A 1,128,707-nucleotide genomic window follows, 5' to 3' on the forward strand; every position below is an offset into this window, starting at 1 on the left:
TATGTTCATGTGGGTCCTGGAGGCATAGCCCTGGCACTTCCTACCATCCCTCCCTCATTCCTCTCTGGCACCGTTCCTTAGCCTGCTTCCCAGCCTCTAAGAACTAAGCAGCTTCGCTCCACTATTCCCTCCTACCATGAGGTTTCTCACTTGGAGGCTGCTGACCATCTGCCGAATCTCTTGAAACCATGAGCTAAGTCAAACCATTCCTCTTTTAAATTGTCTCGTATGGTATTGTGTCTCGGGGACAAGAAAGCTGACTAATCCAAAACACTGGTAACCGATAAGTGGAGCTGTGGCTGTGCCTGTACCTGATCATGTGGCTTAGAAGCCTTTGGAACCGGCTTACAGGAATTTGGAACAGTTTGGAGAAGAGGGCTGGAGAAGCCCTAGACTTCTGTGAACACACTTGATGGGTGATTCAGATGAGCATGCTGGTAAGAATGTGGATAGTAAAAGCCCAGCTCAGGATGTTCAGTTGGGAACCAGATTTCCACTGGCATTTGGCCTGGAGGCCATGTGCGTTACATTTTGGCAGAAAAATCTGTCCACATGTTTCCCATGTCCTGAGACACTGCAGGAGACTGAGACTAAGGGTGGTTGACCACATCTGTTGGAAGAAACTCCAAGATAGCCCAACATTAGACCATAACTTTGGTAGTGCTGACTGTTTTAAGCCAGATTTGTAATAAGAATCAGGAGCAAAAGGCAGAGCAGAAAAATTGAAGACATTTAATTTTGTCCCAGAAGGTACCAGGTGTAAATTTGGGGCTGAAGGAGATATGGCAGCTGGAGATTAGCACCATTAGGAAAGAAACCTATTATTTTGTACAGGGATAATAAGAAAGATGTCCTGAGGGAATCTCAGGAATCAATAAAACGCACCCATGGCAAGCTCAAGGGTACAAAAGTCCAGACAAGGACTCTGTGAGAGGGCAGTGGACGATGGTGTGGGAATGAAGCCAAATATACAGGGGTGACTTGCAGAAATCAAACATGCTAGGAATGCAGATCGGCAGCTAAAGAAATCTGTAGGCCGTGGGTGGAGCCAGCCTAAGATAGTGGCCTTTTGGGCTCCAAATGAAAAAGCCATAGTTGTGGGGGCCACCCATGCCCTTTGGAACTCATATTTTTCATGTGTCGCAGATGCTGGGCATGAAGCTATAGGATTTAATGCTTTTCCTGTTGGTTTTTGGTCTTGCTTTCTTGTCCAGTTCATTTCTAGCTCTTTATTCCTCCCTTTATGAATGAGAATGCTTATCCTGTGCCATTATTGTAGCTTGTTTCTCATTTTTTTAATAGAGGTTCATAGCTAAGAGTTTGCCTTGAGTCTCAGAGGACACGGATATTTGAAAAATGCTGAAATTGCTGAGACTTTTGGAAAGGGACTGTTGCATTTTCAGTTTTATGCAGGAGAGTTGTACTATGTTAGCAGAATTATGAACTTGCCATTGTCTTTATCTGGGGAGTAAGGTTTAAGATGTATTTGGGTACAAAACCCCTTTGACAAGGGGTGAATTGCAATCATTAATCGTAACACATCAACTTCACTGGATTAAGGAACACCCAGCAAATCAGTGGACCTTGTTCCTGAGTGTGTCTGGCCGTGTCATAAAAGTACTGGTTACTTTCTGGCATTGTTCCCGTGCAGTGCTTCCTGGATGCCATAAACTACACAGCTTTGCTCTGCCACAGCCAAACACCGTGTTTCTACCTCGGAGCCTGCTGAGCATGTGCTGAAGCTCTGACACTACGAGGCACACAGCAACTTTATTTGTTAACTTGTGGGTGTTGGGTCTTGTATCTCAGCAACAGGATATCTAATACAAGGCTACTACAAACAAAGTTTTTATAAACATTCTTGAACCAGTTATTTTATAACGGGCCTTTCTTACCCTTATGGAGCAACAGATCTGAGGAGCTGGGAAATAGGTCTATAACTTTAAAAATTACCAGTTTGCCAAAGCACTACTATTTTACATTCCCTGTAGCAATGTATGGAAATTCTGGTTGCTCCAAATTCTGAAACACTTTTGTGAAGAGGTAGTGTCAAGATTATAAGATTCAGAAATGATTTGAGAAGACTTCCATGTTCTTTCTATGCATGAAAATGTTGCAGATGTCAAACAAATTACCTGTTCCTTCAAAAACAATCTCCACATGATATGTAGGATTCAAAAATCACTAGGATTTACTTGGCTGATCTAGCTTACTAGGTAAGTGGGTTCCCCTTTTCCTTCATTATTCCAAGTTTCTCTCTTCAGAATGATTATACTTTCTTCTGGGTGAAACCAATGTAAAGGTTTATGCACTATCAATAGAATCCCCAGGGTTTTGGCCTTTATGGAATGTAGCAATACAGTCCAGACTTCATTAAAAATCATATGTGGAATTTTAACCGTGAAAAGCCAGGAAACATAGCTAGAAGTTTAGACCATTTTTAAAAAGTACTTATAGATGGAAAGAAAATCAGCAAGAAAGTATAGAGCTGTTGAAATATCAAGAGAAACAGCCACGAAAGAGGGAGGACAAAAAAACCAGAGAGAAGAAATTGTTGATTATTCTCCTTCCCTTTTAACAAACTAAAATGTAAAGTGAGCCAAGGCAGGGATGTTACCCATTTGATGGACGCTGTTGAACCAGAAACTAGGACAGTGCCTGCAGCTCAGGAGGTGCTCAGATTGGTGAATTCCTGCAAGGCATGGCAAGGGAAATCTATCAATCAATAATCCGGCAGAAGGTCAATTTGGGAGGTGATGAATAAGTCTGTGGTCTTGACTGTGACGATGACCTCACAGTCACTTAACTCCAAAGTCGTCAAGTTGTATATATTAAATATGTGCAGCATTTTATATGTCACTCATGCCTCAATAAAGTGGTCCATGAAAAAAACTATAAAATTGAAATTTAAAAAAACCCTTAGACATGAGGCTGTTATCTTGCTCTGAATTCTTCAGTGCAGTTACATTGAGCACCAGATCCAATCCATATGCTGTAGAAGGACATTTAAAATTTTTCAAAACTTACCCTAAGCTATATACCTCTCTCACTCACTAAGTATGAGTATTTTGCAAATATCCCTGCACACTTTTGAATGCCTAAAGGCTTGCTTTGTAATCTTCTGTGTTCTCTTTGCTAGGAAAATCCTTTCAAACTACTGTGGCCGTTGAAGTTCTACTTATCTTTCCAAATCTACTACCCCACTGGGAAAGGCCTGCTAAAATTAGCAGGTAAAAACCATGGAGAGACCTTGGCATAGACTGGGTGCTAAAATTCTGTCCTCAAACACAGTGGTGGGATGGGTGTCATTTTAATTTGAAAATTAAGAAACTAAGGTTCAGAGAGGGAGTCATTGCTCAAAATAACACAGAATTGTTGGAAGAACTGGAATTGAGCCAAGGATATCTTGATTATAGAACTTGTGCTCTTTTGCCTACACTATATGGCTTTCTAGGGCAACCCCTCCCTTCTTAACCAGGGAAACATGAATTTTATCATCAGTACACAAGGGGCTCCTTGACCAGGGAGTGGCTTATTCATCTTCTCACCCAAATGATTATCAAAGACAGAGCTTATTGAACTGGTTGAAAATGAGTAACTCTAGTGCTGACATTTTCAATTTAACTCCTTTGCCAAAAGTGAGGACCAAGGACCAAAAGCAACCCCTCCTTCAGATCCCAAGGAAAGCACAAGCATGAAGCAGCTGTCCCAGCCAACCGACCCTTCTTTAGCCCGAAGAAAGGAAGACTTGCAGGTCAGGCCTAAGTCACTCAAGCATCAAATAAGTGCTTGTGTGTGTGTGTGTGGGTGGTGATTCATGCTAAATGGCCTTGGATAACATGAGCACAGTACGTCTTTCAGCCTGCTTCGGAATAGAGAAAGATGAAGAATGAACAAAATCGAGTTGTCATGAAGTTTCTACACTGGTGGTAGGAAATACAGTGCCTTGGAAAAACAAAGCACACGAAAGGTCAGTAAGTACTCGGGGGTAGGTGGGGTAAACATTAGGGGGAACGAATGAGGTGCACAGGGGAAGCAAATGCAGGCCCGTGGGTGGAAGTGCGGTAAGCGAGTGGGAGGGGAACTGGCAGGTGAAGAAATCAGGGCACCAAACAGAAAGGGGTAAGGCACGTCCAGCAGACACTTAGAGACCTTGGGTGCTGTGGGTGAAGACAAGCCAGTGGTTTAGCTAGCAGAGTAACACAGTCTGTCTCCCACCTCTAAAAGTAAAAACTACTCCAGAGAACAGAACCTCACAGACGAAGGCCAGCTAAGGAGGCTCCTGAAACAGCCCAGGAGGACAGGCACAGGTGGTGGTGACTGGCACAGTGGGAAGAGCTCCCATCTGGAGCACAGCGTGAAGTCCAGCCTGACAAGACTTGCTACAGCTCAGAAGTACGACACAGGATCGTCAAGCACAATGCCATCGTTTTCAGCTTGGCAGAAGAGGTGTACAATTTAGTGAGCATGAGAAATGCTGGAAGACTGCAAAAGTCTGAGAAGTCAAGGGTTCCATCATGAAGTATGCACAGATGAAATTATGTCATCTAAAAGTAATCTAGAGAGCCGGGGATTTAGCTGAGTGGCGCTGCACCTGCCTCGAAAGCGCAAGGTTCTGAGTTTGATCCCCGGTACCAAAAAAATAAATAAAAATAAAATTAATCTAGAAACACATGACTATGAAAGATCACTGACAGTTGTAGGAACTGGGTGATGTGTACAAGCAGGCTCATTATACTATTGTCTTGTGCATGTTTTAATTTTCTTTTAATAAAACTTTTTAAGAGCAGTTAGAGACAAACTAAATTTGAGAGTCCTATTTGATTTTTCACATGGAAATATTAGTTAAGATGTATGAAATGTAGCTCAGCCGAGAAACTGGGGGTACAGAAATGTGGAGGCTGTCAGCAGATTAAAAGCCATAGGACAGGAAAACACAACTAAATGAATAAAAGTAGAGACCAGGTCTACCAATGGGCAGCTAAACTGTCCAACATTTACAGACAAGGAAGATGAGAACAGTCAATAACATATTTTGGCTAGGAGTTTTCAATGCCTATCAAAAGTCACTGAAAAATACGTAACATTGAGCCAGCATTTCCACTTCTAGGAATGGATCCTAAGAAATTGACCGGATTCATACACAAAGATTTATCACATTGCTTGACAGGAAAAGAAATAAAAGGTGAAAGCTCCATGATGACAAAATAACCTAAAATTTGAATAATATATTAACAAGATAATATTACAGTACATTCAATAGAGTATAAGAATTAAACATGATGGCAGTATATTCTAGTGACCTACAAGTATTCTTATCATTAAGTGACAAGAGCTAATTAAAGCACTATACTTAGCTTTTTTATTCTTCCCCTAAGTAGTTGTTTTGTACTTTCCTTACCACTGATAAAATAGAAAATGGTATCATCTTTGGTGGTAAAATGTTGGAATTTTTCCCTTACTATACCTATCTGTGTTTTGTAATTTTTCTCAATAGATACAAAAATGTTACCAGTAGCCCAGGCTGGTCTTGAATCCACAATCTTCCTGCCTCATTTCCTGAGTACCGAGATTATAGGCATGTGCCAGCATGCCTGCTTCCAGGTTATTAATTTTTAATAAAGCTCATTCAGTAATGTGAAATACAAGGGATCTCAAAAAGGAACTTGATTAGAACCAGTTAAAACTGTGCTGACACAATAAAAATCTTACTGAAATAACTGTTATAAATTGTTTGAAAATAAAGAAAATATAAACAACATAAATTATTTTAACACTATATTAAATATTTTATTTAAATTAAGTATAACATAATCACATACATTTGTTCTACTTCCAAATAATTTACACAGTAGTTTGGGTTTCAAATTCCCTTAATTTCAAGAGTGTTCTGAACATGTATTTTTGAAAATAGAGTATATTGAAAAATTTGTTATATAAATTCGGACATAATATACATTATACACATTGACTTTAAATAACTTAACACCTTAAAAATAAATTTATTTATATTCCACTTTTAAAAGAGGTATTTTAGGCTTCAAGTAAAAGGATGTTTTCACAGGGCAAACTTAACAATTCCTTCAAATAGCTAAAAACTATTAAAACATTGGACTTGATTTCAGAAACTATTTAAAAGATCAATATTCTAGAGAATTCCTAATTTTATTTTATTAATATCTGAATCTAAATTCTAAATTTCCATATGGATATAAACATATCTTCATTCATTTCATCTTTGTTACAAAAAGTCACAAAGTATATATCCTAGTGAGAGAATTTCTTTCCTGGCTTTGGGCCACTCAGTTGCTTTTCTATCTTAAAAAAATTGTTGTCTTCCTAATAATAATTAAGTACAGCTTTTAAAACACACAAATTAAATACATTTTATCATTATCATCTGTTGCAATGAGGATGCAGGGTCCAAGGCTTGAAGAAAGCTAGCTTTAAATCCAATACTGACTTTCCTCCTCTAATTCACATTTATCTATTGAATCCGTTACCCAACATTCTCGTAGGATTTTAAACTTTTTCTTAAGACTTCTTCGAAAAGCTTTAAAATCTGCAACCCGACTCTGATCTTCCCCAACAATCACATGAGACACACCTTCAGCTAAACAAGAAACTACTTTTGCTCCGTGAAATCGAAGCTCCAAAGCCACAATAGCTAATCTCGTTCCCTCAATTTTGGTACTCAAGTCATTAATAACGGTATACAAGTCCAAATAAACAGTGTGGTGTCGAAACATGCTGAGAGAGGAGCGGTCCCAGGAATAACGATATTCCAGATCCGCAATCACAGGGGCCATTTCTTTGGGAGTCTGGGCATTAGAATTTTTAATCCCTGAGAACACTTCTTTCAGTTGGTTCAAATCTGTGTCAACAAAATAGCTGTCACCATAGCGATCATATTCCCGTGCAAAATGTTGCCTTGTAGAGGGACACATGTGAATCATAAATCGAGGATGCCACGGCAAGCAGGTCTTGGTCTTAAAACACTCCAGCAGCCACGCGGGGCGGACCACATCGTGTTTATCCGAAGACACAATGTTCCTCACTCTGATGTTCTCCAAGCCTGCAATCACACAGTACGTGTCAGGGCCTGGGTTCTGCACTATGTAACCTCCAAGCTCTGCAATTCTGTTCTCCAGGTCAAGTTTTGAATGACTGTCTGTTCCACTCATGACACAGAATTCCACATCCTCAAATATATTCGAAACTTTGCTTATGTTAGAAAGGTTAGGTGCTTTCAGGTTTTCAAGAATCCCAATGACTTTCTTCATCTTTGGGGCAGCTTTCCGCTTTTTTTCTTTTGGTTCATCATCACTGCCCACATAGAGATGCTTCGAGGCGAGTTTCCCAGATGCCTTCCCCCTCAGTTGTTCCAACTCATCCAGAGTCATGCATTCATGCCACTCTTTGTCATCTCTTATCTTCTCGATTCTTGGAAAACGCAATGTGCAGCTAGTTTTATACATTTCACTGGGGACAATCTCTGCTGCCTTAATCTGGACGATGACAGAATTACGAGGCTCAATGTACACTTCTGGCTTCTCTGTTCCGCACAAAATGCTACTTGGTGGAGCTTTTTTCTGAAAAGGCTTCCAATGTTTGGCCAATTTCAAACCTAGATCGTACAGTTCTTTCATAGTGTATCCTGAGCCAACACGACAGAGGGTATGAAACACAGCTGGTTTCTCACCAGGAGGTGGCTTCTCTGCGACAGCACACAAAAAATGAGACATCATCCCACCCCGGGAACCTTTACCCCAATATCCCCCCACAATTAAGATGTCCAATTCATCCATCAGTCCATTGACATACTCTGGTTTAATTTTTAGCCATCCCTCACCTCTTTTGTCTGGCTTATAAATGGACAGAGGATGTTTTATCATGATTCCCTCTTCTCTTTTATCAATTGCTTCATTCAATGCATCAATGACTTCTTTCTTTGTATGAGCTTGTGCTTTCTGTATTACTTCCATTCTACCTGATACTGGTGTAAAAATACTATTAAGAATCTCATACCTCTTTCTCAGGGTCTCACGTCCTAGCTTTTTATTATTAACCATTAGCACATCAAAAACACAATAACAAGTCTGCAGGTCAGAATCTTCTACCATTCTTTTAATGTCAAACTTATTCCCCTTTTGCATAAAAGTTTGTGTGTTGGGGTTGTAGGCCATCATCTCACCATCCAGGATACAGATCTGCACATCCGGTTTGAATGCATTATAAATGAAGGGGGTAAGAGAACCTTCACTGGGAGAAGCACCAAACTGCTCGGTGTAGTTGTACCCATTTCGAGAAAAGTACTGATACACATCTCCATCTTTGTGCATCTGCATGCGTTCACCATCGAGCTTGGTTTCGATGTAGAAACTCTGGTGTTTCATGTCCTTCTCGATGTGCTCAATATCTGCGATGGCAGCCAGCATTGGTTTAAAGGCAGAAAACAATGTGATAGAAATGTCACTGAGTCCAACAGAGGGGTCATGGAGTTGCCTACAGACTTTCTCCAGGTCTGTGGTGACATTATGCAACTCAGCAGCATCATTATGAAAAACAGAAAATATAGTTTTCTCACTGAAACCAAGCTTTAAGTCCTTTACAATCATCCGTATAAGCCACTTTTGTTCAAGTGCTGAACTCTGAGTTATAAGTTGAAGAAGACTCTTTTTCACTAGGTCTTTTTTTCTGGCAGAATTATTGCTGGCAATTGAGTCCAGAAGTTCATTGACTTGCTGTATGTTTAAACTTCCTTTCTGTAAACATCTTGGCTTCAACACAAAGTATGCAATCACTGCAAAGTCTCCAGCATCTCCACGAGTTCCAGTAGGTGTTCTGTAATTGAGGAGTTTAAGAGCATCTTTCCCTTCTCTCGGTAAATTCAGCAATTCAATATAAAGCTTAGCAAGCATAGTTTCTTTGATTCCATAAGCCATTCTCTCTCTTTCCAGCTGAGGAAGAATAAGTCTCATTGCTGGGTAAAAAGAGTCTGTAACATCTTTTTGGTTCTTATGAAGAGCAGCATGAAATTTTCTCCAAGAATCTAAAAATTCCTTGAAGTGTCTAATTTTTTCTGCACGTCCTTTACTTTTCTGCATCCGTTCTAAAGTTGAACATAAATCTGCAAAGGGAACATGAGATGCAACAGTTTGTGAAGTTTGTGAGGCAGCCATAGAAGCAACGGTGAATCCTCTGGTTTACCTAGTAACACAAAAATAATAATTTTAACTCAAAGGTAAAATTCAACTAAGTATTTAACATTAATGACCTCATAGAGTTCATCCAGATCATAATAAATGTCTATAAATGTCTATAATTCAACGAAAATAGATCAATGCTAGGAATGATACCTTTTCAACTTCATCTAACAATTGGCATTTATTAGAATTAGTATTCATCAGAAATATCACCATGCCCATGTTCTATAATATTGAAAAATAATTTTATTTTTCCCTAAATGCCAAGATACACTGAATTCACTCTTTATCACTTAATTATTTAGCACACAATCCAAAAGAATATTGCTAATAATAATGAAAACCTAAAAAATCAAGCACAATATATCTTATTTATAGGCTTCTTGAAGTAAGGTCCTCCTTTGATGTCTCCTTTCTCTCTCAGACTACTACATGACACCAGAACCAAAATGCTTAAAATAGATTTTTTTTTTAACAAATCACCCAATTATGGAGTTGAAATTTGATTTCTTAGGAATTTTGAAATTCTAATGATAGATTTCACTTCACAGAAAACAAACAGAAGATATCCTTTTTGTCCAGTCCAACAATGCTTATGCCTCTGTTCACATTTATCTCTGCAAATCTTTCTAGCACTCAAAACCCAACTCAAAATACCCTCCTCATAAAATATCCACTTTACTTCCCTATCTAACTTATTATAGTTATTTATAGCTTCATAAATATAAATTCATTAGTACACTTTTTTGTTTATATTCTTACATCAGGAATTCTCCAAGTATTTAGTGATTACATATAAGCCAGGCACTTGTATTATAGCAAATACAGTACGTTTCTGCTTTAAAAGATCATATATTTTATAACAAAAAGGGACATAATGAGAACTAATTATAATGAAATGCTGAGTATGTTAAATAAATAAATAAAATGTCTTGCAAACCACTGAGCTAAATCCTTGGCCCCAGAGCCTTTTTACTGAAGTCTGAAGTCAGAAATGGGGGTAGGGTACTCCTCTGACTGCCCTGGTAATGGTGCACAGCAGCCATGTAGTGACCTACAGAGAAAAAAAACGAAACAACAAAACTGCTCTCCTCAGCCTAATTTCTTTTTTTAAAATGTATAACTTTATTATCATTCACTAAACATACATATATACAAAAATTAAAATTATTCAAAGAAAAGCAATGCAAGGGAAAAACTGTAATAATATTTAAATATAATAGAACTCAACCAAAGCAAAACTGAAAAGTACTTAAACATTTTTCTATATAATATAAAAAAGCATCTCAAGCATTAACAAGACATCAAAGGATGTGGTTTGTTTTAGAAATATTTTCAAAACTAATATTGAACAAATAATGATCTGGAAAAAAATTCTAATTAGCTAGTAGACTCCACATAGGCCAAATTTTTTTAATTTAAATTTCAATACAGTCATGTGACACGTGATGGAAATATCATGAGAAATACGTTATTAAGCAATTTCATCCGTGTGTATCGCAAAGTACCACACAGAGTGCCAACTTCTAAGTGCAAATTGAGAAGGTATATGTCAATCAGCTGTGATGGCCCCTTGATATTATCCAAATACGCAGTTAAATACGAGATGCATGAGGCTACCACTGGCATAACAGCACACTGTTTTACAGTAAACTCTTTTATATAAGTAGGATTATGCTCTAAAGGATGAAAAGCACAGGATGTTATGATAAGTACCTAAAACAGTAACAGTCATTTATCACACTATCGAGTACTGTGTACTGTACATAGTTGTATGTGCTTCTTCTGGAAACACACCCTTCTCTCCTTTGATCTCAGTGACTCTTCCTTCCCAACCCACTGATGAGCTCCAGCCTAGTTGCTATCTACACCTCTTCCTATAATTTTAAACACAATCTATATATGAGAAGAGATCAGAGTTACAGGCTGGAATCTGGAAAGAATCCATATAAAGAATCCTCAGCCTAATTTCTGACAAAGGAAACCCAGCTTCTCCTGAGTAGGTTAGATCAAGAGACAAACCCACCGGGGCCCACTTTCCCAAGACTTTCATCACAGTAACCGCTTCCCCTTGCTGACACTGGTTTGCATAACTGACTGTACCACCTGGTTCCCGGAGTGGGTACTTTACAGTATATAATGCTATATTTGCAATATATGTATAACGCATGCAAAATGAACTGTTTTAAGAAATATATGCTGAATGCTCAAGTATTGGTATATAATTTTTATAGATCTATTTGTAGATTCTATGTCTCAGTTTCCCTCAACAAATCCCAGGAAACATTTAAATTACTTTACAACAATGCCAAAGTTTAGGTAATGATTGGATAAACATGTATCCTAAAATGCCTGTATGTATAGATAACAAAGCTCCAAACAGTATAAAATGGATAGATAACGTTTTTTGCTCATTTTAATTCCCTAAAAAAGTCAAAGATTAGGATTCCCATCTCTTTTTACATGATGTTGAATTTTATTTTTTGGATTCTGAGGTTTTTAGCTGATGCTTTCCATTTGCAATAAGACAAAAGAGGTTTGTTGTTAGAGTGCATGCTGTGGAGCAAAATAAATTTTTAGTTCATATGTGGACTCTAACATTTACTAGCTGTGCAATGTGAAGAAATTAATTTCTCTAAGTAAACTTCAGCTTCCTCAAGTATAAAATGGGGTTAAAAACGTCAAAATTAGGATGACAATGAAATTAGCTATTCTGTGTCAGTTGCTTAAAAGAGTATCTGGCATTAGCAAATCCTTGATATTTCAATACTTAAGTGCTTGCCGTTCCAAGCAACGTTTAAAATCCAATACTGCAAAATACTAAGTAGATCAGAATCGGAGAAGAATGTTTCACTTTTTAATTGTGCGAAAGTATTAGTGAAAAATAATGCCTCATCCATTCTGCTGCTGCAAGGGCCACCAGAAAACCAGCAGGTTTCATTCAGTGACTACGGAAGATGATTAAGTGCTATTTCACTGGAGAAAAGGAAGATGCACAACTGAAGTTCCCTTCATGCCACCCTTGACAAGTTGTGTTTCCCTCGGGGACAGTTGGGTTACAGTCGCCTAACTTCCGCAGCAGCCACTGACATTCTGGGAGAAACGGGGCGGGGGGGGGAGGTGGGGCGCGGGCGGGCGGGCGTTTGAATTAATGGTATGAGAACAGCAAGAGGTTCTGGGACCCGGACAGTTAGTGAAAAGATACAGCAGGAGAGCAACAAAGCAACCTCCCACTCCACTTCCATCTGTGTCTTCTCGCAAAATCCAAAGACGTCTACATCACCGTGATCATAATAAACGTGTTTCCCCCAAATTCTCCGGGACTCCGGGTGGACACCATCTGTGAGCTCGAGCCCCATAGGTAACGGGGATCCCGGGAGGGGTCAGGATCGGAACCCAGGCCACGGAATCAGGCGCCACAGCTCCCGAGGGTCACCGTGAGCGACCGTCGCCTCCCCGCCCAGGTGTGGCCAGGACCAGGAGCCTCGAACCAAGAGAACAGGCGCGGACCTGCATCTCCAACCGCGTCCACGCAGACCTGCCTCATGCAGATCCCCACCCGGCGCCCCGCACAAACCTGTCAACGGCCGCCGCACACACTCCCACCAGAAGACACGGCCACCAAACCGGAAGCTGCCGCCAAACAACACAGGTGCCGCCAGCTGCTCGCCGCGCATGCGCACTGACAATCTGAGGGCAGAGCTAGATGGGCGGGACGTCAGCGGACGGTGTGCGCAGGCGCAGCGGATTCGCAGGGAAGGGGCGTGTCGAATTTCCTCGCCGAGGGAGCTCCTGAGCCGGTTTAAACTGAAACCACCCGCAGCTCTGCTTTGCTTCTGGAGCAGTTGCTCTTCGCAATCGGTCGACCCACGCATGAATGGATTTCTTCTTTGACCAAAGCACTGTGCGTTGATTTGTTACCAGAACCCCGAGCCTGGGCTCTTCCTAGCAAGTGACAGCCTTAGTTGTTGTTTTCTGTATGTAAAACTGTGGCAGCCGCACTCCTGCTTAGCAGCCTGGTTGTGGTTGTGAAAGCATCCAGTAGAGAAGAGGATGGCCTTCCTCCCGAAGTTCCCGCTGTTTTATTTCGGTAGAAAAGTGAGCTTTTGCAAAATTATTTCAGGCTGTTTTTTCTGATTTGTGCAAGTGTGATGTGCGTTCTTGTTTCTTAGGACAGAAGTGACTCAACACATCATTTATCATACAGATAATAAACAGGCGCATGCGCTCTGGGCTCTTCTACTCGGCTCTCAAGGCTTCAAAAAGCTGACAAAGCTTTACTGAGCACCCATGAAACAGTAATTGTGCTAGATACTCAGGACTGAGAGATTTAAACAAACCCAGTACTTTTGTTACGGCGCCACTGCTTCCCGCTGAAATCTTGCTGTGATCTGTCGTCCTTTTTCACAGAGACTTGAGAAATTAGTGATAACGGGTGGTAAAACAACTCTTGTAATTATTTGCTTGTAATATAAATAATGTTTTAACACGAGAGAGTCAAATGTTGCTGCCGTGAGCTGTGATAACACATTTCAGAACTGCCTAGTGCCATCAGGGCCATGCACTGTGCAGAGCTGAGAATCAGTTCACAGTGCTAATCGACGTGGAACTCGGTCCTAGGGCTCCTCCAGCACAACACATTTTCTTTGCAATTGTAATTCACTAACATCTGCCGAATATTTGTCTGAAATTATCTGTGATGTTGTAAAGCCACAGGATTCTGTTTAATAAATAACATCTTCTCTAGCCTGCTCTTCGACTTATTTATCACGTTACTTTCGAGCAATGTTAGACGCTTCGGGACGCGTGTCTCTGTACATTTGTGTCTTGTTCAACACCTACTCAGCTCCTGCATTGTGAGATATTGGACTTTCCATTACTGGTAGGAGAATCGCGAGCTAGACAAACTCCCTCTTAATTCAAAGCCCAGTCGCTATCATGCTATTTTAAATTAAAAGAGAATTCTTAAGTGTCTTCTAGGGCTGCTGTAGTTATTACTTATATAAATGGAGTGTCCCGTCTCTATCTGGCAGCGAGATACATGTGTTTAATGACAATATACACTTAGGAAATTACCACCGTATATATAAACTAGGGAACTTAAAACGGAACGACCAAGGTAGGAAGGGGACTTCCATCTGTAAACGGTAAAGTCTGGTACGAAAGTGGTGGGCAGTGAAGCTATTGAGACTCTAGATTCCAAGGCCTCAGGAAAGCCTCTGATGTGTCCCTATGAACTGGTGTTTTTGCAAAAATTGAAAAAAACACAAACTTTTGCATTCTTTCCCTTTACAGAAACTTTCAGATTCGGGCCTGCAAGAGCCCCGGACGGTCCACTCTGATACAGGTGAAAAAGAAAAACAGGGCAGCGCTTTAAATTCTGGAATTCTGCTCACACCCTAACACCCAATCAGGGAGAAACCATTTCTTCTGTAAAAAGTGCGTCCTGAAGGGCGACCAGGAGGTCTCCCTGGGTCGGCCCTGGCCCTCCTGCCCCGGAAGTCTAGGGTTTGACGGGCAGGGTACGCAGGCTCCCGGAAGAGCTTGAGAAGCCAGGAGTCTCGCTCCGCGGGGCGGCGCCGGCCTGCGGCGCCGAGGTCTCTTTTCCGTCTCGGCCACCGTCGCACGACTCCGGGGGCGGTCTCTGCGCATGCCCCGGAGGCGGGCCGGGGCCGCTCCGGGAGGAAGGCGGGGAGCAGGTTATGTGGGAGGTGGCGGGGGCGCTTGCCGGCGACGCCGAGCGCGGGCCGGAAGTGGGGTCGCCGAGCGCCACGCCGCAAGAGCTCCGGCCAGACCGTGGCGACGGCCGCCGCGGCCCCTCGGCTGGCGGGGGACGATGAGGAGCGAGGGGAGTGGCGCGGGGCGACGCTACTGCGCGGCGCCCGGTTTCGTGGCCGCGGCCGACTGCGCAGCCCGCCCGCGACCCTGAGTGAGTGCGGCGGGGTCGGGGCCGGGGCCGGGGTCGGGGCCGGGGTCGGGCCCGGGCGGGCGCCGGCGGGCGGCTTCCGGGCTCGGGCGGCAGCGGTGTGCGCTCCCGGGCTGGAGCTCCGGGTCGTTCGCTCGCCGTTGCCCGCGAGCGAACCCGGGATCCTTCGCCATCGGCCTCCCCGCCCACGCCGCGGAGGAGTCGCCGAGGAGCAGCCGGCCGCGTCTTCTCGGGAAAGCAGAGCCGCGAGCTCCGCGGGCGAAGTCCGTTTCTGCTGAGCGTTTTTGTCTGCGTTTCGAGCAAAATGCGTTACCAGTGGTGTCCGCCGAGGTGTCCTAACCGAGGATGAGCGGCGTTCAGCAGCCCTCCTCCACGATGGTCTTTAACAGTAACAGAATAGAAGGGGCCAGCCCGAGAGCTTTACGTTCACAGGTCTGGTTTTCATCAGACTTATTTCGGCATGCATTGATTACATATCCTCGATTGAAATATTAAATTATTTCCCACTGGGTAGAAGTCATGGTTGTCACATCTGGTATCATTATCCTACTCAAGACGTCAACTGCTCAGTAGTTATTAGTAGAGGCCCCAGGCGCCTCTGTTTGGTGAAAATACAGAGTTGAACGCGAGGAAGTCGCTGTTACAGGGAACTCGGCCCTCCCTATAGGCAGGTTAATTACACTGCAATCTGCAGCAGGTGCCCCACGTAAGTTAGCACAGTCCACAGAAGAGGGGACGATTGGTGGTAGGGGTCAAGAAAAACTTTCTCCAGGGCCTACCACCAGAGCTTGACTTTGACAGAAAAATAAGGAATTGCTCTAATTATTTCCGTGTGAAAACAGCAGCCTCCAGTGAGTCATTTCCATTATTTAGGCCAAGTCTAGCAGGACTCCTAATTGTATTTACTTTACCTTACTCTGGTAGGCAATAAAATACATTTTGTCACGTAGCCGTAGCTTCATTTATTAGCACACTATTACGTCTGATCGCGGCAGTATTTCCATGCAGTGTTTCTCCTTTTACCTACGAAGAAATACATATTTAGAGAGGCTAAAGGAGCTGGCCGAAGCTACCTAGCCATTAACAGACCACGCCCCAAAGAGGCTCCTTTCCGCTGTGCCACCGGTCATTAATTTGAAATGAGGAAAGCAGACTGTCTTCTGCACTCTGCCTGCAGGTCGCTCTGGGCCCGTGTCCACGTCGGGCACGCGGAGGACTCGTTGCCCTCCGAGTTAGGAGTGTATCCGAGCCACGTCGTCCTGGGCAGAGGGTGTGACTTAGTATAGTACAGAAAACTCAGCCCTCTCGTGCTTCTCGGGGGCATTCTTTCTGTTTCTGTGTTTCCATTAATCTAGAACTCATTTAATTATTTCTCGGAGGTTCTAAAATCTTGCTAGTTCTTCTTTGGTCCCTTCAGGAAATTCTGAGGTCCGCAAACATCCTTTTCTGAGCAGATCTTAAAAAAGGCTTTAGTTCTTCTAGTTAAGTTTTTTTTCTTTAAATGGGAGACTTCATACTACAGTACTGCATTTTATGTTACTGTTCCACAGGTCTGAAACTGTAAAACCAGGACCTTCTGCCGAAATCCCTTGGGATGGTGGAATTCTTTTCACGTCGTGAACTACACGTGTTTAGGAGCTCTCCGGAGATTCCAACAACTCCGTAACGCTGGTTTAGTATAAGAAAATAAATTCCAAGTTTCACCTGTCTAGATTATAGGTTACATTTTTAAAACATTACCCAGTCATAAATTGTAAACCAACTGAATTTCACTAGTCTGAATTCTAGAATCAGCATTTACATTTTTGATTTGGGGGCTTTCTTCTTGTTGCTTACCATATTCTCCCAGATATTTATAATACCCAGGTGTGATTGGTTCCCATAGTGATAATCTGTCATCTTTGTTTTTGTCAAAAATGACCATATTGCCAAGTCTTTAATGTTTCAAGAAGGCAGAAAGTACAGAAATGTTTCTAAGTTGCTGCCTAGTAGTATAAGTTTGAGGGATCTGCTCCTGCCCATTTAGAATGCGCTGCTGAACCATTCATTTCCCCCATCTCTCCAGAGGCAGTTACTGCTCATTTGTCCCGTGGGACTATTAATGCACACTTTCTCATTATTGATGCGTGTGGGTAACCATCAGGGAAATAGTAATTCATTCTGTGGTGTCTCTGACACACTGAAGCAGCAGTCTGTTTCCACTGCAGCCCTGCGGCTGGTGCAGTTGCTTGACTCGCCCGTGCTTCGCAGAAAGGGAGGCGCATTGGTGTAAGGAGGCTGAATCTGAGCTCTGTGGCTTGGGCCACGACTGGGAGGTGTAGATCCCGAGTGCCCGCCGAGCATGCGGGTCCCCGTTGTCCCATGTGACCTGTGGTCCTGCTTTCCCCTCTTCGCGGGGCCTGCGTGTTGCGCTCTCTCGTAGGTCGTGTACACTGTTCAGTGGTGAGTGGCACTCACTTTACGACATTTCTGAAATTATCCACTGAAGAAAAACTGAAGGACCTTTAAAAATGATAGTACTTATATTAAGACTTCTTACTTGTCCTTATAATTATGTAGTCCTTCGTTAAATTGTCTTGGGGGATTTCATATATAATTCATACATAGGTAAACCATTTGTATCTTTCAAACATCTTTTGGTTTGTAAAACATCGTTGAATATATACTGTGCAGCACAGTGTACTTTTACAGTTAAAACATTAGAATAATTATTTCATGGTGTGGAAGCGCCAACATTTATAAAATATGTGACTTTTTTCTGTGGTGGAATAATACATCCGCCTAGTTTGGTCTTCTAGTTATTAGGTCGGTGATAAAGTGCATACAGCTCCTGCAGTTTGTGTTTTAATTCTTGATGTAAGTTGCATCTTTACTTTTAAATTGTGGATAGACTATTACTGGGTAAAGAACCTTAAATGTATTTATAATATGCACAGAGGACTTCAAAAATTGTAGAATGTCATTCTTAATTTGAAGGGACAGGTTTCTGGGGAAAGACAGTTAAAGTTACAGAGTTAGACTGTGTAAAACAGTGGTTCTCAGACTTTTTGGTCTTAGGACCCTTTTACATTTTAAAAACTTACTCAGAATTTCTTATGTAGATCATCTAGATGTTTTATTAAAAAGTAAAGCTATAAGTTTATAAAATAATAGTAATAAAGCCCATTGTATATTAATATACATAACATTTTGTGTGAAGCAACTAATTGCAAAAATAAGACTGGCATTGTTTAACATTTTTAAATAAGTAAGTTTAATATCTGCTTAATAGAACAGGCAGATTATCGTGTTTCTGCACTCAGGCTCTTTTAAGTGAAACCTGAGGGAAAGTAGGCTCGGGCCAGGCTGTGTTTGGGTATGGAGGGTTATTGTGCCCGCTCTCCCCGAAACTGATGCTCGGAAGAGGGCCTTCCTCAGGCCGTGCACCGGCCCCCAGCCGTGCCGTGCCTGAGACTGACTCACACCCTGGGTGCCTTCTGGGGACGGGCACGGTGTCCTCGCTCACAGGCCTCAATGGTGACACCACCCTTCATCAGCGGTTAGATTTGCTCTACTTAGTTGTGCGGATTCTTCCACAGGGTGAAACATTTGATACATTATGAAAAGTCAGATTTCTTAATGTCACCACTGCCACCCGAGTGCTATCAAAAGACCCAGCTGCCGGGGAGTGATTGGAAGCTTCATTCCCTTCCCAGGAATGTTGGTGACACTCAAGTCTGAATGACCGTAGTTTGTCAAGTGTCTTTTTCAAAATTAAAATACTGTCACTGAAAAAATGCAGCGAATTCTGCTTCCTATTCAAATGTATCTTAAGGCACAGCACAGGTCCCATTATGTCAGGTAATGTGTTCAAAAGATAGGTACTTGTTGGTTGAGTACAGGTAAAGGAATCATTGTTGCCGCTGCTTCCCCGCTGTTCCTAAGTGAAGCTGGCTTTTCTCCCCCCTCCTGTGAGCTTGTGCTGCTAAAGAGTACTGTGCTCTTGCATGTTAATGCTACTGCCTTGATTCCTGCGCTTCACCCATCCTTGCTTGTGCACCATTAGTACACAGGTCAGGAGGTGAGAAGGGAAATGTGTGTACGACGGTGATCTGGACCCCTGGAGAGGGTCTAGAGGACCTCCAGGAGGCTGCGGCCACCTCTTGAGGACCATTGGCAAAAGCTGAGCACAAGCCTCAGACCTGTACTCCCAGGGCTCTGTGAGCCTGAGGCAGGAACAGTGAGTCCGAGCCCAGCCTGTGCAGGTTAGCAACTTGCTTAGGGCCAAAGGGCTCAAAATAAGAGAGCTGAGCGTGTCGTTCTGGAAAGGCCCAGCAGTCCGTACTACTTGATAATCTAAAAGAGGGCCTTAAAGTGTGTCAAGTTTCATTGCTCTGATTTTTTCTGCACCATCCTTGTCAAGCATGTATGTTGATTATGCAAAATACTTCCAGTTCCTGTGAAGAGTTGTGCTAAATAATTAAAAATAAGTGACTGGTTGGTAGAAAGTAAGAGATTCTTAGCCCTGGAGTTACCCTTTGTCCTGGTTTTTGAAAGTTTGCTTAAGTTTTCACTTGGTTTCTGTAAATGGTTGAGCCTGATGAGGTCCAGCTAGATGATTAAAGGCGTTGTGAGGACACATAGCTAAGGTTTCGCTTCCCTGTGCCGTACTTAAGGGCAGCTGTGCTCTTTCTTTGGCGCAGTCTCCTCTAGCTGAGTGCGGCCGTATCGCTCGTGTGTTTTCCAGGCCGGCTCACCAGTGCGGAGTAGCTTGTGAGCCGCAGGAGGGCAAGGCCTGTGGTACGCTTATCTGTCATCTCTAGTTAGCCCGCTCTTCCTGCGCACAAGGTTCACATCGCTGGTGTCTGCACTGTGATTTGTGGCATCGTCTTAGCCTTGAAGTAGGAGAGTAGGATGTGCTGGAATGAGATGACCGCCAGCTTGGAAGAGGCCAGCAAGCTGACGCTGAGGCCCTGCAGTGCTACAGGCTGGGCTGATGGCTCCCCTAGGGCCTGCAGGAGGACTCTGAGGGCTAGGCCTGAAGGGGAGGCGTAACTGCAGTATTGAGTGCTATTTTTTTACACCTGAGATGCTTTGTGGACAGGGGCAGTGCCTGGCTCGGCTTGCTTGGTGACTTATTCAGCCAGCACTGCTGGTCACCATGCTTACAGTTTCAGATCATTCTCTTGTGCAGTTTTATATTGGTTATCGCACGCCCGTGATGAGCTTAAAGGCGGAAGCATACAGAACACTGGAGGTGACTGTCCCACCTTGCATGTCAAGGGCATCGGGATCAGAGTTCTCCACACTGTATCAGGGTGTTGCTGAAGTCTGACGTGGATAGTTCAGAACCATTCTTTTAAAAGGAGAACAATCATTGTATCTAATCTATTTTATAAAGACTAGTCATGCTTTCAATAGATTAGTTCTTTTACATTTATTTTATTTATTTATTTATTTTTTTTTTTTGTACTGGGGATGAACTCCCGTCCTTGTGCTTGCACGGCAGGTGGCGAAACCACTGAGCTAAATCCCCGGCCTCTTTTGCATTTTTTAAAAAAATGATTAGCACATGTTAGTTAGCAAAACGTGAAGTTTACGTTCATCTAAGGGCAAGGGCGTAGGTCCAGGCGGGTATAAACACACCTTGATTCTTTCCAATAGGTTACATTTTACTCCACATATTATATATTGAGCCTCAAAATCAAACCCATGCTTTTTAAAACTGTAGGTGCTTACGCATCATGCTTTTTGTTCCTAATCAGCACAGGGCATACAAGATGTCCGGGGACAAGGAGATGAGTTTGAGATGCCAGGAACCCTCAGGCCCTCAAGACGGGGTGCAGAGGAAGCGAAGACCCAAGCAGTTTGGGCAGCGGCCACGGGTGGGGCCTGGAGAAAGTGAACCTGGCACTGGAGCACAGTGAAGGCCCTGGGGAGCAGGCCTGCGTGGCTCACCGCTGAGAGGCTTCCTGCACTCTCTTGGCCTGCAGCCGGGGGTGGGGCTGTGGCGAGACAGTGCGCGATGACACTGAGGGCCTGGCAGAGGGCACTGCTCCTTCCTGGGGCTGGAAGCAGAGTGAGGAGGTGTCCCGGCCACGGCCCCCAGTGTCCTGCAGGGACCCAGCTTCCTCTGACTGGAGAGGAGACCAAGCCTTTAGGACAGAGGCCCATGGGGAGCGAGTCTGATCCAGCCGAAACAGAGTAACCCAGAAGGCTGGGGACGTGACCTTGGGCAGTGCCTGGCCAGGGAGGGAGGCAGGAGAGAGACAGGAGTTGGTTTACGTCTGTGTCAGTGCTGAGGAGGAGGCTCCATGTGCTGCAATAGCAGCTGAGATGTGCTCTTCACTAGCGCTCACTCATCCCAGCTTCGGGAAGTGGTTAAGATGCTACGGAGGAGACAAGCCACAGATGGATGAGTTTTAGATTAGACACACAAAAGCCAGGGGTGGTGGTGTATACCCACAATCCCAGCACCCGGGAGGCTGAGGCAGGAGGATTGCTGCAAGTCTGAGGCCAGACTAGGCTCCATAGTGAGTTCAGGGTCAGCCTGAACTACATAACTGTCTCAGAAAACCCAACAAAATAAAATAGATTTGACATGAAAGATTGGGTCTGGTATCATGGCACAGGCAAATTTGAGACATACAGATAAATCAGAATTCATTTAAAATATAGGCAAGTTAAAATTACATATTCAGTAACGATGTGGAAGGAAAATGAAAGGGGACAGGTTCTTAGTTGACTATAGGTCTGTTCTTCATGGAACAGTCAAAGAGCTTTGATAGAATTGTGTACAGTATTTTAAACTTGGATTTTCTCTTGTTTATGATGCTGAGATGTTAGTAGCAAATGTGTATCGGCATGCAGAAGAGCCTGATGCCCCTCCTCTCCTGTGACACTGCATACTGTTTTACCACGTCGGACACACTTTAAGGGACGGCAGCCTGCCTTCCTCCTCCTGCGTCACTGCACCTGGACGCCACACTCACAGAGCCCAGTGCCCTGCCGAGCGCCCTCTGCTCCACGGAAAGAGGGGTGGGAACCCGGCCTGTCAGCTGCAAGCCTGTTTTGTGCAGGTCTAGTGCAAAGATGGCACACAACGGGGTGGGTTGGAGCCCCCGTATCCACTCTGCTTCTCAACACAACAGGACATTTGGTCACGGCACAGGGGCACCGCGTCTGGCACTCAGCAACGGACACACTGATTACGAGTCACCTCCCATTCAGCAAAACCCGGTGTGAGCTTCCCCGGCCCTCACTGTCCCTGTGATCCAGATGTGGCTCGCCAATGGGTGTCTTCCTTTTCTCTAAAAACTGTGCTGCTTAGAAGCACAGCTGGGGTTTCCAGGGAAACTGCTGGAAGGTTAGCCAGGGTCATTCCTAGTAGGGAAAAGGGCAGGTTTTGTAACCCTCTAGCCTAGTTTGTTGCAAACTGCAGTACACAGAAAACTCACGACGGACGTGCTGGCTGTAGGAGCTCTGCAGTCGAATTTTAGAGCCGGCGATTATTTTCTTTGAACATCTGGATGTGTACACAGTTGTTAATGCACCTCAACAGATGGCTCAGGACTGGTGCTTTGCGGTTAGTGCATTAAAAGATCCTGTGCACCCTAAGTCTGCGTGTATCAGTTCTCAGAGCATCCTTGAAGCGGAGGTAGGATGCAGTGAAAAGGGAACGGATTGACACACGGTCAATGAAAATAAGGCCTCTGTGAGTGGAGGTCTTGTGACCCACCAGCGCGTGAGAGCACCCTAGGAGGAGGGCCCCGGCATGCACCTGGCCACGTTCACTAACTGGATCCTAAACTGGAGCGCCTGTTGTCCTTCCTGCTTCATGGAGAGCACCTCGTCGTGAGAGTGTGTTTATCACACAGTCCTTTAACGTGGCCATTTGGGGGTGTTTCCTGGAAAACTCTAATTTTATTTTTCACACAAATTTTGCACACAAACACGCGAGCTTTTCTGGCGTGACATCCAAAACATATATGCCCACTGCTGTGTGTTTCCTCAGACAGCAGTAATTCAGCTCTGTCACTGGGTTTTTTGTGTCTGAAGCATTTTAGTCCTGAGCACCTATAGCCATTAGGGATCCTGGAGTGAAGAGAGAAATCCACCTCTGGCCTTACAAATCTAAATTCAGTGTTGTAGAATGAAATTGGAAATGACATAGGCTGCTAAAAGAAAAATAATTTTCAAAATTTAGTAGCTGAAAATTTTAACTATATAGATTTAATAATTACAGATGTAAATATAAATTTTGAATTTCAAAATATGTTTTTATCTGTTTTTTTTAGCTTTATATTTGTAGTTGCATTAGTTTTTTAAATAAGCACTTTGCCTTGAAAACCAAGTTACCTTGTCTGTCATTATCCAGGTAAAGGAACACTTCTTACTCTGTTGAAAGAACATTGATTCAGACAGGAAGTGGTGATAAAGACTGAGTCAGCAAAGACTCAGGATGCTGTGATGTTACTGTGCTTTTCCTGCTGTGTCACCAAATAAATGATGTTTGAGTTACTCATCTTTGATACTTCTGTCAGTGACTGGCTTAGCTATAAGAAAAATATGATCTTGACATTTTCAATACAGAAATGTCTTACAGTATTATCTTACCAGATGTTGCAGTGCTGACATTGCGTGTGTGCCTGTGAACATGTGCACACACCACACACACATACACACACACACACACACACACACACATATACACACACACACACGAATGAATGACCCCAAACCTTTTAATCCCAATCATTGCACCAAAATTGATTATTTTATTTTGGTATGTGATGTTCTTGCTATTTCTCGCATTTTCCTAACACAGCTTCTAGGCACAAACCAAAATCATTCAGATATATTTACACTTTAAACAACACCAACAAAAGAAACACTAGATGGGCCATCTAGGTGACCAGATAACCTTGAGACTGCTCTGCTAGAGGGCAGGCACACAAGCACTATGCTTTGACAGGTAAGGATGGCAGATTATAAAACAAATAATTCAGCACAGCAGGGTTATTATTTGGCTCCTGAAATGTAATGCCTTCAGTCTAATTTTCACCAGGTTTAATTTTCTTTTCAGGCCTGGGTTTTTGCTTGAATCTCTGCTTGCCTTTGTCGATAGAGTGTAGATAGTGCCCCTGCAGTAACTACTGCTGCCGCTGGGTGGCAATGTTGATCTCTGGGCGTCCTCAGAAGTTTCATTTAAATAGGAATTCACATATGAAAGTCTAGGTTTTGTGAAATAATAGCAAAAAGCCAAATTTATTAAATCATCTGACTCATTCCTTTAATAACCAATAACCAACCTACTTTGTTTTAGTCCTTTTGTATCTACTAAAATACCGTATTTATCTGCTTACAGTATATAATAAAATTTTTTAAATCAGTCATTAACGATTATCTGTTGCAGTTAAAGTAGTTTCCTCAGGTAGTTTCGTTAGTGTGTAAAGGGGACTTAGTGTTAAGGGTCTTGTAAATAAGCACATGTGGATGAATAGTGCATCGGGAAACTTGCAGGCTATTTCGGGGTGACGTTTTAGGACAACAGGCATAAACTTTGTGATAAACTTGGTGATATCTATGATAACTTTTTTCTTTATGTCATTTATATATTGTAATCTTTTTTAAATGTCTGAATAGTTCATTTTTGCTTCATGTATCTCAGTCAAGGCTCTGCATTCTCTGTTCTCAGAATTTCTGTGCATTTGTTTCACACTTGTCCCCAGGCATCTCTCATGGTCACGTCACAGTGATCTGTCACACTCAGCCCTAAGCATTGTCTGTCATCACATCCCAGCAGCCTGCATCACACTTAGCCCCAGGCACCGCCTGTCATCACGTGGCAGGGCTCTGCCGACCCAGTGGGGTAAAACTTCAGCAGGGATTATGTGAAAGATGCTGAATAGCTCAGGAGGCCGGCGATCTGAAATGTACTTTAAGTTGGATGTGAAAAACAAATTAGCTTATTAAACTTTTTTCCTTAAAGATAGTGTAATTTTGGAATCTAAAATTATTCAAGCTTGTGAAAACTTCAGCTACCAGGGAAGTATTATTATTTTGTGCCCTAGTTTGTTTAGTCATATATTTTTCTATAATGTGGAAATTGAAATTAACAATACATTCTAATGAATTGGTCTTGCTAGAATAGAATTCATTAGCTGCCTTTCCATGGCTCAGCATCAGGTGTACTGTGAGCTTGGAATTGCATTTCTTTGCCTCCTAACTCTTCTCCTTGGGATAATGCCAAATCTTTGTTGGCTCTTGAGTCTCTATCTCTGCGTAGTAAAATTGGGAATGGCGCCAGCTTATTTTTCTGTCAGATCAGTGGGAATGCCCGAATGCAAGTACCTGGCAGAAAATAAACACTTTTAGAAAAATGAATGAATTTAGAGTATCTTTATGTTTCATAAACGTGGCTTTGGAATGATACAGGAGACTGATCAGTGTGAGCAGAAGGGTGAGGACATTAAGCAACATTGTCAAGGGAGAGTGGTGTAGGCTCCAGGAATGCTGCGTTTGTTACATCGTGTACCTCACTTTACACACACTAACGCGTGCTGTCGGTCTTTCTGTCTTTCTCTAGGGGACTTTCGGAGAGCGATCATGGAAAAGTCCTGGATGCTGTGGAACTTCATCGAAAGATGGCTGATAGCCTTGGCTTCCTGGTCTTGGGCTCTCTGCCGCATTTCTCTCTTACCGTTAATAGTGACTTTTCATCTGTACGGAGGCATTATCTTACTTTCGTTAATATTCGTGTCAATAGCAGGTATTCTCTATAAATTCCAGGATGTGTTGCTTTATTTCCCAGAACAGCCATCCTCTTCACGCCTTTATGTCCCCATGCCCACAGGCATTCCACATGAAAACATTTTCATCAGAACCAAAGATGGAGTACGACTGAATCTTATTTTGATAAGATACACTGGAGACAGTTCGCCCTACTCCCCAACTATAATTTATTTTCACGGGAATGCAGGTAACATAGGGCACAGGTTACCAAACGCATTGCTCATGTTGGTTAACCTCAAAGTGCATCTTCTGCTGGTTGATTATCGAGGATACGGAAAAAGCGAAGGGGAAGCCAGTGAAGAAGGACTCTGCTTAGATTCGGAAGCTGTGCTTGACTATGTGATGACCAGACCCGACATTGATAAAACGAAAGTTTTTCTTTTTGGCCGTTCCTTGGGGGGGGCGGTGGCTATTCATTTGGCTTCTGAAAATTCACATAGGGTTTCAGCCATTGTGGTGGAGAACACGTTTTTAAGCATACCGCATATGGCCAGCACTTTATTTTCCTTCATCCCAATGCGTTACCTCCCTTTGTGGTGCTACAAAAACAAATTTTTGTCCTACAGAAAAATTTCTCAGTGCAGAATGCCTTCGCTTTTCATCTCCGGGCTCTCTGACCAGTTAATCCCGTCAGTGATGATGAAGCAGCTCTATGAGCTCTCCCCAGCTCGGACTAAGAGACTGGCCATTTTTCCGGACGGGACTCACAATGACACGTGGCAGTGCCAAGGTTACTTCACTGCGTTTGAGCAGTTCATCAGGGAAGTCGTCAAGAGTCACTCTCCTGAGGAAGTGCCGAAAACTTCATCCAATGTGACGATTATATAGTGTCTCTCTTGGGCTGATGCGTTGTATTTTAATTTGTGCAGAAGGGTAAAGAATGTTCCTTCCCAGAAGCGCGTTATGTTTTACTTGTCTGAAAGTGACATTAAACTTAAAAAGCACCACGGTGCCCCTTTATGGTGATCCAGATCGCTTTTTACATGTGAAGAACTATAATTCTTGGGGTTCTTTCATACATTTTCATCAAAACTTTGAATGTGGGTGTGTATCCATAATTTTAGTTTAATATGTCAGTGTAATAGAGATTATTCAAAAGTCTCTTGTTGCTTAAGTGGTATAATCTGCTACACTTAGGTGCATAGCTGGGTGTGGAAGGCGATGTGTAAACAAGAAACCTTTGGGTGTAATTCCTTTAGTAAATACTGGGACAATCATGGTAAGCAAACTTAGTTCTATAACTGTATTTTTCACCTTACAAGTTAAAATGAAATGCATGATGGTATTTTATTCTTGACTTATGCAATGCAGCATTTTTAATGTAAATAGCACTGGTCATAGCCCAATGTATATGGGTACCTGGGTTATATCTATTTTTATGTAAACTATTTTGGTTTTGGCAGGAAATGAAATGAGGCCTGTGCGCAGGTTGCCATTAAATTTGTTCTGGTGAATGCTGAGATCCTGCTTTTTCTTACAAATAAAGGGGACCCTGTTTTCCAATATAAATGTACCATGTTTCTTAGGAGATGCAGTCTGGATCATTGCAGATAGAAACCGAAACTTAGAATTTATTGCAGCTTTCTGTGCACATTTTTAACATTTGTAATTTTGATGGCAAAGAGAATTTTAGCTTCTGTGAGTTTTGTAAGTCTCCAGCTAAATCGCTAGTAGGGGTCATAGTGAAAAACTTGCTTAAGACTTCAGTTAGGGAGACTTATTACATGCCTGTGCATACCATTTCAGCAATTCTCACATTTGACTTTTAAATTCCAGTACCTAGGATATTCCTAACCCATGAAAGGCCAAGAGAACATTTATTGGACTTTTTGAAGATAAATAAAAGTTACAAAACAAAAGAATGTGGTTAGCTTAATGTTCCATTTGCTATGAACTAGAGCTACATCAAAAGACAGCTTTAGAAAGTCTTATATTTTTGTGTTTGAATTTTTTACATGTGAGAATGAAGGAAGTCTAGAGCTTTTTGGCACAACTTATGACCACATCTAACAATTAAATGGCTATAGGTGGGAAGTATTTAGATACACAGAAAAGTAAGAAAAATCTTACAAAGAGAAGTCCCTTAAACCTTGAAGGATTTACCTTAATAAAATATGAGCTACAAGGTAGAATTGTGCCAGGTTGTTTCAAGCAGACTTCAAAACCTGGGTGTCACTGAGCTCTGCATTATGATGTCCGCGCTAACGTGATATCTTAATATTTTAGCTGTCTTTGTTGGGTTTCTGCAGGCAGCTAGAGCAGAGAAACAAGGAGTCAGTAATCTTGACCTTAATTTAAAACTTTTTCTGTGGAGGTAGGGCTAGAAATACTTTTGCCAAATAGCATCTTTATCATTCACTTTATGCTAGTATTTAGAAAAAAATAAATTATAACAAGAATAATTTCTAAAGATTAATGGTTTTCTATAAATTATTAATTGTAAAAAGTCTTTTTAAAAAGAGTTGGTAATGCATATCATGGAAGGTGTATTTTGTATGTATAAATTCACAACAATTAAAGGCTACTTTTTATCTTGTCAACATTGCTATGTGGAATGACTGGTAAATAGTAATGTATTAAAAAACCCTAACAACAAAATGTATATTTAGACATGAGCTTTCTTGGCACACATACTTGTATCAGTTTTTAAAGTTTACAAAATACTGTTACGTTTTCACAGATCATTTAGTCCCCAGCACTGTGGAAGGATTTATCAACTTCAGTTGTAAACATGCTGATGAAGTATAGAATCTTCCTCTTTGTCAGCATTACTTTATGCTGCTTTTTTCTCTCCCCCCCCCGCTCCAGGCTTGAGGCTTATGATCCTGTTCCCCCTTTTCTTTTAAGCCAGAACTTCAGAAGTTGTAGAGCACTGTGTTTTTCACTCTCCACCTTCATTCTCCTCTTCAGGGCCTCTGCCTCTGCTGCCTTCTGTGTTTGAGGCTTTCCTGAGAGGAGCAGGTGGAAAGCAAGTTCATGCTTCAGGGCCTTGAAGCCCATGGCTTAATGTTTGAAAGCATCTCTGATTTTGCGGTCGGGGCATTTGGTCTTGGTACAGCATGACTCCTGTATGAGTCACACCTGTGTGCCAGCCTGTCTCTAGTTGGAAGGGAAGTGTATCCGTCTGGATTGCTGATCTGTGGCCCATTTATACAGCAACAGCCAGAGAAGTTCCTAAGTGAATTGTAAATTATTAAGCTACTATCAATTTAGAAATACTAAGATCTTAAATATGACAAGATAAACTCATTGAGGAAAAAAATCCATTATTTTGAAGACAATTATGGGGGGCAGAGAAGACTGATTTTTTTAAAAGGAGCTAAAAGTGCTACCAACTAAGGGAGAAAATAATTCGTAACCAGTAAAACAATACTAATAGCATAGAAACAACCAGACGAGAAATGTGAGGTAGCCAGCCTTAGGAGGAGTGACCGGTGAAATTGGTGAAAAGATAACTGCAGAACAGCTTTGCACGCAAAGCCTTTCTAACAAGGGGAGTGACTGAGGATCTGCCATTGCATCTACCTTATGGCTTTGCAGTTAGGTAACACGATCGTTTCACTAAGTACTGTTCCGAATTTTGTCACGGAGAAGCTTAAATTTGTGATGAGCTGTAATTACACAACTCAGCTGTGGCAGTGTGTCACTGGAGTAGGTAGAGTGCAGTGCTTATTTCTGAGAATTCCTACCATCTGATGTTTATTCACTCCTCTGTTAAGATTCGGCTTGGGTGCGTGTCGGTTTGGTGGAATGAAGAATGAAGGCCGTATTTGTTGGATTTCATGTAAATGATCTTGCAAGCCTAAGCAGCATGGTGGTTTGTGTCTGTGACTCCTTTCCCTCCTCAGGGTGGGAGTGAATACATGATCTGTGAGAAGGATGCTGCAGGAGTCACTTTTTCCTTTTGGTCATGCTTCAGACACTGAAATCCTCCGTTCATCTTCCTCTCCTTTTTCCTATTGTGTTTGATAATTGTGGAATAACAACTGTGAAAGGAAAAATTAGTTACAAGTAACCCTTTTGGATTATTCACTTAAATTTGTGTATTTTCATATTACTCAGGTAAAGTTGGAAATGACAGAGCACAGACATCTATTTTTAAAACTGATAGAGTAGAAAATGGAAAGTACTTCTGTTTATTCTTCCTGCCATATGCACACATCACCTTAGCTAGTCAGAAATAATAATATATTCATTTGTATGATGAAATAAATAGTTGTCGTAATTCTAGTGGATACATTTTTGCCAAGTGGCACAAATATACCTCCATTTATATTTTGTATCTTAAAAATGTAGTTTAAAAATAGGACTGTATAAGCGCCACTTTTTTACAAAAAGTGCCGTATATACATATTTAACGGGTGTGTGTTGAACATAATTTATAGTATAATTTCTGTCAGTACAGCATATACTGAAAATTCAAGTTTTCAACATACCCAAGTACATTCAGGATAAAGTAAATTGATCAAACCTAATAATGTAAATCACTTGTTATTTGTCATATTTTATTTGAAATCGTAATACAGTTTTATAACTCAGATTTGAATGTCATCATACATTGTATGCTGTCCATGGCAAGCAAACATTTACATTTTTTTTTACTATAAATTTCTTTTAAAATATACTTTGTATTTTCTGTAGTGACATATGCAATAAATTGATACATTAAAAGTTTGATTAATGTCAAAACAGTTTGTATTCAATCTTTTAAAAATTTTTCTGTTATTGTGAAATCTATCATAGGACATTAAAGTTTCTTCTAATTGTTAAAATTCCCGAGTTTGCACTGAAGTGAATTTGATTCTACTAATGGTGTGGATAAAAAGTAGAATTTAGGTTTGTATTTCCTTCACCAAAAAAATCCTTCATTCATTTAATATAAGCTATTATCAAAAATATTTTATTTATCTAAAACGGCCAATGATTGCATCCCAAAGTATTTCTTTATTTGAATCTAGGCTCAAATAGATTTAACTGTCATAGTCCTGTTGCCTTCAGATTTGGTAAAGTGCTTTTTCAAAAAAATTCTGTTTTTTCCCCCTCTGTATGATTTCAGTATTGGTTAATGTTAGTGCTACTGACTTAGCCTTTAAGGGCCGAATCTAACCCTTGGCCAACAGGAAATGGTCCCTGGAAGTGGGAAGGAGCAGGTCATACTGCAGACCTTGGGTCTGGTCTGCAGCACAACAACTGAGCCCGAGGTAGAATAGATTTTCTCTACACATTCCCATTTCACTGTCCATCTCTTCCTTTACATGTTGCTGCTTCCTGAAAAATAAGGTAGATCTAGTTAGAGAATATAACTTTGGTCTCAACTGGGAGGAAGGGCTGGAGGAGAGGCTTTGTGAAACCCTACAAATCCAGGGCCTGGGTGTGGAAGGTGTTGATGTCACTGAGTCCTCGATGCAAACCTTGGGTTAACCTGTGGCCTCATTATATCAGACCCAGGCTCAGGCCCAGTAAAGCCCTCGGGGTCCCCCTGAGGGGAAGCCAGATTTTCACCTAGACTTCTGATTCTTAATGTTAACGATCCACTTGCTCATTCACTCAGCAAAACAATTTGGAAATTTTTCTTCATGTTGCTGTAGAATTGAAATGCTGAAATGGAATTGAAAGTGGACTCTGAGATCATTCCCGAGGAATTGCTCTGAAGAACTTCCATGAATGCAGTAAATGACATTTCCTTCAAAGCAGTTAAGTTTTCCTGCAGGAAAAGCTAGATGTTAACCTCACAAGCCTTGTACTCTTTCCTTGGCTTTATAAATAACCATGGCTCAAAAAATCCTAGATCTTCAAGTTATTGCTGGTACTTTTGAAACTCGCCTTTCTTTCCCAGTTAGGGAAAATCTCAGTAGATCTACAGTAGATACATCCCAGGAGATAAAAGAGTGACTTCTCTCCAGAGGGGCTTTGACGCATGGCTGAGTTCAAGGCTCCTTATGCAGTGACTGCGTGCTTCCAAACAGAACAGGTTGGACTAGGAGGGGTGAGCAAGGGAGAAGCGCAGCATCTAGGGACATCAGGGAAGTGTTATGGACACCTAGCTCTCCGGCGCATCATCTCATGCCTGATGCTTTAGCTGGAGAGCGGCTGCTTTTCCACCTCTCAAGGGTTCTGAGTCTCAGACACATTCATGGTAGCTCCAAGCAACACTTTTCTCTCCTTGCTGAATACCCATTTTTGCACTTGATACTTGTTATATTCAGTTTAGTTCCTTATTACATACTCTTGTTTTCCTTTTGTGTGTCTTGCTCCTCCAACAAGCCAAACTCTGACAGCACTATCCTGATTCTTTTCTGTCTTATCTAGCACTTAGCACAGTGCTAAGAAATTCATACTCATCAACTGTAAAGTTGGTCCAAACTTTCCTCTTTAAGAAGAAATGGAGACCATTACTATATTTAAGGTATGTATATGTTTACTTAGTTACGACTAAGGTAAGGATTCAGACCTAGACCTAGACCAGTAAATCTTGAAGGAGACACATACAGATCCAGAATCAGTGAAATAGTAATGTAGGGAGTTAAGTCACTTCAGAAAAGAAAAGGAGCAATCATTTTACAGGTCACGTCACATGAGGAATCTAAGCTGAGCGGAGTAGAGTCAGGAAAGAGCAGAGATGGATGTGGAATCGACAAGATCAGCCAGTGGCAAGCAGGAAGCCGCGTAGTGGCCCTTAGAACTGGTGTTTAATGAGGTCGACAGAACCCGAACTAAGGTCAGGAGGCAGATTGGGAAGCCAGAAGTTCCTGTTCCAGGCCATAGTAATTCTGCCCCAGCTTTGATCTCTCCAGTCCCTTTTTAACCCTGTACTTTTAGCTCCCCTTTAAAAAACATCAGTATCATAATCACCATTAATTTTAAAACGAGATGCCACAGACACTAGAATTAATGTAACTTACTAGTGTTTTCCCTGCTCTTCCTTTGTAGGGCATCTTTCTTGAAGTAAGAGTTCAAGGCTCCTTTATATGCAGAGAACCTGCATTCCTCCAAACACTGGTCAGACTAGCCTGGACTACCCAAGGGGAAGGTGGGGCCTGTAAGCTCTAGAGTCAGCCAGGAACTGGAAAACTAAGTGCAACCTTTAACCCCCAATAGGATAGATTAGGAAGTGGGGTGCTTGGGAGATACGGTGTTTAGTTCATGACAGATTAGCGCGCTTGGAAAGCAGGAGAGCTAGCCCTCTGCCGTGTGAAGACAGGATAGCTGTCTAAAACCAGGAAGCAGGCCTGTTGGCACTGTGATCTTACACTCTCCACCCTCCACGACTGTGAGAAATAAGTTTCTGTACATTTAGCCACAAAGTCTATGGTACTTTGTTGTAATGGCCCAAATTGAGTAAGAAAGCAAACAGGCAATTTTTCCTTCAAAGTGGACCTGCAGATGAGTGAAAATGAATTTCTTTTAAAGTCCTTCATCCTCCCAACTTATTACTGTCTTTCACCATTATTCATTTACCTTGTACTTAAGCCATTAGCAACTTGAGTGATAGCCACGTGGATGCCAAGTGTGCAGTTTCACCCACTAGATCATGGATGGTGAACCTTTTAGAGCTTTCAGTGATAACAGCCTACTGTGGCATGCCTGCTATAGGTTTGCCACAACTGCACTAGATTATAAATTTTACAGATGTGAGAACAATTCTTTCTCCTCAGTGGAGAGACCAATGCTCTTGGACACATCATTGGGATTCTGTAAACACTTAATGAATGAGGAATTTTAGTATATAGTAAGTTCTCCACTGCATGATGATAGTCATGGAAAACAGGTGAATACTTTTGCACCCCAGGAAGCTGGAACTCTCACGAGTCTGTGGAGTCTGTTTTTGCATCACAGTGCCCAAAACATGGAAAGGGTACAGTGTACAGGTCAAAGTTGAGTAGGTATTAAAGTTAATAAAGGCCTGGTATAAATGATAGCTATACTTATTAAAATCATAACCAAAACATTTTAGTCATTAAAATAACCATTAAAGCTCAGGTTATAGCATATTTTATTTACTAGAATACAAGATAGTTGGGGTAGATAGCTAATTTTGGGTTCTGTTAAAGTTTTCTGCAGGGAATTCGGACTTTTTCATATTCAAATTTACTTCCCATTTAGTATAGGTAGATAGCATATCTTTATTATTTGTGCTCTGTTTTCTAAAGGGAGAAACTAAACGAATCTAAAATATAAGCCATTTGTGCTTTAATAGTACATTTGATTTCCCTTGTTAGAATAATTGATCCTTGGAGCCTCAAATTCAAGAAAACATATCACTGAGTAATTCATTGCCCTTTATTTCTTACTTGTATGAATAAAACTGGAAGAGGAGAAAGGCAGAAGACAAACCTACCTAAGAATTTCTTCATAACAAAGTTATTTTAGCAAAATGTGTTCTACCGAGAGACAGAAAAAAGAAATTTCAGGGACTGGGAATACTGGAACGTGAGAAAAAGCACAGACTAGATTATAATGTAGCTCTAAAGTAGCTTGCTTTCTTATCTTCTTTGGTATTAAAAAGCCTATTGCATTTTATTGAATTTCCCTTCCTGCTGAATCTCTTGCTTTTCTAAAGATCATAGGAATTCCCCAGCTCTGTTCTTTATGTTCTACCTACCCACTTAAAAATGTTTCATTTTCCTGTTTCTTTACTGGCTTCTTTTATACAATCATGAACTTACAGAAAAATTAGAGGTACGTTAAAAAATAACTTTAAAAAGTTCATCTTGCAAATAAGTTACCAAGCTAATACACTCTTGCCCATGAAAGTGTCATGTGTATATTTCCTGAAAGCACTCTCCCAAGTGCCTACAATTCATTCCAACCATTAAAGCCAAGAAGTAAACACATACATGGCCACCAATGAATTCGCATACATCTTTCAAATCTTGCCAGTTATCCCAATAATGTCCTTTATAGTCAAACTGAATAGTTTCAAACCACATGTTGCATTTAGTTGACAGTTCTCTTTAGTTTCTGTATTGGCTGAACAGTGGCTTTGGAGACACCAGGGTCTAATCCTGAAAGTCTATGCTACCTTACAAAGAAAGGATATTTCCAGACATAATTAGATTAAAGCTCTTGGGAAGAGTGTCCTGAGTTACGTAGGTAAAGATCGCTGCTGTCCCATGAGAAGCAAAGGAAAGTGTAGCATACACTGACAAGAGAAAGGTATATGACAATGACAATGGAAGTAATTACAGCAATGAGTCCACAGGCCAAGGAAGTCAAATGATACCAGGAGACATGAGCAGGATGGATAGATTCTTTCCAAGAGCCTTGAAGAGTTGTCCTGATGACATCCAAAACCGTCAGAATGAATTTTTGATGTTTCAGTTCTCCGAGATTGTGGTAATTTTTTTTTTTTTACAGCTTTCACAGGAAACTGACACAGATTTTGACACAAGGAAATAGGGTGTTGCTATAACAAACATCTAAAAATAGATGGAATTGGATAATGAATAGAGGCTGGAAGAATTTGGCTAGGTATACTACAAAAAGTTTAGATTACTTTTTGACAAATCTGTTGGTAGAATTGTAATCATAAATGTGCTTCTGGTAAGGACTCAAAAGCAAGGAGGATGATCGAGAAAGCCTATGTCAATGTGACAATGCAGAGAGAGCTAGCGCAGCCTGGACGACTCCAGTGACCTTATGTGGTCCCTTTGATTTGAGTATCACTGGACTCTGCCAAGGGCCTGTGCTTTGCAGTTATAATACAAAGGAGGCAAATTGAGCATTAGTTTAGCTTAGAATTACCTTTTAGAACATCATCAGGTGTACATTACAAATCAGGAGACTCTGAAATTAAAGAGCCTTCAACCTAGTCTATGTTATTTCAAATATAGAACTACCAATTTAAGAATTTATAGTGGGAAAGCCTTTATAAGTATTTTCATCCATCTTTAAGAATTTTTAATATAATGATGTAGTTTATAATCTGAAGTTGATATGAAAATGTTTCTATCCACAGTGTCTTCCTAAAAACCTCATTTTTCCCAGTTATCATCTTAGAAACAACTGAACTGCTATTGAAAGTAACTCATTACACTTTAGGGAGCTTTTTGGTTTGAGGGCATTTTGCTGATTGGGAATTTGGTCTCCTCATATACAAAATGAGTTTGGCTCATTGGGTCTAATGGTCTTTCAGCAAGGATTGACTGTGATTCTAAGTATAGGGAGATGTAAAGCCATATTAGATTTCCATAATATTCAAAAGCAGATACTGTCTTCTTACAAATATAAATATTTACTTTGAATAAAAAATCTCATAATTATATATGTGTTAATTACACATGTGTATTTCTTTGAATAAAAAATCTCATAATTATATATGTGCAATTACATATGTGTATTTCTTTGAATAAAAAGTCTCATAATTATATATGTGCCAGTTCAACCTTTGTTTCCACGGTTATTTATCCAGTCATGGGAAATGGAAGACAACTTCTTAGCAATGTTAAAATGGATGTGTTTGGATTAGTTTAAATATTACAAGCTACATGTATGAAAGGATTAAAAAAATTTCTATTTTCATGTGTTAATTGGACATTTAAATTAGCAAGTTATTCTCAGACTGACCGCAACATTAATGTTGATAATTTGAATTATACTGTATCTAACTTGGATTTATAGACTCAGTTTCACTAATAACACTTTTCTGGGTGCTGAAACACAAATCTTATTACCTGGGTGACAGGTAGGGTATAATCATGCAAAAATAGTAAGAAAAAAGAGACGTCAACATTATATTAATAACTTCTTCAATATTGTATAAGCCATAGACAGTACAATTTTAAAGTGATTTTCTAACTACATTTTCAGTTAAGCTAAACAAAACTGAATATTCCTTATTGCACAGAAGAAGTGAAAGCATAAATATTTCAGGGAAAATGTCAATATTTATGCTGTTCCAATGAAGATGCTTGGGGTCTACTTCTAGTGTGGCTGGGCCAAACTTCTGCTAGATTTATCCAGCAGTAAATTCCTAAGCAAGATCAGCATTTGAAAGATGGGTTGTCACTGGATTATTTCTTATTTTTTAAACAGTATTTGTCTCATCAAATAAAGAATATCAGAAAGGAATTATTTTTGAGAAATGAACCAAATGGGAACTCTAGAGTTAAAAGGTACAATATCTGAAAGGAAAATTTTGCTAGAAAGGCTTAATAATAGACTCAAATTAGTGGAAGAGGTATTAGCAACTTGAATATAGATGGAAAGACATAACAAAATCCAAAAGAGAGGGAGAAAATGAAGAAAAGTGAACTGAACCTTAGGGAATTGTACCAATGTATGCATAGTGAGAGTACCAGAAAAAGAGGAAGAAATGGGCAGAAGACTGTCCAAAGAAATAATGTTTGAAAACTCAGAATTTTATGAAAAGTGTCTGTCTAATACCTTCAAATTCAAAGATCTCTACTTAGGATAAGCACAAAGTGATCCACCTTGGAAACAGTAGAATAAAAATCCTGAAATAAAGAGAAAATGCCAAGAGCAGCAAGAGCAAAACAGCACATGCACACGAGTAAACTCCAGTATCGACAGCTGAGTGACCGTCAGAAACAGGGGAAGACAGAGACACTGGGATGACCTAGTCAAAGTTCTGGGAGAGCCACCAAAGAACCTCGTATTTGGCAAAGCAGAAAGGAAGGTGATAAAAAATGTTTCTGGAAAGGGAAACAGAAGTTACTGCTACCAGCCCCACCTCACAGGAAATACTAAAGGAAGTTATTCACTCTGAAAGCAAGTAATAGTTTACGGCAATTTAAATCACACATAAGAGCAAAAGCATTGGTAAAGATAGTTATGTAATTAGAAGAGAAAGTTTAAATGTATATTTCTTCTCCTATCTTCTCTAAAATTATCTAAAACGCCATTGTAGGACTTGTGAAGTCGCTCTAGTAGAGTGTTTGCCTATTATGAGCGAGTTTAATCCCCAATCCCTCAAAAACAATGAAATAAAATAAAAACCCATTGTGGAAAACATGTATATGATTGTGCTGTTGGTCTTATATAAGATATTTGACGATAACAAAACACTGAAATTGAGTGGAAGTGAACCTGGATTAATGAATGACACCAGGTAGTATAACAAACTACACAACTAAACTAAAACGTACTTTTCCCGAGAGCTAGTATAGGTCTTCATTTCTCACACCTACTAGTGCATTCCGTTCGGCCGTAACAGAATACTATACCATTTCAAGCCCACTTTTTTGTTTTGCTTTTGTGGATTTGAGTTACTATCTGGTGTCTTTCTGGAGGCTGGGAAGTCCAGTCAAGAGGCTGCATCTGGTGGCCGCCTTGTGACTGTATTTTCCATGGCCGGAGGCAGCAAGGTGAGACAGAAGGTACAGGAGAGTAAGAGGCCAGACGCACAGCCTCAAGCCCATGCACAGCCTGCATGAATCCGCCCACCAGGGCAGAGTTCCCCCAGCCCAGACCCCACCCAGTGGGCCCAGTTCCCCCCCACTGCACTGGCAAGCTTTTAGCTCTTTCTGTGGATATTATTTCTCTTCCTTCCCTGTCTGGCTGGCTCTCCCATTATGCATATGTTGATGCAATTCTCCAAGGCTTGTTCTCAGTTCTTCATTCCTTTTTCTTGTAGTTTCAGATCATATTATCGCTATCCCTGCACCTTCAAGTTACTGATGCGTTCTTCTGCCAGTCTTACCTTGGGTAGTAAGTTTCCATTCTGTGATTTTTGTGGGACACATTTAGACCATAGCTCACACTGTGATAACTTCTTAAGCTTTGTGTGTTTGTCCATTTTCTGTTGCTGTAACAGAATGCCTGAGAGTATGTAATTTATAAAGGAAGGATTATTTTGGCTCAAGGTTCTAGAAATTCAAGAACATGGTGCTGGCATCTGCTGTGTTACTAATAAGAGTTCAATGGTAGAAAACAAAGGAGAATGTGTAGAAGAGGGGCTCATGGGTGAGAGGGAGAGGTGGGAGGTGCCAGGCTTGCTTTTGCACAGTGCCCTCAGGAAAGCAATCCAGTCCTGCAAGAGCAAAAACTCACTCCCACAGAAAAGGCACTGATCCCTCTTAACGACCTCCTGAAGATCAGGCCTCCACAGGAGGGGATTTTTGGAGGGAAGAAACCATATTAAACCACAGCTGTGTGCATGCCCTCTTTGAGCTGCAGAGTGCATGGCCTACAAAGGTTTACAAAGTGAAATATATTCCCTTGTGTGAAATGGTGTGATGCTCACTGAAGGACTCTGACCGCCCTGTCTGAGCCAGGCAGCGATCACGTGACCCCCACTGTGCCTGTGTCCCTGCTAGAAATGAGAAATGTAGACTCAGGGGCTATGAGGCTCTGTAGCCGTGGTGCAGTCCATGACTCCCACCACCACTCAGCCCTGCGCTTGACACGTAGCCACAGTCCCTGTGCACTCTCAAGCTGGTCCCTAATGGTAAGCACAATGGCTTTTTGTGAAACCATCCCTCCTTAAGCCCATGACCCTATAAAAAACCCTATAGCCTGGACGAGAGTGGCTGGTCTGGTCTTGAGTGCCAGCGTGGTCCCTCTCAGGTTTGTTCTGAAATAAACCTGTCCCATGAGCTCTGTTTCTTTTTCCTTTTCTCTAACAATTACCAATTCACAAATCAATGATATTAAACAGCAATTGAAGAATGACTTTTAAAAATGGTTAAGATGGTTAATGCTGGCCTGAAGATAGATCTCAGTGGTAGGTTGCTTGCTTAACAAGTATAATATCTTGAGTTGAATTGTCAGCACCACAAAAACAAAAAGTTTTTGCAGGATTGGGGAATGATCCCAGGCATTGGCATTGACCCATATTCCCAGCACCCTCTGCCCCTGACTTCTTTTAGTTTTTGTTTTGAGACAGTCTTGGTAAGTTGCAAACTTTCCCAGGGTTTGTTGGACCTGGTGATCCTCCTGTCTCAGCCTCCCAGATTATAGGGATTATAGGTTCATGCCAACACTTCCAGTCATAAATTTTATGTTAGGTAATTTTAATACAATTTTTTTAAATGCTGAAAATTGATTTTTTAAAAGATTTTTAAATTAATGTTTTAAATGTGGAAATATTTTAATAGTCATGAGCAGGGCACAGTTTACTGATTTCATTTGACTGGTTACCCTTTGCTGATCATTGCTATTGCTGGTGGATCAGTGGTCATGGGAATGTCACGTGCATTGTGCACTCCATCTTGGGTTTCTTGTCCTGCGTGAAGAAATAGGAAGGATCTGGATTATGTTTAATTTTGAAATTGTTGGAAGCCCATCATTCAGTTTAAAATATGTAAACAACTGTAGCCATGAGATAACAGAATATGCTTTTGGTTAGAATTCTGGAAATCACCCCTTTTTTATACTAATGCTAGAACAGAAAAAGGCTTATATTTAAAATGAATAGACAAAAAAAGTCAGCAAGTTTATTTTACATTCAATGAATGCAGATGTGATTAACAGTAAGTATAGTTATGAATTTACTAACTCCTATATATGACACGCTTCTACAAGTATCTAAGCTAGTTTTTATAAGTTTTCATACAAGATTGTACTTCTGTAGGCAATCAACCTTGATAAAACAATTTGAGATGCAGTGCCTAGCTTTATGTATTGTAGCAGGAAAACACAAGAAAAGAAGTCGTGGCTTGCTAATAGAGTACTAAACAAAATAGAACTTGAGTTTACTTGAGACTGTATAGCCTCTCTCTAGGATAATGAAACGTCCATGCATTTTCAATATCTAAGTATGGTAGATCAGTTTCCAAAATAACTTTATTTATTTTATGTTTTTAAAAGAACATCTTTGCTTACAATCTGTATTAGGAAATTTTCCATCATCATAACAAACTTCTTGAGACTAGGAAACTTTCTAAAGAAGAGAGGTTTATCTGTCTCCTAGTTCTGAAAGTTACAGGGCCTCTGCTTTGTTCTGATGATACGCTTTTAGTGGATACCTTCACAGTGCCTGTGGCAAGCTGATCACATAAGACAATAATGACAAAACTAGTATGTTTTGGCTATTTTTGTAAAACAGAAAGAGAAATCACACACAGACCTTAAAAACATACAATTAGCCGGGGATTTAGCTCAGTGGTGCGGTCGCCTGTCTCACAAGCACAAGGTCCTGAGTTCAATCCCCGGTACCAAAAAAAAACCCCACAAAAAAAACATACAATTAACTACAGATACAAAGGAAAAAGTCAGGCACGAAACTGTAAAAATACAGTTAATCATAAGTACAAAAAAGTTGAAAATGAGATAAGAAGCTATTGTGTGGGGCTGGGATTTAGCTCAGTGGCTCTGCCATCTGCCTCGCAAGCTCAAGGTCCCAAGTTCAATCCCTGGTACCAAGAAAATAAAAAAATAGAAGAAGCTATTGTGCATAGATCTATCAAATAAAATTGAATGTCTTCGAAATGATTTTACACAATAGAATTGAAGCTCCGTAAGAGAGGAGGTTCCAGCTTTTTTCTTGCTACATTTTCTTTTTCATTTTCTCTCTTTTTCTTTAATTGATTGACCCAGTACCCAGAACATTATTAGACTCAATGGTCAAAGGAGAAATATATGTATGCTTCAATTCCCTTATTTTTACTGCGTAAATTTGTTAATATTCTTTTATTATCAACTCCCCCTCTGTTATAGCTCTAGAAAGGCAATATTTTTCATTTGTTTTTGAAGCTTTGTAATTTTTTCCTTTATCTTCCTACAATCTATCAATTTTATAACATTTCAAAAAGCAAATTTTTACCCTCTATATTTATAGTTATTATCTATTAGGGTTTTTTTTAATATCTTCACTTCTACATTTAGGCTTTATTTACTTTCACATCTCATATTTTTTAGAACTTCATGAACTGTATGCTCAGTTTATTGCTTTCCATCCTTCTTTCCTAAAATATGCAATTGAGGTTATTATGTTCCTATAAAATGACCTTCAAGTGTAGTTCACAGTTGTGATACGCTTTATTTGCAGTGTCTCACAAATTTTTCTCTGCTCAGGGATTTTCCTCACCGCTCCTTTGGGGCCAATTTTCACCACATGGGCTTCACCCACGTGGACTTTCTGGGTGCATCCAAACGTGTGTAGCCACAGGAGGGTTAGGTCCAGATCTGCACCAACCGAGAAGAGCCACATCATCATTTTAAAAAGATGCAAGTAAGCTGAGTATAAAAGTACAGTAGATATCAGCCTAGTCAAATGATATATATATGTTATCTTGCACTGAGGCAGAAGATGAAGGGGAACCCTGTGGGGTAGGATCTTGCATGAGACGAACCCTTTAGCAGGCAACAGAAAGAACACGGTGCCGTATCGTTTGTTAGTTTCTTAAGTACTCTGTTCAGACTTGGCGTCAACAGGCCTGCGAGACTGGAAGGATTGTTCCTAGCCTGAGCCAGACACATGGGACACAAGGACACACACACTGGTAGTGTGCTCACACCTATCTGGAAATAACATTTCTCTCCCAAGGAGGGAGGCAGCCAGCCCCTCCTTGTAAGAGATGGCATGCATCTGAGTTCATCTAGCAAACACATGCATCTCGCTGACTCTCATTATTTTAACTTTTTCCTTGACAATAATTGAAAAACTGTAGGAACTTTCTTTAGGTCCTAAAATACATTCCTACAATTGAATCTTTCTAAGCCCTCTACAAATTTGCTAAATTCCAGCTGTCTCTGTCCCTGTTTTGCTTGTGTTGAGCACACACTCTCTCCCATGAGTGCCTGGCTCTCCCAGCCATCTGCGTGGCTGTCTTCCATGGCTCAGGTGACAGGAAATCTGGCCACCTCCAACATCGTGGGGCAGCACTGAGCTGGCAAGGAAAGGCCCAGCCTACCGAGGGAGCCCTGGGGGCTGCTTCATTTCCCCTGAGTCCTTCCTGAAGGCTCCTATAAGTGGACCCCCACTAAACTCGGCACACACACGTGAGACAGATGGTGGCCTGCTCATTCTTTCTGTCCTGCACCCACTGAGACTGGTCTCAGACACAGTATCATAAACTCTTACATTGGAGGAAAGGGACTCACATTGTTTTTCTCTGTCTAGAACCAACTCGAACCTAATGCCTCACTGACATCCAGTTACTGCTGGGCTCCATTGCAGTTTGGCTCTGAACGCAGGTTTACATCTGGCTGTGAAGGAGAAGACAGGTGAATTCATATTGCATTGTTTTAGGAATACCCTGGACTTGGTTTCTATTTTAGTTTGAGATGTTTCCCTTCCTACATTAATAGCCACGGTTCTGATTTCATATACTTGCTTCTGAAAAAGGTAACTAAATTTACTCGCGTTCCATGCAGAAAAAATGAACTAATTAAAGACACCTTCATATATGGGCGATTTAAAAGATGTTGTTTTCTTAAACAAGTTATCAAAGTAAATATTTTATAAAAATTAACTGTTGTCCAACTGAAGAAAGGAAATAATTACTTTCTTTAGCTTATGCCCTTTTCTTCTAATAGTGGACTTCTAAAAATGTAGGCATTTGGGAAAATTCTAAAAGAACATAAAAAAATGTGCTATGTACAATTCTTTGGTTACAGAAATACAACTCTCAAAGTACAGACTTAGAATCTCATTGGGTGCATTCACATCTAATCAGGTCTCACGTTGGCCCAGCCAATAAGGGAAAAGCTTGATGCAAACAGCGAACATGGAGAGTTGTGAATTCAGCAGGACAGCAGTGACTTTAGAGACCCTCGCCCCCCCCCCCCAGATCCTGCCTCTCTCAGCATTCCGCCTGGCCAATACAGGAGCAGCACGTTGCAGTTCTAGGTGGCCACACGCAGACTTGAAATGTCCCGTGTACTCTGTCTTTTTCTTGCATTTCTTCCTCAAAATTGAGGAGCCCTCAGGAAACCATCTCATACACAAGGGCTAGTAAAAAAAAATGTGGTGTCTAATTGCCATTAATCACCCTCAGATCACCCCCACCCCTGGCTTCAAACACACTTATCCCATTGTTCTTGTCACCTTCTGAAGTAGATCTACGAGTTCTCTTTCATGAGTGTCTTTATGAGGTATGATAAAAAATATATAATGAATGCTGCTGCCAAGTACCATCCAGTGGAAAAGTAGGCTCGTAAAAGCATCTGTCTTATCAGATCTGGCACTGTGTGAATTCTGGCTCTTTCTTAAAGTCCCAATGACTATGAAAAGTAGATGTTCTGAATCAATTCAGGACACTCAGGCAGCCATGACAGCGCAGCTAAAGACACAAAAGAGAACTTCCAGAGTTGCTTTAGAAAGTGGCAAGAATGATGTCTTTTGTTCAAACTGGGGAGGGGGGGATTTTGGAGGGATCAATGGCAGTATATCTTTTATTGGAATACTTTTTAAACTTACATATTCACCATGTATTTTCCGATCATGCCTTACATGGAAGAAATTCTTGCTCATCCATCCAACCTTGCAATTGATGGATGCTGATGTAGATGGAGTCACCATGAGTGGATTTCAAAAATGAAGCTTTTCCTGAAGTGTGAGATCCCGTCCACCTCCTGCAAAAGTGGACAGATATCTGAACACAGTCCACTTCAGGACTTGAGGGAGGCAGGAAGGAGATGGTGGTGAAGGGGAAGGGTATTTGTGGCTTCAGAGCCTACCCTCTTCCTCTCACTTCTAACATCTGCTAGGTAAAATGTCAAATAAATTTAGATATTCACCAAGTCTGCTTTATTACCTTTTAAAGGTAGAAGGGATTGAACAGGTAACACTTCCTGCATAGATAAAATTAAGTTAACATTTCTTCAATGTTTCTGAGAAGATCCCATCTGACCAGGTGTTATTGGCATGTCCCCATGAGTCCTTGCCCTTTCTGTGTTGAAAAGTAGAAAAAGTCATTCACATATATGACAGAAGCACACGATCACATGGGCTGGTACACGTTCATCTTAATATCGGCAATATCCTTGTCTGCACTGTCTAAAAAATAACAAAGTAAATCATACTCTACAGGGAAATTGTATTGAAGTAAGCAGAAATTTCTTTAAAACGTGTTTAAACACTGATTCATGAGCACTCTGAAAAGCAATTGCACAATAAATTGAGAACATAACCACAAACAGACCTGATATATAAAACCCTTGGGTTTAAGTTTCCCAGCAGTGACAAGACTTCAGCCTCAACAGATGCATTCACACATCTCCTTTTTATATTATCATTAGGAAATAGAAAGGAGCACTCAGCCCCCTACGTTATCCTTCTGTGTAAGAAATGACCTCAGTATTTTTATTTTAAATAACATGTCATTACTTTGTAGTTAAAACGACATGGAGTGATCAGCATTTAGCCTTCCAAGTCAGATTTAACTAAAAATATAATAGTCACTGACTGCTATATATATATACATATATGTGAGAAAACAAAATGATTTTTTATTCGGGGATACAATGATCATTTGTAGCAAACCATTCCCTCTGTCCTGAGCATTTTTAGCTGCCAGTTTTAGGCAGGTTTCACATTGAGAAGAACTGTTGTTTCTGTACTCGGAGGACCAAATCCTCCTGGGAGACTCTTCTTTCCCCAAAGAGGATACAGCAAGAACCCCCAGACCTGTTAGTGCTGCCAGCCAGAAACCTGTAACGAAGCTTTCTAAATATTTTTGAAATTGTCAGTATAAGAAGCAATCATCAGGGCATGAATATTTGTCTTGTCCTGCAGTTAGGTCCTCTGGAAAAACCCAGGGCTTATAATCTTTTCAACCCTATATCCTGCTCTCGGGTGGGCAGGATGGTCCCACCGTTCCTGCTTCACAGCATCCGTGCCATTCCACAAGGCCTGTCTTGCAGAACGAGTGCTTCACAAATGCCTGCCAAGCTACGGACAGTGCTGAATGGATTTCTGAGCTTCAGGTCTAGTACCTTTTCCTCCCTGGACAGATGTGTATGGTATTTTATTCAACAAATATGCTCTTTGTTTAACAGGTAAAATGATTATCAAACCACTTCCTCTGGTGGAAACAGGTCTCTGATTTATAGAGTAATAACTTCCTTCCGTACATCGAAGAAGAGATTCAGGAGCCATGAATGCTGCTTAGATTTCTCCCTGTGTGCAGAGGAAATGTCCTCGTGCGGGCCCTGTAGCAGACATGCAAGTAGAATTCCACTTCCCTGTGTCCTGGGTCAGACACAGGGCACCCGGCCACCTTTCCAGGAAGAGGCAGCGGCCCTTCTGCATAGGACTACCCCTTGCACCAGCCACCCATGGTGCTTGCTTCGAAATGGCCTGAGAAGACTCTGGTCTGGTCGGGAACTTGTCTGGAGGTGGTCGGCCAGGACAGTCTCTGCTCAGTAGAGCAAGGAGTGCCGAGTTCATGCTCCCAGGCAGCTGCCTAACTGTCTGCATACATGTTGCTGAAGAATACGGCAGAGGTGGCAGTCTTCTCGGTCACGTGATTCCTGTATGCATTAGGGTAACATGAGCACAAGCAAGTGCACACACACACAGTGTGAGTCTTGATTACTTCCGTGTCACGGTTTGATGCGCTTCCCAAACTGATTGCATCGGCCACTGCAAAGCCCCCCTGCATGCTTCACCCGATTTAGCTGCAGCGGGACAGTGACAAAGAACCGAGTTGGTGACATCTGACCCAAAAGAGCCTACATGCACGTTCATCAAAGAAGACTTCCCCATGAGAAACTAGCAGATTTCTGGGAGTCAGTGAGGATACGGACAAGCTGTTCTGAAGGGTCTTTGGAACTAGCAGAGGTGGAGAGAAAAACCTAACAATCCCCACAGGTAAAAGTGACAAGGTTGATGACATCCTTGGGGGAGGAAATGAGCGGGGGATACGGTGACACTCGCTGAAAATGGGGGTGTTGGCTGGAAACCCTGTGGCCGATCCGGGGGCAGTGGTACAAAGACGCCTGTGCAGTGGGTCTGCAATCACGGCAATACTTGGTTTGCTCTGTGATTTAATGAGTGACGGCGAGTGAAAAACACAAGCATTGTAAATGTAGTTTCACTGCCACCTCCCTGGAAGCCTTGCTCCAAACCTCAGGGACTGTGACTGTTACCCCCTTGTTTTACAGAAGGGAAACCGAGTCACACAGAGGTTCTCTAATTTGCCTAAGGAGGGCAAGAGGTGGAAGCAGCATTTGCAGCCAGCATCCTGGCTCGAGAGTCCTTGCCTCCCCACCCCATTATTACTGCAACTTTCTTCCTAAGGCTGTGTGGCGATGCGGCATGAGACAGAGCAGCCCCCAGCAGTCTGAGCACAGAGAGGAGCAGCGTCCTCTCAGGCCTGGGAAGGCCCCAGGAGCAGCTCAGGCAAAGCCACTGGAAACTGGTGCTGGTCCTGAAGCCAGCCAGCAAGACTGGCAAGACTGGAATGAGAGAATCAGGCCTGCACCCCAGGTCTGGCAGCAGACTGCAGACAAGTTCTGGACACCTTGCACCCTGCTTGCTAGCAGGGGCACAGTCCGCATGGGTATGCCCACGAGCTGCCCGGCGCAGCTGCTGGTGGAGTGGGGTGAGTGCGGCTGGACACAGGGCTAGTCCCTGCGGAAGAGGCGGGCCTGGAGGCTTCTGCTGGGGACAGCGAAGGGAGGGTCCCGGACCGGCTCCTGGAACTCCATCTCAGAAGGACACAGGTGACCGCGCCTCCCTAAACACGCAGACCGTGTGTAAAACACTCTCCCTGTCTCCTCTAAATCTGTCTCCACTCACCACTGCCTTAAGACCACAAGAGTAATCCATCCCCAACGGACTTTACGCCTCCTTTAAGGAAACCTCATTTTTTTTCTCACTTAAGGGCTGTTAATAAATCACCCTGCAGCAAAGCGCAGTCCAGTGCTAAAGCACTTGGCCCATCTGACCTTCCCATTAGTTATTTTTACGAGACCGCAGTGGCTTTCCGCGGTCCCCTTCCCCTTCCTTAGGAGCTGCCGGCCCCAGGAACACCGGGTTCTTGTCTGACCTCCAGGGTGAGCCCTCGCCAGGTGCCTGTCTTGAAAGTGCCCTCAGGGGTGAGCTGCTCAGTGGGTTCCCAGGGCCGCAAACATCCTCAGCCTCAGCGGGGACGTTTCGCAGATGGCATTAAAGTTCTTGCAAAAACTGAAAGTGAAATGGGGAAGGCGGGCGGATTGAGCAATCCAGAAGGGCAGGCGCCAGCCCGCGGCCGGCTCAGGGCGGGCAGGGATGCCCGGGGTGGGAAGGCGCTCAGGGGCGCGCTCATGCTCCCGGGGGAGTCGCGGCGGGTCCCCCCGGGCCGCTGAGGACAGGAAATGAGCCGGGCCCTGCGGTCGCTCACGCCGAGGCCCCGACCTACAAAGTGCGAGCGCGGAACGGATGAGCCCGCAGTGCGGTCCCGCCTTTTTCCCGGCCTGGAGGAAGCAGAGGAAATGAAGGCGGCGCGCGCTGCGATCCCGGCACAGCAGCGGAGCCCCTCGGCGCGCCCGTCCGGGACCTCGAGCCCGCTGCTGGCCGCGAGCCTGCTGCTGGCCCTGCTGTCGGGCGGCCTCACCGTGCTGTCCTTCCGCCGGGTGGCCGCGCTGCAGGCCGACCTGGACGGGCTCCGGGCGCAGCTGCAGGGCCCCCGGGCCTCGGGCGCCGCGGGCCCCACGGTGAGGGTGAGTGCGGGGTTGCGGCTGCGCCCGCCCAGCGCCCGGCCCGCCCGGCCCTGGTAACCGCTTTCTCTGTTGCCAGGGGCTCCTCGCGCCCGCAGCGCCGGGACGCAACTCCAGCGGGAGCAGCCGGCAGAGGCGCGCCGCGGAGCGCCCGGGGGCAACAGGTGGGTCGGGGCGGGCGGCGGGAGGGCGACAGGTGGGCGGCTGGGATCTGGACCGGCCCGCGCCTAGGAGAGGGAGGGAGAGGGGGGCGCGGGGCGCGGGTCCACGCTCCCCTTCCCTGCTTCTCCGGAGCTGCCCGCCTGCCACTGCGGACGTCGCCGGGGTCACGCTGCGCGCATCGAACCTGGCGAAACGGTCAGTCTGGCTCTGTAACTTCGAGATGAGAAGTGTTCCCAGCGTGTATGAAATTGCGATTGGACAGATCCCCACTCTTGGGTCCTCTTCCTGCGGAAGACGCTCCGGCTCCCAGAGCTCGCGGGCCGGGGCGTCACGATTGCGCCCGCAGACCCACGGACGGGTCGCGCCCTTCCCGGTTTGCTTCGTGCGTGTTTGCAGCGCGCAGTGGTCGCGTTCCTCGTTCCTCGTGGTCTTCGTTTTTCTCAGGTCCCTTCCCTCTCCCGGTCCGTCCCCTTCCTCTCGGCAAGATCTGTGTCCTGTGCGGGGCGGACTCAGGGGGACGGGATCCCTTTGCCACGCACAGGAGCACGCGCGCACACGCTCGCGGTACTCTGACTCAACTTACTTTTTCATTCGCTGCCTTATTTATGAAAGATAATTCTTCCTTAATTCATAACATCGTAACTTTTCTGTGACTGATTAGTGTGTCTTTGGACCGTTCATGAAAAGCAATTGGGTTTAGGTATTTTTAAACTACACGCACATTTTTCCTTGCTTTAATATTTCAGTTGTTTGTATCTTTTGTAGTTTACCAGCTGTATTTTCTGCACGATTGAAAATGTAGCACATTTACTGTGGGATAGGCTTTTCTTCTCACTTTTACAATAAGCATTTCACCTATTTCTAAACAATTCCTTGTATTTGTGTTAAATTGGTATAAATCTTAGCATGGCTCTTCTTTTTGCCCTAATAGAACACGTAAACATTTTGTGCATCTCCTCTTTCTGAGGGATTGTATATTCAACATAAATTCCATGTTGTGGAATTTCTGAGGTGAAGATGACATGCTACATATTGTCACATTGTTTCTAAAATGAATTATAGATGATGCATTAAAACGTGATGTACAAGATTCCCACATCCTTACCATCATTTGGTCTTTAAAGACTTATTTTTGTATATAAAGAACTCTGAAAATATGAACTCTCTCAAAGCAAATGACCCAATCAAAAAAGGGACAAATGAACTGAATGGACAGTTCTCAAAAGGCCAGTACTTCCATGGAAAAGTATTCATCACCCTTAGTCCTTAGGGAGCTGCAAATCAAGATAACTGTGAAATCCCACCTCACCTCAGTCAGAATAGCCACCACCCGGCACACAAAATATAATACTGGGAGGATGCAGGGGAAAGGGAGCCTTATGCTATTTCTGGGAGTGTAAACTGGTACAACCACTGTGCAGATCAGCATGGCGAGTCCTTGGAGAACCAAAAATAGGAATTCCACTTGACTGGCTCTCATGGGTACACTCCCCAAGGAGTCAAAGACATCATAGACGGTGACCCAGACGTGCCTATGTCTATAGCAGCACAATTCACAGTCGCTCGACTCTGTTAGCAACAGCCTAGATGTCTGGCAACAAACAGATGAATAAAGAAAATGTGTATATGTAGAATGGTGCATATATATTAAACGGAATTTTTTCAGCCATAAAGATGAATGAAATGGTGTCATGTTTAGGAAGATGCATGGAACTTGAGACCATAATGCCATGTGAAGTAAGTCAGACACAGAAAGTTAAATATCACGTGGCTTCTTCTGTGAGACACCTAAATATAAATATACACGTGAGTAAAATAAAGGAGAGATGATCGGAAACCAGAAGGCAGACTTTTCTGGAAAGGAAGAAGGGGGGGGCAGGAAAGAAGTAAGGAAGAAGGGAGAAAGGAATCAAGGATGATCATGATGTTACATGAGTGCACCAGTTTCCTGAAATGAATATTGCTACTTTATTTTGCAAGCACACACTAATAGAAAAATTTATTTTATTTGCTTCTGTAGCTATAAAAATAGCATCTAAAATTTATTTTAATGTTATTTGTTCATTACTAATAATGAACATCTTTCTGAATATTTTGACTGATTATTTCTAACTGTATCTTCTGCTAATTTTTGTTTCTAATTGCCCATTGCCCAATTTTTAAAAGATTTTGAAAAAAACTTTTTTAATGAGACATTATTTAACAAAATATATATATTTTTTTGGTACCGGGGATCAAACTCGGGACCTTGAGCTTGCCAGGCAGGCGGCGGAACCACTGAGCTAAATCCCCAGCCCTGTTTAATAAAATTTTCATGTAAATATTTTCACAGAATTTTGCTGCATTTTAAAACTTGTACAGATTTTATATCAATATTAATGAAATCGTCTTTTTAAAGCGAAAAATAGACTTGCTCATGATCTCTTAAACAGTTTGCTCTGTTTCCTGTGGCTTTGACTTGATCATGACTTAATGTTTTATTTGGTTTTAACTTATTAGTCCTTTTTGTGTTTATTTTGTTGAATCATCATACTGTCTTTAACTTCTTCCTTTCCTTCTTTTAAAAAATTGTTTCCCTTCCAGATTGCTGCCTCAGCCAAATGTATTCAATGTTTCTTGTAAATACCTTTGTGTTTGAAAACTTACCCGACTGCACTCAATTCTTTACACACACATTACACGTATGTACAAAATATAGTGGTACCCTGGCTCACGAACTTAATTATTTCCATGCATTCTGGTCACAAACTGAATTGGACAAGAACCGAATCCAGTTTCCCCATAAGGTCAACATTGTATTGTGGAAAGAAGTAAGTGTGTGAACCGAGGTACCACTGTATTGTATATAGTATAATGTATTTGAGACTTTGTTTCTATCATTGATTTCTTATTCTATTTATTTGCCTTAACTAACTAGATTAAGTAATTTTGTATTGTAATAGGCTACAATATCTAGTAGGGTCTGGATTCTAAATATCAGCTTTAAAAATAAACGTTAACTTTCTAAAGGTTATACAGACTCATTTCACCAGATTTAAGAAGGAAAAAAGACATTTAGCCAAAATATCCTTTCTTAACATTTAAAAATTTCCTCCTATTTGCATGTTTTTATATACTTATGTTTTTAGGGTATCCAAAAATTGTAGGTCAATGAAAACATCTTTGTCAAATAATGACAATCTGCAAAAAGTTTAGAGAAAAGCAGATTTTAGCAAAGTGAATACAATTTACCCAGATTTCCACAGTCTGGATGTAATCCTTTCTGTAATTAGTCTTCTTTAAAATTCTTAATATAGTGTAAATATATATATATTTTAATACATGTATTATTTCAAGACATATATTACTGTATATTATATATTCATAACATTCATAGTCAGAGCTCCTGGGTTTGAAGATGAGGATTTCAGGACAGGTACTATCCACTACTCCTTGTTAATGAAATCAGCCTCAGTGTTGTTCCACATACTGACCTTCAGTGGAGGAAAAACTTACTTCGTTTAGCATTATGGCAAAATTAATGTTTATGCACCCAAGAAAGCTATCTGAAACACAATGATATATTTTCTTTCTCTGTTCAGTAGGCTTTCAATTTGGAATTAAGAGTAGTCTCTGGAGCTTAAATTTGTGTACCTTTTAAATTTGTATTTCCTGTCAAGTTGTTCTGATTTATTTTCTTTACACCTCGATAATCCTGGCCTCTCCCTTTCACGTTCAGAGCTTTCATTTATGTTCTTGGTGTCCATATGTGTTCCAGAACTGTGTATTTCCATGGGAATTTCATGAGCACAGTAGGGGAAGGGTGGACACAGGCCCATACTCCCAGTTCTCTAAGGGGAAAGACTGCTTTTTCTGAATTTTGAAACTTAGTGCTTTGGCTTGAATTTCATTTCTTAATTATTTTGTATTTCAAATTAAGGTTTTAATAAGTTTAATATATTTCAAAAGATCATTTGTGATTACAGTATAATAAACAGAAATTTGGGGAAATCCAGGATAAAAAAATTGCCAAATGGCTCATCATAGCCAAACATTCACTTTTAAGACCATAAGCGTCTCAATTTTAAAAAGTAACTGAAGCAATATGGTTTTGCAAATACAATACAATGCAATTTCTTTACAAGTGAGTTCATGATGGTTGTGTCACCTAACTATAGTTTCATTCATTCATTCATTCAAAAGAAAAAAACCCTAAAGATAAGCTTCCCAAGAGTCCATCAGGACATTGAATTCTTTCAAATGGGTTGCAACTGAACTAGGATAGTTTATGGGTAAAATCATTAACCTTTGTGTTTTCCCCCTTGTTAGTAAAGAATTAATTTTTTTTATTTTATTGTTACATTTTAGATACACATAATGATAACATTCATCATAGGGAATTTGTACCTATACATGATATATTTCACTTCTTTTTTCCCATTCCTCTCCCCTCCCAAGACAAAGTTATTTTGTTAGCTTTTTATGTATCATTTTTAGTGGTAATGTTTATTATAGTTGTCTCAGTTACAATAGCAAAATAATGGTGAAAATATGAACAATTCAAAGATATATAAACAAGAGTGGAAAGATTGCCCACATTTTATCTTTCAAATGATTATCATAAGCTTTTGGCTAATCTAAGTTATTTTTCTCCACTTTTGCATAAACTTCTTAGCTTAGTTCTAGAAAAGTTGCTAAGACAGAACAGAGTTGGCAAGGACTCCTCATCCTGCTTCCCCAGATGCTGAGATCTTCCATGACCCTGGAACTGGGTTTCAAGGAAGAAACCAACACCAAGGCTCATTGAGTAACTCAACTCCGGAACACCAGACTTTATGCAGATGTTTCAGGATCCATCCAGGATCCCATATGCATTGAATTATTAGAGGTTAAGCACTGCATTATTTTGAGTCTTCTTTCTTGAAATCCATAGACCAGCTCACTGGCAAAGAAGCAGGAGATCCTTACAGGTTTGACACCAGGCTGTCCTCTGCTGGCTTCCTGGCTTGGCTCTGCCTTGCAGAGCTGGACCATGAGTGTTGACAGCTTGCAGTGCAGAACTTGACCGCTAACCTGACACCCTCAGGCCCTCTCGAGCCTCTGACCCAGCTCCTTCCTGGAACCACTGGCCATTGCCAGGTGATCTCTGACCCCAGCTTCCCCGACTGCTATCTTTCTTCTCCCTGCTTCAGTCTTTCAATCCTGAGACTTCTGTTTTCAATGTTGCAAGAGCTGGCTACTGCTCAATTTCCAAAAGCTGTTTAAAATTGACCTGACAGCCAAAGCTGTGAACCCCGTTCTTGCTAAGCCTGAGAGTTTTGCGAAACAGAAGAACCAGGAAACAAGTCAGTTTATACAGCCAGATGTGACGCTGCCCACAAACTCTTTTGGTGTAGTGAACTGGGGAGAGAGAGGCAGGGAAAACAAGTAATGAGTAAATTACAATACTCAAAAGTGCTAATATACTGAAAAAGTGAAGAAGGACAGAGTATGAGTAGCAGCAGCGTGGAGGAGCAAGGGAAAGAGGGTGTACTTTATTTCACATGGAGAGGCTAGAGGAAGTCTTTCTACCTTCTTGAAAGATTAGTATGTTTTCAGACTTCCAACTTTTTTGTTATGCAGACATGAATCGGTGCTTTAGAATAAATGCATAATGACGCTCAGGGACATGTTGTTCTTCTTAATAATTCCATATGAATGGGTAATATTAGTTTTAATGTTTGCCTACTGTTTTTATAGCTCAGCTCCTGTGTAAAAGAATTGCACAGGACAGCGGAATTTTTGTTGTGGCATTTTCGTTTAAAAGTCATTCTCATTTTTGAAGAGTTAGAGAAAGAGAAGAAAGAGGGCCCCTTCAGAGTGGGTTGGTCACCACTGTTTGGGCAATGGCTGATGTAGAAAACACAGAGAAGAGAGAGCAGCTTATGCAGCAGCATTTCTCATGTGCAAACCCAGCATCAGCCGGAGGGTGAATTGTGCCGTTCACCCCTCAATAATCAGATTCTCTGAACTTTGTTGTCTTCATTTAAGTGAGAAAATGGAACCACACACAGACAGAGTCAATTCCCCTCTCAGCAAGCGAAATGTTTAGTTGGAGAAATTCAACAAAGTTAACATAAAACTCAAAACCATACTAAAATAACAATGAAATAAATAAGTTTCTTACAATTTACTACAAAGCACATCTAAATTATGATATCAATAGATTTCTTTTCAGTGCTAGAGATCCAACCCAAAGTCGTGAGGGTGCTTGACAAGGACTCTACCGCTGAGCTACAGCCTCAGCCCTCATATCAATTGATTTTGATAACACTATGAAGTATATATTATCATTTACAGAATGAAGACAAAAATATTTAAAGATTAAGTCTCAAACTCATGGTTATACCACTAATTGATAGGGCAAATAAGGTTTGTGTTCATTGCCTATTTATTATAAACTGATTCTTTTCAATCGTAGAAGCCATCTATGCCTGATTTTCAAGTAAGTCATCAAATCTGAGAAATGTTAGTGGGTTCTGGAGAGGTTGGAAGTGTTATTTTTATGATACTGGATTAGAGAAAGATCAAGTGAAAACAAAATAACAGAATGCTATTCGTTGTGATTACAGAAAGATTGTCTAGTCCATGGTCAATTAGAGCTGAAGTGGGTTTAGAAATTGAATAGGTTTGGGTAAGAGGACAGAATACCCCAGATTTTGAAAACATAAAGAAACAATTAGAGAAAAGTTCAAAAAGAGGGTTTATCATGCACAGTGGAAATATTACATGCAGACACTTCTAGATTTTTTTTTTACTCTTCTAAATATTTGAATATTTTCTGATTAGTGATCTGTTGAAGTGCTTTGCAAGTTCAGCTTTCATCCAGCCAAATGCAATTTTCATTTTCTTCCACTGAATACAGTAGATTCTATGGGAATAGAGATTATTTGGCTTTTGTCTGCTATCCTGAGCATGGCACTTCATAACCTTATTGTTCAGTAAGTTCAGTGCATGAGTTGAATGAGAGATGAAATCTAAATTCAACAAAAGTTAAAGATTCAACCACTTGAACATGATTGTTAGTTGAATTTCAGGTCTGAGGAGGAAGGAATAAGCATGTTCCTAAGTTTCTAGCTTGGACTATTCAGAGGCTAATTATACATCCACTAAGAGAGAGAATAGACAAGAAAGAGGAGGTGAGTGTACCTGAGGCACGTGACAAGTTAGACTTGGGGCATGCTGAAGCTGGGCATCATTACGGTACCCAGGTACGTGTCCAAGGAGAAGTTGGGGATGTCACAGCTGATTATACAATGTACTGGTACTTTTTGTAGACAAGGGTGCATTTCCCTTTTCGGCTTTACTTTCCTAGACCCCAGATTGGTTTGTATGTGGTAGTGTCAAGCTTCTGGTCTTTCTTCCCTGGCAAGTTATTGCTATCAGTACCTTCTGTATCTTTGTTATTAATATCTCCCAATAGCATAAGTCTCTCCCCCATGGTTCTTGTCACTTTCTGCAGCAGTTCTAGAAGTCCCTTTTCCTGAGCATCATTTGTGGCTGCCTCAATACCCTGAATGGATTCAAAATATTGACCCTTCATGGTTATTTTCAGCTTGGGGGAGAGCCAGAAGTTGCACAGTGCCAGATCCAGTGAATAAGGCGGATGAGAACACATAGCCATGCCTTTTGGAGCCAACCTTTCTGTTAGATGGCCCTGGGCAGCAGCATTCACCATAGTTTTGATCACATCTTGTAAAAACACTCATGAAAGAGGACTTCTGGAACTGGTTCTGAAATTTGCAAGAATGGTGGGATAAGTATATTTGAAACAAAGGGGGGACTTTGTAGGGGATTAGTTTCAATGTGTCTTTTATTGCTATAATTTAAAAAAAATATACACATTCACTCTATAGTTTGTTCACACCACATACACACAATGACAAAAGGAAGATGGGAAATTTGTAAATCTCCTTCTGACTTTCTTGGTGTGGGGAAAGATCAGAGTTCTGTGTGCTCCGCTCTGGCCGCCCTGGCAGTCATCCCAGAACTTGCCACGCTGCCTTGTGAATGGTAATGACTTTACGCAGAATTTGTTGGAAAAATAAGAATGCTTTTGAAATAGGTTTACTCTGGCTTCTCCAGTTACTGTATGCTTTGTGCTTAGCAGCTTCGAGTACCGGGTCTTTTGTTACTTTCGAGATGTTACTCATGACCATTCTGCCACATTATCATGGGGCTTTTACGGATTTTCACCGGAAGAGCACTTGCCGTAGGAACTGTGCTGTTAGACCCCACTTTCCCTATGACATAGGGGTGGCTGCCTTTGGTTCACAAGATGAGTGAAATAATCCACAGAGTAGATCCAAATGCACTGCTGAAATCAAAATGAAGGCCCGCATCAACAGAAGTTAGAAAAGTTCTGTGATTACAAAGAAATTTGAGTTTTGAGTATATTTTCATCTCTAAAGACCAAGGAGAATATTTTAAGACTTGCTTATGCCATCACCCTTCAATAGTTTGCACTCAACAGCCTCAGACTGCTGCATGGGTATTACTCTGTTATTCAAGTTTTAAATGTTAGAAAAATTTCAACTAAAGACTAACATGGAAGTTACTCATTGTGCCCACTTCTTAAAATGCATATATTGAGAAGCAGGTGTTTAAAGTGTTACTTCAGCTCTGAGTAGAACATGGCCTAATGCAAAATCTTGTCTAATACTTCTTTAAATTAAACCATACAAGCTTAGATTTAGGTCCTGTATTTCACTCAAATATTTGCTGGTTTTTCTTTTTTCTCCCTACACATACAACGGGTAATGTACTTAGTTTGCTTTTGCCTGAGATATTTCTTTATTTAATGCAATCACTTTTTATTCCTCTGAACATTTTTGAAATATTTCACGTTGTATGTAGAAGCTTTCCTGATGATGCAGCTTTGCAAAAATCTTACATTTTATTTTTAAAAGATATTCCTTCGTTCTCTCTTCCATCCAAAATATTTCACCAGAAAGTTTGACTTTGATTTCCAAGTGAAACCGAATGGATTTAAGTTCTGGTCTGGTCACTTTCTGTCTCTGAGGGCTTGAACAAGCTGCTTGCACTTCCTAAGCCTCAGTTTCTCCTGCCTAAATTGTAGGACGCTTTTTTTTTTTTTGGTACTGGGGATTGAACTCAGGTCCTTGCGCTTGCAGGGCAGGCAGCGGAACCACTGAGCTAAATCCCCAGGCCTGTAGAACGCTTTTGAGGGTGAAAGGAACTAAGGTATCCTGGACTCAGCCTCTCGGTGCTGTCTGCATTCAAATCTGCTCAGTAAATGTGAGCTTTTAGTATTATGTTCTGTGGTGGCGGAAGTCCTGTTTTCAGTAGCAGTAAATCAATGTTTAATGTCAGACTTTAAAAAAAAAGATTGTTTGGGAATTATTCAGTAGTTTAACTGTTCCATGTGTTTGGTGGACTTGGAAAAAATGCATAAACCTGCTTTCTATTTAACAATAATATTTCAAAGCAGATCAGATTCACCTGTATAGATGGCACGCTTGGTGTACTCAGACAGCCAATACCACTTTCTAAATTATCATGAATTTCAAACATATGTTGAACTAAATGGGAAAATTTTATAAAGAAACTTTTAGAGTAATATCTTGCAAAGATATTTACAAAAGTATAATTAATTGATTTAGCATTTCTGGGAGAAAACGTTTGTAGCTTTGTGTTTTCAGTCTTCTTAGCTCCTTACTATTTCTACTCTAGTAACCAAAATGATGTGTTTTTGTTTTTCAGTCACTCAAGACTGCTTGCAGCTGATCGCAGACAGCGACACCCCGACTATTCGCAAAGGTAATGAAATAGCTCCTGCACTTTTCCAAGGGGCATTCGGTCCCCGGCAGCTTAGTCTTGGAAGTCTGAGCTCTGCAGATTGTACTGGAACTGCCTCTCAGACTGGCCATCTGCTTCAAAACTGCTCAATATCACATTCAACAAAATAAAATTTATTCAAAACGACTGGGGAATAAACATTTAGACTAGCGTAATAATCTAATAAACAGAATTACCTCAGAGAAACTAATATTTAGAAGTTGTACATAATTAGATTACAATAAAACTAAATTAAATCAAATACTAAATCAAATTTAACTTATTTAGAAATCATTTTGGCTTCAACAATGATGTAAGATCCTTTTCACAAATTTAATTATTTATGTTTTGTTGTAGAAATCATAAGGGGATGAAAACTAAACTGAACATAGTCTATACACTATATTTTTTGTGACGATTCTCCAATGTCAAATTAATGCACAATAATTTATCATTTTCTCCTAGGAGTACAGTGTGTTAAACTATTTTAATTGTGTGAAGTTTTTGTTAGCTGTAATTATAGACAACTAAGTATTTTTTGTAATAATAGCCAGAAACAATGTTCATGGAGAATAAACTTTTTTTCTTTTTTTGGTACTGGGGATCGAACTCCGGTCCTTGCGCTTGGGAGGTAGGCGGCAGAACCACTGAGCTAAATCCCCAGCCCAAGAACAACCTTTTAATACCATTTCCAAAAAGGAATCACCCAGGATATTAATTCAGAGAAATAGGCTTTGGAAATAAGGGTTTTATTGTCAAATAAGTTTGGAAACATAGCATCCTATATATTTTTCTTGAAGAGTCTTGAGGCACATTAACAAATTATTGAATCTGAGAGGTCTGACTCTGGGAAAATAAATTCTTTTTTTTAAAAATCCAGTTTGCATAAATTCATGTGACCCTGCCACTCTAACCTGTCCCAACACCTCCTTGGAAGCAAAATATTTCAGTAGTTAATGTCCTATTGCTTCTTCTCTTTATACACAATAATTAATGAACAAAGATGTACCAGAAAAGGACAGTTCATTCATTCACATAGGTTCATTTGTCCACTTTACATGTGTGGTTTAGAAACAGACAAACTTCCAGTGCCTGGAGGGAAACCCAGGATTTGTGCTTCTCTACTTTGATGGAGGTTTGCCTTCTGATGAAGAGAAAACGGGGGCGTGGGGAAACCCTGCAAATGAACAAGTAAAATGCAGAATGATGAAGCGAATGCTGTGGGGGAATAAACCAGACAAGGGCAGGGGGATCTCTGAGTTGTGACCCACAGTAGGAGTCCTGGATTATCAGGAAAAGGGGAAAACAAACTCGCCAGTAATGAACGTGGATTCTCTTTCCTGGATGCTGTTCTGCATCTGTATTTTTCCCTGTAACTTTGATTATCCTAAATGTCAAGCAAGAACCAAACTCTTTAAAAATGTATTATTGTTGGGCCAGAGATTTAGCTCAGTAGTTCCGCCACCTGCCTTGCAAGTGAAAGGACTTGAGTTCAATCCCTGGTGCCAAAAAGAAAAAAAAATCGATTATTGTTTATTGCTGTACATTTCCCAAAATCCTCTTTGCAACTTTTGAAAGGCAGCGAACTATTTCCTAAGAATTAAAATAGAGCCAGCAGAATACCCTAAGGACTCAACATAAAATTAAAAAAAAAAAAGAAGAAAAGAATTGCTTGGAAACCAGCTTTCTTTACAAATGCAGAGTGATGTAGCTGCTACTCCCAGAGTGAGCATGACTTATCCCGAATATTGTGACCTTCTGGAGAGCTGAGTGGGGCCAGACTCGGGTGTGCTTCCCTGGGGTGCAGCCCCAGGGCGCTTGGAGCTCTAGCATCCATGGATTGGCCTTGCAGTGCCAGCAAAACCATGAACAGTGTTTACCTGGTAGTGTGCATGGACATTTTAGCGGGGAAACCGAGGCAGACCACATGTTGTTAAGAAAGGCTGTACTCAGTGGAACGTTTTCACATGCGGAAATCCATCAGGCCTTTTGGAAGTGGTAATACATTGTTATCTTGCTGCATTTGATGTAATCCCAGTCTTGAGCATGTATAACCCCAGTCAGGAGCAGAAATCCTGTTCCCCGTTCCTGAGGCATGAAGCTCCAAGGAGAGGACCTGTTTTCATCTGCTAGTTTGAGTCTCTTGTTGCCATGTCCCTTCTTAGTTTTGTTCAGGTGGCAAAGGAGGAGGGAGCGTACTCAGAGCAGAGAGAGGCAAGAGGGGTCTTGGAGTGGAGGCTCATACCCTCCTGCTTCTCTGTTTGGAATTTTCCTTTACGTTTATAAAGAAATAGTACATCCACATGTTGGAAACAAATTTTAAAGCACAAGAGTGTGTCGAAAGCACTTCCTCCCCTTCCAGGCTGTTCCTACCTATCCGCACTGCATGATTTTTCACTTGTATTGTTTCTTCTTTTTTTTAATTTTTTTATTATTTTGATTTTTTTGGTACCAGGGATCCAACTCAGGACCTTCTGCTCTCGAGGCAGGTGGTGGCACCACTGAGCTAAATCCCTGGGCCTGAGATGTACAAAATTTGAAGCCACCACATTTCTTACTGTTTTTAATAGCATTTGTTTATGAAACATATTAAAAGACTGGTTAGTAATTTAGTCTTGGGGTTTCTTTTAAAATGGAGAATAGGGGAACTAGTTAGGAGTTCACAAAGAATATTTCTGCATGATATGTTGACTCAATTCAAAAGACAATACCACATCAATCCTATAAACTATATATGAATTCCTTATTTTTTTTTTTTGTTTGGTACCGGGGATTGAACTCGGGTCCTTGTGCTTGCGCAGCAGGCGGCGAAACCACTGAGCTAAATCCCCGGCCCTGAATTCCTTATTTAAGATATTGGTTTACATTATTTTAAAATCCTCATTTCTTTAATAAGTACTATAAATGGTTCTTGAAAGCCAATTGTAGACATGGTATACTCAGTCCAACTTGTTGGGGTCTGGAGGCTCATTTTTATGTGACTATCCAATTTAGAGTTAAATGGCGTTACGAAAAAATTAAAGTCATGGACAGCATAATCCCTCAAATGATAAAGCTTCCAAGATCCCATCATTCTGGTTCCCCTTCTTTTCCCTTTCACTTGCATGCTCCTTTCTCTTAAAGAAGCAAAACAATACATAAGTTCACCAAAATTCTGAAAGTCACAGTCTGTACAGCAGTGAATGAGAGTAGCTTTGGCCTTTGAAATTATGGTCCCTTTCATCACAGATATTTTCTTCATTCTGGGTCAAGGCGAGGTAAAACAGGAAGAATACGATTCCCAAAGGCAGAGTCTTGAGTTTTGAAGTATCCAGATGAATGTGCGTGAGCATGCTGCAAAGCTGCCTTCTGCTCAGTATGATCCCGGAAGTCCTTATTAAGACAGGGCCTGGACAGTGCAATGCTAGCTCCAGGATGATTTGCTGAAGATTGGTTCTGCATAAGTAATTTTCTTTTTTCTTTGTCCAGTTCTGCCAAGATTGCAACTCTATTTTTGTTTTGAAAACCTTGTCCTGAAGAGTTTGCTGCCATCTTCCTATTTTGTTTCAACTGTGCTCAGTTGCAAATGATCAGCCCTTTACCATTACCTAGGACAGGAGTGCGCCCTGTCAGATCGCGGTGGTCCAGTCGGCCGTGGGACCGCACAGGCAAAAATAGCGCTACCCTAGCTCCATAACCTTCTCGGCCCCCTTGTATTGTTTCTTATTGCAGACTTTAAAGCGCTCTCTGTGTAAATACAAATAAATTAGAATACAGTTCTGATTTATGTGATTCTTATACTAAACATAATAATTGCCGTACCTGTAATACATACTTCTGAAAACAAGTGTATAACCTGTTTTTTTCTTTTTTACTTAACATATATTACAAGTATTTTGATGTCTGTAAATAGAAAATTTTAATTTAGAATCAGCGTAGTATTCCACTATATGAATATTGATTTAATCAATTCATTGCTAACAGACGTGAGGGCAACCTCTTGCAAGGATGATGCTTCACAGAATGATTGTGTGCGTTCAGTTTCTCACATTCAGCCTATGTGGAGGATGCATTTTCAGGTTCTCTAGGACGATCAAATGCTGTGCTACCACTGGCAAAAAAAGGACTTCTGGGGCAAAACTGTCTCTAAATTTGCTTTCTTTCATTATGAAATGTGTGAGTCACCTCTTTGTTTGTTTTAAGAACCATTTGTGTTTCTATGTTTATGCTCTTGTAATTTTAAAATTTGTATTTCTATTTCCTTTTCTCTGAGGTACTTACTCATACTCTGCATTTTTGACTTGTCTCTTTGCCACAACAAATTGATTTCTGTGTGCTCTTTATCTGTTAAACAGATTAATCCTTTATATTACAAATTGCAGCCACTTTGCATTACAGTGCCATTGTTCATTTAATTTTGCATAATATAAGATTTTTTTATCAAATTTGTCGACTTTTTGAAGGGCTCTGGATTCTGAGTGGCGATTAGAAAGTCCTCCAACCACTTGGAGATATTAAAGAAGACTCTCAAGTTCACTGTAAAACCTTTATTGTTTTTATATGTAAATATTTTACATATTTGCTACCTATATTGTTATTGGAAGTGAGCTGTGCAACCAACATACTTTTTTTCCCCTGGGGGATGTCATGATACCGACAGTAAAAAACAAATAGCTTATTGTTCCAATGCTGCTGGAAGATGTTAACTTTAACTTATATTAAATTACTATAATTGAGCTTATTTGGGTTCTTCCAAGCTTTTCTATTATATTCATTTATGTCTGTCCAAGAACCAAAAGAAATTCATTATTGTCATTAGCGCTTTATCTGATAAATCTGTTTCCTTCCCCAGTTCTATTGGCATCTGTAAAGTTGTCCTGTTTTTCACTTTCCCCATGGGGGCAGTAAAATCACTAGTGAAAAAGAAAAAAATAACTTCTGGTACATTTATGAGATCGCTTATGCTTATGAATTACAGTATGGAATATATGCTTATGATAACAGGTGTTCCAGTCAAATCCAATCAGAGAACATAATATTCATTATATATGTATTCAGTCTTCTTTTAATTATTTCTTTTGGTATGTATTGAAATTTTTCCCAGTAGATCTTGCATATTTCTTGTTAATATTTTTGCAAAGTATTTATCCATTCAGTTCCTCTTGTAAACAGATACATTTTCTTTCATTATATCTTCTAGTGATATTCTTTTTGTCTTGATCATGTATCTTTTCATAACAGTGTGTATTGCAGATATTTCCATGGTGTGTCTTTTCTGTACTAAGGTTGAAATATTTTATGTTTTCATTTACAATTTCTTAGTATGCTTTCCTTCCAAATTTCATTTTTAATTTTTCTGAAATAAATTGTTTTACATGTACCTCATGGATGCGGAACAAACTTGGCATTTACTTTTTAAATCCCGTCTTACAATAACATTCATATATTGGGTAATATAATTTCATTTACATTTACTTATGTCAGTAATGTTTGCCTTTTACCTATCATATGATATATTGCATATTCTCTTACATCTTAACAAAAGAATTTCTACTTTGTAGTTAGCAAAGATTGCTTTGCTTTTTCTCTGGGTAGAGCTCTAGTACTTATCTTTACAATGGTATCTTTTCATTAAGGTCCAATTCACATAGTATAAAATTAAAGCCTGTAAGTCTCTGACATTTTGCACATTCACAGTATTTTGCAACCACCAACTTTTTCTTGTTCCAAAGTATTTTCATCAGCCCAAAAGAAAACCCTTAACCCATTAAGCAGTTAGTTATCAGTTCTCCATTTCCCTAGCCTTTGGTAACTGCCAATCTGCTTTCTATTTCCAAGGATCCACCTATTCTGGATAATTCACATAAATGTATTCATGCGATATGTGACTTTTCCTTGTGTCTGGTTTCTTTTACCAAGTGTAAGGTTTTGAGATTCATCCACATTGTACTGCATTCACATTAGTACTTCGTTGCTCAGTGATGAATAATATTTTGTTTGGTTTGGTTTGGTTTGGTTTGGTTTGGTACCAGGGATCAAACTCAGGACCTTGCGATTGCAAGGCAGGCACGGTGCCGTTGAGCTAAATCCCTGGTCCAGTAATGAATAATATTGTATCAGATGTAAACCATAATTTTCAATCCTTTCATTCATTAATGGTCATTGGGTTGTCCCTACCTTTTGGTTATTGTGTATAGTGATCCTGTGTACATTTGTGTAAGATATTTATTTGAGTCACTCTTTACAATTATTTGGAGTATACACAGGATGAGAATTGTTGAGAAACTGCCAACTCTTCTCCACAGTGGCTGACCCATTTTACATTTCCACCAGCATTGACTGTCTAATTTTCCAAAGCCTCGCTCACCAACACATGCTATGTTCATTGCTATTTTCCTTACTGTTGCTCTCTTATTGGCTGTGAAGTAGAACCTCACTATGGCATTGATCTCTGTATCCCCAGTGACTAGTGATATTGAGTTTCTTTTCGTGTACTTACCAGGTTTTTTGTTTGTTTCTCTTCTTCAGAAAAATGCCTATTCATGTCCCTTGACCGTATTTTCCTTGGCTCATTTGTCTTTTTGTTGTTGAGCTATGCAATTGCTTTATATATTAGGAGCTAGATGCTTACAGAGTACCTGATTGAAAATGTTTTCTCCTATTTGAGACATTATCTCTTGAATTTTTTGATAACGCCCTTGGATGTACAAAGGCATTTGATTTTGACAAAGTCAAATTTATCAATTTTTACTTTTATTTCTTATCCTTTGGGTGTCAGTATTGAAGATTACATTATTAAATCCAGCATGCTAATTTACCCTTATGCTTCCTTCTAAGAGTCTTAGAGTTTTATATTTTGTATTTAAATCATTACACTTTTTATATTTAGTTTTGTATACGGTTTGTGAAAAGGGCCCGGTATCATCTTTTAGCCTGTGAATATCCAGCAGTCCCAGTGCTGTTTAGTGAAGACTATTTGTTCTTCATTGAATGGCCTTTTCGTGCTTGTCACAAATTAATTGGTCATAAACAAATAGGTTTGTTTCTGCAATCTTAATTATATTCTGTTGCTTTATATGCCTATCCTTATGCTGTGCTACCATGCTATTTTGATGAATGTAACTTCTAGTAAGTTTTGAAATTGGGAAGGGTGAATTCTCCCACTTTTTCTTCTTCATTTTCATGATTATTTTGGCAATTTGGGAGTCCTTTCTAATATTAATGAGTTTTAAGATCTGATTTTTTTTCCATTTAGAAAAAAATGACCATTGAAATGTGTGTAGGAGTTGTACTGAATATGTACATAACATTGGCTAGTATTGTCACCTGAATAATATTAAATCTATCAATGCATGAATGTGAGATGTTTTCCCAGTGGTGTCTTTTATAATTTATTTTAGCATTTTTTTTTTTTTTTAGTTTTCAGTATATATGACTTTTATCACCTTAGGTAAATTCAATCCTAGGTATTTTACTGGTCTGGAGGCTGTCTTTGTTCATGTTGCTGTAACAAATTAAATAGGCTGGGTAACTTGAACAAGAGAAATTTATTTCTCACAGTTCTCAGGGTTGGAAAAAAATACATCAAGGTGCCAACATTTTCTGGTTTCAATGGCTATTTTTTCATCGTGGCTTCACTTGGTGAAGAGCAGAGACAAGAGCAAGCCTGTGATGCTTCTTCTAGGGGAGCAGATAACCCACTGAAGACCTCAGCTCCCACTGTCACATGGGAGGTGAGATCTCAACACACGGTGTTGGGAGGACACAGGTACATAGCCTACAGCAAGTGATATTTAAAAGGAAGGGGTTTCCTTATTTCATTTTTAGATTACGTATTCCTGGTATATTAAAACACAACAGATGTTTTAGCGTTGATTTTGAACCCTTGCAACTTAGCTGAACTCATTTTTTAGTTCTTATGGGTTTGGGTGGATTCTTTAAGATTTTCTATACGTGAGGTAATGTTTTCCGCAAATAAAATACAGGAATTCTCCGCTTCCGACTGGATTCCTCCAGCGGGATGCCTCTGTTTTCTTTTCCTTGCCTTTTTGCTGTTACTGGAGCTGTCGGTGCAGGGCTGACTGCAGTGGGTGAAAGCAGACGCTGCCTCCCCCAGCTGAGCGTGGTCTGGGGCAGGGCGCTGCGGTCCCCAGGCTTCGCTCTGCAGTTTGCTCAGGCGTCAGGCTTTGGGACCAGGGTGATTGTGGTTTCAGAGAGAGAGCTAAGAATCGTTCCCTCCTTTTCTATTTTCTTTTTGAAATTGTTAAGAGGATTGGTTTTACATTTATTTAAATGTTAAATACAATTTACCAGGGAAGACATTTAGGGATTGTTCTTCCAAAGATTTTGATTAATTCAGTCTGTACGTATTATATTTTCCACTCATTCTGGAGTTAGTTTTGGTCGTTTGTGTGTTCGTACAGGTTTGCCTATTTCATCTAGATTATCTAATTTGTTGGAATACAATTATTATAATCAACAATGTAATTGCTGATAAACTCATAAAAGTGTAAACATTTTTTGCTGATTTTTTAAATTGGAGTCTTTCCCTCCTCTTTGGTTTGACAGTACACTTAAACGTTTCTCATTTTTTGTTGATTTAAAAAAAAAATCAACTTTAGTGTTACTGATTGTATGAATTATTTCCCTAGTCTCCATTCCGGTTACCTTCCCTCTCGTTAATCATATCCTACACCGTGTGGGCTTTGGATTTACTTTGTTCTTTTTCTACTTCCCTCAGTTGTAAAGGTGGGTTACTGAGTTGAGATCTTTTTCCCTGTAAGCATCGTCAGCTATGTAGTTCTCTATGAACCCGCTCTCACTGCATTTGCTACATTGCATTTTCATCTGTCTCAAAGTATTTTCTGTTTCCTCCTGTTATTCATTCACATCTCCAATGACTACTTAAAAGTGTACTGTTCAATTTTCCACATATTTGTGAATTTTTCTCATGTCATTGATTGTATTGTGCTTGGAGAAAATCTTTTTAAGGGTCTAATCTTTTAAAATCTGTTAAGCATTCTCATATTCCATTTAACGTCATCTGTCTTAGAGAATGTTCCGGGTACATCTGAGGAGAATGTGCTCTGCCTTTTTATGTGGAGCGCTATTTGTCTGCTAGATTTAGTTACTTTGTAGTGCTGAGTCCTGTAGTAATTTATGGCTCTTTCATCTAGATTTTTCTGGCTATGATTGAAGGAGATATTGAAGTCTCCATTGTTACCATGGAAATGTCTTTTTCTCCCTTAACTTCAGGTGATCTATGCTTGTAGTTTGAGATTCTGTTCTGTGGTGTACTTATGTTTATGATTGTCAGGACTTCTTGATTAATTGATCCTTTTATGAGTATATAATATTTCTCTTGCCTTCTGTAATACATTTTAGATTGATATATATTTTGTCTGGTATCAGAATAGCAATCTTAGTGATCATTTACTAATTGTAAAATGCATATTTTCCCAGTAGTTTTCATTATTTCCCATTCAACCTATTTGTGTTCTTGGATCTAAGGTAAATTTCTTAACCATGTTATTGGTTCATGAGTTCTTTTTTTTAATTTAACCTTTTTTGCCAGTCTGTGTATTTGAAATGGCAAATTTGATTCATTTATATTTAAAGTGATTATCGATGTGGAAAGAATTCAGTTTTGATCCTTCAGTTCCTTTATTCTTTTATTTTGCTTAATAGACATTTACATGTATGCTGTTTGTTTTCCTCCAAATTCCTTCTCTATGTATTTTCCACTATTATTTTAATTCTTACTCCGAGAATTACAAAAAACATCCTAAATTTATAATATCCTGGTTGAATTGATTCTAATTTGTCTTTTATGTTACTACTGTCAGAGAATAAAATGACTTCTACTGAGTAACCACTTTGAAAATAATGATGCACAATGTAATAACTATTATTATTCTCTTTTTATTTGGTTATGAAAATTTGTTTTATTTTATCATAAAATAAAGAAAATATATGCTTATATATTGTGTGCCTATTAACATAGATTGATAATTTGTTATGCATTTGCCTTTTAAAGGATATAAGAAACAGAAAGAGAAGTTATAAACTAGAAATACAATGATATTTATCTATCTATATCTTTATCTGTGCTTTTTATTCTTCATATGTGTTCCCGTTACCATCTAGAGTCCTTTTATTTCAGTCTGAAGGACTCTGGCAATTCTTGAAGGGTAGGTTTGCTATTGATGAGCTACCCCAATTTTCGTTTGTTTAGGAATATTTTATTCTTCATATTTCAAAGATATTTTGGCAGATACAGAACATTAATTTCACAATTTCTCTTGCAATATTTTAAATATGTCACCCATTGCTTTTAGTTCTGATGGGTTTTTTTTTATGAGAGTTTAGCTATTAATCTGATTGAATGTACTTTGTACTGAACCAACTGCTTCTCTCTTACTTCTTTGAGGATATTCTTGTCTCTGATTTTCAAAAGTTTGATTACAATAAGTCTTCGTGTGCATTTGTATTTCACCTGTTTGGAGGTTATTGAGCTTTTCAGATTTGTATATTTATGACTTCCACATTAAGGATAGTTCAACCCTTATTTCTCCAAATAGTCTTTCTGCAATTTTATATCTCTTTTCCCTCTGTATCTACCACAATGAAAATGTTGGTCTGGTTCATGGTATTCCAGTGCTCCCTTATGATCCATTAATTTTTCTTCACTATTTTTAGGCTTCATTGCAACAGCTGTTCCATATACCTACTGGAAGACATCTCGGTGGCTACCAAGTTTTGGTAATTATGGATAAAGCTACTATAAATATTCATGTGCAGGTCTTTGTGAGGACATACATTTTTCAAACTTCTTTTTGTGAATACCAACAAATGATTATGAGATCAGATGGCAAGAGTGTTTAGTGAGTAATTTTGAAACTGTTTTCCAAAGTGGCTGTACCGTTTTCCTTTACCATCAGAAATGAATGAGAGTTCCTGTTGCTTCTTTTCTTTGCCACAATTTGTTGTCAGTGTTCTGAATCTTGGCCATTCTAATAGATATGTAGTGGTATTTCATCATTTAAAAATTTTTATATCCCTTATAATGGATGATGTGGGGTTATTTTGTTTTTTTGTGTGTGTTTTGGGTTTTTTTTTCCTTTTTTTTTTCTGCTTGTTGCCCTTTATTTGTTTTGTTTTGCTTTTAGTTTTTTGTTTGTTTGTTTTTGAGACAGGGTCTCACTGTGTAGTTCAGATTGCTCTTTAAATCAGTCTACAGCCTGGGTTGTTCTCAAACTCACAATCCTTCTGCCTCAGCCTCTCAAATGGTCAGGTGGCAGTCATGCGTCACCACATGTGTTGAGTTTTAAGAATTCTTTACATTGTCATTGCAAACAAGTCCCTTATCAGATAGATCTTTTGAAAAGATATTTCGTCCCAGTATGGGGTTCATGCTTTCATTTTTTTAACTGTCTTTCATAGATTAGAGATATTTAATTTTGATGAGATTCAGCTTATCAGTCCTCTCATTTTTGATAAGATGTGTGGTTTTTTGTTGTTGTTGTTACTGGGGATTGAACTCAGGACCTTGGACTGGTGAGGCAGGCACAGCGACACTGAGCTAAATCCCCGGCCTGATCCTCTTGTTTTTGAACTGTGCCTTTTGTGACATATCTAAAACATCATCACCAATTGCAAGGTCATCGAGATTTTCTTATATCTTACATTCTAGGAGTTCTTATAGTTTTGGATTTTATTCTTTTTTCTGTGATCCATTTTGAATTATTTTTTGTGATGGATCTAAGGTTTGAGTTTGGATTCATTTTTTTGCATGTGGAAGTACCGTGTTCCAGGACTATTTTAAAAAGTCAATCTTTTTTCCGTCATATTACTTTTGCCTTTTTTGTCTCAATTACTGTAGCTTTATAGTAATTCTTAAAGTCAGTTAGTATCAATCTTCCAAACTTGTTTTTCTTCTTCAATGTTATGTTGGTTTTTTTCTGGGCCTTTTACTTCTATATATACACTCTTTAGATTCAGTTTGTTAATATCTAAAAAAAATTGTGGGGAAATTTTAATTAGGATTTCATTGAATCTAGAGATCAAGTTGTAAAGAATTGACATCTTCACAATATAGACCTCCTATCATGGACATAAATATCTCTCCATGTAGTGTGTTTCCAACTTTTTTTCATAAAAATGTTGTAGACTTATATAGATCTTATGCATATTTTGTTAGATTATACATTTTAACTTGGAGGGTTAAGTATTTTACTTTGGAGGGTTAGTAACATAAATAGTATTATGTTTTTCAATTCAGATTCCACTTGTTATGGTATATAGGAAAACAAGTGCCTTTTGTGTATTGACCCTAAACCTTGCATCCTCCATATTATCCCTAGCTTTAATACTTTTTCTTTTTGCTTCTCAGACTGGATAATTTCAATTGTCTTATCACCAAATTTTCTGATTCTTCTTTGCCTGCTCAGTTCTGTGGTTTAACTTCCTCAGCATTTTTTTTTTTTCATTTCAGCTATTTTAAATTAGGCTCCAGCGTTTCTCTTTTGCTCCTTTCAATGTGTTTTACCTTTTTGTTGAAATTATCAATAAGTTTATACATAATTAGCTTAGTTTTCTTAAGTTCTTTATCTGTGCTTTCTTTTAACTGTGTGGGCATGTTTAAAAGATCTGAAGGCTTTATTTAGTAAGTCCAGTGTCTGAACTTTCTCAGGGATGGCTCCTGTTAGTTATTCTCCTCTGTGACTCTTCCATAATTTTCCTTGTTCTCTTTATGCCTTACAATCTTTTTTGAAAGCTGGACAGTTTGAATACTGTAGTGCACTGATTCTTGAAGTCAGACCTACTCTCATTTCCAGAGTTTTCTCTTGTAGCGTTGTGGGTTGCCGTTGTTCATTTGATGAATGCCTTTTCCCAAAACATGTTTTGCAAAGACTGTCTTCATTGTCCTGTGTGGCCCCCAAAATCTTAGTTCTGTTATCTCTATAGTCAGGCTGTCAGAGATTGCCTTCTCTTTCATTTTAATCCCGATGGGTATTTTCTTGAACACTAGAAACCAAAAATGAAATGAATACTTCCCTGGTCCTGGTGGATTGGCCCTGCACTAGGGCGCTCCTTCAACTCTGGCCAGGTTGTCTGCAGTCCTCCCTGTCTTTACTCTCTGTGTAAGTGGACTGCAGAGATGAGCCCGAGGTGTAGACCCAGCACCCTCAGGTCATTTCTAGCACCCATCCGGCACTGGCCATGCTGCCTACACTCCAGATTCTTGGAACACATGCAGTTGCCCTCCCAAACCTGTGTTTTCCTGAGGACCCCCCTGCCCCCCTACAGATCAGCCTTTGCTTGCCTGCCTTCCACCTCATGCTTCAGGTGGCTGGTTTTATGTTGATGCTGGCCCGGGAAGCTGTTTCTGTCTGAACAGAGTGTGCAGAGAGGTAAAAACTCCCAGCCACAGGCTTCGAAAGCCGTGTGAGGACCGCTCTCTCCCTGGCTCAGTCAGCTGTGCTAGCAAGTCAGGTCAGTATCTCAAAGGCTGCTGCCAAACTGGTAAATGGGAGAGAAAAAAATGCCAATTTCACACTGAAATTTTGATGCTTTCTCTTTCTTCGTTACACACTCCCTTAGATGCTATAAGCTTTCTTTAAATTACACTGCTCACATACAAGAAGTTGATTATATCAGTTTTACCAGCTTCATTGCTGATTCAGTGAAGGACTGATTCCTCCTCTGTTCTTTTTCACAGCATCGTTCTGACTTCTGTAATTATTTCCCTAGATGCTATCTATTGTCTCTTCTCTAGTCTAAATGAAATTAATGTCACTCTTCTTTATTTTTTTCTCTCCCTCCAGTCCTCCGACATACATTTCCTTCCCTCTGTACCCGTAATATATTTTTTGGTGTTTACTTATGTACTGCTAAAATATTTCTATTTCTATTACTTGATCTGTCAACTTTAAATTATATTTGTTGAGCCCCAGCTGTGACAAATGAGGGAAATGATGAATTTACTGCCAATCTACCTTTACCTCTACTCCCCAGTGTTCTTTAGTTGCTGGGAAGGCATAAGACAGATTTATATTTTTCTGTCAGACTGCTTTCCCTGTGTGTTTTCATCTTAGTTTCATAGATCAGTGTGTTCAGTCAGCACGGCAAGACTTGCTGTGGTTTTCTTGTTCATTTATTGTTTGTCCAAATTTTGTTCTTTGCTTGCTTACTCAAAATGAGCTAAGGAGAGCAGTGTCTGCTAGGCATTTGCATCAACACAGCTATTTGTTTGTAGTCTTTATGCAGGAAGGACAGGAGGCGGGATATAAAGTAGTTTACCCTTTCTTTACTAGAATGTTGGTGGGAATTTCCCCTCCGTTTGTTGGTGTCTTAGTCACTGTGGACAAAACCGAGGCAAGAACAACATTTCTCTTCATCAGTGGCTCGACTTTCTGGCCTAATCACACAAGGATTATTTGTTTGCTTTTAAAATTCAACAGTTAAATTTTATACATGTCTTGGCATTGACTGTTATGGTGGGTAAATGATGACCCCGAGATGTGCGCGCCTGGAACCGAATTCTGTGCTTGTGTTACCCTGTGTGGCCGATGGGACTTCACACAGGGGACTAAGCTTTGGATCTCAGGAAGGTTAGGGTGACGAGAGGGAGGCAGCGTGCGACGCTGAGGGTCAGAGTCAGCAGAGTTTGGAAGCCCTGGGCGGCTGCTTGTGAAGCTGGGGACTGAGGGTCGGGAACGAGGCTCTGGAAGCTGGGAAAGCGAGGAGACAGAGCCCCCAGAGGGGACAGCCCCGCAGCACCCGGATTCCAGCCCTTGTTTACAACTGAGCGAGAGTAAATATGTGTTGCCTAAGGCACTAAGTTTGGGGCAGTTTGTTATAGCAGCAGCAGGAAATTAATAAAGCTGACCTCAGCCCACCGTTCCGGGCACGGTCATTGCAAGTTCCCCTGTCGTCCTTGGGCCAAAGACGCTCGCTGGCCCCCGTTTTGTCCTCCGAGGTTTGAGTTCTGTCTGCCGCTGCACGCTTGCTGTCTCCTAGTTCTGTATTTTTCTCGAATCCTTACTTCTTTCTTTGTTTCCGTCTCCGTTTGTTTGGGACACAGTGTGTTTTCCCCTCCTGAAATTCGTTTCATTTTCACGAAATGAGTTTTTTTCGCTCACGGTTGTCCCATTTCCCTGGCCGACCCTGGGCTTCCCTGGGCTGTGTGTGTGTGAGTGGGTGAGAGGGTGCGAGGCTTCCTCGGCGGGCCGCCCGTCTGTGTGCTTCCGCACTCCGCTCAGCCGTGGGATTCCAGCGGCTCTCACAGCCCGCAGAGGTTCCCTGGAGAGCGTGCGTCCCTCTCTGACACCACCTGCAGGAGGCAGAGCAGGGGAGGGGCGGGTCCCACGTCATGCTGACAGCGGATGTCTCTTCCTCACCTCCGCTCAGTATCATCAGCTCACGGAGGTTGTTGTGACTTTTACTTTTAATGGCGCAGAATGTGACCTTTGACGGTTCCGGTTCCCTCCTTCCAGAGGTACGTGCTTCTGCTGGTGGTTTCTCTGGCCTATTTTCCTGTATTCCGGCTAGGCTTGCAAGTCACTCCTAGCTGTGTCTCCTAAATACTGATGTTCACCCCTCTGGCCACCCCTTGTCCTCCTCCGTCCGCAGTTCAGTCTCCCTGTGCTATCTCTGGACCTCTGCCTGCCGGTGGCTCACGTGTGTCCCTCCGTCCCCATCGCTCTCTGAGCCCCACGCATGCCACCCTCTGTCCCCGGAGCATCTCTCCTTGAGTGTCTTGGGGAGTCCCAGCCGGAGCTCTTGCCCTTGGCCTGTTCTGCCCACCCTCCAGTGTCCCTTGTCCCGGGAACTGCCAAGGCCATGCCTGAGGGTGCCGACTTCAGAACCGCGGGTATGGTATTGTCCTTCTCTGTCCCCTCTAACTCTGCACACTGGTCTCAAAACTGTCAGTTCTTTCTGCTCTGGGCATTTCTGCTCGTCCCTCGGCCTGCCTCGCAGGTCTGCATCCTGGTGCAAACCTTCTGTCTCTGCGGAGACACATAGTTATATGTGACTCTTCTGTTCCCTGTCATAGCCCACAGTGGCTGCTCGTGGCTCTTCCAGTCCTCAGGTGGAGCTAGCCGCAGCTCCTTCGTTTTGTTAGGGTCCCGGCCCCACCTCATCCACAGAGCTGGGGGTGGGCTTGCTTGATTGCGGTGAATACCATTATGAGGCCAAACCACATTTGTTTTAAAAAAGAAATAAACCTTATTTCTTGAATTGATTTAGTTTACCTTAGAAAGTATTATTGCTATTTGGTATTGTCTTTCTTAAAACTATTTTGGGGACTTTTAAGATAATCAAATGGAAAACCAAGAGAAGCCAATCACTGTGGTAGTAGCCTGAGTCACCACTGCCATCTTCAGCTCACCTGGGGCAGTGCTAGAGTGTAAACGCGTGAGAGGGAACTTCCATCCAGACACTGGAATAAAAAGCAAGCGTTAATGAAATACATCCGATGTTCTGTAAAAACTGGCATCCCCAGTGTAGTATTTACAGTTCTTCAATATGTATCAGAAGAGGAAAGATAATACCCTTCAAGGCCAGACATGTTTACAAATACATGCATATTATATTCACAGATGAATGCTGACATTTGTAGCTATTTCACATGCTGTGTATTTTACTGTCTTAGAAATTTTGAAATCATTGAAATATATCAAGGATTTAAAACTGAGTGAAGCTAGAAATTCCAAAGATTTTATATGAAAGTACATCAGCATCTTACCTGTTTATTAATAATAAATATTTACATTCTGGGAGTTTAGTTCCAAATTCTTACATATCTCTTAGAAGGAGGGACATCTGTTATTTTAGGAACACTCTACATGCAGGCATTAATGCATATTTTATTATTTGCATTTATCTGTTGTCGTCTAACACCCTAAAAGCCTAAATACGTTTCAAGATGTAGAAACACATCACAGTATTTATGCTGGTGTATAATTACATTGGTTTTACGATTTTGTTTAGCATATTCTCTTAGAAGATAGGATTCATTCTCCAGCATTAGACGCTATTATTGACATTTTCAAACACACTTGGACTGCAGCAAACTCTCCGAACTTGTGGAGTGTAATTGTGTGTGCGTTTGTGTTTGTGTTTCTATGGCAGATGTAGGTGTAGAGAGGAAGACGAACTGCAGACAGTAAATAAAAACAAATAACCATGTACTTTATTTCTTAATGAGAATATTGCCAAGAAGAGATGATAAATGTCAAAAGAAAATAAATATGAGGTAAAGAAATAGGAAATACATTTAAATTATTGCAAAAGTCATCTTAGTAAATAGCTATTTCCAGACAGGATATAAACAAGTACTTTTAGGAGTATATGCTTTTCTTCACTTTAAGAGTGTATACTAGCTCAGGATTGGATAATCATGTTTGACTTCCTTGAATTTCCATAACTAGGTAGCAAATATGCTTTTAAAAGAACATCTGAATGCTTATGACCAATTACCCTTGCACATATATCATTTTGAATTATTTTATGTTTAAAGTTGAATTAGTTAATTTAATAAATATTTGCTGCACATCCACTGTGAGCTAGTCATCATTTTTAGCCCTGCGGAAATAGCAGGAAACCAAACAAACAGTCCCAGAGCTTAGAGAAGTGAAAAGCTAAGCAATGTATCATTTTAGGGTTTGGGGAAAAGCCCTCTTTGACCAGAATATCAAGTCAGTACCGCTGAACCCTGGAAGCAGTCGCCTCCGATGCATCAGTTTGTATTTTACAAATAGGTAATTATCATTATGTTAATTTCCCACCTTTTTTAGCACTCAGTATTTAAAACTGTGTTAAGACATCATCTCATGTAAATAAAATTAAAGGCTTTTATTACAATCTTTCTACAGAAGCTATCTTGCCGACAGACAGGTGAAGATGACTTTGCCTGTGTTTCTGTAAGGCAGGTGATGTTTTGCTCATTAACTGTTATCATCCTTGGGGGAGTTTGCACTTAAAAGGAGCTCAGAACCCTTCTTCGGGTTAAAGGCAAAGTGGGGTGCCCAGACCTGCCCACATCAGATGGTGGTGATGGAGGGGCTCTTGAGAGTGAGCACAGGCCAGAGCTGAACTGAAGAGGTGGGTTCTCCACACAGCCACCTGTCACCCGCCATTCCTCCCTTGCTTCTGGGTATCTGTCCAAAGGCAATGAAATCGTTGCATTGAAAAGACATCCCAGTGCCCTGTTCATTCCAGTGCTTGGCACTGTTGCCAAGATATGGAGCCAACCTAAGTGTCCATCAACAGACAAATGCAGAAAAATGACACAGTAGATGAGCACTGGAATACTCTCTAGCCCTTCAAGAGAGGGAAATCCTGTCCTTTGTCCCAACATGGACGAACCCGAAAGACATTATGTTAACGTTCAGTCAACCAGGCACTGAGTGGCAACTTTCACTTGATATCTTATATGTGAAATCTAAAATTGCTGAACTCAGAGTAGAGTAGAACGGTAGTTACTGGAGGCTGAGGGGTGGGGATTGAGGGAATGTTGGTTAAAGGTACAAGATTTCAGTCAGAGAGGAGAAATATACACAAGAGATTGATTGCTCAGCATGGTGACTAAGATAACATATAGTGTGTTCTTGAAAAGTGCACAGAAACAAGATTTGAAGTGTTCTTACTACAAAAATAACACCTTGTAGGGTAAAGAGTATGTTAATCAGCTTGATTTACCCATTCCACAATGCATATACATTTATAAGCATTGTGTGGTACACAGTAAATATATGTAACTTGAACTGTCAATTAAAAATAAAATAAAATGAATCTCATTTGGGAGTAGTTCCAACATGCCTGGCATGCCTGGGATACACTGCGTGGCCCCAGCAGTTGTGTGTATGGGATGCGTGAACATTGGCAGCCCCCACATCCTGCTGTGCCCACTGGGGAGAACCCTGGACTATCTGTCTTTAAAGTTAATCCCGGGAGAAGCTGTTCTTTGCTTGAGCTTGGGGAATCTGAGTTTTGTTATTGCCTTTGCCCCATCTTTCCCACGACCAAGGTAAAATCCGGAGACACATGCAGCTCACCATTGCCAATTACATAGGAGCCTCTTAAACACGGTTAAACAGGGGGGCGGCGCTTTTATAAAGGGGAGGGGAACGAGTGGGGGAGGGAGGGCAAGATAGGGAGGGGCCGGGATGAAGACAGAGCGAAGACGCGTCACACGCACGGACCAGCTCCCCATGATGAGTAGAATCCCTGTGCACTGCGATCATGCGCTGATAACTAAAAAATAGGGAAAAAGCACATGATTTTAGACTACCATAGCTTCATTTTACCGTTTTGTCCTTATATTACCATTTCTCGAACCTTCTCCTCAATTATTTTCACCCTTTTACTTATACCTACCAGAATCCCCAGCCTCTAGTCTCAAGGGTCACCTTCACCCCGGTGTTTATGGCTGGGAGGAATCCAGTGAGCCCACACTGTGATCCACCAGAAAGGAGTGTTCACACACTCGTGAGGGGTACTGGTGTCCAGGAGCACCCAGACTCATCCCAGCTCACTCACGGGGTAGTCACTGCTTGTCCGCTCTGTGGCTGCTGTTTTCTGTCTGTCCTCCATCCAGCTTTGAGCCCGCGTGGCATCTTTCTGTCCCTTCTCCAGTGACTTCTGGGGATGGTGGAGAATGAGTGTGCTGAACAGAAACCACTTGAACTCGCAAATTACAGACCCCTGCCCTTGCCCATTAGGGTTACGTCTCAGTGGTGTCTCCTTCTCCTGAGTTCTGTTCATCGCTAGGCTGTGGGGTGCGGGCTCCCTTCTCCTGACACCTTTTGTTGAATTCGTCTTCACAATAATCATTTCCTCCTCTAGAAGAACCAGTGAAAACTCTCTACTCATGTGTTACAGAAATTGTGTCCATTCTTTTGCCCAGGCCACCTTCATGATGAAATAAATGAAATGTAGAACAATGGAAGAAAACCCAGATTCACACAGAGCGTCATGGTTGTGCAGGTCAACATGTATGTGATGACTGAGAATCCAGTGGGGCACTGTGGGTTTTCTTTCCTCTTCTTCTTCTTTATTTTCAGTAGGTGGAAGTTTCCTCTAAATTTCATGCTTGGTTTAGCAATGAGGAAAAGGTGAAAACCACTCTTCTCCGTTTCTTTTCTTATGAGCAATTCTCTTCTTTGTAGGATCATACACATTTGTACCATGGCTTCTGAGCTTTAAAAGAGGACGAGCCCTGGAGGAGAAAGAGAATAAGATAGTGGTGAAGGAACCTGGTTACTTCTTTATCTATGGCCAGGTAGGCTCCAGCCCTAATTCTGCTTTGACACGCCCTGCCACCCCTGCTGCACACACTCCTGACGACGCTCTTTGGTTTGTTTCCCAGGTGTTGTACACTGATAGCACTTTTGCCATGGGACACCTAATACAGAGGAAGAAAGTCCACGTCTTTGGGGACGAGCTGAGTCTGGTGACTCTGTTCCGCTGTATTCAGAATATGCCCGAGACACTACCCAATAATTCCTGTTATTCAGCTGGTAAATAACCCTTCTCAGATCTGCTTGGTGGGGGGCGAAGATGGACTGTGATGGAAAATCAGAGCTGTCCAGAGCAATAAAAGGACGGTGGCCTGAAGTGTGACTGGGAAGTCACGCTTCAGGATCCTGTGTGGGCTTTGCTCATCTGGAACAATGAGCTAGCGTCTGTTTCAGTCATTGTTGACCATTTTTATATCCATTTAGAAAGGAGAGTAACTTCCTTGAATTCCTCATCGCGAACAATTCTCTGGTGTATTTGCCATCAGTCTTTTACAACCATCATCAGTTTCCATTCTTTCACGCCCACTCATTTACTCTTAACCATTGAGGGGGCCGGGATCCGAGAGCTAGGCAGGTGATATGACTGTCCCAAGTTGCACATCTGTTAGGGTTAAACCAGGAGGTCTGGCTCCGTGGTCTGAGCCACCAAAACCCCACAGGCTGTGGAAGAAATGACCCAGGATGCCTGGGAGCCTGGAAGTGTCACACAGCTACTGGCTGGTGTGTGTGCACATGGGGCAAGTGACTTGAATTTAACAGTCTGTCAATTCTCAGGCTCGGGACTGTGACTGCTAATGTTTTCTTCATGAGGGATGAGGTGAAGGGAATAATTTCAAGTTAATCAAGGCTAGTTTTAGAAAAGATAGTAACCTGGACATGCCAGATGAAGCTATTTTTCACCTTGAACATGTATTTTTGTCTCTGGAGATTTTGACAGATGTCGTCAGAGGTTTCAGGAGTACCTTCAAGTCTCAGTTACAGAGAAGCAGCATGGAACGCAGGGTTGGGAAATACTTTTTAAGTATCTCAGAGTTTGCAGACAAGCACCCTGTAAATCAGTTAGAAACCAAGGAAAACAGTTACTGCAAACAGACGTGATGTCATTCTGGATCTGAAACCCTAAATAACTTTGTCAGAGGATGAGGAAGTCTGACACATTGGAATTCCCTAGCTTTCATAAAGAAACTTTCTCTGTGGCCGGTTCTGATCAGCAGTTTGATATTGCAAACTGTTTATAAATGGCAAGGCCACACAAATCTATTATTAATATTCACTAGTGCTTAGTGGTTTATGACTAACTTTAAAAATTTTTTTCTAGTCCTCTCCTCCTCTCCCATTCACTTCTTGAGTTTGAGAGTATTTGGCCAAAGTTCTTAGGTGCCTTATTTTGTAAGAATAATTATTTTGATTTCCTAGATATTATATTACTCAATACTTATAACTCAGTGGTATACATGCAAAGCATTCTCCAAGAAGTTTCAGGATTGCAGTTTTAATCTACTTTAGGGCAAATTTGTTTAAAGGCACTAAAAACTACCTGATAGTCTGAAAGTGTGAAAACTACTTCCATATTAGCCTTAAAAAACTAAATCGTCAATTTAAGAAGCCCAGCAAAATACTTAAGGACCACTTTTATATCTGAAGTTAAATATTTCTCATTTTTCAATTAATAAATTGAATATGGTTATTGTAAAAAAAAGTTACAGCCGAGACTAGAGTCTGGAATAACTGAAACATGACAATTCAAATTTTAACCGTTTTGTTTATTAGCTTCTTTATTTCTTCTCCGCCCCTCTCTCTTCCTCTCTTTCTACTTCATAGTTTTCTTTGGTAGTGTGGCCAACAATTACAGATACAGTAAAAGCAGTTTGTGACTTCTACTCTGTTCCCTAACTTCATAGACTACACCATTGTACATCAGGCGCACACAGATATACTGGTCATTTGAAAGAAGCTAACTGCTTTGTTGTTTGGGAGTCTAGAGAAAAACAATATTAAAATGTGCTTTGTTAGTAAAGTGTTGGAATTTCTCTCTGACTTTTTTCTTTTTCATATTTATACTTTTAATTTGCGTATTTAAAAGTATAGCCCAGACTGTTCAATATACATAAATGTGTGATTTGTTTTTTGCATTCTTATTGAACATTATTATAAAAAGTGTCCTTCATTAATAGAATTCAGCAAAACCTCCTTGAACTAGTCTATCAAGGGACATGCTATGATTTGCTTATCTCTTCAATGTGATATTTGGGTCTTTTACAGAGCATTTATTTTATGAAGAGTGCATGCATAATCCATTGGATCTGTTGTTTCCTGTTTAGTTTATTTTGTTCCATGTCCTGTCATGTCTTTTCCTCTTCGAGGCTAATAGATCTGTAACTGGCTTAGAAGTCTACTAACCCGTCCTGTGCTGTGAGTGCCTGTGTTAACATTTTTTCCAAAGCAAAACCATTTTCTTTAAGGTTGCTATTATCTTCCCTTTCCCGTTGAACAACCACTTAAAGCGCTTGTAAATCCTTTTTTGCCAGGCATCGCAAAGCTGGAAGAGGGAGACGAAATCCAACTTGCAATCCCAAGGGAGAACGCGCAGATCTCTCGCGATGGGGACGGCACGTTTTTCGGTGCCCTGAAACTGCTGTGACCCCCGCGGTCCGCCGTTGTCCCTCTTTCCCTCCCTTTCTCTGGACCTCTGAAAGGAGAACACTTAACTGAAAACACCAAAAGGGGAAAAAAGTCATCACCATAGACTTTCCTTGAGCTTTTTGTTTTGGTTTGCAGAATCTGGTCCAAAACAGGAAATTTAACAGACAACCACAGCCAAAGCGTGTCATGTGAATTACAAGAATCAAAAAGATAGAATCAGAAAGATTTTTATGATGATTCTGCATCGAGCAATGTGATTGTCGTGTCTTGGCTTGGGAAGTGTACAGTTCAGAGGGCAGTAATGATTTTTGCAAAGGTGACATTCCATGGTTTACTATGAGACGTGTGCCCACATCTGTGGGCATTCAGACATTCGTGAGAAATCTCAGGATTCATTGTCCCTGTTCATGCGAAATGTGCTCCTCTCCTTTCCAGCAGCTATCATGGAAAGTTAAAAAAACTACAAATCTTGCATTAGGTACATGAAAATGATAATACACATTTATGAGGTGGTTAAAATTAATTTTAAAAGTCTAAATTTAAATACTATACAAGTGGACTGAAAATGAGATACATATACTATTCAAGTCTTTTTGGGTTAGTTCAAGTTGGCAGTTTTTAGCTCTAATATTTTCTGTTAGAAGACATTTTTCACAGTAAGGAAAGAATTTCCTCATTTGTATATGCATATATGGTTTCCTATAGTTTCAGTTGCTTCAGGAATTTTCAGTGTAGGGTAATTTCAGTTTATGCGTATGAATCAGTAATTAAAAATAACAAAAATTGCACTTATGTCCACTGAAGTGAATGGGTCAGTTTATGATAAAGTAATATAATTTCCTTTTATTTCCAGTTCTTCTGTTTCAAACTGCTGCTATTACAGTTTATGTATCCCAGGCAACGAAAACAGTCGTAATTTGCTTTATAGAAGTTGAAGTTTTACTGAAGCCCTTCGCACACTGGAGTGTGGGAAGTTCACTGAGTCTCTCAAAAGATTGTAATGTCCCACAAGACAGGCTCTTCATCTTCACTTTATAACCAGTTGTACTTGAGGATGTTGTAATACTTACCTTCTATAACATGTTTCTCTTGCATTTTGTCTCTTTATATCACCAATTAACAGCTCTAATTTCATTAAACAATTTACTTCATTAGTTTAAACAGTAGATGAAACAACAGACCTAAGCTGACATTACTCTCCCCTCTACAATAAAATAACTTTAAATATACTTCTTTCAAAACAAACAAAAGGACTCAAACTTGGCATCTAAAATCAAACTCTGCTCAAATGTCTAGTTCCCATAATTTTTACATTTTGGGTCAACTAAAATGTATGTAGCAATTTATTTTCTTTTATAGCACAATCAAAAAAGAAGAAGTGACAGGAGGGGAAGGGTCTTGCCATGGGAGGAGTGGTCAGTGCTGTTCCTAGTGTTGCTGCTAACGTAGATTGCCAAATAGAAAGATACAGTGCCTTCTGCCTCCTTGTCTGACTCAGTTTGCCTGGCAGCTCTCATTGTTGGGCTTCTCTATGTATGACGGTCACCCTAAAAATCAGGTGAGAAACAATGTGAGTTATTGTAAAGTAATATGTGTTAGTTTGTGACAATAAAGTATTTGAAATCTGCGTCTTTTCCACATTTGGAAAGGGATCTGTTCCTGTCTTGATTTGTATATTATTATTTCTTAAAGCACAAATGTTAAAAAATAATACTGGATTATAATAGGCTTACTCAGTACACTATTGTCATCTATAACTCCCACCACTATTCTTTTTAAACAGCTTAACAAACTTTACATCAGCAGATGTAGAGTTTAGCCATGCGAGATACTCTTAACTCTTATTTTAGTTTCGGTTTAAACCAGTGTTAAAATGTGAGTGCTTTTTACTTGTATGTGATATTGTGAGGAAAACAGTCTGTGGCTAAGTAAAAGTTCATTTAAATATCAGAAAATAGAACTAGGATTAGGTAACCAGTGATTCTAGGTGGGAATCTCCCTAGACTTAGTAGCTGTCTGAGTTTGTTCCTCTCTACTTTTCCTGAATTTATTTTAGGAAAAAGAAGATGTCATTTTGGGTTTTCCTGTAACGAAGCATTTTAAGGTTAAGTGCATGGACCCAGTCCAGGTGCTTTTTACCTTAAATGCCAAATCCTAAGTGTGACCGTAGATAATTACTGGAGGCTACCGAGGTGCTGCTTGCCTGTGAATTCCAGACATCCAAATTAAAACAACTGGTAGCTCTCAGTGGCACTTGGAGAGACATCTGAGTCATTGTGCAGAGAGGCCTCTCCAGGATGATGTGTTGTGTGTGTAGCAATTGCTGTAGAGCCCTGGAGGAGCCCTTTTGGAATCTCAGTTACATTAAGTGCATGTGATGTGGTTCTATGAAGTGGGCATACTCCTGTAACCATCAGGCACGTTTATTTTTCACTTTTTCATCTCTACCTGTTTTAGTACCTAAAGATTGCATTTGTTGTGGGGAGCAAGTACGTGTACCTATTCTGTAGAACTGGACATGAACGTTGCCAGCATGTTGCTGTCTCTACGTCCCAAACAGTCTTCAAAGGCAATTGCCATTCTGACTTCTATCAGCTTTGCTGTTTTCCACTTGGTACAAATGGTGCGTGTGTTAGCTTTCCACCACTGTAACAAAATACCTGACACAAGCACCTTATAAGGAGGAAAGTTCATTTTGCCTCAGCACTTCACAGATTTCAGTCCATGGATGGTTGGCCGTGTTGCTTTGGGCTTGGGGTGATGCAGAATATCATGATGGGAATGTGGGAGAGAAACTGGTCATCTCATGGTGGGCAGGAAGCAGGCAGCCTGGAAAGTCTCCCTCAAGGACACATCCATCCCCAGAGCTCTACTTCCTGGAGGATTTGGAGCCTACCAACACAACCACAGGCTGGGCCCCCGCCTCCTCTGGGGACATTTCCAGAACCATCCCCGCACGGTACAGGAAGTTCCACTCTCCGCCACAGTCCTCCTGCGTTCACCGTCATTTTGCCAGGGGAGCTTCCCATGCTACTGTGGGTCACTGTTGTTCACTCCCGCTCACAGCAGGTTAGAATTGCACCCTGGGATGGATCACAGTGCATCTTTCCGATCTACCCCGGAAGGGCCTTGGGAGCATTTCCAGTCTGGGGTTATATGAATAATATTCCTGAGAACACTTCCTTGCAGTGCTTTGGGGAACTCACCAGGATTTCTGTGTTTCAGTTGGATAAACACCTGAAAGTACAATGATTACCACATAGAAAATGTGTATGTTCAGCTTTAGGTGATACTGCCAGAAATGATTAACAGCTTGCGGAAGTCTGACAGAACCAGCTGGACGGGGCAGTCACTGTCCTGTGCCGCAGCCCCAGCTGCTCCTCCCTCTGCCACACTCAAGTCCTTGCTCACCAACTGACCCTCAGCCAGTGATGCCAATGAGTGGTAAAGTGGAATTCTCTCTGATTAATCCCTCTTTATAAATTAATTTTGTACACGTTTATAAATTTGGGTAATGTTTTTATACAAATCATGATTCAGAGGAGGCTGTGGCTCTCGGAGCTGTTTCTTCTTTTGGGTTCCTCTTCTCCCGTGCCCTAGGCACAGCCGGCGCAGGGCTGGTCGGGCCTCTGAGTCAATCCCAGCCCGTCCCTTTGCACGTCTGTGCGAAATGTGCACAGGGTCCCCTGGAGCACAGGGAGAGGTCAATCTCCATTTCATTTCCTCCACTACTCCCATCGGACGTGGACGGTCTGGTGTTAACAGTTAATGAAGTAGAATTACATTTGGGTTACTTTAAAATAAAACGACAGAGTAAAAATACAGAAATATATTAGCAATAGACTGAGAGCCTAGATTTGTTGCTCTCCTTAAATGCATTACACAAGCTTATACTACTGTAACCCTTACAAATACTGAGACAATATTTAGGATTTGTGATCTCTTCTCCACACAATTGTGTACACATGAAAAGAAATTTGTTTTCTTTACCTATTCTTAATTTTTATCTCTTTGCAGCTCTGCCTCAGTCACGCACTGTATTTAAAAGTAATCCCAAAGACCGGAGCTGAGGGACTGAGCCGTGGGGAGCCGGTGGTGAGAAGTGAGAGGTGCGACTTTGTGACACTGCACCGTTAATTTAGGTCTCTCAGTGACCAATGACTTAGTCTTCAGAGGACTGAACAGCAAGGTCAGCAACACAAAGACAGTAACGCACTGGGGACACAAAAATGCAACCCGGGAAGCTCCTCTGTGTCTCACACTTTCGCCTTTAATGTAAACATTGCAATAGAATCCTTCAAAAGTAAATGAATAAACTTTCAAAACCCATTTGAAGCTATTTAGGAGAAATTGGTTACAGCATTGCCGTTAGGGTTATATTTAGAATAGCAGGGATAGTTTATGTGCTTCCTGGGGAGATGTGTAAGTTCACACGCATGTACATGACAGTGTAAACCACAGACTCTTCTCTCTAGGAGCTGATCATGAGACGCAAAGTCCCTCAGGACAAGATGAAGCGGGGAGCCAGGGAGGTGGTCACAGAGCATCCCATCCTCATTCGCCTCTCACATCTAGGGCCTCACTCCTGTTTCTGAGCACAGTTAGGTGCAAAGGAGAACTCAGCTGATTATTAATGCCCCTCATCTGAAGCTGTGTGAAGTTATGCTAAAAGACAAACCACAAGAGAGGTTATAGATTTGAGAGAAGGCAGGAATTCTTCACCAAGTTAATAGGTTCCATGTTTTCAAACTTCTGACTTTTCATTTTGAAATAATTTTAAACCTTTAAAATACAGGCAAATAAAAACAATACAAAGAAACCTCTTAGATTCTTCACTTATGAGCCTTATGAACATCTTATATTACAAAGATCAAACTTAGGGTAGTAATACCGATACAAGTCTTAAATTTCAGATCTTATGGCTATGCTAGTCATGAAGCTGGATTTAACAAATATTAAGTAGCTGCTTTTGTATCAATTATAATTTTTCACAACAGTCTTTAATAACAGAAATCAGTAATTAAAAGGTAGAAAAATAAGTATTTAGAAATTAAAGCAGAAAGAAGTGCTTCTATATAATTTAAAGTTTTAAGAAAACATGGAAGTTAGAAATTATTTAAAACTAGATGATAATAAAAAACTTCTATAAAAACCTTAGGGTGCAGTAAAATTAGTACTTATGTGGAGTTTTATGAAGTAAAATGTTTCTATTAGAAAAAAGAATGGCTGGAAATTATTAGCTCAGCATTTATAGCAAGAAAGACAAAAAGAAAAGAAGGCAAGGATAAAGCAAACAAGAATGCCTAAGCTAAAGAAGGTAAAAGACAGTAATGAAAGAAGAGAAACGCAGGTAAGAGAAAATGAAATAAAGACAAGCGGCCAGCACGCTTTCAAAGCACTTTATCACGGACAAATAAATATGACAAAATAAACGCCATGTTTTCAATCAAAATTACAGATGGCAACTTCACACTGTTGAATTTTACAATGGGGACAAACCTGGAGGGGAGCAGAGATAAAACGACCTAGGGAAATATTAGGAACGAAGGTTTTTTTCATACACTTTAAAAGAGTAGATGAAAGACATATTCTTAGAAAAACGAAAATTACTAAAACTGACCAGGAAGAACTAGACTAGAATAAATATTTTAAAATATCCACAGAGATATTGAACCAGCAGTGCAGGTTGAGCCTCTTATCCAAAAACCCAAATTCCAAAATGCTACAAAATTCAAAACTTTGTGAGTTGCAAATATGTTACCACAAGTAGAAAATTCCACACTTGGCCTTCTATAATGAGCTGCAGTGAAAAAGAAGGAATGCTAAAAATCTTATATAAAAATGCCTTTGGGCTACACGTACATGAAAAATGAACTGTGTTTAGACTGGAGTTCCATCCTCATGATATCTCATTTTGTATACTTGCAAACATAGCAAAATACTCTCAAAGATCTGAAACCTGAAACACTTCCAGTACCAACCTTATGGGATAAGGGACACTCCACCAGTCATTTACAATCTACACAAAATGAAATGGTCAGGTTAAGATGGGCAAATTCTCCCAAACATTCAAGGGATAGATTTATTCAATTTTATGTGGTCATAAGTACCAGGGATTGCACTCGGGACCTTGTGCTTGTGAGGCAGGAGGCAGCACCATTGAGCTAAATCCCCAGCCCAGTCATAAGGAAATATTAAAAGAAAAATCAATGATCATGTCAGTAGATGTGGAAAAATTCCTTACAATTCAATATTTATTTATGGTGAACATTTTCAGCACACATGCAATAAAACTTCCTTAATTCAATAAATCAAAATTCCTCAGGACACGGTTATCACTGGATAATTGTCACCACTTCCGTGTTATACCAAAAGGATCAGACATTTCATCAATTCAAGCAAATCTATTGAAAGCCTATTGTGTACTAGCTAGTATTCTTGGCAACACAGGGTGTGTTAGGTGGAGACAGATATTACGGAGTTCAGTAAAGTAGCAAAGGCACATAGGGAGTTGCTGAAGCCAGGTGGGTCGCTGGTATTTCTTAAGTACTCATGTTAGGGTTTATAGCTAGATGTACCTCAAATGCCACATGAACTCACAGGCAGGGCCTTGGGAAGGTGATGGCAGTACAGGGGCTTGCAGCTGGCTTCTTGTTAGGAGGTGAAGTTTGGTTGGAAGAGTCCATCACTGGGGACGTGACCCGGAAGGTTCACCTCCTCCTTTGCTCTCTGCTTCCTGTCCACCATGCAGTGAGCAGCCCTCTCCCGCCAGGCCCCTCTGCCACACCGCCCCGTCCTGGAGCCAGCCGAACATGGACTGAGACCTCGACAGATTGTGAGCCAAAGTAAAGCCCTCCTCCCTTAAGTTGTGGGCGCCAGGTATTTTGCCTCAGCAAGAAGGGAAGTAACGAAGACACCTCACAAGCACTTGCATTGTGTAGAGACCCTCTAGATGCTAAATCACTTCAGTTCTTCAGTAACCACCTCAGCTTAAGTCGCTATTAAAGCCTCCTTTCATAGATGAGGAGATGGAGAGGTCAAAGTCCCCCTCGCTGTCAACTGGGGTCCTCCAGCCCCAGGCCTGCTCCCACAGCCTCACCCTTGGGAAGTCTTCCCCGAAGAAGGGCAGTGAGGCCCAGAAAAGGTGCTGGGAAAACTCCGTGAATACACACATGCACTTACACTGGCTAAAGGGCTTTTGCTTCAAAGGCATGCATGGGAGGAGGGGCTGGAGCTGCAGCTCCAAAGACAGATGTTAGAGTGGCAGGAAATTGTAAGAATATTTGGTTTTGTTAAGATGTTTAGAGTGTATCAGAGAGAGAGAGAGGGGGATAGAGTAGGCAGGGAGGGAGGAAGAAAGGAACGAAAGAGGAAAAGGAGGGAGAAATAAAGGAAGGAAATATGGAAGAGAGGAAAAAGAAAGACAAAAAGGATCCAACCACAAATGCCTCTCTCCTCTCTCTGCCCAGCAGTGCAAAGGAAACAGAACAAACATCCACCCTGCATCCTCCCAGAGCTAAACACTTCCCACTGACCCAGGTGGGAGCAGAAAGGTGCTTGGGGCTTGATCTGATAGGAGTGAAGGAAACCCAGGGGCAGCAGCGAGAGAGCAGAACAGGGTGAGGAGGATGAGGCAGGACATGTCCAGGGGGATCTTCTTGGGCCAGGGAGTCTCTGTAGGACCCACCTTGTATTGTGGGGGCCAGGGAGGTGGACAGGGCTTCACTGCCTACAGCCCCAGGCACACCTCATCTGCGGCCTCCTTCCACACTGGGGGAGTCCCGGGGGTTCCCGCATGGAGGGGGCACATGGGGTCTCCATCCCCCTAGATCAGGGGACCCTTCCAGTGTGAGCAGCACTGTGGACAAGGGGTTGGGATGTTGTGGGAAAGAAACAGCCTCATTTGATTTGCATTTCCAGTAAGATTATTGCATAATATGTGCATGCCGACTCTTGGAGATGATAGTTGTGCAATTTTTTCCTTAAGTATAAACCTCAAAATCGACAGAGCTTCCAGATCAGAGTCCAAGTGTTCCAGTGAACATGAACAGAACGTTTCCAGAGTGACATCCCTCCTTGGGTTCCCCGCAGCTGGCCAGGGAGAGTTCAGCCTCCCAGGAGGAGACAGGAGCGCCTGGTTCACACCACCAGAGCCCTGTTCATGGTCCCAGCTGTCCTCAGTCCTCCCACGCTGATTGTGCAGTGTGGATGTGTGTTACTAGTCCACTCGTGCAGAGCTGGTGCGTGAATGAGACATATCTTCATTCTTTTTTCCTCTCCTTTCCTTTCACTTCTTCCCCCTTCCCTCTGTCTTAGGGTCCCCTTCCCATTGGCAAAAGATCCATCTCCCTGTTTCTATTAGCTATCTTTTATTTTGCTCTTTATTTATTATTTTGGGTTTCTCGTGTAAGAGAAGCCATGTGATATTTAAGCTTGTGTGTCTGTTTGATATCACAACATTATGGTCTAAGGATGCATTTATTTTTCTTACAAATGACTCAAATTTATCCTCCTTTGTAGCAGAGTCATGTTCCACTGTGTGCACATACCACCCTTTTTTATCTATTCATCTGTTGATGGCCACATAAGCTGCTTCTGAGATTTAGGTGTTAATGAGCTGTGTGCTGTAAACATGGGTGTGTGGGGGTCACTGTGACACGGTGTCTTTAACTTTCAGGAAGACACCTAGAGGGGAGCTAGTTGGGTCGAATGGTGTGTGTGTGTGTGTGTGTGTGTGTGTGTGTGTGTGTGTATCCACAGTGAAAGTTAGAGGATTATTCCTCACCCATAAGACAGGATGAGTTTTATTGAGAAGGCTCAAACATTATAACGTGGCTCGTTCATGGGGCAGCAGGTGAGCAGATCCAGAGGCCTCTGCGCGAAGGCATAGGGTCTGGACAGCAGGACGCAATGCCCCAGAAGATGGAGGCAGAAGCTTGGAGGAGCAGTGGCAGGTGCATGATATCTGTGCAAAGGAGGGAAGCCAGGGACTGCACCCCAGGCCCAGCACGCCCTAAGCTCAGTTCTACTACTGAGCTATATCCCCAGCTCCAGATGTAAAAAATGTTTTAAATGCAAATTTGATCCAGATGCTCAATTTATTTGAAATCGTGCAGCTAGTACATGTTCTGCTTTTGAGCCTAAAGGTCAGGATCACTCCTATTCTATTAGTTTTTCTTCAGTTTCTAGCTCTGTTATTAGAAGTGATGACAGCTTTTGTTCTTGCTTCCAGGTGTTCTGGGAACTGAAAATGGAGCTCCGGGTTTAGACCGATCGCTGTCTTCTATCCGCCATGGATCCCTGGAGTAGAGCTTTACTGAACTCGGCACATAGCTAAGAGAGAATTACCTGACAGTGGAAAGTACAGAAACTGTCAAAACAGTGGAATGGAAAGGTCTAGAAATTTCTGTACAAAAGAAAAGAAAGACATCCTCTCCCACAGATAAAGGTGTTGAAAGAAAAGAAGAAAGGGAGGGAGGGAGGCAGGGAGGGAAGTGGGGAGAATGGAGGGAAAAAGGGGAGGACGGGAGGAAAGATGGGAGGGGCAAGATAATTTTCAGTATTTAAAGGGCTAAGCGTGACTGAGGCTAGCAAATCAATGGGCAGAATTTATAGACTTTAAAAAATGTTTCTTGAGATGTACACAATATGAAATTTATTCACTTTAAGTAAAATTCAAGATTTTAATACATTAGAGTATTGTCTGAGAAGTTATAAAATTCATTGTAAGATATTAGGAACTTGAAATTAGAATCCAGGAAAGGGAGCAACTTGGAAGAAGATGAAAGATGAACAGAAAAAAGAAAACCCTGAAGCATCTTTTGAGAGAATATTCTTAGTTTACTTTTGAATCGATTTAGATGCACAGTTATGGGACAAGACTGAGGTCCCTGTGCTCTGCAAGATTTGACTTACTGTTAACGCATCACCGTCGTGTTTGTCACAAGTGAGAAGTGGACCTTGTGACATTGTGGGAACCGGATCCACGCGGTACTGGGGCTCTTTGGCTTTTCTTGCGCTGTCTTCCAGCATCCAGCCCACAATTCCTGCGCTTACGAGTCGAGTCAATCTCCTTGCTGTCTCTGGCCCCGCGGCTTCTGCGTCTCCTTGTCTTTCACGACCTCCACTGTCCTCAGGAGCCCTGGGCAGCTGTTTGCTACGGTGCCTCTCCACTCCAGCTTGTCACATTTGTCTCAGGGTTACAACTTGGTTCTGTCTTTGGATGAAGAGTACAGTACAGATGAACAGCCCTTCCCACCACTTCCTGATCACCTGGTCAGGTAGGGTTGCCAAATTCCCAAGAGATGACTCTGAGTTCAGATTTATTTTTTTCTAGTCATGAAACCATCTTCACGCACAGGCTAGGCCCAGTTGGAAGCAGGCCCGCAGAGTAACCAGGTTGAACTTTTCCTGGGCTTTGTACACACAGGGGCCACTGGGGGCAGCACTTGAACAAATAGAAGGAGACATGGCTTATTCTCAAATAGCAATGAAGAAAGAACAGTAAAAATTATAAAACCATGAACTGAAAGAACAGTAAAAGACTACACAGACACTTTTAGGGTTTTCTGAACCCAGACTCCACACCTAATAAAAGTCTGAGATCTGGCCCGGCTTCCAGATCTGTAGTGCCACTGTGTGCCTGAGGATGGAAGCACACAGATCCATGAGACAGGTCCAAGGTGAGGGACGGTGGCCAGGAGCAGTGTAGGGAGCAGAGGACAGCCCCCAAATCCACCTGCTCTTTGTAGGAATCTCTTCTCCTCTCTGACTTTAAGGAGCCCCTTGCCTGTAATTACCAGCGAACAGTGAACGGGACTTTTCCCCGGTCCTAAGTATGTTGTTTTCTGGTTCTTCAACATCTTGTCCTCATAATCCCTTTGTCATCTTCAGCTGAAACATGCACAGCCTTGATTGATGTAAAGTAAAATACACACACCGTGATAGGGATCTTTAAATATGTCACTAATACAGCGTGACAACTATATGTAGTGCATATTTGTCGAAATGTTGTAAACTACCCTGAATCACTACTCTAAATCAATTTCATCCATGATCTAATTTTTAAAAAGTTGATCAACTTGATATTTTAAGAGAATTTGGGGGTTTACAGAAAAATTGAGCACAAAGCAAAGAGTTCCATGCACTCCCTCTTTGTGATTTGCCTTTTTTGCCTTTCCAGAATGTCATGTACATGGAATTGTACAGTACACAAGCTTTTCAGATTGGCTGCTTTCACAGTGTTCTTCCATGTTTTCATAGGATAATATCTCATTTCTTTTGATTGCTGAATAATATTCCGTTGTGTGGAGGATCCACAGTGTGTTCACCCATTCACTTTCTGAATGACCTCCTAATGTTTAGCAATTATGAAGAAAGCTGCTGTAAACATTCACGGGTAGGTTTTTGTAGCAGTGTGAGTTTTTAACTCAGTTGGAGAAATAGAACAACTGCTGGATCATATGTTCAGACTGAGCTTAGCTTTGTAGCAGCTGCAAAGGTGCTGTCTCCCAAGGTGACTGCAGCACCGTGGTGAATGACAGCTATGAGCTCTGCAACCTCATCAGCATGGCATGGCTTCTTGAAGGATCATACAAAATTCTGCAGCCACTTTTCAAACAGAAGGAGTTAGCTTTGTTCTTTGTGGAAAAGGAAGGGGACCCTGGGGAGCAAGAGCATAGGTTTAATGATCTGTATTAGTGTTCCTACTGCTGGGACAAAAACACCTGACATCCACAGTTTAAAGAATGACAGGCTTCTTTGGGCTCACAATTTCAGTGAGTTCAGTCCATGGCTGGCTGGTTCCAAGCCAGAAACAGCATGCTGGAAGGTCATGGCAGAGGAAATATGCTTACACCATTGTACAGGAAGCAGAAGGGAAGAGCTGAGGACAAGAATACACCCTTCCAGGTCATGCTCCCTGTTACTCATTCTTCCATCCAGGCCCCACCTCCTAACGCTATGCAGCTGTAAGCTCATCGGTGATTTATCAGTGCACTACTGTGCCTTCTTGATCCAATCATCATCCAGGTACATGAGACTTCTGGGAGACATTTTAGATCTAGAGCATCACGCTGTGCTCATTTAGATCCCATTAATCACTTGGCCTGGAAATATTCCAAGGGGAAGAGCCATGATGGTCCCTTAACTGAAAGACATCCACAGAGAAACAATGGAGAGGCACCCTTGGGGTTTTCTCAGAGTGCTCTTGCTAAGATGACCAACTTTATAAGAAGTTCTTTTTTCACATCTCTCCTAGTTTAAAATCAGAAGCTTTTAACAACGTTACATAGGTATAATTACATCCATGCCTGACGGGTTGGCCATGTGTGAACAAACCTGTTCACCTATGATCTATACATCCTCCACCTGTTCAAACCCCCACCTGCTCTAGAGCTCCCTGCCTTTCGGAAATGGCCTGGCTCCCCCCAAAGCTCATTCTGTGATCTGTGACGTGGTGTCATCCCATCTGCTTGCTTTTGTCTGCTCTCTGTCATAAGGCTCTGTGACCTCTCCCTACACACTGGATGCAGACCTCAGTCCCGCTGATTATATTCGACTTTAGTCCACTCTTCTTACACATTCTGTAACTTTGGTAGGTGTTTTCGGAGGACTCGGAGGATCATGGGGATTGGTGTCATAGCTCATGGATCTACGGACAGTGGCTTGGAGCTCCCTGGCTTCCCCTCCACACTCCCTCCTTTCCCAGCCCCCTCCCTGGTCCTTAGGGCATCGATGACAGGACACAGCTCTGCTTTTTCTTCACAGAGCTGTCTTAGTCTTTCTGAGTCTCATTATCAAGCACTTACCAACATAATTTTGTCTTCCTAGCAGTAATTCTGACAGCAAAATATGCATACACACATATACATATATTCTGCAGTGAGCAAATACACATGCCACTTTCATAGAGGTAAGGCTGTCATTTCCACAGTGAAACTGATGTATTAGAGTACAATATTTGTAGTTTTATTTTGTCTTCAGTGAGCACCTATACATCCTGATAACCATCAATCACTGCTCTTACAGGAAAACAGCAGGTACCATGTAAATGAAGACCAAAACAAGCCGTCCTTTCCTTAATTACCTGGTCTTGCTCAGAGATTGTCTGAGCTCTGGATGGGGCTCACCCTGTGACTCAGGACACTCATTGCTTATTATAGCTCCCCTGAGTCTTTTCTTCCATTCATCTCCTTGAAATTCTGTCCTATTCCTTATATAACTATATGGAGGTCCAAACATGTGGGCTTTAAAACTGTCAAAGCCTAGACAGATATAAATCTTTGTTACATTTGCTCTCAAAAATAAATTAAAGATAGGACATAAATATCACACGACCTACTCAAATGCAAGAACAGCTTCTAATCCTCAAGTTACTTCTAAACTTTTGCTTTCATTCCTTATTCCACTTTAGGGAGCTCAGAGGAAGAATAGTTTGAAATTTCTGTATGGCCCTGGCTAGAAGTTATTTAAATTAGAAAGCATTTGTTCTCATGATCTTATCCTTTGTGGAGTCTAAAAGAAGTTGGAAGTGGAACGGGGGTGACCAGAGTGTGGGAGAAACGGGCAGCAGAGGTGGGGAGAGGTTGATGGGTGTGTTCTAAGCTACTGTGAGGAGCAAAATGCTCTGGAGCACTCTTGCATGGCAGGTGACTGCATAGCGTCATGACATACCACACATTCCAAAACCCTAGAGGAAAGATTTTAAAGGCTTTTACCAAAGAGAAATGATAAATGCTTGGAACATGCATGTATTGAAACATTCCTCGGTCCAATATAAATGTGTTCAACTTTGATGTCTCAATTAAAATGAATAAAAGCAGATGCATAGGAAGGGGTGGAGGGTCCAAGGTAAAGAGTTATTTGTCTAATGAATATTGGGCCTTCGGGTTCTGCTGAACCTGGAGATTCGCCGCTCTGCTGCGTTTCCCTGTTGGTTCTGGAGCTCGGCCCTGAGGGCAGCTGACTCTTCTGCCTTCATCACAGCATTGTCATCGTGGCCAAGCTGGGTACCACACTGGCACTAGGAGGGCCCATGGCTCGGGCGGGTCCGACTCCGAGGTGGATGGGGTCTTCTCACTCAGTCATCCACTGCCTCCCCTCCCACCTCCTTGGAAATGCAGGCCCCTCCCCAGGGTGCTTTCCTTTCAGTATTGCCACTAATCAGGGCAAGTTGGGGGCCAGAACCTGAGGACACTTTTATTGATTCATCTGCGGCTGGTTGGCGAACCTGCTTTCTTACTTCTATACTGAGAAATTACCAATTTAAAAAAAATTAATGACAGAATTCATCCTAAATTAAACAGGAAGGAAAAAGTATGTGCCTCACTACACCTTCTGGAGTCTCCTTGGTCCCTCCTTTGTTGTGAGTTGTTTGGTGAGCACCGGCGCGTGTTATGTATATGCCCCAATATGTAATGACAGGCATCAATACTGGTCAGCTCCAGTGGTCCCAAAGCAATATGGTGGACTGGGCAGCTTAAGCAGCAGAAATTCATTTTTCCATGATTCTGGAGGCTGGATATTGAGCTCAGGGTGCCACAGAGTTGGTTTCCTCCGAGGCCTCACTCCTATCCTGGCAGACCTTTTCTCTGCATCCTCGCCTGCCCCTTCCTTGTTTGTGAATCCTGCAGACTCCTCTCCTCTCTTCTAAGAGACATGAGTGCTGCTGGACTGGGCTCAGTCATGCAGCCTCACTTACCCTCCATGGCCTGTTTAAAGCTTGCAACTCACCATATACACTGGAGGCTGAGGAGGAGAGACATACTAGGGGCACAGCTCAGCCTGTGACAGTGCGTTCAGGCAGCTCTTGGCTCTGTGCATGTGGTGCTGTTTCCGCTCACAGCCACATTACCCTTTTATGGCTCTGCAACATCTGCCTACAGTATGAGGGTTTTGTGTCCTCCACCACAGTTCTGTCTCATGCCTCTTTGGAATCTGGTGCGAATTCATTCTTTTAATTCTTTGAAGCTTCCTATATTTTCAGCTATGCTTTCACTTGGGGGATAAGTTTAGTATATTGGCTTTTTTTCTAAAGATAAAGTGAACATCGTAGAACATAGGGCTTGAGGCTGGACTAAGATACTCATTAATTTCAGGAATTTTATGAGAAAGAGAGAAAGGGGGGAACTTAGGAAATGGGATAGGAGGTTTATGGGCCAAGTATGAGAGTTATTTTTGAATATTTAAAGTGCTAGCTTTAATAAACATTGGTAATGTTTTGTGTGTATGAAAGGAAAAGAACTCTTTCAAACTTATTCTGAGGATAGCATTACTCTGATACCATAATCAGACAAAGACATAAAAATAAAAGTATAGACCAATATTGCTGATGAACATAGATGTAAAAATTCTCAAAATACTAGCAAAGCAAATCCAGTATTACATCAAAAATTATATACCACGATCAAATAGGATTTATCCCAGAGATGCAAGAAAAGTTTATCACATGCAAATCAATAAATGTAATAGTGCAACAAAATAAAAGAAAAAATAGATACGGTCAATAGCTGTCCCAAAGTATTCAATAAAATTCAACATCTCTTTATGATTAAAAAATCCTCAACAAATCATTTATAGAAGGAAAGTATCCCCCAAATACTGAAGGGTATATATGGTGACAAACCTACAGCCAACATCATACTGTGTGGGGAAAAGCTGAAAGCATTTTCTCTAAGATCAAAAACTAAATAGAAATGTCTACTTCTACCACTCTTATTCAACATGGTACTAGAAATTTAAGCCAGAGAAATTAACCAAGTGAAATAAATAAAAGACATACAAATATGCTGAAAAGAAGAAAAATTATCCCTACTTGTAGACAAGATTCTAACCTAAAGACTCCATCAAAAGACTGTTGGAACTGATACATGAAATCAGTAGAGCTGAAGGATACAAAATCCATAATACAAAAATCAATAGCATTTTATATAACAACAATGATATTGCTGAGAAAAAAATTAAGAAAGCAATTCCATTCACAATAGGTACAAAAGTAAATTACCTAGAAATAAATTTACCCATGTAAGTGAAAGATCTCTACAGTGAAAATTACAAAGCAGTCATGAAAGAGATAGAGACCTAAAAAAAAGAAAGACCTTCCACGTTCATTGATTAGAAGAACCGGTATTGTTAAAATGTCCACGCTACCCAAAGTGTTTTACAGATTAATTTGCAATTCCCATCCAAACATCAATGGCATTTTTTTATGGAATTGGAAAAAACATCCTAAAATTCATATGAAACCACTGAATTAGTCAGCTTTCCTGTTGGTGCGACACAATATCCAAGACTCACAACTTAAATGAAGAGAATCTTAATTTGGCTCATGGTAACAGAAGACCCAGTCCATGGTCAGCTGGTTCCAGGGCAGAAACATTATGGTGGGAGAGCATGGCAGAGGAAAGCCGCTGCACATTTCCTCCGGACAGCCAGGAAACAGAGAGAGGAAAAGGAAGTGAGGAGGGACATGGGCCCTTCAAAAACACATCCCAAGTGACACAAGTCTTCCAAGCAGGCCCAACCTTCCAACACTTAGCTATGAGCTCCTCAGTGGATGAATCCAGATGAGTATAGCTCCCCCGTGACTCAATCACCTTCCAAAGGTCCTACTCTAAACACATGAGAATTTCCAGGGGCCTTCTAGATCCCAACAATACAACCTCAAAAGACACCAAATACCCAAAACAATCTTGACCAAAAAGAACAAAGTTAAAGGAATCACAATACCTAAGCGCAAGACCCATTGTAGGGCTGTAGAATCCAAGAGAGGATGGTACTGGCATTAAAGCCGAGACACACAGCAATGAAATAGAACAGAGATCCTCAAATAAATCTATGCAACTACAACCAAGAGATATGTGACGAAGATGCCAAAAAGATACTCTGAGGAAAGGACAGTCTCTTCGATAGATGTTGCTGGAAAAACTGGAATATCAACCTGAAGAAGACTGCAATGTGGCCTGTCTCTCACACTGTACAAAAGTCAATTCAAGTTGGATCAAGACCTAAACGTAAGACTGGCAGCTACAAAATGCTAGAAGAAAATAGGGGAAGTACTTCAAAACAGTGGTGTGGACACTTTTTTTTTTATAAGACCCCAAAAGCACAGGCAACAAATGGGATTGTATCAAACTAAGAAGCTTCTCCACATCAGAGGAAACAGCAGAGGGAAGAGAAACCCTATACAGCCTGACAAGGAATTACAATGCAATGAAGCGCGGAAGGCGAGAGAGGAGCCGTGGGCCGTGCAGAGCGCGGCTTCCGGGCCCAGGCCTGCGGGTCTGGGGTCCGTTCCTCGTTCCTCGTTCCTCGTTCCTCACAGTGCCCGTGCCCACACCTGGGCTGGCTCCCGGGAGGCGAGCCCGGCTGTCTTCCCGCTGCCCGCTCCTCCGGTTTCCTGCTGCTCGTGGAGTCCTCTTCTCTCGCACTCACCTTCTTCCGGGGCCGCACAGACGCCCCATCTCTGTGTCCTCAGCCTTGGCCTTCGGGAGGAAGCCATGTGGCCCCAAAGCTATGGGGATCACGCCGCCGTGCCGCGCTGGGCGCCCCTTCCTGACCTGCCCTGCCCCGGACAGCTCGGAGAGGCCGGGAGGCGACACGCGCGGCTGGGCCCGCCCGCAGTCAGCACTCGGGTGCGCTCCTGCGTGCAGAGCGCGGGCAGCATGCGGTCCCCGGCCTTCTTCAGCCCTCTTTTCCCAGCCAAACAACGTGAATATCAGAGTCCTAGGGACCCTGTGCTACTCGGCTTCACGGTTCTAACGTGCAGTGTAATAAAAGCAACAGTGAGTGTGATTGCTTTCCATGCAGGATTTAAACGAACCATTTTTGGCGCTACAAAAATAAACTAGCTAGGAGAAAGGAATCTGTACGCTCCCAACACAAGCAATGATAACTGGTGAGGTGCCGGAAGTGCTATTCTACCCCAATTTATCATTACACACTATGCACGTGTGTCAGCATTTTATACCATGCCCCCGAAGTATGTACAATATTTATGTGTCAATTATTAAAAAAACGAGCCGCAGACGCTGCAAGGTGGCTGGCGGGCTGCCCTGTCCCACCGCCCCTCCATCCACACCCGCAGCTCTCCCCCGGAGACCCCAGCTTCACAGAGCTTCCTTTTCTGCCCTTTGAAAGGCGACAAAAGGTTTTCTTTACATGGAATACTCACAAGTCTCACTGAAGTTCTTGGATGGAAACTCCATTCAAGCTCAGATTATCATACGCTTCACATTGTTTCCTAAACCAACCCGCTTTGATTCATGGTAGTGAATGTAGCTACATCATTTTCTTTTCCTCTTTAATTAGCTTTCGAGTTTCATAATGAATTGAGTTTCATAGGCCCTGAGCCCATTGAATCTCACTGACTTCTGTTTGAAGAGGATCGGCCAGGCATCACCAGGAGGAAAAGGGTTCATCTGCATCGTGAAACATATCAACAATGTTCAGCAGAAATAGTGGAATTTAAATGGTTATGTTCCTAACATTTAGAAATCTAACTGTAATGGATGTGCTATTCACATGTATCTCAGAGTTGCAAATCATTAATTTCCTTTTGAATTAGTGCACCAGACCAAAGCAATGTGATAATCCATGGCCTTTTTGGTATTTCATGCACATTTTACTTTCTAGGTAGGAATAAATCTTTCCCCACATACTTCTCCTTGACCTTAGGAGTTGCGAATTGATGACTGTGGAAAAGGGTGACATGTTTCTAAGTGGCAGCCAGGGTGGAATCGCTTCGGAATGCGTTGATTCATTGCAACTGGATACCGATATTTCTGCGTGTATAGAAAGTCATTTGCTGGGCCATGAAGAGTTTAGAGATCTCTCCATGTGATGGATAATTGTGATGCCCACTTGAACAAGAAGTGTCTGGCAGGTGGCTCAGCAGAGTTCTGGGTGTGTCTGGGTGTTGGATTTACTGAGGAGGTGTGGCTATGGCAGCACCAACCAGGGCTGTGGCCTGGATGGAATTGAAAGGGAAGGAAGGAAATGTCACCTTTTGTTCCTTGGAGGAGCTGCACCATTGCCTTTGGACGTCCATTTCCAGGCTTCCAGCACAGCATTCTGCCTTCCAGTGTGGACTCTTTGGCTTCCGTATGTGGACCCGCAGGGCCCTCTGCAGTGAGCTCCAGGCCTGTGACTGCCCTCCACTCTCCCATGTACAGACGCCGGCCCTTTTGCAGGTAGCCATTGCAAGCCTCCCTTGTAAATCCTGAAGGTGTGTATGTTATATTATATCTGTTCCTTTAGTGAACCCTAACTGATATACCGCATTTGGTATCCCCTACGCCGTCTTCTTCTTTACACATTTTCTACGTCTTGTCACATTTCCTTGACATGCGCTGAAGTGTCATGACAGCACCGTGGACCTGGACCAGGGAACTGGCTCAAGTCCCAGCTGTGTTCATTGTAGATACGCATCTCCAGCATGCCCAAATTCCCTGGCCTCTGTTTCCTGGTCTGTGAAGTGGGGACATTAATCCACAGCAGTGCCGAGGCGAGAGACAGAGACGTGTCTACAGACAGTGCATGTTTCAGTTCCTGCCGTGCTCATGTGACAGACTGGTACCACCAGCCCCACCTTTGTCACCAGACTGGCCCTGAGCTGATCAGAGCAAAGGCTACTTCTGTCCTAGTCCCTCTCTTATTCCATTGCTGATCGCAGTGCTTTGCCATCACTTCATGTTTCCTGCTTTAGAAAGACAATTATTACAGAGATCATCACCTTCACATACTAACGGGAAACCTGGGCGGCGTATCAATATCTTCCTGTACATGACACCAATTTGTAACTTGATGGAGCTCTTTCATATGCATTAGAAAGAGGAAAACACCTTTGAGACATCTCAAGTAAAGAGAGAGCATTGACAAGCCCACCAAGGGGTTCTAAAGTATCCACTTCCTCCCCGACATTCAGAAGGAAAGGTGATGTGATTTTCATCCCTCAGGAGTAAATAATCTTTGTGAGAGGTTGTGATTTCTATTTAAAAGTGGATTCTTTGTTTTCTAGCATTGGGCCCCTATAAACATAATAATGACAGGCACTTTTCCCACCCCTGCTCTTGGGTTTAACCGTGTGGGAACAGGGCCTCGGGACAGAGTAAGCAGTAAGGTAGCAGTCTGCTCGCTGCGCTGGAGAAGCTGGGGTTGGCGCCTCCCAGCCCGCAGTGCCAGCCTTGTCCCTGCATGTTTGTGGTTAGGATGGAGAGGACTGGTGGCATGAGACCACCGCAGAGAATTCCTGCTTGCAGAAAACCCCTTTAAGGCCCAGCTGAAACAAACTGTGTCTCTATCAGACAAAGCCCTGAGAGATGACTCTGAAACCAGGACAGACACCAAGGAGCTACCCAGAGGCTCCAGCAGCCCCAGACAGCCCACATCACATCCCAGGGTGGGGTGCACTTGCATGGGGAAAGCGGTGCAGAAACTCTGCATTATCTTCGAGGCGTGTGTGGAAGCCACGAGTCTTCTTGCTCTAGGAAAACAGAAAAGAGCTGAAAAACAGGACTATGAAGGAGAGTAAGAAATCTTCACAGGAAATGTCCTACGAACAGGAAATGGGTTTCTAACTCTACCTGTCCATATCTATCTTTGTTCGTTTGTTTTGTTTTGCTTTTTGAGACAGAATCTTGCTGTGCTGTCAGGGCTGTCCTTGGACTCATGATCCTCCTGCCTCCGCCTCTAAAGTGCTGGGATTATAGAGGTGCACACCATGACCAGCCCCTGCCCACATCTTTGAAGAGCCCCCAGACACACCGAGAAGAGCAGACACCGAGCCTGAAACTAAGGAGAAAACACCAGAGCCACGCCCAGAATTGCTGCCTTAGGAACTGAGTTTACACTTGAAACCCATCCGCCACCATTTTTGACAAGTACTGAAGTTCACCGATCTATACACCCAACTACAAATGCTATTACTGCGTGTAAATGTTTTCAGAAAAAGAAGAATGGAGACAAATTAGAGCCAGACAAGTCTAATTTAAGTATAACTTAGTATTTCATCTGCTTTGTGGGTTTTCAAGTAATTTAGGATCCCTTTGTTATTATTTATTTATGTTTTAAACGAACAGCTTCCAAGGAAAATTTCCCCCAATTGTCTTTTTAGATTTTCATTGCAGGTTGTTGGCAGATTCAAACTTTAGGAAACCATCTGTATCTTCCTACAGGTGCCTATATTTTATTTATGTCTCATTAGCATAATTCTCCTGCAACACACTGAAGCTTTGCTCATCTGCTCAGATTTTGGTGTTGCTCCCTTCAGGATGTTATACAAGCATAGCCAAACACTTACCTCATGGCTTCATGAATTAACTTTTTCTGAGAGAGATTCACATCTGTCGGGAACTGGTGTAAATCAACGTGGGGATTCTGGGCTTGCACAGCAGGTGCCACGCCTTTTTGATGCACATCAGCAGTTTCTATCAGGTAGTTTCTATCAGTTTCTAGCCTGTGCCCCACAAGCTGTCTACCAGGAGGCCACTGCAAAGAGGAAAGGCACTGCAGTCCACCATGCAGAAGGAGAGCCACTCAGCTGTCCTGGCCACTGCTTTGATAGGCAGTCCACATGGAAGTTTTGCAGGTGCAAATTCCAAAGCGTTCTGAAGGTGGGAGATACCAAACATTTTGAAATATGGGGCCCGACGTTTAGATCTTCAGCACCTTTTTGCAGTTAACCTACTCCCCTCCCATGCTCTATACATTTCCTGGGTGGAGGTGCATAGCTATTTTAGCAGCCCTGAGCGTGAATACCATTTCTCCAGTGCAGCTCTGTTTGTGGCATCCCTTATCCTACAGAACAATCTTCCGGGGCAGATGGATTGAGTTACTCGAGTGGCTTGCCCTAACCCTCCGGAGTGGGGTGTCAGGTTCTACAGCTGTCCCATCCTGTTTCTCCCAACCCTGAGTCGCCATCCCTTGGTTATGTTCTAAAGGTGAACTGTGCACAAATGAGCTCCACTCTGCCTACCCCAAAGTGGAGAGAGGACACTGCCGACCACCTAACGATGCTTGTCGCATGGAGTTGGAAGAGAACAGGGCCTGCGGAGCACTTCCGACTTGTAGGGGGCTGGCAAGTTGGTCTCAGGGCCACTGAGGCAGAGGAGGAGGGTGACAGTCTTTCTCTCTCCAGGACTGGAGCCACGGTTCTGAGATGGAATCACCAAGGAGATGAGCTACCCCTCAGCCTGGGTCTGCAGAGGGGACCCCGAGGCCAGCGGTCTCCTGCACCTGTAAAACTTCTTCCATCGTGAAGACAGGAGAAGTCTATTTTTCCTTCCTACGAACCCAGTTAGCTAAGGGGTTTTATCTCCTGCTACACAAAAGGTGAGGCATTTCTTTTATTTTTATAATCTCGTAGCAGATCACCTGTTATGGCATCACAGTCTGGTTTAATGCTTGCTCCACAGTAACGGTTTCTCTACTGTGTTCAGAGGATTTCCAGGCCAGAGGGAAATTTTATCTTGACTTTTTTTTTCCCCAGGAAAGGTCAACACTTGGAGGAATCTTTATGAATTCTTTCTTATTTTATGGTAGCATGAAGAGGATAAGAGTTGCTCTTGGAACATTCTCTTTCTGCATATAGAAATACAATTTATTTTCTAATGTGTGAACAAGTTAATCCCACCTGCGGAGGAAGATCAAGCTGTAGCTGCTCCTTGCTTCTGACTTCTCTGTTTGATCTCCTTATTCTTTCCAACACTGTCCTCAGGCCTCCAGGTCCACTGCGGGTGATGGATCAGTATTGTTCAGCCACGTGTAAACTGGGCCCCAGAATGATTTAATCAACATAATGCACAGGTCTCTTCTTCAAGCAGTGATTATTTTGGCAGATTAATGGAGTTTGTAACTGTCTTTGAATATTTTCATCAAAACTTCAGATCTTTATCCGTGTCTACAAATTCCTTTTCTGTACTTTCCCTAGTTGGTTAACTCTATTTTTAAAGGATTCAAATAGAAAAATAAAATTATCTCCTCTCAAAAGAACACTCACAAAACTACACAGAGCTTTACAATTCCCTGTGTTTGAGCACCCAAGTCTTTCCACATTTTGGTTGTTGCAAAGAAGACAAAACAGTAATAAATAAATATAATTTTTAAAACAAATTAAGAAGGAATAAAATAGAAATATCTCCCCCCATATTCTTAATAGCACTTATATATTTTAAGAAATCATATTAAGGAGCACTGTACTTTAAAAATTCATTTGAAGAATATTCATTTCAATTAGGCTTTTATGTTGAACATCTTACTTTCGGCTTAATTGCAGCAAGCTGAATTACTTTGGCTGAATTGCTTTCGGCCTAACCATATGCTATTTCTTAACTAGTGCCTTGTGTGACTATTCCAATTAAGGGAAGTAATCTTGAAGGGTTCTTTCTCATTAGAGAAATTGTCTTTAGGGATCAATCCATCATCTGCTTAGAGTTTATAAGAAACAGCAGTCAGGATTGGACAGCAGTTTCCACCACGCAGGACATTTCTCAGGTTCTGCTGTTTGTTTAAAGATACTGAGCCTTGAGCAGCCCCTAAATCAACAACGGAGACTTGGGCAAACACCTGTGATGGTGAAAGATCATTGGTCAGAAATCTGACTTCCAGCGTTAGGAAATTATTTCTTCTGAGCAGAGGGACTGGCTCGATGAAAGGGAAGTGATTATTTATTTGAGCTACTTGTGAACTACATCAGCCTTTTAAAATGATCTCTCATATAATTTTAGTATTGCAAGAAATGCTCTTCTTCCTTAAGCACGAATTTAAAGCCTTATATTCTTAGAAATTACTGGGTTTTTTAGGTGGATTGATTTATACCAGGGAACTGTTAGAGGCTATGAGCAAATGTGGCTTCAATCCCATCCACATTCTTAACTTGGAACACAGAACCGGCCGTGTCTCTCTAGAATGGTGACCACTAGGTGGGGACAAGAATACGCCTGCTTCTGCATCGTGCAGCAGCTAAGAGTAGAAGGCGCTTCTTTTCAGGGACTTCAAAGACTGTAATCTCAAACGTTCCTGTCATTATGCACCCACTGTCTTTTTAAAAGGAGAAGCCGAGCATTTCAGCACAGGTGAATGTCATCCCCTGCTTCACCCGCGCTGTGTTTCCAGGAGGCCCACGGCCGGTGCCTGTTCCGTGCCCTGCTGCATCCCAGCTTCCTGAGGAAGAGCCAGACCCGACTGTGGGCCACAGGCGGTAGTCATGGTGGGACAGGCTAACCTGAGTGGGCCGGGCAGTCTTGGGAGCCAGGAAGAGGGAGAAGACGTATCCTGTTAATCTCTGAGTATTTTTTCTTGAAGTCCCAACAAGGGCGACCTTGGCTTTAACACGTCCAAAGTGAAGGTCAATTTTGATGCTTTGTCCTTGTTGCCAAGGACAGAAAAGAAAACATGGAAGCACAGGGAAGAAAACGACACTGCTGGTTGGCACAGTGAGAGCACAGGGTGACCGGAACTCCCAGTGCCCCGACAGGAAAGTGTGTACCCCGAGCCAAGCCAAGCCTAGTGGTCACCTTCACCCATCTGGTTTCCAGAACAATGAAGCCTGGACTACTTTGCATAGATACGGACTTCATAACAAAATTGTGAGCCCTGAGTATTCACATATTAAACATTGTGAAACATCGTTACTGCTGGAGAACTGGCACATCCTACCTAGTGCAGACTACTGTGAACTTACGGAGCATGGTAATTTCCAACTGTTAAAAATGTTTGTTGTGTTTAAGGTTGGCGAGTCAGTCATTCCGAAGCCCAGCTCGCCTAGAATTCTCAATGAATAAAACATTTTCCCGGACTCTGAGTGATTCTGTCTCTAAGTTTTCCTTGACAGCATTATCAACTAGGGCATGCAAAGATGTTTGATCCAAGGAGGAATCTTACTTTCAGAAGCAACACTTGGATGTTTCTGTAATGCGTAGGTTACAGCTTTTCCAGTGACCTTTTAAAGCAACATCTCTTCTAAATCTTTTCATAATTACTTCCAAACAAATAGTAAAAACCACAGCCCGTAATTCTGTAAGATTTTCAGCGTAGCACATTTTGCTGGGCAGCCTCCAACATCCACCTCTTCTCCACCCCTTTTGTAATGACAGAAGTTTTTACTAGGTGCATTTCTTCTGAGAGTGAAGAACACGTCGCTCAGCCTCCCACCAATAAGTCAATGTCGTTGTTTGATGTAGTTTCAGGCAGCAGAGGAAACAAAAGCACTGCGAAGAGTTTTAAGGAAATGTACATAAGAGATAAATGCTTCTCTTCTTTGCTGCTTTCTCCTTTGCCCAAACCTTCTCCCCACCATCCACAACACAGTTGTGGCTGAAGCTGGTTTTGACCCAGCAGGTGAATTTGAGACAGACAACAACTGTACGCAACTAAGAAACAAGAGCTTGGTACCCCGAGGATATTGCTAAACAGTGAACTGGTTGTGGTCATATTATTTCTGGATTACAGGAGAAAGAATCAATTTCGATCTCGTACAAGCCACTGTTATTTGGAGTCTGTTATATGTTGAATTTTGTCTCCCTCCAAGAAGATAACAGTCTATGCCAAACTTGGCTTTTGATTTCAGCTACCTGCAGGACCAACTCATGAGACAGGCAAAAAGAGGTTTGGAAGCTGCAGCTTTCCACATCCACCCCCTCAGGCTGGTGAGGCTCACAAGTCCACTGGCTGTTGGTGGAGCTATAAGGGCCACGACTTAGCTTCCTGTTTCCAATATTCCTGTGAGTGGCCTCTCAGTGGGAATTTCTAGTTTAAAATCCTGCTGGAAAATCAGGAAATATATCGTTTAGACTTCCAGCCCCTCTAAATATAGTCTGTATTAGTCACTTTCTGATTGCTGGGATAAAATATCCAACACCTACAATTTAAAGGAGGAAAGGTTTATGTTAGCTTACATTTTCAGTAGGGTCAGTCCGTGGTTGCCGGCTCCAAGAAAGAAATGGCCAAGAGGAAGGGCAAGGCTGAGCAAAGCTGCTCATCCCATGGCAGCCAAGAAGCAGAGAGAAAGGAGAACCCAGGGACAGGAATACAGCCTTCCAGCTCACACCTGCAGTGGTCGCCAGGGGGTGGCCAGGCCCTACTCTGAACACATACAACTTTTGGGATGCATTTTAGATTGAAACCATGATACAAGGAAAAATATGGAAGTGGCCAGGAATGTTCCTGTGATGGAAGCAGAAAGTCCCACACGACCCCTTTTATTGACAACGAACACTAACCAAAGTTAGTGCCCATTCTACATCCAGACCTTTGTTACTCACTTTCCCATCACGGGGCCAAATACCTGGCACCCAGAACTTGAAGGAGGGGTTTACATGATTTCAGTCCATGGTCAGCTGGCTCTAAGGTGGAAGCCACATGGTGGAAGGGTCTGGCAGAGGAACATTGCTCAGCTCATGGCTGCCAGGAAGCAGAGAGAGAAGGAAGGAGCAGAGGGCAAGGAGACATCACAGGCTCCACCTCCTCACAGCACATTCAGCCAGGAAGTCATCAGTGGATCAATCAGCTGATGAACATAGCACTCCATGACCTTCCAGACACAGGAAGCTTTGGGGGAACATTTTAGATCTTAGCCATAACACTCCACAAGGGGGTGTCCCCTTCCTTGTCCTGTGTCCCTTTGACAGTGTTTACAAAGTATAGCTATAGAATCAAGTTCAAAATATGCTCCATGTTCTGTTTTCATTGCTTTGTCATCAGTCAATTTGGGGATCAGACCCAGGTCCTCCATTTTGTAGCCTTATGACCTTGGCAAGTTACTGAAGGTCTCAATATTGGCTAACACGTGTTAACACTGGGAGCTGACAATAGGCATCTTTAATACTTGTGAGAATTAAATGAAATACAGTATCTAAAATGACTTTCACCTTGGACCATCGCCAGTGCTAGATACAGTGTTAGATATCTGTATCACACTGTTATTTTTTTCATCATTTTGATGAGATTCCTCATGTATCAGTCTGTCCAGTGAGGCTCCTGTGAGCTCCATGAGGTCAGAAATCTAACACATATTTTAAAATCTTATCCTGATAAACATCACAACATGCAACACATAGTTAGAATTTGATAAATATTTTCGCGGAGGGTGTTCTTATCAAATGATGTCTATAATTCTGGAGTTTTTCAAGTGCTCATAAATTAATTCAGCCAACCATTCTTTCAATAAATTTGAGGTTAAAACTCTTAACACCCACTTCAAAACCTAAATTCTGGTATCTTTAAACTCCCGTATGGGAGGAGATTTACTGTACAATGTGGTGATACTTTATAAAGGGATTAAGTGTTGAGCGGGGAGGCAGGGAGGCATAAAGTAAAAGGAGATCTAAGCCTGGAGAAGATAAGGTTATTTTTGCTCATTCTGGTCTCATACGATATGTTAAGGAGTTTAGCACTCATCTTGGAGGTAATGGGAATTAAATAATGATTTATTTGAAAAAGAATGTAATATGATTAGTTTCACTTGTGATACTACATGGCTGCCACTGCAGTAGGTGGCTTGCTGGGTGGGAGAGGAAGCAGGAACATTAGTCATGAACCTTCGCCTTTGAACTTGGGTCAGGAGCAGGCCCTCTGGCTCTAGAGAAGCAGCCTGCTGGGGTCAGTGCAGAATGAGAACCACCAGGCTTTTGCTTCCCCCAACCTGTACTAGAAAGCAAGGCGTGAGGCTGCAGGGGTGGCCCCCTTGAGCCTGAAGCCCTTGCTGGAGGACTGGGCAGCAGCAGGGCACCATGTCCTCCTGAAGCCCTGGTCTTGTTTCTGTGCTTAACATGGCTTCTCCGAGCCCTGGCCATCTCTTGTGGTTTGTCACATGTGCAACCATGAGCTACCAAGACTGGCTAGGATGAGAGCAAACATTCCTGACACTCGTCAGCCATGAGCAGGTCGAGATGCCTTAGTGAGAGCAGCTGTAACCTTTGAGGAGCGTTGGATGGCAAGGTGTGTGGGAGGAAAGGAAGTGGGAAGTGGGAGGTGGAGAACTTTACTTCATTCCGTGAGCTCGTCCACAAAAGGAAGGAGAGAAGGCAGCGGCAGCGTGGGGCTCCACCTCTTCCTTGCACTCACTGAAGTGCTCTTCAGGCTCAGTTAGGTGGATGGCTCTTTACGTGAACACTGTCCTCTAAGCCATTCGGTTGCCTGATTAAGGGTGCGATGCTAATAAAACCGACTTCCCATCCTGTTATTTATTTATTGTTTCAAATCACCAAATTACCCACTGGCCATTAGTAATCAAAGTCTGAATATATCGATGATAACAAAATGTTTATTTAGGACAGATCTTGCATGAGGCCAGCCTTACTGAGTAAGTGAACGTGCTTTGCTTGTTTCTCAATATGTCCGTACCTCATTACTCATGAAGAACAACGGCAAAAATTCCCCAGAGTGGAAAACCCAAATCGACTTAGCCAGCAACAAATCCTAACAAATACTTTAGGAGAAGCTGGGGAATAAGACATTGGAATCCGAATGTTTGAGGAGTTCAAAATCGCTTTGGGGGAGACTTTTTAAAAGAATCATTCTTGATTTACAGGGGAAAGTGAGAGCACAATAGAATTCTTCTATGCTCTGTATCCTGTTACAATCAATGATCCTTTACAGTGCATTTCTCTTTCCTATGCTTCTCTTGCACCAGGAGTCATCCAGGATTCCAGCTGGCTTAGTCTATTTTGTGCTGCTGAGACAGAATACCACAGACCCAGTAATTTATAATGAACAGGTGTGTATTTGCTCACGGTTCTGGAGACGGGAAGTCCCAGATCAAGGGGGCAGAGACTTTCATTTTGGGACATACCTGGTGGAAGGCATCACAAGACAAGATGGGTTCTACAAGAAAGAGAGAAGGGGCCACACTCACCCTTGTACTGGGAACTGACCCTTGAGGACTCATTTCTACTCGCACAATATCGATCCATAATTGTGGGTCTTATTTGTTCTTCTCGGTATCTACAGCGTCTTGGAGGATGTGTGACATGATTTAGACTCAAGTATTACTTGTCTCAGCTTCCCAGAAATTCTCCATCAGTATTTCTTTTTAACATTTAGCTTTCTGTCCTTGCTCTTCAAAAAGTGTAAAAAGGCAAAACAGCATGGGATGTTCAAAATGGCTGCTATGGTTTACATGTCCTTTGTGGAAAAGAATTAGTAGGGTCTTTGATAAGGAAATTTATATGTATCTGGCATTTTCAAAAGGCCTATTGCAATGCAAAGCATTAGTTATACTTAGTTGCTTCCTTATTTAATGAAATCAAAATTCTGGTAAAATCTATCCAATTAAAAATTGGAAGGACTTTCCCCAATTTATATAAAATGCAAAACTTTGGGAATAGCCCAGAAAACTGTTTTATAACCCACATAGCAGATGTCAGCAAATACTAAAAAGCCACTGGAGTCCCCTCAAAGTGGTGTTGGCATGAGGGCAGATAAATAGATTAGTTTAACCAAATAGTAAACCAACTCGATCAAACCAAATGGAATCCTGAAACAGAGCCCAGTGTTTATGAGATAAGATACTAGATAAATATGGCATTTTAGTTTAGTGAGAGGAGGAGACTAACTCAAGAAACGGTGCTCACTACTGCCTGTCTCAGGAAAGAGAACACTTCCGGCCTCAGTGGGAGGCAGGCATCCATGGGTGGCTTGTGTCTCTCTATGCGATTGGGCAGGACGCGAAGGGCCAGGTAATGCCACCAGTTGGGGTGACTTTTAGGCAGTTAACATCTTCATGTGTCACACGAGAAGCCTAAATTCAATACTGTACAAAAAACAATCACTGTTTCTATTCAGTAGAAGAAAGGCCATCTTATCTAGTTTAGGAAAGAGTTGGCAAAATGTGGACTTACTGGGCCAGGGGAGAAAGTTGAAAGTGCTGAAGGTCGTTGGGGTGGAGAGCCCAAGGAGCAGAAGGGGAGAGGAAGGCTCCAAGAAGCCAGAGAAGGGCCTTGGTCACAGGAGGCAACCTTGGGAAGCCTGGCTGCTTCCTCCCCACGCCCAAAGCCATTCACGCTCCGCCCCGCCTTGCTCCTGCAGACCTGCGCACACCACCCCGGTGTCCTGCTGGCCCCTCTGGTTGGAAGCTACAGGCATTCAAAAGGTGCAGGCTTGGGTTTTCCACCCACCGCATCCCACTCTTGCTCTGTACCTGTTTCTGGAACCGTCTTTCATTGTTTTGACCTGCTGGATACCCAGAAGCTCTCCAAGAAAAGACTCACCATGGGCACCTGAAGGCCTTGCGATTCCAAACCCAACCTTAGAGTCCCCGGGCACGAGGGACATGCATCACCAGACCACAGCTGTGTCAGTAAATAGTGGCACCCGCTGTCGGGGCCAAGCTTCTGTCCGCAGCACATAGTGCAGCTGTCACCAGTCGAGATGGCAGGTAGGACCCAGCTGGGCTGTAGGACTCATGACTCTTTATTGGGAAGCTGAGGGGTCAATCCTTGAATGACAAAGACTATACTAGGCTTGAAATCCGTTCAAGTTGTATACTGTGAAATGTCTCTGAAAACACAGAGCATAGGCAAATCTGAAATCCAGGACGACCATCAGGGTCTTTATGTGACGTCAGGTCCTGCTTTATGTCCTGTAAATCTATTGTGACATGGAAGATCTGGGAGACAGAGCTTTCCTTTGAGAGTTTCTGTCTTTACTGTCCAGATTAGTGTTACAATTACAGTGGCATCTCAGAAAGAATCAAGTTCTTTCCAAGATTCTGGTCTTAAACCAAACTGGTCGAAAATGGAGTCAAATTCAATGGTTAGGTTTCAGTGTTGACCTTATGGGGAAGTTTGTTTGATTCGGTTCATGACTAGAATCTTGGAAAGAATTAAGTTTGTGAACTGAGGCAGCATGGTACTCTTATATTAGTCTTCAGTTTATTCAAGTACTCCAAATGAAATATTTATTCTCACTTTACTCTTCCTCCTCAAATCATTTTATTCTCAAAGAAGTCTCTATTTTATCAATGAGTTTTCAGCAAAATTAAGTAATTTTGCTAAAGTCACACACCTGGCAAGTGAAAAATTGGTAATTTGAGTCAAGTGTACAGGACTGCAAAAACATGTTTTTCCCGCATTATAATTCTTGCTGAGTTGGCTCAAGAAACTAGTTTGAATAGAGAAACTTGAGGGGCGTTTTGGTGATGCATTTTACCTTTAACATACATTGCTTCATGCCTATACCCTTCTTTTAGTGGGAGGACTTAACTAGTCATTTCATGTGAGCACTGACTGAAGACAGCAGAGCTAGTCTCTGGCATTTTCCTTCATAGTGTTACTGACTACGTTTAGGATCTGATGATAGAGCAATAATACACAATAAGACAGGCCCTTCCCTTTCCCTTGCCTTGCCTCCGTGTTTTTTCCCACAAAATGTTTTGTTCCAGAAATGTGACACGTTTTGTGTTTGTTTGAACAGTGTGACCTTCCAGGAATGTGCTGTTGCGCTCCGCCCCCTTGCAAGAATGTTCTGTTAAGCTCTGCCCCCTTGCCAGAATGTTCTGTGACTCCACCCCTCTGCTTCAGGGAGCTTGCTCCCCTACCCTATGGATCTCTATATAAGGAGGCTTTCATTTCTGGTAGAGCACTCAGACTTCACATACGAACTCCTCTGAGCCCTCCAGTGTAATAAAGGTTTTTCTCCACCTCTTGAAATGACCATTGAATTCTTGAGTTTTCAAATTGCCATAGCCATGACCCAGAGCTGTAACAATCAGCCATGACTCAGAGCTGTGGCACTTGGCTATAGCACTGAGCTGTTCTGCTTTGCCACAACACTGATAGTCACTCAATGGTTACATAGAACAAGTTACTTCCATTTATAAAATGAGCTATTCTACATATCAAAAAAGAATTGATGTATTCCCATGGACAGGGTAATAACTAGAGTGATAGTCTGAGTTGTTCTTACTCCTTCATATCTAGAGCATTAGTTCTTATATTTCAAATAAACCTTGGGTATGGATGGCATTTAACCCAAAGAATACTTCTCTAAGATTGGGATTTTGGTGTCACATCAAACAAAGGAAAAAGGAACTCTGAGTCGTAAGATCTTGGAACACTCAGAGTTCAGGAAATCTAGTCTACTGCTTTCAAAAGTGCTATGAAAATCTCGGTTTTGGTGAGTCTTTGTGGACGAGGTCAGACATGCATAGAAGGGAAGAAGTAACTGTGAATCCTGGACACAGATGGTCAAAACATTTACAAATTTTGAAATGAACCCATAGAAACATTGCAAGGAAAAATGAGAAATGAGACATGAAAGAAACCATTTTGAGAGAGAAGCTTGGAATGTCGTTTGCCTTTGACATTGCCATTTTTGTCTCTCTGATGTTAACAGTAGCTGCCTAATCCATTTGGTGGGAGATAAATGCAGTGGGCACTGTGGGTCAGCTAAGCTGGAGGGGCGAGAGGTGGTGTGAGGACCAAGTGTGGCCATCAGCACTGGGCCCTAGAGGCTGGCAGCACTCGCCGCCAAAGGCGACAACTCGGGACGATTCCGGGGCACTGCAGGGCTCAGAATCAACTTTCCCGAGTGTGACAGGTGGGCGTCAGGACCCGGCTCTGAGGGAAATGGTGCAGTGGTCTCTGCAGGGCTTTGGGCACGGTGCTGCCAGAAAGGGATGTGTCACTCTGTCACAGCCCTTCCTCTTGCCTCTGGGGACAGGATTAAAGAGCCCAAGTTTCCTCCTGCGAAGTCTCAAGGAATTCCATGAGTACCAGAGGAGAGGGAATGTTACTGAGCTCCTGGGAGTTGTCAGACTGAAAATGCACCTCCAAGTTTTCAGGAAGTGCTCCTCTTCCCTCCCTGCATTGTGTTCGAAGTCAAGACAGGTTCTTAACCTCTCACGGGTGACTCTCAGAGGTCTCTCTGCTGGGTAAGGTGCTTATGCCCAAAGTGATATACACAAATGCGCCAAATTACCTGGTATCAAGGCAAATTGTAGGAAGTGGCTGTCAGATTTTGAAATCTGATACACAGGAAATGGGGTAATAAAGAATGTCCTGTCACTAGGTCCAGATAATTGAAGAATGGCTGAGTTAAAGCCTGTGCAGAAAAAGACAGGGAGATGAATTTAGCTTCCTCTTCATCCATTTGATATTGACAGGGCAGCTAGGGACCAGGCTCTTGAGGGAAAGCAGAAAGCCAGGCTGACAGACAGGGCTGCTCACCTGCTTTGTCCTAATGGGTTGGCGTGGACACATCCGCTTTTATCTAAAATATGAAATAAAAACTGGATGCAGTGGTTTGTCGTAACACCTTCCTGTCCCAGGCCCGTCTGAGTGCGGGTGAGGTGCAGGGTGGACTGACAGTGCTCGAGATGGAGAAGACTCTGCGGCACGATTCGGTGGCTCACCTGGGAAGCCTGGCCAGGCCTCTCCTGACTCCAGCAGGCTCTGCTCAGGTGCTGGCGCCGCTGCCTGTCTTGGTGAGACCGCTGCCTGTGACCGGAGGGTGGGACCCGGAGTCTGCCTGCCAGGCCCCTCACGCCGGCCACTTTCCCCACCTCCCGAGTCCCCGAGCCTCCGACGCAGGTGCCTCTACCTCCTCCACTGTCCTCCCAGCTTTTCTCTGCACTGTACTTTCCGATCTGAGAACTTGGTGGGCGACAAGGTTTCCGCTCCTCCAGGACAGTGCGTCCCCCCTTCCCCTTCTGACTATTGGGCCGGGAGTTCGGTTCCGGAGCTCTCCTCACAGGCTGGCCAGGTTTGACCAACAGGACGCTCTGGCTCCTGCACTGTGGCTGGCTTCAAAGTGAAGCCGGGTTCACACTGACGTGTTGGAGGCCTGCTTCTCTCCGAGGGGCCCCAGTCCCAAGAGCACCTGGAGTCACCCTGTGATGAGTGGGATGCCCGTCACCCTTAGGGGTGCCTTTCAGCTGGGTGCCACATCTCGGCAGGCTCTATGGCGGCCTCACAGCCTCCACTTTTCCCAACTTGCCTTGCTGTATTCTTAAAGTTGGCCTAAACTTAATTCTCTCTATCTGTAAAAACTTATTTTTTATGCACTACTGCTTGGTCCCAATACAAACTCCATCCCACAGACAGATCTTTTCTGTTTTTGGCGTTGTTTGGGAGAGAATGCCAAAATCCTTTGGTGGAAGAAGGTGATCACATGTGCCTTTCTAAAGCCTCCGTTCACAGCCCCTATTTCTGAAGGGCCAAGTCCCGCGTCTGATGTTTTTAATGAACCTCCTGTTGGCCTCTCTTGGCCAGCCCCTGTCCAACCCCTGAAGTTAAGAGAAACATTGTCCTTAGTAACCAATATGATTTAAGAAGATAAAGAGATCTACATAAGACTACAGTGACCTGGCAGTGGCCCCTGCTCATGGCAAAAGCTGCAAAGGCACCACTCCAAGCTCGCGAGAGTCCCTGCCAAGAGAGAACAGGAAAGAAAACTGGGATAAACTTAATAAAATGCCAGTGGTAGGCAAAAGATGCCAGGGAGATACAGATGGCAGAAGAGGGGCACCAAACTGAACTTGAGGAGGCGCCTAAGTCCGTTCTGGACCAGAGAGTAAGTCAAGTCACAAAGCACGGTATCAGGTGGGAAAAGTAACTCTGCACGCGGCTTACGCGGGGTCCCGGCTGGTGGCGGCTGGGGTACACCCTATATCACAGTCCCAAGGGAAAACAAGCCTTCCTGACAGCCTGACGGGTTAATGAGAGCCCATGGAGAGCAGAATGGCTGGTTGGTGAATTTATTTTTGAATTCTATGGTTTAGGTTGATATTTTTGTGTAACTGCCACCCTAAATCATTTCTTGTGAATAGCTTTGAGTTAGTTTATAAACTGCAGTTACAGGGTTAACTTGCTATTCATTTTGCCTTCTGCTGGAACTAAGATAATTTACAGTTCAAGGTTACTTGGAAGTCTGTTATTCAGCCGGTCCCAACTGGAATGTAAACATCTGTGAGTTAACTCTGAAACCAAAACAAAGAAAAATATATCAGAGGAATCCGAAAACCCACGTGGCCCTCCATCGCACCATGTGGCAGGACAAGACCTGGTGCTGGGCATTCATATGTGCAGTCCCCGTGTGGGCCTGCCTCTCTGCACACAAAAGAATGCTTGAGAAACCCTGCTGGGACACGACTCGGAGTTCACACGAGACAAGAGCAAGCAGTGCTTTCCTCCAGAGGCTTCTGATACACAAACAGACCAGGACTGAGGCCTGACACGTCAAGTCTGTGTCTCCACCCTGCAAGTGAACAGATCACCCGAGTTTTTCAAATGAAAGGGCCAACTTTCTTCCTGCGCTCATTTATCTGCCGAATAGTGCCTCTCACTCGTGTGTGTGTGTGTGTGTGTGTGTGCTGTTTGTGCAAAGCCACAGACTTGCGCCTTCTCCAGATGACAGCCCTGCAAGATTCACCCTTCAAGGGGTGTGTGGGATTGGGAAAGGAATTTGAGTGGGCAGCTTGTTAAGTGCCGGGTCATGTTTTGCACCAGGAAATGTTGCAGAGAAGAAAACAAGTTTATATTCCACTGGAGAAGATGGACAATAAATAACTCGAACAAATAAATCACACAGTCCATAAAAGAGCCACAAGTGCTCTGTAGAAAATACAAGAGGAGTGGGTAGAAGAAGCATCAGTGAGGCAGGGGAGCGTGTCGGGGCCAGGCTGGAGAAAGGCCACAGAGAGGCTGCACAGAGGGAGCAAAGGGCAGGGGCCAGCCTCGGCTGAAGGGAGCAGGAGTGAGCGCCGGAGGGCAGCGGGAGAGCACATGGCGGGCAGAGGTGCTCAGTGTGCTCAGGGACCCAGAAGGTCTGTGGGCCTGGAGAGGAGAGTCGGGGGAGCAGGGAGCCTGAGATGGAGCAGACAGAAAGCGCAAGCCTTGCCGAGTACAGGCACCTCCTTCCCCCATGTCACTGAGGAGCAATGAGATACGCAGGCAAATCAAAAGACAGTGCACATTCACAATTTAAAGAAATTTACCCTAAAAGGTGATTGCCATCAATCTCCTCTAAATGATCTATCTCATTCCAAACACACTCATCCTATCGTTCTTGCCACTTTCTGACAGCTCTGGAGTCCTTCATGAGCGTCTTTATAAGGTGATCAAAAATACAGTGACTGCTGCTGCCTAGCGTCATCCAAGGAGAGTCAACTCCTAAAAACAAAAACATGACGCTGTGTCCTCGTCCACCTTATTCACTGAGTCTATGCACTATGCACCTCTGGCTCGTCCTCAAGTCAAAATGATCATAAAACATCAAGGTTCTGAATAGATTTAGGACATTGAGGCAGTCAGGACAATGCCACTGAAAACACCAAGGAAAGAAGACTTCTGGGACTGCTCCTGAAGGTGCAAGAACAATGGGATGAGAGCGTTTGAAGCAAGGGAGAGCAATTTGAAGGGGATGAGCGGCAATGTGTCTTTTGCTGGAAGAAGTGTTTTAAAATTCAGACAATCACAATTTTTTTCATAACACCTCACACAACCCACGTTTGAGAGGTTTGTGCTGACCGTCCTGTTGGAGAGATTTGTTAGAGAATCTGAGGCAGAAAAAGTCAAAGCCAACTGAACCACTGGTAAGGCCAGGACCGGGGAAGCTTGGACAGGCAGTGGCAGTGAGGAGAGCAGGGAAAGAACGGGATTTTCTGCTGCAGGGAGCGCACGGAAGGAAGACCCAGAGGCCAGACTACCGTCACCCGAGCTGGGGACACCGTGGATGAGCCCACGTGGCAGAGAGTGGCTCTTTCTTCGAGGACACATGGGACCAGCTGGGCGGGGGGGCGATGTGCTTTCTCCATGCCCGTACTTAATCACCTGACTCTGTCGAAATCGGACCTTGAGTGTGAAGCTTTTCTTTCTTTCTCTCTCTCTTTTTTAGTACGATGGATTGAACTAGGGCCTTCATACCGAGCTACATCCTCAGCTCTTTTAAACAATTTTTATTTTGAGGCAGGCTCTCATTAATTTGCTAAGTTACCCAAGCTGGGCTTCAACTTGGGATCCTCGTGCCTCAGCCCCCCACAGTGCTGGAGTCACAGGCGTAGGCCACTACTCCCAGCGTGAGTGTGGGCTGCACTTAAGTGGGAAAGCCACATCCTCATTTGTAGAGAGGAGAAACGTTGAAACAGGAGAAAGGAAGCGTGCAGTCAGAGTAACTCTGCTGCAGCAAACAGCTTGTCACGTTTACATTAAATAGATTTAAAATGTATAAAATTATAGACATTTCAATGCATATAATTATATACATATAAGTACATATGTGTGTATATATAATATATAAATGCATAAATACATTTAAAGGTATAAAATTACATGCATTATATACACTTATATAATTGTATAAATTATACACAATTAATACATTTAAATGTATAAAATTGTATACATTTACTCTGTATGTGTATATGCATTTATCTGTTTAACACAAACTCTTTTTTTTTGGTACCGGGGATTGAACTCGGGTCCTTGCACTTGTGCAGCAGGCAGCGAAACCACTGAGCTAAATTCCCAGCCCAACACAAACTTTTAACTAACACCTGCTGTTTACGTTGTTCTGGCGTCCTTGAAATTGTCAGTGTTGATGATTGTGCAAGGTTATCATTGACTCTTAATTATAATTAATTATTAATTGGAATTATTCATCATAGTAGCATGACATTAGGAATTATTTTTAATACAGTGTGTCTTGAGTTTTGTTTTGTTCCACTGACGTGCTGGGACTCAAACCCAGAGATCCAATGTGCTAGGGAAATTCTCTCCTGCTGAGTGACATCCTTGGCCCACATATCTTAAGATTTTAAAATATCTCAGAATATGATAAATATCCTACGTCTTATTGTCAATGCTTATTTTAAATATTTTGGGTTTAACTGGTCACAAGTGTCTCCTTATTTGTTCCATATATGGAAATTTCTTTAAATATAATTATATATTTATTGTTGCCAAAATCAAGTTCAATAATCTGCAATGATAGTGATTTATGTATAAACAATCAAGAGCTTTCACATGTCAAGAAATCCATATAGATATTAAAAAATAACAGCAAGTGTATTAACTTGAAGAATGATGGTTTCATAACTTTTGAGTGAAAAGTCACATATTAAAATTTAAATAACAATACAAGGTAAAGTCATAGAGATCAAATAATATCACTGATCCAAATTCTGAGGAATTATGTATCGCATTCATAATATAAAAAACAAAATTTAAAAGCTGCATTATCTCTTCAGTTTTTAAGTTGTGTTGTGGCCTTTAGTTTTCTAAGTAAAAATCCTAGTCTGGCATTCTTGACATCTTGTAAAAATGAAGTAGGAGTAAACAAATTTACTTGATAGCTTGAGAATTTCATAATGGAGAAAACAGCCGACCAGGGTGGTATCACACCAAGAGATAGGAGGCCGGACACGGTCTCAAGTTGGAGCCCGTCCTGAGCAACTTAGCCACTTGGTGAGACTGTCTCAAAATAAAAATAAAGAATGGGCTGAGGGTGTAGCTCAGTGTGAAAGCCCTGGGTTCAATTCCCAGTCTCACAAGGGGAGAGGGACAACACCCAGAAGCTTGTAAAAATATCATCATGAGGAATATGTGGCTTATGAATAACAGGCAAAATGTTGCAGAAAAAAGGAAGCATGCTCCGAGAATAAACCTCAGCTGAAAAAGGACAAACACTTATTACTACAAAGCTGTGGTTCATGGCCAAGGACCCGTCAGCAGCTCACCGGGAGCAGAAGTTGTGCTGCTTCTGGTGTAAAATGAAGCCAGTCCACTTTTTAAGAACACCGATGCTTATAATTTCAAAAATCAATGATATGTTTGATTTATTCATAGGTGGAAAAGTTTATGCTGTGATATTGGTCTTGGGTGGTTATTGGTTTTAAGACTCAACAGTTGGGGATGTGTACAAAAATGGATTTGGTGTCTTCTCTATGTATAGTTCACTCCTAGGTATTCATATAATTTGCCTTCCTATCTCTGAACCTATCTTTCTAGCACTCAATCTTTGAAACGTACTATTTTTCAGCATTTCAGATTTTTCACCAGTGAATCTATGCCCAGTGTACTTTTTCTCCTCTAACTCTTAATTTCTCCAAAATTGAATGTTTCATTTTGTTCACATGTTTTATTTCTACACTCTAGATTACCAGGTACAGGGTTGAATCTCATTTTGTGACGGAGAAAGAATCTTCCTTGTATAATTTGCACAATTCAGAAGCACGTTAGCCACTTAACAAGCACTCGCTGCTTTCTTGTTACGTAAGAGTAGTAATTTCATAATCATGTTTCTTCTTTATCATGACATGCTCCTAATTGTAGACTACTGTAGGATTTGAGGAGGAATGAGGCTTGTGATGATACATTCACAATTTTAATTTTTGCATATTTACTTTTGTCATTAAGGACTCTATCATAAAGGAAAGCTCATCAGCTCCACTAGGGCTTAGTTATTTTCAGGAACGAAAAATAAACAAAACAAAACACAAAAAGAGCAGAAACTCAACTCCATTGGTAGGATGTCCATAATGATCCTCTGTTTGCACTGTATTTTGTCCACTACCTCCCGCACAAGGAGAGCATACTGCTAAAAATGGTACCTGAGGCAGCTGGTTGCAGCCTCAGCTGCCACAGCTGCCTTGGCTAAGCTTCAGGCTAAGTCATCTGCACAGCAGTTGTTAATGACTGCTGTAATAAAGGGTTCTTCCAACGTCTGCGATAAAGCTGTAATACTCGTCCTTTCTGGCAGCATGGATTACCTTTCAGCGTGCTCAGGGCAGAGATAGAATATAAAGAAGTCAGTAAGTTCTGTGTCTGAATGGAATGCCACTAGAGCAGTAGCCAGGGAACAGCGTACTACACACAGGTAACTACCTGAACAAACTACTGGAGCTTGACTCAAAATCAGGAAAACAAGACAGACTCTCAGGTAGATGTGAAAGTTGCATTTAGTAAGCGGTAAAATACACAAGGCAAAGACAAGGGATGGCCATTCCCACTCAGCCTTGACCTGGACTCTGAGTGCAGGTGTTGTGTGTGCTGTGCACTTCCGAGTACAGAGCCTGAGCTCACAGAAGCCTTGCTGCACACAGAGTCTCAGGAAGTGCAGTTTTCCACATCCGGTGGGTGTGGGCTGAGGGCTCACACGGGACAGAGTCCTTCTCCGAGTTACCCGTCCACTTCTGCAGACCCACGGTACACAGTTAAGAGTTAGACTTGAAAAATCAAATTCCCAGGAGTGACACCTAATAAGGGACAAAGGAAAGAAGGACATTTCCACTGGCCAACCCGCAAATGGCCTCCCCGCGGTCGGTCAGAAGTGTCACGTTTCTTCCAGAAAGTCAGCTCATTAAAACAAAAGCCTGCAATTTTATAATCACAAATGGACTGGAGTTACTGATTTTAACCTCTAATGGGGGTGACCGTGACACTCACGTGGCACATTATTAGGCAACTGTTTTTATGAATACAAAATTATCTATTTGGGAGGCATGTCAACATTAGCAAAAAACTAAGAACGATCCCATTTTTGTAGCGCGTCCTGCGTTCGCTCTGAGTGAATTCCCGCCCGTGCTACTGTGCTGAAACGTCAGCTCAGTGTGTCTGGGTACGGTGAGGCGCGGTGCGGAAGAACACTCCGCAAGGGTTTTGCTGAGCTCCTCACTCCTTTGGTTTTGTCCCCACCTTCAAGGACGTCAGAACACAGGCCAGGAAAATGAGTCTAGCAGTGAATGCGGTCTCCGTTCCTGCATTGTAGGTGGGGCCCTACGGCTACCCCTGTTAGAGGGTGCTCCCCAACGGTGGGCCCCTCCTCAGCAGGGAGTGTGGCAGGTGGCAGGTGGCAGGTGAACTGAGTCCTGAGATGTGACCTCACCCGGGAAGTCTTGATGCTCGATTTCCCACTCTGTTGACAAGGAGTTAGTGGCGTCGGTTCTGACTACTTCCCGTGGTTACAGTGAGAATCGGGTGAGAAGGTGAGCGAGCGACCTCTGAGAGGTGGTGAGAGGCCAGGGCTGTCCTTGGCGTGCACACTGGACTCACCTGGGGAGAGTAGCACTCCGTCCCCAGGCCACCTGCAGCCCCATTCACCCAGAAACTCTGGGCCCAGGAATTGGGCATGAACACGGTTCACAGCAGGCCACGGGATGGCACTGGGTAGCTGAGTTCGAGAAGCACCGCGTTAGCAGGACATGAAGAATGTCCCTTGCACACAAAGGGATGACCTCAGTCTCAGATGCCACCATCCAGGACTGTCCACTGGCTCTGACGAATAGGCACAGATCACAAAGCCCCAGGGGTCACTGGCAGTTCGAGACTTGCGGAACCGAGTGCTCCCGCATGATGCTTCGTAGACAGACACCGGTGCACCATGTACTTCCCCTCAAATCCAGCCTAAAAAACCAATTATCTAAATAAATTCAATGCCTCTGACCCATGGTAGAAATAGCCATTAATTTAATTATGTGTGCACAGCTGAAATTTTAATTTTTTTTAATATGGAGGAGAATTTAAACAATATTCCCCAATTCAAAGTGGAGATGGTAATGACATAAATTAAAATGCAGAACTCAGAATCAGAAGTGAATGTAACTGATTATAACTGTCCTCTTACTACGGCAAGTAAATTAGTCTTTGGATGGATCTTTATTGCATTTTCAATTTTTATTTCTGAAAAAAGGTGCTTATTGTCCTAGTTCTTCAGGGTCCATACAATCCAACTAGTTTTTTTAAAGGTGCTCAAAAGAGACCAGTTTATTCTTGTGGCTCCAGCTAGCCGCTACTTCTTTGTCAGCAGAGCAAACGCCCATCGGCGGGGCCTTGTCCATTGCTGTGGTCCCCACAAGTCCGTCCACAGCCACTCAGAGTCTAGAGGAAGCTTGAAGTCCATTTTTCTCTTTGTCACATTTTGTCAGTTACAGCAAAGATATTCATGGGACTTGTAAAACAGAAGAAATGTAACCAAAGAAGGCTGCTGATATTTCTTTTGTTTTTGCTTAAATTCTTTTACTGGTACATTTTAGGTATACAGTTCATTTCCATTTATCATTGGGTGCTTGTACCTGTACATGATGCATCTTGGTTCTTATTTTTTCCCCATTACCTGCGCGTCCTTCCCCCCGCCCTCCACCCTTCCCTATTTGCATAGACTTTGTTTCCATTTTTTCCTTTTCTCATGATTTTTTCTATCCCTTCTTTCCTTTCCCCTTCTCCTCCCATTTCCCCTACCCCTTTGGACCTTTTCTTCCTATTTCAAATTGTCAATTATTCGTTTTAATCCTCATTTACACTTTCAGTTTCTCACACTAGAGAAGCTATTCGGTATTTACACATGTGTGTCCTGTTTGTTTCACTTAGGAGTATCGCCTCAATATGCATCCATTTAGCTATAAATGTCTCTAGTTTCTCATTCTTTATGGCTGAGTAGTACTCTTTTATTTTTTAAAATCTTCTTTATCCAGTCTCCAGTTGATTGGCAATTGGGCTGTTTCCAAGGTTTAGCTATTACAAACGGTGCTGCTATAAACAGGTGTGCATATATCACTGTAGTATGATTCTTTTAATTCTTTGGGGAAGATCCCCAGCAGGGGAATAGCAGGGTCAAATGGGACTTCCAGTCCTAGTTCTTTGAGGTGTCTCCATACTGATTCCCACAGTGGTTGCACCAGTCTGCACTCCCACGAACAATGGAGAAGGGTTCCTTTCTCCCCATACCCCCACCCGCTTTTGTTATTGGTTGATTTCTTGATAGCAGAAGGCTGCTGATTCTAAGCTATAAATAAAGCAAGCCTATCACTACTCTTTGAGTTGTTCTTTATTTTTTATTTTTTTGTTAAGTGTGAATGACTCAGTGATCCTAGCAGCAAATATTAAGTGCTGGAGTCTTCTCATTCACCCACATCCCACAAAGGCAGGAGTGTGGGCTCGTGTGCTATGGGAGATCCATTGTGTCTTATACTTAGATTCTATCCATACACTTGGAAATTCCTCTTTACCCTGAAATAACCAGAGGAAAATATTTATTTAATTAATTAGAGCATCCAGCTTCCAATAATTGAAGAAGGCTCTGTTTCAGAGTCTTAGCTGATTTTCGGGGTGTGTGTATATGTGTGTGTATGCGTATGTGCATATGTGTATGTGTGTTTTAACTTCTTGTTATCATTGTGACTGAACAGGTCCTGTCTTCCATAGGATTGGTCCTGATAATGCCCAGAGAAGTGCAGGAAAATGAATAAATTGGTAATCTTGGCTTTTACATTTGCTGAGAGAATATGGAGGGGTGGCAAGAACTGGGATTTTCTCCAGGAATTAGTGAGAAGATGCAAACAGAGTTAGTGCTATTTTGTTCAGAGAGAAACTGGTCAGCCATCTCCATGAGCAGAAAACAATTCTGAGGAAACAGGAAGTAGAGCGATGTGGATTTCAAGCCAGTGACCCAGTGGGGAACCTGCCGAGGACAGGTGTTGGGTGACCAGGTCAGAAGCCAGCTGTGCACAGAAAGATGTGCACCTGCCAAGCTCTGTGCAGGGCAACCACACCTGTTGCTGAGTAGACAGGTGGCACAGGGCCAGGTGGGGAGAGGGGACAGGCGCAGGGTCACTCAGGCAAGTCTGTGACCCATGAGTATGCGGTTGTTGGAATGGCTATGAGACTCCCTTCCTCTTGTTTCCAGAGGAAAATGCAGAGCATGCCAAGGCATCAGAACTACGTAATTCTGACTCAAATTGACTTCTGTGTCTAGAAATATTTGTAGAAAATGGGTAAGATATTTATACAACAGTGAATACATTGCGCTGTGTGCTGTCTTGGTGTTGCTCTTTCCTAGAGGAGTCCGGGTGGTGAGGGGCTAGCCTCATGTCAGGTCCCAGTTGGTTCATGTCCCAAGTATTTGACCCTGCCTCAACCTTTCTTTCCCTTAGTTTCTCCGTGAGGACAACAAGGGTGATACTGTGCAGGAATGGGAGAAGATGAAATGCATTTATGCTTGAAAAAACCAGCAAAAGACAAAACAAGAGCAGCGATGACATCGCAACAGCCTTTTACACACGTAGACCAAATATCTGTGATAAAACCGCAGAGTCATTACGTTGTTTTCCTACGCTGGCCAGCTACATCTGGTGAGTTATTTAGATCAGAGGCCTGGCTCTCAGATAAACCTCAGTTCATGTACTGAACTCATCTTATTACCAGCATTATAGCAAAACTCTGAAAGGCTTGAAGTCTGAATTCTTTGTACATAATTAAGAAAATGTCAAACAACTTATAGATAGGATTAAGAAGGCAAATAATGCAGGAGCACTTAAGAAAACAAGGCCTTCTTGCAGTGTTCTCCGCAAAGCGACAGTTTTTCTTCTCTGTGTGAAGAATAACACTGATGGATAGGAAAAGGCACGCAGTGTACCAGGGGGATTTGAACAAGGTGAACACATTGGTGGGGCCCCACCCAGATGGGACTGTAGAACTGGTAGGGAGGGCTGGGGCAGGAGCGCCGCGATAGAGCACATGTTGAGCATGCACAGGGCTCTGGGTTCGGTTCTCAGCACCACAAAAAGCAACAACTGTGATGCCCAATACACATGGCCATTCGGCATCCATAACAAGTGAGAATTGGTGCATTTATCGGACAACTTTATATTTGGGGCACATTGAATATGTGTGGCTGCCTCGTATCTGTAAAACTGACAAAATGTAAGGATAGATCGTGAAGCTGTAGTGATAAATTACGTCCCTTGACAAAGTCCAAGGCTGCCTGAAGTCCATTCTTCACGTAGGATAAGCCGAGGATGTCACAGGGAGGTGGGGGGATGACATGTTTTAGCCAGATGCTGCCATCAGCGAAGCCTCCTGAGCTCTCTCTTACATGAGGTGATTTTGAAAAATACAGTAAATGTCGATATTTTTTCAACGTCATCACGGTAAATGACACATGGCCATGGATCCCTTTCAAACTTCTTTCCTTCATTCTGAACGCACTCAGCCCACCATTCTTACCGCTTTCTGAAGCAGCTCTGAAAGCCCTCTTTCCTGAGTGTCTTTAGCTGGGCTGTCTCAGTCTCCTGACTGATTCAAAATGCTTCCTTTTGTCATCATTTAGACTCTGGAGGCCACCTAAAGCCACACAGTGCCAGATCTGGTGAATAAAGTGGATGAAAACACCGCACCATGTTTTTACAAGCTGCCTCTTTGGATGGCATAGAGCAGAAGCCTCAGATTTTTGATGACACCTTGTAAAGACTAACTTTACCTAACACAAAGCATAAATTTTATCTGTGTATATTCTTAAAAAAATGTTTCACCTTTTAAATTAATTCCATCATTTTGAGTTAATTGTTCTGGTATAAAGTGTAAGGCTTATTTTGTCTGTATATGGCCTTATAATTCCTGCATTGACAGTTTTTGAAAAGATTATCCTTCCTCTGTGGAGCTGCCTGGATCTCTCCTTTGTTTCGCTGATCATGTCTGTTCCTTCTGCAATATCACTGCCTTGACTACTGCAGCTTTACGGTATGAGTTAAAATCGAATAGTGGAAAGTGTCCATTTTCTCCCTTATTCACCATTTTGGCCTCTGCGGTTCATTCACATCTTTATTGGTACGAATTCTAGAATCAACTTGTCCATATCTACAAAATATGTGAAGAGTTCAGGTCTCTCAGACTTTGATCTTCGGTGTCATTTTTCTCACAGACCCAGGTTTAAAACACTCTCTTCTCTGGGCTGACTTAGATCTTGCATTTGAAGATTTTGTGTTTGTTTTTTATTAGGAAATGTCTGTGAGTTTCCTTAAGCTCTACCTGAAAAGGGAAGCCTTTCCCAAAAGTTGGTAAATGTTTGAGCCAGAAGTATCTGAGCTTGGCTCTTGTTTCCCTGAATGTCTGGGGAGAGGGAGGAGTGAAGATTTGAGTATAGACAAGCCTGAGGTTTGGTGTGGATTTAGTTAGGAGCACCAATGTTAGTAATCTTACATAGATTAAGTACCTAATATACTTATTATGTGAAGATTTGTGTTTGTTGCTTTTTTGAAAATAGCTATTATAGACTTGAAATAGGACAAGTGAATATTTTAACCAGGAATTCCATGCTTGTGGATGGAGGAGGTAGTACATCAATATCTAATTTCACTCTAGTTAAAGAAAAAATGCAGCATCTATATTTTTCAAGTTTATTTTCAATTTTTCGGTCAGTGCTTCTTTGGGGGATGGGTCAGATATGATGTTATCAATGAGTTATCCCATCCTACCCAGTGCATTCACAACACAGGCATTCGGGCCGCCTCATCAATCAATCTCAACTGCACTTTGTAAACATATCCCATCCACGAGTTCGACAGTTGACTTGGAAGCAGATGAGCCCCATAGAGGAGCATGCTGAAGGCTCTATGGGTGCGATCGAAAACCAGGTATTTTTGAGAAGCCCCACCTTTTAGAATATCCCTACTCTTCAGGTTTGGTTGAGAAGAAGAAAAGCTAAGTATTGATCTCGAGATTTCCTGGGAAGCTCCTCTCTGGGGTTGGCTATACCTCACGGAAAGCTAAGGCTGTGAGCAAGTGTCTTTCTATTCTGCTGGACTGAATTAGCTCTACAGCAATTACTTTAGTGGGAGGATACATTCTCCCCAGTGAACTGCAGTGGTTAGGTTATATGAGTCAGAAAACTGGATGTGAACGCGTACAATTTTATTCCCCTATCACATCCTGCTCTAAATTCTTCTCCCCTGAAACCTGTTTTGTCTACTTTTCTACGAGTATTAGCATGGTGTCTTAAGTAAGTCCTAATCTATTAACTAAGAAGAGAATAGCATGTATTTTAAGAATGTAGAAGATTCATATAGCGTTAGTCTGTTTGCTACCCAGTTAGGTCAGGTTCTGTCAGCCGTGGGTCTGATGTTTCGAGGTTGACCACTCTTTGCTCTGGACTGTCTCGTATCTGTGCGTTGCTGAGCAGCACTCCTGCCCCTACCAGCAGATACCAGGAGCTCGAGACCCAGAGCTGGGAGAGGACACATCTACAGACACTGCAGCCAGCCCTGGGACACTGCACCTGAACTCGGGGCTGGGTGGAGCAAAAATTCCCTGGTTGAGAACCACTGAATGAGAAAACCACACCAAGTAGTAATCTGTGTTTGTGCAGTGACTGTCACTTCTGGTTAGAAATACTTTTCATTAAACCAAGGACAGAAAAGTCCCATTGCAGAGATCTTGCGTTCTGAAATCAGCGCAATCCAGATGGACATCAGAATGCATGGATATTCACGTTGAACAATGTAGCGAAATACTGCAATGCCATGTAATTGCCCAGGCCTCCACCGTCTCTACTCAAGTATGTATCGCACTACATGTCGGATGTATGTACTTCTGGGATTTATTTTGCTATAAAATATTGGCTTTTCCTTCATAAATAAGTTTCATTTTCTGGCTGTTGGATATGTCTATAGTTTGCTGGCCTCAGTGGACTGTTATAGAACAGCTATTGGTGGGATCCAATGGAAATATCGGAATCATTTTTTTAAGAATCACGTATCTTCATATTTAGTGCTGTAATTTTAGGCAATTTACTTATGATATGAAGCTATTTTCCTGGTTTTTTAAAAACGGATTTACATCCTTCCAAGTACCTCGGCAGCCAGTCTTTAGTGACTGTGGTGTGCTCTATTTCATTTTCACTTTGCTCGTTTTCCTGCAGGAGGCTAGAGACTGGTAATCTAATCTGAGCTCTTCTCTCTCTAGCACGTGGTATGTGAAGTTGCACTCATTTTTGTTTGATATAAAATGGAGAATAGAATTATTCACTTGAGAGAGTAACCCATAAAAGCTTTCATTCATCTTAGAGGTATTTAAGGTCCAGGGATAGGATTGAAATGCAATAGCATGATTTGTTTCAGGATAATTTTTTTCAGAAAGTGAAACATTTTTAACAATGCCACCTGTAGTACATAATTTAGTGCATCCAGTCTGAGATAAAATTCAGGAAATTCAGTGGTAATAGAAATGTTTTCGTAATTTCAAAAAGCATTTGCCACTGTAGTAAGTCTAATTACATATATAAAATCTTAGTTTTTAAAAAATAATCACTTATTAAAATTGATATTGAGCTTTTAAAATTTTTACATATCGTATTCTTTATTGGTACACATTGGCAGCACATAATGATTAATTTCCTCCTGAGCAGTTGGTGCGTGTACATAATACAGCTTAATTCTTTTTTTCATACCCTTTCCCTCCCCATCTCCCTCTATTCATCTTCTGATCCCCTTGTTTACAACCATCATGGAAATTAGAATGAAGAGTCCTCAACAAACGAAAAGTAGAAATTCCATTTTATACACCTATTCCCCTTCGAGGTGTCTTCGCATAAGAGTTAAAGCTATCATATTACAGTGATCCATGCACACTCATGTTTACAGTAGCACAACTTAAACAGCTAAATCTTGGAAGTGGCTTATATGGCCATCAACACAAGAATGGATAAAGAAAATATGGTATTTATATACAGTGGAGTACTACTCTGCCATAGATGGATGAACTTGAGGCACTTATAGAAAAATGGATCCACCGTGGGACATAACGTTAAGTGAAATAAATCAGACACACAAGCTTAAAAATGTCATGGTTTCTCTTATATGACAAGGCCAAAATATAAATAAAAAGCAAACTGAAAAATAATAGGAGATAGATGTTTTGCAAATGGGAAGGGGATTGAGGTGGAGGGAGCGAAAGGGAGCAGGGCATGAAAAATGAACCGAGATGTGTGATGTCCATGCACCAACTCCCCACAAGGAATATAATTCTTATGCACTGCAAACAGGTACCTACTGTATGCACACAGTCTGCCAGAAAAATGTGTACATCGGGAAAAGAAAAGCTTGCATACATATTTTAATACTAAATTGATCGAGACATCATAATACTAATACGAGCTCCCTTTGGTCCCCTTGACCTCTACAGTGACAAGAGGTGCTCCAAGTGGTGGCCATGAGCTTCCACACAGGTCCAGTACAGCGAGCTGCTGCAGTGTGCACACATTTTCTTGGCGGACTCAGTATATATTCAGCATAAGCAAATAAAACGTGTAGTTTGATTTGTTCCGCAGCACACCCGCCTGTGGGTTTGGAATCTGTTCACCCACGGTGACCAGGTGACCAGCTCATCTCATCAGAGGCTGGGGCACACGCCAGTCTGCGGACAGAAGTCCCTCCACACGTGCGGACCCTGCCCGTGGATCCGGTTCCGGGGCCAGTGGGGGCGGGGACCACAGCCCTTCACCAAGCTGGCCCGGGGCCACTGCGAGCGTCCAGACATGAGTGAGTGCAGGAGCGTTGTGCCTTCCTATGCAAACTCTCTCGGCTGCTGAGGAGCAGCGTGGCTCCGCCAGGCACTTGGCTTCTTGGGGTTGACTTTTTCTTCTGTAAAATAAAAGGGAGTTTCGTTTTTAAATTCTGCTATCATTAGCCTGACTGGGGAGGAAAGGTAGGATGTATAAAATATTATAACTCCCCCAGTGCATAATCCTGCCATGAAAAATGTGATATGAGGTTGCCTGTGAGAATCTGAACACTTTCCTCATTTATGACTTATACATGAGCAGAGTGAATTAACCCAGACTATTTTAGCTCTTGTGAGTCTTTTATTACAATTCTATTTGTAAACCAAGCTACACTGTGACCCAGAAATTATTTCTTAGTGCTGATCAGGAATTCTGTAAGTTAAAGCCAACTAACAAGAAACATAACAGTCTTTTTTTTTTTAAAGAACACATTTCCCCCAGTATTCATTTCTAAAAATTTTCAAGTCTTAGTAATTAACTCAAACTTCCAATTACACTGCTTTTAGCACTCAGTGTTCACACAAGAACAATCTAACCCAAATTCACTTAGCACATGGAGCTGCAGCTGGGCCAGTAAAAGGAGCCCAAGAAAGCTGGGCTGTTCTCCTAAGTCCCAGGTATGGGGATTAAAACACCGCATTAAGGGTTGCAATCAGCTTCCTGTTGTGTGGTGTTGAAAGATCTGCTGCCACTCCCAATGGAGTATGTGATGAGGGCTCGCTTGGAAATGGCTAGACTTTCAGAGGGAGCAGCAGAGCCACGCCGAGGAGCCATGAGGTAAGTCGTGGCACTGCTGCAGACAGCTGCCACCATGCAGGCAGCAGTGTGACCTTGTGTAACCTTGGGGAGTTGTGTAACATCCTTGTGCTTGGTTTCTGTGTGTGCAGAATCACACGATCACCATCACATTGCGTCCTTGCGTGGCCAACCTGGATGACCCATGCACAAATCCCAGAGTGCTTCTCCGTCTTGGACACTCGGGCTGGGTTGGGTGCACATTCAGAGTCGGCTCAGCAGATTGAGAGGCTGGGCCAAGGTCTTTAAATGCAATCCCAGGAAAGGCCCCGTGGTGGCCCAGAGGCAGGCGGCATTCAAGCTGCTCCAGGCCGTCCACCCGGAGTAGCAGGGACACAGCTGCACAAGGCGAGGGGACACAACAGGAAATCCCTGCACTACAGTGCGGAGAGCAAGGGGTCAGGCAAAACCCGGAGGTACTGACATTTAGAGAGAGACGCGAAAAGTTAAGAGAAACCACGCATGCAGGCAATGAATGAAGGAAGGGCAAGTCCGTGGGAAGGGCCGGGGGAGGCAGTCTCACGGGAATGCTGGCCCTGCTGCTGGACACACGCGGCCCGAGCTGAGCACATGCACAGCCCAGGGCACGGGACAGGAGTGAGGGCTCCCAGCTTTTCCCCGTGGCCTTGGTGTCCCGATGAGGAGGCAGCTCAGAGCCGCCCTTTGCCTCCCCTCTGTGGCCTGTGCAGGGGACCGGACTTAGACAGAACCAGCTTCCTCTGCCTGGGCAGGTGGGATGGGGAGCAGAGCCGCATCTCTAGGGTAACGGTCACTTCTCTCCCGGGGGAGACTGGGAACTGCCCCAGAGTCAGCTCAGGCCTAGAAGGATGGCGACCGTGACACAGAAGAGCTAAAATCCCAGGGTGGGGGACCCAGTGGCTGGGTGATGGCAGAGCAGACTCCAGCTGTGAAAGTCACAGCAACATTTCGGGAGGATGTGAAACCCTACCAGCAGGGAGCACATCCAGCTGGGCCTAGGGAAATGCAAAAACGAACAAAAAAACAGCAGAAGTTTGAATGTTGTGACAGGAAAAGAACAGCCATGTGAGGAGGAGGTTTGGTGGGGAGAGGGTCCGGATCTGGTGCACCCCTGCAGGGCCTGGGGAAGGCTGGGGCTCCCCCTTCTCATCCCAGCACAGCCTCCTGTGCCCCTCCACCTCGGCCCTGCACAGAGGCATTCAGAGTGAAGACTGCAGCACCGACCTCGGGCAGCCGAGCCTCCAAGAGCCCTGTCTGGGGGCAATCACACACGGGGGCCCGCAGACACCCACATTCTTGCTGTGCCATTTTCCAGGTACAGAAAAGAACTGAGATCTGGGTTGTGACCCATCCCACCTTTGACTGACTGTCCAGCCCCAGCAGTAGTGTGTAACCACGGAGGGGCAGAGCTGACGACGCCAAAGGATTTCTTCTATAGGACAGAGGCTAAAAAGGGCTCCAGATTAGAAAAGTCACATCCCCACCTGTATCAGGCAGTGCCCCATCATAGATGCCTGGGGAGGCAATTGTCTGCATTATGAATATTTCCACAAGGAGGAATATTCGGCCTTTTCTTTCCTGTTTGCGTGTGTGCATGTGTGTGCACGTGCAAGTGTGTGTGCGTGTGTGCATGTGTGCCCGTGCACGTTCATCTGGGCTTTGATTTCTGCTTTTGCTTCTTTAGTATTCCACCTTGTTGGGTCATGTCTTCCCACACCAAGGCTTGTTTTGTAGGGTTTTCTAACTGTGTTTCTATTACTTTATCAATTGCATTCCATCTCCCCATCCTTTCCCTCGCTTCCCACTTACATATCTTCTCTTCTTTTTTTCCTTCCCTCTTGTCCTCTCCCAGCCCATTAATTCTCTTGTGTAGAAATACTCTCACTCACGCCTATCTTTTTCTAGCTCTTCCACATTATTACTATCCAGTTCTTCTCCTGGATTAGTGAAATGGAAGACAATGTTTTTTTTTAAATACCTTTATTATCAAACACACACATACAAACAATTAAAACCATTCAAAGAAGAACAATGCAAGGGGAAAAAAACCTACAATAATATTCAAATACAGTAGAACTCAACCAAAACAAAACTGAAAAGCACTTAAACATTTTTCCATATAATTTAAAAAAGCGTCTCAAGCACCAACAAGACACCAGACAATGTGATTTGCTTCAGAAAGATCCCCCAAACCAGCATTGAACAAATAGTGGTCTGGAAAAGAACTCTGGTTAGCTAGCAGACTCCACTTAAGCCAAACTTCTCCCTAATTTAAATTTTGATACAGTCATATGACACGCAATGGAAACACAATCCGAGAAATGTGTTGTTAGGCCATTTCATCCATGTGTATCCTTAACTACACTTTCAGTTGGAAGACAATGTTTTACACAACCCTTAAATTACCTGCTGGTGTATGGGTGGTGTTTTCAATCTGGATATTCCCGGTAGCTCTTTTCTCCCTCACAAAGGAGTGCTGGGCTCGATAGCTTGTGTGGGTGCTTTCACAAGGATTCATACTCACAGCCTCCGCCACGTTACAAAGTTACAAAGAGAATGCCACTTAGTAAAAGACCTGCACAAAACAGCAGGTGAGATGTTGATCCTAATGATCTGTAAACCTCAGCAGGAACATGCAAGAATCATGAGAAAACAAGGTGACCAGACACCTCCAAAATTTATAACTCCCCCCAAACTAACCCCTAGATATTGAAATGGATGACTTTCCAGACAAAGAATATTAAAGACTGACAGAATTATTAATTAGATCACTGGGGACAGAAATAAGCTGCTAGATGAATCAGTTATTAAAATGATCAATGAGCACATACAGAACACATCTTTAGCAAAAGGGAAAGCAACCAAGAGGCAGAGGGAGGAGGAGAGAGGAAGGGGAAGGGATGGGAAAGGAATTAAGATTTGTTATGTCCATGGACCAACTCTCCACAGAGAATGTAAATCATTGTGCACTGCAAACATGTGCTAATAAACCAAGGGAAAAAACCAAGTAGTAGCTGAATGAGTTAACAAAACTAATGCAGGATATAAACGAGAGACAGAGGATCTCAAACACAACCAAAGAGAATCCTGAAAATAAAACCCTCAATTAGTCAAATAAGAAACTCAGTTGAAAGTTTCAGCAGTAGAAAAAATGAATCAGAAGAAAGAATGTAAGGACTTTTAAGACAAGGTGAATAAACTAGACAATTTTCAAAAAGCATAAGAATCAATGAACAAAATATTCAAGAGTTCTTGGACAACTCTTAAAGACCAAATGCAAGACTTATTGTCCCTGAGGGAGATGAGGAAAGACAGGCTAATGGCACAGAAAATCTATTCACAGAAATGCCAGGGGCACAAGAAATAATATCGAGAATCATCAAATGGGGTCAGAGCAAACTCAACAGCTTCTGTGTGCATCAAAGGAGAAAACCAAAAACGAGAAGAGACAATTGACAGAATGGGAAAAACTCTTTTGCCAGCTATTCCTCAGTCTGAGGGCTAACATAAAGAATATTTAAAGAACTAAAGAAAATTAGACTCCCCCAAATAAAACACCCAATCAAAAAACAGGCAACCAAAATGCATAGACACTTCACAGAAGTACTGCGAAGTAGATGGCCAATAAATGCACACAACAAAGTTCAACATCACTGGCTAAAGAGAAATGTAAATTAAAACTACACTGAGATGACACCTTACCTCAGAAAGAATGGCTATAATAAAAAAATCTAATAATAACAAATGCTGGCAAGGGTGTAGGGTAAAGGAACATGTCTACACTGTTGGTGTAAACTAGTACAGCCCCTATGGAAATCAGTGTAGAGATTTCTCAAAAAACTAAAAGCGGAAATTCCATTTGACTCAGCTATCTCCCTTCTAAATATTTTCTCAGAAGAATTCATGTCATCATGTTACAGGGATACATGCATACCTGTGTTTATAGCAGCATCATTTGTAATAGCTAGATCTTGGAAATAGTGTATATGTCCATCAATAGATGAATAAAGAAAATGTGGTATTTACACACAATGCAATATCATTCTGACATAAATATTAACTTGACACATTTGTAGGCAGATGGATGTAACTTGAGAACATAATTTTAAGTGAAGTAAGTCAGACACACAAGCTTAAATATCACATGGTTTCTCTTATATGAGAAATTTAAAATGTATACACATATCAATAAGGACCAAATTAAAGATAGAGAAATAGGAAGTAGGAAAAAGTTCAGTTTATTCTCTAAATCCTCTATTCCCTTGTTTCAAAAATATTTCAATCTATATGCTCATTTGTTCCATATATACTGTTAATTTCTCTTAGTTCATTGAAAAGAAAGTTTTGTGCTATTATCTGTTTCTTTTTTGTAAGACAGAGTCATTTGTTTATGAATTATATTCTCAGTAACATTTTGGCCATTCTCTTAAGATTATGATACACAGTGTATGAACTATTGTTATTCTCTAATTATTTTGTTATGAATTATTGTTTTATTTTTCCATATAAGCAAGAAAAGTGCTTTAAAAAATTTTGATGAACATCTCCATGTATTACATTAAGATAAAATTAATAAATTAATTCAATAAAAACATTGAAGAAAAGAAAAAAGAAAGCCTAGTCACTGACATTATGACAGAAATTTCTCCAAATCTAGGGAATAAAATGGATATCCAGGTATTGGAAGCATTTGGAAACCCACAAGACATACCAAGAAAAGAATCTCTCAGTGACATGTCATAGCCAAACTGCCAAAAATTCAGAACAAGAGTATTTCAAGTTGTTAGATATGAAAAATCACTTACAATTGCAAACCTATGAGAATAACCACAGATTTCTCAACAGAAACTTTAAGGACAAGAGGACTTTGAATGCTGTATTTCAACATCTGAAAGAAAAGAAAAAGTCAAACTAAATACTTTCTGTATGACTTCAAAATTGAAGGAAAAATAAGGACCTTCCAAGACAGGTATAAATTAAGGAAATGTATTACCCAAAACCAAACACTGTAGAAAATGCTACAAACTAATCCTAAACACAGAGGAAGAAGATAATCACAACCATCTGACCAAATCACACTGGAAGAGTAGGTAAGTGAATGAGAATCAGGAAAAAACCAAATACTCGAAAACAACAAAATGACAGGAATTAGACTTAATTTAAATGGTCTTAATTCTCCAATTAAAGACAGAGACTTGCAGATTGAATCAAAAACCAAGAACCAACTATATATTGTCTACAAGAAACACACTTTACCTGTAAAGATATACATAGAATTAAAGTGAACAGGTAGAAAATGATAATTCAAGAATACAGAGTCAGAAAGCAAGCCAGGAAGCTAATCTTATATCTGACAAAGTAGACTTCAACTAAAATTAGTTAGAAAAAGTCACTACATAATGGTAGAGGGACAAATTTACCAAGAAGACATAAAACTTGTGAACATATGCACAGAGTGCTGGTGTACTCAATTTCATAAGACAAATGTTACTTGACATAAAAGGAATATCGGATCTTAATACAGACATAGTGGGGAATTTTAATGCCCTACTCCCACAAATAGATACATCAACTAAACAGAAAAATCAATAATAAAATTCAGGGTTAAATTATACTGTAGACCAAATGGACTTACCAGATACAGAGTGTTCCATCCACAATGGTACAGTAGACATTTTTTTCAGCAGCCTGAGGAACTTTCTTCAAGATTAAGCCAGCCACAGATGGTGGTGCATGCCTGTAATCTCAAAACTCTGGAGGCAGAGGCAGGAGAATCACTGTGAGTTTGAGGCCAGCCTGGGCTACACAGTAAGTTCAAGGCCAGGCTTAACTACATAGGGAGATCCTGTCCCTGTCCCCCTTCCAACCCCCACGAAAGCCATACTTTAGACCATAAAACAAGTCTTCACAAGCACAAAAAAAATGAAATAATTTCATGTACCTTCTCAAGTCATAATGAAATGAAACTAGAAATCAACAAAATAGGCCATAGAACACAAATAACATACAGATTGAATAAATTTTGAAGAATCAGTGGATCATTAAAGAAATCAGGATAGAAAGTTAAAAATTCCTAGAATCAAACGATAATGGAAGTGTAATATACTAGACTTTGAGATACAATGAAAACAGGTTTAGCAGGAAGGTTTATAGCTATGAATGCCTACATTAGAAAAACAGAGTACTTCTAAAGAAATGGCCTAATCATGCATCTCAAGTCCATGAAGAGTGAGCACAAACACAAAACCAGTAGAATGAAAGAAATAATAAAGATTAGCAAAGAAGTTAATGAAATTGAGACTGAAAAGTAACACAAAGAATCAGTGAATCAAAGAGTTGGTTCTTCGGAAACATTAACAGGATCGATAAAGCATTAGGCAAATTTACCAAAGAATGCAAAGATCCAAATTAATAAAAGTAGATATGAAAAAGGGGAAATGACAGCAAATACCACTGAAGTCTGGAGGATTATAAAAAAACCATTTTTGAATACCTACATTTCCATAAACTAGAGAATCTAGAAGAAATAGATAATTTCCTAGGGAATAATGACCTACTAAAATTAAACCAATATTATATAAACATCCAAACAAGTCAATAATAAGCAATAAATATTAAAACAGTGATTAAAAACTCTCCCAACTTAGAAAAGTCTGACTTTAATTGGATTTACTGCTGAATTTTACTAGTGTTTTAAAGAAAAATTAGCACTAATGCGCCTCAAAGTTTTCCATGAAATAGAAAGTAATTCCTCTCATGAGATAAAGAATCAACAACAATAAAAAAGAAAATTATAGACCAATATCCTTTATGAAAATAGATGCTAAAATTTTCAATAAGATTCTTAAGGAAGCTCCCCCACCTCCATGCCAGGCTCCTAGGGCAGTGAAGCTCAGCCGGTCCCAGCACCCGGAAGGAAGCTCCCCTGCTGCCATCCCAAGCACCTAGGGCACAGAAGGTGAGCTGCGTGGGCGCCAGAAGCACACACCACCACCACTCCCCCCCCCCACCCCCGGTGGAAATGAGAAGACACATAAACAAGCCTCAAAAACAGACTTCCAGATCACCTACAGCAACCCCACAGGGAAACGAGATGGAACACTCTGATAACCACCTGGACTCTCTGAACTGGCAACAAAAGAGGATCTGGGAAAAATGAAATCAGAAATAATTACTCAGATAACAGCAAAGATTTTGCTCATGGTGCAAGACATGATTAATAAATCTAGAGGGGACACAGATAAAATAATAGAGGATCTGAGGAACATGATGGAATCCCAACATAGGAAACAAATGGAATCCATAAAACAGATACAAACAGATTTCCAAGAGATTAAAAACTCCATCGAAAGTCTGCGCAGCAGCATGAACCAATGTGAGGATAGAATTTCACATCTAGAAGATAAGATTGCAATTAGTGAGGAGGAAAAGAAAAATTGCTTTAAAATTGTAAGGGAACATGAGAAATCAATCCAGCAGCTGCTAGACGATGCAAAGCAGAATAACATAAGACTGATTGGAGTCAATGAAGAAAGAAGAGAGAGTGCAGACGACATATAAAATCTGTTCACAGAAGTGATGGCAGAAAACTTCCCAAGGAGGGGAAAAGAACTTGACATACAGATAAGTGAGGCATATAGGACTCCAGCTAACCTTAATCAAAAAAATCTACACATAGGCCTATAATAGTTAGGATTCCAGAAATCCAACAGAAGAATAAAATTCTACAAGCAGTGAGAGAAAAGAAACAAATCACCTACAAAGGAAAGCCCATCAGAATCACAGCAGACTTTTCAATGCAAACCCTCAAGGCAAGAAGAGCTTGGAGGGATGTATTTCAAGCCCTAAAGGAAAACAGCCTCCAACCCAGATTGATGTACCCTGCAAAACTATCTTTCAAAATTGATGGAGAAATAAGATGCTTTCATGATAAAGAGCACCTCAGGAACTTCATGAATACCAAACCGGCACTCCAAAAAATTTTAGACAATACCCTAGGAAAAAACAATGAGGATCACAACCCCAGGAAACCCAGCAGAATGAATCCATTGGTCATGACAAATGAAACGCAAAGGGGGAGAATCCAACAAAAAGAAAAAGTCATGACAAGGCTTTTAAAACTTTTGACTTCATCTCCCTAATGAGTGTATAATTCAATCTTATTATTATACTGATTAGTATTTTTCTGATTCTAGAATTGCACACCATTCCTTGTGCTATACTGGCTATCATCTTCCTATGTCTACATTTTAACTGGGTTGTCTATTAATGAGCTCTAAGAATTCTTTATATATCCTGGTCATAGGTTATATGCATTGTAAATATGGTCTGTTTAAGGACTACTTTTCATTTTAATGATGTCATTTAAAGTTCTAAATTTTGATGAAATCTCATCAATTTTTTTTCTTTTATACATCATGGTTTTTGTATCCTAGGTAGTTCTTGCCTACCCTGAATTCATAAATATTTTCCCTTATAATTTCTTCTTAAAGTTTTATACTTTTAGGCTTTCTTATTTAGGTTCATAGATCCCTTCAAGTTAATTTCATGTATGGAAAAAAAGGGTTGAGGTTAATTTTTTATATACAGATACCAGATGTTCTAGTGCCGTTTGCTGAAGACACTATCTCTTCCTCGTCTCTTGAATTGAGTTTATATTCTATAAAATGCTACTGTTAAATAATATTTCAAAACTCAGTGGACCTTATATGTGTGGTTCTATTTCTAGATTCTCTGTTTTATTCCAGTGATCTATATGTCTTTCCTTCCACCAACACTGCCTTGATTACTGTAGCTTTAGAAGAAGTCTTAAAATTGGGTGCTAAACGTCTTCCAACACTGTTTTTGTTTTTGTTTTTGGCTTTTCTGGGTCCTTTGTACGCCTACATAACTTTAAAATTTCAATATCCAGTTCTTCATTTATAACAAGTATACACAGATCTGAATTTTTATATATACCTTGTGTTTTCTAATACTGCTAAATTCAAGTACAAGTTCTAGGGGCTCCTAGAGATTTCTTAGTATTTTCTCTGGAGATGATCATTTCATCTACATATAAAGCTTTTGCTTCTGCCGTGCCAATCCTATCCTAGTTGTGTCATTTTATTGCCAGACTATTTTGGTTTAGACCTATGTTTCAAAGTCTAATGGACAGATGAAGAGTAGGCATATCTGCCCTTGTTCCCCACTTTAGGGAGAAAGCATTGTATCTTCTCCATTCATAGAAGGAGTTTTTGTTGGAAGTATGGAGTACATGTCTTTGATCTGTTGAGAAGGTTCTGTTCTACTCCTAGTCTCCTGATAGCTTTTACCATGAACAGCTGTAGAATTTAGTCCAATACTCTTTCTCCAACTAGTGACAGGATCATATGGCTTTTTCCTTTCCTCTGTTAAAATGATGACTTTTGCGGGTGGATCTTCCAATGCTGAACCAACACTGCCATCCCTATAACAAAACCACTTTCTACATTCTGCCAGATCTGACTTCTAATAGTTTGTTTTGTTAAAAAAAATTTCTATCTATGTTCATACATTTTTCTTCTATTATCTTTATCCAGATTTAGGATTAGCACAATGTTGAGTTCCTAAAATGAGGGGAGAAGTGTTCCTTCTTTTTTCTTCTTTAATTGTTTGATATAATTTATCAGTTAAAATGTTTATGAGCTTGCTGTTGTCATATAGGTAGATTTTCAAGCTAGGAATATACTTTAATAGGTGCTATTCAAGTTTTATATTTCCTTCAGAGTTAGTTTCATTAATTTGTCTTCTAAGTTACTTCTCAGAAGTTGTCAAATTTATTTCAAAAAAGATTTTTGTAATATGCTTTCTATATCCTTTTAAATTCTGTAAAATCTGTGGTAATGTCTCGTAGATCTTAATATTGTAATTTAAAACATGTATAACTGATATTGTGTAACAGGAAGAAAAGGTCTAAAAGAGCAGGGGAATTGGGAGGGGTAAGGGAAGGGAAAAAAGGGAAAGGAAAACATATGAGAAGAGGAAAAAAATGGAAACAAGGTCTTTGCAAATAGGGAAGGGTGGAGGGGGTGAAGGGAGGGCAAGGGAAGGGGAAAAAAATAAGAACCAAGCTACTCATGTAATGGTACAAGATACCAAAGATGAATGTAACTGTATTGTATACCTAAAATGTACCAATAAATTAATGGGGGGAAAAAATAAGATTCTTGAAAACACAATTCAGGAATGCAATAAAGAGATCATACACCATGGTGAATTTGGTTTTTATCCCAGTGATGAAAGATGGTTCAAAATACACAAATCAATAAGTGTAATGCACCATGTAAACAGAATCAAGGATAAAAATCACACCATTGTCTCAATAGATGCAGAAAAAGCCATCAACGAAATTTAACATCCTTTCATGATAAAAACCCTGAAGAAAACATGTTTTGAAGGATCTTATCTCAAATTGATAAAAAGTCATGTAAGACAATCCAAAGCTAACACCATACTGACCATGGAGGAATTGAAAGCATTTTCTTTAAAATCAGGGACTAGAAAAGAGTGTCCATTCTCATCACTCCTGTTCAATATGATTCTTGAAACTTTAGCCAGAGCAATTGCACAAGAGAAAGAAATAAAAGGGATACAAAGAACGTAGTCAAGTTGTCTTTATTTGTAGACTACAGGAACCTTTATCTAGAAGACACTAAAAACACTGCCAGAAGACTCTTTGATCTGATAAACAAATTCAGCAAATTAGCAGGATAGAAAATCAGCACACAAAATAGCTTTCCTACATATAAATAATGAATTTGTCAAGAAAGAAACCAAGAAAACAATTCCATTCATAATAGCTTCAAAAACATAAAATAAAATACCTAGCAATTAACCTAACCAAAGAGAAGAAAGATCTCTATAATGAAAATTACAGAACACCGAAGAAGGAATTCAAAGAAGACTTTAGGAAGTGTAAGGCCCCTCTCTTCCACGGATCTGCAGAACCAAGATTGTTAAAATAGCTATATTTCCAAAACCGATCTACATATTCCATGTGATTTCTATTAAAATATCAACAGCATTCTTTACAGAACTAGAAAAACCAATTTCAACTTTTATACTGAAACACAAAAGACCCAGAACAGCCAAAGCAATCTTGAGCAACAAGAACAACTGCTGGAGAGGTATCATAATATCCAACTTCACACTGTACTACAAGAGCAAGGTAACAAACAGCATGGAACTGGTGCAGAAACAGACATGTAGGCCAATGGGACAGAACAGAGCACACAGAAATAAACCCATGCAGTTGCAGCCATCTGATTTTTGACAAAGAGCCAAAAATACACTCTGGAGAGAAGACAGCTTCTTTCACGAATGATGCTAAGAAACCTGGATTTGCATGCGAGGACTGAAACTAGATCCTTATTTCTAACCTGGAAATCAGATCAAAATAGATCAACAATCTACATATAAAACCAGAAATGTTGGGAGATAACATAGGAGAAACACTTGAACACACAGGGATAGGTGAAGACTTCTGGAATTAGGCTCCAATAGCACAGGAAATAATACAAAGGATCAATGAAGGGGGGGCAATATCAAACTTAAAGTCTTCTCACAGCCAAGGAAATCTTCAACAGGGGGAAGAGACAACCCACAGAATGGGAAAATAGTTGCCATCTATTCTTGTGAGAGAGGATTAATATTTATTGAGAATATATGAAGAGCTCTAAAAATTAACTCCCCAAAACCTCATCAATAAATGGGAAAATAAATTGACACTTCTCAAAAGGAATACAAATGGCCAATGAGTGTATGAAAAAAATTCAACATCTTTAGCCACTGAGTGAAGTGCAAATCAATTCTACATTGAGATTCTATCTCATCCCAGTCAGAATGTCGGTTATCAAGAATACAGCAGATGATGAAAGCTGGAGAGAGTCTTTCTACATTCCGGAGGGAAGCTAAACTACTATTGCCACTACGGAAATCGGCATGCAGAGTGCCCCAGAAGCTAAAAATAGAGATATTATCTGATTGAGCTATACTACTCCTTTGTACAGTCCTGAAAGAATTAAAGACTGCATACCACAGTGATGTGCCTGCCTTTATGCCTTTATGCCCATGACTTTATCTGTGTTTACTGTAGCACAATTCACAATAGCTGAGCTGTGGAAATAGGTCAGGTGCCTGTAAGCAGATGCATGGATTATGCAAATGTAGTGTTTATACACAACAGAATATTGCTCAGCCGTAAAGAAGAATGAAGTCACATCACCTGAAGGAGAATGGATGGAACTGGAGGCCATGATGTTAAATGAAATAAGCCAGACTCAGAAAGTTAAATATTGCATGTTTGTTCTTATATGAGCAATCAAAAACAAAAGGAGAGAAGACATAAATGAGATGGTAGACTTAGAGATGAGGAAAGGGCTGGGGGAGGGGGATGAATGAGAGAGAGAGAGAGACAGAGAGAGAGAGAGAGAGAGAGACAGAGAGGCGAATGGAAACAAGAATATAAAAATACATTTTATGCATGAACCAATACATGAAAGCCGATCTCATTATTGTTAGGAAAAAGGAAAAGAAACAGACATATGAGCTCACAGGACAGGTTTATTTCAGAACAAATCTGAGAGGGACCACGCTGCCACTAGAGATCAGACCAGCCACTCTCGTCCAGGCTATTGGGGTTTTTCTTTTCTGGTACTGGGGATCGAACTTGGGTCCTTGCACTGCTATTGCGGTTTTTTTTTTTAATTTTTTTAGCTATTGGGTTTTTGATAGGGTCATGGGCTTAAGGAGGGATGCTTTCAGCAAAAGCAGTTGTGGTTACCATTAGGGACCAGCTGTGGCTACTTGTCAAGTGCAGGGCCAAGTGGTGATGGGAGTCATGGACTGCACCATGGTTACAGGGCCTTATAGCCCCTGAGTCTACATTTCTAGCAGGGACACAGGCACAGCGGGGGGGGGGGGGGGGGTGTCACATGACTCTGTTTAGCTCAGAATGGTGGCAGTCAAAGTCCTTCAGTTATTCTATATTACTAATCTACACCAACAAAACACTGCAATAAAATCTCTCATCTGCATTGCTATGGTTTAGTTAGACAATGCCCCCCAAAGCCTCATTTGCTCAGAGGTGGGAACTTTGAAAGGATATTGCATTATGAAGGTGCTGGAGCTAACTTGCTGGAAGGATGCAGGGCTCTTGAGGCACGACCTGAAAGGGTCTTCCCTTCCTGGTCTTCCCTTCTCTCTCTTGCTGTGAGCAGCTCTCCTCCGCAATGTCCCTTGGCCATGCTACTTTCATCCAGCCAACCACAGACTAAAAACACAAAGCTCTTTTGTTATGTGTTATGGTTTGTATCTAGATGTACCCCAAAAGCCTCATGCACTCATAGGTGAGCCTTTGGGGAGGTAATTGGATCAAGACAACATCACTCTCATCAGTGGTTTGTCTTGGCCTGAATGATTTAGCTTCCTTCCCTATCCCTTTATCTCTCTGCTTCCTGTTGCCCTGCCACGAGCTGTTTCTCCTCTATGATGCCCTCTGCCACACTACCCTGCCTGAGAGCCAGCCTAGCACGGACTGAACCCTCTACAAACTGTGAGCCAAAATGAACCTTTCCTCCTTTAAGTTGTGGGTGTCAGGTATTGTGTCTCAGCAACAAGAAAGTAACTAAGACAGCGGGTCTCCTTCCGTATGAGACTTCTGGCCTCTTGTGAACTAGAACTATAGGCACTTATCTCTATATTTCTAGTAGCTGAGACAAAAGAGCTTAATAAGTACAGGTTACATAAATGTGTGGATAGTATTTTTTGCTTTGATTGATAGATTCAGTGTAAAATGTATTGCCATTCCCAAATGTCACAGAAATATTTATGGTATTTCTGAATCTTTTATCAACTCTGAGAATTATACGAAAAATAATATTTTAGGCTTAAAACAAAAACTTATTGAAGATAAAGACTCCACAAAATAGTATATATGCAGCCACACAGAGCATTTTAGATTCTTAAGTCAATTAAGTGAATAAGCAACTAATTAAACCACTTAGGAGCCAAAAGGATTTGGCTCCTAAGGATACAGGGCTGGCAGGCCCCTGACCCCATCAGCTTGCTCCTTTGGGGCTTCGGGGGGCTTCGGCGCCCGCCCGCCCGTTGGCAGGAATAAGAAGAGGGCTTGGCCCCGTTTGGAAGGGGCTCGCTCCTACGGGGTTTGCATCCCACTGAAGTCTGGGTGCGGAACAACAGCGGCCCGGAAGTAAGTGAATGCTGCAAGGAACACCGCCCTAAGGGGCTGCTATTCTGGGTGATCAAGGGAGTCTGATTTCTCACCAGAAAACTTTAAAAACAAACAGCTCTGCTGAGTCAAGGACTGATGTGGTCTTTTGATGAGCAATTAGAATAATGAAAGTAAAATTGAACTACTTAAAGTAAAGTAAATCAAAATTTCCTTACCGCTTTTGCTCATTACCGTGATGCCCACACACCATAGCGAGATACTGGATTACAGTTGCTTGTTCTTTCCTAACTTGGATATTTGCAATGAATCTTATCATGCATTAAATAGGTCTTTTACAGTGGACTACTTTGGCTTTTAAAAAATATAACTTAATTCAAATTAGTTTAGCTAGATAATGACCTTTTAAGTTAATAAAATCTTTATATGTTTTTAATATAGTTTAAGTCAAACATAATAAACCTGATATGCCAGGTTGCAATAATCAGTCATTAAAAATGAATGTAAATGTAACCTGCACCTTTTAAAATAACATAACTAATTCCTTACACAATGTATCTGAGCGAAAAACAATTTACTGCATTCCCTATTTATAGGACAGTAATTTCACACAGACTATTAAAATGATTGGTGGATATTATTTCCCAAAATGAATCATCTTTGTTTGTAGATAATGGCTCACATTATCATTGAAAGATACTGGTTGACAGAACTCTATGAAATTCTGATTAGAGGAAAAATTCAGTTTATTAAGGATACCCACTTTATGCACAACACACACCAATATTCTCACATCCAGATCCCCACACATCTGCATTTCCATCAGATCCCATGCAGGATGGTGGATAGATAGCCCTGGATCACTGCCAACGGAACTACATGTTTTCACTTCACACTGGTGAGAAGAAAAACCAGTCACAGTGGGTCGTAAAATGTCCTGGAAGTGGTTGAGCTTGGCAATCTGAAATGAATTGGGGGTTTATTAATACTGGGAAAAAAGAGTTAAATTGCTAATCTAAAATGACAAAATATCAAAAGGGATACTTGGATAATTGTAAAATGACAAATGAGCTACCCTTTCATAACTCCATGGCTTTTACCAAGATCTTTAATGTTTCAGAGTCAGTTTCTGAGTCAGCTCCTACACCTCAGGGAAATGTCCCTGTCAGGAAACTCCCACGGACAGAGAAAGTCCCTCCACCTATGTTCTCTGTCTTCCAGATGTTATCACACTTAGTATTATCAAAGGATCTGTTAGCATTCCTGGGTCAGTGCACACACACACACACACACACACTTCCAAGGAAAGATAAGCATCTTACTATATATTCTGCATTAAACAAGGTAATTTAGGATATTTTGTTATTGTTTGAATCAAATGAAAGTATTGGTTCTTCAGAGAATCCATGTGGAAAAAATTAAATCTTTGATGCAGATCCCCTGAGAAACACATGAGACAACTTAGTGCTCCACCAAGTTGTGTTTGTCTGCTTCAGTTTGCAAAGTAATGAGGGCTCACTGGGATTTCAGACCAAGCAAAATTCTCCCAGGTGAATTATAAAGAGGCACGGTGGGCAGAAGGAGTGAACGTCGAGACATGGGAGGGAGGTAAAGCAGCACTTTGGACCCCACCAGAGGCCACGAGGCCCACCCACAGGGTAGGAAGCACGAAATTGACACCCAACGCATGGCCACCACCTGCCACCCTCATCATCTTCCCTGCTGTCTGTGACCACCAACTCTCAAATCAGTATCTGTGAAAGTCAGGAAAGTAAACCGCTGCATCACCACTGCGAATAGGGCCATTGGCTCAGAGACAGAATAGGGAAGGAACTAATTTCAATTATCAGATCAGTAGTGGGGGCTCAGACAAAAGCAGTCTGCTCCTGTGAGATTGTGGCCTCTCTTCAGGAAACAGATATCTGAAAAAAAGGTAGAACTTTCTGGTATTTGTGATGTCTTACCTGTGACTCGGAGACTTGCCAAAGAGATAAGTAAGTTCCTGTCAGTCTCAGCAACAGAGTCCGAGATGCTGTGAATCATTAAAAATGCACAGGGAGTGGGACTGAGCTCAGTGGCGTGGTGCACTCTGAAAGGTGAGGACCTATAAATTGACAGCAGGCGAGAGGTGGAGAGGCAGCAGGATGGTGTCAGGAATGGTTGCAAATCTGTTTGCTTAGGCTCCAATGCTTTTCCTGTGCTGGAAGTAGATTTGGAAGGTTGCGTAGATGGTAAAGCAAGAAGACAAAAGCGGAGAGTATCAGTCTCGTATTCTCTGTTGGGCTTCGAATTAGACTGGAAAGTTTGTGCAAGATCTGTGCTCTCCAGCACTGGTTAGGAGAAGTGGACAGAAAATTAGGGCCAAATACTGTTTTACACATTATTGTACGTCAAACGGTATTCACACACACAGACACACACACACGCACGCATGCAGGCAGAGCAAAGAAGACCTATAAGGAAGTACTGCAAAGTAGGTGAAAGAGAAGACTGAATTTACAGTGCAGATCCATGCAGGGGCAGGGAGACAGCGTCAACTGTGAGTGACGATCAACACTGTGCAAGCAGCATTTGGGGCCCACATGCTTTGGTCCACAGCGAAGCCAGGAGTCAGCCTTGGCCGACGTTAGCAGATGACAAGACGAGCCCAGGGCCACGCGGTCAGGTCTTCAGCTACAGGAGCTGCTCCAGTATTCACAGCACTGCGCACACCAGACCAATCAGGTCTTCATGTCCTGCGTGTCCCAGGAGAGCCATTGTAGTTGGGGTTTGCAAGGGAGTAGATTTAATACATGACACATAATCTACAGGATTATTTTAGAATAGTCACCCAAAAAGTCAAATGCAGAGGAGGGCAAGAGACCTGTTGGTGCACTAGAGACCTGAAGAATCCAGCTAAGGGCTTAGATCCCACAGCAGTGTCCCATGCAGGTCCAGCTGAAGACCTAGAGCCCATGGCAATGTCTCATGCAAGTCCTCACGGAGGGTCTGCACCCAGAAGGCCTAAGGGCCAGTGGTGGAAACCAGAAAACCTGCATGAGTGGCAGGAAGGATTTGTCCCACCAAGCTAAAGGATCTGCACTGGAGCCAGGAAGTGATGCTTATGCTGAAGATCAGAGCTCCCCTGATGAGAACAGCAGCCTCTTCCAGCGACAGTGACAGGGAAGCCCCAAGCTCCGCCTCCAATGAGAACAGACAAGTTCGCATCAGGAAAAATCACCCACAATAAGATGCTCCTAGAAAATCAACAGCCCAGGATCTTCCCCCTCCAATTCTCTTTTTATGCTATTGACAACAATCCTCAGGTAGCTCTTCCATGCCCAGAACCACCCTAACTCAGTTCAGCTGGACGTTACAAGTTGACCATTAATTACTCTACCACAAGAGCTCTGTATTACCTTCGTCAAGCACTGAAAAAGCATTAAATATTTACATCTGAGTATGGTAGAAACACAAAGGCTTAATTATCATAAATATAATACTTTACACTGGGGCTTTGGCAGAAGAGATAAAACACAAAGAAAAAAACAAATTATGTCTATCATCTAGATTGTTAATCAGTTGGATTCATTTTGAAAATGTAAATATATTTTAACATTGGGACACTATAAGTGATACAAAATAATTATGTGACAAAAAATGTAGGTAGTAAAGCTCAATATCGATTTTAATTAAAAATTATCAGTTAAGATGGACTAGATGCTTCTAAGGATACTTCATAAAAATGAAAAGAAAATTCATGCAATAGAAGAAGCAGTTACAAATTATATGTCAGGTAAAGGAGTTGCATACAGAATATATGACAAATTTTATAACTCAACAATATAAAGACAAATAATTCAATAAAGAATAAACAAAGATTTGAATAGATATTTCTCCAAAGAAGATATATGTGACAAATAAGTACTTGGATAGTGTGTGCTTATTCAATAAAATTAGTGATTAGGTAAATGAGAATCAAAACCACAATCTGACACCACTTCAAACCCAACAGAATAGCTAAAACTTATAGGACAGACAATAACATTCTTTGGCAAGGTTGAGGAGAAATTGAAACCCTGAAATATTGCTGGTGGGAATGTAAAATGGCACACCTATTTTGCAAAACTGAAAATTCTTCGAAAACTAACACAAAAACACTACCATAGGACCCAGAAACTCTATCTATACACCTAGGAAAACTGATAAAAAAAAAAATCTTCATGCAAAACACAAGTTCAGAGTAACATCATTCATATTGGGAAAAAGAAAAACAAGCTCAAACGTCCACCAGCAGAGGAAAGAATAAACAAAATAGAGTCCATAGGTATGATGCAAAAGCTTCCTAAAAATAAATGAAATATGGATACATGCTAGAACAGGCATGAACTTTGAAAAAGTTACTCCACGAGAAAGAACCAGACAAGAAATTACTGATTGCATAGTCTCTTCTGTGTGAATCTGGGTCTAGGAATGTCGAGAGTAGGTGAGTTCATAGAGACAGGAAGCTAATTGTTCCCCCCGCAGGAGCTGGAGGGAAAGGGGGTGGGGAGTGACTGCTAATGGGCACTGAGTTTCCTTTTAGGTTGACGACAACGTTCTAGACTTAGGGTGTGGTGATTTTTGTACATCTGTGAACATGCTAAAAGCCACTAAATTGTGCGTTCTGGAAGGATGCATTTTATCCAGATGAATTATATTTTAATAAACCGTTATAAAAAGGTAGAAACATTCTTTCTGCATGATACAGGTTAGGAGCAGGCGTTCATTTCCTTGTTCACCTCCGTTAAATTTGTCTTAAGAAGGAAATTGATCTAAACACAGCATGACAAGCGCGGCCCGCTCACCGTGTTGCTGGGTGCGCAATGCTTTCCCATTAAACATTACCCCAGTCACCCTGCTTCTCACGTTGCAAAGGCCGGGGGTTCCCGCAGTAGTGTCCCACACCCACCTCGGTGCGGACCTGTGAGCTCCGCCTTGCCTCGCCCCTTCCAGCCCGGGCCACAGGCACCATAGCAGGGTAAATGGGAAGCGCGTCTGACAAGACAGCAGCAGTCTCTGGAAGTCTGCTTTCGGAGGAGAGGTAGCAAATGAGGGAGAGGCGAGGAAGCTGCAGTGCAGAGCAGCAGTTCCTACAATCGCTCACCCTTTAACAATGTCACACGTCAAAACCCAGCCCCAGGTTCCGCTGTGGCAGGTCCAGAGCAGGGCCTCGGGGCTGCGCTTCCAACAAGCTTCCTGGGGATGCTGATTGGCTGGCCACCATGGGTCCAGTCTCGAGAAGAGTCTGCAGCCCAGGGAAGACTATTTGAACCCCAAAGCCCCTGGGCCTCAGAAGTGGCGGTTACAGAAGAGAGCAGCACTGAGGCTGTGGGTGCAGGGGTCTGCCTCCGGGAAGGCTTCTGTTCAGGGCAGTTAACCCGAGCCTCTCACTTCGCCCAAGCATGGTATCTACCCAGCAGGCACAAAATTGTCGTCTTTTCCAAAAGCAATTGCCCCAGAACCTGATGTTCGCATTATCACCTTCCAAGGTACTGTCCTGTTTCCCGAAATAATAATTCCCTAAAGCAAGGCTGTGCATGGTCCAGCCCTGCCTGTGCCGGGCTTACCAGCAGCTCTTAGCATTTGGATTTCAAATCTAAGTGACCGCTGAGGGCTCTATGTATCTCACGAGATCCTGTGACAAGAAAGACCCCGGGATTAACAACCGGAAGAACAGGAAGCAGCCAGAAATAGGTGAGACTCAAAGTGGGAGACATTGGGGAAGAAAGTCCACTCACAAAGTAAGAACAAAATATTACAAAAAGTGAAAACAGAAAGAATACTCAGAAAATTAAAACTGTGAGAAAGGATGTTAAAATATTCAATAAATTATGGGAGCTGAAAATGAAAGTTTGGAAAATGGAATGAAAATGATGAGTGAAATATGGAAGAAATACGGAAGTTTATTTCAAAGAATTAAAATTTAAACTATTTCCGACTAATAGAAATTCCAAAAAGAAAGAAGAAAGAAAATAGATGGAGAAATAGACAAAAATCTAACACAAAATATTTTATCAGAGGCAATGGTCAGATTCCACAGATAAAAATGGCTGACAAATAATCTAAAATGATGAGAAGATAATCATGGTAAGTATGTCTCTGTAATAAGTGAAAACAACAGACTTAAAGAGAGTATTTAAAATTTTCAGGGTAAAAATTATCACAGAGAGATGAGAATCACAAAAGAGCTCAGATTCCCCATTATTAAAGACAAAATGTGCAACACCAAGGATTAAGACCCTCAGAATCATAACAATACATTTTTAACTTAGGATTTAGCTTTAGCAAGACTTTCAGTGTATTAAAATATTAGAAAAAAGAAAAATTTTAAATACAAGAAATCAGAACCTTCATTCCTACTCATTTTTATTTTAGGGTGTGCTCTAGGAAAATAAGGAATAATTTTCAAATGTGGAATAAATTGTTGGATCCCAAAATTAGTCACCATCTTGGAGTGGTAGTGAAGGCCATGTTACAATGGCAGATAGGGACAGACAGGACAGAGGACTCGGGTGTTGTGTTCGGGATGTCTGACAACACAGCAAAGGCAGATGACGCAGAGAAGAAAAAGCACGCAAGACAGAGTGGAGCTATTAGAGGGTGATCTGGAGAAACAAAGGCATTCACAGCAACGATAGAGGAGATGAAGTATAGAGGAGAGGAGGGAGGGGGAGAGACGGGGTGGGGGGAGACGGGGAGGGAGAGATTCTTTGAATAATATTCATGTGTGTAATTCTGCATCGAGGTCCTTTCATGTGGAGACATTATTTCCAACTTCATAATGTTACTCAATTTACTAGGTATTTCCATGTCACGTAATATATGTTTTTGATCTTTAAATTTCTTCTCAGTGCAGGTCTGCAGCACACAGTGGCCACTCATGTTGTGGGGAGCTGGGATGTGCGCAGAACTCGTATCAGTTCTTCTTCCTTCCCGTTCCTCTCCTCCCTCCCACTCCCTCCATCCCTCGGTGGTCCCCTTCCCTTTTGCAAAACACCTGGTTTTATTTATTTATTTATTTACTTATTTATTTATTTAATTTTTGGTACTGAGGGTCAAACTCGGGACCTTGCGCTTGCAAGGCAGGCGGCAGAACCACTGAGCTAAATCCCCGGCCCTGTAAAACACCTGTTTTAAAAGTAAGTTCTAGCCCAAGTCATCAGCCCAGAGGTGGAAAATTGAGTCACAAGTGTGTCGTCAATAAGGCATTTTGATGATGAGGTTATCATGTGGACAGGATTTGGCTTTAGTTTAGGACCCTGTGAGCCTTCAGTTTTATAAACTTGTCTTTCCAGACCCTGGAACTCTCTCCCATCCCATTCCTGCTTGAGTTCCGTGCCATCACCATGTTTTTTCGTCTGTCCCTTCCCACGGGGCCAGTTAGTGGAGCCACAGGGTTGGAACAGAACTCCTGGTCCTGATGTGGTCAAAGGGCTCCAGCTAGGCAGACGGTTGGGGCTTACACGACCTCACCAGCCACTCAGACACAGTGGAGCAGTGGCAGCTCCAGCTTCCCAAGTGTTGGAGATTGCTTGGCGCTGTAATGAACAGTAACCTAACTGTCTTCTGTTTTTTCTCTTTAAATTTGTTACAGTAATGTCATGGTTTCTCTGCCATAAAAATATTTTATATCAAATGAGCTTCATATTGAGCATGCATTAACATTATAGCTATGTGTACACATTCTAAGAAAAAGATTTTCAACACGCATTGGTATGGCTAAGTAGTTTTGAGTAATCAAAAAGCCTGGTATAACACTTGTCTAATTGAGAATCATTTCTTTATACTTGTAAAAAAGTTAGAGATAGCAACAGACATGTATGACAGCCAAGAAATTATGGACACGCAAATGTCATTGCCATTTTGATAAAGCCATTGTGATAGTTTCTTATATTTTTTCTCCAGTTAGAGTCTCTCTCTCTCTCTCTCTCTCTCTCTCTCTCTCTCTCTCTCCTCTCCACATGGTTTCTGAGCTCAAACCATACTGTATATTACTTTATAACTTTAAGTAAAGACCACAATGTCAAAAAACCCTCAAATCCATAATAAACATCCCCCTAACTCCTGTGTAGTTCTAGAATCTTACAAAATATTCCCTTTCCAACAGAACTTCCTGCAGTTTGAAACCTTGGCATGAAATGAAAGATTGAAAGTTTGACTACATGAAACTTATAACTTATGTAGGAAATGGTACGAGACACTAAGAGTAAAAAGACAAGAGGACATCCTCCTCCGAACAACCGGCAATGTAGCTGAACAACCTTTCCACCACAAAATGACAACAGGATACTGATTCATATTTGCGAACTGCTCTTCGATGCTTGATTGAGCTGGTAGCAAATAAGGAACACTCTTAGCTATTAAAATTGAGCCAGAAGGGGAATACAGACAGGTGAGCAGTGCTGCAGCTCTCAGTCCGCTGAGGAGTCCACAGAACACAAGGACAAAGCCTTGGGCAGCTGCGGAGAGGGTGCAGAGCCTGGGGCTTCCCCGGGATGAGGAGGAGGGTGGGCCGGAGCATGCCAGGGGCAGGGTCCTGGCTACTCTGGTAAAAGCACACACCCCATGTTTGCCGTGTCCATGGCCACAGGCTGCCCCCGCACTGCTGGGGACTGAGCGCACGCCTGTGCTCATTTTAATTCTTTTCCAACGGGAGAATAAACTGGGCAAACTCAACGGAAGTTGACTTGGCAAAAGCCATCAAAATTTAAAAAATGCATCTTGTGAGCCACAGATGCCTCTTCCAGGTTTGTCTAGTCTCCAGGTGCCTGACACAGAACATCCCTGAGGATGTGTTTAAAAATAAAAAGCAAAGAAAATAAGCAAGTGTTTCCCCATCAGTGAGAATACTGAACAACCACTTTATACAGCAAGCATTGGGAAGGTAAGATGTAACTAAGACATAATACAGGAAGTATTACTGCAAGGATCACTTCAACCATTTATTTTAAATCTTCAAAGACAAATGATGGGCCGTGGCTTGTTATTTGTTACAGAAGCAGTGGATATTAAAATTCTTTTAAGAAAATAATTCTGGGGCCAGGGATTTAGCTCAGTGGTTCTGCCACCTGCTTCACAAGCTCAAGGTCCCCAGTCCGATCCCCAGTACCAAAAAAAAAAAAAGAAAAGAATTCTGGAACAGCATTTCTGTAGCCTAAAAAGAGAAAGTGGAAGCTAAGAACAAAAATTATATCTATGTAAATATATAGATACAGATGTAGGTATATGTAGAGAGAATGCTGAACATAAAAATGAACAAAATCTAGCATGTTTTATAAATGTATGTAGTATGAATCTCAATCCATAAGCTCAGGTCGGTAAGTTATATATATGAAGTGTGATAAAAATATGGTAAATATTTAAACTTTCAAAAATGCATTATAGGCTGGGAGTGGTGGTGCATGCCTGTAATCCCAGCACTCAGGAGGCTGAGGCAGGAGGATCACCATGAGTTTGAGGCCAGCCCAGACTACTTAGTGAGATCCTGTTTCAAACAAACAAACAAACAAAGAAACAAACAAAATCAAATGAAGCAACAACAACAACAACAACAACCACCCCCCGAAAAATGTATTACAGTAAAAGGCACATTAATCCCCATTAAAATCGTCCCCCTCACTTAGAACACACTAATCTCATTTTTCTTGCCGCTTCCTGCAGCACCTCTGGAGTCCTCTTTCCTGAGTGTCTTTAGTTGCGCTGCCCTGGCTACCTGGATGTCCTGAATGGATTCAACACATTTCTCTTTCTTGGTCATTTGGACTTTGGGGAGGAGCCAGAAGTTTCCCAGTGGCCAATATGGTAAATAAGGTGGATGAAGACATGCTTTTATTCAACAGAAATTGCTGTAACTATTTTATCAAGGAGAGGTGAACAGAAAATACAGTGATTGTTTAAATTAAAAAATACTATGATAAAAGACATGTTGCCACCCCCCACCCCCCAAATATCCTCCTTACTTTGAACGCACTTGTGAGGTCATTCTCGGCAGTGTTTCTCTTACTATAATGAGCTTTAAAATTTAAACAGGCACCATATTTTCCAATTGCCTCTTGTATTTACAAAATTGTGGTGTAACAAACATTCTGATCCTAAGCAGCAAATGGAAATTTCAACTTTATTTACTTTCAGGGCTGAGATAGGATAAACACCAGAGTCTTAGGAAGCCCGGGCAGTGGGGGGCCTTTCTCCACAGGCATCCGCGCAAATCCTGACGGCCACGCCCTTCCTGGCCCTTGGGAGCCCAGTGAGCCAGCACAGCCTGCAAGTGCACCAGTCCACCTCCACCCCCCACGTGGTTTTCTCGGAGTCCTTCTGCCTGAAGCAGCTTCCAGAGCCTCCCACAGCCCCAGCCCTGAGCTGGCAAGTCTGGAGGTGACAGAGCTCTGGGCCAGCACACCCTGCTGTCAGGGTGTATCACAGGCCTCACCTGACTGCCAGCTACCCTGGGACCCCGTTCCTGTCTCCCAAGACTTTCCTCCTGCTCAGAACCTTTGAGAGGACCAGAGTGAGCTCTCTGATGACTTTAGACTTCCACAAAAGACAGGGAGAGGCTGGCAGCCCATGCTTTTATCGCAGCCAAAACGCTGGGAGAAGAATGTGAGAGTCACAAACCCCAGCAATTTGCTGGAAATGAGGAGAAAGAGAAAGTTACAGGAAGTACTATTTCAGTGCTGCATCTTGGCCATGGGAAGAAGGAGGACTTAAACCCAGCAAATGTAAAGCATGGTGAAAATGCTTCAGGCAAGAATACATCAAAAGCGTGTTGCCCAGTTTAAAAGCATATTTCGAATAAAACTGCAGCCTCCAATAGAAAGGAAAAGGCAGATGTGTTAGTTACTTCTCTCTCATAGCTGAGACAAAATACCTGACACCCAAAGTTAAAGGGGAAAGGATTTATTTAGGTCACAGTTCATAGAGGTTTCAGTCCATGATCGGCTGCCTCTAAGGCAGGGATGGCAAACAGGCATCACAGAGGAAAAGCAATATGGCGCGCACAAAGTAACAAAAGCAACACGGGACCTTGACCGGGTCTTTCTGCCCTTTTTGTCTTATTCAGACTACCTGGTTAGGGCAGTGCCAAACCAATCATTCACGTGTAGTGGTTCAGTAATCCTAGCATCACGCACTCTAGGTCCAGGCCCACCTTACAACTGCAGGAGGCTTTGGGGGGGCAGCTAGACACAAGCCATAGCAGAACATAAGTCTGGCAAGCTATGGAAGTGGACTAAACAATTTAGACCCAGCATTTCATCAATGTAATGTTGCTGATTCCAAGGGTAGGGACAGCCATCCCCAACCAGAAGGGGTGACATCTGAGCTCAGAGAATCTACACCCTGGGAGTGGGACTGCTAGGGCCCAGCTCTCAAGGCAGCTCCTGTCTCAGCTGAGCAAACTCACCCAGATCTGCTGCCCCTCAGCCAGGTCCCCTCAGAGTCCTGGACACACAGAGAGCCTGAGCATCACTCACCTCCTCAGTCAAGGAAATGTCAGCTGGGATCTCGAGGCTGACCAGCCTCTGCATTCCACAACCCTGATTACAAAAACCCGAGGCAGCAACAGGATCCATGTGTGGCTCTGGAGGGCAGGGAGGGCAGTGTCGCCGGGAGTTTCGCTCTGAGTAGAGACTGAAGTTGGGTACTAGGCGCACATGGACAGAAGGACAAACGGAGGCTGGTTTTGGTCTTCCAGTTTTTGCCTCTTCTCGGGTGTGATGCCCTCAGAGAGGAATGGAGGAGAACTGATGTGGCAGGGGAAGCAGGCAGGGGCTCAGAGTTGGAGCAGGCCGGGGATGATGCCGGTGCCCTGGTGACCTTTTCCGGGTCACACCCAGGGCGTCCCTAGGGACAGAGAACAGCTGAGCACCCACCGGGGTCTTGAGGGGTGGGAGGTGCGCCTGGGGCACCCTCTGGCTCTCCCTCTTTCCCTGTGAGTGGGCAGTGAGCACATTGGATGCAGAGAGGACAGTGGGAGATGTCCCAGTGCCAAAGCCAGGGCCTCTCTTTCCTCGTGGCCTTTGATCTCTAAGTGCCCCTCTTTCTCACTGGGCGTGGCAGCACACACCTGTAAACCCAGCACCCTGGGAGGCTGGGGCAGCCAACCCCTAAGCCAAAATTCTGTCAGGAACCCACTAGCTCACTTCTTTTCCTCCTGGAGCCCCCAGAAAATTCTGTCCACCTCTGTGCCAGTTGATTATCTCCGTTTATTTCGCACCACTCTAGAAAATCATTATTTCCTGACTCTTCTGTCAGAGCGTCACTAGGAGGCCCAGCACCCAGGTTTGTTCCAGCCACGGGTTAGTCATCAGGACCCTTCTCCAGCACACAAACTGGGACGAGTCAGGGCGGGGGGCGGGGTTTGGAGCCCAGAGCAAGGGTTACCTGATGAGCTCATGTGTCTACTGCCCCTTCAGCTCCTGCTCAGCAGGAACGGGGTCCCCCCCCCTAACGGGGACCCCTAAAAAGCTGGTCCACGGTGATAGGGAAAGCAGAAGCTAATCAATTATTATTTTCTTCAATGAAAGCTATTTTTTTTAAGCCAGCTAAATGAAATTGTGTGCCTAATGAAGCAGTTGATTTACATTCTGGACCCTGGTTCCAGTGGTGTCTTGGGCCAGTAACAAGCGGTTGGCAGAACGGCAGAGGTAGTACTCAGGTCTGAGAGCTCATTTCCCCTGTGGCCAGCAGGACTGTTTTTGGAAAGGTAAGTGAGGTCACACAGCCACTTCCTGCAAATTATCCCAATAACCCTTTCACTTATTAGGCAATCTACAGATTCCTTTATTAGCCCAGAAAACACCTCGATGCACCCCTTGCCTGTCTCTCTACTCCTCTTGTGCATTCTATTAAGCTCCAAGCGCACTGAACAACGTGTATTTCTCTGACTGTTACATTTTCTCTCCAACACATTGGAAGTTATTCTTTTTACTTGAAAAGCCTTTCACTCTCATGTATCCTTGCTAAATGCTAACACATTCTTCAGGATTGAGGCTTGGTGCCAACATTCCTATGAACTACACCCTGCCTGCTAGTGTTTTGTACACACTTGTATTTTAGATTTTATGCTATCGTAGAGGAGAATTATTGCCATCCACTGCACTGAATTCTTTAGGGTAAATTATTTTGTGTTAATCATCTGCGTATTCCTAGAGCATAGCACATAGTGTGGAGCTTGAAGTCTAGACATGGAACAAAATACAGGAATCTTCCTTTCAATATGCCTGCTTTTATAGATACCCTTTTTCTAGATTTCTGGGTCTCTCACCCAGCACCTGCCGACAACGCATCCTGTACATTACCTTGAGGGACTCATTAGGCTCTTAGAGACACTATGTTAATGTAATAATAGTGATTAAAAAGACAAATGATCAAGATTGTAACATAGTGCACAGTGGAAATGACATTGCATGGTTGATGGAATCTCATACAGGACGCAAACCCAGGGGGACCACTTTATGATTGTGGGGTTTCCAGGGGTGATAGAGAAGAACAGAGAAGAGAATAGGTATGGAGCTGAGATGAAGTCATACTGGCTTTTGCTGCTCACTGGCTTATTTTCATTTCTCTACTCTTCTGCTGGAGGGCATGACCTTACACGTCCTCTCTCCCATCATACGCCGCAGGGTGCAGAGTTCGGCGTCCATGCAGGAGGTGTCCCCACACTCCTGAGAAGTGGGTAGGGCTTACATGGAGCCATTCTTCCCTGGTGGCTTGTGAGGATAACGCACGCTGCATGGGATTGCTTTATTTATAATAAACTAAACCCTGCTGCTCTTGCCATGACCATACCTACTCTCTTTCGGAGTGAGTGGAACAGCCCTCCCATCTTGCTGACTATTCTGTTGCAGGCAGAGCTCCATTCCTCCCTCCACACTGGGGGACTTTCATGGTTGTCATGGGAGGTGTGATCCGAATATGTGGTGCGTGTTTTTAAAAAATTACAGTAAAAGACGCATTGCCCTTAGTCACTATTAAAATACTCACCCTGCCTTCAGACACACATATTCCATTGTTCCTGCCAATTTCTGAAACAGTTCTGGAATCTTCTTTCCTGAGTATCTTTCCAAGTCCCATCCAACACAAAGGAAGTCTGGGTAAAAACACGATGCTGTGTCCTTGTCCACCTTAGTCACCAGATCTGTCACCATGTGACTTCTGGCTCTTCCCAGAAGTCAAAATGACCATGAGAAGGAAACGTTTTGAATCATTTCAGGACACTGAGGCAGCCATGACAGCACAACTAGAGCCATTTATGGAAAAGGATTTCCATGTAGACAAAATATCTTAAATTCGTAGAATAGCAGATAGGAGGATTCCTTACTGGCTTATAAGGACTTTGTCCCTGAATAAGTTCAGTCAGCCAGGTGAGCATCTTCTGCAACCCCGTGCCCTCCTGTGGTCCCCCAGGTCCTGACAAAGTTGATCTCTGAGTCTGTGGCCCCAAAGCCACCTCTGTCACCTCTCTGGGACACAAGTTAGGAAACACTGCTCCACTGACACTGCCCTGCAAGAATTTACAAGTGCCTGGGCTTTGTCATGACAGAGTGATTCATAGTTAGCCTTGATAAATAGACAAGTAGCAGGTAAATGACTACCATGTCTCAGTAGAATGTATTTTTTGTATTTAATTTTTTTTAAATCCAGAAACAGGACAAAAAAAAAAATATATATATATATATATATATGAGTAAAGATTATTCAAAGAATAACTAAGAGCACCATTTGTAATTAACACCCAAAATGTCTAACAAATTCTGTATTGAAGAAGGGAGTATTATATATTTTTGGGTTTTTACTAATTTAAGAAGCTTTGCTGGCACTTTTTCTTTCTTAAGAGTTCAGCTAAAATTAGCTTCCTTTCCCAGCAGAAGTTGAATACATTATAAAAATAAGATAATAAGTGTCTTTCCCACAGTAAGTCAAATTTACATTTCTTTTTTTATTATCTTTTAAAACAATTTTCACCAGACAATGAAATATATGATAAGCTCTCGGTCCTGGACTACAAAAGCCTAACAACTATAGCCAGTAATGATTATAATAAAATCTCCATTTTTCTGCAGCTTATAAAGACTGCAGACCTAAAATAAAATTCACACAAAGCAGCAGGTGCAGCCAGTCCTGTAGAACCCTTAACAGTTTATGTATAAAAAAGGAGCTGATTTTATTTCAGCAGCTAGATCTGGATGTGTGAATGCTTATATATATTTTATAATTTTCAAATTCAAGTGAGCAGGAAACTGGAAATAGCTAGTAGTAAGAACATACTAAAGTTTAAATGGCCTCTTTTTAAGCCAACCTACTGGACTTGCCAGCTGCTAATAAGGTGCTACCTGCTTGTCCATCACACCTTTTAATAAACTAATTCCAAGATAGCAGATAAATTTTTGTTAAGGGATACTTCAAAGTCTCCAAGTGATAATTCAATAAAAGCATATGGATTTAAGAAATGCTAAGAACAAACGAGTTGTGCCATTAATTTGGGCTTAACAGTTTTTCACTGTAGAAGAATAATCATCATTATCAGTATGTAGATATTTTAAGAAGATTTCATTTAAAACAGAATTATCTGCTCACATTATATATGTGGTAAAACCATACAAAAATGGCAGAGTAAAAAGTGATATTTATTGGTTTATGAATTTGTTTCCATAATATGTGTTTATTACCGTAAAGACTGAAACAAGTCACCAGCAAGTCACGGGAGCACTGGGTTGGCCACGGAATGGACTCCTTCCTTCTCGGTGGAGGCTCTGCTCCTGCAGTGAGGAGCATGGGGGTGGCTGTCACTTTAGCTAAGCACACACGTGAGACAAGGCAAAGCCTGGGCTGAGACCCTGCTCCCGGAGAAGCCAGGGTTTTCAGGAGTGACAGTCCCCACCTTACTCACTCATTCGGTGCCTCAGAATTGGCTGGGACATAATATATGCTCAGTGAGTGTTTGTAGGATTGATATCATCTATTTTGGACAAGTTAGGTTAGAGAAAATTTAAGTCAGCTTTCTATTAATTAAATAAATTAGAAATCATAGAAACATTTGATAGAGGATTGCTTTGAAAATTTCCTATGCAGCAAATGTTGACCAAACTCCATTTTTCTGTGTGAGGACTTTGTACTTGTGTTTGTAATGGTTCTTTGGGTATTTGAAGATTACTAGGCTCGTGTGAAAAATCAACACATTTCCCCACATTTTTCATGGGACCGGGGATATTACTAAAATCTGCATTGCTTGGAGATGATTTCAAGCTAAATTGTTTTTTTTAAAAAAACAACTCTTTTTTAAAGCACTGTTATAACTAGTTTTGTGTCCATGAGAAATCAAAACTCCTCTTTGCCATAGTACATTTTCTCCTCTTACATCTATTGAATAAACACATTTTAAATTCATTTAAAAATAAATTAGTGTTTACCTCTCATTATGTTCCATACAGAGAATATCCCCTAAAGGCCTCATGTGTTCGTAGGCAGGGCTTCTGGAAGAGGATTGACCACAGGGTGATAGAGCTGACTCACCCTGAGGAGGTGGGGCCGGGTCAAGGGAGGAGTCCATGGGCTGTGACCCGGAAGGGTGTTGTCACCCTCCCTGGCTGCTCCTCTCTCTCTCTGCTTCCTGGACATTATGGAATGAACAGCTTTTCCTCTGCCATGCCCCTGTGCCATGCTGTGCTGCCTTGGAGTGGGTTGAGCATGGACTGTAACCATGAGGCACAATAAATCTCTCCTCCGTTAAATTGTGGTACTGTGCCTTGGGGACAAGAAAGTGACTAAGGCAGATGTTGGTATCAGAGAAATAGAATCATCATCATGACTGTATGTGAACATGTGGTATAGAAGCCTTTGGAACTGGTTTAGAGAAGGCATTTGGAAAGGCTTGGGAATGAGACTAGAGAAATCCTAGAATGGCATAAGCTAAACTTGATAGGATACTCTTGTTGGATCTCAGAAGAGCAGAATGCTGATAAAAATAAAGATCGTAGAGACCAGGTTCACAAGGTTTCAGTTGAGAACAAGGATTCCATTGACAGTTGAACTCAAGATCATGTGTGTTTTCCTCTGGCAGAATATTTGTCTACATTTTGTTCATATCTTGAGACCTTGCAGAGACTGAGACTCTCTGGGTGGCAGATTAATCTGGCAGAGGAAATTTCAAGGCAGCCCAATATTCAGGCTGTAGAATGGACACATATTGCCACTTTTCATGAGAGCTGTACTGAGAAATAGAAGCAAAAAGAGGATTTTAAAAGTTTTCAGTTGCACCAGGATAAAAGCACATGCAATTTGGTGCCTTCCAGAGAAAGGTTTCTGAAAAAGATTAAAAAGAGGTCAAGTACTCTGCCATAGGACAAAAAGCAGATGCCTCAAGGGAATCCTGGGAACCAGCAAGACCCTGCATTTCACAAGTTCAAAATTACAAAAGTGAAATACTTTGCTTTGAAAAGAGATCTCCAAGAAACTAAGCTCATTCAGGGCCAGCTAGGAAGGGTTTCCCAGAGCTCAGCCATCCAGGCATTCAGAGGCCTCTGCAGCAATGATCTGAGGGGAGGGGCAGCTTCTGCTCCAGCTGGTGCAGACCTTGGTGTCACATAGGAGGTGCTGGTTTTACTGGCATTCAGAAAACAAGAGTTGTTGGGTCAGGAGACTTCCTCTCAAATTTCAGAAGGAGGCCTGGGTGGACAGGTAGTATGCCCCTGAGAAGGCAGTGCATGAAGCTCGCAATGAAGGCAGAAGTGCAGAGACCACAAGAAGTTGGAGATGCCAGGACCATCTGCCAGAGAAGGCCACAATGAAAGCCATCCCAAGAAAGAAGCCATAGAACTGTGACCAGTAGCATTGTGGGGGCAGAACAGCTCGAGCCACGTGGAGTTCACATTTTTGCTCTGGGTGATGGGGATGGAGCTGTAAGATTTAGTGTTCCCTCTTGCTTGGTCCTATTCCTTCACATCCTCCTATTCCTTTCAAGACTCTTTCTTCAGGGAGCTCTCACGGGGCCACATCTAGTTATGAGGATGAAAGGCAGAGGGAAGGAGCCCTGGGATACTTTGATCACAAATGTGTAGTGTCTGCCCCAGAATCAGGTAAAGTGTCACTCAAGAAGCAAAGTCAGGGGCTGGGGATTTGGCTCAGTGGTTCCACCACCTGCCTTCCAAGCACAAGGTCCCGAGTTCGATCCCTGGTACCAAAAAAAAAAAAAAAGAAGAAGAAGCAAAGTCAAAGATGTTTTCAAAGGTTTGTTCTTTTAGGAATTATGCACTTGTCTTCAGAAAAAGAAATATAAAATATATATATATATAATATTGATGACAAAATCCGCCATTCAAGAGATAAGTGACGCTAAAGCTAAAGGACTAATGCAGAGCAAGGACTCTAACCCTGAAGGACAGGTACAGAGCAAGAACATGATGGAATCATCAGTGCAGCCCCTCAGGCACTTGGTCTGCAGGTGGAAAGGGGAGAGGCATTGGGGAGGAGGGAAGAGTGCTTCAGTCTCTCCTAGGTCTCATGGTGGGCAAACGGTGGAGTCACAGAAACTGATCACTTAGTAGATCCTTCAGAGCATCAATAAGTATTTTAGAGAAAACAAATTGTAATAACACTCAAGTATATAATTGATATAGAGAAGATGGTAAGAGGGGGGAGAATAATTTTTAATGCTATCATTCCCTCATCTGGAAAGGAAGAAAAAGTAGAGATGAATATACCTATATTTCTTATTATCATTCACCAGTATTATTGCCTGGTTACAAAAATTGCTAAAATTTAAAAAGGAACTTTTAGTATAAAATTAGTCTAGACTATAATCCCTCCAAATGCTAAGGACAATACACATGCACATGCAGCAAAGTAAAATATTGAGACATTGGAGAAAAGGAAAAACAGAAGGATTATCAAAAAGGAAATGTAAAAGAAAATGTAAGAAAGTTAATGAAACTGAGAACAAATCTTCCTGTCTTGTCGCTAAATTTAGATGCAATAAAATGAACTACTTAAAACAGAAGCTTTCTGCATTCATAAAAATAAAATTTAAATCCATGTATACAAAGTAATTTATTCTAGAACATAGAACTTATAAAGAACATTTGAGAATGAAGGAAAAAATTTCCAGGTAAATGTAAACAAAAGGAACCCAGCGACCATAAGATTGTGGCATACGATGTTGAATTTGAGGCAAAAATATTGAAAGACAGAAAGAGGTACTGGGTAACAAGGTCAGATAAGGAGTTGGAACATCCAGCGCTGCAGCACTGTACATACACATTGTACCCTGGATTCTGAGCATACGTCTTCTTTCAGGGTCGGGACGTGGCTCTGAAAGATGTGAGGTTTTGTCTTGACTACTACATGGAGGACACAGAGGACGAGAAGAACCCTAGGCTCATCCTCCCTCAAGCCTAAGAGGGGCTTCTTGCATCAAGCTGGCCCCAAAGGGTTTGTACACCTGTAAGTGAAAATAGGCCCGCTGAGAGACCAGAGAGTTTATCTTCCACACTGGGACACAGCTGAGGGCAAGGTACACTGCTTATAATCCTGCTACAGAAAAGGGCTGAGATAGGTAGTCGTTCTAAGTGGAAGGGAACACAAATGCCGTCACAGTTTATAACCACAGCCCCGTCCTTAAGCAGGCTTTCGTCATGAATTCACATGACCTACAAGTCCAGGAACACACACGTGCTGCTAATTCAGTCCAAAGTAATTTTAGGGAGGTTGTAACTCTACAAGGCTGGCAAGACAGATTCCTCTTTTGGAGGAAGTTTAAAGCAGGTCCAAGGAGAATTTTCATAGAAAACTAGGGTCTGAACTTAAGGGCAAATATCTGAAACCACACAAGCAATAAAATCAATTCTTAATGAAAACAGCAGAAATACCTGATGGTGGAATTAAATGCTTACTCAAACAAAATAATTCCATAGAATGCAGAATTAAAATGAAATACAAAAACCTCAAATAATTACCAACCCAGAAGCTCAATTACTTACAGAAGAATTTTTAAACTGGTCATTTGCATGGTAACAATGGAGCTCTTTACTAAGATATGAGACGAAACACATGAAATAACAGTAAAGAGATACAAAAGAAATGAAAATGGTTATATGTGATTAGATGGCTAAACTTTAAGCAATAATGTGAAAACCGGATAATTATCCTTGAAAAATGTAATGTTAAAGTTGACTGATCTTAGAAAATATTGAAAATCTAGAAAAGGAATAACCAAATTTTTAATAGGCAAATAGTTTCCCTAAGGGGAAGGGACCATATTATGGTGACACATTCCCTTTCCTAAGGGACCATATTATGGTGATATATTACAAAATGTTAATATATCAATGAAGACAAAGCAACATTTCGATAAAATATAAATCAAACTGATAAAATTCTCTATTATTTCTGATAAAAGTTGTCAATGAATTAGGAATTTACAAGTTTAAGTGTAAGAAAAAAAAGATTGCATACGAGTGTTTATTTTTACCATCATTGATTGTGACAGCTCCAAACGGCAAACAGCCCAGTTATGTCTCAACAGTAGAATGGATAAACATTGTGGCCTGTGGGATGAGAATAAAATGAGACATCAATGAGAATACACCGTGCAGTTCCACTTTATAGCATGGAACAGGATCAGGCAAAACCAAGATACAGTGATAGAAATCAGAACAGTGCTTCCTGTCAGGATCAATAGTGACCGGGTCTTGGGCCGGTGGCAGTGATGCACCATGTTTGTACACAGCCTGCCCACACAGCGCGGGACACACAGGGCTTCCAGGTGCCTGTAGGGCCCCACCTTCTCTGCTCCTTAAAACCATGTCAGATCCAAGGGCAGGGTTTTGTCACCTCAGCATCCTGGTGGTCACAAGACAGCAACCAGAGGCATAACTGTAAGAGTGTCAACAGTGACAGGAACGTGAGGGAGGCTCCCAGAGGTGGTGCAGGGCAGAAGCCCCAGAAGTGAGGAGGTTTCAGGGGAGATGCAGCAGGAGGCAGCAGGGGACAATGAACTCCCCAGTCTCACAGATTCAACTCCAGTTTTGCAAATCATGCTTCCAGCATTTCTGCACATATATATTTGTATATCTATGTGACAAGGAAGTGATATGTTGTTACTTGCATAAACAGTACTTACTGTAAATACTGTACTAGAGCACTGCATTTATTGTAGTCTGTGCCTTGCTTTTACATCTATCTGGGATCAATTTTCACACAAGCACCTACAGATCTACTTCACTCCTTAAAAATATGCACAGCATCCCATTGACTGCACAATAATTTTTAAAAAATTATTGACAGATTTGTGATTATAGTTCAGGTTACATCTGTACATGTGAAATTGAATGATTATGGGAATTAAATTTTGATGACATTGCTGGGTTTCTTCTAAACAGCTTGTAAAATTTTAAACTCCCACATATAGCACTGAAGTGTCTATTTCACTCGGCTCTCAGCTCAGAAACTCTGATAGGTGAAACTGTTAGAACACTAGTTGTAATTTGCATTCAATTAATTACATATGCATATATTTTTAAAGACTTGTTTTTTAAGTCTTCAGGTTTAAGGTCAATTATTTTTCCATAAAAATTTTTTCATGTACAATACCAATTTGTACGGGCTTGCTTTCTTACCTTTGGCTTACTGACTCATAAATCCTAATTAGATATACAGAAATCAACCCTTTGTCCTATGTGTTTCAGATCTTTTATGAAGGTTAATATATATCTTTATGGAGATGTTTCTCCACAGTAGAATCCTTGCCTAGCTTGGGTGAGGCTCTGGGTTCGACCTCCACCACCACAAAAAGAAAATACACACATACACATACACATATACCTTTAAAGTGGATTTGTAATACTGAGATAATTGTGTTGTTTTCCACTTCAAACCATTATTGGTAGACATATCTACAAAATAAATCTATCTGTTTTTCTAGCATAAACTCTACTTGGTTTTAATGCATTATTTGTTCCAATACACATTTGCACACTTGCATCTGAGTAGCAAATAAATTTTGCTAATTATTATTTTATGTAGAATCATTTCACCAATATTAATAGTTTTTATAATCCTTCCTTACTTTTACTATTGATATTCTACTGGTTTTTTAACTCATTTCTTATTCTTTATGTCATTTTACCTCCTATATTCTGTACTATCTGTATGCCATAAGAATTTCTTTAAACGTTTCCAAATTTTATAGGTTAAATACATTCACCTGCAGCTTTTGTGTTTCTTTATATGAGTGTGTGTGACGCTTGTGTGTGTATACAGATAGTTTCAGGGAGAAAAGATTTTGAATACCATTATTAGATATTTTAGTCATCATTTGTCATGAAAATGCCTACATTTCTCATTATGCCTTTTTATATTTTCTAGTGCTTTTTGAAAAAACTTAACTATAATTTAGGTCTTCAAATGTATTAGAGTCTTGGTACAGAAAATTTAAAGGGTATTCTGACTCTTCAAGTATTTTTAAATTATTTTAATAACTTGTCCCTGGAAATCCTGTTTCCTATTTATCTGCATAAAACTTTAGGGTCAGTATTTGCAAATTGTTTTTGTATTTTTGGTTCTCTCAAAGAAATGGCTTTCCGTTTTAATAATCAAATCTGCAATAATTCCATTCGATTCCATTGTCTTTCCGTTTAGTATTTTATCTCTAGGTTCATGCTTAGTCCGCTGCCCTTCTGCTAGCCTCTGGGTCTGGGATCTGCTCGTCCTCTGAACCCCCAGGAGCGCTCTGGTTGAGCCCTGCACGCGGCGGCACAAACCCGGGCCCTGCCGGAGCAAGCGCCGGGATGGACAGCAGCACCTCCCGCCTGCCGGGTTTAAGTCGCAGAAACGTGCATCCTTTCTTGGGTGCCACGGGGGCAGATCCGACTGCGAGAAGTGTGCGGAGATGACCCGTGCCGAGCCGTGCTTGCCTTTACAGCAGGAGCAGCGGGGAAGATGGACGTTCCCCAGGGGCCAGGGAAGAGCAGGCCGGCTGCCCCCCAACGCCCTCTCCCCAACCCTGTGCTCCTGGCCCAGGTCGGAGTAGCCAGAATAAAGTATTTCCAGCTGGGTTTAGGAGGAGGCTGCAACGCCGAGCTTAACTCAAGAACACGCACCTCCTGCCTGCAGTGCTCGGAGCGGGGAGCCATGCTGCTGCCTTTGTCCACTTCATAGGTAAGAGCTGAACTGGAAAGGCCGGAGGTGGCCGACCGCGCTCTGGCCAGTCTCGGCCTGCTTGTGTGAGCGGAGGGAGGGCCTTCGTGGCTCAGCTGAAGCGCCGGAGGGTGGAGGAGGCCTGAGGCCCCGGCTCAGCGCCTGCCTGAAGGGCTCATGACTGACCCTGGATTCCAAGGGGAGGCCCCAGGGCGAGGGCGGGGTGGGCAGCTTCCACCTTAGGGACCGATTGGCCCCGCACAGTGGCTGTGTGGAGCAAGCTGCACTCTCACAGGGAGAGGAATTATTTCAGTTCTGTGGAATAAAGGATGACCCTTTGGATGGCAGCTGGCTTAGAGCCTGCTTAACCATGTCTACAGAAACCCAGTTCATAACCAAGTCTCGGAAGTGGCCCATATGACCATCAGCAGATGAATGCATAAAGAAAATGTTTTTACGTGCAATGGAGTACTACTCTGCCATAAAGAAGGATAAGATTGAGTCATCTGTAGGAAAATGGGTGCGCCTCGAGACCATAATGTTAAGTGAAATAAATCAAATGGATGCACAATCTTAAAGATCACATGGTTCAGAGCAATCGCTTATGTCCACTGGTACTTTGTGCTTGGCACTGTTTCTCTGTTATTTTACCCTCTTTTCCTGGAGTTGACCACCGCTGTCCTTCCACCCTGGCTTTTCATCTCTTCTGCTATCATTCTTGGATCACTTCTTTGTCTTCTGGAAAAGCTGGAATTTTTAGATTCATCTTGAAATTTTGTTTGCAACCCTAAAGCTGTCTCCAAAGAGCCTGAGGTCTTGGTAATGAATGGGCCTTAGGTCTGCTGGTTCCTCATGGGGAGTCACACTTCCCGCTTCACTCACTGGACAGAGCTGGGACACTACATACATTACATTCACATCTATTCCCATATCCATCTCCATACTTTGACAACCACTTTGACAATATGAGGTGTGATCGACAAATACGGTGAGTTAAAAAATTTTTAAGCAATTACAGTAAGAGATACATTGCCATTAATCCCCCTTAAATTCATCTACACTTCAAACACACTTATCCTGTCATTCTTACCACTTTCTGAAGAAGTTCTGGAAGTCCTTTTTGGTGTCTGTATGAGGTATAATAAAAAATTTGGTGAATGCTGCTGCCAAGTACCTTCCAAGAAAAAGACAGGTTCCTACAAATGTGACTCTGTGTCCTCATCCCTTCAGTGCCTGTTTCTGGCACTGTGTGACTCTTGGCCTTTCCACAAAGTCAAAATGACTGTGAAAGGGAAACCCTTTGAATTGACTCAGGCGGCCACAACAGCGAAGTTAAAGACACTGTTGAAAGAGGACTCCAGAGCTGCTGCAGAAGTGGAAAGTCCAATAGGATGAGTGTGTACAAAGCAAGGGGAGCTTTCTGAGAGGGATCAAGGGCATTGTGTCTTTTACTGTGATCAGTGTTGTAAATTGAAAAATCCATTGTGTTTTTATCACACTTCACGTAACCACCTCCAATCCAACTTCACAAGAGAGTTATTCTAGTCTTCTCTTTTTCTGTTTTTGTAACTCCTTTCCCTGAGAATAAACAAAGCTAGCTCGAATCATCCTCGAGATATTTACTTTTCTGATTACTCCCCATCTATAACCAGCTTCCTGTGCACACAGCCACCAGCTTCCGTCGGAGGATGCCCTCTTCAGCCTGCTTGGGTTTCAACTTCCAGGCCAGACCACCCCACAGGGACAGTGTCTTCCCAGGGCCGGGACTCTGGCACCTGCAGACACAGCCTCCCGGGAAGGCCTGACCTCCACGCCCGTACCCTCTCTCACCACCAGGGCTGCTCCCCAAGTGGCCACGGGGGGGGGGGGGGGGGGGGCGGAGGCTTAAGGGGTTCTAGGGAGGAGGGATGGGGAAGGGGAGGATGAGGCTGCTACTTGTAAGTGGCGGAACAAGTGTGAAATACAGGACTTTCAGCTCTGACTTGGTTGCCTTTCAAACAAGTCTCTGGTGTGTGTTGGTGCAGTTGTAGAAGCTGACAGACCTCCGCTGGCTTAGTCCAGTGAGGCATGAAATCGTCGTGCACCTTAATGGCTTAGTTGGCTCATCTCAGAACATCAAAGCACTGCCTAGGTTTTTCCTAGAGTGTTCTAACGAAACAAGCTCAGAGCACTGGTTACTTCCAATTATTCATTTATATCATGATTATCATTTTTATTTTAATTTCCAGTTACCTATTTGCAAATTTTCCTTGATAAGAAATACTTCAAAGACATCCATGTGAGAAAAATATGACACGGTCCTTAGGGTAAATTCCTAAAATGAAATAAATTCAAAGAGAAAATAATTTCAGAGGTCCATATATGTGTAAATTGATCTGTTACTGCCTTGTAATTCTCAAACCCATACAAGTTTTGCCAGTTGTACCAATGATGCCTTTAAATCAGAAAAGAGACAATGTTGCGATTGTTCATCATGTCTCTTCAGTGATGATCTACATAAACGCAACTGTTTATAATCTGCCCATCCCCTGTTGATTTAAAAATAAAAATAATTTTACTATGTACTAAAGTTTTAAACACACTCAAAAATTTTTGAGTATCTTTCTTGTTCTACTACCTCAGTCACTATCTTATCTAGCCCATGTTTTAATTATTCTCTTTTTAATAGCTTCTAATATTTTATAGGATTTGCATCTCATTAGTGTGTTTTTCTCTCCTCTCATGTGTGAAAAGAACTTTAGAACCAAACATATATTTTCAGAATAAAATCATACTAATATTTTTATTGGAATTTTTGGAAATATAGATCTCCAGATTTTTATGCTCTTATCCCTCTAGCTAATTCTCCATTTGAAAAACTTCCAACTGGTCACATATCAGTCAAATATTTTGTATTGATATTATTTCTAGTTAATTTATAGTTTTCTCTTTTAATTTTACCTCCTTTGGTGAATACGCTTAGTGTTCGTATATCAAAAAACTGTTGATTATGTATATATAAATTGCTTTACTACCTCCTTATTGAGCTCAGGCAATATTTTGGTCATGTTTGATTTGTTTGGGTTTGATTTCTATGTGCAATGCATTCCTCCTTTCAAACCTTATAGGCTGTAATGATCAATGCCATGAACTGTCCATCTGCTCCATTCCAGGCTACAGTTTTTAGACACATTACTAATTTTCATAAGCAGTGCCAAGGGGAAAGCGTTCAGTTTCTGAGATGACAACATAGTTCCAGAAGCTGAAACAATGTACAAGTACGTTGTAGACTCCTCCTGCTCTATGGGCTAAGGGACTGAGCAAGTTCAGAGCCTGGAGACACCAGGGGACAGGTGTGCCATACAGGATGGGAGAGGAACCAGAGAGCCTGGACTTACTCGGGGCTGTGTCCGAGGTTCCGGGAGAAGCGAGCGAGGCGGGTGTGCGGCCCAGACCCAGTGGGACTTGCCCTGCCTCAGGATGGAGGCCGATTATTACCGCAAAGATGCCCCTCACGAGCACAGAGGTTGAACAGTGCAGTTGTTTGCAGTCTAAAGAAGAAAAATGCCCCAAACTTTGGCAGAGCTTTGATGCGGCATTCGAAAGGAATGTCCCACCACATTTTCCTGCACTTGTGAGCAAATCGGGTGTGGTCTTGTTTCTTAAAATGTTGGTAGAAAAGTTTCACAGTATCATTTTATTAATTGTATAAGTGAAAAAATACAAGATTAAAGCAGACTTTTTACTAATGTTACTACCACAGGAAAAATGGGAAATGTGGTCCATATAGACTGATCATACCACTTGATCCTCAAAGTGAACCAAATAAAATGTCTCAGACTGAACGATGCTTAGAGTTTTGTCATTATTCAAATGATAAATGGACTCAGCCGACAGTGAAGCGGTATGGACTCTTCCTACAGAAATGGAAACCAGGGCGTGTGGCTTACAGCTCCATCTGGGGAGCTCCATCTGGGGAGCTCCCTCTGCACCTCACCGCCTGGAAGACGGAATCTGTGCCTGGCCTCGGGCTCGCCTGGCCTCACGGTCCCCTCCTGCCTGGATCTACTTTTTCCACCCCAAGACCTGTATCCTGAAGCTTCTCAACACCAGGAAACCTCCGCCGGGGACTTCTGAGTAAAATGCACGTGTTGCCAGTTGGCTTTATTTAAAATTAAGGACAGATACTTACAATTTAAGAATCTAATCAAAGGAAGGGAGAGAGAAAGAGGGAGTCACAGCAGCAGCAGCAGATACTGCTAAGAATTTCGCAAAGCTAGGAATGCAAGCATCCTGGAACAAAACCAGGCAGAATTTATTTCAACCTGGCTGTGCTGTGATTGAAAACGGGATATTGCTCACCTTGAACCCTGCAGCTGGCAGAGAAGACTAGAACACTTTGAGTAGGATTACTTGGCCTGGGTCCAAATTGCTGCCGAATAAATTTCTGGAGGACTCAGTTTCCATTCTCCTTCGGCACTCCTTCGGCGACCCTGATTTCTCAGTGTCGGATCGGCTGGTTTATTTGACTTCTGTGTACATTGCAATTGTCCATATTGCTTCGAAATACTGGCTGCTCTGTATTTTTGCCAAATGTCTGCATATTTAACCAGTGTGTATTATTTTGTAAACATAACTGTGTTTATAGATCCAGTTACTTATTAATTTGTATCTCTCTGATATTTGAATCATCCCTGCAAGGAGAAGTCCTAGGGCTAGGAAAAGGTATCTTTGAGAGTACACCAGCTCCTAGCTGAAATTTCTATTAAAATGGAATGAGATGAAACCCGCATTGCATTTGTATTTAGATCACCTTGTCGGTTCTCATTACCTAATTCTAAACAGTTAGGAATAACTGAAAGTCCCAGTTATCCACTGTGGGTTATGCCAATGTAAGGAAAATAAATGCAGGGTCTACACCAAATTGTGTCATTATCACATTGTCGAAGCGCCAAATGTGTTCTATTTAAACAAGATGGATAAGCTTTTCTCAGCTTTTCTGTGTGATCAGAATTTGCCAGCGAGACTTTTGTTGCTGTTGCTGTTGCCATGTAGGTTAGAATTACTCTTATAATTAATCTGGACCTCAAAAGTTCGAAATTTCCATTCTTCTAAATGCAGCAATGCTGTTCTAAACTGCAGACTGCAGATGCACAGGTTCAGTACAACCCCCTCTCGGAGCCAGGATGGTGGAATAAAGGACAAACAAGCTGGAAAAGGGAGTCCAGAGCTCACACCCACAGGCCTGACCATTGTGTAGGAATTACAGGGAACAGTGGCTGTTTGGAAAAACTCTGAGGATATTCTTTAGAAAACCATCTTTCTAGCAGGATACACACTAGAACCAAAATCACTACAATGTATTGATCAACTCTGAATATTCGGAAGGCTCAAATTATATCCAAACCTATTTTGAAACCCCTCACTAGTTTGTTTTTTTTTACCATGCTAGGTCAGTGGTCAGCAAACACTGGTCCATAGGCTAAATCCCAATGCTGCTTTGTACAAACCATGAACTATCAATGGTTCTCACATTTCACAGTTTTTTTGGGTTTTTTCTTTTGGTACCAGGGATCGAATTCTGGACCTTGTGCTTGCAAAGCAGGCAGTGGCACCACTGAGCTTAATCCCGGCCCACGTTTCACAACTTTTAAACAGAAGAGAAATTTAAAAATTGCATGATACATGAAAATAATATAACATCCAAAGTTTTGTCCCTAACTAAAGCTCTACTGACTCACAGCTGTGCTTCTTTGTTTGCAAATTACTGGTGGCTTTCAAGTGATAAAGCAGAAGAGGGCTGGCACCAGGTCGCTAAATGACCCTGGGCACAATAAAGTCTCGGAGGAGCTGGTCCCTGCCCTAGCTTGTCTCATTATCACTGTTCCATCTTCCTGGGGACCAGCTGAGCTCCAGGCCTGTGCCTGCCAGGTGGTAAGGAATTACAGAGGTGCCTTTGTGTTGTGCAACTCACAAGACGTCACCAGGTGCTGCCCGCCTTGAGAGCTGCATGTCCCTCTGAGGGAGGTATATTGGTTATGGAGGAGGTTATAGTGACTTTCCCCCAGAAACTCTCATTAAGCCATTTTCTTTATGTGCAAATCACTTCATTATGATTGGATGGATAAGTACAAGGATGAATATGTTTACTGCACATGCACCAACCCCCCACGATGACGAATGTACTCATTATATATCGCCAACGTATGCTAACAAAAAACATCAAACATGGTTGGATGGATAATGCACGAGCTCAAGATCCACATCATTCAGAGCTTTGTTTTAGAAGGTAGCTGCTTCCGACTCAGCGGTCGTCCCTCAGAGGTCCTAAGCACACATCTGCAGTGTGCTTCACAGTGTGCGCTGGCCCCTCACCCAGCCCGGAGCCCTCCTTGCAGCCCACTCAGCAGACGCCCGTGGGTGCATTCTGCACCTCTCCTGAGACCTCAGGCTGCTTTCCAGGGGAAGGGCCCTGGGCAGAGGGCAGGAGCGATGGGGCGTTGGCTGAGAGGCTGCCTCGGTTTCCCACACCTGGGATGTGGACAGCACTTATGGGCACTGCACTTCCGTTTCCCTCTGCCATGACCATTTTGAGTCAGGTTTCTATGCAGGTGGATTCCGTGTCTTCTTACAAATTTCTGACTTCAAATCAGAGATAAAACATTCAGGGATGCCCACACTTCCCCATCCAGGGCTACAGGGGCAGGGTGGTGCCTGCTCAGCTCTGTGTGAGTCCTCCTGGTCAGCTACAGCTCTAGAAGTCCTCTCTGGTTGGGTCATCGTAGTCCCCCACTCCTTTTTGCAACCTTGAGGGTTTCTTCTTCTGCCCCTGCAATAATCCGTAATAGGCACAATTCCTTTCCCATGGTGTGGCCCACTATCATATCCAAAGCAATTGTGCCAAGGTTTCATTTCTCAGTTAAACTTTCCTCTTTCCTTCAGTTCCTTCTAGAACACTCTGTTTTCTAATCCTCCGGAGCTGGATTGCCTTCCTCCTGACACACAGCAGCCTGCAAATGTCTGTGCTGAGTTCAGATTGGAGAACTCTGCACAGTGCTACTCTAGAGCTTCTTAAACATATCACTGAGTATTTTGCTCAGCTTCAGAACTTTTCAGCACTGTTTCCATGGCAGGACGCTAAAAATGAGCATGAAGGAAGTGCTTTTTTGAGGCACAGAAGTTTTTTCGGAGACCCTTTGTTAATTGACAGGAATCTACAGAGATTTTGAATTCACTCTTTAACTATTTCACACAAGAAAACATGACACAAAATACCATTCAAGGCACATATAAAATTCTTCTTTTCAAAATACTTCATCAAAAGGTAGCACATTTTTTGTAGGAAGACAGATTAAAGAAATGAGTAGAAAATTAGTACTGAATAGCTTAGCACTGAGACTAACAGAGCGGAATTATGACATTCTGATTTCAGGATCGCTCACTACTGGAGGCCCGCCGGAATTAACACCAAGCTGAGTTTACCATGCATCTTTATTTTTGGCTTGGAAATGAGGACAAACAGCAATTCCTTTTGTTATTTTGTAGCTGATCTCGATTTAGAAAGTATTGTAAGCACCACTAAGGAAAGAAGGCTATTATTTAAAACAGAACCATAGAAGTTAAAAATACACCTGGGAAATAACAAGGTAATGTTTAGCCTGGATAATTCGAGTTAATAGAAGTAGAGACCAGAAATCCCATCAGTCAGCCAGCAGGGAACTGCTTAGAAAGCCCTGTGCACCCACACTGGAAAAGACCTTTTAGATCCGAAAACTATCAGATGAGTCTGCAATTGGAAGTAGGCAAATCCGTGGACCTCAGCTGTACCCAGATGGTATCCTGAGGTATAATCCTCCCGTCGGTCTTGCCTATGAAGCTGGAGAATGCAAAATAGTCAGAATAAACCCGATGACATCAGCGCACCTTAATGACATAAAGATGTGATAAAATTTGAGGGGATACAGCAAAGTGACTGTGGAGGAAGAAAGGGCTTGGTGAAGTGAAGGTGTTTTTCAGGAGTGTTTTGCCATGAGCATATTATTATTATTATTATTAATATTATTTAATTGTATGCAAATGACACAGTGACTCACAGCGTAAAGTGATCTCGATTTCTCTCTGCAGATGTGAGCATTCCATGGGAAAATACTGGAAAGATGTAACCAGGAAGCAGCGAAAAGGGATGACTCAGTGATGTACAGGCAGAATCAGCCTGGCAATCAGAAATGGCACTGTGCTGGGCACGTGTGTCTCACGGTAAGTACTTCACACATTCTGCCTTATTTCAAATATCTGGCAGCTTGTTCGGTTCCCTTTGCTACTGGCAGGGGCACAGTGCCTGACAGATGGGCTTCACACCCTGCAGCGCCAACATCCAATCCCTGTCCGACTGTAACAATAATGTCCTTGCGATTTTAATACCGCCTATCACCGGAGGACTGGTGACCCTCCTCGACTTTCATTATTCCAGCACTTCCCTGAGGTTGGTGGTCCGTTTTGTTCTTCTCTGCCTGGGAAGGATCGTGTGAGGGATGTGCACATGGCCTAATATGATCCACATTGGTTAATGCGTTTCAAAAGTTGTGTACAGTAATTAGACCCACGATTCCTCGGACCTCGTTGTACTGTGAATAACTACTGCATTAATTTGTACGGGCCTGCACCTTGACCATGAATGCAGCCACAGACGATGAACTCAAACCGTCCTTTATCCTTCAGACGTTAGCAAACAGCAGCAGCATCTCACGGTGTCCATTCCTACACAGCTTATCTCTTAGAGTTGAGAACCACGGGAAGTGGGGGCGTCCCAGTTATTCACAAGGGAATGTTCAACAGGGCTCCATGGACTTTGTGAAGAGAGCATCCCTGCTAAAAGATGCAGGGACATTCAGTGTCCACACCTCCACATGGCTTTGGTCATCTGTCCTCTTCCTGCTCTTCTGTCACCTCCTGTCACCTGGCCCTGCCTCCATAGACCCCAGGGTTATTGTTCAGGAGGGCCTACGATGGGACTAATGACTTCATTGTTAATAGTCTCTATTTGACTTGAACCAAAGAAACATTTAAGTACATTCTGCTGATACGATCAATTTCAAATTCTCACTGCCTTAGATATTAATATTTCTCTCTCTCTCTCTCTCTCGCTCTCTCTCTCTTCCCCTCCTTTCCTCTCCCTCCCCGTGTGTGTGTGTGTGTGTGTGTGTGTGTGTGTGTCTATGATTTATCCAGGAAGTATTTACCCAACTGGTCAAAGCAGTCATTTCACTGAAAAGCAAATGTGCCCTCCTGCCCCATTGATTGACGCAGTCACTGCTTTTGCAGCTTGCTGAGTCAGAAGAGCTGGAGGCAGGGTTGCTGGCAGCCTGGCCGGGCTGTATCCACCCAGACAATTCAACGGTGACAGTGGCTACCGCAGTGGCCACAGAAGCAGCCACTCACCGGAGCCCATCCTGCCTGCCTGGTGGCCTGTGCTCCCACACTCACTTGCTGGGAATCCCGGAAGTCTCCCCAGCACCACCCCATTGAGAGGTGGCTCACAGAAGGCCCGGAGAGGCTGAGAACCTGCCCCAGGTGCACAGGCAGTAGACGGTGGATGGAGGGCAACGCTGGCCAACCATGGGAAGAACGGCACCCAGGCCGGCTCACTTGGCCTCTGCGTGGCTCGTGAAGGAGTGGCCGCATCGTTTGTAGGCCAAATTGGAAATGAAACGGGGCCTCAGTTCAAACCCTGTGAAGAATTTCACAGCACTGAGGCAGAACATTGAAGGAAGCTCCACATACTCCCGTGTGCACCCTTTGCGACTGCACGGCTCTGTCACCAACAAGGTGGCTGCGCTTGGAGCTCCTGTTTCCCCCGCTAATGGCCCAGGCTGAGCCAGGCCCACATCTCAGGCCAGTGATCTTCGCCCGGTTCTGAGCCCTCCCTCACCTGACCCATGTCTGTCGTTAAAGAAGACAAAGGGCTGCCTGTCTCTGATCCCTGAATCAAAAGACACTTAACTGCTTTTATTCACATAGACAAACTCTGGCTTAATGGTTATATCACATCTTGTATGTCTGTGTCACCCTGAAATTTCTCTGGTTGATCCTTGCATAGTGTGCACACACGTAGGTGCACGCATGTCCACACTTTTCTCAACAGATATATTTTGAATATGATGGTTCTGTCCCTGGGCAGGAAAATGTGCACTTTGCCAAGGAGAATGACAGTGAGAAATCCCCAGCATCCATAGGTTACGAGCTAAGCTCACAAATTTTCCTACGCTTTCTCCTTTCTCAGAAAGCTAGTGACAGCGAATGGAACGGATGGCTTTGTATTCATATTTATTTCTTAATTTTCACAAATCAAGCAACTGCAGATTTATTCCGTCCTCATTTTACGTATTTGGAGAACTGCAATTTCTCCTTTTCCTCCTGTGAAATGCTCACTGAATCTATATTATATTGTGCTCTGTGTGGCTGACGTCCACTTTGGGCCTCATGTCCAAGGAGTTAAAAGTGACACTGGCTTCAGATTCTCTACTTTCCACTTTGCTTCACAGAATCTGAGCTCTCCATCTGTCTCCTTGAACCAAGATCGGGGCCTCTCCTACCACTACAACCCCCGACCCAGCTTCCTCACTGGCCAGGCTGTCAGTACCAAAAATAACAAGCTTCACCTGCATTGTAAGGGTTCTTTAGGCTTTTGTTTCCCTAGATGTCTTCATTTGTATGTGAAATAGTCTTTAAGCAATGCTCTGCATTGCATTCTTTTCAAGGAAGAAACAGCTGAGCATTTTAGCATTCTTTTCCTCATTGGCTTCTGCATTCTTCCAGTGGAGAAACTGAGTGCTTCTTTTCATGCTTCTCGTAAGATACATAAGCTGCTTCTTATTTATGCCCACACTTACGTGAACTGCTTCTTCATATTTATTCTATACCTGAAACTTTGCTTACAGAACTACAGAAGGAGGTAATTTCGATTGAAAAGCTTCAAGATCCCTCAAATGTGTGACAGTTGATGCCACAAAAGTAGCTGTTTAATCAGCAAACCAGGCTCTGTCCTGGATGGTTTTAACCTTGAGTTATTTTTATAACTCAGATTGACAAAGACCATTTCACCTGGACAACACAGAGGATGGTTTATTTTTTTATTTTAGGAAATAGAGAATGAACAAATTAATTCAGGAATGCTGTCTCCGGTGTATTTTTGCTTATTTTTTCCTTATTACATGGAAACTGGTCTGCCAAGCTTTTGACATCTTTTCAAATCTGGCCCCGTCTTACCAGGTTAACCCTATTTTCTTCCACTGTGTAGCACAATCGAGGGCGTGGCCCGACTTCACACCAGGAGGGCCATGTGGACTTACGGACCGCCCTGTTCTTCATTCCTCATGTCAACACCAAGAAATCCTAACAGTCCTCCAAAGCTCAGCCCAGATGCCTCCCGCCTACCTTAGTGAAGGCTCCTTTCCCAGGACTCAGCTTTGTACCCCTGCCAAACCTGCCCACTCTGTGTACCACTTACCTAATATGCATTAATTTTGTTTTCTCTTTAAAATGATGAATTCCCAATTATAAGGATTGCAACCACAGCTAGCTTAGTCCGAGTACACATGATTCACATAATTAACTAATAGGGAGTTGATACATTATGATCAAATGATTGTTTCATGGCTTACTAACAACTTTTGGGAACATTATCTAATTTAATCTTCATAGCTCCATCACATAGCTCATCATGAAGAGTTAGGTTGGGTTCCACTGAAATTCATACATGGATGCCCTGACCCCTAGTACTTCAGATGATGATTGTGTTTAGAGACAACACCTTTAAAGCGGTGATTGGGATAAATTGGGTAAGATTGGGGTGACTGAGGTCATGAGAATGGGCAATTGTACAATAGCACAATGGAGTCCATATAAAAAGAGGAGACAAGGATACAGATACCCAGGAAGGAAAAGGTCACATAAAGATACAGTGAGAAGATGGCAGCTAGAAGCCAAGAGAGAGGTCTCAGAAGAAACCAGCTTCAATGGGATCTCCAGAATTCTGAGAGCAGAAGCTCCTGTTGTTCAAGCCAGGAGTCCATGGTACTTTGTCATGGTAGCCTGGCAAACTGGCCCAGGAGTTCTGTAGAGCAGGGGTGAGAAGCTCTTCATTATGACTGGGCCGGGGCCTGTGTCCAGGACTCTAACTCCAAGTACAGCTTCTGGCAACCTGAGCATCTGCTCTCTAGAAGCAGGAGTTTGTTGAGTATGTTTTCTCTATTTTATGGTCTTGACTGTGTGTTAAAGAGTCTCACTTTATAAATCTTTTAGAGTAGAATTGATCAGGTCAGGAAAGGCCAGGGACGAAGTCTTATGAACTGCTCTGTTCATAATGAAATGGGCAAGGTTCAAAGAGGGCAGGCACTCTGTCATGCTTCGATATCTTTGAGGACAGTGGAGGTGGAAAATACCCACTGTGCTTGGTTTTCACATGGAAAAAGTCTACATAACATCATTAACGTCACCTCTCCTGCTCTGCTCTGAGTGCCGAGCACCATCCTAATATAGATTTATAAAGAGCAATTTTATTCAGAGCATTCAGAAGATGGTGAGGTCATCAGAGATTAAGCAATGTGACATCTGGTAATTTGCTTTCAGTGTGAGGAAGCAGAAGAAGTAAGATTGGAAAAACGCTACCTCAAACTGGATGATGAATGTATGGAATGCATTTTAACATTGCATGCTATTTTGTATAAGTGTAAAATTTTGTCTAATGGAAAAATCTCTTCCACAATTGGCTTTGGAGTTGCTGATTTTGTATTTGGCAGGCATAATAGCAAGTTTCTTGAAGGACAAAGGTAGAAAGAGATAATACCCATCCTACTTTGTAGCTGAGCCAAGAAGGGAAACTTAGGGCCATGGTCGATGGCTGTAGTAGAGTTTGTCTCCTGGTTAGACTATCTCATGAGCTTTTTCTTTACAATATAGTATTTTTATTGTAAGGACCTTACGCCTTAAGCTCTTAGTGATAACTTCAAATTCAACCATGAAGTGAGATAATAGGATGTGTTGACTAGGAGTGAGAAGTGACCAGTGAGAAAATAAATCACATGGCAAAATGGTTAAGGCTTGGAACAACTAACGAGGCCAGATAATCACCTCCAGGCAAAGCACACAGTGGAACCGAGGCAAGGCCGCCCATCTCTGATCTCATCCTTGGGTGTTCCTTCCGCTGGGTGGAGACCATGTGGCCATGTAGAATGGGAAGAGATATGAGACCCATGTGTAGATGGCAAAAGCCAAGCCTGGAGGTTAAGGGAGGAAAGGAAATGGGCAGGAATGTGGACAGAGCTCTCTCCGGACAATTTTGGAGATGGAAGGAGAGACCGGCACTAAGCCTGGGCAAGACTGGCTGATGCCTATGACAGAGGGGATCAGGCTTCCTGTCCAGGGTCATTGTCAGTGAAAGAGGTGTTTTAACCCAAGAGCCCTGGTGATAGTCTTTGAAGTGAATGACTTTCAATTACTAATATGATGCCTCCTTTAGGATTCGCTGAACCAGGAGGCACCATAGAACACACCTGTAATCCTAGCAATTTGGGAGGCTGAGGCAGGAGGATCATAAATTTGAGGCCAGCTTGTCAAACTTAGAGAGATCGTGTCCCAAAACAAAATGAAAAAGTGCTGGGAATGGAGGTCAATGGCCCCTGGGTTCAATCCCTAGGACTGAAAAATTAGCTGAGAAAATCCTGTCGCTGTAGGTGCAGTATGTATTTTGAAATGATTACATATGTGCAGTATGTAATTAGGAATGACTCCACCTTTCACAAGATGGAGACAGAGAAAATAATGAGCAGGTTACTAGTTGTTCGCTTCTTGCTTTGATTTTTCAAACACACAAGCTGCTTCCCATTTTCCGGTTAGCTTCATGACTGGTTTCTGCAGGTGAAATGAAGAGATTTAGCGTGGACTGCATGAATCACCTCTTCAGAGATGTTCTTGATGGTAGCACGAATGCTGAAGGAAAGAGCTTTGAGTATCTCCTCTCTCCCTGGGCTGTGCATCGTGTTTCTTCTGGAGCTCATTCCTTCCGCATCTACTGTGGGTGGAACTGTGATCTCCAGAGAGAGGAATTCTTAGCCACTAGTACTGGTGAATGTGACATCCTTTGGGAAAAGCATATTCCCAGATGTTGAGACCCAGTGACATAGAGGGAGAACGTCATGGGACCACAGAGGTGGAGAGTGGAGTGATGCACCCGCAAGCCAAAGGAAGTGAGGATATTCCTCAGCCTACAGCCAGAGGCGAGAAAGCGCCTCCCAAGAGCCCGTAGAGAGTCTGTGTGACTACAAACACCTTCATTTCAGACTCCTGGCCTCTGTAGCTGTGGGAGAGTAAATCTCTGGTATGTTGAGTCATCTAGGTTTTGCTGCTTTGCTATGGAAACCCTAGGAAAATAATAGAGCAGCCAGCAAATGGAGGTTCTCACCTTAGGAGTTCAGAGCCTTTCTACACTTGTCCTAGAAGACAGCATCATTTCAGTGGCACCTGTGCTAAATTTGAGAAAATGTGCCAGCGTGGTCATCGAGGGCATTGTGAAAACAAAGCGTTATGTTTCTTTATATCATTTTTTGGAGGAAATTATCTGAGTATTCAACAGTCTCATTCATCTTTCCAGAGGTGGGTCCTGGGGTGCTGGCTTGCCTTGCTTGCTTCTGTGGTCGACCCAGGCCAGCCGCAAGCACATGGACTCCATTCTGCATCCAGTGTCTCTCATGTCCAGCGGTCCAGCCTAGCTGCACCCACCCAGTGCTGGCAGAAAGGAGCAGGGCCTGACTCAAACCTCTGCTTGCACTGCTTTGCTGAACCCCAAGAGCTAGAGCGAGTCACATATCTGAGCCCGGAGTAGGGTGGGAGGCACTGTGATGTTACCCATAAAAAGACACAATGACCATGGGGCCACAGGTCCAGCACACCGTACAGCGAGTGCATTGTCCATTGCTCTTGTTCTCATCAGCTCCCAGAGGCTGAGGGTTTCATTCATGCTAGCCAAGGCAGGCTGTTCTTAATATCTAAGTAAAGCATGCACAGACCGAAGGTCTGGAGTGTTCATACTTTATCCAGCACATTCTCAGACGTGTCTCTTAAACTGAAATGTTTCTTTGGAACGTTCTGATAATCTACTGCTTTGCGCTGACTTTCCTTTTGCTGTACAGCCATTGCCCAACCTGGAACTCAGCTGCAAATCAGATCGGGAAGAGCTGGGGACTCCACTGGGTGGGTGGGCCAGGACAGGGCAGGCAGAAGAAGAGCCCAAGCCTGTCTCCACCATCTGTGTCGACTACTTTCCTCTTCGCTGGGACACCATGCCCAACAGCCAAGTTTAAAGGAGGAGTAGATCCTTCCAGCTCAGTTCAGTCCCTGGTTGGCTGACTTCAAGGCAGAAACATGGTAGAAGGGCATGACAGAAAGGAACTGCTCACCATGGCATCCAGGAACCAGAGAGAGGGGAGTCAGGGGGTGGGTACAGGCACCCTTCCAGGGCCACACCCCCTGTGACCGCCCCTTCTGACCAGAGCCCCCCAACATCAGCGAGCTACAGTGCCCCCGTAACCCAGTCACCCCCCCAAGCCCCAGCTCTGAGCACCCAAGGCTTTGAAGGGACATCGGGATAAAAAGCATAGCAGCGTCCAAGCTCCCCTGATTCATCCATGCGCCTTCACAGCATGCAGAGGTGGGGATAAGATAGAAGTTCTCGCCAGCCTCGGAGAACCTGGACGGCCACTTCCCTTCAATCATGAGAGGGACAGTGAGGTGACAGTCCCAAGATAGCGTACTCCAGGGAGGGAGGGAGTCCCTGTCTGTGTGCAGACACAGAGAACAAGAGCCAACAAAACGGGCTGTGCTGAGGAGTCCTCAGAACCGGAGATGGGTCTCTCATCGCTCAGAGAGAGCCAAGAGGACTAACTATCCATAGAGCCAGAGCAAAGGGAACTGCTGGCTGCCTTCAAGAACCAAAACCGCATCCAGCCTCGAGGAGAAATGAGTGTTTCAGAAACAGCCACGCTATTCAGTAAGTGTAATTACTCATCTAAGTAGCACTGCACTCCTTGGTCCTTGAAATCAATTTAACTTACTTCAGAGCATCAGGAATCCATTACAAATCATATACAAGTATGACTATTCTAAAATCCAATCAAATTATCCATGATACTTAATGTCTGAGTAAACGAACTGAATTACATGGAGGGAAGTGCAGCTTATACCTTCCATGAGTCCATGACGTAGCAGTGAAGAGCACGGTGTCCGTCAGTTTTACGCACATGGCAAGTTAGTTTTCTCTCTAGTCCTCAAACGAGAGTCTGCCAAATGGGGGCACTCATTATATCTGGGCATAAAGTTGTTATGAGAACTAAGTTCATACATGTCAAACCTCACAGTTCCTGATCATGGCATTAGAGATCACCCTGGTGGTCAGGAACCTCCGATTAACTTTTTCTTTGAGGGTGAAAGCCCTAATTTCTCATTTGAAGAAGAGGCATTAAATACTTACACTGTGCAAATAATGCTGCCAAACTCTGGAGATGTATGGAAATGAGCAGCATGCAACCTGGCAGCGAGTGATTTATAAACCAGGACAGGTCGGTATCACCTGTGTGAAGGTGTAATCCAATGAAGTGGTGTGATGAGGAAAATCCTGTGGAACCACACACAGAAAGGAGGGTGACTCTGAGATGCCATGGGGCTCTGGGTTTCCCTGCAGGGAAAAGAGGGATTTTGCATCAAGGGGAAGAGAATCCCAGGCAGAGGAATAACATGAGGAGGCTTAGGAAGTTGGACACTCAGGGTCCATGTATATGTCAACCCCGCTAACGTGTCTGAGAAATGAGTTGGATGACAGTATTATAAGTCATACTATCTTATTCACATACATCATAATTAAACAAAGACTACGATGATTTAAAAGTCAACACTTACTGCTGTGATTGCATATTGTCTTCATTAATATTAAATACTCCCATGATAAATGGGTCCAAAGGACACTGGTTTACCCAACATTTACTGGTTCACTGAACACTTGGGTTGCTCGAGAGGGTGGCAGGCCCTGTAGTAGGACTCGGAAAGCAAAACAAGTGAGATGCACGAGGCTGCTGGACAGCCCACTGCAGATGAATGAGAGGAAGCTGGAGGAGGGGTCTTTCCTGTCAGGGAGACGAGTGTGCACATCCTGGAAGGGAGAGAATATCAGAGATGCTTCACATTGTCCTGGGATGCGGATGAGCTGGGAAGACCTACGTTTGACTGCTCAAATAAGCAACAGGAGGTCCAGGGCTTTCCACACCACATAAGGAGTCAGGATCCTGTCCCGGAGGAATGACGAGTGAACCAGTTCGGGCCAAAACAGTAAACCCTGCAATGAGGAGGAAACCCGGTGGGCTGGGCCAACTCTAGACCAGGACAAGGGTGGCTGGGCCTGGGGCAGTGTGGGAATGCAGGGCAGTGGAGGACTCGGTACCAAGCTGATCCGTGCTGGAGGGGAGGTCACTTGATACCCGGGTTCTAACCTGGTGATGGTGTTATCGACAGGAGTTAACCAAAGGCTCTGCAGCAAACAAGCCCGATAGTAAGTGATTCAATAGAGAAGAATTTTACCTGGTTTAGAGCTCATTTAGGGTCCAACTCTGTCAGGCACTGACCTTTGTAGTTTGGCCACATAAGAATTGTCTGAGATCAAAGAGAACCACAAAGACCAGATTGCAAGGGTTTAGCATCCCTGATCCTCAGCAGAACTCGAACACAGGGGCCACACCATCCTTCTGGGATCTTGGGTGGCTGGGGAATATAATTTTCCTTTGTATCCAAGGAAAATACAAAACAACCCCAAAATAGCGTTTGTGCCAAAGTGTCCTTCTATGAGATAGGTAACAAATATGGGGACATAAAACTGAAATTCTGAACTTATTAAAATTGAACAGATTATCAGACATTGTCAATTGATGGAGATGTGAAAATTAAAAGCTCCCAAGATGTTTCTGCAGTCAGATATGTAGGACTCACCAACTAATAACTGGTAGAAGAGGCAAATGGAATGCAAAGAACGATACAAGAAGAGAAAATCCTTGGAGAAAATTAACTTCCAAGGACAAGATAAAAAAAACAGGAACCTACAAAGTAGACTAAGAAGAAGCAGAGACTGAAGCCTTCTAGAAGCCAGAAGCTGGAGTTAAATGATTAAAGGAGTGAGAGAATTTACTAATACAGTAGTTAATGTTTCGGAAAAGTCAAGAAGCTAAACTGAAGAGGCCACTGGACACAGCCAGAAGTCCACAGTGAAAGCAGGTTCAGTTAAGTGTTGGGGAAAGTTGTCAGATTTCAGTAAGTAGAGGAGACACTGGATGGAGGTCGAAGAGAGAGGAAGTGAGAGCAGATAGCTTCCCAGTTTACCTACTTGGTGGCATGGCAGGCAGGCGGGATGTAGAGGGTACTGTTTTCCTTTTCTTCCTTTGTTCTCTTTTGTTGTATTAGTCTGATATCCATTGCTGTGACAAAATACCTGAGATAAGCAACTTGAAAGAGTAAAGTTTTATTTTAGCTCCTAGAGTTTCCAGTCTGAACCGCTTGGCCCTGTCACTTTGTGCCTGTAGAGAGGTGGCATATCATGGTGTGAGCACTTTGTGGAGGAGCTGCTTATCTCAGTGAGCAGGAAGCAAAAAGATGAAGGCAGAAAGGGGACAGGGTCTTAACATCCCCTCCGAGGGTGCGCCATCAATGAGCTACCTACCTTCCACAAGGCCCCCACCTCCCCAAGGTTCCACCATCTCCACAGCACCATCGGCTGGACCAAGCCTCCAGTGCGAGCCTTTGGGTGACATTCCAAATCCAAACACCTTTTTTTGTCTTTTTAATGAAGAAAGGAGAGGCCTTAATCTACAGACTTGACAGAAAAAAAAAATTATTTTAGACAGATGTTAGAAAGCTGGTCAGAAATGGGATAAGTGATAGACTTAGGTCTTTGAAGACTCCAAAGAGCAAAAGATCCAGAAGGACTAAGGTGCCTTTGAGGGAGAAAAGCCCCCACCCTTTCACATCAGCTGTGGTCCAGATCTGAGATGTCCTCCCTCTCGGAGCCCCATTTGTATGGAAGGTGATCTGTTTGGAGCTGAATGAGTCGCTAGGAGGAGGCGCCTGGCTGGAAGGGGTTCCTGGGACGTGACCTGTGACCTGGAAGAATATACTCCTGCCCCAGTGCCTCCCTTCCCTCTGCTGCTCCCTGGCTGCCGTGGGTGAGCAGCTTTTCCTCTCCCATGGCCCTTGGCCGCCTTGCTTCTGCCTCGGCAGAGCCAGCCAATCATGAACTGAAACTGTGAGCTGAGATAAACCCCTGTTTTAAATTGGGGTGTTGGGGTGTTGTGTCCAACAACAGGAAAACGACGAATACAGCATCACAGATGCTAGGTGGAGGCCAGGGCGGGTGCCTGGGGGAACCATGATTTGGGGGACTAGCTGCTCTTACAAAGCGAAAATTAGTGACTGCACTGCTCAAAGACTCGGTACCCATTCTGTTTCTGCACAGAGTGGTGCACAATTTCATGAGGTGAACCCAGGTGTCTCAGACTGCTCTCACCCGTAATTTTCTCACAGATAGAAAAGGACAGAGGTAGGAAGACGCTTAAAAATGAATCAGGGCTGTTTTTGAAATGCCTGTGAGTTGCAAGTGTGTGGTCAGTGTGCTATTTATCTTGCATTTTTGACATTATTGAGATGAGGATTGATTGGGCCATGTAAAGATTTGGTAGATGTTTAAAAATTTTTCTCTGCAAGTTTGACAGGTATTTATACACACAGTGGTGAAGCAACAGTGGGATTGTGAGCCATTCTTACATGCTTTGCAATATGGGATTTTATTTATTACATTTTGAACTGTCAGGGAAAATTATATTTTATTGCTTTAACCTCCCTGTTTGGGTGCTATTTTAAATCTGATATTTTCTTAGAGTTACAGGTAAAAAAAATCTGTTGAATGGTGTTTTTATTTAGGTATCTGATTGAAATTAAGTTCTTATGACTTGTACTTAATAGTTTTGTTACATTTAGTATAGTTGTATTTTTTCATTTGATTTGGCTGTTATTGGAAATAGACTTATAAACCCGCAAATGATAACTTTGGCGTTGCTTTCTAATTTTGCAGTCATATCTTCCTCTCTTTCTCCTGCATCCACATTAGCTAGTGTTCTTGAAAGGGCTACAAAATGATGCACTGGCAGGGGCTTCCTTCCTTGTTGCTGCCTACACAGAGCTGCTCTTAGGGTTTCTCCTGAGATTGCGGCAAGCTTTGCCGTACACGCGTCCTTCTGAGCGAAGAAGGGGATGTTTGTGTTTCTGTATTACACACATGCTTTTTCTTCATCAAGAATGGACATTTCCTTCTCAAATGCTGCTTCTTCATCAAATAAAATGACAAGACAATGCTTTTGTTCTGATTCATAGTTAATTTAATCTATGATTCCATTTTTGGATTAAGTCTCCTTTTGTGTGGGCTTCTAATGTGCACTGGAGCCTATTTTGCTTTGCAAGAGACTGACAAGTTGCTCTGTTTCCTTTGTTATTCTATTCCTATGATTCATCAAACTTCCCTTTGTCTTTTATAGCCACCAATTGCTGGGCCCCTCTCTCTCTCTCTCTCCCCCCCACCCCCTCCATCCCCACGACTTTCAAACCTGGAGTCAGACACACTTACTAGAAGGATCCAAAATCGAAACCCTATGTGGAAGGAAGTACAAGGACAGGTGGCTCCCACATTCATCTCTGCAACAAGGACGAGATGTCAGGACAAAGTTATGTCTTTGTTGACATGGACCAGGGACAACTCAAGGATGTCAGAGAACCAATGCTTAGCTTTCTTTTTCTGATGTGGGTCATGTGCCCTTCTTATTTCAAACTTCTAATATCATTATGCCCCGGCATCTGTAGGGAAATGAGTCCATCACACCCCAGGACACCAAACTCTGTGGAAGCTCAAATTTCTTATGTAGATAGTGCAGTCCTTGCAAATAACCTACACAAATCTTGCCATATACTTTAGATCAACCCTAGAATACTTGTAATACCCAATATAACGGAAATGCTATATGAACAGTTGTTATGCTGTATTGTTCAGAAAATATAGTGAAAAAGAAAATTTCAGTACACGTTCAATATAGACAGTATTTGTTTTTTAATTTTCAAACTCAGTCGGTTGAATCCATGGATTCAGAACCCCTAGGTAGGAGAGCTCACCACTCTACACTGCTCTTTTTTTTTTTTTTTTTTTTTGGTACCAGGGATTGAACTCAGGACTTTTCTCTTGCGAGGCAGGCACCGCAACCACTGAGCTAAATCCCCAGCCCTTACACTGCTCTTGATTTACTGTTGCTAATCCTTTCTTTTCCTCCTCCTTCGTTTTACTTTAATGTGCGTTTACTAAATTCTTAGAAAATGCTATAGTTTAATTTAATTCATTCTTGCTTAATGTCATATACATTTATCTGAGCATTGTCATGCTTGCATGCTAAGTTCTTCCTTCTACAAATATTTCATTGTCCTTCAAACTTCAACAAAGGAAAACTTGTTCTTGTAAAGAGAGAACCTAAGCACATTCACTCCATGCCAGCAGGGATGTCAGTTTAGACAACCTTTTACAAAAACAGTTTGGTGATACATTAAAATGCACTTAAAATTTTTGTCTTTTAGCCGAGTAACCTCATTTTTCCTAAGAAGAGCATTGAAAGTATACAAAGTGCTTTTTCTGCAAGCATATCAATCCCACTTCTGTTCACAAAGTAGGAAAACTCAGAAAGGTCAAACGAGGGCACAGTGCTCAGGCACACATTTTGGTAATCTGTGCAATGGAATATTTTGTAAAATAATTATTAAAAATAATTTAAAATAACTATTAAACCATGGAGAGTTATTTTCTTGGAGGATATTTAAAAGCACAGAAAAAGTCTCATGATATATTTTAAGTCAGGAAAAATTACACCTACTAGGATAAGCATGTCTCCAAATTTGCCAGAAAATCATTTGCAAAATATATGCCAAAATAAAATGGTTATTTCTGAGTGGTGAACATACAGGTAATTTATACTTTTCATCTTTTTTTGCTCAAATTCTCCACGTTCTTCATGTATGGGTTTTATAAGAGAAGAAACAATAAACATTTTCATACAGTCTGAGAGATGAAATGGGCCAACTTAGGAAAGAGCATGCCATGCACCCCGTGAAAATGTGTAGAGAGCAGCCTCGGGTGCGGACTTGTTCAGAGCACTCAATCTTTCAATGTTCTGGATCCGAGGAGCAGCAATCAAATATTTAATTTCCAAAACTACTCAGTGTGCATGTGTAATCGCTCCTGGAAGTGAAGTTTGCCAAAGCAAAAGAAGCTTTTGGGAGTCGCATTTGCGAGGCAAGAGCAGACGCGCACATTGGAGAGGCAGAGACGCACCTGCAGGACCTGCCGTGCCCCTGGCTGGGTCCAAGTCTCACTACCCGTGGGAATTTCTCAGGACCAGGTTGTGCTGGGTGAGCTTGGAACTGGCCCAGCCTCGGGCCCGGGTTACAGGAAGGAGCGCCTTTCAGAACCTTAGTCACCAAGTGGAGTTGGCATTCTAGATTGTCAAAGCACAAACTTTAAACATCTTGCTGAAAGAGAAGAAAGTCGAAATGGCTTAAGGTGGAATCAAAGATGCTCACTACATACAACAGGAAGGGTAAGAAGGGCTTCTTTAAGATCTGGGAAGATGGTGGGTGGTGATTCTGAGCAGGGAAAACTGCGGCAGCGCTAACGTGTGTTTCAAGCTTTGTTGTAGTCAGGGTTTTGGCAAGAGAATACATTTACTATAGGATACATAGTTTATAGGATTATTTTATGATAGTTACCCAAAAAGTCAAATGCAAAGGAGTACAAGAGATTAAGTGCACACTATCGGCCCAAAGAATCCAGCCGAGGGCCTGAATCCCAGCAGTGTCCCACACAAGGCCAGCTAAAGGCCTAGAGTCCAAGGCAGTGCCCTATACAAGTCCACCCAGTGGCGTGGAGCCCACAGCAATGTCTCATGCTTGTCCTTATCGAGGATCTGCACCAGGAAGGCCCAAAGGCCAGTGGTGGAAGCCAGAAAATCTATGCTGGTAAGATGGATTTGTGCCACCAGGCTGAGGGATCCACATTGGAGCCAGGAAGTGATGCTCACAGCGAAGATCAGTGCTCCCCTGACAAAAATAGCAGCCATTCAAAGAAACAGACCTGAGGACCAGTGAAACAGATTAGAAGATGCAGAAACAACTCCAGTCACACACAGGCACCTCATCTTTGACAAAGGAGCCAAACACCCTCACTGGAGGAAAGATAGCCTCTTTAATAAATAGTGATGGAAAAATTGGGTTTCAACTTGCCAAAGATTAAAACTAGACCTATATCTCTCACCGTGCACTAGACTAAAATTGAAATGGATTAAAGATGTAAATACTAAAAATGCTGAGCCGGCTGGAACAGAGGTTAGGTAGAACCCTTGAAGACACTGGTGTAGGAAAAGATTTTATGAACAAAACCTCAGTTGCCTGTGAACTAGCACAAACAATCAACAAGTGGGATCTCTTCTTAGTAAAAAGCTTCTGCACAGCAAGAGAAACCACCAACAGAGTGAAGGACAACCCACAATGTGCGAAAAAATTTTCACCTGCTGTTCCTCAGACAAAGGTCTACTATCTTGAATCTAGAAAGAACTTAAAAAAATCAGACCTCCCAAATTTAAAGACCCAATCCAAAAATGGGCATCTGAAATGAACACGTTTCTCAGACAAAGAAGTAGAAATAGCAAATAAACCTATGAAAAAATGTTCAACATCACTGGTCATTCGAGAGATGCAAATGAAAAGAATGCTGAGATTCCACCTCACCCCAGAAAGAATGGCTGCTATCAAGAAATCAACCAACAGCAAATGCTGGAGGGGCTGTGGGGAAAGAGGAACCCTGCTCCGCTGCTGGTGGGAGTGCAGACTGGTGCAACCACTGTGGAAATCAGTATGGAGATACCTCAAAGAACTAGGACTGGAAGTCCCATTTGACCCTGCTATTCCCCTGCTGGGGATCTTCCCCAGAGAATCAAAAGAATCACACCACAGTGATATATGTGCACCCATGTTCATAGCAGCACAGTTTGTAATAGCTAAAACTTGGAAACAGCCCAAATGCCCATCAACTGGAGACTGGATAAAGAAAAATTTTTTTTATAAAATGGAGTACTACTCAGTCATAAAAAATGAGAAATTAGAGACATTTATAGCTAAATGGATGCATATTGAGGCCATACTCTTAAGTGAAATAAATAGGACACACATGTGTAAATACCGAATAGTTTCTCTGGTGTGAGAAACTGAAAGTGTAAATAAGGATTAAAACAATTGAAATGAATAATTGATAATTTGAAATAAGAAGAAAAGGAAAAAGTAAAACCAAGAGAGATTATGTAAAGGTGCAGATTTCCAATGATGAATGTCATTATATTCTATACCTAAAATGTACCAATAAAATTAATAATAAAAAAAAAAAAAACAGCAGGCATTCCCAGTGACAGTGAGGCCCCGAGCTCCTCCTTTGATGAGAACAGCCTAGTTCAAATCAGGAAAACCATCCACAGCAGGCCTCTCCTAGAAAACCAACAGGCCGCCGTCTTCCCCTCCAGTTCTCTCTCTATGGCCGTTGGCAATGATCCTCAGGTGGATCCTCCACGCCCAGACCACACTGACTCAGTTCAGCTGGACGCTCCAAGGTGACCCTCAGTTAATCCACCTCAGCCTTCTTCTGGGAAATTATTAATGTCAGAAAACTCTTTGTGTGAATTAAAACTAGAAATGGAAATTACACTTGTCTTTCTCTTTGAGAATTATAAAATTATTTTATAATGTAATTCACAAATACAGAAAACCCTGCCCAGAGTAGGTGTGCGGGGCTCACAGCCCTCTTCCTTTTTCTTTATTCCTCCCTCCGCCTGACCCTTTGCTCCTCCCTCTCTCTGTCTCTGTCTGTCTCCCTCCCTCTCTCCTTTCCCCTCCTTCTCTTCCGTTTCTCTCCCCCTCTACCATGTTTATTCCGTGAAGGCAGCTTGTGACTGGTCAGCCTCAAAGGCGCCCATCCCTTCTTACCTGTTAAGGAATGCAGACGTGAAAGAAGAGTTTTGTTATGAAGTCAGCGAGTATTGAGTTTATTCACGTATCACATGTATAACTAGATTATGTATATGCTCAGAAATCAATTTCTATAGCAAAAAAAAGAAAACTGGTTGTAGCTACTGTATGATTTAGAGAGTACCAACTTCATTCCATCTTTTTCCAAAATAAAAATAATGAAGCCAGGGCAAAAGACCTGACATTTATTTGTAAGTGGAATTTTACAGTAAGTGCCAGGGACTGTTGATGATCCAGCTTTTTTTATTGCTGAAGGTAGTGATACATTTTATAATTTAAGAGTGACATGATGAGAAAAGCAGAAGTATGCAATTATACTATTCTTTCTTTGAAACATGAAGTCTATTCTAAACTTGAATCGATTTTTTTCCTTTTTATGGAACCAGTACTAAGAATTGCTCTTCTAACTCGGGCCCACATGCGCTCTCGGTCACACGCTGTTTGGAAGCTAAGCAGTGTGTGAGAAGGCACCACATGCTGAGCTTTCTTTTCCATCCCTGATTCCGGGATTCCTGATAAAATTCCTGCTGTGCTCCTGGCTTCCAAGCTGTCATTGCGGGTCAGTTTGGGGTGTTGCCCATTACGTGGATTCAGTTCTGCTCTCCAGTCTGAATCAGTGTGAAGGAGGACCAGTTGCCTTCCTTCCTTTCCTGCCAGTGTCTATCCCATGATGAGAAGCAGCAACAGTGCCTGCTGGGTGTGGGGTAAACATGGACTGTGTGTGGGTAGAGTCAGAACTGCCCAGCTCCACAGGAATGTTTCTGTTGTGATTATTAGTGTCCTAGTCACTTTCTCATAGCTGGGACACAAAACACAACGTCCACAAGTGAAAGGGGGAAAGCTTTATTTTGGTTCACAGTTTGTAGAGGTTTCAGTCCACAGTTGTTTGGTTCCAAGGCAGGATGGCATGGCAGAGGGCCATCACGGAGGAGAAACAGCTTATGGCAGGGTAGGCAGGAGGCAGCCTTCCTCCTTTCCCTTTTTATTCCATTCAAGCTACAAGCCTATTGGTTGGTGCCACCCATACCCAGGGTAGGTCCTCTCTCTTCAGTAAATCCATGTGGCCACACCCAGAACTATGCTAAACCAGTCAATGGCTAACCAATCAGTATCACACACCCATGACCCAGCCACCTCCCAGAAGCCATCAGAGTGAATGAGGCTTTGGAGGACACTTAGGAATAAGCCAGGAAAGCTATCACTGTCACTACTATTACTTAACTCTGTCGGAAGCCGGCAGTGACCTCAGGAGCTGACCCACACATCAAAGCACATCAGAGCAGGGCTGTCTTTAGGACACCACCTTAGCATTCGCTTTCGGGGTTCCTGTCTTGTTCCAGGGCCCCTTTTCTCACCTCAGAATGTGCCCAGGGTACTCCTGCTCGGTCATCTCACCTGCTGCCAGCACAGACTGTGACCACCATGACTCAGTGCGGGAGCTGCTGACCTCCTCACCTACCCTGCATTCCAGTCAGGAGGGGCTCAGAACCCGGAGACTGCACTGGGGGGAACTGAACTGTCCTCACTGTGGATAAACTCTAGTGGATTCCACCTTCAATTCCCAGAGGTCATGGGCTCACTGCTTGGAGTCCAGGGAACCTGTGGTGACCATGACAGTAGTTTGCATAGTGACCTTGTGCCACACGTGGTGGGAGAAACTTACATTCACTAATTCATTTGATGCTTTTAACAAACTGGTAAGTTTATTGCAGTTATTATGTGCATTTCACAGATGAGCAAACTGAGGCCCAATTATGGAACCATAGAGCGTGCCCCAGCCAGCTCACTGGGGCCCAGGATGTTTCTCTGCTTAAATGGCCTCAAGGGCATAGTGATATTTACTGGAGCCTCCTGCTCCTGTGTTTTTCTTCTCAAAGTCCAGAAGTTTTCCTCTATGGCACCACCCTCGGGTGCCATGAGGGCCAAGGGCCTCCTGACTAGGGTTTTCACCCAGTTGTTTAAGTTGACAGTGGTTTGCAGCATCTCCCGGGGTCAAGCGTGTCATCCCTGGCAGGGCTCAGCCAGGCCCTGTCCTCTGACTGTGAAAGCGGAAGTTGAGACTCCACACAGAAGGACGCGGCAAAGGACCCACCAGGTGGCGGCGGTGATGTGTGTGGGAGCAGGAAGTGCCCTGGTGCTGGCGGAGCTCAGAGCAGAGAAGGCCATGACAGGGTGACAATGCCGATCCTGTGTTTGGGGCAGCGACCCCTGCTGCTTCAGTGGGAGCTGGTGAGGAAGGAGAACCAGAGGGTGTCAGGTCACCGGTGCTTTTAACTGATTCCACACTAAGATTAAAGGGTCGGTGTGAGCCCAGCGTTGCTGAAGACGGGAAGATCGGCCAGAGAGATGAAGGGGCCCGTGAGTCCCGGAAGGTGATCTTAGCTTCAGAAGCCTCATTACCATTGCGTTCTGAAAAAGAAAAAATGCTATCTGAATCGAAAAGAAAGGCTAATACACGACTGCATGAATGTTTGCATTAAACATACCTTTGTGACTAACATCTTAGAACTGTGGTGTTTCCTCATCCCTAACGAAAATGTTTGAATTGGATAATTGAACACTGACTACATCTCCAAGGACAGTGTGATGTACAGTCTGTCTTACAAGATCGATGGGATTATACATAAAATACACATTCATTTGTGATTTTCCAGATCTGTTACCTTCATTAAACTGTTAGCTGGAGTGTCGTGAGGAAAAGACAACTCTGTATTTCCCAATTTTGCATAATCCTACAAAGTTCAAAAGCCTTGAGGGCAGGAGAATAGAGTGACTTTTGCTAGTGCCGAGGGATCAGACAAACTTCCTGTCCATCCAGCTCCACTTCCTGCCAGGTGTCCCCAGGTGGAACTGACTGCAGTCTCAGCACCCCGGCCAGTCTCTCTTCCTCCTACAGACGCAGTGTGTGATGGACCCTGCAAACCTTGGCTTTAAACAGTGCCAGAAATTTCTGCCCAAGTGAGAATTTGGAAGTTGTAGTTATAAAAATCATGGCACTGCTAAATGCCGCTCAGAAAAAAAATGCCTTGCTAAGATGAAGGGTTTGTTGTGCACTCAGTGCTGTATGACCTTAGAAACAAGGTTTGTTTGGTGGACCTTGATTTTAGAGAAGCTGTTCTGATCCTGTCTCTGACTCAGTCCTCTCAACTACTCCTCTGGGAGAAGGAGTTGATCACCTTCTACATTGAAATAAAGTCTACTTCTCTCCAGAGGAGACCAGATAGGTTATCGCATTTTTAGTAGACGTTCATTCTTCTCTTTTGTTCTATAGCCTTATTCAAAAAAAGATCAATTAGAAACCTAAGTGTCATCACTAGGAGTCCAAAAATTTTAACTGTGGCATTTCGAAGCTTAAGGAAATTTGTAGCGGCAATAGCTATTTGACAGAAAATGTCAAATATAGTGATCAAGAACAACAAAAGCAATTTCTCCATGACTGGAGGGGAAATCTGCTGATTTTGCAATGGAAAGCAGAGTTGGGCTGTGGTAGAGAACTTGCTTTGGCATTTGAGCCAGAAGCCCCATGAACCTGTTGAGAATATGGGCTCTAAGAAATAAAGAATAACAAACAAAACTGGGCTCTGAAAATGAGTGTTACCACTTTTGTAAATCTGCCAAGGCTCTCAATACAACTGCCAAAGTTTTGATATTCAGAAAAACGCAGCGGAACTGCTAACACGCATGCTGTATAAATGACTCCTCACAGAATGAATGCTGTGGCTTACATGGGACTCCGCTTTCCCTGGCTGACTAATATATCAAGCACGGTACTTGTTTTGTGCTCTGAAAAGCTTGCTCCATTACCATAGAAACCTCTCACATGTTGGTGGAAGCTGATGTCATTCAAGGTATTATTCATTCTTAGTGAATTGATACTCAGAGTGCTAATAAGTCTGAAGGAGATAAAAAGAACTAAGGATACATACTGGTTAAACATTACTTAACCATTTCACCCAGAGTCCTCCAGTGCCCACTGAGAGCGTTGCTGAGCACAGTTTGGAATACTGTCTACACTCGGGACAGGAAACGGACACGGGTCCCTTAACATTCTAGCTTACTTTGCCCAGTAGTTTTATATGGCTTTATTCAACTTGTAAGGCTGCTTAACAAAGTATCTCAGGCGAGATGGTTTAAACAACAGAAATTCACTTGACCACAGTTCTCGGAGCCAAAATCAAGGTCCTAGAAAATGTGTTTGTTAATGATCCTCTGTTCCTCGCTTGAAAACAACCCCTTTTGTCCTCCCGAGGAAGCCAGGAAGGGAGCTGTCACCCAGAGCAGGACTCAGAGACTTCATAAGGGAGCAAGGGCCACAGTCCAAGGGTCACATAAATAGAAAGCATCTCTCATAAAGATCACTGGTGAATGTGAACAGTGGGGTTATAATAAAGTGCTAGAGACGAAAACTATAGTTCTGTGCCTGGAGGAATACACAGAAAATGAAGTAGAACATGCTCAGAGTTTAATTTATTAAAAGTGGACATGGCGGAGCACAATAACTTAGGAGAGGTGTCCAGAAATGGAAAGCCGAGCTCGCCGGACACTAGTATTCATATCCAGCGTGCAAGTGAGCAGGGAAAAAGGAGGAAACCTCTTGCAGTGAGGTCAGGCACAGAGGGGCCCGGAAGGGGCAGATGCTCCCACGGAAATGGGCTCACAGTTCTAGAAAGAGCAGGACAGGGCAGCAGGAACGATGGCAGAAGCTGTGGGAGGCCCCGCTGCCTGTCCCCTTAGCTGCAGAGAGCGAGCCCTGCTCTGCAGGCTTAGTAACTGGGCAGCTGGGTTAGAAGCTCTGTTCACTCGGCTTTGCACTTGGGGTGCCACTGCCCGAGGAGGCCTTTAATAATTGGGGTACTATTATGATTTTTATGCACAGGAAGAGCTTTTTGCAATTTCATGTCTTTCTTTTTAATTCATACATAGTAGTTACACATTTATTAGGTAAACTTTGGTAATTCAGTCTGTGTTTACAGTGTGCAGTAATCAAACTAGGGTGACTAGCAATTCCATCTTCTCACTTCTTTATGTCTGGAGGCCTCACACTCTTCTATTGTAGTTCTTCATAAAATACGCCACAGTAGCTTGTTGTAAACTGTCATCCTGCCATGCTCTAACTACCCTGTGTACTTACCCCTCCTGTAAAACTGTATTTTCACACCATTATCCAACCACTTCCTGTCCCTCCTTCCTCCTTCTCACCTCTGGCAATCACTATTCTACTCTTCGTTAGGATCAGCCTCTTTCATTTCTACCAGAGTGAAAACCTGAGGTCATTTCCCAAAAGATGTGCAAATGGCCAACAAGTGCATGAAGACACTCCGCATCACGAGTTTCAGGCAAAGGCAACGGGATGTCCTCTCACCTGTCAGAATGGCTATTATTGAAAAAAAGACAAAAAAACCCAAATGTTGGTGAAGGCGCAAATGAAAGGAAAAGTTTTTGGTAGGTTTGTACATTAATACAGCCAGTAGGAAGAAAGATGGATGCTCCTCCTGCCAACACTGTTTACAGTAGCAAAGGTATGAAACCCACTGGAGTGCCCATCATTGGAAAAGGAAAACGTGCTGTATACACACAGAGGAATATTATTCAGCCATAAAAAGAATGAATTTCTGTCACTCACAGCAAAACATATGGAACTGTGAGGCAGTATCTTAGGTGACAGGGAGCCTTTTTAATCCCGTCAAAGGTAAAGGATACAGTAAATTTCACTTTCTGATTTTTTTTTCTGGTACTAGTAATGGAACTCAGGACCTTGAGCTTGCCAGGCAGGTGCAGTGCCACTGAGCTACTCCCCGGGCCCTAATTTTCTGCTTTTCAAAGAACTCTTGTACCTTGATCTTCAAAGCACTCCGACCCAGGGTGGTTGAGCCCCTACAATTCTGCATCCTCACAGATGAGAAGAATGAAACTCTCCCACAGCAATGATCTGACCAGGGCAACGCAGTGACAAAGTGAAAATGTGAAATCTATGACCCCTTAAATCTTACACGTGTGACACTGAGTGAGTATTGAATATTCAGGCGATGTTCAATATTTTGAAACTTCAAGGCTGAAAACTGTCCAGTATCAATTTTGCAGAGGAGAAGTGTACTTGTACTTGTTAGAAAGGTTGCTGCATACAGAGGACTGGGTGGAAGAGAAAGTCAAGGGCCACTGACTCACGGTTCATTCAGAAAGCAGTTGAGCAGCGTTGGTGTGCACTGCTTACAGGGGACAGAGGAGTGAACAAGAGAGCACCTTTCTGCTTTCATGGAGCTCACTTCCTAGTATTTGGGGAGACAGACGTCCGCCAGGTATGTACGTAATGTGCCGGAGGGAACCGTGACGTTGGCCAGGTAAGGCGGGAAGAGGAGAGGGCCTGGGCATGGGGTACGATGGCCGAGGAGTGGCAGGAAGCCCCGGGTGAGGAGGGTTCGGGAGGCGAGCAGGGAGAATGAGACGATGCGTCTCCTGCTAATGGTGGCAAGACCAAGAGGAGCTCTGGGGACCACAGGGAGGCTGGAAAGGGGGAGTCGATGAGGACCAGGAGCTGTGGCAGGGCTGGTGCAGGGAGGGCCCCGAAACACATGGGACCCTGCGGGGCTTGGGGCAGAGGAGAGGCAAGACCTGACTTGGATTTTCGAAGGATCAGCCCTGCTACCATGTCCAAAAGCAGCAGAGACCCCAGGTGGTAGACCAGTCCGATGGCTGAGTCGAAGAAGAAGGCTGAGACAGGACGATGGCCCCGGGAGGGAGGGGAGCTGACTGGGGTCAGTGTGGAATCCGAGGACAGTCCCAGCACTGTGCTCGAGGGTGACCTATGTGAGAGAGGAGAAGACTCCCGGAGGATCCTGAAATGTCTGGCCCAAGCAAGCGAGAAAGACAAAGTTGCCCTCTACTTTGACAGATAAGGGTGATAGAAAACCACTTTGAACAATATGGGTCACTGAGATGCAAGTTTGAGACCTTATCTGTCTCCAAACCAAGTAGACTTGGGTCATGGTATTTAAATCCCCATGGGGAGAATGTTAGGTAACGTGTGTTAATATGTGTTAACATAACACATGACGCAACGGTTATTTTGATTCACATGTGTTAATGGAACACATATTAGCCAGGGTGCTGCTCTCACAGCATTGGATAGCAGACAGCTTGGAACAGAGCAGAGTCTTCTAGCCTCCCAACCCTGCGAATTACCCCGGGAGGCTTTAAATTACTAGCCACAGGAAGGAATATCCCAAACTCTCCAAATCAAGCGTGTGTACTCATTTGTAAACCAAATCTTCTAACACTGGATGTCAGCAGCCATACAAGAATTAGGTTTAAAGGGAATGTGAAGATTGTCATGAACATTTGGGGATGATTTTCCCCATCTCTACATTTCTTCCCTCTACTCCCTGTGCCCACAGTTAGAAAGCAGACAGACAATCCCACCAATGTTCATGCATCTGATTCCTTCAGAAAGAAATCACTGGCTCTATTGTGTAAAGCAGAGGTAAACAGAGAATAAAAATCACTATTAAAGTCTTGGCCCACAGTTAGTCGCTATTAACATCTTTTATATTCCATCAGTCTTTTCTCTACATATAAAAACGTGCAGACAATTCAGTAACAATATCAACCACACAATTCTGCACTTGCTTGCCCGCTAAATGATAAAAGCATGGGCAAACTTGTCTGTCGTTACACATTCTTCTAAAACTCACTTAGAAGGGCTGCATGGAATTCTATGATTTGGACAATGGAAATAGTAACTGGGGTCACCCTGTCTCCAAAGCCATAGATAAGACTGGTTGAAAATCCCCACATAATACACTATGGAAAGTTCAGTGGCTGTACCAGGATTGCTATAAATTACAAGGGTTGTTACCTCCCATCCTGACTCTATACTGGGGCTCCCGTTAACTTAGTTCTCTTAGACTCTTCTTACTGCCTCACTTAAGGTTTCCTTGCCTGTATCCCATTGACTCACAAAGGAATCTCAGCCATTGTCCTTAAATAAAGATCATCTCACAGAGGATGTTTGTGTGTGGCTGGGTGGAAGCTTGGTGAGGGAGGGTTTCTGCACCTCTGGTCTCTTGGTGTCAGCATAGCTGAAAGAGGATGAAAACTTTATTTTAAACCATGTCTCTATGCATGTGTGGGTTTGTGGATTACATATAGCTCTTCTATGTAGCATGTGTGTAGTGTATGCACGTGTACTTATATGTATGCATGTGCATACAGATACATATATATGCATGTGTGCATACATATGCCTGCATATATACAGGAAATATATGCAGTTGGTCTTAATTTTAATAAAATTACCCTGTTAAGGTTATTTGGAACAGGGAATTATTCTCTGACTGATTGGATCAATAAATAGTTTGGAGGGGAAAGGCAGTCTTGCAGTACACAGCATTCCCTTCTACGTTTTCTTTGGCCACAACAGACTGAGTTTGTATGCTGTGTGTCTCTCACCTTGTCACTTTGGACATCAGGAATTCCTCCCCAGATTCCCAGAGTCAGGGAGGAGCCTTCCCAGTCCGTGTTGGAATTCTGGCTCCTGTCAGGGAGTAGTGCTGCACTTTCCCAGCGAGATTTCCAGTGTTGTTTTTGCTGCCAGTTGCCAGGCTCAGGTGTAAAGCTCACTGAGAAATGACTCTTGGCCCCTCAGTGTCATTACGGGGAGCAGTGTTGGGAAGGGACCTGGAGGTGCCTCTGGGTGAAGGGCCAGCCATCGGGTCTGACACATTCTCCCCACACAGTGGGGACAGTTTTCAAAGAAAATGTCATAGGTGGTGAAGATTAGGACAGGGCATTGAAGCGCAAACACAATTCTCTACAAATGTATTTCTGAGCATTTTGCGAATCTGCCCATAAATTCTTATGTGTTTGTAATAGAGGGAAAAGGAAGATGAGGTCTAAGTTACACAAGGAGCTGAGGGAGGACTTCGAGTGTCCTTCAAGGGCAGAGGGAATGAGATGAATCTGCATAAGGCTTAAATGAAGAATGACAGGAGGGGCACATGTGGTGACTCAGGAGCAGCTGCTTGGGCCATAAACCATAAGTGGCTTCGGGTCAAGCAGTCAGGACTGATGCTGCCGGATTCTAGCCCACTCTTGGGGCCCTAAGGTGTGCGTGTTTGTGGGGCCAGAAAGCAGCACCCATCCCTGCACTGCCCCACTGCAGGGGTGTTTGTAGGGGATCAGACAGGGACTCGGGCCCAGGAGCTCTGAGGTGCTCCTGAGCCTTTCCGGGTGACAGCTGCCCAGGAGTCCAGTCTGCACCCACTGCAGGGCAGTGTCCTGTGCACGATACAGAAGCATCAGAGTCAGGGTGCTTTCCCTGAGCCAGTGGTCTGAGAGCGGAGTGAACTATCGTGCAGCTTCGGAATTTCCTTTCTAGCATGCTGAACGCTTCTGCACACCCACTGCCCTCTTCGAAAGACTAAGTCTTCTTGGTGAGATGCGATCAGTAGTGACAGTTCATAGCCTACAAGTTAAACAAGGTTGCTGTGGAATTCTCCAAGGAGACGCTGGGCCCTAAAACCCTAACGTGGAAAAGAACTGCACACTGTGTGTGCGCATGTGTGCACGAGTGTGGGGGGGCAGAGATCAACTTAGCATGAAGGAGAATACACACTTGTCAGCAACAGGGTCCTGAATCACAGCCTGCACTTTCGTAACTCTCCGGTGACTTGGAGCGCGGGGAGGGATGGAAAGCGGTCTTCCACATCTCCTCCCTGGGCTCAGAGGCCCGGCTTGCTTCTCCCCATGAGGGCAGCTTCTTGGGTACAGTTTGAATGCTGATGGCATTCTTCTCAGTCCGCGGACCTACTTCCAGTCAAATTTCCGAAGAAAAGCTTTTCAATATAAATCAAAATTAGAAATGGCATATTTGGTTTAAAGGAACAACTTGCCTCAATTCCAAGAGTAAATGCAAAGATTATAAAGTTTGGAATCAAGCGATCTGAGTCTGAATCTTAAATCTTTCCCTTACCAAATCACATAAATTGATCAAGACCTCTTGCTTCCATAACCTCAAACCCTACGAAGGAGTAATGGCGTCTCTGCTTTCAAGAATGCTAATTTTATATAAAATCAACTTTAATACAGTAGTGTAGAAATGTTAATAGTTATTTTATATGCTTTCCCCCAATTTTGTGGTGAAAACAACTAATATTAACTTCTTTGTGTTTGTTCAAGAATAAATATACTGCCTTTAGGCATAGTTCCTATGTTCTACAATAGATCTCTTGAATTATTCCTCTTTCCCAACTGTAATTACATGCAAGAGGTAATCAAAATATACAGGGAATGTCTAAGTTTTAAAGAGATTTATTACATTGAAAGACGTATTGCCATGAATCCCCCTCAAAATACTCACTCTAGCTTGGAAAACATACTTTCTCACCATTTTCTGAAGCACTTCCAGGACTATTTTCAGAGGGATTCATGGCAATATATCGCTAATAAATTTTTAAGTATTCTGCATAGTTTTTGATCATGTCATGAATCCCCGGAGCAACATCTCCCCATCATCTGTTCTCCCCTGATTCTGCAGCGCCTGGTAAATGGCATGCTCTTTTCTACTTCAAACAGGCTAACTTTTTTGAGATCCCACATGGTAGTAAGGTCATGCTTCACATCTGAATGGATGTACTGCAGCCCGGAACACTGGGTACACTCGCCTTTAGAACACTGTCTTTCAGTCAGCCTGATGATACGTATCTACAAATAAAATGTCACAGGAACGATATTTTTTCTAGACTGAAATAATAAGAAGAGAAAGACACATAAAATAGTGCACATTTATCACACAAAAGATGCCAATGTGGAAATGTTTGCAGTCATTTTCTCCATGAGAGTATCTGCAACGACTGTGAGATCTACATTTAGTGGCCACCACTGCTTATTGTGCGATGAAAGTCTTTTCTTTTCAGTGCTATTCTGTAAGATGACAGCGCACACTGCTGTATCCCAATTGCTTCTGTCATCTTTACGTGCTGCTTCTATTAAGCTTTTCCAAGTTTTTTCTTACATCTGTTCTTTCTAACTTATATTTCTCATTGTAAGTTGTCTTATGTTGTTTCAGAAAGAGGGGAAGGATAAGCAAAAAGAAATAGATGCTGCACAATGATACTCACAAGGACATTCTGCGTGAAATCAATGTACATCATACATGTGTACTACATATGGTACACATATGCGTGATATTTACATCATATAAGGTTGTGTATATTGTGATAAAAAAATTCAGAAATGTCAATAATATCACAGTATACTTAATGACAATATGTCATTATTATAAATTCATTTAGAATATTTTGTTTCCAGAGATCAATGATATTTTTGCTTTTATTCTTGACAATTTTCTGAAAACACAGGAACAAGAGTAACCACATGAAAATCAAAGGGCGAGAATAGGTCACTCTGTCCCCTAGAGATCTGCTTGAAATAATGATCGATTTTCCTTGCCAAATGTATCCTGACTGAAAGAAATTTCTCACATGCCCACCAGTAGTGGCATTGAGGCAACTGATTGGAAATGATATGATTGATCACTGAGGTGTCAGCACTGAAACAAATGGAGTCTCACTTGCAAACTGGCATCTCCACTTCAGGGCAGAGAGGAGGGGCCCGATCTTGGTTGAGAACTCAGCTGACCTGTGGCCCATCCTTCCTCAGCCAGGAGATGGCCCTCTGAGAAGCAGGTGGCTGCCAAGGGCTTCCACAGGAGCATCTAAGTGCCCATTCTCTTGACCAAGAGGAAGTAGGTAAGTTACAGGCTCAGAAAAACTGGCTGGAGGACTCTGCTGTCTTTCTTGGCTTCCTTCCACCTCATCCACTGTATCTTTTCTCTCCCCTCTCCTGAAGAAGGTCTCATGGCTTTCTACGCAATGGAGAAGACATTGATTTGTCACTTACACTGATTAGAATTGCTTTCCCTGTCGTACATAGCTCAGTTCCACTTCTCTCAAACATTTTTGTTTTTAAACAGTTTCTTTTGGTTAAATGGAGAAATTTGTTGATAGAAATTTCATCTCTTGTGAGAAGAATTTTTCAAGAGGAGATTGACATTCTGAAGATCATATCCCATGGAAGCCCTTGGCTGAGCCTGCTTATTTATTTTCATGGCTCCGTGGAAAGGAGGAGACGGGAACCAGAAAGGTGAGCTGCCAGCCAAAATACCGCATGGCTGCCCTTTGCTCCCTGTCTTCACTCCTTGGGTGTCAGCTTCAGACCCCACCCCTAGGAGCTCACCTCTCCCCTGCTTCCTGTCTGTGTTTCCCAGCCAGGCTACGGAGTCATCCCGCTTTTCCGTCTCCACGCACCGCTCCTACCTTATTGGCTTCTACACTGTTAGGACACTTGACATAAGGACAGTGACCCGGACAGGGATGGAAGTTTCCATCCTGTATTTGGGGGACCTGGATAAAGACTGGCCAGGCTCTCAGGAATGAGCTTTGATGATCATCTAGGGCCCTAACATCATGGTAGATGTAGGTTATGGACGGGAAAAATCAAAATATTGAAGAATAAATATCTGAAAACTTTCCCTCATGTCTACAAATCATTTTCAATATAAGATCATAGCTGTCATAGAGAATGTATCCTATCAAACACATTTATAAGTGTTGTGAGATTTATAAAACAGAAAAACTGAAAACTGTTTTTGGCTCTTAAAAAGTAATATAAGAGAAAAGCTAAAAAAAGGTGGCTTTTAGAAAACAATGTGAGCTACAATAGTCTAAAACAATGACTTGCCCTTTTGTCCAAGTAGGATGAACCCTAATAAAATTACACAAATCAGCAAATATGTCAGACTTGGCTGGGTGAGTTAATTTGCAATAATAAAGTCAATGTACCACCAATCTTCCCCAAAGACAATCGGAGTTAAAAGGGAGTCGTATACTTGCTTATGCTGGCCATCTAATCACACCTGTAAAGTATGTGGATAAAACTACTAATAGAAGGAAATTATGCTGTCTTGTGCATCTTAACAATATGAGAAGTCGAGAGTTAGTGCATCAAGCTTGAGACAGTACAGGCTTCAACAGGGAAAACGTTTTGCAATGAAGGAAGACAGGCTCAGAGACTTACATCTGGGGACTCCATTTCATTTTGTCCCGTGAGTGTAAAAAGTCTACTTGTATGAGAAGATGCAGTAGCTGAGCGTAACATTAAACTGGAAATAGAGTGTTTCCAGCCAGAAAGCCTAGACAAGACTCAGCCTAAGGTAATAAGACCCCTGAGAGCCGTATGTAGGACAGAGCAAGGATCTGGAAAGAAAAGGAGCCAGTGCTGCAGTAGGAGACCTGCTGCCTTCAGGGAGCATTTCGTGAAGACACCGTGGTGTGTCACACCTGTGAAAGCTCCACATTCACACGAGGACGGCAAGCTGATGGCAAGCTGACATGGTGTGAGGACGGAGGGGTTGCTCAGTCTTGGGCCCTTTGGTATAGTTTTCATGTTCCTCTACTACACATTTTGTAATACTGCTAAATTACATTTAACAGAAATGTGTTGTTCTCTCCTTTCCCCTGAAGGATTTGGAAGACACTGATCATTGCTCTATACTGACTTCTGCAAACTGAAAGGATGGAGGGGAAGGCAGTAATGGGTAATTATAAACCAAAGATAAACACATTTCAATCAAAAGAAAAGCAAGTATGCTCCAGAATGCAAGACAATCTTTAAACTGAAAATATCTCCAGAAAGTTCTTATGTTTATAATGTTAACATGACCATCCCGTGTTTAGAAATAGATTCTGCTCTGCATACGTGGGCTCCAGGGTGATGATATCATCTCTCAAATTTCTGAAACACATCTTATTTGTTAATAAGTTTGCTGCATACAAATGACATGGTGTGTCCAGGGTATGTAGTATACATCGAGGGGCAGAGAAGAAAACAAGTCAAAATTGAAGAGAAATTCAAAGATAAAAAATATGCATAAAACCTGTAAAGTAGTACTTAGCGTTATTTTAGAGAAACTAATGTAAATTCTTATAATTTTAGGGAAATGGAAACTACAGATAACATAGTTCAGGTACTTGAGAGCTCAGAGAATTAGTGTCATCCATTATTCATTTATGGTATAGTCTCATCTTTGAATTGACTTGCTAAAAAAACCTTCAAATTGTCTCTAAATCTTGGGACATTGTGTACAATGAAGAAACAATACCAACACTGGAATGAGTTTGAGCTAAAATGTGGGGCACACCTCAACTAATTATATTTACAAGATAATTAATGAAAATCCTATAATTTGCTCTGGATATTTCCATATGATATACACTTGAGATTATTTTTAAACAGATTCATTCAACACTCATAAGAGTACATATAACATATACTGCTCACTTTGCATTACAGAGACTTTCATATTTGAATTAATTCCATCACTTCCCAAATATCTTTGAAGGAATTGTGGACAGTGACTTTTAAAGGAAAAGTTTTACAAATGATTCCATGGTAATACTGAAGAACATCTAAGCAAAGATTTTCACTTTGCCCAAAAAGAGTTATAAGAACCAAATAGCCCATAGCCTTAACGACCCAAGAGCTGAAATAATATGTAAAGCATCTTTTTGTCAAGATGCTGGATATGCACAGTGAAAGACAATGATCCCTGATAGATGGGGAAAAGCAGGCAAATCCTGTCTGCAGCTACTCCGGGTCACTGTCCAAGGAGATGTCCAGGTGGTGCAGGGCTGGGGAGCTCAGGAGGTGCTGGTGCACGGCCCAACTGGGGAGTCAGGCTGAGGTTCTGAGTGTGCCACACTGGCTGGAGTTGCCAGGGTGGGTGTCACAGCTTTGAGAGCTGTTCAGAGAGACAACTCCACAATGCTGCATATAGTTTCTCTCAAATCTTCGTCCAAGTATGGATCAACCAGGCACAGAAGGAAAGCGCCCAAAGCTAGGAAAATAATTGCTGAAAAAATGTCTGAGAAACTAGCGGGAAAGTTCCCGCAGAACTAGGAATAATGTCGGAGCCCATAGCCAATGTGGGAAACCTCGCGATTCCTAGAGAACACTCGGGGAGATTTTAGCCAAAATATAGTGCAACTCTAGACAAGACTCAACTCTTGTTCATCTCAAAAGCAAGATCCAAAAGGACCAAATAATTATCTTTGTTTTTATTTGTGTCCTAAAACAAAGTTCACAACTACCCTGGCAATACAAAATATCCAGGCAGCAGATAACACAAACAAGAAAACCAAACCTTGTAATGTGTATCATCCAATAAAAAAAACCCAGAGTCACAAAACTACAGCCCCTATTTTCTTGTTTACCAGCTAGTTTGCACATAGTTTTTCCTTAATTGGTAGCTGCTGGGGTCTGATCAGACCCTTGATACCTTTGAGGGGGGAACAACTGGGAAAAAGAGAGACAGAGACAGTATTCAAGATGCAAGAGGACCGCGAGAAGCATGCCTCTAGTGGACAGACTCAATAATCACCAGGTTTATCCACTTTTATTAGCAAGCAAGAAGCACAGGAAGAAGGGGTCGTGTGTCCTTTGTGGAACAGTAACGGCTGAAAAGATATTTTGAAAAACAGAGAACGGCTTAAACTTTTACAAGGGGAGTGTGTGAGAAGGGAACATGTTCTTCCCTATACCTGCATGCCTGTCCAAGTTAACAAGAAACAACTATTCTTTACATTTTCCTCAGTGGATATTATCCTGCCACAGGAGCACTGTGATTACGAGCATTCCCACACACAGCCAGAAAGTATTCAGCTTTCTGCATGCTTTTCTGCCTCCCAAGGCACGTCACATCAGCCTCGGGACTGTGGGACACAATCTGGCCCCCAGTAATTCCTCACATGGCCTGGTCCCCAGTAGGTACCAAAGAGTTTTTGTTTTGCAGCTTGAAAAATAATGGCATAGATTAAAGAATAATGTTCTCACCTGTTTAAGCTGTTTTTGTAAGTGAAAGCGCAGTGCATTCCTGGAGCAGTGGCTGGTGACAACGGAATGGTGAAGGGATTCTGCCTTCTCTGTGAGCCTTGCCCTCATTGCATATTGGAAGAAAGATTCTGAGGTCCGGGAATGTATGTTATTGATGACTTATATGGTGCCTAGGGAACATATGGATGACCTGTGGACCCTTGACATTGAGATTGTGTCGTTGTCAGAATTAGAAACTGGAGAAACAGCTGCTACCATGAAGATCTGACACTGTATTGGTAAGGGGAGAAGATGTACATTTAGGGTGGATGGATTTTACTTACAGTGGCAAATATCCAGATCGGGCCTCATGGCTTTTTATGGTAAACACAATGGCAGACTGAGGAAATGCTGAGCAGAACCAAAAGTCCTCCTGTCTCAAGAAACTCAGAACCGAGTAGTCATTGCAGTAACCAGCAGATTCGAATGTGGAACTGGCTGTCAGACATTCTTCTTCCCTCTGTAGGAAGCATGTCCGCATCCAGGCGTCCTGCATTAAGCACTTCCTCTCACCTCTCTCATATGAACAGGCATCTAACAACTGTCTTTCATTGGACAAAATTTTATATTGATTTTATTAGCAACCTGATTTGATTCCTTTTATTTACAGTTAGCTCAATGCTTAAAAAAATTAAAAAAAAATTCAAGAGAGTCTGTTGTTGGGTTTCTATGGTTTTCCAAGAATCATTGTGATTACAAAATAAATAATGGATTTTCAGGTAAGTTAATATAAATTTTTGGCCCTTGGTCTCTGGATTAATAAAAGTTTTTATTTATGATCCCTTTCAGCACTACAATTCTCTATTGCATGAGATATTCCATGAGATATAAAGTCATGAAACTGTCATCATTTGAAATTAAAGTGCATGTTTTCCTGTCACAGAAAGAAGCATCTTAACAGGACGTGGCTTTTCAAATGTTGCTTTCAATGATTATAAGATTTTTGTAAGTCCTCTAAATGTTTCATTTTTACAGCATTCCTCTCAAGTGATGTAAGCTTATTTGCTTCTGACATACAAATGTTGCTCCAGGGCAAACTGCAAGATGCAGAGAGGCAGAGGGCAGCCATTGCTGCGGGGACCCTTTGATTACTGCAGGGACACGGTGAGACCCCTACAAGTCCCTGCCAAGTGCACTGGGTGCAGGCTGCACGGTAGACACTCCCACCCAGGGCTGCCAGGAATTCGGGGTCCAGCCCTGCCCTTCTGTGGCCTGTCCCTCCTGCCACGTTAGTTTGACCACGTAGCTGTGTCTCCACACTTCATGCACAAAAGCCAAACTAAGGTGAGTTTGTGTCTGCAGGATTCCTGTGCCTGAGTGTTTGGGTTACTAATATAAAATGTATAGACTATTTAATGTACAGGTTTTGCAAAGAAATAGGGGGTTTTAACTGTAGTATTTGTAGCTAATATGTGTGCTCTTTCTTTATCTTTCGAAAGAAAACAATCATGCAAGCAGTTAGGTGCATAATGAGGATTTTCTGAACTCTAAACCTAAAAGAAATGCATGACAGTGGCGTGGCTAGAATGTCTTTTCTATCCGTACAGATCCTGAGCTTTGAATATGCACTTTTAAAACAGCGTGGTAGGGGTTGAGAGAGAGAGATTCTGCATTTATTGAAGTCATTTTCTTTGCTGCTGGCTTTTGCCTGCTTTAACTGAAAAAATTTTAACTCACCTGATGATTATGCTTCAAATCATTTGTTTCAGCACATTTAATCAAATGTGTCTGATATAAGCTAAACAAATACTCAACACAAGTTAGATTGACAATAAATGGCAATCAGTTTTGAATGTATTCAGCATTCGAGCTTGCCAAGTGCCTATGTGTGTTTAGAGGAAAAATGTGAATAAAGTTGCACAAGTGTATGTCTCAAGAACAATGATTTTGATGAACTCTTTTCTTTATTGGAGAAAGACTGGCTTTTCAGGGCCTTATCCTCAACCTTCATTAGCAGTTTGTTTCGGGAAGCCCTTCTCTTAACGACAAGGCATTATTTGATGTTAAGTGAGGCATAGGAGATTTGTTTGAATGCACAAATTTGCACCTATTTAATATTTTCAAGTGTTTGGTTTAAGGTGTTTTGGTGCTTCCGCAGCTGCGGAGCAGGAGGTGAACAAGAAATCCTGCCTAACTTTTCAGAGAGAAGACGGATGCTACTGTACCAAGGGACTTGCTAAGCTAAGTAAAACATGTTTGCACTGTCAGAATCATCCAACTCCCGTTGTTATTTTCTGGCATTCGCACACTAATCACAATCACATTTATCGCTCACGTAAGAGACCTGTGATCTGCAGATGTCACTGGGCCTTCTCAATAGCTTAATATGAGACAGATGGCCTGGCATTAGTAAGTGGAGGGGACCAAGGAGCCTCTGCTGGTTTGCACATTTTCCTCATAAAGATCCTTTTGTGCAACAATGGAGCATTTAATACAGACAGGATTTTCCATAAGGGGATGTACAGTGAGTTAAATTACTTTCTTTATACTTCCTAACTCTATGAGCACATCAGATGTAGCACGCTTTCATTCATCAGCCCTCTCCCTGTGCCTTGTGACCTTAGGTTCTTATCCAGAACACAGGGACATCTACCGTGGCAATATTCTCATCTTTGGATAGAAGCATATAAGAGACCAATGTGAATGGTTTAAATGTAATTAAAAGGCAGACAGGGATAAAAAAACAAGATGGAGGTATATGGGAACCATGTGATTCTTGCAAGAAATAAAACGTTAAAGATAAAGACTCAAATAATTAAAAAGGAAGAGTGTAGGGAACAGGGGAAGGGGACGTTACCAGAACCTCTGCAGTGAGTCCTGGTCTCCTGCGAGCCACCGCAGCACATGGCAAATTACAGGAAAGATAGAAAAATGAGACTGAGGAGAAGCTGAGCTTGGGGTTTGATCAGTGCTGCTCAGGGCAGCAAAGTCGAAAGCCCCCAGTTTACTGCACCTTTTTGTTCAGTACATCGGTAGAAACAAACGTAACAAATGACTTGCAGAGAGTTCAGTACATCGAGAGAAACAAATGTAACAAATGACTTGCAGAGAGTTCCGTACTTCACATTGGGATTAAACAAGGTGTAACAAAAGGCTTGCAGAGAGTTCAGTACATTCTGGGTAAACAAGATGTTAACAGTCCAAGAACAATGAGGAACCGAGCAGATGTTTGTTCTCCCGGGATGTTTTCAGCTCTCAGGATGTTTCTTGTCCTGGAGAATGGCAGCATCACTGGATCACTGCAGTTTCAGTTGTGACCGGAGGCCAAACGAGTTATTCTGTAGCTGGGCTGTAGGCAAGAGAACTAGGCTAACCAAATGGTTTTTACCCTAAAATTATGTAGCATTGCTCCCAACAGAAGAGGATAGAATAATTATCATACTGTTATGTGCAAATGCTTATGCCCCTTCCCCCCTAAATCCCATATTAAAACCCTAGTCCTCAGTGTGGGTCTTTTGGGAGGTAATTAGGGTTAGAGTAGCTAATGGGGATTGAGGCTGTAATGGTAGGAGTTACAAAGAAAGGGAGAGAGGAGAGATGCATCTCCCTCTTCCATGTGAGGTTACAACAGGACCGTGCTGTCTGCAATCCAGGAAGACCCCAGAGGCCAGAATTGAGGCCGCCTTCATCTTGGATTTTCAGCCTTCTGAATGGTGAGAAGGAAATGTCTGTTGTTCACTCCAGCCAGCCTATGGCGCTGCGTTGTAGCCTCCGAAACTAGGGCAAATGCAAACACAAATCGACCCGAAGAGCCGGGTGCATCTGGGGACATTTTTTGGCGATTGATCCTTTATCACTATGAAGTGAAAATGTAAGGTGCCTAAGTTCTGTCACAAATAAACGGATAACATGAATAGCCCTATACCAACGAATGTAGTTTAACTCAAAATAAAATATTACCTCAAAGAAAACTTTAAGCCCAAGAGCTTCATTGGTGAATTCTATCAGACAATTTAAGAGATCATTGTACTTTTGCACAAAATATTTCAGGAGAGTGAAAAGGAAAGTAGTTCTCCATTTAGTCTTCAGCAGCAAATTCTTACTAAAGCCAAACAAAGATATGACAATGAAAGAAAATTATAAACCATACCTTTATAAATGGAGATGCAAATGGCTTCCAACTAAATTTTAAGCCAATAAAGTCCAACAATATATTGAAAGAATAATATCTTAACTATGTGTGATCCATCCAAGAATCCACACCAGGTTTACTATTCAAAAGTTAATAAGTGTAATTCACTATGTTAACAAACTAGGGAGAAGTTGAGAGAAGGTAGGAAGGAAAGAGAGGGAGGGAGGGATCAGGTGGTCTTCTCAATAATGCAAATGACATTTAACAAAATCCAGCACCCGTTCTCAGCAAACTAGAAATAGAAGAAAACTTCCTCATTCTCGTAGACGACACCTACAGCAGGTGTGTAGTCATCATCATGGATGAAGGCAAAAGACTAAATGCTTTTCCTTGATAGTCAGGAGTTGGCTGGGCAGTTCATTTTCATCAGTGAGAGCAATATGATTCTAAAGATTGCAGTAGGCAAGGAAAAGAACCAAATGCATTTATATTGGAAAGGAAGAAGTAAACCTGTCTTCCTTTGCAAAGGACATGCGATTCATATAAAAACACAGATTCCACAGAATCTGCAGAAAAGCTACTAGAATTAGTGAACTCATCAAAGGACCAGGATTGGAGGCCGTTATACACAGTACACATTAGCAGTAAACTTGGAGAAATGGAAATTTTAAAATAGCATTTAAAGTAGCATTAAAATATGAAACTTAGGGACAGATACTACAAATTGTGTGTAAAACCTGTGTACTAAAAACTAAGAAATACTGTGGAAAGAAAATTAAAGTAGACTTAAATCAACTGTTAGATATGTAAATGTTCAGGGATTGGAGCACTCAAGATTGTTGAAATGCCTCTTGCCCACAAATAATAGACTGAAGGCAGCCTAATCACAACCTCATCAGCCTTCCAATACAGCAACAAGCTGATTCTAAAATTCACATGAAAATTCAAAAGACTGAAGATAAGCAAAAATGATTTTATAAAAACAAAAACTATACTTGAGGGTTTAACGTGATCTGATTTTAAGACTGTGTATTGACAGTGTAAATTTATGTAAGTGGATCAATGGACTAGAATAAATTTCAGAAATAGATCCACACGTACATGGTCAACTGATTTTTTACAAGATGCAAATGAATTCAGTGGATTTGTGGTAGCCTTTAAAGATACTGAACAAAGATAATTGGATGTCAAAAGTTATTTTTTAAAAAGGAACCTTATAGCATATACAAAATTAACTCTAAATAGATAATAGACCTAAATGTAAAAAGTAGGTTATAAAATATTGAGGAGGAAGCATAGCAGAAAACCTTTAGAATGTCTGACCAGGTAAAGATTTCTAAAATAAGGCACAAAGTCACAAATATAGTAAAAAGAAATCGACAAACTGAATATCATCAAAGTTGAGAAAGTTTCTTCCTTCAAATCCACTGTTAGAGGGTTGAATTATAAATCATTCATTGGGTTAAATTATTTGTAGTGTACCTTTCTGGCAAATGACTTATACTTAGAATGTATAAGAGGTTTTCCAAATTCAATAAAAAGACATTAAACTACCCAATGCAAAATGGCAAGCGATGTGAACAGATATTTCATAAAAGAAAACATATGGGAGGTCACTCACTGAGCAAATGGAAATGTGGTCAACATCAGAAGTCTTGAGGAAATGGAAATTAAAATTGCAGTAGCATTGCCCACCTGTTAGCATGTCTAAAATTAAAAGATAACATGCCAAGTGCTGGCAACCAACTGGGTTTCTCTTGCACTGCTGGCATGAAAGTAAAATGGTACAACTACTGTGTAAGTGCTAGGGAGTTACTCAGAATATCACACTTCTTCCTCAGCTGACCTACCCACCCTACTGCTAGGTATTTATCCAAAACATATGAAAGCCGTGTTTGTCCACAGGAGAATGGGGTATGAATGTTCAGAGCAGCATATTTTGTGTGTACATATCAGCCCAACCTAAAGACTCAAATGTTAATCAACATGTGAATGACAAGACACGCCTCAAGCTTTCCTGCGGTGGCCTGTGGTTGCCAATTCACAAGCTGTTGACTTGTTGGTTGCCATTTTGGTATTCGTAGTGTGCCTGCGTTATTTGGCTGTCCAAGTGATAGGAAATGTGCTCTGAAAATGAACACAGTGAATTATTTTCTGTGCCAAGGTGTCATGTTCCTTACTGTGACCAAGCATCCAGGTCTTCAACTGTAAAGGGGAAGATGAAATAAACAGTAGCACATGTCTTTGAAATCATCAGATTTGCATAATTGTATCAAACCTGACCATATCTTTACACAACTTAAGATGAACTTGGAGGACCTAGACTTTTATAACCTATGGGGAAGCTGGAGTTTTAACTGTTCACTGATCAAAAATGGTGCTGTTTCTCCACAATGTATATGAAATTCTCCATCTGCTAGTGTATACCAATGCTTTGAAGGACATGATTGTAGCCATGGTGTTCTATAAGGAGCGTTTGTGTTCGCAAATAATCATCAAGAGCTAGCAAGTTATCACTGTATTTCCATGTTCAAGCCCCAGTGAAGTTAAGAACAGCATCTACAGAGGCAGAGTAGATTCTCAGAGTGATGAAATAATTCACTTCATACTCTCTCCCATCAGATGAAACTACTGATTTCTGTCCTAGAGAGTGACAGAAACTTCAGAATGTAATTGCAGCCACGTTCTTAGGTGTTTCTACTTCAGACAATCCTGTTTATCACCCCTTATCTCACTGGGTCGGCAGGGTGGGTAACGGGTGCTCCTGTGTTAGCCAAAACATTGCTCCTTCAGAACCAGGACATCGTTATGTGAACTTAGACATCATCAAAGGCAAGTCAGCAACTGTATCTCACTTGGGAGAAAAACATCACCTTTGGGTAATGGACTGATACTGACCTTGTTAGAATACAGTGGCTGTGTGCTTAGGGAGCAGCCGATGTTTTACACTGTGTTGGAGGCAGTTGTGAAGCCGAGGCCGTCTGTTTACTACGGGATGGAGAATGAGAGGGGAAGACCTGCGGCTCAAATGCGTCACATTTATGCATTGTGCTTTCTTTTTTCGCTACTAGTTTTCTTTTTATTTATAAACCACTAATACAGAAACTTAGGGGTGTGATACAAACACACATATCTCAAAGATAAAACCTAGAGCTCAGAAATTTAAGCTACTTAGCAACGAGAAGTTGCGTGCTGAATGCCCATTCCTGTTTTAATGGGCTCTGTTTATTTGATGCCTCTTGAGGTTTCAGATGTTGAACACCAGTGGAAACTTCATTAAGCCAAATTTGTGACCATTTCGTTCTCCTCTAGAAATCTTGCAGTATAAAGAGAGGTGGAGTATTTTTGTACATTGTATCGGACAATAAATATGGACGTGCTAATAGTCTTCAAATCACATTTTTATTTCTCTTGTGCTAAATGTATGAGATGCCAGGAAAACAAATAGATACTGAAATGTCTGTTTTACTTTTAACTCACATTTTTGCCGGTTTACACTATTCTTGGTACTATGTTTGAGTTGTTTTGATAGATTCAATGATTTTGCAAATTATTTAACTCTGATTTGAGACTGTAGCCTTCCCTCTTTATACGTGGAAAACATCTCACAGTCTCAGGAATGTTACGGATAATTGATCCTATCTTAGCATTCAGAACATATTTCAAATCACTTAAAAATAGAAAATCTAAACGGAAGTTTTAAAAGTATCTCATTATTTAATCCATTCCTGAACATACAGTGTTATGGGAAGTAGTGGAATTCACATTCCGTGCCGAGAACAATACTTTTTTATAACGCATGTATCCTACAACTTTCCAGATAATTGATTGTTTGAAACTCACTGAATGCTGTTACTGAGCACAAGCACAAGGCGCCCTGCTGTTTCAGATCTGCACACGCGTGTGCGATGCACACTCGCTTGATTCAGTGGCCTCAGCCTGAGCACGCGTGGAACAGGTTCCCCAGCCGGCCGCGAGCGAACCCCTGGCCCGGCGGGCAGCACCCTCGTCCACCCCACCCGGCCCCGGCCACCCAAGTCTCTGAGCCGCCCCGGGCCGCGCGGCTCAGCCAGGGTCACCGCCGCCGTGGCCTCTGTTCCGGGCGCTGTCCGCGGGTCGCTGTCCCCGCGCCGCCGCGCCGGCTCGGGCACAAGTCCGGCCGGGAAAGTTCGCGCGCCCCACGCGCGGGTCCCCAGCGGAGGAGGCTCGCGGGCGCGCGCGGAGGGGCCGGGGCCGGAGGGCGGGGACAGAGTCTGCGGGCGGAGGCTGCGGAGGGCGCTGCGGCGCGCGGTCCGGTCCCAGCCACCCGGGCACTGCGTTCCCCAGCCCAGCACCTAGCGCCCAGCACCTAGCGCCCAGCACCGGGCACCCGGCACCGAGCACCCAGCCCCGAGCACCGGGCACCCGGCCCCGAACGCCGAGCCCCACCGCAGCCGCCGGCGCCGGACGCATCCCGCAGGTAGGGAGGCGGTGCGGGGCGCGGGGACCTCGGCCCGCTGGTCGGGCGCTGCGGAGCCAGAGGCGCTGGGCGCGGAGGCGGCTGCTCCGACCGCGCCCGAGTCCCGCCGAGGCGCTGGACGCCCTGGCTGCGCGGGCGGGGAGGGGGCGCTGCAGCCCCGGCCGGGCCGGGCCGGGCGGAGCCGAGCCCGCGGAACTCTGGACCGACCGGGCCGGGGCGGGGCGCGGCGGGCAGACGGACTGGGGCGGGCGGTTCCCGGGTGGAGAAGCGGGCGGGCGGCGCGGGCGGCGCGGGCGGCCTCTGCCCCTCGGCCCCTCCCCGGGGACGGAAAGGGACCGCCGGAGAACAAAGGTGTGCGAGCGGGAAGGCCGAAGTGGGTCCGCGCCCTCCAGCGACCCGCGGGCGCTGCCAGTCCATTGTCTCGGGGCCGCTCGGCGGGGTCGCCCTCCAGGCGGGGTGGACCCGGCGGCCGTCGGTGTCACTGCAGCCGGCGCCGGAACCAGGTGGAGCTCGCTCAGCTCTGCCGGTGCAGCCAGCGGTGGACGCTCACTTGTGGCTCGGAACTCTGCGTGGGAGGCGGGGTGGGGCCGGAACCCTAAGGTCCCGCGTTGATCTTTGGCCCCGGACGGGTTCGGCGGGGCCAGGCCAAACTTAGCGGGTCTTGGGCGGCGGAGGGGCAGCGCTGGGCCGCTCCCTGGCCGACCTCCTGCTCTGGCTGTCTGTGAGAATCACAGGAGTCCCCAGGTCTCTGCTGGGCCAGGGTCACTGCCTCCACCCGTGTTTGCCGTGCGTTCTTGGGAGGCTGTGAACTCCTGCACCGCTCATGGCCCGGAGTTTTTCATTTAGACTTCAGAGGGAGGACGGGCGATCCAGGGAGCAAAGCCCCAGACTTAGGAGGGGCAGCCATGAGTACTCCCAGACCGTCCAACCTCCTCTTCCCGACATGAAGTAATGCATAGCTGCCGGAGCAAATAGCTCCAGGTGTTCCTAAAAGCTTTCACACGGTCCATAGGTTAAAGTTGTGTACCACGTGTCTGTCAGAATGCTTTCTGTTTGCTAATGGCATGCAGGTGTATGTGATCCACACTTAACCCTGACAACTAGGGTCTCTTCTCACATGAGGGCCACTCGCCTGAGCGTAGAGGTTTATGTTTGGTGGGTTTTTCTGGAAGCCAGCATATATGTCATTGCTTTACAGCCAGCCCTAATATGTCCTAGAGATTGAATTGCAGCCTGCAGAAATCATCCAGAGAGTGATATTTGTTTACTAAAGAACAAATTAGTTTAATCAATACAGCTTCATCTAGAGGGCACAGTGTAATGGTTGGGCTGGTCTGGATCCTATGAGAATTGGGGGAGGATTTAATAAAGTGAATGGTTTGTTCAAGACTCCGCAAAATAGCTAGGGTATTTTACATGTGCAGCCAACGCTCTAAAGATAGCCCCGTGGGGAATTGGAGAGTGCGTGAAGATACAAGCTCTGGCAGCCTCAGCCCCAGGTCGGCAGTGTGATCCCTAAGCAGTTCGTCCCCCGCAGGTACCAGGGCGTGTCTGCTAACCAGGAGCCACAGAAGGAGACTGAATAAAATTAGAAACATGTCCTCCTCTTTAGGAAATCAGGGAGGGATTAAAACCTGGTGGGTAGGAGATTCAGAGAAGACGTGTGTGTCTCACATATCGGTGCACACGTGTGTGTCTTTACGTATGGTTGGAACTTGCGGACTGAATGTGGTAGACGTTTGCATGAACGAGCAAAGCTGTGCTTGGGGTCTGGGCCGCTTGCTAATGGTGCTGCTCTCAGTCTGAGCCTGGGCTAAGTAAGCGGCTGAGCAGCAGGTCTGCCCTTTCCACATCTTTCCCCAGGCAAATCTGAGCTCTTGACAGCCTGTGTTCCTAGAATGAGAAAATGCTGGGGGGAGAAGGGAGCTTTCCAAAGGATTAGCTCCAGCTCTAGCCTTGCAAGGAGGCAAAGAGACCGGGGAGTTTAGAGAGTCCCTTGAAGCTCAGCAGCAGAACTTGGTGTCTTTCTGGGCGCTGGCGTGTCTGTCAGTGTGGAGGGCTGGCTTCCCGAGCCCCTCCTGACACGGGGCTGGCCGTCCTGTCTCGGACAGATGGCCGCAGTCCTCCCATCTCCTTGGGCCTTTTCCGTTCGGTTCTCTGTCCATCCCCAGCCCTGTCTGGTTCGTTCTCCTGTCCGGCTTCCGCTCCACACAAGGCACCGTTCATTGTTAAGGCTTCAGAGAGCAAAGAGAGAGCGTGCCAAGAGACCCGGGGATCTCACTGAGATTAAACACATGCAGTTAACCCTGGAGGCCTGAAAAGAGCAAAGCCGGGCAGAAAACACAGTGGGTTTGCCCCTGCAGGCGCGGAGGTGAGGACAGTCTTAGGGGTGGGATGCTCACCCTGGGGAGGTGAGGCGCCCTGTCAGGACACACCGCGGGCCATCTGCTGTCCCATCCCTTCTCTCCTGTGCTCTTCACACTTGCCCGGCCAGGAGGCAGAGTGGCCTAGACACTCATTCCACTTCCCATTGCAGCCACCCCTCTCCCAGAGTCCTGGCACACGTGGATCCTCTGCTGAGGCTGTGCTTTCTGGGCTGCTGGTCAGCTTGGCCGTCACATCCTGACACCCTGCCCTGCACTTGGTCCCTAAGCTTTACAGAGCTTCAGGAAGCCGAGCTGATGAGCTCCTGTAAGTCAAGCATTGACCCTCAGCTTGCCTGTCTGAAGCAGGGGCTTGTTTTCCAGGCAGTGTGCCCCGGGACATTCACACAGCGTAAAGTAATAAAATGTCATTAACAGTTCCTGGAAATGAGCAAAGGTGCACGTGTGGGGCGACTTGACTGAAAAGATTAGTAAGCGCTGTCCAGGGTCGGGCCGGCTTCTCCTTGGGCTGTCCTTCTAGGTTTCCTGCAGGAGCCGGAGCGGACAGGATTCTCCAGCCGGCCCTGCAGGACTGGAACCTGAGCTGGGACCCAGCAAGGCCCTGGGTCACCCCGTGGGTCTGCCGTGGAGGAGAGCCACATCACCGCGTCACTAGGAATTTCAAGTTCTGCCTCTCTGTGGGGCTTGAATGGCCTGGTTTTCCTATTTGTTAGGAAGACTTCCAGCTCGATTTTTTTTTTTTCATTTTTTGGATCACCAGAAAGACAATGCACAAGGCAATTCATTTGAGAGATGTTTAGATTTACATTACTGCACTGTAACTAAAAATCTACACAGACAAAATCTTTGAATACATTTAAGCTTGAGGCCAGATCATGTCAAGTGTTATCTGAGGCTGGGTCTTGCTGTGTGACTAGGCGCGTGCCCCACCAGATTGCAGTTCTTTATTTGCAGTTGTGCTTGGGAAGATAGCCAGCATGACCTGGCTGTCGTGATTTCTGCCTGTGGTTCCGTGGACCCGGGGCAGGCTGGGAGCGGCTCCACCTGTACCCTCTCCCCTCCTGCAACTCCTTCCTCTGCCCTTTGCCGTCCGGCTCCTCTGGCCCCTGCCTAGCCCACTCTCTCCCACTCCTCAGTGGACCCAGTGTTCTCTTTGGCCCTCTGCACGGCCACTTTCCTTCTGTACCATCCTGGCCCCCTCGTTGTCCTCTTGTTTGGACCACTGCTGTGTGGCTGCGTCCATACCAATGCCTGCAGCTCTTCTGCACCTTCTGACCTGTGTCTCCCTGCAGGCCACCTTGACTGAATGTCCCCACCACGCCTGCCTTCGGATCTCCACACTGAAACCTTGGCCTCTGCTGCCCTCCCTGAGCCTGCTCTCTTCTTCCTCTTGCTTCTTACCCAGATTTCCTCTTCTGCCCCCTCTTCCCTTCCCTCTCCCCTTCTAGTCTCCATTCATCTTCAGGTCTTTACAATTTATGCCATGATGATTGCTCAAATTAATCTTTGCTATTCATTGCTTCCTCGAACCAGTCCTCCAGGCTCAGCCTCCCGAGTGCTGGGATTACGGGTGCACACCACCACGCCCGTCTACCCAAGCTTCTCAGTCCCCTGCCTGACTCAGTGATCAGGCCCTGCTTCCTCCTCTGCTCTCATCTGTGCCCCTCCAAGCCAGGCTCACCGTTGCCAGAGTCTATTTTAAATGCCCCGTTGGCCAGGACTCCCCTTGCTGAAGGGCCTGAGAGACCTCCTGTCACCCACAGTGTGAAGGTGCTTGTTCCTCTGCTTGAGCGGCTGCCTACCTCCTCCTCCCTGGCTGGAGTCACATGCCTAGCTTTGCTCACACTGGCTTGTGGGCAGCTCTCTGCACAGACCTCAGCATTCCTTAGTGCAGTGGCTTCTTTCCTCCTCCGGTGTGCTGGACAGGAGCCCACAGCCGCCCCTCTGTGGACATCTCCTTTCCCCATGGTGTAAGAGCTGCTCACTGTCCACCTTGCCCAGTCTGGCACTGGCCGCTTCCTGACCCTCTCAGCGTGCCAGGCATCTGCGCATGGACAGGAGCCTTGGAGGCTCCCACTGCCCAGCTCCCCCACTGGACAGAGCACCTGTGCAGTCACATCCTGCCTTCTTCGTCCTTCTCACTCTCTCTCCACCTCTTTTCCCTCCCTCAGAAAGCATGTCCTCACTTTATGGTAAGGAAAAGAAAATACGGGGAGACTGAGTAATTTATTCAAAGTCACACTGCTAGCTTAGGAGGGATCCAGACATCGGCAAAGGTCTGATTATTTACCCTGTGTTCTTATTACTTCTTAAATGAAAAGGAATTGCTTCTTTAACAAATGCATGTAGGAAACCATGTATAGCCGGCTGCAATAACCTACCCCACTGAGCCCCGTTCAACCTGTAGCCTGTTTGTGGGTAGCCCAGAAGCTAGGCATGTTGCTTACATTCAAAAATTATAGTTAGGCAAAAATCAACAGCCCAAGCAAAAGCTGTGTGAAGAGCTCAGGTCCTTCAGCCCACAGAGCCTGAAAGATTTGCATCTGAGCCCTTACAGAAACGTTAGCCAGGCCCTGATGCATAGCAACAATGGAAACTGAAGCTCACGTCTAATATAATGTATGTGTGAGTTTGCAAATAACTATAACACTGGAAAAGACTGGACTTAACAAACATCAATTGCAGATGTATAGAATTTCAACAAAAATATATGACTCATATCATGTGCAAGTAACTGATGTCATATTTAGTTCTTAAGTTTTGATGCTTATCCCTTATCTACAAATAGTTACCATGACAGGCATAATTATTATTGAACAACAACGCAGGAGAGTTAATACTTCGTAAATGTCTATGTGAGCATTTTGGATAGAACGTTTGTTTGAAGGTCTGGATAGGGGCAAGTGTGATGTTCAAATTCTAATAAGCTAAATTGAATTATACATAAAAATAGGCCTTTGAATGCCTCTTTTTTTCTGTAACTAGAGTGTTGAAAGCATTTTAATTTCATTTTTATTGCTGGAATTAGTTAGTATTTTAAAAATAAACCTGAGACGTTAGCAACCTCTAGCATGTGAAACCATATGCCTTTAATGAACAAATGTGAAATATTAAATAATTCCTTTAAGAATGATAAAGTCTTACCCGGCTTACTCATTTTCTTTCCAATTTAGATTCTTGGTTATAAGAGCTCAGTAATATGTGGCTGGTAGTCCCTGGGTAGAAATGATTCCATGAGCTTCCAAATCTTCTTTAAAAATTCTATTACTATGCCTTTTATCTTTATTATTTGGGACAAAGAGCCATTAACTTTCCATTTATTTCAGTGATTTAAAACTTAATGCCAAGGAAGACAAGAGAAATACAGCCCAAGAAATGAAGAAACTTAGAGGAGGATGCTGAGGATACAGTTTTATATAGGTTAGGCTTGCTATTTTTATTTTACAGTTTGCAGAAACAAATAACAGACTTTGGTGTGACTCTAAGACACTTTATTGGTTGGGATGGGAGCTCCCTAAAGCTACAGATGCACAAACATTTAGATAAGGGTCCAAGTGGAGTTTTGCTAATAAGAATACAAAGCAGATACTGAGGCGGGAAATCATGGGCGTAAGATGACCAATAAGGGGCTCCCTTAGGCTGCAGGAGGCTGGCATCCCTGCTCTGCTCCCCACTTCTCGGGGAAAGTGTGGGGAATGTGTGTTCTCCTGCATGCAGGGGGCCAGACAGAGTGACTCGTAGGTTTAAAGGAGGTCACGTTTTCAGTGGCACTCCGAGACTTCAGTTAGGGCTGATCTGCCATGGAGAAAGTTTCAGTGGGTTTAGACTCTTCTGAAAAGTTCATTCGGCTGATGTCTGGGCAGCTAAGAACATTTGAGCTCTCTATCAAGATGTCACTGGGAACCCCAGAAAGGAAAGAAGTCCTCTGAAGGGCACAAGACCCAGCAGTGACAGATGTGTGACCTAACATGGGAAAAGAGGGTCCTCCTGCAGGCCCGCACCCTAGTGTGTGCTGTCAAGACAGTGCTGTGTGTAGCACATGGCAGGAGAGTGGGATTTAAGATGTTAGGGGAAAGAGAATTACAGCTCGATGAGCAGGAGTTGTACAATTAGACACAATGCCAGTGGGAAGGAAGCCTCCTTGACGAAAAATAATGGCTTCGTGGTCACCTGGTATCATCACTGACTAAGGAAAGGTGTTACCTAGAGATGCCACCGGGGAGGGGACATTTAGCAGGGACGCAGGGGCAGACCATCCAGACAGAATGAAGAAGGGGCCCATGAAGCCAGGAGAAAGTGAGGCTCATCTGCGTGGCCACAGAGGCGCCTCACACTGCAGAGACAATTTGAAAACTGCTATGACTCGCACACAACTCAGCTTGATTTTTGTCTCTCTGTACCCTTCTCCATTAAGAAAACACTCAATAAATTTAAAAGAAAGCAAAAGAATCTTGTGTTAAAGCCCAAGACAGATGAGGATATTCAAATGTCAGTTAACATTTTTAAGTGAATTCAAGTTAGGCCAAGTCCATTCTGTGCCATCACCCTGAGAACTGCAGATACCTCGGTTCGGGAAGTTATTTTGTTCCATGATTTGGGCAAAGATGGTCATATTTGTGTTTGTGTTTGTGTGGGAGAGATGGTTGTGGTCCTGTTTTCCACCCTGATGCAGAATTCACAACAAAAATAACATTTTGCCAAATGCTTCTGTTTGCGAACCAGATTGTTTGCAAACAAAAGCATTTCTGAGAAGCGGTACTGCTGTGTGATTTCGAGGGTGCCACTGGCAATGGTAATGATAAATATAAATAGTGTAAATATATAGTGCAAGAGTTGTAGAATTACAGAAATACCAGAGAACTGGGGTAAGTCAAACACTCTGAGCTTCAAGTGAAACATCCTAGAAGCTGTAAACTAGTGCATGGATTCTTACCAAAAACTAATTATATATTTTGGGCATACTACATCACCAATTCTGAACCTGTGAAAAATAACCAAAAATAGTCTACAAAAGTCAGTCATTTAAAACTGATCTGATCACTCACTCTGAGAATAAAGCTGGGTAAAATTAATGCTAGTTTGTTCTTCTACAAAACAAGGAATCTGGGAAAATTAATTTGTAAGGTTCCTATGTTCTCAGAATTTATACCCAAGTTCATTTGCTAGTTTTTGCTTTACTCGGTGCAATTTTAAAAAATGTGCTAAAATACACAAAATGAAAAATTTACCATCTCATCAGTTTTAAATTGCACACTGCAGCAGTGCTACAGATGTCTAGAACTTTCCTCATCTTGCAAAACCCACTGAACAGCTCTTCCGACCTCGCAGCCCTGGGACCCACATCCTACTCTCTGCCTGTGAGTCAGGCCATCTATCAGAGGTACCACGGGTGAGTGGAATCTGCAGTGCCTGTCTGCCTGGGACTGGTGGATCTCGTGTACCTTCGCTTCCTGCAGTTCGTGTTTGGTAGCATGTGACAGCTATGTATTCTCTTTATCCAGTCATTCATGGTTGGTCATGAAAGTTGATTTCGCCATGGCTGTTGTGCATAATGCTGCAGTGAACATGGGTGTATAAATATCTCCTCGAGATTTTGTGTTCTTTTGCATCTGTACCCAGAAATGAGATTGCCAGACCATGCAGTAATCCTACTGATGATTCTGTGAGGAACTGCATACTGGTGTTCACCATGGCCACCTGCTTCACACTGCCTGTGTGGGTTCCAGTTCTCCGCACCCTGCCTGGCAGGCCAGGCAGTGCGCCTCTCACAGGGCAGTGTGTGCAGCTGTGACAGCAGGGACCCTGGGAAGCTGGGCAAGCCAGGAACTGTCTGCTGAGAAAGCTGCAGGCACTGAACGGAGCCGGCCCCAGAGAGGCAACAAGGCCCACGGCCAGCAGAGCCACGGAGGCAGGGCCACCCCAGCCCTGGAGGGCTCACTTCTCACCACAGCTTTCCCTGGGTGCTGGGCATGCACTATGAGGTGTAATTCATGGCTGGTTTTCATGTATGGATGTCCGTTTTCCCCAGCACCATATGAGCAGGCTGAGCTTTCTTCATGGAGCGGTCTCAGTCCCCTTATTGAAGACCCTCTGACCGTGTGCACAAGGATCCTCTGGGTTCCCTCTTCTCCGTGTTGGTCTCTGTGTCTGTTTGTGCTACAACCATACTGTTTTGATTACTGCAGCTTTTGTTTTCATCTATATGTTGCAGGACGCATAACAGTTACATCTCTTTTGGTACATGCATATGTCATATCTGAATCAGTTTAGATCTCTTTACCCCTCTCTCTACCTCCCTCTGTCCCCTACCCCATCTTTATAAAGTCTGCCTTTTTGTTTCCTTCCATCACTCCTTTATTTTAATCTTTACTTATAGTTTGGGTTTCTCACATAAGAGAAATAATGCCGTATTTAACTTTGTGTCTGGCTTATTTCACTTAACATTAAGGTTTCAAGTTCCATCCACTTCCCTGCAAAACAATGATTTTATTCCCCTTTATGGCTGAATAATATTCTATATTCATGTGTTGATGGGCATCTAGGCCATTTCCAGAGCATAGTTACTGTGAATTGAGCTGATGTAAACACAGGTGTGAATGTATCACCATAATATGATGTCTTAACTCTTTGGGAATAGACCCAGGAAAGGTATAGCTGGGTCACATGCAATTTTCAGCAAAACGAAGCAAAACAAAAAATCTCCCATATATTCTACTCTTGTTGGGTGAAGAGTTTTATAAAAGACTGTTAGGTCCAATTGCTCTATAATATTGTTCATGTTTTCTATTTCTTATTGACCTATATAGTTATTCCATCTATTATTAAAATAGGGTGTGGAAATCTGCTATTGTTGCCTTACTGCCCACTTCCTGCTTTGATTCTGTCATGTAGTTGGGTATCTGATGTTGAAGGCGTATATATATTTATAGCTGCTATATCTTCCTGTTCAATTGACCATTTTATTCATTGTATATGTATTCATTTCCTTTTTTGACACGTTTGACTTAATCTTTGTTCTGTCGGATAAAAGTCTGGCACCTCCTCTCTGTTGGATCCTGTTTTCATGGAATATCTCTCTCATCTTCTCACTTCCCTCCTGTGTTGTGGCCTCACATCTAAAGTGAGTCTCTTGGATACTACAACCAGTTGGAGCTTGTGTTTTGTTTTTTTTAAAATTTTTTTGGTACCAGGAATCGAACTCAGGACCTTGCTCTTGTGAGGCAAGCGGCAGAACCACTGAGCCAAATCCCTGCCCCTTGGAGCTTGTTTTTTTAATCCACTCAGCCACTCTTGTCTTTTGATTGGAAAGTTCAATCCATTTACATTCAAAATAATTACTAAGTAATAAGAATTAAAATATTTTGTTATTTTTTTTCTATATGTCATGCAGTAGTTTTATTCTTTCCCTTTCTGCTACCTTTCTTCTTGCCTTTCTTGAAGGATCCTCTTTAGTATTTGTTATGACAGGTCTAGTGGTGATAAACCCCCTCTGCTTCTGTATACCTGGGGAAGTTTTTATTTTACCTTCACTTTGAAAGACATTTGTGCTGCACATGACACTGTAGCTGACAGTTTTTCTTTTTTTTTTTTCATTCTTTCAGCAATTTGAATCTTCCATTCCATTCTCCTCTGTCCAGCAAATTTTCTACACGAGATCTGCTGATAGTCTTATGTTAGCTCGCTTCTACATGTCAGGCTTCATTTCCTTGCTGCTGTCTGGATCCTCTCTTTGTCTGTTGACAATTTGATTATAATGTGGCTGAGTATAGGTGACATGGATCATTCTAGCATATGTTGCTTTTCTGAATTTGGATATTTACTGCCTTCCTCACATTTGGGAAATTTTCAACCACTATGTCTTCACATAATCTCTCTGCTTTTCTCTCTCTCTCTCTCTCTCTCTCTCTCTGGATCTTTGAGAGACTTCGGGATGCTCAGAATGTATGCATTGCTCCATTCAGTGGTGTTTAATAGGTGACTTAGACACTGTTCACTTTTATTCTTTTTATTTATTCTGATTAGGTAATTTTAAATGACCTCTTTTGGAATTTGATGATTTCTGCTTCTGCTTGACCTGGTTGGTTGAACTCCTCTGCTGAGTTTTTAAATTCAGTTATTGTGGTCTTCAGCTTCAGAATCTTTACTTCATTTTTTTTAAAGTTTTCTTTCATTTCTTAATAATTCTTTCTTTCTTAATAATTTCTTTTGTTTATTTTAAAATAATTTTTAAATAATTTCTTTCTCTTTGTTGATATTCTGATTGTGTTCATACATTGTTTTCCTGATTTTTCTTAATTGTCTATATTCTGTTTCAGCTGAACTCAAACTTTTGCACTGAACTACATCCCTAGGTCTCTAGGTTTTTCATTCTGAGACAAGGTCTCACTAAGTCTCTGAGTCACCTGGGCTGAGCTCAGACTTCCGATCCTCTTGCCTGAGCCTCCCAGAGTGCTGAGATTACAGGCGTAGGCCATCACACCTGGCTCCCAGATGACTCTTTGAATTCCTTTGCATGTAGTTTGATAAATTTCTGTTTTTTTAAGGTTGGTTTCTAGAGATTAGTTGTTTGTATTTTCATGTCATTGTGGCTAGGACCTTTTTAATTTATACTGCTTGATAAACTTTGTGCTTCTTAAATCAGTGAAGTCCTACCTGTCATTCATTCTGGAAAATTCAGTTATTTTTATCTTCAAATGTTTGTTCTCCATTCACTTCTTTACTTTGCTACATGTCTCCCTGTTTCTTTGCACTCTTTATGTTTTCTGTGACTTAGACGTTTGAAAAAATGACCACCTTTTCCCTCTCTGCAGACTGGCTTCCTATAGAGGAGGATCGTCATCCACCATCCTGCCTAGAAATTCTTGGGGCCTCTTGAATGCTCCTGTGTAATTTCCCAACCAGTTTTCCTCTTTCTGAATCTGTAATCTCTTCCTCCCTGGTGCATTTCCGTGGGGTGCAGGTTTCCTGTAGGAAGCTGTATAACTACTTTTAGTTCTCAGTCGCTCCCAGGGATGCGGACCACAGTGCTTTCACTAATGCTGGAGTTGGGGTAAAGAGAAAATGAGGTCTTTGTTGTCTCCTGAATTGTGGGTGGATGCAGGTTGCTCTCTTTTCCTTCCTTCTTGGAGAAGAACCCATGAGTTGGCATTTACTCTCTTAACTCTTGGTTTGAAAAACTGTGCTGGCCGGGGGGCAGGGGGGAGAGGAGCTCATGAGTAAACAAAGGCTTCTCAGACATATTTCAAGGCAGTTCTTTTTCGCTTGCATCCACCTCAGGTCCTGAGACTTCCAGTCTATTTCCTGGAGTTCTCACAAAGGCAGCTGGATTCACATAGTGTTGTTTAGTTATTGTATCTATGTGGCAGTGGGCACCATGCCATGGACTTAAGTTTAATTTGATTTTAATAAGACATTCTGCAAACTTTCTTGGATTTCCCAGATGTCTCTCTTGCCCTGATCAACTAGTATACCCATCTATGTTCAGAAGAATCTGAGTAAGACAAAAGATGTTGAACCAAGGTTACTGTAAAGTAAAATATTTAATGAACCAATGTCAGCCCAGAGCCAAGAAAGACCATAGCAAGTGGGACATAGCTGAAGGAACAGCTAGAGAGATGTGATAACAAGAGGACATGCAGTGAGGCATTGACCTAGATGAAATCATGCAGGACCAATGGAGACTGTAATGAATTCCAGATTGGAATCAAGACTGTACAATACATGTACAATGGGAGAGTACTTCGAGGGCAGAGCTTCCTTATTCAGAAGCTAGAATAAGGGTTTGTGGTTAATATAGAAACATTAAAAAATACAGGAGAAAAACGAAATTGTTCAGAATCCCGTGACTGTTTGGAAATTAACTTTAGACCTTGGCATCCAACCCTCCATTGCATTGTCTGTAGGAGTGGCACGGGTGATCATGTATGTATGCATGAGTGCAAATGAGTGTACACAAATCACACTTTGTTACACCATTTCCCTATCATTAAGAACCACATAGTTTGGGTGGAATTGATCAAGGTCAAGAATTGCATGGAGATCAGCATCAATTGATCTGTGTCCTGCTTGCTCTGGTGATTACCCCCTCCATTGGGGCCCAGGACTACTTTTCGTTTTCCTCTATTTCTCTCTCTCTCTCTCTCTCTCATGCTCCAGCCATGCGGCTTTCATGACAGAAGCAAACCTATTTTTAAAGCCACCACAAGTTACAAAGGAAGTGGAAATAGATCAGAAAGGGGCAAAACCCATGACCAAATGGCACCTGAAATCACCTCTGGATTAGAATGTAGATTTCAGAAGAATAGTTGTGACCATAAACTCTTCGTGTAGCTTTCACCATTTTTATTGAAAACTATAATACTAAACAAAAAATACATATAAAATAAATGCACACTGATTACATTCTTATTAGGTAAATATTTGTATAGAATAATATATTTTATAGAACTCCACTACCTGCCATGTCTGTTTTCATGCTGTTTATTGTCTTTGCTTTTTAAAAAAAGTTTTATCCTCTAAATTTGCATCCCTGAGCATTGTTGTTTTGTCTTGTGTGATCGTGAAATTTGTGTGAATGGAGTCATGCTCATTTGTTGTATGAGTTGTAGGCTCTTAATTTTTAATTCTTACAAGTTTATCAGAGTGCATTTTCCACCTTTACTGTCACTGAGCTTGGAGGCTTCTGCTTGGAGAACATTATGGATAATGTTCTATGGTCAAGTCCCAAGACGCCCCCGGGCACATGTGTATTGCATGTCTATGAGGAGTGTACCCAGGAGGGGAGGGGAGGGAGAGCTATGGACCTGAATACTCCCGACAAGTCAGTGTTTAAGAATAACAAGAGGAAATTTCTTGGGGAAATTGTGAGTTCCAGGTGGTGGATTCAAACTATGGTACCAACTCAGAAGGTCAGGGACCTGTCTTGATGAAAGAAGACTCAGGATAAATATCTGGGTTTTCCATGACTAATGCTAAACATCATAAGCCCAGTGTTGCTGTCACAAATGCTGATATTGAAGTACAGTGTCTACTGTCCTAAGCTGATGAGTTCATGTTTAGAATAATATATTCATTTGAGGGAATCATAAAAATTCAAAGATTGGTAAACTGGAATATATGCAGAGGAAATAAACTAGAATGACGAAAGCTCAGATAGAACAATGTGAAAACTTTTGCAGGGAAGGTTTACCCTAGAAAAGGTTAGTGATAATGTAGTATCTTTCATGTAGAAAAAGGACTGTAACTTTTTTTTAATCAAGACGTCATTGACCTTGGGCCAATGGATGGCATTGGGGAAGACTGTATCAGGCATACTTCATGTGACTCATGATTTAATATAAATTCAACCCTACTGATTCTAAGGAATGAAAGGATGATCATATAACAGAAAGAGAACACCCTCAAAGAGGTTTTCAAGAGAAACAGAAAGAGCTTCTGCCCCAGAAATTTGAGATTCTGAGTTTAGCTGATTATTTTTTAGTCTTTTCAGTATATCATCCTGTAAGAAAGTGGAAAAATTCACACCCAGATCTAGGGAAATCCTGGTAACCTTTAAAATATTCTACCCAAAGCGTTCTCTACTTCTTGAGCAGAGAGGTATTTCTTAGCCCTGAATTACAGCTTCCGTTCACCGCGTGTGATGCGACTCAGACAGCGGCACCTGCTTCCTATGCAGATAATTACTGCTTGGGAAAATGGATCAAGTCAGAACAAAGGCAGAAGTAACCCCGAGGACAGAGAATTAGGACACAAGAAGTTGGGAGAAATTGCTGGTGTACTAAATCTTGCCCTGGCTAGAGATCTCGACCGTTGCATTCAGAGCAACTTGACGCAGGGCAGGAAATACAGTAAGGCTGGAGGGGGAAGTGATTAACTGACATGAAATTATTTAAAATATTTTAGGAATTTGGTGGTTGATTTAAAATTTAAAGATTAATACAATGCAAATTTGCTATCCGCTTCAAAGAATGCACAAAAATTTAGTGATGTGCCTTCAAAGAGATCCTGAAGGAAGGAAGGAAGGACGTAAAAAGGAAGGAAGGAAAGACCAGTCCTAAGCATCTTGGAATAAATGTTGCTTTAAAAGTGAAGAAAACAGAGAAAATAAATTCACTGCTTAGGTATGTCTATGTTTGTAGAACAGCAGGATAAGAAATTTTAAAACTCCACATCATGCCCACTTTACCAGAGGCAAGAAGTCCAGACTTCGCCCAGGTGAGCACAGGATAGTTCAGTCTTGCGGAGCAGATGGCTGCAGGTCGGTGGCCAATAATGATTTGTAACACAGCCGAGATGGCTCAGTGTGCAGGGTCCGGGCACAGCCAGACCTGTGGTGTGCAGACAGAGCAGGCCTGGCGGCTTTGTCTGCAAGGCGAAATCCATCTCCCCAGCCCTTGCTCTCCTGCCCTTAGTTTTTCTCTTCCTTGTTAAAAGAAATTGCATGTTTAAGCAAATTAGGTACTTAATTGGGTAATGTACATAAGTTGGAACAGTGTGAATAGTGGAAAAATAAGATTTAGTTGGCTAGAATAAGCAATATGTAAAAAAAATCACACACACACACATCTGAAAAGTATCAAGCTTAGATCCAAGTCCAAACGTCCCTCAGGAGCTTAGGGAAGCTTCCTCAAGAATGGATATGATGTAAAAATTAGGATGGGAAGAGCATAGGAGTCAGAATAAATGCTGGGGAATGTCTTCTAACTCCTGTTCATTTTAAAAGAAGGAACAAAGTTACTGGCACATTATAAAGGAATTGAAATATAAGGTAGATAGAGTTGAGCACTTTTACATTTTAATTCTGCATCTGTCTTATGAAAGAATTTCATGTAATAGGATACATTTAAAGGAGGCTTCCCTTCTGACCTTGAGACTGTGACCTTAGGGCCTTCAATTTCTATGACATCAGCTTACTAGAATTTCTAAATATATTGTCGCTGAGAAAATTTATAAAAAGTGAGGGTAAACCATCAAAGGACTGATTCTCTCCGGATTTCCATTACTCTCTCCTCCTCTCCTTCTTCTCCTTCTCCCCTCTTCCCTTATATGCCCGGGTCAAGTCCTCTGAGGTGTTACCATGGTGTCCTCATTGAAAGAGCGCAGTGTAAGGCCTGTCTGGCCTGCTGCAGGCTTAGTAGGAGTGAAATGGGATGACACACGTGAAAGTAATTTGCAAAACTACAATATGTTTTACACACACACACACACACACACAGTCTGCCAAAAATACACACGTCAGGAAAAGAAAAGCTTGCATAAATATTTTAATACTAAATTTATTGAGACACGACGAGATTAATACAAGGTACCTTTGGCCTCTGCAGTTACACGAGGTGCTCAAGGTGGTGGCCATTTATTATTTTTCTTTTCCTGAAGTGTGAATACGTTTTTGTGGACTCTGCATATATTACCATTTATATCTCTGCATGTAAATATGCAACTGCAATCATAGTGAAACCACAGGTGATTTAAAAACAAACCAAAACTCTAATTTGTGTGAGGAAAAGCATAATGAGACTATACCTTTTATTATTTGCATATTAGGGCTTATTTTAATGCTTCCACTGTGAATTTGAATTTCTTAAAATTTTGAGGAACTTAGCAGTATACTACTCACTTAGAGGAGTAAGTACTCTTGATTTCTGAGTTAGAAAAATATGGCACATTAAACACACTTGGTATTTGTCAGGGAGAAAATTGGCCAGTAAAATCTATTGACGAGCTGAAATATTTTTACAGTTCATTAAATTGCACTTTTGATTTAAATTACCTTCAGTCTCAGATACATTGAAATCAGTAAACATTTAGCATTCCGTTGTATGGATGGGTATGATTTGAAAGCACAGAACATAAAGGAATTTTAGGAGGATCAGAGTCTGCTGTCGGGAGCAGAGGCGTTCTCGGGGCCCCGGTGAGCCCCGCTGGTGCGTGCAGACCACAGCCTTCCCCTCTCCAGGGAGGCCAGCAGCACATGCTTTGCACCCTCCCCGAGGTCACACAGGACTGGGGCTGGGCGGCCTTTGGCTCGTGACTCGGGCCAGTCTGCAGTGGGCAGTTCCCTTCCTCCGTGTTTCCTCCTCCCCTCCCTTCTCTTCCTCCTTTGCATCCTCTACTTTCTCTTCTCCCTTCTTTCTTTCCTGCAAAGTGTATATACATCTGCAGTGCTAGGTGTGAGAAAGAAACAATGCAAGACGTGTTCTCTGCCCTTGAGGAACCCAGAGTCTAACTAGAAGGATGGGAGGAGGCGAGCCTGTGAGCAGGCCAGGCGGGGCGGTGCAGAGCACCTGTCCCAGGAAGTGGAGGCAGCAGAGTGGCGGAACCCAGGAGAGGCAGCCTTGTGGGACTGAGACAGGAAGGGGCTTCCGGCAAAAGGGGCAGCTCACCAGGGATTCCTCAAAGGTGGACACGGGCAGTCAGGCTGACAGTACAGAGAGAGCAGAGAAGACTCTGTACTTTGTGAGCTGTTTGTGTTAGGCTGCACTGGGTGGCAAGCACAGGAAGTGATCATAACATGCACCCCGGCTTATTTTAAGGGTTTGTGAAGCGCGTTCCAGTACTGTCATCTGCGGGAGTGCTGTCTTGTTTTCTGATCCCTTCTTTCGAAGACACACTTGGCAGTGGTACAGACGAGGCTGGTGTCTGCAGGCCACTTTCTCTGTCACCTCTTGTGCAGCTGCCTGGTAAGCAGCACAATTGATGCTGGAAACTGTCCTCATCAAGTCTGCCCATCCACATCAGGATCTGGGATCTAGCATTTGGGGCCTTCAGTGTGTGCTTGTAAATGTAATTGTGTTTGTCGATCTGCTTGGGGAAGGCAGTGGCTTTCCATTCTGTAGGTAGTCTGCTGAATCTGAGTGTGAGAAAATAAAGGGAATAGTCACGAACCAGAGACACTTCAGAAATGTGCCTATTATTATGTATATTTTCTACTTCATCCTACATTTAGTTTAGATGCAATTTCATCATGTTTAACCTCAAACAATAAACATGTGTCTTCGAGTTATGTAAACATCCTTTGGGGACAGATCTAATCTTTACTTTGGCATTTTTCAATTTTTTCTCCTAAATAGGATATTTCCAGTGCTGCACCAGAAGGCTACTTAATAAATAGTTATTCGCTATTTTCCAAATAAAAGCAAAGTCAAAGTCATGGAGAAGAGAAGAAAGCAAACCTGACACTGCACACACTGAGGCCCAGTATTTCTGAGTGTTCCGACCCAGCCCGGGCCTGGACACGACACTGGGAGACCCCAGCCCTGCCCTGTTGAGAAAGCACTGATCTCTGTGAAACCAGCTTCCTTGCTGGAAAGCAAACTTTTGGCAAGTCCATCCCTACCCCATCACTCAGTGAATGAACAAATGACTACAGAAGTAAATCGCGCTGAGTACCTCTTCCCTGTTTCCCCACATGGACTTAAAATTCCACTTTAAGAGGCTAGTTCTTGAATCTCATAACTTCTAAGAGGATGCAGTATCTGTTCTTCATGAGTGGGTTTCCTAGGGTTCCTGTAACAAAGAATCACAAACTGAGGGGCCTCAACAGCAAATGCATTTCCTCCCCACTGTCGGGACCAACCGAGGTGCTGGCCAGTTGGGTCCTCCTGCAGGCAGGGGATGAGGATTTGCTCTCAGTCTTGCCCCTACCTCCCTGTGCTTAGATGACAACCTTGGTGCTCCTTGGCTTGTAGATCTCTGCCTCTGTCTTCCACCCTGCCCTCCCTGTACCCTGATTCCTCTCTTAATAAGGACAGAAGTCAGATTAGATGGGGACCCGTCTTAGTAGCCTCACATTAACTACATGTGCAGGGACCCTGTGTCCAGTGAGGTCACATCGTGAGGTACCCGGAGTTAAGTCTTCATCACAGACATTTGGGGCTGAAGGACTTTAACCCATGATGATGTCAAAGGAAGCCCCTGATCCCTTTTAGACAGGAGCTCTTTAGATGGAATCAGATTGAGTAAGGTACACGAGACATCTCAAGACCATACAGTGAGCACTGGGGTGGAAGGAGACCTCGGGTGGAGAGGGTGATGCCCACGAGGTGGTCCAGCCTGGCTGAGAATAGTCAGGGTCTTCATGGAGAGGAGAGGGTAGAGTCGGAGAGTGGAGGAGTATGAAGGAATTTGTCCAGTGAACCAAAACTTCAAAGCCAGCATATCTGAGAGGGAGGCCACGGCTCTGTACACGGGCAGCTTCCCTGCAGTCCTCTAGTCCCATTGCTGGAGCCAGCAGGCCGACACTTCCCTGCCCCTCTCCTGTCTGCCCAGTGTCAGGGCCTCCTCCCTGAACGCTTGACATGTGCCATGTCCTGTGACGTGCCTCAGCCTGTCTTCCGCCCTTCACCATCCATCCTAGCAGGTCATCTCCTTGCTCGGTCCTCGTCCTGCAGACCCCAGACCTCCCGATGTCCGTTAATTGTCAGTCTTATCCATGCTTGTGACTGAGTAGCTGATCATTTCCCAGGCTGGCCTGAGCCTTCATTTCGCATGTCAGTCCTCTGAAGGGCAAAGATTCTCAGCTTTGGGAGAGCTTTAGAGCCCATGGGATCTCACCCTCCACTGGGTCCCAGCCTTCAAAAGCATCTCAAGAAGCAGGTCACGGGGGCAGTGCCAATGAGGGTGGAGGGAGCGTACCATGCTGCCCCTTTCTGTGCGCTCATAAGAAGTACATTTCCTGGCTGAGAATTACCGCTTCAGCACTAGGAAGCAGTGCACTAGGAAGCAGTGCACATCATAGCTAATTTCCTCAGGTCTCCAGCCTCAAAGTGCTCTTCGGGTGCTGGGCATTTCTCAGTTCAGAGTGATGAAGACTATTCCAGAAACATGCCAGATGCTGTACTCTGTTCACAGTCCATGGGACGTGTAGGACCTCACTAGGTTTATAATTTGTTTTTAATTTTTACTTTTTAGGGTATGTTTGCGGTACATAACAACTGGGTCCATCGTGGGGAATTAGCACGCATATGTGTGTCATCATCATTTTTACTCTCCCTCCTCCCTGACCGTCCCCTCTGCCTCCTTCCACAGCCCCCCCCCATCTGCAGGGAATCTGCCTCCCTGTTTTCTGCCTTCTGTCTTTTATTTTGCTCCTTATATTATTTACATGACATTGACCTTCTGTGTTCTATTTATTTTACTTAGCATTATGGTCACAAGATCCATCCATTTTCCTACACATGCCTCAGACTTCTCCTTCTTGATGGCCAAGTCATAGACCATTCTGTCTGTACGCAGTATGTTCTCCATCCGGTCCTCTGCGGATGAGCATGCAGTCCACTTCCACAGTCTCTTAATTTCATAGTGGCCTCTTTTCTCTGTTGCACAGCAGCCTTCTGTGGGTTAAACATTTGATTTAATGGTGTGGCCTTGCTGGAGAAGCAACCCCAGCCTCCAGGCCCCCATCTTGGTTGGGCTATCACTGGCTAGCTGTGCAACCTTTGTGCCCAACCCGATCCAGATGAAGGGCCATGGCATGGCTGGAGAAGTAGAAAGAGGTGTGCTTCTCAGCAGCGAGGGCTCAGGCCAGGGCTTCTGGACTTCAGCGCTGTGGACCAGAGCATCCTTTCTGGTGAGGCTGTTCCTGCATCTGGCCTCCACCCTAGACATTCAGAGCAAACCTCACCCCTGTGTAGACAGCAGAAATTGTCTTCAGTCATTGCTGAGATGCCTAGCAAACAAACCATCTGAAGTTGGAAGCCACTGAACCAGACATTAGCATCAACTCAGTTTGCACCCCTGAATGGTCACATGCTCAGGACACCATCTGTGCAAGGCTGTGTGACAGCCATCACCGATGAGCAAGACTGCAACAACAATCCACAAAATAAAATCTGTCCATCCAGGGTTTCCTGCAGGACTGTATTGTACTTTGCTCAAATGAGCTGGGAATTTAATTACATCTATTCCTCTTACACATTTTCTGAGTTCTTGCTTGAACAACATGCCACTTCCTTTTCTTTCCTGAGTCCAGCACCAGGCGCCACGCCTGTCTCTTCACATGTAATTTTTCAAGAAGTAGATGGGAAGGGGACAGCAGAGAGCAGCTGGTGGAGGCAGAATTAATTACAGACTGTTGCCTAAAAACACACCTGGGTGACGTCCTCTAATGACCGTGGCAGCTGTTCTTGGCCTCTGAGGGTTCCCAGTCACTGCACAGATTCTGTATCCTTTTTCTTGGAAGTGTATGTTGTAATTTGGGGAGCTTTGGACAAGAGAAGCTTTGTTATGGATGTTTTATTTGATGGAAAAATACATTTTTGATGAAAATGCACATCTATATGCTATTGCCTCAAATCCATTATAAACTTAATTAAACTATTAATTCACTGTTGCCTGTGCTTGGTTTTGTTTTTTTTTTTTGGTACCGGCGATTGAACTTGGAACCTTGCACTGCCAAGGCAGGTGCCGGAACCACTGAGCTAAATTCCTGGCCCCCGCCTGTGCTTGAATTTTTGTGGAACAAAAATGAGTAAATAAATATATCTCAAAAACTGCTGGCTTAGCATTGTAGCACACGTGCCTACAAGTAGGAAACTTTCAGGCAGGTAGAGAACAATCATTCTATTTGTATTGCATTTGAAAAAGAACCTTTTAACTGAAATTTAAAATGTTATAAATGCTGATTCATTAATGATTTCATTGCATTGAAATAGAGAATTTGAAAAACTGCAAGTAGGCAAGGCAAACAGGAATCATTATTGGACTAACATTTCTATGTTTATAATTTTTATAAACTTAAATTGTTTTGATATAAATTATAAGTTAAAAGAAAGAATGTTAAAAATCTTGAATATTCAATTTTATGTTAGTTCCTATTTCTCACTCTACGCACAAAAATGAGCTTTGTTTAAAGTATTTTATTAACTAGTATATTGATGATTCCTGTGAATATTCAGTGTCAGCTTTGCTTTGCTTTGCTAGTTGTCAAAGGCTGCTGATCCTACTGTTAATATTTCTAACATCTCGTTTCCTTTTGAAGGAGAGGCAGGTGGCATCAGGGTTAAAAGCAGAGGTATAAACAGACTGCAGAATTTGAATCTTAGTTCTGCAATAGGCTGATCTCGGAGAAGCCAGTGCAAGGTGCTATGTCGCTCTCTCACTAACAAATAAGGTCAAGTCATTTAATTTGGAGTTACAAAATGCTGTGAGATCACAGATGGTGAGTTAATTATCATGAGGCTGGCACATAAAATCAACCTTCTAGGACAAAATGGCTCATAAGTTTAAGTGACTAAGCAGAGCTTTCTAAGATAGGTTTCTAACAAATGTAGCTTTTTGCAGTAAGCAATCATAAACACAGTACTTGGAACTTTTATATTACTAAAGTGGATCTTTCAATATTTATAGAGAAATGAATGTGGGTTTTTTTAGCAGTTTCTCCAGAAACTCACAATGACAAGATGTGGATCAAGTGTAGAGTCAGCTTAAGTTTAATGCAACACTGAAGCACGTTTTGCCAAACGTTGCCCTATGTTTAAGAGATACAATGAGCATGTGCGTGCATTGCTTTCTCAGATGCCCCACACCCACAGGTCCTGATTCTTTGCATGTTTTCTTATTGCACTGTTGGGTAAGACTTGTATCCTCTGACACCAGCTTAGTTTTCTCTAATCCCAGAATCAGAGAATAGAAGGCTCACGATTTCCTATTTCTATAGATTCTCTTTAAAGAAATAATTTCACACGGATTTCTGTAGGTGATCAACACTGTTTGGCCATTTTAATTGCATTATAGATGGGTGATAATTCTGTGTCTTGCCAAAAAGGGATTCCCTGAAAAGGAGAAGTGACTTTTGTGACTTACACATTCCGCTTGTAAGAATTACTAACATGAAAATCTCAGGTCGGCAAGAACCCTTATTTTTGAAAATGCTCTTTTTGTCCATTTGATCTTCCCGGCATCTCCAGGCCCCGGGGCTCCCAGTGAAAGGACTCTGCACACGGGGCTTCCGTTTTCCTTTTCCCAAGGTCTTCCTCACTCTGCAGCTAGTTTCCGGGTCCCTGGGCATTGAGGTCAGAGGTGTAAACACCTGCACTGGCATGTCCTCTCGGGGACTGACAAACACTAAATCTGACCCGTGGAAAATCGGTGCCCATGGGATACGCGGGCACACAGAGAGACAGACGTGGGGAGGTGAGATCATGGTGAAGACAACCTGGAGAAAAAGAGAGAAACTCATTCAGAGGGGAGGTTATGTGGAACTGATGCTTTACGGTAACAGGTCAGCAGTGGTGTTTGCCATAGGTGCAGGCTTTTCCTTTCTATGGTGTCGTGTGTTAAGTGGAAGCATTGTGACTAAGATGAGGGAGAAATTTCCCAAAGGGGCAACCCTTATAAACAGCCAGATGGCACAACTGGAGGCCCCTGTTGAGGTCTGAGCAGAGCTTGGGACAGCATTCGATCTGAAGCCAAGAACTGGAAAGACACAGGGAGCCCTGGAGTCACCTGGCCAGGTAACAGTGAAGCCTGAAATGAGTGCTCACCAATGAACGAGGAACTATGGACGCCCCGAAACCAAGAGGCGTTTCGTTTTGTTTTCTTTCCCTTCATTTTCATTTCCCCCCTTTTTCTTTGGCTCTTCTCTCTTGCTTTCTTTCTAACAAATGGAGTTTTCAGCTTTGGACTTTCTCCTAAGAATACGATGTTGGAAAAGACACTAAAACCTAGGAAATAACATTTCCTCCAGAAAATCTTTCTTCCCAGTTCACCCCAATTTCGAATAATCTCTCCACTTCCAAATCCCAATACCATTCACCAGTTGTTCCTACAATTTAATCACCAAAATACCTACATATTCTATTATATTTCTCTCCCTGTTCTTTGTTTTGTGGTTTTGAAACTGGGTCTGGCTATGTAGTCCAGGCTGGCTTTGAACTCAATGTAGTCCAGGCAGTCCTCCTGCCTCAGCTTCCTAAGTGCTGAGATTACAGTCATGCAACACTAAGCCTGAGTGTATTTCTATGACTGTTATCGTAAATATTTCTGTAAGGAAATATATAAATATATAAATGTTTGGTTCTGGCCTGGCGTTCTCATTTTTCTCTCAAGATCACTAAGATTACTAGGGTATTTGGGGCAGAGTTTTATGCACTCTTTTTATTACTCCAGCACCTAACACAATCTTACAAGACAGTATCCTCTTTATTAAATGCTGTATTTCTTCATTCGTTGAACTGTCAGTCTGGATAGCTTAATATTTCCACTTTAAACCTAGCTTCCTGTCGTAATCAACTGCTCTTCCTTGGAAGCACACAAGTGTTCCAGGGAAGAGACATGCTCTCCATGCTGCTTGCACTTGTGTTTCCTCTGCAAAAAGCGTCAGACTCAGCTCTTAGCTCTGGCAGAGCCACAGTTTCTAGGGCACAGGGACTCTGAATCCTGGGTAAAATCCCATGCACCCATTCGGGGGCAGGCTGGGGACCCCAGTCAAAGGTGTCCTCAGGGTTTTCTTCCTTTGAACCTAACAATGTGGAGTGCACCCTAGCTTGGAAGAGTAAGTTACAACAGACTCTGAAAAGCATTTTTTAGCCTCATTTTGAATAATGTTTCTTTAATTAAAGTAGATTTGATTTAGCAGCAGGGCTGTCGTTTGTAACTCCGTGGGACGCAGACACCCCATAGGACGGTCCTTGGCCAGCAGTGCGGTCTGTGGCCCCTGTAGGCCGAGGGCTTTCTCATGACCCACTTGTGGGCCACCTGGATTCCCCAGGCTGCCTTTTTGCAGCGCTGCAGGAGCATGCCTATTCTTTTGAAGAGCATTCCTTTGATTTCTCTCTTACCGGGTTTTCTGGATTTTAGACCCCTTCCGGTGATTTTCCAGTCCCTGATGGGGGGTGGGCTATTCCAGATTCCTCACTGCACCCCCGCCCCCCAGGGAGCCCAGAGCAGAGGCATCTTTGCATTTCCTGTGCATGGGCTCCCAGGGACAGCTGTGAGCTCTTCTCTCCCTGCTGCTTCCAGGCCACTGGGAGTTTCTGGGAGGGAAATATCCCAGAAAGGGCAGAGCCCAGAGGAGGGAGTGGGTGCTAACAAAAACCATGTCTTTGAAGTAGGGAGGTGAAGTGGCAGGAAGCAAAGGAAATTCAGAGATGTCACACTAAGGGTGCAGGAGCAGAGGGACCAGAGCGAGGTTAGAAGGGGAGGTGGGTGTCACTCCAAGCTTCAGAGAAGAGCGAGACGATTATTTAAGTGTGAGGCAGGGTGGCTCTGCAGGGCCAGTTCTTCATTTCTACCATGACTTCTTTTAATGACATTAGATTTGAATAGATCAAATATCCAGCTATGTATCTTGTTTTAATAATGGAACCTGTTCTTTTTTTTCCCTTTTGAATGTGACTAGCATCTTAATTCATAGGTCTTTCTGTGCTAGGGCTAGGGCAGTGTGGAGGCAGAGAATGTGTCTGCTTGGATCAGTCTGGCATTCTGTCTTTAGCTGCTTTCCTGGCTCCTGGGCACAGTTTAAATTTTAGTATTTATCTTTAAACTATGGTAAAATTGTATCACGTATTTCTAATTACTAGTAAGATTTGATATTTCTAATCACTGTTACTTTTCCTGGTTCATGGTGACAATTGAAAGGTTTAGTACTTGGCTTTAAATTATAATGACAGTGTCACATAAGGCATGATACTCCCGATAACTATTATTTTACTTCTTGATTTGGAAAATTGCCTTGTACTCTATATCACTTAGGTCTTACTGTTTTTTGTTGATTCATATGATGCTCTTAACTTGGGACAAGAGAATTTTTGCCCTTATTTTCTAGTTTTCTGGTATTGTGATTTGGAAGTGGAGAGATTATTCTAAGTTGGTGAGAATTGGGAAGAAAGACTTTCCCGAGGAAATGATATTTCTTCAGTTACCATTATCTTTCCCAAACTCATGTTCACAGGAGAAAGTCAAAAGCTGGAGACACCATTCTTAGAAAGAAAGCAAGAGAATGTCATTATATTGTATACCTAAAGTGTGCCAATAAATTAAAAAAAAGAAAGAAAGAAAGAAAGCAAGAGAGATTTGGAGGTGTGGGTCCATGAAGTTCTTTTTCAATACCTCAGCCACACCTGAAGTAAAGACAGGAGCTCCGCCTGGCAGTGGCAGCCTCTGAGAAGATTCTAGTGTTGCTGTCAGAGGCGGAGGCGCTTGTGGGCTGAGTAATGTAACCCAAGAAAACTGGGCGGGTGATGCCTGGGGAAATCTGTCAGGGTTTCCGATTCGACTAAGGAAACGTGAACCTCTTCACCACAACAAAGAACACAAGAATTTAAGAATTTAGTTAAACAATAGATGAAGGAAAAGCTTTGTGAGGCAGATGTTTATGATAAACAAAAGCGCCACACAGTCAAGTGTTTGTCTCACAGAGGTACTAAGGTGCAGGTATGCAACCCTGGCCCTGAGGCCTTGGCCATGGTGGAGGGTTGTGGCCATTGTACTTCATTTCCTCCTAAACAGCAATTACTCCAAAAAGGGAGAGTTTCCACTTAAGTAATACTTTATTCATTACAAATGAATCTGTATTTGTTTGAATCAAATGCAGACGTTCTTGTACAGTAGTGCCTCTCTGTGTGTCCACCTGAGCGTTCACAGCAGCCTGCACGTGATTCTCTGACCTCACCACCGTCTTTCTTGCTCTGGAGATTCCATGAAGCTTTTCTCCACCCCCTTGGTTTTTGCCTAGTTGAGAAAGTTTTCTCAGGCTGGATGTTATCAAAGTTTTTAGAACTCAAGTTAATCACTAGAATCATTAGGAAAGAAGTGAAATACTACTTATACTGTTTCGTTTCTTGCCTTCCAGGTCTGGTTTTATGTTCCATTTATTCATAGATTGTTCTTTTGTCTAAAAATTTTACCTGCTGCTTAAATGGGGAATTCAGAAGTGAGGCTTCAAGCAAGAATCCTATTTAGTATCGTCTTTTAGGCTAGCTCTTGGAAACTGTTTCTGTCCCTCAACCACCATTTTTGGGTGAGTAGGGAAGGAACCCTTCAAACATGAAGAGATCTCAGTTTACTTCATTTGTCTTATTTAAATATTGGATAAGGTGGCCAAAGTCATCCAAAATAACTGGCTTATTCGAGGAATAGGCTCAAATAATATGGAGTTCCTTTTTCCCTCTTACTTATGGGCATTCATGGCCTGGCATGGCTGCCATGGTGACCCCATAACCATGCTGGGCTGGGGGCCTTCCGTCTGATGGCTCCATGGCCCACGGTGGTAGCTCTAGCCCCAGGGAGTGTCTTTGAATTTTAGTTTTCAAGATGAAGGAAAGGAGAGAAAAGTAAGTTATCTTCCTATTCAGGGAACATGTTGAGAATTGCTTTTCTTTTTACTTTCCATTCTGTGGGGTGGGATTTAGTCTATGGCTTCACACAAAGATAGTATGTTATGTACTTTTTTAGAAAAAATTGTATTAGTACATGCTTGCAGTGCATAGTAATTACATTCATCACATCACACATTCTTCATTCTTATGTGACCTGCATCAAGCCAGCACTGCAGAATTATACAGCTTCATTAAATTTCCATTTCTGAAAACTAGAATGATGCCTTATGCGTTATCTACATAGCCAGTTGCTCCTACCAATGCAGTAAGTATGTTCCAAGGTTCAATTAATTCTGGGCTAATTGATTTGTCCTGACACCTTCTCTCTGAAAAGGCCTCCACAGTTACTTGGAAGAGAGAAACCACCTCAGTCTTGATGGGAGTTCTTTTTCCGGCGAGCATAGAGCCAGCACACAGCTAACTTGTGATAGCTCCGGGCTTCTGTTGGCAGCTACCACCCTGGACTTTCACAGCAGGAGGAGCTTATTGAATCCGGGGAGTGGACACATTTTCAAAATAACATTCCAAGAGACAGCAGACAGTGTAGGATATGAAATGCATCGAATCCTTTTGTTTCTTGAAGCTTGTGTCCCAGGTATGCTGGAGTCAGGGTAGCGTCTGAATCCCAACAGTGACAGAAACAAACTAATTCTGAGTAAGTTACACAACCTGTGGATATGTCTACTCTGCCACCCACATACAGGGGAGATTGGTGTATCATCCAGTCAGTTGATTAATGCTGAAAATCTTAGAAGCGACTTAGTCAATTTCACCACCTGGAAATAATCTCTGAGGAGGATTTAATGAAAGGGAATCTAAAACTTTTAATGCAAACTAGATTTGGGGACTTTTCTTATTAATTTCTCACTTTTTGTTATATAAGTATGTGTCAATAATTAAATGCCTTGATGTATAATTATTAAAACTTAGGGGGTAGAAAATATTCTAAATCTAAACATCATTTTACTGATAAGGGCACTGAGAAGGCTTGACTGGAACGGGACCTAAATAGATTCTAGCAGTGTTCACCACCGTAAGTAGTGTTATTGACACTCCTGGAACTCAGCTGAGGTTTCCATGTTAAGTCTTGGGCTCTTATCTTACTCAAGGGTCCAAGTATTATTGAAAATGGGAAGTACCAACGCAGAAAGGTGTGTAGTCTAATACAGGGTGTCCTAGAGATGACCGTGATGTACGACCAGAGGGATAACAATGGTTACAGAGTGGAGACAGCAGAAATTCCTCAAAGGAGATGAGAAATAGGATTAAGAAAGAGAATTGGGAGGGATAGGATTGTGGGCAGAAGACTCAAAGCTAACACTGGCAAACATCCTTTTGAGAAGAGAGCAGGACTCTTCCTTTGGGCAGCTAAGTGATGGTCAGTGCTTTTGGCAAGGGAAATCTCCCTGGTGATCCCTGTCAGTGTGGAAGGGAAATTCAAATCCAGAACATGGTGAATGGAGGGGTGAATACGAGCGAGGTGGGGTAGAGACAGAAATACTGGTGACTCTTCATTGATGCTCAGCTATGGATAGAATGAAATGCCGGGCCTACGGGAAAGTGATGGTTCGCTATTTTCTAGATAAGGGTTTCACTCTGGGTCTAAGACTTAGAGAACTGTTAGCATTAACACATATTGCTATGGTGGTCTTGCCTCCTTCCAGCTCCAGTCTGAGATCTTAGTATGATTTCCTTGTCGCTAGTGTTCAGTACCATGGCTAGAGCGCTCGCACCTAAGTGTGAATGACAGAAACTCGCATGCACTCCGTCATCCAGTTCTCACTGTCGAGTTTCTTCAGTTCTCTTGATAGAGCAGCATCTCTGGTAAGCATGTCCATTGCTCTTGTCTACGCGCCTGCTCCTGCCACTCTGCTTTCTGCTGCTTGCCCAGCCCGGATCGGTCCCCTTCTATCCCCTGCAGCTTCTTGCTAGGTGCTCAAGTTCAGAAATAAGGTGCCTGGGATGTCATTTATCAGAGAAATCACTTTCCAGAATTTCATGTTCCATTCTTGATTTAGAAGAAATGAATTTGATCTGTATGTCCAAAGACTGTCTTTCTAAGAAAATATTCTCCTTAGCATTAATAATTTACACACTGCGCAGACACCCAGTGTTTGATGTCTGTTTTGTGGGAGAGTAGGCTTGTCTTATCCCCAGTGTCCACGCTAAGCCCTGCAGGGCCCATGCTTCACTGGCATCAGCCCGTAGCAATGCATGGGCTCCACACCTCCCGCTCCGTTCAGTTTCCAGTTCTTAGAGAGTTGACATTTTGTGATTTGCACAAATGAATGATGAAAGCCTAAAACATATATTAAACTTCACCATCTGTTGAGGAGACAAGGACAAGGAATTGAAAATTGATGATCTACCTCCCTGTGGGTCAAATAACATATGATCTATAACTAGTGAGCTGGATGCTTAGTGGAGAAGGAACATGACAGTGGTTATGTGCAGATGTTTCCTACCTTGGAAAATGGGTTTATGAATGGCATGCCCATGAAGAGGGCTCTAAGCTGGGCTTCTGTTACCATATTCAATTAACTAGTCAACCACTGAAGATCCATGCAGCTTAGGTCAAGAAGGGAGGGGCAGGCAATTTTTGGCTTTGCTCTGTCCACAGGTAAGGAGAGGTTGCTTGCAAACCTCAGGAAGCCTAGTTGGAAGAGTAGATCAATATTTCATTTCATCTTTTGTTACTCATCCGCTGAGAGGAAATACACTCGTGTTCTCCTCACTTTGACTTTGGCCTTATATGTGCATAATTTTCAAAGGTGCAGAGGAAAGGTGACTTGGAAAAGAACATGAAATAATTTATGTCATTGCATATCACAAGTATGCAACCAGCGTTTATCACTAAAAATCCAATGAATAATTCTGAAATGGGAATCAGAGAATCTTCTTAGAGAATTTGAGGGACAGTGAACAGGTTGCTTTCCATAATTACGTTACTAGACTCCTCCCTTTTCTAATACCACTGATGAATGCGTCTGAACAAACTGGACTGGACTGAAGGACACAAGTGCGAAAACAGCAGGCCTCTCATTAGTGTGCGCAAAGTCATGCTGTGGTCTGTAACTGGAAGAAATGCCTAGGGGACACGGTGTGAAGTCCACTGACTTGTGGACTTGACTTTGTGGAAAAGCTAGTCGAACCTTGAAAGAATGAGAGCTCTTGTGTGAGACCAGGACATTTTTCTTTTGCTCACATGAAGACAGTCTTTATTGTACTCAGTAGCCCTCGAAAGTGCCATCCCCAAGGCCTGAACCTGGGAGAGTGGAGGAGCCTGCCCGTGGGTGCACCTGACCTCGCCGCTCCACCTGACGGAAGAGCTGGACCTTGCGACTCTGAGCAGCAGTTCTCAAAGGCTCTGCTCTGCTGAGACCTGCAGCACTGGAGCGCTCCCTGTCCGCTCTCAAGGGAGGCACAGCTGAAAGTGGGTTTAGGGCGCGCGACTGTCCTGAGTCCAGCAGACTCACTTCTTCACCTGCTCCCGTGGTCACTGTTACAAGCCAGGAAGTGGTTGTGTCTTCCTCATGAATATACAGAAGAAGCATAATTTCTATGAAACCATTGAATTACTCAGAATGCACACACTTAGTGGCGGCCTGAAGGTTAGGGATCTTTGACACGTGAATTGAATGCACAAAGGGAAGGGTGTGCTTTGCATTGAGGTGATCTGAATCATGGTCGGATAATTTGGGGATTTTTAAAGGACAGAAGGCTATTGCAGAAAGGTTTTTACTCAGAGTTTCTCAAAAATGTCAAGTGACCCATCAACATGGGCTATGTTTTACAATACCATCCAAACCAAAAATGGTAAACTGAAGTAAAAATCTACGTTTCCTGTAAGTGGCTTTTGAAATACACCTTATACATTTACATATTTGTATAAATATTAGAATAATAATACAGGTCTACACAATATTCTGTAAGGAATTTTTGATGTGCTGTAATATTCAACAGATAATTGATTATAGCTTCCCAGACTATTTTATTTGTTTTTGTTTAATGCTTTAAAAATCATGGCTTCAGTATTTATTTTCCTCTTTGTTTTAAACATTTTACCCTAAAAAATTTAACATTCAGCGGAATTGACATAATACAGATAAATAGCCCTCAGATATTTTAGATTCAGAAATTAATATTTATTTCTTAATAAAACATTTACCTGTGTTTTGGTTTTATAACTTTCTTTGGTGTCTCATATTGTACAGTATTTCTTGAAATGACTTAAACATGCAAATTTATCCTTGAGATTAGTTTTTACTTTGAAATCTTATATACACATTTCCAAGAAGTAATAAACACATTGACATGATATAAACATTACTGTTGATATATTGACTAGGTATTGGGACATTTCTACAAAGACAGTAAAGAGAAAATTGATTATTCTTGTGATATTTAATAATATTCTTGGAAACAGAGTTTTCTGTAACTGAAATAAAGGTGCAAATCAGAGAAAAACACAAGAAAATCTATTTGCATTTCACATTATTATTACTCGGTAGATAAATGAGTTTTATAAGATTTGAGTACTTTGTGACTATTTTGACTTTTTTACAATGAGTATTTCAATGTCAACCTGAAGATAGATATAAATATAAACCACAGTTTTGTACTCCACAGTAATCAGTAATTTGATTTCATTCTAAAACATTCTGCTTGTTTTAATAAATATGACTTTCAGTATCAAATATAGTAAGCCTTTGTCTGCAGAAACTATCAGATGAGTATTTGGGAAAGATAAGGAAATTAATTATTAAGTGAGTAAAATGAAGAATAGTTCTTCAGGACAGTTTGCTTGAAAAACAAGGGGTTTTCAAGTGTTTAATAAAAGATCAACTGCAATAATCTATGTTTATTGAGACTATAGAGTCCTCAATAATATGCTGTAAGTAATTTCATCTATTTTTAATATGAAAAAATATATTTTGGTAAAATAGAGCCTCAAATTCTCTTTTTTAACAAAAGTAAATCATTGGTTTCCGTCAATACATTTTGTCCCACACTGAGTTAATAGAGAGTATACCTCCTTTGTTTCTTATCATCCCATGCTATACAATGTTAAACACTTAATGTTTCAAGCACCCATGTGTATTAGTAAGTATTCCCACTTGGGATCACATTTATTTCAGGCCAAATGTGGAGATGACATGACGATCCATGACGGCTCCTCCTCCATCAGGTTCGAGGCCCTGGGGGGTTGCAGTCCTGTGAAGCTTAGGTAGTTGATAAGAGGGAAAGGGACCCTTGAGTCATATTTAAGATAAAAAGATCTGTGGCAGAGGGACAAGGTTGGATTTTTACCTTGGGATGGAAAAGGTAACGATGGAGACCCTGACATGAGGTCACAACCAGAATCAGGTTCTGCTTTTGCCATTTCCTATGTGCTTGAAATAACTTTTAGTTTTGGGGAAATGGAGATATCTAAGGCGTAGTTTCTGTGGAGATAACCAACCCCTGGTTTCTGTGGAGGTAGCGAACTCCAGGATTCTGGAAAGGTATCTGACTCATAATTTCTGTGGGGATGCCTGTCTCAGGATCTGAAGGGATAACTAACTCACAGTATCTGGGGAGATATCCAATTCATAATTTCTGTGGGGATGTTTAGCTCATAGTTGCTGAGAGGGTGCCTAGCTCATAGTTTCTGTGGTGATATCTACCTCATTGTTTCCATGGACATGTCTACCTCATTGTTTCTGGGTGTTACCTAACTCACATTTTCTTTGGAGATTCCTAACTCATTGTTCCTGGGGAGATATCTATCACATATCTTTTGTGGAGAGAGATAACTTACAGTGTCTGTGATGATACCACACTCATAGTACTTGTCGAGATTTTGAACCCTCATTTTCTGTGTAGATACCCAACTCTGTTTCTGTGGAGACATGTGACTCTTGGCTCCTGTGAGACCCCATTGGAAAATGTATAGAGAATGTCTGCTACATGATGCTCTGTCAAACTGCATGAGGAGCGTGGTAGCCACAGCTGGTTTGAGTTGAGCTGAGATATTTGGCCATGGAAGAACAGTGTTCCTTGTAGGTGTGATGTCCACCATTTTTCTTCGTGAGTGCAGGGCCTTGTTGCTGTAAGCCTATTAGGTCTGAGGGTTTGTTGATGGTGTGAAATGGTGGAGGGACACACACAAATCAGGTTTAGGGCTGCCTACATATGGCCCAGAGCAGTGGCACCAGTGTGACCGAAAATTCTAGAACCAGCAGCGGTCACCCTGCCAAAGGCCCTGGGGCTGCCTCCTGAGCACATCGCCCAGCTGACAGCGGTCCATTTGCTGTCCTGGTTTCTTGTTATAAATAAACTGAAACCATCCTCTTGGGGAGCTCTTGCCAAAAGAAGCTCTTCTAATGTAGTTGATTTTTAAGATGTTGAAAGAAAGTCAAGAGGATCTGGAAGATAGTTCCAAGAACTTTGTAATACATACTGTGGCGGTTGTAATACATGGGAAAAATACTCCACTCTGTAAAACATCTCTCTCTCTCTTTCCTTGTCTCTCACACACAGCCCAGAATGCAGCTGTTTGAAACACGGCTGGCACTTCATGTTTAATTTCTCATTCCCTTTCTGACTCTAGTATCCTCACTGATCTTCAGAATCTTTTGCAGAGAAAATATTCACCATGGGAAAATCTTACTGACCCCTGAGGTTCTGCAAGCATCACTGCATGGCAAATTTCAGTCCCTGTGCTCTCTTTACAATATGGATGTGACACGGGATTCTTCAGTGGACGTGGAAATCTTGAGTTTCTTATTATCTCATTTAAGTCTGAATAATGTAAGTTTCTATTTTTAGAGCACATTTTAGAACTGACTTTCAGTTCACTCAAGAGAAAATCATGCAAGTCTGCTAAGTACTCAGTGGAAACCAATATCCACGCGGCCAGGTAAAGCAGAGACCAGAAACCCAAGTGGCTCACCAAAACCTCATGTGCTCCTCCATGGCTCAGAACGAAGTCTAGGACTGCTGAAAATCGAGCCCATTGACAGTTCGCCTGTATCTAATGTAGATGCCTGGATACACTCTGGCTCCTAACGTGTTCCTAGTCACTGAAGTGTGGACACTTCCTTCATAGCCGATTGAAAACGCAGGTTCTCAGGTGATGGGACACCCTGATTATTACATTTTGCTTTTCTGCAGAAAGAAAGCTCATCACAGCCTTTGTCAGCCTCCCACCATGGTGCCCATGAATGGAATTGAAAAGAGACCAGTACCACTGGCTTTGGGAGCCCTTCCCAATTGAATGGAGAGTAACACCCTTTATTCTTTGTAAATAAACATTTTGGACATTTAGGTAGTAATTTACTGGATCTTCCTTGGTCATTTGCAAACCAAACATCTTGTACTATGACAGTTATAAGCAAATGGGCTGCATGGCATCTGTCATTCAAGAGCCTAAAAATAAAATAGTAAGGTAAGATGAGTAATCTGCTTCCATGCAGGTAGCATTGGTGGTCTACCAGTTGCCATGGACATGGTAAGAGCACTCAGGGGCGGATGGGCAGGGCTTTGACTAGTAGAACTGAAGAAAAGGGGCTGGGACAGTCCCCACTCTCGCTTCGTAATTGCATCAGTCAGTTGAATTTGACACCACCCCTTCTACCGGTCTGGGTTCCGATGTTGCGTCATTTATGCTCTCCAAGACAGTGTAGTTAGGAGGAAGGAGCACCGGGTCATCAAAACACATGTAGCTGAAAGAGTAGATTCATTGCCTTCTAATGGAGGAGTAGCACAAGCTTCCCACATGCCCTGATTGATCTAAGCCCATATTTTATTCCTACAGGAAAGCAATTTTGGTCCATTTTGTGAGTTTGTTTGGTGAATTCATGCTGTATTTAAAAGGGAGAAATCAGTTTATAAGTCTGCTGTGGTGTTGTGCTGCTGCCACCATGGTGATGATGATGGCAAAGATGGGGATGAAGATGGTGCTGGTGATGCCCGTGAGGGAGATGATGATGGCAATGATTGGTGGTGATAATGATGTGATGATAGTGATGATAGTGATGGTCAGGATGGTGGTGATGGTGCTGCTGCTGATGGTGGTGATGCTGCTGCTGCTGATGGTGGTCATGGTGCTGATGGCAGCGACATGACAGTGTGCTGTTGGTTCTGAGGGCGGCAGGGATGGTCATGGTATTGGGGATCTCAGTAGATACAGTTGCATCACCTAAAATGCTTCAACAGTAACAAATGTGGTTATCTAAGAACCCGTGCAGTATCGTAGCTGGTTGTACTAGTAACAACCAGTGCAATCAAATGAGCAAGGAATACCCTCCATGGGCCTGAGTAAAAAGGTCTTGTTCTCATTCCGGGGGAGGACACTTAGGGTCAGGACAATTGTGGTGTAACTGGGAGATCTGCCAACATACCATACCTGTCTCTCTTCTCCCTGTCTATCCTTGATCTGTTGCAATACTTTCGTAAGGTAAGAAAGAAGATACAGTTCCACAGAGAAAAATGCAGTTTTATAGAGAAAAAGTCATCTAATGTTTATATAGGTGGCTCCTGTTATTCTTAAGAGGCTTCTATGCTTGGCACAAGAAATTTTAAATCAGCAGAATCTAGATGAGAAGCTCAGACGGGGAAGGATGCATTTTAGCATCCGTGGTCAGTTTATGTTGACAGAGAGCTACCCGTGCCTGTCTCCCCAAAGTAAGTACACTATTTATGCTTTGGGCTATAATTATCTGTTACTTAAATTCTTTATCATAAGCTCCTTAAAAATGTAAGTAACTGATTTCTGCTTTTGTTTCATTAGATTCTGTTCTACATTTTTTTTTTTTCTTTTGGTACTGGGGATCGAACTTGGGACCTTGTACTTATGAGGCAGTTGCTGGGACCACTGAGCTAAATCCCGGGCCTTGTTTCATTAGATTCTTTACAAAAGCTCATTCCCATTGGCGTCCCTTCCACATTCCCTCAGAGATGTTGCTTGGAGTCTGAGACTGTGTACATGTTCCCCTTCCGAGGCCTCATGGGCTGTGATTCATTTCTTTTAGGAGAAATTGTTTGCCAGGGTAATCCATCAGAATAACTCACATCATGTCAGAGGATCCCAGTGCCATGCAAACCAGGGTGTTAAATGGTCGTTTTTGTTGGCGAGGAATGGCCCAGAATATCTGTCTTTCTTCTTGCAGAGATTAAATGATAAGGCACAATGATTACTTACTGGTTCCCATTTATTTGCTGTCAACTGGTTTTTGTTTGGTAAGGTTTTACATTCTCCTCACACAGCTCCCAGCCTTGCTGGCGAAGTCAGAGCTCCTCGTCAGAGCTGAATGTTGCCAAACGCATGCAGTCATCCATGCAGATACATGTTTCAGGGGTGGCAGGTCAGCTGGGCGCTCCAGAGGCACAAACAGGAAAACAGTGTGCTAATTAGGGACATGAAGCCGTCCACTTGATTTGTAACGCTGAGTGCATGTGGAAACCCTCGCCTTGGCCTGGAAAGTGGGTCTCAGCCTGAAGGTTCGCTCCTTTTATATTTTGAGGCATAGGACGATTCATGAGTGATATTTCATAAAATATTATTTGAGTCAATAATATTTTATTTTATCATATATAATTGATAATATGCAAGAAAGTCAATAATTTAAAGGGGTTTAAAATATGTTATTAATGCTATAGAAGATTTATACTGTTACAATGTCCACAGCATGATATGCATTCCTGTTTGTCCATGTGTACTTTTATGTTTCTTAGGAGTGTGTTGCAATTTTCCACATATAGGTATTATTTATATTCAGTACTCATACACACACATGCTTATGCCACAGTACTTGTACACATATACCCTAAAATGTCTTTGTTCAGCACTTTTTCTCTATAGCACTGAAATATAGTTCTTTATTTAGTGTTATGTCGCTTCATTAAAAAGCTATATTATGAGGTGAAAATATATTTGCTTTGTTCAGTTGGGAACTCATGCTATGAATAATATGTAACACATTATAAAAACTCAAAACATAACTGATGGATTGATGAAAAGTAAGATTATTCTTTCTCCTTACTGTTGCCTTCCAACCACGTAATCATGTTTAGACAAGGTCCTCCTGTTGTCCTGATTGTCTGTACCCACAATTACGTGACCTTTGTGATAATTAACAGTGAGAACATGAATGCTAGAGCAGCAGGTGCCAACTGGCAGTTCACGGCACCTGTGGCAGAGACTTTCGGCCTTTCCTGAGCATGTGTGATGCCTCTCTTGGTCACAGGGTGCCTTTGCCACCGTGTGTCTCGCTTGGCTTCCTGTGGGGAGCTGGTGGCATTGGTGTCCTGGAACTTTGCTCCCAGTCACCCAGTAGGAGGCACCAGGCATCTGAACGGCAGGGCGGAGCATGTGGTTGGCCTGCTGGCTCTTATTCAGATGAGGGAATGATGGTCCCTTTGGGGCAGGAGATGGAAGCGCTGTGTAGGGGGTACTGGGAAGGGGGATGGGTCACTAACACTGTATGGAAATAATGAACAGGGTGTAAAAATGAGGGAAAGAAAAACCCAAACCATCTCACCCTTCTCTAGAAGACAGTAAAAAATGACTACAAGTTCATCAGATCCTAATAAATTTGATCTTGAAAAGAAGCTCATTTGGGTCACGATTCGGGTGCAGGCATCACAATGACTGGCGACCTTGGTGCAGACTCGCTGGCCCCACTGCACGCGTCCTGTGGGCCAGGCCTGCAGCTGGAACTGAGTCCTCTCTGCCTGCTCGGTCCCCAGCATGTGGACAGGGCCAGCTGGTGGGTGGGCACACCATCAGGCTGCTTTGTGCCCGGGCCGGGGCTGCTGAGGGGCTGCAGGGGTGGAGCCTCTGAGACACAGAAGCGACAGCATTCCTCACCCATCTGCTGCTAGACAGCTCTGGGCAGCTCCTTCCAAGACGACAGCTGCTTGGCAGTGGTGCCACCTTGGAAAGAAGAGCAACTTTGCTTTTGCCTGCTGGTCAGCGCCGCCCGGCAGCCTCTGGCTTTTGCTGCACGGTCAGTCGCAGGGGTAAAGAGAGCACACGTGCTTGAGTTATGTCGTCAGATCACCTTCCAAGCCGAGTTCCCTTTCGATCTAATGCCTTGGACCTCAATCTGGACTCTCTTGTTCTCTAAAAAAAGTATAAAAATAGTTTTCTCTCACCTGCTAGAGTACAAACAAAATTATAAATAGAAAAGCCAGCTGGGGCTGTTAGATGTGCTGTTTGTATTCTGTCATGACTTTTAACTAAGGCAAATAATAGTGAATCATTTATGCCACTTTGAGATTTATTTAAGCTATAATGTCTGTGGATCTGTAATAGACATAAACTGAATTGCAAGAGGAAAGTAATGATCATCATTTGTCTTTATTTTATTATACTTACCAGTGCTAGCCTTCACTTCTGAATTTGCTTTTTCAATTAAAAACATTTATTGAGTCCCTGCTAATGCTTTGAAAATGAGTTATTGCATGTGGGAGAAAAGCATTGCATTAGTTTTCTCCCTCTTTGCTGGTAATATGAACTTGCTCTTTGAGAGTGCATCTGGAAGAGAAATGCTATATTCACAGACATAATGCATGATTAAAAATGCACCTAATATTTTATGCATTTGGTAACTGTCAGTGTCAGAAAGTCCTTGCTTTGCAGCAGTAGCTTCTATCCTTTGTGCATTTATATAGAAATGTCTTTCATGATTTTCTTAATGCCAAAATAATGCCTTGACATAGCCAGCACCTCTTTCCTGCTTCCCTTCATGCATATAGTTTTATCTCTACTTTTCTTACATGTCAAGGTTTTACACACTCCCTTTGTTCCCTTTTTATTTGCTTTCATGATACACAGTCCCCTGGGTAAGCTCATCTGTCCCTTGCCTTTGTCTTACAGCTATACCTGGCAATGCCCTGTCTAGATCTTCAGCCCAGTCTTTCTCTCACATTTCAGACTCATCTGCCGGACAGTCTAGTGGACCCTTCCCGGTGCTCAGCTCCTAGGGCTGAAATTGAGCTTAACATCCACCCCACCTGTTCCACCCGGAAGTGACAGCTGTGCTGGCTGTCTCTCTGGTGCCTTGCAGCTGGTCCTCACATCACCTTGTCTACCCCACTCATGGTCTCTAATCTGTTTCCTTCTCAGCAACCCTACAGCTAAGAGTCTTGCTTAGACTTTTTTGTTTCTCTCTGGAATTGTGCAGCACTCTCTTAACTGTCCCATCTACCTTTAATCCTGATTCCTTCCAATTCACTCTTCACCATTCCAGAATTATCCTAAACATGGTCATGCTTTTGCTTTCCAATATCCTTCAAGGATTCTTCATGGCCTATGGGATAAATTCTTCACCTCAAAGCTTGGTAGGAAGGACCTTTTATGATCTAACACATGCTTATTTTTATCACCTTGTCTCACTTCAGTCTGCAGCTCGCATCTAATGCTCCAAGCTCGTTAGATTTCCTGTGGTTTTTCTCATGGATATGGTTGTCTGAGAAATCACCCTGATGCAATTTAGCTTCCAAAGTCACTACCAGCCAGATTATCCTACAGGTTTCAGGAGGGCGGATCTCATATGCCAACTTAAAATAGAATCACTTGGTTCACTGAATTAATTAAAAACACAGCAAAGAGCAAGGGAAAGACATGGGTGAGTTCACCTTCACTGCACAGACTGCAGGCAGGCAGGAGCATTGCATCTACCCAAGGCTGGGTATAATGATAGTGATCATGTGGTTATGAGGACCTGGATGAACTCTGAGCGAGGGTCCCATGAGCAGAAGTGATCTGTGCTTCCTCCTTCAGAGGGCAAGTTCACTGGCTGCGGGTGTTGGTACTGGTGAGCCTCCTCATCACCCAAGGTTGTCATGAGCTTTTCTGGGTCAAGTATATCTGGGTCATGCACAGGAACCCACAGGGTGTCACCAGTGGGTGGGCAAATGTGAGAGACAGGGGCATCAGCCCAGAAGTGACAAGATCATGACTTGGTGTTTCGATCCTTTCTGTCCATAACAGTTCTCTTGTTTGTTGCTACATATTTTACTTTTATCTGTTCCATCCACTGGTGTGTCCTGCAGCACACTAACACCCTTTTTGGTTCTGCCAGGGGTTGGTGACCTCTCTGTCCGTGCATTATCTACACTCAACATGTCCTGCACATTTTCTCTGCATCCCACCAACCATCAGGCATACTGTGGTTTGCATTCCACACTTTTTGAGTTCTTTCATTCTTTTATGTCTTGTTTTTATACCATGATTAAATATTCTCAAATGTATTTTCATATAAATGTCCTTGAGCAAAATGTACTTTACAGTTGTCTACTGTGATGGACCAACAGGCTTAGCTTCATCCTCCTGTCATGTCTGTCTTAGCCATGTTGTGCTGCTGTAACAGAATACTTGAGACTGAGTGTGAAACACATAGCAGATTACTACAGCACACTTCTGGGTGTGTCTGGGAGGGTTGTGGAGGCATGACTCTGGGCATCATTTCTGGCCCTTGCTGTCTGCTGCTCTTCCTTTTTATCTTCTTCCTAAATGCCATGAGTTGAGGAGTCTTCCTCTTCCTTGTCCTTCCACCATGATGTTTATGTATGCCTTGGAATCAGACAGCAATGGACTGAAGCCACTGAAACTGTGAGCCATACAAACTCTCCTCTTTTATATTGTCAGGGTTGCATATTTTGTCCAGCAATGGAAAGTTTATAATGAGGAGAGACCTATTAGCTTGCACCTCTGGAGGCTGAGAGGTCCAATGCCATGATCCTCTGCTGAGAATCTTCTGGCTACACCACCACATGATAGAAAGTGAGAAGGCAGGAAGGACCAGGATGGTGAAGGGCATGCATCCACCCATGAGGCGGGAACTCTTGTAACCTAGTCACCTTATAAAAGTCCCACCTCCTAATTGTGTTGCCATGGCAATTAAAATTCAACATGAGTTTGGGAGGGGACGGGCATCCAACCACAGCAGCCTCTACCTGTTATGACACGTTGGTCCATACACTCTGTAAGGCCCGATTTTCACATCCCTGGGAGACTTCTTACCTATTTGTCTGGCCCAGAAGCCCTGGGGGGAATGTGTCCCTTATCTATAGCTGTTATAGCATTTAATCATACTTTTCTGTAATTTCATGATGTTTTATTTTTTCACATTCTTGGGAACATCTTTGGGTAAAATTTAGATTGTTGTTAGAATATTGAGTTACACATGGTTGAGTTACTCCCATAGATGGAATCTGAGGACACAGAGGTGGAAATAAACTGTTAATTTGCTTTCACTCCTCACTGAATATTTTCTGATAACATTCCAGGGCCATGCCTTCCCCCATTACTGTAAGAAATGCCCAGGAATGTCCATGTGCATTCACACCACATTCATTTCAGACCACACAAGGGGTCAGCTGTTTCCCTGCTCTCCCACTCTCTCTCTTTCTCATCTATTCCCTGCAATAACACTAGGACCCCAACACTGACCCTGGGCTGTTGCCCATCCCTCTTGGTGTTTGTTCCAGAACTAAGTTGCTTTATCCCTGATGCCCTCTGAGGTTTCAAAATTTTGAGTTCCTTCAAAGTCCTGTCACATTCATATCCCTTGATGTACCACACAGAGCACCTAGGTTTCTCTACTGTTTGAAGCAAACTATTTGACTTTATTGAATATTCTGTATCATGGATCAAAGTCAGTGCTGCCTTGACTTGCAACAAGCAATGGAAATTATTCACTGTGGTATGACTCTTCCTTCCTGAACTTTTTCTCTTTTGAACTCTATGCAACTCTTTTTATTTCCCTTTGGGTTCCCTCTCTGGGAATTTTTCTTGTGCCTTTCTTCAACTAAAGGCAGAAATCTGAGTAAGCGTTGATCTCCCAGACTTTTCTGTGAATTCTTGTCTTGGAGCATTCATCCATTCTTCTGCTTCGAGTTGTGTATTAGTCATTTTGCCCTCACTGGGAAAAAATGCTGGCATCTGCACTTTAAAGAGGAGAGGTTTATTTTGGCTTATGGTTTCTGAGGGCTCGATCTAAAGATGGCTGACTTTAATGCAGAAACAGCATGGTGGAAGGTCCTGGCTCAAGAGATCTGCTCACCCCATGGTAGCCAGGAAGTGGGGTGAGAAAGGCAGAGCCAGGGAAAAGATTACATCCTTCCAAGCCATGCCCCAGTGACCCACTTCCACCTCCCAACACCACATTTAGCTATATTAGTCCACTGATAAGTACCACACACCCATGATCCAGTCACCCTCCCCCCCCCCCGAGCCCTCCCCCGTTTTGAACACATGAAACTTTGGTGGGGCCATCGAGATGTAAACCATAACTTAAATGATCAACAGTTTTTGAACAGCACTGTGGTGGTGTACTTGAAGTCAAAGATAACCGCCATTAATTTTGTTTTCCAAAGCTGGAATGTGATATTTATGAGAGATCCTTAGAAAAGAAAAGTCAACATAATGGGTGGAGATAGGTAAATATTTACATTAAAAGAAATTGTTGAGCACCTGGAAGGAAGCTCCCAGCCTCCATCCCAAGCTCCTAGGGCAGAGAAGGTGAGCTGTGTGGGCACCAGAAGCACCCCCTCCTGTGGAAATGAGAAGACACATAAACAAGTCTCAAAAACAGACTTCTGGATCACCTACAGCAACCTCAAAGGGAAACGAGATGGAACAATCTGATACTCAACCATCTGGACTCTCTGAACTGGTAACAAAAGAGGATCTGGGAAAAAATGAAATCAGAAATAATTACTCAGATAACAGCAAAGATTTTGCTCATGGTGCAAGACATGATTAATAAATCTAGAGAGGACACAGATAAAAAAATAGAGGATCTGAGGAACATGATGGAATGCCAACATAGGAAACAAATGGAATCCATAAAACAGATACAAACAGATTTCCAAGAGATTAAAAACTCCATCGAAAGTCTGCACAGCAGAATGAACCAATGTGAGGATAGAATTTCACATCTAGAAGATAAGATTGCAATTAGTGAGGAGGAAAAGAAAAATTGCTTTAAAATTGTAAGGGAACATGAGAAATCAATCCAGCAGCTGCTAGACAATGCAAAGCAGAATAACATAGGACTGATTGGAGTCAATGAGGAAAGAAGAGAGAGTGCAGACAACATACAAAATCTGTTCACAGAAGTGATGGCAGAAAACTTCCCAAGGAGGGGAAAAGAACTTGACATACAGATAAGTGAGGCATATAGGACTCCAGCTAGCCTTAATCAAAAAAAATCTACACATAGGCCTATAATAGTTAGGATTCCAGAAATCCAGCAGAAAAACAAAATTCTACAAGCAGTGAGAGAAAAGAAACAAATCACCTACAAAGCAAAGCCCATCAGAATCACAGCAGACTTCTCAATGCAAACCCTCAAGGCAAGAAGAGCTTGGAGGGATGTATTTCAAGCCCTAAAGGAAAACAGCCTCCAACCCAGATTGATGTACCCTGCAAAACTATCTTTCAAAATTGATGGAGAAATAAGATACTTTCATGACAAAGAGCACCTCAGGAACTTCATGAATACCAAACCGGCACTCCAAAAAATTTTAGACAATACCCTGGGAAAAGACAATGAGGATCACAACCCCAGGAAACCCAGCAGAATGAATCCATTGGTCATGACAAATGAAACGCAAAGGGGGAGAATCCAACAAAAAGAAAAAGTCATGACAAGGCTTTTAAAACTTTTGACTTCATCTCCCTAATGAGTGTATAATTCAATCTTATTATTGTACTGATTAGTATTTTTCTGATTCTAGAGTTGGACACCATTCCTTGTGCTATACTGGCTATTTATCATCTTCTTATGTTTACATTTTAATTGGGTTGTCTATTAATGAGCTCTAAGAATTCTTTATATATTCTGGTCATAGGTTATATGTATTGTAAATATGGTCTGTTTAAGACTACTTTTCATTTTAATGATGTCATTTAAAGTTCTAAATTTTGGTGGAATCTCATTTATCAATTTTTTTCTTTTATACATCATGGTTTTTGTATCCTAGGTAGTTCTTGCCTACCCTGAATTCATAAATATTTTCTCTTATAATTTCTTCTTATAGTTTTATACTTTTAGGCTTTCTTATTTAGGTTCATAGATCCCTTCAAGTTATTTTCATGTATGGAAATAAAGGGTTGAGGTTAATTTTTCATATACTGATACCAGGTGTTCTAGTGCCATTTGCTGAAAACACTATCTCTTCCTCGTCTCTTGAATTGAGTTTATATTCTATAAAATGCTAATGTTAAATAACCTTTCAAAACTCAGTGGACCATATATATGTGGTTCTATTTCTAGATTAGATTCTCTGTTTTATTGCCATGATCTATATGTCTTTCCTTACACCAACACTGCCTTGATTACTGTAGTTTTAGAAGAAGTCTTAAAATTAGGCACTAAACGTCTTCCAACACTGTTTTTGTTTTTGTTTTTGTTTTTAACTTTTCTAGGTCCTTTGTACTCCTACATAACTTTTAAATTTCAATATCTAATTCTTCATTTATAGCAAGTATACACAGACCTGAGTTTTCATATATACCTTGTGTTTTCTAATCCTGCTAAATTCAAGTACAAGTTCTAGGGGCTCCTAGAGATTTCTTAGTATTTTCTCTGTAGATGATCATTTCATCTGCATATAAAGGTTTTGCTTCTGCCGTGCCAATTCTATCCTAGTTGTGTCATTTTATTGCCAGACTATTTTGGTGGGGACTAGGTTTCAAAGTTTAATGGACAGGTAAAGAGTAAGCATATCTGCCCTTGTTCCCCACCTTAAGGAGAAAGCATTGTATCTTCTCCATTTATATAAGGCCTTCTCGCTGGAAGTATGGAGTACATGTCTTTAATCTGTTGAGAAGTTTCTGTTCTACTTCTAGTCTCCTGATAGCTTTTACCACGAACAGCTGTAGAATTTAGTCCAACACTTTTTCTCCAACTAGTGACAGGATCATATGGCTTTTTCCTTTCCTCTGTTAAAATGATGACTTTTGGGGGTGGATCTTCCAATGCTGAACCAACACTGCCATCCCTATAACAAAACCACTTTCTACATCCTGCCAGATCTGACTTCCAATAGTTTGTTTTGTTAAACAAATTTCTATCTATGTTCATATTTTTTCTTCTATTATCTTTATCCAGTTTTAGGATTAGCACAATGTTGAGTTCCTAAAATGAGGGGAGAAGTGTTCCTTCTTTTTTCTTCTTTAATTGTTTGATATAATTTATCAGTTAAAATGTATATGAGCCTGCTGTTGTCATGTAGGTAGTTTTGCAAGCTAGGAATATACTTTCTTTAATAGGTGCTGTTCAAATTTTGTATTTCCTCCGGAGTTAGTTTCATTAATTTGTCTTCCAAGGTACTTCTCAGAAGTTGTCAAATTTATTTCAAAAAAGATTTTTGTAATATGCTTTCTATGTCCTTTTAAATTCTTTAAAATCTGTGGTAATCTCCTAGATCTTAATATTGTAATTTAGAAAATGTAAACTGATATTGTGTAACAGGAAGAAAAGGTCTAAAAGAGCAGGGGAATTGGGAGGGGTAGGGGAAGGGAAAAAAGGGAAAGGAAGAAATATGAGAAAAGGAAAAAAAATGGAAACAAGGCCTTTGCAAATAGGGAAGGTGGAGGGGGTGAAGGGAGGGCAAGGGAAGGGGAAAAAAAGAAGAACCAAGATACTCATGGTAAAGGTACAAGATCCCAATGATGAATGTAACTATTTTATACCGAAAATATGCCAATAAACTTAATGGGAAAAAAAAAAGAAATTGTTAAAATGCTTATTTATCTACTCATACGGGCAAATAGATTAAGAAAAAACTTGAGTATTAGGCATGTTTTTTATTTGATTTGATTGTCATGTTGAGATTAACACGTATGTAATTGCAGATAGACAGATACACAGATGTGATTCTTAGTAGGCCTACCTGAAAACTAGAATTAATTGAGCAAACTAATATCAAGAGAATAACCAGGCTAATCACTTATTAAAATTTTGTTTTCAGTTTTTATAAAGAAAGATCCAACTATTAGGGGCCTTTCAATAAAGTGATAAAAGCATTTAGGGCTCAGTACTCCACACACAGGCTCGACTTCTCCTCCTGGAGAAGAACGGCACCCCCTTTCCTAGGCGTGTGAACCCTGTCACCCCCAGCGAGAGCAGCTCACCAAGCCAGCAGCCTGATGACCTCTGAGCCACACAGGCCCTGGGAATTTTTGGTGGAGGAAATCCTACCTAACCTCAGTCCCGCCCTGGCACTATTTGGGATTGGCACGGGAGGAAGAGGTATGGCCTTTTGCTCTTTTTGTTTGTTTCTTTTTCCTGTAGAATGGGGACTGAACCAAGGCCTTTGCGCTAAGCTCCCTCGCCAGTGCTTTCTGTTTTTTATTCTGAGATGGGCAGGGTCTCAGCAAATTGAGCAGGTAGACTTGAAATTTTGATCCCCCTGCCTGAGCCTTTCCAGTGCTGGGATTCTAGACTTATGACCCAGGCCTGGCCTCTGCTGCACATTTCTCCCGGGGCCTACTCTGCATCGCAGGGCAGCCCTGTGATCCTGTGACACCTACCAGCCTCCACACTCGGTCACGAGTGCATGTGGCCCTGGAGTCCTGTGCTGTCCCTTGTTCTCCTGGGGACCCGCATGAAAGGCCTTGACTGAGGCGTCAGTGAGAGAACACTTCGGCTGCAGCACCTCATCTTCTGGTGTGCACCAAAGGCCTCCATTCCGTCCCCTTTTCATGCAGCAAGGAGCACGATTTAGGACTTGTAGCTGCCTCTCCTCTTAGGTGAATGAAGCAGTGACCTGATAAGATGTTTATTGTTATTTATTGTGTAAATACGGTTTTCAGTAGCACCGAACTAAGTTGAGTTGAATCCCCTGAAAAATGCTGAATTCCCAATCTCCAGGATGTGTGAATGGAAGCATCAGGAAATAGGTCTTTCCACACACAGACCGGTTCCGACGAGGGCCCGAGGGTGGGCGTGGTCACCACGATGGACAGACTCAGAGACGGTGCCCAGCGCGGGAGGTGAGCAGAGACACGCGGGAGTCGGCGCTGCGAGCGGCCGCAGCTGCCGTGATGACACTGACACTTGCGCAGGCGGGGGCCCAGGGACCTTGGCCCTACGCAGGGACGCCCTCTGTGGGGCTCTCAGAGAGGGCGAGGTCGTGCTGGCACCTTGAGCCTGGACCTCTGAGCTCCAAGCTGTGCGATGAAATTTCTGTGTGTTTAGCCCCCTTGTTTTCGGTCCTTCACAGCAGCCCTAGGAAGCAAATCCAAGCTCATGGTCGCTGTACCGGTGAGATTGTATCAGCGAAAGACAAGGCGCGGTGCCACTGAACCGTCTATGATTAGCAATCAGAAGCCTCAATTTGGGATAGAAGCTTTTAGTTGAAAGTGTAATACTGTGACTAGATAGTCTATCTGGAAATTATTTTCTTAATTGTTACAGTAAACTAAATCCCTCTACTGCCATTCTTGATGGTAATACAAGTTAGTTCGAATTCTTTTCCAAAAGGCTTTTAAAGAATTTTAAATAGGCACCTAAAATTTCTTTCCAACAAAAAAATCACTTTACAGTTGTTTTAATGTTCAACTATCATTACTTGGATTTAAATGTTAGGCCAGGAGCGGCATCAGAGGACCCGGGCCCATGAAGGTGCAGTGCTAGATGTTCCTATGATGCAGTCACCATTTCTACTAGGCTTTGAACAGCCGAGCTGAGCTGGAGCGTTACCATGCTGCAGAGTTGCTATGGCAACATCAAACCAATGAACGGACCACCTCCCAGATCCCGGCTGTGAGTAAGTGTGAAATTGATTCAGTTGTACACAGGAATACATGCAAGCCAAATTTGTCAGGATCAAATTTCTGGTAGGAAACTGCATTTTTAATTACTTAGACATTATGAATATGATATTAAATATTTGCTTTGGATATTCCAGTATGGTATTTAAAAATTAAATGCTAATTTTATGCTTTAGTATGTAATATCTATTCTGCACTTATTTCAGGTAACAGATTTGTTTCCTTTTATAGAAATTTGGATATCTAATGTCGAAGTTTACACTTGAGATAAGTATTTTAAATTATGTACTTTTGAAGTCAAACTGCTTTTATTTATTTAAGATTATCAAGTGTAGAGGAATGATCTTTTAGGGAATATAATGACAGGTACTGTGTATATACATTTATTTTTAGATCATATTTTAAAATTATGTTTTTCACTGAACAGTATCAAGTATCATAAGTAGTATGAATTAGAAAAATAAATACATTTTAAAAATTTAATGCTTAACCATTAGTCTCTGTAAAATAGCTTGTTAGCATGCTTATTATTTCATTGTGTTCAGATCTCATTTTTAGCAGCCATTTATTGTGGGGTGCTACTCTAAGTATGAAGTAAGTCTTGAACTTGTTCAGAGTGATCCGAGATGAGAGATTCCTGTCACATCCAGTTGCCTGCTTAGGGAACTCCTTTTTGGTATGGACTTGCTAGTGCATTGTTGAACTTACATGATGACTTGAAAACGATATGAGCTGTGTACTTCTCATATGTAGTAGGATCATATATTAATCTGTAATTAATTTCTTTTTCAAAGTTCATCTTCACAAACTACTTTTGGGCAACCTGATGCAGTGGATGTGCTTTGCTTCTTTTCTTTTTTTTCACACCACATATTCAAGGCTTTGTCTATGCCGTAAGGGTTTTGGAAACAAGAATAGGGAAAGATCTCTTTGGGATGTGTTAATTGCCAGAATGCCTCTCCCAAGTAGTCAGTGTAGCTCATCTTAACAAAATGCATTTATCAAGCATATTCAGCTAGAACTGGAACATATCTCGTCTCAGGGAACCCACACACATGAAGGGCTGTCTACTTTCCCATTAGTTCAGCTCGTAGAACAGAAGAGCATGACTTGTTTACATAACAGAAACCAATATTTGCTCTTTTATTCTCTTGGCAAAGACTTCCAAGGGCAACGTTTGACAGATCCTGGCTAAACCCTTGCTGACAGTGTATTTTTTCTTGCTTGATTCAGTGGAACTCAGTGGACAACAGCGATGCAGGCTAGTTATGTTTATGACTTTCTCACAGTTACATCTGAAGCCCTTCCTGTTTCTTATGAACAGCGTAGGTGTTGTTAAGTAAGACTGAGACTAGGTATTCTGAAGCATAACGCCTTTAGTCTCATGACTAACATTGCGCTGAGCTCACGTGCTGATATTTAACGGAAAGAATGAACACAAGAAAATGACTCTTGGATCAAATTTGACCTTGTCCTGAATCACTCGTGAATCTAGTGCAGCAAGAGCAGTCACCTATTTCTTTCTTGTAAACTGTTAGATGTGTGAAGACTGATCTTAGAAAAAAATGTGTATTTCATGTAAATCAAATAAATCCTGTGATGCCACTTTCGGAATGATGGTATGTTTTCTAGTATGAAAGTAGTAAGCTTATTGAAAATAGAAAGTCAGGAGGCAAGGAGAGTAAATATGGCGGCCCTCCACTGAGTGCATTTCCGGCCTGTCTGAGCCTGGACTCTAATCCGCCAAACCTAGTTTTAGTTGCCCAAATGAGCTTCCTCCCAGAAGGCACCTGTCTTGGTTAGCTGGGGTGTTATTAGAATCGTGTCCTGCGCTGAGCACCTCAGCAGCAGCGGGAACTTAGTGCTCACTGCTCTGCAGGCTGAAGTCTGAGATGTGGGCATCGACGCAGTCAGGTTCTGCCTAGGTCCCTCATTGGGGTTCTGATGCCCACTGCTTCCCCAAAACCTCGAGGAGCTGCCATCAGAGAGTGAGAGCTTGCTTGGGGTTCTTGTAGGAGGGCACTAATCCCATTTGTCAGGGCTCCACCCACATCCCCTGATCACCTCTCAAAGCTTTGCTTCCAAATACCGTCATGGTGGAAGTCAGGATTTTAATGTGAATTGTGAGAGGGCACAAGTATTCAGTCCTTGCAGAATCCTAGCTGTTATAGAACATGCGAGAAGTTACGAAGAGCAAAGAAATGGTGATTCATTGTAAAATGACAGTCCCATACACAAGCCCCACCACTGGATGCAGATCTTTGGGATGACTAGCAATTTTAAATAACTTTATACATACTTACATAATTTCGGCGTATGTATATGTATATGAACTACTACTTATTTGTGAATTTTTGTTCCAGGACTGAAATAAGTACAAGCATTGACAGGATGTGCTTAGAAATATTTAGACCAATGTGGCATTGCTGTGACATCCGGTTGCCTGATTGGGGAACTCTTTTTTGGTATGGACCAGATAGTGTATTGCTGAACTTGCATGATGACTTAAAAATGATATGAGCTGTGTACTTCTCGTATGTAGTGGAACCATATATTTATCTGTAGTTAATTTTTTTAAAAAAGTTCATCTCACAGACTGCTTTAAAAGAATTGGATAAAAGCCATACATTTATCTGTATCAAAAGATAAAATATCAGGATTTTATATATATATATAAACTGTAACATATTTAATTCTGGAGCTTTTTTATTGAGAAAATAAAATAATTCTATTTCTAATAAGGATGATACCAATAGTAACAAAACAAAAAACAGGCAAATAGACAGAAAACCCTGCCTCTTTCTGAGTAGTACATATGTTTTGGGCACCATGCAAGGTTCTGAATTTGCTGACATTATGTTACTTAGTTCTCAAAAACACTAACTTAGTAGGCAATGTTATTTCTACTTTAGAGATGAGGAAATTGAATAAGGAGAGGTTTGCTAGCGTGCCTGAGTCTTAACACCAAGAAATGGCAGATTGGGATTCAGTCTCCTTCCAAATCTCAGCCCTTCCTCACTATGATGATAAGAAAGAAGTATTACTTCATGCCCTGATTTATGCATTGAACTTTATCATAGTATGTATACATAGAACAGTTGCAATGAGTTAAAATATCTTGGTAGACACTTACTCAGACTTGGCTTTAAGAACAAAGTATTTCTCCAAGGAGGTTTGAGGGGACAGTGACATCTTCTTAATTTGTGTCTTTTTGGTATGAGGTAGTTTGAGTAAATCCAGACCAGATTGTTGTAGCTTTTACTATTACTGAGGTAAAAGGAGAAAAAACAGAGCAAGGCGAGTAGTCTGTGCTGCCGTTGCCATAATTTTCTCTCCAGGCTCTGAGCACATACTTCTTTGATGCCTGAATGTCTTCAAGCTTTAGAGATCTGGGAGTCGGTTCGTGGTTAGGGATGAGAGCATTGGTGAGGATGGGAGCCAGGGACCAGAGGCCAGCTCGGCATGGAGGACTGGCCCCAGGGATCAAGTGAAGACAAAATTGTCAAGGGTTGTGGATGGCTGAGAATAGAAAGCATAAAATAAGCAATGGCAAAGCTGAGAAGGACACGTGTGTTCCTGCCATGACACTGATGCTGATTCCAGACATCTCTGAAACAATAAAAGGCTAATCATGGAGTTGACAGTTGCAATTTCAGGTTTTGCTAGTTGTGTAGGAAGAGTAAAACATGCTTTTAGGGTGTCAGAGATGCAAGAGGAGGAGGAAGAGGTAAAGGGGCACCTGTGGGGTCAGTCACCTGTGTGTGATGTGCTCATGTGCACCTGGATGTGTGTTAGCTTCTACATCTGAATAATAAAGGCGCTTTGTGTTTCTGAGAGCACAGTTGGCCAAGTCCTCATGGCACTGAGTTGCTGGAGAAAAATGTTCACATTGTCGAGCATGGACACAAACCCTGTGCCAGCTCCACCACCTTCTCTTGGCACTGAGCTTCAGAACTTTTGATGTTTACCCATAGCCTACCATCCTTAATCTACTCCCATTAGCTATTGGGTATAATCTGCATTATTAGAGTAACTTCAAATACAAGTGATACTTATTCTAGTTGGAAGAAAATGCAGTTCCAAATTTCCAAGTGTTTGTAATGAGTCAAGTGAAGAACTTGGGAAGAATTGGGAATGCTGAGGTATCCTGCACCGTCTTTCCCATCTGCGAGTGGATTCTAGTGAGGACATGCCCGAGAGCGGTCATTTCACCCCTTCCTCAATTTCTTTGAGTAGACCACCACTCAGTAACACCCCCACTCTCTCTTTTTGCACCTGAAATTGTTGTAGAATAGTCCATGCCATCATACCTTCTCTCCTCCCTTCATTGACAAACATCTGTTTTCCATTGTTATCTCCTTGGAGACACAGTTGCGGAATCTGTTTCCATTCCAATTACATCCTTCAAATCTGGCGTTGATGATCTCTGCTTTAGTGACATGGCTTCAAATCAGAATCCAAAGCTGAATTTGAAAATATTTTTAAACGAAATGGGCTGAGGGGGCCAAAAAGGATGCTAGTGATGGTTTTGTTAACAGCGTTCGCCGCAGCGACAGCAGCACACACGTCTTGGGTCTGACCATCGTGAGACCATCGCATTCCAGACTTGAGGACCTAGGCTTGTTCCGATTTCTGAGTCTTTATTCTGGAGTCCACACTGAACAGGGAACTGCCTTTTCGGGCCTCACTTTCTGGAGCAGAACAGAAGCTGAAAGGGACAAGAAGGAACTCCCTGCCCCTAAAGTTTCTGGCTGTAACTGGCAGGCTTTTCCTCCTAACGTGCCACGGCTCAAAGCAAATCCCGTGGCCACATCCACAGTGCCCACTTACAGGGCAGCCTGCACAGGTGCACGGGAAGCGGGGGCTGCCCACCAGCCAGCCCAGGGACAGAGAAGGCCGTGGCCGCCCCTCACAGGGCTTAGAGTGAGGTTATGGGTGAGTATCTGTCTTTTCAATTTTATTAGTATTCTTTGGAATAACAATCAGTTTCCTTAGTAGTTAGAAAAGAGTAACACTTTTAATATGATAACTTTTTTAAAAAGTAGGGCATATTTTAAAGTGCTAAACTCAAAATAGTCATATATAATTTAAAGTAATCACAATTTGCATCTGTAACATTTATACGATTTTGATACTTAGTTTATTAAATGAATTATTAACGACATATTAAAATTTTCATGGCAGGAAGTAGGAGGCAGTCAGCAGACCAGGGATAGGCAGTGGCAGATTCTGAAGAAGTGAAGTTGGTCAGGGAGATCCAGCTGTCTCTATTCCGGTCTGGAGCTGGGGAGGGTCGAGCTGTCTCCTCTCCAGACCCAATTTCATAGGCTGAAGGCTGGTACATCAGCCTTTCAGATTTTTATTCTCTCTTCTTCACCCATTCACGCCATCTCTCTGTTCCCCCAAAGTCAAAGTAATAAATACAGGCAGCAATAGTGTGGGAAGATTAAGTGCAGTACTGTTCCTGGGTCCTGCCCCTTGGTGGGCTTCTGTCACGGGGACTTTTCCAGAGTAAGAGGCAGCTGGTTGGGTTTGCTCACAGCATCTTTGGTGCCTCAGTTTCTCCTTCATGTCCATGTCTGGCTCTGCAGTTGCAAGGCAGTTCAGAAAACTCACAAAGCTCCTGGTCACATGAGCAAGAAAATAGGATGAAGTTCTACTAAATTCTCATGTCTCAGCGGGCTGGGCAGTTCTGAAGCTGCAGGTGTCAGGTGAACCTACAGCATGGGGAGTTCGTGGGCACTGTGATGGAGAATCACAGATAAGCTTTAAAATTAACTTTATCTCCCACTGAACCATTAAAGATACTCAGAGAAAATACTGTGTTCTCTGACACCAGTAATACTGTATTATTATACCATGAACTCGAATACCTGTAAGGACAGAAAGTGTGATGGAAAACAACAGTAATTATGTAAATCATTGTAATGTATTAGACACAAAATGTAACAATCTGTGTTGTATGAAGAACATGTTTTTAATTTCTAAAGTAATTCAGTTGTAAGATATTTTAATGGTGTTACACTATTTGAGGCATCAACATTAGGAATCCAAATGTATTGTCTTCTTGGAAAATTGGTTGTAGTTAATATTTTAAATAATCTAGGGACATTTCATCACTATTTTGAATCATTGGTGAACTTTGTAATGCCTTTTCATTTGAGTCAGTTTTTCAAAAAGTTACTGTATAGCTTAGTGTTTTAAAAATTGTTCTTACCCCGAGGTTTTAGTCGCTTTTGCATTTCAGTGCAATGAGACATCCCACTAACTCTTGATGACTGGAGAAAATGAGTGCACGTAGACGTGACCCCCATCCCAGAGTGTCCCTGGGCAGAGTGGCCGCTGAGAGGTGCACGGTTAGGTCCTGGGGCAGAGGCCTGCCTGGCTAGCAGTCTCGACGTCTGACCGGGGCCAGGGTCCACCATGGGGCTCCTCCTCACCGAGACCTGTGCGGGTGAACTCACGGCTATGCGGGGGCCTTCAGTTCTGGACTCCAGCACGGAGGTGTCTGGGTTGCTGTCCACCCACTTGCATATCCTCCATTTCTGCTTCTCTCCTCTGTCTGGAGCATCATTTCCAACTCTCCTGCTAGTGCTGGGTCTACCCTATCCTGCAGGTGTTGATCACGTGCCCCTTGCCCTGTGAACAGCACAAACCCCACTGTCTGCCTCCGTTACTCAGCACTCCCACTAAGCTGGGGTCTCCTCCCCATCCTGGACGCTCACGGCTATCAAACACCATGGAACCGCAAATGTCTTGTGGCCCCATTTAGACTCAGTGGTTTAGAGATCAGGGAAGTATCCAGGAAAAGTTCATATAATCATTAATTTACAAGAAACGAGGTCATTTTGTTTGTGTAAAAGCTTCAGAACTTACCCCGTCTGTCCGCACTGCACATCCCTCCTCTTCATCTGTTTGGCATCCACACTAGTTTACTTGAGTAGCTTAACGTCGGAGATAAAGATCTCCACTTGTCACCTGCTGTGACTTCCTTTGGAGAGCAAGGATGCACCATATTCTGCATGGAAAAATTATAGTTTTCAAGAAATCTGAAAAAAGAGATTCTCCAGATGAAAGACCTTCTTCTATCTTTTGATCTTATCTGAACTAAGAAGCAGTTACCAATGTTAAACTTGGTTTTTAGCTAAATATCTGACTTAATATTTATTTCATATATACATGAGCATTATAAGTTGCCAGAGTTTGTGCATCTGCCTGAAATGACTTGGTATAATTATGAAAACTGTGTGACCTTTCCCACATTTACCTCAGTAATTAGAATACTAAAAATGTTACATAGGTTGCTGTTTGAAACACGAAGAGTGGATAATGAGAAACTTGTTTGTATGTTTATGTAGCAGCATTTTTAATTGCAATCCATTTCACAGTTCTTACTTTGAAATCCAACAGGAATTTTATTATATAAGATAAAATGTCAAAGTAGCGTCCAGTACTGAATGTCCCGTGGAAAACTCAACTAGAAATGACCACTTAGGAATGGTGTACTATGGATGAGTCAGGGCTCAAGAGCTTTATGTCCTTCTGTTTGGTTCACTTTGTGTAATTGCGTCCCCATCCCTCTCCTTCTCTCTCTCCCCCCCCCCAATCCTGTGGAACAAACCTAGAGCCTTTGCACTGAGCTACCTCCCCAGACTTTCTTAATTCTACTAATTTTTGAGACAGGATCTTGCTAAGGTGCTTAATTTCCTAGGCTGGGTTCAAACTTATGATCCTCCTGCTTCAGCCTCCCAGAGTCCTGGGATTATAGGCATAGACCATCATGCCTGGTACAGCAACTCCTTTTTAGAAAGCTGCCAGGCCCTTCCCAGGGCTCACAGGCTGCTGTTAGTCCTTCCCGACTGAGATCTCTGCTGGTTGGCATGAACCTTGGGCACCTTGGTGCCATGGTTTCCTCGTGTTGAGCTTCAGGGAAGAAGAACTACACCACGGGTCCACATAATCATCCCTAAGAGAACTGGGATGTGTGCACACTCCCAGGCCTTGCATTTTCCTGGTGTCATGGGACATTCATAATTACAGACTCTGTGGGGGTCATAATAATTATGGGATATTCCTTTGTGACTCACATGTGTCTTATTCCAACATCAGAGCCCGGGAAACATAACTGCTGAAAATTCCATCTTTAAAGTCTTATTTAAACTTCCCATATGTGATTTATGGACAATTCCAAAGGGGCTAATGATACAGTCTTACATTTTTTTCTTTGTTAGAAAGCAGACTCGAGAGACATCCCTGTTCACTTGCAAGTATAGAATTGAAAGTCACCTGAGCCAACTATGTGGCATGAAAAAACATTCTATCACAAATGACAAAAATAATTTCTGTGTTATGAGTCCATTTAAATCACTTCCAACTGCATTCTTTAAATTAGGTTTAAGCCCCACAAAATTATATTTTTGTTATGGCCTAGACACTTCTACTTAGAGGTCAAATTATCTTACAAAGATCAATTCAGAATTAAAGGATACATGTGAGTATTCCATAGGTCCGCTCTATAAAATCTCAGGTCAGTTCGTGTCCTGGAGTACGAATAGTAATCCTGTATTAAAAATTACATGGGTGATTTTAAAATAAAAACACTGACTATGTCATTTCTCCCCCGTGGCAATGTTATAATGAATGATTGCAGTCTCTGGTTTTGCAAAGACCCAGCTTTCCGGCTTTCACGCCCATCTGGGACAGTTCAGCTGGAGCAGGCCCTGCCCAGCTCTCCCAGTGCCAGAGGTCCCCGGTGCTCCTGCAGCTGTTGGAGCTGGGGGCCCTCAGGTCCCACCCACTGCCCGTCTTCCAGGCCTGGGTTCTCCTCCCCACCAGCTTACTTGGTGCAGTGCAGTACCTGCTGCAGCTCTGTCTTCCAGCGGTCACTGACCACACACCCACCCTTTCCTGTCCCCCCATCAGGTCATGATCCTCCTCTCTGGAGGGCTGGCTGGGGCGGAGAAGTGACAGAACTTTTCACTGGGGACCGCCGAGAGATGGGCACCGGGGTCAGCAGTAGGAGTGAATCTGGGGAAATGTGCCGATAGAGAAGGCGGATCGTGCTCAAGAGTGTTTCTGAAGGCAGAGGCTGAGTTGCATGCTGCAGGTGCCAGGGTGCTGCCCCAGGGCTTGCACTTCTCCAGTGCACAGTGCAGACCCAGTCAGGCAAAGGAGCTCAGGGGGACAGCTGGGTCCCAAGGGAAGCAGAGTGGGTAGAACGCGGCCCACTAGAGTGAGTGACTTGGTGGGTCCCCGAGGGCAGCTGGGCTCTGTGCGGCCATGGACACAGTGGTATCTTACTTAGTAGCAGCTGAGATTGTGTGCATTATCAGTGTGGAGTAACGTGTGTCTTTTGCTTGGGCCTCTTGGAGTCTTTCTATCCATCAGCATTGCCTTTTGGGCAACCTCTGTGACTAAACCAGGAGTCATTAGCGACTCAGGGCAGTCAGTCCCCGTATTTACACTTTCTGTATCCACCACCAATGGCAGATCTAAGATACCAGGAAAACACTGCATCTGTACCAACACCGACAGACTTTTTATTCTTGTTGTTGTGCTCAACTACTTACATAATATTTGTATTGTGTCGTGTATTATAAGAAGGCTAGAAATTATTTAATATATATATGCAGGAAGATGTGCAGATTATACATGAGTACTGCGTTTGATGTAAGGGACAGCAGCTGCAGATTTTAGTATCCCCATGGATCCTGGAAAGGTCTCCCTAGATTCTGAGGGGATGACTGTGTCCCAGAGGATAATTCCAAAGAGCTGTGGGCTGGAGGCTGGGAGAGAAGCTGGTCTGCATGCGGTTTGATCTGTAGGACTAAGGCTGCTGGTGGAATTCTTAGAACTGCTAAAGGCAAGTTCTGGGGGAATGTCCAAAGAACAGAATTCCGTGGAGGGATTATGAGTCACATCTACTGTTTGGCCACCTGAACTAATGGCTGTAGATGGTCGCTTCCTTAAAAATACTTTAAACCAGTGTTTCCAGTGAATGTTGTCCATGAGCAACACTTGTTTGTGATTAGGTGGTTTTCCACTCAGATTAACTTAGAGATCCAAGGATCTGTATATGAGATTGGACTGGTTGAGGCCATTTTCTTTCTAGTGGAAAATCGTATACAATGGTACCTCGGTTCACAACTTGATTCACCACCATGATTCTAGTAGCAAACCAAGTTGGATGAGAACTGAATCAAATTCTGTGGTTTGTGACCAGAATCGTGGAGAGAATCAAGTTCGTGAACCAAGGCACCACTGTAATCAAACCAACAGTAGCTCATTGTTTGATTCTGGAAAATACAGAGGATAGAAACAGTCAGACAGCTCCTCCATTCAGGTAAGCATACCACTGTAAATTGATGAATTTTCAAGATAGAGTTTAAGTCAGTTTCCTGAAATTACTATCCTCTTCCTTTTGCCATGCCTTCTGCTATGGTGGCAGCAGTTCATGCCCACCAGAATAGTTTAGAAATGGTGTCAGTTTAAAGCTGCACTCCATGCTATGGTGTGCATGTGCTGGGGAATCTCCTGACATCTGGGCAGGCACAGGGCTTCCCTGAGAAGGATCCTGCACACTGGTGGTCCTGTGTCTCTCTTCACTCAGTCACACCTCCCTTGTACACCCTGTGATTTCTGTGCTTAAAATTCTCTGGGTTAACCTGCAACCCAAAGGTACACGTATGACAGGCTAAGTAGAATCTTGCTAGGTTTTGAAAATTTCCCCTCAGACATTAAAGTTGTTTTATCCTCCAACTAGTTGGACAGTTCTTTAAGCTTCTTTGCTTTTACAAAAAGTTTTCCCAGTAACAGTTCTATTTTTTGCGCCCCACTCGTTAGTTAAATTATGCAACCATAATTTAATTAGCCAAATTATGCAACCATAACAACTAGAACCCATTTGAGACTAAAGGGAACAGCCTCGTGCTGCGGTCCCAGCTGCATGGTGGGGATGGAGTGGCTTGGGTCACCTGAGCTGGCTGGGGTTTGAGAGGGTCTGGAGGACAGCCAGGAAGGGAGCCAGTTAGCAGCTTCCCTAGAAAAGAACTTCTACTTGCTTTGTACAACTCAGCAATTCAGGAAATAACCTGTATTATCCAATTTAACATTTAGACTTAATGGGAAATCTGGAAAATGTGAATTGCCTCATAAGCCTTTAACCATGATGTTTTTCTAAAATAAAATGTCAAAATATCCTTCTCTACATAGCAGAAGTTGTGAACAGCATTTTAATTCAGTTATCTTTAAATCCATGGATCCATACGGGGATGTGATGGACACAGCCAGTGTGAACGCTCCCAGGCCCAGTGTCTGAGGGCCCGGTTCAGAAATGTGAAAAGAGATAGAAGAATTTAACTTAATGATTTACCAAAGAGATAGCAACAAAGGACACAGTGTACACATCATATGATACAGGATTTCCAAACGAGGAACCTCATGCTAGTACAGTAGCTATGATTACAGTTTCTGGTAGTGAAATTTTCCCCATGTCAGAATCTGAGTCACACAGATGACAATGCACGTGATATGCAGGTCAAATGGAATGTGATATGTATATTACAATAATACAATATTATATTCCATCTGCTGTGCACTCCTTGGAGGACGTCCTCCCCCGGCCACTGCATGTCTTTTTTCTCCTTACACACACCCTGCTCCTTGGCCATGTGTGTGTATGTCGTTGTGTTTGTTGTCCTCAGGCTGCCCCAGGATTTGCTTCCTTCTTACTCTTTCTCACAGGGCGATGTGATGAAGAGGATGCAGCTCCTCAGTGCTGGGGGAACAAGTGAGGGCCTCAAATTCCTGCTTCAGACTCACTGTTCGCACAGGGGAGACTGTGTTATTTGCATACATTCAGTAGTATATTTCCTGTGGCCATCAAGCCATTGGGGGTATAGCCCAAGGCCTACACTTTTTCTTAACCTTAATTTTTTTTTATCTTACTTAGTTTGGTCTCCCCAGTGCTTTTCATCCTAATTCTTTTGTCCTCAGGAATTTCTCTTGATGCATTGTGACTGCTGCAAACTCAGAGATAACAGAGTGTAATGAGTGTGCAGCACTCAGGGAGCAAACACCACTGAGCTGCTTAGTTTGACTGCAGCCCTGCACCCCAGTCCGGTTCCACGTCCGGGTGTTCTGCCCGCTCCCCATGAGGCATCTCAGAGTGGGACATGCAGGAAACAGCATCCTGAGCCGGGAGCTCTTTAAGAAGGTAACTCACCCCATTTAGGACCCATCACCCCCAAACCTACCCAGGGGAGAAGGGGAATGAATACTCAAGCCCAGCGTCTCTACTCAGGGTGGAGCAGGGCTGTGGGAACGCGTGGCAGGGTCGGCTGCCGTGAGTTCTTGTGTTCCCTCGGCTGGTGCCATCCATGTATGTGTACGGGGGTCTGAGTTGAATTTTGAAGTGTGGATGAGCAGAGTTTGGATAAATTAAGGGTGCGAGCATGGCGTTGGAGGGGTTAGGATGAAGGTGAAGGCTCTTTCATACCAAAGGAAGACAAGGAGGCCCTGTTCCGCGCACCAAGGTTGCCTGAACGCCTCTGAATGAATGGCTGTGCATGTGGAGGACAATGGGAACACTGGAGGTTTTGCTGACTCCCAGGCTTACAGGGTCATCCACCCTAGGTAGGACCGTGCATGGGGAACCAATGAACAGCACTAAATTGCAATAGTGTTATAATAATATTCAGCTTTGACACTGATAGTGTAGATTCATAAAATGCTATAGAGCAAGTTTATGAGTAAATGTAATATTAAAGAGTGTGCCCTGGGGCTGGGGATTTAGCCCAGTGGTTTTGCCACCTGCTGCGCAAGCGCAAGGACCAGAGTTCGATCCCCGGTACCAAAAAAAACAAAAAACAAAAAAGAGTGTGCCCTATCAAAGAGAAATAATGTTGAAGATACACAAAATTACTTGATGCATATTTTGGCTATTACAGTTTGTGTGAAATGGTAGGAGCAATCTTGGCTTCATTTCGGCTTTTTAAAACTTGTGTATAAGATTACACAATTATTTTCTCCACCTGTTTTGGCTAAAGATGGTTCCTGGTATGTCATATAAGGACACATTTTGGAACATATCTGTAATTCACCCTGAGGATGGAGAGAGTACTCATGCATCACATTGATAGGAAGGATGACATCATTCACTCAGAATTCCTGCCTCAGACACAGAAGTTTCTAGAACACAGTTTACCTTAGGCTGAAAAATTCCCCAGAAACAAGATTATAATAACTTGCGGGCTGCTAAATTTGAAAATTTTAGTACACTGCAGATTTAAATCTCATATTTCTAAAGTATGAAAACAAGAAGTATGCACAGTGGGCTTGGAATATTGTATTATTTTTTAATGGTTTGGAAGGGAGTATATTTTGGTTTTTGTAGAGAATAATTTTAGATGTAAAAAAATTAAAATCAGTATATATTTTTCCCTTTATGTGGGTAAATATTTGGGGATATTTAAGGAAATCAAAATGGACTCACTGACAAAGTGCTAGAATGATAATAATTTACTCATTTTTGGAATTTATACTGCTGTGTAATTTTTCTAAATTAAGATAATTCTGGTACAATGTGGAAAATTTGGAAAGCAAATGTAAGAAAAATTAAGGAATTAAAACCACGTTAGATATCACCAGTGAGTAAAGAAAAACTATGAACCTGTTGGTCTTATCCACCCAATATTTAGTGTAGAGGTTAAATTCTTACTATATTATGTAAAAGTAGAACTACATTATTATTGCCTACTACACAACAGCATACACATATAACATCTGGAATATGAACTTTGAAAAAGGGAATCCCCTCTCACTGCATGTAACTCTACTTCTAAACACCTGGTTATTGTAATATATGATCTCATGGTGTTAGAAAACACCCTGAAGCCCTACTGCATGAGTGAGCGAGGTTAACAGTCAACCGTGTCAGAAAAGACAAATACACCCCAAACCAGCCCAAAGCACACAGTTATTTGCTAAAATAAAAATGTATTTCCATTTAGAAATGTAATAGCATTGTACTTCAGAGTATCAGGAAAACAAAACATCTAAAGAAGGAAATGATGTTCTCCACGTTTCCAATGCCATCACTCAGAACAACAACTTTGAAAACCTGTTTCCCACCCTGTTCACACTGTAGGGTCCTCTTGCGTGGGGAATTTTGTGGGTGTCCTCCACCTCTCCGGGTGTGCGATGCCATCAGCCCACATGCGACATCTTGAAAGGGGCAGATTTCTGTGTTGGGTTCTCATCACCACTTTGCCTGTCTGGGAAAGGGAAGTGTCCCTTGTTGGTTCTGGACGAATGGGCTCTTCTCTGGCCTGCACTGGTCGCAGAGACTGTCGGAGAAGGTACCCTCACTCGGTAAATCTGTGGAGCTGAGGCAGTGCAAAAGCAGTGTGGGTGAAATGTGGCTTCTGAGTCCACACGCTCTGCAGTACCAGGGACTTAGACCCAGTTTTCAGAAAGTGATAAAAAAAATACAGCGAGACCGACACCAGAGAGGAAATTGAAGAACAGAGAGAAAATTAGCAAACAGCTCTTCCTCAGAAAAAGAAAAAATAAGAAAAAGACTAAGAAAAGTCTTTATAAAGAGCAAGTTTTGAGATCTTGGGTTGGATATTATTTTTATGGTAAATCATTACTAACATTTGCAAATATTTCCATCTCACCTCCTCTAGACCCAAGGAGGGGTGGCATCTTCATTCTCTGTTTGGGCAGCTTGGTGGGATTCCTGGAGAAGGAGAGGCGGGGGCAGGGCACGGCACTGGTTGGTGTGAGACCTGGGACTCTTCCCTTCCTGGTACAGGGGGTGGCCATAGGCAGACTTGGGCTGGACAGATCCCTCTTGCGTATTCAGGAGGAAGAGGCGATGCGAGAGACAAGGGCACTTTCTAAGTTTTGGCCACCGGGATTTGGAGTTGATTTTTAGCGCAGTGTCAGTCTTACTCCTCACAGTGGGGTGGAATTTACGGATTCTGTGGGTGGCACCTTGCAGTGATAAGTGGGTGCTCTTCCCCAGTGCAGCGTGGGAAAGACCTCCCAGGGGCCAAGGCAAAGGCACAGCAGTGCTGAACCAAAGCCACGGAGGCCGCCCTGGGCTGGAGGGCGGTGCATGGAGCTCTTGTCCTTGCATAACTACGAACAGCAGCATCTCTCTCTCAAGGGCTGTGCTTTATATGATAAATTGTGCCCGAGTGCTACATAAATCACATGTTGATGCTTTATCCCTGCCTTTTCCAACTGAACAGGTTTTGTGATATTTTTTATTATTAACGTGATTAATATGTTCCAGTAAATTCCATAATAGTGTTTCACATCTCACATTTTATTATACTGTATTTCTTTATTTTCTATTCCTTGGTGTTGTCATTAATGCACTGTTTACTTTCCTCTAGATTTTACTATGTCAGTATTTCCAAAATTCCTTTATATCATCTTATAATAAACACAGTGAAATTTACTATTTCATGAAATTAGCATTTTTTAAGCCAGTAATTGCTAAAACCACCAAGCAAATACTAACTCAGAGTTGTCTTCAGTCCAAAAAATACAATGTCCAATGTTACTTAATGAACCACTTTCAAAGCACATTCTAGGACTTTAGGCCTGATTGTGTATATTAAACACTTTCCTAACTTGTTCTCTCTCTCCTTCCCTCCCTCTCTCTCTGCTTCTCTCTCTCCCTCTCTCAATTACATTTATCTATGTGAAAAATTCAGAAACCATTCACAGGTGTTTTCTGAAATCATGACTGGAAAATTGGGGTTAACTTGGAGAGAGAAGTTCAAAGAGAGCTCAGTATTCTAGAGCAAAATTAGAAATGGCATCATGTGCAACTCTTTAAAAAGACACGGTATTGTAAATTATGTAGATTAACTTCTCTAAATCCAATTTTTCAATACGTACCTTCTTCCTTCACTTTTATTTATGAATGTATATGAAGGCTATATGTAGGATTACATATTCTATAATCCGTGCTATGCTCATTTTAAAACCTCATCAAATAGTTACATTCACATGGGCGAGAAGGTTTTGTGTTCTGGAAGGCCATTATCAATGATCAAAACCCTGTTTGCTAAACAGTATATTGTCAGCATAGATTAAATTACCAGAACATTATTTCCAGTGCATACTAAGAAGGCAAATATTTTATTTTAAAATATTGTGCATTTTCACAAAGATCCATACAATTTGAGCCTTATGTAGTGCTTCTCGAAGTTAGTAGGTGCTAGGATGGTTTGACAAGTTTTACCGGGGATCAATGCCTGGGCTCACCCCAGGCCACGGACTCTCAGTGATTACAGCTTAGTAGTGGTGCGATTTCCTGAGTCCCTCTGCTGACCCAGTGAACATTGTGGAAGGTACAGTCTTAGTGGATCCCAGACTTTGGTGTCCACGGTTTGGATTGGAAATGGCAGTTCTGGTCCATGAAGCGTGGAATGTGGCTATACTGTAAAGAGGGTCTCTGCAGATATGATCACGTTAAGATGAGGTCAGCGTGAAGTACAGCAGGGATTTATAAGAAGAGGGAAATTTGGGTCCACAGACCTGTGCCCAGAGGAGACACCAGGTGAAGACTTCGAAACAGGAGACACAAAAGGGAGAAGACCATGTGCTGAAGAGGAGGACGTGGAGAGATCCATCTCCAAGCCCAGGCAAGCCAAAGGGGTGCTGTCCAGCTATGCAAAGCCCAAAGCCGAAGAGGCGAGGAAGGATTCTTGCCTGCAGCCATCAGAGGGAGCATAATCCTGCTTGCTTGATTTCAGGGATAAGCCTCCTGAGCCACGAAAATACATTTCTGTGGTTGTTAGCTACCTAGGTGTGGAGCTTTGTTATGGCAGCCGTAAGAAACCAATGCGGTGTGTTATGACCATTTGTTGAATGAATTTAAGATAAAATGTTTCACTCTCCATCCCAGGGGCTTGACAAAGTCTCTGGACATAGGCCGGGGGCTGTTGAACTTTCCCTAGCTCTAGGCCTTGCTGTCCTGGGACCCACTGCACTGGTCTCCAAGGAGACGGAGTCTCGGGGCCCTCACCTGCTTGGTCTGCAACTCCCCCTGCAACTGCTCCAGCTCCCCAGGAAATCCGAGTGCATTCAGTCTGGGGTGATGAGGCCGCGGCATGGCCCATTGCTGTAGTCAGGAAAACAGTTTTTCAGGTGAATAAGAGCTTTAGTCCCCCAGTTATTAAGAACACACATTTTCTCCCCTAAACATACAGAAAAAGCACCCAGCCTTGCTTTGAAAGCGTAGCTGAAAATTGAATTCAAGAGAAAATATTGATTCCTGAGCTTGTTAAAAGAAAAAAGCAAGTTTAGCTTTCAGGCTTGTAAACGGTTAATGTCTTCATGCTTTCATTTGGAGTGCTAGGCCATTATTTTTATCTTTTTCATTTTTAGTTTGTGGCCTTTCGTAATGATTGGATGGAGACATAACAACAAAAATTGATTTTGTGACCATTTTTTTCAAGTGTGCTGTGGAAGGGAAAAAAGCATTTGGATTTAGGCTTCGCTGTGGGGAGCCTTAGTTTTTATGTTAACTATTTTCTCTTCTTTCTTCCATGTCCTTTTCACTGTGCAAATGACCTACTTTGAAGTTTCAAATAAAAAGAAGTTAAATAGGCTTTTATTTGGCTCTTGATTCTGTCTTTTTCTAGCAAATTTGGAAAAGGTCCTGACTTTGAGTATAACATGGCCGGGAGGAAGGAAGAAAAGAAAGAGCTTATCCTGGCATGTCTCTTTCTCCTGGTCCACTGGGGGACTTTTCTAGTCTGAGAACACCAGCAAGGCTGCCAATAGCTGCACTCTGTGAATAGAAGCGTTTGCCTAAAAGATAAGCGTAAAAGATGTTGATCCATGTGTGCGTGCATGTGCCTGTGCGTGTGTGTGCACCTGCAGGTGTGGACACGGGAGTGGGTGTGACTCAGCCACTAGCACTCGGCTACCTTGGATGGTCTGGTGCCCTGCAGGGTCCTCCTCCGTCGATGTTGCTGTCTGTGGCTGCTTCCTATTGAAGAAACATGGCATGCTGCTGTGAAAGGGAAGATTGTGTGTAATTATTTGTTTCTTAGAATTCATAGGAAGTTGTGCTCTTCTGCAGAGAAAATTATAACTGAAGTTACTTCAAAATAAAATGTCCTCTGCCTCCATGTATCTGGGCTTCAAGTGGAATGGCTTCAGGGACACTTTTGCTGTTGCCATAGTGAAGGGGGATGGAATCCCGGATTCATCACGAATCTCTAGGGAATGAATGCTTGCACTGTCACGTTGATGTTCTGTTAGAGGCCAACGCTTTCTCTTCTGAAACCTATGGGTACGTGAAGAGTAGCTGAGTAGCAGTGACCATCATGCTTAAGAAGTGGATTGATTGGGCCGGGGATTTAGCTCAGTGGTTTCACCGCCTACTGCGCAAGCGCAAGGACCCGAGTTCGATCCCTGGTACCAAAAAACCCCCCAAAACGAAGTGGATTGGCAATTCTTGGGATGCAGGGAAATTTATTAGCAGTCATTTAGTATGAGATTGCCACACAGGGAGACAGTCCTGTGACCATCCTGCAGAAACTGGAGGTCTAACCCTGAGTCTGCTCTTTCAGAGGGGAGAGGGCCCTAGGGTCTGAGCTGCCGGGGTGCAGTGGAAGGACCAGGCCCTTGGTGCCTCGAAGACCCTGGGCCTGGGCCTGGGGACTCTAAGCAACCACATACATGGTACAGTCTGGTGCTTTGCAGAGAAGCTGTTTCCCTGTATGTTTTAAAGGTGAGGGATAAAGACAGTGGCTGCCTAGTGGGTTATTTTTGACCAGTGACACTAGGACGTTTTTACCAGCAAACCTTGACATGTGTGGACTTGACTAGCTGTGAGATCTTTCTCCATGAATCATAAACACAACCCCTTGTAGGCAGGGGCCACACCTCTGTGCAGGTACCTGTCCTGTGAGGAGCTCCCACGGACACTCGGCTGTCCAGCAGGTCAGACCTCCGGTCCACAACTGCCCCCTGAAAAGAGAACAAGAGGCCCCTATCCAGGAGCCACCTGGCATGCGCAGCTGGCCCGGGGGGCCTTGAGCCTAGGCAGTGGCACCAACCACTAACAGCCAGCAGCGGAAGAGGCCCCTCCGGGTTAGCGACGGAGCGAGAGGAAAGCAGGACCTCGCTGGGATGATGGAGCACAGGTACACGCGCCATCCGTCAGCCACAGCAACGCTGGCTCCCCAGGCTGCCCATGCCGGCTCACGTGACATGACTGACCAGTCGCAGCCTTACCTCCTTCTGTCTTCTCTCCTAAGAGCCAAGCTTCAGTGAGACACCCAGTTGGATGCTGAATCTGTGACCCAGCAAACTCCCATCCTCAGACAGTCTCCCTCCTTGCAGCCAGTCCCACCCTACCTGACTTGGCCCAGGTCCTCTAAGCCTCCTCTGAGCTGCTCCACAGCACTGCACTGTGAGCCTCTCCCTCTTCCCGAACCATTCGGTCTCTGGGGTCCTGAGGCCTCTTCGAAGAGTCCTGACTTTCTCTCCATACTTCAAAGATGCCAGTTGCCCTCTGTGTGACTAATAAGCCTCATTTTGAGTCCTAACTAGTTTATTCCAGCCCTTGCCAACTAGGTCATTAGCATCTTGCCATTTAACTGGTCAGTTGGGTTGTGTTGCGGTGGATTAGCTCTGGTTTACTCACAGTGGAACTTGCCCATTCTCCTACTCCATTTATAGGACACTTTGGTTTTGGGTTTTCAGAAAACCTTAGACCTCTCCACACCACCTAGACACTTCAGTGTATCCTTTGCTGCAGCCTAGAGTTGGTTCTGTGTTCTTACTCTCAAAGCCTGGTGTTGCTGAGCAAATGACAGGTCTTGTGCCATAGTCTGTATCACACCTGACAGGTGTGAGTTCTCTAGAACCATTCAGGCTTATGTGGAGTGGGACATGTATTTGGGGAAGAGTTTGAACCAGCAGTTCCTGAGTACTGTTCTTGCTGGAAGCTTCTAGGATGTTCTGATTTACAGAAGTTGCAGGAGAAGGATATGTTCTTGCTTCTTTATGATCACTTGTGGATTGCTGTTGCTAAGAGCTAGGTCTCAGAGAATTCTGGATCGCATCTAAAAAATTAACTCATTTCTTTTGTTCTTTGAACTGTCTTTGATATATCCAGGCTATATATTTCATGGGTATTTGGGTGTCTGGGTTATTCTGAAGTAAAAAATGTCAAAATCCCGACTTCTGTGAATGTATTTTTTCTATAACTTCATGTCTGCTTGGAAATCAGCTCTGATTGTTTTACACACAGATGTTTATGTGTTTTGGAGGCCCATCTCACAGCCTAGGATGTTCAGATTGGAAAGTCAGAGGTCACATTGGCTTTGTGAGCTTTGCTCCAGTTTTCAAAGGAGTATTAGGTTTACTTAGTTCATTCAACACAATTGAATGGCTCCGTAGAATGAGTTCAAAGCCTCCTGCCCCCAGCTGACCTTGGGCCAGCTTGTTTTAAGAGCAGCCTGATTTAGAGCTTGCCCCTCAGCTCACAAAATTCTTCAAAAACAGTTTTGAGTGTCACATAGGATTCCATTCGCCAAGCTGGAGGGCTTGGTGGGGACCCTTCCATGGCTGGGTCGGGGGCAGCCTTCCAGGCAGGAACTGCGCCCCCTGCTGGCTGGGCTGGCCCTGGCTGCAGTCTCTGGGCTCTCAGCCCTGTCCACCTGCTGGGGAGCATTTTGACACAAAACCAGGGCTTGGGATTCAGCAGCCTCGGAGCCCTTTGGTAAATAAACCTGCTGCTTGTCGCAGTTCCCTCCCCATCCCCTGCCCACCCCAGTTCATCCCTTGCCGTCATCTTCCTGCTCAATGTTTAACTTTGATGTTCACCACGCTGGCTACCTTCAGTGTCTCTAGACATGAAAAGTAGAGTCCAGGTCGGACCAGAGTTCTTTACAATTTCAAGCTTTTGAGGCATCCCTTCCTGTTAATGAAAGAGCCGCTCCACAGTCGCAAAGGAACCATAGCCAGGCCGTGAAAGTAACTGGTCTATGGGCTGCCATCCAGCCACGCCGTGCTGCTCTGTTTTCTGCTTGACTTGAAGTCACACTGAGGGGTGAAATCAGCCCTCAGGTGTGTGGGGGCCAAGAGTGGCCAGCCCTGAGCAGAGGAGAGGTCCAGCCCAGGCACCATCCACTGTGGTAAGTGGGTCAGCGCTAGCTCAGCGTCCTGGTGGGCCAGCAGGCGAAGCCAGTGCAGACTTAACCCTGCGTGTTCTACCAGTGGATTTTAATTCCCTTCTGTAACTGAAGTCATTTGCAGCAGCTCAGTGTCAAATTCTTTGCTTTGGGTTTTTCATTTTCGCTTTCCCACAGATTCAGCTCAGTCTAATGCGGTCATTTCCTTTAAAATCATGGCCCCAGTTTAAACAAATACAATAATTCTAAATGCAGGAAACCTTCCTTCTTGACGAAGAAGTTCTGGCAAAGTTCAGAAAAATGCAAAGGTGATTTTCTCAGTTGTAAATGCCTTGGCAAATTCTTATTATGTGTGATCCAAGAATTGAAGTTCACAGTGCAAAATAGTAATTTTTACAATTAGCAACACAAAAACATAATATCTTAAAGGCCTGTAGATTGCATATAATGCAATTTAAAACTGAACAAGACCTGATGTATTTTCACATGTCGTATTTTCACGAAACATAATGTATTTTGTGTGGGATCAGTGTGTCTAGATTGCTGGAATATTTCAACTTTGACATTGACTTAAAAAATAATAACTATCATTGATGAATAGTTCCCTTATATCAGATTGTGCCTCTCCTGACCTAGCGTTCTACCCGAGACAGAGCCCTGACATATTTAGTGTTTATGTCTTTATTGGGGATTCACCTCTAGATCCCTAAATAATATACCATCACTGCCATTTAATTCTTTATGTATTGCCTAGTGATGTCATTATTGATGCCATGCTGTTATAGATAAGGATTTAGTCCATTCTTCATCGTCCCTCTGTTACCCCTTCTGTTGAATATAAGTATGATTTTTACTTTCCTGTTAGTTACCTTTGAGAGAGAGAGACAGACAGACAGAGACAGGACCATACAAATGGATACATCAGGAAAAGAATCTTTTAATAAGTTTATCCTTGAGACGTTATGAGAATAATATAAGTTACCTTAACCCTCTACATTACAAGAGTTGCTCAGAGTGGTGGCCATGAACTTCCAGACATTTATGTTTATGTTTGCACGGCCAACTGCTGGAGTGTGGATGCATACTTTGGTGGACTCTGTATATTCCATCAAGGTTGGGCAGTGTTTCTTAGCTCCCTGCTTTATAAAATGCAGTTCTTGTTCTCCCGCCCTTCCCCCCTCCTTCCCCCCTCTCCCTCCCAGCTGGGTCTTTCCTGCCATCAGCTTGCAGCACATGGTGTTGCTGATATGAGACAGGTTTTGACCTGCACAAATGGAAGTTCCTATGTGATTCTGGTCGAGAAGGATAAGATCACATTGTGTTTCCTAATGATTGTTAATCCTCCCTCATCTGTGGGATGGAATCCAAATGGAAAACCAGTTTACGCCATTTATATTGTGGTAAGTGTACAGATGTAGTTAGTAATGAGGATACACAGTGCAAACGACTGCTTGTCCTCATTACTCTCACTGGGGCTTCCCTTTGGAACAGTCTGCCATTTCCTACCCAGGATCACACTTGCCCATCTCAGGAAGCACCCACGTCTCTCCAGGCTGCTGTCAGTGCTGGTAAGGCCGACACTGGCTCCTTCAGCAGAGTTGCTTTGGTGAGATGCCTGGGAGAGTGGGTGGGGATGAGACCAGCAGTACCATGGGGCACTACTGTGCGTGGGGCCCTGGGGGTGAGGCAGAGCAGACACAGGGCACGGTGCCCTAAAGATGCTGACCCTGGGGTGGAACCTTGTGTGGCTTTTCCCAGAATGAAGTGGGGGAGTAAGTAAGGTATGGGGAAAGGGTCAAACCTGGGCTGGGAATTGGCCCCAAGTCACTGAGACTTCCCTGCATGTTTAGGTTCTTCTCAAGTCTCCCATTTTGGTGGTTGTTGTACTGAATGCTGAGTACAAGTAAATGTTTTTTACTCACGTATCAGCTTTCTTATCTCTAGCACAGTAATTTGTGTTGTGATTTGGACAGATTCATATCTCCATAATTTTTTAATGTGCATTCAAAATTCATATAGTAAGCCCAAAGTGGCTTTTCTTTCCATGGTAGAAAAATTGTTTTTAATGGGTTGTCACTTGAGTGGTGCTATGATGCTGATTGAGTAAGGCTGGTTTCTTTAATGCCCCTGTCATATAGGAGTGAAAAATGCCTGTTTCTGTGGCTGAACTTGATGTTTCATAGAAAACAATCAGTTCTCCTGGAAAGTTGTCGGGAGTGGAGGGGTCTGCATTGGCTTCCTGTGCGACTTCGAGTCTTGTCCGGTCCCCTGTGGGTTGTTCCCACTCGTGAAGGCAGAACTGATGTCGCTGCTCTGCAGTCTCCTGCTGTGAGACGCACACAGGAAGCCTGGGATGGGAGCAAGTGGGGAAGGGGAGTTCCCCGAGGCCCACCTGCTCCTGGTGCAGTGTTCCCGCCCAGAACCCATGGCACCCCTGCAAGTTGAGGGCTGTGCCGTGTGAGACGCGTACTTTGAAGCCAAGGACTACTCAGAGGTCTGCCCTTCTGGATGGGTTTGAAAGCATGGAAGGGCCTCAGGCCCAGCAGCTGCTGCTCAATGCATTTGCCTGAAATCAGCAAGGCCATAAAGTCAACTCAATTCTCACTTGATGGCATAAAAATGCAGATACCTTCCTTGAGGTTTGGGTGAAATCCTGGGGGTCTGCAATGTCAGTTTCCTTTTGGCTCTAAACTCCACCCAGCAATTCTAGCATTTTCTGATCATCTCAGACACCTCATATAATGAGATCCTTTATTTGGGTTTTCACATCCTTGTACATGCAGAGGAATACAAGCAAACAACAGAAAGTCCATTCACAAAGGTCATTTGTGGACAGAGCAGAGTTTACTTGCAGTTTGGAGCAGTCTTCTCCATCTGTGTGTGGAGACTTCGACCATGCGTTGGCAGTCTCCCCTGTGTTCGGATGCACTCCCTGGACGTGTTTATGCCAACAAAACTATCCAGCCGAACACAGTGAGCACCTCTCTAGCTACTCCCATTTACTCCAGTCCTTGACTTTTTAAGACGCTATGTTCTTGGACTTTGATTCTGTTGCACAACTTTTGGCAACATTGCCCTGGGAGAGTGTGGGGTGCGGAGAAACTGATGAAAAAAATCTTGGTCAAGAGTAGCGAGTTTGTCAGACCAGACTGGGTTTGTAGTTGGCTCTGATAATTACTGATTTTGACACTGCCTAATTTGCTGAACTCTCTGAGTTGCAGGCTACTCATAGGTCGGTAATTATAACATTGCACCTCTACACAGAGCAGTGACATCAAATAACATAATGCACACAAGGTGCTTCAGCACCTTGCAAGAAGCCAATAACTGTCTTTTGTTAACATTGCTTTATTAATGCTGTTACTGTTGACCCTGATGTAATCAGAAGCCTTTGCCTTTAAGTTCCATCCATCATTTTTAGAAATTTTTGCTACTATAGAGTTTACTGTGTTTCAAAAAACTTCCCTAGGAGGAGAACACAGTTGAAAACACAAATGTGAATGGTGTGGCAATATGGCACATGAGGCTGGAATGTCCCCGCTGGACCATTTGACTTTCTGTTCTGTTAGAAATTCCAGCACTTTGAAGTGAAAATACGTAGAACCTCGTGACCACTGTATCCATGGCGGCACCATTTTTCTTTCAATTTATATTTGCTTTGGGGAAATTCGGTCAGTGTAGTCCATGACAGATTCCTGATAATGAAATTGGTCTTGCTTGGAAACCTCCTCACTTATTTATTTTATGGTGGTTTTTATAAGTAAATCAGTGACTTCAATGTATTTTACACCAGGGTTGATTAAATGGTGCTTTTAAAATAAATTTTTCACCATGATGATTTTATTCCTTTCTTTATGGAAAGAAATATATAGTGAAGACAGACATCATACCAGGTCCCTTTTACTCCAGGGGTTCTTGCATGACTTTAACTCAGCATGCAGGTGATTTGACCCATAAAAAGCCTTACAAAGAAGGACTGCTTTCCTGAGAGGTGAGTGAGAGATAATTGTAAGTCTGTCCATTGGCCGGGCCACTCTTTTGAAGGTGTGCATCCCGTGGAGCACTGCACCTGAATTTTAATGCCTGAAAACTAATATTTGCTGGATTTGGAACTGTTCTGTGAGTAAGCAGAAAATTAGAAAGCTTCCTGGAGCCCAGGTAGGAAATTCCATGTTATTTGTTGCACGTGTACACCATCAGAGTAGGTTATCTAAGCTTCAGTAGGTCCCATCCCGTAACACTTGTTGTTTATGGGATAAAACATACTTTTTCATTACATATAAAAAATTACCTGTGTAATGAACAAAGAAGAAAAACAGATTAATTCTTCCCTCCTTAGAAAACTTTAAATTACCTGGGCAACTAAAACTGTTGGGGATGGCTCTTATTTATTTATTAACATAGCAATTCCATAATTGTTTTCATGTTTCTAGAAGACCCTCAACTCTTCCACAAATTTCGTGGAAGAGGTTGTAGCCAGCAAAGCTAAGGCAGTTCCAAGTCCCCAGGGGCCTGAGCAGGTCCTCCTCCGGGACCCGGCCCACCCTGCCTTGAGTCCAGTCTTCTGCAGCTCATCTTGTGGCCCAGCAGAGCCAGGGAGGCACAAGGGGGCTCTGCTGGACACTGCCTTGCTCGGCTTTGGTGGCATTCGCCGGTACGTTACCAGGAGCTGAGGAGCCTGGGTCCTCGCCCCTCTCACTGGGGCGGGGACTTTTCTGCCGATGCCCTTGATCCTCCGACCTGCAGTGGACTCAGTGACACCCCCTGCACCCTTATCTGCTAAACCCTTGAGCCCCAGGGAGATGGTGATTGGAGGGGGCTTCTAGGGGCCAGGAGGCCCTGTGGGGTTAGAGCTCCTATAGAGAGACAGGAGCCGTCTGTCTCTCTCAGCCATGCAAGGGTAAAGCGAGAAAACTGTCAGGGAGTGCCCTTCACCAGCCACCAGCCTGCGGTGCCTCGGTCATCGACTTCACAGCCTCCGGAACCTGAGAAAGCAGCATTTGCAACTTAAGCTTCCGGCCCTCGGCATTCTCAGCAGCTCTGCCTGCCCGGAACCTCATCCACACAGCCAGGGCTGGCAGCCCTCTTGTCAGCATGCCCTTCTTGCCACCCCTTGGTCCTTTGTAGCTTGTTTATCCTTTTAGTCCTGCAGTCTCTCTGGTGAACACTTTGGTATCCATTTTATATATCATTGCAATCTTGAAACTGTATATTTATATTGTGAGATACACACTCATTTGATTTTGAATGATTTTTGGCAATAATTTAACTTCTCTCATTCCATAGAATTTTGCAAAAATTAAAATAGTTTCAGGATTGTCACTAAAAAGTGGAAATTTAAAAAAACATGGAGGAAAATCACACATTGCATTTTAACTTCAGCTTGGAGTTTAGCGTCTTAGAATCATTTTGTCTTGGCGTTACAATATTAAATGAAGGCCACCCTTATAAATGGATAGTCTACTATTCTGGAGAATCTTGAAGAGTAGTTTTGCTTCAGAAGATAATTCAGTGGTTTTAGATGAACTTTATTTTTACGCTATTTTCCATCTCTTCTATATCTTTCACTTGTTGACTGAAATGTCTCTGTCAAATTTAAAGATAAAACTAGATAGAAGGTAACACTTGGTAGTTAGTGGAACAGGTATAAAAAAAACTCACCTTCGATTAAGGGAACATTGCTAAAGAAAGAATTCAAAGAGGATATTGTGAAATATCACGAAACATTTATTTTGCCTTAAAACTAGCCAAGAGCTAGATTTGTGCTGGACATGGCTGTGTCAGGAAGGAGGGGGTACAGGAATAGCCAGTTTAGCTAATCAAGGGAATTCTGGACAGATCTATATCATCCTAAATTGTTTCGATCAATCTGAAGCACCGAGATGACTAATTTTCCCAATAGGGATAGTGCATGTGTTCTGAATTGCTAATAGGTTCTGAGATTGGCAGTATCTTCTTTCTAAATTCAGCCAAGGGTGGGGAATCTTCATGGACTTCATCTGTAATATATTGTCCATCTAGTGCATGTACACATTTGGCTTCTTTGTGATTTGGGATGTTGGATCTTTTTGATAGATAATAGATTCAAATTGTCTGGTGGTCATTTCTCCTGTTTGGCTGGGTCATGGTCTTTTAAGATGAATTCAAGCTACTTATTCTTTGCTTTTAAATCATGTGATCAGCTGTCTTTGAATGTTCACTATGGGTTCATTCCGTTGCATTACTGTCACAGCGCTGCTGTATTTAGCTGTGTTCAGCAGTTCTGTGACTGAGGGTAGCAGATGAAGAGGTCGAACTCAGTTAATCGATGTCCCTCCCACATGGGACACACAAGTGGATGGCATTTTCTTGTCCTGAAGCCATGCCTTCATAAATACCTCTCTCTCTTCCTTAGTTGCTAGTGATCTGTAATTGATACAACAAACAGTACACTATGAATGATATAAGGGGTATTTTGGTGAAAAACATCATCCCTGTATCAAGGAAGTACCTTGAGTCTCCCATTGGGTGGTATCAGAGGTCACTGTGAAGTTTGGGGCAAGAGTGTACTAAAAAGGCTGAGGAAAGGAAGCCTACATTAAAAGAAGTAAAACAGAAATAAGGTTAAATGAACAGTACAAAAGGTAACTTAGGAAAACAAACTAAGTCAAGAAGCTGATGGAAGAATTCATGGCAATTAGCACTAAAATGGACCTGCAAACATGAGAATGATTGAAGTCAGTTTTGTACTATAAATTCAGGACCCAGATTCCTAAGTTTTCCTTTAGAAACTGCCGTGTGGTGGCTTGATTGTTCTGATCTGTGGTGAGTCTCCTACTAACCAGCGCTTACTGTAAGGCTGTAAAAAGGCACCCATTGCCTTCCACTGCAGCTGCTTCTGTTTCCTCGCTGAGCTGTCAGCCTGGAGGGACAGGGTCACGTCCGCGTCTCCACCACACAGTGTGTGCTAACTGTGCCTTATTACTGATTGCTGAATAAACTGCTAGCTCCTAGGCGGAAGCATGGACTGGTCGGGGTCTAGCTGGGGGGGACCTCTTCAACCTTCAGGCCACATGTAATATTTCTCCCTCTCTGGAAGGTACCATGAACAGTGCTGTGAGGGGTGAACCGTGCCTGGATCTGGTCACGAGCAGACCCTGTACCCTTTCTCATGGCCCCATACCACAGTGACAAGCTTGCTCCATGGATTGCAGGACTGCCTCAGAGGCGTAATGCAACTCCCGTGAAAGAGCCATGGGTGCTAAGAACATAATTGCTCCTTCCAGGAGACTGTCAGGGTAATGTGCCTTTGGTTACCTAACATGAGGTAACCTCTCCCCTGACTTACTGCTGCAGGGCCGGTTCTGAGTGAGCGACAGAAGGGAGCCCTACTTTCTGGGTCCATACTCGGTGCCCTCGTGTTCTGCCACCCTGGTTCACAGCACAGTGGCATCGCACACTGTCCCCTGCGCCTGCGGCCCATCACCACCTCAGCGCCCGCAGGTGCCGCCTCTGCCTGCCCCCCCAGGGCCCCCCTTCCTTCTCTCCTCGGTCTCTGCCCACAGCTCCCTGACCTGAAGTGCTCCATCTCAGAGCCCTCCCTGCAGGTCTGGGAACTGCCCGTGGCTTTAAAATGCAGCGCACACTCCATCAGGCTGCCCTTGATTTTCTCAGCTGGCTGGAAGCATTTTCCCACAGCACTTTGTAATTCTAATGATCGATAATGATCACTCTCAGTTTTGCAGATTTCTGGAAACTCTGATTTTGGTTTCCATCGCTGATTTGGAAGTAGCACAGTAACATTTTAGTCAGACACCGCAGCCTGGGCGGTGTTTAAGCGAGTAACCCTGCATTTACTGAAATGCGTAGCTGCCTATTAGGGAGTCTTCTTGACTCCTGCATGATCCGGCTTCTAAAGTGAGCTCTTCCCTCCCATGCAGCGACAGTGGTGTCTGAGCGAGGCTCATCTGTTAATGACCCTCCTCGTCCTCCTCCAACCAGTACTCAGGCCCCCGTGCGCCTCACCAACCACTTCCATCCAGGCCCTGGAGTTCAGGAGTTTGGTCACCTTTCCTGTTCTCTCACATGTCCCCCTTCCCGCCTTTCTCCTTGTTCTCAGAAATGCTCCCTGTGGACGTGTTTATCTGTTCACCACCCGAATAAACCTCAAACCCATTTGCTCTCACTGTGTAGGGAATGACAGGTGTATCCTTGCCCCAGAAACCAGTGTGGCCGTAGTTCTCTATCTTCATCTACTGAAGAGCGTTGACAGGCTGCAGTTGCCCAGCGCGGTGACACTGCTGGCAGTCTCCGTCCTTGCTGTCGTATGTTTCTACAGAGCAGGCTCAGTGCCTTTCTCTGGCCACTCGCAGGCCTCTCTGTGGTGCCCAGCCGGGAGCTGGGAGCCACCATCAGGAGGATCTGGCCCCTTCTTCCTCTCTGGTCCCTGACCTGCCCGCTCTTCCTCACATTCTGCAACCAGCCTGCTGGGTGGGCCTTGCCCTGGGCGTAGAGCACTGGAGTTGGGTGCAGAGACAGTTGACCAGGAGGTCGGGGTGTGCACTTTGCTTTTAAAATGCAGCACACACAAGCTGAGATCTGCTCATGGTCTTCACGGAGGCCTGAAGGAGAGGAACACAGGGGGCCCCTGCACAGCCCGAGGCTTATGGGTGCTCTGCGCCTCCCCTGAGAGAATGAATGAATGAAGGGCCAACTCGGGAGTCCTTGCACTGCCCAGTAAATGTAGTTCTAAGCTAAGACACTAGAGGGGGATCAGGGAAGGGCTTCAGCAACCTGAGTGCAGCAGGAGCCAGAATTAGGCTGTTTCCCAGTGTGGAAATTTCACTTCTCTGTCCTTAATTTTAAAAAAGTTATATATAAAACTATATATAGTGAAGTCTGATCTGAATCTGACACAAATCCTTTCTCTTCCATTCACCTTTTTTAACCACACTGGGGTTTGACCCCAGGGCCTTCATACTGGGCTACATCCCCAGCCACTATGAAGCGGGTCTTGCTAAGTCACTGAGTTACACAGGCTGGGATTGCATGTGTGATCTTCCTGCCTCAGCTTCCCAGAGAGCTTCAGTTCCAGACATGCACCACCAAGCCCGTCACTCTCTCCATTCTAATGCAGGCCATGATGTCCCCAGCATTGGTAGAACAACGTAGGGCCATGGCTAGGCAGGCTAAGAAGATACTGTATAGTTGAGCAGAAATCTCATGAAACTGCCCCTATCACTAAACAGCCTGGCTACAATGAGCAGCCGAAGTGAGATAGTTCTGTGTATGCAGTGAATGGATTCACGGTGTTCTCACACATAAGGTCCTTGGTGGAATTTTTGGAGCACAGGAGACTTAGGAAGTTACTGAGCAGCATGCCTGAGGCAGGTGCCCAGAACTCGCTCTCTCCTACCCAGAACAAACACCTCTCTGAGCATTGTTCATTATCTATAACAAGGGGAACAGGACAGGGCATCTTTCAGAGGGACTTGGTAAGGCCCAAAGGAGACGGCTTGTGTGAAGGACTCAGCAAACACAGAAAGGATTGCGCGGAAAGGATTTAATGTCATACTGACACATGGGTGGAAGCAGACAGTTCTCTGGGAACTCCCGAATTAACTAACATCTGCCCACCTCAGCGATTTCTTCTCTTGAACTTCCTGTGTGTGGTTAAGCTGTGCTAGAATTTTTTTCTTGGGCTGTCCCTCAAGATGTCTGGTGCCTTGAGTGTTTTGTGGGGAGAGGTGTTTTTCTTATTTTTCACTCCGCCCCTCATGTTGCTCCTGCACCTGAGCAGGGATTTAGGAACACACTTGGAGCACAGTAGTCCCTTCAGGAGCACTTCCACTTTGTAGTAAAGGTGCTGACTGAGGTGCTCTGGGCGGGTGCTCTGCAAGCCAGTTAATCCAGCTGCATTCACAATGCAATTCACAGTAAATCCTGCCGCTTCTATTTGCCCTCCTCCTGGCTGCAGTGCTGTTGGGTCTGGCAGAGGCTCTGATAAGCAAATGGCCAAGAGCTACTGTGACAGCCTGGAGGTGACCTTGGAGCCCAACAGAGGAGAGCCAAGAAAACTGAGTGGATAGAATCCGAGGATCTGAAGACCAGTAATGAAAAGAGGATCTCCGCCTTTGCTTTCACCTTGTCTGTGTTACTGTGTTCTTTTTCCTCCAGATGGATGAAAGTCTGCTGGCAGTTCATTTCCAGACATTTCAATAAAAAAATTAAGTTGACTTATTTTAATAAGAGAGATGATAGGAAAGTCTTCTTTGGGCACAAAAGCCATAATATTTTCAGTGATAAATTCTTACACGAATTTTAAAATTTAAAGATACTCATTAAGTATCACATATATCATTTGGAAAATAGTGTCACGTCTTCTGTCTGACTGTGAAAGAGGCATTATTTCAAAGATCTAAGTGTCGCAGTGATTTAGTTGTCCACACATAAGAGAAAGCAAGCATGAAATAGGAAGTGAAATCAGCATAGCAACTTCTGACAGCCACAGGCCTCTACTTTTGTAGACCTCGGTCGTGTACCTTCCATCCTGTGATATCACAACAAAGAGGGGCCTCTGAAAAGCACCCACTCAAGGAATCCCATTAATCATTCTCAGAAGTTCCAAGCTGGAAGTCACAGTGAAACAAATGAGAAGGGAATTAATTTGGAACTACGAGGAAAATGACATGTAGCCAGTATTGGATGTGGTTCAACTTAAAATGGGAACAACTTTTATGTTTTACCATCTGGCTCACCAAGAACCTTGTAAAATTTGAACACTACAATCTTTAGAGGTTTGCATATGAGCAAAGTTCTTTAAGGCCGTTTAGAGAAATAAAACCAGAGTAAATAGTGTCGGTGCCTGCCCATGAATCCTCAGTAAGGACACATTGTGTCCGTCATCTGGGAGGGTGTCCCCTCCCAGCAGTGGACTTCTATGCACCTCATAGGTGAGCACATTGAGACTCAGCAGACAGGCAGGTGGGCCATAGCTATTCACCTGCAGACAGCAAGAGCTGGGAGAGACATTCTGGCTTTAGGCAGAATCTTTATTTTTTAAAATAGGTGAGAGTTGTTCTCTTCCAGTTTTATGCTAAGGTGAGCTGTGCAGGAGTCAGGCGATGTGCTCATGAAGTAGATCCTGTGGTTTTTACACATGCACACACATGCATCACACCCTTGTGGAGATTTGACCCAGCTTTAGTTCACAGGTGATGAGACCCGAACATGAGAACGTGTTATTTGCCAATTCAACTGAGGGACATGCACACTCCCTAGCCTGTTCGTCTTCACGGGATCCTATCCAGTGCCTCACATGCTCAGTGAATGCATGAATCCTCCAAAAGAAAGAGGTAAAAATGGGGCAACATGCTAATACCAGGAAAACAGTGATAGGCTTTAAAATATGATTCCACCAGAGCAGTGTGCTTGAGTGCTACCAAGGAGAAAAGCCAACCTATGGCTTGCACAGTTTGACAGAAATGCCTGCACTCCTTAAAATATTAAATAACTGACTATTGATTTAACATTTAACATGGGCCAAGTACTCTGGCCTGAAATGTCTAACAAGACACGGTTTCTTTCCCCAGTGGAGTTCACAGAGCTACCCTTGCAGATAGGAGGGAGGAGATAGAGTGACAGGGGTGATGGTCCCTCTGCCACACTCAGGCAGCTCAGGGGGAGGAGTCCCAGCTGCCAGAGGCGAGGCCGTAGGGTTAGTTGGGTGGGAGGGCAGGCTTAGGGGCCGACCCCAAGTAGCCTGTTCTCCATTTGGAGTCTTGCCCTCAAAATTGTCACCCAGATCAAGATTTCAGCCTGTCTCATGCTCCTGCTGTTCTCTCAGTGCACTGGGCCACCCCTGCTCAGGGAGAAAAGAAACCAGGAAAGGCTCATTTTTTGCCGGAGCTAAGGACTGAAGTTAAAGCAAAGTGCTGCTTTCAGAGAAGTGGCCAGGGTGGAGCAAAAACGCCACTTTCACCTTTGAAGGTGACATGGCTAAAGTGGAAGAGATGAGCAGTAAAACTTGTTGCAGTTGTCAGATAACGTTTATGGCTCGGACAGAGAGGATTGATTTGAACACATGCAAGTATGAAAAAATTGGATGCGTTGCCTTAGGGTGGCTACAATTCAATTAAATTTGATTAAAATAATTGTTTTTAGCTTTTTCTGAATATAGTAGGGCACATTTGTGTGTCTGGGGAAATCTGCATAATCTTTCTGGAAGTGACATTCTGCCTGTGAAAACATTGGGAATATGTAAATGAATGACTGCATGTCAATGTGTCCTCCTCTCTGGGTATGCTGGGAATTCTGACGTTCATCTTTACTCATTGCCTCTCTTCCATTCTGAGCAGCCAACTAGTTAGCATGCCCCGTTCCTCATGCTCCTGTCAATCAGCTCCTGATGCCTCACAAGCCGACTTCAGACTCAGTGTCCTAACAGAGGAGGTGACGACGCTTCCCCAGTCATCCTGTGCCCTGCTGTTGTCTCAATACCCAAACCAGACAAAGATGGTCCAAATAACTCAGAGTGGGGTCCTGTCCACATAAACACAGCAGTGTTAAAACAAACACCTGCAAAGCAAGCCTTGAGGCATACAAAAAGGTTTACTTACCACAAGTAGGTAGGATTTACCCAGGAGTGCAAGGTTGGTCCAACATGAGAAAAATCTGAATATGATGCATCTTGTTAATAGAATAAAGTGCAGAAGCCATCTCAATGACTCAGAAAAAGCACTTGATGAAATCTTACATGTTCTTTTTTTATAAAGACACTCAATGAACTAGGCATACAAGGATGCATCTTCAGCCTGATAAAGCTTTATCCTTAAGATCAGGAATAAGACAAGAATGTCTGCTCTTGCTTTTGCAGTTCACTAAATCACTGGAGCTCTGAGGGCCCTCAGGTAAGAAAACAAAATAAAAGGGATTCAGATTGGGGAATTAGTCCAATGACCCATTTTCAGAGACAGGTTCTTGCATATAGAAAACCTAAGAAATCCACAGTAAAAAATTGAACTAATAAGCGAGGTTTGCAAGTTCACAGGATCAGTAAAAAAAAAAAAATGTCTGAAATTGGCAATGAATGAACAACCCAAAAGTAAATTTTAAAAAACAATTCCACTTAAAGTAGCATCAAAAATAATAAGCTACTGAGTAGTAAAATTAACAGAAGAAGTATGAGATTTGTGCATCTGAAACTATAAAGTATTGTTGAAGAAATTTTAAAAGTCCTAAATAAGTGGACAGATGTTCTATGTTCATGGATTGAAAGACTTCAGATTAGATAGCAGTGCCACTCAAATTGGTCTGCAAATTAACTATAATCCCCATTAAAACTAAGGTTGGCCTCATTGCAGGGATTGACAATTTGACCTTGAAATGAATACAGGCAAAACATCCTAAAAAGAAAAAAAATTACAGGACTTGCTAATTCTAGATATGTCTTAGAAAGGAAACAATACCATATACTGCCTTTTGTTTCTCACTTTCTTCACATAATATAATGTTTCCATAACTCATCCATTTTTTTAGCATGGATCTCTCATTCCTTCTAATATTGAATGGTTTTCAGTGGTATGAACATACCACATTTTGTTTATTCTTTTAATTGAACATTTGGGTTGTTTTCATGTTTTTATTCATTTGACTATTTTAAGTAATGCTTCTATGGCTATTCTGGGACAGGATTTTGTTTGGACCTAGGATTTCAGTCCTATCATGGATGTACCTAGAAGAAGAAGTATTGTGGTAGTGAAATAACTATTTAATGTACTGCAAAGCTGACAAACTTGCTGAAAATGGGTGCACCATGTGACAAGTTTCCTACCAGAGTCCTGGGGGTTCCAAGTTTGTCTTATATTTGTCAACACTTGTTATTGTCTGACTTTTTGATCTTAGGCACCCTTACAGTTACAATGTTTCTGATTCTATTTGGATTTGCATTTCCTGAAACACTCATCATTTGGGGCATTTTCTGTGTATTTATATCTGGCTGGGAGACATGTCCATGTTCTTTAGCAGTTTTAATTGTGTTATTTTCTCTTTATGGTTGAGTTCTTACAGTATTTTTCCTAGAGCAAAGCCCCTTATCAGATATAAAATTTTCAAAGGTTTTCTCCTATTCTGTGGTTCAGCTTTTTACCATCTTGATGGTGTTCCATGGAATACAGATTTTGCTAATGCTCAATATATCAGTTTTATGTCCATTACCAGCGACATGTGTCACGCTATCTTCCTTCTCTCTGTCCTCTTGTCCTAAGCTTTTTCCTTGCATGAAGGAAACCTGTTTCCCGTTACCTCCTCCAGCAGTGTGGACCGGCCTTCTTTCTCTAGGCTGAGCTCTCTGGCTTTCTGTGTGTCAGGACCACATGCAGGGACTGTGGGACCCAGCAGACCAGACCCACCCTGGCACCTGGCTTCACTGCCTGGATGGAGCAGAGTATCTGCATGCGTGCTGAGGGCTCTTCTGAGATGCTGCTGCTGGTCCAGGGGCTGCAGTGAGCAGCATCCATGGAACTCAGCTGAGGTGCTGGTTCATCAAGGTTGTCCTGACCCTCGAAGACAGGCAGAGGCATTGTCAACCTGTTTCTGGCAATGCCAGGTGTGCTCATTAGGCTGCCACAAGCAGGGGCTCTGGTCTATGTCCTGGCTGTAACTTGAGGCCTGGCCCTGGCCACATGGTACAGACTCTATCAAAACAGCTGTAAAAGGCAAGGAAAGGAAATGAATCCAGATCAGTCCACCTGTGCTCCCTCCAGCCCCACAGAGGTGTGCTGCATGGCTGGGACTTTCTGAGCACCTACAGTGTGGACTTTATTCTGCTGTGGCCCTGACTCAGACTCCTCCTCCTCAGATAACCTGTTTTTTCTTCCCTCAATCAGCTCCTTCCTCTTCCACTCTCACCCTACAGAGGCCTCCCAAACACCCAAGCACTGCACACCATGACCTGATGTTGTCGGTCTCCGGCCATCGCTTCCTGAGAATTCCGCCCACCTGCCCCATCCTCGCCACTGCATCTCCATTCCAAGCCCACTCCTTTCCAGCCTGCACTGTCATCAGAGCTTTCATTTTATTTCCCTTCTGTCCACCTCATCTCCCTCAAGTCTGTTCTTCACAGAGACTCACAGTTTAACAGCTCTCTTTAAAACCTGCTATCCACTTGTCATCTGCTACAAGAGAGGTCCCTGATTTGGGGTCAGGGATCGCTTTTCAGAACTGCAGACCTTCTCCCAAGGTCTCTAGCAGTGTCCACCTGCCCTGGGCTGTTGTGGACGCCAGTGGCCTTAAGGCAGCCTCACTGCCAAGGCCTTTGTTGAGGTCCCTGCTGGGGACAGTGCATCCCCCTTTGCCCAGCTTCTTCCTTGACCCTGTGGCCTCTCCGGTCCCTGATGCTGCCTTTGGCTCATCTTTGCATGGGCCGCACTGTGTTGCAGGTGCTAGGAAACCACTGTGTGTGCAGTTACCTGCACACATCTGCCTCAGGGCGGAGTCTGCCAGCCGGTGGCTGGTGAATGAAGGGATCAATGTAGACCAACTGACACTTCTGAGTTATTTGGACTTTACATACTGAAGATCCATGTTCAGCACTGATTGCTGCCATGTTAAGGACCTGTCAGTTTTTACAACTTAAAAATAGATGTCATTTGCGTGCATTAGAAGGCACAAATCTTACAACTACAACTCAGTAACTTTTACAAACCTATATACCTGGGACAACTACCCTGTAGGGAACAGGGGAAAGGGACGTTACCAGAAACTCTGCAGTGAGTCCTGGTCTCCTGTGAGCCACGGCAGCACACGGCGAATGACAGGAAAGGTAGACAAATGAGACTGAGAAGAAGCTGAGCTTTGGGTCTGATCAGTGCTGCTCTGGGCAGCAAAGACAAGGCCCCCAGCTTACCGCACCTTTTATTCAGTCCATGGGGAAACAGATGTAACAAGTGAAATGCAGAGTTCAGTACTTCACAGTGGGGTAAACAAGGTGTAACAGAAACCTGGGGGGCAGTGGACATCTAAGAACAGTGAGGAACTGTGCAGATGAAGATTTGGTTCCTCCCAGGAACTATGCAGATGAAGATTTGGTTCCTCCCTGGCGTCTCCCACAGGTGTGGTCTTGTCCTGGAGATTGCAGCATGGGGGGGGGGGGGGCGGATCACTCAGGTCTCAGTTGTGACCGGAGGCCAAAATGCAATTATGTCTGGAATGTCCTAGCTGGGCTGTAGGCAGGAGAACTAGGCCTACTCAAATGACTTTTCCTAAAATTATGTAGCATTGCTCCCAACACTACCCAGATAAAGTATGAGGCATTTCCATCCTGCTAAACATTTCCCTCCTGACCCTTTTTTGTCAATACAGTCGTTGACCTGACTTCCACTACCTTTCTGCTTTCCGCTCTCTGTGCTTATCCTTAAAGTTTTTGTAAATGAGCCCAGTCAGAAGCCTGACACTCTCAAAGTATCCCCCGTCAGGTTCATGTGAGATTTTTATTTTGGCGATCTTTCTTCACACCCATCACATTGTATCTTACCTTATGCCACTTAATTAACACCTACATATGGTCTCTAGAGAGGCATATCAGTGTCTTCTGTGATGGTCTGGAACTAATTCCTGTGCATTAGCAGCTTAGATGTTATTGTTCCAGTGATCTTAATATGTTTGCACGCTGAAAAATGCCCATTACAATTGCTGTTGCTTAACTGCTTGGCGAGAATCTCGAATTCCATTCCTCTGTACGCCCTCAAATCCCACATATAAAAATGCATCCTTCGCCTTTGATAATCCTACTTCCTGTCTGTAAATCAGCCGGAGCACTTCCCCTTGCTGCACATTTGTGGCAGGCTGGGCCATAGCTGCAGTGACCACCTTGACGAATGCTCTGGGAGGCGGAAGTAAACCTCTGGGATCCGCATCCCATTAGCAGTTCCAGAGGCGATCCACGTGGAAATCAATCAGCCATAGGAGGGTGCAGATCTGCAAGTATCACAGGACCAAAGCAGTGCCACCAGCCCAAGCATGGAAGGACAGGAGGGTGCGGCGAGCAGCAGGGAGCTGGTCCACCCAGCCTGGACCCGGAACTGGCTTCCTCCTCGTCTTACCTGCTTCCGGCCCTCCTTCTCCTTCCCTCCCTCTGTGAAGCTTTCCTCTGTGAGCCCTGCTTGCCTCTCCCCATCTCTCCCATGCACATTGCTCACAGGACTGAAGTTCATCAGGGAAGGGAGGCTGGGGGTGAAGCAGTCAGAAAAGCTGGGCTTGGTGGCACACATCTGTAATTCCAGGTCCTGAAGAGGCTGAAGCAGGAGGATTGCAAGTTTGAAGCCAGCCTGGGCAACCTAATAAGACTCTCAAAAAAATGAAGGTGGCGGCTGAGGCTGTTCCTCAGTGTTCCCTGGGTTCAGTTCCCAGTCCTGGGGGTTAGGGTAGGAGACCCAGAAGGCAGAGAAGAAAGTGCCAAAAAGGAGAAATAGTTACGCTTCAGGTTGAGGAACGTGCTGTGATCAGGATCTAAAAATACACCCTGTAACAGTGGCCTGCCCGCCCGGCAGGAGGCAGTGTCCCCAGCCTCGGTGGCCTCTGGTCCTCAGTGTCCGCGTGAGCCCAACCCTCTCACCACCAGGGATCTTGAAAGTCTTCTTTAGCCTTTGTCCTCCATTTTCCTCCTCTATCAGAAAGTAAAATAAAGAAGAAAATGGAGCGGCTCTGCCATTCTGCTAGGAATATTAAAGGCATCGAGTAGGGTAGTGCACAGCATGTGAGGTGTTGTGCCCAGATTGTAAGGTCCCAGAGACCAGCAGGAGGCCGTTTCCGATGTAAGCACATGAGGGTTGTTTATTCAAGCTTAAGCAGGGACTCTCACTTGTCACCGACACAGCGGATCGAGATTGAGAGCCCCGAGTTCCAAATTAGCAGGGTTTTTATAGAGGTTACAGCAAGGTTGGGAGATTTTCCACTTAGCAGTTACGTGATTGGTTAACATGTAGCGAGCATGAAGTGTACATTTTTGATTGGCTGAACTCATCAGGGGTAAGGGGGGATTATGTATAGGTTTTACAAAAGAAAAGAAGGACAGAGGTTAGTGGGCAACTGTCACGTATTGTATCAGCAGACACGGTGACTAATGGTCACGACCACTCAGCACTGACAGTCAGCACATTGACAGACAGTTCCTACAGATAGTGGGCCCAGGATGTTCATTTCCTGGGTAAACAGATGGCTGAGTAATTAACTTAGGAACTTTGGTTTGTTACAGATTGTATCTTTTGTTCCAGAGTGAACACATTTTAACCATTAATTTGAGAGCCTTAGGGGAATGGTGGATTTTAGCAAAATGGAGTCGCTTTGGTCTCACATGAGGAATCAGTGGTTTTGGTTTGCTAAATAAAAATCAAACCTTCAGAAAAACTTGAAGTCACTCCTTAGAACACTGAGAGGTGTATTTATAATTTCATTATTTTGAAGTGATCTGAATATTTATTCTGGCAGTGCCAAGAAGAACAACATTGTATGTTTGCTTTCTGAGTACCAGAGTCTCAGGGCACTACCAAGGTCAGAGAGCTCAGCCACACTGAGGAGGAGAGTGTGGGGTGATGTTGGGAAGCGAGTTTCAGTCACCAATGTGCACCTGGCCCCGTCCTTCTGATCCAGGCTGCGTGGAGCTCCTGGAGGGGAGACCGCACAGAGCGCTGGCATGAGGTGGACTAGCCAACAGCACATTGGCTTAGGTCAGGTGTGTCCTTTGGAGGGGACTGTGAAAGTCTGTACGGAGAGGCTTAGGGAGCAGCAAATGCAGGGAGGAGACTTTGAGACCCGTGGTGGGAATGTGCATCTAAGGGATCGGAAATTCAGATCGCAACCTGGCCTTCAGGGATTGGCAGACAGGGGCTTCATCTCCAGTGACATTTACTGATGTGGAAATCAGGAGGGGCCACCACGGAGGGCCCTGCGGACAGAAAAGACTCAACATCTGCCGTCAACCTTACCAAAGACAGGTGCACCTGTGGACGCTGCTTTGCACGGGGAGGGGGAGGAAGAGGGAGAAGCAGAAGTGGAAGGGGAGCGGGAGAGGAGGAGGCAGGGAGAAGGAAGAGAGTAATGATGTAATGACGGCAGGGAGGCCAGGTTAGCCTGAGTGGGGCTTGCAGTTTTGATCTCTAGTCTTCAAGGCTGGTGGTTTTCCAGCTAGGTCTTCTTTTCAGGGAAACACAGTAAACCCCGACACGGCTGCTATTGTAGCTGATCCAGAAAGCTTTGGCCTTTGACTAATTTAATATCATTTGTGAGTTTGGATATTTCACTTTGCACTTCTTCTTCCGGACCACTTAGACATGTTAAATTGGGGGATGTCTCTAGAGATCACACTTTATGTATTGTAGCCCAAACTGGAATCTGCAACCAGGGAATTCATGTTGAGGAAGGGAAGGAAGTCACACCTGGTCCCAAATCTCCATGTGCTCCCTGCTAAAGGAACATTGCCAAAAACGTTAAAAATCCAAGTAAACTGAGTCTGCTTGAACTCACGGCTCACATGAAGATGAGGTTTTCTTCCAGTTCCCCTCTCTCCTCTCTCAAGAATCTTTAAGTAACGGTAAGACACCTGCTCCTTAAAACAGCAAGTGTCATGGCCCTGAAGATGCTCCATGCTTGTTCCATTTCTCTGGTTCATCAGTTGGGCCCCTGAGTGTTCGCTGGTGTTTTGGACTTCACAGAGAGTGAGGAAAGTAAGCTCTAAGTGCCAGACACTGAATGACCTGGCTGGGAAGAGGGTCCCCGTGGTACAGTTAAAGGCAGATGCAAAGCCTTGTATCAGAAACCTCAGATTGACTGGTACATGGAAGAGATGGGGAATAGGGTCCACTGGGAGCTGGGACTAATTTACACCAAAATACGCTGAGAAGAGTTTGTAGGTTAAATGCACTGGAAAGGAATTTTGGAGAATGCACAGAAATTTGGAGAAACGCACACTAAGTAGACTTTAGTGGACATAGGTGGGTGCATGGGTGATTTCATTGTAAAAGAATAAGGGCATGCTTCAACTCAAGAGGTACTTTTCAGATTAATGTTTATCAGTAAGGAAAGTATGACAGATGGGGTCTGCATACTCCTCAAGCTCCCTTGCCTCCTCCTTAGGAAAATCAAAATGATCTCTAGGTCCTCAGCAGATGGCTACCGACCTGTAGGTCACACACATCTATGCTTGGACCTGTCCTGCCCGGTGACCTCGCTCCTCGGCTGTCATGGAGACCACAGCGCCCCTCGGTGGCTCTCACCTCCACCACTGAAGTCTCTGCCTGCGGCTGCCCCACTGGTGCCCACAGCTGTGCCCTCGCTCACGGTGGTCACACCCAGTCCTGCCTGTCCTTACAGCAGCGTAGCGCATGTAGCACATGGCACCGCCCATTCTCTGTCCTCGGGGGCATACACAGCTCCTGCACCAGGTCACACTTTAATGAAGTGAAATGACATCTAAAACTGGGAACGTCCTCCTGGATAGTGGAAAACACATATGCACGAGAGATTTCAATGTGGGTTTTGGCATTTGAGTGAAAAAATTTACAAATGCTTTGCAAATGTTCTTCTCCCGATACTCAATTTAATTGGTACCCACTATGATTCAAAACATTTCATTTTGATTAGGAAAAAAATCACAGAAGAAAGATGGGTGGCCAGAAGCCCCAAAGGAGCAATTAGAACATTCAGTGTAGCCTTGCGGTGGCTGCGTGTGCATCTGGCACATATGTCCAAGTGCTGTTGTATTTTGCGTTGTGCTACACGGACAGCAATGTTCAGGCTCTTGTGGGGCGACTTTTACATTGCATTATTTCTCTACACTGCTACTGTGTGCAAATACCAGAAGACATGGTGATGAATACTCTGATCTCTACATTCCATATTCCCTTCTCGGCACCAGAGCTTTGCTCAGCTGGGTTAGTCAACATCTGTCTGCCTTATCTTTCCAGCCATGCAGATCTGTACGGCGAGTCCTCTCCTCTTACCCCGTGATTGCCGACCTCCAGTTTAAATGACCATGTGCTCTAGCTGGAGACAGATGGGGCCACTGGGGCTGCTGTGAGTCATGGAGCCTGGCATCTGAGAGCCAGGGGGTTCCAGGACCAGCTGAGATTACAGGCGGCCTCAGAGCCAGTGACTGAGGACTGGGATTTGACCAGAGAGGCGGGGATCTGGTGAGTCATGGAAGGCAGGGCAGATGCCGGTCCTGTGGAAACTGGGTTGACCAAGAAGACTGAATTTATGGCCAGCACCGAGTGCATTGGTGATGTTTTCTTCTTGGCACTCACATCTCTCCTTCTCTGCCACCTTCAGGAAAGGACCCTGTCCACTCATGGGGGCCCAGGGTCTGTCCCCTGCAGAGACCTTGGCCCCTTTCACCCTGCAGCAGTCGACCCTTGGGACAGGGGTGACATTCCTTATGTGTCTCTGGCCATTGCGTGGCTTGTCTCTGCTCGTGGTGCCTAAGTGTGGCTGTGACTTTCTCCGTCCAGTTCTAATAGCTCAGCTCCCAGTTTGTTTACAGGGCAACAGCAAGGATGCCTCTGTCATGCAACTCAAAACTTGCACTGCAGAAAAAATGTTGTTTGTAATTTATGACCTCACCTGGAATCTTTATTGTAATATATGGTGCACATACGCCCTCCCACTGGTGCTTCTTGAGAACTGGAGTTTTAGTGTCATCATTTAATAAGGTGTGAGAGTACAGGAACGATTAGACTTGGGAATTGTCTATCAGACTATGAGCACGATGGACCTGCATGCTGCATACATCCCATCACGTTCGCAGGGAGACTCTGAAGTAGTATCTCACCTGGCACGCACTAAAACACACTGCTGAACAAGTGTGCAGTGTTTAGATGCTGGCTTCGAACTGGAATTGTTCCAGTTTCATATATTTGGGGGCAGGGGACTTGGAAAATAGTTTAGACTTATTTGAAAAAATCTGGTGTTTAATAACACTAGCAGTTAAAAGCAAAAAATCACGTGTTTTTTATCAGAAATAGTGTTAATAGTGAGCAGCTGTTGGGTGCATAAAAGAGAAAAAGATGATTTTTAACCATTCAAAATTGCTTTTGAAATACCACGAGTGATATTTGCAGGAAGAACAATAGCGCGGTGTAATAATTCTGAAAAATAATAAAATAATTGTGCTTTATTAGTTCATAAGTTTTTTGGTGATGAAAAACAACTCCTTCTTTCAAATGCATGGATTTAATTTTGTACTTAATGACCAATTCTGGAAAGTAGATGAATTGCTGACAATATATCTACCCTAACCTCAGCAGCTTCTCATTGCTACGACCATCAACTCTGATATTATATTTAAAATATGAGATTCGAGGAACTCTAAAATGATGGATGTGATGACAGAATATGGAGTTGAGTCTCTTAAGGAAGAGCATAGATCATGAAGCTTTAATAAATTTTAAATTACCAATTTTCCTATTGTATGAAAGAAGCAGATTTAATAGAATCAAATTTATTTTTCCACAGTACTAATTCCTACACGAGAAACCAATCATTGTTTACTATTGATGAAAGATATGAAGATGTACTTTGTGTGGCTAAACATAGTTCCTTCAATGTTTAGATCATGAGAATGTGGTTTCCAGATACAACAAGCTAACAGGGCTTCAGAAAGCAAAGGAATTACATGGATATGTGGCTCACATATCCGAAGCCCAATCCAGGTATTTTACAGACCTCTCCATGTGCCGTCTGGGTTTCCTCAGAGTAGACCGGGTGTTGCTCCTCCGTGTCACGTTAGGGGTGGACATCCCCTAGGCAGTCATTTCTCCTACATTGTGCTGCATAGCTTCATGTGGGGCCTTTCCTCACATCACCAGCGCTGTGTGGGCACAAAGGGAGTCGTGCGTGTCTCTTGTTGCACAAAACAGTGAGCTGCCGAATATGAATGGAGTCAATGAGTGCAAAATCAACCCTTTGATAATGAGCCCCCGGGGAGCGAGTGTGAGGGACACGCACATTCCCATGTGGTGCTTGGTGAGAGTCCTGACCAGGGGTGGGTCCAAGTTATTTGAAGATTTCTAGCGATAAAGCAGACTTGTTTTCAGTGGTAGTTTTCTAGTGCATACTACACTTCTCTGAGTTTCGTACTTTTTTTCCTATCATTTAAAGAGTAAACGATACTATAAAAACCAGTTGTTTTAAAATGTATGCTGAGTATGTATGTGCAGAAGAATAAATTTTCAGGAAAGCGATTAATTTGGGTATTTTTTATCCAGCCTTGCCTTAAGAGGTCGAAGTAAGGTTACCTGGATGAGGGAACCTTCAGCAGAGAGGCCCTGGACCACACTGATGCATCACTGTATTATCATTGTATGAAGATTTATGCTGATTTAAGAGGAGAGTCTGATCTGTGTGGAATAATAGACACAGTTATCTCCAGAAGTTTTATTGGAACATTGCAAAACACACAAGGAAACTTTAAAAGTAGGCTGTGTGTTCCTTACGCATGAAGACTAAGTTGTAGACATACTTTTATTCCTGCAGAGCATCCAACAGGATGACTTGCATGACAGTGACTGTCAGTGATTAATTGTGGAATAAAGAAAGAAAGCTGCAAGCCCTCATTTTAGTTCTTGGGAAATCTAAAGTATGCATAACAGTCATTTGATATGTAGCTAAATATTCTCTTTCTTGTTAATTTTAATGGTAACTTTTTCTTGAATAACAACTATATTCCCTAGGCTTTTTTGTGCTTTATTTCTAACCTTCAGACTGAGAACTAGGAATTTCACTACTTTCCAGGCATAGAGTTGACTCTCTGGTAAGTGGTAGAACCTGGATTTGAACCCGGTCTGTTCTGATGGGAACCTTGATCTTCCTCATTGAAATCATGACACTAAAATGGTTAGAGCTGGTTAGTGGACATTAAGAGTTGGGACCCGTTACCACTTAGACTTGAGTTCCAGAGTCTTGTTTAATAGAAGCATTACTCTGAGTTGGTTTTACTTAGAAAGGGAATCACGCACGCTTCCTCTATAGGAGGATACGAACGTTTATGACACTGTTCATTTTTACCACTCAAAATCCAAACCGCTGACTCTAGACTATAGTAACTTGTTTTCAGAAAAGATCTTAAAAATGTATCATTTTGCAAAAATGCTTATCAATTTTTATTTTTAAGTGACTTAAAACCTTTTATTTTCTTTGACTAACATAGCTGTTGTGAGTATGATATCTATTTTTATTTCAGTAGACTTTGGGAAATCATATATTTTTTTTCTAATTCCAGTTGGGTCAGACTTCACTGGGTTAGGCTGCTCAGTTAAATTCGTTGCAGTCTGCAGAGGTAACAATATTCTACATTTTTAAGCTGTGTGAACCAAACCTTTTTTATGGATAATTTCAGTTTGGCATTCTGCATGCATAACCAAAAGGATGTGTTGGGAAATATAATGTGGTGTCTTCCTGAATAGAGGGAGATCAAAAGATCTCAGCTTCCAAGAGGAGGCTATTTTGAGCTCCTCTGTCAAGTTCCTATTCACACACAGCAACTGGTAGCAACTAAAAATAATCAGTGTCACTACCAGCTAAGAATCGGTCATGTTTGGCTGTTGGACAATGAGCACAATACGATTTGGGATCCCTGCTGGTCGCCTGCCTCCTGCCTACTCACCAGCCTCCTTTGCTGCTTGTGGAAGCTATTGCAAAGCCATTAGCAGGCAGGACCGACAGCGACAGCGGAGCCGGAGCCGCACTGCAGCACACCTCCAGGAGCGCGGCGCAGGGCGGCCAAGTATGAGCACCGATCACAGCTGAGGAGCGTGTCAATCAAGGGTGCTAGGATTGCATGTGCAGGGCTGCTGCCTGAAACCCCGAGAGGCTGGGAGGGACTCCAGCTGCTGCACGAGAGTGAGTTTGAAGCTTTCTGCCTCTGTTCAGTAACGCATCCCGAGGTAAACTGTTACCTGAGCCAGGACTCTGAATAATGCATTTCCCAGGGAAGACCGGTGTAGCACAAGAGAATGCTGGAACTCCTAGCAAGATTCCTGCCTGAGAGGGAAGATGTCTCACTATCATTTTATCAAGTGCTGTAAGTAACCCTGATGATTCATGCATGTGCTCATTTGTCTCCTTGAATATTATTTTATGCAGATGCCAAAGTAAGGTAGGTCTTCCGGGAAAGCACATCCAGACCTGTGACGTAGACAGTTGACTTTGAAGGCTGTTTTATAGGCTGAATATGCTTCACTTTAAGAATCTGAAATAATTCCATTTTTATCCAAATGCTGTAGTACAGAAGTCTTTAAAACTTTATCTTTAAAAAACTGCACGAGCAACCAATAAAAAAAGGAACTCATAGAAAGGAATTGTATAATGACGTTTATGGGTATTAGCATATATTAACCAAGTGCATACAAATGAACACATTCATTTTTCTCTCTCATTTTACTGGTGACCCCTGCGCCTGGTGCTTACCATGTGAGTTGGGCCTTCGGGTTACCCTTGACTGTAAACTTCTGCCCTTGGAGCCTTCTCTGCAGAGACTGGAGTAGAAGCTGTAGGCTGAGGCTCATGTGGTGAAAATACTTCCTTCCTGGCTTTTCTGATGGGTTTGCTGGGAATTCTAATGCCCGCATTTCAGCAGGCTTTTCTGAGCCAGGGTACTCCTGTCTCTACCTCCTCTGGACTGTAACAGCGAGGAGGAAGACATATTTACAGCAAAAAGGCACTACTAGATGAAGTGTTTCCCCTGCAGCACTTCTGTACACTTCTGTACATTTATGTCATGATCTTAAAGTGACAGATGAAATTTGCAGCAGAGGGCCTCCTGTGAAGATGAGGATTTTACTGACAAAGGACATTGCAACGTGAAACTAAGTAGCACATAAAGGCAACACGTGTTTTGAACAAATCCTGGGTTTTGTCATTAAGGAGAGCTAAAAATGATCCTGTTGCTTGAGAAGGAGAAGACATTTGCCTTTCTCGAGTCTGGGGTAGAGATGCAGAGAGGAATCCCAGCTCTAGACTACTGCAAAATGCCTCTCTCTCCAGCAACACCCAAAGAGGCATGCTTTTAACTCCAGAAGGAATGCACTGATCGGCTCCCAAGTTTGTAAATTAGCTCCTTAAAAATAAAACAAAAACTGGGCACATGCAGCATATTTTAAAATTACGGAATAATCCTTTGTTTCAACTTCTGAAAGCTCGGAAATCTTCTTTTGGCGACAGGGCAGCACTCCCGGCTGGATTTTGTGCTTCTTCTCAGGTTCGCCTGCTCGGGCAGAATCCCATCATTTTCCTCTCTGCCCCTGCGGAGAGGAAATCCCGGAAATCCCTGAAATCCCTGAAATCCCTGAAATCCTCCGCGGGGCTCCTCCAGGAGCCTGGGTTCCCCCTCGGGTGCGCGGACACCTGGCCCAGGCAGCCCGGAGCTTGGGCCTGTGCGGGAGGGACAGGGCGGAGACCTGGACGTCCGCAGCTCCGGGTCCACCTTTCACGCCGGGTGGCGGGTGGCGTGGAATTATCTGGCGTGGAGCTGCAGACGAGAAATGGTGGCACCTGGGGTCATTCTGAGAGACGGCATCTGAAGCTGATGAGTTTACGGAATTCATAGTTTCATGAATGAACACGTGTGCCAAGTGCGGGGGGAAGAAGGAATCCCGGGGAATTTAGCACAGTAACTGGGAGCCGCTCGCTGGGACACGCCTGCTTTGTCTGCTTCCCGCGTGGAGCAGGGACGGAAGCGTGCGAACCCCGCTGCGGACCTCGGGGAAGCACACGGCTCGCAGAGCGAGGCGATGTCCGGTGGCCAGCATGGCCGGTGGACCTGCCCCACGAAGGATGTCTCCGTGGGTCCTGAAGGGCGACTCACGTATAGGAGGAAGGGGAGGTTTTCGTGGCACGAGAAAGGTTTATGGATGAGGGTCACAGTTTGCAGTTTGGAAGCGGCTCCCCGTGCCTCAGTTTACCCCGATGTGTTCCCTGGTCCCTGCAGCAGCGAGCGGCGTTCTTTATGCTCCCTGCCCGTCTCCTCCTGCGCCCCTGCATCCTCTCTGACTGACTCATTGCGGCCTCGGTTTATCCACCAATGTTTCAGGACAAACCATGAGAGAGGATATGAAGAAATGGGACCCTAAACATGAGGGGAAATTCCTTAACCATGACTTAAAGCCTCACAGACTCTACCTCCCTGTTTCCCATTACCTATCTTTTAGTTTGCTCTTTAAATTATTTGTATTTAGAGTTTCACTTATAAGAGAATCCATGTGATATTTAGGCTTGTGTGTCTAATTTATTTCACTTAACATTAACAGTCTCAAGGAGACTCGATTTATCCTTCTTTATGGTTGAGTAGTACTCCATAGACTTTGTGGAGATGGGAAGAGGGTTTGGGGGTGGAAAAGATGGGAGGGAGGGCTAGGGAAGGAGATGTGAAAAGGATTAAGATGTAGGTACCTGGCACGGATTCCCCACGATGCATGTGTTTATTATATATCTCACACACAGACTGAAAAAGTAAAGTTAAATCCCAAGCACCAAAAGAAACTGTATTTCAGGATTGGAATTAGCACTGTGTGAAGACAGGAACGTTGTCCTGGGCTGGTGAGGTACAAGGTGCCTGTCCTCGGGGTTCATGGGGACCGACGGGACTCTGCACCTGTGATGTATCTTGGAGACACCGACAGAGTCAGTTCAGTTACCATGAGCCCCGGGGACATGTTTGAACAGTCCTATTTCTTCATAGATGTTTGCGTTGTTTTCAGTGGCGTTTTATCCTTTTTGTCATCAGTTTTATGCAGTCTGTCATATAAGGAAATATTAATTTTTCTCTGGACGACTCTGTGCTGAAAATAGTCTTCTCTCTTTAGTCTTTTTTCTTTGCTTTGGGCATTTATTGGCAGCTAAATTTCTGCTGTTTGTGTGGAAAACTATGTCTGTTTTCTTTGGTGTGTTTTGGTTTCCTGGTTGCTGTGTATGGTCTAGTTTCCCAAAGCCAGATATGTAGCCTTCTACCTCCTCATCTAAGCTTTCACTTCTGTACCTTGCATTTGCGTCTCTGTGGAATGGAATGGAGGAGATGTGAGGATGGGGCCCGTCACACCCATCACCTCCATGTTCCCGGCACACGCCCTGCGGAGTCCAAACCCTACACAGTCACGTCTGCTCTCTGTTGGTGACACTGGTCCTCCACCACCCAGGGCCTGCTGCTTGGTCAAGGTGGCTGTGTAGCGAGTTTTGTTATCTGATATGGCAAATCTTCTCTGATGAAAATTCTCATTATTTTCTTTAAAAAGGTCACATATTTATTTTTCAATATTAAATAATTTCAACTTTTCTTAAAAAAATAAATACAAGTCAGGATTTTTAAAATGTGTCTGAAATTTGAATTTAAAAAATATATCAGGGTAAGATCTGTGGGTGAGTACTACCTGTATCCCACTAAGTAAATTTGTTTCTGTACATGGTTCAGCTATGTATTTCAAACAGATACTTGGCTTTATGTCAGTACATGTATAATTAAGGACTATTACTATCATCAACACTATTTTCATTAGTGCTATTGAAATAAATGTTTCTCTCAAACTAGTGATAAGCCCAGCATTAAATCTGCTGCTAAAGGGAGCCCTCTAACCCTAGATATCTATTTATAGCCACATCCACATCTATGCCCCTCTCTCTCCTGACATGTACACACAGCATCTGACACAAAAATGCCTCCACAGTTCAGCTGTTCAGCATACTAATAAGTGTCTGCAAGCCCAGGGCCACCACTCTGAGCACTTCTCGTAATTGTGGAGCCCAAAGGTAAATTGTATTAATCTCGTGATGTCTCAATAAATTTAGTATTAAAATATTTATTCAAGTTAGCTTTTCCTGATGTACACATTATTTTTGGCAGTCTTTGCATTTAATTATATAGAAATAAGGTATACATAAAACCTCCCTGCGTCACCAGTTGGGAAGCAGCAGATTTGAAGAATCTATAAACGGATGGCATTTCAATCACTTGTGTCTATCGTTTAGCCTTCATGTGTTGGGTTCTGTACAGAAGTTCAGGGATGGATGCCGCAGGCTGTGTCCTGTGGGTCTAACCACACACCGTGTGTGTTGATACCGGCTTCTCCAAGGCCTGTCTCTGTATCTGGGGCCTTCCACACTGCATCCTTACCTGACACCTGCCATTCTAGTGTGTGTGATTCCGTCTCCCTCTGGGGTGTTTGGTGAGTGAAAGAAGACTCTATGCTTTCAGCTCCTGGCTGACACTCAGTAGCATTTTAAGGACAGGTGACTTAACTGAGCTAGATGGATACCATTTCTTTCTGTTCATTCATTCTTATATTGAATTGTTAAATCAACAATACTCTGTCATAAAGAAGGATAAACTTGAGTCATTTGTAGGAAAATGGAGGCACCTTAAGACCATAATGGTAAATGAAATAAATCAGTCACACAGGTATAAATATCACATGGCTTCCCTTATATGAGAAACCCAAAGTATAAATAAATTAAAGAGCAAAATAAAAGATAAAGGAAACAGGAATATAGATCTTTTGCAAAAGGGAATGGGACTGTCTTGATTACTTCTTCATTGCTGGGACAAAATACTTGACACTCAAAGTTAAAGAGGGAAAGCTTTATTTCAGCTCACAGTTTGTAGAGGTTTTAGTCCATAGTCAGCTGGCTCCAAGGCAGGGAAGGGCCATCACAGAGGAGAAACAGTCCATGGCAGGGTAGGCAGGAGGCAACCAAGCAGCAGCATGGAGCTTCCCTTTCCATGTTATCCCATCCAGGCTACAAGGCTTTTGGATAGTGCCACCCACACCCAGGGTGGGCCTTCCCATTATCCACACCCAGAACTATACTAAACCAATCTGTGGGCTAATTTAGCTATCAACATCCATAACCCATATTCACACACCCTAGATCCAGCCACCTCTGAAAAGCTCCACCTATGAGCACATGAGGCTGTGGGAGGGATATCTAGACAAGCCATCATAGGGCCCAAGAGATGGAGGGAGAAAAGTAGGGGAGGAGGATGTAAAAAGAACTAAGATGTGTTATGTGTATGCACCAGCTCCTCACAGTAAATGGAATCATGATGCACTGAAAACGTGTACTAATAAAAAAGAAATCTTATTGAACAACTGTTGTTTTCTAAGAGCATTTGTCTAAGCTGAGGATACCCAGTAAACAAGCCAGCCAATGTCTTTCCTCTGTTGAAATTCCCTGCCAATGAGACAGAGTAAACAAGTAAGCAAACAGAAAATAACAACAATAGCAGCAGAACAACAGTAATAACAACAATAATAGTCAAATGTTGTAGCAGCAGCTGATGTGAAGAAAATAAAGGAGTGTTTGAAAGAGCTAAATGCATGACCTAAGAGCAGAACAGGGATAAGAAATGATTTAAAATGGGTTATTAGGAAAATTTCTTTGAAGTGATTTGCGAATGATTAAAGCCAGAGGGGTCCATATGAAGGTCTGTGGGAAGAATCTGCCTCGCAGAGGTAACAGCAAGTACCAAGGTTCTGGGGCAGGAGAAAGCATGTGTGAGGCATTGAGCCAGACAGTCTAGGCTCCTAAAATTAACTTTTTTAATCGTGTTAATTCTTCCCAAAATAATAGCTAAATGGTACTTTTTATATCAATATTCTCCTCTCTTTGGGCTAATACCCTGGAGTGATGTTTACTTTAACTTCCAAACTTCTTCACCAAGTTACCTTCTCCTCTAATTACTACATCTTAGCTCCATGCCGTTAGTGTAAAAAATGCGAACCTTTTTGTGTTCCTTTTTTTCTCAAATCATTTGTATGGTGGTGTAGTCAGGGTTTTCCAGGGAATAAATTTCATGTAGGACACATAATATACAGGATTATTTTATAATATTCACCCAAAAAAGTCAAATGGAGTCAAATGCAGAGGAGCGCAAGAGATCTGTCTGCATGCTAGAGACCTGAAGACTCCAGCTCAGGGCCTGGATCCCATGACAGTGTCCCACACAAGTCCAGCTAATGGCCTAGAGCCTGAGGCAATGTCCTCCCTGAGTCCAGCCAGAGGCCTGGAGCCCATGGCAATGTCTCATGCAAGTCCTTATCGAGGGCCAGTGGTGGAACTGGAAAGTCTGCTCCAGTTGGGTGAAGGATTTGTGCCACCAGCCTGAGGGATCTGCACTGGATCTGCTCACGGTGAAGACCAGAGCTCCCTTGAGGAGAACAGCAGCTGTCACTGGGGACAGCGAGAACCCAAGCTCCTCTGACGATAAGAAAGGTGAGTTCGTATCAGGAAAACCAGCCGCAGCAAGCTTCTCCAGGAAAACCAACAGCATACGATCTTCCCCTCCGGTTCTCCTTTTCTGCAGCTGGCAACCATCTCCAGGTGGGTCTTCCACACTCAGCCACCTGACTCATTCAGCTGGGCATTCCTCGTTGACCCCTAGTTAATCCACCACCCATGGTTTCCTTCGGTGACCATTCTGACTCCGTCTCCCTGGCTCCTGATTAAAGTGGACACTTTTTGCTCCTGTGAGCTCCTGGTCAGTCCTCCACACACACTACTTGTTTGCAGATTTCTCCTTCCCTGTTGCCTGACCCTACGCTAGGCATGGAGTTTGTGTGAGAAAGCTGACTGCGTCTGCACCATGCACTCACAGTCTAGAATGGAGGCGGCCAGGGGATGAGCAGATTCCCATGTCTGTAAGACAAATGGCGGTGTGGTCAGAGTTGGGCTTTCGCTTGGTCATTCTGGTGGCACTATAGAGTAAGGACTGAGGAGAGATTGAGACAGGAGGCAGCCAGGACACCATCCAGGTGACAGCCGAGGTCAGGATGGCAGCAGCGGCTGAAGACGTACGTATGGTGGAAGAGGTATTTCTAAGATGTGCAGTTAAGAGGTGATCGCCCATGCAGCATTCTGCGTGTTGTTGTCCTTTCCTTCCTCGAGGGAGGGGTCCTATTGAGGGTGGTTATTTCGCCCTCAACGTCTTTGCATGTGGATTCCCAAACAATGTCCCTGGCAGTGCTCTTTGTCAGGACCTGTGGATTCACAGCATGGAAGCCCAAGCGGACTCCTAGGTCCCACCATGCCCCTCATACCTGAAATGTCCATGCTGCCTTGTGCTCTTCCCTCCGGAGCCTGAGCCTGAGCGTCCAGACCATGAAGGAACTAGGAAGCGTGAGGCCAAGTTTGCCCTCTCCCAGGAGCAGTGGACTCTCCTAACATACTTTACCTGTAAGACTGGAAAGCAAGACCCGAGTTAGCGAGGTCACACGGGGAATAGGAAGGGAGCAATGATGCCTCTGGGATGCTGGCTGGGCCGCTGTGGTGACAATCCACACAGGGACAGAGGAAAGCGGGTGCACGTGAGAGAGAATCAAGTTCCAGGAGCCTGCGGAGGACAGGGTGTTCTGGGCGGGCGTGGGGTTCCTGCTGTGCAGCTGCAGGCACCATGAGTGAGGCCTTGGAGGCTGGGGTGGGAGGGCTGAGCCCAGCAGGCCCGGAAGGGCTGTCCAGGGGGTGGTGCTGGGCCACGTGTCCACCTGGAACGGACATGGGAGGCGTGGGAAGGCTGGTTTAGTCCGCGGATGTAGGGAAGGAAGAGCCCACAAGACCAGAGGGCCTCAGGCCAGAGCTGTGGAAAGACAGGCAGGAAAAGTGGTCCAGGGTAGGGGAGGGGAGGAGGGGAGAGAAGAGGCGAGGTCTTCATCAGGAACGGGCGAGAGGCAGCTTCAGAGGAAGGGACAGCGGTGCAGTGAGGCCGGAAATGACAAGACTGCAAGACAAGCAGATGAGCGTCCACTGCAGTCATGGACAAGGAGTTGGGTCTTGACACCTAGTGACTATGGGGACTCACCGTGGAGAGCACAGGACACACGGAAGCCGTGGCTCCTAAGAGGAGAGACAGGCAGGGCGTTGGGAGGAGCTTGGATCAAGGTTTATTGGCTTTAGGACAGGAAATCTTTATAGCGTTAAATTCCTCATGAAATTTGATCACAGGTTCCGATAAATGCACTTCAATTTATCTTTAAAACTGAAACCCACCTATCTTTCCACATGGGTGTGAGACCCTCCACAGTTTGTCAGTCTCCAGAGTGGGGGGGAAAAGAAAATCGAGAGGGCCCCATGTTGGGACCACATTTTTAATCTTTTGGCATCTTTCAATGCTTACAAAATTAAAATAATAATCACAACCATAACAACAACCATAAAAGCCACAGTAACAACGCAGGTCTGGATGAGCCTTAACAGAAAGGAATTTTGTCACTAATCATTATAAAGAAATTAATACTAAAATAAAACACAAGATGCCATGTTTCCAGTGGTTAACACCAGGCATGGTGGCCAACGCCTGTAATCTCAATGCTCTGGGAGACTGAGACAGGAGGAGCACAAGTTTGAGTCTAGCCTGTGCCACTTAGTGATTTATGAGACCTTGTCTCAAAGAGATAAAAGGGCTAAGAATGTAGATATAGCCCAGTTCCAAGGTCCTGAGTTCAATCCCTTGTACCACGCATGTGTGTGTGTGTGTGTGTGTGTGCGCGCGCGCGCGTGCATACATGTGTTGGGGGGTGATTGTCATCCAAAAGTAATTTTTTGTGCAGTATTTGGACACATCTGTTCCAAACCACAGATCCATTGTGCTTTGCTTTCTAAAGTGATGCCTTCTGGAACTCTGGAGTCCATTGAAATGGTTCTTAAGCTATTGAGTTTTAAATTGACGTAGGTATTCAGAGCACCGTGTAGAGGTCACTGTGGAAAGTTCAAGTAATATGTCATCTCCACAGACAGCTGTGGTTGGAAAAGCTAATTAGAAGATGCTCTGTACTTTAAAACAAGATAATAAAACGCAAAAGGAAAACTCTGATAATCTGGCGTGAGCCAACGGTGCCTACTAAGCTCAGCCCTTGGTTTTGTTTACTTCAGCTTTAAAGGTCCTTTGCTAAGAGGAAAGGGTCTGGAGAAGGATAATTAAAGGTAAAATGCTTAAGGCTCTTCTGAGTGAGGAAAGACTAGGGACTTGAATTGTTTATTACCTAGAAGTGAGGACTGACGGGAGAGACAGATGCAAATTAATGCACGGTTTTCTGGAATCAGTTGGCCTTGTTCCTCATCAAGGCTGTCAGCAGAAGGAGAGGCAGAAGTGTGCTGAACTGAACTGAACACAGATATGGAATTGAAGACTGACATGCCTTGCAGTGCTCACATTCTGAGAATGTAGAAGTCGTTCCTGTGGGTGGTGCATCACTGGAGGGAAGAAGTCAGACAGTGGGTGAATTGGGTGCTGGGCTCCAGCTCATCCTTCTCTCTGAGCATTGCCTGCTGAGTTCAGGTGTGGAGGGTGGAGACAAACCTTCCCATGGACACTCATGAGCTGAATCCTGTGGCTCTGCAAGTGCTTCCCCACTGCTGTTCAGGGACTGTGATGGTTTATATCTAGATTCCACCCCCCAAAGCCTCATGTGCTCACAGGTCTTTTGCTGAGAGGTGGCGGGATCCTGGGTGTGTCATACTGGATCTTGAGTGTGCGATACTGGATTGTGAGTGTGTGGTACTGGATTAATCCACTGATGAGTTCATACCTATTGGGTGTGATGTTGGGAGCTAAAGCCTGCTGGCCAGAAGAGGGTCATTGTGAGCATGGCCTGGACTGTATATATATCCCTCTTCCTCCCATGAGCACTTGCTTCTTCCTGCCTGCCCTGCCTCAGACTGTTTCCTGTCTGCCTTGCTGCCCTACCTTGGACCCAGATGACTATGAACTGAAACCTATACAAACTGTGATCCAAAATAAACCTCTTCTCCTTTTAAGTTGTGGGTGTTGGGTGTTATGTCCTAGCAACAAGAAAGTGACTAAGACAGGGTTCCTGAGCACCGTAACCTTCCTGTTCTTCTCACCAGTAATCCATGACTTAGCACAGTTGGAGTGTGCAAGCAACACATTTAAATATATACCCAGTTTAATCCTTTTTTTGTTTTCAAAAAATGTTGTAGCTCACTGCCAGTGTTCCTTTAATTTTAAACAAGGTCATTGAGGCTAGAGCAAATGTGACTGGTTTTAAAAATGAGACTACCACTGCTAAAAGCAGAATGCTATAAGCAGAAGGGGGTCTTATTTGTAAATACTGTCAATGTCCTAGAGCCAAGTGAAAAATAATAGTAACAGCATGGTATTTCATGGCAAATGTTGGAGGTAAGATCAGGATTGTAATCCATGAGTAACCCCAGGATAAACCCTGGAGCTCTGAGCATGGTGGGGTGTATGTAAAGGGAAGTATGGAAGCTCTGAGGTGGTGTTCTCTGTTCTCTGCTGGTGTCAGCGGATTCTGAATGCAGCCAGTGGTCAAAAAACCAGCTGAGCTCCACCTTCATTCCTTCTAGGGCCGGGGGCCAATCCCAGGGTGTCCCAGTTACCTTCCAGTCCTCTTTCACCTTGGTGTATCATTTGCTCCTCGGAGACTGGGCTCTTGGTTTCCTCCTTTGAACAGTGAGACTACGGGTGCCACTGTGGTCCACTTCTAGGGAGCTGTGGAAGCTCCCTATTCACAATGTTCCTTTCATGATTTTCCATCCCTCCTGGCCACCTTTCCCCTGCCACAGCCATCTGTCTGCTCGGTTGGCACTGACTGGGCCACCGCTGGGTCCTTGGTCAGTGAGGGGGCTGCCCTGGGTCCTGGGAACACAGACGTGAAGCCAGAACCCTGCCAACTGCAGTTTAGTGACGAAGGTGAAAGCACTTGGACCCGTGACGCGCCATGCACACCGAGACAGGGCGAGAAAGGGTCACTGTGCTCTTCTCCGCATCCACAGGCCCTGCCAGCACTGGCGTCTTATTTATCTGGCTCTTCCGGTTTATAGCCAGTGACAGAGCCAGACGTCTGTTCACAAGACGACATTTCTGTCTTTTCAAAAATAATTTATTTTATTTATAAATCATAACCAAAAAGTACCCCTAGATGTGTCACCTACCTGTACCAACTACTCACAGTGAACGTAATCCTTAGGTATCACAAACATGTGCTAATAAACAATGTGCATGTTAACAGAGCACGCCTCAGTGTTTTGTGCATCGAGTTCAACATTTTGTCTTACAGCAATTTTGAAGTCTGGTTCTAAATTTAGCCGTCCTCCACTATTGGTGTGTGTATTTTATGAAGTCAGGTTTACTGAGGTGTGATTTACGTGCAGCACTTTTTTTAGGTGTATAGATTGATACATTTTAGCAAATGTATATCAACTTAGGAGTGTTCTACACTCAAGATACGGGGTGTTTTTCTTACTCCACTGTTTCCTTGTGGTTGGTGGAGTCAGTCTTCTCTGTAATCCCCCGTGTCTGTCAGCCTCAGATCTGATTCCTGTCCTGGAATCTTGTCACTTTCCAGAAGGTTGTGTCAGGGTGATCATAGAAGCTGCAATCTTTTGAGGTTGGTTCCTTACTCAGCATCATGCTTTTGGGATCCGTCCAAATTGTTACGTTTACCAGTGGTTCATTCCCCTGTATCTCATGGCCTGGGTGTACAATGGTGGATTGAACTGTTCACCTACTGAGAAACATTTTGATTGTTTTTAAAAATTCAGTTTTTATGAACAATCTTGTGATAGTGACCCTTGATTGTCAACTTGAAGCCTAGGATTTACTAAAGCTGCCTTCTGGGTGTGTCCTGGATTGTCACGAAAGAGTGATTCGGCCTCTTGTTCTCTGGCTCTTCCTTGCCATCTTTCTGTTTCCCAGTGCCCTGAAGTGAGGAGCTTTCCTGCACCGGGTCCCTCTGCCATGCTATTTTTTCCTCAAAGCCAGACAGCCATGGACTGAAGCCTCTAAAACCATAAGCCAAGATAAACCTTTTCTTCTCTAAGTTAACCTGGTCAAGAATTCAGTCACCATGATGAAAATCTTACTGATACAAATTGGTACTGGGTTTTGTGTGCAGCTGTATTTTCGTTTCTCTCTGATAAATGACCAGCAATACAATTTTTGGGTCATATGGTAAGTGTTTTTAGTTATTTAAAGAAACTGGCTGTCATCCTAGAATACAATGCTTCTGAAAATCCACGTGTCGACACATTTTGAGGTCTGTTCTCTCTTACTGCTGAGTGGCTTCCCACATCATGGATTATCCCACACTATCTCTTTGCACTAGTATGTGGGTGTTTTGGTCTTTTCCAGTCTCTGGGTTTTATGACCCCAGCCTCTATAGATATTGAAGATCAGTTCTTTGCCACAGCAGACAATTTGCAGTGGGACTTGTTTCACATCTCGACACAGTGAAGGCCCTGACCTCCTGTGGAGGATCCAGCCTGCAAACAGAGGCCAAGGAATACAGCACTGCAACCACTGTGATTTAGTTACGAAGCCTTGGAGGTGGGAGATATTACATGAATAATCCAGTTTTCTTAAAATCTCAGTTACGCAGGTTCAGCAGAGAAGAAAGTTGCTGGTCCTGTCTTCATACTGAGTTCCCTGTGTCTCAGGTCCAGGGTTCACGTCCATCCTAGCTTCCTCTTACTCCACTCTTGGCTTTGTGTCTTCCGCTGTCAGCCTGAGTTCAGTCCTTCAGCTCATTCTGCTAACAGAACAAGATTCCTGCCTTCATGCTGTGTGGCCCAGCAGTGTCAGCCCAAGGACACCCACCGTGTCACGCTGGGTATCCTCCAGCTTCTGACCCAGATACCTGTGCCTCCTCCAGCCATGCTCTGTCCAGCCTCCTGGTGTCGGATGCTTGGAGCAGATGTCTGCCTGTCTACCAGTCCATCCACCCATCAATTAATGTACATATCATCTACCTAGATGCTCATTATCATGTGATGAAATAATAAAACTTATTCCTCTTTTCTTATATCAGCCCGTGGGAAGGATTACTTCTCTAAATGATCAGTAAATATGGTGCTTTTCAAAGGAAGTCCCGTAATCTGGGTGTATTTCAAGCTATTTCATTAAAAGGAATTTAAGTGGCTATTTGTAAGCAACAGTCTCTAAAACCTATCACCTATAACATACTTTTCCACTTTTTATTACTTTGTTTTAGTTCCATCTTCATCTATGAATTTGAGCGTAAATGAAAATTTAGGAGTATGTCATAATAACTGGTTTCCAGTAGTTCCTATTGTCGGCATAGGTATCTGCGTGTAACTATCACACATGTGAACACACCAAAGACTCAAGTTGCAAAATCTGGTCTGGAATTCAGTTCTGCAAAAGCATAGTGCTGTTATGATTCCTGGTTTGTAATTTGTGATGGAGTTAACAGTAGCAGTTTAGACTATAAATAGGTACCACTAGTCGTACCCATTTACTACCAGTTTCATGAAAATTTAGGTTTACTATGTGTTGCTTTGCGCTACATTTTCAGGTGCTTTTGTCCCTGTCCCTGAACCCCCAAAATGGATGGCAGAGCTGTTAGTGGGTACAGAAGGGGGCCTTGTGGCCATCTGAATCCTCTGTGTCTCCTCCCCCGTGGTCAGGGCTTCCTTTGTGCCAGGTCTAGGGTGGGTCTAGGCTCTTGGGCAAGAAAGCGATCAGATGATAAACTGGTTCGATATTAAAACCAAACTTGGCATTAATAAAATCTGACATGGGGGCCGGGGATTTAGCTCAGTGGTTCAGCTACGTGCCTCACAGGTGCAAGGATCCGAGTTTGATCCCTGGTACCAAAAAAAAGAAAAAAGAAAAGCTGACACGGTAATGGCATTCATAATAATATTGGGTAAAAGAAAATGAGTCATCAGTAGTAATCAGTTCACATAAATGATTGCCAGTAATATTCTTAAACAGAGTCTTATTTAAAATGTTTTCTATCTCTTCCCAATATTTGCAATGATTTTCATGGTTAAAACAGTCCCTTAAGGTTGTAGGAGTTGACATGCGCACTGTTTCTGTCCCCTGTATGTGTAAATGTTCCCAGTGTGTTTCTCCATGCTCCGGTTGTCAAATCACCCACCTCCTGTGGCAGACCCTTCTCTGCCCACCTCCTTCCACCTCCCACAGATAAGCAGTGTGGTTTGGTTCACTCAGGAGACTCCTGGGAAAGTGGCCTCCAGCGGCTGCCCTCCCTCCAGCTGTGACCCTGTTGAACAGGCTGTGTGGCCAAGGCCGAGACAAACTGCATAGGAAGGATTCACAGGAGCCCGCAGAACAGGAGGTGCTGAGTGCCTGGAAGGAATCCACATGGCCCAAGGTAGCAGCACGTCCTCCAGACTCTCACCCCACCCACCCTTTCTGCCATCCACATGGGTACGGTGTGCTCTGACCTTGCCCTATGCCACCTCCTAAGGAGAATAAAATAATCCACATCCTCGGTTTCTTGGCTCAGGGGACAGAGTGTGGACAGCCCTTCTCATGCCACAGGTTGGGCAGACTAAAGATGCAGGCAGGAAGCCCTCTCGGGTGTCTTCAGGACCAAGTGTGCGTCCCCTGCCCCAAGCCAGCTCTGCCAGATTCAGGCTGACCATGAGGACCCTGTTTGCTGGGCCCACAGTATTACTTAGGAGTTCATGATTGCAAATCTGCAGGGCACAAAAGATGACATTTGCAGGAAAGAAGAGAAGAAAACTTCTGAGCAGAGGGCCTGGTTGGTTTGTATGATTTTCTTGTTTTCTCAGTGTGACATGCCATCTCGGATTATTTCGGTTGTACCATCCGTGCTTGTTGTAATATTTAGCACATTTCTTTTTCTTGATATTTGATTAATTTTGAACATATATGCAGAGATTTCAGAGGAACACAGATTAAACATGTAAGGCTATTTCAAAAAACATTCTTGTTCCTTTTTTATTTGAAACCAGCCATGGAGATGCTATGTTAAATGGGAGCAATGAAAGTTATGAAAATAAAATCTATAAACTAATGCAAGTTCCGTCGCGGTGCCACCCTTCAATTCATGACCAACTGATACCACCCTGTGGAATTATTGATTAACATTAATTTGTGATGGGCTCTTGTCTTATGGAGATGGTCTATGATTAGTACAATCTGTCAAAAATAATGCTGCCAATTTAGATGTTACTTACAAGTAAGTGTACTCTTTTAAAACTCATGTATTCTATTATTTCCTCATTTTTCACATTTTATTATGACACGTTTGCACTACAGAATGCTCGCAGTCATCGTGAAGAGCTGGTGTGTGTGTGTGTGTAACACATCTTAATTCTCCGTGTGTCATTTGTATAGCTTTAAAACACCTAATAATCAATGAGATGAGACCTGCTGCTTATCTGCAGAGACTCAGATGAAAAACTACATGCAGATGTTGGCAGGAAAACATGCCTGTGGCTGGCTGCACGTGTCCTTCTTGAGGCGCAGTCAGCTCACACTCAGATGCATGTGCCGAAGTGTGTCACCCAGTGAGCGGGTCCTGCTAGTGCAGTCCTGCAAGCAAGTCCTCTTGCTCTCAGGGCGTCTCGCATTTCCTGTCACCACCACTTGAAACTGCAGCCACTTCCTTTGGCTCCTTCCTGACCCCTTTCTCCCTCCTCAGGGACCTGGGGCCTGCGTCATCTCTAAAGCTCTTCCTCTCCCAGTCCCTGTTATCCTCTTGGCCTTCTGATCAGACTCCCAATGCCAGCCCTGCCAAAGGTCCAGAGTGGCCGAATGTGGAGACAGAAAGTTTTATTAGTGTTTGCTTTGCAGGGAGTGAAGAAAGATGGGGGTGAGAGTTTCTTCTCCGTGACGAGAATCTTCCACAATCAGGTCTGTGAATGTACTGAAGTCACAGAGCTGTGAACCTTGGAAAGGATGAATTTTATGGTATGAGAATTTTATCGCCGTGAAAGCTACACGCAGAGACTGTGTTGTACCTTGGCATCCCTCTGAGCTGGAAACACGGTAGCTTTTGTCCTTTTTTTTTCTAATTTTATATTTCTGCATTAGTAGTGATCGAACCTAGGACCATTTCACTGAGGTGCATTCCCAGCCTTTTAAAATTTTAATTTGAGGCAGGGTCTGGCTAAGTCACTAAGTTGCCCAGACTGGGTTTGAAATTGTGATTCTCCTACCTCAGCCTCTTAAAGTGCCGGGACTAAGCATGCCTAGCAGCAAGTGCTTAATAATATATTTTAATGAGTGAATAGGTTGGCAGATGAGTGAATGAATTAGCCCCTTTAGGTCCACAAGCCAGGGATGTGATGAAATCCTTTTTACAATTTTACTTGCAACCATGAAATTGTAGTTATGTGAACACACACATTTGAATTAAAACGGAAGAACATACAGTGGAATTGTGAATGGCGAGCATGTTTTCTTTGGTCTAGAATGAGCATGGGGTTTCATTGTCTGGGAGCTGCCCGGCTGGAGCCACTAGACGGAGTCTAAGGTGATGCCATCCTCTCCGAGACCATGTGGGCACCAGGGAGGTCAGCTGTGCAGAACCCTGCCTGACAGGGGTACTGAGCTGAGTCCCTCCAAACAGAGCTGGGGATGCTGACTAAGGATGCAGTGTGGGAATGTGGATGCCAAGCAGATGATTCCGTGTCTGAGTGGTCTGCTCAAGGTCTCACCTGCTCCGGTGAGTGTGGCCCCAGAGTGGACCCCCTGAGCCCCACACTGGGGACACGTGGGCTCCAAGCTTGTCTGGAAAGGCTTCAGTTCCAAAGCTTCCTCCTCTCTACTGGACAGGACAGGGCAGCAGTTGGTGCTGGCAAATCTTGAAGTCATGGGAGGTAGGAGCAGAGGTTTGGAATGCTGGGGCTCGGAGGTGCACACTGCTGCCGTGCACCCGAATAGCTACAGTGGCAGCCGTCCTCATGATGGCTTTCTGCTGGCACCGCTCACCTCTCTGTGTGCTGACGTGACACCCAGAGGAGAAGCTCTCAGGCAAAGTCACACAGCCTGCAGATGGTTGAGTGAGGGTCTGAAACCACACAGTTACCACCCACAGGAGCAGCTGCAGGGCCCGGGTGCAACCAGGCTGGCCCTGGCGCTCTGTGTCGGGTAAATCACAGCTCTGCCACTGCCACATGGATGGGTTGCTCAAGGCCCAGTCCCCTCTGCCAGCCACAGGCTCAGACATCGGGCCCACTTGGACAAAGAACCACAAGCATCACATCACGGGTGCTGCCCTTCAGATTTATCCTTAGCCAGAAATGAAACTGGAGGCATTGGTGATTATAAATCTATATCCACTGGAAGCTATTTATCATCGTCAAGCCATGTGGTATTAAAGAAACGCTGTAAGGGCAATATTAAATACATAGGAGAGCATAAAAGATCTATGTGAAAAAACATAAATTATGCAGTAATTTCATGTCAGGTGTACTTGTTTTATTTCCATTTTAATTTATAAAAAAAGCATTTGTCTCACTTGTTCCACTAGAAAAGCATGCTCAAAGAATTGGATGGAAACCCAAGGAATGGCCTCTAGGTATACACATTTAAATTTTTAGAGGTAGCTGTAAGTCGTGAGATGAAAAGGAGTGCTGATTTTCTTGAGAGGAATTAACCTTCTTTGAGTTTATTTAAATACTTGAAGTTTATTTCTCCAGTTTTGAGAGGAGAGCATCAGCGCGGGATTATGAGAGACAGACCTTATACATGTCAACTGTTAGGTAATTGGGGACCGATTGCCCCAAAGTAATTTCATTCTTCTATTTTTGCTCTGTGAAAAGGGATGCCCCCTTGCAGCGTGGTGACCAGGCCATTACAATTTAGCACTTTCTGAAGACATGGAGGGTTTCATAGGCTCTGGGGTGGGTGTGGAACTGGATTGTACTCTTGTCTTGGATCTTTATTGTTCCTTTGTTTCGTTGGCACTGGATTTGCAGTAAAAAAGAAAATCTCTGAAGCTTGTTATAGCAAGGACTCTTAGGATAGAAGTTGTGCTGGAGCAGTTGTGGGGTGCTGATGGTCAAATATCAGTGTGTGTGTGTGTGTGTGTGTGTGTGCAGTACCTGTAAGTGTGCTAAGTTCCTTCCCAGATGGCTATCTTTTATGATCTCAGAGCTTAAAGCAAACATTTTACCAAGTGGGATCAACGATATTTGCTGCTACATTTTTCCTGAAATATTGAAGCCAAAATATCAAATTCCCTATAATGGATCCTCTTATGTCTATTTTCCCATTTTTCATTGTGTTAAAAATTTAACATCACAACCAGTTTTTGTTAATTCATTTTTATTAGCACGTTTGCAGTACATAATGTTTCCATCCCTTGTGGGCGTCGGTCCATGAACATAAGACATCTTCACTCCCTTTTTGTGCCCTTTCCTTCCTCTTCTTCCCCTGCCCCACCCTACCTTTTTAGCATACAGCTCCTCCTCCTCCTCGGGAGTATTATGTATATTCACATGTTTTGTGTGACAGATCTGCTGACCATTTTCCTCTTGCAAATCTGAAGCTCAGTATCCAGGAAGCACAACCCCCATTTTCCCTCCATCCCTGGAAAGCACCATTCTGCTTGCTAAGAGTTGGACTAGTCAGTAAGTGGAATTCTGCTGCCTCTATCTTTTAGTGATAGGTTTGTTTCCCTTAATGTAATGTCTCCACCGTTCATCTATGCTGTAGTGTGTGACAGGGTTTCCTCCCTTTATAAGGCTAAGTGATATTCATTTATGTATATAATTTGGCTTATCCATGCATCTATAGACATCTGAATTGTATCCACCTCTGGGATACTGTGAAGAGTTCTGGTAGGAACATGTTTGTGCAAACAACTCTTTGAGACCAGACTTATTTTCCTGTCAATATACCCAGAAGTATAACGATAGGATCAGATTGTTGCCCTCTTTCTAATTTTTTGAGGATCCTCCGTGATAGTATTTGGCAATCTCATGAACAGTGCAGGAGGATTCCAGTTTCTCCATGTGCTCACCAACACTTCTTAACTTCCGTTTCTTTGAAAGCAGAAATTAAGGGTATGATAAGTGGTTCTATCTTGTTTTGGTCTTGACTTGAATTTGTTCTGTGATTTTTGCTGATGGACATCTTTATACTCATTGGCCATTTGTATATCATCTTTGGAGAGATGTCTGCATTTCTGTAATCATTTTAACAAGGTTATTTGATTTTTGTGGTTGATTTGTAGTTCTTTATATATCTTCATCTTGACTTATCAGAGATGATATGACTTTAAATGTTTTCTCCCATTCTATGGGTTGATTACCTTTTTACTCAGTTGTCATCTTCCAATGCTCAAAGGTTTTTAAATTCGACAAAGTCCTGTTTATCTATTTCAGTTGTTGCTGTCTGTGCTTTTAGGGTCATATCCAGGGAATCCTGCCAAGCACAATATCATGAAGTTCTTCCTTAGTTTTTTTCAAGGCGTTTCATAGTCTCCGGTCTTAAATTTAGCTCTTTAATCAACATAGAGTTATTTTTGTATATGATGTAAAATACAGGACCAGCTTCATTCTTTTGCATGTCTTGTTATTTCTTGTGCTTTTATTATTTTCTATTGTTGAAATCACACATGATTTGGTATGTTCAATTTGTATACATTTTACAACTATGAGAACAATTGTTTCTTTGGTGAAAAGTGTGAACATTCATAGGCAGTGGGAGAGGATTTATATGTCTCTATGTTTCTCATCCTGTGTGTCCTAGATCCTGGCTGTCAGAAGCAAAGCCCGAGAGAGCGTTCAGGCACACCGATGTTGGCTGCTCCTGGGAGGGACCCTCGCTGGAGGAATGGCGGGAGCTGTGTGGACTCTGGGCAGGTCTCTGACCGTCCCATTTCTTCTCACTCTGCTGCAGATCACTGCACAGTCCTGTCTTCCTGAGTCAGAGGACACAACTCTGTAGCTCCGTGTAATTCTCTCAGTGACCATGGCTTACGAGCCTGGGGTGGGCCCTTCCCCTGCTGGGACCCCTCAGACCCTGCCAGCCAGGTCTTGGGTGGTGGGATGGGCACATCTGTCAGCACAGGGCATCGGGCAGAGCACCAACAGCCGCTGCTCAGCAAACAGAGCATCGGTGGTCCCGAGAAAACAGCCGGAGCCACGAGCTGGTGTAGTGGAAATAGCATTCATCCCCTAAATCCCCATACACATATATACCTGGTTCAAAGTTATAGAATGTATGTTTTCTGTCACAGGGAAACTGTAACATTTTTATTTAACTTTGATGATTCATTTTTCTCTTGGAAAAATGGACCAATGAGCTACATATTTCCGATCTTCCCAAGAATAGTGGAACCTGGTAGCAGAATGTATTTGTCTCTCAGTTTTTTGAGGTCCGTTCATGAAGGAGAAGAATGTATCCACCAAGATTGAGTTCAAAAGTTAAGACAAATCACTGGCCGCGCAACAGGCACTGTCCCGGGTGTCCTAGCCTCATCTCCCTGGTGTTGCTCCTTGGACACTGCTGGCTCAGGCTGTGCTGTCCAGGAAAGATGGCCCAAGCAGGGTGCTCCAACACACCCACCCCAGGGAGAGCACGTGGCTGAGGAGGTACAGTGGACCCTTGAGTTATGACTGGAGTGACATACAAACAACTTGGGTTATGATGGAAAAGCCGGCCACTCGGGCTTCCAGATGGTCTCAGATTCAGATCTAACCCTTAGAGAGCTCTGGAAGGAACAGGACAGCATCCTCTCCTGGGTGGGGCTAACTGAGGAATCCTGGGCGGGTGTCTCTCCAAGGACACTGAGATCTGCCTGTGTGCAGGAGAGAGACATTGCAGGCTGTGTAGAGGAGTCTGAGCCTTCACTGACCAACTTGAGTTGAACCAGCCCTCGCAAATGAATTGAGTCCACTGTAGTTATTTTTTTAAAAACACTGCCAAATAGTTTCCTGAATGGCGGTAGTATTTTCCATGCCAATTGCGTGTTCAATATAGGAGAAATTCAGCTTCTCTCTCTCTTTGCCACCTTTAGATATTGGGATTGTTCTTCTAGTACATGCACAGTGAGATGTCAGCATGGTTTCATTTTGTGCTTCCCGCCTGGCTGATAATGCTGAGCATTTTTCATGATTATTTGTCATCCCTGAATCTTAGTAAATGTCATGCCACATGTTTTTACATTTTCCAACTGGATTGTATTTTGTACTGTTGAGTTTTGAGTTTTGACATATTCTAGACGTGGTTCTCTTATTAGATATGTAGGTAGCAAGCAGTTTTCACAGTCTGTAGCCTTTGTTTTCATCCACTTCATGGTATTTATGACACAGCAAAAGGTTTTGTGTTTCATTGACAGTGTTTTGGTGTGAAGTCTACATCTCAATATATATTTGTTCAGACTTGCTGTGCTTTGTGGCCCACACCTGGGGCGATTGCATCAAACACCCATGAATTCTTGAAAGAAGAAGTCTACTCTCGAAAACCAGGTGTGCATTTTTATACATGTCCCTTGGGTCAGACTGTCTATGCCCTTCCTAATACTTTGTACCTCAATGTCACAATGTATGAAAATCCCAGCACTGGATGTGCTGAGGCCTTCAGAGGAGCCATACAGGAGAACAACTTCAGGAGTTCGTTTTCATCAGTTCTTGCCCTTAACTTCATTCTTCATCTTTCTGCTTTGCTGTGATGTTCTGAGATCATGACATCATGGTGTTGCTCATAGGGTCCTGTAAACGACGGTATAGCATGACGCCTTTCCCTGCTGGATGCTGTATTTGTTCTTTTTAGAAAATGCACCTCCACCTTTTCCTTTCTGTATTTCCTTTGCTGGTTCTCGGTTTTGGTCACAAGGAGATGCCCGTTTGCTGAGCAGGGCCTCTCTGGCTGTCATCTTGCACTTGTGGAGGGGACTGAAGGCTGTCTGCATTGAACGCCTGCTGGGAGGGTTGCAGGAGTCTGCAGTCCTGAGGGCTTATTGTCTCTGCTGAGCAGAAAGCCTAGTTCTCCCAGCCAGTCGGGTTCAGTGACATCCAAAATCCGGCTACCCTGACACCCAGGGGCCAGCAGGGGGTGGCTCTTCCTGCCCTGCCTTCCTGATTGTCACACAGGCAGCTTGAAACAGCTGTGCTGGGAATCCATACACCAACAGGCAGGCACTACAGAGCTGCCCCCTCCCCTCCAGGGTGCCTGTTGAAACTTTTCCAGTTGAGTGTATGCCAGTACGACACCGGGTAGATCGTAAGGCTGACGGTTTCCATCCAGAAAGCTCAAGTTTCCCCTGGACCACCATTAGCATTGTTGAAAAAAATCACTCCCTGACAACACCCTACAGTGAAGGCGATGTTAACTGTTGTCACAGTTGCAGCCCCCAAATATCAGCGGCTAAGCATAATAGAAGTGGAGATTCAGACTTGCTGCTGCCAGGACTTCTGGCAGGCAGCGACAAAGCAACCTGGGCCCCATGCATGTGTGGCCATCGTCCCCAGGTGGTTTCTCCAGGCCCCAGGCTCAGAGGCAGCCATCTGGGACGGGGGAGTGTGCGGTGAGGAGCACATGGTGCCTCCTGTGACCAGGCCTGGGCACCTGAAAAGGGGCATCCACATGTTGTCTAAGGAGAAGAAGGACTGGTTTTGTGGCAAGCTCGTCATACTCTGCCACAACAACAAACACACGTGTGCGTTTTTGCGGTGCTCCGTGACTTGCGCCTTGTGGTGAGAAGGAGGCCTGGATGGTACGGAGAGGTCCACGCTTGGTTTTGTGGGTGGGAAGAGAGCCGGGACAGGGAGCGGCGGCATCAGGGAAGAACCCTCAGGTGCGTTGCGCCAGGCGGAACCTATAGGCCTGTTGTGTGACAACTGGAAGCACAGCTTGGACCTGGCCTGGACAGTGCGCGTGACCTTGTGTGGGTGTCGCGCGAGGTGTTCCCTCTGGGATTTCTTAGTGCCCTGGTTAGAAAGTTCCAGGGGCCGGAATGCAGGGCTTCAGACTTCCAGGTGTTTTCCACATGTTCCCTTTGTGATGGATGCCCACACAGGTCACAGCTGACCAAGGGAAGGTCACGGTGCCCAGTGAAGTTTTAAATCATAAAATCCAACATCTAGATGCTTTTTTACATTATAAAACAACTCATAGACTATTTAGAGTCAAAGCATCTTTGTTACCCAATGAGAAAATATATCTAAAGTCAGTATTATATACATGTGTGAACTTGAAATTTAACACCTGTGGCCTTTGATTCTTCCAAATCCTAAGAGAAATAAGGAAACTAATTTGAGAGCAAGCCCTGCCACTTCTTTCTGATAGCATGTGAAGCATCGCCCAGGGACTCCTAAGCTGTCACTGCAGAGTCCTTAAAAGTTAATGGATGGTTTCATCAGGAGACCCTTTCGAGGCGCCCAGAGCAGGAGGCTGGCTGTGTGTATTAGATTATCCCACACTGTCAGGGCATGCTAATCAGCGCATAACACTCGGGGTGCTGCTTTACTCCAGCTTTCTGGTGGCTCTGGCAGTTCCCAGGCACCTGATGACAAAGCAAGGACCGTCCTGGAAGCCAGGGTGTGGTGAGCATCCACGTGGATAAATCCAAACAGGCAGAGCTGAAAGCAGAAGTCCAGTCCTGCTCAGTATTAGTGAGCACTTTCAGACAGCTTGAGTCAGACCTGAATGGTCCCAGTGTTTGTCATTCTCGCTGGACCACTGCTGTCTATCTGGGGTTGAGGCCGCTGGAAAATGAGCGTTGCCTACATAGCTAGCTGGTATTTCCAACACCATGTTTGGGAAGACTTATCAGGGGTCTCATGAAAACATGATAATAGAACATTTAGCTTTTTGCAAATGCAAATAAACAACAAACACAGAATTCCCAATGGTTATTTCTCTTTCTTTTCTTTCCATGTATGTCAGAGCAACTGAATATTAAATACCCAGCTTTAGACAACCATTGGCTTTTTGTTTGTACTTAATCCTGTATGGAGAACTTTTCACTCTGCTGTAAAGTCATCTCTCAGGTCTTAAACAAATCATAGCCTTTCTCAACTAGATTTCTTTACTTGCAAAACAGAGATGGTCATATTTATGTACTTGCATTTGTGAGAATAGAAATTTAAAAAGCATCAAAAGAAACAGAAATGGAAACAGCGTTGTTATGCCCAGATCCTTTGTATGTGTTCTCAGATATTGCACATGATCAGCCACATTTTCTGCATGTATAGTTTTTTAAACTTGCTTCAGACTCACATCATAAATATTTTAAGAAAACAATATATGAGCACTTCTCCGAATCTTTATTTGTGAGCCAGATTCTAGGATTGCAACACTTTAAATGTTCTGCCAGTGTTAAAATTTTAGCCTAGTATACAATTTCATTGCAGGTATTTTGGGTGGTGCTGTAGGAAATAACATCCTGAAAGAAGGTGCATATTTTAAAATCCAGAGTGGAGAATTCAATTTTTTAACTGCTCTATTTGTAGCACAAAGAACACAACAGCCAGGGTCCTATTCTTGATTTTGAGATGCTGAAACAAATCTCTGCCCTTTCTGTCTTTATACTTTATACCATAGTTAGATCTCTTAGAAATAAGTGTCACAGAGAAGGATTTGGAGACAGATTGGTGAGACATGAGTGATGACTGGTGGAGCATATTGGCAGGAGATGTACTGGATCACATTAACCTAGCACAATCTTTACCCTGTGGAAGACCAGTTTTATTAGGGTGTTAGGAAAGACTAGGCGTGGCGTTTTTTTTTTCTGCCAAAATTTAACATGTAAAATTCAGTTAGTGTTATTCCGTTAGACAAAAGAATTTTTGCACCATGGGTAAATATGCAGACCTTTGGGTTTATACAAATAGCATAGAATTGGTTGATGCAATTGTGTTGAGCAAAACTACCGAGATCTGTATCTAATTCTCTTATTTGTTTCCTTACCATGAAATCTCCTGTAAGGCATCAACTTTCTCCATTTCCCCCCAGGCTGTAGCAAGGGCTTTGAGCTTGTATTTCCAGCACAAAGGTGGATGAAGTTAGAATTGTGCAAGGGGTGTGGTAAAGCGGAGCGGCCACTCCCACACTTTCAGCAACGGGGGTAGTGACTTCCGTTTCCGGTATTTCAGGTTGCTTCCGGCTATGCAACGTCTTCCGATGCCACGAGATGGAGATTGACCAGTGCTTGCTGGAGTCACTTCCCCTTGGTCAGCGGCAGTGTCTGGTGAAGCGCATCCGCTGTGAGCAAATCAAAGCGTACTACGACCGTGAGAGGGCTCTGCAGAAGCAGGAGGGTTTCCTGAAGAGGCTCAAACATGGCAAGAGCCAGAAAGTGCGCTTCCGCCTGGCGGACATGATTCAGGATGCCATCGTCCACCACGACGACAAGGAAGGTGAGAGCGAGCAGGGTCGGGCCGGGCGTCTGGTGTCTGCCCTTACTGCTATGTGGTGGGGAGATGGGAAATGTAAAGGAGGTGCCGGGTTTGGACGGTCTGAACTGTTCAAGAAACATCATTGAAAATCCCAAGTCTAGAAAATAAGAAAAAAATATGCAGTTTTGCTGAAGTTGTTATTTTTTACTTTATAAGGTTTATGTGTCTGAAAAGCAAGTGATTTTCTCTCAAATTATTCATTCACGTTGCTAATGAAACTTTTTATCAACGAACTGGTTTCCTTTGATGATGATTCTGGCTGTAATATTCATTAATTATCAGCTCTTACTTGGATGCCATAGTACTAAAGTCAGTTCCGTCAAAATTCTCAGGACATAAGCGTCAATTCATCCAAAATATAATAATTGCTTCCACCAGGGTCTCCATGTACTTGGTCAGTGGTTCCAGGTCTTAATTAGATCTTCGGGTGGTCCATTTTGAGTTGCGTTTTACATGGGGTGAGATTCCATCCTATGCACATGCCATCTGGTTTTCACAGCACCATTTGTTTAAGAGGCCGGCCGCTCTCCAGGTTTTGGGATCTCTATTCTATTCTGTTAGTCGGTGTGTCTGTGTTTCCACTAGTGCTGAGCTATAATATACAGCATGCTCCATATATGCCTCAGGGCCTGGAGTTGCAATGCCTCCCACTCTGCTCTTTTGTGGAAACTCTTTTGACTTTGTTTCACCCTTACCCTTGACTGGCTTATGGCACCAAGGTATTAGACTTTCCTCCAAATGCAAAATACACATCTCAGTCATGTTCAGGAGACTCAGTTCCTACCTTTCATATATTCCTGGGTATGAACTCTTCTGTTCTTGTTCTTAGAATCTACTTTCCCAAGTTGCTGTGGGGGCATAATGTTTCGGCTCTGGGTATAAATGAAGAAGGCTTCAAAGAAACAAATATAAATTAATGTGCCAGGATTGGCTCTAAAACCAGTAGTTCAGTTAATCTGAAATAGGTATTCTTCACAAGGCATTAACCACAATTTGCACTCCAAGAAATTCTGAAACAGATTTTTGTTTTTGTAGTTCATTTCATGCCAGAACTTTCTCTGACCCTTTTCCATTTTTCACTTAGAAAAATCATTAAGAAAATTATAAATGTAGTGAGACATGTGTTTCTAAGGTTTTAACATAGGATGGTGAATCTGTGTCTATAAAGACTGATGGAGCATTTTGTACAATAGTAGTTACGGTAAGACTCAAGTAGTTCTTTGAATTCTCAAAAAAATTTTTGAAGATTTTATTGGCACATTTGCAGTCCATAGTGATTATGCTCACCATGGCTGGCTGGTGCATGTACATAACACACCTTAATTCGTTTTACATCCCCTTCCCTTCTCTCCCTCCCTCTCCCCCATGTCTCAGTCCCCTTTCCATTTGCAAAAGAGCTATCCCCCTGCTTCCTATTATTTATCTTTTATTTTGCTTCTTAATTTATTCACCCATGGGTTTTCCCGTGAGAGAAGCCATGCGATGTTTACGCCGTGTGTCTGGTTTATTCATGGAACGAGTTGGTCTCTCGGTGCCTGCACCTTCCTACAAAGACCCCTGTGTTTTGGGTGGCTGCTGGTTACCCCCGGGCCCCGAGAGGCTCTGAGCCGCGTGCAGCGGTGACGGTGCCGCTGACCAATCCAGGAGGTGTGCTGAGCACCACACAGAATTATTTTGGCCAGAACAGGTAGTGTGTCATTGACAACTGCCAGCTTCCATGCTGTACCAAACATTCCTGAGTACTGGGATAAAATTTTCAAGTCAAAATGTGTAGATGGCCAGATTTGGTGAGTCTCAGAGCAGGGGAGTATGAAGATAGACTGTATAAAGGACCGTGCAGCAGCGGGGCATCTGAGAGCTGGGCAGCCCCTGCGACATCACCTGACCCTACCCCATCATCCTCAGAAGAGCCGAGCCTGGGCCTGCACCCTGCTCTCTGGAAGGCTGCCCACGGGCTTCTACTTCCTGTCTGCCCTTCGTGTCTCAGGGCCACTTCCTTGGTGACTGGGAGCCCCCTGAGGGCAGGGACGATGTCACTGGGATCACACCTTCTCCAGTTCTCCAGACCTCATCCCTCCTGCACAGTGGCGTGAAAGTAAAGTGGCAGGGTATGGGCCCTCACCTACAGTTGGCACAGAAGCTTAAACTAGGATGTAGGTCTTTATGCTCAAGCCCTGTATTGATTTAAAAGCAGTGAGACACAAAACTGTATGTGTCAAGTCATATATCTGTCCTGCAGAATATCTGCAGAAAGCACACAGTAATGTCTCAGTTAAGGTTAGAAAGAAATAAGAGGAATAGACTCAGAGACCAAAGAGTGTCTGGTGACCGGGACATTTATACCCTCATATCTGAGCGCATCCTGTGAGCAGCTGTGTGGATGTGGACTGTGCTGTGTCTCTGGTGGTCAGAGAGCAGGAAGAGGAATGAATATCGGCTTCAGAGACTTCTAGTCCAGACAGAAACAGAATAGAAGGGAAGACAGTGAGCACATGGGAAGCGGGTGGAGCTGCAGTCACCCAGGGAGGTTTGCAAGGCAGGGGTCAGAGAGAAGCCCCGGAGCAGGTGCCGTGTTGAAAAGCAGTGTCCTAGGGCACGTCTCCCATGTGTCCTTCCAGGTGCACAGCCCCGGGAGGCACTGGGACAGAGGGAAAGTGTGGGCAGAGGCCGAGGAGGGCAAACCCCATGAAGTCCCCGCCTCCCTTCCTAGCAGAGATGGTGTCTGTGCCGGGCGGGGTTCTCTAGGGAATGAGAACCAGCAGGCCACAGCCAGGCTCACGCATGTCCACACACTTACTCATGCACATGGATCCGTGTACCTCTGCCTGTGCACATACAAATTTGAACCCAGTGTTTTTCATATTTTAGGGAAAAGGAAGGGAAGTAGTGGGGTAGGGTCTGTCCAATAACATATTGTCTCCTATTTTCAATGACTCCACCTCTGTCAGTTTCTTGCTCAATATTTCTTGGTGATTTTGCCTCCACTAAGGGTACTGTGTGATAGAATTAATGACAGAACATGAAATCTTCAATTGCCAACTCTCCACATGCTGAAATTTTGATTAAATTGAAAGTGGAAAAAAACAACAACAAGCAGCTTAGTTCACTGAATGAATGCCACAGCTGCAGTCTCTGATCCATCAAGTTTTAGACAATGTTGCCCTCACTGAGGAAAGCCTGGAGTTTCCTGATTCATTGTGCTCACAGCAGTTTATGGGAGAAGAAAAAAATGACTGTTAATTTTCATAGGAAAAGGCACAATCTGTCAGAGGCCCAGACTGCTGCTTAGTTTACAAGCGCAGCAGTAAAACAGTCTGTAGATCATATTTGCCTTTGACACTGCTACTGCTGTGCGTGCGGGAATGCGACGTCTTACAGGGAGGCAGGAGATTTGCCATTTATAAGATGAGAGAAATTGTTTAGTGCACACAGGAATGGCCAGAATGGAATATACTATCCGTGTTCTTTCTGAGCGTTCTCAAGGCAAGGAGTCCCAGAAATGGCATTCTCAGTGTGCTTTGCAAGTCGGCAGTGTCCCATGCTAAGTCCCGCCTGGAGGCCTCTGGCCTCTCGAGGTCACTGTTCCCCCAGCTCCAAGTGATCCATAGCACAGGATCTTGGGGAAGAAGCTTTAGTGTTTTCCGCGTAATCAGAGAGCAAAGCCAAGCCACCTGCCCTTGGTTTCATTGTCCCCTTCACAGCCCTCCCTCCCTCGAGGCCACCTGTCCTCACTGCTCTTCTTCTCCCTGTCCTCAGTGCCCCCCCCCCGCCGGCCAGGCTTCCTCCCAGTGACCCCACCATGCCTGCTCAGCTTGAGGACTTCCTCTTGGCCAGTTCTGGGAATCTCATTAGTCCTTCTCATGTCTGTGGACGAGCAGCACTGACATCCTCAATCATGACTCATTTCCCGTGGGCTCTGCACTGGACCAGCCCTTCCTGGCTCTTCATTAGCCTTGTTGGTCCTTCCTTCTTTTTTGATTTTGCAGGGGTTTTTCTCACTGGGTTGCATTCTAAACCACACTGCATCTGTGTTAGTCTGCAGGCCTCAAGTGGCAACACCACAGATTGGTGGCTTAGGCAACAGAAATACTCACTTGTGCAGTCCCAGAGGCTGGCAGTCTCTGGCCAGGAGTCACAGGACTGCCCCTGGGGCCTCGCCCCATGAGTGGTGACTGTATGGTGTGTGTCTTTGCATGGACATTATCTGTGCATCTGCATCCCTGATATCTTCTCCTCCTACAAGGACCTCAGTCATGATGGACTAGGCATCTACTCTTATGATGTCTTATAACTTTAATTTTCTCTTTAAAGATCACTTTGGAATTAGGGTTTATAACAGTTGAGGTGAAGTGCCAGCTTGATTGACTTTGGGATCGACCCAGTAGTTGGTAAAGGACACTTTTCTAGGTGTATGTGGGTGGTTCATGGAGGGGTGGCTTTGAGGTCTCTGTCTGGTGCTTCACCCCTTCCTCTCTAATACTGTTCCTCTGCTCTTCTTTCTTGCCACCATGAACTAAGCATCTTTACTCCTCCACACCCTTCTACTATGATGGTCCTGGCTTGGAGCCCACTGACCATGGACTGAATCCCCTGAAACCATGAGCCAAATTAACACTCTCCTTTTTAAAATGGTGGGTGTCAGGTAATTATTTTCCCTACAATGAGGAATCTGGCTTATTAGGGTTTTAACATATGAATTTGAGGGGGGACAAATCAATTCATAGCAGTACCTCAAGTCTTTGGAAGTCTGTTCTATCTGTACCTCTGCTATAGCAAGTCACGTCCCAGGAGAGACTTCACATTATACACGTGGCAGGAGTCCTCACTTACACACTGCTCATGAGACACTCTGATTTCTCACCTGTCTGAGTCTGAACAGGAGGTTGTGACCACATACCACAGCCCAGGTGGCTTTAAACAGCCACATCCAATACCATCACACTGTAGGTTGCCTTTCAGAATACCCACAACCACTTAGACCAAAATGCTACCTGCATTCAGCCATACCAAGTGTGCTCCTGAGTCCGGCCTTTTGCCTTTTCCAAGCCAAATTCTGCCTGGGTCATTCATCCACCCCCCTCACCTCTTCCTTCCTGCCCCACCTGATCGGCAAGGCTTCCTCTGACCTTGCTCCCTGAACCCAGCCCTTCACTCTCTCCACGCACCTGCTTCATTCTGTTTGCTGCATTTGTCACCCTCTAGTAAGCCCTTGCTGCCTTGTTCACTTGTCGTCTGTGTCCTCCTGGTGGAACATAGCCCACCCCAGGGAAGCTCACTGCTTCTCCCCAGGGTCTAGAACAATGTCTTGTATGAAGTGGGAGATCAGTAGTGTTGTTCACCATATAAATAAATAAAATGAGAAAATAGAGACATTTATAGCTAAATGGCTGCATGTTGAGGTGATACTCTTAAGTGAAATAAACAGGACACACACGTGTAAATACCAAATAGTTTCTCTAGTGTGAGAAACTGAAAGTGTAAATAAGGACTAACAGGTATAATAGGTAATGTGAAATAGGAAGAAATGGGGCAAAGGGGAAGGGGAAGTGGAAGGGGTAGGGGAAAGGAAAGAAGGGAATGAGATTAATATGAGAAAATGAAAAAATGGAAACAAAGTCTTTGTAAATAGGGAGGGATGGAGGGGTTGAAGGGAGGGCAGGGGAATAGGTATAAAATAAGAACCAAGAGAGATTATGTAAAGGTGCAAATTTCCAATGATGAATGTCATTATATTGTGTACCTAAAATGTAGCTATGATTAAAATGAATACTTGATAATGCAAAATAGGAAGGAAAGGTCCAAAGGGGTAGGCGAAGTGGGAGGGGCAGGGGAAAGGAAAGAAGGGAAAGGAAAAATGATGAGAAATGGAAAAAATGGAAACAAAGTCTTTGCAAATAGGGAAGGGTGGAGGGAGTGAAGGGAGAGCTGGGAATGGGGAAAAAATAAGAACCAAGATGCATCATGTAAAGGAACAAGATCCCAATGAGGAATGTAAATGTATTGTATACCTAAAATGTACCAACAGAAGAATTTTTAAAAATGTACTTTTCTCCTAAATATTTCAAAGTACACCCCGACCCTCAGTTCTCACTGTCATCATTCTGTTGTGGCCACCACTATTTCTCTCCTGGATCACTGTGCTGTGCCTAAACTGTGAGTCTTCCCAGGCAGCAGCTGCCCTTCCTTGGGGAGCCTGTTGGCCCTGCTGAGTGAGAACACCTGGTTAGGGCAGGATGCTAGGCCTCAGCATGGCTCGGGTGATGGTGCAGGTCCTCCAGGCTGATGGGACTGTCGTGGCTTCAGCTTGGTGAGTACCAAAGGACTGTTGAGCTCCACCGGAATGCTGCATTGGGAGGACAGAGGCGGTAAATGCAGGTGGTCTGTGGGACAGTGCTAAAGAAAAGCAATCATCCCATCTCAAATACCCTTCTGGTGGGTGTTGAGAAGCAGGACACCTCTGGTCTTACTTAGAGATGCCGACACCTCCATTCCCTGAGTGCATTGCTTGGTTTCCTGGGTCTGTGTGCTTCCTGAGTTTTTTATCCTCACCTCTATCCCAGAATACCTGAATTCTTCTCACCTTGCAAGGCCTGAAGTACAAGGCAAGTCCTTCAGGAAGCTTCCTGGATTTTCTCGGCTGGAAGACTTCCCTTCTGCACTGCCCCTGGCGTTTCCCCCACAGATCCAGAATTCACTCACCTGTACCTACCTCATAATTCGACTCCCCATAAAATGCCCCACTCTCCCTGCCTAAGCATCTCCAGGGCAGGATTGTGCCCTGAGTCACTTGCCATCCCAGCGGCCACCGCTGACTCCGATGCGCTCCTGGGGGAAGCCTCCTTTTCTTCTGCCTCCTAAGCTGTAGTAGCCCTGCAGCACCAGAAGCAGAGGACCCTCTGATTGATGTAGTAATTTGTGAACTCAGAAAAAATCTGTTAAAAGAAATATCGTGGGACGCATTTGCAAGCAAGAAATCTGTGTCTGATAAATGAGCCGCTTGCTGCAGAATTGGATGTAAGAAAATGTAACTGCCCACAATCACGGCTGTGTGATTCCAGAAGCGTTTTGAATACCCCTGAGCAACGAAGATTTGGCAACTGCCTCTACTTCCTTCTCGATTGGAGCTGACTCTAAAAACACAGAACTGCCTTCTTGTCCTATTAAAATGAACATCACAAACACAATTCATTTTAGGCCCAGTTCTGATTTGTGTAAGATGAGGCTTGAAGTTATACTTGAGAATCAGAGAGACCCATTCATTCTGAGGCTCAGTGAAGGGAGGAGTGTGGAGTTTGAGTTTCTGGGAAACCCAGGGAAGTAGGAGGCTTTGGGTGCTGCGGGAGCCCAGAAAGGCCGTGTGAGCCCTAGGAAACAAGTTGCAATTTGTAGAGCACTTGCATTTGGTTTTTCTCTTGTTTGGAAGCCTATGTAGGTTGGGTCCACTGAAAAGCAGTGGTATTGCAAAATAAGGAATACGTGGTCTCTGTCCCAGATTCCTGACATGGTGTTCCTATTCCCTCCAAATTGCCTGGGTCACAAGAGCACGTTTGCTCTACTGAGATGGCTCTCAGTGGCTCGTGGTTGCAGGCTGGGCATGAGAAAGACCAAGCCGTGTTTAGTAGCCTGGTGGTTCAGGCTTACCCTCGTCCTCTGGGAGAGGGGAGGGACTATAGATCCAGTAAAACACTTCATCATTCCCACAGAGGAAGCCTACATAGAAAATCCTGGAGGGTGGGACTTGGGGCAATCGTGTGGCACGGTGCTATCCCTTCTTAATAAAGCTGACGTCGGCACGAATAGAAACATAATCTAAGGCAGTGGAGGCAGAAGGCCTGGGGCAGTGCAGTTTAATCTGGGGACCTGGTTCATTTTAGGGTAGAGAAGAGGTTCTGGGACACAGTGCATCAGGACTCAGGGCAGAAACCGCTATGCCAGCGTGATGGTTAATCTTCACATCAAGCAGATTGGCTGGAGGGACTCGGGCAATTATTAAAGCGTGTTTTGGGTGGGCCATGGGACTGAGACCTTGGGAGCCATATCTACTCCCTGTTCCCCTTGCCCCTGAACTCTTCCCCTGCACCCGGCCTCCTGGACACCAGAAATGGAGCAGCTTCCCCCAACCGTGCCCTTCCACAATGATGCCTGCGCTTTCCAGCCAGTGGATGACATACAGAACCTTCTGAAACTGTTAGCCAGAATAAATGTCCCCTTGAATTTCAGTAGCAACAGGAAAGCGACTACTACAATGAGGAAGAGGCCAAAAGAATGAGGTTGCTGGCTTGCAGAAGAGAAGCTCTAGTGGACCATCGGAAGCATCTGCCCCTCAGGAAATGCTACAGCTTCTTCTCCTCTTACTGTGATCACGCATGGTCAGTACATGGAAAGGACAGGACTCAGCTCTGTGTGAGGAAGCAGTTTCGTGCATTCAGTACAAGCTGCCTGGGGAGACTGAATGAGTTGGGAAAGTGAAGTGAATTTGTGGACCCTCAGATTTCTCCTGGATAATAATAGCAACTGTGATGTAGATAATATGAATATGAATTTGACAGCTTGTAAAGATAAACTACAATTCCCCTTATTGTCATTTTATTATTTCGTGCCGAAGTAACTTGCTTGATCTTTAACATTCTCTCCGCGTTACCATGCTGATGTTCCTGCTGAGAGTTCTGCAGCTTCAACCCCAGTGCAAGCTGCAGGGGAAGCTTCCCCAGTCCTGGGGCCTCTGGTCAGGTCTCCTGTGGGTCTTATGTCCAGACATACATCTCGGGCCATGCAGACTGAAACTGAGCTGGCAGAGCAGAGCTTCTGATGGGGCCCTACTGCTTTTTCATGTGATTGCATTAAAATGCTTCAAGGAAATACACTGTAGCAAAGATCATACATTTCAGAATCAGCAGTGTATGAGTTATAAATTGTGCATAGGGTATTTATATGACTTAGTGGCATCATCACCTTAGTCTTTGAAGTTTGGCTTCCTCACCAGTTAAGTACAGATTGTGCTGGCTGAGGAGCAGGTTGTAAAGGTTGCAAATCAGGTAGGAATGGGTTAAATGGTGACTTTCTTATTAACAAAGTATCAAAGAATAACTATAAGCATATATTGTCTTTATTATATCTCATAATAATCTAAAGATGTGAGCAAACTATTTCCATAAAATACTGTGACAGTTTTAAAACTTTAGCTTATAAGCTTTAAGAACACGTATTGATGTGACATTTGAAATTGAACTGAATCTCATTTTCATAGATCATATGGGTTTCAAACTTGTTAACCATAAGAAACAGTTGGTGTGTTGGTTTTAAACATTTTTTATGCCACTCCTTTTATCATTTAAAAACCTTTAAAAATACATTGTGAACATTAAATGATTTAGCTGTTTAAAAACATTAAATAATTATAAATTTTCTTAAATTGTTTATATTTGTCTTTAAATTGTCATATACAGACTTTAAAAATCATACTCACTTATTAATTTAATCTTTTAAAAAGTACACAAAATTTTAGTATTCTATGGGATGATAGTGAAGTGAAATCACTGTGAAGTCCCCAGACAGACCACCAAACATGGAGTAGGAGCAAATCACCTTTTATTAGCCAGTGGCTCCAAGGGATTCAAATCACCTCAAGATCCACAAATGGAGGTTTGCTCTTCTTTATATAACTCTTTTTACATCTACGAGGCTTACTTTCATTGGAGTTTCCCTGGGAGTATAGCAAGCAGGAGTTACACAAAGTAGAGCAGCAGAGCAGGGGAGAGCAGAGAGGTCTGGCAGGACTTTCTGAGTTCCATTAAGCTCCTTTGGTGACAGATTGCAGAAGTTGTCATGGTTACTCAGGTGCATTCCACAAAGAGCACAGTTACCTAGTTAACCCATAGTTGCCCAATGCCATACGGAGGGGTGGTCTCCTCTCTCAATAGTAGTTAAAATGAATCATTTTCCCAAATTACCAACAAAGATCTGTAAGCGAATCATAGACATAGTTATTATTTTTGTTATTATCCTGTGGATTTGGCAAGAATTCTATTAAATTTCATTGTCAAAGCGAACCCCAAACTAAACTCTGAATAATCATTTTTTCCCTCAATTTTCTTAGTAACTGTCATTTCTTACCAACTGGATGAATGTACATATGAATGATTAAATATGAAAATGCGGATATAATAACAGCAAAGAAGTTAAAGAAGGAAAGCTCACCCCATAGCAACCTGGACTTGGAGACACCATTGCTGCCCGCAGGTTTCTGCTTGCTTCATTTCCAGCAGAAAGGAAGCAGCTGATGAGCAGGGAGGATGGGGTGTCACATAGAGGGCCCTCGAGGAGATTCTGTCTGACAGCTGCGGCAGGAACTGAGGATGTCACATAGTATTGTGAACTTTGTGCTTGCCTGGATTATTTTGCCAAATCTTTATAAGAAGCAGTGCTTGGAGTTACTTCAAACATTGTTTAAAACCCTGTTTCCCAGCCTGGCTGGCTCATGCCTTCCCGCTCGTAGTCCCCAGTTCTGTCATCGTAAAAGTCAGCCTCAGTGCCCTGGAAGACAGATTCGATGCCCCACAGAGCCAGGGTGCTCCGGCCAGTTTTCCTGGAGATTCGGACCTCGTGCGAAGATGTCTCAGCAGTGGACCCAGCACCCCGTGTTTGCGCCTCGCCTTTTCCCTTCTTCTCTTTCTCTTCTCTTGCACTGTGGTTAAATTTTAAATCCCTGCTGACTTCTTCTGAAGTGACTTCCAGCTCTTTCCTGCGGCCTGTCTCACTTCCTGCCCAAGAACTGGGAGGACCGTGTGCATGGCCGCCTGCTTTGTGGGCTCAAGCCCTTCCTTTTTCGTCAGTCCGTTTGGGGCAGAGTCGTTATTCCTGGGTCTGTGCAATCCCACTGTTCTTTATTCCTTCACTTCCCAAGTCCTAAAGTAATGCATCCCAGTGCCAGCGTGGAGAAGCCCCCCACCTCCTCCTCTGCAGCGCATCCTCTGGCCCCGGAATGTGGGCAGGTCTGAGCAGCGCTGGGCTCTGACTGGGCCCCGGGGGTGGCTGCATCACCTTCCACCTGGGCTGCACTTCCTCCTTCCACCTCTCCCACACTCTATGTGCCTGAAAGACCCCTTCCACCTCAGAGACCTGCCCACCCACTCCCCTCTTCCCTGTTGCTTAGTGCAAGGCATTTGGGAGGTGACCTGGCCCCGTTTCTCACCATCTCCACTACAGCAGCACTCCCTGCTCCAGCTCTGCTGAGTTTAAGTAGCTCTCAGGTCTCCTTGCCTTCTGCTTCCTCAGTAGCTCTGGCTGCTCAGAAAGCCCGCTCTCGCCGCCGTGCTCTGTCCCCTCCAGGTACAACCCCTGTGACCAAGAATCTTTCTGACGTTCCCTGCTCTGCTCCAGGTCCCACTCCCTCTTTCTTATCTGTAGTCAGTAAAAGTTGCCCTCGAGACTAAACCTTTAGGAGCTTTTCCCCTGGATCACAAATTTATTTTTATGAATTGCCCCAGGCAGCTTTATTCGGCTGTCAGCTGCTGGGGAGCAAATCCAAATCTCTGCCAAGGCAGTGCCTCAAAGCACACAGCTCCATCTCATGGTGGTTGCGGGCGGAGCCCCAATAGGCGCCCCAGGCTCTCTGTCCTGGTCTGAGGAGGTCGCTGTCCCTGCTGGAGCTGTGACCTCAGGTCAGCAGTTTCTCTGAGAATCCACTTCCAACCTGACCAGGTGCTGGCGAATCCACGTCTGAGGCTGTGGACGGAGGACCTGGGTTCTGACGGGCTGTGCGCGGCCCCGGCCAGGCTGCCAGACTGTGAAAGGGAACCGACGCCCACGGCCTGTGCCACACTCAGAAGCAAGTCACGGATCTGGCCCGTGCTCACGGGGGTGGGGGTAGAGGGACATAAAGAGACGCAGCCCAGGAGGCAGGCACAGCCAGGGAGGGCGCCCTGCCCCCCCCGCCGGGCTCCTGCATTCCTCCAGGGGGCCCTGCAAGGTGCTGCACCAGATGTCTCACCTTGGGGTTTTACTGACACAATCAGCAGTCCGTACGCACGGGTGTGAAGCGCTCGTTGTCATCCACAGGCCAGCAGCGTGCACTCAGGCCTCTGATGCGGGCAGTGGGAGGGGAGGACCGGATGCAGCTCTGCGGGGAGCTGCCACGCTAGGCTGATGCTGTGTGTCAGTGCGTGCAGTCCGTCCTGACTAACGGACCTTCTGCTCACTGGATTTATCTCAGTGGACCCTCGTATGTCCAGGACGTCTATTTCTGTCCATTCTTCCCATTCTCCCCCACCTGTCTCTCTCTGTTTCTGTCTCTCGCTGTCTCTCTCTCTCTCTCTCTCTCTCTCTCTCTCTCACACACACACACACACACACCTGTGTTGATCATTTGAATTCCACATCCCTAAAGAGATTATTTAATTCAAAATGATTTTATTAATCTAAATTAATTTAAATATTCACTTTCTTAAATCATTTTATGTCAAACAGTTTTTAAAGGACCATTTAGGGTTAAGTAACTTGCTTTGCTGTCCATTCTTAGTATTTGAACTCTTAAAATGCTTAGGGCATCAGTTTTTGTTTTTGTTTTTGTTTTGTACTGAGGATCTAACTCAGAACCTTTTGATTTCGAGGCAGGGGGAGGAAGCACTGAGCTAAATCCCTGGCCCCAGGACACCAGTTTTGAAGGAAATGTGTAGGCAACATGTACCATTTCCAATGTACAGAATCATGCTGCAGTGGACTGAATGTGTTGTTCATTCTTATCTTACTTGTGATATGGAACTTGTGTTAAAGTTAGTGGGTTAACTCAGTCCATCGAAAGATGTACAAATGTACTTTACTACCCATGCAGTCTTCTGCCCATGCAATGGGTTAAAGCCTTACTTCACCATTATATTTTCAGTCAGGAGTCTTTTCAATGTGGATATTAAGTACCTTTCAACTTATTTAGATCTTTATTAGAAAACAAAAGAAAAAAAGGTCTGTTGCAAGTAGCAATTAGAAGATACTTTTGTGTGATTGAGTGCAAAGCTAAACAAAAACTTTTTCGAAGAAAGAAGTTGAAATAATTTTAAGGTACAGGTAAGTTAGATATTTAACACAGATGCTGAGGTTCTCCATATATAAATATAAAATATATGTGTGTGTATGTATAGTATTAGTAAATCTGTATAATAAAAGTTAGTCACCTTTTATTCTTTGTAATGTTTCCTACATATTTTCTGCACATCTTATTCTGCATAATCGCACTGAAGTTTTAATGAATCTACTTGAACTGATTGTTCTGATAATCAGGAATGATTGTAGTCAGTGAAATTAGGAATTATATGAGCAAAAATCACTAGATTCCCTCTGTCTCTGTTTCTTGTACACACACACACACACACACACACACACACACACATGCACCCAGGAACACAAGCTCAGTTACCCTGTAAGCTCCCACACACATCTGGACTGGTGTGCCCAGGAGTGGCTGTTTTAGAAGCTTTCTTCTGTCACCGTGTGTGGTCGCCTCTGGCTGGTCCCGCAGGCTGATCACCTGTTTCTTCTCCTCCACACCGGTTCTCTCCCTTGGTTCAGTGTTCTGCATTTACATTTCCCATCTCTCTGTCTCATGCACTGCTGATGTTATCTCAGGCCCTTAATTCTTAGAGATGTTGACGGTCTGTTTCTTTCAACTCACTCTCCTGTAATCTCCTAACTAGCTGCCTATCTTGACAGTCAGCTGTTGCTGGACTGCAGTTTCCAATGTATTAAGGGCTTCCAAGTTGCTAAGTCTTTTTGATTCAATAAAAATATAAATCATTATCTTCCTCTTAGCCGGGGGCTTATCCATATTTTATTATACATGTAGAAACCCTAGATGGCATTTTTATTATGAATTCTTTTTTTCCCATAAACCTAGACAAGAGATTCTAATCATTTTGATGATTTGAAAATTTCAGGTCCTAGTCTCCAACAGAAATGAAATTTCTCACAGATTCAGGAATTAAACTTCGAAGGCAGCAGAGAAAAGTGGGAAGCAGCAATGAGCCATCCACTGGCAGAATTTCTGCACACACATTATTATAAAGCAGTGTTTGGGAGACCCGAGTGTATGATAAAGGAACGTACAAGCCAGGGAACGCCAGATAGTATTTGACAAATGGGGTTGAATATAATGGCCAGTGTGGGACAAAGAGTCAGCTTGTAGTAACATCTTTGATGGCTTAAGCAGGGAAAGGAACCAGTTTTGTTAGATTTTCTTCCTGGTTCTCTCCAAAGCATCCCACTGCGCCACCTGAGGACTTTGCTGCGTCTCCTGGGTGGGGGTGACCTCCTGCACCCCTGTGTGTGCCACCACACCTGGGGGCCGAGGAAGAGCTTGGGGAGTCCCAGGCATTTTATCTCATGCCACGACCTTAATGAAGTTGCTGCTGACCCACACTTTTAGCTTTAAAAAGATATTTAAAGGGACTTAGCTATTTGGCTGATTTCCAGAGAGCAAAATTCTGCAGTAAAATAGGATAAGCACTATTTCTTTATTTTTGTATTTATATTACCTAAGAATTTGCCTTCACTATTCTTTGGGGTAGCAGACATTAGTGTGGTCAAACGCCCATACGTTTGACTTTTGTGTTAATAACAGAATAACGTTTGCAATATAAAATGTTACTGGAGAGGTAAAACTCTTCTTCCAATTATTATTTCTTTAAGCAAACACTGTTTAGCAGACAGTGTCACAGACCACAAAGTGCCTTCTGAAAAGGTCTGAAATTTATCTCAGGGGGGAGGTGCAGTTGAGGTAAACTAGTTTTTCCCATTTGTAAGGACCAAACTTCTGCTTACTCTTACACTGTGACCTAACTAGGCGTTTTATATGCTCAGATCACCATTTTCTCATCTGTAAAATTATAAGGTCTAGTTGTAGGATTTGATAGTTTTTGCATGACACCATATTGACAAATTATTGATAGGAATTTTCTAATTTCTCCTTTTCATGTCAGAATTAATGTTTGCATTTAGACTTGTGAAGTGTTGGCATTGTTCTGTATCTGCAGGTTTTCAGAGAGTCAGTAAGCAGATTCCTAAATCTAATGACAAGGCTTATTCTTTTTGGAAAGAGTTATCTTGTGAGTGGTCTGTCAAAGTTTTGCCTGTTTTATGTTAAATGATGGAAAGAAACAGAAGCAGGATGATCAGAGCCGTCTAAAATAGAAAGGAGTTTGTGTGCATGTGTGTTTGTGGGTGTGTGCATGTGTGTGTGACACAGAGAGAGAGAGAGAGACAGGGAGAATGGAGAAGGAGAAAGAGACAGACGAAGTAGAAATAATCATTCTCTAACAGCTGTTTGATCCTTTGGGCTTTTGCCTATTGTTTATTTTTAAAATGAGGATTTATTTTATCTTCAGTCTGAAGGGCTGGAGGATGTGCCGATTCTATAACTCCTGTCCCTTGCTGATTTCCAGCTAAACATTTCCTCTGCCTTTGAAGCAAGATGACCTTAGCAATCCGCACTAATAGTTGATGATGTGTTTATGAGCAGAAGTAGGCTAGCTAAAGAGCTGGGTGATTCAGACTGCCATGATGCTGCATGTCCAGGGCGTTGCATTCTCGGTGGAGCAGGACCTTGTTTCAGAGGCTGACGAGGTGGCAACATCGGAAGTGCCTGTTTCCCAACCAAAGCAGATGTACTTGTCATGACTCTAGGCTGATGGAAAGGCATCGCTTTCTATAACATTGGGAATCTCCCTGAAGCCTGACTCATTTCACCCTTACCACTGACTTTTTTAACCTTCTCTTTATTTTTAATGATGAATTTTAAATTGCAGCACATCGTAATGTCAAGTTTCAGTGTACTTAAACTAATTCAGGCTCAGACACCAGGGAGATTTCTCTTTAGTACCTACTATTTAAAGAATGACAGGGCCGGGGATTTAGCTCAGTGGTTTTGCTGCCTGCTGTGCAAGTGCCAGGACCCGAGTTCGATCCCCGGTACTAAAAAAAAAAAAAAAAGTAGATATGGCAGTTTGGGCTGGGGATTTAGCTTAGTGGTTCCACTGCCTGCCTTGCAAGCACAAGGTTCCAAGTTCGATCCCCAGTACAAAAAAAAGAAAAATGACAGCCCTTAACAATCCCTTGATTTTTCATGAAACAGAAATGCCCTCAGCTCTCCTGAGGGTAAGTGGCCTGTTTGGCATTCATCAGCATGGCTTGTAGGTCCACACACTATCAGATTTTAAAAAACAGTTGGCCATTAGAGAAATGCAAATTAAAACAACACTGAGATTCCATCCTACTCCAGAGAGACTCCATCAAGAAATCAAATAATAACAAATGCTGGTGAGGCTGCTTCAGCCTCTGAGTGCTGGGACTGCAGCTGTGGCCACCACACTGGGCTGAAAAGTTACTTTCATACAAGTAAAAGATTGATATGCCGCAACTTTCACACATTACAGAATCTGCTGGATGAAGCTGCTCTACATAAAATCATCCTCTTAAATATAAAGCAGCCTTTTAAACTTTATTCTAGTTTTTCTTTAAAAGACAAAAATGGCTGGTGTAAACTATGTCACAGGTGCAAGACAAGCAGCACTCACAGCTGTGAAGACTGGAATCTGTGAGAGGCACCAGAGCCATCTCTCTGTTTTCAGGTCAGTGTGTATTATGAGAAGTCAGAGCACCCTGAGCTCAGGAACGTGATGAGCTGAGGGCTGGGGCCCTCCAAGCCCACAGGTCACAGTGTGCTTTCAGAAGGTGGCATCCCGAGGGGGTCAAAGACCTGTGGCCAGTTCTCTGACCCTCCTCCCATGACGGCTTGGGTCCACCTTTTCTTGCTCGGAACTGGGCTAAGCCACTGTGGTCCTGAGATAAAGTGGAGTGTAGCCAGGAGGCTCTGCCACCTTGGAACTGGCTTAGAAATGGGGAGGTTTGCCCTGTGGGCTTTTGGCGGCTGTGGAAAATGCCCATCTGTCAGAAGCCACGGTCTGGAAACTTCTCCTGTGGAGACTGTATACACAAGGGACAGCGGGGTTCAGAGCCCAGGTCCTCCAGCTCTGGGGTCTCAGACTAGACAGTGGACCTGTAACTGAAGAGTCATTCAGGGTAGCCCATCCCCAGCCACCATCTGACCCTGGCTGCCACCTAGAAGACCTTGGAAGGCCCGGGGGAGGGGAGCCCTATGGAATCCCACAGGTGAGAGGAAAGTAAATGCCACTTTTAGCCTCTGTTTGAGGGCAGCTGGCTCCATAGCAATGGAAACCTGCTATGCCTGGTCCAAACTGGAAGTTCTCCCTCTGTCCCCAGGTCAGAGCCTCACATAGACAGAGAGGGAGCACACAGTCACTGTTGCTCTCTCCTCTTGCTGGAGTGCATCTGCTTTTGTTGTAAGTGTGATGTCTCTTTTGTGTCCCACATTATCCTGGTGCAAATCATATCCTATCACCCGCAAGTGCATTGCCTGAGCCAGGGAGGGTTTGATTGAAGAAATATAAACTGACTCATGCTTAAGGAAGGGCAAGTGACTGAAAATAAGGGAGTACTGCACAAAGCTCAGTGGGAAGCATGCAGTGGGGCTTCACATGTGACTGTGGGTGAAACCCAGGAACTGCAAGGCAAGCAGGAAGTCTGTGCCTCCTTCCTTCTGGGGTGTGTGCCCTCCTGAGGGCCTTCTGGTCCCTTTCACATTCCCCTTGATCCCACCTCCGGAGATTGGTCTGTCCTCTGCACTCAGCTATGGAAATCTGTAAGTAGCACTCAAGTCACGCTCCTTGCCTGGTATCCACAATTAAACAACTAATCTTTGTGTCCTGACCCCACATTCCCAGATAGGAACATCTACTGTGGGGGACAGGGGTGTGCTGGCCCCCTTGGTTGCAATCCATGGTGTTCTGAGAATACACATGTCACTGTGCAGAGCAGAGGGACGAGATTCTCAGCACAGAAGTGTGGATGGATGTTGTTGGGGCTGTGTCCAGAGATCCCTCCAAAGCCTCGTGCGGTCATAGGTGGGGCTTTTTGGAGGTGGCTGGATCTAGGGTGTGTGATGCTGGGATTGATTCATGATGCAATGCTAGGATTAAGGCTGCCCCACCCTGTCTAAAGGTGGACAGCCCGGATAGGCTGTAAGGGACAGAAAGAGGGCTGCTGCTTGTCATTTGCTGGGTATTTTATCTCAGCAATGAGAAAAGTAACTAGGACCGATGTTTTCTATTATAAAAAGAGATAAGACTGGATATGGTATTTCCATTCTGAATTTGAAGTGCATCCCAAGGTAATTCATATGGTGATCATATCTTATTCCTGAGAGATTAGGAAATCTTATGATCACATGGCTCTTTCTTAAATCCCACATCAGAAGAATGCAGACTACACAAGAATTAAGTCTCCCTGAATAATTAAAACCTGATGGAGGAAGGGTAGTATAGAATTATCTATAGATATATAGATATATAAAAGGATGGTGAAACTGGAGGGTGGATTAAGTTCCATGAAAACTGTCTTAAGACCAGATGTATACATCTTTCAAAAAAGCAAAGTGGAAATAGAAATGATTCACAACCATAAATTGTATTTGTGGTTTCCACTGTAAAAGTTTTCCTTGTAAAGCTACATACTGAGTAATCCTTCTCTTTCTGAGAGGCTTTCTTTCAGAGTCTCTTGGGGAGTTGGTCAGTGAAAAAGCATTTACCAAGTGCGTGCTAAGCCCTGGAGTCCACTTCGGTACCACAAAAGTTGTTTTTTCCTTTCGAAACTTGTCTGTTGCCTCCTGTAAGTGTTCTTACTCTTCCCAAAATTGCCAAGGAGGTAATTACCCATAACATGTATATAACGTCATTTTAGAACCAACAATATTAAATTGTTATCACAGTTTTATACACGAGGAAGCTAAGTCCCAGAGAACTCGAAGCACCTCAAGTGTCACAGTGAATGTGGTCCATGGGCTTGGTTTCCAGTTTGTCACTAGTAGTGATCAGTGGCATCAATACTTAGGTATTGATTTCTACCCTACCTCTTAAAAGCATGTGTGTGTGTGTGTGTTTCTGTGTGTACTCTTAATTCAAGCAAGCCACAACTTAATAACTTCCACAAATGGTGGTGTGTAAGTAGAACCCTAGATTAGTAGTCATGTCAGTTCTGTATCTCGTGCTATTTATTTGTAAAGGGGTTATTTTTAACCCAGCAGTATGGCTCAGAAAAGAGTATTTCAAATATAAGTAGCATAAATTGGCAGAGTATCAGATATAGGGAGCAAATACAAACTGAAGCATGTGTTTATGTTGTGTGCATGCTGGATTTACTGTTCATGCATCAAGCTCTAGAGAAACACGGATTTGAATTTATGCCATCATGAAACCATCACCGAGTCTGTTTTGCAGTATTTACAGCGCTGTTGATTTAGGTCTGGTTTTGGTGAACAGGTCATGCCTGGCTCCCACCAGAAAATACTTTTCACTATTGTGTGTGTTAGAAATTCTGTACAACAGGGAAGTTTGATAACAGCCTTTAAAAATAGTTGCATTTTATAAGACCTTGGTGAGGCAAGCTTTATTGTTATTATTAGTAGTATCATTATCATTACTCAACCCTGAACCTTTGCTGATTCTTTTCACTGGGTGACCAATATTCTTAGGAACTCTTCTGTCACATTTAAAATGCGTGCCAGAGACCACTGCTGGGAAGATAGAAGAAGGACCTGAAAATCTGTCCCTCAGAAAAGCAAAAAACAGTACCAGGGAAAGCGAGGCGCAGTGACTCCTGTCATCCAGGTACCCTGAAGGCTGAGGCAGGCTGGGAAGCTCAGAAAGACCCTCCCCACCAAAAGACAAAGAGCAGGGAAAGGGGCAGTGGCAAAGTCTGCTAAAAGCAGCTTTTCCGGGTCACTAGAGGTTAACCAGCCTGCAGTAATCTGACAGGCATTTATTTGCCAAAATGGTTGAATCTCAGCAGGGAGAGTGACTTTGCTGGGAGTCTCATTGTGTCTTACCTGGGCACATTCCCCCCTGTAGCAACACGGGGGCATTAAAAGCCAGCAGCCTTCCCATTCCAGAGGGTGCAGAGCAGATGTGGATTCCTCAAACCCCCTCCTAGGGAGCTGTGCTGGTTTCATCGTCTCGCAGCTCCCTGGGAACTCCTCCTCACAGGATAGTTTTTCTGTGACCCAGCTAATAGACTCGCTACACTACCCATCTTTCCCTGGAGCATTTGTGGTAAACAACTCACAGTAAGTGCCTAGCATGGCATCTTCCCAAAGCTGGGGTAACTGTTGTGGCAAACAAGCCGCTCGCCAAAACACTTACTCTGAGAAGACCAGAAACGGAAACGGTAGGTCCTAGGGCACTTGGCAGGCTGGGCATGTTCCTGGGAATGCAGAAGGCTGTGCGTGTGTTCGGGTCTGTGGGCATGCTCAGGAGACTCTCCAAAGACTCACCTCTCACCTGGAGCGACCCTACAGCCTGGCACAAGAAGCAAGTGCAGACTCAGAAAGAGGAGTACCTCTGGTGCACACAGCCAGGAAGGCTCTGTCCCACGCACAGACGCTCAGCGAAGGCTGGGAGTTACTGCAGCTGACACAGGACTTCAGCACAGTCCTGAGCTGACTACCACAGCAGCTGAGTAGAGATCGCACTGCCTATGCGTGCGAGGAACACAGACCTTAAAGACGTGGCTCAGAAAAGTGAGAAAACTTCAGAAGTCACAGATGAAAGGACAGAGAAAGGGGCAGGAGGAGTGCTGGGAGACCTCAGGCCTGAACACTCCCCGAAGTTGATGGGAAATACTAATCTGCCCATCTTACACACTTCCAGCCCCGAAGTGGGATCATGTGAGGCAGACCCACACCAGGCCCAGTGTAACAGCTGTACTTGTTGAAATCCAAAGACAAGGGATCTTGGAATCACCAAGGCAAAAGTGATTCATCATGTCCGAGGTCCTCAATAGATCAGTGCCTAGCGGCTCATCACAAGCCTGGAGGGAGCCAGCAGGAGGACGACAAATTCAGTGAGCTAGAAGAAAAACATTAGCAGCTGAGAATTCTATCAAGGGAAATTACCCTTCTTGGAGAGAAAATCATGACACTCTTGATAAGCCAAAGCGGAGAGCAGCTGAGGATAGCAGATCCACTGTCAACGCTAAAGGGAGTCAGGCAGGAGGAAATGAGACCCTATGTGGTAACTTGAGCTCACAGGAGAAATAAAGGCAGTGGAAAGTTGAGTGCACAAGTAAGCACGACAGGCAGTATAATGCATGCTCTTGGTACTCTATGTCCATCCTGTTATATTTAAAAGACATAACTCAGGTGAATACAGTAGCCCAGAGTTGGACAGACAAACAGTAGGGCAAAGCTTTTGCACGTTGTTCAAATTTGGTTGGTATTTATCTGACATCGATTGTTATACGTTAAGGTATTAATTGAATGCAGATGAAAATTATAAGAATAACATAATACAGGAAGATAAATGCAAGAGTGTTAAGATGACATACATAAATGTCCATTTACACAAAAGAAGGCAGTAAGAGAGGCACAGTGGGACAAAATAAACCTAATACATACAGCAGTCAAATGCCAAAATGGCAGGTGTAATTCCTTCTCTATTAGTAATTGCATTAATATACATAGTTAACATGCAAAAAGACAGATGAGCAGACTGGATTAAAAATCGTGCAGCTACATTCTGCTTATAAGAGACACCTGCTTGATTCAAAGACACAAAGGTGAAAATCAGAGATGGAGAAAGATGAGCTTATTCAGTGAGTGAGAAAAAGAAAGCTGGAATAGATGGTGTAAAATAACAAGTAGACTTTCTCTGATAGCTTTAAAAGGAAATAAGGACATTTTGCAGAGATACAGGGATCATTTCATAATGAATACATACAAGGTGTAATGCATTTGTGCCTAGCCACAGAGCTCCAGAGTCCATGAAGTGAAACTGACAGAATTGAAAGAAGAGAGACGATCCAACAATGCTGAATACTTGGATGCCTCTTTCAGTGATGGATAGAACAGAAGTTCAACCCAGAGCCCTGTCAGGCACAGACTGTAAAGCCCATATCCGGCAAATGCAGAGCATGTGAACCATTCTCCACGATAGGCTTGGAGCATTTTATTTTTGATATGTATATGTTTGCAGCGCATAATGTTTACCTCCCTTCTGCAGAGCAGCTGCCTCTATGTGACACGTCTTAATTCCTTTCTTTGTCCTCTTTCCCGTATTCAAAGGGAAATATTTTTAAAATGTCTTTTCTGACAATAGAATGAAATTAATCATCTTTACAAGTCTTTAATGGGAGGAATTTTAGAAATTTACAAATATATGGAAATTAATTATGTGAGCTGAACTGTGCTCACCCTTCTCCCTGGTACTTCAGAATGTCACTAGATTTGGGGATTTGACCTCTAAAGACAGTAAAGGCATTAGGTTCACCTGACTGCTGTCCTTCCGAGCCGAGAAATTCGCGCACACATAGAGGTTGTGTGCTAGGAAATCACTGGCACAGAGGAAACGCTGGGGCAAAGGAACAGGCACTCAGAAGCCGATGAAGGAGGCCGCCAAGACTCTTTCCAAGCCAGCAACACCTGCATCTTGGACTTCACTCTCCATTCCTATGAGAAAACAACTGATTGGTTAAAAAGCCCAGTAACAGAACTGCAGTATTCTGCTGGCACAGCACTAGCAGACCAACATACTCCTAAGTAACCCACAAATACATGAAAGAATAAATCACAGTGCACATCAGAAGATAAGCTTAGATGAAGGAAATGTTGTGACAAAAAAATCTGGTAAGGTGTTACTAAATCAGGATGTAGAGGGAATTGTAACTAGGAAGGTGTAACTTTGTAAAATACTTTTTTGAAAAGTTGTAGGTTCATGGCAAAATCGAGATGGTGCGGAGATTTCCTGCACCTCTCCTGCTCCTGCACAGGCCTGGCCTCCACTGTTACCAGCACGCCCTTCTGGAGTAGCCCATGTTTTAACAATTGACAAGCCTTCACCAACACATCACAATCGCCCAAGGTCCGTAATTGTAAATGCCTGTATTAGAAATATCGATAATCAATAACCTAGCACTCCACATTCAAAAATGATAGAAAAGAATGAACCAAATCCATTATCAGAAGGAAAGATATATTGTGACAAATACCACTTGTCTTTAGGGAGTCATCTGTACCAGAAGGTCCTGGAGTATTTCTTTAAAATACACAAATTAGATTCTACCACCAGAAACTGGGAAGTATGGTATATTCTTGAAGCCCTGGCTTGCATCATTCTTTGACATGCTAAAATATGAGCTCTACTTGGGCGGGAAACCTGTGTTTAAGAACCATTGCTGGGCAAATAGACATTGTTATAATGTCAATTGCATAATTTCTATAGTCCTGCTTTCTGCTTCCAGGTTTATCAATGTATTCATGGAAGAAGATAAAAATTTTTAAAAATTTCTCTGAGGACCCTGAACTGTATAAAAATTCTCACCTGTGCACTTTAGAAGTATCTATCTTGATGTTCCCATTCTCATATCAGGAAAAAAATTACACTGGCTTGATTTTTTTGTTATTTTTATTCATTGTGATTTTTTGTTTTGAAATAAAATCAGGTTACTGAAAAGTTTCCAAGGTAATGCGGCGAACTTGCATGGACTCAGACCAGCTTGAGCCATTGCTGACATTTCCACATTGCTTTTTCCTTCCCTCTTTCTGGAAACTATCTCTAGTGGGACTTAAAACTGGTACAAAACTTAGAACCCACAATTGTGTTTGCTTTGTTCTTCTTTCCCTCCTGATTTTATTTTATTTTTTTTGTTTTGGCCTAAAATCTTTTATTGGTACATTTTAGGTATACAGTACGTTTACATTTATCATTGGGTGCTTGTACCCGTGCATGACATATTTTGGTTCTTATTTTTTCCCTATTCCCTGTGCGCCCTTCACTCCCTCCACCCTTCCCTATTTACATAGACTTTGTTACCATTTCTTTTCTCATAATTTTTCCTCTCCCTTCTTTCCTTTCCCCTTCCCCTTGCACTTCCCCAATCCCTTTGCACCTTTTCTTCCTATTTCAAATTATCAATTATTTGTTTTAATCATTTTGATCCTTATTTACACTTCCAGTTTCTCACACTAGAGAAACTATTCAGTATTTACACATGTGTGTCCTATTTATTTCACTTAAGAGTATGTCCTCATTATGCGTCCATTTAGCTATAAATGTCTCTAGCTTCTCATTCTTTATGGCTGAGTAGTGTTCCATTTTATAAAAAAAATCTTCTTTATACAGTTTCCAGTTGATGGGCACTTGGGCTGTTTCCAAGCTTTAGCTATTACAAACTGTGCCGCTATAAACATGGGTGCACATATATCTCTGGGGTAAGATTCTTTTAATTCTTTTGGGAAGATACCCAGCAGGGGAATAGCTCAGTCAATGGGACCTCTAGGCCTAGTTCTTTGAGGTATCTCCATACAGATTTCCACAGTGGTTGCACTCAGTGTGCACTCCCACCAACAATAGAGAAGGGTTCCTTTCTCCCCACATCCCCGCTAGCATCTGTTATTGGTTGCTTTTATGATAGCAGCCATTCTTTCTGGGCTGAGGTGGAATCTCAGGGTTGTTTTCATCTGCATCTCTCGAATGACCAATGATGTTGAACATTTTTTCATATATTTGTTGCTTTGACTTGTTTGTCTGAGAAATGTCTGTTCATTTCTGATGCCCATTTTTGGATTGGTCTTTAAATTTGGGATGTCTGATTTGTTAAAGTTCTTTATATATTCTAGATAGTAGACCCTTGTCTGAGGAACAGTTGGTAAAAATTTTTTCCCACATTGTAGGTTGTCTCTTAGCTCTGTGGGTGGTTTGTCTTTCAGTGCAGAAACCTTTTAATAAGATGAGATCCCAGTTGCGGATTCTTTGTGCTAGTTCCTGTGCTACTGAGGTTTTGTTCATAAAGTCTTTTCCTATGCCAATGTCTTCAAGAGTTCTACCTAACTTATCTTCCAGCAAGTTTAGTGTATCTCTTCTAATATTTAGATCTTTAATCCATTTTGATCTAAATTTAGGTGTATGGTGATAGATATAGGTCAACTTTTAATCTTTGGCAGGTTGAAATCCAGTTTTTCCAACACCATTTATTGAATAAGCTATCTTTCCTCCAATGAGGGTAGTTGGCTCCTTTGTCAAAGGTGAGGTGGCTGAATATGGCTGGAGTTGTTTCTGCATCTTCTAATCTATTCTATGGATCCTCGGGTCTATTTCTTTGCCAGTACCATGCTGTTTTTATCACAGCAACTTTGTAATATAGTTTCAAGTTGGGGATTGTGATACCCCCAGCCGTGTCCCTGTTGCCTAGAATGGCTTTTTCCATTCTAGGTCTCTTCTGGTTCCAAATGAATTTTTGGATTCTTTTCTCTAGTTCTGTGAAGTATATTGTTGGAATTTCAATTGGCATTGTATTAAATCTATATAGTAGTTTTGGAAGTATGGCCATTTTCACTATATTGGTTCTTCCTACTCAGGAGCAAGGGATGTCTTTCTACTTTCTTATATCCGCTTTGATCTCTTTTTTCAGACTGCTGTAGTTTTCAGTGTAGAGGTCTTTTGCTTCCTTGGTGAGGCTGATTCCTAGATATTTCATTTTTTTGGATGCTATTGGAAAAAGGAGTTGTTTCCTTAATTTCTCTCTCAGTGAGTCTGTTATTTGTGTATAAGAAGGCATGGAGTGTTTTTTGAGTGTTGACCTTGTATCCAGCTACTGTACTGAAGCTGTCAATTAAGTCTAGAAATCTCTTGGTGGAGTTTTTTCTGTCTTCTATGTAAAGTATCATATCATCAGCAAATAATGACAGTTTAACTTCTTCCTTTCCTATCTTTATTCCTTTTATTTCTTTCTCTTTTCTTATTGCTATGGCTAATGTTTCCAGAACTATATTGAACAGGAGTGGTGATAGTGGCCATCCTTGTCTTGCTCCTGATTTTAGCATGAAAGTTTTCAGTTTTTGACCATTTAGTATGATGTTGGCTGTTGGTTTTTCATAGATAGCCTTAGTCAGGTTAAGATAAAGGGCTTCTATTCCAGTTTTCTGTAATCCTCTTGACTTTAAAAGTAGCACCTTGTGAACCTCCATGCCACCATCCGCAGAGGGCCAGTCTCAGTGCATAGAGAATAAATTCATGAGTAGTCAGAAGCTCACATCAGCTGCCAAAATCTCCAGGGAACTCAGGTCTGTGTATGAAAGCAGAGGAACGGGTGACACCGGGACACGTGACGCTGATGCTGCTGGCCAGGGGTACTCTGCAGTTCGGTCACCATGGGAGGGACCAGCTGCAGTGTCAGGGAAGGGCCCTTAGCCATGTGCATTTGACCCCACATTTTAGCCCAACCGGTGAAGGTCTTGGAGTCCGTTTCTCTTTTGATCAAATCTCAGCCCTTACAGCATCCTGTTGGTGTTCTTCCCATGGCTGCTTCTCCTGGCTCTCCTGCCATCTCCCCAAAACAGACTCTGGGAGGTGGGGCTGGCTCATGCCACTGGCAGTTTGAACTCTCTAACTGTACAGTTGCTGAGAAGCTGTACCTTTTTAGAGAAAATGTCTTAATCTAAATTCTAGCAATTTCCCACAAAATCAGTGATTTTGAGGCCACGAAAGTGGCTCTTGATTCCTGCCATGACTCATCTTCCTCTATGCTGGTGCTGGCTGGAGTATGGGCCTTGGAGTAGGCAGCTGGACTCCAGTTCTGCATCTGCCTGTGGCCTCAGGACCGTGGCTCTGCCACACTCCCAATTTTCTTGTTAGTAAACCGCACGGAAGTGGAGAGAGAAGTGAAGTGAGATTTACAAAATGCTTAGAACAGTATTAGAACCTACATCTTACAAAAGTGTTCCTGTTATCAAAGATGTGCCCTCTTGTTTTTCAGAAGTTTTGGTTCTAAGCTAATTCTTAAGCAAGTGGCATTTTCTTCACACTATCTTAACAGGCAAGGACTTTACACATCTTATGTTTAACCCTTAGCAGAGTCATAGAACTCAGCTCACCCTTCTATTTGTATATGTGAAGAATAAGCACTTTCTCTATTTTGTTGATAGTTGACTTTGTCTTATTCTTGGGTCTTCAGTCATGGGAAAGAGGGGCAAACCAGCTAATATCCAGTCTGTGGATCTAATAGGTTAAGGATGATTTATAAGTTGCCTTTAAATGTCCTTTTTTAAAACTGTTCGCTTATTTTTAAAATTAAAAAAAAATTTTATTAGTAGTATACGTTTGCAGTACATGATTACGTTCATTTTGGTGAGTTGGTACATGTACATAAGATCTTCGTTCTTTTTACTTTCCCTTCCCCTCTCTCCCTTGTCCCTCCATTTCCTGGTCCCCTCCTCATTTGGAAAAGTTGTTCTTTATTTGTGCTTCAGGCCTCTCATGTAAGAGAAACCATGTGATACCTATGCTAGTGTGAAAAGAGTCTTGGATGGGTAAAGGCAAAATGTTCCAGTCTCCCTCCCTGGGGCCGAGGTGGAGCATGGGTGGACAGAGAAGATGTGGCTTGTCCCCTCTATCTGTGACAAGAAGGACATTCAGGTGTCCTGGCTGTACGGGCTGCTCATTCCTGGGCATTCCCAGACATTGTCTCTTGTGCGTTACACGGCTGTTCCCTCGAGTGCCCTGGGCTGTCCTTACTGGCTCTGAGAGCCACTGGTTAAAATTTCAGGAATTTTGTAACTTACCTGTAAACCAGTTAGATCATGCTTAAATGAAAACTTAAATGGTATAAACCTACAATGCAGTGGAGTGTATGAAAATAGAGGTAAAAAACATCTACTTCCCCCGAGTTTGGCATTTTCCTTCCCTGACATTACCCTCTCTTCTCTTGTTCCTGTTTGGTGAATTGCATTCTCATCCTTCTTGTTAATATTACTAAACTCTCACTGCTTTTATTTTACATTTAAGCTCAACATTTAATACTCAGAAGGGTTTCAGAAACTTTAGAACAAACCTTAAAATGTGGATTCTATGACATATTATTACTAAGAGCTTGTATTACTTAATAATCTCACTAATAGAGCTGTCCTAGTAAGCCCAAGCAAGGGCTATGGGCCTAATAAACACACTCTATAGGATGCCTGTGTGTGTCCTGCATCTGCCCACTGTTGTACTGAGAGAAAGCGGAGGCATTCGGTCCATAGCTTCCCTGGGGTTGACAGGCATCTGTCTGATGCCAGAACCAAAGCACGGGAATCACTGTTCCTATCCTGTGTGAGTCGCCCTATGCGCTCTCTGTGGCTCCACCTCAGCACCCATCGGCCTTTCATTAATAGTCTAACGCAGCGCAGTCTCCCTCACACTGGATTTGTGGTGAGAGCCCCCTTGCTCAAGGGCCTGTGGACTGCAACGCACGACGTAAATGTCAGTTCAAGAGGGATAATTTCATTGGCTAAAGGAATCCATGGCAGAGTCGAGTGCTGTTTCCCATCTTTGGAAACCATTGGCAGACAGTTTTTACAGCACAGAAATACTCTCCTCCTTCAAAGCCCCGAGGACCCAGACCCTGAGAAATCCCAGCTGAGTTGTTCGCAGCCCTGACTTGCTCATAAGAAGTGGATCTGCTTGGTCTCAGCCTTCCTGCCAGGGCAGCCCTTCCTGTGAGAGTGTCACTTCTGGGGTCATCTGCTGGGATGTCCATCGGTGTCAGCACTCAGTAACAACCTTCAAGAACCAAACGAAGTACCCAGCAATTCTGAGCAGCCAGGGGCCCAGTCCTGTCCACCCCACCTACCCCATGTTCGGGACCCACCCGTTCTGAGCCCCACATCCTGCCTCGTGATGGGGGAGGCTGCCCTGTAAGAGGCCACTGTGAGCTCTCCTGGGGAAGGGGAGGTGGGCCTTGTCACGGGGGTGGGGAAAGTTCCCCCATGTGGCACAAGACCATCTGGGCCTGATGTAATACAGGTTTCCTTAGCAATGATGTCATAAATACAGGGCGGGGCAGCACATTCCTGGTTCCCAAGGCTCAAAGGCAAGTGACTGCCAGAAGGGTTCTACCCTACAGAGCAGAGCACCTGCACTCCACTAGCCTGGATTGCTATATCTCACTCATTTTGGTCCTTCCCTACCCCCACCCCGTCATGTTCCTGCGGTGCCCCTGGGTTCCCGCACTCCTCATCTGGCAGCAGTTGTCGTTCCTGGTCCTGGCAGCCCCGATTCCAGAAAGGCACTGGGTCCCGCCGACCACCAAGCCAGAGTTGTCCCCTGAGCCCTGGTCTTTGCCTAATGGCCGACCGGAATTGCCCGATGCCCTTACTCGGCACCTACAGCCGGAGGGCTTTGATGACCTAGAGTCTTCTGCTCCATCTTGGACCACTCAAGAGGCTGCAGCTCAGCCTCCAGAGCTCCCTAATGAACTCATACCTCAGCCTCCAGAACTTCAGGAAAAAACAGTCTCTCCTCTAGGTGATGAGCAAGTTCAGCCTCCAACACTGACCCGTGGCGCTGTTACTCCTGCAGAGTCGTTGTCTACTGAGGTTGAAATTGAAAGTTCAACTGCACAGGAGGCCCCAGCTCAGTCCTCAGTGTCCCTTGAGCAGCTTGAACCTCTCCCGAAGGAAGACACACGCGGGAGGCTGAAGATTGCAGAGGGGCCTCTGTTCTCCGCACTGAAGAGCCTCATCCATTCCCCCTCTCAGGGGCTCCTCTCGTCCTCTGGAGACCCACGTCTTCAGGAGCATCCTTTCCCTGAATTACGTGATCCTGCGGAAGCCTCCACAGGAAGCACTGATGTGGAACACCAACCTGGAGGAAACACCCCTGAAAAAAATGTGTTTACCACAAACTCTCCGATTTCTGCCACGGATTCTGCCCTCACCCTGATAGCCACCGATGACCACACCGATGAGAGGCACTGGGAGTACACCAGCACCGGCACTGAGCTGACCCCTCCAGAAACCTCTGTCCCCTTGCTGTCGTCCCCCGGAGATGAGGTCGAGACCCAGCTAAACCAGCAGCTTCACAGCCTCATTCCCAACAAGGAGGGTAGGAGGCTCATTTCGGGTATCATCGATAGTACCAAAAAGCAGTGTTCAGAGCCCCGTGGGCACCTGGCCTGTGCCAAGCTCATCTCGAGAATAGACCGCCTGATGAAGCTGCTCCGTAAGCAGCAGGAAGAGAAGGTGGCCCAGGCCCAGTGGGACACGGAGCAGTGGAAGAGCGAGACCTACATCAAGGAGAGTTCGGGGGTCTCCAGCAATCAGAAGACGGGAGGCGAGCCAAGGGACCACACACAGGAAGTCCCAGAACACAGCTACACCATGCTCATCCTGGCAATAGCACTCATGGTGACCCCAGTGCTTCTGATCATCATCTTCTGTCTCATCGAGATTTGCTGCCACAGAACAGCTTCGGGGCAAGATGAGGAAGGGTCGTCAAGTAGCGATTGCAGGCCGAGAGGGAGGTACTCAGTGGAAAAGGACAGTCAGGAGGGCTACTCCTGGTTTTGGCAGCCGCTGTGGGGCTGGTACCTGACCACGCCTCTCAACTTCTTCCAGCAACGGAGCGTGGCAAACAAGCTACGACAAATCAACTCAGCCAACCAGGATGAGCAGTTCATGTGGGAGGTCAGCGACATCTCAGTGTCAGAGTAATCCACAAAGGCAGCTGCGCGACCCCTTCCCACCTTAGGTGATTTCAAAATAAAGTCACAGATACACATCCACATCCTGGCTGTGCTGACTTTGGGAGGAGCTGGGAGGAATTTGTTCAGGGGCCCAATCCCGGCCTTGGCCCTGGGTTGTGGTGGTGTCATTGAGAGGGGTTTTGAGGGCCAACCTTAGCGACTCTCCAAGGCGGGGGGCATGGAGCCCTCGCTCCATGTGTGAAGGAGCAGTGTGGCCCTAAAAGGACAGCAGGTGTTTGCTCTGAGGCCCGGGAAGCCCTCAAGAGCAGGGCTTTGGGGATTTGGGAAAGGACTTGGACATGTGAGCCCCAGAGAATGTACAAGGGAGACAGAGGACCTGCCTCGCCTCGGATAGAGATGTGAAGTAGGCCGGAGCAGGGGCCAGGCACACAGCTGTCAGTGCCTCCAAGCCTTTCCCAGAATAAACGGGACCGGACAGAACTTTATTCCCCAAGGGTTTCTGCTAGGAGGCAGGATCATGCAATGAGAAAGAAAGTGGCTGGAAATTGTAACCCAAAGTCTAGTCCTGGCCTTGACCCTGACCCATTGAGTGACCTTGGGCAAGCTCCTTCACCTCCCAGGGATGCTCTCTTCCACAGTTTGTAGTGCGGCTTATTTGAAGGTCGTGCTTGCCACCTGTTTTCTGCCATTTTCACACGAGAGAGCCCTGGGATGTTTTATTAAGCCAAGGTTGCCGGCTCTCAACCAGAGGCGACCTTAATGCTCAGACACTGTGAGGATGTGGGATCAGCCCGAACCCCTCTCCTGCTAATGTCCTCTTTCTCCTCAGTCCTGCTGTCTCCATGTAAGGGCACAGCATGGGCGATTGCCTTTCAAATTGTTTTCTAAAAGGCTCACATGGCAGACGCAGTGAAGGCAGGATGGCAGTTGGTACCTCTTGCAGTTCCCACTGAGAGTGACCAAACCTTGCCAGTGCAGGAGCAGAGCTCTGGACCCTCGGCCGAGGCCTTGCTTCGGATTCTGTTCACAGCATTCTCCCGGTTCAGCTTCTGCACTCAGACTGGGTTGTCCCAAATCCCACAGTGGCCCATCCTGGGCCGTTTCTGAGCCATCCAAATGTATTCGGTGAGCAATGCTCAAAGAGCCCAAAAGGCCCGTGACAGGAAGCTGCTTTTCCAGACCCCCCCCAGTGCAATTTTGTCTTGGGACCAAACACAGGCAGTAGTGACATGGGGCCTTTGCCCTGAACTACCTACGATGCCAAGAGCTGCCAAATTACTAACTTGGTCAGAGGAGATCATTCAGATAAACTCCGCTGAATCAAGAATGTAGTCTTTGTTTTCCTGGCATTGATATATTGGGTGAATATGGCCTATATAATAATGAGCCACTTTCATGTGAGCCTCAGAAGGGGCAGGTACGGAATGGCCAATATTACCAGCCCTGCTCAAAGGAAGCCTGAGAAGGGGCAGCGAGACCCTGCCCAGAAATACTTCAAAGCCACAGGTGTCCACTGAGCCCTGGTCTTTGCCTAATGGCCTGCCAGAATTGCCCGATGCCCTTACTCCGCAGCTACAGCCGGAGGGTTTTGATGACCTAGCGTCTTCTGCTCCCTCCCGGGAGTTTTCTCCACATCTAGAATCCTCTGAACAAATTGGACAGCATTTCGCTTTTAGAACATGCCGGTGCTAGAGTTAATACATGAAAGCTATTAAACCAATCTTAGGTTCCAAGAAAGGTCATGGCTTTCATAAAATTGCCTCTCTCGAGGCCCACAGAACACTCGAGGCCGACCCCAGAGAGTAGCTCCCGAAGGAAGACACACGCAGGAGGCTGAAGATTGCAGAGGGGCCTCTGTTCTCAGCACTGAGGAGCCTCCTCCAGTCCCCCCCTCAGGGGCCCCTCTCGTCCTCTGGAGACCCACGTGTTCAGGAGCATCCTTTCCCCGAATTACGTGATCCTGCTGAAACCTCTATAGGAATCCCTGCTGTAGAAAACCAAACGGCAGCATCCCCTGTGGCGCGAGCCCGGGGCAGCCCCACACACAGCTCAGCAGACGCCCATCGTGGGCAGCCAGAGCTCCAAGGCTCCCTGGGGCAAGGTGACCGCCGAGGAGGCAGCAGGTGCTTCCTCCGCCAAGGCCAAGGGACAGGAGTATGGCCATGTGAACAGCAATGGAGACTCGTCCCCCAAGGGTGAAGGGGAGTCGCCCCGGTGAACGGAACAGATGAGGCAGCTGGGGCCACTGGCGATGCCATCGAGCCAGCACCCCCTAACCAGGGCGCTGAGGCCCATGGGGAGCCCCCCTCCCTCAAGGAGACCCCCCAAGAAGAAGAAGAATTTCTCTTTCCAGAAGCCTTTCAAATTGAGCAGCCTGTCCTTCAAGAGAAATCGGAAGGAGGGTGGGGGTGATCCTTCTGCCTCCTCACCCGCAGAGGAAGAGCAGGAGCAGGGGGAGATCAAGGTCAGTGCCTGCAGTGAGGAGGGCACCACCCAGGAAGGGAAGGCTGCTGCCACCCCTGAGGGCCAGGAGTCCCTGGCCAAGGGGGCAGAGGCTAGTGCTGCCGCCGAGGGAGGAGACGCTGAAGAGGAGACAGAGCCCCAGGCCGCAGAGCCGTCTACTCCCTCGGGGCCTGAGAGGAACCCTGCACCACTGGCCACTGGCCAGCGCTGAGCAGAATGAGTAGCTGGGTGGGGGCAGGCGGGGGATCTCTAAGCTGTAAAAACTGTGCTGTCCTTGTGGGGTCACTGCCTGGACCTGGTGCCCTGGCTGCCTTCCTGTGCCCAGAAAGGAAGGGGCTTGTTGCCCCTCCCAGCCCCATCCCTCTCCTCCTCTCCCTCCTGTGGATTCTCCCATCAGCCATCTCGTCTTCCTCTTAGGGCCAGTTAAAGATGGTCCCTTACAGTTTCCCAAGTTAGGGTGGTGAGGCAAAATGCTCCTGTCCTTGGCCCTACTTCCTTCCCTGTCCCTTCCCCTACAGAAGGCAATTGCTGGTTTTCTCCCAGTTCTTTTCCAAGTAGGTTTTGTTTATCCTACTCCCCAGATCCCTGAGCCCGAAGTGGGGTGCTTACACTCCCAAACCCTGAGTCTCCAGCCTTCCCCGTGTTGAGTTATTTTGGTCTCTCGTGCTGTGCCTAGTGGCACCTGGGCTGGGGAGGACACTACCCCGTCTAGGTTTTTGTAAATGTCTTACTCAAGTTCAGACCTCCAGCTTGGGAATCAACTGTCTCTTTTTTGACTTGGTAAGCAAGTGTTAATTAGGCTTTGGGTGGGAGGGAGGTCTGTAATGTGAAACAACTTCTTGTTGTCTTTTTTGTTTTCTCCCATTGTTGTTAATAATTTTAATGGCCAAACCCAGATTTGTACTTTTTTTTTTCTAATTGCTAAAACCATTCTTTTCCACCTGGTTTTGCCATCATGTTTGGAAGAGGAATAAATGTTGTCCCTTCTAAAAAAAAAAAAAAAAAGAAAAAAGAAAACCAAATGGCAGAAAACACTTCTGAAAAAAGTTTTTACCACAAACTCCCCCGTTTTTGCCACGGATTCTGCCCTCACGCTGATATCTACCAATGACCACACCGATGAGAGGCACTGGGAGTACACCAGCACTGGCACTGAGCCGTCCCCTCCAGAAACCTCTGTCCCCTTGCTGTCATCCCCCCGGAGATGAGTTCAAAACCCAGCTAAACCAGCAGCTTCACATCCTCATTCGGGGATCAATATGTGATTCACACTCTTACAAGGGACAGTTCTGAGCCCCGCATCCACCTGGCCTGTGCCAAGCTCATCTCCAGAACAGGCCTCCTGATGAAGCTGCTCAGTAAGCAGCAGGAAGAGAAGGTGGCCCAGGCCCAGTGGGACACTGAACAGTGGAAGAGCGAGACCTACATGAACGAGAGCTCGGGGGTGTCCAGCAATCAGAAGATGCAAGGCGAGCCAAGGGACCACACGCAGGAAGTTCCGGGACACGGCTACAACAAGAAGCTCATCCTGGCGCTATCAGTGACGGTGACCCCAATGCTTCTGATCATCATCTCCTGTCTCATCGAGATTTGCTCCCACAGAACAGCTTCGGGGCAAGATGAGGAAGGGTTATCAGTTAGCATTTGTGGGTGGAGAAGGAAGTCCTCAGGGGAAAAGGACAGTCAGGAGGGCTTCTCCTGGTTTTGGTGGCTGCTGTGGCTCAGGGACATGAGCAGGCCTCTCAGCGTCACCCGGCAGCAAAGCATGGCACAGAAGCTACACGACAAGGACTCTTCCAATGAGAACAAGATATCTGGTCACCAACAACATAGGGGAGGCCAGCGAAGCCCCCTCAGAGGCAGAGGAATCCACAAAGGCAGCAGAGTGAGCCCTTCCCACCTTAGGTGATTTGCAAGCAATGCCAAAATCAAACTTCCCAAATAATTACAGAAAATGTAAAAAACTTCAAAAGCAAATCACAGGTACACATGCACATCCTGGCTGTGCTGATTTTGGGCGGAGCTGGGAGGAATTTGTTTAGGGGCCCAATCCCTGAACACTGAGTGTTGCACTGAGTGTTCTGCTGTCTTTTGCGGGAATTTCAGCATTCCGGGCCCTAGCCCGTGAGGGCAGAGGAAGTGCACTCACGGATTGGGATGTGTGGGGAGGCCCAGAGAAGGTGCCCAAGGCATCTCCTTACCCCAAGCAGCAGGAGGGTCCTAGACTTTTGCAGATGGGAGGGGTGTCCGGGAATGGGAAGCAGAAGTAGAAGAGGATCGAGATGTGTCCCTACATACCAGCACTCCATGATGAATATATTCATTATGTGTCACAAACACACTAATGAAAACTATTTTTAAAAAGAAAATTAGTGACACACAAGGGAGGCGAGGCCCATGGGCCCTTGTGGAGAGGTGGTGGAGAGGAAGGTGACCCCATGACCTTGGGACTACACCATGCAATGGCAGAGGACCGTCTGTCCAGCAAGTTTGCCACCTTTGAGAAGTTTTCTATAGCAAACAACCAAACCCATTGAGTCCTGGTCATGAAAATAAAGCCTAGACTGAAGAAAGACCATGGTGGAAGAAAGCCACCCAGTGAAGCGTAGGAATGGAACTGCATCTGGCATCTGTTCAGGGACTTCCTTCTAGGACAGACTGGGTGACAGGCTGTGGGATCAGAGAAGCCAGGACAAGCTCTGCTCGGGGCCAGTGAACAGGATATGTGGGAGAGATCTGGACAAAGCGTGCTACAGTTTGAGGAAAGACTTTAGCGAGGGTGCACCAGGCTGGGCAGCTCCAGGCTGGTGGCTGCTCTCAGCAGGTCCCCTGCAGAGGTGGATGGGCTTCTGGGTTCACACAGCACAAAGACACTAGCCATGCTGGAGAGGAGTTTTGGCTGCAGCCATGCCAGCCAAGAGTGTTTGTCTTCCTGGGCATTTGGTTAGAGTTGGGAAAGAGGGTGAGCCTAGTTCCTGGAAGGCTGAAAGAGTTGGAATGAATAGAACAGAAGATTCCTTCAAAGAACATTCAGGACCCCTTGTCCCTTTCTCTGTCCTCGGTGTCTGCTCCACCCTCTCCAGGTCTTGGAGAACATTCCAAGTCGTGGAGAAACTTGATGGGAAGACAATATGCTTCAATGAGGTTTGATTTTGGACCTGACCCATTTGTTGTAGTTTGTTGTAATGAAATAAAAGAGTAATGTTGCTTTAATCACACTGTTTGGAAAATGCATTAATGGATTTTTATGAAGACTATAGTTCTTCTGTTAACAACAGAAGCCAGGATAGTGCCTGGGGAACCTGAGGGACCTCTCTATGGGGCTCATCGTGCAGCTCCATGTGAAGGAGCAGAGTGCATTATGTTTCCCAGCCCATCTCTCATTGCCCTGTGGCCATCTGTGTGCCAGTGAATTCTCCTTTGCTGTTCATGTGGAAACCTGGGGTGCCTTTCAGTGGATGGTTGATTCTCATAATTGCTGCGTGTTTTGACCTATGTGACATTCCTATTTGGATGTGTGTGCATTTGTCCCATCATGCTTTGTGAGAATGGTCGAATCCTTGCCAAGGACTAGTGGCACAAATGGAAGTTTAGTGTACAAAATGTCAACTTTATTGTTTTAACCCAACAGGGCCTAATGAATTTGAAAGACAAAAATTCAGCAACCTAATGCCCACAAAAGCCGGGTGCAGTAATTTGTCTTCATTCATTTATTTATTTTTGGTTCTGCACAAGTGGCATAAACCGGACGTTTCAGAATGATAAAACTGTGAAAACTATGTTCCATTTTCTCATTCACGTGCATGGGCGCACCAGGTAATTATATTGCAAAGCAGGAAATAAATATGAATGTGAAGAAAAATGCTACCCATGGTACATGCATGAGCTCAGGTTGGAGGGCTTCCATGGCTGTTCGTGTTGTAAGAATTAATGCAGTGCTGCCACTTTGGGCTTGTGTGTGGAAGAGACCTGCTCCAAGCACATTATTCTCTCTGTCTTGTTTTCCAGTGCTCCGGCTCCTGCAGGAGGGCACAGATCCGCACACTGTCGTGTCCTCGGGAGGGTCCTTGCTCCATCTGGTAAGTACTGTGACAATCTTGGGGGACACCTGGAGAAGGGGATCAGTGAAGGGCTCCAAACTCAGCCACAGAGTGCACACCTGATAGATGATGATGATTCCAATTAGCAGGTGCAGGTAACGAGCTGCCCTTACAGTGAAGTCTGTAAATAATCTTTCACAAATGGCACCAGAGCCTCGGCCCTAAAGGGAACGCTTTTGCAATTGAACAGCATTTGGGAGTAAGTTCAATAACACTGCACCCATCACAGAGCAGTATGCAGCCCTGCCCCTCCCTCACTGCCGCAGCTTGTCCTTGCTGCTCTGCTGAAATTTACTCTGGTCATGGTCAGGCCTGACCCTGTCAGTGTGGATAAAAGTGGCCTTATATTCTTTTGTCAGTGAAGTTGGCGTGGATTAAGTAAAAAGAAAAATAAGTGCATAAAGAAAGAAATATTTTTATGAGGCTGATGCCTGTGAAACTTGCTGGTTTAGTTAAACATTAAGTAAAAGGAGAAGTCAAGAGTTATTTGATTTAGTGGTATTTAGGACCTGTTTAAATATAGTAACTCAATTTTGGAAAATAACAAAATAGCATTAGGAAAAAACTCTAATTTAACATTGTCTACCTAGACAAAACATAATGCTGTATTTATTTTGGCTCTAAGGATCTATGACAGAGGGCTCATGCACGCATCAAGTGGGAGATCCTTCCTGGACCAAATTTGACAGTGGGAGTTTCCAGATCTCTCCAGGTGCTGCTGATTTATAACCACCACTGAGAAGAACTATAAAAGAGAAATGATGTCTAAAGAAAGCTTGGGGAATCGGGATAACAAGTTATGTTCCACAGTCAGCAGAACAGAAAACTGGGAATTGATAGGAGATGCTCTGCAGAATCATGGAGATTGTTTCTCCTGTGCATTGGAAAGGGCCGAAAAGAGCCATTTCTAGGTAACTTTCTTTCCTCCTGGGATGTTCTAGTGATGGAACCTCTCCATTGTCCACGTGGTTTGTGCCATGGCTTCCATCTTTACAAGGGGCTGCACCTTGTTTTTCCTTAGATCCCAAGGGTAATGTGAGAAGCCCGGACCAGGGACTTCTGTAAAAGCCATCCACAGGCAGGGATGCTCCTGCTGGGCAGTGTCACCAGGCTGCTGTCACCACTGGGGGTGTGGGAAGCAGTAATTTCCATGAATAAGCCTGTCAAAGATATTGTTGTCATTGCCAGGAGAAGGCTGTTAGAGAGAGAGAGAGAGAGAGAGAGAGAGGAAAAGTGGAGAGTAGATGAACAGAGCCTGTTACTTCTTCATGTACACAATGTATCTGACCTTTAGTGAGCCTATAAATCTCTGTCCTACAAATCAGAAAGTCACAAGTTGCCTTCTTTACCTTTTAAATAAAGTCAGAAAGCCACACAGTCATCAGCTGGCAGCAGCTGTGCTCTCCTAAGCTGCTGTTGCTGGTCCCAGGTGAACCTTTTCCTCTCTCATCCCACCCCCTGCCAGACTATTGCTCTGTTTCTCACACAACAACCACAGCACAGCACAGCACAGGGCTCCCTCCGGAATGCCCCAGTCACCCCCATCAGTGTCATTAAAGTCCCCAGGCAACCCCGCCTGCAGCAGTGGCCACCCACCTCCATGTCACTCTGACTCCGCTTGCCCACCATGACCTCTTTGCTGCTCCTTACCCCATGCCCTGTCCTGCTCCGTCTGGGTCCCTTGCTGTCTCCTCCCCGTTGACCCACTCTAGCTAGACACCCACACAACATACCAGCCTCTTGCTGTGGGCCTCCGCTCCCGCATCTCACATAGTCCCCCTCTCTGGTGCATCCCACAGCATGGAGCACCCACCAGAAGCCCTCAGGCAGCCCCCCGCATCCCTGAAGTGTCATTCTCCATCCCCTCCTGCACGGTGGCTCCTGTGGCTACTGTGTGTTCTCCAGGACCAGCTCTGTGAGAGCAAGGACTCCTGGGTAGATAATGAATTCCTGTCGCTACGGAAGTCAGGAGTGTCTGACACTGACAGATATCGGGGGCGAAAAGGTGCAGAGCCCATATTCTGTGCCGGCACTGAGTCAGGTGTTCTGAGGGGAACAAGCTCACCTGTGAGGACAGCAGACCTGGTGAGGGTGGAGCAGATGCTGAGGACAGAGCAAGGGACGGGGGTCTGGTGGGGACCCAGGTCCAGGCCTTTGCCCACCTGCCTGCTCTGATTGCTTCTCCTTTCACCAAGGTCATAGAGGGCCCGGCCCTTGCTTTGCCGTGCATCTGGGCGCAGTGGGTTGTAGTCATGGACAGTGTGGCTTTTTCTCTCTGCCAGCCTGAAATTTCAAAAACTGATTCCTAGTAAGTGATTAGTGAAAGGCCCCTGAGAACAGAAGGGGCCTTCGGTTAATAAGAAGGTGGTTATTTTAGTCTTCAAGCCAACTGTGTGAAAGGCTCAGAAATGGTAGCATCAGGAGGAAAGGGAATGAAAAGACTAAAGGGGTCAGGTAGGCAGGAAACGTGTTATTAAATCCCAGTCCACAACAGCAGCGGAAGTTGGGAGACCGAGACCCAGGGAGGTTGATGGAGGAGGTGCAGGAGCTCAGCGCTGGGGCTGAGTAAATAAAAACTAGTGCAAAATCACAGGTTGCCACAGAGACAAAATTGCAGGGTTTCTGGATGCTGTGGGTAACGAGGAAGGCAATTTAGCCATCTCGGGTGTCACCGTGAGCGGCCTCACCGTGTGCCCCAAACCTCCGAGGCTGATCCAGATCACAGGGGCCCTAATTACATGCTGCCCCCACTGCTGGTGTCGCTCAGCGCAAGGCAGCGTATGTGTGCATGGGGCTTGGGAAAAGGCCGCAGAAATGTTCAGATTTCCCAGGGCTGTTTGTTTGGTGCAGTTTTTATTCATGGCATGCCTTGTTCTCAGTGCAGATTTCTGTGAGGCATCTTTTTTCTCTTGGAAGTGCCAGAAAAACGTTTTTTAGGGTAGGAATTGCAAAAAAAAAAAAAAGAAAAAAAACACACAGGATTTAAAGTTGATATGTGAGGAAACAGGTTTTAGTATTTTGGGTCATGCAACATTTTGTCTCCTTTTTAATACATTTTCTACAAATACATTGGACTCAGTTTATTTATCTGCTACTCATTAAATAATTCGAACATCAAACCTAACCGGTGTTGTGTTCTGTGTGGTGGGCAAGAGGGGACAGTTGCATGCAGTAAACGCGTGGTCACCAAGGACTGGGCAGTGGACGGCTGGTGACATGTGCAGCCTTTTCATTCTGCACAGACTCCAGTTCAGGCCACAGACAAGCGAAAGTGGAATATTTTAGAAATATGAACTATTTTCTTTTACTGAGTGAATTCTGGTTTTAACATAAGGATAAGCATCTCAACAGTAGCATTCTTGCAGCTGCTAAAAATATTGAGCTACAATAGATACGAAAAAATGTCCATGATGTATTGGTGCATGGCCAGAAAAACAGATGGAAGAACAGTACACATAATGCAGATAGATAAAGACAGATGCATGATCCTTTATGAAGCAGAGAAAATATCTTGAAGGCTAGATGAGAATTTTTTTTTTTTTTTGGTACTGGGGATCGAACTCGGGTCCTTGCACTTTCGAGGCAGGCATCGGAACCACTGAGCTAAATCCCCAGCCCTGTGAATTTTTGAAAGTGACTCAAGTTGAGGAAAGGAAATGATGTCTTTTAATTTTTGCTGTTTCCTTTTACATGTTGCTTGAACACTTCAAATGGCAAGCATGTGTGTTCCATATAATAAAAGAAAGTAATGCAAAATAGCCAGGACTATGTTTCAATTAGATGTTTAGATTTGAAGGGCTTCAGTGTCTTTGCCATTTTTACAAGAAACTCTGCAGCGGTAAGGTGAGCTGCTCTCGGGCTTCCCTGAGTTTCCATAATCACAGGTGCTATGAGAAGCCGAGCCAGCAGCAGCTGATTCTGACTGCGGGACAGGCAGTCCCATGCCTTAGCGTCTTCAAAACCGAGCAGCACATAGTGTGCTTGGCTTTGCTTTTTCCAGAAGGAAGAGGCCAAAGCCTGCAAGGTGGAGTCTTAGCAAGGGGACCATTCACAACAGAAGGGATGAGAGTGGTGATGTCACCAAGAGGGGATGGTGCTGATGTCTGGAGCAAGTGGTGATTGCACGGTGCTCGTGGGTGGCAGCTCGCAGGTGCAGGGTGGCATGCACGTGAGAACAGGGCTCCCCACATTTCCCAGGGATGTGACTTTAGGGCCCACACTCCTGACTGGGGCTTGTGTTTTACAGACCAGCCTCGCTTTGGTCTGTGAGAGCCATAGCACCCACAGCGATGAAGTCCACCGTCCGGGATTTCACATCACTAGCCCGGTGTCCCACTGAAACTCAGGCGAGAACCACAGCCATGAGCTGTACTCTGGCTCCCTTTTTATCCAGAGCAGCTGTGTGGGTGACTCAGGAGCAGAAGGTCAAGAGCAGAGAAAACGCTCTTCATGCTTCGAGAAAGTGAAGGGGCTGAACTTCTATCTTTGAGTGAAGATGCCAGCAGGGGCTGATTCATTCAACAGCAAATGGTTTCAAAGGTCTTTGTGGAGTTGCCAGCCAGATGGGGTTTTTTGTTTGTTTTGCTTTGATTTTATTTTTATATCTCTGCAGCAAGGGATCCCTATTTGCTTAGAATCAGAACCCTTTCTTGACAGGGTGGAGGCAGATGAGCAAGGCACTCTGGGTAGACCTCTTGCAGATCTCTCTCTGTACCCTTGCCAGAAAATGTGGAGCTGGCGAGTTTGGGAAACACGGTGCAGGGCAGAGTGTGCGAGAAGCCAGGGCTGAGCCCCAGGGAGGCCCTCCCCATGTCGTGTCAGCCTGCAGCGCCCCGCTCGGTTGGGCGGGGGGAGCTTCCGCAGTGCCGAGAACTTGGCAGACTCTGAAGATGCACAACCGCTCGCTCGTGACCCACAAATGCTCCTCCTGCTCCTCCTCTTGTTCTTCCTTCTGCCTCCTGCTCCTGGGAGCTCCCTGGACTTCCCCATCTCTGCTGCTGGTCCCCGTTCCCGGCCCCCGTACCCCCGAATGGAGGCTGTGGATCAGTGGTGACACTTGGTTCTGGCGCCAACTGCCATGGACTCTTAGGTGCGTGTAAGGTGGAAATCACACATGGGCCGGTTCTTCAGGCTGCTGACATGCATTACTGTTGCCCGTCCTGTTTTCCAGCGCCTTGCAGAGGGCTTCCAAGATGAGCAGAGGGTCCCTGCTCCATTTGGACATAGATCATGAATGGTCAAAGTGCAGCTCCTTTGCTGTTAGCATCTCGGGCTTTGAAGACAAGTGGCTTTTAGGCTTTCGTGTTGCAGCTCCAGCTTGGACACCAGGGCTTGTAGCTCCTGGTAGCCCCCCCGTCCATCAGCTTCAGCAGCAGGGGTGCTGGTAGCCCCTTGGTAGCTTTCAGCAGCTCCTGCTGCCTCTGCAGGGCTTTCTCACCAGTCCCAGGAGGTCTCCGTGAGTCTCCAGCAATCTCTGCAGGTCTCCGAAGAGCTCTGCAGGTCTTCACCACTCTTGGCTTTGTCCTCTTGCGGGAGACCCCTCCTGGACCTCCCACTGAGTGTGAGGGAACCCTGTTGAGAGAGTGGGCATGCACGTGGTTTCCTGCATTGCAGACCACTCGGGGGACATTTAGAATGGGGCACAGATGCCTGGGGTTACAGGGCTGGGTCATCTGGCGGGGCCGCAGGGCAGTCAGGTGGGTTAGGTCCGTGATTCAAGCCCGCCATGTAAGGCAAATGTTTTCCAAATGAGAAAGGAGGTGTTGGGAAAACTCATGTTACCACAGCACAGTTAAACAAAAAATGGTAAAAGGTAATTTTCATATATGAATCATGTAAAATGTGTGTTTTTAAAATTTTTCTCCACGGTAGACCAGAGTTATCCATGACATGCTTGTTAGTCAACCACATGAAGTAAAGCACACAAAATAACCATTATGCCAAAACAATTTTAAGTTTAAAATTGTCTCCGATTGCCATTGGTTTCTATGATTTTCAGTCTTTTCAGCTGAATCAATAATATACATGGTCATCATTTGCAGGAAAATAGATAGAACTCGATTGAGACCATCAAGATAAATGAAATAAGCCAGACTCAGAAGTTAAATATTGCACATTTTCTCTTATGTGAGAAACCTAAAATATAAATAAATGAGTAAAATAAAGGAGAAATGATAGGAAAGTTGCAGGTCGACTCTTGGGGACTGGGAGGGAATCGAGATGAGGTGGGGTAGGGGATAAAGGAATTGGCAATGCTCCAGATAAGCTGTGTGCATGTGCCACTTCCGCAGCGTGCACCTCTGCACAATGGATCACGCACATTGTACTGGGCTTGCACTGGAGAGATATTGCCCTGGTTGGGGGCAGTTAGAAAGAAGTCCTTGCAGAGCTGCCCAAACTGTGGATTCTGCACGGAAAGTGCTAGGCATCACTGTGGCTCTTGAGTCTGCTTTAGGAGGCCGAAGGGGTTCTATAAATGGAGATGTTCAAAATTAGTATTTCTGAGCATAGGACATCGTGCTTGTAGTAAGCAAGGAGAGATGGGGACGATCGATGGCCTTCGGATGGAGACAGTCAGGACCTCTTGCAGGGTGAGTAAGCTGGGGGTGTTGGTCCTCACCAGCCCACACTGCTGGATTAGAGAGAGGGCTGCTTCCACAGTCGTCACGTCTTCCAGGAAGGAGCGGAGTGGTTGGGGAAACAGGTGGGTGGAGAGGTGGGATGAAACAGAACAAAATACAGAATGGCAAGCTTGCAAAGACTGTAGAAGAATCACCAATAAGCTCAAAAAATGTCCAAGTTTTTTGAGCAACCCTTGGGGAACTATTTGACCCACACTGCAAAAGGCCACAGGGCAGATGGCGCTTTTGACGAGGTTGATTTCCACTTCAGTCCTGTGGACATTCCCAAATGAGGAAAATTTATTGAAAATGACTGTGTTCCAGGGTTTCAGTGGAATAAAGACAAATGTGTTGACCTCAGGGAGCCTGGGAGCTGAGTGGATGGAAGAGCCTGTGGGTTTGGGGCAGCTTCACGGCATGTGGCCAGCAGTCACACGCTTGTGTGAGGAGGACGCCAGGACTGGTTCATGCATGTGTGGCCCATGAAGCCAAAGAGCCCGGGTTAGGGGGACACCAGGCTTGGTTGTCCTCATCTTGGAATTATTAATGCTGTTGAGTAAGAAGGCCCGCCTTTTCATTTTGCAGTGGACCTCACAGATTATGCAGGGAGCTCTGCTTGGGATTTGAGAGGCAGATGACGGTGACAGTGGCAGCTTGGGTTCACTGCTCCAGCTGCAGGCAGAGAGAACTAGTGCTGTCACAGTTCTGGCGAGCATGACAGGGCAGGCGCCTTCAACTTCTTGGTGCTGTAAAGTGTCACTAGCGATTGCTTTTCCCTGATGAAGAGTGATCAGATGGGAAGGAAGGTCAGCTGCCCTCAAGAACATTCTTTCCAGGGAGAAGCAGGTTTACGCTGAATTGACAATGTAAGTACACTGTAGCAGGGATGGGAAACCATCACAATCTCTTTGGACAAGCATGATTAAAAGGTATTTATTGCTGTCAAATTATTATTCATAATTCTCTGAACTGTGAATTTAAATGTTACATCACTGGAGAAGGGCTGCTACCACTGTCGGCCTTGTATCTAGTTAACATTTTTTAGTGAAAGACACTGAAAGTCCTCAGGTATCTGAATGATACATGTGGATTCCTAGACAGGCTCATAAGGAGGTCACACTGCTTTAACTGCACAATGAGTCACCAAAAGAGAGTGGAAAAGAAGTACTTGCACATGAATTTCACAGAATAAGTTGGATCCAGGTACCACATTCTAAAACCAAGTTGTTGAACATCCATATTCTAATCTTCACTTTCTCCGTCATTGTTTCCCAAACTGAAGCTGTGGTGGATGAGGCCACAGTTCATGCCATCAGATTCCTGATATTAGTGACTTCTGTTATTGACACATACAATTTGGAACATCGTAGACACAGGACCTTAGTTCCAAGCTGTAAGTATTCCATCCAATGCCGCATGTTTCCCAGCACCTGGATTGCTTCCCTGCATCCCAGCTTTCATGTCTACTAATATCCATGGGGACCGTATGCCAGGGTTTTTTGCTGGACTTACTGTACATTGGAGTTTATCAGGTAATGTGGTGATGGGTGATATCACTTAGACCTTCTGTGTGCCCGACAGAACTTTTGTAATTTTAGTTTTTACACTTTTCACCATTTAGCATTGTACATAAATGTTCTCTCTGGTGCGGAGAAAAGTGAAGAACAAAAAGGTTGTTCTATGTGTGCACACCCAGGTGATGGGGTGAGAAAAATTGAAATAATATTCCTTTTCCTCTGAATTGCCTTTCTAGCTTTCTCAACAGTCAGTTGTCCCCGTATGTGTCGCTCTGTTTCTGAATTCTCTCCTGTGTTTCACTGGTCCATTTGACTTTATGCCAACATCACTGTGCACTGATCACTGTAACTTTATAAAAAGTGCTGCAGTTGGGTGGTGATAGTCCACCAGCTTTGCTTTTATTCAAATTTTGTTGGGCTGTTCTAGGTCTCATGGATTGCTGTGAGTGAGGTACCAACAAGATAGAATGGAAAAGGAAATATTTGCCTGTCAATTTCAAAAAACAAATCGGATCCAATTACCATACTCTAAAACTAATATATTGAAGATTTATGCTCTGTTTCTCACCCCCTCTGTCATCATTGCAAAACTGAAGCTATTGACTTAGGAACTTTAAAGTCATTATTTCAGATTCTACATGAACACCCCCTGGAATTCTGGTTGCATCTGAATTGAATTTATATATCAACTTGGAAAGAATTAGTTAAGGATGCAGTCTTTTGACCCATAAGCAAAGTCTGTATTTCATATTTTTTAAGTTTAAAAATATTGCCTCACTAACGTTCTGTTATTTCAACACGCAGGTTTTTTACATATTTTTTTTGGTCAGGTAAGATGTATGAACAAAACATATAATGACTACTTAAAAATATTTATTACAGTGAAAGACACATTGCCATGAATGCCCCTCAAAAATCTCCCCCTTGCTTCTCACAGGCTCTTTGGCACTTTCAGAAGCAGTTCTAGAAGTCATCTTTCAGGAGTATCTTTAGTTGTGCTGCTTTGGCTGCCTTGGTGTCCTGAAATGATTCAAAATGTTTACCTTTCATGTTCATTTTGATTTTGGGAAAGAAGAAGGAGAGGGGGAGAGGGAGGAAGGAAAGAAAGAGAGAAAGAGAGAGAGAGAAAAGAAAGAAAAAAGAAAGCAAGCAAGAGAGAAAGCGAGCAAGCAAGAAAGAAGGGAAAGCAAGCAAGCAAGAAAGAAAAAGAAAAAGAAAGAAAGAAAGAAAGAAAGAAAGAAAGAAAGAAAGAAAGAAAGAAAGAAAGAAAGAAAAGGAAAGAAATTGCCCGGTGGCTGATCTGGTGACTAAGGTGGATGAAAACAGTGGTCTGTTTTCACAAGCTGCCTTTCTGTTGGTTGACGTCAGTCAGCAGTATTCACCCCATTTTTATCACACCTTATAAAGACAGGAAAGAGGACTTCATAGCTCCTCCAGAAAGAGATAAGGAATGCTGGGATGATGGGATGACAGTATTGGAAGTGAGGGGAAGTATTTTGGGGCAATTAATGGTAATATGTCTTTTACTCTATTTTTTAAAATTTAAATATTCACTGTGTTTCAATCACCCCTGTACAGTCTTAAATATTCCACATTTTGATGCCATTTTAATTAAAAATATATTTACCAAAAGTCTGTTGCTGTTATATCTGATACCTTTGGTTAAGTTGAAATCTACCATTTGCATTTTGCTTACTCCTCCCATTCGTTCCCTGTCCTCTTTTCTGCCTTCTTTGGGGTTATTGTTTGTGACTCCTTTCTCTCTTTTGTAGTATTCTGTGCTACATTTGTTGTTTTAATGGCTGCTTTGGCATTTTCTGGCTCTACCTTTGACTTAACCCACTCTCATTTCCAGTACTATTCTACCCCTTTGCATGTGGTTCAAAACATTACTGAAAATGTTATATTTCCATTTCTCCCTTTTTCACATATTGTACATCTATATATAGTATAAAGTCCGTACTCCATTGTTATTAATTTTAAACACTAAAGTATATTTTAAAGATATTGTCTTTCTTTGTTGCAGTGTGTAATTCATTGCATCTTCCAGTTTGCTAGCTTTGTTTTCTTACCTATCTAGTGTGCTGCTAGTTGTATCCAGTAGCGGCCTTTTCATCCCAGTCCCTGTGGATCTCTCTCATCTCTAGAAGTATTAGATCTGAGTCTTTTTAATATTTTTCATGTATCTACTTAGCACAATTAATAATTCCCCAGTTTTTTGATGATATAGAATATAGTTATAATAATGGTTGTGATGCCCTAATTTGCAATTCTGAGAGGTGTTTTTATTTCTGGGGTGCTTTTCATGGAATATGTTTTCCTTTTAATTTGGTGCTATTTTACTAGTTTCTGCATTTGTGGTCATTTTTATTAGATTTTAGACATAGGAGAATTTGACTTGTTGGGTATTCAAGCTTTTCATACCTGTGTAAATATTCCTGAGCTCTCTTGGTGGCTGTCATTTGGAATCAAGTTGATCTTTTCAGGACGTAAACTTGAGATCTCTTAGGTGGGAACGCAGCAGCATTTACTTTGGCCCAAATCGTCCCTCTGCTCTGGGGCTCCTCAAGAGCCCCATGGGCTGTGACGTCTCCAGTCTGGAGAGCAAACCTGGCCATGGGCCATGTGCCCTGGGGGTGCCCTTCCTTCTGGGATGCTCGCCCTCTGACCTTGGAAAGTTGCCCGGAAAGCACACGCTGATCAATCTTCAGTGCAGGGCTGCCGTCATCTTCTTCGAAATGCTGAAGTCCCTCTTCTTGGAGCCCTGCCCTTTCCGCTCTGTGGACCTCAGAGACACAGTCTCAAAGGGCAGCTCAGGGTCCTCCTTGTGCTGTTCCTGGAGCACTCTTGACACAGTCAGCTGGACATGGCAGGGCTCCTCTTGCTTCCTGACTTAGAGGTTATACTCAGAAGTGGTTGCCTTCGATAATTTGCTTTTAATTAAACTAGCCATTGTATAGCTGGATGAATTTGTATGACTGCACTTCTTGTGGCAACATTGATTTTTCAATAATCTATTAAATTAATTGATTATTAGAAATGGATATTAGGTTATTAGAAGTTAATATTATTAGGTTATTATAAATTAATAGAATTAATAGATAATTAGAAATAAGTGAATATTGAATTTCAATAATTATCAAAATTTCAAGATGGCAACAGGAGAATATTAACACAGCATAGGAGTCTTTTAAGCACAACTTTGTAGACTACACGTGTACCCAGGAAGCCAGCCTGACTTAGACATATATTTACCTGAGGTTTGAAATAAGAACAAAGTAGGTTCCTGTACCATTTGACTGAGGAGATTGTGGAGCTTCTATAAATTATAATATTACAAAATCATTAAAATTTATGTTAGAAGACATTTTAATTTCCACAGGTAGCTTTTCTAATATGGTGTGCCGTGGGATTACTAGGAAGTCTCCTGGAAGTCGTGTGCCTCCCTTATGAGAATGATGCCAGATGAAGTTCAAGTGATTTCCAGAGTCTTGTATACTTGGATTCCAAAAAATTGTTAAATTTCATTCTTTTTAGTAAAGGCAAACTATCCATGTTCTGAACCAGAAGCATAATATTTTCAGGTCTATATTTTAGAAAATACCTAATTGTAAATGGCTAAAGATTTTCTAATAATTACTGTAAATAGCTGAAGCTTTTTTGTCTAGAAGTGGAAAGAACTTTAGCAATAAGATAGTATATTTTAACATTCTTAGTATCTACCTCTTCTTTCTTCCTTTAATTTACTGTTCATTGGCCCAGTTTCCTATCAGTGCAGGGTCTGCCCACTTCTCCTGTAGGTGAGTTGGGGAACATGGGATACATTTTTTCCCAGTTTGGCTTCACTTCTCATCTTCCAAGGGTAGCACTGAAGTTTTCCAACTATGGAAATTTCATAGTTTGCTATGGAAATTTGGAAATTTTATAGTTTATTCTGATTTTATTTTTTCTTTCTTTCCTTCTTCCAGTGTGCTCGATATGACAATTCCTTCATTGCAGAGGTCCTGATTGACAAAGGGGTCAATGTCAACCACCAGGACGAAGATTTCTGGACGCCAATGCACATTGCCTGTGCGTGTGACAACCCTGATATTGTCCTGCTGCTGGTGTTGGTAAGTAGGACCATCCAGTTTATCTATCATTTGAAGTTCGGATGGTGTGTTAATTACTTTTCTCTCATTGCTGAGACAAAATATCCAACACTCAAAGTTAAAGGGGAAGGGTTTATTTAGCTCACGGTTTGTAGAGGTTTCAGTCCATAACCAGCTGGCTCCAAGGAAGGGATGGCAAACAGGCATCACAGAGGAGAAACAACATGGCGTGCACAAGGTAGCAAAGGTAACAAGGGGAGCAACAGTTCATGGCGGTAGAAGACCACAAAAGTAACAAGAGAGTTTAGTAGTATCTTTCTGCTCCTTTCATCTTATTCAGGCTACCAGGGATTAGGGCGGAGCCAAACCATTCTCTCACGCTTAGTGGTTAAATAATCACAGGCCCTTAATCCTAGCATCACACACTCTAGATCCAGCCACGTACGACGAAAGCATGAGGCTTTGGAGGGACATCTAGGCCCAAATCATAAGAGATGGCATGTCAAGGGCTATTCTTAACTAATAGTATTTCACAATGTATAATAATTCACTTGAGAAAAACATGTGTATGAGCCATTATTGATGATCCCAGAACACAAGGGAATTAGGAAACAAGCAAGCGGGTCGCATCTTCCTACAGCAACCTGTGCAGACACTGAGGCAGGCTCCGTGGCACTCACCTTTCAGGGAAATTATTCACAGCGATACAAGTCAGTATTAAGTAGAGTGGCTAGATTTTTCATTTTTCAACTCTTTCTCATTTCTTACATTTTTAACCAAATGGCATACAATCATCGGCCATGTCTAGGCTTTTTATTGACTCTTCTTTTCTCTGTTACATGTACTAAAAAAAAGCGCCTTAAACATTTGTTTACATGAAAAGGCAAACTACATATAAAACACAGTGGAGGTTGCTGCTGGGTTTTGTTACAGCTTAGATGTTGATATTGACATTCACACAACTTTATTTTTGAATTGACTTTTTTTTCTGATTAGCTCATCTCTTAAGGGTTTTAAGAAACTATGCAAGATTTTTATACTTAATGCTGAAATATAAAAATAAGAATGATTTGGGCTTTTTCATCCCTTCATTAATAAAAATCCTCTAGTTTCTTAGTGATTTCCTATTATTTCCCTGGCTTTTCACACATATTATTTCATGTAAATGCTCAAGATTTCACATGGCAGCAAAGTTTGTTCAGTAGTGAAGGAAAATATAAAGCACGTCATAGAAAATAATGGAATAAGCCGTTAAGAGGTGTTGTGAAATGAACCAGTCCGGCTACATGAGGGGGGAAGGGGCATCCTCCATAGTGGTTATTTGATGTATTTTTGGATAGTTCAGCCACAGGGTGACCTGGGTGGAATTGCTGCTTTGGGTGAGAATGAGATGAGAACTTTGGTCTGTGACTTTCGTGGCTCTCCTGTGTCCTAAGGTATTTCACTCTGAATATTACCTATGAGATCCATAACCGTTATAAAAGCCTGTTGTCATTTGCTTTCTCTAATTGTTTATTACACTGACCCTTTTGCCAAAGACGGCTCTTGGTTTTCTTTTCTGTCCTGCATGGAGAATGGCCTTATTTTTTCTCAGCAGTCAGTATTCAGGTGGCAGTGCTTGAAATCTGAAAACCCCTCCTGCTCCCCTGAGTTTAGGCAGGCCCGTGGGCTCATTAGTTTCACAATCAGTGAAGGTGACCTTCCTCAGTCCTAGGATGTCTCAGCTTCTTGTCTATGATAAAGCAAAACAGGAGGATCTGGGTAGGCCCCTCGTGTGACAGCTATAGTTCAGTACTGCAGTGGCATCCCAGAATCGACACGCCAAACCAAGACAGGAAGAAAACAATGCAGACCCCAGTGCACAACAGAGGCATGATTGCTAGGTGCAGCAGCTACACATGCATGCAACCGGATCTTCTCCCACCCAGCGTACATTGACAGCAACATAAAGAGCACAAGGGTCTGGATGGGTTCAGGGCAGAAGGCTACTGAGACCACCCTGCAGCATGTTTGCAACCAGAGCTAGGATTAGGGCAGACTCCGAAACAGCTACCCAAGTGTCACTGCACAAGTTACGTGATTATAAGGATGAATGGTGTGGGGGAATTACTTAGGTCTCCCAGGACTGCTGATATCAGTGAAGAAGTAGACACTAGCTGTCTCTGTGTTGAGGTGAAGCAACATCTTCCAAGGAAAATCAGTAGATAATGGCACTGATCCCAGTCTCCAGAATGCATGTTTGGAGATAAGGTAACAGCGTGAAGAAGACCTGAACCACTGTCCTCGATGGAAATGCCTCTGTCATTGTCTGAGCCAACGGTAGCTTTGTCACAATGCAAAGTTCTGTTCTTTCGTTTTGTCTTCCTTTTCTTTGATTTTTTACCACCCATCCATGTGTATTGTTGGGATGATCAGCACATTTATTACCGGTGTTCCTTGCTCCTCACAAGCATGTGGCCGTTTAAATAATAATGTATGTTTTTTCTTTGTCCTCATGGGAGACAGTTTCTGTAACTCTTATTTGTTCCCATGACAACAACTCTGTCACATCCAAGGCAATTTAAACATCTCCTTGTGGAACAACTTAGTTTATAATGTGGTTCTTTAATTCTTCATCAATTTACACTTGTGGTGTTTATTAGAGAGCATCAGTGAAGCATTTATGCCATATGTAGTGGTCCACATCTAAAATCCCAGCACTGGGAGGCTGAGGCAGGAGGGCCATGAGTGCAGGACCAGCCTGGGCTACATAACAAGACTCTACTTCCGGAAGAAAAACAAATGTAGGCACTGACTTAGTAATCAGCTTCCAGCAAGTTACAGAAGTAGCAGCTCGTGCACTCATGGCTGTTTGTTTAAAGAGTGGCTTCAGCTTGACGAAAGCTGTCTGACTTGCTGAATTCATGAACCAGCAAATGAACTGAAGTAAGCAGGCCCGTCTCTGGGGTCAGCCTGAATTTGATGGGGCCCGCATGAACTCCTATCTAACAAAAGCTGTCACATGACACAGTCAGTATTCAACATCTTCCAGCATTCCTCCTCCCACTCAGTCTACACTTTCACTACAAGTGCTTCAGCACGTGGATGGTCTCCTTGTCTGATACTGCTTCTCACTGTAAGACAGAGTTGAGAAATGGAAATGGGTTGTTTCATGTGTGATCATAGAGTTCCATCTGAAGTGTTCGAGTTATCCATGGCTCTGCGGTGCTGTTTCTCACAGGACAGAACAACCCAACCTAATGTGCCAAGCGATGTATCCGATAGTTGCTCCTACTCAATGACTCTCACTTACTGATTACTATCTTCATTCACTTAACTAATGAGTATTGATGATCACTTACTGGGTATTCACACAGGGCATCCCCCGAGGGAAATTAGAGTCCATTCTTTCTTTCAGTCTTCATTCATTTGAGAGACATTTATTGAATGATTACTGTGTTCTGGATGCTACCCGGTGAGCGGGAGGACATCTTCCATCCCAGGGAGATGGCAGAGATGAAGGAGCAACAGGGCACCATGGGAAAGTCTATTAATGGGTTGAACAAATCTGAGTTGGCTTCTTTACACAATGCCGTAGCCAGCCTCAATACCATCCATGGAAGTAATTTACTTTTAAATAGATGTTGATGAAATATGTTGTTATAAAAATTCTAATTGCCATAAAAATATGTTCCTGCAAACAACCTCTGAAAAATGATTTCTTTTACTTGCAGAATTAAATGCCACCATACATGGTTTAGGGCTGTGTGCCTAATACTCTGCTTTCCAAAGCTTGCTGTTGGTACAAGAGACTTTGCAGTGTTTTTTCTCCAGAAAGATTTGCCCCTCTTCTGTCTTGGTTAAGGGAGCCAGCAGTAGACATGAGAAGCAGAAATCCCTGCTGTTTGGAGCTTTCATTCTACTGACGAGGGACAGGAAACAACAAATAAATTTAGTTTGGGATTGGATTTGGGATAAGAGAAAGAGCAATGGACAGAAATGAATTAAGCATTTTGGGCCTGAGAACTGGGAGGCTGGGATTTTGTGACTTTTGTTTGCTGAAATGTAGAAAGTTGGAATATCCTGAGGGGTGAGGGATTGGGTTAAAAAATGAGTTATACTTGAATCACATTTTAAATTCTTTAGGAAGTCATCTGTAAAACCAATGTTATTGATTTTTGAGATGGTTATTGACTAAATTGTTGCTAAAAGGTAGCACTGTGTGTGAGTGTGTGTGTGTGTGTGTGTGTGTGTATCTGTATGTCCGTCATTAGAGTATTGCATCTTTAACTGAATCACAAATGCTTTATGTTTTGCAGTAGGTTTGGCTCCCGAAAATAAAATCAGTCCTTCCGGCAAAAGGTCTGCAAGGCCCTGGCAGAGACTAATAATTAACTTGTACGCAGCCCTCAGTATCTGTCAGCATCTTTCTATGTGTTTTACAATCGTGAAGTCACTTAGTGCCCACAGCGTTCTGTTTTGGGGTTCCTGCTTTTTATCAGTGTGGGGCTGATGTCCAGGGACTGATCTTCCTGCTGAGGGTCTGGGGGGCGTGGTGGAGACCTCAGAACCCTATCTCACAGCCACCAGAGCTGCTGCTGTCCTGCTGGGGCACAGTGGGTTAGCGTGTCTCCCTATGTAATATCATCCATTTCCCTGTCCATAAATTTTTATTTTTATGAGTCCATGTGTGCAGTACATAGTGATTACATCCACCGCGGGAGGTGTTCCCGGAGCGTAACGTATCCTAATTCCTTTTTCCTTCTCTTCTCTCCCTCTCCTTGCTACATCTCTTTATCCCCTTTCTTCTACAAAAGCTCTGCCTCTCTTTTTCTGTTATGTAGCTTCTATTTTGCTCTTTGAGTTTTTTACACTTTGGGTTTCTCATATAAGAGAAATCACGCGACATCTAAACTTGTGTGTCTGATTAGTTCACTTACGGTTGTACCTCGAGACCATACATTTCTGTAAAACACTGCCTTCTAACTTGTTTGCTTAGATTTGGGGAGCAATATTAAGAAATACTGGATAGGCTGTCAATTCTCATTATTCAAAATAGCCTGTTCTGCAGAGTCACCATAAACACAGGCTTTGTGTATACCAAGCCCTTGCTTCTAGGGGAAATACAGGGTTAGATTTTTTCTGAGGCCCTGGTCACAATATTTTATCAACTGTCAATCGACAGCCTTGTATCATATGAGGGTTGGATGATTTCTCTTTCATAGTTAAAATTCTGAAAAGGATTGATAGTTTTGCTTAGCAATAGATATAAATGATTCTCATTATTCATGCCTTCCATAATTGCAGATGCACCCACTTGCTAAAATGTATTTGTAAGCTCCAAATCAATAGCTATGGCTTTTGTTTAAAGACACCTTGTCCATATCCAATACTGATTCATTAGCGTGAACTCGCAGCCCACAGCCCTGTCTCTGTGTTGGCAGAAGCTCCTCTGAGGCACCTGGGTTCCTGTGCGACAAACCCAGCCTCAGCCCTTCCCGTGCTAGACAGGACTCCGGCGCTGTTCTCAGGCTCACTTCTGAGAGCTCACACCGAGTGACATTGTATTAAACAGACAGCGAACAGGGCACTGTTTTCCTAGAAAAGCTGAAACAGGAGGCAAGCTCCTCATGGTATTTGACCTCAGTCACAAATGTGCAGGTTGGGGCACCACAAGTTTTCATAACCCTGTGTAGGTCTGCACATGACACACATGCCCCATGAGTATTGATTTGGGGGCCACAAATCAATGATAGCAAGTAGGTGATTTGCAAACAGGGAACGAAGGAATAATGAGAATCGTTTATATTTATCACTTAGCAAAGTATTAACGCTTCTCAGAATTTTAACTATGAAATAGAAATCATCCAACCCTAGTGTCTTTTAGGAATTTGGAGATCAAAAAATGTATTTCTTCAACACATTTTGAAAATTTTGTCAGAAATGTTTCATTGTTATTATTGTACTTTTTATCGTGTAGTTGAATAGGCTTCTGCAGTTTCCTAGCTATTTTACCAACATAACAGGTCATTGCCATTTCAAATTTGCAGAAACACATTATTTTTATTAGCTGTTATTTATTTTGAAGGGAAAATAATTTAATTAACCACTTTATGACTGTATTTGGGAAGGTGGTTACCTATGTTACTGACTAATAATCTTAGGCTTTTTCTCTTTTTATTGAAAAATTCAGGGAGGAAGTGCCTTCATACCTCATGTGTCCTGGAGCCATTAACAAATTGTATCTAAAGGGTGTCTGTTATACGTAATTTCAAGAAATTGACAAAAGAGAATTCAAGGATGTTATTTAATCATTTATTGTCAGAATTATTGACAAGCAATTGCAAATTGTTACTGTTAGCTACTAGGAAGAGATCTTTAAGATATTTTCTCTCAAAATCAGAGGCAGCAGGAGGAAATATTAGCAAATAAATAGTTGTTTTCTAAATAAGGCTCGCTTGTGACTTTATGATGTTTCACTTCAGTAACAATGCAATGTTTCCTGGGAATTGCAGCGAAGGTTTCCCAAGATTTGGCCTTTCATGTTTGACATTTGCTGTTAGCGATTTCTTTGCCTGTGTACGGACTCTATTCGATGGGCAGCATGGAACTAGGCCCTTTAAAAAGATGCTGCAGGCGACAGTCCTGTCAAGGCTGGAAAAGCGAATGATATTTATAAACATAGGGCTTACTTTTTAGATGGCTTACACTGATAGACCAAAATGAAATCATTCCCAAACATTACCCTTTAATTGCTTAGACTCTTCCCAGGTTAAATATTACTACATGTAATTTCAGATTATTCATTTATAGATTACCAAGTGCATTTGATTTGGTTTGTTAGCTTCAAGAGCATAAGTTGCTCTGCTGTTTCTGAAGGTTATGCACTACCCTGGGAAGTGCAAGTGAATTTAGATGGTTTAATGTAAGTCTGATTTTCCAGTGAACAATGTTACAAGATATTGATCATGTGCCTGATTATTATCATTTTTATTCTTCTCTTTATTTTTCTGCTTTTTCTTTTTTTTAAGAAAAGAAAGGGGAGTGAACCCAGGGGTGCACTACTAGTGAGCTACATCCCAAGCATGTTTTCATTTTAAGACAAGGTCTCCCTGTGCTGCCAGGCTGGCTGCAGACTCATGAGCTTCTTGTCATAGCCTCCCCAGCAGCTGAGGTTACAGGATGGCATCTCTGTGCCTGGCTGATTACCACCAACCTTTTATATAGATTACAATTCATACAGTACTTCGTCTCTTTCTTCATCTCCTGCCTTTACCTGTACTGAGAAAATTAAAGTCTTCAGGCTTGAGTGCCTTCACCTTCCTACTGACCAACCAGCTATTGATTGGCGGTCGTTTTCCTGTTTACTTACTTTCTTCATTTCTTAAAGAGATATTTACTCTTGTTTGAAAGCAAAGTCCTTCACAATTTCTCCATATTCTAATTACCAACTTTCCAAACATATTTTTCCTTATATCTCTCTTAATTTCAATCATTGAATAAACATTTTCCTTTAAGTTTTTTAAAAAAATCAATCAAATATTTCCTTTGTCGCCTTGGCGCCCTTCTTATTTTCATTGTCAAGCGGACCTCACTTGAGGCCCTCCGGGTCTGTCTTCTTCCAAGCAGTCTGTCTGCCATCTGCTCAAGCCCCTCACATGAGCCCTGGATAAAATGTGGGCCGCCATCTTTGTGATGCGTCTGGTGGATGCATTTCCACCACACTGATTATCCTACTGAATTTATCTCATGTGGTCTAAAGGGCAGTTAACCAAAGAAGGAATTTGGACAGACATCTGATACATTACTCAAGGTTCCATTTTGACGTACTTGGTAAGCATTCTCAGAAAGTGACTGTCTCCTATGCTCTGATCATGGTAATTGAAGATCAAAGCCCTTTGATTTATAGTTTTTGTTTTGTAAATGTACCACTAGTTAAACCTTCCCATTACTAAAAATCTACGGTGAAATAGTGAACCTATCTATGGTAAAATTTTTTGCATAGTGTTAGCAGTGATGACGAACATAACATTAGATTTCAGAAGTTAAGCAATGAAGTGCCATTAAAACATATATGAAAGAGTTCTGGTTTTGACCAGACATTCTTGAAGTAATGCCCTCTTTACAAACAGAGCAGTTGAGCCAATTGAAAATTAATTTCTATTGGACACATCAGAGAACTGAATTTTCCTGAAGCTTATCCCACTCTTATCTCAGGTAATAGCAAAGGAAGTAGAACCAGGCACCTGGGCAGACATCAAGAAGGCCATTGTGTCAGGACACACCCTTCTAAAAGATCCACACTTAACTCATATTTGTAGAATGTTTCTTTTCTCCCATGTTACACCAAGACAGTACGAGTAAAACAGCAGAGGGTTTCAGGCAGATGGGCCAGAAGACACTCTCTGAAGAGAAGTTCTTCCAGAAGGTCAAAAATCAGGAAGGGAGGCCAAACCTGGGGCACTGGAAGACTGGAAAACTCTGGCTTCTACAGTCACAGCAAACATCAAACACAGGCCATTTACTGACCACGTGGAAATAAATCTTCATCCTCCAAGGCTGTTACTTACATAATACTATTTAGCTTTCAACCAAAAGCTAAGAGGCATGCCAAGAGCCATGCCAACCAATCTGAAGAGAAAAAGACAACATTAGATACGTGATTGATGTTAGAATAATCAGACAAGAAATTTTAAATAGCTATGGTTAATATGCTAAGGGTTCTAATGGAAAAAAGTAGACAAATGCAAGAACAGATGGGTAATTTAAACAGAAAGTTAAGTATTCTAATAAAGAATCAAAAGGAAATTATGCAAATCAAAAATACAGAAAAGAAATGTCTTTGATGGGCTCATCAATAGACTGGATATATTCAAGGAGAGAATTCTGAGCTTCATCTGATAAGACTTGTGTTCTGAATAGGACTTTTCTAAACTGAAACACAAAGAGCACAAAAATAGAACTTTAGAACAATTTCAGAATGATTGGCATATGCATAATGGAAAATGGAAATACCAGAGAAGAAATACAGAGCACATAAAAGCGTGTAATTAATAATGTCCAAGAACATCCTAAACTTAGTGGTAGATACTGAGCCCTAAAATCCAGGCAACTCAGAGGACCCCAAGAAAGATAAATACAAAAGCAGAATTTACTTACAAATATTGTGTCTAAGCTCCAAAGAAGAAAAAAAAAAGAGAGAAAATCTTGGCAAATGCCATAGAGGGAAAAAAGAACAAAAATAAGGATTAGAATTCACCCCAGAAGCCATGAAGATAGGAAGACTGAAGTGGGATATTTTGAGATCTGAGTGGTTATCTCTGCTCATGTGGAAATGTCACCAGCAGGATTCAGTACTTGGGGAAGAGAAGTAAGGTTTTCTCTGACAAATTTGAGGGGTCTTTTTGCCAGCATACATCCTGCCTTTTAAGAAATTTTAAAATATGTTTTTCTTGATATGATTCAGAATATCTGATCTGTATGAAGCATAGGGAACATTGGAAATTAAACAACTCATTTCAGAATTATACATAGACCAGAAAAGAAATCTCAAGAGAAAATAAAATACATTTTGAACTTCATAAAATAGAAATACCAACTTACTGCAATGTGTAGGATACAGCAAAACAGTGCTTAAAAGGAAACTTGAGCATTAAATGCAAATGTTAGAAAAGAAAAAGTTTATAAAAACAATAAACTAAGCTTTCTCTTTAGGCAATTAAAATAAAGAAAGGCAATTTAAGCCTAAATCCAGTAGAAGAAAATTATAAATATTAGAGCAGAAATCCATAAAATTTGATATAAGACAAAAATAAATTCAGTCAGTGACACAGATCTATATTAAAAGCTGCTTATTATAAAACTACACTAATCAATACAATGTAGTTTCCATAAGGAGTAGAAGATGTTTTATAGATCAATTAATCAGGAAAAAACAGGTTCATAAAGAGACCAAAATAAAAATAGTGAGTTGGTCATGTACAGATGAATCCCAGCAACACAGAAATGCAAGAGAAAGAACAGACTGCCCAGGAAATCATGCAGAAAAGCTAACAGCCTCTGTGGAAAAGAACGAGCCTTGGTAGAGCCCTGAGAGACTGCACACAGCTAACTCGAAGTCGGTCAGGGCCTAAATAAAGTGCAAAATTTCAAAACATCTAAAAGAAATCACATCAAAATCTACTTAACCTTTTGTTTCGTGGTAAAGTTTTGCTAAATCATGATCCATGAAAGAAAAAGTGATAAGATGGATTATGATATGTAAAACAAATGACTGATGAGTAGTCTTTTTTTAACTTCAGCACTTTATTAATGACAAATAAAAGTTGTACAGATTGTTTATCCACACGTTTTGGAACAGCTAGTCAAGCTAATTAATATTTATATCACTTCTCATACTTAGCCATTGTTTATGGTGAGAATACTTGAAAGCCACATTACCAATTTTTAAATGTACAATATAGTTATTGATTATGGGTACCGTGATATGCAATAAATCTCCTGTACTTATTCCTCTAACTGAATATTTGCGTTCTTTGAACAGCATCTCCCTAATCCGTGTTATCCGATAATTACCATTTCCATGATATTGGTTGAGAAAGAGCTTATAGCTAAACATACAGAAAAGAAGTCAACAATGAGAAAAGAACCCAAGTAAAAATGGACAAAAGATCTAAACAGGCATCTCATCAAAGGTATGAATGACTAGCATTTGAAAGGGGCTCCAGTGTCATTAGGCCGTAGATAATTGTAAACTGAAAAAAGGCTAATACCGCTATCTACCTATGAGAGTGGCTAAAATACAAAAATGAGAAAAATCAAGACTGATGATACCATTTGTAGATGATGAGAGGGCGCACAGGACTCTCGTTCTCTGTTGGCAGGAGCTCAATGGTGCAACCACTTTGGAAACGCCCGACAGTTTCCTGGGAAGAAAAGGTCCTCTTACAGTACAGTCCTGCCCCAGGCTCTCAGACATCTGCCCGAAGGAGCTGACAACTTGGGTCTGTTCAGAATAATCACACGCTCTGAGTTTGATCCCCAACGCCACAAACAAAACAAAACTGGTACACACATGCTAATAGCAAGTTTGGGCCCCTAATTGCCAAAAATTGGACGCAAACAGGATGTCCTTTAGAAATAATGGATACACAACCTAGGGCTCATCCACATAATGGAGAGGATTGATTAAGCAATACAAAGAAATAAACTAACAAGCCATGAGGAGACATGGATGGATCTCAAATGCGTACTGCTAACCAGGAGAAAGGAGCCAGCCTGAAAAGACTTCTGAGAAAAGCCGAACTGTAGGTTCAGTGAACACATCAGTGGTCACTTAAGTGTTGGAGATGGCCAGGATGGTGGGCAGGTGAAGCATAGGTTTTCTTTCTTTTGTTTTTCTAGGGCAGTGAAACTATTCTGTATGATAAAACAATAGACATACGATGCCTTACCTTTGGGAGAAAGGTGAAATTTATAAAACAAAGAATAAATCTTAATGTATGTAAAATTTTAAAAATCATTTAGCATGCCCAGGGAGCCACCCATGGAATGCAGAAAGTGACAAGAAAACTGAAATGTCTCATAAATTTATGAAATAATTTTGCCAAAAGGAGTGGAGGTGAAAGTGGTGTTGGTACTCAGTGAAGTCTGTGTGACCAAAGGCCTGTACTGCAGGCCTCAGTGCTCTCTCATAAAAGAATGAGTTAGCACTGTTGATACTGTGGTGCATAAATACTGGCAGTGAGCAGTTAAATACGCAGAAAGTGGATCCTAGAGACCAGCTGGGGAGGAGGCAGAATGATCAGTATGGACGTGGATTAGTGTTGGAGCCATGGGTGCGGACCTGCGTTCAGATCAGTTCTGATTTGGATGTTGACACACAGACATAAGCATGTGCACACGTACATTTCTCCGCTCACTCAGCTGGTGGGGCCTAGAATCAGCGACGCTTCCGTGCCATACGCACACTGGGCTCCCAAACCGTGGTTTTTAGTAAAAGTACCCCGGGACCCCTGGAGGCCTGGGGGCTGTAGAGATGGCTGGGCAGCTTCTGAGGGCGCCTGCGTCACCCGGGATGCCCAACAGGTGTGCGGGGTGGTGGGGTGTGGAAGGGGTGCAGAGACCCCTGAAAGAGCTTCCCTGCAATGCAGTCGGAGAAGCAAAATACTTCTCCTAGGTTCGGACTCAAGATATCAAATAAATAGAGACGTATTTATAGACATAGAAACAAAGGGCGGAGAACACATAACTCTTGATTATGCAGACGCTCTGTGCTCAGAGCTGGAGGGAGGTCTGCGCTCCCAAGCCACCGCCCAGGCGTCTTCTTGCAAGTGCGCACGCAGCCCTGGGAGAGGTGCAGCTTCTCCGATGAAAGCCGCTGCGGGCTCCATCCTGCCACAGCGTCAGGGTGAGGGTACAGGAGCGCCCAAGCCCGACCATCCCCAGAGAGCTGTGCCATCGGACAGACCTCCGGGCTGTTTCCCCCAGCAGCTCACCAGGGCTGCTCGGAGCTGCTGAGAGGCAGCAGACCATAGCCCGCACCCCACCCTGGGACCAAAGCTTAGCTCCACAGCCCGGAGCTCTTCTCTAAGCGGAGCAGACGCCCTGCTGCTGCGGGTTCAGCTGCCCAGGGAGCTCGTGTCCCTGCCGGGAAACTCTCCTAGCTCCCAGTTTGTCTGTGAATCTAGAACTGTCCCTTAATACCCAAATCTAAGACAAAAACTCAAATCTGATTTTCTAACGGAACACTGAAATTATTTTTGTGCTTTAGGTGACCGAGGCAAGATCATTCTTATTGATTTGAGAATCTAATAGATGCCGATGTCCGTAACTTTCTTGGAAAGAAAATTACTGTGAAAATATCTGTACCAGATTGTCCTACACAAAAAGCCCCCTGCTCCAGAATCTATGAACTACGTACCAGTACATCTCTTTGGTAGTGGGCAAATTCATACATAGGTTATACTCAGTTTCCCGAGGTAGTCATAAAGGCAGTTTGTTAGGATTCATGCAGTGACTGTATAAGTGTAAATGTTACAGTCATTCTTAACCAGCAGAAAGTATAAGAGATTTCATTAACTCCTTGCTTGTTGACATTAAGAGCTTAGGCCATTAATGCCTATGTGAGGGTGGAGATTTTAAACTTACTTTGAAAGAACATATGGCCTTAACTTATGGAGGAAAATGATGGTGGAAAACAGTATAAAAGTTTTTACATGTCAGAAATATTAAATACATCCAAAAGGCTGGTGTATGAGGTGTGGTAGAGGAGACAGTACAACAGTGCTGATATGCAGCAGCACTGGGGCTTAATAACACGAAGCAGAGCCATGTCTCTTCAGAAAATGATGCTTTTGCACCAATGAAAATCAGTCTTTCTTTGGGAGTCACTCCTTTTGGGGAATGGCTTTATTGACTCATTCCTTATGCCAAAATTTAAAGAGACTTTACAGGATGTCTAACTACAGCAGTGCGCTGCTTCATCTGCTGCCAAGGAAGAAAAATGGAATTTGAACTAGGCGTTGATTAAAAACGGAAGCCTGAAAATGTGTTTGGTTTTTGAACTGTAAGAGAACATGGAGACTGTGCCATGCCTGAATCAGCTACGCAAAGCCTCTGCAGCTGGAGGACGCTGCCAACAATGCTTGTGCAGACAGGCTCCTCTGGGGCCACTGGTCAGCCTGGAAAGGGACAGTTAGCTGGGAGAGAATCAGCTGAGCATCACCCTACACAGAAGAGTAAGGATCAGCACCTCCAAATTTGCCTCCCGAGTGGTGACTGCAAATCCTACCTCAAAGGGAGAAGCTCTGGCTCTGGAGCTTGAAGCCCTCAGGCAGCTGACACCTGAGTAGGGAAGGGACTGCTGCAGACTTCACCTGCCTTTTCTATGGTGAAGTCAGTGACCTTGGGTGGAGATAGCAGGCATTCCATGTGAAGGTGTGTCCTGAGCTGCTGTGTTGCTGTCAGGAGGCTTGGTGTGGCAGACAGGGAAGCAGAGTGATCGTAAAGATTGCCCCAGAGAGGCCACCAGCATCCTGCAAGCTGAACTTAGTCAGTGCCGAAAAACAGGTAAATGCATAATTCCAGACATTCACAGCTCCTTGATGGAAAACCTGACTGATGTACTGAGCACCATTTCTGAGTAACCAGCACTGCCAACTGCTATAGAGGACTTTGACCCTGTTCGAGACAGGAATTGTAAAGGGGGAAAGTGGAAGAAATACAGAAAGGAATAATTAGTTGTTGAAAGGCAGAATGAAAGCGTTGCGGCTAAATGCGGAGCCTCCTGACTCAGATCCCTCTCAGTGTGATGCTGACCGATCCTCTTGCTCCTGGGTGGCTTGGAGAAAGCACTTTGGTGGGTGGACCCTTGGGGCTGAAATCCAGGGCCTCCAGCCTGCTGGGCAAGCAGGTGAGTACCCTGCCACTGGGCTGCCCCATAAAGCCCGTCTTGCCGAGGAGCTCCGGGGAATCAGGAGCCCACTTTTCCTCCTGGCCCTCGTTCTGCCCTGGTGGAACACCACACAAGCTCAAGTCCATCCCCGCAGGAAGCAGCTGTGGAGCCCACTGTATTGGGTTAGCTTTATACTATACTGGGTCTCAAAACACTCCTGTCCTTAGAAAGTATCTGCATGCCCACGCTGTACATATACAACACTAAATGTGTTAGATGTGAAGAAGACTCAGTTGATGTCATGAAGCTTTGAAGCGAGTACAGAAACTTGATGACAGAGGCACTGGTCTCCTACTCAACTCAGAGGAGGCAGGGACTGAAAATCTGTGGACTGCCTAGATAAATGATTCCAGCTGAACATAGTGCAAATCCTTCAGAAACTTGAGAAAAATTCCCTAAGTTTCATTTTACTTTTTACAAGCAAATGCTCAGTACAAAGTAATTTAGAACTTGTCATTTGACTATCAGTTTTCTTAACTTAATGTTAATGTGATTATTAAGTTTTTTGTGGGTTTTTTGGGGTACCAAGGATCGAACTCAGGTCCATTGCACCTTCGAGACAGGCAGTGTAACCACTGAGCTAAATCCCCAGCCCATGTTAATGTAATTATTAAGCACAAATGAAGCATTTTAAAATTACAATTGACATGTTTTTCTAGTCTGTGATTTTTCACTCCTTACTGTAATAAAATTCTCATGGATATATCTTTAAAAAAAGGAAACAGTATTCTGCTAGCTTTTTTTTTTTGAGATTTTATAATAGTTTGTATTTGCACACAAACTCTGCCACATTACTCAGTACCACCAGAGTAAAATTCTTGATGCTTTCTCTGAAAATGAAAAACACATCTATCATTTGTTCCTAGTAAAAAACTGATTGTTCTACAGAATCAGCTGTTTTAGTCAGATAAGAACTGAAGTTTGAAAGATAGTCTTTCCAAGTTGCCAGTTCATCAAATAAAGACCATTCTAGGAATATGGCAGAGACTAAGAATACAAGGCCGAGCAGAGGGACCACAAGGAACAGACAGAAGAGCCAGGGAGTCTTGCTAATCAATGTGCCAGTGTCTTGAGGCAAAGAAAGTTCATCCACATCCACTAGTTTTGTATCCTCCCACTGACTGGTATGGAAGTTTTTCATAAAAGGGCTTGTGGGCAAGTTAGAGGGGGATAAGGGAGGTTCCCTGACTGCTTTGATTTTCTCCCTGAACTCCTGCATCTGCTGTGGAGATATGATGAGTTCTGACATGTCTTTGAAAGCCTCAGCAATGTTATAGGCCATTCGTTGCTCTTGCAAGATTGTGTTGAGTTTGTTGATCTCTGGGTCATATGCTTGCAAAACTGTAAGTTTCATGGTCTCAAAGTCAGACAGGATTTCATTTTTCTTTTGATCTAATGTGTGTTGTAATTTCTCAAAAAACTCCTTCACTGTATCAGAATCTTTAGTCAGTAGCTGTAGGGATTTCCTCTTGCTAGTTTCCAAGGTGTCTAAGTGAGAAAGAGCATCTCCCTGATGCCAGGTCTCAAAACTCTGGAAGAGGAGGGACTCAAAGGCATCGCTGTCCTGAACATAGGCGTCTTCAGTGGAGCAGAAGACATGCCTGGTATGGTCACCTCGAGTAGCACTGATCCCACAAATCAGCTGCATATCAGCTAAGCAAAAAATGTTGAGAGGCTGCCCTAAGTGTCCTTTGCACTGGCATTTTCGGAGAGATCTCAATTTTGTTGTACTTCTCCACAATACCCTTCAGGGAGTAATTAACTTGCAGGCTGCTAACTCCTGTAGCTAAAGTTTCTTTATGGCATGTAGGGCACTTGAATGGAGATGGTCTCCACAAAGAATTCTGCACATTCCCTTCTAGAAGACCTTCTAAGCATTTTTTGCAGAAGTTGTGTAAGCAAGGCAAAACTCGAGGATCATCAGATAGACTGCAGCAAATTGGACACGTGAGGTCTTCTTCAAGCAGCTCCATCACATCCCATATAGGGCTGGGGATTTAGCTCAGTGGTTCCAGCACCTGCCTCCCAAGCGCAAGTTCCCAAGTTCGATTCCCGGTACAAAAAAAAAAATTACCCATATAAAGGCAAATAACTTTTCCATGATTCACTTCTTCCTTTGAATGTTTCTCTGTCCCTGGCAAGCAGGTATATTTGGCAGGGTTGCTATTTCCCATGACAAATCAGGTTGTTTTTCATGTGTTGACTGACAACCTTGTGGCTGATTACCAGATTTGATCTTCATTTAAGTAGCAGTCAGATGTGCAACATTGGAGAAGTGACAGCTTCTGGCTGCAGAGTGTGGAAATTCAGTCACATATGTGCAGCACCAGTCAATGTGGTGGGGAGACGTGAGGCCACCCCGGGGAAATCTGCTGGCTTTTTAATTAATGCTTTATCTACTCTCATGAAAGTAACTTCCAAAGATTGAAATAATTTTTGAAGAATGACTGCATTTGATTTTCTTCAATTCTGATTTCCTTTTTGCACCGTTATCGTGATGGCCAGCATGCTGTTGCTTTGCACTGAGTGACACGGTCTGTGGTCAGAGACACACTAGTACACTAGCTGCTACTTGAGATGGTGGGATAAAAGTTTTAACCAGACCATTCAGTAAATGTGCGTTAAGTATTCCAGACATCTCTAAAATTTGGATTCATGTTGTGTACATATTGCTTCCTTATATTTCACATAATTTTGTGAATGTTAGAGTGTTAGTAGAAAGGGAAGTGCTTCTATTATGCCTGTGTAATATTTGTAATACAAAACTGCACACTATATTTGCAGTTCCTTAAAAGGAAATCTGACTTGTTGTGAGCATAAATTCACTTTGTCCTTTGATTCTCTGATCACTATTTTACACAATAAAAACCATTCGTTCCTGAAGATGAGAGACTTGTGTTTGCAGGAACTTTTGGGTAGCATGATTTAGTGTGTGTGACATGCTGTGCTCGTAGCCTTTTCAAAGACTTCCAGTGTTGACGACTAAGACTGTCCTTTTCTTAACTTACTGTATCATAGAAGAAAAAATACCTTTAAATGCAAAAGCACAAACTTTATAAAATTTCTATATTTTGGCACAAAATTATTTGAGTAATGTGTATATTCATGCAAAATACCTAAATTGCAACATTTCAAGATACCTGGTAGGAATAAGAGCAAAGGAAGTTATCCTTTGTTAACGACATGGAGAAACACATCTGTGTCATCCTGCACAAGGCCTAGGAAAACTTTACTAGGTTTACCTTGTCCGTGAACTTCTGCTTCCATTTTTGGTAAATTATATTCTCTCATTAAAGTCTTCTTTCCTCCCTCATTCCCCTTCAGTACTGGGAATTTGTGCAACTAGGGATTGAACCCAAGGCCTTCACACTGAGCCACATTCCTAGCCTTTTAAGTAATTTTAAAAAATCTTGAGATAGAGTCTCGTCACTTAATTTGCCCTGATTGGGCTCCAACTTGTGATTTCCCTGCCTCAGCTTTCAGAATGCTGGAGTTGCAGGCATTCACCACCACCCTCGGCTTCCAAAAGTATTTTTCTTGACACATAATCTTTTTAATTGATATCTTATTAAAGATAACTTTAAAATTTTAATCATTTACATCACTATAATACAAAATATGCTTTGGATTTTCAAAGTTATTGTAATGTATTTTCTTTTTATAATTACAAAATCAATTTGTATTTATTTTGGAAGCATTTGAAAGTACAGAAAAACCAAAAGAAAATAAGTCATCCATAATCCCCCCTCATCGGGCAAAATGCGTGTTAAAATTTTAGCACATCTTCCTCATTCTGTGTGTGTGTATAAACACATGCTGGAACTGTGGATTCATATTATGCACGTGTTGCTTCTTTTATACTTCACATAGTTTCATGAGCGTTTCCACATCCTCAAGTTTCCCACCCCACCTGGATTTGGCGATGTGGTGCCTGTGTTTAGGGGCCATGATGCTCGATAATTCTGTCTCTAGCTCTTTGCCCCTATACATGATGAGTGCTTCTAGGTTAAGTGAGTTGCTTCTAGCAAGACATAATTACCAGTTTCTTTTCCTCTGTGGAGAAATAAAATAAATTCAAAGAAGGAGAGCTCCAGGGAGTTTTCTGGATGTCAGTAAAGCTGGCTCTTTCAGTACTAGAAGAGCAAACTGAGATTCTTCCCTTATTGTCAGCCGGAGGTCAGTGAAATAATTACCCATAGTGCTCAGCTCCAAGACCCGCTTTGCATGAGAGGAGGGGCCATTGTGCTAAAGCAGTGGGGGCGAAGCTGTGGCACGCGTAGTATTTGTTCATCTGTTACGACAAAAGCAGTTAATGTATGAGTTGCTTTTTCTAAACTAAAACCTCAGTATTCAGATTTAATTGCAGTGTTGTCACTTGGTGAAAAATAAGTGGGTTTTCAGTTGCAGTTTGAGCACTTGTCTGAGAAAGGTTCGCCAGCACTGCTCTAATGTGTTCTAGGAATGCAAATCCTGTAAGAATTGGGAAAAAGTCAGACCCAGGATGTTGGTGGAGAAATTTGTGCTATTGTGCCCTGTAGAAATTTAACCAGCACCTGGGTGGCTACTATAAAGTCAAATACACCTGAAAATATTTCCTTAAAGAGAAACAGCATTGTACAGCATTTCTGCTATGCATCATCTTCCTCTCAGATTTTATTTCCACTGTTACGACTCAAGGGCTTTAAAATGATGTAATATCTATCCAGTTGATTCTCAGGGTGTGCAAGTCACACGGTCTGGTGGACTCTTAATGTGGAGGGCACCTTCTGTGTAGGTGACCCTGCACTGGCCTAGGAGTAAGGCAGGGGAAGTGGACATCTAAGATCAAACTGGGGAGGGGGAGAGAGAGGGGGGAAGGGGAGGGAGGATGTGTTTTACCAGTTGTTTGGTCATTGGCATTATTTCTTTTCATTTTCAATGTTCATGCTGTTACCTGGCCGCAATCTTGTCCAGGATTTTCATGAACAAATTCAGAAGGATGCCCAAGGGTAGCAGCGGGACCAGTGATTTATTTCAAAGAGAAAAATAGCAGCCAGGGAGAGGCGCTCACCCTGGAGGGCTCAGTGCTGATGCTAAAATTTCCAGCCCTGGGATTTGGGGTAGGGTCACCGTGTGATCTGAGGTTGACTCCAGCCCCCTCTCTGGAGGTGGGCTTTGACCTTCCTTGCCTTGGAAGAACCATGTCTAAAGCCCGCAGTGGTGAAATCTGTAGTCAGTGTCAGTTGCTTAGGGTTGGGGTCACCAACTGCTGCAGAGACCATGAGCACAGGCCTTCGGTGTAGACACTAAGTGACCAGGTCATCTCCTTCCATGGTGTAGATGTGGGCAGCCTGGTCCTGAGCTGAGATCTTGTTATGGCAAAGTGGAACAGCTCAGTGCCATAGTCAAGTGCCACAGCTCATTGTCACAGCCAAGTGCCACAGCTCTGAGGCATGGCTCTGTGTTACAGCTCTGGGTCACATCTATCACAATTTGAAGACTCGAAAATCCAATGGTCACTGGAAGAGATGGAGAAAAACCTTATCAAGCTGGCAGGCTCAGAGGAGTTGGTACTATGAAGGCTGAGCCCTCACCAGAACTGAGAGCCTCCTTTTATAGGGATCTACATGGTAGGTGAGCATGCTCACTGCAGCAGGGGGGCGGACTTACAGAACATTCCTGAAACACGTGCCATGTGAGCATGCTCACTGCAGCAGGGACGCGGACTTACAGAACATTCTTGAGACGGGCAGAAGTAAGGGAATATTCCTGAGAAGGTAGGAAGTTCCATTAGTCACAAAACATTTTGGTAACCCTGAGCAGGACCACTGCCCTGCAGCACAAACTGTTACACTTCTGGAACAAAACATTTTATGGAGAAAAAAAATGCAGGCAAGGCAAGGGCCTGTCTTATTGTGCAATATTGCTGTGTCGCTCTGACTCTGGAGGTGGACCCAGGCCCAGGAAGCGGCTTCCGGGTGCCCTCCCCGCTCTCAGTGGTTCCTTGATACCGGAAGCCTCAGCTGCAGTCCCGGAAGTGGCTCCAGGAGCGGGCCTCCCTTCCTCCTCCAGCCTGCCCTGAGCCACCTGCTGCCTCTGTGGGTCCTAAGTGCCGTGTTGTTAAGGTGAGACAGTGCGCAGGGCTTGTTAGGAAATAGCATCACCCCCTCCACGCGCCCCTTAGGAATCGTCCGAGGTACAGTCATAGGCACCTCTTTTGGGTGGCTAGTTCCTGTGTCTACCCGTATCTGGATTTTATGTGCATTTCATGCTACGTAACTGCTTTATTGCTGACCTCGATTTCTCATCCCCAGTGCAGGAGACGGAGAAGGAGCCAGCCCTCTGTTCTCACCCCTGACCACACTAGACCTGCACTCTGCCCGCCACTCCTACCTAGCCGTGGGTGCGGGGCTGCACAGTGGGACAATAACTGTGTTCCACGCCCTGCTCACAGTAAGGCCAGCATGGCCTTTGATGCACATAGATATTTACTTTCTCCCAAAGTAATAATTACTGACCTCGGGAAGTTTACAGAGGGAGCAGTAAAAATGTTCTCAAATATAATTCAGAGGTTATAAAATTTTAAATGGCTGTAATAAAAGTTTTTAATTTTTACTGCCATAAAAATTTGCCATCATTAAAATCTCAAAGTACATTTTAATCATAACAAGGGCCCAGCATTTATTCCTTAATAAATAAGTAGACTCCCCAGCTGTACCGCCGCCTGTATTATCTGCTGCAAATCTGGAATTGGAGGGAAAATGATGTGGTCGTTTTCTGTCTTTGCGTGAAGAGTGGGAACCCATGGGAGTTTCTGCCACCAGAGACCCTGGCCGGGTGGGGCGGGGAGACCCTGGCGGGTGACCCCAGGCCCTGGGAGGTCCTCCTGTCCCAGGCCCAGCCCCACCGGCTGCACTCTGGCCTCCCTGGCTGCCCTGCGTGGTGAGAAGCCACAGTCAGTCCTTGAAGAGCAAGAACTGTGCGGTGCCTGACGCAGTCTGTGCGGGTAGGGGGCGCACACGTCCAAAGAGTGGAAATAGAGTTGGCTGAGGCTCCACTTGCGCTCTGCTGAGGACGTCTTCCTCCTGCTGGGCAATTTCCAAGGAGCAGATTTACTTTTAAAAAATAAGGGTAATGGCAAGTGCTTTCCGTTCAAGTTTCCAGTCTGTTATAGATACTGTGCTGCAGCCTTTTAACGTGTTGGATCCTACATGCTAGAAAAAATGTGTTGTGACCATTTCTTGCCTTTGACTGAAATTATTTTCCTTTGCCATTCATGATTTGTTAAAATATATTATTTGCTAAGAGCAAAGGGAGAGGAGACATAATTGGACCCAGTCTGTCCCCTCTGTTGTTCTGTGGAGCTCCAGGCTGTTATCCCATTCCCTTCTCTCTTCCTAGAGGCCTCTGTGTATTTCGTTCTGCCTGGCTCTTCTCAGGATTTGAGTTCTTAGACTGAGTCCAATCCTGCAAACCAGAATGGGTGCTTTGATAGACTGTAGTTAATATACCACATACTGCAGTTGTCTATGAAAATACAGCGCTCCCATATGATACTCTTTTCGCATTGATAATCATTTTGGAGGTGAACATGATGGAAATGAAGTTGGTTTGTCTTAGCCTTTTACTGCTCACCATGCCTGAATACTTAGCTGTCTGAAATAGATTCTTTTGTCAGAACTTCTGCTTCTCATTACAGAGTTTGAGCAAACAAATGGCAAATACTTTTAACTTTAGCAAAGAAACACAACCCCAATTATTAAATAAGCAGAGCACTTAAACAGATAACTCATGAAGGAAGAAATACAATTGGCCATAAGCATGTTACAAAATAGTTGTTCTCAAAATTAAAACTGCTAAATAAAAAAGTTCTAACATGTCAAACTGTCAATGATGTGTTGTATAGATTATTTAATATCATGAATCATTCGTCTCTTCATTAAAGATATTTCCTCTGTACCTAGGTTATAGTATGCTGTGTGTTAAATGCTGTGAACACAGCAGAAGCAACATATTTTTGCAAATGGTGCTTCCACTCTAGTAAGGGATTTGTAAACTATGAAATTTGTGCATGTGTGGTTAAAACATTGGGTAGTAATCATCACCTTTAGAACAGAGTGGCATATTTGTAAACTGAAGTATGGAGGGGAAGAGGAATTTAAATAAGGGAATCTAGCAAGAAAGCTCTTATTTCAGCCACCTCAAGACGCCTGTAGGTCAGGAGAACATTCAGTTGGAAGAGAAGCTTCAGAGTCAGGATCTGAGGATGTTTGAAGGATAGCAAAGAAACCTGTATAGCTAGAACAGAACCTAAGCAAGCAGGTGGTTTCTTTGTGAAATAATTCACTAAGATGGATTCATGGAAGCAAAATGTACCAAGCACCTTAATAATGTTGTGTCATTCCAGTTACAAGAATCATTGATATGGGGATGGAATAATGTTGCCTAGATTTATGTCAAATTGTGCTATTTATAATAGTGATGGACTAAACATGTCAATGTGTAAAAATGAAATAGTTAAATGAATTTGGTATATAAATGTAGCGGAATATGATATAGTCATTTAGGTAATGACATGGAAAGAAAGTGTTCATGATTAACTATTAAGTGAAAGTGAGAATATAATACTGTAAGCCCAATTTACTTTCAATGAATGCCTTCATTTAATTGATGTGCATTGAATGCTTGGAGCATGGCTCTGTGCACAGAAAAAGAAATAGCCATGGAAACAGTAGTATTTAACTCTGAGTGCAGCAGTGATAAATTATTTTTATTTTCTTTCCATTATTTTTAAAATTTCTGGGGAGCATATTAATTTAGTAATATAAAACAACTTTTAAAGAGCAGTATTGCTATGAAATCAAACTGTGATATGTGGTAAGCTTTGTAACCTTGCTGAAAAATTCATGAAATGCATGATGGATGTTTCTACTTTATAAACTGAATTCTCTGTCAGCAATGTCTTTCAAACTGTTACCTGAGCACCTCTGACCAGGACTGCCTGCCCTCGCAGTTCACCTCTGAAAGCAAAGGTTCCCATGTCATCTCACCCTTGTGAGCAGGAGAGTGGAGATACTGAGGCTGGAGGACCCAGATGAGGAAATAGGAGCTATTTCCAACATAAATCCCAAAGTAAGGGCTTGCTCTAGGCTGCGGCTGTAGCTCTGCGCTAGAGAACTTGTCCAGCCTACACTGGGCCTAGGAGTCAATCCTCAGCAGTGCCAACAACAGCAGAGCAAACTGAGGAAAACCCTGCTCTCACATCACCACAGCTCCTATACATCCGGGCCCTCTGCTCACCAGAAGCCCTTCCCAGGGGTTACCAGATACCTACCAGAGTGAGCCTCAAGTGATAGCAGTCAGAACAGATAGAGGGCTGGGTGCAGGTAATGTGGATCCTTGCAGATCACTGGCAAGAGCTGAGGCTATCACAGGAAGCACCTTGCAGGCTTTTATTTTAAAAACAGTAGCTGTGACACCAGAGGTGGGCATGCCAGTGCTTGCTGTAGTTACCATTAGCGATCTAGCTCTCTTGGTGCTGTGTGCTCTGGAGTTGGACAAATGCACAGTGGTGCACGTCCACCATGATGGGACCATACAGAGGATTCCCACTGTCCTGCCACTCCGCTGGGCTCTACCTCTCATGCCTCCCCTCTACCCGGGTGATCACGGCTCCTTCTACTGTCTCCATAGAATGTGAAGCAGGTGGAGTCACATGGTAGGCATTCCTTCTCAGACTGGCTGCTTTCCACTTAGTAGTAATATTTAAGGTTCTTCCATGTTTTCATGACTTGACAACTCAAGTATTTATACAATTGAATGATGCTCCATTTCTTGGATGTACCGTGATTTATTTATGCATTCACCTACGGAAGGGCATCTTAGCTGGTACCAACTTTTGACAGCTATGAACAAAGCTGATGTAAACACCAGATGTGGATGTTGTTGTGAACATGGTTATAAGTGGATGGCTGCATGGATGGCTGTTAGATTGTGTCAAATGCATTTTCTGCATCCATTGATAAGGTCTTATGATTTTCTAACTTGTTGATGTGATACATTGCATTAATTGATTTTCAAATGTCAAACCAGCTAGAAAGCTTGGGATAAGTCCCACTTGCTTGTGATATATAATTAGTTTTTGCATTTTCTGATTCAGTTTGTTGGTATTTTGTTGAGGATTTTGGCATCTGTTAATGAGGGAACTGGCCTATAGTTTATTTTTCTTGTAATGACTTTTCTGGCTTTGGTATTAGGATTTTGCTGGCCTTAGAGACTGAGCTAGAAATAGTCACACTGCTTCTGCATTTTGGAAGAAATTGTAAACCAATAAACATATTCTTAAATAATTTATAAAGTTCACTGGTGAACCTACCTGGGCCTGTCGCTTTCTGTTTTGGAAGGTTATTAATTATTGATTTGATTTATTTAATACATATGGACATATTCAGATGGTCTGTTCTCAAGTGAGTTTTGACAGATTAAATCTTTGGAGGAATTGTTCCGTTTTAGGTTGTAAAGTGTGTAGCAGGGAGTTGTTGGTAGTAATGCTTTATTATCTTTCCAGGGTGGATGGGATTTCTGGAGCTAACCCCTCTTTCATTTCCGATATTAGATTTGTGTCTTCTCTTTCTTATATTGGCTACAAAATAGTCGGTTTGGTGGATTTTGTGTTTCTTTTTTTTTGGTACAGGGGCTCGAACTCGGGACCATGCACTTTTGAGGCAGGCGCCAGAACCACTGAGCTAAATCCCTGGTCCTGTGTTTCTTTATAAAGACACCAATCTCAGTCACGAAGTCGCCATCTTCCTGAACTGATCCCTTCCCCAACCCCCCTTCTAAGGATCCCCTAGGGTTTAGGCTTCAGTGTATGGATTTGGGGGTGATTGTCAGCATTCAGTCCATTGTGTTGGGTAAAGGCACTGTGCTAGTTTCCTAGCGCCACCCTAATAATGTACACAAACAATGTGTCTCAAAACAATACAATGTATCTTTTCCCTTCCAGAGTCTAGAAGTCTTCGGCCTAGGTGTTAACAGGGGTGTGTTCCCTCTATCTTCAAACAGGTCCTTTCTGGCCTTGGACAGGTCCCCATATCCCCAGGCGTTTTGTGGCTGGCAGCAATGTCACTTCTATCTCTGCCCCCATCTTCCCACATTGGTCACATTAGATTAAGGGCCTATGCTTCTGCAGTATGACCTGTTCCAAACTAACAACATTTGAAATGATCCAGTTTCCAGATAAGTCCATATTTGCAGGTGCTGGAGTAGGGCTTCAGTCTATCACTTTATGGGAGGGGGGACACACCCCACTCATAACAAGTATATAGGAGCTCTTTGTACTCTTTCAACTTTCAGTACATTTGAGAATATATAAAATTAAAAAGATACGTGTATGCATGTAAAAAAAAAGTTGTTATTCATTAGAATTTCATTAGATGTCTTTTGTTAACACTCCAGCATTAACATTTCAGAAGATTGTAACTAAATGAAACCATTTGCAAGTATAATAAGTGAAATTATATTGTTACACTATAATGTAAAATGTTTATTGACAGAAAATGTACAACTATTGGTTTATATATCAACTGTTTAGAAGCAGTGATATACTTAAATTCCACTTTCAATACTATGGGAACATAGTTCAGGACGATTGGAAGTTGAGTGTATTCCACTTTCAGTAATTAGAAAACACTCTTAGGGCTCCCAGTAGGAACTATCAAATCTTCAATTATAAAAATTATTTGAGGGTTTGCTGTTCATTTTGCATATATAACACTGATTACTTTCATTTCCCTAATGAAAACCAATCTTGATGTGATTGATTTATTTTCTTGAAGCAAACTGAAGATGTGCTCTACAGTTTATATTATATATGTACAACATTTTTGTTTTCCTGGGATTATGTCTCAAAGGTAGCATGATTCTGTAGCAGGCATGAAGCCCTAAGTTTGAAGCTTGATACCTACCACATATATGATGTCCTTGTGAGGTGTGATTAAAATATGGTGACTGTTACTGCCAAGTATACCCCGTGGATAGTCAGGCTCCTAAAAATATGATGGGTCTGGCACCTTGCAACTTCTGGCTCTTCCCCAAAGCCAAAATGACCATGAAAGAGAAAGATTTTGGATCAGTTCGAGACATTGAGGCAGCCAGGAGAGTGCAATTAATGACACACAGGAAAGAGGGCTCCAGAGCTGCTGCAGAAAGTGCAAGAAGGATGGGATGAGTGTGCTCAAAGTGAGGGGGAGGATTTTGAGGAGGATTCGTGGCAATGTGTGTTTTACGGTCATAAGTTTTATAAATTTTACATTCGCTGTACACACTGTGTGTGTAATAAGTTTTTCTTATTTTGAAAGTTTTTGCAGTGAGACATCAGCTAATAACTGTTGTCAGTATAAGAAATTTGATGTTTGCTGGTTAGGGATGTAAATGGAGAAGACATTCCATGTGCATGAGCACACATGTGCACTCACACGCATCCTTATTGAGCCCCAAATATAAATAGGAACCCATTTATATGTCTACTCTCACCTTGCACCATCTTTTTCACATACCCACTTCCTAAACTGTATGTTTTTGTAAAGTACAACAGTGAGTTCTTTGAAAATATTAAGATTTATAAAGTGTGTAGTTATTGCTAAAGCTATTGTTCTTATATCATATAGTGAGTTCTGGCTTGACTATTCTTTGTTTTATATTTGAAAAATCTACTTTACAATCCTCAAGACCTCTGCTTCTTATCCTCTGAAATCAAACAACTATGCACCAAATCCCGTGCACACACAGGCGCAGGGGGAAATTGTCCAGGACCTCCAGTGTTGGCTTCTCCTTTTGCACAATGTAGAAACAATGTAATTAACATACACACACTCCAGGGGTGGATTTCTCCTGTTGTTATAATAATAGCTGATAATGTATTGGATGGCCTCTCATATCAGCGGAGGGAAATAGAAAATGTAAAAAGAATATTTTCCAAAGACTATCAAGTGTACTTCTTGGAAGAGAGAAAAATATATTTTAGAACACATGTATATATACATATATGTATATTTTAAAATTCTCATATTAATATTAATAGTGATTTTAAAAAAATAGGAAAGGTTTATTGGGAATAAGAATAGCTCCTGAGAGACAAGAGGGATCCTGATTGAGTTGCCACCGAGACCTTTTGTCAGGGATAATTTATACAACAAAGTCACGATATGAGTACAATATGGGTCAAACTATAATCACCCAGTAAGATTACAAGTATAGCCACTTAGTTAATGTTGATCCATTAGGGAAGCAGGGCACTTAGTAAGGTCCCATGTCTAGCACCATTAACCTTGGGTTATCTATGTTTGCTAAAATAGGAGCATTTTGGAAAACAGGTAGGACCAGGAGTTCTGGTCACCCATCAGGGTGTATGATGCATTTCTGAACTTAATGGACTGGGTGGTACCAAGTAGAGTATAATCTCAAGTTTCCCTTCATCCTTTAGGGGAGTATACAAGTCTGGCCATTAGGAGGCCTTGCCTTCTTCAGATGTGCCTCCAGCAATAATTTTGATATGCTCTTATCTTCTGCACTGAATTCCTTGAGGGCCTGTCTCTGTCTGACTGCCTATTAATTGGTACCTAACTTAGCTGCCTATAACATTCCCCTCTCTGAATAACCATCCCTAAGTGCACGTAGGGCAGAATTTGTGAAGTTTCAGTCTAGCTGCTTCAAGCGGAGAAGGGTAGGGGAGACCACACTGGGACTCTCTCCAGGAAGTTAATCCAATGGGCCTTGGACAGAAGTCATGTCGGAATTTAGCACCTATGAACTCCCTTTAGAAGGTCAGTCTAGTGGATCCCAGTGGAAGGGGTCTGCCACATTTGTCGTTGGTTCCATATGCATGATCACGATCGCTTGGAGTTTGGCAGCCCTTGGGTGAGAATAAACAAATTTTTCCAAGAGATTAAAGCATGTACAATCAAAGCATGAGCACTAGAATGCAAAGGCAGGTTGGAGAAAGAGTCACCTCTAGACACTGCTCTTAAGGGACTGGAATAGTGATTGTAACTGACTCCTAGACACCTCTACTGATGAAGGTTACCTCTAAGTCTGATAAGATATTTTTCCTTCATCAGATCTGAATTATTTATCCAAAGAGAACATATTTCATTTATTAATGCCCAGGTCCCTCCAGTCGTAGATGTAAGAAGATAGAGAGTTTGTTGGTTTTGAAGGAGAATTTTAGCTAAGGAATGTAAAGACTCTTGCTGTGCTTTTATACCTTCCACTGTAGCTCCCTAGCCTCATTGAACCATAATAGGGGTCAGCTTTAGGTGTAGCTGGGGACTGCTAGCAAGGATCATTGTAGTGACTAGAGCCCCCTCTTCTATGTCCAGCCTTTATTGCTATGGTATTATTCTTATACATCTTCTGATTATACTTTTCTGTGAGTATTTAAGACCAAGTTAAAGTGAGACCTGTGTTAATCACAGTTAACCTCTTGTTATCTATCAAAGTCAGTTAAAGCTCTTCGAGGGTTACTTTTGGAACCATGTACAGAGCCACTTAGCTTCTCTGCTAATGTCATCAGCCAGGATGAGTCATTGTCTTGCTTGGCCACATGGCTTCCTGTGGAAGTGTGGAAGCATGGAAGATGGTTCTCTCTCTGGTGACCCTCTTTTTCAGCATACGGTACATTGGTTGACTCCTGTTCTCTGGGTTCCAACAGTCTTCTGCCCAAAAGGGTTGGGTGACTCACTGAAGTTGTAGGATCTTGTAGAAAAGGTCCCCTCCTGTCCTGGGTCCTTATTGACATTGGAGGGCCAGGGCCAAAATATTGGCTGTCCTCTTAGCCCAGTTATCTTTCTTGCTCTGGTCTCCTAACCTCAATTGTTGAACACCCAGATGACAAGAACAGTAACATCAGTATTATAGTGGGGAGTAGGTTTAATTTTATGATCGTAAGATATCAAGAAACTTACAATACATAGTGTGACCAATGAACTGTTATTTCTTTATCAATTGTGGTTGTCTTAGAAGTTGAATCCCTGCAGAATGTTGACAGATAATAATTATAAAGTTTTACAGAGAAAACTTGAGACCAAGGGCAACATAACATTTTAGCATGACAATCATGGTGACATTATTGTACTAGAACCATTAGGTTTTTCTCTGAAACACATTTAAATCTCCATTTTAGTATAAAATAATTTTTGAGTCAGTTACCTTTATCTAATTAAAAATAGTAAATGGCATAAAGAAACTTTTACCTAATTTGTTATCTTTTAACTATCCTCTGTCCCAGAGTGGCATATAAGTAGAATGTACTTATTTATACATGTACTTTACAGATTATTAATGCCTAATCTCTAATCATTAGAGTTACATTGTCTGGACTGCATAGTTATTAGGTACCTCTAACTGTTATAACACAATTACATAACAATTACAAAAATATAAACATGAAAATGTATCTGCATCATCTGGTCTGCTGTCTCATATTGGATTCACATATACATTTCATCACAAATGGTTGGAACACAAGTAAGGGAAAGCCCAATTCTTGAGCTAAAACATTTAGCATAAATAACTTTAGCCTGAAAGCATGACAAGATGTTTTTCAGTTTTTCATCTTTGAAGGTCTGTACACTTGAGAAACACAAATACATCATTTAATATACCATAAAATTAGCCATAATTGGTGTCACAGCTATATAGAAATCTTTTCATATTTAGTTTTCACTCTTAAGACAAATTTTAGACTACTTTAACAGGTTTTATAAGGTATAACTATATTGAAAAGCATTAAGAACATCTTTACAACTCTGAGAAGTCTTGGAAATAATGTTAATGACCACAGATAGACTTATTACCCAATTATAAGTGTATATTATTTATACAATAGCAAAAATGCTTGTTTAATCAAGCCAGTAGGTGCACATCAAGTTTAAATGTCAGGACTAAATTTAAAGAGCTGTCAAATTTTGATCATTTTATATGTTTCATGTCTAAACATGTATAAAAGACAACACCTAGTAATTACTTTGTATGTATTAAACTTACATAGTCTTAACTCTACAAACTTAATTTTAAAGCTTAAATTCACAGCATAGCTTGTTTTAGATATATACATGCACAGATGACTAAATATGTGTTATGTCATAAACCAAGACAATAGTTTTCTTTAACCAATCAAACATTTTACAGTTTAACAGTCAAATACTCTTCAACTCTCAAAGCTCACTTTTTAGTAACCAGAAGCCTAATGATGAGAACACTAGAATCTTATTTTAGTAAAATACAGAACCTTTGCTTTTAAATCTACTTTTGTAAATTTAACCAAGTGCATCTCAATATTTTAGAAAAACCGTATTGTTTTAGACATAGAAAACTTAACCTTTTAATTATAGCCAAAAACAATTAGTTTAGGTGACTCATCATTAACAGTTAATATTTTTTAAAACTATCTATCTATCTAATCTAAAGTCTTTGACCAAGAAACCCTCTCAAGTTATTTTACACAGACAATAATATACATTGCATTTATAAGACTGATTTTTGATATTACTTCAGTTAAGATAAAAAGCTGGATGGAAATTGATTACCAGCTTTAAAGATAACTTTATTCTTATCTTGTTCACTCACTGTTAAGATATGTGAATAAAAGTATTTTGGCTAGGTCACAAGTGTCTACTTATCTATATATCAACTGAAATAGAACATATACCTGAAAATTGACACACAGAGACATATACATATTAACCTAAATCATATATGTAAGCTTTATGTCATCAAACTTTAAGGTATTTATTCCTATGTAAGCCTCGAGCCTGTCAGTCTTTATCTGGTAATGTTTTAAGTAAGTTTTACTCCCCTAAAAACCTATATAAATGGCCTTTCCATGGAAATCTCCAAAAGAACTAAAAACTAAAAATAAACTGTTGAGCTCAAAAAAGTATTTTTGTTAACCATTTATTAACACACATTAAACAGACAGAAAGACAAACATACAAACACACAGAACAGTTATTTTTAAGCCAGAGTTCACTCTCAGGTACACTGTCCAAGCTGACCACAATGATCCTCTTCTAGTTTTTAGATTTGTAACTATAAGTAGACTAGACAGAACCCTTACAGATAATAATTAACAGAGATCTCTTATAATAAGGGTCAGAAGGAAAAATTCCTTTTACACCTGTGACAGCAGTGGGACTCTTACGTAGGAACTGCTTGGGCTCCAGTAGGAGCTGGCTGTTCCCCTTGCTGTCTCCCTCTTCTGGTTTCATAGAATGAACAATACAATATTCATCTCCAAATGTCACACAGCCTGTCATGCCGCTTGTTTCTCACTAGAAGTACATGTTTGATCTAAGAGCAACATTACATCTTTCCAGTCCAGTCCATGGGTCTCAGTAATTCCCCTAAAGACCTTAAAGTACTCATCAGGATTGTCTGAAAACCTTTCCCAGGTCTTGGTTGACCTGTTTGAGGTCACTGAGCACAAAGGACACATGGACACGGTTAGGACTGAATTCTCCACCACCTCCTGTAAGGGATCCTGCCCTTGAGGAGCTTGAACACAATCAGGTAGAGGTGGATGCAGCTCAGCAGAGGCTTCAGTTAAGGGTGACTTGGAAGTCTCTTCCTTAGGGTATGGAGGACGGGGGAGAAGACCCTCAGGCTCAGTAATGGTGACTGCATTAGACTGTACCCCACGCACAGAGGCATTTGGTCTTCCAGTGGCCACATCTCCACCTCAGACACAAGTGGGGATTGTCTCTCAATGCAGAGGAGGTCCGAACGTAAGGACCCTCCTGCTCTCTTGCAGTACAACTCCATCTGTAAAACAGTACTGCAGTCAATGCTTTCTTCTGCCTTTTTTCTTGCCTAGTTTATACAAGAAAGCCTATCTTTGGTGCCCTCTTAGATGAAGACTCATTTACCAGGGGTTCAGGAACTTCCAATTGGAAAGGAAAAGAAAGATTTTCAGGATTGCAGAGAGAAGCACATTACCATTTTGTGACACGCTACTCACCACCATCTCTGACAGAGGTGAACTTCCAAAACCTGTCCCATAGCCCCTGGCTGAATCCTCAGACACACCTGCTCTAAATGTTGTCTGTAATAGACCCATCTCATAACCACCAAACAAGTCAAGTAGAGAATGCAAAGTTCTGTTTGCAAAAATAAAAGTGTTCCGTCCCAGAAACCCACATCACAATCTTCCATACTCTCATTGAACACAGTGCAAGCAAGCAACAAAAGGCATAAGCAACCAGCAAACCACAGGTGACAATTTTTGATTACCTAAAGGAATCACAATATAGAATTCAGTCAAAACATTTAGGCATGCCAGGAAACAAAAGCAAACTCTTACCTCCTTCCAGTTACCTCACTGGGGCCTCCAAGGTGATGCAGGAGAAATATAGCCCCAACCTGCTAGATGTCAGATGTGCCGAGGTGGTCTCAGAAGTCTAAGAATGAATTCCAAAGAACAAAGGAGGTTAAGAGTAGGAAAGGTTTATGGGGGGAAAAGGAATTTCCCTGAGAGACAGGAGGGGTCCCGAGTGGGTTGCCCAACAGCAGTGTTTTTGTTGAATTAAATTACTTGTTTGCTTTTCACTTTTCAAAGTTGAGCAAATTGATTTGCTGTTCCTGAGTCATTTAAAGTGTTTTCTAAATAAGAGCTAACATCATGCCTTATAAATGCTACTGACTCCCAACCCCATGGGTTCTTTTCACACTGGTATGGTAGAAATCAGACTGTCTTTATAATACGAAGAGAGGACTTCTGACATTTGAAGAAAGTTTTTTGCTTCACAGGTCAGGTAATCAGCTCCATACATGCAGTGGGATTCATTATCAGCTGAAATTGTACATTTGTTTTTGAGTTAGCTGGGCAGATAATAATGAAAGTCAGCCATGGATCTCTTGAGTGGCATTCACAATTATCTTAAAGTGCAGGAAGAAAATTAGCAGGTGCTGAAGGATAGGAAGGTATGTGCTCAGGTGTGTGTGAGGTGTGCATCAGGCCTCTGGACAGCTTTGGAGCATTCGAAGCTCAGAGCTCTCAAACCTTCTCAAGGGCTGCACTTCCAGTGCACAAAGATTTTAGGGACTGCTGAGTCCCAAAGGGCCAGGTTGCATCTATGGATGTGTCTGAATTGTTGTATTATAATTTGAGAAGCAGCAAAAGCTCCACTTGCTGGAATGTTGTGGTCCAGCCTGCCAAGGGGGCTGGTATGCACTCAGCATTGAGGATGCCCCTTTGTGCAAAGACATCCTCTCCCAGTGCAAACATTACATGCAATTGTGTGAAGCATCCCTGACAGTAATCCTAAGGAAACTCAGATCTCTGGCACCATGGGGCCTGGGAAGAGTGGGCCCTTAGTTTCATGGGAGCAAGACAAAGGACTCCACGTACAGAAGGAATTAGGAATCATGGGCACCCACAGGACAGCCTGTAGGAAATGGGGGTCTACTAAGAGACCTGATTTGCCTACTCTAAAAATTTCCAGAGGCCAGTGATAGAGCTATTCTAGCAGCTCTGGCCCTTTTGGCTGTGGTTCACACCCACTCTGTAGAATGCATCCATTATAAATAGCCCTGTGGACCTCACTAGGCATAATAAGGATGTGAGTTATTTCCCATATCCCTTACTAGAGTGCTGTTACATTAATTGGTGTTTATCTCCACATGTGCACTTATTTGCAGCATCCCAACAAAACTGCTTCAAACAGGTGCCCTCCTGCATTTTGGCCTGAGAGCCTTGTATATTTCCATAGGACACAGTAGCTATTTGCCTGGGTTTTGTGAGTCCCATTATCACGATCCAGAGGCTGAGGTGGACCTGTTCTTGCCCCAGGGCTGAATGCTACCACCAACCATTACCTTCAACCCATGGAGTTCTGGAGGCTGTGCCACAGCTGCCTCACTGCACTCACCCAACGGAAGCCAGTGTGTCCATTGGGTCCCTTGGACAGAAAGCTCCGCAGTTTAAACAGAAAATGGTTTACTATGAGGACCTGTTAATTAGCAGAAGTGGGTTGATTACTGTGTGGGGCGAAGGGAATGCTAAGAAATGGCAAGAAGTGGACATGGGAGCAGTGACCTTTCCAGAAAGAAGAGACTGTCCCAAAAGGGAAAGTTGGAAGAGCACCTGGAGGATTGGGAAGTGGCTGTGTCCCTCTGGGTGTGGCCGTCCGGAAGCCTCTCCTGGGTGCCTGTGGCATTTCTGGAAGCTTCCTGGTCAGGTCAGCAGAGCTGGCTGGGCTGGCACCTGTGCCCCCTGCCTGCTGCCAGGACCAGGGCCACAGGAAGGGTAGGGATGGTGCCTGGCCTCCAGCCTGGCTGTCTCCCCAGGTCCTTCCCTTCCCCTAAACAGAGCCCGCTTCTGTGTCTAATTGCAGGGAGCCTGTGGAGCAGCAGTCTGAGCCATCTCTGGTGCCCCTGGGGTCTCTGGGAACAGCTCTGGGTGTGAAGTCCAGTTCTGCACTCACGGTCCGCTGTTTTAAAGACATACGCATTCTCCAGGAGTGTGAGAGTGTGTGTGTGTGTGTGTGTGTGTGTGTGTGTGCGTGTGTGTGTTTCTCCAGTTTGGGAGATAGATGTAGAAACAAGATGTGATCAAGAAATAGCAACACAACTGACAATAGCTAAATCTTAGAAAGAGCCTGTGTGTCCATCAGCAGGTGAATAGGTAAAGAAAATGTGGTGTCTATACACAGTGGGTTACTACACAGCCATAGGATAAATTTGAGGGTTTTTGTAGGATAATGGGTGGATCTTTAGGGCATACTACCGTGTGAAATAAATCAGACACAAAAAAGGTAAATATCATTGCTCTTTATGAGAAATCCAAAGTACAAATAACTTAAAAAACAAAGATAGGGAACAGGGAGGTGGACCTTTTGCAATGGAAAGAGAATCGATGGATGGAGTGAAAGCAGAGGTAGAGGAGAGGAAGGAGAAATAAAAGGATTAGGATGCAATATACTTATGCTCCAACTCCCCACCACGAATGTATTCATTTTGTATGGCAAGTGTTCTAATAGGATTTTTAAAAAATGCACTGAATGTTTAAACTTTTAAAAAATCATGACAGTACAAGACACATTGCTGTGAATCACCCTCAAAATCCCCCCTTCAAACATGCTCACCCTATCATTCTTGCTGCTTTCTGAAGCACTCTGGAGGCCTCGTTCCTGCACTGTCCTGGCTGCCTTAATCCCAATGTTTTGAATCGATTCAAAACATTTACCACAATTTCTGTCAAAGAAAAACATCCCACCATGTCCTCTTGCACCATATTCTTGGATTTGACACTGTGTGACTTCTGGATCTTCCTCCAAGTCAAAACGACCATATCAGGGAAGCGTTTTGAATCGATGTAGCACATGGAAGCAGCCAGGACAACACAGCTGAGGACACTCAGGAGAGAGGATGCCAGAGCCGCTGCGGGAAATGGCAAGGACAATGGGATGAGTGTGCTTGGAGTACTCTCGAGTGTAAGCTACTTCCTGCTGCACCCTGGTATCAGTTTCCCCAAAAGCACACTGACATTTCATCCTGAGTAGGAATCTGGGGGGGGGGGGGTGAGAGTTTGTGAGAAAAAACAACCCCTTGTTCAAGGTGTCTGCACCCAGTGCCGTGGAAGCAGGTGTAGGGGCACCTCGGGCACAGGGAGAAATCTCCTTTCCTGGTGAGAAATGTTGAGGGCGCTGAGGGGGACGGAGGGCCCCAGATGTTGTGTTCCTTCTGAGCTCAACTCAATATACCGTCCCAAGTTTCAGAACTCCATCCCATCCCGATAATTGGCAATTTTCAGATTAAAAAAAAAACTGAGGAGACTGTGAGTTCCACTGCCACTGTAATTCAGCAAGATCACAACTGGATTCTGTGGTTGATCAGCAATATGGTAGCTGCAGGAGACTCAGTGAAGGCTGGATGGATCCTTCCTGGTTCTCTTATTGTGGCCTGAGCTGAAGGGCAACGGGATTGTTTGTCTTTTCTTTCTTGTTAATTTCTTTGCTCTTTTCTTGAGTGAGTCCTCCACTGCACGCAGGGGTGCCCCATGGTGCTACAGTCCCTCTGGTCATCACTTCCACTATAACGGTCAAGTACTACAGCCAAGGTACCTGCACAGGGACAGTCAACCTCAAGTGACAGTTTGGTGGTGTGTGACATCACTGTGTGCTGTGGAACGCACACCTCCCAGGTCCCCTCACACTGGGCCTCAGCACTGTGCTCCAGCTGCAGGGTGACCCACCACACCCCAAGCCCCCTCTCAACCTTCATCCCCTGAGGCCACTCTGCTTCCTTGAGGGTCTAGCCAGTGCTCTCACCCATAATCCCAGCAAGGAAGAGGGAAGTCACGTAATTATTAACTACAGTAGTGAGCAGGAATTAACTACTTACTGTGATTCAGAAAATGCTGAAGGACACAGAAATAGCAGACGTAGGTAACAGACGCCGTTGTGGAGCAGCGGGGTGGCTGTTCGTGCCCTTTCTTGAAGAAGACGTGGTAGCCATGCCTGGAACATTTGATGGAGGGACTGAAGAATGTGGAGCGGTGGGGATGAGTCATGTGACCAGTTTGTAAGAATGAAATCAAAGCTGTGGTTCTAGGCTGAGATGGTCAATGGGGTGGGATAGGAGCACTCAGAAGACCTGCTGATGAAGGGCCTCTGCAGCTAAAAGATGTGGAAGAGCCACACTAGTGAATATTTCTTCCTTCCAAAATGGAACATAGAAGGAGAAAAACCAACCAGGAGCCATTAGCACAGGTCTTTGTTAAATCATTTTAGCAAGAGAACAGCTCCCAGGGGCATTTCTGTGGAGCATAAGGAATGAAAAGATTTTACAGGATAGACTGGAGAAGATGAGGCCAATGCACCTTGTTCTTGGAAGAGTTCACCATGGACGCTCTCCCAAGGCATGACCATGCCCTGGCAGTGTAGTTGGGGTGAGCAGAGGGGTGGGGAAACACAACTGGGATCCTGCTGTCTGTGTAACACGTTGCACACTTAAGAGTCTCTACAGTTACTGAATGTACTTTTTTTTAATAATTCTGGTTGTCTCCTTGGTTCACCAGGACTGTATTGACCAGAAACTATTTCTGGGTCAGTTTCCTGGCCAGGACTAAAGTGAAGTTTAAAATCTGTTTTGTATTTCAGTGGTTTATGTATAATGTCATGTTTTTCTTCTTCATGTAGGCTGGAGCCAATGTCTTTCTCCAGGATGTGAATGGAAATATCCCGTTAGATTATGCAGTGGAAGGGACTGAATCCAGCTCTATCCTATTGGCCTATCTGGATGAAAATGGTATGTGGAAGCTTTGTGAAAAAATGTATAAGAAATAAGTGGATAGAACCATAAATATACATGAATTTTTCTAGCTATGCTGAAATGATTTCAGATGGATGTTGTTTCTCTTGATGGTGTAAAATACGATATCTTTCTCTTCCATTTTTCAGTGCTTGTACTATGTGGCTGGTTTTATCAATGTAGATTTTTGCAAAAGCCAGCAAAAATCTAGAGACCAGCGATGCAAGAACATTTTTACAGTCATCTGAAGTCCATAATCAGTAGGATTGGGTTTGTGATTGCGGTCTTCCCCCACCCCCGGAGGGGAAGGGACTTGAACCAGCATGACTGAATTTGAGTTAATGAGCGTGGGGCTGGCTCAAGTGTATTCTCGCCAGAGCCCTTGATGCTGGTGAATGTGCAAGGGAGGACATAGGTCGAGGGCATTTGTGCTGTCCCGGGAGCCACACTGTCACATTTAGAAACACAGAGGCTGTCGTGCGGTGCTGGGCAGCAAAGGTGAGGCTGAGGCAGATTGTGTCACTGAGGAGGACATCAACTGCCCTGCACGGCGAGAGTGTTTCCTGAGACCACTCAGTGATGGGAAGGTGGGGCAGGGAAGCAAAGAATTAAAGAGTTGGCTATCGAGAAATAGGCTGCTGTGAACATGGGTGTGCGTAGATCACGGGAACAGGACTTCTGTGACTCTGGGAAGACAGCTCAAAGGGGAACAGCTGGGTCAAACGGAATTTCTCGTTTTACCTTTTAGAGGAAACTCCACACTGGTTTCCATAATTGGGGTACTAGTTTACAGCCCCTCCAACAATGTGGGAGGGTTCTCTTTGCCCCACAGCCTGGATGGCATTTGTGATTGTTTAATTTCTTCATGGTGGCCATTCTTTCTGGGTAAGATGGAATCTCAGTGTTGTTTAAACTTGCATTTCTCTAGTGGCAGTGATGTTGAACATTTTTTCATATTTTTATTGAACATTTATACTTCTTCTGAGGTGTGTGTGTTCATTTTAGTTGCCCATTTTTTGATTGGGTCTTTATATGGGGGGGTCTAATTTTTGAGTTCTGTATATATTCTAGATATTAGTCCTCTGTCTGAGGAATAGCTGAAAAAATTTTTTTTCGCATTTTTTGGGGTAGTGGAGATTGAACTCAGGTCCTTGCGCTTGCAAGGCAGGTGTGGCACCTCTGAGCTAAATCCCTGGCCCTTTTCCCATTTTGTAGGTTATCTCTTCACTCTGTTAGGTTGCTTTTTTTGCCGTACAGAAGCTTTTTAATTTGATATGGTCATTTCTTGTGCAACTGGGGCTCTGTTGAGAAAGTCCTTGCCTATGTCTTCAAGAGTTTTACCTATTCTTTCTATCAGCAGATTGTTTCTGTTTTACCGTTTAGATCATTGATTCATTTTGCATGGTTTCTCTGACATGAGAAGTCCGAAATATAAAGAAAGAAAAACCTAAAAGATAGATCGCAGAAAATAGGGAGATAGAGCTTTTGAAAATGAGTTAGGCATGAAGAGATGGAGGGAGGAGGGCAGGGAAGGGGAGGGGAATGGGATGAAAACGAATTAGGACGTGTCATTCACACGCACCAAGTCCACACGATGGAGGGAATCGTGATCAACCGCAAACATGGAGTAGGAATAGAGAAATAGGAATCGGAAAAAATAAAGTAAGACCCCCTTTCCATGCAGAAACAGGAAATACTCAAAGAGTCAGGCCCTCCTGTTTGCTGCTGTTTGCATGTCACTATCCAGCAAGGAGGCACAGTCCTCCCAGGGTAGCCCTGCACAGAGGAAGCCCATGGTGTCCCTGGCCCGTCCAGGGCTGGCCACGCCCACCTTATTGCTTCCTGTGAGGTGCCTCATTTTCCCCGTGCCATTGCCTCCTGCCACTCGCTGGCTCCAAAGGCTTATTTCACGAGGGCATGGGTACTAACTGGAGCTCAACGGCCCCAATTCTAAAAGTCTCATTACTTGGGAAAACAAGGCAGGAAAGGCTGTCTTGGTGGGGAAGGCGCGAGCCTCCCTGTGCTGAAGGTGGCCTAGGGTGCGGGGGGTCTGGCACAGGCAGGCTGGGGTGCTGGGGTGCTGGGCCCCGGTGCTGCCCACGCCGCAGCCCTCAGGCCTGGCTCCTCAGCCGGTAGCGGTGTGCTTGCTGCCTTCAGTCTTGGGGACCGAGCCTTGCTGGAGCGGATTCCATCCCGTTACTTCTAAGAGAGCGAAGCACGAGTAGGGCAGATTTCACGTACTGGAAGTGAATGGCGGATCATGCCGAACTCCCCAGGCAGGAGACAGCTCTGAGTTTGAGAAGGAGCTGGCTGTGTCGGCGCCGACAGTTACCAATGCTATGTTACTGTGTACTTCTTCTTCTGGTGGTGGTGCGGGAGATTGGGCCCAGGGCGTTTGCACTGACCTGCATCCCCAGCTCTTTGTTTTGTTTTGTTTTGTTTTGTTTTGAGACAGAGTCTAGCTAAATTCCCCAGGCTGAGCTTGAACTTGCAGTCCTCCTGCCTCAGCTTCCCAGAGTTCTGGGGATACAGCCGTCTGCCACCACTCCTGTCTTACACGCTTAATGATTTTAAGAGTATTCTTTTGTGACCTGTTAGCATAACCAAGATGATAATAGTGATGATAAATAAAGAAAGTGGGAGGAGACATTGCAGTGTGGGCTGTGCTTACGTTTTACAGCTGTAGACTGGCCTGGAAATTGATTAGCTTGTATGGGTTTCCACCGGCCTTGCTCTCCCACTCCCTCCTGTCTTCTGTCACATGTCGTAGGGTGCACTTCCTTGGCACCCCTTCCATCCTGTCCACCTCGCTCACCAATCCTGCTGTTACTGCCTTAGCTAAGACTCTGCTCTTTCAATTTTGGGGTAGAGCCGCTGCCTCCCAGTCTGGGCACTGTGCCCCTGTCAGCCCTCGCCATTCACACTCATGCTATGTGGCTGGATTCATACATCTCTTGTCTTTCTTCTGCTTCGTGAAGCTGGTTCGGGACCTGTTCCTGCCCCAGGCTGTCCAGGGTCACCCACAGTCAGGTGACAGCACGTCCCCACTGCACTGAACAGTGCTCAGCTATCTCAGCTGTGCAGGCTTGGTGCAGGGAACAGGCAGAGGGCAGCAGTGCCCTTCTGATGGCACTCATCTCTCTGCTGGAGCCACTGTTCTGCATTTGCCTGCAGAACCAACCTTACTGCTTCCTTGAATCTCTTAGGAAGTTTGCATGGAGACCACGGTGTGGGAAAACTGCTATTCTGTGAGTCGGGGAATCCAGTGCCCAAATCATGACATCACTTGTGTGTCCTAGTGCATTAGGACCCCGTCCCCCTGTCTCGTCACTCTTTTATTTTTCCCTTCCTTCCCTGGGATTTGAACCCAGGACCTTCACACTGAGCTGCATCCCCAACCTTTCATTTGTTTTCATTTTTTTATTTTGAGACAAGGTCTCGCTAGGTTGCCCATGCTGGGCTTGAACTTGCAATCCCCGGCCTGGGCCTTCAAGGTAGCTGGGATTCCAGGCATGCGCCACTGCACCCTGCTAGTGTTGCTTCTTTTTGGGAAGCAAAAATGTGTTTTGGTTATACCCAAATGATGATGCCATACATATGGAACTGAATGAAAATCAGTTGAGTGTAGATCTTACAGAAACACTAAGGAGAGAGAATATACTTTGTCCTAAATCAGCTACAGACGTGTCACAGTCCTCTTGGGTAAGGGGCTGTTACATCCCGGGCCAGAGAGGGTGGGTGACAGGCAAAGTGAGCAGCTCAGATAGAGATGGGCTTGGGGCGGCTGTGGAAGGGAGGGGTTATGAGGTCTTCTGGGGTCTCTACAGCAGTACACTTCTGCAGAATTGTCCTGGCGTTACACTAACTGCATTGGAGAGCCCCATACAAAGGAAAAGCTGGATTGACCTCCCAAAATTCCTTAGAACAGTTAAGAGAAACTGAGGTAAGGCTAAGATTGATTGTGATATTGATATAATTTCAGTTTTGCCTAAGTATCTATTCTTATCAAATTAACCAGTCAGTAGAAATAGTATCCCATGGAACACCTTAAGGGTTTCAGGTAAATTATTTTTTTTAATTCCTAAGTTAAATACCAGATTCATCTCCAAATAGTAAATCTAAGCAGGGCTTATGTTAATAACTTTTTTGGTGGGGGGCATACTGGGGATTGAACTCAGGTCCTTGCTCTTGTGCTGCAGGTGGCGAAACCACTGAGCTAAATCCCCGGCCCTATGTTAATAACTTTTCAGAAAATATATGGAAATAAAACTAAGTTTCTCTTAGAAAATGAGAATTGGCCCATCTGTTACAAAATAGATGTATGATGCACTGTGGTCATCTGGATCATTTCACTTGGGAGCAGAATTTGAGAACCTGGCTTAACCATGAAGAGAGAGAATTTCTGTTGCATTACTACCAAAATGATGTCTGTGTTTCTTTCCTGAACAAATAATGGAAATTGAAAAATTTATGCTCCAGAGGCTTGACCCGAGTGTCCACACTGAGTTATGTTCCCAGCCCCTTGAGACAGAGTCTCACCAACTTGCTAAGCTCTCTAGGCTGCTCTCAAACTTGCGATCCTCCTACCTCCACCTCCGAGACTGCTGGGTAACAGGAAAGCAGTGCCGTGCCTGGCTAAAGATTGCATCTTGATTTACACCATGTTTGATTCAATATTGTTTTAGGTTAATAGGATACAGATTCATGTTTCCCTGTGGTGTCTTCATAACAGAGATCAGAAATAGATTGTTTTTCACACCGTGTTGTACCATGATGAGCTTGCAGTGAGTGGTATTTTACCACTGTATTTTAATTTGTGTCTTTCATCTTTGAGCTGTTACATTTTTTCATTAAATTTTAATTACATACTTAAATAATTTTTAAAAGATAAGTACAACTTGTGTGAACACTGCAGCATTAGGAAATTTAATAAAATAATGTAACCTTAGATTCTTCTGCAGCTTTGGGTATAAAATTGAATAATAGCATTCAGGAAATAACATTTTCCAAAATTAAATCACATGTCAAATCCCATAATCCTGAAAATGAAAATACAGTGACAGATTTAGTTGGTTCCTAGCAGAACTCAAATGGCTCATGATTCAGCAGTTGAGGGTGAATGAGAGTTTCTAGTTCATTTTTCTAAACATAGCCTAGCTTTTAGCAGAGTATGTGAGATTCACACATGATTCAGAAATTTATTTTGCTTTATTTTGATGTCCTCAGCCTCATCATGGCCAAGAAGGGAACTCTACATCAGTGGCGTGCACGCGTGTGCCAGAGGCTGGTTAATAACCACAGCTCCCTTTTCCAAAGTGCTTACTGCAGCCTTGTGCTGCTTGTATGTTGTGTTTTAACTCGCTCTAATATCTATTGGTGAAACAGGGGAGCTCTCAGCCCTGTTTTGCAGAAGCAGTCCTGGGCAGGTGGGCTCCTGTGCTGCCCAGGTTCAGAATAAGCTGGGAGCAGGTGTGGACACCCTAAGGGGAGGGAGGGCGGAGAGGCACCATGCCCGACGTGGGCTCTTCCCCGGAGAGCGGTCTGAAGTCTGTGGCCAGCAGCATTGCCACTTTGGGCTCCAAGTTCTTATCCAACCTGCTGGGGATGCCGTGACCCACACAGGTGAAAGGACTGCCCCAAAGTCAGCCAGAGGGCGCCAACCCGAGCTGGGCACCATAGGAGCCTCACACAGGGCTGTGCTTGGGTCCACGTGCCAGGCTTCCTGTCCAGGTGTGCAGCCAGGACTCACTCAGATATGAGGTAGAAGTGCTCAGAAGAGAGGCTGCTCACAGCAAATGCATCTGAGAGGGAGAGTCCATCGCGATCACCATCCCCATCCATCATCTCCATCCCCAGCATCCCCACCCTACCTTCACCACAGCAGTCACCACCTTTATCATCATCAGCAGCAGCATTGTCATCATTTTCATTTACACTTGGAAGTGGGTGAATTATTTCTCTTCAGTAAGTATCAATTTTTTCTAGGAACCAAAGCAGGTCACAGGAGATATCTAAGTAGAGAGAGAGTCGCTTGTGGGGCCATGAATTTCATGTTCAGCACCTGCTGATGTGGGTGTGAGCAGGAGGTAGAGGGACCTGAGCTTCCTGTCATACGCGATGGCCTGAAGTTAAGGACTGGCGTGTGAGGATTTGACTTCATTATCTTCAGTAACGTGCACAGTCACGAAAGGCCTGGCTGGAGCATCCTTTTAAAGAGTGACTTAGAAATCATGAGATGTGTGGGAAAATCTCACGGACAGCACCGAGGGTTCCGAAGCATCATACTTGGAGCTTCCTCCAATGCCACCATCACATAGCTATGGTGTATCCATCAAATCTAAGACACTAACATAGGTACAACCCTGTTATTAACTTAATACACATGTTATTCAGATTTTTGCTAGTTTTTCTATTACAATCTTTTTTTAAATTCTAGGATACTATACTGCTTTAAGGAGTAACTATTTGGGTCAGAAAAATCTTAAAGAACAAGAATCGTATCTTTTCAACTTTTTAAAAATTCAGTTTAAGTACTTTAAAATACTTTGGGCAGTGTATCTTGGTAGTTTATATTAAAACAGATATTCCTGAAGAGCTTGCCACATATAAGGCATCCCATCCTGGCTCTGAGATGTAGCAAGTGATGAATTTTTCTTCCTGTAAAGACTATAATCTAGTTAGAAACAGAATGCATGCAGAAGGAAGAATTCACAGACCTAGAATTCAGGTACAAACCGGAAAGGGGGCTTCAAAGCTGATCCGGGGGAGGAACACCTGCTAAGGAGCTCTCATCCCCAGTGGTGTCTCTCCTTTTGTCCTGAAAGTTCCTTTCTCCCCCAGGAGTGGACCTGACCTCGCTGCACCAGTTGAAGCTCCAGAGACCCATGAGTATGTTAGCTGATGTGGAGCGCTTCCTGTCATCTGGAGGAAATGTTAACGAGAAAAACGAGGAAGGGGTCACTCTGGTGAGTTCGCTCTCTTGACTCAGGGGTTGTCTCAGTCGACTCTAAAATGTAGAGCTGAATATAATTCACAGTTAAATAGCATAGGATTTTTTTTATTATACAAAGCAATGCCTATTCATTATAGGAATTTTGGAAAACACAAAATCTGTAGAAAAGAAAGTGCAAAATATTTACACCACCATGTGTTTCTGCTCATGTATTTCCTCCAGGTCTTTCTTCTATGGATGTTTTTCCTACAGATTTAAAATAAGTTCTGTGCATTATTTTGTCAGTGCAGGTTCTGCAGTGTAACTTAGAGGAGAAGGCTTTCATTTTAGTTTGAAGCAAAACAAACTTGGTTCCTTTTGAAATTAATTCAGTTCAGAAATTCTAGCAAACTCCTCCCATGACATTGCTGTTACTCTTCAGGACGAGTTACAGTAAATTAAAAATAGGTCGATTTAATTTGGAATCATTTTAATATAATTGATGCTGACATCGCAGTCACATTCTGCCTTATTGACCCATAAAACATAAAGTGAACTATAGCAGGAAGAAATGTAGTAAGCACCAGAGGGCAAAGCACTGAGAGAAAGTGAAGTGGGGTTTGGAGCAGGAGTGGTTTTGGAGCTGTACAGAGGGCTGTGTAGGTCGGGTGGGACGTGGGCGTCAGTGTGTCCATGGGCAGCACTTGGTGTGAGGCCGGACAGCAGCAGGACCGAGCTGAGAGCAAGGGGTTCTGTCAAAGCAACGTTTCCATGACATACATTTGAATTTCTTAGGTGGAGGTTCGCTACCTGGTGACTTCCAGGTGGAATCCCTTCCCAAATATTGATCGATCTTCAAAAACTTAAATTTAACATAGTATTTAAAATTTTTATATTGTGCAAAATTTATAATTTTAAATTTATAAAATGTTAAAGTTATAGTCTTCTAAACTTAGCCTACCAGATTCAGTATTTGTGGATGTATAAGCTTCAGAAATCTCTAAGAATGCAACTGTAAGTCGTAAGAAAGGAAGGCAAGACATGATGAGAGTGCACTGGGAAGTGACCTAATCAAGTGACGAAGCACTGTAACCAACTTACTGAAGAATGTTTATGGGTCACGTGTTGGGAACAAAATACAGTGGTGAACTAAAGCATGGAGATCCCTTGTCACCGAATCACATTGCAGTTAGGAGGGCAGTAATGTGCACTATAAATAAGCAAGTCTACTATATTAGTAATAATAAATGCAAAGGAGAACATAACAAAGCGAGGCCAGTGTGTTGGCTGGTGAGAGGGGTGAGCTCACAGCATAGAGTTATGACTGGAAGGAGAGGGCACCAACCCTGAGGCTGTGAGGGGTGGCCTCAGCCAGGGTGCCAGGTGCAAAGGCCCTGAGGCATGAATGAGTGTGAACAGGGAAAGGAGGAGCCAGAACCAGGCTGCACCGCCTCTTGTGCCTCTGAGGGCCATGGTCCTTCTCTCGGTGAGGTGGGAAGACATCAGAGGTTTCTGAGACAGGACAGACACCTCACTTTTAGGAGGATTGCTCACTCTGGCTGCTGTGTAGAGAGCAGATGACATATGGGGTGGTGGGAGCTGGGAGGAGGTCAGGAAGGTGGTTTTTCCGGCAGCCTAGGGCGTTAGCTTTCTCATTGCTGGGACACATTACCAGTGCCTACAGCTTAAAGGAGGGGAGGGTTAACTTGGCTCATGTTTTCAGTAGATTCAGTCCATGGTCAGCTGGCTCTGAAGCAGGAACATCGTGGTGGAAAGGCCTGGTGGAGCAAAGCTGCTCAGTTCACGGTGGCTGGGAAGCAAAGCAGGGAACAGTGTCAGAGAGAGAGGGGCCAGGAACCAGCCACAGAGCCAAGGTCACAAGTCTATGATCCACACACTCAGAAGTGTGCTTGATTAATCCGCTCTGTGGCTTCCTAGCCAACCATATTGACAGTGAACCCTCACCGTTACATCTAGGGAGTTCTGATGTGGCTCAGACAATGGAGTTAGGGGCTGGGGGAAGCAAGAAAATTAAGGATATATTATGAAAAGATTCAAGGAAGCTTCCTGATGGGTGTGAGGTAGGAGATAAAGAGAAGACTTCCAAATGACTCTAAGTACTTTCAACTTAGTGCACCGTTGTGAAGGAGTTGACATCAAAGGACATAAAGAAGGCTGACAAGAATCAGGCGCAGGGCATGGAAAGTCAGATCCAGTTTGGAAAGGGCAAGCTTAAGTGCTCTTAGCCACTGTAAGGGTGCTGTTGAGTTTGTGTTGGATATAGGAGTCTGGAATTCAGGGAAGATCTGGACTGGAGAAGAGTTTGGGGAAAAGGAGCGCACTCCTGATACTGACATCCTTGGGAGGATTCCTGGTGAACCAGGTGGGTGAGGGAGAAGAGGCACTAAGGCATGAAGGAATCCAAGAGAATGAGGCCTGGAAAACCTGGGCATGCACGGAGAGGATGGATGGCTTCACGTATTGCTGAGAGAGCAAACAAATCGCAGTTGTAGATTGGATTTGAACTTAGTAACTTGGAGGTGGTTATTTTTGCTTGGAAGAGAGTTTCAGCAGATTGGTAGGATTAGAAGCTGATTGGTGTGAACTAATTAAGAACTCCACAAACTGCGTGTAATAAATTGATGCCTGACATGTAACAGAAGCACAGTGGAGCCTTTACTCTGTGTGCTAGGAAATATAGCAACTTTGTAGTTTTTAAAAACTCAAGGCTAAATGCATATAACTTACATGCATCAGTAACTGCTAATATATTTGTAGACTTCAGTGGAGAAGCTTTTGAAAGAACCAATACAGAGCAGTAAATTGCTATCATTTTCAATGATCTTCAGTTTTGACATTTCTTCTGAGCTGTATTTTTTTACTGAATGGAAAGCGTAAAAGTTGCAAATGATTGTTCCATAATAACGGAATCTTGTGGTGGTCATCTGTGAGCTTTTAACGAGACAGTAACAATGAACCAAAGCTAGGACTAGCCTCTTGCAGATCACAGCATTAAAGAAGTAGCAGTTGGTTTGATTCTTACCTCTGAATTATGTCTACTTATGTTAATGAGCATAATTGCTGACATTTTCCTTAATTTTAGGTGTATAGCTATATCATACTTTCTGTCTATTCCCAGGAAAAAAGATAAGAAAATACTCTACTTTTGTTTGCCGATTGATTGCCAGCTCCTGGGTTGGATTGTCAGTTGTGGCTCAAAATTAGGTGTAATTTCTTGTACTATTAAATTGTTCTGTGCAAAAGATGAAACGACCAACAAAAGACTCAAGGGAATCAGCTTCTAGCAAAGTGGTTTTTATGTTGTTTTTTTCTTCTTAGAATATCCAGCTAAATAACCAAATGTGATACAAATCTCTTTGAAAAGATCTTTTAGTTTACACTAATATTCTTCTGAAATATAAATAAAAGCCTCAGAAAAGGGAATAATTTTTGCAGTGGCATATACCAGACCATGTGAAAATGAATTCCTGACGTTGAATGTGTAAATTCTCTTTAAAATATCACTATATATCTGGCACCTGCCTCGCAAGCACAAGGTCCCGAGTTCAATCCCTGGTGCCAAAAAAAAAAAAAAAAAAAAAATCCCTATACATACATGCTACTATGAGATGATTCTTTACTACTGGATCACAGAATCCGATGTATCACATCTGGCTGTTGACAGTCATTAACTGAGCTTGTTGGGAAATAATGACCCAGGAGATGCAATTATTAATCACTTTTATTGGTTCCCCTTTCTTTATTTCAGTAGTGCTGGTTCATTCCTTACTTCTAAGTATACTCAGCCAGTGTTAACAATTTTCTTTTCAATTTTAGGGTGTTATAACTTCATGGTCACTGTCCCAAAACATAGTCTCAATGTAGGGATTAGGATGTCTGCTCCAATAAAATCCTGGAATTCCCAATTTAAGCCAGGGTCATTGATCTTTGTGAACCCTGCTAGCCTTTGACCATGCAGGTAGTCCAGAGCGTCCTGCTCAGGACAGTGTAATGGAAAAGGTGCTCAGAATTACAAAGTGAACCCATTATGGTGAAACACCAATGGTGAAATTAAAATTAAACCTGTGGTTTGTAGTGCTTCTATGCTCTATTAACGTACCAAGCAACAGATCTGATAAGTACTATGATTTTAAGGCAGCATTTGGACACAAATGATATTTTGAGATTTGTTCTATAACTGTAATGTTACCATTGATGATGTGGTCCTGGATGGTTTCTAGGTTCTTCTGTTTGATGAACAAAGAGTTGGATGTGGCACACAATGGGAAGGAAAAAACAGCAAAGGTTAAGCGACAGTATGCTCAGAGTGAGCAGGCTCATGTAGGCAGAAAGGGAAATGGCAGAGTGCTGAAGGCCTTGGGTTTAAGAATTTAAAGTGTTGTGCTGGTCTAGGGCACCCCCATTGGATTTTCCAGAGCATGACTGACCACGTGGTCGATGGTGCTGAATCAGGTCAGCTGTGTGTACTGAGCATGTCCTTTCCCATAATTCCTTCTGTTGTAATTGGATGTATGAGATGCAGTCCATATGCATGAACTTCACTGGTCTCCAAGAGAATATTAAAGCTGACTGTAGGTTGTGCCGGCAGGTCTGGCACACAGGCAGAAGGTGTGGGATTTCAGAATTTTCTAGAGCAGGCTCAGAGGTCTTTGTTTTTCTCATCTCTTCCTTCATACCAGGTCTTAGGACAAAGGTTGAGGGGACTGACTTGGGGCACTGCCCAAGTTCAGATAAAGGGAGAGTGGTCCCGTAGCGATCTATCTGCATCTGTCTATCTATTTGCTATCTGCATCAGTGTAATATGTGAATATCATGGGTTGATTTTCTTAGTAGGGTTTGCTGCCTGTGCTCATCATTAAATTCATGTTTAAATTTCAGTTAGTGACTAGAAAAGAAATAAAAGGAACCATTTTTCCATTGGAGCTTGGAAGCTCCCGAATTCCACCATGCATACTCTGGAGGTTGTGGCCCAGGTGTTAGGGGCTCTCATTTTAGCTCAGTCTTGACCTCAGCCTGGCTCAGACTCAGACCTGACTGAGGGATGCACACAAGGGAGACCGGGCACGGTCAGCTGTGTCCTCTGTCACGTGTCCTCTTGTGAGTTCCTTGACCTCATCACGCTGAGGCTGATGGGAGGAAGAGGAGGGCATGGATGAGTGGATAGGAGAGGGCAGGGGCAGTGGATTCTGAGGTTCTACTTGTCCTTAGGAGAGGTGGAGCTGAGGCAGGATAGAAAAAATGAAGATTAGAAAGGCGACAAGGAAAATTGAATTTTACAATTATACTTTGAAGAGAAACTACAGCTTCAGGACACAAAAGGTACACGAGCCATTTTCCCCTCCAGAAAAATCACTCAAAAAATAAAAAAAATGCCTAAGATCCTCACAGATCAGTGCACTTGCACTCGGGCTCCGGGCCTGAGCTTGTCCTGTAAACAACACTTCCTCCCTGACCACCCTCAAGGACCCAGCCCCTACGTGGGCAGCGGGTCTCAGCGTCACACACAGGGAGACGGTTTGCATGGGGACACAGCCACAGGGCAGGTGACCGGACAGACAGCAGGACACACCCCAGATTGCCCACCTCGAAGATACCCCGAGCCGCAGAGATGTGCCGGGCCCTGCAACACAGTGCACCTCTCTCTCGAGGGCCTGAACTTTAGTTCTTTGAGTGCACACTTTAATAAATTTCTGCCTAATAAACCCCTTCATGTTCCTTGCTGATGCATCCCGAATATTCCTTTTCTGCAATGGGACGCAGTGAACCTGCAACTTAATTCTACAGATAGAGTGGGTTTAGGAACCTCCTCCGGTGCTTTCTGGTGACAGTGTTGTGCTTTCTGGGCAAGACTTTACAAATTTCTCTCCTTTGAGGATTTGGGGGTTCTTCAGATAACATCCTACCCTGTCTCAGGACACTGTGGCCCACACCATGCCTGTGTGGACACAACTCCTCCATGGGGTCCTTTCTACCTGCTTAGCTCTCAGGCATGTGTGGCTGCCCTAAGCCCTCTGTGATGCTCTGTACCTGCACCTTCAGGTACCTCATGAGATAGAACCAGCAGTGCACAGCTGTTCCATGGGAAGCTCTGCACCTTCTCCCCCTATGAACCCATGGGTGCAGGAGACACTCCCCATGCACCAGCCACCCCGTTGGGTTGCACACCAAAGCCAATGCTGTGGTTTATGTCTGTCTAGATGTCCCCCCAAACCTCATGTGCTCATAAGGTTGGTCTTCTGAAGGATGACTGGATCATGGGGACACTACAGCTGACTCACTGTGGGGGGGTGACTGGAGAGAAAGATCACTGAGGGCTGTGACCTGGAGGAGTCCCCTCCCTTCCCTCTCTGCTTCTTGTCTACCATGAGGTGAGCGGCTCTCCTCCACCAGGCCCTTCCACCACACTATTGGCCAAAGGACTGAAACTTCTAAAATGTGAGCAAAATAAACCTTTCCTCTTTTAAGTTGTAGTTATCAGTAATTTTTTTTGCCCATCAATGAGAAAAGTGACTAAAAACCAATGCCACCCATATTTTGCTCTTTAGTTTTTCAGGAGAAGTCCAGAACCTGTCACTTCACCCTCTCCCAGCTGTCCACGACATGGAATTTCTCAACTGGTCCAGAGAGTGCCTCTGACTTGAAATAAGAGAGGCACTCCTGTCCACACCTGCACCACCCTGCAGGACATCACAAGGAGGGGAGGGGGCTCCCAGCCCACCCGCAGTATCCTATAGATGTCACCCAACATTTTCTCTTTCATTTCTGACCCAGTCTGGGGGAAGCATTCCAAAGTCCTGTAGGCAGTGTTTGGGTAACTGTCTTCCAATTAGTGTGCGCGATCTCACTTTGTGATATGGCACATCTATGTATTACTTTCCTGTGTTATTCAACAGCACGACAGTAAGAATCCTGTGTAAATATTACCATGCATGAAGTGACTGAAATTTGGGTCAAATCTGGACTGAACCTAGAAGGTGCCTAATGGTTACTTGTTAAGAGTGATTTTCATTGACTCATAGCATAGTTGTGAAAACACATCTGTCTCAGCTGATCTGCCAGTTCAGAATGCCAGGGCTCACAGACCTTAAGTGAAAACAGATTCAGTGGAGAGATATTTTAAATTCTGCACCTAGATTTTTTTCTCTAAAATAGATGCATAAAATATAAGAGTGACTTAAAAACAATACCTACTTTCCAAATTAAATGTGCAGAAAACACAAGCCTGGATAGCAAAGTTCCTTCTGACATTAAAATCAATCTCAGAGGAGAAAACACAGGAGGAATATTGATAGCATTCACCACCACAGATATTAAAATGAGTGTTGTACATCAAACAGGGAGTAAAATTGAGAGGGAGATGTCAAACCAGGAATAATATTTGCAAACAGTTTTTTAAAGCTTTAATATCTTTAAGTTATTCAGAGTTCATAAAAATTAATAAAAAGGATGACCATCACTCAGTAGAAGATTAAATAACAAGAGACAAGTCATAAAAGAGAAATTACACCCATCCAAAAAATGCATAAAAAGAGAAGCATTATTAGGAATTAAATGAATGCAAATTTATTTGTAGTCATGTTAAGAATAAATAATGGTGAGGATGAGAAGAGCTAATGATGATGAGAACAGATTACCTTGTGCCCTGCTGGAGGGAATGGAAGTTAGTGCAAACCTTGTGCAGCTCATTGGGAACCATGCCTCATGAACTTGAAGAAGGGTCTTTAGCATTGGAATTCCATTTCCAGGAAGGTAGCAGAGGGAATAATCAGAGCTTTATAGGTAGATGTCTCCCAAGAGCCTCATGGCCCATCGGTGGGGCTTTGGCAGGCGACTAGATCATGGGTCTCAGAGCTGACTGCTGTCAGAGGGGGGTCTGGTCCGAAGAGCAGAGTCCCAGAGCGGTGACCTGGAAGCATTTAGCACCCTCTCCAGCTCCTCCTGTCTCACTCTGCTTCCTGGCCTCCATGAAATGAGCCCCTTTTCTTCCACTGTGCCACTATTTTAGTTACTTTTCTCTTGTTGCTGAGACAAAATACCCTACATCCCAAGTTAAAGGAGCAAAAGTTTATTTAGCTCACAGCCTATAGAGGATTCAGTCTGTAATTGGCTAACTTCAAGGCAGGATGGCACATGGCAAGGGGCAACAGTTCATGGCAGCAGAAGACAGCAAAAGCAAGCAAGCAAGGGACCTTAACAGTGTATTTCTCCTCCTTTTATCTTACCCAGACTACTCAGGATGGGTAGCACCCTTAATCCTAGTGCCCTTGAGCCTAGTGTTGCACCATGCATCGATCACACACCCTAAATTCGCCCACCTCTGAAACAGACTGCACGAGGCTGGGGGGACATCTAGACACAGCTGTAACAACCACCCCACCTGGGAGGCGGCTGCCTATGGACTGAACCATGAGCCAAAATAAACTCCTCCTCTCTTAAATCATAGGTGTCAGGTGTTTGGTCCCAGTGACAAGCAAAGTGACAAAACAAATCATGTTGAAGGACTGCCAAAAAGACATAATTTTATACTATCAAAGAAGGGAAATGCAGAAATGCCCAATAAGGAGGAATTGGGCTGATTCCGCTGCATGTGCATGACCATGTTCCATCCTTTCCTGAAACCCAGGGCAAAAGGAAGCTCCCTTGGTGTGGAGGCCAGACAGACGCTTGCCCACCCCAAGCCCCTCTCTCTAGGCTGGGACCGATGTGGCTTCTCAGAGTTTCGCTCCTGTCACCCGTAAGGCTATCACCGTGCTTTGTGTGGGTGATAATAGTGCCCTGCTGCAGCGCCCCCCACCCAGGAGACCAGGAGTGGAGATCTCTCTGCTGCTGCCCAGGGAAGGAATGCCTGGGGCCTGGGTCACAGTTACGCATTGAGCAAAATAAGTTTGAAATCAGTAAGTGCACAATGATCCTCAGCTTAGAAAATGAGTGGAATAGTTAAATGCATACTAATGAGCAGAATATGGGAAGCAGTGATCAGCAAAGCACAAGTACCAGTTAAAGTCTTTGTACACCTTTTACATTTCGTAGACTTGAAGAGTAAATACATCCTACTTTGTATGTAGAAGTTGGAGAAATATCCCTGGACCTCTACTGAGTGGGTGCAGGGTGGGGACGGAAAGTTTGTCCCTGCTGAACCCAGGCAGCGTGTGGGCTTCCTCCAGCAGCTGAGCCGTGCTGCTTAAGCCCAGTGTGGGGCAAAGGCTCACCCAAGAGCCAGCATTTAAATGTATGACCCTTGGTGCTTCTTTCTATTTTTGTAACTATTATGCAAGGTGATTTTTTTCTTAAGTAAGTGTGGCACGTACTGGGGCAAAGAAATTTAAAACTTGTGACTTTAGAAGAGAACCTGTAGTCTGTAGTACATTTTCTAGCAATTAAAGCTGTTGTGAAGTGGCACAGTGCCAGGAGATAGACTCTTAAGTGCGGGCTTTGTCCTGCTGCAGTGGAAAGCACCTCCTGTGGGACCATGAGGAGCAGATGTCCTCCGGACCCAGTGTCTGTAGATCAGGACCCCCACCTGGTCAGGTCCAAAGTGTGGACCCCAGATTCCTGGGGTGGGGACTCAGACCCTCCTCTCCCATGGGGGATGAGCTCCTGGTGCTGGCTGGGGAGGCAGCTCGAGCTAGGAGGCAGGAAGCTGTCCCAGCAGCCTGCGAGCCCAGGCAAGAAGGAAGCAACTGTGCAGATTCTGCGCAGAAAAATTTCTCAGACTGAAATTTAACATAAGAGGAGCGTGTGGCTGCAGGTGGCTTAGAGGAAGAAGAAATATGTATATTAACACAACCATGGTGCAATGGTACAAGAAGGGTCGGGGGCACTCCCGTGGCACTGCCACCCTCTGGCCTGGCCACCTTTGTGCCCACCGTGTGTGTTTCAAATCTGAGAATTAGCAGAGCAGGAGACTGTGGTCTCGGGACCCTACTTGCATAAGCCAGGGGCCTAAATTTCTAAATCACAGTTTCTCCATCTGCCAGATCAGGGTGTCAGCATAATCACAAGTCATAAAGATGAGGAAAATGGTGTATGACTTCATAGTTACCTTTGTGAGGCCACTCCAATGTCCTGACCTTTGCTGTAGCTGAGTAGGTGACTTCCAGATTTGGGTAATTTTTCCATAGGAGCTGTGCTTCTAGAATGCACTGAAGAAAGGAGGCCCACACCTGGCATCTCCCAGACCTGCAAGCAAGGGACATTCCAGGACAGCACAGTGACCCACAGTTCAAATGTGGGCAACTGACATCTTTTGGCCAGTCCAGATGAGTAGTACAAGTAAACTTCATTTTAGAAAACAGACTTTACATTTCTTTTATTTCCTTAAACTCTAAATGGAGTGCATCCTCAGTGATGAGAAGATTTACTCCATGGGGCCCAGCGATTTGCTTACAAATCAGAGGTTAATTGTCAGTAAAATCAAGGCAAAAGCACTTAACTCCTGATATCTTACGATGACGACATTTCAAAGTTCTTTTCTTTTGTGACAAAGGGAGCCTATTCCATTAAGGGTTTGTTGTTTTGAGATTTTTTTCCTTTCTCAATTTGTTAATTCCTGTATATTTGCACTACACAGTAAGCACATTCATTGTGGAGGGATCCGTGCATGTGTACTTTGCATCTTGGGCCTTTTACTTCCTCTCCCCTGCCTCGGTCTTGTCTCCCTCAGCTCCTTCTCAGCTTTTCACAGAGCCCAAAGTGAAACTCGCCAGCCTGTAGGCACCACTGGCAGCTAGGCTTGGGGCAGCTTCTCGAGTCAGGGAACCAGGACGGTTTTTCCTCTCTTCTGCTTTTCATCTGAGCATAAGGCTACATTTGGCTGTGTTTCCAGGCAGTGGGACCCAGTTTTGCTGTGTGGAAAGAACACCTACGCCTTCGGGGGTTGAACTTGACATCATTACTACATTTGCAAACCTTAGAACTAACAGATCATACCAAAAGTGAAAGTCCTCTGAAATCCAGATGTTACTGCATACAGCAAGCCTAACCTGCTAAGCGTTTACTGATTACTTGAATTAAGTAGACCAAATTTAGAAGTGAGTGAACCAGAAGTTCTCTAGGACTAAAAGTAGATAAAATTATATTTCTAAAGTACTTGTGTATATATTTTTCTCAGTGCAGCTTGCTATAATATGAAGAAAATGAATTCTGAATATAGCAAACTATGGGAAGATCTATGTGTGTGAAACTTGGTTAGGACACCAGGTTTTTTGTATGCCATAAATAAATTACTCATTCTGATGAAGTTGCAAGTACCGGAAATAATTAGGTAAATTGTGACAGACCAGCCGTCACCAGTGGAACAGTTTCTGAATGGAGGAAAGGAGGACTGAGAAAAATCAAGAGAAGAGAAAGAGTCGGGAGGGCTCCCAAGACCGAGCAAGCAAGTTTATTTTCACCTCTCTTTTATAACACTCAGTGAGTTAGGTCATTAACCATGACCTTTATCCAAAACACCTGCTTCATTTGTTGCTAGTTTTTTAGACACTCCTCGCCCTTATGGGCTACTTTGTTTCCTGGGGTTACAGAAGGTTCACCTTGTTGCTAGGGCAAACTCTAAAGGGAAACATTGGAGTTAGTGGAGAGACACGGTTCCCCATTACATAGTCTCCTGGCCATTTATAACAAAGGGTAAAATTAAAATGAAGCTTTTTGGCTGACACCCCTCCCCACAGTAAATGTAAGAAATAATTAAGTAAATATACACTGTGGATTGACGAGTGTGAGTCCAAAGGTAACAAAACAAATTTTCTGCTAAGTTTCATCACCACCTGTGCAGTAAATATTTTCACTGTATAATAAAAAAAGCTATAAATGTTTTTGCTACCAACCTCGATCTCATCAGTTTTACTACTTTTAAGTATTTTTTTCTTTTTCCTTTCATGATCGTATCTTCTTTAGCATGTCTAGGAAATGAAACAAATACTTATTTAGTAACCCCATTTAATTTGGGTGTGATAAGAGTTTGATAGTTTACTTAGAAAAACTGCTGCTTTGGAAATGGAATTACCCTACTTGAAAAAAATTCTCCAAATTCTGCACTCATTGTCGTAGATCCTAAGGCCTCATTTCTAAACTTCAGGTTCCATTCAGGAAATAAAGCAGCACATTGAAAAAAGGTAACCACAGAGTCATGTTTAAGCTTGCCAGGATTAATTGATCCTTTCCGCCGGCCCTAGACCTTCACATAAACAGAGGGACACTGGTCATGTTTCGGGATTTACACTTGTCTTGGAATTCCCTGAAATACTAAAGCTGGTCCTTCCTGTGAGCAGGAAGGAGTGAACTACTGAATTATTGCATTTTGCATTTTAAAAAGTTCAGATCACAATCATAAGGAACAATGGGAGGGGATAGGAATTACTGACTCTCAAAGCCAGTGGGAAAATAATAATATGTCTTCATGATTCATAATATTTCTTTTAAGGAATGACAGTGACAAATCAGAAATTATATGTATGTTCTTCTATTTTATACTGGTTTGGATCCTGTGTCTTATTAAACATCTCTCTGAAAACCACTGAATATATTTCGTTGACCTCGCCACTGTCTGTAGCGAAGCTCAGTGGCAGCATATCTTTGGGTTGCAGCTGCATATGGCATGTGCCAGTGGCTACAAGGAGGTGGCATCGCTCATCCTGGCGCATGGCGGGGACCTCGATGTCGCAGACGACCAGCACTGGACGCCTCTGCACTTGGCAGCCAAGTACGGCCAGGTAAAGAGACTACGTCATTTCTCAAAATCCTCTTCTAGTCAGCAAATAATCTCATATTTAATTTTTATTGTATTCCAAATTATATGGTAATCACAGAGTAATCTGAATTTTAACGGTGTCTCTTTACTGTACAAATGTTTTAGTACTTGAATAAAAGCATTTAATGCTACAAGGGCACACAAAAATGTACATAGTTCAGTCAAAATTACTGGAAAAATAATGAAACTAGCAACATTCTTCATACAATAATGTTAATACTCTTTCTCAGTGAGGCACATATAGGCTAATTTCATAAGTCTATAATAATTCTGTTTGTTTTCTACACTGAATAGATTAAAACAAAATTACATGTTATGTTCTTTTTTTTCTATAAATTACATTTTATTTTAATGAATGAAGGATAGGGAGCAGATTTCTCTTAGTTGATTTTTGGCTGTAGCCAGTACATCTTGAGCTGCTATTTACAAGTCAGTTTCTCACTGAGCTCCATTGTATCCTGATGAAGAAACAGAACCCAGCACTTACATGATTTATATGGGAGTATGGAACAGTAGTGTTCAAAATAATTCACTAGTATCAAAATTATGGTTCCAAAATATGGGTACTATTCTATTAAAGTCTTAGTAATATGTGAAACAACAACCATTTTCTGTGTACTTGGAAATTTAAACTAAACTGATTTCCAAATAGTTTGGAGGTAAAATATCCAATGAAGTTGGAGTGAATTCAATGTCTTTGATACTAACCAGTGTGCAAAATATCTGTCACAAAGTCTGGATAATGCAATTGCTGAAATACTTAGAGGCACTTGCATGTCAAGCATTTTATATATATATATATAGATAGCATATAAATATATATAATATATAAATTATAATAGAATAAATAATATAAACAAATTATATATATATATATAAACTATTGCTTTGGAAGGTCTTTCAAACAGATAAGAACATTTTTGCTTTGATAAAAGTTCCTGTAAGATTCATTAACTCCATAAACATGGGCAACAGGCTATGGAAATAGGTCTGGCAAGTGACTTTCTTTGTGAGTTCATGGATTGCTTCCATGCTTGGGCTTCGGCAGCTGAAACCAGGGCCTCAGGCTCCAGATCCCCATCTCAGGAGACAGTGGGCTACAGGCCAGTGGGTCAGGTCACCACACACACACACACACCAGGCTCCTTGTCCAGCTCAGCCACAAACCAGGACACACTGTGTGGGGAGCTGTGTTAGCAATAAAAACTCCAGAGATGCACATAACGGACCGCATGGTTTATGAGAACACAGCCTGTTGACCTTTTCTGATGAAATGATAATCAGCAAATTATCAAAATGTCCCCTTCTATTCAGGGATTGCTTCTAGGGAGAACTAAGTCGAGAAGTATGTGACTGCTTGTTAAGATGCACCTGAAGAGATGAGGTACAGCTCAGTAGTAGAGTACCTGGGTTCGGTCTTCAGTGCAGAAGGAAGGAAGGGAGGAAGGGAGGAAGACAGGGAGGGAGAGAAGGAGGGAGAGAGAGAAGGAGGAAGGAAGGAAGGGTGGAAGGGAGGGAGGGAGGGAAGGGGGAAGAGAGAGGAAGGGCAGAATGCTACCCCAACTTGAAGGAACTAAGGCTTCCATTTTACCCAGTTTCTCCCTTTTTTGGTCTGGACATTTGAACTGTAGATTAGATAGTAACATTTTACATAATAACAAACACTTTCATTTTAACCATTTTCATAAGATGAACACTGGGAGAATAAGACTAGATCAGAAAAGTTCTTTAAAGATACACCTTAGACCAAATATATCACTATTTTCATAAACATGTTTTAATAATGTTATGAGAATCTGGTATGTGTTTTGTATTATCTAGTTGCAAGTCAAATTAGATATTTTACACAAGTTAACATATTTTGTGTTATTTTTCATTTTTTAATCACCATTTGGTTCTTTATTATAACTTCTATTTCTTTGATAAATATTTTTATTTGTTTTGAGAGAATTTGTGGTTCCTTGTTGAGGCATTCTTATGCTGGCTGTTGGAAGTCACTCCTCTGTAGGTGTCAGTCCATCATCTTTTCTCATTTAGGCTTTGATTTTCTGATCTTGTTGTAACAGCTGGTTTTAATTCTATCTTGGACATTTTGAGATTACAGTCAGAGAGGCTTGGTCCTGTGAAAATCTATTTCAGCAAGCAGTCACCATGTCTAGGTTTAGTGTGCAGGTCCTGGCCTCCTTTTTTGGCTGTAGTTCAGATGACTGGTCTGTTTTCTGTCTGGTGCTCCTGACCCCACTGGCTGCTGAAGGAAGGGCTTTCTCTGGTCTGGGCTGCCCTCTCATCTCTGGGTGTGGTAAGCAACCTCCACAGGTCACGAGACTTCCAGGTGAGGAATAGGTCCATTTAGGAATGATTCTACTTGTCCCCAGCCCCTGCAGCCACCCGTGCAGGAAGGAAGGCCTAGAGGAGAGCGAGCACCTACCCAGATGCTTAGTTAGTGGGATCATTTGTGCTGAATTCACCTGATAGAGCTCAGGGGAGAGTTTGAACCAGGGAGGGAGAATCCACACAGGCCACTTTCTGTCCTCCATCTAGGGACTGGGACACAGTGGGTCTGCCTTTGTCTTCCTTTGTGTGTGTAAACTTGTTCCCTCCCATCAGTGGTTCCTAGCATCCAGGGTCCCTGCTCCTGGACACCTTCCTCTTTCCACCATCTTAGTCAAAAATCTTTTTTCTTAACAGTTTCATTTAAGCTACAATTAACAAATGAAATTATATGTTTAAGGTGTACGACCTGGTATGTCCATATATGTATTATTTGTTAAATGATCACAATTAATATATCTATCACCTAACTTTTCTTTTTTCTGACTTGTGTGTGTGCCTATGGTGAGAACGTAAGATCTGCTTTCTTAGCAAATTTCAGGTCCACAGTACAATGGCATTAATAATAGTCACCCTGCTCCAGGGCCTTTAGTTCTCCTGAGACAGCTTGGAGAGTCAGAGGTCACAGCTCTGTTTTCCTCCCTGGCTCCGGACAGTGTGTCCCACTGCCAGGGTGAGTTCTTTGCCTGTCTTCAGACTCAGCTTGTGGAAAAGGGAGGTGACCCCGTCTGCCCCCCATCCATCTATGTCGTTTGTTCACACCACTTCAGTCTGGGCAACAGGTTTGAGGAACCACATATTTACGAGTTGCTATGGTCCCAGTGGACTGCTTGAAATTCATGAGCAGGAAACTGTACCCCCTGCAACAGCATGAGAAGGTGGGGCCCTGCAGGAGGTGTCTAGGTCAGGAGGGCTCCTCCTTCAGGAATGGGCCAATGGCGCTTTGCTTTTCTGGCCCGCAGGACCAGCTATTCCTCCTCTCCAAGGCCACATGCTCAGGCACTGTCTCAGAGCACAGCCTGAGCCCTGGGCTATGTTGGGAAGCCTTGATCTTGGGCCTCCCAACCTCCAGGAGTATGAGAAAGAAATTCCTGTCCATGAGAAATGACCACGTTGTTGCCACACAGCACAAAGTAAGACAGTATGAAAGAAAAGTTCCTCCAGAGGAGAGAAGGGGACTCCCTGTGTGGGGTAGAAAAGGGTGTGTCTCGAATAAAGCCCCAGGGCAACGGCATAAAATACCTGAGTGGTCAGCAGCATCTGGGAACCCAATGCACAATCTCATAGTTGAATCATAGATAAATATTAATTTATAGACAGTTTTACACCTTAGATCCGAAATTCTCCCAAGGCCTTCAGAGCTGGAGACGTGCACTTATGGCCACACGGGCATGCGAGCCGAGTGTGGGTGCACAGATGGCAAACTGGACGCAGAGGCGGAGTCGGGGCTCCCTCGGACTTCAGCAGCGTCATTGCCCCTTGTGCAATGAATCCAACGATTAGCATCCCCCCTTAGTATCTGCGCCAGGAACGAATGTTAGTTCTGCTTATGGCTACTTTAAAAATTTTAAAGAGAGACTTCAAGTGCCTATCAAAGAATTAAGTTTCTAAATTTAATCAGATGGAATTTAAATTTTAGCCACTTAGTGTTCCCTTTTTGCACACGTGCATGCACACACATGTGTGTACACACACATGCACACACACACATGACGGTGCACTCACACTGAGATATTGCCCTCCCGGGCGCTGACTGCCAAGCTGCTTCTAAAGTCTCAGTGTGGTGGAGCTGATTTCTCTACCTGCGGTCTCTGGTGAGGTTAGCAGATGTCCAGGGCAGGAGAACACACACAAGTCTGGCCGGCCTCCTTCCGGTCTGACTCGCTGCCTTCTAACTGGAAGCTGATAGGAAATTCTGGACAATCAGAAAGGAATTCCCCCATAGAAGAAGATCCTCTTTCCACACATGAATATTTATTTTTATGGGCCGTACATAAAATGGAATTACTTTTATTGTTGGAGATTTTCATGTAGAAAACATTTTGCTTTTATTACTTAAATGATTTCTGCATTTAAGAGTTGGAGAGAGGAGTAGGTTGTTGGCAGCTCTCCAAGTTGGATTTAGAAGTGCAACATGATTATTAGACTCTTGAGAGTTTTGAAAAGATAAAATCCTTTATGCTTACTGCCATTCTTTTTAATCTGTGAAAAACAAAGTCAGTTTCACTCAATTGTTGGCTTTCCTTGTTTTCTTCTTCATTTCTCTCTCCCTCCCTTGCTCTGTCTCTCCCCTCACTCTCTCTCATCCTCCCTCCCTCCCTTCCCTGTGACTTAAAAACACTGGCTCTCCAACATCCTTAATATAAAACAAAATTCTGTCATGAACCTATTTTAATATCCTGAAAATATGCTATATAATTTTTATCTTTCACACTTCAAAAGACCGTTTCTTTCCTTAGCATCAGTAAACTGTATATTTGAAAATCAAAATAAACTTCTAATTATAAGAACTCTGCTATAAGGACATTAATTTTACTGAAATAATTTGTATTCTGTAAAAGCAAACACTAATTTTGAATAAACCTGTGTGAGATTTGCCAGTAAGGCACACAAGTGTAACCTAGTGAGTTTTAGAGTGAGAATACTGACAAAATTAATAATTGATGTTTGAAGAGCTGTGAACAGGGCACCCAGAAGGGGTAAAGAATGCCACAGAAAATACTATAAAAGGGAAAAAATTGAAGAGACCAGTCCATTGGAATCTGTGTAATAAAGCAATAAATAGAAATGAAATGTAAATTTAGGACAGGAGAAAAAAGAATAAAAATTCCAAAAGAAGTTATAACTGAAAAAGTATATCCAGAACACATAATGAGTACATACAGTACCAATGATAGAAAGATTTTAAAATCCAATAATAATTGGAAGAAAAACCTGCAATACACACTTCACAAAAGAAAATATAAAGGTGGCCATTAAACACTTGAGGAAGTGTTCAGCATCATTAGTCATGACGGAAACGTAAATTAAAGTGTACAGGAATACTTCTTCACTCTAGTAATCACAGCTAAAATTGTTCTAACATGACAATATCAAGTGTCAGAGAGGACGTGACATGAAATGGCTGGTGAGGATGTAACATATTAAAGTTCCTTTGTAAAAGTTTCTTTAAAAAGATGAAACTGACCAGATCACCCAAGATTCTATTCCTGGCATTTTCTAAAGGGAAATAGAAGCCTATGACCATCAAAATGGCAAATGTCCATATCAGCTTTGTTCAGAGGGCCCGAAGGGACATAGCTCAAATGGATCCAAGCATTGCAGGGAACTGACACAATGCGCCATGCCTCTGGCAGAAAAGGAAGAAAGTACAGATGCGTGGGAAAGATGAATGAGTGCCAAGAACACTGTGTGGGGCACACTTATCCGGCTCTCTTTCTGTCTCCTAAGAAACCTATATGAAGTTTGAGAATAAGCAGAGCAATCCAGGGTGATACAAACACCAGTGTGTTTTCTTGTGTGGTGGGTGTTAATTGTAAAGGGGCGCAGGTGTTCTGGATTTAACTGTGATGCTGTTTACCTGCTTGGTCAGACTTCTGCAGCGGTGCCTTTAATATCTGTGCACTTTATTACATTTAAATTATTTTAAAAAGGAATTAAGATGTGTTATATACATGTACTAACTCCCCACACAGAATAGAAACATGTACTGCAGACATATACTAATAAATAAGAGTGACAAATTCCCAAAAGAAGAATATTAGAAGAAATGTACTTAAGAAGTTTCTGATTTCCAGACTAATGACTGAGTTGAGCTCTTCTAATTTTGTGGTTTGGTTTCCATTATTTTGGCTCCCCTTGCCTACAAAAATGCTATGTCGCAATATTTATCAAATGAAAGGAGCTATTTTTGTTGCAGAAGCATGCATTGTCTGAGAACCTACTTTATAAATAAAGAATGAAATCCTAATGACAATTTACAGATATTTAGAACAAAGTCATAATGAAAATGATACACTGTTATATCTCTATATGAGATATAGAAAAAATGGTGTTTTAGTGGAAATGTATAGCCTTTAATGTTGTAAAGCAAATAATAAATGTTTATAAGTGTTTCAAAATGAAGGAGCTAAATGATCAGCATAAAGTTTGGAAGAGATTAGTAAAATAAGCACGGAGAATGTAGAAGGTTCAAAAGCATAAGAGCAAACAGTATTGAACTGTAACACAAAATACTGTACAAAGGACCAAGAGTACTCAGAGTTTGTTTGTTTTGATTGAGATAAGCCATGTTCTATAACTGTTTGTCCTGAGAGGGAAAGATAAGAGGAAGGGAATGCAAAAATGGCTGATGGCCTGCATGTGAAGCAGAAAGTAACTGCAGGAATAGCGCAGCTGTGGAGAGGCAGTAAGAGCCTCTGGGGAGGGGCATCACGTCTTGGTGTGGTTGCGTCCGTGGCAGATGGCCTGGCACTGGCCAAGAAGGCCAAGTGAGAGTGCTGGCGGTGTCAGTGTTTGCTGAGGACCTGGTCTCTCCCTCCAGGTAGGCAGAGTGGATGCTCTGAACTCCACAGGCTGCATGCATGGCCTCAGCCGAGGAGGGGTGGGGAGGTGCAGGTGCAAGGGGCCCAGTAGTTCCCCGCAGCCCATCAGGAGCAGCAGGGTCCTCATGGCTCACGTCCCCCAGATGCCCTTGCCCCTTCATTCTGCTGCACTGAGGATTAAAGTCTGACGGGAGTTTCGGAGGGGCACAAGCGTTCAAACCAAAGCGATAGCCAACGGTGTTACGCCAACAAATCTGAAGTTCAACAAAAATGGAAAATACTAGACAATCATAACTTAGGGAAGTGACTCAAGACCGAAAAGGAAGCCCAGAGAGTCCTTCAGGACTCATGACTTTCATTTTCCAAGCGAAGGGGTTTGGGGACCCAAGGACTAATCCCACCACACCAGGAACCTAGCAACCTGTAAAATGTCTGATGGTAAATTTATCACACAGAGTGTGGGGCAGTAAGACCCCTGTGTGGAGTAGGAGTGTAAATCAATCATTTTGAAAAGATACAGGCCACCCATGCTCTGTGATGACTTCTCCTCCTCCCGTGTCTTGGCCCATTCCATTCTGTGCGTTTATCCTGCATGTACACACCAAGAATATTTCTAAACACAATACATACTAATATTAAACAATGATAATCATACTGATACTTCAAAGCTAGATAAATGGCTGCAAATAGCTTGAATGTCCACAAAGACGAAGGCGCATAAATTGTGATATATCTGAGCAGTGCAATTCTGTGTAGACAAGAAAATGAGTAAACCTTAGTTAAATGCAACTTAAGGACGCTCAGAATCATGCCAATGAGAAGGCAGAGAGGAACATGTATGCTGCAGTGTTATTTCTGTCAGTGTCGCGAGCAGATTAAGCACTGTGCAGTTAGGTATACTTCCATACATGTTGGCTAAGCATAGAAAGATAATAATGAATCCAAATTCCTGATAGCATCAGCTCTGAGGAGTTGGGAGGGGCTGGCTTTGGGGATAAATGCACAAAGATACCCTTAATTCGGCTACACTGAAGTTAGTTATTGCTCTTTCATACATAAATGGTGTGAGTGTATATACTTTGTATGTACATGTTATATTTTAAGTATATTAACTCTTATGAAAGGGTTAATAAGGACTTCTTCACTGTAACATACAATTGCATTTTTGTAATTATAGAACATTATAATGTATAATTATAATCTAATTATAGAACATTGTAATGTCCCGAACGTTGTCATGGATAGTACCAACAAGTTACACTTTGTTTAGTTGCTGAATTAAAAACAAGACGTGTGTCATATAATTCCTCACACAGAATAACCCACGAGCAGCTGGAAGGTGTGAAGTACCTGCTTCTGATCCTCAGGAGGCACGCTTGCTCCTCATGCCAAGCTTTGTTCGGAAGCAACCCTCGCTGAGACATTCTCAGGACTGGCCGGGACGGGGCGCTGTAGAAGCGCTTCGCGGTGCTGACTCTGGCGCCCGGTCGGTCAGCGCCTGGCTGCCCACTGCTCGCGGAGCCCCTGGGGTCCGGCGTGTGCTTCCTCTGTCCAATGTGTTTGTGTTGCAGACGAACCTGGTGAAACTCCTTTTGGTCCATCAAGCAAACCCAAAGCTCCTGAACCAGAATGAAGAGAAGCCGTCAGGTGGGTGAGGGGCGTGCAGGGCCCATGAGTGGGCGCTGGCTTCTTCCCTTGGGTGGATGGGATTGTCCCTCGTTAGCTGAGAGGCGCGGGTTTCCGTGGAGCTGGGTAAAGGCGCGATTGCATCCACGGACCCTGGCTGCAGAGGGTTGGCAGGGCGCAGTCAGTGCTGCGGGCCACCGTGCTGTGGCCTCTTGTTCCGCTTTTCCTGCTTTAGCTTCCCGACTGCTGGTTATTAAATGCACTCACTTAAAAACACACTTTTCTGTTACCTGACTGGTTTCTCATCGTCGCAGATATGTGCTTGTTCCTTAGGGTATTTTTCAACAATAACAGTGTTCTGCTTTCTGCACAGGTATTTAGATTATAGGAAATAGAGCCCGACATTCTCATGGTAGGTAGTGCTTTGAAACCTGGACTAGAGGTTACTTGTTCTCTAAGAAATATTTTTGAAAATTTCTATAATTATCACTACCTTTTCACGTTTTGATACACTACTTAATGAATAGATGCCACATTGGTTTTGTAGCTTTAAAATTTAATTTTAAAATTTCTCATAGTTAACTCCATAATATTAAAAGCAGAAGAATTTTAAATAAAGAGAAGAGTCTAGCATAAGTAACACAGGAATGTAAAGAAGTTTAAAGGTAGCTATTGATCTGAAGAACTGAATAAATTGATGTATTGCGTCCCTGGGCCTCTACCAACTGAAAGGGCTTATTCTTAGGAGTTCTCATTCGATTAGTGCTAGGAGTAAAATTATTTCATAAATCTCTAGTTTAAGCCAAGATGAAGGAATTTGCTCTGTTTTTTGTTGTATGAGTATTAAATATGATTAATGCTTGTTTAACTTCTCTGCTAAAATGAAGTGAATAACAAAAAACTGTGATGGCTAACTCCTGTCAGACTTTAGATTCGGGCTAATACTCATGATGTCTGATCATGGTGACGTTGGCTGCTTGACACTGACTAGGCCTCATAGGAAATATTAGAAAGGCGAAAGAATGTTGCAGCTTTTTAAAGATCTTGTATAAAATGTACTCATTGGCGGGCGTCCTCTGCTAACTCTAGTTCCGTCCGGGCCACAGTGTCAGCTTCCTGCCCTGGATTCTTGCTGGACAGGGGAAGAGATGAGGGACCCTCATGCACAGGGCCTCCCACCCTCCTGCTTTCCTCTTCTGAGCCACTAGCAAGGGTCCCACAGCCAGTACCAGTGGCGGCTGACCCTCTTGGGGACCCAGGGAGGGAACAGACTTCTGTTGTCTCTCAGCCCTGGTCACCTTAGCCCGGGGAGGAGGCCTCGCTCACACGACTTTCTCCACCTGGTCCTGCAGAGCTGACCACCAGTCCAGTACCTTCTTACACCATCCAGACACACAGTACTGGGACCATTGTGGACCCTCAGGGCATATTTGTTAATTAAATAAAGATATCTCTCTCACACACAAGGAGCAGGGAACTGTGATGCGGTGAGAGATTTCAAGTAAATACTGAAAATCCAAGCATCTAACCAGTGAGCAAGGAGAATGGATAAGGACACAGGGTAGTGCAGAAACTAGTGGACTGGGCAGCAGTGTGACATCTGAGCAAGTGCAGACCATCATCCCTGCTGTATTCTGCTCTCATCCTTTTCTGGCTCTTGAATTTTAGTGTCTTGGGGAAAAAGTGGTCCGAGATGTAACTTTTAGGTGGGCTAGAAACTTAGTCTCCCAACAGGAGGAAGCGGGGCTCTCTCCCCTCTTCACACGTGTGGTATCTAACCGAAGGCAAATAAAGACCAGACCCTGCTTAAATACCGTCTTACTGCAGCTGAATTACTTGGATCAGCCCATAAGGCCCTGCCACTCACTGTGGATGGAGATGGTCATGGGAGTGAGTGGCCGCCTGGTCAGGGGCTTGTCAGTCCTGGGGATCATTCCTCAGATTTTACAGTTTCCGTGTTAGATTTGGATGGTGCATATCTATATTGCTGCCCAAATATATTCAGACATCATTGTTTAGTTGTCATTTGAAAGGAAATAGATTAATTGATGTTTCTAATGGGATAAATAAGGCCACAGAAAGAGTCCAATGCCCTGTTCTGTTTGCACGTGCATCCGTGTGGTGGAGTGTGTACAGAGTGTGTCCTGGGCTGCATCACATCTCCGCCCTGGGAACATAGCTACAAGGGGAGACCAACACATACGGTGAATGCTTACATTTTAAAAAATGTATTGCAGTAAAACACACGCTGCCATGAATCCCCTTCAGAACCCTCCCCTGCACTTTGAACACACTCCTCCCCTCATTCCTGTCCTTTCTGAAGCAGCTCTGGAGTCCTCTTTCCTGAGTGTTTTACCAGCTGTGATCACAAATACGGTGAATGTTACTGCCATGCACCACTTAACAGAAAGGCAGGTTCATAAAAACATGAAAGGATTCTCCTCGTCCACCTTATTCCCCAGATCTGGCACCGTGTGACTCCTGGCTCTCCCCAGAGTCAAAATGAGCATGAAAGGGAAGCATTCTGAATCCACTTAGGTCATCGAGGAAGCCAGGACAGCGCAACTAACACACTCAGGAAAGAGGGCTTCAGGGCTTCTGCAGGATGTGGCAAGAGCAATGGGTTAAGTGTCTTTGATGCCAGGGGGGATAACTTGAGGGAAATGAATGGGAATGTCTCTTTTACTGTTATAAAATTTTTTGATTTAACCATTCACCTTATTTTATGATCACAGCTTGTATTGTCATCATTTTGATTCACAGTCAGCCAGGCACAGGAAAAGTGTTAATGGGAATGAAATGATGTTAGATTCTTTGAAGCTAATCTTCACCGTGATTTTCCATGTTGCACATCACCATCCGGTGGATATCAGCATACTTTTTTCATTGTCATTAAATGTGTCACTGATGTAAGACCAAACAGCCGTCTTAAGTGGCAATATTGCAGTTTTAGCTGCACCATGACCTTTCAATGTGCTGTGATTCGCTTCATGTGCTGATAAGCTTTGTCATCTCAAGCATAACCGGAGTGCTGAAAGTGAAGTGTTCAGGCTGTCACCCTGCGTGGCCTGACTTTCTTGTTTCCCGCAGATGTCGCTGCCTCGGAGTTTATTGAGGAGATGTTGCTGAAGGCCGAGGTGGCGTGGGAAGAGAAGATGAGGGAGCCGCTGTCTGCCCCCTCCTTAGCCCAAGAGGAGCCCTGTGAAGAGATCCTGCAGGAGCCGCCAGCGCTTCCCAGCAGGCTGTGAGTCTTCCCTCCTTGTCCTTGTCACGGAAGTGGGCCCTGCCCGGGGCCCAGAGAGTCACACTCCCACCCGCACTCTCTCTCTGACTGTGGTGGTTTCACGCCCAGGACAAGTCCCTCTCTCCATGCAAAGAGGTGGAAAACTTGACAGTGCTTTTCAGCGCGTTCCCCACAAGTGGTTGTTGATGGTGATGAACTTAGCATAACTTGGGAAAATCTTCTGGCTTTTTAAAGCCCTGCTGCCTTAGTTATCTGTTCACTTCAGATGGTGCAACACTGCCTTTAAACCTATTGTGACGCTTCAAGAGAATGTTAATGGCTGGCTTTTCTAAAGCAAGGAGTTCAAATATATGTTTTTTCTTTTATATAAAACTAATAATTTCTTGTGGTCTAAAATATCTCCTATGGAAGGATATTTCCTCTGGCTTAAAGATGTCAGATGCTGGGATGGAAATTGTCATTTTGCTCAAGGTCTGAAACAGTGGCACAAACTATGACTCATGCGGCGGCGATAACTCACTCCTAATTCATGTCAAGTTCATTGGGACCGTGTTCATTAAACCCAAAGGACTGAACAGGGGCTTCTCTGGGCCAGGGTAGGTGTGTATGTGTGGTGTGGGTGTGTGCGCACTTGTAGGCTGCACATAACTGTGTGTCACACACACTCACACACTCACTCACTCAAGGGAATGATCAAAGCACGCAGCTCCTTCAGCACAGACCTAAACTGGCCCTGGCCAGGCCCCGCGAGGGGTGGGGTGACTCCCAGGGCTGAGAGCTGCTGTGGGGTGAGGGAGAAGGCCTGGACGAAGACTCTTGTGGTGGTTACACCAGTTTTGAATATGTTAAAATCCACTAACCTGTAGATTTGAAGGTGTAAGTTTTATATCTCAGTCGAGGAAATCAGTAGGTGAAAAACGTGTTGCAGGTCAAAGGTCAGGCTGCGACCTTCTTTTCCACCCATGGGGCCATGAGGAGCTGCCTAGGAGAGGAGCTCACCCAGGGGGGAAAACCAGAGAGAGGGAGAGCAGAGAGGGCCACAGGTGTACACTCAGGTGCTCCCACTGAGGAGCTCTCGTCTGGCCGGCCGGGGCAGAGGTGGCCCAGGGCGCATGACTCAATTTCCCTCCCAAGAAGTAGAAGAGAAGCATTTGATGGAAACGTCACAAGGCTGTGGGGAGGAGCAAATGAACTCAGGAAAAAGAGTCTTATTTCAGAGCTTGGCACAGCACGAGGATTTTGAAGCACTTTTAATTTCAAACTGCTCTAGGTGAGTCGCAGTCTAAAAGGGTGCAGAAGTATGAGGTGTGATCAGAAAACACAGCAAATGTGTAAATTTTCTGGAAACTTACTGCATTAAAAGACACATTGTCATGAATCCCCCCACAAACGCATATGCTTAGAACACACCCCATGGTTCTCGCCACTTCCTGCAGCAGCTCTGGAGTCCTCTTTCCTCAGTGTCTGCAGTTGCACTGTCTTGGCTGCTTTGATGTCCTCAATCGATTGAAAATATTTCCCTTTGGTGATCACTTTGACTTTGAGGAGGAGCCAGAAGTCACAAGGTGCCAGGTCCGGTGGAGAGGTGGATGAGGACACACTGTTGTTTTTCTTGTTTTTTTTTTTGGTACCGGGGATCGAACTCGGGTCCTTGTGCTTGCGAGGCAGGCAGCAGAACCACTGAGCTAAATCCCCGGCTCATGTTGTGTTTTTATTTGACAGAAATTGAACACTGGGGCAGCTACAGCAGCACAACTAAATACCTCCAGAAAGAGGACTCCAGGGCTGCTGCAGAAAGTGATAAAAATGATGGGATAAGTGTGCTCAAGACAGGGGAGGATTTTGCGAGGCTTCATAGCAGTGGGTCTTTTACTGTAGTAAATTTTTTCATCTAAATATTCACTGAATTTTAAATGAAACATCATCTATGGACCTCAGTTAATATGAAAATATATTTATTCTTGAATTTAGTTGTGTGACAAAGGCACTTGCTTTTTATATCAGGCTCTGTGCAGAGAATTTTCAGAGTCTGTCTCACACCGTCCTCACAGCCTTCCTAGCCCTAAGGTTGTCGCATTTCCCTAAGCTCCGGGTGGGAAGTGATGGGTCGGTTTGGACTGCACCAGTCTATCACAGCTCCGAGACCAGGACACGCATTTGCCTTCTCCTCTGTTCACAGGTGGGGAAAACGGTGTTACGTTTCTGTGAAAAAGAAAAAAATAAATATAACACTTGGTGTCAAGTCAGGAAGGGGCTTTTTGATAAAATATGTTGCAAGTTGAAATTAATGATCATAATATTTGATTCAGCCATTTACATGATTATATTGGCATTTTACTGAAGAAGGGAAAGTGATCCACATATTTTGTATGGAAGAACTTTACTTGCCAAATGTAGATGTGAAAATCAATACCAAATACATCCACTCTGCTTGTAGTTACAGGCCTCCAAATAAAGAGAAATTAAAATGTAAACAGAATTAAAATTTAGTTCAAACCAAGTTATGTTGGATAAATATTAGCCTTTATGTGTGTCTGTAATTCTATTGTTGGTTCCTAATTTATTTAAAAATAGAACAAGCACAACGAATCTTCCCATGCTTTTCACTCTGTTTTTTGTTATATTATTGACTGAACAATGGATTAATCAGGTATAAACAGATTAATCAATGACTTATTTGTTTTCCACAATGAAGTACATGGTTTAATCACATTGTTTTCTTTGGCCTCTCTGATCAAAGCTTGGACAATTTGAACTGCATTATGCACTGAAGAGTGGCCTGCTTTTCTTTGTAGTTAACTGTTACCTTTCTTCAGAGGTAGAATTAACAGTCAAACTAAAAACAACTCAAGAATAATTGAAAGTTTCATTTAACTCTGATAGACTGGCAAGCAGACCTGGTTCGTCTAAGGATTATATCTAAGCAGTTTTGAAGCTTTTGTAATTCTTGAATGATACATTTTATCTTATTTTCACTGCCAGTTAAGTAAATAAGCAAATAAAACCAGGAAAAACATATGTGGCAAAAATAACTAGGAAAAGTATATGGGTTAGTGCAAAAAGTTAAATTGCTATGATGTGCTTGGTCAGACCTTGTATTTGTCTGAGAAGCAGACAGAATGCTTGAGCATATGAATGACAAAACTTTTCTGAAGCTGGAAAATGTGTGTACTGTGGACGAAAAGATGTTGCCTGTTGATCCGATTGTTTAGTATTACAATGCTGTTTGATTGGGACAATTTTCTTAAACACGCTGAGAAATTTTCTATATAAAATAAATCAGCAAATGAACAATTACAGGAAATATAAAGTTATCTCTTTGAAAAACTTCTCATGCATCATCCAAAGAGCAGCACCTGTTCCAGCACCAGCGCTTGAGAATGGTGTGCAGGGAGGGAGGTCTCTATGCTCTTTAGCATCGCCTCAGCTCGCTGAAAACACTTCCTTTCCATCTGTTGTCTGCGTTGAAGTGAACAAAAGCTACCGTGTGACAATTCAAGAGTCACTGGTTTGAACCAGGTGCATTCTTGACTGCTTTGATAACCCAAATTTTAAATAAGTAACTAGTCCACCAGCTGCTTGTAGAAATCCCTCAGGTTTAGGAAGGTGCAGGAGAAACATTAAGGCAATCAAAGGAGAAGCCAGAGAGCAAGCAAAGATTGAAATAGCAGTGTCTTCATGTATTCTAATCAGGTGCAAGCACTCTGCTGCAGCTAATTGCTCCTTACATTTTAGGATTTTGCCCATAACAAAAATGGTGCATAATCATCGATATGAGAAGCATAAAATCAGAAAGATTCTTGAAAAGCATCCCACGGGACCTCCTGCAAGGAAGGAGTATTTCACTTATAGTTGCTGGGTCCTTAGAAATAGAAATTTATAGGCACCTGAATGGTTCTATTATTTTTTGAGAAAACTGAAATTCTTGCTGTTTAGTGTATGGGCCCTGAGCCGGTACCATTTTCCTGCCTGGAGGACTCTCAAAGCCCCACTGAGCACGCGTAGAGTGTGCGATGCTGCATTTGTCAGCTTTCCTGTTATGGAGACAAAATATTCCCCAAAGCCACAGCTTAGAAAAGGAGAAGCTCATTTGGCTCCGCCTCAGGGGCTCAGTCCATGGTCACCTGGCTCCGAGGTAAAAGAGTGTGGGGGAACAAAGATGCTCAGTTCGTGGTGGCTGGGAAGCTGCGCAGGGGACAGTGCTGGGGAAGAAGGGGAGACCAGATATAGAACCCAAGGCCACAGCACTGTACCCAAGGCACACCCGAAACTGGCCTTCCTGATCTACTAGGTATTTTAAGACAGCTGACCTACCCAATTACCAGTCATAATCCATCCCTTGGCAACCTGCCCCCAAATACACCTCCGTAAACCATACTTCATCTCCAACTAAAGCGATGTTAATAATTCTTCCTGATGTGGTACAACTACTCCTTATGCAACCAAAATACAGTAACCCTTCCCCAAAGTTTCAGCGGTCCCAGCAGGTCCAGCCCAAAATCTCCTTTTAGTCTCAAGGCAAACTTTTAGCTGTGAATGGCTGTAAAAAGATTTTTTGAAAGTAACATAATCTTAAAGTACAATGGCACAAGGTAAATTTTCCCATTCCAAAAAGCAGGAATAGAGGGATAAAAAAGAATATAACCAAAGCAAGATGACCCCTGCAAAGTGAACATTAAGTCCTGTAGGTCCTTATCCAGCATCTGGGCATGTGTTGGTGCTATGCGAGCTCAGTGTGCGTGGCAGCCTCACCCCTTTGCTTTGCTGGTTGCACCCCACATGACCTCTCTCTTGGGTTTAGCCGCTCATTGTTTGCAGCATTCCTCAGCAGACTGTCCATATTTCTGGCATCTCCAGCTTCCTGGAGTCTCCATTGCACCTTTGGCTTCATTCCCACAGTTCCGAGTACTCCACAGTTCCTGACTCCTGACCTCCAGGGTCTTCTTTTGAAATTCCAGGTCAAAGCTGCCTGTCCCCACACAGCTTTTATTCTTAATGCTGGTAAAACAAGGATGGAGTGGATGATACCAGGGCCTGCTATCAGTGGCAGTAGCCAGACTCCCTTAGGCCATGGCTGTAGTGGCCTCCTACTGCCTGGATGGCTGAGCATGGTGAGCTGAACCCTAGGGAACCAATTTCCTAGTGGCCCCTGCTCAAACAGGGGCTCAAATACTCTCTGCTTGATTGAAAGGTTTACACTCTTGTGTCTTTGAGCTTGTGATGGATGGTGGGGTCTTGCTGACATCTGACATGACCTCAGGGAATCTTTTTTCTTGATCCTGTACTTGTTTTTTTGAGGCACTAATCTCTTCAGCAATCACTTTTTTTTCTGCCACAATTTTACGCTTTGTTCCTTTTAGTCCAAAATTTAAGTTTTTCACATTTTTCTGCTTGGCTTTGTGTTCCCACTTCTCACTGTAAATATAGCTGAAAGCAGCCAGCAACACCCATGTCACAGCATGAACTTTGAGCTGCCTTGAGGTTTTCTCCAATAGATTAATTTATCCACCACCCTTAATCTCAGTCTCCTGAAAAGTCTCAGGAGGTAGGAATTTTGAAGACAGACTTTCTGCCAGAGTAAAATGCACATGGCCTCTAGTTCATTTCCTAATGGAGCCCTTGTTACCAGATGAAACCTCAGAGTCTGGACTTTATTGCCTGAATGTCTGTTGGCACTATAGTCTTCTGAGCTCTGATCAGAATCACCCATCAGACTCTGCTTGCAGTATTCTAAGGCTTCTCTAGCCTGCATCTCCAAACATTTCCAAAGTTCTCCTGCAAAACCAATTTCAGAGGTTTCTAAAACACATGGTCAGGTACAGTCAAAGCATTGGCCATACTTCTCTGGTCCCAATTTTATATATTAGTTAGCTTTCCCATCTCTGGAATATAGTATCCAACACCCACAATTAAAAGTAGAGAGATTTCATTTGGTTCGTGGTGTCAGGGAACTCAAGTCCATGGTTGGCTGGCTCCCAGCTGGAAGCATCATGGCAGAAAGACATGGTGGGGCAAAGATACTTAGTTCTTGGCAGACGAAAAGCACACCAAGAGAACACTGCCAAACAGAAAGGGCTGTTGGACCAGATATTGTGCTTGGGGTCACAACCCCATGACAGCCAGACACACCAAAAAGTATGCTTTAGTTATCTGCTAGGCATACCTTATGCCAGTCAGGGTGACAGGTCATGATTATGGGTTACAGATGCCATCTCTAAATGAAGGCATATCATCACTGTTTTGATTGAAATGTACTCCTTTATCTGCAGCCCTCACTCTGATGATTTTACCATGTATTCCTTCTCCTAATTTGTGGTTGTCTGTCTTCCTCCATCAGTTGCAGTTCCAACCTCCCATTCTTTTGCACTATAAACTTGGTGTTTCTTTTACACTTTCCCAAAATGCATTTTGCTTCTTTAAAGAAAGAATAGAATGATTTACTGTATTATCTCAGCATACAATTCAAACTTCCTTTCCACTATAATTCTTATTTATTGTCCTGCAAACATTTGGGGCAGTAAATCATAACTCAGTAAGGATAAAAATATTTTCCCACCATGTTCCACTGTCAGAATTTACTATCTATCCTAAAACATTTAATAAGTAGAAAGTGTATTTTATATCTTCAACCATATCTTCTAAGCCTTTGGTCTTTATGTATTGCCTGACTTTCAAGTTCATGTCTAAAAATGTGCAGGTTAGATTTAATTCCAAAGGTCTTCCCACTTGGAATATTTTTTATCTATGAAATGAAATCCTTTTAGGGCTAGGGTTAGGGTTCGGGGTTAGAGGTTAGGTTTAGGATTAGGGGTTAGGGTTAGAGTTTAGGGTTAGGGTTGGGGTTAGGTTTAGGAGTTAGGTTTAGGGTTGGGGTTAGGGTTGGGTTAGCATTAGGGTTAGGGGTTATGGGTTACGGTTGGGTTAGGGTTAGGGTTGGGGTTGGGTTGGGGTTAGGGTTAGGGCTAGGGTTTTCCTTAAACCTGCAGAGTTCTTCTCACACTTGGCTGCTAGTTCTCCTGTTCTTTCCTTCTGTGTGTGCTTGACCTTTTTCATCCTTGCTTGGTGGTCCTTTCTGGTGAAAAGTGGCCTCTGTTGAATGCACTCTCTGGTGTCTGAGCATGGAAAGCTCTCCCAGGGATTTTCTGTCCCGAGAAGTTTTGATATTTGCTTCTTGTGTTTCCATGTAGAGACCTTGAGAGCAAGTCCACACAAATGCTACCTAAATGCCCAGGTGATTAAGACTGATCCAGAACTGGGTGTTCATCTATTAATAATAGTAAGAACTGTGTTCACCGCTCATATCTTTGCTGCAGTTACCAGGTGTTGGACTTGTGAAAAGTGCTTTACCTGAATAGCTGGGTACTGAGAATGACCCATGTGGAAGAACTTTCTCTCACCACACCTGTTTTACACATACTTGTCTAAGGTGTGGAACTTCAGTGAGTTGATTGATGTTACACACATGTGCTCAGTCTGTCATGTTTTGGTGGAAAAACTGCTTTTATGTGCAATTCTAAAACTTCTGGCTTTGCCTCTAAGAGGGAATTGATGATCTCAATGTTATATAGTTTAGCTCTGAAATGTCCCCCCAAAGTCTCAGGTGTTCAGAACTGGGGCTTTTGGGCGAGGTGCTGAACTCATCAGTGGATTCATTCACTCATCAAGCTGTTAGGAGTGAGCCCTGGTTGGAAGATGTTTAGTCTCTCAGGGTGTTGCCTAGCAACGTATTTTCTTATCCCTGCCTCTTCTTTGTCTGTTTCTTGGCTGTCATAGCTTGAGCAGCTTTTCTCTTCTAGCCCCTTCTACCATGCTGTTTTTGCCTTGGAACCAGCTGGCTGTGGGCTGAACCCAGTGAAACCATAAGCCAAATAAGCCTCCCCTCCTTTAAATGAATGGGTATCAGGAATTTTCTTCCAGCAACTGAAAGGTGTCTAATACATTGATCTTCACTGCTTGGCCTGTCAGCTTTCGATGTGGAATCTGTCTGTGGAATGGGCTCTTTTCTTCATCTTGTTGAAGATGTGTTTGCCATGATGACTCGAGAAGACAGTGTCAAGAAACAATTTCCCTTCTGCAGAAATGATGAGCATCAAGGTACTTTGTAACACAATTACTGCTAGAGCTGCAAGTCAAAATGGAAGCATGGTGGGGCCATTATATATGCTTCCCCAACACCCACAAGCCTATAACTAGAGTCTGGCTTTTGAGATCTGTGCTATCTCTGAGTGGTTGGCAACTGAATTGCACTACAGGCCATCAGAGTGTGTTGATTAGAATAATACTGATAATAGCTGCCTGACTGGGTTCTTCTTGATTACCAGCTAATATTTATAAAGCACTTAAACCAGCATCCATCTCATTGCAAATATTACATAACAACTGAGAAATGACAAAATGCATAAAAGTTGTTCTCCATTCATCTGTGGACAGTCAGCAAAGCCATCTAAAGAACATCTTTAATTCACAAGCTGAAACAAACAGAGTTACTTGGTGCCTTTAAGCTGACTGTACACATGTAAGAAGACATGAGGTGAGACCAACTGGGAAGAAGCTCAAGATCAATGGGAGCAACTTGGGTTGGCAGCTCCTGGGGTCAGACTGGGGCTGTACCCAGGGCTGTGGAGTCCCCAGCACATACGGTGGCCAGAGCTGCTGCACTGGAGGAGGGACAGGATGGAACGGGGGAAGTGTGCAGGGCTGAGAGCCACAAGGAAGAGGGCTGGCTGGATTGGATCTCTGGTGGCTTTGGCTGCACAGCTGGTGGGAGGAGAATCACTGGCAGGGATTTGCGAATGGGGCACTGTGAGTTGGTAATGTGCCCTTCTTGACCTGAGTGAAAGAATAAAACCACATTGGGCTTAGACTGGGCTCTGTGGACTGTCTCAAAGATGCCACATGTCATGAACTAGACTCACCTTGTGTCCACTCCAAGACAGCCTGCTGTAGCTGTGTAGGATTTCTGCAGAGACCTCTGATGCTCATTTGGAAAAACATGAGTTACATATCAAAGGGAGGTTAATATGTTCCTTTCCATTTCCATTTCCAACTTCATTCCAACCCCATGACATAGGATGGACAGACATCATTATTCACATTTTGTGTGTGGAGAGTCAGGAGACTGGACAGTGTGGAGTTAGCAAGGGACATCTGCAGCTGAAACCCAGGTCTTCAGGCTGTTCACACTTCCACCCTGTGCTGAGCACCGAGATCAGGAAGACACCCAGGTGCCTCCCCAGTCTTATGTTGCAGGTGATCTTGCCATACAGATTTTTTAAATCCCGCATGAGACAGAAAGCCTTTTATCCTTGCTGGAGCACAATGCAGGGGCACATTCCTCAGAAAGCTCTCCCACTTTGGACAAGGATGCTGGTCTCTGGGCACAAAAGTGCGTCTGTACACCATGTGCCCTGGGGCAGTTATGCTACTGCAGCATTCCCAGCTCCTGCTGCTTCAGCCCCAGCCTCCTCTGCTCCCATGGGGCAGCTCTTGTATAAATACAGCTGACCAGAAGTGACTCACGTGTTTCACAGCCAGCACAGCTCCAGCCACCATTCCTGGGAAAGCAGCATCACCTGAGATAGAGACCAGCAAGTCCGTCAGCCCTGGTGTCTGCAGAAGCTCATGGCAGTGCACCATGGCGGCCCTGGCCAGGCTGATTCTAGGAGCATTCATCCTGGGCCATGTGGCAAAGAGCACTGAAGTACAGACCTGATGAAAGCCACTTCAGTTAGTCCTGCGACTGCAGTGCTGGCTCAGGGCCTCACGCTTTGTGACTGGGCTTCAGACTGCTCACCAAGTCCATTGTTGCTTGCTTTTCTCCAAGTGGGTCTGTCGTGGGTTAATACAGAGCAAAATTAATAAGCATTTCCAATTGTGGAAAGTTTCTCGGGTCAGTGTGTTTTGATCTGCAGTGGTAAATCTTCAGCAAACAAGAGACAGTGGACAAGTGTAAAACTTTTGTATACAACTCAGTGCAATGTTGCATGTCTATAATCCCAGCTACTCAGGAAGCTGAGGCAGAAGAATTGCAAGTGTGAGCCCAGCTTGGGCAACTGAATGACTTAGCATAATATTTTCTCAAAATAAAGAGGGGCTTGGGATGTACCATAGGACAGAGGCCCTGGGTTCAATCCCCAGTCCAAACAAAATTAAAAAGTAAAAAAACCAAAACAAAAAACCAAGCACAAACTTCCATGTAGGTGAGCAGACAGCAGCATAAGCCGTGAACCTCTGAGGAAAGACCAGCAATGAACACCACTACTTACATGAAACACAGCATAAGAAGACCCCAGGGCTGGGGGAGGCCAGTGCTTTGCGCTGCTGCCTCCTGGTTGCATCTCTGAGGCCCAAGGAGCCATGAGGCCCTGCGGTGTGGATGAAGGAATCCGAGTTTTGCTCCTCACTGCTGCGCTTGTGTAGAGGTGGAGAGTGCCTGGCCCAGCACTGATGTCTTTCAGTTAATCCAGACCTCTCACATGTCATCAAATGGAAAGACTCGATCTCAGCTCCCCCAGGGGAAGCTCTCAGTGCCTCGGGCTGGAGCTAGGCAGTGGGACTCCTGCCCCGAGTCTGTGAAATGGAACTGGCCAGGAGCGAGCTGAGATATGGGATGCTGAGCAAAGGAAGCTCTTCTTGGGCATTTTAGAGGCGAGGAGAGCGCCATGTTGGAAGATTGCACAGAGAAAGTGCACTGAAATGGAAAGAAAACTTCTGTTGCCAGAGTCATTGGTTCTGGATCCAAACTTGCAAATGCCACTCAGCAAAGCAAAGGCTCTCTTGGGCGCCTACTGTGCATCACTGTAACGGGATAACCAAATGCCTTTAAACTTGAAAAGAGGAAGGGCTTACTTGGGCTCACAGTTACAGAGGCTTCAGTCCGTGGTTGGCCCCATTGCTCTGGACTCGTGTGGACTCCAGCATGGCTGGAGGACTTGGCGGAGCAAAGCCACTCACTTCATGGCCAGGAAGCCAAAGAGAGGAAAAGGAAGGGCTGGCTCCCAGGGTCCCTTTCGGGGACACCACCAGAGTGACCTAAAGACCCCCTCCCCAGCCCTCAGCTCCTAAAGTCTCCACCACCTCCCAGTAGACCCAAACTGGAGACCAAGTCTTTAACATGTTGACCTGAGGAACAGTCAAGATCCAGACTGCAGTACTGGGCCCTCCAAGTGCCAGTCAGAAAACCCAAGGTGCTGTCACTACCAGGAACTCCTCAGCCAAACGGAACTCCAGTTTCTTATGTCAGCTCAGCTGTCATCCCATGAGGGACATCTCATCCAGTTTCTTCTTTCTCTTTCTCTGTAGGACCACCACTGTGTTCAGGATGGAAAGAGCCCAGGTAAAATACTCGCAGCCTGCAGCCTCTGAAGTGCCCATTGGTCATAGCCTACCGCCTTGGGCTATTCAGAGTCCTGTAATGAAATACCATGGACCGAGGGCCTGGAGAACAACAGACACTCATTGCTCACGGGTCCAGAGGCTGAGAAGTCCACAGTCTGGGTGTTGGCATGTTTGGTGCTTGTGCCTCGCAGATGGAGACTCCTACAGTGCCTCACATGGTGGAAGGACAGAGCAGCTCCCGGGAATCTATTCTGAGGGCCTTAATTCCCATTCCTGGGGTGCCACCCTTGTGACCACCCTTCTCCATCCTATTGGCAAGCAGTGATTGGAGATTTGATTTCAACATATAAATTTGGGGGCCGCCTAAAATTTCGCATCCTAGTAGCCACTGTCCTGACCATTGAAATGTATGTGTAAGTCTTGGAATTATAGAGTTGCCAGTTAAGATTCAAGACACCCAACTCAATTTGAATTTTCAATTAGAAAGCAGTTATTTAATGTAAGCATGTGCCAAAGATGGCACCTTTACTTGCTGTTTCTAACAAAGCTAACTGGGCAGGGCCTCCAGGAGAGGTGCTGTTCTCTTGATTAAAAGAAACAGATTTACCTAGTTAGCATTACTGTTTGTGTCCTTCTGTTCCCTCCCTGCCTGCTGCATAAATGTGTTCTGTGGAGATGGTTAAGTGATCTTGCAAAGACAGGATGGGAATAACTCTCTAAGAATAGTAAAACAGGAAACTAAAGCCAACCAAAGCCCTGGAAGTCACCACAAGCCCAGGTTGCTACTTCTGGATTTCTTCTTTTGTGAGAAGAACAAACCTCCAGTTCCTGAAAATCCTGGGTATGGTTTCCCATTCTTATAGCCTCATGGGATAATGGCTGGTATCAGATCTCAGAGCATCTGAGGTGTGTTCCTTTGAGTACCACGCACTCGGATGTCTTGATCTGTGCTCCATAATCTCCAAACTGTTGATCAGAGAAGTTGTGGTCATGGTAATTCAGTCATGCGCTGCATGCTGATGTGTCAGTCAACAGAAGACCACACATGCCAGTGCCCAGTGGTTCCACAAGATTCCGTCACCCAGTGACATTGTAGACATCTGAATTTGTGTAAGAAGACGATGACACTTGCACAATGGCCATCTAATGACACATTCTCAGAATGTTACACGATGTAAGGTTGGACTCCAACTCCCCAGTATGTCTCAACTTTCCGGAAAGGTTTTATGACCTGACTGTCCTTTTAATCCTTCACTCAGGACACATCACTCAGGACTCATAGGTGACGGAGGTCCTTGTTTGGTCCACAGTACTTTGTGCCTGCTTATTTTGCATAATCACTAATAAAGCCCTCTTTCAGATTGAAAGTGTCCCCAACTTATATTTTACTTTTATTAGAATTTTTGGGGACAGGGATTTAGCTCAGTGGTGCTGCCGCCTGCCTCACAAGTACAAGGTCTGGAGTTCGATCCCTGGTACCAAAAAAAAAAAGAATTTTGAAAGTCTAGCATAAAATTTCTTTTGTGGTTTCATTTCACATTAATATTTCAGAGAAAATAAATAATGGATAGTTACTTCAGCAATAATAATGCATGTTTGTATATTGGCCTATAGATTATAAAATATATCTAATACCTTATTTAATATATGTATTTTTCAGTTAGTAATAAGTGCTATATATTGTCCACCCTGTATGCTAATCAAATATTATGACTGCATTGCTAAAACATGCAGATCAGGACTCCAGAGTTTTCACAAAACTGACAATTCCCTAAGACTTTTCACTTAGAAGGGAATTCTGTGGTCCAGTGGTGGAAATAAAGAAACGTTACAGAAGAAGGGCTGGAATGATACATTTAAGAAGTCATTGCCAGGAAGGCCAACACTGGAAACTTTCAGAAACTCCCTGCATAAAGCATTTCCATTAAACTTATTTTAATTTGGAGATATTTAGCTTAGATTTGATAATTTAAAAATTTCCTTGCAAATATCTTATGAGATAAATATAAATTGTCTTTAAAATAATACAAACTCCAGTGCAGCCATTTGACATAGAGTTGTATTTGTTTTGTAAACCACTTTACCAAAGTGGTCTTTAAATTGTAAATTTGTTTTTCCTTATGAAACTAATTCTGAGAGAGATGAAGGATAGCAATTAATTCAAGTGTCTCCAAGATCTGTTTATTTAACATTGATAATAAATGGTCTTACTTTATAGAAGCAGAAACATCCAGCAGGTTAATTGAATTCCCTAGAGTAGTGTTCGCATGGCTGTTTCCAAGATTGAGCACTGAGAACGAACCACTCGGTGCATTCTACACTATCGGATTCATCTATGCTGGGTCTTTGCATTTGTTTCCATTCGATGTTTTTGTTGCTGTGATTGCCAACCTGACATCTCGACAGAGTCAATTTTATTTCATCTCTACAGTGTTCTGAAATTGCCTTAGTTATAGTGAGCAATGATTGTTGTCAGTCTTAGTTTCATTTTATCATTTTCCTTTTCCCATGGTCAAAAATAAAATCCTATTTTGTGCAGGCATGTTTGCTCTGCATGAAATGCCCTTTATGTTTATCGGAATAAGTAAGTCTTGATTGAATCCAGGGGAGTTCAGAAATCGGCCATCACTGGTGCATTTCCATGCGCTGTCTCCCCGTACACATCCTGCTTTCATTTCAGCTGTTCCTTCTTTTTCGTGTGTTTCTCATTGGATACATTTCTGTCACTAATAATTCTCCTGTATAATCAAAGTAAAGTCTTATTGAAGAAAATTTGGAAAATGCAGAAAATGAATAGAAGCGTGAAATCACTCGCTCATTAGGCTCAGAGAACAACTGCAGCAGGAAAGGGAGGGAGACAAGGAAGTATTCATTGAAGACTGCTGCAGGCCAAGGACTGAGCTCCACTCAACCGCCCTGACAGTGGCAGTGGCCCAGTGCTGGGTGAGCTTGGCCGTGACCTCCATCTCTCTGGTCTCCCATGTCCTGCATTCTCCTCCATGTTCACATTTCAGAGGGTGACTCCCAGGTCTTTCCTGGGTCTGAAGAATTGAAAGAGGCTGGGAGAAGGCAAATATCTCAAAGGGACCAAGAAGGAATCCCACTGAAAGTTTCTAGAGTCAGCGCCATAGGAAAAGGAAGTCAGGGCCCAGGGGTTAGGGAGAAGCCAGTCTCAAGTTCCAGGGCTCTAGAGAGGATGTTAAGACTCCTTGGGTTGTTGGTCCACCTTCTTCATGAAATTCCTCTTCATTTGGCATGTTTTCCTTGTCTTTGAAATGTATCACCTTTACTGAATCTTGTTCTGTAAACATAATTGAATTTTAGTTTTAAAAGTGATTTTTTTAATAAACTTTTCCACGACTGATAAATATTCAGTATGTGTTAGAATGGACATAAAATAGCACATACATGCAGTGCACTTCCTACAACAGAGTTGACACAAGCTGAGTGTTGAGAACAGAGACTGTCACGTGTAAATCCCAGATAACTACTAAGGCATTTTACAGATGGCTCATTCCCCTAAAAGGAAAAACAGGGTAGCCGCAACAACTATGTCAAAGTGTTTGAAGGGCTCCTATGTCAAAGAAGTATAGGACACATTCCAGGGAACTCTGGGAAAGATGAATATAAGTCGCAGTGGATGGGAAGAAGTAAGACCTCTTCGAAAGTTATCGATCAATTGTTATTTAGTAGTATTTCAGTAGATCTGGATATGAGCTTTTATAAGCATTATAAGCATTCATTTTGTACAGTTATCTTTTTCAGTTACTAGGGTACTGTTAATAGCTATGTAGCAGTCTCCCGTGGGCACCGAGCACATCCTTGCCGACGCTGTCGGGTGGAGAGTCCTATTCGGGTCATCATGGAGGCAACTGGTGACTCCAGGAAATGGCCGCTCACTCCCCACTGGAGGGGTCAGCTTAATGTTGTCTGATACACTGCTTGCTGCTGGCTTCCCCTCCTGGATCGCAGCTCCCGTGTGTGGGAGTCTCCTCGGGTCCTGCTGTGCTGCTGCCCATCCTACCCTCCTCTCAGGTGGGACAGGAGGGAGGGTGGACTGTGCGAACCTGAGGTTCTGGGTGCCGCCGTGCTTGCCAAGTTATAAGGTCCTTTGCCTCTGCCCCAGCAAGCTCTTGTCTTCTGCTGTTAACCTAGCAACAAGCTAACCTGTTAATCTGTAGGTCGGGTAAAGACCCAGCACGCTCCAGTTCTGGACACACAATGTGAGTGTGTTAGTGAGCCCTAACCACAGTCCTCTTACAGGTTGGCTGAGCTAAACAGTTGTATAACTACCAAGGTGACAGAAACAGCCAAAGTGATAGGCATGAAACTTTGTACTTGTTCTGATTTGAAAACATTAAATATTAAATAGGATATTGACTGTTGAAAACTATGCCCACTGTACTTATATAATGCCACACCAACTCTTACTAATATGTGTGCCACAGCCTCCTCACCTAGTTGCAGTAACTTCGTTGACTAAAACACTAAAAAAAATACCATTGTTCAGAGCGCAAAGGAAGTAAGACTGACCCCACACTTCCATAAACTGCACTTCCTGCCTGTCCGTCAGGCGGGGCCCTGAAGGGGGCATGCGCTCCTCTTCTCCACACTTTCCTGCTTTCTAGAGCATGGGGGGCCAGCACAGAGATGGCTGCAGAGCCTTGAGACCCAAGCTCCTGAAAGATGCCCTCACATCACACTGCTCTGCCCTGGCAAGCTCAGTGTCCCAGAGCATTTGCAGTCCTCTGTATACTGACGATCACAACTGATGTTTTACTCCTATGTGTACTAATGATCAACAATTATTTGGTAATGGCATATCAAACAAAGAATGCACCTGTGGTAGTCAGTTTCCTACTGCTGGGACAAGAAGCCTATCCCCAGCAATTTAGAGGAGAGGAGGTTTATTTGGCTTCCAGTTTCAGAGGGTTTGGTTTGTAGTCAGCTGACTCTAAGGCAGAAATGTCATGGTGGGAGTTCTTGTGGAGGGAAGCTGCTCCCGTCATGGTAGACAGGAAGCAGAGGGAAGGAAAGACCCAGGGTGAGAGGCACACTGTCCAAACATACACCCCAGTGACCCCTCCTTCAACCAGGCCCTGATCCTAAGAGCGCATTCAGCCCTGAGCTCTTCAGTGGAGTAGTCTACTGTGCACAGCATCCCATGATCCAGCGAAAGCCCAACCCTAAACACAAGAGACTTGGGGGGACATTTTAGATCTAAACCATAACATCATCAGAATAAATCTAACAAAGTATTTGAATATTTTAATTCTGGAAGATATGAAATGGATGAGAGAAATGAGCAAAATCAGAATAGACTGATATACTGTGCTTATTGGTGATAAAATTCAACATTATTGGAATTTTGGCTCTAAGCAAGTTGATTTATCAATTGAAAGCATTAATTAAATTCCCAATAGGCATTTCTACAAAAATTGACAGTGGACTCTAAAATTTACATAAAAATGCTAATGATTTCAAATAACCAAAAGAATTTCAAAAAAGAAAACAAAGTTGGATGACTCAGTACTTGATTTCATGGCTTACTGGGTCAGTACATTAATTAAAACAGGGTAGTAGTGGTGTAAGAATAGACATGTCTGTGGTTCTCACTGGAGAGTCCTGAAGCAGACACGCATGCATGCTCGCACGCACACACACACGCACACACACAGTCAATTGATTTTTAACAGCGACAAACAGCTGATTGTGTGGGGAAAGACACACTTCTTTTTTTTCAAAATTGGTGCTGAGATATTTAGACAGCAATGTGGTAAAATGTGCCTTGATTCATATGCAGCACCATAAACAAAAAGCCCACACAATGGATCCTAGACCTCAATATAATGCATAAAACAAAGGAATTTCTAGAATTAAGCCTAGGAACAAGCCTTGTTGACTCTGAGTTCCTAGATGAGACTTAAAAAGTACAAACCATGCGATGGAAAATTTGTTCTTTGAAACACAATAATGAAAATAAAATAATAGCAACACCAAATGGGAGAAAATATTTGGCCAAGTGCATGTGGGATAAAGGACTTGCATGCAGAATACAGATTCTCACTACTCTGAGAACAGATAGTCCAGTAAAAAATGATCAAAGGATTGGCACATGCACTTAACCAAAGAAGAGCGAGCTCTAAGATACCACCACGACCCCAAAGTGCTGAAGCAATCTTGAGATAGAAGAAAGCTGAAGACCTCACATTCCCGTTCTCAGACGGCATCACAAAGCTGCAGTAATCAAGACAGGGCGACACTGGCGTAAAACAGACATAGAGCAGCAGGCCAGAGACAAACCCCACGTGGTCGGTTGGTTCTTCTGACAGTCACTGCAGTAAACTGCGGTGGGAAAACTGGGTGTCTGTGTGCAGAAGACTGAAATCGGGACTTTGCCTTGTAGCCATACAAACATTACATTGAAATCCGTCAAAGGAAACTTTGAGAAAAATTTCTTCTCTTTGGTCTTAGTGCTGATGTTTCTGGATCTAACACCAAAAGCACAGGCAATCAAAAATAAAGAAGTAGGATGATGTTACACTAAAGAGCTTCTGCGTAGCAAAGAAATCCATCATCAGCATAAAAGCCAAGCTACAGAACTGGCAAAAACAGGCGTGAGCCATAGATATGTTCAAGGGTAACACCCAAAACATAAAAGGAATTCACCCAACACACAGCAACAATTCAAATTACCTGATTAAAAATGGGCATTCAACCTAAATAGACAGGTTCCCAAAGAAGGCACACTAGTAGCCAGTAGTTGTATGAGAAAGTGCTCAGCATCACTACCCAGCAAATAAGTGCAGATCAAAGGCACAGGAGATATCACCACCCCACCCCATCTGCCTGTTATGATGGTTATCATCAGCAAGACAAGTGATGGCCAGTGTGGGTGAGGGGTGGAGGAGAGGGAAGCCGGGTAGCCTGGGAGCAGGTATGTAAATAGGCGTAGTCCCTGTGGAAGCAGAATGGAGGGGCCTTGGAAAGGGAGAAATAGATCTACCATGTGACCCAGCAGTATGTATATGAGAGAGGTGAATTCAGGATGAAGAGTTAGGTGCACCCTGTGTTCACATCAGCATTATTCATGACAGCCAAGAGAAAGAAACGATCCAAGGTTGCACCAATGGTTGGATGGGCAGAGAAATTTAAGCAGATATGCACAACACAGTATTGTTGAGCTACAAAAAAAATCTTGTTTGCAACATGATAGAATGTGGAAGACATTTTGCTAAGTGAAATACACTAGACACAGAATGACACTGGAGGACTTCACTTGTGTGGGAAATCTGGAGAAGCCAACAACTCATAGAAGGAGAGTACGGAAGTCATTGCCAGAGATGGGAAGATTTGGGGCAATGGCCACAAACTTTCTCTTATAAGAAGGTCCAGTTCTGAGGGTCTGTTGTGGATGGTGGTCATGCATGTGTTCTTCAGTGTGATCGTGGTCATCATCACATGGTGTATATCAAACCACCATGTTGGACACCTTGAATGTATCTAATTTTTATTTAACAGTTAAATAATTAAAAATTCAATTCAGACTACATTTAAGAGCCAGTAAAACAACTGATAATGGGTTCCAGAGAGCACAAATGGGATAAAAAAAAAAACTCATGGTTATTTTGGTTACAAAGTTATAAAAATTTTGGCAGAAATCATTGGAGTATGAGTCTTGAAAGGGGCTATATTACCTTATATAAATTTGACCTTAATAACCTTTAAATTTAAAAAAGCAAACAATTGCATTGACCTCTACTTAGAATCATAATTGGTACTGTAAAGTATAGGAAGTAATTATATTTTCATATCCTGACTTGATTAAATATGCATGCATTTCTGGTTGTATGATAACATTTGGGAAAATACATTTTCACATCCTATAGCAAAGTATTACAGTGCCAATTCAGCATTTAAATTGTGTTTGTTTTTTATGAACATTACAAAATAATGTCTTTCTTTATGGCAGTGTGCTTTATAGAAGACTAAGAGATGAACTAGTTTTTATTTATTTTTGCCTAGTTTGAGCTGTGCGCAAATAACAAAATCTAATCCTTAAACATTTTTCTAGTTCTTATATTACTATTGTTATTTCATTATAAACTTAAAATATTCCCTATAGTTCTGTATTTTATATCCTAAATGAATTACATTTTAAATTGAGTACATGATTACATGTTTCTTCACTTGTTTGCAGTCCATTTTTACATTTAAATATCTTGCTTATTTCAGTCATGCATTTCAAACTTAGCTTTTAAATTGCTTATTGATTTGTCTATTACAATTAAATATGCAAACATTTTCTTCTGGAGCCTAAATGAATATTATTTTTTTCTTAGAAGTATGAATGAATGAATGAAATGGATATTAATAGAAAACTTTACAGATTCTACATTGTTACTTTCTCCTGCAGTTTCTAGAAACTGTGTCATCTGAATAGAAGAACTTTGTAGCATCCAGCTGTCCTGCAGTTCTTGATTGATAGGATAATGTTAGAAGAAAACTAATTATAGTATTGATTGTTTCCTTTAGCAGTCCCCTGGTGCTACCAATAGCCAAGCAAGACAGTTTGTTGGAAAAAGACATCATGTTCAAAGATGCAGCAAAAGGGCTGTGGAAGCCACAGTCCCCGGACACTGCCCCTGAACATGCCACGATGAACAGCTCTGGCAAACCTGATCAGGTAAGCGCTCGTGGCCGCGGTACTCCTCCACATGCCGTCCCCCTTACAGTCCAGCATATTTCAGAAGCAAGTATCTGCTACTTTCCATTCAAAGAGAAACTGAGGAATGCAGAGGTTACCATTTTGGTTACAGTTCCCATGATTAAAGAGAGCATTGTATTCATCACTGACAAACGTAATTGCTACTGTGTTTTACACCAATTTGAATTTCACAGTCTTGACCTCTGTACCAGGAATACAGGCTCAGCTGGTTTGTTACTTCTTGCGTATTTCCTGGTGAGTCCTTTATTGTTATTTTGAATATTAGGTAGTCTGTTTTTCTGTTTTCCCCAACTATCCAAATGCAGGCAAGAGAAAGAACAAAGAGCCACTGACAGCCATTATACTTAGAAGTAAATAACTATGGCGGCTCACTGTGTGTGTGTGCATGTGTGTGTGTGTGCATGTGTGTGCATGCGTGTGTGTGCACTTGTGGAGAGGTGTCCAAGCATGGACCACCACGCTCAGGTTAATCACTTTGGAGTCGGCAAGCTGATGAGTTTGGGATTATAGAAGTGAGTCTGTTTTCTTTTTTCATTGCCACAGAAATAAATGATTTTACAGGTTGTTTTGTAAATGCCAGTGTAATCTGCATCCTTCAAATGATTTTCTTTCAGGGTCTCTAATTCTGAATATTTTAGTGTAGTTAGAGTTTTTAAAAACTCTGTTCCCCAAATTAAATTTTAATTTAATTTAGATTGCTTTAGATAAAACTTTAAAATGGTCCTTCTTTTCATTTTTATTGGCATTGTTTTGAAATACTTTTCTTAATTAGTTTATAAAAACATGTGGAAACTCTAAAGTTAATTTGATATCCTACTGTTGAGATTTGCTAACATTTTAAAAAAACCCTTTCTAATACAAGTAGAGCCATTGCATGATTTGTAATGAATTCTTATGTTTGAATTTATTTTATGTTTCCATTGATGTGTTCTTAAGCTCTCAACTATTTGTCCAAGTTCAGCAGAAGTTCAAAGATAATTATTTAGTTAAAGATAAGCAAATTCGGGTCAAACCTTCCATTAAGGTACTGGGATTTCCACCTCCGGGAGTCAAAAGGATTCCTAACAGGCAAAACGATTGCTTTTAAATGTTAACTCAACACAGTATTTTCAGAAAACATAAAACATTGTTTGAAAGTGAGAAGACCTTCCCAACCTATAAGCACATCAAGTGAGATCCTTGCAGGGCTGCTTTTCTGTTGTTAATGTCAGCGCTTAGCACTGCGTCCTAGAGGTGGAAATCACTGTAACCCCGCGCTGTTTATGCGCCGTATGGGAGGGCAAGGTACTGCCTTAGGACTTCGGCTGCTGCGTTTATCTCAGACCCACGCACAGCGTTGGCCAGGAGACTCGAGACTCGGGTGGGTCTCTCGGGGCGACCCAGGGCCGGGGCTGACTGCGCTGCACTCTCAGCAGTCACAGCAGGGCCTTAGAGAAGACTTTCTGAAGCTTACAAAGTTCTGATTCACATTTGAAGGAGAAACTCATAATGTAGAAAAGAAATTGTAATCAAAATAAAAACCACTGAGCGTCTTTGCTTCCAAAGTTTTGTAACTTGTAGGTCTTCTTCTCAAATGATGACTGCAGATGGATAGTCAAGGTTTGATTCAACTTTTTAAAAAAATTTTTGCGAGTCGGTGAGAATAGGATTTGCTTTCATAATACCGCTGAGGAAATAGAAGTGTTTTTTGCTGCTTAAAAATATACATTTCCTGGGCTGGGGCTTTAGCTCAGTGGTTCCGGCACCTGCCTCGCAAGTGCAAGGTCCCGAGTTCGATCTCCAGTACCAAAAAAAAAAATACATTTCCCCTTCTCTCTACTTCTGTTCTGGCCTGCTCCTTCCCACGCAAGGTTTGTGTTCAAATGTAGCTCCTCGGCCAAGTGAGGAAATAGTAAGTCACAGGGCTTGGCAAGGTCACCAAGAAACATACAACTATGAAGCAGGAGGAGGGCAGGACCATGACAGGGCCGTTCAGCAGGGCAGTGTGTCAGCTTTGGGAACCCACAGAACTTGACACATTATCACCCTGTCCTGCTAGGACCAAGGTCACCTGGTCTTTTTATCTGACTTCCTCTTCCCTTTCCATTGACCCATGCTGGATTCTGTAGCTTCCCCTACACTGAGAGCCCCAAGCCTGTCACCCTCACCTCCTGGGTCAGGCTTCTTTTCTGCCCATTGAGCAAGGAGCTGATCCCTAGACGTCCACTCTGTTTCCTGGAGAGAAAAATCATAGGCAAACAAAACAAAACAGAGCAGTAAATCCAACAGTGCTGACAGCAGACTTGTAGGAGCAGGGATAGGTGCAGCGGGCTCCGTGTGGTCCCGGAACAAATTTCCCTCAGATCTGGAAACATTTCTCAAAGTGCTTTTGAGTTTTTCAGTATCTTTTGCATTATGTCTTGTTTTGTGTTTTAGATTGCTCCTTTTGGACAAATATATACAATAATAAAACATAAAGGTCAGTCCTGGGGAGATATGCAACCTTTTGAAGCATTTTTATCTGACACCGGCTTAGACTGTCGTAACTGATGGTAGACATTTGTCCTGTGCAGTATTCACCCTGCAAGTACAACATAGAAGTAGTGACAGACAGTTTTCTTTGTCTCTCTGCTCGCCTTCAGCTGCCAACATGCCTTTGAAATCTTTATGCAGAATCTGTGCCCGGGACAGCCTTGCTTAGGGCTGATGATCAAAGCTTCCTTTTGATCACTTTGTAATCCTGGCATGACTCAGGAAATGCCAGGAATCCTTCCCCTGCTCTGCAGCACACAGTTTGTGGCATTTCCTTACTATAAACAGGCTGGCTGGGGTGGTCACATTTTGCTGTCAGCCTCGTATCTCTCGCCCACATAGCAGCTGTAGCACTGGGGAGGAGACCCCTTGGAAACACCAAAGAGAGACCCTAAGTGTCCTCCCAGACTCCTCAGAACAAATGCAAACATCTGTCAGCACCACTGTGCTTCTGCTAAGTGCGTGGGAAGAAAATGGCATTGGGATCATTAGCATTGTGGTTGTGAGAGGAATTTTATTCTCTTAGTGTAAATCATTATCCTTGAAGCAAAAAATCTTGCTCTTGATAATTCTTTTTCCAGATTGCGTTGGAAGTTAAATAGATATGCCAACTTGCTGCATATTTTGGCCATTGTTCAAAGTTATTGCAATCATATTATTTATATATGCATGCATATTACATAGGTATATTAATATTTGTGTCTATACAAACATGAACACATACTACATTGTTCATTTTGAGGTATCCATGAGTTGCCCAAGTTTTAATTCTTTGGGATAATGTTTGCAAATACATTAGAAAGAAAAGATATTTATATTTACCCTTAAATTGATAATACAAGTCTCCTATTGCCGATGGGTGTTGCCCTCCTGGAACATGCAGCCTTGCCCATTTGTGCATATTTTTCTAGAGTCTTTTTATATCCAAGGCAAGCATTTCAGTCCACGGCCCTAGGATGCATTATGTTGTCCATCAAGGCAGGAGCAGCCCACCCTTGTCCAGATTAACCCTGAGTAGAGAACCAAGTGCAGTGCAGCAGCTCATGGCTGAGTGTCCTAACTGTTCTTTCTCTGGATGCACTGCTTGCCTGAGTCCTAGGCCAGCAGGATATGACTATGGGTTCTTCCAGCAAGGCAAGCCTGACCACTCATTCCAGAAACAAGATGGGAAAAGTAATGGTGAAAGGCAGGAGTGGGATTTGTTCAGGAGAGAAGGCCAGGGCAGGCGGGGGCAAACATCGTCACGGCTGTCTCGGGCCTCACAAGAACACAAGCATATATAGGGAAGGCGGGCAGGAAGGAATGATGCAGTCGTCTGGGTCCGACCCTGGTCTGTGTGTGTGGTTTGGGGAAGCTCTGGGGAAGTCGGCATTGCTTGAGGGTGCAGCACAGTAGTTCCCCTCTGAGATGATCGCCCCTGCTTTGGAAGCAGCCTTGAGCTACAATGACTTCCGGCAAAGCTCCTCAGTTCCTGGTGGGTGTGGTTCTAGGACGAGGCCTGGGGACGTGGAGGCATCACTCCAGGGGTCTGGAACAGCTGGCAGCCTCTTGATGATGCTCCTGCAGAAACTCAGGTTAGTCCATCTCCCTGCCTTCAGCCTTGATGGAGGAGGGTTGTCCTGTGAAACACGGGTTGTACAGAGAATTTACCATAGACGAGGAGAAAAGACAGGAGTTTCTGCAGCTCAGAGAACACTGCTGTCTTAAGTCTTTCTCGCCTCTGAGACCGATACCGGCAGCCACAACTTAAGGTTTCCTGTGGCTCACAGTTCAGTCCGTAGTCAGCTGGTTGCAGGGGAGAGGAAAACTGCTCAGGCATCAGGTGTCCGGGAGGCAGGAGTCAAAGGAGGAGCTGGGGAGGAAAATAAGCCCTTCCAGTCATGTCCACAGTGACTGCCTCTTCTGACCAGACCGTGCCTCCTAACAAGTAGCAGTGAGCCCCAGGACCCAGCCGGGTTCCAGACACGCAGGCACTGGGGACATTGTAGATCTAAACCCCGTGACGGCTGTCAGGAAGGAGAGTGGGTGACTGTCCAAGAGTGCAATCCCATGGGGCGAAAGCCTGGGGTTTTTCTAGGGGTTTCAGGGTATGGAAAGAAGCAGCAGATGTGATTATTTTGGAAATATCTTTTCCTGGATCACTAAGCACCTTGAAGCTCCTCCGGGAGTTGCAGTTTTTACAAGGCCCTTTTCCCCTGGCTTCCAGAAGGCCTGCAGCTGTAGAGAAGGAGGCAGTAAGGGGCTGAACATATGATTTAGAGAAGTTGGGTCCAGAGTCATTGGGAGGAAGAACGGGCCTCATATCCACAGGGCTGCCCCTGGCTTTGGGCTGCCCACCCCTCCTTAAATGATTAACACGTCCCTGTGCAGTGCTGAGCAGGGATCTGACCCCACATTTAAGGTGACAGAGGGGACAGGTGGAAAACGAAGGCAGAGACGCCCAGCATCGCCTGCTTTTCCCTACCCACTGCCACCTGCAAGCCCGAGTGAAGAAGCACCGGTCCACCCCTCCCCTCCTGCCTGCTCTGTGGCCTCCTGGATTGGAATTTGCTAGCCAGAGTCCCCCTTCCACTGCCCCCCTCCACACGCTGTGGGTGCTCTGCTGAGTCCGTGAAGCCAGTCTTCACCCCGCCTGGTGGTCACTTCCGTGCCCCGGAACCCCCTTGGTGCCTGCTGCAGCTCCCCGCTTCACGGCTCTCCTGCTTCCGACGCAGGGTGTCCCCCACGTTTGCTCCTGTTCGGGGTCAGTCTTCTCCTGCATCCCAAAGGGCAGCCTTGCCAGACATTTCCCAGTTTCACCTTCAGTTGGCCCTCTTGGAGGGGACCATCTGCTAAAAGCTCCGCCTAGGGCCCTTGCTTCTCCACCAGTAGACTGAAAACACTCTGAGGTCCGAGACGTCGCTTTTGTTCCATCCTGTAACCGAATCACTGCTTCAGTGCCTGGCAGTCCATGGAGGGAAAACCTGGCAAATGACCGCACCTGTGGTAGCAGCCCTATTCGTGACCTTCCCTGAGCTCCTGTCCCAGCTCCTGCTCCTGCTGACCAGCTGAGGGCCCTGGGGATGTCCTGTGGCCACTCTGGGCCTCTGGGCTTTCACTGCCGTGAATATCAAACTTTTGCAAAGTATTATTTAGCAGGAGAAACTTCTCCAAAAGTTGTACGGGAAAGGGAACTGAGTTTTAAGGCAGAGAAAAAACTGAGTGTTTGTGCCGAGGACAGTGTAGTCCTGGCTGCTCTGCCTGCCGACCTGTGGCTGGGCCCTCGGACTTCTCTCGGGCCCCTGCACACTTCCGTGTAAATCCAGATTTCTTAAAACAACCCTGCGCCAAGGGACTTTGTCCAGAGGCCCCAGGGTTCGCCTCTGATCGTACTCAGTATCTGATTGGCTTCCCTGTCCTCCGCCATCGCCTCAGCTGGAACCCTCTCAGCCCTGGCGCTTCCTCCCGGAACTTCCTCTCCCTCACCTTGCACCTCTTCCTGCTCCTTGGCTCCAGCCGAGCTCTCCCGTGGCTGGGCTCTGCTCAGAGCCGAGTCCCATTTCTGATCCCCACTCCAAGCGGCTCCTGTTGCTGCCTCCACGGTGGTATGGTCTTCCACACTGTGCTTCAGTGTGTGTCAGCAGTGTGTGTCTTTACACGGTTCGAGGAATCAAACCCAGGACCTTCACATTGCCACGGCCATATATCCCCAGCTCTCTCCCCACCCACTCACCTCCTTTTCCCCTTAGTTCTTATTTTGAGACGAGGTCTTGCTAAGTCACTGAGTCGCCCAGGCTGAACTTGAACAACTGATCCTCTTCTCGCTCAGCCTCTCAGTATGCTGGGGATGCAGGCACACATGGCCATGCCCAGGAACCCCCGGGGAGCTGGTGGAGAGCCGACCATTGGTGCCCGGGGTCATTTCTAAGTGTGTGACAAGCGACAGCAAGGATGCACCCTTGGCTGCAGAGCAGGTGCCAAGCTGAGGCCCCACGTGATTGTCATTCTCACAACCAGCCCATGTGTTCACGCCATAGTCACCACACGTCCTGAGAGAAGTCGGGGCAGCTGCCTGATGTTAAGATAGAAGATGTTCCAGCTCTCCCAGCTGGGGGAGGGCACAGCTGGGCTTATGCCAGAACATGAACGACCCACGGCTTAGACTAGGTGAGTTTTCACATTTTTATACTGAGCAGGGCCTGTTTGCAGTCCGTAGTGATGACAGTCCTCATGGGGAGTCGGTGCCTGTGCAGAACGCGTCTCTGTTCCTCTATGCCCCCTTTCTCTCCTCTTCCTCCTTCCTCTCCCCATCTCTGAAGAAAGATCCCATTCTCTTTGAGAAAGCTCTGTCTTCCTGTTTCCTAGAATCTGTCTTTTATTTTGCTCTTAGTTTTAACTCTGGTGGCAGAGAGGCGCAGCTACTCTGGGTGTTCGCACATTAGCATCACTAATGAGTTCTGAGGACACAGCCTGGAGGCAGGAAACGTGGCCTAGGGACTGGGCCACATTTCTCCTCCTTTCCTCTGAGCCACTTCCTGTGCCTGAAAGGCTTTTCATGATGAACTGTGTTGTTGTGTCAGGAAACCGATTTCATATAATCCCCAAATTGTCCTCACAACCCAGGAAATGGTTAAGAACGCTGAGACCATTGTGACTTCTGCTTCTATCTTCAAAAAGTGCCCATCCTGGCATGCTACTTTTGAACTATTTAAGTAGATGATTCTAAACTCCAAAACTATGTTAATGTTAACTAATTATAAGAAGTTAATATCAAATAATTCTAATAAGGCTGTGTTACATCCTTTGTGTTGGTTAAATCGGTAAGATGTTTCACAGATATTCCTTGTAATTGTTGAAGAGTAGAGGAAATAATGCATTCGACATGTTTGGCTGAGTGTGCATGTTGTGTGGCAGAAGGAGGCTTGTTCTTGACATTTCTGACGTCAGAATATTTTGCAAATTAATTTTCAAATAAGTAAGCATGCCACCATCGGAATATGATTTTCCTGCCTACAGAAATGCTTGTATCATCAGTGCTAGGAGACCCCATCCACAGCACCTTCTAACTAGAATGCAGACCATGCCCCTGAGCTCTGAGATACCCAGGGCACCAACTGCTCTTTTGTCATTATTGTGTTAAGTGAGAGACAGCCTGAGGAACAACGAACTGACTTTATAAACTCATGTGAGAGTTTTACTGTTGTGAAATATTCACTAATATCAGAAAAATAATCCTAAGTTTAATATTGAAAAGATGTAATTTTCACTATGCAAACATTTTGTTGATAAATAGTGATATTTGTTTAAATTATTGAGCAATGCTACATGCAGTTAATAATGCAACATATAATACAAGTACAGATAAAAAATGTAAATACAGAAAGCAAACAAGAATAAGAAGAATACAAACAGACTTGCTGTTATTAAAATTTACTGTGGGCACCAGTGGGCTCACAGGAACATTGATAAGAATATTCTTGATCTTCTGCTCTCCTGTGTTTGACATAAGAAAACCAACACTGTCCTATTACAGGAAATGCCTACTTTTCAGAGCATATCCTGTGTCCGTAAAATTAAGCCTTGCTCCTTTCCATCTATTCAAGGATCCAAATTTGCCCGCATTTTATTTGAAACACTGCCCAATTTTAAACTCTGTCACTGTGTTCAATTGAGTGAGAAAGCTTGTGACAATTCTCTTAACCTCACAGCTACTCTCATCAAGAGTAATGTTGGACAGAATGAAAATCACAGTGAAAGCTGTAGGGTCCTCTGTGAAGATCTGGCTCATCTACGTGAATGCAGAGGCTAACTGCAGACACTTCCTGCCTTGCCACCTCAGCAGGGAGAATTTCAGTTTGGGGACACCACAAGCCCCTGAGCATGTCAGCTGTGCCTGTGACGGGGGCTCAGGACAGCACAGAGCTGCCTGAATTAGGTAGGGAACAGGAAGCATCAGCACGCAGGAATGAGCTGGGCAGCTGCGATGACTTTGAGCGTCAGGTGGCCTTCAGGGTGAGGCATGTGCACAGTGGAGGGCAGAGATGAGCGCGCCAGTTCTCATCTGAATGCATTACTCAGTGGCTTTGCATATTTTTTTCATTCTCACTGAACCATTTCACCCTTTAGTAACACTTTCAAACTCAGGTGGTCTGCAAACTTTTGACATGTTAAAAAAATGGAATTTCGAACTGTGCAGAAAGTTGATTGGAAAGCAGTAAGAGTTGACCACACTTACTCTCCCCCAGGTCAAGCTCATGCCGCCAGCTCCCAATGATGACCTGGCCACGCTCAGTGAGCTCAACGACCGCAGCCTGCTCTATGAAATTCAGAAGCGCTTCGGGAACAATCAGATCTATGTGAGTGCCCTGGGGATCGCCTTTCCACTGTTGTCTTCACCCTGTAGTGGCGCAAATATTGCAGATAACGGGTTCCTGGGGGCTTAGGCCCGTGGGCGTGGCTTGGGTTAGATTTCTGAGTCCGGGTTCACACTGTCTGTGTTATAAGCAAGGTCAGCTGAAATCCAAGCTTTGGAGCCAAGTGTAAGCCAATACCCAGTGCAGACACAAGTGCTGGCTACTGTTGCTTCCCTGCGGTGGTGACTGCCAGGGAAGGTCTTGGTAACACCGGCAGGGTGTGAGACCGCTCCTAAAATGCAGTCCTCCTCAGCAGCTGGGCCACAGCCTCAGTCCGGTGGGGAAGTTGAGGAGGACCAACTGAGAGGGCCAGTCTTGCTGCTCCAAATGATCGGGAAGTGTCTCTGTCTGGAAAGCAAATAATCCATGCCTGATTTCTGATAATAGGATAAAAAATTTTACTCAGATGCCAAGCAGCATGGAACGTTGGTTTACAGCAATTTTATTCTTGCTTATCTCTTCTTCCAATACTGATAGATAATAATATAGATTCCCTGTGATCCCAAAGCCCCTCTCCCCCCACCCCCCATTGATTTTATCTCTGACACAAACCACAGAGCAATTCAATCAGAATGTCTATGGAGAAATCTGATTACGCACATACCTCTTATCCTCTCTTGATAATACCCATTTTTCCTAATCTACTGAGAAATTGATGAAGTAATTTTCATGTAAATGTGACCTGTGCAGTTTCCTTAATAAGTGATACGTTGTCAGAGGCTGGTTAGTCTATGAAATGTAGTAGAGCATCTTAATGCTTGGATAAATTGCTGTTGCCATAAATATGCTTAAAATTAAATGATTTCTATCACAATTAGTGCAATTGACTCATCGCCATAAAGTGGTGAGACCTGATTACATCGGACTCTGCTCCCACCCTGGACAAGTGTGCGCTGTTTCTGTATCATTTTTATTAGTCTTTGCCCCAGCATTATTTTGGTTTTCTTTTTTAACCTTTTCCTTGTCACGACAGTATTAGAAGACCGTAGCGCAGGAAGACCGAATTGTTTGTACACCTTCATCCCCGGCTGCTGGCCCTCTGGCTCCATGCCCTAAACACAGACTCACCAGCTTCTCTCCCTGAGATGGTCCTGTCTCAGCCGCAGCCCAGCCGGCCCGGCCCTCACCACAGCCCCTGACCGCCCGGGGACCACCTTCCTCTCCCTGGCGCCTCACAGTGGACCTCGGTGGTCTCCACTGCTTCCTGGGACTCACCTTGCTCATGGGAGGGAAGCAGGGTCCTTCTGTGGCTGAGGCCGTGGGCCCTTCCGGCCCGGGTCATGGCCAGGGCTCAAGTGGCCCTGCATCAGGGACTTCTGTGAGACTCTCTGCTCGCCGAGCTTTCCTGTCGAGTCTGTGGAATAGAGGGCTTCGGAAACTCCCTCAGACCCTCCTTTTTAAGTATTTTCCTAGTCTACGTCTGCAGTACAGCGATCACATTGCTTGTGGGAAGCTGGTGCGCACACGTAGCGCATCTCACTTACTTTTCATCTTCTTTCTCGCCTCTCCCTCCCCCGTCTCCTGGCCTCCTTCCCTTTTGCAGTAGATTTGTCTCCCTGTTTCTACTGTCTGTGTTTTAGTTTGCTCTTTATTTACGCTTTGGGTTTCTCGCAGAAGAGAAACCGTGCTATACTTAAACTTGTGTGCCTGACCTATTTCATTTAACATTAAGGTCTCAAGATGCGTCCATTTTCCTATAGATGACTCAAGTTTATCCTTCTTTATGGCAAAGTAGTGCTCCATTGTGTGTAACATCACGTTTTCTTTATCCATTCATCTGCTGATGGGCATAGAGGCTGCTTCCAAGATTTAGCTACTAAATCTGTGCTGCTGTAAACATGGGTGTGCATATATGCCTGTAATATGACGTCTTTGACTCTTTGGGGAAGATACGTAGAAGGGCAATGCCTGGGTTAAATGGAACTTCTCGTTTTAGTTTTTTGAGGAATTTCCACACTGATTTCATAGTGGTTGTACAAGTTCAGTTTTCCACCAGCGAGGTAGAGGGTTTCTTTCCCTCCACAGCTCGCCAGCCTGGGTTCTTGTTTGCTTTCTTGCTGGTTTCAGAGTCTTGTGTGTGTAAGTGAACCTTGCCTGGCTTCCTGGAAAGCCATGATGTCAGTACCCCACCCTGGTTGGTGACATTAGGTTTAGGGGGCCTCTGACTCCAGCGATGAACCTGGCACTCCTCGAGGACTGAGCCCCCCCATCATGTGGCCACAAGGCCTGGCTGGCGTGTTCCAGCCTGAGTGACACCTTCTCCCCCTGTCTGTCATAGCCCGGCTCTCCCTCTGCACAGTGCCCTGAATTCGCGGTGCTCTTTGCTGTCCTTGTCTCTATCTGAATAAGTGGAGGTCACGTTCCCTAACTTGCTGAAGCTCACGTGGGCTGTGGACTTGCCACCATGTGAGGCGTGGCTTTCCTCATCCCATAGCAGAAGAACCAAAGAGCTAAATCCTCCAGGGTCAGTTTCCTAAATGAGTGCTTGAAGTTATGGAGCCCATGTTCACACCCTGTGGATCGACACGCCATTCAAGCATTGCGGACTTATAATATGTGCTTTTCAAACGTCTCACCTGCACATTTTATTAGCAATCTGTAAAGAAAGTAAATATTTTTAGAGACTCTTACTGCAGTTGGATAGTGAAATTTGAGTCTGTTGGATCTAACAAGAATTTGGGTTTGTATTTTGTATGTCTTCTTTTCTCATCTCATTTTTCTAGTGATCCATGTTATACGTTTATCAAAGTATCAGCCCGTGATTAACGGGGGTGAGAAGGCGACGCCTCTCCCCACACATCGGCAGTGCTGGTCTGGCAGACAGGCCGCATCCTGACACTGCGGCTGCTCACCTCGCTCCCCTGCCCCTCAGCCTGGCCCAACCGTGCTCAGAGCTGTGCGCCCTAAGCACGCAGCGGTTCACTTTTCTTCCCATTGAGCTTCCGATATCCTGCAAGTCCAGAGTCTGCAGCAGCTCAGGTGTCTGGATCCAGTCTGCTGCCCAGCTCGTCTCTTGGCCCCAGGGCCACAGCTCTCCCCTCGGGCTCTGCGATGTGGCCTGAGGTCACCGAGGTGTCCAGCGAGCACAGGTGACGCTTGTGCCCAGGGCTGCTGCCTCGTCTCCACGTCTGCTCCTGTCTCGTGCAGCACTGCCTTGCTTTGCCTCGTCCTCTGCACACTCCCCACCTCCAACATGCTCTGCAGTTTCCTAATCAAGACCCCTCATTGTCTACATCTCCTACACACGTGTTTATGTGTGCAGTGCACACCCATGCGTGCACATACAAGTGCACAGCCCGGCATACCCACACCAGTAGAATGCAAGCTCCCAGGGCCAGGACCTTCGTTTCCTTTGCTGCCACATATGGGACACATAGAAGTTGCCCAGTAAATCTTGAATAAATGAAAACCCTCTTAGACTCAGTACACATTTTTAGCCCAAGAGGAAAAGTCAGTATTTTTTTTAACCTGAGGCAGGGATGAGCATTAACTTCATTGGAACCAAGGTAAAATATGTCAACTGCATCAACCAGGACTGAGCAAGATATTCATGACTTCCTACTGTAGCCCTGATCTTTCAAAACCAACTATAAGTTGCTCTGATCTTAACTCATACAAAATGCATTTAGACCCTAGACTGGGGAGTTTGTAGCATCTGCAGCAACATGAAGTTCCCAAACCTTCAAGCAGAAAACATGGCAGGGGGCGAGGCCTGTGCCCCCCTCCCCAAAAGGCATAGAATGAATTGCTTTGGCTCCTGAGTGGTTGCAGCCAGGCCAGCAGCTGCAGTGGGACAGAATACGCCTGCAGGCTCCTTTATGCATGGTAGGGAAGCAGACTCTGCGTCCAGCACTCCAGGGACTGGAGGCCCAGCCAGAAAGAGGGACCCAGTGACCACAGAGCTCCACCCAGAAGCAGCCAGAGCTGGCACCAGGCAAACCTTGCATGGCACTCTGGGTGCCCAGCATGCTGATGGGCCACTCAGTGACCCCCCTGAAGGAGGCGCGGCAGCCTTGCCATTGGCTGACACACCCCGGGCCTGTGCTCCGAGTCCCCAGCCTGCTCTGAAGACCCTTCAGGGCACACAACAAGTGCCAGCTTCAGAAAACAAGGAAATGTGTTAGATTGCTGAGATGAAGTCGGGTGTGGTGGTGCACACTGTGATCCCAGCACATGGGAGGCTGAGACAGGAGGACAGGAGGATCAACATGAGTCCACGCCCAGCCCGGGCTACATAGTGAGTTCAAAGCCAGCCTGACCTATGTAGTGAGACCCTGTCTCAAAAGGAATACAAAACAATGATGAAATAAAGAAAATCTCTGGGTTTCTGCAATTTAAACATTTCCTTCTTTGCAATGCATTTAGAATGTTTCACCATTTCATCAAATCAGCCTCTTCAGGTTTGAGCACTTATAGGTAGTCATATTTTAGGATTTTGTCACTAACTTTGACTTTGTCATTAATTACTTAGAGTTAATGATGTCTGTGTCCTGCTTAAGAAATTTTGTAAACTGTCCTTGTTTATCACAAAATATGTTTTCAAAGACTATCGTTAATTCTTTCAATAATTACGGCAATGTAAAAACATTCTTCAGTAGAAAAATACAATGCTACAATACTTTTTATTTTAAAGTTTCCCATCTCTCTTCATCACCAGCATCTCTTCTACCTTTTCTCATCATCTACTTTCTTGCTTTATTTTTCTTCTCTGAAATTTAGTGGCGCTTTTCAAATGCTATAGTAACAGTGTCCCTTTTCCCATCACCTTTAGCTCTTTTCTTCTTTATTTGGCTATTAAGTCCTGGCCAGACCCTCTCTAAGTAAGCGGTCTGTCCCAGGTCACCTGACAGAATGGTACTCACACATAGTGTCGGGGCTCAGTGGAGCTGTATTCTGAGAGCACACTTGTGTCCTCAGCAGCTTCATAAAGACCAGGACTAGAAGGAGCCCTTCCCCCCCACACAGCAATCATTACAAAGCATTCTGGGGTCCACAACTATGGGTAAGTTTGTCTCATCCTTAAAATTTGTATACAGGCAGTCTCTTTTATCATGTTTCACTGATCGTGTTTCTGATAGCAGCTGCACTGTTGCTTGTAGAAGTAGTTACTCATTTTCATTTCCCAACAATAAGCTACTATCTGAACACATTCTAATTTATCTATGTACTCCTAATTGAGCAACCTTTGGGTTAATCACTTTTTGGTTATTATGAGTAATATAAATAGTCTGTTGCCTCTTTGGGGGGTCCACCCATAAAAGTATGTATGTGTGGTAACACACAGTAGTATTCCCATGGAGTGTCCTCTGGGATGGAGCCCAGCACCCTAAACTCAGCATCCTAAAAGCTTCAGTGGAAGAAGCCAAATAGTCTTTAGTGTGGCGAGTATGATTTGTTGGATCGGTGTTTTTCAGATCCTAGCCTGTCTCGCCCTTGTGCTATAGCATCTCACTGTGGTTTTAATTTGCATTCCTCTGATAATTAATGAGGATGCCGGTAGATGCTTGGTGCTCACTTGCTTATCTTCTTTCATGAATTGTCAATTCAAGTGTATTGCCGTTCTTGAAGAATGAGTTTAATTTTTCTTCCAGATGTGGAGGAGTTTTCGATATCCAGGTACACATGCTGGAAGCATTTCCTTTCAGTTTCTGGCTTGTATCGTTCTCTTCCAGTGGTATCTGTGGGTGAAAAGAAGTTTGTGAGTTTTACAAATTATTTATGGTTAATGAGTTTTGAGTCCTGCTTAAGAAGTCTCGGCTTTGGTTATAAGGATGCTCCTGTGTATTTTCTTCCTGAAGTTTGATCGTTTTAATTTTTCCGTTGAAGGCATGTCACCCACGTCAACCTGATTTATTTCACAGCGCTAACAGAGAGGGGGCAGACTAATGATGTTTTCTCGTGTGTATCTTTGCTGCACTGCAGTGAAACCTTCACCATGACTTAGATGGCCATGGGATGGAGCTCTTTCTCAAATCTGTTTTCTGTTGTATTCATTTGTCCTTAAATGGATTCTGAAATATCTTAACCATTATAGCTATAATACATCTTGATGGATAGAAAGTTCTCTAACTCTATCTCTGGACCCCTGTATGTACTCTACCATCAATTAAGAAATTTCTATTGGATTTTTACTGGAATTACGTCAGATACATAGGTTAGATGGGAATAATTGAGATTTTTACATCTCACTTTCCATTTTATGGACTGTTACCTCTTTCTTTGAGTTGTCAGTTTCTCTACCATATTTTTTACTTTTTTGGTATAAGAAGTCTGGGCCATATGTATTAAACCTATGTCTAGGCATTTTTCAAGCTTTGAGGTTATTTTCTAACTATGAATAAGAAGAAAATTTCATTTTCTAATTGTTTAAATATGATACACAGAGAAAAATACTTTTGATTTTATATGATTACCTTTTCATTATCAAATTTTGTCAATTCATAATAAATATTTATTATGGAGATTCTATTCCATTTTTTGCATACAATGTCATTCTGTGAGTCATGACTTTTATTTCTCATTTTCAAATCCTTGTACCTTCTTTTCTGTCTTTCCTTGTGTGATTGTCCATAAAAGAATGACTGGAAGCTGAATACCGTGCCTTTCAGTCCCAGTGTTTCGTCACTGGTCCTTCAAGTGGCTCAGCCACCGCTGCTGTTACTTTTCCTTTGACCTTAATGGCTCTAGAATTTACCACTGTGTTTAAATTGAGGATGGGGACTGAATGTTATTAAGTGTTTTCCTTCCACTTAGGAAGATGATCATATGTACCTTTTAAATATTAGTGAAGGTTTTTTTAAACATAAAGCCAAACTTGCATTTATAGAGTAAAGCTCACTTGGTTGACATGTATTTCTTTTCTGTCCTTTTTTCTAAATAGTTTGATTCAATTTGTCACTGTTTTGCTCCAGACTTTTTGTATGTATTTTTATGAGAGAGGTCAGCATGTAAATCTGCTTTTTTGCAATATACTAGTTAAACTCTGATGTCCAAGTCTTGCAGGCCTCTTAAAGACAAATAAGAGGTGTTCCTTCTTTCTTTTTCTAAATAATCTGTATAACACTTTGTTTTAATCAGTACCAGGAGGAATTCACCAAAGTAGCCTAAATATTCTTTGTGAAAAGGATTCATAGACATTGATTCTATTTCTCTCATGGAGAAAGAACTAGCTAGATTTTCAGTTACTTCCTGTGTTGGCTTTGCGAAGATGTGCTGTCCTGTCTTTGTCATCCACCTTACCTAAAGTAAACACCCAAATCCAGTGGCCCCATCCTTGTGTCTGTGAGACCTGTAGTGATGTCCCTTCTGACACTGGAATGGTGTACCTCCTCTTATGTCTTTAACCAGTCTCGTTACAGTATTGTCAATAGTAATAGATTTTTCAAAGGCTCACAATTTGGCTTTTTTTCTTCTATTCCACTGATTTCTACTATGTATTATTTTCTTCATCTATTTCTGCACAACTTGGTGTTAATTTTAAGAGCTCCTTGAAATGCACACACTCAAATCATTACGCTCATCCTTCTTTTCCAGCATTTTCAAGTATACCTTTCACACCAAGTACACCTTCAGTGGGTTCCCACAGGATGCAGTATGCTGTAATCAAAATATTTTCTTATTTGCATTTTTATTCTTTTTTCACTCCTGGGTTACTTGCAGATACACAGTATATTTTCTGAAAGTTTGGTGATTATTTTAGGCGCCTATTCTTGATTTCTATATTTTTAGTTAAATGACAGTTTTAAAAACATTAATTTTTATTGTGTATACCTGAAGTGTGCAACACACTGTGGTGATATACACGGACATACCTAAATGATTATTGTGTTTAAGAAAATTAGCATAGCTTTCACCTCAAATCATTTTTTTTTGTTCTGTAGTAAAAGTCCCTTAACCTTCCTACCCAGTTTCCAATACACAATAAAGTTATCCTAATTCTACTTTGATCAGAGAGCACACTTCTGTTCCTAATACCTTCTAAATTTACCAAATTTCTCTGTGTTTAGTTCAAGGGAATCCTTATTCCAGCAGTGCACTCTATAAATCAAAACTTTGTCTGCTTATTCCATTAATTCCTAAGAAAAGCTGGTAAAGTTCCTCACTGTCATTGTCAATTTGAGTTTTTCCTCCTTGTATCTGTCTTTGTTTCATATAATTGAGTTGGGTTTTATTATGATGGAAATTTAGAACTGATGTATCTTCCTAACTGATTTGTCAGTTTACCATTAGGAAATGCCCCTTTGTATTTCTGTAATGCTTCCTGAATTGCATTTTCTGTGCATTAAGGAGTGCTACAGTGACCTTTCCTGCTGTGATTATTGGTTATTGCTTCATCCTTTCACTTTCAAATTTTCTTACTCTTTACATTTCAGCCTTTTGTTTTTGCTTTTATCAGTCCATGTTTTTGGTACATGATGATGACATTCACTGTAGGGAACTGTACAGTACACTATACATTTCACTTCGGTTTCCCCCTTTCCCCCACCCATGTTTATTTTGCCATCATCGGGTTCATTTATTTATCTTAGAAGACCTTACAAAGTTAATTATCATGTATACAGATTGAATGTAGCACCTATTCAGTATTTTAATCTAGTTCATACTTATCTTTAAAATATTTAGTAACTTTACATTTGCTGTAATTGCTGGTATGCTTGGGTTTAAATCTATCATTTTATCTTTTCTTTTTCCATCTGTCCTTTGTGCCTTTATACCTCACTACTAAATTTTTTAATTAACAAATTATTTTCTTTTTGTGCTTTAATAATACTTCAGATTTGTTTCATCATTATTCTACAGCAGCATAGAACTCACTACTCTGTTTACTTCTCCTTATGTACATGTCATATGTTTACATTCTGCATTTTTTATTCAGTCTGATTCTCACAAAATTCTTCTCAGATAAACACTTAGAATTCAACCATTTCACTTGTTACATGTTTAGTGGAACAAAATCTATTGGTTTTATTTAATTTAACATTTGCATTTCTTTAATTATAATATTTGAAACAATTTGCAAAATGTTAAAGCATGGTTTTCACATATTCATTATCTTTGCCAGAATGATTTTTAAATTATGTCATTTTTAATTTTTAAAAACACTTAAGTCTGTGGCTCATGAGTTATTTACACCTTTTCTTCACAGACTTTTATTGGGGACATCCTCCTGCTGGTCAACCCATTCAAGGACCTCCCAATTTATTCTCCCATGGTAAGTGTAAATTTTAAAATATCATTTAGTCCCATAGAATAACACTCACTAGGGATTCTCATATCTACCCAGTGAATGATTAAGAAGAGACAAATCAAACAATAATTAAAGTCATACTTCTGAGAAAAAAAATTAAATTCTCTGAGTCACATGAGTCACTTTAGTTTGTTCCAAAGCAACTTTGAAGATCAGTAATTTTATCAAAAATATTCTTTGTACTTAAAAGATGTAATTCTGCTATGACTGTTCACTAGACAGACTAAAATTAAATAGTACAGAGCCACATTTCCTATACATGTTTGACAGATCCGAGACCAACTGGTGCCGAGCTTACTTGAGCATGGGCCTCCTGTTTGAAGAGGTTCTGTCCCAGTAAAGCAGCAGGACAAGAGCAGTGACACCACGTGTGGCAGTCTTTCCAAAGGACAGGCTGGGTTTAGGTATGAGGCCCTCCAAAGCAAGAGGCAAATTACATGTAGGAAAATATTCCAGCTAGCTGAAAATATGGTGTGGTTTTCAATAGCAATGGATCAAAAAATATTACTGTATATCATAGGAGCTCCCTGTTTTTGTGTGTACCCATGAGACTGGTCCACTTGTGAAGCATAAATCCTAATACAGAGCACGTCCATGACAAAGGGAAGCCGGGGAGTAGGTATGGAGCCCTGCAGCACGAACATACCAATGATACTGCAGGGAGCCAGGGAGAAGCAAAGATAGAGACAGAGGAGACAGAGAGAGGTGGAAACTCTCCACCTTTCAAGGAGTCAAATACTTCTCACATGCATAGCTCCTGAGCACAAGAGAGTCCTGCTTACACCCACCCTGCACCCTGCATTCCAAAGTGCAATTCCACGTGGCCTTCAAACTGACTTGAAACTTGTCCACTCTCCTCCTTCCATTCCACCCACCCGGACCTCATGCTGGGTAATCTGAGTCCCCGGGGAGGGATGGCAGGGAGAAGCCTCCCATTATCATTTCAGAAGTTCAACCAAAGATTAGCATTAACCTGATCTGTGGTTATTATTAAATAGTTCTGAGGACAACTCAGTGCTATTTCTCACTGTGCGGTTGTGGCATAGTTAATGTTTCTGTAAATATTTTAGCATAGCAATGCAAGCAGTGCATCAATGTTGTATGGTGTACAAATACTAAATATCATGTTCATCTAATTTATGTAAAGCAGTCACACTCTTAAAACCATCATGCAGATCAAGAAATAAGAGTATGAGTAGCATCTTCCATGTTCTTGTGTGTAGCAACATAATAAATACAGTAGGAAGTGGAGTAGGCTTTTGCTTTTGTGCTGCTATATAAAATCCCCTTTTGTGGCTGGGCAGGATGGTGCACAGCTGCATCCCAGCTGTGACACAGACTGAGGCAGATGGGCCACGAGTTGGAAGCCAGCCTGGGTAATTTATAGAGAGTCTGTTTCAAGGTAAAATTTAAAAGTGCTGAGGATGTAGTTTACACTGGGTTCAATCCCCACTAGCAAAAAAATAAATCCCTTTGTGTATATATGGAAATCAAATTATTGATGGAAATGTGGCCTGTTTCAGCAAGGGTATTACTACCAGGAGCATTCCCACACATGTACTTAGATAACATATATACATACCTTGGTTGCTGGATGTATACCTAATAGTGAAATTGGTGGGTCAAAGTGCATATTTATGTATTCAATTTTGAGAAATATCAACAATTTTCTAAGTTGTGCTAATTGATGCTGCCCCCAATAGATTACAGAAATTCTACTTGCTTTGCTTCTTTGGGTAAATTTTATTTGTTGTGTTTGTCTGTCATTCTACTAGGTATATCCAGTGGCATCTTCTTGTTGTTTTGTGTTTCTCTGATTAGAAGTGGGATTGGCCACATTTTCACATAATTTTTGTCCACTGCCAGCCTCTTTTGTGAGGTATCTGTTCAAGGCTTTAAAATGAAAAGGATTACAATTGTGATGTCACCTTTTCCTTCACGACGGAGATTTAAGTATTGCAGAGTCTCCATGTATGTGGAAAACATCTTAAGATACGGGGTCAAGATTAATTTTTTTTCTTTAAGCGCATCAGTTTGACATAAACCTGTTTCTTAGAAAGACCTCCCTTTTCCCACTACCTCACCCTTTTGCATAAATCAGCTCACCAAACACGAATGGTTCATTCCTGAAATTCTCTCGTTGTTCCACTGGTCCATGATAAGACACGGTGACTTCTTGAACTCAAGTCCTCCACATGGACGTCAGAGCTGCCTTGTGTCTTCTTAGTCCTTTTGAGTCAGAATCTACTCACCAGTACCCTGAGATGAGAGGGTGCAACATTCCCCGGGATTTTGAATTTTATTGCATTAAATTTAGGAACAACTAAACACATAAGTGTTTCTAAATATACTCATTTGTTTGGGTCTGTAAAATTCTTCTCAATAAATAATCGTATTTCTCTTTTCCGTGAGATTTCTTTTATAGCTCTGATTAAATACTGTTATACATAAATTGTAATGTCTATTTTCTAATTGTGGATGTTTATTGTATAAAAAATATTTTAAAAATAACGCCCCAAGCCCAGTAAGTTTATGAAATTCACTTAACTATAAAAGTATTTTTTAATTTTTCTATGTACACAATTACGTTGCCTTCAAAAAAGACCAATTTTGCCGGGAATTTAGCTCAGTGGTTTCACTGCCTGCTGCGCAGGTGCAAGAACCGGAGTTCAATCCCCGGTACCAAAAACAACAACAACAACAAAATAGTTTTATTTCTTTCTTTCCAACCTTTTGCTAGGCTTTCCTTTTTCCTCTGGATAAGATAACCATAGTATTTCCTTGAACACAAACTGTGATTTAGTATAAAAGAAGACAATTCTCCTGAACTTTTAGTAACTACATTAAGAATGAAGATGGTTATGAATCTATCATATTAAGGAGATTCCATTTTCTAAGACTTTAATAATTTTCTCTGTAGTGAAGGATTTTGATTTTTCTTAATTTTTATCTCGTCCATTTGAAACGCTCATTTTCTCATTTATTATTTTGTTTGTGAATTATATTTCCTGATTTTCAAATGTTAAATTTCCCTCTCATTTTTATATTTTAGTATTTTCTTTGTAATACTGGATTCTACTAGATAATAATTTAAAATTTTTACATCTATGTTCATGTCAGACATCAGCTTCTAATTTTTCTTTTACTGTTTTATCAGTCCTTCATGTTAAAATAAGCTTGCTCCATAAGAGAAATTTGAAAATGTTTCCCATTTTCTAGCCTCTGGGAGCATTTGTGAACACTTGGCATTCCTTCTTTCTCAGATGCTTAGAAGAATTTGCCCTGAACCAGTAGGGCCTTGTACTTTCTTTGTAGGAAGAATCATAGCTCTGGATTCAATTTCATTACATGTGTAGGGCTCCTCATATTTTTATTTCTACTCATGTTAGTTTTTAATAATTGTATTTTCTAAGAATTAAATGAACTGTATTTAATCTTCATAGTTTTGGCATAGAATTATTCATCATCCTGTTTGTCTATTAATATTTGTAGAATTTGGGGGGATTTTCTTTCTTTCCATATGCTGGTAATTTGAGACTTGTTAAAGTCAGTATCCAGTGAATTTATTAATTATAACACGCTTTCCAGGGAAAAACTCTTTTGGATTAATCTTTTATTGAATATTCATTCTCTATACAATTGACTTCTGTTTTTACTTTTATTCTTTCCTTCTTTTAGTTAGTTTGCATACATACAGCATTCATTTATTGCCTTTTTTAAAATCAGTATTTGAGGTTGTAATTTTTCATAAATCACAGATTTACTGAACTATGCATGTTGATATGCATACCGATATTTCACCAGCTCATTATCATTGAATTTAAGACATTGTGTTTCTATTTGTGATTTTTTTTCGGTATGAATTCTATGAAAATATGACCTTTTTTGGTACTGGGGATTGAACTCAGGACCTTGTGCTTGTGAGACAGGTGCTGTGCCACTGAGCTAAATCCCCAGCCCCTGAACTATTTTTTCCCTGTCATCTACCCTTTATCTTTGGGTATATAAGCTGGGTTTATTGGCGTAACAAGTTATTAATTCTCTCTTCTGTTTTTTTGAATCCCCTGATAAAATCATCTACTAATGGCAGATGTTAGGAATTTCTTTCAGTATTAAATTTTCCATTTCATACACTTGAAGATTTCCCCTTCTGTGGTGAAATTCTTTATCATTCCATGTTTTCATGTCAGTCAGTATTCCTTAAAATTTGGTGTCTGAGAACCTTAAAGCGGGGTCTTTCTCTGCTGTGTCTGTGTGTGTGCACTCATTTGTCTGTTTCTATTAAATGGAAATTTTTCACTAATGAACATTCCTTATCAAAGTTTTTTAGCGGCCAAGATGACATTATATTTTTCCGAAGAAGAATCATCTCGTTTCCCTCCCGGCGGGCAGGTGAGCTGTAGGCAGACATCCTGACCCAGCTAAGGTGGCTTGGTCGCACCTGCTCCCTCCCTGACCTGCAGCCCCACCTAGGCCCCAGGTGAGCAGCTGGTTTGCTGTCCATGTGGCTTTGCTCCGCTACTGAGCCCAAATCAGAGTAAGATGGTGTCTCCTTGGCATTGCAAAACTGCTAAATCTGTGCTCCGCTTTCCCCACATTTAACATGCGCTTCCTGTGCGGCCCGTGATCTTGGCTCAGAAGTAAGAGCATGCCCACTGAAAAGGCTGCACTGCCGGAGCCTGCTGGCTCTGTGCATTTTGGTTTTCTCCAGAATCTTGGCTCCTTAAATCCTAGCTGCTTTGGTGATTTTCTGAGGCCTTCAATTGGATGCTTAATTTAGCACAATTTTCATGGCTACTCCTGGTTAAGAGAATGAATCTGATACCAGCTTCTTCATTACAACTCTAAGGTAAAGGAGGCCGTATCTCATTTTATTGCATTGGTGTCAGAAAATCAGATTATTTGCCTCCAAACACCTTGGCCAGTTGGCGATTTCATATCCATCTGTCTGTACCTCCTAGGGGTGGAGTGGGGTGCTGAGAGAAAGCATAAGAATGCGCATGTGCTATTTAAAATTAACTAGAATGTGTTGCTCCTGGCTTGTATTTGTGCTGTCACAGATGATTATGGAGTTAAGAGAATTTTACGGTGAGACAAAGTCAACTTTGAATTACCTTCTGAAAAATAAATGCACAAAAATAACTCCAATTTACATTCTTCTGTGAATGTAGAGGTCAGATTCTAAGTCAGACACAGTAGAATATGGAGGTTGTTAGATTTGACATTTCTACACTATTTGGATCTTAGGATGGCAAAAGCCTGTTATTTGGTGGTTTGTTTATCTTGAAGGTGTCAACAGTATGACAGTTTTATGGCTTCAAATAATATGTTGTGTTTGCAGTTTTTTCAGAAATATATAATTCCAGAGGAAAGGAGAGGCACATTAAGAGGCATATTTCCTTATCAATGTATAAATAAGGTGAAATACATTGGAATAATTACCAAATAGTTCATTAAAACTTAAAATGTAATGTATGATGTCTATAACTATAAATATATTTTCTATAATTTATAAATACATCGATATAATTCATATAAATAAACTTACACCTGAGTTTTAACACATATATATATATATTAAGTATTTAACAAATGTGCTTAGTGTAAACACTGACCACTCATTATATTCACTATCTTCAACTAACTGTCATAGAATATGAGAAAGTAAATGGAAAAATATGAGGTAACAAATATATGAGATACAGTGTGCACTGGTGTAAAGCTTACGATAGAACTATCTACTTTTATAGCTCATAATGGAATTTAAAGTGCCTGTTGCTTGGATTTCACATCTGTTATTCAGAATCCAATAGATCGTCATCTCCTTGTTACAAGTAACAACCCACAAGTGTGGAGATGTGAAGTTGATATGAGAGCCTAGTTTTCTGTTGAGTTAGCAAATGTCCTCTGTAGTACATTGGAGCTCATTATTTTAATACTAGCTTTTTGTGTAAGACTCAATTTAAAGTGGTCTCCTTATTCTCTGGATGCACCAAAGAAAAATCCCATTTCTTTTCCTGTCTGTTGGCTATGATTGTATTTGTGTTGTTTTAAATGACGTTTTCTTTCAAATATTATAGTTTCCTCTTCTGCTGATTAGACATATTAAGATGGTCATATCTAGGAAAATAACATAGTAAGTATGATCATGTATATGAAGTATGATTCTGTTTATAAAGACCAGGAGAATTACTTGCTTGTTTCACGTCTAAACAACACTTGGAAACACGTGTGTTTCCCTCTGACTTTGCTAGCATTCATGTGCTGTGTTGAGCCTGGCATGTACTCATTTCTGGCTCCTAGCAGTAATCTGTCCTGGTGTAGAACCCCTTCCCAGCCAGCCACACACTGAGACTCACAAGAGCACTGGGCAGCAAGAAGCTCAGTCCACTGGATGCTTGCTCCCATGGCAACACGAGTCTGACAATCCCTGAGAAGAGGCCCTGGTGGGGAACTGAAGGACAATCAACAAGGAACAGGGTTGGTTATGGTGCTGCAGAGTTATGCTAAAGACATGTGACATTGTTTACTTTGAACAACGATGAAATGTAGGGAAAAGAGAAATGATGGAAATCTTTCTGTTCTGGCTGCACAGAAGCAATCTTAAATCAGGAATCGACATGATTTTTTTCAAGTCTAGGAACGTGCACGGAACTAGGACAAATTGTGTGAGATATTGAGGTAGTGTCCTTGTGACAGTGTTCCCATAACTGGGACAAAATACCTGGCACTCGCAACTTCAAGGAGGAAAGGCTCATTTGGGCTTACAGTTTTCGAGGGTTTAGTTCAGGGTAGGCTGGCTTCAAAGTAGAAACATCATGGCAGAAGATCATGGCCCAGGAAAATTGCTCAACTAATGATATCCGGGAAACAGAGAGAAGGGAGGAGCCAGGGACAAAAGCACACCCTTCCACACTCCGTGTGACCCACTCCTTCCCATGAGACTTCACCTCCAAACAGCACATTCAACTTTGAACTCCTCAATAGATGAATCCACTTATGAGCACGTTATCCTCCATGATCCAGTCACCTTCCCAAAGCCCCACCTCTGAATGCCTGAGACCTTTGGGGGGCATTTCAGATACAGACCATAATAGTCCTCATCCTTTAGACCACAAAGGTAAATACAAAACTCAAGTAACAGAAAACATCACAGACTTCCCTTGGAGCTGAGGACCCACTGAAGGATCTGAGTTGAGAATTTGCACTACTAATGACAAGTCAAGATGTCACTGGTTGCTCAAGTCCGTACACTCAGGTGCGTTTGCTCGCAACTCCCAAACAAACCAAGGGAGGCCGTGTTTGGCAAAGGAAAGAAGCTTTATTCAAAGCTAGTTCAGAGGAGAACAGGGGCTTCGTGTTCCCATGAATCAGTGACTCATTGTGTCCACGTGTGCAAGGGTCTTTATAGTGAGGAAGAGAAAGGAGAGCGAATACAAGGGGACAGTGGATAACGCCACTCTTGCCTCATCCCTCTCCTGTTTCCTGTGGAAATAGGAAGTCAACCCTGGCCTCCTCAGGCCAGCATCACCTGCATATTCTGTCCATTCCTTGGGGCTGAGGAGAGGAGAGGCCCGTGGTTATTCTCTAGGCCTGAGGAGGTCTGGAGAAGCAGCTGTCTCTAAAGGAAACATTCTAATTTCAAAGTTTCATGTCGCCCTGTTGCCTACAAGGAGGTTAGAAGGCAACGAAGCAACACTGAGTTGAGAAAGCCATTTCATGGAAAGGAAGTGCAATTGGGGGAAATCGGAAAGAACTGGTAAGATTACAATAAGGGAGAGGGACTGTTCGGGCAGGAGAGTTCACTAGAGCTGTGTTATGAAATGCAAGCAATCTGCGACCACAGGGGCTTTCACGGTCCATTTTGATCAGGGCAAGAGGTTCAAAGACTGGATATTTGAAGACCTATTTTAGGCCTAGATCATAAACTTGAATTCAAGAGTTACTTTTCAGCAGCACTGGTTTCTTGCTGTTCTCTTTGACTATATGCAGCCCTTTGTAAAAACATGTACTTCTCCAAAACATTACTTGTGCTGCATGGGCACTGTGTGTATCAGAAATAGGGGGTGGAGCCCGGCGCATAGAGTGGAATGGTCAGCATCATGCAAAACCAGAGTCCAGGCCCCGCGCCGTCCGCCTCTGCGGGCCTGTGAGGTTTCCCATGAAACCTCAGCCGTGGCCGCTGGCTGAATACACGTGAGCTGGGGAAGCAGAGCGTCAGCTTCCGAAATGCAGCCTGCTGGAGGCATGGTGAGAGGACCCTGCACCGTGGAAGAGAGAAGGGAGCTGGCCACAAATAAGGGAGGGCCGTGTTCCCCGGGACCAGGGGTCCAGGGCTAGAAATTGGCAACAGCTCACCTAGGACCTGAGATAGAGCTCTTAAAGCGTCTCCTGTCCCGGAGTCCTCTTGTCTCTAAATAATACCAATGGGAAGAGCATCAGGTGAAATAGAGAGAGGGGATGGGAAACAGGACATGGCTGGCACCCTGAGAAAGATTTCTGGACCAGCTGAGAGTCTGCGATGACATCGAGAATGATAACAATAGCCAGTCTAAGAAGCAGATGGTCGTCAGTCACTCAGGAGACTGGAAACTCTTGAGCTTCAATGGAAAACAATGAAATAGAAACGTCTGTTGTACTCCCATTATTATTTCCGTAGTTATTTAGAAAGCATCAAGCAGCCGTGAGCAGAGCGTCCCCCAGTGGCAGCAGTGGGCTCTGCCCGGGCAAGAGCAGGTTTCCCAGAAAGGCAGCTGGAGAGGTCCTGGGGGTGACCCACAGGAAACAGGTTCCAGAGGTCGGCCAACCTCTAGTGCCACTTGGCCAGAGGAGGATATGTCACCCCGAAGGGGCCTAGAGAAGGGGCGCTCAGCCTGTGAGGATCGTTCACCCATGCCCCGAGGTCTCTCCTGCCGCATCTGATGAAATCCTCCACTGTCTACAGAACCGGTGGAGTTTAAAAGCATTTGGTCAAAGTTACATTCAACCCATGCTCGACTTGGAGAAAAGTGAAATTGTATTAGGATAAGTTTTCGAAATAGCAAATTTGTCCTGCAAGAAAATAAACCTGGGTGATGCCTCCCTGCTTGTTTTATGTCTGTATCACCATCATTTAATGATTTTAAATGTTCATTCTAAATCCCAGAATAATGAAAAACACAAAATGTGTAAGTATAATGCACTAGACAATTGTGTACCCATTATCCATCTACCTTTAAAAATAAATTTAAAATGGGAAGGGGGAACTAGGGAGGGGGAGGGGGATAGGAAAGAAGGGAAAAGAAAGCAAAGAAAAGAAGGAAAAATAGAAACAAAGCTTTGTAAACAAGAGGAAGAGGGGTCGAAGGGAGGGGAGGGGAATGGGAAAAAAAGAAGAATCAAGATACACCAGGTACAAGCACAAATTCCCTATGATGAATGTGCTCATTATGTGTATCTAAAATGTACTGTAAAATTATTTAATTTAAGAAACAATGCATAAACAAATAAAATACCTGTTCCCCCATACACTCCTGAGGAGATGCGGCTTGGAAAATGTGGTGAGAAAACATGGCCTTGTTTAACTGCAACATTTACTTTCTAGGTCGTAGATGCATAGAGCTATGCTTGCATTCTAGGGTGTCGCAGAGAGCAGGGATTGTACTGTGGGAATAGAGGGCAGAGCTTACTTCCGTGCCAGGTGATAATCCCCATCCTGAAGGCTGCATCCCTACTTACAACCCCTTTCTGTCTGCCACACATGTAAAGTAGCTGCATAGCCCACTATTCTCTAAGTTACCAGGAGAACATATTATTTACACCCTGTTTAAAAGCATCCTTAACCATGCCGTCTTCAAAAAATTTCCATGCCAAAAGGTTCAGTCCTTAGCTAATTTATTCCAAATGACTAATAGTATACTTTTTACTGACACAAAATCAGTTGTATTTACCTTCTAATCCCTATTACAGGCTTTTATTATTGCTGTCTTTTGTGCTGTTACAAAGACTCTTAAGATAGGTCCTAGGAGTTCCTTTTTGGCTTGTACGTGAGGGGTTTACAGAGGATGTAATATACACATCAGGTTTAGAAGACGGGCATGAGATTCTTCTACTCAGTGAAAACAGCAATGCTGGGTCTGCAGACGGGGCCTGCCCAGTAGAAAACTCTTCGTGGTGAAATTGGGCTCCACCAGGAGCTGGCTGTGTCAGCCTGGGCCAGTCGCTGACGTGTCCTGCCACCCAGTTCCTCAGCTGTGAACAGGGAAATGCTCCTTACACCAGGTCATGGGTTTCCAGGAGGGCTGGACCCGTGTGTGTTGTGAAAAGCACCTAAAGCATCGTTGTCATTATTGTTAGACTATTCTTGGTTAAATTTGCCAGTGATTTGCATGTAGTATGTGATCTTATTTTAGGAACTAGCATTTCCACAGTCATCAGACAGCATTTCATCTTTTTTTTCTTATACATTTACCAGTTTTTTCAGTTTCTTTTCTTGGCCCAATTTTCTGGTGTATTTCCATCTTATCGATTCCCGGGGTCTATTACGAACTGCTGAGAATTGACGATTATATGTGCCACTTATTCCCTTCTCAGTTTGCTTATCCTACTTTTATTGCTATGCGCTTGACCAGGAGCCCTTAAATTTACTATAGTGAGATTTCCCCCTTGTCCTCCTTAGGATTTATGTCTGTGATCCCGGTTTGCTTCCTTCCAGTTCATGAGAGTAAGATTGCATACATATGTAAGTGATCTAAACTCTGCTTTCACATTGGAACTTCAGTTCACACCTAAGTCATTGTACACAGGGTGTGAGGAGGAATGGCCATCTCTTCCTTTACACAGACGACCCGGCTCCACGGCAGCAGCACCTCCCCACTGAGGAGTGACGCGGCCCTCACCCCCAAGTCTTCCCCCGTGGGGGTGGAAGCTGAGCCGTGTGTTCTGTCGGGGCTGGGCTGGCGGCCTCTGCAGCACACACCGTAATGCTGAGCACACTGCACGGCAGGACGGTGCTCACGGCGTCCAAGGGCCGAGGGGCCTATTTTCACAGACACTCACACGTGCAACATGACCAGTGCTTCAGGACCAGCTGTCTCCCTACCTACACACTCAGCTGCCCAGGCCTGGCCACCTCACTGTGACCACAGGGTTTGGCTCAACCTGCTGGTGTTGCCAGGTGGGTGGTAGTGGGCAACCTGTGCTCTTCAGTGTCTGACAACTGCCACCCCACTGTGAGACTCTTTGGGTGTTTCTTGCAGCTGTAGATCATTTATTTGACTTTTAAAAACTTTTCCTGAATAAATAATTGTAAATTTATGTAAAATTTGCAATGCTTTTTCCTTCATCACTATAATTTGCTGCAAGATCCGCGTTGTCTCCACTGTGCCCAGGTGCAGATGTGGCGTCCGTCCCCAGGCTCTGGAATCCCCTTCCATCAGGAGGCTGCCATGCTCTCTCAGGTTCCCAACCTTGATGTCTTGAAGATACAGAGCAGTTATTTTATAAAATAAAAATTAAGTTTGCCTGGTGTTTCTTCATGACCCAAAGGCTTCCTATATTTAGTTTTTAATTCTAATCTAAGGGTATTCATTAGAAACTGAGGACTAAAACTGCTAGCAGTGAGTCACTATGGCAATCAGAAATCATCCTTTCAGTGGAATGCAGTTAATTACATTTCTGTTTTTCCAAGAAATCTGTCAATTCCTGTGTGATTCACCCTCAGTGGCCTTCTGATGCTCAAGTTTAAAATACTTGCTGATTTGCTATTGACATTAAATGCTGCTAGAGAAATCACTTGACATGAGTAACCAAGCTTTTAGCTTCCTCAGGGATCTCTATTAGAGTGGATCCTTCCAAATTGCTCTGCTTTTCTTTCCCATCTCACACACAATTTTGTTCACCATGTTAGGTTTGTTTGTTTGTTTGTTTGTTTTGGTACCAGGGATTGAACTCAGGTCCTTGTGCTTGCAAGGCAGGTGGCAGAACCACTGAGCTAAATCCCCGGCCCTAAATTGCTCTTCTTCACAGCAGAATAGTCTAAAGCCTGTGGACCAAGAAATGAGGACAAAAGCCACCGTTTGTCCCCATGCCCGAGTGGGAGAACTGCCCAGCGCTGCGTGGACCCCCTGAGATGCGCGATCAGAGCGCTTTGCTTTTGTCCTGTGGGTGCGGGATGTTTCCACAGCCCTGTGCTTCTCCCTGTCCAGGTGTCGCAGCTGTACCTGAGCCACACGGGGGCCCCCAGCCCCTCACTGCCGCCCCACGTGTTCTCCTGTGCAGAGCGCGTGGTGCACCAGCTGCTCCAGGACCAGAAGCCACAGCGCTTTGTGCTCAGGTCAGTCCCTGCTCATGGCGCCGCACAGAGTGGCCCCGGTGTGGCGGGTGCCCGCCCTCCTCCCCACTGCTGGCCCTCAGCACACTGACTTGTGACTGCGCAGGAGCCTCATTGCCACCCCAAGGAGCCCCAAGAGGGGCAGAGACCCCACCAACGAGCTTACAGTGAAGCTCGGTTCAGATTGGAGATTTACCAGTTAGAGCCACAGCACTTCTGCTTTCCAACCTAAGAACCCTGGAGAAAGAGAGGCTCCCCAGACTGGCAGGCCTGAGCCCCTCATTGTGCAGACGGAGGCAACTGGGGTTCTCTGCAAAAGAGTATTTTCCTATCAGACTCCTGCGAGTGGCTTTTACCTGAAATGTAATCGTGATTTTAACTTTATTGATTCACATGGGAGCAAAATCTCTTCCAAAATGGCAGAGGGTTAACATGAGAAGAGGTTCCAGCCTCATAAGGAGAGGAGTGAAGAAATATTTAAGTACTAAAATAAGATCTGCATCAGGGAATTGTCTTCTGTGTTAGGCCAAACATCTCCCAGAGAGAGAGGTCTACAGATCCTCGTGTTTTCGCCTCATTTTTAGTGGTGGTGGCTGGAGACAGAGCATGGACAGAAAGTGGCTCATAGCTCAAGTTCGTGGGACATGAAGACAGAGCCTGGATGGAAACAGACTGATTCACATCAGCACTTATTTCTGTTCCCTTGTACATTCCTTGCATGTGAACCCTGAGGCCAAGCGAGGTGAGGGGTCCGAGGTCCGAGGCCACTCTCTGCCTCCTTTCAAAACTGCACTTTCGTGTGGCTTTGACCCCATCCATGTCCCAGCTAAACCAAAGGCTCTCTTCGTTTCTGCCAGTATGTTAGTCATGCGTGATTCCCTGACACCGTTTGTGGGGCTTCTCTCGTGTCCCAGAAGTTCCCTTACAAAGGGCAATTTAAGATTTGAGGAACAAAAGTGTTGGATGTCCCAAAAACAGATGTTCCAGCACCAAAAAAAATGTTTAACTTTCTTTTCAGATTTTACTTTTAACATCTTATTTTGTAGATAATTTTAGGTGCTGATGGTTAAAATGTTAAGGTCAGCACAGATGAGGAGGGAAAATGCATTCATTAGCAAGTTGAGACTTAAATAATTATTTCATTCCAGGAAAATTCATGCCCTCTAATCAGCTTCATTAGAATAAATGTTCCAATACAAGAACCTAAGAAAGTACCAGTAAAAGAACTTCAAAAAATAAGATTATTTGCTACCAGCTAAAGACTGAAAATGAATTTTCCATCTGAAAGCACAAATAATTGTATTGTGTATCACATCACATTGGTAATTATTGCACAGGAATATTAGGATAATTTGACATTGCCTGTGCAGGAACAGAGCTCAAGTGTTGTTTGTCAAAACTGGATAAACTAAGGAAGTGTGCCAGGGAGGTGTCTGAGTGTCATCACTGGACATTGAGAGGTGAGTTTGTGATGGGCTCCCAGATTACGGAGGTGCAAACCAGAGAACCCCAAGCCTGGGAAGGTCCACATAGGGTCTGCCCTGAGCAGCGAGGAGGTATGAGGAGTTTCTCTCTCCAAAAGAAGGGGTGCTAGGAAGACGGGGTAACTTTGCCGAGGAACATGAGAGTCCTTCCCGGAAGGCTCTGGGGGACATCACGCATTCCTCGAGCCGATGCCAGGGGGCTCTGGGGTGGCCACACCCGCTGTCCACTCTCAGCTGGTCCCCGGGGATGCCCAGCTGTCATTTGTGCCTTGGGGTGCTGAGGACAGGTCACCCCCTGAGCTCTAGGACCCTGAACACCAGAAGCCACCTCACTCTGGCCTGCTGTCCCATCTCACGCACCTGTGCCCAGGACGCGGCATGTGCTTCCTAACATTGATGAATGCCTTGATGACAGTGAGACTGAATCATGGACTCCCTAAATGTCGCTGAGCTCCCCCTTGCCAACTCCATGTTGGAAGCTGAGAATCGCCTCGGCTTCCTTCATCTCCTTCACTGCCTTCTCCAGAGCAGTGAGCTCACCTCTTCCTTCTTTCCTCCAGTGGGGAGAGAGGATCAGGGAAGTCGGAGGCCTGCAAGCAGATCATGAGACACCTGAGCCGCCGCGCTGTCTCCGGTGGGGCCCTGCTGAACTCCAGGCTCAGACACGTGAGTCGCTCGGCAGGTTGGCAGGTGTGTGCGTGTGTGCATGCGTGCATGTTAGGCCAAGAAAAGTGTCACTTACAAATAGAAGGGGGCATCATGGGTAAAGGTGTTCAAAAACTGTGGGGAAAACACACAAGACCAAGCCCTGGTGCAATTTATTTAAAAATACCTCGAGCATACTCTTTTTGACCTTTGCTCCGGTACCCTGGACCCGGAACTGCATTGGTTGGCAGTCAGGGTCATGGCTCTAGAACGTGCCGCTTTGCCACTCTGGCGAGACCAGCCCCAAGGCCGTCAGGGGGGGATTCTTCAGAGCCTATCTTAAAGTTTCAAAACGTCTGGTGGCTCTGACAGCCACAAAAGGGGAGGCAGTGACAGGCTGCGGGGACCTGGCCCAAGCCAGTTCTGAGAGGTCAGGAGCACCTGCCGCCTCCTACTCAGAGACACTGCGGGCCTGGGGCCTTCTCCTCTGGTGCAGCGGGGCCAGAAGAGAGGAAGCGGCAGCTCGGGCGGCCTCCTCCTCAAAGGCCCCGCCAAGCTGTGTTCCGGCTTCCTGGGCTGGACCGGGCCGGAGAAGAAGTAGGGTGGGCGGGCAGGTCCTGCTTTGCACTGGGGACCCTCGGGGAGGACACGGGAGGTGCCCGGCCCTGGGCCATCCCGGAAGTGACCCAGGCTCCTCTGCCACTCTGGTGGCCTGGCTGCAGCCTGACCTGCCGGCTTAGTGTCTCCCCAAAGCAGCTCTCCAGGCCCAGGTTGGGTGCAGGGCTGTGAACAGACCCGCTGCTCCCCGCGTGGCCCTCGATGCAGTGACACGGGGACCGTGGCTCCCAGCCTGGCCCTCTGCCCCTCGCGGGGTGTGCAGGCCTGGCTCGGCCTGGAACAGCTGATTCTGGTCATGTCCATGCCAGGGACCTGGGGGCCCCCTCACCCCACTCAGGCGCGGTGTTCCTCACATGCTGCTCGGGCCCCTGGTGGACATCAGGTCCTCTTTTGTCAGACCTGGTGGGCAAGGACGGGGCCCCGAGGAAGGGAGGGACAGACAAGGGATGCCTGTGTCTGCTCAGGGCATGGCACAGAGGTGGGCACACTCAGGGCACACTCGGTGGTCACACTCAGGGCACGGCACAGAGGTGGGCACACTCAGGGCACACTTGGGCCATGGAAAGTCAGCCCTGCACGCAGCCCAGGCGACGCCCTGCGGAGACCAGAGATGCATCGTGAGCCGCGGCTCTGCACCTAGGTAACCGCTTCCCTCCTGCACCCGCACCATCTGCAATCTGCAGGCGCAAGCACAGTCCCCAGGGTCAGCACAGGCAAGCGACAGTGCCCCTGTAACCAGCGCTCCCTGTCCTCCTCCCCACGCTGGACCCAGTGGGGACCTGCGCTGTGCTCTCTCAGTCTCGGTCCTCTCGCCCCGCTGTGCCTAGGACGTGCTACACCTGCCACCGTGATGCTGCCTAGCCTGCTGCGTGAGTGACCATAAGACTGAAAGGTTTCAGGACAGTTCGGCGCACCTAGGGTTCTTCCGACTACCTAAATGGCCTTCGTTAACGAAGCCTGCGATTAGCAAGTCAGTTTAATGCGGATTACCACTGATCAGTTCCTGTGTGTGCTGTGTGAGTCCCAGAGCCCTGCGTTCTCTTGCATGGACCCTACTCACCTGCTTTTATCAAGAGAGGGAACTTTCTTCCATTCTTCCGTTTTTCATAACTACTCTCTGTATTTTGGTTCAAGCATAGCAAAGAAATACTTGTTAAAAATTACAGTCTCTCAGGGCAAAGGCTATTAAATGTGAGTGTCAGGAATCTGTTCAGTTGTGCTCAGAAATCACGTTCAGTTCCTCCTGGAAAAGACTGATCTGCCTGCTTGGGATGTCAGTCAAGGAAATGATGTACGTGCGTGCTTCATCCTTTCCTTCCACAAATGAACAAACACAACAACTAAGCCACAGTGCGTTGCAAACATTGCAGCGGTGAGTCCCCAACTTCCCAGTGAGGGGGTGCAGTGGCCAGTTCCTGTGTCCCCCACCCCGAGCACAGGCTGCAGAGAGACACCTGCTGTCGTGCACCTGCAGGCCAGCATGAGTGGAGTCAGTCAGACAAGCCAGCTGAAGTATCTCGTGACCCGATGTGTAAACAAAGCAAAATAAGAGTTACTAGGACACAGGGAGATGGATCTTTAGCAAATGGAAAGGGGATCAAGAGAGGAGAGAGGAGAGAGGGCAGGGAGGGCAGGGGAAAGGGACACAAAAAGAATTAGGCTGTGTGATGTCCATGCACCAGCTCCCCACAAGGAATGTAAGCCTCCTGACTGCACAGACAGACCGATAGCAACTTCAAAAGGAGAGACACCTGCGTTTGATCCAGAGCTTCCTTACTTAAAAGTGTGTGGGTAGCGTGGATAAAACAGCTGCTGTTGCTTTAGGTCATTCCCAAAACAGCCAGGCCCATCCGAAAGGGCACAACTTAAAAGTCTAGACACTGGTGCCATGAGTATAATGTGCTTTTGTTTGTTTTCTGGTCACCCGCCCTGTCCACAGGCTCGGAGAGGCAGAGCTGACTCCCCGATGTAATCAGACTCTGATACAATCATGTTAGCCTGGGAATATTCTAGGAGTTTATCATATCGGATGCTGCATTCACAAATTGAGGAACTTCTGTTTCATCAATGGATTAGTATTTGTTTGTTAGTTCACGTCAGTTGTGCATGATACCAGCTTTCATGGTGACATTACTGGTGCATGCGTGTAGTGCTCTTTGGTCATTTCCACCCTCCTTACCTCTTCCTCTCCTGATTCCTTTCCTCCTTTTGAACATTCTCCCTTCACTTCCATGTTGTCTCTTTTTCTCCTTACACTTTGGATTCTACTTACAAATTCTTAAACATTACATCTCTCTAATGGATTCCTATGCTTCTACTGGAGTCTGGAGATTTTTCTCAGAATAAAGAACGATTATGAAATCAGTTCTGCAGCATCACGTGCAGTATCATACATATGCATAAATGACTGCAATTTGTGACCATATATTAGGCTCCTACTCTCAGGAACATTGCAGCATTCTATAGCACAGCTCAAAATAATGTAACATCATCGGGAGTCAGTGTGGAAAGAACAGTATCACCTGTCGTCTTTGTTCATATGTGTTAATGTTCTGACTGCCAATACATAAGGTTAGAGCATGAATTAAACATGGTTAGAAAATAAAGCAGGTTCACTAATGGAAATAACAGAATCTGTTGACTTAATTGAAACAACAAGGAGGAAACTGTAACTGTGAATTACAAACTAAAGCAATCACTTATTAAAATGATCATTTAAGACAGCAAGCTGTACATTCTGAGAATGCATTCTGCCTGACTTCCTGTAAATTGGCTTTGCATTTTCGTTTGTGAATGTGTTCTAAGTTGCCTTCCTTCGGACATGAAGATATAACTTCTCCCAAACAGCAATCTGGGAGTCAAAACTATGATAGCAGTACAATTTCAAGTAAAATTATTCATTTGTTTTATTCATTTTACATGAGACATGAGATATTATAAATTATCTCTAATCTCATGACAAAGTACTGTTCAGGTTTGAACATGGCTTAAACTCGCTGTCACTGTTTCGTTTTGTTTTTCAGTTTCCTTTTACACTGCCATCACATGACTCTCATTCAGTGTCTAAGAAGTTCATGAAAATTACTCAGCCACAGTTGTGCAGAGCATCTGCCTGTGTCTGCAGGAATTGACTGTGGGTGTTGCACAGATATAGGAACGTAGATGGCGATGAAAGAGTGGGAGCCCAGAAGCATTTAGGAGATGGACGGTGCACCTGCAGGAAAGAAAGGCTGATTGAGGGAGGGCCAGAGACAGTGCCCGCAGCAGCCAGGCTTGTGTAGTTCCAGCTCCAGCTAATTTGAAAGCAGTGGTCATCAGGCTCCCAGGAAGGAGGGTTGGGGCAGCTATTCCAGTTATGAACCTGACCCCCGGGCAGTGGTCCAGCCAGGCCTGGCTCATGGGGCTGGGACGCCTTCCTCGGGGAGGTGGGTTCATCTCCACTTGTGCCCGGAGGGAGGTGGACCCACCAAGGCCTGTGGCAGGTCCTGTGCAGCCTCGGGACAGCTGAGGCCATGCTGGGCCGGCCTTGCCCTGCCCCTGAGTTTCCATCCCAAGGCTTGGGAGCAGGAACTGCCCATGGTGTTAGAATTGCTAGAACAGCGAAGCCAAGTTTTGGGAAGAAGCTGACTTGGACTTCCAGCCGATTCTGGCCCGATGGGTTTCAACTGCAAAAAGTAGCATTCAATTCCATTCACAGCATGAAACTAGCATTTATTGAGCAGTAGCTTTCACAGACCAGAATGTTTTGATCAACTTGATAGACAGGGAATTAGCTTTTACAAAGGAGCCACAGGTCTTCACTTTTAGAAAACAGAACACCCGGGTGTGGTGGGGCGTGCCTGTAATCCCACCACTTGGGAGGCTGAGGCAGGAGGATTGCCACAGGTTTGAGGCCAGCAGCCTGAACTACACCGTGAATTCAAGGCCAGCCTGAACTACATATAGAGACCCTGCCTCAAAAACAAGTAAACAAAAAACGTAACAGATCACTACAACTGTGATGGCATGTAACTATTGAGACGTATGCCATGCAGTATGAATGGAAAAAATCATGCCAATAAAATTTGAATCATTTAATTTTGAGGATGTATATATCTACTTCTCTTCACTTATATTTTTATTTAAATTTTATTGCTATGCGACATTCTCATCATTTTGATTCGGAGTCAAGGCCAGCAGTTGAATGCTGCCAGTTTCGTGTTTCCTAGTGTTTCTCCTAATACCTTTACTTAGTGCCACCTGTTGGCCTGGTGCTGGCCTCCTGCCTGTTGGCTGGTAGTGAAGTGAAACCATTCTGGCCATTGCAGAGCTTAGGGTGTTAATCTCTAATTCTGGAAGAGTGGGGTGCCATGAAAGAAAGCCACAAGGATGCTGCATTTTGCTTTGTGTTAGTGTCACACTCGAATGTCCTTGTCGTTACTGCAGCGGGAGCAGCTGCAGGCCACCTAGATGGCTCTGTGATTCTACACAGAAGCCCAGAATTCAGCGTTGGGAAGCTGAGTCTCGGGAAGGTCATTTAATCCACTTGCTGGTTTGTGAAAGGGAGACCCTGGTGTGAGGATTGAAAGAAATCTCTCTCTCACACACACACACACACACACGCGTGCACGCTCGTGTGCTCGCCTGTGCATACATCTAAATGTTCCCAGGCACGCAGCGCTCACAGAGACGTCCTGTTTGTCATTATTAACCAACGTGAAATGAGGTGTTGTTGCCCATCAGATGTTCACTCTGCCAGATGCAGAGCTGAGCGCCCTGCGTTAGAATAAAGCGAGACCCAGACATGGTGTGGAGTTTGAGGAACCCACGTTGGACGTCCTAGGATTGCTCTTGGGCTTGGCTGGGGCAGGGAGAAGGCGACCGCTCCCCCAAAGCCCGTGCAGTGGCTCTCCCTGTGCTCCCGCCTGGGCAGGGCCATTAACTACCTCCGAGCTCTTCTCAGAGGGTGGTGAAGACCTCCCTTTCCTGCTGGGCACATTACCAGGGCAACTCGGAGTCAAAAGGTGCTTCCAGATTCACCCTACATCAAGACTTTTAAACAACATTTGACACCATACACTGTATAGTGTCATATAATTGCAGTAGGAATTCCATTGTGTATTTGACTTTTGTAAAAGGAGCGCAAATAAGTCTAAAAAGTACTGACTCAGGTTTTCTTGCGAAAACATTTCTGTCATCACTGCTATCAATTTACAGTTGATCACCTTTAAAATCACTACAGGCCTGCCCAAATCATAGGGTTCATAAAGACTTGATGTGTGCTTATGTCCAGAAACACAAACTTCTTAGACAGTTTACCTGCTTCATACTTCTCAGAACCTTTAGCGATTCTGACTTCTGATTAGCATCAATGTTGTTGTATAACCTTTTATAATATAGAATACTTCCAGGAGAAATAAATTGCTTAGGATAGCAGATGTCAAAAAATTAAGAAGTACAGTCAAAGCACACTTTAAAAATATGTAATAAATTTCTCAAAAATTACAGGGAATAGTACAACCCAGGGTCTTCAAAAGGTGAGATGGTGCTCCCTCTTGTGGCTGACATAGAAACTTCAGTTAACCTGTAACCCTGCAAAGAGGAACCACTATGGACCCTTCTAGATTTTCAAACTCTTTGGAGAATTCTTTGGTTACCATCACTATCAATAAATTGGCATAGAAGAAATGGCTTCTATTTCATGACCAATGTCCAAAAGGAATTTCAGAAATGAGGGTTGATCTGAAGACCTTTATTCTTAGCCTTTCGAAGCCGTAAGCTTTGCCACCTAAGAATGCAGGCTCAGGGCAGCAAGGACATCTCACACGGCAGCCTGGCCCAAGCCTGTGCTTCCTGCCTCTGGGGAGAGAATGTATCATGTGTGTACGTGTGTGCATGCATGTGGGTGTGTGCATGCATGTGTGTGTGTAGATTTCCTTCACTTAGGTGGAGTGAAGATGTAGTGCAGAACCTGCACGTCACTTTATTAAAAGTGGCTACACTTGGAGACGCTGTATACAGTACTAAGAGTTTACATTTGGACAGAGCTATGTTAAGAATCCCACATGGTATTAAAAGTTAGTCAGTCATGGTGGTGCATGCTTGTACTGTAATCTGGCTCTCTGGTAGGCTGAGATAGGAAGATTACAGGTTAGAGACCAGTCTGGGCAACTTGGCAACTTTTTGAGACCCTGTGTCAAAATAAAGTTTTTAAAAGGCAGGGGGTAACGATGGGGGGGGGGGGAGAGAGAGAGAGAGAGAGAGAGAGGGAGAGAGAGAATATGAATATACACTCGTAGATAATGGAGAATTCTACATCTTTGTTACTACTCCCATTTTGTTTAAAATGGGTGGTTTAGTAGGAATTCTCTCTTCTGCTGCAGGTCATGTGCATCTTAGAAGCCTTTGGACACGCCAGGACACCACTCAATGACCTATCCAGTTGCTTCATAAAGTATTTGGAAGTACAGTTTAGTGAGAGGAAGAAGCGAGCGACTGGAGGTAAGTGTGCAACTGGAGAGCAGAGGCCTCCTGTGCCACCGGAGGATGTGGACGGGGCCCCTGGGGACCAGTCCCACCTGGGAGCACACCCTGGGGGGGGGGGGGGCGGGAGAGGCCAACAGCAAACCTTCGGGGGCGGAGGAAGCCTGTTATTCCTGGGAATGTGGTTATGAACTTGTTGAGATATCTTGGAAAGGTTCTATCATCCTGTAAGGAGGATCAAGACTCAGGCACATGGAGGGCTGTGAGTGTCACACAGGGCACGTGAGTGTGTGTGGGACTGAGGTTATGAATTCCAAATGTAACACGGATTGAAGAATATTCTCAAATGCAAAGTGAATCTTTTCTGGATGATCACTGTACAAACTATGTGACATCAAACCCAATCCAACCCAAAAATAGCTGGAGGGAATTTAACTCATTGAACATGAAAGCAAATTCAAATACTCAAATAAATCATAACCTTATTTAATTATTTCACCCAACACACAGTGAAATCTATTTTAAACAAAACTGAATCTGTATTTTTAAAATGACTGAATTGGAACAAATCAAAACATTAAAATAATCACCAATGAAATGTAAACAGAGCCTATTTCTTCTTTGATTTAAATATTTAATGTTTATTTTGTGAACATTCTTCATTTAAAATTCAGCTAATTTAGAACACACCCAGGATTTTACATCTTTCCAATCATGCAAATTAATAATATAAATACAATGATACATGGAATGCCTACGCTACATGGAGGAATCATCTACTTTAAAATCTTTTATAAGAGCTATCATGAACATTTGCTGATTATAAATGACTTTTGAAAGCATTCAGTTGCATTTAGCTTTTTCACTACCTTCCTTTGTGGAAAGTTAGTTTTGACTGTAATTTAGTGTTAGCTTTTCATCATTGACCAAATATCTCATAAAAACACCAAAAGGAGGGAAGGATTATTTTGGCTCAATGTTTCAGAGGGTTCAGTCCATGGTGGTTGGCCAGCTCCAACCAGAGACATCATGGTGGAAGGGCTTGGGAGAGGAGAGCTACGTACCTCACAGCAACCAGAACCAGAGAGTGAGTGGAGAGCTGGAGGGAGAACAGGGGTCCAGGGACAGAATATGCCCTTCCAGGGCATGTCCCCGTGACCTATTTCCTCCAACCAGGCACCACCTCCTGACACATTCAGCTATGAAGCCACCCACGGATTCATCTATTGGTGAAGTTCAGAGCACAGGATCTAGTCATCCTCCAGAATCCCCACCTGTGAACACATGAGCCTCTTGCAGGATATTTTTGATCCAAATCATAAAATCTAGAAACAAAGAAAGCTTTATTTTGAAGCAAGTGTAGGTAGAAATCTAATTTCTGCTTAAATGAAACTTGATGAGTAATATGCAAAGGAGGAAGGAGAAACAGTTGTTGTAGGTGTGAAATTTAAGTGCTGCAGTGGGACAGTTACTGTCACCATTCGCCTGAGGCTGAGTCCTGAAGGCCACTGTCTGGGCAGACCGCAAGAGGGGACATCTTGAGCCCCGGCCTGGACACCCAGCATGCGCACTTCTACCCAGGACAGGCCCGGACCTGCTTTCAGAAAGGGGCACGGCTTGCTCCTGGGCGGGACTCGAGTGACAGGCTGGGGGCCCTGGGCTCGGGCAGGAATCCACGGCCCGGAAGGCTGGGTCCTGGCCTCTCACTCTGGGGCCACGTGGCTGTAGCTGTGACCCACGAGCGTCAGCAGTGGCTTCCCAGGCCAACCCCGACTGAGCCAAGTCTGTGCCAGTCCTGAGTCCGAGCGCCTGGCTGGGTCGGCACCGCGGGGACTGCATCTCCCGCAGCCGGCTCTGTACCAAGCGGAGGTGTCCCAGGGCCTCTGAGGTTATTGCCTCTCATGCCTGCAGCTCTGCTTTCTTACCGTGTCCATGTCATCAGGAGCGCTCACTCGGGAAGTAACTGTGGACACATAAGGAAAGGGAGGAGCGGGCAGCCGCAGCAGACCCCGGTCCCAACCACGGTCACCACAGACAGCACCAGCTGGCAGCTGGCAGGCTGCTCGCCACGTGGCGGTGCTCACGCTAATGTACAGCCAGGAACCTGGCGTAGTTCGAGGCCCGAGAGGCCTGTGAGTCCTGAGCGGGGAGCCCAACTCAGGAGGCCGCAAGCACGCTGTGGGACTGTGGGACGGGACGGCGTTGGCGTTGATTCTTCTCCTTGGGAGACTGGGCCCGGGCAGCGGGACGCGCTCCGCACGCCGCTTTCTCCTCGCTCCCTTCTACTTCCCGCCCCTTCGCTGCTGCTCACATCCGTTTGAAGGTTTCATAGTTTCCGGCTGTGTTCCTTTAAAAACCTCACCGAAAATGCTTGGGTGATTACCCTTACGGGTTTTTAAAGTTGAGAGCAGTATCACTGCCGGGGGGGAAGACGCTGGTGCTACTTGAGACTCACTAATAGAACTACACTCTGTGACGAGCTTGGGCCTTAACACCTGGCTCCTGAAATGGCCGCCTAGGAGCCCAATTCCTGCTTCCTTTATTTAAGTGGAAAAATAAAAATGATGCATCCAGAGGACGCCTTCCAGGAGAGCGAGAGGGAGGCGGCAGGGCACCTTCTCGGGAAATGTGTGCCCTGGAGAAGGAGAGGGTCAGGAGCTGCGATGAGTCACCCTGCCTGTCACGTGCCGTGGAAGGGCCTGGGGCCAGGTGGGTTGTGTGCGCTGCAAACATCCAGGAGATGCTCCCTGCATCACTGGAACTCGGGTGCTGTGGCAACCGAAGGAAGGAGCCACGCCCAGAGTGGGCCTGACAGGACCCAGGACCAGATTCCTAAAGGTTCCCCCTTGCCCCCGGGGCACCCACGCCTGGACCCAGCGGTGGGACTTGCCCACATGGGCCTGTCCCAGAAGCCGTGGAGGCTTTGGCATCCTGGAGCTGCCACAAGCTGCATAGACTCACAGGAAAGGGCCGGGTCTTGTGTGTCTGCAGCAGCAGGGGTCCAGGGCTGGTTTGAGTTGGCTTCTTAAGTCCCCTTCAAGACTTCCTTTTCTGACATCTCACTGATCTGAATGCTGCTGATCCTCAGCCATTGCACTTGCTGTGTGAGATGAGCTGAGATGAATAATCACTGTTCGGCTTTTGAATGCAGAGGAAAGGCACCAGAGTCGCTCCATAAGTGAGTTGGGGTCAGGCTAGCCCTGCACGCTGCTGGAAGGGAACTTGTGCATGGCCAGTCCTGTGGACAAAGTCGTCCCTGTCCCCAAACGTGGAAGCCCGGGGACCTCGCAGCCTGCCTGGCCCCTTGGATGCTTTCTGCTGGAAGACAGTCAACAGTGGAAGTTCGTGTCACACATGTGTGGATTTAAAACATATTCTCCTGAACAGTGTATAATTTCTGGGTGAATATTATTAACATTAAACAGAAAATGTTTTCAGCCAAAAATGTAAGAAGAAAAAGGAACATTTTAAAGACCTCAATCTGCAGCCACTGCCTGGTTGCACATCATGAGGCCGTGTGCACACACCCAGCCTGGCAGTGTGACGCCTGGTGCGGCGGCAGTACCTGTGTCCCCTCCCTACACATCTCCTGAAGTCCCCAGACTGTGCGACACAGAGTGAGCTCTATCGCTAACCCTGGGTGTATGGGTTTGGTTACTAGGAGTGTGTACACACTGGTTCCTCGTTTCTAGGCCATGTTCACACAAATGCACTAACAAAAGAGAAAGTCATTGTTTGGAGGAGGAAGAAAGCAATGGCTGGGAACTCTCAGTACTTTCTGCTTAACCTACAGAAATCTAAAGCTTTTCAAGAAAATGAAATCCCTGCATTTCAAAAGCATATAAATGCACTTATTGATAAAGGCGATGTGACTTTCATTGTGTGTAGGTCTTGTAATTCACAATAGGTGCCCCGTGTCTCAGAGTAAAAATATTTGTTATGTATTTGAAAAATAAAGTCTATTGATTTTTTTAAAGTCTGAGTTGGATACCACTGCATTGTTCTCTCTTCCGTGTAAATGCGTGGGAGGGAAGCCACAATGCCGTCTAACAGTTGCTTTTCTTTACCAGCCAGAATTTACACCTATATGCTAGAGAAGTCCAGGCTCGTATCGCAGCCTCCTGGCCAGAGCAATTTTCTGATTTTCTACTTGTTGATGGATGGGCTCTCTGCTGAAGAAAGGTATGGACTTCGCCTCCACAATTTATGTACACACCGGTGAGTGACTTTCCTGCCTTCAAATCATGGTTGCAATTTTGTAATCTTATTGTCTTTGTATTTTTCAGAGGACACATAGTGGCTAAAGAGAATGGTTGTGCCCTTTAGGTTAGAATTGTCCCTGTCACAGGTGGTCACGGCTTATTGAATGTGATGCCCAGGTGCAGTTTGAAGTGTGCATATGAATTCATGCTTCTGTCTTCCTGGTCATCAGATCAGAACACAAACACACTGAGGCGTACATACATGTTTCTATTCATTTTGGGTATTTTAGATGTAACATTGGTTATGCATTCCTAATCTCTGGTCATCTTTTGGAATAATGGAATAATTTGAATCCATTATTTTTCATTAGTAACAGAGGAGGTTCTGTAATGGAAAGAAGAACAATACCCATAGCCTGAGGGGCTGATTTTCTTTACTGGAGGCAAAGTGATTGGTGTTAAAATTAGAGATGTTGGTCACACACTGATGGATGTAAGAGGCACAGAGACTTAGCCGAGCCTTGTCTGCTCAAGTTTTGCCTGCTGCTCGCCAGAGCCTCCTGCGAGCAATGCTCTGGGTGCAAAAGGCAGCCAGAGAGAATCGGATCCTGATCCCAAATCATGCCTGTGTTCCAAGGCAGGGATGGGGAGCTGGGCTCTGACAGAGATGCGATGTCCTTCTGGTAGCCATCTTACCTGATCTGTAGTTTACAGGGTGGAGGTGTTAGGCAGGAAGTAGAGGTGCTGGGCAGGAAGTGGAGGTGCTGGGCAGGAAGTGGAGGTGCTGGGCAGGAAGTGGAGGTGCTGGGCTGGAAGTGGAGGTGCTGGGCAGGAAGTGGAAGTGTGGAGCAGGAAGTGGAGGTGCTGAGCAGGAAGTGGAGGTGCTGGGCAGGAAGTGGAGGTGCGGGGCAGGAAGTGCAGAGGGTTTTTCTAGTGTGATGGGGCCACATTGAGGCTGAACTTCCAGTACTGTCCAGAGAAGTAACACTTAATGTGTTTCCTACCATGTCAGGGAGGTATGACTGATTCTGAGCATAATGTCAGGGAAAAGAGTAAATTGGCCACAGACTAGTTTACCATTATATCACTGTCATCAGATTTTGGTAAAAAATACACCTGAGGGTATAGTAATAGTTTGCCATATTGGGAAAAATGTAGCCAAGAAGGTAAAAAGCCCTTATGAGAGCTTATTTAAAGAGAAAGACCACTTGGGGCTTACTGTCTGCAATCACAACAGAAACTTAGGAGAAACAGAAAGCAGTAATATTGAGGTCTGCAGGCAGAGCTATGGATGGATGATGAAGTTTGGATGCAGATGCAGGCAGAAATGGTGGAATCAGACACCCCAAGCTCTCAGGACATCAGAAATATTATCTATCAAGCCCTTGAGAAAACCAAAGCTAGAGCCATGAAAAAGTCTGTGCTGACAGTGAAGCTAATGAAATCCATTACCTGAAATTATTATTATTATTATTATTTTTTTTGCAGTAGTGGGGGTGGAACTCCAGGCCTTCACACCAAGCTACATCCTCATTCTTATTTTATTTTTGATTTCTGAGACAGTCTCACTAAATTGCCCAGGCTGGGTTCAAACTTGTGGTCCTCCTGCCTCAGCCTCCAGACTGTGGGGATCACATGCCTGAACATCTCTTCCTAACATGTCACTTGGAGGAACAACATGATACAGGTGACAACGGGCTGTGTGTTAAGGGGTGGCCTGCAGGAAGAAGAGTGGCGTGGGTCTCCCTGCCCCAGTTCTTCCTCCAGGCCTGAACTCAAAGCCCACAGCAGGCAGGCAGCTTAGAGAACACATCTGTGTCGTGTGTGTGTGTGTGTGTGTGTGTGTGTGTGTGAGAGAGAGAGAGAGAGACACACACGTGTGCCTGGCTTGGGGACTTGAGCCACTAGGACCAAGGCAGTGATCTAGGCCACCATGCAGAGGAGCGGTGTCATTTCCTGGCTGTGGCTGGAGGCGTGTTGGGCTGAAGGGGCGTGGGAACAGGCGGGTTTGGTCGGAAGGACCTCTGCCTGCTCTCCAGAGCGCACTGGGCCTGCTGGCGTCTGCTGCCCAGAAAGCCGATCCAGTGCTGGCTCTGTGAGTCCCCAAAGCAGACCTTCTCTGCAGTCAGGAATAATTCAGTGGCCTTGGACAAAGCAGGCCGTTTTTTGAGATAGACTCTGAATACACAATGCATGCCACGCTTTCCCGTGAAAACAGACACCCTGCTCCACAGTCACAGAGAGGCCCATTGGAACTTTGTCCTGGGACCTTCCCACTTTTTCACAGTAAAAAACCAGCTTTAGACATCACACTTGTGTGAGGGAGGTCTTCTCACGTCTCTAATGCTGGTGAGGTCAGAGAAGTTTTATTTTGCTTTGATATTTGAGTTTGGGTGGGGGTGTCATCTTTGTTTAGGAATTACGACTATGAAATATCATAATTTTGACAATTGTTGCCTTGTTTACAATCAGCAGTATTAGATCTGGATCTGTAGGTTTTCTAACCTTTCACAAATTGATGCTCCTTCGAAGTCTGCTCCTTAAAATCGGGGCTCCTAATGTAAGGGTGTCGCTGTTGGTGAAATGTCTAATCCACGTGAGTGAAACAGTAAGAGTGTTTACGTACTAGTAGCAGAGATGATATATACATCATCACCTCGAATTACTGATTTTCCTTAAAAATACGCTGACCTTTTGTGTCACAGGGAACACAGCAGACTGTGCTCCGCCTGAAGAACTCCCGCCCTCCCTGGACCCCCCTGCAGTCCTCAAGGAGTTGTTGATGATGTACACAGAGTCCTAAGGTAGCCGTAGAAAACACTTGCAAACGCTTCCTCCAGACATGGCCCGGCTCTACTTTATTCCTAACAAAGCAAAATGCACCTCGCAGGTTACTGTGAGCTGAGGCCTAATGAAACACGAGTCATGTCACTTTTGTGTGCGTGAGCCAGAGGAAGAAGCAGGGCTGTAGCTCATGCTCTCCTACTCAGTGCCACTGATGTGCTGTCTAATGCTGACCTGGTATCCAGGACTAGAAGTTTTCACGGTCCCAAGTGAGAATGTGGGGAGCTTTATGTCAGCATTAAAACACACCTAGGAAGACTGTTTGTAACATGGGGACACACTGGAGAGAACACTACAGACACAGGCATGGACCCCGGAGGCTCAACTGCATGAAAACAGTGCTGACACTTTGCGCAACACTCCTTCAACCGATGGCTAACAGACAATGAGGCCTGAAAGTCTGGGATTTTTATATTTTGAGCTGTGGCAGTAAGGTTGCGTGTACCTAGAATCACCACCAGAAGGCGTGCTCTCCACAATGTCAGGAAATAATAAAACACAAATAGTAAAACAGGCAACAAACAAAAAAGGGAAAGGAAAAAAAATCACAAAAACAAATGCTCATCACTTACAATTTTCTTTTTCTTTAGTTTTTACTCTGCTTCATTTTTTCCCTAGCTTTTGCTTTTCAAGTGGCATTTTAGCTTTTTAAAGAGCGCACTGACATTTAGGGAACTGATGACCTTTATGTCCCTCGAAATCGAGAGGTCAAGAAGGTTAGAAGTCATTTTTCATTGTTTAGCTTCATCTCACTTGAAACAACTTTTCGAGTTCAGTCCCAGAGCTCCAGGGTCTTCACTCTGAGGAAAGGTGGGGTGGGGCTGCAGGGGGGAGGCGGTGAGCAGCCCTGTGACTCAGAGCGTGCCCCGGGCCTCACCCCTGCCACCTGGAGGCTGCGCTGACTCAGTCTCTGAAGTTGGGTCCCTGAGCTCACACTTGTCACGGGAGAAGCATAGCAATTAACTCCCCGGGAAAGGTTTATTTTCTTCCCTCTTTTGCTAAGGGATTATTATGAACATCGAATTTAACCTGAGGATCTGTCATACAATTTTTTAAAACGTAAAGGCAAGTGTGGAGGTTACTTGAAGGTGACTCTTCCTAATCTTGGGATACAATGCATTGTTCACTTAGTCACACATTTTAGGCAAGAAAAGCCTCATGGTCCTCCTGAGACCAGGGCGAGGCCCACGTCGTTGAGCAATTTCTCACGGGCTCTCTTCCTAGTCATCAGTGGCCCAGGCCAAGCTCCTCCTCAAAGTAGGTACTGTCACCCTGGAGCCCAGAACTGGAGCTGGGCCCTGCTGACTCTAGACCCCAAAGCTGTGTCTCTGCCCCATCCTTGCTTTTACCAGTGACATTCTAAGGACAGTGAAACTGAGAGCACAAAGTCAAAATCTGCCCCTGTGTGGCTTTATTTAAATTAAAAGTGGCTAGCAAAACTAACTATAGCATCCTAGGGCTTGGCATCTTTACTACTATAGAAAACAATTTTGGGTTATTATCTAGTTGTGTAATAAAATGCTTTAAACCAGTGGGGTGCGGTGGCTTATACCTATAATCCCAGGACTCTGGGAGGCTGAGGCAGGAGGATGGCAAGCTCAGTCCCAGCCTGGCCAACTTGCAGATTTAGAGAGATCCTGCCTCAAAGTAAAAACAGGGTGGGAGCTTAGTTCCCTGTGAAAGGCCTGGCTTCAATCCCTAGTAACACACACACACACATACACACACACACACACACACACACACACCTTTTTCTAACTAATGAAGCTCGATTACTCCTCCGAAGGGTGCAGCAGGGCAGTGGTAGAAGCTATGCCTGCCCAGGTCTTACTGGCTGCCTGCTCCCCAGCACCTGAGCTTTGTGCCCTCCACCCTGCCTCCTCCGAACCCCAGAAGTTCCCGGGCCTCCTGCACTTTATTGACGATAAATCTGAGGCCCAGCTGCAAAGCTTTTCAAGGACTTTTAGCGGATACATTTAGCATGCGGTGGTGGAGGCAGATTCCAAACCCAGATCCAGCTCAGATTTCTGCTCAAGACCCTTTGATGGGAGGGTCAGGGCCACAACTCCACTTGACCAGCAGGGTCCGCTGAGAACAGAGCCAAGGCTGTGGTATCGTCCTGGGGTCCAAGTGCTCTCTCCCTGTCTTGCTCCTCCCTGCTCTTGGGTTTTCTTTGTATTTCCCAGCAGAGAGAGGAGCGTGGCCACATGGGCCACACAGGGCCCCCGACTCCAGAGCTCCAGAGTGAGGGCTATCTGTTGGTCTTGCACAGGTCTGCCGGGCCTGGCCCCACACAGAGGTCAGGATGAGCCATGCTGCAGCCCCCCTGAGCCCACTCAGTGGAGCTGCTGTCCAAGGGAGGCCCAGCCCCACAGTCCCCATGAGGCCCACACCCAGCCAGCACTGTCCGAGATGCCCAGAGCTGGGCTGGCCACCTTGGCTTCCCAGCCAGAGCCATGCAGATTCCACACAAGACCCGCAGGTGTTCCTGAGGCCGCTGTAAACCGTGTCATGGCTCCCTAGAGCAGACATTTATGGGTGTCCCTAGCAGATGTTTCGGAGGAGACCCTGACCTACAGTTCCATCCAGCAGTGAGTGCAGGACCGGGCCCTGTGACGGCCCTGAATGCTCCTCACCCTTCAGGCCTCTGTGCAGCTTGGGTGGCCAGGTTTACCTGCAGCCACATCTCTTGTGTTTGCTCAGTGGGCTTTGCTGCCTAGACTCCCAGGCTTCTGTCTGGGGGACACCCAGATGCGTGGAGGACCCACTTATCACCTTCCAGAGGAGAAGAGAAAGTCATCTTGTGTTGGGACGGGAAGCAGCACCTGCTCACGTATCTCATCAGCAAATGAGATACCCGTCCTCAGGGTGGCATGAGAAAGTGGAGCTATGAATTCATAGCCCTCACCTGTTTGTTCAGAATTCCCAAATCCAGAAAGTTCTGAAATCTAGCATTAACTTATGACTCACACATTAGTAAAAAATACCCAGACTTGACCCAAACTCATTGGGGAGTAAACTCTAGCCTGAAATGAGACAAGTGCACTTGTAATCTTTATTTATCTCCCTGATGGTGAATATTCATATGGTTTTCCCCAAAATTAAAATATTTTACTGGGGGGTGCACCTTCAAGCCTGCTGGGGATAGGAACGCCACACTAACTTTAAACAAATCTGGATTCCAGAATGTTTTTGTCCTTAAATGTTTAGGATGGGGCTATGGGCTTGTGTTGTGTGGCTTGTTCAGGTCTAAGCACAGGGTGGTCGCTGCATTTCTCATGGTTAGAAGAACAGGTCACCTCCCAGGTTAGCAGGGAAAGCTGAGGGTGGTCCTCATTCTGCTCTGATTCTGGGCCACAGGGGGCACTGACTTCCAGATCAGTTCTACCCAACATCTTCCTCCCCAGACTCCCTCTCTGTCTTTCTCTTTAAAATGAGTTGTCTCTTACAGATGAAGACATATTGACTTGTCCCTATGCTATGGGATGCTAGACAGGCACAGATTTAGAGGACAATCACTTCTCTTTGCCCATGGTTGTGACATCTTTGGTGGGGGGTTGGCTCTCACAGACAAAGAAGGGGTCAGAGCAGGCCTCACATGTCAGCTTGGTGACCCACACTGCCATCTTAGATGAGGTCACAGACTCTTGGGTTGTTTCCAGTTTGGAGCTGTGAAGATGCTTACTTTCTTAGTTACTTTCTTGTCACTGTGACACAATACCTGACACCCACAAATTGAAGGAGGAAAGGTTTATTTTGGCTCACACTTTGTAGAGATCTCAGTCTATAGTTGGTTGGCTCCAAGGCAGGATGGCATGGGAGAGAGACATGGCCAAGGAGAAACAGTCCATGGCAGGGTAGCAGGAAGCAGAGAGAGATCAAGGGAGGAGGAGGGAGATAGCCCACACCCCCAGTGACCACCTCCTTTAACTAGGCTTCACCTCCCAACATCACTTTCGCTATGACTAATCTACTGATGAGCATCACACTCTCATGATCCAGTCTTCTCCCAAAAGCCTACCTAAGAGCAATGACACTTGTGGGGGACATTCAGATAGGAACCATAATAATGTGTATCTGTCTCCATTCTACTACCTGCACATGTCACTGTAGCAATCAGGATCACCCCGTGACCCGCCCATCACCCAACCAGTGTGCCTCATGTCCAGCCAAGGCAACTGCTGTTTCAGCCTCTCCTGGCCAGGTCCCTCCCTGTGGAATCGCACCTTGCACTGGGTTCCCTCTGTGGGCATGGAGTGGGGTGACTGCCTCTGTCTGACAGACCCGCGTGTCACCACCTAGCCCTATTCATGCCAGCCTGGCCTCCTCCCCTTCCTGGCTCAGGGCCCATGCTTGGCATTGTGAGCATGGCATCTCTTACCTGTGAGTTCCATATTGTCACTGGGTGAGGTCTGGCCCTGGGTCTTTGTGTCCTAAACGAGGAAGTGCACAGGATGCCTGAGGGAAGAATCAGGCCTAGGGGTGACTGGAAAGGGAGAAGACCAGACCCACCCTGCAGCACCTGGGGAGGTGCTCACCGCCCCCCCCCCCAGGACTCAGTGCTGCCTGCCCTGGGGCTTGGGAAGGGCCTCAGTTTGGTCTGAGGTTGGCTCCTGGACTCAGCCCCTCCCTCGAGGTGGGCTTTGACCTTCAGGCCTTGGAGGAACCCTCACGGGGTCCCAAGGCCACCAGGGGTCAAATCTGTAGTCAGTGACAGGTGCTTGGGGTGGGGTCACCCAGGGCTGCAGAGACCCGGAGACCACAGGGCACAGGCCTGGGGACCTGCAGTGTGGATGCTAGGTGACCAGGTCACTCACGCCCACTCTGCAGACCCGGGCAGCCTGGTCCTGGGCCGAGGTCTGACTCGGGAGGTGGATCCAGGCCCAGAAGCAGCTCTGGGTGCCCTCCTGTCCCTCCCAGCTGTTTCCTTGGTTACCTGACCCTGAAGATTCACCCCGGAAGGGGCTCCAGGTGGGCTGACCTCCCTCCTCTGGCCTCCCCTGAGCTGCCTCCCCAGTGTAGCTTTCCAGTTTCCCTGTGGTGAGCAGAACCCACGGGTGACACATGGAAAGTTGAAGGCAAGTGAAGTTCTTTGTCCTGACCACAAACCCACGTGCAGATCCACGTGCCCGAGAAGTGTGTGGCTTCGCCCCTGTGTGGGCTGCACACCCAAGCTCCCGCCGGTGCCATTCAGAGAGCCGGTGGCTGTTTTTGCATGTCATATGTATTCATTGCAAATCTGTGTGAGCTGTGAAGCAGTGCCTATTAGCTGAGAGCGGAGTATAAGCCATACCTGTCCCTGGCCTGGAGCATTGGAGAGTCACCTCCACTTCCAGTCACTCGTCCGTGCTGGGGACAGCAAGGGCCGGGACCCGGAGCCCAGCACCTGTGCACACATGGGTGGTTACTGTCCCGGGCACGGCTCCCCCCAGCACAGCCCTAGAGTAACAGGTGTGAATTTGATGAACAAGATGGAAAATGCGGAGGAGACCCCGACTCCATGCAGCCTGTCCCTGATTTCCTCTCCCTTCCGGTGTGGCTTTGCCCAGGGCCACCCCGCCACTTCTGCAGCACCATGGAGTCTGGGCTGCGACGGGTCGCGTCTCACTGACAGTATTGGAAGTGTTTCAGTGACTGCCCCCTGGTGGAAACCAGCATGGGAGCCAGCTGGGCCCAGAGGGATGCAGAGCCGACTCCCATGGCCCACAGCCTGGCCTCTCTGCAGCCAGGGCTCCTGCGTCCTTCTGGAAGATCAAAACAGAGCAGCAAAAGAGAAACTGAACACCCCTCTGAAAAGTTCATTATTTTTTTCACTTAAAATGCGTCATGTTTCTGTACCAGCTAGAGTGGAAAATGAGAATTGGTATCTTTCTTAAGTCTGAAACCTGCATTTATTTCATCAGAAGAAGCCACGGTGGTGTCAGTACGATTCCAAGTGCACGGTTAGGTACCCGGCCTGGCTGGTCAGGAGGCGCTGTCAGGCTCCCACCGACGTGTGTGTGTGTGAGTGATGCAGAGTCCCGAGATGGAGGCTGCCGTGCTTGTGGGGTGTGACCACAGCCACCATGCTCACACTTGTGGGTACAGAGCCCAGGAGGGGCTGAGGCCTCAGCCCGGGGTCCCCCGTGTGGACCGGGCAGGCTCCTCCGGACCGCAGAGGGAACAGCTCCCAGGAGGCCCCGCCCAGGAAGCTCCAGGCACGCGCACAGCAGGCGTCGCTTCTGACCTGCAGGGCTGTGCTGTGAGCACTGGGCCATGCCGCTGGGCTCCGTGGGGCCCGAGCCCCTGGCCACCACGGCGAGAGAGGACTCAGCCTGAGAACGCTCACGGGGTGGCTGCAGGAGGTGCTGTGTGACCCTCAGTGGAGGTGAGGCCTGGAGCAGAACAGCTGGACACAGGAGGAGCCGGGACTCCAGGCAGCACAGACGCCATAAACCAGGTGTTTCCTCTTCCTGGGATCACAGGCCCGGAGAAGCGTTTTAGGAAGACCCCATTGCAGACATGTCCCAGATAGTTTTCCATTCCGTAAGTCATCCGCTCCTGAGCTGTCTGTAGCTTGGCGCTGTGAAGATGCCAGGAATCTTTGGGTGCAAGTGTGTATTTTTTATTGCAAAACCGAGTCTCACAAAGTTGCCCAGGCCGGGCTCAACTTGTCATCCTCCTGCCTCAGCCTCCGAGTGCTGGGATCACAGGTGCATGCCCCCACACTCAGCTGCCCTGCCTGCTTCCTCCTCTTCCCTGAAGGTCCACACATCTTAGAACGCAGGTCCAGCACTTCTGGCTCCTCTGACTTCCACTTCTTGGTGGGATTTTCCTCACCATGCCTTGGAGTTCACCTTACTGCCAGTGAGCATGCATAGATTTTGTATTTTGCAGGAATTACTCCTATGTGTGATCTTCCCCTTCCAGCCCTCGTATTCTCTGATTTGGGGGCCTAAGTATTGGCATTGTCATAGGAGGTAACACTTAGTTTTGTTAGGCTTTTTCCTCTGGGACACGGGCATCTCATTCTTGACCTACTTTGGCACTGAAGTGACCTCATAGAGTCTTGGAGACAGCAGGTTTCTGCCTTCTTCCTCTGTTCGTTTAGGGCCATGGAGTCAACAAATGTGTTAAAAGGCATTGAGTCTCCACTGTGTGGACATGCATGAGAAATGCCCTGGGAGAAGAAGCTAGGCCCAGCGGATCCCGCCCAGGACTCTGGGGGCCCTGCCCCTGGACACTGCGTCTGAGAACACGCAGCTCTGCAGCCACAGCGGCTGCTGGGCATGGCTCCTCCGGGTCCCTTCAGCTGGGCCTGTAGCAGTCAGAGTGGGGCCCACAATTCCCTGAGCCTGGGAAGCTTCCAGGGCAGTGTCTGCTGCCTGCTACTCCACACCTTAACTTCCTCTGTGCAAACCCAGGGCGCAGCAAGAGGACAGCTAAGTGGGAGGGAGGGAAGGGAAGGGGGAGAAAAAGAGCGAAGCTGTGTGGTGTCCTGGCACCACCTCCCCACGGTGAATGTCATCACCAAGTGCTGCAAACGTGCAGTGATACAAAGAAAAATTAAAGAGAAAGAAACATCAGTGAGAGCAGGCAAAGGGCCATTTGCATCCTGAGTTCAGCATTCTGAGATGGGTGAACCTCAGTCCCCACACCTTGCCTGCCTGCCACTTGGAAGCTGGGGCCATCTCTCTCTTCGCTTCTCCTTGCTCCCCAAACCCCCTGGGCACTTCCTCAGGCTCTGGCCGTGAGCAGTCTGCACCTCCCCACCAGGGAGCTCTTCTGTACTGGGACACAGACCTGTCCCTGACCTGCTCCTGTCCCTTCGGAGCAAGGCTTCCTTGTGTGGTCGCCCGGCCCCATGGCAGTGCCTCCTGCTGACCCCGTGACTTGGCCACTTCCTGGTGCTCCTCCTCCAGACCTCCATGTGGAGATCCCTGGTATTCCAGTCTCGGGTCTCACCTCCAATGCCTTGAAGGCTCTGCAAATGTGGGACACCAGGGTGCTCCAGCCTGCATGCTGCCCAGCAGTAGCTCAGCCCAGAGGACCGGCAGCCAAGGCACAGTGCATCCTGGCCTCATTGTCCCAGGCTGCAGCTGCACACAGAGCACATGCTGCACTCGGGGCACTCAGCCACACTACTCAGTGCCAGCCATCAGTCTGTCCCCTCTGAGGTCCAATGTGACAGACGCCCACCACCAGGGACATCAGGAGAGCCTGCCACAGGCCATTCACTCTGGAAACTGGTGGCCTGAGTGGCCAGCAAGCGGAAGGGAAGTGCCGTGGTGCAGTTCCTTCAAAGAGTGTCATCACGGCCCAGCGACCTCGCCTGAAAGGGCTCTTTCCCGATAGCCACAGAGGCACATGATGCTTGCCCAGCTCCGAATCAGCCACTGCTAAGCTGTGTTTGCACAAAAACATGCTCCGGAAATCCTGTATTTCACCCTTCAGTCGAGGCCACTCACTTTTACTTGCTGTATTTTGGAATTCCTTGTGCTTCAGATTCAGAGATTTCACGATGGAGCAGTTTGCAAACCTTTGCACTAAGACAGTGGTGGCAAAGCTGGCTGTTGCTTATCACTGAATGCTCTGAAATGTTCACCATCCCTGCTCGAAGGCATTCCTGTCTGCTGTGAATTCCTCATCCCCACTTCCATTCCTGTGGGAGGGAGTCTCCTGCCAGTTCCACCACACCTCTCCCCTGCAGGAGCCATGTGCAGTGTGGACCCTACTGGGCCAATGAGCCGGGCCTCCTCCTCCTCTGAGAACACAGGGGGGCCCAGGTCTTCCCCGCACTTCTGTGCCCCTGTTCCTCACCTTTGCACATGTAAGTGGTCCCTCCCCATGCTCAAAGCCGGGTGCTCTGTGCAGGTCTCCTCTGTGGCAGTCATCATTTGTCTGAGGTTAATGGCACTGTTACTTCTCCCAAAAGCACGAGCCCTAAGACTTAGGAGCTGACTTCACTTTGTGTTCCTATAACCTGCCATGCCACTGCCACAGAATAAGTGAGTGATAAATGGGTGAGTAAATTGCTCTGTGTGTGTGTGGTGTAGACATCTAGTTTTGCCATAATGATCCTAGATGAGAATTTTTAAAATGTATTCTATTTGAGATAGTGATTTGCACATCATCAGATACATTTATTTTACCAAATTTGAGGCATGCCCTGGCATTTTCCCCGTGAATGTTCTTCTTCGTTTTTTCCTCCTGAGTTCTTCTGGGATCCCTTCTAGATGGTGCTACCCTTTCTCATTTGATCTCTCCTTCCATAGCTTCCTTTTCATATTTCCACCACTGTGCTTTATTACAGGTCATTTTTGCATGTTTCCTTATGCTTTACTCACCCTTCTTTGAGAAGTGATTGATCTGATATTTAATCCCTCCATTGAATTTTAACCTCAATGACTTTCCACTTCTAGGAGTTCCACTTTTATCCTTCTGAATTCTGGGCTTTCTTGGATACTATTTCTTGCTCTTTTCTCATATTAGATTCCCAATTCTTTTTTGGTCTACACTCACTTCAAACATATTTTTTACACAGCACATAACCAACATCTCATTATGTGAGGCTCCTGAGTGTTCACTACCACTATGTCCACCTGCTGCTGTCACTGGTGGACATTCTTTCTCTGATCTGTAATTCACTTGGGTGTGAGCTGGTGTCCCTGGCAGCTGGCAGAGAGTGTCCTGTATTACCTGGGTCATGGTTGGTCCTGGAGAAAGCTCCCCTCCCCTGATCTGTGCTCCCATGATGTGACCAGCCTGGGCCATCTTCTTGTCTCTGTTGTACTTTAAAATCCCCATGACCTTCAGTGCAGCTGGCTGTGGGTGTGACTTCTCTGAGGTGGACATTGGTTTGCCTGGCTGGTGCCCATCCCCTGGGAGTCCTTGCTGGCTGGGTACCTGTGGGCAGGGTTTCTAGCTAACCCCCTGCCCAGTTTACTGGCAGGCTGCGGCAGAGACCTAAGTCCTAGTCTGAATCTGCAGGGCCCTGATTGAGGTAACATCATGGCTGAGGACAGTGCAGCTCCACCTAAATTCCTTTCCCTGAGTTGTGGCCTCCCCACACTTTCCTGATGGGTTACTGGTCAATTACCACTCAGTCCTGGTATCCTTTTGTTTCTTCTGCAACAATGCATCACCTCCCTTTTACAGGCTCAGCTGTGATAACTGCTATTGCCAGATGCCTCACACACTATCTCCAGATGTCTCACGTGCACCCTGTCCTATTTCTCCCCTGCTGGTAACCAGTCAGTACTGGAGGTCTTGGGTGCCTGGTGTCTTTGCTGCCCAGATCAGCTCAACCATCCCAGATCCTTGATTTCTCTTTAAGTCTTGTTTCTGGGTCTTTCGCCTCACACTGTAGCCCCTAGGCAGGAGAGCTGGGCTCAAGGCCGGGAAACCAGATGAGTGTTCCATGGAATTCAGACCCACTGAGGCAGCTGCCCCTTGACCACTCAGCTTTATGTAGTTTCGGCAGAGCCTCTTGCTTCATAGAATAAGCCGAAGACCTCAGGAGCCCAAGGCTGAGGCGCCGACCTCTCCAGGTGAGATGTGGGCTAAGCAAAGTATTCTTCAAGTAGAATTCCTGTTGAGAGAAACGAAGAGGGTCTTTCCTTCTCATTGTGAATCCAGAGTTCATAGTGGTCCTGGGTGATTTTAAGATGTCTGACCCCGTACGTGTCGGACAGATGTATGTTTGTGTGTGTGTATGCGTGCATGTGTACACAAGATTATCAGTAACTAAAGCAATAAAATGTGATTATGAGCATCCTTGCATCAGCTCAGGAAATGGATCTTACTAAATTTCATTACAGATACATGTATGACAAATTCCAGCGTGTCTCTCCCTGTATTTGGGGAATGTCATTAGAAATAGCTCATCCAGAGCTTTGCCTCACACTGATCGACTCAGTGCCTTCATCTGAAGTCAGGTGCTTGGTGACATGGATGTGAGCAAGGTGCTGCTGGCCTGGCCTGTGGTTCCTCACGCTGTCCTAAGGGACCGTGGTGTCTGTGGCTGCGTAACACTGTGTGGCACCAGGCACAGCACAGCACATCCTGGGCGTGTCGCCCGCTCTCGCCTGCCATGATGTTTCACAGTGAACAGAACGTCAGGAAATTGCCTCCTACAACAAACGCATCTACTTGGTCACGTAACCCACACCGCTGTCCCTGCAGCCTCTCCTCATACACAGCTGCTTGCCAGGAGTCTGCAGGGTCAGCCAAAACTACAAAGAGATGCTGAGCACCAAGGACAGCAGAGGACCCTGCAGGCACCTTGGGAGTGGAGGCCACAGGTCTCCTACCCTGCAGGGCACTCGGAGAGACCCCACCTGAGAGGAGGAGTCAGGTGGTGCACAGTAGCCTCCTTCCTTGATGAATGGGCTTCCTTCTGGCTGATCCTGTCCTCCTCACCCCGTGGGAGCAGGGATTCTGTCCCCCACCCCTCTAGCACCCCTTCCTTGGTTCCTTCCCTCCTCTTTCCGGTAACCGTCTCCCCTAACCGCCTGCAGTCCTGCTCAGAGCCCACCGTGGCACTGGGCACGTGGGTATCCATCTGTCCCTGTAGACCACCACTCCTGCACACTCCGCACCACATGGTCCCTTCAGTGCAGCCACCTCCTGTCACCTCGGGGCCAGGCCAGCCCTGGGGACACCTGAGAGTGACAGCAGTCCCGCATGGGCCCAGTGCCCCTCGCCTTCTCTCCCAAAGGGACTGAGGGCCAGGATGCCCTCCTGCTGTCACCAGTGCTGTCAGTGACGAAGGAGCCAGATACTGACACACAGGTCCCCTGCTCACTTGTCCCCTTCCCCGTTCTCTCTCTCTCCCTCTCTCTCTCTCTCCCCTTCCCTCCCTCCCTTTATCTCTCCCTTTCCTTTCCTTCCTTTCTCCCTCCCTCCCTTCCATCATTTCTTTCTTTCTCAGCAGTATTAGGAAGTGATTCCAGGGCCCTTTGCACTGATCTACGTCCCCAATCTTTATCTTTTATTTTGAGACAGGGTCTTCCTGAGTTGCCCAGGCCGGCGTTGAACTTGTGATCCTCTTGCCTCAGCTTCTCAGAGTGTTGGGATAACAGGTGCACCACCATGATGGGCTGCTTTTGTTTTCTTGAAGGGCACTCCCAGCTTAGAGTGGTGATGCACGCCTGTAATCCCAGCACTCAGGGAGGCTGAGACAAGAGGATCACAAGTTTGAGCCCAGCCTGGACAATTTAGCAACTTAGTGGACACTGTCTCAAAAACAGAAAGGAAAAGGAAGGAAGGAAGGAAGGAAGGGAGAGTATTCCCCAAGAACTGAGTTAAATTCAAGACAAGCCTTTTGCTTGTGGTACTGATGTGAACATCTTCACCACAGCCATGAGAATTCAGATTAATTCAAACTCAACACACCAGGTTGAGTGGCTTCGGTCACAACAAATACACCCTCCTCCTGGACTATAGCAAACTGAATTTATTTTGTCCGATTAACTGAATTTTCTTAAGTACTTGGGAGTCAGCTTAATTTTGCTGCACTGTGGATTGTCAGGAGCACACCACATCTGGGGCGGTGGCTTCGCAGTTCCTGAGCATCCTCCGAACCCCATGAGGCCTCCAGCCTGGCTCCATGGCTCCTTGATCGCTGAGGCAGGATGGACTGTCCTGCGGCTGCAGCCCTGCTTTCAGCCCTTCATCGACTGTTCCAGTAGCGATTCTATTATCTGGCTATTTTCCTTAGTCCTGCTTAGTATCATCATCATCTCAAGCACGATTAAACCAAGCATCTGAGTTCACCTGGCTTATGCAAGGGATTTTCCTTAACGTTTGAAGACTCCCCAGAAGGATAAAGCCCCTTAGAAAACATGCTGAGGGGGAGGAGGTGAGTGCATTTGCAGGCTGTCAGCATTTTGTCCTCTACAGGTGAAATTCAGAGAGTTTCAGGCCAACTGTTATCAGAACATCATCCAGCTTTTCAGGACATAAATAAACCAAGACGCATTTGAAATATGGATTTCCCTCCTCAGACTTAAATAACCACTGCTGCCCACACATTCCACTCTGCCCTGTGGATTGTTCTACATGCTCTGCATCTGGCGCTGTAATTGTGTCTGCAGGGCTCTCTCAGTGCCTGGTGTCCCCGGACAAAGGCTGCGTCACATTCATCTCTGAAGCCCCAGGAGTCACAGTTCAGGCACACACAGAAACTCGAGACTTGTGTTCTCTTGGCCGAAGCTTTGCCATTTTGGCCATCAGTGTTAATAACCCAGATATGCACCAGTGTTCCTCGTGAGCAAATTCCGCAGGATTTGTTCGAGCTCAGTTGCCAAACCTGCACCCAAGTAGTGCCTCCCCTCTCGCTGTGTCCGTCCTCTCAGTTTCTGTTTAACATCTCCCTATTATTGAGCAACAGAGGGGTGACAAATGTCTTCACCTCGTAGAGCGCATCGTGGGCTCCAAATTCAACATCGATAGAGTGAACACCTTGACGAGTTGAGGGAACTTGGCTTGAGGCTGTGGCAGTGACTGTGTCCCTCAGTGAAGTAAAGGTGCATTCTGTTCTGAAAGAAGAAAGGCTCAGGGGGCTCTTCACGGTACCCGGAGTTCAAACATGAAGGCTGTCTATGAGGGAGTGGATTGGTAGTTAGCAAAAAGGGGCCTTTCACCCCAACATTGTTGTTCTCTGGGGCCTCGTCTTTCTATGTAGTGGATGCTGGAATGCAGGTCGCATAGCAGCGAGTCCTGAAACTCTTCAGCCATGTTCTGGTTGGGACCGGCGTGTCTCCGGGTGCAGCTGTTCACATGGAACAGCACTGGTGCGCTGATTGCCCTACACTGCCTGACGGTCTGCAGTGGAGTTTTCCTCCCTGTGTGTGACAGATGCTGTGGAGTGGTGATTTCAATCCCAGCAGATTTCTGTTCTGAAAATGGAGATTCATGGGAAGGGAGAGCGTAGATGGTGAGGACAAATCAGCTGACCAGAATCTGGGCCTGAAGAATCAAAGCCCAGCAGGGCCCGTGGTGCCCAAAGCCAGTGCAGCCCATGGCGCTCGCTGTCCTCCATCACCGTGTCTAGACTTCCTGCTTTGACCAATGCTGGTGACCAGCCCCCACCCCAGGTGATGTGCGGACCCAGCTCAGTCCTACGCACAGCTGCCTAAGAACATCATCGGCTAAAGTCCAGGAGAAACGGAGGCTCAGAGATCTGTGCCTGTAGTCCCAGCACTCTAGGAGGCTGAGGCAGGAGGATTGCAAGTTCTACCCTGTCTGTCTGGGCAGTTTAGCAATTAGTGAGATCCTATCTCCAAATAAAACAGTGACAGAAGAGGCTGGGGATGAAGCAGGGCTTGAGTTCAGTCCACAGAAGAGAAAAAAGTTCAGATCCATTGCTGGCTCTTTGAAGTATTTGAAGCCTTAAATGTATTGAAGTTGTGTGGAAAAGATTGGACTGAAAGTCACTGTTGAGGGATTGTTACAGTGTCCAAAGAGACCAGAAAACATGAATGCATTTCTATTTATTTCTCAGGAATTCTATATTTCTTTCACATTAGAAAACTGAAAATAAATTAGATATTGGTAGAGTACATCTGTGTTTAACCATAATTTTTCTTATAATTCTACGTTGTTAACATTTTAAATAACTGGAATTGATTAGAGAGCTACAGCTATTTTGAAAGTAAGAGTAGCCTTCAGTGATCTTGTCAATAATGGGAAACGAGCAGCCCAATGTCTGCTTAACCAGAATATTTTATTTCTGAAATACATCAGAGAATTGTTTCATTTCCTGAGTACCTGAGGGAACATTAAAACAATATTAATTTCCCCTTTGAGTAGCAGATGTCAGGCCCACTGGTCTTGAAGATCCCCAAATCCATCTTGTGTAAAATGGGCCTTGAATTGTCTTTGACTGAATCAGTACCTTTCTGTGTGACTGGTTGCTTTATCACAGCTTTGCATCACTTGCCTGGATTTTTCATAGGAAAAACCTTCTCAAAGTTAGTAGGCCTGCTCTGACAATGAGCACATCATTCTGACTGATTTGTTGTAAGTTCTTAGAGTGCTTTGGCTTCAAGATCACTTGTAATTATTAACACACAGTGGCATTCAGGCCCCCTACCTGGTCTTCTCCCTGGGTTCTCTAGAACACAGAATTGACCTTGATTCAAGGACATGGTACATGGGTAGCTGTAATATGAGGTCTCAAACTCTTTCAGGAAGGTACCTAGAAAGAGAATTCCTAGTGTTAGTGTTTTGAGGAATCTCCATTCTGACTTCCATAGTGGTTGTGCTAGTGACCCATGAACACCCATATTTATAGCAGCACAACTCATAAGAGTTAAGTCTAGGAAGCAGCCTATGTCAGTCAGCAGATGAACTGAGAAAGCGTGGAATTTACACACAGTGGAGCACTACTCTGCCATTAAGAAAGATAAAGTTGAGTCATTTGTAGGAAAATGGACGCACCTTGAGACTATGTTAGGCAAAATGAATCAGACACACAGCTTAAATATCACATGGTTTCTCTTATATGAGAAACCCAAAGTATAAATAAATTAAAGAGCAAAATAAAAGACAGATACTAGGAAACAGGGAGACAGACCTTTTGCAAGAGGGAAGAGGATAAGATAGGAAGGGAGGGGGAGGGAGAGGAAGGCAAGGGGACAGAAAGAGAATTAAAAATAACGAAGACATTCTGTCCATGCACCAACTCCCCACAAGGAGTGTCATCATGATGTGCTGCAAACATGGACTGACGAAAATGAAAAGTAAGAAAAGAACACAGTAAATGGCCAGGGAAGACAGCTGGAGTGTTAACCCATTACTTGGATTTCATTTATTATTTAGGGAATCCTGTTCTATTAGTAGTAGTATTGCAAGTTGAGCATGCAGGTAGGAATATTTGACTAGTTCAAGAAGTTGAGAATTACACTAGACCAAGTAAATAGCTCACTCTGAATGCCTGTGACTTCCTCCCATCATTTTCTTTTCTGTGATCCTGGCTATTGTAGAACCTGTATTATAATGTTTTAGGACATTATGAGAGGCCTGATTGTCATTGTATATTTATAATTACAAGTGATCTCAAAGCCAAAGCATTCTGAGAACTTATAACAAAAAAGGTCAGATCCCTGGGATGCTATACATTGCAGCAATTTGGAGCCAGGTGGCCACCTCATCGTAGGAAAGGTGTAGGGTATCTGTAGTCTGTGCTCAGAGCCTTGCACTGTGTGCTGGTCCTGTCTCCCATGAGGATCCCAGTGCCTGCCACCCTGGCCACATCATAGGCTCCACACCTGTCATACTGCCCATCCTCCTGCAGGGCATCCACCAGCCTGGGGCAGGGCGTACTATGACCAGGAGAAAGATCTGTGATTTGAGTTGTCCCACTGACCCAGCCATCATTCAGGCAGAGCAGTCTGCACATTTTGCTCTTCTGTTGGGTTTCTGGAATCTTAACTATTATATGCCTAGGTGTAGATTTTTTTGATCACAGCTAGTAGGAGTCCTATATGCCTTACTTATCTATATGTCAAGTTCTTTTCCTCTGCTTAGGAAGTTTTCTGGCCATCAGTTTTTTTTATGTCATTTGCACTCTCTCCTGTTTCTTCATTGACTCTGATCTCTAGTATGTTATTCTTCTTTGCATTATCTAGCAGATGCTGGATTGATTTCTCATGGTCCCTTACCATTTGTAAGAAATTTTTCTTTTCCTAGTCACTAATTGGAATCCTGTCTTCTGTATCTGATATTCTGGCCTCACATTGGCTTATTCTGCTGAGTAAACTATCAATGGAGTTTTTAATCTCTTGGATATCTGTTTTATGTATTCCATTGGTTTCCTGTGCTGGGATTGCATCATGTTCCTCAGCTCCTCTATTATTTTTTTATCTGTCTCTGCTCTGGAGTTATTAATCATGACCTGCACTGTGGACACAATCTTTGTTGTTATCTGAGTAATTATTTCTGATTTTATTTTTTCTGATTTTATTTATCCTCTTCGTTGCCAGTTCAGGAAGTCCAGGTGATTGAGTATCAGAGTGTTTCATCTCGTTGCCCTTTGGGATTGCTTAGGTGATCTGGAAGTCTGGTTTTGAGGCTTGTTTATGTCTTTTCTCATTTCAACAGATGCAACCTGCTGCAACTTTGTTGAGGCAACTTTTTGCTCACCCAGTGGTCTTTAATTATCAGCAAGCCACTGAGAGGCCTTTTCTCTACTGCTCACCACTGCACCAATTCCTGGGTTCAGAGTGATGAGCTTGTGGATCCCCGAGCTGCCCTGTTGTCCAGTGGGGTTCTGGCCAGGGCCTGAGCACACTGGGGATGGTATCTGGGCATATTGCTGACTGGGGCCTGCTCCACTGTGTAGCTATTGTCTGCGAGGGCCTTTGGCTGGGGGCTGTGCACCCCAATTGCTAGTGTCTGAGCAGGCTTCTGCCTGGGGTCTGCACACTTACCGATGGTATCTGGGCAGCCTCTGGCTGTGCACCTGTGCAGCTCTTCCAGGCGGGCCCTTGGCTGGGCCTGTAGGCCCAAGCTGCTGGGCTCTGGGTGAGGTCCTGGCTGGGACCTGCCTATAACCGCACCGCTCTGGTCACTGTGGGCTTCTTGCTGGGATCAGTCTGCACATTTTGATCAAACCTTGTTCCTTCTGTGCTTTGCCAGTCCACTCCATCCCTACTGGCAGCCCTCTGCAAATGACGCCCTGCAAAGGGACAGTGCAGGGCCCCAGCAGAAGGACCACGCAGCCCTTCTGCAGTGGGTTCCATGCTCTCACTGCCCAGGGCCCTTGCACAGGATGAGCTGCTCACCCCGTGTCCACCCAGAAGTCACAGGGTCACTCTCAGGAGCCACTTAGCTGACCATAGCGGCACCTACGATTCTCAAGATGGAGAGAGCACTGAATGTGTTTCACCAGATGGTTTGAAGAAATGTTCTGACTGATGAGAAGAATCTGGAGAAACTATTCTGAGAATGTCCCCAGAGCCAGAACCTTTCCAAGTGTGTAAGGCACATGGTGGAGTGCGTTCTTTTCCTGACGACTGTGGCCAGAGCTCTCACTTTCCAAACAAAGCAATACATGGCTAATACATTAATCTTTTTGTTGGTGGAGATTTCTGTCTCTAACCCTCTGGTTAATAAGATACTGCACGCATACGCCACCAGAAGAGGCTTAAAATCAGTTAATATGTTCTGGATCATTGGAAAACAGTAAAGAAAAGAATTTCCTTGTTAAGAGAAGGAAGGATGGCAAGAAGCTGATTCTGACATCTTAGCAAATCGTGTTGTCTCCAGGATGCGGTCTGCCTTTGCCTTACTTGGCCTCTGTTTACCTATTAAACATCACTAAGTCAGAGACAGCTCTGGCCACAATACAGAAGGCCATGTTCTTTTCACAGCAGATGAGAAACTAAGACAACATGGTGTTTTGACCTGCAAGCCGCTGATGGAGCGAGGAGACACCACAGGTTGTTTGGAAGCAGCCAGGGCTTCTGCTCTTGTTTAAGCTCCAAGCCCAGATGCCCCGGAGAACCTGCAGGCTCCTAGGTCATTTTCTGCATGATACTCATAGCACCGGCTGGGCACAGGCATTTTACTGTGCCCATTATGGACAGGCATGGACATGGGCCCTTGGAATGTAATGATGATTTCTTTGCAATCACTGTTTGTATTTGATATTTGAGTCACTATCATTGCTCTCTTGAATTCCTGTTCCTCATAGTGATGCCATAGACTGAGCAGCAGCTCTTTACTATGGGGCAGGAAATTGTCTCAATGTGTACTCCAGGCTGGCCTTCAACTTGCAACCCTCCTGCCTCAGCCTCCTGAGTGCTGGGATTCCAGTTGTGCTTTACCCTCTGCACAACAGGGCCAGAAAGAGACTCCTAGTGTCACTTGACTCTCCTGTGGACAGGGAGAGCCCTTCTGTGCTTTCATGTGTGGAATAAGTTCACTCTGGTGTTCACAGGTGGCATAAGAGTGGCACTATTCCAGTGCACGCTCCACTCTGTCACAAAGTGAAAGTACAAACACACACCTTGCACACCCTGCATATGGAACTGTGTGGGCGGTGTAACTGGCCCACTGGGGTGATGCACCATCGGGCTGCTGGGTATTGTCAGCACACAGGAACAATGGGGCGCCTGATTATAAGCAGCCTGGAGACTCACTTCAAACAGATCTGACTGTAGCGAGTTCTCCTCTTATCTGTGCTTCAGTGGAACTCTTCACGATTATAGCGATTATAGCACACACCCACCTAGGTTTGTAAGGGCAGCAAGAAGGTGAAGTGCGACTCTTCTTCACCAGTCTGTAAGGATGACCTTTGTACACTTAGTCAGGAGAAAGCACCATCGGGTTTTGTGAAAAAAGTGCGAGGGGCCGGGGATTTAGCTCAGTGGTTCTGCTGCCCACCTTGCAAGTGCACGGTCCCCGGTACCAAAAAAGAAGAGTGCAAACCTCTGAGGATTCTACCCCGAAGTCACCTAAAGCTAGTGAATGACTCCAGCTTCCTCTGGGTATGAGATAGATAAATGCCAGAGGGTACAAACACAGTGCAACTTCAGTTCATGAAGCCAAATGCAATGGTCAGGTTCAGTGCCGGCCTTAAGGGGAAGTTCGATTGGGTTCACAACCAATTTGGTTTGCAACGAGAATCACGGAAAGAATGAAGTTCGTGAACCAAGGTACCACTGTACTACTGTGTGTTAACAGTGAATGCAAGGAAACCAAAATTCAAAATGTATGATGGTGAAATACTTCAATGTACACTTAACAAACCTACAGTATTTGTATGCTGGAAGCAATAAACTCCCGATGAGTAAGGTGGAGAGACACGCCATGTCACGAGTTGGAACGGTCAGTACAACAGCGGTCAGTTAACTTTCAGATGCCTTGGGAGGCCAGTGCCTTTCCTGTCGGAAGCCACACTAAACACATAAACAAGGCTTGCTCCAAAGTGTATTTGTAAAAACGCAGGCCCTCCATATAGTTAAAATAATCTTGAAAGAGAAGAATAAAATCAGCAGACTGAACGACACCTGGGCCAACCACGCCCACATAGTAGTCTAGCTGCTGCGGTATTGGCAGGCAGGTCACAGGCAGAAGGAAGGAGGGAACTGTGGGCATGGACGCACGCACACGCCGCTGGTTCCTGACTACGGCACACAGCAGTTCAGCGCAGGAAAGATGGTGTCGTCCCACGGTGCCGAAGCAACTGGACATCCACAGACACAGTGTACACAGGACACAGATAACGGAACAAGGCAAAGCGAAAGCATTTCACATCTAGTTCAAGGCTGGAAAGGATTTAAATGTGACAGCAGACACAGGAACCATGCAAGGGATACAGGACATGTTGAATCGCATGACAATGTAAAGCTCTTGCTCTTCAGAAATCCCTGTTAGAAGCATCAAAAAGTCAGGCTACAGCGTGAGGGCAAATGTTGGAAACCTCACATCCAGCAAAGGCTTAGAATATATAAAGATGTCTCCAGAGTTAACAGTAGAAGAAAGTGCTTTATGTGCATTAGAAAACTGACAGAAGGCATGAAGACATTTCACAGGAGAGTCATGGAGATGTCAGACCCGCGCGGGAAACATGCCCCATCATTAGCAGTGGGGAACGCAGACTGCAGCCCCATGAGGTGGGTGTCACCAGGCATGCTGCCCGCGGAACCGGCCCAAGGGCTGCGACACTGGCAGATCCCGGGGAGGGTGTGGAGAGGCCGCACTCTGGTGTGGCTTGTGGGAGTGTGAAGTGGCACAGGAGGCTCCCTGGAGCCCAGCAGTGCTTCTGGGCCTAAAGGCACACCCACCACATGGGCCGGCTACTGCTGGGGCCCTTGTTCCGAGAACTGTTGCTTACGCATCTGCAGGGGAGTGCTCGCTTGCTCGTGGTGGCGTCAGTCGCAGCCCCCAAACTAGAAACAACCTAGAGGTCCCCCACAGCTGAGTGGGCAGATGAGCTGCATTCACAGAAAACTGTGGACAGAGAGAGAAGAACGACTGCAACAGACTGAAAGAAGCTCGCTCTAAATCCTTGATATGGGGAATCCCGTACAGATTTATGTCAGTATCCTTTCGATGAATGATTATCTCTTCCCTTCTTTCCCACTTCGCTTTCTCGGGTTCCCTCCCTCCCTTCTCTCTTTCCCGTAGTACAAACCTGCACATTAAATACCTGCTGAATATGCATATCACCAAGTGACACTTTTCACATCCATCAGGGCTTTTAAGCACTTTGCCACTTTAAGGACACAGAAATACATCTTTCCTAGAATTTATCTCAAGGAGAAAACTGACCATTCTTAAATAATTGATTAATGTATCAAGAGAAAGGATGAATAGAAATGAGGAAGGGGAAATGCGTAGGGGAAAGGCGGTTGTGTGGACGGCTTTGGGTGAGATGGCTTCATGTTCCTCCTCTCCACCAGACATTGAAGGTCAGGAATCTTCTCTTTGCTTACGTACAGTGTAACTCCATGGTGCTGATGGCAGTGCTGCCCAGTTGCTGTGCTGCCACACTGCTGGATTCTGGGTGTGGTTCCTCCTTGTCCTGCTAACAGCTGAGGGCCTGGGTGAGGTGCTGCCAGCGGCTCCCCGCGGGGTCCTCTGCCAGCCTTGGGGGTCTGGAGCACCGCCTGTGGCTGGTCCCCAAGCCTGCGGTGGGGAGGTCACTCTGTGCTGAGTCCCCTCCTCCCCAGCCAGCACCCAGCATCCCTGCCACCACCTGGGCCGGCACCGCTGGGCACAGTGACCCGAGCCCCGCTGGGCATTCTCCCTCCCCAGCTGGTGCGGCAGGAAGCCAGCAGCCTTCTGCGGAGGAGGGGCTGGGCCAAGACCCGGGGACAGAGGCCCCAGCCCGGCCCCTAGCACCATGCACTGAGCCCACGCCAGCCCATCTGAAGCACTGGTCCCTGCGGCTTTGGTGATTCTGTCAGACGTCTTTATTCGCCCTCCTTTCCCTGAACCCTGGATTCCTTCTTCGGCTCTGATGCACTGGAGTCCCATTCGGCGAGCTCACCCACCCTGGTTTTATCCTCTGCATCTTCATGGTTTCCAGACCACATTTTCTCTCCTCTCCTGAACCCTGGTGCTTGCATCTGGCCTCTCCTGGATCTCCTCCACTTGAGCTCTAACAAGAAGCTCACATTCAGTGCGGCTCTGAGACTTTCTCTCCCCAAACCACCCGCCGCCCTGCAAGGCTCCCTGGGTGAGCGCACCCCCAAACAGGGCCCTGAAAGGCAGGCGCCAGTGGCCAGCGCCCTTTCTCCTCTCCCCTCCAGGAGCACCTGGCTGCCCTCTGCCCTCTCCTCCTGTGCCCGGCTCTCTGCTCCTTTGGGTTTTTCTCTCCTTATCACCCCCCCCCCCGCCTCCTCCTCCTCTTTTCCTGGGCCACCAGGATCCTTTTCCTAAACCTCCACCCATGACAGCTCTCCTCCAGGGCCTCCAGGGCCCTCTTCCTGCCCAGAACACACCCCACACCTCTCAGGGTGTGATGCTGAGCTCCAGCCTGGGCAGCCTTTCCTCCCCGCCTGCTGGCTCCCTCCCTCCCTCCGTGCGCCTCCCGGGTGATGCTGCTTGCTCCAGGGACTCCTTACCCTGGAGCAGTTGCTCGGCCGGGCTGCTTCTCACTTGCATGCCAGCTTGGATCAGAACCCCTCTGCTCGCCTCAGGGTTTGTTCCTCAGCCACTTCTGGGTCACCACATACTTGTACTTTATCTTTTAGGTCTTTACATTTTTATTCTTCTCAGGACATGCTAGCAGTACATAGTGAATGCACTCCTCGAGGGGAACTACTGCGTGGACGACACACATCGAAATTCATTTTCCATCCCCTCCCTCCATCTCTCTGCCCTCTTGCCATTTGCAAAAGGCCCATCCCCCTCTTTCCTATTATTTATCTTTTATTTTGCTCAGTGATTTATTTAGACTCTGAGTTCCTCACATAAGAGAAGCCATGCCATGTGGAATCTCATGTGTCTGATTTACCCATTGTTCCCTGCTATTCTACCTCAGCACTGCCTTGTGGCCCTCTGTGCTCCTGTCTCTGCCCCGAGGACTGTATCTTGTCATTGCTGGCTTCTGGCAAGGAGCCCTTTATGTCTCCACCTCAGCTGTGGGGTATGCTCTGTTTAGGTAGATGATTCCTGTGTGTTTGCTGAATGAAAGGAATAAATCAGCGAATTAATCAACTACCTCATAATTAAAACATACTGACAAGAAGAGAGAGCGAATTGGTATAAATTCAGCATCTCTGATGCAAATACTAATCACAGGGCCTGTGGCAGTTTCTGCCAGGCGTCTACATGAAGAACAGGAAGTGCCTGTAACTTTCTTCATTTCACAGGGACGGTCACAGCTGAAGCAAGGGCCCTGTCCCACAGTGTAATTATGTTCTGGAACAATGAGAGCTACATTGTCCCTTGCAGAAACATCGTGTGCTATTAGGTTCCAAAGGCTTTGTAAACACACGGGCACATGGTGTCCAGGTGATTCCGCTGTGGAGGAGACGGAATGTGGCTGAAGTGCCTGTGGCCACCAGAGTTCAACTCCACGCTGAGCTACAGTGCAGTGTGCTTTGTCCCCACAGGTATCTGAACCAGGCCACAGGAAGAGATGCAGCCACAGCCGAGCATGTGCTGAACAGGGAAAGATTCGTGGCTTTGAAACAAGCTCTGAATGTAATTGGCTTCAGCAACTTGGTGAGTCATCTTCGTGTTTCACTGAGAGAAAACCAACCTTGAACCAGGTTATGAAAGTTATTCATCCAAGTTCATCTCCCACACCTGGTTACATCCAGACACTGTTGGAGACGTTGGTGACTCGGCATAACAGAAGCCCCAGCCCTGCTCCTGGAGCCCGAATTCTAGTGGGGCAGGAGATGAGCAGAGAGGCTGGGGAGGGGAGAGGTACTGGGAAGACAAGGAGGAAGGATGACCTCAGAGTGTGACAGGAAGGGGTGTAGTTTTCAGTATGGTGGCCTGGAGCCTTTCCCAAAAGGAACATGGGTGCATGTCCAGATCAGACCAATAACCAAGGTGTGGTCCAAGTATACGCTGAATGTTTAAATTTTAAAACTTGTATCCCACTAAAACACATATTGACATTATTCCTCTCAAAATGCTCTCCTTGCCTTGAACAAATACACTTATTTCATTGTTCTTGCCACTTTCTGAAGCAGCTATAGAAGTCCTCTTTCATGAGTGTCCTCATAGTGTGATCAAAAATACAGTGAATGCTGCTGTCCGTGACGTCCAACAAAAAGACCCATAAAAACATGACGCTGTGTCCTCACCCACCTCATTCATGGGACTTGTGGCTCCTCTCCCAAATCAAAATGACACAAAAGGTCAACATTTTGAATCTGTTCAGACATGCAGGCAGCCAGGACAGCACAACTAAAGACAAAAGGAAAGAGGACTCCACAGCCACTTCAGAAAGTGTCAGGGACAATAGGGGGAGTGTGTATAAAGAGTGGGCAGGGATTTTAGGGGATTCATGGCAGTGTGTTTATATTTACTGTAATAAATATTTTTAACTTAAGCATTAACCATGTTTTTCATCACACTGCCTGAACTGACCAACCCACTAGAATCCTAGGGGACCTCAAGATACTGTTGACCACTCAGAGTCAAGGAAAATGAATCTACTCACTGTATTACAGTGTCTTCTTAAACAACAGAAAACAGTGCTCTCATTCCTAAAGGATTACCCGGTACCTGCAGACCTTGCTGAGCTGCGCGGTCCCTCAGAAAGGCCTCCCCACGGCTGTGCAGAAGGAACATACGTGACCCGGAAGTGTTCCCACCTGCTGCCAGCCCTGCACCACTCCCAGCCCCTTGGCGTGCGGCTCACAAGGCGGAAGAAATTCAATTTTAATATTTTTCTTTTGATTAACTTACATAGCTGTGTGTGGTTCACAGTTGCTGAAGTAAACAGCGCAGGTCTGCTGAGTCAGAGATGTAGAGTGGTCCAGCTTGGGCGAGACAGCTCGCAGACCCCCAGGCCTCGCCTTCCCTCCGAGGCACCGAGTCCCCCTCCGCATTCGAGGTCTGGGTTAGGGTTACCTTGCCAGAGCGAGTGCCTCCGAGAAGCCAGGCGTGCACAGCCCAGACTCCACCCCAGGCATGACATGTTCTGTTTGTGGCCAGTGTGGGCCTGGGTTTCCCCATCCCCAGCCTGAGGGGGCAGAGACTGCATGTGAGGGTGGGAAGTGCCCCGGGGCCAGGGTCAGGAATGGCCCCCGAATGAAGTCACTTGAACATTCGCTCTGGTCCCCCCTCACTCTATTCAGAAACCAGTTTTTTTGTTTTGTTTTGTTTTGTTTTGTTTTTTGAGACAGGGTCTCACTGTGTAGTTCAGGCTGGCCTTGAACTTACCGTATAGCCCAGGCTGGCCTTGAACTTGAAGCAGTCCTCCTGCCTCAGCCTCCCCACTGTGAAGGTTACAGAAGTCTGGCACCGTGCCTGGCTTTGAGTGGGATATCTTTTTTAGAGGCTGGAATTCTAAAAGCTGTGGTCAGACAGTGTCTTGTTCTTTTTGCTCTAATTATCTAATCTCTCTTTTTCTGTCCTTTCCTAGACCCTACCTACTTGCACAGTTTCATCTTTGTCCTTGCTCCTGTCAGGTTTTTCTGATTTTATTATTTCTATTTTCTTAGTTACTTTCTCATCACTGAGTCACGATACTCAGCACCCACAATCTAAGGAAAGGTTTATTTTGGCTCATAGTCTGTAGAGGTTTCCGTCCACAATCAGCTGGCTCCAAGGCAGGCAGCATGGCAGAGGGCCTGGCAAAGGAGAAACAGCTCCTGGCATGGTGACAGGAAGCAGAGAGAGATCAAGGGAGGAGGAGGGAGCCTGACCCTTCCGGGCCATGCCCCAGGGACCACCTCCTCCACTAGGCTCCACCCCAATATCACATTAGGCTCTAAACTCATCGGTGGACAAGTCTGCCCTTGAGCACCACTCCCCATGATCCAGTAACCTCCCCAGAGCCCCACCTATGAGCACATGAGATTTTGGGAGACATCTAGATAGAAACTGTAACACCCACCCTCCATGCCTAAAGCTTCTAGCTTCCTTCCAGGAAACAGGAGCACAGACAGAGGCAGATTTCATTCCAGTGAAATCCAGTTGCTTGGAAACAGGACTTTGAAAATCCAAGATTGGTGTTCAAAGGCAGAGCAAGCAAACTCTACCTGCTGGCTGCGGCACTAACAGAAACTCTCATGATGTGTTAGTTTTGACCTGTTGATAGAAGACAACAAAAGATGTGAAGTGCATCCTTCCTCTTGGTCCTGGAAAGCAACTGGAATAGTGACACTTAGCCTACTGGGAGGGGTGGATTCAATCCATTGCAACTCACAGGAAGGCATTTCTGGGCTGACCAGGACTCCAGCCAAAATAAACCAGAAGTGAGCTGTGGCCCTAGGTAGTTTGATCATCCAAAACCTTGACCTGCACCCTCAGCCCCAACCTAGTGTGGGGAGGGCAAGATATCAGGGGCCAGCTGTGCACAACAGACAGAGTTATGGCCTCGCTGCCCACAGGGACTGCAGACCTGTCATGGAGTCCGTCACACAGTGACACATATCTGCCTCCATCATTAAATCCTGTGACTCCTGAGCACGGCACAGGTTCTGCTTGTCCATCTGTCTTGCAGATACTAAATATTTAATGAAGACCTTTAGGAATTATTACTAAGGAAAAAAGTTGTCAAGTCACTTAAGAGTCTAAGATGATGCTATTTTATAAGGCAAGAGTGAATTAAATATGAAATTTAGGGATTTGCAAACACAGTTTTGTGTAATGTCAGGATCATAGAATGTGATACCTAGAGAGTGTCCACCCGAGTGCTGTCTTATAAAAGATGACAAAGTCAAGCTGGGTGTGGTGGTGAATCCTATTAATCCCTATATTTTGGGAGGCTGAGGCAGGAGGATTACAAGTTTAAGGCCAGCCTTGGCAACTTGGCAAATTAGCAAGAGGACTTGTCTCCAAATACAGTGGACCCTCAAGTTACAACCCAGCCTGACATAAGAACAACTTGGATTACTACCAGAATTTTGGTTTAACTTATGAACAAAGTCTTGAGTTATGACCTGAATGCTGGCCACTTGTGCTTCCAGATGGTCTCAGATACAGATTTAACCCTTAGAGAGCTCTGGAAGGAACAGGACAGCATCCTCTCCTATGTGGGGCTAACTGAGGAATCCTGGGCGGGTGTCTCTCCAAGGACACTGAGATCTGCCTGTGTGCAGGAGAGAGACTTTGAAGGCTGTGTAGAGGAGCCTGAGCCTTCACTGACCAACTTGAGTTGCAGCCGGCCCTCGGGAATGGATTGAGTTCACAAGTCAAGGGTCCGCTGTAAATAATAAAGAAAGGCCTTGGGCTGTAGCTCAGTGCAAAGGCCCTGGGTTAGATTCCTACACACACACACACACACACACACACACACACACACACTACACCACACAATAGAATCATGCCTTTTATGAAAACTGGAGAAAATGGTGCCATCCCGAGGACCCCATTGCTGTGAGTGCTAATGAATCAGACGGCAGAGGCCTTGAGGGCTACCCACGCAGGTGTGGCAGGAGCTTTTCCTCCACAGTCACAGATTGGCACACTGAAAGCCCCTCTGTCTGCGCCCTGTGAGCACCAAGTGCCACTATTTGACATTCTAGAGAAGCAGACTTTTACGCTCAGCTCGTCCTTGATTTTTCATTGTTGCCATAAAATACCCATCCAAAAGCAAGCTGCAGACCTCCATCTCACCTCTGCGGCGTCCTGGGTCTTGGCTCTCTCCATGGGAGCTTTCTCCAACCCCCTGTGCTTTCTGCCCTGAGATGGCCCTGGAGTTTTCCCATGTTTCCCTGGCATCCTGGTCTTCATCGCAGCAGAAGTGGCAAACTCCAGTCACCGCCTTTGCTTATCTCAAGGGGCGATGATCATTAGGAAAGGCCCACCATAGAGACCCTCCTGCCTCTGCTGTAAGGGTTGGGTCAGAGGACTGGAGTCTTACCCCCCAGGTGACTCCCAACCAGTTAGACCTCCATCTGTAATCATCTGTTTTTGTTGCAATCAGTATTTAGAAGACATTAATTTCTGGGCATGGTGGTGCACACCTGTAGTCCTAACCCTTAGGAAGCTGAGGCAGGAGGATTGTTGAGAGTTCAAGGCCAGCATGGGCTACATAATGGGTTCAAGGCCAGCTTGGACTACATAGTGAGACCCTGTCTCAAAAAACAACCAAGAAGACATTAATTTGTATCAGAATCACTTCCTTATTCTCTTATGTTTGAGGAAAAGAAACACTGATGATGAGAAATATGCATTGATTATGAGATTTCTGCTTGGAAACAGGTGTTCACAGTTCTTCTGTCCAACACTTGGGATCTGAGAGGCCCAGTCCCCCCACAGGTTCCACATCTGTGCTGTAACCTACGTCTCAGTTGTCCAGGACTTATCGGTTCGCCTTCCTAAGTGACCTCTTCCTTTGTCAATGGCAGGAGGTGGAGAACCTGTTCGTGCTCCTGGCTGCCATCTTGCACCTCGGGGACCTGCAGTTCACTGCGCTCACGGATGCTGACTCCACCTTAGTCTCTGACCTCCAGCTGCTGGAGCAAGGTCAGGGGGTAGGGCCCTGACGCTGCCCTTGACATGCAGTCTGCAAATGGCCAGTAGATGGAGACACAGTCTGCAAAAGCCAGCGGGATCTGGTTCTCTGGAGAGCTCCCTGAGTGGCATGGCCTGCAGGCTGTGCTTTCTCCCGGGCAGCTGCGGGGAGGATGGAGGAGACGCTCTTAGTCCTCAGTCTGCACACCCACCGCCTCCCCATACTCACCCTTCGGCTCCTACTCGAGCTCCTCTAGTATTCTGTACCCCCACCGCGCCACATTATTAGCTAAACATGTTTAAAATACTTAGTACCATTTCTTCCCTTCCAAGATCTCACTGGAAATCTCGCTCCCTTTTTAAAACTGCCTTGCTAGTCACTTGAAAGTGTTGTCAAAAGGCCTCAAAAGTACAGATTGTCATTACACACCCTGTGTCCACCCACAGCAAAATGATTGAGTAAGGAATTTGGGAAAAACCTCAGTACCATCTGTGAGGAGAAAGAGGAGATGCCAGCTGTGATTCAAGGCACAGAACCCAGGATGTATGCATGTTTGGATAGCTCTTTTGCTGGTCCCATCTGACCTCTACAGTAGTAGTTACTCTCTTCAAAGCACAAATGTGCTTTCTTCAGTGCATACAAAGTGCACAGGGTAACTGTAGACTGTAATGCTCTTCATAGGCAGAAACGGATGCTGACTTCACATTTCCAATGTTGCTTCCTTTCAGTGGCTGGGATGCTACAGGTGTCCACAGATGAGCTGGCATCCGCCCTAACGACTGATGTTCAGTATCTTAAAGGTGAGCTTTCTGTGCATGACTTTGCCGTTGTACACACCTCGGTCCTCTTTCACACGTGGAGATGAAGCACATCTCTGTCTGCCCCCACTCGGCGGAACTGTGTCTAGGAATTGAGGGCCAGTTTAGAAACCCATCACAGCCACGAGTCCCTCAATGTGGCACAGCACTGTGTGGGCCTTGTGATCCCGAGAGCTCGTTTTGGTTAACCGGTTGCCCTCTCTAGCGAATCTGTCACGTGAGCGAAACAAACCATCCATCCAGAGGCCCTATTCCGGGAAAACGAGGCCCCCGCACGCACCCCTGGCTGTGCTGCCCGGTCGGTGACAGCCCAGCCTCCCAGCAGCTCTTCCTCTGCTGGGCACGCAGGACTGGGCAGGCATGGTGCCCAGGCTCTGAGTGTTGTAGTTTTCAATCTCTCACAAATCGTTATGAGGGGGGCATGATGTTGCCATTTTCACGATGAGAAAATTCAGAGATTCAGAGGTGAGATAACTTTGAATGCCCAGTCACTGCTAACTGGCCGGCTAGATCCGAGTGAGGGCTGCATGAGCCCCAGGTGTCCGGTCCCTGTCTCTCTGTCTCTGTCTCTCTCCGCCTGTGGCTGAGAGGACTGGTCCCCACGCCCTTCACGTGCTCACTGGGATGCACCCCTGTGAGGCCTCAGAGCCCATCTGCCGGGGCCCCCTTCTTCCTTCCTCCTCCTTCTTCACTTGGAATAGAACCAAAGCCTTTGCACTGAGCTACAAGCCCCAGTCCTTTCTTTCTTTTGAACATTTCAAGACAGGGGCTCAGCAAATTGCCTAGGCGGGGCTTGAACTTGCGATCCCCCTGCCTCGGTCTTCCTCCGGGGTGCTCGTTTTTCTCTGAATCATCACGGGTCTTGCCCGCTTCCTCCGTGCACTGCTCTGGAGGTGTTTGGCCGCGTGCTTGGCGATGCCCGCCCGTCCCTGCCCCCAGAGCTGCCTTCGGGTATCCTGGAACTGAGAGAATGTCCCGCTGCGCACTAAGTGTCCCCAGGTTGCCCCTGACATCTCTGACCATTGTTTCTCCGTGGAGAGGGCAGACATGGCCCGCAGGACCCTCGGTGTCCTTGCCTCTTCTTCTGCGATTCCTTCCCTGGTCATGGCGAGAGCCTCCTGGAGAATCCTTTACCTGACCCTGTCTCCTTCTGACAGCCTCCCGTGCTAGTTCAGAAGTAATCTGTGAAAGGCAAGTATGATATTCATCTGGAGATAGCAGGCTTTCACGGATGTCTCATCTCCCTGGTGGACAGTCCATCCCTTCAGGAAGGCCCTGGAGCTGCAGTAGTCCTTAGGCCACACCTAACACGCCCCCCGTAGCTGTGTCTCCAAGACCCCTTTGCATCGGCCTCATCTGCATCTTGACCTCCTCCAAGTCCGTTGTTCTCCTGCGAGCCTGCATCATCTAGCATTCCTGCACCTCCGCTGCCCTCGCCCTCCCGCGTCTTGGTGACTGACCCGAACGCCTCCGTCGTGTGCCCCCTAGGGACCGGGTTCCATCCTCCTGCACAGCCACTGCCCTTGCTGTCATCTGTGCTGTCCCCTCGGTGGCACTGGCCCCCTTGTCTTTCCTGGGTCCCTTCTCCCATCTGTTCTCTTCCAAAACTTCTCTTTCAAGATTTCAGCACTCTTTTAGGAGAACGACACAGAAAACTTCTACCTGAGCGCCCAGTCTTGTTCCCTAACTCCAGACCCACGCTTTGGCTGATTAGACCATTTCTTTGAAAAATATTTAAAGTACAGCCCCTTGTCCACACAGACAGGCCTCCAATGCCGAGGAACAGTTCAGTACGCCAACCAGTGAGCTGCTGTCAGGACACTTAGCTGGGGATCCCAGGCAGGGCGGCTTCCTGGGAGGAAATGGCAGGGCCTCCTGAGAGGCCTGAAGCTGTGCTCACATCTGAGCAGTGATGGCAGCGTATTTCACACTCATGTCAGGGAGCATGTTCTGTGAGAACCCACGGAGACCTCATTTGTTATTAGAATCATGGGCCATTTTTAACATCCTTCAGGAGACGTGGGTGCGGAAGGAAAAAGGATGTGCATGATTTTGCTGCTTCTAAACTGGCTGTCCTAACCCCTCTTCTTTGCATGACTCTAGGAGACTTGGTAGTGCGGCGACACACCGTGCGGACCGCCGAGTTCTACCGCGACCTGTTGGCCAAGTCCCTGTACAGCCGCCTGTTCAGCTTTCTGGTGAACACTGCGAACTGCTGCCTGCACAGTCAGGAGGAGGATGCCAGGTAGGAGCGGGTGAGGTGCCCGGGCTCTACTCGGGGCTCACTCTTCAAGCGCTTTGTTTCTGACGGTCATCTTCCTGGGTGGCCTGAGCAGTGGTTCTTCAGACCTGTGAGTCCTGCCCACCCAGCAGAGGACGAATGACCGAGCCACCGCGTGCACATAAATGTGCAGTGACCTGCCTGACAACGAGGTTCTCCATGGGCTTTTGTGCACCTGGAAGGATGAAAGGCTTGTGAGTCTTGGAGGAAGGCAGTCTGAGGGCATCTAAAGCGCTGGAGGGAGCCCGAATCTCTCTTGGAACCTATTTGATGACATGTGTGATTCTTCTTCGTTTCTTCACTTATTTCATGGGTTATTTGGCAGAGGGTCTCCATGGTAATCACATGGTTCATACCCTTAATCAACCTTAAGCAGTAGCTTTTCAAGGCTATTTCATCTTCTGAAAATTACACACTTCTGGGCATCTCGTCAATGGCAAACTTTGTTGTTATTCTTGTCACTAATAATGACCTTGAGCACACAATTGAAAGCAGAACTGCATCCAGGAGTCATTCCACGTGTGCTTGGCTCTGAGTGAAACCTTCTGAGAATTTCTTTGTTTCTTTTTAGACTTCTTTACCAAACTGGTGAAAAATGCTGCCTTTAGATGTTTCTTAGACAACATTAGGGCTAATGTGTATTAATGGGGAAGCTCTTAAATAAACATAGGCATCGCAGGGGATCTCATGGACAAAGGAATACTAAAATTCTTATAAAATCTACACCTATGAAACACACAGCTCATTGGTCAGCACGTTCAATACAGAGCTGGTGACTGACGGGCAGATGCAGTATAATCTGGATTCTAGCAGAAAAACGTCAGTGTTTGGTAAGATCAGGACTCTGGACTTTGCTCTCCCTGTGTTCACCTGTTATCAGTTAATTTGCAGTTTTCCTCTAAACATTATGATTATTCATAGAGATACTAACATGTGAAGTTTACTCAATTAATTGTGTATAACATGATTAGTACCCTTGCTAAAGTTGACATTGAAAAATTAATACATAATTAACATATAAATCAGGCTGTACCTAGAAACTTTGAGAAAATTTCCATTTGACATTTAGGTCTTACCAAAGCCTAGATGTGTATAATTGGAAAGATCTAGTTTCTGATTATACACACAGAGAAGGCAAACATAAAGGGAGAAAAAGCATGGTTTCCCCTTCTGGTGGTTATTGCCCCGTGTTAGTATGTAAGTTTAGGATTACCCTTCATATTTTCTTACTAAGTGGGTGAATGAAGGCACAGATTAGAGGGTAATTAGAAGTGAATTAACATATTATAAAGTTCATTTTCTATGAGACAGTATCATCTCTTGGGTCTTAATTTCAGTTTTCCCTCCCTGTTTCTTTCATGACTCATCCGACTTCAATATAAATCTGCAAATAACGCAGTGAAAGCTTATCTTTGTTGTATTTCTAACACATTGAAACTCATGGAAAGCTTACGGTTTTGCAGAATTACCAGCCCATTTTCTCCCATCCAAACCCTAACCAGGCCTGACCCTGCTTAGCTTCCGAGATCAGACAAGATTGGGTGCCGTCAGGGAGATTGGCTGTGGATACCAAGCCATTTCCTAAGTCACACAAACCTCTCAAAAACTTGGATAACCTTAGGATATGTTTTTAGGGTTTACCAGTCCCCAATTTTGAAATTTTTTTTGATTGTGTCATAAAAATTATGAATTAAAAAATGATACCCTGCATGGGTAAAATGGGAGAAGACATTGAAATTTATGAGACAGGCATTTTGCACGCTCTTCTGTATTTGTGAATTTTGCAAGAGAAAATAAGTAGAATTTACTCTACAAGTTATGAAGGGAAGACAAAGTGAGATCCAAATAGGTGACGAGACTGATCTGAGACCGACGGATTCACTTCTGGATTCCAGTGACGAGGGTGCAACGTTCATAACCGCACACTCGAGACAGCGCTGCTCGCTCGCTCTCCAGATCCCAGGGAGGTTTCTTTCCACTTGAAAACCCTGGGCTGCAACAGAGCTGAAGCGGGGTGGCTGGTTCACTAGGTCGAGCCGTGCGTCACAGACGTGGCTTCCAAGATGAGCGTATGCACTGCCCTGTTGGTGTCTGCTTCAGCTCTCACATCTGTGCATTCTTTATTTTCAGACAAGGTCTTGCTAAGTCCTTAAGTTGCCCAGGCTGGGCTCAAACTCATGATCCTCCTGCCTCAGCCTCCCACAGGGCTAGGATTATGGGTGTGTGCCATCACACCCAGCTGAGAAACCCATTTTAAAGTGTTACATTATCACAGTAGCTGGCAAAGAAACAGACCTGAGGACCAGTGGACACACAGCCACCTCATGTTGGATAGAGGAGGAAAACACCCTCACTGGAGGAAGGATACCCTCTTTAATAAATGGTGCTGGAGAAATTCGGCTTCAACTTGTCAAAGATTAAATTGAGACCTATATCTCTCACCATGTACTAAACTAAAATCGAAATGAATCAAAGATCTAAACATTAAAACAGAAACACTAAACCGGCTGGAAGAAAGGTTAGGTAGAACTCTTGATGATAGGAAACAATTTTATGAACAAAACCTCAGTCACACCTGAAATAGCACAAAGAGTCAACAACTGGGATCTCATCTTATTAAAAAGCTTCTCCACTGCGAGAGAAACCACCAACAGAGCTAAGAGACAACCTACAATGTGGGAAAAAAATTTTACCAACTGTTCCTTGCACAAAGGTCTACTATCTAGACTATATAAAGAACTTTAAAAAATCAGACCTCCAAAATTTAAAGACCCAATCCAAAAATAGGCATCTGAAATGAACAGACATTTCTCAGACAAAGAGGTAGAAGCAGCAAATAAATATATGAAAAAATGTTTAACATCACTGGTCATTCGAGAGATGCAGATGAAAACAACACTGAGATTCCACCTCACCCCAGAAAGAATGGCTGCTATTAAGAAATCAACCAATAGGAAATGCTGGCTCTTGCATTTATCTTCCTGTATTATGTTATTCTTATAATTTTCATCTGGATTCAATTAATACCTTAACATATAACAATCTATGTCAGATAAATACCAACCAAATTTGAACAACGTGCAAAAGCTTTGCCCTACTGTTTGTCTGTCCAACTCTGGCCTACTATATTCACCCGAGTTATGTCTTTTAAATATAACAGGATGGACATAGAGTACCAAGAACATGCATTATACTATCTGTCATGCTTACTTGTGCACTCAACTTTCCACTGCCTTTATTTCTCCTGTGAGCTCAAGTTACCACATAGGGTCTCATTTCCTCCTGCCTGACTCCCTTTAGCATTGACAGTGGATCTGCTATCCTCAGATGCTCTCCATATCCTCAGATGCTCTCCACTTTGGCTTATCAAGAGTGTCATGATTTTCTCTCCAAGAAGGGTAATTTCCCTTGATAGAATTCTCAGCTGCTAATGTTTTTCTTCTAGCTCACTGAATTTGTCGTCCTCCTGCTGGCTCCCTCCAGGCTTGTGATGAGCCGCTAGGCACTGATCTATTGAGGACCTCGGACATGATGAATCACTTTTGCCTTGGTGATTCCAAGATCCCTTGTCTTTGGATTTCAACAAGTACAGCTGTTACACTGTGCCTGGTGTGGGTCTGCCTCACATGATCCCACTTCGGGGCTGGAAGTGTGTAAGATGGGCAGATTAGTATTTCCCATCAACTTCGGGGAGTGTTCAGGCCTGAGGTCTCCCAGCACTCCTCCTGCCCCTTTCTCTGTCCTTTCATCTGTGACTTCTGAAGTTTTCTCACTTTTCTGAGCCACGTCTTTAAGGTCTGTGTTCCTCGCACGCATAGGCAGTGCGATCTCTACTCAGTTGCTGTGGTAGTCAGCTCAGGACTGTGCTGAAGTCCTGTGTCAGCTGCAGTAACTCCCAGCCTTCGCTGAGCGTCTGTGCGTGGGACAGAGCCTTCCTGGCTGTGTGCACCAGAGGTACTCCTCTTTCTGAGTCTGCACTTGCTTCTTGTGCCAGGCTGTAGGGTCGCTCCAGGTGAGAGGTGAGTCTTTGGAGTATCTTCTGAGCATGCCCACAGACCCGAACACACGCGCAGCCTTCTGCATTCCCAGGAACATGCCCAGCCTGCCAAGTGCCCTAGGACCTACCATTTCCGTTTCTGGTCTTCTCAGAGTAAGTGTTTTGGCGAGCGGCTTGTTTGTCACAACAGTTACCCCAGCTTTGGGAAAATGCCATGCTAGGCACTTACTGTGAGTTGTTTACCACAAATGCTCCAGGGAAAGATGGGTAGCGTAGCGAGTCTATTAGCTGGGTCGCAGAAAAACTATCCTGTGAGGAGGAGTTCCCAGGGAGCTGCGAGACATGAAACCAGGACAGCTCCCTAGGAGGGGGTTTGAGGAATCCACATCTGCTCTGCACCCTCTGGAATGGGAAGGCTGCTGGCTTTTAATGCCCCTGTGTTGCTGCAGGGGGAAATGTGCCCAGATAAGACACAATGAGACTCCCAGCAAAGTCACTCTCCCTGCTGAGATTCAACGAAATAAATGCCTGTCAGATTACTGCAGGCTGGTTAACCTCTAGTGACCTGGAAAAGCTGCTTTTAGCAGACTTTGCCACTGCCCCTTTCCCTGCTCTTTGTCTTTTGGTGGGGAGGGTCTTGTTGAGCTTCCCAGCCTGCCTCAGCCTTCAGAGTACCTGGATGACAGGAGTCACTGCGCCTGGCTTTCCCTGGTACTGTTTTTTGCTTTTCTGAGGGACAGTTTCTCAGGTCCTTCTTCTGTCTTCCCAGCAGTGGTGTCTGGCACACATTTTAAATGTGACAGAAGAGTTCCTAAGAATATTGGTCACCCAGTGAAAAGAAACAGCAAAGGTTCAGGGTTGAGTAATGATAATGATACTACTAATAATAAAAATAAAGCTTGCCTCACCAAAGTCTTATAAAATGCAACTAAAATGCATCGCCAGTGGCCCCAGCTGCCTCATCTGTTCCGTTCACCAGGGGCAACTCTCCTTCACCCTTGGGGGATAAGTCTCCATTGCTGTTCACGTGGCCATTCTCCTGTCCGTTGGCCTTGGCGGAGGAAGCACCTGCTGCCTCCTTGGCGGTCACGTCGCCCCGGGGAGCCTTGGAGCTCTGGCTGCCCACGATGGGCGTCTGCTGAGCTGTGTGTGGGGCTGCCCCGGGCTCGCGCCACAGGGGATGCTGCCGTTTGGTTTTCTACAGCAGGGCTTCCTATAGAGGTTTCGGCAGGATCACGTAATTCGGGGAAAGGATGCTCCTGAACACGTGGGTCTCCAGAGGACAAGAGGGGCCCCTGAGGGGGGGACTGGAGGAGGCTCCTCAGTGCTGAGAACAGAGGCCCCTCTGCAATCTTCAGCCTCCCGCGTGTGTCTTCCTTCAGGAGCTGCTCCCTGGGGTCGGCCTCGAGTGTTCTGTGGCCCTCGAGAGAGGCAGTTTTATGAAAGCCATGACCTTTTTTGGAACCTGATTGGTTTAATAGCTTTCATGTATTAACTCTAGCACCGGCATGTTCTAAAAGCAAAATGCTGTCCAATTTGTTCAGAGGATTCTAGACGTGGGGATAACTCCCGGGAGGGAGCAGAAGACACTAGGTCATTAAAGCCCTCCCGCTGTAGCTGCGGAGTAAGGGCATCGGGCAGTTCTGGCAGGAGATTAGGGAAAGACGAGGACTCAGTGGACACCTGTGGCTCTGAAGTATTTCTGGGCAGGGTCTCACTGCCCCTTCTCAGGCTTCCTTTGGGCAAGGCTGGTAACGTTGGCCAGTCCGTACCTGCCCCTTCTGAGGCTCACATGAAAGTGGCTCATTATTATATAGGCCACATTCACCCAATATATCAATGCCAGGAAAATAAAGACTACATTCTTGATTCAGCGGAGTTTATCTGAACGATCTCCTCTGACCAAGTTAGTAATTTGGCAGCTCTCGGCATCGTAGGTAGTTCAGGGCAAAGGCCCCATGTCACTACTGCCTGTGCTTGGTCTCAAGACAAAATTGCACTGGGGGGGTCTGGAAAAGCAGCTTTCTGTCACGGGCCTTTTGGGCTCTTTGAGCATTGCTCACCGAATACATTTGGATGGCTCAGAAACGGCCCAGGATGGGCCACTGTGGGATTTGGGACAACCCAGTCTGAGTGCAGAAGCCAAACCGGGAGAATGCTGTGAACAGAATCTGAAGCAAGGCCTCGGCCGAGGGTCCAGAGCTCTGCTCCTGCACTGGCAAGGTTTTGTTACTCTCGATGGGAACTGCAAGAGGTACCAACTGCCATCCTGCCTTCACTGCATCTGCCATGTGAGCCTTTTAGAAAACAATTTGAAAGACAATCGCCCATGCTGTGCCCTTACATGGAGACAGCAGGACTGAGGAGAAAGAGGACATTAGCAGGAGAGGGGTTTGGGCTGATCCCACATCCTCACAGCGTCTGTGCTTTAAGGTCACCTCTGGTTGAGAGCCGGCAGCCTTGGCTTAATAAAACATCCCAGGGCTCTCTCGTGTAAAAATGGCAGCAAACAGGTGGCACGCACGACCCTTAAAATAAGCCGCACTACAAACTGTGGAAGAGAGTATCCCTGGGAGGTGAAGGAGCTTGCCCAAGGTCACTCAATGGGTCAGGGTCAAGGCCAGGACTAGACTTTGGGTTACAATTTCCAGCCACTTTCTTTCTCGTTGCATGATCCTGCCTCCTAGCAGAAACCCTTGGGGAATAAAGTTCTGTCCAGTCCCATTTGTTCTGGGAAAGGCTTGGAGGCACTGACAGCTGTGTACAGGCTGCCTCCTCCAGCCTACTTCACATCTCTATCCGAGGCGAGGCAGGTCCTCTGTCTCCCTTGTACATTCTCTGGGGCTCACATATCCAAGTCCTTTCCCAAATCCCCAAAGCCCTGCTCTTGAGGGCTTCCCGGGCCTCAGAGCAAACACCTGCTGTCCTTTTAGGGCCACACTGCTCCTTCACGCATGGAGCCAGGGCTCCATGTCCCCCGCCTTGGAGAGTCACTAAGGTTGGCCCTCAAAACCCCTCTCAATGACACCGCCACAACCCAGGGCCAAGGCCGGGATTGGGCCCCTGAACAAATTCCTCCCAGCTCCTCCCAAAGTCAGCACAGCCAGGATGTGGATGTGTATCTGTGATTTTATTTTGAAATTTGTTTGCAATCACCTAAGGTGGGAAGGAGTCACTCAGCTGCCTTTGTGGATTACTCTGACTGTGAGGAGATGTCGCTGACCTCCCACAGGAACTTCTCATCCTCATAGGCTGAGTTCATTTTGTGTAGCTTCTTTGCCATGCTATGCTTTTGGAAGAAGTTGAGAGGCGTGGTCAGGTACCAGCCCCACAGTGGCTGCCCAAACCAGGAGAAGCCCTCCTGACTGTCCTTTTCCACTGAGTACTTCCTTCTCAGCCTGCAAACGCTACTTGACCACTCTTCCTCATCTTTCCCTGAAGCTGTTCTGTGGCAGCAAATCTTGATGAGACAGGATGATGATCAGAAGCACTGGGGTCACCATGAGTGCTATTGCCAGGATGAGCGTCTTGTTGTAGCCGTGTCCCGGGACTTCCTGTGTGTGGTCCCTTGGCTCGCCTTGCGTCTTCTGATTGCTGGAGACCCCCGAGCTCTCGTTGATGTAGGTCTCGCTCTTCCACTGCTCCGTGTCCCACTGGGCCTGGGCCACCTTCTCTTCCTGCTGCTTACGGAGCAGCTTCATCAGGCGGTCTATTCTCGAGATGAGCTTGGCACAGGCCAGGTGCCCACGGGGCTCTGAACAGTCCTTTTTCGTACTGTCTATGATACCCGAAATGAGCCTCCTACCCTCGTTGTTGGGAATGAGGATGTGAAGCTGCTGGTTTAGCTGGGTCTCCAGCTCATCTCCGGGGGACGACAGCAAGGGGACAGAGGTTTCTGGAGGGGGCGGCTCAGTGCTGGTGCTGGTGTACTCCCAGTGCCTCTCATCGGTGTGGTCATCGGTGGCTATCAGGGGTGAGGGCAGAATCCGTGGCAGAAATCGGAGAGATTGTGGTAAACACATTTTTTTGAGGGGTGTTTCCTCCAGGTTGGTGTTCTACAGAAGTGCTTCCTACAGTGGTTTTGGCAGGATCATGTAATTTGGGGAAAGGATGCTCCTGAAGACGTGGGTCTCCAGAGGACGAGAGGAGCCCCTGAGAGGGGGAATGGATGAGGCTCCTCAGTGCGAAGAACAGAGGCCCCTCTGCAATCTTCAGCCTCCCGCGTGTGTCTTCCTTCGGGAGCTGCTCCCTGTGACCGTCCTCGAGTGTTCTGTGGCCCTTGAGAGAGGCAGTTTTATGAAAGCCATGACCCTTTTGGAACCTAAGATTGGTTTAGTAGCTTTCATGTAGTAACTGTAGCACCGGCATGTTCTAAACGCAAAATGCTGTCCAATTTGTTCAGAGGATTCTAGACGTGGGGACAACTCCCGGGAGGGAGCAGAAGATGCTAGGTCATCAAAGCCCTCCGGCTGTAGCTGCGCAGTAAGGGCATCGGGCAATTCTGCTAGGACATTCAGCAAAGACCAGGGCTCAGTGGACACCAGTGGCTTTGAAGTATTTCTGGGCAGGGTCTCACTGCCCCTTCTCAGGCTTCCTTTGGGCAGGGCTGGTAACGTTGGCCAGTCCGTACCTGCCCCTTCTGAGGCTCACATGAAAGTGGCTCATTATTATATAGGCCACATTCACCCAATATATCAATGCCAGGAAAATAAAGACTACATTCTTGATTCAGCGGAGTTTATCTGAATGATCTCCTCTGACCAAGTTAGTAATTTGGCAGCTCTCGGCATCGTAGGTAGTTCAGGGCAAAGGCCCCATGTCACTACTGCCTGTGCTTGGTCTCAAGACAAAATTGCACTGGGGGGGTCTGGAAAAGCAGCTTCCTGTCACGGGCCTTTTGGGCTCTTTGAGCATTGCTCACCGAGTACATTTGGATGGCTCAGAAACGGCCCAGGATGGGCCACTGTGGGATTTGGGACAACCTAGTCTGAGTGCAGAAGCCAAACCGGGAGAATGCTGTGAACAGAATCTGAAGCAAGGCCTCGGCCGAGGGTCCAGAGCTCTGCTCCTGCACCGGCAAGGTTTGGTCACTCTCAGTGGGAACTGCAAGAGGTACCAACTGCCATCCTGCCTTCACTTCATCTGCCATGTGAGCCTTTTAGAAAACAATTTGAAAGACAATCGCCCATGCTGTGCCCTTACATGGAGACAGCAGGACTGAGGAGAAAGAGGACATTAGCAGGAGAGGGGTTCGGGCTGATCCCACATCCTCACAGTGTCTGAGCATTAAGGTCGCCTCTGGTTGAGAGCCGGCAACCTTGGCTTAATAAAACATCCCAGGGCTCTCTCGTGTGTAAATGGCAGCAAACAGGTGGCACGCACGACCCTTAAAATAAGTTGCACTACAAACTGTGGAAGAGAGCATCCCTGGGAGGTGAAGGAGCTTGCCCAAGGTCACTCAATGGGTCAGGGTCAAGGCCAGGACTAGACTTTGGGTTACAATTTCCAGCCACTTTCTTTCTCATTGCATGATCCTGCCTCCTAGCAGAAACCCTTGGGGAATAAAGTTCTGTCCGGTCCCGTTTGTTCTGGGAAAGGCTTGGAGGCACTGACAGCTGTGTGCACGCCGCCTCCTCCGGCCTACTTCACATCTCTATCCGAGGCGAGGCAGGTCCTCTGTCTCCCTTGTACATTCTCTGGGGCTCACATATCCAAGTCCTTTCCCAAATCCCCAAAGCCCTGCTCTTGAGGGCTTCCCGGGCCTCAGAGCAAACACCTGCTGTCCTTTTAGGGCCACACTGCTCCTTCACGCATGGAGCCAGGGCTCCATGTCCCCTGCCTTGGAGAGTCGCTAAGGTTGGCCCTCAAAACCCCTCTCAATGACACCGCCACAACCCAGGGCCAAGGCCGGGATTGGGCCCCTGAACAAATTCCTCCCAGCTCCTCCCAAAGTCAGCACAGCCAGGATGTGGATGTGTATCTGTGATTTTATTTTGAAATTTGTTTGCAATCACCTAAGGTGGGAAGGGGTCGCGCAGCTGCCTTTGTGGATTACTCTGACACTGAGATGTCGCTGACCTCCCACATGAACTGCTCATCCTGGTTGGCTGAGTTGATTTGTCGTAGCTTGTTTGCCACGCTCCGTTGCTGGAAGAAGTTGACAGGCGCGGTCAGGTACCAGCCCCACAGTGGCTGCCAAAACCAGGAGTAGCCCTCCTGACTGTCCTTTTCCACTGAGTACCTCCCTCTCGGCCCGCAATCGCTACTTGACGACCCTTCCTCATCTTGCCCCGAAGCTGTTCTGTGGCAGCAAATCTTGATCAGACAGAAGATGATGATCAGAAGCACTGGGGTCACCATGAGTGCTATTGCCAGGATGAGCATGGTGTAGCTGTGTTCTGGGACTTCCTGTGTGTGGTCCCTTGGCTCGCCTCCCGTCTTCTGATTGCTGGAGACCCCCGAACTCTCTTTGATGTAGGTCTCGCTCTTCCACTGCTCCGTGTCCCACTGGGCCTGGGCCACCTTCTCTTCCTCCTGCTCACTGAGCAGCTTCATCAGGTGGTCTGTTCTGGAGATGAGCTTGGCACAGGCCAGGTGCCCGCGGGGCTCTGAACAGTCATTTTTGGTACTGGCTATCATACCCAAAATGAGCCTCCTACCCTCCTCGTTGGGAATGAGGATGTGAAGCTGCTGGTTTAGCTGGGTCTCGACCTCATCTCCGGGGGACGACAGCAAGGGGACAGAGATTTCTGGAGGGGGCGGCTCAGTGCCGGTGCTGGTGTACTCCCAGTGCCTCTCACCGGTGTGGTCATCGGTGGCTATCAGGGTGAGGGCAGAATCCGTGGCAGAAATCGGAGAGTTTGTGGTAAACACATTTTTTTCAGGGGTGTTTCCTCCAGGTTGGTATTCAACAGAAGTGCTTCCTACAGTGGTTTTGGCAGGATCATGTAATTTGGGGAAAGGATGCTCCTGAACACGTGGGTCTCCAGAGGATGAGAGGAGCCCCTGAGAGGGGGAATGGATGAGGCTCCTCAGTGTGGAGAACAGAGGCCCCTCTGCAATCTTCAGCCTCCTGCGTGTGTCTTCCTTCGGGAGCTGCTCCCTGTGGCCGTCCTCCAGTGTTCTGTGGCCCTTGAGAGAGGCAGTTTTATGAAAGCCATGACCTGTTTTGAAACCTAAGATCGGTTTGGTAGCTTTCATGCTTTTACCTGTCCCACTGGCCTTTTCTGAAACCCAAATGCTGTTGGCGAGGTCTTTGGCTCTGTTTCTTGCCCCATGTGGGCTTTGGCCAAGCCGGCGGTGGCCAACCTGTGCAGCAGGGCATCCTGCAGGGCAGAAGACACGGGTACCTTCTGTGCTGCACGGAGCGGGTGCCTGGGCCCCAGCACCCCCTCATTCTGCCCCGGCTTCCCTGTGCTGGGGCTCCTGAGGCTCCGTCTGTCTGCGCTGTTTTCGGCCAGTGGCTGGGTGCTCTGCTTCCCCCTCACCTTCTGTTTCTGCCTCTCTTCGAGCAGTCTTTTCCGTATGCCCTTGGGACCCTTGAGGACCCTGTCCACTGTCCGCAACCTTCTCCCTTCATGCTGATCTTCCACCAGCCGGTTTTCCTGTGCTTGAGCACTTGCCAATTTCTCAGGAACGTCGGGAATGATTTGAAATTTGGGTCTTGAAAGGCTGAACTGCGTAAGCATGCCTGTTTTCTCTTTTTTCTTAACCTCCTCAAGTTTCCCCTGGTCGGCTGGACCCAGTGCCTTTCTGGAATCGGGGCTGCCAGGACCAGGAATGACAACTGCTGCCAGATGAGGAGTGTGGGAACCCAGGGGCACCGCAGGAACATGACGGGGTGGGGGTAGGGAAGGACCAAAATGAGTGAGATATAGCAATCCAGGCTAGTGGAGTGCAGGTGCTCTGCTCTGTAGGGTAGAACCCTTCTGGCAGTCACTTGCCTTTGAGCCTTGGGGACCCGGAATGTGCTGCCCCGCCCTGTATTTATGACATCATTGCTAAGGAAACCTGTATTACATCAGGCCCAGATGGCCTTGTGCCACATGGGGGAACTTTCCCCACCCCCGTGACAAGGCCCACCTCTCCTTCCCCAGGAGAGCTCACAGTGGCCTCTTACAGGGCAGCCTCCCCCATCACAAGGCAGGATGTGGGGCTCAGAACGGGTGGGTCCTGAACATGGGGTAGGTGGGGTGGACAGGACTGGGCCCCTGGCTGCTCAGAATTGCTGGGTATTTCGTTTGGTTCTTGAAGGTTGTTACTGAGTGCTGACACCGATGGACATCCCAGCAGATGACCCCAGAAGTGACACTCTCACAGGAAGGGCTGCCCTGGCGGGAAGGCTGAGACCAAGCAGATCCACTTCTTATGAGCAAGTCAGGGCTGTGAACAACTCAGCTGGGATTTCTCAGGGTCTGGGTCCTCAGGGCTTTGAAGCAGGAGAGTATTTCTGTGCTGTAAAAACTGTCTGCCAATGGTTTCCAAAGATGGGAAACAGCACTCGACTCTGCCATGGATTCCTTTAGCCAATGAAATTATACCTCTTGAACTCACATTTAAGTCATGTGTTGCAGTCCACAGGCCCTTGAGCAAGGGGGCTCTCACCACAAATCCAGTGTGAGGGAGACTGCGCTGCGTTAGACTATTAATGAAAGGCCGATGGGTGCTGAGGTGGAGCCACAGAGAGCGCATAGGGCGACTCACACAGGATAGGAACAGTGATTCCCGTGCTTTGGTTCTGGCATCAGACAGATGCCTGTCAACCCCAGGGAAGCTATGGACCGAATGCCTCCGCTTTCTCTCAGTACAACAGTGGGCAGATGCAGGACACACACAGGCATCCTATAGAGTGTGTTTATTAGGCCCATAGCCCTTTCTTGGGCTTACTAGGACAGCTCTATTAGTGAGATTATTAAGTAATACAAGCTCTTAGTAATAATATGTCATAGAATCCACATTTTAAGGTTTGTTCTAAAGTTTCTGAAACCCTTCTGAGTATTAAATGTTGAGCTTAAATGTAAAATAAAAGCAGTGAGAGTTTAGTAATATTAACAAGAAGGATGAGAATGCAATTCACCAAACAGGAACAAGGGAAGAGAGGGTAATGTCAGGGAAGGAAAATGCCAAACTTGGGGGAAGTAGATGTTTTTTACCTCTATTTTCATACACTCCACTGCATTGTAGGTTTATACCATTTAAGTTTTCATTTAAGCATGATTTAACTGGTTTACAGGTAAGTTACAAAATTCCTGAAATTTTAACCAGTGGCTCTCAGAGCCAGTAAGGACAGCCCAGGGCACTCGAGGGAACAGCCGTGTAACGCACAAGAGACAATGTCTGGGAATGCCCAGGAATGAGCAGCCCGTACAGCCAGGACGCCTGAATGTCCTTCTTGTCACAGATCCAGGGGACAAGCCACATCTTCTCCATCCACCCATGCTCCACCTCGGCCCCAGGGAAGGAGACTCGAACATTTTGCCTTTACCCATCCAAGACTCTTTTCACACTAGCATAGGTATCACATGGTTTCTCTTACATGAGAGGCCTGAAGCACAAATAAAGAACAACTTTTCCAAATGAGGAGGGGACCAGGAAATGGAAGGACAAGGGAGAGAGGGGAAGGGAAAGTAAAACGAACGAAGATCTTATGTACATGTACCAACTCACCAAAATGAATGTAATCATGTACTGCAAACGTATACTACTAATAAATTTTTTTTTAAATTTTAAAAATAAGTGAACAGTTTTAAAAAAGGACATTTAAAGGCAACTTATAAATCATCCTTAACCTATTAGATCCACAGACTGGATATTAGCTGGTTTGCCCCTCTTTCCCATGACTGAAGACCCAAGAATAAGACAAAGTCAACTATCAACAAAATAGAGAAAGTGCTTATTCTTCACATATACAAATACAAGTGTGAGCTGAGTTCTACGACTCTGCTAAGGGTTAAACATAAGATGTGTAAAGTCCTTGCCTGTTAAGATAGTGTGAAGAAAATGCCACTTGTTTAAGAATTAGCTTAGAACCAAAACTTCTGAAAAACAAGAGGGCACATCTTTGATAACACGAACACTTTTGTAAGGATGTAGGTTCTAATACTGTTCTAAGCATTTTGTAAATCTCACTTCACTTCTCTCTCCACTTCCGTGTGGTTTACTAACAAGAAAACTGAGGGTGTGGCAGAGCCACGGTCCTGAGGCCATGGGAAGATGCAGAACTGGAGTCCAGCTGCCTACTCCAAGGCCTGTGCTCCAGCCAGCACCAGCGTAGAGGAAGATGAGTCATGGCAGGAATCAAGAGCCACTTTCGTGGCCTCAAAATTACTGATTTTGTGGGAAATTGCTGGAATTTAGATTAAGACATTTTCTCTAAAAAGGTACAGGTTCTCAGCAACTGTGCAGTAAGAGAGTTCAAACTGCCAGTGGCATGAGCCAGCCCCACCTCCCAGAGTCTGTTTTGGGGAGATGGCAGGAGAGCCAGGAGAAGCAGCCATGGGGCTGGAACTGTCCAGCAAGTACCCAGCCATTAGCTTCATTATCAAGCCACGGCAGAACTCCAACAGGATGCTAAAAGGGCTGAGATTTGATCAAAAGAGAAATGGACTGCAAGACCTTCACTGGTTGGGGTAAAATGTGGGGTCAAATGCACATGGCTAAGGGCCCTTCCCTGACACTGCAGCTGGTCCCTCCCACAGTGACCGAACTGCAGAGTACCCCTGGCCAGCAGTATCAGCATCATGTGTCCCGGTGTCACCCATTCCTCTGCTTTCATACACAGACCTGACTTCCCTGGAGACTTTGGCAGCTGACGTGAGCCTCTGACTACTCATGAATTTATTCTCTATGCACTGAGACTGGCCCTCTGTGGATGGTGGCATGGAGGTTCACAAGGTGCTACTTTTAAAATCAAGAGGGTTACAGAAAACTGGAATAGAAGCCCTTTATCTTAACCTGATTAAGGCTATCTATGAAAAACCAACAGCCAACATCATACTAAATGGTCAAAAACTGAAAACTTTCACGCTAAAATCAGGAACAAGACAAGGATGGCCACTATCACCACTCCTGTTCAATATAGTTCTGGAAACATTAGCCACAGCAATAAGAAAAGAGAAAGAAATGACAGGAATAAAGATAGGAAAGGAAGAAGTTAAGCTGTCATTATTTGCTGATGATATGATACTTTACATAGAAGACAGAAAAAACTCCGCAAAATGACTTCTAGACTTAATTGACAGCTTCAGTACAGTAGCTGGATACAAGGTCAACACTCAAAAAACACTCCATGCCTTCTTATACACAAATAACAGACTCACTGAGAGAGAAATTAAGGAAACAACTCCTTTTTCCAATAGCATCCAAAAAAATGAAATATCTAGGAATCAGCCTCACCAAGGAAGCAAAAGACCTCTACACTGAAAACTACAGCAGTCTGAAAAAAGAGATCAAAGCGGATATAAGAAAGTAGAAAGACATCCCTTGCTCCTGAGTAGGAAGAACCAATATAGTGAAAATGGCCATACTTCCAAAACTACTATATAGATTTAATACAATGCCAATTGAAATTCCAACAATGTACTTCACAGAACTAGAGAAAAGAATCCAAAAATTCATTTGGAACCAGAAGAGACCTAGAATGGAAAAAGCCATTCTAGGCAACAGAGACATGGCTGGGGGTATCACAATCCCCAACTTGAAACTATATTACAAAGTTGCTGTGATAAAAACAGCATGGTACTGGCAAAGAAACAGACCCGAGGATCAATAGAATAGATTAGAAGATGCAGAAACAACTCCAGCCATATTCAGCCACCTCACCTTTGACAAAGGAGCCAACCACCCTCATTGGAGGAAAGATAGCCTATTCAATAAATGGTGTTGGAAAAACTGGATTTCAACCTGCCAAGAATTAAAAGTAGACCCATATCTATCACCATACACTAAATTAAGATCAAAATGGATTAAAGATCTAAATATTAAAACAGATACACTAAACTTGCTGGAAGATAAGTTAGGTAGAACTCTTGAAGATATTGGCATAGGAAAAGACTTTATGAACAAAACCTCAGTAGCACAGGAACTAGCACAAAGAATCAACAACTGGAATCTCATCTTATTAAAAAGTTTCTGACTGAAAGACAAACCATCCACAGAGCTAAGAGACAACCTACAATGTGGGAAAAAAATTTTACCAACTGTTCCTCAGACAAAGGTCTACTATCTAGAATATATAAAGAACTTTAAAAAATCAGACCTCCCAAATTTAAAGACCAATCCAAAAATGGGCATCAGAAATGAACAGACATTTCTCAGACAAAGAAGTAAAAGCAGCAAATAAACATATGAAAAAATGTTCAACATCATTGGTCATTCGAGAGATGCAGATGAAAACAACCCTGAGATTCCACCTCACCCCAGAAAGAATGGCTGCTGTTAAGAAATCAACCAATAACAAATGCTGGCAGGGGTGTGGGGAGAAAGGAACCATTCTCTATTTTTGGTGGGAGTGTAGACTGGTGCAACCACTGTAGAAATCAGTATGGAGATACCTCAAAGGACTAGGGCTAGAGGTCCCTTTGACTGAGCTATTCCCCTGCTGGGTATCTTCCAAAAAGAATTAAAAGAATCTTACCCCAGAGATATATGTGCACCCATGTTTATAGCGGCACAATTTATAATAGCAAAAGCTTGGAAACAGCCCAATTGCCCATCAATTGGAGACTGGATAAAGAAGATTTTAAAAAATAAAAGAATACTACTCAGCCATAAAGAATGAGAAACTAGAGACATTTATAGCTAAATGGATGCACATGGAAGCCATACTCTTAAGTGAAATAAATAGGACACACATGTGTAAATACCAAATAGTTTCTCTAGTGTGAGAAACTGAAAGTGTAAATAAGGACTAAAAGGTATAATAGATAATGTGAAATATGTAGAAAAGGGGCAAAGGAGTAAGGGAAGTTGGAGGAGTAGGGGAAAGGAAAGAAGGGAAAGGAATAAATATGAGAAAAGAAAAAAATGGAAACAAAGTCTCTGTAAATAGGGAGGGTTGGAGAGGTTGAAGGGAGGGCAGGGGAAGGGGGAAAAATAAGAACCAAGACAGATTATGTAAAGGTGCAAATTCCCAATGATGAATGTCATCATATTGTATACCTAAAATGTACCAATAAACTTAATTAAAGAAGAGGTAAATTAACCACTTTTAGAAATGTTGCTTTTCTTAAACTATCCTTTCCTGACTTCTGAAATCAGTTGACAACAATGAAATCGGAGATCGTGTGTGCTGCTTGGCTTTCTGTGGGGATGCCATGCTCACACAGCTCACAGCCACAGTGCTCTCCCCTGCACACCCGCTGCCCTGGCTGCGGTCCATTGCCTCCCTCCAGCACCGGCCCTCCTGTTCCCGCAGACCTGCAGTGGTTCCAGGTCATCTCGCTCTTGAGAGCTGTGGAGGGGAAGCTGATTGCACCCCTATTCTCAGCTTCTAGGCCGCTGACAGACGAGGAGACCAGGAAGGACTCCCCAGCTCTCCTGCCAGGTTCCCCAGACAGCCACATGTCCCGGCACTTCCTCATGGGCAGAGTGTCCGTGGAGGGTCCGTCGTGTGGGGGACAGCCCCACCTACAGCTCCTGGAGCCATGGGCAGCAGTTACCGTACAGTGGATAAACTGAGTTTCGGTACTGCAGAGATTTTTGTCTTGGTTTTCCCTGAGACATCAGTTTCTTAAGGATCCCGCTGTTGCTTTCTTAAAATATTTCAGTTGACCTAAACATGGACATTTAAAAGCACGACTAATGGTGTTTGGCCCCGGTGAGGTCTCATTTACTTAGGCCAGTTCTGACACGTGCTTACAAGGACTTGTTTTTTGTCAGGTCACTTGAAGGCCAAATGAGGTGGCGCCCAGACAATCGGGTGGTGGCTGTAATAAGGATTCAGTGGCTGGGGCTGACAGGTGCTTTGGGTCTATGAGTTTATTGATGGGGAGGGGAGGGTTGTAAAGGTTGCAGCCTGCACATCCAAACCCCCAGGGACGGCTCGGGCTCTTCCTCCCAGGTGTCCCTCGGTGATCTGATTTGCTTTAGAGAGTAGCAAGTACATTTCCTTGGAAGTAGAAATGTCACAGTTCAGAGAAGACCCTGGGGTCTGTAGGTGGCTTTCTGCACTGTTTTGCTTGGGTTTGCTTTGGGGTAAGCAAGGACCACACATTTGTTTCTGTCTGTTCCCAGACTTCTCTCTCTCAGACACAGGGAGGACATGTTTGAAGCGTCCCCAGTAGGGTCTGGAGCAGTTTGTGGTCTTTGATTATTGCAAAAAATGAGGACAAATGGCTTAGAAGCAGTGCTTGGTCCCTGTCAGCGGGGGATCCTGGAAGGACAAAGTACCAGGGAGGATACCAGGTACTGGCATGAAGGACAACTTCTGGCCTGGAATCCTGAGGGGGGTGGGGGGTGGAGAGCAGGGACCACATGTCCTCCAGGGAGAGGAACGGGAACACCAGGGACTGGGGATGAGGCCAGGACGCCTCACTGTGAGGGTGACTTTCCCCAGCAGCCATCAACCACTAGCTCCCTGCTCCACGGACTGAGGGTGGCTGTAGGACGGAGCAGACAGCTGCTGAAGAAAAATGTCCCTGGTGAAATTTCTCACACTATTAAACCTCCTCACCGCTGCCCAGTATACCCAGAATATGGGCTTAGATAGTGGAAGAGAATGTTAGGTTTAACAGCACTGAGAAGAATGATAAGAAAAGAAATTTTCAAGTCAGTGTGGTCCAGATTCCTAGAGGTCCAGATTTCATCAGCACATTTATCAAATCGTCCCTGTGTTCTGAAGCAGTCTGGTTGAGGTAGTTCGTAAAAGATAGCCATGTTAACTGGCACACGGCTTCCCACAGTCTCCAAACTAGCGACTCACTCTCTGAAGTAAGAAGAACACATCTGTATCACTCAGCTTTCATGTCCCTGGGCCATAGTACCTGACACTCACAAGTTAAAGCTCCAAGTGTGTAATTTGGCTCAAGGTTTCAGGGGCCCAGTCCATGGGTCAGCTGGCTTCAAGGCAGAAGCATCATGGCAGAAGGGTGTGGGGGAGCAGAGATACTGGAATGTAGAGCAGGGGACCAGCATCAGAGAGGAAGGAATGAAGGAATAGATATAGAGCCCAATGTCATGCCTCTACATGGGGTGAGACACACCCCACGGAGTGCTTTACTAATCTTCTAGGTGATTCTTTTTTGGGGGGGCAGTACGGGGATCGAACTCAGGACCTTGTGCTTTCAAGGCAGGCGATGGAACCACTAAGCTAACTCCTGGTCCCCTTCTGGGTGATTCTTAATCCAATTAAGTTGATGTGTCATGATTATGGTCACAGCATCAGCCCCAAAAGATTTGAACTGAAGGTCCTATCAGTGTCTGAGCTAAGTACACAGGGACCCAGTGTCAACAACACTCAAGGGAATGTTAGAGTCCACATGGAAGTGAAGAATCTCCACTAATATGACATAACAAGCAATTTCATAGTTCTCAGAAAAAGTGCACTTCTTACCTGAGATTTGCTGTTTTAACTTGCAGGATCAAATGTTTCATTTAGAGAACAAAATAATTATAGCCTTGAAGAATTCTTCAGGCTGTTTTAAACAAAGGAGCCCCCATCAGCATTTTGGAAAATAATCATTGGTGTGAATATTGTGGAATAGCTTGGAAGGCTGGCCTTCACCTTGATCTCTGAAAGGAAGGTGAATTAACTGGGTTCTGTGGATTAAGTTAAATTGGCATAGGTTTTCATTCCATAGTTCTATGGCTTGGTTTTTTTCTACTAAAACAACTGCTTTTCTGGAATACTTAGTGGTGTAGATGCACATGTCTGGTGGATTTCCAAGGATGTTAAATATAAGAGAATAGTTTTTCTGTTCATATTAAAACATAGTCAAATTTTCTACAAGTTTCATTTGTTTCCCTTAATTCAATCAGGTAGCACTTAATATATTTATGAAACATTATAGGGTTTCTGAACCTTTTCTAGGTCAAAGTCCAAATTAATAATCCAGCAAATGGCATAAACACGCACACTCACAAATACAGTTTTTCATATAAACCTTAGACATAGCTGAGTCTCCTCATACCCCCAAAAGTCTGTACACCTGAACTGTAATAATTCCTTGATTTATTGGCTAAAGTAATTCATAAATTCTGAATTACCATCTTCAATGTAGTTGAGTTTCCTGGTATTCCTCAGCATTTTTAAGTTGTAACCATTTTAATGACTTTATGTTTAGCATGTTTTTGATTAAGTAATTCTTTTTAAATTTTAGATAAAATTTATGACTTTAAATGCATACAGTGATGAATTATTTAAACATTAAAATGGAAGTAAGCACACTAGAAAGTAGATTTTTTTTTTCCTAAGATCGTTTTTAGTAGGTTAGATTAGGTTTTTAAGGTTAAAATGTTCAAGAATCTCATCCAAGAAGGACAGTCAGCTGGAAATTTAGTGTATAAAACACCCTGGAGCTGAGGATGAAGCTAAGCTGGACTATTAAACACATCCTCTGACTTACGTACCGATAAGCTTTGAAGACTTCGCTGAGCATCTAATGACGAATTTCATTTTGTATGGTTTTTTTTTTTTTTGTATTGTTGTCTGCTTTATTTACTTGTTTTTGTTTGCTTTTCACTTTCCATACCAGGGTGTTTTCCTTGACTGCTGCAGGAAATATTTCTCATCTTATTGTGAAACCCTGTTGTGATCACTAAGTATGGCAGCGAGTTGAGATACACCATTGAGCTTTCGATTTGGGAGTGCTGGCTTTTCCTAAATCAAAGTGTAATCGGTATTCAGCAACACAGAGTGTGTCTGAGGCCTAGGGTTCAGGGCCCCATGGCTGGTGTGGGCAGCAGGCGCTCACACTTTTGTGTTGTGCAGGTTGTATAGAAGCCTAGCCTTCAAATCAGGTGCACACATGCCTCTGTGTGTGTGTGTGTGCACATGCACATGTGCGCACATGCACTATTATTGTATTCTCCAGTTACCCCACCACAAGATTACTTTTAGTGTCACACGCAGTGTGTGATTTTTCAAAGGACTGGAAAGTGGTCACAATAGTAATAAACTGGCCTTACAAGAGTACAATTGATTTGTCTTCTGTGAGTAATGGAGTTCAACTTGAGCTGGTTAACTGAGTCAAGATGTGAAGATCGGGCTGGTGATGTGGCTCAGTGTTTGAGGCCCTGAATTTGATGCCCAGCCCTGCCAAAGCATTGGTAAAAGTTTGACCATTAATCTGTTCGAGAAGTGGCGGCCACTGGGATCACCCTGGGTCTGTGTCCTCCACTGGACCCTGCCAGGCTCCCTGTGGACAGGTCTCCTTACTTTTAGAGGAAGGCTGGTCACCACCCCCTCCCGGGGAAAGGGCCAAATGGGACCCCACCTGAGGTGAATGGGGCAGGTATATTCAGGGAAGGAAATCACATGATTTTCCAGAATGGGTGTGTCGCAGTTCAGGACTGTTGCAGGGCACAAAGGATGAAACAAAGGGTGACTCGGAGTCAGTGTCCAGCCTGCACTCCGAGAGGGCCCAGAGGGGCTGACAGGAACCAAGAGCCTGATGAGGGCGCCGCAAACTGCAGCCTTGGTGGCCTTTTATTGGTGGAACCAGGAGGCAGGGACGAAAGAAAAGGAAGGCGTCTGGGTGGGACTCGGGTGGGGATGGGGCAAGGACAGGGAAGGGGGGTGGTCTGTTTAACGACCACCCTGAGGGCTGACCGGGGTGTGGGGAGGTCAGGCCAGAGGCTTCCCTCCATAAGGCCGTGAGTCTGGTCCTACTGTGTGACTTAGGCCCGTAGCTGACCCCTCGTCCCTTCCAAGCATTCTGGGAGGGTCTGGGCACGTGGCTTCAAAGCGCTCGGCTCTGCGTATCCGGCTCATCCCTGCCACTGGCCAGGCCCCTGCAGATGAGTGCCCCACCTGCCATGTGGGTGGACAGTAAGGCCCCTCAGCTCCAGGCCACAGCATCCCTGCTCCTTGGGACCCGGGGAGACACCTTCCTTCTGAAGGACAGCACTCTCTCCCCCATGTGGTGTGGCAGGGCAGGGGCTCCAGGCCGTGCAAGTTCCGCGCTCCTGTTAACCAGACCGCACGTCATCTCCCCTGAACAGGACTCAGTGAGGGAGAGGCTACAGTGCCCCTGCTCTTGCCACGGCTGAAATAAATTAAGAAACGGAATCGAAACAGCAGGGAAAAGCAAAGCAGAGTGAGAAGAAAATGTCTAGAAATCGCATGTTTAAATGATTCTAGTTGATAACACAATTGGAGGTTTATTTCCCCATGAAACATCTAGCCACAGGATATATTGACATCACACGAGAATCCTCAGTGAAATCTGTCTCTGTCTCTCCATCTGTATCTCACACAGTCCTGTTATTCAAATGCAGAGGCGGACAGGGCCTATCGTGCACCCTCGCTTAACAGACAAAAACACAGGAAACCGAGAGGAGCCTGGGATCTCATGTGTTTCTTTTTACTGTTCTTTCGTTATAGACAGTGTGGTACGCTTGTACATGTCTTCTGAGATAAATGAATCTGATTAAAGTATTTTACTTAAAATCTGATCCAAACATTTTACTGTACGTGTTAAGTTCAATTTCCTCCCTTATATCTCTCTATTGAAATGGTTGTGAAGATTTAAACTCTGATGGGAATTAAAAATTTTAAAAATCTACAAGGAAGACAAGAATCTAAAAATTTAGAAATCAGTTCCTAAGTAATTAAATATGGGTTAGAAAGAAGAATATTTGTGCATTACCTTATTAACTATAATGAAAGCACTTAGTTCTTAATAAATGGATTTATATTATTAATGTTCAAATGCCTCATAAAAATAATAAAAAATACCTGCCATGCCTTTGTAAGAAAAGGAAAATAGACTTATACAGATTTTTTTTAATCTAATGCATAACAACCTTCTCTATTATGTGTCATCTTTTATTCTTTTTGGAAAAGATTTAATAGTCAAAGAGAGTACAAAGTGAAATACAAGACATCCATTTATCTGCTGCCTAAATTTACACCCTTAACATGTTACAACTTCGGCTTCCGAGTCTTGGTAGGATAAAAGATACAGAGAGAACTAAAAGTGAGGTTGCTTTTGTTTTCTTACATAGACTCATTTTTGTACTTCCCTTCCAGAGACAGAAGTATATTAAATTTTGTGTAAGTCTTCCGTAATTTATTTTTATTTCTCTAACGATTGGTTTTTCTTAAGTACAGAAGACCATCTGCCCTGAGGAATTAAAGAAATGCTTGCCTATGGTGCATTTTTTGTGCTTTCCCTTTTTAACTCCACATAGTTTTTGAGATTAAACTACCTTACCATATCCAAATTAAGTCCATTCTTTTTCTTTGCTGCATTAAATTCCACAGTACTTCTACCTATTTCCCTTTGGTGGAAACTTGTCTCTTTCCACCTTTTTCTCAGTTATGCACAATATTGCATCCTTTTACATGTCTTCTGAGAAATGTGATTTTCCCAGCAGTGTTATTTAATCACAGAATTGCAGGGAGAGCATTAATTTGCATTTCCCTTATCAGGAGCAAAGTTGAACATGTTCCCTCAGAAAGCTGTGTGTCACACTGCATCCTCACATTCAGACACACAGAAAGATTGTCCCTGTCCTACACAGGGCTGTGATGTTGGGCCTCATCACAGATTTTTTTTCCTACTCCAAGAGTATCTGACTTTTCCTAAACTCTTTAGATTTTGAACACATCAGGAATCTATGTATATGAAGAATTGATGGGATTTTATATTTGTAGTCAGATATTCTATGATCCCTACTATCTTAGTTACTTTCTCATTGCTGAGACACTATACCTGACACCCACAGCTCTAAGGAGGAGAGGTTTATTTTGGCTCACAGTTTGTAAAAGTTTCAGTCCATAATCTGCCACCTCTAGGGAAAGGTGGCATGGCAGAGGGAAAGGGTGAGGAGAAACCGTCCAAGGCAGGGCAGACAGAAAGCAGCAAGTGATCAAGGGAGGAGGAGGGAGAGAGACCTTTCCAGCCCATGCCCCCAGTGACCCACCTTCCCCACCAGGCTCCACCTTCCAACATCACATTTAGCTATAAATTCATCCATGGACTAATCCACCCATGAGTATCCCACACCCATGACTCAGTCACCTCCCAAAGCTCCACCCATGAACACATGAGGCTTTGATGGACATCTAGATGTAAACCATAACTCCTGGCCTATTTATCAGCAATGTTTGCTCATTCCCTTCTTGATTTCTAATCCAACTAAAGCTTTATCAATAACATATCTTAAATAACTTATCTCCTTTAATAAGTTCCTATTCTTATTTGTTTGGGATTTTTATTTTTGCAAATGAATTTTATAATCATTTTGACTGTTCATAAAAATATCCTTTTGGGATGTTGACTAGAAACGTATTTATAGATGAATATGGAAGAAATTAGCCCTTTTAGGCTATTCATTCTTTTCTTCCACAAATAAGATTTATATTTCATCATGTTTTCAAGTACTCTTTTATTCATTTAATGTTTGTAATATTTCCCAAATCTATTGTGCATCTTTATTTGAGGTACTTGCTAGATACTTTGTGTTGCCATGATGAATGCTGTTTCTCTCTTACATTTTAATTTGTTTATTGAAATCATGAATTTTGAGTTTTTCTATGTTGATCTTATATCTAGAAATCCTGCTGACTCTTATTATTAGTTCTAATATTTTTTCCATGGAATGTCTTACTAATTTCTAATGTAAATGGTTATAATGAATTTTCTTCCTTTTCTCATATCTCTTATTCCTTCTTATTTTATTGCATTGGCTAGCACTGCCAGTATAACCTTGCAAATTTGTGAGAATAGTAGCTCTTTTCATCTTGTTTCCAAACTAATGGTGATATTTGTAAAGTTTTGCCACTAAACAGTATGCTTACCTAGCGTTCCAGTAGTTAATCTTTCCTAAATGAATGCTATCTCTTATCTATATTTTCTTCATCTATTAAGATGATCATAGCAATTCTCTCCTATTCTTTGCTTATGTGGCATATAGCATTGGTGGATTATTTTAGGCTAAATTATTCTTTATTTATAATGTAAACTCTATTTGGTTATGATATACTAGATTACTACTTTACATTTATTTTTTCTCTCTCTCTCTCTCTCTCTTTCCTTCTGTACTGGGAACCAAACTCAGGACCTTGCACTTGCCAGGCAGGCCCTACATCCCCGGCCCTACATTTATTTTCATTAGTGAGATGAGATTGCCTTTTTTTCTTCTTAGACAATTCTTTGCCGTCAAACATATTAATGAGTAACTGAGGCATCTTTTTCTGTTTTTCTCCTCTCTGAAAGTGTGTATTAAATGAAGATGATATATTCCTTTCATCTCTAGGGAATCTACCTAAAATCTAGGATTTGGAAAAAGGAGTGACCCCAGATTAGTGTCTTTCTTTTTCAAGTCAGAAATATTTTATAGAAAACTAACCACTTCAAACTTTTAAATAGATTCAGCAACTTAATCGTTGCTTTTTTACAATCCTGCAGTCGATATTTGGTTGTAGTTTGCCAGCCTTTGCCTCACAGATACTGTTTATTTGTATGTTTCCCATATCATTGGTATGTTGCTGGAAACTTACCTGTGAGCATTATTTACAAAGACTACTTTTTGTTTTATTGTTATGTCTCACTTGTTTATTATCGTACAGTTCATTATATTACTTATTTCTATTTGTTTATATGTGCAGTTTTATTACATTCTTCTGCTTTCCTTGAACTTTGCTCTTCTGTTTCCTGAATTCCATAGTTGAATATTTGTTTTACATTTTGCAATAATTTTCTTTACCTTGACTGTGAAAAATCCCCTAAATCTCTTAGTTCATTCCACAAGTTTTATGTGTAATTCTTCCTTTGTTGTTTAGTTCTAAATATTTTGTCTTTATGTTGTTTCAGAGATAAAATAACAAGCAGTTTGTCAGAAAGGTAAATCTGCCACACTGTTTTCTCCTCTATCAAAACTGAATTTTTTTCCACTAAATAATGAGATTTCTTTGATTCTTATGAATATAGGATGAGTGACTTCTATTTCTGTGTAGACTGATTTAAATCATGCTGCTCACTACCATGACAACCAAAACCACACAATTTAGCAAATATCTGAGACAAAACATGCTTTCCAAATAATTCTCCTTCTGCTCCATTTCCTTACAGAACACTTACATGTATAATGATTTCCTAAAGAGCTAAAAATCTTTGCTCCACAACTGTGCATTTGTTTTTCATTATTTGTAAGGTTGTTTTTACTTTCAATTTACAGTATCAGGAAGAATAAAAAAGTACTGTGATTGTTACCAGAACATCAGGCTCCTTATAATGCTAAACAAAAATTACCGCGTAATAAATGCAAAGTAATGGTTGACAACCTGCCATTCTTATTATAAAAATTACCATACACTGTGGCAAAAATGGGGGTTGAATTCAAATATTAATCATAATATCTGTGAAAAATTGCTTCAATAATTGTACAGCTTAGTGAGCCAAGAAAGAGCTACGTACTTTTGCTTTAAATATGATTTTTTTTCCCTTTTCAGGATAGGGGAAGAAAATAGATTTGCCAGATCTATGAGAATATGACATTTTTAGTAGTAAATGCTAGTCTTTTACATAATAACCATTGTGTTCTTTGCAAATATTATCTGAGAGCCAACTAGTTCCAGTGAAATGTCTAAGAAATTAAATGATTTATAAGGCTAATAAAAACTTCTAGATTTCTACTTCTCTAGCTCTTTCTTGAGCCAAGAATGCAGAGGCCACCAAAACATGTGTATTTTATGCAAAGCATAAACTTTCCTTGCTGCTGGCCAGGCATGCCCTCCTCCTCCCTGGCAGGGGTGTGCCTGGCCTCTTCCCCTAGCAGCCTGGTCTGTGCTGACCACACTCTGGTGCTGGCTATCAGGCACCGTGGCGTTCTGCAAAATGAATACAGCTCAGAGCTGCTCAGAGTGAGGCAGGAGGTCCCCTTCTGGCTCTCAGGGACCCCATCTCTCTCTGGGAAATAAACAGATAACAAAAACCCAGGAGGACATGTCAGTACCGATACTTCAGTATTATTTGCCTGTTTTAACTTGAATTTTCTAATTGAGGAGGATGTGCTTTGCAACTAAAGGGCTTTTTAGTTTCCTCAGCCATGTGTTTTGAGCTTTTCTCTCCCCTTCTGCTGTCTTGTAAGAAACACATTTTCCAGTCCTGGCATCTTAGGTGTGCAGGTGTGATATAGGATGGAGGTGCAATTATCATGGTACTATTACCAATAAGCAAGCTGGGCTTGGAGCTGACAATTATTACTGTCTATTATTGGCATTAGCGAAAGTGGGCCTTGTGCTCTCCCCTTTCCCAAGGAAACCGGGAGAGGTTGAATGAGTGCCCCATAGCAGGGAAGAAATGGATTTGAGGAGTGAACTTTAAAATTCTGGTGTTTCCAAAGGTGCCTTCTCTGTTGAAGACAATCAGAAGAGTGATAGGAGAAAAGCTTCATTTTAAAACTAAAAGGTTTACGTAAACCCTTTATCATAAGGGCAATTTCCTTGCATCCTCTGATGTTATCACTGTGGTTGAATCCACATGAATCAGACGTGGTCCTTGCGCTTGGGTCTCCGGCATTCAGAACAGTTCTTGGCAGAACTGCGTGCTCAGCAGAGTAAGTGAAGGAACCGAGAAGTGACTCAAGGCACACCTAGCGTACGAGCGGAGAAGAGTCACGGGACAGGTGTGAGAAATGCATCTGTCCCAACTCGTTACTATTCTGCCTCTGTGCCTGACATGTGCGGCTTAGATGCATCTCTTCCACAGAGGTTAAGCGCATTCCTTCTCCCCTGGAATCTGAGCTGGCCAGTGACCTGCTTTAGCCAAGAGAACCCAGCAGAAATAATGGCGAGCCATTTCCCAGCCTCGTGGGAATCTGCTCTCTCAGATCCTGGTCACTGCCAGGTACACGAGCCCAATTAGCAGACGGGACATCTGTGCCAGGGGCCAGGTGGGCACCGTCATCTCGGACCTGCTGGTGGTGGTTCTGCTGTCCGTGCTGATGCACAGACGTGAGAAGAGAAATGAACACTCACTATGTGAAGTGTGGTTTCAGGGTGCTTGATCATCCAGGACCGCACTGCTGCAGGTCCCCAGGTAACTCCACAGCTGCCACTTGGGACCACCACTTTTGAGTTGTTATATTTCCACTTGCGGGTGACTGGTAGAAAGACACCCATCCCTTTCCCAGGTGACTTGAGATTCTGAGATGGCCCTGCTTCCTGGTGTCTTCTACTCCTTGGTCTGTTGTCTTCTGAACCATTACAATCTCAGAGGGTTGGATAAAGAAGACTTTTGGTTTTCAATACTTCTATGAAATTGCAAAGATATCCACAAACGGTATTTAAAACATGCACTAGCCAGAACCTCACTGGGGTGGGGAAAGCACAGAGCTGTTGATCAAAGGATACGAAGTAGCAAATTTGTAGGACAATGAGTGGAAAGATCTAAAGTATAAAATGAGTAATAATAGTGCATTGCTTTTAAAATTTTTGCTAAATTAGAAAATAGTAGCTGTTCTTGCTGTAGAATGGGGGTGCGTTGTAAGAGAAAAATAACTTACAAAATGATACAGGTATTAGTTTGTTCCACCATAGTTCTCTCTCTATAATATATAGTATTGTGTACCTTAAATACACAATAAAATTTATTTCAAAAGGTATTACAGAAAATGTAACAGGAGAGTTTGGGTTGGAAGAGAATTATTACAAAGAGAGAACAGGACTCTATAAAGAAAAGCATAAATAGAAAACAGAGCAGCACATTTTGCCTTGGCCCATAACTAGTGTGTGGAAATGGCATATAGACTTCTTATTTTCATATTTTGTGCATGTAAATGTCTAAGTAGAGGGTCACTAATTTATGAATATGGTAATTATATCTTTTAGCTGGGTTGTAGTATTTTTAAAGGATAATAGCAAGCTAAAGACACAGATTCGCATTCTGAGCCTGCCACTTAACATTAATGAAATCTTTAGTAAAACATTTATGTCTTGTGAATCTTAATTTTCTCAGTCCCTAAAATTGTGCTCATCACACCCCATCTGCTGATGTGCGGAAGCTTAGCCGGCATGTCTCTCTGGCTTGTTTTTGATTTGAAGACCCAGGAGTCTATGATTCCTCCTCACGGTGCTTTTGAACATGCCAGGCACATCCAGATCGCTGTTGCTCTTGAAATGCAGCTTGGGATTGATCTGCCCAGTTTGTAGTTTACAGAACTCAGGACACAGACGGTTTTATGATTGATTGGAAGAGCTGAAGCTGAGATGACTTTATGTCACATTTCTATTAAAACCCCTCCTTTCCAGAGATATTCTGCTCCAGGGTGCCAGTAATTTCATTGTTAAAAATTCGTGTTAGCACAAGAGGAACTCCCAGCAGTAAGGTGAACTGTGGCCGTCTAAGGCCTGGGCCTGTGGACTGTGTGCGGTCCAGTGCCACCCATATCAAAGTCCTTTCTGAGAAACAAATTCCAACTGTCTCCCTGATGTGACCACCTCTCTCTTGTCTCCCCTCCACTTCCATCCCCCCGCCTTCCTCTTCCTCCTCCTCCTCATCTTCCTTTTCCTTCTTACCATGAATTTCACTTCAGAACCACGGAAGGAATGAACTGATTGGACTGGGACAGTGTCCCCAGAGAGTGTCCTGTGGAGTACGAGTCGACTAGGCCAGGAAATAACTTAGCCATTCAAGGCAGGGTTCCTGTCCTGGAAAGAGAGCTGTGTTGTCTCTGGGAGCAGCACCAGTGCAAGGCAGTGGACAGCTGCGCCCATGGCAGGGGGCCCTCGACTCAGCTGGCCAGGCCGAGGGGGAGCCACCCGAGGACTCTGGTTCATTTTTGCGCTACGTAATGACTGCATTCCCCATGGAGAGTTGGTACGTGGACATCACACATCTTCTTTTTCCTTCCTTCCTTTCCCCTGCCTTCCTTCCCCTCCCTTCATCTCTTGATCCTCTTCCCATTTGCAAACTCGATCTCCCTGATTCCTGTCATCCCTCTTTTATTTCACTCTTTAATTTATTTACACTTTGGGTTTCTCACAGAACAGAAGTCGCGTGATATTTAAGCTGTGTGTCTGATTTATTTCACTTAACATTATGGTCTCACCATGCACCCATTTTCCTACACATGGCTCAAGGTTTTCCTTCTTTATGGTAGTACTGCACTGTGTGCGAATACCACATTTTTCTTTATTCATTCATCTGTTGATGGCCAACCTTAAAACATGCAGGGGCCAGGGACACTGGGGCCCAAAGTACCACACGCCCTGCTGGGCTGGTGACTTCTGCAAATGGAAACACGGAAGTGACTCCATGTTCCGGTAGCTGAGTGTGACCTCTCTCAGCTCTCTGCTCCCCAACTAACCTGCAGGTCACCTGAGCACAGGTGTGAGTCTTATACTTCCAGGTGTGGACCCACCGACGGGTGTGGGAGGCAGTGCAACACAGTTTCATTGACAGAAACAGTGAACAGCTAACCTCAGGATCCTGCCATTTGTAAAACAGATATTTTGAGCCCTTTGTCCTCACTTATTGGTAAACATTGACTTAGCTACCTGCCGCCATCCTAGGACGCTGACCTAAGCTCAGAGAGGTGTAGGAGGAACAGTGGGCTGCAGGCTGCCATGCTGGGGAAAGAGCTGCCCTGAGAATTCCCCGAGGGTTCTGGACTCAGCGGCCCATCCTCAGAGGACCTGCAGCTCCATTGGCTCCCGGCAGCGAGACAGAGGCAGCTGCCAGTGTCTGCACCCACCGATTTCACCTCACTGCTGCATCAGGTCCAAGGCCCTCACAGCCATGTTGTCTGATGCTGGGCCCATGGGGCTTCTTTCCATGTTCTCCATACCCCAAACAAAGGACTGGACAAGACACAGAAAGGGCATGAGAGTGGAAAAGAAGTATGCCCTGCAGAGTGGGGACAGGCTGGGGGAAAGCCTCACAGCGCACCAGGATAAGGGAAAGGTATCTTTTGTATCCAAAATTCCTGGTTGTCCACCTCTCAGATAAGGCACTGGGACAGCTGTCCTATCAAACATGCCCTGGGTAAACTTCCTATGGAAAAACTCCTTTGGCTTCCTGTTATAGGAAATGAAGGGTCAGAGTTGGTGGCTTTTGATTGGCTGTGCCCACATGCAAATGAAGGATTGAAAAGAGCTTCATCTGATTGGTCCTGTGAACAGCGCCAGATTCAAATGAAGGATTCAAAGTAGCAACTTTCTGATTGGTCCAGAACAGCACTTATCTAATCGCTCCGCTCCTGTGCACAGCCAGGATAGTGGCACTGCACTGGGAGTGCCCCTCCCCAGTCACCCTGTCTTAGAGTTGTGCTGGCCCGAAGCCCTTGCGCCCCCAGCAGAGGGGAGCAGCCCTCAGGCCTGCAGCTCTGATTGGGTCATCCGGATGACAGTGAGGACACCAGAAGCCACCAGTCTTTCCTTTTGTTGGAGCGAGTGAGGTCACTGTATGAATGTGTTCCCAAGGCATGGAACTCTCTGAAAGTAGAGAGAGCAGTGGGATGTCCCCAGAGGTGTCTGCAGACACAGGAAGAGGACCGGCAGATCTTGAGCACAGATGGGACCAGCAGTGGGATAGATACTGCTGCCCTTCAGTTTCCTTCTTGGACAATGTATTTGCATCTTTGCTTCCAGCTCAAGGCCAGGCTGGTGTCCTGCTGGGCCTTGCTTCCCTGCTGACATCTTTCTGTCAACAGCCAGTGTTGGAGCCTGCTGTGGAGCCAGGGGTCACTGTGTTCAGTTCCCTATGTGAAGTGCCAGGATGAGGGTGCATCTCAGCACCTCCCGCTCCACGGATATGTGACGAGGCTTCTCTGCCCCGTGCAGCTGTGACCCAAGGGAGCATGTGATTCTTTACCGTTTGAGTGACATGTAGCATTGCTGAGTGCTCGCGTGATGTGTATAGTTTGGTGGACCCCTGGACCCATCATGTGAGCATGTCACCTCCCCTGAGGTGCACAACCCGCCCTTTCTCTGGCAGTGCCTCCGTGCTCTTAAAGTGGTAGCTGCTTTGGGTCTGGGTTATGCATGTGAGACACTTCTAGGACACTGAGTGTAGCGGTGATTCACTCGCTGTATTCCTGCATGGCCTGCCTATGTGGGAGCACACCCCTGCATCCTGCTTCTCAGTTATTTCGCCTGCCACTTGGGGAGTTTCTGTTTTTATTATTATAATGAAAGCAGCCCTGAGCACTCTCATGCATATCTTTTGTTGGACGTACGTACTTATTCTCTTGGATTGGTGCCCAGCAGAAGAATGTCTGGGCCATTCAGTAGTCCTGTCTTCAGCTTCAGTACATGAAGCCAAACCATGTTCCAAATTTCAAATTTAAGGCACCACCAGCCATGTATGAGGGTCCTGAGTAGTTCCATATCCCAAGTGTATGGTTTTGTATCTGACCACCTGAACATCTTCACTTTTGACAACTGTCTCTCCACATTTCTGCTTTTCATAACCTTCCTTGTTACTGACCACCAAATAAGTGGTGGAGTAGTGATGTCATATTAAACAGTCCACTCTTACATTCAAATGAGAGTTGTTTTAGACTAAGAACACAATCATTAATATAAGTTAAATATGGATTTATGGTTTTAGAAAAGTAATTCAATTAAGTGGCAGGCTGACTTGATTCTTGTTTATGAAGATGCTTTTCGTGACAAACACACACACACATATTCAGTGTTATAAACACCATGGTAAGGCCAGGGATTTAGCTCATTGGTTCCGCCGCCTGCCTCACAAGCATGAGGTCCCAAGTTCGATCCCCAGTACCCAAAAAAAAAAAATAAGATGCTGTTTCATCAATAGCTAACTTGAGCGAGAAAGTCCCATCCTGCAGGAAAGTCCCAGGGCATCCTGAGGCCAACTGTGCTGAAAGGGCCAGCTCACCATGTGCTGAGTTTGCCTGGAGGATGGGATCGGGTTGGTGGGAGGGCCTTCCTCTGCTGCTCCTCTGGGAAGCTGGATGTGGGGCCGAATCCCAAGTCACGGTGTCAGTACACCCGGAAAGCCTGCCCAGGTGCTGCTGAGGCTGAGGACATGGCTTCCATTCAGTCCTCATCCTCATGGATGCAGCAGACTTAAGTGAACCTGCTCTGTCTGCAGAAACCTCAGGAGTACACCTAGAAATGGGTTACATTCGCATCTAATTTTCTTTCAGACAGTAGATTATCCTCCTTTATAACATTTTATAACATTTCCTTCTTTTTAGCATTTTAATTGTATAAGCAAATACATTTGGAATCTGGTGAAATGTGAAGCAGTCGTCTAAGAGGGGCGCTCTTTCAACCGGATATGCTAACTCCAAGTTGCTGGTTAACAACTGATGCTCCTGCTGTGGGCGGGGACCCTCAGTGGGTTTCTTTGCCCACTCGTGCCCGGCCTGCTGGTCATCTGTCTCCCGCAGGTCAAACTCTCCTGAGCCCACCCATGGGCGGGAGAGGCAAGCAGGGGCTGTGGGGCTCTGGGTCTCTATTTCCTTCCTTGAGTTCCACAAAGCCCTAAGCTGGAGTGGTAGAGCCCCTGGCACCACACGAAATCCGCTAGAGGTGAGCATCAAATGTCTCTTTCATCCCTCCCTGCTCTGCTGTCTTGGGAAGTTTAGATACAGGTATTTTACACACTCTCCTTCCTGTTTATGAAGCTCATATTTCTACAATATACAAAAATATAACCCGACGGAATACTGTACCACAGGATCATCATTCTACATTTTTAAAGGAAAAACTGTTCACTCAAGTGATATATTACAACCCAAAGTATCATGAAGATGTGCCATGTGTGAAAATCAAAATACAGGTGTAAAACCAGGCCTGGCTGCCAATTAGGCTCAAAGCAAGCAGAGGGGAATGAATAAAACAAACAGGCAGAACCCATACCCACAGCAGAAGGCAGGACGCAGGCAGGCCCTGGACACTGAGGCCCATGCATGGGGGTGTGCCCCATGGGGGCCCAATTTCCACACTGAGCTCCCTTTGCAAGGAGCAGCCTTGGGTCTGGGGATGCGTGTTCAGGGCCACTGCCACTGAGGCAACTTTGTCTTCTCCTGTCCTCGGTCACCGAGGACTCAGCAGTGAGATGTATCACTACGTAACCAGATTGATTCATTTAAATTTCAGAATTTCCCATTCTTCATTCTTCATTTATGAGAATTCTGTTTCGAAGATCACAACATAATTTGTGAGTGGCGAACTCTGGTCTGTGAAAGGAGGGGCTGTGGTCGGCTGTGATTTACCTTCTCTTGTCCCTGAGGACCATCAAGCCAGGACAGCTGGCAAGAGGCGCTGGACATGGGCTCTTGCCACCCCAGCTCAAGGTCCTGAGGAAGGGGAGTCCAGTCCAAGAGACAGACCCCTTGGGGGGTCCAGAGAAGCAAATGTTATGCCGCTCATACCGCTCCGTGCTTACACTCGAAAGCCGTGTGTTTTTACTACCGTAGCTGTGACAAAAGCTTTAAACATCATTCTTAGCTGCTTTCAGAGTTTTCCGTCAGACTCTGAGTAACTATGTGTGGATTCTTAGTCCAAATTGGTGGTGACCTGCTGTGGTCTCAGAATGACCCCAGCAGCAGCGAGCAGAGGGTAGAGGGACTCCCAGGACCCCTGTTTATTCCGGTGCTTTGTTTCCTTGTAGCACCCAGGCATTGGACATCGGAATACTGGACATCTTTGGTTTTGAAGAATTTCAGAAGAATGAATTTGAACAAGTAAGTAGGCTTTCTTCTGAAAGCTGTGAACTTTCATTGCTTTTCAACTGAATTAGTTCTTAATTCAGTAGAGCTGATTATATAATTATATTCAAATATGAATTTAAGTGAGTACTTTAGTCTTGTGTTTTATAATTATTTTACCTGGTTTGTTGATCTTGCATCATTTTTATGTGGTCCTCTAACTGGCATACTCACACCTGGAAATGTGTTGCTTGTTTTGGAAGATGATGTAAGATGGAGAGCTGAGCCTTGTTCATGGAAATGCAATTTTAGCTAGGTCAGGGAGTCAGAGAATGTATTTAAAATCAGGGCAAAAGTCTTCAGAATCATTAGCCAAACATCAGAGTGAAAATACGTTTTTATTTTACTGCCTGATGTTTATGGATTCATCTCCAAGTGAGGTTCATACATAGGACTATTGGAATCACACATAAAACATCCCGGAGAAACATTGGCTAGTGTTAATTCACCTACAATGTAGAGCATCTTACAAAACACTGAAGTATTTAGGCACCTTAATAGTACTGCATGAACGGTTTTATTAAATTAAGTATATATATAAAATGAAATGTTAAAGAGAGTAGAAATACAATTTGCCTTAGCAGAGAATGAAAATAGACCCATGAAAAGGTACCTGGGGAAAGAGGAAAGTAACATCTGTCATAGGAAGAAGTGTAAATGACCCTGGCATTTAGGGAGAATTCCTTAGTTTGTGGAATTTATAACTTGTTTAGCTCTATTTTCTTCAAATCCATAATGAGCTGCTTAGTGACACTGGACAAGGACTCAAATAGAAAGCATTTGAAAGCAGGTCTGTGACTTTGACTAGCAGACATGTCTCTTATTTGTCAAGTCAGGATAGTAAAACATTTGCAGATCTGTGAGGTCAAACACAATTATAAAACAGAGGTTTTGATGTCGTTGTTTACCATCCCAGTACACACTGTGAAGAAATATTGGAGCTCCCACTGCTCCTGGGGACACTGAAGAGTGGTTAAAGTGCAGCAGCTTGGTTGCTAGAGTAGCCTTGCCTGGTCCTTTGGGTAGAGCCCACTCCTGCTGCTCCCTGACCCCCGATGACTGCAGCAGGGCATGCTCCTTACAGAAGTCTGGCTTGGAGCGAGACCGGAGAGGCTTCTTTCCCCTCCATGTGTTTTCATGCATGAGCAGGAAAGGGAAGACTCCTGATTGTGTATTTATTTGCTTTGGACTGTCAGTAACCCAGTGAAGGGGATGCCAAGTCCCTGGGAGTCTTTCCTCAGCCAGAGTTTAGATATCGCCCCCTTACATTTTCAACTTGGAAAAGCCAAGTTTTGTGTCTGGCGAAAGTCACTGGGCAGCCGTGGAAGTCACAGATGCAGTGAGGTCCACGAAGTCCCTGCTGGGGCCCTGCTCCCCAGGCTGCAGCTCTACCCAGACTCACCTGTCTGTGGAGTCCAGGCTGACAACGGACGCATCGTGACTGCACGTTGGCTCCTTATTGCTAAAGCATGTTTGCCTCACTGTAAGCACACCGAACCGTTGTTCTCTCTTTCTGCTAAATATTTTAGGAAGGTATTTCCAGATACACCACATCCTGAGATTTCTGTGCAAGGAGGAATGGGATTTTTAAAATCTAAGGATGAATCCCTATTAAATGCCAGTTTTCAGCGCATATGGGTAAAACATCAGTACCGATTCTTAGACTTCCATTACTGAAAAGATGTTTTTAAATTACCATTTTTTCTTAGCTGCTATACACAATAATAACTAGGAGTGATTCAGAAGGATAAGATTATTTTCTTAGTGATGAATGCAGCTCTTGCATTGAACTAGGTTTAGTCATTTCCTTAACCTGAACTTCTTTAGAAGGCCTTCGGTTTGAGTGATGAATTCTGGGTCCCCTTGTTGTCCCCTTCCATTGCAAACTTTCAACAAAATGCTTGACACATCAAACCCAGAGAGGTATCAGTGCTTCTGAAAGGATTTATTTTATCCGGCTTTGGATTTATTGACTGGTATATCAGCTATTTGCGACACTGTCAACTTCTGCAGGGCTGAAGTTGTGTGTGACGCAGCATTCTGTACATCACTGAAGTTGAACAAATATATTCCAAATAAAACTTGGAGGAAGAATAACCTCATAAGAAAGGAATCCTCACAGTGGAAATTACTGTGCCTGACAAGTGTTCCTCCGAGCTTGACAGAGGATTGGAAGAGGACACCTTGAGCACATCCACAGGAGGACATCTCCCACCTTGGCATCTTCCAGGGTTCTATAAGACTAACGGGCTGAGAGGAGAATTCATTTCCTCTCATAGGGCATTCTGTTTTCAGCTTCTCTGACATCGTCTTGGATGGTTTGTGCTATTATAACAAAGCACCTTAGACTGATACCTTATAAAGACCAGAAATCAGTTGATCACAATTCTGGATGCTGAGAAGCTCAAGATTCAGAGTGGTGACAGGCCCAGTGTGTGACAGAGCCCTGTCTCCATGGATGGAAACTTCTCTTCAGGTCCTCACCTTGGGGAAGGGCAGGCCCGCTCTCTGGGTCTTTTATAACAACACTGGTCCTTTAGCAAGGGCAGAGATGTGCTGGCTTCAGGAGTCACCTCTGTAACACAGCACCCCAGGGTTAGGGTTGCAGCATAGGCCTTTGGCCTTTGGGAGTGATGCAACATTTCGACAGTAGCAGAATTTAATGAACTACTATTATTCAAGCTCTTGATTATAATGAAAATAATTTTATAATTTATGTAATTCAGCAATAGTTTGATACTTCAGCAGAGAGAAGCATGCTAGTCCTGCAATACAATCTGCTTCCCCGATTAATTCAATAATGGTGTCATTGTTGCTTCACCCTGTTGCATAATAAAGTTTCAGGTACCCCCTTCCCCCATCCCCTTCCTTATGAGAGTTTCTCTTAGCACGACAACAGAATGTCCTGCAGTCTTGAAGAGGACTGTTCTACAGCCTGTGCTCCGACCTGGAGCAGGAGTGAATCCCCAGACACAGTGGGTCACAGGCAGCAACACGGGCAGAGGACCCTGCACTGCGAGCCACAGGAGGAGGCGAAGGGTGTCTACTTGCAGACAGAACTGCGTATCTAGAAAACCCAGAAGAGCAATGGAGATGAGCTCATCAAAGCAGTGTGTTGTAAAGTCAGCATGTGAAATCAATAGCGTGCACTTAAAAAATCACCGGTAGAGGATATGATGGAAAGATGATGATGTCTACAATCGGTAAAATACGCAAACAGTCCAAGGCTGGGGAACTTCAGAAGCCAAAACAGACCTGGCCGTGGAAAATTGTGCTACATGACCAGACAGGACAGCTCAACTGACAAACGTGCTGTTACTCCTCTGGTGAACTTCTCTGCATAACCCAATACGATACCCCACAAATAAGGAATGAATTTGCAACCAGAACAAGTCAGTTTTATAGCTGCTACTGAGCGATGAATCTGGGCAATGAGTACCCATGATTGAGCGTATTATTAAAAGAAAGACAGCACACAAGACAGGAGACATTGTCAAAAAATACAGAGATTGTTTAATTTTAAAAATGTATTACAGTAAAAGACTCATTGCCATGAATCCCTCTCAGAATCCACCCCTTCACTTCACACACACATCCCATCATTCTTGCCATTTTCTGAAGCAGCTCTGGAGTCTTCATTCCTGAGGGACCTTTTGTGGCTGCCTGTCCTAAATCAATTGGAAAACATTTCCCTCCCGTGGTCATTTTAATTTGGGAAGAGCCAGAGGTCTCACGGTGCCAGACCTGGTGAACAAGGTGGGTGGGGACACAGTGTGATGTATTTGTGAGCTGCCTCTCAGTCAGATGGCACTCGGCAATGGCAGCAACATTCCCCATATTCTTTCTCCTCCCGAGAGAGGGCTCCAGAGCTGCTCTGGCAAGTGGCAAGAGCAGTGGGATGTGATCCAAGCCAGGGGAGGGTTCTGAGGAGGCTCTGGCAACAAAAGTGTCTGTCACTGTAATAGGCCTTTATATAACACACTTCTCAGCCTTAACACCAAGGAAGAAGGAAAGGAGAGAGAGGGAGAGAGAGGGAGAGAGAGAGAGAGGAGGAAAGGGGGGGGGAGAGAGAGAAAGGAGGAAGAGAGAAAGGAAGGGAAGATGCACAGGGGGAAGGCAGATCCAGTGTCTGGGGACAGCGGCTCCTCTGCAGAAGGCTCCTTTGGTCACAGACCTAGGGTGTGGCTCTCATGTGGGGCTGTGGTTCCCCTCCCCTGGGTCTCCACACATGGAGCTCCCGGAAAATACTAAGCCACCTCTCCAGCCAGCTGTCTGATTCCCTCACGGAATCAGATTCCCAGGGAGCCCCAGGGAAGCTGTGGCCTTTTCTGAAAGGTGGCTTCACAAGTCACATAGTGCGATGCCCTCTGGGGTGGAACAGTCAGGGGCCAGCCAGGTACAAGGGCACGGGCATGGACAGCCCACCTCTGCATGGGACGCGGGTCTCACCTGGGCCCAGGCGGGAGAAGTGGGAAAGGCTTAGTGAGGACAGACTGTTAGCTTGGCCCTAAACTGCAAGGTCTGTGTAGTTTTAATCATAGTGTCTCTTGTGACAGTACAGATTAGATATCAATATTGATCTGTTTGCCCATCTGGTGATGCATAAATAAAGTATTGCCCTTTTAAAGTTGTTTTGCACAAAGATTGCAAAATCATAGATTTGTTTTTGACTTTTATAAGTCCATGTTGGCAGTACAAAATGATTACATGCATCACCTTCCTTTTATTTTTCTAGCATTAAATGCATTTATTCATCTTGTAAAAGCGTACAAAGTTAATTATCATGCATACAGATTGAAAACCAGACTAATAGGCCAAAGAACATATAAAACCTGTAAGACAATTGTGCTAAGTCAAGGTACACTTTGAGATACATTGTCCATGCTGGATTACAATACTTTCCTTTTATTCATTCTTTCTCTTTTTCCCCTGTTCTCTCTCTCTCTCTCTCTCTCTCTCTACACACACACACACACACACACACACACACACACACACACATTCATTTTTCATGTAAGAGAAACCATGTGATATTTAAGCTCGTGTGTCTGAATTACTTCGCTTAAATCAGGCTCTGCTGTATGCATCTCTTTTTTGCAAAGATATTGAAATTTCCAAAACCCTTTCAGGAATTCAGCTAGCTGTTTATAACACACTTCAAGAAAAATTTGCATGAGAAAATGTATTTATTTCAATCTGTAGCAAAATCCATATATAATGCTGCTCAAATTTCTATAGAAAAATAAAGGGAATAATGAAATGACCAGATGCTACTTTCCATGTGCTTTTTATGATAATGTTAGGTACTGTTTGGGAGCAGTAGAGCTATCAGTCTTCAGGTCACAGCTCTTGAAAACTTGTTTTGCAGAAATGAAAAATGAGGAACAGTAGTAAAGGATTTTGAGTATATAAACAGTGCATTCAATGCCTTTTTCAAAATCTTCATAAGAGTGAAATACAGATAAATTCATTAACTCACAGAAATTCCCAGAAAACTGGGATCTGAATCCAAGTTTACTGCCCTGGGCTGATTTTGTGGCCAAAGTTTCTTTGAAAAATTTCACTTAAATTTGCTTTAGTAGCTTATATTTTCTAAACTTTAACTACGTCCTGTTTTGGGACATATCTATTTTTTGTATTTCTTGTAGGTCATACTTATTTATTTTACTGAGTGTAAAACAGTAATCTCTTAATAAGTTTTATTGGCCATAAGTTATTTCCATAGTGGAGTTTTCTGCCAGATCCATTTAATATAAATAACGGGTTAGGCAGGACAGTTACACCTCCTTATTGGAGAGGAAGGAGCATCATGAGTTTGAGCAAATGCTGCAAAACACACGAGAATCCCTGCTTTGGAAAATACCTGAAATCACCCTCCAGAGCAGTGATGGTGCACTCTGGGGACACGCAGGTCCCACACAGGGGCCGCCCAGGTGGGAAGCCCCACACCTCGAAGAAGTGCGAGCGCCCAGAATGCCTTGTGGGGTTTTCTGCTGACTGTGAAAGGCCTCGGTGCCCAGGCTCCTCACTAAGCTGGCTTGGTCTCCTTGGTGAAGCCCAGCTCCTAGACCCTGTGGGGATGTGAGACGACACCCCAGAGCCCTCACACCAGGCAGTGTTTGGGGACAGCCCTGGGGCCGTGCTCTGCACCAGGCTCCTCGGCCTCCCTGGCCACACTTGGACCTCTGCGATGGCCACGACCTGAAGGGATGATCGATTCATCGCAGATCATGTCGTAGTCATTGTTTCAAAGCCTACATCCATAAATTTACATGAATAATGAAGGTGTGTGCTGAGAGTTTATTGCCAAAAACAAAACAAAATTTTTCTCTGAAAAATGATAAACAGTATGATATAGAAACTTTAAAATAACAGCATTATGACCAAAGGTTATATTTCCACTTCTAGGGCATGGCCTCTATTTAAATTGAGGGATATATGTCATATATGAGGTATCGGACAAAATGCCTAAAAATGTTTTTTAATATATTTTTCAGCCCTGATCTTCCCATATCATTACACAGAATCTGGCAACCGATTTAGCCAAGGGGCTTTGTTATGAGCTGACTGGTTTTGAAGAACAATGCATCTAAGCCCGGTTGCTATTGTTTAGGTGATTGTGTCTTTCTTGGTCCATTTTTGTGGGGGAAATGGAATTCCTGAGACCAGATGATTGATCATTTATGGACGTGGGCTGGCTGGCAGCTCTGTAGGTTGAGATGTCAGCAGCTCCGGGTAGCGACTAAGCCCTGAGGCTCTGCATGGGAACACCCTGCGAGAGGCTAGGTCTGCAGGGGCCATGTGTCCTCCGTCCCTTCCTCCTCTGGTCATGTTGGGAGTAGAGCCCGGCTATGCCAGACACCAGCCTCCTGCCACCTTGGGCTTGGGCTTCCCTGCTTATAGAACCTAAAAGTAAGTTTCTGTTATAAATGCTCAGTCCGTGGCATTATGCTGCAACAGCCTGAGCAGACTAAGACAGGGGAGCTGCAGGCATTTATGTCACAGGAAAGCATAGCTGTGAAGGACACCTATCACCAGCTTGGCTTTTAGAGATGAATCCATCTTGCTCCACGTAACAGAATGACTGAAAGAAACACAAGGAGTTTTTTTATCTGTATAAAAATGTGTTTGTGCATGGGAAGTAAGTGCCATTTATGTGTACTTAACTCTTTCATATATACTTTGATTTTAAAATTCAAAGGGAAGTAGAGCAGGAAAGGATGCTTGATCCCTGTAAGAAACAAATCTGCCAGAAGAAGGGAGCAGGGGAAGGGAGGAAGAGGGCAAGACAACAGTGAAAGACAGAAGGCCGGGGTCGGGCGGCAGCAGCAGGTTGGGGCAGGTGTGGCGTCCTATGACCCGGGCACTGTGACCTTGGGCCCTGCCCTCCAGCTCAGCCACACCACAGGCCTGTGCGCAGGGAAGCGAGACTGTGGGCCAAGATGGGTTTCTCAGACTTGGAGAGGTACTCAGTGCCAGGAGACAAAGAAACATGAGCTTACGGAAACCGGAGTGCTGTAGAAGAAAGGCCACTGAAGCAACAGGGAGTTCAAGAATTCAAAAGCTAAAGAGGAAGAGCGGTGCTTTTGCCTCACACCACCCCCAAGCTTGGCATTTTAGGCACAATACATTGACATCAGGGTTATTAATTAATTGGGGGAAACACACAGCATCTAAGCAGGAGGTGTATGTGTGGAAATGTCACAGTAAGATCCACTAATTTGTACAATTAATATGAGTTAATCACTCTAAAAGGCATACAGACTTAAAAGAAAGAAATAAAGCTATCTCTGTTTACCAAAATTCAAGTTCAGTTGCAGCTTCATAGTGCAGTTGCCATGTTAAAGGCTCTGAGAAGTCCTGCATAGTTGCCCATTGAGTGCTCCTAACTGTTTCCCTCCAGCAAGCTTCCACCTATTTAGTGTTTCTTAGACAATATTAATGTCTCATACAACTGGAGCTATGCTGAGCATGTCTGAGAACTACGAGGTATCTTTAACCTAGTCTCACACACACACGCATACACAAATACGTGCATATTTCATGGCTGTGTCTACTTACCAGGTGAGCGGGTTAATGAATTGTGCATTCCTCATTCCATCACCAGGCTCCACACATTCAATCATGTTTACATGTCAGAGCCCCCTGAGAAGCTTTTAGAGTATATCAGTGTCTGGTTCCTGCTCCAGTTTAATGGGCTTGGGGTCAGGCGCAGGCATCCGCCTTTCTGAAAAGCCTCCGGGTGAAATCCGGTGTCACACAGGGCTGGGAATCACTGTCTCATGCCTGGGGCTCTGCCTGGGACTACAGTCAGCTTTAATTAATGTTCTACTTTAATTCTGTGATGCCCATGTCACGCTCTATTATATTTCTGCTTCAGCTATATTTCACTGAGTAATAAAAATAAAGGGAGAACGGTTGGTGAAAATTTACTCAGGAAATTAAGTTTGTCATTAATACAAATGACAGGCCATCTGGAGAAGCTGGAGGTTCTGCCGTGAAAGTGTGTTTCGAGGACTGCATAATTTTTATTATTAAACCTGTTAGCAGTGGCACTTAACGGACAAAGTGTATACTTTGATTAGATGAGGATGCATACTAATTAAGCAGCTACTTAGCAGTTATTATCATTCCTGAATGCTCACCTTTCCCCCACATTCAGCTCTTCCCTGAGGAGTACCTGTAGGTCTAATTCAGCCCAGACACGATTCCGATGAGTAGAGAAGAAAAGCAAAAATAATGACTCCTTTGCATCGAGTCAGTAATCTTCTCAGCTACTGGTGCAGATCTGTTCCAGATGCATGGACTGATGTGCTTGTAAAAATCTTCTTCCATTTATGTTTAACACACACTCACATATGTGCACTCACATACAGACGGTTTGGTGAAAATAGGCCCAGCATAAGTTCTAGCTACAATTTTGGCTATCGTTTATTTGGCTGGATTTTCAAATAATTGTCTTGCTTTAGGTAGGAGGCCTATGTTATTGATTTTGTGATGTTTTACTGGCAGTTTTGAAGTGCACCATGTCTGTCTTAGTTCTTTGTTCTTGGGACAAAATACCTGACACCAACAACTCTAAGGAGAGGTTTATTTAACTCACAGTTTGTAGAGGTTTCAGTCTATATTCAGCTGGCTCCAAGGCAGGGCAGCATGGTAGAGGGGCACTGAAGATGAGAAACAGCTCATGGCATGGTGGACAGGAAGCAGAAGGAGATCAAAGGAGGAGGAGGGAGACAGATCCTTCCAGGGCACGCCCCTGTGACCACCTTCTCCACAGGCTCCACCCCCAACATCACGTTCAGCCCTAAACTCATCAGGGGACCAATCCACCCATGAGTATCACACACCATGATCCAGTCACCTCCCTATAGCCCCATCTATAAGCACATGAGGCTTTGGAGGGGGCATCAAGATAGAAAGCATAACAATATCCCAGCAGAACTTCTGTGTTTTAATCTTGGTTCAAGCAGCGAGTGCTTTAAACAACTTGGAATAGGGAAAGGAAAATTTTGGGGAACACTTAAATTACTCATATACAAAGCTAATTTTGAATAATATTCTACTTTGAGCTGCATATATTTCCAATGAGTTGGTGTTGTTCTTCCTTGTTAGAAGTACAAATATAGGTTTACTTCCAGAAAGTACTACTGCAATAAAGGCTGCAAGCTGAAAATCTCTCCACAAGCTACTCACTTCTAAACATAAAGATGAAATTTACCCTATTGGATTTTAATAAATTATTTTAATCTTTTTCTTTTCCCCAAAATAAAGAGACCACAATGTGCAATACAATTTTCAGATATGTTATAAAGGACACCTCACGCCACAGAAGAGAACTACTGTGGAACACTGTGTCTTGTACATGCTGGAGGCTCAGTAGAGAAGTTGTGTCCTTTATAAATCATTTGACCAGGAAAACAAAAATTTAGGTTCCTCCACCCAAAGGCTCAGAAGTGCTTTCCTGTTATCACCAGTTCAGCATACTGCTGAAACCTCTCTGGATACAAGGAAGGAGGAGGAGACCCAGAGTATGGCCCCTTTCTGCTCCTTTACTTTGCCATGCCTTTGCCTGCACAGTACCAAAATTATTGAAAAGTCCAAAGTCTCCTCTGAGACTGAAGGCCAACGGCTTGTGAGCTCCTATTAAAAAAGACAAGGACAAAGATGAAGATGAAGATGACTACAATCACAAGGACAATGACAAAGAAGAAGAGGAGGAGGAAGAGGAGGAGGAGGAGGAGGAGGAGGAGGAGGAGTTAAATACTTCCAACATGCAAAGGCACAGGGTGAACATCCCCATTCCAAAAGGGAGAAATAGGAGAATGGAAAGGAATAGGACCAAACCAAAACCAAAACCAAGCAGGACAAACATTAAGTCCTACAACTACATGTCCAGCACTCAGGGAAGGTTGTGTTGAGATGTGAGTTCCAAGAAACTTGTGTGGCCCCAGCCCTGCAGCACTGCCAGTCACAGCCCACACGGCATTGAGTTGACTCTGCTTGCTACCTGCAGCTTTCCCCAGTAGATCATCCACATTCTTGGCACCTCCAACTTTCTGGGGTCTCTACTGCACCTGTGGCTTCACTCTCACATCTTCACCCACTGCCCTGTCTGGAGCACACCACATGGCCTCCCAGGCCTTCCTTTGAAATCTAGGTGGAAGCCTTCATGACCCCAGAACTCTTGTATTCTGTGTTCCTGTAAAACCAACACAACATGAATGATGCTAAGAACTGCTGCTAGCTCAAGCATTAGCCAGGCCCCCTTAGATCATGGGTGCTGTGACCCCTGAATGTCTGCATGGGTGAGCATAGTGAAATTAATCCTAGGCACTAATTCCTTAGGTGGCCCATCTTGAGCAGGTACCCCAGGGAATCTCTTCTTAAATGAAAACTTTACCGTTTTTAACCCACAATCCTGCAAAAGATAGGATCTAGCCAATTCTGGAGATACTTTCTAGCTGTCTTTCCTAATATTCTGATGCTAAGTATTTCTTTTTAATGCTAATCTTTTTAGTAACGACACTCTCCAAGCTGTCCTCAGCTGAAGCTTTACAGGGGCTTCCTTTCTGAAAAAAAAAAGGAAATTTTTTTTCATACCTTTTGAATTTTTTGCTTCTGATTTTCACTGTTGATGTGTCTCAAAGCAGCCAGCAGTTGCATACCACAACCTGAATGATGAGCTGTCTTAAAATTTCTTCCACCATATTAGTCTTCTGCCCTTAATCTCTGTCCCCTGTAAAGTCTCAGAACATGGGTAAAATGAAGATGGTGTGACACACATGGCCTCTAGTCCAATTGCAAATGGACTCCTTGTTCCCAACTGAAACTTCTGAGCCTGGCCTTTACTGTCTGCATTCCTATCAGCATTCTGGTTTTCCTGACCTCTGCCCAAAATCACTCATCAGGCTCTGCTTGTACCAGTCTAGGACTTTTCTAGTCCACTTCTTCAGATTTTTCCAAACTTCTCCTGAAACTTAAAGGAAGCAAGGTTTATTTAGCATTAAGTAATGTTTCAATGGGTTCAATCCACACTAGTTTGACTCCAGGGCAGAAATGACATGGTAGAAAGTCATGGTGGAGGAGAGCTGCTCACCTCATGAAGGCTAGGAAGCAGAGTGTGAATGAAGCAGCCACGGACAAGAATAAACCCTTCCAGATCATGCCCCCAGTGATTCACCTCTTCCAAGCAATCTACCTACTAACAGCACATTCAGCCATGAACTCATCAACGGATCAATCCCTGTGATCCAGCCACCTTCCAAACACATGGGACTTTGGGGGACATTTTAGATCTAAGCCATAACACATCAAGAGATGAAGCCAATTGGGAAGAGCTGATCTATTGGTATCACTTAGTTTTGATTGAATAATGCAGGGGAATGAGTATCTTAGACAGTATAAGTTACCAGAAAGATGATATTTGAATATTAGATGCCATCCTTCAGGGTACCCAGGCCTATAATCTTCTCATGCTCTGAGCTCCCCATTTCCAAAAATGTGTGAGCTGTCTGCTCCTATGCACAGAATTCTAGCCATAGACAGAAGAATGAAAGTTTCCACTAAGCCAGCCCAGCCTCAGGACAGACTCCTCTCTGTTCTGACCCGTGCTGAGTGCTCAGATGAGTTTGCTTGTCTCTGGAGAAGTTTCGCTCTGCGACCTCTTCATACTGTGACCTTCCATCCTCCCATACAGGGAGTCTGTAGCCCAGTGCCCTTTCCGTTATTGCTCATGTGACTCGGTTCATTAACAGCCACACCCTTTGGCAGGCCTGGAGTACATGATGAGAGGGGAGGTCTTTCCAGAGAAAATTCTGGCAACTGTTCATTCTAGTCTCACATTCTATACAAAGCTTTGGCACTTTCTTCATAGGAATACAGGATATTTCATGTTAAATATAATCCTGGATATTATTCCCTTAGAAGATGAGGTCTAGTCTCCTTTGGGAATGTTTCCAGGTGTTTTCATCTCTCCAGACCATTCATCTTTAGTTAAGGGTGGCAAGTTACTGAACACTATGCCCAACTGATTCTGGACTTCACCTGGTGTGGCAGGGCTCAGAGGCATCTGGAGGCTTCTGAGGGTCTGTGGGACTGAAGGAGCCCTGGGAAATGGGTGTGGGTAGAGATAACGCCTGTGGGACGAGCCCCAAATGCTGCGGTGGGAAGAGGTGGGGTGGAAGAGGAGTCGGGAAGGACAGAGAATGAGCAGTGACCAGTGAGAGCTGGAAGGCCTGTTCCAGAGAAGGAAAAGCTCAGGTGTTTCTGAGAAGCAGGAGTGATCATGAAAAACAAACACCGAGAACCGAATATCAAAGTTAGAAATACACATCTCTAATGACTTCGGACAAATTGGCTTTTGTGGAGCTGTGGGAAAAAGAGTAATTAGGGCGGTTTCAAGAGTAAACAGGAGAACTTGAGATGAGCAGAAACTGCTTTTGTGATGTCTTGACGGAAACGGAAGCTGGGAAGGCGCTTGAAAGGGAAATCGCCCAGGTAAATACATTGTTTGTGTGATAAAACTCCTGCGGGTCAGTACTCCTGGGAAAACCCCTCGGCTGGGCCCATGGGCAACCAGAGTGGGGTGCGGGGGTGCACTCTTCTCTTCCCTGGGTCTTGCAGCAAACCTGACTTTCACCTTTGTTGACAAGAGCCCAAATATGCCTTCCTTTTGGAAATATTTTTTCAATGATTAAGTATGTTGGAGGCGCAATCTTTGTAAGTTAATGCTGTCATTATGCTGTTTGTTGTTTTCAATATCCTCACTTTAAACTGGACAGAGAGAGTGACATCAAAAGACCCTCACTTCGCCCGCAGCGCCCAGGCCCGGTTCTGAGGGACTAATTGGGCACCGCGTTCCCGGTCAGCCTCCACAGGGCTGTCACCGTGTCACTCTGCAGGCTGGTCTGTGCCTCACCTGACGCTCTATTGTTTCCTTCTCCCCCACAATAGCTCTGTGTCAACATGACCAACGAGACGCTGCACCACTATATCAATGAAGTCCTTTTCCTACAAGAGCAAACAGAATGTGTACAAGAGGGGGTTACCATGGAAACAGCATATTCTCCTGGTAACCAGGCTGGAGTTTTAGATTTCTTTTTCCAGGTATTCATATAATATAATTAGATACTTAACAGGATACGTGCATTCAGAATGTACTGGAGACAAAGAATTTTCGTTCTGAAGGCTTTGTTTTTGAGATGGCTTTATATATAAAACTCTGGAGTGAATTTAGAACATTTCAGAATCTATTGAGGGGCACAAGTTATCTTATCTAAAGGGGCATTTGAAAGATCACCAATTCACTGAAAGGACAAGAAACATAAGAACACCTAGATGTAAAAAATATTCAACATTTTTCATTCGTTATGACTAATACTCTTCTTAGCAGTTACACGTGACCACTGTACAAACTTTACACCTTGTAAGATAATTTTAAGACAGGTGATATTATGAAACAAATTCCATAGAGTGTTTTTTATTTATCTTCAGTTTCTAAAATCTACGTTTTGGAAACTTGACAAAGTATACACGTATCTAATATTTGGTTAAATTGAAGAGGCTTGGGGCATCTGCAGGTGTTGATATTTATCTTTATTGTTCTACTTACAGTGAAAAAGTTTTGACATGGGAATCACTGCATACAAATACAAACCTTTCATGCAAACAGCCCCCCCTTACTGGAAACTGAACCGAGGGCCTTGTCATGAAGCTACCTCCCCAGCCCTTTTCTATGTTTTTGTTGGGGTTTTTTGGTTTTATTTTTTGAGCTGGGATTTTGCTAAATTGCCCAGGCTGGGTTTGAGCCTGCAGTCCTCCTGCCTCGGCCTCTCAAAGTGCTGGGATTACATGTTGGGTGGGAACACAACAGTGAGCAAAACCAGAAGGATTAAAAGTAGATAGAGACTGAATCTGTTTCCGAGCGTCTATATAAATAAAACTAAAACAAGCCTGCCTGCACAGTATCAGAAATGCCAGCCTAAGTGACAGGAAAACTCTCCCTCCCTCTCAGAAACCATCCGGATTTCTCTCTTTGCTGGATGAAGAAAGTCAGTCGGCGGAACCGAACCTTCCCAAGAAGCTCCAGAGCCTGCTGGAATCGTTGTGCAGGAGCGCGGTGTACCCCGCCCTGAAGGACGGCAACGGGAACCTGGCGCTGCGGGGCGCGGGCAAGGCCTTCACGGTGCTGCACTACGCGGGCCGGGTGAGTGGGGGCGCGCGGGCGCTTACGGTCCGACGCTGCACCGAGCCCGCAAGGCTTCACGAGGTCGGGGTTTGCTGGCAGTGTTGGGAGGGACCACAGTTCCGGTCCCCGCGCTGTGGCATGGGGTGTGCCCTCGCGTGGCTTTCCCGTGTGGCTTTCCCGTGTGCTCATTTCTCGCACCAGAGCCCTCGACTTCCGTGCATAGCAGGCAGCTGTGCACCCGGGGTCTTACAGGACTCCCACTCGACCTGGAGATTTCCTGCTTGTCTTCCTAGGAAGACCGAATTGCATTCATCTTTGTTAATTTTCTTTTCTTGGTACTGGGGGTTGAACTCAGGGCCTTTCCCCTGAGCTGCACCGCAGCCCTTTTAAAGCTGCGTTATTTTGAAATAGGGTCTGGCTAAGTCGCTAAATTGCCTATGCTGGGCTTGGACTTTAATCCTACCCCCTCAGCCTTCCAGAGAGCCTGGTTGCCCGCCTTTTACCCACCTCTGAATGCTCAAGTCCGTTCTGTCTGTCTCCAGTCCCACTAGGTCTGGAGTTACTAACGCCACCTTTGTGTTTGCCCCTGTGCCCTCGGCTGCTTAGGCGCCAGCCCTTAGCAGGAACTGGGTCCTGGAAGACCAAGTCCCTGCTCATTAGCCATACCCAGGCTCAGTTCTCCTGCACCAGGGGCTGCAGAGACTCTGTGAACCCCAAACGAGGTGCATTAGCGGCTGAGAGATTGCCCAGGGCCTACCCCCTGCTCTGGGGTATCTGACAGTCCCAGGAAGGCAGGGCCCACCAGCAAACAGCAGTGCACAGAGAGTGTTGGTGTGATGATATTCCAAAGTCTATGTTCGCATCGAGAAGGAACCAATTGCCTGGCTCAAAAAACCCAGCAAAGCATGGAGACCTTTTGCAGGAGAGGTGCAGTGTGACCTGGGATCCCGGTGAGTTAGGAGCGCTGCTTTGGGGGCCCAGGGGCTGTGAGTGTGTGCCCTCCTGTTGTGAAGCACCGGGGCATGGGCAGAAGGTGACTCAGAGGAGCAGATCTTCACAGACTCTACCCTGACCTTTCAGGAGCCCCCTTAAGACCGCACCCCAGAACTGAGCCCCATCTTGATGGGGACCCAGCCAGGCTGAGGAGCAGCTGCTGCCCTCTAGGGTTTCCCGCTGCCACTCAGGTGCCTTCCTCATCCCTGGCACCCCGCCTGGAAGACTGGGCCATGGAGAGCAGGGCTGGCCAGGGCAGTGTGTGATGGGCTTCCCTAGAGCGAGGGCCCGAGCCACATAGGAGCAGCCTCTGCCCTCTCTGCCTGCCCAGCCTGCCCGCCGCTGCCCTTGGCAGCTCTGAAGTCAGCGCCCAGCCGTAGGGGCTTGTGGGAAGGCTCCTTTCTGGCCCCCCGACCGCGGCCGTGCAGCTGTGCCAGTCCACCCAGCCACCACGTGGACAGGAGCCGGGGCGAGAGTGCAGCCGGGTGCAGTCAGACGGGAGGTGGAATCTCTGAAAAGGGTGCTTTGGGCCAAACCGCGGATAAGTCTGCGTCTGCTCCTACGGACTCAGTCCTCTTGACTCATGAAATACTTTGGACTCGGGGGGGACAAGGCAAACAGTACTAAATGCTAAGGCGGTAGAGGGCGGGTGATTCTAGAAACACGCTTGGAAATGTGTATCCTGATGGTTTTACCCAGGAAGAGTATGAAGAAGGGGGAGAAAAATTGAAGTGGGAAACCCTGAGAACAGAGTGTCACAGTGCCCCTGGGAGATGTAGCAGCCAGGCCCTGGATGGCCCTGTGAGCGGGGACAGAGGGCCCCGTAGATGCTTGGGGTGGCTGCTGGACTGTGGAAAGGAGTGGGAGGAAGGGATTCTAACCGTGTCCCTGGACGGCTATTACCTTCCTCTTATAGTCGAGATTGAGCCTCTGAAATTCTTCATCAAAACAGGAATCCGTTAGTCTTGTGTTCAGGTTTTTTACCTATTCCTTCTTCTTATTACACATGGATCGCACTTATAACAATTACATAAAACTTTACAATAAGGTATCATGACTTAGGGAAATTACTTTCCTTGAACATTTTAGGGGAGTTGTGTTAGGAGATATATGTTTAACCCATCCTGTGCATCTGTACTGTGTCGGAGACAAGCTAGATATTGAATAAAAGCTATGTCTTCATGGGTGGAAATACATTTAGAATCCTAGTTTTCTGATTTACATTCAGTTTTTTAAAATATTCTGAGCACTTAATAAAATATCAACTTTAGCTGCAATTGTTTTTAGAAAATTTGGGTTGAAAACAACTAATAGTTTAAATTAATAAAATCACTGCACTGGTTTCTGTTAAAAATTAGCCCATAGAGGGACAAGCAAGTGATCAGTTGGTGCTGATCCAAAGTCCTTGTGGACTTGAGTTTTCCCACAAAAGCACCTTTATTTTTAAGCAAGTTTCCCATAATCAGAGTCAATCTTGTGGTTTTAAAAAATCTTTCATTTCAGTGAGCTGTATTAACACATCTTGGCCAAAGGACCCCCTGAGGACAAATTCACATGTGAGAGTGCGGATTATGTGTAATTTGTGGCAACATGTAACCCACACTTTAGAATCATCCAGTGTAGCTCTACATGCACTTAAATTTTGAACTATGGCACTAAAAAAAGGCAGTATATTCTTCATTTTGTCAGTCAGGGTATGCAGAAAAAGTTGAATGTCAACCTGCAGTGTCTATCTGGATGGGAGGAGGAAGAGTCCTGAATAACCTTTGACAATGAAGTTGACCCCATGCCCTGGACTTCCTATGCAGGCTCTCTGGCCAGATGGCAGGGCCGAAGCTGTCCCTCGCTACCCCGCTCCTCTGCGTGGTTCGCCAGGTCTTTCTATTTCTCGTCTCCTAGGAAGGGCGGCAGTAGCTGCTGCTGGTGGTGCTGATGTCCAGGCCCCACCTAGGGGACTCACCTGTCCCAACAGCACTACCTGGGAGCCTGTGCCTTGGTTCCGAAGCATGTGGATGCCGAGGCTCACAGGTCCTTTTAGAATGTTGAAGCAACGTGATTTGAATTATAGCTGAAGATCTTCTCTAAACACGTTTGAATTTTTCATTACTCATAGGAGCCTGGTGTATCTTCCAATCTCCATTACGGAAATATTTTAAAGAAAATGGTAAGAGGTTGTGCATGGCATGAAATCATGAAATATTAATAAGGTCTCATTAATGAGCATAGATTTGAATTAAAGAAGTCTTGTGGGGTTTGTGGGGTTTTTGGTTGTTGTTGATTATTTGCGTTAGCAAATTTAAAATCATATACGGGATGGCTGGTTTTAGGGATTGCTCTTAAACTGCTGATTTAAATTACAGATAAGCATTTAACTCAGAATTGTGTCTAATTCTATTGACTTAAAAATGAGAGTCTTGAAATGAAGGAGAATGATAGCTCGACATTGGCTCTTGGGAGACTTGAGTTTCCATTAAAGCAGTTCTCAACCAACTGTTGTAGGAAATAGTATTTTAAAGTTCTTAAACTTTGATATGAGAAAAGTGGATGGGTTAGGAGAAAGTAAACCGGTCTGAAATAATAAAGTTCAAATTAATGAAAACATAAGTGAAAGTTAAGAGCTGTGCAATGTGTGGCACATGCACCTAAGACCCTGGATTATTTCCTGGTCACACAACTTCCTTGAAAGCTGTTGTAATTTCCGATCGAGCAGTTCTGTGTGATCTCACTGCAGTTCCTGGTGGTCCTGCGTATCACATCACCACTGTTCTCTGCCTTTGGAGGCTGTGTCTATGTTTCTGCTCTGTGTCCCCACGAGTACCTTAAGCGTTGATTAGGGCTGCATGGTGGACTCCAGAAAGTGTGTCCCGGTCCCCACCCATGGAAGCTGGGTACCTGAACTTGTTCGCAAAACAGGGATCTGTGTATAGAGCGCTCGTGAGCTAAGGATTTGACAGTGGGGATCATCCTGGATTGTGTGGGAAGGCGCTAAGCCTGATGGGAGGTACCCACAGGGCGGTGCGGTGGCGGAGGAGGCGCCATGGTGTTGGAGGCGGAGCAGGGCGCGCTGTGCCACAGCCGGGGGACGCGCGGAACCGCCCGGAGCTGGACCGGGGTGGGTGAGGAGCAGCTGCACTGGAGCCTGCAGGAAATCAACCTCAGGCCTCCAGGACCAGGGAGAGCACCCTTCTCTTGCTTTGTGGCACCCAGTTTGTGGCCTGGCCACCAATTGTGACAGCTTTAGGCGGCCAGCACAGCCCTCGCCGGTTTGTCCCACTTTACAGATTCTGAGAGGACGATGTGGCGTCACCGTGCTAGGCTGTCTTCACGGGGCATGGCCCCATTCTAGGGATCCCGCCTTCTGCGCCCGGCTTTGACCGCGTGTGCCCCCTGTAGACCAGCTCTCCTCCCTCTCCCCAGGGTCAGGTTCCTGGCCAATCCCAGATTTCCTTGATTCCCCCTGCCCATCAGTAGTGAAGCAGGGTGCTCGCTTGGCATTTCACGGCTTGCAGAGCGCGTCCGAGACCGCTTCACCTCGTGTTCGTGTATGAACCAGCGTTGCCGCTTCGGGTTTCATCCGGCGTGCTTCGGTGAGGTCCATCCACTCCCCACAGGATGTTCAGCCCCTCGAGTGTCTCTGCCTGTCCTCTCCTCTTCTCTTTTAAATTTTTAAAACGTTGTTATTTTAATATAATGCAACTAGCTATTAATTTTTGAACAATTTCTTCCTATTGCACTATATTTATTATTCTTTTTGGTATTTATTTTCTCTTCCAGTTTCTCACACAGAGAGACAATATGGTATTTACACATGTGTATTTGATTTATTTCTTTTAAAATTCAAACATGGTCTCAAGGTGCATCCATTTATCTAGAAATGTTTCAAGTTTTTTATAGCTAAATAGTACTCCATTATATATATATATATATATATATATATATATATATATATATATATATATATAAAAGCACATCTAAATGGTCAAAAACTGAAATCCATCACACTAAAATCAGGAACAAGACAAGGATGTCCACTATCACCACTCCTGTTCAATATAGTTTTGGAACCATTAGCCACAGCAATTAGACAAGAGAAAAAAATAAAAGGAATAAAGATAGGAAACGAAGAAGTCAAACTGTCATTATTTGCAGATGACATGATACTCTATATAGAAAACCCCAAGCACTCCGCCAAAAGTCTTCTAGACTTAATAACCAAATTCAGTAAAGTAGCTGGATATAAGGTCAACACACAAAAATCAATCGCTTTCCTCTACACAAACAGCAGACTCACTGAGAGAGAAATAGGGCAAACAAATCCTTTCACAATAGCATCCAAAAAACGGAAATATCTAGGAATCAACTTAACTAAAGAAATCAAAGACCTCTTCTCTGAAAACTATAGCACTCTGAAAAGAGAGATTGAAGATGATATCAGAAAATGGAAAGACATCCCCTGCTTCTGGGTAGGAAGAATCAACATAGTGGAAATGGCCATACTTCCAAAACTGCTATATAGATTCAATGCAATTCCAATTGAAATTCCAGCAGCAGGCTTCACAGACCTTGAGAAAACCATCCAAAAATTCATTTGGAACAAGAAGAGACCTAGAATAGCAAAAGCAGCTCTAGGCAACAGAGACATGGCAGGGGGTATCACAAGCCCCAGCTGCCGTGATAAAAACAGCATGATATTGGTGAAGAAACAGACCGGAGGACCAGTGGAACAGTTTACAAGATGCAGAAACAACTCCATATAAACTCAGCCACCTCATCTTTGACAAAGGAGCCAAACACCCTCACTGGAGGAATGATAGCCTCTTTAATAAATGGTGCTGGAAAAATTGGGTTTCAACTTGCCAAAGATTAAAACTAGATCTATATCTCTCACCATGCACTAAACTAAAATCAAAATGGATTAAAGATCTAAATATTAAAACAGAAATGCTGAACCAGCTGAAACAGAGGTTAGGTAGCACTCTTGAAGACATTGGTGTAGGAAAAGATCTTATGAACAAAACCTCAGTTGCCCGTGAACTAGCACAAACACTCAACAAGTTGGTTCTATTCTTATTAAAAAGCTTCTGCACAGCAAGAGAAAACACCAACAGAGTGAAGGACAACCCACAATGTGGGAAAAAATTTTCACCTGCTCTTCCTCAGACAAAGGTCTACTATCTTAAATCTATAAACAACTTAAAAAAAATCAGACCTCCCAAATTTAAAGACCCAATCCAAAATTGGGCATCTGAAATGAACAGACATTTCTCACACAGAGAAGTAGAAATAGCAAATAAACATATGAAAAAATGTTCAACATTCGAGAGATGCAAATGCAAACAACCCCGAGATTCCACCTCACTCCAGAAAGAATGGCTGCTGTCAAGAAATCAACCAATAACAAATGCTGGCGGGTGTGTGGGGAAAGAAGAACACTGCTCCACTGCTGGTGGGAGTGTAGACTGGTGCAACCACTGTGGAAATCAGTATGGAGATTCCTCAAAGAACTAGGGGTAGAGGTCCCACTTGACCTAGCTATTCCCCTGCTGGAGATCTTCCCAAAAGAATTAAAAGAATCATACCACAGTGACATATGTGCACCTATGTTCATAGCAGCACAGTTTGTAATAGCCAAAACTTGGAAACAGCCCAATTGCCCATCAACTGGAGACTGGATAAAGAAAACGTGGTTTTTTAAAAATAAAATGGAGTACTACTCAGCCATAAAAAATGAGAAATTAGAGACATTTATAGCTAAATAGATGCACATTGAGGCGATACTCTTAAGTGAAATAAATAGGACACGTGTAAATACCGAATAGTTTCTCTGCTGTGAGAAATGAAAGTGTAAATAAGGACTAAAAGGTATAATAGATAATGTGAAATAGGGAGAAAAGGGGCAAAGGGGAAGTGGGAGGGGTAGGGGAAAAGAAGGAAGGAAATGGAATCAATATGAGAAAAATGAAAAAATGGAAACAAAGTCTTTGTAAATAGGGAGGGATGGAGGGATTGAAGGGAGGGCAGGGGAAGGGGGAAAAATAAGAACCAAAAGAGATTATGTAAAGGTGCAAATTTTCAATGATGAATGTAACTGTTGTATACCTAAAATGTACCAATAAAATTAACTTTTTAAAAACCACATCTTTTTTTTATCTATTGACGGCCATTTGGGTTGCTCACAAGATTTAGCTATTACAAACTATGCCACTATGAACATAGGTGAGCATATATTACTGTGGCATGATGCTTTTATTTCTTTTGTGAAAATAACCAGAAGAGGAATAGCAAATAGCAGGGTCAAATGGGATAAAGACAGCGAGGTACTGCCGGAAAAGAAAGAAAGAAAAGAGGCCTGAAGATCAATGGGACAGACTAGATGATGCAGAAAGAACCTCAGACACACTCAGTCACCTTATCTCTGACAAAGAGGCCAAACATATTCACTGAAAGAAAGACCGCCTTTTTAATAATTGGTGATGGGCAAACTGGCTTTCCACATGCCAAAGACTAAAACTAGACCCACGTCTCTAGCATGCACTAAACTAAAATCAAAGTGGATCAAAGATCTAAATATTAAAACAGAAACACCAAATCTGCTGGAAGAGAGAATCAGTGGAATGCTTGAGGACATAAAAGTAGACAAAGACTTCATGAAAAAACTCCAGACTGCCTGGGAAGTACTACAAAGAATCAACAACTGGGACCTCATCTTATTAAAAAGCTTTTGCACAGCAAGAGAAACCACGGCCAGAGTGAAGAGACAACCCACAGTGTGGGAAAACATTTTTACCAGCTGTTCCTCAGACAAAGGACTAATATCTAGAATATATAAATAATTGAAAAAAATCAGCCCACCCAAATTTAAAGACCCAATCAAAAAATGGGTATCTGAGATGAATACACACTTCTCAGATGAAGAAGTAGAAATGGTAAATAAATACATGAAAATGTTCAACATCAGTGGTGGTTCAAGAGATGCAGATGAAAACAACCCTGAGATTCCACCTCACTCCAGAAGGAGTGGCTGCTATCAAGAAATCAACCAATAACAAATGCAGGCGGGGGTGTGGGGAGAAAGGAACCCTTCTCCATTGTTGGTGGGAGTGCAGACTGGTGCAACCACTGTGGGAATCAGTGCGGAGATCTCTCCTCTTCTTGAAAGGACCTAGTGCCCACCCTAGTAGGCCCTCCTTTTGATTTAACTAATGACTCTGCAAAGGCCTTGCTGTGATTCTGGGAGAACCTGAATTTGAGGACACTCTTCAGCCCACTATTGGCTGGTAGGTGGCTTGACCCTAGCTCATCGTGCAAGTCCCCGGTGCTTTCGTGTCCCCGCCTCATGGTGGGGTGGCTGTCTCCCAGCCCTGCTGTGTGCACTTGTAGGATCTGTGGTGTAGTGGAAAGAGAAGAGTGCCAGGCCCAGCGGGGCGGTGTGGAGACAGGATGGTACTGACTTGGGGCCTGTCTGTAAAATACCGGGCTTTCCCCTCTCCTCGAAAAGGAGGCACCCCGCCTTTGAATGAAAGCATCGGTCACTTGTTTAGATTTAGCCGTGACCCCGCTCTCTGAGAGGTGGGAATCTTTCTCGCTGATAGTCCAGCAGGCGCTCTGTGATGTGCTCAGTAAAGCAGCTTGCCGCCGTGGACACACTGGCACGAGCGTGTCAGGAGCCCTGCAGCTCTGTGACCCCACCTGTGCCGGGAACACCGTGTGTAGCCCTTCACCGGCCTTCACCCCAGGAGATTTGTGGGAGACACGGTGTACCCAGGACAGCTCTGGAAGTGAGCCTTTAAATCAAATGACAAAGCAGACAGACTAATCAATGGGCAGCCTCCGTCGATTTCTCCTTTCTCCAGGCACAATCTCCAGACACAGCAATCAGATCTGTCTGGTCCAAGCCAAAGTGATGCTATTAAAGGTTATTTGACAAAAATATTTTGACCTGCACAGAGAGAGCTTAATTTCCATCTGTATTTGTTCACCTCTTGGGCAGACGATTTGAAAAATAAATACGAACTCTGCCGGGCTTGATGCCCCATTCTGCACACAGAGTCACCTTTGGCAGGCTGTGACCGAGAGCCATCAGTGCTGCCTTGTTGGGCTCGGCAGGGGAGGGAGACGTGGGTCTCACATGCAGTCTTCCTGCTTCTTCGGGATTTAGCGTGTCCTGTATACCTTCATGGCTCACAGGAAGTTATGAATGTAGGCGTCAGATGCCCTGAATATTGGCATTTTAGTGTTACTTGATTGCTTCTTTTCATCAAATGGAATGAGGCATGTTCATAAATGTCACCTATACAGAAGTCACGTAAGTCCATGTCCTGAAAACCTTCACTAACCAGCGTTTATCAGCTCACTGTGAGCTAGAGGGAAACCAGCAAAACTGCTGGGTAGAATCACTTCATGGAAAAGTGAAAGAGAACCGTGTGCTTCTAAACGCTGGTGGAGGATGGAAATACCAGCACTGTGTAAGGGGCCAAGACCCTCGGCGGCACGCCCTGGGCAGAGAGCTAAAAACAGGCACAAAAGAATGGGACACGCTAGCATCTTCTGCAAGTGATTGCTATCGATTTTGCTAAAACCGATCTTCGCATATATTCTGATGTGCTGTATTGAATTCACAAGCACACGGCGGCAGTTGAGCGTTTTGGTCATCTGTTCATCTTACCTCTTCTTCTCCGAAGACTCCATGTCCTGTCATGGAAGCAACTCCGTGCACACAAGGGTGGCTCGTGTGTCCCCGTGGCAGTGGTCCTCAGGGTCAGAGTTGAGGGACTCCCAGGGCTCAGCGTCCTGGTGGGGTGCCTGCCACGCCCGCATCACACCACCTCTCCAGGGGCTGCAGCCTGCACAGTCTTCCCACTGCCCCCTACTCACACCACAGAAGGACGCGCATAAAGGAAACTGTCTCCCGTCTGTCCCACGTGTAGCGCATGGCAAAGCCAGAAACCAGCCACATACTGAGCATCCCTTACCCGGAATGCTTGGCACCAGCAGGCTTTCAGATAGTGTGAGATTTTGGAATACTCACATAGAATTTACTGGCTGAGCAACCCTGATTTGAAAATCCAAAATCCCAAACTTTTAAGAGCCTGTCAAAAACCAATTTGTTTTTTCAAGTTAGATCATTTTGGGTTTCAGGTTTCCCGATTAGGGATGCTTGACTCACAATGGAAATGCAGGCTTCTCTGTTTCCTGTTTACACCTCAAATCCAGATCCTCCCCTTTCACCCCAGTTCCCATCACACAAGTCACCCACATCCTCTTGGGGCCCTGCATTAGCGCCCCCTACTGGCGGAATGAGTACTAATTATCCACAAAGCAAAGCATGAAAACTGTAAGCACTTTTACTTGAAGAGTTGTAGAGAGATGCCTGTGGCCTCTAATTCATCCTTTTTTTTTCTTTTTTGTTTGTCTGATAACTGCTGGAAATTAAATAGGGTGGCTTGGATTCAACTTGGTAGTAATGGTCCTACGCGGGCGGTCAAAGTGGGTGCCTTACCAACAGCTCCTAAGCTGCCCTTTTGTGCCCTTCTCTTTATTAGTTTAGCCCTGCCGAGTGCAGGGTGACATCTGCTTTCCATACCCCCTCCAGCAGGTGTGTTCTCCGTGCACCTGGCGGCTGAACAGGCTGGCTTCAAAGGACACAGTCAGGATCTAGTTGTCTTTGTGACTCGCACTGCTTTTTCAAATGTATTCAGCAAGTGCATCCTTTCCTGAATCTGATCCAGAGTTGGACAGCTCCAGGGGGAATCTATTTCTCTCTAGCCTTAGAAACTCCTGGAGGCCTCAGGCTCAACTCTGATTAAGAATTTCTAGTGCTCTGTGACCACCAACATAGCAGACTTAGTGGGAAGTCTGCGTCTGCGGCTCGGTGTGTGGCCCAGTCCCCTGCCTTCTTGGTTTTCACAGTGTGGACAGGAGGGGCCTGCGTATCCCGTATGGTCAGCGAGGTTTTCCGCACTGGCCACTGGGGTCAGGGCCTGCTGTCTCTGGGTGCTTGCGACATCCCCTGCACCCCGGAACACTGGACCTCCTTCCTGCTGAGTGGATAGGCGCATCACTCTGGCTCACACCCTGGGCCTGGGCTTTGGGGTTCACTCCACATAGACCCCACCTGGTCCCTGCCTCCCCACCTATCCCCTGGGCAGCACTCACATTGCTGTGCCTCGTGAGTGAGACGCAGAAACATCAGTGTCCTCCGCATGCCCATCAGAGCAGCTCCCCAGTGCAGGGCTGTCCCTTTCGCCAGCCCACCGTGTGTGTCCTGGGGCCCATGCTGGCACAGGGCCACCCTCACTAAAGGGACCATGCACAGGTGTCTGCTCTCTCTTGACTGAAGGGAAGCCAACAAAGGCCATCGAAGTGCTGATAGCAGAATTTGTTCTTTTAACTGAGATATAATATTTGCACATTTTTAGGAGTACATTAGGGTAATTGGATACCTTTATAAAATGTGTAGTAATCAAGTCGAGGAAATAGCATTTCCCTCTTTTCAAATGCTGATCATTTTTGTGTGTTGGGAGTTTTGTGGTCACTTTGAAATCCATCATTCATTGTCTCAGCCCATCTCGGCTGCACCATGCTGTGGAAAGGCAGGACCAGTCCCTCTGCTCCTTGCGCTCAGCATCCCTGACTGAACTTCCTGCCCCTCTGCCCCTGCTCTTCCAGGCTCTAGTGACCACTTCCTGTCCCCTTCTTCACAAGACCAACTTCCTCAGTCTCCACAAATGATGAGAACCCATGCTGTTTGTCTCTCTGTCTGGCTTTCACTTAACATAATGGGGGGGGGGACATTACGACATAAAAATATGAACTATTTTTATGGCTGAATAAAATCCTTCTGTATAGAAGCATACCCAGGTACAATGACACTCCATTGTATGCATGTGTATTCTGTTCTCTTTATCCACATCTACTTATCTGTCTGTCTCTGTTTATTCCATCTTTTCTCCATCCATCCATCCACTGGTGAACATCTAGGTTGATTCATATTTTAGCCATTGTGAATAGTGCTTCAGTAAACATGGGAATGCAAGTATCTTTCTGGTATAATGATGTCACGTCGTTTAATTATAATTACACACCCAGAAGCAGGGTTGCTTAATCATATGGTTGTTCTATTTTTAGTTTTCTGAGGAATCTCCATACTGTTTTCCGTAATGGCTACACTAATTTGCATTCCTGCTGTGATGGTTTGTATCTAAAATGTATGCCAAAGCCTCATGCACTCCAAGGTGGTGCTTTTGGGAGTGACTGTATCATGGGTATGTGACACTGGATTAAGGGTTTGATAACTGGATCAATCAACTGATTGTTTTAGCACAGTTTTGGGTGTAGGTAACAGGAAGCCCCACACTGGGTGTGAGTGGCAGCAACCAACAGACTTGTAGCCTAGATGGGATGAAAGGGAAGGGAAGGCTGCTGCTCACAGCCTCTTGCTTACCCTGCCATGGACTGTTTCTCCTCTGCCATGCCACCCTGCCATGGAGCCAGCCAACTATGGACTGAAACCTCTACAGACTGTGGGCTGAAATAAATCTTTCCACCTTTAGCTTGTAAGTGTCAGGTATTTTATCTCAGTGACAAATAAAGTAATATGACAGCACATTGTAATAGATCAGTTGATAGCTCATTGTGGTTTTGATTTGCATTTTCCTACTGGTTAGTGTTATTGAGCATTTTTTCATTTATTCGTTGATTGTAGCTATATTCAGAGACCTAAAGCAGCATAGCTGTCAGTGTTTTGTGCTCAAATGGGTGGAAGATCAAGAGAGAGATAGTTATGGACATTAATATGTCCATCAAATGTGTAGAAAATGGGAAAGAGGACATTACCAGAACCCCTTCAGTGGGTCCTGGTCTCCTGTGAGCCATGACAGCACAAGGGAAATTAAAGGCTAAAGACAGGGAACGAGACTTAGAGAGGAAGCTGGATTCTGAGCCTCATCAGTGCTTCTCTGGGCAGCAAAGACAAAGGCACCCAAGCTGGCCACTGTTTATTGGGTTCATAGGGAGCAACAGAGGATTCAGAGGGTGGCCATAATCCTAAGTTTGACAAGGATCTTATAAGTGGAGGGAGTATCAGATGTCTTGGAGGGAGGCAGTAATCCTATGGCCATGAGGATCTTATGCAGATGAGGATCTTAGGATGATGCGAAGCTCATGTTGATTAGGATGGTAAGATGAGCAAAGACGTTCTTACAACAGTAGGTGGGATGAGTTAAGCTGAAAAGGAATTCGTCCCTCTCCAGGTGAATTCTCTCTTGCTACTCTGTTGTCAAGGAACCAGGATGTCTTTAGCTGATATAATCTTGCCCTTGAGTGTCACACCATCATGGGACCATTGAAGTCTCAGCTGTGACCAAAGGCAAAAATGAAGTTATATTTCAGCATGTCATAGCCAGCAGGAAGACTAGGCCTAATCATAATTCAACTGTGAAATAATTTTTCCCCAAAATTATATAGAATGGCTCCCAACTCAAATACAGTATACATAGATATGGCCGCAGACTCTCAGAAATCCAACACCAAAACTGACCACACTTCATGGCCATTATCCATGCTGTAATCTGGCATGTCCTTAAATGCCTGTGGTTCAGGCTGGCCTTGGACTCACTGTAGCCCAGGCTGTTCTGGAACTTGCAAGGATCCTCCTGCCTACACCTGTCAGTGCTGAGATTACAGGTATCCACCATGCCCTGAGGGGACTTTGTAAAAGGAGCCCAATCTTGGAGCACTTAGGCTGCACAGAGATGCAGGTCTCGCCTCCCAAGTGTCTCAGTGGATGGTGCAGTAATGTCATTAGCACTCTGCCCGATCTCAGCACGGTGACTGGGACCAGAATGTGTGGGCATTATGGGTCATCACCCCCGATGAGGCGAGAGGAAGGTGGGCGAGGCGCAGAAAGTCTGAGTGGCAAAGCCATGGGGGCTGGCACCACAGGCTCCTGAGGCCTTGCCTCTGTGCATGTCTCACCTCTGGCCGGAATGGGGGGACAGAGGCATGGAGACACAAGCTCCTCTTCTCTTCCCAGGCCCCCACTCTACCCAGCCCCCGAGGTTCCTTCTACATCCACATGACGATGTCCCTGTCCACTGCTCCCTGCTTCCTTGGTGCCTTAAGAGCCTCGTTGTCTCTCCCCTGGGTTTGGGGCAGCGTGAGCACCTGTGGACTCTGTCCCGCTATAGGATGCCTGCCAAGATGGAATAGATGAAGCAGAGAACTGGGAATGGTAGAGGCCAGGCACCATCTAGACAGGAAGAGAGGCTGCACAAAATTCTCAAAGAGAATAAAATGATTGCAGGGATAGGTTATGCAGGAAGAGGTGAGGACGCAGCCAGAAGACAGGGAGGTATCTGCTGCAGGGGACAGCTTCCCTGAGGCTGGAGATAAAGGGAGCACAAGATGCCATGGAGCTCAGGCACTGGAGACAGAGTGCGTAAGCTGGAGCCATGGCAGTTGCCCCAAGCCCATGAAGCATGGGCTCTGAGATTAACATGGCTCCAGGGAGGAAGACTACTGTTAAAGCTCCTGCCCTCCTGCTGGTTCCTGGCTTCTGCTGGAGGCTTGCAAGGGAGCCCGGAAGCCCCGGGCCTGGGGAGCTCATGGAGTGAATGCACGTGAAAGAATTCACCTCTTGCAAGTGCGGCATAGACAAAATTTTAAAAAACTCTTTTTGGTGGTACTGGGGATTGAACCCAGCCTTTCGAATGGAGCTGCATCCCCAGTCCTTTTCTATTTTTGTTGTTGTTGTTGTTGTTTTGAGACACAGCCTTGCTAAGTCACTAAGTTCTCCAGACTGAGCTTGAACTTGCAGTCCTCCTGCCTCAGCCGCCCAGCGTGCTGGGGTAACACATGTGCATCACCACACAAGTCAAAATTAGATTTCAGAGCTAGGTAGATATGGAAGTTCAAAATTTCTCTGGGAAAAGAATTTAAAGGTAACATTTGATTTTATTATTTTTAGTATTTTAAAATTTTTATAAATATGCATGTATTATAAGATTACCCTCAGCTGTTTTCCAGATTCAGTCTTTCTAATCTCCTCGGTCCACTGAGGGCTGTTTTGATAACTTTTGACAGTAGCAGCAGTGCGCAGCCTGGACGCCTGACCCATGAGGCCCCTCCTGCCTGTGGCCTGTCCCTCCGAGCCCAGCCGGTCCTCAGTGCAGGAACCTGGCTTCAACTCCGGGCTGTACTGAACTTCCTGGTGGGGCCAGCAGGGCCTGGTGGCAACTGAACAGAGAAGAAAGGTGGCTGGGCCCTGACAGCCCGGCCCCTTGCTGAGGACCGCAGTGTGGCTGTGGGAGGGGCCTGCAGCTGGCGAAGTGACCACCCCTGCCCTGCCCCTGGCCGTCTGCCTCTCCCCGGACCAAGCTTTCCTTCCTTTCATTCCTGCACCCTGGTTCCCCGCTGTGCTGCCTCAGCCTCCCCAGGGCTGCACAGGTTGCTGCTCCTGTCCTGCAGTCCCCAGGGAGCCTCAGGCGAGTGGACGGGTTTGCATTTATTCCAATAACCCCAAGGAATCCGAGGCCTCGTTCTGAGAAACTCGGGAGTGTGGGCCACAGAGCAGTGCCCAGGGACCCAGCGCCTGTCCTGGCCCCTCCCCTGCTGTCCCCACTGGGCCAGCAGACCCCGGTCCTCTCTGCAGGGAAGGAAGCTGCCCTTGCTCCAGTCTGAAGTCTCGAGGGGCTGGGAGACGGCTCTGCGCTCCCTTCGGGCTCCAGCGTCCGGGCTGAACAGCCTGGCACCAGCTCCGCAGCCTCCAGCCAGGCAGAGAATGCATGAAGCTCTCTTAACTTTTCCTTCCTGAGCGAGCGGGACACTTGGTTCCTTGAGGAACTCAATCATCACAGCTGCCACGCTGAGAGTTTCACGGGTCTTCCTCTTCCTCTGTAGGGACATAATCGTCTCCTAGTTGCTTGTCTCGCAGTGCTGGTGTGTGACCTAGGATGTCCTCAGAGCAGGGGCAGCCCTCAGAGCTGCTGTCCGCTCCATGGCGCTGAGCCGGGCACAGCAGTGGGTGGCTCCGTGAGCGCCGCTGCTGCCCGCACGGAAGCCAGAGGCAGTCGCCCCTTGAGCCATTCAGCAGAACAGAGGCACCCGAGGAAATTTCTGAACGTGTGACAGTGTCCTGGAGCCTGTGCGCTGGGTCCCGATCATGAGTTTGCCTGTCGCACGTGTGAGGATGCGGGCCCAGCCAGCACGAGGCCCGCCTGTCTTCCAGGCCTTAGAGTAACGAGGCTGGAGCTCTGCGGGGCAGGGCGGTGGGGCGGGGCCTGGCCCGGCTCTGTGTCCCGCTGCTCGTTTGTCTTTCTCCTTTCAGCTCCCAGATCATAAACTAGCAAAAAAACAAACCAGAAAAACAAAACAAAACAAAACCACAGGTGTGACTGGTGTGTGGCTTCCACAGACTCAGGAGCCCCCGGGGCACCTCAGACAGGCTGGGCTCTTCCTGCGTGGACATCCCCCGTCCAGTTCCCTGGGCTTTGGGCCTCACGTCCTCTCTGACACCTGGGAACCCTGCCCCACTGCACAGCTTCACGTTGTGTCTCTGCCTTGCACACGTGCTGCCCGGGGTCCAGTGGCCCTTCCTGTTGCAGCCCGTGGCTCTCTGACCCAGGAGCCCGAGGGCACTGGGGCTTCCCTGCCCCGGACGCTCATCCCATCTGTGAGCAGCTCTTCCGGAAGCGGAGATAGAGTCGGTGCAGGTGCAGGTGCAGGTGCAGCACAAGGCTCTTCTTGCTGGACAGGCAGCCCCTGTGCCTCCTGGGGACCGCATAGGTGTTGCCGTGCATCCTTCTCCGGCCAGGGGCTCGGAGTTCTGGAAAAGGGAAAGACCAGCATGGGCCAGGATTAGAAATGGGGACAGGGATGTAAACCACAGGTGCTGTACACGGGGAGGGGACAGGCCTTTTAGGTTCTCTTCAAAATGAGAGGCAGATGGGAGGGAGGTCGTGGCAGATTAAGGGTCCACTTGGAGCACCCAGCTGAACTGGGTCAGCATGGTTTGGCTGTGGAAGACCCACCTGAGGATCACTGCCAATAGCATAAAAAGAGACCTGGAGGGGAAGATCCTGTGCTGTCGATTTTCCTGGCAAAGCCTGCTGCGGCTGGTTTTCCTGATACGAACCGGGCTGTTCTCATCCTCAGAGTCCTCGCTGTCCCCAGGGACGGCTGCTGCTCTCCTCAGGGGAGCTCTGGTCTTCACCGTGAGCATCGCTTCCTGGCTCCAGCACAGCCCCCTCAGCCTGGCGGCACAGAGCCTTCACCCCACCAGCACAGTTTTTCTGGCTTCCACCACTGGCCTCTGGGCCTTCCCGTGCAGACCCTTGATAAGGACGAGCATGAGCCATCGCCATGGGCTCCAGGCCTGGCCGGATTCTTCAGGTCTCTAGTGTGTGGACAGATCTCTTGCCCTCCTCTGCATGTGACTTTTTAGGTGACTATTATAAAATAATCCTGTAAATTATGTGTCCTATAGTAAATCTATTCCCTTGCAAACCCTGACTACAACAGAGGTGAAGAGATGGAGAGAAATGGATATGGAGAGAGATGGAGACAGTGATTAGAAGGGAGGAAGGAGAGAGAGAGTGAAAGAAAGGGAAGAAGGAGGAGAAGGCAAGGAGAGAGAGGAGGAGAAAGAAAGAGCAAAAGAACAGGAAGGGGGGGGGGGAAGAGAGCCAGGAAGAGAGCCCAGCATTGCCACCTGCTCTGCAGGTGGGCCTATCAGGAGCCTGGTCTCCCTTCCTGTCTTTCCCTCCAAATGGCCCGTGTGCTTGCGGTGGTGGAGTGTTCTCGTGGACACGGCTGGACCGTGGGACACCGAGAGGGAGCGGTCAGCCGGCCTGATTCTTCCCAGATCAGCGATACATTGTACCTCCTGCACAGACACAGCAGTTACTTGCCAGTTAAAAGCCAGTATTTGTAGTTTTGGTCACGTTTGCAGCAGTGATGATCCATGCACGTGGGGAGCGGGTGCCCGGCACCACTTGCTCCCGCCTTCACCCCTCCAGCCCCTCGGTCCCCTTCCCGTCGCGAACAGTCTTTTCCCCATTTGGATTATCTCTTATTTGCTCCTTGGTTTATTTATACTTGGAGTTTCTCCCACAGAGAAACTGTGTGATCCTTAAGCTTGTGGAAGCAGGACAAGGCCAGCGTGTTTCGAGTGTCTGAGGCTTTCTAGAAGAGACTGGGATTGGACTCTGTGGCCCGTGGAAAGCAGACCCTCCGCTTCCAGGCACCGTGGGTCCCTGGCCATCTTGAGGGCCAAGGAGGACAGCACAGAGCTCAGGGAAAGCTGGGCCCCTGCCCGCCCGCTCCCCACTCCTCAGACCCCCGGGCCCCGGGCCTTCAGCCACTGACTCCCTGGGCCTCCGCTTGCTGCAGTGCCTGAGCTATGTAAGCTCCTCCTCCTGACAGCCAGGCTGCCACGTGGCACTATCAATTCCACTGGTTCCCTGGGAAACCTCCCTTACACACGGGTCTTCTACTCCTTTAAGACAAAGATCAAACATGGTTATTTTGGTCCAAGTTATAATTATTGAAAGCTATGGCCATCTCATTTGTTATAAAATTTTTTCAAAAACCAAAAATTTTCATCACACATAAAATCATAGCTTTTTTTAGTACATATGATTTGGAAATGAACAGATTTTGTTATAAATTTTGAACAATTTTTTAGTTTCACTGATTAAAATCCTGGTTTTCTTTTAGTATGTACAGTTTTGAAATGCTCAGTTAATTTCCGGTTTCAGTTTGTGCCGAGCTTCCAGGTTTGCGTTAAGCGACCTGCCTCCTGGTCCGGCTGAGCAGCATCGGGAGCCCACAACTGCAGGGCCGGCAGAAACTTCAGCAGCCTCCTCTCCACACATCAGAATCCTGCACAGAAAACCCCAAGTACCCAGAAGAACCATGCAGCACCATCAGCCAACAGCTTCTCATCAGTATTTACTGAAGGTGTGAGCCCACAGAGGCAGAATTCCCGGATGCAAGGGGTCAGGGAACGTGTATCAAAGGAGGGTGTGGTGAACTGTGAAACAGAACAGATTCAAAGAACTGAGATTAATCGGAGTAGGTCGGCCTGCAGCAGCAGAGTCAATCTAGAAATCAGCAAGAACAGGAAAATCTCCAAATGCTTAGAAGCTATACAGAACTGTTTCAAATATTCCATGGATGGAGGAAGTCTTGAGAGAATTAAAAATATATATATATATATATGTCCAATGGAATGAAAATGGAAATGTAGCATATAAAATTTGTGAGATGCAGTTGACACAGTACAAAAAGAATAAGGAAACAGAAAGTTGGAAATGAATGAGCTTCCACTGCAGGAATTTAGAAGCAAAATCAAAGGAAGCAAATATGAGACAGTGACAAAAAGCAGAAATCAATGGAATTGAAGGAAAAAGGGATAAAATCAATGAAGCAAAGACCTGGATCTTTGAGAATATCAATAAAAATGATAAATCTCTGGTGAGACTGACGGGATAAAAAAAGAAAAGACGTAATTACCAATATTGGGACTAAAACAGGCAGTGGATTTATAGGCATCAACAAGACCCAGAGAACACTGCTAATAACTCATACGAGCCTGAGTATTTAGATGAAATGGACCAGTTCCTCAAAAAACAAGGTGGTCCACTGCACCCAACGTGTAGTTTTAATAGACCTATCAGGGGAAGAAGTGAATTTGTAATTTAAAATCTCCACAAAATGAAGCTCCCTGTTCGGGATGGTTTCACTGAAGAAGTCTACCAAATGTTTTGAGGAAAATTAGTGGCAACTTTACACAGTCTTATCCAGAAAATAGAAGTGAGAACACTGCCTAATTTGTTTTATAAAGTTAGGATTACTGATAGCAAAATCAAGGTCTGTGACACACGTGTGCACTCGAAAGACGGCCAAGAATGAAAATCCCTCATGAATCTGGAGAATTCAGCAATCTATGAAAAGAATTACCCACTAGGGCCAATTGGGATTTTTTCCAGAGAGCAAATCCACCTCAGTATTTGTAAATCAGTCAAGGTAATCCATCAGTATTAATACCCTAAAGAACAAAATCCACATCATCCTATGCATTGATGCGGGAAAAGCAATTGATAAAAAATATTCCATATCCACTCACACAAAATCTCTAATAGACAGTCCCGACCTGATAAGTGACATCTTCTGTACTCCCACTGCTAACACTGTTTAATGTTGAAAGCTGAGCGTTTAACTCCTGTGGTCAAAAGCAAGGCACAGATGTCTGCTCCACCCTCAGCCAGCACAGTGGTGGAGTTCCAGCCAGTGTACTGAGGCGAGAGAGGGAATAAAAGACAGACTGGAAAGGAAGACATGAACCTGCACCTATCCACAAGGAACCTACCAAAAAGAGAGAAACTTGCAGAAGTAATCTGTGAATTCAGCAGTCACAAGATACAAAATGAACATAAATCCATTGCATTTCTGTATATTAGCAATGGACACTGAAACTAAAAATACAGTAACATTTACAGTCATACAAAAAAGATGCAGTACTTAGGTATAAATCTAACAAAACATGTGGAGAAGCTATGTGCTGAAAAACACAACATTCTGATGAAAGATAGCATAGAAAAGGGGCACCATGGCATGTTTATGGATGAGGAGACAACACGATAAATCACTTAGTAATAATCAACATAGCAATAGTCTGTTCTCCCCCAAATGACATACAGATTTAATGGAATCCTTATCAAAAATCACAGCAAAATGTTTTATAGATATGGAGGACTGGCAGTACTATTTTAAAATGTATACGGTAGATGAAGATGCTAAAATGGCCAAATTGATTCGTATAAAGAATGTGGTGGGAGGGATTGGCCTGTGGACTTCACATCATGCTGTAAAGTTACAGTAACCAAGATTGTGTGGAGGAGTAGATCCGAGACGAACGGAGAAGGAAGAACCTAGAAATAGAGCCACACAGGCTCAACAGTTTTGGGAGACACGAATGTGTCCCCGGAGTGGCAGCAGGCAGGATCCATCTGCTGGTGTTAATAATTCTTGATTTTCCTGCACTGATCAGTATCCTAGTTGTGATTATTTTATAGGATGTTAGCACTGAAGGAAGTCATTTAGGGGACACGTGATCTTTCTGTGTAGTTTCTTGCAACTTCAGGTGAATCTAAAGTGATCTGCAGATTGAAGTTTAATTTGAAGTATGTAAAGGTGATAATATGTTACTTATGTGTGTGTTCCAGGGGGATGACTTGGCATCATTTGTTTAGATTTTTAAATGGTCCTCAAAAAGGCCAATAGCAAACTGTCTGCTTGTGGAAACTATGGTGCTTAAAAGGTCAAATTTGGAATCCATTTGTATTTTATCTTTAAGAAAATAATGAAAGTGTGCATGGGGCAGAGGTGTGTACACCGGTGTATGCATGCTCGTGTGTGAATATTTCTTAACTCTGTCCACTGAAAAGGCCGAGAAGCCTGGACCACTGCAGTGACAACGTGCTGCAGTGCCCCGCGGTGCAGAGGGGGGTTTGTGTGTCATTTTTCCTGTCAGACGTGCCACGGCTGCTGGACGAAATTCGTGATTTCAGATTTGGAACAAAAATTTTATTTGAAGCCACGTGTTAGGAATTTACCAATGCCAATCTTGTACAGTACATTCCCCATCATTTGCATTACTCTGTTAGTAATGATAACTGCCCTACTTTGGTAGTGTCTCATGTTTCTATTGAACTGTCAATCAAATGCTGTAACCCATATCTTATGAGCAGGGTCAGAGGCTTTCAGAGTTGAGGGGCCTGAGAGAACATAGTGGGACACACGGAGAAGGGCTCTTGGCACGGAGTTTACCTGGTATCACAGGTCCCCAAGCTCACCTGCTTCGTGATTCATTCATAGGTCAGTACCCCGGCAATACAATACATTTTCCTAAAGTAGGCATCCTACAAACACTGAACTGCCCTCACTGAATGTTGCATTTGTCTCTGTGCCTTAAATGCTTTTCTAGGCAATTTACCTGTTGAAGTCTCCACCTGGTGGATTTGAACTTCAGTTTTAGTGGGAGACCCTCAGCTTTGCCTCTAGTTACGTAAACCAAGTATTAGAAATTTCCAGAGCCCGTGATGTTGTGACCAGGAGGGACTCATAGCATAATTTCACGTTTAAAGAGACTGCACAGTGGCATGCTGTGTCTGGTCATAAAACAACAAAATGCCTCATCTGTTTCACCACATACTTACCGGGTGCACCCAGGGAGCGGGGTACTTGGCTTGTCTCTGCACAGAGCTGAGCACCCCATCATCACTACCAGGCACACCCGGAAGTGAGCTTACCGGGGTTAGGAAGCCCCAGCAGGATGAGCTAATGCAGCAAGGAGTGTACCAGAGGAAGCCGAGTGGCCTAGTCGTGTTGCGTGTGCGTGTGTGCGTGTGTTTCCTTTGGCACCCTTAGATTCCCGTGCGGGGAAGAGCTTAGACTTGCGCTTGGAGCCATGCAGAGGTGGCCCGGTGGGAGAGGGTCAGGGGTCTGGGTAGGAAACATGCAGCTCTGTGGACGTAAGCGTGAAGACAGGAGGCACGAGGTAGTTCTTGGTCTTTTTGATTGTTTACCTGTCAAAATAATCCGTGGTGGTTTGTACCCGTGTGCGGTGGAGAAAATGCCAAGTGGGGGTGGGAGGGGAGCGCGCGAACTCCCTGGGCGGCGTCCAGGCTCCTTCCTGCCTGGAGAACAGGCAGTGGACGGGCGGGAAGAGCAGTCAGAGGAGGAAGGGCTGGAGTTTTCTGGCGAGAGAGTCTTGTTTTTCTTAAAGTTTAAGAAGTATGTTTGTCTGAGGAGGAGCAAATCTGAGGCTGGAAGCTTGAAGGGGAAACGCATTTCCCAGTGGGGGGTTCCGTGCGGTGTCCTGGGGCACGCCGGGGAAGCTTGACAGCCAGGTGCGCGGGACCTTAGCTTGAGCTGCTGGCAGCCGGAAGGATCCCACCGTGGACTTGGAGCGGCGTGGCTCCGCCTTTGGTCAGGCTTGGGCCGCTCCACTTGCTGGCCAGGCAGCGCGGTGATACCGGGCCTGAAGGGTCAGGGTCAGGGTCAGGGTCAGGGTCAGGGTCAGGGTCAGGGTCAGGGTCAGGGTCAGGGTAGGGCGAGGATCTCCGAGATCCCGAGGAGCTGAGAGGAGGAGACCCCACGGGAAGGACGGGCGGGTTCTGCCAGAGAGGGACAGGACGGCACAGCCGCCGGAGACCAGGGTCGGAGCCGGGCTGTCCGCACCACAGCCGCCGGCAGTCCTGGGCCAGAAGTAGGAGGAGGAATGGGGCGAGATCTCCGGCAGGCAGGTCTCTCCCTTCATGCGCTAAGAGGGCGTTTGAGGAACGACATCAAAAACTCATACCTGCTCCTCACCGCGGCACAGCAGTCAGCGGACCTCAGCTCGCCTGCTCTTCATTTGCCGGAAGTGAGCTGGAGGGGCCCTCCCACAGCCCGTGGGCGGGAGGGTGGGTGGACCCTGGGACTCCACCGGAACACCTGACAGCTTTCCTTCTGTCTGCAGAGAGCTTTCGTGTGTGTGGCATCACATTGTGCAAGGGAGCTCATCTTACACCCATGTTATCGATTAACAAATGAAACTCTGGGACAGTAAACAGCTGGCCGAAGTCCACAGGGACCAGAGAGGCTCAGGGAGTTGTGTGGCCTGTCCCGCGAGGTGGCCCCAGCGCTGTGGTCCCTGACAGGGCGGCACAGAGAAGCCACACTCCTGGATCGGATCAGGGCTTCTCCTCTCAACATCACGGACGTTTGGAGCTGAATAATCCCCCACAGTGGCGCTGCGGGGTGTCCCCGGACAGGACTGTCCACGGTCCCCCACGGTCGTGAGGAGAGTGTCTCCAGACCCTGGGAAGGCCCCGAGGGCAGAGTCACTCCTGTGGAGAACACTTCCCTAGTTACGGAGCAGCTGTTGGTGTTGAACCGTGGCTAGAATATGTGGTGTCCTGTGATGCTCCCGTCTGCCCGGTTCCCTCTTCTGCGTCCCTCTGGGCTCTCCGGTCACCAAGTGACCAGGTCTCTTCATGCAGGCTCCTTCTTAGCGTCCCCGCCAGGGTGGTGGCGGAGCAGGTGTCACTGGTCAGCTGGCCCACCAAGGTCGAGGCACAGCCGTCTGAGACCCTGCCCAGGGTGCGGTGCCCGGGATATGTCTGCAAGGAGTCGAGGGACTGAAAACCCACGGCTCCTACAGGGAGGGGACAGAACCACGTCTGTCCCCAGAGTGCCCGTCCCTGCACACACTGCACACCCGGAAAGCATGGTGGAGTCACCTGCAAGTGTTGGTGTACTGAGGTGTACTGTGCCGACCGAAGAGCCTATTCCCTGTGTTTTCAGGCTAAAGACTTGGGGTTAACTGGCTGAGGATCCATCCGAACCTCTTACTCGGGGGACCCCTGGGGTTCTCAAAGGGAAGTCCCACTTCATCCCCAAGGGGTTCAAGTCTTTCTGCTGGGCCACTGCTTTTCTGAGTGAGTTGGAGACCACACTCCGTGGAGGTGAGCCACCATGCCCCGAAATGCAGGGGCGGGAAACAGGCCAGGAAGGGAACCCTTGTTCCGTGAGCAGAATAGGAGCTCACTGAGGGGGCCAGACTCCGACTCCTGACATGCTGCATGAGTCATTTAAATCTTCAGCTGACTCAAGTTACTCTGTAGAGGAATATATTTTCACAGCGATGATCAATCCTTAGTAATCATCCTGTTTTCTCTTATTATAGGTAATGTATGAAATTGCTGGAGCAATTGAAAAAAACAAAGACTCCCTTTCACAGAATCTTCTATTTGTAATGAAAAGTAAGTTGATTTTCCCCCCAATGCTACCCATTCTTTATTTCTCTACCTCTGAATATTTTCCTATAAAATATACCTCCAGCTAAAGGATAATTGAAATATCTTTTACATTCTGATGCCCAGAATAAAAAGGAATGGGTCCTGCCACACTATATATTCATTACAATTTAATTTGGAGTCCAGAAGAAACCATAATTTAACTAAGCTTTTAGAGACAGGAATGTAAAACACCTTTACTACTTCAGTGGTATGAATATAAAAAGCTTTTCTGTGAAGACTAATGAAGATGAATATGGTTTCCAAAGTTATTTAGGCCACAGAAGGGGGAATTGCATTACTTAAGATGACTCTGGAGCACAGCTAGGGACAGTATTTTATTCTTCTGCACTTTTGTTATAAAGTATCAATGCCCACTAAGAGAAATTATATGTGTAAGTACATACATATATGTATAGATTTAACAGCTACTACTTAATGGGGATTAGTACTTTATATATATATAGAGAGAGAGAGAGAGAGAGAGAGAGAGACTATAATTCTGTACAGGTGTGAAACTAAATACTATAAATGTATATACATATACACACATATAAAATTCTGTAATTATTCTGTAAAATTCAGCAGTTATTTTCTTAATAGCAGTTCCACAGCCGTTTAGGTCTTCCCAGTAAGCTCTGTAATGAATTAGAGATGTGGTCTTTCGTGCATCACGCTGGTCCCGATGAGCCAGAACCCTCCTCCTTGGCCGGAAGCAGAAGCGCTGGTAGCTCTGGTGAGGCAGCAGGTGCATCTGGGCCACATCAGAGCCTTGGGAAGCTCCTCTGAGCTGAGACAAACGTGTTGGCCTGGGTCGGCAGCTCAGCTGTTCCCCATTGACTCCTTGGAGCTGAGACCAATGACGAAAGTGTGGAATGGGAGGGTAGCATGAAAAAATAAACGGCTGAAATAATTGCTCCTGTTTATTGGCATTGGGAGAAATAGCCTCCTTCCAGTTTGTGGGTTTTTTAACTTGCATTTTTCACGCACCGTCTTTTCGAGTCTTATCTTGAATGTGGCATGTTTTAGAATGGGCCATCCTTTGACTTTGCATTTCCCAGTAGTGCAGCATGCATTCATACAGATGTGTATTTAGAATGAGACTGTGAGGATCAGGGCATTGCAGTTTTGCTTACAAGTGTGCCTCAATTTTAAAGTGATTTTTGTGTGCACTTACTGACTAGAAAACACAAGTGATTATTGTTTATTCTAAACAAAACAACATAATTTACAATGCGCTTTTATATGTATTTATTTTTGCTGGGGGGTTTTGTTTGTTTGCTTGCTTGTTTTGCAGTGCTGGGGATTGAACCCAGGGCCTCATGCCCTGCATGTGTTTATACAGGTGGTGACAAATGTTTGCTCATAGAGGGCAGAGAATAAGGCTTTAGCCTTTGTCCTGTTTACAAGGAATCCCTCTGCTGTTGTAATGCGCAAACGTCTCTACATAACACACATGCTCCAGAATCCCCTCCTTCACAGGCACATGTCTCGGGCTATAACCAACCCGCAGGCTGGAGCAGTGGTCCGTTCTCTTCTCCAGGCAAAAGATGCTGGGCCACGATGGTGTTTTATGAACCTGTGGAATATTTCAGTGTCCCAGAAAGTTACTACAGCAGTAGAATTGATCAATAACAAGAACGTCTGTTTCTAAGCACTTTGCTTACACTGTGCAGCTCGACCTCCCTATCTCCTGGAAGTGCAGGGCTGAGGAAGAGGCAGGGACTGCTGTAGGTCCCTATGGCGGGACTGTGCGCAGGAGATGCTGCCAGGGGACTCAGGCGTTGAGGGACAGGACCTGGAGGCAGCACACCCATTTGTGCTCGAGAGTAAAGAGAACTCAACCCAGAAAGAAGAAAATGAGCCCAAGTGCAGGCTCCACATCTGCCCCTGAGAACAGGAGAGTCCAGGGCTTGGCATCAGTGATGCTAAGGATCTTTGAGTCCTTCTGCTTGACTGTAACCTGTGGACACCGCAGTTAGCACGTCCCACTGCACGGTGGAAAGGCTCCCCGTGTGAGGCCTGCAGGTGTCAGTCAGCAGCACCTCCCACTGCAGGGCGACACCCGGGATAGAAGCTGAATGGCCTCAAGGGAAGGCTGACGTCGCCCTTTACCAGGACTCCCTCGCCAGGGCCCGAGCAAAAGGACGCAGGCTTCCCCTTTCCATGCCGCAGGGACCCTGCTGTCCACCCCCACTGTCCATCCCAACGGGGCTGCTCTGTGGGCCGGAGGACCCTGGCCAGCTACCTCTGCATGCAGCCTGACTGGGGTCGCACAGAAGGCTGAGAAGTGGGCCTGCTGTGTATCTCGGTGCGTCGTTACATCTGTCTAGAGCTCCTAGTCTCAGTAAAGGGCATTTTTCCTCAGAAGAATAATGTTGCACTATGTATCTCTGGGCTCATTTATATACCAACTTGTCAGAGATATAAGTGATTAGTAATTATTTATTTTCATTTAAATGGGCTGTGTGATATGCTGATTAACTGTTTATTTTGAAGTGGCTGCAGCCTTAAAGAACGGTTATAAATCAGTGCAGAGGCTGTTATAGTGGTTTCCACCAGTGCAGGGTCATTTATCACAGATACCATTTCCTTAGGAATTTCTTTAATTTTGGACACTTCCCAGCTTTTCTTTGGCTTTCACCACATCAGTAATTTTGCTTTGCTTTAAATTGAAGGCCAGTTGTTCTGTACACCATCCCTTGGTTTGTTTTCACTGTGCTGCTCAAATTTGCAACCCAGAATCCATTTGGCCAACCCCTGGTTTCTCCCTGAGAGGCCAAGAAAGGATTCTAGTCCCAGGATCATGAGATTTACGTAGCCTGGTATTGAAATGTCCAGCTTGCTTTACCTGTGTGCTTGCCTGGGTCATACAAGGGCCAGTTTCTCCTCTCTCTAGCCTAACACCTGAGCAGCCAGAGAGGCAGGCTGTCCGCAGTGCTCACACTCTGAAACAGGCCAGATTCTGGAGATTGCGGTCTCGGGTGGTGATTTCCCGGAATGAGAAGTTGCCCACAAAAACCATGAGTCTTCACGGCTCAGCCAGTGCACAAAAGCCTGTTATGTCTGAGCAGGAAGACTCAGTGCCTCCTGCCAGGGACCAAAGGCCAGGGGCGCCGGGAAGAACCTGGGGTCGGGACTGCTGGCCAAGGGCAAATGAAGGTCAGCCTCTGTCAGGCTGTGTGAAGAGTGAAGGAAATAAATGGGCCCATGGGAAGGGCCTGCTCCTCACTGCCACACCAATGACATCTTCCATCCAGGGGCTGTTTAGGGGCTGATGCTCTTCTAGGAAGAATGCATTTAATATTCAAGTAAATAATGGTGTTCAGACACTTACAACGTTCATCTCTTACTTCCCAGCTAGTGAAAATGTCGTGATCAATCATTTGTTCCAGTCTAAACTGTCACAGACAGGATCTCTGATCTCTTCCTCCCCTTCCTGTAAATTCCGAGGACACAAATCAGCCTTGCTCAGCAAGAAAACGACGGCTTCGCCAGTTACCTGGGAAAACAAGAATTACGCAGAGCTCAGTAAGGTAGGTGTGTTGGTGATACTTTTCTTCCCTCCGTTTTTAAGTTTGCTTGTACATTTTCTTTTCTTAAAAAAGCGCAATCTCAAATACTAACTGAAGTAATATCCTAAAAGAATAAAGAAAAAGATGTCCTCCCCTCTCTGTGGAGCAGCAGAGGGAGGGGACGGTACCGGAAGGTGCCCAGAAGCCACCTTCCTCTCTCACTGCGGCTCCCTGTGACATCCTATTTGTGTCTCATCTTGGTGACTGTCTTCTTGATGAATGGAGAGAAACTTTGGGGCCAGAGGCTTAGAGGAAATAAACTTAGCTGCCTTATCCTGCTGATATTCGTCATTTCTGAGGTTTGGCTCTCTACACAATGAATTGTTGGTTTTTTTGATAGAGCCTATTTTTCAGGTGCCTCAGTGTTTTCACTGTGTATTTGTAGACTTCTTGCTTATTTTCATGTTATTGTTTGTTTATTGGTACCAGGGATCGAACTCGGGACCATGCACTTGTGAGGCAGGCACCGGAACCACTGAGCTAAATCCCCTGCCCTCTTTCATTCTTTTTTGCTTATGTGAACCAAACCTACAGAATTAGAACTTGGGAGGTGCTCAGGACAATCAATTTTAGAACTGCAGTTGCTGCAGCTTGCTGGAATGTATCTTAGCTTTTCAATTAAAATAAAAGCCTAATTAAAATTAGCTGTTTTAGAAAGTGGCAGGGGGTGTGTGTGTGAGAGAGGGAGTGTGAGTGAGTCTTCGCCCAGCAGCTCTTGGAGTTAGTCTTTGATGTGCTTGTTCTAGAGGTAGGCGGTCACCAGAGGACCCCTCTCTGCACGGAGAAGGGACCCCTTACACAAAGGGCTCAGGGCTCCATTACCAGGGTGTGCTCCCTCCCTGAGGCTCTCCTGCGCTTCCTGGCCTTCCTTTCTCAATCATCCTGCAGATCGAGAGCAGGAAATCTCAGCACACCTCTAAACTGTGATTTTTAACCTCAATTATGGAACATTATGGGGCCTGGATGCCATTAGTCTTTTCCCTAAAGGTCCGCAGAAGGGAGAGATAATTCACAGTCGTTCCTCGCTCAGAAAGGGAAATTGAGCGTTCAGTTTCAAGGGTGGAGATTTATTTATTATGATTCTCCCTTAAGTGTGCCATCCCTCATACCCTTGTTTCTTCCTTTCAAACAGCCCTCATCCCTGCACAGCCCCCTGAGGCACGGAAAATAGACTTTTATCCGACCTTTAACTGAGGCTCACTGGGGGCTGCATCACCTCGGCCCTGGCTTTTGTCGACAACCTCTCGTCACTTGCAATTAATCGCTCCAGCATGATAGTTCATCTTCGTGGACGGAAATGAGCGATTATCATAGCAGTGGCACCAAATTGATGAGATCCTCAGTCAGAATTGTTTCTCATATCTTTCTATTTTAAGAGAAATGGTTCTAGATCAGTAGATCGCTTGGCTCAAGTCTGTGCGATTCAGTGAAACCTAACAGCGTCCCTGGTAGAATCTCATTAATTACCTCCGCCCTTTTCATCTGCACCCATTCGCCTCATTTCCACTGATTTTCAAAATCACCATTATCATTTAATCTTTGGTACATATAACTGTTTTTCTTTAAAGAGCTATGGATAATTACTCATTGAACAAAACAGTCTATTGTCAATTTTCACAGACAAGTAACTTACTAAACCATTTTAGTAGTTAGTAGAAGAAAAAAGAAAGGAAGAGAAAAAAGGGTAAGGAAGCATCAAACCCATACAACCACACAATATTTACTGTAGTATGGGAACAAGCTAGCAAAAATACCAAATCTCTGTAACATAAAATAGAGTCCTTCTGTCCAGAGTAAGGGACACTACAGGACAAATACACACAGTGGGTGCCGTCAGCACAGACCCACAGTGACTTCCCCATACCAGGTGGATCAGGATCTGTATTTCCTCCTACATGGACCACGTGTGGAGGGTGCAGGGCCCATTTACACACAGCCCCGTCCTGAAAGGCTCACAGCAGCCGGTCACCTCCACCTACAGCAGCATTTCAGAAAAGCCTTCCGTCCTGATTCTATGGTCTGTCTTACGGCTTTGCTGGCAAGTTGCAGTGCACCTCTGTCCCTGAACCTGATTCTCTCCATGGTGCTGGTCACAAACTGAACTGGACCAGAACCGAATCACCTTTCCCCAGAAGGACAAGGTCAAACCTAACCATTGAATTTTATTCCATTCTCATCCAACTCAGTTTGCAGCCAGAATTGTGGAAAAAAATCAAGTCTGTGAACTGAGGTACCACTGTAATTTATATGAATTCAGGCGTAAGTTGCTATTTTTTCCTTCTAAACTGAAATTTCTCTCTCTCTCTCTCTCTCTCTCTCCTTACAGTTCTTAAAAAAGAAAGGGACTTCTAGCTTTCTTCAAAGACTGGAACGAGGACATCATCCGGGGACCACGGCATCTCAGCTCAGGGTAGGTAACACTTTCAGATTCACAGCCTAGTGTGCTTGGCACATCATGGAGGAAGGGCCTGAGTGTGTTCTGAGTGTGTTTCCATGCACATTGAGGGGTGGTTATATAGAATCCTCCCCCATCTTCAGCAACTAGCATGGTCAGGACAGTCCACACCCGCACAGGGCGTGAGCACCACACCAGGGAGCCAAGCACCTGGGCAGCAGAGCTCACAACCATGGTGGGCAGGGCAGGGCAGGGCAGGGCAGGGCAGGGCAGGGCCCAGGTCCCAGCAGCTTCTCTCTCTGCAGAAGTCCCTGGCGGAGCTCACCGGGAGGCTGCAGCAGGGCACGCCCCACTTCGTGCACTGCATCAAGCCCAACAGTGCGCAGCTGCCTGACGCCTTTGACCACTTCTACGTGTCGGCCCAGCTGCAGTACCTGGGCGTGCTGGAGCTCGTGAAGGTCTTCCGCCTGGGGTACCCTGTGCGCCTCTCCTTCCCTGACTTCCTGTCCAGGTACCACCTCTGTCCCATCACTCTGTCCCCTCTGCTCACTGCACAGTCCCAGTGGGGCCTGCTGCTGTGTGCAGCAGCGCTGCCCTGGTCTGCTGACTTCTATCTGGGCTAACAATGAAAAGCACTGACAGAACTTACATGGAAAGTTACCAAACTTTAACGAAGAAAGTATTTTGGAAGGCATTTTCATATTCCTTGAAATGTGTGGTTTCCTTGAATTTACAGGGCATGAGGGGAAGGGGAAGACAAGGAAGAGGAGGGAAAGGGGGCATAAAAGGATCAAGATGCGAGGTAGATATATAGATATAGATGATGTAGGTACAGATGTAGTCCACCAAAAATGTATACACACTCAGGGAAAGAAAAACTTGTACAAATATTTTACTGCTAAATTTTCTGAGACATCATGAGATAAATACAAGTTTCCTTTGGCCTCTACAATTGCTAGAGGGCTCAGAGCGGTGGCCCTGGGCTTCCAGACGTTTCATTAGTACCGTGAACAGCTGCTTGGGTAGCCTTGCTCAAGAGGTTGCTGCACATGCATTTTCGGTTTCTTCTGAAGGACCAGCAGTGAAGTGGGTTTTCTTCCATATACGACATCCTCTAGGGTCCCCCATAAAAGGGGGTTATGGTTTGCGTTTGGATGTCGTCCAAAAGCCTCATGCAGTCATAGCTGGGGCTTTTTCAGAGGTGGCTGGATCTAGAGGGTGTGACACTGGGACTGATGCTCAGCTAGGATCAAGGGCAGTAGGACTAAGGCTGTGAGTGCTGCCGTCCTGAGTAGCCTGGATAAGATGAAAAGGGCAGAAAGATGCTGTTTAGGAAAAAAAAGCTTGTTGATTTGCTGTCTTCCACCACCATGCACTGTTGCCTTTCTGCCGTGTGCCACCCTGCCTTGGAGCCAGCTGATTATGAACTGAAACCTCTACAAACCGTGAGCTAAATAAACCTTTCCTCCTTTAACTTTGGGTGTTGGATATTTGTCTCAGCAACGAGAGAAAAGTAACTAAGACAGAGGATAGCACCATCTGTTGAAAAAAACATCATACTAGTTTTCTTTTCCTGAAATGTGTATACATTTTGGGGGTATCTATCTATCTAACTATCTATCTATCTAACTATCTGCCAGTACCGCATAGTGAATGATTCATTATGTATCACAAACATATACCAAGAAAATATTTTTTAAAAGAAACACAAAAGGAAGGAAAGAAGGGAGGAGAAGAGGGAGAGAGGAAAAGGCAGGAATAAAGGGAAAAAAGAAAAGGAAAGTTAAAAGAAGAAAAGGAAAAACAGGAAGGAAGGGCTGGGCATGGTGGCACATGCTTGTAATTCCAGCTCTCTGGGAGGCTGAGGCAGGAACATACAAAGCCCAGCCTGGGAAAATTAGCATCTTAGCAAGAGACCCTGTCTCAGAATTTAAAAAATTAAAAGGGCTGGGGCTTCATGGCTCAGTGGAAAGGCCCTGGGTTCAATCCCCAGTACTGGGAGGAAGGTGAAGGAGAATGAGGAGGAGCAGGAAGAGGAGGAAGAAGTTTCCTCCTTCAGCTAATCATGCCCATCCCATTCCAGCCCTCAGCTTCACCGGTCCGCATGCTGTCACTGTGGATTTGTGTTTTCTAGGCTTTCTAAAACATGAAATCAAATGACAAAAGTAAATAAACAATGGGGAAGGTTTATGAAATCATGACATAGAAGGATTACGTAGCCTTGATTATTGAAAAGCAGAATATATGTTGAGGCTGTTTCCTCTTTTCCATCTGTGACAAAATGTGACTGAAGTCAGGGGCTCAAACAGGACTCTGCCAAACCCAGCCCACCCCAGGTTTCCATCAAGTCTCACTGGACAGGCAGCCGCCAGCACTTATTTACCTGCTGCCTGTGGCCACGTTTCCCTAGAGCGGTAACAGAAACAGTAGCCACAGTGCAAAATGTGGAGAAATATTCATTACTGGGCCCTTAGGAAAGTCTGTTGACCTCCTTTAGATACATTCATCTCAAAAACATATGATGCACCTTGAGCTGTGAGCAGGAGACCCCGAGAAAGGCCGCATTTCTGCAGGCATGTGCGTCCCCAGCATGATGGTCGCAAGGAAAGCTGCCCCCTGCAGGCCCCAAAAAGCAACATCAGCCTCCCGGGCTGTGCATCTGTTCATTTGCACTAGCACTGAATCAGAACGCTTAGCCTGATTTTAACCAAGTGGATGATGCACAGTAAGGAATCCATCGTGAAGAACTCAGTAATGAATATTAACTCTTTACAGATGTGTACTAATGGGCACTGTCCTAATCTGGGCCTTGGGGTGCTCCCGGTTCTGTGGACGAGACGTGTGCGTCCAGTGACGGCCAATCAGAGCCACTGGGGACTGGGATGGGACAGATTGTCCAGAAGCCTAGGAAGGAGACTGTTTGGAATCAGAGATGATTATTAGGGGAAATGTGGTAATCTTGGTGAAAATGTCAATAATGATGTTTGTAGGCATTCAAAAAATAAAAAGGGGATGAGCAAAAAGAAAACTAGAAAGTACTTTTTAGTCCTAAGATAAATAATGTAAATAATAATGTAAAATAATATCAGTATTACAAGTGTATAATTTTGCATTTATGGCTACAAATGTACTGTACATCTTAGTAGGATAAGCCGTGGACCTAAAAATTATTTTAAACTTTTGTTGATGAATTCACTGTGAACCACTGATTTGAAGAAGCTGTTAAATGAAAAAAAAAAACTGAAATTATTAAATTAAGTTATATGGCTCAGGACAATGGAGATAACATTTAAACTATGACTAAAATTCTAAGTTCAACATTTGTTTCCTCAGAAGACAATAGTAGCATTTGCTCATTGTATATTTTGGTAAATTACCCAAAGATAAACAAAAGAAAATAAACATCATATGAGCCATGCCTTATACGGGGCTGATCAGATACCTTCAGAATATAGAAGGTGTGTCCACCCTCATGGGACTGGAACCCATCATCCTACAGCACATGCAGTTCAGATAGACACGATATTTCCATTTAAGAACTTAACAGATGCTTAGAAATAAGATAGGAGACACAGTATCTCTTAATTTGCAGGGAATAGCTGCCGAGTTTGGTGTTACATAGGAATAAATTGGGTTTTTGAGGCAGGCTGACCTCTAATTCACTCTGTAGCTCACTCTGGCCTTTAGTTTGTGATCTTCTGCCTCAGCATTCCAGATTGCTGGGTGCCAAGTCTGCACCGCTATGCCCAATTGTGGGTTTTTGTTTTGTTTTTGGGTAGGAGTTGGGGGGTATATATCACTGATTATTGTACACTAAGGGTCCTTCCTTTGGCTTTTCTTCTCTGGATAGAATCCATTCGTTGTTTTAATGAATATATATATTTCTCACACATTAGAGTTTACTGATTAAAGCTCACCCCTCCCACCCCATTAAATACAAGTGGTTCTGGGGTTAATGAGTTTTAAACTTGCCCCAATACACGGGTAAAATAGGAGATTTCTAGATTCACTGTGGGCTTTCTGAATTGGAACCAAAAGGGTGGGATTCAAAGGCTGTCGTGGAATTCAGGGGAGTGTAAGCTTATTCTGCCATGGCAAGTGTCCTCAGAGGTCACAGGCATGGTCAACTGTGATGCGGTCAGTAGGACAGACACTTCCCGAGCATCGCCCGGAGAAGCAGCTCCCACCATTAGTGCACATCGGAGTCACCTGGAAGTTGTCACAACACAGACTCCTGGCCAGGATGTAGCTCAGAGGCACTGCGCCTGCCTGGCGAGCACAAGGTCCTGAGTTAAATCCCCGATACTGAAAAAAAAAATAAATAAATAACAGATTCCTGGGTACCTGGCCCAGAGCTGCAGACTCAGGAGGGTGAGGTGAGGCCTGGGGATCAGCATTTCCAACAAGCTCCGCGTGATGTGAAGTTCCTGGTGAGCAGATAGTGTGCTGAGAACCCTGGCACAGTCACTTGGGAGCAGGGTTCTTGTTTGTTTTGTTTTGTTTTCCCCAGGCAAGTGCTGAAAGTGTGCCAGGGCCTCGGTGCCCAGTGAGTGTGGGGGATGAACCCTTCTGCACCACCTCAGTCTGCTGAACCCAAATATGCAAAGCTGTGGCAATTCCTTTATCTCCTGCAGTTTCAGAAGCACTGCTAATGCATTCCTGTACTGGACATGAAATAGGATCCACCTCTCTTTATGAGCGATAAAAAAGTGCATTTTCTTCTGCTTATTTCATGAGCGCGTCTTTTGCATGGTGGCATCAGCTGGACAGTAAAGGCACCTGGGGAGGCTGACTGGCTGGTGTAATCTGTGGAACCGCCGGGGGCTTCCTACGTGCCTTTCCAACAGGCTGGCATTGGACACCTCTCCTCCACAGAACAGGACCAGCACCATGACCGTGTGTGCCTGTGTGTGTGACCTTAGGTGCCACAGCGATTAGAAAATGCTTTATTGTTGCCTTTTGTACCTGTACATCTGCTCCACCAGGACTCATCTGAACTAAATAGGGTGTGTACCTACTCTCTTTGGAAATGAAGTGCAGTTTTCCTGCAAGTGAATCTCTTATGGCTGTGGGTTCATCCAGGCAAGGGACAGAGCTACCTCCATCACACGGCTTGTGTGCTGTTGGCGTTCAATAAGTAGCTTCAGAATGAGCCAGGCATTGGCAATTAATTGCTGTTCAATTTAAAGTAAAATTTCTGCAGAGATGACTTTTTCAAAGTGTATTGTCTATAAAAGAAGAAATCTCACAGAGTAGTGGGGATGGGAAAGGCAGCTTTGGAGCAAATCTCTGCATCTCCTTCAACAGTCCCTCAGCTAAAAAGGAGATGATTTCCGTGTCTCTTGGTTTCAATGGCAGATGAGCAGAAACGGGGTTACTGACATGCTTCACTGCAGTGGCCAGTGGAGGACCTGTTTCTGTAGAACCCTAAGCAAACGCAGTCTGAGTCCTGTACCGTCAAGGCCCGGCGTCATTTCAGATTTCTGCAGCACTCTGCAGTGCCGGGCGGGGCAGCATGGTTACGGAGCCAAAGCCTAGAGGTGGATAGGGTGGAAATCCGGCGCACAGTGTGATTCCTCATATTCCACCTCTTAAGTCCCTATGTAAGATATTTCTTTTCTGTCCCTACCACCTTGTCTTCACTGTTAGAGAATAAAAACTTGCAAAGCAAATGATTCCCCATATACAAAAAGGAATGTGGTTACCACAAAAACCCCAGCTATAAGAAAAAGAGAGAGAAACCCAGTTTGTGGTTTGGAAGCAAACAACTACTTACTGGAACAGCACTTACTCTTCCTGAAGCCCAGCGTGACTACAGAGTGACAGGCACACTTCATGCGTTTCCGAGGAGTTGGAACACGAAGACGCTGCTGTCCTGGCCACCTCACAATCTGGCTCCTGAGTCCTCCCAGCTGCAGCCAGGGGTTTGCTTTCCTTGAGAGCAATTGCTTTTCTTGGCAGGTTCCTGTTCTGGTGCCTCGCGTGGGGAGCAGGGCATTCCCTGCATGTGCTCCGTGGGGGACCATGGCTTCAGGGTGGACAGGAGGGACTGGCAGCCTCAGATGGAGAGAGCAGGACTCCCAGGCATGGAGAGAGCAGCCAGAGCCCAGCAGGGGTACGAGTGCCAAGCGTGACTGGTTACCCGCTGCTGTGGGTGGAGCCACGACTCCCGAGAATCCCCACACTGAAGCTCAGCCTCTGGCCTGTACTGGAGACGCGGCTGGTGAGGGGCTGAGGTTAAGTGGGGCCCCGAGAGTGCGGCCCTGACCTGCTAGGGCTCTCGTCCCTGTAAGGAAGACGCCAAGGAGCTGGTGTCCCTCCCTCCCTCTCCCTCTCTGTCCCCTGTCATACAAAGACACAGCAGGAATGTGGTGGCCACCTGCAAGCCAGGAAGAGACCTTCACCAGACACGGAATTGCTCATTCTTTGGTTTTGGGCTCGCAGCCTCCAGGACCCTGCGAAATAAACGCTGTGGTTGAAGCCACTCAGTTGCTGGTGTTGGGTCACAGCGGCCCAAGGCCATGGAGAGCTACCTGTGTGCTTGTTTATACGGGGTCGCTCGATGTTTTGGGTGTTTTGTGTGCTACTGGGAGGAAATACAGCTCTCTGCTCACATTATGTGGATTTGAAAGCTTGAAGTTTGGTTCATGGAATCCCTATCATCCTTTTTTCCCCATTTTTTCCATTTTTCAGTAGCATTTATTTGCCATTCAAGATCCAGCCAGGTCTCCTCTCCCTGGGGAGACTTTTTGTGTGCAGTAGTCAAGATCGGACCCAGGGCCTATACACTGAGCCACGTCCCCGCCCTGTTTTTATTTCTCGTTATGAGTCAGCATCTTGCTAACTCACTGAATTTCCCAGGCTGGGCTCAAACTTATGAACCTGCCTCAGCCTCCCAGAGTGCTGGGCTTACAGCTGTGGCCAGCCGTGAGGAAGGCTTCTTTAAATGATTACACCTTGGCTTACATGGAATACGTACCTGCAAGAGATCCTCGCTTTCGCCTTTTGGCCTTCGAAGTGTAAATTCTTACTCTGTGGCCCTCCACAGAAAAGTCATGCTTGTTTCTGCGTGAGGTCACCAGAGGGACAAGCCTGGCCCTAGTGAAAGGTCACTCACCTGTTGGGCTTCTGGACCTAGTTGCATCAAACTGCATGGAAGAGGGTGTCCAACACTTCATCCCAGGGACACCTCTAACCTTGTTCAGACTCCTTATTTGTGAGATTGTTTGCTGACGGCATGGTGAGACTTATCTTTCACCAATGTATGCTGTGCAACAAAATGTCCCCATTCCCTGGCTTAGAGCATCAAAGGTTTACTTCTCTCTCTGTCACATTTGAACCTGGTTCACAGGTACCACAGAGAAGGCTGGGTTAGGGAGGCTCAGTGGTTAGCACTTGTCTAGCATGTGTGAGGCCCTGGGTTCCATCCCTAGCACTGCAAAAGAAAGGGGGGCGGGGGAGAGAAAGGAAGAGAGAGAGAGAAAGGAAGGAAAGAAGGGAAAAGAAAAAAAGAAAGAGAAAGGAAGGAGAGAGAGGAAGAAAGAAAGAAAGAAAAGAAAGAAAGAAAGAAAGAAGAAAGAGAAGTAGCACAGTGCATCAGTTAGGGTCCACTAGAGGAACAGATTTAATATATATAAAGGGTTTCCTGGTAGGCTCACAATGGCCACCCTGAGTCGGCTTGAGGAAGCAGAGTGGCCATCTGCCCACAGGAGAGCTGGGGATCCAGTGGAAGGTCAAAAGCTTAGAGCTCATTGCCGAGTCCCATGAGAGCCTGTGTGGAAGCCAAAGAGTCTTCTCTGGAGGCTGAAGTCTGTGCTGGAAGCCTGAAGGGACTAGAGATGACGTCCAAAGGTGATGGCGGAGACCAGAGCTCCTGCAAAGAAGCAAAGGGGAGACTTCCTGCTTCTTTCCCTTTTTATTCCATCCAGGCCACAAGCCTATTGGCTGGTGTTGCCCCCATCCAGGGCAGGTCTTTCCCCTCAGTTTACAGTCCACATGTCAATCATCTGCAGAGGCACCAGAGCTGAGCTCCACTAATCCATTCAAGTTGACAGCACAATGAGCTATGGCGCACAGCTGAGCTCAAGTCAGCTCTGATCTCTGTCTTTGTTCCATGGTAGCATCTGGGCTTCAGGACTACCCTGAGTCTGGGGCCCATTCCTGCTGCACACAGGGAGAAGGGCAAGCAGAATGGGGGTTTAGATGCCGGCAAGGGACCCTGGCCTTCTCTTGTTCCACTAGCTAAGTTCAGACACTGAATGGACTGACACTGGCTGCAGGAGAGAGATCTTTCGGCAGGAGGTTCTGCAAAGCACACCAAGGGGCGCGCAACCCTCTGGTCCAGTTACCCACTGTGTGTCAGAACACCCCACACACAGCGGCACAAACAGCCTGATCATGTTGCCCAGGTCAGGTTGAGCTGGGATAAGTAGGTGGCTCCTGTGTGAGTTCCTTCTGAGGGTCACAGCCATGTAGCACTACAGGCTGGCATTGGCTGGGCTCGGCCTAGGCTGCAGGTTCAGGATGGGGGCTCCTCCACACTGGAGTCTCAGTGTCCACTGTGGCTTTTCTCTTGCCTGCACAGAGTGTCTTGGACATCCTGCCCTGCTGAAAGGTCCTGAAGGACAGGAAGGGAGCGTGTGTCCTCCTAAAGCTAGGGTGTGCCCGGCTTGGCCAACTGTCCCAGTGTTGCACCAGGCAGGCCCCTTGCCCACCAGCCCAGACCTCTTCTGGAGGAAGGAAGCAGCCAGTGGTGCCAAGGCTGAGACAGGTGCCATGTCCCTTAGAGAGGGCATTAGGACGATCAGGAACCATGGGGAGGCTCCTTTGGCCCGGCTCGGGCACAGGGCTGCTGGTGTTTCCATCTCTCTTCATAAGTGGAGTTAGCTCAGTGTGTTGATGATACAGTGCCTTCGTGGGGTTTTGCCAGATTGTAAAATTGAAGGAAAGAAGCATATAAGGACATGCTGGAAAAATGGTCTCGAGAGCTCCCGAAAGGATGTGTTCTGTGGCTCTGACATCTATCCCTAGGGTTTCCTTCATACGCTGCATGCTTACAGCACTGTGATTTATATGTTGTGCCAAGGGATGAACCCAAGATTGTGCAAATTTTGTTCACATGCCCCTCTCTTCCCCTCCCTCGTCTCGCCCTCCTCTCTCCTCCCCTCTCCCTTCCCCCTCTCCCACTCCCCATCCTCTTCCAAAATGCGGAGGGGACACCTTTTGGAGCCTGGCCATGGATCCGACGGGTTGCAAGCTTACACAGGTGTTCACCATCTGTCTGCGGGCGTGTTGGGGACAACAAGAGGACATCACTAACAGAGAGCTCTGCCATGCAGTGTGATGAGCGCACCTGAAAGGGGCAAGAGGACTTGTCCAGGGAGAGCACCAGGGCAGGGTGTGTGGTGTCACACTCGACACGAGAGAGCCCTGAGCTGTGCTTTTGTCCCTGCTGGGTGAAATCCTGCTCAGAAATCATCTGAACTGTTTAGCTCGCTAATGACACAGCTGTTGCCAAAAGGCCACAGTGCAAAAGAACACAGCCAGGATATTAAATTGAGTATGGGGATGGGGTGGGCGGAAGTCACACTTCTGTTTATTGGATTAAAACTGGCAGGCAGGAGGCCGGGGATTTAGCTCAGTGGTTCCGCTGCCGGCCTTGCAAGCGCAAGGATCCCAGTTCAATCCCCCGTACCAAAAAGAAACACCAAAAAAAACTGCCAGGCAGAGTTCACCTGAGACAGAGTCTGTGCTGAAATCTTCCAGAACTTTTGCTTGCTGCATGCTGAGGATGCCAGCTGCTGTCAATACATATTTAAAAGAAATGAGAATTTACAACTTCAGGAGACATTAAATCTTCTAAAAGCTTTGCTCAGCAAAGGACCCATTCTCTCCAAGGTTCAGCCAAGTCTGACCTGTCTTTCTGCTAAAAGTTCTGCAGGACTGGATGGTGATGGTATGAAGTTTAATGACACTGGGAGGGAGAGGACCTGTAACTTTTCAAGGAAATATAAAATGGGAGAGTGAAGCAGATGGAACAAGTCTGGAAGTCATTTAAACTTCAGTATAATTAAGCAAATCCTCATTTGGGATGTATTTTGCTGCTAGTGGATTATGGATCATAAATTCCCCCATCATCTGAAGCAGGAGACTGGGGACCTCGGACAGACCACTCCTAACTGGAAGATAGGAGCAAAAAGCAGCTTTTAATGATGCGGGAGACTCAGCAAGTGACTCCTGTCAGTCTCGAGAGCCCCGAATAGAAGTTTGTGCTTCCTTACATATCTCTCTTTACATGTATGAGGCTTAATTCCATTGGGGTTTTCCTGGGAATGGAGTAAGCAGGACTTACACAAAGTAGAGCAGCAGAGCAGGGGAGAGCAGAGAGGTCTGGCAGGACTTTCTGAGTCCCATTAAGCTCCTTTGGTGACAGATTGCAGAAGTTGTCATGGTTACTCAGGTGCATTCCACAAAGAGCACAGTTACCTAGTTAACCTGTAGTTGCCCAATGCCATATGGAGGGGTGGGCTCTGCTCCCAGTCTGCTCCACAGATCTGCACGACTTTTTCCATGCAGGACCGAACAGGAAGTGCTACAGCCTTGGAGGCCATGTGGTCTGCACAGTGGCCGTGCTCAGCCCTGGTGGCCAATAGCAACACACACAGTGGGTGTGCCAGGGTGGGCTGGGCATGGCTGCGGCCCTACGCACTGCCTCTCATAGCTTCAGGGAGAAAACCCTTCAGAACAGGATGCATGCTGACGGGGTCCCTTTGATGCATGCTTTTAGTCGGCCTGGGATCCTCCTTTCTACTCCCCCATTGGTCTCTCAGGGTGTCACTCATTCATCCTTGCTCACTTCCTCATTCAGTCTCCATGCACTCTTATCTTTCGGAGTCGTGAAGTCAGTAACCTCTGGATGCATCACCAGCTGTAGCATCACGGGCATCATCTCTGGGAACCACCGGGTCCTCTCGGTGGGTCAGCCCTGAATCCTGCATGCATGACCTTACTCCCAGCAGGAACACTTTAAGGTCACTGCTGTCCTTATGCAGATGTCATAGGTCATTCACGGTGGCCACATCTTCTATGTGACGAGCTCTTCGCATAGTCTCTGTTCCCCCCATGACACTCCGTGGCTTCTCTTAGCACCTGCCCTCCTTCTTTCTGGCACAGAAAATGTTCCTCCACAGGGCAATGATGGCTGGGCCAAAGCCTGCCTCCCCCGAGGGCGCGCCTGACTTCCAGCCAGTGCCCACATCCATCCCTCCCAGAGCAGGCCCTCCTGCAGCAGACTGATGTTTCTTGGGCTTGGTTTTCACCAAGACCCACAGGTAGTAGCATATATGCTCCAGGGCAGTGCTGCAGTGTCAAAGAGGAAAAGAAGTCCCTGGAGATTTCTGAGGTTTCTTGCTGGTCCCTGCCCTCTCTGTTGGCTTTGCTCTGTTAGCCAAGAGATTCCAGTGGATGTTTGAGTTCATAGGCTGCAGCCCAGCGTGGACCCTTGTCTTGCCCTGCCTGGCTCCCACAGCAGCAGTTGGACACTAACTGAACTTGGGAAAATGAGCTCAACGAAAAGGACAAAGAATGATGCTTACAAATGGAAAACTGCACCTTTTCAAATAAAGTATGTAAAAATCAAAAATCTTTAATAACTTTCTAATAACCTTCAAAATAAATACCCCGATCCCACCAGCTCAAGTGATTTAAAATAAATATATAACTCCATGAACAACCATTCAACATGATGCAGATAGAACCAGCGTGCTTATGGCTCTTCCAGGAAAATAGACAGGAACATCGTTGCAACACAAAGTCAGTATTTTGATAATCACATTGTACCTTTTTTTTCATATTGTACTTTAATACCACTGTGAGGGTCCAGAATTCTGAATCTTGAGTTCAGAGAAGTAGAAGAAAACAAGTGTTTCTTGGAAAGCGCTATGCTCACAACCAGCTGCGGTTGTTATTTTTTTCTCCCTGGATCACAGATTTGATTAGTTTACCCCACCACCAGGCCTCAGGGATGGAAGAGTGAGAACAGCCCAGTTTCACACTGGCTGCATTTCTAAGGTACACCGGAAATGAAGAGGAAGGCTTCTCCTCAACCCTGGGCAGCGCTTTGTTTCCTGGAACCTCTGGACCAATCCAGGGAGCCCCTGGGCCCTGAGGTTCCCCAGGTGGTCAGGGCATCCCCTGACACACCTTCTCAAGCACTGTGACCCTGGCTGTTCCTGGGGCCGCTGATGAGTCACATGCACTTTGCATCCACCAATCCTAAAGTGGCCACCAATGTGTTCCCTTGTCCATCTCAAACTGTGAGTCATCAGGGCTGTAAAGGCCTTCAGTCTCCCATCCCAAACCTTGGTCAAAATAGTTCAGGAATTTGGCAGCCAGAATAAATGAAAATGTTAAAACAAAGGAGCAATTCTAAGAATAAAATCCAGTAGCCCAGACTTATTTGACTACAAATCTTCTTCCTTTATTAAGTGTGCAGCAAGAAATGAAAGTTCAGAGATTAATACCCCTTGTAAATTAAGTCCAAAGATTCTCAGTCTCAGAGGAATTGAAGTCCTGGATTTGATGATCTTGCCTTTTTGAGTTAAAAGCACAAAATTCCATCTGCAAAGGTTAAAGTCTTGTTTCTAATCATCCCATCCATGTTCTCACCTTGCTGTGTTTTAGCTAAAAATGTTCTAGATGCCCTGGTGCAGCATTATGGCCCAAGCTCTGGGTCACTTCATCATGGCATTTGCCTGCCCAGGATGCCAAATCAGAATCCTGCAGACTGAGGGTGCCGGCAGCAGGCATCTCCCTTCTCAGCATTCTGGAGGCTGGAAGTCAGAGATCAAGGTTCTAGCAAGGTTGGAGTCTGGTGCAGACTCACCTCGAGCTGTAGACGGCCACCTTCTCACCGTGTCTCCCTGGTCTCACTGCCTTTCCTCAGTGCTGGGGCAGGGGCCGAGGGCTAGAGAGGCAGGGGCGTCCCAGCTCTCTGATGTCTCTTCTTACAAAGACGCTAATCCTATCAGATGGGGACCCACCCTCTGGCTTCTTTTAACTTTATTCCTCTCAGAGGCTGAAGAGCCATGGGAAATTGGGGTTGGGTATGTGCCTTTTAGAGAATCACAGCCATGTTGTTCATAACCATCACCTCAGTGGATGGGGCTACTTCAGGGCCTCACACACTGTGTGACTTTAGTGCCAACCTTCTCGATATCTTCACCTTGAAAACCCAGAGAGCAATAAATGGTAGAGGTGATTATTAGGGCACTAATCCTATACCCACTGAATTGAGAACTCTATCCTTAGTCTCCAGAGTAGCATATTACTGGCTATATTATCCCCAAATACTTTATGTTTATACGAGTATCTAACATTGCTGAAGACTAGGGTGAACACAGAGTATGTTGAACAACAGGCGATGTTTTAGAGTGAAACGATGCTGTTAATAATTGTGACCAGAATGCATATGTGTGAGGTATGATCTAAAAATACAGTGAGTGTTTAAAATTCATTGCAGCACAAGACATGTTAATCCCCCTCAAAAGCTCCCCCATGCTCCAAACTTATGCCGTCACTCTTGCCCGATCTGAAGCAGTTCTGAGGGACTTCAGTTTTTGTGCTGTCCTCACTGCCCCAGAGTCCTGGATCAATCAAAATGTTTACTTCTCAAGGTCATTTTGACCTTGGGAAGAGCCAGAAGTTGCATGGTGCCAGATCCAGGTCTCACCTCTGCATAGATTAACACACCAGTATCCTCACTCCTGGGCTCCCCTTCTCATCTGCAAAAGGTCTGTCTGTGTTCCTATAATCTATCTTTTATTTTGCTCTTTAAATTATTTACACACTCTATTTCTCTTATAAGAGAAACTATGTGGCGCTTCACAGCTTCTGTGTCTGATTAATTTCACTTAGCATTATTGTCTTAAGGTGTATGTGTTTTCCCACAAATGACTCAGATTTATCTTTTAGGGCTGAGTAGTAGACCACTGTGTATAAACACAATGCTTGCTTTATCCATTCATCTGTTTATGGACATAACGGCTACTTCCAAGATTTAGCTCTTCTGAGTTGTGCTGCTATGAACATGGGTCACTGTAATATGATGTTTCTAACTCTGAAGTTAAGAGAGAACCTTTAATGTATTCAAAACAGTAAAATCTGCAGAAGGATGAGTGTTATTAGACTGACTGGAAAATCATCAAGGTAGAGAGTGAGGGAATGAATAGGAAAGTGACAGTGCGGATGCGAGCAGAGCCCCCGTGAGTGCTACGATGGGCATTGCGACTCTTCCTGTTGCTGTCAGCACAACAGTACAGTCGGAGTCCTGGTCACAAACAAACATTCCGTGGGACGTTTCACATGAGACAAGTTCTCAGGTCTCCAGGAAGCTAAGAAATGAAAGAAATCATTTATGCATTCAAATAAATGAAGTCATGATAATTTTAACTATATGATAAAAAAGAGAGTTAATGCCTACACATTTTTCATTAATGTTGACCTATATTTCATCTCAAGATTACTAGGAAGAGACTTTGAAAAGACAGCCACTACACAGGCAAATAAAAAATCCACTGGTCCTATAAAGTATTTAGGGCAGCTGTACGTAGAGGATAATCCCCTTTCCATGTCCAGCACACCCCACTGTCAAGACCAACATCAGTGCCTTAATCACCTGCACACTTGAACCAAGGAGTTCAGAGCGGAAGTGCATGATTTCAGGTGTCCTCTGTGTCTCATGGTTTACTTTGTATTTTCCTAGTCACTCACAGTGCTGCCCACCTGACCATCGACTTATTCCCACCCCTGCATCTTCCATGTGAACGTTTCCTTCAAATGTCTCACCTGACATTAGATTGGGTTGGTTAGAGTCTTTGGATATTTTGAAGGCACACATGCATTAGTCACTCAGTTGCCAAATATCTCCCCCAGGATGGTGTCCTGTCTTCTATATTATGGAAATGATTGTGTAGAGTTAGCATTAATTTTTCTTAAATATTTGGTAGAATTTGCAAGTGAAGCCCATCAAGTTAGGAGATTTCCTGTTTGGAAGAAATTAAGATACGAATTCAATTCATTCAGGAGCTCTAGGAAATTTTTGGTTGTCTGTTTCATCTTGGCTGTGTTTTGGTAGATTGTGGGTTTTGAGGAACTGATCTATTTCCTCTATTTCCTCGAGCTGTCTGGAGCAGTCTTGTATCATCCTGAGGATGTCTGTAGGTGGGTAATCATATCCTGTCTTTAACTCCTGATACCATGATTGTGTCTTCTCTCTTCTTTTCTTTTCCAGAATTGCTAGAGTTCTATCAATGTATTTATTCAAAGAAACAGTTTTTGATGCTACTATCTCTTTTATTTTCTGTTTGAACAAGTGTTTACATCAAAATCGTTGAGTTCGGGCCTTTATTATTTCCTTTCTTCTTGTTTTTGGTTTATTCAGTTCTGCCTTTTCCAGTTTTAAGATGAAGTTTAGATTTGCAGCATGAGGTTGTTGATTTGTTCCAATGCAAGTACTTAATGTAAATTTCCCTCTATTTAGTTAAAACAGCACAGAGCTGTTGATGAGTTCACCATGTTCCCTAATGTCCTGTGTCCCAAATCCCAGGTGGCTATGATCTCAGAAGTTTTTATTACTGCAAACAGAAACAATCCCCGGAGAAGTCTGGCTCAGGCTCTTGTTTGGGATGCTTTGAGCCCAGTGTGTGGGAGTGTTTGCCAGTCCTCCACTCCCTGTACCCTCGTCCACAGCCCCACAGCAGAGGGCTCGTGGTTGCCTTGTGCTTCTGGGGTGGAACCTTCCTCTCCAACAGGCGCAGTGCTGGTCCCAAAGGCTGGGGGCCCCAAGGGTGTTTCCTCTTCCAATCAGCCTGTGTCCCCTGCATAGGCCATCAGGGAGGGGCCCAGTGGAGAGGAGGAAGTGGAGCCCCAGACTTTAGGTTGCAGGACAGGAAGAGGAGACCTGGGAGCAAAACCAACTCACATTTTTTTCCACATGATCTGATAGGCTCACCTGTAAGCTGAAGATGCATGAATCTTACATATTTCCTGTTCCTTTGTTCAGCTCATTTTACTTGTTTTTACAGGCTATGTTTTAGAGCAGTTATACGAGTCTCGAGCAAAATTGAGCTATAGGTGGAGAGATTTCCCATTGATCCTGTGCCCTCACACAAGCCTCCATGAGAGCAGTGGGTTTGCATTCTGTGCAAGCCTGTGTGGATGCAGCACAACTGGAGTACCCAATTTGCATCAGGGTCACTCTCACTGTTGTTCTGAAGGACGCTTTTATGAGGCATTTCAGGTCAAAATCATTTTCTTTTAGTATTTTTAAGCTGTTACTCCTCTGTCTTACACGTTTTCCAAAAAGAAGTTGGCTGTCATCCTTAACTTTCTTCTTCTGTACACAATGCACCTTTATTTCTGTACTTTTAAGATGTTTCTCTTTTTTATAACTTTTCAGTAATTTGTGCTTTGAGACAATTCCCTTCATGTTCCATTTGCTTGGCTTTATCCAGCTTCTTGGATCTTTGGATTCACAGGTCTTGCCAAGTTTAGAAAAATTTAATCCATAATTTTTATCAAATACCTTTTCTTCCCCCCGTCTGTCATGTCTCCTTTAGGAATTATAGTGTCATGTGTCATAGACACTTGAGGTTTCCCCACGAGTCACCAACTCTCTGTTCATTAATTTTTAAAGGTTTTGTTTTTTCTTCTGCTCATCTTGGATGGTGTCTACTGTTGTTGTCAGATAAACTGTTTCTTCTGTATAGTCTAATCTTAGGTCCATCCAGTCCTGTTGTTTTTGTTGTTTCCATTATTATATAGTTGTCATTTCTAAAGTTCAGCTGGGGTCTTTTAAATTTTCTTCATGCCTTGATTTCTCTCCAACTATCTACGAATCTACTAATTTCATTGTCTGTATCTCTTCTTGGTCATTGCTAATTGATTATCTTTCCCTTCTATTATAGATGGGCTTTTTCTGCTTCTTTGCACACTTTCAATGTTTGACTGCATGTCAGACATCATGGAGTTTTTTTCATGTTGGATATGTTCTCATACTTCCATAAATGTTGTAAGTTTGGTTGTTAGATGGAACCAGAGTAGTTTTCAGCTAGGATTAATTATCTCATACAGTTGGGCTCCCTACTCGGCAGGTGGCTTTAGGGGCTTTGCTATGGTTAACAGGAGGCACTACTTCCTTCCTGTCTTGGCCCTGGAGGTGGCGTCCTCTAACGCATTCTGGTGGCTCTTTTCTGGGAATTAGGTTGTTTCTTCATGAGTGTGGGGCTTTGTGTTCAGCTCCAGGCTGACGTGTAGCTCTGATAATCTCTGCCATCCTCTCTGTGACCCTCTCTTCTCTCTGATTCTCTGCTCTGGAATCTCTAGCTGCCTTGACCCCCCACAACTCCCAGTTCCACGCCTCTAACCCAGGGAGATTGTCAGGTCTCCAGGCTTCCCCTCTCCCTGCTGAGACCTGGACACTCCCCGTGAAGCAAGCAGGGCAAGCCTAGGGCTTAGCTCTCGTCTGTCTCGTCTGTTGCCTCCGGTCTGCTTTCCAGTGTCCTGAGAATCACCGCTTCACATTCGTTGCTTAGTTAGCTGTTGAGAACAGAGGGTGAGGCCAGTGACCATTGCTCCTTGTGGTGGCATTTATTTCCTGCTACATCGGTGTTTCATCTATTAAGTTGTTCGTGGGCTAACTTGTGAGCGCCGGCGATCTATTCTTGTAATGAAAAACTTCCCACAATAATGGTGTTGCTTGAACATTTGGGTTTTAAGGTAATTTTTGCTAGTGTAGATAATGGTACACTTTTCTGCTTTGATTATTCAGATTATGTATACCAACTTTTCCTAAACAGATTTATATCTTGGGATAAAATTAACATGGAGCAGCTGGTATTTTATAACATGATGATGCTAGACATGAGGTTTGGATAGGAAGTGGAGGCGAATACTATATTTGTTTGAATGTGCATGGATTTTAATTAAGTTAAAATTAAGCATACTAGAAATTGTCCAGGAAGCTGATGACTTTCAGCTTATTCTTAGAGAAATCTGGGTTGGGGGCTTCTATTACCAAATGGTCAAAAATACAACTTTATACACAAAGGCTGTGAACAGAATTCCAAACATCCTGTCTCCCCACCCAAGTTCTCCCGAAAGTGTTTGGCTCCAGATAAAGCGCCACCTGCTTTGACTGCAGTAGCGCCTCAGAGCTAATAGATCACCACAGTGTACACTAGATTTCTTGAATGTATTCCTGCTGTCCTGATTGAAATTTTCTCTTTTTGTCCAACTTTAGCCCCCACTCCACCGGCTCTGCCAAGCACCCTTCTATTCTCTGCTCCTATGAGTTTGACTTTTTAGATTCCACATATAAATGAGACGTGCAGCATTTACCTTTCAGTGCCCTGCTCATTTCCCTTAACATAGTGTCCTCCTCGGGTATTCATGTTGTTGGAAACGACAGGACTTCGTTCTTCTGCAAAGCTGAATCCACTGTGCAGTTACTGTTTTATCCATACATCCAGTGATGGATGCTTAGGCCACTTCCTTTCTCGGCTGCAGTGCCATGAGAGTGCAGCTATCTCTTCAGCATTCTGATTCTGTTTCCTGTGTGTACAGTATATGCTCAATATTGGGATCACTGGAACATAGGACAGTTCTAATTTTTTCCTTCCTTATTAGTCAATAGTTTGTGAATATTTTGAACATGCCTATTACTGTTGGACACTTTGGGGATAAAAGCATGGAATGAATAAACTAGCCCCTTCCTCCAAAGCCAGGGAAAATAGAAAAAGACAATGTGGAAGTAGAGGGAGATGCAGATAAGGGTGTTGGGAACAGTGGGTTTGCAGGAGAAGGATTCATAAGCTGTCTGGAGAGCGTGATGCTGTGTTGAGTATCAAAACCCACATAAAGCTGCCCAGAAGAGAAGCCCAGGAAGGGTGGCACCAGGCACTCACGGAAGTCCAGCAGTGAGCAGGAGAACCCAGTGAGTTTCCACTGGGCAGCAGTGTTCTGTGCTGATGATCAGGGAGATATCCAACAAGAGGTCCATCCGTGCTCACCATCCAGGACCATGCTAGAGGCCTGGAGCCACCGGCGGAGCAACAAAAGAAGAGAAAATTAGCCAGATGGGGCCAGGCGGGTGTGCTGAGGACTGGTCATTTCCAGTAACCGAGAGAAACGCTTGAGGCTCTCAGGAGAGAGTTTGGTTAAGATAAAGAAAAGGACCTCCTCACAGAGATGACTGGGATGTCAGATGATTAGGCTCACGATGAACCCTCCGGACAGACTCCTGGGCTCCAGGTGGGGTGGTGGGCGGAATGCAGACGGGTGAAGGACAGGGAAGTGCTGGGCTGTGTGGGATGTTCTCACAGTGTGCTGGAGAGATCCGAGTTGTGCTGCCCAGGGAGGCTTCCAGCAGAGCGGTGTGAAGGTGAGGAAAGTGATTGTGTTTCTAGATGGTAGCTTTAGCCTTAGTGTGTCTAACATCACTGAGGAAAGCATTCTAGGAGTGCCAGGAAGCAAGTGCTAATAAGCCAGTACCTTCGGCAGGAGGCTGGAGGAAGTCTATCTAGGGGGAGCTTGTGAGGCCAGCAGGAGAGAAAGTAACCAAGTAAGCAGGGAGAAGAGTGTTTCGGTGAGGGAGCAGTCAGTGGTTTCAGAGGCTACAGAAAGATCAAGTTATATGGAAACAAAAATATGCATAAGGAGACCTGAAATGTAGTTACCAGCTTCTCTTATACAGTGTTGTTAGCTCTCTTGACCTGAGATGTTTTGAGAAAGTGGTGGGCACGAGAAGAGGAGGTAGACACCAAAGGTTGCAGAGCAGCCTGAAGTGGAGCAATGGATGCCACCTGACTGTTGGGAGAATGCCCACCCTTCCCTCACTGAGCCTCAGTCACCACACTGTGTTATGCTAAAGTGTAACAAGGCAGCAATCATGACCATCATAGAACTAGATTATGAATGCATACTGAAGATTGTATTTAGCTGCTTGTGTAAAGAGGAAACCACTGAGATATTTAAGCCAGTCCAAATGGAAATTTTATTTATAAAGATTTTTTATTATCTCATGACAAAGTGTATTTGTGCCACCCAAGATAGATATTATTTGCATTGCTTAGAGAACAATTATCTGCAGTGTTATCGGTTTTCTACAGCTTGTACAAAAGAACTATAAGATAACCTACTCAAAAGCAATCAAAGATCCATAGTTTATTAGTTGCCAGGAGATCAGTTGGACAATCTGCTGCATTCTATAAGTGTCTCAGTTACTTTTTACTGTTGAGCAAAATACCTGACACCCACCAGGTAAAGGAGAAGAGTTTCTTTGGCTCACAGTTTGTAGAGGTTTCAGTCCATAGTCAGTTGGCTCCAAGGCAGGGTTCATGGCAGAGGAGAAAAACAGTTCATGGCATGGTAGGCAGAAAGAAGAGAGGGATCAAAGGAGGAGGAGGGATGTATACATGCACCCTTCCAGGCCAAGCCACAGTGACCACCTCTTTCCATGAGGCTTCAACACCCCACTATGAACTCAGCAGTGGACTAATCCAGTATCACACATCCATGATCCAGTCACCTCCCAAAAGCCCCACCTATGAGCACAGGAGGCTTTGGGGGAAAACCTAGATATAAACCAGAACAAGACGCGTACCCCATAGAAGGGTATTTCTTGTTTAGTGTGGTCTCTAGTATCTGCAGTGTTGTGTGACTGTTAGCTCTGATGGGTAATTATTCAAAGAAGTAATGTACAAGTAGGGACAGTAAACAGGACCCCAACTTTAGGTGTGCAATGTGTCAAAAACATGTACTATGGTACTAAACATGAAAAGTCAACATTTTACATATTGTTAATTCCTGTAGGGTCCTAGTAAATGCCAATTTTCATCATGCATTTTTAAAATTAAGACTTCATTACAGTACAGACATTAGCGCCTACCAATGAGTAACAGCATACTTAAATTCCCAAGATGTCTCAAATACTCACGTTTTTCCACTCTGACCCATCTATCCAACATTTACAAATAGTGGAAATAAATAATCAAGATTCAATATGACAATTAGGTGCACAGATTATCTTATCTCAAAATATAAGAATTGGAATTCTTTTTTTTTCAGTATATATCCAAAAAGAATTTTTTTATCCTTTTATTGGTACATTTTAGGTGTACAATATAATGACATTCATCATTGGAAATTTGCACCTTTACATAATCTCTCTTGGTTCTTATTTCTCCCCCTTCCCCTGCCCTCCCTCCAACCCCTCTATCCCTCCCTATTTACAAAGACTTTGTTTCCATTTTTCTCATATTTATTCCTTTCCCTTCTTTCCTTTCCCCTACCCCTCCCACTTCCTTCCCCTTTGCCCCTTTTCTTCCCATTTCACATTATCTATTATACCTGTTAGTCCTTATTTACACTTTGTTTCTCACACTAGAGAAACTATTCAGTATTTACACATGTGTGTCCTGTTTATTTCACTTAAAAGTGTCGCCTCAGTGTGCATCCACTTAGCTATAAATGTCTCTAATTTCTCATCTTTTATGGCTGAGTAGTACTCCATTTTATTAAAAAAAAAAAAACCCACATTTTCTTTGTCCAGTCTCCAGCTGATGGGCAATTGGGCTGTTTACAAGTTTTAGCTATTACAAACTGTGGTGCTATGAACATGGGTGCACATATATCACTGTGGTATGATTCTTTTAATTCTTTTGGGAAGATACCCAGCAGGGGAATAGCTGGGTCAAATGGGACTTCTAGTCCTAGTTCTTTGTGGTATCTCCATACTGATTTCCACAGTGGTTGCACCAGTCTACACTCCCATCAGCAGTGGAGCAGGGTTCCTCTTTCCCCACAGCCACACCAGCATTTGTTATTGGTTGATTTCATGACAGCAGCCAAGGAATTGGAATTCTTAATGTGGCTAAACACATCTAACTATTATCCAAGAACCTTTGTTAAACTGTTCAAATGTAACATGTCAGTATTTAAAGTGTCTCACAGGAAGAAATGGGAATTCCATTCTTTCTATTAAATGTATCAGGATGGTATGTTCTTAAAAGGTGCACATCTATCGCATTTCTTGGTATAACACAGTCAGCTGACATTAAAATTCACTGCCACTAAGGTTTAATATGTCACTGTACTCCTGATTTTGTCTTTATAAGCATTGGTTTGCTGTATTTTAAAAGTAATACTTTCTGAAATGAATGAACAGCCTTAGTTCAGCCCCTGGCCTACACTTTGAAATGTGGTTGTTCAAGGGAAGTGGCATTGGCCATTAGCTGGTGGCCTCTTGTTTCAGTGCCAGCCTGCTGCTTTGCAGAAAACTGTAATCTCATTCTGAACTTCTTAATGATTTGCTCAGGGATACAGTTGTATGGCAGTGATAACATCAACCGAAGCATCACAGGGTAGCATGCCCCGCATTTTACTCTTGAAACAGGCTTACACCTCTGTAAATAATACAATTAGTCTAGTGGCCACCAACTCCACTGAGTGCTTAGTCATTTTCGGGAACAGCATGCTCTCCATAGAGAGGGGAGGAAATGCCAGGATAACAAATGCCTCTGACAAATAAATGTACCTGTGTTAGCTTCCTGTTCCTGTGAGAAATAGGTCAGAGAGGCCCTGGTGAATACTTGATGAAAGAACAAACACATTGCTATAGGAGCGGGATAATTTTACCTAAATCACATGGCTGAAAGAGGTCTCTTATTTAGGCTCAACAACAAATGCACATCTGTTCTTTTCAGTGATGCTGAAAACAAGCTGTTCTTGTACCTGATAAACACGAGCTATGGCTCAGCTGGTAAATCGTGAAATGCACGGAGGATGGAGAAGCAGCTCCTGTCCTCTGAATATACGGAACTGGCTGTTCTCAGCATCCTCGGTACTGGGCTGACTCAGAGGCTCCAAGATCAGTTCCTGCACTGGGGACCATTATTTCAGCTCTGTCACTGACGCAGTGCCCAGGGGCACATTTAAATTCTCCCCAGGGCCCAGGACTCTGGAGCACTGTGTGCACAGGGATGATGGAAAAATACCCTAGAGCTTTATCCAAAGCAACTACAAACCTGGCTGAACAGCCCATCACCGGCTGCCTGGGAAGTGGTACTCTATCCTTCATCTGAGACTTTTGTGATTTAGCTTCACTTCCACCCACTTACTGGCTAAAGAGAATGTTGTTGTGTTGCCCAGTTTGGATGAAGTAGTGGGACCAGCATTGAGAAAGAGACCTTAGACCATTGTCATGTGCATTCTCAGCAGGTGCGCTGAATCCATTTATTACCTGCACTGCTATTGCCAAACCCCAGGGCCTGGAACAAGATGCACCTAGCAGAGGAGCCAGGTGGAGGTGGATGGTGGATCCAGCCTGGGTGATCTTCCCTCACAAAGCAGGAGCAGCAGGCAGAGTCCTTCTCAGATGGTGCTGATGACCTGCCAGGATCCCTGGGCGGCCCAGCCATGACTCCAGAAGTCATCAGCTCTTCTAACTCCATGCGGGCTCCTTCCTCTTCCTCTGAGTTTTTGACATTACTATTGCCAAAGTCAACCTGAGTTGTAACAGATAAATGCCCAACAGATACGGCTACAGTGACATTGAAATCACAGTGACAACAGGGACAGAGAACATGGTAGCGGGTGGGGAGTAGATGAGCTTAGGCAGGCAGGACCTCAGATTCGAAGACCTGGCATTTCTGGGGAGCATGGGGGCCCGCCCTCTTCATCCTTTATAGTTAGTATTCCTTATTGCTACATCTCTCTGTGCACTGGTTGCTTTTGTGTTTCAAGCACGAAGATGAAAGAGGCAAGCTGGGTTTTTATCCACATTGACCAGTGGGGCACTCACTGACTCAGGACCCCACGGCTGGACTCAGATGCCAGCTTCGCCATGAGCCACTCTTTGCCATTCTCACAGCCTCTCAGATGTCACTCGGGTGGCTGTGAGGATTCAGGGATGATGTGGAGCAATCTGCCCTACATTTCCTCTGTCCTTCCCTCCCTTCTTCCTCCTGTCCCCTCTCGACTCCAGAGGGGCACATATAGCATCTGGGACTGCCCCACTGCTCGGTCTTCCAGAGCCTGCAGGGTGGGCCTGTGGCTGCAGGTGCTGCCAGGGGGTGCCCTTCCCTTGCTGGCCTCTGGCCACACAGCCCCTCTGCCATCCTGTTCCAATCCCTGCGGTAAAGCAAACTACCTGGAGGTGGCGCCTAACCCTCCAGGACTGGTTTGTGCGCGCCATGGACTCACACAGGATCCGCTTGGAGGGCTTCTGACCCAGGCAGCACCAGAGAAAGACCTTCGTGACCATGCCCATGGCATTCGGGCCTTGGCCACTCCAGTGGTATGGGGCTGGGGCTGGGGCTGGGGCTGGGGCTGGTGTAACTGCAGTAGGAGTGGAGTCCTGTGGCTCTCAGGGCAGCATTGAGGAAGCTGCTTCTTCCTGTGACACCATCGAGTGTAGACATCTGAGGAGCCCATGAGCCTCCTTGGAGAAGAAAAAACCAACTCAAGACCAAACTCTAGCCCCAAACCTTCCAGGAGGCTCCGAGGCCATCACACTCCAGCTCAGGCCCCCTTTCCGGCCTTTCTGTGCATTTGGAGGCGATGGGAGGGCTGAGTCCTGGGCTCCCTGCTGCACTGGGGCTGGGGCAGAGACCCCGCAGCACAGAGCCCGACCTGACCTGCAGTGGCAGCTGGGTGTTTAAGACTCTCAGGGACCAGGACAGAACATGCACAGGAGAGGACACCGTGGACTTACTTCTGCATCTACAAGATGATTGTTGACAACTTTGTCTCTGTTTCACTAAAAGGAAAAGTCTTACCGATGCTCTGTGCCTTTCTTCCTTCCATGGGGAGAGCAATTTGGGGCTCCCTTTCCTTCCTCCTTCTCCTCCTCTCCATGATGCATCAGCCCGTTGCTAGGCAACTGCAGCCTGCAGCTCAGCTTCTGCTGGGAGTGAGCTAGAACATTCCCTTCCACACCCTGCTGTGCAGGGAAAGCAGCACCAGAACCAGCAGGCCAGGCATGTCCAGGGAGAGCGCAGATCCATCCCCACCATCCCTTGCCAGACGGCTGCATCTGGCGTCTGTGGTTCACACCAAGCTCTGTCCCTGGGAAACCACACCACAGAAGGTTCCAGAAGAACCTCCTCACCCTAAAATGGACTCAGGCAGCAGTAAGTGCCTAGATCGTGGGCTCTGCAGCTGCTGCTGCCCGTGACCTCTGTTGTTTTTTCTTTGACTTTGCAAAAGAAAACATCCAAACGACTTTCACTGCTTCCATCTGACCCTCCAGCTGTTGGTCTTTTATGCTTGTGCAGAACCCGGGGCCCGGGCACTTGGCTTATTCCCGTTGGCAGGTGTTGATGCCACACAGGCGCCTGTTCGCCTGTCTCTGACTCTGTCACGGCTCTACATCCCCCAGCCCCACAGCCCACAAAGCCCTGGGCTGATGCAGTGGAGCCCGGAAGTAAGTGTTCCGCCCCGCTGACCCTGCGGACTCTGCCCCCTGCAATTGACCGCGTTCCAAGACGCTCCTTCCTCTCTCGCTCTTTCTCTTTCCATCCATCAGCTCGTCTCTTCCCGGGGCATGAGAAGGAAACTAGTTTCCATCAAACATTATTGTATGGTTCATAATAAAGTGGTTAAGATATGTTCATAGTAAGATAAATTTCAGAAGGCCTTGAAACAAGAAAGCCGCACCTCTTCTGAGACGTAGCCATGGGCAGGGACAGCCGCGAGGGGCCGTGAAATGAGAGGCCGCTCCTGGAAACGTGACGCTGCAGACCTCACACTGGTGGCGGGCGTAGCAGACGGTGGGCTTCTTGTGCACACAGTAGGTGCCCAATAAATGTTGGCTGAGAGAATTACAATTTTCAGGGATCTCAGGATGCCAGAACAGCAGAATTTTGAGAATGAAGATACAAATGTATATTCAGCAACAGAAACCAATTCAGAGGAACTGCCTGAGGTTAAAAACCAAAGTAGTTGGGTTTGGAACCTTGTATTTTCCTAAAAAAAATGATTCTACCACTTCCTGGCTGTCTTCTTAAAGGAGTCAGTTGAACATCATTATGTTTAGCACGAATTCTATGGACACTGTGTACGCTCTGGTTTGTTCCCAGGGCCATGAAATGAGAGTCAGTATTCCCCTTTAAACTAGGAGGCAAGCCAGGCATGGTGGCACACGCCTGTAATCCCAGCACTCTGGAGGCTGAGGCAGGAGGATTGCCACAAATTTGAGGCCAGCCTGGACTACATAGTGACTTCAAGGCCAGCCTGAACTACATAGCGAGACCCTGTCTAAAACCAACAAAACAAAAACAAAAAATAACCTTTAAAAACTTTGGCACTGACTTCGGGAGAAATGCTTATCCCTTCACTTTCCTGAGCCCCCCACAGCTGCAGCTAGCTTTTCTCCACCTCTTCCCTTCCAGCTGGTCTCTCTTAAAACACAGAGACCTCCAAACACACAGCCTGGAGGGGCTCTTTGTCCTGGGAATTCTGAGGCCCCGTGATTTCTGCTGCCTTTCTGTCCTCCTCGTGATGCCCGGTGCGTATGCACATGCTCGAAGGAGCACTTTCCTCTTCAAGTCCACAGTGCAGAGAGCTCAGGAAGTGGCCGGGGACTTCGAAACTCTGCTGTGTGCTGGCTGCTGCAGCCCGTAAGGGTCAGCACCACTCACCTGGCGCTCGCTCGGCCTCCACTGCTTTTCCCTCCACTTCCCACCTCCTGTGAGGGCTCCTCGCAAGCACGGGCGTGAGCAGAATAGCCGGTGTATGACTCACTCCCAAAAGCTGTCACAGTGAGAGACACAGTGAGAGAGAGACACGAGGATCCCCTCAGAGGCCCCCTTCTCCCTCTGAGCACACTCATCCCATTCTGGCCGCTTTCTGCAGCAGCTCTGGAGTCCTCTTTCCTGAGTCTCTTTATGAAATGTGATCAAAATACAGTGACTGCTGCCCAGAGCCATCCATGGAAAGGCAGCTCGTAAAAACATGACGCTGTGTCCTCGTCCACCTTACTCACCGGATCTGGCACCATGCGACTTCTGGCTCCTCCCCAAAACCCAAATGACCGTGAAAGGGAAATGTTTTGGATCGATTCAGGGCATTGAGGCAGCCAGGACAGTGCAACTAAAGACCCCTGCTGAGGTGGGTCCCAGGCTCTTCTGCAGCACCTGGGACCCGGGACTCAGGTCCGGACCCGTTCCCTGCCCCCCAGGAGCCTGGGAGCTCCCTCAGCTGTGCAGCCAGGCGGGCCTCTGGTGTTCCCCGGGGGAGCCTCCCTCACAGCACAGGCTTTCTGCTCCCTCTCTTCCTGTCTTCCGCCCCTCCCTCGCTCCCTCCTTCTTCCTTCCTACTTCCATCTCTTCCTTTCATCCCTTTATCCTCCTTTCCCTCCTTCCTTTCTCTTTCCCTCCTCCCTTCCTTTTTCTTTCCTCCCTCTCTCCCTTCCTTCCTCTTCATCCTCTCCCAATAGAGCCCTAGGGTTGGGTCTGATCTGTGCCCTTCCCATCCTAGCCCCCGAAGGTTCCCCAGTGCTCTTCTGTTCAGTTCGAATCCTGGAATTGCCTGAGGCCAACGAAGGGGCCCGAGGATCCCAACTGGAGACAGAGGCCACCATGGTCATGGCCTCTCGCGAAAGCAAGCCTAGACCGGAAGCGCCGGCTGTGGTTGCGGGGCTTCCTGCGCACGGTCCTGGCTGTCCAGGGGGAGCACAGCTGGGACCTGTGGGGGACAGCAGAGGTGGCTCAGGGTAAGGTCCCCAAGCCAGGTCTCCATGGGGACACTGTGGGATCATGCCCTTCTGTACCAGAGATGCCACCGCGGTGACACTGACATCCAAACATAAGAGTTTTAAAGTTACTCTGAGCACAGTATCAGCCCTGTCTAAGATGATGATTTTGTCTTTTCAGTTGAAATGTCAGAATTACACCATTTTAAGTGTCAAAAGAACAATACAAAACGAGGGGGAAAAGCACCAAAAGCAAGATTTTCCTCCTGACTCGTTCATATTACATTCAGATGCTGGAATTACATCAATTAAGTTCGCGATGATAATTAACAAAGTTCTCAAATGAGACAATTATTGGAGCGAATAAAGAGATGATTTGAGTGATTGCACTGCATGTGTGAGTGAGCTAAGTGGCAGGTGCCTTGATCTTCTTGGGGCTTGAGTGAGTCTCCACACATCAAGCCCTGAGCCCCTGCTGCAGAGCACAGCCACCTGAGGCCATCAGACCGGACCCTCACTCTGCGCCGATGGGAGGGCCGAGACTGCAGGGTTTTCCCGTTCCGGCTTTGCATGGTCAGTGTCTTCCCCAGAATGAGCTCGGGTCCTGGCTGGATGCTTCTCCCTGGACTCAGCACAGGCAGTGGAACAACAGTCCACTGTCCGGAAGTAGCTGCGCAGGATCAGACTCCAGCTCGGCCACTTGTCCCTCCCGTGTCATCCCGAGAGCTGCTGTGACAGCACCACACATGGATAGCTCACAGAAGTGAAATTCACCTCATATTGCGGGAGGCTGGAGCGCCAAACTCAAGTCAGCAGGGCCCCGGCCCCGAGACACAGAATCCAGTCCTGCCTGGCCACATCCCAGCTGCTTGTGGTGGCCCTCAGTCCTTCGTGTTCCTTCCTAACTCTGCCATCACTACATGGTGTTATGCTGGTGTCTCACTTCCGGTCTCCTCTCCTGTTACAGACAGGAGCCATTGACTGACTTAGGGGCCACCCTGCAAGTCTCCTGTTGACCTAATGACTTCTGCAGAGACCCTACTTCCAAATAGGCCACATGCTCTGATGTTTCGGGAGGACCAAAATGAACCTGTATCCCTGTCTCTGTATTGGACAGGTGACTTAATTCCCATGAACCCCAGCTGTGTCATGGTACCCAAAGGGGAGGTCATGCAGGCTCCTGGCATCCGGGAACGATCTGTGCTGTGATGCTGAAGGCCCTGTTCCCTTATCCAGGGAACAAGACTGACTTCACTTCCTGTTCTGCCACTTCCTGTGACCTGTCACTTCTTTCGCTTGCTCCCTGCAAAGGCGAATCTAGTGGACAGCGTGGACTCCACACATGGTCCTCAGCCCTTGGAGGAGAGGTCTGCTTCGGAGTAGAATCACTTCTCCTCTGGAGAAACACAGGTAGCACTGGCCCTGACTGACCCTAACCCCAGCTCCAGGCAGAAAGTTGCTCCCGGGGGACTTGCCAGGGGCCTCAGAGCAGACGTGATGCCAGAGCTGGGTACTGAAGACTCAGTCCAGCTCCGCACTCCAGTGTCTTCCCATCACACAACCCCCTCGCTTCTCGGCTATTCACCCCTGGAAGGCAGGAGCGCTGCTGAGCATGAGCCAGGCGGTGGCCCTGCTGTGTGGAAGCATCCTGAGGGCTGGCCAGGCCCCTCCTCAGTGGTCCACACTCAGCCTGTGTGCCCTGCCAGGTCCCACCCTCACCCATGCTGTTGTATCCACCGGTTGTGGCCAGTCTCAGTGATGGCTGGACACAGACAGCTGCCAGGTTCAGCATCCACTGCGTAAGAAGTCACGCTCGTGTCCCCTATCCAAAACATTTGTTGGTGGAAATGCAAACTAATACAATCACTGTGGAAATCAGTGTGGAGATTTCTCAGAAAACTAAAACTAGAGATTCCATTCAAACCATTCTTCCCAAGAGAATTAAAGACATTTTATTACAGTGATCCATGCAGACCCACATTTGTAGCAGCACAACTCAGAATAGCTAAATCTTGGAAGCAGCCTGTATGTCCATCAACAGATGAATGGATAAAGAAAATGTTAGTACAGTGGAACACTACTGTGCCATAAAGAAGGATAACCTTGAGTCATTTGTTGGAAGATGGATGCACCGTGAGACCATAATGTTAAGTGAAATCAATCAGACACACAAGCTTAAATATCAAATGGTCTCTTTGACCATAGGAGTTATCCAAATTATAAATAAAGAGCAAAATAAAAGACAGCTAACAAAAAGTATGGAGGTAGATCTTTCTAAAATGGGAAGGGGAACAAGAGGTGATGAGTGGAGGAGGAGAGAAAGTGGGTGAAAGGAATAAAGGGTGTTATGTCCATGCAGCCACTGCACACAGGAAGTGTGAACATCGTGCTCTGGACTCATGGACTAATAAATAACAAAAACATGTTGAAAGTCATTTTTGAAAAATCTATGGGAAACTGTCATGTGACTGTGAATCCCCATTAGGGAATGGAAGGTCACTGCTCAGAGGTTCTTTCTAAGCCAAAAATGTCCTTCAAGAACATTTAAAATATTCAGTACTAAAATATGAAGATGCTATCCTACCCTCATTTAAATAAGACTGAGAGATGTTTTGATAGTCCTTTACTGGGGACCCAAACAATGTCTAGATTCACTTTCAAGTGGTAATAAAAATGACTGAATTTCTTAAAAGGAGTATTTTTAAAGAGCAGAGTGAATGTATAGCTGACAGGCAAGAGATTCATTTTTATTCTCTTCAAATATTCTCTGAAGAAATGATGCGCACCCTGTGAAGCACTGAACATAAGGGCCAGGCCGTGTATCCCTGAAGCTGCAGTCCCCTCACAGTGGGCTCTGTGTGCCCAGGGAGAGGGGCAGGAGGCTACTGGGGTCAAGTGAGAGCATTCTGAGATTGGGTGTGGCAGGGGCGCCCGCCCCTCAGAAGTGCTAACCTTGCTGCTGTGCTTTCCACAGGTACAAGCCCTTGGCCGAGATGCTGCCAGGCGAGAGGAAGGAGCCGTCGGAGGAGCACAGATGCCGCCTTGTTCTCCAGCAGTGCAGACTCCAGGGCTGGCAGGTTGGTGACCCCCACTGAGCACGCCGGGCGGGTGGCAGAGGGGAGGAGCCCTTGGATGGGCACAGCGCCTCAGTCCGTGGGCTGCGGGTTTTATCATCATGCAGCCGACCCCAAGGGGATCCCGAGACCCCCTCAGAGCAGGGCGAGAAGCCAGGGGGGCTCCAGCAGTTCACCTGCGTCTCAGGTGAAGGGTTTGAAAGGATCTGGAAAGTAGCTGTAATAGCTCTGCCATCGCTGTGACGAAACACCTGAGGCATACAAGGCACACGGAGGCAAAGTTTATTTTTGCCAAAGACTGGATGAGAGAGGGAAGAGGAGAAAGAGGAGGAGGAGGAGGAGGGAGCGGGAGGAGGAGCAGGAATTACTGACCAAGGATGACGTCAGCCGCTCCGGAGTCAGTGACACAGATGGGGAGTGACAGACAGCTTGTGTTGTCATCTTGTAGGGAATGGAAGTCATTTCCACTGAATTACTGCGGGGAGTTTTGGATAAGGGATTGTATATGTGTAGTATTGGTTCACAAATAATGTGACACCAAGACGTTCAGGTTACTTCTTTTTCCCTTAAAGAACACTTTTAGATAAGAACGTGCGCATACGTGCACACACACACACACACACACACACGTACTGAGAAAGCAAAGGAAGTGAATTCTTCCACTAAGAAGGTGAAGGTGATGGCAGTAACCGTGTACCCAGCCTGTGTCCCCCTTCAGAGGTGAAGGTTGGCACCAGATGGGGGAGAGCTTGGTGCAGCTGGACTCATGGGTACTTGAAGCAGCAGCCGACGATGGTGTCTTGCACACTGGTGTGCACTGGAGTTTTGAAAACGAACATCAAGTTTTCAAAAGAGAAACCATTTCCGTTTTCTTTCACAAATCTATTTTCTCCTTACTTTTTAACACCCCCAAAGGAGGCTGAGAGGAGAGAGAGAGAGAGAGAGAGAGAGAGAGAGACTCATGCACCCTTTCTTTTGTGCGTGTCTTTGCTGACGTGCATACATTGTCTGGTTAGTGAACTCTGCTTTTCTCCACCTACAAGGTGGAGTCTTTTATGTATTTTAAGCAAATAACTGACTGTGCAGAAATAAAGTCTCACTTTTACGTTAGACATGAAAGGCATTGTTTAAAACTTGCTCTCCCTGAGCTAGAAGGCAGGCTTGGGAGGGTCCAAAGCCCGCCCTGCTCGGGGGCGCTGGTGGCTGAGAGTAGAGCTCGCTGAGGCCAGGGCAGAGCTGTGGGTTGTTCCCAGGCGGCGGGGTCACAGCGTGAGTTCTTACTGGACAGACAGTGCTTCTCTGGCCCCAAGACAGTTAGCATAAAAGTAATGGATACTCTTCCATATCTTTAAGAGCAATTCTAAGTGATGGAAGGAATTGGAGTCATTTTTTGCTGTGTAAAGCTGCACAGAGTGTAGGGAACAGGGGAAGGGAACGTTTTGAGAACCTCTGCAGTGATTCCTGGTCTCCTGTGAGCCACGGCAGCACATATGGTAGCACACGGCGAATTACAGGAAAGGTAGAAAAATGAGACTGAGAAGAAGCTGAGCTTTGGGTCTGATCAGTGCTGCTCAGGGCAGCAAAGACAAGGCCCCCAGCTTACCACACCTTCTATTCAGTACATCGGGATAAACAAATGTAACAAATGACTTGCAGAGAGTTCAGTAGTTCATATTGGGATAAACAAGGTGTAACAAAAGGCTTGCAGAGAGTTCAGTACATCCTGGGTAAACAAGATGTTAATCAGTCCAAGAACAATGAGGAACTGAGCAGATGTTTGTTCTCCCAGGATGTTTCTTGTCCTGGAGAATGGCAGCATCACTGGATCACTGAAGTCTCAGTTGTGACTGGAGGCCAAACTGGAGTTATTCTGTAGCTGGGCTGTAGGCAAGAGAACTAGGCTAACCAAATGATTTTACCCTAAAATTATGTAGCATTGCTCCCGACAATAGAGTATTAGCTAAAACTTTTATTTTCCTAAATAAATATCTTTGTATTATTCTAATGGGTCTTGTAGATCTTGTCACCCTTCCTTAAATTTCATCAGGCCATATACAAGGACAGCCTTAAATCAACAGAATGGGAATCCAAATAGATACTTCTCATACTCCATGGCTACATTGTAGCAATTCAGAATTTCCTTGGTTCAGGCTGGATCTCCCCCCCTCCCTCTCTCCCTCTCTCCCTCTCTCCCTCTCTCCCTCTCTCCCTCTCTCTCTCCCCCCCCCTCCCTCCGTCTCCCTCCCTCTCCCTTTCTTTCTCTCTATTTATTTTGTGTGTGTCTGGTACTAGGGATTGAACCCGGGCCTTCTCATTGAGCTATGTCTACACCCCCTTTTTGTTACTGCATTTTATTTTGCTTTATTTTTGTGACAAGGTCTCATTAAGTCACTCAGTTGCCCGGGCTGGGCTTAAACTTCTGATGCTGCTGCCTCAGCCTCTCAGACGGCTGGGATGACAGGGTGCACTGCCACACCCAGCTGAGATGTCTTATCTTTAGTACCATGGTGTTGGCTGTGCCCCACGCACGCTATGTTCTTTATATGGGTTTGGAGTTGAAGTATGAGGAATATTTAATCAGTAATAGTTCATCTGTGCAGCATGTGGCAGCTATCCAGAGCTTTTTACTTTTTAACATTTCAGCCCAGTGACAGCTCTGTGGAGGAAGAGGAAAGGAGGCAGTGCGTACAGCAGCGACCTCATTTATGATGTGAGGAAGCTGAGTCTCAGAGCCCTGGCCCGAGAGGGCTTCCTGCTGACCAGAGCAGCAGGGCACTTGGTGCTGTCCTCTCCCAAGCCACCCTTGCTGAGGCCAGAAGGAGGTCTCCCTGTGCTGCTTTCTTCCCACAGTGGGAGGAAAGATCTTAACTCAGCTCTGATCTTTTAATATCACAATCTGGCATCGTTTTGTTCAGATTTCAGAACTGGAAAGGGACAGATCATGCATCCCAGCCTCCCTCGCTGTGTCCCTTTGTACTGGGCAGCCCGCTGCTGGTCCCTAGCACCTTTTGCTTGTTTGTAAGTCACCAGTAGGTGAAGGAAAACCAAGCAGGGCACTTACCTCTGCAGGCAGACTCCAATCTGAGTCCCTTATCCCCAAATTGTCACGCCGGTGACCCTGGGGACACAGTGCATTGCAGTTGGGTACCAAGTGCACCCTGGAAAGCACAGGAGGAGGAGAGGGGGAGAGAGCCCAAGGCAGGCAGAGGAGAAGAAAGGCTCATGCTCACGTGAAGCTGGGAACCAGCTCCAGCCTGAGAGCAAGGCCACTGAGCTCTTCTGCAACCACAGCGGGGCCAGGACAGGAGCTAGGCCGGGACAGCGGCGGGCGGGCAGGGTGGAGTCCTCGCTTGGGCAGTGCAGGGAGGTTTGGTAGCAGTTTCCTCCCACAGTGTCAGGACTGCCCAGTCTGCAGCACTCGGGCTCTGCTCTAGGGAGGCTTTGCCCAGCTCTGGGCAGCTCCCTGGCCCTGGCCCTCCCTTGTGCCTTCTGCACTGCCTTGGGTGGCAGTGTCTCTGCCCTGAGCCTGGCAGCCTACCCAGGGGGACCTGAGTGGGCCAGGACCTGCTGTCCTCCACCAGGGCAGGCTCTGGTATGTCCTTAGGCCCAGGAAGCTAATGGCAATACTGTATCTGTATGTGACAGAGACTTGGGAGAGTTTTAAAAATCGGGCCTAATTCACAACAGAAACCAACAGTAATATCTGGGGACCTGTTTAGAGATGAGAGTCAAATGCAAATTTAGCTGACACCTATAAGGTAAATGTATTAATGCATTATCTCTGATTAATGCTTTTACAATTTGAATTAGTACATAATATACTTTTAGTATGGACTGTGGTATAGGTGCAAATTAATTATGTTAAGCCTCTGTGACAAAGCCATCAGTCATGCCATTTTCCTGGGCAACATTTTTGCTTCCTAAGACATCATTTCCACTTCCATCATTACTCCTCGCAGGAAGCCTGGGCCCCTGCACCCCATTTGAACTGGGAACCACAGGTTTTGGCAAACTCATGAGTATTACTGTTCCCTTGTGCTCAAAATCTTTGCCTTTATGTAGTGTAGCATCATTTTAGAGAAAAGTGAAGAGAATCAAGCCATAGCGACGGCTGTGGGAGAGCCCTTCTTCTTGGTGGTTTCCTGTTTGTGTTGAGCATGGAACGACAGTTTAAAACTGGAGAGGCTGCCAGGGCTGTGTCCTTATTTGCAAGACAGAATTCGGACAACTTCTCTGCTAAGAGAAAGGGAAGATTCTTTGAATGATTGGAATGGAATCAGCAGGACTGACTTCCGGTCCTGTTTTCTGTCTCCCCAGATAGTTTTTCTTTCTGAAGTACCCATAAATGACTTCACTGTGTGGAGAAAAAACAAATAGTTCTTAACCATCTGTTGTTTGTTTTATTGTCCTTATCATCCTGGCATTTTATTTACCTAAATAGATACATTTGTAACGCAGGGCTGCCACAAGGTGCCTTTCCCAGCCTTCCCTCCTGAACTCTGGGCTTCTTTCTAATCACACATGTGGTTTTACCAGGGTCACCGCGCCCCAGAAAGGGCCCACCAGGCATTGAGGCCAGAGTGGAATGGGGTTGTTTTGCATGTTATGTCATTTATGGAAAATGAAAACCTTTGAAACTCATTCTAAATGGAGAAATAAGTGGTATAATCTGATTTTCACACATTTCGTATGCATCCCCTGGTTATAGGTTGGTTTCTTCTCTGTGGTTATCTGAGTGCTATATTCATTTCCAGCCATCTGGAGGGATGACGGGTGGAAAGCAAATCTGGTCCGTGCAAAGTCTGGGTGCCACTCGGCACAGGCACAGCAGCGAGCCAGCCGGGGCATGGGCAGGGCGTGGCAGTGTCCTCGGTGGGAGAGCGTGCAGGCTCAAAGTGGCACTGTACGAACGGTGTCTCAGCAAGAGAACTGCTGTCCTGGGGAGAAGGAGCCTGGGACAGGACAGGAGCACCCGGGCTGTGGGGCTGCTGCCCCCAGAGGTGGGATGGGGTGCTCAGAGTCCAGCCTCAGGGTTCAGGCTCTTAAAGATGAATCAGAAGCTTGGGGCTCTTGCAGGGTGGCAGAGACAGGAAGTGGAATGCAAATTAGAACTCAGCTTCACTCAGTGCCCACAGGATGTGGTACTTACTCATGTGCGTGTGCATTCGAGTGTGTGTGTGTGAGAGACTACAAAGAGCACTCAACAGAAACAAGCCTCAAATCTTAGTGAAATGCACCTTTCCTTTCTCTGTGTGTTCAGTGACAACGAGAAAACCCTTTACAGTCATTGTCTCAGCATCGCCTTCTCTGTGTAGCTCACGGAACAGGCTGGACTGCATTATGTGTCTGTGAAATACATGGTCTTTGAAGGGTTCGCCCCCACAGGTGCTGAGAATTGCAAGATTAACATTTTACCATAGCATTAAATGAAGTCAGTTGGATGAAGGATTTAGTATTTCATTAATCTAAAGTAGTACAGTAGAGAAAAGATAATAAAAGAAAGAGCAAAAAACTGTTAAAGTTTTAACCATCCCCTACTGTCTTTCTTTTTGCATCTTCTGAGATGAGACAATGGTATTAGGACCCTCAGCTCTTATTAGTTCAATAAATTAATGGTTTATAACCCTTATTTTATTACTCCAGGAGCACTCCATAAATCAGCTATAAGCACAAGCTAGAAAATAGCTTATACAATGATTCTTTCTTTTGTATTTTTTCTCTGGAATTATCAGTGTTGAAAAGATAAACACTAAGGATTTCAGTGTCTTTTGAAATAGGTACTCTAACTGGAATTGCTATATATATGTATTTTTCTTTCTTTCTCTTATATTGAGCACACACACGCACACATTCCTACATGTTTATATCAACACATTCTTGATAAGAAATTTGAAACATAATAAAAAGAAAATACAAACTCTCCAGAACCTGGTGATGACTACCTCAAATGTTTGGGGCAGGTTTGCTCACTCCGTTTTCAAAAATAATATGACATATGTTTTGCTTTTTATATACCACATCTCTCTTTTCACTGTTTTCTTTCTCTTCTCTCAAACTTTTACTGAAATTTGCACCCCATTGTTCCCTATATATTTTCTCGAGTGTAACTGTTTCATCCCCCCATGGGGGTCTGGCGTGCAGTACACATATTCAACCAGTATTTGCTGGATGAATGAACGGACCTCCTGCTTAGTATCACAGTTTCCCTTTGAAGGTCGGGGAACCGGGTTTTGGTGACACCTGTGATAGCTTCTGCCTTTGAGATGATTTTATCCTTCATGCCTTAGCTGCATTATGTGGGAGGTTTGGAAGAATTCCTGGCACTAAGTAATCACCAAGTGAAAACTAACTGTGCCATTTCTTAGTCTCCACTCCATGTGTTGGAAGTCACTGTAGGCCGTTTGACTTCACAATGTCTGTTGAGCACCTTTATGTTTCCGAAGCTGTGGATGGAAGTGAGGACGCCTCAGGGTCTGGAGCGAGAGAACCAGTCCGGGGAAAACTAATAAACAACTGCACGCGGGCGCTCGCTGGGAGGCCGCCATCGGGCCCATGCAATCCAGAGAGGCCTGTGGTGGTGTGGGGCGTCCCTGGCCTCAGACGGGGCAGGCGGGGCAGAACTGGCCCCTGAGCAGAGTAGCAACATCTGAGCTCTGAGGACCGGCTGGTGGGACAGGAGGGCGTGGTGCTGCAGAATGTGCTTCTCAGCCTGCCTTTTCTCCCTGATTGCTCTGGTCAGGAGAAGCATCATTGAAAGCATCACTAGAGCTCAGTTCCGGGGAAGCAGAAATGCCGGTGCCGCTACGATGGTTCAGGGCCTTTCAAAGGCCCCCGGTGCCCGGTCTCTGAAGAAGTCCTGGAAGAATGACGTTCATGCTCCCACCTAACTCGATTCCACGTCCCCAGTTTCAGCTTCACTTAGTTACTCAACAAGCACTTTCGAGCACCTACGGCCAAGGGCCTTGCCATGGCTCAGGACTTGGCCCTTCAAGAGCCAGTCTCTCCGCTGGGGGCAGAACCGCCAGATGGAGAAGGTTTGCAGCAGCGGGGGCCTCGTGTGGGACCTGGAGCCGGGGTGTCCCCTGTTAACTCCCTGCAGGGCTTCGGGTGAGCTCCGGGGGCACAGCAGGGACATCAGGCCCATGCATTCGACAGGCCTCTGTTTAAGCAAGAATAGGCGCGGGAGAGCAGTGCACTGCGAGTGGGCACTGTGGTGGCAGGAGAAAGATGGCGTTGGAGGAAGTGGAGGGTGGGAGGGAAGGGCCCCGTGGCCTGCCATGAATCTGCTTGCTAAGTTAGCCACTTGAAAGAGGAGTCCCTGTGAAACTGAAATGTCGATGCCGGTCAGGAGCACGCGCCAGCCCGTCTTCACTAGCATGGATTCACGGTCAAGGTTCTGGGTGGAGTACCGCAGATGGCAGAAGATAATTCGGGAAACCAACGGGAGTCTCAGTCTGAGCACGAACACGCTAGACAATGGAAAGGCAGTACCGAGTGTTTGAAGATCTGAACCTGCCCTGTTCTTCCACATCAGAAACGCATGCTCACCGTGGGGAGCCATGGGTGTTCACAGCTTTAGTGGCAAAGCGGACTTCCACACAAGCATGCTGACCAGCTGGCACCAGTGGACGTGGCAGAGCTCCCCAGTCTCCATCACTGTGACACAGCGTCCATATGGCGGGTGCCCATGACGACGTCCATTTAGCATTTGGTGGAGAAGAAAGACTGAAGTGCTCTTTCAGTGCGTTCCTTCGCCCATCCCCAGCGCGGTGCCGTGGTGTGGAAGCCATTGGCCTTGTGGGCGTGGCTTTCCTGGGCTCCTCACCGTGTGTCTGGGGAAAGGGACTTTTGCTTTTGTGCGAAGCACTCTTGACCATAGGATAGGATTTCGGGGATGAAATGAGATACAGGGTCACATGGTGAGCAATTCAGGGGTGAGCTCAGAGTGGTGGTTTTTATTCATCGCTGCCTGCTATGCAGTCCGCATTGTCTAGGTAGGACTAATTAATTTCCCTAACCTATAATTATATGTAATTCAAGCCAAACCACCTTTTTTCAAACAGCAGAAGGTACAGTGCTCTATTAGATCTGCATGGCTGTAATTATCTTTTCCGTGTTGAAGTTAAACTTCAGGAATAGTCTATTTATGACAAAGAGAACTCGTATTTTGGTATAAATTTATCCTCTGAGGATGTTTAATAGTGCATTCAGACATTCAGAGCCAGGCTACACATTAAAACATTCCCGTCTAGTAGACTTTCAAAGCTACCATGAAAATTAATAAGTTGAGATACTCATAGTAAAATATATGCACCCACAAAAAGTAATGCCCATCCCTAGAAACTTAGCTGAATCAAAGCAGAAAGGGGAGGAAATGTGAATTCAGCCTGGAGAGAGAGAATCTCAGCCGAATGGTGGCTTTACTGAGCTTCTGGAAGTGGTAGTCATGTTCTTTTCATCCCTGCGGTCCCAGAGGATGATGTGGAGTTGGCAAGAGGCAGGATGCAAATAACTGATTCATGGATGGATGGGTGGATAGATGGATGGATGGATGGATGGATGGACAGAAGGATGGATGGATGGATGGATGGACAGAAGAATGGATGGATGGATGGATGATGGATGGATGGTCAGACATTTGGATAAATGGGTAGACGGATGGATGGATGGACATTTGGATATATGGATGGATAGACAAATGGGTATATGATAGAGAAAGATGGTAGAACAATGGATGAATAAATGTGAGGGATGAAAACTCAGGAAAAATACTGTATAATATAGTACAGTAAGTAAAGTAGAATGCACATGTATGCTATGAGAAAATGATAGTGAGCTAGGAGTGGGTCAGGTGCAGATGATTCACTGCTATGGCCCAAGAAGAAATGCTGGGGATTGGGAGTGTGCGTCTCTTAGGAAGAGATGCCCTGGTAGGCAGAGAAACTGTTTTGCATGGTAAAAATAGAGCAGTGTTTTACAGGAGCACAATGACATTCTCAGATCAGCAGGAAGAAGAACAGTCTGATGGCAGAGTGCCGCAGACATCAGAACACAGGAAAGAAAGATGGCATTGTTCTATCATCCCTAGGAAGGCGGATTTTTTTTTAATGCTAGAAACAGATTTACATTGACTGGGTACTTTAAAAGATACCAAGGTACTTACTTTTCTGGAATGTGAAGGTTCCAGTAAAGGAAGAGACTACTTTTTTTTTTTTTTTGAAAGAGACTACTTTTAAGGCAACTGTGATATAAGGTATCTTGTCTGTCGTTCAGCTGAAAGTAGTTAATTAAATAGTGTTGATGATTTTAGATGCAGGGAGATTAAAAAATTTTAAAAATTAATTTCAGATTGGCAACAATGAAAATAAAATGTTTTCTTTGTAGCAAGGAACCCAGTATTCCAATTAAACATTTCCCATTAAAACATAATCTATATTATTTTACTTATTATTATGGTCTCAAGGTACATTTGTTTTCCTAGAGATGACTCAAGTTTATCCTTCCTTATGGCAGAATAGTACTCCACTGTTGTAAATATCACACTTTCTCTATCCATTCTTTTGTTGATGTACATATAGGCTGATTCCAAGATCCAGCTATTCTGAGCTGCTCTGCTATAAACACAGGTGTGCATGCATCACTGTAATGTGATGTCTTTAACTTTTTTGGGAAGACACCTAGAAAGGAAATAGCTGGGTCAAATGGAACCTCTAGTTTCAGGTTTTTGAAGAATCTCCATACTGACTTGCACAGTGATTGTACTAGTTTACATTCCCACCAACAATGTGGAAGGGTTGCTTTTTCCCTGCATCTTTGCCAGCACTTATTATTTGATTTCTTCCTGATTGCCGTTCTCTCTGGGGTGAGAGGGAATCTCCTGTTGTTCTGATTTGCATCTCTCTGATGGCCAGCTCCTATCAGAAACCCAAATTATAAATGGAGAGCAAAATAAACAAAGGATAATTGGAAGTAGGGAGACCGATCTTCCTCAAATGGGAAAGGGACCAAGAGGTGGAGGAAGGAGAAGGAAGCGAGGAAGAGGGGATGAGAAAAGAGGTTGAGGTGTGTCTGCAGTGCATCGGGAATGTGAACGTTAGGCACGGCCAACACGGACTCATAAAAAAAAATCTCAAATTGCAACTGCATTTTCAAACCTTTAAAACAATATGTCATTAAATTATGTTAAATTTCCAATAAATATAATCTGTATGAGTAAGACACTCTGATAATTTATACATAGAAATTAGGGGTCCTATCTAGCAGAACATGGAGGACAGCCCTGGTGTCCCTAACGGAGACCCTGGGCAGGGACAGGGCACAGGTCCCGAGGAGTGTGTGAAGATGACTCACACCGGCTGTCTGCTCAGGGGTGTAGGTGGGACCCAAAGTAGCAGCAGCGCCTCTCTTTCTGGGGAGAAAGGGCTGTGCCTCGGAGGTTAATTCAAGACCCTGCCGTGGAAGACTTTGAAGCGCAAACCTCAGAAGCACCGCTGTAACTGACTGGCCGCACGGACTCAGCAGTGTCTGGAGGACTGATGAATTGAGGACAGCATTCGGGGTGAGCCACAGGGCAGGAAAGGCTAGAAATGAACAAACCTCTGGACTGGGCCTCCTGGAATCCTATAAATGGAAGTGCTGCTCTTGAAACAGGAATGCCAACATCGCTGTTTCCTGCATCACATTAGATAGACATTCGTGAAGTGAATTAAACAGTTTAAACAGATTTAAATCATTGGAGATTTATTTTAGATGAATGACTTTTTATGAATCTGTGTTTATGTTATACCTAATGTCCATTAACATTCCTTTTTTGAAATTTTGCCTTCCTTTTTTAATTAATGTTGTTTTATTTCTTGTGTCTTAATATATATAAATTGTGAGTTTTATACTGTTTCTTAGGCCACAAATAATATCTCACAGTTAAGGTGAGTAGTCGGACAGGTACAGATAATGGCAAGTCTGGGGACTGAGTGCTGCCCCAGAGGTGGGTACAGGGACATTAGTGGCAAAGTTGCACCACGGTAACGGACCCTTCTCCAAAGTTGTGCTCAGAGCTGGGAGTCGTGGAGCTCTGTGGGTCCCACCTCGGGGGAAGAGAGGCTTAGCCCGCGCTCTCTGCTGAGTGGGGTCCTGGAGGTAAAGAAGTGGTACGGGAGGAGCCAGGGGAAGAGTGAGCTCTCCCGGGACCAGCGAGGGGTGGTGTCATTCCTGAACTGGGAGCCTGTGCACTGCAGCCCTGTTAGGGGGATGGATGGTGAGAGCAGGCTGGGGAGGTTGGAAGAAGAAAGGAAGGAAGAAAGAGGAAGGAGGAAGGAGGAGGCAGGAGGGAAGGGAAGGAAGCAAGGAGGGAAGGACAATGGAAGGGAGGGAGGAGGGAAGGAACATGGGGATGGAAGGGGTCAGGAAGGGAAGAGAAGGAAGGAAACACGGCGGGAAGGGGAAAGAAAGAAGGGAAGAAAGGAAGGAGGGAGCAGAGAAGGAAGGGGATCCAAAAACCATACTCCGGAAAGCCTGGTGAGCATTTCAAGAGGATCTGACTGTCACCCTGAAAACCGTAACCACCTAGTAGCTGATTCTAGGCAGGAGTGTAACATGATGAGGTTGGATTTTAGGAAGATCATTCTGAAGATGGCCTGGGAAATGGATCTGTGGAGACCCAGAGGTAGGGAGCTGCTGCAGTGATACAGGAAAGCAAAGAGGAAGTCAGATCTGGAGCTGTCTGCAGGTTTTATGACTCACTGAGGCCTGAAGGAGAAGGGTAAGCAGACCCAAGGCTGGTGATGTCTCCCTTACTGGGGAGGAAGAGTGGGAGGGCGGATGGAGAGAAGTGCGTGGAGAAAATGATGCTGGCGAACATCTTGGAGTCAGGGAGCCTGGGGACATTTGGGGAGGTAGACCTCTCATTCACTGGGTGGGGAGGCAGAGGAGGAGTGCAGTTTCCCGAAAGAGGAAGACAGGGCCAGCCTGTGCCCACAGAATGTGGGAACGTGAAGCCAGTACGTATCCCAGGAGATGGGTTATGTAGCCTGGCCTCCGGTAGACTGTGAGTCGTCTGTAGTGATCGTTTTCAGAATATTGAGCTCACCCAGGGAGGTGCAGGGAGGGAGAGGAATGTTTCATGGGGAACCTGAAGATGACTCATATTTAATCAGGGAGCAGAAACAGAGTCCTGGGGGAGAGAGAAGGTGGGTACCAACGAGGGGAGCAAGGAAGCTGTCCCAAAGCAGACTTCAGGGGAAGAGGATGACCAGGGAGCACCCGGTCTGCTGACCAGCATCACGGCTCGGTCCGGTTTGTCAGCAATGCAGAATCCCAGCCTGTCAAATCAGAAGCCATACTTTACCAAGGTCCCTGGGAGACTACCCTGCGTGTGACAATTTGAAACAACAGTGCCAAGATTATCTGTAGGTTTGAGCCTGGGGTCCAGAGGTCCCAGACCGATGGCCTCTGCAGTGCTAACTGACCACATGACCATGCGAATGTCATACGGTCTCCAAAACATACCTTCCTCCCCATCTTAGTCACTTTCCTCCTTGCTGAGACAAAATGCCCAACACTTGCAACCTAAAAGAGAAGGATTTATTTTGGCTCATTTTCAGTCCATGGCCAGCCGGCTCCAAGGCAGGAGGCCATGGCAGAGGGGCCTGGCGGCAGAGAGCTGCCTGCAGCATGGGGGACAGGAAGCCGAGAGAGAAAGGAGGGGATGGGGCGGGGAGGAACCTTCCAGGCCACGCCCCTGTGAGCGCCTCTTCCCGCCAGGCCCTATCTCCTGCCAGCGAGTGGGGAGGAGCCCCAGGATCCAGCGACCTTCTACAGAGCCTCCCTATGAGTGCAGGCGGCTTTGGGGGACATCTGGACCCAACCCATAGCACTCCCCAACGGCACAGGTGAGCTCAGTGACTCCCTGGGTCTGGACCTGCCCGAGAGGTCCCATTCTGTTCTTTTGCTCCCCTGGGTGGAGAAGGCGTCCTCTTCACCTCCTCGGAAAGACATCTCCTGTTTGTTCCCCCTCGAAGGGAACTGTTTGGTTATCTCCAAATAACTCATCCCCGCTTTTCTGTTCACCTGTGTGGAGAACCCTCCACGTCGTTTGAGTTGATGCATCCTTTTTCTTCCCGATCTTGGGAACTGAACCCAGGGTCTTCACAGTGAGCTGCATCCCTAGATCTCTTTTACTTGGAGACAGGGTCTTGCCAAGGGTCACCTGACACAAGCGTCCTTCTGGGACCCACCTCCAGGGAAACCACAGCTCCTTGTATCATTCAGGGACAGGAAGTGGATGAACTAAATCAACTCACCTGGGAGACAAATAACACCTATCATCGTCAAATCTATAAGAGCTCATGGATACAACAAAATGAGGGTGTAGTTGTTTTTCTAAACTTCCAGTATGTCAGATTATTTCTACTTTAATCATTTCTCTCCATTTCGTTAAGGCAGAGAAAAACTTCCATCATATAAACTGTCAAAGGGTAAGAGCTACATTTTCTCTCTGTCAATGCTACTTCAAAGGTGCTCCCAGCAGTTGGCACCCCTCGAACCTGTCCTTAAACAGAGACTGCTTCACAGGGTCCCTAGATGTCTCCACCAGCACAGCGCCACCCCACCCCACCCACACCCTACCAGCTGCCGCTCCTGCTCGTCTGCTGCCACAGCCTACACCTCTTAAAAAACTCCCTGAAAACTAGAATAATGGAGCTTTGGAAGTCGTCAGTGACAATTTTATTTAAGCCTTGAAAATCTGTCACTTCAAAAAAATTCTAATGGTTTTCTAATGAAAACAGGGATGACTGTGACTCACAGATGGCTTCCTCTCATGGGTCAGCGTGACATTAGCATTGCAGTCTCAGATGAGAACACAGGAAGAGAGCTCCGTGAGAGAGTGCGGCCACCTCTCCTGGCTACTTCCAGGCGGGGATGCCACTGAAATCAAGGGCACGCGGGCTCTGAGCCCTGGTTGGCTCAGGAGCATCTTTGCTTGTAGGGCTCCACGTGGTGCTCCATATGGTCACGTGGGCGTGGCCACCCCATGGGGCAAAGGCTATGGCAGTGGGCTTTCCCAACTCTGTTGTGAACACAGTGGAGGTCCCAGGGCCTCTGGACCACACGTTGTCCTGCCTGGGTCTTTGGCTACAGGAAGAGTCTCAGGTTTGCATCTTCATGAATCCCCAGAACCAGTAGAGCCAGAGGACTAATTTCCTCCAAGGAAGAGGAAACATTTGCCACCCACAAGGCATCTTTAAAAGGTCAGAAAGAGACAGGAGAAGCACATTCAGTGCTCTGTTCAGCGGGTGGCTACACATGGTGGGAAAGCACTTTGTCTCGTCTTCAAGCTGGAGTAAGGGTTGTGAATGTTTTCACTACAAAGAAGTGATACGTTTGAGGTAACAGATATGCTCACCCTGACTTATTAGACAATGTATACAATGTATCAAAACATATAATACCATGTAATGATCAAAATATGCAGTGATTGCTTAAATTAAAAAATTATTACAGTGAAAGACATGGTGCCATCGATTCCTCTTAGACCATTCCTCCTTACTTCAAACACGTTTATCTCACCATTCTTGGCACTTTCTGAAGCAGCTCTGGAAGTCCTCTTTCATGAGTGTCTTCGTGAGGTATGATCAAAAACATGGTGAGTTCTGCTGCCTCGGCCATCCAACAGGAAGGTGGGCTCTTGAAACATTATGCTGTGTCGCCTCGCCCACCTTACCCGATCTGGCTCCGTGCAACTTCTGGCTCCTTACCAAGTTCAAAAGTAACCAATAAACATTTTGAATCAATTCAGAACATCTGGGCAGCCAGGACAGCACCTCCAGAGCTGCTGCAGAACGTGGCGAGGAGGATGGGATGAGCGAGATTGAAGAGACAGAAAGGGTTTTGAGGGGAACTGGTGGGACTGGGCCTTTAATGTTATTAAATTTTTATTCACTGTATTTTACAATCACACCTCATACTTTTCATGTATCAACTTCGACACCACAAAAATAATAAAAACAAGTCAGATGAATGCTAAAACTTCCAAAGAGCATCCCAAATATTGCCAGTCCACAAATAAATAGTACAAAATAATAGAGTGAAGTGGCCCATGGAGGCCTGTGAGGCACTCGAGGGTGCACAGCGTTGGCCGAAGCCTCAAGATGGAAAGGTAGCGCCATACCCTGCGCGTGCCTTCAGACTCGCAGGCCCGGCCATCCTCATCTCTGGAGAGCTGGGTGGGGCAGATTCTGGAGCACAGCAGCCCGGAGCCCCGGGGCTCTCCTCCCCCAGCCCCTGCCAAGTGCTTCCTATCCTGCTGCCTCCTTGTCCAGCCCTGGGCCCCAGGACCCTGCTCACCTCCTTCCAGGCATCCGGCACATCCCTGGGCCTGGGGTCCCGGTGCAGGGGACCAAGCACAGCCAGCTCTGCTCTCCTTCCCTCTGCTGAGCCCCAGATGGGAACCACAGCTCCGAGGCTTCTCGTGGGGGCCAGGCAAGGGTCCCCTGAACTCCGCTTCCCAGCCTATGGACCATGTGCACCCCACTTCTTTCTCATCTGCCCTCCGCAGGCTGCCCCACCCCTGCCATGTTGGATTTCGGGTTGTGGGATGAGCCCGGGCCCTGATGGGCTCCCTTCCCCCCACGCACCTTACTTCATCTCGAAGGTCCCTCCTCTGTCCCCTGAGCCATCTTACCCAAAACTTCACCACTCTTCTTCATCTGATTTCCTTTCCCTAATCTGAATCCTTCTCTGGTGTCTCTCCCATGGGTGCATTTCAAAGACAGAGGCCCGCATTCTGCAGAACATGGAGTCTATCCAGTGGACTAGATAGACTGCAGTGTCCCACCGTAAGAGGAATGGTGTCATCCACGGGGTCCTGGAGAGCGCACAAGGAAGGCGTCTCTGCTGCCCACTGGCTGTGGAGAAGGAGCTCTCACCGTCTGGGGACAGAGCTGAGTGTTGCTGCAGCCAGGAAGGGCACGGGAGTGGCTGGCAAGTGACAGGGCAGCTGCTGCTCCAAGCCCAGCTGCTCCCTGCTTGTCCGGCCTGCCTGGCCAGCTGCTGCCCAGAGCTCAGCCCACAGTCCTCTCGACAGACAGTTCAGCAGGTACTTCATCAAATTCAAAACAAACCTCAAAAGCGGGCCTGATAAAATTGAGACTTGATCCTCCATAAATCTTCCAGCAAATCCCAATGGCTCTGCAGGGAAACGTCCACATTTTTCCTGAAATGGCCCTCGTGGTATGGCCACCACTTCCGCAGGAAGCCCCTTCTCTCCCAGTGTCCACACAGCTGCAGCCAGGGTTTGTCCTGTTCTGGCCTGGCCTTTCACACGCTCGTTTCTCTGCCCCTCCAAGACGTCTGCCTGTCTGCTTCCCACCTAGTAGTGTTTGTCTCAGACGCCAGGGCAAGACTATGAACATACCGCAGGCGGTATTTTCCTTCCTTAACAGACGATCAATTCCAGGCTTCCTCAGCAGTTCCCGTTAGGGTGCAGCAGGCTCCTCTACAGCCTTCCTGTCCGCTTCCCTGTGTGTGTGGTGGGGGGTCAGGCATTTAGAAAATAAGCTCAACACCCAAGAAAGTGATTTTAAAGGTGTACAGATGGCGCTTACTACTCTGGTTTTTAGAAGTGTTCCTTAGCAGCTCTCTTCAGTAGTGTGACTTAGATAAGCTGGGTGCCTCTAGAACTCGCAGAGAAGCTGACTTGGGATCTTGCTAAAACTTACTGCTTTTTAAATTCTGGAGATGCATGTCCATGGCAAACACCGGGGAGGCAGGTTCCCAGGGGTCACTTGGAGACATTTTTCCTTTGGTGCCGAAGTTTGGTCTCTGCTTGTGTATAAAGATCCCATTTATAGTAAGATGTGCTGTCACAGCAAACGTCATTGACATGAAACCCCTGGAGTGCCAGGCTGCTGTTGGGTTTCCCTCTGTCTGGGGGTTCGTTCTCCTTTGCGCAGGTTCAGTGTTCCTGTCTGAGTGCTCAGAGAGAAGAAAGGAATGGAAGGGGAGGTGAGGGGGTGGCCGAGGCTTTCTCTTCAGGCAGAGCAGGGCTGGGTCTGCACTGCGCTAGCTCAGCAGCACTGCACACCGCTGACAGTGTGGACACGGCCCACCAGCCTGCGTGTTGGAACAGCACCTTCAGAATTTTCATGAAATAGAACGGTGTTTGAAAAGAAAGAAGAGAAAGTGTAATGAACCCTGTCAGTTTGCTTCTTGGAGTCACGTCCTGGAAATGTCCCTGGTCCGGCCCCTCCCATTATCCTCTGGCAACTTCTTGATGCCAACTCTTCCCTGCTGCTTGCGTTGCAGATCGGCCTCCGAAAGGTATTTCTGAAACACTGGCAGGCGGACCAGCTCAGTGACCTGTGCCTGCAGCTGCAGAGAAAGATCGTGACCTGCCAGAAAGGTAACTGCACACCAGTGCTTTGGACATCTTAGGGCTCATTTCTCACAGCCAGTGTTTGAGTGTCAGTGGGGTCAGCATCACGGCCAACTGCCCTGTTCATCTCCAGGACTGTGCTGGAGCCGCCTGTGCGGGGTGTGTAGGAAACCCTCCCCAGTGTGCTGCATACCTGTCTTTCTGTCACCTTCGTAGGCACTGCTCGCCCTTCATTGGGTAGATTCCGCACGGAATTTTACACTAAAAGGTCAACTGAGTCATGTTGTAAGAGGGAATCCACACACCGTATTTATGCATGCCGTACCTTGCAAATACTCAGGCTTATGGATCCTTTTAGGAAGAACATGACATTAAGATAGTTTGTGCCTTGGGATCTGCAGCCAGGAGGAACTCCCCACTGGCACTGCGGTGCGGGGATGGTGCCATTTTGCAGAGCCCTCCCGGCAGTGCCCCCAAATGGCCAGAGTTTGGTGAGAGGGTGAGCCAATTAGCCGAACACCGTTTCCATAACGGTCCCTATGCCTTGGGGAGATCCTCGAACTTACTGTCCTTAATGAAACAATGACACTGTTTGCAGTAATGTCTTTGGTCGTTGATAGCATGGTTTTCACCGTAGCTTTGCATGAGATTCCATTTAGATTGTGTTTTTTCTGTCGAAATCCAAGTGGCTGTGAATAAAGGATGCATTTCAAAACAACTATACCTCACAGAAAGTATGTATCACTAGTAGATTTTTAAATTTTCAGGTTGCCTACTAGTTTTATTCCTCACAGAAAGGCCGGAGAAGGAGAAGGCAGTCTGTGTGCTGGCTTTTGGTGTGACTCACAAGGTGCAATCAGAACGTACCACGAAAGCGTGAATAGAGCCTTCTTTAAGGTGAAAGACACATCATCATTATCCCAGTCTCACTTCAGAACGCTCATCCCATCCTTCTTGCCGCTTTCTGAAGCAGTCCTAGGAGTCCTCATGGCGAGTGTCTTAGGAGATGTGACGAAAAATGTGCTGAACGCTGCTGCCCCGTGGGAAGGCAAACTGCCGAATACATTATGGTGTTGTCCTCGCCCGGCTTCCTCACCGGATTGGCCCTGAGCAACTTCTGGTTTTCCTCCACAGTCAAAATGTCCATGAAAGGTCCATGGTTTAAATTAATTCGGGACATTGAGGCAGCCAGGGCAATGCAACTAAAGACCTCAGGAAGGAGGACTCCAGAGCTGCTGCAGGAAGCACTGAGGACCATGGGATGAGTGTGTTCGAAGCCAGGGGAGGATCCTGACAAGGACTCATGGCAATGTGTCTTTTACTATAGTACTTTAAAAATAAAAATAAAACTGAACAATTCACTGTATTCTTTGATCACTCAGTGTATAAAGAGCTTAGCTCTGATAGATTTGAAACTCTTCTTCTAACAAGGGAGCCTGATAGCTTGCCGATTTCAGTTTCATTTTTCTCAACCTTCTCTTTCCCCCTGGACTCCCGTGACTGTGGCCCAGTGAGTTCTCTGCTGTAACGGGGCATCCCCCGCGAGTCTGTTCAGAATTGAATACATCCAGTAACAGCCAAAGTGTAAGACCTCGTTCCCAGCTAGCGAATGGCTCTTGGCCATCACAGGCCTGTCCCATACCGAGAGTTCCCCGGGGCAGAGGCTGGGCCTCGTCTCTCAGGGGACCCCTGAGTCCCCAGGGCCGAGGAGGAAGGACAGACGAGGAGGGGACAGTCTCCCACTGGCAGGCTCTGGCACCAGGCTCTGGCAGGGCCGATTCTGCTGGCCTTGTGCAGAGTCCAGGACTCCTCCGTCACCACCGTGCTGACAGGAAGTGCTGGCCCCATCACATGGCCCTCAGACCCTGCATCCTCTGCCCTGTGCCTCAGCAGACGCCTCTTGAGACCACATCTGTGCCGAGAGACAGACTCAACTCCTCCTGGGTTCGGGATGCATCTTCCTTCTGCCTGCACCCGGAACCTGTAGCTGCACCCCTCATCCATGCAGGAGAGCTGCTGGGCCATGGTCGGCTCCGGACCCCCCTTTGCACCCCCATGGGTCAGATCTGCCCTGCCCAACCCCGGCGTTCCTGAGCCCCCACCTCCCTGGTGTTGGTTAGAACCGCAGACCCGGCCCCGCCGCACACTGCTGGAGTCTGAAGTCACACCCACAGCTGAGCCTGGGCCCGGGAGATTGGCAATGAAGATAGCGCATGTGCAGAGGAAACAGGGCACCCAGCTCCCCAGAAATCTCCTCAAATTTAACGAGAGGCATTGGGCTCCTCTTCCATCAGGGACCCCGGGAATTTCTCTTCCATTTACCTGCAAAGATTAACTTGCTGCCCACAGCGGAAGAAATACAGAGAATGCTAACTCTCTGGCCAGCTTTTTAATATAAAGATTGAGAACAATCTTGAAAACAGTGTTGTGATAAAAACTGTAATTTCCTATACTGCATAAATGAAATAATGGATATGAAAGCATTTTGAATATTGCAGGCTCTTAAGTGCAAAGCATCAATTATGGATTTCTCTTTTTCCGTACCTCAGAACAGCTCCCTCAATATTTTTTGCTGATAATAAATTTACTCAAAGTTTGTATAACCTGGGGTGTTTTCCAGTTTTCAAAGAGTTCCTTTTTTTTCTCTTCGTAAGTATTAAGGGAAAAGCAGCTGTAACTCTTAGTTGGAAGTGTAATCGTTGCAATTGTAGATGATCCTACAACCAGCCTTTCACTCACGTATGTTCATCAAACCTGGATGAATAAAGTCCGTAAGTGAAGATATCATTGTGATCGATGTCATAAAAGCAAGCTTCAGAAATTACCACAAGGGCAATGAGTATTGATATCTGTTGGTGGCACATTATTTTTATTGGTTGTCCTTTATTAAAGATACCAACTTTCAGCAGCTGGAGTGAGGGTTTTAAAGAAGTTCAGGAGGCTGCTAGCAGTAGACTCTGTGGGTGACTCCCAGGAATCCTTTGCCAAGCAGGAGGTCAGGAGAAGTTTGGCACCTGCAGTGCACGCTCAGCTTCATCTTCCAGAAGTCAGCTGTGTGGTTTTCTAGTGTAACGTGAGCGAGCAGGTGAACCGGCCACGCTGTAGTCTGGCTTCTCCTCCTGTGATGTGCCTGCCACATGTTCAGTGTGTCTGCAGCTTTCTCTTGGCTCTGTGTTCCCCGGGGCCTGGCTTCCCTTCTGCTATTTAGTGTTGCTGCTGTTAGAGTAGGTCAGAGTGACTGCTTGACAGTTAACTTTATGCATCTGCAACCCAAAGTGAACCCACATGTGGTTTCAGCATCTAAAAAAACAGCCCCAAACCAAGAAAACAAGGCCTGCGCTATTGGATGCCTGCGTAGTGGTTTCCTCTGAAGCTCTAATTGGAAACTTGTGCTGAGCTCTCCAAAAGGCAGCAGAGGCGTCTCTGATAGCCCACTATCTGTTCCTTTATAGTCATGGAGTATGTACGTCAAGCACTTAATGTTTTATAAATGTCTCCCTCTCACAGAGACAAGAGCAATGTATCCTTGCCACACACGGTGGTTTTCCCCCAAATTAGAGTTTCTTTCATCCACAACTCCCTGTAATCTTACAAACTCAGAGTTGGAGGTGATGGCGTCCCAGACTTCGAGGACACATCAGACCTCAGCAGCCAGCACCTGACTGGCAGCGGCCCCGAGAAGAGGCCCCGCTCCTCTGGCCCACGCTCAGGGACAAGCAGCTCCCTTCTCAGGAGGAAGCCAGCTCCGTGTCCACCCTGGCTCATGGCTCCAAGTCCTTCCTCCCATCGATCACGAGTGCGGCTGAGTCCCTGGCTGATGGTCTGTCCCCTGAGAGCTGCAGATCACATGGAGACCTGCAGTCTGAGGGAACGGAGCAGGCCTGGGAGGCCGGAGACTTGAATCCCGGCTCTGCCGCTCCATGGTTGGCTTCACCCAGGAGAATTAGTGACACCAAAATAATTCTGCTGTCACTGTGCCCAGAATAAAGGTGATCATTTATGTCATCATTTGGCCTCGACAATGAACAATGTAATAGACTGCATAACACATGCAAGTGCCTTTGAGAATTGGTCTTTTACTTTTAAGGTCAGTTTTCACACTTGGTGCTCACGTATTACTGGTTTCAGAGCATATGCATGCACATTTCCCTGACTTTTGCACATTTTCCTAGGTTTCCTTTCCTGACTAGCAGGCAACATATCCTATATTTCTACAACATCTCTCTAGTCTTCGATGCAGTGTTTATTTCTGTGGGAATTAAATCAGAGTCCTAGCAATAAGATATGCATGATACTTCCAAGACCAACTCCACGAACCTTAGCTGTGTCCAGCATACTCTGAGATAACGAAAGACAATCATTGCTGCCCCAGATGGGAGCCACACCCAAAACTCTCAGGTTTGGAGCTGGTTCTTTCCCATCCCGTCGGATTAACACCAGGCCATCTGTGTCCAGCTTGTTCCCAAAGTAAGTGAAGGTGGCCCTGTGACCAGACCACCCCAGGGCTGGCCAGGCCAGGGATGTCACCTGTCATGTCGCCATTGCTGAAGTCAGAGATTTTCTTAACGTGAGAATGCAGGGTTTTGGTAAACTGTGACTGGGGCCTAAATGTTCGTATCTTGGTGCATAGCTACAAGTTCTGTGTGCATGTCTGGCTTTGCCCCCTTGTCCTCCGTTCTCTAATGCACCATTGTGTTCTTTTGTGAAGTTGTAAGAGGGTTTCTAGCCCGCCAGAGCCTGATCCAGAAAGTGAGTGCTAAGCAGCAGGAGGTGTCGCAAATCCGGAGCTTCCTGCAGAACACCGAGGACCTGGCGCTCCAGACCTACGATGCCCTGGTCATCCAGAGCGCATCGGACATCGCCCGGGAGAACAACCAGCTCCAGACAGAAGTGAACGCTTCCTACCACAGAGACAAGGGAGAGGCCGCGGGCCAGCCTGAGGAAGGAGCCAAAAGGTAAAAGCAGAGCACCTGCAGCTCTGGTTACCTGTGCAACTCTCTTGGGGCTGTCTGGGGACCTGGAGGCTGGTGCTTCCAAGTTCGGTCACACTGGACAGCGGTTATGGAACGGGCATGCGGGTGTGACTTGAAACTCACTAGCAATCTAGGAAATGCTTTCCTCTGCTTCCTTCTCCTGAGTTAAATGCTGCATGTGCCAGTTTAGTTGCATAAATAATTACTGCTTCCCCTGCTACTGTGCTTTTGTCCCTAAGTAGCTGGAGCTCCCTCAAACCTTTTACAGCCCCTCTGTTTCTGTGATAGGGAAAACACAGTGCCGGATCTTTGACCCTGTTATGCAAATGTGATGCATAGAAAGCTAACTGCTAGCGACTTCTGGAAATCAGACCAAAGAGTCAAGATACCACTGTGAACCATAAAAGTAGTGAAGTCAGTAAATGGATTGTGCCCAGGCATGGTGGCTCCTGCCTGCAACCCCAGCCCTCTGGGAGGCTGAGGCAGGAGGATCACAAGTTCCAGCCCAGCCTGGGCAGCTTTAATGAGATTGTGTCTCAAAATAAAAAATTACAAACTGGGCTGGAGACGTAGCTCAGTGCAAAAGCCCTGGGTTTACTGTCCAGAACCACACACACACACACACACACACACACACACACACACACACAGGATTGCACATATTCTGTTTTCCTGTGTAAGTGGTTACATTTTCCTTGCCAATATAGAAAGCTACAGAAAATAAAAAGCTTTTCAAGTAAAGCTCACTTGGGATGCTTAGCCTGAAACAGAAACACGGGACACCCAGGGCAATTCCCCCTCCACCATTTCCTCCAAGACGGATGGGAGAGCCACTGCCCACCCAGGGAGCTGGGCAGGAGCCTGACTCCCTCACCGGTCACTGCCTGGTCGGGTTGCGCATTTTCCCCAGGAACTAGCAGGGCCTCATTTCTCTCTGAAAACCACGCTTCTTTGCCACGATTGCCTATGTCAAATGATTTCTCTGTTGTTAAAGGGGAAATGGGAATTGTGTCCCTTGCTAATTAGCTTCAAATGTCTCAGTGATTAAATGCTGGGAAAAATTCCCTTTGTAGGAAAAACTGTAATTAAACATTACAGGGAAAACAAATCTCTGCAGAATGCCATGCATCTTCAGCGACTTCATTTTCTACATGGACGACAGGGTCTGCCGGTGGCGGATGCGGCCCTGCTGGGGCCCTGCACGGCAAGATGTAATTATAAAGCTAGGGCAGGAGACTCTTCACACTGGGGCATTGGCGTCTTGCTAGTATATGATTACTTTGACATGTGAAGCTCAGAGGAACTTTTTGCAGCAGATAACTACTCATTTTAAGCGGCTTCCAGAGTAATATTTATTATTTTCTCTGCTGGAACTAAGCAGTCACCCCAATTTCTCAATTTCATTATGTATTTATCTGCCTGATAGAAAATTAAGTGAAGAAGCGTTTGTCTGTTTATTTGTTGAATACCAGCAGTTTGCTCGACACCAGGAACCCAGATGGAGTCACGGGAAAAATAATAGTTTTGCACATAATTAAATAATTGCTGACGGAATTTAAATGGCAAGGAAGGGGGAGGGCGAGAGACTTTGAACATGTGAGGCTTTGGTAGTTCTGAGCGGCATATGTGCTCGTTTTGCAAAGGCAAGTTGTATGAACTCGAGCACTGGGGGCGTCCGCGACTCCATTAGGCTGGATTTCCCCGAGGTTATCGCTCAGACTGCAATTTTGACTTTTGGATTAGCCTAAGAACTGGAGTGTGAGCCCCGACTCTGGGTGCCTGCAGGAAAGGGGACGCCTCTTCGGGAGTTCGGGCCTGGGAGGATTGCGGAGGAGAGCCCAGAGTGTCCATGCGCCCCTGCCCCGAGAGCAGGGCGCGGCCAGGCTTCCCGGCAGCTGCCCGCACTCCCAGCCCCGCGCCACCGAGGGCTGCTCCCGGCTGTCCCCGAGTAACCATCTCGGCCTCTGCTCTGTGCTGTCTGTGTTGTTTCCCCCAAGAGCTGAGGACCAGGCCGGGCCCTGGCTTGTGCACGCCAGCTCCGTCCCAGTCCCGGTGGCAGCGGACAGCCTGGCCCAGGCCCTCGCTGGACAGTCCACCCGCCCTCCCCCCTTGCACACCACCTTCAGCGTGGATGACAGCAGCGGCTTCCCGTCACCACGGAAACAGCCTCCGCCCAAGCCCAAGAGGGACCCCAGCACCCGGCTGAGCGCCTCTTATGAGGCCGTGAGCGCCTGCCTGTCCGCGGCCAAGGACCCGGCCTGCGAAGGTGAGCCAGGGCCCCGGAGCTGCGGGTGTCGGGCTCCTGAGGGTCCAAATTCCAATCTGGGGTGGCCTCGGATGTGCTTAGTACAGATAAACCCGACTGCTGCCTGGGCAGCAGCCCTGTAATCCCTAAATATAAACATTGTTCATTCAGATCTCCCAGCCTCTTAGGGAAAAGCTCCTCAGGTGCCCTCCCGACTGGAGCCCTCCCCTGCCGTGAGTCGGCAGCCTCGAAGCAGATGTGATGTGCAGGGTTGGTCACCGGTCCATGTAAAATCTCACTAATTAAAAGTTTTAAAAAATCCATCGGGCTTGCCTGTGATCACGGTCTAATTGAAAACAGAGCTTGCTTCTTCATGGGGTAAATGAAGTGCTTCACACGCAGGAGAATCGCTGCAACCAATTTAATTGGCAGAATTTGGGGGCTGGATAACAAGGCTGTACCTGCACGGTGTACAGATATGTGGGAAAGAGATCCCACAGGGAGCAGTTTATTCCCCATCCCGTCCCTCCACCGTTACCACAGAGGCTGTAACTGATGCTTAATTGTGAACGGTTAGTTATTGTTCTCATAGACACACGTTTAGTCCGTAACAGTCACATTCGCTGGGTGGGGTCGGTGCGTGTGCCACACGCATCTCAGTGCCTTTTGCGTCCCCTTCCCCCCCATTCATCTCCTGGGCCCTGTCCCCGTTTGCAAAAGATCCATCTCCGTTTGCTATTGTCTGTCTTTTATTTTGCTCTTTCATGTAGTTATACTTTGGGTTTCTGGTATAAGAATCCATGTGATATTTAATCTTGTGTTTTTTGATTTGTACAAGCACTAAGGAAATCAGTATGGAGATTCCTCAAAAAAGTAAAACTGAAAATTCCAGTAGAATGACAGACGTCATTTTGCAGTGATCTGTGCGCACTCACGTCTGTAGCAGCACAGCTCCTAAAGCGAAATCTGGGAAGCAGCCTGTGTGCCCATCCGCAGAAGGGTGGGTTTAGGAATATGATAGTCTCACACAATGGAGCACTACTCTGCTCTAAAGAGGGGTAAACATGAGTCATTTGTAGGAAACGGATGTGCCTCGAGACTATGATGTTAATTATTAATTTTTAGAATTGTGAAAAGCAAAATGCTCTAAGCAGAACATTTGCACATTTTAATAATTTATTATCTCATGTGTGTTAGGCCCTGCTGTGTGTGTGTGTGTGTGTGTGTGTGTGTGTGATATCAAAGGCCACAGCCCTGAGGTTGAGATTTGGGGGTGATCGCATGCACACAGTCACAGTGCTGTGAAAGAAGATGACCCCACTAGGGAGATGGTTGCACCCAAGATAAAATGGAACTTAGGCTCCATTGTGAAGTCTTAGGAGGCAAGAACTCTGTATGAAGGCAAATGTCTGGCACGGTGCCCACCCTCCATCCTAGCTAGCAATTCCAGAGGCTGAGGCAGGAAAGTCACAAGCCTGAGCAAGAGAGGAGACACGGCCTCAAAACCAAGACAACAGAAAAAGGCAAAATGACAATCAAAAAAATAAAGCACAATCACAGGTTTAAAACTTTCAGTTCATTACTACCATTCATGCAACGTCACGCAAGCCCATTGGACCTGGAAGAGGTTTATGAAAACTTGGGTTTCTTGGAACCTGCTTCCACTCCCACGTGGCCACCCGGTGCTGCCCTGGGGCGGCTCCCACCCCAGTGAGCAGCCTGGAAGCTGATGAAAGGCTGAGCTGTTCACTGTTTACTTTCCACACTGGCTACCTGGCAGGCCCTTTCTTAGCACACATGGTTTCTAGTACTGGCTACTTTGTGACCCCCAAACAACGTCTTGGTCTCCTGAAGATGAGTTTCTGCTTTTCGGGACATGTTCCAAATCCACTTTTACAAATAAGAAAATTAAACCACTTGAGCAGTTCAGGTCTTGGAGCTTCCCGGAGTCAGAGTGAGCTGCCGGGGTTGGTGTTCCGGATTTCTAGTCTGTGGTCACAAAGATAGCTACACTGCATCGATGAGCCAGCTGTTAGCCGCCTCTCCGCCCCACCCACGCCACTGGGACTAGAGCCTAAGAGCCAGTTGGGACAGTGGGCAGGGCTTGGCCCTGGGCTTCAGGCCCCCGGGCTAAAGCACCAGCTGGACCTCCCGGCTGGTGTTGCAGTAGTGACAATCCATGCCGTCTCATGTGCTTCTTGTTCATGTTGGCCTTTGTTCTTCTGTGTAGTGTCTACTCTTTGCACTTGCCTGCTTTTTTATTGGGTCTTTTATTTGGGGGTGTCCCATTGTTTTTTAGTTCTTTATGTATTCTAGATAGTATGCTTCTGAGTAACAGCTGGCAAAGATTTTTAAGGAACCCTTCTGCATTGTTGGTGGGAACATAAACTAGTACAGCCACTGTGGGAATCAGTACAGAGTTCTCAAAAAGCCAAAACTAGAAATTCCATGCAACCCGGCTAGTCCCTTTCTAGATATCTTCCTGAAAGAGCTAAAAGACATCACATTACAGTGATGCAGGCACACCCGCCTGCACAGCAGCACAACTCATAATAGCTGCATCTTGGAAGTGGCCCGTATGTCCATCAATAGATGAACCAGTAGAGAAAAAGTGGTGTTTACACACAGTGGAGTACTCCTCTGCCATAAAAAAGGATGAACCTGAGTTATTCCTAGGAAAATGGATCCACTTTGAGACCATAATGTTAAGTGAAATCCGTCAGACGCACAGCTTAAATACTGCAGTTTCTCTTATATGAGAAACCCTAAATAAAGAGCAAAATAAAGGACAAGTCATAGGCAGTAAGGTGACGGGTCTTTTGCAGAAGGGAGGGAGAGGGAGGACGGGGATGCTCACAGGATGAGGGCCTCTTCTGTGCGCACAGCAACCCGCAAGGCCTGTCGTCGTCGTCACGTGCCCCAAACAAGCCCCCAAACAAAATCAAATAGCGTAGGCGGCACGCGTGCTCCTCCGCGGTGGCACGTTCGCAGTGCGCAGCTGTCCTCGGTCGCCGTGAGTCCTCCCTGGCCGCGCCGACCCCACCCACGGCCCGGGTCCGCGAGAGCCGGTGCTGGGCTTTTTGCCCGTCAGTTTGCGGAACATCGTTTCTGTCCCTGCCCCGCCCGAGTGCGGCCGCTGCCCTGTGCGGAAGGAGCAGCCTCGTCCAGTGTCCTCGCTCCTGAGAGCTCAGGTCCCAGCCTTTTCTCGCCCTGCGGCGGAGGAAGCCACCTGGCTCCAGCCTTGGGGTCCCGCTTCCCCTGGAGAGACACCCAAGGGCGGCGCAAGGGCCTGCACCTCCAGAGCCGGGCTGCTGGTGACAGCAGGGCACAGCGAGGCCCGGAACCTGGGGTGAGCGTGCTCATCTGCGAATGGGGCGCAGCCCCGCGTGTGGAGGGTGGGATCTGACGCTGCCGAGCGGAGCAGGGCCTGCACGGGAGAAGGCAGACTTGCGGGTTTAGGGGGCCGCTCGAGCCCCGTTAGAGCTCTGGTATGCTCGTCCTCCTGCCAGGCCAGAAGCCCAAACCCTAAAGCTTAAAGAACCAGCTGGGTGCAGTGACACGCGCCTGAAATCCCGGCATTCTGGGAGGCTGAGCCAAGAGGATTGCAATTCTGAGCCCAGCCTGGACAACTCAGTGAATTAGTAAGACCCTGTCTCAGAAGTGTAATAAAATAACAAAGCCGGGCGTGGTGGTGCAGGCCTGTAATCGCAGCACTAGGGAGGCTGGGGCAGGAAGATCGTTGTGAGTTGGAGGCCAGCCTGGGCTACATAGAAAGACCCTGTCTCAAAAAACATACCAACAAACCATATAAAAGAGGGGGAGCTTGGGATGTAGCTACGCATAGGCCCTGGGTTCAATCCCCAGTGGCACCAATAAATAAGTGAATAAACAAACACCTGAACTATTTGTTAATGTCCCACTACTCGACTCAGCAGGAAAACAGGCTCTGCGCATAGATGCAGTAACAGTTGAGCTCTGTAGTTTACTTTGCAAGTCACATTGTTTCTTGAAAAAAAAAAACCTGTCTTCTTATAGTGTAGAACCGCATAGGTCACACAGCAAGGGCTCAAAACATAAGACCTTCCGAGCCATCACACCCTGCAGAGCCGCGCTTGCTCATGCCCTTTCCTACCCACAACTTCCCAAGGCTCTGGCACTCGGAGGCACAGCTGGCCAGCGGCCCAGGCCGCCCCGTGCTTCACCCTCCGCTGCTGTCAGCACAGGCCTGGCTGATTGCCCCTGGGTGCATCCATCCAACAAAGTGAGTTCTTGGCCAGGGCTGCTCAGAGAAGCGTGTGGCTGGCCATCGGAGGAGACCCGGTCGTGGCTCGAGGCCTCGGCCTTCTCCTGCAGGGACAAGCATGACTCGGCTCTGGCCTGGTTGGGAAGAGAAGCAGACAAGGAAGCAGAGACTGCAGAGTGGCAGCAGGAAGAGGACACAGAGGGGCACATGGCCCGGGCCGGGGACCCAGGAGGCAGGAGGATGACTGATGGGCGGCCGGAAGGAGCCAGGTCCTGAGCCTGCTGTGTCCCCACTGAGACCGAGCAGAGGACGAGGAAGAGTGGAGACAGATCTGGACGCAGACTGGCACGTCTCCCTGATGAACAAGCCCTATTCCCTCCTGGCTTTTCCGAGTGAATGGGCGGGCATCTGGGTGGACAGGGCCGAATAACACCGCCGGTGCAGCTGGCGACTTCAATGCCCCCCACGTGCTGCAGCGAAAACCCGAGAGGAGAGTGGTACGTGTGAGCAAAAGTCCGTCTCCTCACAGAGCTTAAACGGGACGCAGGGCCCAGAGTTCTCCGGGGAGCCCAGAGAGCAGTCTTTCTTTCTAAAGAAGCACTCAGGCAGCTCAGGCATGCAGAGGACTCCTACACTACCGTAGGAACCCCAAGACCTGTCCAAAGTGACTCCTGCTGCGGACTGTCTTCCTGGCTCCATTTCACTGATTAAATTGCCAGGTAGTTGCAAATATTTTATGCATAAACTTTGAAGCTTAAGAAGATTAAAAAAAACTTTAATCTCCGGGAGGCGGGGGTGGGAAGATCAGTCGGGAAGCTCAGTGACTTTATCGAGAATTTGTCTCTAAGTAGAAGCTAAAGAGGACAGGAATGGAGCTCAGTGTGAAGGCCCTTGGGTCACTAACCAGGACTCAGGACCCAGGAAAGGAGGGAGGGAGAGAAAAAGAAACACCTGTTCGTGGAGCCTCTGAATGAGTATTTGCAGGTGAACTTTTGCATGTGGTCAAAACCTGAAATGACCGCAGACCCACGCCAGCCTGTGACTCTCTAACTCGGGTTCTGCTTTCTATGTACGAAGAATGAGGACCTCCAGGTCTGACCTCTGATCCTGCCCCGGCCCTGGAGCCTCGCCGGGGGCTGGGACTTGCCCAGGGGATGGGGCGCATTCACTCCCGCAGGCTCGCCCTGGCCAGGTGTGAGGTGCGAGTCTGCGTCTTCACACCTGCCTGTGAAGTGGACTCCCTGACCCCGTATGGAAGACACCGCCGAATCCCGAATCCCGAGCAGGGTGTGCCTGGCCCTTCGCAGGCAGCCTCCTGGCCCCTCGCAGCTTGGAGTGACCAACCTCTCACAGTGGCTTCACTTCCTGTGTCCAGCTCTGGGGTGGCAGGCTTATCTGAATGGTTCTCACTGAAGAACCTTTTCCATCTATCTATTGATCTATCTGCCTGTCTATCTGCCTGTCTGTCTGCCTATCCATTCATTTTTATGTTTTTTGAGACAGGGTCTCCCTATGTAGCCCAGTCTGGCCTCAAACTATGTGGCTCAGTCTAGCCTTGAATTCACTGCAATCCTCCTGGCTCAGCCTCCAGAGTGCTGGGATCACAGGCATGCGCCACCCTGCCACACTGGAGGGCCTTCCAGAGTGGGCTGGAGTCACCTGAAAGCCAGGCACCTGTGCATCTGCCACCCTCGGACTCCACGGCCCAGCCCTAGGCATCTGCGTGGCCAGGTGATGCCCCCTGGGCTGGGCACCACACAGCTCAGGCCCATGGAGCCAGGGCCCTGGGCACAGGAGCAGGGAGAGAGGAGGCGGGGCCGCAGTGCCACATCCTGGACCTCAGCGTCGGGTTGGGGAAGGGTCCCACCCCTTCCTAGGACTGGAAACACTGCTGGGGCCTACACTGTGGAGAGTGCCACCTGCCCCAGCCTACCCTCTGGGCAGAAGAATCCATGTCCCTCCCACAGCGGAATGCGCTCGCTTGCTCCCCTGAACTCCAGACATCCCCTTCCCGCAGGCCGCCTGTCTAGCCCTTCCGGCAAGACTGCACAGGCTGCTCGGTTGTCTGAGGGAGTGGGGGAACTCAGATCCCCCAGCCCCGCCCACCCCAGCCAGCCCATGGGAGGGACCGATGCAGGACAGAGGTCAAGGGCTCCACCAACAGGAGTGGGGGACCTGGGGCCAGGTGCGAGGCAGCCAGAGACTGGGGCTGGTGAGGGTGCGCTCGGGTTTGGACCTGACTTCGGGTCTGGAGTCCGGCTCCACCACTGAGCTGTCACCCCAGTCAACGGAGCTTCGGGGTCCGCCTGGCTGGAGTCGGCATAAGACTGAGGGCTGAGGCTTTGGATTTCTACTCCACCACCCCTCGCCCGGTCCTCACCTCTGTGCTCTGCTTCCCCTGTGAGCCCAGAGCCATCGTGGAGCCCGGCCGTGCTGCTGGGAACCGTCCCGGAGGTGACACCCAGGCCCTTCGGGGTCTCCATGAAGGGTGTCACCGGGCCACGGCTTCATCTCCAGACCACTGTTTCCGGCCAACGTCCAGCTGCCATCTGTGTTGTGGAACCTTCGTCCCAGCCTCTGCCTTTGGAGTCGCTCCTGTCTGGAAACCCCAGTCTGGGAAGCAGTGTGTGCCAGGCCCCGGGGCCCATACTCCATGGTGACGGTGGTGATGATGATGGTGACCTCCCGTCTCGGGCTTCCTGGTAGCCAGGGACAGTGCTCCTGGCCGATCCTGTGACCTAGAGGCCCCAGCCCTCCCCCGTCCAGACCCCGGTGGTGGAGGGAGGCGGAGCTGCACCGGTGGAACGGTGGCTGTGAGCACAGCTGCCCACTGGGGGTCGCTGCCCGCGGGGCTGGGGGCCTCGTAAGACCCTGCCTTGCAAAGACCGCCACTGAGGCACAAGGTGACTTCGAGGTTTCCACCCCCGATGGCTGCATCCCCCGAGCACCGCGGGCCCCAGCTGAGCTCTGCTCCCCAGGCAGCTGGCGGTGTCACCGTGTCCCAGCGAGGGTCATCAGTGACAGGTCCTCAGGGGTGGACGTGGTGGACCCTGGGGCCTCCACAAAGCATCCTCGGTGGCCTTGAAGGCCTGGGCTTGGCTGGGGTCCCTGGGGAGGGGTGCCGTGGGCCAAGCCCATCCCTGGCTCACTGAGCAACCCTGCTAACCATCCGCTCTGTCTTCCTGCTCCAGCTCTGACCCGGCCCAGGCCCCACAGCGATGACTACAGCACCATGAAGAAGATCCCCCCGAGAAAGCCAAAGAGAAGCCCCAACACCAAGCTCAGTGGCTCCTATGAGGAGATCTGGGGCCCGAGGCCCCCAGGCGTGGCTGGCCAGGTAGACGCACGCCACACCCCAGGGACCTCCAGTGCACCACGGACCTCGCCTCAGTGTGCTGCACAGCTGCCACTGCACCTGCCCTTGCCCCCAGGGGATGACGACTCCGAGCCAGTGTACATCGAGATGGTGGGGAACGCGGCCAGGCCCGGAGTCCCCGAGGCCGACAGCCCTGAGCAGGGGGAGTCGGTGTACGAGGAGATGAAGTACTTCTTGCCAGAGGAGGGCTCCTGGCTCCCGGGCCCGCGATCCGCATGCGACATCCCCGCACCCTTCCCCGACCTGCTTCCGCACCGGCCGCCGCTGCTGGTCTTCCCGCCGGCGCCGGCCACCAGTTCGCCGGCCTCAGACGAGTCCCCGCTGACGCCGCTGGAGGTGACCCGGCTGCCGGTGTTGGAGCCCAGCCGCAAGTACCCGGTGCAGGCCGAGCCCAGCAGCCCTGGCGGCCCGCAGCCCCGGCCCGCGTCCCCGGGCCTCGCCGCACCCTGCACACCGCCCACGCCTGGCAGAGCGGGGCCCGGGGCCGACCTGGCCAGGCCGCAGCCCAAGCCCGGGCCCAGGAGGGGCGCCCCCTACAGCCCCCCAAGCTGCCGGGCGCCCTGCAGCCCCCTGGACGAGCTCAGCAGCCTCTTCAACTCCGGCCGCAGCGTGCTGCGCAGGTCGGCGGCGGGGCGCAGGATTCGTGAGGACGGAGGTGAGTGGCCTGGCGCGCGTGCACAGCACCTGCCGTGTGCGTGAAGGGGCGGGCCTGGTCTGGACAGCAGGTGTGCCTGTGCATAGTTTGCGCCGTGTGCACAGTTACACTGTGTGCACGGCCTGTGGGTATGAGCCTGTGCTTTCGTGCTGCACATGTGCATGCACGTGTGCTTGGTCTAAACCACGTGCACGTGCACGTTGCGTCCGGTGCGATTCCAGTTGCAGGCGCAGGCCGGGAGCAGGTAACCGAGGTAAAGCAAGTCTCCTGCAGCCCCTGCAGCTAAGGAGGCGGGAGCGCGGCTCCCCTCGGTGCAGTGCAAGGCATCAGTCTTGGTGTGAAGACTTCGAGAACTGAGCTAACGCATTAGTGTGATTCGTGCTAGAGCAGAGGTATTTTAGCTACGTTTACTTCTCCTGCATTTCCTTATAATGTGGAGATTGTGCCTTGTGGGAGGCGACACTGCAGGTACCCCACCCTGTGACCCCGGGTCTTCACCGCTGCAGTCACGCTCAGACACAGCTGCCGCTCACCCTGAGCTCCCTCCTGGCAGCCACAGCGCTGTTGTCTGGCTGGGGTGCAGCACTGGGCCGGAGGCGTCCACACGCTCCACAATGGTACCTGCAGCCTGAGGCGGCTGCACAGCTGAAGAAGCATTCATTTTCCACCCCTGTAGTTGCAGAATGCAGCAGGCCCGAGGAAAGAGTTTCTGGGCAGGGATCTTTGCCTCCGAGGAGGCTGGCCGAAGGTTAGCCGCGCTGCGTTGCTCAGTTCCCCTTGATGAGCACACAGCCCGTGGGCATTTAAAAAATATGTATTTAAGGCTTTTATACAAAATCAAAATACCACACTGCTGTGCCCATGTGTGGAGAAGCAGACAGTGAGGTAAGGCGTCTTCCTGGTAAGGGAAACCGTGACAGTCGGGTGACACTGGCAGTTGCACGTGTCTGCTCTTCTCGGCCAGGAGACACTTCCGGCTGCAGAGGTTGAATAACTTTCAGAGGCTTGGAGCTAGGACCAGAAATACAAGTTTGACCTGTGCTTTACCATTATGCACACATTAACCTCTTTTTCTTCAAAAGGAAATGCATAAACATGTTACCTTTCATCATCCAATTAGGAAATTAATTTAGGTACAAAAACTAGAAAATTCAGGAAGCAGCTGAAACAAGGGCGAACAGCTGCCTAACCAGTCCTCCGCCTCCTCTGGAGCGTGTGAGCTCACTGTTTGTTTACCTGACCATTTCTTCTTATTACACGTCATTAATAAATGCAATTAGACTTGGAAGTAGCAGACTGAATTTCACAAGTTATATTTTATTCCAAGGGCCAAAATGGAATCTAAGAGAAAAATCATTAAACAAATTGATTTTGGAACTAAAAGTTGATTAAAATCCCATAAACCTCATTTTACTATAGATCGTAATCTGGTGCCTTCTCCTTAATTCGGCTGCATTTGAGGACAGAAAGTTAATGAACTTCTAGCAGAGCTGTCACATTTGGAAATCCCCAAGCCTAGCACGCAGAGGAAAGTGAGAGTTGTTGAGGCCATCAGGCACAGTGTCTACACTTGCTGATTGCATTTGCCCACAGTGACCTTAACAGCAGGACCTCGAGTACTTGGACCCCAAAATTACAAGACATGTCTTTTTCTGTTGTGGGCTTTTACAAAACACTCTGTAATTTGGAAAGACTGGTTTGCACCATTTTTCACTTCAGCTGTGATGATGGAAAACTTGGCACCGTGAGAACAGTCATCATCCCCATGCAGATCCGGGAATCCCAAACGCACTCTTTAGATGGTGGGAGGGAATGAGATTGTAAGTTTTCATGATGGCATGTTCTCAGAAGACAGCACACATTAATCCTTTGGAATGTACAAGGAGGGAAGGAAAGATATGGAAGGAAAATTTAATGGCAGCCCTATGTACTAGAGCTGCTTATATGATTATTAAGGTTTACACAGTTTGATCCTAGGGTGAGTAATCCATTTTCCTCTAAATTAATTGAATGGCTGATTTACTGTAGCCTTGGGATTTCCCCCTTTTAAAGTTTTTAATCTTCTACTTTACCCTCTTTATATTTAAAGGCATTTTATCTTCACCTGAAATAGCTTACTTACCAAATACTCCAGTGTGGCTAAGTCAGCCCCCAGGCACTTAAATTAATTACAACTCCTTTCTTGCACCCTTGTGTGTGGGGAAATTGTTCTACAGATTTGGCACAAGCTTCCCAATGCCCACCTTGCCTCCTTGGAACAATGATGTTGAAAAGCCTGACCCTCCCATTAATCCCAGGCATCAGTATTTCCTGTTCGAATAGAACGCGCAGTAGCGGGTGGTGGGAGAGGAAGTTCTCTCGTGGATAATTCTCCCATGCAGTTCCAGAGACTCGTGTAGGATTTCACAGATATTGTGCTCCTCAAAGCTGTCCCACTTCCACAGACTCTTTGGCCATGTCATTTGAGGCATACAAACTCACCACCAATTCTAATGTCCAGAACACAGATACAGAAAACAATGGGTGCTAATACATGTGTGACTGTGGTCTGCAAAGAATAACACTAGCAGCACAGAATGGCTGTGCTGTATCATGTTCCAGGCAGTTTCAGCAACTTATTGGATTCTCACACTGCTGTAAGGTGTTTGGTACTTTTGTGCCCCCTTTGCAGCTGGGGAAACTGAGGCACAAAGAGATAGATCACTTTGCTCATGAGCCGCAGGGTGTGGAGTGCTGACATTTGTCTCTGTTGCTGTCCTCCTAACTACCCACATGGGCCCCCCAGAGTGCAGAGGGAAAAGCTCTAAAAAGTACACATCTGCTCATTCAGGCCCAACAAGTAAGAGTTCTGGAATTGAGATGGAGAAAATTGCTCCATAAATGCAAGGAGGTCCCACATGCGCTTGATGGACCATGGGAACAGGAGCTGTCCAAGAGCGAGGTGTGCAGGGCCCTCAGCCCTGCAGTGAAGAATAATGTGTCGGTCCGCTTTTGTTGCTGGAACACAGCACTTGACACCCACAGCTTAAAGGAGGAGAGGTTTAACTTGGCTCATGGCTTCAGAGGATTCAGTCCATGGTCAGCAGGCTCCTAGGTAGGAACATCATGGTGGAAGGGTGTGGAAGAGCAAAGCTGCTTGCCTCGTGGGATTCAGGAAGCAGAGAGGGGAGGGGAGGACAGGAGGGGAGCTGTGTACTCCCAAGGCTCACCGTCTCCATGGTGTAGTGTGTGTGTGCATGCACACGTGTGCGTGTGTGTGTCTGGGGGTAGCCTGAGCTCCTGGACATGATAAAGCCGTGGCCATAGGGAGCACAGGGTGTGCCGCCCTGCGCTCACTCTCCCGCTGGTCTGCCGAGGTCTGTTCTGGCCTAAGGGGTGCCACTCTCCCCCGGAAGTCAGACTCTCCTCTGCGCTCCGGACATCGTCTCCAGTCAACGCTGTTGCCCTCACTTTCTGAACGAGGAAGTCCTTGGGGGAAGCTGGGCTAACAGCCCTGGAGAACAGAGTTCTCCATTATCACGAAGTGGGCATGGAGCAAGGACTTGGGGACAGTCTTTCCCCTAACATTTTCCTGGGAGAAAAGGATTTTTTTTCACTAATTTTTGGGCCAATCTGTGGTAACCAAGAGTACTGGGAAGTGCAGCTACACACTGTGGTGTTTTCAATTCTCTGAAGTCTGATGGAACCAATGCTTGGTTCATTTGCACTGGGAAATGAGCTTCGGATTTTCGTCACCTGATCAGTACCAGATTTAGCTATGTGGGGTCCACAAAGCGCTCTGTCTTCTGTGTCCGTGAGAAACACATTTATGGATGCCTAAGTATGCACCGTGCGTGGTCTGACATTTTTCTTGTAGTTTTCGGTGCTTTCTCTAAATACCCAAGATTTCATGTAGGGAAACTGTGCAATCAGACTTACATAGACTTGGAGAGCTCTTTCTCTTCCCCTCATTTGGGAAGGATTTGTAGGAAGTCAGGAAAATACTTGCGGAAGTGTAGTGTTGGCTCGTCCCTCACGCCAACAGAGGGAGAACAGAAAGATATGCTTTGTGCAGAATCAGGAGTTGGAGCGAGGTGTGCTTTCTCCCCGGAGCTCTGACATCACTTCCTGACAAGGCCCTGAACCGTCCCATTGTCTCTCTTCTGTCACACGGGACTGAGCGGGAACTCTTAGGACCCACTCTACAGCATCCAGAGTGATGCCAGGTACCTGCTTGAGGAACAAGAAACAGTCAGTGCCCCTGCCACATGCGGACGCTGTTCCGCCCCTGATATTTGTCATAGTTGATACTCAGCACTGGCTCTCTGCCGTCGGCCAAGCACACCGAAATCTCTCTCCCTGGGCAAGGCAGGCATGGCATCCCTGTTTACTGTCCAGCAGTCTGAGAGCTACAGGAGCGAGTGATTTCCTCCTAATGACAAAAAAGAATTGGTCTTAGTGTGAGGAACCTAGTGCACATCTCCATCCTCCCAAGCCCCAAATTCTTCCTATAATGCTCTTCTTAGTCTCCTAAAAAAGTCAAAATTAATAGTGACACAAAGACCCTGCCAGAGGAAGCAGCTCCTTTCTTAAGTTAAACACAAAGCCATTACTAGGAAAAGACATGGGGAGTGGCAGAGAAACCTTTGCTCCCATTGTCAGGGTTCCTGAGCTACGTCCGAAGCAGCTTTGGAACTAGGGGAATGTTCTTCTCGTGCCCTATGCCCACCCCCCTGCTCCTCCCCTCTTCTCTGCAAAACCCTTTCTTTCCTGGCCGGATGGATCTGCAGCACACACAGCTCACCCAGAATCCTTCCCCAGTCTCAGTTTCCCTTGGCCTCGGCCTCTCTGAACTCCTGCTTGGAACTTGGGTCTTCATTCCCAGAAACACCCACGTCAAGGTAGCAATCACTTGCCCAGGGCTCATGGAGCCTCCTGGCAGAGAAAGTGTCCCCTGGGCAGGAGCTGAACTTCTGTCTCGGGAGTGGGTGGTGGTGGTGCCTGCTCAGGACACCCAGCCATTGAGGGAGTAGTGAGTGAGCCCTCCGCTTCTGGAGAACCATGTTGAGGACAGTGCTGTGCTGGCCCTGATGGTCACAGCCACCACTGCAATGGGTGCAGGAGACAGACACCCTAAACATCACCATCACCTGTGTCTACAGCAACATCATGTAAAAGGCAGAAATCATCCTCTTCTGTGTGATATGAACATAGAACAAAGATGCGGATGACAGCAAAGTTGTATGTGTGGCAGGCCAAAGACCTGGCGTCACAGCCCCTTGATACAGATTGGCCAGGCAAATGTGAAGTGGTCAGACTCAGGACTGTGGTGTTTCCAGGAGGCCACAGTGCTTCCTGGATCTGAGAAACCCAGGACCAAAACCAAGCAGAGCATTACAAGTAAACATTTAGATGAAAAGCTATCCTTTTGTCTTGGTTACTTTTCTCCTTGATGAAACAAAATATTCGACATCCACAAGTTAAAGGAGGAAAACTTTATTTCAGTTCACAGTTTGTAGAGGTTTCAGTCCATACTCAGCTGGCTTCTAGGCACGGCACCAAGGCAGAGGGGCATCACAGAAGAAAAACAGTCCATGTCAGGGTAGGCAGGAGGCAGCAAGCAGCAGGTTTCCCTTTCCCTTTTATCCCATCCAGGCTACAAGCCTTTTGGGTGGTGCCCCCCACACCCAAGGTGGAGTTTCTATCTTCAGTAAATCCATTCAGCCACACCCAGAACTCTGATAATTCCAATCAGTGGAATAATTTAGTACCACACACCCTCAACCCCAGTATCACACACCTAAATGCAGCCAGCTCTGAAAAGCACTGCCTATAAATGCATGAGGCTTTGGGAGGAAATCAAGATAATGGGCTTAACACCTTTGGATGAACTATTTTGGGAAATCACCTCAGATATTGGCTGTAACTCTGCAGCAGCCAGCACCTCATTCAGAATGAGATGTGTTTCCGGCATGAATAGTCCATCATTTTTCAGAGGAGCCACAGAAAGCCATAAATCTGTTAGAGCTGTGATGCTTGGCAGTGCATTGTCAGCAGAAGAATCCGTTCCATCTGAAACTCTGGGAGTCAGAGCACCTCTTCGGAAGTGGATTATCTTTCATAACCAGTGAGGCCTTTACCCACTAAAACAAGTGGCTATTGTGTATTGTGTGTGTCTACACTGGATTGCAAATTAAACTCCCACTAGGGGCTCCAAAGGGAAACCTAGTGCTCCATCCTTTAAGCCACTCAGCCGCTTTCCTTAAGCACATGAATAAAAACCTTCCTGACTATCTGCATCCCATTATTCCAGATAATGTGACATGCCTGGGTTTCCTGCTTTTGTGAAGTGCTCAAAAGCACCATGGTGACTGGGCTGCCTTCCTGCAGAGGGGCTGATCCGGTGGCATGTCCCCTCATTCCTAAGAGTAGTGGAAGAGGAACCCGATTGCTTAATTACCCACCAGTGTTCAGGTCCTTTATGCCTGGCTTAGATCATTTTTATGAATCCCTAGCTTAGCCTAGAAGATTTCATGCTGTCTGAGTGCTAGGTACAAAGGTATATCCCTTTGCCCAGTCCCTTATTCCAAGAGTCAACAAGTGTCACTTGCTGTCCTATTTACTTTTCTCATTGCTGAGGCAAAATAACTGATACCCAACAGGTTAAAGGAGGAAAACTCTATTTTATCCCAGTTTGTAGAGGTTTCAGTCCATAGTCAGCTGGCTGCAAGGCAGGGCAGCATGGCAGAAGGACATAGCAAAAAAAAAAAAAAGAAGAAGAAGAAGGACACTGCAGAGGAGAAACAGTCCATGGCAGGGTAGGCAGGAGGCAATGAGCTGCCTTCTGTCTTCCCTTTTATCCCTTCCAGGCTACAAACCTAATGGTTGATGCCACCCACACCCAGGATCGGGCCTCCCATTATCCACACCCAGAACAATGCTAACCAAATAGAGGACTAATCTAATCATCACACCCTTACTCCACATTCACATGCTCTAGATCCAGCCACCTCCAAAAAGCCCCACCTATGTGTGTATGAGGCTTTTGGGAGCATCTAGACACAAGCCATAACACTGGCCTCCACTGTGTATAGAGCTTCCGGGACGTCTGACCACTCTCTCCTGGTCTCTCCTTGAAATCTTCAGTTTTCTTACTAATACTCTGTGCATTGGAAACCACTAGTCATTTGCAATTTTAAAATGCAGGTCAATTATAATAAGATTATAAGCACCAATATGATTTTCTCCCCCACGTGATGGCTAGGTACTAAAATACATAGATCCTGAATAGGGGCAGGCATGAGCCAGGGTGGAGACTTGCCCTGATTTACCATGGAACCCGAGAATCTGTGCTTCACTCATAGTCCCTAAAACTCACAGAAGAGCTTCATCATACCCCAGACTCTGGCTCACAATCAAACAGTCTTCCAAAAGAGCTAAGCATGGCACATGCCTGTAATTCCAGCACTCGGGAGGCTGAGGCAGGAGGATTGCCCCAAGTTTGAGGCCAGCCTGGGCTATATTGTGAATTCAAGTCCTGTCTGAACTGCACAGCAAGACCCTGTCTCAAAAAAACCAAAGCCAAAACAAAACAATCTTTCAAAGGAAATTTCCATTTTAAAGGAAAAAAAGGCCAGGTATGTGCATAATTGGTATGTGAGGATATTTCAAAGGAAAATGTGTATGTTTGGAGTTCGGGTTGTATTATTTCCCTTTTGCATGGAGAGGTGGAAGATCCAGGAGGGGGGCGGGGGGCGAGGTGGCCCTGGGCAGAGTGATGTCTGGAAACACCGCATAAGGCAGGTGCAACTCAGCACAGCACCGGAGCCCACGCCAGCACCCACAGCCGGAAGCCACTGGCAACGTCACATCCGCTGGGCAGAATTAGTTCTGTGGACTGCAGTTCACAGGGAGAGCACCTGCTAGGAGGGGTCAGAAGAGCTGCATATGGGATGAAGGGGACTCAGCAGCCCGGTGGCTTGCGGGAGGAGACCCAGCTGCTGTTACAGCCCCTTGACAGGACAGCAGCCGAGTCCAGCCACAGACCCTCTGGGGGACCCAGGGTCCGCTTACACATCCTCAGGAGAATTGCACTGATTCTGCCTCTTAGCATTTAATTATTTTGCATATCGTTAGTAATACAGTTCTCTTAGATTTTCAGTAGATGCATTGCCTTAAGAAGCACTACTGCCATCCTTAAGAAAATCTCATCTGTGGTTTCTGCATGTCACACACGTGTGTGCCCTCCATCCCTAGGCTGCTGTCCCGTGTCTCCTGCCACTCCCTTCTGTGCTGCGGAAAAACTGTGGTGCCACCAGAGCTCTGGCGGAACCACTTCCACACCAGGCCAGGCAGTAAAACTAACTGAGCATTCATTTCCCTGCTGCATTTGCTGCCCAGCGGGTCTCCACCTTTCACTTACCTGGCTTGGAATCCTCTCCGATTTACAGGTTGAGGACAGTGAATGTGAGGCAGGAGAGGCGCTATGGAGATGCGTGACCATAAGGCGTCCTTTAAGTCTGACGACCACGGGAGAACCCAGTGCTGGGCCCCAACTACTGAGCAGTGTGGGCACCATGTCTGTGGAACGGAGCCATGGAGGAGTCCCGGGCAGCACTGCAGAAAACACATTCATCTCGGACAGCACAGTTACTGGGCAGCATGGCCTCCAGATGCATGGCTCCTTTTGGGACTTAAAATATCCAGAGTTAACTGCAAGCCAAAGATAAAACTAGCAATAATATCTGCTGCGACGATTTGCTGATTGGCTTGAGAATGCGCTGAGGGTCTCACTGGTGCCGGGATTTGAGCCTGACACGTGGCCAGACGTGGTTATCTCGCCAGCCGTTCCCACCAGGGCTGTGTCTGGGTCTCAGCGAAAGCCGCTCAGCCTCGTTTCTCCTCTGCTCAGAGCTTCTTGAAAGGGCGTTGTCCAGCTGAGCCTCAGAGTACCCGCGTCAGCTGCATAGAAAGGGCAGCTTCTGCTCTTACTGTTTTTGTACCCGTGTATGTGTGGGCAGATCTGCAGGGTAGGGCACACTTTGTTTTACATTCCGGGACTTTTTCCTATTCCAATGCAGCAACTTGAGGGCGCAGCTCAAGTGTACACACAGAACTCGGTCATGTTTCCTATACACCCTGCGCACACAGTTTGAAGGTAATTTCTTGCCATATTTTTGATAACTTGGTTCACGAACAAAGTTTCAGAGTGTGAAATTTGCCAGTTTGGGCATCACATCAGCACTCAGAAAAAGTCACGATCTGACCCTAGAGCCCTGGGTGCTGAGGCCCTACCTGACCTTGAAGAGGATTGGTCAGAAACGAGCAATGGAGGCCCACGGGAGAAGGGAAGCCCAGCTCCACAGCCACTTGTGGTCTCTTCCCGTGTTCTGGTGAAATGAGTTCCAGAGATCGAGGAGACTTTCTCTGCGGTCGGTGGGCGCCGTACCTGCCAGGGCTGACATCTCCGCTGTCGTGTGTCACCACCAGGGGTCAAAGCCATTTATGCCAGGCCACAAGGAACTGGCAAGGGCAGCTAGGCCACCACAGGACCTGCCACAGACAGCCCCTGTGGCTTGTTGAGAATTCCACAAGAACACAACCTCCGTGGATCATTTCCGTGAACCATGGGAGACCTCGGAGCTTCTGCCAGTGCAGAGTGGCAGGGCAAAGGGTTTCAGCCAGTGTCCCGGCTATGGGCCTTTTGTTAGACAATAGAATCACAGCCATGCTGGGCATTTGCTGCACTGGGCGCCCGCCCCAGCCCTCACTTCCTCCTGGTTAAATGTTGATGCAGCAGGAGCTCGAGTTCTACAGCTCCTGCCTGTTCCAACCCGTCCCGGCCTGTGCACTCCAGTTATTAACTATTTCAGATGGGTACATTTGTAATTAGCTCTGAGCAAGGGATTTGAGAAGACTTCAGACATCTGCCACACTGTGATTACCTTTTGTTTCTTGCTCTTGCTGGTTCTCTCAACAGTGTTCCTTTTATCAAAGGACAGGCATCTTTAGCTTCCCATCCAACACTAACTCTCCTAGCAGAAGAGCAGGGCCGTTGTCCTCTCCTTGTGCTTTCTGGGGAAGTAAGGAGGAAATATTCATGGGCAGGAGACTCATAACAGCGCTGTTCTGTATGCAGAGCCCCAGGACTCCTGGATTTCCATCCCACCCAGCACTGGAGAAATGTAAAAATGACAGCAGCATAGGCCCTCATGGCCTGCAAAACTGCACCCGGATGAGGCAGCCTCGGCCAGGCTTGCTTATTGCTCCAGGATTACATACTCAGCACTATCCAAATACAAGGAAAGAAAGACTCTGTAGCAACCTCCCCTGTATATGGCAGGGACAGAATATATGTGCAAAAACAAACCCAGTTAGTTAAATTGAAGAGAAAATTGGCACAACTTAATATCCTGTGCAGTTTTGAGTCCTGAAAATCTTACTTACACTGACAGACCTTTTCCAGCTTTACTGTGGTGCATTCTATGTTGTTGGAGATCTCACTCTGCCCCACTCTGCTTGATGTTCGCTGGTGCAAACCGTCTCCACTTGGCAGGAGCAGGCGGCAAGAATTCTCCCCGCTCAGCCCGAGGGTGAGGGCTGGAGAGGAAGGAGGCGGCAGCTCGCGAGGGCGATGTCACGGCGGCGGCGTCACAGGCAGCCTGTAATCGGGGCCCAGCCTGCACCTCAGGCTGGCAGCCTGTTGGACTGCTGTGTTTGCTTGGCCTGTCTGTGCTTCCCAGGGGCTGCAGAGTTGTTTTTGTTTGTCTCTGAAGCCATTGATTCTAATAGAAATACACAGCCACCTAGCGGCTGGAACCTGGGGTCCGATTTCCACAGTCTGCACCCCAGGGGACGCAGAGGGTCTCTTGGAGGCGCCTGCAGTTTCGTATGAGACTCGTGGTGTCTACCAGGTGCGACCTCCCCGAGCCCACGCGGCCCCTTTGGTGACAGCTCCACTCACTCTGCGTGTGAGCTGAACCCCAGCATTGGTCTTTCTGAAAGGTAAGAGGCCACATGTTTGGGGTTCAGTCTCCTGCAGAGGGCTGTTCGCCTCCCAAATGCTGGCTGCAGCCAGATGTCATCCGCTTGGGCTGGGCTGGGCGAGCCTTCCAGGCCCTTCCTGGTTGCGGTAAAGGGAAGATCACAGAGGGAGCGGAGATCAGAAGGAATCGCTGCTAAGCGCTCAGGCCGACTGGATGCGGGGTGCCCATCTCAGCAAGCCTGTGCGTGTGTGTGCACACCACCAATAGGCGTGCAAGCACTGTGAGCTGCACCTTCGCAGTCCCAAAGCGGGGATCTCAGAGTTTCCGGGCGGCGGCCAACGCCTCTCTCTGCCTTTGCCTTCCCAGGATGGAACCCAGGCCCCGCCTTCCTCTGCAGCCTTTGATGAGAGGAATTCTCCTGTGGAGGCCCCTGTGTTCCTGCCAGCCCGGGAACGACTGGGAAATGTGTCTTCCCACTTCCTATGCCTCGCAGAGCACTTTGGGTGTTCAGACAGCCAGGCTGCTCGGTTTGTTTTGCTCCTCCATTAGGGAAACCTGGATCCCATCTGGGAAGAGTCGAACTACAGTCTGAATTTACCGAAGTGAGCTACTGGGAGAGGAACGTGGCGCAGTGCGGCGCTCTTCCCGGGAGACGTGCCCTGCGCCTGCGCTGTGTCCTCACCCCTTCTGGGTCGCAGAAGTCAGGTCTCTGGGCGGGGTCCGGCCCTGGCCCTGCCCACCCTGCCCTCGGTCTGTGTCTCCGAGCAAGCTCGGCCCCAAGGCCCCGCCCGGAGCTCAGGACGTCTCTGCTCGCAGGCTGCTGCAGGCTCCGCCCTGGGGTCCTGCTCCTCAGCCGCCTGCCAGCCCGGACTCCGCGCTAGGGATCCTCCGGGCCCGCCCGCTGGGCACAGGGGCTTCGGACTGCGTTTCCCCCGGCTTCTCTTCCTCTGCACCTGCCCCTCTCTCCTCCCCTCTCCTCTTCCTCTTCCCTCCTGGCCTGCCTCCGTTTTCTTTTCTTTTTGTGGTATGGGAGACTGAACTCGGGGCCTTCCCATTGAGCTACATTCCCAGACCTTTAAAAAATTTATAAAATTTTAGAAAAAGTCTTGAAATAGAGTCACACTAAGTTGCCAAGTTGCCCATCCTGAGCTCAAAGGTGCAATCCTCCTGCCTCAGCCTCCCAGATGCGGGGATTACAGGTGCGCACCACCCGGCCTGGCGGCTGCCTCCTCCTAAATCTTTCTGCTGTCCTGTTCACAGTCTCGCCGCGCGGTGCTCCGGCATTACGCTAGGGGAACGGGAACGTGAAGTACTGTCTTCTGCAGCACACGCCCTCGCTGTCTCAGAAATCAAACAGAAACCTACACGTACGTGCAAGGGCTGTGTATGCTGGCATTGTCTGGACAACGGCGAAACTACGTGAAAGCCTAACACCCTGGTCAGGCGTCGTCAGTTTCTGATGCCTGTAGGTATTTTCTCCTCCAGTGAACGCACTCAGGGAGAGGACACGCAGCGCCAGTCCTTTCCGGGACAGGAAGTGTTCATCCATGCAGTTCGATGTCTGCCTTGAGACTTTCAGGAAGTAGAGACCGGAACTCAGAGGGCGCTACGAAGGCGAAAAGCCCTCCACGCCTCCGGGAGGGGCCCTCTCTGACCTGACCTCACCATGCTCACTCGGCAGCAGTGTTCGCAGTGTTCGTTTCAGTGTCAGCTGTTTCGCTGCTCCTGGCTGGCGGCAGGGGTCCACGCGACCCGACGCTGTGGGCACAGTTTGTCTGGAGCTCCTGTCTTGCCCCTCCCCTTAGCCAGTGTGTCCTGGGTGCCAGGCTGTGTTCTGGGCACGGGGATATGGCGGAGGTTGTGTGTGAGCTCGGGGTGCCAAGACTGCGGGGGAAAGTGACGGGAAGCCAGCCGGGTGCCGAAATGGACCAGGCACTGCCCTGAAGCAGGCCCGGGGACAGAAGGTGCTTGGAAGTCTTCCTGCTTGGGGCGGGGACAGAGCTTCCGTGGTCGCTGCAGAACAGCTATCTGGACCGGAAGCGGGGGGCTGAGTGGCTGGGCTGGGCCCAGCCAGGAGGAGTCGGGTCTCGAGGGTCCCTGGCCTCAGCAAGGCTTTGCCTCTGAATCCAAGGGAAGCAGAGAGCGGCAGGAGGCAATGGCGTGATGAGGCCTGCCTCCCAGGCCCGGGCTCCCCACCGAGCTCAGGCGGCACTCTCGGCCGAGCGGTCTAGGTTTGGGGATGGGGGGTCCTGGGTATTGGGGTGCTCGGCGGCAGCTCTCCAGTTGTGACAGCTGGGAATGTCTCCAGGTTTGTACCTGGGGGCCGGATCACCTCCTGTAGCAAACCAGCTGTAAAAGGATGGCAGCTGCCAGAGTGATGTCCCCTTGTGTAAGACCCGGAACAGGGGAGGGAAGTTTATTTCATTAATATTCCGGGTGTGCTAGAACTCTCTTGCCAGGTGAGATTCAACTCCATGTGCGTACGTGCACACTCGTGTTCGTGATGGCGTCCCCCTGGCAAGGTCACCTCCCGACTGACCCCTTTGTCCGGGACCTGCACAGACAGCGCCAGGCGGAGCTCCTGGGGAGATGCTGTTCTGGGCAAGAAGAAAACAGCGCAGGTCCCTGACCAGCACCCAGCACCCAGCACCCGGCACCCAGCACGGGAGGGCCCGGCCCGAACTCAGTCCCGGCAGCCCCAGGCGCAGCCACTCAACATGTCTGCGCCGCACCATGAGCTGTTGGGGTCTCCCTTGCCCGCTCTCTATTTCCTCAGACTCTGGCCGGCTCCGGCTTTTCTGTCGGTGAGACTTTCCTTCGCCACACAGTGACCAGGCGGCCGGGGACAAAGTCACGTCAGGAAGGAAGCTGCCTCCTCCTGCACACGGGCAGGGGACTGACGGGGACAGCGCGGGGCCTCTGTCCCAGTCACCGGTGCACACGTCTGTGCAGGGACCCACAGCCCCGGCCGCCCCTTCTTGGAGTCTGGAGGAAGAGGAGCTGCCTCAGTGCCCTTCTAGCAGGGCTGGCGTCTCGCGGTGCTGGCGGCCCTGGGAGAGGCAGTGACGAGAGCCGCTCACTCCGCATCTCGGCTGGGTCCGCTCCAGGGCCTGTGTGTTTGCCATCACAGACACTGAGGAGATCCTCAGCGGGTAACATGGCACTGGCGCCTAACTTCCATGGCAAAATGTCGAGGATGTCTTGACTACAGCTGAGCCTGGTGACTGGAAAAAGCAGTGTCCAAAACTGTGGTAGCACAGCTGGAGTTTTGACTCCGTTTCACTACTTTCAGCCTTTGTTTTCGTTAGTCCGTGTTCACAATCCATAGCGATTGCGCTGCTCGTGGGGAGTTGTGCATGGACAAAACACAGCATTCTCCTTATGTCCTCTTCTTTCCTTCTCTCTCCATGTCCTGGTCCCCTTCCCATTTGCAGAAGGTCTACCTCCATGCTTCCTGTAATCTATCTTTTAGCTTGCTCTTCAATTTGCTTACACTTTGGGCTTCTTCTGTATGAGAGACCATGTGATACTTAAAGCTGTGGGTCTGATTTACTTCATTTACCGTTATGGTCTGTAGGTGTATCCATTTTCCTAAAAAGACTCAGTGTATCCTTCTTCGTAGCAGAGTAGTACTCCGCTGTGTCATCTGTGACAAGGACAGCCAGCATCATCTATCCACAGGGCAGTTTGTGCCCATGACTCCAGGCACACTGTAGTCATCCACTGCCTACCACCCTACCCTAACCTCCTGGTCCCTGGCCCTCCCTGGGTGGACTCCCAGGCCCCACTTGCTCAGTCCTATGGCCTTGGTCACCACTTTGTATCCACTCTCCCAACTCATGAGGAGGCTGCTGCCCGGTTGCTGGAGGAGGTAAGCTCTTTGGGCCTCACCCTCAGGAGAAGGCTGGCCTCGTACAGCAGCTCATCCTCCCACCGCCTCCTCCTGCGGAACTGCACCTCCTGGCCTACACCACGGCAGAGCATCCACCAGCGCTTTCCACCTGCTGACTTTGCACCCAGCCAGGCTCCGCCTGCTAACATCTGCTGTGTTTCCCCCCAGCAGCTTCCTCCTGGGAGCTGAGCTCTGGGCTACAGGGCTGTCGGATTTGTTTCTGCAGCACCAAGAGTGTCAGGCGTGTAGTAGCGCTCAGCAAATAACTGAACAGGAGACTAGGAAGGTGAAATAGCTTAAGGAGAAAGCAAAGTGGGCAGAAGTCTGTGTGTCTGGAAGCTTTACAAGGAGCCTGCTCACCGACACCGGAAGCTGCTGGATGTGACCAATTGCATGGATGCCCTTCCAGTTCGAGCCGCTTCTGGGGTGCACCTGTCTGGGCTGGGACAGGGAGGACCCCTGTTTTGTCTACTTGTCACTGCTGTCACCCATGCTTTGTGCTTGGCTCTGTGTGCAAGGGGACAACAGCCACAAAGCCCATGGGGTAATTTAAACATAGGCACCTCTGCTTGATTTTTAAAGTGTGGCCATTTTTAAGTTAAATTTATTTTTCACTGATAGGTAAAGGCATAAAAATTGTTCATACTTATGTGGTGCCAAGTGACATTCTGATGCCTGTATACATTGCACAGGCTTTAAATCAGATTCTAAGCATCTACCTCATTAATTCTTTTGATGAAAATACTCAGATACTTTCTTCTACCATTGTGAAATGTGTGGAAGATTCTTCTTAGTTAGCTTCACCCTACTGTGCATTATTACCACACAAGGACTCCCCAAGCCACCTACTCTAATCGGTAGCATGGTCAGCCTCTCCCTGCATTCCCTCCTCCTCCTCCTCCTCCTCCTCCTCCTCCTCCTCCTCCTCCAGCCTCTCCTAACTACCATTCTTCTTTCAGTGTGTAAGAGGTCAACTGTTTTAGATTCAGCATATCAGTGGGATCATGTGGTACTTGTCTTGCTAAGCCTGGTTCATTTTATTTCCATAAAGATCTCCAGTTCTACTCTTGTGGTCCCAAACGACACAACAATTTCATTCTTTTTGTGCTGGATGCTATGCCATTGTACATATAGTGATGGTTAAGCTTGATGGCATCGATTTGATTGGCTCAGGAGCTACCAGGGGATCGGTGGGCACACTTCTGGGTGTGTCTGGGTGGGTCGTGGAGGCATGGCCCTGGGGACTGTATCTGTTGCCTGGCCCCTTCCTCTCTGGCTCTGTTCCCCTGATCTTCTGTCCAGCCACCATGAACTAAGCAGCTTGGCCATGATGTTCTTCTGCCTTGAAACAGCAGACCATGGACTGAATTACCTTAAAACGTGAGCCAAATTAAACCTCTCTTCCTTTAAGATGGGTGTTGGATATTATATCCAACAATAAGAAAGCTGACACATACACACACACACATACTCACATTTTTTATCCATTTATCAGTTGATGGATACTTAGGTTATTCCCATTCCTTGGCTGTTATGAATATTGCCACAATAAACATGGGGGTGCAGATGCCTCTTCCACACACCAATTTCATTTCCTTTGGATATCAGCCCAGTAATGGAATTTCTAGGTCATATGGTAGTTCTGTTTTCAATTTCCTGAGGAACATCCATGCTGTTTTCCACAGTGGCTGTGTTGATTCGCATTCCCAACTCTATCTCCTTGCCGATACTGGTCACCTTTTAACAGGACCTTTCTAACTGGGGTGACGTGATATCACCCTGCAGTTTCCATCTGTGTTTCTTGATGACTAGTGAAGGTTACCATTTTGTCTTACACCTTTGGCTACTTGTGTATGTTTTTGGAGCAATATCTATCACAGTCTAATGCCCTTGTTAAAATTTGATTGTTTTTTACTATTGAGTTTTTTGAGTTCCTTATGTATTCAGGATATTAATCACTCATCAGATGTGTAATTTGCAAATACTTTCTCCCATTCTGCAGGTTGTCTCTTCACTGTGTTGTTCGTTTCCTTCACTCTGCAGAAATTTGATCTATCTCATTTCTCTGTTTTTTCTTTTGTTTCTGTTTTGGTTTTTGGGGTTTTTTTTAATCTTATCCCCATGCCAAAGTCCTGAAGTGTCTCCCTGATATTTTCTTCTAGTAGTTTCCTCGTTTCTGGGCTCATTGCATGTCTTGTCTTATTCTACTCCAGGGCCACCTTTAAACAGGTCTGTTTTTGAGATCACAAAAATTAAGAAAATATTTAGCAGGTAACATAGGCCTGCAGCCTAACTCACATGACAAAATTTTAAGGATCTCTCTAATTTGTTTTCGGTTGGCTTTGTACCGACTGAATGATAGGGGTTTAGTTTCATTCTTCTGCATATGGATACCAGTTCTCCCAGCTCCATTTACTGGAAAGACTGTCCTTTCTCCACTGCACTTTCTTAGCTCCTCTGCCAGAAGTCGGTTGGCTGTGGATGTGTGGGTCCCCTTCCAGGGTCTTGCTCTGCTCTGTTGGTCTGTGTGCCTGCTCCTGTGCCCTTACTCTGCCATTTTGTTTACTACAGCTCCATAATGTATGTTTTGAAGTCGGGCTGTGCAATCCTTCCTGCCTTGTCCATTTTGCTCGAGATTGCTTTGGCTAATTGGAATTACCTTCTGCGGAACCGCAGATCATTTGGCGTTCCTTCTATCTACTCAGTAGTTTTTACCTCTAAATCTTTGACTTGTTTCTGGGCTGAGCAGGCTGTGCCCTGTGACTCTCAGCGAGAGGTCCCTTGGGTGGCCCGACCGAGTCCTGTCACCCATGATGCCCTGTGGGTGTGGATCCCAGGAGCATGGGGCAATGCCAGGGAGGGGAGGGCAGAAGGACCGAGTCCGGGCTGGGCCTTTCCCCTTTCCCTCCCGTCCTCCTCCTCCTCCTTCTCCATGTTTTCGTCATCTCTCCTAGCTCCCCTCATTAGATTTTAGGCAGCGACAGTCCTTCAAGAGCTTTGAGCGTAGAAGTGACATGATTTAACTTGTCTTTCACTGAGTAAAAAGCTGGACGGTAATCAGAATGTAAAGGTTAAACTTCCATCCAACCTCTCCCCACAGCATGACTCTGACTAACTTGAATTCCCAGCAAAATGGGGGTGACAGCTCTGCCTTGTGGGACTGGGTTATTGGGACTGGGTTGGGGAGGATAACATACTTCTGCTGTAAGCAAAGTCGAATGATGCAGAGATGTTTGTTATCTCTTTGGAATAATTATTAGCCTGAAACGTTGGAAAGGCCTAACTTTAAGGCAGAATCCACTAAGTACCAAGGAGAAAGAAGGACAAACCCAGCACACATGGCCTTAGGTTCAGTCCCATCCCAATCCCAGGGACACTGGCAACAGAGTGGGGGACAGCTCTGGGGAGGGGACAGGTGTCACTCAGGCGTGGTTTGCAGGCTGTCACCTGAGAGCTTCCTGGGCGGTGACCATGGGGAAGTCAGCTTCCTGTAGACATCGCTCCAAAGCCTGAGCCTTGGTTACATTTGGTTAATGCGACCTCCTTGGCCTTCACTTGGCCCTCTAGCTGGCTTTCGATGATGGCTTCCGGGTGCTTAAACCCCAGATGACGCCAGTAGGATGTTCATTTGATAGTTAGAGCATGGATATATTTGAGTGTATTTGAAGCTTCATTTTGAAAAGTGGCTAATAAAAATTTTATAATAGTGCAGAAAATAGATTCCTTATTTTTAAAGTATAAGTATGCCTTACTGTATTTAAATTTAATAATTCAGAGAGCTTCTCATACATTAGCTCATTTCTTTCTGCAGATGGGTAAGATACATGAAACTGATATGTGACATCTGTATAAATGTGTGGAAGTGACAAATTATGCAGTTTTCTCCATTTGATATTTTTCTTTTGGCTCAATAGTATTGGGACAAAATTTGGTGACTTATGGAGACCATAGATTTGATTAAAGATTATTATCAATTACTTTAAATGTATTAATATTTGATTTGGTAAGCTCTGTTATTTGTTCCCAGGATGTTTATTCAGCTCTGTCAGTACATGTCTTCACACAGGAATAAGCTTTTCTGAAATTTGTTTTAGGTTTTGAAACTAACTTGAACCTAACCAGTCAGGATGATCCTGGTACATCAGAAATCGCTTCAGAGACTCAAGATAGAAATGCGAACAACCACGGAATTCAGTTCTCTAATTCACTGTCTAGTGCTGTACCTGCTGAAAATGGAAATTCTGTCTCCAATGGTAAGCACTTTTAAATCAGAAATAAATGCACACAAATTTGAAACTGTATCACCTTCCTAGGAAGAACAGATTTAAAATATAAAAGTGCAGGGCGGGGATTTAACTCAGTGGCACTGCACTGCCTCCCCAGTGCAAGGTCCTGAATTTGATCCCTGGTACCAGGAAAAATTATATATATATGCAGTAAGTAGGCTTACTAACTGGAAAATAGAATATAAACTGGGAAACTCCATGAGGTGATTATTGTCAGAATACTATGGTTATTGTTGGGAATTAGGATTTCATTCATTATGTGGAGAATTTTCAGAGATTTTTTGCAATATTTTTCCATTAGAACTGGCATACAATTAGTCATATACTGAGTAGCAAGAGGACAGGGATGTTCTACCAACATTGTTTAAAAAATATTTTCCCATAACTAAGAAATGTGATGGAAAATAATACTGGAGGAATGGTAAGTGCCAAACTGCCTTTAGTTTGTTCTTTCGAGGGCATCAATGAGTGTATCATTTGAAGTTAACTTGACTGTATGTGTCCAAAACCCTGTAAATAAATATTTTCTCTTGTATATCAAAGAACTCTGGCAAAAAATATCAGACCAACCTTTCCATAAAAACCTTCAAAAGAAGGGAACAAATATTTTTCTTTCATCTGGTTAGACTCGCTGGAGAGGCATCAGCACAGTGGGCCGCTGTGAATGAACCGCTGTGCTGCGGCACTGTGGCCAGCACCCCAGGCACACCGGGGACGCTTGCAGAGGCAGGTGACAGGGGTGTGCACCTCACTGCCTCCCGGATCACAAGGCAGGCAGCAAGTCCAGGGCCTGGGGTGGCTGTGGTGTGTCCACCCCAAAGTCAGTGTGCCGGAACCACGACACGGCCCCACCGTGAATTCAGCCTCCGTGCTGGGCTGTGGTGTCCTGGAGTGGCAGGGTCAGCACGTGCTTGGGGGAGGCATGCAGATTATCCTCGGGGTGTAATGGCAGCCCAGGCTTCAAGGTATTCTCACAAACCATTTCTCCAAAACGATGTCTATCATGGCATCAAAAATAACTGACACATAGGCACACAGCATAAGCTAGGGAATCCGTGCTTACTGTCAGTTGTAGGACAGCCACAGTCACTGAAAAGATCATAGATCAATGACACACATCTTAAAAGCATGTATGCCCATCCTGCCTAAGTAGATAATAGAATTGCAGCAGAAATGGAGACTCAACAAAACCTAACCAGTGGAAATCTTGAAACTGCAAAACAGCATAATAGAGTGAGATGGTTCTTTACAACCAAACAGAAACACCTGGGGAAGTGGGGTACAGAAGCAGGAGGAGGAGCAAGAAAGAAGAGAGCATACCTGTGTGGGAAACAGATGTGGTGAGACGTTCCAACACTGCATAGAGAATCGAGAAGTAGAAAGAGTGAAGGCGTATTATTCCAGCACTCCGGGAGGCTGAGGCAGGACCAGTGCAAATTTGAACCCAGCCTGGAAAGTTTAGTGGCTTAGCGAGACCCTGTGTGAAAATGAAAAGAGCTGGCTATGCAGCTCAGTGTGAAGGCCCTGGGTTCAATTCCCAGTGTCCAAGAAGAAAGAGAGAAAGAAGGAAGGAAGGCAAGGAGGCAGGCAGGCAGGGAAGGAGGGTGACAAATATAAGGCTACACATGGAAACAAACGTTTACAATTACTTTAAAGCTTCATTTAGTGCAACTCTGCATCAAAGACAGTTGGCAATACAATGCTTTAAGGACTAAGACGTCTGAAATACATAGTGCTGAAAGAGTAGATATGAAGAAAACAGAGCTTGCAAATATTAGTAAACAGAATGAACAGTCATCATGCATCTGGGATTAAGAATTACATCTCTAAGTAAGCAATGGACTCAAGAGAAAACTCACAAAATAAATTGAAGAGAACATATTCGGTGTCTATGCAAGGCTACAGCCTGGGGACATGGCCAGCATCTTCATAAATAGAAATGTGCGCCTTTAAACGTTGCATTGTGAGAGGAGAGAGGCTGTGAGTCAGCATTAACAATGTCAAGAAGTTGGAAACAAAATCGAGCTCTAATAAAGTGGAAGGAAAGATGTAATAAAATTAAGCATAGAATTTATTGAAACACGAAAGGGCAAAGCATCATTTTTGTTCTTTAAATGAAACTCCTTGAAAGCATGAATAGAACTGATGATCATCTTGCAAAAGTAAGGGAAGTCGATATTAAACTGTAGGCATAGGACAGGGACACCAGATAGAACTTGTGGAAATTAAAAAATTATGTTCATAGAATATGAATAGATTTTGCCAAAAATAATGTAAACTTACATTAAAAAACACATTTTTCAAAAAATAGAAATTACTTATCGCTTCTCAGCCTTTTGGCTAAGATCAAGTGCAAAAAATAGAACTTAGCAAAGTAAGATAGGAAAACTAAATACTGCTCCAACTATTAAATTAATGTAATGTGTAACTAGAATACGGTCCGACAAGGAGAAGTCTGTTTCTCCAGTAAATTTTCCCAAAGTTCTGAGGAATAAATAATGTCAGTGCTGGACAAACACAGTGAGAGAAGTGTCCTGGCTGACGTGAAGAGTCACTTCGTTTGTGACGGAATTGTTTCCCAGGGTTTTGGGAGAAGAAACCATTGCTGTCCACGTAGGGCAAGGCAGGAAGATTCCCCTACCTCAGGATCCACTCAAACACAACCCCCCAAATCTCTGGTAGATTCCAGGTCTAATGCTAAACATACAATAATAAACTCCTAAAAGAAAATATGGGAGACCTTTATTACCTCAGAAAAAGGAGAAGAAAGGACTTCTCAGAGGACAGGACCGACCGGGTGCGGCCAGGCAGCCAAGAGGGAAGAAGACCAGGAGCTGGGCGAAAATCCTTTCCACCACGTGGAACCAACACTGGGGCATCGTCAGAGTGGACGTGACTTGAAAGCAAAAGGCAACTGAATGGAGTGGGGACAGAAGACAGGACAAGAAGAGCACCCGTGACTCTGCCGTGGAGGTGGCTCCCTTGGTGAGGGGCCACGTACCCCAGGGAGCGCAGATGCCAGGGCTGGGAGGAGCTCTGAGAAGATTCCCACCTGAGCAGGGCGGAGATTTACCTCTGAGGGGGAGGCAGAGTCAGTCCGGTCTCGGAGAAGGAATGGCTGGGCTTCCAGTAGCTGACAACGTCTCTCAACTTGTGTGGCAGTGACAGCCCTACAACGAGAAAACGAGCAAAAATGAAAGAGGGAGGAAAGAAAGAGGCACGGGGAAGGGAACTTCCCTCCACCGAGAGACTTCATTTTCTCTGTGTTTTAAGTGAAAAGACAAAAGCTACAGCTGGGGAAAATCATCCCAGAACAGTCAATTCGCAAAGCTCAGTCTTACTCTGTAAGTGAAATCAAAGCCCAAAACCAATGGAACAAACAAGAGCCCCCTAGACCAGAGTGGAAATGCTCATGGCGGACTCTCCTTGAAATTAATAATATAAAAACAAGTCTTTGGGAATGCCAGGCCTTTGAACTTCAGCATGTAACAGTAGAGTGTGCCCAAACCCTGCAGTGCAGGTTTATATATTCTTCCTAAATGCTTGCAGGGTCTGGGTTTTAAAACACAGCTGGTTCTGCGTTGTCGTCAATTGAAGATCACTTGAAAATCTCGAGAGCCATGTGCACAGGCGGGAAATTATTGCAGTGGAAGTTCCAGTCCTTCTCAGCAACGTGACACATTTATGCCCACGTGGTTTCGTGAGCGGCGTGAATTGTGGGCGCCTGGAGATTCCCCAGATGATTAAAATCTCCAGGCCTCGGACATCGAAGTGTGAGGAGGCCTCACTGACGGAACAGCGCCATGGACGGCCTTCCCAAGTGAAGCCGCGGATGAAAGGGAACGCGAAGTTCAAAGAGCCAGAAACCGCTCTTCTCTAGAAACGTTCTGCTCTGGAATGCGAGTGTCAGCATGCTACCTCTGCATCCCAGAAATAATGATCTGGTTGTTCATTTGCCGAAATACAGTTCTGTGTGGGTAATTACAGCTATCACTTACTTTAATTGCCATCCTTCCACTGATGTGAACAGAGACTTAGATCTTTTCTTGTGTACTTAATTATTCCCCAGACTTGTGGTTATTTATCATTAGATTAGAGAGCGGTTTTTAGTTGTAGAATGTTTTAGCTATAGCAAACAAAATATTGTGAATATACAGATGTTTATCTTGTGGAGAAATAGAGATATAAAAACTTCCAGCAAGGATATTTCATCATCTGTGTGATTTTCTGTCTCGCTGCTCAACTGATAGACATTTTATTCCCGAGCAACAGGAAAATGGCAGTTAAAGAGCAGTCGTTCCACCTGCACTTCTCTTTGGCTGTCAGGGAGATGGTCCCCGGTTTACATACATGGTGATCACCCCTTCTCCCCACACAGGAAGGCTCTCGAAGGGCAAGAGCTGTGCACCCCTCACAGGGCCAGGAGTGCTGTCTTCTGCAGGTCTCTGAGCTCAGCGGTTGGGGGGACCCCAAGCCCCCTCCACGGGCCGCGCCTGGAGGTAAACCCCCACCGCTGCCAGCGAGCTACAGATGGGCACTCACAGCTGTGTTCGGACAGACCTTCCAGAAGCTGCCATGTATGTTCATGGGAATTGCACTGAACGCTTGGAAACTGTACTGTTGCCGTCTAACTTCAAAGTTCAAAGGCCAGAAAAATAAGCAGCCTTCCCCAGACGTGCTGGATAGTTTGCAGTTGGCTGTTTCAAGCAATAGATGCCTACAAGAAAGAAGCCCTGGGGCACCTGCAAGCCCTAATCCCTCCCCCTAGAAGTCATGTTACATCACGTCTACTTTGGGCCTCATTTAATTAAATTTTCTCCCCTGCTCGGTATAAACCGGCTGGAAATGGATGGATTGAGGCGATCGCTTGCTGTTTTTCAGCAGTGTGACATTGTTCTTGGGGCTTAAGGAGTCCTCCACCTGGGTCCAGTGCCCAGCTTGACTCTTCATTACTTATCCTCTCCACCTTCAGTTTTCTTGTCTTGAAATCCCAGGGATTTTTGTATGATGGCACTCGTACCAAGTTAGTGCTCAGAGAATACTACCTTACACCATTATAAAATCTTGAAGGGTTTTAGAGCTACAAGATCCATGTGGATTTTCCCAGTAAAAACAGAAACCATGGGCAATGAACAAATGAGATACAAGGTGATGAATTCTCCAAGACTGTACAGCCTACCACACTAGTATCGGTGCTTTACGACAAATTACACATGGACCCGAGCTCAGGCGTGTGTGTAGCCAAACATGCATATCATTGTGCAGCCTCACTGCATTTGGGGAATGCAGTGGGGAATGACAAGCCTCTGGGGTGGATATGAGAGTGCATGGTGAACTCAGGGAGGACCATCTTACTCCTGGGCTGGAGGTTGCAAAGTGGTACACAAGGCAGAGCAGCAGGAGGGGTCCCGAGGGGAGGTGGTGCACACTGCCACTCACAGCGTCTGTCCAGCCTGCTGGTTGCACATAGGCATTGTGCGGGCAAGGGAGGGACATGATGACCACACAAGGCGCCCTCCCTGTGAACATGAACAGTGATGATGCCTGCTGGAAAAGACTACAGAACAGGGCATTCAACTCAGCTGCTCCCCTTCCAGCTGTTCTCCCATGAGTGTCCAAGAGAAGTCAAAGACTTTCCCAGAAGAGTGTGGCGTTAAAGCTTGGGTTGACTGACAGGGAGCTGTGCACACCCAGGTTTATACAGCACGACTCATACAGCTAAATCTCAGAGGCAGCCTGTATGCTCACCATCAGGTGAATGGATAAAAAATGTGTTTACACACACTGGAGCACTGCTGCTCCATCAAGGATACACTTGAGTCATTTGGAGGAAAATGGACACACTTTGAGACCATCATATTAAATGAAATGAATCAGACACGTGAGCTTAAGTATCATGTGGTTTCTCTTATACAAGAAACCCAAAGTCTTTATAAATTAAAGAGGGAAATAGAAGATAGAAAACAGGAAACTGGGAGACAGGTCTTTTACAAAAGGAAAGGAGGCCAAGAGACAGGGAGAGGACAGAAAAAGAGTGAAGATGTGTCACATGCAGGCACCAGCTCTCTGAGATGAGCATAATCATTGTGTACTGCAATCGCGCAGTGATGAAAATAAAGATGAAAACCAGCAGGGAGTCAGTGGTGTCCCCTGAATCGGCTAAGGGTTTCCTTCTACATCCACGAGAGCAGTACTCGATGGCACCACTGCATGTGAATGGCAGGGTAGGAAGTAAGGCCCGGTGTCGAGTTTATCGCCCTTCATGGAGCCTTTCTGGGTTTTGTGTCCCAGATAAGAACAGCGCTCGGGAACACGCTGGATCGGGAGCCACAAAGCCAGCGAGGATGAGGGACAGAGGGCATGGGACTCTAATGGACGGGAGAGCTAGGAGGCGGCCATCCTGGGTGACCTGGGGTTCAGGAAACAAGGACAGCAGTGTCTGAGGACAGGGTCACCATGGAAACGGTGCCTTGGAGCTCATGCAGGACTCCGGAGGTGGACACAGCAAAGGCAGGACTTTGAGCTGAGCTGGGAGCGCCCACTCACGGCATCAGGACGCACTTCCAGAGCGATGAGGGAGGCCTGAGAGCAGAGCCACGCCGGGCGACAAGCTGAGAACAGGCACGGAGGAGAAGGACAGGGAGGGGACGAGTCCCGTCCCGGGAGCGGGGAGGACTGGCCAGGATGAGGGCCCCTGGGAGCCGAGAGGGCGCGGAGAACCCTAAGCACCTCGGGTCCCTGTGCAGTCAGAGCTCCTGTTCGGACTGAAGCTGGGGTGACGCACTTCTGAGGTTTGCCTTGTTCTCCTCCTCTTCAGAGACCTTCAGTGCAGAGCCTGAGGTTGACTGCAGGGCCCCAGAGCCACCCACTCTTTGGAATCCCTTTAAAGACCACAGGGAGCCCCGGGGACCAGAGCCACGCCAGCCCAAGGGACGTGTCCTAGAACCCCTCGTTTCGTTTCTCTTGCTGTCCTTGGTGAGGGGTCATTGGCCAGACTCCAGGATCAGTAAACGGGGCTGGAGAAGAGCTCAGCACCTTCTCCCCCGCCTGCATCCTGTCCGCATCTTCCTGTCCCTGGCCCTGGGGTCACAGTGCGTCCCAGGAGGAGTCTGCTGGGGCCCGGGCTGCGTGTACTCGGCTTCAGGGCGCTCCTTCCCGTGCCCTGGTGCCTTCTTTGGCACCTCGCTGCTGCTCTGAAAAGATGGTAAGGAAGAGACCCACAGTGTCTAACTGGACGCTCTGGGGAGGGCAGGCCGCCTCGCGGGTGTGAGAGAGGCCACACGCTGCTTAGCCTTCAGTTTCCGGAAACGCTGGCAGCAGCTTGGCCCCGGGTCTCGGCTGCTCGGGGAGACTTTGCATCCTGGGAGTCGGCAGTGTCCCCTCCACGGCCTGCAGGAGGGAAGCCGCCCAGTCAGCAGTGTCCCCTCAGTTGGACGCCTGCTGGCGCCCGCCTTCACAGGACAAGTGGCATGGTTTCTGGGGTTTTTTAAAAGGCAGGAAAACATAGATAGAATAAGATTGAAACACGGAGAGTCCCAAGTTTGGGGGTAGGGGTGGAGTTTCACTTCGTATTCTATTTTGTATTAAGTCTGAAAGTTCTGTAAAAAATGTTGTAGGCTTTGTTATTTTGGCAGGTAAAATAGGTAAGTTATTATAATCTTGCATGCACATTTTGAATTTTCCGTAATATGAACGCACTTATACATTCTGGTCATTTACATCATTTCTTTTTTATTTTCTGTGCACATTCTTTGTTCGTTTTAAAAAATCTGATAGTGGGCCTTTTACTTGAATGTGTAGGGTGTTTTAAGAATAATAAAGCCTTTCGTTCCAGGTTTTAAACGCTCTATGTTGTTCTTCGTAAACCTGCCTTTTATTTTAGGGCATTCTCGCGGGCATTTCTTTCTAACGCCCGCGCGAGGAGGTGTAACCCGCTTCTCCCTCACAGTGTGTGCCTCGGGTCTGCAGTGCCCTGTTGTCCACTCCTGCGAACCTCCAGGAAGGCCTCCCCTGCCCGGAGGGGCTCAGACCCACTTTCCTCTCCCACCGGGCCACACCCAGTCTCCCTGCACCTGCCAGGCTGGGCCTTGCTCACGGGGCTCCTCCCATCCCGGGCCCCAGCACCCCAGGAAGCTCTCGGGGTCGCCTAAGTGGGCTCAGGGCCCCTCACTCCGCTCCCCTTACCCCGCTCAGTGGCACTGGCTTCAGTACTGTTTTCTGCCTCAGGAAATCTCCCTCTCCGCTCCAGCACTTCAGGCTCCCTTCTGAGCTGCTCCAATGCATTTCTTCATTAGTTTTTCCTCTCCTCTGTCAGACCATGACGATACTTTGTACTTCCTCCTTCCATGGTGAATTTAATATTCAACTAGTGTTTATTGATGTTTCCATCCGCGACACGCAGCAGTGCTGGTTACTGCGATGGGTCGGAGCTTATTTCTGGGGGAGTCGGCACAACTTGACTCTGCTGTGTGGCCCCCTAGGTCTCGCTGAGGATGCTGAATACCCGCGGGTGTGTGTGAGCGGCACAGGGCCGCCGTCGTTCCGGAGACATCGGGAGAGTCACAGCGCTCAGGTAGGGCCCGCGCGTCCCCATTCCCTCAGGCAGGGTCTTCTTCCTCCGCAGCTGCAGAACCTGGCTGTTCCCACTCCGCCCTGAGGCCCTCCGACTCAACCTTCTTCTCTGCTGACTCCATTTCTGCTGTTTCAAAAAGATAATGTCCAACACAACCGAAATTTATCAAAGGCTTTGAATTGATTATTGCAGACATAATATATGTAGTGGTTTTGAGTTGCTGTCGGGTGACAGTGGTGACGTAAAGCCTGCAGAGGATGTTAATGTGTTTTCTGCATTTGACCTCAGCTGAGAAAGAAGACCGGAAGTGACCACAACAGGGAAATAAACCTCGAAGTGCCTCTGAGCCCCTCACACCTTCATTTCATTGCAGAGAGAGCCTGGGCAGGGAGCGCTCGGGTCAAATGAGGGTATGGGTCGCAGAGTCTTCCTGTGTGCATGGACATCGTGTCTATCTCATTGTGTTTATTTGGCCTCTGAAATTTCACCAAAGCAAAGGAGATTACTCAAGAGAAAAAGGGACACGATTGTTATGGTTTATATCTAGATGTGCCCCCAAGCCCGGACTGGGCGAAGGCTGCTATCTTTTTGGGCAGAGCAGTCTACAGATGAGTTTACAGGGAGGAGGTGGGTCCAGTTGGAAGAGGTGGCCACCGGGGGCTGGACCAGTCCCTCTCCCTCCCTAGCTCCTCCCTCCACTGTCCACTTCTGGCAGCGTGAGGTGAGCAGCTGTCCTTCACCGGCCCCCACTAGGCCGCTCTGCTGGGCCTGGCCAATCATGTACGACCTGAAACCAAAATGGACCCCTCCGCCTCTGAGCTGCAGGCGTTGGGTGTTCTGTCCCAGTGAGGAGAAACTCACTAATACACTAGTATTTTTCATAGAAAGAGAAAGAATTTCTGTAATAGAATTTTGTGTTCTTTTCTTTGTATGCTGTATTTTTTTATTTCATTAGTACATGTGTGTAGTACAAGGAGGTTATATTCGTCTTAAGGAGTAGGGACATGTGCATAACACAGCTTGATTCTTTTTTAATCCCCTTCCTACCCATCTCCCTCCCTCAGTCTGTAAATCCCCTTCCCCATTTCCATTCTTATCAGTATTATTTTGAGTTCATGTTTATGACATGTAACACTTGCATTCCTCGTGGGTGTTGGTCCATGTAAGTGCTGCATCTTCAGTCTTTCTACTTCCCTTTTCTTTCCCCACCTCCCCTCACCCTCATTCTCCTGGACCCCTTCCCATTTGCAAAAGATCTCTCTCCTTGTTTCCTTCTATCGTTGCTGTACTTTAAAAAAATCCTCTTTTGATTACCTCTAAAAGGATAATATGCTTCATTCTAGGAGATGCACAAACCACCAATTATAAACACTTTATTATCAATACATTAAATATTATTGCTTTGGCAATAAAATTCTTGTATGGCATTAGAGCACAATTTTATTATGTCATACATCGACATGAAAATACCTTTAAAACTCAGCTAAGAATACAAATGTTTGCACAAAATCAACCCATCAGCATACGATAGCTTCCATTGGAATATTTGGAATTATGTCAGCATGGCCACATTATCAGCTGAGATTTTTCTAAACAACATTGATGAGGTAGTGAGAAAAATCAATAATTTTAATCTTAAAAATAAATCTCACAGTAGGCAATCTGCTGAAGTCACTGGCCCTGATATATTGGCACAGAAAGAGGAGGAGAGTACCGATTGGTGTAATAACAGATCGTCCTAATCTCCTGTCTGTTCCTTGGGGTTGCCACTGCCCTGTGGCTCACAGGGGAAAGGGGCCATTTGGAAAGGGGGTTGTAGGACAGGCATCTCTGGAACAGCTCATGGATTTGTCTAAGAAGCAAAGAGAGAAGGGCGAAGCCACCAGGAATAGTGCCTGTTTCCGGGTTTCCAAGGGATTTGCTTTCAAACCCAGACATCCCTGAGGAAGCGGAAGTCACCTTATAATACTTCTTCCCGGAAGGAAATGGTAAACCATGCTCCTTTCTTCCCCATGCAAATCGTAGGTGCTCAAGAGCTGGGACAGACTGCTCACACACACACACACACACACACACCCGCCCCGCCCCGCCCCGGAAGCTGAGTTATGTGGCTGATTTGATGGTCTTGTGCAGGTCTTCCAGAATGTGCCTGTGCTGTAACCTTTGGGAGGCAGCACGGACCCAGAAAGGGGGGCTGCATTCTGGATCCCTCTGATACAGGTACAGCACAGCAGCGATTCTGTAAAATCTGCCCTGGACCCAGGGCAGGGTTGGCTCCTCCCAGGGAAATCAAATACTGCGTGAGCCAGAGGCAGAATCCCTCTCTGAGAATGTCTGCGCCTTAATTAGCGTCATTGGCGATTTTAATGCCTTCCCTTTGAGGAAGATACAATGTCTGTGGAGAGGGCTGGAGGCGGCTGGCCTAGGAGCGTGTGGGAAGTGCACTGAGTCCGGCAGGAATAGATGGCACGTGCTTCTGAAAATGAACTAACTATAGCCCATTGACAGGCGTGGACAAGCCATTTAGTTAAAGAATTTTTGGTTCAAAGATAAAAGTTAAATTTCTTCCCCACCACAGTGAAAGTGAAGGGGAAGGAGCATCTCCCTCCCTCCCTTCCTCTCTCCTCTCCTCTGACAGCTCCCTAGATCTCTGGGGGCTCGGTGAGTCTATTTACCATGCGAAGGGTAAATACCATGTGGGGACGGGGGCATAACAGGAAAGGATGTGGAGAATCCACGTGGCCCTTGGGAGACCTCTGCAGCAGGGTGGGGCTCTCCCCCAGTGGAGTGGAGTGGAATATCCAAGTATGAGGGCTGCCCACTGCCATCTTCAGACAGTCCCTCTCCGTGCCATAAATCTTTGCCTCCCATAAAGCCACTCCACCCCTAGCTAGAGACACCCAGAGTTCATTGCTGCTGCTTGCAAATAAGAATTTTGACTGACACACTAATTTAATTGCTATCATCCATAAAATCCATTTTACATCCATCCGCAAGTGTGTTTTTTTACACTAAGTCTACAAGCTCTTTATTGGTTCTTAATATAGATGAAAAACCCTTTCTAATAGAGACCCAGCCTAAGATACAAAATATAGAAAATGTGGTTTATATTGTGTTCCGTCATAATTATTTATTAATTTGCAAAATATAATGGCTTGATATAAAAGAAGTAAAAATTAATTTCACTGAAATTAGTTGAATACACTGAAAGCTGAGACATGAGCTCTGTCTTGGAAGTGTCTGTGTCGATTTGCACTTCGTACAGAAGCCTGGTTTGTCCACCCTGGGACCATGTGAAACATTCATGACCTCTTGGAGCCCTGGTGTGAACGGGACAGGGAGGACAGGCTGGGACGGCTTGGGCCCCACACCCTGGCCCTGGAGGGGAGGTTGGTGGACTGACTCGAATGTGGAGTTTCACAGCTTAGGAAGCCTTTCAAAGAGGCTTTGGAATTAGCATTTACAGTGATACAGCCTTCATATACTTAGGTTTTATGAGACTCGGATGGTTTTCTTAAAGTGTGTGTGCCTGGCAGGGTGCAGTCCTAGACTTAGGGGAGTCATTGCAGTGCTGCTGTCTTCCAGCTGGGAATCACCACAGACTCTCCTGACCAGAGGGCCTGGCACATTATAAACAGAGCAGGTTGGACCCCAGGTGAGGGATGGGGTGCAGACAGGTTGCAGCGGAAGGGTGTCAAAGGGGAGGCACGCACAAGTGAAGCCCCACCCTGACCTGGGCATGAACATCACTGCAAGGGCATCTGCTGAGGGCTCCATGCTGGCCCTGGAGTGGGGGGTTCTCTGCCCTCCCTCTGAGATGGCTTCTTTCTGTTTACTTTATCTTTCAGCCTTACCCACTTTCTTTTTACTTCTTTATTCCTCCTAGCTGCCTGCTTCCACAGTAATATTATGTGCTTTATAAATTTTTATTTTCATGATGGCCATTTATTCTATTTCTTACCAAATTGAAAAACATTTCTTTGGGTTTTTCTAAAGAACAGAAGTTATCCAGGTTTGACTGCACATGCACATTCTTGGCATCCTGGAAGTCTGAGGCAGGAGGATTGTAAATTGGCATTTGGTCCTAGCAACTTAGCAAGACCCTGTCAACCCTCAGTAACACACACACACACACACACACACACACACACACACACACACACACACTCCAGACCTTATGAACATTGGTCATATTCAAATATTCATCTCAACAAATCATTGTCGGTCCTTGGTAAAGTAGTGGTAGTGGTCCAGCGCCCAAGAGTTTAATAAATATCAAGCCTGCTTCTGACACAGCTGCCAATGAAACCCAGAACGGAAACAATATATGATTGATCCTCATCAAGAAGTAAACTGTTATGTGGCTTCTTTTAATGAACCATGGAAGAAACCAGTTTGCAATGCCATAGATCAGCAGAGCTAAGTTCTCCAAAGTACCACGCACCTCCCATACCTGCTCTCTATGTTCGTTTTATTTTTCCTGTGGACTGCTCAAAATTATTATGTAGCATGGAATAAAACAAACTGTGTATGTGGAATAAGGACATACAGGCACTTAGTTTAATCATTAAGAATGATTCTAAAGCACATGCCAGAGAACAGAATTAGAGAATCTTTCCAACAGGATCTCTCTGCTTATCAGTCCACTTGTCTGTCTGAGATATGATCAGGAGGAGACCAAGCAAGAAAGCGCTTTCAGGGAATCAGTATTCACTGCATGACTCACGGGTTATGGGCAAGAAATGAAGACAGTAAATTAACTTGACGGCACTCATGAAGCGCGGCTCTCTCCACAGGGGAAGGGCATGTCCTGTACAGATAAGTAGAAGTGTGGAAAATAAAAAGAAAACCCTATATTTTGTATTTTCCCTTCATAAAATGCAGCAGATGTAAATCCTCCATGTTTATAAATACGTGGTGTCTTCTCGCTGGGACACTGACTGTTTATTATCAATGAGGAAGCACAACTGTGGGGAATTGGCAGTCAGGCATCCAAGCAGTGGCTGGGTCTGAAGAGGACAGAGGCTGAAGCCACCCTGCAGTCGCCTTCCAGGTGGGAAATCCACAGCCAGCAGCTGTCGGCTCAGGCACAGAGCCTGGATGCGTCCGCGCTTAAATTTTACCTAATTTCAGGGTTGATTTCATTAATTTAATGAAACTATTTAAATTAAAGAAAGGCAAAAAAAGTTTAAGAAAACAAAAGAATAAAAGAATCCCAGATATGTTAGCATATGAGTGTAGAACATAGCAATTGTTTTGCGGATTATTCAAAGAAAATACCTGTGACACACCCAGCTTCCTGTGGGGGTCTCCGGAGTGCTTGGGAAGAATGCTTGTTATCCTGATATTCCTCTTTCCTTCAGGGTCAGTGTTCTGAACACCAGTTCTGACTGTAATATAGGAGATGCTTTCAAGGTGTGAACAAGATTAGATTGAGTCAGCAGGACCCAACATCTATGTGGAATTTGATAAAATCTATCATCTGTATGATTTTAAAAGTATTTTATTGTAGAATAGCATAAACTTATAAGAAGCACTGATTAGTAAAACACCCACATTCAACAGATCTTATCATTCCACTGTATTAGCTTTAGAGTTGGAATTTTGGAGAAATCAATATTGGAGGTTTTTTTTTTTTTGGTTCAGACTGGCCTTGAACTCCAGGCAGGGATCCTCCTGCCTCCCTCTCTTGAGGGCTGGGGTTCCAAGTGTCCACCACTTGGAGTTCTTGATTCCTGCCACCCACCCTGGAAGCGGGTCATCAGCCTGAAGCTAGCCTGTAGCCTGGGCCACATTTGCACACTTAAGCAAGTATGCAGAGAGTATCCGTGGTCATGCAGTACCCACAAACACTAGCCAGCACTGCGTGTGTTTTTAAATGTAAATAAATGTGTCACTTGTGGCAGATTATTCTGCTAACGGTTTTCTGGATGCTGAGTTTTCCTCCCTCAGCTGCGTGTTGCACCGTGGGATATTTCATTCTGAGCATCAGCACCAGGCTTGATGTCAAAGCCCTGGAGTTGAGACCTTGGTGCCGAGAAGACCTGCTAGTGCCAAGCTCTCGCTCAGGGCATTCCTGCTCTTGCAGGGAGCTCACAGGGAGCAAGCGGAGGTCCAGGAGGTGACACTGGCACAGATAACCTGCAGGGCACCACGTGGTCTCAGGGTGTGGCGGTGTCAGGCAGCACGTGCCCCTCCACCCCACACAGGGCTGGTGTCCTCTTGGGCTTGGCTGTGTCCTGGACCCCAGAGACCTCACTAAGCCTTCGCCATCAAAGCTGCAGAGGGCTGGAGATGCTTAGAGACAATATACTGCACCGTGAAGCACAAACCTATCCGCCCCCGAAACGTTTCTCAAAGACAAGTTTTCTTGTGAATATGACCTTGGGATTCTTAAGAGCGGCCCATTCACAGCTTGGCAAATTCAGGTAGAAAACTATAAGAACGAGTTTCAAAGTCACCAGTATTCTAGACCAAGCTACAATGAGCATCCCTTAAGATGCCATTCACTCAGTCATTGCAAAAGTATAAATAAATAAAAAGAAATTGCTAGAGGCTCCCTGGAAAAGGGAGGGCTGAGTCCCGTGGAGGGAAATGTGTAACCAGGTGACCATGGCCAGGTCACTCCCCAATGTCTGGTCAGTTTGCGCACCTCTGAGAAGGGGCGAGGCGTCTCCCTTCTCTGGTAAGCACCCAGTCCAGTGATCATTCTGCTCCATTGCCAAGGTGACAAGTATAAAACAGACCTCCCTGCGGCCTTACCTGACATTTTTCAGATGCGCAGAAGGGTTTTTGTGTATGCTCAGATCTTGTCCCGGTGTATTCCTGTCTCCTGTCTCCTGCTGGTGCGTCCAACCTTCTCAGTGATTCCAGGAATTCTCTATATATTCTGGATAATGTTCCTTGCCATTTTCCAGCATGGTAAACACTTTACTTATTGCATTTCCGTGGTGACTTTAGCCAGAGGTTTATCCGTTTTATTGATCTCTTTAAAATCAGCTTTTGATTTTATTGCTTCCCTCTATTGCTCTACTTGCGTTGATTTCTGTTCTCCTCTTTATTATTTCTTCCCTTCTGCTTACCCTGGGCTTGATTTTCCCTGTCTCTGGTTTCTTAAGTAGGTAGAATTAATCCTGACTTGAGGGGTTCCTTTTTCTCAAATAAAGGTACAGTGTCCAAAGTTTCCCTCTGAACTCTGGAACCGCTGCATCCTGTAGATCTAGATGTATTTTGTGTCATTTCCATTCAATTCAAAATATTGTCTAGTGTCCCTTGGGGCTCCCTCTTTGGCTAATGTTCTCATGTTCCCGACACCGTACCTTGGGGTTTTCCCCATAGTATTTTGGTACTGATTTCTAGTTTGGTTCTGCTGTGGTCTGAGAATTCAAGTCCATACCTGTGCATGATGTGGCTCACACCGGGCTGTGGTCTGTCCCCACCAGACTTGTGTGGTCTATAGAAGAGAGGTTGCTGCTGCCGGGCAGAGGAGTCTGCAGATATCCCTAGGGTCGTTGGGCTTAGTATTCCATTCTCCACTCTGGATTTCTGTCTTCTTTTTCTGTCAACGACTGAGAGAAGGGCACTGGAGTCTGCAACTGAAACTGCAGCTTTCTCTAACTCTGCTGAGTTTTACAGCTTTCCGCCTCATGCTCTTGGAGGTTCTGCCTTGGATGCAGAACCCGTTGGGACCGCCACATCTCCGTGGTGAAGAGATCCTGTTTTCATCGGGCCTCCCTTTCTATCCCCCCCACCCATGATGTTGCTCATTCCAGAGTCTCTTCTGTCCGGAATGAATGTCACCATTCCATCCTTCTCTTGATCCTTGTCTGCAAAGTGTATGTTTTCACACTTTTTAAACACAGCCTTATCAAGATTGAATTCCTCTGTCATGCAAATAGCACTTCATGCTGCAGAGCTCGGTGTGCGTCATGAGTCCCCAGCATTGTGTGGCTGTCAGCACAATCTAACTCGAGACCCTTTCACTCCTCCCTTCCAAAAAAGCCATTCCTGTATTTTAAATGTCTTTCTGTGCCTGTGTATGATACGAGCTGCTTGTAGGTAGCATACAGATGGATTTTGTTTATTTTTATACAGTTTAACAAGATTTTGTCGGACCATGTTTATTTAATGCAATTATTGACAGAGTTGGCTTTACCAGTTTTATTTTGTGCTTCCTATTTGTCTTTGATGTTGTTTGTAGGTTTGATTTTTTTTCTGTTTCCCTGTAGCTTCTTTTTGATTATTCAAATAGCCTTTAATATTGTTGCAGTTTACCTACTGGTATCTTAGATGTATGTATTTTATGTATATGGGGATTGTTTTGGCCATTGTAATGGATGCATAACTAATTTCAGTCTGTCTGTGGTCAACTGTCTGGTCCTTTAACCCTTTACTGTCCATTTGACCTTATAGCTGTCACTCGATCATCTGTCTCATGAAAGTCTCCAAGAGAGTGTTTTAATTGTCACACACGGAGGAGGTGTTGGAGAAAAAGAGCCTTTTATACATCCCAGTACTTTCCATTTTTGTAGCTTTTGTTCATCCCTGAGGTTTTGGGTTTTCCTCTGGTACCATTTTTTGCCATTTTAAAGGTCTCCCTCTAGACTTCCATGTACAGCAGGTCTCAGAATTCTCTAGCTTCTTAAAGCATGTAGCATTATTCTGCCTTCATTCCCCACGCTTTAATTACCCTCCACAATTTTTTTGCTTTTGCTTACTTTTCTGATCCCTCAGAGAGAAGTTTTTGTATTTCATCCAAAGTTTAGTTGTAATCAGTAAGAAAATTAGTCTGTAGAGGGCCACCACAGTTTATATATTTATACCACTTAATGTTAATATAGTCAGATTAATTCGTCTTTACCTTTAGGGTTTGTAGTTTTGTTCTGTTCAAGAAAAGCTGTCTGACATATTAAAAAGGAAATTAAAACCTGCTGCCTGCCGCAAAGATATGTTCCTGCATATTTTTTAAGATTGTTTTTCACATGTAGGAATTTAAGTTACCTGGACTTTATTTTTGAGTCAAGTATAAGTAAGCAATGGGAATTTACATTTTTCTGAGCAGGTGACAGTTGTTCCACATTTTTCAGCATAAGACCACAGCTGGGACTTGTTCCTGATGCAGGCTAAGCGTGTGACTCGGAGTGGACTCTCCTACACGCTTCTCTGTGACCTTCCAGGTTGTCTTCCTCCCCGGCCCTCCCAGCATGCCAGTCGCCTTTGTAATGCTATTTCTGAAACTCTGTGTCTCTTTTTATGCAGCTTCCTCTGTGGTATTATAATTGTGTGTTTGTATGTGCGTATGTAGTGTGTGTGTATGTGAGAGAGAGAGAGAGAGAGAGAGAGAGAGAGCTTGATAGATTTCTGAGTTTATAGAGAGTGCACCAAATGCATCTTAATCACTTTTGTATTACAAACACAAAGTACCCTATAAATTGCTAGCTCAATGTAATTGTCAACCAGCAGCACCCCAGAGGAATTGAGAAGCAGCCTGGTATAATATGTTCTAGCTTTACTAAATATATTTATTTAGTCCCATGTTAAAAATACATCAATAAATTTGGTACATAGGACCACAGGCAGCTGCATTGCTGGGTGAAGGTTATGAAAATAGTCACATTTTATATGCTGATTGGCTTGGAAAGTTGTGCAATTTGAGCATCACATGCCATAAGCATGACTCTGGAAGATTCCTTATATTGCACATAAAGAGCGATATACATAGTTTTATCATGTATAACTCTGTACAATTACATGCATACACTTGTGCATAATGCATAAAACTGCTCAGGGCTTATAATAATAATGTGCACTGCATTTTGACAGTGGATTGCATGGATTGAACTTTTAGAGATTCATTCTTTCATTCCTTTATCGGCAAACATTGAAGTCCTACTTGTGCCCAGCACACGTCTGTGTACTTGATCTGCAAAGCAAACAGCCCTACCCTGGTGGAAATTAAATTCTACCACAAGGATGCAAACAGTGAGCTGTATTTAGGCAAAATCTGTGCTACCCTGAAAGGCAGTAAAACACAGGGGAAAAGAAAAGCTAAACTGGGTCAGCAGGGTGGAAGGAACCAAGTGGGGTAGAGGAGGGGGGCAGAGTCGCAGTGTCAATCAGGGAATGGCGAGACTCATGGCGTGAAGAAGCGGGGGCAGGGTTCCAGAGTGGGGACCCCTGGAGCTGCAGGGCTCAGGGCAGTGGGGTGAAAGGACCCCGCTGAGGCAGATGCTTCAGTGCGGTGGAAATTACCTTTAGGCACAAGTGTGAAGTCCGGGAGAGGGAAGCCTTTCGTGACAAACTGGAACAAGAGGCCAGTGTAGAAGGCCATGACGATTGCTGTATTGTGACTTTCTTCCGCACCTGTTTCTAGAGCAACGGATGAGCTGGGAGTGTAAGGAAAGAGTCAGGGTCTACACTCTGTACACATTACACAGTTAGAGCCCGATTCCTGCTCAGGGTAGCCAAGGGTGAGAAGGAGGCTGCAGGGACCTGGGTCCCAGATTTCCTGACAGAGGGACAGCAAACTTGGCTAGAAGCATAGAAAGAGCCCTGCTCTGTGGAAATGTAGTCCTCTAACAGGGGTGGGGAGTTCAGTTCATGGCCTCAGCAGACCTAGGAGGCCTGGCTCTTCTCTGAGTTCTGTAATTACATTATTATTTGTAGCTGTTGCCTTGTATTTCTGACTCTGTCAGACATAGGCTCTAAAACAGATGAACTGTGATATTGGAGAGTGTCACAAAGTCAATGATATAAAAAGCACAGAGTTTGAACTCCAAGTGGGTTTAAATTAATTTTATATGTTTGCAGGTCATTTCTGCCATCTATTTTTGGCAGTAAGTTTCGATTTAAAAGATTTGCTCTCATATTCTGCCTACTTTGGCATAGTCTTGTCTCTTTTCCTTCCAAACTCCCCCTGACATCCGTTTTCCATTTGTTTGCCATTTTTACCAGCACAATTTGCCCTGATGATGTCTTAAAGGCACCATAACAGATCCAGGGTCCCTGTGGCGAATGATATGCTTATCAGTTCCTTCTTATCTTCCAACACAGCCAGCTGAACCACACTTCCCAACATCCCTCTGGTTAGGAGCAGTCATGTGACTGAGACTAGCCAATGGGTTGAGAGCCATAGTAATGGCTCCACATTCAGCCTCGGTCCATACAAACCATCTGCCTGATCTCCCAGAACCTTTCCCATCCCAAGGCTGAATACAAAATCTTCCAAGATGAAGATCAAGGACAGGCCACACATGTTCATGGCCACACACGCTGGATTCCTGCTTTAATGTGAGCAGGAAATATACTTCATCTGTGCTTAGCCACTGATATTTGTGGTTTATCTGTTATCATATAGTGAGTAACATCGACCAGTATCGCTTCATCATTTGTTTGTTTAATATTTTAGTGTTGCTGCTGAATATTATGATTTATAGTAATTTATTTACTAAGCTTAGCTTCTATTATTTAGAGTCTTTATTCTTTAAGTTACCAAAAATCATGCCTGTTTATATTCTCCAATGATAAGATGGTTGAATATTGCTTATCAGAAGATGTAATACCTAATAGTGATTATTTGTGTTCTCATGACATCACCCTTCACACACACACACACACACACACACACACCAACATACGTATGTACACATACGCAGTGTTCCATATGCTTAAAAAAATCAATTGATTTTCCCTAGCGATAAAGTCAATCCCATTAAGAAGATGGGCACAGTGATAAGCATTGTAATAATTTGGGGATCCTGTGTGCCTTTAGCAGTTATTAAGAAATACCTGGAGTTCTCACGCAGGTGGCTGCACCCAGGGACTGTGCTGAGCGTTGAGTCCAACGAGAGCCTCTGTCTCCTCTGTGCAGTGAGTTTTATGGCCCAGGAGCTTGCTAATCTGCGGCTCTTTCTTGATTACAGCTGACTTCTTTAGTCTGCTTGCACTGGATTCTGTTAGCATCCAGTTTCATAACATGGTTTTCCTCATTCTTATTTAATTACATTTAGTATGGCAACACATGAGCTGCAGCTGTTTCTAGAAAGAAATGTCCTGAGAAATTAACAAATTGGTAGGTGAGCTATGTCCAGCAAAGTACTACAGACCAAGAGCACGGCTCGGGTAGCAGGAGGGGCAGGGCCTCCTCGGGCCGGGATCCTGCCTCCCTGGAGACTGTGGGTCTGGCCCTTGAGACTCTAACCCTCACCTTCAAACCCAGGCCTGACCTTCTCTCCTGCTCATTCCCTCTCAAAGCCCATGCCGCATCTTGCGTGAGCCTTTTAATCATGGAGATAGATGTGAACCAAATGCGAACACCGTCGCTTATCCCACTTGGCCCTGGCTGCTCCTCCTCCTGGGTGCTCCCCATGTCACAGCCCAAACGAAGTGCACACCATGGCCATGCAGCCTGTGCCTGAGCCCGAGCCCTTCCTGTCCCAGTGACAGTAAAGCATGCGTGAGTTGTTATCAGTTAATGCCACGCTGCCCGGTGACATCTCTGCGCTCCTGTCTGACCCACACGTCTTTAGTCCTGTGGCTTTTAAACATGTTTATGTCTTGTTCAGTTTGCATGAGCACCTCGGGGGAGCGGCTCTGCGTGGAGGTCTTGGAGAATCCTGTAGAATCTGCCATCCGTACTTCCTTTTCTGCACTCACTCAAGGCACGTTGATTAACTGACCAGCAGACAGGGGAGATACTCAGAAGACAATGTAGTCAGTGTTGCAGAGGCCGACCGCGCTCCGGGCATCTGAATTTGCATTCTGACACCCCCCTTGCCAGCCAAGTGGCTTTGCAATGGAGAGATGAGTCTCTGTGTCTGTGAAACCATGAGGCTGATGAGCTTTGACCCACTTATTTCACACGTGTGGGAGGGTCTGCTAGAACAGTGGCTGGGACTTCACTCTTTGGGATGAGCAGCTAGGGCAGCTTCGGGGCATCTCGTCAGAGAAGGCCGTACACTGGGGCGAGGCAGGGAAGACCAATAGGATCGCAAGTGCAGACTGTGGCAGAGTGGTGGTGTCCAGGATGGGACATCAGTGGATCTGGGGAACACACAGCACCTGCCCTGCACCCGGAGGTGCTGCTGAGGGTTTCTGAATGAGCCAGTGATGGGGACAGATGTGTCCTACAAAGGGAGGGCCTAGTAGGGTCATTGTCCTCAGCCAAACCTCCTGTGTGTACAAGGGCCTCCCGAATCATCCCAAGAAAAGTGCTTTACAAGGGATTTTTATCCTCTTCTAACGGGTCTATTTGTTCAGCCCATCCCTTTATCGGAACCCTTGGCCCTCACTGTGAACACTTGCTCCAGTCCGCTAGTCATTTATAAGGATGGTGTGATGAGTTGTAAGTGGATCAGTGTCGGAGGACAGAGTTCGTGAACAATCCGTATCTCAAATGCTGCAAATTAATGACATCACATGACTTTTAGTATAATTACAAATTCCTGGTTTATAACATTCTGTTAATGGGAAGAAACATACATATTCACTCACCTGAGTGCATCTTTATACCTAAGTATAACTCGACAGGTTAAAACCAGCTGCAAACTCCAAATAAATATCTCTTGAAATGCTATCAAATGTACTTCGATATATTGCCACTTACTATAAAAATACAGTTCTGGATTATTAAGGAAACCAAGCATCCAGTCAGGCTATGAAACTAAAATCCCACTGTCCCCATGGACCCGCTCATTTTCAGTAAACCTTTGGACACACCTTCAAGTGGTCCGCTCCCCTTTGTTTAAACCTCTGGCGGCAATCCCAAGAGTGAGCTTACCTGGATGTGGTGTGAAAGACTACTTCTGCCTTATGAAGGAGCAGCACTTTGCTGCCTAAACCACAGCGCCGTATTCCACTTAAGATAATTTTCTTGCTTTTTGGAAGGTAGAGACAGATACAAGCCCGTAGTCACACGTTTTGGTTTCCTTGGGTAGACCTTAGTTTTCCTGGCAGCATTTCATGAATTTCAGTTTTTGATGTTTTCGTTTTCCAATGTCTTGTTAGCTCCATGTGGAAGTGGGATTTGCATTTGAAACACTAATGCTCACTATTCAGTCAGCCATGACAAAATTCCTTCTTTTAATTTCTATAAATATCGGTAAATGCGTCTTTTCACCTTTGGGTGAAGAGTCAATAGGAAAATCAATTCTGTGACAAATGAACAGCAACGTGATTTTACATCTGAATTATGGAGTAAAGACTGATTTTATCCTGGAAGGGAAAGACTCGAGGTGAAAATTCAGCAGAAAATGACTAATTTACAATTATTAACAATGTGCATAGAAACATATTCAGCTGGGCATGATCTTGCATACCTATAATCCCAGCACTCAGGAAGCTGAGGCAGGAGAATTGCAAGTTTGAGCCCAGCCTGGGCAGTGTAGCGATTTGAGGAGGCACTGTGATAGGAAGAACCCAGGCCATAGTATAGGTGATTGTACATTAAAAATGCTGCCTCTGCTGGGTCTGGCAGTGCATGCCTATAATCATAGCCATCTGGGAGGCTGAGGCAGGAGGATCAAAGCTCACCCCCACTTACCTTCTTGCTGAGACCCTGTCCTGAAGTAAAACATTGGAAGGGCTTAGGGTTTAACTTGATGCAAGGGCTCTGGGCCCATCCCCAGTGCACACAGAGCTGCTCCCTCTGGCCCAAAGCACCCTCATTGGGCAGCCCCACCACTGTTGCTGCAGTTGCAGGGTGGACACCTGTGTCACCTTTTGGAGGCGCCCTATAAACCATGGCTTTTTCATGACTGAGTTACAGTGGCCCCCAAGCTCCGAAGCCTCCAGCCTTCTTTTGAGCATCACAATTTAGGGTCACAGGAGAATTTCCAGTGCCTTACTAGACCCCCACCACAACACTTTGGTTCTCAAAGACATTGAAACTAACATAGCAGCCCGGTGCATGGTCTGAAAGCCCTGGCTTCGTGCTGTCTTTCCTCGCCACCCAGAAGCCACACGCTCAGCTGGTTCCCTCCACTGACGGCGCCTTCTTTGGCAGCAGGAGGTCTGCAGTGACTGCCCATCTGTGGTGGCCTGAGTCACCGTGCGCGGCTGTGGGACACCGTGGTGTGCGTGGCTTCTGAGCACCAGGTTGCTTTCAGAGTCCCCAGGGCTCTCCCTTGGGGAAGGGGACTGAAGGGCACCCCTGGCACAGGATTGACTCAGGGTCCGGGGCCACTGGGGAAGCCACCCTCTTCTCCTCTCTTTTTCTCTTCTCTGGGGCTGAGGGAAGTGAGCTGCCTGCCTGTTCCTGAGTCTTAAAAATGGCCCACAAGTGAAGTGTAGGTGACAGTAGCTCTCCTTTCTCTCCTTCATAGTCCAGGCATTCAGAGGCCACCTCCACTTAAACTCTGTAAGTAAGTACACTGGACGCTAATGGCTGGCAGACATTAATCTGCCGAGTTTGGACCTTACAGGACACCATAGTCTTGTCAAGCAGTAACTAATTGTACTCACATGGCATAGATCAGCATCCTTCCAACTTGAGTAATATATATGACCCCTTTTAAATGAAAAAAGAATGTTCTTGACCCTTAACATCTCACAATTATTTTTAGCAATGTTAATTACATGCCTATCCACACAGTTATGTAAGATCTTTCATTCCGTGGCCCACGTCAGAGCTGAATAACTACAGCAGATTTACATGTGGAGTTGAGTCAAAACCCGCAAAGGAAAACTGTGGAAATTCGTGTTAGGTATAAGAGTTCATGCAGCTGAGTGACATGAGTGTGGAGGACATGAGCCTGGGGTTGACTGGGAGTCAGCGACCTCTCCATGCATTTGGGGGCTGTCTGCCACCTTGTACTGCTGGTCGACCAGATCTCTACTCTGCTGTTCTGTCTGGACCTGGGACAACCTGAGAACCTGCCCTCCCTCACTCTTACTCTCCCTCTCCCTCTCCCTCAGGAAGGAAAAAGAGTTTATTTGCATATTCAATCCAAGTGCTCTTTGCTCATTAACCTGGAACGTTATAAATGATAGTGTTCAACTCGCATCACCCTATTTATCAATAAGATAAAAAGACAGAAAAGCATGTTCAGCATTAGCTTAATGTAAATGATATGAAGCATAACTGCATTGCATTTTTAAGTGAAAATATAAATGTCCAAAAATTTAAATTGTTCAAAAATACAACCTCGATTTCAGAAGCATTGCATTTGGCACTGGTTTAAATTGGTCACTACACTCTGAGACTCTTACTCCTAAAATTAAAGCAAAGCTCCAGAACTTTCATTTTCTCCCTGTCTAACTTTCTTTAGTTTTAACCCATATTTAAATCATACATGAACCACACTAGCATTATAAATCTAATGTGTTGCTCAGTGTTTAGAGAACTTATCTTTAGTAGCAATGGAAGAAACCAAGCCCCAGCCACGGAAGGCCACAAATCATGAGCACATTTATCAGTTCGCATTATTTGATGTAGCCATAAGGATTATTCTAGTTTAGCAACGGTGAGGGGCTTTTTCAAGTCAAAGGCAACGACAAAATCATTGCACCCGGTCACACCTGTCCTTGTCTTCCGGCCATCTGTCATTGCTTAATACCAGCTCCAAGTGCGTTCCCCGGCAAAGAAGGAGTCCAGTGTCACCGTGGCACTTGTGCAAGCACTGGTCAAGCGTCCCAGCAAGCCCCTCCCTGTCTGTGATTTCCCCTTCTCACTGCGGTAGGTGAACATCTCTCATCTCCCAAAATTCAGATCCAAGGCCCCTTCCCAGGGAAACCTCTTTGGGTTCTCCCGCAGGGAGCTCTGGCAAATGGCCCACAGGCACCCATCACAAGACCTTATACTGGTCTCTCTGGGTTTGTCACGCTGTCTTGCTGCCATGTGTGACTGGGACGTGGAGGACACTTCTGGGATGCACTTGGCCAAAAGCTGCTCCACAGCAGGGCACGCACGGTGCTCCTGGAGCCAGAAACACCATACAGACAGGGCACGGAGGCTGGGGGTTCCTGCTCCTAAAGGGAGGTGAACACAGGGGCAAAGACCATCATGGAACACGTTCCAGAGGAAAGTTGGGAGGGGCTGCTTGCTATTCCAAACTCCCAGCACCTTCTCAACACACAGTCAAATTTTAGAAACCCCAATAAAGCAGATCAAATACTTTAGGCAGGAATAGTCTTCCCTCCTCAGAGCCTCTTCAGATGATCATTTTAAATCCCTCTAAATACCACTGTGTTGAAGACAGTGGGTTATCACATATTTTCACAGAATTTTAAACTTCGTTTGATATCTAAGTTGCTGGGTACAATGGCACATGCCTGTAATCCCAACTACTTGGGAGGCTGAGGCAGGAGGATCACCATTTCAAGGCCAGCTGGGACAACTTAGTAAGACCCTGTCTAAAAAAAAAAAAGTACTGGGGTAAGGCTTAATGGTAGAGTATTCACCTAGCTTGAGGCCCTGAGTTCTAACCCCAGGACAGGAAGGAAGGAAGAAAAGAACTAAAGAAGGAAGTGAGGGAGGAGCTGGAGAGAGAGGGGGAATTCTGAGCCCGAGGGGATTATTGCCAACACCAGTCACAATTCTGCTTATCAGGGAACATGGGCAGCTCCTGCTTGATGATTCAGGATGGTGTCCTCTGTCCCTGTCTACATTGTTCACAACACCAACATCCCCCTGTAAGAAAGGGCTTTCTAGTGGTCCGTGTCCATGATTTCACTTTTTATTGCACACTTGGGAATTCAGGTATTTTTAGTAAAACACTAAGAAGCTTGCAAAGGGTAGAGAGGCATTTTGGGGTTTTGTTTTGTCTTTACCAAAAGGAGAAGCAGGACTAGGGAATTGGGACATTTTCTTCCCGTGTCCCTCTGCAGATCAGCCGTCCCTCTGCCCTTCCGGGAGGGACATTTTCAAGGTGTCACATCCAGTGCACTTTGGGCCATTTTGAAAAAAACTGCTGAGAAGTGCTCCGGCTTGGAAGAAACAGAGCGCATGTGTCATGTGGCTGAGGTGAGGACCCAGCTGTGTGGTCTCAAACACAGGCCATCAAGGACACCAGCCTGCGGCCTCAGATGACGGAGAGGAATGCCAGCTGCAGGGGACAGCTGGGTTCTGCTTGTTCAGTTTTTTTTCTTGACTGCTGTGAAGAACACTCTCCATTTCTGGTCATTCTTTCTGCTTGCTTTTAGGTGAGCTGAGTGCTTATGGTTTTACTCTTCTCGTATTTGAATGTGTTCCCAGTTGTTCTCATTCTTCTTCTAATAGTTTCACTACAATGCAGAACGTGCATTCTTGACCCACTGTGACGAGCAGATCTTCTATCACTGTCCGATGTCGCTGGAACATGGAGCTGCTGCAACTCAGTGCTGCTGGCTGCTGCAGTTGCTGTTGGTACACTCTTGTGCTTTATGCATGATTTACACTCGACAGTGCAGCCCACACATATAACTTATCTTCACCTGTGGGGTTACTAATTCCAGGGTTCCTAATTCACTATTAAATTTTCATTTTTCCACCTGGGATTATTTTCATTCACCCTAAAATAACTTCTTTTAGTCTTCCTACTAAGGCTGGACTTCTGATGACGAATTTCCTCATTTTGATCTGTCTAACCATATCCTTATTTCACTTTCTCCGGGGGGGGGGATATTTTTATTGAACAGAGAGCTTCTTTTCTTTCAGGTATTTAACCCATAACGCATTGTTTTCTGGCTTCCGATATTTCTAGTAAGAAGTCAGCCTTTGCTCTCAGTGTAGCTTCGTTGAATTCAGTGTCTTTTTTTTCTGCAGGTTTAAAGCCTTCTTCTTTGTCTTTCCCTCTCAACTTTTCTCATGTAGTTTGCTTTGTGTTTGCTTTCACCGTTACTGTTGTTGATGGTGTGTGTGTTCCTCTTTTACGTGGTTTGTTGAGCTTCCTTTATGCATATATTAATACTTCCACCAGCTTTGGAAACCTGCTGCTTTGAATGTTGCTTTGACACATTCTTTCTACCTTTATTCTTTGAGTGCTTCCTTTATGTGTATGCCTATTTTGATGTTTCCTAATTTGTTCATCTTTTCCTTTGTTCTCTTAAACATTTAATTGTAGGAATTTTAAATCTTTATCTGCTAAATCCAACATCTGAATCAGCTGTGATCCTGCTTTGTTTTTGGTTATTGGTATATCCTCTTGTCTCTTCACTTGTATAGTAATTTTTGATTGCATGGTAGGCATTGTCAGTAAGTAAGCTACAGACAGTACAGGTGTTGCTTCCTTCCACCTGTGAGGGCTCCTCTGCCTTCTCCTGGGAAGCTAAGGTAAGGGTCAATCATCTTCATCAGACCAGAAACAGAGGTGTGCTATGGAACCCAAGACCCTTCCCCTCCTCACTGTCTGTCCAATGCTTGTGCGTCAACACTGAATGTAACAGCAGACCCAGCTCTGCCTCTGAAACCCCTGGACCTTGCTCCGCAGCCTCCTGTCCTGCACAATCTCAAATTCTGGAAAATGTCTAGAATGAGACCAGCTAATACCTGGGGCTGTAAGAAACCCCATCACAGTTTTGCCTTCAAACCACCTCTATCCTTGTAGGGACTCAGCCTGCTTTTCATGAGCACTGACCGAGGCACCAGGCACCCATGCAGCTGAAGAACTCCACAAATGTCCCTTGGGGAGTTTGGGGTGCATTCCAGTTCTCCCCACATTTCCAGTTTGTTTCTCTAGTCCTCTGCAACTGCAAAAACATCATCTACTTTCCCTTCCTTCCAGAAAGGGTTCTTGAGGCCTGGAGAACCGCTCAGAACTGGCCACTGTCCCTGAGGGAAAAGCAGGTCATAGTTATCAGTCTACCTCAGAGAACTTGTCCCATCCAGAAGTCTTTCAGTGGGACAGTGCTTTCTGATGTTTGATAATGCGATTTTTGTCATTTGCCTTTCTTGCTGATGGGAGCAGTAACTGGTCACAACCTACTCAGAAGTGGGAAGCCCTGGCTTTGTCCCTTAAATGAGTGAATAATGGCTTGCATTCCCTAAGAAAGATAGATGAATCTGCACAGTTTTGGGAAAATAATCAGCTGAGATGGTAGAGGTACCCTTCCACCTGTTCAATATCCATCCACTCCCAGGGCTCCACCTGTTGACATTATTTCTCAAAGATCATTAATGTTGCCCGAATGTGAGCCAAGGAGCACATAGAGAAATATTCCACATCTGCAGAGCAGAGGACAAGCTAACCCCGTTCCCCACCACATGCACTGGAGGAGAACAGCAGAGGCACCAAAATGCCCTCACACCCTTGGAAAACCACACAGATAGCAGTGAAATTTCACTTAGCAAAAGGAAAAAGGAGAGCTTGGTGTAGGCAGTGTGGCCCTTGCATATATCCAGGCGATGAGAAGTCTTAGTTAAGAACGTGGAATCCTCCACCAAGTTCCCTGTGATGTTGGGCAAATTACCTGGTTTCTCCATGCCTCAGTTTCCTCAACTGCACTTTCTGGGCCACATAAGGAGAGTAATGAGTTAATGGTTGTAAGGTGTCCAGCAAGGGGCCTGGCACAGAGCGCTCAGGAACTCACTGAACTCTATGCACATCCCTGCCACCGTGCTCTTGGCTCTTTCCACTGGCTCAGGAGCAGTCACCTCCACAAGGTTCCTCGTTTCCCCATCATTCTGGAGACCAACAGCAAGCGCTCACATTGGGGCTGCTCCTGCTCTGCAGCTCCCTTTCCACTGGTGCCTCGAGGGCCACTTGCCATTGGTCTTTCAGGGCCCATCAGTCACAGCCTTCTCCTCCGTGCTGGCTTTGTTTCAGTGCCTCCCTGGCATTCAGTTTGAGAAGCTCCTTTGGCTCCAAAGCATCTCGGAGACCCAGTGATGGACTCTGAGTGTAGGCTTGGCCTCTACGGCTTCTGGGCCTTACACCTCCTTCTTGACTCTAGCCTTTGACAGCCTCCTGCAAGTGAGCAACAGACTCAAGTAGGGCTTAGCATGGCCCTGGAACACTGAAGGCCTTGCCCTCCCTGTGCCATCACCCCCTTTCGCTGTGGAGTCTTCTCTATCTGGTCTTAATGTGGGGCTGTGGGGGTGGAAGAGCTTGTGGGGCAGGGTATTTGGTGCTTTGGGTGTGGGCTGAACCATTTCCTTTCCTTGAATTGCTGTGGGTTCTCCCATTCTAATTTCTAGACTCACTTGTAACCGACAGATACACTTCTGAGTAGCCAGAAAACCCAGCGCCGAGATATCCAGCTGTTAGGGCAACGGCTGCCGGGAGAAGGGAGGAGCCCGCTTTGTCTGGCTGGAGTCCGGCGAGCTCGGTCTTCAAGCGCCCTTGTGAAGCAGGAGGAAGTCACTGTTGGAAGCAGCCCTGTGCACGTGCTTCCCTGCAGAGGCTGGGAGGGCTGGCATCTGAGAATGGTTGCCGCTTTAGCAAATCGCTCTGCTTCACAAACATGCCGTAACGTGGAAGGCTGCGCTGTCCTCGGCACAGCTAACCTGCCTCGAGGGATCCGGCTTGACATTTCAGGGCCATCTCTTGCAGTGTCTGAGCTAGGAAACAGTGCACGTGTCTTCACATTGTATGGATCACACAGGTCCCTCCTGAGTCAGGGAGCAGCGGTCAGAACCAGTCGACCACGTTGCCTCCACGGTCGTGACTGGTGCTAGCCTTGGCCCAGCGGTGGGCCTAGCTCCAGGAGGGGTGGAGCTTGAGAGTTATCAATTATTGAGAACACTGATAAGGCACCATCAGGTATACAGTGATTTTTAACTTAAAAATGTTTATTGCAGTAAAAGACACAGTGCCATTTATCCCCCTCAAGATCCTTCTCCTCACCTTCAACACACTTATCCCATTGTTTCTGCCACTTTCTGGAGCAGTTCCAGAAATTCCTCTTTCATGCATTTATGAGGTGTGATCAAAAACACAATGAATACCATGTAGCTTGCTGTCCAAGAGAAAAAACAGATTCATAAAACACGATGCTGTGTCCCTGTCCACCTTAGTCACCGGATCTGGCACCGTGTGACTCCTGGCTCTTCCCCAAAGTCAAAATGACCGTGAAGGGGGAGAGTTTTGAACCCACTCAGGACATCGAGGCAGCCAGGGCAGTGCAACTGAGGACGCTCAGGAGAGAGGGCTCCAAAGCGGCTGCGGGACGTGGTGAGGACATGGAATGCGTGTGTTCAAGCAAGGAGGAAATTTTGAGGGAGATTAATGGTAGTGTGTCTTTTACTGTAATGAATGTTAGTATTTAAATATTCACTGTATTTTCACATGCAAATTCAATGAAGAAAACGTACAGGGCGTCCTACGTGGGCACACAGTGGGGAGTGCAGGTTGAGCAGGCTGGGCTCTGTCCTCTCGTCTGGAGCGGTGGCTCATGGCAAGCCACACACCGGCCTCCTGGTGCTGGGTCCCTCTTGGGTCCCAGCCCACCAGCTGGCAGCCACCCCCTCCCTGCCCTTCCCATCTACCCTGGGCGGGAGGTCTGCAGACGGGGCCGCCTCAACCCTCCTGCCCACACGTCGTGACCACAGGCCACGCTCTTCACCCGTGTCTGACACCTCCCCTGTCTTCTGTGCCCCAGGTCATCCACCAGCTGCGGCTCTCAGAGAATGAGAGTGTGGCCCTGCAGGAGCTGCTGGACTGGAGGCGGAAGCTCTGCGAGGAGAGAGACTGGCAGCAGGTCCTGCAGCAACAAGAGCCCTGTGCACCCCCGCCGCCGCCCTGCAAGAAGCCCACGCTGCTGAAGAAGCCAGAAGGGGCCTCCTGCAGCCGCCTGCCCCCCAAGCTCTGGGACACCACCATCTAGGGCCCTGGGCTGCAGACACAAGGACGCAGGCTGCCTTGGGGGACACTGCATTGACCCTCTCCCCACACATCGATTAGAAAAAGCACCGGACACGGATGCTCCGATAGGACGCATTTCCTGTGTGCGTGTGTGTGGGTGTGCGTGCGTGTGTGTGGGGTGTGTTCTTTCTTCCCTTTTCTGTGATTGTCAGGCTCCACATTTATAGGGCTGCACTCCCCACAAGTGGGGACAGAAAAGCCAGGCGCGTGAGCCGAGGAGGGGCGGCAGCCAGCAGGGAGCAGTGACAGGGGACCCACGGGCGCCTGGGCAGGGCAGTTCCCTGGAGCTCGGCCACATGGCTCACCCTCACCGCGGCTTCGTGCTGCTCCTGTGCACAAGACTCACTTGTTTATTTCCTCCTAGGTGTTTGTGTTCTGTTTGAATTCCAACTCAGTGATTATTTGCGCGTAGAAGACTGTGTTTTATAACTCGATGCACTTGGTGGTGCGCCCTTCTTTCGAACACAAATTTTAAAACGCCACTTCTAGGTTTTTCCCTTCACACGTGTTGTTTGATTGACCTGGATTGTCCACCCCCTGGGGACCATGTTGTTGCTTGGCTTTGCAGTGTCACCTTGGGCCCAGCCCCATGGTGTCTTAGACTTCGCTCTCGGTTAGGGGACAGCTGGATCCCTCAGCCGGCCTCTGCATTTGGGGCAGCGGCCTGTGTGCCCCTTAGCAAAACCCCGCCCCGCCCTGGCTTTGGTGCTCAGCTACGCGTGCATGGCTTCCGGTTCAGCACTGTGGTGCAAAAGGTCATCCCAAGGTCACAGTGTGGGTCTTGGGCTCAGCCCTGCTGGCTGGTGCAGCAGTGCTGCATCTCAGGCCTCCCCCCACCAGCGGCACTGCATGACCCTCCCACTATGTCCCCTCCCTCCTGTCACCCAGTGGCTCTGCTTCTGCTTCCTTGTGCATTTCCATCCCTGGGGGGTTCCCAGCAGTGGCTCCAGACCACCTGTCTTGCTACTCAGAATTTCTTATTCATACCAGCCTTTGGAATACGACTCTGCCAATAAAAGGGTGGAATTCCACACTGCTGTGGTGTCCTCTGCTTGGTGTCCGGGCTGGCATCTTCCCGGAGCCCTGGAGTCTTCTGACCAGCCATGTGGCGGCAGCAGATCCATCCGCCTCCCTTGCCCTGTTTGTCCTCACAGTGGCTGCAAGCGCCAGGCTCTGCGGGATTTGTTCCGTAAGAGAAGCACTGTGGCTGCTCAGGCATGGCGAGACCAACCACTCAGGAGGCTGATGACCTCAGAGAGACAGACGGCTTCTGGGGCCAGCAGTCCCAGGAGAAGCAGCCATGCGGGGCCATGGAAGGGCCACTGGGAGCAGCAGCAGGGTTGGTCAGAAAGCAGAGGGAGTATCTTGGCCTCTTCCTCGTCCCTGGGACACAATACTCGACTCCTGCAACGTAAAGGAGGCGTTTTTAGTTCAAGGTGGAAGGGTCCGGCAGAAGAAAGCTGCTCACATATGGAGCCGGGAGGCAGAGAGAGGGGATCTGGAAGCCAGAAAGCACCCTGCCAGGGCCCCACCTCCTACCAGCGGCACCAGGACCTGGGCCCAGTCGCCTTCCTGAGGACCAGCCTGCTGTCACACGCGGCTTTAGGGGCGCATCTGCAGTGCTGCCTCCGTTCAGGAGCTCAATTCTCTCCACAATTCTGGTTGCAAACCAAATTAGACGAGAACCAAATCAGATTTGAAGGTCAGATTCAATGCTGACTTTAGAAGGAATGTAACTCGGTTCCTGTCCAGCTCAGTCTGCGACCAGAATCGTGGAGAGAATCAAGCTCATGAAGTGAGGTACCGCTGTGGGTCTGAACCCCGACAGGGAGTGAGCGAGCTGAAGGCTGCACGCCGCTCTGCAGAGCAGCCAGGCAGGGCAGGGAGGTGCAGACCTGCCAGGACAGGGGTCTGGATGCTGCAGCTGACCCCAGATGCCGGGTCATTTGCCCTCTAGGGACGCAGGAGTGGGAGGGGGGCTGGAGCAGATGCTGGAACAGAGCCCTGTGAGATCCGTTGCCGCTGCGGGCTCTGAACTCTGAGTGGCTGGGGTGCCTTTGACGGCGCTCAGCACCGACGAATCTAGGAGGCTGCGGACAGCAGTGGGTAGGGCGCCCTTCCGGGGTCAGAGGGCTCAGGCCACAGCGTCAGAGCAGACAGAACAAGAGACACAGCTGATGCATGGCCAGTGTGGCGTCTCTGCTGCAGTCCGACCCTGGCAAGGAGAGGCGGGGCCCAGTTGCAGCCGAAAGGGGCCAGTTCAGCGCTGCCCACCACTCTGCGCCCTCCACTCAGCCCAGAAGCAGCAGAGAATCGGGCTCTTTGCAGAAACCGGGTTCCTGTGATCAGACCCTGCCGATTGCTCTAGGCGTGGCTCATGGGCTTGGGTCCAGGTCTGAGCAGCCTCTGCTGCATCCCTAAGACAGGCGGCCCTGATCAGGCTGCGAAAGCAAAGCAGACTTCGGGGCTGGGGTGACGCTGGCTCCGACATCCAGGCTCACGGCGCCCATGGCCTGGTGCCCTGGTCTGCACGTGCCGTCTTCTTATGGCGGCTGTCATGGCAGAGGGACGGGGACGGGGAGAGGCTCCCTCAGGGCTGTGTGAGGGCAAGGGTCCCACCAGCGATGCTGCTCCTGACCTAACCACCCAACACGCTTTTCATTCAGTCTCACTGGGGACCGGGCATCAGCCAACACTGCCACCTCGGCGCCAGCCTGTGCCTGCATTCACTGGGCTTAAAACTCAGGGTTTTCAGGAAGTGGATCGGAATGTGAGCTCATGTTTGTGAGGCCCACGTGCATCATCCTGAACACAATATTACAGAAGTTGTCAACTTATGACATCAAAGACATCTTTAGAAAAGTCACACTGAGTGACCTTGTTCTGACCCAGCTGTGTAAAAGCGTGGTTCGCGATGACTGTGGGGAGAAGACTTCCCATGCACACAGGAGACCGAGCCACATGACTCCACCCAGCCCCGGCGTTAGGGCTGGGACACCCCTGGGGTGGCCCTGACCACCACTGCTAGGGTGCTGTGGGCAGCAGGAGATGTTACACATTTCATCTCTCCGGGAGTCCTCTGCCACGGTCCAGGCTGACCCTCAAGGCTAGACGCCAAACCCTGTCCCTCAGTACACGCAAGCTCCGGGCCAGGCAGCCAGAGCAAGCCTGCTCGGTCTCTGTCCGTTTCTCCCTGTGGAGAGAGGTTTTAAGGTGGCCCTGGGTACTAAAGCACCCGATCCTGCCTTCTGCTGCCATGGTAAGGAGATCATCAGAGACTCAACAGCACTAGCACGATAATGACAGGGCAGCCGGGCGGCTGCGACCACCAGACACCAAGTCCGACTGTTCGTTGGTTGAGGCTACCCGCGGAGAGGCCCCAGTGGCCATCCTATGTCGTGACAGCAGACAGAAGCGCCATTCTGAGTAATAGAGCACCGAAGGTTGCTCCGTGTCGGCCAGATTTCAGCAGTTACGTACGTTTGCAAACTAACGATGGTATTTTAATTGCGAACAGACCATAGGAGAGGAATTGTGACATAGTATTGGGCCTGTAACCTTATGTTTAGCAACATAATTGGTTTGAATTATGACCGTATGTTCAAACACTGCCCACTCTGTGGCTTTTAAAAAATTATTCATGAAAGGGCTCTAAAAACTACTATCAGAATGTTTGCAGTGGGTCAAAATGATTTAAAATGTATTTTCCAGGGTGGAAAAAATAGATCATTACTACTCTTAAATAGTGGTATCTAATTTAGTAGAATTATGATTGGATACATCTACTCAGCAAAAACAACCAATTAAAATCTGAAATTTGTGAATAAAATTCACATATAGATATTATGAAATTGGACAAAAATATGACTAAAAAATATGGATAAACTTCTGCTAAAATTCTATTGCTGTCAGTCTACGTCAGACAGAAACCCAGCCCTGTCTGAACCAAAGAGGCCGAGTTAACAAGTCCTAGAGCTCCTCAGTGGGAGGCCGGTCAGTGCTGAGCTCCATCTGAAATACTGATTTTACTCTCAACGTTTAAAAGTTTCTGTTTCATTTTCTCTTTATTTTTCGTGAGACACTGATAATTTTCATCAGAAAAAAATTCTTAAATTAGATGAGAAGAAAACATAGCCTGTGTTCTGAGTAAATTTTTTTCATAGTTTAATTACATTTTCCAAACCATGTTAGCAGTTCCTAAAAATCCGTAAAATAAAGATAAAAGCAGTAGTATTTCTATTTGCTATAGCATGGTAAGTTTGCCACTGTCAAAAAACTAATAACACAGGTTTCACCCTCATTCTTCCTAACCAATGACTATAAAACAATTTCTCCCACAAGGAGAGCCCTGCCTGCCGGGTCCCTGTGACACTACAGAGAGCAGACTTATGGGGTGCTGAGCTTCCAGGAAGGAACATCCCACAGGGCTTCACTTAGCCTCAGCTCTGCTGACCCCTGGGAGGTCTATTACTGTGGCTTTCATAAGTTTCTCTAAAGTCCAGGATGATTTGCAAACTTTAAAGATGGTCTTTTTCAAAGGGTGAGTTTTCTTAGCGGCCTAACATACATCTCTGTGCCCTGTTCTAATTTCTCAGATCATTTCCCAGGGTTTCTGCAGTATATTTAGGCTTTAAATATCACTTCTGCATGCTTGGATACCACCTCTCTGTTATAGTCTGGCTTGGATGTAGTCTACCCGGTCATGCCAATGGCGGGGGACATTTTGATGTCTTTTCACGAGAAAGTGATTGAGGGTGGGTAAATCTCTACGTTCATCCCAGTGGCTGTCGCACAATAGGGATGTGTCCACCGTGTCCTCTCCTGCTTTGATTAGAGTCACCCGGACCCCGGCATCTTCACGGGAATTGTGTGTCCGCAGAGGGGGGCAGCCAAGAATGCTCCGGTGACGCTTCCAGATGTCACCGTTGGGTTTCTAATGTTTAAAGAAAATGAAAGAGAATGGAACTATTAATAAATCCTAAGGGACATCAAAGCTCTGCAGAAGAATTAAACCAAATGCAATTTAAGGTTTTGATCTTGTAAGATTTGAACAAACAGAGGGGCTGGTGATGCATGCTCTGGAACAATTACTTGAAATGTATCCATGCTGCCATACTCCGGGGAGAAGCTTTCTTAAGGAGCCTGTTTCGGGGGCCTGGTAACCTGAACTTGATCTGACTGGCTCTAGGGTGTCACAGAGGAGCGGGATGACCTTCCGAGGGGACCTCTTAGGAGTGTCCACCAAAGGAGCCATTTTAACATTACAGAACTACCCCGAGAGCCCTTTCATATGAATGAGCAGCATATCCACGTGTGCTGTAGGAACCTGTGCTTCGAACAATTACACTGCAATTTGTAGTTGGAAAACCACTGTGTTTCCTCTGGGCTTAGTGACAGTCTGTATTTTATGCAGATAGCAGGAACTGTTCCCCAGCAAAATAAAGGAGAGGTCACAGAAATCCAGAGTCCTGAGCACAGCACCAACAATGGCAAAGGTAAGAGGCTGGGAGCTCGGACCTGACTCCCTGTCGTTCCTGCTGTGCTCTTGTCTTACCGGGAACCCTCCGCTTCCTCGCTCTGAAGGCAGACGAAGCTCCTGAGATGCAGCGCTCGAGGCCCATGCGTTCACAACCTGGAGGTCTGTCCGTGTGGCTCGAAGGAAAACTGAAGAGAACAAGTGGCTACATCCCCAGGCCTGACGGCTGGCGGCTGGTGCTTGACACTAATGAGCGGTGGCCAGTCTGCGACCCTGCCTACCTTTGTGACTGAAGAGGGCTGGTGAACAAACCACCCAGAAACCGGAGCTCTACACCGAGCATTTCAGTTTTCTCCCTGGGCCACAGTCCGTTGACCCCATGCAGCAGCCACTGGGCACTGGGGCTCCCTCCATGGCTATGGCCTCCTGTGGGTCTTGCAGGGCTCCCCAGTGAGCCGAGGGAGGGATGACAGCCCAGAGAAGGGTCCCGGAAGGGGTGTGCAGCTCACCAGAAGGAGCTCAGGCCACTCTGTCCTCATCGGCTGGGGCAGGTTCTGGGTGGGCCTGCACTGTGACCAGGAGGAAAGGGGAAAGCACTCCATGGCACTGAGCCCAAAGCAGACGCATTCCGTGAGCAAGGAAATTCCTAGCTATTCGGAGTGTGATCGAAATGTGCAGTGAAGGTTTACAAAGTAAAAGACACAACACAGCCATTAATCTCCCTCCGACTCCCCCCTCACTCTGAACACACTCATCCCATCGTCCTTGCCCCCTTCTGAAGCAGTTTAGGTGTCCTCTCTCATAAGTGTCTTTAACTGTGCTGTCCTGGATGGCTGAGTCCATTCAAATCATGTCCTAAATTGATTTAATGCTTTTCCCTTTCATCATAATTTTGACTTTGGAAAGAGCCAGAAGCCGAACAGTGCCAGACTGGGTGAGTAAGGTGGACGAGGACACAGTCATGATTTTAGGAGCTGCCTTTCTGGTGGAAGGCTCTCAGCAGTGACATTCACCATAGTTTTTATCACACTTCATAAAGACACAGAAGAGGGCTCCAGAGCTGCTCCAGAAAGCGGCGGGAAGGATGGGCGACATGTTATTTGAAGCAAGGGGGAGGCTCTTTGAGGGAGACTGTGGCGATGTGTCTTTTACTGTAATGATTTTTAAAAACCTAAACATTCTCTGTGTATTTTGATCTTACCTTGTAAATTCTAGCATCTGTTTTCCATCTCCTCCTGGGTTCAGAGGTGCCCAGGCCGGCCTGGAGTGCTGGGAAGTCTCTACAGCGGTAGCTCTTCCTCCCAGAGCTCCTCCAGAGTCTACCCTTGAGGGGCACTGAGGCCAGGGCAGGGGACAGATGGGGAGGCCGCCCTGCCCTGGCTGAGCACTGCCACCGGGCCTGCCGGCCCACATGCTCCTCCCCAGCCTGGCGCTTCTGTGGAAACTGAGGCAGAAAGCATCCCCACGGGGTATCTTCTGACAGACACTTCTCTCCACATGCCAGGCCTCGCGAGTCCAGACAGGCCATACCCTAACTAAAGTCCCTACACCTCGGTGCTGTTAATGCAGTAGACGAGCTCGCCTAGGATTGCTCCACTTTTATTTTTCTTCAGCTCAAGGAAGCATGACCTGTTGCACACACTCACCTGGCAGGATGGACACTTGCAGACTTGGGGCTCTCCTCCGCGAGTTTGTGCCTAGCAGAGGGTAGACAGCTTGGGCAGCACACGGGGAGACTCCCTGACACAGGACGTGACCGTGGAGCTGGGCCAGGTGGGCCCCCTGCAGGCCAGAGTGGAAGGGAAAGCATCTAGCCCTCCAACCGGTCCTTCCTGCCTGGTAACTGAAGGGTGGGAAGCAGGAGCTGGGGTCTGGCTCCGAGCTTTCCTGGGGCTGACGGCACGCAGTGAGTCCCTGAGGAAGTCAGACGCCCCAAATCGCCTGCATTGCTGCTCTCACCAGGGGCTGGGGATGTCGCTGTGAGAGTGAGTTTGGGGAAACCAGGCGCCCACAGAAGGGTGAGCAAATTGGGCACTGCAGGCGGACTGGGGAGAGACGGAGAGAGTGGGAGAAGATGCGGGAGCCGGGCAGAGGCTGGGGGTCTCGGGACCCTGCCACACGTGTGGCAACTCCAGCCGGGCCACCCTCTGACGGCCACTGTGTCACAGGGGAGACCTGAGCTGGCACAGACATTCGTGCTGGCCACGCTGGCCGGCGCTTTGCTCTCTCAGGGCCGAGCCAGGAGGGCGCACAGTTGATCTTAGTCCCAAACAGTCCTGATTTGGCATGGGCGTTCCAAGGCCGATGCCACCTGGAGGAGCCCCGGCTGACAGCGGCACATGCCTGAACAGAGTGGCTGTCACCACATGGGATGTGCAGGGGTGTGGAGGACACCGAGCGAAAGCAGGGTCAGGGTGAACCCCAGGACGAGGAGACCTGGCCTCGGCTGAAGAAAGCCACTTTCCATCCCGACGTAAAGAGCAGGCGGGCGAACCAAATGGCTGGTGGCACCTTGGGGACTGGTCAGTGAGAGGGACACAGCAGCAGCCTTGCTTGGCAGGTGTCTGAGTGGCAGCTAATGGAAAATGAGCGCTGCACCAGGGAACACACACAGGGCAGTGCTGCTCCGTGGGCTCCTCCATCGAGCGCCAGCAGGAGGCAGGCTCCCATCCGCCCGGCCGTGCTGCACTGTGGGAAGGAAGTAACCAGTGCCCGGGGGCTGCTGTAGCTCTGTTTAGTTGGAGCCCTTGCGGCTCCTGCTCCCTCATGTAACTCGCGGACCTCTGAGCAGGTGCGTGTGTCTTCGAGTGAAGGAAGCCATCTCTGCTCCTGCCTAGAGACAGTGTTCACTGTGAAGGCACACAGCACTCTCCGCCTGGGTAAACTGAGGAAAGGAGAGCCACATCCACGTTAGTCACCGGATGCTCAAGTTACCTAGCAATGTTGAAGGGAGATGGGATGGGGGCCTTGAGTGGTGAGGAAACACAAGTGGGTCCTGACCATCAGATGGTGGCTGCTGGTGGCCCATTCGCTTGTGGCCCAAGGGAAGACACGGAAAAGTGGAAGAGGGACTGACAAATTAAGGAGGCGGCAGTAGCTGTGTGGGCAGGAGAGAGGCACACCAGAGGTGAAGACAGCGTCTGCACACAAGGCTGGAGAGAGGGAAACACGACTCGTCCCGTGGACGTGGACGTGGATGTGGTGGCCAGCAGGTAGGCCAAGCCCAGAAACCACCCTGAAAGGCTGGCGTGTGGTAGCCTGGAGCAAGTGACAGGCAGAAGGACCTGAGGATCCCGTAGACTCCAGAGAAGGGGACTGGACAAGCCCTGTCCTCAGAGCCAGAGCAGGCAGGACCCCTCTCACTTTTCTTCCAACAGAGGCCAACTCTGCGTGCGTAAAAATACTGGTGCACCATAGCATTCTATTGAAAGACTCGCAGTGTAAGAATCCTTTCACTGTTAAGAAAAGGTAATACCAGGGCTTGAAAAAGCACAGAAGATGCTGATAACTGAGCACAGAAAGGAAGCAGTTGTTGCAGAAGGAAGAGGATGAAGATTGCAGCAGGCGAGGGCTCCACGTGTGCCTGACATGAGCAGCAAAATGTTATTAACACAGAACCAGAGCCGGGCCAGAGTGAGGGGCCCCACGGCGCCCTGTCACCAGGGAGTTTGATTTTTTGTTTTTTCTTTTATTGGTACATTTTAGGCATATAATACATTTCCATTTATCACTGGGTGCTTGTACCTGTACATGATGGATCTTGGTTCTTATTTTTTCCCCATTACCTGTGCACCCTTCACCCCCTCCACTCTTCCCTATTTACATGGATTTTGTTTCCATTTTTTTCCTTTTCTCATAATTTTTCCTTTCCCTTCTTCCCTTTCCCCTTCCCCTCCTACCATCCCTACACCTTTGGACCTTTTCTTATTTCAAAGTATAAATTATTCGTTATTAATCATTTTAATCCTTATTTACACTTTCAGTTTCTCACACTAGAGAAACTTTGGTATTTACACATGTGTGTCCTATTTATTTCACTTAAGAGTATGACCTTGATATGCATCCATTTAGCTACAAATGACTTTAGCTTCTCATTCTTTATGGCTGAGTAGTACTCCATTTTATAAAAAAACCCCACATCTTCTTTATCCAGTTTCCAGTCAGTGGGCACTTGGGCTGTTTCCAAACCTTAGCTATTACAAACTGTGTCACTATAAACATGGGTTCACATATATCGCTGTGGTATGATTCTTTTAATTCTTTTGGAAAATACCCAGTAGGGGAATAGCTGGGTTGAATGGGACCTCTAGTCCTAGTTCTTTGAGGTATCTCCACACTGATTTACATAGTGGTTGCACCAGTCTGCACTCCCACCAACAATGGAGAAGGGTTCCTTTCTCCCCACAGCCCCACCAGCATTTCTTATTGGTTGATTTCTTGATAGCAGCCATTCTTTCTGCGGTGAGGTGAAATCTCAGTGTTGTTTTCATCTGCATCTCTCAAATGACCAGTGATGTTGAACATTTTTTCATATATTTATTTGCTGCTTTTACTTCTTTGTCTGAGAAATGTCTGTTCATTTCAAATGCCCATTTTTGAATTAGGTCTTTGAATTTGGGGGGTCTGATTATTTTCAATTCTTTATATATTCTAGATAGTAGTACTTTGTCTGAGGTACAGCTGCTAAAAATTTTTTCCCACATAGTAGGCTGTCTCTTAGCTCTGTTGGTGGTTTCTCTTGCAGTGCAGACACTTTTTAATAAGATGAAATCACAGTTGTTGATTCTTTGTGCTAGCTCCCATGCTACTGAGGATTTGTTCATAAAGTCTTTTCCTATGCCAATGTCTTCAAGAGTTCTACCTAACTTATCTTCCAGCAAGTTTAGTGTTTCTGTCTTAATATTTAAATCTTTAATCTACTCCGATCTTAGTTTAGTGCATGGTGATAGATATGGGTCTAATTTTAATCTTTGGCAGATTGAAATCAGATTTTTCCAACACCATTTATTAAATAGGCTATCTTTCCTCCAATGAGGGTGGTTGGCTCCTTTGTCAAAGATAAGGTGGCTGAGTATGTCTGGAGTTGTTTCTGCATCTTCTAACCTATTCCACTGATCCTCGGGTCTGTTTCTTTGCCAGTACCATGCTGTTTTTATCACAGTAGCTTTGTAGCATAGTTTCAAGTTGGGGATTGTGATACCCCCAGTCATGTCTCTGTTGCCTAGAATTGCTTTTGCTATTCTAGGTCTCTTCTTGTTCCAAATGAATTTTTGGATTGTTTTCTCTAGTTCTGTGAGGTATATTGTTGAAATTTCAATTGGTGTTGCATTAAATCTATATAGTAGTGGGGCCAGGGATTTAGCTCAGTGGTTTCACCGCCTACTGTGCAAGCGCAAGGACCCGAGTTTGATCCCTGGTACCAAAAAAAAAAAATCTATATAGTAGTTTTGGAATTATGGCCATTTTCACTATATTTGTTCTTCCTACCCAGGAACAAGGGATGTCTTTCCATTTTCTTATATCCTCTTTGATCTCCTTTTTCAGAGTGCTGTAGTTTTCAGTGTAGAGGTCTTTTGCTTCCTTTGTTAGGTTGATTCCTAGATATTTCATTTTTTTAGATGCTATTGTAAAAGGAATTATTTCCCAAATTTCTCTCTCAATGAATCTGCTATTTGCATGTAAGAAGGCTATTGTTTTTTAAGTGTTGACTTTGTATCCAGCTACTGTACTGAAGCTGTCAATTAAGTCTTGAAGTCTTTTGGCTGAGTTTTTTCTGTCTTCTATGTAAAGTATCATATCATCAGCAAATAATGACAGTTTAACTTCTTCCTTTCCTATCTTTATTCCTTTTATTTCTTTCTCTTTTCTAACTGCTGTGGCTAATGTTTCCAGAACAATATTGAACAGGATTGGTGATAGTGGGCATCTTTTCTTGTTCCTGACTTTAGCGTGAAAGTTTTCAGTTTTTGACAATTTAGTATGATGTTGGCTGTTGGTTTTTCATAAATAGCCTTAATCAGGTTGAGATAAGACCTTCTATTCCAATTTTCTGTACGGTTTTTATCATGAATGGATGTTGGATTCTGTCAAATGCCTTTTCTGCATCTATTGAGATGATCATGTGGTTTTCATCCTTGACTCTGTTAATATAGTGTATTACATTTATTGATTTACAGATGTTGAACCATCCTTGCATCCCTGGGATAAATCCGACTTGGTCAGGGTGTTTGATCTCCTTGTGACCCTCTGTATTCTGTTTGCCAGTATCTTGTTGAGGATTTTTGCATCTATGTTCATTAGGGAGATTGGGCTGTAGTTCTCTTTTGGGGTTGGGTCTTTCCCTGGTTTAGGAATCAAAGTAACACTTGCTTCCAGGAATGAATTTGGAAGCCTTGCTTCCCTTTCAATTTCCTTGATGAGTTTAAAGGGTAATGGCGATACTTCTTCTTTAAATGTCGTAGAATTCAGCAGTGAAGCCATCAGGACCTGGGCTTTTCTTTGTTGGTAAATTTTTTATTACATTTTCAATTTCACTCATTGTTATTGGGGTGTTTAGAATTTCTATATCTTCTTCATTTAACTTTGGCAATTCTTATGGATCTAAGAATCTGTCCATTTCTTCTGTGTTTTCCATTGGATTAGAGTACAGGTTCTCAAAGTAGGTATTGATGATCCTCTGGATTTCTGCTGAGTCTGTTGTGACTTCACCTTTTTCATTCTTAATTGCATAGATTTGAGCCTTTTCTTTCCTTTTTTTGATAAAGTTGGTTAAAGGTTTATCAATTTTATTTATTCTTTAAAAAAACCAACTCTTTGATTCATTAATTTTTTGTATCATTCTCTTAGTCTCCATTGCATTGATTTCTGCTCAGATCTTTATAATTTCCTCTGTTGTACGAGCTCTGAGTTTGTTATGCTCTTCTTTTTCTAGGAGCTTGAGGTTCTGCATTAGGTTATTTAACTGAGTTCTCTCTGTTTTCCTAATACGGGCATTCACTGCTTTGAATTTCCTGTGTAGAACTGCTTTCACTGTGTCCCATAGATTTCTGTATGTTGTACTGGCATTATCAGTAGAAACTGTCTAATTTCTTTCATTACTTGTAGAAACTGTCTAATTTCTTCTTTAATTTCCTCTGTGACCCATTGGTTGTTCAGGAGGGTATTATTCAATTTCCATGTGTTTGTGGGAGTTTTGCAGTGTCTTCTGTTATTGACCTCCAGTTTTATTGCACTATGGTCTGATAATATACAGGGGATAACTTCAATTCTTTTACATTTACTTAAACATGTCCTATGAGCTAGCATGTGATCTATTTTGTAGAATGACCTGTGTGCAGCTGAAAAGAATGTGTATTCTGATTTTCTGGGGTGGAACACTCTATAAACATCTATTAAGTCCATTTTTTCAATAGCTTGGTTCAGTTCTAGAATTTCATTGTTAATTTTTTGTCTAGATGATCTGTCTAATTGTGATAGAGGGGTATTGAGGTCCCCCACTACAATTGTATTACTGCTTATTTGTTTTTTCATGTCCATTAATATTTGTTTTGTATAGTTGGGGGCATTCGTATTTGGTGCATATATATTTAGGATTGTCATCTCTTCCTCTTGGATTGTCCCCTTCACAAGGATGTAGTGACCATTTTTGTCTTTCTTAATTAGTTTTGGTTTGAAATATACTTTGTCTGCAAATAAGATTTCTACCCCTGATTTTTTCTGGGCTCCTGTTGCATGGAGAACTGTTTTCCATCCTTCTACTTTCAGTCTATGAATTTCCTTTTGAGTTAGGTGTGTTTCTTGTATATAGCATATTGCTAGATTTTGCTTCTTAATCCATTCTGTCAGTCTATTTCTTTTGTTTGGTGAATTGAGGCCATTAACATTGATAGTTATAATTGATAGATATTGACTCATCCTTATCATGATGATTTACTGTTGTTGGCTCTTTTGTTTCTTATTTTTCTCCCCTTTCCCTTTAATGTCTTACCTTGCCTGGTGGCTTCCCTCTGTTGGACCTCATGGAGCTGTGACCTTCATTGTCTTTTTCTAGGATATTGCTTAAAATTGTTTGGAGTGCTGGTTTGGTGTTCATGAAATTTCTCAGGTGCTCTTTGTCATGGAAGTATCTAATTTCCCCATCGATTTTGAAAGATAATTTTGCAGGATACAACAGTCTAGGTTGGAAGTTATTTTCTTTTAGGGCTTGAAATACTTCACTCCAGGCTCTCCTTGATTTGAGGGTTTGTGTTGAGAAGTCTGCTGTGATTCTGATGGGCTTTCCTTTGTAGGTGTTTTTTTTTTCTCTAACTGCCTGTAGAATTTTGTTCTTCTGTTGGGTTTCTGGGATCTTGACTATATGTCTAGGTGTAGGTTTTTTTTGATCATGGCTAGTTGGAGTTCTATATGCCTCACTTATCTGTATGTCCAATTCTCCACCTCTGTCTGGGAAGTTTTCTACTATTGCTTCTGTGAACAGTTTTTTTTAATGTCAATTGTACTTTCTCCTGTTTTTTTATGGACTCCTATCACTCTTATGTTATTCTTTTTTGCATCATCTAGCAGCTGCTCTATTGGTTCCTCATGGTCCCTTACTATCTTTAAGAAATCTCTGTTTGCATGGTCCTTAACCACAATCCTGTCTTCTATATCTGGTATTCTATCTTCAGATTCTCTTAATCTTCTCTGCCTGCTTTCAATGGAGTTTTTAATCTCCTGAATATCTGTTTGAATCTGTTTCATGGTTTCCATTTCTTTTTTATGCTGGGCATTCATGGCTTCCAGCATGTTTCTGATCTCTTCTATTTTCTTGTTTCTAGAGCCTCTAATCATGTCTTTCACTCTGCTCACCATCTCTGTAGTTATCTAGGAGATTATTTCTGCTTTGAATTTTTCTAGAGTCTCATTCATCTGTTTTGTTACTTCCTGCGCTATCAGTTCAGGGTGTCCAGGTGGTTGATTATCAGACTTTTCCACCTCATTTCCCCCAGAATTTACCTTTTCTGGGGTGGAAGCCTGAGTTTGTGCCTTGCTTAAATGTCTTCTCATTTTTGTTTTTGGTACTGTCCTTGGTTTAACTCCTGGGTTGATATTTCAAAATTGCTTAATGTATGTATCTTTGTTGCTTGTGTTTAAAACCCTTGTGGAATGATTGCTCTTCAGAGGTGTCTTCCAGATATAGCTGGTCTTTAAGTTTTGAGACTCTAATAACTCTGAGGCTATTTCATTTCCATTATCCCAGGAAGGAGAACTGATTAGATCAATCACAACATCTTAGTCCAAATGATACAATCAGCAACACCATAGTATCAAGTGGAGCTTAGAAAATGGCAATTTGTGAGAGTTATTAATCTATCACCTTTAACTGTATGAATTAAATCAGAACTGAGGACTAACCCAAAATATGTTTGTAGTGAACAAACTCTTCAATACAGCAACTTTACCCTTCAGGATGGGGAGTTAGAAGGAATTGAGGAGGAACAGGTAGGAAGATCAAGAAAGATTAGCAGTGAGGCCAGAAGACACAGAAAGATCACACAAACTCTAAGAAATTGTTAAAGCCAAGAGGAAAAGGCAGAATGAAAGAATAAAGATGTGAACAGAATCATCTAACAGCAACAGGGAGGCTAGATACCATATTTACTTTCCTTTAAAATTAATGATAATCAAGAGAAGCAAAGAAAAATACAGGTGAAATCCAAATTCAGTCCAGAATGGAACAAATAGGGAGATGAAGAACAATGTGGGACAGCAAGAGAATGAGAGAGAGAGAGAGAGAGAGAGAGAGAGAGAGAGAGAGAGAGAGAGAGAGAGAGAAGATAAAAGAAAGAAAAAAGAAGAGAAAAGTAAAAATTTGAAAAGAGTAGAAAAAAGTAAAACTTGAGAATTAAAAATAAGAGAAAAAAATTTTTTTTGCAAATAACAAAAAATAAAAATGAAGGGCCTCCTTCAGGGTATGTCTCTGCTGTCACAATAGACAACATAGGCAGCTGTGTGCATATACAAGTAATGAGTCTCAGCAAGCCAGTTTCAGACCTGTGAGATTCAGGCAGATTTCCGGCTGCAAGTCCCAAATTGAGCTCCCTGCAGGTTCCAGTTGCTCTTCCCCTGAAGATAGTGCAGTTTCCGATGGGAGGTGAGGATCCCTCCAACTTACCAAGTGGGGTGGTCTGGTGTGCCTTTATTGTAGATATTCTCTTTACTTTTCCGCTGAGCTTCAGTTTTCATCAAGGAGCCTGAGAAGCCCTCTTTCTGTTGCTAACCTCTGCTCTATCTTGTCGCGCTCAGGACAAGGGCCTTTATAATTCCCTGTGCCTCTGTAGTGTGGAACCAGGTAGCAGAAGAGCCAGGAGGCCAGAGGGGGAGGAGGTCGGACTGGGTCCTGCAGGTGCCCATGAGGCTAAGCAGAGCTCGGGATGGAGCAGGGGCTCCGAGCCGCGCCTGGGTCCTCACCATGCTGTGGGGGGAGCCCCAGGTAGTTTTTGACCTTAGCCATTTCAGTTACTCCTCTGCAGCCTTCATAAAATTAATACGCTGTGGTTCCCTGACTCAACATTTCTCTGAAGTGTAAGGGGTTTTACCAGCCAGCAAAGTCAGTCAAACCTTCTCAGCCTTAATTTCATTATCAAAACCACAGGGCAGGTAACCGAACATGCGTGTCTGTAAATGACAAACCGTGGTTGCCTGTGGGTCTAGCCACGGGGACACTGAGCACCGCTGGGCTTCAGACTCAACACACACAAGGGACTGGTCCATGGCCACTTGATGCTGGGACCTTTTGTTGAGATCTTAAACTCATTTCTTCCCCAAAACACAAGGCTTTCATCTCCTTGCACAGTTTAGAAAACGAAGGCTAAGAAAGCACAACAACTGATCTGTGGTCACTCAGCACAATCTGGGCCTTGGGTGCTCTGTCTCCAAGATTTCCATGTCTTCGCATAAAGAAAAAGCACCAAGCTGAGCATGGTGGTGTGCACCTGTAATCCCAGCACGCTAGGAGGCAGAGGCAGGAGGATCTCAAGTTCAAGCCCAGCCTGGGCAACTGATTGACTTAGCAAGACCTTGTCTCAAAACAAAAATAAATGCATTTTTAAAAAGAAAGTCAAAATACTAATCCTCCACCCTCGTGGATGGTGCTCCCAGGACAGATCAAGCACCCAGTTTTATCTGCCTCTTGGAAATCAGCCTGCAACAGTATCTTCCTGCTTCCGGCCTAGAGCACTATGGGGGGAGCCACCCTGCACCAGGGAAAGACTACGGAGGCCTCCCATAAGAGATATCCACTGCTGCCATAGCTGAGCCCCGGGACTCCCCTTCCAGATGGGGGTAACGTGCTGTGGAAAACAGCTGTGGAGACTCCAGGCCTCACATGTTCCCTTGGAAGAGGCGACTCCTCTCGCTGTGGAGCTTCTCCTGCTTACAGAGCGCGACACCCTTTAGGGGCTTCCCGAACCTCTTATCTGAACAGCAAGTTCTACCTGGGTGCCATGGGTTGGAGCAGCCCAGCAAAGGACAAAGCCAACAGGAATAGCAATAAAACCAGCATCTTTCCGAGTCTCATCTAGCCCAAAGAGGCATAGAATGCTTTGTAATATTTAAATTAAAAAAAATTTAAACTGTTAAAACACAAAAATCAAACACTGCAAATAAGAAACGCCCAAGTTGGATCCGCGCGGCTCTGGGAGTGGCCGAGCGGGTTGCTAAGGACAGCAGGCCTGTCGCCTACCCTGCCGGGAAAGGAAGAGAGGCGGCTCCCTTCTGTCTCTGTGGACAAGCTTCAGTCTTTGCCTTCACCTTGGACGTCATCTCCAGGCCTCTAGTGCAGACCCTCCGGTCTCCTGAAACGGACTCGCACGGGACACGGCAGTGAGCTCCAGGCCTGTGACTGGATCCTGCAGTCTCCAGCACACAGACAGGCCTCTGCCCTCTACCTCACCTGACTGCGGGTGGCCACTGTGAGCCAATCCTGTGAACCCTTATATATCTGTACATCTTGCATCAAATCTGTTTCTCTAGTGAGCACTGAGTGACACAAATGCTAACGGGGTACTATGTGCTCTTTGATGTATGTTAGGAGTCCTTTAGCTCGGCTTTGTTCTCCCCCTCTTTTCTTGAGAATATATTTGGGAAAACAGATTAAACTTGCAATGGAAAGAATTCCGTGAGTTCCTAATGGTCATCGTTTCTGGTTTCTCTTTCACTGTGTGTTCACTCTAATTTTAAGGGATTGTGATGCCCTTCAAGGGTACAATTTGCACAGGTTTAACTCGTGTGTCATTAGTTTTGAGTTTTCAGCACAACTTTCAGTATTTCTGCCAGTCTCAAGTCATCACTTGTAACTTCACTTGTAACTATTCCGGGTTGAGATTCCTATCTAAAATGTGTTTATTGGTGTTATTATATCTGAGATGGAACGGGCTTAAATTTCCATTTCTTCGTCAAGAATAAACTTCCCTTTGCCGGTCAGTAACACCAGGTGAAATGAAGCAAAACCAAACTCACCCCAGTGAGCCCAGCTGGCCTGTGGCCTTTGTTTTCAGTATAATCTCTAAACAAGAAAACACGAGGGGACGTTTTACCCTGAGAAGCATTCCACCAGCAAGTAATTCAGTGTGGCAATGTTTCCAGACGATGTTTACTTCTTGAATATACTGTCTGCTGTGGGTGGGTTTCTCCAGCTCTGTTTTGTTTGGGTTTTTACTTGGCTTCCGTGAATGGCTGCGCTTTCGGTCCTGGCCTCTTTACGGTTATTACAAGAGTAACGAGCCCCGGCCTAGGAGTGTGCTGTTCAACACTGCAGACCGGGCCGTGTTTGCCGAGTGTGGGGCCATGCACTGAGCCCGAGAAGGAGACGGAAATCAGCTGTCACCCGCACTCTCCAGATGAGAAACAGAACTTCTGTTTCTGTACCAGGCTCACAATGAAGCCCAGCCAGGTGTCCTTTGAGCTCCTTTCCGCTTGCCGTGTGGACCGCAGTTCGGCGTGTGCTCCGCAGCGCCCCTCTGGCCGGGGAGGGCGCCGCAGGCAGCTGCTGCAAACGCCTCGTGGTGGGGCGCTACGGAGGCCGTGTGCTGGTGTTTTCAGGCCCGGACACACCTGGTTAGCGGAAGGAGTCCCGGACTGTCTGCTCGTGGTCCATATAATGAGATGTAAGATTCCCACAAATGGACAGGAGAGACCAGCAGAAAGTGCAGCTTAGTTACCTTATAGAATGCGGGAAGTCCAAGAAATGAGAAACTCAGGCATACCGTGTTCTTCTGAGTGGCCCTTCCCTCCTAAGAACTCAAAAATCCTTTCTACGCATGCTTCCTCTACAGCACCCGTCCCCTGGTACTCTAATAAACGCGGGGTTTAGGAAAGCTTGTGTCCCTTAGACTCTGTGGTGCTTCTCCGCAGGCAGGAAGTCTTGCCTGTTGTTAATGGATGCTTAACGAATAAATGAGCCAAGGAGAACCAATTAAGGCGTTTCTAGTGTCACAGTGCAGGCCCTGCGACCTCCTGCTCCACCCCAAGTCTCTACAGTGACGCAGTGAGTATCTAGTGCTTGAATCAGTCTATAGGCCTTTTGATGGGCAGGGAATGTGAAGCATCGTCCCCTAAACACAGGACTCGGTGGCCACAGAGCTGCAAGCCAAAACATGGCCTGAGGCGTACTCGGGAGAGCGGGCCAGGGCAGAGCCCACAGCCCACCCCAGGGGGCAAAGGTGCCAGGAGCTCCTGGGGCCACATAGCTGGGCCACCGCCAGGCAGGAGAAGGCAGGCAGTGACCCACATACCCCCTTCCCACCTCTGACCATGAAAAATGCACAGGGCAAGGAGGACCAAAGGCTCCCCAGAGAGCAACACAGGACAGTGCTGTGGGCTCAATGTCAAGGTCTCCCTTCCCCAACCCGCACGTGAGAACCAATACCAGAGGAGGAAGGGACGTCTTCAGGAAGTGATTAAGCTCTAAGGTGATTACGCCCTTGGGAATAGGCTCAGTCCCTTGTGAATGAAATAAGTCTGGCACACAAGTTTAAATCTTGCATGATTTCTCCTACATGAGAAGCCCAAAGTGTAAATAAGGAGCACAATGAAAGATGACAAGAAGTAGGGAGATGGATCTTTTGCAGTTGGGAAGGGATCAAGGAGGGAGTGGTGGGTGACAAAAACAGCGAAGGTGTGCTCTGTACTTGGTGTACTGACTCCACATAGGGAACGTAAACATTGTGTACTGTAAACGTGTACTAATAAAAATAAAATAAAATAACGTTTAAAAAATAAGAGGCTCCAGGTAGATCTCATGTTCTTCTCCTGGGGCAAGGCCAGGGCAGCAAGGAACAGTGGCTGAAGCAGAGCACGAAGCAGACCCCAGACCCCCAGACCGCTGGATCTGACCTTGGCTTCTCGCCCACATGGCCAGGAGTCCTGGGACCCTCTTGTGTGGAGACTTCGCTGCCTGCCTGTGTGTTTGTTTACAGCAGCCCCAGGGCACTGAGACCCCTGGGACCTCCAGCCCCAAGTCAGGAACTGCCGGCTGACCCACCCTCCAGGGCAAACCTCCCCTGCACATTCCAACCCTCCCTCCGGTGGCTGCAAAAACAAATTCGGCAGGGTGTTGAGGACCGTGGAGTATGTAAAAAATAAAAGCGCAGGGGTCACCGAGAAGGCTGGGACACGAGAAAGTAGTGATGCCCAAAGGCTCAGTCATTCAGAGCACGCCAGCTTTCCACCACTGGCAGGGAGGTGGGTGTGGAGTCAGCTTCCTCCTTCTGGCTGCATCTTCTGATGTGGGGAAATTCTGCATCCCTTTAGCTGTTTAGTTTTGCACTGCAAGAATCTTTCCTTGGCTCAGTCCTGGGATTGCTCTTCAGCCCACCAATGATCCCCAAAGTTGCTTACTATCATGTGACAGCCTGGCACCCCGAGAGAGCCGGCCATCTTTATGTGGACCCTCTGCAGTGCAGCTCTTGGTGTAGCAAGGTGGGCACAGATGGGAGACATGTGAAAGTGGACCTGACCCACACTGTCTGGCCCGGTTGGGTTCGCACATGGGAAGTTTCTGCTCGCAACCTCCGGACAGTGGAGAAAGAGATGTTCATGGCGCCCTGTGTCGGAGGACACAAAGCATTGGAAGAGGCGTGGTAGGCTCCCCGAACTGTGGAGGGTGGAGGGAACAGCTGCTACAGAGTGGATGTTTTCAGCTCTGCCCCTGCCGCAGAGCTGAAGTTAGAAAGTGAACCACGCAAGAGCACTTTTCATTCTCAGTCACAGCACAGCCAGGAGACAGGGGAAGTCTGGGGCTTAACAATAGCTAATGTCATACAGCTGCAAGGCACACACATTACATGCACATATGAAATACATGTATGAGATGAAATACATGGCCACTGTAGAAATTACAAATATTAAAGACATACTGTCACGAATCCTCCACTTCTGACACTCTCATCCCATCATTCTTGCCACTTTCTGAAACAGTTGTGGAGACCTCGTTCATGTAGTTGCCTCAAAGTCCTGAATGGATTCAAAACATTTTCCTTCTGTGTCATTTTGACTTAGGGAAGAGCCAGGAGAAACATGCTGCCAGATACTGTGCATAAGGTGGATCAGGTGTGTGATTGTTTTATTTTCCATTTTTAAAAGTGTAAACATTTGCCATGTTTTCTGACCACATCTTGTACTTCTGATGGAAGCTTATTCTACAGAGATGGAAGGTGAAGACTGATGCTTTGTGAGACCCATGGCTCTCTCGGACTTGAGACTGCTGCGACATTCTTGGGAAAGAGCTGGCCTTGGGTCCAGCTGCACTTGGCCCTGTGCCGGGGGAAGGAAAGCATACTGGCCAGAAAAACGAAGCTTATTTTCTGGAACTGAGACAGCCACACAGTACTGATCCCCCACAGCCAGATGTGCAGGCGAGGGACCCAAGGACAGGTGCAGGGACAACTTCTACACCACATGGCAAGCACACAGAGCGGTGGTCTCAGCACTGGGGTCTAAGACTGTGGTGCCATTAGGTCCAGAGAAGGAATCTTCCCATTGCCTTGCCTTCTTCGAAGTCTAGTTCAGATCCATAACCCTCAGACCAACCTCCGGGGGCTCCTGTGTAAGTAGTCACCTGTCTTATCATCAGTGGATAAGGAAGGGCCAGAGTGTGACTCGGTAGGACCTTGCAAGCCACGCTTGCTGCGGATAATTGCAGCAGTCAGAGGACAGCATAGGACTTTAGTATAAGACCTGCAAATAGGAAGGTTTAGGGGCCTCCTCAAGGGTAGGAATCCTCTTGGTGGAGGGCAAAGGAGCACAGGTCAACTAATAGAAAAACAAGTTTTAGCTACCAGTCCAGAAATACACACTGTTTGGAATGAGGACTGAATTTGCTATCCATATATCTTTCTTGCTTTATGATAAAAAGTGAAGCTCAAAATTAAAAACAGATACAAAAGAACCAATGTCAAATGATACTACTGATCACATCATGTGTAGTGAAGAAACTAATCCAGGTCACTTTTGCACAAGTCTCCTGCCTGGACCTGCAGCTTGGGGTGTGGCCCGAGGAAACCTGCAGCTGGGTGGCTCTGCTGAGAGCATGCCCCTCTTAGGCCGACGCTGAGGCTCTGTGCCCAGTGCAGGACCCAGGAAATGGGTGAGGTTCGTTCTGAGGCTGTGGGGAACTGAGTCCTCACCTCAGGAGAGGGAGATGCAGACATGGAACCAAGGAGGGGCAGGCCGAGCACAGGCTGAGGCCTGGGGACAGAGCACCCCTGGCACACGGATCTGGGCATCTGGGCATCAGGGTCACCTCTGGGCAGACGGCACACGCAGAGGCCTTCGACAGCTGTTGGGTGGGAAAGCAGGACTTCCAGTAACCAGCAGGGACACCTCCTGTACAAGAGAGAAAACAAGAACAGCTCCCAGGCAGACAATACGGGAAAAATCTAAAGACTGAAAATGTCACTCAACTAAATAATAAAGAGGCAGGAAATAAAACATCAAGAAGGAATTAAGGAGCATAGTAGACGAAAAGCATATATTAAGAAGATCAGGATGTTTCTGAGGATAGATTTTTACCTTGTGAAAAAATGATGCAACTTAAAATATATTTTTCAGAAAGAAGAAAAGAGGTGCCATGAGTTGAAGCAGAACTTGGAGCCAGGCCAGCTGCCTGCCCCATGTATTGAGATGTGCATTGTGGAAATTCTACCCCGTGATCCTCGGCAGGCCCAGCAGTAGGCGCAGGCATCAGTTACACCTGCCACAAACTAGGTGTTTTCCCCCAAGTGTTCAGCTCACCCCACTAGTGACCCATGCACACCCATGTTGCTAGCAGCACAGCTCATAATAGCTACATCTTGGCTACATCGAAGCCTGTATCTATGCCCATTAGCAGATGCATGGATAAGAAAATGTGATATTGCACACAATGAGGTAGTACTTTGCCATAAAGGAGGATAAATGTGAGGCATCTGTAGGAAAAAGGATGCATCTTGAGACCACAGTGCTGAGTGAAATAAGTCAGACACACAAGCTTAGATATCACATGATTTCTCTTGTAAGAGAAACACAAAAATATAAATAAGAAGCAAAGTGAGAGATAGATAATAGGAAGTAGGGAGATGGATCTTTTACAAATGGAATGGGGGCCAGGACATGCAGGGAGGAGAAGGGAAGAGAAGAGAAGGGGTATAAGGTGATTTCAGACGTGTTCTGTGCATACCCCAGCTCACCCAAGGAATGAAAGCACCCTGTACTTCACACATGTACTAATCACAGTAATTTTTTGAAAGATGAGTATAGTGCAGGTGTTTGTGTGCAAGCGCTTTGTAAACTGTGACAAGCCTACTTATCTTTGTTTTACCCAGCGTTGCTATTACTTTGTTACTTAACGATGTGTGGTTCTCTGAACATGGGAGAACAATGAACCTTTCCTCTTCTTCAGTAATCTCTGACAGCCCCAGGTAGGGACAGTAAAAGAATACGATTCATCCCTGCATGCGTGTAGTCCTGGGGAGTCAAAGGCCACTGTGATGCCCAAATGCGAGAGCCTGCTGTGCTTCCTTCGCAGTGAGCAGCAGAAGTGAATCCAGTTCTTTGGTTTTTGTTGGGTTTTATTTGTACATATTTGCAGTGTGTGCATCTCACAGTCATCTCATGGAGCTGGTACAGGTGCATAACACAGCTTGTTTCTGTTTTAACACCCTCCCTCCTCCTCCGCTTGTACCCTTGTTGATATCACTGATCTGGGTGCATGTTTATGGCATCGTGTCCACCCGCATCGGGGCTGTGAGGACCGCACACCGCCACAGCTTCCCCACCTCTCCGGCTCCTCCCTCAGGTAAAGGTCTGCCAGGTACAAGGTCCTCATGCCTCAGAGACGGTGAACACTTGAACAATTGGCCCCTCTGAACAAAATGAGCTAGAACAGCCAAAGGATTGCTCTGGTCCCAACCGGAGCCTAAAGGGCAGGTTGTCCCCAAAGGCAGAGCGGATGTATGCAAACCTCGGGGAGCGGGAGTCACTGGGGCCACAGTCAGAGGCAAGAGCATCTCAGAGTCTCCAAAGCTGACAAGCAGAACGTGACTTCCAGGCTCAGCTGACGCCCGCACACAGCTGCTTTACTGATTTTTTTTCAAATGTTGAAAACAAAGATGACTCCAAGTTGGCAAAGAACCTCTGATGATTCCCTGGGGCAGGACCTTGCCTGGACAGGCACGGACGAACACAGGAATCCAGGGCCATGGGGTTTATTGAAGTGAGGGAAGTGTCTTTCTCAAGATGCAAGTAGGGTTTAAAGGAGATTCGCTGGCAAAGCCTGGGCAGGGGAGGAGGGCCCCAGAGACCCAGGCTGGAAGGCCCCAGACACGCTTGGAGATCTGAGACAAACTGATGGGAACATTTATGGAATTAGCACACAGGTTTTCATAAAACCTCGGAGAACTGTGAAATCAAAGCAACTGAGAAGGCCTGAAAGTATTGCCTCCCTGAATATTTCAAACACACAGATTTCCAGTAAAATCCAAATTTAACAAAATAGTTGAGGTGTGATCGAAAACTATGGTAAATATTTAAAGTTTTAAAATGTATTACAGTAAAAGATGAATTCTCATGACTCTACCTCAAAACACTGCCCCTTGCTTTGAACACACTCATCCCCCCCATTCTTGTCACTTCCTGCAGCAGCTCTGGCATCCTCTTTCCCAAGGGTTGCTGGTGCACTGCTGTGCCTGCTTTGATGCCTTGATTCATTTCAAAACATGACCACCCTGACCTTGGGAGGAGCCAGGAGTAGCATGTGCCAGACCCAGTGACCAAGGTGGACGAGGACACAGCGTTGTTTTTTATGAGCTGCCTTTCTGCTGGACAGTGCTGGGCAGCAGCAGTCACTGGGTTTTTGATCACATCTCATAAACACACTCCGGAAAGAGGACTCCAGAGCTGCTTCAGAAAGAGACAAGGACGATGGGATGAGTGTGCTCAAAGGGAGTGGGAGGATTTTGAGGGGGATTCAGGGCAATGTGTCTTTATTATAATAAATCTTTTTAATTTAAACTTTCACCATATTTTTTTTTGCTACAGGGGATCAAACTCGGGAGCTTGCACTTTCGAGGCAGGTGGTAGAACCACTGAGCTAAATCCCCAGTCCATTCACCGTATATTTTGATCACTGTTTGTATAGTAAAACTGTTTCCAAATTAAATTGTGATGTGCTAGTCTATCTATAATCATTCTCCCTGCTTATGCCAAAGGAGGGAAGAATCCTCAAAATGTGTGAGTCCCTAAGAATAAATTCCAGAGGGAGAGCCAGGCCCTGGATGCCACCTGTCTGCCCACCTGGACATGAGTGGGCACTCGGGGAGGCTGCGCTGGACCCGGGGTCACAGCAGCTGCGACACCCAAACCCCGGGACATGGTTCAGGATGATCTAACTGCCCAGGAAGAGAACCAGACCAAACCTGGCTGTTAGTGAACGGGAAGACTGGAGATGAGCAGGCAAGTACAGAGCAGAATGGGTCTTCTCCTCCACCAGACACTGCCGGGAACTTGGTAGGAGCTCAAGTCAGCTTATGACAAAGCAACGAAAGGGATCTGGTCAGACGTCTCCAAAATTTCTTAACATTTCAGCTCAAGATGTGACAGAATGAAAGCTCTCCCTCTAAACACAATTAAGAAATGCGGGCACAGTTAATGAAGGAGTGAACTACATTGTACAACCTCAGGTTTGAAAGAAATAACCCCGCTAGCTTCCATCATCTCCTGGTCTCCTCTGCACAGCTGGCTTGTCTGAGAGGGCCACAGGGCTGTATGTTCTGCTTTTGAAGCGAACCTCAGCAGAAGCAGCAACAGTAATCTCTTCTGGCCCAGAGGGGAATCTGAGGCGTGCATAGGAAGGGACAGGTGTTTTTTCCTAGGATTCCCTGGAGAGAGGGAGATTTACTCTTTGGAGTGGGTCCAGCCCACACCAGGGGGGCCTCGCTGTTCCCTGTCCCCTATCTACCCTGGGGGCCGAATCACAAGGCTTCCACCTTCTTTCCCACCCTAAGGTCACCTCATTTCTTCTCCAGCACCACGGAGATGTGTACTCACACCCACGGGCGAACAGCGCAGCAACAGAAAGCCCTCAAAAGGAGAAAGCAGAGGCCAACTGGCCAGCCACATACTTTCCATGTCACAGCTCTGGCGGCTTCACATTCCGTTCCGTCGATGAGGGAAAGATGTAATCCACCATCCTGTCACCATAGCTATTAATAACCTGGCCGCCCGCCAGCGCCACATGGGCACAGGGAATCTTCCGTCTCTGCCCGTCACAGCCATGACGAGATGTTTGCTCTGTGAAGCGGCTCGGGTCTCTCGCCAGCCACGTGTGGAAGTCTGAATTTTCCAGGCACATATAAGCCCTGATTAGAGGCAAGAGGACCCACTGCTGCTGTTGGTTGGGTTTGTTTTTTTTCTTAAGGACTTAGGAAAACCACAAAAGAACCTCTGAGTTCTAAAGCACCTTATTAGCACTTTCCAGTCCAGTGGGAAAACCAATGGGAAAAAATGGAAAATGGTATGGGCTGGAAATGTTTCCATGGGAGTGCAGCTGTAATTTTAAGTAGGAGTTTGGTATCTGAGCCCCTAATGGCAAGCGTGATTAAGGGAAGCTTGGAAGTGGTGTTTACAGCAAACCTTGATTAAATCCCAGCAAGCAAATGGGGCAAAGTCAAAAGAAGAAGAAAAGAATCAAGAAGAGAAAAAGATCCCTTCCATGGTGTCCTGGGGGCCAGAGCCAGGAGAATAAACTTGGAGGAAAAAAAAATAAGAGCCGCATGGCTGGGCGGCCCACCCGCCACATCCTCCCTGTCTTCTGTAGCCCTTTGTCCATCGGGGTGATCTGCCTGCTCGGTCTTTTGAATTTCAGCTTTGCAAAAACCAGCCGGCACCCGTCTATTTTATTTTCAGTGTGTGCCTTGCAGGCTCTGTGAAATGCTAAGGAATAATGAGACCCATTATTGGAGCCAGGCTCCCGGGGAGCTTATAGCCAGGCCCAGCGCCACGAGACTGAGCTTCCACTGCGCCACAGATGCAGGGGACCAGGCGCCGAGAGGACAGCAGTCAGAGCGGGGTCCAGTTAGTATGCGTGGTGGGGGTCCGCTGTGCCCGGTGCTCCTGCTGCCATAAAAGGAGCAAGCACACAGCCACCACCTGGCAACACAACACCAGCAAAGCCAGCAGCTTCCGCCCTCAGGATGGAAGCAAGTCCGCCTGTCACAGAGGAGCTGTGACCCAGGAACAAGGAGCCGCGGACCCCTCCTGTGCAGAGGCCCCGCCCTGGGCCAGGGGACATCGTCGAAGACTTGGACGCAGCACACGCCGCCCCTTGGGCCCTGCACCTGGCCCGTCCGGACGGGCCAGGCTCCAGAGGCAGCTCCTGTCCTCGCACAGCCCGCGGGGCCCAGAAGCCGGGATTCTCTAGGAAGAGGTCGGCTCCGCGGCCTGGCCTCGGGTAGGCAGCAGCTGCCACCTCCTACCCTCCCCATCCGCCTCCATCTTTCTCTTCGTGGTCCTCTTTCATTTCTTTCCCTTTTTTCCCCTTCTAACTGCACGAAATAAGAGGTAAGTGGCCACCCTCTGCTGCACAGTATCACTGATTCCAGGTGCTCCTTCCTACTTCAAGAACTGGACGTGGCCTCACCCTGAGCGAACCACTCCTCCGCGCCTTCTCTCTCGCTGCCGACAGCGAGGCCCGGCCCTGCCCCGCTCTGTTTTCTCAGGTTATTTTCTCTTCTATTCCCTTGTCTTCTTTTCCTTTTCCTTTTCCTTTTCTTTGCTTCCTCCCCGTTCCTCTGCGCTCCCTCCCTTCTTTCTTATCTCTCTGAAAACAAACCGCATTTCCTTCACAGAAGCTAATCCTCCAGAGCATAGTAGTAGCCTCTCTGTAGCCTTCTGCTGTGCCTCTTAACTCTTCCTCACTCACCTTCAATCCCATGTACCATTCAGAGTTTGAGAGTCACTATATGTAGGAAGCTTTCCAACTCGAGCACTTTTCACGAACTCCTGGAACAAATGAGGTACTTTTGTATCCTCAAACATGCATCTGTGACAGGGCTTAACACACTCGGTCACATACTAGTCTGGTCGTAGAGCAGTTGTGTGGGGCTGCGTTGTATAATGAGGATGGAGGGGAACTTTTAAGAAAATGAACATGCAATAGTTCACACAAAGTTTGACACATGACAGATTTCTGCTTCTGTCCACGCTGGAGGGGACATTGGCCTCTGTCTACATTGGCCTCTGTCTAAGTAAAACACGGACACTTTATATGAAACAATGGACTTCACACCCAGACACCAGGCGGTGAGACGTGGGTGTCCTTGAAGATGGGAAGCAGAGGACGCAAGCTCTGAAGCTGCCCAGCTGTTGGCCTGCCAGCTCTCCAAGCCCTAGAGCAGGAGAGGGGCTGAGGTGGGCGCCTTGGGCCCTGTCAGGTGGTCAGAAGGAGCTGGGTCACCGCAGATCCCAGGAGAGAGCAGGGAACCTGCCAAGAGAGCTGCAGACAGGCCTGAGCATGCAGCTGATTCAGGGTGAGGACCAGCTGGTGAGAAAAACACCCAAGCTGGGAGCCATTGCCTGGAGGGCTCGGGGTAGCAGTGCCTGGTGCTGCAGTGGACAGCAGGAGCCTGACCCGGACCTGACATCTCCCGAGCCCAGAGTGGAGGAGCCAGAAGGGTCTGGTCTGCATAGAGTGGAGAATTTCACCTACACTGAGGACCAATCTGATTCTTAAAACACGTGGTTGATCTCCCAAATAAGTCAACTATATCAGAATTCAGGCGAAGGGCATTTCCATGAATGTACAACTTGTGACACTAAGCAAAATAAAATCTCCAGTGTCTAGCAGTCAAAAGTGTCCAAAAAGGAAAATATGTCCTGCAAAGAAGATAAAAACCTTTCAAGTGGAAGGGGTCCAGATACGGTGCAGATGTAAGAATTAGCAGACAGGAACCACAGTGTAGCTACTAGACCTATGTTCTATGCATTCAGGAAGTCAGGCAGATATAGGGAGAAGAAAAACAGGATGACTCTTAACTCTGGAAACAAAAGCTTCAACGTATACAGCAAAGGATGTAATGGACGGGATTAATGGCAAGGCATTAGAAGAAAGGCTAGAGGGTAGTTCATCTTAAGCAAGAGAAATAGAAACCATCCAGTATAAAACATAGGGAGAGAATTTTCAATATATATATATGTATGTGGAGAGAGAGAGCCCATTAGCTAGGAAACTTCAAGCAGCTTAAAACACATGACTGGACTCTCTAAAGGGGAAAGAGTGAGGGACACTGAAAATTCTCCAAATTTGATGAAAATAAGAATCCTTTCTTTCCATACCAGAAGCTCAAAACTCTCAAAGCACAGAAACAGGAGAGAAGCTATGGCAAAGCACATCACAATCAAACTCAAAAAGCCAGTGATGGGGGGCAGGGAGCAGCAACCAGAGGAAAAAAAATCTTACATAGAGGGGAAGAAAGGTAAAAATGAGAACAGATTTCTCATAAGAAAGAGTGTAACTAGCAAAATAGCCAGACAACATCTTTAACATCCTAGGGGAAGCACACTGTCAATGTAGAATTCTGTAACCAGCAAACGGCCTTCCAGAAATGAAGCTGAAATATGCACTCATTCCAACATGCAGAGCTGGACAACTCTGTCACCTGCAGAATGCTAAAGAGGTTCTCTGGCAGACAGGAAATAACAGGAGTTTTCTGGATGGATGGGCATGGGGAAATGAAGGCTGTCAGCAATGAAAAGTACTTGGGAAAACAAGATGTTTTTATTAACTAAAAAAACGCCTTTGCACATTGATACGTAAACAAATATATTAAAATTCATGGTAGGGTTTCTAACATCTATAGAAATAGAATGTGTGCTGACAATAACAGAGAAATCCAGGGGGAGATGGAAGTCACACTGGGCAGATTCTTGGAGGACGTATAAAGAGCCCAGCAAGGTGGATGTTTGGCTGTGATGGGCTAAAATACCTTTCATGTATTCTGAAGAAACCACAAGAAAACAAGTGAATATATGGACATAATATTGTGCATATCATCTCATGACTCATATACAACATTATTATTTATATGCAACATAAGAAATAAAGTGGAGTTATGAACAGTATTTAGTCTGAAAGAAAGCATAAGAAAGGTAAACTAGGAAAAAAAAAGAGAAGAGGACCAATTAGAAACAAGCAGTAAAATGGTTTAAACTTACCCATGGCAATAATCACACTAAGTGTAAACGTTCCACATACCACAATCAGTAGATAGGTACTACCAGGTTAGGCCAAAAACCAAGACACAGCTCTATGCTGCATGAAATAAACACAAAATGTTTGACACAAAATGTTTGAAAATAGACACAAAAATGTTTGAAAGTAAACGAATGGAGAAAACATTATACTTTAATCCGATAAAACTGGAGTGTCTGCTGGTATCAGAAAAGGTAGCTTTTTTTTTCAGTAGAAATTGTAATTTATTTCAAAATCTGTCAAAAGCCCTTACTTAACCTCATGGAAGAAATTCACATACTTCCTCCTTGGTATCCTCTGCTTAGCCACTTTTCTCATTACTGAGGTGAGAAAAGGTAACTTTCAGAGAAATGAATATCATAGATAAGGAAGATCATGTAATTCGAATGCATAATAATAAAAGTTTATGCACATAGGCATAGATACTATAAATATATGAAAATTACAAATGGTGAAGGACATGCATACAAAATATGTAAGAAATTCTCAAGCTGAGTAATAAGAAACCAAACAACCCAATAACAAATTCCAAAAAAAAATTGAACAGATACTTCGTGACAGAAAATATAGAGATGGCAAATAAACACATGAAAAGATACTCAACGTCATTAGCCATTAGGAAAGGGTAAACTAGATCTGCAATATGAGGTCACTATCCACCAACTTAATGGGTATAATTATGAAGAGTCCCAGTGTCATATTATTGGAGATGTGGAGGGACCTGAACTCTGCCCTTGATATAACCACTCAGAAAACAATTTGGAAATCTGTGAAAAGTGCAATCACACATATATCATACAGTTCCTTTGTATTTGCCCAGGAGAAGTGAGAGCAGATGTGCATTCAGACTTGTGGTTTTATTTTTCATTGTCCCAAAGTCCATGGAAAGGTGAATAGACAGGTGCCTCACTTCTCTGAGCACCAGATCCCACTCCTGAGTGACTGCATCCTGTATCTAACAGGTACTTCTTCTGTCTTTTACTGATGCATCCTGAAAATCCTTCTTCTGTAATGGGAGTCAGTAAACCTGCAAACTTATTTTAAAGAAATGGGTCAAGTTCCTTGCTTTGGTTTCAGGGATGCTCAGACCCAGCCTGGTGACAATCCTACCTATTATCTATCATGCTACCTACATATGCCATCCTACCTCCCACCTCCTTAGGTGTATCCAGATGTCCCCCTAAAGCCTCATACAGTCATGGGTGGGGCTTTTCAGAGCTGGTTAGATCTAGGGTGTGTGACACTAGGATTAAAAGTGAGGGGTACTAAATTAGCCCCCTGATTTTTTTCTTGAGACAAGAGTTTAGCTATGCAGTTCAGGCTGGCTTTGAACTCACTATGTAGCCCAGGCTAGCCTCAAACTCACAGCAAACTCCCCGCATCAGCCTCCCTAGGGCTGGGATTATAGGTATGTGCCAACACATCCAGCTTCTACTCATTGGTTTAGCATAGTTCTGGGTGTGCATAATGGGAAAAACCACCCTGAGTGTGGGTGGCACCTCCCAAAAGGCTTGTAGCCCGGATGGTATAGGCAGGCATATTGGAAAGGTAGGCTCTCTTCACTGCTGCTGCCTCCTGCCTGCTCTGCCAAGGACTGTTTCTCCTCTGCCATGCCACCCTGCCTAGGAACCAGACAACTATGAACTGAAATCTCTACAATCTGTGAGCTAAAATAAACCTTTGGTCCTTAAAAATAGAAAGATGAGTGGACAGAGCACCATGTTGCCATAAAACAGTTTTCCCTAATAAAGGAATAAACTATTGTTGCACATGGCCACATGGATAGCTCTCCAAGTAACTGTGCTGTTGGAAGATAAAGAGCACAACTCCATTATTTAATTTATATGCACTTTTATAAAATGCAAGAGAGCCTATAGGGACAGAAGGTGGACCAGTGGTTGAGGGGAGAAGGGGCAGAGTGAATCATCTGGGGTATGAGGAAGCCCTGGGGTGATGTGCTTGTGAACCTGATGTTTTGCTGGCTTGCACAGGTGGAAGCTTAACAATTGTAGGTTTTACCTGCAGTTTATTACAAGTCAATGATGCAGGCATGAAACTATCAGAAGGGAGAGGGAAAGCATTGGAGGACATCAGGATGGGCTGTCGTGGCAAAGAGGCACAAAGCTTGGCTCAGGAGCTTCTGGAAGATTCTTCCTTAAGGGTTTCTGTGTCTCTGTCGTTGGGAGCCCCAGGTTCATCCCTGTACCCCGTGCCTAGGGAGTGACTGTCACTTGGGAGCTGCTCACCTAATTCTCATGACTGATTGACCAAATACACCATGCTGCACCTCGGTCGGGAGACAAGGCCAGGCCAACTGCAAACTCGGGCTTCTGGAAGAGAGGCCTGGTGTGTATCAAGCAGCATGGCCTCGAGGACAGAATAAACACTGCCCAGAGCAAAGGGTTTGTTTGAGGTGCTTAACCTCAGGCAGCCTGTGACATGGGCCCTTCCTGGACTTATCGTCTTGATTCCGCCCCCCCCCCCCCCCCCCCCCCCCGTCCCGGAAGGACCCAGGCTCGGTGGAGCACCCTTCTGTGATTTCTGTATGCACAAAGTACTGCTTACCATTCTGTAGGGGCAGGTCACCTTTTTGTTTGTTTGTTTGGGGTCTGTTTAAAAGAGTGAAAGCCCAGTGGTGTCTTTCAATCTGAATGATCACCTAGGGGCTCCGGCAAGTCTGTTGGATTCATGGAGTCACCTCCTCCCCTGTAGCAATTTGGGCAGTTGCCCGGTTCTGCTTGAATCCCCTATCTACAGAGCCAAGGGGATTTGTTCAAAGCAATCCTGGGAGTTTCCCAGATCAATTTTGCTAATGTTTCATTAGCAAGAATCCCTAGAATATCATCAGCAACCCTGAATTGTTGATTTGAGGGAGCTAATTATTTCTTACAAGTTCCTTGAATTAACACTGGCATTATTTTCTTAGCAAAATTTCCACCTCGGTAGTGCACAAGGACATCTTGTGAGCTCATTGTGAGACGTCGAATGAGCACAACATGTTAGCGGGCCCTTAACGAGTGGAGGGAGTAGGAGTGGTTGGGCCACAGATGATTTTCTTCTCTGATAACAAGATTTTTTTCCCTAAAAAATGATATTGAAGATAAGGATGGAAATCTAACTGGAAAAGACCTCAGAATATTCAAAGACATATTCCCCCCACCGAAACGTGGCCACAGTGGTTCTCCTCATAGGAAATGTGTAATTTATGTTCCAGTTGAAGGTCCTGAAACATGGTGCCGTGATTAAGTGCTATTTATCAGGGACCCGATCAGATTTTATGAGGGAGGAGAGATAAATTCAGCTTGCAGAAATTTAGTCTGACTGAAATGATGAGCTGTCGCTTGATAAAATTTTTACATGCTTTCATCAAAAAATGTCAGAATACAGCTGCATTCCTTCAGTAGCATGCAGAGGGGAACGCTCCCGATGCTGTTGCCTTAGAGTGGGTGACTCTTCCGTCTTGGGGCCACAGGGCTTGCCTTCAAGGCCAGGATGTCCCAGCCTCAGCATGGCCCAGCTGTGGCAATGGCTAAATCCCAAGAGCTTAGGACAGAAGCGAGACTCAGAGTACCCTGAGAAGAATATCCCTCATCCTGGTTGGATGGGCACCATTCTAGGTGAGAAACGGACCAACAGAAGCTTTGTTGTTGTTGATGATGATGGTGATATTGTTTTATTTTGAGTTTTGGTACAGAAGCCGTTAAGTTTGCTACACTAAGCATTTTAGTATTCTTTCTGGGAGACAGCCTTTCATCTTTAGGGAACTTCATCTTTTTTTCCCAGCAAGCATAAAAGTTCAAGAGAGATTCTCAGGAAGGCATGTCTGGCTGCTGTCCAGGTGCAGGCTTCTCTAAGTGGGTCTGGGTTGTGCAAGGACATCCTGGGATTCCAGGAGCTCAGGACACTTTAGTCAGTGCCTCGGCCGGCGGGAACCTCTGTCTCTGCCGCATGCCTGCACTGAGAGCAACATCTTTATTTTCTACCAAAATCATAGCCAAATCATGAAGTCATAGCCAAAGTACAGAGATGGCAATGGTTTTTTCAAAAGCAGACTAAAATAAAGGAAAAAATAGATATGTACAAAAAGAAATAAAATACCTAGGAGTAAATTTACCCCCCTGATTATAGCATCCTTTTGGTTTTACATTTTTATCACAAGAAAAATCAAACGTAGTAGACAGGATGGTAGAATAAGTCCTCTTGTATTCACACAATAGCTTCAAAATTAACAAGCCACGGTACATCTTTCATTCCTACCCTGACCTCCCCACCTCCCTATTTTGAAGGAAATTCTAGTCATCACATAGCTGCATTTCCAAGTGTTCCAATCTGTATCTCTAAATTACATGAAAGCTCTTAAAATGCAATCACCACAACAAAAACTGAGAATTCCTTAACATCATCAACTATCCCATTGGTGTTGAGATTTCTAATTTCTCACGAAAGTCATATTGTGTAGTTTTCTTGAATTGGAACCCAAACAGTCAGCCCCTCAGCTGGCTGCTAAAGTCACTGAGTGTTTTACAGTGCACTGGGCTCCCCTCTGTTTGGTAGCTTTCTCTTTTTTCTTTGGTACTGGGGGTCGAACTTGGGTCCTTGTGCTTGCACAGCAGGCGGTGAAACCACTGAGCTCAATCCCTGGCCCAGTAGCGTTTTCTTTTAAAACATAATTTGAAGACATCAAGGCAGGCAACCACTTCCCTGAAGTGGTACCCCAAGGTGAAGGGGTATCAGGGACCACAGCTAGATTCTCCCTGCTTCCTCTGTTTACCTGGAGTTCAGTTAATTAAATTGTTAAGTGAGAGCTTCTTTGTATGGAACATTGAGTGTGTGCGTGCACGTGTGTGTGCGTGTGTGTAACTGGAAACTGAACCCAAGGCCTTTTCACTAAGTTGCCCAGGCTGGGCTCACACTTTCGCTCTCCTTCCTGCCTTAGCCCCCCAGAGTGGTGGGATTGAGTATGCGTCAGCTCGACGATAGTTTTTTTTACAACATTACTGACATCTTTTTAGATCATGTCAACTATTTTGTTTTTGTTTGGTTTTGTGGCCTGCAAAGAAGATAATATAGTTGCCAGTTTTCTTTTGGAGTATTATTGCCAGGACGTTTCATGCACAATTTGACTAAGATATTGCAGCAGACATAATGCTGTGTTTTCACCACACTCCATCTTGTTTTGTTTTGTCCTCCACGGCTACACAGGGGCGAGAGAGACGGGGGGGGGGGGAGACAGAGAGAGAGAGAGAGGGAGGGAGGGGTGCCACTTTGTATCACACCAGCCAGGTTCTGCGCTTCATCACCACTTCAGACTGGAGCCGCCTCTGCTTTGCCCAGTAGTATAATTTTTAAACAGAAATATAAATGCACTGTTTGCAGTCTCGCTGGGATTATTACAAAACCCCCATATGAGAAAGACTCCTCTACTTCTATTTAAATCAATGAACCAAAACATACTTTTGAAAATATATGAGACTTTGAGTTTTGAGGGGTATTTTCACAACAAAGTAAAATACTTAAATATTTTCATCACATTAACTTTAAAATCTACATGTTTATTTGACATAAACATATTAGAAGAGAATGAAGCGGGAAAACATGGGTCACCGCTCTGTCAGCTTAACATCAGACTGATATGGTGGGAAATGTTTCCGATACGTGTTTAACAGGAAAGTGAAGCTCATCCAGCCTTGGCAGGGGTCTGCAGCTGGGTGATCATTATTCTGAAATCGGTGGCCTTCCAACTTCACTGGCCTTGCAAGCACTGTACTGAGCGCCAGGGACAACCGAAAGGAGCAAAGGTTGATCTCGGCTGGCGGGCAGTGTGGAGTCCCTGGTGCAAGAGCAGGCGACCCTCACTGTTGTCCCCCCGTGGGAGGGAGGCCTGGACGGCACCACAGAGCTCATCAGGGAGCTGATCGCTTGCCTGAAGGCCAGGAAAGAAAAGGCCAGGAGAGAGAGGCCAGGGTCCCCCAAGCCATCAAGGGCACATTCCCAGCCACCTGAGCCCCCAGCCTCTGCGTCCTGCTGAGCAGTCAGTCTCTGGGGCACGTGGGGTGGCCACACCGGGCCACTTGCATGTCAACCCCTCAGCCCACAGACCGGTCTCTGCGGATCTCAGTCCATCTCTGAGCCCAGCCCTCCGTTCTAGTTGCAGCCAAGCAGCAGCGGGAGATCACGGGTCTCTGTCTGCACAACCCAGGGCAGAGCCATGGACACAGCCAGCAGTGGAGACTGCCACCCCTTCACCTGAGGGTTCAAAGCCAGGACACCGGCCCTTGACAGCTGGACCTCTGCGCGGGCAGGGCATGCAGGCGGAAGGCCCAGGAGGGACACAACTTGCTCTGTGGCCACCTCACTCACTCAGCCCTCACTTTCACATCTTGTGACCCACATAGTTTTAATCCAAGTTATGAAATATTCTTTTGTCCCTCCTGAACAGTAATAGCTACATGCTAAGCCTTTCAGAATGCTAATGCCTATAAATAGGATGGGCCTCTCCTTGGAAAGCAACACAGATTTACTTTTGTTCCTATGTGGCATTTAGGCAAGCAATCACAGGTGCTGCTGGAAAGAGGACAAAAGAGCTGTATTAGGTTCACAGATACACAAGGCTACTGTAATGCAGTATGCTGCTACTAAGTTACCTTGAAATAAGTTTTGCTTTGATACTTTTCAATGGGGAATAAAACAGATATGCAGAGAAAAGCACTTCCAGGAAAATGTAGCTTCCTGAGGGTGTGCGTGTGTGTGTGTGTGTGCGCACACGCGTGTGTATCCCTGCACTTGGATCTCTGCTTTTGCCACTGCTCTTGTGTTTGCTGTGGGAGAGACGGGTGCCTGCTCCTGAGAACCACTGTGTTTGACCTACATTGGAATGTGCTAATGCAAACTGAGAAGGCAAAACTGTTCCCAACTACTTTCCAGGTCAGACATAATAAAAATCAGGGGGTGACATCACAGAGATTCCCGGACTGGGGGAAAACAGCATGTACGGCGGTCCTAACTATAAGGACAGGTCATGCACTGTGTAAGGAAAGCTGTCATCGCCACTGGCAGATATATGCTGTGCGAGGCACTAGGCCTCCTATAAATTAAGCGGATACCGCTGAATTGGGAATGTAAGAAACCCACACTCGGGGCTGGCAGTACCCTGGATCTTGCTGCCTGTGTGCACCAGGCTGCAGTCCTGGTCTACAATGAAGCCAGATGTCCACACTAGCACAAAGCTCCAAGGTAGAATAAGAGAGTTCAGATAGCTGGAACTGCTGCAGGGAGAAGTCAGAAGCCCACTGCGAAATCTGACTCTCTGGAATGTGGACGCAATGCAGGAATCACCTGACAGGATTCGCCTGGGTCCATTTAAAGACATCATTCAAAGAAACTCTGCTTGCTTTGCTGCCCAGAAATGAGAGCTTTCTCTTTCGAGATTAGGTGCTCTCCCTTGCTCCCCTGAGCAGCGGATGGCATGGCTGTGGAATATGTGGTTGCTGCAGTGTTGCAGCCGTGGTAGGCGCCTGCAGACGTGGAATGAGTGTGCTAGGAAGAGCTAGAGTCTCGATTCTAGACTGCACCGAGTCACCTCCCAGACCCATGACCTTGGATAAGTACTTTGACATTGCTAAACTCGTTGTCCTCCTTTTATAAATTGAAGTTATAGTTCTTGAATTTTTGTTTGCATAGGGGTTGCTTGAGATTCAAGAGAGAAAGTATATAACAGTGTTTGATAAAGTCTAATATACATGGACACTAGTCATTGTAATAATCACCAAAAAGATTTTTTTCCAGTTTTTTAAATACATTTATTAACCAATGTTAACACATTAAATGAATCTATATATTGCTAGTCAAAGCAGCTTACAAAATGCCAGAATGCATCTTAGAACTGGACAGTCACAATGAATAATTACAATGTGCATGGTGGCTAAGCTCAACACCTTGATATAGCTTTATGATTGCAGAAAATTTTAATAATGATTCCTAAAACAATCAATTGTAATTTTACCTAAAACTTTTACAAAACCAGGCCACAATCTCTTTTTTTAATTTTGCTTTTTTAAAAAACACACAGTTTTCACGCTGTAGTAACTGGGAAATGTGCAATCATATCAACAGAGACAAAAAAGCCAAAGTAACACGAATCTTACTGTCATGCAGCTATCAGTTAAATATTACATACTCTGGAATGATTTCACACCAAAAATATTTCCACAATAACTTGCTCTCATAGGGGTGGATCGAAGTTTTAAAACTTGAAAAACAATCAAAGAAGGTTAAGTGCTCTTGGTTAGGACTCTCCCTCCATCTGTGCCCCAGTCCACGGCGACCGGCCTGTTACATAGGGGCGAGGAGGGGCCATAAACCAAGTCCCTGCGGAACCTGGTAGGTAGCTGTGGGAAACGGGCCTGCCAGGGAGGTTGTACAAAAGAGTGCACACCATTTGGCAGTAGTTTGTCAATTAACTTGTGTCGTCACCATCTGCGACAGCATCGCGATTGGATGGACGATACTGAGACAATTTTTACCTCTCTAGAATCAGAAACTTCAGGCCAGGGGAAATAAGGGCCCGGCCAGAGAACGTTTCCTGCCACTTTCTCCGTGGTCTCGGTGTCAGTCAGAGCCTCCCTCTGCCTCTTTCTAGCTGACGCCCCATGTTGTCTGCTAGCTGGCGGCTGTTCTTCACCTCCGAGTCCAGACCGGGATCGGACAAGTCTCAAGGGAGGCTCGAGGTGGAGTGTGCAGGGTAGGCTTTCTCGGCAGCTCTCTCTGCTCGGCCCTAAATCCCGCCTGGGGTGTCCCAGGGCCCTGAGGGTCTCTTCGGCTCTCAAGGTCCCGGCTGTGTCTGCGCTGCACCTCTGGGCCTGGCCCAGAAGGGGAACCCACGCAGGCCGCAGGGGACGGGTCCCCTTCAGATCTCTCCTGCCGTGGATCAGAGCCCTCTTACATCTTAAAACAGGTTTTTTCTAGTTTTTCTGGCTGTTTACGGACACGGGACTAGTCCAGTACCAGATACTACATTTCAACTAGAGTTACCAGTCCACGGGAATATTAGGAAAAGCATTTCCAACAATAGCAGAAAAAGCAACAGTGAATTTTCAATGAATCTGGGCCCAAACGGGAAAGTGCTGACTCAGCGGGAAGAAGCAACTTCGCCAAAGGGGGAGAAAGGGCTTGGATGACTTGGGAAGACGTCTTAATCCCAGGCATCGGCCCTTGGTTATTTATGACTTAATTTAGACGGACTCTTAGAATTCATGTTTGCAAAGGCTTAGGACAGTGCTGGGCTGGTAGTAACTGCAAATAAAGGATTGTTCAATAAATACTGTACAAAACCATAAATAATACCGAGCAGGCTAGAAGAGCCAGGGTCAGCACTGCTGTCACAATGGTCAGACCGACAGACTTTTTTTTCTCGTCCCTCAAGTCTGGGGCTGGGGTCTGTCTACTTTGTTCACTTCTTCGTGTCTTCTCCCCAATTTTTCACACTGTCCATAGCACCGGCCCGTAGTGGAAAGCCAGAAGGCCTTGCTGCATCAAGCCCCAAAGCAGTGAGTGAACGAATGAACAGAAATAAATCAGTCCGCACTGTCCAGGTGCAGCCTACATTGTGAAGAGAACACCAGTATGTCACCCGACATGGAAATTTTATTTCTTCGTCAAACCCACTTTAAAAGCAATTAATTTGTTTCCCAGTGAAAAGAGCCCCGTTTGACTCAGCAGTATGATTCTCTCGAGAAGTCGCTTGTCATTTTGAGAAAGTTGAGAAATGCAAACCAGGAAGGAACAGTTTGCACCGGGAGAAATTTGAGCAGTGGACTGATCAGCTGACAGCCACGCCCCAGAGACCAGTCCTTAAAGAAAAGACCAGCTCTATCTGCCCAAGGACAGCCTCAATGTCAGGGCTGCCCCGGCTTCCACAGCACCCAGTGCGGAGCCACCTTCCTACCTGCAGTCACCGCCTGTGAGTGAAGCCAGGGCCTTCTCGCCTGGATGACAGCAGAATCACCAGCCCATCATGTATGCACAACTGCTACCTCTGCCCTCCCATGAGGAACCTCCAAAGTCGGATGACGGAAGATTGAAAATCTTCAGGGACACTTTCTCCCCATCAAGGAGTGATCAAAAAATGCTGTGAATGTTTGAATTTTTTAAAAATGAAAGACACATTTCAAAGTGAAGGGGAGTATTTGAAGTATTGGGGAGAGTAATGGTAATATGTCTTTTACTGTAGTTTATATTACAAATTTAAATATTGTGTTTTTGATCACCTTTTTTGACCAAATAAAAACATTGTGGGGTGTCCTCATCTACCTTATTCAGCGGATCTGGCACCACAAGGCTTCTAGGTCTTCCCCAAAGTCAAATGACCAGGAAAAGGAAAGGTTTTGGATTGATTCAGAATATTGAGGCAGCTAGGACAGTGCAACTAAAGACACTCAGGAAAGAGGGCTCCAGAGCGGCTGCAGGAAGTGGCAAGGATGAGGGGTTAGTGTTTTGGAGTGAGGAGGAGGATTTTGAGGCTGTTATTGGCAATGTGTCTTACTGTAATTGATTTTTTAAAATGTATACATTCACTGTATCTTTTGATTAAATTATATGTGTTTTCTTCCCAAGAGATAATTGAGGATTTATAATCTTTATGACAACAAGAATACTTCTTCAGTGTTACATATTGTGATCCTTATTCTACCTAATATTGTGCTGCCATATCTGTCCTCCACCTTAGCGAAATAAAAATATAGCAAAATACGGGAAGACAAAATCTCCTGTGTTGATGGAAGAATAAAATGATATCATTTCAATAAAAAGCCATTTGGAAATATTAGCTAAATGACTTAGGCATTTATCATTGATCAAGGAAACTCATTTAGAGGAATCTACTGTAATAAAAAGTATACCACAAAAAACACGAGAGGTGATGTTTGCAAACCCGTTTCTGCAGCATTGGGACTGATAGGGAAGGAAGAGAGACACAGTGCCCTCCAATAGGGCCATGCTGAGTACACCCTGGTGCTGCCTCCCACTGGGGCACTGTAGGGCTATAACACCCCAGGGCGAACCCTTTTATATACATCAGTGGTTTGTGTATTTACCCAAGAAGAGTGTGTGCATGTTCATGTATGCCTAGATATCTATACAAACATATGTTCAACTTTGACAAATCATGGGAAGAAAAGACAGAGAGAAATCATTCTTTCTGAATAAACATTATCTTGTGTAATAGGCAAAGAAATCATGCAAATATTTAATGTAATATTAAGCAAAATTAAAGTTAAAAAGCTAAGTCATAAATATCAGAAGGAAAATGAAAACAAATAAATTAAGAAATTATTTATCAGGTTGGTGCATATCTACACAGAGAAGAAAATTCCGAGTAACTTCAAAGAATATTATTCAGCTCAACCTCCCTATCTATCCTAGTTAGATATTGAAGACCTGGAGAAAAGTCTTAAATTCTTTTTAGTAATCACATTGTTACTGATAGTACTGACACAAGTGTTCTGCCACTGCGTTATCATATTGTGAATGTAATGAGGAACTTTGTGAGATAAAGCAGCATTATGCTATTGCCAATGAGGACTGGGGTTTTCATTAAGAAAGAAATGAAGACAGAGTTGTAAGCTTGATGAGATAAATAAGAACATGTCCTGACTTTGGTTCAAAATTAGCAAGTAGTATGAACTCACACTGTTTCATCTGTGTGTGTGTGTGTGTGTGTGTGTGTGTGTGCGCGCTCCTATTTCTTAGCTTTGTCCCCTAGAAATAGTGACTATTGGGGTTCTCCAGAGAGGTGGACCTCTAGGGGTATGAGAGAGGATTTGCTGGGGGTTGGTTCACATGATCTCAGGGATGGGAAATCTCAGTTGTCAACTAGATCAGATTGGGAAATGCCTGGGACATCAGTGAAGCACATTTTTGGGGTTCTGTGGCTGTGTCTGGCATGTAGAACAGCAAACCAAGGGAGAGACCCTCCCTGAATAGTGTGGGGACCTCAAGCCAACAGGGTGGGAGCCCAGATTGAAAAAAAGTGGACAAAGGAAGTCCTCTTGCACATGCTCTCTTCTCTGCTTCCTGTCTGCCATGAGGTTAGCAGCTTTCCTCCCCCAGGCCCTTCCGCCATGATGCCCTGCCTCGCCACAAGTCTAAAGCAATGGAGCTGGTTCACCATGGACTGAAACCTCTGAAAACATGAGCCAAGATGGTGTTTCCTCCTCCCAGTTTATTTTTGAAGTTATTTTGCCACAGTTATGAAAAGCCAGCACAATCACCTTGGTGGCTGAGCAGTCCTGTGAGAAGCTGTCTGCAAGCTAAAGAGCCAGAGAAGCCCCCAGTGGGGCTTCCTTCTGGACAGCAAAGGTCTCTTCAGCATAAACAATTTTCTTCAATAACTAAAGTCCAAGAAAAAAGGATGCAAAGCTGAAATAGTAAAGAAATTTAAGAGATAAATCAGTCCGCAACGTATAGGCAAACAGGAAATGGTAAATCAGACATTTTGAGAGAAAAAATTAAAATGAAGATATTCAAAAGCATTAAGGAATTATTTTTTATTTTTGAGTGTGAGAGTAGAATTGAGGTTCCATTGTGAAAGAATGCTAAGATTTCAGAGGTGTGTGTCAAAATATCCATGAAAGAAGCGATACGGTGTCTCAGATTTGCTTCAAAATGTTGTGGGGAGGAGTGCGGAACAAGATTGTGGCAGGACTGGAGCACCTTTACCCTTTTCTCCTGTGCTCTCCGAAGCTGTGTGGATGACAGTCACAGGGCTAGGGCCCTGCCATTTTTAAGACATAATGGGGGAATCTGACCTAGCTCAGGTGTAGAAAACCAGACCACCTGGCCCTCGGCCGAAGCTCTCACCAGCTCCTGACCACGGGTTTGGTGTCTTGCTTGAAATGGTCAAGCTCTCTCGCCTGCTTCTTAAGACTGCTGTGGGGACAGGGGCTCACTCGGACCCTGTGCACACTGTCCAGGGGAGATGAAACGGGGAGAAAGCCTTTCAGTTGTGGTCTCGTGAGCACTTCGGAGAATACCCAGCTTCTCCAGGCCACTTCCATGATTACCAGGCTGTTAGGTGTGTACTCATGCAGTCCTCAGAGCACTCCACAGCTGACCAACCATCTGCTTCACAATGGGGAGCAAAATAACAGCACCCAAGGGTTAACTACATTGCCATAAATTGTACGGTCAGCACCGGGAACAGGTGGGAGGGTGGAGTCCAAGCCAGGCACTGCACTCTTAACCACCACAGTCCGCTGCACATTTATTTGATTGCTGTTATTATCTATCGCTGTTGCCATTTATTATAAATCAATGTTGATTGTTGATATTTATTTAAAAGCCCTGATGAGATATTTAAGGACAGACGAGCCTGCGTGGCCGCGTGCACAGGCATTCACTTTGGTTCTGCAGCCTGAAGATACCTGCAAATGTGTGCTAAGAGCTCAGCGCCAAGCGGGAAGGGATAGGAAAGAAGGGCTGAAGACACGGAGACGATGCTCTGGTCCCTGTCCCGACGCAGAGGTCAGAAGGGCGTTAACTCTCACGTACTGTCATTCACAGCCTCCCCTGGAAAGGAGGGGTCCCACAGCCGCCCCAGTCTGCCTCCCAGGATGTGATTCCCCAAACCAACAGCAGCCCTGCCAGGTCAGTCTGGGGAATGACACTTCTCCCCCAGCGATGGTCCCTGGGTGTTTCGGGGTTCTCCTCAGTTGTCACCACAGACAATGAACCAAGGCATGTCACCTTTGAAGACAGATTGCCTGCATACAGATTCTTTTTTTTTTTTTGGTACCGGGGATCGAACTCAGGACCTTCTGCTTGCAACACAGGCATGGTGCCACTGAGCTACATCCCCGGCCCTTCCTGCATACAGATTCTTCTGGAAATAGCTACAAACACCTGACTCCTATCTCACTTCCCAGGGCTTTCTATGACCATGAAGCTCCCTTCTTGCTCATCAGGTCCTCAATTATTTTGATATCAATGTATGCCCTCCCTGTCTCTCACATCTAATTAGCTGATTGGAAAGCTGCTGCGATCCGCCACCCTGTCCCCTCTCCTGTTCCCAAGCCACTGGATCAGTTGGCCCCAAAGGGGAGCGGGACTGTGCTTCTCAATCCCTGTCACCCAAGGAACTGGCCTAAGGCTTTCTTGCAAGAAAAAATAGCTCGAAACAGACATGATGAACAAGTCGTTATATGTGACAATAAACCAACAATTGACCAAAATGTTCAACAAATAGTATATTATTCTGATGACAGTCTGCATTTCTAGTTCCAATGGAAACTAAAATGAAAGTATATTTTCTATCTCTCTCTGTGGAATCCTTTTCACAGAGATGAATCTGAATAAAAATGCACCAAGTGTTAATTCCTCCTGTTGTCCAGAAACCATGGGAGGAAGAGCAGCACCCTGGCAAGAGGGAGCAGGCGAGGTGGCACAGGGGCCCTGCATGGACAGTGTCGGTCCCCAGCACCTCTCCTGAGCTGGGAAGGCTGGTGTGTGATGTCATCCTGGCACCCCGGGAGGCTGGGGCAGGAGGCAACTTAGTGACTTAGCCAGGCCCTGCCTCAAGATAAAAAAATAAAAAGGGCTGGGGATGGAGCTCGGGGCAAAGGCCCTGGGTTCAGTGCTCAGCACCAAAAATAAAGTGTCCGCAAAGGAGCAGAGGAGGAAAGGAGACAGTGTGAGAAAGCTCCCCTACCAAGACAACACCCAAGACCCTGATGCCGCTGAGGAACGGAGATTGAGAATTAAGAGGGAGTGAATCCGACCCAGTGAAACTGCATCCATCTTCTTCGGTGAAAATGTTGGTTTTACTGGCACCTGTCTGCAGTCTTCAACGCTCACGCTCCTCGTGGGGCTCTGAGCGCATCTGCATCCTGTTTCCTCCCTCCCCTTCCCTCTATCTCTGGTTCCCTTTCTGTGGAAAAAGATCTCTCTCCCCATTTCCTGTTATCCATCTTTTATGTTGCTCTTTCATTTATTTATATTTGAATCCCTCATCTGTCTTTTGGAGCCTTTTCTGGAGCCCATGAAAAGCTGGCTTGGGCTGAAGCAGAGCGAAGAGACAGTGGTGTTTGGGTTTCCAAGTCAGGCTGGAGGCCAGCTCTGTGCAGCCTGGGGACCTGGGTGTCGGGTGAGGCTGCACTCTGGCCAGAGTCTGCAGCTCGGCTTCAGCACAGACCCGCACCCTGCAGGACGAGGCCCAGAAAATGGGTGCTGGGGTGTAAACTTCGGTGCTGCCCTCACAGAGTGAGATTCTGGTGTCCACGCCAGTCCTCTGAATCCAGGCAGCTGCAGGGACACTGGGGACCTCGGAACTGATGGCCGGTGGGGTGCCAGGCAGGATGACTCCGGGCAGGGGCACCTCGGACCCAGCCAGGACGCCCGGAATGATGGCTCTGCAGCCACAGCCTCCCCGCCAGGAGCCAGAGCGGGGCCTTGGGGTGAACCTCAGCCGGGAGTCCATGCGTTTCATCCGCTCTGCGAGCGTTGCTGCTCTGGGAAGGCCACTCTGGCAGTCTCTGGGCTGCAAACCGTCAGTGCTGTTTTTCTTTTCTTGTTTTTCCCTCAAATGTCAGAAACACAGGGTCTGCTGTAAAACTTACACCTTGGGGCTTATCCTTGTGTCAGACACAGTGGACACATTAAAGGGCTGTGTTGGCCGGTGAGTGGCATTCTCCAGTCCCCATGGGAATTCGGGCTGTGACACACAGTGGCCAATCTGGGCAGGGCAGAGTCTCCAGCCGGGAGAGCCACCTGCAGTGATCGGAACCACTGAAGAAAGCCACTTGCTTCCTGCTGACGGTTACACGGGAGTTGTCATACACGAAGCTCCTGTACGCAGCCCCACAGAAGTGACCCGCCACCACCAGCCACACGCATGCCTCCGCACGCAGCCATGTTGTTTGGAAGAATCAGCCGATCTGTCTCACAGACAGTAGAATTCAGGGTTATTTCCCAGAGGAAAGAGACTGCAGCTCTGTCCACATGCACTGGCTCTCAATGGCCCAGGGGTACTTGTGGGGAGGCCCACATGTTGGAGTCACAATTCCTAGGATTTACAGGGCGACAGTTCCCTGCGGCACTCAGCTTTGATAACGTGCACGACGATGCCTTACGTCTCAGCAGCTGATGCCTGATCCATGAAGTGCCTCTTATTGGTTGCAAATTTTTAGATGTAAAGCATGTTTATTTCTTTGACCATCAACTCAAATACATTAATAGCCATAGAGGCATTTTCAGAGCTGCAAGTGGACGGTAAGTCTGAAGGTACAGAACTGCTTCATTTCTATCTCACAATCATTTTCAACCTCGAGGCAGACGTAGCAAAGGTCAGCCCTTATCCCCGTGTTTGGGGCCACAGGGCTCCAAGCCTGGGCCCAGCTGTGATTGTTAATAGGGTCACACAGGGCTGGGACTGCCATCCCCCTACAGAGGGCTCGAGTCTAGAGTCCCAGGAAAGTGTCTGGGTGACTGCACGCTCCGCTTCCTGCAGGGTGCACCCTGGGATTCCACTCCAGTCACTCGGACTCACCTGCTTACACACCACTGGGCGCCCACAGTCAGCTCAAGAACCTGTTTACTGTCGGCCGGAGAGGCTGCGGAATCTGGTCTTAGGAGTCTGAGTCAACCGAACATCATAAACAAGACACAGGTTATCTGAAGTGACCACAGTGTCCCCGAGTAGTTCAGGAATCAAGCCATCGGCCTCTACCTCCCATTCTCCAAGGGCCCCACTGGAGAGGTCAGCTGGAGTCACTCGGCAAAGGGACCTGGAGGGGACTCATCGCAGGCCCCGCACGGGCTAGGCCTTCCACCGTGTTGGATGAATGTCGTTGAACCGAAAGTCAGGGACCCGCGTCTCGGCCTCCTCTGAAGACATCCCCACCGTGATGTGATGTGGGAAGAGAAGCCTCCAGCCATCTCTGGATGGCTCAGCACAGTGAGGAGGGGCTCAGCATCGACCTCGAGGGCACGGGTGTGGGTGGCTCCCTTGTGACCTCGACCACGGCAGGGCCCAGCGAGCCTACACCCTCTCCCCAGCGTCACCCGGCCTCCAGGCGCCCTGCTCGGGCCCACGGGCTGTCCTGGGTCTGCGTGGATGATGTGGAGATGTCTGCAACCGATAGGCTTCTCGCTGCCTTTTCAGACTGAGCGTTCCCAAAAGGGCCCATGGCCTCTAGGCCCTGCGCACCAAGCCGGAGTCCAGAGCGATGCAGCAAGGAGCGGCCACGCTTGCTAATTTTATCCCCTCCTGGGGGATGGACAAGCATTGTCTAGGGAACCAGATAAGAGGACAGGGGTTTAGGAACTCAGAATTTTATTCTGGCTCGGATGCTAATTTTCCTGTGACCTCAGCCAAGTCCTATAAATTGTTACTATCTGCAGAGTGAAGATAATGGACGGAGCCTCCCTCCCGAGGGAGGGCTGTGCGGATTAATCAGCAGCTCATTTGAGATTCAAAACGCTGTGAGCCCACAAGGAAGGCGCTGGGCAGAACAAAGGAGGGCCCACGTCATCAGCCAGCTGGGCCCACACCAGAGACGCTCCGGGGTTTATCTGGGCCACAGGGGTGTCTGGCAATTACCCGCCTTAGGGAGCTCGGAGAAGGGACAGATTCGCGAGCTGGGCCGGCACAGGTGCAGTGGAGGGTTCTGGGCTGCAGGGGGCGCCATGGGCACACTCGGAACCGCAGTGGGCCACCTCTGCCTCGCCCTGCTCCTAGGCGTTCCCGTCAGGCAGCTGGGAACACAAAGATTTTGTTTTCCAAGGAAAAATGAAATCAACGACTTACTATGGCTGAAACAAGAAATTATTTTTAAAGAGATACAGGAAGAGAACAAGCTAAGGAGTACACACATGTGCACACACACACATGCACACTTGCACACAAAGATGCAAAGGGTGGCTCAGCTTGGTGAGAAGTGGCCAGGAGAAAACAAATAGTACCTTTCTATTGAAGTGGCTTCAGGGTACACTGTGAGAGTTGCAGGAGGCAGCGAGGGACTCAGAGGAGATGGGGCACTGCTCCCCGGGCTCCCTCTCCTCCCCACGCAGCCCAGGTGCCAGCAGCACAGGTGGCTGAGAGGCAGGAAACACAGGCACTCACAGGCCGACGGCTGCGGGAGACTGCGCTGCATGCAGCCCCTTGTTCCCTCCCTGAAAGCTGCGAATCTCCACAGCCAGGAGAATCCCCAGAATAGAAGGCTGCTCGTGGGGCTCAGCGTGGCCTGCCCCGAAATGCAGGCCCCGGCATTTCGGGGAGTGGCAGGAGCAGGAAGGGCTCCCTGAGCGTCCCCAGCACTCTCCTTGTCCAGCCCACCCCACCGGAGGTCCAGGCGTCCCCAGGGCTGCGTCTCCCAAGCACACAGAGTGCCTGCCCTTCCATCTGCATCGCTGAGGGTCCCCGTGTCATGGATTCTTTACAGTAAATAAATCATGCGCTTTTCTGTTGTTCATCCACCTTTTCTGGTCAGTCCCTCTTCTTCCTGTCCCTTGCCCGACTGTACAAGGGGCTTTTGACTTCTGCACCCCTCCCGGAACTCCCTGGGCCTGGGGTTCTTGGCCTTTATATTTCTGACCACTGGGCTTGGCCCTCCATGACTTTCTTTTCCTACCCCATCATTACTTGCAGTTATGTCATTCACACAGAGACCATTAATTATTCCCCTCTCTCGCTGGGGACAGAGGAGGGCCATGGTGCTCAGTAGTGATCTGAGGGGGAGGGTCATTATTGCCCCATTGACAGGTGAGGAAACTGAGTCACAGGAGGCTGAGACAGTCCCTCACACTGGTAGAATGTGGAAGAGCCAGGTTCCACTGCAGAGAGGCAGGACCAGGGAGGCACCTGCTGGTCACTGAAGAGGGATGGCCCTGCCCCAAGACCACCCCCTTGATATATGGCCTCCAGAAAGCCGGGAGCCAGCTGGAGACTTGGGGTGACATCAGGGCCCTGCTCCTAATGTCACCGGCAGGCCCCAAACACAGCGCACTCCAGAGACAGAAACTCTCTGTCATAACCACTGTCCACTCTGCTGCCCGGAGAGGGTGGACAGGGAAGAGCCCCACTGATAGGTCTGGGACCGCGGCCTGACCTGATTATCCATGTCTGCAAGGCAAGGCTGCAGGCTCTGCTCCCCTTGAGTTGCCCACTCATTCCTCATGTCCTAGGGGTCCCACCGGAGGAGAGTGGTGACCGGAAGTGGTGGGTCTACGGCCTAACACACCGTGGGTGCTCTGGGTCCAGGGAGACCCTGGCTTTCCTGGGAGGGGGAGAAGCCGTGGCCCAGCAGGCCAAGGACCAGAGACATTCAGGAGCAAGAGGCTGAGCTGGAGCAGAGAAGGATGTCACCCACCCAAGGACAGCACGTCCACAGTCACAAAGGGCCGCCCTGCAGTGTAAGGGCCACACGCTGTGCAGCACATGGACGTTTCTTCCTATCTGACATCCACCTAAGCGGCCTCGAGTTTCTGCATTTGCTAACTTCCTACTCAGGATGAGTGTCCACCTCGAGTCTGTAAAGGGAAAAGCAAGAAATGGCAACTCCTCAGGTGGTCAGGGCTGTCTAGAGAACCAGAAGGGTACCAGTAGGTGGGAGACAGAGAGACAGAGCCAGAGCCTGAGGGGCTGGAGGGATTCACTCGGAGGACCAGGCTCTGGCACCGGCACCTGTGGAGAAGGCAGGTCTGAGACCCAGAGGGCTGGGAGGGGAGCCCTTCCCTGAGGGCAGTCGGGCTGCCTAGGGCAGCTCCCACTGGCAGCCCCAGGCTGAGCTGCTGCACTCACAGGGAACAGCCTGGTCAGGGAGCCCCGGGCTGCACCTGAGGTCAGGAGTCCCAAGGCATCTGCCTCATTCCGGAGGGGCAGAGGACAGAGACGGACACAGAGGACAGCAGACAGAGACGGCAGCAATCCAAGAGGGCTCTGGACCGAGGCACCACCCGGAGGGCTCTGCCTGTCCCTGTTCCTCCTCTGGCTGGGCGGATGGAGACACTTCCCCTCGCTCTCTCTTCCCTCCCTCTGACTGACCGACCTCACGTGGCAGCAGGTGGTGCTGGCCTTGTCGGTGTCTTTGGCCCCTTCTCCCCTCAGCTCAGCCCGGAGGCGACACACAGAGAGGACCGGGCACCACTGTGGTGGCTGAGCTGCCTGGGAAGTCCTCCCCCAGCTCCCAGGAGCCAGGTCTTGCTCTTCCTGCCATAAACAGCTGCATGGCCCCCCAGCCAGGGCTCAATTTAGCAGAACACCTGCCAGTGGCCTCCCGGCCCAAGAGCCCCTAAGGGCAACCAGGCTAGGTTCTGTTAGGAGGAAAGCAGTCTGACTACATGGGGGACCTCCCTGCATGGGATGGTGGCTGCACCCTCGGCAGCAGGCAGCCTTTCTGGGACCTCCTGTTCACTGCACAGCCTGGCACGGTTTGCCAGAAATCTGCCAGGTGTAAAACCAGCAGACTCTGGAAAGCAGAGCACAGGGCCAATCTTCCTCCACAGACCCTGTCCTAGTTCCAAGAATAACCAGCTTATCCTGGTACTAACGTGTTCTCTCGCTGTGCCGTGCATGAGGGAAAATGGACCATTGAGTGCTCATCACTCCTGTTCATTCCTTTCCAGTCCCCATCCTGTCTACAGAAATCCTTTCTCTGTCTTCTCCTCCTTCCAAGGAAGAAGGTTCCCTATGGTACACCTGGAGCAACTCCCATCTAAAAGCCCCTCTTTTCAATCAAGATTGATTTATATATAAAAAATCACAAAATTCAAAATAAACTTTAAAATATTTTAGTGGCACTTAAAAAATAGAAAATGTAAAAAAATTCACCTTCGACCTCTGATTTTACCCTTTAAAAAAAAGCAGTGTTTCATGTGGATGTTTCCAGATGAGCTTTTCAGGGCTTTCGTCAGCAAAACACATGAGCTGAATAGCAGCTACGGAGTGAGAATTGGCTTGGGGTGAGAGGGGCAATGTCAGGCACAGCAGGGCCACAGCCCACCTGTCCCATGTGTGTACCAGGCATCTCCCTGCCACCCCGGCAGGCCCGTCTTCTGGAGCTTTTCCATCCTAACAGAGCTCAGCAGTGTCTCATGATGAAGGGAGAGGACGCAGGAGAGAAGAAAACTGCCCACAGGAGAGGACACTATGTTCGCTGAGACCCAGCACCGTTTGGCTCTGAGATGACGCGGATGCCAGTTGCTGACGGGCATCACCAGGGTCACGTGGGATTCACATCCGGGCACGTCATGAAGGAGCATTCACGGAAACTCAGATGAGCACCTCATGGTGGGTAAATGCTGGAGAGGTTAGCGTGCCCACTCTGTGATGAAGGGGAGAGAGCCATCGTGCCCTGCAGCCAGTCACCAAGACAGGGGTCATGTCTGGCACAACTCGAGGCACAGCAGTCAACAACTTCTTACCAAGACACTCTGTGGGGCGCTTCCCCATACATGTGGAAGGAGTGATTGATTCCTAGTAGACATTTTATATGGTTTGTAAAAACCTATTCTGGATTGGTTTCTGAATCTGGGCAGTTTCTGACTCGCAGAGAAAAACATCCAAACAGAAAGAAGAGCCTTGTAGGTGTGTGTAACCTGATTTTAGCATCACACTCTGTTTACGTGCCTGTATCAAAACGTTATCTATACTAACAGATCCGCTAACGTATACAGCTTTATGTTTTTATGTACTGGTCAAAAATAAATTTAATTTTTAAAAAGGAAAGCCTTGCAGGATCTAACATGCAGCATTTTTTTTCTCAGATTCTGCCTGGTTTTGCCTTATGCTCCTGACAGACTACACAGAGTACCTGGGGCCAATTGACACAGAGAAAAATGCTTCTGTCCCCAAATCTGTGACAGCGGAAAGAGTCCTAACTACATCCTACCCTACGGAGACCCCACCCTGGCCCGGAAGCTGGGTCCTCAGAAAACCAGACTGCCTCTCCCAACTCTGCCTCTCCTGCTCATTCGGCTGTTTGTTTGTTTTTGTCAGAAAGACAGACTTGTTCTTTGGCCCAGAGTTTTCCAACATCTGCACAGAATAGCAAGCACTGGAGGGTCAGATGGAAAGAAAACTTCCCTCGCAGCGGGCACAGGAAGATAGTCATGTTTCTGTTTGAAGCCAGAGAGCGAGGGAAGTGCCAGCTCCCTGACATCAATGGGCCATTGTGGTGGGCAGAAGAGGAGCCCGGAGACTGTGACAAGGAAAGAGGCAGGCAGAGACTGCGCGGCCGTCCTGTGGGCACCCACACCCGTGTGTGGACAGCCTCGGGGTGCGCTGCAGAGCCTCCCTCACCTGAGGAGCGGCCCCTACAAAACAGTGTCTGGCCTCCTCCCAGGGCTGCCGAGAGGGAGCCAGGCAGCGAGGACAAAACAGGCTCCGCGCGTTTCCCATTCTGATTCCCCACCACCCGGCCCCGCCCATTGCTGGCTGCTGGCTGGGCAACCACCTTGTGTGCCATCTGCACCTTGGATCGGGCGTGTTCTTTGTGCTCCTTGGATTAGCAATAGATTCAGATCGATATTACAGTGAAAGAGATGCCAGTGCAGAGATGCTCATAATAAGCACTTCAAAGAAATTGGTTTTATGGAAAGTACATTTTCAAGTCCATCCTGAGAGCTAATTAGCTTTGTCGCCAGATCTTCTAGGTGCCAGACAGGACCAGGACTGGGGCGGGGCCCGTCGAGTACTCGCAGGTGGCTGTGCTGTCCCAAGGGGGGGGGCTGGGCAGAGCAAGTGGGGACATTTGGGCAGCTGGCTTCAGGGCCTAGGAAGGAGTCTGCCCTGCCCGGCTGCTGTGATGAGCTGGTACCGATGCAGGTCGGGGCTGACAGGAGCAGCACCCTGGGGACCCACGCGCATAGGAAAAGGACTTGGAAGAAGGGCGGGCACCCAGGTGAGAGCCCCCGCTGAGCATGGTCAGAGGCCCCGGGCCTCCCCTCTGTCTTGAAGACACAGCAAGGTGCAAACAGCATGGCTTCCAACCCAGCTTTGCCTCCCTCCATGGGTGACATCAGCAGACCACTGGGTCCTTCTCTGTTTACTCGCCTGTACAGTGGGAGCCAATAACTTTGAGAATAATCAGGATGATTAAATTGAAGCAAATTTCGGCATTATTTTGTGAAGCACAAGTCACTTGGTGAATATGCCACCATGGTCATCAGAACTGGTGCTTAGGACCAGTCTCGGGCCGAGGCTGTTGCTAAGCATTTTAGTGGAACTCAAAGCTCATAATAACTCCGAGTTCTGTAAGAGTCTGAGTAGCACAGTTTTCAGGCCTGAAAACTCACAGACCAGTGTTCAGGACAAAATGCTCAGGGCAAATAAGGTGAGGATTGTATTCAAGGGATTGAAATAGGGAGAATTTATCAGGGAACTTTTTTTCTTTTAAAAAATGGATCACAGTAGAAGATACATTGCCATTCATCCCCTTGAAAAATATCTCCTCGCTCTTCAAACCCACCCAGCCCATCCTTCTTGGGCTCTCTCTTGCTCTATTTGTTCTTCATTAGCCTATGCTTGGGGTCCAGAGACGCAGATCTCATGGGGTCTGCAGGAGGGTGGGGCCCCGCTGAGTCACGGAGGAAAGGTGTGGGCTGAGCAAGGGACACAGGAGCTGAGCCAAGTCCTGACCCACACCTGTCTTCTGGGAGCTCAGGGCTGAGGTAAAATTCAACGTTTCCATGGGTTTCAGAATTTGCCGAGATCCTGCAGTTAGTCCTAGCTGTGCCAGGAGTCACAGTAGCAGACATACAGTGTCCCAGGTGGTCACCCAGAGCACGAGGGGACATTTACTGACGGTTTACTCAGCTGCAGTCTTAGATGTGCTTCTCCTCGCTGGGGCTCAGTAGCTGACACCAGCACTGTGGCTCGCAGCCTGTAGAGGCTGCAGCCCTTGATTGGGTGGCCTCAGGCAGGGCAGCATGGTGCAAAGGCCAGGGTGGAAGAGAAGCCTGAGGGAGAAGAATCCTTCCAGGCAATGCCCCTTCCCACCAGGCCCTGCCTCCTAGCAACAAGTCAGCTTCCTAGCAACAAGTCAGTTCTGAGCCCAGTGATCCAGTCTCCCTCTCGAAGGGAACATCGAGATCTAAACCATAACACCCTCGCACACCAAAATCTTTCCAGGCATTAGAAGTACGACAGTGCCGGGAAACCTAGGGGCTGTTTCTGTTTTACAGGCCCTCGTGCCAGTTTTCAGAGAGATCAAATAGCATAGCAGGTAAAACTGACACTGGAAGCATCAGCCTGGACCCGGAACTCTGACTTGGCTGGATGTCCACAAGCAGGTTACAGCAGGATCCCATGACATATCGAATATCAAACACCTCCTCTGGTCATGGCAGTAAGAGTCACTTTTGGTTATTGTCATTTATTTTTCTATTTTCTTTCAAACCTACTCCATAGGAGCATCACCTAACATTCCTGAGTCTTCCAAGATCACTGGTGAGAGTTTAAACCTTAGATACTGGTGAATTCTAATATTAAGATGATGGTGACATTAACACAGGAAAAGAGATGTCAAAATGATGGTAACTGTCAACAAAGAAAATCTTTGCTTTGACACACTGATGTTCTGCGTATCATCGCAGAGTTCACATCGGGGTCCCAGCTCCCAGGTTGGGAAAAAAGAACACCACTGAGACTGCTCCCTCATTGCTGTAGCCTCCCCATCACGCATCAGTTATCTGGGTTCAGTCCTTCTAACACTCCTCAGCCCCCGTGTTCAGCTGCAGGTAAATGGCAAGCTCTGTCCAGCCACATCGCTTCTGCTGCACAGTATTCAGGACGTTACAGGGGTTTTTCAACATTTAGTGTAGAGCAGGCTTTGCTTTAGGCAATTCTGCCCAATATAGGGTTTCAGTCAGGCTGGGCCAAGCTGTGTTGATCCCCGGGTCAGGCCCGCAGTGAATCTATTGGGACAAAACTTCCTCATGAGCAGAGAAACATCTGCAGCAGTGACTTGAAGGGAAGGCGAGACCACCCTGGCCGGAGTCAACCTCGCCTGGAGAAATGAGCTTACCAAGGAAAGAATGTGTCTTTTAAAAATTCAGAGAGAGCAGGAATAGGCAGAGACCAGTGGCCCCATGCGGGGAGGACATGGGCTCCATACATGTGATGGTGATGCCCGTCCATATCCAAGGACATCCAGGGGACTTTGCTTCCTAATTTCCTGTCCAACTTCCTCAAGTACACAGCGCAAGGTGAGAGTGTGGTCATTTGTGTAACCGTCGGCCACCCAGGTCATGACCCATGTCCCTACCTACATTTCCCTCTAAGTATCCCTGCAGACCACTGAGAACTTAGCAACTAGTATGGAGCAAATTACTTCAGATAGCTTAGTTCTAGAGTTTTCTCCTTGACAGCTACTGTTGCTTTATCTACACTTTAGATGAAGATTCTACAGTTCTATGCCATTTTTGAAAACAATTTGCTTTGAACAAATTCTTCCATAATTTAACTTTGTCTCTCAAAGAAACAAGGACATATTTAACTCCTGTTTCACGGCAATGCATCTTGCATCAGTTCATAAAATTCCGTAATGACAGCAAAAGCAGGAATGATGGGAAAAGGTGTGGCCAGAGACACTGCTTCCTGTCTGCATCCAGATCAACAGGCAGGAGCAGAAGTGCTTGCATTTGTCCTATAGAGGGACAAGAGTGCTGAGGCTTAGTCCGTGGCGTCAGCGTTCCTCTCTGTCCTTTCCGCGGGTCAGAAGCGAGGCCCTGTCCAGTCTGGGCTGTATGTGTTTATTTTACTGCTCATATCAGTACTGCTGTCCAGGAAGTGAATCGCCATTAATGAAGCCACTTCCCCCCCTGCTGGCGTGCTGACATCTGTCAGTCGTGACAGCATGGCTTTACACAGGCTGGCCACTTGTCAATTCCCAGGGAACGGGAGCAAGCGCACTTCCTTCAGAGGCATTTTGATGCTCAGCTTGGCAGCCTGAGCCACCCCGGGGCCTTTGCTGGCATTTCTATCATGGGCCTGATCTGTCCGTTCTGAGGACAGCAAGATTGGCAAATGGAGCTTCCCCTCCTTGCCGAGGGAGCTTCCCACTTGCTCTCCCCACGAAGATCCTTGTTGGTGATGACATCATTAATTCACTGCCCCAGACCCTTCTCTTTGTAACCTAGAAAAGAGCCAGGGAAGTGAAACTGCCCTCAGACACCCAAAGACAAGGTCACAGCCGATGAGCTCTGGGCCGGGTGCAGCAGCGTATGAGGTGTGATCAAAAACTAGTCGATGCTTAATTTCCTAAAAAAATTTGTTTTGTTTTGAGACAGCATCTCTTTCTCTAGTTCAGGCTGGCCTGGAATTCACAGTGATCCTCCTGCCTCAGCCCCCCAAGTGCTGGGATTACAGGTGTGTGCACCACCATGCCTGACTAAATTTTCTAAAAATTAATTAAATTTAAAAATGTATTGTCATCCATCCCTTCTATAATCCTCCCCCTCACTTTGAGCACACTCATCCCATCATCCTTGCCACTTCCTGCAGCCGCTCTGGAGTCCTCTTTCCTGAGGGTCTTTATTTTCGCTGCCCTGGCTGCCTCCATGTCCCAAATTGATTGAAAACATCTGCCTTTCATGATCATTTTGACTTTAGGAAAAGCCAGAAATCACACGGTGCCAGATTGGGTGACTAAAGTGGATGAGACACAGCATTGTATTTTTATGAGCCCCCTTTCCTTTGGATGGCGCTTGGCAGCAGCATTCACTGTATTTTTGATCACACTCAGGAAAGAGGACTCCAGAGCTGCTGCAAAAATGGCAAGAACTGTGGGATGAGTGTGCTTGAGGTGAGGAAGGGATTTTGAAGGGGATTCATGGCAGTGTGTCTTTCACCGTGATATATTTTAAAAATTTAAATATTCATATTTTCAATCACCCTTGTAGATCTCATTAATTTATGGTCACCCCCAACAAAGTGAGTAAAATAACAAAAGGAAAAATTAAAGATGAAATGCCTTAGCTTCTCAACATGGAATGGTGCTCACAGCAGTTCCCCGGTGCGTTCTGGGGTGGTTTTTCTGTTTTGTTTCCCATTTTCCATTTAGAATTAAACTTATCCCTGGATGCTTTCTGTCTTGATCTGCTCTTCTCCCTGGCAAACTGCATCCTAATTACTAAGTGTGGAACGCCGAGAGGTGGAGCAAGAGGAAATGTCACTGCTTCGTCAGGAACCCAAATCAAAGGTCACATGAAACACAACTGTCTGATTAGTGGATGAGACTTTTCCGCCTGGCCTCTGGGGTGTTCATCACTAGTGGCATCACAAGGGAATTGTGCTGGGGAATCAAAGACCCTATTGCCATGATCTAAATAAGAGGAAATAATACAAAATGCAGACATTCTGATGTGGAAATGAGCAGAACATCAGGCCACCACTGCCATCCAGGGTCACTGGGCAGATGTGCATGGGCCAACCAACATACAATTGGCTCTTGTTAAATATGCAGGGAGGTCATCACTTGTCCACAGTCATCAGGGGTCAGAGAGGACAGGCTGAGGGTCCATTCCACCCAGGAGAGTGTTTGCAAATCAGCCCTAGATGCAGGGCCGCCATCCATCTTCCTTCAACCTGTGTCTGTGGCTGCTTCCGAGCAACAACACCAGAGAGGACCAGGTGCCCCAGGAAGCCGCCAACCTGGCCTTTTTCAGAGAAATATTGCCAGCCCCGCTCTAGACAGACTTAAACCCCACATGCCTTGGAAGAGTGGAGTGTGGAGCCTGCTGGAGAAGAACACATAGCTGCGTCAGGGTTAGGACCTGATCCGTTTGCCCACCCTTGGGACACCCGGAGAGTGCCCAGTGTCCATTTATCAATGACCAACTAATCTAAATGAGAGAAAGCCTGGTTTATTTCATTATTTCAGGATCAACGCATCCAATGGATAATTTAATACCAGGTCAGGTTGTTGTGCTAGAGTCAGTGAGGCTGAACATTGAACCTCAGGATGTGACGTCGCTGGGCAGGGCCATGTGAAGCTGAGGAGTCTGAACTTCACAGACGAGGGCCCAGGGCAGAATTTCTGTGTTTCACGTCTGTTTCAGGGAGACAGCTTTAGCAATATTTGGATGATGAGTTTGCTTTGATAACCCTGATTTTACAGAAGACAAATAGCCTATCTTTAAAAAGTCAGTGACCAACTAATTTAAACCTTAAGAGTGTCAGTAGAACACCCACTAGTCCCGTGAGGCTGCTTCACTCAAATGCAACAAAACTAAATTGTAAAATCAGTCACAGTAGCCCCAGCTCTGGTGTTCCATGACCCCCTGGATCGCGGCTACCGTGCTGGACAGCCACGGGCATAGGTGTTTGCCTTATCACAGACAGCCCAGTGGACAGTGCCTGTTACACTTTGAAAAGCATAATTCAATGTTTTTCAAACAAATGACAGTCTAGAATTGCGGCAGATCAAAGAGTCTTTTACTCGGTGGTTCTACAAACTTGATTATTCTTTGGTAGAAAATGAGGGAGGGTTAGGGTTAGAGAAGAATGGAAATTCCACTTCTCTTGGGACCTGTTGATTTGGGGCCAGACTCTACAGCACAGAACAGCCTCGAGGGGTGTGGCCACTCAGGGATTTGCCCTGCTGTGACCAGCTGCTATACCTGTGGCCGCCTGCTACACATGCTATGTCTCGTGACACTGCAGTGGTACAGCTCTGGTACTGCCGGGAGCTCCACATCCTCTGGGACAGTGAGTGTCCACTGCAGCAGGCTGGGGTCCAGCCTCAGTGGACACTTCCACCTAGCTGTGTGCGAACTCTCATGGGAGTCACCCCCACTGATCCATTTATGTCCCCAGGAGGAGAGGGGTGCTCTTAGAGGTTCTAGCCCTGCAGCCACGCACAGCCAGCCAGTAACCTCAGATGCCAGCAGCTGCCAGTGACAAGGACAGTCCGAAAGGGAAGGACTTGGAACATGCTCCCTGGGTGACAGTGAGTTCTCAGAAACTTGGAAACATTGACCGGAAATGTTTTGAGTGAGCTAATATTTATCAAATGAGGGGGATTATGGTGCATACCACAAAACTTTTATGTAAAACAATATACACTATCCTTTTATAATCATAGCCTGGGGTAATCTGACCTGTATGAATGACCTTGTCTCATAATGAAAAAGCCAGTCTCCTTGGAGGCCTTTTTGCATTATTGAAATTAATAATTCATACTTTTCCTTTGGAATCAAGTTGTCCACTTGGAATGGAGGCCTCCCGACAGAGAAGTCTAAAGGTCTCGGCAGTCATTAGCATGTTTCTCTCTCCCTCTTCCCCCCTCCCCAATTTCTTCAATCAGGAAATCAGACTTGGTTATTTCACATGGTTTGTCACCATTTCTCTGACAAATGATGCTGTTTAAAGAGTTCTATTTGGTGAGACTTTCTGTGCAAATCCCAGGGCTTCAGTCTAGAGCGGATGACACTCATGTCCTTAGCATGGAGAATGCACACTGGACAGGGTTTAGCTTGTTTCCAAAAGATGCTGGGATGGGTCAGCAGGGGTGGTGAGTGGCTGTCGGGAAGGATAGGTGTACCTGGGGTGTCTGTGCGCAGGGAGAGGGTGGCTTTTGGGGTGAGCAGGGTACCCCGACCTGTCTGCATTACTGGCAAAGCCCTAACTAGAACCATGGGGGACTGAATAAAGCAGCAAATTGGAAAAGAAGGGAGTTCCAGTTGTGTCTGAAGCTGAGCTGAGAGAGAAGTGATCCTGAGGGAGGCTGTCGGGCCCCTGTACCATGTTTCTGCAGTTTCACTTGGGAAGATTGTGCAAGGGCACCACACATAACCTCCCTGGGAACTGTGCTGGCCCAACAGAGCCCCGCAGAACCTGGGCTCTCTTCTACCCTGGTCATCCACACAGTGACCCTCCTTCTCTTCATTTCTATGCATTTTTCAGCTGACATAAAAGCTAGATCACAGTTCTATGTGAAAAGGAGTGGTATAATATAAATGTTTTTATAATAAAGCTTTAAGAACATTTTAAATATATCTTTCCTGTTAGGTTTGGTTAGGTAGGGAAAATTACTGTCCTTAGCATCTTAATTAAAATACATTATAATGTTAGGAAAACAAACAGAAAATCATTTGACATATTTATGTGACAATTACATTAAAAAAGATTATTCCCTATTAGTCTTCCTGATTGTACAAAGCCATCTGTGCTTGTAAAAATACTAATAAACAAGGAATACCAATATGCCATATGTACTTTGTTGTTTAATAGTAATTAAGCAATAATCCTGAAGCAGTCACTTGTTCACTCTGATAATTACTTTAAAGGTAATTACTTCATACTAAATGATAATCAATTATTTATAATATTAACCCTAGCTTTCTTAATTTTATTTTAACTATAAAGATTGCTGGTGGCCACAGTCTGTCTCTGCAGCTCTGGGGGAAACCAGTAATTCTGTTGCATTAATAAGAAATTCTCAAAAACAAGTAACAAGTTTTCCACAAATCAGAATTCTTCTTGTGGTCTCCTAGATTTTGAAACATGTGTTTATAGTGTTTTCAAGAATGTTACTGCTATAAATATCTCATCTACCTTATTATCCAAAATAAATGGTTTTAATAAAACTCCTGGCAAAATGTAAAATGTACAGTGATCAGTAATACAAAGCACAACATAAATGTGAAATAATACAATGTTATGACCCAGGTAAGACTATGTTATTACCAAACAATGTTTGATCTGGGGGAGAGGGTAGAAGACCCTGAGATTTACTGCTTATCACAGATAGACACTTTCCAAATCGGTCAACACTGATTTTAGCTTTAGATCTGTTACCACCATATTTCAAGGAATAATGCATACTGTGAGCGTGATATGAAAGGCAACTCAACTCATGCAACATATTTAAGCAGTAAAACAATACAGAAAATTCATGGTGTATAGTCAGCATTTAGCTTTACTTCTATTATGGCCCAAAAACCCAATGCATTAGACGAAAGCCATTCTTTCTGAATTCGCATTCAAAGAATCAAGCTCTTATTTTAGTCTCTTTCTTCATGGAAACACCCTCACATCTCAACACCCAGAAGTTAAAGGAGGAGAGGTTTATTTCGGCTGACAGTCTGTAGCGGTTTCAGGCCCTGGTGGGCGGGTCCAAGGCAGAGGGGCCTGGCGGAGCAGAGCTGCTCAGGGCATGGAAGACAGGAAGCAGGAGAAGGGAGGAGTTGGAGGGGGAGGAACCTTCCAGGCCACGCCCACAACCCCCTCTTCCCGCCAGGCCCCGCCTCCTGACAGCAGTCAGCTGTGAGCCCCACAAAGCACTCACCTTCCGAAAGCCCCGCCAGTGAGTGCAGGAGTTCAGTCTCTCTCAACCAGAGGCAATTGTGTCCCTGGGGGACATCTGGCCAGGTCTAGAGTGTGGCTGTCACCAGCGAGGTGGGGTGCTCTTGGCATCTAGTGGGGGAGCCCAGGGTGGGCCCAGCCCAGAGGGTTGTCTGGCCCTGGTGTCAGCCGGGAGGAGGCTGCGAAGCTCTGGTCTCAGGACGTGCTGTGCAGTGAAGCGCTCACGGAGGAGTGAGAGAGCTGCGATGTGGGCCCTTCCGAAGCAGGATGGGAAGATCCGGCCATCAGAGCTTTGCTTCTCATTCTCCACCTGCGGAAAGAGGAAGTGCCTCGGGGAAAAGTCTTCTCCCCCTGAGGTGTGGAACTAAGCTGCAAAAAGCTGAAAACTCAAAACTGAAAATAAAAAGAAGTCTACCGATGTAGCTGATGCAAAGGCCCCGGGTTCAATCAATCCTCAGTCCTGGAAAAGCAAAGAAGGGTGGCTGCAGGAGAGAGGAGTGAGCCGAGGGCAGGGGCTTCAGGGGAGAACAGAAGAGGAGACAGGAGAGAGGAGGGCAGAAAGCCTTGCTCTCCAGGAGGGAGAGAGCCGGTGCGCAGAGCACTGGGCCACCGGAGCGGAGCCGGCGGAGGAAGCCCGGTCCAGGGGCTGAGGGCAGTCACAGCACGGTCCTGGCGGGAGACTGAGGCGTGCGGAGGCGTCTCTGCCCCTCCTAGGTCGCGTCCCGCCTCCCTCTGACCGGGGAGCGCCTGGAAAGGGCCCAGCACGTCCCAGCACTCGCCTCTCCGCGCTGGTCCTGGCCTTGTCCTGGCCTCGCGCCTCTCCGGGCTGCCCCACCTCTGCCTGGATGCTGCGGGCCATCCGCTCCGCAGGCCGCGTGCTCGGGAGGAAGGTGCTGGAAGCTCTGGTGCAGGCAGCAGCTGGGGGGAGGCTGTCATCCGGCCCCAGGCCGCTCCTGCCTGCTCCCCAGGCTGAGGCCGCCCCCTCGGATGCTCACAGAGACGGTTCTGTCCATGTGGGCGGCATTCGGGCCACCACTCGCTCCAGGATGCCGGCAGATCCCAGCAGGAGCGGGCTGTGGGGCAGGCTCCGGGTTCGCTGGGAGGCAGCATCAGGTCCACATCGTAGTCACTGGCCTCATCCCTGAGACGCAATTCACACCTCCCTCTGGTCAGCTGGCTGCAAAGAAGAAACAGCAGGCAGAGGGCCTGGCGGAGGAGACTGCTCAGCGCACCGCGCACAGGAAACTGAGCTCGAGGGAGGAGCGGGGAGGGAGAGGACCCTTCAGGCCCAGCCTGGAGAGGGCCTCTTCCCCGCCCCCACTTCGCCCACAGGCCCCGCCCCTCCCACAGGCCCCGCCCCTCCCACAGGCCCCGCCTCCTCTCACCAGGACCCGCCTCCCACCAGCAGTCAGCTCAGACCCCACGGTCCAGTCACCTTCCTGCCCATGAGCGCACGCCGCTTTTCAGCCATCCTGATATAAACCATCACCTCTTCTGCAATGCAGAACAGAAACTTGAAAGTCTAGACACAGATCAGTTTCTCCAGCTCCGGATGCAGGGCACGAGCAACTCCCTTCACCCACAGAGGAGTCGGAGTGCATGGATTCCATCCTGCGGGGGCCACAGGGACCTGGGCAGAAGGCAGAACGGGAGGAAATTGCACCAGGAGGGCATGGCCAGGGCTTATCCAAAACAAGGAGCCACGCCCTGGCTGCCACAGAATCACCCTGAAAACCCCAACAGGTGGGTCCCAGGCTGCCCACCAAACCCTGCGATTTGATGATTTCAGACATAGGTGATTCCTAAGCTGCTCAGGGGTCTGTCTGAGGATCAGTAAAGACATGGTGTGGAGTGTGTGTGTGTGTGTGTGTGTGTGTGTTTGTGTGCGTCCGCAATGAAGCATGCTGCATGGCAGGGTTTCCTGTATTATTCTCTATTGCATTTTGTGCACAAATAATTTTGACAAATGCACACATACACGTGCACGTGCACACCCCACATGAAGGTTTTTGAAACTTCACTTCAGTCTCTCCCTCCTTTAAATAGGGCTGTTCTCTTACTCAACACTCTTTAAGTCCCTCTTCTCATAATTCTGTCACATTTATAGTCAGTTGAGAGCTTGAGCCCTACTAATTTGATTACTCTCTAATTCCTTCTCGCCCACCAAACTCCCCAGGGCTGTGAGTTGTTCTGGAAAATTCTGTTTTTCCTGTAGCTGCCACGGCTGGGACTTCATTCTGGGGTCAGCAGGAAGGCTGGAAGCATGTAGACCGGAGAAGATCACAGGCATACAGGCACCCCACCCACAAAGTCTGTAATTCTGCAAAGTGTGTTCGAACGAGGCAGCTCGGGGTTTTAGATGAAGAAGGCACTGTATGATTGGCCCTGCTCTCAGTCGCTGACAAGTTAGGAGAAAGTGAGACATCTGCATCGGGTCAGGAAATTGGGCCAGAGCCCCAGGACCGGCCAGCATCAAAGCCGCAGCCACATTTCTTTTGGGGACACTCTGTTAGCAGGGAACTTGTGCTCTTATCTACACCATGCCCTTTGGCAGGAGACAACATTGACATGGCATGGAGTTAGGTGGAGGTTGGGCAAATACTTGATAAAATGATCGATGTAGGTAATCAATACAGTCACCGCCGGATGACCTTCAGAGAAACTTCACTCCTTTCCAGCAGAAAGTGACCAGGACATCATCTGTCCTATTCTGGCGTAATTTGGGAGAGACCTTTGCAGGCATGGCCAGCAACAGTCACAAAGAAGCGGGTCCCCAGACACAGCCCCAGGCACCTGGGCTCGAGGCCACGGAAGAGCTCCCGTGGGTTCCGGGGACAGCAGTTCCCATGTTTCTGGCTCTGTGGAGCGCACGCTCTCCAGAGCTAACATTTATCTCTGCTTTGAACGTGACCCGGCAGGAGCTTGCTGAGGGAAGACAGGAACAGTGCAACTCCGCACAAGGTAAATATTGTGTTAAGATAATTGTTAGCTTCAGCAGAAGCCCAGTGCAGGACGCCGGATGAGTTTCACAGGTCTCCCCACTGCACCCCACAAGCCCATTGCCGAGAAAACAAGTAGGAACGCCACAGACTCAAGGCCGCAGCAAGGCCTGGTAGCATCAGGAGAGAGGGAATTCTTTCACCTGGCACCAAAGACACCTGCAATGCTTTGAGGAATACTGAATTTATCGCCCCAGCCATGAACTAAGGAGCTACCAGGCCTGAGGTTTACAAATGACTTAAATTCCTATGATGGTCACAAACAAGGACATCCGGGGAGAGTGGGACAGCAGGCAGCTGCCACCTCCCCAGGAAGTCTGCCTGATCTCTTCAAAGGAACAGATGGCCCCTCCTGAGACCTTCTATGACCCTGTCACTCTCCTTGTGACCTGAAAGTGTCTGTCAACCCCACCTGCCCTGCACGGTAATAGTGTATTCTCCAGGCCTGGAATAGGCACTCCAAACGACAAGGGAGGCAGCTCTGAAGGGGGCACACAGGACTTTCTAAGTCTGCCTAGAGACTTCCTTTTGAGAATTTCCAAGTATACACACACAAATAAATAAGTAAATGAAATAGGGCCAGGAGCCATATCAGTCAGCACTGGGCTGTGTAACTCAGGACCCCAGAATGGTTGGAAATCTGGAATTGTCATTTGGACGCTTATCTATAAGAGGGAAAGATTTACCCCAATTCTCTACCCAGAGGGTTTTCCAGCTCTCTTTAGACTTGAATATCACCCCTGCTGATTACCCTAACTATTCCAGAAATTGCTATGGAATCCCAGGAAAGGAAGATCCTGAACCGAGGTGGACCATGTGCGTTTCACAAGGGATGAAATCAGCACTGAGAAACACAGGGAAAAACTGTAAACGAAACATCAGTGTATTTGAAGGACATGCATTGTGAAAATAGGCACAATACCAGAAATTGGATGAGGTATGTTTCTGGAAGGAAAGGCAGAGTGCATTTTACAGGACAAGGTGTTTGTCCAGAAGAAAGAGGGGTGTGGCACTGTGGGAGTGTGTAAGGAAGGCTGTTGCCATGGTTACCTGAACACCTGCTGCTATGTCTGCTGATTGTGGCAGTGGTTCCCTTACAGCACTTCCTCCGGGGAAACCGAGTGACTATTGCAGAGGACAGAGTATCTGTCGTTTTCTGAGGTCCTCAGCACAAGTAATTCTGGAATCCCTGGGACATTTTGCCTGCTGTGTTGAGAAGTTCTGTCCAAGAACAAAACCAGAGCCACAAGGACTTGATAACTTCAGTTGTGCTTCTAGATATGGCTATCCCTGAAGGCTTCACAGATGATGATGACGATGATGATTATAGTCTGGTCATGTCACCCAAACCCTAACAAGTGTTGGGGACACTAAGTGTACTGAGATGCCGGCAGGTGACTGGTGTTTCCTGTGAACAGTTAAAGAGCAAAGGTGTCCAAACTGGGAGAGAGTGAAGGGTAGGGAGGCGAATGCTGGCGAGCAGCGGCACGGTGACCCTGTGTGTCAGCCACTCACTTCCCAGAAGTTGATTAAAATAAGAAACGACCTATCTGAAGGGGTCACTGTGTCACCGTTGCCCACAATGCTCCACCAGAGACGCAGGGTGCAGGGGCTGCCTCATGCTCCACCGGGTTCCCCTGGGCTTGGCCTCCCAGTGGGAAAGTCTCGTTCACATCTGTGAAGCCTGATAAGGCTCTCGGGCTCCTGGGAGTCACTCACTCTGCCATGCACCTTGTCGCCGTGGAGCGGCTGAGCTGACGAGGGGCAGTTATGCTGCAGCTTGTGGCTCACAGGACCGCACAGGGCTCCTGCCCCACAGGCTTGGTGCCTTCTGCTCTCTGAGTTGGCCACTCAGGCTTTGCCATGTTTCTCCCCACCAGGAGTTGGTGCAATTGGTTCCCTGGCTCCTTCTCCCTCACTAATTCCCTGCTGAGCAAATGCTACCTTCTCAGCCTTGCAATCCTGGACCTGCTGATGTGTAGGTTTTAGCTCCCGGGAGGAATGCTTTCCCCCAGGGTGCAGCAGGGGTCCCATTAATGGGAAAGTGACACAACCTTGGGGCCACACCAGCTTCTCATGCCAGGGCCCCCACAAGGAGGAGTGGGCTGCTGCTGGGCTGGGGCTCAGCACAGAGTGTGATGGGGCATCCTCTAGTTCCCATGTCAGGACACTTCGGACAGTGAATGAAAAGCTCTCTCCTTCCCCGAGTGTCCTTACTAAGCGTGACCTTAGATGCAGTGGCTGCTGCCGCTGAGCATCATCCAAGGGAAAGGCAGGCTGGGTAAAATCATGACACCGTGGCCTCATCCACCTTGTTCACCGGATCAGGAACTGTGTGACTTCCGGCTCTTCCCAAAGTCAGAACGACCACAGAAGAGAAACAAACGTGCTGAATCCATTCAGGGCATGGAGGCAGCCAGGACAGCGCAAGTAGAGACACTCAGGAAAGAGGGCTCCAGAGCTGCTGCAGGAAGCGAAGTGGCGAGGCCGGCAGGATGAGTGTGTTCTAAGGAAGGGAGAGCGTTCTGAGGGGATTCGTGGCAGTGCATCTTTTACTGTAATCGTTTTCAAAAATCTGAGCGCACCGTATTTGTCATCACACCCCTGAGGTCCCCATATCTGATGTGCGGGTGGTTGTTTGTGGGCAAGCGGAGGAGGGAAGCACTGTGTGGGCTTCTGGAAAGTGGGACAGTGGCCTCCTGAGTCCTGCCCCTGCCCAGCCCTGCTGGGAGCCGGGGGCCCACGCCTGGTCACAGGCACAGTGAGTGTCATAGGGACACAGGTGCCTCTGGGTTCCGGACTGGGTGGAGCCCTCCCCAGCCCACACAGAATCAGCTCCCACCTGCTGGCGCTCGCCAATGGCACAGGACACAGCAGCTGTCCCTCAGCTTCTCCAGAGCCCGCCCTGGTCCATGCGGCCCCCGGGCATCCCCAGCAGGCCAGGTCCCCAGTAAGCTCCCCACTTCCGGGCCAGGCTAGCTTTACCCCTGTTAGTAACTCTTTTGTGTGTGGTACCAGGATTGGACCCAGGGCTTTCACACTGAACTATACCTTCTGCCCTTTTTAAAATCTTCATGGAGAAACAGACTCTTATTATGTCTCTAAGTTGCCCAGGCCGGGCCCAAACTCCCCCCTCTCCCACTCGCACTGCGCCCGCTAGTTAGTAGCTTCCAAGTTCCTAGTTAGTAGCCCATGGAACTCGGGTCCTCACTCCTTTTCTGAAATGTACCTCTCTTTTCTTCCTCTACTCCCACCGTAGGTTTTTCCAGAGTAATTCTTATCCTCCCAGATGATGTTTATTTACTTATTTAGGAAAACAAGAAACAAAATTTACAAGAAAGGTTTATGAAATATTCGAAAGACATTTGAGTAATTTCATTTACCTACGCACACCCGCTTATAATTTTTAAAACACAAACGTAATGTCTAATTGTACTACAACTGAAAATACCACAACAAGAAAAGATTAATGAAGATTGTGATGTTTAATTCTTTATGTCAACCTGGCTGGACCACAGAGCCTAAGTATTTGGTGAAACATTATTCTCATTGTTTCTTTGAAGGTGTTTTTTGGATAAGATTAACATTTAAATTGGTTACGTTAATCAGTTTGTCCTTGCTGTGAAAAACACTGGAGAAAACAACCCGGAGGAGTTAAGATTTCTTTGGGCTCCCGATTAAGCCCATTGTGGGGCAGGAACAGCATTGTGGAAGGGCCTGTCAGAGGAAAGCTGCTCACCTCATGGCGAACAGGAAGTAGAGAGGTCAGGGAGAAAGGGCCCAGGACCAGACACAGTCGCCAAGGGCAGCCTCCATCACCCACTCCCTTCGACCCTACAATTTCCGTCTCCTCCTCATTATGCTACACAATCACAATCTCACCAACGGACTAATCCAGAGCCCTTACAGTCAATCCAACCACCTGGAAACCCCACCTTCAAACACAGAACAAGACTCCGGGAGGACTCTTCAAATCAGAACCATAACACTGAGGAACACTGAGAAAAGTGGATTCACCTCCACGATGGGGTGGGGCTCACCCTATCAGTTGAAGAGTTCAGGTCAAAAGTTTCTCGAGTAGAAAAAATTCTGCCAGCAGCCCACCTTGAATTCCACCCCCAGCTCCTCGGTGGGTCTCTAGCCTGTGGGTCCACCATGAAGATCTTGGATCAGTTCTCCACAACAGTGTGAGCTAATTCCTTCACTCCTCTTGCCCACCTCTCATCTTTCCCTCTAAGTATCCCCCTCTGTGCACCCCTTCCATGTGTCTCTGTTTTTATGTATGCAGTCACATTTGTCTGTCTTTCTGAAGAAGCTTGTCTAACTAGGTGAAGCAAGTGGTGTCTTAGCCTTAAATAAGTTCCGGTCTTCTACTCAGTGTTTTGCTGTGGCTCATTAAATATTATAGCAATCATCTAGACTTAATGTAGATCACCACTAAATTAATGATCATTTCCAGAAAGTAAATCAAATGGCTATTTTACTCTTTTACAAATTCTTGGTGAACAGTAAGAGTTGTGGGTACTCCCTGAGTACCAGGTGAACGCACTCATTAGTAAGTAGGTCTACAAACTCCTTGGCTGTGGGTGGCCCGAACCTGTGTCGTGTTCAGAGAGAAATGTGGTGAATCTGGGAAATAAGAAATCACATGGGTGGTTTAGGGTGCTGTAGAGTCAAGAGGCCGAGAGTCCCTGAGAAGAAACTCTATGTGATGATTCTTCTTTGCCTAGCAGGTGGAGACAAGCCAGCATCCTAGGTATCCTTCAAATTCATCTGTCACTGAGGGAGCTGCTGAGATGAGCAGAGCGGAAAACCCAGATGATAAAGCCAAGCTAGCCACGTGCTGTCCTACCAATGGTGAGTAAAAACACTTAGAAAAGCCAAAACTTTCCTTTCCTGTGTGGTGGAAGCCAGTGCCCCCAAAACAAGCTGGTCCCAGGCCAAAACAAGATGTGTACGATGCACTCCATGCCTACACACCATTGTGTGTCCCAACAGAAGTGCCCAGGGTATGCGATTCAATCAGCACAGGTACGCCAGGAGCGCTTCCACCTTTACTAAAACAGGGAGAAGTGGAGACTGATCTGTTCAATTATGTTCTTGTGTGAGGAGCTATTCACTCAGAACATTCATTCCTAGGGGGTGAAGTTTAACCTGTCAGGGCTGATGAAAGTAACCATACATGTTTAGATTTTTTTAATTACAGTAAGAGAAACATCACCATGAGTCCCCTCAAAATTCTGCCCCTTGCTTTGAGCACTCTCAGCCCATCTTTCTGGCCACTGTCTAAACAGCTTTGGAGTCCTCTCTTCTGACTGTCTTTCAGAGGTGTGATAAAAACTACGACAAACGCTGCTGCCGAGCGCCACCCAACAGAAAGGCAGTGTGTAAAAACACGATGCTGTGTCCTCCTCTACTTTACCCGCCTTAATGCACTGTGCAACTCCTGGATCTTCCCCAAAGTCAAACTGACATGAAAGGGAAACATTTTGAATTGATTCATGACATCAAGGTAGCCACAACAGCGCAACTACAGAAGAGTATTCTGAGGAAGTGTTTTGAGGGGGGAAGGTGGATTTTAGTGTAATAAAATTTTTAAATTTAAACATTCAACAATAAATTGGTCATCCTTCGTATGGGAGGTAAGATGGGGTGTTAGAATTTTCTAAAAGATTTCCATCCCCATCCTCTGTACCTTCCCAACCTCTGACACTACTGCTGGAGACAGTCGCTTGTGCTGTCCAGGGAGTGGCAAGGCCACCATGGGAATTTGTTATCGATTTTTTGCAGCACTGGGGATGGAACCCTGGACCTTATCCATGCTGAGAAGTTGTTATTGTTATTACCTGTTTCATCCCATGGTTACACTGAGATGAGGGGGAAAGGATTCAAATTACATAGAAGGAAAACTGTGACGTGCATAGTCATTCCCTAGTTCACGTGTATGTGTGTGTGCACACGTATGTGTCTAAATTAAGTGTGTATTGCATATTCTGAGAGTAAATGGTGGGGACCTCAGCTCTCTGGACATCTGGACACCATTAACTCTCTGCACTTCAGAGCAAAGGGTATGGGGTGGCCAGAGGCCAATGGGACCCGGGTGACCTCCCAGGTGGGGACTCTGGCCGGCCAGGGGTGGCGGGAAGCCCCCCGGGTGTGTGTCTCTGCATGGACTCAGCAGCCAGGCACGAAGCACACAGCCTTGGGTAGACACGGGGATGGAGACAGCGTGTAGCCGGCAGTTCCCTCTAGCTGTGTCCTGCCTGGCCTGCAGGGGACTGAGTCGTCCTCTTGCATCAGGTATCATAAATTTATTTGTTTGTTTGTTTGTCTGTTTCTTGGTACCAGGGATCAAACTCAGGATCTTGCGCTTTCGAGGCAGGCAGCAGCACCAGAACTAAATCCCCAGATGATTACCGTAAATTTAAATTGTGACTCACTTCAGTGAGAAAAATGGGACTGCTCAGGAGAGAGAGCATCTTTCTCTCTGAAGTACTGAACACCTGTGTCCTCTCTTGGGAGCACACAGATTGGGTTCTCTCCTTAGGACCCCTTCCTTCACTTCCAAAAAGGGTCAGAGCCCAGAAGGGGCTCTCAGCCCGAATCGACCCATGGCCTTTGGTAAAATCCACTCTACCCCGTCTGGTGCTGAGGATACGACTTCTCCTCTCTCCGAGCCCCTGTCCCAGGCTTGTGCTGTGCACATGTTCACTCCATCGGTATCTCTTTCCGCTTTGGAGAAGCTACACCTTGGTGATCAAGTCCTCGGAGACCTACCAAGGTCCACCCCAAGCCGAGGCTCCAGAAGAGCTCCTTCTGTGGCTCTAGTGGACGCACCAGCTGCCAGCTGTGACGGGCTCCTCCACACCTACTTTGCAGGGGGCCAGGTGAAGGGTGCTAGGCTCCCGTCTCCTCTCTGTAGGACCTAGGCTCAACAGGGTAGAGGCCTGACAGGAAGTCGCCAACCCATCAGAGGGGTGCAGTTGCCATTCACCCCCGTGGGATTTCCCCCAGTCTGAAAGTGTTGTCTCCTGTGATTGTCTCCAAGGAAATGAAATAGCCAGGTCCCTGCAGATTGGACTTGAATCAGGAGTGTGTCAGGGTAATTACACTTCAGCCAGGCCACTCGTCTTGCCTCAGTGGGGTGCAGTTGTGGGGACCATCGCTTCCATCTGGGGACAGCCTGAAAGTGCCGTTACTGATACCTGAACTGAACGACACAGAGGGCTTTGTGGAAAATAATATTCTGCTGATGGTCACAACCAGTCATGTGGGCCATTATTTTTGAGAATGACTTTGGGAGAGACTATAATTACTCCAGCTTTTAGAAAGAACATTCCATTCCCATGCCTAGGGCCATATTTTGTGCTTGCCTAGATTCTTAGAAAAGTCATATTTTAGAGTTCATTTCAAATTCTCTGTTTCTCTGTGGGCTCGTGGGGGACATGGTAAAGGGAAACACTCTTGGTGAAAGAAAACATAAGAAGGTGTCTTGACTAGCAGCTCTTCAGGCTCCCCTTCCGGGGGGGGAGTGGAAGATGGGAGGGCAGGTCTGGGGCGGGCTCTGTGTCTCACAGGGACCAGCTGTCTGCCCCTTCGGGAGCTGGTCAGTATGGCAGAGCCCTGGGGCCCGTGGTTTGCAGTAACCCTGCTAAGCAATGGGCTAATCGTGCATCTCCCCTCCAGTCACGGCCCTCGACCACCATCCCTGACTTAGACTTCCTGGGAGTGGAGACAGAGAGTGAACCAACCCTGTGTTGGTTGGGTTCTCTAGATGGACAGAAGCCATCGAAAATAGATGTCTGATGATGCGAGGAGATTTATGAGATTGTTCACAGTGTCTGAGGCAGGAGGGTCCACACAGCGTCTACACACCAGGGTGGGAGGAGCCAGCAGCCCTCAGCCCAAGGAGCTGGCAGCCGCAGAACAAGGGGGGCCAAGGACGCAGCACCAGCCCGAGGTCAGAGCAGACGCTCCCCAAAGAGTCACTGGCCTGAGTCTGCCACGGACATGAAGCAACCGGAGGCCGAGGGACAGCAGCTGAGGGCGCACGTGCTCGAGCGGGCAGAGGGATGCGCCAGCCTCCTCCCTCCGTCCTTCCCTCTCCCTGGAAGCCCAATGGTCGGTGTCACCCTGGGCGAGTCCTCCCCTCTCACTCTGCCAGTCCTCATGCCAGTCGTCCCACAGGCACACCCAGACGGGGCTCCTCTAACCTGCCAGGCATCTCCGCCCCGTCACGCCAACCCAGCATGATGGACAGCCACCCGTTCCTGCAGTCAGGTTTAGCACTCAGGGCCAGGGCCAGGCCTTCCCAAGGGGGCTTCCTTCCTGCATTCCCACTCCGGTCCACAGAGAAGCAGCAGCTTGAGTCACTCCAGGTGGGCTGTGTCCCATACCCGCTCTGCTGGTCTCCTGGGGGGTGCTCTGGTCCTCTCTGGGCTCAGCGTCCCATCTGTAGGATGTCCTGGGTGTGCTGTGAATATCCAAGGTCCGGAGCCACGTTCTCCACTCAGGGCCTGGCATAGGCGCTCTGAAAGGCCAGCTCTGCTACTTTGGTCCGTGTAGGCCTGCTCCACAGAGCATGTGACACTTTTCCCCTCCCCTCTTCCTTCCCAACTAGTTCTTCTGACAACTGGGGCGGATACAGGAAGTGCCTTACAGGATGGTGCCAGGGAGAGGAACCAGGAGGGTGTGCACCGCCCTGTGCCCTTTGTCTCCAGCAGACATCAAAGTGCGAATGTGGGACTCGGGGCGGGGCATTGGACCCCGCTAATCCACCGGAGCTCACTCAGACCTCTGGCATCTAAGGCCACCCACCTTGTGAAAGGCTTCTCTGCTCATGGTCACGTGACACCTCTCTTCACATTTGGAGAAGTTGATCAGGTCAGTTGAGAGCAGAAGTCGGGCTCCCAACTGATGCCCAGGGGGGCCTCACTACCCCTGCACCCAACTGGGGCTTTGCCACCCTAACCACTTCTACAAATGTGATCATACAATTTGTGTTTTCTGTGATGGAAATTCGCTGGGTTGTGAAATGACAACCACAGACATGTGTACTGTGAAACTGTTAAATCAGTTTGTGTTGTGCTTTAAGTGTGTGTTTTTGTGTCAACATAGCCTAGCAGGTGACTCTCAAAGTCTGATCCCTCCACAGTAGGATGAGTGCCACTAAAGAACTGTCAGATCCCCAGCCCCACCGAGGCCCAGGGAGTCACAAGCAGTGGGGCAGGGCAGCAGATACAGTCGGTCCAAGGTGCTGTCCAGGAGCCTCGGGTACGGACGGGAGTGCATCCTCTTCTGATGAGCGGAGACCAGGAGAGGTCACGGAGGGCAGGAGTCCTGAGTGCTGCATGCAACTGGAAACATCTGGAGCAACTGTAACAAAACAGCTGTGTCACCCCACCCACAGGAGGCTGGCTCAGCTGGTCTGCAATGGAACCCAGCCTCATGCTTTAAAATCATCCTCCAGGTGACTCCAAAGCGAGTGGAGGTTGAAGTCACTGATGCTACCTCCGTCATTTACTGGCAGGCAGGAGGCTGTGAGGGGCGGTCAGCTTGGCCAGGCAGTGAGCTGCGTGCTCCCACTGAGGAGCAGAGCATGCTGGGCAGGCACAGGAGCGAGTCATCCATCGTGCGCAGTTCCGAGATTCATAATCTGCTTTGACCTGGATGAGTCACAGGAGGTCTCTGCTCCTGCCTCCCCTGTGCGTTAGCAATGGCTCTGCAGCCCCGTGATCCCAGATGGTTTAATAGACATAAAATTGCTCATCCTGGGAGACGCGACATCTTTGACATAAGGATGATGGAAGCAACAAATGGGTCATGATTAGAACATTAGATGAAATCAGCCCGATTTCCTGCTTGCATCTGACGGATCAAAGCCCTGTGTCGATACTGCCTTTCCAGGACAGAGAATGCCTGGCCTTCTCAAGCAACACAATAGGGTTATTTCTGAACAGGATGTTTCAGCCACAAGTGGTAGGTTCTTCACTTTTTGTTGTTAATTTTTCTGTATCCATTTGATTTTCAAAGACATCCTTCCTATTCTTCTGGCTGAAGTATCAGATGTGGTCATTAAAATTCCGTGTGGTGGCCGTGACCCCTGCTCAGCACTGGGCATTCAACTTAGTCCCTTGTCGCCTCCTGGACGTCCGCTGGACATCGGGCCAGTGCTGCTGCCTGGCTCTGTGTGTCCCTGGCTGCCATGTGCTTGCACTTGGGTGGGGATGAAGGTGGTGTTTGCTCCTGCGATGCCTGTCTTTCCATCTGTACACAGGAAAATAAGTCCACAGGCTGCACTTTTTCTTCCCCACATTTACCATGTAGTGTAGTAGTCGCGAGGAACGTGGGATCGATTCAACCCCTCGGGAAGACAAAAGCCCCGGGCGAGCACGCTGTTTGATGTTTCTGATCAATATTTGCAAACCTGAGTCCCTGTGGTGTTGAGCTCCAGCCCCACCCCTTCCCGAGTGTCAGAAGCCACCTCTGTGCTGGGAAACTGGGCACTCAGCACACAGGACGCCTTCCAGCAGTGCTGTCCTTGCAACCTGATATTGTGTCCATTGTCAAGTGCTTGGTAATCATCGGTGGATCAGAATGGGCTGGAGGTTACCATAGCAATGCTGGCCAAACGGAGGTGGCACAAGAGGCCAGAGGACCGGGAAATGTCACTTCAACCCCAGATGTTCAGGCTGGGAACACGACTCCAAGTTGCAGAGCAGAATACAGCCTTGAGCTTCTCCCAGGCATGGAGCTCTGGGTGTTGTGTTTGCAGAGATGCAGAGGCCCCTAGATACAGCAGCTCATCACAGGGGTCCTCAGTCAGGCTTCAGAGGACAGGGCTTGGAATAGGCCAGAGAGGTGCTGGAGCAGGAACCAGGGTGGGCTGAGAGGGACCAGGCCTTGCTGATGCAGCCACTGGGGAAGACCTCCATGGTCACAGGCAGCCCATATATGAAGCTGGGGGTCTCCTTTGTCCAGCTCTGGCCCCTGACCCTTGGCCCTCAGTGTGTCAGATTTCTATGGAGCTGCATCACAGGCCTCCAGAAACTTGTTTTTTATTTTGAGACAGGGTCTGGCTATGTTACTAAGTTGCCCAAGCTGGGCTCGAACTTATGATCCTCTTGTCTCCATCTCCCAGAGTGCTAGAACTCAGGGTAGGTTCCCACCCCCAGCTCATCCTGGTTCCACTCAGTTAAGTCTCCTGCCCGCCTTGGTGTGGGGGGAGCAGAGAGAGCAGGTGGCTGCAAACACGGGGAGGCTGGGTGAGAGTCCCGCTCAGCCTCCTGCTGGCTCCGTGAGCAGAGATGACTCTGTCAGGGGCAGACTCAAGCCCGGCCTCTCGGGCCTCATCCATGGGGGGGTGTGTGTGTGTGTCAGGGGTCAGGGTTGCCCAGCTAGGGCTTGGTGACGCTCACACAGATGGTGTACAGGTGCCCGTAAGTGGAAGGAGCAGGCTTCATACGGGCCGCCTGCATCTGGACACAGAGCATCCGTGTTAACACTGAGGGTCCCTGACCCTCTCCTTGTCACTGAAACAATATTCAACACCAGCAACTTGAAAGAGGGAGGCTTATGTTGGCTCAGTCTGTAGAGGTTTCAGTCCCAGGTGGGCGGATCCAAGGCAGAGCGGCCGGGCAGAGGGGCCTGGCGGAGCAGAGCTGCTCAGGGCATGGAGGACAGGAAGCAGAGAGAAGGGAGGGGCCGGGAGGAGAAGAACCTTCCAGGCCACGCCCACGACCGCCTCTTCCCGCCAGGCCCCGCCTCCCAACATCACACTCTGCCCTAAACTCATTGGTGGGCCAACCCAGGGGTGAGCATCACCCCTCACCCAGTCACCTCCCCAGAACCCCACTGTGAGTGCACAAGGCTGCGGGAGACATCGCGATGGAACCCACAGCACCACGAGACCGTTCCCACAGCAACCCCTTTGATCCCTCTATTTTCCTCCTCTTTAAAAGGATTTTTTTGTATAGTGCCAAACCAGCTAATGTTCAAACACATCTTTGCTACACACAATCATGAGAAAACTGAAGAAGAACCCAGGAAGGAGATGAAAAGAGCGAACATCTGTTTCTAGTAAAAATCCCTGTCAGCCTCCTTCCTCCCTCCTAACTGGTCACCTGGTCACCCGGCCACCTGACACCTGGAGCGCCACAGAAATGGGTAGTGCTGAGAGGCTGTGCTGGAGCAGAAGGGAAAGGAGGTCTACCCTGGAGGCGGGGCTTGGAACTGCTTTCCGCCTGGCCTTAGGGTTGTTTACTTGCCCTACGATTTCCCTTTCCCAACAGAGATGAACTCCACGCCAGGGAGGTTTCACAGGCAGAAGAGCAGGTGGTCGCCTAGGACAGCGAAATGTTTGAGGGACCCCATGACGGGTCTGCAAGCTGTGAGAGTGGCTTGTGGCTTCATTCTCCATCTTGCCTAGGGCAGCACAATCCCAGCAGCACCCTAGGGTGGCATGAGAGGGAGCATTTGCATACATTTACATCTTTAATGGAGGGGGCAGAGGGAGGCTCTCAGTTTCCTGCTGCTGAAGGCTCTAATATTCGCTCTGTCTCCACCCCGGCAGGGTCCTGTGACAGCCAGCCTTTCATACAGTTGACATGAAGGTCACAGAGGGCCTCGCCAACCTGGGTAGACCAGGGGGACAGCTGGCACCCGCCAGCCCTTCCCCCCGCCCTCCCTGGAGCATGCGCACTGTGTGTGATCCTATCGGGGCCCGAATGACGCAAGTCCAGAGCCACACCTGGCTGCCAGCTGCGTGCCATCTGCTCAGGGTGTCACAGGCTCAGGTGTCACAGCGCATTCTGAGCAGTGCAGGTCACATGCTCACGGAGCGACAGGAAATTACTCACTTGTTTTCATTCAACTACGAGTTCATGACAAGAAAGTACGCTGGAGGATGAGGCAATGTGCCATGTCAGGAGCAGGTGGAAGACAGGCTCTGGGTTATCTGTATGGAGGCCGAGGCAGGAGGATGGTAAAAGGGTGTGCAGCCTGGGAAACTCAACAACTTAACAAGAATCTCTCTCAAAATGAAATTTTAAAAAAATAGGGCCGGGGATATGGCTCAGTGCAAAGGCTCTGGGTTCAATCTGCAGTACTGAAAAACATTGTTACCACTCACAACTTCCGGTCACCAGCATCACCGGGAGCCAGAATAGGGAAAGACCACAGGACAGATGGAGGTGCCCTCTTTGGTGGAAACAAAAATCTTAGGTCTCTTGGGAAAAGCCTTTGGGGTCCACTAAAGGCCACGAAGGATTCATCTGATCATAGAAGCTGTCGTGGGATATATGTAAATGTCCCCTAAAGTCTCCTGTGTGTGGAAGGTGACTAGACTGTGGCGCACTGTGCTCGTCAGTGGAATCATCCATCGATGGTTCATGGCTGACTGAGCTGTAGGAGGTGGGGCCTGATTGGAGGGGTGTGACCTGGAAGGGTGTGCTCCTGTCCCTAGCTCTTCCTTTCTCCCTCTGCTCCCTGGGGTGAACAGCTTTGCTCCCTAGACCCTTCCACCATGCTGTTTCTGCCTTGGAGTCAGTTGTCCATGGACTGAACCCACTGGAATCATGAGACTAAATAATCCTCTACTGAGTTTCAGGTTTAGGCTCTGCTCCTCTCTGTCTTGATGGGATGCTTGGGGCCAGGCTGGGGACCCCTCTCCCCTCTCAGAAGCACCTGCGATAAGCTGGTGAGCCCAGGCAAGTGAAAGTGCAGAGAAATGAAGAGCTGGCAAGGCTCATGGTGTAAACGTCTCTGCTCCAGCCTGAGCAACATCCAGGAAGACATGGGGACTACAGTTTGGCATCCTGCCAACCAATCCTGCCCTGAGTCAAAACAAGATTTTCCCCCTGTCTTTGCAAAGGAATTTTAATTCTTTTTCTGATTTGTGTGTGGGAATTTTTTGTTGTTGTTTTTAAAGTACTTCCAATGAATAAAATGTGCCCTACAGGTAGCGCCCCACCAATTTGTTCTTATGCCAATTTGGCCACTCAATTCACTCTCATTTCCATGAATGGGAACTAAATATGCACAGGAGTGGGAGGAAACGTCCCTGCCTATCCTAAGTGAATATGCTTTATTCATGTGACTACATGGCTTAATTTTTCTGAGAAAATGCATTGAAGCCTAAAGGTTCAGAATAAATTGACCACCCAAAGGGACTCAAAGATGCATTGGGCCACTTCTGCAGGTGGCCCTGGAGGCCAAGGTGCCAGCCTCAGGCAGAACCTGGGACCTTGTAGGTCCAGTGCCAGGTGCTTTGGCATGGTGGAGATGAAGTGCTGGGTGGGAAAGCTCTGGGAATGCGGGAATGAGCAACAATTTTTAACACCGATGCAGTGAAAACCAGCAAAGCTCACAGTATGAAATAGCACTTTCTGTGCTATAGCTAAATAAATATGTTCCCTTTATACTCCTGTGAAATATGGCCTTGGGTGTGCTTGTTTATAATCATTATTAAAATCCTGAAGCTCTTGAGAATAGACGAAGGTCTAGGTCAAATCTTGTGTTTGTATGTGCATAAAAATTGATGACGCAGGCAGAAGGAACTGTCACATTTGAGGTGGCTTTGCTTTCTTCCTAGATTGTTCGTCCCTGCATACCTGACATCTTTTACTGATTTCTCCCTTGTAAGGCAAGCAGCAAAGCTGCAGAAATTACCAGATGATGAGGAAAGTGGCTTTTGGTTTTGAGAGTGAAAATCTGCGTCTATTTGGAGTGTGAAGGCCACTGCAATCAATCCTCACAGACAAACGCAAGTTGTTCTGGGTGGGCTCAGCACACCCTGTTAAAGGCAGCCTTGACGGGGCCTGCTTGGGGCTGGAAGCCCAGACTGCGGTGCGTGCAGGGGCCCCTTCCTGGACACTGGCTCCCTCTCCTCTCCCCTCCCCTCTCTCTCGATTCCACTGCAGTGACTCTTTCCTTGGAGCTCAGTACACAAAAAACCACACTGTTGACCATGACATTTTTTTGATTGCTGTACCATTGGAAAGAAGACAAATGAAGAAACAAACCAAAATGTTTTTCTGTCGTGTATTCTACTTCCATCAACCTTGACCATTCAGGAGAAATAAAAGAAACTCGTGTGCAATATGTCGTCCAAATGTCAGCACTCTTCACCAAAAGCCCTTTCTATTTGAGGACTTACTCGGGCTCCATGGGTCCACGCTGAGAGGCTGCACATGCCCCTGGGTTGACTGTGAAGATGTCGGAAGGGCGTTTCCTCATGACCCTGGGCTGGGCTTGCTGTGTGGGGCTCTGCTGAGCGGGTCTCACCATCAAAGGCCGGAAATGGCTTTGAGCAGTAGCCAGCCTGAGAGCAAGGGACCCAGCTTCCATCCTGACCTGGCCCTAAGCAGGTTTGTGCTAACTTTGTAGCACTGCACTTGCTGCTCTGCAAAACACAGAGGGGAGTGGGGGGCGCCAGGTTCATTGCTTCCCAGTGAACTTCCACTCTGGAAGATCACGTTCGAAAAACATTGCTTCTCTTCTTTGTGGTCTTGGGCTGGAACCCAGGGCCTCGTGCATGCCAGGCAAGCACTCTGACACTGAGCTCTAACCCCCTCCTAAAACGATTTCTTATGTGAAGAAATAACGTCTGTTCTATTTCCCCCTGCTTTTTAGGGATTCTTTCTCAACTGAAAGATTTGAATTTTTTAGCCCAAAAATTAATTTTAACTCATTTTTTGTCCACAGTCTCCACAGATACTGAAAAAAGCTTTTAATGAAATACAATATCCACTCATGATTTAAAATAAATATTTTAAAAATTGTAATTTTAAGGATAAACCTGCCACACACATAGATAGGCAGATGGGTAGATCTAGATGTAGATCCAATTCTAAAACCACCACTTTACTTAATGGGAAAATACTGGAAGTACTGAAGACATTGTCACTAGGATTAGGACCAAGACCATAATTCTCACCCTCACCCTGGCTGGTCCAGTGTGGCAGAGATACCCAATAATGAAATGACACAAGAAAAATTGACCACAGGAATTAAAATAGGCAAAAAGGAGTAAAATTTTCTCTATTTATGGATGAGGTGATAGCACACTTGTAAATGCCCTGAGAATATGCGACAAAGTTAATTCAATAAAATAATTTAACCAGATGTGGTGATGTATACCTTAAATCCTAACACTCTGGAAGGCTGAGGCAGGAGGGTTACAAATTCGAATCCAGCCTAGGCAACTTATTGTCTTAGCAAGACCTGGTATCAAATGAAAGAAAGGCTGGGGATGTGTCTCAGTGTAAAGACCCTGGGTTCAATCCTCAGTATGTCAAAAAGAAAAAAAGGAATTCACTGAAGCAAGAAGATACAAAATTAACATTCAAGCAGTAAGCAGTTAGAGAAAATTCCATTTGCAGTAGTAATTAAAATAATACTTAAAAATAAATGCAAGAGGAAATGTGCAAAACTGACATGAGGAAGATTTGAAAATAAGCCTGGAAGTTGCAGAAAAGCTGTTGTCCAAATAGGTGGAAAGTCAGTCCTGTTTTTAGACAGGAAGTTTCATTATGATAAAGATGTATGTTCTCCCTAGGTTGATGTACAAAATCAGTGCAATCCCAGTAAAAATATAATGAGCCAGTTCATAGCGCTGGACAACTTGTTGAGGAAATTTGTATGTAAAAATTAATGTGCAAATATAAATGGGAAAAATGCCAAAAAAATAAATACTAAGAAGAAAAATCTCACCCTATCAGATATTAAAACATACAGCATACCTTCTAGGATCAAAACAGTGCAGTATTGGCACACAAAAAAAACAGAGTGGAGAAAAAACTATATAAAGTGTTCAGAATAAAACCCAAGTGCATTTGGAAATTTACTATATTACAAATATGGCATTTCAAATCACCAATGAACTTTTTGGTGAATTAGGTTGGACAAATTCATAGGTATTTGGAAAAACTTATAAAATTATATTTATGTCTCTTATATCTAAGAATATTCTCCAAATTTATTAGGGAAATAAATGTATTAAAAGAAATCATAAAAGTACTAGAAGAAACAGGCAAATTCCATTTAAATCTTCTCTAAAGAAAAGGCTTTTAACTATGATTTAAAACTCAGAAGCACTAAAAGAAAAGCTTGATAAATGTGACCCCATAAAAAATATCTTAAAACACCCCAAATGTTTTATCTCATCATATTGGAAAAGCCAAAGGCAACCAAAAGTGGGAGAGAAATATTGCTAACAAATACTTTAAAGAGCTGATATCCCTAGTATCTAAAAATGCCTTAAAATTAAGAAGCAATGGACAAACTATGATAGAAGGTAGAAAGCTCTCCCTCCCTTCATCCCTCCGTACCTCTCTCTCTCCCTCTCTCTTGTTTGCTCATTCTGTATTTCATTAATTTCCAATTTATCTTATTCTTTAATTCTACTATTTTGATTTCAGCCTATCTTTTGTCTTCTTGTGGTGGAAGTTTACATTGAAACTTTAGACCATCCTTCCCTTATATGTAATCTCTTAAAAATGTTCTTTTGAACATTTTTTCACTCTGTCCAAGGGCTTTTGTATGTTGTGATACTCATTTTTCCCATCCTCTTCATTTGAGTAAAGGTTGTTTTTAGAACAGTGTTGGAAATGCAGGAAAATTACGCAGGGTGGCGGGAGTCCCGGGGCGGCTCACAGGCTTTCCCTGTGCACCTGTCAGTCGGTCCCCCAGCCTGAGTCTCTGTCGCTAGCTAAGCTCACGGTCCCTGGAGTCTTCGCCCAGGACCCCTCCTGGGTCCCACGTCCCACCAGCCGTCCCGACTCCCTAGGGCCCTCCGGGCTGGGCAGGTTCTCAGACCGTCCTGCTGTGGGTGCCTCTGGAGGTTTGGGGCGCACTGCTTGGGGACTGCCTTCGCAGACTGCTTCCCTGGGGAGCGGCTCTGAGGCCTTCTCAGGTCCAGACCGGGACTCTGGGTGACCCGGAAGAATATCACCACGTCCCGGGGCAGACTACCGATTCGGCTCATGACTGCGGACGGGGCCCTTGCCCACGCGGGCCAGCGCCCTGGACAGGGCCGTGCGGGGCTTCTCCTTCTCTCCTGGGACGAGAGGAAGAGGGATCCCGCCCCCATCACACGCAAGGCCTGGGCTGGACGCCCTCCCCTTCCTGGAGGCAAGGCACCTGCTTAATGTTAGGAATTCTTCTGCACAAAAAGTCTGTTCTCCTCTATTTATTTACTCATTTATTTGAGTGTGAATTAATGAACACACATTTCATATTTGTATTACTCTGTCATCAATAATTCCACTTCTAGAAATTTGTAATACTAAGGTATTTACATACTGTCCAGGTGATGTGAAAACGATATAGAAGTTGTTTTTAGATGAGTATGCACACTTTCAATTTTGGTAAATAACCAGAGTGCTCTCCTTAAAAGTTACGCACATTTACATTTCCCCAGAAAAGCACAACAACAGCTGGCTGAGGATCCTTGATAGCTCAGTGTGTTACAAAATGTGTTGAACTTTGACAAAAGCCGAATCTCATTATGGCTTTAATGTGTTTCCTACTTGTTAATTAGATCTAACTTAATAAAATGAATTTGGTTTTTAATCTCCAAGTATTCTGTATTCCTACTTATTTAATCTCCCAGATCTGTATGGAGTGAAATGCTCTAAAATTGTTTTCCAATTATAATTCTGATTGTTTGTTTCTGTTTATAATGGTTTTTGCTTCACATTGTCGATATTATTCTGTGTGTAAAATTTCTTGTATTTAACTGTCACCATGGATGGTAACAACCAGCATACTAAAATGACTGTCTTGGTCTTTTTTTAAATCTAGAGTTTGATTTTTTCTGATATTATGATTTTGACTTTTTACATTCTTAAGAGTTTCATGGTCTTCTTTTTCCATTCTTTTAATTTAAATATCTCTGAATCACATTATTTTTTAGTTTATCTCTTTTACATGTCTATATTCTATTTTATACATTTTTCTTTTTTAGAGATTTTCCCCAAATTTATTGATGTATCACTGACAAGTAAGCATTACACATATTTACAATTATAATGTGAATTTCTGTATACACATGTATTGTGAAATAATTCTCCCAATGAAGTTGATTAATGACCTTTTTTTAAATAATTGAGGTTAGGTCATATGTGTTTAGTAATTTACATAGAGAGCTCTGCTTCTGCTGTAGCATTTTATGTAATGATTTTTTACTATCATACATTTTTATTATATAATAGTTCACTGTATATATTCTACTTTGTGTGCATGTTTTTTTCTGTTAATTTGAATTTACTTGTTTGATCTATAGCTTATCTTTTAACTATATATTCTGTCACATATACATGTAAATATGAAATTTATGGCAGCAGTTTTATTGAGAAAGAGAGGTCATCTACACACACTGTGTCACTCACTTCAGGTCACTGGGACGAAACACCTGATACCCAGGACTTGAAGGATTGGGTTTGGCTCACATTCCAGGGGCTTCAGTCCATGGTCAGCCAGCTGCAAGGCAGAAACGCATGGCAGAAGAGCCTGGAGGGGAGGGCTGCTCACCTCATGGAAACCAGGAAGCAGAGAGAGAAAAGAGGACCCAGGGACAGGAACACAGCCTTCCAGGCCACACCCTGTGACCACCTCCAACCAGGCCCCACCTCCTACAGCACGTTCAGCTGTGAACTCAACCATGGGTAGTGGGTACAGTGCCAATGTGATCCAATCACCTTCCAAAAGCCCAGCTCTGAATACGAGAGCTTTTGGGAGATATTTTACATGTAAACCACAACACATACAACACAACGTAAAGTGCATGTTCATGGTTTTGTCATTATACATGACAAAGTTGTACAACCATCACCACAGCCAGGGTTAGAAAATTTTCATGGTCTCCCAAGAACCCTACCTTTTAGCTGTCACCCTCCAACCCTGCCACTCCCTCCTTGACCTAAGCCTCTGTGAATCCACCTTCTGTTTCTGCAGGTTCACACCTTCCAGATACTGCATAACAGTGACTCCTGCAATGTGTGGTCCTGTGAGCTCCTGCTGATAGTGTGCAGATCCCATGAGGCTCAAGTCTCCGGCCTGGGCCTTGTCTGTGGGGTTTCTCATTCTGCAGGAAGCCTGTTGTCAGGTAGGGAGTCTGCTCCTCATTCTCCAGCAGCTGTGCCAAGGTCAACCCCACCTCCACAGCCACAGAACGGGGCCACCCTGGACCCATCTCCAGGCCAGGCAGCAGGGACGTCTGGGGGCATGGCCAGTCACTGGTGAGGTGCCTGAGCCAGAGATGCCCAGTCAAGGTGGTCCTGAATTCTTCACCTGCAGGAATAACGAGGGTAGCACTGTACATTTCTGTTCGTACTTTAAGCCACAGATCTGGGGGGAATCTGTTAGCCAGCAACAAATAACAAATACAAGCAAATACAATAAATAACCGATACAAGCATTTCCCACTATTGCCTGCGAAAGTAAGGTTAGCTTTTCTTTTATTGTATCTCTTTGCCCCACCCCAAACATGCCCCTATTCTGTTCCCTGAAGACTGTGAGGAAAGCCAGCTTACAGTGGCAGAGGGGACTGTGCAGATAGAAGTTATGGGGCTTGGGACATGGGACGATGATTGTGAATTATTCTTGTACATACTCATCAGTTGTCCTGTTGCAGGGATACAAAACCCAATACCCACAACTGAAAGGAGGAGAGGGTTAATTTGGCTCAGGGAATCAGTCCGAGGTCTGGTGGTTGGAAGCAGACATGCAAGGTCTCACCTCCATGACTCACCCAGACACAACTAGAAGTGTGCTACTAATCTGCTAGGCTTCTGTCATTCTGATCAGGTTGGCCAACTATTGTTGATGGTCACAATGTGGGCCCAGAGCCTTATAAGAAAAAGGTAGGCATATGAGAGTCAGAGAAGAGGGGTGAACATGGAAACAGAGGTTAGAGGGATTCCAGGACTGGAGATGGAAAAAGACACCATGAGCTAAAAGCACAGGAACCCTCAGAAGCTGGAGAAGGGCCTTGTATCTCCGCTGGTGCCTCCAGTAGGAGCACAGCTCTTGGACACCCAGCTTCGGCCTCCGAAGACTAAAAGGAGCGCTGACCTTGGAACTGCCCCCTCACACGGAAGGGATGAACGCTGTCCACATCATTCTGTGTTGTACAGGGAAGCGCAGTGGAGAAGTGGTTCTTTCCAGCACTTCTTCCTAGCCAAGAAGGATGAGCACTTGGCCCGACTCCATGCAGAACCCTCCCATCCCAGCCATGCTCCCTGGCACGATCACCAAAGCCTGATGATGACAGACCTGTACTGCTCTGCTCCTGACTTCTCAGAGGCAGATGCGCCCTGGGTGCTCCTGGGACCCATCTGAGTATCCCATTCCCCTCTTGTGAGCACCAGGTAAGTTCTGAGCCTCACAGCTGTCATTTGAAGCAGTGGACTCGTTATCCTTTCCCAGGCCCAGGAACCACAGTGTCCACCCTGTGTGGCTTCCACACTGACTGGTGTCATTTCTTATTGGTTTCACCCAAAATGAGGTTCACTTGTTTTTGTTTTGCTTCTCATTTTGGAGTCTGTACTCATTAGATTTCCCTTTCCTAGGACACAGTATATGCCACCCACAATTTAGAGGAGGAGGGGTTTCAATGGCTCATGGTTTCAGGGGATTCAGTCCATGGTCACCTGGCTCCAAGACAAGAAAACCATGGCAGAAGGGTGTGGTGGAGCAAAGCTGCTCAGTTCATGGCGGTGGGGAAGCAGACTAGGGCAGCAGTGCCAGAGAGGAAGGGGCAGGGACCAGAGAGAAACCACAACATCACGTCTGCACTACCACCCAGGGACACCCAGTGTGTGCTCTACTGATCCTCTAGGTGGCTCCTGCTCCAGTCAAGTTTACAATTAAGCTCCATCATCATGGAGTTATTTCTTAAAGGAAAGGGAGGAAATCCAATTTAAAATCAGCAAATCCAATTCAACAGCAAAACTGGTGGGCCATCACCCTTGTCTCAGAGGATTTCTAAGGACAGCGTCTCTGACATTGTCTTTACAGCTTCCTCTAGCTGTGTCTGGATTATGTGACTTTGATAATGATTCACTGTGGTAGAGATACTGCCCCTGCCTGGGGATCCCTCACTAATTTGAGGGGATGTTTTCCATGCCTTCAATTGAGTGCAGGGCAAGTGCATTGGATGTAATCGCATCAGGACCTTTCAGTTGCTGCTAATCACTTCCTTGGAGGTTGATATCAGTGCATTAATCAGCACGTTTTCAAAAAAGCAGTTATTCAGTACTTCACATATCATCTGGTTTTACTCAGTCAGCTCACGTCCGTCTTGTGTCTCCATGCATATGCCGAAACTGGCTGTGTCCACGGCAGGTGGAGCCCATCACCCCCTGCCCGGGGCACACTCCCAGCCCCGGTGTAGACCAGGTGTTGGCCAGCAGATCAGCAGAGTGGCCGCAGCAGACTGCTGCGTGCTGGGCCCTTCCTCCTGTGCAGAGCAGACGGAAGTCCACAGCCCAGCCACTCACTCTGCAAGTCTGCTAGCTCACTGGCAGTGCCACCAAGGCTGCCCACTCCGGCTTCACCTACTCCATGGCTCTGCCCTTTCTTTCATGTGATTCTCTTTTCTCATCCTTTAAAAACATGTTTATTAGCACACAGACGCAGTACATAATGATTCCACTCATTGTGGGAATGGGTGCATGGACAGGATGCATCGTAATTCTTTTTGCATCTTCTTCCCCTTCCCTCCCACCTCCTCCCTCCATATCTCATCCCCCTTCCTATTTGCAAAAGTTCCATCTCTCCCTTTCCTGTAGTCTATCTTTTATTTTCGTCTTTATACTCTGGGTTTCTCATATAAGACAATCCATGTGATAGTTGAGCTGTGTGCCTGATTTACTTCACTTGACACTGTAGTCTCAAGGTGCCTCCATTTTCCTACAGATGACTCAAGTTTATCCTTCTTTACGGCACAGTAGTACTCTATTGTGTAGTCTCCACCTGTGGATGGACATAGAGGCTATTTAGCAGAATTTGATGCTGTGAACATGGGTGTGCATAGCTCACTGGAATATGATGTTTTTAACTCTTTCAGGAAGACACCCAGAGTGGGCATAGCGGGGTTGAATGGAATCAGTCTTCAATCACACCCTAAGTCCCGCAAACCTGGCTGAAATGCATTTGGACCTAGCACCTCAGTCCCTGGCCAGGAGCTGCGCTCTCAGGGAGAGCTCCCCAGTGACCATCTCTCTGAGCTCCATGGATGCACAGCCTGCTGTTCCTGCATCTCAATGAAAATTCCTCTTGCCAATGGAGAAAGGGGAGGAGCAGCTTGTGCTGCAGCCCCATCTTCTGCATCCCGTTTCCATGGCACCAGCAAGTCCACTTGCCAGCGCGGTTCTGGTCCCTAGAGCGCTGGCTGCCAGCCTGCAACGATCTCGTCTCCTCTCGCAGATGGCTCATCCATTTGCACCTGGGACAACAGGCAGGACTCTCCTGGGCCTGAGCTGACCCTCTGAACTCAGGGAGCACAAAGCCCAGTGCCCAGCAAGAGTGGAGTAAGCGCAAGGCTGGGGTCATGGCCTAGCAGGGCGGGGGCCCCACCTCTCTGCCCTGGGATGCTTGGAGAGGTGGCTGTGTCCCTAGGACTCGTCCGGCGGGCGCACTGACCCTTCTTTCTTCTCAGGCGTGACCCTAAAACTCCGAGTCCCTTAGAGAAGCCCCTTTGGAGACCCAAACCATGCTGCTGGCCTCCCCACTTTCTTGCCCACTAAGCTATCAGGATTTTAAAAATTATTTATTGGATTTAAAATGATCTCCCCCTTTTAAAGTCTCAGGCAATCGACTCTGCTTACCTCAGCGTCCTTTCCTACTTCTGGCCTTTCCAAACCTGCTCTTCCCTGGGATTCCCTTCTGGAAGGACCGGGGACAAAATTCCCCACGCCTTCCTTCTTCTACTCTGGCCCCTCCCTTCTACCACCACACTAGGGGCAGAGGTCAAAGGGTTGTAAAAAAACATCTGAAGCCAGAATGTGCATCAGTAAAGACAGTACACCCTAAATACGAGCAGAGGAAGGCTTGTGCGGTGACTGTCTCAATCCACCACAGCCTGAATTGTGTCTTCACATTGCCCGCACACTTACCACAACCACACACAGCCTCTGTGTGTCAGATTTCTGCAGAGACAATGACTAATAAACTGGTAACAACTGCCTGACGCTAAGGAGAGACATTTACAAGCAGAAGTAACACCTGAGCACTGGCAAGGTGGGAGAGTCCTGCCATTCCCAACAGAGAGATTGTGCTGAACGCCACAGTCAGAGGCTGCTTAGGGTTACAGAGGAACAGTGATAGCAGATGTTTAAAATACACTGTACAACTGATAGTCAATACTCTTTTGTTGATTCACATTTACTAACAGACTATGGCCAGCAAGTAAGGTCAACCAGAAAGCTCTCAGGTGACCAGGAGGCACCACAGGGAGCCAACTTCTGTCCTCTGTGTCCTTGCTCCGGGGAACTGCAGGGTAGCTGCTCTCCACTCCTGGTGCAGCCATGGGCCTTGCATCAGGTCTGACATGCATGAGTAAGTCCAAGAATCCTGATCTTCCCTGGTATCACATAGGAAAAGCACGTAAGAGCTTCCATTAGAAAATCTAGTGTATTCTGAGAAATACTTGATACAGAAAAACAATCAGAAAGGACACAGTAGACTCAGTTCTAGAACTCTGAGAGTAGTCACTGACCATGAGGCACAGGACCCTGAACATCGGCATCTAATCAAAGAACCCAGGACCAGAGCCTGGAGGTGAGGCAGGGGTCTGTGTGGGTCTGGGGGCGGCAGCAGTGGGTGAGAGAAACATAATCCAACTCCTAAGCTTTATTTTTATCCTCTGAGCCAATGTTCTTCTCGGCTTGTGTTCCGGTGAGGGCCACAACACAACACTCGTAAGCTGACGAGTGCAAGATGCCACTACTGGAGCCCAGTTCAGTTCCGACAGTTACTGATCTGTCTCCCCGGAAACCAACCCTATCTCCGGAGACCTCTTCCAGGCCTGGGTTACCACAGTCGTGTGTCATTTTCCCACAGGCAGACACTTGTGCAACTAAACGGGCACACATATTGGCGACCTGAATGTACAAGCTGTCCACACACAAGAGAAGCCATGTTGGAACCTTTGGTTTCAAAGTCCGCCTCTGTGTGTGCGCTTTCCCAGCGTGCATTCGCAAATCGCCAGTCACCGAGACACTGTGCAAAAATGTCTTCTGTCTTTGGCTGAGCTCAGAGATTCTGGGTATTATTTCCGAAGACATGTAGTACTGTAAGATCAGTATGATATGTCGTTATAAATTTATTACCACATACAGATAGGTGACATGTTTATCATATGTAACACGTTACAGATATGCCAGTATAATATAAAGGAAAATACGTGCTTCAAGAGATGTTTTAAAATCAATTGTTACAATTAATAATATCATCGTCAGCTAAGCATGGTGGTGCGTGCCTGTAATCCCAGCACTCAGGAAGCTGAGGCAGGAGGATCGCTCTGGGTTTGAGACCAGCCTGGGCTATATAGTGGGTTCAAGGCCAACCAGAACTACATGGTGAGACCCTGTCTCAAAAAATAATAATATTACAATAATATCATCATCATAGATAAATATTTTAAATTTAAATCTATGCCATATATTCTTTTAAGCTCTTTGCCTATTTTATTTCTTTTCATCTTACAAAAAACCTAGATACATTTGTAAAACCCGCAGAGCATGCAGCACCCAAACAGGCCTCTAGGGGTGAAGCTGGATGAGTGTAGTTCCGTCCTCTGTCAAGAACGGGCCACTCTGGGGCAGGGTTTGACAGCAGAAGATGCAGGGGACAAAGGGTGCATGAGAATTCTGCTCATCCTGGTCCATTTTTCTATGAAATTGAAACCACTCTAATAAAGTCTTTTTCACCAAACCTATGAATTAGGTAGTACATAGGACCATCCTCATTTTACAGATGAGGACAAAGAGTCACAGGAATGTCCTGCTCTGCTCTCTTCTCACATCAGACGTCCCAGGGATGAGACAAGGGTCAGACTGAACAGCCCACCACAGAGCCGCTTCTGTCTGCATAAAAAGAGACATAAATTTGTTCCAGTGTCCAAAACCCTACATGACTGCACTCTTTCTGTGTTTGCCTTGAACACAGCAGAGAAGTTGGAGATAAAACAGTGCCAAAAGGGTATAAAATATTTGTCTTAAATTTAAAATTATCACAGTAAAAGACACACTGTCACATTGCAGCCGTATTTACCATGTTTTTGTAGTGACCCTCGGGAAAGAGGACTTCCAGAGCTGTTTCAGAAAGTGGGGAGAAAATGGGATGAGTGTGTTCAAAATGAGAGGGAGGGTTTTGTGGGGCATTCATGGCAATGCGGCTTTTACTGTAATAATTTTAAACTTAAATATTTTGGTCATATATTTTGATTTTGCATCTTGGAACCAGTCTCGTGGCTGTGTTACTGCGTGGATTGTTGAATGGGCTTCACCGTTAGTTGCTACTTAGTAAGTTACCACTGTTTTGTACTTCTGGTCTTAGAATGACAAGTCAATCACTCTCTTATCTTCATCTGAGTTTCCCCTATTCATCTTTTTAGGATGATCTTTTCCCCTTGCAGTTGCCATGTCCTGCCCATAATTCAATCACATTTCCACCAAAAAGGCTTCTTCCATGAAGATAAGCTCCCTTCTCTGAAACTCCCTGGCAAGGACCATGTGCCTCTGCCATGCTCTGGCTGGCCATGAAAAGAAACTTCTGCCTGTCCTTCTCCAAGTCGAGGGGCACACATTTCTTTATGCACAACCTGCTCTTCGTCTCCACAGGGCCAGGGACAGCACGCGGCACATAGGTGGTGGTCACAGTGTCTAGACTGACAGAAAGGCTTCCTCTGGGTGTGCAAGTAATCCGCGTGGTGAAGCTGCCAGGCTAACCAGCACGGAAGAGGTTCCTGGGCAGAGCGCACAGGTAATGCTGAAAACCTACATGGAGTTTAAAGGAAATGCAGATTTATAAAACAGTATTTTTAGTAATATAGTCATATTACATAGAAACAATACATAAAGGTTTCAGAGGTTTGTCTCATTAAAAAAGTGCTGTGAATAAACCTTCATTGTTCTGCTTTAAGGTTTTCAATTTCCATATGCAGTAGAAATAGTGAGAAAGAATTTATCTCTCTGCATGGAGAATGTAAAGCTGTTTCTCAGAACCTTTGGTTGGATGTAGATGTTTCAAAACAGAGAATCATTTTCACTGGTTAAATTTATCCCTTGTGTATTTAGTTTTCTTATCCTTTCAAAAGATGCATATTTCAGTAATGACATCATTCAAACTTTAGTAAAGCAGGGATATTTAAAAGCAGTAAGATAGTAAACTCACTGTACAAAGTACAACTGTAAACATTGTTTTACCTAAAGGAGTAAATGTGCAGGGATTTTGCTGTCGTCGCCTCTGTGTTTATTTAATCAGCACCCCTGTTTCTCAGGACAGTGCTGGGGCCACAGCTGCCTGCTGGGCTCTTGAGATGTGGGCTGGGCAAATGCCAGTGTGAAACACAAACAGAGGAGGTAAAACGGGGCATGAATGATGTTCATGCTGACTGCACGCTGACCTAATAACATTTTAGATTTATTGGCTTAAATCTGGCATATTATCAGAATTAATTTCATCTATTTCCTTTTAATTTTTAAATTAATTTAATTTTTAAATTAATTCTGGCTAGAAGATTTGAAATCACGTAGCCGACTCACATTCTGTTTCTCTTGCAGGATACTGCTCGAAGCCATATTCCTGGGAAGATTTTATTAATTCTTCAAAGCATTGGAATTATGTCGTTCACAAAAGAACTCAATTTTTCCCATTTCCCCCCATCTAATAACAAGAAATGACAAGGGTAATTTCTATTAGTCCAGACAAGAAAAGTAGGAAGAAAAAGAACAAAGTGATGAAGGTTTAATTTCTGTAAATTACTCTTAATATATGATTTTTAAAACATCCCACACAAACACCCTGACTTTGGCTTTTGGTGGAAAAATTGATTTGTGGGGAACCTTGATCCCCACCCGGCAGCATGACAAGTACGATAATAAATAGATTACCCATATCAGCTGATAAGAATGCAACTCCACGGCCAGACCACAGCAGATGTTTCCTTGTGCACCATGTTGATAGAAAAATGGACAAGGGACATTTAAAATTCATTGCAGGGAGATTCTATATTATAATGAATCTCATTGATAGTAATTAGGGTTTTTTTCTCCCAAGCTACCATGGCTGATGCCCTCCCTTTTATAGGTCAAAAGAGCTTAAATGTTCAGCAGCCCCTGGCGACTGACAACATCATTTTGCTTCTGAAGAACATGTCACATGCTTAAGCCACTTGTAAGCAGAAAGTGTTTGTTCCCTTCTTGCGTGAGTGGCCGAAGCGGCCTGTATGGCCACGTTGCAGATTTTTAAAAACATGATGGTTTGAAATGGAAATGCATCCATGGCCCCCAAGAGTACCACGATGACAGGCAGGTGACAGGCCAGACCGGCCCCTTTTCTTCCCTATGTGAAGAATGCCGAGGGAATCCACAGGGGAAAACCGCGACCCCTGCCCTGTACAATGTTTAGGAAAAACAGTGGGCTGCTCACAAGTGGAAGTGGCCAAGAGGGACAATTTCCAGCTTCCGACCCAGCCTGCAGCGCTGTAATTGGATGACCCTTCACTTTTACTTCCGCCACACACGCTTGCTTCTGGACCTTTTTGGCAGAAACTCAGAGGGGATCCGACTGTATCCGCGGACTCGAGCTGCGGGCGTCGCGGTGGTGCCGCTGGCGGGAGAGGGGAACAGGCCTCCCGGGGAAGGGAGCTGCGGCCTCCGCCAGCTTTCCTGACACTCCGGCACCGCGCAGCTCTCGAATTTAATGCCAACCTAATTATGCACTTTGGCTTCCGTTTTGGCAATAGGCTGTACTTAAGCAAAATTTAGTACTGTCTTGTGTGTTCCTACAGCTGGGTAATTACAAGGGATTTCAGGTTTCAGGGCAGGAAATTAATGATACAAAGACCAGCAGCTATTTAAAGACAGTTACTCTGTGTCCTTACCGGGAACCCTACTAGAAAGCATGCTGGACTCTTCCAGGAACATTGCCCCGCGGTGAGAGGGAACCAGGTGCAGTTTGGTTTTGGCTTTAAAATAATAATAAAAAGCACGTGCTCTGGGTCAGTGTAATTGTCAGAGACGTTCTCTATAAACATGCTCTTCCCTCTAAAAATTTTATGTAAGTCTTTCTGAAGAATTGAGCTCTTCCACGGGGGTTGGGTGGGGAAGATTTTGTCAAGGCCAAAAGCTAGAGAAATGCAGCTTCCTGGTTTTCCAAGTCCCTCCACTGGAGCGCCAGACAGTGAAACACTAAGAGAGAAACAGCTTGGAAGGCATCCCATCTAGGGTTGCTGAATGTTTATTCCTGCCCAGAAACACATCCTGGCAGAGGTGACAGAAATCTAGGACAGCAGGGAAACTGGGGCTGTCCGGATCCCTGGCTCTGACGTAGGGCTGTGTGAGAATTCCCGAATTGGCACACACAGCTCTTGCCACTCGGAAGGGATCTCGCTCATCACAGGCAGTTATTATATTATCGTATCAGTGGAAGAACACCATTAGCTCGAGCCCAGCTCAAAACAGAAAATGGCTTACCTGAATCACACACTGCCCTCCAGACACCACAACCTGGGCGGCATACACACGGGGATCCATCCTCACAACTCCGGAGGCTCAGAGTCCAGACCCAGTGGCACAGGCTGGGCCGTCTCTCTCAGCTTCTGACTTTTGCTGGAAATGCTGTCGATTACATATGCAAAGGTCCGACATACAAAAAGGCACATTCAGAGGCCCGGAGGGTACAGGTGAGAAGGCACCTGTCTGGGGACAGGATCCCCCTGGTAACAGTGACTGCTCTTGACTCCAGGGTGCACAGTGTCTGTGGGTGTCTCAAGCCCCTCAAATCCTTCCCCTAGCACTTCCCTTTAGAGATACTCTGAGGGTGAGGCAGGAGGACCCCTGGAGTCCAAAGGTTGAAGGTCAGCCTGGGCAACATAGCAAGATCCTATTTCAAAAACAAAATGAAATGAAACAAAGCAGAAGCAAGAGCATAACAGAAAAAAAGAGTTGTCTTAAAATGACAACAATTATCACAGGAGCACTTCCCTCATGGTACTTAGCTCTAAGCACTGACTGCCCGGTAATCATCTTCTGTTTGAAAAAGTAGAGAAAACAAACCATGGACAGCTTCACTCTTCATTTGCCACTTAGAAAATTCTTCAGGTTTAAGATTAAAATTTCTAATCACATGGACCCACTATTATAGGATTCACCAATGTTCTTTTAAAATGTTCCATAGCATTTATTCAAAACCCAATGTAAGTACAGTCTTTTCTTGTGCTTAAAGGAAAAAACCCAATATTTCAAAGCAAGAGCCTCACAGGCACGAAGAATTAGCCCTGATCAAATGTTGTAACCTCTCTTGCAGCAGTGCTGTGAGATCTGAGGCCCTCCCCAGTGCCTGGCCAGGTGTTCAGCCCCACTGTGCCGCATTTAGGTCTGTCCTGATCTGTCCATGCAGAGACGGGTAAATGACGAAGGGCACAATCTCCTCCTAACACAGAGGTGCCAAGAAGCCTGAAAGGAGAAACTCAATTACTTCTGCAGCCCTCCTTGTGTCTCAGCCTCATGTAATCCACCAGGCCAAGCAGCCTGTCCCTCACTCTCTTTTACCATAGACTCTCACCACTGCTTGCTCTAAGCTCCGACCCAAACTGCAGACCAGGCCACGGAACTTGCCGCAAGGGCTTTAGGTCTTGCTTTCTGCATAACCAACATGACCCAGAGCCATGTGAATCCTGCTCTGTATTTGTGGATCAAGCCAGAGCTACTGTGAGCCATAACCCTGGCCACATCCGACAGAGAGGAGGTGCAGACCCACTTCCTCCACACGCAGGGGCCTGGGCTCACTGGCCGAGACCAGCTGGTTAGGTACCTGTGGAAGTGGACAAGCGGGTTAATTCAATTATTAGATGACCCTCTGCCCACCAGTGACATGTAGACACAGGAGAAGCAGCCTTGTTGGAGCCCTGTGATGACAGAGGGGAGGGAGCTGGCATCATCACGAGACACACCCCGCACTTCTGCCTGGTGCTGCAATGCTTTGCTCCCCCGCCCTGGAGTCTCACTTTTGCCTGGAACCCTTGAGGTTGCGGTTTCATGGCAAGAGATGAGGACGTGGTGGCTCCCTCATTACCCCCGTGTGGACACAGACCTGCGGGTGCAGGGTTAATCCTGCTCCCAGCAGGAGACCCAGGGCAGCTTTGAGCCTCTCGATGAAGATTCAGAGTAGGCGGGAATGCAAGCATCCGTGCAGGTCACAGGAACCAAAGCATCTCCAACGCCTTCACAGTCTCCCTGCCATGGTGCCCCCAACTTCTGCGCTTTCTCACTGAGAGCAGACAGCTCTGCCCGGAAGCATCTGAGATGTTTCTACAAGCTTGAAGATGCAAAGATGGTGCTCCAGCTGCCCACTTCCGCTGCGGACACTCCCCACGCTGGCCCCCAACAGTAGTCCCCCCAGCCCTCTACAGCTTGACAGGGGCAAGCATCCGGTGGGCGGCATTGTGTGTCCTGCTGGGGCCGGGGCGGTCAGAGCCTTCTACCCACAGGTGACAGGGATGGCAACAGTGACAAAGCACACAGTGATGTCTAGAGACATCTTAGGAAATGGAAATTGAGATCCAAGCTCTACCTTTCTCACCAGGCTGGCAATTTTTGTTGTTGTTGTTTTGTTTTGTTTTTTGAGACAGTGTCTTGCTATGTAGTCTAGGCTGGCATTAGACTCACTATGTAGCCCAGACTGGCCTTGAATTCACAAAGATTCTCCTGCTTCAGCCTCCTAAGTGCTGGGATTACAGGTGTGCACCACCATGGCCAGTTCATCAAGCTGTTAAAACAATCAAGCATGAAAGGATAATTACTTTAAAATGGAAGTGATATGCAAACTGTGAGGTATTCTACCAACATTCGCTAGTCCACAGCCCATAGGCTGACCTGTGACGCAGAAGATCTGGAATAATAGCTGGCGACTCAGCTGGACCCGGAAGGAACTGGGAGGAAAGGGAAATAAAAGGATGGGTAGGGCCTCACCCATTCCACCAACCTCCAATTGACAGCCTTCCTGCCGTGCTGTGCTGCGTGGTGCTGGCGATCAGTCCTCAGACACAGCTGTGCCCATCACCTGCATCCCCGAACAGAGATGGATGCACGCCTCGCAGGCCATCCGTCACACAGAGCAGAGCAAGAAGACAGAGAGGCCAGCATGCCAGGAAAATGCTGCCCCACCCCGCCACTCCTTCCCAGGGCAGCCTCACCCCAAAGGGCGCAAGATTCATAGTGTGTATTAAGCCATGATCTGTCTGTCATTCCTAGAAATCGCTAGGAAAACAAAAGCGCAAAATTGATGAAATAAATAAATGCAATAACTCGAGTCACACCGTATTAGGAAGATACATCTTCATGCATAGTCGCGGGAATTGATGGCCCCTGCCCGCGCAGCACTCTGTGCAGCCATACATTACCCTGTGCTTTACTGTCTGCCTCTGCAGCGCTATCATACACAGAATGCATAAAACTTCCACCCGTCTTGATGGGAAGCCACCTCGGACCAACGCTGGAAGGAGATGGGCGATCAATCAGGAATAATGAAATATGCAGGAGTGGCTGCCTTTGAGTGTGTGGCTGAGGTAGGGCAGAGGCACCGGGTGCCTGGTGCAAGACAAGAAGGCTCAGGCAAGCAGGGGTCATGGGCCAATCTGCAGCCGCACCAGGGAGTGGTTTCCTTGGCCCAAAAGAGGAAGCAACCCTGAGTCTAATGCAGTGCAATCAAGCTATGTGGCGAGGGTCAAATAAAAGACAATTTATTATGGTGAAAGAGGTACTGCCAGTTACTCCTGCCCCGGGACTCCCCCTCGCTCTAAGCACACTCAGCCCTCCGTCCGCGCCACTGCCTGCAGCAGCTCTGGAGTCCTCTTTCCTGAGGGCCTTGATGTCCTGAATGGATTCAAAATGTTTCCCTGTTATGGTCATTTTGACTTTGGGGAGGAGCCAGGATTCGAAGCGTACCAGATCCGCTGACTAAGGTGGATGAGGACACAGTGTCATGTTTGTCTGAGCCTGCATTTTCGTAGGATGCTACAGCATTCACTGTATTTTCCATCACACTTCATAAAGACACTCAGGAAAGAGGGCTCCAGAGCTGCTGCAGGAAGTGGAGAGAACCATAAGATGAGTGTGCTCAAAGAGAGCGATTTGAGGGGGTTGCATGGTGATGTGTCTTTTACTGTAGCACAGTTCTAAAAATGTAAGCATCCGTGACATTTTGTGATGAGCCTTGGCAGTTACGGTGTGCAAGTTACTCTCTGAAGGGTTATTCCTGCAAGCTCTGCCTGGGCAGAGCACACGCAGCATCAGGAGCCCCAGGTGAAGTGGGGGCCAGTGGTTCTGCCCCCGTCGGGAGGAGCCTGGGAGGCTCAGACACCCCACAAGCCGACCTGCAAAGGCCCACAGCCAGCGTGCACCCGGACGGAGAGAGTGGCAGACGAGTGTGTGTTATGAATTGCTTATGACGTTGGCGCTCTGAGTCCAGGACTGCCGATCCTATGGCCAGGAACGAGAGGTGGTTATTTTGAATTTTTAAATATTCATTATTAAATATTTAATATTTGCCATGGGGTTTTCACCCCGCATAAACTAATTACGTGCAGACCTTTTATTGCCAAGAACTGTCTGCCAGGACAGCTAATTAGCATCACAATAACTGCGCCTCGTGCAGGAGGGCTGTAAAAGAGCAGGATAAATATTTAATTTTAATGCGGTTTGTACGCTGTCCCTGATTATACAGTAAGCCTGACCCCAGGGCCTTGGGAACGCCTCGCAGGAATCAAGGGACACAGTGTAGCTGCAGGCGCATGGCGGGGCGGGCGGGGGTGCGTCTACCCTGGTGCCTGGTATGGGCTGAATTGTCTTCTTTAGTCCTTTCTCATGCTGAGACAAAATACCCGACACCTGAAGTTAAAGGGGGAAGGGTTATTTAGCCCACAGGTTGTAGAGTTTTCAGTCCATAATCGGCCGGCTCCAAGGCGGGGTGGCACATGACAGAGGGGCATCACAGAGGAGAAACAGCCCGTGGAGGGCAGAAGGTAACACAACAAGCAAGGGACCCACAGCTCTGTCTAACCCGTTCATCCAGGCTACTTGGGGCGGCAGCACGTGCACCCTTAGTCCTAGTGAGCCTAGCACTGCACGGTGAATCAATCCCAGTGTCACACACTGTAGACCCAATCACCCTTGGGAAAGCCCTAGCTATGACTGCGTGTGGCATCGAGGGCATCTAGACGCAGCCAGAACAACCCCTTGCTCCTCCGGCCTGGTACCCAGACTGTGACTTCATTTGGAAACAATCTCTGTGGAGATTGCCAGGTTCAGATGGTGCCCTGAGTGTGGCATCTGATTCAACACGGGTAGTGTCTTTACAAAAGGGGGCCATCGGACAAAGACACCACGCTTGCAGAAGCCACATGGAGACGATGACATTTCTCGACCCAAGGGCCAAAAGGATGGCTAGCAAACCCCAGGGGCCAGAAAGAGCCTGAGACAGGTCCCTCCTACATCCCTGAGAAGGAACCAGCCCTGAGGACACCTTGACCTTGAACTTCTGACCTTGAGAACTGTGAGACCATAGAGTCTGGCTTTTTACTCCCCCAGTCTGGGGTTCTTTTTACAGTACCCCCAGGCCAGCACCTCGCACAGCACCTACATTAAGCAGCTTTCCCATCACTGGGACAAACACTGAATGCCAATTATCTAAAGGAAGTTTAAATCGACTCACAATTTCAGGAAGGTTAGTCCATGGTCACTGGACTGAACATCACGGTGGAAGGGTGAGGCAGAGCAGAGCTGCTTTGTTCATTCATGGAAGCTGGGAAGCAGAGGAGGGGAACAGGACTAGAGAGAAAGGGACCAGGCGAAGAGATCTGTAATGGTATTAAGTATTTCTGGCCGTGTCCTAAGTGAGGCCGAGGCTGGAGGCTCAAAAGTGTGAGCTCAGCCTGGCCAACCTAGCAAGACCTTGTGTCAGAATTTTACAGAAGTGTGCTGGAGTTGTAGCTCAGTTGGAAGGCTCTGAGTTCAATCCCTAGTACTGCAGAGAGAAGAAGTGAAACAGGACATCTTGTTCAAATGTTTGCATGGAGGTCATGGCAGACTGAAGCAAGATGAGAGGAAGGAGGGAGGAGGGAGAGGGACCCAAGAAGGCTCTGAGAAGTGCATTTCTGTGACTATCCACACACCCAGAAATGCACATTTTTGGCCAGAAATTGTGCTAGGTACGGAGGGCAGGGAAAAGGCACATTGAAAGTTGAATCCTTTGGACTTGTTTTTTCTCTCTGCTCACTGAGTTCAGATGGCTTCTCCACAGCAGCTCCTCTGGGACACTGAGCTCAGACCCTGGGCAGAGCAGGGCCTCCAGGCCAACCTGTACCGCTGGAGGGGTTGGGCCCCATGTGATGCCGGGGTGATTCTGGCGGAGCTGCGCCTGTCCTGAGGAGGCCTCACCTCTACCCACCTGGCAGCCTGTGCGCTGGGGGACCATTCCTCAGCCCTGCGTCAGCTCGGACTGTTCCACATTCTGCCCTAAAGTGTTAATGCCTAACGCTTTCCTTTGTCTTTAAATCAGCTGTAGTGCATATTACAACTTGCTGTAGAAAAGGATATGGTTAATTACAACCTCGCTAAATACATGAAAAGTACATAAAGAGAGGGTTTTAAGTGTTCTTATTACCAAGAAGTATGTGAGATAATATATGAAGATTGAGTTAGCGAGCCCACTACATATTTCACTACATATACATATATGTGTGTATATAATATTACATAAATGCAGGATGTTGTACACCACAAGTACATATAATTTTATTTGCCTTAGTTTTCTTTCTTTTGCTGTACTGGGGATTGAGCCCAGAGCCATGTGCATGCTAGGCAAGTGCTCTACATCTGAGCTACATCCCCCTTGTGTAATTTTGTCAATTAAACTAAATAAATACAAAAAAAACCCCGGCTCATTGTTTGTCTATATGCTTGTTCCTCATTTCTGTGTTCCACACATAAAACCCTCACTGAGGATGCTTCAGGACAAGAGGCAGGCGGAGTTTTTACAGATCCTGCAACTGCAGCAGGCCCTGCAGATCCCACTCGCAGTAAACACGTAAACATGCCCTGCCCGACAGTGGCTGCCACAGGCCTCAGCTCTGAGGCAGGGTGCTGTTTCCCTGGCTCTGACGTCTCCAGTGCCCTTTTTTTTTGTACCAGGGATCGAACCCTGGACCTCGCACTTGCTAGGCAGGCACCAGAACCACTCAGCTAAATCCCTGGCCCCTCCAGTGTCCTGATTTTTGACAGCCCTGGCCCAGTATATTATGTTCCACCCAGGCTGCAAGCGGTGCAAAAAACAGTAGAAAACACCAGAATGTGATGGTGGCAGCAGAAGTGGTGGCAAAAATAGAAAAATCCATTCAAAGCATGTGGGTCACCCGTCTCCGGCTCCTTAAAGTGGCACAGCCAGAAGGAGGGATGCAGCGGAACCCAGCCCCCATGGGGGCAGCAAGCAGGGGACTGTGCGCTTAGTGCCCAGCCCTGCTCTGTGCTCCCACACCCCTTGTCATTACACCCACACCCATCCATGCTGCACCCTCACCAGGGCGCAGGGGACCCCACACCTGATCAGGCACCGTGGCTCCTGTCTCTGCCAGCCACCGAACCAAGCAAGAGGAAAGGGGCACAGGCAACGTGCCTGGTGCCAGCCAGAAAGGGCATCAGGCTTCCTGCTCCCTTCCAAATTCACAGTGCCAAGCTCTGGCTCTCCAAGCTGCCCCTGCCCAACCCGTGCTGTCGCCTGGGCTGAGCTCCTGGTGCTGTGCTCCTGCCACTGCTGCAACCATGCCTTGGCTGGCACACCAGAGGTACAAAACCAGAGCTCCCGGTGGCTGCGGGTTCAGGACTCCCCTGGCCTCTCAGCGGAGAGAAGCCGCTCTGCATAATCAGAGGAAGCAGCCTTGAAGCACCGCCCACTCCAGCACCACCAAAGCCAGTCACACAGCAGGCCAGCCATGCTGTCGTCTGCCCTCAAAACTGCCAGAAAAGCCAGGTGTGGTGATGCTGGTCTGTAACCCCAGCACTCCCAGAGGCCGAGGCAGGAGGGTCACAAGTCTGCACTCAACCTGGACCACTTAGCCATTTAATGAGTCCTCTTCTCAAAATGAAACGTAAAGAGGGGTTGGGGTTGCAGCTTATGGTGAGGGCCCTGGATTCAGTCCTCAGTACTGCAAATTAATAAGCAAGTAAAATAAAATAAGGAAACAACTCGAAGAAAAGCCAGAGGCCCCAGAGGGAAGAACCAGAGCGGAGTCCCCACAGCACGCAGCTCCCAGTCCTTAGCCAAATCGTCCCCACTCCTGGGCTGCCGTCGAAGCCTCCTCTCCCCGCCTTGCAGCCAGGTGGCAAGTCAGAGCGCCTCTCTCTCCCCTCTCTTGACTCTACCCATGGATCCCCAAGGGCAGCCCAGCTTCTCCCGCCCCAGGCCCCACGGCCAGGACCTGGCTCCCTGAGGCTCGCGCCCCTTCCCTGTGCTCTGGGTCGTGGTTTCCCAGCCTCACCAGGTTGTGCCCACGGGACTCCGAGACACCAGTGTCACCTCACCGGGACAGCACATTCTCACTTCCGGAAGTTCCAGCTCTGTTCAAACCACTGTCTGCGGACGCTTCTGTAGGGTAAAGGTGGCCCGTGCAGAGCCTGGTGCGGGCCGAAGTCTCCCTTCTCTGTGCTCCCAGGGGCAGCTGCACCCTCTGCCCTTGCAAAACTCACCCTGGCAGAAGGAAGCAGCGACCCTGGGCTGGACATCACCCCCAAACACCAGAGTGTGGGAGCCAGGGACGGGAGCCTGTGACGTCTCATACCTTACTTCTGGGACAGGGCCGGTGTGCTTACCGCCCATCTGCTTTCTGCAGAGACAGAGCTGTGTGGTCAGGTGTGCATGGGACACATTGTTAAACCTCCGCTCACAATGACATCCTGCCTCCTAACACATCAGAAATGTTCTGTCCCGCAAGATGCAAGCGTTCTGTGCCATGAATCCTCCCCAAATCCTCACCCCAATACGAACACACCTTTTCCACCTCCTCGCCACTTCCTACAGCAGCCCTGGAGTCCTCTTTCCTGAGTGTCATTAGTTGCGCTGTCGTAGTGTCTTAATGTCCTGAATAGGTTCAAAACATTGCTCTTTCACAGCCATTTGGACTTGGGGAGAGCCAGGAGTCACACGGTGCCAGATCCAGTGACGAAGGTGGATGAGGACACAGTGTCTCGTCTTTAGGAGCTGCCTTTCTGTTGGACGGTGCTCAGTGTCAGCAGTCTCATTTTTGATCCCGCTTCTGAAAGACATCCAGGAAAGAGGATTCCAGAGCTGCTGCAGAAAGTGGCAAAAACATGGGACGAGCATGTTTGAAGTGAAGGGGAGGATTTTGAGGGGATTCATGGCAATGTGTCTTATACTGCACTACAAAATTTTAACTTAAACATTTGCAGTGGTTTTCAATCACACCTCATGTTTCCTATGCTTCTAGTCATTCTCTATACTGTTTCACATGTTCTGTTTGACACTGCATTGAAGGCATTTAGCATATTCCTCCAACATTATTATTCGAAGAGCATTTCCATATTATTATGAAGTTCCCACGCTGAATAAATGCTGGGATTGGTTCTAACAGTTCCTCTGCCATGTTTCCCTTAGCATCTTGCAAAGGAGGCCTTTAGATAGATTTCTTCATAACACTTTCCTTCTCTCCATTTCGAAGTTCTCCCTCAGGGTGCATCCCAGGAATCCATTTATCCAGCACTCACATGCGTGCTTGCCTGTAGATGTGCATGGGATGCAGAGGCCAGGCCTTGCTCAGGTGAAGGTGGGGAGAAAGAAGGCCCATGACCAGGGTCGGCAACCTCACCAAGAGCCCAGGGTCCCCAGTGTGAGGCAGAACTAGGGCGTCTGCAGGGGCAGCGGAGGCTGGCAGCTCCTACCTCTGACCCTGGGCTCCCCACCGGGCACCCCCGAGCACGCCCTCTTCCCCACCTACCCCTCTCACCTACCAGGACAGCCGCGGCATTTCAAGGTCAGGGCTAAGAACTCCACTTCCTGCCAGTGGCCAAGAGCCCTGGCCACTTTAGCGACATTGCCTGGGGCCCCAGGAAGGCCTTGCAGGACGGACCCCCCATGTCACCGGGCTTTCCCACAGCCGGCGGTGCTCCAGCCACCAAGGCTGAGCAGCCCGGGCTGCAGCTTCCCTGCTCCTTCTGGAGCTGCTCATTACCTGCCCCGCTGGCCCTCCCTGACCAGGCTTGGAGGAGAGGGTTGCTGCTGTGCTGGGGCTGAGGACCCCATCTCCACCGGGCCTTGGAAGGGTCGCCTCTCTCCTCAACATCTGCATCCACTCAGGGTGCTTCAGCGAATTGCTGTGCAGCCAGGGTTTCAACAACAGCCACCACCTCTGGCAGTCTGCCTCAGAGCCTAGGAGCATGGTCAGCCCCTGGCAGAAGCCCTGACTCCTGTCCCCGCCATTAGTTACTCACAGCTGGCCCTTTGCCCCCTCTCGGGCATGGGTGTCCCAGATCTGGCTCTGCTGGCATCCAGAGCCACAGGGAGGCTGCTCTGTGCCCCTCTGCTCACCAGATCAGCAGCAGTCCTCACCCTGGTGTCAAAACCAAAACATCTCCCGGTCCTGCCCAGTGTTCCCCAGGGGGCTGCACACATCTTTGCTGAGAGTCCAGGGTTCCAGCATCAACAGAGAGAAGCTGCACTATACAGTCCTTACAGCTGCTCCCGGGCAGTGCGAGCTCCAAGGCCCTGAACTCCTCCCACCACACTTAGGCCCCGTCCCCGAGCAGAGGAGTCTGCAGGTCCCTGCTCCAGAAGCTGCCTGCCCCCTTTGTAGCATCAAGATGGTGACTCACACCTGCTGCTGCTGCTGCTGCTCCTGCGGCAGTGTCCCCAGGTTGACACAAGTCTGCATATGGAAAGGGTCCCCGGGTCCTGGGAGCTGGTTAGGCCACCCCTGCATGGAGGGAGGATGTGGGACCTGGCAGCAGGGGAAATGGATTGGTCCTACCTCGTGGGATGCTGGTGCTGGGCCGGTCCTTGATGGGAGGTGAACGAAGGGGCAGGGCTGAGCTGGTCTGTGCTTGCGTCTGTCACCAATGGAGGAGTCCCAGACCAGGGCAGGGAGGAGCTTCAACAGCACTGCCCCAGCCTCCAGTTTGCCTGAGCAGCAGTCAGTGCCTCACACTGCAGACAGTAGCCATACTGCACCCTGGAGCAAGCATCCCACACACGCTGAACCATCCAGCTGCCTAGAGATGTGAGCAAAACTACGGTGACTGCCGCTGCTGGGCACCATCCTGCAGAAAGGCAGTTCATAAAACACGGCGCTGTCCTCGTCCACCTTTGTCACTGGATCCGGCACTGTGTGACTTCCGGCTCTTCCCAAAGTGAAAATGACCACAAAAGACAAACCTTTTCAATCAGTTCAAGACATCGAGGCAGCCAGGACAGCGCAACTGAAGACACTCAGGACAGAGGACTCGAGAGCCACTGCAGGAAGCGGCCAGGACAATGGGACAAGAGTGTGAAGTCGGGTGGGTAATTAATGGGGATTGTTGGCCATCTGTCTTACTGTGATGACTTTTTGAGAATTTAAACCTTGTCGTTTCTGATCTCAGCCAGGTCATGAAGCTGAGTCCTGCTGCCTTCTTCCTTCCCTGTGTTCAGGTTGCATCCTCTGTGCTCTGGGCAGGCAGGGCTGAGCCTTCCTCCACTCGGAGTCCTCAGCCCCAGCCACGCCCTTGGCCCTCAACCAGCTGAGGCGACTGCAGTTTCAGGACTGGGACAGGGACCCACTCAGAGCATGATTTTTCCTGGATCACAGCACAAATACGCATTTGCAAAGGCTCAAGAGGAAGGGCTGAAGCCCTGGAGCTCAGAGTGCAGCTCTTTGTGTTCCCACAGCATCAGGCCCTGTCCTTCCAACGGCTGCAGCTCGGGTCGCAGGAGGTGAGAAGGTGCTATGTGCACACAGTGGTGCCCAGAGGGTTCCTGAGCATGTGCACCAGACCAACTGGACCCGAAGGGACAGCCTGAACCATCATCTACTTCATTAACATTTAAAAGGCTCCCTGAAGAGGAATCACTAAGAAGACAGCAAGGTACCAGAGGACAGAAGCAATTCCGCTCCAGATTTGAGGAATCTCAAGTATTTAACGGGCACCACAGTGTGACTCTGCCCAGATTCTGTTCCCTGGAGCTTCCGGGGCCGGCCCTGGAGACCTTGTCATCAGTTGCTGGCCAGAAGCCTGGGTTGGCTCAGGCGAGAAACCCTTCCCTTCTCAGAGCAAGCCCTTCATGTGGGTTTCTGACATTGCTGGAAACAAAAGTAGAAGTGTGAGTCAGGGAGCCAGCTGTGCCCAGCCTAGGATGAGCAGCCATCCTCAGGGAGAGTCGTCCACACTGCAGGCCCCCGCAGGCCTGCCCTTCTGAATCCCTTCTCACCCAAACAAGCCCGCCTCGTAGGCCGGAAGGACCCCTGGGGAGGAGGTGCTGCACCTGACTGTGACTGGGGTCCCCAGTTGCCTGAGGAAAGGCTGCAGCTGTCCACTCCAGGACACAGAGATGCTCAGGAGGTGCCGCCCGGTGAGTGAAGATAGCCATTTCCTGGTCTGCAGCCTGAGTGACTGAGGGAACAGCGACCTTAGCCAGAGTCCCGCTGGTCCCCTCTGCCCTCCAGCTTTTTGGACACACACTGCTGCCTCCTCCTTCTCTGGCACTCGTGGAAGGTGGCCCAGAGGCCCAGGAAGGCCCCTGGAGGCCTGCTGGAAGCTGTCACTGGGCTGCAAGGTGGACGGTCCCTGAGCCCAGGGAGACTCCAGGAGCCACGCAAGCTCCTAGCATTTGGAGAGGATTTCCTGGGTTCCCGACTCAAAGGGCTGGCAGTGTGGAAGGAAGGAGACTCAAGTCTCTCCCCTCCCAGTACCGGGAGGGCTCATGCTTAGCTCTCCATCCTGAGAACAACCAAGGCAACCTTGACATCCCACACTCTCTGCTTCTTCCGCAGCACCCGAAACAGGAGCACCTGTCACTGTCCTTGAAAGGCAGAGCAGGTCACAGGGGTCCCTGCTGCCATTTGCTATCACAGACCCAGCAGGGAAACCAACCTGTGCCAGCCACCGTGCAGCTGGATGGAGACAGCCACTGAGCCTCCTAGTGGAAGGGCATTTGCAAGGACCAGGGTCCCAGCCACCTGCTGGCCCTGACTCTCAGGCCTGTGACCAAAAAGGGGGCAGCCCCTGGAGATGCCTGCAGAGCTGGTGGAGGAGGGGGTGTGTCGCTCTGCTAGGGTGCAGATGCCAGCGAGACAACAGTACAGCTTCGATGGTGGACATCGGGCAGACCCAGGTGCACCTCTCTCTCTCTGCAGCTGCACAGGGCCCCACATGGACCCGACTTCCTGTCCCGGACCCAGGGCAGCCCCAGCTCTGTTGCTGTTGGCACAGCCTCCATGGGGCCCCTGCTGCACTGTTGCACTGTAGGCAACCTGCTCACCCTGCTGCTGTGGGGCCACTGGCTCTCATTTTCATTGGCTGCTTGTCTTAGCTACATTCTCATTGCTGAGACACAATATAGGACACCAAGAAGTTAAAGGAGAGAGGTTTATTTTGGCTCAAAGTCTGTAGAGGGTTCAGTCCATAGTGTGCTGGCTCCAAAGCAGGGCAGCATGGCAGAGGAGAAACAGTCCATGGCAAGGCAGCAGGAAGCAGAGAGAGCTCAAGGGAGGAGGAGGGAGACAGACCTTTCCAGGCCAGACCCCCATGGCCACCTCCTCCACCAGGCTCCATCCCCATCACATTCAGCTATAAACTCATTGGGGGACTGATCCACTCACGAGTATCACACACCCCATGACCAGACCCATGACCCATCACACACCTCCCCAGAGCCCTGCCTATGAGCGCATGAGGCTTCGGGGGACATTCTGATATAAATCATATGTCTGCTATAGAATAAATCCATCATTTAAAAAGAAAAATCTTACTACCTGAGCAATCAGAAAGGAAACCACTTTGAGGAAAGCAGGATTCAGCAGGCAGTGCTCCACAGGGTGAGCCATATTATTGCTATTATTGTCCTGCTTGTTTTCACCCCTAGTCAACAGTGCTGTGGAGAGATGCACTATGATATTGCCTGGAGAAAATAAAATACCATCGGCCCACTACACTCCTGGCCGAAAACACCAACAAGACTGTGTGGAAGACACTGTGAACTTTGCAAACGCTCATCAGCTCTTGGACAGAAAATTCTCACATTAATTTTTTATTTGATTTTCCCTGAAAAGCCTGTCTTTCACAGTGTAATTGTCCTGGAGGAAATCCATGTCATTAGCAACTGTTACTTTCACCAGAGTTTAATAGTATCACGTAGATGATACTAAATAAGTATCTTCAGACTGAATTGGAAAGTTGAACACTGAAGGTTGAAAATATAATTATTCCAAGAGATGTGAGTGTGATTTACACTTTATTTTCTCCATGCCTTAATAAGCAGTGATATGTGTAGACAAATTATAATTTGTACTGTGAGGATGGCAAGGTAAGAGGAAAAGAACAATTGCATCCTTAGTAACACAAATCTCTGAAGTCTGAACCACAAGTCAGAGGAGCTTGAAGGGGCTGGGGCTCACCTTCTTCTCCAGCATCTTCTGGGCAAGCGATGTCAGGTGCAGGTGTCAGTAGAATCCTGTCCCCAAAATGATATATTCATCCCTGCGCATGTCACCTTATTTGGAAATAGTCTCTGCAGACAAAATCCTATAAAGACCAAGTCACAGGGTAGACCCCCATCCGAGGGCCGATGTCCACACAGGAAAAGCAAAGGGACACAAACACAGACACCTGGGGGATGCCGGGTGACCAGTCAGAGCTCGGAGGGATGCGTCTACCAGCTGAGGAGCACCCAGGTTTCTGGCAGCCTGGAGGTAGAGAGAAGGAGCTGAGGCAATGTTCTCTCTGAGCATTCAGAGGAAGTTGGCCCTGCTTCTACTGGATTCCAGACATCCTGCCTCCAGAACTGTGGAAGAAGAAAATTCCATTGTTTCTAGTGACCCAGTTGCAATAATTGCTTATAGCAGCCCAGGAAGCTATGGTAGGCACCAAGGGATTAGGCGGTGGGCGACCTGGGCTAGAATCAGACAGGACTCGGTCCCAGAGACCCTACTTGTCTCTAAGTGGGGAGCAAAGCCAAATCTGCAAGGTGTCCCATCTCGGTTCTCAGAGGACACTACTTCTGCCTTAGACTGACACACAGTGAGGTCAGAGCGCAGTTGCAGGGTTGGAATCAAGGTGTCTTGTGGCTGGCATCTGTGGAGCGGGGTTCTGAGCAGGATGGTGACGTGTGTGGCATCTCTGAACCGGCGTGCATGGTGGGAACAGGGCACAACCTTGTGGGACCCTTGGAGGTAGAACCTGTCCCAGAATTGTCCCTCCCAGGGGTGACGGTCTGAGAACCTAGATCACTCTAGAGTTTCAGGATGTCTTGCCTCTACTCTGGCCTCCGGCCTGCAGCTTGTTCCCTAGAGGACAGCAGCCCTGGGCCAAAGGGCACGGAAGACTCCATGCACATCTGCAAGGAATCTTCTAGGGGGAATGAGGGGAGGTGGCGCAGGGCCAGGTCCTCTACAGCCTCTTCTGCGTTGTCACTCAACTAACATGATCACAGAGACTAAAATGTGACACTCAGTGAATTAGGTGTGAGTGTGGTGAAGAGTAGCCAGCGAAACGTCTAACACTTGGGAGGATTTGTCTAACAAGAGGAGGTAAAGAAGGCTGCGGGCACTCACAAGCCAGAGTAACGGGTCAGCGAAGAAAGGTCACTGTGCACAGCACCAATGCCACTGGGGCCTCTCCACACAGGCCATCTTGTTACAGATTTTGTCTCTGCAAATGTGTTTACTCATTAAAATGCATTTGAACCTCAAAATCAATCCTCATGGTCTCCTTGGGCTCCGTCATGGTCCTGTAAAGAGTGCGCCGTGGGACCCGCCAGTGGAGGGTGAGCAGGTGACATAGGACCTTCTCCTGGCTTCCCTTCTCAGCATGGAAGCCAGGTCCTTCCTCTGGGTGCTTCAGTGGCATGATTTTCACGTGTGCTTCCTTTTGGTAACTGCTGTTTTGGATGTCACTCGCACATAGTGTCAGAGCACTGGCTCTGGCCACACGGGCAAGGAGGCTGTGATGTGCCTTCTAGAAAATTCTATGTGTCAGGTGGCTTCGCCCAGCCACTGGATCTGAGCTCAGTGCTCACGCAGAGACAATATATCCGACAGTGTCTTTGAACAGGAACCATGTAGAACAGGTCCGCCCATTGATCAGCTGATGAAACCATTGTGGACCAGAGGAAAGGCGCCATCCCTGGCTTTCTGCCAGGAGAAACTCTTCAGTGTTCACGCACTGTTCACTGGGACTTTACAGAGCATAACTGCTGCCAGTAACAAGAACGGATGGGACTAAACTCCTTTAGCAAAATGATGTGTAGTAAACCCCTTTTCCCCAAAATACGATTATAGTTAGCTTTTCAATAACCTCAATAACCCCAATAACACCCAAATATCACTACTTCATTTTTGTTTTTGTTGAATCCCTGAGTTCAGATATGATAATAAATGAGAACATTCTTTCTCCATTTTGCTTAAATTCCCATTTAGATTTGTAAGGTCTTTGGCACTGAAAATTACTAAATGCAAGCATATGTACATAAATAGCATTCACCCTTGTTTTTAAGCCCAAGGAAATAGAGGTTAAAGTTTTACATTCATTTATTTCCATCATGATATCTGGAAAATTCATCAAGGATTGAAAAGATTCTTCTTTTTATATTTATTTTTTTGGTACCAGGGATCAAACTTGGGTCCTTGCACTTCCGCAGCAGGCAGCGAAACCACTGAGCTAAATCCCCGGCCCCAAGGAGTGAAAAGAAATTGAGCAATTTTGTCGGTAGAGTAGAGCTTACTGCATAAGAAAGTTAAATGGGTAAACAGAGGCAGGGTAGCTCAGAGAAGTCATTATGGAAAGTCAATGACAAAGAGAGGGGCATGGACGTTTTGGACCAAGGCTGCTCCTTTACAACTTCTGCATCTTGTAGGTGTCTTAGCTCAAGCCTGCAAGTCCCCTCCCAGTGGAGCACTGATGCCTGCTGTTCCTACGTTGACTCTTTAGCAAGCTCTGGGACTGGAAGCGAGCCCATAGAATCTGGTGTGTCGCACAATCCTTGTCGCCTTTGCCCAGCGATGATGCTACCCAGACCCTTTAGCTTTCATCCGGTTCAAGAAATGAGGAGCAGAGAGCGCCTCCATGATTCCAGCTCCCCAACTTGGAGAAAACAGGGCCTGACTGTTTCACAGAGGGCAAAGGTTGCCTTACCCAAGTGGATACTTGCCGTGCCTTCCATGGTCTCAACTGCAGGAGAATCCTGAGATTTTTGAGATTCAGACACCACCAGGCGATTTCATTTTTGTCCTTGTCGCTGTTGTTGTCGCCTCTGAAATGTTCATAAAAACTTCCTGTCCAGAAGGCACATTTGTGTGTGATGCCAGATGGCTGGTGGCTGTGGTGAGGGATGAGTGTGTGCCGAGAGGATGCCGAGACACCAGAATGGAGTCTTTGTCAACCGTTCCCCTCTGTGCATGGAAACCCAGCCCGGGCCATGGAGCGAGCAGGGCATCACTTCTGCAAACTGTGTCCTGCACCAAGGCCCATGGCAGACTCTACATTCATCCCTGACACACACCCCTGCCTTCCTGGAAAAAGACAACAGCCAGACATTGGCAGGGAGGAGTCTCGGGTGTCACCATGAACGGCAGGGCAGGGACAGGAGATGTGGCTACTTCTGGTGTTCCTCTGAGATGAAGAGAAAGGGCGACAAAGAGAACGTTGCTAAGAACAAGCCATCGAGAGTGGGTTCCTAGGAGGAGACAGGACGGCGAGGAGAAGAGCTAGGAGAGGCTGCACACAAGAGCTCAGGCAGCTGAGAGCCCGGCCCCTGCAGCATGAAGCGGCTCTCTGGTCTCTGTGCCTCAGTGTCTCCAGTGGAGAAACCCAGAGCTGCCCACCCACGGGAGGGCATGAGGACTCCATGAGCCCCTGCTTCAGTGGTGCAGCTGGCCTAGCAACAGGCTTGGAGCAGTGACCTTCACCCACAGCTGGGCGCAAGTCTGCAACACAGGGCCTGCTGGGTCATAAGGTGTTGGACGTCTCATCTCGTGCAGTTTAGTGAACGCTGCACCCAAGGGGAAAATAGTGGCTGTCAGGGGCCAGGGATTTAGCTCAGTGATTCTACCGCCTGCCTCGAAAGCCAAGGACCCGAGTTCAATCTCTGGTACCAAAAAAAGAAAAGAAAATAGTGGCTGTCTCACAAGCTCAGAAAAGTTCAGATTTGGAAAGGCGATTTCTATGGACCGAGTATCACTCTCACAGCATCTTCAGGTCAAGGGGTCATCAGATCAAAGGCCTGTGATTGGCAGGCACAGGCAGTGATGATGACCACAGGGCCGCAGCTGGGAAGGCCGCTTCCTCACCGCAGATGCCTGTGCCAGGACCCGAGCTGTGTGCTTTGCTCTCCCGGGATGGACGTCTTGCCTGCCTGGTGGGCATGGTGCCCAGCTCTGCCACTTCTGGTCCCCAGTCCTCACCAGTGAGGCTGGGCTGTATTCATCTCCATTGGCACTGTGAGGTCCTCAAGCAGCTCATAACTCATAACTGCGGATAAGCTTTACAAACGTTCTTATGTGGGTTTATAGTAAGTTTCAAAGCCCACATGTGGAACAGACATCCAATCCGCAGCCTTTTACCACTTCCTGGAAGTCTTTCCGGACATGGGGGACCAGGAGTCCGAGATGGTAGAGCCACCTACTCAGGCTTGCTCAGGGTGCCGTGGCTGCACGGTGGCCAGTTCTTGTGATGCCCAAACCACGCAGACCTGGAAGGTGGCGCCAGCTCCTGTGCTGTGCTGTGCTGCAGAAGCGCAGACGGACCGCAGCCGTGGCCAAGAACCGGAGCGCGGGGTGGGTCTGTGCGCATGTCCGGCCCCTCCCTGCCTTGGCAGTGCCTCGTTCTCATCTCACTTACGCGATCAGCTCTCCTCGCTCTAGCTTACCTTCTCTGCACCAAATTTCCCCAAACTAATTTCTTTGTTTTTATTTGGAGTCTTAAAGTGTGTGCATAAAGGGACAGAGTTAATGCAAAATATATAAAGAAGTTGAAGGTAGGCTTACAGCGGCCGCCTGCAGGGTCAGGGGTGGAAGATCCAAAGGGAAAACCGGAGGATTCAGTCAAGCCTGAAGGCCTGGAGCTCACTGCAGAGCCCTCTGTGAGTCCCTATCGGGAGGCCAAAGGCTCCGAGTTGGAAGGCTGAAGGCTCTGCTCTGGAAGCTGGAGACAAGTCCGAAGGTGATGACCCAGGCCAGAGCTCTTCCAAAGAAGCACAAGTGAGACTTCTGCTTTCTTTCTCTTTTTATTCCATCCGGGACACAAGTCTACTGGTCGGTGTCACTTACACCCAGGCTGGGTCTTCCCTTGGGTTCCAGGCAATCAGTTCCCTGAGATTCTGTTCACTTGGAAGCCACTGCAGCAGTGATGCAGAGGGCGTGGCTACTGCTCCACCTGGGGCCAGACCACCATGTCTTCGATGTGGTGCTGGTTTTACAGACATGCAAAATGCAAGAGTCGGGGGGGTGAGAGAGGTTTCCACTCAGATGTAAGAAGAAGGCCTGGGAGGTCAGCGGTGTGGCTCTGACAGGGTCAAGAGTGCAGCTGTGGGTGTGAGGCAGAAGGTGCAGTGGAGACCCCAGGAAGTCGGAGACGCCAGGAACCTGGCGCATGGGCTAAGGAAGGCCACGGATATGAGCAGAGCTGCCCCAGGAGTGAAGGGCGCCTGGGTGAGGCTGGACCCCGGTGCACACAGACACACAATCCTCAGGTTGTCAACCTGGAACACTCGTAGCCCATTGCATGGGCTGGGTTGGCTACGTCCAACTGTTTGAATGTGTTCCCTGATACCACAGATGGTTCAACCAACCGACTTTCCAGCTGAGTCTTATCAGGCGCCTCACAGAGTTGCATACATTGAATACAGACAGATTTTCAACCCTCAATTGGACCTCAAACAAATGATTTAGAATATATTTCACCATCATGTTCTGGGTTTGGTTCCAGTGTAATAATACCTCATTTAAAAGTAGAAGCCACTACTATGACATTTTGTTAATTAAAACAACTAATAACAGTTAATTTTTATATATAATCTCTTAATAAATTTATGATTTTATGTCACAGTAAAGTATTGCCCAGCATATATCAGTAAAAAGAAACAACTATTTTACCAAATCTATAATCTTTCCATGATTTCTTTTATCATTCATTGTCAGAACTCAGTAAATTTTCCAATATTTCTCCTCATGCCTTGCTCTTTGTAAAACATTTAACCATTTTTCTTTGCCGTTCTTACATTTAACTTCAGATTCGGTGACTTTCTTCACTTCCCTGAGGATTTTAGGTTTTCTTTGATAAGATTGAAGTGGGGTAAAATGATAGAACCTGTTTTCCAGTTCCCTCGTGAACCCTACCTCCTTGCCTCCTCTGGCTTTGCTGGAAGGAGTCCTGCTCTAATCCACCAAGGTGACTCAAATTCGCTCCTGTCCTGTCGCAGCCCACCTGCTGGAAGCTCCACATGTGGCTCACATCTGTTCTGTCCCCGGGAGGCACTGGGCAGCTGGGGGCAGGGACCCTCAGGGACAGAGGAGGCTACTGGTGGAGCTGGGCAATGCTGGGCAGAGTGGCCAAGACGCTGTCACTGGTCACAGCAGGCAACAGAGGAACAAAGCATGGCGGGGGGAGCCGCCCCAGCTCAGCCTCCTAGACCTGGCTGGTTCGGCTTCCCTCCTCCGCAGGGGCCTCCCATGACCCTGGTCACCTCCACTGCTCCTGGACACGGGAGCAGCGGGCAGAATGGTGAGCAGTTGCTGAGCTTGTTCTCTGCCCACAGGACCAGGCTAGAGCAGGGGCAGCATCCGGATGCCCAGGAGCATTTATGTAGAATATGTAACTGTTTCCATCTCATCACTGTAGTGATATTGCAATATAATTCCACTAAATGAAAATATTCATATAGCTTACGTGGATGAAAAAAACCGGACAAATCCAATTGTTCTTGATCCAAATAAACCTGCTATGATGCATCCACCCCATAAAATATATGGACATAAAAGTTATGGGTGCTAAAAAATTTTAATAATATGGAAAAGAATGTACACTAAAATGTCCAAGGGCACAATAGAAATTGTGCACCAAATGCAGAGTTGTCATGAATTAAATGAATAAATCAGTAGCACAAGGGCTGGGACCACAGTGCCCAATGCAGAGAACTCAGATAGTGCTGGATATGATTTCAACTAGCGTAGGTCCAGGCGGACCAAGAAGGAGCCTGGGCTGGGACCAAAGTCTTCCAACACTATCAATCCCATGTCACTTTGCTCTTATATCTTCATGCATTTTCTAAATTTTCTGCACTGAATATATAATGCAATGCTAATTAAAACAAAATTATTTGCAGAAAGGAAGGAAGCTGCCATCTCCCTAGTCAAAATTTAGAAAGGAAATAGCGAACAGTAAATCCTGTCATTCACAAGACGAAATGGAGAGAGAGAAGGCCAGGACACACGGCAGAGTCTAAGGCAGCCTCCTGACAGCCTCTGTATCTGTGCTACAAGGAGTTGTTGGCAATTTTGTTGGGTAATTATCTTCATAATTATTAAGTTGCTTGAATTTTTTATGGATAAATAGAAGCTTATGGTAGGGGAGCTTTCCTTTCAAAAATGTATCAGGGATGTATGTGTCTGTGTGGGGTGGAGAGAGAGAAAGTTGGAGAGAAACTGACTACATTCATTTGTTGCTTTTTCTCAAATCCTGCGTTTACCATATTCTAAGAAGTTTGTAAGACAAATTGATTTGTGGTGGGCTGTCACCATGATATCTAAGTGAAAAATAGCAGAGCTGCTGAAAGTGTAAAGCACCCAGGACACCACCTGGTGTGTCTTCAAACTCCTCCTATCTTTAGCTCGTTAAATCTGGCACTAACGCAAATTCACTCTTTCTTTCTTTCCTGGCTTTTGGGGGATGGCCCTGGACCTTAAACTCAGGGATTTCACACTGAGCTCCATCACCAGACCTTTTGCTTTTTCATTTCAGCCAAGGTCTTTCCCAGGTTGGGCTGGAATCTGTGATCCTCCTGGCTCAGCCTCCCGAGTGGTCTGATTTCAGGTGTGCTGTCACTCCTGGCTGAGTGCATGTTTTCACAGAGACAGCAGATCCTTGGCGGGCTTTCTCACTCCTTTAGCAAGGTGGCTTCGGTCCCTGAGAACACCGCCACTCAAAATCCTGAATGAGCTCCTGCAGTCCATTGCTCTCAGCAGCCTTTCCCAGGGCCTGAGGAGCCCGTGTTCCTCATTGTGCAGATAATGGAGCCCTGTGCCCTGTTGAGTTCAGATTTGTCTTCTACCACCGAAGGCCTTACACCCAGGAATCACCCTGCTTAGCCCAAAATATTTAGTTCCAGTCATCAACTCCCAACTGCGCGCAGGAGCTGCTTTCTGCTTCCCTCTTGGTTGCTTGAGACTTGGGAAAGAGCATTAACCACTCTTGTCAAGGAAGGGGCAGAGTGCTACCATGAGTTGCTCAAAACTTGTCAGTCAAACCTATGTTATTACCAGGGCGAGAGCCACTGCCTCCTCCAGTTCCTGCCACAGGATTGCAGAACAGCGAGTGGTGAGGGTTTCGTTTTCAGACCCAGTTTGCCAGAGCGCGTGGGTTGCCCTGTGGCGGTGGCTCCCACAGACACCTCCACCCAGGGGCTGTGTCCACACCCAGGCACCACCACAGATGCACTGCCCGGCAACAGATACCAAGAGTCAGCCCCGAACAGTCTTCCACGGAGCCTTCTAGCAGCCACTGCTAGCATCTCAGGCTCCTCTGGGGAGAATCATGCAGCCACTGCTGACTCCTCCTGCCATTCCCTGCCCCAGTGCCTGTGTCTGAGCCCCCGCTGGGAGCAGGCACTGTGCTGGGAGCAGAGACACAACGGTGTGTCCGGGATCAGCCCTGCCATCTCGGAGCTGCAGCAGGATGGACAAGGGGCCAATTACACCTGCAGATGCTGAACCCCCAGTTCGAGAAGACGCGCTGTCTGAGCAGCCCAGAGGGAGCCAGGCTGTCTGCACCCTCGCACCCCGCGGGGAGCTCAGGTGGGGAAGGAGCCTCACCCCTGGGAAGGGCCCGCTGGCTGGCTTCTGCACCCTGCTCTCCTTGCTCTGCCTCCTGCCTGGTTCTCATGATTTCCAGGGATAGGAGTCGGCCACAAGTCCACTCAGGCCACTGTGATGCCCGTGTGACCCCTCTTTCTGTTGCTTTTAGACCCAGCTGTCCTCAGCCCTCTGAGTCACGACCTTCTGGTGTGGCTGGCCCCGGCCCATGCCGGTGAAAGTCATATTTTGGATCATGACCTGCTGCATGCTCTCCCAGGTTAGGGTCTTTTGAATCCTGTCCCCGCCCCAGAATGCTCCCTGGCTGTGACTGAGCTAACCCAAAACCTCTGACCGCAGCTCCAAGCCCACTACTCTGGGAAACTAGCTCACCACACTGGATCACAGTACGTGTTCTTTCTTTCAGCTTTTATTTTTATCTGTACATGTTTGCGGTATGTAAGGACTACATTCCTTGTGTGCAGTTGGTGTGTGTACAGAACAACCTTCATTCCCTTTTTCATTCCCTTTCCTTCTCCTCCTTCCTCTCTCCCTCCACCTCTTAATCTCCTCCTGCTTTGAGAAAGATCTCCCTCCCTGCTCCCTTTCATTTTGCTCTTTATTAATACTTCGGGTTTCTCCTATAAGAGAAACCATGTGATATTTAAGCTTGTGTGTCTGATTTATTTCTCTTGACATCATGGCCTCCAGGTGCATCCATTTTCTTGCAAAATTCCATCTTTCTCCAGAAAGAATGGCCAACATCAAGAAATCAAATAGTAACAAATGAAGGAGGGGCTGCAGGGGAAAAAGGAACCCTTCCATATTGTTGATTGTAATGTAAACTAGTGCAACCACTATGGAAATCTGTGTGGAGATTCCTCAAAAAAACAAAATGAGAAATTCCATTTGACCCAGCTATTTCCCTTCTAGATTTCTTCCCCAAAAAGTTAAAGACATCACATTATAGTGATCCATGCACACCCGTGTTTATAGCCCCTCAACTCATAATAGTTAAATCCCAGAAGCAGCCTTTATGTCCATCAGCAGAAGAATGGATAGAGAAAACGTAGCATTGCACACAGTGGAGTACTACTCTGCCATAAAGAAGGATCAGTTTGAGTCATTTGTGGGAAAATGGGTGTCTATTATATGTTCTTAGAGTATTGAGTATTTTTTAGGTGGTAGCTCTAGTTTTAATGAGACAGAAATCCATACCTGAATACTTGAAACACCAATGGCTTACAACAAGGCCCGCATTCTTTCTTGAGAGAAGCAGAGCCGAGTAGAGCCAAACACGGCTCGGCCGCGAGGAGGTAAAGCAGAGGGAGGAGCTGGAGAAGGGCAAACCCCTCTGTCAGACCGCTCCCCTCACGTCAGCCAGCTCTGGCGCCCATCCCCAGTCATCTTCCCATCATGGGAACCGTCAGAGCCAGGTTCAAGCCAACGATCCCAGCCCCTGAAAGGCATCTGGAAGGAAGCCCCTCTCCCTGCCCGCCACCCACCCCCCAAGCCCTTCTCACCCCACTCTCGGGGTGCAGGAGTGACATTACCTGGGCTCCCTCTTCTTTATTACCCTTTCTGCTGTGTTCTGCACACATTCAAGCCCATTAGGGCCCGGGAACCAGGAGAGACGCAGCTGGGCCGGGCAAATGGGAAAATGAGGAAAACGGGGACACAGTAATCATCCCGGGAAGCCTAAAATCACACACAGATTCTGAGGGAACGACTGGAAACGCATGCAGGGGCATCCGTGCCTTTCCCGTCCTCTGCCACGCCATCCAGATTCGTCCCTAAGGACGCCCCTGTTCCTTGGTGGAGTAAGGATACTCCCGGGAGGGGCCGGAAGTCCCACGATGGCATTGTGGGGGGACCTGTGGGGGTGACGGGGCTCTGAGAAAGGGACCCTGAGAGAGGAGGTGAGGAAAGATGCCCCAGCGAGTTTCCTTGGCCCTTCCGTCATGTGAGGGCACAGTGACGAGGCAGCCACTGGGAGTCAGAAAGCAGACCGGCCTTCACCTTGGAGTTCCAGACTCCAGAACTGCGAGAAGTGAGTTCCAGTGTCCTGTGGCAGCAGCACAAAAGCACGGGGAGCAGCGCTGTCGCACAACTTCCTACACGACAGCCTAAGGCTGGTCTGCAGTAAGCTGCCGGCAAGTCTGTCTTTCCCCGGAGTAAAGTTTTCCAAAGGTAGATGTGAAATTTCAGAAAAGATAGCCATACAGTAAACAGACCCATGCAGCTGTCATTTCCGCGGAGTGCCATTCAGGTGAGAGGAGGTACTCCCAGGACAACGGAGGACCCAGGACTAGCTTGGCCCCCGGGGCGTTAGAGCCCAGATGGCAGGGAGAAGAAAGACAAGAGGCTGGGGGAAACATTTGATGCGATGCTTCAGCAGAACAATGGTAACAAAATGTATTAGAATTAAGTACACAGACTAAAACAGATTTTTAAATAAGCAGCAAGGACGTAAAGAAGGCCAAGTCAAGAGCCAGCATTGGAAACAGGAACAGAGAAAACATCCCTGTAAATCGACAACCACTGTAACCGTGGGGCAGGAAGTGCAGACCACAGGGCCAGTGTGCTTTATTCAGACAACTCCCAGCACCACCTAGAATGAGGCCTCACCCCACGACAACAGCCAAGCCGGGACTGCTCTGTCCAGGTGTTCACCTGCAGGGCATCAGGGAAGGGGTAGCAGGGATTATTCACTCCCATCATCTCAGACAGGCAATGTCAGGCAGCAAACCAGGATGTGCACCACAGGCGATGGGAGGAAATCAGAGGCAAAGCGTAGAGAATGGAGGGTGGGAGAGACTGGGTGAAGCTTGGAGGCACACAGCCGCAGGGCTGCGAGATCGCTCTCAGTTCTGCTGCCCACAACTCTGCTGGCTCTTCTACTCCCAGGGAGGAAGCAGGACCGGGGGCAGAGAAGCACCTCATCCGAGAAGCCCAGCATGTAAGTGATTTTAAACATAAAATAAGCCAGAAAATAAGAAACAGGAAGGTAGATCCTTTGCTAATGAGGAGATACAAAGACAGAGGAGGGAAGGGAAATAGAAAGAATCAAGATGTGTTAATATGTGTGCCAACCCTCAGATGAATGTAAACATTATGTACTGCAAATCCGTACTAATAAAAGACTTGTACAGGGCAGGTTTTAGGAAAGGGAAAGGAAGACCGAAGCAAGCAGCAGCGAGGTGTGTGGCGGGGCCCTGGGCTGTGTGCGGAGGGGACGTGTCCAGCCAGGCCCCGCATCTCTGTGGCAGTCTGTCACACCCACGACCCTACAGGGGCCCTGTCCGCGTGTCCTTTAAGAACATGGCAATTTCTTCCACAGAAAAAGTGGCGCTCAGTTTCCCCCGTATCCACAGCTGGTTTCTGAATGTCAAAGACTTGACAGTGGGTTTTATTTTATTAATTGTGAAAGAGAAGTAGGATGAGTGTCACTATGCCTGTTTCATCCCATGCAGCGTAATTTAGGGAAACTTAAGGGAAAATACCAAACACAAGGAATTTAATGCAAAACATAGTTAGCTTTTATTTAGTGAAATTGTCATAATAATCCTTTTACATCTCTGGGTCAATAGAAATGTCTAGGGAACTATTTTTATTTCTCAAATTTAATTCTGACTGCATTTCTTGGAAATTTTCCTCTCAAATGACTAAACATGATAATACTATGTCACTTTATGCTGCTAACTGTATTGTATTATTTCCACCCTCATTAGATTATTTTTTTAATGGCCTTGAGGTTAGTAAACACGATTCCGAGTAAACAGGTGTGAGTCATACAGTGTGGGCCACTGAGCGCTAAACATGATATTCTCAGGGTGAAACGCACTTCCAAGATGGCCTAGGCTGAGCCTCTGTTGAGGTTTAGACCTAGGATGTTCTCCAAAATCTCCCATGTCTGGACAGTGACTGGTCCATGGCAGCAGTCATTCTCGTCAGGGACTTCATCACTGGCCATTCCCGACCAGATTGTGCTGTAGGAGGGGCCTTGCTGGAGAAGGGTCCCCGGTGTGACCCGGAAGGTATGCCCTCGTCCCCAGCTCCTCTTCCCTCTGTTTGCCGGCCACCTGGGGTGAGCAGCTCTCCTCCACCAGGCCCTTCCGCCACGCTGTTTCTGCCTTGGAGCCAGCTCACCGTGGACTGCAACCGTGAGCCCAAATACACCTCTCCTCTCTCTGCGAGCCATGGCATTAGGTATTTTGTCCCAGTGATGGGAAAGCGACTGAGACAGACTTGGAACAAATCTTTCTCCACATTATATATTCAGGGAAGCTAAGACGGTGGCGGAGGGGCCTGCCGAGTCCTGCAGGGCACAGCAGCCTCACCTGGTTCACACCCCACCAAGCTCGTCCTGCTGACAATCCACCCTCGAGTCTCGGCACCGCCAAGCTAGGCTTCAGAGTAGACGAAGCAGAAAGGGCCAGAGCCCACCACAGGGCAGGTGTGCGACCAGCCCTGAGCAGGGTAAGAAGTGTCCTTGGCTGATTTTAAAACACAAGTTGGCTGCCTTTGGTCGATGGGCCAAATTTGCCAATATCCACATTGTGTTTCCAGTGAAATGTCAGACAGTGCCCTTCCATCTGTGATTCATGCTCTTGCTCCTTCTCTACATGAACTGTGTTTAGAAACCGACTGTCCTGGAAAGCATAATTTCACCAGCAGCAAAAGGATTCGCAAGAATTTAAAAATCCCAGAACCCATCATTTCTTTGCTTCCATGTCACACAATGGTGACCTCCCTGCAATAACCCTTTGCTTCCCGGTCATTCTGATCACAGTTTACACTAACTTTTCTGTAATTTGTATTTTCAGACCCTAAACAGATTGCAGGTTCTTGCACTAGGAGCTTTGTCACATCTTTCCCTATCATAAAATCAGTGACGAGCAATCATCTAGAAAGAATGTCTCTCAGGAAGAGGCCTCTCAACAGCCCAAGCATTGAAAGGTAGGATTTATTTTAGAAGGTCCAGCTATGAAATAAGCACATATCAGAGCAGAGATAGAAATCAGCGCCAAGAAACGGATGGCTCACCTGCTGATGAAACTCAGCTTTGGGAGCATGCAAGACTCTCATGTCACTGAAAAGCGCCTCACTAGGAGGCTGCTGGTGACGGACACACAGAGAAAACCACAGGAACCGGCAGGAAGTAGGTCCTGGCCTGGCGTCTATAGGACCCTGAGCTTGCTCGTGCCTCGGGAAAAGCACTTCTGTCATCAAATGCACTCGGGAAGCCCGGTGAGAGGCTGTGAGATGCTGCATTCCTCCAGCTCATCCAGCTCTTCTGATTGGGATTTGGTTTCTGGTGCAGATCAACAGGGGAGAAAGAAGCAGCTTTGCTCTTTCAGGCTCCTGGACTTTGTAGTTATTTTCCATTGAAATTAGGACCCAAGGTAGAATAATGCCACTGGCAAACTGTTAGTGCACTGCCCAGCCTTGGGGACAGAGGAGGAGGGAAACACACCAGCCCTGGGGTCGCTGAGGGTCTGGAGGGACCCAGCAGGGCTGCCGCCCACATCAGGGGACTGGTGTGCTCCTGTGAAGCGGTTCAGCCAGGCCAGGGGACGGGGGAACCCAGCGTACCTCACAGCAGGAAGCGCTGGAGAGGGCAGAGAAGCCTGCGCGAAGGGCCCAGCTGGATGCCAGGGTGGGGGATGCAGCAGAAGTGGCTTCCAGGCAGGAGATGACGTGAGCCACTTTGTGCTCCCGATGCTGCGCACTGCTCCGAGTGTGCAGGGGTCGGCCAGGGAGCTGTGGGGCCAGACCTCCCCAGCCTTGCTGCAGGAGATACCAAGGGCACTCGATCATCTTTGATGGCTTCAGAGTCGCAAATGCTCGCTCTGAATACTGTGTGCACTTTGCCAGGTGGTGGGATTCGGGGTCTTCATTCTCCCTCTGAGGGCTCAGGCCACTTGCCTGAGTCCCACAGCTGCAGGGGCAGAGCTGGTGCGCTGCCCTCGGCCCCTGCCTGGAGTCTTCCTCCTCCCGCACATTACCCCACCCCGTGTGCACCGACCCTGGAGCACCCCCAGGGTTTCTAGCTGGGAGGCTGCTGGGAGTGTCCCAGCTGGAAGTGAGAACATGAAGCAAGCCTGGCTGCAGGACGTTCCCGTCAGAGGAGTGGCCTGGCTCTCTGCAGCTCCGGCAGACAGGCCGCTTTTTGATGCCGAGATCACAGTGGCAGGGCCAGGGCCGGGGCCCATTGCAGCCAGGGGCCATGTCTGGAGACGAGACCCTGAAAAAGTGTGTCAGCGGCAGCAGAGCACCTGGCCCCATGGTTCCGTGAAGGTAGAAGTGGCTGTAAATGCCAGGCTGTGCCCAGAAGTGGTGTAGCAGGGCACCCGCATGGTGTATGGACAGAGAAGAGCGAGGGCAGAGGGTGTCGAATTTCAGTGTGCCTGAGCAGCTGCAGACTGGCGCATGATTTTACCTGTCCGGCCTGTGTCTTCCAAACTTTTTACAACAGGTTTGCACTGCTTTTTATATTCAGGACTATTTTCTTCAAGAAAGTGTCAGCAGAAACTCAAAACTGCCTTTTTTACGGAATCATTGAGAAAACTGCACGTTCAGAACTGTGCAGCCTCTCACGTTCCCAGAGCAGACGCGCTGACTTGGCCGCGCCTGGGAGGAGAGGGGCCTGGGCCGAGCGCTTCCGCAGGCGCCTCACACGGGCCGCGCCTCCCTGCACCCAGGACACTGCCTGCCTAGGATTTCACGGCAGGCAGCGGGGCGCAGGCAGCATGAAGGCCTTCGGATCTCGCTCACCTAGAGCCCCTGTGCTCTGATTCACCCTCGCTCGCGCCCACGCTGTGAGTCCTCTCTCCCTGCTGCCTCGCATCCACTGTAGGACACGTCACGCGTGTGGCCGCCGGGAGAGCCCTGCGCTGGGACCCTGAGCTGTGTGCGCCTTTCCGTCCCGGGTTTCCCTGGGAAGCAGACAGCCAGCCCCTGGGGATCGCCCCCGGGGCCCCAATCTTGCCTCCCAAGCCGCCCCTGTGCCTGGCCGCTCTCCTCTCCATCTTGGTCCGGGTGGCGGTGGTGCCTGCTGGCTACGGTTTGTGTTTCCCTCCTGACGAATGAAGCCACGCGCCTTTTCCTGCACGTCATGGTCATTCGGGTGTCAACTTTCGTAGTGTGACTTGCAGAGTTTTTTTTAAAACCTGGTTTTCTATTGGATTATTTTCCCCTTTCTTATTGATTTGCAGAAGTTGTTTACATCTTGCCGATCTGGATCTGTCTTCTGTGAAGTGTGTGTGGTTTCGAATATCTTTCTCTCCTCCCTGACTTCATTCTCTTAATGGCCTCTTTAGAGGAACTGAGTTTACTAATTTTAATCTGGTCCAGTTTGTCATCTTTTAATGATCAGTGTTCTGGGATCCTACTTAAGAAATCTTTTCCTATTCAAGGTCATTTGAAAAGATATTCTCCTAAAAAAAAAAAAGATATTCTCCTATGTTTCAGCCTACAAAGTATGTCGATTTACCTTTTTCATTTAGATATATCACACCTGAGAAACTGATATCTGTGTATAATGTGACATAGGGTCTCTATGCGTCTGTTCACTAGTAAAGATCCCCACTTCAATATCTACAAATAATTTTTAAATTATAAATAACACCCTCCCAAAAGACAGTGAGCCTTCCTGACAAAATACCAGCCTATGCAGTTGGCCAAGGAGGAGCCCAGGCAGGGAGCAGGAGGCAGAGCAGCGGAGCCACTCACAGTGGCAGACAGCAGCCCTGAGCTCCATCTTTTCATATCACTCACCCTCAGTCTATGGAGAAATGGGAGAGCAGGACTCAAGCCCACGCACGCATACCCTGAGCCCAGCGTGGTGTGGAGGTTGGTGAGGACCGCCTGGTGTGGAGGTGGTCTGAAGCCCACTCACTCTGGGAGCAGGAGGGAGTCTGCCCCAGGCTGGGCTCCATCCCTTCTCGGCTTCTGTCCTCGAATCCATAGGCTCACAGCCCAAGGGCTCTGCCACATCCTTCTGATTGATTCTCTGAAACAGCTACAGCTCTTTCAGAGGGAGAGGCAGTCACTAGGGCTGAATTATCTAGCCTGCACTGTCCCTCTCATGAATAAACTCACCTGCACTTGTCACGGACACCATCTGCATTTGAAGGAATGTCTCAGAACTTTTCAGCAGGAGAAGCAGGGCCCCTCTGTGAGTGCAAGCAAAGAAGCGCTTTCTGCAAGGAGTCCTGGAGCGAAAGCATCACTGGCAAATGGCAGTGGAAGTCAGGGCATTACCTTGGGGCTCCTGAGCCCCCCTTGTCCCCACAGTAAGGGGCAAGGACAGCTTCACCTGATGCTCTGGGAGGAGGGAGGCGGCCAAGGACAGTCAACTGGGCATTTGCACAGAGCAGGCTGGGGGCAGCCGTACCAGGCACCAGGGCTCCTCAGAGCCACACTGCAAATCTGGCTGCTGCTGCTTCATGAGATCCAAGCATATTTCTCTCCATGCCACACCACATCTATTTGCTAGAAGTGCATTTTCTCTTCCCATGACGTTAATATTCTAAACAAACAAATGTATCACATCAATCCAATCGATACTTTCTGAAACTCATGACCATCAAAGTTATGGGAATGTATTTTGTACATCTTCAATGTTCAGCTAAAAATCAATAAAAATCCATTATCTCATATTTCAACTGCCATGCACTAGAGAAATGGTAGAAATAAATCTCTCCGAAGAAGGAATTAAACTGTCTCCCACAATTACTAATTATTGATATTTACTTCTTATCATATTATACCTGGTAGACAATTATTGGTAATTAAATGAAGAGTAGATCAGCCTCAAAGGACAAGAGATGTTCCATTGTTAGATGGAGACTTTGCATTTATGTGATGACCCTTCCCTTGCTTATGAAGATCTTCAGAGATGGACATTTGCTCAATGTTCTTCATGCTGCTTCTGAGCATTGATTTAATTTTAAAATGTGTATCCAGGCGGCCTGGATAACTAATACAAAATAAAGAAAAATAAAGTACTTACCGAAACAACCTAAAATGATGCCAGATTTAGGCAAAAAGGAAGGAGACTCGAGATGTGTAGCTAATGAAGAACATGCGGTATTAATGAACCTGAGAGTCTGCAGGGCCAGGCTGAGGCCCCACACAGTAACACCATTTGAAACTAACCTGTGCCGCTCAAGATAGACAGATACAAGTGGGTATCAACTCCTTCATACCCCCTTCTTCGGAGAGGCCCTGGCACGGGGAGAGAGGCAGGTCCTATGCTCACAGCAACGGGAGCGCACGGAGCAGCAGGAGAGCGACCCACAGGAGGCCACCGCATCTCCAGACTGCGGGAGGAGCCGGCCCAGGCCACCCTTTGGGTCTGCGCTGTCCTCTCAGTGCCAGGGATGCAATTGTTTGCATTTCCTGCTCCTTTGCCTTCTGAGTCCCTGTGAGTATGCTAGACTGCTTGGGAATAAGTCCTGGGGAAAGGCAGGGACAGGCCCAGCACCGAAGCCAGGAGGCCTGTGTGGTCCCTCTGGTTCCATGCCTGGGACTGTGGACATCCAGCCCTGGACCTCAGCCAGGCATCTGACAGCCACCAGTGCCACTGCAGGGCCCTCTCTCCAGTGTGGGTGGTGAGTGATGTAAACAAACCTCCTCCCTGCCGATCCCGTCAGGGTTCAGCGCGTTCAGCTATGGACAGTACATCGCGCTTGATAAGGACGATAAATGGCCTCGGGACTGGCTTACACATTTACCTTGTCCCACTTTTTATCATCACTTCCGGTGAACTTCTACTTATAAAAACCGGTTTACAGTAGCAAGGTGTCCCACTACCGGCCCAGCCCAGGGTGGATCATTTCCTCTGCTGGGTGATGTCCTGGCCTGGTGTTTTGTGCCCCAGTCCCAAGAGGACAAAATCCACTGATAACATTGCCAGTAAAAGGCCACACCCAGGGATTTACCTGCAGCAGATGAAAAGTGATTGGGGACTTTGACCCTGGAAAATGTTGTTCCTACTCCACCATAGAAAAGGTGGTCAGAAAATGCAGGGAACATTTGCAGTTTTAAAATGAATTGATTACAGTAAAACACACATTGCTATTGACCCTGCTCAAAATTCTCTGTTCACTCAAACATTAGCACACTCATCCCATCATTCTTGCCATTTTTGCAGCATCTCTGGAGTCCTCTTTCCTGAGGGTCTTTATTTGTGCTGCCCTGGCTGCCTCAATGTCCTGAACTGTTTAGAAATGTTTCCCTTTCGTGGCCATTTTGACCTTGGGGAAGAGCCGGAAGTTGCACGGTTCCAGATCCAGTGATTAAGGTGGACAAAGACCTCGTGTTTTTATGAGCTGCCTTTCTGTTGGATGGTGCTGGGCAGCAGCATTCACCGTGCTCTTGATCACATAGACCCTCAGGAAGGAGGACTCCAGAGCCGCTACAAAAAGTGGCAAGAACACAGGATAAGTGTGTTCAAGGTGAGGGGGATTTGGGGAGAGTTTCATGGCAATGTGTCTTTCACTGTAATAAATGCATTTGTATCTAAACCGTGGCCATATTCCCTGACCACACCCAGTCTGTGTGATGCCTGCACAAAGGTAGGATAGCCAGAATGAGTGCATCTCTCAGCACATAGCTCCCTGTTCAGCCTTGCCTGACTGCACTGTGCCTGCTGCACTCCGGCAAGGACCCCAGCTCAGGTCGGCAAGCTCAAGGGAGCCTGGGGAGGGCAGTGGTGGACCCAAGTTTATATCAGAGGTGGAAGCTTTATTTGACAGACCACAGGGCCAGAGCTCTCCACGAAGCAAGAACGCGTGTCCACATCTGAGAAGCCGGCGAGCAGGACTCCCTCCCTAAAGGAACAATGTGGCTTCTGAGCCAAGAGCTCCAGAGGCTCGGCTCAGCTGATAAGGACAGGTTGTGGGTCATTAAGTTTCCTGCCTGCCTGGGCCTCGAAGTTCATCTCAGGGCAAGAGGAATTCAGAGCGGAGAAATGACAAGCCCAGATTTGATTTTAATATACGAAACCACCCTGGCTGCTCTGAAAGGGGACAGAGTAGGGAATCAGGACAGCAGTGTCCAGAGGCCTTTCCCACAGAGCCAGGACTGAACCCCCCAGAGCTCTAAGGGTTGCAGCTGCCGGAAGCTGATGGCTGGAGACAGAAGCAGAGGCCACGTCCAGCCCAGGCCTGGGGCGCAGACTGGGAACACAGGACGGGAAGGAGGCTGGACAGGGCCATGGCACCCATGCTCTGCGAGAGCCGCAGGTGGGGATGCAGTTCCACCAGGGCTGGGGTGGCAATTCAGGACAGACAGGAATTCGGCTGGGACAGCTGCGCTCTAGGCCGGGGCACATAGAGAAGAGCCAGAGACCCGCAAACACCCACGCTGCCTAGGAGGAGAAGCTGGAGAGGAATTTGCGGAGGAGCCCCGAGAAGGCTTAAGAACTCAGGCTCCAAAAGCAAGGAGAGGGGCAGGAGAGGGTTCCGTTTTTGGGCTCTTCAGCACATAGTCTCGGTGTTTGTTCATAAAAGAATCTGTATTATTTGAACGTCACTCAGCACATTGCCACTGTTAGAACTTGAAAAACAGAAAATCTCATACATAAGGAAAGCAATTTCCCCTAACCCTGTCTCACCAAAACAAAACCTTCTCGTGTTTTTTCACAAGTCTTTCTTTTACATGCCTCTATTTATCCTAGATCTATCTTGCAAAAAACCAGGAAAAGATCCAAACCAAGAAAGAATTGCTTTTTAGTTTCACGGCAGTTGATGCTTACGTTTTCATGTACCATGATGTACACTTTTAGTTTTTGAGAAAGAAACATATTTATTATTTTGAGGTTGAACATAAGGGAATGATGAATGTTTCTGAGGCTACGTGGTAAGTGAACGATTTCTTTTCTGTAGGAAATTATTTTTACGCTAAATATTTTTCTATTGGTATTTAAAAATAATCTTCCTTAACACCAAAAATACGGTCTTAAATTCTTATAGATCAGACTCAAAGGAAGAAACCTGGCAGCTTTTCTAACTCGTTAGAGTTACACCTTTCAAGCCAGTATCTGCAAAAACAATTTCAGAGTAATCGCTGCTTCTCATACCTGTGCATTGTACCTGTTGCTTGGGGTCTTTTATCCCTCTTATTACTTGGCCTGTGGTGACATATTTGCCACTTCCCACCTGGTTCTAGGCATCTTTGATCATATATATCAGGCATAAAATTAAATGCTAGTAAATATGTCTGATGTTCACAAAAGTGGACCAGGACAGGCTATTGGCTGTTGCTGAGGCCCAGTGCAGCGCCGGGGTTTGGAGGTACAGGGGTTGATGGATAAAGATGGACTTCCCCTGGGCCAGGCTCCAGGGATGGGGGCCAGGACCAGGGCTGGGTGGGAGGTGGCTCCGCGACCCTTGATACAGAGCCAGGTTCTCCTCGGTTTGCACCATTAGCCCTGCGTGCCGCTGCGGAGAGCTCCAGGAACAGGAGACACAGCCTCAGGAAGGAGAATGGGTCCGGCATGGTGGGAACAGTGGCTCAGCCTCCTGGCAACCAGTAGGATGGCTTGTGCCAGGGGTCGCATTCAGAAAACTCTTCTGTAGCACATTAGGTATTGAAATCCTACCTTGAAATACCAGTGGCAGAAATACAAGGTGTGATCAAAAAATATAGTGAATGATTACATTAAAAATTAATGTTGCCATGAATCTCTCTCAAAATACTTTTGCTCACTTGGAGCACACTCATCCCATCATCCTCGCCACATCCTGAAGCAGCTCTGGAGTACTCTTCTTTGAGCATCTCTAGTTGCACTGCCCTGGCTGCCTCAATGTTGGATTCAAAATGTGTCCCTTTCATGGTCCTTTTGACTTTGGGAAGAGCCAGGAGTCACACAGTGCCGGATTTGGTGAACAAGGTGGATGAGGACACAGCGTCGTGTTTTTACCAGCTGCCTTTCTGTTAGGTGGTGCTCGGCAGCAGCAGTCACTGTGTTTTTGATCACACTTTGCAGAGACCCTCAGGAAGGAGCACTCCAGAGCTGCTGCGGAAAGTGGCAGGAACCATGGGGTAAGCATGTTCACAGTGGGAAGGACTATGTGGAGGAGGTTTTATGACAATGTATCTTTTGCTGTAATATTTTTTAATTTGAACATTCACTGTATATTTTGGCCACAGCACATATGTACCTTTTTATGTTTTAAAATTCCACACTGGAGTGAAACAATGAACATTCAGGGCTTTGGCTGAAATCCCTGTCGCATCTCAGGCTGTTTTCCAATCTGTGCCAGCTGTAGACAAAGGCGATTAGGTTCCCTTGGTGAGCAGAGGAAGCCACTTCCGGCTTAATAGGCCCTGACCAGAAGAACTCAGACTCCTGCCCCTGTGCAAATGCTCATGGTGCCTGCTGCTCTGAACTAGGTGCATTTTGGGGTGTCCCCGGAGCTGGTTATAAACATGGGACCAAATTACTTTTCTCTGTGTTCTTCAGTAAGGGACTTGACCTGCAACAACTAAGATGCACACACCCTCGATGCTCCACTCGGGCGCCTCCACCCAGAGTGCAGCCGCCCGGGGAACGCCGGCCAGCAGCCCGCCCCGCCTTGCTGCACGAAGGAGGCCAGGCCCCACGCAGGGAGCTGCGATGAGCAGGGCGGAAATCGGGAAGAGATGCCGCTCTCCCATTGTCAGATTTGCCACATTCACGTTTTGAAAACTACATTCTCCAGGGGTGCTGATGCCTGAATGATTTTCTTCTGAACACAATTCCAAGGAAACTTAAGTGTACCCACATAATTGTTCAGGTCTTGAGCTTTTGAATTCTGGGATTGAATCTGATTGTGGAATAAAATATTGAAACAGAATTCTCTTGCCCATTAGAAGCAATGTCAAGCTCAGAACAATCCGCATTTTTCAGCTTAATGGTCCGAAGGTCCAGGTGGGATGCTGTCACATTGAGCTTGTGCCTAAATTTGTGTAAAAGAACCTGAGCCACATACAGAGAATTACACAGTGTCCGCACATATATGCACATGCATGTATCCACACATGTGTGCACGCCATACACACATGCACAGGCAGAGATGCAGGCACGCACACACACATGCACACAGAGAGGTAAACACACACGTGTCTGTGTGCACAGACATGCATGTGTACACACACCTGTGCATACACTGGGCCTGCTAACTGTCCTGCTATGCCACTGCTCCTTGTTTTCCTGGCTCCCTGCTGCCTGCGAGCCCTCAGCAGGGTGGTGAGCACAGACTGGCCTGAAAGACCTCTCCTGTGGGATGGAGTCATGCAGTGCAGACAGGAAGTGCAGGCGGCCCTCCTGCTCCCTGCTGCCTTTGGGACAGCTGGCACTGCAGGGGCACTGGCTTTGGGACCCAGAGGCCACCCTGCTGACAGCACTGGGTCTGCTCCTGGCTGCTCCGAGTCCGCTGTCCCCACCCAGGGCGAGGGGCGGCATACAGAGCCTCTTCCAGCTGCATGGCTTCAGTGACGGCAGTGGGCTCACAAATGAGGAGAAAACCCCCTTGTTCTACGGAGCGAGCCTGACTCCAGGGGAGCTGATGTAAGAGACCCCAGCCAGCCGGGTTCCCAATTAGGCCGGCTGTAAACCCCCAGCCTTAACCTAAGTCAGAATCTCAGATGTGGCCGGGATCTAAGAAGCATTAAATGCCACACAGGAATATTATAATCCACACCACGCTCATTCCTACGCAGGTGTGAACCGGCGGTTCAAAGGGGCTGCCTCCATTTAACGAAGGGAATGAGTTCAGTAAAAGTTTATGTGCTGCATGGTTTCCGTATTGTACTGTCCGCACGCCCTTTCCAGCGTGTGCTTTTCTGCTCGCCGTAATGAAATCTTCAAAGAACAACAGGGCCCCACACTAGCAGATTTTCCACATCAGACAATGTGGGACAAGTAACCTCCGCACCTTCAGGTTGCGCATAGCCAAGGAGGTTTTTATTTTGTATTTCATTGTGCCAGCAAGAATCCAGCACTCCATTTCTCGGACATTTTAGAGGATCTGTCAGGAAGAGTGAACAAAAGGCTGCTCGCCCTGAACCGATCGTACATTCCCATGTCAACAAACCAGCTAACCCTCCCTGTCAAGAAGTCTTCATACTACTTTCAGTGACCTAAAAATGAAACTCTACTCCATTCAGTCTTTTTCATTTTTTCTCAGAAGATAAATTTCAGCTGAAAGCAATGCCACGCACCTGTCCTCCCAGCACTCTGGGAGGCTGAGGCAGGAGGGTCACAATTTCGAGCAACCGGGGCACCTTAGCAGCTCAGTGAGCGTGTCTCCAAACAAGAAAGTACTGAAAAATATGGAGAGAAAGGTGAATTTTGAAGAAGTAAGCACCTTTCCATTTTGTTTTTTATTTATTTAGGAAAAGAGGGTCCGTGATGTCCCTCCACGTTGAGAAAGCGTAAAAATCGTGGGCTCTCCTGCCCCACCTACACCTTCAGAGTTAGTTTTGAAAATTCAGCAGGTGCACGAAGGGCCCTTCGCCCACTCGCAGCCCCTCCAGCCCACCCTCCTCCTCAGCTTGCCACTGTGGCCGTGGGTTTGGTCAAACGATCCTGTGTTCGGGTGTAGCAGAGCTGTGATGGTTTGGCTTCCATCAGACTCAAGTCTTGGTAACAATAGTAACGGTGCCCACAGAGATGTCGCACCAGGCTCAGGCGGGGGTGGGGGAGGACAGGCAGCCTTTGCGCAGATTCGTCTGGAGTGGTGACAGCAAACAGCCCCTGCAGCATGCGCGCTCTGGGCTCTCCACCACCGGGTCCAGGCCGTGAACTTAGGGTCCTTATTTCTATCAACTCTGAAACGCGGGCATGTTAAATAGTGTAGCTCTTGTGCACTTTACTGCTATTAAATTGTAATAAATAAAAAGCAAAAGGAGGGGGTAAGAAAATAAGGAGGGGGAGGGGTGAAATAGGAAGGAGGGGAAAGAAAGAAGGAAGGGAGGGAGGAGAAGAAGATTTAATAACAAAGCTGTTCAGGCCACTTCCTTCTTCCAAATGGTGAGCTGCCCTCCAACACTTGCTGTAATTCCAGCAAATACCATTCATCCTGAGTATGCGTAGCCATTTCTTACAGCAACTGGCCTTCAATTCAGTGTCTATTATGATGTTTTGAAGGAAACACGAATTTTTTTTTTGGTACTGGGGATGCACTCAGGACCTCGAGCTTATGAGGCAGGCGCAGTGCCCCTGAGCTGAATCCCCTGGCCTGAAACAGGAATTTAACTGACCTTTGCTGCAGCCAGCTGCCTTCAGAGCTTTCCCTCCCCGTGAGCCGGGCCTTGCCTGCCCAGCTTCTCTCAGTCAGGCGGATCTCACACCCAAGGAGCCAGGCGAATGGGCCTGGAGTCGTCTGCATACATGTAAGGAAACTTGTAAAAAGTCACTCAGAATCCCAGGGTCAGGGGCCGCATTACCTCCTAAAATGCCTTCTCCGCTGCAGTTCCCATAGCTTATCCTGAGGTTTCTTTTCTTTCTCCTGCTTTAATAATAAATTTCCCAGGAAATGACCTCAATAACTGCCACATAAGGGAGACAGACGTTCCAACGAAAAGAGCAATTTTATTTTATTTTATTCTATATCTTTTAACATATGCATGTGAAGTCTCATAAATTTTCTGAGTAGCAAAGCTGAATCAAAGGTAAGACTATCACAGAATTCAGAAAATGCGATTCTGCAAAAAGCTAATGGAACACAACTCGGAGTTTCTAAGGAGCAAGATTCCTCAAAGCCAAGAACGCCCTGGACTCACCTTCCTTTCCCAGACGTACTCCCCAGGCACCTTCTGAGCATCACATACAGTATAACTCTGATCAAGAAAAGTATACAAGATGAAAATCATGATTTCCCAAATATCATCACTTGGCTAGAACCAACGTTGTTGTTTTGTCTCCAGCTTTTTTTCCCCATGAAGGGAAATTGAAAGAATGTATTGAAACTACATGCATATGAATGTGTTGTGTTCGTTTTCATTTATGAGATGGTCTCTAATCGTCCTGGACACCCTGCTTCCTGGAGGAAATTAAGATTTTTACATCTCATGCGCCCAGAGAAAGGCTAAGCTTCCTCCGTGGACAGGATTTCCTCCGGAAGATGCAGCTGGGGAGATGTCCGGGTTTCAGGCTCAGGGCGCTCAGTCATACACAGCGCCTTGCTCATGGGACACTTTGGTCCTTGCTCTGAGCTGAGATGGGATTGGATCAGAGTCCCCACCTGCCCACTGGATCCATCAATAGGAGTCAGAAAATCCGAGCGTGAGGAGCAGCCCCAGGGCAGGTTCCCAGTCCCCGCCTGCCCAGAGGTGGCACCAGGACCCAGAGGCTGACCGCAGCTCTACAGGGTTCACTTTCTCAGGTGCCGGACAGCGCAGCACCCCCTAGCCCATCATTGGGGAGCATGAAGGCCTCTGCGGGTCCTAGCCCAGGAGGACTTTCCATCCTTGGGTGACTCCTCCCAAACTCTGTTAGTGCTTCCTTGATGGGCTTTTGGAGCAAGCCAGTGGTTTCCTGGGGAGATGTGGACAGACACAAAGCAGACGTGTGAGCCCCAATGTCCCCCAGAACATGCCACCCCCCTAGATGGGCAGTGCATTGGAAAAAGGGCAGAACATCAAAGGTGGGAAGACCCTCGTCCAGGTCCCTGCGTGGGCTTCTTGGGAGGGATCTGTGTGACCGGCATCAACACAGCCTGCTCAGCACCTTGAAGAGTGGGGATCAGCGCCAGAGGGCTGGTTTCCACCCTCAGTTTTCCCCGGCCCTTGATCCCTACTGCAGCATGGCCTGGCTGTCTGTCTGCCCATCTTCCTTCTACGCATCTGTTTATCCCTCCATCTAGATAGCTAGACATCTACCTAACTACCTATCATCTGTCTTTCTAGCATCTATTGTCTGTTACCTATAATCTTCCTCTCTCCTCCTATATATTCATCAGCACAAAATACTCAAGTGCAGGGTATATGGTAACCACCACTAGAATCATGAAACTTGAATTCTGTTTTTTCTCCACAAATTGTGAAGTTTTCCTTGCAAGAGGGCTGTGAACTCCTTCCATTTAAATTTGTTAGACAGCATAGTTGTGATCAAGTTCACAGCCTTAACAGCATACACTGTTACTTTGCTTAGAGGCATTGCATACAAAGCTTTTCTTTAAAAGAACATTCATAGGAGCCCCAAAGAGCTAAAAATAGCTACTATGTGTCTGAGCAGCAGCCTTTGCTCTCTTTCCAGTGTGTGATACTTTTTAAAGTGACAAAGCTCATCAGAACCTTTCAATTTAGCAGTAAATATATTTAAAAGTAAAATACATTTGAATATCTTCAACTTATTTTTATCTTTAAATGATCATTTCATTGGAGTTCTTAGTCTGGCTTGAGCACGTCCAGTGTGTGAGCCTCTATAAACCCCCCAAATTTGCTATAAAATAATACATAAACTGTTTTTTATAGTGTGTAGCACAGTATTAATATAAATAAGCTGCAGTTGTATCTAAATAAAATGGTGCGTTATGAAAATTTTTACAACACATATGTTCGCAAGCACCACTGACAATTTGATGGATCATTATCCAGGTCTGACGCGGGAAATGGGATACTGGTCAGTCTTGTGAGGTCTGCCAATAAAAGATCTTCAAAAATCCGTATAACAGTACAATCCTCCTGCTCCTGTGATAGGTGTTCTTTCTCACTTGAATTCTTTTTGTTTTTCACCTTCCATTTTGAAATAATTACTGGCTTTTTTAAAAATTGGAAAATTAGTTAAAAAAAAAATCCTGTTCTTCTAATCCTCAGATTGGTAACAGCTTTGCCAGCCATAGTACCAGTATCAACATAAAGCGGGCAATTTCTTGAGTACAGTGCTGTCATCTAACCTTCATGCTTTACCCAAACTTCCCTGGTTGTTACATTAATGTGCATTGTCTGGTATGAGTACGATTCAGAGTCGCAGTTGGTTGCACTGAGTTGCTATGTGCCTTGATCTCCTGCTGTCAATCGAGCAGTCCTCAGCCCGTCAACACCTCGGCATTTCTGAGGATGCCCCTTACTTCAGTTTGCCTGATACTTCTTTAGGGTCAGATTTCAACTTTGTGTTGGTGACAAGAGAGAAGTGTGTGCCTGGAACACCACACCAAGAGAGACCCACTAGGCTGTTCCGGGACTGGTGAAGGTAGCTTTGATCGTTGGGTAATGTGGTTTCTTCTTCATTTCTCCACTGTAGGAAGATCTTCTATTTTGAGTAAACACAGAGGGGAGGAGAGAAATGGAAAAGCTTCACTTGGTAGACTCCATGCATCTCTGTATGGGGAGAAATCTAAATTTCGGCAGATTTCCAGCTAATAAACATAGAAAGAGAGGTAAAAATAGAAAGTCCTCATTTAGCAAACACCACAGTAATCATTGTTTCAAGCAAAAATCATTACTGGATGCTAAAAGTAGAATGACAATATGATGAGATACAAGATATTTACATATCTCAAATTATCTCTCCACATGGTATTCGTTAATTACAAAGGGGGAAATAGTAACTTTATGGGAAAAACATAGCAAATGCTACAATATGTTTTTATCAGCATTCTCAGGGGGTAAAAGGCATGACAAACAAAGTTGTTTAATTTGGAAGCAGAGAGAGATGCATGTAACATATATCCTGGTTGTGTGGTGAATTACTCATTCACATTCTGCAGACTTTTCTCTAGATGTTTTATTTGTCCATTATTGATTTATACTCTATTTTTATGCATGAAGTACATGAATCTATTGTTTGTCATATTTGTGGCAGCTTCGCTTTGTTGTTGCTTGCCTTGTAATGCGATTGATGCTGATTTGTGGAATGAGAAGCTTTTTATGCTGTTGCCTCTGTCGATGTTACTGTCCCAGGCTCCTCCTTGGCTTCAGTGAAATTCCTCACCTTTCCTGAAAATAGAAAAGCCCCAGCCTGCATCTTCCACCACGTGTGATGGATACGATGTTGCCCTTGTCCCCGCCCCTAAGGGTAATGCATTGTTTTAGAAAATTCCAGGATGCAATTCTGGTATTTTTCACAATCTTGTGATGCTACTCATCCCCTTACTTTTCCCACAGTGCATCAGTGTGCATCTATTTAACCCATTGATCCAGTTTCCAAGCCCACAAGAATTTGTCTACTGAAGCTTTATGTTTGCACAAATACAGCATCCTTATTATTTTTTCTTTAAAATTTCGTCTTTGATTTCACGTGGTTAATCATCTTAGTAAATTTCATAGTTAATTTGGCAGCAACCTCTGCCCCACGGATTTCACATGGATACTCAAACTGAAATTGCACTAAACCTACAATAGTAGCTAATTTTGCAAAGAAAGATCTTTCTCATATTCAATTTTCTGAATTTTCAGCTCTCATTTATTTAAGTTTTCTTGATGCCAAAAATGGTACATTTTGAGATAGTTAAAGTTTTAACAACTGGCATGATGATATGAAATATACTAATGTATCTTGCACTTTAATTAATTAAAATATATGCCTGAAGGTAAAAATATATCCTCCTCTACCCACTAACTGAATTAAACTAGACACATTTTAACTGTTTTTCATGTGACATGTTTAGCATAACTCTCTCTGAGAGCATGATACAAACTTCCAAATAATTTGCTGAAATTTTTAAAATGTTTCTGAAAGCTTTTCAAAATGCAAGGCATTAGCTAATCCCCTCTGTGTTCTGATTTAACTTAGGTAACTGCATCAGAGCCTTCTGAAGACTACTGTATTGAATCAGAAGCCACTAGACAATGCGGAGTGGAAGTAGAGTTCTACATCATCCTTGATGTCATCCATCATTCAGCTGAATTCTTTTTTTCCCACAAATAGCAATTGTACTTAAAATATCTGTTGGTCACAGCATTCAGTCTGTCGGTAAGTGTCTCTGCCATCACAGTTGCAGGCGTGACTTATTGGCATGTCCTATCCATTTGTTGACTTCATGTTATTACTAAGGTTTCTTTCTTTCAATCCAAGCAGACTTGCAAGAGGAGCTCAGCCTTGATTCCCCAAAGTGTGCTGCTGTTGGTGAGACAAGGAGAGCGCCATCACTTTGAGAGTGGATTTTCCAGTGTTGGACCACCTCTCCCATCAGTGGGTGCTGCACGAGTATTCAGGTCTCAGTGGAATTCTCAAACCATATGCAGCAGATGAGGCTGTCATCCCCGATGCCCAGGGCTCCCTGTGCTGTCCATGTCCATTCCTGACCTCTCAGGTCTCTTTGGGTTACTTGGCACTTAGCAGGAATATAAGGTCGGCTGGGACTAAGGGTTGAGAGGTTTCCTTCATTTACATTATGTAGCTTTTAGGGCCCATCCACAGGTAGCTGTGGGGACGTGCCAGATTTAAGCAGACAAGGGTTTCTAAATTTCCACTGATGCTTCAGACATTCTCCGCACATTTATCCCAACGTCATCTGTCCACAGTTCAGCATGATTTTAGAGAGAATCCTCCTCTTTAATGTATTTCTCCCATGTACCAACAATAAAGTTCAGTTGCTTCCACAAGGTATCCCAAGATCACTGAAAAAGTGCCACCTCAAAAAAAAGTGAATGTGAGATTTTAAGAAAATGATTAAAACAGTTTTGTGGCAACATTTGACATCAGGAATGCCTGAAATGTCAGGGCCTAGATTTTTGAACTTTTGCACGAAGTCACTGTTTTATTTGAATGGATAAAAGTTTGTGATGAGAGTGCTCAAAACGCTAATTCCTGACATCATGCCCACACTGGTAGTAATCTCCTGTAAGTTGCATTTATTATTGAGTTTCCAAATGCTCCATGTTTCCTACTAGGCATTATTAAACATTCTAGAGAGGAAACCTTCAGATCCGTGCACCATGGCACCCAGGCAGGAGGAGGCTTCCGAGTAGGTGGGCTGCGGCTCCCAGCACATAGGAGATGAGTCACGCAGGTGCCAGGAACACCCCACCACCCCTGCGTCAAAATGAGAAGACAAGTAAACAAGCCACAGAACCAGACTTCCAGATCACCTACAGCAACCCCAAAGGGAAATGAAATGGAACACTCTGATACTCAACCACCTGGACTCCCTGAACTGGCAACGAAAGAGGATCTGGAAAAAATGAAATCAGAAATAATTTCTCACATAACAGCAAAGATTGTGCCCATAGTGCAAGACATGATTAATAAATCTAGAGAAGACACAGATAAAAAAATAGAGAAGCTGAGGAACATGATGGAATGCCAACATAGGAAACAAATGGAATCCATAAAACAGATGCAAACAGATCTCCAGGAGATTAAAAGCTCCATTGAAAATCTATGCAGCAGAATGAGCCAATGTGAAGACAGAATTTCAGATATAGAAGATAAGATAGCAATTAGTGACCAGGAAAAGAACAAATTCTTTAAAATTTTAAGGGACCACAAGAAATCAATCCAGCAGCTGCTAGATGATGCAAAGAAGAATAATATAAGACTGACTGGAGTCAATGAAGAAACAGGAGAGAGTGCAGACAATGTACAAAAACTGTTTACAGAAATGATGGCAGAAAACTTCCCAAGCAAGGGAAAAGAATTTGACATACAGATAAGTGAGTCATATAGGACTCCAAATAGCCTTGATCAAAAAAAATCTACACATAGCCATATAATTGTTAAAATTCCAAAAACCCAACAGAAGAACAAAATTCTACAAGTAGTTAGAGAAAAGAAACAAATCACATACAAAGAAAAGCCCATCAGAATCACAGCAGACTTCTCAGTACAAACCCTCAAGGCAAGAAGAGCTTGGAGTGATGTGTTTCAAGCCCAAAAGGAAAACAGCCTCCAACCCAGATTGATGTACCCTGCAAAACTATCTTTGAAAATGGATGGTGAAATAAGATACTTTCACGACAAAGAGCACCTTAGGAACTTCGTGAATACCAAACCAGCAATCCAAAACATTTTAGACAAAATCCTAGAAAAAGACAAGGAGAATCACAACCCCAGGAAGCCCAGCAGAATGAATCCACCAGGCAAGACAAGAAAATAAAAGCAAAGGGGGAAGATCCAACAAAAAGAAAAAGTCATGACAATGATAAGTCAATACGTATCAGTTATAACCATCAATGTTAATGGTCTCAGCTCACCAATCAAAAGAAATAGACTGGCAGAATGGGTCAAGAAGCAAGATCCAACAATATGCTGCATACAAGAAACACACTTAATTCAAAAAGAAACTCATAGACTGAAAGTTAAAGGGTGGAAAACAATACACCATGAGACAAGAAACTGAAAAAAAGCAGGAGTAGCTAGCCTCTTTGCAGATCAAGTGGATTTCAAACCAACACTGATTAAGAGGGACAAAGAAGGCCTCTACATCCTTGTAAAGGGAATAATCCAAGAGGAAGAGATGACAATCATAAATATCTATGCACCAAACATTAGTGCACCCAACCATATAAAACAAATATAAACGGACATGAAAAATCATATAAGCACTAATACAATAGTAGTGGGGGACCTCAATACCCCACTGTCACAAATAGATCAACTAGACAAAAAACAAGCAACGAAATACTAGAACTCAATCAGACTCTTGAACAAATGAACTTAACAGATGTTTACAGAGTGTTACACCCTACAAAATCAGAATTCACATTCTTTTCAGCTGCACATGGGTTTTTCTCCAAAATAGACCACATACTTGCTCATAGAACATATTTAGATAAGTGAAAAGGAATTGAAGTTATCCCCTGTATATTATCAGACCATAGTGCGATGAAATTGGAGATCAATAGCAAAAGAAACCACAAAAAATTCATAAACTCATGGAATAACCAATGGGTCACAGAGGAAATTAAAGAAGAAATCAGACAGTTCCTTCAATTAAATGACAATGACAATACAACATATTGGAATCTATGGGACACAATGAAAGCAGTCTTATGATGGAAATTCATAGCAGTGAATAAGCATATTAGGAAAACAGAGCGAGCCCAATTAAACAACTGGATGCTGAACCTCAAGCTTCTAGAAAAAGAAGAGCAGGACAACCCCAAAGCTCATACAAGGGAGGAAATTATAAAGATCAGGGCAGAAATCAATGCAATGGAGACTAAGAAAACTGTGCAAAAAATCAATGAAGCCAAGAGTTGGTTCTTCGAAAGAATCAACAAAATTGACAAACCCTTAGCCAACCTTATCAGAAAAAGGAAAGAAAAGGCCCAAATCCATGCAATCAGGAATGAAAATGGTGAAATTACAACAGACCCAGCAGAAATCCAGAGGATCATCAATACCTACTTCCAGAACCTATATGCCAATAAGATGGAAAACACAGAAGAAAAGGACAGATTCCTAGACATGTGATTTACCAAAGTTGAATGAAAAAGACCTAAAAATTCTAAATGACCCAATATCAATCAGTGAAATTGAAAACATAATTAAAAACTTACCAACTAAGAAAAGCCTGGGTCTTGATTGCTTCACTGCTGAATTCTACAAGACATTTAAAGAGGAACTAATGCCACTACTGTTTAAACTCTTCAATGAAATTGAAAGGGAAGCAATACTCCCAAAATCATTCCTGGAAGCAAATATCACCTTGATCCCCAAAGCAGAGAAAGACCCAACTGAAAAAGAGAACTATAGGCCAATCTCACTAATGAACATAGATGCAAAAATCCTTAATAAGATCCTGGCAAACAGAATGCAGAAGATCATCAAGAAGATCATACACCCTGACCAAGTGGGATTCATCCCAGGGATGCAGGGATGGTTCAATATACGCAAATCAATCAATGTAATACACTATATCAATAGAGCCAAGGACAAAAACCATATGATCATCTCAATAGATGCAGAAAAAGCATTTGACAAAATCCAACACAAATTTATGATAAAAACCCTACAAAAAATCAGAATAGATGGTCTCTACCTCAATCTGATAAAAGCCATCTATGAAAAACCACAGCCAATATCATACTAAATGGTCAAAAACTGAAATCCTTCACACTAAAATCAGGAACAAGACAAGGATGTCCACCATCACCACTCCTGTTCAATATAGTTCCAGAAACATTAGCCACAGCAATTAGAGAAGAGAAAGAAATAAAAGGAATAAAGATAGAAAATGAAGAAGTCAAATTGTCATTATTTGCAGATGACATGATACTCTATATAGAAGACCCCAAGAACTCCACCAAAAGTCTTCTAGACTTAATAACCAAATTCAGTAAAGTAGCTGGTTACAAGGTCAACATACAAAAATCAATAGCTTTCCTCTACACCAATGACAGACTCACTGAGAGAGAAATAGGGCAAACAATTCCTTCCACAATAGCACCTAAAAAACTGAAATACCTAGGAATCAACCTAACAAAAGAAATCAAGGACCACTTCTCTGAAAACTATACCACTTTGAAAAAAGAGATTGAAGAGGATATCAAAAAATGGAAAGATATCCCTATTGACTGCTATATAGAGTCAATGCAATCCTAATTGAAATCCCAGCAGCATACTTCATGGACCTTGAGCAAACAATTCAAAAATTCATTTGTAACAAGAAGAGGCCCAGAATAGCAAAAGCAATTCTAGGTAACAGAGACATGGCAGGGGGTATTACAACCCCCAACTTCAAACTATACTACAAAGCTACTGTGATAAAAACAGCATGGTACTGGCAAAGAAACAGACCTAAGGACCAATGGAACAGATTAGAAGATGCAGAAACAACTCCAGACACACTCAGCCACCTCATCTTTGACAAAGGAGCCAAACACCCTCACTGGAGGAAAGATAGCCTCTTTAATAAATGGTGCTGGAGAAATTGGGTTTCAACTTCCCAAAGACTAAAACTAGACCTATATCTCTCACCATGCACTAAACTAAAATCAAAATGGATTAAAGATCTAAATATAAAAACAGAAATGCTGAACCAGCTGGAACAGAGGTCAGGTAGAACTCTTGAAGACATTGGTGTAGGAAAAGACTTTATGAACAAAACCTCAGTTGCCCGTGAACTAGCACAAACAATCAGCAAGTGGGATCTCTTCTTACTAGCAAGAGAAATCACCAACAGTGTGAAGAGACAACCCATAATGTGGGAGAAAATTTTCAGTAGCAGTCCCTTAGACAAAGGTCTACTATCTCGAATCTATAAAGAACTTAAAAAAATCAGACCTCCCAAATTTAAAGACCCAATCCAAAAATGGGCATCTGAAATGAACAGACATTTCTCACACAAAGAAGTAGACATGGCAAATAAACATATGAAAAAATGTTCGACATCACTGGTCATTCAAGAGATGCAAATGCAAACAATGCTGAGATTCCACCTCACTCCAGAAAGAATGGCTCCTATCAAGAAATCAACCAACAACAAATGCTGGCAGGTCTATGGGGAAAGAGGAACCCTGCTCCACTGCTGGTGGGAGTGCAGACTGGTGCAACCACTAGGGAAATCAGTATGGAGATACCTCAAAGAACTAGGACTGGAAGTCCCATTTGACCCAGCTATTCCCCTGCTGGGTATCTTGCCCAAAGAATTAAAAGAGTCATACTACAGTGATATATGTGCACCCATGTTCATACCAGCACAATTTGTAATAGCTAAAACTTGGAAACAGCCCAAATGCCCATCAGTTGGAGACTGGATAAAGAAAATGTGTTTTTTTTATAAAATGGAGTACTACTTAGCCATCAAAAACGAGAAATTAGAGATATTTATTGCTAAATGGATGCACATTGAGGCAATACTCTTAAGTGAAATAAACAGGACACACATGTGTAAATACTGAATAGTTTCTCTAATGGGAGAAACTGAACGTGTAAATAGGGACTAAATGTATAATAGATAATGTGAAATAGGAAGAAAAGGGGCAAAGGGGAGGGGGAAGTGGGAGGGGTAGGGGAAAGGAAAGAAGGGAATGGAATTAATATGAGAAAATGGAAAAATGGAAACAAAATCTTTGTAAATAGGGAGGGATGGAGGGGTTGAAGGGAGGGCAGGGGAAGGGGGAAAAAAATAAGAACCAAGAGAGATTATGTGAAGGTGCAAATCTCCAATGATGAATGTCATCATATTGTACACCTAAAATGTACCAATAAAAGGATATGAAAAAAAATAAAAATAAAAATTCTAGTACTATTTCCAACTAGGTATTATTAAAAATTCTGGTACTCGATTTCAAATATTTTCATTTGCTTTATCAACACTCTTTTGATAACACTTTTATCAGTTTTTTGTGTTTATATGCTTCATAGTACCAAAATGGCTCATAATGATATTTGTTTTTACTTCATTAATGATAATTTTTCTTTATTTAAACTGTAAAGATTAATTGCTTATGACCTTTCGATGAGGTGGATCAAAGTTCCACACTCTCCCTTAGTTGTGAGCAATGTTTGCATTCAATATTTATACCAGAAGCCATAGCAAGCCACACACTTTGTGGGGGGTTTTTGGTTTTGGGTTTTTGTTTTCTCAGTACTGGGGATTGAACTCAGGACCTTGAGCTTGCCAGGCAGGCGCGGCACCGCTGAGCTACATCCCAGGCCCAGCACTCACTTTGTTGGTGGTGAAAATACAGCCTTTCCTTCTACCGGCAGATGTGACATTCATTCTCACTGTCGGAAGAGTGTCCAGCCTGCATCAGCTTTTGCGCAGCCTCCCCAGATGTTCTGGGCTCGTCTCATTATTAGCATCAAGATAGAAGATTCGTGTTCACTGAATGTAAAGGGAATACTTAAACATCGCCGAAGTACTCGATTTATCCTAGATCTTTAAGAAGCATTTCAGTATAGTCTGTATATTGCCAACTTTCGGCCCCATCTTAGTCACTTCCTTAGTCCTTGGGACAAAATACCCGAGCCCACATGTGAAGGAAGAGAGGTCGGCTTGGCTTGGGTCTCAGCAGGGCAGGGCCTCGCACGGAGGCAGCAGGAAGGCCAGCCGAGGGGAGCTGCTCGAGTCCTGGTTTCGGGGCCCAGAGAGCGCAGGAGGCTGCTGAGGAGGGAGACGAACCTTCCCATCAGGCACCCAGCACTGGCTCTTCCACCCATCCCAGCACAGGCCCAGTCCTCTGTCCAAAGCCCTGCCTGTGAGCACAAGGGCAGCTGGGGACACTGAGCCAGAAACCCCAGCAAGCCCTTAGTCCGACTGTGCATCTTGTGTTTTGATTTAGCTAATTAATTCACATCTGATGTACTTATAATAGTGGGGATGGAGCTCCCCCCCCCCACTACTTTGTATTTTTATGTTGAGACAGGATTTCACCAAGTCCCTGGATCAAAACTCAGGATCCTCCTGTCACGCTGCCTTCAGGTCCGGGAGATGCAACAACCTCACTTTGCCTTCAGGGCCCCTTGAAGGACCTGCGTGCAAACACGGTCATGTTGCAGGGTGCTGCAGGGCCTCATGCCACGGGTTGTGAGGACACACATCGACCCACAATGCTTAGCCACTGATAATTTTGGTGCTGTTTTAATTTCTTTGAATTTCATTCTGTAAAAGTTTGGTGCTGTTGTCTTTTGAAATCATACTGGGCAAACTTGCTGTATTCACTTTGTAATTTTTCTCCCCAGAATTTTTTCCCTTTGTTTGTTTGGTGTTCTAGGTTTGTGCTGTCTTGCAGTGCTGTGGATTGAACCCAGAGCCTTTGCACTGAGCTGCATCCTCAGCCCTTTTTTTATTTTGAGGCAAGGTCTTACTAAGTTGCTAAGTCTCTTCCTGCCCAGCCTCCCCAAGTGCTGGAGTGACAGGAGTGCACACATGAGCCCTGCCTCCGGAAGCAGAGCTGGGGCAGCACCTGGCCCTGTGCTGTGCAGCTTCACACCTCAAACTCCCTGAGCCGCCGTGTGTGGTGAGGCCGTGGAGACACTGCGCCTCCTGGGAACTTTCTGCTAGGCAGCAGCAGAAGGCTGTGCTCTCTGAGGACCAGGGCCGTGGGGACACCGTCCTCTCCCTCCAGGCCACAGCCCCTGTGGCACAGAGCTCAGCTAGCTGGTGATTTCTGAGTTGCTGGAAATGTTGCAACCTCATGTCTTTCTGTGAGTGAGTTTGAGTGTGTGTACATTTTTGTTGAATACTTATTTGGATTTATTCTGGTTGAATAAATCCCTCCAAAAAAATTAAATAATTCATTAGTTACCCTGCATGGTAAGATCTCTAGGAAAAACTTTGAAAAATCTGAGCTCTATTATTTTCTTTGATACAGAATTTCTACAACAGCTTTATTGAGATACGGAGAATACTTTAAAGAAAAGGATTTACTATAGTAAGTCATAGCTGCTGATTCCCTCAAAACACTACCCTCACTTGGACACACTCATCCCACCATCCTGGCCACTTCCTGCAGCAGCTCTGGAGTCTCCTTTCCTCAGAGTCTTTATGAGATGTGATCAAAGATGTGAATACTGCTGCTGAGTGCCATCAAACAGAAAGGCAGTTTGTAAAAACACGATCCTGTGTCCTCACCCACCTTATCCGCTGGATCTGGCACCAGTGACTCCTGGCTCTTCCCCAAAGTTAAAATGACCATGAAAAACGAAACATTTTAAATTGATTCAGGACACCGAGGCATCCAGGGCAGCGCAACTAAAGCCACTCAGGAAAGAGGGCTCCAGAGCTGCTGCAGGAAGTGGCAAGGACAAAGGGATGCATGTGTCTAAGTGAGGAAAGCATTTTGAGGGGGATTCCTGGCAATGTGTCTTTCACTGTGATACATTTCTCACTAGTGCATGTTGCAGTGTGTGCAGTTTACAGTCATTGTGGGGAGTGGGTACATGTAATACATTTTTTAAAAATTTAAACATTCACCATATTTTTGGATTGCAGCTCCTAATCCGTACTGAACTGTAGTACTGCATTTTGGTATTTTTTTTACTGTATTTTTTCTTCACCATGCAAATAATTTCCATACCCTTCACAGTCACTTCCCATCCCCTGGCAGCTTCACGGCGCTGTCTGTGGATTTGGGGTGCAGACAAGTCCACCAGATCCCTGGGGTCCCAGGAGGGCTCCTCACCTTGGTCTCCACCTGTCCATTGCTGCTGTCCTCCTGCCGGTGCAGACGCCGTGGTGGCCAAGAGGCCAGGACAGTCACAGTAGGTCACTCCTCCACGTCCACGCTGGTCTTGGATTGGTCTCCAATTCCTGTCGCACTAACGATTCAGACAATAGATTACTGACACCATGACTTGCTGTCTTCTTGGGCATAAGTTAGAAGTCGAGGATTTAGCTCAGTGGTGCTGCCGCCTGCCTCATGAGCACATGGTCCTGACTACATTCCCCAGTATCAAAAAAAACTGGGCGTAAGTTGGAAAAAAAGAGCTAATGCAAGCAGCAGGTACCATTTATGGAGTGGCTGCTAGGCAGCAAGCAGTGACGCATACACGGCTCATGCAAAGGGGATTCTCATACTGTCCACACCAGCTGAGGAGCGCGGCTACGATCTACACTCCAAAACTGAGGAAGGTGACACTTGGAGATACTGAAGCCACCCTGCTCCCGAGTAGTGAGCTGAACACAAGCCCACATCTCAGGAGTCCAGTCGGGGGGAGAGCGGGGGGCAGGGCAGGTGGGGCTCTCATGCTGCACAGACCTGCAGGTGTGTGGCTTTTGGGCACTGCTGCGTCTCGCTAGCAGGAGGGCCTTTGCCTCCTGAAATGCACAGCAGATGGATGGATGGACGGATGGACCGACATCTCTTCCTCTCCCATCTCCTCATAAGCCTCAGTGCAAAGAAATGAAAGACGCTGATGAACACCCAGGTAAACAGTCTCCAGACACCCACCATCTGGGGCCCTCTCGTAGAAGCCCCAGCCCATTCCCGCATCCCGGAATCTGTGGGTTGGTGCTCTAAAGCAGTAGCCCCCAAATGCCTCAAAATATTCACGCACCGAATAGGATCTCACTTCTGTGTTTTTTGTTGTACAATAAAAACATGCAGAGAGAAGATTTGACAGCAGGTAGTCTTATAAACCTGGCCATGCACGTGGGTGACCAGAGGCACCCGGGAGGATTCTGTAGGGTGACACACAGACCCCAGGCGCTCAGGCGGTGGGGCGAGGCCCCGCACCGAGAGTGTGTATAGAGTGCGGGTTACACGAGGGCTCCCACGGCGTCCGTCCTTCTCAGAAGTGTTTGCAGGCATGGCCCGCTTTCATTTTTCCTAAGAAAAGTGAAGGTGAGATGTAGGGAGGGCGCAGGCTGCACAGGAAAATCCCCTTTAAGGGAAAGACACAGACGCGCTCAACTGTGAGCACTGAAAAAGATTAGCTCTGACACGGGGTGGGGCTTTTCTCCTCTGTCATTGTTCAAAGCTGAATAGCAGTGAGAATGTAACCGTGGCACTCCATAATAGAATTAGGCCCCTGGATAATGGGGTTCATTATAAATGACACGCAGAATTTCAGCCCGCCCCGTGTCGATTCCACCCTTTGTTGCTGAGACAGTTTCAATGGGCTGAAGGAACCACGCCACATACACGGCACGCTGTGAAATATTTTGCAGAGCGTTTTGTTTTCCTCTCTCCCTTTTCAATAAGTCAGGGTACGAGTCACACAAAAATTCCTGCTGGGATGCCGGGTCCTTGTGTAATGAAACGCATGTGATTCGGGACCCCGCGGTAAACCTCTCCGGTGATGTGTGCGTGCAGACTGCCGGCGCGTTCATTTCCTCTCTTCCGAACCACAATAGGAAAGCAACACAAGGAAGTTGTTTGACTGATGTGGAATTTCAAGGCTACACTCTTGTCTCCGCCAGGCCTCTCATCTCCACCACCGCCTTCGAGCCTTTTGAGAAACCCTGCAACGCAGGACCCCGGATGCAAGCTCTGAAGAGAGACAGCGGAAATGGACGGCGCAGGGCAGCGTGCCTGGGGTCCCTCGGCAATGGGTTTCCCACTCCACTCGGTGTGAATGGCTCGATGGCCCTGAGCCCCAGGCTGGATGCTCTCGCCAGGCTCAGCCACCCCCCATATGCTGGCTCCCTGGGGCTCCTGGGGCCTGGAGAAACCACTCCCTGAGATCCTCCTGCAGGACCCTCACGGACATGGCTGCACCTGCCCACTCCTTCCCAGCCTCGAAGCTGGAGCAGAGAGAAGCAGGCAGCGGACTGTCTAGCCCCGAGAAGTCCTTTAGGCCTGGAGCTCAGCTCCTCCACCCAGAGCAGCGCCCACCCCCAGTCCTCGCCTGCACGCCCACCCCAGCCCGCCACAGGCTGCAGAGCTCTGTGGTCTGCACGGCTCTGCCCAGAGCTCCTCAATGATATTGAGCCTTGCTGATTTTGGGAGGAATCAAAACACTGTCTTCATCCAGACTCTCCATCCTCCCTGTAGCATCACTGATGTTGGCATTGTGCCCTGCCACGGCCACAGGACAGACCAGAGACTCTGTGGGGAAGCCACACTTTCCTCTGGGTGAATGTCCTGTAGAATCCCCCTCTCCTCACCCACAGTACAGACTTTTGTGCACATCAGGAAATGTGCCATGTGGCCTCAGAGAGGTCTACTATTTACAAGAAGTCTCCTACAGGGATCGCTATCAAAGTTTGAGAAAATCCCCAGCACAAGTGACTGGTGTGGAGGGAGGGATGGCTGGGCCACGGTGTCACAGATCTGTTTCGGTGGACGACAGCAGCCCTGCAATGAGAATCACACAGATCGGACACGGAGGAGACCAGTCAGCTCATTGCGACCATCCGAAAGTGATGAGCCGGTGATCTCCGTGTGTCCCCTCTGTGTGGCCTCTAACAGGCTCGTGCAGGGGCCGCTGGCATTAACCAGGGCCCTGGACCTTCTCAGCACCAGTTTAAGGTGAGGTTACCGCGCACGAGGCACACTGCAAGCCCAGAGACAAGGATGTGTGCATTCCCACACTCGTGTGAGAGCAGTCTGTGCAAAGGGTAAGGATGGCTTCCCTGACTGCTGATCCCTAAATTCCTTCTGTTTTCTTTGTTTAGAAATCTATATGCATTTACAGATATGTGACCCCATTACATTACACATCGCTTGCAGGCTGGAGCATACTTACTTTTTAAACAACAAAAGGGAATTTGTCCTCATTAGTAATAAAAGAAATGCAGCAATATCACCAATGATGAGTTGTTGTCTGTGAGACTGCGTATTTCATAATGCTAGTGAAGGGAGTTCATTGACCATCAGTAATACCAAACTTCGAAAACTACAGTGCTGCCTCGGTTCATGAACTTAATTTGTCCTGATTTGGAAAAGGTGGCCACATTTGTATGGGAGAGATGACCCTGGTTGTGTTTGTCACCTGATGCAGAGTTTGCAAACAAAATCTTGCCAAAGGCTTTTGTTTGTGAACCAAACTTTTTGCAAACAAAAGCGTTCATGAACAGAGGTACCACTGTGCTTGAATATCTGAAAACCGGAGAAATTAACCCATATATTAATAACAGTATTTTTATGGAATCACTAGTAAAATAATGTTGAAAATTTATAGCACGGGGATATACTCAGTTTGTATCTCTATTAGGGGTTCCTTAGTAGGCTATGTAGCTACAGAGGCTGTCCAGAGTGTACCTGCCAGTGTGAAGCCACATGCATCTAAATGGATGAGAGGTCTTGCAGTCCAGAAGGGGAGCTGGGCAGGGCAGGGTGGCTCCATTTCTCTGCTCAGGGATGCAGAGCTGGGCCCAACAGCCTCCAGGGAGCTCAGAGAGCCCTCAGTTTCCCCAGTGCTCTTGGCAGGGGAGCTCACGGGGCCTCTGAACACCCACCTGCAGGATGGGGAGAGGTGGCGGGTGACAGCCTGAACCACATGGTGGAAGGCTGGGATGGCCATGAAAGGGGAGCGGCCACCCCGAGGTTTAGGAGAGGTCAGGTGGGTGCCAGCAGCTCACAGGAAGAATTGGTGAGAACCCTAGGCCTAGAGCGAGTCTGGGGTCAACGACTCATCCCTCTGAGCCGCAGGTAACTCCCTGGAAAAAATGAGTATTTTGTCTTGCAAGGCATGTTCTGGAGCACCTCTCTGTGCAGCCCCACCCCAGTGCAGGATCGGGGTACAGAAGCCATGGCCTCATCCACCTGTGCAGTGAAGGGCTGGGCAGGGCCAGGAGGGGTCACGTTGTGTCAGCTTCGCGGCCAGCTGGAAAGGGCGGCAGGCCTCCAGGCTTCCAGACACTGAGGTGAGGGACGAAGCCGGAGCAGAGTGTGTCAGGGACTGCTGGGTCTTTGCTGCTCTTCAAGGCCACGCTCGGGATGGAGAGTCAGGTTTGCCCACTGTATGCTTGCTCTGGATCACTCCTGAACCCGAGTTCTCCACCTGGGTCACTAGATGTGAACCAAAGCATCATTCGCTGCTACATGCTGGTCCTAGGAAATGCAGAGACGGTGCCAGGGGTGCTGGGTGCCTCTGTGCCCGGCAGAGGACCCCTCAGGGCAGAGGGGCAGCTGTGTAGACACTGCAGTAGGGGCCTGGGCTGAAACAGCTCTGTGGGCTCAGTGGCTCCATCTGACCCGGGCTCCCACCCCATACCTGTGTGTGACGCCGCTGCCCGCCGGACCCACTGCATTCCTTGGTCCCGACCCGAACCCTTGCTCCAGTGGTCAGATGACGAGGCCACGTCCTCACTTGGGCCGGGAGACACTCTCTCTGTGTACTGGTGCCTGGTGCATGGGGCATGTGAAGCGGCACCCGTAGGCCTCGGTTGGGACAACTGAAGCTGGCACCAGAGGGCCCCAGGGAACATCACCCAGAGCCGCGTCACGGTGTCCTGGGCTTTATCCCCACTGCATCCACTCCATCAGCTGTATCTGCTCAGCATGCTCCCCACTAAAGCAAGGCAGCCCCCTCTCTGTCTCCACTTTGGGGGGCCCCTCCAGACATGTAGCAGCGTCCAGGCCTCAGCATCACCCCCTCGCCTCCTTTTCCCACTCCAGCTCCCAGAGGCCAGGACATCTGGCCACCCCTCGGTCCCAGCCTGTGACAGCAGGGTCCCGTCTGTCTCTGCTGCTCCTCTTCTTTGCCCAGTGCTGCTTCCCCGTGTCTCTGCAGGCTCTTTGCAGAGTCCCTTCCTGACCTCACAGAGCTTGGCTCTCCCTCGCCTGGCTTCCAATGCCTTTTCCTCCCTCCGAAAAGCACTCCAGACCCCAAGCCCCTCACAGTCCCATAGTGGCCGGCCCCTCAGCACCTCTGCAGCTAGGTTCCAGCAGTTCTGAGTCTTTGCACCCTGGCCACAAGCTCCGCCTCTGTCGGGCAGAGCAGCTCTGCCAACACTGGGGGAAAACAGGCCAGGCCTGCTTTGCAGATCACTGAACTTCATGGTTCCAGTGAAACATCGGGTCACCCAAGGGCTGAGGCAGCCACAGGGCAGGCACAGGGCATGGGCACTGGCCCAGCCCCTGCTGCCCAGCCATGAGCCTTCAGCTTGGGGAAGACAGTCTCAGCCTAGATCCCTGCACCTGCATTCCAGGCTCGGGCAGCTGGAGCTGGGGCTGTTCCTAGATAAAAGCAAGCCCTACAAACAGCTATGCATGGATCACTGTCCTGTGATGTCTTTAACTCTTTTGGGAAGATACCAGAGGGGAATAGCTGGGTCAAATGGAATTTGTAGTTTCAGTTTTTTGAGGAATCTCCACACTGATTTCCACAGTGGTTGCACTAGTTCACATTCCCAACAACAATGTAGAAGGGTTGCTTTTTCCTCACAGCCTTGCCAGCATTTGTTATTATTTGATTTCTTGCAAGCAGCCTATATGTCCATCAACAGATGAATAGATAAAGAAAATGTGGTATTGACACACCATGGAGCACTACTCTGCCATAAAGAAGAATAAACCTGAATCATCTGTAGAAAAATGGATGCACCTTGAGACGATAATGTTAAGTGAAATCAATGAGACACACAAGCTTAAATAGTAAAGTGGTTTCTCTCATATGAGAAACCAAAAGCATAAATAAAAAGCAAAGAGAGAGAATAGGAAGTAGGGAGATGGATCTTTCTCAAAGGAGAAGGGGACAAAGAGGAGGGAGAGAGAGGAAAGGGAAGAGGAAAGAAGATGTGTTATGTGCACGGACCAGTTCTCCATAAGGGATGTAAACATTAGGTACTGCACACGTGGGCTAATAAAAAAAAGCAAGTCCTACATGCATCCAGGGAGGAGGAAGTGAAGGCCCTGTGTTCGGGACGACGATCCAAGCCTTGACAACTTGTATGGGGCCCGAGGGGTCCTCTTGCCTCAGTGAGCGATGGCCATTATTTAAGAATGACACAGCTGGATTTTCTCTCCAACTGTCTCTAGGTATTACTTTTGCAAATGACCACCACTTCGTTAGGATATAAGTACTTCAGATGTCCAGACCCAACTGCCTGGTAGGTGTTAAGGATAAATAAGTATTGGCACACATTCTCTGCTAGGTGTGGCTTGGTCTGACTGTGCTACGAGACCTCTGCTGAGGCAGCTGAGGGTGCCAGGGACAGAGACACTGGGGAGCCCTTCCCTGACAGGGGTCTCTGGGGTCCCTTTTGTAACCAGCAGGAGCTGCTTTCCCCTGAGTTCAGCAACAGACGTGAATTCATTGCATCTGTATAAGGAGTTTTCAGAAGCAACTGAATAGTTTTAAACCAAAGCCTGGGGCTGCAGCTTCCAGAAAGGGTCCTGAAGACTGTCCCTGCTGGGCAGGGGACAGCGGGGCCTGAGCCTGTGTGTGCTCTGGAGAGAAGGGGAACTGCTGGGCTCTGCTGCCAGTGTCCTGACGATAGTTTATTATCTTCATGTGATTAGCACTAGATTATTATGGAAGCTATTAATATTTAGGACCACATTAACATATTGAAATACACGCTTCTGACATTAAAATAAACATCATAAGGATGTTTATACATCTTGCAAAAAATAAATATCAGTTATTTTCAAGCTAAAGAGGAAGAGAACTGGCCTCCCGGTGCTATAAATAACGTCAACGGAAAAAATGTGCAGTGAGTAAGAGTCAAGGTATTTGTGTGGATGATAAAAACAATGGAATTAAATTATTTTCACTTTATTTTTCTTTTCAATAATAAAGATCAAGCTATGTGCATTTATACAACACATGACATAAAATGTTCAAGGTATTAAATTTCCCACAATTATTCAGCAATAATCATTCAGCTGTCAAATGCACACGAGGGGACAGCTCATCGCTGGAGGCGCTGCAACTTCAGTGATAACCAAACGATGGGGTCTGTTGCCAAACTCAGAAACATGCGCCCCCCCCCCATGATGAAATTTGTTAAAGGAAATTTCCAGCCTATGAGGGCCCCTGAAAACACCGTTGTGTGCTGGGCCTGCCCTGTGAAGACCTGCAGGGAATGGTATAGGACAGGGTTGAATCCTTCGAAGGGCACAGAACTGTCCCCCTCCAGGGAGATGGGCAGGCTGCTGAGCCCCACGGTGGGCTCCCAGGGTGGCCACACAGGGGACACTAGTGCCAGACAATGGCACCTCCATGGTGGCCAGGGCTCCATCCAGTCTCGCTGAGCGGACACTGAGGCACTGGGATGGCACCGGAGGTGTGGGCTCTGCCATGTGCCAGGGACTCAGCTGCTGTCACCGACAGACGTGGACAGATGGACACCACCAGCGCTGAGCAGGACCGAGGAGGAAAGGCTGGGTTTCAGGCTGGAGTCGGGGAGAGCGTGAGGCACAGGCGATGCAAATGCCATCAGCATTGTGACTCTGCTGGGGGCAGCAGCTTCCCCAGCCTCAGAGAGAGCACACAGGTGACCCAAGGAGAGCCAGCCGAAGCTGCCCCGCTGCTCCACTTACCCCAGAACAAAGGTTTCTGGCCTTGGGCAAGGGGATTAAGTTTTCCGCACTTGGTTCTCATTACCCAGCCCTGCCAGGCTGTGCCAAAGCAAGCGTTCCAGGACGTGTGTGGCATGGCAGCTTGGTGACACTGCTGCAGTCACACTGCTGGGGCAGGGTGGTCTCAGTTCCTGTGTGAGGCAGCTCTTTGTGCCATGAGGGACGACTCAGCTGGCCCTGTCGCGTGGGGGTTGCCCTGGGGACCCTTGCTGGTGGCTGTGGTCTGCTGACTCCTGCAAATGAGCGTTTCAGGGGCTGCCGGGTGGTGGCATGCGGCTGGGCCAATCCGCTCTCTGCCTTGCTCATTGCCGGGATCTGTGCCATAGCCCGGGCCGCCTTGATTGCAGAAAGATTGTCTTTGAGCTAGAAGATAGGCTGAGCAACTGAAGGCTGCTGATGCTGCCATGACACTGGTCTCAGTCTTGCCACTGGAGTAGACTTGGACTAGGAGTAAGAGCTGCTTGGCTCTGGACAGCCCCTCCTCCAGGCCCCCCGAAAGAAGGAATGCTTTCAAAAGTCAGTATTGAAAACCAGGCTTGCATCTTGCTCCGAGGCTACAGGGAGGACCTGTCCGCCCTCAGCTCACACACACACAGTTCTCTCTCTCTCTCTCTCTCTCTCTCTCTCTCTCTCTCTCTCTCTCCCACCCATTCACCTGACAGGACCAAGCCACCATGCATCAGGGCTGTGACCCTCAGGAGGACTTGAAACTGCAGGTGCAATTGGACCTCAACATGCCGACATGCTCACATGCAGAGCCAGGCGTACTCACTGCTCTCTCCTCTTCTTCCTGCATTGCGTCGTCTCTTCTCCTTCCTGTACAGATGACATCACATGCAACTTCATCCTCTGCTATGCTCCACAGCTTCCTCCAAGCCTAAGAAGGGCTGTTCCTCTCATGCCCAGGAAGATGTCCCAAGCAGCAAACAGCCAACGTCTCGGCAGGAAGGGCTCTGAGGGGAGGCTGTCTGGCTGGTCTGGATGAGCTCATTAGGCCACAACCAGATCCATAATTTAATGCATTTTATGAATCTAGTCCTTATGTGTTCTGAGAGTTCATTTTTAAACAGGAACTTTCCCCACTCCTTGTGTCAAAAAGCTGGTCCCTGTATGCAGTGTTTTCCTAGCCAGACTAGTATCATAGCTTAATAAAAACTCAATAAGAATATATTCAGAAACATATGCATGTAGTCTATTAATTTATGATGACTTTTTATTAACTAAGGGATGTGCTATGCAAAAGTTAAATTATCAATTGTAATAACATAACATTAAAGGAGACAGTACAGTTTCCAACATGATGTAAGAAACGGGTAGAAAAGAAACTGAAACCAAGGGTTGGCAGGGATAGAAACTTCAAGGCTCTAAGCAATACATAGCTGAGCTGTACTCACATGGAAGTCACCCTAGTGTTGGTGCCCATGTGTCAGTTTACACGTCTTTCAGACAGACGGTTTGACTTTCTTTAGATCGCTTTTGATGTCCTCCACGTGTGCATGAGGAATTCCTGAACACTGGCATAGTGGGCTTTAGTTAACTCACTAGTTCCCTAAATTCACAGTAAGCGTGCTCTACTTGTGAGATTCAGACAGACTCTCGGAGATGCGGCATCCCTCAGAGACAGGTGCTTTCGGTCAACTCTGGCATGGTTCTTAAAACGCTGTTTGAAATTCAAAGCCAGCCCAGGCAACTTAGAGAGACCTTGCCTCAGAATAAATAAAAAGGGCTGAGGATGTAGCTCAGTGGGGGCTCAGTCCCCAGCACCACAGACGCAAACAGTGCACAGAGAAAGCCACAGTCATTCAGTAGCCAGGAGATCCGAGCCATTTTCCCAGCCTGCCCTTGTGCAAGATGGCCGAGTCGGGAGGAAGCCTCGCGGGCGGTGCAGCCTGCGGGAGGTGGGTGTCACTACGAGGTCCAGGGGGCTTTGCCTGGACAAACACAGAGATTCACTGACAGAAAAGCAGGATAACAGAAGCCAACACCCAGAGTCCGCAGCCGTGTGACAGCCTCCCACTCAAGGTGGAGGGTTGAGAGGAAGCGTGATAAATATAAGGGGTGAAGAAGAATATGCGTGTGCTTAAACAAACAACAAAAGACCTTTATTACAGTACATGACATGTTGCCATTAACCCCCCTCAAATCCCCCCTCACTTTGAGCACACTCACCCATGGTCCCTGCCACTTCCTGCAGCGGCTCTGGAGTCCTCTCTCCTGAGGGTCTTCACCAGGTGTGACAAAAATACAGTGACTGCTGCTGTCGAGCACCACCCAACAGAAAGGCAAGCCGGGTAAAACACGATGCTGTGTCCTCCTCTGGATCTGCTGCCATGTGACTTGTGGTACTTCCCAAAGTCAGAATGACCACAGAAGGGAAGTACTTTGAATGGATTCAGGACACTGAGGGAGCCAGGACAGCACCACTGAAGCCGCTCAGGAAAAAGCCCAGTTTTTCTCTTCTTTTCTTTTTAAACTTTGAGACAGGGTCTCGTTAAGTTGCTCAGACAGAGGTTTGGGGGAGGAGAGCTACTTACTTCATGGGGGACAGGAAGCAGGGGGAGAAGGGAGGAGCCGGGAGGGAGACAGCCCTTCCAGGCCCCGCTGGTGATGGACCAGGCCGCACCTCCTGACAGCAGCCGGCTGTGAGCCCCGGGAGGCAGTCACCTCCCCAAACCCTCCAGTGTGCGCAGGGCGTGGGGACATCTGGATATGAACCACAGCACACTGTTGGACCTGCAGCTTGTTAGGGCTGGGGTATAGCAGCCCTCTAAACCTGGACTTCCCCGGGCCGTGGTTCAGTGCCCTGAGCAGCCCAGGGGTGGCTTCTCTGTCTGGGGACTTCCTGTCTCCTGCTTGCTCTAGCGCCTGAGCCTTCTGCGGCTCCTCCCGGCTTCCCAGAGCTCCGCTGGCAGTGGTGGCTTCTTCCCGGCCCCCAGCTCAACATCTGGCCACAGGCTGGAGAGGAATCTGTGAGTTTTTCTCACTCTTTTGCTGTGCAGTTCCCTCCTCCCCAGTGCCCTGCAGTGCACATCCCCTTATCCAGTTCCTCAGATACCAGCCCAGCCCAGGGCTCCACCAGGACCCAGGCGGCCCTGGAGCCAGCACCCTCCCAGGGCACAGCCCAGCACTTCCTGTGGCTGGCGCTGAGGCACTGTCCTGGTACCAGTTCCTTTATCATGATAAAAAGTCATCATCTTATTTCATTTCTATAATTGTTTTCTCATTAAAAACAAACTTCGTGCACATTATGTTTAGCTCTGTATGTAAAAACTCCCCAAATAATTTTCTCTGTGTACAGGTTGAGCATCCTTAATTCAAAATTCTGGAACCTGAAATGTTCCAAAATTCTAAACTTTTTGAGTCCCAAATGGGAAATTCTGTGCCTAATCTCATGTGACAGGTCACAGTCAAAATACAGCATGCTGGGAGAACTCTGTAAAATTAACTTCAGGCTATGTGCATGGATAGATATGAAACATAAATGGATTTTGTATTTAGACTTGGGAGCTCCCCAAGACGTCTCATTATGGGCATGCATAAATTCCAAAAGCTGAAGAAATCCAAATCCAAAATACTTCTGGTCTCAGGCATTTCAGATGAGTAATACTCCATCGGTACTTATTAAAAGTAGTAATAATAACCCCAGATGTACATTCTCAAAAGTTTATCTCCTAATTGTATTGTGTCCCCTTTACCTATGCCCTGCTCCAATAGTAAATGGGCAATTTAGGATAACTCATTTCATAATACTAAAAGACATACATGCACACTGTACAGCTCACAAAGGGGTAAAAAAGAACTCTAATGAAACAGAAATCTTGCTCCTGGGTCAATATTTATCACCTTTAGGAGGAAATAACATTAACAATTTTCTTATGTATCTTTTAGCATTTTCCGGGTCTCTAAACACCTGTGTGTTTAGGTGTGTGTTTGTGTCTGTGTGTGTTCCCTTCCCTTTGTTTTCTGAGAGAATGAGAATGTATTCTGGACATTTTGTGCATTTTTAAATAAACAAAATGTGTTTAATAACCTTCCATATTAGCACAGATACAGCTACCCAATTTTAAAAAGAGCTATGAGACCTTATCTTTCTAGATGTAGTATAATTTGAATAATCAGCTCTCTATTGATGGACATTTGTATTGTTTCCTTTTTTTTTTTTTTTAAGTAATGCAAACAACTGCATGTGGAAAATTCTCGTGCTAGCCCTCCTGTAGATCTGAGAATATGCCTCTAAGGAAAATTTCCCAAAGTGAAATTTTGGTTGTTACGGCTTGTGTCTAGATGTCTCCCCAAACCTCATGTGCTCATAGGTGGGGCTTTTTGGAGGTGGCTGAATCTAGGCCAGTGGTGACAAACCTTTGGCATGCATGCCACAGCAGACACACAGAGCCCTCTCTGTCAGCAGCCGACAGCAGCCAAGCATTGGGTAACAGTTGTTTTTTCTAAACTAAAACCTCTGTATGCTGGTTTAACTGCAGTGTTGGAATTTTGCAATAAATAAGTGGTTTGGGATTGCAGTTTGGGCACTGGTCTCTGGAAAGTTCACCATTGCTGATCTGGGGTGTGATAACTAAATTAATACACGATTTAGCATAGTTCTGGGTGTGGGTAATGGGAAGGCCCACTCTGGGTGTGGGTGGCACCATCAACGGGCTTGTAGCCTGGATGGGATAAAAGGGAAAGGGAGGTTTGAAATTCAGCACTGCTGCCTGCTACTTCTTGCCTACACTGCCATGGACTGTTTCCCCTCTGGTGCACTGCCCTGCCTTGGATCCAGCCAACTATGGACTGAAACCTCTACAAACTGATCCAAATTAAACCTCTCTTCCCTTAACTGATGCGTGTCAGGTAGTTTGTCCCAACAACAAGGAAGTAACTAAGACAAAAGTAAATATGAATTTTATTTTGTTCAATGTCACCAAAATGCTCTCCAAAGACACCCAACCCAACAGCAAGGGAGACCCCCTGTTGGCCTCCTGTGTGCACTGCATTATTGTCACCTGTGCAGGCTCTGCTGGTCCCTAGGTTACAACAGCAGCATCTCATTTTAATCTGTGATGCTCTGCCATGGAGGGTGAGGTGGCGCTTCTGCTCTCCTCTCCATATCAGGACAAATGTCCACTGCTGGTTCCTGTCCTGTGTGCAGTCAAGTCCATGCACCATGTTGGGCTGGGCAGCTATTGCTCAGATCACTGAAGCATGGTGACTTCACCAAGAACCACAGAGACAATGCAACCTACTCCAACAAGATGCTCTAAAGTTGCAGAGCTTTTGTCTGGTATTATCATTTATCTTAATGAGTTTTATTCTCAAAATTCTTAACTCACATTATTTGCGTGTGTGCTTGATTACACCAATGTTTCTGTTTCCTATTATAAAATATTTTCAAAATCAGGGCCAAGTCCTTCTAACACATCCAGTCACAGGCTATTGTCAACCTCTTAGCCTGGTTCCAGACCCTGGCCTTCGTGTACCTGCTGTGCCTCCTGTGGTCCTCCAGTCCTCTTCCACCACCCTGCCAAAGTCCTGGAGGGGTCAGAGCAGATGCTGGCAGATGCAGGTGAGTTCCACATCTGGCTCAGTGATCCAGAGCTTGTTCATTGCTACAAACAAGTGAAAGCATTTCAGGCACATCTCACCAGTGTCCCACTCCCTGCCCAGGGGTCCCCAGCCTCTTCCCTGCCCAGCTCTAAGTTCAGACAGAGGCAGCCTCCCTTTCCCAGCCCAGCTGTGGGCTTTGTCCACAGATGCTGAACCTGCACGTGATGTCACCGGACAGGAGACACGGAGGACAAGGCCAAATGCAGGACACTCGGGGCTGTCGAAGTCTGGAAAGGGAGGCTGGGATGAGGCACAGTTTCCTGGCCTCCAGAAAGGCTGAGGCAGGAGAGGCAGGGCCGAGCGTGGCGATGAGACCCAGCACTCAGCATAGCCCGTGGGGGAGAAGGACTCGGCAGGTGACACTTCCTGTGGACACTGCGATCCTGGGGACGCCTTAAGCAGCTCCATGGCTGTGACCCGCACACAGTTACCATGGAAAGAATTCCTAGATTGTAAACAATGACAGCGAGAGTCGCCTAGTTACAAAGTGTGTTTATAAAACGAATTCCAAAGGTACATGACATTTAATTCCAGCCTATTTTTAGAAAGTAAAGGATAATAAAAGGAAAATATCTTTTTTATCCCAGAAGAAAAAAATTGTAACATTTTTCCAAATCTAATTATAGAGTGTAGATCTATATGGCTACTAGGAAAAAATAGGGGCTTTAGGAATCTACTGTCCTCGGGGACCTAAAGAAAGCACAGAAGTGTAGGTTTTGGTGATGCAATGAATTGCAACAATCATGTATTAGAATTAGATTCATAAAAATAATCTTGGAAATAGAAAGATAGACTGTCCCTTGGTAACCCTCATCAGAAACGTAAACTGGGAGGACAATTATGCCTTCTATTTTGAGAAATATTTCTGTTAAAGAAAATCATTATTTCTTGCAAAGAGCTCTTGGACATAGAGGTTCACCTGGTTGATTTATCAAGAAAGGGAAGTGAGGATTCCCAAGGAATCTATTAAAAAAGAAAAGCTGCCTCATAGTCTTTAAATCACATTTTAGTGTGCTGCAAAATGCAAGTTCCGAAAGACATGAAAGGGCTGGGAACGCTAATTTCCACATCCCGTCTAATATCTTGACCTTCCGAACACTACCCTGGGAGAAGCGTCCAAAAAGTCAATGTGTAATTTGGTTCTGAAGCTGGAATCCAATCCTATCTCTTGTTTTATCCTCTAAAACATGGAATTCAAGAGCTTAATAAAGCTTCCAGACTAAAGTTCTCTTTTCTATGTACATGTAATGAACCACATACCGTACATGTGCAAGCTCTTCTGGTTTGATTTCAACACATGATGATTGCACACTGCATTAGAGCTCTGTGCTGCTATGGCACTTTGTCACCAATTCAGAGGCCACAAACAGTGAGGCAGACACAGTAACACGCACCTGTAATCCTGGTCCCCAGGAGGCTGAAGCGGGAGGATTGTGAGTCCCAGGCCAGCCTGGGCCACATCTCGAGTTCAAGGCCAACCTGAACTTCATAGTGAGCCCTGCCTCGAAAAATCAAAGCCAAAACTGCAAATCCAACAAACCAAAAAATACCCTACCCTAGTGCAGCACCTTAGGGTTCTGTAGGTCACAGCCCTGCCATTCTCCCCAGGCTGCCAGCGCTGTGAGCAGTGCACCTCCCACCTCCTCACCAACTCTGGTCTCTGTCCTTCCCTCCTCAGCCAGGCTGAAGGGGCTGCTCCCAGCTGGGCACTCGGGGACATCGAGCCACTCGCAGGTCCTTGCCGGAGAAGCGGCCTACACACAGCTCTGGGCACAAGGCCGTGGCATGTCGTTCTGCCCCTGCAAGCACTTGTCTGTCCTCCCAACGAGTGTTTCATGAGCGGCCACTGCTTGCTGAGTGCAGGGCTGAACAGAAGGGGAAAGGAGTCCAGCTCCCAGAGTCTGAAATGGCCACGATCAGACAAGTGTCATGGGAGTATACTGAGGCCTGCCACTGGCTACTGTCCGTTCTCAAAGTTACAAACCTGTCCAACACCTCTGCTCTCCACCCCAAGGCTGTGCTGCCCTCCCTTTGCTTTTGGTCCTGGGGCTGAACATAGGGCTTTTGCACTAAGCTGCATCTCCAGCACACCCTCCCTTCCTAAGTCTTTGTTTTGAGACAGAGACTAAATTACTAAGATGCTAAGGGGCCAGGCTGGGCTCTCCGCCTCCCAGGGTGCAGGGATTCCAGGGCCACCTCCTGAAGCTTGTATTTCAAAACCATTCCTGTAATCCTCAGGAGGCTGAGGCAGGAGAATTGCTGTGAGTTCGAGATTGGTTTGGGCTACAGAGTGAGTTTAAAGCTGGCCTGAGCCACGTAATGAGACCTTGTCTCAAATAAAAAGAAAGTGTGTCTTTGCCTGTGATTCTCAAGTATTTTGCTGATTCCCTTACATCCTTAAATAGTTGTTGAGGACTCAAAAAGCCCTTACTTACGTGGGCTGCTTCTACTGACATCTATTGTACTGGAAATCAGAGCTCAGAAAAAATTTAAACATTTATTAACTCATTTATAATGGATAAGAAACCCATCACATTCTTACATGCATAAGTATTTATTTTTCACAAATGCAAAAATCAAAAACACTTGACAGCATGCCTTTGTTTGACTTTTTACAAAGTTCTCAGCTGTGTCTGGTTTTACCAAAGATGCAGGATTCTCCTCTCCAGTTCTGCATCCAGAGTGTCCTGAGGTCACGGGACACGTAGCTTTGGAAGGCACCCTGTGCCACTGGCCATGGGAGGGAGAGGCAAAGAGCATTTTTATGGAAGGTTTTGGACCCTTGGGGTCTTAAAAAGCCCTGAGATTCCCTGGAGGTCTTGCTGTCACAGGGCAGTGGAGCTGCTTTGCAGCAGCTGCAGAAAGTCTGGCTTCTTGGCCTCTGGTTTAGGTTCTTGCTCTAGATATGAAAGCTGTAGCTCAGAGTCCAGTCCTTGGAGGTCAGAAGGGGCCCAAGCATACCCCTTATTTCTGCACCACTTCCTTTGGTCCTTGACTACCGTTCCTCATGGTTACAAAGTGGCTGCCATGACTCCAACCATCATAAGCTTGAGGAGAATTGCCCTTTACTCCCTTGAGGGGTTTTAGTAAGAGCAGAGAAGTATTTCTTCATCCTCCCAGAAAAATATGTCTTTAACATCGGTGGTGGCAGCTGGAGAGCTGTGGCCTCGACTCAACTGCAAACAAGGCTCAGCCTCCAGGTTAGCTGAATCTCAGCGACACCACTCAGACCCTGGGGTAACATCCTGTCCCCAAGGGACATGGTGTGTGTTCTTCTGTGGAGAAAAGACTCGGGGATTCTAGGAGCCACGTGGACAAGGTGAGGACATTAGACCTGGAAAAGCCTGTGCTCTGCCTCCCTCGGGGACACTGCACTGACCCATTCGCTGCCCCAGCCTCTGCCTGGACCACTTTGGGAGACCCCTTCACCAGGACACCACGGCATCCCCCAGATCCACATGACTTCCACTTCGAGGCTCGGTCCCTGCAGAGCACTGGGTCCGCAGCTTCTTTAATCACAGCGATTCCTCAGGCCCCACCAAAGGCACCGTGAGCAGCAATTGGGAGGTCCCGCAGAGGAGCCTCAGCTAGGGCCTACTTTGTCTTTCTATTTTTTGTTCTGCCTGTGTTTGGATTTAGGGTGACTTTTCTAATATGTCCATAAACCTCCATAGTTCTTTATTATTGATTAGTCAAGATGAAAATGTGTACCCCTGTCTGTATGTGATGAAAACAGGGCAATTTCAGCTTTAAAAAGCAATATCAAATAGTTCCTGGGGCTTATTAGGGTCTTCTTGTGGGCATGATTCTTCTCTCCAATCACCCTGTGATATCTATTCAGAGGAAGCTCTTAGGCCACATTTAGAGCCTAGGCAGCCTTTCCATTAGCATCCACTGCAGGCTGCAAGCCAGCCATGGGCAACTTTGGAAGCACAAATCAGACGCTCCAGCAGACAAAGGCGCCTTGGCCACCCAGATAAGGTGGGGAGTAAGCCTGCTTTCCCTGAAATATCAACTGCAAAAAACCCTTTTTATTCCTCACATATATGCAGCAGAGTCAATTCTTTCTGTTGCAAAGGAAAGAGAAAGGAAGGGAGGCAGGGAGGGAAGAAAGGTGGCTCAGACAGGGGAGGAGAGGCCGCCCGCCCTGGAGGCCCCAGTGATGTTCCCTCCAGAGGCTTAGACAGGTGCTGCAGGCTGAGCCCGACCCTTGCACAACCACAGTGTCCTGTCCTGGAGTGCTCCCATAGCGGTCGGCAGGAGTCTGGGCTGGGCTGGACGCAGGAGAGCCGCCGTTCTGGCGCACGTTGGGAGCAGGTGAGTCATGCACAGGTAACTCATGGAGGCTGGGAACCTTTTGAAGTGAGTGTTTGGGGCTCATGCTGTCTGTCATCACCCAGGAAGCATCAGATCACATTTCCTGTCGCGGGGCTCTGGGAAAGCTGTCCTTGAAGTCTTAGGTTGGTGACATTAGGTTTCCCAGGGCCCTGTAACACGGATGAGAAGAGGTCATCGCTGTCATCAGAAAAGCTTCAGTGATACCTGGCCCGGGGCAGCCCCTCCTCCTGGGGCCCTCCGCAGTTCCACTCCACAGCAAGTGCTGCAGCCACGAAAAGAGCCACTCACATCTCCTGCTGCAAAGTGGGGACAACAGGGGACCCCAGGTCCTGTCCCCTGGTGCCACCAGCAAGTCCCTCTGCAGTGACACTGGTGCAGGCTGACCCCATAGAGAGGCAGGACATCTGCCCTTGGAGTTGTGGGCCCTGGGGTGCCCTGCTGACCACAAGGCCACCCCACCCGGCTCCTTCTCCATGTCTCTTCCATGCTCGCCTGGGCCAAGGCTGAGCCTCTGCCCCGGCAGCCCACGCCTACCCCGGCAGGCTCTGGCACGGCCAATCCGGGCCTGGAATGGGAGCCCAGACAGAGCTGAGGGAACTCGCTTTGTTTCCCTTAAGTCCTTGGAAAGACATCTTCCAACACAAAGGGAAGTCTCTGATGAATAATTAAAACTAGAATCTAACCGCTCAAAATAAAACTGATGAGATTTTCAAAACATGAAATTTTGTCATATCCTATGAATGCACAATAACTGACAGAGGATTGGCCACAAAGTACCTTCAGCACCCAAGTAATGAGAACCAGGTACTGTGTGGGAGGGGACAGCCAAGCTGCTGAAGCTTAGCCCACGGGAGCCACTGGGAAACCGTCCAGGGTGCAGCAGTGTCAGACTCCACCTGATCGTCCATGCTGTGCAGGAAGAAAAGGTGGCAGCGGCCCAGGGCGTGGTCCTCGGTGAAGAGCCTGGGGGAGAAGATGGGAAAGCGTGTGTCAGAGGTCAGGGGAGGGAACGAAGCTGTGTCTCCAGGGGTGGTCCCAGTGCGCCAGCCTTCTTATTGCACAAGAGTGTCCACTGGAGATTACTCGCCACGGAGGAAACACGGAACAGCCACGTGGACAGAACGATGGCCGGGGAGGGCAGCTAGACCCCACCCTTGGGCACAGTGGATGCATGCGTAGAGGAGCCGGAAAGCGGGACTGAGAGACAGGGAGGCCAGCAGCAGGCGTCCCCTTTGTAGGGCTGTGTTCCACTGATGCCACGGGTCCCCAGCATGGTAGCCATGGGGAACAGTGCTGAGCCCCCAACGTGGCAGAGACCCTGCAGGAAGACAGCTGCCCGAGACGCAAGTTGGAAGCGCCTAGGCTGAGTCGTTCCCATGCTGTCAGCCAAAGCCCGCCCTGAGGACCTGCAGCAGGTTCGTCGTTGACCTGCATGGTACTGCACATACATCGTGCTGGATCGGAGACCCGCAGAGGCAGTGACCGTGTGGCTATGGGTGACCCTTCACATGCCACACCATGCACAAGGCTGATGGTCGGACAGAGCAAGAGAGCAGCATTGTGAATCCAGAGCTAAGCTGCAAATCTGTGACGCCCGGTGACAGCAGGGCATCAGTCGCCGTCATCTGCCATCTGCTCCAAGTCAAATGGCAAGATCCGTGGGACAGAGTACTGAGCCCCAGAGGGCAGAACGCAGGACACAGGAGCAAGGTGTGGAGCTGGGCCTGCCCCATTGCCCTCACCCCCACCAGTGGGTCACCTGCGGATTTCTTCTTCTGATCTGGGCCGTGCTCCCCAGCGGTCCCGTGAGCCTCCCCATGATGCCTCCTACGGTCACACCAAGCTCCCTGTGCCAACAGCAGCAGACCTGGTCATCAGAGGAGTGAGGGTCCCCGTCACAAATGGGGGAGAGGAAAACCAGTCTGACACCCAGTAAGTCAACCGAGGCACAGACTGGGAAAGCACACTGGTGACCGTGGACTGGAGCCCTCAGGAGGATGCTCGGGCCCTGCAGGTGAGCCGCATACTTCAGCAGGATGCTCCCAAGGGCCAGGGAAGCTGCAACAGAGGGGAAAGGAGGGAGGGGACCGGCATCATGGGAAGCCCGTGGCAGCTACTGGCTCTGTGTCCTGTAACACTACCTTACTCTTGCTATATCCTCCGAGAAAACTCAAAGGGACTTTGGGAGGACCTGTCCTGGGGCCAGACTGAAGCTGACCTACGCACACCTGGGGTGGACTTTGGGGGTGGTGGCATGTGTTTTGTTCCCCTTTTTCGGGCAAGGGGCTCTTTTCCCCTCTGCTGCCTACAGCAGGCCAGCCAAGCCCCCCTTCAGAAAAGGTCTTGGCTGAAGGGGAATGAGAAGGAAAACCCATCCTCATGGCTCCTTTGCAGACTGGTTGGGAAGGACTGCATAGGACTTTGATGATCTTGAGCCAGTCATCCTAGATCTGCTCAGTGCCAAACTGACTAGCTCGGGAGCTACCCACAAGGGGATTGGTGGATGCACTTCTGGTGTCAGATGGCTTATGGAGCCACCACCTTGGGTACCACATCTGGTCCCTGGCCCTTCCTCTCTGGCCCTGTTCCCCTGCTCTGTTTTCCAGCCTCCACGAACTGAGCAGCTTTCTCTGCCACCCCTTTCCACCATGATGTTCCTGACTTGTAGCCATGGATGAGTCCCCTGAAACCATGAGCCAAGAACATGTCTCCTCCTCTAAGCTGTGGGTGTTGGGTATTGCGACCAGCAATGGAACCCTATGTTCCTCCAGAGAGGCCCTGGTGCACCTGCAAGGGTTGTCTCTGGACTGAAGGCCTCCTTCACCCTCTGTTCTCACCTGAGTACCACACACTGTCTTATCTTAGCCTCCCACCTCCCCAGGGCTCAGTGATCCCAGCTGCAGTGAGGGAGGCCCCATGAGCCAGGGTTGGCCCCTGATGGCTTCTCATGGCTGTGAGGAGCAAGAAGCCACCACTCCACGTGACCCTGAAGTCACAGACCTGGCTGACCCCAGCCCAGGGTCCCATGGCCTCCCCGGCCCTCTCCATGGCCAAGCCTCTAGATGGCAGCTCCTTCTCTTCACTCTGACACTGCCCTTCTTCTGGAATGTTTTACCTCTCCTCACTTTGTCTAGCTGTGCTCTGCTCAAGTTCCAGGCCTCCAGCTGGAATTTACCTGCCTGCATCCCACAGAAGGCCTAAAGGCCCCACTGTGAAGGTGCTCTATGTCCTGGAAACCCACAGTTTCACCACTGTCTGGTTCTGCCCCAGCCTCTAACTGAGGCACGTGGCCTGCCAACACATACTCCACCCAACCTGTACGTATATGGCAACTACTTCCTTCCGCAAATGACAAAGGTAAGAATATGTCTGTCACATTCTTAATTGCATCCCTGGTGGAGTCTTTGGCACATCTAGTTGCTTACCAAATCCCTCTTGGATGGAAGGGAACTGGTACAAACTTTGGAACTGAAATATGCCCCCTGCTTGACTGAGAAAGCACTGAGTCCATCTGGAGGCCACCTATTGCTTATGACAGCATTCCACAAGGCTCTCCCATTCCAAACATCCTAAAGGCAAAGGGGTTGCAGCCAGGACTGTGATTTGCATTTCTTTGGTAACTAGTGGCAAGCAGGCATGTTCCTCCTGCTATTTATATTCCATTGTGAAGTTCGAATTCCTATCCTGGGCTCTTTCATTTATTGTGCTCTCTGTGTGTTAATCTATCTGTGAGTAAATCTCCTTCCTATAGGCCTTGTTCCTCTATCTGGTTTATTTAATGCAAACATCTTCATACTGTTTCCTTATTGATCCATTTCCACTGTTTTCCTCTTCTCTGTGGTGAGCTGTTTGGAGTCAAAAACCTGTCACCCATTTCTGTGATGGACCAAATGTTTGCATCCCCGTTGTCCTGGTATTAGGAGGTGGGACTTCTAGGAAGTGATTAGGTGCCAGGATAGAGCCCTCATGAATGGAGTGAGTGTCCTTGAAAACAGAAAGAAGGAGCTAGATAAGGGACAGATGCCATCTGTCACCTTGGGACTCTGTCACCCTCCCTCATCAATGCTACATCTGCTGGCACTTTGAACTTGACATTGGACTTCCTGTCCAGGAGACTGCGATAAATAGGTTGTTGTAAAAGCCACCCAGTCTGTGGGACATCGTGACAGCCACCTGAACCAACAGAGATCATTCCTTTCATAATTTCATCTGTTACTTGGCATAGTTTTTCCAAAGTTGTGACATACACACTTTAAAATTTTTTTCCTGGATTGTAATGACTTTTTGTTGGTTTTTAGTTCTCGGACAACATTTCTTCTGACATAGGGTACACAATATGGATTTTAATGACTTCATCTCCACTCTCTTTTGCTGCCTAATAATTTTTTTAGCAGCCAGTGAAGGATGAGCCTTAGTCCAGTTTCCTTCAGTTCACAATTATCACAGCTCAGACGCAGGCCGAGTGATGTCAGGAGGTGTCCAGGGGCAGAAGGAGATGGCCCTGGGGATCCGATTGTGAGCAAGGTGGCTCATAAAGCTGGTGGATCAATCTCAGCTTCTTGAGGGTGGAGGGGAGGCCAGCAATCAGCGAAACTGATCACTAAAACTGATGACAGCAGCAGTCTGGAGTATTTAAGTTCTCTTTGTCCGTGCTACTCTCATTCCTGGCCTGAATGAGACTTTCACAAGCAAACAGGCCTTTCTTTGCAAACAACAGCCTACTCTCAGTAAAGAGGACAGAAGACCATAAGGAAAATTTAGGACAGAGTATACAATCTCCCCAGTACCAAGAAGTCCAGTTATTTCACACCTGCACTGACCGTCCTTGGACCCTCAGTCATAAACATTCCTTATGAGCATAGCCCCTTCACAAAACCCTATATAAACCTAGTTCCCTTCCCAGCTGGCTGCTTCTCTCTCTCTCTCTCTCTCTCTCTCTCTCTCTCTCTCTCTCTCTCTCTCTCTCTTTCTCCATCAGGCCATCCACACACAGATGAATGAAACTCGGCTCTTCCCAGCTAGCTGCAGAAATCTTCTGCCCCTGATTCAGTCTCTGTTCATACAGACAGGAATAAGGCTTTTTTCTCACAATGCCTTTTGCTGAGTGGCCTCACGCATGCCATTTATAGCAGTTATTATCTTTATATTGGCAGCATCTCCTGGGACTGACACTCAGGACCTATGAGGACCTCACAGGAAGTGGGCACCCCCCAAAGGCACCTGTGCCCGCCCCAGTGGACAACCTGGGTGGAGGGGACATCGGCTCTCACTCATGGCTCAGCTCTGTTGGCAGAGCTGCACTGTGAACACAGATGGGACTTGGGCACAAAGCTGAGGACACTAAGAGATGACTATGCTCTCAGTCCAGGTGTGGACGTCAGATTCCACCGCGCAGTGCACCCATGCTGACGGGACCGAGCCCTGGCATCCACTGGACCTTTTGCCCCTCTCAGTGAGCCCCAGGCCAGCGGAATCCACGCCTCATTTGTTTCCCACAGTGTTGCAGTAAACTACACCTGTAGCCTCTCCTGTTCTCAGGGAACACAGCAGGCCCCATTGTTTACCTTTTCATTTATCTGCACTAAAGAAGAGGCCTCTCATTTGCGTCATTCTTGAAGAAAACAGTGATGAGCAGCTGTGGACTGTGGGAGCTGAGAGGGGATGAGTTTTCCTGGCTGCCACTCTGGGTCTCCTCTCTCCCCTCCTCCAGCCGCCACACTGAAGCTGGCTTTTGTGGCTCTGAAGGCTGCCATTTCCTTCTCAAAAAATTGCTGTTCTGTTTTCTCAGTTTGATGGACCTTGTACTTCAAATACAATGGTAATTTCATTTAGGCAGAATTGCAAAACAGCAAAACAGAAAATGAAAATAAAAACTGCAAAAAGAAAAATCATTTTCTGTTTATTAAAAAAGATTTATAAACATGACTGAGTCCTTAATGTATTGTCACCAGAAGTTCCAACTCAGGAAATCGTGAATCCCACTTTAAAAACAGCCCTCCGATTCCCCAGGCCCTGTCTGAAGTGCGTGTGCCCCGCGCAGCAGAGCGCATGGCTCATGCTGTCTCATCACAGTGCTCACATGCAGAGCAGTCCTGAGCACAGGGCCCCCAGGCACAAAATCTGCCATGTGTCTGTCCCCACAGCCCGAGGGTCCCAGCCCCCATCTCATCTTCCTTCCTTTCAGGCTTTTTGGAGAGAATTTTAACTGTATGAAGTTGAATCTGGGGAGGGCATCTCAAAGCCCCACTTGTTCCTGGAGCAGCCCGCCTCGTGTGAAGTTCAGTTAGCTGGTGCCACTGTGGCTGGCACTCGGGATACATACATATGTTCTCCTTGTTGTCAAAGAGGGAGGAAAGACATTTTCTTCTTGGACTTTCAAGTCCCTTTGGGCTAAGGTCAGTGTCCTTCCTTTTTTCTCTTTGGAAGCGCCTTTGACAATCTAGTCTCCACAGCATCCTGTCCCGCCTGGCATTTAAGTGCTCAGGGATTCAGCAGTTTGAGCTGAGCAGTAAGCAGGCATCAGGGCCACAGGAGCACCACTCACAAGGCACCGCGCTTCACTCTTGCAGTCACCGTGGAGATGACGGGGTTTACACCTGAGGCGATGTGGCCCTCAGATCCCATGGTGAGGGGCATCATAGATCCCCAAAAGGGTCAGGTGGACGCTGCATCCAGGGCCACTAGGGGAACCAGTGGCTGCTCTGCCATCAGGGCCCAGGAAGGAGAGGCAGCTCTGGCCCAGAAACCCAGGGCAGGGCATCCAGAGGAGCACAGGGACAAAGCAGCCTGGGGCCCCAATGAGGAGCACATGCAAAGAAGGTGAGCCGGGACCACAGGATGGCAGGACTGGCACTCAGGCCTCAGGGGAACCCAGGAGGCATTCTTGCAGCATCCGAGCCCCAGACACGAACAAGAAAGAAGCCACTCGACAGGACATCCTGTGGGGTCACTGCAGGCAGCCAGCTTGGATTTGCAGTGGGAGCAGCCTTCTGGGGACTGGGGTCTCGGGTCAGGGTGGACTTGGCCAAGACTGGGAACCGCTGGACAGTCAGTGCCCAAACCCAGGTCGGCTGGACTGCACACCTACAGCAGACAGGAAGTAGGGCTGAGCTTCCTCTTGGCCACCAGACAGCGGGCGCTCCTGGGGCCAAGCTGGCCAGCCGTGGGTCACATCGGCACTGGCCAGGTCATCAGATGGGGGACAGAAATGAGAGCCAGGCCTGTGTTGTATCCCAAGGGAGAAGCACAGACATACCAGGGAGGGTGCTGGAGCTCTGGACAGTGCCTAACTGTTTTCATCACCACGGACTCCACGTTTCTGCAGACAGGACTGGGAGGCAGGGGAGACAGGAGGGTGCTGGGAGAATTGGGGACCTCAGGGTCCTGTGGCCAGCTTGTCCTTCAGGGCTGGGACAGACCATCTTCCCCTCAGAACCTCGCAGCCATGGCCATGGGGAGCTGGTTTTTAAATTCCAGAGACAGACACGCTCGCGATGGATACCACTGCAAAGGCGCTGTGCTACTCCAGAGCAAGAGTGGAAGGTGCCGGAGGCCTGAGATAATGCTGCCACCGAGGAACAGCAGAACAGAGGCCACCGATGAAAAACTCCTGTTCACATCTGGAAATTTTCAGAAATCAAACTAAGCGCTCATCAGCAACTCGGGACACTCCCCACCAGAAAGGCATGCCCTTGACTGCAGTTTGCCACTGGGCCTTTCCGGGAAACAACCTGGCACGGCAGGCTTCTCATCGAGAGCCGGGAAGGCCATCATGGGCCTAGTGGGAGGAGCTCTCCCTAGGCGTCGCCTTCTCGGGCAGCTGCTCCGACCTCTCCGCGTGTCTGCTCACTTGGGGCCACCTCGAGGGTGTCCCAGCCAGAGCACTGCACACCCTGGTGCCTGCTCCATGCCCTTGGTCTCGCCACCTGAGGGACATCTGTGCCTGCGCTTGGCTCTGTCTCATTGGCTTTGTCCCCCCCACCAGCAGCCGTGCTTCTCTGAAGACGCTGCACTTGGAGACAGGGATGTCTAGGCACGGGGGCGAGGTTCTCTCAAGGTGGAGGAATTTGTAGGAGACGCTGGCTTTCACGTAGCAGGCCTGGGAAGCGGTAACAGTAAGGCCAGGGCCAGGGCCTGGGAGCGCTGGTCAGTGGCTGCACCTTTTCCATCGGAGGCACCATCCGTGTGTTGCCACCTGGAGTGCAGAGATCACAAGACAAGGTCACTCTGAGCAGCTGCCACCAGTGCCACGGCAGGGAGCTGAAGGTGAGGCCAGTGGGTGCTGCTGGCTCCTGCACAATATCAGGGCTCAATTCAGAAGCACACAAAATAAACACCCGTCTAGTGAGGAGGGCAGGTGAGACAGGAGCTTCGGGCTTCATGCTCCCTTTCCTGGGGAGGTCGTCCACAGCCATCCACAGCACTGAGATTCCATCCCTGTCTACTCTCCTCCTCGGAAACCAGGGGGACAGCACTCAGTAGGGGCTCACACGGCACCTCGTGCATTTGCTCCCAAAGCCTCTTTGCTTATTTGCTCTCCATTCGGTGTCAACTGAACGCTCATGTGAATGGCACCATGGCTCACTTCCTCCTCCCTGGACTCAGTGCCCGACACCTACAACTCTAAGAAAGAAAGGTTTATTTTAGCTCACAGTTTGCAGCGGTTTCAGTCCGTAATCTGCTGGCTCTAAGGCAGGGCGGCATGGCAGAGGGCATCACGGCGAGAAACAGCCCATGGCACGGTGACAGGGAGCAGGAGGGAGACAACCTTCCAGGCCATGCCCCTGAGACCGCCTCCCCCAGCAGGCCCCGCCTCCAAGCAGTGCCTCCCACTTAGACTGCACAGTAGATGAACCCAGGGATGAGTGTGACACTCTCATGACCCAGTGGCCTCCCGAAGCCCCACCATGAGCCTGTGAGGCTTTTGGGGAAACCTCAGCATGGGACTCCTTTCCCTGTCTGGGACCTGGCAAAGCAGTGTCTTCCATACTTCGAGCTCTTGATCCCCAGCTGTCCCCGCTGACTCCCTCCATGCCCTTTTCTGCACAGCCAGGGGACACAGCGTCAAACCTCAGGAAGTGAAGTGGGGGATTTCAAAGGACTGGAAACCCCTTTCCCGGCTCCTCCACGTCGTTGTCCTAGGAGTCCTCTTATGTGCTTCATCCGTTGTGGTTTTGTAAATTATAACCATCAGTTACTTGTCCTTTCTCACATTCACCACTGTGATCTCTATTCTTCATTAAATTTACTGCTAAATGAAACTTTTTTCACTTTGGGAATTTTACTTTCTACTGCAGAGAATTCCTCAGTGTGGACAGAGCTGTGTTTTCCTATGACCACTTTCAGAACACAGTGATTTTGTGGACTTTTTTTAGATTATCCAAATATGTTACATCAGTTCAAATGGGCAAATTTGCTTCAGAAAGAGAAGGAGGGAGAGAGAGAGGAAAAACAGGGAAGAAAACACATTCAAATGCTCCTCACAGGAGCCAGAAGCCCAACAGCAATGTGCTTGAAGGTGTAAAGATTGCTCAATGTACTTGTACGTGTGGCAGATAAAACAGAATTAACGAATGAAATATTCTGGTAGAATCCATGAGGCCCAAAACCTTTCTGCTCTCCATGCATGGAAACACATCAATGCCGTGGAAATGGTTCTTGAACTGTCCGTAAGCAGTGGCCTGTACAACCGAGCTTTTCAAAGCAGTGCTTTGTCTATAGTAACATCTCTTACAATCCCTAATTCATAGTAAATGCAAAATGAATCACCCACCTAATGCATCCACTATTACCAAATTCCCTGTGTCTCATGAGAAAATCGTTCTTACTGCACTTAAAATCCTGAGTATTTGAAAATGTCTTTAAAGGACACGATTGTCCTGAGTTTACCATTTGCACTGGTATTTTTGGTCTTGTTTTTGGTTTTGATCAGACATACAGAAGAGCAAAAACAAAACCAAAAAAACCCCACTAAACTTTATTTACTTTTATAGGTGAGGCCAAACCTTCAGGTGCTTCTGGCCCCGTGGGAAGGGCAGATGCCTCCTCCCTCCCCTGAAGTTGGCCCCAGGTCTAGCCTGAAAACTGCAGCTCACAGACAGCTGTGGTCTGCTCAGTCACATGCTCTGGAGAATTCCAGCAGCAGCGGGGCCACATGCCTGCTTCCTTTTTTCTTTAACAGCAACTTTATTTACTTATAACATCTTCCAAAGAAACTGGATACGGAAGTTTGTGTATGTCATCCCAAGACTCTGGGAAGCTGAGGCAGGATGATTTAAAAGTCCACCCCAACCTGGGCAACTCAGTGACTTAAATAGCCCCTGCCTCAAAAATACACAAACAAATGACTTACATAAATATTTACATAAATAAATCCCCCCAAAGGCAAACAGTGCCCTCCTTTTGCCACGATCCAGGCATTCTGTGACCCTGCTTTGTAGCTGGTAAAACATTGGCCAAGGCTGTGTCCAGGGGAGCCAGGGCAGTGGTGCAGCCAGTGATCTGTGAGGGTGACCAGAATTTCCAGGTCATGGCTGGAGTCCTCTGATGCCAATTCCCAGTTTTCCATCTCAGGGCTTCGGGAAGCTTGGTCTGTTCTGCTACTTCACACACTGAAATGTGCGTTGGGGTCCACAACAAAGCTGTGTCCTCCTGGCCTAGTCGCCGTCCCTGTCGAGATTGACCCATCAGGAAGAGAAGTGGATGATTCCATGCACACCATCACCTCCAGAAGGCAGGGTCTGTGGGAGGCCAGCGGCTATGTGGTCAAACCATCCCTACAATCCAAAGGATACCGGAGGCAGATGACCTGGACCCTGGAACCCAAGAAGCTCTGGGCCGAGAGGGGAGAAAGGCACATGCAGGTGGAGGAAGCCAAGCATCCCGCATCCCAGGAAGAGGACCCAGCGGGCTCTCTCTGCAGCTCCACGTGGGCAGGGGGACCCCAGCTCCACAGAACACCTGGCGCCTGCACGGGCCGGGCAGGGGGAGTTAGCCAGCTGCTGCTGCGTCTCTGGCTTGGCCTGAGATCTGCCCTTGGCGTGGCAGAATCATCTTCTCAGAGGACAGAGTGAGGAGATGGCATGGCAGGGACAGGGACCAGCAATGAGCAGACACCGCGAGGAGGAGGTGACTTGGGGCCGAGGTTAAGGGACACCATGAAACCTTCTCGAGTCTGGCTCAGTTACTTCTCACAATTTGATCGTGAGGCTCCTGGGACTCATTTTCTTCGTGTGCACGTGCATATGTGCATGTATGTGTGTGCCATGTGTTTGCTCAAGTGTCATGTGTGTGTGACCATGTGGGTGCTGCGTGAGTGCGTATCACACATGTGAGTGTCATACACACTCCTGTGCTTGCTGGGATCAGAGAGCTTGGGGAATGTTTGGACACTACTTTTCCAGCTGCTTCAGGGTCCTTTCCACTCCCACACAAGTGTGCCCACTACTCCCCCAGACCAGAGGCGCTCCCTCCTGCCTGCTGTGCTGGGCATCATGGCGGCCGGCCCCGGCACTGTGGGCTGCTCCCCAGCCTTTTCTCCAAGGTGTCCCCTGCCCCTCTCCTGTCTCAGGCACAGTGCTCCAGGACACTGAGCAGCTTTGTCGCCTGTGTGCTCCCAGTCACTGGGGCTCAGCATGTGTGCTCTGTGGGGCCCAAGCACTCCCCCCTCCCGGCTACTGCACCTGTGTTGGTCCCGGGCTGGGCTGCATGAGCTTGGGATGTCCTCTCCCATGCCCTTTAAATCAGTGTTCATTTGAGGCACACAGTAATGACATTCATCATGGGGTGCACGTGCGTGAAACACTTCTTCATTCTTTTAATGTCCCCTTCTCCTCCCCTCCTGGCCCCTCCCTCCATGTTGCCTTCCCATTTGCAAAAGATGCGTCTTCCTGTTTCCTGTTATCTATCCTTTAGTTTGCTCTTTAATTTATTTATACTTTGGGTTTCTCACATAAGAGATGCCATGTGAAATTTAAGCTTGTGTCTGGTTTATTTCACTTAACATTATGGTCTTGAGGTGCATCCATTTTCCTACAGATGCCTCAGGTTTATCCTTCTTTGTGGCAGAGTAGTACTCCACTCTGGGTAGTCCTTTCCCCATGTCCCTTCAGGGTCCCCTCTGTCCTCAGTGCTCTCCTCGCTGGGGCATCCGGGGGTTCTGCTCCCTTGGCCTCTGTAGAGTCTCAGCCCCATCTCCCTGGGGAGCAGCAGGCTCCTCTCCGTGTCCCCCCGGCCCAGAGGCGCCATGCGGCAGGACGCAGTGGAGACTGCAGCTGTGCTGTTGCTCCCGTCCCTGAGGTCACCGTCCCTCACGGGGTGAAGGTCAATTCCAGAAAACCCTGCTCTGCCTCCAAGCATCTCCTCCAAGGCTTCCAGGAGAAAATCTGGGCCTGAGGCTCTGTCTTGGCTGGAAGAATGGGAATCATCAGGTCTGCTTTTCTGACGTTCCCGAGCTCTCAGGGAAGGGCAGGGAGAAGTGGGACAAAGCTAAGCGGGAGCCATCGGCACCTTGCGCCCTGGGTATGGGCTGCCATTCACAGCACCGCCCTGTGCCTCACTTTGCTCTCAATTGTGCTTTTGGGTCTTTATTTTCAAACCCTCAATCTGCACCTGAGAAAACTCAGACTCAGGGAAATGAGGCAAATGACCAACAAGCCCTAATCTCCCGAGTTGGAGTGGAAGCCAGGCCACCACCTTTCAAGGGGGCTCTGCAGGGTGGGGACAAACTTCAGAAGCAGTCAGAGGCAGGGCTGGGAGCAGGACCCCAGCTCTGAAGTCGAAACCCAAGGCCGACTTTAAAGCACAGCATCACGGGCTCTTGGGGTAGCTCTGCACTGTGGACAAGACCGGGGAAGAAACGGACCGTGCTGCAGAACTCCCTGTGTCATGCACACACACACACACACGCACATGCATACACACATGCACACACGCACACACACGCTCAGGGGAACAAGAGCTCCACTAGGTGACGCCATCCACGCCCACTGCTATGTCTCCCAGCAGCTGCCTCACTGCGCATGCCGTCCACTCCAGGGAGCGGGGGACAGTCAGGCAGAGGAGGACACCCCTGCGGCTTCTGAACAGGGACCCGAGTTTCTTACTCTCTTCCCAGGGGCCAGGCTCGGCCTGTGGGTGCCCTGGGGCTCGCGTGTGGAGCGTGGGCCAAATGGGGGCCTGAGCTCTCACTTCTCAAGACTCCCCAAGCATGACCAAGGCACCATGATGGCTCTCCAAGGACAGCCAGGTCCCCGCACTCCCTCAGGTCCCGGCCTGCGGGAGGAGGAGGGAGAGGTGCAGGTGGCCCGGCCGGAGCCCCTGTCCTGGACCGGGAGTCCCCTCCCCACTCACCCAGCCTTCCCGGCCAGGAGCAGGGGTCCCTGTGCCCCAGTGGTGCACCCTGGGGTGGAGGAGGCCTTTCCCTCGGTGCCCTCAGTCCAGGAAGCAGAAGTGCAGGGGACCAAGCCCAGCCTCTGGGCGCCTCCCAGGGCACCCCTCTCTCCTCCCAGAGCGCACAGGGTGGCGCATGGTCCACCCAGGTGCATTCGGCCATGCCTGACCCCAGCTTCCTGCTTCCTCTCCCCACTTCCTGCTGACCCGACAGGAACAGCGGAGCAGCCTTTGGCCGTTCCAGGTAGCACTCTTCCTGGTGTCTGCTCCTGTCCTCTCCTGTGGAGAAAGAAGAAGGGAGGCCAGGCAGATGGTGACACCCCGGACACAGCACATTCCTCCTGCTCCTGCTCAGGCCCAGCCCTCTCACTCCAGCGGGAGCAAAGGCAAAGAGGGGTGATTTTATTTCAGACCGCACAAGATTTTGCGGGACACTGACCGCAAACCCCACATCAGTCCCATCTCTCCCTGCTAAGTAGGAACTGTGGCCCTGGATTTTCCCTTTCTAGCTTTTTCAGAAGTAGCTGGTGCCACAAACACTTCAGTAAGATTCAACTCTGATTTCCAAAGAGAAGCTCAACATGGACAGAGGCAGGGTGAGTTGAGAAATGGAGCCAGGAGCTCGAGCTTCATCTCCTAAGTGTCCGTCCGTCTGCTGGAGAAATCACAGTGCGACGCGAAGGCTTCCCGTGAATGTGGGTCACAACGCGGGACCGAGGCTCGTATTTCTCCGATAAAGGGAGAAACAGGCCGAGGCTCCCATGCAGGGAGTCCGGATGCGGACCAACCGCTGCGAGCTTCCTAGGAGACAGCGCTGCGTCCCAGCTGTGAGGGGCGGAAAGCACCAAGGCTATCCTTCCTGCAACTACTGCCGACCACACCGCTTTGTAAACGTCCTGTAAAGAACTGAACTCTGTCACCTCCAAAGCGCCTAGACGCTGGCCTTCAGGAAAGCAGCCCACCAGCACGAGAGGACGATAATCTAAATGAGGCCAGAGCTAGCTTCCGTGGAAAGCTCAGGGAAAAAATGTTCTGTTCATTAACAAGTGCGGGGAGACGCGGAGTGGGGCTCGACCCCCGCTCGGAGTAAGCGTCTCTCCCGGGGAACTTGTCCGGTCCTCTGCCCAGGGTCTCTGCCCAGGGTCTCTGCCCAGGGTCTCTGCGCTGAGCCCTGCCACACCTATCAGCGGGTTTGCTGGGTGGAGAAAGAAAGCCCACTTGACTTTTCTATTTGTTGGCAACATTAGAGGATTAGGCAGGAATAAGTGGGGCGTGTTTTACTTGTAGGGAAACAGTCCAGTTTCTGTCGGCTGCTTATCCGTCTGCGTTTATCTTTTCTCTCACCTGGAGACTTTGATGTTAAAAATATTATCCGTTTCCAACGAGTCCTGATAACAAGGCAACATCACTTAAGGGGTTCAGTTTGCAAGAAACAGACACATAGTCTGCTTCTAGAAAAAAACAGCCAAGCATTCTGACTTTGCCAGGAGTAGACGGTCAGCACATAATGCATTCCCTTGGAAACGGTCCTTTCTTGCACATAGTCGCAATATAAAATAGCTTCAGACAAGAGGATGGAGTGCCGCTGCAGGGAGGGCCTCCCTGCGCCCCGCTTTGCCAGGGCCTCCGCCTCTGTAGCCAGCGCCGCGGGACCGGCCTCTGTCCTGCCCCAGCTGTTCGGGGACCGGCAGCCTGACCTCGCTCTCCAAACTTCTGCCGGCCCCTGGAGAGCTTCCTCTTCCGACCACGCCCTTAGCAAACATCCGGGGAACTTCACGCCGGCCTGGCTTCCTCCCGAGGGCCCCATGTGCAGAGGGGAGAAGGAGGCGCCAGGACCAGAAAGCCCTGGGCCTGCATGGGGCCCGGGATCCACACAGCGGCCTTGGGTCATCACTTGCGTCACCCTCAAGTTTTCTGCCTGTCCCACCCAGAGCCGGTCGCAAGGCTGACTGCATGTGCGGGAATAAGAACACAGACGGAAGCTGGGCATTTCAGTGAGCTTTCTTTCCTTCCATACATACAGATTTTTTCAATTTTAATTTGTTTTGTTTTGTTTTGTTTTGTTTTTGTTTTTGACACCAGGGATCGAACTCGGGACCTTGAGCTTATGAGGCAGGTGGTGGAACCACTGAGCTAAACCCCGGCCCCAGTTTTTATTTCCACTAGCAGGTTTGCAGTGCGTGATTGCAGCCCTTGTGGGGCGCTGGTGAGCAACCTTAGCACAACTTCATTCTGCACATCCCCTTCCTCTGCGCTCTCCCGCCCTCCTCAGTCTCCTCATTTCCAGAAGCTCTGCCTCCTTGTTTCCTACCTCCCTGTCATCTCCCTTTTATTTTCCTCTTTATTTATACCTTAGGTTTCTCACAGTAGAGAAACCAAGGGCCAGGGATTTAGCTCAGTGGTGCTGCCGCCTGTTTTGAAGAGAAACCATGCGACATTAAGCCGTGTGTCTGATTGATCTCACTTCCATCACGGCCTCAGGTGCCTCCATTTCCATACAGATGCCTCAAGCTTATCCTTCTTTATGGCAGAGTAGTACTCCATTGCCATTTTAAAATTTTTCTTGTAAAATAAAACGTCCATGCAGAAAAATATCAATATCGAAAGCAAAGATAAAAGTCGGTGGCCCACAGCAAGGTGAGTTTTCACCAACACTGTTCAGAACTAGAACTTGGGCGGACTCCTTGGGAACCCTTCCGCAGGCATCATTCCCGCAGTGCTGAGTTCCACAGGAGTCTGCACTCCCTGGTGGGCTCAGCCCAGTGCACCCTGAGAAGCTGTGGCTCAGGCGTGCGCACCCAAGGTGGCTTCCTAGAGCCCCATTTGTCTCTGCAGTCTCTGCCGAGCCCCTGGGCAGTGCAGTCCCGGGGCCCTGCGGACCTGGGGTTCAGTGGGGGGTTCTTAGCCAGGTCCGCACCCCCTCCTGGCCTCACACAGGCTGACGGCTGTTCCCAGAGCTGTGGCCGGGCCTGGGCCCTGGCACCGTCCTTGTGGAGAGGGCATCGGTGGCACCATGTGGTCCCATCTGTCCCACCGCCGCCTCACCAGGAAGCATGGGCCACTGTCCCAGTTCCCCGGGAGGATCAGATCCATCCCAGCCCTGGTCTGCAGGCAGTGACACTGTGTTCCTGTCCCTTGTGACTAACTGGAAAAACGTTTCCAGGTGAAAGGTTCTCTCCTCTCTCATTTGTTTGTCCAGTGAGACATTCTGTATCCATCTTCAAGACGACGAATCATCTCTAAACTGGAACTGACTCATGTTCCATTACACTCCTTAGTACGGTACAGACTCGCCAGTTAAAACCTAATTGCGGGCTGTCCGCTCATTACTAATTGTCCTGTAACTGGCCACAGGGGCTTTTAAAATTGACTTTTGAGTCTTTGACAGATTGCTCCATATGTCAAAATGTTCCAGACACGCTCGTTTCATGGGAAATGGAAATTCACGGACAGAGTTTAGGCTGTGAGGACGTCCACCTTACCTGGTTTGTCACTGTCCCTCGGCCTTACCAGCAGGAAGAGGTTGGAAAGATGACAGATATAGGGATCCATAGACTAACCAGAAGAGAGACAGATAGCAGAACAGGTAGATCTACTTGATGGAACAGACAGAATCGATAGATATCCCGGATACTAGGGCAGACGTATCTGAGAGAAAATAGAAGAGACAGGTAGATAGATATAATAGATACTCGGATATAATAGGATAGATGCAATAAGTCTATACTGGATACAACAGCTGAATAAATGTAAGTAGATACCATGAATACATGAATATATAAAACAATATAGACTAGATGTCATGGACAGATATCATAATAGATATAGTAATAGACAAATGGATAATAGTAGGTAGCTGAACAGGGGAGTAGATATAAACAGAGATATAATATAATAGATATATGAAGATGGACATGATAGATAAATAGGTATTTAATTAGATTTTTAAGGAAAAATAATTCTTGAGCACCTGTCAAAGTTTGCAACTTAAATCGAGATCTCAGGTGTCGATTCTCTTGCCCCTCTTTCATGCCAGGGGCCCTGCCACACGGGTCCTATTGTTCTCACATTCATCACACCGTGGCTTGGGACATGCAGCCCTGTGGCTGTCGCTGGCCTTCCCCAGCCCTCAGACTGAGGCAGAGAGAGGTGACATAGCGCTGTATTTTATTGTAAGCATTGCTGATGGGGATTGGGGGGATCTAGTTTCTCTCTTTATAGCGATTTGGGGATGTCCACACCTATACTGGCTCCACCGCCCAGAATTCCTGATTACCAATTTTCAAGGTTCTAACTATCTCCTATGTTTACGTCAACCACATTCGAGATTCTTTAAGAGGTAAGAAATTCAACACCCGTTCTTGTTTTATGTCCCTAGGCTGCTATGCATGGCTCTGTCACTGAGTGACACCAAAGATACTAAGACAGTAGAAATTTAAGCCAGAAGAAATCATAGAAGTTGACCAGTCTGATATTTTGAATTTGTGACAATGGAATTTATGTTATGAATACTTTTCCTGACTCTATCACCTCTCCATGGTTGGTGCTTCCATTAATAAATGGTTCTCAAAGTGCACTGTGATCGATGGACCCATCCTTTTGAGTTTTCTGACCAGTGGGGTCTGTGGGAAGCTTTCTCCTAGGTTGTTGAATCTTCATGGGAACTTGAACAATTTGTACACTTGCATGGTTTGTTTCTGTTGCTTTTAACATTGAAGAGGCTGACCCATCAGAAAGTTATTTTAGGGGAGCCCTGAGACAGGAAACCCCTCTGTATTTTTTCCTGCAGATTACAGCCCATCCCCAATTGTCCCAGAAGCATTTGTTAAATAATCACAGTGGCTCTTTCCAAATATTTACACACATTTTCTTCATAATGTATTAAATTTGATATAAACTTTATCTTTAATATGTTTCGATTTTCCTTCATTTTCTGAAATTTACAACTTTTATTTCTTCCTGTCCTCTAACAATGCAACTCGCTGCTCAGAAGCACTGTTCCTTAGCTGTCCCCAAACATCACTCAGGCTGGTCTCCACAAGAAAACCCTCGTGTGGGCCTCTGAGCTTGACTTATGTTGGATTTGGGGTTAATAAAGAGAAATATTTGAACCTAGCTACCATTCACACATTACTATTTTATAACACTTTTGTCAAGTTGGATATCAATGCAAATTTTAATAAATGCCTTTTCAGCTTTGATGGAGGAGTGATTTTTCTATTTTCACATAAAATCATGTTGATAGAGTTTCTAACATGGATTCATCTTTATAGCCTAAGAACAGACCACCCTACTTCATCATAGGGTGTTATTTGTAAATACAGATTTAAATTGTGTAAGCTTTTGTTTTTCATTATTTTTGTATCATTATTCCTGAATGAGATTAATCTGTATGTTTCTCTTTCTTATCCTTTTCAGTCCCCATGCTAGGATCACTACAAAGACTGGAATTCCTCTCTGCTTCCAAGAGCTTTGAGCAGTACTGGGGCTGCCTCCTGGAGCCCGCTGCAGTGGGGTAGTGCTTGGCCAATGTCGGTTATTTCTTCCTTTGGTAATTTACAGGCTTTGTTTATTCTTGTTACTGGGGTGAGACTGTTAGTGTTAGAACCAGCCACGTGTCCCGGTTCTCAAATTTTATGTATCTATTGATCAAAATCATCTCTTACACTTGATAGCATTTTTGTTTCCCCTATTAATAATTTCAAAACTTGTGCATTTGTGATTGTACCCTTTTATCCCTACAGCTAAGTTAGCTTTCAGGGCATCTACTTTTCAAATTTTTTCCAAGAATTTTACTTTCTAACTTTACTTCTGTGATTTATGAATTTCTATTTTCACATTTATTAGTGCCTTCCATCAGAAATATTAGGTGAGGTTCTCTTTTTATTCATTTCCAACTTATTTAGCTGTGTTTATTTCTCTGGTTTATGCTTTTCTTACTTATTAATAAAACACTTAAGGCTATTGATTATCTTTTAAGTATTGACTTTGCTGTGTGACACAGACTCTGAGGGGTAGTGCTTTATTATCATTATTTACTCCATAGTATCAGATTTTAGTTTTGATTTTATCCTAAAGTGAAAAGTGATGCTTTGTTTCATTTGGTGTTTTGGTAAATGGAGGTAATTATAGGCAATGATGTTTCTGGGGGGTTGTTTTCTAGCTTTAAAAATAATTTCTGATTTAATTCTCTTGCAACCAGGACAGCTATGAAAATGTGTCACCTGAGGTCCTGAAGGGTTGAGAGGTGAATGGGGATCGCGCTCCTGAGCCCATACCCCTTACCCCTTCCTCTGCCTCTCTTCTCCCCTTCCTGGTGTGTTGCTGGTGGTGGTGCATGTGTGTTCTGTGTGTGTGTGTGTGTGTGCGTGTGCGCGCGTGCATATGTGGCACTGGGAATTGAATTCAGCGCCTTCATACTGAGCGACATCCCCGGCCCATTTATTCATATATTGATTCTTTATTTTGAGACAGTGTCTTGCTAAGTCTCTGCATTGCCCAGTCCAGACTCAAATTTACAACCCTCCTGTCGCAGCCTCCCACAGGGCTGGTTTTACAGGTGGGCTCCACCACACTCAGGTCCTTGCCACTTTTAAAGTAAACATTTAAGTGGAATTGTGGATCAATAGCATTTTAAAACAGAATTAACTCTTTTTTGTAAAAAATACAAGAAGTAATGGTAATCATTTATTAAATACTAACTCCTTTAAAGTCTGACGGGTCTACAGACTTTGGTTGTAAATTTTAAGCCACCAATGATAACTGGGCCTTCAGCCCTCTAGTGGGGTCCCTTCGTCAGACCCAGACTGGTGGCACCAGGCCTGGCTTCCTTCATTCGATCACAGCCCAACGATCCGTGAGAGGTTCGGCAGCGCGCATCCCGTGTGACTGAAATCGGCCACCAGCCGGCCTGGGAAGCAGTGCCTCGGCTGGGACAAAGTGTGTGGCTGGGGCAGGAGGCGGTGTCCAGTGGGTTCCTATTCCCCCGCCCACTGGAGAGGGAAGCCGCTGCCGTGATGATAAACTTCTCTCTGGACACGAAACGTGTGCTGGTGTGACATGGTCACGGGCTTCCTGTGGGACCGGGGCACAGTGTGGACGGAACAGACCACAGGCCGGGGCTGGGTGCCGCGGATCAACTTCCAGGGACCAAGATTCCCTTCTAGAAATCTCCCTGGGGGGCAAACCTGTGAAGAAAGAGGGGGAGGAAGAAGGGAGAAAAGAGGGAGACGGGGGTGGGGCATGCAGGGAGCGGGACCACTGCCTGGCCCTGAATTTCTGGGTTCCTTTGTCGCAGTCCCGACTGCAGCCCAGGACCACCGTGGGCTCCGGTGTCCACCGCCGTACAGAACAGGGGTGGCAGCCTGGGACATCGAGTTAATGCAAAAACTGGAGGAAGATGCGCTGCTCTAGACACTGCTGACAGGACAAAACACAGGAAATACCAGGTGACGCCGTCAGAGCTTTCATGGAGAACAACCAGCCAGAAAACATAATTGATCCAGCTAACCGCAAGGGAAATGAGCACGAGCCAGCCACGGGAAGCGAAGCGCAGGGAGCCACTTGAAAAATCAAACGCCATCCGCCGCCCTTGGTGACACCGCACTCAAGCCTTTCACTTAGCCCAGCAAGTGAGGTGGCACAGCCCTGGGATCCAGCACTGGGGAGGCTGAGGCAGGAGGACTGCACATGGCGAAACTGAGTTCTGCCTGGACCTGTCTCAAAATGCAAAATAGGGAAGGCTGGGGAGGTGGCTCAGTGGGAAGACCCCGAGTTTGATCTCCAGCCCCCCAAATCCTTTGCTTGCTTGTGTATCCCCTGTCTCCCATGTCCATGCAGACCCAGAAGGGATTTCTCTGGCATGGAAGAGCTGAAGGTGTAGGTTCTGCAGTTCTCAGAGGACAGCGTCTGGCTCCACCCCTTTCCATCCCCGGAGACAGCAGGGCTCTCGGGGACCCCGGAGGCGTGAGAGGCAGAACTGGGGTCCCAGCAGGGCCCCCGTGACGTGCACAGCCCTGGGCCACCCAGTGAGCCTCTGGCCTAGTGTCTGCCTGCCCAGGACAGCGGTCCAGCACCTTCTCGGGGGGACTGGTGCGGAAAGTCACGGGCGTGTGCTGCTTCCGCAGATGCCTGGAAGGTGCCCAGGCCTGGAAACACTGGCGCCCCCTCTCCTGGGCTCCAGAGCCCCACACACACAGGGACGTGGAGCTGCCTGGGTCTCAGTCTCTGGGTAAGAAGAGAAGGCTCACAGGGCCCGCCTAGCCCTCTGCTTCCCCTGCTCTCCAAAGCCTCCCTCCTGTCCCTCTGGAAATCCCTCCCCTCCTGACGGGACACGGGGCCATCGTGTCCACGGAGCAGTGCCAGGGGTCACCTAGCAACAGAACCTATGTACCCCAGCTCTCTCTGCACTGGTGCCCTGGGCCTCCCGGAGCTGCGTTTTCTGGAGAGCTCTCTGCCCCGGCCAGAGACAGGCGCAGCACATCACGGACGCCGGCAGGCACTGGCCCTGGCTGGCCCTGTCTGCGATGTCCGGGGATATTCTAGATGCTATTAGAATGGCCTGGGACTCACAAACAATTCATTTTTCATCACCGGCTATTAATCAGCCACAGATCGACGTCGGTTAGCTCATAAAGCTGACGACATAAAGTGCTGGATTTGTGAAAAAATATCAACTAGATTTCAGACACGAACATTAAAAGCCAGCATAAAACCAACATACCGCCGGCGGGTTATTAGGGTCCATTAGCGGCGTCTGCGCACCTTGTAAACCTGGAGCCAGGGAGGTTATGGGCGAGGCCTTCGCTGCAGACACCAGACGGTGCTGCGGGGTGGAGGGCAAGCGCAGCACTCGGGCTGCTTCCTCTCAGCTCCCCTGGAGTCCACTCGTACTGGGTGGAGATGGTTGCCGCCCGTGTGTGTGTCATTATTCCTCTCTCGCTAGCACGCAGCCCTCGGGGCTATTTAATGTGTCTCATTTTAAAGTCAGTCTGATAGTGCCAATAACAGAGTGTGGGCTGCACTTCGGTGTTGCTCCCACCCAGGAACTCAGTGGTTCTCTTTTTCTTGTCCCTGTGCACTCTAGCAGTGAGCGTAGTTGACATGAACCAATAGAGCCAGTCCTGTCACCGGGATGGCAGCGACAGCTCCATTGGTGCCCCTCCTATCTCTCTGCGGGGTACTTAAGTGACAATGAAAAAGGACAAAAGGACGGGGTGCTATGGCTGAATAAAGCCTGGCTGTGGGTTTGAATGGATCGCAAGAGAACCGACATACAATTGTGCACCAATTTTCCACATATCCGCACACCAGCCATCATAATAAATGAACAGAGGCTCCTGCAGGTGAGTTTCCAGACCAATTAAATGTTTTTCACCTTTTCTTTTGAGGACTTGGGGCGGAATTGTGAAATGGCCTATTTTACATTCAGACGGTCCTCCCCTCCCAGAAAGTAGTGGGTGGATGGAGGTTTGAGAGCCAGTTGGTTGGCAGCTGGACCTGACATTTTTCTCACACTGTAGGCTCAGAAACAGTGCGGGGCCCAAGCTGCTTCCGGTAATCATCTACTCCGCCCTAACCCGGCTGCAGCACCACTTCACCGCCAAGCTCCAGCCGAGGCAGAGCTGCCAGAGGGGAGATAGTGCCCCTGGGGCAGAGCTACTGGCCATGAGGGAGGAGGTGTCTGACATACGGACTTCGGGAGCCAGCTCATGAGCACTGGCACTGTGGCCAGAGGAACTTTCTCTCTCCACATTTTTTAAGGAACACACTGTGAGAAATTCCCGGACCTCTCAGGGGTGACCAGTTTCCGCCAGGTCTGCTGCCCTACAGAGAAAGGCCTCACCCTGCTGTCCAGCTGGACAAACCAAGGCTCTCTGGGGTGTGTGCTCCACTCAAGCACCAGGGATGCTGGGAAGGTGGCCCCTGTGCCTCAGTCCATCAGCGGTCTGCAGTGAGCTGGAGACCGAGACACAGCCTCCTCCATCTAAATAAGGAAGAAGAGAAAGCGATGGGAAAGAACATATCTCTCCCACAGAGACCTAAAACACACACACACACACACACACACACACACCTTAGCACACTTATGCGACCTGAAACGGTTCCCACGGCTGCTCCTCAGACTGGCGCTAACTTCCCGGCTGGAGGCAGCTCCGTGGCAGTGCTGCCCCGGGAAGGGGCCATCCCCAGGAGGGAAGGCTTTGGAGAGAGGGAGACATTTGGGGCACAGACCTCAGATCAGACAGGCCATGGTTTCACAGCCAGCTCAAATCTGTCCCCACTGAGCCCACTGGGACGACCCCAGCCCTCAAAGCCCTGGTGCTTTCACACCTGAGCCCCTGGGCACAGAGATGGCCACTTCCCGGGGCACTTGTGGGCCCTTAAAGAAATAGCGCAGCCAGGGCACCTTCGACAGGGGCTGGGGGACCCTGCCCTGGTGACCAAGCGCAGCTTCTTTGGTGCCTTGTGACACCTGTGGTGCCCTAACTGCACCCCAGCTGGAAATGGACACTCTGGGCATCTCTGTCCACCAGCTTTCCATCCCTGACACCCAAAACTTCAAGTAGAAAGGTTTCATCTGGCTCAGGGTTTCGGGGGTTTCAGTCCATGGTCAGCTGGCTCCAAGGCAGGAAATCAAGGTGGAAGGGCGTGGTGGAGAAAACCGCTTCCTTCACGGCACCCAGGAAGCAGATAGCAGGGGAAGGGGCTGGGGGCAGGATGCTCCCTCCTGGTCACACTGTGTCCTCCTAACAGCAGGTTCAGCCATGACCCCATTGGCGGACGGATTCACGGTGACGTCAGTGTGCTCCTGATCCAGCTCCTCTCTGCCCCAGCCCTGACCACCACTGGGCTGGGGATGGAGCCCACGACGCCTACTCTTTGGGAGACGCTTCCTGCAGAAGCCATAACAGCAGCTCGGAGTGTTTACCGTCTCTACAAGTCCACCGGGGACACAGAAGCACCGGGAGTCTGGACTCTGAGGATGCAGATAGGTTTTAGTGAGTGGACCGCTGACACCATCTTCCCCAGCAGACCCAGGTCACGACCTAAGAGTGACCTTCACAGAGCTGGACAACCGGAGACTTGAGGGCTGATAGAATGAGGTCAGCATTAATCTGAGGTCCCAGATGAAGGCAACGAGCTAGAGGGGTGAGAAAAGAAGAGATTTCAGCAAGAAGCGCCCGAGTCCAGTGGTCCCTTTCGTGGACGATGGCAGACGCAGAAGTTCCTGTTCATCCCTCCTGCAGGGCTCTTGGTGAAGCAGGACTCACAGGAGAAAGGGGGACAAAGTCTCGCACCCTGAGCTGGCTGCATCTCCATCTGGGTGCCGCATTTAGCACGGGTGGGCTCACCCCTCCCAGAGCAGTGGCCCCAGGCCTGGAGACCCTGTTATGGACCCTGAGGGGCACAGGGGCCACAGCCCAGAGGGGCAGCAGCAAATCGAGGTGGCGCACACCTGTGATCCCAGCACTCCGGAGGCTGGGACCCAGGGGAGGGAAGTCCCAGCCCAGCCTGGGCAGCTTAGGGCCTTAGCAAGACTCTGGGTCAAAATAAAAGTAGGAAGGACCCGAGTTCAATCCCCGGTACCAAAAATAAATAAATAAATAAATAAATAAATAAATAAATAAATATAGGAAGGGGCTGGGGATGCAGCTCAGCGAAGAGACCCTGGGTGTGACACCCACAAAAAGAAGTCACTGGAGACCTGTCTGGTCTGTTGGTGCAAACACCTGAGAGGTGTCTTGCCCCCCAAAACCCTTCTTTAGTGGAAGAGGAGCAGAGGCCTCCCCCTGTCTTCTGTCCTCACACCAATGAGTGGCCTCATGGGCCTCCGTCCAGGGCTGGGCCAGGGTGACCTCTGCCGCCTCGGGGTGCTCCGTCGGTGCTTTCTGGACACCACGCAGCGCCCCGCCACCCCGGCAGCGCCCTGGAGCCCGGGGTTCCGTTCTTCTTGAGAAAGCGACGTCAGATTGATTTCTCTTCCGGCGTCCTGTAAGATGTGGAGAGAGAACATGGTGCGATAATTAGCATTGCGCACACTCCCGTCCTCCTTTCTATTTATTAAGCGAATGTTCTTGGAAAGGCCCTTAAATTATGATCTAGATATTACATAGACATGCAGATTCCTAGAATTCTACTCGGATTTTTCTGCAAAATTTTTAACGCCTTAAAACGCTTACATTTGCATTGAGCTAGTCTTCTGATTAATAGAACTGGTGAAAGTAAGCAAGTTAGGAAGAATTTAAATATAGAATTTTGAACATTCATACCCATTTTTTTCCTTTTCATTTTTTCTCAACTATCACTTGGCCTAGAGCCTCTCAAATTTCGGGAAAGGAAAGAATCTAAATTGCAAAGTAGTTTCTACCCCAGCGCTTTTCTCTTGCCCCAGGTGTGTGGCTGTAGCTGACTGCTTCCCAAGAGGAGCCCGTGGGCACCCCGGAAGCTCCGTCCCCTCCAGGAAGTCACAGGGGAGGCGCCCAGGTCCCTGGGGACAGCGGCAGGGCCCTGCTGGGCTCGCGCATCGGTTCTCAGGGGGCCAAGTGGGTCAGAAAGGGCAAACCTGGCCTCTGCCCCTCTCACTCCTGCGGGCCCCGGTCCTGACCTCTCTGTGTTGTGAGCCCCAGGGCCTCAGCAGGGCCACTGACCTGGGGCTTTCTGCGACCAAATCTGTGCCTCAATCTGTGCCTCTCTACGAGTACAGTTAACAGCAAAAGCAGCCAGGCATGGTGGTGCACACCTGAATCTCGGCACTCTGGGAGGGTGAGACAGGAGGATCACGAATCCCCGCCCAGCCAGGACAACTTAGACCCTGTTGGGTGGAGGTGAGCGCAGAGGTGCTGGGCTTGAGCCCCAATGGCTCAAAAGAAGAGAGACAGAAAGCGGGCTGGCAGGGGACTCGCCCCTACCCACGTCCTGCCGCCCCTCTCCCCACCCTGCGCTGGGCTAGTCCTCCCACTGCCCACATCCGGTCGGGGCAGCTCCAGGGAGCCCTGCCATGGCCGTGTCTTCCCACGAGAGAGCCAGGACCCCCTCAGCTCCCCACCAGCCACTGCGCCTCCACTCCCCTGAGCTGCCCTTGCCCTTGGCCTCCGCGCTGAGCTCAGGCACAGCTGCTCCAGAGTCTCCCATGCCCGCCGGTCACGTGGCTTCCTGCATTTTCAGGTTCTCTGTATTAGCACATGGGGTTACCCAGGAAGGGGCCTCCCCGGGCAGGTTCAAGCACACAAAGGACACGCTGACCACCCGGCCCTGTGCGTCCTGTTTGAGGCCTCAGTGTGTGCTCTTCGCTCCTGTCCATCCCATTACCCACCCTGAACCCTTCCTCTTGTCTAATAATCTTTCCTTTCTACCTTCTCATCATCCTTTTAGATCCCACATATCAGGGAGATCATGGGATATTTGTCTTTTTGCGTCTGACTTCTTTCATTCAACATGAGCACCTCCCGCAAATGACCGAGCTTCACTCTTCTTTCTGGCTGCATAATACCCGACCGTGCACATGTTCCGCATCATCCTTCACGTTCAGCTGTGGTGGGCACCCGGGCTGCTTCCCTGTCCTCTACTTTGTCCCTAACGTCTCTTTCTCAGGAGGCTGCGAGCTCTTGGAGGATGACGACCCTGGCTCCTTTCCCTGTAGGCTGGCACTCAGCAGAGCTGCTGGCAAGAGGACAAGCCAGGGGCCACGGCCCCAGGATGCCCACAGGCCACGTGCTTCCTGTCCCCGGCCAGCTCCAGGTGCCTGTGTCTCAGACGGTGGGCTGGTCGACACCCGCGCTGCCGCCCCTGCCCTGGGCTTGTGTCCAGGACGGCGGGTCCGCTCCTGAGCCGGGTAGCCTTCTTTCTCTTCTTTGACTTTGAGATCATGGTTACAGGAGAACCTGAGAGTGGCCGGGGTGTTTTCCCTCCTTTTACACTTTTGAGAAGAGTTTGTATCTTGGAAATGCCTTCAAGATGTGAAGAATTTGCTGTGAGTCTGTTTGGGCCTAGAGTTTTCTTTGTGGGAAGATTTAAAAATAGTCTCTCAATTTCCTGAAGAATCATAAGACTATTCTGGCCTTCTAATTCAAATATAAATACTCTCCTATTTCTAAAATGCTAATTGTGGTGTATTTTACAGATTTCTCCATTTCTTGTGTTTTTTAATAGTTTTTTAAAACTCTTTGAAATTAGGGTCTGGGGTTTAGCTCAGTAGTGCAGTGCCTGCCTTGCAATTGCAAAGTCCTGAGTTTGATCCCCAGTACCGGGAAAAAGCCTTCTCAGTTTACCTAGGCCAGTGATCGATTGTCACACCCTACCTGTTTTTCCCGGTCAATATTTCCGGGGAGGGGGGGTTACTTTGTAGTCTTTTCAAAGAACTAGTTTTTGACACCTATGACCCTTGCTGTTTAATCTTTCTTTGCTATTTCTTTCTCCTCTTACCTTTGTCTCCTCCTTCTCTTTACTGACTAGGCTTCTATTGTGCTTTTTTGTAACTCTTTCAATGGAAAGAATAATTCATTCATTTTTTTTCTCCAATACAATGCTCTAAATGTCCCGGTCAGCCTCTTTTTCACCATGGCACCGCTGCGTGGTGTTTTCACAATTATGTTCCATTTCTTTTCACCCCCTCATTGCATTGTGAGTTTTCTCTTCAGGTGATGCTTAGCATATCAATTAGAAGTTTTTTAATATTCTGAATATACATGTTTTTAAAAGGATGTCTTTCTCTTATTGATTTACAACTTCATTGCACTCACAGAATATGGCCTGTTCTGATTTAATTCTTTAAAATTCATTTAGGCTTATTTAGTGACACCATGGGTGATATTTATGTAAATTTTCCCTGTTGTAATGAAAATAATGGTTCTCAAATTATTGAGGCATTTTCATTATATGCCCATTAAATCCAGCTTGTTAATTATGTGGTTCAAATATTTTTTTCTATACTATTTTCTGCCTGACCTGTCAGTCTGTAACCAAGTTATGTGAATATATTCAAGTGTATTCATGGGTTTGCCTAGATCTCCATATAATTCTGTCACTTCTAGAAATATTTTATTACACCCATAAATATTTAGACTTTTTATAACCTTCTGGGCAACTTAAACCTAAATCAAGACATAATGACCCTCTTCATCTATAATAATGGTTTTGCCTTTTGGTTTTTTCTTTGGTGTTAATATTACTCTGCGAGATTTCCTTTGGTTATTCTTTGCCTGGTGCACATTTGTCAATTAATTACAGGAACATCTCGCCAGCCCTGGGCTGGAGGCTTCCCTCTCTCACACAGGACATGTAATTTGATTTTTTAATTCCAATCTGGAAGCCTTTGTCTTTTACCTAGTAAATTTATTCCTCGTGATAACGTGTACATTTAGATTATCTTCACCATTTCATTTTGTACTTTGTGCTTTTGTCTTCTGTATGAAGTTCAGGTTTTCTTTATTTTGCAGAGCGACTACATACACACACACACACACACAGGCACAAGGCACGTTGCTGCTTCGGGGCAGTCCATCTGAGGCTGACCCAGTGACGGCCACTCTCGGAACGAGTCGCCGGAGCCTCACACCCCATTAAGCTCCCGCCCGACCTCCTCCTGAGGCCTTCCTCTGGGACCAGCGAACGTGGCATTTCCGTTACTGCTCCCAGCGAGGGGTGGGCGCCCTGCCTGGCTCAGTTCACAGCTACCCCACCTCTCTCTCCTGTTTCTCCCTTTCTTTGAGCTTTTGCTTCTTTTTCTTTCCTTTTTCCACAGGCTGGGAGGAAATAGAGTGGTATTTCAGTATTGACATTCATTTGTTCCAGAGCTCCTGAGTAGAAGCAACACCACTGAACATCGAGTCAGACTAGTTTCGAAGGGTTTTCCTGTAAGAAGCAACGCGATTAAAAATAATAATCATAACGCTGAAGCGCCCCAAAACACTCCTGTCGCACTGGCTAACATGACGGAGGCTGTTTTGTAGCACAGAACCTCAAAGCTGCAGAGACAGGGATAAAAAGCAATTAATCACATAATCACATAAAAGTAGAATAAAACTTAAGGTCACGATCAAACATGACGCACACTTTGTCCGCAGGGTGGGGGGTGGTCGTACAGTCCTAGCAAGCGGGACAAGAGCCAGGGTGAGTTCCCGAGGGCCGAGCTACGACAGGCATTGCCAAGGCTGCCTGCGACTTATTCCCCACACGGGGAGCCCTCCAAATGCAGTCGAACAGAAACGACCCCAAGGGCCCCAGGAAGACACAGCAGGCCCACAACCCGCGGGAAGCTGCCCCCCGTCCTGGGTGCTGGCTGTCGAGTCTCTCTATCCAGTTTTTGTTTCCCCAAAGCGGATTCCATGAGGATCTGGCTCTGGAGAGGTCACCACAGCGCACAGCCCTGCGGACTGGTGCACACTTTCCTCGCTCTCAAGCGTCAAGAGGCTGTGTGTGCACCTTCCGTGCGCTTACTGCAGTCAGCTCTGAGAAACTCTCCGTCACCCACTCTGCCTCTCCTCACTCACTCTCTCCATCTGCTTGGCCATTTTTATTCTGAACGTTACAGAATCTGAAGCCTTGGGGAACAGAAAGAGGCCGCCTGTGGCTTCTCCTTGGTTGCACACAGTGAGGGCTTCCTCACGGCATGGTGATGTGGGTGGGTGGGTGGGTGTGTACAAGCGTGTGTGTCCACATGCGCTAACACTCGCCCACACTTGACAGGTGGAGGACGCCCTGCATGGCAGTGTGCAGCCTGCCCAAGTTCTTCGCACTGTGCCTCCGAGGAGCACGCAGGGCACTAAGCCCAAGCCAAGGTCCCGGGCACTGTGTGCGCTGCACTGGGAGGGGCAGGCGAGAGGTGCATGTCCTGCTTCCCCCCTCCCCGTGTCCTCCTGGAGCTGCAGTCCCTTGCTCAGCTGGATTCCTTGCAGGAGGTTTCAACCCCATGAGGCAGGTTCGAAAGCAGACCCCATTTGCAGCTGCCTCCCCTAACCAGTGCACCCCTTCCCGGGTGCAGCTGTCAGTCGGGCTTTGTACCCAAAAACACACTGACTTAGGGACGGCCTCCACCCAGCACTGGCTTCTGCTTGGCCAGTTTTCATCCAGCCTGAAAGACTTCTGAGGTGCATGCCTGTGTGCCTCTGTGTGTGTAATAATAATAATAAAAACCCCACAGAATGCTCTCCAGGGGACTGCACCTGACCCCTCCTCTGACAAGGACAAAGTGCCCCTTGTCCACTTCACAACGAGTCACAGGAAGATAATCCATGTTGGGACCAAGAAGTAGCAATAGGTGTGCTAGAGGAGGGCCAGGGATTCAGCCAGAAAGCAGAGCCATCAAGAGTCTCGAGACAGAACCAAGAAGTGGTGTGAGGGGGAAGCACTCGGCGATGTCCAGGGAAGAGAGGCTGGAGACTGAGCTGTCACCAGCTGGGCAGGGAAGGACCCAAGGACAGTCCCAGGGGAGGAGAATGGGCCAGGGCCATCCTGAAGGGTCGATGTCGGTGTCCAACTGGAGCCGATGGACTCATGCAGCCAGCAGCTGAACACGTAGACTGGACCTCATGGAGGATACCTGGCTAGAGACAGAGCACACACGCCGGGTCAGGTGGGAGGGTGACAGCCGGCCAGAGAAGCACCCGGTGGGGGGGGGGGACCTTCAGTGACACAGGGGGGGCCAGAACTGTGGCACCACTTACCACCAGGCTGAGCTGGGGGAGCCCAGGAGGCCAGGCAGCCAGCGTCTTCGAAGAGCTCGCCTTGTAGGGAAACCGGAGAAGCATGGAGCAGCAGCAGGACAAGCGAGCATAGCTGGGCTTTCCTCAGATAAGAAGGCTCCGTGGATCACCTGGGAGAGGGGAAAGGGATGTGCAGGGGGGAGAGAGGACGGGACACCTGGGGGTGGGCAGGAGGGCGGAGAGGCAGCACGGAGCAGAAACAGAGAGCTGGCCATGAACTGGAATCAGTAGCCTCCTCCGTCCCAGCAGGGAGGCAGGCACCCAACCCCTGTCCAGAGGAGGTGGGAGGGTGCTGGGAGCTGTGAACGCGCTGCGGGGGGCTCCACAGCCCAGTGAGGAAGCAGCGCAGGGCAGGAGGGACACAGCTGTGTGGGTGATCAAAGAGCAAGGGTTCAGGGCACACCTCAAACCTGCCAAGCCACATGGTGGAGGTTGCAACTACTGCATTCTGGAGACCCAGATGGTACAGGCAATCCGGCTGGGTCACCCAGGCGAGGGCTGGGCAGGAAGTTAGGCTCAGCTGTGCTTAGACAAGTGGCTGTCACAGAGCGAGGTGGGGCAAGAGAGTGAAGGGCAGGCAAGGACAAGCAGCCAGGACCAGGTGGAGGGGGCAGAGAACCAGGGCGAGGGAGCTGGAGACAGGTGGGTGGATCTGCCCTCAGACACAGGGAGGCATGGACTTGGGGTGAGTGGGTACAGCCAGGTGTGGGGGGGACCAGGAGGCTGAGGTCCCAGGAGCGGCGTCCAGGCTCTGGTCCTGGCAACCCACGGTCCATCTGCGAGCAGTGCAGATTCTGCCCTCACGGGGTGGACGGAAGTCAGCTGTAAGAAGCCTGGCCCTTTCTTGTCTGTTTGTGGGGCCTTTGCTCCTGTTTTCATTTCTCAAATGGTTAACAATCTACTCAACTTTTCTAATGCCGATCCTTTTTGGCATTTTACGATTTTTTTCCAGAAATGTAATTTTTAAAAAATTAAATAACTTTATTATCAAATACACACACACATACAAAAATTAAAACCATTCAAAGAAGAACAATGCAAGGGAAAAAAACCCTACAATAATATTCAAATACAGTGGAGCTCAACCGAAACAAAACTGAAAAGCACTTAAACATTTTTCCATATAACTTATAAAAGCATCTCAAGCACCAACAAGACACCACAGGATGTGATTTGTTTCAGAAAGAGCCCCCAAACCAACACTGAACAAATAATGGCCTGGAGAAATACTCCAGTTAGCTAGCGGACTCCACTTAAGCCAAGCTTCTCCCTAATTTAAATTTCGATACAGTCATATGACATGCGATGGAAACACAATCTGAGAAATATGTTATTAGGCCATTTCATCAGTGTGTATCCTTATTTACACTTTCAGTTTCTCACACTAGAGAAACTATTCAGTATTTACACATGTGTGTCCTATTTATTTCACTTAAGAGTATTGCCTCAATGTGCATCCATTTAGCTATAAATGTCTCTAGTTTCTCCTTCTTTATGGCTGAGTAGTACTCCATTTTATTAAAAAGCCACAACTTCTTTATCCAGTTTCCAGTTGATGGGCACTTGGGCTGCTTCCAAGCTTTAGCTATTACAAACTGTGCCGCTAAGAACATGGGTGCACATACATCACTGTGGTATGATTCTTTTAATTTTGGGGGGAAGATCCCCAGCAGGGGGATAGCTGGGTTGAATGGGATCTCTAATCCTAGTTCTTTGAGGTATCTCCATGCTGATTTCCACAGTGGTTGCACCAGCCTGCACTCCCACCAACAATGGAGAAGGGTTCCTTTCTCCCCACACTCCCGCCAGCATTTGTTACTGGATGATTTCTTGATAGCAGCCACTCTTTCTGGGGTGAGGTGGAATCTCAGGGTTGTTTTCATCTGCACCTCTCAAAGAACCAGTGATGTTGAACATTTTTTCATATATTTATTTGCTGCTTTTACTTCTTTGTCTGAGAAATGTCTGTTCATTTTAAATGCCCGTTTTTTATTTGAGTCTTTGAATTTGGGGGGGTCTGATTTTTTTCAGTTCTTTATATATTCTAGATAGTAGTCCTTTGTCTGAGGTACAGCTGCTAAAAATTTTTTCCCACATTGTAGGTTCTTTTAGCTCTGTTGGTGGTTTCTCTTGCAGTGCAGCTTTTTAATAAGATGAGATCCCAGTTGTTGATTCTTTGTGCAAGTTCTCGTGCCACTGAGGTTTTGTTCCTAAAATTTTTTCCTATGCCAATGTCTTCAAGAGTTCTACCTAACTTGTCTTCCAGCAAATTTAGTGTTTCTGTCTTAACATTTAAATCTTTAATCCACTTCAATCTTAATTTAGTGCTCGGTGATGGGTATGGGTCTAGTTTTAATCTTTGGCAGGTTGAAATCCAGTTTTTCCAACACCATTTATTAAATAGGCTATCTCTTTCCTCCAATGATGATGGTTGGCTGCTTTGTCAAAGATGAGGTGCCTGAGCATATCTGTAGTCATTTCTGCATCTTCTAATCAATTCCACTGATCCTTGTGTTTCTTTGCCAGTACTATGCTGTTTTTATCACAGTAGCTTTGTAGTATAGTTTCAAGTTGGGGATTATAATACCCCCAGCCATATCTCTGTTGCCTAAAATCAGAAATTTACATTTTTAAATGTAATGGTTCCCAGTGTTCTTTTCTTTCTTTTTCAATTTTTTTCTTTCTTAATACACATTTGCAGCACGTTTACCTTCATCACAGGAAAGAGGTGAATGTACATAAAACATCTTAATTCCACTTACTCCCCCACCTCTTGGTCCCCTTCTTATCAGCAAAAGATCCATCTCCCTGTTTCCTATTACAAATCTTTACTTTGCTCTTTAGTTATACTTCTGGTTTCCACTGTGGAAATCAGTATGGAGATTCCTCAAAGAGCTAAAAGTAAAAATTCCACTGCACCCAGCCTTTCCCCTTCTACAGCCACCATATTGCAGTGACCCACACACAGCCACACTTAGAGCGGCACAACTCACAGGAGCTGAACTTTGGAAGCAGCCTGCGTGCCCAGCAGCAGAGGAATGGATGAAGAAAATGCAACATTTACACACAACAGAGCACTACTCTGTTTTCCTTTTAAATCAGTAAGATCTGCAGTTGCTCCCCCTTTCAATTGTTTTCAAGTTTTCATTTTTGCAGATATTGCTTTTCTAAATTTTCAGAGAAACAGATTTTGTTATTTATGCTACCAATGTTTTCAGAAATCTTATTGAGTTTCGCAAATTTTAATTTTCCCCCATGTCTTTATGTTTACTTTTTAACTTTTTTTCCCCTGGCTTTTTGAGTTGGATGCTGAGTTCCCTTGCTTTTTTATTTTTCTTGTTTCAAATAAATTCAGCCACAGCCATAAAATCCCTTTTGTGCTCACATGCACATACTTCGAGCCCTTGTTGTTATTCAGTTCTATTTCCCAAGTTCACTTCTTATTTCTTTCTTAACACAAGGGTTATTCAATATACTTTTGTTTCTCCAAGTATGAGATTTTTTTAAACAATCCTTCTGTGACTCTGTTACAGTTTTATTGGATTGTGGTTACAGAATGGTGTCCAAGCTGGCTTGTGATTTGGAATTCACGGTGATTTTCCTCCTAGGCTAACACACCGTCTATTCTCACGGTGGCTTTATGCGACCTTGGCAGAATCAAGATCTATTTATTGAGTTACGTGCACACCTACTGCCACTATTAGCCGTCCTCTCCAATGCGTAAAACAATGAGTCGCTGTCTCTTTGGCCCCTTTACGACCACCGAGCCCCAAATTTTGTGTTGCCTGCTAACTAAATGGTCACCTAAACTTTCCTGCTGGTTTATCTTTGATAGCATATCTTTCCTTAAATCCCTTTATCTAAAAAACATGCAATATATATTTGTTGGGCAGATGTTTCTCCATGATGGTTAACTGCTGAAAATTTTTATGTATTTGTTTTCATCATCAACCAAATCTGAGAATGAATGTCCTTCCGCAAGTTGTCTTATTCACATTATTGACATTATGATACTTTGTATTTGTTTTGTTTGTTAAACATTATCGTTGTTTCTTTTTTCTCCTTATTGCTATTTAGGTAGAGTTTTGTTGTTTTCTGGTGGCTTAAAAAATTATTTATTCTAGGTTTCATTTTCTTACAGTTCCCTTTGTCACTCAAGGCCCACAATACGACTTTTCCTAGGGTTTCTGGGCCATCTCTTCCAGTCTCCTCGGAAGGAGAGCGCAGCTGCCTCCTGCCCTCCCCGGAAGCCCTGATGTCGCTGCCCGGTGCCACCTGCCACCGCCTCCTGCAGGTTGGGTTCCAGGTTCCTCTGGGTTTGCTGTCCTTGCTCCTCGCTGATGCTGGCTTGGTGTTATCACCACTTACAACGAAGGCAGATAGGGACCCTCCGATCTCAGGCCTCCAGCATTCTTTAATACCAGAAGGTTATCTATCAGACACCGTCCGGTGAGTCTCATTTCCTCGGTGTTTGTCCGACTTGGTCTCCCACGCGAGGGGGACTGATTCCCTCAACCTCCCCTTGAGCTTTCCCGTCGTGCTACGCCCTTGTCCCTGACTGAGGTGTTGGGAGCTCTTCCGGGTTTCCCAGTTTAGGTCTCACCTCTGGGCTGAGGTCACCAGCGGTTGACCCGCAGCCCCGCCCTTACGGAAGTGCTGGGGACCCGGCCGCTCACCCCGCCCCGCCGGGCCTGCGCACTACTGAGCTCCGCCAGGCCATTGGGTGGTGCTGCTGAGGTCAGGGCGGGCCTGCCCCTTGGTTCGCTGGCGCACATGTCAATCATCTCTGGAACTGCCCCTCACTATCACACCCGGAAGTGGGCTTCACCCCTCGGCAGGCTTCCTGCGGTCCGTTCAGCAGCGGCTGACAGCCAGGCGTTGGCCCGGGCGGGGTCTGCTGCCCCTCTGCTGCCGGCAGGGTGGGCTCCGGGTAACCCAGGACGGCCTCCCCACGGTTGGGCCTCATTTTATCCCAGCCACAGGGGCCCGTCGCCCCCAAGCGACCGCCGACCTCCACCCTCCCGGTGCGACCTCGCGCGGCGCCAGCGTCCTCCGGGCGGGCCTTCCCGCCCTGGCCACGTGACCTGCAGGCTGCCGCACCGGTGACCCGCACGGGCCCCGCGAACCGACTCGGGTGCCTCACGCTCAAGCCCGCGCACCCCAGCTCCCGCGTGGGAAGCGTGACGACGCTCGGCTACTCGGCGCAGATCAGCACCCGGCCAGCCCCGGCCAGCACAGACCCGAGGGCAGTGGTGCCCGCGCCCAGTCGCGCTGGGATGCGTGCAGAGCGGCAGGTGGCGTCCAGGTCAGAGGGTCCACGGCCCTCCACTCCCACGTCCCCGTGTCCACCTTCTCCTGTCCGGTGCGCCTCCCATGCCACCTTGATTGGCTGCTTAGCTTCCCGTCGGTCTCTCCTCCTGCCTGCCTTCCTGCCATCTAGCTTTCCTCTTTGCGTTTTTCCAGGGATGGATTTTCCATCTATTTATATTCAGAGTTGGTGGCAGTTAATCTAAAGGGTCTCATCTCACTGTGTAGCCCAGGCTGGCCTTGAACTGGCAGAAATCTTCCTGCCTCAGCCTTCTGGGTTCTGGAATGATAGGCATGTGCCACCACATGAGTAGTCTTTTAATATATATGCATAGATATGGTCTGAGAGTTTTATCTTTTAATTTCTGTTAATACCTTAGCTGCTGCCCTTAATTTGTATGCTGTGGGTAGCGCCTGCATGGCTTCCTGCCTACTGCCCTTGCTTAGGCCCTTCCTCCTCCTCCACCTCCCCTGAACTTTCGTGCTCTGACCGCACTGTGCCCACCTGTGTGCTGCGTCCTCCCTCCCTCTGGCCCGTGTCCCACCCCTCCCAGCGCTGCCTGGCCCCTCCAAACCTCCCCTGCCTTCTCTTGGGCAGTTCCCATTGCCTGCTACCTGCATTGGCTGACCATCCCTGCAGGGCCCCTTCCTCAGCCGGCCCTGGCTCCCAGGTGCCCTGTCTGAGAGGAGGAGGCATCTCGTCCAGTTTCGAGGCTGCAGTAGATGCTCTCGAATCCCAGTGGTCCCCAGTGCGAAGCAGACTCCGCGAACGTGTGTGGACTGGCTGGACGGACAGGTAAGAGCCAGGGCATCGCAGAGCCTGACCTCGAAATGGGCCGGGCCTCCTCCTGGCCGGAACCAGCTCCTGCTCGATCCTGAACCAGGTGCCTGGGCAGCTGTGGGTCAGGCCATGAGGGGCCATCAGGATTACAGCACCTCCCACTTCTCACCCCCAGACAAAGAGGAACAGACTTGGGGACCTCAAAGCTTTATTTTGTACTCCACTTGAGGGAGAGCATCAGAGGACTCTGCAGGGCAAACATCGCCTGAATAGTTCACAAAACTGCACCACTGGATACTTCAAGAGCCCCCTCTGGAAACATGCAGAGGTCATTTAACATGGAAATCTCTATAAATTCACACGCACATATTTCTGAGGGCATGTGGAAGAAATCCCACTCGTGTATAGGACCAGGACGGAAGCCCTCTCCTCTTTCTCGCCTGTCCTCTCCTTCCCTTGTATGTGCTCTAAACCTCTCTGTGGTGATGTCACTGTTAGGATTTGGAAGCTGAGGCTCCTGTCACTGTGCTCTACCACAGGCCCCGCTTGTCCTCAGTTCCTGGGGCAACAGGAGTAGGGATGGCCTGAGGATGGCCACGGTTACATCTGTGCTGCCCTTTCCTCTCCAGTGCCCCACCTCCAAACTGCTGTCCTCCCTCCTCTGTGAGCAGCCAGCAGCCTTCTGGAGGATCAGCAGATGAATAGCGTCCCATCTCCTGGCCCACACCCTGAGCCATCCATGTTCACAACCCATTCCAGGGGGAAGAGAAGGAGGTCCACACAGGAAATCCTCCCCAGTCAGGGTGGGATTCACCACAGCCCTGCAGCTGTCCGGGGGCTGCTTAGCACCTCAACTGCCATGAGACTAACATTCATTCAGCTGCTCTCTGCCTCAGTTTCCCTCATAGTCCATGAGGGCCATAGGGAACATGGGTGCTGTTGTCAAGGAGAGAATGAAGGGAAGGTGTCCACAGCAGAGCAAGCACTCCCATAGGGGTTTGTCAGAGAAACAAATGGAGCACTGGCTTAAACCCAGGACATTTGCCTCTAGACCTGGGATCCCTTCCCTTTAACCATGTTCTCCAGACAGAGGTGGCCACGTCCTGAGCACCCGGAACAAACGCTGCCGACTTGGACCAGCCATTGCTGAGCTGCCAGAACGGGGAGCGGGGTGCATGGGGCTCAGTGAAACTCATTCACCCATCAGTGATGCCTCCCTCAAGCCCAGAATGGGAAAATGCCCAAAGGCAAGCAGATCTCTGCCCAGAGGGTGCACTTTCCTTCACCATGTGACAGTTAAGCCTAATTGTCAACTTGTAGCTTGGGAGCCATCCAAGGGATTAATAATTCACACTTCTGGGTGTGTCCAGGTGGTTATGGAGGAGACCTTGGGTACTATGTCTGGTCCCTGGCCCTCCCTGTCTGGCACTGTTCCCTGCCCTGTTTCCTGGCCATCATAAACTGAGCAGTAATCTTCCGCTAGGCCCTTCCACCATGATGTCCTACCTTGGAGTAGCTGCCCTTGGACTGAATCCCCTGAAACCATGAGCCATACTAAACCTCTCCTTCAGGTTGTGAGTGTCGAGTGTGCTTTGGTGATCAGAAAGCTGACTAACACAACCATCAGGCCTCATCTCCAGGGATGGGAGGACTGTAGTCTCCTTCTCCCTCGCTCCCCCACTCAATGACACATCTATGACAATGGCAGATCAGGTGTCACCACGACAGCATTCTCTTCTGGATACCCTAACTGTACTGCAGCTTTCCTAACACCTCAAGGACTGAGCGGTTCTCACTGGGGATAAAACCTGTGCTTCAGGAGCTCCTAAAGGTAAGGGCAAAACAATTTGTATTTGTTTCGAACCTAATGCCATCCATAATTAATGAGATGACTGGAGCTCAGCAGAGCGCGAAACCACTTCGTGTATTTGATGCTGGATTTCTTCTTCCGGGGACGAAGAATAAATTTACCCTTAAGCTTTCATTTTATTTTTTTGCAGGAAAGGTTATTTCTCTGACTAAACACTTGGCTTCCTTTCGTGCATTCTTGACTAATGTTAGTCACCATCATGAGGTAAGCAAGGACTGCTGGAAGCTGCTTTCAAATAGTGGCCCTGAGAGTGGAGATGCTAACTGGGTTATCACAAATTCGGTTAATGCCTTTCTCCATCCCCCAGCTTAAACTCTTGACACAGTTTTTAAGTTTTTACAAATCACTTGGAAGGCTTTTTCCTGTCTCGATACACATTGCAAAACTAAAAACTTCCACTTTGAGCTGGCGTCCAGGAGAAAGTACAGGTCCATTGCAATACTGCAGGAGTCTGCTTCCCGAGCTACCCGTGGACACGCAGGAAGAGCACGGTGTAAGCTGACTTGCCCCTCCCTTGGAGGACCCACCCAGGGCAGGCTCCCTCCTGAGCCAAGGGCCAGGGCACAACTGACCGGCACTTCCCATATTCATTTATCCAGTCAGCCTCTCAAAATCTTTGTGTTTGCTTTTGGCGACATCCTGGAGGAGAGGTTTCAGGTTTTGACCTGATTCTCACATCAAAGCCTCCCTGGGTCCTGCCAGGTGTTTCCAACAGGAGGGAAGGTGCGGGGAGGACTTGAAGCTTAGATGGCTCAGAAGGGGACTGATTCAAGGAGGGTCCATAAGGGAGGCTGGTGCTGCCTTAGGGCTGAAAGGTGCTGGAATTTGGGCAAAAGTTGAGAGAAAGGCTGGAGCTGACTGCAAATAGAAGTCACCTGAGATCACCAGAAAGGAGTCATTTTGTTAGCTCTGAAGAAAATAGCAATCACACAGCCAAGTGAATTAGGTGAGCCGGAAGTGGGGTCCAAGACCTACTTAGAAGGCCCTTGCACACCTGGCAAAGGCAGTTGGCATGTACTGTGGACATTATAAATCTGAGAGTTGTGTCTGTTTGTTTTGTTTTGTTTCACGGGAGAATGTCCTGACTAAAACTGTGGTTTGATAGTAATTTGATAAGGGTGAGAACATTGGTTTTGAAAAGAGAGGAATTACAAGGCAATTTAAAGCCAGATGGGGGGAAGTCCCCAAAAGGAGCCCAGAGTTTGCCTGACCTAACCCCCAGCGTCCACATGGTGTTAGCTGTGTCCCGCAAGAGGAAGCAGGAGACAGGTGGGGCTCAGGAGTGTTGAGGCCCTGCCACACCGGGCAGGGACAGAGGCAGGCAGTGGTATGGGTGGGGCCTGAGGGCAGGGGAGCGAGGAGGAGGACACAATGCTGCCCTCTTTGCTGAAAGAGAAGTCCCACCTGGCGCTGCCGGGCACCACCCTCAGCCCGGGCAGCTGGTACCAGCACCGGGGCACCCTGCAGTCATCCCTGCCCACCCAGCGTCCTCCGTCTGCAGGTCCCAGTGTCCTTCACACAGCCCCAGGCCATCTTGCCATGACACCTGCACCTGAGATCCGTCGCTTAGCCGCTTCACACCCCGTTCCTTCAGCCCAGGTGACAGGTGTCTGCCACCCTCACCCTGGATGTCCTCCATTCTGTGTCCAGGAGCCTGGCCCCGCCATGGTCTCCCCTGGCTGTTTGGAGGACCACCTCAGGATGCTCGGGCTGGGGACAGCACCTTCTCCTCCCCCGTGACTGGAACATGAGGAGCACACCGAATGGCATGGCTGTTTAGTAGCAACAGGGTGCTGAATTAATGCGGGGACACCATAGAGGGAAATCCCACCCCTCTGACAACACAGAGCCCGCGTCTGTGGACAGTTTTCGCTCCAGTGGCGATGAAGACTTACAAACCGCTACTGACAATCAGGTGGCAAGGTCTTTGTAAAAGGGGCAGCATCAAATAATAACAAATGCTGGCCAGGCTGCAGGGAAAAGGAACCCTTCTAACGTGGTTGGTTGTGATGTAAACTGGTACCACCACTGTAGAAATCAGTGTGGAGATTCCTCAGAACACTAAAACTAGAAATCCCACTTGACCCAGCTATCCCCCTGTAGGTGTCTTTCTGAAAGAGTTAAAGACATCTTGACTCAGTGATCCATGCACACCCATGTTTACAGCAGCACACAACTCACAATAGCTAAATCTTGGGAGTAGCCTATATGTCCATCAGCAGGTGAATGGATGAAGAAAATGTGATATTTATACACAGTGGAGTGCTACTCTCCCATAAAGAGGGACAAACAAGGCATTTTTAGGAAAATGGATGCATTTTGAGATATAATAGTCAACGAAATAAGTTAGACACACAAGCTTAAGTATCCCATGGTTTCTCATTAAGAAACTCAAAACTTAAATTTCATATGTATATATATTTAGAGAGAGAGATGGAGATGGGAGAGAAGGAAGGGAGAGGGCATGGAAAGAAAGAACTGAAGGGGAAAATGCTAAAAGTAGAGCTTGTGTAGATGGGAAGGGGACCGGGAGTTGGAAGAAGCACATGGCGAGGGAGGTAAACATGAAGAACTGGGATGTGTCCTGTCCACCCCCAACTCTCCCTGCAAACACAATCAGCATGTGCTGCAAACATGGGCTGATAACAAATGCCAAAAATGGGTGGCTGCGTCTAACCACGTGCAAACGTGCAAATCCTTCCCCAGCTGGGCAGCACTGTGGGACTCAGCCTGAAGTGGAGCGAGCAGAGCCTGGGTCTCCCTGCTGAGCTGATTTGTTCTTTGGAGACAGGGTTTCAGTAAGCCACTAAGGCCCAGGTTGGGCTCAAACTCATGATCCTCCTTCGTCAGCCTCGCAGCACGCTGCTGTTACAGGCCTCTGCCTCCATGCCAGGCTAACATTTTCTTCACACAGCTCCAGGGCAGCTGGGATGCAGCCCAAGAAAGATGCTTCATAAAGGACTTCATCCATGTACGTAGCTTGGGCCACCCCAGTTAGCAAATGCCCAGTAAGAGTCACCGTATTTACCGCAGGGGAGAGGCTCTAGTCTCCAGCTCTGCAGTTGGCCAGGAGAGATGACCCGTGTGACAGCAGGGTCGCCGAGTGGTTTCCCACCAGCCCTTTGCAGACCCCAGTCCTGGAGGCACCCTCTGCTGCTCACCTTGCTCTCAGGTTCCCGAGGACTTCTTCACCCCAGGACATTTGCACATGCTTTGTCTTCCTGGAAGCTGTCTTCTCCCTCTCTTGGTTTGAGTTTATCCAAACCATTACTCAGGAGTGGGCTTCCTGTGAGTTTCTCAGGAGACCATGCCGGGCCTGGCCTTGGAGCGCTCTACTCACATGGGCCTGTGTGTGATTTGAACACACTGCCTGCCTCCCCTCAAGATATGCAAGCTCCATGAGACAGGAAGTCTTCCTGTTATTCCCAGTTGATAACACCTGTGCGAGACTCATTGCTACTTCCACTTGGGAACCTCAATAAATAGCATCTGATTAATCAACACGTGCATTTTACAGGAGCTTAGCTGTGGATCATCATAGTTCTGTGCAGAATAAGTCACCGTGCCCGGGGGTGCAGCTGGGGGCCGGGCCAAGTGACCTGGTGACTTCTGGCAAACCGCTGCACTAACACCTGGCTTCAAGAAAGATGCTGTCCTGGGCTGCATGTGGATATCAGATCCTGACCTGCAGCACATGGCAGGAGGAGTGAGGAGGGGACCCCATAGGAGGCAGAAGCCGCGTGGGGAGAGGTGGCTTCCAGATGCCCATGCCACCCTGTCTGGTGCCTGGAGCTGCACTTGGAGACAGCGAGGCAGAGTCTGAAGACAGCGCTCAGCCACCAGCTGTGCACTATGGAGGCCCAGGCTTCCTGCCATGTGTGGACTGGGAGTGCGACAATGACCACAGTGGTGGCCTTTGGAGAACATGGCAAAGCTGGTGCCCCAGTCCACCCACGTCCGTGTGGGCCGGGCAGTGTCCACAGCCCAGAACTCCAAAGCCAAGTCAAGCCTTCACCAGGGATGAGGCCCCCAGTCACACAGTTTGGCCACAGGACAAGCTGCACAAGGGGCAACAGGCTCAGAGGCCAAAGGCTCCAAGGCCCTGACCGGAAGCAGCCCGGGAGACCAGCGGCCCCCGACCACGGCCTCGCCGCACATCCCGCTACTGCTGTGGGCGTCCATCCCCACACTCCCATTGCAGCTTTATCCTCAGGAGCTGACGTGGCCAAGCACAGGCGCACTTACTGCCCAGCACCACTCCATGCAAAGGACGACGAGGACGTTTGTATCTAACCTGATGCCGGGGACGTTTGATGGACCTCAGAGGACAGTGACAGGGATGCAGCAGGCCTGTGACTGAGCCCACAGGAAAGGCTGCCAGACTCTTGTCCACAACCAGGCAGGCGAGCCCCACCCGCACCTGGAGGCTGCCCCAGACTCTTTACGGGAGCCCGCACTGCTGGTGAAGCCCCGAGATCTCTACCTTCCCCTCCCAGCCGGAAACGGGACGAAGGGAAGGCTCTGTTGGCCTGAACAGGCTGTGATCCTCAGTGAGGCGGCGCTGACCCCAGCTTTTCTGCGATTCTGGGCTTACCCAAGCACAAACACTTGGGATGAAAGCTTTCTTGACACAGTGCTGATGGCTGGTCTTTCTTTCTTTGCAGCCCCTGAGTTGGACCTCTGGAAAACAAAATGCAGAACTTACACAAAATCATCAGGAAATCGCCTAGAAGTCCGTTCTGGCAAAGGCTATATCCATGTGTCAGACCTGCTACACACACCGCATTCGGCGTCCTTTTAAACACCAGGGCACCAAACAGAATCTTGAGAGCAGCCTCGGGCATCCGTTTCAAGACCTTTGGCCTCCACTTTGAAAGTTCTTTGTAGGTTACTCTGTATGCATAAAGCCTGGAAGCCCTGGTAGCTGCTTCCGACTCCAGACCATGCTTGTGAGCTCTATAAATAGGAGGTATTCATGTTCTCAAAAAGCTGTTTCCCTGTCTTGTGTTTTCTCCACTCAGAAGCTCCTTTCCAGTGTGTGTGTTTCTGACTATACCACCTCTGTCCTTCACCTTGGAGCCGCTGCCCATTCCCTCCAAAGAATAAGTACAAAAGGAAGCATCCCACTGGTGGAAGTCAGGGAGACAGGAGCCTAGGCCCACGTAATTCCCAGCAAAATGACAGTCAGCACCTGCACCATGCTGACTCTGCAGCAGCACTCACAGCCACGAGCTTCCTGGACCCCAGGGCAGCGGGCACAGCCGCAGCCTCTCCCAGAGCACAGGGCTCCCTGGGACTGGGGTCCCAGCTCGGGCTCAGGATCCGCTTCCTGAGCAAGGACCTCAGATTATAAATATGTGATGTGGTCAAAATATACAGTGAAAGTTTAATTTTTTTTTTTTTTGGTACCAGGGAATGAACTTGGGTCCTTGCACTTGCGCAGCAGGTGGCAAAACCACTGAGCTAAATCCCCGACCCAAAAGTTTAAATTTTAAAAAATTACAGTAAAAATACATTGCTGTGACTCTGGCTCATGCTCCCCTTCCCATGCACTCATCCCATGGTTCTTACCACTTTTTGCAGCAGCTCTGGAGTCTCCTTCCTGGGTTTCTTTATGCAGTGTGATAAAAGATAGAGTAACTGCTGCTGCTGAGCACCATCCAATGGAAAGGCAGATCATAAAAACATGACGCTGTGTCCTCATCCACCATATTCCCCAGATCTGGCACTGTGTGATTTCTGGCTCTTCCCAAAGTCAAAATAACCACAAAAGGGAAATGTTTTGAGTCAGGATATCAAGGCAGATGACAGCAAAACTAAAGACACTCAGGAAAGAGGACTCCAGAGCTGCTGCAGAAAGTGACAAGAACGTCATTAATGCCAGTACAGCACACCAGAACTTATGGGATGCAATGAAACCAGTCCTACAAGGGAAATTTATAGCAGTGAATACACATATCAGGAAAACAGAGCAGGCTCACATAAACAACCTAATGTTGAACTCAAACTTCTAGAAAAAGAAGAGCAAGTCAAGTCCATAGCTCATGTGAGGGAGGAAATTATAAAAATCAGAGGAGAAATCAATGCAATAAAGACTAAAAAAAAAAAAAATACAAAGAATCAATGATTTGAAGAGTTGGTTCTTTGAAAGATTAAATAAAATTGACAAACCCTTAGCCAACCTTATCAAAAAAAGGAAAGAAAAGACTCAAATCCATGCAATTAGGAGTGAAGAGGGTGAAATTACAACAGATACTGCAGAAATCCAGAAGATCATCAATACCTGATTGGAGAACCTGTGTTCTAATAAGGTGGAAAATACAGAAGAAATGGACAGATTCCTAGATACATAGGAATTACCAAAACTGAATCAAGAAGATATAAAAACTCTGAATAACATAATATCAGTCATGAAATTGAAGATGTAACTAAAAACCCACAAACAAAGAAAAGCCCAGGCCCTGATGGAGTCACTGCTGAATTCTCCAAGACACTTAGAGAAGAACTAATGCCACTACTCCTCAAACTCTTTAATGAAATTGAAAGGAGAGCATTACTCCCAAATTCATTCCTGGAAGCAAGCATCACCCTGATATCCAAACCAAAGAAGGACCCAACCCAAAAAGAGAACTGCGGGCCAATCTCCCTAATGAACATAAATGCAAAAATCCTCAATAAGATACTGGCAAACAGAGTGCAGTAAATCAAGAAGATCATACACCCTGACCAAGTGGGATTCATCCACTTGGATGGAGGGATGGTTCAACATAAGCAAATCAATAAATGTAATGCACTATATCAGTAGAGCCAAGGACAAAAATATGATCCTCTCAATAGATGCAGAAAGATTGACAAGGTCCAACACCCAATTCATGATTAAAAAAAAAAACCTACAGAAAATTGGTATAGATGGTCTATATCTCAATCTGATAAAAGCCATCTATGACAAACCAACAGCCAACATCATACTAAATGGTCAAAAACTGAAAGCTTTCACTCTAAAATCAGAAACAAGACAAGGATGCCCACTGTCACCACTCTTCTTTAATATAGTTCTGGAAGCTCTAGCCAGAGCAATGAGACAAGAGAAAAGAAATAAAAGGAATAAGGATAGGAAAGGAAGAAGTTAGATTATCATTATTTGTGGATGACATGATAATCCACATAGAAGACTCTAAAAACTCCATGAAAAGACTTCTAGATTTGACAACCAAAGTCAGTAGCGTAGCTGGATACAAAGTCAGCGCACAAAAATCAATAGTTTTCCTGCACGTGGATAAAAGACTCATGGAGAGAGAAATTAGGGAAACAATCCCTTTCACAATAGCATCCAAAAAAATGAAATACCTAAGAATAGTATCCCAAGAAATGGCTAATGAAGGAAGTTAAAAACCACTACATTGAAAACTGCAGTACTCTGAAAAAGGAGATCAAAGAGGATATCAGAAAATGGAAAGACATCCCTTATTCTTCGATAGGAAGACCCAATATAGTGAAAATGGCCATGCTTCCAAAATTGTTATACAGATTTAATGCAATCCCAATCAAAATCCCAATAGCATATCTCACAGAATTAGAAAAAAAAAATCCTAAAATTCATTTGGAACCAGAAGAGACCTAGAATAACAAAGGCGGTTCTGGGCAACAAAGGCAAGGCAGGGGTTATCACAATCTCCAACTTGAAAGTATACTACAAAGCTACTGTGATTAAAAACAGCATGTTACTGGCAAAGAAACAGACCTGAGGACCAGCGGGACAGACTAAAAGGTGCAGAAACAACACCAGACACATTCAGCCTCCTCGTCTTTGACAAGGGATCCAAACAGCTTCACTGGAAGAAAGATAGCCTCTTTAATAAATGGTGCTTGGAAAACTGGCTTTCCAAATGCCAAAAGTTGAAATTAGACCCATATCTTTCATCATGCAGTAACCTAAAATCAAAATGGGTCAAAGATCTAAATATTAAAACAGAAACACTAAATCTGCTGGAAGAGCAAATAGGTAGAACGCTTGAGGACATAGGAGTAGCCAAAGACTTCATGAACGAAACTCAAACTGTGTGGGAAATACCACAAAGAATCAACAACTGGAATCTCATCTTATTAAAAAGCTTTAGCATGGCAAGAGGAGCCACTGACAGAGTGAAGAGACAACCCACAGCATGGGAAACATTTTTTGCCAGCTGTTCCTCAAACAAGGGACTAATATCTAGAATATATAAAGAATTCAAAATAATCAGACTTGCCCAAATTTAAAGACCCAGTACAAAAATGGGCATCTGAAATAAATAAACACTTCTCAGATGAAGTAGAAATAGCAAATAAATATGTGAAAAAATGTTCAACATCATCAGTCATTCAAGAAATGCAAATTAAAACAATGCTGAGATTTCATCTCACTCCAGAAAGAATAGCTGTTATCCAGAAACCAGCCAATAACAAACTCTGGAGGAGCTGTGGTGGAAAAGGAACCCATCTCCATTGTTGGTGGGAGTGTAGACTGGTGCAACCACTGTGGAAATCAGTGCAGAGATTCCTCAAAAAACTAAAACTAAGAGGTTCCATTTGACCCAGCTATCCCCCTTCTTGGTATCTTCCCAAGAGAATTAAAAGCATCATGCCACAGCAATATATGCTCACCCATGTTTATAGCAGCACAGTTTGTAACCACTAAATCTTGGAAAGAGCCCAAATGCCCATCAACTGATGAATGGATAAAGAAGATGTAGTTTTTTTATACAATGGAATACCACTCTGCCATAAAGAGGAATGCACTTCAGACATTTATAGCTAAATGGATGGATCTTGGGACCATACTCTTAAGTGAAATAAAACAGACACACATGGTTAAATACTGCATTGTTTCTCTGGTATGGAAAACCAAAAGTGGAAATAAGGACTAAAATATACAATAGACATTGGGAAATGGAAAGAAAATGTTCCAATGAGAAGGAGAACAAAGAAGGAGGGAGGGAGAGAGGAAGGGACAAGGAAAAAAAGAGAAAATAGAAGGAAAGAATGGAAACAAAGCTTTGCGTATAGGGGGAGGGGCTTTTGTACATGGGGGGAATGGGAAAAAAGAGGCAGGATATATCATGCCCACGTGCAAATTCCTACCATGAGCGTTAGCATTATGTAGGTATAAAATGTACCAATAAATGTTTTGCTATAAACAGAAAGAAAGAAGGAAGGAAGGAAGGGAGAGAGGGATGGGATAAGTGTGCTCAAAGCAAGGGGAGGATTTTGAGCGGGATTCATGGCTGTTTTTGCTGTAATAAAAATTTTAACTTAAGCATTCGCTATATTTTTCAATCATACCTTGTGTATAATCACGTCTTGTACATGATGCATGTCTCAGAGCTCAGGCATAAATCTCCGTAACGGCCACTATGCGAATGTAAATTTTATCCTGCTTACCTGAGGGTCTCCGTTCATCACTTAAAATAATTTAACTTAAAAAAAATAAACTCAAGAGCTTCACTCTCTTTTCTAATCTGATGTAAGACTGCTGGGGATTTCCTTCCATGGCTGTTTGTAACCCAAACTGGGGGGGGGGGGGGGGGGGGGGGTCCCGGTGGTTAGGGCAGAGGCAGCGGCCACCATCGCTTTTCTAAAGTGCGGATGTGAAGGAGAAACACAGAATTGCAGCTCCATCTATGGCAGAGGGGATCGCAGCCACCTTCCCCTCCCTCTCCAGACGCCGCCGGCCCACTTTCTGCCCCCTTGACTCTGCTTCACTTCGCCCCGCTGGCCTCCCGCCCCCCGCACCCCAGAACACACAGCTCCCACGGTGCCCCCCAGTTTCCAGGTGTTCGCTCGGCCTTCACTGCAGGCTTCTCCCTGCCTTCTCTGAATCAGATGCGAGCCCTCACAGGAGAGGCCTTGCGCTCGGGTTGTCTCCGCCCAAGAAAGTAGCAAAGCCTTCCCAGGAATGCAGAGCTGATTAGCAAACATCAGGCCTCACTGTACCATCCGAAAGTTATTAAAAAATTAATGCCTGTGAAATGAGTTTTTGATATAAAGCTGCCTGACTGTGACTTTCTTTTGGTTTTAAAAACATTAATCTCTTCAATAATTCATCTTTTATTCCTTCAGCCTCCCTAAATATTAAGTAGGTGAAAGTTAAACATTTGAAAACAACACAGGCTGGAGTCTCTTGCAGGAGGAGCTGGTGCCCCTGAGGCCGCGGTCTCTGCCCTGCCGCCTGAGACACAGCCGCTCGTCACGTGGCCGGGGCCCCCGCCCGAGTGGGCTCCTCACCTCCCCAGTCATGTGCGGCTGGCAGCAGAGGGATCCCAAGCGCATCAGGAGGCGGACATTTCAGGGGCCCTCCAGGCCCTCCGCTGTGGCCAGCACGGCAGCCTTCGGGGGCCACCAAGCCTCAGTGCTCCGTCTCCCCACAGAGGATCTGCCCAGCTTCCCCCGAGTCGATGGGAGCCTCGAGGCAGACACACCTGTCAGCGTTAGCAGAACCGCTACACGGAGGACGCACGCAGCACACGGCCCTGGGACACAGCGTCCAGGCGGTGTCGGGCCTGCGGCTTCCCTGCCGTGGGCCCGCGTGTCTTCGTGTGTGTGACTGGGTGAAGTCGGTGATCGTCGCTGAGCACCCTGCACTGTGACCCCAGCACTGCACGCTGACCGAGAGGGATGCCCAGCAGGCAGGAGCAGAGAGGAGCTGAGTCCAGACCAGCTCCGGGGGACCCGTGGCCACGGAACCCACGTCCCTCTCCAGAAACACCCAAGCCCCGTCCTCCAGGATCAAGCGCACAAACTCCACAGCCTTCCAGCCCCCAGGGGGGAGTAGGCGGCACCTGCCTGCCCCAAGCCGCCCGCCGGGCCCCCACAAGCTCCGCTGACCCTCACCCTCAGGATCCTGCTTGCGGCCCCTGTTGCTCTCCGGGCCCCTGAGGTCCTTCCTCGCCCTCGGCCAGATCCAGGGTCTCCCAGGTGCCCAGTGCAGGCACGAGTCTGGTGCCCGGGTGGCAGCAGCGTCTCCCACAGCAGGAGGGGCTGGGATCTGCACTGGGCTGGATACAAAGAAAATGCTAATTGGTGACACAGACTCGCTTTCATGTTTTATTAATGACATCTGCAGCGCATTTGTAAAATAATTTACATAACACACTAATTCTCCAGAAGAGGAGGGGACTGAGCGCCTAACTGTATGCAGAATCAGCACTTTCCCTGCCTGTGTCAGGGCGACATGAGGTCCAGAATTTTCAATGGGGTCCCTAATGATGCTTGGGTTATGTGTAAAGGTCAGTTGGATAAGGTTTTAAATCTGCTTTTTGGGACAGAGACTTATTAGTAAATACTCATTTGTGACTTCAGACCTGGTGGTGTGTAAGCTTTGTCTTAAAGAATTAGAAAAAATAAGCCCCCTGTGGTGGCCCGGGCCTGTGATCCCAGCCCTCTGGGAGGCTGAGGCAGGAGGACTACAAGTTCCAACCCAGCCCCAGCAATTTAGTAACTTAGCAAGACCCTGTCTCAAAATAAATTTTAAAAAAAAAATTAAAAAAAATAGGGCTGAGGATGTAGCTTACTGTGAAGGCCTTAGGGTCAGTCCCCAACACTGAAAAGAATTATTAGGGACGTTTCAGTGCCAAATGAGACTCACATTTGCAAATGGGAAAATGGTTGGAAGCCATAAAGCAGTAGGAATCCAGCTGCCGATGCGCACATGGGGCATGCTGGATTTCCGGTGCTTTTATTCTTGTATTTTCCACTCGCACTTTGACCATATAATGTGGAGACACTCATGATGCCCCCCTTGCTTGCAGAAGTCACCCTAGAGCTTTCAGGGGTCAGCAAGAGGGACAGGCAGAGGCACCCGAGTGGGCAGGAATGAAGTCACCTGCAGAGCCAGCGCGGTAGGAGTTGCCCTCCATGCCGGAGAGGTGGGCTGCAACCGGCCCCGCACCACCACCTCCTTCTTTCCAAGGTGAGCTCAGTGCCTGCTGTTCCACAGCAGTGAGCACGAATCCTGAAAGCCAGGCCATGTCCATATTTTAGAACTCAAAATTTGAATTCTTCCTGTTCCCACCCCTGCCAGTGTGCAAGTTGTTTTCAGTTATATGCAACTTCTGGGCCAGCGTGCAGGATGGACTCGTTCCGATCCAACACATGTGCCTGGCGGCGTTCTGGGGCACCTTCCTCATGCCCAGAAGCACCCTCAGAACTGGGGAGCCTGGGCGCATCTTCCCCACATCACAGCCCTCAAATAACAAGGAGCAGATGGGAGAGTAGAGGCCACCGCCATCTTCCACCTTTCCGTTCTCCAAGCGCTGCTTTCAGAGTCAAGGGAGTCCGCAGGAGTGGCTGGGTGCTAAGATTGACAATGATGTATTCCAGGAAGAGGCAAGAAAGTGGTTTTGTTGCTGTTGTTTGTTTGCTTTGATGCATTACATATGTCTCCCTTATTTTAGGGGTCCAGAGCCCTGCCCAGAGTCATAACAATTAGGAAGAGAAGGCCAGAGTTTTCAGCCCTGGTCCCAGGAAAACCCCTGGCTCCCAGGCCTGATTCCAGAGAAGGTGCTGGACCACCCCAGCTAAGTTTCTCCCTTGGACTTCAGCAGGAGGCTGATGTCTGGCGCTCTCTTCAGAGTCCGTTCTCCGTCACTCCACGTGGGTCTCCGCACGTGCGACTGCAGCTGCTTTGTTTGTTTGGTGAATATGCTCACAGGACAGCACAGCGCAGTGCATAGGGCTTTGCTCTGCGTCCGGCCAGTGTCTCCGTCCCTGGGGGCTGGCATAAGGGAGTCTTCTTCACTCTGCTCCCAGCACCATCTCTGAGCCCCGGCAGCGAGCACCCCTTGCCTCTGGCAATCAGGGTTGGTGTCTTTGTGTGAAAAGCAGAAAAGAAACGGGAAGCTCAGATGCATGGCACCACTGCTGCGTGGACCATCACACTCCGAGGTTAGCCCTGGCCTGGCCAGGTTCTCTTATCTACTCAGACTCTGCCTCCACCGACCACACTGTGCTTTTGGAGCCGTGCAGGGGCCTCGTCTCTCTCCCACCCCCAGAGTTAAATCCTGCCCTGAAGGTTCTGCACACAATGTTTTCTTTAAATGCCAGCCCTGAAGAACCCTTCAGAAGGCCAAAGCCTGATGTAGAGGCCAGTTCTGGAGGAGACTCGCATCCCACATCTGGGCTCATTCCCACACTGCAAGGACCCAGCCTAGGAGCCAAAATGGAGGCCACATCTCGATATTTTGCAAAGGTTTCAAGCCAAGGTAATATACTGCTACATGAAACATAGTCTGTCCTCTAACTGGATAAATATATTGGTGTAATTAATTGCAAAGTAATTTAAATGTGCATATGAGGAAAGTTCTCAAGGCAATTTGCAAATTTGCAAATAAACTGTGAGTTCTACACAGCACATGCAGACGTTGTCACACAGTTGCGTAGGAGGGACCGTTATTGCAGAAAACATAAAAGCATTTTAATTTCACCATGTGATAGGACTGAGTTACAGAGCAATGTTCAGTTAGATCAGCAGCTAAATACATGAAATGTATATTTTTTTTACCTCTTCTTTCAGTATCTTTCACTCCAGAGAAATTTTGAAGTAAGTCATAGGTAGACAGAGTATGTCACTCATGGTCAGAGAGTCTGTGTAGATAGACATTTGGAGATTATTTGCACATGAATCTTCTTCATGATAGTTATGTGAAATTCCAGTCATGATTAACAGGTAACAAAATTTAACATCAAAATAAAAAGCATGCCAGGCACCGTGGGGCGCACGTAATGCCACCCACTAGGAGGCGAAGGCAGGAGGGTTACAAATACAAGGCTGGGCTGGGCAGTTTAGCAAGACCAAGTCTCAAAGGAGGAGGAAAAGGAAAAGAGCTGAGGTCATAGTTACTGGGTTCAGTCCCCAGTGCCACACACACACACACACACACACACACACACACACACACACACACAGACAAATTCAAACAAACTGAAACAGGCTTTGGAAAAATTTTTTAAAACTGTTACGCATTTATCAAAAAGATCTCGCAATCTTGTCTTCACTGTCCCTGGAGTGCCTGTGTAAAACTGGGCATCGTGCTTCAGGATTGCAACATCTGGACCTCCAGCCGCACACAGTGCAGGTCAATAGGATTTATTTAATGTTGCAAAACGTTTTTTGCTCCATTTTAAGTAACAGTTGGGAAATCTGAGCTAATTCGCAAAGACCTTTGGACCCAAATCGAAGAGGACGAGAAGGAGAGGAACAGCACCTCCCCGGCTGGGCAGTGGCACCTCCCACACAGGGTGTGTCTCGGCTGCACTGTAGGAGAAGACGGAGCTGACAGGTGCATCATCTGTCTTCTTCTACCTTCATGTTCCTGCCTGGAGCTCTTCTCTCAAAAGCAGCATCTGAGCTGGGCATGGTGGCACACACCTAAAATCCCAGCACTCGGTAGGCTGAGGCAGGAGGACTACTGTGAGTTGGAGGCCAGCCTGGGCTGCACAGTGAGACCCTGTCTCAAAAACCACACACACACACACACACACACACAAAGCAGCGTCTGCTCTCCGTGCCTGCAACCCCACGGCCGAATCCTTTGCACAGTCAGTGCCTTTTAAGACCAAGACAGCTGGGCGTGGAGGAGGGATTGCGGGCGGACTGCGTGGTGTCACTGTGACAGGTGTCTGGGCTCCAGGTGGCCGTGGGGCCATGCTGACCCCTGGGGTAGCTGAGTAGCAGCCGGCACGCAGTGAAGTCAAGGGCAGGGCCAGGCTGCAGCCAAGCCAGCCGTGTCTTCAGGTGCCTGGGATGCACACTCACCTGGCACCCCGAGGCCCACACACAATCACTAAAGGGGCCTGAGAAGGACGCGTGAGGCCGGAATGAATGAAGAATGATCAGAGCGCCCGCCCGGCATGGTGCAGCACAGCTCTGATTTGCTGGCAGGAATACACAGCTGGGTGTCAGTAGAAAAGAGGAGGCAACAATATCTGCCGGGTCGGAGACCTTTCCTCTTTGGATCTGGTCCGGGGCCTGTGCACAAGGAGAAAACCACAGGCCAGGGAAGAAGCTCAGCCTGGCGGATCCGGCCACATACGCTGCATGGCTGTGACCACGGTCAACTTGGACACGTTTGGTTTTCAGTCAGAGGCTTCACATCTGAAGCTACAATGCTTCCTCTGCACCCCAAAACAGAAATCTCGGAGTCCAACCAGACAGGCGGGCTGTTCTTGTTGTGTTTGCAGCCCCAGCTGAAAACAGGAAGTTCTGATTTGAGTCCTAACTGCTGGCACAGAGGACGAAGCACTTGCCTGGCATGCATGAGGCCCTGGGTTCAAGCCCCAGTGTCGCCAGCCCTTTCCATGCACACGCACAAAACCCCCGTAACATTGGCACAGCCCACTGACCCGAGCCTAGAACATGATCCCACGGCTCCCAGGGCTTCTGGAACCTCTACACCACAGCTTTGCCTCAGGGAGGGTGATCAGAGAACAAGGAAATGGAGCACAAGCAGAGCCAATGGGAGCATGAGAGAGACCAAGATGGCGGAGCTGGAGGTCCCATCTTCATCCCCACAGAAACAAACCAAGCTGACCCAGAGCTCCACGGCAGGGCAGAAAGGGAGACTGGAAACTTCGGCACACCGGAGGCAGCTCAAAGCAGAGAAGCAAGGTTAAGACCTCAGCCGATGGAATGGGGGAGGGAGCCTCGTGGTCCCCAGGCTTCCCAGAAAACCCAAGTCTCCGCCCTGAGCCAAGCAATGCCCCCTTCTGCAAGGAGCCCGAGATAGGAAGGGGGGGTGCCGACTCTTCCCACCCAAACAACACCCACCTCAACATGAACAGGTGACTCATCCAAAAGCAGTGAAGAAACACTGGCCTCAAATGGTGTTTTAGACCAAGTGCACTTACCAGACATATCTATAGAATATTCCATCCGACAGCAGCAGAATACAAATTCTTCTTGTGTGAGAATGGATCATTCATTCTGATAGATCATAAGCCACAAAATAAGCCTGAACAAATTTTAAAAGATTGTAATCAGATAAAGTATCTTTTCCAAACAAAAAACTAAAAATCAGTAATTGGAAGAAAAAATTCAGAAACATATAGGAATTAAATGAACAAATGATCAAAACATAAATTTAAAAAGAAAATTAAAATACACTGAAATATATGCAAATGGATATAGAACATGCCAAAACATTGTCTACAGCCAAAGCAAGTCCCCAAGCATTTATAGCAGTAAATACCAAAAAAAAAAAAGGCATCCTAAATAAACAACCTAATGTTATATCTCAAGAAAATTGAAAAGGGACAAACTAAGCCTAAAGCTAATATAAGGTAGGAAATAAGAATCAGAGCAGAAACGAATGAAACAGAAACTAGGAAAACAGTAGAAAAGATCAATAAAACTAAGAGTTAATATTTCTGAAAAGGTAAATAAAATCAACAAACCTTATCTACACTAACCAGGGAAAAAGACAAGATTCATAAATAAAACCAAATTAGACCCTTATTTCAGACTTTATCTCACTTACCAACTCCAAATAGATTAAAGTCTGTAATTTAAAAGCTGAAACTGGAAAGTTCTTGAAGGAATCAGAGAGGAAGCACCCCAGGACTTTGGTCTGGGTGATGATTTCCTGGATAAAACCCCAAAGCACAGACAAAAACAGCAAAAGGAGGCCAATAGGATTCCACTCCAGCAAACCAAGAACTGCACAGCACTGGAGAGAGCTACAGGAGTGAAGAGGAAGAAAAGTTTGCCAGCTACAACTCTGATACAAGGTTAATATCTAAAATACGTAAGGACCTCAAGCAACTCAATAGCAAAACCCCAATTAAAATAATCGGGTGAAGGATCTGAACAGACTTTTCTCAAAAGAAAAGACAATCATCAGACAGAAGCTCAACATCTCTAATCATCTGGGAAACGCAGAGAAAACCACAGTAAGCTGTCGCCTCCCATCTGTGCCAATGGCTGTTATCAAAGATGAAGCTAATGCCAGGCAGTAGGAAGCAGAGAAGAGGAACTTTCGTCACTGCTGGGGGAAAGGTGAGACAGTACAGGCATTCTGGAAAAACCTCAAGAAAATAAAAATGGAATTACTGTGCAACCTGGTAACTCCTGCCTGACCACGTTCCAAGGGGGTCGGGATCAGTATAGAGTTAAGGTTATCAGGGCCCTCCCCAGGTGGACAACAGAAAAGGGAGACATATGTAGAGGGCCCACATACACACACACACACACACACACACACACACATGCAATACTACACAGACTTTTAAAAGCAAGAAAATTTGCCACTCACAATAACTTAGATAAAACTGGAGAATATTGTGCTAAAGAACATAAGCAAGGCACATAAAGACAAGTATCTCACTCTCGTCTGGAATCTAAAAACACCAATTTCATAGGAATAGAGAATAGGAAAATGGTAACTAGAGACGGGGTGGGGGTTGGGAAGGAGGCGACAGTTACCCAAGGGTGCACTGTCCTAGTCAGGCTGGGACAGTAAGTGTCCGGCACCTACTGTGCTCTGTGCGGATCATGGTCAATAATAATATATTGTAAACTTTAAATTGCACAAAAGTAGGTTTTTAATGTTTACACCATTAAATATGTTACATTGGTAAGGTGATGGATATGTTAATTAGCTCGATTGACTTTTTAGTGTATACACAGATGGAAACATCATGCTGTGCTCCATAATTCAACACAATTATCATCTGTCAATTAAAAATAAGCACCTCAATAAAGTACATAGGGAATTAAAGCAACTCAACAGCAAGATTATTAAGTAACTCGGTTATAAAATGGACAAAAGATTGAATAGACATTTCTGAAAAGAAGATATGCGAATTGTCAACAGACATATGAAAAACTGTTCACACCACTAATCCTCAGAGAAATGCTAATTTAGGCCACAGTCAATAAAAGAAATAAAAAGAAAAGTAAGTAAGACTAGAAAAGGCCAATATAAATTTAAGTTCCCCTGTTCCTCTGAAAAAAGGAAAGTAAAGTGATCACAAAAACAGAACATAAACACAGAGATGTGATGTGAGCCCGGCACGGGGCTGTCCTGGCCGTGCTCAGCGTGTCTGTCTCGTCTGCACCCGGGCCGGGCTCCTGGGAGCAGACGGCGTGGTCCTCACCTCGGAACCCCCGGGTTCACTGTGCCTGGAGCAACAGGTAGGCGGCCACACCTCGGCCCGCTGGACTCTGCAGGGCCCCAGATTCCTGCTCAACACTCGCCATAGCCTCCAGCCCTCGGGCTTCGGGAGGACACCTCCTCCTCTTGCCTAACCAGCTGACCTGTCCTCTGCCCGGAGCTGATGCTGCAGTTTGGAGAAAAAGCACCTGGAGTTTGAAACTTTTGATGCAGCCTGTGTTAAGCTAGGGCCTTAAAACTGCACTTTGAAACAGAAACACTTCAGGGCATCGGCATCACCTGAGTAGCTGCGGGTGACAGGGCTGCTTTCTACATTAGCAAAAGGGTGCACCTTTGATGAAAGGGAAAGCTGCCTGGTGGGCCTCCTCCCACAGCTATGACAGGCATGGAGCAGCCCCACTGGGCAAGCCATCTCCCGGTCCCGAGTCCTGGGTCTCTTCCGCAGTTAATTCTCAGGGTCAGGCACCTTGTTATTCTCCCTACAGTAGCGAAGCTCTGGACGCGGGCCTCAGACAGGGTCATCACGCAGGAAGCACAAGGCAAGGAGGGCGGAAGGACGACGTAAGGAAGAAAAACCAAAATAGGACCGAGGAGAAGGATACTTCCTCCCCACCTAACCGGCAGCATCAGCTTGCAATCCTCCTGTCGCAGCCTTCCGAAGTGCTGGAATTACGAGGGTGGACCACCACACCTGGTTGGGATTGTCGGGCAGACATTATCAAGTTCCAGAGTGCCTAAGACCAGCTAAGGACAAGCGAACCTCACTGGAGAACTTCACTTCCTCTACTGTGGGCTGGTGGCGAAGGCAGGAGCCTGAGGAGGCGGGGACAGCGGGGACAGCGGGGACAGCATTGCAGAGAGAACCTGAGTTCTCTGCAGCCCCAGGGCTCAGGCATCAGGGTGCCCCGCCCAGTTTCCCACAAAACCCGATCTCACAAGCAGCTGCAGCCTCCTGAGTCTGGTCTCCGAGGGTGGCCTTGCCCCTGGGGTCCCTGGGTCCTCGGGAATTAACTCCACCCCTCTCATCTGGCTCCCAGGGTTGGCCGACCCTGTCCCTAATCCCTATTAGAGCGATCTGCTTCCAGCTGATGAGCATCACTGTTATCTCCGCCACCCAGCCCTGCCCAAGCCTTTTCCAGCAGCTCGGAGGAAGCGCAGCCCTGGAGGAGGCGGTGACCTCCACAGCCACAGCCCAGGGTTTAACCTCGGACCAGTCTGGGAGGAGAAATTAACATTGTAATGAAACTGTACCTCGATATTACAGCTGACTGTCGCTGAAGGGTGCTTCAGGCTGTGTGCTAATGAACACTATTCATGAGCTTGTTGTGAAGTCCTTGTGAAAAGACAGTGTCTTTAGCTCCTCGGGCCTGCAAGCAGCTAGAAGACAGGACGTCCTCTTCTACGCAGGTGCCCAACTTCCACCCGGCTGCAGTTGGCAGTCTTTTTTCTTTTTCTTTAGTACATGTTTGCGGTCCCTAATGATCACACTCATCGTGGGATTTGCACGTGTCCTCAACGCATCTTCATTCTGTTTTGTTCCCTTCCCTCCCTCCCTCCAACCCTCATCGATTGCACTCCCCATTTGCAAAAGCTCTACTTCCATTTTTCCTTCTACTTTTTTCTTTAAATCCCTTTTCCCTTCCTTCCTTCTCCCCCATCTCTTTTTCCTCTTCCCAATTGAAAAAGTTCTTCCAACTTCCTAATATCTCTCCTCTATTTTGCTCTTGATTCATGCTTCAGGTTTCTCACATAAGAGAAACCGTGCAATATTAAAACCTGTGTCTCTGATTTATTTCACTGAAAATGATGGTCTGGAGGTACAACCATTTACCTAAAAATGCCTCAAGTTTATCCTTCTTTATGACAGAGTAGTGCTCAAATGAATGGACACTTCTCAGATGAAGAAGTACAAATGAGCACTAAATACGAGAGATGTTCTACATCGCTGGTTGTTTGAGAAATGCAAGTTAGAACAACACTGAGATTGGATCTCACTCCAGAAAGAATGGCTATCATCAAGAAATCAGCCAATAACAAATGCATAGTCTTTTCTTTCCTGCACTCTGGCGGCTGTCACAAAACTGAAAGTTTCATGTGCAATTTGTGCATTTGGTCACTTTATTTGCTTTCATTTTATTGCATGTTTTATTTGGTAGATTTTGTTGCCTTGTTTACAATATGCTTTAGCTATCCTTTGGAGAGAGGAAAGATATATTTTTCAAAAGTTGAAGTGTTGCAACAAATGACAAAATCATTTTGGGCTACTTTGTCGCAGTGTTGTCGCGACATACTGGACGTTTTATGTCACCAGCGCTCGTTTTGGCAGCACATACACTAAAATTGGAACATTTTACGTCACCATTGTACCAAGTAGGAACAGTCTGTTTCCCAGCCTGCTGTCCCGGCCACCCACCCCTCGCCATGGGGGAGGACCTGCCTACTGGGATGAAGCCATTGTCACCAGATACTATGTTTTCAATCGCCTTCTGTTTACTTTCTTCTGTCATTTTTTTAAATCCAAGAAGGGAGCTGGAAGAGTCCTTTTCTGCAGGAATTCGGGGTGGGTCGAACTCTGGTCCTCCCTCCCTCCCTGGGTGGATGGATTTGTCCCCTGCTGTAGCTTTCACTGCCTGTTTGTGGTGACAGCTCCCAACCCAGACTCAAAATCTCTTCATGCCCAGAACCTTCTAGCGCCAACCTCTCTGCCTCTGCAGGGGGACTTCTGAAGGACTGTGGGACGAGGCAAGGCCACAGTGCCCCACACGTCCTCTGGAAGTTAGATGACACGACTGTGAACCTTGGGGAGAAAGTTCTGCTTCAGGGTCAGGACTATCTAGATTCTCCTTTGCCTGTGCATGGATCCCTCCAGTCAACGGTTTCTGTCTGTGACTTGAAAAATGAATTTCCTGATCAGACAGGTGGGGAATCCTTTCATACTCAGAGCCTGGTGATGAGGACCAGCAGGGGGACAGAGCAGACCTGCATTTTATGCAGCGTCTAATGCCCTGCACCATTCTGTGACCGTTGTCTTGTTACCTCTAAGAAAGGAGAGAAATCTGCCAAGTAAATAATGGTGCCACATTGTCTTTTCATTCCAAGTGATTTCTATTTCATATTTATGGAGGCCTTTAATTTCATTATGGAGGCATAGTGGATGTGCCATACACCCACTGCACCTCTTAAAGCTGTACAATTTTGATAAGTTTGGCACCTGGACATACCTAGGAAGCCATCGCCATCATCAAGGAGGAAGTGCGTGCCCACTCTGAAACCTCCCACCTGCTTGCTTCAACCTCTGCCATGGGCAGTGAGGATCTGATTCATTTCTCCAGGTCGTTTTCACTTGCCCGAGCTTTGGTAATCTTCTACAATCATGCTCTAAGTTCTTCTGGAGGGTCTGCCCTTTCTCTTGGGGCTGAGTTGGTTGGGATTCAACCAGGTTGCCTACCCCTCTCAGCGGCTCCCTTATTTCCGGTGCTGTGTGGCCTTCCGTGGGTGGAGGTACCACCCGTGCCTCCACACCGCTCTGGTGGGGGCTGGGGGGGTTTCCAGGTTTGGGGCCTCACAGATTAACCTGCTATGGACACTGGACATGTGTTTACATTTGTTTTATGGCCAAAAGTATGGTCTGCCTTGGTTAATGTTGTACGTGCGGTTGAAACCCTGTGCTGACTGGTTTATAAATGCTAATGGAGTCAAGTTGGTTGGGGATATTGTTCAAATCTTCTAAATCTTTACCAATTTTCCATCAATATTTTCTATCAATGATTGAGAGACGAGTACTTAAATCTCTGCATACAGTTGTGGATTTTTTTCTTTGCATCTTGTTTAGCTCTCGCCTTGTGTGTTTATAAGCCATTCCGGTGCATAACCTTCAGGGGCATGACTTTCTGTGGATGAGTGGACCTTTACCATGTTTTGACAAAAGTTTTGTTGACTGAAACACTGTCCCTCATGCCATGAAGGTCACAGCCGAGGTCACATGAGGAGGACAATAGCCACCACACCCTGATGGCCACCTGGGGACGCACACCCCGGTGCAGATGGTACAGATGCTCATCGACGTGCATCTTAGAAATGATGGCATGTGGTGGTGTTTGGCGTTGGTGGCACTAATGGACCACAGGGTTGTTTTCTCTGCTCGCCGTGGGTGTCTGTGTACAGAGTCCCAGCTCACAGCATTTCTGTGGACTAATGTGGAAGTGGCAGGGCAGGACCCTGCCACTGTGAGAGCCATGGTTAGTCTCCTGGGGCACAGAGGAGGGTCCCCCCTGTGGCCAGTGCAGCAGCCAAACCCACCCTGTGCCCCCGACTTGGCAGGATCTGCATCATGGAAGCCCCGTACCCAGGTGGCTGTGTCGGCCTCTGGTCCTCTCCGCATGGAGACCCTGGGCCCTGAGACTACAGCTGTCAGCAGGGAGAGCCTCCCTCCTCGGAGCCCGCTCCTCCCCATCGGGTAAGGAGGGAGCACCCGTGCACTCCTGCACACACACACAATGCTCTCGGGGGCCCTTCCTGTCCCACAGGAAGTCCCTGGTCCCTCTGGTCTCCCTGTGAGTCTGGTCCTGCCTCTCCCCGAGCCCACCTGTCCCCACCGCAGTGTGCTCCAGTCACTCTGAAACCCTCCCTGTGACCCACACACCCTTCGGTCCATGTGTGCCTACACCTGCCACGGGTCACGCATGCTGGGCCATGCTCCGGGAGCCACCTGCCACCAACCCTCTTTCTCTGTGGTCAGGACGTGGTGGCTATGGCCCTCTTCATGTGACCTCCTCAGAGTGGCCCTGCCCTGACCTTGCTCCTGGCCTGTGTACTCCGCCTCCTGTGCACCCCACTGGGCTGGGCTGCTCCCCGGCACTGCCTGGTGTCCCTGTCCCTGGCTCTTCATGAGAGCCGCCTGCAGGGGCCGCACAGGTAGAGACGCCCTGGCTCACAGGGAGCGCTGCTACCGGGTCAGCTATGGCTGCGGGTGTTTACCTGCCACATGCTTTCTGGAAGAAGAGCCTGGGTCCTGGCACAGGAGACGTTGCCTGAACACAGAGTCTCTTTCCGGCCCCGCCTCAGGTGTGTGCCCAGAGGGAGCGTCCCGAGGTCACCGGGAGCCCAGCTCTTCCCCTCTGCTCCGTAACCTTGGGTTACGCAGCAGCATGGACATGGGGACCTGGCAAGTATGACGGGGAAACTGAGGAACACCCGTGTGCACACATGAAAACAGTCTCTCCTCCCCTTGTCCTTTGATCACACCGTGCACACACATTCAACAGAAAACCGAGCCAGTGTTTCGAAGTCCCTCTATAACAATAAGAAAAGAAAGATGGAGTGGTCAAAGGGGAGAACCAACTCTTTGACAGATTCCAGTCCTTGCTGGCCAGGCAAAGACCAGCCAGTCCCTTGTGTGGGAAACAAATGGAAATAAAGCAGAACTTGATTCGGGCATTTCCTAAGCAAGTAAAGTGATTATGGGCTTTTTGTGTGTGCTATTCAAAAACGGGAAAAATTTATTCATCTACTTATTTTAAAATTCAGGAAATGTTCCTGGTTTTGCTTTTAAAATAATTTGTCTAACAATTGAGTTGATGTTTTCAGTTTGTCTGAATAAGTCCTCTTAGACATTTATTAGTAAAAGTCAGCCAGTTTTTATAAATGGGCCAGGATCACCCAAGCACCATTAATATATGAATAGAAATCTGTCCTCTTTGAGCTTAATCTCCAGGTTGTAATCTTAAAGATTAATTTCAAGCAGTTTTTTTTAGTTAGTCCAATGAAATATGTCTATATCCTCTATTGCTGTGTGTGTACACATATATATGAGTATACATACATGAATATACAGACAAATATACGTCATTCAGACATCCAAAGCTTTTCCCAGACATATGAATGTTCTGAGAAAAAAGTATTTTAATGAATTGCCTCAAAGTAAAGTATTTGAATTTTTAAAATTTCATGTGGTTTGCTTTCTCATTAAAAAGAGTAAAACATCTTTCAGTAAAGAAAGTCATGCAATTCAGAGGTTTTCTCTCAGCTGCATAATTTTCATTAATTCATAATGCCTTGGGAGTTACAAAAAGCCAGCACCAGATTGTTTACGTTAATTCTCTCTTAGCAAATTCAAAATTCATTTAGGCCCTCTTTTATAGTAAGCATATTTTCCCACTTATTACATTTATTTATGCAAGAATTAACAAAAGCTGTTTACTTGAAACCTTGAGCAGTGCGTAATGTTTTCGGCATGTCAAATAACTTTCCTTATCTTTTCCTTTAAATTATTGAAAAGTAAAGGACAAGACAGAACAGAGCAGCCGCATGTCTAACTCCATCTGGAAAGCTATTGTCAGTTTCTGGGCCTCTGGAGACCTTGTACCCCAGGATCCACCGGAGCTGTTTCGAAAACAGTTTCTGCTCTGACAAAACAAGGATTTATGCTTCACTTTCAGACTTTGTGCCCTAGGCCGGCTGTTTGCTAGGACGCAGCCCTGGGATCGCCCACACACAACCTCTGTGCCCGGAGTCCTGCACCTGCCCCGGGGCTGGCAAGGCCCCGGAGATAAGGGGAGAAAGCACGATGGCCTTGGGACCTCATGGCTGCTTGTCTCAAAGATGCACCGTCCACCGCCTGGGGACAGCACAGTAAGAAATGCCGCTGACCGTGTGGCACGGACCTGGGGACGACTGAACGTGTGGCTCCTCCATCCTGGCTGTTTCCTGGTTTTGTCTCCCCTACTCTGCCTGAAGTCTGTGCCTTGAAACTCTGCAGCTCACTTACCACCAGCCCTGGCTGCTGGCCGCTTCCCTCCTGTCCTTCCTACTGCTCTGAGCACTTAGACATCCCCTTGGCTCCCAGAGCCTGTGGCTTGTGTCTGTCCTGGAGTCCAGCACAGGAGAAGCACCCTGCAGCTGCACATGGAGAAGCGCAGAACAAAGCAAACTCCGGGCCAGGTGTCTGAGTTTGGCGAGGGTTGGGGCTTGCCATCCGCATGTGTGCCTGAACGAGAGCCGCCTGGCACTCACTGCATCCTGTGGCCTCCGTGTGTGCTCACGTGGCGAGAAGCAAGGGCTGCCCTGGCCACCCTGCCAGTCTGCCCCTGAGCCGCTCCCAGGGTCAGAACTCGAGCTCCAGTCCCAGGAAGGTGAGAGAACTGAACCCCCAAATCTGTGCAGCCCCCGTGTGACCGAGCAGGGCTGCACGGCCCAGCCAAAGCCATGTGGCAAGGCCACAGAGCACTTGTCAGGAAACAGACAGCCAGGAAGCAAAAGGAACCAACCGGGAGCCCTGGCCTGGGTCCGTGGCAGGATCACCGTGGCTCTGTGCTGGTGTCCCCTGTGCCACTGGCTTCCTTTGTACCTGTGGCCTGAGAATCAAACAAGGACTGTACATAAAGTAAAGCCAAAGTGAAAATAGACCACAGAACACAGGAGACAGGTCTTCCGCACACGGAAGGGGACCGGGAGGGGAGGCAGGGAGGGAGGGGTGCTGAGCGAAGATGCTCTGGGTCCCATCTGCCGGCCGCGCCTCTGCCAGCGCCCCGCCCTCAGCTCGGTTCCTTGTCTTCCCCTCCTTTTCTGCCCCGAGTTTTCTTCCCTCCTCTTCTGTGTAAGTGAATTCGTAAAAAGTAATTAAAGTCAGGTTTACCATTTTACCCTAACTGGCAAGAAAAGGAAAGGTTGAACCAAAGTAATCTAAATTAAACACAGCCATAATTCTGCCTTCGAAGGAGAGAAGGATAAGACTGAACTCTTCAGATAACTTCGTAACGGAATTATACAGAATTTCCAGCCCGAGGTCTTCCATCTGGAAATAAGTGTATCTGTACATTTACACCCCAGGTCCCCGGCCCTGCTATGACTTGGAGGAGCGGAGGCGGGGTCCTGGAGCTGGTACTGCTAACGGGCACCCGGGAAACTGCAATGCACTGGGAAACTGGCTGCAGATCTGGCTGTTCCTTAGATTCACCTGGGGGCTCTCCAAAGAAGGGCACCCCGTGTTGCTTGGCATCCAGGCACTGGGCCTTGTGAAACCTCCAAGCGATTCCAGTCCTGAGCCACCCACGCTGGGAGCTTGGGCTCCAGTGGTCAGGGTCGCAGCCAGGGCACCAACACACAGCTATGTGACTCTGACTGCAGGACGAAACCTCCCTGGCCTGTGTAAATTAGGGGTCACTCATTTGCACCCCCGGGCACTGGCACATCCTGTCAGGGGGCGGTCAGTGAAGAGTCTGAGATCACGCCTGAGGTAAGGGTTTCTCCCACTAAGGCTTTCTATCAAAGTGAGGAGGAGCAAAGAAGCTCTGCTCTTAGCTGTGCAGGAAATGCCATGCTCGGTATGCACTTCTGCGAGGACAGCCCCATGCCAACCTCACGATCGCTGCCCACCGTAATAAGGAAGTAACAAGACTGCGCGGAAGAGGATTTCTTTGCTTGAGAACCCGAACGGTGGTAATGAAACAGGGCAGCGATCTCCCGTGAATGAGGTGGAGTCTCACACCCTGCGTTTGGTACCTTCCCTCTGAGAGGGCGATGAAATGTATTCTCCTGTGTCACTCCCTGTATGATGCAGGCTCCGGGGGCCACAGAGCCCTGTCGGATCATCTCAGTCCCCTCTGCTGCAACTCGTGAACAACAGCTATGTTCCTTGTGCCACCCCATTCCGTCGATAGCATTTTCGGTGGTGGAGCAATTTGCACTGCAGATACACGTCCACAGGACCTTAGGGGAATGGCAGTGCTCAGGGCACAAGAGGGAGAATTAATGTAGAATAAGCAGGGCAGCCAAGCCATGCTTTCTAGTAATCCTTGCAAATCTGTCTTCAGGCCTTTTTATTTTAAACCCAATTTTAAAAGTCAATAATCATTAAATATGCAAAGTCATTTACATCCTTCCTGCTTTGTATTTTGCTTGACTCGCCTCCAAATTAGGCCCGTCGTGTGCTTCCTGTCTGTTGTCTGCTTGTTGCACAGAAACCCACTGCACGGGACTCCCAGACCTGACACCAAGACCCCGGTCACTTCTTCCTGGTCCTAGAGGAGCTTGGTGCGGAGCCACCCTGTCCTCTGCTGGCCCCTTGGGCTGGCCCCTCCCTGGGTCCCGGTCTCCTCTTCTGTGGGACGCTTCTCCACACACGCTCAACCCCATTCCTTCAGCTTCCTTCCCGCCTTGACGCTTGGACACAGCCAGTGGTGGCCTAGCGCTTTCCTGCGCTCGGTCCCCTGGGGTTAGGGGCCTGGGCTGGCAGCTTGACAAGGTGACCACTTCTCAGGGCATATCCCAGGGGCTCGTGTGACCTTGCCCTGGCCAGGACAAGCCTGGGCACAGTGTCACTCCCTGGCGTTTGGCCTCGGAGTCACTCATTCATTACATATGGTCTTTATCTTTGTGCATATCCTGGAACAATACTCTTAAATAAATACTCTGGGAGGCTTTTTACTCTGTGGTTATTTACTTTGCCTTTCCATGATCTCAATGGGACTCAGAGAGGGAGGAGACAGAAGGCTTGGCAAACAAGTGTTCGCCACCATCTACGCACATGGGAAGCTCGAGGGAGGCTGTTTTGTTCCCAGAGGGAGGCGCGTCACTGCCACGACACGGTCCATCTGCATGAGCCCAGAGTGGCCCGGAAGTTTCCTCTCGGCAAAGCCTCCAGATCAGCCTGTGGGGAGAGGGCGCAGACAGCCCCGTCCCCAGCCTCGGGGTCAGCAAGTCCTTGGGCATTCGAGTCTCAATGGTGCTCTGCAGTCGGGGAATACTAGCGCGGCCTCCCGTCTACTTTTTTTAGTCATTTTGTGTTTAAAATGAGATTCTGTATGCTGAATGCAAAAGTTTGAAAATCCGGGGAGAGAAACAATATAAAGCTGTCCATCAGTACCTGCTTTGAAAATGCTGATTCCAGCCAGCTGGGTCACTATTAACTAGCAGGATCACCACTGAATGATTATGATTATTAGATTTTTGACAATCTGATGAGATGAAACTTATCTCTAAAGGTTAAGTCCACACATAAAAATTCAGCCAGCCACTGCAGTTCCTTTTGGTCCTGGCCCCACTTGTTCATGACGCCTGGGGCCGCCTCAGCCACCTCGGCAATTAACTGGGAACACAAAGATCTGCAAGAAGCAGATTCCCAGGAGAAGCTGCCAAAGGGAAGTCAAAGGAGGAAGAGGATATTTAAGATTTCTCCAGGTCCACGGTGTTTATTTGCACCAAAGCCAGAGCCACTCCATTCATGCCTAGGACAGCAGGTGCGTATTTTATGACAACAGCCAAAGGTCACTACAGGACATGTTTTCAGGAACCTAGGGGAGGTTTGTTTGCAGAACGTGGGGCAGTCCATGCCAGGTAGATAGCACATCTACCTGTCTGTCTCTCCGCTGCATCCTCTGCCCTGGCCCGGGGCTGAGGTGGGAAGAGAAACTCACATAAGTCCAGCAGCATCTGGGCTCCTTGGATCTGAAAGAGCCCAAGGGAGGACAGAGGGACTTCACAGTGCTGGCTTCCCAGTCCTTCCCCAGACCCCAAGCACACAGCTGTCCAAAGCCAGCACACCAGATGCTCGCTACCGAGCTCCTCGACAGCGGCATGAGCACCCAGACATGAGCACCCAGCCAAGCCTCTCATTCAACTATCCTTTGGCCAACACATTCAGGAAGCAAATCCTCCAGAAATTGTTAGGAGGGTGTCAGGCTCTTTGGGATATCCTGAAAGAATGAGATGACCCACTTTTAGGGTGGGTTTGATTTGGGGAAGCAATCACACATGTGATGCCAGCCTGGTCCATAGTCTGTTCTGAAGCCAAGTGAGGCAGATTTAGTGTTGAAGGAAACGTGGTGTGGACAGACGTGTCCTGGACACGACCCCGGAAAGGGCTCTGAGAGAACTACTGAGTAGCTTCCCAATGTAACTCTCGGTGGGGTCAACGGTTTAGCCCCATTTTTCTGGGGCTCATGTGTTTTATTTAGCCACAATGTTGATCTTTTTTATAGTGTGAAATATGACCTCTGCCCCCCTCAACCCACACACACTGCTACCAAGCTCACAGCACATGTAGAATCAGGATAGGGTTGCAGTGGAAAGGAAGAAACCCATTTGTACCCGCTTGGAGCACTCGCTGACAGACTACAATGGCTGGATTTAGGTATCAACTTGATCAAGTTGAGGAACTCCAAGGAGCTTTGGGCCTTCTTTCTGCTTGTGCCCAGAAGAGCTGGAGTGAGTCTGTGGACTTCAGGGAGGATCCAAATGGGTGAGCACTGTCTCTTCAGCTGGGCACTCGGACAGCTGTAGGGCAGAGGAAAGGATTTCCTCCCTCCTAGAGCCAGCATGTTCTTCGCCCACCCTGAGACAGGGAAGGCCTCTGGTCTCAGGCCTGGACTGAGAATGATACCAGCATCCTTCATTCCCAGGTTTTCAGGCTTGGGCTGAGCCACACTGCCAGCATCCCAGTCTCCAGGGCACAGATGGCCCTTAGTAGGTCTTCTCAGCTCCCAAGCCTGTGCAGCCACTTCCTCTAGTAAATCCCCCACCTGTCTGTCCACCCATCCTCCCACGTACCCAGCCACCCATCTTCCATCCACCCATTGACCCTACTGCTTCCCTCCTCAGAAACGAATCCGAGTTAGAGACAGAGACCACACACACATGCACACACACGCACGCACACACACACACACACACACACGCACGCTGGCCATCCCCTGTGCCTTATCGGTGGTTTGTCTCAGCTGCCCCCAGGGCTCTGCATCAGCATTCCCAGTACCTGGGCTCCCTGGCCTGGGTCCTGAGGAACACCACCCCACATTCTCAAGAATCCTTAGGGAGTAACGCCACCTGTCATACGACAAATTCTCTGTTCATTACAGAAGTGCTCCATTGCAGAGCTGGAGGAAGGAAGTGTGTAGGAAATGCAACGAAGAACCGACAGCATGACAGCGACACGGGAAGGGATGCAGGAAATGCTCCAGCTCAAAGGGAAGACTACAAACCGAGTCTGCGCTGCAGAAGTGCAGCTGGTCTCGTTGACCCGTGGCCTTCACACTCAGTGGCTTCTCTCTTTCACACTATTCCCCCACCCACCTCTCAGCAGCAAACATGAACATCAGTGCATTCCACACCACCTCCCATGTGAATACCACTCACTAATATGCTACATCTCACTCTATAGCCAAATCAACTGAAAAAAAAGTCAATTTTCTGCCAATAATATGAGAGTCAGAGCCACACTGAAAACCCAAGATCTGCAAAGAAGAACTGTGACCAGGCCCAAAGGACATGCGTTACGCACCTGCCCTTCAGTAGGACCCTTGGTTCCTTACCTGGCAGGTACAGCCACACCTACCTCCACAACTCATCATTGCCCTTGCTGTTACTTTCCATGCCAGAATTAACCGACGTATCAGCCTGAAAGTGTGACACCTACAGACCTTGCTTAACCAAAAGAGTTCTTCTACCATTGACAAGTGAAATATAAATAAAAATGGGTGGCAATTCTGGCACTGGTTTGTTGATTTTGGATGGTTGCAGCTCCTGTGAAGGTCATTTCCTGGGTAACCGCGTCTGGAAACAGTAATTTGTCATTCACAAATCACCACAGTGTACACTGCTATAATGACCTACTTGGGATCAAAGGAAAGGTCCTTCCGGTCATATTCAATACCTGGATTCCCTTCAACAACAATACATGTACACCTGCACCGCTCTGTCCCAACAGGCCAGGGTTGAATGTGGTGGAGTCCAGAATGTCACTGGCACAGGCAGGATTTCCCATCCCTAGGCAACCCAGAGTCAGTGAGCCTGAGACCACTGCTCAGCCCGGCTCTTGGGAATGACTCGGAGGACACTGGAAGTCCATCTTCTGTAGATGGAGGGTTGTGACCAGTTTAGCTTTGTGTCATTCATCCCATGATGGAAATGATGGAAAGCTGTTGGTTGGTATTTCAGTGGTGCAGCACTGAGAAACCCTGAGAGGTGTCACTTCCACTCACACATTCTTAGACAAATGGATAAAGAATCACAAAGTCTTTGCACCCATCCAAAGCAAATTTGGGCTTTGGTTTTCAAAAGCAACAAGGGAAGTAGGGTTACACTGGGGTGCAACACTCAGGGGCCGTATCAGAATCTTTGCATGTTGTCTTGTCACTTTCTCATTGCTAAGACACAATACTTGACACCAGGGACTTGAGGTGAGGTTTATTGCAGCTCACACTTCAGTCCATGGCCAGTGGCACCAAGGCAGGGGGGCACGGGAGAGGGGCCTGGCGGATGAAAGCTGCTCACAGCATGGCGGACAGGAAGCAGTCAGGGCAGGAGATGGGAGGGAGAGGAAACTTCCAGGCCATGCCCACAGGGACCTGACTTCCAGTCTGATCCCAACTCCTAACAGAAGTCAGCTGTGATCCAATCAGCCTTCAGAACCCTTGGAGGGTATGAGGCTTGGAGGGACATCCTGATACAAACCATAACACATCTAATAAGAATCCATCACAGTCACCTAAAAGAGAAGAAACAGGAAAGGAAGGAAGAAATAATTTGTGAAACATGAGAGTTTTTCCCTCTTACATCTTCCTTAAATAAGTCAAAGGCTCATTTGGGCCAGGGATTTACCTCAGTGGTTTCGCCGCCTGCTGCACAAGCGCAAGGACCAGAGTTCAATCCCCAGTACCAAAAAAAAAGACTCATTTGGGAATTCTGGAGCAACCAAATGTTCTCCAACTGCCTCTCCAGCTGACTCCCTCCTGATGTACAGGATCTGCCCGGGACCTGAACAGCACAATTCCAGGCTCCACATGCAGAGACCATGCGCACATGAAGAGCTGGAGATGAACAGGAACATGCGCTGTGGGCCCATCCACCGACTCAGCTTGCATCATCCGATGTTCATCTTCTATATTAAACACGATTGTACTTTTTGAATTTTCCTATCAGCTAGATCAGAAGGCACATTTCATTCTGGCTCACCTCTCACCTGCTCTCTCCCTGCCAACATCAACATGGGCCGACACAGGTGTGATTCTGAAAAGGAATTTGACAAACCTCTTGGGAAATGAAGTTTTCCTTCTCTTGATGGTCAAGAGCAATTTAAAAATATCTGTAAGCCACAGATTTTCAGCAGTGTCATAGCCACTTTGCTGAGGCTGGGACAAAATATCCAACACACACACCTGGAGAGAGGAGAGGTTGATCTGGGCTCAGGGTTTTGGTCCTTGGTCAGCTGGCTGCAAGGCAGAAACAGCAAGGCGGACAGAAAAGTGCACAGCCAGGGGTCCAGAGAGAAGGGAGGAGTGGGGGACAAGGATGCACCCTGCCGGGTCGTACCTCAGTGACCGCCTCCAGCCAGCGCCCCCTGCATGTGCCTGGTGAGTGCCAAGCGCCGAAGTTCACCTCAAAGCTGCAGAAAGCCGCGCGTGGCGCCTCCGTCTGCCCTCTCTGAGCTCCTGCGGACACCAGCCTCCCCTCCGCAGTGAGCCAGGATTTGGGCCGTCCTGTGGGCATGTGCAGGCATCTTCTCTCCACACCAGCTCTCCTTTCTCTTTCACGAGGAGGACAATGACAACAGCAAACCCACATGTCCTCTGCATACAGCTGCCGGCCCTGGAACAAGATACCGAAGTCTTCTCAGCCTCGATTTCCTTCCTATAGAGTAAAAATAGCATTGTGTGTGGTGCGGCAAGGAGCTAGGCTAACCCAGCAGCATCTCCAGAGGGCAGGGAGGCCCAGCCACCCCTGCCTCGTGGCACCCTGGGAGCAGTCTCTCTCCACCCGGCCAGGCTCTGGGGAGGGCGGCCTGGCCTTATCTGCCCCTCTGCAAGCGCTTCCTGTCCTCTACTCCTACTTCTGTTTAATGTCCCTTTTCTATTCTCCCTGACCTCTTTTATTAAAGTCAGCATGCAAGAGTAAAGCAGACATCAGTGCAGAAAAGAACACAAGTCATAAGGGCCCCATGAACTTTGGGGGCACACCCAGGACTCGGATTGAGCAAGGGGTCATCAGCAGCTCCCCAAAACCCCACACACAAAGCCCCTCGCTAAAGCTGCCTCCATTCTGACTGAACTCAGGAGATGGACTTGCCTGGTCGTGCAGCCTGAGCTCTTGAGGGTCCAGTTGTACTCACTCAGCATCATGGTTGTGACAGTCCCCTCACTGCCAGTCTGTTGCAGCTAGAGGGGTCCGCAGAGGCTTTCTGCAAGGCGTCCCCCCAAGAGCCTCAGGTGCTCAGAGGTGGGGATTTAGGAAGGGGCTTGGATTAAGGGATTCACAGCTGACTGCTGTCAGGAGGCGGGGTCTGATCCGAGAGGTGCTCACAGGGGTGTGGCCTGGAAGGTTCCTCCCCCTCTGACTCCTCCTTCCTCCTGCTTCCTGTCTGCCATGCCCTGAGCAGCTCTGCTCCGTCAGGCCCCTCTGCAGGCCACGCTGCCTTGGATCCGCCCACCTGGGACTGAAATTTCTGTGAGCCACATTAGCCTCTCCTCCTTTCAGTTTAGGGAATTTTGTCCCTGGGACGAGGGAAGTGACTGAGACAGGACCGCTTCTCACCTCCTGTCTTGTGGGGCTGATGCGCAGAGCCTATAATGGAGCATAAGAAGTGGCCACAGGTGCTACCTAAGCACACAGTGGTTGCCAGCTTCTCGTACAACTCTGCTCATAGACATGGACATTTGAATTGTACGTAATTCTCACAGGCTGTGAAATACTATTGTTGTTTTAATTTTTTCAGGAAATTGTACATTTAAAATGTAAAAACCTTCCTTAGTTTGCAGACGTGAGCTGTGGGTTGAAGTCTGCAGACTCAGGCCCTGGGGCCTTCTGCTGTCTGAACACAACCTCTCTGAGGGTGGTTTCCTTTCCATCCCTAATCCACCAACAGAAGATTTCAGTTAAAGCTGACACAGTTTTTCTTAAATGTAACAATAATAATCCTGTGTCTCAATGAAAATGAAAGCCATTAATTTTGAAAAATTTCATGGTGGAGAAAACTTTTATTTTTTAGTCAACATCTAATATCTCTAAAGATAAATAGAAATGCCCCTTGGAAAATCCCCCAGAGCTTATCATTTTATTTTCTCTTCATGGAATCTGCTGTCTCTCAAGGATGACACTCCCTCAAGACCAGAGACCCCTAACTCTGGTAGGATCACCCTTCACGGGGCTGCCTTCTGCCTCAATCCTCAGCCTGCTTGGTTACAAAGGACCACGGTAAACACAGCCAGCTGCGGCTGGGAACTCCCTCTAAACAGGGGAGCCCAGCCACTGTGTCTGTTGTTGTTCTCACAGGCTTTATCCCATCAGAGTTCAAAGCTGATGAAGAGGTAGATAGGGGACTGAAGAGAAAAGAATGTCAGAGTGTGGCAGATTGACTAATGGTTGACTTGAACGACCTGACCTGCAGGCGGAACTGAGGTCAGCAGTGGTCTGGGAGTGGAAGACCCACCTGAGGGTTGTTGCCAAGGGCACAAAAGAGACCTAGCGGGGAAGATCATTGATTTTCCTGGAGAAGTTTGCCTCAGCTGGTTTTCCTGATAGGAACTCGGCTGTTCTCCTCATCAGAGGAGCCTGGGGCCTTGCTGTCCCCAGGGATGGCTGCTGCTCTCCTCAGGAGAGCTCTGGCTTTTGCCTTGAGCGTGGCTTCCTGGCTCCAGTGCAGACCCCTCAGCCTGATGCACAGACCCCTTGCCCCACTGCCACAGACTCTCTGGCTTCCTCCACTGGCCTTGGGCCTTCCTGTGCAGACCCTCGATAAGGACAAGCATGAGACACTGCCGTGCAGGACCCTGCTGTGGGATCCAGGCCCTCGGCCGGATTCTTCAGGTCTCTAGTGTGTGGACAGATCTCTTGCCCTCCTCTGCTTTTGACTTTTTAGGTGATTATTATAAAATAATCCTGTAAATTATCTGTCCTGTATTAAATCTATTCCCTTGCGAAGCCTGACTACAACACAGTATTCACTCATCCTCTTAAACTCCCAAGGACAAAACTCTTGAGTGATCTCCTTGAAAACACAGCCATATCTGGCATAAGAAAGACACCAGTCACTACGACTAACGCTGTTCTCACTAGGGAAGTACAGAGAGCAGATTTGGGACATTTCAGTGATGCGAGGTATGCGTGACCCTTTGGCAGGTGGGTCTGAGGGAGTCTATCGGGCAAGAACTCGGGCGGAAGCGACTGGACAGCTTGGCCAGAAGACAGAGACCTTGGGGAAGCCCAGGCGGGGCTTTGCTTTGGAAATTGACACAAAGAAGACAGGAGCCCGTGGACATGTGTCAGAGTGGAACTTCCCTCAGGGGCAGCGAAGGCAGGATGGGGTCAGGGTTGGGTGGATTTGGAAGCCTGGAGAGTAGCTGGTTGATAAAAGCAACGAGTCAGGCTGAAACAAGGCTGCAGTAAGGATGAGTTGGTGGCAAAAAATGAAGGCAAATGAGTCGGTCGAAAACCCAAGAAAATAAATACAGATGTGAAGTGGCAAGATTATGACAGCTATGAAAAGAGAAATCCACAGACGTGAGATGCGTGACAGGTCGCAGAGAAGGGGAATCAAGTATTCAATTGAGTACTTTTTCAGTGTGGATACATTGGAAAATGTCGCTCCCATTGCCAGAAGAAAGAAATCTGGGGAGGGAGCTGAGTTTAGCGGGAAAAGGAGTTTGTTTCAACTGTGTGGAATCGAGGCATGGATTCACAGTAGTCATACATCAAATAACGGATTTTCCAAGGAAATTTTATAGTTGAAGGCAGCGGCAATGGAAACAACAGCCCACAGGCCAATCCTTCCTGCTGAATGTTTTTATAAATAAAGTTTTATTGGCACACAGCCTGCACATTCATGCCCATGTTGCCTCTGGCTGTTCTTTCACTGCAGTAGGAGAACTGAGTAGTTGTAGCCCGGATCACAATACTCTCTGACCTCACTAGGGAAAGACTGCGGAATGCAGGTGACAGGTGGCCCAGGAAGGTGAAGACCAAGCCCAGGCTGGCACAAGGGTGCCGCAGAGTAGAAGGACAATGAGGTGGTCCCATCTCTTCCAGCAGAGCCATGCAAGCCTGCTAGGGAAGAGCTGGGAGCTTTGGGTGGGAACAGGACCTCCGAGCTGGCCACACAGGGAAGGAAGAGAGTGTCTGAGGCCCCGTCCACCAGGGGCTCAGGTCTTGAGAGCATGGCTAAGGCACTTCCTGCCTGGAGGGTCTCATTCTGCCTGCCTCCATCTATCCTTTTTGTGTCTGTTTTTGTCATTTCATGATTTATTTTCTTTCTCTACAGATTCCTGGGTTTATTCTGGCAGATTGTGCATGCACATAACTTGACACATCTGGGGATTAGTGTGAGAACTGTGTCTCGCTCACACCAGCCTGCTTCTCCTGAGCCTCAGCACACCTGCACTCCAGCAGGGACTCCCTGCCCCGACAGGTGAGTCCTGCCCAGCGCCACAGTGACCTGCTCTAGAGACCCCTGCTGGGCGGCCGGGCCTGCCCTGGAGTGCTGACAAGGGGTGCCCCCTTTCGACAGGTGACCAAGCCAGGGTGCAGAGAATGAAGCAATGCCCCTGACCACAGGTCTAGCACGGAGAGAGCTGGGCTCCTGAGCGCCTCACCACAGCCCTACCCTTCTCCCTCACCCCTGCCCGGTGCTGGCCTTGGCTCCGAGATCTCGAGCTCTGAGACAGCAAAGGCCCCCTGGGTCCCACTCCTACGGACCCAGCACCTAGGACATTGCATGACACAGCGGGGCTCAGTGCAGTGGAGAGCAGTTGTGAGCCCCGGGCACAGAGCCCAGTAGGCGGGGGGAGGGAAACCAGCCCACCAGATGAGATGCATGTCTGTCACCAATGCCCAGTGCTCATGCTGCAGTGTGGGTTTGAGATTGCAATTTAGGGCATTAAATGCAGTCTTACAGATTACACTGAGTTCAGCCTGGTGGGATATAAGGATAGAATATGGCAATAAGAGGGTGTATGTCATTTTTTTAAATAAAGCAGGGTAATTTACTGTCATGGGTTGAATTGTGTACCTCAAAAGCCATATTGAAAACTTAAAACTCCCGGCACCTGTAACCACGGCCTTATCTGGAAATAGGACCCCTGCAGATGTCCTCTGGTTGGGTGAGGTCATTCATCTCTGGCTTAGAGGTCAAACTTGAATCCAATATGGTGGCACCCTTAGAAATAGAAGCAAGACACCTGGAAAATCCATGTGATGCAGAGGCAGAGATGGACAGATGCAGCTGCCAGGCAGGAATGGCCACCAGGAACAGCTGGAAGGGCAAGGAGGGAGGGCATCCAGAGCTCAGAGCAGGGCACAGCCCTGCTGCAGCCTTGAAGTGAGCCTCCTCACCCTGGGACCCAGTTGCTGGCACTTTCTTCCAATGGCACAGAAGACTCCAGTGTCTGTGGAGGAGATGTAGCTATGCTTCAAGAAAACCTGCAAGCCAGGAGGCCAGGCATTTTCTTGGGCAGCATCGTGGTGGAGACCACAGAGACTCTTCATAGGGCTGGGTAGGGAAACCGTCTACTGGATGAAGGAAAAGAGCACACTGTGGCCATGGCTGAGCTGTCAAGTCCCATACACAGGCAAGACCAAAATGACTGGAGACTTCGACTTCGCACACCTGTGGACCTAATGCTGACTTCTGGCACATTCCTGGCTCACCATGCAAACACCTACTTCCTGGGTTTTGGAAAAAGGGTTAAGCTTGACTTCTGGTACAGGAAAAGGAGGAAATGAACTTTAGGAGGCAGAGGTCACAAAGCAAAGGCTTTCCCAAGTCCCATAGACACCCAGGCATTGGCAAGCAAGGAGCAGAGGGTCCCCAGGAGGAGAGCAGGGAGGTGGCCCCTGGGACACACTGTGATCAGGTGGAGGAGCCCACGCCCAGAAACACAGGGCTGCTCCTGCAGCCACACTCTGGGCTCAGCCTGAGTGCAGTTCACACACATCACGTGCATGGTGGACTTGGACCTGAAGACAGGGATGGAGCAACAGGCAGAGCTCTGAAACAGCTGCCACATGGTTTTGGTTCCATTTGGAGTCACACATGGTCAAGGACAACAAAGTAGAGTTTTTAGCCATGTCCAGATGCAAAGAAGAACAGCAAAAGTGGGCCAGATGCTGTTGTTGGCCTCCTGGGGAACTTGGGGCACCCTGGGTGGGACCCACCTTGGGCTGACTGCGGTTTCCATTTGGAGCGTGGTGAGATGGCATGTGCCCCACTGTCACTCCCAGGGTCAGCACGTGGGAAGTGCGGCTGGTGTCGTGCACGGTGGCTGGCAAGTGCTCGATGCACTCACTCCTGCAATTGCTAATGATTAGGACAGTCCAAAGCTTGGTAGGGAGCAGCAAAAAGAGAAGCTGCCACCATTTGGACCTGGATGTCCCTTAAAGGCATACAGTTCCAGTCCTGGTCCCGTCTTGGTGCTGTGGGTGGCAGTGGGTACTTTGAGAGGGCAGCCTCTAGACTGTGCCCTCTAAGGGGACTGCAGGGCGCTGGTCTCTCCTCTTTCTTCTGCTTCTCCACCTCCACAAATGATGAGCCTCCCCACACCCACCCCTGGGATGTGCTCCCTGGCCACAGGCTCAAAGTCATGGGCTCATCCCACCAGAGAGAAAGCTCTGAAGCTGGGAGTCAGAATAAACATTTCCTTTTCATAGGCTGATTATGTCACAGTTATGCAAGGCTGACTGGTACCATATAATTGTTCAACATTATGATACACATACCCAAACACATATGCCCTTAAAAATCAAGATCTTAGTTACTTTTCTCATTGCTGAGACAAAATCTCCAATATCCACAAGTTAAAGGAAAGATTTATTTCAGCTCACAGTTTGTAGAGGTTTCAGTCCATAGTCAGCTGACTCCAAGGCAGGGTGCCAGGGCAGAGGGCATCACAGAAAAGAAACAGTCCATGGCAGGGTAGGCAGGAGGCAGCAAAAGCAGCAGCAGCAGCCTCCCTCTCACTTTTATCCCTTCCAGGCTATCCACACTTCGGGTGATGCAGCCCATACCCAGGGTGGGCTTCCCACTACCCACTCCCAGAACTATGCTAAACCAATCAGTGGACTAATTTAGTAATCACACCCTGAATCTCAGCATCACACATCCTAGATCAAGACACTTCCAAAAAGCCCTGCCTAGAACACATGAAGTTTTGAGGGACATCTGGATATAACCCATAACAATCAAATCAAAATGATACAAGAAGGTGCTACTAACTCTGTCTACAACATAGTGGGCTCTTAAGCGGAAGAAGAAAATCATTTTTTATGTGATTGTAACACAGTCCTCAATATCTTTCCTGCAGTTAAGCTTTACAGGTATTTTTTTACTAAATATTTGAATACTCTTCCCGGAAGATGGGGGATGGTCATGTGTAATTCAGCTGTGTCCAGTCCAGCATATCTGTGGGGAAAGGCTTTCTTTCTAGTAGTCACACTTCTATTCTTCAGCTGCTCGGAAGATAGAGTGAAGTGATTGAACTGTCTTTCCATCCTCCTGATGGCCATGGCAAATTGCTCCCTCCTCCTGAGTGGGATAAAATGTTATCCCAGTCCAGGAGGTGAATGTGAATCAGATCATCTGCTGAATGGAGAATGGAATGAAAGGAACACGAAAGAATGCTGAGTGTACATTTGACTATGGGGCAAGCAGATTGATGATTCAGGGATGCAGACAGAACAGGCTCTGCCCTACCTCACTCAGAGTATTAAGCAAAAACCTCTCAAAAATAAAAAGCACAAATGCCACCCAGCTGCCTGATGACTGACATTTAACTTTGAAAGATGTGATTTTCTTCTGTCTTCTGAGGGCTTTTACCGACCCGCTGGCCGATGTATGGAAGACTTTTGTTTATGACAGCTCCCAGTTAACCATTCACCAAGCACCCGAGTCCTTTGTACCTCGCATTGTCAAGCATTTGTTTGGACTGCGCTTGACCCTTTGTACCCGAGTGCCTCCGAGCCTTCTGAAAACAGACCTTTGGGGTGAACATGGCCCCTGTCCTCGCTGGAATCTCACAGCAATTCCTGCTTCAAAATCACACTTTCAGCCACAGCGGTCACCCCAAAGTTAGCAGATTAACCCTGAGTTACAGGTCAGGACTCTGACGTGCAGCTTTAAAATTTTTTTTTAGAAATGAATGGCGACTATTGCTGGGGAGTTGTATGAAAAACATGCAAAGGAAAAAATAAGAGCACACTGTTCCAGTCACACTCCTCTCTGCTTTGCGTGTGAAGGTCAAAGTCCTTCCCATCACAGCGCGGGAGGGGTCCACACTTCTGATCCTGCTGACCCCAGAACTTGGCTTTACGCCAGCCAGATCCACGGGCAGAGCAGCCGTGGAAGACCTGCTGTGCCTTGATTTATCATTTTCCTCTGAGAGAGCTCTCTCAGGAGGACTCTCGTGTTAATCTCTCCTCCTTCACTCATTTAGTCAACAAACATTTATTGCAAGGCTATGGGCGAAGTCTTTTGCCATCATTAATCAGGGTGGTCCATGACCTCCAGCAATTCATAATCTCACTGTGGGCATTGACAGGTGCACTTGAAAACAGGGCTGTAAATGTGCAGGCCTCAAGCCCGATGTGGATAACAGCAAGAGTTCAGAGGAGGACTCTATCTATGCCCAGCGTTCAGAAGCCTTTCTGCAGCAGGGGTAGAGTTTGGGCAGTTTTGGAGGGGCGAAAAGGTCAGAGAGAAGAAGTGGTCAATCACAGGGCTGAGAACACATTGACAGAGCTTGCTGGGTCCGAGGGCCCCTGCCCAGGCTGGGAAGACACCGAGTTGAGAACTAAGGGAGGGAGGCATCTCAGTTCACTCTCAGTTGTGACAGGCAGTGAAATGAAGGGAAGAAAATATTGCGTCATCCAGGAAAATTGGAATATCTGTCTAAACGCTAGCAGAATGTTAGCAGCCAGTGTAACATTTTTCTACCTGTAAAACAATATCATGTTGATCATTGTAACATTTTCATTCTCAAATTTAAGAATTTTCCTACGAGAAATCTGATGTTCTCACCACGTCTTACCTGACCTCAAGGTATGCAGATCCATGTGAATAAACCAATAAGGGTTCTCTAAAGCTTGAAAAATCTACAGTTGGACCTGCTGCTGCTGCTCCAGAGATGTAGCTGGGAGTGATGGTGTAGGGCCTCGCCCTGGGTCATCTCAGAGGTAACCCAGGGACTCCAGGGTCCTTAGGGCAGCAAGTAATGAGAGTCAAAGCAGTAAGACAAGGGGAGTCTGCTGGGTTTTGCATTTTTGTTAAAAAAGAAGTTTCCAAAAGTGACAAGTGACCCAAAATGTCAAAGGAACCTCCATCAATAAAGAATAGGATGGCATTGAGGGCACCATTGCCCATGGCTCCCACACCCTCACAAACGCTGTGTAAAGTGTTATCCCGCCCTGCGCCTGGCAGACACTGCACACCCGTGTCGGGCTCTACGGGACTCGGGACTCTGGTCTAACTGGGCTGGGGGAAGAGAACAGTGACGATGGATGGAACGCTCCCTGTGGTTTCCGTGTTCCTTTACACCGATAAAGCCTTTTCACAACCACATGATGTGGCCCAGAAGAAAGGTTCGCCCCAAAACAATTACTTTCCAGGAAATGTCCTTCTCGCTGGGGGTCTTGTGCTGTCATCTGTTACTATTTGAAGTCCTCGCTGTCGCTGATTGCAGACCAAGAAAATAAAAGGATGTGCGGGGCGGGGGGGGGGGGGGGGGCGCTGTACACAAACCCAGCCCCAAACATTTTAGGGAAATTTCCTGGGCTAAAATGCCTGAAAATGCTGATGCTTACATTGAAAATGAAGGAAGAGGAGGAGTTTCGCACTGGGGTGTGCGCCCGACTCTGGGTCCACTTTTACCTGGGTCACGTGGATCCCTTCCCGCGTGGAGGACTCGTGAGTCCCGCATGCAGCATTGAGCAAGCAGGCTCCGCGTTCCAGAATGCACTCTTTTACTGTAGTATTATCTCAGAGATAAAAGTGAGTTTATCTTATCGCTGGTGGAAGGTGCCCCCTGTGTTAGGGATAGCTATAAAGTGACAACACATTTAATCCTTTCCCCTCACACGGACTGTGTGCCCTGGAAAACATATCAAAGGCACAGACAGAGACAGAGTAGGATGCTCATGCTCAGGCCTTGTTCATCTGTCTCCTCTCCAAACCAGAGTCTCCTATCAGTTCGCTCTGCATGCTTCTTATTCATCAACACCTAAAATGTGTTTAATGAGGCCATCTGTGGAAGCGTTTCAGAAACACATCTCTTACCACTCTGATTCATGTCACTGGTGACTCTCCTCAGATGTTTGGAAACACGAAAATCCAACACATGTGAAAAAATAAATTCCAGTTGCTTGATTGCCTTTGTTTATCTTAAACTTTTGTTTTATTTCATCGAAAGGGTAAATACATCTCAAATCAGCCACTTAAATCTTGATCGCTTTGAAGAATTGATCAAGGCAAAGGTTTGAATTAGTTCCTAGAGCTCAGAAAGACTTCAGAACAATTACGTTAAAATAGAATTCACATACCATGAAATTCATTGTTTTAAGGTTCACTAGGATCCAGTCCTTTTTATTTTACTCACAAAATTATAAAAGCGTCACCACTGTCTGTTATCATCCAGAAATAAAGCCCATTAGGTCACCCTTATTTCCTTCCGAGGAGTCTCACGTCTCCTAGCAACCCGGAATCCACTTCCTGTCTGAGGTTCACCTCTCCCTAACAGCTCCGGATAAATGCAGTCACATGATCTGATCTGTGGCCTATCATGGCTCCTTTCACTTAGCACAATGTTTGCAAGGTTCAGCCAGGCTGCGGCCTGGGTCAAACCTTCATCCTTGTCTTAAAATCCCCGTAAATGGCCTCTCACACGGATGCACCACACTTTGCTCACCCGCCCATCTATCCATGAGCATTTGTTCCCAACTCAGCCATTGTGAAGAGGCCGATAAGACCATTTGGGTACCGCTTTTTCTTGGGTAGATGTCACTTCTCAGCTCTCTTGAGCCAGATCTAGCTGCAGAATCACCAGGCCATACAGCAACTCTGTGTTTCATACTTTGAGAAATTGCCAACCTCTTTTCTAAAGGCGCCACACTATTTTACATTCCCACCAGCACTAGATGAGGTCCTGGTTTCTCTACATCCTCACCAACACCTGTCTCAGAAATACTTTTGTGTAACAATTCAGAATAGCTAAGTCTTGGAAGCAGCCTGCATATCCATCAACAGACGAATGGATAAAGAATACACAATGGAGTACTATGCTGCCATAAAGAAAAATAAATTTGAGTCATTTGTAGGAAAATGGATGCACTTTGACACCATAAAGTTAAGTGAAATAAATCAAACACACAAGCTTAAATATCACATGGTTTCTCTTATATGAGAAGCCTAAATATGAATAAAGAGCAAAATAAAAGAGAGACCTCAGGAAGTAGGGAGATGGATCTCTCTCAAATGAAAAGCGGATCGAGAGATGGAGGGAACAGGAGGGAGGGGAGGGAAGGGGACGAGAAAAGGAGTTAGCGTGCCCTGTGCGTGGGCCCGCTCCACACAAGGAATGTGAACACGGTGTACTGCAAAGACGGACACATAAAAAAAGACACGATTCTGATCAAATACATGTATAAAATTTGAGAACAGGGACACATGGCTGGTTCTAACACTAACAATCTGACTCCAATCACAAGATAAAGCCTGTAAATTACCAAAGGAAGAAATAACCGACATTGGCCAAGCACTACCCTGCTGCAGCGGGCTCCAGGAGGCAGCCCCAGTACTGCTCAAAGCTCTTGGAAGCAGAGAGGAATTCCAGTCTTTGTAGTGATCCTAGCATGGAGACTGAGAAGGAAAAGAAACAGAAACTTACTAATAAAAAATAAAAACTGAAAAAACAGACAACATTGGACTGTCAAGCGGAGAAGCAGTAGGGATGAATATTTCTTCTTTAATTAGTTTTTCTATAATAAGTTTTAATCTTTGAAGGCCTACTTTCATTTATATTGGGCTCTATTAACTATTTTAATTGGGCCTCTGTGACGTCTCATTTTACTATTCAGTTTACAAATGGGTGAGAATTGTTATTATTTATTGTAGTGCACATTTATATCTAATATGAGATAGTTAGGGCAACAGACACCATGATTAGAAAAAATTTAGGTAAGATCACAGGCATATTTAGTTTTGTTCCATTTTATGTCTACTTGTTTTTTAAGTTTATAATGGAAAGCATGTTGAAATTTGTTGTGATCACTTGTTGTAATTTGAGCTTCCATGTTTATTAGGATTGTAAAGCTTCAGGCTGGGAGATTTAGCTCAGTGGCGCTGTGCCTGCCTTGCAAGCGCAAGGTTCTGGGTTCGATCCCCAGTACCTAAAAACAAAAAAGGATTATAAAGCTTTGTCAATCCGCCCTTTTTAGCAAATGGTAAAGTTAACTTAGAACCAATTTTGTAAAGGCACAAAACACACTTTCATGTGTTTATGCTTTTATGCAAAGTATTTCAATGTATAATGTTTTAATATTTATTACATATATAGTAAGTTTAATAACATTTGGGGTGTATAAAGAAAGGAAGGTGGCACTGTGCTTGCACTGAATAACGTGCCCTCCTTTCCAGCAGTGTGATGAGAACACACCGTGCCAGTCCTGATGAGAATGAAAGGACTGTGGCTGCCATTGCTCTGACAGCTTCCGAAAGCACGGAGCCACTCTGCCCACCGGGATCCTGTGAAGAGAGGCTCTTGCAGTCTTTGTTATAAACCCAGGGTGGTCTGGAGTTCTCAGACTCCTCCAAGGGCTGGAAGGGCCACCCTCCAGGTCCTACAGTGGATGAAAAACTACAGCGTGCTTTGGGCAGAACGCAACTTTGTGCGTGATGGGGCTGGCACAAGTAAAGTACTGTGGGGTGCTCATGATCTTAGACATGAGTGTGGATGTGAACGCAGGCAGAGGCTTATGATTTTAGGGTGTGAGTCCCAGGCAGATAATGTTGGGACATATAAATCACACACTGCTGTTTGAGACCATTACATCACACACACATGCATGCACGCACACATCCATGCACACATGCTACTAGACACCACCGCCCATGCATTCCAATTCCCAATCCACGCATCTTGACCTGTGTGCAGGTCCTACCAAGTCTTGGTCCCTCAAAAAGGTTTGCTAAATAATTTAAAGCATTATTAAAATTACTAGATTACTCAATGCTCATGTATTCATCTGAATTCTTTGATAAGTTTTACATTCTTATTGTGCTGGATATGGAGTCAACATCATGCACAGTTGCTGATGGATTTTCTTTTGTTTCATTTTTTTCCTAAATGCCAATATTCCAGGGTGGGCAGCAGCTGACTACACTGTAGTATCATATGATGAAAACAATGCACCAATAAATATCATATTTCACAATACATCAGAGGTCACACATCAGCATATTTTCATGAAATAAGAAAGTACTCATTATATTAACTATGTGAAAAGCCACTTTATTGAGCAGTAGGTTAGTACAACCCTGCACTATCATAGACTACTGCGTGATTCTACACATGGCCAACTTGAGAGGGAAGCTATGGCCTTTCTAAATGCAAAAATAGGCATTGTGAATGGCTCTATAATTCCACTTTTAATTGAGGCTATGAAAAAAACAAGGCTCTGTGTAGGTAAAAGGGAGAAAACCTGGAAGGCTGAAGCCCCATAAAATTGTGTTTAGCTTAATGTAGCATCAGGAATCCATACCCTAAAATAGCTCATCTCCCAGAAGGAGGTCTCCATGCTTCTCCAAAGACCTGTGCTGTCTTCTGCTGCTACCCTAGGGACATGGTTACATCTCCTCGTCCTGCTGCCAGTTAAGGTCTTCACACTAGGCGTAAGTAATGCAGCAGTGCACTGTCTTACCTGCTAGGGTACTGGAGATCTGGCTCCGCCTGGTGAAGGATCCCAGTAAGGATTTCCTTGTTGCCTCCAGTACATTGCTAGAATTTGGTGGACCCTTTAAATACGGCCTCAATTTACCCAGATGTCTTCTAGAAGAAAAGAAACAAAGATCTAAGAGCAGCAATGGGCAGTCTGGTCTCTGGGCGGGAGGTGGAGCTCTGCGCCTCCACCCAAGAGGCCCCAGCACTGAGCCTCCAGCCCTGGCACACACCTGTCCAAGCTCTGTTCCTCCCTGCCGGGGCGCCTGGAAGGCACGGACCAGACCTGGTCCTCTGAGTACCTCCAGTGCCTGTGGTAAGATGCATGCTTCACAAATGTGTGACTCGGGGTGGCCATCACCTGCGAAGGCTTTGCAAAAGAAGGAACGCTGTTTACACTCCTGCTCGGCACTCATGCCCACAATAGTAATGTGTGCTTTGCCTGGTTGTTTAGAGCAACAAGTTGTATGCAGGTGTGTGCACGTGTGTATATGCACTGCCTGGCACTTAATGACTGCTAATAAGTCCTAATGATAACTTTGAGGAAATGATCTGCTTAGATTAAAGTTGTTTCTACCAAATTTGACTCAAATCAGGTTCCTGGATGTTATTTTAAAAAACTGACTTGAGCATGAACTGGGTGCAGCAGCCGCCTCTGCAATCCCAGCACTCTGGGAGGAGGACGCAGGAGAATTGCAAGTTCGGGCCCAGCCTGGGCAACAGCGACTTAGCAAGACCCTGTCTCAAAATTGAAATGAGAATCAAAAAGGGCTGGGGATGTAGCGCAGTGTTAGAAGACTCTTGTGTTCAATCCCTGGTACTAAAAAAAATCAACATGTTTACCTCGTATGTAAAGCCAGTTGACTTTGATGTAAGCTGAGTGGGGCTTTATTAAATACATTAGTAATTCAGTTAGTAATCAGTGCTCAAACAAACCCCTCAGTGTGAGTCCCCAGTCATTCTTTGCCCCGCCAGCTCCTGACAAAAGCAGAAGAGACAAACACAAAGGGCTTGCTCCCAAGTGTCCACGTCTGGCCTGCTTACCTGCAGCTCCGCTGTCACTGTGATGTACCTCCTTGGCCTGGCTCAGAGGCTTGCTCTCTGCCTCGTTCAGCCCTGAGACACAGACTCTGAGTCTCCCAATAAATACTAGCTGAACCAATAATTGAAAAATATAAAACCTGCACACCTTTTCAAACCCAAGTACAATTTACATAGGAAAAAAATAAAATCAGTGGTGAGTCACTTTTAGTTTGAAATTCCACTGCAACTTTTCTCCCCATTACAAGCACTATGGGCTTGATCGGGTTTCTGTATTTATCTTTCAACTCAACCTGGAAAGTGAGCATCTCTCTGAACTTCCCATTTCGAGAACTTCTAATTATAGTTCGGGTCACCTGCCTGGAGTCCTCACTCCGCCTACCTCAGGGGCCCGATAAACACAGATATGGAGCTGCACAGGGAGACTCAGCTCAGGGGGAATTTAAAAGACCTAGTTCACAAGTAGCGGGAAATGTGTGCTGTGAGTATATGGTGGGGAGTGTGTGGTTTGAGGGCCACCGGGGGCTGGGTGGAGCACACTGCTGGGTGTGTCTGGGCGGGTCATGGAGGTGTGGTCTTGGGTCCTGTGTCTGTGCTTGCTCCTTCCTCTCTGGTGCTGGTCCCCTGCTCTGTTTCCTGGCCACCATGAACTAAGCAGCTTCGCTCCTCCACGCCCTTCCACCACACTGTTCCTGCCTTGGAGACAACAGACCGTGGACTGAGTCCCCTGAAACCATAAGCCACATTACACCTCTCCTTCTATAAGTTACGGTACTGGGTATTGTGCCACAGCAGCAGGAAACCCAACCAATACAGGCACAAGCTCACTTCATTCCCAAACTTCCAGCCCTGAATGTTGGCAAGTGGAGTTGAGTATGTGGCTGTGAAGAGGACCCCAGAGCAGTGGTCATTCAAAGCCAGTCACCTGCATCAGCCACCGCCAGGCCACGTCCAGGTGCAAGTCCCTACCCACCAGCCCCAGCAGGGAGGCCATTTTGTTCTCAGGAGAAAATTTATTTTTTAAAATCTGGCTGGTCACTATGATTTTGTGGGCACAAACTGAGACCTCCACTTACCTAAGAATAAATATGTGTAAAAGAGTCTTATCAGAAAATCAAAGTTTGCAGATTTAATACATCAGTGCAGTGCTCTATCCGATTTATTTACAAGACTAATCAAATGTGGTGTGATAAGGGAAATTATTATGTAGGGAAAATCTCAACGCCAGCTCTCTTGCTTATTTTCTTCCTGAATTGAAAAATCTAGGTAAAAGTGGCCAATCACTGAACTCTACCAATGGGCAAGGGGACTTTCTTTGGGACATCAAGGGAGAGAAGTGATTTTTATTTGCATCATTTGAAAACAGCTTAAAAAAAGTAAAAACCCAAGCCCAACATAAATGATTCTAACAGAATGAGGCTGTGATAAATGGCCAGTCTGTGATAAAGGCTCCAGGAGAGGAGCTCACGTGTCGTTTTGCTGAGATCCTCAGGCAGCCGACAGCCCTGGCCACTGCCCCTTCCCACTACTTATGTGTTTCCATTCGCATGAAGCTGCTCACAGTCTGCCCGGTTGATTTTTCACGTTAACAAAGGGGCTTGGGGAAAGATGCATGTCCGGATTTCGGAGGCTCAGCAAACTGTGGACGAACTTCACCACAGGATCCACCTCCTTCTCCTCTCCAGAGCTGGAGCACGAGCACAGGGAAGCTGCACATGGGCCCACACAAACCTTCCTCCTCTCAGTCTTGGTGCTGAGCATTTTGTTCCAGCACCAGGAGTGGCTTGTTCCTGGTCTCCCGAACCGGGGGCAGCTCTGCACCAGCCCGCAGAGCTCCCCTGTGCAAAGTGTTCTCTGTCAGAGGCACCAGGCCCATGGTGGTAGCCCCTGGACCTGCCTGGGGAAGATCTGAGCCCAAATATGAACTTTGCTTTTGGAGAAGAAGAGAAACAAAGGCAAAACACATTTTTGCTCTCACTCCAGAGCCGAAGCAACCTGGAAGGGAGGTTTATCTTACTGGACCAAGGCTGAGCTGCCTGGCCAGAGTGGATTTGGGTCCCTGGGGAACGCAGCTGCCGTCTTGGCCTCCTGAATGGGAGTGAGGGCAGCAGAGCAGCAGAGGACCTGGCCCAGCAGCAGAGACTGGACCGTCCAGCCTGGGAGGGGCCCGTGATACCTGGAGATCCATCTTGCAGTTTGATGTGGTTTGGATCTAGATGCCCCACCCCTGCCTCATGTGCTTATCTGCAGGCCTTCTGGAAGGCGACTGGATCGTGGGGATCTGTGGCCTGCTCGCTGGGAAGAGGTGGTCACTGGGGTCCAGACGGTTTGTCTTCCTCCCTTACTCCTCCCTCCCGCTCCGCTTCCTGGACTCCGTGCCCTGAGCAGCTTCCTCCTCCAGCCCCATGCCCCAAGCACCTCTGCTGTGGAGCCAGCTGGCCTCAGACTGAAGTGTGATGCAAAGGAAGCTCTGCTCCTTTTCGTTGTAGATGTTGGGTGTGGTGTCTCAGTGGCAAGAAAGCGACCAGGACACTGTGCGTGGCAGCCCTTTGCTCTGCATGTGGACTACTTCCACGGTCCACGTGGAAGGCCACTTCCAGCACAGTCTTTGGACTGCAGATATCCTAGGAATCAGAGTGCTGTCTCTGTTACTCATGGGGAGCAGCAATCAAAGCCACCTACCAGATTTGGAGCAGGACTCGGCACTGAGTTCTCTAGCACCCTTTGTCACCTGCTCTGAGGTCTTAGCCAGGTACTGGACTTGCTCTTTACCAGTTTGTGTGGCTACAGCTGAATATGGACCCAGGACACTTTGCAGGCATGGAGAAGCATCTCCTTGGTTCTGCAGCCTGGAAGCCCAACAGCAAGGAACACATGGTCTGGGGTCTCACAAGGGCCTGGTCTCTGCTCAAAGTAGGGCACCTTGAGCACCAAGTCCTTCAGAGGTAGAAGGGATGAGAGGGTAGAGTGAGACAAAGTCCGTTCCGTTGTCCCAAAGACTCTCCCGGTAGAGCCTGGGGGTGGAAGCGTCCCCATGCCATTATTCCTTGGTACCATGGTTGTGGGCAAACATGGGCTTCTGCTCATCTGCACTCGGAAGGAGCGAAGTTCTAGCCTGATAGTCCGTTGCCATCTCACGAGATGGAACGTGCCCATTATTGGCTTCTTCTTGCAGACCTGAAGCTCAGGGCCCTCAGAGGCTGTGCAGACTGTTTGCAGCATACAGCTGGTGGCTGGGCGCCTGTGTCTTGGTTCCCATGGCAACGCAGGAGCAAGAAGGAGGAAGAAGCTGGAGTCCACTACTTTGCAGCCCTTCTCTTGGGCCTCTGACACTGAACGGGGCACCAAGTACATCTTTCCAAGCAGTGAGGAGAGAGGAAAGGCCCGCCCCAGGGAAAGAGCCCCCAGGTGCCCCCCAGCCCCCCACCCAGCTGCTGCCAGGCACAGCTGGCCAGATCTGATCCACACCAAGCCAATCTGACTGTTCCTGCAAGCTCGGTGTCTAAACACAGGCCGAGACCAGGCAACATATGGAGTCACAGGCAGTTCTTTTCCTGTCTGAGTTCCATCTTTGCAAATCTGCCTATGACGAAAACTTGCTAGCAACTCCAACATCACAAAATCAAAGCTGCAACAAATGTAAAGGTCGAAATCAGGTTTTATTCATGATTCTAGGATCGGGCTTAGAACCTGAACCTGCTGGAAAATGTTGGGGCTGCAAGAGGTTCAAACAGCACTCAGGGGCAGAAGACAGAAGCGGTGTCTCCCTGGGTACTTCGCCGTTGTTTCGCCTCCTGTGAGTCACCGGGCGCAGTGGACTGGCCGGAGCTGCAGCTGTGACTGGGAGTAAGGAGAACCCTGGTCGGGCTTCAGCTGGTCCTCATGCCATGCCAGGCTGCAGTCAGCCATGTGAGGAGCTGGGCACGAGGCGTGCTCAGGTGTGTAAGGAATTTCACTTTACCTGCTGGTGCCCACACCCACCCCGGATGCAGATGAGTGACCAGACTCCCGGTCTGCAGCCCTGCGCTCCAGCCTGAGGGTGCACAGGACCCGGCTCCCACCCTCTCACCCCCGTGAGCGCCCTGCACACCCCATCAGCACCGCGCTTGGGGACTCTGCTTTCTGGTGTTGGTTTCCCCACTGAAAATGACCCCCCCTCGGTGCGGAAGTGCTGCTGCTTCCTCCATGAGCCAGAAGGCTGGGACACCCCCGCGTATGGCATGTGCCAGAGCAGCTCCATCCACGCCTGAGATGTGTTTGCAAATCCACAACACGCATTAAATAAGTTGTCTCCAAATGCAGAGAAAACAAACCCATCGAGCACATGACGCAATCACAGCCAGGGACTCCCAGGAACCTACTTCTCCGCTTCCGGGAAAGCGGAGGTGCAGGCATTGCCAGTCCGAGAAAGCTCTGCAGAGAGCAGAGGCGGCTGAGAGGGGCAGACAGAAGCCTGGTGCTGGTGCTCGCGCCAGCCTCACCTCGGGACTGGGGCGGGGCCTCGGGGACTTCCAGTTCCCATCCAACCCCACCTCCCTCAGCTGGTTACTGCCAGGTCCCCTGCAGATCCACAGGGACTCAGGCCACACACACTCTCTCGCTTCCTCCACAGCTCTGTGGACTCCAAGGGCCCAGCATCCCCAGAAAACTCACAAAGAGCCACGCTGGGTCCTGTGAGCACCGTGAAGGTCTCCGAGACCACAGCCGCTCTCCTTCCTCACCGTGCGTCCAGGGGGAGAGAAATGTAGCAGACAAAGTTTTTGGTCCTGATGAGCAAGATAATCAGCGGTATTTCTCCACCCTGGGATTTCTGCTTCCCCGTATTTCCTTGAAATAACTTCTGCTTTCTTTTCAATAAAAAGGAAAAGGTCACAAGATGCTTGTTTATCTGTCTCCCTCCCACTAAGGAAATATCTCTCTACCATGCTTGGCTTTGGCTGAAGAACTGAAGTCTAGAGAAGCAGTTGGCCTCTCTCAGGCACCGCACATGGGTACTAAGCCCAAGGTCGCCTGACATTTGTGCTAATTGAGAGCCTTTCAATGAGATGCTTTTACAAGAAATATAAAGTTTTCCAGCTTTCAAAGCTACCTTCATGTCTGTGCTCTCAGGATAATTTGTGCCTAGTGTGAAAGATCAAAGCATGTCAGCGAAGATCCAGGAAATGTACTGTGCTTCCCCATGTATTTACCTGCCATGATTAAAGGACTTGATCACGCATGCAGTTAGTGACATGACCGCTCCGTGCAGGCTGCTGCACATATTTTATGGATAAAGCACTGGATGTCCTGTCTGGCTGTGGCCTAGAGCCCCCCTTATGCAGGAGACCGAGCCTTGCAGACTTCAGTGCGGACCGAGTGAGGAAGCCGGCATTCAACCCTTGCTTGCTGGGCTCCGAGCTGTGCTGTCTCACTTGCCAATTCATGGAGCATTGATCAGGGAAATGCACAAGGTGTGCTTTCCACAAGCGGAAGGAAGGGAGAGCATCACTCTGTCACACTGCATCCTCTGGAGAGGACCCCATGGTCCCCTGCAGCCCAGACACTGCTCTCAGCCTGGCTGAACACAGCAATCTGGCTTCCTTCCTCTCAGCCAGCCACTTCATCCCAGCCTCAGGCACCATCTTCATCCTCCCACAGGAGCCCAGGCTTGCAAACCTGGGAGCCTCTGTGCTGCCCCCAGTGCCCCCGCTGGCAGGTGGTGCTGTCCCCACCGTGAGGGAGCTCTGCGCCTTCACCCTCACAACCTTTCACTGGAAATTGGCTGCAGTAAACAGGCGCTGGTGTTGCTCCTTCTCTGGAACACGCGACACTTCCCACACCAACAAGCTCGGTTCAGTGCCGTGCGGAGCTCAGGCAGAGGAGTGCGCTGCAGAGCGCATTTCACCCAGCGGGGAATTTTGCGCACTGAACTCGGAGCATTTCCATTACAAATCCAGCGAGTGTCCGTGGAACTCAGCAAGTGTTGTGGCAGCACCGGGAAAACACAGCAAGTGGCAGAGGGTTGATAGGACCTGAAACCCTCGGGAGGTCTTCACACCCACGCGAGAGGTCTTCACTCACAGAACCTCTCCGCTCCAGACTTTTTGGACAGTCTTTTGGAAGACGTTTTGGAAATTCCTCACTGTCTTCCACTCCACAAATTGTGTGTGCTTGGCAACCAATGTATGGGTGAGATACATCCAGTGATACTATTCTACCAGAAAAAAATCCAAATGAGGCCAGGTGCCTGCATGCAAGTTCCAGCTATGAGTCCCTCTGGGATTTCCTCGGGTTTGACTTGGAGCCACAGTCACTGTCACCAGACACCTTGTCTACTTGCGCTTGCCAGTGAACACCAGCTCCGAAATAAATAGGCCCCACCCACTCTCCAGAGCTGGGCCAGGCCTGGGCAGGGGGCCAGACCCCCGCCTCCGTGATGCCCTCCCTGGGCCCCAAGAGAGGGGCTGTATTCCCAGAATCGGGGAGCTCTACTGAGCCCCCCAGCCACCCGCTCTCCTTTTCATCCTTCAGAAAAATACGTCATAAAGTGATCCTGCCCGTGGCCTTCTTGAACAGCTAGCTCTGCCTGAAGCCCCATCTTCAGCTTCTGAGCTCGACATTGCATACTGGTTTATTTCAGCTCCGTGACCGTGCAGGTCTCCATGCTTAGATGCATCCCCAAATTGTACAAAATACAAAAAGTGTGAAAAGTAGTGATGTGATGACAAAATTAGAAGTTGGACTGAGGCAAACCATATTCGCTGCTCTGGTTTTCAGCAGATGAGGTGATCATTTACAACTTCTCTGAGCCCTAAGGGCTTGGGCGACCTCAGAGGAAGTGCTGGCTGAAGGTGGCTTCACCAAAACCAGTTTTCCGTTCGGAGGAAGCAGAGGCTGTTTAAGGCGGAGATGATGGCTGGACCCCTGCACTACCATTCGTGCATTTCTTGGCCTTGGGCTCTTCGTCTGTGAAGTACAGTGCCACCCTCCTCTTAGGTGGCATTGTAAACATGATCAGGGGAACAGGGCAAATTGGAATTATCTGTGCGCATCTCAAGTCTCCAGTAAGCAAAGGAGGAAGGAGCAGTGGCATCGGAAGCCATTATGGGGTGACTGAGCCATAGGAGCTCACGTCTGGGAGGCACAAATCATTCCATGGACCACTTGACTGCCTTTCTGATGGCATTACATGGTTTACAGATGAAGGTACCATCCAGAATGGCGACTGTGATCCACCTCACCCAGCACTGCACAAAACGACACTTGCAAAATCTGTCTGCGTATCTTAGGCGGCCGGGCAGGAACAAAGAGCCAGGCAGGGACACTCGAATGAGCGGGGCCCCACACTGCCTCCTGGGGCCATGCTCTGGACCTCAGCTCACAGCCAGAAGAGAGACCTTGGATTTAGAGTGGAAAACTCTGCTTAAAAACCAACAGGCAATAGCCGGTGTGGTGGCACACACCTGGATTCCAGCACCCAGGAGGCTGAGGCAGGGGAATTGCCAGGCGTTCGAGGCCAGCATGGACTACATAGTGAGACCCTGTCTCAACAAAACAGCATACAACAAGACTATAAGACAGGTTAACCTTGCAGACTTCTGGAAACTTCAGACGTTCTGCAAGGAACTGGTAGGACCCTGAATTGACCACAGTTTCTTGGCCAAGACCTGAGAGTGGTGTCAGGGGTGTGAGTAGAAGGAAGCCCATGAGCCCCGCTGCACCTCGCCGGGTCGTCCCACTGGGAAAAGGCAAAATACAGCAATGTGTGTTACGTTCAGAGCAAAAGCAGTCTTCACTTAGAACTCCAACATGGGCCACGGGTCAAGTATCAGGGAAAACAATGACATTTTTAAGACAAAGGAGGTCCTGGGAATAGATTTAACACAGATGGGGGAAAGCAAACCACCTACAGGGTGACAGAAGAAAGGACATGTAATCGTGGTGTGTCGCCTCTACGCTAAGGCGCAGAGCAAGCGTGCGAAGCAGCAGCGGCCCCCAGGTTGCCAGAGATGTGTGCACCTGAGCATGAGACAGGGGTGAGGGGTCCAGGGAGCTCAGGAGTGCAGCAGGGAACACGGCCAGGCCACAGGGGTGGGACAGGGAGCCCTGGCGAGGGCACCTCACAGGGCTGCGGGTGGGCGGGCCACCCGGGACTGACCAGCACATCCAGTCAGCACCCAGCCGTTGGGCTTGTCCTACAGCTGTGCTTCTCTCTGATTTTACTAAACAAGCATGTGCCTCTGGGATAAGAATAGTGAACCGAGCATCACAGCCTGCCAAAGAAAGAGGCAGAGAGAGAAACAGAAAGGGAGACCAGAACCACGGGAAGCACATCCCAGGTGTCACAGGGTGTGGCCACGCGGGGTTCAGACCCACTAGATCCCTCCACAGGCCAACTCCAGATCCCGCCTGGGCTCGGTTGGCTGTGATACACAGGAGGTTGGACCAACCATATCTTCAGCTTTGGAGCACGGCCTCCTGGGAAAATACTGCTATCTGTGCTTTTCCCTTAGAAATAACAGCTCTTGTGAGTTACTAGAACAAAGAAGAGAGGAAGGGAGGCAGGGAGGGAAAGAGGGAAGAAAGAAAGAGAGGAGGAAAGGAAAAGAGAAAAAGAAATACACATGGTGGCCCAGGCCTGGAATTCAGCACCCTGAGAGGCTGAGGTAGGAAGATCACAAGGTCCATCTAACCCAGGCAACTTAGTGACTTAGCAAGACCTCATTGCAAAATTTTAAAAATGGAAATTCTGTCAAACTGGGATACAAATACCATGTGATCTCACTCAGATGGGACCTAGGTCGGTCTAACTCATACAGCAGAGGCTAGGAGGAGAGGTAGGAGGTAGGTAGGAGGAGAAAAGGGACCCGTTAGTCAGCAGGGTGAAGGTCCAGTTACATAGGAGGAACAAGCTTGGGCTGTTCTTTCCTGCAGAATGGCAACTGTTGCTAACAATGAGACATTGTGTATTTCAAGGTAGCCAAAAGAAAAGCAGGGATTTTCAGTCTTCTCCCTGCAAGGAAAGAAAGTGTCTGCAGGGATAGACTCGCGGGTTAGCCCCGTGCACAATGTATGCATGTTGAAAACGCCACACGGGACCCCATTGATTCAGATGATTACTATTAGGCAATTAAAAATGAAACAAAACATTTAAAAAGAGGGGGAAAAACCTGTCTCTGTCAGAGCCCAGCCTGAGGGCCGCCAGAACGGCCTGGCAGAGAGCAGTTTGGGGGTCTGGAGGGGTCGGGACCCCGGTCCCCTGCTCTCTGACACCTGGACTCCCATCAGCCCCCCAGCAGGCTGCAGACTGGGGCTCCGCAGTCTTGGCCCACCCAGGTGTCTGAGACCACACGCTCTTGACATCCGTGGGGAGGGCGCATCTCCTGGGACAAGGCCGAGAGTTTGTTCCTGGGCACCTCTCCATGGAGACGCCCAAGAAGGAAGAAACCTGTGCATCCTCCCTTTGGTGAGAAGGAGGAGAATAGTGTGGAGCAGGTCTTCGATCAGGATGGACACGGCGCCCATCCCGGCAGATGGGGGACTCCAGCCCCAGAGGTGAAGGAGCCCCAGCCAGGACCCGCCTGCAGTCGGAGGGCAGCGCAAAGCCTGCACACCTCCTGGCCCCAGCCACCCCTGCGCGCGTCACTGTTCCTCTGAGCTTCGAATTTTCCAGCGAAGTGTACTTTTTCCGAGTCTTATTAGTGAGGCACCTCCTAGGCTAAACAGTAGTAGAATTTGTGGGGCCAGTGGAACCCTAGTCCTTTAGCCTTTTTAAAAAATTGCCCTACTAAAGCACTGAGTGATACAAAATGGGCCTGAAGGACATGCAGGCTATGAAGAGCAGTGCAGAGATGCACAGCCCAGGCCCATGGCCCGCTCACCTGAAGGGGGTGTTCGTCATCATCCTGGGTGCCCGCACGCCCCTCCTTGGCTCATGATCGGCTCTTCCCACCAAGCCACCCAGCCTCTGGTCTACTCAGCAGTCTGGACTCTTCCTTTAATTGTGGATAACACTGCAGGAAACGGTGGTCAGAGCAAAGATGCGGACAACACTGTCTGACCCCAGCCCCAGGACGTGTCCCCCGCAGCAGTGGGCTCCGTGGGCTCTTTCTCCAAGCCTCTGCTCATTCTCCCCTGAAAAAAGAGTCTACTGTCCGTGGTCTTGCTTTGTCTTACCCTTTTCCTATGCGTTCCTGAACAATGTTATCCCAGTAGAGGAGAGCTCGCCACTCCTAGGACCAAATCCCTGATGTCCACAGCTTGAAGGAAGAGAAACTGAATCTGGCTCATGGTCCATGGTCGGCTGGCTCTGAGGCAGAGACACATGGGCGAAGGGTGAGGCCAAGGAAAGCTGATTAATTTAGGGCAGAGAGCAGGGGAAGAGCCCAGAGCAAGGGGCCAGGGACCTGAAGTATCCCCAAGGCACACCCCGTGATGCGCCCAGACAGGTACTTTATCAACCTTCTAGGTGTCTCTCAGGCCAATCAAGTCAACGATCAACATGCACCAAGGCAGTACCTGTTTTAGAAATGTATAGAGACTTGGTAGTACTTACACAAGCCTGATAAATTTTTTTAATTGTCATAACAATTTAGGGAGAACCTACCAGCCAGTTTCTCTTTATCAATAGAATTTTTCAATTTAGAAAATGTAATGCAGTAGTAGAGTTGATAAATAATATATCATTATCAAGTAGATTTATTCTAAGAATGCTACTACAATGTTTTAATATTAGGGATCATATTAATATAATACAACACATTTCAAGGAAAATGATTGGAAAATAATTGTAAGATAATGTCAATTTTTAAAAATCAAGATATCCACACTTTATATAGAATAATTCCATTTTAATGCCAAAACTATATGTATTTTATATACAAAAATGTCAGGATAAGTAAACACTGGATTGGTTATCATGGTTCCTCTTTTGGTAGCAAGATTACAGGGATTTCTGTTTTCTGCCCTGGACTTTCATATCTTTTCCACATTTTCTACAATAAATGTGGTACTGCTGCCACTATCAGCAAACAGTAATGGAATAATAAAGTTTCACTCTCCCATTAATCAGACAAATCTGACATGTCACTGTGAGGGGAAATCACAACCGCCCCACTTCTATCAAGTTTGCTCTACCAATTTTCACAACAGGACTTATAAGGACACAGATCGTCACCATGGTCTTTCTCAAATTCTTTCACCAAATATGTCGGTCACTTTCCTATTGCTGAGACACAGCGCTCTACACCCACAACTTAGAGGAGGGAGATTCAATGTGGCTCATGATTTCAGGTGGTCCAGTCCATGGTAGCTGGCTCCAAGGCAGGAACAGTGTGGTGGAAGGGAATGGCAGAGAAAAACTACTTAGTTCATGGTGGCCAGAGACCTGAGCAGGGAACAGTGCCAGAGAGGGAGGGCCAGGGACCAGATACAGACCCCAAGTTCACCTCCATGACCCACTCAGATACACCAGATCCTCTGGGCAGATCCCAAGGCCTATCAAGTTGACCTCCACCTTAGTCAACCCTCTGACTTTCTTAGTTGGATCCTTCTGGATATCTATTAAATCAAAGGCACTAATTTCAACACACTTCCTGAACTAAACATGGATCTTTCCTCCTCAATTTACATAGCCCTGAGATCACCCCACTCGGTTTGGAATTGAATAATGGCTTGCAATTTTCTTAGTTATCAATGTGCCTTCATCCTGTCTCCAAGACCAGGTTATGCATCACCAACTTTTTTCATTGTTTTCATGTATTTATTTTTTGTCTACTTGACACCTCCACTGTAATTCAATACACAAAGTCGATGAAACAGGTGGTAAACCTGGCTCGTTGGCTGTTAGCAAGGAAACAGTCCTCTCAGGGAAACAAAGACAAAAATTAAAAACCCAGCACAGTGTTTGGGTCTCTACTTCAACAAGAGAAATAACAACAATAAAATTTAAAGGGAAATCCACCACAAAGCTAAGTGCACTTGCAATAAAATTAAAGAAATTTGTTAAAAATCAAAATGCAAATGAAACCATGTGGGCTTTGCATTCAGGACCACAGGGCACCTCGGAGAAAGAAGGTCACTGCAGTCACAGGAGCCCAGGGAGGGACAGAGTGACCCCAGGGGCAGGGCCTGGAGAGGGGCCAGGAGGAAAGGCTGAGGTCACCCCTCCTGTCACCTGGAGACATGTGGCCAGTGTGTAAATCAGGAGTCCTTGGGCACCGGTCTGAAGACTATGCTGAAAACACACCATGGTTGGGTGTTCTTCTCTGCAGGATCCGTGGTTCTGCATTTCAGTCATTCAATTCATTCTAGACGTTTGGACCAAATATACCAAAGCCTAAAAGAGACTGGACAGGGGACTGGGGTCTCCCATGAGCTGCGGTTCTGGGAGTAAGATTCAGAGTTCCTGCTTTTGTGTTCTGCTTCCTCTACCCACCCATCACAGTCCTGTCTGTTACCCTCTCCCCAGGGCTCCAGAACTCTCCCACAGCGTGCACACCCAGTATCACCAGCTCACCCTCACCCCGAGAGCAAGAAACCTCGCATCTAGTGTTTCCTGGGGTTCTCTCTGTCTCCCGACACTTACCTTCTGTTAAACCACAAAGAGCCTTCTGACACACACAAAAAACCCACACCATTTAATCAAACAGTTAGAAAAATGCTGACCTGAAGTATACGCAATAAGTATAATCTTCTGTACTAAAAAAAAAATCCTTTCAGGGGTGGTGGTGCATGCCTGTGATCCCAACACTCAGGAGACTGAGGTAGGAAGATCATCCTGAGTGTGAGGTCAGCCTGAATTACCCAGCAAGACCCTGTCTCAAAAACATAAAAAATCTGACCTTCAAATTGTATTGTTTACATGAGTCCTGCTTTTCTATATGCATTTCTTTTCCAATGTGTTGGGAACCAGTGGTAGAATCTGTCTTTGCATTGTGATTGGGTGAAATTCCTGTGAGCCTCCCCTTGGCCATGTGGGTAGCTCCCAGGGTGCAGCCCCCACACCCTGTGTGCACTGGGGCTCCTCCTTCCATTGCTGAGACAAAATACCCGGCACCTACCAGTTAAAGGAGGAGAGGTGTATTTAGCTCACAGTCTGCAGAGGTTTCAGTCCATAGCCAGATCCAAGGCAGGGTGACGTGGCAGAGGGCACCACAGAGGAGAAACAGTCCATGGCAGGGTAGGCAGAAGACAGCAAAGTCATGAAGTAGCAAAGCAATGGCAAGCACCAAGTAACAAGCAGCCCTCTTTCTGTCCCTTATATTCTATCTAGGCCACCCACCCCTAAGGCAAGTAGCACTAGTACCCAGGTGGGCCTTCCCATTATCCACACCCAGAACTGTGCCAGACCAATCTTAATCCCAGTGTCACACTCTAGATCCAGCCACCTCTGAAAAGCCCCACCTGTGACCACATGAGGCTTGGAGGGACAGCTACACATAGCCATGACACCTCCCATGCAGGTTGCCCCGTAGTGCTGTGGAGAGACTTTGAAAATGAGGGAAAGCAAGGAGTTCCACGGCTTGCAGAGGAGCTCAGATGCAAACTGGCTGCGTTCTCCTCTCTGACCAGGGTGCCAGACATCGGGACTGGAACCCACCCTCCCAGGAGCCCCAGCCTCAGCCCTGGCACAGGGCGACCCTTACTCACTCACAGTAGATTTTTTTTTTCTTGAGATGGGGTCTTGCTCTGTAGCCCAGGCTGGCCTCAAACTCATGGTGATCCTCCTGCGTCAGCCTCCGCTGAGTGCTGGGATCACAGGCATGCACCACCACGCCTGCCTTCTCTGCTGTCTTTAAAATCCACTCACATCCCAAGTACGGGCCACTGTCCGCGTCATGTTCACCTGTGTAAGTGTTTCACGCAGCCCTGTCACGTACATGCGCAGTGACTTCGACGTTTGACATCCTGATAGCATTAAGTGTTCCCCCATGTCCTCCCTCCCTCCCCCTCCCTTCTTTCCTTTCTAGTACAGATCTAATTAGCACTTGTTTGCAAATTGAGTGGCTGAAGCAGAAAGGCTCAATGGCTGATCTGCGCTTTCCTATGAGTCACATCAAGACGGCGCCCCCTGTAGGCTGGGGACATGGCCCAGACATGGGCCAGGCGGATTCCGAGAGGAAGTGCTCAGAAGTCAGTGTCTTTGCCATGTGACTTCCCTGGCCACCCCGCGGCCTCAGGCCCAGTGACACAGGCCTGCTCCTGGCTGCACCCCCTGCTCCAGTGACCCACAGGTGTGTCCCTAACCTCAGGGTGAAAAAGAGCCCCCTGGGGCCGCCTGTTGCCAGCACCTGGGCAAGGTCCTGCCGGCCGCGGAGAAGATGGCCGGACGCCGGGTGGGGGTGAGCCAGGCGGCGAATGTGGGTCCCGCATCAACCACGCGCGTCACTGAGGACCAGGCCACTGTCACCAGGGTCTGTGAGGCTCCACGGGGCCTGGACACTCAGGACCCCAAGCCCATCTTCCAGGCTGTAGGCAGCTTTGTCCTTCCCTCCTCCCTTCTCTGCTTTTCCTCTCTTCCTTTTGGTCCTGAGAACGGAATCCGGGGCCTTCACACTGAGCTGCATCTGCAGCCCTTTTTATTTTTTTAAATCTTGAGACAGGATCTCACCAAGGTTTTCAGTCATCCAGGCGAGGCTCAAACTTGCAATCCTCCTGTCTCAGCCTCCCAGAGTGCCAGGATCACAGTTGCGCACCACCCCGTCTCTTGAGATGCAGCTCCCCAGTGGGGTCCTACAAGGTCCTCCAGGCCCCTCTGGCCTGTACCCTCACAGAGCTCATCGTTTCTGCCTTAGTCGATCCTGCATTTTTAACTTCCTTGAAGCTAAGCCTTGCACAGCGTCCAACCTGAGGCACTGTTTATGGTGCCCTTCCCTCCGCCAGCTGCTCTGAGCTCTTCCTTGGCTCACTTCTTGGGTGGAGGGGGACAGAGGATCTTCCTCTGGGAGGATGCTGGGAAGGTGATGGAGAGGACTTGGGAGCCAGCCCTGCACTGAGGCTCCAGAGACAGCCAGGAGGGAGCCCTGGCGGTGAACAGGTGACAGCGAGCCGCGGGTGTGCACACAGGCCACGGAAGCTTCGTCCAGAGCGTCGGGGCAGTGACGGAGCGCAGGCAGCTCGCTCCCAGTTCCTGGTTCAGGGAGGCCACTCACTCGCTGGGCGACCTGAGACCCCGCCTCAAAAGGAAATACTGTAAGGGACGGACGGTGGCTCAGGGTGGGGAGCTCACGGGTCCCACTCGCTACTGAAAAAGTCAGGCAAAAGTGGCGCTCAGAGATCCTCCCGGCCGCGGCTGCACCTCCACCTCGCACGCATCCCTCTCAGCTTCGGTCCGCCCGACCATCCGAGCCGCTGTCCCGAGGTGCCTCCGTGCACAGCCCGAGGCCGCCCGGGTGCCCAGCCGCGGCCCCTGAGGTACGGAGCCCGAGGAGCCAGGACCCTCAGGCCTGCAGCAGCCTCCAGCACGTAGCAAGCGTGGGAGGCCCACCTCTCCCGTGCGTGGGGGCCTGGACGGAACCGAAGGGCGCCGCCCGCTGATCCGGCTTCCAGGCCCTCGCTGCGCCTGGGCATCTCTCCCCTCGCTGCTCCCCTTCCCGGCTGGGCCTGAGGAGTCTGCGCCTCGGTTCATCACGGGTCCCTGCCTCCGGGTCGGGCCGTCCTGATCTTCTGCCGGAGCCCAAGGCCACCCTGTGCCTCCCGCCACTCAGGCAAAGGCTGTGCCCGGCTCTGACGCCATGGCCCGCGGGGCGACTGTCCAGGCCTCGTGCCAGGCCCCGTGCTGCAGGCCACCCTGGCTCGGGCCTCCTCCGCGGGTGCCTTTGCGGTGGCAGTGGCTCCCTCTCCAGCACAACCTGGATGCAGATTCTGGGCTGAGGCGGAGATGCCTGCGCTGAGCATTACACAGGCCAACTGCTGGGGACTGGAGAGAAGATGATTTCCCTTTGTTTCTCCTGAGCCTGTGTTCAAAGGTGTTTTTCAAAAGATAAATATTGTCACTCACTTGCTATGGTTGTCAGTGTGCTTGAGGTTGGATGGCTTTTCTTTTCATGCTTTTTCCCCCACAAGCCCAAGAGCGCTCCACACTGGGAGAACCAGGTCTGTTTCTTCCAATGTAGTCACCTTTTCTGGCCTCTGTCCCCAGCCCTCGGGACACTCGGTGGTGGCTGGGTGGCCCACTTGTCCAGGCACAGCCAGGGGTCCACCCCAGGGCTCCCAGGGGATGCAGCAGGTGGTGCGCACCTGTGACCCCAGCCCTCGGGACCTCTGAGGCAGGGGTCACGGGCTCAAGCCCAGCCTGGGCAGCTTGGCAACTTACTGAGACCGGGTCTTAAAAGCATACAAACTACAGCAGAGCTGGGGATGCAGCTCGGGGTGAAGGCTTTGGGCTCGATCCTCTGTACCACAAGAAAAGGAAAGGAGAGGCGACCAGATCTCAGCAGAGCCGCCAGCCCTGGCCTGGCTCTTGCCGCGCAGAAGTGTGAGTGCTCTGGGCGCCCTGCCCCAGTCACCCCGGGCAGGCGCTGTGGAGGCTCACACCCTCACCTCATCCACGTCCCCTGTCCTGGCACAAAAACCCAACGGCTGACACTGTGAGGAGGGGAGGGCCTTGGTTCCCGGTGTGCTGTGGGCTCCGTCCCGGTCGGCTGCGTGCGGGAGGGCCTGGGGACGGAAGCTGCTCGGCTCACGGTGATCAGGAAGCAGGGAGCAGGAGGAGCGGGAAGAAGCAGCCTTCGGGGGCCCAGGGACGCCTCCAAGCCGGCCGCCTCCCGGTGAGCTCTGCGCTCCTCGGGGTGAACAGGGCGTGAGCATGGCGCTCTCTGCACACACGCGACTTCGGGGGTCTTTCAGACCTGAACCCTGGCACTGTCCCCCGAGAGAGCGCGACTCCCGAGGCCTGATGTCCCCAGAAGACCCTGTTGCGGTGGCTTCCCGAGGCTGAGCGCCTTGCTGGTGGAGAACAAGGTGTGCACGGCTGGATCTCGGTCCACACTGACTTCCGCCTCCGGGAGAAGTGGGAGCGCAGGGGCAGGAGGAGCCCGCAAGGTCTGGCCCTGGTGGGAGACCTGGGGCTGCTCCTCCCCGTCCGCACCTCCTGTCTTCTCTCTCCGTGGCTGAGCGGGCTCTGCTTCCACCCCTGTCCCCCTCAGCCCCTCACTCCCTCCCCAGATCCCTGCCCTCTGCAGACCTCCCTGTCCCGGGCTCTGCCCGTCTTCATTTCCTCGGTCTCCCTGTGTTTGCACGCTCAGCTCTGCGTGCTGGGGACGTCGTTTCTGGAGGGGGAGGGGGAGGGATGCAGCGTCCCAGGTCTGGAGCGAGGGTCAGCAGGGCAGTGCCGACCTCCAGGCAGGGCCACCTACCGGCCGCTTACGCGCCTGCTGGCACCGGCTGTCCCACAGCCGCAGCTGTCCCCTGCCTTCCAGGTGGGGTGACGCCAGGTTGGGAAGGGGACTGGGTGGCCCCCAGCCCGGAAACCCAGGCGACACCGATGGTCCTGCGCCTCACGGCCTCACACTCTGCTGTCCCCAGCCCAGGCACAAGTGGCTCTCGAACTCTGTCCCAGGGACGTGGCAGGCAGATGTGGCCACGTGACCTCAGGACCTCCCTGGCACCCCGTGCACTGCACAAGGATTGAAGTCCCACCCCCTTCCTGGGGCTCGAGGGGACCTGACAGGGGCCACTCGGCTCCTGCTTCCCTTCCCCAGGCCGACACAAACTCCACCAACCGGGCGGCTCCAAGGACAGAAGTCTGAAGTCACCGAGTGTGCAGGGCCGAGTCCCTCCCACCCGGGCCTCACTTGGCAGTGGACGCGTCACCCCATTCTTTCGGTCCTTACCCCAGGTGCCGCCTCAGCCGGGCTGCAGGCCCATGGGTCAGACTCTTCCCGTCCTGTCCTCACCGCCTGCCGCCCCTGCCACTGGTCACCTTCCACGGACCACACACTCCCCAGAGGGCTTCCGCCCGCTCTCCTCCAGGATAGACTCCCGGACTCACCTGCGTGGCGCATGGCCGGCGGGTGGCGACTCCTTGGACTGAGCTGGGGTCGAGCCGTGGGCTTGTCGCCAGCAGGTGTCTCTGCATCCTTGTCAGCATGGCAGAGGTGAAGTGCAAAGGCTTTGATGCACCAATGCTTCGGTGACCCGGCCACTGTCTCCCCACACAGGAGAGCAGGTTAGACGCGGCTCCCTGGGAAATGTCCCCACCGCACATGTGCAGGATACAGGGGTGCGCTGGGGTCACTGGTGCCTCCTAGGGGTGCAGCTGCTTGTCACCTTCTGGCTCTGGGGGACACGGCCGCCTCTGAGAAGCAGGGTCCCTGCAAGCAGCGGGTGGGCACGGTGGTCAAGGCACCCTCAGACCTAAGTGAGCAGGTCTTGGCGGATGATCAAAACCTGGTCTCAACCCGCGTGAGATTCCGTGTGCATCCACCCCCCCGGCCAAGCTGTCACCAGTCACCTTTCACCAGGCTTGCTGCCCCTTCAAAGAGCAGGTCCTTCTCCTTCCGTCATGGCTCTTGACTCCTGTTGTGGAAACGTCAGCTTCTCCCTGGAGGCCGTGATACACAGACTGCTCTGGTGAGGGGTGTGTGGGTGCTGATTCTCCAGAGCAGAAAGCCCCATCTTTTAGCATCAGAGATCAGTTTTGTGGAGGCAATTTTTCAGTGGTTGGGGTTGGGGTGGCAACTGGAACAGTCTCGGGATGCGCAAAGGACCTCGAAACATAGATCCCTGGCTGCACGGCTCACAGTGGGTTTTGCGCTCCTATAGGAATCCAGCACTGCTGCTGATCAGGCAGGAGGTGGAGCTCAGGTGGTGATGCGAAGGGTTCCTAAGAGGCTAAGGGGCTGGGGCTGGGCCGGGCCAGCTGGGGATTCCTGCTCTAGAGAAACAGAGCCAACAGACAGAGATTTAACGTGAGGTGTCAGGCCCTGTGACTGGACTCTCCAGATGCGGGAAGGCTGACTGGTCCACTTGCATTCCCAGAGCAGCAAACTGGAGACCCGGAAGAACACATTCTGGCTCCAGTGGGGAGGAGGGGAAGCCAGGCCCAGCTCGAGGAGTCTGCCTGCAAGGGTTCCCTCCCTGGCCCTTGCTCTGGGGGCCCCTACACCCAGCTGGAGAAGGCTGCCACCCTTGAGAGTCATCTCTCCTCAGTCTCCTTCCCAGCCGTCAAAGTCGCACCCAGAGCAGCACCTGAGGCCGGGCAGGCCGTGGCCCAGATGAACACAGCCTGAATTCATTGTAGGTGTGCAGGATGGGGCTCACGGGAGCTCTGGGCTTTCCTGTTAGCCCAAAACATTGCAGAATAAAATCTGTATTTTTAGAAAAGCCTAACTCACAGCACACAGCAAATTTGGCAAAATGATCTACAAGGCGAATGAATCTTACCGAAGTAATCTCAGTTACACGAAGCTCATTAGCTGGACTTAACAATTGTTCCACCACCCTCCCAGCAGCCATTCACTCCCCTTTTTCCTGTGGTAATAAGCATAAGTGACCAGCTTGGCTTTCTATAATGACTGGTAAGTATTTTTCACAGGGATCTTTGGGCATAGATAATGGGAGAGAGAGAAATCTTTCGTGAAGGGAATTCAGCCCCCTCCAGTCTACACTGAGGTACGGGCTCTGTTTAGATCCTACATGACATGCACATTCAGCTAAAGGCAATACAAAGAAAAATCCCAAATGCTTGCCATCAATAAGGGAAGGTAGATTTTCTGAGACTGGTTAATTGGGTTTGATGCTGAATCACAGATCAATGAAGTCAGAGGTCAGCAAACTTGCCCACTGCTGCACATATCTTTATAAATAAAGTTTTATTGGAACACAAGTATCACATATGTACTTACCTGGTGCCATGGTCTGCTCTACGATGGCAGAGCTGAGGAGTTACAGCAGAGATTATATGGACTGCAAAGCCTAAGACTCGATGCCTTGTGGGTTTTTTTGTTTGGTTTGGTTTGGTGCTTGGTTTTTTCAGAGGTTTTTTTTGAGACAGGGTCTCACTGTGTAGTTCAGGCTGGTCTTGAACTCACTATGAGCCCAGGTTGGCCTCAAACTCATGGCGATCCTCTTGCCTCAGCCTCTGGAGGATTACAGGCTTGTGCACCATGCCCAGTTTGCGGTGTTTTTTTATGGACTAATTCTGTGCACTCCTTATAAAGATCATCCACTGTTAGATTCTAAGGAGAAATTTTTGCTGTTTTAGTTTTATGGACAAGGAAATAATTCCAACTCGTTCTTGTTGCCATGTGGTATCCAGAACCGGATCATGGGACAGAAAAAGGAAATTAGCTGTAAGTCCAGTGAAATGGAAATGAAGGTCATCTTTAAAGGTAGTCTAGCAGACTGGGCGTGGTGGCACATGCCTGTGATCCAAGCCCTCGGGAGGCTGAGGCAGGACAGCAAGTTGAGCTGTGGACGGGCATGGAGCAAGTCATTCAGAGGGAGAAAGAAGCAGGAAACAGGTCTTTGGTGCGGAAGTGGGACTGAGCCAGCTTCCAAGTGCCGTGGTTAGGGGAGGGGGTGACAGGCTCTGCACACCTGCCGCCTCAGCCTGGGAACTGTGCCCATGGGCTGCACTGGTCCGGAGATGGTCTCTCTGATTCCCGCCCGCTGAGCACTGCACAGAGCCAGCCAGGCTGCTGTGCGGACGCAGAGACGTGGGGGTGTGGGAGGCTGAGACAGCAGGATACTGCCGGGCCAGCCCTGGATGCAGACTGCAGTATTCACACCGCCTTTTCCAGGGAAGGACCCCAAAGAGCCCCTCCCTCCTCCAATGAAATAAAACAGATGGAGAATAGCTAAAGTCTCTCCGATCTGAGACTGACGCTCCAAGGGTGACACAGGTTGGCATCCAGCGTTCCTGCCGGCCCATGAGAAAGGCCCCTTGCACAGTGTGAGCGCGAGCCACGCGGAGATGTCCGACCTTGCTCCGTGCTGCACCCCAGCCCCAGCCCCAGCCAGCTGGACGGACAGCAGGCGGCTCTGAGGCTCTGAGGGCGGAAGCACAGCTCCCAGGAGCCAAGGCTGTTTGAATTGCGTTTCCTGTCATAAAATCCCAGCCCTGCTTCTCCCCCCTGGGCGGAAATGAAGCGCTTCCTTAATGGCAAGCCAGAGCCCCAGAGTTGAAAGCCAGAGTGGAAAGGACCAGCTGCTCAGAGAATCCCTCAGGGAAACTGGTCGTGTGGCAGGGAGCTCACGGGGTAAGTGACATTTTTCTTTTCTTTTTTTTCCCTTTTTTTTTTTTTCTTTTGGCTTTGGTTTGGTTTGGCTTCGTTTTGTTTTGTTTTGTTTTGTTTTTCTGGCATAAGATCTCACTATGGAGCCCAGGCAGGCCTTGAACTCAGTGCCGATCCTCCTGCCTCAGCCACACCCAGCAAACAACAACTTCACTTTCCTTCTCAGAAGTGAAATCAGGACAGAGTTGAGTCTCATGTTTCCTCTCTACAGCCCTGGAGAGCTGAGGCCTGGCTCTGTCCCATGGGTCCGAGTACCAGACCAGAGCTGACCTCCCTGCCACTGCTCACGTGATGCCATCTTTCCAGCCTCTGCTGCCCGCACTTCTGGTGACACTGAGAACCTTGCCAGCGCTACCTGTACGGACACACGTGACCTCTCACTGCCCTCTGACACTGCTCACAGGGTCCCGCCTGGCTTCCCTGGGGTCAGACTGGGACCCTCTGAGGACCCAGCGCTGGGCTCTCAGCCCCTTCTCCGTCTGTCAACGGCGGCTTTTCTACCAATGCCCGCCTCTGGGCCGTGCACATTGCTTTGATTAAAATGAGAATCCTTATTTAGAAATCTCAGGCTCCCCATATTCTTGTTTTCAAAAATGATCATATTTAATTTAAAATATTTCAAAGTGCTCTGTTTTGTCTTTTACCCCTACTTCGGTGGACTCGCCACTCAAATAAACTTGCCTCTAATGCCAACCTGCAAGGTTCATAAAAACCAACTACCTAAAAGCAGTAATTGCACAGTTTTACCTTCATACCTGCATGAACAAAAACTGCAAGTACTATCTTGAAGCTAGAGAACAAGTTTCATTTCACAGATTGATGCACGTATGTTTTCCTACATCTGGATGGATCTATAATGGCGCATGCTTATAATTCCAGCTCTCAGGGAGGCTGAGGCAGGAGGATTGCAAGTTCCAGCCCAGCCTGGGCAGTGTAACAATTTACAGCAACTCTTCCTCAAAAACAAAATAATAATAAAAGGGCTGGGGACGTAGCTCAGTGGGAAGGTCCTGGGTTCAATCTCCAGGAACACACGCGCGCGCACACACGCTATGCACGTTATAGTGGACTGTCCCTGGGTTCTCAGCAGGGAGCATTGAAGCATTGCTCAGTTTCAGGCGGGAACTGGCGGGGATGCTCTGGGCTAAGGACATGATGGGACAATAGCCTGGTGTAACGGTGCTCTCTGCGAGGGTGGCTTGTGACGCTGTGGTCTGGCCCCTCAGTGCCTGTTCATCGAAGTGCAGCCCTTGCATGAGGAAGAGAGGAACAGCAACCGAGGAGCAGAACTTGTGAGAAAAGTACGAAAAGCAACAGACGTGGCTTGCAAAAGCCGAAGGGTAAGAAGAATGACACCTGGCAATGAGGTGCTCATCCAGGGACCTGGGACCCGGTGTGCATGTGTGTTGCGCTCGTGTGAGGCGTGTGCTTCCACCAGCACGGAAGATGGGCCGGGAGGTGCCCCTTGGAGGGGACAGACCTGCCCTGATCTCCGGCCACTGAGATTAGAGTGAAGGCATCCCCAGGGACGGTCAGCCAGGCTGACCGGTGTCTGGTGTCCAGGAGAGACACACAAACACACACGCGTGCTCTGGAATTACAGGTCTGGTCTTTGGACCTCGGCTCCCTCCTTAAAATCCAAGTAAACTGGCCTCCCTAGGGCTCAGTTTCTTCTTCTATAAAATGGGATAAAACATAGCTGCTTTTGGCAGGGAAAAGTAAGAAATCGAGTCGACCAACCTCGGATGGAGGCAGCTTTCACCTCCGTGTGTCTCGAGCTTGAATCGTGGCCGCAGGCTGTGTCTAGGGGACTACGGGCTCCTTGCCGGGAAGGAATGTGCCGAGCGAGACACACGGGCCCACAGGAGAAGGAACAGAATGGAGAAATAAGAGATGCTGGTTATCACGGGTGCCCCCGGGAGGCCACCTCCGGCTTCTCCAAAATCTGAAAGGAGAACTGCGCAAGAGGCCGCCCCGCCCCGCCCCTCTTCTGAATTTTGCGAACTGCAGAGGACGGAGTCTGTGTGGGGAGACGGGGAGACGTGTGCTCACCCCAGCAGCGCGGGCCCAGGGTGACGTCTGCACAGCGACGCCTCCCTGGCCGGTGGCTCCAGGTCTGCCAGCCGGAGGGCTGCCTGCCCGTGTGCAGGGCAGGGGGCGGGCAGTGTCCGCAGTCCACGGTTAACACCTGGCCCTGGCCTGGCTTCTCTCCTCCCACAGCCCTGCAGAGCAGGCCTGGGCTGGAGGTCGTCCTGCTTCCGCTGCGGACACTGCAGACTCCCACACAGAGCCTTGGTTTCCATGCCAGGAGAACCCCAGCCTGGCGAGGCCCACGCCAGGGAGCTGGCTGCACTCACTCGGAGCAGCAGCAGGACTCCACGGCTCCCGGCTTCCCCTGCTGTCTCTTACACTTCCATCGGAGGATGGAAACTCAGTTTGCCTCTCATACTGCTGTCGTCTAAATGGGCGGTGGTGGCAGCGGTGTGCTCTGCTCGTGATGACATCTGTTTGCTTCCTGGGATCAACTGGATTAAAAACTATCCATCTTTATGTCTTTAGGAATGGGCTCCTGTGGGCTGCAAACTCGGAAATCCTAAGAGCTAAGCTTAGTGCAGCAAACGGCTCCAGGGCCACAGAAAGCAGGGCGAGGGGATCCACAGAGGACAGTGCTGCAGCTTGGGCAGAGACTGCAGAGCACACCTCACACCCAAAGCAAACGTGTGTGCACTGGGGTCCGACTTCAGCAGCACTTCGGCAACAGCAGGCAGCACGCGGGGCTCCTGTTTGTCCCCGTGGATGCTGGTACTGACCAGCAAATCTGCTTTTGCTGATGTGCATACATAATTCCTCATATCTGCTTCAGAGTAAGGGCAGCCACGGCTGGGAAATGCACAGCTGCCTCCCCAGCAGGGTCTTCGGTGCACAGTGAGGCCCCACCTGCTTGCAAGGCAGACGAAAAGGAGGCAGCTTCCAGAGAGCGGGATCTGGCCAGCACAATGGCCTCTGCCCGAGTGGTCGGTCCATTCTCCATGTCAAGTAACAGCCTCATGGGCTGCGATCATGACTGCTGTGGACGAGGACATCTTCGCAATAGAAAGTCGTCCCCCCACTCACCCAGTGCAGATCAGTGGCTGGGTACCGGGTATAACACGGGAGATTCGGACACATGCGGTGTGCCTGTGGGTCCTGCAGACCTGTAACTCATAGCACTTTATAGTTTGGGGCCTCCAAGCCCAGCTAAAATTTAATTTAAAAAATTTTTAAAATAGGGCTGGGGATGCAGCTCAGTGGCACCACAGCTGCCTTACAAACACAAGGTCCTGAGTTCAATCCCTGGTACCAAAAAAGAAAAAGAAAAATATTTAAAAAGTTAGCTGGGCACGGTAAAAGAAATAAAAGACAGATCATAGGGAACAGGGGGGTAGATCTTTTGCAAAAGGGAAGAGGACGGAGGCCCGGAGGGGTGGGGAGGAAGGGGGTACATAACAGGAATGAAGATGCATTGCGCACCAGCTCCCCACAGCCAGGGCCATCATTATGTGCTGCAAACATGTGCCAATAAAGTTCAAATTAACAAAACAATAAAAAACGAGAACCACCAGAACTTGAAATGAGTAGGACTTTTCACAAAGAAGACATAAAGACGGCCAGCAGGAACACGAAAAGCTCCTGCTCATCTTTCAGGGAGTCAACGCCACCCTGAGATGCCGCTGATTGGTTCTGTCTGTTTCGGTAGGAGTGCGGCTCTCCATTTGGCAACGACCCTACTTCCTGTTGAAGTGAGGCAATGTGCGCTGCAGCTCTATCCTCCCGAGGTGATGTTGAAGGGAGGTGCTGGGTCCCCCCAGCCCATCTGAGATCCGGGAGGCAGGAGCAGGCTGGTGCCGGGGAGTTGCAATGCCAGGCGTCCCTCGGAAGGGCCTCACCTAGCACACACCCTCCCCGGGCTCTCCCCACTTTCTGAAGCAGCGCTGGCGTCCTCTCACTGTGCTGATGGTTGAATCTGAACATGCCCATTTTTTCCAGTTACCCCTCAGACTTGGTGCTTCTCCAAGGGAGAAGAGGGGAGGTACCTGGCACCCACTCATCCCTGGGCACATCACATCCAGCCTCCCGAGGTCCCGGGTCACCCCAGGCTCCCTGCCCAGAGGCGCTGGGCTTGAACCCGTCACCAGGAAGCCTCCAGCCATCCGAGTGGAAGGACTGCATCAGCTTCTGTGCCCTGTGGCTTCAGAGTGGAGGCCAGGAAGGCAGAGAGTGGGGTCCCTGCCAGCCCACTGGAGCTGCACGCGCTGTGGCAGCTCACTGCAGCATCGGCCTCCCGGGTGGATCCTTCTGCTGCTAAAGGGCATCTGGAGCCAGATGGAAACGGGTCTGAAGCCGAGGCGGCAGTCACGTGTCCTGCTGATGCCCTAACTGCATGGCTTCTGCTGTGGTTTTTAGCATACACGTGCCATGAAGAGGCACTAAGCGCCCCGGCTGCTGAGGGCATCGTCGTTCTCAAAAGTTCGGGGGAAAGTTACTGCATCGTAGTTGCAACTTCTCTGAAAGCGAGTTCGCCTCTGCTAAAAACAAGCACAGCTCAGACTTTCTCAGCCCCTGCCTGATGCGAGAAGGGAGGGTGGGCCCGAGCCCATGCCACACACAGCCAGCACCCGCTGGGCACCCTTGGGCTCTGTGCCCAGTGGCTGTGACCCCAAGTGCTCCTGTCACACGAACCCAGCTGGGCTGAGGCAGGGAAGCTCTCTACAGCCAGCCCAGCGCCTGGTGATGGAACTGCACAGCTGGCCGGTGTCCTAAAGACAGGGCAGTGAGGTCCACGATGACCTCCACTGGCTGCCAGTGGAGTGGGTGGAAAGGCCAAATGGCTCTGGCAGAGAGGAGCAGGAAAGGTCTGTCCTAGGAGCCAGGCCAACAGCTGACACGGATATCAGAGCTCCCGGTACAGGGAGGACAGCAGTGCTGGACACAGCCCCAGCTGCCACTGACGCGCTGCGAGTCCCCGGAGCATGCCATACGCCGGCTGTGAGGTCATCAGAGCCACCACAGCACGGAATGACATCAGCAGCCCACGCCAGGGCCAGGAGCGCCAAGGCCAGGAAGGCAGAGTCACTGGCCACAGTCCCTCCACCCCCCATCACTGCCAAGACTCGTGCACAGGCTGCAGTTATTCTGTGGCCAAGGAGCAAGCGGAGAGGGAGCTGGGCTTGGCCATCCTCCTCCTGGTCCCCAGCTCAGAGGTCACCAAGGTGCTCAGTGTGTCCCAGGCAGCTGCTCTCCAGGCCTGCACTCCACTGCCTTCCAGATCTGTTTTTTAAAATTTTATTCAGTGTTAATAATTGCACGTATTTATGGGGCCTGGTGTGGTACTTTAGCACATGTACAATAAATAATGATCAAAACAGGGCAATCAGCATTTGTCCCGGCTGGAGCAGGCATCCCCTCTTCACGTCGGGATCAGTCAGCCTCCCTCCTCCTGGCTGTGTAACACACGGTGAATGCTGCTCTGCCTCCATGCTGCTGTGGCCTTGCTCCCCCTGCCAGGATTTCCGGGTCCGTTGCACTCTCCTGCCCTTCCCTGCCGCTGGGAACCAGATTCTACCCTCTCTCAAATGCGCTTCACTGGCCCAGGGCTCAGCTGCCCCCAGAGAGTGAGAATCTGCAGTCACTGCACCACCTTGCTTAGAGGAGAGCTCTGTGGCTAAAGTGACGTGAACGAGTCTCAGTACAACTTAGGTCATGTGGCCAAAAATACAGCGACTCAAAATTTTGAAAGTTTAGTAGAGGAAAAGACACACTTCCGCCAATTCCTTCACTTTGGACTCACGCATCCCACCGTCCTCGCCGCTTCCTGCAGCCACTCTGGAGCCCTCTTTCCTGAGGGTCTTCAGTTGCACTGCCCTGGCTGCCTCAATGCCCCAAATGGATTCAAAATGTTCCCCTTTCACAGTCATTCTGACTTCGGGGAGGAGCCAGGAGTTACACAGTGCCAGATCCGGTGAATAAGGTGGACAAGGACACAGCGTCGTGTTCTTAGGAGCTGCCTTTCCCTTGGATGGTGCTCGGCAGCAGCCACTGCATTTTTGATCACACCTCATAAGACACTGATGAAAGAGGACTCCAGAGCTGCTTCAGGATGTGGGAAGGATGATGGGTTGGTTGTGTTCAAAGTGAGGGGAGGATTTTGAGGGGATTCATGGCAGTGTGACTTTTGCCGTAATAAATTTCTTTAGACATTCCCAGTATATTTCAGTCACTCCTGCTGAGGTATGTTTAAGTGTCCAAGGCAGCAGGAAATGTTCCTGTCCAACCTGCAGTGCTTGCTAGCTGGGATTTCCTGAACAGTTTCTTCACTTTCTGGGAGCAGACAGCACCATCCCCTTGCCCAGTCCCTCAGAGCCCTTGGGAGAGGAGCTGACACTTCAGAGTCCTCTGTGGGAGCAGAAAGAGTCCCAGCTTCCAGCAGGGGGCTCCTGTTAGGCCCCCTTGTTTGGGGCGCTTTTTGCTTCAAACATCTGAGCCAGGAAAATGTCCAGGCCCAAGGACAAGCTCCTGGATTCAGCAGGACCACTGTGGTGCCCGCCTCTCACGGTGGTACAGGGAGTCTCACTCTGGCAATGTGGCAGTGTGTGTTAGTGCAGACATCACGGGGAGCCCAGGTGTGCTCCCCATGAGTCCCCTGCCTGGCTGTGACCTGGGTCTGCCGCCCAGCTTCCCCATGACCAAGGTGATCTGAGCTGGGCTGCAGAAGGCAGCAGAAGCAGCAGAGCCTGCCCATCACGTCCACCGTGCCTGCAATGCTTCAGGGACAGGGTCCCCATGCTCACCAGGCTGGGGCAGAAAGTGAGGTGACCAGCTAAGATCTTCCCGAGGGACCCTGCGTGTCCACATCCACAGCCCAGGAGCCCAGAGTCAGAGTGCCTGCTCTGTGGGAAGGCGGCCCTGTGCCTCCCCAGGGCCCTGTCCCTGGTCCCCTGCAGCAGGCAGGTGGACACAGCCTCATGCTGGACCTTTCTGCTTCCTGTTTGGGCTCAAACACTTGATGCAGAGGCCAGCACAAGAGGGATGTGGTTCTATTAACCGCTGGGAGGACCCAGGTGTGAAGAGGGGCCCCAGCCACTCTGGGGGTGAGGTGGAGCTGCCTTTGCATGAACAAGGGGCAAAGTCCCTTCCTGGGGCACTTGGTGGCCACTTCCAGTCACCCTTGTCCAGCCCTTCACACACACGTAGCCCTCCTGTCCAGCCCCACGCAGAATCAGGGCTGTTCAGAGGCTGTTTGAGTGACATCTCCCTGCGGCTGATGTCAGCCATGCAGCTGCTCTGCTGCCATAATAACCTTTCTAAATAAACTGATGGGGTCCAGGCCACCTACTCCAGGCATCTCTCTCTCCTTTTGTGCTCATAATCCCCAGCCTGGGCCAGATTCTCCGGACAGTGACTGACACACCCACTTGGAGAGACTCACCCGGACCCAGGGGAAGCCAAGACCCCCTCAACCTTTGTCTCCCTCCCTGGAGACATCAGGGCCAACCTCTGCGTCCACTGGCAACAGAGGCCCCAATAACTAGATGCCTCGCGGGACTGTGTAGCCTCACAACCCCACTGCTGAGCCCAGGCAGCCCCACAGAGCCCTAGGAAACCCAGAGGCCTGACGCTTCACCAAGTGCTGCCCCACCATGTCCAGTGGGACCTAGGTCTCCTCTGCCAACCCTGCTATGGTCACTTGGTCACTCAGGGCCTTGGCTGACCTCACCCCATCTCTTGGTCAGCGTGGCTTGTCCAACCTTTCCTTGGACAGCTTCATTTCCATTGCAAGCCTGGAGCAACTCGAAGCAGACCCTGTTCCCAACCGCTGATCCCTGGGGTGGGAAGCTCCTCTGAGGAAATTGGTTGGGACCAAGACGCATCCAGCACTGAGAGCAGCCAGACTGGGGGACCAGACGCCTGTCAGAGGTTAGGTACTTCCAGTAATTCCGGGCTGTCTAGAGCACAGACAGGTTCCCCAGGTTGGTTGTCTGTAATATTTGCGGGCCTGGAAGGGATCACGTGGCTCTCCTGCCTTTGTGATTCTGTTTGTTTTTGTCTTGCTTCTTTTGTTTTTTACAATACTGGACTGGGGACTGAACTCACAGCCTTCACACCAAGCTACAATTCCCAGATCTCTTTTTAAATGTTTTGCTGCTATTGTTCAATTTTGAGACAGGGTCTTGCTAAGTCACTAACTTGCCCAGGCTGGACTCGAACTCGCAGTCTTCCTGCGTCAGCCTCCCCACGTGCTGGGATTACAGGCCTGCACTGCCATACCTGCTAACTTTCCATCTTTTCATCCAAGCCCATCTCTACTCCTTGTAAGCAGTGACTCAACAAATGGGGCTCTCTGTCCTTCCTCCCTCCTCCCCTCCAAGTCATGCATCTGGCTTTGGAAAGAGAACCACCTCTCCCTGGCTCAGGACCAAATCTGCACCTTGGTGCACATTTTCTTCCATCACGGAGCAGGTGCATCCTCCTCCTCAAAGCCTTCCTGAGTGCCAGCCCCAGTGTGGCCCTGCCCGAATCCCCAGGGCCTGGGTCCATCTACAGCGGTCCCAACCCGCCTCTCACTGTCCGGCACTGCGGTAGGCATTGTTCCCAGGATTGTTTTTCATTTTCTGTTCTTAAGTGCAGGGGGCCCAAAAGGAGAACGTAATTCTGCCGTCAGAGTCAATAAGCACACGCGGGTGATCAGACCCTGCGAGGCTCCGCACCCCCACAGGAACGGCGGGGAGCTCTTCCGCCACCAAATCCATTTGGCTCTATTTAGGACCTAAGCACAGGAAGCCAATGATTGAACAAGATTAGTTTCCTGTGGGCCATAAATTGGCAGTAGCAGAAAAATACAGGATGAATTTATTAGCGTGCAAGGTCAGCTAAAAGGAAGACAGCCTGGCTATTCGTTTGTTTTCTTTAGCCCACCTCCCGAATCCGGCCCGGCTGGAAAAGACCCTTTAACTACTTAATTACTTCTTAATAGTTTTAAGCAGATTCAAAAGGCTGGCGTTGCTAAGAGCCCTGGGGCAGAGCTGGGCTATGCCAGGAATGCCTGCCTGGGCCCAGATCCGGGCTGTGTGAGGTTCGCTGCCTTATTTGGTGCCAACTGCCTAGGAATTTACTTTGAAGCTAGAATTTTACATTAGGGAATAAAGGAGCAGCTTCTGAGGGTTAAAAAAAATAATCCACCAAGTCAAAAATATAATTGTTTCCCACTAGAAGCACAAATGTGATAAACGTCTCTAGACATCTGCTTTAGAGAGAATGGGAATAAATTGCTTTGAAAAACAAAGGTGAACCCTTCTTTGAAAATATCCCCTTCACCAAAGGGAGTCCCAAAAGGAGGGCAGCACTCCACTCCGTGCCAAGGCCTTTAACCATGGAAGGAGGGGTCCCTCCGGGTCACCTGAGCTTGCCCTGTTAGAAACCTTCCTGTCGCTCGGTTTTTCTTTTGATATTTTTCCAAATGGCTTCAAGTTGTTGGGAACATGAGGCCCCGCTGGTAGGAGAAGTATTTGGATGCCATCTTCCAGGGCTGTGGCTACAAAGGCCATAACTCAGATACTAATGATACTGGGGGTCCGCAGGGAGTTGGGGACACCCTCTTCCCCACGCTGAGCAGGTGGAGGGCGGGGCCACTGAGCCACCGCGGGGAGGGCAGGTCACCCCTCTGCCTCGCCAGCCCTGGGGAGAAGCCTTGTGGGGAGGAGCTCTCCCCACCCTGGACTGCAGCCCTGTGAGGGGCCAGGAGGCTCTGCAGTCCCGAACCCAGTGAGGGCACAGAGAGGGTGATGACTCACGCTGGCATGGAACAGCCTGCACCACTGCCTCCTGGCCGCCTGGCCCTGGAGGGCGACGAGGGCAGAGCCGCTCCCCTCTGGCTCTGGCTGGGAGACTCACAAGGTGGCTGCCCACGTTGGCCGCTGCTCCTGGTGGCCTGGAGAATGTCCCTGCTTCTCAAGTGTGCCCACTGCTCGCCCATTCTGCCCTGGCCAAACGGGCTCCTGCAGAGCTGCCCATGAGGCGCCTTGAGCCTCCAGCTGAAGTGACCAAGCGCACAGCACAGCTGCCTGCTCCAGGGCCTCGAGCCTGTCCCGGTGGGCAGGTGTGGCCGGCACTGCCTCGCCCATCTCACCACAGCGCGGGTCAGCAGCAGCCTGTGGTCCGCTGTCCTCTCCCCTCCCAACCAGGCGGTGTCCCAGGTGGGCTGGCAGGAGCGTCCATGTCTGGCCAGACCCAAGCTCCCGTGACCTTTGTGAGCCTCAGATCCCAAAATAAGCCGGGATGGAGTGGGAAGTTCACATCCTACATGGCGGCAGAAAGCACCTTCCAGGGCCGCCCAAGGCCAGCCAGGGCCTGCAGCACCTCTGTCACCAAGCAGGGTGGGTGCGCCCCCGTCCTCTGCCCTCTCACAAGGTGGCCCATCATCCCCGCTGTTGGGAAGCGGCTCAGAGGCACAGCAGCCAGGGGTCCCTGCAGCCTCCGTGCTGTGCCCCAGAGAGCCAGGAGAGGCTGAGGGGCATCACGAAGGCCAGCTCGCACTGGGGACTCAGCCTGGTCTGCACCTCACCTGAGGCTGTGCCCTCCAGGGAGCCCCAGGGACTCAGTGGCCTGGGCTTGGCTGGGTCTCTGCCCAGCAGTGATGGACCTTCGCCTAGAGAAGGCATGGCCAGGGTGCATCGCTGGCCTGCTGGTGTCCCTAGTTTTGGGGGGCAGGCTTGTCCCCTGAGGGTTACCCAGGTGTGGGCCCTTGGGACAGCAGAGAGTGGAGACTCCTGAGCCAGGGAAGGAGGGAGGACTCAATCCTAGGGCTCGCAGGCTGTGTCTGAAAGACAACCAGCTACAGAAGGCTGATTGGCTCCCAGCCAGCCTGTACCCCACCTGTACCCCAAACATGGGCCCCTGACTAGGGAGATGCCTGGGCCCCCAAGATCCAGCCAGGGAACACCTGCTCCCCAGTGAGTCCAGGACATCCTGCTTCCGGTGCGGAGACAGTGCCTGGTACTGAGGAGTCCAGTCCCCAGATGCCCCACAGAGCTCTCCCGTCCCTGGGCTCGGCACAGCCACGAGTGAGGCACAGGGGAACGAGAGCCAGGAGACAAGATCTGCAAGGCTGGAAGGAAGTCACTGAGGAAACACAGGAATTAGCAGGCAACCAATATCCCTGCCGTCACCCTGTCAGGGCTCGTGGATGCAGAGACAGCATGTTGCTCTGGGTAGTTTGAAAATTCCTTTTATAATGCAGTGAAGGAACCCGATGTGGTTCAGTCTGTAAACGGAATACTACTCAGCCATAAAAAGAAGAGCAGAGGCACATGCTACCTCAGGGATGGACCTTGGAACATGTGGAGTGGACGCAGCCAGGCACAAAGGCTCCACGCACAGCACAAGTCCGTTTCTGTGATGTCCTCAGGACACCAAGTCAGAAGCAGCAGTGATCTGTGGTGACAGGGGCTGAGGGGAGAGAAGGCAGAGTGACGCCAATAGGTGGGATGACACAAACACCTGAAATCAGGTCCCAGTGACGGCTGCCCGGCTGGGGGCCTGGGTGGGAACCACTGGCCTGCACACCTTGCGTGGTACCCATGGCAACATGTGCTTGCATCTTCCAGCCGTCATGGCCGAGGTTCTGGGGGCGGCGGCAGATAGAGCAGGAAGGAGCCCGAGTCCCTGCCACCCAGTTAGGCAGGCAAGCACCGCTGCTGGGGCAAAGGGCCCAGAGCTGGACCAGCGCCTGGTGTCACAGTTACACTTTCCAGGGGACCCGGCTCTCCCAGTTTCCCGCTCACCCACGTGGCCCTCTTGGAGATGGCGTCGTCGCTGAACCAGCTAATTCTGGCGGAACTGAGTGGCACCAGGAAGAACTGCCAACTTGGTCAGGGCTCCTCAGCCTGGTAACGCTGGCCTGGAAACCAGCCAAGTTTCGTAACAAAGCCCAACGCAGTGAAATGTGTTTTCACTTAGCCGGTCCCGGGGGGCTTCTGCTCCGCTGCCCGGGGGAGGCCTGGGTTTCCTAACCAGGGAACTGGCTTCGGGCTCCAGTGTCCCCAGGTCTGAGGACATCGGGGCTGGGCCCAGGTCCCCAAGCACTCCTTTCATCAAGGTTGAGAAAAAATTCTATTTCCTAATTGCTTGGGAACCAAGAAAGGCATAGAGGCTGCCCTCTTCACTCTCTCTTCACTGAGACACAATGCTCGAGACCTAAAACTTAAAGGAACAAGGTTTACAGTGGCTCACGTTTCAGTCCACGGCGCCCGGCTCCGAGGCAGGACGGCAGGGGCCTGGGAAGCAGAGCTGCTCAGGGCACAGAGGGCAGGAAGCCGGGAGAAGGGAGGGGCGGGAGGAGAGGAACCTCCCAGGCCCCGCCCCCGACCTCCGCGCCAGGCCCCGCCCTCGCAGGCCCCGCCTCCTCGCCGCCGTCAGCTAAAAATCCCAGAACCCAGGCTCCTCCCGAGGTCCCCCATGGGTGCATGAGGTATCGGGGAGACATCAAACCTAAACCAAGACAGAGGAGAAGCGTCTGCCTCCGCCCGTCCTTTGGCCCCCGAGAGCCTGCGCCTCCCTGACCTCCGCCTCTCCCCCTTCAACTCCCTGAGCTCCGCCCAGGCTGAGGCTGCTGGGGCACTGGCCCTGTTGACCCGTGTGTGGCCTCCCAGAGAGGCCAGTCCCCAACCGGTCACCCACAAAGGCAGCAAGTGGCGACTCCTTCCACGCTGCTGCCCGTGGTCCCTCAAAGTTGGGCCAGGTGAGGACGAATCACCGGTCAGCCAGTCAGTCACTACAGCCCCGCAATCTTGGACTGATTCTTTGTCCCATCCCCTCAGTCCCGAGACCTCACAATTGCCTGTCACATTAGAGAAATGTCAAAAATACAAGCTGAGTCAGTCACGGCCACAGTGTCTCCCAGGATAAACTGGAGACTCACCTAGAATTAAGTGGAGGCTGCAAAGCTCCTCACACGCGGGGACCTCTGAGCTCTCGGTCCCAGTGTCGATCGCCAGGAAGGGGCCCTCCCTTCACCGGGGGTCCGATGGCCTCAGTCACCGTCTCTCCCCTGAGGCCCTTCGTCCCTGACACACAGAGGGAGCCGGGTGAGTTGGGGCAGAGGCTCCAGGATGGGCAGCTGACAGCCGAAAGGCCGTGCAGGAGACTGGGCCGGGGATGATTTCCTTCCAGGCCCTGGCTTCCGGGACCGTGGGAGCTTCCTGGCTTCTCCAGGGCGTCAATCACAGGCCTGACTCCTGCTCCAGGACACGAGCCCCGACAACAAGGCCAGTGTCATCATCCATGAGCCTGGCACAGGATGGGCCCACTGAGCACAGCCGAGAGAGTGAGCTCAGGTGGCACCAGGAGAGGCACAGGGTCTGCTGCAGAGCTCTGTGGCCAGCTGGCTCATGGGAGGATTCACGCATGTCACTGGGCGAAACTGTTTCCGGATGGCTCCCAGCACACACTGGGCCTCTGGCCCAGGGTCGGACAGGGTTAATGAAGACCACAGTGCCCCCCAGCTGCGGCCCCACACCCCTCTCTCAGGAGTCCCAGCTGCCCCCTGAAGGCCAGATGTTTTGGTGAAGACCAACACTGCAATTCCACAGGCTCCTCTTAGCACGCTGACAGGAAGTGGCAACTGCTTTGTGATTGCAAACATAATAATGAAAGACATCATAGTATGTGGGGTAAGCAGTGGGAAACAACTGCGAATACTCTTGGGAAACTGCAGACTCCTTGTTATTGCCTTCATTTGGCAGCTGGTGTTGCTCCTGTGATGCCCGCCGTGGGCATGGGGGTAATGGGTCTGCCAGTGCTGTGAGCCAAGTCCCCCAGTAGTGGCCACCCGTTCGCACAGGGGTGCCCCCAGCATTGGGGCTTAACTCAGGTGCCACGGCTCTAGTGCCCACTGGGTTAACCACTGTCCCAGGGTCCAGCACAGCCGGCTGATGAGTCCAGGAAGCAACCCTTCCTCACACCTTCAGGGCATCACACAGAGCACGGCAAAGCCTGCCTGACCAATAAGGCCTGTGACTCTCTGGGCTTCTCCACACAAAAGCATCAAAGGAAAGCCTAAGGGTGACAGAGACCAAGCCCCTGAGGTGCTCCTGTGGCACCCCAAAACATGGAGCTAGGTGTGAGTCTGTGCTGGACACTGGGCAGTGCACACTCCAGCCACCTACAGCTAATCTGTCCTCTGCAACTTTGAGTTCTGTTTTTGTTATGAGTTTGGAGATGGTTGGCAGTTAAAAAGACCCACACAGTTGGGCTGGGTGGACCTTGGGTGGTGTGGAGCTTGGGGACTGGGGGCCGGGGTGTGTGCTCTGCCTGTTCGGTCCCCAGCACCACAAAACAAAAAGGAAGCCTGAAGGAGGCAGAGAGCAGCGATTGCCACCCATGGCTCCACGCAGGACTGCGGTGGGAGGAGCTGGCCTACACTGTCAGCCTCGCTCTGCCTCTGCAGAACGGGGATGGCAACGGATGTGCAGCTTTGGGGCCTCGAGGGTTAAGTGTTTCCGAGGTGCTCAGGTGAGTGTGTGAAGAGTGTTTCCAAAGGTGTTAGCTAAACATAAACATTGGAGGGGATCGGCCGAAGAAGACCTAGGGCAAAAGCATTCAGCCCTGTCCCACGTGCCACAGCTCATGGGGACACCCTGGCCGCCCCACGCTGGATTTCGGGAAACCTCACAGCACCAGTCGGGAGTTAGAGGCGACATCCTTCCGAGGACCAGCGAGGCGCACAGACTGGTGGCACTGGCCAGGCTGCCGGAGAGGAGACAAGACAGAAGCACCGCGTGACTCTCACATGCAGGGCTGGGTTGTGGGGACCGGGCTGTGCCTGTCAGGCCAGAGGACAGCTCGCGATGCTGGCTGATGTTGGAGGTAAGCAAGGGTGCACGTTGGTGGGGCTGGGAGCCAGGGCGGAGGTCGGAAGCCATAGAAATGGCAGCTGGCATCTTAGAAAGGGATGTGCCTGATTTAGGGGAGGAGGTGGAGAGAACCCTGACATCCGCGCTGCAGGGACAGAGGCAGTGGACGCAGAGAGGAAGCAGCCGGGGAGCCCAGCCCCACAGCTCCTGGGCAGGAGGCCACACTGGCCGGACACTGAGAAGAGAGTCCGGCCCGAGAAGAGCCATCCAATGGGGAAGGCAGGGCGGCAACTTCAGCCATTCCAGGAGGGAAGGCCGGGGCACAGTGGACAAGTGCATCGCCTGCATCCCCCACGGCAGCGGTTCTCAGGTGGACCGACAGAGAAGCAGAAGGTGTCGGACGTGCCAGGATCACAAACCCTACCGACCTCTGGGATTCCAGGCGGAAGATGTTAGGCCAGCACTCAAATTCAGGCCTTGGTCAAAAGTGACCGTGGAAATCTTTGTGTTGCGCTAAGCACCGAGTGAGGGTGCACATGGTAGCTTCATTCCTAATAGCCCCAAACTGTAACCAGCCAGTGCCCCACAGCCAGACAGGCGGACAGGTGGCGCCTCCAGCCCGGGCCCCTCAGAAGCCGGCTGAGTCTCTGCTCCCACTGCCAGGACACTGTCCCAGGGAGCTGCACCTGCAACTCAAAGGAGGAGAGGTTTATTTTGGCTCCTGTTTCAGTCCTTGGTCAGCTGGCTCCAAAGCAACATCACGGCACAGGGGGTGCAGAGGCGGGCGGCACTCATGCCAAGGTGGAGGGGAAGCAGAGAGTGAAGGAAGGGGCGGGGAGGAAGATGCACTTCTGGGTCAGGCTCGGTGACCCCTCTTCACCCCGAGCCCCACTCTGACACCCCCGGATCCAGTCACCTTCCCACAGGCAGAAAATTAGAGCTAGGGGAAGAAATCCAATTCCAAAAGGTTACATACCTTTTCCATTTTCACAATATTTCTTAAATGACAACATCTTAGCAATAGCAGACACAGGGTTCCAGACTGAAGCACGGAGGAAGCCGGGTGGGAGGGAGAGAGTGTAGTGCTCAGCACCTCTGCTGCGGTGGGGACACGAACCTGCACAGGTGACAGAACCAGACAGAGCATAATCCACGCACACACACATGCACACAAGCGCAGAAGCACAGGAACAACTGGGGGATCTGAATCAGACTGGCGGGCATGTCAGTGTCTCCACGTGAACTCCACTCGTGCTGTGCATGTACCATGCATGTACTGTAGCTTCGCAAGGTGCCACCACGGGGAATCCAGGTAAGGAGCACGTGGTGTCTCTCTGTGTTACTTTTTACAACTGCTTGGGAATCTACAATTATCTAAATTACGGCTTCCTGTATTCCCAAATCTAAATAAACTCTGTATGCTTTTAACTACGGATCAGCAACACAAGTGTTATAAATGTTGTTTCTTAACGCACCAATTAGTCACCTTAAAGACTGAAGCAAGTTAAAGCGGAAAGTCAGGGAGGAGATTAATGGGGCTAGAACAGCAAACAACATAGAGATGGACTAGATACAGAGGAGAGAGCTGAAAGGGAGGCTCCACCCAGATGTGCTCAGTAGACCAGAGTCAGGTGCGCTGATCTGTGGTTGGAAATAAGAGGTATTCACAGGCACCCACTGTGGGTTTATAAATCTCCCTTTTGTAATCAAACCTCCACTTCTTTGTTCAATTAATTCATTATCTCTAGGAGAGTTATAATGTAGGGCTATGCAGTTAAATTATGTTCAAAGCCCACACACACGTTATTTGTAAACGAACTTCCAGCCACATATGCCCACATAGTAACCCTGCACAGCGGTCACGTGAGGCAAAAACCTGGCTGCTGACCTCTCTCTGTCCCTGAATGGTGGCCATCCCAAGGAACTGCAGGCCCCATGCCCCGCCTCTTCTCTGGCTGAGTTTTCTGATTTCCAGCATTTGTTGTGATTGTGTCTGTAGCTCACTGTCTCTCTTCCTCCTCCAGAACTCATCCCCATGGGCCTGCAATCAGGGGAGGGAAGCACACGCCCGTGTGCTGGGGAGACAGCAGTGTGCCCCAAATGCGGGCTTATTGAGTGAGCGCACCCTGTGACTGTCTGGCCTCAGTGCTTTGCAGTCTAGGAGAGCACAGGCAAGTGTCCACACGAGGACCCCAGCTGGCCAAGGGCCAGTGTCATAAGGGATTCAGGCAAATGCTGGGAGTTCGGCAGAAAGCTCGCTGCCCTCGGAGCAGGGGCTTCCGTCAGGATGGGACTGAAGGCAGAATTGGACTTTAGCTCGTGGAGAGAATTAGGAGGAGCCTAGGCCGCAGGGACCATGAGCAGCTTCCCCTGGGTGGAGGTAATGATGGGTCCGGATAACACAGGTGTGGAGGCCAGGTGAGACCCACAGGTGAAGAGTGCAGGTGTGCACGGGTAACTGGAAACTGCAGGTTGAGAAACACGTGAAGAACACCAGAAACCACCCGGACTCTCCTGCCCACCCTAGCAGAGCACAGGGGTTAACGTGTTCTCCAGCTATGGGGACAGGCTGCTGTTCATGGTCGCTCCCCACAGCCACCTGCCCTGCATCCTGAACCACAACACAGCCCATGCAAGAGCCCTGAGGTCAGGGCACCATTCAGAGCCCTGAGCAAGGTTTGGGGCAGATGCCAGCCTCTAGTCCACCACAGGAACCAGCAAAGACCTTGGCCACATTGCCACCATTGTGCGTGCAAGATACAAAAATAAAGAAGAACTTTTGTTCAGAACGTGGCAGGCAACAAACCCAGCATGTGTACTGGACTTGTACCCAGAGCGTCTGTTTACTGTGGCAGGCTTCCATCGACTTTAAATCAACTCTGCTCACACAGTCACTTTTCACAGCTGACTACTCTGCACGCGAGGAAAGCTTAGAACCTTCTAAAACTTGGAGATGCAGGCTTAATTTGGAAAGAATGGCAGATGTTCCAACGATAAATCGATAAATCACATGGAAACTGAATTTCTGATGTAGCAGTGTGTGTGCGTTTACATTTGGACTGGGGGAGGGAGGCATTTGTCGTGTGTTAGGATCATCCCTGAGCTCCACACCCTGTCTCACTTGCTCCACTCTCTCCTGGTGGAAACCCAGGCCCGGTGCCTTCTTACTCTGATTTCCGAGTTCCGGTGGTCAGAGAGGCACTCAGGCGCTGTTTGTCCCAGAACCTGCATCGCTCTGTTTCCCAGCATGGTGCGTTTCCAAGCGTGGTGTGCATGTGTGAGTGTGTCACGTGCACAGCGTGCAACGCTCTCAGCACCTCCATCAGCTGCTCCTCCTCTCCCTGCACAAATCTGCTTCGATCCCCACAAGAGTCCAGCACAGGACGCTTCCGAGTCAAGCCCAGCCCCCCACCCCCCATCTGACCTTCACTGCCCTCACCTGGTGTGGTCTGGGCCCCGTCCACCTGCAGTCAGCAGGGTCCTCACAGAGGCTTAGCATCCTCCCCACCCCTCCCTGCACACCTGATCCCAGGTGCTCTCCTGGCAGAGGTGCCTGCCTGCTGTAGCCGCCCCGAGCTTTCTCATCCAGAGCCTGTTGCTCCAGGCCCCTTTACCTGGCGGCTCCCTCGCCCCATCCAGATGGGTGCAGCTCCAAGAAAACCTCCACCCCCACCCGAGGCAAAGTGGGAGTGACTCCCAGGAGTGCCCAGGGCTCACCGGAAGTGCTCCATCTCCTCATCAGCTCTGGCCTCTTGCTCTCGGGCAGCCCTGGTACACCCAGCCTGCTCAGCTTCCGGGATTCGAAGCTTCTAACTGAGCTAGCAAGGCTGTGTCTGAGGACGATGGATGGTCCACATCTGGTGTTTCTTTTCTACCCCCAGGACCCAGCCCAGGTTTTTAGCATCAAGAACATGTGTGAGGCCTCTGTACGCCCCAAGGTGGTGGGGTCCTGAGCACCGCCAGCAGTGCCCACGCAGGACAGAGACCTGAGGGGCAGGGGCAGGGCTGCAGGGTGTGGAAAGTGACTGGCTTCTTAAGACAGGGAGAAGAAAGAAGGAAGAAGGGACCAGAGGAGGCAGAAGGTGAGATTCGGCAACGGCAAAAGCAACACGGAGTGTCTCCGTGGAGCCTTCAAGAGGGGTGAGCGGAGGGGCCAGGGCATTGTCTGATGACCTTGTCACCGACCGTCCTCAGCTGGGCCAGGGTTCAGCCTGAGGATGGGGCAGGGTCGGGAGAGAGGAGCGAAAGGGTGGAAGATGACACCGCGCCCAGGGGACGGGAGGGACCTCCCCCCACCCAGCTGAGGGACCTGTCAGTCGCAGGGGTGTCCACTGCAGGGAGGTCGGAGGTTTAGCGGGAAGAGGTGGCTGCCGGGCCCCTAGGTCTCAGGAGTGGCACCCCACAGTGGGGACTGGGGCCTCGGACACCCAAGACCCAGCGGTGCACCGGAGGGGGAGGGAGCCGGGGCTGAGAGCCCTGGATCCAAAGCCAAAGGCCCCTGAGCTTACACCACAGGAAGTGGACGATGGGCCTGCAGGGAGCCCGCCTCCCGCCCGTGCTGGCCACCAGCCCTCCTGGTGTCCTCTGACCTGACGACAGACACCCAGCAGCCCTGCAGCCTCTCGAATTTCCAAGGAGAACAAGATAATCCATGTCTGGGGCTGGGCCGCTCCCGGGCCACCAGTGAGTCCCAAATGCTGGGCCTCTGGGCCCCCCGCACCCGAAGAGCCACAGGCAGCATGGCTGGAGTGAGGGATGAGGTCAGAGAGAAACCAACCCGTTTGTGACAGTGAGACCCATGAGAGATGCTGTGCAGTTGCGTTCTCCATGTCAGATCTCACCTCTGCAGAATCAGTGCTCCGGACCCTGCGCCGAGGACAGCAGCTGCAGCACTGGCCGCCTCCCTCCCGGGAGCCAGGTCCTGCCAACAGCAGCCTGGCGAGGGCAAGTGCGAGGCTGTAACCCAGCAGGAAGGGAGGGGTGCACTCCGCTCGTGGGCAGGCAGCAGGTCGAGCAGGGAAAAGGCGATGTTTACTCTTCCTGTGAGCGAACTACCTGGAGCAACGAGAGCAGCAGCAGAGTGCAGACCCCCGGGCTGGCAGAGCCCGCTCCGCTTTGTCTAGGGAAAAAAGGAGCATTGGGCAAGCATGGGAAAGGAAGGAGGTCTGCAGCCCACTGAGCCTGGCCCACGGAAACACCAAGTGAGAGTCTGGGAAATGAACTGGGGAGGGGCCCCAAGGTACCGGAAGCAGCTGGCGGACTGTGAGCCCCTGAGATCCAGCTGGAGGGGGAGGCAAGGTCGGGAGGGAGGAGATCCTTGGGTGCCCACAAATCTCTGTACTGCCATGCAGGGGATCGCAGCACTTCTACTTCATCTGTTGTGTTCCTAAACTTTGCCATTGGCTGAATAAGCTGAACCCGATTTGTCCAGAATCTTCATTATAAACCTCCTGGAGCCACAGCAGCTCTTTGAGCTGAAATGTAGACCCTGGCCCAGAGGCGAGGAGGATGTCCGGGACTGTTGCACTTAGAGAAGATGCCACTGTCGACCAACCTCAATGGTACGATGCATCCAGCACACGAGCAGCGCTGGGTCCCGCAGAGCCGTCTGAGTGGGAAACAAGCTGAGCTCCGGCACACAGGGAAAACCAAGAACAATGCTGAGCAAAGCTCACATCCCCTTTTCAGTTGCACATTTCTGTGCGTTCATTGCATTGATTCGTGTGTGGAGGGCCCAGCAGAGCACTATGTCTGCACAGGGTTTCTCAGTTCTACAGAGAGCAAAACATCAGACAGCTATGAAACATGACAAAATACCAAGATTACCTCCATTCCCAAAACTACATTTTTCTTCTTAGTGCTGAAAAGCAAGGTAGTATGACAAGTGCGCACCACGCTCTCTGGGTCCTGGCTTAGCTGTCCCTGAGAATCCGCCGTCAGGCAAGCTCCAGCTGCTCCCGAGGTGAGCCGCCCGTGGCTGAGGCCTTGACCCGCTTTTTCTTATCAGTTTAAGTGCTTTTTGTAAGATAAGCAGTAGAATGTGCTGAAGACTTAGAAAAATACAGGGGAACTTTTTAGATCAAGAGAAGCCTGTCCGTTTTCGCAACCCTGCATGTGCACCTGGGAAAGACTATTATTTTGCACTGGTGGCAAAGCCCTCCATTCATCCGGAGGCCCTGATACAGCAGGGCAAGGCATGTGTCCGAACAGAGTTCTCTTCCAGTTTTCTGTCTCAGGATGGCCTAGAAAGGAATTTGTTAAACACATGCTTCTGCCTCCAAGAATGAAGCCACCTCTCTCACTCCTTGTTCTCAGCTCAGTGTCTACTTTCACACTGTTCCATATATATACATGTTGCAGAGGCATAAAGAAATTCCTCGAACGCAACATGAACGCAACACGCACGGACACCACCCACCACCCCAGAAGCCAAGCCATGGTGTCTAAGAAGGCAGAGGTGTCTGTCGCTCCCCGGGCAGTGAGCCTGTTCTAAGCCGGGCCCCGCCTCAAGTCTGGCAACACAGCAGTGGGTGGAATATCCCGTGGGCACACGCTGGTGCCCTACTGCATCCCAAAGGAACCAGGAGACAAATAGCAAGGTTTCTGCTCATCTCTGTGGCTGTCAGGTGGTGGAGGGGTTAGAACCCACAGCCCAAAGGAGACGGCCCTCCAGACAAGGTGACATTTAGATAGGGAGCTGAAAAACCAGGGCAAGACGTCCTCGAAGGAGCCTCGAAGGACAAGGCGTCCCGACTGTGGGCAGGGATTGCTGTCCTAGCGTCTGGGCTAATTGTCCACGGCCTCTGCAGCCCTGCATGCTTAACAGCCTCTGGATGACTTCCTTTAAGAGAGAGGTAGGATGTCAAAGTCCTCCAGGCCAAACTGCTCTCTTCAGACTTCCACTATCACTTCCTCCAGGAGCTCCTGCCGGGTGACCTCAGACACACGTTTTCAGAGCCTCCTTTTATGGCTTCCACTAATTGGACGCATGTTTACTCTCCCTGCTCTGGCATGTAGCAGCGGTGACCACAGCCTGACTCGCACAGGGGCCCAGCTCCTGCTGATGTGCCTCTCTAAATCTTCCTGGAAATTGCTGGAGAGACTCAGCATTTGACCCCGATTTCTTTCAGGTCAACAGCCAGGAAAAACAAGCAGACGCAGCTTCCTTGCCTCATCCTCCCTGCACGCTGTCTGCAGCCTCGACGGTGGGAGGGACCCTCAGTGCAGAAGGCCTGGGGCCACGAATTTGGGGCTGTGGGGGACAGGATTCAAAATCCCACACCCTACTGCAAAGCCGGCCCAGAAACCCAGGATTCCAGAGTGGCTCACGCCTCGCTGGTGCATGCTCACTCCCCCATCACTTGCTTTTTCACTTCTATTCTGCTAGCACATCTGCAGCACTCCATGACCAGTCACCCCGGGGCAGGTGCGTTACCTGAGACATCGTCCTTCTTTTTCTCCCTCCCTCCCTTCCTCTCCTCCCCCGCTCCCTCCGAATCCAGATCCCTCCCCATCTGCAAGATCTAGCTCCCTGTTCTCTACTGTCTATCTCATTTGACTCTGATTCATTTCTCCTTATGGAAGCTCATGTGTCCGATTTATCTCACTTAATGTGATGCTCTTGAGGCACCATATAGACCCACGTTTCCCAGGATGCTTTTCGCCCTCTGTGCAGGTGACAAAGGTGAGTTCCCCGTCGCCCCTGGCCTCAGACATGTCCGTGGGAGGGACACACACCTGCCTCAGCCTGGGGAACTCCATCTCCCGCACCTCAAAACCAATTCAGCAACCATTGGCAGAGTTACCTCGTCACAGGGATCTGTAGGACGGGACCTTCACACCCGCTTCTGTGACAGGTCTGTCTCAGGGCCCCAACTCCAAGGCGTCTGACTGCAGGGCTCTGTGCCCCGGTGGCCCCTGGATGGGGCGAGCTGCAGTGGGGCATGCACGGCAGCGCCAGCAGCAGACAGACGAGACTGGCCCAAGAACCCAGAGCCCCGCTGAGATGATCCAGCTCCCCAGGCAGTGTTGGGTCTGGGCCGTGGGCCGCACTGCCCGGCCGTAGCCACTGGGGGAGCCCCAGGGTGGTCAACATCTCGCTTTAACAGGAAAAATGATCACTGAAAATATTTTGGAAGGGCCAAGAAGGAAGGACAGGGGCTTCCACAGAATCTAATGCTTTCTTTTGGGGGCGTGGATTGAGGCAGGGTCTCACTCTGCAGTCCAGGCTGACCTTGAATTTACAGTGTAGCTCAGACTGGCCTGGAACTTGTGGTCCTCCTGCCTCAGCCTCCCAAGTACTGGTATCACAAGCGTGTACCACCATGCCTGGCTAAAACCTAACGCTTTCATTCTTCAGCAAGTATCCTTCCAAAGTAAGTGTGGCCAACACTGAGATACCCCGGAAGGTGTAAGGGCCCCAGTTCAGTTTACTCTGTTAGTCTTCCAATATGTGTGTATTTAATAGCCAACATCTAATAAATACAATAGTTGTTTGATAACTGATCACACTAGCAAACACACCCTGGATGTGCCAGTCCCTAACTTCAGAAGCACCTGGCCTGTGTGTGTCCACTCTCACTGTTGACCAGGGCTCCTGTGGGTCCAACACAGCCCACACAGGGTCTGGTATCACTCCTGTCCCTCTCCCTGTCGGCAGCCTGGGCATCACAGGCACAGCCACCTGGCCCTGCTGGGCAGGGACATGGTGCCCACTCAGTGCTTTTCTGCCCCTCGGTCTGCACCTCTGTGGCCACTGAGCAGGGTTCACGCCATCTGCACTGGCTTCTTATGAGCCCATCAGCAGGAGGAACTCACAGCTGCCTAACCTGCACCTGGCCGAGGAGGAAAACAGGACCACGCAGCTCTCCCTACGGCCCTCCTCTGGGGAGAGAGGTGCCCCAGCCATAGGACAGCGTCAGAGCTGCACCACACACAGCTGGCATCACCTGGCATCACCAAGGTCCAGTTTCCACCCGTCACTTGGCAGACGCAGCACAGAGCTGCCTCGGGCAGCACCTGGGGACCCTTCCTGACCTCAGGGAAGACGGTGCCTCCAGTTCACCAGTAAGGGGGGCATTGCCACAGCTCACAGCAAAGGTTGAGGCAGACTTCAGCTGGCCTGGTGAGTATCAGGACAGGTCAGAGGAAGGGGGGGAATGCTCCTGACGCTCTCCAGGGGTGCAGGATTTCTTAAAGGCCGTGCCTGCTGGTTAAGGCCAGCACTGCAGCATCACCCATGCTGCTGTGCTCAGACTCTTGCTGGCTTCTGTCTAAGTTGCTTCAGCTCTTGGGAAGCACTCGAGACACAAGATCTTCCTAGGATTTTTTGCCTCCCATTTTTTCACAACTGTTGCACCTACATCAAAAATTGACAACCTGACTGTGCTCTCTGCAGTGTTTCAACTCTAGACACAGCGTTCCTCCTCCACTAGCCCTGCAGCACGTGCTGTCCATGCGTACACCCAATGCCAAGTACCCCAACCTCCCAGGGGTGCACCTCGCTGGGCCCCTGGCTGTCCAGCCAGGCCCATCCTTTTACATGCAGCTCGTGACCCATTCAATTGGCTTAATGACCTGTGAAAGGTCAGGGCCCCAGCTAGGAGAGGCCTGGTTGGGAGCTCTGTGGGTCAGCACCCAAGGGGAGGCAAGGGCACCTCCACCCCAGACAGCAGCAAATGCTGGAGGCATCAAAGCTACTGAAATCAGCTGCACAAATTCTGGGCTGCAAGTTGTTTTCTCTGTTTTGCAAAAGTATAAAAATTTCCCATTTCCCACACAGACAGAAGGCGAATACACAAGCGCCTCAGAGGTCTTACCCGGCCCTGAGCCCCAGCCACGGTGACAGACGCTCACACAGGAAATGACCCTCCCTCCGGCCCACTCCGAGTCGCCCCAGCACTCAGCACCTGGCTCCGCTGGGAACATTCGAGCTGGTGTCCCAGTTAAGTGTTTGCCGACAGACTCCCTGGCTCAGATGACAAGTGGATGATATCTTTCCTATCTCCATTTCTGCAGTAAAGCAAATAAACGATGACGCTGCACTTAGCAACACTGTGTGTCTTATTGGCTGGAGGAGAACCCTTTCCACCAGGTCTTAGTTTATCTGGTTTGTTTAACAGGAAAGAAATTTCCGGACCCCGTGATTATGGCCATAGTTCATCATCACACGCTGAGCGCCAAAGATATGTGTGAAATTCGCACCCTATTCCATGTCATAGCTCTGTTTACATCGGAATGCTACAAATGCCCACCGTCTGGTGAAGGTCACAACCTAGAAAACATCACATTTACCCCAGACCTCCAAGGTGCCCTGGACTCCTCTTGAGAGTGCTCACACTGGTGTGAGACACAGCCTTAGGGAAAAGGGGCATCAGCAGGAATTTCACTCTGCAGCTCTGGGCCAGCTGCTTGCTGCCAGCCCTGGCTGGGCACCATCCCCGGGCGCAGGCTACAGGGATTTCCGCACTCGGTGAACCGACTGGAACATGCCTGCTGTTTCTGCCCTGAGGGAGCTGGTCTGCACACCATGGTACAGTACTCTTCTGCATAAAAAAGATCAGGGCTTGACTGAAGTTCTAAATCCTCACTGTGTGGGCACCAATGAGTTTTAAATTTATATATATGCATATTATATATAATATGTGCAAGTTATTATATGCATTATAGGTTGAACTGTGTCACACAACTTGATTTCCCCCAGTTCTGTCGTTCCTGGCAGCATTTGGAGCTTCTCTCCCCGGCCTGGAGCACACAAACATCACTGCTGACCCGGCCCTGAGCGCCGGGCCCGGGACTGCCAGGTGGCCTCTGAGGTCACACGACTGAACTCTGCTCTGCTCAGCGCTGATTTTCCACCTTCTCCTCCTACAGCGTTGCACCTGCTGCTCCTGAGATGTCCAGTGGCCGGAGCCACATGCGTCTCCTAGAATCGCGGGAACCTCCCCGGGAAGGCCCAAGGCCCAGAAGCTAGAGCAGCCCACTCTGAAGCCCTGCACATGTTTCACGCCTGGATTCTCCTTTCCAGCAGGGTTAGAGGCCATATGTCATCCCCAAGTCTCCTGCTACCCCGTCCTTTCTGGGCGAATCCCAGGAAATGGAAAAAGCGCAATGCGAGCGAGCCCTTGCTGCTCCCTGAACGCTGCCCTTGGTGCGGATTTCCCTTCTCTTTCTAGCATCGGCTGCAAATTTACCCCAAGGACAACACAGAGACACCAGTCTGGGACTGAATAAGAAACACTCACCAGTCCGACTATTAAATACAGGATGACCAAAAATTGCATATTTTAATGAATGTTTATAAGATGATATAACCGGAAATAGAAAAATGACGATTTTATGTAATGTATTCAATACAAAAATTGACTGGTTGAAATGACCCTGCGAGCGGTGCTCGGGCAGTCGGGGTGGGAGCAAGCGCTGCCCTGCCGAGGGGCTCCGGAGGCGGAGCCGCGAAGCGGTGGAGGATGTGGCTGAGGTCGTGCTGGGTTAGGTGAGGGGGAGCGATGCCCACGCAGCCGGGCCAGGAAGGGCGGGGCCAGCGGACAGGGCGGGGCCAGCGGACAGGGCGGGGCCAGCGGACAGGGCGGGGCCAGAGGACAGGGCGGGGCCAGCGGACAGGGCGGGGCCAGCGGACAGGGCGGGGCCGGGGGGGACCGCGTGATGGCGCGAACAGCGCCGAGGGTGTGGGTCCTTCCCCAGGGTCCCGAGCTGGGCTCTGCCCACTGGGTCGCCTCATCCTCCGGGCCGACGATGTGGGACTGGAGGCCGAAGAGAAGGCAGGGGAGAGGCCTGGAGATGCGGTGCGCAGCCGGAATACGCAGTGCCGGGGAAGAGAAGGGCCAGCGGGGCAGGCGGCCGGGAACATCCGCCTTAGGGCTTCGCAGGTGGCGAGGAGCCCTCGGCCCACTCGGGCGAGCGTGCGAATGGGGAGCCGCGGCTCTCTGGCCACTGTCACCGTCCGCAGAGACACCCCGAGGTCAGTGATCAGGAACTCGTTTCTGAGCAACACGAGCATGAAGAAGCGGGGCCGAGTCCATCCTGTGGGGAGGCGGCCTCAGCCAGGGGCCCTGCTCAGGCGTGCGGATCGGCCTGGTCCCCTGCAGGGGTCTCAGAGACCCCGTTCCGACTCGCGCACGGCCGGAAGTGTGGGCAGACCTTTGCCTCCTCACGGTGGAGCAGCCCCGGGCCTGGTCACAAGCTGCCCTGCTGTCTCGCAGGCCTGGGTCCCCACCCTTGCCAGCGGGCTCCGCAGCTCTGTCCTTTGGTTTGCGCTTGGGAGCAGAGCCCACTGCAGAAGACGTCTGTTCTCGGTGGCTGGGTTTCGTCTTTCTCTCTCTGGAAACAAGGAACTTTCCTGTGTCCTTTCTCATGGGCTTCTGAACGTGTTGTGCAATGAGTGAAGTCTGTTTTGATTTTTTTGAGACAGGGTCTTACTCTGCATTTCAGCCTGGGCTTGAGCGCGTGGCGATCCCCCTGCGTCAGCCTCCCAGTTACGCTCAGCAGGCACAATGGGCATGCATCACCACCCTCAGCTCCACTTTTTGAAAAAACGATCCATACATCAATGGAAACATACAACAATGGAAACAGTATGGAAAAGGGAAAAGTGGAATAGCAGTGGAGACAAAATTCAGAAACCTTCTTCCTAGGTGAGGCTGGCAAGCTGTGAGCACTGAGCCCTGATGCACGATTCTCCATCAGGTGACATCGGGACGGCTGGGGCCGCCCCAGGCACCAACTCCAAGTGCAGCATCCCAGGGGCTGTCAGGAAGCTCTGTCCCAAAGACGCCGTCCCAGGGAGGCCTGCAAGCTGCTCCAAGGGGGAGAGCTCGTGTGCTCCAGTACTCGCTGTGTACCCAGGTCCAGCGTCCACCCACCCTGCATACAAAGCTGGGTTTCAGCAGCCGCTGCAACACGAGGCAGGGCCAGAGTGAAATCTGGGTGGCAGCGTCTCCTCCTGAGGCTCCGGAAGCTGCCTAGGGCCCAGCAGGACCGCAGAGCCACAGCGACTCAAGAAATGACAGTAACGCTGTTTATCTTTCAGCGTCTATGAATGTGTGTTTCAAACAGCTACCAAGCTAAGCATATGTGGTGTGATCGAAAAACATGATGAATAAATTAAAAAACATTACTGCAGCAAAGACACTGTGCCATGAATCCCCTCCAAAGCTTCCCTCTCTTCAAACTCACCCATCCCACCGTCCTTGCCATTTCTGCAGCTGCTCTGGAGCCCTCTCTCCTGAGGGCCTTTAGTTGCGCTGTCCTGGCTGCCTCAATGTCCTGAACGGATTCCAAAAATTCCCTCTCGTGGTCATTTTGACCTTGGGAAGAGCCAGGGTCGCACGGTGCCAGATCCGGTGACAAAGGTGGACGAGGACACAGCGTCGTGTTTTCTGAGCTGCCTTTCTGCTCCGCAGCAGCAGTCACTATATTTTTGATCACGCCTGGTAGACCCTCAGGAGAGAGGACTCCAGAGCTGCTGCAGGAACTGGCAGGGCCATGGGACGAGTGTGTTTGAAGGAGGGCGGGTTCTGAGGGGTTCGTGGTAATGTGCCTTGTACTGTGATGCGTTTTAAACTGAAACAGCCCACACACGCCTACTCCCTGCCCACAACCTCTCCTTCACAGCCCGGCCAAGGCCACAGGGGTGACAACACGGAGCCCATAACCAAGACGCCAGGAAGCCCCTGCACGTGTTAGCAGCTCCCAGAAGCCCCAGCCTGGCGCCCGGCCAGCAGGCGTGGGCAGGAGGAGCCAGGCCGCTGTCTCCCTGTTGTTGGGCCTCACCCCCTGCAGTGGGCACTGGGGGCAGCAGGCCGGAAACAGGTGTGCACACTGCAGAGAAGCTGCCCGGCCTGCACCAGCCTCCGTTCACCAGTGAGCTGGGCCTCGCAGGCCGCAGGTCAGGGCAGCGATGGGCAAACAGAGCAGCACCCAAGAGGAAACAGTGATAAGCATGAAATCCAGTTTGATCCAGAGAGATTAGAGAGGAAATTGCACCCATAAAGTTACAAGTGGCTATGATGACAAGTGGAGAAGGAGCAAGGCCAGGAGCAGGGAGAAGCCAGAAACTGCTCTCTGGACAGGGCAGGAGCTGGGAATTCATGTGAGGACCAAATACAGACGCTGCCCTGGAGGAGGCAGCTTGCAGGCCAGCGGTTGGAAGGCATCTGCTGTGGTCAAAGAGAGAAACAACCAGACAGAGGAATAAGGAAAAATGGAAGGAAGGGAGGGAGGGAGGGGAGAAAGAAAGGAAAAAAGGAAAGAAATGGTTGAGGCAGAGATGAAGTTCGCAAGGGTCCAACAAATGCCCCACACCCAGGCGCCTCCTCAGAACCCTTAGCAGCACAGGAAATAAAAGCAGGACCCCAAAATCTCACAGTCTGGAACTCAGCAGGACCCCACAAGCTGGGGAACGCACAGCGCCTGACAGGGCCCAGGGCACATGGGCCTGCCTCAGCCCTCCCAGAGCGCTGCAGGGGAGGGTCCACAGGCCTGAGCTGCCACGCCCAGCTGTCATTCGTGGCTTATTCCTGGTGTTGCTGGGGCTCGCTGCCCCGATGCCGCCTTCGTGAGTGGGGTGAACACTGGGCTTGCGTCCTGTTGGACCTGTAGGCAGAAGCCCCCCCGAGCACCCTGTCTCTCCCGGCACTGTCCATGTCGCCCCCTTTCTTTCTAACCAAGCCTTCTCGCTGCCTCAGGGTTTGAAATGCTCAGGCCAGGGCCAGCTTTGCGGTCAGCACCTCCTCCTGCCACACCCGGTGGGGATCACGATGCACTCGGCCGGCCCTGCTGTACCAGTGAGCCCAGCAGCCAGATCACCAGTGCAGCCAGCCTGGGGTCAGCCTACCTGCACGGAACAGGGGCCAGGGTCCTTCACAGACAGAGAGGGAGCCCCCCAACAGGCCGCCCCGCTCGGGGACTCGGGCAGGGCACGCCCACCCCACACGCGTCCTGCCCTGTCTGCCCCAACAAGGCACCTGCCCCAGGAAGGACAACCGGACACGCTGGGTCTCAAGTGCCACTGCTCCCTGCTCTGGGATGCCTCTCTTCTGCGCCACCAGGGCCTCCCTTCCCCAAAACTTCAGGGACCTTAGACCCAGGGAGAGCCCCGACCTGGACAGTCCTCTCCTCCCTCCCACGTGCCTCGTCGACCTCAGGTGTCCAGGAAGGTGACAGGAGGAGGAGCCTGCTCGCATCCTTTCTGGTCACCTGAGCCTGCTGGCTGCCTGGCAGGAAATGCAGGTAGCAGATGACATCCAGGGACTCAGAACGCCTCGCCCGTTTGCAGCGGTTGAAGAGGAAGCTCACCGCACAGTGACCTCATGCCAGGCCTGAGACAATGGGAGGAATTTCCCTGGGGAAAGGATGTTTCCTTGGTGTTGGAGTGAGTTTGGGCGGGGCTCAGGGAGTTGTCACAGGCAGCAGTGTGGATGAACATCTGCTGTAGCCGGGGCTGGGAGGAGCGGTCCCCTCCTAGCAGTGGGAGAGCCCGGAGCTGTGGAGGGATACAGGAGGCCTGATGTTGGGGCCAGGGCACCAGAGTCAGGTGGGGACCCAGGATCCCTGCTCCATCTCCTTGCTCTGCAAGGTGCCCCTGAGTGGGAAGGGAGCTACCCGCTGGGTGAGTCCACGCCCAGGACTCCCTCCTCTGCCCCCAGGACTCTGCAGGACCCAGTCAGAGGGGCCAGGCCACGGTCACAGCCCCAGACAGAATGGAGCCGGGAAGAAGCCCGGACTCCCCATGCTTGGCTCTGTCTCCGGGGTGCCCCTCAAGGTCCACGGCCCTGGGGAGGGAGGGGACACCCAGGTGATTTCTCCCGCCCAGCCTGCAGCAGTGCTCTGGGTCGGAGACGGGCGCAGCATGCTTTGTCACCCTCAGGGGCCCTGCTTCTGAAAGTCATGCCAGCCCTGCACCAACTCCAGGCACAGCCAGCCCCAGAGCCAGGCTCAGCTGGACAGGCTCCGGCGGGCAGCTCCCCATGCCAAGCTTGCCTGAGCACTGGGCCAAGGCCTCGAGAGAAAACCTCAGGATCAATGCACACGCCAGGCTCTCCGCAAATCTAATCAAAGATCACGGGGTTGGGGGGGTGTTGGAGGGAACAATGAATAACCCCAACTGCACACAGCACTGAAGTCATCTTGTAACCTCTCTTTTAAACAAAACAGCATCAGTGTTTATATTTACACATAAACCTGGCAGGCAGCATTCCATCGCAACAAAGTTTCACAATGAGTAAGGCTTCAGCAAAGCAGGACAACCATCACCAGATGGTGTCAAAGTTGGGCACCAAGTGCCCCGCCACTGTGATGTTTTAATCATCTACCTTGGGTTCACCATGGAGACAAAATCAAGCGGTGTGCTGGACCCCACCTGTCTCCAGGTGAGTCCCCCAAGCAGGGGGAGCTAAGAAGCATGAGAAAGAAACAAGGAACAGCAGCAGAGTTTACGAGGCTCAGAGGCCCAGACTCAGAGCTCCCTCTGGAAACCCAAGCCATGCACAGGGAATGGGGCTCACCGGTTGTCACGGGAGGCCAGTTCCCTGGGGACAGCGTTATGTTTCCTTCCGGCCCTCTGATGTCACATGCTGCGACCCGATGCAAAGCAATACGCATCTTATCACAGGAGAAATCTGCAGAGCAGGTAGCAGGTCTGCAGCTGGCCTGGAAATTCTCAGAAGCTTCGGGAGGGATGAGCAATCACAGTGGAGACCTCGTGGGAGCTCTGAGGAAACTAGGGAGCTCCGGAGGGAAGGTCAGTCAGGCTCTGCAGCTGCAGAGCAGGAGGTCACTGCAGGCGGGGCTGCCAGTGCTGGATTAAACAGCAGTGTTATTCCACGTGCCACAGGAAGGGGACCCGCAGGAGCCGTGAGGTGGGCAGAGTGCCCTTTCCAGGGTGGAGGGACCTGAGCATCCGTCATGCCCTGCTTGCCAGGGCCAGCAGCCCAGGAGGCAGGAGGATGCCTAGAGCTAGGTGTGCCAGTGGTGTGAAGGCTGCAGAGCCTCGTACCTGCCACCTCCTACTCCTAGGAGCTCAGTGCTCATGAACACCCAAAGGCCAAGGAGCCATTTGAAGTGTTTATTTTATCTCTGGATAAATGGATGAACTGAATCAAGGGCAACATGCAGACATGTAAGAATGGATAGAGCTGGTTCTTTGGAACTAGCTTATAGTCAAATGTGCTGTGTGACACTAACAACAAACATAAGAGGTGTGATCAAAATATATGGTGAACGTTTAAATTTTAAAAATGCATTACAGTAAATGACACACTGTCATGAATCTCCTGCAAAACGTTCCCCTTTGCTTTGACTACACTCGTCCCATCCTCCTCACCACTGCCTGCAGCAGCTCTGGAGTCCTCTTTCCTGGCTGCCTCCATGTCCTGAATGGATTCAAAATGTTTCCCTTTCATGGTCCTTTTGACTTTGGGAAGAACCAGGAGTCACACAGTGCCAGATCCAGTGACTAAGGTGGATGAGGACACAGCGTCATGTTTTTACGAGCTGCCTTTCTGGTGGATGGTGCTCGGCGGCAGCAGTCACTGTGTTTTTGATCACACCTGGTAAAGACACTGAGGAAAGAGGACGCCAGAGCTGCTGCAGAAAGAGGCAAGAACGAGAGGTGTGTTTGAGGAGGAAGATTCTAAGGGGTTTCATGGCAATGTCTTTCCCTGCAATATTCACCATAGTTTCGATCACACCTCATGTGCCTGACATTCACCTGCGAGTCCTCACACATGGAGGTGCATGGCCCCCACTTCACAGGTGAGGAAACCAAAGCCCCGGGAGCCTGCCAAGGGGCCTGATCATCCACAGCAGGGCTTGGCTTTCACAGTCTGGGACCCGAGGGCCCCCACAGGCAGCCAGGACAGCTGGGAGGGTTCCTCTCCTTCCTGGTCACTCCTCATTTCCCACCGGCCTTACCCACACCCTGTCCGTCTTCTCCGTGCTTCTGGCTTGGGGTCACGTGGCTGACAGGTTGGCCCGGGAAGCCCGGGACAACTACTCATTACCCTCCTGGCAGTGACTGCTGGACGTCAGGCTGCTCTGTCCCCAGAGGAGGACAGAAGATGCAGAGAAGGGGACCACCCCACCGGTGCCTTGAAGCTTCAAACACAGGACCCTGGCAGAGCCTCAGACAAGGACCCCCTCTCTGTGGTTTTAAGGACGCTATTACTTAAGGAAAAGAAAGAAAGAAAAGAGAGACGAACCTCATTTACAATAGCATCAAACAAAAACAATAAGAGATTTTATTTTAGTTAAAGCAGAGTACAAGAAAGTAACTTAAAATTTTAAGAACAATCAAAGAGGTTATTAAAAAATATCATGAAACAAATTGTATCACACTTCTAAGGACCCCTGGGCAGCTCCACATATGTGGACACTCAGCATTGTAGCCATTAATTATTATCACATGATTAACAGAACCTTTACCAACTGCTTCGGTCATTTTTGAAAATCATTATTGCTTGAAAAGAACCTGGATATCTGTTTTGGGGAATGGAAAATGGAACCCGGCTGGCAAGCAGATATTCTGTGTGAGCCCAGAGGTGCTGGGAAGGGGTCACAGCTGTGTGCTGTCCCCCCACTAGAGGTAAAGTGGCCAAATGGAGGCAGCAATGAGCTCAGGTGCCCAGCAGCCACTCCCAGCCCTTGCCGACCACGCACGCCGGCCTGGCACTGTGTTGCCACCGAGGCCATGGGGAAGGAGGTCAATGTCCTGCCCACCAGGCACTGTGACCTAGGAATAACTGCAGTCAGGGAGGAGAAGCAGAAAGACAGCAAAAGGGCAAGATTTGGGCAAGATTTTGGTGATTCTCAGATGTTAGACTAAGTTTCACGCTGTGAGTCACCAAGGAGTGGTGACTGCTGTGGAACAGAAAAGAAATGCAGGATAACTAACCCCAAACCCACTACCAGGTAGAGCTGAGGTGGCCTGGGGAGACCCAGCTGTGTCCCCAGTCCAGCCTGGGGCCCTCACGCGGGGACGGAGATCCACTGTCTGCATGTTCACGGTGCCCCGTGAGAAGGAGCTAATGGGTGCTGAATGAATTTGCGAGAACAGTAGAAAGTGTGGCCCGAGCAGTGACTCAGTGGCTCTGAAAGTGACAGACCCGTGGCCACTATGCCGCTGTGGCCAGCGCTCAGCCTTGGTATGCACCGCTGGACAGAACCCGGATGTTTGATCCCCACAGCCAGCCAGAGGGACTGCACTTCCTGTGTGTGCACGTGGAGAGTGGACGCCCGGCAGAGACGCGTGCAGCCCTCTGGTTTAAAGGAAATGAAGGCCGGGGCTTTTTAAGGTCACACTGCCGACCGCCCGCCGGCTGCCCTGGGTACTGGAAGAACTTAACAAGCCCTGCCCTGCAAGCCTCCTGCCTCTGTCTCCCTGTCTCTGACCCTGTCTCTGCCTCTCCCTCTCTTTCAAACTGCTCAGCAAGAATCAGCTGTCCACCCTTCCACACCCTGCCTCTGTGTACCCGGCCCTGGGAGGGGATTTGGTGCGAAACAAGAGGGTGTTGCGGTAGCTCCAGCAGGGTGATGAATGGAAGGTCACGCCTTCCATCCTGTTCTCTACTTTGGGACATGCTTAACTGCCTATGAAAAATACAGCCAGAAGTTAATACCCCTAGCAAATAAATGTTTCCTTCAAAACTGGCTCACTGAGCAACAAGCTGAGGTGACAGCTCCTCAGAATGCTGAGACAGGCGTCTCTCCTGGTTTCCCCACAGAGTCTGCAGTGTCCCAGAGCGGACCTGGCAGGCTCCTGTCCCTCACTCCCTGACTAGAGGGTCCCGCCACCCTTCCCACCACCGCACGACTCTGTGTTATGTGGACAGACCCCCAGTCTTTCGGGGAGAGAGCTATTGTTTAAAAATGGAAGCACAAAAAGAATTTTTGGAGCTGTCAGTATCTGGAAATTGGGTGACTGGGATTCCTTCACCAAGTTGCACAAATCCAGGAGTGCTGGTTTCATTTCTGCTTTGCACCAGAATAGATCCGTGTCTGTGAGTTCAGATGACTGAGAGCCGCCTGGGTGAGCACCTGACTTCTGCAGCAATCCAGGCCCGGGGTGTGTGTGTGTGTGTGTGTGTGTGTGTGTGTGTGTGACTATCGAGTGTGCTGTCCTCAATTAAAACACAAGCCAGGTGGGAGCAGTGGTGCTTGCCTGCAATCCCAGCACTCAGGAAGCTGAAGCAGGAGCATTGCTGCGAGTGTGAGGCCAACCAGAGCTGCACAGTGAGTTCCAGGCCAGCCTGGAATACACAGCGAGACCCTGTGTCCAAACAAACAGGACAAAGGACCCTTTAAGGAATTTCTCATAGTGCTGGATGCACTCCTGGGCCAGCTCAAATAATAGACAGTTGTAACCCGAAGAGCTAAGGAAACCGAAAGCCATTTCCCTACACCTCGAGCACAGCTAAGTGTCTTAGATGGAAATACAGGAGAAGAAAAGACCCGGACACCTAAAGCTCTCTCTGTCCATTCCAAGGGGTCCACCCACTGCCCAGAGTTGGCCAAGCACAGAAACCAGAACTCAGGAAATGTTTGCTCCTGAACGTGCAGACTATTGTTGTTATAACTCTTGTGGTATGTGAATGCATTGAAATATTGATATAATCTACTTACACATTTGCTTATATAGTTGTGTTACCGCTTATATGTTATACTGTTATATGTCAACGTAGATATATAGATATAGACATATTTCATACAGATTTCAGCAGCACCAAACCTTAATGAGCACACCTGGGCATGCTGGTTGTCTTCTATTTAAGTGTGTCCAAATATCTGAGAAAGGAGGCAACTGAAATTCTACTAGTATTTTAAGCTGAAAGCATAAAAATGTCACCGGGTTCACAAAAGCATGGTCCTCCCGGAGTCCAGCCCTGGAAATACAAATTCTGTCTTTTGCACATGATGATGTGGGGCAGGAGGCCAAGGGCCTTCCTGTTTCTGTTCCAGGTGAAATCAATCGCCTTCACAGAGCTAGGGTCTGCGGCCCAGGCCCCAGGAACAAACTCAGTTGCCGATGAAGCTGCCAGGAGCCTGGGCTCCGGGAGGAAGTAGTGATGGATCCATGGCTGACTCCAGGAGCTAACTGGGGGCGGGGTTTGTAAGTAGGTTAGAATCTCACCACCTTCCTGCCTCTAGCGCCTTTAACGGAAGCACTTTCTCTCTCAGAGGCCTCTATTGAAATGCAATACTCCTGGGAGTGCTCATACCTTTAATTCTCAGTAACACTCAGCCTTGCAGAGACAGCCTGGATTCGGGCAGGGCTAGGGAGCCTGTGGGCTCAGCCGGGCTAGGGAGCCTGTGGGCTCAGCCGCTGGGCGGGGCTAGCCAGTCCACGCATCTGCTGACGTGTTGGTGAACAGCCTGCCTCCCTGACTGAAAAGCGCTTGGGTGCACAATGGAGACTCCCAGCCCCTGAATTCCATCCCTTGACCCAAGACTATCAAATGACTGCTATCGAAAGCCAGCTAGAGGAGCGGCCCGCATCAGCCCAGAGGCCTCGTAAGTCAGTGACACAAACAAATGAAACTGAGTCAACTGACCTATGTGGCACGAAAATTATGAACTTCCGACTGAGGACATACCCAGGCCATCTGCAGGGCGCGGTGTCCATGGGATCTGACTTTTAAAAGTATAGAGGCATCTTAGGGCAAGGGACTGAGCCCATGGAAAGGCAGAGTGGCAGTAAATGTGCATGCTAAAACTCACCAGAGTTTTCCAGTGTTACCATTAAGATGCCCTGCAAAACATTTCAGTGCTGAAGGAATAGAAAAATGGAATTTCTCTTCTGCCCTCGGAACCTGTTTATAGTTGCTCTCGCTACTGTGAATATACTGTTACACTCTTGGAGGGTTTGTATTGCCTGCAGTTATGCTTGTCCTGATGGGTGAGGAGAGGAGCCTATGGCATCCCTTCTTGAGCCCACCCAGTAGAGGAAATGGTCCCCTCCCTGGGGGACACTTGCGTGGTCCCCAGGGACCCGAATGCCACCACACACGGGTTGCATGCAGCCTGTAACACCCTCCTCCAACGTCCAACCACCTTGACATTACTTACAGAACCCGACCCAGTGAAAATGTTATGCGAACAGTTGTTACACTGTGTTTGTTTTTATTTTTGTGGGGATTTTTTATTTTAAAAAATATTGTCAATCTGCGGTTGGTGGGATCCACAGATGTAAAGCTGGCGGGCCGTCTGCAACACGTTTAGTTTTTGTTTCTGCTCTTTGTACCTTTCCTGCAGACCTCCCAGAACTCACAGCGCCGAACACTTTTCAGTTTGGCACTCTGGCCCCAGCTTCCAGCAGCCGGAATTGTGGCCAGGAACTGCTGAGAATGCGCCTCGCCCCCCTGGCCCCCGTCTTTGTGATGAAGGGGACCCCGTGTACCGTGGACAGAGGATGCCAGGACTGCTTTCCCTGCATGCTCCTCCTCCTGCTGCTATGCTCTTCCAGCGCTGGTACCAGTCAGCAAAACAGAGGGAGTTTTACTTCTTTTCCTTATTTCCAACTTCCAGCAACCACATATATGAGCAATAGAAGGACCAAAGTTACTAGCATTCTATTTTTACCTGTTTTAAAAAATTTATTCATGCATGTTTGCAGTGCACAACTGCGTTCCTTGTGAAGTTGGCCCATGTACATCACACATTGTAATTCCTTCCCTCACACCTCCCTCCCCTCTTCCTGCGGCTCTCGGTCTCCTTCCAGTTTGAGAAAGATCTCTGCTTCCTGTTATCTATCTTTTATTTTGCTTTTATTTATACTTGGGGTCTCGAATGTAAGAGAAACCATGTGATACCCTTATGTGAGCTAAATAGGACACACATGTTTAAATATCCCATGGTTTCTCTGGTGAGAGAAACTAAAAGTAGAAATAAGGACCAAAACGTGTAGCAGATACAATGGACCTTTGACTCACGAACTCAATTCTTTCCCGAGGGCCGGTTGTAACTCAGGTTGGTCAGTGAAGGCTCAGGCTCCTCTACACAGCCTACAAAGTCTCTCTCCTGCACACAGGCAGATCTCAGTGTCCTTGGAGAGACATCGGCCCAGGATTCCTCAGTTAGCCCCACCCAGGAGAAAATGCTTTCGTGTTCCTTCCAGAGCTCTCTAAGGGTTAGATCTGTATCTGAGACCATCTGGAAGCATGAGTGGCCGGCATATGGGTCATAACTCAAGACTTTGGTCATAAGTTAAAACTAAAATTACAGTCGTGGGCCAGGGATTTAGCTCAGTGGTTCCACCCCCTGCCTCGCAAGCTCAAGGTCCTGAGTTCAATGCCCGGTACCGAAAAAACCAAATAAAATTATAGTCAAGAACAAGGGCTCTTACTTCAGCCTGGTTGTAAGTAGAGGGTCCACTGTATAGGGAAATGGGAAGAAAATGTTCAAATGAGAAGGGGAATTAGGGAAGGGGAGGAGGAAAGGACAAGGAAAAAGAGAATAAAAGGGAAGATGGAAACAAAGCTTTTGTAAAGAAGAAGAGGGCCTATAGGGAGGGGAGGGGACTGGGGAAAAAGGAGAAGAAGACATGCCATGTACAGGTACAATTCCCGAAGATGAAGGTCACCATTATGTATATCCAAAACGTACAAAGAAAATTTTTAAAAAAGAAACCATGCAATATTTAAGCTTGTGTATCTGATTTATTTCACTTAACATTATGGTCTCAAGGCACACACATTTTCTTACAGACGACTCAGGTTTATCTTCTTTATGGCAGAGTAGTGCTCCGTGGGTATTAAATTTATCTTGAAAGCAGTCATTAGGAGAAAAGACGCTTGTTCTTCAGCACTTTAACAAACACACACCAGAGCTCTGGGCCCGAATCGTAAGGACGGGAGCCAACCCAGCTGTGGCAAGTTGAACATTTGGCCAAATGAGCCAATTCCCTTCTACTCCAGACCTGCAGGCCTGACTGGTGGCTGTCAAGTCCAGGCAGCTAGGGACGAGCACAGGAAGTCCTGGAGTCCCTGGCCTGGGGGGCGGTGTCCTGCAGCCCTGGGGCTCCTCCGTCCCATGTGCGCTGTGGCCCTGGCTCCGTGGCTGCTGGCTTTCGATCTCTGCCTCCCCACAAGGAATCACGCTGCTCTTGGCTGCTGAGGGGCATGACCGTCCTCAGGTTCACGGAAGCTGTGTGCCAGGCTGGGGTGTGGTTCAAGTTCTCATCAGGCGAAAAGTTCAAAACATCACCAGCCAGGGAAATGCATGAGGAAAATCATCACAGCCACTGAGTCGCCCTGTTTCCCCTCATTACTGCTACAGCTCCATAGATCGGGAGCAGACACTTGACTAATCTGATTCAATCAGGCAACCCAAAACAAAGGGCAATGCCCTGCTCTCAGACTGCTTACATTAGCAATGAGGGGGAAGTTCTACCTGTTAACTGTAGAAACCCTAAAACTCGACCCCATTTCCCTGAAATCTTCTGTGGCAGTCTTGCTACACACAGCAGTGAGTCTCAGAAAAAGCAATTAACATTGAGCAATAAAAAAGCAACTCAGAGAGCCACGTAAAAAGACCACAACCGAGGAGATGTGAGGTGTAATCGAAACACAGGGAAGGCTTCAATCTGTGGATTTTTACTGCGAGACACATTGCCATGGATCCCTCCCCAGTCCTCCCCGTTTGAGCACGCTTGTCCTGTAGCTCTCACCACTTTCTGCAGCAGTGCTGGAGTCCTCTTTGCTGAGTGTCTCCATGAGGCATGATAAAAAATACAGTGACTGGGCTGGGGCTTTAGCTCAGTGGTTCCGGTACCTGCCTCGAAAGCACAAGGACCCAAGTTCGATCCCCATCCCCGGTACCAAAAAACAAACAAACAAAAAAAAACTACAGTGACTGCTGCTGAGCACCATCCACCAGAAAGGCAGCTGGAAAAATATGATGCTCTGTCCTCCTCCACCTCGTTCACTGCGTGACTCCTGGCTCTTCCCCAAAGTCAAAATGATCAGCGAAGTGAAACATTTTGACACGAGGGCAGCCAGGACAATGCAACTGAAGACACTAATCACTGGCATAAATGTGTTCAAAGGGCAGGAGAGGGCTTGGAGGGGATTCATGGCAATGTGTCTTTTACTGTAATACTTTTTGATAGTCTAATTGTCCACCATAGTTTGATCACATGGTGTTTCGGAAAGGCCGCTGGCCATGGGGGCCTCCAAACCTCAGATGTGTAATCTCTGCCTCTGCTTTGCAAAGCCTCCTCTGTCCCACGGCCCCAGCCACAGTGTGCAGGTGCCAGGCGCAGGCCTTCGGTGGCGTCGGCGAGGGGCTGGGTGGACAGGGTCACCCTCAGGGATCCGCCCTGTGCCAGCCTCCTGCCAGCCTCCTGGTGCCCAGGAGCTGGGCTGGCACTGTCCACAGTGCCCTATCCATAACATGTCCTCCACACAGCGCCAGGCTGGCTTTGTGCCGGCCCAGCCTCTGGCGCCAGGGCAGTAGCAGCTCCGAGCCAAGGTCACAGCTCGCGAATGGGTTCGCCTCCCTCGCCTGTCACCGTCCCCTGCTGCTGGCACCCTGGAGATGTGGGGACAGGTCACAGCGGACACGCAGGGCTGGATCCCACCGACTGGGAGGATGTCACCGCGTCACATGGAGGACCCTGCGAGTTGGCACAGCTAAGGCGACACCTGGCAAGTCCGAGGCTGGGCAGGAGGGCGCAGCGGGCCCAAAGCACGAGCACTGGTGTCCCAGTGTGCCACAGGGTGGGTCTGTCCCAAGGTCACTGCGGTGCCTGACACGGGCAGGGCTACGTGGGAAGCACCCCAGGGTTTTTATTATCACCTCAGTGTTCCACGCCAGCTGCCGGCAGGGCTGTCCCTGGCGCCTCCTCCCGTGTCTCCTCGCAGTGTCCCCTCCTCCGGCGTGGCGTGCACCTGTCTCAGCGTCCCCGTCCTGGAAGGCCGCGTCCAACAGTCCGAGAGTCCAGCACAGTGACCTCAGCTTGTCCCTGCCTCTGAGGACGGCCACGTTCTGAGCTCCTGTGGGCTCAGGTTCTCAAGTCCTGACTCTGCAGGGGACTCGGCTCCACCCACGACGCCCGCGGGGGGCGTAAAGGATGAGACAGCCACCCCTCCGAGGCTGCTTCCGAAGCAGAGGTGTCGGTGCAGGGAATGACAGATGTGAGCACCGCCTTGAAGCCACCGCCTCGAGTGCAGTAAGCGCCGTGAGGGCGAGTGGAGCTGGGGCTCGGGCGACACGGGACGCGCACCCAGGCTCAGTGCAGCGGGCACAGGGCAGGACCTGCCGGTGCCCGGAGCCCGTCAGGAGCGAGGACTCCCGTGGAGCAGGACCAGGCTCAGCCTCAGCAGGCGGCCTTTGTGGCCCATGCAGGCACCCATCTGGACCAGACGAGGGGACCCTGCCCTGAGCCCCACAGCCGGCCAGCGTGGACTGTCCCGGGGCTGGGTGTGTCGCCGAGGTCCTGTCCCCACAGTGGCACAGCTCGGGGCCTGCAGTGCGTCGGGGCCTCTTCCTCCTGTGACCCATGGAGCCCCCTGGCCTGGCCCAAGGTGACTGCAGCCAGTGTGGGGTCAGGGCTGGGGACCAAGGTCCCTCTGGGTCCCCACCAGCTGGTTGCGAGCGTGGCCAGAGCAGACCTGGGACAGCCCACCATCATGGCCGGGGAGCCCCTGGTGAGACCACCGAGTGCTGACCCAGGGCTGAGTCCCACGCTCAGCCACATCCCATGGCAACCACACTGACGCACGCAAAGAGAAGCAGATGCTTCCTGTGGACCTTTGGTAAAGACTTTGAGACATGTTTTTTGGTCTTCTTTTGTTCGCTTTTACTACAACAGAAAATCTACTTTATTTTGAGGTCATAATATTACTTAATATGTGCCTTTTAACCAACTCTAGTTGAACTAAAACTCCAAACTGAGAAAAGTTAATGTCCTTTTACAAAGTCAGTGGGACACACACACAAAATCCAACTCAGGAGCTGGACGTGGTGATGCACACCTGTAATCCCAGCACTCTGGGAGGCTGAGGCGGGAGGATGGAAAGTTTGAGCCAGTCTGGGCAACTTACTGATTTAGCAAGACCTTGTGTCAAAACAAAAACTAAAAAGTGCTGGGGGTGTGGCTTAGTTTGAAATCCCCAGGTTCAGTCCTGCATACTGGGCTGGGGATGTAGCTCAGTGCCACCACGCCTGCCTTACAAGCACAAGGTCCTGAGTTCAATCCCTGGTACTGGAAAAAAAGAAAAAAGAAAAGAAAAGATCCTGAGTAATGAAAAAAACATTCTGCACCTCTGATGGCTCATGATCTACTGTGCGCTACTACTCCCCACTATGAAACCTGCAGTTCTCTACTGAAAGACATTCCAGAAGTGCTGAGCCACAGCGACTCGGTGAGGGACCAAGAGCAGATTAGTGGAAAGGAGCTCTAGGCAGCAGAACTCAGAAAATGAGAGCGCAAAGCAGACCTAGGCAGGAGAAATCAGGCACACAATTCATCTCCTGCTGCAGTAAAACAGCCCCAGTTGCTCCTGGAAGTCCATTCCCGGTGATGATGCATCCTGGGGAGGGCATGGGGACAGGATCCTTTTAAAAATCCTTCTGCAGGGCATGGAGAGAAACCCGGCAGGACGGTGGACCCCAGCACAAATCATGCCTTTTGCAGCAAGAATTCTTTTGAATCAACAACCTAAATATTTTAAAGGTTCTTTTGAAAGATAAATGCTTTTCTGGGAAAAGAAAACATGAAAAAAGCATGCATTTTTGCAAAAAGTAGAGCTTGTTCCTGAAAGGGCTGCAATAGGTGTGCATGGGTGTGAGCACAGTCACCCTAAGATGGTGCATGTGCGTGTGCCACATATGTGCACCACACACGTCAGTCAGCAGCATGTACACCCAATCCGTTCCCTACAGTGGTGAGCCCGTCCTCCCGCCATCACCATGGAAACAGATCCATTATCCCACTGCTGGTTCCAGCATCCAAGTTCACTTTGATACGCAGAATTCACGGCTGGTCTTTTCTACTCAGCAGGAATGGAATATTTAATCGTTCTGAATGCGACTTTACGGAAAAACAGTGAAAGAAAGACTGCTCCTTCTGCAGAAGAGATCCCTGTGCATGAGCTCACAGGAGCAGTGCACAGAGCCCAGGGGGTGGATTTCAGGGTGGCCTGCAGGGCCCAGTGGTGACGCCTGTCAGTGCAGTGTCCTGAGCCCCCTGCACTGCAGGGAGCAAAGCTGAGGAGGAAGCAACCACAGGAAGGCGAAGGCTCAGGGCGGCACCAGCCACACTCGCTGCCCACCAGGCTCCCAGGGCCACTCCGAGGCCCAGACGTGGTCAGCCCAGACTGCACAGTCCTCAGCTCAGGGGGCCTCTCGGGGACCCAGAACACGGCCCGGGACTACTGGGGCACTGCAAATGCCCTGCTCTCCTTCTGCTGCTTGGCTAAAGGGTTGGGTGCAGCTGTCTGTCCAAATGAGCTAAGGTCTTACTGCAGATACCTGACAAAGCTTTTAACACCCCCTCTGTCAATCATTTCTGATGGACACCGCATCCTGCTGGCTGGGGCAAGGGGACAGACCAGAGCTCCGGCTGGGAGCCTGTCCGTGTGGACTGCACGGAGGGAACATGGCCAGCAGGGTGGATTTCACACCATCCTGGCCTCCGTTATCCAGTTCTCAAAAGAGAGCCCTGGTTGGGCTGGAGATTTAGCTCAGTGGTTCCAGCGCCTGCCTCAAAAGCGCAAGGTCCCAAGTTCAATCCCTGGTACCAAAAAAAAAAAAAGAGAGAGAGCCCTGGGGGAACCCACCTCACCCCTATAGACGTCACCTGCAGAGAAAGCATCAGACCTGCTGGCTTGGTGTCCTCGTTGCAGGGAGAACACAGCTGAGTGGGTTTCAGGACAAGTGGGGGAGGAAGTGGGCAAAGGTGGGGGAGGAGGAGGGGCTCCTGGGGTCCCAGGGGTGTAGTGGGGATCCCTCAGATTTCTCATTAGCATTTGTCAGCCTCGTGGGCTCCTAACATTTGTGCAAATGAAGAAACATTAAATACAGTTCCTGGTTCCATAATTAAAGACAATTATTTTAGTGGGAGAGATTTTTGTTTTCATCATCTCATCTCTGTCTGCACAGAGCCAGCTATTGGCTGCATCTGCCACCCGTAGCCTTTGCTCTGTTTACCGGGAGAATACGCCCCAGGCTCTCGGTTCTCCACTCCCGGAAGGAAAGATAAAAGAACAAACCTCTCCAAATATTAGAGCAATGGTTACAGACACACACGGCTCAGCAGCCCGCGCACAGCCCCTGAGGAAAATGTGTCAGAGTCTCCCAGCTGGCAGGCTTGACTTGGAAAGCGTACCTCTGCTGAACCAATCACTTACTCTGCCGTCAGTGCCTTCGGCTCCCTGGCTGCCTTGCGCCAAAGTACGGGTATATTTCAAAGGTCATTCACCTGTTCAGTGGTTCAAAGAATCCTCTGTTCACATAAAGATCATTGTAAGGCAAGATATAGCTAAGGCAGGCATGGTGGTGCATGCTTGTACTCCCAGCACTCAGGAGGCTGAGGCAGGAGGATCACTGCAGGTTTGAGGCCAGCTTGGGATACATAGTGAGTTCAAGACCAGCCTGGACTATGGAGCAAGGCCCTGTCGAGAGAGAGAGAGAGAGAGAGAGAGAGAGAGAGAGAGAGATGATAGCTAAGGAAGATGAGTTAGAATTGTCCTAAGTGCGGTAAAACTGATATGAAAACTTTGAAACTTAAACCACAAAATTTTTTTTAAATGAAAATAAAACAGCATTCTTCCACTAAAAAGCAAAATCCCCAAAAGAAAAAAATAAAACACAAAACCACCTCCACCACACTGCAGACGTCTCACCATACATGGGGGTTGACAATAGCAGCTGCCAGAAATGCTTCACTTCTTACCTTTACTCGGAGTCCGCGTTGGCCGTTTATTACAGGTGCCTGCTCGATTTGCCGAATGCAGAGCAAAGGCGGAGTCAAGACTCAGCTGCCTTTCACTGTGTAACAGACCCCAAGGGAGCCGGCCACTGAGCCCAGCTGGGCTTCCAGGACCAACAGCTGTGCTTCTCATCCACCACTTCCCTGGGCCAGGTGAGGAAAAGGCTGTCGGCTCCTTCACCTTGTTTATGATCCAGAAAAGCCCATTCTAGTAGCAAGGCAGAGGGAAACCATTGCCCAAAAGCTGCAAGTCCACTGGACGGGTTGATTATGCTCAGTGAAAACACCGCACAGCCTGTGCTATGGCTGGATTCAGAGAAAAGGAGCGGATGTCTGATTTTCCTGTATTATAACATTTATCCTTACATGGATTTTGTAATTATACTATTGTGGTTTTCACAGCTGTTTGGGCATAAAAATGTCGAGGTTGACAGTGTCTGTGGGACCAATTCCCTGTATGTCGGAGGGCCACGAGACAGCATGCAGAGCATTCAGGGAGCTGAAAGCCTTCTGGTCCCCCCGCTCCTGTGGCCCCTGACACCCAGAAGTGAGTCCTTCAAGTGTGAACCACTTGGGGAGACCCGGGGGCTATGGGGGCCCCAGGAGCCAGGCACTCAGAGGCCTGGGCCTGAGCTGCCCAGCCTGGTTGGAAACTCAGTCACAGACAGAGACACCACGGGGTCTCCATAGCGGACACAGCTCCAGGGGCCTGGCATCCTCAGCAAGGCAGGGAGCAGACGCCGCCCCTTGCTGCCTCTACTTACCACCTGCATCCTCGCTGTGCTGCATCAGAACCACCCTGTAATCCCAGAGAGGCCAGGGCCGGAATGCAAAGGCGAGGGGAAGCTGGGCTTCCTGCCAGTCCAGCTTTTCCTGTTGTTCTCATGCTCAGAAGAAAGTGGGCCCTGTTCACAAACAGCGAATCCGCATGGGGCAAACTGAACCTCACATAAAAACCAGAACAAGCTGCACTCATCTGTGGAGCCCCTGCAGGCAGCCAAAGCCAAAGCTTTCATTTTTGAAACTATAAACACAACCACCATTTCAAAAACACCAGGAAAACTGTCTCAGCCAGGGATCGCCTTGGCGAAAGATGTCTGAAATCTTCGCCCCCAAAATGCTGTGGGTCCCTTCTCCTACTTATAATAATCACAGAATTAGTGACTAAGACGAGCCGAAGCGTCTGGCCATCAGTGGGGCCAGGTTCCATTTAGGCCCAAGTGCTCTCTCACGGCGCTGATTCCCCACAGCTGCAGGCCGGACACGGCCACGGGAGGCCCTGGACTCAGTTTGACAGGATCTTCGGGACGAGGCCTCGCCGCAGGGACCTGGGCCCTGACCACGGTGACTGCCCGGGTCCCAGCAGCAACCACCTTGGTGCTGCTGTGACCTTTACAGTGGCCACTTGTGCACCCGGCTACACCTCAGTAAAGCATCGAGGTCAAGAAGCTCACATGCTGGATGCTGGTACCCGTGTGATGGGGTCAGGACTTCGGCCAACTCTGCTCCGGGCTGAATTTGCCCCCAGTGAGTTTGTAAATCTTACCGAACATGAGGCCAGATGCTTATCAGAGAAGAGAAATGAGCCTTGCTGAAGGAAGAGCTCTTCGTGGACGGAGAGAATAGAAATGAGGAGGAGTCAGGGCTTCCTGACAGTGACAGATGGCAGGGGAACGCAGAGGGTAAAAGCCATCCCACCTGCCCGCCTGCAGGGAGAAGTTTTTGTTCATGCAAGAGCCGTGGCTGGCCGTGCTCTTCAGCCCTCTGCTCTGGGGGGCTGAGTCAGGAGGATTGCAAGTCCATCCGTGTGACTTAGCAATATAGTGAGAACTTGTCTCAAAATAAAACATGTTTTAAAAGGGCTGGGGACACACCTCTGTGCAAATGCTCTGGGTTCAAGCCCTAGTTCTCCAGAAAAATAGAAATAAAAAAATGGAGCCGAGTACCCGCGATCTAGCCACTCTTCTGGGGAGCTCTCTCCCTCCCAGTACCCTCGGTTGGCCCGGGAGACGTGAGCGGTGACAGCCCCTCCAGGGAGACACCACAGGCTCAGCAGAGGGAAGAGGAGGGAAGAGCAGCCAGGGAGCTGGTGCAGGAGTTTGCACCCAGTCCTCGCGGCACAGGGGGGCGTTGTGGGCCCACAGCAGCTGGAGCCTTCATGCTTCCATCACAGCCCCGCACACAGAGATCTGAGATTCACTTTCCCCACAGGAGCAAAGGCTTTGGCTCAGTCTCAAAGTCTATCCCCCACCTCTGGTGTTTCAAACAAGGCCTTGCTATGTAGTTCAGGCTGAACTTGAATTCACTATGTAGCCTAAACTGGCCTGGAATTCATCACAAGCCTCCTGCCTCAGCCTCCTACTGCTCTGATCATAGGTGTCCACCCCCAGACCAGCTCCAGATTCAAAGTTTGAAGAAGTTCTAATTGGCCTCAATAGAAATGAGATCACATACTTACGGTCATTTTGATTTTCAGGCATTCGCATTGGCTCTGTTCAGAGCTCTCTGTGGTCCTTGCTTCATTAGGTTGAAGGCCAAGCGTGGGGCAACAGCCCGGATGCTCTGGCACCACTCAGCCTCACAGCCGGGGCATCTGAACTTCATAGGCCGTGCAGACACAGGACCTGCACTCAGCACCCTGCCTAGACAGGAAGCGGCCTGTGAGTGTCCCGGAGGACGAGGGCTCCTCAGGATGGGAGCCCAGGGTTGGGTCCTCGAGCTGGCATGGAGGAGGCTGGGGAGCCCTGGCCAGCGGACGCAGCTCCTGGGAGTGGACAGCGAGGTCACAGCCCTGCTCAGCCAGGCAGAGCGTGCTGCTCCAAGGCGACAGGAGCTGATCTTCGCTTTCTCAAGCTGTGGCATCCCTGGGTGGGCTGGGCATGGTCCCTGAGCTCACCCTGCACCCACAAAAGTCCCTCTTCAGAGTGCATTGTGCCATGGCCTGGGCCCAAGGCAGTGATTTGAGAAAATCAACAAGACTCCGATGACTGCCAATGGCTGGCGCATTTGGTGGGAGAGCGCACGCGTGTGTAACCCGATTGAGAGCAAGACCGACATCGAGGAGAGGTGGTGCCCATTACCCATCACGGGTCTGCACTGCTAGGTGGGGTGTCCAGTAGGACAGGGCGAGGGGCCCAGGTCTGCACCCCTGGGTGCCATGGGGCCTCACAACAGCTGCTTCTCTCAGAAGCAGTGTCGCGGCTCTGCAGAGGGGACGAGACTCTGAGGGCCGAGGCTCCGCCTTCCCGGGCAGCTGCAACCTCACCTCTGTGGCAACCGGACCTCTGCACCTGCCTCTGGGCAGCCTTTCCAGGGTCCCCGACCAGGAAGGGGCTCTCCCGCTCCCGCTGGCCACGACACTCCAGGCCCAGGCGCGAATGTCCCCCGCTCTCCAGGCTCCGGCCCAGCCCTTCCTGGCTCCGCACACCCGGGGTGGAGAGGAGACGGAACCACCTGTCCCCCTTCAGCACCCGCTGCTTTCGGGTCCTACTTAGCTGGCGAATACACTGCCACATGCTCTGGACAAGACTCTTTGATCTCTGGTACCAAAAAAAATCTCCAAACTTGGGACCTTGCGCTTGCGAGGCAGGCGGAGTTCCACTGAGCTCCATCCGCCCTCTGCTTCACTCTGCCCTCAGCACAAAAAGCTCCTCCTTAAGTAACAATCAGGAGTTACTGTTTCCTACGAACCAGTTCAGTCAGGATCTTAAACTGACACACACGCACCGCGGTGCAGCTCAGTAATTAGTCATCTTCCCAAAAGCAGCAGGTGTGGCGGCCCACACCACATGCCAGGTAATCCCAAGCACTCAGGAGGCTGAGGCAGGAGGACTGCCGGGAGTTTGAGGCCAGCCTGGGCTACACAGCAAGATCCTGTCTCCAAAAATTAATTAATTAAGTAACGTTTAAAATTAAAAGGCATCGAGTATTTTTAGGAGCCTGTTTACTTGTTGGACCTCAAATCCCAGGAGTATATCAGCTTTGTGTTAAACCCAGAATGCATAGGGAAAAGACATCCTCCAGGCTTTATTCATTTCATAAATAATGTATTTATTTTATTTATTGCATATGGCTATTCAGGAGGGTATCCATGATCAATACAGACTAAATACAATGCACTACTCTAGCCTGGCTCATTCCCAACCCTATGTACAGCATGGAAGATGGGGGGGAGGTGCTGACATAACACAATAGCAAGAAATATATTTAACAGCTCCAGATCCAGAAACAATACATACCCAAAAGAAAACACTGTTTAATAACGGTTAAAGTTTATATAGCAAAAAATAGTTTAAATTTAAGGTAAGTCAGGCAAAATGTACAAAGACCCAATATACATTGTGAAATTTTTGCAAACATAACATACATTTTGGTTCCGTTCTGTAAACTAAATAAAACATGTAAATATTGCATGTGCCTTTTTTTGAAATGTACAGGATAGAGGAAAATTCAGTATATATTATCAGCTTCTTGGCTGCTCATTTAGGCTGCACGGGGCGTGGGGAGCGCCAGCTGAGGTTCCCTTCCGGCCCACGGTGCTGCGCCCACCGATTCCTAACGAGAGAAAGCTCCAGAACATTCTACACATCTTAGCAAAGCGTATCATACATGGAGTCGGCCTTCAAACCAACTATGCACGGCTGCGACGCGTAGCTCAGAGAAGCAAAACCTCAGAAATGGTCAGGAGCACTTTACATTCAACTTCGTCTTGCAGTACAGTCCTCGCTTCTAAAGAGTTCAGCACGAAAGCAGGAAGACTTTTGCATTGCCATTAAATACATCTTAAGACATTGAAATTTTTGGTCTTCCTCTACAAAGCCTCATTAATGCATTACTCTATAATGATATAGATCTATATATTTATATATATATATAATATTTTTTTCTCCAAAACAAAAAGTAACAACAGAAGAAACCAATGAACAAGTCACATCTCCAAGAATTAGTGGGGCCTCTACAGGACGACAGGGGAGACAGGCACTGGGGCGGGGTCCAGCCACGAGTCCGGAGCCTCTGGGACAGGGATGGCTTCCGTTGCGGCCACCACACTGGCATCTCCAGAACACTGACCAGAGAAGCAGGGTGCCCCTCCTGTCGAGGGTTTCTCTGACAAGCACGGCGTCCTGCAAGACTGCTTTCCTTCTTTATCTTTCCCATGACCAGCGAGGGAGCCAGAATGCGCTCTCTCTCTCTCAATTCAGGGTAGCCTTGGTGGCCAACATCAGACTGGCATATTTAAAGATCATAATACATTTTAAACACAAAATCTGCCAAACCCAGACCAGCCTGGAATCGCTTGCTGCCCACATGCACTTTTGGTTAAGGAAAGGCCAGTCCTCGGCGGGACAACAGACAGCTGAGCCAGTGGCAGTGGCTTCTGCCTGCAGAGGTACCTGCCTGGCGTCCATGCAGCAGTCAGGGGTCAAGAGCTCTCCATGCCCTCCGGGGCCTCTCTCCACCCCATGCTCTGACACTGAGGGGCTGCAGAGACACCAACTACTCTGTGGCTCTGTCTTCCAAGTTCAATCCCAGGTCTCCCCACATAGAGTGACTGCAGTCCCGCTATGCTCTTCCAAAGCCAGAGTTGCAGGCCCCAGACACGCAGCCCGAGTGGCCCCTCCCCACACCCGGCTCCCCTGAACTGAGGTAGGACTGGCGCGGAGCCTAAGCCAGCAAATATCGGTGTCACTGCTGGGATGGGGATGGGGCTGGGGGCTCAGAGCATGCTTCGGGTGGGGGCTCTGCTCTGCAGGGGGGATGCGGCCACCGCCGAAGACAGGGAAACACGGCCCGACTCCGGAGTCCCTCCCTCGGGCAACTTAGGCGCAAAACTCAAAGCCAAACTCCAGCCACAGCATGGGTGCAGGAGCAGCAGTGGCCGGAGAGCAGGGTCCGGGTCCTGGTCGGGCAGGGGGCAGCCGGTGAGGAGCCAGGAAACCGCAGGCAGCTTCGGGCGGGCGGCCAGGAAACATTCGGGATGCATCCCCTCCGCCAGCCAGTGCAGCCAACGCCACTCCGCTTCACTCTGGAAGAGAAAGCAGAGGTCTTTGGAGCCGGACCACGCGTGGCACCCATGTCTGCCCAGATACCAGGGTGCCCGACATGCGCAGGCCTCCACCCTCGCTTCCGGAACAGCCAGGGCTCTGACCGAACCCAAGGCCCGAGGCAGCAGCAGCAGTGCCCTGAGCTGCTGCACTGGCCGGGCGGCAACTCCAACCAGCAAGCACTCAGGCGCTAGCACAGGAGGCGGAGTGCACACCCTAAGTCCCTGCACCCCCAGCTCCCTGGCTCCAAGTGGGCACCTTGGGGTGAGCAGGAGCCACAGGGGTCCACATGCCCCACGGGCTCCGCAGGCCACCTGTGTGCATGTGTACGTGCATGTGTGCTCTCCAAGAGGAGGGACGGCGAGCCGGGGCAGGAGCTAGGGAGGCCACGCTTCTGCCCTCAGAAGATGCTCCCACAGCCGAGCATCGTGGACCATGCCTATCATCCAGTAGTCTTTGAGGCTAAGGCAGGAGGAGCCTAGGCAACCGAGCGACTTCTAGAGACCTTGTCTCAAGATAAACGTCTGAAAGGGGCTGGCAGTGTTGCTCAGCTTCCCATGGGTTCAATGCCCAGCACCTCCAAAATACAGAAAGAAGAGGCAGGGCCCTGCCAGGATTCCCTGCACTCTTCGGGGTCCACACACCCCCCCCCGGTCCCCTCTGTGCCCTCAGGGACCCCTCCCATGTCCCCCTTCCGCCCACAGCCTCCACCCCAACCTCTGCTCCACCTTTGCCTTTCCAAGTACATTTTCCTTTGTGTCCCAGGGCAAGGACAGAACTGCCCAGAAGAGCCTGATGTTTCACACATTGCTTTTTACCAAACTGTGTGGCTTTCTCACCAAAACGATGCTGTGTGATCACCACGGAGACATGGGCGGCTGTTTCCTCCAATGCAACACTGGCCGTTCCTCCAGTGTCCAGGGGGAGCCCCAGCCTGCACCCCACGTGGCCCCGTTTGCCTTTTGGCCTCTTATTCTTTCCTACCCATCTTTTCTTCACGATCAGAAAGATCAGCGAGAGCCTCAGTGCCCTCATACAGAGCTGTGGGTGGGGACCTGGCCCCTGTCACCCTGCTGCAGTCCCACCCTTCAAAGAGACAGGAAGGAAGAGGAAGAAGGATGGAGGGCGGGAAAGAGGGGCAGAAAGGAGGGAAGGAGGCAGGGAAGTTAGGGAAGAGGGGAAGGAGGAGGAGGAAGGGACAGAGCGGAAGAAGAGACAGAAAGAAAGGGAACGACGGAAGGCCGAGGGAAGAGGGAAAGGAGGAAGGGAAGCAGAGGAGGGAAGGCGGAGGGAGCAGGAGAGAGGAGAAAACAAACGGCGGCAGAACTGTGCTACTAAACCAAGCGGACAGCTTCCTGGGCTGCCCAGGACACACACGTGTCCTGACCCTGAGGCTCCCGGCACCGAGGTCAGGAGAAAGCCAGCCCCGGCCCAGGCCCCACCACCTGCTCGCTGTGACGTCTCCAGAGAGGCTGGGCTTGGGCCTGCGTGACTTCGAGGTCACATTCAGGATCAGGTGCTGTCCACACACCCGGGGCCCGGCCACCCCGGTTCTGTCCAGAGGAAGCGGCACTGGGCGGTGTGGACAGCTGACAGCCTTGACCTCTCAAAGTAGCCATGCTGTCAATACTGAGTTCCACAACACAACAAAACCATGGACTTCTAGAGGTACATTTATTCCTAGCATCAAATAACATCAGTAAAGAAATAAACTTTCCAGTGAACGCTAACATAACTTCCTGCCCCACGTTGCTGCACAGTTTAGTTTTCATGTCAAACACAGGATTATGAGAGAAAATAAACTTTTCAGTTACAGGACAATTCCTAGAAAAATAGGCCTGACGATTCGGTATCTCCTTGCTTTACAAAAAGCAAAACACTCTAAGAGTAAAAAAAATAGAGTAAGGTTGGGTGTGATAACAAAGGAGCCAGAGATTCTAAGAAAAACGGTGACTTAAACTTCCTTTTAAATTGGAAAAAAGATCACCTAAAGGGGAAATTTGGGTGAATAAGGCCCTGGTGACACAGGGGGACAGAGGCCACTGCTGGCTGCCAGGGGCTGTGGCAGCTAAAGCCATTCTGCCCTGGGGCTTGTTGTTAAGGAAATGCTCTGACCCCACGCTGGAACTGGAACATGCCTGGCCCACTGTGAGATGGGACGAGACAAGCCAGTTTTCCAGGCAGGCCAGAGTGAGCACAAGGCCTTCTTCTCTGAGGCCTGCCTGATCCTCCACGGACGATCTCGTCCTAATCCCCAGCACAAGGACCCCAGGCTCGGCTGGCAGCCAGCACCCTGCCTGGGGCTCACTTTCAGACCTGCGCATCACACGCTATTCTTCTACACCAAGAATTTTCCACCCTACCTTTTCTTTTTTAAATAACTGTTATTCTGCATATTTGAGGTTTCCAGCAGAATGCTATGAGATACACAGAGTAACATGGTTACCATGGTGAAGCAGATGAACGATCTGTCATCTCAGAGTTACATTTTTGTGACAAGCAGCTAGAATCTACTTAGCTACCCCAAATCCCTAAGCCAGTACAATTTCATTCCTGTGGTCCCCATGCTGGGGGCAGGTCCCCGGAAGCATCCCTCCTACATCTGACACTTCCTGTCCCCCTGCCAACCTCCTCACCTTGGTAACCAAGGTCTGGCCCCTCATTTCTGCATATCTGAACTTTTATTTCCTAGATTCTATGTCTAAGTAGCACTGTTCTGTCACTTGCCTTCATTTCCCCAGAAATCCCACACAATGCTAGTGAGGTCCTTCATCAAGCTAAGCTGAACTAAACTGAAATAAAAACCCCTTGTGGTTTATGCCATTTCTCAAAAGCCAAACACAATTTTCTAAAGGAAAACAAAACCTTGGGACCTTCTGAGACCCAGAAGAAAAGAAAGCCCTTCCCTCTTTCAGGACAATGACAGTCTAAGGTGGAGGGGGGCAGGGTCTAGGTGGCCAGGTCTGGCCTGCTGCTTCTGCGAATAAAGTTTTATTGGAACACAGTCTGTGCACTCATTGACATATGGCCATGTCCACTTCACTCAGCACTGGTGGCTATGACAGACACTTTACGGCAATGAGGCCCAGGACACTTGCTACCCAATCCTCACGGAACAAGCTCGCCCAGACTTCCTCTAAGGCACAGGCAGACACAGCAGCCTTCAGGGAAGCCTGGGAGAAGAAGGGCACAGACCTGCCACCGTAATGCCTGGACCTGCAGCTGGAGGACGGCCCTGTGGAAATTCCGTGCACGCTCACACGCTTCGGAACAACGCTGTGTGCAAACCCACGAAACCCTGTCTCAGTCCCACTCAAGACGAGGAGGCCAGTCATGGCATGGCTTAGAATTAGTTTTTACCTGTGGCCTTCTGCAGGGTACAGAAGTCCTGAGGAAATCTGAGCATCACTCAACGTGTCCGACACTGGAATCCTCCCCTTTACAAGGATAAAAAGCCACGCACATCAGATCCGCAAGTCACAAGTGCCCAAACCTTTTCTCGAGTCATCTGGAAATGGGAATCCAAGCACTATGCTTCTGCCCTAATAGGAGTACTTGAGTGATAGAATTTGCATTAAAATTGCAACTATTCTATAAGCAGTGATTCTTTTCTCAGATTTAGCACATTTTCGTATGTATGATTTATGCAAATGTGAAAAACATGTGTTTTATTGTCCACTATAAAAAGTTTACATCTGAAGTCAGAAACCTTGTTTTGTATTTTTCATGCCAAGAGAAGGAAATGTGGAACAGTATGCAAAATACATCCATCTCCAAACAGCCTACTTTACAGATCAGCTCACCTGGAACTCTCTCCTCTGCCTGCATGCCCCACTCCGTGGGTGGACTCCACGTCCCACGCAGTCAGGCTGGACACTCACCTGCACAGCACGGAGCTCAGGTAGGGTCCTGGATGCCCCGGCAGCCACCTCAAGCCTGTGCAGCTCCCTGGGCACCCAGAAGGGTCCCCATGTCTACACCTTCACACACGAGCCAACCCCACGGCTCTGGGACTCGCTGGGGGACTCAGGGCTGCACAGGCTCCGTCACCAGCAATGTAACCTCTCAGCTACAGCCGAGGGACTCCCCCTTAGGAAATGGGGACAGGTCCTCCTCTCTCCTGGACCCTTCAGTGGGGTCACAGCGAAACCATCGAGTGAGTTTTATTTATTTTTTATTTTTTATTTTTTTGGTACCGGGGATCGAAATCAACTGAGTTTTATATGAAGTGCGATCAAAACATGGTGAATGTTCAGATTTTTAAAATGCATTACAGTAAAAGACACTGCCATGAATCCCTCTCAACATCCCACTCCCTTGCTTTGGACACACTCATCCCACCGTCCTTGCCACTTCCCACAGCTGCTCTGGAGCCCTCTTTCCTGAGTGTCTTTAGTTGCGCTGTCCTGGCTGCCTCAATGACCTGAATGGATTCAAAATGTTTCCCTTTCGGGGTCATTTTGACTTTGGGAAGCACCGGAAGTCACACAGTGCCAGATCTGGTGACGAAGGACACAGCGTCACGTTTTTATGAGCTGCCTTTCTGGTGGAGGGTGCTCGGCAGCAGCAGTCACTGTGTTTTCCACCACACCTCATGGAGACACTCAGGAAAGAGGACTCCAGAGCTGCCTGAAGAAAGAGGCAAGGATCATGGGTGAGTGTGCTCAAAGGGAGGGAGGATTCTGACAGTAACAGCACTGTAGTAACAGCTTTTTTAAGCATTCATTGTGCTTTGTCTGTAAATACACAATCACTACAAGCACCACACATACACATCCCACGCACGAAGCAGCACACGGCACTGGTGTAAAGTGCCCTGCAGTGGGCTCCCCGCTCTGTGACTCGCGTCCCACACGCTGCCACCTGCACTGCAAAGATGTCTCGGGCCCAGGCAGCCCAGCGCTGGGAGAGGCTGACGCCCACTGCCCAGCCTCAGAGCCTGCTCCATCCTCATCCAAGATGAGACCCCCAAGGACACTGGGAGCCACTCCTGGTGCCGAAAAACAGCTGAGCAGGAGGCACAGACAGGCGGGATGCATCCCAGCCCCAGGGATGCCCAGGTCCTGAGAGTTGGTGCGAGCAGGTGAGAGGCAGCGGAGCCCCAGGGTCTGCGCTCAGCTGCCCCGTCACCTCTGAGACAGGACCCTCGCCCAGAGGGGCTGCTTATGTGGCCTCCAGGACACGCGATCCCCGTCCAAGGCCTGGTGCGAGCTCCCTGCCACACCTGACACGCACAGATCACGAACTCTTTTGTTGTGCTGGGGACTGAACTCGGGGCCTTGGCACTGAGCTACAACCTCAGCCCTTTTTAAACATGGTCTCACTAAGTTGCCTGGGCGAGGACTGAACTTGCTTACGATCCTCCTGCCTCAGCCTCCCACAGTGCCGGATCACAGGCGTGCGCCCCCATGCGCACCTCAGACTCGGTAACTCTCCCGGCAGAGTTTCTCTCAGATGGAAAGACCCCAACACAAAACTCTTCACGTGGGGAGCTTTTCCTTTTACCTGGCTACATGCACCGAGGGCAGCCTGGACCTTCATTCCTTCCTCACCTCAGACCTGTCTGCCAGCCCAGAGGTCTCCTCTGACATGGACATAAACTGGGCAACCTCTACCCCAGGCCCTTTGCATGACCTTGCATCTTCGCCCTTCGGTGTCTCCCTTATCACGCCTTCAGCTGCCTGGCTCACAAGCCACCTTCCTGCTTCCTCCTTGCCTGCTGCATCTTCTAGGACATTTGTCACCACCCACAAGAACACATCTTGTCCTGAACACACTTCCAAATCCATCACTAGGTCTCACAGGCAGGCTGCTTACCAAGGATGCAGTACTTCCTGTTTTTCTTTTTAGTTTGAAAAACAAAACACTTCCTTCCAGCCTCTATTTTACTGTTCAAACAGATGAAATCTGCTGAAAGCTGTCTCCAGGAACTGTCACCTTTGGAATGAAAAAAATGTTAACATGTAACGATTCGGTTAAATTTAAAAATGAGAGGGAGCCCTGCACTCCTCCACCTTTGTCCCTCCACCTCCTGGGTCCCCCTCCTCAGGGAGCCCGTGCATGGAGTCCCCATCATTTCTTGGGTTTCGCTGCTTTTCTAGATTCTAGAAAGAACTGTACTAGACGCCAAAGGTAAGCGGCAGAGCCGGAAGTGCAGGCTGTGGCCACCTCCAGGGAGCACAGCAAACCCTTGGGGCCATGACCAGGGCCTGGGAATCAAGGCACAAAGAACAAGAGGATTTGGTCTCCCACGGGCCGAAGAGGCATTTCAGAAATTACCGGAAGGACGCCTGAGGGATTCTGAAGGGTAAGGCAGAAATGAGGCAGGTGCCGGTGATCCCAGCACTCCAGGACGCTGAGGCCAGTTTGAGTCCAGCCTGGGCACCTTAGCGAGACCCTGTAGCTCAAAGTAAAAAATAAAAAGGACTGGAGATACAGCCCTGGGTTCACTCCACAGTACCACAAAAAACTAAACACAAAAATGATTCTGTGAAATTGTTGTAAGTAGTTTACCAAAGAAAACCCATGAAAATCTAGGTGATTCTGTTTCCAGCAAGGGGCATGGCTGGGTGTCAGCTGCTGTACCAAGCACCTGCCTGCTGCTGGGGTGGGAAGAAGGGTCAGAGGACAGAAGGCCCCCTCTGCAAACTAAGGAACAGAGAGACAGAGACCTAACGCGACTGCCCATCGTCAGAGTGGCCCCCGGAGACGCTGCCAGGAGGTCCGCCCGACCTCAGGCCAGGGACTGCAGCTCCTCACCCCCAAGGCCCTGCGCCTGACAGCCACTCCCAGGCGCCCACCGAGACTGCCCCTGCGTCACCCCAGGGACGGCCCCGGGCCCCCAGACTCCGACAGGCTGGCTGAGTGGAGCTCCTCAGGGTGAGGATGGGAGTGTGCACGGCCAGAGTGGCTCGAGGGACTGAGCGTGGGGCCCCATGCCAGGGGTGTCGCCGATCTTACTTTAAACAGCAGTTATTTAACTTGGAAAAGAGATCATTAACAAATCAGCGCTGCTGATAGACAATGCAAACTACTATAGTAAAAAAGAAAACTGGATCAACACGCGTGTTCCCTTAAGTTGGAATACGTCACCTTTAAATCTGAGTATGACCCTAAACGCCAAATCCCCAAGTCCCCAAATGCCTGTGTCCGGAAGCTGCCTGACCTTTAAAAGGAAGCTCCCATTTTAAAAACTTGTCAAAATACACTCTCAAGAGTGCTAATTCGTTAATATTTATATTTATAATGGTTCCATATGGTTTTCACATCTAGTATTTCATCACAGTTCATTATTAAAAGTTTTAATTTTTTTGCTTATTTAACCAGCTAAATTCAAGTTAGTTTTCTGACTGCAATTAAAATAAATTTACACCCTAGACTTGGAATGCTCTAAAGAGAGAGATTCTGCAGCTTTGCAACTGACGCGTTTGCGAGAGCACACTTATTTCCAGCTGAACCTCACATCTGTGCATGTCCACTTGACAGTGCGACAGCCCTCTGTGGATGCCCCCTGTGCCTGAGGGCCATGTGGACAGCTGCGAAGCCATCCTGCCCCACATGCCCATGCCATGTTATTTCAGTACACTTCTTCACAGGAAGTCAGTTTTTAAAAATGCCTACTATTGTACTGGCATAAGGAGGAGCGACCCACTTTAGCGATCTAGTTCTGGGAACTCACCCTTTCCCGGGCCTTCTGCTCTCGTGGGCGGCCCAGGAGCCCCGAGAGGCCTGCAGCACCCCCGGTCCGGTTCACCCCACTGTGGCCTCTTCCATCCCAGCCCTGAGCTCTGCACACCCAACCCATGCCAGGTCTGACACTGCAGGGTCGTCTACACACAGCTTTTAAATCTAGTAAGGATGCTGGGCCTATCTGGGACCCCTCTCCTGCTGCATGGGGCACCCTAAGTCCTGTGCAGAGAGAGTGAAGGCTTTACCCAGGGCCTTCAGAGGACACACAAGGGAGAGCACCAGACTCCTGGGGCCTCTGCAGAGGGCTCAGGTCCTGGAGGGCCACACCGTGCCCAGGTGGAGGTTTACTAAGGAAGAAGTCTTCACAGCACTTGCCTTTGTTCTTATTTTATTTATTATTATTATTTTCTGAGACAGGATTTCACTATGTATTCCAGGCTAGCCTTAAACTCACTACATAGCTCAGGCTGGTCTCAACAGAAATCATCCTGCTTCAGCCTCCCAAGTACTGGGATCACAGGTGTGTGTCACCAGCTTGGTAAATGCTCGATGGACCCACTGCTGAAAAAGCAGGTACTTGGAGCCAGACTTTCTTCCTAAGCTGGAGAGAGAGAGACTTTTATCACCTGCCCTTCCCAGGGAGAAACGCTGTCCCTTGCCGTCCTGTCTGCCCTGGGGCGCGCTTCCCCATCAGCCACCAGGGCAATCAATGGTGGCAGTGCCTGGCCCTGTGGCCACCGCTCACTAGGAAGCATTCTCTTCTCAGAACCAAGGGGGACTGACAGCCACGTGCCACACGGAGCACTATTCCTTTTTTGTTGTTGTTTTTTGGTTTTGTGAGACAGGGTCTCCCTATGTAGCCCAGGCTGGCCTCCAACTCAAGACAATCCCCCTGCCTCAGCCTCCTGAGTGCTGGGAACACAGGTGTGCACCACCACACCTGGTTACATTTTTAAAACTATGAGAATCTCGTGAAATTTGATGTGTTTGCTTAAGTATTCTTTTGAAAAAGGTTACAGTCCCAGCATTAGAAAGGTGGTAGCTTCTGTCAAATTAAATCTGCACGAAAACCATTTATCTCCCTGTAAAACTCCAGTTGTGATTTGTTTTCCACAGGATTCAGAAAAACACAAAAAAGGACAGTAAAAACAGTAAAGGCACAGGGGAATACCCAGCAACATCTGACTAGTTATGACTGCTCCTGAGTGTTCATTTTCAAATAAACCCACCACTAACTCGGTCAGTGACTCATGACTTAGAAACTGTGAGCTCCTCCCCAAGGAGGGGTACAACCTTCCGCTCGGGGGACAGGTGCCTTAAGGACACCAGTCTGTCATAGCTGTCCCCAGAGCCAGGACAGTGGTCTGGCCGGGACAGCCCGGGCCTCTCCTGTGGCACGTCCGTCCTCCATCCCCTCTGGCCTGGTGACTGGCAACCTGCCAGTTTTACCTGCCAGTGCCTCGGCGCTGGGCACCAATCCCCTCTGTTTAGGCACCAGGTGTCTCTCTGCTCGTGCGGGTGGTGGTTCATGAAAGTGTCCCAAACCGAGGCCTGGGCTCCCAGGGGTGGGCTGAGTGCTGCGACAGGGCTACTGACTGCGGGGCACGTGACCCGCTGAGACACTGTCCTTTGTACTGCTGCCTCCCGCGCTTCCCTCCAAGTATTTAGCAACAGCTCCCCGCTCCATGCGTCTCTGACCTTGAACAGCACACTGGCCTCTCTCGCCCTGTTTACACACCCTTAAAATAAGTGAGTGACGCTATGTCAGCGGTTCCCAACTGCTCACCCTCAGAACGCCCTTGTCTTTCCTTCTCCTGCCTGTCACCTGGGCTGAGCTGAGAGAGCAGAGCCAGAATGCTCACAGGCAGGGCAGGGAACTTCGCGAGGAAAATGCGCAGGCTGCCTTCCTAGATCTCACAGGCAGGCAGAGGAACAGAGGTTCTCCACTCGGCAACACGAGAGGCCCAGGAGCCAGCCGAGGACCCCAGACAGACGCCTCTGGAGGTCTCCACTGCGAGGATGCGAAGGGGAGCCCTGAAGGCAGCAGCCAATCCCAAGCTTCCAAACTGGCAGCTGTGAGCCTGGAGAGGCGCGGAGATGAGTCCATCACCCTTTCCTGACTCTGTCACCAGGCAGGTCACCTGCTTCTTCATCCCCGTGATGGGGATCAGTCTTGCTCTGCCTACACCACAGGGAGTTCAGGGTGTTGAAAGATACAACACCTAAGGGACATCTTAGCATAACAAAGCAAAGGAAGATACCTCTTGCGTTTTATCCAGCCTTTGTACCCCACGCCATTACCTTTCAATACTGGGCACTTTCATTACAGCCAACATCAACAGCATGCTTTCAAAGTCATTAACTGCCCACCAACGTCCATCAAACTTCGGTGGCAAAAGACAGCCTGGCAGTGAAAGTACTAATCCTGTTCACAAACCCTAAGGACTTTGCACCCATGCTGGCAAAACGCACAAATCATCCTTAGCATAAATATATGGAGTTTAAGATCACAATTAAATCATATCATGGGGCCAGGGATTTAGCTCAGTGCTTCTGCCTCCTGCCTCACAAGCGCAAGGTCCTGAGTTCAATCTCTGGTACCAAAACAACAACAACATCATATCATGTAATGAACTGCACCACAGTATCTACCTTCATGCTTTAAAAAAACTCAAATTTAGTACTATACCATAATAATCCATGCACGACTTGTACCACTTCCGTGTGCTAGATTAAAGTAACACTGATGAGTGAAGGCAGTAAGGCTATCATCACGCTAAGTAGCTGTGTGAATTCAAACGTGATCAGGAAACACATCACAAGAATCTGAGCTTCAGTCATAAAGAAAAGAGTCATGTCTCTTGGGCTACCACTGGACGCCATCCTGCAGAGCTGTGTGTGTGTGTGTCTCTGGAAAACCTGATACTCTCTAAAATAAACATTAAAAGACCCTGCACTTATATAGCCCAATGGATGCGATCATTTATCCTTAAAAGCATATGGGGGATCAATATATTTGGCAAACTATCCCAACTTTCAGTAAAAGCAGAAGAAAACACACAGCAAAATTTAAAGATGTGTTCAGCTGCGCCTTCAGCCGAGTTGTTGGACAAGCAGGTGTGATTCTACACAAACTGACTACTTTTCTAGTCGGCCAGAAAAAAACAATCAGCACTGCAAAACTGACTGTTTTATCATTTGCAGACGCATAGGTTGTAAGTTTGAATCCAATTCTATTCCAGCCTTCTGATAGAATGAATCAATTAAGACTAAACCCACAGAAATATCTTGCATTATTTGCACGCTGGGAGCACACTGCTGGTGCACAACACACCCCAAACTCCCCAGTCACACTTCCCTCTCTGCCTAGTCTTCAGGGCACACTCCTCCTACATCTGCAGCTACCCTGAAAGACATCGAATAGCCAGTTTCCTACACCTTGAACAATGACCTCACCACCAGTTCTCGCCAGGAAAATGCCACCACCAAACTCTGTCAATAATCATCTACCTTAAGGTTCCAAGTCCTCTCTGCTGTCTTCAAGAACTCACTAAAGCCAATTAAAATCCACAGTGTCCCCTTTAAATGGACAGCGCTGCTTCCTCAAAACCTATGACCTGATAAACAACGCAAGGTTTTGTTTTGTTCATTAAAATGCCAGTGTTCCAACACCTTGCCTCTCATGGGGAGAGATGCCTTGTGCCCATGCCTGCACTGATGCCCCCCAATCACAGGCCCCCCAGGAAAGGACCCGGGGTGGACCCCAGCTCCCCCGCCCAGTGCCTGCCCCGAGCCACCTGGCAACGAAGATGAAGGAGTAAAGTTACACTCTCCCGAGTTTCCAAGGTGAACCGGGAACACTCGATTCTGTGCTACCCCGACAAAGCAAAACAAAACAAAAAAACCTTCCCACTTGCCAAATCTGATACCAAAAGTTACCCAGCTCTTGGAACTAAGCTTCTACACAAAGTGCATTAGTGGGAATCTTAACAGAAAACCCATTATGTTCACACTGTTACTAAAACTTCTGAAAAGTTCTTCACTTCAGAAAAAGACCTTCATTTTAATACTGATACTGCTAGGGGAAATTAAGCACTATTACAATTCCTCCCTGGAGGCAAAGGAACCAAAGACTCAAACATCTTGCTCCTCCTGTAGACCACCAAACAGCACAGGGCCACACATCCGAACAGCAGAAGGCCCCCCAGTTAAAGCCCCCAAAAGCATGAAGTCCCAGTCTGGCACAGTGTGTGAACAAACAACTGAAAGTTTAAAAGGGTCTGCTGTTCTTGTAGTGCTTCCTGTACTGAGAGCCAGCTGTAAAAAATGCATATCCTAATTATACATTCTCACCGTGTCGAGATCTCTTAATACATAAACAAATCATAAACGGGATCAAAGTGCACTTTTAATATAGGCCAGGAATCCGGATGCTGCTTTCCTTAAAGGCTGTTCTCCTATGTAATTTCAAACACTACTTTGCTGCTCTGCTAATTTTCTATGAACAGATCTTCTTTGGTCTGTTTTGTTTTGGTGCTGGAGATTGAACCCAGAGCCTCTGGCAGGCAGCACCCGAGCCCTGGGACAGTCTGAAATTAAATAAAGAGAAAGACAATGGTCTTGGGAGCTTGGGATGCAGCTAGCAATGCAGCAGTGAAAGTGAGCCTTTCTTAAGAGGGTTTGCGTTTGCTTTCGGGAATGGAGGAGACCTTTACGAACTCGTCCTTCCTGTATACTGCCATGGTTTCCAAGGAGTGGGAAGAGAACTACTGCACTCCCAGCACCTCCCTCGAGAAGCGCTCAGATCTCAGATCGGCCCGCTGATGTTTCTGATCTCCTTCGGGCCCATCAGCCTGTGACCCGGCAAGGAAAGGGCAGCGTCACCCCATTTTACACACAGAAAGTGGGTCCCAGGGACCGGGGAGCCGCCCGTGGTCCACGGTGACACCAGAAACCCGGCCTCTCGACTCCACGCGCCGGGCTCGCTTCCTTCTGCGAGGCACTATTTCTGTAAGGTTTCTCTTTCCGGAAAGGAAGCAGAGGGCCACGTGACTTTCATTCACGAAAGCCTGGGAGTTTCCAGCGGCACCTCGCGGTCTTCCGGCAGGAGGGGGCTGCGGCAGGCAGAGAAAGGAGCCTCCCTGGCCTCTTAGAGAGAATTCCTTCAGACTTCAAAGGGCAACATTCGCGAGACCTAACTCATGATGCCACTGCTCCTTCGGAAACACTGTTCTGATCTCACAACTTCTAAATTCAAGATATGAATGGACAGTCCTTTTTATCAAACAGAATTTAAACACAGAGATGCTTTTTGCAGTAATTCCTATCTAATCTGTGTTTCACAGACCAGTAAAGCTAATTTTAGAATAAAGGGAGGGAAACCAAAATAAGTTCTTTTAGGGGAATAAACCAATCCCTAATCCTAGGGAACACGCCAATCTGTAATCTGAATGCAAAAAACTATACGAAGTTAATTTTTAAAAGCAGCTTTGAAACGCAGTGATTTCAACAACGCGTTGGCCGTTCCCCAACAACAAAGCCTACCAGCCTGGTCTATCAGTGGCCTGTTACCCAGGGCGCCCGACTCAGAAATTGGCTGCTGTCGCAACCCCACCCCCACTCCACTGTATTCCACTGTAAACAACTGCCAGGGCAGGCGCTCCGCTGTTAGCACTTATGCAAATGCCAGCTCCACCTCAGTCACCCCAAGTCGCTCTGCTTCCTCCTCACTAATGAGGCTTTCCCCGCACCGCACCGCGCTGCTGATCGCCCCATATGGAAACCCAGACCACTTCTAAAAGCCTGGGCAGGGCTGGAGGCTGCCAGGAAGTGCATTTTCTATTTCATCTTCAAAGAAATGCTTCACAAGTCTGACTCCCATAAATCCCTCTCTCAGAGGACATTATCCACGGTGAACTTTTAATCTACGAGCACCACACAAATCCCCACTTTCGTGTTCAAGTTACACAGAAGTGCATGTCCCTGTGAGTTGCTAGTTCTGGGGAACACAGCACAACAAGCTACCATAACCAACATGGCACCTGCCTCTCCTGTTCCTCCTCTCTGCTCTCGTGCATTTACTAGAAATCCAATGTGGCACATGTCTTTTTTTTTTAACGTGTGGTTTTGGCACAGTTATCTATTATTCTCTAAAATAGGCCCTTTCCTTTTTAGAAGGGTGTTTACCCTGGTACCCACACACTTAGTGAAAACAGCAACCTAAACGACCCTTATCTTTGCTCAGCAACCCTGGAACAAACAAAACTGTTTGGATTTCAGAATCATGAATCCTGCAGGCCAAAAGGAATTGTATACTGGCGGGAAATCTTAACCCAGACAGGCTAAATAAGGTATGTGAACAAACTCAACCTCCTACGGTTCAGAATTCTCACGAGTTACAAGGGCATCTGTCACCTAGGATTCAGAAAGGGAGCTGTGAGGACCTCGCTCCGGGCCACCCCAACCCTGCGGTTCGCCCCGCCCCTCCACGGAGAGCAGGCAGAGGTGTCAGCTCTGAGGTGGTTTTTCTGACTCCAATCAGATTTGGGCAAAAGGTAGCTCCTCATGCTCACACTGGTCCGAGTCCATGTGGGCACACCAACCCTACGCCGTGTCTGTGTGTGCACACGCATTTCCCACCCAACTACTCCTGTGTTTACCCAGTCTGCATCTCCAACAGGGAGCTGATCCTTCAACTCCTTGGCACACTAGCCATTCTGCAGTGTTTAAGGTAACTCCCAGCCAAGGGACCCCTAGCTAAGAGAGTTAGCTTCAAGGAGATACATCACCAAGATGCTAGAGAGCTATCTACTCAAATTCCCTGTGACTTTTCATCTTGTAGTCTAGTTTTAACAAGAAAGGAAATCCCTTTTCCTCAATATACCACAACAACAGGGTATTCGGCCCTAGAGCTCTAACTTCGAATCACGTGAGCGAAGAGTCCGGAGAATTGAGAGACAGAGAATGGATTTAGAGAGCTTCAAACTGCTCTGATTAAAAGGTGGACACAGGGATGCCGAGCCCCCTCAATCAGCATCTTGCAAACCTCGAAGACTGTACCTTGGTCAGCGCCCAGCGCACCCTGCAAGTAACACTACCCAGACAGCGGGGCGGCTCCCACAGCCCACCCCAGCAGACAGATGCTGGCTGTGAACACCGAGCCCCCCCCCACACACACACACTGCACACAGCCACGCCTCCAGGACCACCGCCAGCCTAACAGCCAGCCCTCCATCCCCTGCACACCTGAGGACGGGGTGACCTGTCCCGGGCACGCTGCAGTCTGCTGTTCTGCAACAGCCCTGGTCTCTCTCTCATTTCCCCTCAAGCCTTACTGAACCCTGGCTGCACACGGAGACCATCAGGCAGCTCTGATGGCTCTGCCCATGGCTGTCCTTCGAGGCTCTGGCTCCTCTGTCTCCCAGGTGCATGTCACCTGGGGTCCCTGATCAGCAGCAGCGGGGTGAGGTGGGGACTTTCTAGCCACAGCCCCGAATCTCCCTGCTGCACCAGAAGCTTGGGGGTTTACCAATCCATGCCCAAGGGGCAGCAGGCCATCCAGGTCACAGTGGGCATGCCTCGGTGCCAAGCACAGCTAGGGCACCCATTTAAGAGGGCTTTGCTGGGAGAGCTCCCGCAGGTGTGTGCACACCTGAAGCGGTGGCCTGTGTCCACTTCGCTCAGCAGCCACCACCACCACCGACGAGAACTCTCTAGAGGACTCTCTGGGCCCCTCCAGCAGCCAACCGCCCAGGCCTCACTGTGTTCTGCCACCTGCCTCAGGCCCGGGGGACCTGGGAGAACTTCCACGCTGCCAACAGACAGGAAGAAATGGGCAGGGATGCAAAACACAGGTGGGCAAATAAGCAAAGGCCACCCACCTGCCCTGACACTCTCTTTGGGGAAAGATGGGCACATGGCGCCCGGAGTGACCAACGCCAGCATGTCGGCGTCTGGGTCACAGCACAGCACCCACAGGAAAGGCTGCCCGCTGCCCCTGCTGGCCAGACACTGAAGGCCAGCAGCCTCACCTTTCACGGCCGTGGCTTCCTTCAGGTGATGGGACAGGAAGTCCAGGCTGGCGTAGCTGTTGGGGGAGGACAGGGCGGCAGGGCCTGGGCCCCCACAAGCCCCACTGCTGCCGCTGCCCCCTACCGCGCTGAGGAGGCCCCCCAGGCTCCGGGTCCGGCCCCACGAGGTCTTGTCCCCTGGCTGCGGGGGCGGCATCTGCGGGGACAGCCCTGCCTCCTCCTTCACGTTGATGGCGATGTAGCTGAGGCCTTTCGGAAAAGCCACGGGGGCTTCTCTGCGCATGGGGGAGCCGCCGCCCGCCGGGCAGCCACCCAGGCCCCCGGGCTGACCGGAGGCCCTGGGCCGCGCCAACGTCGAGTGTCCTGGGGCGGTGAGCGGCTCCTCAGCCCCACCGCCACCACTCTCACTGCTCTTCCGGAGAGAAACGTTCTCCACAGAGGCCGAGCTGTGGCGCTTGGGGTTGTGAGCGAAGGATGGGGACACGGGGGTGACCGTGGCAGTGGAGGAGAAAGTCTCCGAGCTGTGGCGGCGGCGGCCCCCCTGCGGGTCTGCGCGGATGACCTTGGCGCCCCGGTGCGGGTCGGGGGGCTGGCCAGCCTGCAGGAAGGCCTCCAGCCCCGACCCCTGACCCCTGAGGCTCAGCCGCTTCAGGCCCGCCGTGGGGCTGCTCACTCGGGCACCTTCCGGCTTCGGGGGCGCCGCCAGGCCGAAGGCCATCTCGGCGTAGTCGCTGCTGTCAGCAGTCTGGGAGGACACCGAGGCACCAGCGCTGGGGCCCTGGGAGGCAGGGGCCGCACTGGGTGCGGGAGGCAGGCGGTACAGCTCCCCGGGGACCGGCGGTGGGGGCTGCTGCTGCAGGGAGGACAGGGAGGCCGCAGGACGAGGGGGCAGCGGCGGGTATGGGGAAGCGGCCTCGGGGGACAGGACCCCCGGCTTGGGGGACTTGGGGGAGCTGAAGCCCAGGTTCATGTAGTCGGACAGCGGGGAGCGCTGTCTGCTGTCACTGCTGGTGCCCGGCGTGCCTGAGCCCAGGGAGAGGGAGGAGGCCGGGCTGCTGGCAGACAGCAGCGGGGAGGGTGAGGCCGCAGACGCCAGCAGCGAAGGGGCCAGCGGGGACAGCCGGGGGCCCGCCTCCCCGAAGTCAATGTTGATGTACTCGCCAGGGCTCCTGGGCTCTGGGGGCAGGGGGTACTCATGCATGCTGGGCAGCGTCTGCAAGCCCTCTAGGGACAGGCGTGTGGGGCGCACTGCCCGGCAGCGCTGGCCAAAGAAGCCCTCAGGGCGCCCACCAGCGTTGCTGCCTGGCCTCATGGGGGCAGGCACTGCTGCTGCTAGGTGATGCGGCTGGATGTGGCTGTCCCTGCCCGTCCATGGGGGAGCCCCTGGGGTGGCCGGGGACTCCAGTCCCTCCTCCTCCAGGATCCGGCCCACCGGGGAGCTCATGAGCACGTACTGGTCACTGTCTGCCCCGCCACACAGGTAAGGACCCTTGTAGGAGCGGGGCAAGGAGCTGTAGCAGCAGCCGGGGACACTTCTGAGCCCCTCCCCAGCGCCCTGCAGAGCTGCGGAGAAGAAGTCGGGCGGGGTGCCGGCCGGGCCCGCCTCGCTGGGGGACATGTTGAGGTAGTCCCCGCTGGCCAGCAGCTTGGGGTCGGCGCTCTCCACAGACAGCTTGGACCCACACCACATGCGCATGTACCCGCTGTCCTCTGGAGAGCTCTCCGCAGGTGAGCCGGCCTTGTAGCCTCCCACAGGCCCGGGGAAGGTCTTGCCCGCTGGGGAGGGGGCAGCTGGCACCGGTGGCGCCGAGGGGGGCAGGGCCGCGGCCGGTGCAGCCCTCGGATGCAGGATCTGCTTCGGGGCAGACACGCTGGTGGGGCTCATGGGCATGTAGTCGTCGCTGGCACTGCCCAGCAGAGCTGCACCAGGGGTCATCGGCATGTAGCCATCGTCCGCCCCCAGGTTGCTGCTGGAGCTCCGGTGTGAGCCGATCTCGATGTCCCCATAGTCCTCCGGATAGGGGTGGTAGGCCACTTTGGGCGAAGACGCAGGAAAGGGCGGGCACAGGCGGCCGGAGCTGCCCGAGAAGGTGGCCCGCATGAGCGTGTACTCATCCAGCGAGGCGGACGACGGCTGGGGCACGGGGCGCTGGCGCGCGGGCGTGGTCAGCGAGTAGGTCCGCTTTCGCAGGCCCCGGTCCAGGTCCTGCGCCGCGTCCCCAGAGACCCTGCGGTAGGGGCGTCCCAAGGGGCCCGAGGGCCTGTCCATGCTCATGTACCCGTACAGCTCGCCCACCGCGCCATCCCGCGCCGGGGGCGTCTCCGCGATGGACTCGGGCGTGTTGCTGCGGTGGCTGCTGCAGAAGGCTCGCAGGTCGCCCGGGCTAGACCCGTACTCGTCCAGGGACATGAAGCCCGGGTCGCTCGGAGAGCCCGAGGCCGAGGCGCTGCCGCTGGAGGGTCGCTGTCCCAGCGGGTGGGGCAGGGGGTGCGGCAGCGGCGGGGCCGGGCCGGGCGGCAGCGGGTAGGAGGCCGAGCCGTGGCCGCTGCTGGACGACAGACTGCCCGGGCTGGTGGCAGCGGGGGGAGAGTGCGCCACAGGCATGGACATGGAGCGGCTGTGCTGCAGCGCGCCCCCTGCCGGAGCCAGGCCCGCCTTGCCGCCCCGGGCCCCGCAGCCGGCGCTCAGCGTGTGCGAGCGGCTCAGGGGCGCGCGCGCCGGTCCGGGGCTCAGGGGGCTCCCGGCCACCGAGCCTGGACGCGCGCCCGCCGCAGACACCGCCGCCCCGGCCCCGGCCCCGGCCGCGGCGCCGCCGTCGCCCTCGCTGGCCGTACGCACGCGACACGGGGCGCCCTTGGCGGCGGGCGGGGTTGCGGCCAGGCTGTCGGTGCGCGAGCGGCGCACCAGGCCGGTCTGGCTCGGGGGCAGGTGCACCAGGTGGTGGTGGCGGCGCGCGCCGGGCACACTGATGGGGTGAGTGGCCGACGAGCCCGAGGACTGGCTCTTGCTGCGCGGGCGGAACTCGAAGAGCTCCTTGAGCGCCTTCATGGCCTCCAGGATGGTCTCGTGGATGTTCTGCGCCACCACCGAGTCGTCGGCCTGCATCCACAGCTCGCCGGGGCCCGTGACGGCCGAGCGCCCCACCTCTATGAAGAAGAAGCTGTCCGAGTGGCCGCAGCGGCGGATGTTCATGAGCTGCAGCGTCACGGACGGCTGCTCGCAGTTGAGCTTCACGAAGCCGATGGTGCGCGCCGACAGGCACAGGCGGTACACGCCCGTCAGGTTCTTGCTCTGGCCCAGGCCCTTGGGCTTCAGGTTCACCTGCCACACCTCGCGGTAGGCGGAGGCCGAGGACGCCCCCGGCCCGTCCGCGTCCTCGGCCGAGCCGCCCAGCGCCCCCGGCAGGGGGGCGCTGCAGGGTGTGGCGGCGGGGGCCGTGGCCACAGGGGGCGCGTCGCCGGCGGCGGCCGCGCGGCCCTCGCTGAGCAGGTCGGCGAGCGCGCGGTACCAGCCCTCCTGCTCCTGCTCGTTCTCGGCCGCCACAGCGAAGTACTCGTCCTTGGTGTAGAGGGCGATCAGGTACTTGTGCTTGGCGTCGGCGCGCTTGTTGACATTCAGGCAGCAGTCGAGCGCGATCACCCGCTTCGGCGCGCCCGCCTTGCTCCGCCACTTCTTCTCGCTCTCGTAGTACTCGAGCCGCGGGGGCTGCGGCGCCGCCGGCCCCCCGCCCGCGCCCCCGTCGTCCCCGCCCGCGCCGGGCCCGCGCAGCACGAAGAAGCGCTTGTGGCCGTGCTTCTGCTTGCGCAGGTAGCCGCACTTGCGCACGCCGTGGTTGTTGTTGTTGTTGTTGTTGTTGTTATTCAGGTTGGGGCCGTCACCGCCCGCTGGCCCAGGGGCTCCCTGCCGCGGCGGGCTCGCCATCGCGGGCGCTCCTGCCGCCTCAGCCGCCCGGGGACCTGGAACGGTGCGGCGGGGCCAGGGAGGGCGGCGGGGCGCGGGCGCGGGCGGCTCTGCACCCCCGATCGCCCGGCCGGCCGTGCGAGCTCGTGTCCGCGGGGCACGGGAGGCAGCAGAGGTCGGCGGAGGAGGAGGCCGGCTCGGCTGGGCTCGGCGGCGCAGCGCCCGCGGTCTGGTCCGGAGGATGCCCAGCGCGCGTGGCCGCCCCCGGCCGGGCTGTCGGCTGCGGCCGCTTGCGGGGCTCTCGGGAGGCGCCGGGGACTCGGTGGAGGCGCGGAGAGCCGGGGTCCCCGAGCCGCGCGGGGCCGAGCCTAGGGCGCGCGCGGCCGCACTGATGTCGCCGCCGCCACCGCTGCCGCCGCGCTGAGCTCCTGGAAGCCGGGGTGCGCCCAGGCGCCGGGGGTCCGCGCCGCCAACGCCGGGGCTTCTGCAGCTGCCGCCGCCAACGGCGACCCGAGCTCGTCGCGGTCCCCGCCGCACAGTGAGTAACACATCGCGCACCGAGTGACTGAACTAAGAAGAGCAAAACAACATGTGACTCGGCGTTACGCAGGCACACACGGCGCGGACGCCCCGCCCCTCCGCGCGCATTGGCGCCGCGCCCCCCGACGGACGGCGCGCGCGGCCAATGGGAGCCGGGCTGGGGGGCGGGGCCCGCGTGCCCGACGCGCCCCCCTTTCTCCGGGCCGCGTTTCCCGCCGTCCCCGCCCCGCCCCGCCCTCCCCTCCCCCGCGCGCGGCTCGGGGCGCGGGGATGCGGGCCGGGAGGCGGGCGGGGCGGGGCGGGGCCCTGGCCGCCCCCAGCCGCGCCCGGGGCGGTGCCCGGTGCCCGCGCCTTGTTTACGGGCGCTGCGGCCCCTCTCCTGGCGGGCACCGAGCCTTTCCGGGCGGAGGCGGAGGCCGTGGGCTCTTTCCGGGGCGTCATCGGCGCCATCCACCCGTCAGGTCCCGGGAAGTGTAAGTCGGGCGGGGGGTGAAACCGGAGACGCAGGAGGACGTGCGGGCGTCGCGGAGGGCGGTTGCCATGGCGCCGGGAGGGGGTGGCCGCGGCGACAGCGCCCCCGGGTCCCCGCGCCCGGCCGCCTCTCCTCCGGCCGGCCGCGCGGTGGCTGTGGCCGTGACGTCCGCTCAGCCTCTGCAGGTGTTCAAGGCCCGGAGATCCTCGGGGTGGAAGTTAAGGTTCTGACTCCTGAAAGGGCAGCATCCACCTGAACGCTGTAAGATGCGACTCGGGCTGGGTGGCTGATTCGCTGCGGCAGGGACGCGGCGCTTCCTTTCTAGCGCGCACCCAGCGAGGGTTACGGAGGAGGAGGTGACTTGGGGGCGGCGGCGGCACAGCCCTGGGCGCGGAGCCGTGGGGAAAGACCATCTCCCGCTTTCAAACCAGACCTAAAATAACGCACCCGTGAACGCCGGTGTAAGTGTGTGCCCCGTGCGTGTGCGCGCGTGATTGTGCGTGTGTGCACGCGTGCTATTGGGGCGCCGCCTTTATGGACGTCAGGTTTTGCCTTTCCGTTCCTTTTAGATTTTTGGTTGCCGTTTTTGTGCTGACACGTGTTGCCCGTCAATGTGTCTGCTCCAGGAGTAATAGGAAGGGAGTCATATCTCAGGGCTTGAAGAAAATGTGGCCGGGTTTTATTGGCTTTGTGCTCATGTCCGCCCACTTTCTGAGCGATGCGGACAGCCCGTGTGTGTGTGTGCCACAGCCCTAAATAGCAGCCAGTGACACGAGCCCACCTCCTGCCCGCTCAGGCCACGACTTATTCCCAGGAAGCATCTCTCTCGGCCCTCACATTTTCTTTTTGATTTTGACCCGGTGCGCATTGAGATTTCCAGCTATGCCGAGTGCCCGCGCTGTGCCAAGGCGTGGGTGCAGCCTTCCTTGCTCTCCTCAGAGCCGTGCAGGTGTTAAAGGCCAGGCTTTGTAGGGTGTCAGAAGCTCCAGGTGCCGCTGTTGCCCCGCTGGGCTGCGGAGGGCAGGAAGGATGCGGAGCAGCACCTGCCCTGGTGGCTTTCCCACGTCGTGGTGAGGGCTCCACAGCAAGCGCCAGGCCTCAGCCGGAGTGCTGCGGTTTCCTTTTCTCTGGAGCTCCGCCAGACCGAGCCCGGAGAAACTTCCTTCCGTGCAATTACCCTGTCTTCCTCCTTCTTCAAGGGGCTTTTTTCCTTTGCTCCTTCCTGTTGCCCAATAAGCGATTTATTTACCAGAAGCTCGTTCTGCACCTTCTGAATTTCCAACTGTTCTCCCATACTTTTTCAGCAGAACTCAGCTAGTCACATCTGCGGGTGTGCTGGGCCCTGGGATGGAGGCTGCATACCTGGCCTGGTGCCAGCCCACAGCCTGAATGCATTTTGTTGTTGTTGTTGTTGTTGTATGTTGTTATTTTGTTTTGTTTTCTCATCTAGGTTCAGGATGTTTCCTTGGAAACTGGCTCTCCTTTCAATGGCGAAAAGACCATATCTTTTAGCAAGAAGATTGAGGGGAGATACTGTCTTTAGCATAGACTCAGATGAAATAATGATACTTTTATTAAAAGGAAAGGTCTTTTATGGAATAATTTATTTTTCATAAAGGAATCAATTTTATAAAACCATAAAATGTGCTACAAATCCATGGTACAAATATTGCTACTAATAATAACCAGCACTGTTCGTTGTCCTTGTTCTGTGTAAGAGAGGCATATGTAAAAAGAGAAAAGTAGGTAACATTTCAGTGTGTGTGTGTTTCTTTTTAATTCTTCACCTTGTTCATGTTTGACAGCGTCTAGGTGAACTCAGTCTAAAAAGTGACTAAGCAGATTGTTCAGTGGAACGCAACATAGAAATGTATTTTCTGTCATTCACGTTTGAAATGTAGTTTAGGATCTACAGATTTCAATTTCCTGGGTTTATATCAGAGGATATAGTTAATCTTTAGAAAGAATGAAAACATTTTCTATTTCCCTATGCTAAGCAATAATGTGCTTCAGTAGCTTGTTTAATATGTTTCCATTTCTCTTTGATGCATGACTTTTGCCCCTCTAGGTTTCAGTGACTGACAGGGCTTGCCAGCTAGTTTTTTTGCATCTATTTGCTAAGATGTTTCAACTGAAATTGTGCAAGAATTTTGTAACATGCTAAGTCTGTGTGTTTGCAACAGAATGATTTATATGCAAGAATGTAACTGCTGTTTGGATGTTTACTACCTATGAATGGCCTTGCAAACATTTAAAGAATCAAGATTTATCAATGGATTGTATCAGTCCTTTGGAAATTGTAAAGGCTTTCCACTTTAGTATTTATCCTGCTCATTAAACATATTGATTAAATAGTTTCTTTCCTGAATGCTCATTTGGGGAGGGATTTTATATAGTGTACAAATGTAGTAAAGCAAACTACCATAACTTATAATAAGAATTCTTTTGAAAAATATATGAATATTTGAATTGATGCTATTTAGAAAAATGTGTAGTGGGTACAAATGCAGCTAATGTGACGCTCAAAGGATTTGCATTTGAATATAATTATGTTGAAGAAATACATGCATTCAATTAAAAAGTGACTGCAGTTAGGAATTTAAACTTATTAATACACTGTGGATTTTGTTGTGTTTGAAGTTAAAGAATGTATTTCTAGATTTTTTTTAAAAAAAGCTTTTTGCTGATAAGACTTTCCCTGGTTAAATAAAACATTACACATTTGGGCTGGGGTGTATTTCAGCAGGAGAGCACACACTGGCATGTATGACATCTTGGATTTGATCCCCAGCACTGCCAAAAATACAATAAAACAACACATAGAGGCTGTGTAGCACTGGTAAGTATGCTAAAATGATGCAAGACTCCTCCTTAGACCCACTTCCTTGGGTACCTGGACCCTGTCATACCCTACATCCGTGTTTTGCATGACTGGCTTGGCCGTCTGTGTATTGCTTGCTATTGCTATTCTAGCCCGCTGGGCTACAGTGTTCTTGTTTTGTTTTTCTGCCAGAGCAGAACAAAATTGTCTGCTTCTCAGCCTGCACATGCTGAACTGATGATATTAAAAATGTCTCTAAAATGACACAGCTCTATTTTCCGGGGGCGGGGAGTGCAGTCAGAGCAGCTGGGAGTGACCTTGTGCCAAGTACACAGGTCACAGGAGGGGGACAATCAGCCCGTGTGCATTGACCTCACTGTTGATTCTAGGAGCAAGTCCTTGCCCTGGCTTTGAAAACCACTCAAGTTAGGAGTGGGACAGGAGCCACCCGCATCCTGCCAGGGGCCCTCCTGTTTATGGAACTTTCTCAGTCAGAATTCTAGAGTTTTGAAATTTAACCCAGAGATAACAGAGGAAATGCGACCCGCTCTGATGCATGCTGCCACCCACTGGCAGTGGGCTCCGGGTGAACCGTCACAGCCACATTGGGGGCCAGTGCGGAGAGGAGGTTGCTGGTGACCTAATGCACACTTGGTTTGCATCGATCTTGAAAGGAGTTGATAGAAATGGTTTGAAATAAACAAGGAAACTGTGCCTAAAAGCATATCCAATGGCAGATGAGGAGTGATGGTATTCCTAAGTGCAGAAACTTGATTGAATCATTATCAAGCTAATAGGTTCACGTTGTCTACCACATTTTATATCCCAGTTCGCATTTTTAGGGTAAGAACTGTTTAATGGGAAATACACATCATGCCCATTTAAACTAAGTTTTAGAAAACTAGCCAGAAGAATAGGGAAAAAAAATCTAAACCCAGGATTATTTTGGTCTATTTACTGGATCAAACATGAAGTTCAATCAAGGTTTCCTTCCAGTTACCATATTTCTCTCCCACACTGGCCCTGAGTGTCAGAGACTTTATAGAAAAAACGAGAGTATCTCAAAAGATATGGAAAAGCAAAATCTGAAAAAGTATAGATGGGAAAGAAAATACACTCTAAAAACTACAAATAACAAAAACATTCTAAGAAGAAAACTATATATCACATGTGGCCATTAATGTGTCCAGTGTGATTCTTTTGATTGAGTAAAATAATTTGAACTTATGACTAGTTTGTTAATATGAAAGGACATTTCTTTCTCAATTGCCCCGGTGTCAGTTGGGCCGTATGAAGTAAGACAACATTCAAAAATGTGTTTTCTCAGAGCCTTTATTCAAAGAAAGGAAAGGGGTCCAGGGACTTGATTCATCAGCCCACGCCCATGGCCTTGGCCCTTCCTTTATGGATGAAACAGTAAAGCTGGTGTATAAAATATCAACAGTCTCGACTTGTAAAGGTTGTTCATACGATGGTACTTGATTCTTAGCAATATGCGGGATTCTGCCGTCTGCAGATACTGTCCATACTGTCTCAATTGGAACTGAGCTGAGGCGCTTCAGCCCCCGTGGGGCAGTATCCGTTCATCTGTCCGAGGGCTCCACATGTCTGTCCAGTGTTCTAAAGAGCAGTTATCCATCCAGATAAGTATTGCCCTTTGTGCCTTGTTTTGACGCGTAAAATGAAATGTCACTAACTAAAGTCCCGTAAGGAAACACGGGTTAGTGAGGTTCGCTAGGAAGTAAACAAAGCAACAACTTGTGAAACGTAAGCAGATGCCTCTCACTGCTGTTTCCCGCCCTGCCGCCTCTGCTGAGTGCAGATTTCAGTTCAGATAAACACGTTCTAAGAACTGGGGCTGAGGTAAACACCAGCCTTCTTGCTAGTGCTCGCGAGCTCTTTATTAAAGCTTTCCATACCAGCCTAGCATCTTCCTGTTGAAAGAGAAAAAATAAGAATCACATAGTAAAAATACCTTAAAATTATATTTTACACTGTAAGAACCCCTTTAAGATAGTAAAAATAAACATTAAAAAGCCATACCCACTGCTATTAAAAATGAAAATAGAAAATGAGCTATATTGATGTTCTGTTGCTGGATATTTTTCTGTTTTTGAGTAAAGGTGTGCCTAATTTTAAAACTCCTCCCACTAAAACTACAATACAGTTTCAAACCTCACAATGTAAATGTCAGAGAAAATTAAACCACAGATCAGCATCTATATCTTTCTCAGTGCAAAATATAAAACCCAGCACACATTACTAAACATGTGTTCAGGATTTATTAAGCCTCATATTTTAGGAATTATCCAAAATGTCAGTCTTTCCCATTAGCTTTCTATCTAAATAGGGCACCATTAAATATCCTTGCATGTTTGACCTCTTTCACGTTTACCTTCGGTTACAGCATTTTACACATAATTTGAAAACAAAACCTTGTAGTACGTATTATAACCATCATCTGGCGTTTTTCTGGGCTGTCTTACTGCCTAATTTCAATTCTCTGTGTTGCTGTGTACAAGCCCATTTCCTAGTGGCACATGGTCCAGAGAGTCCTGCTCATCTTTGAACCCAGGAAGTTCCGCCAAGTCTCAAATATTACATCAGATTGCAGATTCGGGAAGATTCCAGGAAAAGGTGATATGAAGACATCATAGAAAACAAGCATTGAGCTCTGTCTTCATACTGGAGACTACTGTTTTTCAATGACATTTACATTTACACTTAGAAGAAAGAAAAGGGGTCAGGCCAAGTAAGGTAAACTAAGACAACTTTTAAAACGTGTCTGGTTGTGAACGTCATTATTTCTGTGGATTGATGTTAAACGTTAACCTTGAAACTGAAGGCGGTGAGCCCAAGCATTTCCAGTCTTCAGCTCAACTCAGGCAGTGATGCCCCTTGCCTGCGATCCCTGAAGCACCACCTCCTTAGAGTCACAGCTCTGTCTATTGAGAGCCTTGCATCCCAGCCATTCACTTCCAAATGTTTCTTGAATATAATTGAAGGATCTGCTAAGTTGATAAACAAAGTTTGCTCCTCCTTCCTTTATAAATGGTGTTTGCAATCTCTAGTGCTGTCCTGGGAGGAGAAAACCCTTTCTGATGTACCCAGGTTTGCTAGCTAGGTCTGCCTTCTGAGTCACATGACCCAGTGACAAGTCCGCATAGACCCAGTGGCTGCTTAATTCTGTCTGTTCATCAGCAAGCTTCGATCATGAGCCCTGACCAGGAACTGGCTTAGTCTTGTGAACAGAGGTCCACATGAGCTTCTGGGGGGCAGCATCCACCCCAGTCTCTCTGTCTCCTTCTTCTCTTGTGGGTGAGCCAGTGTGCTCAGGCCAGGACTCCCACAATCAGTCCATTTCTAGGATTGTGCTTACAGCAAACCACACTGTAAGGATGAGGTCTTTCATGAAAGAGAAAGAGTAGAGTCCCCAAGCTCAGTGTGCAGCTACCCTGCAGGTGGGGAGCCCAGCAGCCTCTGCATGTCACCTGTGTTGAGGAGCCCATGGCAGGTGGTGCTGCCTCTGCCCACGTTTGTGAACAAAGAGGCCAGCTCCAGGTACCACTAACAGGCTGGCTGATCTATTTGCTTGTAAGAAAAATGAGATGAAATCCCAGACCCCAGCAATGCCCTTAGGAAGCACAGGGTCCACTGGGAGGTAGAGAACTATTTGTACATAGCCAAATCGAGAGGCCAGCTCTAAGTATGGAAAGAAACCCAATCACACAGGGCAGTGTGGTGTGTAGTAAATCGGTGTTTCGTTGTGCGGAGGGCCAGGACACAATGTGGGCTGGCATCACGGAAAACAGAGGCAGGCACATTAAAGCTTTACCTGTGTCTTGCACTACACTGCTTGGTGAACCAAAGAATTAAATATTAAAACTTTAAACCATAACATTTAGGGGGAAAAAGAAAGAGATATTGATGAATTTGACTTTCTCAAACAGAATTCACAAGCGGAAAGCAGTAAAATCAAAAGTAAAGTATAAGGGAGTGATTAAAAGATATGGAGAGTGTTTAAATTGTTTTTTAAAGTGTACTACAGTAAAGACACATTGCCAAGAACAATTGGATGACTGTAAAGTGAGGTGGGTATTTTTTTGTGTGTGTACTGGGTATTAAACGCAGGACCTTGTGCTTGTGAGTCAGGCGCAGTGCCACTGAGCTACATCCCCGGCCCAAGGCAGGTATTTTGAGGGGAATGAATGACAATGTGTCTTTTACTGTAATACATTTTTTAAAAATTTAAAGTCACCATGTATTTTTAATCACACCTCAGATAAACTGCAAAGGACAAAGAAATGGCAAGCATATCATGGATGAAGTACTACTTAGGTGTTTATGTAGTATCCTAAGGGCTCCTATAAGATAATGAAGAGACCAAAAACACATAACCAAAGATGGATGATCTGAATACATAATTCCCTACAATGAAAATAAATGCAAAAACAAAAGCCTTAACCGTAGGAAAACTTGCTTGCCATTTCCTGTCATAAAATAAATGCACATCAGAGCCACAGTGTGGCACAGTATTCACCTAGCAGACGGGCTGAAACTGACCTCAGGACCCGGGAAGGGCCAAGCGAGGGACTGCATCTGACCCGGACGGATGCTCAGGGCCTGGACCCCGGATGGAACATCTTAGGGGTGACTTGTGCCCCCGTGACAGGGCGCTGGAATATGAGGTGCACATGGGTTCCCGCCAGTCTCCTCAGAAGAGCAAAGTTTTCGATTCACACTACCAGAGGTGCGTTCTTAAAGAACCAGGCATGGAGTGGATGCCTGGTGCACTCCGTTATTCTGTGTGTCTGTGTTTTGGCTTCATTGTTTTGTGTTGTGATTGAAAAGCCCACATAAACGGCTTGACGGAAGCCCTTGAGACCTGCTCCCTGGATGTTCCCAGAGGTCATGAGGGGTCGGCTCCTCGAACTCTACCCTCTTTCGTGTCCGCGGAGCACAGGAAGGGGTCTCTGGGGCCTCACTATGCCAGGAGGGAAGGGCTGGTGTCCTAGGGGGAGCAAGGCCCCTTCAGCAGCAGCAGCGATTCCTGCTGTGTTCTGTGAAGTGCCACCGACAGGTGAGCACTCAATAAGCATTTCTAGATTTAGTTCCAGAGAGGCATTGATTTACTTTTTAACCATTGCTGAAGGGGAGAGATGAGGAAAGCCAATCAAAAAAGCTAACACCCCCAGCCCCAGCCATAATGGGGACCAAACCTAGGGGCCCTGTACCACTGAGCCATGTCCCCAGTTATTATTACTATTATTACTACTACTATTATTATTATTTTGAGACAGAGTCTCACTAAGTGCCCCCGGCTGGCCTTGAAGTTGGGATCCTCCTGCTTCAGCCTCCCATATAGCTAGAATTACAGGTATGCACTGCCACCTCCAGTGAACTGAAGGGTTTGTTTGTTTGCTTGTTTGTTTGTTTTTGAGATAGGGTCTTCTATGTAGTTCAGGCTGACCTTGAACTCACTATGTAGCCCAGGCTGGCTCAAACCTGAACTTGCAGCAATCCTCCTGCCTCAGTCTCCTGAGTGCTGAGATTACAGGCGTGCGCCACCAAGGCCAACTGTGAACTGGAGGCTTTTAGAAGAGGGGGGAAATGTAGTTTTTCAGGGAAGACGATTAAACTACAGAATTCTGGTCTATTTTTAATGTGCCATTACAGTAATGTAGAATTGGCATCTTCTAACACCGACTTTTCCAGTGCTGTAAAAACAAAGAGTATAAACGTGGGAGCCCGAGGGAAATCTGCACGTGTGAGGTTCATCGCAGCAGGAGTCATTGGGATTCCAGCCGTTCTCCGTCACTCAAGTACAGCAGACCTGCCTGCGCTCAGTGGCTTTTCTCCGTGGTGAGGAGACTGCCCCCATGCACGGAAACAGTGTGGTCAGCAGTTTGGGTCTACTTTCCAAGGGCTAAAGATACATGGGGGAAATGAGTCTCCTCTCCACTAAGAGCTTGCTTCCCGAACCCGTTTGACTGTGTGGAGATATCAGTATTAATTCGGAAAGATTATACCTAGCCAGGGGTTACCTTTCAACATACAAAGCAAGATTCTCCTGGTAAAAATATTTTCAGTTTACAAGACTAATGAATAAGACATCTATATTTTAAGTCCAGTATCTGTTGCCACCCTAGATTCTACTTATTTTTCTTTGTGATTTTACTAAAGACGTATATAAACATTTCTGCATTGTACTTATACTTAAGCATAATATAAACATTATCATACTACTTGTATTCTTTTACAGCTTGCCTTTTTGACTTAACATTTTTTTAAATCCAGATATAATTCATATAATTCAGTTGTTTTCAGTACATTCACAAAGTTGTGAAATCATCACTAATGTCTAAATCTGGAACTTTTTTGTCACCCCAAAAAGACACTTCCAGAACCCTTTTCAGAATTTCCCTCCCCAGTTTCTGCCAGCCACAGCTTTCTGCCTGTGTCCCATGATTTGGAGAAATATCTATTTTCACTCACCTAGCTATAGTTCATTCATTTTAACTGTAATACATGTATAAAGATTTTCACATCTGTGAATGGAAATATGTTATAGTTGTTTATATTTAAATTTTAATATTAGTATTTTGAAAAGCACATTTAAACATTTAAAATTTCTTTTAGCAAATATTGTGTATACATATATATTCTTATAAGCTGTTTTCTAGACAGAAAGTGGAATTTCCTGTTAATCCCACCTGCCTTTTGTTTAAGAGGGTGTACAAATTCATAATTCCACTAGCAGCACTGACTTTTAAAATTCTTACCCATTGAGCTATATAGTCAGTGTTTATAAACATCTAATATTGTTGCTTTATGAAAATATTTTCATTTATTACTTGTCTTTTCATTTTCTTTAGGTTGTCTATTGAATAAGCCGAAATTCTGAACTTTATGCAAGTTTGAATGTATCAATTTTTCCTTTTAGGTTCTGTACTTTTCTGATTGGTTTAAGTTTTTTCTCTTCCAAATTCCCAAGTATTTATTCCTTCATTTCCTTTCTCTATTTTTGGCTGATTTCACCTCCACTATATGTTTGCATATAATAGTGGCTAAAATTCATTGTTTTCCTTCTAATTTCTTTTTTCTTTTTGAACCTAATGTAATACATGTAGATATTAATAAAGAAAATATGAAAAGCACTCTCTTCCTTTGATAAAAAATTTTTAAATCTCATAATAAAATACTTAGAATAACTAGTTAATGCACTGTGTACCATGATCTTATATGAGAAACTCAAAATATGAACATACACTGGTATAAATAAACAGCAAAATAGAAGATAGAGAAATGAGAAGTAGAGAGGAGTTCAAATGATTCCCCTCAATTCTCTATTCCACAGTTTCAAAAATAGTTCAGTATGTATGGTCATTTGTCTCATGTATACTACTAGTTTCTCTTCGTTGATTGAAAAGGTTTGTGCTATTATCTGTTTCTTTTTTGTAAGGGAGTCCTTTCCGTCTCTGACTTGTACTCTGAGTAACATTTTGGCCATTTTTCTTTGGCTCTGCGGCTTTCATGGACTCTTTCTGACTTTCACCCCAACAGAGCAGCCACATCTCTGCCTCCATCCTTTCCTGCTGCCTTCCGTGTGCTTAGGGTCCCCCGGCCCGGTCCGTGCTGCCTGGGCGTGTATTTCTACAGCGCGGCTCTGCCTGCTGAGCCACTCCCCGCCAGCTCTGCACGAGCGATGTGGATTTGCTAACCCTTCCTTCTCTCATTTTAGAATTAGCTTTCAGGGTTTAAATACTTTTAGAAAGCTTGCTCATCAATAGGACACTTGGTTCTCATGCCCACAAAAATGGCACTCCATGCTTTTAGGTGATTTTAAATTTACTTTGTGTAAAGTTTTATGATTTTCCACAGAGGTCTTAAATATATTTTGTTAGATTTATTCCTAGCACTGGAAATATTTTGTCACTCTTGTAAAACAATGTCTGTATAAGAAATTACATTTTCTCATTGTTGCTTAATATAGAATAAAATTGATTTTAATTTCTCTTATATCCAGTGATTTTTTAAAATCTTTTTAAATTTAATTTTTATTTTATTAGTGCATATTGGTTTTATGGAATAAAATCCTCATATTAATTCTAGTAATTTAAAGCTATATGGAGTTGATTTCCTTGCAGAAATAAAAATTTATTTTTAAGCTGGAGATTTAGCTCAGTGGTTCTGTCGGCTGCCTAGCAAGCGCAAGGACCCGAATTCTATCCCTGGTACCAAAAAAAAAAAATTTATTTTTAATCTATCTTATATTCAGTGATTTTCCTAAAGCCTCTATTTAATTTAATTTTTTATTTTATTAGTGCACAATAGTTGTACAGAGCACAACTCTCCTTTTAATTCTGACAGCTTAACGCTGTGTGGAGGGGATTTCCTTGCAGAGAACTGTGGAACAGCACCCAGCGTCTCCCTGTTGGACTCTCACAGCTCCATGCCCTCTGCCACCCTGAACGGGTGAGAGCCACGCACGTGCGGCATGGAGCCACTGGGTCATCATTATGTTAGAAAGGAAATGTTTCAATTTCTGCCACTTGGTAAAATATTTGTTCTGAGATTTTTGTAGGTTCAATTTTTTTTTTTTCCAGTTTAAAGCAGTGCTTGGAACTAGGCAAGATAGCACATATCTGTCATCCCAGCTGCTGTATTCAGGAGGCTGAGGCGGGAGGATCACAAGTTTCAGCCCACCCTGGGCAACTTAGCAAGACCCTCTCTTAAAATAAAAATTAAAAAGACTGGCACTGCCCAGGTTCAATCCCCAGTCCCTCCAAAACAAATAAATACACACACACACACACACACACACACACAATGAAGTTCTCTTCCATCTCAATATATTAACGGCTTTAAGCTGAATGAGTTCAAAAATTTATCAAATTTTCCAGGTGTGGTGGTGCATGCCTGTAATCCCAGCACTGAGGAGGCTGAGACAGGAAGACCTCCTCGAGTTCCAGGGCAGCCTGGGCTACATAAGTGAGTTCAAGGCCAGCCTGAACTAAGTAGTGAGATCCTGTTTCAAAAAATATTATCAAATTTGTCAAACATTTTTCACCAACTGAGGTCATCTGCTGTTCTAGTTCAATTTAAAATATGGTGAACTGATTAGTTCATTTTCTCTTTATAAGATTTAGTTTAATTTTTATTACGTTTGCAGTACCTAATGAAATTAATTCATTTTCAAATACTAAGTGAAATCCACATTTCCAGAGTAAGTCGACCCGGTTAGCCTGTAACGTTCCCGTGAGCTTGTGCCCAGGACCCTGCTGGGCACTCTCACTCCCCCTGTGCCCATGTCCCTCTGGGAAGTGCCCTCTGGGTCCATCCGCCTATCCCTGTCTGTGCCTCGAGCTCCGAGTGGCCTTCTCTCCCCGGAAGTGCGGACACGTCTCAGTGTCGGCTGGTGCAACTCCTGGCTCCATGAAAACCTGTCCTTCGGAGCCCTGGGCATCTGCTGCCTGCTATGCTGGATGCTGGACCCAGTGGGCACCACGCTGGAGGAACCGGGTATGGGGCCCAGAGCGAGCCGCCCTGCGCCTTCCCGGGCTCGCTAGCACTGCCTGCCACTCTTGACCAGTCCCTGCCAGTGGCTCTTTCCTGCCTGCTTATGATAAACTTAAGAGGTCATGCATTTTAGTCTTATTTTATACCTATAGGCATTTTGTAGCAGGTATTTCACAGAATATGGACTTTATGCATGTTCCAAAAAGGTAAAAAGCTTCCAAATATTTGAATTCAACGTAGAAAACTGTTTAATGATCCTTAGTTTCGATACTTGAAACATGTAACTATTGTGTGTTGGCATCTGACAGTAACACTATGTCACACAGATAGCCACCAATACTAAATAAGAGGTGATCAACAAAGTTGGTTAAACTTTGAAAAATATTCAGCCCTAAAAGCATGTCGCCCTCCCTCACACAGCTGTCCACGGACGGAGAATGAGTCATGGAATAGCTTGTATTTGGTGGTGTGGAAAGACAGTGCAGCGCGGAAAGCTTCCCTCTCCTGTTTCCTATGGTTTCTCTTATATGAGAAACCCAAGGTGTAAATAAATTAGAGAGCAAAATAAGACAGAGAATAGGAAACAGGGAGCCAGAGCTTTCTGCAAATGTGAGGGACCCGCAGCTGGAGGGAGGGGAAAGGACAAGCAAAGAATTCCGCGGTGCTATGCTCAGGTCCCAGTTCCAGTGATGAATCTGACCACCATTTATTGCAAGTGTACATTAGTGAAAAATCCTATCATCGCCAGCACCACCCTGGACACGTCTTTGTGAGCCTATACAGTTACTACGACTTCCGCTGGAGCTCCCCCACTCTGAGCGCTTTCCAAACGTCAGGTTACATAACGGAGTCACCAAAGCACCCTGGCCAGAGCCCAGGGCAGCTGTGGAGAAACTTGTCCTAGTTTCCCACTCTCCCTTTCCCTTTTATCTCACCACAAGTTAGGTAACATGATTCTTTTTCAGGTTCCCTTTCTTCTCTGGGCTCCTGCAGCACTTCCTTAGCTCAGCACAATGGGAGTTTAAAGACAGAATCACAGGAATGGCAACTGCTCTTCATTTGGCTTCCAGTTTTCCCGGGCTGGGTCTGGTCCTGTGTCTGTGTGTGAACACACGCATGTGTGCGTGTGTCCACATGTGTGTGGCCTCTCCAGGGACATCTTCTTATTAGCTGGCCATGGTCACCTGTTTTTCCAGCTCTGTCTCCCCAGCCTGCAGCACACCCCCCCGCCCCGCCCCGCAGCATGTGTCCCCTTCTCTCTGAGCTGCTGGGCTGCCAGCCTCTCTCTGTCTACCAGAGCCATCCCCACCTAGCTGCCTCTCCAGGATTCTCACATCCTCTTCGGGATTCCTGAGCACACCCAGGGAGGTTGCAGAGCCCACAGTCCAAGGCTCAAAGGTCAGGGGGCCAGCTCCCTCCAAGCCAGGAACGGGGCATCTGTGGCTGCACCAGCCTGGTGCTTGGTGCTTGATGGGCAGCAGTTTCCCCAGGCACCTCTTCCCTGCCCCCTGCTGCCGGTGGACATGGCTTGCCACAGAAGCTTTGACGATGTGCAGCTTCTCCCGTGCCAGCGCCTCAGCAGAGCTGCACAGACTCCAGCCCAGTCCTGGAGCTGCTGGAAGACACACAGGACACAGCTGCTTCTTGGCCCTGTGTACCTAGCTTAGGATTTCTCCTCGCCTGCCTCCTCACTGATAAAACAGCAGTAATGATGGCCTAGGCGGAGCATCCTCATCCTTTCCATTCCTTCTGTGATTTCACATCTTGGGGAAGGGGCTGTGTCCCAGGGTCTTTCAATCCTCCGCAGCCAGGATTCCTCCTCACTGTGCTAACATCACAGACTCACAGCGACCAGAATGGAGCACGCTGGCCCCACTGGGCTGGCCAAGAAACTTTGGGGCCTGCTAGACTGCGGGCTGCAGAGACACCGGACCTTAGGGCCGCAGCACACGTGACCTTGCCGGTCAGTGCCTGAGCCCCTGTCCCTCCAGCCACAAGGAAGCTGACCTCCCCGCCGTGGAGGGGGCAGGGTAGTGCACTGCATCACCAGTGGAGTGGATGAGAAACCCCAGCCCAGCTGACCTCTGCGATGGTGTCCCGTCCACTCTTCTGCTACTGGGTGTGCTGGTTTGGGTTCTGGAGAGGAGCAGAGCCAGTAGGAAATGTGTGTATGGCCATGCAGGGGATTTCTTAGGTAGCTCATCAGGGCCAAGGCAGGAGAGTCCACCGTGGCCCTCTGTGTGCTGAGAACAAGATCAGTACCTCTCAGCCCGAGAAGCTGAAGCTGCAGGAAAAGAAGAACCAGGAGCACAGCGCTGGCCCAAGTCAAAGGCCCAGAAGCCTGGGGAGCTGTGGGTGCGAGTCTGCGTGGGAAGGATGAAGAGCTGGGACAAGCCTGCAAAGGCACAGCACAGGGTGATCCTGGCTGTCCCGAGGAGCGAGGAGCGGCTCCAGGAGCAGCAGCGGTCCCCCAATTCCACTGCCCCAGAACTCCGCCCCCAAAACGCCCTCCTGGCAGGAGCCGATGCAGCAGCCCTGCCAGGGAGCCCAGGCCAAGGGGCTCCTGGAATTGCTGACTTCAGATTCCCCTGCAAACCTGGCCCAGGGGTCTGTGTTCTTCAGCCATTGTCCTTTGTCTGGAGTCTGGGGCAGCTGGCCTGGGTCCCCCGCAGAGGGTTTTTCCTCCACTGCCCACGAACCCCCACATGGAGGCCGGGTGCTCTTGGAGCATCGGCCCCTCCAGCACAGGCAGGGTACAAGGATGAATGGATGGATGGACGGCCAACACGCAGGTCGGTGCCTGGGTGCACAGTGATAGTCTCTCTTTTCTGAGAGTGTTACATTATTTTACTATGTAAGAGTTTTAAGTTGTATTCGTCCATGCTTATAGCACACAGTGACCCCATCCCTCATGGGGAGTGGTGTGTGTACGTCACAAGTCTGCATTCTTCTTCCTTCCCCTCCTTTTCCTCCATGGCTCTCCAATCTAACTAATGTTTTTCTGAGGTTAAGCTTCGAGTTCGCTATCTTGAAATACTAGTAAACGAAAAGACTGAGTACTTTCTCTACCTCAGCTGTACCATTTGATGAGGAGAAAGGGCTCCTCACAAGTCTGCCCCCTGGTGACTGAGCAGACTGATGGGATCAGGGCCACGGCTTCCAATCCCGGTGAATCCCAGATCTGGGCACCGAGCAGCAATGGCTGTTACTGTCCAAGGAGAGAGACCTAGACACAAGGTGACCCCAGGACGGAGCACAGCGCCCATCCTCTCACCGAAGGATCAGAGCCCACCCCTGCCCACCTGCATCAGCCCTACTCGAGGGACAAGGACAACAGCCCTGCCCTGTGCAGCCAGGACACAGCAGGGCCTTGTCTGACTCACGGGGCAGGGCCGTGCTCTTCAGCAAAGACCAGGTGTGCAGGGCAGGGCCTTCCAGTCGCACAGGTTTATGTGCAGACACTGAAAGCCCCAAAAAAGTGCTGGGTGCCCAAGGGCAGTGGGGATTCGGGCGGGACCCCATCGGATGGGCCTTGCTCAGCCTGTGCAGCCGACAACACCCTGCTGGCTCCCTGGGGCCTGGCTGCACAGCACCTGCTAACCCCAGCGCCTGGGCTCCCCGTCCCAGGAGCACTTCCGCTTTCCTCTGTGGTTTCCCGGCCTCTGTGAGGAACCCGTTCCCCTTTCTTTGAGAGCTCCTGTCTTCTGCCAGGTTCGCCTCGGGCTGGGCACAAACGTGGGACACTGTGAGGCAGGGAACCAGCAGGGAGCTCTGGCCACGGAGGAAGCTGGCCATGAACTTCCACAGGGAGAGTCCGGGCCCAGCCCAGGGGGGACAGGAGGAGGCACGGCCGGCCTCGGGGTGTTTGCCATGCGCCAGCACCTGCTCCCAGGAGCTCGAGGAGAGCGTGCTCGGCTCTGTGTAGGTGGTGGGTTTCCTAGGGGAAGCTGGGCGACCAGAGGGAGCTGACATGCAGCGGTCATGAAGCTGCACTTGCGGGCTTCCAGGGGAGGGAGTGTCCACAAACCACAGAGCCTGAGGCCTGGGTGAGGGGGGCAGGAGGGCACGGCCTGGGGCTCCTTGCTCCCCTCTGATCCCAGAGCTGGAAGCCATGCCACATAGTGTGGATCTCAGACCCCCGAGCCTCGGAGACTTGGCCGGGGACAGGGAGCAGGATCATCCTCTCCTCATGGGAGGAGCACAGGCCTTGGGCACAGTGGGCAGAAGCATCTGAGACACCCACCCCTGGCCGGCATGGGAAACAGAGAGGAGAAAGTCAGGGGCACCCGACTCTGAGGCAGCTTCCCGGAGGGTCACAGTGGAGTGGATGCCCGTGAGCAGCACAGGAGAGGACACCACGGCCACCTGCAGGGTCCCGGGCCTTGGACCCAGCATCCTTCCCCATACCCCACAGATACCAAAATCCAGAGGTGCAGGAGTCCCTTACATTCAACAGCATGGTGACTGGTGTGTAACCCACGTGCGTCTCTGTGTGCTTGATTTTATCTGGGAGGGGGTGAACCAGGGTCTCACTTTATGGCTCAGGCTGGCGAAACTCCACAGAGGGACGTGTGTCAGACGAGTCCTCTGGAATCCAGGAGGGCAGGGGCAGCGGCAGAGAAACTGTCCTGGGTGGGCCTGGAGGGGTCCGGATGTCATCTTCCTGGTGGCTGCATGACAGCCACGAGTCGGGCCTGGCTGCTCGGTCTTCAAGAGGGGAGGGGGTCTCAGCCGGCACAGGGGCCCTGGGACTCCCAGGGGACATTTCTGGCACCGGGCCATCTGCCGAGCAGAAGAAAGAAGTGCTGAACCCTAAGTGGGCCTGCAGAGGGCTTTCTTCCTTCTCCCCCGAGCTCGAGACGGGACAGCCCCACTGGCTCGGCGGCCCTGGAATCTCAGAGGCTGCCCAGAGGAAGGAGGACACTTTCCTCCTCGGGCAGACAGGACAGGAGTTCAGGCTGGGACTGGGGCTCCGTGACCTTCAGCACTGAGTGGCGCTGCTGTGCTCACAGGGGCCCCAAAGTGGAAGCCCTTGGCCATTTCTCCTCTGGCCTCTGCTCTCCGCGCCACCTTTACTTCTCAGCATGGTTCCGCTTCCTTCTTTTTGGGGTTCTGTGCTCTCCGGTGTGCATGATGTGAGGGACGTTGGCCCAGGACCAGCGTTGTGGGGCTGACAACCGGAAGGTACCCGCCCCCTTCCGGCCACGTCTCCGTGTCAGTATTCACAGAAGGACTCAAGGGCCGTGCACAGGGTCCGTCTGTCTGCAGAGGGAAAGTGAGGCACCGAGCCTGTCACAGTCAGTGACCGGCTCTTCCTGTGACCGGGACCGGCAGGTCGCAGAGCACGTGGGGCAGGGGATGCTGTGCAGTGGAACGAGGTCAATGCAGCATTTGTCTCCGGCATAAAGACCAGTGGAGGGACGGAGAGCCCGGTCACACGGGGCCGGATGTCCGTGCAGACAGCCCCACCCGCAACGTCACTGGATCAGGAGTCCTCTGAGGCTTTAGCACCTGCCTCGCTGTCCTCTATGAGCTCACAGATGAGCTCCCGTCTCCTGCCTGCTCTCCGCTTCTTGATGTCCATGCCTGTGAGACTTTGAGAGGGGAAGTGAAGGTACTAAGGGTTACGGTAACATTTAAAAAGCAGATTTGTTGTTCAGAAGAATACCTGGTATACTGAGGGCTGATAACAAGCCGAGCCGCGCTGGGACTGTCAGAACACTCCCAAGTGGCTTACTGAGACAGAAAGTCCTGCGTTGGATGGGGCCAGCGGTGCAGATTTCCCCACCGAGACAGCCACTGGCCGCAGTCGTCCCTGGGGTCTGGCAGGGACCTTCATGTGGATCACTGCAGGGGACACAGCCTCCTCCTGGGGCCCACCCAGCAGCTCTGCCTGGCCAGATCACTTAGGACAAAACGTCTAGAGATGTGCCAGCCACCCTGAGCGTCACTCACAGGACCCACGGACCCACCTCAGAATTTCATCCTATCCTGCTGGTGCCTGCAAGGTCCTCTTCACAAGCGTGGTCTCAGCCACGGGCATCCCAGAGTGCTCCTGGACTTTGCTTTCGGCGAGCCCTGTTTAACCTACACCAGGAAGCTGTGACTTTCTGGTCCCTCTGTGTAGGAGACTTCCTCCTAGACAGCCACAGAGGCCCTGTCTCATCCCAGGGGAGACGCCCAAGACTTCCCAGGGCCCGATAGGACCGACAGCGCCTGGCACCAAGTTTCCTCTTTCTCCTCTTGTGTAACTCTGCCCCTCTGTTTCTGTGAGTCCATGAACTTGGCCCCTTACACGCTACAGGGACACCAAGGTCTCTGCCTGGACACTCGTACCCCGAGCAGCCTTTGCCTGCTGTCTCTCCCAGCTTTGATCACGTGTTGTGTCACCTTAGGGTTCTTCCTCTCCTGCTTGATTGTTCATAGCACTGGTCACCTTTCAGCTGGCACCGGAATATGTTCGTTCATTATTTCTGTTGCCTGCAGCAGGCTGCCCACGGTTAAAGCATGAATTCTACATCTGAGTGTTCGAGAATACACTGATTACCTGAAGCATAGTTGCTTTTATTCAATAACTGTTTAATCAGTCAATGCCCAAAACAACTCCTTCCACACGTTTTCAGAATCTGTCAGCTGTTTTAGAGGACAGGCCTCCTTGAAAAAAATCACTGGCCACTATTTTTGTACAAGATGACATAATGAGTCTTAAATTGAGTCTAGCAACTAAACACTTCAGTAAGAAAAATAATAGAAACCAAATGTTGAGAGATCAAGCTTGAATACCTTATTTTCTTTAGAAGTAAAAGAATTGGTAGAGTTTATTAATAAAAATGATAGAAAAGACACAGAGCTGTTGAAAAGTTTTAGAAAGTATGTGACACTGTTTTGTGACTACAGACAGTACAGAGAGTTGATATTTGTTTCTCGGTGGTGGTGTTTGCTTTTGTCATTTTAATTATTTAAATCAATATACCATGCAGCTCTCTTGGATATGTGAGATATTCGTCCACCTCCGGGCACTTTCCTGAAGCATTTATTCTTTTTTCAAGCTCAGTATCCTGGAAATAATATTTCTATTATTTAAAACATTGTTTTGAAGCATTTCTGCAGCTCTTTAAATTAAACATTATGTCAGTAAATATTCACTGGTCAAATTTCCAGTCTGGAAATAGAATTTGGAAAAACAGTTAGCATCTGCAAAGTTATACCACATTAAAGTTTTGCCAGAATAAGTGGGTTCCTGTAGGGAGGTTTCTTCATCTCTTGTGGACCATTTGAAGTAAATGTATTCAATGGAATAAATAACGGGTGTGGTTTAAAAGGGATTTGGAATGATCACTTCTTCTAAACAGCATTCTGCATGGAAGCAACTTTAATAACAGGATTTACTTGAAGACACTGAAGCACTGCAGTCAGGATGATTTAACATTGGTCGTAGTGATTAGAACATGTATCTGAGTTTACATTGGATCCTAGAAAACCGTATCACTGCATGGGATGTAAGGGAGAGAGCACAACGCCAGAAATGCGTTACTTTCCTAGGCATTTGAGAGATAATACAGCAGTGTCCAGACAAAGAAATCTGAAGTCATTACATTGTTTTACTCCTCCAAAGCCAATTTCTCCAAAAACACATTCCCCCCTACATTTCTTATCTGAGACGTCATGCAGGTTGCTCTGAATCAAAGAGAAATGCTCTATTAAGCAATGACAGATTCCCCTCACAGCCAGAGAATTATTTACATGGGTCCAGAATCCATCTCTGCTCATAACTGAAGAGATGAATGTGTGTAGAATAAACAAAACTGGGCAGAGCTTTTCATGTGGAAAGTGGGAGATTGCAGTAGGTGGCATCCAACATGCATCCAGGATGAGGGACTTAAGGGCTAAAGAAACGCCCAAGGTTCAGTGCGCCCACGCCTTTCCAGCTCTGTGACCTTGAGCAAGGTGACTATCTTCTCAAGGCCTCAGTGCCTTCATCTGTGAGATAGATGCACCAGTAATGTCCACGTGCAGTGTCAAATGCACGACCTGCTTAAGGCTTCCCACACAGCAAGGACCCCGCTGGTCAGAGCTCCTGTGACTCCATAGGCTGAATAAACTCCACTCCTCACATGAGAGTGCTGGAGATCTGAGATGTTAGTGACCACTACTTCGCGCATTCATATTGCAGAGGTCTTGATAAGATGTGTTTGTATAAGTGATGCATATAGATGTATACTACGATCAGTAAAGAATGAAATGAGGGGAAACCTTATTGTACAATGGTCTCTACGGTTTTTGATGTCATAAAATGGCCCTGATATGTTTAGAGCTTGATCACCACACTTTTATGTGAGATATTAGAGTCTCAAGCCTGGAAACTGAAGTCCAGAGAGATGGGAGGAGGTGTCCAAGGCCACAGAGTTTGCAGGACAGAAATCGCCACATGGCCAGCAGAGCCCGGCCACTGTGTCCCCAAAGAGAGAGGCGGAAGATCTCTATCGCTGCCGATACCAGGGCTGGGTCCACGGTCAGGTCAAAGCTTGGAATGGCAGTGGCCATGTTTCTTTGTTGTCATAAACATTTCATAGGGTTAACATGACAGGGATGCTTTTCCAAGTCTGAAAATTAATTGCTAAATTGATATCTTAATAACGGGCTGCAAACGGATCCAGTGAGATTTGTAAGTCTAGTTATACAGCTTTATTAATTGGTTTTGTTTGGATATTAGGCCAGGATTACTAAGTAAACAGATTTAAACACTTTAAGATGTTTGTGTTTAAGACTATTACTAATTTTTAAATAAAATTTTGCCCTGGTAGCTTTGTTAATCACAACCCGAGTTTTTGTAGTAGAAGATGAGGTATAATCGTGGTCAAGTTTTTAAAACTTAAGCACACTTGTCAACAAACATTTCCATTGCCACTAGAAGTCAATTGCTTTAATGCTACTAAAGCAGGCACAAATGTCTTAAACCTGGGTCCTGCCCTTCCCAGAGAATTCTCCACAGAAAGCAGCATGGATGGCGCGCAGCTTTGGATGGATTCCGCCACTCGCTCCTAAGGCAAGTGGACCTTACCAAACCGTTGTGTGCCAAGGCAGTCGGTGGCCTTGCCGTCAGTAACACTGCAGGCAGACTTCAAAGCCCAGGGTCAGCTATTTGCTCTTGTTCTCAATTCTTTAATAACTTCCTCAAATTCTGAGGAAAAGTTAAATGCACTTCATTTGCTGTCAGTGCTGGGTGACTATCAAGTATTTTTTTGCAATTCTTTTAACAACCAAACCTCCTGAAAGAGCAGATCTGACCATCATGGAGCGACAGTGCCAGCAGAGGTGACTGTGGGCAGCCTTGAGTCCAAACTGCAAGGTCCTTGGCGTGCTACCGAAGATGCTTCGTGTGAGCGGCCTCATTTGCGCATCTCAAAGGAGAAAACCACATCTGTTCATGTTGTGGCATGGCATAAATCTTACAGTAACGGAGCCCTGGAAACTAATGATTTTCAGAGGGGTGCTGTTGGGGAAGTAGCGGAAGGATTCGAGTGGGGATTTCCTGCTGCCTGGGTGCTGCTCACTCCACTTTAATACTGAGGGGAAAGCGCTGCACCTCCTCGACTCCTGGAGGAAGGCTTCCAGACCTGCAGCACAGGCACAGAGCCCCTCTGCAGTAGGGACAGGGACACGAGGTGACCCTGAAAAGCACCAGGAAGCATGCACTCTCAAAGGTGGGGTCTCTGTGAGTCCCTCATCTGAAGTTTTCAGAGCTCCATCTCAGAGGTTTGTGCCGCACAGACTTGGGTGCACTGCTGGTGATGAACCTCCCATCCCTGGGGCTGACAGGCAGGAGCAGAAGGAAAAGGGGGCACCAGGCCCTTGATGCCTCAGAGCCCCAGTGGCCTTCCCAGGTCTAGGACTCCTGGAGCCTGGTGGAGGAGACGGCCCAGAGGAGGGCAGGGGAGGATCACCGTGGTTTAGATCTGAAGAGGCCCTAAGGCCTCTGTATCTGGAAGGTCACTGGACTGCGGGCCATATAACTGGCTTGCTGTTGGGAGGCAGGGTCTGGTCCAAGAAGTGGGGCCCTGGGGGCATGGCCTGAAGGGGTTTATCTCCCTCCTCAGCTCCTCCCTTTGTTTTCTGCTTCCTGTCCACCATGAGGGGAGCAACCTGCCTCCGCTAGGCCCTTCTGCCGTGCCGCCCTGCCTTGGTGTGAGCTGATTCTGGATGGAAATTCGAGCCAAAATAAACCTCTCCTTTAAGCTTCGGGTGTGGAGAATTTTGTCCCACTGAAAAGCAAAGTGACTAAGACAAGGACAAAACCCCAGCTAGAAAACCGATTCCAGGGCTTTTGGTAAATATATTCTGAGATAATTATGCATTAATAGGACGTTGCAGAAATGGCACTGGGAGACCTCACTAGTTTCACCCCCCAAGGCTGCATGCTAGGGAAGCACATGGCGTCCAAGCCAGGCCAGGTGTGTTGCTATGACAGCTGTGGTTCTGGGCTGGCCCAGCTTCTGCATGGGTTCCTGTCCAAGGGTGTGTACTGTCTGGAAGGCTGCCCCTTCCAGCCCTGCACAGCTGCTCTGAGACCAGATGGAGAGAAGTGGGGCCAGAGAGGAGGCTAGACCCAGCTCCTGTCTGGAGACACAGGAGAGTCCCGTGCTGCCTCACACCCTCCTGCTCCTGACGCCCATGGCAGGGGCTGAACTTACCCCACTTTGCTGTGAGAGGAGAGGGTGCTTTGGGCCACACAGACAGAGAGGGTTGCCCTGAAAGACGCTAATGGGAGCCCTGGGTACCTTGACCCTGAGAAGAATCCCAGGAATGATAGGAGAGAGGTGGCACAGTAGTTCAGGCGTGCCGGGTCCTGAAAGGTGTGTGTGCTGGTATAAAACACAAGAGCGCACCGTGCTGTAATCAACACACACACTAAACCATCTGTTATCAGCGGCGTTAAATGGAGCCTTCCCCTCAGGAGAACAATTGTCTAGACGCATAAATGTGAATCCTCTGACATGGGTATTTTAATTTGACCAGGTCATGGGAAGTTTTCAAACTTGAAATGCAGCTCTCTTTGCCTCTTAAACAATAAACCTCATAGTGAACTGAATGTTTCTTGTTGACATAATTTTGCCCCAAAGTGTGCCAGAGAAGACAGTACCCATTTCATTCCCAATGAGCTGGATCCCTGCACAGTTCTTTAGCAGCCTCTTCGTGGCTGCCACTTGGTCTGAAGATGTCTTGGAGCCATCTGGAATCATCTAGAATGATCCTCCCTGCCCCTCAGCAGCACCTATTGGAGTCAGAGCAGCTCTTAGGACCTGGGCCGTTTTGCTGTAATGCGAGAGATCTGTCCAGGATTTTGTTTCTGAATGGAATCAGCTGAGGAGAAATAATTTGAAAGCCAGAGGAACATCGATGTCCATGACTTCATGATGTTCTGTGTGATCATAAAGTAGGGACACAGTTAAATTATTGAGATCCTGGGATTTCAAAGATTTTTCCCATCTGCTTGCCCTTCCCAGCTCCCTGTGTATTTATCTTCATTTCTGGTGGAAAGGAATTCAGCCAGTGCCAGCAGCAGTGGCCCAAGCTCTGTGCCCTGGTCCCAGGCTTCACTGTGTCACATGCTGAGGCGGGAAGAGGCGCCCTCTCTTTCACAGCGGGTGGAGATCCACGGGTGAAATGTAGCAAAGGCTGGAGTCCATAGAGACCCAGAAGGAAGGGCTGGCACGAGCCCCAGGAAGCGTCCGACTGGTCTCAGGAAAACTCCCCACATCGGCGCGCAGCGGGTGAGGTAAGGCCTGTGTGGCTCGGGAGGAAACGGCGTCTTCCTGTGAAGTTCTTTCACGGATGAGCGGCTGACCTTGCACTCCTACGAGCAAGCCCCTCCAGGACAAAGCACCACGGTCACTGCCTGAGCCTCCGAGCGCCAGGGCCATGCGCGCCGTCTCCTGATCTCTTCTGCTCCTTTGAAAGTCTCAGATGAAACTGTTCTGCCTCCTTCCCTTGGCCTCTTTGTTTGTTGCCGCAATGGAAAAAAGCCCTGGGCCCCCACTGACAGCAGATCCGTGGCCAGGCTGTCCGGGTGTGCAGACACACACTTACCTTCCCACCCAATGCGCATTTCACTCCCAGGACAGAGGACGGTGCAAGCCGCACTTCGCTCCGAATCCCCCTGGGCTGTGCTTTCACAGGGCCCGGTGTGCGCAGCGCGGCAGAGCAGCTCGGGTGTTGAATGACATGAGAGAGCTGGCCCGCTGCCCGGTGCTCACACAATTCCGATTCCCAGGCAAACTCTCCCCTGATGTTTCAGACTCCGTGCAGTCCCCATCCCAGAATAACGCACTGAGACACCGCTGGGATGGCCAGCGCTGGGAGCAAGATCAGGGTGCAGCCAGTCAAACAAACTGCCCCTCTGTGTCGCCCTGGCGCTTGATGAGAAGAGGCAAGGAGCCCCTCTTCATGCGCTCTGAAATGAGTGACTTCCAGCTCTCCAAGTTCATTCATGGCTGAATAGTCAACACCAGTAAGAGCCGGGGTGGTGGTGCACACCTGTATCCCAGCACTGGGGAGGCTGAGGCAGGAGGATCGACACACCCTCAAATTCTCCCTATCAGGAGCCTGGGGAATCACAACGTGCCCTTCGAACACAGCCTGGTTTGCAGCAGAGGTGGAAGGGACCCACCTCCCATCTCAAGTCTTGCTTCAAAGGCTATGAGTCAAGTAGGGCTGCCGTGAGAGGAAGAGGTAGTCTCCTTCCCCACAGCTCAGAGAGAGGCATCGCAGACTTCCCAGCCCAGGAGGAACCAGACTCCTCCATCTCTGTGAGCAAAGTTCCCCTGGAGGTCACCTGACTGTGGGCGACATGGGTAGATGCCAAGGATTTCTGAATGGTTTTCCCCACTGGATACAAAGAAATTCTGTTCATTCAAGAAAACCCCTAACCCGGAGGAACATAAAACTAAAACCATTCATAGGCCCAGCCAGCAAAGATAATTAGGCATTTTCCATCATAATGTGAGAGCGATTCTAACACTCTTCTGCTTACTAGACAATGCTTGGCCAGCTTCTTCACCTGCCATTCCGCGTTCTTCCACAGCTGTTTCCTCAGTGGCGATTGCACCATTTAGGCCACTTGTGGTGAACCTAGGCACACATGCCACACCAGGCTGTTCGTTACCGCTGAGAGCTGGAGAAAGTTCGCCACGACTGGCTTGGACCAGCATGGCGGGGATATACTCACCCACAGGACATCTTTTTGAAATCATGAGGCGCCACAGTAAAAATCAGTGTACTGCCTGGATTAGTGTCAGTGTGGAGAAATTGTCTATGCGACCAGCCCTTGGCAAACGTTGAGGGCCGGCAAAGTGCTCGCCACTGTTAAGTTTCCAATAACTAAGTGTTCCAGTAACAGTGGGCTGGCCATACAGGCCAGGCCACATCTAAAGAGCCAGCCTCCTCTTGTGATTAAGAGAGCCAATAGCAATAGCACAGGGGTGCAGGAAGTAATTTAAAAATACACTTTTGGAGGAAAAGAGACGTTTCAGAGAAAACACAAAGAATGCTTAGGAATGGTTATCGGAAAGTGGGGGAACCAGGGCCGCGACCCTGAGCACCGGCTTCCTGAGGCATCAGAATCCAGGATTTAGGGCAGGGGTGGGCAGGGGTGGGCAGGGCCGCAGTCGCTGTCCTTGCTGAGCCCATGGTCCCGGGCACTGGGCCCCTCCAGAGCCTCTGGAAAGAGACCTTTTACTGCACACGGAGTCAGCGCAGGCACCTGGCGCTGATGCAGAGCTGGGGAGACTGCGTCCCCACCTTCAGGGACCCGAGGGCAGTGGGACAGGCGGGTGTGGTTGAGAGCAGAGTGTGTCCTGGTGGGGGTTCCCAAGATCCGAGCCAGCTCTAACGAAGGGCGGTGGAAGGTGTGCGAGGGGGCAGCAGGGCCTCATCCTCAGGGACCTGCGCACGGTCTGAGCGGCTCACTCCCGGGGGGAATCGGCTGCTGGCCGGTCTAGGGCACCGCGCGATCCCTCTCAGCAGCGGCCGCCCTGCCCTCATTCCTCTCCTTCTCCACGGAGGGAAGCGAGCCTGCAGACTGTGGTGGTGGCCTTGACGCTCGAGTCGCTCGACAGCTGCACCTCTCTCCCCTTGTGCTGAGGGCCCTCTCTACACGTCACACAGAACGCACACCGTTATCAGGGGTGCACGGAGTTTGCAGCTGAGACCTCACATTGGCGAGATCAGGATCAGCACGCACGCACGTGCACGAGCACGCGCACGCACACACACGCGCGCGCGCGCAGGCAAAGCTGCAGTAGAATGTCCCCCTTTCAGGGCTGTAAACTCTGGGCTCCCAAAGCTCCTGTCCGATGTGACAGTTTCTCTGCCCGGCTGGGAGAAGCCCTTGCGGTGGGCTCTCCTCAGACGCCGTGCTGATGTCACCCACCGTCCCCACTCACAATCGGTGTTTTTCCACGGTGTGTTTTCGCTGCCAGTACAGTGACACAGCGAAAGCACGGACTGGTATCAGGGGACGCTCTGGGTCGATCTCCTATCAAGAGAACTGAAAAACAAGGAAAGATACAGGAAGCACCAGACGATGCCCAACAGTGAGTCCAGGAAGGAAAAGTTTCCTGGCTGAGGGCTCGGCCCGTGGGTCTGGGGTGACAGGGCACCCCACCGCGGTCCCCGCATCTCACCGCTGGTGACGGCCATGCAGGTGACCTCACCGGCGTCACACTACTGGGAATGTGGGAAGCACCACGCTCCGTGAGCGGCCCCTGCACCTGCGTTCTTCACTGTGTATAGCGGGAGGAACAGCTTGTGGTGTGGGCAGAGTGCTGTGGACTCTGGGGTCCTGGGCATGCACAGTAATGTAGGAGCCCGTCTCCAAGCAGAGGGCTGTGCCCTAGCCCAGAAGTGAGTCATGCCCATGCCTGCTGCCCTCGGCCACAAGCCTCGTGGGTGGCCCCGGGCGATCAGAGCTCCTGCATCCATGCTTTCTGCCCTGCTTCTGGGCAGTGCAGTCCTTCTGGGTTAACCTCGGGGACAGTAGCTGCCTCAGCTTCGCCAGTTGTAGGGGCTCCAGAGGTGATGTTCAGCTCCCGCAGTACTGCACTGGAAGCATCGACTGCCACCTCGATGTGCAGGTTTATTCCAGAGGGGCTGCCCTGGAACCCCCAGGCCATGGTCCCCATGGGGAGCTAAGTGCCACCACAAGGCCAGCAGGGACCCAGTGGCTGCACATGCAGGCACTGCTGGCTGTCCCAAGCCAGGTAGCAGTTGGAGGAGGAGACACCCCACTTCCTTGAGGACCGCAGGGAGAGCTGCTGCCACCTCAGGTACCGTCTGAGCCCGGGATGGCTTTTCTCTCCTCTTCCTTGCCTGCTATCCGGCAGCTCCTGCCACTTGGGGTATACCCCCTGCCCTGAGTCCCGTCCCCGCTGCTTACTCTCTGCACAGCACCTACCATGCCTGTGGGTTCATTCCTTTCACCCGGCCTCTCAAGGGTGGAATGGAGTCTCCGTGCTGTCCCCTGCCTGTCACAGGGCCTAGCACTGAGAAGGGGCCCTGGGGAGCTCCTGGGAGAGGTGAGAAACATCACTACCACCTGTCTTTGTTCACTTCCTGGCAGCCAAGCATCTGAATCTAAAGGAAACAGCCGTGTTCTGCTCAGCACTGAGGATGTGGGAGGAAGCGCTGGTTCTCCATGGTGGTAGCTGAGAAGAGCAGCACATTCTCCCCAGATGGCAAGGACCCCAGAGTCGCCAGTGTGGAGAGCAGCAGTTCAGGAAGAGAGCAGGCCTTGGGCACTTGCCCTCAGAGTGGATGACTCCATCGCTGACGCATGGCTGGACATGCTGGTCACAGCCTGGCCCTGGCTGGAGCTTGGCTCCCTGGTTTGTGCTCTGGAAGGGTCTATTCTTGTCCCCATGCCTTCCTCTTGCTGGCTCTGGGTTTCTAGCTTTCACTGTTTCCATCTGCCATGGAGCAAACAGCTTCCCTCAGCCATGATATTTCTACCTCCGAGCCAGCCGACCATGGGCTGAGACCTCTGACACTGAAACCATGAGCCAAAATCCCTGTAGGTTGTGGATGTCGAGTATTTTGTCCCAGCAACAGAAAAGTGACTAATCTACCATGCATCCGAGGAGGTAGGGACACAAATCCTTCAAGTGGGTGTGGCCAGGAGCCCAGACCCAGAGGAGGGAGGCAAGTGACTTCAGCAGGCACGCCAATGGCTGCAGCTCCTCAGCTGCAGTCTGGGAAACAGAGCGTTACAAGGAAGCATCCCGAAGCCCAAAGACAGCCTTTAGGATGCAGCATGTTGGCCCTGACCACCCCAGATGCCCAATAGTCATCTTCACTTTAAAAAAGTTGATAGGTCGAATTTTTAGTAGACGTTTGTTTACAGAATTGAGTGGCAGGTAGGAAGCACCCCTTATATTCTCTACCCCAGCATTCTTCTTATTAACCGCTTGGCTAAAGAGGTCCGTGCATCACAATGGCCGAGTAGTGCTGAGTCCATGTTATTATCACCCGAAGCCCTGGTTTGCCAGGGTCACTCCAGGGCTGTGCTTTCTGGGACAGCCCACGGAGCCACCATCTCTGGTGTCCTGCAGGACGTGTCCCTGGCCTGGTCCCGTCTGTGCTCCGGTGACTCCTCCCCCACCTCTGCAATCCCCAGCGACCACTGATGTCTCACGGTCACCATGGATCGCTCTTCCTGAGCTTCCTGGAGCTGGAGCCCTGCAGCCAGCAGTTTCTCCAATTGGCTTCTCTCACTCTATTGTGTGCATTTGAGTCTCCCCCATGTCTTCTCAAGGCGGGGTAGTTCTTCTCTTTTCATTGCTGAATAATACTCCATCGTCGGGATATCCACAGGCTGGGGATCAGTTTTCACTTTTTAAATGAAGAAAGTGACAATTTTTGAAGAAGGTGGTAAAAAAAGAAAGTGTTTTCTTCAACCATTAATTTTGCATCTTTTGTTTTTCTTCTCTATTGTCTTGTTCCAAAATAATGAAATGCTTTCTCTGTATGTGACCAGGCTGCAAGCGGTGGCTTCTCTCGTGTGTAAGTTTGCAGGTCCCTGCTTTACCGCAGGTCTGCCCAGAGCACATTCTAGTCCGTGACCGCATTTCTTGAAACAGCTCTGTCCTCAAACAGTGTGGAGTGGCCCTCCGATCGCCCCTTTCCCCTGTGCAAACGTTCGGGGACATGAGCCATTATCGCCTCTGCATGGGCCTGCCATCAGCCCAGTGCCAGTCCCGCCAGATCTGGTGGTGAGCAGAGAGAAGCATGCCGGCATCCCAGAGGAGGAGATTCCCACACCTGCTGCACACCTGTGAGCCCCCTCCTTCCACAGGCTGCTTCCCTGGGTGACACCAAGCCCCGTCCCTTGGAAGAGAAGCCAGGCCCTTTGTATAAGCTGTCTGAATGGTGTTAGTCCAGCGGGGCTGCTCAGCCACCTCGCCCCGGGACAAGCCAGGTCTGGAGCCGGGTGTGGAGACGCAGCACGTGAGTCCACACCAGCGCTGCAGAAGGGACTCAGCCTCCCCGCACTTGGGGAGGACTCGGGTGCCATGAGGTACCACGGGAGCCCACCGGCTGGCACTCAGGAAACCCGGGCTTGGGCCAGGGAAGTCCCTGTGGGGGCCAAGGTGGCAGGAGGCCCGGGCTCAGGAGCCGCTGGGCACTGCAGTAGGGAGGCAGCCATGCTTCGGGTCACGCCAGCTGTCAGTGCCAGATGATGCCCCCTGCCAGCCCCAGGTCTGAGGGTGAGTGGGAGGACAGTGTGGTGCAGAGCAAGGGGACCAGGGCCTCCTGATGGCCTCACTCTCTTCCTTCTGCGGGATCCACGAGAGGAGATGGAAACCCGCACTGGTGCCCAGAGAGGGTGCAGCTCAGAGAGGTCAATCAGCCCACCCAGTGCTGCACAGCTCGTAAATGCCAGCGGCAGTTCACAGCCAGACTCCGGCCCCATCCTCTGTCACAGGGCCGTGCAGCGGGTCTCACAGACTGTAAACCTCTTCAGGCTGGCCGGCGGAGCCCCAGCCTGTCTTTCCTGATGTTCTGAATGTCTCGGCAAAGTTGGGCCCTGAAGAAAAGCCAAGCCAAATGCAGAAGGTACACAAGCGCTTCCCGGAGCCTGGGGTCCTGCCATCCGGAGCTGCTGCCTCCAGGCAGGGACAGCTGGGCAGCCCACGGGTGTCCTCGGGGACACTGCTTCCCCGGGTCTGAAGTGCTGAAGCCTCCGCAGCCCAAGCCCTGGCCTCACTTTGCCATTGATCCGAACTCTCAGGCGGCCACGCGGTGCTGAGCTTCCGAAGAGGGCAAAGGGTCAGGAGGGCAGAGAGGACAACGTGGAGACATCTCGGAGGGACCGGAGGCCGTGGGCAGCGGAGCCTGAGCTCAGCAGAGCCGGGTTCTACAAGGACGGCCTTCTCGCGCCGTGGTAGGGAGTGGCAGTCTCCACTGAGACGGTATTTTCTCTGCTTGGAGACAGCGGAGACACGGACCTGGAGGCCCCCTCCGGGACAGAGGTCAGGGGAGCCCGAGAGGAAAGCTGGGAGGTCCGGGCTCCCCGGAGGGTCCAGGGCCTGCGTCCCACTTCCTTCCTCGCAGCAGGAGCAGCAAACGATAGTGGCCCAGGCAGCGCGGGGCAGCAGTGACTGTCGTGCTGGATGACGGGAAAGCTGGGGGGAGGGGGGAGGGGGGAGGGCGCGTGGGGTGCGGGTGTCCCAGGGCGGGGCGGGGGGCGGAAATTGCCTCCCTCTAGGGTTTTAATTAGAGACGCACATACTTTGTAGAGCACGTTTAGAAGGTGCATAGAAGAGTGAAAGCTGCAAAGTAAAGACGCCGTGGTTACGTTTTTCTTTCGTTAAGCAGAAACGGGGCAGGCTCCCCAGTCCTAGAGGGCAGGACGGGTCGGGTGTTCTCTCGAAGGTCGGACGGTGGTGGGTGCTTTCTCCTAAGTGACAGCTGCAGCTGCTGTCCTGTGGGGGCTCTGGGAGGCAATCAGTGCCCACCCCGGGAGCCTGAGGAAGACCTGGGAAGGTCTCAGAGCACCTAGGGAGCGGAGGGTCCCGGCCACAGCCGCCGGAGCTCACGCGGGAAAGCAGCAGCGAACCCTACCCTGACCTTCTAGGCCTTTTCTCTCCACCGGCGTTCATGAAAAATGATCCCTTCATTTTCTAATTGTATTCAATCCCCCCCCCGCCCCGCCCCAGCAAAAACGAGTCGTTGCATTGCTGCACAGTGTTCACAAGTAAAATTGCAGTCTTTGAAAATTAAAGTGAGAGCAGAGCTAGGAAGTGCTGCTTGGGTTATCTGCCCAGAGAGTGCCGGAGCCCGCGGAGTGGCGGGCACGCGTTTTCGCAGCCCGCTCCACACTTCCGCACGTGGTTTAGCGGTGACTCCCTTTCTGCAATCCCTATAATCCCTTTATGAAAAAAATCACCTATGAGGCTGAAGTTTACTCACTAATTAGGTAATATGTAACTTCTTTATTATAGCCTGGCTTTATTTTTAGTGTAAAAAAGCAAACATTTACTTTGGTAAATCCCTTCCTAGGGGAATTCCATAGCTAAGCTCTTGTACGTTGATTAAACCTTTTCTATTTTCTAGACTAAAAGATGGAACACTATTATTTTTGAATCAAAAAAATTGTTTGCTATGAAGGATTGAACCCAGGAAGCTACATCCCTACCCCTTTTAACTTATTTATTTTTTATTTCGAGAGAGTGTCTTGCTAAATTGCCTACACTGACCTTAAACTTCTGATCCTCCTGCCTCAGCCTCTGGAGTAGCTGGGATTATAGGCAAGGGTCACCATGCCCAGCTATGTTTGAATTTTGCTTGCTCTCAAGAGAGTACATCAAATTACTCTTACCAAAAAAGGTATTGTTTAGTTTCATGCAGAAACAGCTTTCTTGGTGACTAGCTTCCATGACTGTTAGCTGTTTTTATTTGTTTATTTCTGTATGCATTTTTCTTCTTGAGACAGTCCTACTATGTGGTTCAGACTGGTCTTAAACTCACTATGTAGCCCAGGCTGGCCTCAAATTTACTGAGATCCTCCTGCCTCAGCCTCTCAAGTGCTAGGATTATAAGACAGTGCCACCACACTGAGCTGGTACTTATGTGCTTTCTGAAATGCCAGAAGGAAACTTAAAGACAACCCCTTTTTAAATTTTTTCACATCTGAAGAAAATCTTCCATGCAGCAACCTTTTTGGTCACAGAGATCTAATGTTCTTTGATTTAAAAGGCTGAGGGAACATTGCCCAAAGCCACAGTGTTATGGTTTGTATCTAGATGTCCTTCCCAAAGCCTCACGTGGCCATAAGTGGGGTGTTTCAGAGGAGGCTGGATTAGGGTGTATGAATGTGGATTAAGGGTGTGATGCTGGGATTAAAGGTTTGGATAATGGAAGCCCTGCCCTGGGTGTGGGTGGCATGGATCAATAGGCTCACAGGCTGAATGGGATGGGGGGAGGGGAGGCCACTTGCTGCTGCCTTCTGCCTGCTCTGCCATGGACTGTTTCTCCTCTGTGATGCCCGACTACCTGGCCACCCTGCCTTGGAGCCAATTGACTATGGAATGAAACCCCTACACACTGTGAGCCAAAATAAACTGCTCCTCCTTCAACACTGGATGTCAGGCATTGTGTCTCAGCAGCAAAAAAGGCAACCAAGATCCTGTGGGGTGACTGTGGGGTGACCATGAATCTATATTGCTCATTCCTAGACTGTCAAAGCAGCTGCCACAAATAAAGAGGGAAGGGGTGCAGGTGACCAATCCATGAATCCAAGGACCTGTCCAAGCAGGGAAGAAATTTCACAGGGAAATTTCACTCAGCCCACACAGTTCTACTTCCTTTTAATTGCAGGAGAGACTACCCTCCCCTCGGTCAGGACTGCTGGAGGAGCTCCTCAGCTCACTTCCACCTCAGACTGCCCCATCCATGATGGGCCTAGACCACGGCTTTGGAGTGAGGACTTTCAGGATGGGCAAGGCCCCACTGATCGCCCAGTGGGTTGAGGGGTTTGTCCAGCCCTAACCTTTAACCCTGAGGGGACTACGAGGGCCAGGGGAGGCAGGATGGCCCCTTGGGAGGCAGCAGAAGGACACTGCTACTAGCAAGTGCTCCATGCATGCCGAGCTGCTGGCGAGGGTTTGAGCTGCTCTGACAGCAGGTGTGGATGCCTCAGTGGAGGCTCCACCTTGCCAAAGCTGAGGGACTTCCCAATAAAGGTCATCACTTCCACTGCACTGAAAAACCCACTGCTGAAAGGAATTCCCCAGACTGGAGTTTCCTTCCAATTATCCATCCCATCCCTTGTGTGGTCAGAAGGAAAAACAGCTGCAGGCAGCTTCCCCGTCTAGAAGACAGGACTCTGACACAGGGTGGAAATGCTAGCAGTGTTCTCCCTGAAGAGACACTTCCTTTCCTAATGTCGGATGCTAGGAGTTGGCAAGCTTAGACCTCTTCAAGCTCACATCTTTCCCTAACACTCATTTCACTGTCAGAAGTGAAGAGACAGTTGTAGGGACCCCGCACTTAAAGTGACTCCTGTTAGTTTTAGAGGTTTTTCCCCACGAGCCAGATAAGGCAACGTACACCTCTAACCCTAGCACCTTGGGAGGCTGAGGCAGGAGGGCACAAGCCCAAGCCTAGCCTGAGCAACTTAGTGTGACCCTGTCTCAAACAGAGATTAAAAAGGGACCGGGGATACAGCTCAGTGTGAGGGCCCTGGGTTCAACCCCCAATAATGCCCCAAACCAGCTTTCCCTTATGTGGTTTATATCAGGAATGTCCCCAAAGAGAGCAGCATTGGACCATGGGGTTCGAGGATGACTTACCCCAGGAGGTGGGGCCTACAGGAGGAAGTGGGCCAACGGTGCATGGCTGGAAGCTTCCTCTCCCTCCCTGGTTCTTTGCTTTGCTCTCTGCTTCCTGTGCACCATGCTATGAGCAGCTGCTCTGGGCACCCTGCCATGGGGCCTTCCTGCCTTGGAGCCTGCTGACCATGGACTGACACCTCGGCAAAGTGGAGCCGAATAAACCTTTCTTTCTTTAGGTTGTGGGCATGAGTATTATACCTCAGTGATGAGAAAGTGACTAGGGCATCCTCCTCATCCACCTCTAAAACCTTCTGGGCCATGCAACACTAACCGGGGTTCCGGGCAGGACATTCTGAAAGTGCCCGAAAATCTAGAAAGAACACAGTCATCTCTCATCGCCACTTTCAAGCTGTCTGCACAGATGGGCAGGGCAGCAGCCGTCCCATCGGTAGTACGTGTACGAAACAGGGCTTGCCCGTTCTTCTCGGAGGCCGGTGATCCCAGTGCGACTTCCACATTTATCCCGAACAGTCACAGCTCTGAGCCTCTCTAGAGGAGACCGTTGTCTCACTGGTGGGCGGACTCCGGCGAGGGCCATGGTCACCTCCTCTGAGTGTGTCTGGGCTCGGCTTGGCTTTGCAGGACCTCTCGGGTCTATTTCTGGCTGCAGCAGCCAGCTGCGTGGCTTCTGGTGATGCTGGCAGCATTTCTTGGGACTTCTCCGGCGTTTTCTTCCCGCTCTTATGCTGATTTGGTGTCAGGAGCTCTTTGTGGAGAACACTCCTAAGGGCGGCCGATGAGAGCAGCATTCTCAAAGAGGCTACCAGCTTCTGACTGTTTGCTACTTTTGCATTTAGCCATTATTTGCTGAAATACAAAAGTTTTGTCTGCTGTATGTTTTCTCTCCTGTGTCAAAAGTGCCATTCAACATTGCTGTTGGAAATTCTGAAAGCAAACTGATTTTACCTTCCTTTATGAATTGCCTAATTTCTTTGCCTAGATGTCCAAAGGATATTTTTTGGTCTCGTTAAAAACACAGTATGGTGGGAATGTGTTTCACCCTTCTAATTTCATATGTTTGGGAATGCAGAGTTCCATTTCAATGTGCACTTTAATTTTTCTATTTTACAAAATATCAACCGAATTATAATATTTACTCTTTATTTTATTACTTCTTCTTTAGGAAATTTTATTACACACACTGTGAAACTTTTTTATCACCGAATTCTTCCACTTTCTCTTAAATCAGTTTCCATTTGATTTTTTAAAAAAGACCTTCCTCCTCTTACGTTTTTATTAAGACTTTGTACTAGTCTTCTCATTTAGATCTCATTTCTAAAATGACCTTTTCACATTTGAATTGTGCTACTACATTATTTTCACTAATTCTGAGTTATGCTGATCTTTAATATTGTTTTATTTTTGCCACCATTTTTATTAGTCCATGCAGAGCTGTTAGTCCAAGCCTAACTACTCCAGTGCGTAATGATTACCTTCACTGTGAGGAGCTGGCCCATGTACATGACACATTTTAGTTCTTTATCCCCTAATATCATTTTGGGGCCTTTGCTTTTGACCTGTTTGGTGGCGATGCCTTTGTAGTCACATCTGCAAGAACAGTACTTCATCCCTTCTTCTTCATGGGGTAATTTCCTGTGGGATTCTCTTGTGGTCCTTTTCTGCTACTTGGTTACCCTGAGATTAGTTTCTCCAGATCAGGAGCGATGGGCTGGTTCTCAGAGGCTCTAGCTTGGTGGCTCTAGGGCGCCCTCTCCTGTTGTTGTCCGGAAAGGCCTTCCTCCCCGCCCCACTCTGCGTTCCTCTCTCCCTCCTCTCCTCTCCTCCCTCTCCCCTGGGTCCTCCCAGCAGCTCCTCCTCTGGGAGGAGGTGGCTGGCTGACTGGAGAGATCCAGGCACTGTGAACGCAACTTAGGGATAAAGGCTTCGAAAGACACCCTTAGCTCACCGCTGGTTACCTGGCAGACGTCTGCGTTGGGATGATGGCTCTAAATGTAACACACTGCACTGCCCGAACGAATCCAGTCAGAAAATTGGGCAGTGAATGCATGAAAGATTCCAAAGTGCATCTTGGCTGTGAGGGCTGAGGCCAGCCCTGACGAGAAACCTTCCTTTTGCTTCTGACTGGCTTTTAAAACAATCTGCAACCCCATTCCAAAGATCAATTCATCCTATTCACAGGAAGGGTTTTTCCAAGTTGGGAAATCAGCAAAGCCAGGCTTTAGGCAGAGGAAATGACAAGAAGAAAATCAAGGCCCTCGG

General features: G+C 47.0%; 5 protein-coding genes, 8 long non-coding RNA genes and 2 pseudogenes across 42 annotated transcripts; 7 read left to right on the forward strand and 8 right to left on the reverse strand.

Moving 5' to 3' along the window:
- Nucleotides 1-5,758: 5,758 nt before the first annotated feature.
- On the reverse strand, nucleotides 5,759-12,951 carry Lig4 (DNA ligase 4). Of its 2 annotated transcripts, none has more exons than XM_004858562.3 (2): nucleotides 12,784-12,951; nucleotides 5,759-9,210 (listed from the first exon to the last, which is right to left on the reverse strand). In XM_004858562.3, the coding sequence occupies exon 2, from the start codon at nucleotides 9,180-9,182 to the stop codon at nucleotides 6,447-6,449; it is 2,736 nt and encodes a 911-aa protein (XP_004858619.1). In that variant the 5' UTR covers nucleotides 9,183-9,210; nucleotides 12,784-12,951; the 3' UTR covers nucleotides 5,759-6,446. The 2 variants fall into 2 exon arrangements, with proteins under 2 accessions (XP_004858619.1, XP_087049234.1); XM_087193108.1 differs by having other exon boundaries at nucleotides 5,759-9,130; nucleotides 12,784-12,887.
- A 1,919-nt stretch (nucleotides 12,952-14,870) lies between these two features.
- Nucleotides 14,871-30,580, forward strand: Abhd13 (abhydrolase domain containing 13). 4 transcript variants are annotated; one of them, XM_004858560.4, is made up of 3 exons: nucleotides 14,871-15,135; nucleotides 16,683-16,803; nucleotides 25,700-30,580. In XM_004858560.4, the coding sequence occupies exon 3, from the start codon at nucleotides 25,720-25,722 to the stop codon at nucleotides 26,731-26,733; it is 1,014 nt and encodes a 337-aa protein (XP_004858617.1). In that variant the 5' UTR covers nucleotides 14,871-15,135; nucleotides 16,683-16,803; nucleotides 25,700-25,719; the 3' UTR covers nucleotides 26,734-30,580. The 4 variants fall into 4 exon arrangements, with proteins under 4 accessions (XP_004858617.1, XP_004858618.1, XP_004858616.1 ...); XM_004858561.4 differs by having other exon boundaries at nucleotides 16,683-16,794; XM_087193109.1 differs by lacking the exon at nucleotides 14,871-15,135 and adding an exon at nucleotides 15,303-15,564.
- A 9,537-nt stretch (nucleotides 30,581-40,117) lies between these two features.
- On the reverse strand, nucleotides 40,118-47,929 carry LOC110344675 (uncharacterized). 2 transcript variants are annotated; one of them, XR_015443826.1, is made up of 4 exons: nucleotides 47,802-47,929; nucleotides 44,228-44,382; nucleotides 42,910-43,014; nucleotides 40,118-41,991 (listed from the first exon to the last, which is right to left on the reverse strand). It is a non-coding gene; the product is annotated as an uncharacterized LOC110344675 (long non-coding RNA). The 2 variants fall into 2 exon arrangements; XR_015443825.1 differs by lacking the exon at nucleotides 47,802-47,929 and adding an exon at nucleotides 44,565-47,686 and having other exon boundaries at nucleotides 40,120-41,991.
- Nucleotides 47,930-48,108: 179 nt separating this feature from the next.
- On the forward strand, nucleotides 48,109-82,983 carry Tnfsf13b (TNF superfamily member 13b). The gene is made up of 6 exons (XM_021239346.2): nucleotides 48,109-48,453; nucleotides 48,530-48,614; nucleotides 58,354-58,410; nucleotides 78,582-78,694; nucleotides 78,782-78,932; nucleotides 81,242-82,983. Exons 1-6 carry the CDS (start codon nucleotides 48,109-48,111, stop codon nucleotides 81,352-81,354), a joined length of 864 nt encoding a protein of 287 aa, XP_021095005.1. The 3' UTR covers nucleotides 81,355-82,983.
- Nucleotides 61,314-62,054, reverse strand: LOC101720839 (SOSS complex subunit C pseudogene; annotated as a pseudogene).
- A 46,904-nt stretch (nucleotides 82,984-129,887) lies between the features above and the next one.
- On the reverse strand, nucleotides 129,888-138,325 carry LOC110344676 (uncharacterized). The gene is made up of 2 exons (XR_002387395.2): nucleotides 137,026-138,325; nucleotides 129,888-130,695 (listed from the first exon to the last, which is right to left on the reverse strand). It is a non-coding gene; the product is annotated as an uncharacterized LOC110344676 (long non-coding RNA).
- Nucleotides 138,326-218,135: 79,810 nt separating this feature from the next.
- Myo16 (myosin XVI) lies at nucleotides 218,136-749,687 on the forward strand. Of its 10 annotated transcripts, none has more exons than XM_087193113.1 (36): nucleotides 311,445-312,061; nucleotides 331,499-331,611; nucleotides 336,847-337,110; nucleotides 374,194-374,264; nucleotides 386,391-386,534; nucleotides 424,122-424,230; nucleotides 431,074-431,198; nucleotides 443,770-443,895; nucleotides 452,380-452,455; nucleotides 455,525-455,678; nucleotides 475,551-475,701; nucleotides 484,479-484,589; nucleotides 493,792-493,857; nucleotides 506,079-506,206; nucleotides 508,248-508,377; nucleotides 515,313-515,430; nucleotides 519,483-519,594; nucleotides 546,011-546,122; nucleotides 550,934-551,051; nucleotides 551,769-551,840; nucleotides 553,962-554,103; nucleotides 588,889-588,961; nucleotides 602,441-602,593; nucleotides 603,501-603,692; nucleotides 628,399-628,474; nucleotides 631,868-632,043; nucleotides 634,409-634,492; nucleotides 634,783-634,988; nucleotides 665,200-665,302; nucleotides 682,601-682,697; nucleotides 687,379-687,625; nucleotides 689,641-689,909; nucleotides 697,323-698,162; nucleotides 717,113-717,271; nucleotides 725,785-725,876; nucleotides 748,389-749,686. In XM_087193113.1, exons 1-36 carry the CDS (start codon nucleotides 311,994-311,996, stop codon nucleotides 748,611-748,613), a joined length of 5,502 nt encoding a protein of 1,833 aa, XP_087049239.1. In that variant the 5' UTR covers nucleotides 311,445-311,993; the 3' UTR covers nucleotides 748,614-749,686. The 10 variants fall into 10 exon arrangements, with proteins under 10 accessions (XP_087049242.1, XP_087049243.1, XP_087049244.1 ...); XM_087193111.1 differs by having other exon boundaries at nucleotides 311,446-312,061; nucleotides 475,554-475,701; nucleotides 519,483-519,630; XM_087193110.1 differs by having other exon boundaries at nucleotides 311,448-312,061; nucleotides 519,483-519,630; nucleotides 748,389-749,685.
- LOC101719884 (E3 ubiquitin-protein ligase TRIM13-like) lies at nucleotides 401,702-403,011 on the reverse strand (annotated as a pseudogene).
- On the reverse strand, nucleotides 698,158-709,801 carry LOC110344662 (uncharacterized). The gene is made up of 3 exons (XR_002387357.2): nucleotides 708,588-709,801; nucleotides 706,564-708,215; nucleotides 698,158-702,573 (listed from the first exon to the last, which is right to left on the reverse strand). It is a non-coding gene; the product is annotated as an uncharacterized LOC110344662 (long non-coding RNA).
- Nucleotides 749,688-811,592: 61,905 nt separating the features above from the next.
- LOC101719660 (uncharacterized) lies at nucleotides 811,593-819,509 on the forward strand. The gene is made up of 3 exons (XR_001184336.2): nucleotides 811,593-811,927; nucleotides 817,917-818,040; nucleotides 818,510-819,509. It is a non-coding gene; the product is annotated as an uncharacterized LOC101719660 (long non-coding RNA).
- A 129,803-nt stretch (nucleotides 819,510-949,312) lies between these two features.
- LOC106010589 (uncharacterized) lies at nucleotides 949,313-958,565 on the forward strand. 12 transcript variants are annotated; one of them, XR_002387386.2, is made up of 3 exons: nucleotides 949,313-952,415; nucleotides 952,585-952,658; nucleotides 952,762-958,565. It is a non-coding gene; the product is annotated as an uncharacterized LOC106010589 (long non-coding RNA). The 12 variants fall into 12 exon arrangements; XR_001184349.3 differs by having other exon boundaries at nucleotides 954,105-958,565; XR_002387387.2 differs by having other exon boundaries at nucleotides 955,369-958,565.
- Nucleotides 958,566-962,242: 3,677 nt separating this feature from the next.
- LOC147823469 (uncharacterized) lies at nucleotides 962,243-970,774 on the reverse strand. Of its 2 annotated transcripts, none has more exons than XR_015443834.1 (3): nucleotides 970,581-970,774; nucleotides 968,334-968,437; nucleotides 962,243-967,673 (listed from the first exon to the last, which is right to left on the reverse strand). It is a non-coding gene; the product is annotated as an uncharacterized LOC147823469 (long non-coding RNA). The 2 variants fall into 2 exon arrangements; XR_015443835.1 differs by having other exon boundaries at nucleotides 968,963-970,774.
- A 48,875-nt stretch (nucleotides 970,775-1,019,649) lies between these two features.
- On the forward strand, nucleotides 1,019,650-1,021,320 carry LOC147823470 (uncharacterized). Its single transcript, XR_015443836.1, has 2 exons — nucleotides 1,019,650-1,020,722; nucleotides 1,020,831-1,021,320. It is a non-coding gene; the product is annotated as an uncharacterized LOC147823470 (long non-coding RNA).
- Nucleotides 1,021,321-1,069,609: 48,289 nt separating this feature from the next.
- On the reverse strand, nucleotides 1,069,610-1,091,269 carry Irs2 (insulin receptor substrate 2). The gene is made up of 2 exons (XM_004858557.3): nucleotides 1,087,348-1,091,269; nucleotides 1,069,610-1,071,609 (listed from the first exon to the last, which is right to left on the reverse strand). Exons 1-2 carry the CDS (start codon nucleotides 1,091,267-1,091,269, stop codon nucleotides 1,071,605-1,071,607), a joined length of 3,927 nt encoding a protein of 1,308 aa, XP_004858614.2. The 3' UTR covers nucleotides 1,069,610-1,071,604.
- A 998-nt stretch (nucleotides 1,091,270-1,092,267) lies between these two features.
- On the forward strand, nucleotides 1,092,268-1,103,100 carry LOC101718848 (uncharacterized). Of its 4 annotated transcripts, none has more exons than XR_002387362.2 (3): nucleotides 1,092,268-1,092,721; nucleotides 1,095,004-1,095,099; nucleotides 1,096,598-1,103,100. It is a non-coding gene; the product is annotated as an uncharacterized LOC101718848 (long non-coding RNA). The 4 variants fall into 4 exon arrangements; XR_002387364.2 differs by having other exon boundaries at nucleotides 1,095,007-1,095,099; XR_002387367.2 differs by having other exon boundaries at nucleotides 1,092,268-1,092,521; nucleotides 1,095,007-1,095,099.
- Nucleotides 1,103,101-1,128,707: the final 25,607 nt, after the last annotated feature.

The sequence above is a fragment of the Heterocephalus glaber genome, unplaced genomic scaffold (assembly GCF_053883595.1).
Source record: "Heterocephalus glaber isolate CG9 unplaced genomic scaffold, H.glaber_assembly_v1.0 deba00001579, whole genome shotgun sequence".
NCBI lineage: Eukaryota > Metazoa > Chordata > Mammalia > Rodentia > Bathyergidae > Heterocephalus > Heterocephalus glaber.

Bases quoted from the DNA above. Each gene is read 5' to 3' on its own strand.
- Lig4 (XM_087193108.1), bottom strand. From the start codon at position 12,883: ATGCGCGGCGAGCAGCTGGCGGCACCTGTGTTGTTTGGCGGCAGCTTC. The intron at 9,131-12,783 runs GTTTGTGCGGGG...TTCCCTTTGCAG, and splicing joins TGTGCGGCGGCCGTTGACAG to ATTTATGTTCAACTTTAGAA.
- Abhd13 (XM_004858560.4), top strand. From the start codon at position 25,720: ATGGAAAAGTCCTGGATGCTGTGGAACTTCATCGAAAGATGGCTGATA.
- Tnfsf13b (XM_021239346.2), top strand. From the start codon at position 48,109: ATGAGCCGGGCCCTGCGGTCGCTCACGCCGAGGCCCCGACCTACAAAG. The intron at 58,411-78,581 runs GTAATGAAATAG...TCTTCTTTGTAG, and splicing joins CACCCCGACTATTCGCAAAG to GATCATACACATTTGTACCA. The intron at 78,695-78,781 runs GTAGGCTCCAGC...TTTGTTTCCCAG, and splicing joins ACTTCTTTATCTATGGCCAG to GTGTTGTACACTGATAGCAC.
- Myo16 (XM_087193110.1), top strand. From the start codon at position 311,994: ATGCTGGAACTCCTAGCAAGATTCCTGCCTGAGAGGGAAGATGTCTCA. The intron at 374,265-386,390 runs GTAAGTACTGTG...TCCTTCTTCCAG, and splicing joins GAGGGTCCTTGCTCCATCTG to TGTGCTCGATATGACAATTC. The intron at 551,841-553,961 runs GTGAGCTTTCTG...GCATGACTCTAG, and splicing joins TGATGTTCAGTATCTTAAAG to GAGACTTGGTAGTGCGGCGA.
- Irs2 (XM_004858557.3), bottom strand. From the start codon at position 1,091,269: ATGGCGAGCCCGCCGCGGCAGGGAGCCCCTGGGCCAGCGGGCGGTGAC.